This window comes from Periplaneta americana, chromosome 4, assembly GCF_040183065.1.
Source record: "Periplaneta americana isolate PAMFEO1 chromosome 4, P.americana_PAMFEO1_priV1, whole genome shotgun sequence".
Classification (NCBI taxonomy): Eukaryota; Metazoa; Arthropoda; class Insecta; order Blattodea; family Blattidae; genus Periplaneta; species Periplaneta americana.
The window spans coordinates 48,503,570-49,657,002 of NC_091120.1; the positions used below are offsets into that span (position 1 = coordinate 48,503,570).

The window sequence follows — 1,153,433 nt, forward strand, 5'->3', positions numbered from 1 at the left end:
TGTACTTAAGCATAAGATTTATAATTGGCTAGTTGATCTTATATATTGCGTAGAGTAGATAATTTTCTATTTATTTTAATTTTTGGATTGTAATATCTATTTTAACCGACTCTGTATATTGCAATAATGTACTGCTATATGAATATCAACTATGAACTGTAAAATATTTAACATAAACATAGCATATAGTATTGCAAATATTCTATGCAATGGAACAGGATGTTTTAGCACAATAAAGGAAAAAAAAACTAAAGAAAATAAATAAAATTGAATAAAGATAAATAAATAAATAAATTCAATTAATTTAAATATAAATAAATAGATACATAAAATTAAATATCAATAAATGGTTAATTAAATTGAATATAAATAAATAAATAAAATTAAATATAAATAAATAAAATTACATAAAATTAAATACAAATAAATTCTGTAATCAATTAATTAACTAAATAGAGTGAAATATAAATAAATAAAGAAATAAAATTAAATAAAATTAATTATGTACGCATAAATAAATATATATATATATGTATAAAATTAAAAATTTAATATAAATAAATAAGTAAATTGAATAATATTGAATATAATTAAATAAATAAATAAGTAAATAAATAAAATTAAATATAAATAAATAAATAATATTAAATATATAAATAAACCAACAAATCTATTAATTAAATACAAATTAAATATAAAAAATTAAATTAAATATAAAGAAACCAAATTATATTAAATATAAATAAATAGATAAAATTAAATACAATTAAATATAACTAAATAAATAAATATAATTAAGTTAAATATAAATCAATATATAAGTAAATTAATAAAATTAAATTAAATATAAGTAAATAAATAAATAAAATTAAATTAAATGGAAATAAATATATATATAAAATTAATAAATTAAATTAAATATAGGTAAATAAATAAATAAAATTAAATTAAATATAAATAAATAAATAGAATTAAATAAAATGAAATATATAAATAAATAAATAGATAAATTAAATAAAGGGAAATATATATAAATAAATAAATCAAATTAAATGTAAATATATAAATAAATAAATTAAATATTAATGAATTAAATAAATAAAATTAGATTTAATATGAATGAATAAAAACAAATATAAATAAATAAATAAAATAAAATAAAATATAAACAAATCAATAAATTAATTAATTAATTAAAATCAAATATAAATAAATAAAAAAATAAAGAAATAAAATAAAATAAATATAAATAAAAATAAAAAATTATATGTAAATGAATAGAGAAATAAATAAAATCTAATATAAATATATAAATAAATAACTAAATAAAACAAAAGAAATAATATTAAATATAAATAAATAAATTAATGAAATAAAATATAAATAAATAATTAAGTAAAGAGTAATGAAATAAAATGAAACATAAATAAATAAATCAATAATTAAAATTAAATAAAATTAAATATAAATAAATAAATAAACTCCGGGTTCCGGGACCAAAAGTCCGGGTTCCGGTCCCAAACCCCGGGTTCCGGGTTCCAAACTCCAGACCCAAACAACGGGCCACAAACTCCGGGTTCCAGATTCCTAACTCCGGGTTCCGGTTCCCAAACTCGTATGTATTCCATCCATAATTGGATCACATTGTTAATCCACGTATTTGGATCACATATGTAATCCATCCATAATAGGATTACGTATGTAATCCACACAGATTTGGATTACGTATGTAATCCATCCATAATTATATTACACATGTAATCCACGCAAATTAGGATTACGGATGTAATCCATCTATGCTTGGATTGCACACGTAATCCACCCATAATTGGATTACATATGTAATCCACCCATAATTGGATTACATATGTAATCCACTCAGATTTGTTTTACGTATGTAATCCATCCATAATTAGATTACATATGTAATCCACGTATTTGGATCACACATGTAATCCATCCAAATTTGGATTACATATGTAATCCATCCATATTTGGATTACATATGTAATCCACACAAATTTGGATGCCATATGTAATCCATCCATAATTGGATTACACATGCTTTTCACACAGTTTTGGATTACATACGTAATCCATCCATAATTGGATCACATATGTAATCCATCTATAATTGGATTACACATGTATTCCATACAGATTCGAATTACATACGTAATCAATCCATAATTGAATCACATATGTAATCCACGTATTTGGATCACATATGAAATCCATCCATAATTTAATGAAATATAAATAAATTAATTATTTGAAAAATTAATTAAATAAAATTAAATACAAATAAATAAATAAATAAATAAATTAAATAAAAAATAAATAAATGCGATTAAATAAAATTATATATACATAAATATATAAAATTAAATATAAATAATAAAATTAAATAAAACAAAATTGAAATAAATAAATATATTAATTGTAAATACATAAATAAATAAAATAAAATAAACAAATAAATAAAATTAAATAAAATTAAATATAAATAAATAAAATAAAATAAAATATAATATAATTAAATTAATTAATTAAATAAATTTCAATATCAATAAATGAATAAAATTAAATGTAAATCAATCAATTAATTACTTAAACAAAATGACATATAAATAAATAAATAAATAAATAAAACTTAACTAACGATGAATAAATAAATAAATTAAATTAAATTAAATGTATAAATAAAATTAAATATCAATAAATATATAAATAAGTAAATAATAAAATAAAATTAAATATCAATAAATGATTAAGTAAATTCAATTAAATTAAATATAAATAAATAAATAAAATTAATATAAATAAATAAAATTACATAAAATTAAATATAAATAGATAAATAATATTAAATAAAATTAATCATATATAATGTACACAAATAAATATATATGTAAAATTTAAAAAAAATTAATATAAATAAATAAATAAATAGAATAAAATTAAATATAAATAAATAAAATTAAATAAAATTAAATTAAAATAGATGTATATACTAAATAAAATTAAATGTAAATAAAGAAGTAAATAAAATAAAGAAACAAATAAATAAAATTAAATAAAATTAAATATAAATAAATAAAATTAAATAAAATATAATATAATTAAATTAATTAAATAAATTTCAATATGAATATATCAATAAAATTAAATGTAAATCAATAAGTTAATTAATTAAACAAAATGACATATAAATAAAATTAACTAACAATGAATAAATAAATAAATTCAATTAAATTAAATGTAAGTAAATAGATAAATAAAATTAAATATCTATAAATAAATAAATAATAAAATAAAATTAAATATCAATAAATGATTAAGTAAATTCAATTAAATTAAATATAAATAAATAAATAAAATTACATAAAATTAAATATAAATAGATAAATAATATTAAATAAAATTAATCATATATAATGTACATAAATAAATATATATATATGTAAAATTAAAAAAATTAATATAAATAAATAAATAAAATTAAATATAAAAAATTCAATAAAATTAAATAGAAATAAATAAATAAAAATAAATAAATGCGATTAAATAAAATTAAATTAAAATAAATAAATATAGTAAATAAATAAATAAAATAAAATCAACAAATAAATAAAATTAAATATAAATAAATAAAATGAAATAAAATATGATATAATTAAATTAATTAATTCAATAAATTTCAATATGAATAAATGAATGAAATTAAATGTAAATGAATAAATAAATTAATTAAACAATATAACATTTAAATAAATAAATGAAATTAACTAACGATGAATAAATAAATATATTAAATTAAATTAAATGTAATTAAATGGATAAATAAAATTAAATATCAATAAATATATAACTAAATAAATAATAAAATAAAATAAAATATCAATAAATGATTAAGTAAATTCAATTAAATTAAATATAAATAATTAATAAAATTAAATATAAATAAATAAAATTACATAAAATTAAATATAAATAGATAAATAATATTAAATAAAATTAATCATATATAATGTACATAAATAAATATATATGTAAAATTAAAAAATTTAATATAAATAAATAAATAAATAGAATAAAATTAAATATAAATAAATAAAATTAAATTAAAATACATATATATATACTAAATAAAATTAAATGTAAATAAATAAGTAAATAAAATAAAATAAAATAAAATTAAATATAAATAAATAAAATGAAATAAAATATAATATAATTAAATTAATTAAATAAATTTCAATATGAATAAATTAATAAAATTAAATGTAAATCAATAAATTAATTAATTAAACAAAATGACATATAAATAAATAAAATTAACTAACGATGAATAAATAAATAAATTCAATTAAATTAAATGTAAGTAAATAGATAAATAAAATTAAATATCAATAAATAAATAAATAATTAATAAAATAAAATTAAATATCAATAAATGATTAAGTAAATTCAATTAAATTAAATATAAATAAATAATTAAAATTAAATATAAATAAATAAATGAAATTACATAAAATTAAATATAAATAGATAAATAATATTAAATAAAATTAATCATATATAATGTACATAAATAAATATAGCCTATATATGTAAAATTAAATAATTTAATATAAATAAATAAATAAGTAGAATGAAATAAAATATAAATAAATAAAATTAAATTAAATTAAATTAAAATACATATATATATATACTAAATAAATTTAAATATAAATAAACAAGTAAATAAAATAAAATTAACAAATAAATAACATTAAATAAAATTAAATATAAATAAATAAAATGAAACAAAATAAAATATAATTTAATTAATTAATTAATTAAATAAAATTCGATATAAATAAATACATAAAATTAAATATAAATCAATAAATTAATTAAATAAACAAAATTACATATAAATAAATAAATAAAATTAACTAACGATGAATAAAGAAATAAATTCAATTAAATTAAATGGAAATAAATAGATAAATAAAATTAAAAAGCAATAAATAAATAAATAATAAAATAAAATTAAATATCAATAAATGATTAAGTAAATTCAATTAAATTAAATATAAATAAATAAATAAAATTACATAAAATGAAATATAAATAGATAAATAATGTTAAATAAAATTAATCATATATAATGGACATAAAATATATATTTAAAATTAAAAAATTTAATATAAATAAATAAATAAGTAAAGAAATAAAATTAAATATAAATAAATAAAATAATATTAAATATATAAATTAATAAATCTTTTAATTAAATAAAAATTAAATATAAAAATTATATTAAATATAAATAAACCAAATTATATTAAATATAAATAAATAAATAAAATTAAATAAAACTAAATGTAACTAAATAAATAAATATAATTAAGTTAAATATAAATCAATATATAAGTAAATTAATACAATTAAATTAAATATAAGTAAATAAATAAATAAAATTAAATTAAATGTAAATAAATGTATATATAAATTAATAAAATAAAATTAAATATGAGTAAATAAATAAATAAATAAAATTAAATTAAATATAAATAAATAAATAGAATTAAATAAAATGAAATATATAAAAAAATACACAGATAAATTAAATAAAGTGAAATATATAAATAAATAAATAAATAAATCAAGTAAAATGTAAATATATAAATATAAATAAATTAAATATTAATAAATTAAATAAAATTAGATTAAATATCAATAAATATAAATAAATAAATAAAATAAAATAAAGTATAAACAAATCAATAAATTAAATAAAATTAAATATAAATAAATAAATTAATTAATTAATGAATTAATTAAAATCAAATATAAATAAATAAAAAATAAAATAAAATAAATATAAATCAAAATAAAAAATTAAATGTAAATGAATAGAGAAATAAATAAAATCAAATGTAAATATATAAATAATTAACTAAATAAACAAATAAAATAATATTAAATATAAATAAATAAATTAATTAAATAAAATATAAATATATAAAGAGTAACGAAATAAAATGAAACAAATAAATAAATCAATAATTAAAATTAAATGAAATTAAATATAAATAAATAAACTCCGGGTTCCTGTTACGATACTATGCTTCCGGGACCAAAAGTCCGGGTTCCGGGTTCCGGGTTCCAAACTCCGGACCCAAACAACGGGCCACAGACTCCCTGTTCCAGATTCCAAACTGCGAGTTCCGGTTCCCAAACTCGTATGTATTCCATCCATAATTGGATAACATATGTAATCCACGTATTTGGATCACATTTGTATTCCATCCATAATAGGATTACGTATGTAATCCACTCAGATTTGGATTATGTATGTAATCCATCTATACTTGGATTGCACACGTAATCCACTCAGATTTGGATTACGTATGTAATCTTTCCATAATTAGATCACATATGTAATCCACGTATTTGGATCACACATGTAATCTATCCAAATTTGGATTACATACGTAATCCATCCATATTTGGATTACATATGTAATCCACACAGATTTGGATGTCATATGTAATCCATAATTGGATTACACATGTTTTTCACACAGATTTTTTATTACATACGTAATCCATTTATAATTGGATCACATATATTATCCATCTTTAATTGGATTACACATCTATTCCATACAGATTCGAATTACGTACGTAATCAATCCATAATTAAATCACATATGTAATCCACGTATTTGGATCACATATGTAATCCATCCATAATTTAATTACGTATGTAATCCACACAGATTTGGATTACGTATGTAATACTAAACTCCGAGTAGGGATCCAAACTCCGGATTCCGGTTCCCAACTCCGGGCAGGGTTCCAATACTCTGGGTTCCCGTTTCGAAACTCCGGGTTCCGGTTCCAAAACTCCGAGTAGGGTTCTAAAAGACCTGGTTCAGGTCCCAAACTCCGATCAGAATTCCAAAAAACCGGGTTCCTGTTCCCAAACTTCGGGTTCCGGTGTCCCAAACTCCGGGTTCCGTGTCAGAAACTCCGTGTCAATGTTCCCAAACTCCCGGTCCGGGTCCAAAACTCCGGGTCAATATTCACAAACGCAGGGTTCCGGGTCCTCCGGCTCCCAAACTCCGGGATCAAGTTCCAAAATTTCCGGTTCCGGGTCCAAAACTCCGGGTTCAGGGTCCAAAACTCCGTGTTCCGGGTCCAAAACTCCGGGTTTATGGTACAAAACTAAGGGTCAATGTACTCAAACTCCGGGTTCCGGTTCCAAACTCCGGTTCCGGTACAAAACTCCCGCTCAATGTTCCCAAACTCCGGGTTCCGGGTCCTCCGGCTCCCAAACTCCGGGTTCAGGTTCCAAAATTCTGGGTTCCGGGTCCAAAACCCTGGGTTCAGGGTCCAAAATTACGGGTTTAGGTGTGCAGGACTCCGGGTTCCGGTGTCCAAATTCCGGTTTCCGGGTCCAGAACTCCGGGTTCCTGGTCCTAACTCCGGGTCGATGTTCCCAAACTCCGGGTTCCGGGTCCTCCGCCTCCCAAACTCCGAGTTCAGGTTCCAAAATTCAGCGTTCTGGGTCCAAAACTTCGGGTTCCGGGTCCATAACTCTGGGTTCGTGGTACAAAACTATGGGACCAATGTTCCCAAACTCCGTGTTCCGGATCCTCTGGCTCCCATTCTCCGGTTTCCGGTCTAAAACTCCGGGTTCCTGGTCCAAAACTCCGGTTCAGTGTACCCAAACTACAGGTTCCGGGTCAAAACTCCGGGTTCCGGGTCCAAAACCCTGGGTTCCGGTTATAAACTCCGTTTCGAACTCTGTGTTCCGGGTCCTCCGGCTCCCAAACTCCGGGTTCCGTGTCCGAAACTCTGGGTTGCGGGTCTAAAACTTGGGGTCAATGTTCCCAAACTCCGGGTTCAGGTTCCTCCGGCTCCCAAACTCCGTGGTCAGGTTCCAAAATTCCGGATTCCGGTCCAATCCTCCGGGTTCCGGGTCCAAATCTCCGGGTCTGTTCCCAAACCTCGGGTTCCGTGTCCGGCTCCCAAACTCCGGGTCCCTGGCCAAAAACTCCGGGTTCCGGGACCAAAAATCCGGTTTCCTGGTCCGAAACTCCGGGTCCAAAAATTCCGGGTCAACGTTTCCAAACTCCGATCCGGGTCCAAAACTCAGGCATCCGTGTCCAAAACTCCGGGCCAAAAATTCCCAAACTCCGGGTTCCGGTTCCTCCGGCTGACAAACTCTGGGTTCCGGGTCCAAAACTCCGAGTGGCGGGTCCAAACCTCAGGGTCAATGTTCCCAAACTACGGGTTCCTGGTCCTCCACCTCCCAAACTCCGAGTTCAGGTTCCAAAATTCAGTGTCCCGGGTCCAGAAACTCCGGTTGCCAGAACAAAACTCCGGTTTCCGGGTCCAAAACTCCGGGTCAACGTTCCCAAACTACGGGTTGCGGGTCCTCCGGCTCCCAAACTCCGGGTTTAGGTTCCAAAATTCGGGTTTCAGCTTCTTAACTCCGTGATCAGGGTAAAAACGTCGTGATCTGGATGAAAACTACGGGTTCCGCGTCCAAAATCTCCCGGTTCATGGTCAAAACTCCGGGTTCCTGTCCACAATCCCCGTTCAATGTTCCCAAACTCCGGCTTCCGGGTCCCAAAATATATGGGTCCTGGGTCCCACACACCGGTTAGAGTTTAAAAATCCGGGTTTCTCGCCCCAAAAGTTGGGTTCGTAACCCAAAATTCGGTTTCCTATCATAAACTGTCTTGCGGGTAGTAAAAACTAAAAAATTAAGAAGAAATATTGAAAAATTAAAACGATTTTTCAAAAAAGGCAAATTTAAAAAAATTTAAAACATTTTAAAAAATTTTCAAAGAAATTTTATAAAATAAATAAGTAAAAAAATTGTCAAAAAAATTTTCAAAAAATAAATGAAATTTTCCAAATATTTCACTTTAAAAATAAATTTTGAAAAATGATTTTAAAATATTTAATAACAATTTTAAAAAGATTTTTAAAAAATTTGAAAAATTTTCGAAAACAAATTTAAAAAAAAACTGAAAAAAGTTTTCTAAAAAGAATATTAATTTTGAAATTTTTTTCTGAAAAAATTTTTTCCTTTTTTTTAAAACATTCTTTTTCATAATTAAAAAAATAAAAAAATATCAAAATATAATTTCAAAAAATTATGAAAAGTTGTTTAAAAAAATAAGTTTCAAAAAAAATGTTTTCGAAAAAAATGTTTTCAAAAAAAAAAAACAAAAAAATTTTTCAGAAAAAATTTTGAAAATTAAATTTTTTTTTTTAATTTTTTCAAAGTATTTTTTAATTTGTTACCGCAATTATTTTTTAATTTAATTTTTTTAATTGTTATTAAATTTTTTTAAATTTTTTTTTCAAATTTATTTTAATATAAAATATTTTGAAAGTATAATTATTTTAATTTTTTGAAAATTTTTGACAATTAAATAAAAAAATTTTTTTTGTAAATTTTTTTGAAAAAATAATAAAAAATTGTCAAATTATCAAAACACCAAAGTACAGAAATTTTGAAAAATTTTCAAAAAAAAATTTCAAAAAAATTTTCCAAAAAAAATTTAAAAAATTATGAAACAAATTATAAAAGAATTACAATTTTTTAATTACGTTCCGGATTTTTTAAACATTTTTTTCAAATTTATTTTTGAATTTTTATTCAATTTTTTTTTATTTTTTTCACATTTTTTTTTAATCTTTTTCTTTAATTTTTTTCTACTATTTTCTTGAAAATATACATTTTTTAATTTTCCAAAATCCTGTTTTTAATATTTCGAAATTTTTTTAAATTTTATTTAGTGTGTTTTTGAAAAAACTACTTGATACAGTTTCATTTCGAATTTTTTATTTAATATTATTTGTCAATTTTTTTATACATTTTTTTTTAATGTTTTTGAAAACTTTTATGAAAACTTTATTGAAAATATCTTTTAAAGTGTTGTTTTAAATTACATTTTGAAAATTGCCTTTTTTTTTTGGAAATCGTTTTGATTTTTTCAATTTGCTTTTTGAACTTTTTTTACTTTAGCACGAACAAGACTTAATTTATGAAGGAATCCGCATTTTGGGTTACGAACCCGAGGTTTGGGTCCCAAAAGCCGGTGTTTGGGACACTGATTTAGGGAAAAGGACTCAGAGATTAGGAAACGGAACCTGGAATTTTGGATCCGGAGTTTGGTAACCGGAACCCCAATTTTGCAACTCTACCCGGAGTTTGTGTTTCCAGAACCCGGAGTTTGGGACCTCGGAAATCGGAGTTTAGGACCCCGGAGCCTGCAGTTTGGGACCCCGGAACCCAGAGTTTGGGAACATTGACCCGGAGTTTTGTACCATGAACCCGAAGTTTTGGACATGGAACCCGGAGTTTGGGATCCGGAAGACCCGGAACCCGGAGTTTGGGGATAATGACCCGGAGTTTTGGACCCGGAACCCGGAGTTTGGGGATAATGACCCGGAGTTTTGGACCCGGAACCCGGAGCTTTAGACACGGAACCACAGTTTGGGAACATTGACCCGGAGTTTTGGATCTGGCACCCAGAGTTTTGGACTCGGAACCGCTGTTTGGGAACATTGACCCGGAGGTTTGTACCCGGAACACGGACTATTGGACCAGGAACCCGGAGTTTTGGACCCGGAAACCGGAATTTTGCACCCGGAGTTTTGGACCTGGAACCCGGAATTTTGGGCTGGAACCCGGAGTTTTGGACCGGGAGTACCCGCAACCCGGTGTTTTGGACCGGGAGGGCCCGGAACTCGGAGTTTGGTAACAATGACCCGGAGTTTTGTACCCTGAACCCGGAGCTTTGGACCCGGAGGACCGGGAACCCGGAGTTTGGGAACATTGACCGGGAGTTTTGTACCCGGAACCCGGAGTTTTGAACCCGAAGCCCGGAGTTTCGGAGCCGGAGATCCCGGAACCTGGCGTTTGGGAGCCGGAGGACGCGGAACCCGGAGTTTTGTACCCGGAACCCATAGATTTTTAACCGATGAGCCCGGAACCCGGAGTTTGGGAACTTTTACCCGGAGTTTTTATCCTGAACCCGGAGTTTCGGACCCGTAACCCGGAATTTTGAACCTGAACCGGGAGTTTAGGAGCCGGAATCCGGAGTTTTGGACCCGGAACCCGGAGTTTTGTACCATTATCCGGAGATTTGGATGCGGAACCCGGAATTTTGGATCCGGAACCGGAGTTTTGGACCAGATACCCAGAGTTTTGGACACATAACCCGGAGTTTGGGAGCCGGAGGACACGGAACCCGGAGTTTTGGACCCGAACCCGGGCACCAAATGTTGGAACCGGAACCCGGAGTTTGGGAACATTGACCGGGAGTTTTGGACCCGGAACCAGGAGTTTTCGACCATGGACCCTGATTTTTGGACCCGGAACCCGGAGTTTGGGAGCCGGAGGTCCCGGAATGTGGAGTTTGGGAGCCGGAGGACGCGGAACCCGTTGTTTTGTTCCCGGAGCCCAGAGATTTTTAACCGATGAGCCCGGAACCCGGAGTGTGGGAACTTTGACCCGGAGTTTTTATCCTGAACCCGGAGTTTCGGACCCGTAACCCGGAATTTTCTAACATGAACCCGGAGTTTAGGAGCCGAAACCCGGAGTTTTGGACCCGGAACCCGGAGTGTTGTACCATTATCCGGAGATTTGGATGCGGAACCCCGAATTTTGGATCCGGAACCGGAGTTTTGGACCACATACACAGAGTTTTGGACACATAACCTGGAGTTTGGAAGACGGAGAACACGGAACCCGGAGTTTTGGACCCGGACACCAAATGTTGGAACCGGAACCCGGAGTTTGGGAGCTGTAATCCGGTTTTTTGACCCGGAACACAAAGTTTATACCCGGGACCCGGAAGCCGGAATTTGTAACTACCCGGAGTTTGCAGCTGTACCCGGAGTTTGGGACCCCGACACCGGGAGTTTTGATGCTGAACCCGGAATTTTTGGACCAGGAACCAGGAGTTTCGACCTGAACCCTAAGTTTTTGGACCCGGAACCCGGAGTTTGGGACCCATATACCGGAGTTTGGGAAGCGGAAACCAGAGTTTTGGAACCTTAAGCCGGAGTTTGGGACCCGGAGGACCCGGAGTTTGAGAGAATTGACCCAGACTTTTGGACCCGGAACGCGGAGTTTTTTACCCGGAACCAGGAGTTTTGGACTCACAACCCGGAATTTGGGAACCAGACCCCGGAGTATGGGACCCAGGACTCGGGGTTTTAGGAAACGGAACCCGGAGTTTTGATGCGGATCCCGGAGTTTGTAACCGTAACCCGGAGTTTGGGAACTGTAATCCGAATTTTTGACCGGAACCCGGAGTTTTGGACCATGAACCCGGAGTTTTGGACCCTCAACCCGGAGTTTGGGAAGCTTAAACCGGAGTTTTGGTACTTGACCCCGGAGTTTGGGACCCGGAACCCATATATGTCGAACCCGGAACCCGGACTTTGGGAACATTGACCTGGAGTTTTCGAACCCGAACACAGATTTTGGTAACCCGAACCCGGAGTTTGGGAACTTGAGCCCGGAGGTTGGGAACTTCTACCCGGAGTTTAGAATTCGGAACCTGGATTGTTGGCACCGGAACTGGGAGTTTTGGGACCCGGAACCCGGAATTTTGGAAACTCTACCCGGATCTTGGAACCCGACCAGACTATGGGACACGGAACCAGGAGTTTAGAAACCGGAACCCGGAGTTAGGGACCGGAACTCGTAGTTTGCGACCAGAAACCCGGAGCTTGGAGACCGGAACCCGGAGTTTTGTGATCCTTCCCGGATTTTGGGAATCGAAACCGGAGTTTGGGCGATGGAACCATGAGTTTTGAATCCTGTCTGGAGTTTGGGAACTGGAACCCTGTGTTTGGAACCCTATCCGTTAAGGAAACGGAACTCGGAATTTTGGAACCCAAAACCAGGAGTTTGAGAAGCGGAACCCGGAGTTTTGGAAACGGAACACGGAGTTTGGGAAACGGAATACGGAGTTTGGATCCTACCCGGAGCTTGGAACCCGACCGGAGTATGGGAGCCGGAACCAGGTGTTTTGAAACCGGAACCCGGAGTTAGGGACCGGAACGCGGTGTTTGGGACCAGGAACCCAGAGCTTGAGATCCGGAACCCGGAGTTTATTAATCCTGCCCTGAGTTTGGGAATCTGAAACCGGAGTTTGGGCACTGGATCCCGGAGTTTGGAATCCTATCCGGAGTTTGGGAACCGGAACCCTGAGTTTAGAACCCTACCCGGGGTTTAGGAACCGGAACTCGGAATTTCGGAACCTAAAACCCGGGGTTTGAGAACCGGAATACGGAGTTTGGGATATGAACCCGGAGTTTTGGAACTCTGCCCGAAGTTTGGGAACCGGAATCCGGAGTTTGGAACCCTAACCGGATTTTAGGATTACATGCGTAATCCAAATATGTGTGGATTACATAGGAAATCCAATTATGAATGGATTACATATGTGATCCAATTTCGTGGATTACATATGTGATCCAATTATGGATGGATTACGTATGTAATTCAAACCTGTATGTAAAACATGTGTAAACCAGTTATGGATGGATTACATACGTAATCCAATTTAAGATGGATTACATATGTAATCCAATTTTGAATGGATTACGTATATATCTGTGTGGAAAACATGTGTAATCCAATTATGGATGGATTACATATGACATCCAAATCTGTGTGGATTACTTATGTAATCCAAATATGGATGGATTACATATGTAATCCAAATATGGATGGATTACATATGTGATTCAATTATGGATGGATTACATATGTGATTCAATTATCGATGGATTACATACGTAATCCAAATCAGAGTGGATTACATAGGTAATCCAATTATGGATGGATTACATATGTGATCCAAATACGTGGATTACATATTGATCCAATTATGGATGGATTACGTATGTAATTCAAATCTGTATGGAATACATGTGTAACCCAATTATAGATGGATTACATATGTGATCCAATTTTGAATGGATTACGTATGTAATCCAAATCTGTGTGGAAAACTTGTGTAATCCAATTATGGTTGGATTACATATGACATCCAAATCTGTGTGGATTACTTATGTAATCCAAATATGGATGGATTACATATGTAATCCAAATATGGATGGAATACATATGTGATTGAATTATCGATGGATTACGTACGTAATCCAAATCAGAGTGGATTACATATGTAATCCAATTATGGATGGATTACATGTGCAACCCAATTATAGATGGATTACATACGTAATCCTAATCAGCGTGGATTACATACGTTATTGAATTATGGATTGATTACGTAATCCAAATGTGTGTGGATTACATAAGTAATCCAATTATGGATGGATTACATGTGATCCAAATACGAGTATTACATATGTGATCCATTTATGGATGGAAAACATACAAGTTCGGAAACCAGAACCCGGAGTTTGGGAACCGGAACCCGGAATCTGGAACCCGGAGTTTGGAATCCGGAACCCAGAGTTTAGAATCGGAAACCCGTATTTTGGAATGCGGAACCCGGAGTTTGGAATCCGGAATCCGGAGTTTGTGGCCCGTTGTTTCGGTCCGGAGTTTGGAACCCGGGGTTTGGGACCGAAACCCGGGGCTCAGACCCGTAACCCGGAGTTTGGGACCCGGGACCTGGAGTTTGTGACACGGTGATTGGAACCCGTAGTTTTGGAGCCAGAGCCCGGAGTTTGTAACCGGGAGTTTGGGACCCGGATACTGGAGTTTGGTACCAGGAACCCGGAGTTTGTTACCGGGACCAGGAGTTTGGTACCGGAACTCGGAGTTTGGTACCGAAACCCGGAATTTGGGGCAGGAACCCGGAGTTTGGGACCCGGAACCCAGAGTTTTGGGTTCGGGACCCGATGTTTGGGATACGGAGATTGGGACCCTTACTTTTGGATCCGGAGCCCGGAGTTTGTAACCCGGAGTTTGCGTTCAGGAAGCAGGAGTTTGGGATCCGGAACTTGGAGTTGGGATCGGGAAACTGGAGTTTGGGAACCGGATAAATTTTATTTATTTATTTATATTTAATTTTATTTAATTAATTTATTTGTTATTTAATTTCATTTAATGTATTAGTTTATTTATTTAATTGTATTTTATTTTATTTTATTTACTTATTTATTTATATTTAATTTTGTTTACTGATATTTTATTTTATTATATTTCATTTATTAATATTTAATTTCTTTACATATATATTTATATTTAATTTCATTTATTTATATATATATATATATTTCATTTTATTTAATTCATCTATTTATTTATTTATTTATTTTATTTTATTTTATTTTATTTATTTATATTTAATTTAATTTATTTAGTTATATTTAATTTTATATATCTTATTTATATTTTATTTTATTTCATTTATTTATTTATATTTAATTATATTTAATTAATTAATTTTATTTATATTTAATTTTATTTGATTTATTTATATTTAATTTAACTTTCTGCATTTAATTTTTATTAATTAATCAATTAATTTATTCATTTATATTTAATTTTATTCAATTTATTTATTTTTATATCAATTTTTTTTAATTTTACATATATATTTATTTATGTATATATAATTAATTTTATTTAATGATATTTATATATATATATTTCATTTTATTTAATTATTTAATTAAATCATTTATTTACATTTCATTTCATGTAATTTTATTTATTTATTTATTTATATTTCATTTTATTTATTTATATTCAATTTAATTGAATTTACTTAATCATTTATTGATATTTAATTTTATTTTATTATTTATTTATATTTCATTTTATTTAATTCCTTTAGTTTATTAAGATTAAATTAATTAATTTATTTATATTTATTTCTATTTATTTATGTAATTTGACTTAATTAATCTATTTATTTATTTATTTACTTATATTTAATTGTATTTATTTATATTTAATTTCATTTTCAATTTATTTATTTACAATTAATTTTATTTAATTAATCAAATTATTTATTTATATTCAATTTTATTTTATTTATTTATATTTCATTTTAGTTAATTTTATTATTTTTATATTTAATTTGATTTAATTAGTTTATTTTATTTATTCATTTATATTTAATCTTATTTAATATATTTATTTATTTAAATTTGGATTTTATTTAATTTCATTTATTTAAATTTAATTTTATTCATTTATTTATATTTAATTTTATTTAATCATATTAATTTATTTATCATTTATTTATTTATTTGTATTGAATTTTATTTAATTAATTTATAAATTAATTAATTATTTATTAATTTACATTTAATTTTATTTGATTTTTTATATTTAATTTTATTTAAGTTATTCATATTTAATTTAATTTAATTTATTTATATGTTTAATGTTAATTTTATTTATTTATTTATTTATATTTAATTTAATTCAATTTATTTATTTATATTTAAATTTATTTCATTTTATTTATTATTTATATTTAATTTCATTTAATTTTAATTATTGATTTATTTATTTATATTTAATTTTATTTTATTTATTATTTATATTTAATTTTATTTAATTTTAATCCTTGATTTATTTATTTATATTTTATTTTATTTTATTTATTTCTTTCTTTACATTTAATTTTATTTTATTTTATTTTTTTATTTATATATATTTTATTTTATTTATTTAATTATATTTAATTTATTCTAATTTATTGGTCTGACCAAATATTTTGGGTTTGCCCTGCTTCACAAAATAGCTCAAAATAAAATTGAAAATTAAAAATTATATAAACAGCTTTCAGACAAAATTGATTAAGACATAAGAAAAAAAAATAGAACCAAATATAATTTAAATTGAATGTACACCTTAAAGATGTATTATTTATTTAATTATATATAATTTTATTTATTTATATTTTATTTATTTATTTATTTATATTTAGTTTTATTAATTTTTTTTATTTCTTTATCTTTAATTTTAATTAATTAATTAGTTTATTTATATTTAATTTTATTTATTTATTTATATTTAACTTTATTTATTTAATTTATTTATTTGTTTATATTTAATTTTATTTTCTTTGTTTATTTATATTTAATGTTATTTAATTATTTATTTATTTATATTTAATTTATTTTATTTATTTATTTATTTATTTTAATTTAATTTAATGTATTTATATTTAATTTTACTTAATTGTATTTATTTTATTTAATTTTTATTTAATTAATTAGGTTTATTAATTCATTTGTATTGAATATTATTTTCTTTATTTATTTAGTTATTTATTTATTTATATTTAATTTTATTTATTTATTTACATATTTATTTATATTTAATTTCATTCAGTTTATTTATAAGAATGAGAATAAATGCGCACATATGTGCATAAGGTGACTTAATTAGTCTGAGCAAAACTTATTAAGCGATGAACGTCTTTCAGTGCACTTTTCGACGTGGTATCGTTCACACAGGTTTTTACACAATTCGCACACACAATCTTGGTTCGGCTCATGGAAACTTTTCGTGCTGCATACCTTGTGATGAAAACCATGGATTGCATATCGTGTTAGGATGTGCCTCATCTCGTAGTTGGGTCGTGTCCACTCTCTCGTACACATAGCCTCTGTTGCGTAGAATTCGCTGCGGATGTCTTTCCTCTTCTCCTGCAGTCCTTGGAGCGTAGTCTCATATGCGCTGGTGCTCGGTAGTAGTAGCTGTCGTCCAATGTCTTCGATGAAGAAAGTCTCTCTCATTAGGGCATACGTCATTCTCGATGGTGCCGTTTTTCCAAGTCCTAGCAATTCAATTCATTTATTGATATTAAATTTTTTAATGTATATATAATGGATTTTATTTAATTTTATTTGTTTATATTTCATCTTATTTAATTAATTTATATATTTATTTACTTATTGATATTTAATTTTATTTATTTATGTTTACTTTTATTTAATTAATTTATTTATATTTAATTTAATTTATTTATTTATATTTAATTTAATAAAAATTTATTTAATTATTTATTGATATTTAATTTTATTGTATTTATTCATTTATTTCTATTTAATTTTCTTTATCTATTTATTTATATATAATTGAATTCGTGCTTAAATCTTTCCATTCGCGCAATAAAGATGCACTTACCTCACAAGTACCATAAATAACTATTATTGTATATTCTCTTCATTTGCTTAATTTATTTTTTTAATTCATTTAATTTTAACTCAATTTATATCAATTTAATGCCATTTAATTTATTTTAGTTTATGTGACTTTAATTTAATTCATTTTAATTTACTTTAATTTAATGTATTTTCATTTAATTTATCATATATCATTTTCATTTAATTTCAATTATTTTATTTAATTGATTTCAATTTATTTGGTTTTAATTAATTGTAATTTACTTAATTCTGATATAATTTAATTTATTTTATTTTAATTTAATTCAAATATTTTAATTTTTTTTAAACGAGAACCTCAATCAGGGGGACAATTATCAAATTTAATTCAATTTAACTCACTTTAATTTGTTTTAATGTATATGAATTTAATAGAGTTTAGATTAAATGATTGATATATAATTTAATGTTCTTCATTTTAATTCAATTTAACTCAATTTAACTCTGTTTCTTTTAAATATAATTTATTTTAATTTAGTTTATTTCACTTTTATTAATTTTATTTCGTGTTATATTATTTGAATTAATTTGTACATTATTTTATTTTGATTTTGTCAATTTATTTTATTTTAATTTAGTTTATTTCATGTTAATTTATTTTAATTTACTTTCTACTTTAATTTAAATTGTTATATTTTTATTTAATTTATTTTTATTTTATTTATTTATTTTATATTACTTTATTTACATTTGATTTATTTTAATTTATATGATAATTTATATTATTTTGATTTAGTTTAATTCATTTCATTTTAATTTATTTTAATTTATATCAATTCAATTAATTAGTTTTGTTTTAATTCATTGTAATTTATTTCAGTTTGATTTAATTTAATTTAATTTAAATCAATTTATTTTTATTTAATTTAAATTAAAATATTTTATTGTAATTTATTTTAATTTCAATTAATCCAATTCAGTTTAATTTAATTAATTTTAATTTATTTCTACTTTATTTATTTATACACCTTTCCAATAATTTTGGATTTTTAATTTTTAGTTTTTTTCTTTTTTGGATGTATTTTTTTACCTTTATTGAAATATTTTTTATTGGTTTTATTTACTTTTTAATCGCTTTTATTTATTTTTTACTTTTCTTAGTTTTTATATTTTTATGGATTTTTTAAATTCTTCTTTCACATTTGTTTTTGAAAAATGTTTTAATATATTTCAATTTTATTAATTTTTTTATTTTAGTTTATTTTATTTTAATTACTTTAGTTTAATTTCATTTTGGAAAATTTTGAAAATTTTTGAAAAATTTGGAAATTTTTTAAATTTTTTTGAATTTTGGAAAATAAGGAAAATTTTAAAATTTTTTTAATATTGAAAAATTTTGAAAACAGATTTTTTAACTGTTTAAAAATTTTTAAAAATTTTGATATTTTTTTATTTCGAAAAATTTTGAAAATTTTGACATTTTTCGAATTTTTGGAAAATTGTGAAATTATTGGGATTTCTTGAATTTTTGAAAAATTTTGAGTTTTTTAAAATTTCGAAATATTTTTGAATTTTGAAAAATTTTGAAAATATTTGAGTTTTGAAAACTTTTTGAATATTGAAAATGTTTTTGAAAATTTGGTATTATTTTGGATTTTGGAAAATTTTGAAATTTTTTCAATTTTGAAAATTTTCGAAAATTGAATTTTGATTTTTTTTAATTTTGAAAAATTTCGATTTTTTTTAATTTTGAAAAATTTTGAATTTTTTTTTTATTTTCGGAAAATTTTGAGTACGTTCGATGTTTTCGAATTGGTACGAATTTTTTTATTTCGTACGCATTTTTGGAATCCGTACGAATTTTTTTTATTTTCTGTTTCATTTTATTACAATTAATTTTAATTTGGTTTATTTGCATGTACTTTATTTTCAATTAATTTATATCAATTTCTTCCATTTTAATCTCTTATTTTCATTTACTGAGAGCGAGGGGAAAGGGGGAAGGGGGAGGGAGAGGGAGAGGGCTTGGTGAGGGAGTGGGGGAGGGAGAGGGAGAAGGGAATGCGGAGGGGGAGGCGGAGGGGTCGCGGAGGGGGAGGCGGAGGCGTTGGGGAGGGGGAGGTGGAGGGGGAGGTGGAGGGAGAGGGGGAGGGAGAGGGAGAGGGGGAGGGAGAGAGAGAGTTAGTTTTAATATAATGAAATTTGTTTTGATTTACTTCATTGTATTTTATATTATTTTAATTTATCTTACGTAGCTTAATTCTTACGCACTTGTGCGCATTTATTCTATTATTATTATTAAACTATTTTAATTTAATTTATTTTATTGTAATTCAATTCCACCAGCGAAATTACATCACTTGCCGTCCAGCGAAAGGTCACTTGCCATCGAGCGAAATTAGGTCACTTGCCATCGGGGGAAAGTAGGTCACTTGCCATCGGGGGAAAGTAGGTCACTTGCCATCGGGGGAAAGTAGGTCACTTGCCATCGAGCGAAAGTAGGTCACTTGCCATCGAGCGAAAGTAGGTCACTTGCCATCGAGAGAAAATAGGTCACTTCCCATAGACCGAAAGCAGGTCACTTGCCATCGAACGAAATTAGGTCACTTGCCATCGCGCGAAAGTAGGTCACTTGCCATCGAAGCTAAGTAGGTCACTTGCAATTGCGAGAAAGTAGGTCACTTGCCATCGCGCGAAATAGGTCACTTGCCATCGAGTGAAATAGGTCACTTGCCATTGAGCGAAACTTTCTTTGTTTTAATTTATTTTATTTGAGTTCAATTTAGTACATTCTATTTTAAATGTATTTTATTTCAGTTTAATTCAATTGAATCTAATTTATTTTAATTCAATTTATTTTATTATACTTTTTTATTTTAATTTAATCTAGGTCAATTTATTTTATTTTATTTTAATTCCAATTTAATTATTTTTATTTATTTTAATTATTTTATTGTAGCTTTATTTAATTTAACTTAATTTGATTTGAATTTATTTATTTTGTTTTAATTCAATCTGATTTAATTGTTTTTATTTTAATCTAGTTTATCTTATTTTATTTTATTCCTTTCATTTTAATTTACTTTAATATAATTATTTATTTTGATTTATTTAATTTCATTCTTATTTAATATATTTTATTTAAATTTATTTTATTTTAATTAAATTTATTTCCATTCAATTTAATTTATATTAATTAATTTTTATTTCTTAATTATTTTAGTTTAAGTTATTTTATTTCAATTTATTTTATTTTGATTTTTATTAATGTAATTTAGTTCATTTTATGTTATTTTAATTTATTTTGGTTTAATTTAATTTATTTTGATTAATTTCATTTAAGTTATTTTAGTTTATATGACTTTATTTTAATGTGTTTTCATTTAATTTATTGTATATCATTTTAATTTAATTTCATTTATTTCTATTTAATTCATTTTATTTCAATTTATTTGGTTTTAATTCATTGTAATTTACTGTACTTGATTGTGATACAATTTAATTTCTTTTATTTAAATTCAATTCAAATATTTTAATTTAATCAAAATTTAATTTAATTTAACTTACTTTAATTTATTTTAATTTGTATCATTTTAATTTATTTTAATTTAAATCAATTTAATAGAGTTTAGTTTAATTGATTTATATAAAATTTAATGTTATTCTTTTTTTTTTCTTTATTGTGCTAAAACAGCATGTTTCATTGCATACAAGATTTGCAATACTACATGCTATGTTTATGTTACATATTTTACAGTTCATAGTTGATATTCATATAGCAGTACACTATTGCAATATACAGAGTCTGTAAAAATAGACATTACAATCCAAAAATTAAACTAAATAAAAATTATCTACTCTACACAATATATGATCAACTAGCCAATTATAAATCTTATGCTTAAGTACATTACAAATCCACAATTAATTAATTAATACATTTCAAATACACATTACAAATTCACAATTAAATTATCTATGTACTATATACAATCAATCCGCTCGCCAGTTACAAAGCTTATGCCTAAATACATTATAAGTAAATTTTGTACAAGTGTTGCAATATTACATGGTATGTTTATATTATCAATCGAATTGATATATGTAGAACAGTTCACAGTTCATAGTTATTTAGCAATACACTATTGTAATAGATAGAGTCAAATTAAATTATACCTTACAAATCCAAAGTTTAAAATATGTATTACAAATCCACAATTTAAATTGTACCTTACAATTTCACAATTTAAAATATTATACATTACAAATCTACAATTTAAATTGTACCTTACAAATTCACAATTCAAAATATTATTCATTTTAATTTAACTTAATTCATTTTAATGTAATTTGATTCAATTTAATTCTGTTTATTTTAAATTAATTTATTTTCATTTAGTTTATTTCATTTTGATTTATTTTATTTCATTTTATATTATTTGAATTTATTTGATCTAAATTTATTTGATCTAAATTTATTTTAATTTATATTAATTTACTTTATTTTACTTTAGTTTGTTTTATTTTATTTTCATTTGTGTCAATTTATTTTATTTTAATTTAATTTATTTCATTTATTTTATTTTACTTTATTTATATTTGATTTATTTTAATTTATATGATAATAATTTATTTTATTTTGATTTAGTGTAATTCATTTGATTTTAATTTATTTCAATTTAAGTTAATTGATTTTATTTTATTTTGTTCTAATTTATTGTAATTTATTTGATTTTAATTTAATTAAAATCAATTTATTTTTATTTAATTTAAATTTATTCATTTCAATTTATTTCTATTTTATTTATGTATATATTTTTTCAATTATTTTGGATTTTTTAAATTTTTTAGTTTTTTTTCTTTTTAATAAGACAACATAAGAGAAATGAAATTCCGAACGACTTCTACGCAATGGACGCGATGACCGATCGGAGCTGGACTGGACCAAACAACAAGATCCGCAGTACAGTGACAAGACTGGCAGTGCATGGGTATCACCACAAACTCTGCAGAAGGTCAAACTATCACGACCCATCAACCGGAATGCGTGTGTAAACTGTGTGCAAGATATCAGCAGCGGTGGATTTTCAGGGGAGGCCAGGGAGATCGTGCCTCCCTTAATATTTTACCAGAACACAATATGGCAGTAATAATTTCAGCTGAATTAAGATCACAGACAAGTTACAGCAAATGACAAACATTTTTCCTTTTATATTAATTTTACTATTCACTACGACTGAGAAGTAACGTAAAGGCGAACACATTCAGTTGGTGATGCCCGCTCGCTATACTGTAGCATCGATTGTAGACAGTACAAATAATTCGTACTGAAAAGTAACAAATAGCACTATAACCTGTACGGTCGACATCTAGCGGCCTGCAGTGTCTATGCGAGAGCGGGAGAGAGGAGTCGGGTACATGACGCTACTCCCCGGTAACCATAACAACAGCAGTTCAACCAATAAGATAGCTGGTTAGAAGAGTGTTTAAACTTGACTACAACGCGCGAAGGGAGCCGATTTGGAAACGTCCTACCCACCGTTGACAACTGTACTGCTTATAGTCACAGCTGGTTTCGGCTGTATTGGGAAGCGCTCTCTCTTTCTCTCTTCGTAGTTGTAGAAAATTGAGTCACGTGTTGTTAGTTTTCTCTTCCTGCGTAAAAGTTTTCATTTATGTTGTTAGATTTTCTGTTGTTTGCGGGTGTTCTTATTATTTTATTCTTTTGTGTTACGAGATGTATTTACTTATACAGTATTTTAAATATATCGAGAGTTTAGAAAAAAATGCATATTTGTCTCTAGCGTCTTCTAGTAGCAGTTATTCAGTATGTTGTGACCTATTTGATCGGTTTGCGAAGAAAGAGGAACGTCCAGTTAATTTGCTGTAAAATTAGACTATGTAATAGTAATGGGCAAGACCCGGATTCTTGGTTCGAATCAATTTTGTTGCTATTTTGTTACTCTCTAAATATTGCTTTTCTTGTTCGTTTTATGTAGCAAAGAGTAACATTCTTAAATTCAATATGACCTAAAAGACCTAATTCGTAGGTTAGGACTTAGAGTGTCCTAAAGAGAGGCAATCTTTACCAAGCTGTTGTAATAATATTAACAGTATGTTGTTTATTTTTATTTTTTTTTTCCGTAAAATCATGTAACCTCCTAACATAAGATTTAAAATCCTAAAACATAACTTGGAAAACCTAATTTTAATTTCTTGAAATCTATAAATTCTGCGGTTGGTAATGAGGTACGTCACAGACCTTATATTTTTATATTCTCATCATTCACGTCTTGGCCTCCTCAACTTTCAAACCCACCGTCCGCTACTGCACTTCAGTGATTGTTTAAAGAGAAAATCGCTGCTGGAATACAGCAGAGCCCAAACTAATGCATATTTGTGCGCACTTCTCCTTATTTTAATACGATGTAAAGCGCCCAATTAAAACGATATTAAACACTAGTAGGTAAAGAGTTCTGGGTGAACCCCACACTAGTCCATTATTCTCAGTTTACAGCTAGACAGAACTGAACCAGAGATACTGTTCTCTTGTTGCACTCCAAAGCATGGTACGTATCACACTGATTGTTACACAATACACTTGGATGTATTTCTTTACTTTTTTTTTATTTTTTTTGTAATACTTTTATTTACTTTTTAATAGTTTTTATTTATTTTTTAACTTTTCTTACTTTTTATATTTTTATGGATTTTTAAAATTTTTTTTTCACATTTGTGTTTTTGAAAAATTTTTTAATATTTTTTCATTTTTTATTAATTCTTTCATTTTAATTTATTTTATTTTAATTATTTTAGTTTAAATTAATAAATTTATTTCAGTTTAATTTAATTCCAATTAAATTATTTTAATTTATTTTATATTAATTTGTTTTACAGTAGAGCCTCTATTATCCGTGGTAATGAAGGGGATGGACTGAACGGTTGATCGAAAAAATCGGATAATCCGTACCATGAAAAATGTTATGATTTCCTCCATGATCTTGTGTTTAACATGCTAAGTAGTGGATCAGAAGTTCACTTGTTTAAGTCTGGTTGTCAATGACGGATTTTTAAGGGACAAGGAAGCCATTTGTAATGACTGTCTCAGGAAAGATAAGAATAAAGGAGATCTCATGTTCTAGATGTACATATTTTTTACACTATATACTTGTTTTCTTATTAAGTCGCGCAGTTGTAACTCCACTCTCGTATTCTGATGCGAGATGAGCCACTGTTTCTCTTTCTCAAACCATTCAATGATTTCCATTTTTTTCGATACTCAGCACAACACGTTTTCTGTTAGCACCCGTGGAAGACATTTTATATACAAGTTATATTACAGAACGGCAATTCGAACAGTAGACAATGCTGTGTAACGATAAAGGCTTGTAATAACACTCTCTAGCAAAAAAATATGTAGAACCTACTAATATGATGTACAAAACAGTACTTCACATAAGTTATTTATTTCAGAAGAAATAAAGATCGAGAAATAGTCGGATAATCCGCCAATCGGTTAATAGGGTGACGGATAATCGGGGTTCTACTGTATTTTATTAATTTAAATTATTGTAACTTAATTTAATTTTAGTTTAGTTTATTTTGTTCTTTTAATTTATTTTATTTTACTTTATTTTAATTTAACATAATTTAATTTTTTTAAATTGTTTTATTTTAATTTAATTTTTATTATTTCAAATTATTTTATTTTAACTTATTTCAATTTAATGTAATTTATTTTTTTTTTTAAATTGTTAGTTTTATTTATGTTTACAAATTTTATTTTAATTTAACTTAATTTAATTTACGATGAAAGAGTAATGGAACGGAGAAAAATTCTCTCCGGCGCCGGGATTTGAACCCGGGTTTTCAGCTCTACGTGCTGATGCTTTATCCATTAAGCCACACCGGATACAACTCCGACGCCGGTTAGAATCGTCTCAGATTAAGCTCCAACTCTTGGGTTCCCTCTAGTGGCCGCCCTCTGCACTACATCATAGATGTCTATGAACGCAGGACCGAAGTCCACACATGTGCTGAGGTGCACTCGATATGAGTGACTAGTTGGCCGGGATCCGACGGAATAAGCGCCGTCTTAAATCCGTTCCATTACTCTTTCATCGTATGAATATCTGCATGGAAATATCATATGTACTTCGGTACATTAAAATAATATATATGATATGCGTAAATCACTTCGTGATTTAAGACGGCGCTTATTCCGTCGGATCCCGGCCAACTAGTCACTCATATCGAGTACACCTCAGCACATGTGTGGACTTCGGTCCTGCGTTCATAGACATCTATGACGTAGTGCAGAGGGCGGCCACTAGAGGGAACCCAAGAGTTGGAGCTTAATCTGAGACGATTCTAACCGGCGTCGGAGTTGTATCCGGTGTGGCTTAGTGGATAAAGCATCAGCACGTAGAGCTGAAAACCCGGGTTCAAATCCCGACGCCGGAGAGAATTTTTCTCCGTTCCATTACTCTTTCATCGTATGATGACGCAGAATATCTGCATGGAAATATCATATGTACTTCGGTACATTAAAATAACATATATGATATGCGTAAATCACTTCGTGATTTAAGACGGCGCTTATTCCGTCGGATCCCGGCCAACTAGTCACTCATATCGAGTGCACCTCAGCACATGTGTGGACTTCGGTCCTGCGTTCATAGACATCTACGACGTAATGCAGAGGGCGGCCACTAGAGGGAACCCAAGAGTTGGAGCTTAATCTGAGACGATTCTAACCGGCGTCGGAGTTGTATCCGGTGTGGCTTAGTGGATAAAGCATCAGCACGTAGAGCTGAAAACCCGGGTTCAAATCTCGGCGCCGGAGACAATTTTTCTCCGTTCCATTACTCTTTCATCGTATGATGACGCAGAATATCTGCATGGAAATATCATGTGTACTTCGGTACATTAAAATAATATATTAATTTAATTTATTTTATTTTAATTCATATTATTATAATTTCATTTATCTTATTTAATAAAATTTATTTCATGTTAGTGTAATTTATATTACTTAGTTGATCACTTGCCATCCGGCGAAACTTGATTTGTTTTACTTTATTTTAGTTAAATTGAATTTAATATAATTTATTTCTTTTAATTTACTTTATTTGAATTCAATTTTATTTATTTTAATTTAGTTTAATTTAGTTTATTTTATTATAATTTAATTTATTTTCATTTTAATGTATTTTATTGTAGTTTAATTTAATTTATTTTATTTTAATTTAATTCCACTTAATTCCATTATTTTAGTTTTATTTCAATTATTTTATTTTAACTTAATTTAACTTAATTAATTTTATTGTAATTTAATTTATTTCGTTTCATTTCATTTTAATTTATTTTAATATTATAAAATTTGTTTTGATTTATTTCATTTTATTTTATTCTAATTTAATATATTTCATTTAAATTTATTTATTTTCAGTTATTTATTATTTGAAATTAATTTATGTTATTTTATTTTAATTTATTTAGATTTAGTTCATTTCAGTTTACTTTATCTTATGTGATAAAATTTGATATATTGTAATTTATTTTATTTTTTTGTTTATTTTGTTATTTTAATTTATTTTCTAATTTATTTTAGTTTATATGATTTTAATTTAAGTCATTTCAATTTACTTTAATTTAATGTATTTTTATTTAATTTATTTTATTTCATTTATTTCAATTTAATATATTTAATGCCAATTTATTTTGTTTTAATTTATTGTAATTTATTTTATTTTGATTTAATTTAATTTACTTTAATTAATTTTATTTTAATTCATTTTGTATTAATTTATATCATTTTAACTTATTTTAAAATAATTGATTTTAATTTATATACATTTAATAGAGTTTAGTTTCATTTATTTATATATAATTTCATGTAATTCATTTTAATTTATCTTATTTCGATCTAATTTCTGTTAATTACTTCTTTTTAACTTAATTTAATTTAACTTAATTCATTTTAATTTACTTCAATTTAATTCAGTTTGTTTTAAACTAATTTATTTTCATTTATTTTATTTTATTTTGATTTATTTTATTTTAATTTATATTACTTTAATTTATCTTATTTAAACTTATTTTATTTAATTTATTTCAATTTAATTTTATTTATATTAATTTACTTCATTTTAATTTAATTCGTTTTATTTTATGTTCATTTACTTTAATTTACCTTATTTCAATTTAATTATCTTGTTTTAACTTATATTAATTTAACTTAATTAATTACTTTTATTTTGTTTAAATTTATTTTAATTTAATTTACTTCAGTTTATTTTCAATTTTGTTATTCAAATTTAGTTCATTTTTCATGTTATTTTAATATACTTTATTTTAAATTATATAATTTTAATTTAATTTATTTTGATTTATTTTATTTCATATTGATTTATTTTATTATAATTTATTTTATTTCAATTTAATATAACTTATATTAATTTATTTCACTGTATTTTAAATTATTTTAATTTACTTTATTTTAATTTAGTTTATCTTATGTTATTTCAATTTATTTAATTTTAATTGATTTTGATATAATGAAATTTGTTTTGAATTATTTCATTGTATTTTAAATTATTTTAATGTATCTTACGTAGCTTAATTACCTTATGCACGACTTGTGCGCATTTATTCTATTTTAATTCAATTCCACCAGCGAAATTAGGTCACTTGCCGTCCAGCAAAAATAAGTCACTTGCATCGAGAGAAAGTATGTCACTTGCCATCGAGGGAAAGTAGGTCACTTGCCATTCCGCGAAACCAAATAGAGTATTTGGCGAAACTTGCTTTGTTTCCATTTATTTTAGTTTAATTCACTTTAATACATTTTATTTTTTAAATGTATTTAATTTTAGCTTAATTCAATTTAATTTATTTTAATTCAATTTATTTTATTTTACTTCTTCAGAACTGGTTGTTTCTGATCTTGGTGCCATTTGTTTTGTTTCCTGTGGGGGTGTGTTTGTGTAGTGTGTTTTCTGAAATTGAATTTAACACGAGAAAGACATACAATACATATTCCGAAATTAATTTCAATTAGATAAAATAGGAGAAAGAGCATTTTTTGCCAAAACAGTTGAGTGAAGCAGCACTTTTTCATCTTATTTTAGCACCTTTTCCCCTCCTTTTTCCTAAGACAATTATCCCTAAAAATTCCAACTCTTCTAATAACAAAATTACTTAATAATATAATCTAAGTTATTAACAAGGCTGAAAGACAGCGAGACAATTTTTTCAACATCACATCACAAGAATCACTCCATATTTGAGGTCCACGTATCTGAAATGTGCAATATTTGCTGCTGACATACATTATTAGCATGAAAAAATAATTTTGTTTTTGTTTCAGTTTAGTTCTGTTGCTAGGGTAACAATAAAGTGACCTGACTTCACTCTAAAACAATTGCGCAAACAAAACATGTGGGACTCTGATAGACTTAACTACTGTGTAGATAAGATCCTAGTAGCAATGTAGACATAATCTTCGCCATTCTTCAGCCTCGTATAATGATAATGACTCAGACAACAATAAATGAACAACTGATTGGACTTATGTATGAAATGAATACAGAAATCTCTGAATCCAAATAAAATCTCAGGTAACATTAAATTTGTACATAAATTCCTTCTACATAACCTAAAAATACTATGAAATTCCCTTGGCTTACAATTTTTATGACAGTGAATTTATTAATCTCTATCTTAATAGTATTATTTCATTCGTTACATAACACGTATTATAACTTCGAAGTATTCAAAATGAACATTATCTGTGATTAACATAACATTGCATTAAACTATAATAAGAAAACCATTATAATGGAGACAGGACAAAAATAGAATTAATGCATCTTATAACAATCATAGTTTTTCATTCGTTGAAAACGTTTTTGCTGGATCATTGGTTCGGTAATTTACATACGTACTCAAAGTGCAATGGAGGCAGGAAGAAATATAGCTTCAGAGACAGAGTATAGATACAAAAAAAAATTCCTAACCTTGACTAAGACGAACGAAAAGAAAGGTTAAACATATAAATACCTTTTTTCAACTATGTAAGAAATAAATAAAAGAAGTTAAAATCTGAACAAATAACAATGGAAGGTCTCCACAACACACAAGACTGAAGGTACGTTAATCATAATAATAATAATAATAATAATAATAATAATAATAATAATAATAATGGAATGAAGAACAGGCACAGCATATATTTCATTAATTTATGGAGTGGGAAAGCTAAGAAAGGAAAGTAAACAGAAAGGTAAAGACAAATGTCCCATTCGAGATTATTCAATATTAAAAGAAAAAATTACAGATTATAGTACATGCTGTAATAACAGATTTCTTGGGAGGGGTGAAGTGGGGGGTACAGTTTTTGGACATTTAAAAATACGTCGAAAAGCGGTAGTTTCAAAACACTAGGAATATTCCACTTCTGAAACTACCAACCATAAAATCACCAAAAACTACACCACAATAATTCATCTACCGTGAAAATATAAAATCTTTTAACTCTTGGTATTATGGACACGTAGATGAAAAGTTTTCTTATTTATGGAAAAATATATTTTAAATATTGTAATAAAAATAAATATTTACACTTCCATACATCTGTGACTAGCCATATGGCAATAATACAATGCAGTGGTAACTTCTGATAATAAATACAATATGATACATATTTTACAATTTAATAATCTAATATAGTGATGGGCACCATCGAATTATTAGAAAGTAATTTTCTCATGAACTACAATTTAAGAAATCATTCGGTTATCCGAAAGCATATCCTCATTATAGATGCTTGTGATTCACCTGCAAATCGTGTTATTAGCATGAATAAAAGAAGTAGACCACCCGTTTTGCGAGATTTCTAAAAAAAAGGCAAGAAAATTCAGAAATATGCCTACTTTGCAAAAGAGTCTTTAAATAGATATAATAAAAATACATCAAATTTACGTGACCACTTGAAGATAAGTCAGTCATTCTGTAGTAGAAGCAACTATTGCAATTATACTACTAGGTTCAAAAAGTTCCCGGAATTTTACTACCATTTTTCGTATTAATATATAACAAGGGATATTATACATTTGTTTTGTTGGTAACATTCATGATGTCATTTCCTTAAAGTTTGTTGATAATGGCAATTATTGGTTTTGAGTTGTAGGCATTTGTTTATCATAGTGTTTTGTTTGTTCGTCGCATTTTGTAATTATGTCCACAGAGCAAAGTACAAACATCAAGTTCTGTGTTTTGCTGGGGACATGATCAGTATGGCTGATGAAGATGGTGATTTCTTAAACAAAATGAAACTGGTGCTACTTGTACGACCCAGTCCCTAAACGAGTCATCTGAGTGGAAATCGAAAACATCTCCTCGGAAGCAAAAATTTCCTAGGGACACTTCCAAAGGCAAAGTTATTTTAAATGTTATGTTTTATTTAACGACGCTCGCAACTGCAGAGGTTATATCAGCATCGCCGGATGTGCCGGAATTTTGTCACGCAGGAGTTCTTTCATATGCCAGTAAATCTACTGACATGAGCCTGTCACATTTAAGCACACTTAAAGCAAAGTTATTTTGGAAGTTTTCTTCGACTCTCAGGGTCTCATGCACCATGAGTTCATTCCAGAAGGTCGTACTGTAACGAAAGAATTGTACGTAGAAACCCTCCGTCGCCTCTGGGACGCAGTGAGAAGGAAACGTCCAGAAAAGTGGGTAGAAAACAACTGGTTCCTTATGCATGACAATGCACCTGCTCATCGCGCAATTATTGTAAAGAATTTTCTTGCCAGGCACAACATAACTGCTTTGGATCACTCACCATACTCTCCTGATCTCTCACCACCTGATTACTTTCTGTTTCCCCGTCTGAAAAGTCATCTGAAAGGACGGAGATTCAATGCTGAAGAGGTTATCGCAAACGCGACGAGAGCACTAAGACGGGTTTCACAAAATGGCTTCCAGGAACTCTACACGCGTTGGCAAAAGTGTGTTGTTGCGGAAGGCAACTATTTTGAAGGGAATGCTGTAGAATAGAGTTTAAGGTACGTTGTTTCTATGATGCTAGCAAATTCCGGGAACTTTTTGAACCTAGTATGTAAATCCAGAAGAACCTGTAATCTACAAAGTACTATTGAATTAACAGAAATTAGTTATCATGTTATCATATAGTGAAATTCTTTAACTTTAATAGTGATAAAATAAAAGACAAATGCATGCTTTCACCGAAAATGAATGAAACTATTGAACGAATTCATTCAATAGTAAATTTCAGCTGCTGATATGCATTCAATAGTGCCCATCACTACACTGATATAAGTGTAATAGTTTTAAAGTGTGCACAAATTATTGCCAAAGTTAATACTATAATGCTAGCTATTGTATACTGCCAGAATAACTTTGATATCCTTAACAGATTCAAACTACACTCACTCCAATTGAAAGATTTCCAACCTGTATACAATACAATTTCGTAATCACGCATTAGAAACAGACAAAAATATATTAACAGCTTTACTGTGTGTACTCCAAGACAAACCATTAGTAAAGTAAAGAGCCACTAATTTTTATATTTGTTCTTTGCTTTGTAACTCAGTGTGCTAGCCTTGCTAGCCCTTGTTATCGCATTTCAAACGTCACCCTTTCTATACCTCATAGTTCTAAGAAAATGAAGCAACTGTCTGGTTTTAGTTTATATTTACGAATATGCCTGGAATGCGCAGTAAAGTTCGTGTGTGTTACAAACTGTGTTGCTCAATTGCAAGGGTTCATTCGGCATCTATAAATTCAATATGCCTATATTAAAAGTTAATAGTTACGAAGTTAATTGCATGAGCAAGTTAGAGCTTTCACTGATCCAAGAATTATAGTATTTTTCTCACTACCATGTACTATTTCATGATCGAATTAAGTGAATCTGTAATACGTGATAAGTAATCAGCTACACACCATTGTGATGTCTAGTACGAAAATATCGCTGGATCATGATAATGGAGTTAGTCCATGCGAGCCCCAGAATGGATGTCTTCTCACCTCCTGTCCACTTTCTGACTGCAACCATATCTCCAATTTCTTTTGCATTCAAGGCCACATGAACACATTGTTGTATCACTAGCATGGCGCTCTCGCCCCGAGTCCCTCGAGCATGCCGTGCTCGACCAGAGTCCCACGAGCATGGCGAACTCGATCCTAGCCTCTCGAGCATAGTGTACTCGAACCGAGGTCCTCGAGCATGCCATACTCGGTTCGAGTTTCTCAAGCACGGCGTACTCGCTCCGAGTTCCTCGAGCATGACATACTCGATTCGAGTTTTCTCGAACATGGTGTGCTCGATCAGAGTTCCTCGAGCATGGCGTACTCGATCTGAGTTCCTCGCGCATGGTGTGCTAGATACGAGTATGGCAAGAATGGTGTTCTCGATCCGAGTATGGCGAGAATTTGCTCGATTTGAGTTTTTCGAGCATTATGTGCTCGGTCCGAGTATGGAGAGTAGTTAGTGCTCGACTCAAGTTTCTCGATCGGAGATTTGACAAGGACGATTTGCTCGATACGAGTATGGCGAGTAGGTAGTGCTCGATTCAAGTTTCTCGAGCATTATGTGCTCGATCGGAGATTTTCCAAGGACGATTTGCTCGATACGAGTATAGCGAGCAGGTAGTGCTCGATTCGAGTAATTAAGGAATGCAATAATGCTTCATATAAAGCGACATTCTGAAATAAGACCCAGCTCACAACAGGTTTTTCACTATGGTTCACTGTAAATCTATCGCATGTGCAAAATATTGCAAAATGCTCCCTGTGGCTATACAGACGATCTCCGTTCTAATCCATAGGGCCGGTCCCATCTCGATCGTAGTTTGCTCCAGGCTAGTCATGCCGTAACTTCTATTATGCGCAGAATGTGTATGCACAAGCAATAGAAGTTGCACAAGTGTTGCAAGTTTTGTTATGGATACCTAACTTATATATTTCTCTGCTAAATGAGATTGTGTTAAATGATCTATTCACATAATCAAATGTGGCCGAAAATAGTGTGCTGGTCAGTTATAGTTAAGTGCAGTATAGTCTAAATTTCGAAACAGCGTTTTTGTACCTTCTGTCTTCAAATTTGGAACACTTAGGGTGCTATGCATAGACATTTTGCTAACCCGCGTTACAAGCGTGCTAAACTAGCCCCGGCTATCGACTGATTACTTGTACAGGATTCATATCATATCATATCATATCATATCGCTAACACTGGTTTATGAATACGAAAAACGTTAGTTCACTGATCATCCACCAGAAGCCCGCGCTAAGAATGTCTATAAATATGGCCCATACACTTTAAAAACAGTTTTAAAAAGTGAGGCTAGCTTTTTTATGTTTAAGTAAAAATTGTTCTCATCAATGATAACTAAATAACAGGAAAGTAAAATATTCAACGAGTATGACAGCACATAATTAATATTTTTACTTCAGCATAAACTAGCAAAATATGCGGAAAGCAGCAGAAGATATGGTACTAGGGACTTTTAAATCTACTGGATTGAGGTATTGTACAGATATTCTTAGTATAATTTTAAATTTCATTTTTCTCAGCTTTTATTTTTTCAGTATTTTGAACTTTTCAAAATACTCTGCATACAACATTTTTTTAACGATCTGCTTGAAATTTTCAGGAAAACTTTAGACATATATGAGTAAAGAACTTATGCGAAATTCTTGAGAAATAGTCATTGGTTCCACTGTTTCACTGAACTTGTAAACATTTATATGGTTAAGTACTCTTTGTCCCTTGTGGCAGCTCACGAATAGTGAGAAGATTTCTAAATTTCCATAAATATTGTTTATATTTCATATGCATCAAAATTAAAATTAAATAATAGAAAATATTTTCTTCTCTACGAAACTAATTTAAATTAAAGAAAGCCCGCTCATCATTTTGTTTACTGTATATTAGTCTCTTAAGTCGAAAATAATTTTTTAAGTATTATGTGATATTCCATTTGGTACAAGGAGCATTTTAATTATATATAAAAACAATAAAATCTTAAATAAAGAAATTAATATCTCAAAAACTATTTGACGCAGCTAAACAACATTGAGTGTGTAATATCAATATAATAATGTGCTGGCATGGTCAAAATTTCAAGTTGATCAGATGAAATAGTAGATTTTAGAATTTCATAGATGCATTGCCTTAAATCCAGAACATTCTGTATACAAGTTGGAAATCCTTGCAGTTAACAACAGAACCATGTACTAATCTAGATACAATGTATATAATTATATTTAATCTTTTTGGCAATTATCACAATAGAGCAATTGCAGTTAAAAGGTTATAAACCTTTCTAAAAAGTCCTTTGTCTTAAAAATGTTAAAACATTATTTATATCATGCAAAACTTTTTATCGTAAAATCCTGAAGAAATAATATTTTGTGGAAGGAAGAAAGCATAATATTTTATAACTAATACATTCGTAGATAAGTAATAAGTAGACTTCGTGGAATTGCCACGAGAATCGCAAGGTTTACTACGCACGCAGTATAAACTGTTTGAGAAGGAGGCGTGCAAAGAATGGAGTATGCCCCTTCGATGGTCACTTAAACAGTTTTTATTTTGGGAAAATGTACGTTCAACATCACATGATGATATATATATATATATATATATATATATATATATATATATATATATATATATATATATATATATATCTGAAGAACGGAAAGTCACTACTTTTTAGTACACCAACTTCAGACGTCTTGTCGTGACCTGATGGTACATCATTTATAATACGAAGTCGTGAATAGGCAGAATTTTTAGCAATAATGTTTCTCAACTTACATTTCACTTTTTCTGAAATTAGTGAATTGTTATTTTGGATAACGTTTGTGATACTTTATCCACTATATTAAGAGCTTCTGAGAGTTGTAGTTTAGACGATTCTAACAGAATGATGCTTTTGGACACAATTTTAAAATTAGAATCAATGAACAGAATATCTCCTAATAACTGTTCAGAAGGCAATGATTTTACAGCTGCAACAGCGGAACTGTCTGTGCTATCCAATGCATCAGTTACCTCCATTATTTTGCCATAATGTTATGCATAATAATTAACAGCATCCAACCACGTTTCCCAACGGGTCAAGACTGGCTGCGTTGGTAAGGGTATTTCAGGGGCAATTGTTTGGAACAGCAACACTCTCATTGTAGTGTGTTTGACTGAATTCTTGTCTGCACTGAACAAATGTTAAGTTTTGACTATTCCAACCACAATAATACAAAAATAAGTGCTTACATAGGTATACATTAGCTGCAGCTGCTCTATCTATTTGGACCGGTCACAACTCTTAACATGAACTGCCTATACTACGAGACCAGGCGGTCGCTCACCTCCTCTATACTACCGTACATCGGCAACCTGATTGCATGCTGTGTGTGGCAACTTAACGAAGTCTAGTAATAAGTATTCTGATAAAGAGTAGACAAATCTGAAAATCAATTATGTTATCTTCATGTTCTGACGATTTTTTTAAAATACTGGTATTTTATAACCTCTAGACCTACATTTACAGCATAACCTATATCAGAATCACATAAAAGTGTGTTAAAATCTTTGTAACTACTGTATATACTCGCGTAATAGACGCCATCGAATAATTTTTGACAGTAACATGTAGGGAAAAAATTCCCACATAATGTATGCATTACAGTTTTATCTGTAAGATAAGAATAGTGGTAGTGCTACCCTCAAAACGTATACCTAGTTTTTGCTTTATTTATATTCAGTTGTAGGTTACACTGTGCTAAATTTTTATTCATATCATATGTTACTCACTTCAATTACTACTCTCGAAGCTGTACAATCGATCATTTTCAATATTATTTGAATGTCCGATGTAGAAAATAGCTGTGATTCTCACGTGGAATGTCATGTAGTTATGATTTTTTCCCCCTAAAATTTTTTCCTCGCATATAATACGCACCCTGGATTTTTAATCCAAAAATTATGGAGAAAAGTGCGTCTGTTACGCGAGTAAATATGGTATGTATTTTTATCAACAGATTGTCCTAAAAACTTTCACAGTTGTTATCTAAATTCTAAGCAATGTATGCATTGCTTACAGATTTTAAGAATAGAGATTGAAGAAGAATGGGTGGATGACCCAACGCTGCAAGGCATAAGGGATAGATGAAGAAGAAGAAGAAGAAGAAGAAGAAGAAGAAGACTGAAGAAGTTAAAAGACGCACACTGATTTAGCATTAACTATTGCATTAGTCACAAGACTAAGGAAGACTTCAAAGGGGAGTGGCTATTTACAACTATTATGAAAGAATTCGATGGATAATTTCATGATTTCATGATCTTGAACAATCTTAATCCAACATCAGTCTATTTGTAGCCTTATCTTTCTCATCTGCATGCTTCAGAGACAAATGCAGTCGCATTATAAAAACAACAGTGCCCGAATTTATAAGGATACAAGTTTAAATTCAAGGCACTTATCACTGGAATTTAATTTGGAAAAATCTAACATAACTAACAACATTATTTTTATAGTAATTAACTGCAATATCATGAAAGATGTGTTTCTTTGTAGAATTAACGACAGCGGCATTAAATACAGTCACAAACAAATAACAAATATTGTAAAAAATTAATTACAGTATTTGACGATTTATGTTGTTATGTTTTATTTCTTTCATAAAATTCATGAACCAGAAATGTTTCCATTTGATTAATAAAACCCACAGAATGCTCTTTAACATCACAAATAAAAAGGCAATTTTCAAGTTTTAAAATGCAATGTTCGTGTACTCTATAATATGAATTTTGACAACAAAGGCAAACCCAAAGAACAGAGATTGTTAAGAAGAATCTACTACAATCGGATGCAGCTTACTCCTTACAAGGTCACAAATATTATACTTAATAACAAAAAATTATCAACTTGAAATATCAACAAACAAAACTAAAATACGAGCATTTACAGGAAAATAACCAACACAGGCATACATCTTAATAGCACACACTCCTGTAGAACAATTCGGAGATTTTAAATACAATAAAATTCTTTCTTTCTCTTTGAACATAGTATATGAGAAGATATAAAACCAATAAGAAGCGTGACAGGAACATGTGCAGTGAATGTCAAAAAGAATTCAAAGTTAGGACACCTATAGAAAAGTTTATGAGAGTAATTTCTTTCTTGTAATCTAGAAATGGGAAGTAGGGGCCAAGTTTATGCTAAAGAAGACAGAAATATAAAAAGAAGAAGCAACAGTTTACAGAGAATGAAACCTCTTTCCAATATCAAAGATGCTGGAAACATTTATTCCGTCAAAATCTCAAAATGTATTTTTTGTAGCACCGTAAGAATATGTTGTACATAAAGTAAGAAATTAAAACGTAATGATTAATATTTGTAGGCTGCAGATATTTTTTTATTAACAAAAACAAATCGCATTTATTCATTTAAACATCCACATTTAAACGGTAGGTAGGTAGGTAGGTAGGTAGGTAGGAAGGTAGGATGGTAGACAGACAGAGAGATAGATAGATAATTTTTTATATTTTCATTTTTAACTTCTTATAATTTAATTTTTAATTTCTTATATTTTAATTTCTAATTTTTTATATTCCAATATTCAATTTTTTAGATTCCAAATTTTAATTTTTTATATTTTAATTTTTAAGTTTACATATTTCAAATTTTAATTTTTCATTTTCATTTTTAACTTTTTAATTTTAATTTTTTATATTATAATTTCAATTTTTTTATATTCTAATTTTTATATTAACATGCACATTGTGCGATATTCATCTTATTATTAATTTTTTATATTTTAATTTCTATGTTTTAGTATTTTTAATTTTACTTACTTCTATTTAAATGTTTTTATTTTAATTTTTTTAATTTTAATATTTTAATTTTCATTTATTTTATTTTCATTCTCAATTTTAATATTTTAACTTTAGTATTTTAATTTTAAATTATTTTATTTTCTATTTTTTTTAATTTGTGTTTATATTTTTTAAATTTTAAATTATTCATTTTCATTTTCGTATCAATATTAATTTTAATTTTTACTTACTTATTTTTGTTTTCATTATTATTATTATTATTATTATTATTATTATTATTATTATTATTATTATTTTATTTCTAAAATTTTAATTTTAAAAAGTTCTATTTTTTTTTTCTTTTTTCTTATTTTTTAATTTTCTCTTTTATTTTAATTTTAAAACTTTTATTTTAAATTTTTAATATTTATTTTAAATATTTAAATTTTTTATTTTAAATTTTTAATTTTCAAATTTAATTTCTCATTTAAAATGTTCTTTATTCTTTATTTATTACTTTTTACTATTTAGTTTTTAATTTATTATATTTTAGTTTTTAATTTCTTATATTTTAAATTTTAGTTATTTATATTTTAATATCTAATTTTTCATATTCCAATTTTTAATTTTTTATATTTCAATTTTTAATTTTATATATTTCAATTTTTATTTTTTTACAGTAAAGAGATTCCACATTAAAGACTATGCAACTTGCATTTGTGGGGAGGAATCTCAAGATGTCAAACATGTATTATATGACTATCCAGTCTTTTACCGTGAAAGATACGAGTTTGAGTTGTTACTGAACACTTTAAATTATACATTTACCAAACCGTTAACCAATATACTTACCAACTCTAAATCATATAATTATTTCATGTCCTTCTTGAATAGAATATTCGTAAAACTGTAAAATGTTAAATTATTCTGGGGGAAAAATCGTATTAGTTCTAATCAACTATTATGAAACTGTAAGTCTTCAATTTCGCATACTATTGTATTATTGGTTTTTATTTATTTATTTTTTAATTATGTATTTAATTTCCAATTTTGAGCCATTTTTTGTAATACCTCCTCATTGCCAATTGTTGTTAGTAAATAATGCATTTAATTCGTAAATTTCAAGTCATCTCTTAATATAGCTATTTATTGCTTTTAAAATAATGTGTTTAATAACTATTTTATTTTTATTTATATATATTTCTTCCTATAATCATTACAGGTTGCCATTGACAAAGAATACCGTGATACAATAAGTATAGAGAAATGTCTTGAGGCTTTATGAAACATATTTCGTTGTTACAGTAAAAAATAACAAATTGAAATAGATTGAAACACAAAATAATGTACGATATAACGTCAAGAAGATGTGAATTACAGTCATGGTCCCTTTGAATGATGCCTGAAAATAGCTATTAATCCTTTGCGTGTTTGTTTTTAAAATAATGTGTTTAATCTGTAACTACAGTCAGTGTATTGTTATTAGTATCTCTTTGTTGTTACCTATTGCTTTAAAAAGAATGTGTTTAATTTGTAATCTTAAGTCATTTTTTCTACTATTCCTTTACTGTACTGTTTACATTTGTTTTTAAATCTTTTGTATTGCCCCTACCATTATATATTGCCCTTCAAGAATTTCGGTATTCGTTAGTTGTAAGTCATTACTTGTGTTATATTTTAATTATTGTAATTGTTCCTGAATCATGTATGTAACTTGTAACCGTAAATCATTGCTTGTAATATCTCTTTATTACTCTTAACTGTTTCATTGTTCATGAATTAAGTATTAATTTGAAAGTGAAAGTGAAGTTTTGTTTTATTAATCTACTATTGATTATCTTTTTAAGATCGTGATTTACTCTGAAACGGTTAGACATTCTTGTATACCTTTTATATTGATTATTCCTCAAACATCTCATTAATCTTTAACAGGAGCCATTCTTTCACTAATGTGCATGCTTCTACATAATTCATGTAAATTGTAACTGTGACCACTATTTTATGTTATCATTTTACTATTGTTTATTGGTTATGAAATATGTATTTTGATGCCTACTATAACTCTAATATACCTAAGGGTGAAATAGGGTTTATTAAATTGGATAATAAAAAAAAAGATACGGTATTTTTATTGTATCATCGCGCAGCATTATTCGTTTTAATTTATATTTCCAAATCTGTACTGCTTTATTTTTGCACAAACCCTTTTTTAATAACCTTGTACTAATATGCAAATATTGAAATGTGAGGGTATATTGGGACAAATATAGTGCCCAAACATTGCTTCAAGAATAAAAAAAATGAACCTTAATAAAATTATAATCTCAACAATGAGGAAGTATAATATGAATGCATGAAGAGCTGTGGGACTTACCTGTGCATCCTTCACAGTTTGGTCTGCACCAGCAGCATCCTTACGCTGGCTCATCACCCAGGCACAGCACCATCCACATGCTGGTCACCAATACCAAGAACCTTGAGGCTTGCTGCATCACAGGGTCAGATGGCGCTGCATACACATAATGGCTGCCAGGTGCCATCACGTCAGCTGTACCAAAAGTCGCTTCCTCACGCAGCAATACCAGAGCGTTGTGCAGGTACGGTGATGCAAACTCCACCGTGACCATGGAAATGAGAGGGACTGGTCCTCACCGCTGTATATGTGCCCTTGTAGAGCTGTGGTCGGAGATCTTCCACAGCAAGCCTGCATCTACCATGCTCTGGAGGAGTTGCTCTTGTAGTCTGGTACATGTTTAAACTGTAATTAATGGAGAAAGCATTTGTTCAATAAATTCAAAGGTTTCCAAATTCGGGTGCCACATGTTATAAGTATAATTCATATGGTCACAATCTAAAATACTAGGAAATACGCCCTAAAAAAAGATAAATATGATCCTAAAACGCAAAATATAGTAAACTACTCAACAATAATAATACTGAATAATTTCAAGGGAAAAATTGTTCCACGGCCGGGTATCGATCCCGGGTCCTCTGGTTGAACGTACCAGCGCTCTGCTAACTGAGCTACCCGGGAACTATAACCGACACCATCTCAACTTTTCCCTTTATATCCACACAACTCGCGTGGGCTGACGAAACGCCAGAGACCCACATCGAGTGCACACAAACTCTGTGTGACTTGAAATTGTGGTTTTCTGTGGTTCAGTTGGCACAGAGCTGGTACGTTCAACCAGAGGCCCCAGGATCGATACCCGGCCCCGGAACTATTTTTCCCTTGAAATTATTCAAATCTGCTTTACAGGAAGCTTTACCTGAAAGATTAGATTTGAATAATAATACTAATTGAAACTTTAACAAAATCTTATATATTTTAACACAGATTATTATGTTGCTATACAACTATTGATTTACTTGATATCCAGAGACATTTTTGTTACTTAATATGGAACGACGAGTCAAAAGTCAGGATAGGAGACGAAATGTCAGAAGGAAGTGAAATAGGGAGAGGAATACGTCAAGAATGTCCTTTCCCATTTAACCTATTCAATATCTAATGAGAGGATTTAAGTGACAAACTGTTTTCAGAACATAGCAGGATTGATAGTAGGAGGAAGAAGAATAAAGTGCATAAGATTTGCTGATGATATGGCGTTGTTAGCAGAAGAGACGACACTAAGAGATATGCTACTAGAGCTAAATGACAGCTGTGACCAGTATGGGATGAAGATAAATGCAAACAAAACGAAGACAATGGTCATAGGAAGAAAAATAAAGAAAGTAAACTTGCGAAACCTAAATGAGGCGGTAGAGCAAGTGGGCAGCTTCCAATGCTTGGGGTGTACTATAAGCAATAACATGAGCTGCTATCAGGAAGTCAAAAGGAGAATTGTAATGGCAAAGGAACCCTTTAATAGAAAAAGGAGCATCTTCTGCAAGCCTCTTGAAAAATAACTAAGGAATCAATCAAGGAAGAGACTAGTGAAGTGCTTTGTGTGAAATGTAGCATTGCATGAGGCAGAAACATAGACATTACGACGAAGTGAAGAGAAGCGACTAGAAGCATTTGAAATGTCGGTATGGAGAAGAATGGAGTGTGTGAAATGGACAGACAGAATAAGAAACGAAGTTGTGTTGGAAATAGTGGGTGCAAAAAAAGAATAATGGTATTGATGAGGAAGAGGAAAAGGAATTGGTTGGGTCGCTGGCTGAGGAGAAACTGCCTGCTGAAGGATACACTGGAAGGAATGGTGAATGAGAGAAGAGTTTGGGGCAGAAGAAGATATCACATGATAGACGATATTTAAGTATATGGATCATATGAGATGACAAAGGGGAAGGCAGAAAATAAGAAAGATTGGGGAAAGCAGAGATTTGCAGTGAAAGTCCTGCCCATGGGTATGAATGAATACTCACAAAGTCTGCCCTACAAGTACAAAGAATTGCACAGATTTTTCAAAATAAATTTCTTAGTCATCCTACAGTGGACAATCTGATTAGGAAAGTTAGAGAGAAAGAAACATTCTAAATTTAAAAGGATAGGAAACAGTTAACAATACAACACTTAGTGCAGAATGTTTCAAAATAGTCACGTGCTACATATTAAATTTTAGTGAAATAACAATAATATATTAATTAATGATAATGACAAACAAGTGTTCAGAGATCCTTTTGAGACCGTGTTTTATGTTACAAAGCGGAAGCAAGTAGCACAGCTGTGGTCAGAGAAAATGCTGTTTAGACATAAAGAAAATAAGATGGGTGCAACAAAGATTGTAATATCACACCCAACTAACCGGTTAGTAAGAATCACAGCCTTCTATGCTATGATGTGCAGCATTGTCAGTCGCAGCCAAATCTGTAGGTTCACACGACGCACCTGCACAGTGTTGATCGGGCAGTCAAATTCTTGTCCGGGCATCAGCAGGCTGATGTCGAGGCTGTACACCACTTGATTCCGCTTGTTGTATGCAAGAGTGAAGAGAGGGAGACCTACAAAATTGATAACAAAAATGAATCATACAAATGATTTTGCAACTGAATCAAATTATTTCAAACCATTACTATTCTCTATTTCACTTTGGTTGATAGATATTTCCCCCTCTACTCGCATTCTCCACTATTCATGAACGAGAAGATGCTACTCTCCAATTCACAAACGTTTGACTAGTTGACTTTCAACACAGTGACAAATTTTATTATTGAAAATTTGTAACCAGTAGGCTAATCTATATTTCGGTTAGAATTTTTAAAACAGTTATATTACCGGTTGTTCTGTATTGTTGTGAAACTTGGACTATGACTTTGAGAAAGGAACAGAGGTTAAGGATGTTTGAGAATAAGGTGCTGAGGAAAATATTTGGGGCTAAGAGGGATGAAGTTACAGGAGAATGGAGGAAGTTACACAACACAGAACTGCAGGCATTGCATTTTTCACCTGACATAATTAGGAACATTAAATCCAGACGTTCGAGATGGCAGGGCAAGTAGCACGTATGGGGGAATCCAGAAATACATATAGAGTGTTAGTTAGGAAGCTAAAGGAAAGAGACCGTTGGGGAGGTCTAGACGTAGATGGGAGGATAATATTAAAATAGATTTGAGGAAGGTGGGACATGATGGTAGGGACTGGATTAATCTTGCTCAGGATAGGGACCAATGGTGGGCTTATGTGAGGGCGGCAATGAACGTCCAGGGTTTCTAAAAGTCATTTGTAAGTAATCTATATTTCGAAAGTCTATAGGCCTACTAAGCATTTGAAGAGTCCTCTGCAAGAATGGTGGATGTCACTTTCTTGTCGAAAATGAACCAAGACTGTCAATGCATAGCTTAAGACATATAGAATGTACATGGAGAGTTATATGGCATTAACACTGATAGTCATTATCCAGTAATGATCGGAAAATCACAGTTAAGCTTTGAGCACTAAGCATTTCAAACTTTCAATTTCTTCTCCTGAAAAATGTATTCCAAATGACACCCATCATTCTTGCAGTGGACTCTAGATAGATGGGTAGGTGGGTAGGTGGCTAGATAGATAGATAGATAGATAGATAGATAGATAGATAGATAGATAGATAGATAGATAGATAGATAGATAGATAGATAGACAGACAGACAGACAGATATAGAGATAGATAGATAGATAGATAGATAGATAGATAGATAGATAGATAGATAGATAGATAGATAGATAGATAGATAGATAGATAGATAGATAGATAGATAGATAGGTAGATAGGTAGATAGGTAGATAGGTAGATAGATAGATAGATAGATAGATAGATAGATAGATAGATAGATAGATAGATAGATAGATAGATAGATAGATAGATAGATAGATAGATAGATAGATAGATAGGTAGATAGGTAGATAGGTAGATAGATAGATAGATAGATAGATAGATAGATAGATAGATAGATAGATAGATAGATAGATAGATAGATAGATAGATAGATAGATAGATAGATAGATAGATAGATAGATAGATAGATAGATAGATAGATAGATAGATAGATAGATGAATTTAATGTCATTCAGCGATTTACAGCCATAGACAACGTCATTTTCATTTCATTTGTATTGTTGTTTATATCAATTGGCACATTTAAAAGCTGCTACAACACACTTTAAGCTACAGAATACTAGCCAATTAAAGAAATGATACTCCTGAATAGTTCATTCTTTATCTATAATATTCTTTTACCATTAAAACTAAAGAACAATAATATTTTACAGACACTTCAAATTAGTGTTAACTCTGAAAATATTGAGATTAGGACCCATGTTTATGTGACATTTTTTGCTCAGAATGTCTTCGGAACTAAGCTCCGTAAGTGACGGTAAATCCTTGTGAATCACCCTGTATATTGTCGTTACTTCCAGTTCCATTTTTTGTTCCATGCTTTAATTTTGGGAACTAGTATAGTTGATATGATGCCTCCAACTGTGTCTTGTTAAAATTCAGTAATAACATCGATTCACTCCCAACCCAACCGCGTTCTTTCGCCAGAGTGATGCTCAGAAGATAAAAATTTAAAACGAAATATGAAACCACGACGAGAAGAAGGAACTGCCTAAGTGTCTCAGAAGAAAAGAAATACGGGAAATAGTTGGATAATGAGGACAATGGATAAGAAACAAGCAAGACGTGACAGTGACATTGAAAGGGTCCAGATGACGAGCAAGACGGCAGGCGAAGAAGACAGAGAAGAGCGAAAACAAAAGCGGTAGGAATACAAGTTCATTACTGCAGACAAGGAGAAATTGGAAGCTGGACTTCGCAATCTTTCACAACGAAAATAACTAGATCCACAAACGAAGCAGCCAAAGAATTAGGAAACACGATATTGCAGATTTTCTATTTCAAATAGCCTGCGATTTAATTAAATTAAATTAGATAAGTATTTTTCATACAATGGTGGAGTTCTTAAGAGACTTTTGAGACTTATTCTGCCCAAAAAAATTGTGTTATATACCTATAGTCGTGTCGCTGTTATTTCCGGTGTGACTCCTCCCCTTTGCTTACGTCTTAGGAAGTGAAGGCTCTATAAAGTCTAGGTAGGTAGTATCGTTCGCCATTTTTGTTCTTTCATTGCCGAACATTATCATGCCGTAGCTCCTATAATAATAAATCAAACGCACTGTAATTGAGCAAATAATTGAGCAGCAAATAACGTCCTCGTGTGATTTCTGCGAACGCCAACGAAAGAGCCAAAATGGCGGGCGATTATATTAAGTATTTATCGAGCCTTAGGAAATTCATTACATCATCAATAGCGAATGACAAGACGCACACGTTTAAATGTAGCCGACCTGCAACGTGATTGGCTGCCGGAAATAAGAGCGACGGGACTATAGTAACAGTAGATCTAAAATGTTCGTAATAACGATGGATCGTAATATTAGGTTTCACTCCGATCCTTACATATATCAAGTTCACTTTTGGAAGTTTTTCCCCACACTTCAGTGTGAGGTTTGTGACAGAAGCCTCTCAAGACATGGCTATGACCTTGACTCGCAAGCTTGAGGTACGACCGAGGAGTGAGTATCGATTCGCTACATCTCGGTACGAAACGCGGCTAGCCTCACCTTCACAATAATACGTTGTGCTATATTGGTGTTCTGTGAATTCGCTACGTTTTTAGTGTTAGTTTAATCAAAAGCACATATGCGTGTGTGTCTTCCATATTGAAATTTAGAAATCTTCTCACTATTCGTGAGCTGCCACAAGGGACAAAGAGTACTTAACTATATAAATGTTTACAAGTTCAGTGAACCATTAATTTTGTTTTGACAATGAAACTCCTACAAGTACATAGCTGCAAATACATTTTGTGATTGGTGGAAATACACCTAGTTTTAGATAGGCAAGTGTTACAAAAAAGTAAAGAATGCTAATGAACTTGGTTTCATTTCGAATATAGGTGATGCTTCAGGAGAGCAATATTGATCCTTTCAATGCAGCTAAAGTTGCAATCGGAATAATAGATACAGGTATTCCAAGCTTCTTAAACACATCTTTAATGAAGAGAGTGGCGGTACCTCTTGCTCCAACCAGAAGTCCGATTACTTCAAGTTCTTCTAGCTGGTACTTTTGGAGGTAATATGGAATGGTAGGATTGTAGATATTCTTTTTTTCCTTATCCACTTCTGCTGGCTGTTCCTCATTCGTTTCGAAACGCACAGTGGGATCAATTATGAATCCAGATCTTGTAGACTCCTTGAAAGTTATCATATCTATGCGCCGTGTTCTGCCAGTGACGGAGAGACCATGTACTTCTTCAAAGGGTTGTAACCGGCATCTTTAAGGGCAGTGGCTATAATTGATCGTACTTGGTGGTGTCTAGCGTTTCGCAGACCTTCGCCGTGCGGACAGGATCCCAGGACGTGTGCAAGAGTTTCAACCTCGTTATGGCAATGCCTACAACGGTTGTCCTGAGATCTTCGCGGCACAGCACGTACTGCAGCAACATTTCCACCATTTTAATGCCATCGCGCTATTCGCTGTTGGAGAGTCCTTCGTGTTTACAAATCCATTTGTTGGCACTAGGATATTCTTTAAATAAAACTACGCCTTTCCCTTTCTGTGGATAACGACACCAAATATCAATCTATATCTGTATAATGGCTCATACTGAGATAAAATTAAGGTCATTATTTTTAGAATTAAAAGAGAAACCGCTTTCAAGTTGGTAATATGAAGCAAAATGTGCATAAAGACAGGAGATCGACACCACATTTACATATTAAAATAGCGGATGTAGGAAGACAAAATAAAAATGTTCAATAGTCATGGTATAACAGGATGCTCTGAGACAAATTTATTGTTATAGGCTACCTGGATTCTGTTTGTGGGTGAAAATGAGTGGTCATCATCTTCTTGTGGAGTCTGTGTCACAAAAAGTTTTGATAGAAAAGCTGGGAAATAGCTGCTCTATAAAAATATACAAGGTAAGCAGATTTTTTTTCGGAGTACCCAGTATTTACGCCTTAGCTACCCTACTGTATCAGCTATTATATTGGTGAATGAAGTATGCCTACTGAATTCATTAAATTCGAAATTACATATCGGAGATATATTTTGTGATTTAACTAGTCAAATCATTTCACTGTGTAGACTGTAGATAATATAACTTTCTGAGAAACAAATTAAAGTTTTGTGGTACTATTAAAGACGATACCTAAAGCTATGATTCCGCTTTGGCAAACATTTCCGAGCGAACAACGCCGTTCGATTAGCTCTAGGTATAAATATACGGAGCCGGTTTCTTTACAACGCTCAGCGTGGGCTGCAGCGATCTGCGTTGACGTCCATCGCTCTGGATTGATTTGACTTCAAATTGACAGCTATGATCGTCGTTCGTTTAGAAAACAAAAGAATGATGGTAAAACAATAAGCTGCAAAACACAGAGTATTTAACAATTTATCACAAAGAATGACGAAATTTTAATTAATTATGTTTCAAGTTATCCTGTCCTGTACGACAGAAGTTCCAAAAATAGAACAGCCCAAGTATTTGAAGCCCATTAGGAACTAAGGGTGGATACCAGAGGAACACTTCTATATAAAATAGCTCAATTAATTGTATATGCAGATGATATTAATTTGATGAGAAGAACAACACGGACAGTTAAAGAAATATTTGAAGATCTGAGTAGAGAAGGTAAGGAGATTGGCCTTAAAATCAATGAACAGAAGACGAAGGTAATGGTACAGGCTCGGAGAAGGAAATATACAGAAGAACCGCTCGTTCCGGAAGGATCCAAAGTAGAGATAGTGAAGGAATTTAAATATCTTGGCATACATCTAACCAACAAAAATGAGGAAATGGTAGAAATACAAGCAAGAATACGGACTGCCAATAAAGCATATTTCTCAGTACTTCCTATCTTCACAAACAGGGATATAAACCAGAGATTAAAGGTAATGCTATATTTATTATTTTGCTAATAATTATAACATAAAATGTATTATATATAGAAAAAACTTTAGCTCGCCCCTGAAAGAGGAGAACTCGTGCTCAGGGGCGGATTCCTGAATTGAAATTAATAATTATACAATACAATTTGTCTTATGTCTACTATGCAATTATAGTATATAAATTTAAATTTACATTTTTTCAATTTTTATAAAATCCATACATAACTTTTTTAATTTAGTAACAGAACTATTAGAATTGACAAGAGTAGGATATTTAAATATAAATTTGTTATATATTCTTGGGCCTAAATTACTACTATGATTAAATACTGTAACAGTGTTGCATTTTGGTTCAAACAATCTTAAAGAACTCATACCTTTTGTTTAATAACTATGAGAATACAATTCAAAATTATTTCGATTTTTATGTATGAATTTTATTAATACAATATAATAAATCTGTCTTACGTTAAGTACATTAAAGTCTAAAAACAAATTTTGAGATAAAAATCAATAGGTATATGAAGACATATTTTAATTATTTTCTTCTGTAATAAATATAGTGGATTAAAATTGGATTTAAATGAGCTACCCCATCCTATAATTCTATACATAATTACCGATTGAAATACAGTTAAATATATTGTGCGTAATAAACTTATTGACAAGTAATTCCTCAATAAAACAAAATAATATACTATTTTACGTAATTTATTACGAAGGTAATTAATGTGTTGGTTCCATTTTAAATGATTATCGAAAATTATACCTAAATACTTAACTTCAGAGGGCTCTTTAATAATCAGACATTTACACTGTATAAGACAACAATCAGAATTATGTAATTTAATACTTAATATAGATGTAGGCCTAGGAGGTTTGTTACATTTTTCAGATAATGAGAATGGAATAATTATGGTTTTATTTTCGTTGATAGAAAGGTGATTTATGTCAAAACATTTTTTTTATTAATTTAAGTCCATTATTTGAATTATTATATGCATCATACCAAGTTTTTCCACCAAAAAGTAAAACTGTGTCATCTGCATAAGAATAGTGAACACCATTGCATTGTTTAAGTCAATTTTTAATAAGTCATTAATATAGAATTAAAAATAGAATAGGGCCTAGAACTGTGGAAACACTCATTCGGAGTATAGTGATGTATGGAAGTGAAACGTGGACCCTCTCAAAGAAAGCCGTGGAAAAGATCGATTCTTTCGAAAGGAAAATCCTGAGGAGAATCTACGGACCTGTATGCGTGCAAGGGGAATGGAGAATCAGATATAATAACGAACTATACTCCTTGTATGGAGAGCTACCCTTGTCGCATGTTATTCGGATTAAGAGACTCAAATGGGCAGGTCATCTAATTAGGATGGAAGAACATCGAGTCCCAAAAAAGGTATTTTCAGGAGATTTCGGAGGAGGAAGGTCGGTGGGAAGACCACGTAACAGATGGGAAGATGGTGTATGTCAGGATGCACTACAAATCCTCAAAATCCGGAATTGGAGAGTCGCACCACAGGATCGACAAGTTTGGTGGACTGCAACTAGGGAGGCCATGACCCGAAAACGGGCCGACGCGCCATAGAAGAAGAAGAAGAAGAAGAAGAAGAAGAAGAAGAAGAAGAAGTATTTGAATCTGTCCATCTGTTCTGCCTCATTTCGAATTCGCACGTTTATTTTCTTCATTTTTCTTCCGATAACCGTGGTCTTCGTCTTCGATAGAAGTTATTATCGGTATTCTTTTTTTTTACTAAACATGATTATATTAAACATTTATATTTGATGTGCACCATTTCTGGATAAATTGTCATGTAGATAATGAATGTAAACAAAATTGACACAAAGTTTTGTAAAAATAGACGGACATTACAGAGAAAATGCATGTTCAAAACCATTTTCTTGCCCTCAGACCTGCTGAAACTAGCAGTCTCTATCTACGAGAATCTCTAAATCAGTGTTTTGCAGCACCAAAATACTGCACTTCCGCTAGCCTTAAAGTTTACATCAAGACAAAACAAAACATTTCAATTCACAAAAGAGTTAGTCTTCTTTATGAAAACATAATTAATTTAAAATTTAAATACAACTACATTGCTTTTCAATTATCACGAGCCTTTCTTCCAGGCTCTGTACAACATTAATGAGAAAATCCTGTGAAATGTTCTGGATTTGCTGAAACTAATGTAACGACCCCAAGAAAACTGAACAAACACAAACTAACCTAAAGGAATTCAATATGATTTAAGAAAAAAAAACTACAATTAAACTAAAAACTAAAAAAAAAAAAGTAAATAATCTAAAACTATCCTGAACAAACCAAAAATAAACAAAGCAAATAAAACTAACGTAAACAACCAAAACAGACTAGACAAACAAAAATATCCTGAGTAAACAAAAAATTGGATACACAGAACTAACCGGAAAAAAATAAAACTAACCTAAGCGGAACAAAATTAACCTCATGATGATGACAACAACAGCAATGGTAACGATAACACCAGACGATGACAATGGCAATGATGAACACGATGAGGGCAGGGAAGTTGATCATGACGCGATGATAATGACGACCACGAGGACTGGAATGGTGACGATGACAATGATGATGATAATGATAACGACCAAGATGACAGATTATGACGATAACACGATAATAATGACGACCACGATAATGACACCATGATGATACCTACTATGATAATGAATGGCGACTATGACTAGATGATAATGATGATAACGATCATGATGATTTATTTTAGTAGGTTATTTTACGACGCTTTATCAACATCTTAGGTTATTTAGCGTCTGAATGAGATGGTGATAATGTCGGTGAAATGAGTCCGGGGTCCAACACCGAAAGTTACCCAGTATTTGCTCGTATTGGGTTGAGGGAAAACCCCGGAAAAAACCTCAACCAGGTAACTTTCCCCGACCGGGAATCGAACCCGGACTACCTGGTTTCGCGGCTAGACGCGCTAACCGTTACTCCACAGATGTGGACATCATGATGATGACAGATCGTGACAAGGACATGATGATAATGACGACCATGACGACAGAGATAGTGACTATGGCACGATGACAATTATGATAAAAACGATGATGACAGAAATCGTGACTATGGCACGATGATAATGATGACCACGACGATGACAGGGATGTGACGATAACAGTGATAATGATGATAATAATGACGACGACCACGACGACAGGATGGTGACGTTGACACCATGTTAATGATGATAACGATAATGATCACGATGGTGACAGATCGTGACGAGGACACGACGATGATGATGATGATAATGACGACGATCACGACGACAGAGATAGTGACTATGACACGATGACAATTATGATAACAATGATGACAGAGATTGTGACGATGACACGACGATAATGATGATGACCATGACGATGACAGGGATGTGACGATAACAGTGATAATGATAATGACGACGACTACGACGACAGGATGGTGACGATGACACCATGTTAATGATGATAACGATAATGATGATGATGATATGACGACCACGACGATGACAGGGATGGTGACGATCACACGATGACGATGGTAAGTCATAACGACAACGATTAAGATAACAACAATAGTATGACACGATGATATGATGATGATGACGACGACAATGATAGGAATGGTGACGATTACACGATGATAATAATGATGACCACAATGACTACAGGTGACTCATGATCATGATGACGACAAACATAATGACAGCAATGATGACGATGCAGTGATGACGAATCAATGCCGAAATTGGAGACAGACGTAGTATTTGTGGAGAACGTACTACATATTATGTCATGGCTGCTTTGCCAACCGCAGATACTGTACTCCAACCAGGAGAAAGTCTCAGGGGAATGAGACGCAGCGGGGTAATGCTGTGAATGAATGTTGATGTCATAAGATGTCATAAGGTCACACACGTGGGTACACGCATCTCCATTGGTTCTCAAAACACAAACGATAACACTGATACATACATATACTGTGTGTATATATATATATATATATATATATATATATATATATATATATATATATACATATACATATATACTATCTTAGTTACAAAATTAGATCACGGTTAATACCCTGGTCTTTTAATCCATCCATACAGAAAATAACATATGCAGGAGAGCGCATATTTTTTAAACTGGACGTTATGACGGTAATATTATCTATCTACTTCGCTCAAATAGATGACGCAATAGTAAGCACATTCCTTTCACGGTTAATATCTTGGTTGGAGAACAGTATGGACGCATATACCGGAATAGAGAGATGTTTGTGCGACAAAACAAGACCGGACCTGTCGATAAATTAAAACGTCAATATTAATTATAACTGTTAATTAACCCTGTGACGTAATTAATTCATCGCATGTCCGGATGAACTAATTATGTGACCTGGCAGAAGCGAAGACTACATTAATTATAACTTCAGCTCCGGTTCGGTCTTGGCCTTTGAATACAAGTGCTTATTCGACGGCGGGCGGCAGAGATTTTAATATTACATTCACTGACTACATTAAAAAACTTTTCGTTTCACTAAGCAGAGGTAAAATACTACTAAAATTGAGCTCTTTCCCAAGTTGGCTTAGGCAAATCAGAGGAACACAATGAGAAAGGGGCCGGGGGAAAAAGATAAAAAAGACGGAGAATGCATAGATATCTGGGAACAAAAGTCCGGGGCTGAAACAAAAAGCAGACTTCGGGTAGTAAAAGATTCTACAGAGACAGGGAGAGCGGGATGTAAATATAAGCATATAGGGAGAAATCGTGCGAAAGAAAGGGATAACAAAATAGAAAAAGAAATAGACGTTCGAAAACACAAAGAAAGGGAACAGCATGATGAATATGATAAAGGGGACGCTGGAAATGAAGCTAGCGAACAAAATAGAGTAAAAAATGTATAATGTGGCTATGTAGAGAAAGTATAGGAGTTCTTTTGCAAAGAAGCAAGAAACATGAATGGCTCTGAGTTGCAGGGTATATTAAGACAGAGTGTAGAAGGGATGTTGTCACATTAACCACACAATATATATATATATATATATATATATATATATATATATATATATATATATATATATATAAATCCCACAAGGCTAGCTGCCCTTCAGTAAGGGTTGCCAAAAGATACAGCATACTTACTTACTTACTTACAAATGGCTTTTAAGGAACCCGAAGGTTCATTGCCCCCCTCACATAAGCCCGCCATCGGTCCCTATCCTGTGCAAGATTAATCCAGTCTCTATCATCATATCCCACCTCCCTCAAATCCATTTAATATTATCCTCCCATCTACGTCTCGGCCTCCCTAAAGGTCCTTTTCCCTCCGGTCTCCCAACTAACGCTCTATATGCATTTCTGGATTCGCCCATACGTGCTACATGCCCTGCCCATCTCAAACGTCTGGATTTAATGTTCCTAATTATGTCAGGTGAAGAATACAATGCGGACACAGCATACTAAACAAATAAAATAAATAAAAATAAACATTTGCGTTATCACTATTTACGATGTTTATTTTCAAATGGAAGCTACCCTTGGGAAAGTACTTTTATTCAACAATTATTAGTAATCAAATAGAATATAAGGAAATTTAGGTGTACAGGTGACTACGTAAAATCTGAACAGAATATTTCATTACGTCTATACCAATAATTTTCAAAATATTTAAAGGAATTCCAAAACACTTAAAACATTCAACTGAGAATTTTGGAATTGGTCCCCTTGCTCCGAACAATAGCCCAAATACTTCAATCTGTCCTTGTATATGATAATAATATCTAAAGTATTGAATTGTAGGGTCATAGATGGTCTTCTTTTCTTTATGTACTGCTACAGGTTCTTCAACTGCAGTTTCAAAGCGCACGGTGGGATCGATGATAATTGTTCTGTCATTTCTTCTATCAATGGCAATGATGTCAACTCGCCGAGAACTTCCATCTTTTGCAAGGCAGTGGACTTCTTGGTGAACCTCGTAGAAGGAAGGAAGACTTTTAGCAATAAGTTCTCGTATTGAATGGTGTCTAGTATTCCGGATGCGAGTTCCATGTTGGCAGAATCCCAGAAAAGTTGATTAGCAAATAAGAGATGGAACGACAGGCAAATGCCGCTATCGCATTATTTCCCATGTAGTTAGGCCTTTACTTCATTAATCTATACTAATAATAAATCTGTAGCCGAAATTTTTCTGGTAATTTTCGATTTTCCAAAAATAATTGGTCCTAACATATATAATTAACCACCCTGAAACCGAAAATCGCTTTTTTGAAATTGTTGTATGTCTGTCTGTCTGTCTGTCTGTCTGTCTGTCTTTCTGTCTGTCTGTCTGTATGTTTGTTACCTTTTCACGCGATAATGGCTGAACGGATTTCGATGAAAATTGGAATATAAATTAAGTTCGTTGTAACGTAGATTTTAGGCTATATGGCATTCAAAATACATTATTTAAGAGGGGGGTTATAAGGGTGGCCTGAATTAAATAAATCGAAATATCTCGCTTATTATTGATTTTTGTGAAAACTGTTACATAACAAAAGTTTCTTTAAAAATGATTTCTGATAAGGTTTATTCTTTGAAAAATTTTGATAGGACTGATATTTAATGAGATAAATTAGTTTCAAAATTAAAATAACTGCCGTCTAAGGCGGTGTATTGAAATAAAAAACAAATGACTTCGTCTATACACAACAATCAAAAGCTATGAAACATAGCCTACAGACAATGTTTCTGTGTTTGTATTAAGTAATATAGGAAGCTAAATTAACCGATTTGTATAATTAATTATTATTTCATCATTGGAAAGTGTAGTTCCTCTGGATGGACATAATGCTATATGTTATTACAGTAACTTGTGAGTGAATTGAGGACAGGTAAGATTAAAATAGCTTCTTATGCACAGAAAACTTGATAGGTTATTCTGTATATTCATTTCCTGTATTTCTTAAAATAATGTTTATGAACATATTCATTTTTATCTCAGAGATTTAACGAACAACGAGAGTGTATTGATTTAGTATGCAGTAATAGTACGTTAGCTTAGCAATCCATTATTTTATAATTCAAATTTTAACTATGCTCAATTGAATCGTGTTAAAATACATAAAATATATATGCAATAAATGCAATGCAAAAAAAATTGGGTAATGAGCCAGGACTGATATTTAATGAGATAAATGAGTTTTAAAATTACAATAACAACGCCATCTAAGGTGCTGTATTGAAATAAAAACAAATGACTTCGTCTATAAGGGGCCTTGGACAACAACAATCGAAAGCTATTAAACATAGCCTACAGGGAATTTTTCTGTGTTTGTATGAAGTAATATCGAAAGCTAATTAATTGTTTAATATTATTTCACCTTTGGAAAGTGTACTTTCTCTAGATGGACATAATTCTATAATGTTATTACAGTAACTTCTGAGTGAAATTTAAGGATATACAAGACTTTTAAAATAACAATACAATACATTTTTACCGCCGCCTCAGATTATAGTGTTGTTGTTCCTGCAGTAAATCCTATGTGCAAAATATAACATTTTTGAGTAGAAAGAAAAAACACATTTATTCATTCCATGGCAATGGTACATAGGAGATCGTGAATTCTTACATTTTCGAAAGAAAGAAATATAATTACATATCACTGTTTATGCTGTATCACTATTTAAGTTATTTGAAGGGTTCAGAACCATGGGGGGCCAAGTGCCATTTACTGAAGACGTAGAAAACAAGGGTTAAAATTAAGTTATTACCATAATTCAATGGAAACATATTATAGCAAGTAATATGAATTATACACATTAAAACTAAATAATATGTCAATCTTCATTAAACTATGGTTGCATGTAATAAAAATTAAGAAACATATTAAAGGAATTGTCATTGCAACAAATGAGTGGTCTCTGGACCAAAATGACCGCATTGTAATTATTTAAATACAATTTAAATTAAGTAACATATTAAACGATTTATCCTTCTATCAAACATGAATGTTCCCTGGATCAAACGTCCTATTTTAATTATGTAAGTACTTTATATTTATTTCTATTCTAACAGGTGCAGCGGAGCGCACGGGTACGGCTAGCGAAATGAATAATTTATTACTGTTACTCTGGAATGACAACGCAAGCAGCAGTTAAATTGTTACATATACACAACAATGCGATTCAAAACCATGGAAACGTTCTTGACCCTCATCTCAATCCAGAGAGGAAGCTCGACTTGAGTTTGTCAACAAAATATAAAAACTCTTTAAAGAAAATGTGATCTGCGACGATGTATCGTAGAAATGGCAAATATCTCTACGATATAGAGGCTAATATTACACCATCGCATACTAAATACTACGATAGAAACAACAAAGCGCGACTTTTCATGTTGGCCATGACACCAGTTGTAATGCTTATGATCTACATGCTGACATCAGTTATACAGGTAAGTGTTAATCAAATCTATCCATGGGTAACATCTCTGTCAAGCTCAATAACGTGCATCTCTAAATTCTACACGTAAGCCCTACAGTTTACAAATTGTGAACTCAATTTCTTGCAATCAGATTTAGTCCATTGACAAACGACATAAGAGTCCAGCAAATAGTTTATAATTATTTTTTTTTAACTATAGTTTATTTAACGACGCTCGCAACTGCAGAGGTTATACCTATCAGCGTCGCCGTTGTGACGGAATTTGTCCCGCAGGAGTTCTTTTACATTCCTGTAAATCTACTGACATGAACCTGCCGCATTTAAACACACTTAAATGCAATCGAACTGGACCAGGATCGAACCCGCAACCTCGAACATAGAAGGCCAGTGCTATACCGATACGCTACCGAGGCCGACAATAGTTTATAATATAGCCTACAAGGTGTATCACGAGGTTTTCCCCCGGTTTTTTAGGCGATTCCTGGTGTTATTTGGAACAAAAAATGTAAATACAGTAATGGGGTGACATTCATAAGTAAGGAGTTATGGAAATTTGAAAAAAAGCGGAAAAAACTTTTTATTTGAGGATGTCACTGACAAAATTGGAAATCATTGTTAGAATACAAACAAGTGTTTCATTTTGTACCAGTCTCTTGCATGTAGAGTGGATTTAGAGCAAATGTTCAAAATTTCCTCCTCACGTGTGAACCGCGCGTGTAGCATTTCGTAACTTCACATGTTCGTTCCTTATTGTCGCTGCGGCATCGAGAATGCGTTGAATCAACTCTTCTCGTGTTTGCACCCTAATCTGGTACACGATGTCTTTCATCCACCCCCCAGATGCAATAATCTAGGGGTGTTAAATCTGGGGATCTGGCAGGCAAATGGTTGGCATGATCATGTGGTTCTGAATGCTGCACGTTTTGCACATGAAAAGGATACAGTCAGTTCTTATGAAGAATTCTTCATACTTCGGAATGTGAAATGTTAAATCCTCCCCCACACATTGTTAGTCCTGCGCAAACATGTCTAGCGCTACATACACAATGGTGTGTTTCGAAAATCTGTTGTAACTCCTTAATTATGAATGTAACCACATTACTGTATTTACATTTTTTCTTCCAAATAACACCAGGAATCACCTCCATAAACCGGGGGAAAACCTCATGATACACTCTGTATAGGATGGAAGTAATATAACTGTGCAGATTTTAACAGCATATTCCTTTGATAGAGTACAACATACGTATAATGTTATTAGGCCCAACCGAATACTTTTTTTTTTTCAGAAAAAATATTTTCCCCTAAAATGTTAACACTGTTTCTTACTCGATAGGTAGGCCTACTCTTTATACGATTCTGATTTTTACTCTTATCATTAGGGGTAAACCACACTGCATGAAACAAAATAGTGCCAGGCTGATTGAAACTGATTCAGACTTTTGCTACAACCAACTAGCTCTTGATAAGCAGGTTCGAACCTGTCACATGATCATACTATGCAGACGAAACTCCGCCCCCCCCCTCCAAGCAGGGAGAGACAGCCGGGAATTTTCGTGCCTACTTGTTTGCAGCAGTCAAAATTCAGAAACATCTTTACTGCTGACTGTGAGATTCGTATGCTGCAGTGTACTCTAGAGTACTGTACGATCTTCGTGACTCATCCTCTATATACAGTGCGCTCGTAGCTCGGCCGGACCGTTCCGCGGCGGCCTTGCACTGGGTGAACATTGGCGCGCCTGCCGCCAGAGTTACACCTAAACGACCGGCAAGTACGGCCGAACTACGAACACACTGTATGTGTGTATATAAGCATTAATATATTTTAGTTACTATTTACTTACTTACTTACAAATGGCTTTTAAGGAACCCGAAGGTTCATTGCCGCCCTCACATAAGCCCGCCATTGGTCCCTATCCTGTGCAAGATTAATCCAGTCCCTATCATCATATCCCACCTCCCTCAAATCCATTTTAATATTATCCTCCCATCTACGTCTTGGCCTCCCCAAAGGTCTTTTTCCCTCAGGTCTCCCGACTAACGCTCTATATGCATTCTTGGATTCGCTCATACGTGCTACATGCCCTGCCCATCGCAAACGTCTGGATTTAATGTTCCTAATTATGTCAGGTGAAGAATACAATGCGTGCAGTTCTGCGTTGTGTAACTTTCTCCATTCTCCTGTAACTTCATCCCTCTTAGCCCCAAATATTTTCCTAAGCGCCTTATTCTCAAACACCCTTAACCTATGTTCCTCTCTCAGAGTGAGAGTCCAAGTTTCACAACCATACAGAACAACCGGTAATATAACTGTTTTATAAATTCTAACTTTCAGATTTTTTGACAGCAGACTAGATTATAAAAGCTTCTCAACCGAATAATAACACGCATTTCCCATATTTCTTCTGTGTTTAATTTCCTCCCGGTGTCATTTATATTTGTTACTGTTGCTCCAAGATATTTGAATTTTTCCACCCCTTCGAAGGATAAATTTCCAATTTTTATATTTCCATTTCGTACAATATTCTCGTCACGAGACATATTCATATACTTCGTCTTTTCGGGATTTACTTCCAACCCTATCTCTTTACTTGCTTCCAGTAAAATTCCCGTGTTTTCCCTAATCGTTTGTGGATTTTCTCCTAACATATTCACGTCATCCGCATAGACAAGAAGTTGATGTAACTCGTTCAATTCCAAACCCTCTCTGTTATCCAGGACTTTCCTAATGGCATACTCTAGAGCAAAGCTAAAAAGTAAAGGTGATAGTGCATCTCCTTGCTTTAGCCCACAGTGAATTGGAAACGCATCTGACAGAAACTGACCTATACGGACTCTGCTGTACGTTTCACTGAGACACATTTTAATTAATCGAACTAGTTTCTTGGGAATACCAAATTCAATAAGAATATCATATAATACTTCCCTCTTAACCGAGTCATATGCCTTTTTTAAATCTATGAATAACTGATGTACTGTACTCTTATACTCCCATTTTTTCTCCATTATCTGTCGAATACAAACAATCTGATCAATAGTCGATCTATTACGCCTAAAACCACACTGATGATCCCCAATAATTTCATCTACGTACGGAGTTAATCTTCTCAAAAGAATATTGGACAAAATTTTGTACGACGTCAACAAAAGTGATATTCCTCGAAAATTACCACAGTTGGTTTTGTCCCCCTTCTTAAAAATAGGTACAATTATGGACTCCTTCCATTGTTCTGGTACAATTTCCTTTTCCCAAATAGCAAGTACAAGTTTATAAATTTCGCTATATAATGCACTTCCACCCTCTTGTATTAATTCTGCTGGAATTTGATCGATACCTGGAGACTTGTACTTTTTCAGATTTTCTATCGCAATTTCGACTTCTGAAAGCGTGGGTTCGAGTATAAATGGCTCAGCAGTTTGTATTTCAATTTCGTCCCGATCATTTCTATTTGGCCTATGTACATTTAATAGTTGTGCAAAATAGTTTTTCCATCTGTTTAGGATTGATGGAGAGTCTGCAAGCAAGTCACCATTCTCATCCTTGATCACATTTACCCTTGGCTGATATCCGTTCTTAAATTCCTTTATACCCTTATATAAATCTCGAATGTTTTTATTCTTACAAGTTACTATTACAAGTAAATATTTTAAAACAAAACTAAAAATACGTAAATAGATACCTAAAAATAAACGGGTTAGCCATGCTATATTTTTAAATGAAAAAATCAGAATCATAAAAGGAAAATCAAGGATTGACACTCATAATCTTGCAGTATCTCAATGTCAGCTGTATTCGAAACTTCATTTAATAAACAAGAAATAATTAAATAGGCACCTAGATTGTCCACAGCATATATGATGTGAAAAATAAAATGTTTTCTGGTGCAGGAAATATACCAAAACCAAAAAGCTGACGGATCAAAGATCGTGAATAAAAACTCCAACAATGGAGCTACGGAAAACAGACCAGGCCGTAATGAATTATATAGCGAATGCATGACAACACATGGAGACACCATAAATGAGTAAGAATTGCATTACAAATAGATGGAAAAATTAGATTTTGGAAAAATGTATTTCATCATATTTAGGTGATGGAATCGTGGATTTATTTTTTTCAGGTGTATTATCAGAAAGCAGATTCAAGAAATTAAGGAGAAAGCGAGAAGGGAAATATTCGGTGATTGTGCCAAGTGATGATTTTAATTGAATATTGAAGAAATAACCTTCTGTTGTACCTTCGACAAAAATTTAGGTTCATACTGATCACGAATGAATTCTTCAACGTTAACACATTAATTTGATGGAAAATCTATTAAAATCTAAGTTCATGTTTCGTAAATATAAGTTTTATTACTTATCGTGATATAGGCCCACCAATTCTTTATTACCGATTGGATATGAGGTCGCTGCTATTGCTATAAACAGGAAACATGCAACGAGCTCAGTAGTTCGGACTCCTGCCGTCGGTAATCGAAACTTGGCTGGCCTGTACTTACAAGTTGCATTTATATTAATGTAGATATAATTTACCTATTTTGACAGTCATATTAGAATTTTGCCGACTGTAGCAGTGGTGGAAAGTCCTTCTACAGTCTAGTATATACAGTCACGAAGCTTGAGTTGTGAGGGTGCTAGGAACAGAGGACTGTGTCGGTACTATTTCGCATTGTGTGTAATGAGGCGATATTAGCGATCCTAGTGGTTAGCAACTATCTATGGATGCATATTTACTACGTATTGAGCTTCATTTTTTTAATAAAACCCAAATTACTTTTTATATAAAAAAAAGATCATTAATTTCTAGACTGTGGTGTTACATTTCATATTTCAGAATACCGTTTTCCTTGTTGCAGGTTAAAATGCAAAATATCACGGGCCATGTGATTGAGTTATTAGTGTATGCATTTGTAAAATTATTACTTCAATGCTGATACAAAATTATATTTTCTCTCTGTCAACTTTCTACAGCTAGACAGCAATCTATATTCTAATGAGAAAGTAATAGGCTATAGTCAAACAATTAGTAAAAATATTCTTACGAAACATAATACAGTGAAACCTTTCTTTACGGGCACCTCTTTAAAGAGGAATCATTTTATAACGAACAAAGTTATAAAATCCTCAGGTAAAGGGATAGGAAATTCCATATAGAACTTCTTCTTTCAAAAGGACATGCTGCAAGGCAAACACTGCCATAATTTTTATTTCTCCTGGACATAATTTAATTCTCAATTACTGGCATAATTATTTAGTGCTGCTCTTATTATTACTAATTATTTATTAGTATAGTTATAACTATGGCTAAAAACATAACATTTACAGATATTAATTAATGAGAACATAATGCAGTGGCGTATACTGGTTAAAGGGTTTGGGTTACCACTGACCCTATTATTACACAAAATATATTTTAAAATCCCTATAATAAAATTCCTTACATATTTATGTGAATTCCAGACGTCTTGATTGGGACGAAAATACGTTGATGACTTCGTCCTTGAAATTACAGTTAGGCCACTTGCAAAGTTTCTGTAGAAATGACTTTTCAATGGATATTAGTGCCAAGCCGGATAAACGTTCTTGTGTATGAGTTGATCTACAGTAGGATTTTATTCTCTTCAACGCAGAAAATGTTCTTTCTACCGATGCTGACGTAGCTGGTATTGTCACAATTAATGTTGCCAATTTAAGGACTTCAGGAATAACTTGGTTCAGCTGGTTTTCATATATGGCAGATAATATTTCATGGATAGGTTTGTTCGAAAAATCAAAGACTTCTGCTGAATATATTACACTTAATTCATTTTTCAAACGTACTTGATCAAAGTGACTGTTATAGGACTGAAATAATTTGTTTAGTGCCTCATTCGGGAAGTTTTCTCTATAAGCAGAAAATTTTTGAGAATCTAGAAGATGTGTGAACTGAAGCTTTCCATAATTAGAAAATCTGTCAGTAATTTCCATGTGCATACGATCTAGTATGCTGTAGTACAGCTGCCTGTATTTCAATTCATCATCTCCTTTTCTTCGCTTTAATGGTGGTTCCATTGTATTGGCTGAAGAATTTCCATTTTCCATATTACTCCATATGGACGGAAACCCACTACGTCTGAACTCGGATATAGCCTAGTATTTTTTAACTTTGATACCTCTTGCAAGCAGTATGCTATGTCTAGATTTTTTGTCTGAAGAATATTGTAGAGCACATCTGTATGTGCGAACACTCTAGCATAGACTTCAAGAAGAAATATATTCTGAAACTGTGTGAAAAAATTCAAATATCCTTGAGCCTGCACATTTACAGCATCATCCCAGTTTTCTTCAGAGTCATTACAAATGATATTTTTAAAGAAAGCAGTCCGTTGTTCTCTATATTCCTTTACTGCATTTACAAGCCGAGATGTAAAATTCAATCCAGTTGGTGCTACTTTTGGGAGTTTCTTGTTCATAAATTCCTTGAGTTTTCTGATCTTTTAGGAGATGATGAGAAAAATGCAGCTAAACCCGACAGTGTTTTGAAAAAAAATGCGGCATTCTGGAATGGATGAAGTAGTTTGTTGCAAAACTAAATTGAGAACATGGCTGTAACAATGGACAAATAGTGCTTGAGGATACTTTTCTTGAACTTTTGTTTTTAAGCCATTAATATTTCCCGCCATAACTGAAGCGCCATCGTATGTCTGTGCAATTAACTTATTGCCGACATTGTATTCTGCTATAACACCTTCCACATGCTGAAACAAAGCAGCAGCAGTTTTGTCCGAACTGACATTTGTGAATCCTATAAACCGTTCTTGAACATTGGCAGTACTGTCGACGTATCTTAAAACAGTGGACAATTGACTCTGATTAGAGCAGTAACTTGTTTCATCAACAACAATGGCCACAAAAGGTTTTATGTTCTTTATCATAACCCCACTTATAGCAAATATTAAGTCATTCTGAATTGCGAAAGAAGTACCACGAAATACTGTTGAACTCTCAAGATGATTGGCCAGTAAATGGTCAAATTCACTTAAGGAACTTAAATATTCAATATAATTTCCTATATTGTCTGATTCCACACTCTCGTTATGACCCCGAAAAGCCAATTCTTGTTTTCCTAGAAAGCAGACTGCGTTAATAAGATGCAGTAAAATCTCCCGATGTTTTTTTTTTTTTTCACAAGAGCATTGTGTTGGTTGATGTGTAGAGCTTTTCGCTTATCTAGCTGTAAATCAATTCTTGTCTTCCCAAAGTTTGCAAATCAATTCATGCTACTACAAATATGAGCTTTTGATTTGTCGTATTCTAGGACTGCCGTTCGAAGGGAGTTCATATTAGAAAACCCCTCTTTTGACCACACATTAGTTTCGCGGCTAAATAACAAACATGGCCAGCAAAATAGTTTAGACAGTTTAGAAGTACCACACAACCAATTCCACTTACCATATGATGTTGAAGTGAAATGGCGTGTGTACTCTCGCTGTTTTTCTTTTACGTCCATGGACAAATTTAACTCAGGAGTTGGTCTTTCCATTTTCACAATTTCAACTTTCTCGTTGTTATGTACGACGGTTAAAAGACACTTTAAATAAACCTTCTATTACACAGTCATTTTCAACAAAAACCTCTCCAGAAACTTGTTCTGCCACATTTTTCACAATATCACTTAATTGGGAAATTAAAAACTTAATAATTCACAATTAATATAACTCTTAGACACTCGAACAAGTCACAGATTTAAAATAATGCACTGCAAGAACACAATCACATTCAATTGCTAGCGTACTAAGCGTATTGCTGCTTCGCGCCTGCGAAGAAACCGATCACGAGAGCGGCAACTCGCCCGGCCTACAGTGCACGATGGAAACAGAAGGGAGCGGGGGAGACGGGCAGTTGTGCGAAGGACAGCGTGAGCGAAACGGTCACAGGCTACCTCACGTAGCAAGCGGTTTCTCCAGCGACGCCGCCTTGACAACTTGTTTCTTTTCGAGAGCAGAGAGCGCATATAAATCTAACAATTACTTTAATTTTAATTACTGTGGTAAAACTAATGCGGTAATACAAAATTATTACATTATGTTATATTATAAACTTTTTCTTTTGTAATTTCCTTGGGCTACCGCCGGTAGCCCCGGTAGTCCGCAAAATACGCCCCTGACATAATGAAAACATGTTGTACTAGTTTAGGTGTTTATACTGTTATAATTGCTGGTTAGTTTTGTAATTGTAATTACGTGCTGTTGCTCAAACAATTTACAGAAAGGAATATTTTAAAATAATCACTTTAAATAAATGATACAGGCTTTTTAACAAAAGAATTGAACAACTTCGGACAAAACTTGAGCTGTGTTTTAAACCAGCATTTGTGAAACGTTAGGTTCAGTTCACTGATTTTTGTGCGGTTTCTTCTTGCTTAAATTTTTCTCTTATTAGTAGATTAAAATATTTGGAAAATAAGGAAAACGGGTAAAAGAAGAGAATGTAAAAGTTGAGCATGAGGAGGACTACCGCCACGTACATAGACACGGGAAATATTTAAAGTGGATTTAATGCTAAAATGCCAAAATTTGATCTAGACGAATAATCTAGTTTAATAAAATTAGTAAGGCCTAAGACAAAGAAAAAACATGCAAAAATCATTTTTATCTTAATTGTATATTTCTGAAAACATTACTTACAAAATGCATATTTCTGGACAATGATCCAGCTACGATTAAAACAAAAAGAAAAAAGGTTTTGTTTTGGAGATTTTCTCTGTTTCTTCTTCAATAGCACGCATTTTTAATGCTGCTGCCTTTTTCGCGGCATAATAATTTTTAATAGTAGACCGAATCACATCACTACAGCTGTCGTGATGGCAGTAGTGATCGCACATAACGTACCCTAAGCTTAAATCGAATTCAAGGATTTCTGTTTTCTTAGAGCTTGTTTTCCTGGAGGCATCACCTATTTTATCATGAATATTTATTAATTTCGACTCTTTTCTTATTACAAATTGTGGATTTAGGCTTTTCAGTAGCAACAGCGAAGTTTTGTAGCATGACCAATGGGACATTTCAATTTCTCGGCTGACTTTTCTTCGTGAAGATACTTTACTGTACAGAGTGAATCAAAAGTCTGTAACCATATAAATATCTTCCATATGCTTGATTTCCGATTACTGTAGGTGTTACCAGTATTTGTAAAACCAAATGCTCTACCAGTGACATATTCGATTCTAGCCCTCAGCTATCTCAAAGGCCGCCATTTTGGATGCAACTTTGAAATTTTAAATGGAAAGGGGGTCATGTAGGTATTCAAAATCATGTGAAAGTTTCTGAAAAAAAAATCAATGGTGCAATCTGTTTTGACATATCTCTAATCGTTTTCAAGTTATTTAAAAATAGCTGTCATAATGACACACACATTAGTTACTGCATCAACAAATATTTTGTAATATGGTACAGTACTAAGGAGGCTTTGGAAAAGGTGTTTTTATGCAATTCTGGAAATTAACTCTTCCTGCTTTACTATTTGGTTAACCTGTGACAGTTTTAATGCATTGTTGTGATTCTTTGAAGCTTTTCTGTAACAAATTTCTAGATTTTCGTGATGACATTATCGAAAGAGAAAAGAATTGATATCATTCTTCATTGTGATGGGTTGAGCCACAGAAATGTTGCAAGGTGCTGGTAAAATAATGGTTTGGTGTGGAATTTGGGGAAATCGTATTATTGGACCGTATTTTATTGAGGAGAACCTGAGTGCCATTTCTTATTTGAACATGTTGCAAGAAAACATCTTCCCTGATTTACTAAACGAAGGAGATGAATTTACATCTTTTTTTTTTTCAACAAAATGGCGCTCCATCCCACTATTATCTTGCTTTTCGAAACTATCTGGACGAAAAATTCCCTGGACATTGGATTGGTCGGAGTGGACCAGTAGAATGACCGGCCGGGTCTCCAGATTTAATGCTCCTTGATTTTTTCTTGGGTTACATAAAGAGCTTGGTATATGAAGAGAAAACTGAGAATGTGGAACATTTACAGAAACCTACGCTAAAGTCACCCCGGAAATGCTACAAAATGTTCTCTCTGAGTGGAAAATCCGTCTACAAATGTGCATGCTTGTCATCTTCCTGACATAAAAAATGCTACTTCTACAATAATAATATGTATAATACGTAGACTATAGGTTAAAATAAACATGTTTCTGAGAACACTTTCTTACCGAATTAAACAATATTATGTTTATATTATTAGTCTTGCATATTGCATCATCAGTTATTGTATCATACATCACAGCAACGTGCTCAAGCGACCTCTTGCTCCACACAGCGCCAGAGTTGGCAAGCTAATTTATTTATTACGTTTTTTGCGTAATTTACGTGGTGTAAAAACCAGTTTCTTGCACAGACGTAAAAATTGATTTTCTGTCATAGGCTATATTAACAATGTAAAGGCACTAAACTTTTATTACATTATACAACCGTGACCTTTTTGGCATACCTAAGTGTAGGCTAACTAAAACAATGAATAATTATTTTATTATGCCTCAAAAAATAGCAAATAAATTTCCGAGATATCTTTTTAATCAGGAAAGGAAGTCTTTTAACATACTTGTCTCTGGTTGGTTAATCAACAAACCATTTTATGAAATTAATGAGTTTTTTAATGTCAATGTTGTAGAGAGTTTTTGAATTAATTTTATTGTTCTGCTGTTTACTTTTTATTTTGACTTTGTCAATTGCACAATGTTGTGTACTCTGACTGTACAACACTGAATACACTGAACACACTTTGAACGTTAATTTTATTACGTATTTCAGCAGGAAATCATTATCTAAAAATTGTTTATACAGCCACTTATTAACACTATTAGCTGATTTTTAAAAAACCTCTTCTTTTATGTACCTACTCTGTTTTCACAAATTAATCTCAACAAAACTAGATGAAGACCACGCTGGACAGATTCTCGCATAGGGTCCATTATGAGGACTGACATTGGAGAAATTATTTGTAGAAAACATCACAAAAATTTGGAATATTGAAACTTTCACGAATAAGGACAAACTCGGATTTATATATTTATAATTATTTTTAAAGTGTTCATATTTTTTAAACTTTTCTGGCTGTAAAATCCATAATAATTTTGTAACTCTCTGAAAGTGGCCATGCTTCACTACTATATTAAATAGAAGTATGCAAAATTTTAGTCTCCTAGCCCCAGTAGTTTCTGGAATAAATGTTCCTAAAATACCCATGTTTTTAACTTAAATTTAATTAATACTTTTCGGATTCAAATTGTTTTCATAAAATCAAATAAATTAGGTACAAAGGTAATCTAAAAACTAAAATATTGACCCACCCGCAAATATTGTGTATAGGCTGTAAAAATTGTAAATAGATTCAAAAGTTGAAGAGTAATAGCAAAATTTCTTCATTCATACACAACAGCCATACGCTAAGACTGCCCAGTCCCCTTAAGGGGTTAGGTACATCTTAAAGCAGTAAAATTTTGGAAATATTCAACATATTTTCCCTCCATTACTGTATCTTGTACAGTAATGAAAATTGGTTAGTGTAAAACACTGTCCTTCTGCTATATGAAAAAAAATATATATATTTTTACGATTTATTTATTTATTTTTTTTTTTTTCAAAATTCAAAGTTGTGGCAGTTCACTGTGCAATGATGAAGGATTTCCATCATAACTCATAAACTTGTTAACTTTTTCATGTCCTCTCTTTTATTTTATTGCTGTAACTCATGTTTACAATATCATGTTTTTTCAACTACATCCCTTAATAAATAATATATATATTTTTTTAATTTTGTGTTAGAAGAAAATATTGACATTTGACAATTTTTTAAATGAATTTAATTTTTATCACACATCTATCAAAGACAGAGAAGTGATCTTGCAACATATTGTAGATATGACATGTATAAATACACACAAAAAATTTCAACACAGAATACTAGATAGTTTTTTAGTTATGTGGAAAACGCTTCATCACTGCACAGTGAACTGCATTTCGAAAAAAAAAAATGTACATAATTTTTTTTTAATCGTAAAAATATTTTTTTCATATAGCAGAAGGACAGTGTTTTACACAAGCTAATTTTCATTATTGTATAAGATATAGAAATGGAGGGAAAAAAAATTTGAATATTTCCAAAATTTTACTCCTGAAAGGTGTACCTAACCTCTTTTAAGGTTATCGCGAACTGTAAGATGAATGTCGAGTAATCCGTGGCAAATTCTTGGTCGAAAATAACATCTCATTACGAGTTCCACCGACGCTAGATAACGTATTAGTTGACAAAGCGTCGCTCAATAATAGGGTAAGAATCTGAACAGCGCTCTCATTCTAGGAGTCAATGCGTCGTTGGTCGAGTAATACGCTTTATTTGTGACGTGCGGTTGATTAGGCAGTTGTGGAGACTCGGGCCAACGGACGAGGCAAGGAGACTCCTGTTGCTTGTTCCATTCACAGGCTAAGGATGGGGATGAATGGATGGAACGGCGGGGAGTAACGGGGAGGGATGCGCCGAGCCAGGGCTCAGCATCCGGGTCCAGGTTCTCTCTCTCAGTCACTCGCTTCATCGATCGATCTCTCGCAGTGACTCTCAGGCGCTATCTTCCGGCGAGTCTGCAAACTACCGTATTAGTAGAAAGTGTCGAGCAGTTCACAACAAAAAGAAGGCGCGTTGCAGAACAGTATAAATCAGCGGGGCAATACACTCCAGCATGAACCTTTCAATATACTTTTTATTTATCTTACTTCGCGAAAATGTGTGCTTGTTCACAGTTCTGCCCGAGTCTGCAGACATTTTATTTATCTTGATGAAGTATATCGTCATATTATAGCATTGGTTTTCGCTACGAATCACTACTTTCAAAACAGGCAGGACAAAATCTAATTTGCAACGTAGGAAGATTATTTTTTTATTACTGAGAAAAGGTCAAATTTTGGTTCTTCATTACTGCACAAATATAAAACATCACTACTAAATTCCGAAGAGAAAGTGAGAGTGGTTGTTTAGAAACTTTCTTCAGAAATAACAAAGTAAAGCTTAAGTGGGTTTCATTACTTAATGAAATAATGTTTCTTCGTCAACTGTCCGAACACAGGTTGGAACCACATAAGTGACACCAATAAGACATCAATCATGAGGCAACTAAACCAGGAGATAATGGGGTAGAGTGACCAGTTTCTTTTCCCCTCCATTGCCTACATCGCTGACTAGTAACATATGTATTACACTAATCAGACTTCAGATGCATACAAACAATTGTTTTTCCTCTGACACACATCGTCAAGTGCGATTTACAGTAGATGTACTATATGGATCACATGAGAAAACAAAGAGAAGGCAGAAAGTAGGAAAGATTGGAGACTGCTGGGTTTGCAGTGAAAGACCTGCTCTTGGGCAAAACACTAAATGAATGAATGAATGAATGAATGAATGAATGAATGAATGAATGAATGAATGAATGAATGGAGTAGATGTAGATCAGACATACAACGAAACAAAATTAATTTTATTACCTAGTCGTTCTCTTGTGAACCAGGTCGCTCGTTCTCTGAACGTGAGCACTGCCTACTTTCTGAGACTTATAAAGTATCAGAGGATGTTAATGAGATGTACGAAAATAAGTAAGCCTTTATAAAGTATCAGAGGATGTTAATGAGATGTACGAAAATAAATAAGTCGTTATAAAGTATAAGAGGATGTTAATGAGATGTACGAAAATAAATAAGTCGTTATAAAGTATCAGAGGATGTTAATGAGATGTACGAAAATAAATAAGTCGTTATAAAGTATCAGAGGATGTTAATGAGATGTACGAAAATAAATAAGCCGTTATAAAGTATCAGAGGATGTTAATGAGATGTACGAATATAAATAAGTCGTTATAAAGTATCAGAGGATGTTAATGAGATGTACGAATATAAACAAGTCGTTATAAAGTATCAGAGGATGTTAATGAGATGTACGAATATAAATAAGTCGTTATAAAGTATCAGAGGATGTTAACGAGATGTACGAAAATAAATAAGTCGTTATAAAGTATCAGAGGATGTTAATAAGATGTACGAAAATAAATAAGCCGTTATAAAGTATCAGAGGATGTTAATGAGATGTACGAATATAAATTAGCCGTTATAAAGTATCAGAGGATGTTAATGAGATGTACGAATATAAATTAATCGTTATAAAGTATCAGAGGATGTTAATGAGATGTACGAAAATAAATAAGCCGTTATAAAGTCTCAGAGGATGTTAATGAGATGTGCGAAAATAAATAAGCCGTTATAAAGTATCAGAGGATGTTAATGAAATGTACGAAAATAAATAAGCCGTTATAAAGTATCAGAGGATGTTAATGAGAAGCACGAAAATAAATAAGTCGTTATAAAGTATCAGAGGATGTTAATGAGATGTACGAAAATAGATAAGCCAACAACCTGGCCAAGAATGGTCAATATTTCGGCACGTAACCTTCTGTCAGAATTTCTAAGTGTGTACTGCCAACTGAAGAAACACGTTTGCTTGAGCTCAAATTTGTGTAACGAGCACTGTCTTCAATCATAACGGTAATATTTGTCCAAGAATTTATAACAAATAAATTAAGAAACATTCTCAGCTAGTTAATTTTAGTAATTCTGTTAGGACTTTTCTAATTGTAAATTAGTTTTTATAGCATACAAGAGTTCTTAACACTTAATGATTGTTTGTTTGATGTAATTCAATACTGACGAAGCCTATTATAATTGTATTGTTTAATGGCTAATAAAAATTATGATTATGATTAGTTACTCAAACAGCTACAAATTTAAAAATGTTTGGAGAGATAATGAATGAGTTATCAAGTATGTCCCCAGATTTATGGAACAATGGAAAAAAAAATCCATGACCTCATCGAGAATCGAATCCGCGGTCTTCCGGCCTGCAAGCCTGTAGTTACTTTATGGAAACTATTTACATAAGAATACAATTGATCAACTCCAAAAAAAAGTAAGTAGGCTATTTACACTGAAATAGGAGCGAAAGGTAAACTTGCTCAAATTTTAAGTTGTGCTATTTATCAACAGTAATCTCACTACAGTTTTGATTTATCCAGAGAAAATCAAAACTCAAGTGGGATTTAATTTACTATTAATTACACGATTAGAAGAAAGTATATAAAGATTAGAAAAAATAAAGTACTCTAATACAATAAAATGTTAATTGACTTACTAAATTCTATTTCACTAATGTTAGCTTCACCAAAACGTTTGAACGGAGCCGCCATTTTCAGATGACTGTTTATGTGGTAAATAAATGACGATCGCAAAGTGTGTTTCATAGTACCGTAAAGAATTTGCAGTTTTAAATGTTGGTAAACGAAGAAAGAAATGATAGGGAGGTGGTAAAAACAGAAGAAAGTATAGGCTATAAAGATTAGAAGAAATGAAGTACTCTAATACAATAAAGTAGATACTAATTGATTTACCGTACTAAAATTCTGTTTCAATAATGTTCCCTTCACCAAAACGTTTGAACGGAGCCGCCATTTTTAGTCGACTATCTATGTGGGAAATAAATGACGATCGCAAAGCATGTTTTATAGTACCGTAAAGAATTTGCAGTTTGAAATGTTGACAAACAAGGAACCAAATGCTAGGGAAGTGATAAAAACAAACAAATGCTAGGGAAGTAATAAAAAGAAACAAATGCTAGGCAAGTAATAAAAATAAACAAATACTAGGGAAGTGATAAAATTGTGCGATAAGCAGCCATGATTGATTGAAAGAAGTCCTTTCGTACCGTTTTATTGGTGAAAAGTAGTGTGACGTAGTAAAAGTGAATAATGAATAAAAAAATAAGGGATGTAAAACATACACCAACCAGATAAGATAACATTCACCGACGTACTAAATTGACTTACCGTATTACTAAAATACTATATAATGTTCCCTTCACCAAAAAGTTTGAAAGGAGCCGCCATTTTCAGTCGACTATCTATGCGGGAAACGAATGACGATCACAAAGCATGTTTTATAGTACCGTAAAGAATTTGCAGTTTGAAATGTTGGAAAAGAAGGAAACAAATGCTAGGGAAGTGATAAAAACAAACAAATGCTGGGGAAGTAATAAAATTGTGCGATAAGCAGCCATGATTGTGTTATGTCCCAGGGCTAAAGAGCGCCCTGTAGCATGATTTCCTGTGGAGTATTAAATTTGAAACAGGAACAGTATCAGCGGAATACATGGTTAAGACGCGCAATGCAATCGTAGCTTGCGAAGTAAATAGAAGCTTAGCCAGCGTTATAGAGTTTGTCGCGCGTGTGGTAAATCACTGCCTACGATAAAAGTATTCTTCCGCCACAGATCATTGCTGGACTAATCGCATTGGTCCAGTGGAACAAAGCATGCATTTTAATTGGTTAAATTATAACATGCATTGTTCGAACTCTTTTCTTACGTGTAGTCTCTTCAAAGCGACGTATCACTATATTGCACTGAATCGAATTAAATGTATGCCTAATAGATGTTTGATTAAGACGACATCTGTAAGCACGTCAAATCAAAAGGGGTTTTAAGCCCATCTCACCTGGTGGATGGCGTGGTCGGTACCCCGGGCGGGAAACCGATAACGAAACATGAAAAGTGTTGGTGAGGAGATTCTGGGAGTAGTTGTGACTGACGGAGAGTGTTAATCGGGTCTTTGGAAGTGAAGAAGAGACGGTAGCGTTATGGCGTCAGCATCAGCCCATGAAATATCTTGTAAGTAACTTTCATGTACATTTTGTAAATTCATAATAAATCAAGTAGAGTTTTCATTTGTAATCAATTCAGACTAAGTTTAGTAACCATGTAGTTTTCCTATAGTATCCTGAGAGCTCCAGCTCTTCCAGTAAAATCGTCTCCATTGTTGAGTAAACTGGTGGTGTCAGAAATCCTGATAAGTATGAGCAGAAGTCGAATGCAGTAGCCATCCGGTTAGCAACCAGTGCGACCTAAGTGACGGTCGCACAACAATTGGTTGGAAGATGTCCTTTCTTACCGTTTTATTGGTGAAAAGTAGTATGACTATAGTCCCGTCGCTCCAATTTCCGGCAGCCAATCGCGTTGCAGGTCGGCTACATTTAAACGTGTGCGTACTGTGATTCGCTGATTCATTTCTTAAGGCTCGATAAATACTTAATATAATCGTCCGCCATTTTAGCTCTTTAGTAGGCGTTCGCAGAAAGCACACGAAGACGTTATTTGCCGCTCAATTATTTGCTGAATTACACTGCGTTTGATTTATTATCATAGGAGTTACGACATGATAATGTTTAACGGTGTAGCAAATAGATTCCTCTTATGGTAGCTCGGCAACGTAAGAACAAAAATGGCGAATGATACTACCTACCTAGACTTTATAGAGCTTTCACTTTCTAAGACGTAAGCAAAGAGGCGGAGTCACGCCGGAAATAACAGCGTCGGGACTATAGTAAAAGTGCAATAGTCAATACAAAAATAAGGGATGTAAAACATACACCAACCAGATCAGGTAACATTAGCCGACGTTCTAGAATTATGTACAGAAATTTTTTAAAAGGGTATCAAAATATTCTAGACCAGTTACGAAGGGGCAATGACTTCCTCGGCACGTGCTCGGCATTAGAAACCAACCAACCATATTTTAACCTATAATGAAAACGACCCCCTAGCAAGTGAAATTGATTTCAGAAAAAAGAAGGCTCAAGAGTTTCATGTATATAAAGAAGAGTGGGAGAGAGACAAGCTCTGGGGACAACGAACTTAAGAGAATTGTATGACAGCAATTGTAAGCACGTATTACCCAAGAAGAGAAAAGCTCACGTGTTTTAATTAAGTCTAAAATTATATATATATATATATATATATATATATATATATATATATATATAAAGAACAACATTCCTACTCATCCAAAACTTTTTAAAGTTTTGTAATTTCTTGTACGGATGTAGTGAGGTAATCACTGGATCTCCATTCTAATTAGAATAAAGAACGATTAAAAACCATAATTACTCAGCTTAGCACGTTAGGGAGTGGGGAAAAATTAAGTACTTCTTTGTTTCGCAGAAAGACATAGTTTATTCATCATGATAAAATGGATGTAACAAACAAAACCAAAGGAAGTCAGCATAAATGTTTCAGTTAAATTAACTTGCTGTATAACGGAGTGTAGATAGATTCGTTTATTTCCAAAGTGGCGACAACCATCGCGACGAAAGGGCAAGTTGGGGGCGAGTATGAGAATTCTAAGAATCAGAGTGAATATCACCTGATTTTGTTCCATTTGACGTCGAATGACTCAGATTCGGTTTGGTTTGTTCAAGCTTTTGGTATGGCTACCAAAAAAAACGAATATGCAAGGCATACCAAAAACCTGAACAAACCAAACCTAACCTCCTGTCACTGATCCTCCATGATGTCACTTATGTCTGCCATATTGACCAACGTTTTCTACCAAATTACTTTATTATTATTATTATTATTATTATTATTATTATTATTATTATTATCATCATTATTATTATTGTTATTATTATTATTATTGTTATTATAAATATAAATATAATCTGTGGCGCTACAGCCCGTGAAGGGCCTAGACCGACCAGCCGGCTGCTGGCTTCACGCCCACATGCCGAAGCAGAGGTGGACGATCATCCAACCAGAATGGAGGTATCGTGTGGTTAGCACGATGATCCCCCCAGCCGTTATAGCTGGTATTCGCACCGGATTTCGCTACCTATCGTAGCTCCCCAAGTGCATCACGATGCTGGGTGGGCACCGATCCCATACACTGGCCGAAATTTCATGAGAAAATTTCTTCCCCCATGAGGACTCGAACCACTGCGCATTCCGTAACGCGAGTCCTAGGCGGGATGCCTTAGACCGCGACGCCACGGCGCGGGATTATTATTATTATTATTATTATTATTATTATTATTATTATTATTATTAGTAGTAGTAGTAGTAGTAGTAGAATATTTTTGTGCATATAATTGTGATTTTTATCTGTTTTGGTTATATCTGGAAACAGTTGGCAATATTGAAAATACTGACATATTACATTTTTGGAACTAATCTCACATGAAACTCACTGCAAACGTCACAAACTCATACTAGCCTATAAAGTTAATAGAATTTTAGAAGCGAAAGGATTTACATAGTAAATTTTAGTTTCAAGGTAGTGATCTGAACCAGGTAAAATTAATTAACTAATTTATTTACTTATTTATTTATTCATTCGTTCCATCATTTTTACAAACCATCCCAGTAATTTGTCCTATACTGTCACATGCTATATTCGTAATTAGTAACAATTGGCGAGGGGGGAGGCTACAACAGTGCATTAAAATATACAGATAAGTATCCGATGATTTTTATGTGAAAGCATTTGTAGCTGCGCAATTAAACCATGTCTTTATTACTATATGCATATCACACAAGCCAGTGAAACAAAAGAAAATTATGCCTCCTTTGGTGTAGCTTTCCTGGAAAAATACCTTAATAATAGTTATTAGCATTATAATACAATAGACCTACCTTTTCACTAATACTCTTGGGCACACCTCATCAATATCGTTGCGGCAAGTACTATTCAATGTCCTCGACCCCGCAACTCGTCTTGCGTCCCGCAGTTACCGAAGTTCTCATGTAAACATGGCAACATGGCAGTGGCGACCTCACTCTGGACGGCAAGCTCAGCTGGAACGGGCAATACGTATTGTACATTACTGCCGTTTTGGCTGGCAAAAAATTACAGATATATGGATTGAATCTGATTTAAAATTTCTAGTAGTAATCAAAATAAACGTCAACGTCAACAACACTTTGTTTACATCTTGATTACACAACTTTTAACACTGTATCACTTCGGAATATGTATTATATGACTTTCTTGTGTTAAATTCTATCATACCTGGTTTACATGTTTCGACCTATTATGGGTCATCCTCACACCTACAGAGACATCAACACAGACATGGAAATACTACACATCCAACCAAAAAACCAGAAACTAAACACACTAGAACAATATGAGGTGAAACGAGCGTTGAGCTACTTCCGCCGATTTCGGAAGACACCGACCCATTTGAACTGCCAACGTAAAAAAAAAAGGTAAAGGTATACCCGTAACATGCCATGAAGGCACTTGGGGGGCATGGAGGTAGAGCCCCATGCTTTCCATGACCTCGGCACTAGAATGAGGTGGTGTGGTCGGCACCACGCTCTGACCGCCTTTTACCCCCGGGAAAGACCCGGTACTCAATTTTATAGGAGGCTGAGTGAACCTCGTGGCCGTTCTGAAAGTTTGGCAACGAGAAAAAATCCTTTTACCACCTGGGATCGAACCCCGGACCTTCCAGTCCGTAGCCAGCTGCTCTACCAAATGAGCTACCCGGCCGCCTGAACTGCCAACATAGGAAACAAAAAAGAAATCACACTCAATCGCTTTCACCTTCATCTTGACGGGATAATAAAAGCCTAAACTAAACTAACCTGAACTGCCAACATAGGAAACAAAAAAGAAATCACACTCAATCGCTTTCACCTTCATCTTGACGGGATAATAAAAGCCTAAACTAAACTAACCTAACCTAACCTCAGCGCGTCGGTGTCTATTCGAAAATCGGCGGAAATCCCTCAACGCTCGTTCAACCCAATATGAAATATACAGACACACAAAGACACACCCCGAAGAAATTCTCAACACACAACTCAATTTCAGAACACACACTCTTTGACTCCACATTACACCACACAAACACACCCTCACAGGAAACAAAACAAGAGGCGCCAAGACCAACAACGACCAGTTCTGAGGATGACCCATAATAGGTCCAAAATGTAAACAAGGTACGATAGAATTTAACACAATAAAGTTATATAATACATATTCCGAAACACTTCGTTATTCTCACAAAGCTCTCTTAGAGTAGGCTATTCTCAGTTGCAAAGCACACAAAATTCAACGTGGGTGGGCCCTATTCGTTTCTCTAAAGTCACTATAGGCTACACTTCATGTAAGGTTTTTGGTAATGGCGGGAAAACAGATCTGGCGCGATAAATAGTATTCCAATACATTATAAATTACATTTAGAGATGACATTTCAACTAATATATTGGCTACTTCTATTCGAAATAATTTTAAAGATCTTTCCGATAGTGCATTTACTATTTTGCGCTCCAAGCTATTTTGAGATTACTTGTATTGTTAATATTTACGTACTTCTTTACAATTGCGTTACCACATTAAGGTACGAATTGTATTTACATATTGGCTTCTAGTCAAATCATATGTATCGTAAACAAAAGAAAAACTGTGTACCGATACCAGTTTCGCACCGAAATAAGAGTAGGATCGCTCTGTCGAGCTGGAACGGGTAGGCAGCCGAGAGGGTTAGCATTACATCTGATTTCCGTGCGTTTTCTTACTGATCACAGAGAAAAAGCGAGTTTTCGTAAAGTCGAATCAGTGACGGGTTAGGTTAGGGTAATTATTTACATTATTTACCTCGCCTATTCCTGACCGAAAAATTCGAAAAAAAAAACTGTCGAATTTTCGATCGAATTTAAAACACAATTTCCCCCCCCCCCCACAAATGCGTATTTTAACTCTCAATTCAATTTCAAGTATACAATATTGTGACACAAATTATTATTTCTTGAAATGAATATAATTTCTCTAAACGAACTTCAAATATATGCCAATCTACATAAAATAATTTAAAACACATAAAATAAGCAAATTTATGCCGACCTAGCTCACCTACACTAACCTAACGGCCCGCTCAAAGATCCCTAAATTACCTTTCATTATAACATATGTTCAGATATATTATATTAACACAAATGCGGAGATATAAGATATGTTTCACACAGAAATTAGTGTATATAACCTATTTATCATAACTTTTTACTCGATATGAACCGAGGTAGCTAATACACATACCTTGCATTTCTCCCACGCTATCCCGCAGTATTTTTCGTTGGGGGAGGGGTCCTTGTTATTCGCCTTTCTTTGGTAACGCTATTGTAAAGATTTACCAATATTCCTTTCACAATTATTGTGACTTATGCTACCTCATTACTAAATCAAACGTATGTAGCAGTATTATTTAAATAACTTCGATACTCACATGTTTTAACAGTGGAACTCCACGCCAGTCCTCATTGTGTTTCTCTGTTTGCAAAACTTACGTTCATCTACAATTATTTATTACCGAACTTTTTCACTTTTTATTATACCACACATACGAAACAGGCACTGACAACAACACACCATTTTGTAAACACACAAAAAATTCAGTATCGATATCAGTGTTACCACACGTAATTTTTTACGTTGCCGCACACATAAGCCTAACATTAAATTTCTCTCTCCCTTGCGCGCAGTTCGCTTGTTTACTCGGGAAAACTTTTCTTTTTTTAGTATTCCCCACGAGTAAAATTCGCAGTTGCCAAGTTTAGATTACAGGTGTTCCCGCGCAATTGGTAACTAATTATAATAATTTCGCGAGCGTTCAAAGATACCGGACCTTACTAATCGATTGTGATCGATAATTTGTTAAGCGGCCGAGCTTGGAACTACAGTCCTATGTTGCCAATACGGACTACCATGCTGCCAGCTGATGGAAGCTAGCAGTTGACGTTAAGATGGCTGACGTTAAAACATTCATTGACAATTGACGCGAACAATACAAAAATCGACAGAGAATCAAACACGAAACGTATCAATGCTAACATTGTGTGCATAATAAATGCCACCAAGAGAGCTATTAAGCACTTGCCACGTGGGAAAGGTACGTTTGGCAACTCAATCGTTGTTACCATAGCAAAAGGGCTACCACGCTATGCGACATTCAGGCCCAATTGTATAAAACTCCCTGACTAAAGATCAACTTTGATCGAAGATCGAAAAGTGAACCGAGTTCAGACACTTCTTCTATTGTATAAAACTTTTCTGCGATCAAATTACCTTGGTTCAAATGCAATCTAAGTTCACGAGAAAAGGATTTGGCAACATCGCATAAACAGGTGAAATACGTGATGCGCGGATCATGTTATACAGGTTTGTTCAGTGTTGCCAATCTAGCGACTTTAACTCTTTTTCAACAACAATTTCTTTTAACTTTTATATTGCTTAAATGCATATTTTGCTTGATTCTCATTATTATTAAATAGGGATTTAGTGACCTTTTAAGCACCCCATAGTGACAAAATTTAATCTTTCTTTGTTGATAATGAGAAATCTAGAGACTTTACAACTACTTTTTGGCGACTTTCCGTACACTCTGTTGGAGACACTGGTTTTTTGTGCAATGTAAATAATGGCGGACAATAAGAAGAAGGTTGATTGTTCTCCAAGTTGTTATCATGTTATGGTGTTTGATACTGCTAAACATAATAAAGCTTTATAAAACGACAATTTTCGTTTAGTAATACAGTTAATTGAAAATTTATGAATGTAACTATCATATCCATTAATAATTAATGGTTGTTATAAACATAATATAATTATAGGTTATGTTATTTTATACTGCTGAACACGATAGAGCCTTATAAAATATAAGATTGTGTATTAAGGCAAGAAATTGAAAGAAATATATATAAATGTACCTATCATATCTATTAATATTAATAATAATGGTTATTTTATTTGCACAATCTGTCACTCGTATATTTCAAACAGAAAAGAAATAACTGAACTTGGATCATCTAACTTAACCGGAGAAATTTCTTCAGTCAAAGTTGACTTTAGTTTGAGACAAATTAATCTCAGATTGGACTTCATACAACACAAAATTCCAAGTTCAGCTGAAACAAGGATCAATTTAACCTCTGATCTAAGATTAAATGGATTATACAATCGGGCCTCAGTTGTTTTTCCGATCGCAACGCTCCTGTCATGTCCCATCTTAAAAAAAAAACAAGTAATATATATATATATATATATATATATATATATATAGTCACGAAGCTTGAGTTGTGAGCGTGCTAGAAACAATAGCTGTGCCGGTACTATTTCGCATTGTCTGTAATGAGGCGATATTAGCGATCTATGGATGCATATTTACTACGTATTGAGCTTCGTGACTGTATATACTAGACTGTGGCATAAGTGTGGCTTCTTTAGTTAATACTTCTATGAATAGATAGCGAAGATAATAGTCAGTGCTGCCAATGTACATCAATATACCTGCATTATAGAATTCAATATTTCATCCCCCTCTGCTGATTGTAAAACAACACTGAGCTTAGCTGGAAACCGCTGATATTGTCAATTATGAGAATAATTTATGCTTAATCTGCATCAACATTTTCCCAAATACTTTTTTATCCATCCCAATAAGAGAGTCATCTATTGAGAACGAGCTGAACTATTTCAAAGTTTGTCAATTTTTCATATCTTTGGTTCTGACTTATACCGTGGCTGGAAAGTTTCGCTTACACGATCATAAAATCGTAGGTCGGATACCTATGAACGTCAGTGTACAAGATTACAAATTTTGGCTAGATTAAAGAATGTAGTATTCGTAGTACACAGGAGTTCAAAGATATCTGACCTAGAATTTTCTGTTCATGTAAACGAACTTTTTAACCACGGGATGTCAAAACCAAAGATATAACCATTTTTTTTTCTTCTTTAACATGGGTCATTAAGTTATAAAAATGGTCAAACTTTGGCGACACTGACGTTCGAAGATACCTGACTCCTACTAATCGATAGTGATCGATAATTTTTTTTATCTAAGTATGGATTCTTTAGTTATTGCTTCTATGAATAGATGGCGAAGATAATAGTATCGCCAACCGTTCATAAATATACCCGCAATATAGAATTCAATATATCGTCTCCCTCTGCTGATTGTATAACAACATTGGGTTTAGCTGCAAACCACTGATATTGTCAATTATAAAAATTTATACTTAAGCTACGGTTTGTTTACGGCGATCATCGCCGGACACACATTGCCGACGATTATAAACGCTGGCGATGATCATCAGGAGTGGTTTCTTTATCAGCGTACATCGCTGTCAATTCTCATTTGTTTTGCTGCCATAACTCGATTCAGTATTTCTACATGGCCTTCTCTAAATTTCGATTATTGAACATGTATGCGAGGATGTGAGTCCTGAATTTGCTTCAGAAGCAACCTCCAGCGATCTGCGTTGGCGATCATCGCTGTAAAGAAACCGCGCGCATTCATTTCAACTGCTAGCAACTCCAGGCTACAAATTTTGAAAGAGTTCCGCTAGTTCTCAATAAGTGAGACCATTATTGAGAGCCGTTAAAAAGTGTCAGGAAAAATGATTATGTAGATTAAGCATAAATTCTTCTTCTAATAGACAATATCAGCTGTTTCCACCCAAACTCTGTGTTGTTTTACAATCAGTAGAGTGAGATGAAAAAAATGAATTTTATAAGTCGGGTATATTTATCTACGATTGGCAACAGTGATTATTACCTTCGCCATCTATTCATAGAAGTAATAACTAAAGAATCCACACTTACACCAACAAATTATCGATTAGTAGAGTAAGCTATCTTTGAACGTCAGTGTACAATTTTGACTTGTTCCAGATCTCAAAGTTTCAGTGCTAATGTAAGATCTAATGAATACAATAAATGAAATGAAAAAATGAAATAGCAGTTCTAGGAACTTCTATTGCGGCTGCAATATAAGCTGAGTTGAATTTACCGTCTCTTTCTTTGAAATATTTGTAAACATTTTAAATAATATGTGCCCCTTGTTTACGAACTGGTGTTCCATGTCCTAAGTGAAGTCTCTGCATTTCTATAGGTTTACAAGTTACAAAAGAACTATGGAAGTTTGCAATACTCACTTGACATTAACAGGCGGGCCTCTCCATCAACAGGCGAGCAAATCAGAAGGTCGGGTTACTTTACATTCACTAAGACCTCAAGTCGGAAGCGATGTCGGTAACTATTCACTTGTCCAGTGAATATATATCAAATTAAGCCCTTTTATTCTTTCAAATATTTCACAACACTATAAATAATGCCCTAGCATCGCTTTTCAATGATCTGCCAGCAACATTTTCTTAATTACAAATGGCTTTTAAGGAACCCGCAGGTTCATTGTCGCCCTCACATAAGCCCGCCATCGGTTCCTATCCTGTGCAAGATTAATCCAGTCTCTATCATCGTATCCCACCTCCCTCAAATCCATTTTAATATTATCCTCCCATCTACATCTCGGCCTCCCCAAAGGTCTTTTTCCCTCCGGTCTCCCAACTAACACTCTATATGCATTTCTGGATTCGCCCATACGTGCTACATGCCCTGCCCATCTCAAACGTTTGGATTTAATGTTCCTAATTACGTCCGGTGAAGAATGCAATGCGTGCAGTTCTGCGTTGTGTAACTTTCTCCATTCTTCTGTAACTTATCCCTTTTAGCACCAAATATTTTCCTAAGAACCTTATTCTGAGACACTCTTAATCTCTGTTTCTCTCTCAAAGTGAGAGTCCAAGTTCCACAACCATGCAGAACAACCGGTAATATAACTGTTTTATAAATTCTAACTTTCAGACTAACAACAGTAGGCTTATTATTTAATTTGACATCTTAATTGAAGTTTAATTGCAAATAAGAAAGTATTAAGTATATGAAAATAAAGAATACATTTTCAGAACTTAGATTTAAAAGGATTAAAAGGAAATTTTAAACAAATGGAAGTTGATTAGTAGTTCTACTACTTACTGGCTTTTAAGGAACCCGGAGTTTCATTTCCGCCCTCACATAAGCCCGCCATTGGTCCCTATCCTGTGCAAGATTAATCCAGTCTCTATCATCATATCCCACCTCCCTCAAATTCATTTTAATATTATCTTCCCATCGACATCTCGGCCTCCCCAAAGGTCTTTCTCCCTCCAGCCTCCCAACTAACACTCTAAGTCCATTTTTATTAAAGGACTGGGCTAGTCTTTTTTATTCCCCGGTCTGCGGACTGAGCGAGTTTTCAAGTAACGTGAGCAATAATACAAACTTTTAGACAAGGATTGGCGTTGTTTTGGAAGAAAAGAAGCTTAAAATATGACAGAGACCTAAAAAGAAATCATATGTATGTATAAATAATAAAAATGGTCAAATGGTCTGAGCGAGTTTCGGTATCACACTCTTCAATTGAATAAACTAAACGGATACGAAGATGGATAAGAGGTAGATTAATAGGAAATGCAAAACTCGGCTTAAACCTGTAATTTATTAATACTCAGAAACACAAAATACAATACAGTGTAAAACATAGAAACAAAACCAATTATTTAGTCCTGACAGCTCGACGACGCGAAAGAGGGAAAGTAATAGGAGTAGTGGAAGAGCTCCGGAGTAGAGATAAGGGCGAGCGGTCGGTAAAGGAATGCAGTACAGCTTAACTGTACTTGAAACATACCGCTCTACCGCAAGCATGACATCCGATCGCTCTGAAGGGAAGCGAAGCGATTGACTAACCCAAACATCCCTTGACGTAACTAAATGGACTCGCCTGACCCAGGCGCACATTGCCAGCGACTGTCAGGACTAAATAATCGTACTATACTTGATCCGAGACGATGTCACGGAACGGCTCTAGAACACAACTGATCCCCACCACTACGTTCTGCGCAGTGGTCTATGGCGCAGGTTCTTTTCTACCTTGTACATATGTGCTGTCACAAGCAGCCGGATTCTTTGCAGTTTCCTATGGCCGCCACATAATTGTTGCACTATTTCATAATATTAATAACGCTAGTATTTGTATTCGGCAGTGATTTCATTATCTCATTACAGAAAATAAATGTGATACAGCAAAAACAGATTTCGACATTTAGTGAAAATAAACATTTTCAACATCCATGGTATAATCTTTTCGCTGTAAGAAAAATCCTAATGTAAACAATAGCACGTGACTGAAGTGAGGCTTCATTGGCCGCTGTTTGGCGCCATAGATTCTCAGTACGTGTTCCCGCCTACTGTTGTACATTCTGTTTCATGTTAAATATTTCCCGTTACTCGTCAAGTAAGCCTAACCTCACTACTATTCATTCGTTTGCTTAGTAAACATTTACTTTATAATTACTACAATTAAATTATTTTTAAGTCTTATGTCTTCACAATGGACAATTGAGGATACAGAAGCCATACTTCAGTACCACATGCTTACGTGAACAACTGCCAGCTTAAGTGACACCAGCTTGTTACAAGAACAGACTACCTCGGTATTACCGTTGGTATTCATCCGCGTTCATAGTACATAACAAAATATAACAGTAGCTTTTCTTTCACATAGCGTTTTACATATGAGTGAAGTTAAATGTTTAATTGTATTTAACAACTAGAATTCAATTTTTTATTTTCAAATAATACAAGATTATGGTTTCCAAATACGAACTATATTTTCCTGCGTCATGTGAGTGTTTCGACTGGGAGCCAATCACGGGTATGACAGCATTGTGCTTATGTTTACATTAGGATTTTTCTTATAGCGAAAACAATATAGGTATATCTGAAAGTAGTTTCGGGAATCCCTTCTGACCGTCTGTCAGATTTCTCCAAAGCTATTGTTATGATTTAGTTAATATTCAGTATTTACGAGTCTCAAATACAGGGCATGCTAATAAAGAAAATAAACATTTTCAACATCCATGGTAAGTATATCTGAAAGTAGTTCCGGGAATCCCTTCTGGCCGTCTGTCAGATTTCTCCAAAGCTATTGTTATGATTTAGTTAATATTCAGTATTTACGAGTCTCAAATACAGGGTATGCCAATAAAGAAAATAAACATTTTCAACATCCATGGTAAGTATATCTGAAAGTAGATCCGGGAATCCCTTCTGGCCGTCTGTCAGATTTCTCCAAAGCTATTGTTATGATTTAGTTAATATTCAGTATTTACGAGTCTCAAATACAGGGCACGCTAATAAAGAAAATAAACATTTTCAACATCCATGGTAATTATATCTGAAAGTAGATCCGGGAATCCCTTCTGGCCGTCTGTCAGATTTCTCCAAAGCTATTGTTATGATTTAGTTAATATTCAGTATTTACGAGTCTCAAATACAGGGCACGCTAATAAAGAAAATAAACATTTTCAACATCCATGGTAATTATATCTGAAAGTAGATCCGGGAATCCCTTCTGGCCGTCTGTCAGATTTCTCCAAAGCTATTGATATGATTTAGTTAATATTCAGTATGTACGAGTCTCAAATACAGAGTATGCTAATGAAGAAAGAAAAATTTCTGCTAAAAATATTAATTTTTGCTTCTTCAGAGTTCTCTACCAACAGCATCTTCTTTCCGGATGTTTTCGTACTATATATTGCACTTCATCCAGGTATATCTTCGACGATCACCCTTTTCTTCTTCTGTCTGCTACCTCACACTCTATAATAAATTGCTCTTGAAAATATACTCTCGGGCATCCTTCTTTACAATACTATGTACAATTGTACAATAATGTACAACCCTAGTTTTAATGTGGTACCCATCTTCCATGTGACTAAAAGGAAATTGATAAATATAAATATACCCTTATTCTTGAAAAAAAAAGGGGGGGGAAGAATAAAAAAAATACATTTACCTAAAATTGCTTAAAAAATAACAATTATTAGTATTAATACTAGTATTAAAGTTAGATATGTTAAAATAATTGTAAGCAATTCATGAACTATGTTAAGTCAATAGACATCACAGCAGTGTGATTATTGTAAATAGTGAAAATACTATTCTAGTTAAAATTATTAATATTATTACTAGTATTAGTATTCAAGTCATATAGGTATGTTAAAATAATTTTAAGTAATTCATAAACCCTATTCAGTCAGCAGACTTTACATTCTTGTAAATATTGTAAATAGTCAAAGCACTACTATTGTTACAAATAGTTAACTATTAGTTTTATTTGAAGTTCAGACAAAATGTAAAAATAGTGTATCAACAAATGTGTGTAGTATTGCATTACTGCAATGGAGCATACTGAATAAAAAGTAAAAAAAAAAACCTTATAAACAAAAAGTGGCAAAAGGAACACTGATTTTTTTTTTCTATTTATTTATTGGTCGACCAGCAAACTTGCTATACAGACTACTGTTAAATTATGGAACATCACATACAGAATATCATGCTGAGGTTGGCTCTAAAGGCTCCTCTAAGTAATTTAAATTAGTTAATTAATCATTGTTGTGAATTATGAGAATAAAAATATGATAATGATTTTCTGTATTAAATTTATGAAGAGTCGTCAGTATCGCTAAGAAAGATGTTTGAGGAAGTTTCCTTTTAAGTCTAGATGGCTGACAAGATCTTGCTCCAATGTTATATGTCACAGCTCCAGGAACGTCAGGAAGGTGTTGAAGAAGATTTTGATATTGAATGGATGTACTGTTCTAGTGGAAGAATTCCCAATTCTTGATGCAGTTGTTGATTTCTTACAAACCAGGGGGCATTTTTTGCTGTTCGCAGGAACTTGTTCTGGAGAACTTGTAGGCGATGCATGTGACCTAAGATTTTATGATCGTGTAAGCGAACTTTCTAACCACGGGATAATTCAGAACCAAAGATATAATTTTTTTTTATGCTTATATTGGTCGACCAGCAAACTTGCTATACAGACCACTGTTAAATTATGGAATATCACATGCAGAATATCAAGCTGAGGTAGGCTCTAAAGGCTCCTCTAATTAATTTAAATTAATTAATTAAACATTTATGTGAATAAAAATATGATGATTTTCTGTGTTAAATTTATGAAGAGTCGTCAGTATCACTAAGAAGGAAGTCTTGAGGGAGTTTCCTTTTAAGTCTAGATGGCTGACAAGATCTTGCTCCGATGTTGTATGTCACAGCTCCAGGAACACCAGGAAGTTTGTTGAAGAAAGATTTTGACATTGAATGGATGTACTGTTCTAGTGGAAGAATTCCCAATTCTTGATGCAGTTATTGATTTCTTACAAACCAGGGGGCATTTGTTGCAGTACTCAGGAACTTGTTCTGGAGAACTTGTAGGCGATGCATGTGTGTCTTATTTGCAGTCCCCCACACTGGCGCTGCATAAGTTAAAAGAGGTCTTACAAGCGAGGTGTAGAGTAGCATTGAACAGTCCAATCCAATTTGTGAACGTCTATTAACCAAAGGGCATAATTTTCGAATTCTAGAAGAGGTTAGTGTAGCAATGCGAGTTATATGGGCATTCCATGTAAGTTTCGTGTCTAATAATATTCCCAAATATTTGACAGCTTCTTGACTAGAGAGCCATGTAACTTGTTCAGTTAGAAGAACCAAATGAGGTGGATTATGAATAGGCCTTAAAGAGAAGATTTTAGCTTCTGTCTTGGTAATGTTGAGTAGTAATCTCCAGTCAGAGAACCATTTAGACAGCTCCTGTAAGGATGTCTGAAGAGTGCTGATTGCAGTATTTAGGTTACTATGAGAATAAAAGAGAACTGTATCGTCAGCATACATAGCTATCTGTGACGGTTGCAAATATGGAATGTCATATGTGAAGATATTGAAGAGAAGTGACAGTATAGATCCTTGTGGTACTCCGGCTAAAACTGGACGAAGCGTTGATTTAATGCCATCTATACGTACTGAGAACTGACGCTCAGATAAAAAACTTTTCACGATGCCTGTGAGTTAGTCAGGAAAACCAATTCTATATAATTTTAGCATAGATATAAAAAAAATTGACAAACTTTGAAAAGAGTTCCGTTAGTTCTCAATAGGTGGCACCATTATTGGAGCGGTTAAAAAAGTGTCGGGGAAAATGATTACGTAGATTAACCATAAATTATTCTCTTAATTGACAATATCAGCGGTTTGTAGCTAAACCCAGTGTTGTTTTGAAATCAATAGAGTGGGATGAAAAAGTGAATTCTATAATGCGGGTATATTTATGTACGATTAGCAACACTAAGTATAATCTTCGCCATCTATTCATAGAAGTAATAACTAAAGAAGCCATACTTATACCAACAAATTATCGTTCACTATCGATTAGTAGGTCAGATCTTTGAACGTCAGCGTACAAGATAATTTCCTAAGAAATATACTCTACAATATTCAATTTTGTCATAAAACATATTTTGTGCGAGATCGTGCGTATTTGCTTGGTTTCCGCACAAAACCAATCCGCGGAAAGTCTAAAATTCCACATTCAGTATTCCCAACCTAACACACATAACAATTTCCCTCTTCTTACCGCTTAAGTGACATATTGATTTTACTGCTTTAGGCTTTTAACATATTATTTTTAGAGACGTTCAATATAGTAATAATTATAAATTGGAAGCTTACCACTGCAATTTCACGTAAATTGCACTGTTAATTATTATTTTTAAATATTTGCAAAAATTAAGTAAACTCTACAACTTCACTAAAGTTACTGCATTCGTGATGCAAGTAACATTAAGGAAGCCGTGAAAAAATCAACAAGATTCCAGACTCATCATAGACTGGGGGGAAAAAAAACAGACGTATATCACGGCCTTCTGGAGTATAGTAAACACAGAAAACATTTTAAAGCAACAATGTTGAAGATAGATATTTTTGTTTTGCAAATTTATCGTCATTGAACAGAAACCAAGATGGAGATTTCATTGCAACTAATTAGAAATTCCTCTTTCAGGTATGTAATAAACGATCTTCACACAAAATCATGTACGATACACGAGCGGTATGTTTTCTTTCAATTCTCGGAAATTAAAAAAGCTCAACTACGTTTCGCTTTTTCAAACTTTTCCTCGAACATGAAAACTTCAACATACCGCTCTTGTAACGCATATCACTATTAAGTAATATGACGAAAAGGATGCAAAGTTATTGAAATCCTTGTAAATTTTTGCAGCTAAATTTCGATTATGAACAATCCTTTATGATCAGTGATCACCATCATCATCTATATTAAAAATTGTGTCGCTTGGTCCGGTCTATCCCCATTACTATGACAATGAAGACCCGAAATCAGACACAGAAGCAGCTCTTCTCCTTGGTCATAAATTTGACTTTCTCTCAATTTGGAAGCAATATCGACCCACTAACTGAGTCTAAGAAAGTGATTCCAGCGTAGTTTCGTTGTTACATTTCCATTACGAAGCGGCGCCAGGACTCTTTAAGGTATGTTACTTTCCTGAGCAAAATATAGCCCTCTTAAATCATCCCCACAGGACACGAGTTGTCAAGATGATAAACTCCTGCGCTCTTCAAACTTTCGTAAAACAAAAACGAAGAAGTTGTGGATGAAAAAAAGGAACACGTTTAAACCATCAAACAGTTCAGCATTTAAGAGGATATGTTCATGTGTTTTGCTCTATATATATATATATATATATATATATATATATATGTGTGTGTGTGTGTGTGTGTGTGTGTGTGTACTAAGTATATGATAATGTCTCGTGACCAGAATATTGTACGAAGTGGAAATATAAAAATTGAAGATTTTTCCTTCGAAGAGGTGGAAAAATTCAAATATCTTGGAGCAACAGTAACAAATATAAATGACACTCGGGAGGAAATTAAACGCAGAATAAATATGGGAAACGCGTGTTATTATTCGGTTGAGAAGCTTTTGTCATCTAGTCTGCTGTCAAAAAATCTGAAAGTTAGAATTTATAAAACAGTTGTATTACCGGTTGTTCTGAATGGTTGTGAAACTTTGACTCTCACTTTGAGAGAGGAACAGAGATTAAGGGAGTTTGAGAATAAGGTTCTTAGGAAAATATTTGGGGCTAAGAGGGATGAAGTTACAGGAGAATGGAGAAAGTTACACAACGCAGAGCTGCACGCATTGTATTCTTCACCTGACATAATTAGGAACATTAAATCCAGACGTTTGAGATGGGCAGGGCATGTAGCACGTATGGGCGAATCCAGAAATACATATAGAGTGTTAGTTGGGAGGCCAGCGGGAAAAAGACCTTTGGGGAGGCCGAGACGTAGATGGGAAGATAATATTAAAATGGATTTGAGGGAGGTAGGATAGGATGGTAGAGACTGGATTAATCTTGCTCAGGATAGGGATCAATGGCGGGCTTATGTGAGGGCGGCAATGAACCTCAGGGTTCCTTAAAAGCCAGTAAGTAAGTAAGTAAGTAAGTAAGTAAGTAAGTAAGTAAGTAAGTAAGTAAGTAAGTAAGTAAGTGTGTGTGTACAGAGTACGAGTAAACTTATCACTAGGGGTCGGATGTTGATAAATTGTTATTTTTCTTTTGTCTCTTAAACGATGCCTTTTAATACACTAATTCATTTTCTATTCGACCATACTATAATACATTTATTACAGGTGACGTAACTCTATCTTAATAACATGCATTAAAGTACTGGTATTCATTATGTTATTCCAACTATCGATTTCCAACTGAGCATATGCGATATTGATTAATACTGTACGCGCAACTACCCGCAAGTCTTGAAAACAGCGATCCAAAATGGCAGGCGCGAGTTATGGAAGTGACATTACTCGAATCACACATATAAACTTTAACCGAACTTCAAACAATCCATTGGGAGCCATTCCCCAGATAAATTTCACAAACTGCACAATCAGCGACGTGTATTTAAAATAAAATCAACTCCATTAATGTTAATTTTAATATATAATGAACTGAGTTCATTTTCTGTGTTTTAAAGTGTGTTGCTTTGAGGTTAAAATCTCCAAACCAAAGCCCTGCAAAAAATCAATAAAATGGCGTAGACGCAAAAGTGCTCCGTGTCTGCCATCTGTTGCAATAGTCGAGAACACGCTGAAAATACACTCATGGTCACTGTTTCATTATCAGTAAAGTAACAAGGTAAGATATTTGTAAAATCTGAAAACTTAAGGGGAACGGTACGTCCTATCTCGGCTATGTTAAAATCATTACATTTCATGAAGCTTTTCTCAGAAACTGCTAGTAGTAGGCACTTGATTTTTTTACACGTTATTGTTATATATACTGACCTGAATTTAACACAACCTATTGAAGGAAAAGTGCATAGTACATTAAATATGATTTTTTTTTGTTCCGGTCCAAAATTTAACTACAATTTTCAATATATATCAGTACATAATTATTTTCATAATTTAGATTTCTTGAAAATCTCATGTTAAATTAGGGACATGGCTTGTGGCAAGGTTCTCTGAAAATCTGAAAGTCCTATGTGTAATAGAAGCTGAGAAAAGTTTCGTTTTGCAAGAATGTCTTCATTTTGTGTATGCATGTGTACCCTTGTGAAATGTGTGCAAGTTTCTTCTAATCCTAAAATTTTGCGTTAAATAAATGTTGAATCTTATATTAGTGACATTCTTTAACAAAAACAAGCCTATTTTTTATTTTATAGAGCCTAAATAAAGGAGTTTAAGAGCCTATTTTAGGCGCCTAAAATGCCACTTCTAGAGTCTAAAATTCCGTTCTCTGATGATGATGATGATGATGATGATGATGATGATGATGATGATGATGGTGGTGGTGGTGGTGGTGGTGGTGGTGGTGGCGGTGGTGAACACTACAATGTCCATATATTCTAGATTTAAAATCAACACTGTTTGGTCTGCTGCTGGAACATCCTTTTACTGTAGTTTTGTTCGTGTCAGTGATGGCGTTTTAGTGAAAACAATGTTTTGTAATAAACTGCAGTTGGAACAACTGTCTTAAACGATATGGCAACGGAAATTCGCTGATACGAGAAACCATCCCTTCCGCCAAACAGTAATGGGCCGGAGCTGTGGTAATTTAGTGGTATGCTTTGCTTGGTTTATTTGCACATCCGACTTGTTCTGGATGCGATCCAAAGACTCACATACACACGTTCAGAGCGAGGAAGAACTTTTGATGGAGTTTATCCCACCCTATGTGTTGGTCATTTTGCACATGAGAGCGGGAACCTCCTTGGAGCGACTGATACTCTCTGGAAGTTGGGGCATTCCTGGCAGCCACCACGGGGCATCTGGAAAACTTTTATATTCCCCCCACCTCTCACCATAAACTTCTCACGATTGAATCATGAACTCAACTCTGCAGAAGGAGGAATAGGAGCGGAGAAGGTTGGTTAGTTGGAGGGTTTACTTGCTGAAAAGGAAAGACATGACCCCCTTATAACCTCATCGGAAAATGTATAGTACTCTTGAAGCTAACGACACGGGACTTGATGGCTTTTGCTTGTTGCTGAGTTGAAAGCAAAGGACTCGCATTATGTGCTGCAAGTCTTTTCTTTGTTTAATATAACAGCGTGAAATGTTTCAATTGTGTGGAGCATGGCCTCTTAATAACAAGCTTAACCGAAAGTTTTGTCGGTTAAAAACACACGACACTGAAAGAATTCTCTCTCTCCTTCACACCACTTCGCGTTCTGTGTGATGTCAAGTTTCCTGTTTTTATTTGCTACTTTACGAGTATGGATGAAGTATTGTGGTACCGTGCAAACATATTTTAAGGTTTTCACTAATTTAAGCTTTATCAACATCTCAGATTAACGAAGACGTGTCAATTATTTTATTCGACAAGTTTTGTGTGCTTTAATAAAGTGTATTTTACATTTTTGAACAGAGTGGACGTGAAATAGGCTTGCAGATTTTCAGAGCGAATAGCTCGACATGTTGTATGTAACTAAAAACTATATCATACAGAAAAAAATGTTTTTTCTCAAATGTTTAACAACCTCTTATTCGGTAATTATTGCGAGTAGGATCGTGATTTTTGTCCATATCAATAGGAAAACTAATAAAGAATAATTAATTTATCTCTCTGGCGTATTTCAATAGCGTGGACGGTTTTCATATAAATTTAATTTTAAAAACCTTTAATTTCAAGCCACTGCACAATGCGAGTCGGTTGCAACACAGCGCCAGAGAACAGAGATACTCCGAGTTCGTTGACCTCTTACATCTATATCACGAGAAGAGTGTGTTAGCGGCGATGTTGTCGGACTCCTGAAAGCTCAAACTTAATTTTCTAATTAACCGTGCATTTAATTATAAAACGTAATATAGGTTTTCTGTTCATTTACGAGTACCCTATCATCCCTTTCAGTCTCCAAGGTTATTTCACTTCCACTCTGTAGGCCTATACTCGGTCACTAAATGTATTATGGCGCTGAAAAAGAATAAATGTCTATATTTTTTTAAGTAAATACATCTATGCGTAAGTCAACTTCAACTGTAAAGTGAATGAATGAATGAATGAATGAATGAATGGATGAATGAATTAAATCATTAATTAACGAGTGAATAAATGAATGAATGAACGAACGAAGGAATGAACGAATGAATGAAGGCATAAATGAATGAATGAATTAAATAATTGATTAACGAGTGAATAAATGAATGAACGAACGAACGAATGAATGAACGAACGAATCAACGAATGAACGAACGAATGAAGGCATGAATGAATGAATGAATGAATGAATGAATGAATTAAATAATTAATTAATGAGTGAATAAATGAATGAATGAACGAACGAACGAATGAACGAATGAATGATGGCATGAATGAATGAAATAATTAAATAATTGATTAACGAGTGAATAAATGAATGAACGAACGAACGAATGAATGAACGAACGAATCAACGAATGAACGAACGAATGAAGGCATGAATGAATGAATGAATTAAATAATTAATTAACGAGTGAATAAATGAATGAATGAACGAACAAACGAATGAACGAATGAATGAAGGCATGAATGAATGAAATAATTAAATAATTGATTAACGAGTGAATAAATGAATGAACGAACGAACGAATGAATGAACGAACGAATCAACGAATGAACGAACGAATGAAGGCATGAATGAATGAATGAATTAAATAATTAATTAACGAGTGAATAAATGAATGAATGAACGAACAAACGAATGAACGAATGAATGAAGGCATGAATGAATGAAATAATTAAATAATTGATTAACGAGTGAATAAATGAATGAATGAACGAACGAAGGAATGAACGCACGAACGAATAAACGAACGAACGAATGAACGAATGAATGAATGAATGAATGAAGGCATGAATGAATGAATGAAATAATTAATTAACGAGTGAATAAATGAATGAATGAACGAGCGAAGGAATGAATGAACGAACGAATGAATGAAGGCATGACTTTATTTTTATTTTATTGGGTTATTTTACGACGCTGTATCAACATCTCAGGTTATTTAGCGTCTGAATGATAGGAAGGTGATAATGCCGGTAAAATGAGTCCGGGGTCCAACACCGAAAGTTACCCAGCATTTGCTCGTATTGGGTTGAGGGAAAAGCCCGGAAAAAACCTCAACCACGTAACTTGCCCCGACTGGGATTCGAACCCGGGCCACCTGGTTTCGCGGCCAGACGCGCTGACCATTACTCCACAGGTGTGGACGAAGGCATGAATGAATGAATGAATGAATGAATTAATTAATTAATTAATTAATTAAATTTTAACGAGTGAATAAATGAATGAATGAACGAAGGAATGAACAAACGAACGAACGAACGAACGAATGAATGAATGAATGAATGAATGAATGAATGAATGAATGAATGAATGAATGAATGAATGAATGAATGAATGAATGACTGGGGAATTTGGAGGGGAAAGATTTAAAACGTATGCGAATGCTCGTCCTTTCAAGGGACTTTGGGGCTGATAAAAACTGAATGTGTGAGCTCCAAGCCTGTTGGCCACTTGTCTCACTCCGTTATTTGCTGTTGCACTGAAGAGACTTTAGAGAATTTTGAGAGGAAAGCTGAAAATGGATGTAACCTAATAGCTACCACATAATGGAGAGAGAGAAGCATGACAGAACAGCATCAGGACGATGTAAAAGACTGCACACTGAGTCTCGAAAAAGGAAGTCTTCGAGCCTTTTCACTGTGCGAGTGACACTCGAGAAAATTCGCCCCAAGTACCGAAGGCAACGTGCGAAAAACGAGTCTCCTATTTCGAATGCTTTAATTTTGGAAAAAAATTGCCGAAACTTTGTGGCAACGGCTGTAGATCTTTTGCCCATTTCTTTTAAGACTTATCTATATTAACTGTAAGTGATATGTTTAATATTTCGCCAAGCTTTTAACACGACAAAAATTGTCACATTCATTACCCCCCCCCCTTTATACTTTATTACGCCCGGCTCGATTCGAAAGTACACATCATAATTTCAGTCATCCAAGGCATACTGTATTTAATGACGTCAACGTATTAACAGAAATAGTGACCAGGGGCCTATCTCACTATTAAACTTTGAAACTGTGCAGCATTTCTCTTTTCACTTTTCAAGTTTTGAAAATTGGAAAGTCTCTCTGCTCCTCCATAAATTAGAAGACTGTTTTGCACTTTTCATTGTATTCTGCAAAGTCTTTGCATAACAATAGTCATTGCAACTCCATTTCTTGGCCAATGAAGACATATGAGTAATAAATTCCTCGTTATATAAAACAGATAAACTTCTTGCTTTTGGTTTTAAAGTGGCTCAATTCTTTAAAGTATGCAATCCGCTTGAGTTGGCGTAATTCAAAAACATTCGCAGAATTGAGGAAAATTTAAGTTATGAAAATGTATTCTGTTTTATATACTCTTTTTGGGGGTTCTTTGTAATTTGAATCACGTAATAGTACATTTTTTCTTCTTATCATATTCTTTTCTAAATTATTTTGAATCCAAAGCAAAAATATACTGAATATAATTAACGTAATCCTAATGGCAAATATCCCATTCACTCTTTAGTATAAGACTTTTAGAGACGAACAACGATCGGGAAAACGAGACTAACAGCGCTCGCAAAGCCGAAAACCCGCACGACAATGTTGTATTACATCGCGTCCTTGGCGTAAAGACTGCTTGTGAGTCTTCCGAGACTCGATATTGATCATCTCCCGTAGTCCCGAAGTCAGCAGTTGTTCATATCAGACTGATCTTTTATCTACATTGGCAACTGTTATATAATTATGTGTAAACAATCAAGTAGTCTATTTGAAACGTCTCTACCTTCTAGTGTATAATATTCCTTTTCCCAGTCTTTATTTAATTACTAGGCCCTTATTAAAAGGCTAGGAATTTTCTTTTCATATGTTTAAGATCAAGTGTGCAATCTCAAGTAAAAAGATATTAATGTCATGTTTTAAGTTTCTTAGAAATGCAAATTTATTTGAGAACTTTTTTTTTTATTTATATATCCATAGGTAATATCATATAATAGAACCAGAACATTTTGATAACTCAGATACTATTCTGTTTTGTCTTTTTCTCTTATTTAAACATTTATCTTATTTATTTCAATGATGTATGTTATTCAAAGTTACGAAATCTTTCCACGCCGACCAAATGCTATTTCGAGAATGACGAGCGAGACTCGAAAAGCAAATGCAGCGAACACAGCGAGCGAGAGCGGCAGTTAGTTTTGTTCATCTCTAACGATTTTATACTTATCAAAATTATTTTAATGTCAATAGTGGAATATACATAATATCAATAGGCCTATATTTGTAATGTTTCCTCTAATTTTCCTTTTCACTTTTCACTTCGCGATAAGTGATGGTAGAACAGAAACTACAATGAAAAGTACAAACGGCAAAGTGGAAAATTGAAACGTTCAATGGTGTAATAGCCCCAGACTTCTCAAATGTCACGTTAAAATATTAATACACAGGTTATGTAACATGTCATCTATTATGACACATTATTATTGACTGTCTAGGAAATGTCACCAAATGATTAAACGATCATATTTCCGCTTTACCAGGATTAGGCCTACTAGTTTTGAATATACTGCAGTGCATATTTTAGACACATTAAAATCATATTCTGTACAGAACACGAACACTGTTCTACTAGAAAGAAAATGGGAAATGCTAAAAATTTTCCAACGTAAAATGGAGATAGAATTTTTAAATAAGATTAAGAGATCTCTATGAAATGTGAAACTCGGAAATACAAAAAAATGTCAAATATGATCCTGTATTGATCGAGAATATGAAACGGAAACGTGCTGGATGGAGTATGCGTTTGGATCAAACACGATGAGCCTACAGATTAAGTAGTAGGACCGGAGAACAGGAAGCAGTAAATTGAAAGGAAAAAAAAACAGATGAGATGAGCTGAGCTGAGGAATTGAAGAAAAACTGTCGCAGCAATAGTCAAGAACAGAGAAATAATGGAAAAATACATTCAGACAATAGAATAAGTAAAACATTTTATGGTATGACTAAATGAAAATGCAATTCATGGGTCACTTTACCTTTATAGACCTACCAGTCATGTAGTCGAATATAATAAATATCCTGAGCGAAAGTGGACGATAATTCAATCCTTACTCACTTGAGCTCATTCCGAAATCACAGCAGTCAAAACGTCCACTTCCTTGCAAATTATATAGGTATATCTCCTTCCACGTATTTATTATTTTTATTTTAATGGGTCATTTTACGATGTTGTATCAACATCTCAGGTTATTTAGCGTCTCAATGAAAAGAAAGTGATAATGCCGGTGAAATGAATCCGGGGTCCAGCATCGAAAGTTACCCAGGATTTGCTCATATTGGGTTGAGGAAAAACCCCGGAAAAAAACCTCAACCAGGTAACTTGCCCCGACTGGGATTCGAACCCGGGTCACCGGGTTTCGCGGCCAGACGCGCTGACCGTTACAGGTGTGGACCCTTCCACGTAATTATCAACATATGCACATGATATCTATAGGATAGTTTTAATTTGCTTAGATTAGTTTCTGTTAGCTTAGGTTAATTTTTGTTTCTTTAGATTAGTTTTAGTTTGTTAGGGTTAGTTTTGGTTTATTTAGGTTAGTCTTGGTTTGCTCACTTTAGTTTCTGCTTCTTTTAAGTTAGTTTCTACACTGAAGAAACTGAAAGTAATATACGCAAACGAAACAAACTAAATAAATGAAGGGTACAGGAAAAAACCAACTTTATTCATTTTCCTTAAAAATGAGTTATGCTGTTGTGTGTAGTATTATTCCATGAAATTTAGTCCTATGAATGAAATACTTGATAATTTGAACAGCCTAAGTGCTATGACAGATTTTAGATTTGCTGTACAATATAAAGTATACGCTAAAGACAGACTTTAAACTGTTCTCCTGAACAATTTGCTGAAGTGGACTAAACTCGTTCTTTTCCTGTACTCTTCAAATTAAACGAAAATTATGACGGTGAGTCGCTGAATCAATGGATAATAATGGCCATAGCAAACACTGACGAGTTCCTGGCAATAACCAGTAACGGACTCAATGCAAAACAATGGCCACAGCTCCGAATTTTTTAAAAACATTGACGAGTTCCTGGCAGTAACGAGTAACGGACTCAATGGAAAACAATGGCCATAGCCCTGAGTTTTTTAAAAACATTGACGAGTTCCTGGCAATAACGAGTAACAGACTCAATGGAAAACAATGGCCACAGCCCTGAGTTTTTTTAAACATTGACGAGTTCCTGGCAATAACCGACTCAATGGAAAACAATGGCCACGTGAACCTCCCTCTGTCGCTGAAATCTGTGGTTTTTAAATTAAATTTACACGAAAACTGTCCACGCTGGTGAAGTACTCCAAGAGGGGTAAATGATTCTTTATTAGATTTTCTATCGATATGGACAAAAATCACGATCCTACTCGCAATAGTTACCGAATAAGAAGTTGTTAAACATTGGGGGGGGGGATTTTTTTTTCTGAGAAAACTATGATCTTTCCACCAATATGGTATTACACTTTTTTGTTACATAAGACATGGGCTATTCGTTCTGAAAATCTGCAGGGTTATTTCACTTCCATCCTGTATATATAAATTTGGCTTCTGTAAACCTTTATGTACCGCAAAATAAATCCATTTACTCACTCAATGAATTGAAGTTTCTTAACATTTTTATTGATGGTGAAATGAAATGAAATACTTTTTTTCGATCTTGGTAGGGCTATATTAAGTAGCAAATTTATTCTAGCTTTAATTGTATAGCTATGCAGTGGAATCAATTTAAGTATTATATTTTGTTAATAGTTTTCTAAGAAATGTCATTGAGTGTGTGATTCTTCTGTTATTGAGAGTATTCAAACCAAAAATTTATTGAGCAGTGTCTACATAAATAAGATTAATTATTAATACTATTGAGAGTGTTATTAGGTTTATTCGAATTTAATGATTACATTACCATAAACAAAATCATCATCACTGTCAACATCACCCGGTTTCTCCTGTCAGATACCTAGCATGTCACTGGCCGCCATGCTGGGAGATGGGCGGGCGTGGAGGGAGAACGTGACAGCAGCGCCCCTTGTTGTGGTAACATCACACTGCTGATTTCACATGTGCGTGCAGGAGACGGCATGATAGAGCGGTGCGATTTTGTCTCCTCTCCCCGGGGCCTTCTTGTTGAACGAGTGAGCACAGTATAGGTGTACTCGGAGCTGATTTCCCTCGAGGTGCGAGCCTCCTCGTCTTTTTCTTCGCGCGCTCTAGTCAGTCACTGCAGGAAAACCAATACAAAACTTACTGATTCGTCCCGTCCCGTCCCGTCCCTTCAGGCCCTAATTCCGCATTGTAGTATCAGGGAAACAGTAGTCGAGATTGCGGCAGAATTGTCTTCATTCCCTCCCCCCCCCCCCCCAAAGCCTCGTTCTATAGTTTGTACCCACGGCTCGCAAACAACGCAGCAGATAAAGTGATCGCAGGCTGCCCATCGGTTTTGTAAAGTTTTCTCATTTTTAAACGCGACCACATACCTATCTAACTTTTTTTTCCTAAGCATAGACAGCTTCCATTATTTCCTCTTTTCTGTTATACATAGCTTTTCAAATAAAGAGGAATCGTATAACAACCCAAAGAGACAGAAGAGGCGTCTATCAAATTATCACAAACACCACCATCATAAGAAAAAACTTCATCGTCATTGGTTGCTAACAATTCCAGCGGCCTGTTTCATAAACACACTAATAATATTATTATACTCTTAAAGTAATTTTATTAAAGCAGTAAGTTCTGTTTCATAAACATTCTACACAACTCATAAAATACACACACTAATATTATTAGTTCGTCAGCTGATTCTGTATGAGTTTTAAGGAGCAGGACATATGAAAACACTTATTTTTGTTTTATTGTACTTATTAATGATTTACCGCAAATGTCTAGAAATGATGAGGGGTCTTGGAAATTAAGAGTAAAATACATAAGGAAATAAAATAATAAATGAATGAACGAATGAAGTACGAAGGAATGAACAAAGAAACATACAAAGAAACAATAAAACAAAAAATAAACAAATAAAATAAATAAATAAATGAACGAATGAAAGTACGAACTAACAAACAAACATACATACAAAGAAACAATAAAACAAAAAAATAAACAAATAAAATAAATAAATGAACGAATGAAAGTACGAACTAACAAACATACATAGGCTACAAAGAAACAATAAAACAAAAAATAAACAAATAAAATAAATAAATAAATGAACGAATGAAAGTACGAACTAACATAACATACATAGGCTACAAAGAAACAATAAAACAAAAAATAAACAAATAAAATAAATAAATAAATGAACGAATGAAAGTACGAACTAATAAACATACATAGGCTACAAAGAAACAATAAAACAAAAATAAACAAATAAAATAAATAAATAAATGAACGAATGAAAGTACGAACTAACAAACATACATAGGCTACAAAGAAACAATAAAACAAAAAATAAACAAATAAAATAAATAAATAAATGAACGAATGAAAGTACGAACTAACAAACATACATAGGCTACAAAGAAACAATAAAACAAAAAATAAACAAATAAAATAAATAAATAAATGAACGAATGGAAGTACGAACTAACAAACATACATAGGCTACAAAGAAACAATAAAACAAAAAATAAACAAATAAAATAAATAAATAAATGAACGAATGAAAGTACGAACTAACAAACATACATAGGCTACAAACAAACAATAAAACAAAAAATAAACAAATAAAATAAATAAATAAATGAACGAATGAAAGTACGAACTAACAAACATACATAGGCTACAAACAAACAATAAAACAAAAAATAAACAAATAAAATAAATAAATAAATGAACGAATGGAAGTACGAACTAACAAACATACATAGGCTACAAACAAACAATAAAACAAAAAATAAACAAATAAAATAAATAAATAAATGAACGAATGGAAGTACGAACTAACAAACATACATAGGCTACAAAGAAACAATAAAACAAAAAATAAACAAATAAAATAAATAAATAAATGAACGAATGGAAGTACGAACTAACAAACATACATAGGCTACAAACAAACAATAAAACAAAAAATAAACAAATAAAATAAATAAATAAATGAACGAATGAAAGTACGAACTAACAAACATACATAGGCTACAAACAAACAATAAAACAAAAAATAAACAAATAAAATAAATAAATAAATGAACGAATGGAAGTACGAACTAACAAACATACATAGGCTACAAACAAACAATAAAACAAAAAATAAACAAATAAAATAAATAAATAAATGAACGAATGAAAGTACGAACTAACAAATATACATAGGCTACAAACAAACAATAAAACAAAAAATAAACAAATAAAATAAATAAATAAATGAACGAATGGAAGTACGAACTAACAAACATACATAGGCTACAAAGAAACAATAAAACAAAAAATAAACAAATAAAATAAATAAATAAATGAACGAATGAAAGTACGAACTAACAAACATACATAGGCTACAAACAAACAATAAAACAAAAAATAAACAAATAAAATAAATAAATAAATGAACGAATGAAAGTACGAACTAACAAACAAACATACATACAAAGAAACAATAAAACAAAAAAATAAACAAATAAAATAAATAAATGAACGAATGAAAGTACGAACTAACAAACATACATAGGCTACAAACAAACAATAAAACAAAAAATAAACAAATAAAATAAATAAATAAATGAACGAATGAAAGTACGAACTAACAAACATACATAGGCTACAAACAAACAATAAAACAAAAAATAAACAAATAAAATAAACAAATAAATGAACGAATGGAAGTACGAACTAACAAACATACATAGGCTACAAAGAAACAATAAAACAAAAAATAAACAAATAAAATAAATAAATAAATAAATGAACGAATGAAAGTACGAACTAACAAACATACATAGGCTACAAAGAAACAATAAAACAAAAAATAAACAAATAAAATAAATAAATAAATGAACGAATGAAAGTACGAACTAACAAACATACATAGGCTACAAACAAACAATAAAACAAAAAATAAACAAATAAAATAAATAAATAAATGAACGAATGAAAGTACGAACTAACAAACATACATAGGCTACAAACAAACAATAAAACAAAAAATAAACAAATAAAATAAATAAATAAATGAACGAATGGAAGTACGAACTAACAAACATACATAGGCTACAAAGAAACAATAAAACAAAAAATAAACAAATAAAATAAATAAATAAATAAATGAACGAATGAAAGTACGAACTAACAAACATACATAGGCTACAAACAAACAATAAAACAAAAAATAAACAAATAAAATAAATAAATAAATGAACGAATGGAAGTACGAACTAACAAACATACATAGGCTACAAAGAAACAATAAAACAAAAAATAAACAAATAAAATAAATAAATAAATAAATGAACGAATGAAAGTACGAACTAACAAACATACATAGGCTACAAAGAAACAATAAAACAAAAAATAAACAAAGATAATAAATAAATAAATGAACGAATGAAAGTACGAACTAACAAACATACATAGGCTACAAAGAAACAATAAAACAAAAAATAAACAAATAAAATAAATAAATAAATGAACGAATGAAAGTACGAACTAACAAACATACATAGGCTACAAAGAAACAATAAAACAAAAAATAAACAAATAAAATAAATAAATAAATGAACAAATGAAAGTACGAACTAACAAACATACATAGGCTACAAAGAAACAATAAAACAAAAAATAAACAAATAAAATAAATAAATAAATGAACGAATGAAAGTACGAACTAACAAACATGCATAGGCTACAAAGAAACAATAAAGCAAATAAATAAACAAATAAAATAAATAAATAAATGAACGAATGAAAGTACGAACTAACAAACATACATAGGCTACAAAGAAACAATATAACAAAAAATAAACAAATAAAATAAATAAATAAATGAACGAATGAAAGTACGAACTAACAAACATACATAGGCTACAAAGAAACAATAAAACAAAAAATAAACAATTAAAATAAATAAATAAATGAACGAATGGAAGTACGAACTAACAAACATATATAGGCTACAAAGAAACAATAAAACAAAAAATAAACAAATAAAATAAATAAATGAACGAATGGAAGTACGAACTAACAAATATACATACATACAAAGAAACAATAAAACAAATAAATAAACAAATAAAATGAATAAACGAATGGAAGTACGAAGTAACAAACAAACATACATACAAAGAAACAATAAAACAAATAAAATAAATGAATGAATGAAAGAACGAACACACAAGCATACAAATAAACAATAAAACAAATCAACAAATCAACAAATAAACGATGAAATAAATAAACAAATAAAATAAATAAATAACAAATCCGATGTCATATGATAAAGATGTAATAACTAGAGAAAGAATTTTAAGCAAATGCTAAGTGAGTTGAAATTATAATTTTTGATAAGTAGAAAATACGTTTTCGGGAAATATTCGCGATACTAATGACCTACTACAAATACATTATAAAAATATATAAATTTTATTTTAAAGAAATAATGATCTTATAAAGTAAGGACTTCTGAAAAATGTATTTTTTAATATATGCATGATATCAATGTCGTACTACAATTAACAATAAAATAAATATAACCTAGCGTATAGAACAAATTTTAAGTAAATAATAACTGACCAAAATTACGAATTCTGGTAAATTAATCGAATACATGTTCCGAATTTATTCGTAGTGTCAGTATCATATCTCACATACATAATGAAACAAATACAATACTGCATTCCAGAAAGTGCAGATACTCAATTTATTACGACTACTGATAAATTTAGAAATACGTTTTTAATACCGATGTCACACTGCAGAGATGCAATAGAATGAATATAATAATAATAATAATAATAATAATAATAATAATAATAATAATAATAATAATAATAATAATAATAATAATAATAATAATGAGTTCGTCAACAGCTAAAGGCCAATAATAGCCCAAAACAAGTGATGGTAATACTTACTTACTGGTTTTTAAGGAACCCGGAGGTTCATTGCCGCCCTCACATAAGTCCGCCATTGGTCCCTATCCTGAGCAAGATTAATCCAGTCTCTATCATCATATCCCACCTCCCTCAAATTCATTTTAATATTATCTTCCCATCTACGTCTCGGCCTCCCTAAAGATCTTTTTCCCTCCGGCCTCCCAACTAACACTCTATATGCATTTCTGGATTCGCCCATACGTGCTACATCCCATGCCCATCTCAAACGTCTGGATTTAATGTTCCTAATTATGTCAGGTGAAGAATACAATGCGTGCAGTTCTGTGTTGTGTAACTTTCTCCATTCTCCTGTAACTTCATCCCTCTTAGCCCCAAATATTTCCCTAAGCACCTTACTCTCAAACACCCTTAACCTATGTTCCTCTCTCAAAGTGAGAGTCCAAGTTTCATCGGTAAAGAACAACCGGTAATATAACTGTTTTATAAATCATAACTTTCAGATTTTTTGACAGAAGACTGGATGATAAAACTTCTCAACCGAATAAAAACAGGCATTTCCCATATTTATCCTGTATTTAATTTCCTCCTGAGTATCATTTATATTTGTTACTGTTGCTCTAGGATATTTGAACTTCTCCACCTCTTCAAAAGATAAATTTCCAATTTTTATATTTCCATTTCGTACAATATTCCCGTCACGAGACATAATCATATACTTTGTCTTTTCAGGATTTACTCCCAAACCTATCTCTTTAGTGAATAATAATAGTAATAATAATAATAATAATAATAATAATAATAATAATAATAATAATAATAATAATAATAATAATAATAATAATAATATCTAATATGTACAAAACGTAAATAAGAACAATATATTCATCATTCATATTTCCAGATTACATTTACCCACTGCTGTCACTCTCGATTGCGTCTGCGATTTGAAATTTGTTTTAATGTTCCATTCATATCGATTTTATTTGGACTTTATTTGTCTGTTATTGTCTCTTTCACATGAGAGCACAATACAAATGAGTGTTTTATTTCATTTGTACATTATAATGAAACATTGTATAACCCAGCAATCTAAAAACAATCATTATTTCGTATGGGACTACGGTAAACAAAAGAACTGCGAATTATTTTATTGCTAAAACATAGGAACATAGCCAGTTCCACAATTACATTGCCCTAAGCTATATTTGTGGCTATTTTTAAGGCAAAAGCCATTGCAATTTTTCTTAATCAGAAAGGTTTCTGAAAGACAAAGAGATGAACAGATAATAATAATAATAATAATAATAATAATAATAATAATAATAATAATAATAATAATAATATTTAACGAAACCCTCATCTTCCAACGATTATGCTGATTCCTACTCTTGATTTTCTGTCTCTTTCTCGTATGTTCATGATTAATTTACGCTTTTATTGATAACTAGCCGTACCCGTGCGCTCCGCTGCACCCGTTGGAAATAAATATAAAGTAATTACATAATTAAAATAGGACATTTGATCTAGGGAATATTCGTGTTTGATAGAAGGATAAATCGTTTAATATGTTACTTAATTTAAATTATATTTAAATAATTAAAATGGAATCATTTTGGTCCACAGAGCACTCATTTGGTGCAATGACAATTCCTTTAACATGTTTCTTAATTTTTATTACATGCATCCATAGTTCAATGAACATGGACATCATTTATATTTAATGTGTATACTTTAATTTACTTGTTATATGTTTCCATTGAATTATGGTAATAAAACTTAATTTTAACTCTTGTTTTCTACGTATTCAGTAAATGGCGCTTGGCCCAGTATGGTTCTGAACCCTTCAAATAACTTAAATAACTTAAATTATATTATATTATATTATATTATATTATATTATATTATATTATATTATATTATATTATATTATATTATATTATATTATATTATATTATATTATATTATATTATATTATATTATATTATATAAAAAGTGTGTTGATAACGGATGTACCCCGATAAGTAAGTTTTCAATTTGTTATGGGGGCTCTTGAATCTCAGGAGGAACAAATTTTATTTTACAACATGGCAACATAATTTGCTTGGTTCATTACTCAAATTTTTGCATTGCATTTAATGCATATGTATTTTATGTATTTTAGCTCGATTCAATTGAGCATAGTTAAAATTTGGATTATAAAATAATGAAATGCTAAGCTAACGTATTATTACTGCATACTAAATCAATACACTCTCGTTGGTCGTTAATTCTCTGAGATAAACATTATTTTAAGAAATACAGGAAACGAATACACAGAATAGCCTATCAAGTTTTCTGTGCATAAGAAGCTATTTTAATCTTACCTGTCCTCAATTCACTCAGAAGTTACACTAATAACATTATAGCATTATGTCCATACAGAGAAACTACACTTTCCAATGGTGAAATAATAATTAATTATACAAATCGGTTAATTTAGCTTCCGATATTGCTTCATACGAACACAGAAACATTTTCTGTGGGCTATGATTCATAGCTTTCGATTGTTGTTGACCAAGGCCCCTTATAGACGAAGTCATTTGTTTATTTCATTACACGGCCTTAGATGGCAGTTATTTTAATTTTAACTCATTTATCTCATTAAATATCAGTCCTATCAAAATTTTTCAAAGAATAAAACTTCTCGGAAATGATTTTTAAAGAAATTTTTGTTATGTAATATTTTTCATAAAAATCAATAATAAGCGAGATATTTCGATTTATTTAATTCAGGCCCCCTTTTAAATAATATATTTTGAATGCCATATGGCCTATAATCTAAGTTACAACGAACTTAATTTATATTACAATTTTCATCGAAATCCGTTCAGCCATTAACGCGTGAAAAGGTAACAAACATATAGACAGACAGACATACAAACAAAAATTTAAAAAAAGCGATTTTCGGTTTCAGGGTGGTTAATTATATATGTTAAGACCAATTATTGTTGGAAAATCGAAAATTACCAGAAAAATTTCGGCTACAGATTTATTATTAGTATAGATTAAGGCCTTTTTAATGTAATCTTCCATTTTCCATTTACGTATGTCATCCAATTTCTTTTATATTAAATTATTTTGTCAATAAATTCTATCCAATTTTTACACCTTTTTGCTAACACAGAGAGATCCATTTATAATTTGACACAGGGTACAGCACACATCTATGCATCGCCTTTACGACGAATAGCACGTGACACCAGAGTAATGTCTGTCATTTCTAAGCAATGTTTCGGTACGGTAGCAATTAGGTAGACTATTTCATTCATATGACGTCATTTCATTTTCGCAGTGGCGTGCGGTGCTATTTCTCGATGGGGAACAGGTCAGAAACAACACTGATAATAATAATAATAATAATAATAATAATAATAATAATAATAATAATAATAATAATAATAATAATAATAACCTGTATTATGATTCAGCAACATTGCCAATTCCTTTTTTTACTTCATTTACAACTTAATCAGAAAAAGAATATGTTAATATAAAACAAATTAATGATATTATATTGATACCTAGGCCTAAATATATTATAATACCGTTAACTAAAGATAAATAAACCTAAATTAAACCTACAATTTACCGCTTGACGAGCACCCAGTTAACCATTTCACAGAATTATAGTAACTACTTTGAAAATGTTTTGTATAAGATTTTGTTTTAGTTTTAAGTTATGTAAGGAGAGGAGTAGGTTTGCCATTCAAAATAACCGCGCTTTTGTCAGCAAAATTGATCGAACTAAACGCTCTCGACTTCAGCTGATCGATAACATAACACTCGCCGTCTTGGTTCGCATCAGGGCGCTCGCGCTCGGTCTCGTTGCAGTTGGAACAGGCAGGAGTCACCTGTTCCATTGCCATTATTTCGTCAGATTTAACTCAGGCCGTGAATGCGTAAATCGTACAGAACTATTGTATAATTTCACACACAATATTATGTCACACGAAAAACTCTTCGAACTTAATTGTTTTTCGAATTATCACTATATAAATAAACTAGCTTGATGAAAAACAGTATATTCCACATTTCTCAATACTCCGCGAGGGAAGAGGTAACTTCTACAGTTTCAAGCGATACTCGGGTAAGTTCGTGTCCGCTCGAGCCTGCTTCGGGGAAAAATATCGCTTGAAACTCCCACACACATCATCACGCAGAGCAGACGAGAAGGGCTCGAGTCGTTTTCACTTCACTGCAATAAACCTGCTAACGATAGCTGTTTTCGCTTTTCGAAAACTGCAAGTAGGCCAATCCTTTAGAATGAAGTATATCTCACAATCTCAGTTAAGGGGGCAGGGAGGAAGGGAACAGCCTGTTCTCTCTGTTCCATGGAGGAACCAATGAAGTGTAATAAAATTTTGAATTCCAACCAGTCACAGTCATACATTGCAATAATTTTTGCAACTCGATTTATCAGTATCAATTTATCGCATGGTCGTTCTTTTGTTCAGTCAGTGTCGCCAACTGTTTTCCCGTAAATCGATGAGCATGAATACACTTACTAAATAAAGTGCGAAATCCTACTTCCACATCTACAGCTCCTAATTCCATGTCCATTGTATCTAAAGAAAACGATACCCCTTCATAACAATTGTTCATTTAATTAATGTATTAATCAGGTTATTTGTAATTACATTATAAAATGTTTAAATTATATTATGATTTCAGCAGATAATGAAAATGTGTTTCTGTTATAATAACAGGAGAAAAACGCAGTACATGTAATTAACATTGTTAAATCTGTATTTCGCTTTTCTCTCTAAAGAAAACAATACTCTTTCATAACAGTAGTTGATTTAATTAATGTATTAATCAGGTTATTTGTAATGATATAATAAAATTTTAAAATTAAATTATGATTTCAGTAGATAATGAAAACGTGTTTCTGTTATAATAACGAGAGAAAAGCGCAGCACATGTAATTAACATTGTTAAACCTGTATTTCGCTTTTCTCAATTGGCATTACTGAATACTGCAATGATCGTTATTCATCTATTTCAACTTCACAATGTCCGAATAGGTTAAATATTCATAAATATACAAAATTATTAACTTTTGTGAGCGAATTTTAGGGGTATATTATTTACATTTTTATTTTATTCACGAAATAGTCCTAATAAATGTCACTCGAGGTCTGATAATTTTTATAGTGGAAACCTCTTTACAGAATAAAAACTGTTGTAGAAGTCTAAGAGGAGCAATGATCCTTCTATAAATTTGCTCAATGGTCTTTCAATGCATAGCTACTCTCTTAGTATACTTTTGCCTGCCATATACTCTTCCTCACTACATAGAGCAGCCTTGCATATTGTTCTTTCTCATTCAGACCACCTTCTCTTAGTCTCACCAGGTCTCGTCTGTCAGCTTGTTGATTTTCAACTATTTGTTCCACTATCCCGTCATCGTTCATTCTTTCTGTATACTGCATCCATTTGTCTCTATTTTCTTGCATTCCGTCTTCAGTGGGGTTCAGTCCGACCTTAAATCTTCATTTCGTAACTGGTCCCTTGTGTGCAGCCCTTTATTTTCCTCAGAAATGTCATCTCTTCACTCGGCATTTGCTGTAAATTTCTGTTTGTTACTGTCGACGTTTCATTTTCCATACGTTAAAACAGGCACAACCTTCACCCTATACTAATTTATTTCCAGCTGGATATAGTGACGTCAAATATTGCTTTCTTCATTCTCACCATGAAACATGAGAGCATCGAGCCAGCGAAGTCGGCTCTGTCGGAGTCGTCCGAGGAGTGCACTCGAGTGGCGTGAACGAAATGTAAATTAAAATACCTTTCTAAAACTGGTCACATGAAATGTTTTTCGGACTTTAAAATAGTCAATTTTTATTAGTTTTGATGTAAGAAAAAAAATCTGACATAGGGCTACGTAGTTCTCATTTTCAATAAAAACAGTAATTTCCTTTACTTCGTAGTGTCCAATTTCACATATTTTTTAAAACAAGAACAAGAACAATTAATTTATTTACATTATAAAGATTAAGGAATTTATCCTCGTATGAACAAACGCTCGTGGTCGAGATTAAACTGACCTGTAGATACGCAGAAAGAAGAAGAAGACAAAATAAAAAATAATATTAGCAATAAAATAGCACATATTACAAAAACAAGAGCCTATATGATTAAGGACAATCACAATTGAAAATATTTATAACCAGTATTCACAAGTATAATAATAAGGCCCAATTGTATAAAACTCCCTGCCTAAAGATCAACTTTGATCGAAGATCGAAAAGTGAACCGAGTTCAGACACTTCTTCTATTGTATAAAACTTTTCCGCGATCAAATTACCTTGGTTCAAATGCAATCAAAGTTCACGTGAAAAGGATTTGGCAACATCGCATAAACAGGTGAAATACGTGATGCGCGGACAGATTCGTTCAGTGTTGCCAATCTAGCGACTTTAACTCTTTTTCAACAACAATTTCTTTTAACTTTTATATTGCTTAAATAGGGATTTAGTGACCTTTTAGCACCCCATAGTGACAAAATTTAATCTTTCTTTGTTGATAATGAGAAATCTAGCGACTTTACAACTACTTTTTGGCGACTTTCCGTACACTGTGTTGGAGACACTGGTTTTTTGTGCAATGTAAATAATGGCGGACAATAAGAAGAAGGTTGACTGTTCTCCGAGTTGTTAACATGTTATGGTGTTTGATACTGCTAAACATAATAAAGCTTTATAAAACGACAATTTTCGTTTAGTAATACAGTTAATCGAAAATTTATGAATGTACCTATCATATCCATTAATAATTAATGGTTGTTATAAACATAATATAATTATAGGTTATGTTATTTGATACTGCTGAACACGATAGAGCCTTATAAAATATAAGATTGTTTGTGTATTAAGGCAAGAAATTGAAAGAAATATATATATATATATATATATATATATATATATATGTACCTATCATATCTATTAATATTAATAATAATGGATATTTTATTTGCACAATCTTTCACTCGTATATTTCAAACAGAAAGGAAATAACTGAACTTGGATCATCTAACTTAATCGAAGAAATTTCTTCAGTCAAAGTTGACTTTAGTTTGAGACAAATTAATCTCAGATTATACTTTATAGAACACAAAATTCCAAGTTCAGCTGAAACAATGATCAATTTAACCTCTGATCTAAGATTAAATGGTTTATACAATCGGACCTAAGACTAATATTTACCAATATTTAACCCTGTGTTAAGTTCTCTTAATAATTTCTTTAACTTTCAGTTTAAATTTAATCATACTTATGTTAGCTAAAACAGGGTACTGAGAAATTAATTTGTTGTAAAGTTTTAAGCCATAGTTGAAGCCATGTTTCATACCAGCAGCCGTTGAACTTTTCTTCTCGTATTATAATTATGCCAATATGTGTTGAAAGTTTTCTTGTTCTTATGAAAGAAGGTTAAAATGTATATTTATATATCTGCTCCAATTTGAAAACGTTAAAATCCAAGTAAAGATATTTAGTAGGGTAATCAGTAGACTTTTTCAGTAAAATTTTGATTATTCCCTGTTGTAGTAAATCCATCAGCTTTCTTATGGATTTAGTTAGAAACTCTGCCCCAACCAACAATGGCATAACATAATATAGATTGCACCAAGGATAAATAAATTAATCTTAAAATATTAATAGGGAGGTAAGAACGAAGTATAACAAATCTATAGCTATATATATATATATATATATATATATATATATATATATATATATATATATAATTTGAACTGGTAACGAAAATTACGGGAAAACGGCTGAACGGATTTTAATAAATGACCCCTCATTTTGAAGCTTGGAACTCAAAGTTTTTTAGAAAAATAGTAGTTTTCTGTGAAATATCAATTTTCCTACTTCATTTTCCTATTTTCCAAAATCCATCTTTCGTCAGTTTTGAGAAGTAATTAATTGTATTTCAGAATAAAACAAAACACACACTACAATAAATAATAGATTATTACACGAAGGCCATGACCTACAGGATTGCTGACATACTTAGGCCCAATTGTATAAAACTCCCTGACTAAAGATCAACTTTGATCGTAGATCGAAAAGTGAACCGAGTTCAGACTCTTCTTCTATTGTATAAAACTTTTCTGCGATCAAATTACCTTGGTTCAAATGCAATCTAAGTTCACGTGAAAAGGATCTGGCAACATCGCATAAACAGGTGAAATACGTGATGCGCGGACCATGTTATACAGGTTTGTTCAGTGTTGCCAATCTAGCGACTTTAACTCTTTTTCAACAACAATTTCTTTTAACTTTTATATTGCTTAAATAGGGATTTAGTGACCTTTTAGCACCCCATAGTGACAAAATTTAATCTTTCTTTGTTGATAATGAGAAATCTAGAGACTTTACAACTACTTTTTGGCGACTTTCCGTATACTCTGTTGGAGACACTGGTTTTTTGTGCAATGTAAATAATGGCGGACAATAAGAAGAAGGTTGACTGTTCTCCGAGTTGTTAACATGTTATGGTGTTTGATACTGCTAAACATAATAAAGCTTTATAAAACGACAATTTTCGTTTAGTAATACAGTAAACTGAAAATTTATGAATGTATCTATCATATCCATTAATAATTAATGGTTGTTATAAACATAATATAATTATAGGTTATGTTATTTGATACTGCTGAACACGATAGAGCCTTATAAAATATAAGAATGTTTGTGCATTAAGGCAAGAAATTGAAAGAAATATATATAAATGTACCTATCATATCTATTGATATTAACAGGGAACGGATTTATATGGACTAAAAATATATGAAATATGTAAATATATATGTAGTTATTTTTACCAAAATATGGAATTAAATATGGATTTTTACCAAAATATGGAATTAAATATGGACTTAAAATTATAAAAAAATGACTATGTACGTTAAATATTGGTACATTTTAATCAAACTAAACAAAAAATATAATGGACGTACCTTATCTTCCAATGTAGTTTCAACAAAACACAATTTTTATTGTCTGTTACCATAACAATAGGTTACAAACATTTCTTTCAAGTGCTGAAAAGTGAATCTTCTTCTATTGTCTCTGAGGATAGATTTATACTGACTAAAAGAGCGTTCGACGTCACAAGAAGTAACTGGTACATAATTCAATTTCACAATGTCTGCTGGGGATAAGTCCAAGTTAATCTTCACTGTTGATTCACCACTCATCACAGCAACAACCTTTTGTAGTTCTTCATATCCAGGGTTTTTTGAAAGTACAGTGTCCACCTTAGCTCTTACTGCATCTGCAACTTTACCTCTACCACGATTCAGTTGTTCCACAGTACTATTTATAATTTCAAAACTTTCAGATAGTGAAAGGTGCCTATTTTGGAGACTTTTGAGCGTTTTTATGATGCATGAAAATGTATGCTGAATGTGAGCTAAGTCATTCTTCACACTTATGTCACAGGTAACTGTTTTCGCAGTATCAATTGAGACTGCATCTTCAGAGTCCAATGCAAGGAGAACATTGTTAATAGAGTCTATATGTTCGGCATAATATTCAACTGCTTCTAGCCATGTACCCCATCTAGTTAAAATTGGCTTTGGTGGCAATGGAATTTCAGGGTACATTTCTTTCAACACGTTAACTCTACTGGGAGCTTTGAGAAATACTTTTTTCACTGATGAAATCAACAAATCTACTTTAGGGAAATTGTCTCTGACCACTTCTGCCACACGATGAAATGCATGCGCCACACAAGTAAAATGAGTCAATTTAGGATATACAACAGATAATGCTTGTCCAGCTTTGACCATATAAGGGGCAGCATCGCTAATAAAGAATAACACATTATCGTACATAATACCCTTTGCCCACAGGATACCCATAGCTTCGTTGAACAGTTTAACTATAGTTTTGTTATTGCACTTTTCTAGAACATCACAATGTAAAAGAATTCGTTCAGAATATTGTTCACTTAACAAACCGATAACTACATTACCAACAAGTCTACCTTCTTTGTCGGGAGTCTCATCAATGGAAACCCAAATTGAACTATCTTTAATTTCATCTCTTATCTTCTGTATTGTCTCATCGTAGATGGATGGAGCATACGTCTTCCTAAGTGTTGACTCATCCGGGATTGTATGTTGAGTATATTTTTCAAGGAATTCCCTGAAGACCTTATTCTTTAGTTTGTAGAGAGGAATATCAGCAGAGATGAGAGAACGGCACAGGTCGATGTTAAACTCAGATCTTACATTCGATGTTGTTGGTTGTGTTAAAAACAATTGTCTCTGCTTGGAATTTAGTTGTTTGTTGGCCTGATGTTTACTAGTTGTAATGTGTTGTTGCACCAGGAACTTTTGTGTAGATGATACTGCACACTGACACAAATTACAAAATAATATTTTATTGTCAGTTGATAAACCATCTTCTTTAAATTCTGAAATGTAACTTGTTAGTTTTGATTTTAAATTGACTGAATGACGTACTTTTGGCATATTTACCGTCTTTATAGTATGATTTACAAAACTGAACCTATGTGTACTCTGACTGGCATTTAACTGTTGAGCTGCACAACTGAAGTCTGTTAAAAATTTTAAATTAAATTAATACAGTTTTGTAACTTACTTTCCCATTGTTGATAGGACTGCTAATTTTCAAATAACTCTGATGTTAAAGGGATTACTGAACATGTGTTTAAATCTCTATTGTTGAAATGTATTTTTAAAAGTTAATGGAATTTTGTTTTGTTTTATTGTTAAACCTAATATAATATGGACTGTTTTATATGAAATATGGAAAATATATGGAAATTAACGAAAATATGTACTAAACTCTAAAATATGGAAAAATATGGAAAATAAAAGTAGGATTTTTCAACCCTACACATTGTGAAACATAAAGATAATGCAAAATATAAATTATATTAGCTTTATAAGTAAATATGTATTTACATATAAATCCTTTCCCTGGATATTAATAATAATGGATATTTTATTTGCACAATCTGTCACTCGTATATTTCAAACAGAAAAGAAATAACTGAACTTGGATCATCTAACTTAATCGGAGAAATTTCTTCAGTCAAAGTTGACTTTAGTTTGAGACAAATTAATCTCAGATTATACTTTATACAACACAAAATTCCAAGTTCAGCTGAAACAAGGATCAATTTAACCTCTGATCTAAGATTAAATGGTTTATACAATCGGGCCTTAGAGTTCAGATGGGTCAGATTCTTTCACATCATAATGCCAAAATGTCGATCTTCATTTGTGTAATTTGTTGATAACGTATAAAAATAATTTACAGGTCTGATTCTCTGGTCTGTAGTTTTCCGAGTACAGCTGTGTATTGGATATTAAGAACTACAAAACTTAACATTATTACCATTAAAAATGAAATATTATTATAGTTAATGCAACACATAATGGTATACTGATGATATGAAAGTGAAATCTTTTGGGGCCTTAAGTAAGTAGACGCAGAGAAAGGAGATTTTTATATTAGATCTTCATTTCTATAATACACTGAGTAATATGTATATATTACTGAAAACTATAAAACTTACGTAACAGCGTGGTCGATCGACGGATGTTGCGTTAACATTTGTTGAGACTATAAATTAGGAATGCCTATAACATCGACACATCAATGTGAAGTTTCGATTTTATGCACGAGAACGTATAATCTCATAAACTTCTTTCCATCTGACTGTAGATAATTATTTAATGAGACGTAATATAATGATAACGAGATACTAAGTTTATTGTTATGAACTTAACACTACTTGTATTAAACTTGTAGGATATGTGGAAATCAAACTACAGTATGGAGAACTATCTCTATACTGTGATCAAACAGTTGTTTTCTTCCTGCTCACAAGGAAATAATGCCATTGTTTAAAACTTTTTTCGTACGTAATTTTGACGTATAATGGATAAACAATTGATCCTCACTACTTTCCCGCCAAGAGAGCACCTCCTTCTTCTAGCAATGCCTCCGTCTTTCAGTTGCTGACTATAGTAGTAGTGACAGCAGGTTGCAACTTACACGCTTGGCCAACTTATTATGCCAACTTGGCATGAGGGCCAGAGGGCAGAGGGCAAGAGGGCATGATGGCAACCGGGCATGAGGGTAGAGAGCATGAGGGAAAGAGGGCAGAGGGCAAGAGGTCAGAGGGTATGAGGGCAGAGGGCATGAGGATAGAGGGCAAGAGGGCAGAGAGTAAGAGGGCATGAGGGCAAGAGGGCCGAGGACAAGAGGGCCGAGGATAAGAGGGCCCAGGACAAGAGGGCAGAGGGCATGAGGGCAGAGTGCATGAGGGCAAGAGGGCAGAGGGCATGAGGGCAGAGGGTGTGAGGACAGAGGGTATGAGGGCAAGAGGGCGTGAAGGCAAGAGGGTGTGAGGGCAAGAGGACAGAGGGCTAGAGGGTAGAGGGCATAGGGCAAGAGAGCATGAGGGCAGAGAGCATGAGGACAGAGGGCATGAGGGCAAGAGGGCAGAGGGCAAGAGGGCACTAGGGCAAGAAGGCATGAGGGCATGAGGGCAAAAGGGCATGAGGGCAGATTGAATGAGGGCAAGAGTGCATGAGAGCAGAGGGCCAAAGGGCAAGAGGGCAGAGGGCATGAGGGCAGAGGGCATGATGCAAGAGGGCAGAGGGCATGAGGTCAGAGGGCGTGAAGGCAGAGGGTATGAGGGCAAGAGAGCATTAGGGCAAGAGGGCATGAGGACATGAGGGCAGAGGGCAGAGGGCATGAGGGCAGAAGGCGTGAGGGCAGAGGGCAAGAGGGCATGAGGGCAGAGGGAATGAGGGCAAGAGAGCATGAGGGCAGAGGGCATGAGAACAGAGGGCATGAGGGCAAGAGGGCAGAGGGCAAGATGGCAGAGGACATGAAGGCATGAGGGCAAGAGGGTAGAGGGTATGAGGGCAGAGGGCATGAGGGCAAGAGGGCAGAGGGCATGAAGGCATAGAGCATGAGGTCAGAGGGCATGAGGGCAAAAGGGCAGAGGGCAGGGAGCATGAGGGCAGAGGACATGAGGGCAAGAGGGTAGAGGGCATGAGGGCAGAGGCAAGATGGCAGAGGGCATGAGGACAGAGGGCATGAGGGCAAGAGGGTGAGGGCATGAGGGCAGAAGGCATGAGGGCAAGAGGGCATAGACCATGAGGGCAGAGGGCATGACGGCATGAAGGCAGAGGGCAGAGGACATGAGGGCAGAGGGCATGAGGGAATAGGGCGTTAGGGCAGAGGGCATGAGGCATGAGGGCAGAGGGCTTGAGTGCATGAGGGCAGATGGCATGAGGGCGTAAGGGGACGAGAGGAGAGGAGAGGAGAGGAGAGGAGAGGAGAGGAGAGGAGAGGAGAGGAGAGGAGAGGAGAGGAGAGGATATTTTCGTAACTCTAACCTACAATCCACAATAACCTGAAATAGCTACTGCTTCACTCCCACATGTAAAGCCGACTGATTATTCTGACATTGTTACTTGCGTTTTCGCATTGGAATTCAAGTACTGAAGATGTTTTGGTTAAATAAAAAGTATTTAGCATGAAGAAAATCATTCAGATGGGTAGGCCTATGTTTTATTATTATGGAAGCAAATAACTTCCAAAATGTCTGGTATTCTTCATTGGAAATAAATTTGAAAAAATTTAATTTGAACTTCTAATGAACTTAGTTAACAGCATTTGCTGCACAAGCCACTAATTTGAACTGGTAATGGAAATTACGGGAAAACGGCTGATCGGATTTTAATGAATGACCCGTCATTTTGAAGCTTGGCATCCAAGGATTTTCAGAAAAAATAGTAACTTTCAGTGAAGCGTTAGTTTTCCTACATAATTTTTCTATTTTCCAAAATCTATCTTTCGTCAGTTTTGAGAACTAATTGCATTTCAATATAAAACAAAACACACATACAATAAACAATAGGCTATTACACGAACGCCATGATCTGCAGGATTGCTGACATATTTAGAGCTCAAATTCAATTGGTTATTAAAAACTTCAAGACTTACTTAAAATAATTTACAGATCTGATTCTGTGGTGTGTAATTTTCTGAGCACAGCCGTGTATTGGATATTAAAATCTACAAAACTTGAGGTGGTTTGATGACATTATTACCATTAGAAATTAAATATTATTATAGTTAATACCATGATGTGGTTATTTTTCATTAATTATACATAGCCTATTAATGGTATACTGATGCTATGAAAGTGAAACGTTTTGGTGTTATATAAGTAGATGTAGAGAATATCTTAAATTAGATCTTCATTTCTATAATTTACTGAGTGGCGGCTATATACTGTAGTATAAACTAAAAAACTTAGTTAAGATAATAAAATTGTTATTAAAAATCAAATATTTTTATAGTTACTAATCAAGTAGAGTTGGGTCTTTTTCATATACTTAATGGCGGTGTGGTGTTGATATTTATATGCGTCATTATTTTCGGTATTAGCTCGAGAGAACGCAAAAATTACAGTTCCTGAGGAAAAACCAAAAGGTATTACTTACTGATAAAATAAAAGGCCTAGAAAATTTTGTAGTCTCCCGATCATTTCAGCAAGATCTCTTATCAGGATAGCATAAAATGATATTACCCTTTACATTTCAAGCTCTCCATGCAGCAGGTATACCAAGACGCTACGTCTATTGTTCGAAAGCATAGCAAACCTGACATTTTCCTTACTTTCGCCTACAATACACAATGATCTGAAATAGTTATTGCTTTACTTCCACATGAAAAACAAACTGATCGTCCTAGCATTGTTACTTGCATTTTCGCGTTGAAACTCAAAAACTGAAGGTGAATAGCTTCAAGAAAAAGTATTTGGCATAAAAAAACATTCAGAGGGAGTATGTTTCATTATTATGGAACCAAGTAACTGTCAAAATGTCTGGTATTCTTCATTGAAAATAAATCTGAAAAATTTTTATTTGAATGTCTAATGAACTTAGTTTGCAGCATTTGCTGCACAAGCTACCAGTCTATATATAATTTTGCGTGATTTATTACATACAGTTTACATTCGTTATGTCGTGAAACCTACCTGCGTGTCAGAAGAAGAAGAAGAAGAAGGAGAAGAAGAAGAAGAAGAAGAAGAAGAAGAAGAAGAAAAGAAGAAGAAAGTGGACTCTGAAGCTTCCCTCCCTCGCTACGTTGCTACTATTTTTTATTTTATACGTTAATATTATTATTTCCCATACATCTAAACAGAAATACAATTGAAACTTTTCAAACGGTGTTATGTTCCGTGTTATTCCCATTATAATGTCACAGTTTTTTTTCGAAGTATACTAAGTCAGTAGTAGGCCTACAAATGTTCCAAACGGTGCTAAGTCATTGTGAGGTGATATTAAAATTATTATTATTAAGACATTCCCTACTTTCAGCTTTACATAATGCAAAATGTTTAAATAAACATACATAAGACAAGTAACTTAGCACATTTTGGAACATATTAAAATGTTTAACAGCATTGTTACCTAGCACAATATCAATTTCCAAAAATTAAGTTCTATCAATAAATCTTCCTTTCCATAATGTTTTAACTGCCCAAGTCTCCTTTCAGTACCTTCAAGATATTTCCACTTATAAAAAATCACATTTCCTGAAAAAGTAGCTTTTTTGACTTAGCATAATTTGGAAAATCACTATTCAATAATTGTATCGAACAAATGGCGTCTCGTTCACAGATGTTATCCAACCAACCAACATATTATTACACTGGAGTCAACATGATGTTCTATACTAAAAGCCAGCTTATGAACCGACTAAACAGGAAGTAGTTGGCAGGGCGAGACGAAAATGAGGGTTAGAGGGGTAGCCTGTCCAGCGATGACACGTTGAGTATGGGGGGGGGGGGCAGAAGGAGGAAGGAGAACGGAGCTTTTCATTGTACCTCACGTGAAAACGTCGTCTGCTAACGAAAATCTGGCAACGGACTCAAGGAGACAGTGTAGCCAAACTTCCCAGTCCATTTGCAGTACCACGTGCATTACGAGTTGCATTTCGTACCAGCGTCATTAACTCGTGCTTTCTTAAAAACAGTAATTTTAATTATTAATATTGTTGATAGTGTTATCGAGAACTATAGACAGTAGTTATTTTAAACATATCGTTGACAAACGCTGGACATGCTTTGAATCTCGCGCCACTATGTGGCAATAGAGCTCAGAAAGAGAGCTACAGAACTTTGCTTCCGGTTTAGTCGGTTTATAACCTGGCTTTTAGTATAGCAGATGTTTTTGTCATATGCCATCTGTTGAGAAGAACATAAACTATCGATTAGTGTAAGTTTCGTCTCGTTGGCTCAATCAGCAATCTCGATATTGATGTTTAAACATTATATCACGATTTACTCTTCTTTTTTTTCGTTTTGCAAAAAGGATAAAAAGAATAAAATAAAACTGTATCAAATTTTGGTCCTAGGGACTAGATTAATCTTACTCAGGATAGGGACCAATGTGAGGGCGGCATTGAACCTCCGGGTTCCCTAAAAACCATTTGTAAGTAAATGAAAATGTTTATTTCCTTCTTGTGTCAATATGATGCTACACCTCTAACAATGCTGGAAAAAATTACTGCTCAAAGAAATAGGGCGATGTAATGTCCACAAATTATTTCAGAATTAGAAATGTAGGATTTTTAATGCCAATAATTTAATAAAAAATCATAACCAATAAACAAAACGTCATTTCGCAATGTTCTTTACATAGATAGCTGTCTGAGAGTCTAAACTATGCATAAAATATTCATGAAAAGGATACTAACAAAAATGTAAGACCAAGAAATTATTTTATGCTCGACCATGCCGAAATGTAGTAATTATACACCTGGTAGTAGCCCTTTAATGTACCTCATTAAAGTACACCTATTCATTAAAGTTCAGGTGTTCAGCCAATGACAAGTCACCTTTGTACCGTTATAAAACCGGAAGTATCGATTATTCTCGCATATGCAATCGAAAGACAATTAGCGAAAAGTCACGGAGGCTGGAAATCCAATACTGTCGCAGAAGGTTATGTTCTGTTACTATAAGTTAATAATTAGCGTTAATTGTAAATAATATTCAAATAAATTCAATTTGTCATCTCGTTTTTTCAATTCTAAATCAATTTCCAGGTTATATCAGACTAATGTTCATCTTATTCTCTATCAAGGTCAATGACATTCGGCCTCGGAAAAAATCAATACTTTCGCGTCTGCGCACATCTCACAATTCAGGTCAGTTCGCACATAACCATAACATGACCTAATTTTGAATAATTTCAAGTTAGAAATATGGTCGAGCATAAAAAGTCGTATGAAACTTGCCTATAATGGTAATTAAGACGCTCGTATGAAAATTATGAAACTCGCTTGCGCTCGTTTCATAAACAAACATACTTGCGTCTTAATTACTACCATTATAGGCTCGTTGCATAATATATTATTATGCTCGACCATGCCGAAATGTAGTAATTATACACCTGGTAGCAGTCCTTTAATGCATGTCATTAAAGTACACCTACTCATTAAAGGTCAGGTCTTTCGGCCAATGACGACTCAGGTTACAACTGTTCAGCCAATGACAGGTCAGCTTTCTACCGTTATAAAACCGCAAGTATCGATTATTCTCGGATATGCAATCGAAAGAGAATTAGCGAAAAGTCACGGAGGCTGGAAATCCAATACTGTCGCAGAAGGTTATGTTCTGTTACTATAATAATTAGCGTTAATTGTAAATAATATTCAAATAAATTCAATTTGTCATCTCGTTTTTCAATGTCTAATTTTATTTCAATTTTATCTCTGTAGGTTCTTATGGCCTAGCAAGGTCAATGTGGACATCTGTTCCTAGGAAAAAATCAATACTTTCGCGTCTGTGCACATCTCACAACATACGGGACTTTACTCCAGGTCAGATACAATAAAATTAATAACATCAAGTTAGAAATATGGTCGAGCATAAAAAGTCGTATGAAACTCGCCTATAATGGTAATTAAGAAGCTCGTATGAAAATTATGAAACTCGCTTGCGCTCGTTTCATAAATATCCATACTCACTTCTTAATTACCTTCATTATAGGCTCGTTGCATAATGTACTAAAATATCACAATAACACCAAATACAGAGCAAGACGTTTTGACAGGGAATCTCCTCTAACTTTTTTATTGTTCAATAAAGTTTCGGAAAATTATTAGGATGTGATTGAAAGCGTTCTGCAATTATAGATCAGCTCTGCAAAACCCCACTAATATTAAAATGAAAATGAAATCGAACTCTGCTGTGAAGTCCCGTCGCTTTGTCTACCAAGGCACGAAGTCTCCTGCCGAGAAATTATTCCATCCATTAATGACGACAACACTTCATAAAAATACATGGCCGCTTTCACGGTTGAGATGTGACACAGCTCTTGCTCCAAGTCGTTCAAACTTATGCAGCGCATAAAGGCAGGGCAAACACCGATCCCGGAAAAGACTTCGTATTATCGCAAGATGGTTCGATAAATCTGTCCTACAGGCGTCTGAGCAGCGTAGAATTGTCAACCCACGAACGTTATGTAAATTACAAGTTTCTAACAGAGTAGCAAATATGTAAATACAGCGTATCAACGAAAAAGTTCGCGAGGCGGAGTAAAAAAGAAAGTGATAAAAGTGTTCTAACTTGAATGTCTGAATTCCAGAATAAATAAACATAACTGTAAGTTGGCAAGAACTGTTTGGTTTCTGGAGGGTAATGTCTGAACACCACATATACAAACAAAATAATGGTGAAGAAATGTTAGTCTACGAAAGAAATGTTATTCTTTTGCAAGAGTTTTAATCTCCACATCAGAGTACACTTACACACGATATTTTCATTATATCGTCGTTGATCCTGCAATAACTTCTATGTAACATATATATATATATATATATATATATATATATATATATATAAAATTTGAACTGGTAATGGAAATTACGGGAAAACGGCTGAACGGATTTTAATGATTGACCCCTCATTTTCATGCCTGGCATCCAAAGTTTTTCGGAAAAGTAGTAGTTTTCAGTGAAATGTCAATTTTCCTACATAATTTTCCTATTTTCCAAAATCCATCTGTTGTCAGTTTTGGGAATTAATTTTATCGAATCACTGCCGACTTGATTGAATTTCAGATCAAACCACACACTACAATAAACAATAGGCTATTACACGAAGGCCATGACCTGCAGGATTGCCGACATATTTAGAGCTCAATTCAATTTGTTATTAAAAACTGATTCTGCAATGTATAATTTTCTGAGTACAACTGTGTATTGGATATTCAAATCTAGGAAACTTGAGGTGGTTTGATGACATTATTACCATTAGAAATTAAATAGTATTATAGTTAATATCATGATGCATCTATTTTTCATTAATTGTACATAATATTGATGCTATATTGATGACATGAAAGTGAAACGTTTTGTGGTTATGTAAGTAAATGTAGAGAATATCTTAATTTTAGATCTTCATTTCTATAATTTACTGAGTGGCTGCTATATATAACTACAAAACTTAAGTAAGATAATAATATTGTTATTAAAAATCAAATTTTTTATACTTATTAACCCAGTGGGGTTGGGTCTTTTTCATATACTTAATGGCGGTGTAGTGTATATATTGATATGTGTCATTGTATTCAGTATTGGCTCGAGAGAGCGCAAAAATTACAGTTCCTAAGGAAAGATCAAAAGGTATTACTTACTGATAAAATAAGAGGCCTAGAAAACGTTGTAGTCTCCAGATCATTTCAGCAAGATCTCTTAGTAGGATAAAATGATTTTACGCTCTACATTTCAAGTTCTACATGCAGCAGCTATACGAAAATGCTATTGTTCGAAAGCTTAGCAAACCTGACATTTTCTTAACTTTTGCCTACAATCCACAATGACCTGAAATAGCTACTGCTATCGTCCTGACATTGATACTTGGGTTTTCGCGTTGAAACTCAAAAACTGAAGTTGGATAGGTTCAAGAAAAAGTATTTGGCCTAAAAAAATCCATTCAGAGGGAATATGTTTCATTATTATGGAAGCAAATAACTATCAAAAAGACAAGTGTTCTTCATTGAAAATAAATCTGAAAAATTTTTATTTGAACGTCTAACGAACTTAGTTTGCAAGCAGCATTTGCTGCACAAGCCACTAGTATATATATAATTTGAACTGGTAATGGAAATTACGGGAAAACGTCTGAACGGATTTTAATGAATGACCGTAATTTTTAAAGCTTGGCATCCAAGGATTTTCAGAAAAATAATAACTTTCAGTGAAGCGTTAGTTTTCCTACATAATTTTCTTATTTTCCAAAATCCAACTTTCGTCAGTTTTGATAACTAATTTTATTGAATTTCAGAATAAAACAAAACACACACTACAATAAACAATAGGCTATTACACGAAGGCTATTATCTGCAGGATTGCCGACATATTTAGAGCTCAGATTCGATTTGTTATTAAAAACTTCAAGACTTACTAAAAATAATTTACAGGTCTGATTCTGCGGTGTATAATTTTGTGAGTACGGTACAGCTGTATATTGGATATTCAAATCTACGAAACTTGAGGTGGTTTGATGACATTATTACCATTAGAAATTAAATATTATTATAGTTAATGTCATGATGCATCTATTTTTCAATAATTATACATAATATTAATGCATGACAGTGAAACGTTTTGAGGTTATGTAAGTAGATGTAGAGAATATTTCAATTAAGGTCTTAATTTCTATAATTTACTGAGTGGCGGCTATATATGACTACAAAACTTACGTAAGATAACATTGTTATTAAAACTCAAATATTTTATACTTATTAATGAAGTGGGGTTAGGTCTTTTTTATATACTTAATGGCGATGTGGAGTAGATATTGATATGTGTCATTGTCTTCAGTATTGGCTCGAGAGAGCGCAAAAAATACAGTTCCTAAGGAAAGATCAAAAGGTATTACTTACTGATAAAATAAGAGTCCTACAAAATGTTGTAATCTCCCAATCATTTCAGCATAACCTCTCAGCAGGATAAAATGATTTCACGCTCTACATTTCAAGCTCTTCATGCAGCAGCTATACCAAAATGCTATTGTTCGAAAGCTTAGCAAACCTGACATTTTTTGTAACTTTCGCCTACAATCCACAATGATCTAAAATAACTATTGCTATCGCCTGACATTGTTACTTGCGTTTTCGCGTTGAAACTCAAAAACTGAAGGTGGATAGGTTCAAGAAAAAGTATTTGGCATTAAAAAAACCATTCAGAGGCAGTGTGTTTCATTATTATGGAAGCAAATAACTTTCAAAATATCAGGTATTCTTCATTGAAAATAAATCTGAAAAAAAAAAAAAATTATTTGAACGTCTAACGAACTTAGTTTGCAGCAGCATTTGCTCCACAAGCCATTAGTAGTTATCGATTTTCACATTTTCGCTTTATTAAATAACTTAAATAGTAATACTGCAAATAATAAAATCTCCTATATACTGTATAATTATATTTCTTTCTTTAGAAAATGTAAGAATTCACAGTCTCCTATGTACTGCTGCCATAGAATGAATTAATGCCCATTCACAATGAAAATTAAACATAACCGTAACATAAACACAGAAGTTTGCGGCCAGGTTATCAAATGGGATCATTCACAATGATTCAAATAAACAGTGACATTAACATTGCCGTTAGACGTTAACATGAAAGTTTGCGAACTCCAGTCACATAGCTTGAGTTGTGAGGGTGCTAGGAACAAAAGACTGTGCCGGTACTATTTCGTATTGTCTGTAATGAGGCGATATTACCGATCCTAGTGGATAGCAACTATCTATGAATGCATATATACTACGCATTGAGCTTCGTGACTGTATATACTAGACTGTGGTAGAACTATGTCAATAGCGATTCAAGAAGAGCAACAGAAATAACGAGTACACAGAAAAAAGAATACAGGACACACAAGCAGAAGAAGGTAAATGAAAAAAGAAGAAAGGAATGAATAAGAACACGAAATACTATGGGGAAAAGTTGAGTACAAGAAGAGCAATGGAAATACAATGACAACATTGGGAATACAGGGAGAACAAAGTGAATATAAGAAGATATACAGAAGTAAATAAAGAATACAGTTAATATAAGGACAACAATGTGCACAGAAACAGAGCAAAGGAAGTAAAATGAGAACATTGGGATACAAGGAGGAGAAACTGAATACAAAACGAGGAAGGAAAATAAAATGAGAACACTGGAAATACAAAGAGAACAAGGTGAATACAAGGAACGTGAAATAAAATGAGAACACAGGGAATTCAAGAAGAACAAGGTGAATACAAGAAGAGCAAAGAAATAAAATGAGAACACAGGTAATACAAGGAAAACAAGATGAATACAAGGAGAACATGGAAAATAAAATGAGAACACTCGGAATACAAGGAGAAAAATGCGAATACGAAGAGAACAATGTGAATACAAGAAGAGCAATGAAATAAAATAAGAACACAGGGAATACAAGGAAGACAAGTTGAATACAAGGAGAACATGGAAAATAAAATGAGAACACTCGGAATACAGGGCAAAAAATGCGAATACAAGGAGAACAATGTGAATACAAAAAGAGCAATGAAATAAAATGAGAACACAGGGAATTCAAGAAGAACAATGTGAATACAAGAAGAGCAATGAAATAAAATGAGAACACAGGGAATACAAGGAAAACAAGTTGAATACAAGGAGAACATGGAAAATAAAATGAGAACACTCGGAATACAGGGCGAAAAATGCGAATACAAGGAGAACAATGTGAATACAAAAAGAGCAATGAAATAAAATGAGAACACAGGGAATTCAAGAAGAACAAGGTGAATACAAGAAGAGCAATGAAATACAATGAGAACACAGGGAATACAAGGAAAACAAGTTGAATACAAGGAGAACATGGAAAATAAAATGAGAACACTCGGAATACAGGGCGAAAAATGCGAATACAAGGAGAACAATGTGAATACAAAAAGAGCAATGAAATAAAATGAGAACACAGGGAATTCAAGAAGAACAAGGTGAATACAAGAAGAGCAATGAAATAAAATGAGAACACAGGGAATACAAGGAAAACAAGTTTAATACGAGGAGATCATGGAAAATAAAATGAGAACACTCGGAATACAGGGCGAAAAATGCGAATACAAGGAGAACAATGTGAATACAAAAATCAATTAAATAATACAAGAAGAGCAATGAAATAAAATGAGAACACAGGGAATACAAGGAAAACAGGTTGAATACAAGGAGAACATGGAAAATAAAATGAGAACACTCGGAATACAGGGCGAAAAATGCGAATACAAGGAGAACAATGTGAATACAAAAAGAGCAATGAAATAAAATGAGAACACAGGGAATTCAAGAAGAACAAGGTGAATACAAGAAGAGCAATGAAATAAAATGAGAACACAGGGAATACAAGGAAAACAAGTTTAATACGAGGAGATCATGGAAAATAAAATGAGAACACTCGGAATACAGGGCGAAAAATGCGAATACAAGGAGAACAATGTGAATACAAAAATCAATTAAATAATACAAGAAGAGCAATGAAATAAAATGAGAACACAGGGAATACAAGGAAAACAGGTTGAATACAAGGAGAACATGGAAAATAAAATGAGAACACTCGGAATACAGGGCGAAAAATGCGAATACAAGGAGAACAATGTGAATACAAAAAGAGCAATGAAATAAAATGAGAACACAGGGAATTCAAGAAGAACAAGGTGAATACAAGGAGGGCAAGAGAATTTGAATGAGAGACAGGGAATAGAAAGAGAATATGGTGATTAGAAGGAGAGCAAGGGAAATAAAAGAGAACACAGGGAATACAAGAAGAACAAGTTGAATAGGAATACAAAGGAAACAAAATTAAAGACAGGAAATAGAACGAGGCAATAAGTGGACAAATTGAATAAATGGAAAATAAGAGGCGTGTAAGGAAAACTTGGGGAATTAAGAAAGGAGAATGGGAGTACAGCAATATAGGATAGAATACAAGGAGAGTAAGAGAGTACAAAAAGACCTCGGGGAAAAATATAGGACAAGGAGAATAGGAGGGATGCTAGGGGAATGAAGGGAGAACGAGGGGAATATATGAAGTACAAGGGGAATACAAGGTTACTTAAGGGATTAAAGTGAGAACAATAGGAAAACTAGGAGAACAAGGGGAAAATAAGGAGAACAATTGCATTACGAGGAGAGCTAGATGGAGAACGAGGTGGAGGGAGAATGAAGGGAATATGGAAAGAACGTCTAAAATATAGAGAGAACAAGGGGAAAACAGAGTATACAAGAGAAATATAGAGAGAGCAAATGGAAAACAAAGAGAATGGAGAGAATACAAGCAAAATAATGTGGATTAAGTGTCAACAAGATGAATATTAGGAGTACTAGTGGAATAGAGAGACAGCAAAGAGAAGCGAGAGAAAAAAGGGCATACAGAGAGATTAAAGGGAATACAGAGAGAACAAGAGAAATTCAAGGAGAACAATAAGAATACCAGAAAAGCATGGGGACAAGGAGAACACAGAATACTATGAGAACAAGGGAAAGACAGTGAGTTCAAGGAGAATGTAAGGATAACAAGGGGAATACTAGGAAAACAAGTAAAATACAACGTGAAGAAAGAGGGCTGAATATTTATGTGACTGACAATTTCAAAGTTATCTGTCTAAACTTAGTGAGGAGAAAGATTTACTTCTACATCAAAATAATGAGGAATAATAATGCTTGGTGAAGCGAAAGTACTCAAAAAAATTATCTGTGTCTACGAATAATTCCCTACGAATTGCCTTTATTTGAATTCCGGCCCTTTTAGTAGAAATTCACCAGCTATTGAATTGAATTAAAATGGGGAGGGGGGCTATGACAATCCCAACACTGCGACTTAAAAGATCTATTGCGTTTTCCCGCCATAATATTCTATCAGTACAATAGTTTAATGTTCTTGATGAACTGAATCAAAATATGGACTAGGACAGTTGACAGTTCATTAAGCTTTGGCAACTGCTTTCCAAAGAAAACTGCTTTGAGACCTTTACAAATTATTCAAAATAGAGCTTTAAGAAATTTATTGGGTTTTCATTATTTGACTCCAGTTAAATATCTATATCAATTTTCTTTCGTTCTACCAGTTGAATCAATTATCAAATTAGGTGCTGCTATTTTCATGTACAAAGTTATTAACAATTTAATACATAGTAATATTACATTTCAGTTTAATAAAGATATACATATTTATTTAACAAGACAAAAAGACAATATTTTTCTCAGCATAGCTCCGTAACTTATGGAACGAAAGGACTTAACCATTTTTAACAACAACTTTTAATCAACTTCCTTTAGAATATAGACTTTTACCAAATTGCCGGTATTTTAAGAATTGTTTAAAAATACGTTTTTGGGAAGATTATTTATTTTAATTCTCAGGTGACTTATTTATTTCATGGTTTCAAACTTTTTCTTTTTTCTGCCCAAAACTTTATGTTATCTTACTAAGGTGGGTGCTCCTGTTATGACCATATTCCTGATATGACCACCCCCCCCCCTATTGTGAGATAGTTAACCAAAAAATCCGCTAAATTGCAGCAGCATTCAGTGAAAGGGCATCCTGGTATGTCACTTGATCGTTTTCCATCCAGTCAGGTTGAGCAATATGGCGTCAGTTGCCTGTTCTGCGGTTTTCATGTGACCTCTTCTTATTTTTCTCTGGTAAGTCTCCTTTGTTTTATGCATGTTTGCAAAGACTTGTTCCAGGAAAACCATCGTACTCCATTCAGTTTTTAATGTCCTGTTGATTTGTGTTGTAGTTGATGGCGCATCTTTTACGAGTTGTTCATAATCAAACGATTTTCGTGAAAGCTTACCTGCTCCTGATATGGCCATATCAAATGCACCATGGCCATATCAAGTTCATTTCACTTTTATTTTTTCACCTGACAAATTTGCATGCCTTATAGCTGGGATTACGCAAAAATTTTTTATTTTAGGAAAAACAACTTAATTTCTTATGGAAAAAAACCTGTTTCGACTACACTTTTGAATTATAAAACAGATTATTAAGTGTCATTTTTATTCATTTTACACCAAAATTATTTAATTTTAACACAACTGCGCTATCAAACTGAAACCAATCACGATTTGTAGAACATGGAACAAGGGTGGCCATATCATATGCACATGTTCCTGATATGGCCACTAGGTAGACTTTTGGAATTTGGGATTTTTTGGATAATTAAAGCTATTTTTATGGGGAAAGGAAATTGTTTTAAGAAAGTCCATTAAACTGAGAACGAGTAAGAAAAAAGTGGTTTGCATTTTTTCAAAATGGCGACTAGAAAAATTCTCAAACCTTAGCATGGCCATATCAGGGACACCTCCCTTATTTGTTCTTATTTTGCTTTCTTTCTTTCATAAATTCTTATGTTATTGTTTGTTTTTCTCAGACTGTAGTTTCATGACTTTTCAATTATATTGTATAACATATGTATGTGTTCTTGTATAGCCCCTACATATGAGTTATTGTCGTTGGGGCATACTGAATAAATTAAAAAAAAATGAGAGCTCTTTGAGAAAGGAGAATCCACCAGCTAACTGGGCTGCGATTGGATTGCGAATCATCAATAATTATGACAAGCACAGCGTACTCCGCTACGAAGGGTCAGTGATAGCCGTGAAGACGCAACGCTGTGACCCCACGTGCCAGGAGCAGGCGGGCCGTCCTGGGCTCCAATTTTGTGAGTCCGTCTCGGCAGACACGCAAGGGGTGTGTGGCCACAGCTTGTTCTTCATAACGAGATGGACGGCAGAGGCATTAAGAACGCTTTTAACCGTAATTGGAAAACGTTAATAAAATCGGGAGAATGATCGTATTTCAGCGCCCTCGCTTCTCTGAAATGTCCGCTCCCACGACGAAAAGAAAGGGACGAGGAACATCGTTTTCCTTTCCTGTAATTTTCTTCACCCCTTCCTGGTAAACACGTCATCATTGCCACCCTTTATAATCATTATTACCAATCGATCCGTGGATTGGAGTCTCGATTAACTGCAGCAGTGAGCCAAATTTTGACGCCCTTGTATCGGTCAGTGGAGAAAGAAGGGCACAGTAACTGTATCTGAACTACATACACTACTCAGAAACTAAAAATAATGATAGGTACGGCGAAGTCGTAAAACGCGGACTTTGTAGTAGTGAAAAAATCTAAGTAATGCGAAAAAACGAACCCTAAGGTCTTTTGTCACATATATCAAAACTGGTCTCAATTCCCGTCCTCTTCGATTACAATACGAGAGGAAAGTGAATGAATTAATGACTGATCAGACCAACTGAACCGAATGACTAATTGACTGAATGACTTAACTGACTGATTGAATAACTGTCCGAAAACTGACTAACAGATTGACTAACTGGTTGACTGACTGAGTAACTGATTGAATAACTGAATAGCTGATTAACAAACTGACTGGATTATTGACTGATTGATTTTTTATTTTTTATTTTAGTAGGTTATTTTACGACGCTTTATCAACAGCTTAGGTTATTTAGCGTCTGAATGAGATGAAGGTGACAATGCCGGTGAAATGAGTCCAGGGTCCAGCACCGAAAGTTACCCAGCATTTGCTCATATTGGGTTGAGGGAAAACCCCGGAAAAAACCTCAACCAGGTAGCTTGCCCCAACCGGGAATCGAACCCGGGCCACCTGGTTTCGCGGCCAGACGCGCTAACCGTTACTCCACAGGTGTGGACTGACTGATTGACTGACTGGCTGATTTACTGACTCATTAACTGATAAACGACTGACTAGCTTACTGACTGATTGACTAATTGATTGACCGACTGACTAACTGATTGACTAATTAATTGGCTGACTGGCTGACTAACTGATTGACTCACTGACTGACTGCCTGATTGGCTAACTGATTGATTGATTGATTGACTGCCTGGCTGACTAACTGATTTACTGACTGACTGACTAATTGACTGACTAACTGACTGGGTGACTGATTGACTGACAGGCTGACGAACTGATTGACTGATGACTGATCGTCTGACTGACTGCCTGACTTGCTGACAAACTGACTGACTGACTGACTAACTGATAGATTGACTGGCTGTTAGACTAACTGATACACTGGCGGACTAACAGATTGACTCACTGACTGACTGCCTGATTGACTAACTGATTGATTGATTGACTGCCTGGCTGACTAACTGATTTACTAACTGAATGACTAATTGACTGACTAACTGATTGACTGACTAACTGACTGGGTGACTGATTGACTGACAGGCTGACTGATTGACTGAATGGCTAATCGTCTGACTGACTGCCTGACTTGCTGACAAACTGATTGACTGACTAACTGATAGATTGACTGGCTGATAGACTAACTGATACACTGGCGGAGTAACTGATTGACTGGCTGACTGACTGAATGCCTGTATCTGTAACTTTTTGTGCGTTTGCAGTTTAAATTCTAGCAAATGTATGATTTTTTCCTCGAGTTCACGCATAAATTCCCTTTAAGAGGACACTATGGTGAAATAATGGTGAAACATTAAGAAAATCAACTTTTTTTTGTTTCTATGTTTGTAATTAAGTTATATGTCAACCCTCTAGTTTCATGTGTTTCATTTCCTATTCGAGAGCCCTTCAAACTGTGTCACATAAATTTTAAAAATTGCAATAGAGAAAAAAGAAATTGCAAAAAATTGCCAAACTTATGTTACGTGAGTGAGTTGAGAGTTATGGTTCTTGAATGCTGTTTCTCGACTTTAAATTTTAAGAAGTTTCCTGAATAATAAAAAAAAGCTCCTTGCGCATTTTTTTGTCAGATTGGTCTACAACTTCTCACAGAGGTAAATTAAATGTTGATAAATAGGATTTAATTGGCATTTGTTTGAAATATTAATATGAAGTTCCTTCGGAGAATATTCATATTGCACTTAGATTAAAATATGCTCTAATGGTAAATCATTAAATTAAAAAAAAAATATTGCCACTCTATATTTAGATTGAGCCAAAAAAGCTAATTAATTTTCATTTCCATGACTATTTTCAAGCGTTTGAGCAAACATGAACTAAAAATTTGGAAACTTTGTCGTAAGGAGTCTTTTTATGACGTCAATATGAAATATAAGTATTTAAAATATAATTCCAGAACTATTAGCCCTAATGTCACCATTTTTTTTAGAGATGTAACCATGTTAATGTAGTTTAAAATTAATAAATTTTGGATGAAAAATGTAGAAGTTTTAAAAATTACAGAAGTATTTCCTTAAAACAAACGCTATGGAACAAGATAAACCTGATTTTGAGGCATAACTAAATCTTTGAAAGTAACACCGCCTTTTAGTAAACTAACCGTAGACCCGCAATGTTACAGGCTACCTGAGACATTTGAAAGCAGTTGCTTCCTTTGGTGTAAACAAATCTCTTATATTTTGTGTCAGCCTCATGACAAGAAATGCCCAAGTGTCACTTACATGCTCAGTTATTGCCTTGACGCTAATTTTAAATGCTTTACAAATTTGGTCTAACAGCTCAAAGTTGGTTGTTTCTTGCCATGATATGATACCCATCTACTTATTGAATGAAATGGCGGTCTTGACTCAATTTGTAAAAAAAAAGTGTCACTTAGGCACTTATTGACCGGGGCTATTCATTTTCGATACATGGCTTGTGGAAAGGCAAATCTCAAGAATATGTCATCCTCAATAACAATAGGCAGATATGACTTCGAGAGAGTGGATGAATTTAAATACCTGGGATCAACAGTTACTCATTCTAATGATACTAGTGGCTTGTGCAGCAAATACTGCAAACTAAGTTTATTAGACGTTCAAATAAACATTTTTCAGATTTATTTTCAATGAATAATACCAGACATTCCGAAAGTTATTTGCTTCCATAATAATGAAAGATACTCTCTCTCGAGCCAATACTGAAGAGAACCACGCATATAAATATCTACACCACACCGCCATTAAATATATGAAAACGACCCAACCCCACTTGATTAATAACTATAAAATATTTGATTTTTAATAATATTATTATCTTACGTAAGTTTTACAGCTTTCAGTAACATGTACTATATATCCGTTGCTCAGTAAAATATAGAAATCAAAATCTAATTTAAGTTATTCTCTACATCTACTTATATAACCCCAAAACGTTTCACTTTCGTATCATCAATAGAGCAATAATATTATGTATAATTAATGAAAAATAGACACATCACGGCATTAACTACAATAATATTTCATTTCTAATAGTAATAATGTCATCAAACCACCTCACGTTTTGTAGTTTTTAATATCCAATACACAGCTGTACCCAGAAAATTACACACCACAGAATCGAACCTGTAAATTATTTTTAGTAAGTTAAGTTTTTAATAACCAATTTAATCTGAGCTCTAAATATGTCAGCATTATTGCAGATCATGGCCTTCGTGTAATATTGTTTACTGTAGTGTGTGTTTTGTTTTATTCTGAAATGCAACACGGCCGACTTGATGCTCGCTTCGCTTCTCCTAAATGCAATTAGCTAGTTCTCAAAACTGACGACAGATGGATTTTGGAAAATAGGAAAATTATGTAGAAAATTGACATTTCACTGAAAACTACTATTTTTCCGAAAAACTTTGGGTTCCAAGCTTCATAATGAGGGGCCATTCATTAAAATCCGTTCAGCCGTTTTCCCGTAATTTCCTTTACCAGTTCAAATTATATATATAGATTTCATATGAAATAAAGCAGAGGTTAATGGCTGCCAATAGAACTTACTTCGCCTTAAGAAAATTACTTTGTTCAAGAATTTTATCTCGTACCACAAAGATAACTATCTATAAAACAATTATAAGACCTGTACTAGCATATGCTGCTGAGACGTGGTCCCTAACAATAAAGGACGCTGGAAATTTGGATGCCTTTGAGAGGAAGATACTCCGTAAAATAATTGGCCCAGTATTCGAGAGAGGAAGATGGAGGAGGCGATATAATAATGAGTTGTATTCCATCTATAAAGATCCGCCTATTAGAAGAATAGTAAAAGCAGCAAGATTAAGGTGGGCTGGGCATGTGGCACGGATGAGTGACGTAAAAATTCCTAAAAGGATATTAAATGGAAATCCTGGGGACCAAAGAAGCAGTGTACGACCAAGAATAAGATGGTTGGATGGAGTTGAGGAAGACATATGTAAGATGGGATATAGGAAGTGGAAAGAAATTTCGCAGGATCGAGACAACTGGCGGAAAATCGTGGAAGAGGCCAAGGTTCACAATGAACTGTAGCGCCAAGAAAGAAGAAGAAGATTCATTTTCGATTTGTATTAAACTATTACCGAAGCGCCAAGACTGTAATAGTTTGAAGTACAAGAAATGATTTTGTGCGAGATCGTGAGTATTTGCTTATTTTCCGCACAGAACCAATACGCGGTAAGTGTGAAATACCATATTCAGTATTCCCAATATAACACACATAACAATTTCCCTCTTCTTACCGCTTAAGCGCGACATTCATTTTACTGCTTTAGGCTTTTAACATATTATTTTTAGAGACGTTTAACATGGTAATAATTATAAATTGGAAACTTACCACTGCAATTTCACCTAAATTGCAATGTTAATTATTGTTTTTAAATATTTGCAAAAATTAAGTAAAGTCTACTACTCCACGAAACATATTGCATTCCTGATACAAATAACATTAAGGAAGCCGCGAAAAAATCAACAAGATTCCAGATCCCGATGTTATTACTGCAATATGTTATATAAATAATATTGTTAAAATATTAAAATGAAAAATAAATCATTACATAACCTTACCGTTTGTTTTAAGTTCGCATTTATAGACTGGGGGGGGGGGGGAAGACAGACGTATATCACGGCCTGTTGGAGTATAGTAAACACAGAAAACATTTTATAGCAACAATGTTGAAGAAAGATATTTTGGTTTTCCGAAGTTGCCGTCATTAAACAGAAACCAACATGGAGATTTCATTGCAACTAATTAGAAATTCGTCTTTCAGGTATGTAATAAACGATCTTCGCACAAAATAATGTACGATACACGAGCGGTATGTTTGTTTTCATGTTCTCGGAAATTAAAAAAGCTCAACTACGTTTCGCTTTTTCAATCTTTTCCTCGAACATGAAAACGTCAACATACCGCTCTTGTAACGTATATTACTATTACGTAATATTTCCTGTTACTGTTGTACCATATATTTTGGTCGTTCTTTAGGTAGTATCCACTGTTTTTGAGTAAAATTATCATTGTTTTCGATTTTAAAGGAATTTTTTTAATTTTCAGTGGGAGGGGGGGATCGTAGTCAGAAGTTTCGCTGAAAAGTGGGTCGCCCCTTCAAAACCTTTGGGAACCACTCTCTAATGTAATGCCCAGAACACATTCCCAAAGAGAGTTCGTGGTCATGAGAATACCGCCGGACTGTAGAGTCGGGGTAAATCATAAAATCACACCGTGGAACATTTGTGTGGTATGTGAGTCGCAGCGGACGTGCTGGGCGTTAAATTATGGATATGACATTAATATCTGACTGTCATGTTTTCCAGTACATTTGTAGGAAAGCGAATATGTAGGGCAGCGTGCATTAAACGGACAACTGTTCAAAAATCAAACCTTCATAATTGTTTTTGCTATGCGGAATTAGAGAACACATTTAAGCCTCACAGTGAATGCGTATTGTGCTTTCAGAGCAACCGAAGGTAAATTTCCCGTTATATCAAAATCATTATTGAAAGTATACTTTTAGAATATCTAAAAACCTTTTCAATCACCTGAGTACGGTGTACCAAATTCAGAGGAAAGAGCATACACAAAACATAATGAATTTTTTACTCGATCATTACATGTGACGTAACTTATCTTAATTTAATTATATAAAGTACTGCTATTCATTGTGTCATTGCAACTATCGATTTCCAACTAAGTATGTGCGATATTGATTAATATCGTACGCGCAATAACCCGCAAGCCTTGAAAGAAGCAATTCAAAATGGTGGACACAATCTGCACAATCAACAACATGTATTTAAAATAAAATAAATTCTGTTCGTGTTAATTTTAATATTCTAATAAACTGAGTTCATTTCCTCCTGTGTTTTAATATGTGTTGCTTTGAGATTAAAATCGTCACACCAAAGCCCTGCAAAAAATCAATAAATACGACTTACATGCAAAAGTGCTCCGTGCCTGCCATCTGTTGCACTACTCGGGAACAAGCTGAAAAGGTACTCATAGTCACCATTTCATTACCAGAAAGTAACTACTAGTAGATAAGATATTTGTAAAATTCGAAGCTTAGACATTTAATATGGTCGAAGAAAAACAGTCGTATGCATCTTGCCTATAATAGTAATTAAGACGCTCGTATGAAAATTACTACCATTATAGGCTCGTTGTACAATATACTATTATACAATATCCGTATAAGAATATACTAGGCATAACATAAGAGATAGAACTTTAAATTCTATAATATTATGGCAATATGAAACTATCGTTGGAGACTCACCGCTATGGAGTAATGATTAGCACGTCTGACCGCGTAACGAGCGGGCCCAGGTTCAAATCCTGGTTGGGACAAGTTGCCTGGATTTTTTCCGGGGTTTTCCCTCAACCAATTGAAGCAGAATTGCTGGGTAACTTTGACGTTGGGCCTCGGACTCATTTCGTTATCATTAATTCATATATCATCATCCATACCATAGCCCGGGTTAAGTTCACGGTGTGGCGTGCTGTACTTGTATAGTACAAGAGCGCGGCCGTTCGGTTATACAGTCATTCACAAAATAGGAATGGTAAGCACAAAAAGCCTTAGACTGCAGTGTAACCCTTCGGGTTCCTCCTCCGTACAAGAAAAGAAAAAGCTCTATTGGAAGTAACATGTTATGAATAAGTTGTGTAAAATTACAAAGGAAACACTATTAAAAAACCCAACGAAAAAAATCCTGCAAGACCACAATGAAGATAGACCAATTTAATTGTTTCAGAACATTGAAGGGATAACTCATTCGTGCATAGTGTAATGCAAGCTATTATGTATGCATTCTATAGTGCGAGTCCTAGGCATTATGCATTATACCACGATATTGTATTATACACAGTCATTCATAAGATTAGAAATTCACCACAAACAAACTAAACAACGGATAATTGTAATTCCTATACCGATAGAACGAGAAACTCTCCAAGTACTGTTAGGAAAAAGCCAATAATGTATCACAACGTTGGATAGGACGCTGTGGACAAGAAAATGTGGTGGCCACCCAGGTCACCGAATTTAAAACCCTGCAATTTTTTTCTTTTGGGGAATTGTGAAGGACATTGTTTTGCACCCCACTCCCCGCTAACCTTCAGGAACTTCACGACCTATCACCGTGGCTGTGGCACTGTTTGATCGTGACATGCTGACATGCGTGTGAGATGAAGTGGATTATCAAACTAGGTGTTTGCCGTGTCAGCAAGGTTGACCACATTGAGCATTTGTGAGATATGTAAAAAAAACTTAATGAGTTTACATACATTTCTGAGTAATAAAATAAAGTATCCGTTGCTTAGTTTATTTGTGGTGAATTTCTAAAATATTTCACGGACTTATGAACGACGGTGTATAAAACACCTTAAATTTCATTCGACGTACAGCCGTGGAAAATGGCTGTATGTAACGGATCCATCACACAGGTTTTCATTTCCTTTCCTTGTATGATAATGAAGACAATACAAGCTCCGAAGCGTTACATGTATCTACATTTGTGACACTGTGGAAAACCTTAGAATTATGACGCTATGATAATTTTTATATTTATCTTTGTAACCAATAAAAATAGAGTAATTGCTAATAAGTTCAAATATGCTTTAAGCTTATATTTGTAAAAAAATATATCGGCCTTACTATAACAATGTTTTACTGCCATTTACTTCTACTATACAAAGAAAACTGTAGAAATAATAGCTTCTCGCAGCGCTTGTTTAAAAGCAATAGCGATTCTCCAGAAAATTATGAGGGATTGGAACGATATGCATGATTTCGAAAGAAATTCTAGGAAATACAACACCCAAAACGTTGAGTTATATGAGGACTGGAGAAACATGCTGTACAAAGAAGCTTGTCGTGTTCCGAGAATTCTGTTATAACAACGTGGAGCTGGCGGGTGGCGAAGTCAGCGCGTCTAATTTCTTGCTCTCCGGCTGGAAATTGGTGGCTCTTCCAGGAAAGCAGCTAAGGCTGCAGAATAAATGACTTGTGGAGCTCAAACAGACAGCAGACAGGGATATACTGTTTGTTACTGGCAATGAATTTTCTACACGGTTCTACATAACAAAGAATTGCGTGCGTCGTTGTTATTATGGAGCCACTCTCTATGTACTGTACTACGAGTTATAGCCTACATCCTTCTAACAGAGAGTTCGATTTGGTCTACACTTAATACGTCTTCAGTTTTTCTCTTGCTCATTGAAAATTCTTGTTTTAATGAGATTATATAAATAAGGTAGGTGTCCCTGATATGGCCATGCTAAGGTTTGAGAATTTTTCTAGCCGCCATTTTGAAAAAAAATGTAAACCACTTTTTTCTTACTCGTTCTCAGTCTAATGGACTTTCTTAAAACAATTTCCTTTCCTCATAAAATAGCTTTAATTATCCAAAAAGTCCCAAATTCCAAAAGTCTACCTAGTGGCCATATCAGGAACATGTCCACATGATATCCCCCCCCCCTGTTCCATGTTCTACAAATCGTGATTGTTTTCAGTTTGATAGCGCAGTTGTGCTAAAATTAAATAATTTTGGTGTAAAATGAATAAACATGACAATAATCTGTTTTTATAATTCAAAAGTGTAGTCAAAACAGGTTTGTCCATAAAAAAAATTAAGTTGTTTTTCTTAAAATATAAAATTTTTCCGTAATCCTAGCTATAAGGCATGTAAATTTGTTACGTGAAAAAATAGCCTCTTGTTTCGAGCCTCTTCGTCGCAACATTCTACGGAGTGAGTTATATAGAACTGACACATTTCTTTCTATAATTATTCCGTTGGAAATTCATTCAATGACCCAATTTTTGCACCAAATTAAGCAGAATGTTCTGGAGTTTCGATTCCTTGTCACTAGATGCGGAGATGTTTATGTTTTATTCCTATTGTTGGCAGTACTGACCCAATTTTAGCACCAAATTAAGCAGAATGTTCTGGAGTTTCGATTCCTTGTCACTAGATGCGCAGATGTTTATGTTTTATTCCTATTGTTGGCAGCACTAGATGCGCAGATGTTTGTTTTATTCCTATTGTTGGCAGCTGTTTTCGACATTTTGTGTCAACGTGAAAATGCAGTACACATTAAATCAACGATTCTTTATGTGAACTCACAGAACGCACGCCATTGGGCCATCGAAAATCCACATGTCATCCATGAAGCACCTATGCACCCGGTTAAAATCGGAGTTTGGTGCGTAATATCCGCACAGAGAATAGTGGGGCCAATTTTTTTTTAACCAGACTGTGAACAGTGCAGAGTACTGACTGATTTTCATAGAGTTTGTTGAGCAACTGGACGATGTTGAGCTGAGTCAAGGATATTTTCAGCAAGATGGCGCTACATGCCATATATCAAATGAATCCATGGAACTAATTGCAAGTTTCTTTGACAACCGAATAATTTCCAGGAACCTGTGGTCACCGAGATCTCCGGATTTGACAATGTCGGACTTCTTTCTATGGGGTTACTTAAAAGACAGGGTTTACGCCACACGTCCCCAGACATTGGACGATCTGAAGCACAACATCACACAGGAGATTCAAGCTATTGACAACAGAGTCCTCCAACGAGTGGCCAGTAACATGGAACGACGTGTTGAGTTGTGCCTTATGCAGGATGAAGGACATTTTGAACATTTGTTATAGAGGTAAATAATCTCCCAAAATTCCTCTACATTTTAGGTATTATAAGTTGTCGCTAGCACAATTCGTTTTGAAACAATTAATGAAAGAAATGTGTCAGTTCTATATAAATCACCCTGTATTATATTCTTTATAATCTTCCTCTCTACTGTGTATTACTTGGTCACGCCGTCGAGTTGATCTTGGTTGCTCCATTGCTAAATACAAACTGTGAGGAGGTAATGTTTTCTTACTGGTGATACTCAGTGTTATCTGAGGTCCGCAGAATGCACACAGAGGTGACGAGGTTGTCTTCACTTTTCCCCACTTCCCCGCTCTCTGAAGTCGCTACTAAATGCGGCCCTACAATACTCATCAGTCATCACTACTGGTGGGCTGGGTCACACAGGTCAGGTCGCGCAGTCATAACACCAAACACTTCCTTCTTATCATGTCGCGGTATACTCCGTCTTGAAACACAATATTCTTCCACACGTCCCGTTACTAACCACTACGTCTGTTGACTAAACCATGTCATGATGACTTATATTTTCTTAACATGAGCGTCCCTCAGCTACGAGCATAGATATTATTTTTATTCTTCCTCTTCCATCTTCCCCTCCTATGCGCATTTGCGATTAAATTTCTTTCTTATGACGCAACACACGGCTCGCTCACTAGCCAAACAACCAAGGACAGGGGTCAATAACGTTGATTCTAGCTGTAATGCATTAATATTTATATTACTTAAATTTTTATGATAGGGTATTTCCAATTGATGAGATAAAAATGAACATATATTTTTAAAACTTAAATTTTATTTTGTTTTTCCCCCTCCATACCGACCCCGTCCTTCATTCTACCCTTGTGACATTATCGGAATACTATGACCACCGACTTAAGGTCACTTTCCTTACTAAATAAAGAAAAATATTAAGCAGTGGAAAAGCAGCAACTTTGATGTGTATGCCTATGTAGGCTAATACTGCTGGAAAATAAAACGAAAATTTAAAAAATGCTATAAAATCAATAATTAGAGAAAATTATTTTTAATGATCCCAAAAATAGAAAAAAAAACTGACCTATCGGACAAAAATAACATCAAAATGCTACATAAAAGCAGCATATATATTGTTTTGTTATATAATATGAATTAGGCCTACTACATTAAAGGGCATCCTTTAAAAGTTAAAGGAAAAATAACATTTCATCAACACCCGCACCTTAGTGAGGATGGTTATAATGGTGAAGATATATTGGCTCTGTAGTGGTAGTGGTGATGGTGATATGATGATGATGATGATGATGATGATGATGATGATGATTAGAGACCGGATTCTTATGTAATTACATATTGCATTCCTTTACTAATAGACTACTGAAAATGACAAATGTCGGCGATTTGTGGTTCTGATATGGTTATAGTTGAGTTTCATTTTACATATTCTTAGTAATATTACATATTTTATATATTATGTAAAGAATGTAACATTTTTATACATAACTAGGCAATTATTGAGTTTTCAATTTTTTTATTAAATTCTTTTTATTTTTTAGAGTAAATTATTGAATCTTTTTTCATATATACAGAGCGTTCGCCTACGGGTGAGGCCAGGAAAACGGCATGTACTGATACGCCGCTTTGTGCACGCAGTTGTTGAGACACGCTCGACAATCAAGGACATCAAGGTCGACAAGTTATCAGTTGTGAGCCAGATGTTGCAGTATTTAACACGTACAGTGCAGTTCCTTGACACAGTTGCTTAAATATTCAGCATGTGTGTAAAATTTATTAACAATGCAAACGCAAAATTCACGCTTGAACAGAGAGTTTTTATGTATGGTGCATATGTGGAAACAGAGTCATGTAGAGAGGTGCGTAGGCAATTTGAAGTGAAATATGCGGGTGCTCCAATTCAGAGTAGAGAAACTGTTAGACGTCTTGTTAACAAATTAAGCGAAAGCGAAGAGTGTTGACGGGAGAAAAAATTGATGAAATCAGTGCATAATTTACACGCTCTCCTAATAAATCTCTAAGACGTGTTTCACAGGAAGTTAGTGTTTCAAAAACATCAGTCCTTACTGCTGCTAAACTTTTAAAATTAAAACCCTACAGAGTATAGTATAGAGAGCGGAAGCTTACGGATAGACGATTCCTGCAAGTGACACCGCAGGCAGGCCGCTTTCCTGGCCCCACCTGTAGGCGAACGCTCTGTACTTGACATTAGCCTATTTCTTAACGTCCCTGTCCCATTACTCCGATTGGAGGGCCGCCTTTTGTTCTCACTATAGTAAATGATGCTAGTAAAGAGGAAGGGCCCGGAACTGACGTCGTTATGTTTTGTTCACAACTATAGAAAATACTTCAATTTCTAAAGCTGGCTTAAGAGAATAGTTCTTTTATAAATAAAAAAAAAACAAATATAAAACTAGGGATTCCAACTCTTTGTCTGTACAATATAGTATTTCGGAGTGCCTCAACTCTATACACTTGCCCTAATGCTTTCTCAGAATCTGGGATGGTCAGGTGCGCCGGTCATTTAACTTTGTTACAATTTGAAAGTAGGCTATTAATAATTTACTTATTTATTTATTTATTTATTTATTTATTTATTTATTTATTTATTTATTTATTTATTTATTTATTTATTCTGGTGTAGTTAAGGCCATCAGGCCTTCTCTTCCACAACACCAGGAATACAAATACAATAACAGAAATAAACGGAAAAAATACACTATATACAAAATAAAGCTACACAAAAAATAAAGAGAGAGAGAGAAAAAAACACTATGAACAAAGTTAAGCCACACAAAAATATACACAGGTTGCAGTCACACAAACTTTAAATGAGTGATTAAGTATCATAATTAATTGTATCCTAATTAACTAACATAAACAAGAAGCTTGCAATTTTAATCTAGATTAAAAGAGAAAAAGAAAAAAAAAACAAATCAATACTTCTAGCAATACCTAAAAACATTAACTAAGACAAAATTTTCCAATTTAATTTTGAATTCAGCAAATCTAGTCTTTCAGGTAAAGCACCGGAACAATTTTTCCCTTGAAATTATTCAAATCTGCTTTACAGGGAGCTTTACCTGAAAGACTAGATTTGCATAATATATACGTCACTGTGTACGTTAACAGAAAACCACAATTCCATGTCACACAGAGATTGTGTGCACTCGATGTGGGTCTCTGGCGTTTCGTCAGCCCACGCGAGTTGTGTGGATATAAAGGAAAAAGTTGAGACGGTGTCGGGTGGAGTTCCCGGGTAGCTCAGTTGGTAAGAGCGCTGGTACGTTCAACCAGAGGTCCCGGGATCGATACCCGGCCCCGGAACAATTTTTTCTTTGAAAATAATTTTGAATTGTGATAAAGTCCGGCAGTCCCTGACGTCATTAGGTAACGAATTCTAGAGGCGAGGTATTTCTACAGAATAGGAGCATGAGTATAAAGACGTTCTATGGTGAGGGATAGAAAGAAGTGCTTGATGTCAGTTTCGAAGAGTTGTAAGAAATTGAAAGCGCGATAACAGATAATTCGGAGTAGAAGTATGCACGATTCTAAACAGAAGAGACAGTGAATGTATTGTTCTTCGTTCCTTCAGACGCACCCATGAAAGTAACTGGAGGGAAGGTGTTATATGATCAAATTTACGAGTATTGCAGATGAATCGTATGCACACATGAACACGTTGTAGTCTCTCAGCTAAGAGTGAACTTACATTAGTTAGCAAGGAATCGCAATAATCAAAATGGGGAATTACAAGCGTCTGAATAAGATTCTTTTTAGACTAAGTGGTAGAAATTCTTTCATATGGAACAAGGAGTGAAGTTGAGAAAATATTTTTTTGCAAATGTATGTTACTTGAGAGTTGCAATTTAGATTGCTATCCATAAAAATGCCAATATTTTTAACTGTTTCACTGTATTTAACAGTAATCCCATTCAATATTATATGTGGTATAGTAAAGGGTGCGTCAGAAAGAACGGATGGATTTCAAACTATCGATACGCAGCGAGGGGAGGGATATAGTGAGGGGTACCACGACTGTTGGGTCAGCCAGAAAATGCAGTTTCAGTTGATAACATGGTGTTGGTCTGACGTACAACGTGCTTTCATCGTAGAGACATTTTTGAAAAATGAAGAGTCTGTGATCGCCACTCAGGACTCATTTCGACATCGGATGTCACGCTAGGATTCCAACTCGGAATACAATTTTGCGGTGGGTGGCTTCATTTCGTAACACAGGTTCAACATTAAAGAAGAAATCACCTGGACGAACAAGGAGCGCGTGTACACCTGCAAATGTGGAGACAGACAGTAGGTTTTCCGGCCACCTCAAAGATCAGCCCGCAAACATGCTATTGCACTGAGATTGTCCGAGGCTACGGTAAGATCTCGCGCCCTGCGATTTCTTTCTTTGGGACCATTTGAAGGCGTAAGTTTGTAAACATCGATCACATATACTGGATGAACTGAAGACGGCGAGTCGTGTAGAAATCGTGGCAATTCCACTAGCTATGATTGTGAAAGTGATGGCGAACTTCAGAAAACGCCTCGATGCCTGTATTGAAAGCCAAGGACATCATATGGATTATGTTGTTTTCCATAAATAAACTGCATGTATTGATGAATATGTTGATAACAATAAATTTTTGATTTGACGAATCCTTACAATTTTCTTGCCATGTGAAATTCGTCCGTTCTTTCTGACGCACCCTGTACTACTATCAAGAGTGCTTCGTAGACGATTATGTCCCATTACGATTGCTTGCGATTTCTCTGGATTTAACCTTAATCCAAATGTGTGTGCCCACAGTGAAATCGAATTCAAGTCTTCCTTTACTTTATTTACTGCGTCACTAGTCTCGTCAGGGTGGAAATGCAAATAAATCTGCAAGTCGTCAGCATACATATGGTATCTGCAGTGAGAATGCGCACAAATGTGCAATTACGAGAAGCGTGTCACTGTTCACGAGCGTAAAGTAGGCTATTAGCGAGGAGTTTGAGTCGGGTGTCAGGTAAATCAAAATACCATTGTGTGTGTTACAGAAAAATATTTTTCTAGGAAATCTTAAGGTACAAGAAAAAAAAGCATAAATTGTGGCAGTTGTATTTGCAATCTATAAAATGAGGTGGAAATGGCAAGTCACTTTCCAGGCTATAACCTCCCACTTCAACTGACCAGTTAAATTGTGACGACATTTTTGTGAATTTAATGCATTAATAAAGAGTGATTTTAAATTACATATTTTATTAATATTACATATTTCCCCGATATTTACTACATTTTTATGTGCATATTTGGCACTTTGATATTACATAAAAATCTGGGGCCTATTGGTGAAAGTGAGAAGCAGCAGAGAAGGCGAAGGATAACGAAGAGGTCAAGGAGTAGATGAAGGAAGAAGAGATGGATGAAAAAATTGAACAATACAACAAAATAATTAATTTAAATTTTGAATATATTTTAAAAAGATTGTCAAATAAGTCGGAATATGATAAAGAGATAATATAGCTTTTTTTTCCGTCTTGACTTATCACGATGTTAACTTAAAAATATTTTGTTAACACATTTATTTTTCGTATGAAGTTTTCGCCCTATTGTGTGCATCTTGAGACAAAGATATTTGTACCTAAATTGCATAATACCGTATTGGCCCGAGTGTAAGCCGCACTCGAGTATAAGCCGCACCCTTAATTTTAGGGGGAAAGGAGAAAAAAAAAGAAAAATTGAGTGCAGAATGAGAAAAAAAGGAAAATTGAGTGCAGTGAAATTTACCTGTCACATTATCCAGTTACAAAACTGTTTACACTATTTAAACACTTTTTCTTCATTTACGGTATTACGTGGGTAAATCACCAAAAATACCGGTACAACTAATCACCGTCTTCTCCAATGTCACTGCTGACTTCACTACTACCGGTACCGGTATTTGTTTCATCACTGTCACTTTGTTCATCACTCTCCGCTCAAAGTACGTCGTCCTCACTGCCATCCAGCGCACATTAGACTCATCCACACTAAACTTTTTGCCGGCTTCTCTATTAGACGTACTCCTAGCATGACGAATAACTGCAAGTTTGAAACTAGCGTCATAACTGCGCCGAATTCCCAAGCTTGTTGAAGCTTTTCTTTCTACGTTTCCGCTCATGGCTGAACCCGTAGCTACGTACAAACTGTTTTAATCTGTCCTATCATACAAAAGAGTACGATCACTGTAATATGAAGACTGGTACATTGTTGCGTCATATACCATACGACTGCTGACAATTTCAAACACGAGCGCGTGGCATTGTTGCTCCATTTCAAAATGATAAAATTACCGGTAGCAACATGCGCCACATTTCAAGTTTAAATTTATCGGCCGCGCAAATAAGCCGCACCCCAACTTTTCGAGTTTGAAATTTGAATAAAAAGTGCGGCTTATATTCGGACCAATACGGTATATGTTAAAGTACACAAATTAATTAGTCAGAATATATGAATATATTTAAAAATATTTGCTGTGTTTTAGTATACTTTTTAAAAAATATTTTTAAAATGTATTCATATATTCTAACTAATTAATTTGTGTACTTTAACATATATTATGCAATTTAGGTACAAATATCTTTGTCTGAAGATGCCCACAATAGGGCGAAAACGTTCATAAGAAAAATAAATGTGTTAACAAAATATTTTTAAGTTAACATCGTAATAAGTCAAGACGGAAAATAAACAAAAAACTATATTATCTCTTTACCAAAATAATGAATATTGTTCAACAATAAAATTAATTCCAGAGAAAGGAACAGAAACAATAGCGACACGTATCAAAGAAATAGATACAAAGAACAAACAAGCAATCATAACGATTTTTACACACAGTTTCCAGGTGTCCATTCGCAACGCTTGGCTTCAAGACGTGCATCGGAGCAGGTGCTTCCCAAGGCTTCAGTGTCCGTTAAAGAAACTGACACTTCTAACCGACGAATGAAGCTTGGCTCACCTGTTTAGCCGGAAGATTTTGTGGAGGCCGTTACACATAATTACGTCCGGAATTTTATTTATTTCCTGCCAGTTACAGGAAAATATAAGGCTCCAACGTATTTTTGATCGGTTTGAATTTTATTCGCTTGATGCATTTTGCAACGACACAGAGGTTGTCACAGAGTTAGTGGATATGATGCGTTCATGAGAAAAATGAGTTGACCTATAAGTACAGACTCCCGAATTCAAGTCTTCTTGAAACTGTAAAAGGATTTTAATTGACTATTACACTTTTACTACGTCATACTACTTTTGACCAATAAAACGTTACGAAAGGACGTCTTTCAACCAATCATGGCTGCTTATCGCACAATTTTATCGCGTCCCTAGTATTTGTTTAATTTTATCGCGTCCCTAGCATTCGTTTATTTTTATCACTACCCTAGCATTTGTTCCTTTGTTTGCCAACATTTCAAACTGCACTGGTCTGGACGTCAAAAAAAAAAAAAAAAAAAAAAAAAACAGAAAATTACAAACCACTCCAGTCGATGGACAGTACTTTCAAACACGACTCGCATTGGCATTCAAGAACAAGAATTAATAAAGATCACCGGTCATAGCTATGCATGGATAATTGAAGTGGAATGCAACTTTTTAATAAAAATGAAACTGAATCAACGAAGCCTTTTTGACTAGTAACCGTCCACAAAGTTCAATGAAGATTCCATAGTTGGCACAACTGATAACAATAAAACAGCTAAACATAACACACTACTGCCATCTAGCGTAATATTTGTAATTTAGAGGTGGTAAAATAATACATTTGAAGACAGTCGTAGTTTCGTAAGTCTATTAATATTGTATTGTATTGGAGTACTTCGTTACTTCTAATCTTCATATACTTTCTTCTAATCGTGTAATAGTCAATTAAATCCCACTCGAGTTTTGATTTTCTAGATAATTATTGTTGACTATTACACTTTTACTACGTCATACTACTATTGACCCAATAAATCGGTACGGAACGGCGTGTTTCAAGCAATCATGGTTGCTTATCCTACAATTTTTATCACTTCCCGATTTGAAGAAACTTGGTGCTATTTATGGGTTAAAGAAGATAGAGTGCCAAGTGGAAAAAACAATACTTCCGGCATATTCGTATGTTTGAGTTTAATAGAGAAGCAAAGGTATCGGAGGCAGATCGAAATATTTGTACCGTGTACAGAAAGAATGCCATAGGAGAAAGCCCTGCAAGAAAATGAAAATGGTTCTGTTGTTTCAATAGCATAACACTTCGTACGAAAGTTATTGTTCTTAGTTGGTTATTTAACGACGCTGTATCAACTACCAGGTTATTTAGCTTCGATGAGATTGGTGATAGCGAGATGATATTTGGCGAGATGAGGCCGATGATTCGCCATAGATTACCTGGCATTCACCTTATGGTTGGGGAAAACCTCGGAAAAAACCCAACCAGGTAATCAGCCCAAGCGGGATCGAACCCGCGCCCGAGTGCAACTTCAGACTGGCAGGCAAGCACCTTAACCGACTGAGCCACGCCGGTGGCTAAAGTTATTGTCCATCCACAGAAAATGTCGTTATGAGTCTGGTGGGATAAATAAGGTGTCGTGTTCTACGAATTGCTTCCCAGAAATGTAACCGTAACTGATGACATTTATTGTCAAAACTCAGATGCTTCGCGACCGTAATTAAAGAAAAATGATTAGGAAGACTGCATCAAGTGCTGCTGCGACATAATTATGCACTCTGGCACTCCGCTAACATGACAAAAGCGGCTGTCCAGCTGGGAAGTGATTCCACATCTCCCATATTATCTCGATCTTGCGCCCTCAGATTTCTCCTTTTCCGTTCTCTATCCAACAATCTTCAAAGGAATTCCTTTGATAACGAAGATGCTTTACAAACATGAATTAATGATTTTTTTTAACTCCAAACCAGCAGATTTCTTCAGACGCGAAAACGCAAAACTACATTATCTTAAGGTGATTAATGTATAAGGTTAATCAAAAGTAAGTTCTCATTTTGAAATGGTAAAAAGTTTGTCAAATTTTTATTAGATTCCACAAAAATAAAAACACTAATTTGTTCGTAAAGAAATTGGACCTTATTAAAACATGAAAATATTTAAATATGACCATCACCGTGTTGTTCAATAAGAAATAGTCTTTCTTCTGTGCTATAAACAGCATTAGTAAGCACATTCCTAGGGATGTTTTCAATGGCATCCGATATTGACTGTTTCAGTTTCTCACGTGTAGTAAGTCTACTAAGTTTCTTTTAGATAACCCCATAACCAGTAGTCAGCTGGATTTGTCTGGTGACCTAGAAGGCCAACTGTTCGGAAAATGCCTACTAATTACACGATCACCAAATGTGTTGCGCAGTAGTGTTCTTACATTATTGTATAATGTGAATTGGAGCGCCTCTTGCATGAAAACAATGTTTTCGATTTCATGATTCTGTAACGCTGGTATTGCAAAGTCTTGCAACATTTGAAAATATCGCTGCCCGGTTACCGTCACTGTTTTTGTTTGTCCATTTTCAATTTCTTCATAGAAATACGGTCTTATTATGAAATGTGACGTAAAACCACATCAAACAGTAACCTTGATATCACATAAAGGTAAAACCATTGTAAAAATTATTAAAATTACTCTCCTATTGCCGTCTGTATTCTGAACAATTATTGTTTATATAAGCGTGATACAGTTGCCATAGCAACGAAACACGCATAGATTAAAAAAAAACCAAACCTTCTAAACAGTAATGGTACCTACATGAAACCAAACTGCTGATATGTATAGAAGATACAACTGTTTCAAAATGGGGAACTTAGGTACTTTTGAATAACCTTATATATATTTTTACTTTTACGTTTCTAAGAACACTTCCGAGCACAAGCTTTGGCTAATCTATAGGCTATATATATATAATTTGAACTGGTAATGGAAATTACGGGAAAACGGTTGAACGGATTTTAATAAATGACCCCTCATTTTGAAGCTTGGAACCCAAAGTTTTTCAGAAAAATAATAGTTTTTAGTGAAATGTCAATTTCCTTTTTTCCGAAATCCATCTTTCGTCAGTTTTGAGAACTAATTAATTACATTTCAGAATAAAACAAAACACACACTACCATAAACAACAGACTATTACACGAAGGCCATGACCTACAGGATTGCTGACATAGAGTTCAGATGGCTCAGATTCTTTCACATCATAATGCCAATATGTCAATCTTCATGTGTGTAATTTTTGGTAACGTATAAAAAATAATTTAAAGGTCTGATTCTCTGGTCTGTAGTTTTCCGAATATAGCTGTGTATTCGATATTAAGAACTACAAAACTTAAGAATGTTTGGTGACATTATTACCATTAAAAATGAAATATTATTATAGTTAATGCAACACATAATGGTATACTGATGATATGAAAGTGAAACCTTTTGGGGCCTTAAGTAAGTAGACGCATAGAAAGAAGATTTTATATTATCTTCATTTCTATAATATACTAAGTAACGGCTATATATATATATATATATATATATATATATATATATATATAGTTACTGAAAACTATAAAACTTACGTGACAGCGTGGTCGATCGACGGATGTTGCGTCGACATTTGTTGAGACTATAAATTAGGAATGCCTATAACATCGACATCAACGTGAAGTTTCGATTTTATGCACGAGAACGTATAATCTCATAAACTTCTTTCCATCTGACTGTACATAATTATTTGAAGAGAAGTAATATAATGATAACGAGATACTAAGGTTATTGTTATGAACTTAACACTACTTGTATTAATTAAACTTGTAGGATATGTGGAAATCAAACCACAGTATAGAGAACATATCTCTATACTGTGATCAAACAGTTGTTTTCTTCCTGCTCACAAGGAAGTAATGCCATTGTTTAAAACTTCAGTCGTACGTAATTTTGACGTATAATGGATAAACAATTGATCCTCACTACTTTTCCCGCCAAGAGAGCACCTCCTTCTTCTAGCTATGCCTCCGTCTTTCAGTTGCTGACTATAGTAGTCGTGACAGCAGGTTGCAACTTACACGCTTGGCCAACTTATTATGAGATATAATTATTTGGAAGTGTACGTCAGATTTACGTATCAATAGTATTAATAGAAAATTTTTTGTTAGTGCAGTTTATTTATTCCCTTAAGTGTGTTTTATGTAACAAAGTAACACTGGATGAAAACTTACGTAGTGATCGACACTACTCTGCAGATCATAGATGAAAGTTCAGATGATGATGCTGATGATGACGCTGAAGGCAATGTAAAGATTGAATATGAAAATTGTAACAATGACAAGGATCTAAGATACAGTAGGAGAGATTGAGAATCACGTAGAATGCAACCGAATGGAGAAAGAAGGCAAAAAACAAGAAAACAGGAAGAAAATAAAAGGAAAAGGAAAAGGAGAAGAGAAGAGAAGAGAAGAGAAGAGAAGAGAAGAGAAGAGAAGAGAAGAGAAGAGAAGAGAAGAGAGAAGAGAAGAGAAGAGAAGAGATGGCAGATGGGAGAAAGGAGAGGGCACGAGAGCACGAGGGCCAGAGGGCACGAGACCACGAGGGCCAGAGGGCGCGAGAACACGAGGGCCAGAGGTCACGAGAGCACGAGGGCACAAGGGTACGAGGGCACGAGAACACGAGAGCACGAGGGCACGAGAGCACCAGGGCACGAGAGCTCGAGGGCACGAGAGCACGAGGGCACGAGAGCACGATGGCACGAGGGCACAAGGGCACTAGGGCCAGAGGGCACGAGGGCACGAGGGCCAGAGGGCACGAGGCCAGAGAGATGAGGGAAGAGGGGAGAGGGGAGAGAGGAGAGGAGAGGACACTTTCATAACTCTAACCTACAATCAACAATAACCTGAAATAGCTATTGCTTCACTCCCACATGTAAAACCGACTGATCGTTCTGACATTGTTACTTGCGTTTTCGCATTCGAACTCAAGAACTGAAGATGTATAGGTTAAATAAAAAGTATTTAGCATGAAGAAAACCATTCAGAGGTGTAGGCCTATGTTTCATTATTAAGGAACCAAATAACTTCCAAAATGTCTGGTATTCTTCATTGGAAATAAATTTGAAAAAATTTAATTTGAACTTCAAAAATACTTAGTTAGCAGCATTTGCTGCACAAGTCACTAGTTATAATATAATTTTAAATTTTGTGTAAAAGAGCACAATACATTTATTATTATTATTATTATTATTATTATTATTATTATTATTATTATTATTACCGAACTGGCTAGCGGCGTAGTAGAGGACTGCTCTTGCATTCGGGAGGTCCGGGGTTCGATCCAAGGGGCCGGCAATCCTAAGTAAGGTTTTTTTTTATGGTTTCCTCAGTTATTTTCAGGCAAATGCCGGGATTGTACCTCTTGAAAGTCCGGCCATGGACGGCGATCCTTCCCTTAATCCTTTCACATGTGTGAGTGAATGCTGTGTAATGTCTTAAATGTTTGTGTTGTATCGGAGGTGGCCCTGGCATTGAGCTGATCCCTCATCCGGGGAGGCCCTCCATGTCCTTGTGTGGTCAAAAAGTATGTATGTGATCCATAGATTAATTCCTCTCCCGACAGGTCGCGGCCCTGTAAGGCCCGTGTGGCGTGGGTCTTTAAATGAACCTAAAAGGGAGAGGTTAAACTAAGGCAAAGAAAGAAAGAAAGAAATTATTATTATTATTATTATTATTATTATTATTATTATTATTATTATTATTATTATTCCACTTCATTTGAGTTACACCGAATGGCGTCCTTTCCCGATTTAACTCATATTCCTAAAGATACTTAAAATGTGTAACATAATTTGTACAAAAAAAGCACTTACGTCTACTTCATTTCATGATCCATAATTTACAGCGAGAACATAATTCGTCTGCTTAAAATAGATGGCATAACAGCTCTTCACAGAGATCATGTGTGTTGGCAGTGTAGCCAAAACTAGAACTTTTCAACTTCACAAATAACAACACGCTGGAAATTTTTTATCGGTTCACAGCCGCATTTAATACAACCGTTTAATGTGTATGTGCATTCTAGATTTTTATCGTTCTGGTCGGACGCATATATTAAGTTAATTGCTCCATTTGCGTCACACTGCGGCGACGGTGGCGGCCGTACGATTCCCTGCATTTCAGGGTTGCGCTCTTTAATCAATGAATGCATTATCACAATTTTAAATTATGCGTCATCCATACAACTATGGGTAAAAAATGTCATATAGCCTACAAATCAAAAGGAATAATTATAACTACATGTCACGCATATATTGGATTGGCAGGAAGATTATCAGAACTTATTGAACACCTGTGTATCTACTCTTCTTTTCTTACATGAAGAAGTCAATGTTCTATAACCTTACTTACTTACTAGCTTTTAAGGAACCCGGAGGTTCATTGTCGCCCTCACATAAGCCCGCCATTGGTCCCTATCCTGTGCAAGATTAATCCAGTCTCTATCATCATATCCCACCTCCCTTCAAAACCATTTTAATATTATCTTCCCATCTACGTATCGGCCTCCCTAAAGGTCTTTTTCCCTCCGGTCTCCCAACAAACACTCTATATGCATTTCTGGATTCGCCCATACGCGCTACATGCCCTGCCCATCTCAAACGTCTGGATTTAATGTTCCTAATTATGTCAGGTGAAGAATACAATGCGTGCAGTTCTGTGTTGTGTAACTTTCTCCATTCTCCTGTCACTTCAACCCTCTTAGCCCCAAATATTTTCCTAAGCACCTTATTCTCAAACACCCTTAACCTATATTCCTCTCTCAAAGTGAGAGTCCAAGTTTCACAACAATAAAGAACAACCGGTAATATAACTGCTTTATAAATTCTAACTTTCAGATTTTTTGACAGCAGACTGGATGATAAAAGCTTCTCAACCGAATAATAATAGACATTTCCCATATTTATTCTGTGTGTAATTTCCTCCCGAGTATCATTTATATTTGTTACTGTTGCTCCAAGATATTTGAACTTCTCCACCTCTTCAAAAGATAAATTTACAATTTTTATATTTCCATTTTGTACAATATTCTGGTCACGAGACATAATTATATATTTAGTCTTTTCGGGATTTACTTCCAACCCTATCGCTTTACTTGCTTCAACTAGAATTTCCGCGTTTTCCCTAATCGTTTGTGGATTTTCTCCTAACATATTCACATTGCTGGGTAACTTTCGGTGTTGGACCCCGGCATTATCACCTTCCTATCATTCAGACGCTAAATAACCTAGATGTTGATACAGCGTCGTAAAATAACCCAATAAAATTAAAAAATATATTCACGTCATCCGCATAGACAAGAAGCTGATGTAACCCGTTCACTTCCAAACCCTCTGTGTTATCCTGAACTTTCCTAATGACATATTCTAGAGTGAAGTTAAAAAGTAAAAGTGATAGTGCATCTCCCTGCTTTAGCCCGCAGTGAATTGGAAAAATCATTAGTTAGAAACTGGCTTATACGGACTCTGCTGTAAGTTTCACTAAGACACATTTTAGTTAATCGAACTAGTTTCGTGGGAATACCAAATTCAATAAGAATATTACATAATACTTCTCTCTTAACCGAGTCATACGCATTATATTATATTATATTATATTATATTATATTATATTATATTATATTATATTATATTATATTATATTATATTATATTATATTATATTATATTATATTATCAAGTCAAGGTCCTTTCGCTTGAGAGAACATACGAAAACAACCACACCTACAACATTTTAAAACGAACTTCTTGTTGACCACATTTACTTCGAGGTTTTTTAAAGTCCACATAACAATGAAAATAAACTTAATTTCTTAACTCATGGCCGGATTATGAGGACAGAGAGGTCTCTAGAAGTTCAACTCATTGTTATGCAAACAGTAATGTGTTGAAAATGACTTTGTCGCGAGATGAATTTTAGTGCATGAAGAGAGAAAATTTCCTGCCGGACATGACACACATTGTGAGCGATGCTTCTGTCGCTGTCGCAAATCCTTCTCAACAAACTCATTATCTCGCTACTCGTCATATTAATCAATAAGGAGCGGATTCCTATGTAATTAAATATTTTTCTTGCGTGTGATAAAACACAATTAACAAAGTTAAAAATTCCGAATGTCAAGTTTCAAGTTTAAAACCCGAAATTTATTCCACATAAAAAAACATATTTTCACAAAAAATTTATGTAAATACATAGTTTCAGGAAATCTGTTATAAACACATAAATCTTGGAGTTTTTTACTTAAATAATTGTTTTACAAGAACTTTTAAAAATTTTAAAACTAAATCAATTATATCACTCAGAAATACGTAATCTTTTTAAGAATTCTTGGTTGCTTCGTGTTTCTATGCGCTGTGTGGAGTATCCGTGATCCATTTTTGTAATAGTATCGCCTCAAGTTCTGACAACTGCTAGGCAGCATATCAGTGTTATTGTATGAGAATAAATTAACATGGACAAGAAGGAGAGATTTTGCAACACATAATTAGGAATGTTTATTGTTGCTGAAGATGATTTCATTCCGTGCTTTGTGAAACACAACGGAAAAGAGCCAAGGTACCAACATTATTTAATTTAAACAAATCTCTCGCCTCTCGTTCATGCCTATGAAGTGAGGAAATACATCTTGTTGTGATTCCCTGTTATCGGACCATAAGCATAAGCTGCGTAGTGTAGACGTGGTGGCGTCGCTATAGGAAGCTTTTTTCCGACACTGTCAGTCAGTAGCTAGAAACATTTTTTTACGTTAAGGCGTGTGTATATTAGCCTCTTAAGATGCCTAAAATCAAATCGAGTTTAAGATCGCGTCTACAGCAATATGTAAATGAATTTAAAAACATTTTTACTACCGACGGAAAAGTGTTATTTTGCCAACCATGTGGTAAATCAGTAAGTGCAGATCAGAGCTCTCAGGTAACCCAACATTTGTCTGGAAACAAGCACATTGCCGCTACTTCACGTGTGCATTCACGGCAAAACAGTGGATATAAAAAAATTTGTAAAGTTGCTCAAGTATTGGAGGGTGTGCCTGTAGGTGAAATTGACGGTGTAGGTGTTTGTGACATTCGTCTCTTTAAATATGCACGTCTGACGTCCTGTGATGTGGAAAGATTGTTTTCACAGTATAAGTCGTTGTTCAGAGATAATGGGCATGCATTTGTGATGGAGAATTTGGAAATGACCTTAGTTGTTCACTGCAATCTCGGACAACTACTAGCAACTGATACTCAAGTGTGATTGATGGGTACCTAGTAACTTTTTTTTCAAGCTAAGTAAGGTATTTTTGTCATATTTAAAAAAATATTTTTTTAGCAAATATTTTCGTATATTTAGCACATAAAAAATAAATTTATTTAAATTTTTTAGCACATAAAAATCCGCTCCCTATTAATCAATATAGCAGCTCAAATATTTAATATGTATTTTTTCCATATTTAATGCTCAAAATGTCCCCCGTTGACTGCTACACATTGCTGACACTTTTTATAAAATTATTATTAACTTTAACAAGTTCAGCAGCACTGATTGCCTCCATTTCAGCTCTTATGTAGTCTTTTACGATCATATATTGAACCTGTTTCTTTGAATTTTTTATCTAGTTTTTTTATTGTTTTTACACAAAGTACGGGTCTGTTTGAAAATTTCTGTTGGAACTTGCGTCGCGTTTTCGCACAAGATTTGAAGGGTTCAGAGCCATAGTGGGCCAAGCGCCATTTATTACAAACGGAGAAAGCAAGGTTAAAGTTAAGTGAATACCACACTTTAATGAAGATTTACATATCACTTAGTTTTTACGTGTATACTTTATATTACTTGCTATATGTTTCCATATGAAGTACGGTATGGTAATAACTTGATTTTAACCCTTATTTTCTACGGTTTTAGTAAATGGTGCTTGGCCCACTATGGTTCTGAACCCTTCATTTTCTCTACTTTATGTATTATAAATATACATACGCTCACGTAATGAAAACGGCATTGGAACTTAACACTTCACACACTAATCACTAACTTCACACAAATGATTAAGCACAGCTCAGAAACTAAACAGCATTGGAGTATGCATCCACTCCGTACGGCAGTCAGTCTAGCACTGAGACCACCAACCGGGAACTGCGTCATCAGCGTATTAGTCACAAGGTCGCCTGGGAGCGGGAAGCGGCAACTCTCCGGAATAGTTAAAAGATATTCCCTGTACTTACAGTTCTTAAAATTAATCCTTCCAGTATTATGTACCCGTTGCCACATTTCTGAAAGACGACAGTTGCCATTCACATTGTCACTTTGCTCAAGCTCCCAATTGACTGCCCTACAGCTGTTATAATAACCCGTCTATTTCTAAAGCGTATCCTTTTGAGTGGTTATTTCATCCTGGTGAAACGGTCGTACGATATGGTAAAGCTTACCCATGGCAAGCTTTCTGTAATGCTTCATGACATTGTTTAGCATTTTTGCCTCCTGAAATCTATATTTTAATGAAGCATCTATGGCCGTATTTTCTAAATATTTCCTTATGGCGTTGCCGATAATAGTGCTTTATTACAATCACTGCATACAAAATAAAAATGGATTATTATCTCATAGCTTAAAGATAACACATATCAAGTACAATTACGTTGGTCAACGCTATGGGAGCTGAATACGAACAGTGTTGCCACTAATTTCCGAATGATGTATAGGCCTATGATTTGTTTATGAGGTGCAGAGGTGATCTAGACCTATAACCAATTTAACAAGGACGAAATCAGACAAAAAGAAAAACGATTCTAAAGGAAATGTGAAATGGAAACAGAATTATGCCAATTACAAACATCATATGTTCTTTATATTCAGAAATGAACTTTAAAGGCAGAATTTGTCATGAGAGGGAAGAAAAAAGATTAAAATTTTGTGAAAAACTAAAAGCGTGAGTATTTCAAATATTCATTGCAGCTGTATCACTGGTCAGAACAACACATCGAGCCTGTTATTACTCGACCAAGGCAAGTAGAGTCCTGCAGCCCGGAGCCGTGGCGCTACTGCTCCTGCGTTCGTAATACCGCATCGCGATAGTTCACATTACGCCCGCGGCTCCACTCACATTGGTCGAGTAATAACACATTTCACAGTTAATAGACTACAAGTAACTTCACAGCTAAAGATACATGATACAACATTTGCACTTACCTTGGAGGAGGAAGTTCTTGCAGGCAGAGCTGAGGTGTGCCATCTGACCTTTCTGACTCGTTCACCGTAATGTAGTGGATATAAAATTCTCTGATGCCGCTGCAATGCAAGATACATTTTATTATATAGCGTTAAAAGTATTTCATTGCACATAGCTAACAGTTTCACAAATCAATAATAGAAATTGTATCATCGGTAGCTGAACACTTCATTTCGGTGTAAATTAACAATGGGTCACTGTGAATGGTTAGGGTGTCGTAAAAGTAATTCAAAGCTTGAAGATGTTACGTAAAAACTTGTAATAATGTATGGAAACAATTATCAGATATAAAGTTTAGGAATTCCAGGATAACAAAGAGGATTTGGAATTGAACGGGTTACATCAGCTGTTTATCTATGCGGATGACGTGAATATGTTAGGAGAAAATCCACAAACGATTAGGGAAAATACGGGAATTTTACTGGAAGCAAGTAAAGAAATAGGTTTGGAAGTAAATCCCGAAAAGAAAAAGTATATGATTATGTCTCGTGACGAGAATATTGTACGAAATGGAAATATAAAAATTGAAAATTTATCTTTTAAAGAGGTGGAGAAGTTCAAATATCTGGGAGCAACAGTAACAAAAATAAATTATACTCGGGAGGAAATTAAACACAGAATAAATATGGGAAATGCTTGTTATTATTCGGTTGAGAAGCTTTTATCACCCAGTCTTCTGTCGAAAAATCTGAAAGTTAGAATTTATAAAACAGTTATATTACCGGTCATTCTGTATGGTTGTGAAACGGACTCTCACTTTGAGAGATGAACAGAGATTAAGGGTGTTTGAGAATAAGGTTCTCAGGAAAATATTTGGGGCTAAGAGGGATGACGTTACAGGGGAATGGAAAAATTTACACAACACAGAACTGCACGCATTGTATTCTTCACCTGTCATTATTAAGAACATTAAATCGAGACGTTTTTGAGATGGGCAGGGCATGTAGCACGTATGGGCGAATCCAGAAATGCATATAGAGTGTTAGTTGGGAGGCCGGAGGGAAAAAGATCTTTAGGGAGGCCGAGACGTAGATGGGAAGATAATATTAAAATGGATTTGAGGGAGGTGGGATATGATGATAGAGAATGGATTAATCTTGCTCAGGATAGGGACCAATGGCGGGCTTATGTGAGGGCGGCAATGAACCTCCGGGTTCCGTAAAAGCCAGTAAGTAAGTAAGTAAGTAAGTAAGTAATGTTTAGGAATTATAATGGTATATAGCCTACAGTTTTTACTTCCGGAATCTTTTACCGTGGAAAGACTCATCATGCCATGTTTGCAGTTTTTCTTGGGAAAGATAAATGCGGTAGCTTCCCGTTGCTTTCCGCACACCACTCTCTCTTCCGCATCTTAAAAAGATCCAAGGGTCACCAGCTGGAGGTGAGGAGAGTGGATTTGACTAATTACGCCCTACGAACTTCACTGAAATTCACCACAAGGGTTAACATCAGTTATATCAGAGTTTCTGACCCGATCAGAGACCGGGAAATTCCAATTAGCCAATCCCAAATCAGGATAGGAGAAGAAATGTCAGAATGAAGTGAAATTGGGAGAGGAGTACATCAAGAATGTCATTTATCACCTATCCTGTTCAACATCTACTTGGAGGATTTAGTAAAGAAATGTTTTCAGAACATGGAAGGAGTGATAGTAGGAGGAAGAAAAATAATGTGCATAAGATTTGCTGGTGATATGGCGTTGCTAGCAGAAGAGGAGATGATACTAACCGGGGTTAGACTGGCCCATACATGATACAAAATTTAAAAAAACTTTTCGCACCACAAGTTTCATCCACATAATACATTTCTACATGCCATACCATATGATAGTAAGATATATTAAGAATAACTCCCGCTATCAGGATTGTCTATAACGGTCCTTGATACATGTGCTGTTTTCATGGAGTTTGTTGTTGTAGAAGTAGGAAATTAATATTTGTAAACTACCTTCTTCCCAGCTGATATTGGTGATTGAAAAAATCAAGTAAGTGTATTTTTTGTAAGCTGAAAGTATTGGTATACACGATATGTAAACATTATTTGATTATTGTAAAACTCCTTGACAGTATTTTCTATCTAAAAATAAGTAGCATGTATTCACGTAGATGGGGGCTACATTGACTCAGGCCAAAGTAAATCCTAGCGCCAAATTTTCTTTCCTTGTAACTGTTTGCAGGCCATGTCAGACCACTGAAATTAAAATACTCAATCATTGACTGTTGGAAACTTTGTGTAACTTAGAATAGCCAGCTATATCCAGCAGTTATCACTAAAATAGAAGAAAATGGAATTTATGTTGATTTTGCATGCAAGTCCTTCTGGTCGGTATTGTGTATGGTCCCAACTTACTTACAAATGGCTTTTAAGCAACCCGGAGGTTCATTGCCGCCCTCACATAAGCCTGCCATTGGTCCCTATCCTCTGCAAGATTAATCCAGTCTCTATCATCATATTCCACCTCCCTCAAATCCATTTTAATATTATCTTCCCATCTACGTCTCGGCCTCCCTAAAGGTCTTTTTCCCTCCGGCCTCTCAACTAACACTCTATATGCATTTCTGAATTCGTCCATACGTGCTACATGCCCTGCCCATCTCAAACGTCTGGATTTAATGTTCCTAATTATGTCAGGTGAAGAATACAATGCGTGCAGTTCTGTGTTGTGTAACTTTATCCATTCTCCTGTAACTTCATCCCTTCTAGCCCAAATATTTTCCTAAGAACCTTATTCTCAAACACCTTAATCTCTGTTCCTCTCTCAAAGTGAGAGTCCAAGTTTCACAACCATACAGAACAACAGGTAATATAACTGTTTTATAAATTCTAACTTTCAGATTTTTTGACAGCAGACTAAATGACAAAAGCTTCTCAACGGAATAATAACAGGCATTTCTCATATTTATGCTGCATTTAATTTCCTCCCTAGTGTCATTTATATTTGTTACTGTTGCTCCAAGATATCTGAATTTCTGTACCTCTTCGAAGGATAAATCTCGAATTTTTATATTTCGATTTCGTACAATATTCTGGTCACGAGACATAATCATATACTTTGTCTTTTCGTAATTTACTTCCAAACCTACCGCTTTGCTTCAAGTAAAATTTCCTGAAAATCAGTTCCATTGCAAGGCTTATTGTATGGATTTGTAACAAGCTGTTTTTTACGGTGATGGGTTGTTAGCCCTTCGCCCAACCCCCAAGCTGGAGGACCACTCCTTATTGGCTGTCCACGACTGCTTATTCAATATATTCGCAGCTACCCTTCATATCTGGAATGGTCCCAACAGAAGAACATTTTATTTTACCAGTGGAAAAGAAAATAAAACCCCTTCAAAACAATTGAAGAGAGGTTTTCTTAGTGTTCAAGGCGTCAACTGAATATATAGGATCTGTAGCTTTTTTTGTTTATTTTATTTTGCAGCCTTATCAATATACTTACTTCATTTTTGTGTACCTCGTGCCATGCCATTTTAGACATTGTTTTGTAAGCATTACTTGTAACCAAGAATTTGTAGTATAAAACATTGAAAAGGTTTAAATATTTGTCTCAAAATGAATATTTTCATACTTCAGACAGACTTATTTTTGAAAATGTGTTGCCAGTTTATAGTTCAATTTCCCAGGTGCTGTATTACATTAGCCCAGTTTAATTTTATTATGGTTATATATGAGAAAACACAGGTGGGTCCAAGTAACCCCATGTGCCGGGTAACTTTGGCCCACAGCTTTGAACTAAGTTTTATCAAATGTACTATTATCACTGACTATTATGATTCTTGAAACGCTTTTAGGGAATGTTCCCCCACTCGCATATGAAATTTGGAGCTTTATCTCCGAAATTTTCACAAGAAACCAGCAAAAGAACATTTGAAAATGTATTTCAGTGGGTCAAAGACAAAAAATACGTAGTTCTAAAGTAGTAAACAATGTAATGTAGCAATAAAACTGACAGAGACAGAAGATGAAGAAGAAGAAGAAGAAGAAGAAAGAAGAAGAGGAGGAGGAAGAGGAGAAGGAGAAAAGAAGTTAACTGACCAAAAGCAGTGAAAAACAATTCTGGAAAAGGGAAAGCAACAACAAGAGGTTTTAGAACTGAAAGTGTTAAACGATATTCATTGCTCTATGTAGCTCATAGAACTCGTTGCGCTGCAGAGGAGGGGAACTGAACCGTCGACGCTTGATTACGACGCCGCCAACTCCAGTTACTCACAGCTCAACGCTGCATCGCTCACGACTTGATTGGCCTCCGCACGGTCTTATTCCCAAGCCACTTATTCTGCCATTTACACCCTTCATTGCTTTTCTCTTTACAGCTCGTTTGCAGCTTACATCTCTTTTTAATATACATAACCACGTGGAACAAGTTTCCACGATGTTGTCGTAAACAGCTCTTGATCTCCAATCGATATCATCACTAGAGGAAAACTATGAAAAGAACTGCTACATAATGAGCAAAATGGGTTATAATTTTTAAGGGGACGGATTTTGATGATCTAAAGTTAGTATTGCAACGTAGTAGGGTAGACCACCTGGGTAATTGTAAACACTTTTCACTGTTTTCAAATATATTTCAACATTACACAATCCTAAGTAACGCTACTCATGACAAAGAAACATTGTGTTATTTTTAGATCTTTCTTTTCCCTGAAAATGGGTTTAAAATAATAAGGTTCACTTTTTTTCATCTTTTAATTGCTAGTTTACATTTACCCCACCTGTTTACATTTACCCCTTTGAGAGGGGGGTAATTGTAAACAGCAATTTTCGCACGGGCTATAAGACACTGAACATTTTTTGTTCTGTTTCAGAAGAAAGAGCTGTACTCATTCCAACTCCAGTTTTGGTCACTGGTACATTTCGTCCCTTTAGCCTATGATATATGACGGATATAGGAACTCAGTACCTCTTCTGAGCTTCACGATAACTGTAGTTACTATTTTTCACATCTGTAACAACTCTTTCGAAATCCTCTACAGTGTAGTTGGGTGGGGGTCTCTTTGATTACTGAAAAGTACGAAATGTAACCATAGTAAAACATGTTTACAACTACCCCAAGCAATTAAAACTATGGGGCAAATGTAAACACGTCATAATTTAATGAACTGAGGTTATGGGAGATCTCAAAACCATTGTAATAAATGTTAACTACTATACATTACTCATAAAAACAACATATTCTTAAAAAAATAGCACTGTACGTTTAATTACAATGCCAAAAATGAAGGTGAAGCAAAATTCTTTCTCAACTTTTTTTGTAGACTCTTACAAAACATTCGTTCACAACTAAGCAGTTACTCCTATTTGGCGCCAAACTGCTTTGTAGGTTAACCAAAATATTAATTTAAATATTCTCCGAATTAAAATTTTTATATTGACAGTTTTGTATTTCTCACAGCATTTGTTTACAATTACCCTGGTCTACCCTATAGTTCAAGAGCAGTAAACATTATCTGTCTCATAGTACAAAATTGTCATTGTGACTGGGTATTTTACTACGATCTAGTGAACCTTGATTCTGAAACCTATTGATTAATTCTTTGACAGTGAACATAAACAAAACAAAAATTTTGCCCTCACCACTTGATGTCAAATCGAAGTCTATAAAATGGTGTTTATGGCAAAAGTCCGTTAATAATGGGCAACAAATGGTAATTTATTATTTATGATTTGCCTTGAGAAAGATCAATTTTATTAACGGTACTGTGATGATGATGATGATCATTATTATTATTATTATTATTATTATTAACTTATTCAGCTCAATGGTAATTCATCATCGATTGCCTTCTAAGAAAAAAAATTGTTATAATAGATATTATTATTATTATTATTATTATTATTATTATTATTATTATTAAGAATGTTCGCACAACTTTAAACACGGACACCATTTGACTTTTTTGTGTATTAGTTTACTTACTTATTTACTGGCTTTTAAGGAACCCGGAGGTTCATTGCCGCCCTCACATAAGCCCGCCATTGGTCCCTATTCTGAGCAAAATTAATCCATTCTCTATCACCATATCCCACCTCCCTCAAATCCATTTTAATATTATCTTCCCATCTACGTCTCGGCCTCCCTAAAGGTCTTTTTTCCCTCCGACCTCCCAACTAACACTCTATATGCATTTCTGGATTCGCCCATACGTGCTACATGCCCTGCCCATCTCAAACGTCTGGATTTAATGTTCCTAATAATGTCAGGTGAAGAATACAATGCGTGTAGTTCTGTGTCGTGTAACTTTCTCCATTCTCCTGCAATTTCATCCCTCTTAGCCCCAAATATTTTCCTAAGAACCTTATTCTCAAACACCCTAAACCTATGGTCCTCTCTCAAAGTGAGAGTCCAAGTTTCACAACCATAAAGAACAACCGGTAATATAACTGTTTTATAAATTCTAACTTTCAGATTTTTTGACAGCAGACTGGATGATAAAAGCTTCTCAACCGAATAATAACACGCATTTCCCATATTTATTCCGTGTTTAATTTCCTCCCGAGTATCATTTATATTTGTTACTGTTGCTCCCAGGTATTTGAATTTTTCCACCTCTTCAAAGGAGAAATTTCCAATTTTTATATTTCCATTTCGTACAATATTCTCGTCACGAGACATAATCATATACTTTGTATTTTCGGGATTTACTTCCCAACCTATTTCTTTACTTGCTTCCAGTAAAATTCCCGTATTTTCCCTAATCGTTTGTGGATTTTCTCCTAACATATTCACGTCATCCGCATAGACAAGCAGCTGATGTAACCGTTTCAATTCCAAAGCCTCTCTGTTATCCTGGACTTTCCTAATAGCAATAATAATAATAATAATAATAATAATAATAATAATAATAATAATAATAATAATAATAATAATAACAATATAACAAACTAGTGCTTATTCTTATCGAGGAAGTAGACGTGACAACTTGATGCTTATAGAGTGAAACCTATAGACTCTATAGTATAGAGCAACAATCGGTCGGCAAAATTGTTTTAAAAGTACACCGCACGTTATTGTATGATGCCGACATGTTAAGTATGAGGCCGCGGCGATAATACAGTACCCTATTTAGTCACATTAATAGAGTCGATACAGTCACGATTGTAGTATTAGACGTAGTACTATTCTAGGCAGAGTAGAGCTGTGGAAAACTATGGTTAACAAAACTATGGTTAAACTCAGTCAAGATTCGCTTACATTTGCAAAAACTGGAGTCTTCTAATAGGGTCCGCTTCTTCCTGCTCGGACTTGTACCTCATCGGACCGAGCATACAGTGTGTGTAGGCTTACGTAACTCTGCTGAAGCAGCGTCTGTCGCAGTCGGCTATTGTGAGCAACATGTGACGGACTCCATTCCTAAGCTGGTTCTGCAGTATATGAAATGCCGTTTCTTTTTCTATAAGGCAAATGAGAAAGGAACTGAGATCTTCCAAAACATCTAAATCAGCCCGAAACTATTTGACAACTGATTTAAATAGCTTAATACATCATGTTTCTGTATGAATAAATTCCAATCCCATGGCCCCATTTATCCTATGCCAAACTCTCTTATAATTTGTCTTTATCGTGATTGAATTAACTAAACCGAAAGGAAAGGGATTTCGCATATATTAAATATTTATTTATTTGTCATTTTGTTTATTTCTTTTGCCACTTGAATGTCCATTAATATTTTAGGATGGATCGTATACGGAAAATAAGAGGAATGGGGGAAAATAGGGACGATTGGAGAATGCTGGATTTGCAGTGAAAGACCTGCCCTTTGGCAGAAAACTATGAATTAATGTAACCTTTATCGTGTATTATATACAAGAGTAATATACGAGTATTATATACACGATTGTTAATTAGTGTATTTAGTGAACTGTCTTTGTAAATTTTGTTTAGACCACACCATACACGAGCCTGGTTCTTACGCTATAGCTCGCGCAAGGAACGATTACCGAAAAGTAATGGTGGCGTTGCTGTCTGTTTTGACGTGTGTAAGTAGACACGCCGAGGGGGGGGGAGAGTTGCTGGCCGATGGAAGTACTGGTCTTCCAAGAAGATGAACAAATGAAGACATCGCTGTGGAAATAAAGAACGTAGCAAGATAAAAATTCGAAGTCAAACGCGCAACATGTTTACGACTGAAATAATGACACAGTGCGATACAAGACACGTATTCACATGCAATGGAACAAACTACAGTCGTAATGTAACTATCACAACGCAAGACTGATTCTATCGATGTCATTTCTCTTCCGACTGTACTCTCGAATATCATTCAAGGTATCTCGTGACCTTTCCTGTCGCCCGCTCTTCCTTATCGCATTGTTTGATTCGCATTCCTTCCGTCGGTGTTCCGTACTTGCGAGACCTATAGTGGCAAGAAACATTTTTTGTTGTATATTTTTGAATTTGTATTCACTTTGCTCAGTAGCTAAATAAAATCTTAACTTTAAATCTGAACGATAACTTATACACATCACTTCTGTTTAGTAGGATATGCTAATTAAACATTTTCTGGGATTTAAATGCTTACTTCTTTGTAACTTTAGATGGAAAGGGAAAGTAATAACATTTTAACCCGGCAGAGCTCGCGCTGGATCTCTGAGACCCAAAGCAAATAGTTTACATGTTCTATGTTATGTGTAAAAATATAGTTAAAGAATTATAACGTTAAGATTATCATTTTTTTAACATCTAGATTGAGTCTGACAGACCCGAAGCGAGCATTTATGCTATGAAAATATGTGCAAGCTCCGTCGGGTTTTTTCATTAGATAACAATACTAATTTTTCATAAACCTATGAGAAAGGCATAAAAAGTGATCAATTAAGTACAGTAAATGGTAGTGCTAATGTTCCAAGGATTTGCTTAAAGCCAAATGCATTAAACTAAATACTCAAGGACAAAGAAAAATACAGTACACTTTGTTTTATAATAGAGTTACTCTCTGAAACATGATCAGAAATGGTTCAGAGGTTTCAAACTGACAATTGTATAGTTACTGTCTACCATTAGGCTTACAGTAGATCGATAGCGCGATCTGGATCTAGGGTCTAGTTGACTGCGACGGTTTGTTTGTTTATAGCATACCTGCTTTGTTAAAACAACGTTCACAAGTCCCGCTTGTTGCTGGAATACATAAAGTACGTCTTGCACCTTGTGACAACGTTCGGATATGTCTCTTCCACCGTTGTAGGAGGTCATCCAGAGAGCATTAAAATATAAAGCTGTACAGACACCTGATAGTGGAAGTGACACAGAGGTCAAACGTCAAGTCAATACCCTGACGTCTTCGTTGGATAATGACATCTCAACATAAAGCAAATAACTACATGCACGAAGCTCTATTAAATTCAGAAACAGAAAACTTATTACACTTAGTCTGAAACTATTTTTCTTTCTGGGTGGCGGTAATATTGCCGTAGAAATTTCTATAATAAAAACGAAAGAGAAGTGATATAAAAATTAATTTCAAAATAAATCGATGATATCGGATAAAGGGCGTTAAGTCATTTTTTGTGCAGATGTAGTTTTGTTCTTCAGGGGTATGTATTGTATACTTTTAGTAGAGCCATCGATGTAGCTCAGTCGGCAGACTCGCTGGGCTGCTGATCCGGAGCTGAGTTCGGGCTTGGGTTGGATCCCCCTTTGGTCTTTGGTTTCTTCCGAGGTTTTCCCCAGCCGTGGGACTGAAGCCGGATGGTCTATGGCGAGTCCTTGGCATCAACCCCTTTGATTTGATTACCCCCCTTTGATTTGATTACCTGGTTGGGTTTTTCCGAGGTTTCCCCCACCAAAAGGCAAATGCCGGGTAATATTTTGGCGAATCCTCGGACCTCACCTCATCTCACTACATCTCGCCAAAAAAAAAAAAAAAAAAAAAAAAAAAAAAAAAAAAAAAAAATGTAAAAAATTGCACAAAATTGTAAAAATTGTAGAAAATTACTAAATTGTAAAACTATAAAAATTTGTAAAAATTGTAATTGTAATATTGTAAAATGTTGACTTGTTCCACATCTTAAAGCTTCATTGCTCATGTAAGATCTATGGAATAAAATAAATGAATAAATGAACACAAGTTAAATTCTACAAGTGCCTCTGCAAAAAACAAAATACTAGCATTTTATGTGTTTTATTTCTCTAGAAAATTATTTGCAATAACGGTCCGATGTTTAATTTTCATTTAACTTAAAACTCATTTTTATTACTTGTCTCCCTTTACGTAAACAAACTTTTCGGAAATTTAATTTAAAGTTAAAAGTGAAAGTGTTACCTGACCTGTATTGTGTTAGAACATGTCCATTTAAATAGCACAAATAAATAAATAAACTATGTATCACTGGATTCAGAAAACGCTGCGCAATTTTTAATACAAAAAACATTAAAAAATATTCACGTATAAGCTGTATAAAAAAATATGTACTAATCCTGTTAAATGTTCGTATAACGAGAGACGTTACATAATGGTTTTGTTTATCACTTTTATACTCAATACTGTCAGAAGCAAGTGAAATTGTGAGAGAAGTACATCAAGGAAGTCCTTTATCCACCTACACTGCTCAACATCTACTTGGAAGATTTAGTAAAGAACTGTTTTCAGAACATGAGAGGAGTGTTAGTAGGGGAAGAAGAATAGAGTGCATAAGATTTGTTGATATGGCGTTATTAGTATAAGATGATACGATACTAAGGGATATGCTACTGAAGCTGAATGACAGCTGTGAGCTGTATGGAATGAAGATAAATGCAACACAAGACGAAGATCGTGGTTATAGGAAGAAAAATAAAGAAGGTAAACTTGCGAATTCTAAATGAGGCAGTAGAGTAAGTGGACAGCTTCAAATATTTGGGGTGTACTATAAGGAGTAACATGAGCTGCTGCCAGGAAGTCAAAATGAGGATAGCAATGGCCAAAGAAACTTTTAATAGAAAAAGGAGCATCTTCTGCGGACCTCTGGAAAAATAACTAAGGAAGAGACTAGTGACATTACGACGATGTGAAGAGAAGCGAATAGAAGCATTTGAAATGTGGATATGGAGAAGAATGGAGCGTGTGAAGTGGACAGAGAGAATAATAAATGAAGCTGTGCTGGAAATAGTGGGTGACGAAAGAATGATGCTGAAACTGATCAGGAAGAGGAAAAGGAATTGGCTGGGTCACTGACAGAGAAGAAACTGCCTACCGAAAGATGCACTAGAAGGAATGGTGAACGGGAGAAGAGTTCGGGGCAGAAGAAATAAGATAGACGACATTAAGATCATATGGGGAGACAAAGAGGAAGGCAGAACACGAATGAATGAATACTCAATACTCTTCAGAATTTAAAAATGAAACAATTGGTTTATGATAATAAAAAAGATATTTAAAGTAGAAGTTAAGTTGCCAACGCCTTGAGAAGCTTTAACATTTCGCAGGGTAGCGCTGCTCATAGCCATGAGAATAGGATATTAATGATTGAAGAACAAAATTGTTTTTATTTGAATAAGTAGATCTCAGTTTTCTATTAGGTAAATCTTACTTATTTTACAGTTATAGGCCTACCTCTCTCAGATGTGTCCCGAGTTTTAACAACCACATGTATTCATATTAACTACAAGTTTTCCAGCATTGCTTTGCTTTCCTTTTTCGCGTAGAATGAACTAATCTCTTTCTTCAGGTGTCAGAGGGCAAATTGAAACTAACGACTGCAAACCAGGAGATCGCATAGTAAAATGAAATCGCAGATCTCAGCTTTTGTAAAGATATATAAGGTTATTCAAAAGTTAGTTCCCATTTTGAAATGGAAGTAAGGTCGTCAAATTTTTAGATTCCACAAAAATAAAAACACCAATTTGTTCGTAAAGAAATGGTATTTTATTGAAACAGGAAAAAATGAAATACGACCATCACCGTGTTGCTCAATAAACGGCATTAGTAAACACATTCTTAGAGATGTTTTCAATGGCATCTTATATTGACTGTTTCACTTTCTCACGTGCAGTAGGTCTACAAAGAAATACTTTTTCTTTTAGATAACCTCATAACCAGTACTCAGCTGGATTTATGTCTGGTGACCTAGAAGGACAACTGTTCCGAAAATACCAAAAATTACGCCATCACCAAATGTTTTGCGCAATAGTGTTTTTACATTACTGTGTATGTGAGGTGGACCGCCGTCTTGCATGAAAACAATGTTTTAGATTTCATGATTTTGTAATGTTCGTATTGCGACATTTGAAAATATCGTTGCCCGGTTACCGTCATTGATTTTTTGTTTGTCCATTTTCAATTTCTTCATAGAAATACGGTCCTATTATGAAATGTGACGTAAAACCATACCAGACAGTAACCTTGATATCATGTAAATGTAAAACCACTGTAAAAATTATTAAAATTACTCCTACTGCCGTCTGTATTCTGAACAACAATTATTGTTTATCAAGCATGATAGTTACCATAGCAACGAAACACGCATCAATAAAAAAAAAAATCCCAAACCTTCTAAACTGTAATGGTACCTATGAAACCAAACTACTGATATATACAGAAGATACAAGATGGGAACTTACTTTTGAATAACCTTATACACTATTTACTTCAATTTCTTTGCATAGTACACTGATGTCGAAAAGCTTAGTATTTGAAAAGATTTACTGTTGTGTTTAGATAGCTTGACCGGTGTTATGCGCGCGCATTTGAGTAGGGGTGATGTGGAATGAGTCAGTTTCTCAGCATATTCAATGGGGCAGGAGGAGAACTGCATGCATGCATGCAGTCAGTTACAGCTATGTTGAAAAACATTGATCACGTACCTGCACTCCATGTACGATCACAGTTTTTCCACTCAATGAATTTCAAACATTTGCATTTAACACAATGCAGTCTTCTCTTTTCACTCTTCCACTTACAATAAACTAAACGTTTTATTGGTTACATTACGGTACTAATGTTTTTGCAATAGTCAGTAAACTACGCATTTGCACGAGGAAAAGAAATGAACTCCAGGGGAGCTGCACAGCGACTGACCCATACATCCCTTTTTTCCTTGTCTGGTTTACTGCGCATAATACTGTGACTAGCCAAGTTATCTAAACACAACAGTAGGCCTACCATTGCAGTAAAAAACCTCTACCAACTATTTTCGTTCTACTGTGTAATTTCGGCTTCATGTAATTGTCTTTTCTTTTTCTCAAATTAACACTGTAAAAAGGGAACAATGTGATGCATTTAGGTCTAAATATATACCATTATTTTAAAATGAAATCTCTCTATGCTATTACATTTCATGTAAACGATGCCTCATTAATATGATTCCCCTTTCGGCAACCTGTTTTGTTGATACGTGTTTTACTACAAAAGTGGATGTGAGAGAGACTAACAATAAATTAACGGACACTGGGATCAAAGGACTGTTTTCACAACCACTACGTAGAGCTGAGAGCAAAAGTGATTTTACAGCCAGCAAAAGTGATTTTACAGCCGGGAAGGCATCAAATCACTATGGAATCGTTAATCAAACCTCAGTGGGTTAACATAATAATGTACCAATAAAATAAAAGCATACAAAATTAAATACAATTAATTAACGCAATAGAAACGTTCGCGATTAAAGTAGAAATACATTTTTTTTTAAATTCGCTACGATTTTTTTATACCAAAACAGGCTCCTGTATAGAGAAATAACGCAGTGAAGTCAATGATTTCTTTATTTAGAAAAAGGGTATGTGGATTGAACTTTTTCCATTGATGATAATAGAAAGTAGGCCTATATCACGAAAAAGGAAATCGAAGATCGGCTCTCGAGTAACAAGGCCATTCTGTACGTTGGGATTGTTGCAAAGAGCAAAATCCACTTGACTAACCAACGAGTGCACAATAAGACAAGAAGGGCCAGAGTGAAACTTTCCCTCATGCCTCCATGTTAATCTGACTTTTGAAGTGTAACGTATAGCCCACATTCGGCCTAGACTAACAGAAAACAATTAGGTAAATGATGTAATTTCTCATTAACAATAGATAATCAAATGAAAGTGCCAGCGTCATTATTAAACACAGAGTACCGGTATTTTAAAATATACATTCAAGACTCTTTTACTAAATATTTTGTTATTAACAAAATTATTTTGTAACATCCGTAAAATCCTAAACGCTACAGTAATTTCCTGTTACAATTTACTCTCCCCGCTGAAAACCAGAATCGCCCTTTGGGAGGGTGGGGGGGGAGTATTGCAATAATTTCTGAACTGGTATCTTTTGAGCATCATAATACTTTTCCCCTTATACGTTATCCCGGGTGAGAGAATAAAATGCACCCTTATGATTCACGTGACTATGGCATCATTTACCGTTACCATTAATACTCATATACAGAGTGTTTCCGAGGTGGTGTTACAAACTTTCAGGGATGATGGCGAAGGGCACATGTATCAATTTAAGATAAGGAACCCTAGTCCGGAAATGACCGTGTCGAAAGTTATAAGCAAAAATAGTTTTGTGGAAATAAAATAATTTTATTCCTCTGTACACCTTATTTATAATAATAATAATAATAATAATAATAATAATAATAATAATAATAATGATTTATTTAACCTGGCAGAGTTAAGGCCATACGGCCTTCTCTAACACTCACACGAATCTGTACATCTTACACATACTGTATTCATCTGACGTTGTTTACGTTGCCTACTTAAGAGTATTCCATTCAGTGCGCTGTCTGAGGGATGGGGACAGGAAAATACACTAAAGCAATGCAGATAGCGTAATGTGTAACGGACATGGTCGGTCCTAATATGCACGCCTGTAGACAGCAGTGTATGTGTACAAGTTGCAGTGTCCAGTCGATCAGTCCTAGTGAAATGGAGGAGTACACGAGAGCGGAATAAGCAGACCTGATTTTCGAATACGGATGAGCCAATGGGAACAGTAGACAAGCTCACAGATTGTATCGGGACAAGTACCCACATAGGAGACATCCGACCCATATCATTTTTCCACGACTGTTCCAAAGGTTAAGGGAAGGAGGGCGAGACTTGGAATGTACTCACTCTGCACCCTGGAACAAAGACAGTAATAGGACAGATTGTTCTGTTTCTCATGCTGATGCTTCATCATTTCTCCATCATAACTCTTGATGATGGTCTCGTATGTGAGTAAGCAAGACCACTACAGCGTAAGCTCCAGAGATTTCACATCTGACCACCCACTTAAGGGGCAAACAGATAATATGTAAAGTAACACTAGCTGCATACATTGCATCTACTGCTACAGTATAGTGTGCTCTGGCTCCCCTATCACTCCCATTTCTCAGAGGTGCAGTATTTTATCCAGGTTAATGATATGCAATAGGGAAAGGGGCTGTATTTCCGGGAAGTTTTATCACCACAACGCCGTAGCGTGCAGCAAGGCGCGTGGCGAACGGGCGTGTAACTCAATGGCCGATCCTGTAAGATTACGTCTCAAGAACTGAACTTCCGATTTAGGTCTTTCATTGGTCGTACTCTGTGCCTGGCAGTTACGAAACTTACCATTGCTTCGTGGGATTCAAACCGAAGTACTCGTACTTTAACGTTCTGGAAAGTCATCATGTAACTCGATTTCGTTGAAAAGCGTGTTGCCGCTAGACAACCGAGGGCAACAAACTGGTAGTCAGTGTTTATATACTTTTTAGATGGCTCTCCTATCTTGCCAAAAAATGTTGCTGATGTTGATGCTTCACTCATTCCTTCTAGTGTTCAATATAATGTGTGTGTGTAAAATAAGTCAGGGTAATGTCGTTAATGAGTTAATCTACATCTACATCGATTTAACCTGATATATATATGTCCGAAATGTAATGGTTGGGAAGTAATTTTGATGGGCGAAATTTAAATGGAGAGAGACATTACAGGCGAATTTCTACGTTTTGGAACATTGCGATATGATACATTATTGAAAATTCTTAATCTTTTGTTGTTCCAATAAGTTTATTTCATAATTAAGTACAAACTCAATAAGAAAATAAAATAATTAAACAAGTATAAACTCAGTAAGAAAATAAAATAATTACACGAGACAAATCACTAAAATTGACCTTCTTATGGACTCCTTACTTACTTACTTACAAATGGCTTTTAAGGAACCCGAAGGTTCATTGCCGCCCTCACATAAGCCCGCCAGCGGTCCCTATCCTGTGCAAGATTAATCCAGTCTCTATCATCATACCCCACCTCCCTCAAATCCATTTTAATATTATCCTCCCATCTACGTCTCGGCCTCCCTAAAGGTCTTTTCCCTCCGGTCTCCCAACTAACACTCTATATGCATTTCTGGATTCGCCCATACGTGCTACATGCCCTGCCCATCTCAAACGTCTGGATTTAATGTTCCTAATTATGTCAGGTGAAGAATACAATGCGTGCAGTTCTGTGTTGTGTAACTTTCTCCATTCTCCTGTAACTTCATCCCGCTTAGTCCCAAATATTTTCCTAAGCACCTTATTCTCAAACACCCTGAACCTATGTTCCTCTCTCAGAGTGAGAGTCCAAGTTTCACAATCATACAGAAGAACCGGTAATATAACTGTTTTATAAATTCTAACTTTCAGATTTTTGGACAGAAGAGTGCATGATAAGAGCTTCTCAACCGAATAATAACACGCATTTCCCATATTTATTCTGCGTCTTATGGACTCCATGAATTATAAATTCATATCAAGTACTGATACCAGATCTCTTTCCGATCTCAATGAAACTCTTGGTGGCTTGCCAGTTAAAGATAACATTCGGCAAACACGGGAAAACACAGAGCTAGACGGAACTCTTAGATTGGGGAAAATGCCGTCTATGTTCAACAGCAGCCACTGCATTGCCCTCACAAGAACCGTAAACAGAAAGCATGTCTCCATATTCACTATGCGAATACACGAATTAAATATCAAGTGAACGTGTATTCAGTTATGTGCTCCAGTGTCCAGATGCTGCCGTGCGCATAAGATCTGGCGTAATGCGTTAAGATAGTACACCCAACCGCAAGACGTTCCGGTATTTCTCCCCAACCATTAGACTTCGGACATAGGTAAATCAATGTAGGTTAACCCAAAGTACATTATCCTGAAATATTCACTCTGCATATATTCTCGTCATATGAAGCGACATTCCGAAATTAGTCCCAGCTCACAACATATGTTTCATTCAAAAGTGTATCTACGTGTATATTACCACTTTAGTATTTTTTAACTCGTGATTACAAATCGAACGAGTGGTCGCGCAGGTCTGTAGGTGCTCTCGATGTCGAGATATTACTGAGAGAGGCCGCGCGGCGCGGCTAATTTTATACGAAACTTCGGCGCCCTATTGTCCATAGCGAGGAGATGTGCAGTCATTGGGCTAGGTGACACAAGTTACGTTGGTTCGTGGCCTAACTGTATAAACTGTAGCATTACCATTCGACTGTGACTCATTGTGTTCAAATTGTCTTTTTTTTTTTTTTCATGAGGATCCCGGAATATGTGCCTGACTTCGGTGAGAGGGAAGATGTATTCTACCTACGTCAAAAGAAAAAATTGTAAATTCGTCTCCGACAGACTATCCCATAAGTCTGGAACCAGAGGCCAAATCTCTGAATTACTGTTCCTTCTTTTTTTACATGTACTTCTGAAGTTATAGTGATGTCGTTAAGTAAAGAGGAATGATATTCCAGCGATCCTGTTTCTTGGCAGCCGCAATCACAAAGAAGTTGCCCTGGAATTTTAATCGGTTGCACCCTGAAAGAGCGCCGATTACTTAACAGTTGCGTGACAAAACTTATTGTCTGCTCATCTGCTGACGTTCTCGTGGTCCATTGAGCAGTTTGTCTACCACGTCTCTCATAATTTTTAACGAGATTTCCCACCCAGCTTTGTGTAATAGGCGCTAGTTCAAAGTGCCACATATTAAATTCGAGGACATCTTCTCTGTCACTGCGTGTGTCAACAAACAGGATCACTTGAATGCGTTCCTCTATACTACGTGCCAAAGTTAAATCTGCGTCCGGAAAGAATGTGAATCACCGTTCCCTCTCCCTCTGGCCTTTGTGACCTATGAGTAAATACTAAGCTGATATTTCTTATGATCTGATAGGTTTTTCAACCTTCATCTCATCTTAATAACTATAAGTTGTTGACTGATGTAACTATATTATAAATTATTTTAAATAATGATAAAGAGGCGTTTACTGTTCGTGCCAGCGAGTTGTGTGAGATAGTGGTGAATAGTATTAATATTATGCATATATATACAGTGTGTCCCATTTATCTTGTGCACCTATTATAACTTTTGTTTAGATAGGTATTGGAATTTTTGTTTTTGAGAGTTATGTCAGAACGAGGGGCTAACCATTCACATTAATGCACATTCGAAGGCGTTCCCCGAAAGACCGTATGACTGCCCCGCATGTTGCTGGCTGAACAGGCACACAGGCCTGTCGAATTCGTTGCTGCATGTCGTCTAGTGTTGTCAGAATGTTCTGGTACACACTGTCCTTTACAGTTCCCCATAGGAAGAAGTCGAGTGGCGATAGGTCCGGAGAACGTGCAGGCCACTACGTGGATTGTGGCGTCGACAGTTGTAGTTTGTTTACATGTTAATACAGCAAACACACAACACACGGCGTGTACGGACGTCAGTCGTCTTTCTTTTGTGTAATTTAATGCACAAGATGAATGGGACACCACAACAAACGGCACATTCTGATGGAATTAATTTTGCGTTGTGTTGTTATTGATTGGGAAGGTGACCTTGTGATACATTTTCGAACTCGTCTTAGTGTGTGTGTAAGCACTGTAACATGATTAAAGTATGTAATGCTATTTGAAAAATTGATGACGTCACGTGTATCTTGTACCATAATGTAGTTACATGCACCAAATCTCTACACTCATGTTAGTCCCTCGTTCTAACATAACTCTCAAAAACAAAAATGCCAATATCTATCCAAACAAAAAAGTTATAATAGGTGCACAAGACAAATGGGACACCCTATATGTATATTACCTCTCAATGCATTATCTCTTGTAACATGACGTCACTCATAGACGAAACAGTAGGTTGTATACTAACAACTAGAGCAATTAGAGCTACCAGTGCTCGTCTCTTGCATTCATAGGACGCAAATTTAACTCGGAGGCGTAATATTTAACGTCACTCTGGCCTCAGAAGTACCTGTAAAGAAGAAACAGTATTTCAGAGATTTGGCCTATGGTTTCAGACTTATGGGACACCCTGTACTGTAATCTACCTACGAAGCAACCATAACAACTCGCGGCTATGTTTACGAGAGTTCATCAGCAATGTCCATCGCGCCAGATAGTTCTGCATTTGGAATCAGTTCAGAATGTTGTCCTGTGTCTCTGTAATACATGCTAACTCAATAATCACTTACCTTGTCCTGTCAGCATCTCTGTACTGTCGCGCTGCCGAAGCTAAAAGGAATATAGTGTTGATAAATGCAGAGTGAATACTGGGGACGTGGACTTGGGTACATACTTCAAGTCTGGAAAAATATGCCTACCTACCGAAGTTACAACAGGGATCGACGAGGACGATGTTGTTGCATATTTTCAGAGCGTACTCCCGTTACTCCTGCCATTACCACGACACTTCTCCATGCCATTTTCACCGTCTGTTCTCAGGCAGCACTGTGACATATTCTCTCGTCTTCATTCAAACTTGATTAGGTATATATATATATATATATATATATATATATATATATATATAAACCTATAAAATCGATCTCAAGAAGATAACTACGTGTTGTTTTTCTATAGTAATTCCGTTTTCTATCACGTTTAATATTACCGTTCAATAGTTTATTTCTTAATCCGTCACTCAAAATCATGTATGCCTACTATGTACGCAACTAACAAGTTTAACTTCTGAATTATACATAAAATTAACTTTTTGTAGCCCAAAAAAGTAATATGCCTGACTTTTTAAAATAAACTGAACGATTTGAGTAGCTATATGTCAAATATGTGTGTTTCAGTGAAACGTACAGCAGAATTCGTATAGGTCAGTTTCTGTCAGATGCGTTTCCAATTCACTGTGGGCTAAAGCAAGGAGATCCACTATCACCTTTACTTTTTAACTTTGCTCTAGAGTATGCCATTAGGAAAGTCCAGGATAACAGAGAGGCTTTGGAATTGAACGGGTTACATCAGCTGCTTGTGTATGCGGATGACGTGAATATGTTAGAAGAAAATCCACAGACGATTAGGGAAAACACGGGAATTTTACTGGAAGTAAAGAGATAGGTTTGGAAGTAAATCCCGAAAAGACAAAGTACATGATTATGTCTCGTGACGAGAATATTGTACGAAATGGAAATATAAAAATTGAAAATTTATCTTTTGAAGAGGTGGAGAAGTTCAAATATCTGGGAGCAACAGTAACAAATATAAATGATACTCGGGAGGAAATTAAACACAGAATAAATATGGGAAATGACTGTTATTATTCGGTTGAGAAGCTTTTATCATCCAGTCTGCTGTCGAAAAATCTGAAAGTTAGAATTTATAAAACAGTTATATTACCGGTTGTTCTTTATGGTTGTGAAACTTGGACTCTCACTTTGAGAGAGGAACAGAGATTAAGGGTGTTTGAGAACAAGGTGCTTAGGAAAATATTTGGGGCTAAGAGGGATGAAGTTACAGGAGAATGGAGAAAGTTACACAACACAGAACTGCACGCATTGTATTCTTCACCTGACATAATTAGGAACATTAAATCCAAACGTTTGAGATGGGCAGGGCATGTAGCACGTATGGATCAGAAATGCATATAGAGTGTTAGTTGGGAGGCCGGAGGGAAAAAGATCTTTAGGGAGGCCGAGACGTAGATGGGAAGATAATATTAAAATGGATTTGAGGGAGGTGGGATATGATGATAATGGATTAATTTTGCTCAGGATAGGGACCAATGGCGGGCTTATGTGAGGGCGGCAATGAACCTCCGGGTTCCTTAAAAGCCAGTAAGTAAGTAAGTATATGTCAAATATGTCCAAACTGATATAAATTGCCATTCGTATACTATAATAATCAACACCAATTTTATATTTTGAAAATTATTAAAAAAAATGACAAAGGCCTATAATTTTAAAAAAGAGAGTAGTAATTTGTAACGAAATTCGGTATATACCCATTACCTGATATCCAGTAATACTGTAAAATCAGATTTTTGAATGGAAAGTTGTAAAACTAATTGTTTCTGTGGACATTCGTTCGAGAAGAACGAAGAGAGTCCAGAACTAGAGACAATTAACACTTCAAGAAAGATCGGCTCTGAATAATTTTATTGTCGTCCTACCTGCACATCGAGTATTTTTTTTATTGTGAATGGCTATTAAAACTATGGAGAATTTCTCTTAATTTATTTTGCATTTGTCAATTTATTCTAGGCAATAAAAATCACGAAAAAAAAAAAAAGTCGTTCATATAAAGAAAACGCCAGTGTGTTATTTCAAATAAACTGTTCTTTATTTTTTTAATTGTTATGTGGAGCATTTCCGATACATTCACTCATGCATAATTATTACTAACAAAATGCCCTATGGTTCAGAAGACAGGCAGGCAAAATACTCTAAATCAAAATCACTATTTCACTATCAAGGATTGTGATGTGTACTTATGTGAAAACCTCGAAAATTATTTTTTACAGCATCAGAATTATTTTACTTTGTATACTGAACGAAAATGAAGAGGAACATTCACAAGTAAAGTTATTTATGTTTGCAGAAGGCATGATCAAATGAAACCAGTTTCTCCCACCTCACGTGGTCTGTCTTCGAAGTAAGCTCGCGGTGTAATGTAGGATGATAGCCGCCTTGTTTACAGCAATCTAGAAGGTTCTACACAGAGTATGTAGGTATCACGAGTCCGTTAATATGGTTATTGTTATTCCAAATCCATCTAAAGGTGACCACCGAAAGATGATTCAATTCATAACAGAAGGTTCTGTACCACTCACCTAACAGTCCCGACTTATTACCTTGTGAAGAACAGTCAAGGTCTTTTTTCAACTGTCGCCTACACAAACAATGGAGCGCCCGCGTGAATACCTAATGAGAATTTATTCTAAGGAAACCTACTGCATTCCTGTATCCAACAGGCGGTATTCAACTCTTCCCCACATAATGGGACACCAGTGAATGCCTATAGATGTATTCTAAGGAAACCTACTGTATTCTTTGTATCCAGCTCTGGGTATTCGACGCCTCCCAGACAACGGAACGTCTGTGTCAATGCCTAGACCTAGAGTATCTTATTCTAAGAAACTCACTGCATTCCTGTATGCAACTGGCGGTATTTAACGCCTTCCTAAACAATAAACACCTGTGTGAATGCCTATAGAGACTACTTCTAAGGAAATCTACTGCATTCTTGCATTTAACTGACTGTATCCGACGCCTTCCCACATAATGGTACGCCTGTATGACTACAGAGACTTGTTGGGAAGCCCGTTGCATTCATGTATCCAGCTGACGGTATCCGACGCCTCCTCATACAATGGAACGCCTATGTGAATGCCTATATATACTTCTTAGGCCCAATTGTATAAAACTCCCTGACTAAAGATCAACTTTGATCGAAGATCGAAGAGTAAACCGAGTTCAGACACTTCTTCTATTGTATAAAACTTTTCTGCGATCAAATTACCTTGGTTCAAATGCAATCTAAGTTCACGTGAAAAGGATTTGGCAACATCTCATGAACAGGTGAAATACGTGATGCGCGGACCATGTTATACAGGTTTGTTCAGTGTTGCCAATCTAGCGATTTTAACTCTTATTCAACAACAATTTCTTTTAACTTTTATATTGCTTAAATAGGGATTTAGTGACCTTTTTAGCACCCCATAGTGACAAAATTTAATCTTTCTTTGTTGATAATGAGAAATCTAGCGACTTTACAACTACTTTTTCGCGACTTTCCGTATTACACTCTGTTGGAGACACTGTTTTTTTTTTTTGCAATGTAAATAATGGCGGACAATAAGAAGGTTGACCATTCAAGTTATCATGTTATGGTGTTTGATACTGCTAAACATAATAAAGCTTTATAAAACGACAATTTTGGTTTAGTAATACAGTTAACTGAACATTTATGAATGTACCTATCATATCCATTAATAATTAATGGTTGTTATAAACATAATATAATTATAGGTTATGTTATTTGATACTGCTGAACACGATAGAGCCTTATAAAATATAAGAATGTTTGTGTATTAAGGCAAGAAATTGAAAGAAATATATATAAATGTACCTAACATATCTATTAATATTAATAATAATGGATATTTTATTTGCACAATCTGTCACTCGCATATTTCAAACAGAAAAGAAATAACTGAACTTGGATCATCTAACCTAATCGGAGAAATTTCTTCAGTCAAAGTTGACTTTAGTTTGAGACAAATTAATCTCAGATTAGACTTTATACAACACAAAATTCCAAGTTCAGCTGAAACAAGGATCAATTTAACCTCTGATCTAAGATTAAATGGTTTATACAATCGGGCCTTAGGGAACCTACTGCATTCTTGTATTCAACTGACTGTAACCTACGCCTCCTCATAAAGTGAGACGCCTATTTGAATGCCTATAGACTTCTATCTCACTACTGCATTCATATATCCTGCTGACGGTATCCGATGCCTTCACACAAAATGGGACGCCTGTGTTATTTAGGCTGACCAGATTTTTTATGCTCCAGCAGGGGACAATTTCAAGAAAAATCACAAACGCTTATCTAGTCACTCTCCATTGAAATGTTGCAGGAAATACGTGGAATAGTAGATACAATGACAGAACTTTTCACACTAAATTTGTAGAGTACTAACTTTCTGAATTAAATGCATAAACACACTTAACTCCTATACATAATTATAGCCACTAAGAATTCAATTTCAGTACTGACACATGCATGGAAGTCTTTCCCATAATTTGTAAACAGTGAACTCTAAAACACACATTTTACAAGTATCTGTACTTGTCTGAAGAATGTATCTTTTTAGGATCTGTTCATTCCCATACAACTTCGCACTAGGTTCTTATATGAGAAATGAAGTTTTGTTTTCACTCGAAACAAAGCTTTAATTATATGTGTATCTAATGCCTACCCACTTCACTTGCGTGATTCGGGTTCTGCATATTGCGGATAGATGACAGAACTGTGACCCATTTTCAATTTGTTCACCACTTCAGCAGACGACGCTGTACATGTGTCTGTGAAGAGTTATGTCACATTTACGCCATGTGTAGGGTGAGTATATGTGTAAGTGTTCATAAAATCTCTGACTCCGCCTTCAACTTCATTCTTGAACTTTCATCAGTCCAGACTGAGTTCATTGTGGAGAATAGTCTTCCTACTGCCTGGAAGACACATGATTAATGACACAGTTTTGAGAAGATTTTGAAATGGAAAGGAATTTTTTTTTTATGTTGAAACACTTCATTACTAGGTACTGTTTTCGCTGTAAGAAAAATCGTAATGTAAACATAAGCACGTTGCTATCATACCCGTGATTGGCTCCCAGTCGAAACACTCGCATGACGCAGGAAAATATAGTTCGTATTTGGAAACCATAATCTTGTGTTATTTGACAATAAAGAATTGAATTCTAGTCGTTAAATATGATGAAACATAGAACTTCAGCCATATGTAAAAGAAAGCTACTTTTATATTTTGTTACGTACTATTAACGCGGATGAATACCAACAGTAATACCGAGGTACTCTGTTCTTGTAACAAGCTGGCGTCACGTAAGCACGTGGTACTGAAGTATGGCTTCTGCATCCTCGGTGTGTGTGGTTATTAAACATAGGAGTGGAAACCCTCTGAAAAACAAAGAGTCTTAAATGCATATAATAAGTTAAGTGAGTTTTAATTACAGTAATCAAGTAAATGTTTCCTAAGCAAACGAATGCATAGTAGTGAGGTTAGGCCTACTTGACGAGTAATGGGAAATGTTTAACATGAAACAGAATGTACAACAGTAGGCGGGAACATGTACTGAGAATCTATGGCGCCAAACAGTGGCCAATGAAGCCTCACTTCAGTCACGTGCTATTATTTACATTAGGGCTTTTCTTACAGCGAAAAGATTATACATTTAACATGTTGGTTTGTCACAAAATTTCTATTTTTTTTTAACTACTTAAAAATGGACGCTGTAGCAGTTCTAACGCTTCCATGCAATGCGAATGCTAAGATGGCCAAGGACAAAGAGTGCAGAATATCTCATACTGTGCTGGTTCATACTGAGAACCGTTCAGAAATGTGCATGAATCGCAGCAGTTTCATCACGATACTTAAATATTTAAGTGTAAAATGTTATTGAAACAAGATCAAAATTTCTGGGCACAAAATTAATTTCCGGGGACAAAAACGGGGACCGCAACTAAAATCGGGGACGTCTGGTCACCCTAGTGTTATTACCTATGGAGACTTCGTAGGAAACCTACTGCATTAACATATCCTCAAACATCGCTCTTTCTATATCTATCATACAGAGTTTTTAGCCTATCGGTTTGGTTTACCGAAGTACTGCGGCGCGGCGACAGACTGTAGATCAACGTCAATCGGTCCACATGTCTTACGATAGATCAAATCAATAACAACTCTGTACTTATGTAGACCTACCTTAATAAATAAATTTCATTTGATCATGCCTCGTACAATCTCAAGGAAGGCATCAGCTTCAATAGTGTAATCACTTTTCGCTCTAGATTTTTTGTAATGCAATAATTCCAAAGATTATTAGGCCTACACAAAATGGGAATGAAGTCTCTGAACACTTGTGTAGGACAAAGGCAATGTTGTGGAATTTTCTCCATACTTGAACCAATTCATGATGATCACGTAGTTATCACCGTTCCATGAAGTGTCCGGCTGCATAATATGCTCTTCTGTTTCTCGTTCTATTTTTGAGCTGAAAATTAGATTGTTGCACCAAAAATAGGAAAGGACAGTGATGGGAATTTTGACGGGTGAAGGTAAAGTGTTTATGATTGTAGAATGCTAGGGTAGAATTCAGTTCCGAAAGTGCAGTTGTAAAGTTGTCACTGTTATGCACACACTATCTGTTATAGAATTTTTTTAAAATGTAATAATAATAATTTCAAATAATGTTGTACAAAATGAAAATTAGTCTCTCTGTCAGTAAAATACATTTCAAGCAAACAAAATATTTTATTGAATACCGTCATAATACACTCTGTCAACAAACTGATATGAAAGACAATGATAAAAACCATTAAGTTTCAAAAATCATATTCATAAATTATTTGTATTAAAAGACAAAAAACGAAACAAAAATCAGAACTGTTGAAATAATATTAAAAACATTATTTAAAAAAAATCTCGTATACGTGGACGCGCGTCACCATCTCCAGTAGCGGGTCGGCAGCGGCGTCACAGCGTGGTGTGTGCAGCACATTCGGGTGTGTGGGCTATGGGATAATTTGCTTTCTTGAGCCTTGTCATTTATTCAGGCAGGAAACAAGCTTTCTCCTCAAATGCTTATTTTAATAACCACAATTTGTATACAACAAATAATTTTCACTTTTCTTTTCTAAAAAAAATCAAACATTTAATAATCATAATGAGACAATGTTCCATGCATACAATCACGTTTTCTAGAGGCTGAATCCGAAATGCAAGCGAATGGCTTTAAACCTGATACCAATCAGTTCGTCGCGGCCTGCTGGCGCGACAAGGAGCAAAAGATCAACTTGGACTTGACATAAATGCAGATAATAGGACCTGGGACCGTGCATTTCGGATGCAGCCGTAGTCAATAACTTATTCGTTACTACAGTTAATACAATTGGTTCTTTTTTTTTTTTTTGTTTTTACCCCTCAGATACTCTAAAATACAGTTTTAACAGGTCCCCTTTTAATCCCGAGCACACAAAAATAATAACGAATTGTTGGCATGGGTTTTAATGAGACGGTCAGTTCACATCGCCCCGGGCGGGGGTGTGATAACAGGTTGCGTGTAGTGTTTAACAACCCTTCAATATTATATCCATGGAACAGCACAACAGCTTTTATTCATTATTACAGTAGTATTATTATTTCGTAAAATTGACCTGAACTCTATGACTAGGCACACATAGTAATAACAAGAAAAAACGTCCTATGGAAAAATAGAAACTTCTGAGAAAATAATGAAACAAAAAACTCAAGAGTAGGAAATATTGGACAAACTACGATGAACGATATTATTTTCCTCGCTCACAATGAATTACAAAACTAAACATATGCACAATATCTTTGCAACGGTTCATTTTTTATTTTTATGGTATTTAAAACTGTTTTTATTTTTTTATTATTTTAAAGTACAACATATAAATTCAGAGTTCCGAGTATAAAGATGGGGGCAACAGGATTCAACATTTTCTTCTTTTTTTTTTGTCTTTGGAATGTGTCTCAGCCAAGATATCTCCATTCTAAGAAGAAGTAACAAAGAAGCACTTTGCTTAAAAACGGGAAAATCCTGCATTCACTAAATCATTCCCAGCAAGCAGTACTGAATACTCAACACATTCTATCTGTGGAAGGAACTTAACATATCTGACGTGTGAGTATCTCGACATCACCTTCTCACCTATTCCCTTCCCGTCATACTCAAGAAGAAGAATTCAATGGACACATGAGGCCTCGTCATAGAAAGTGTTGGTCGCACTTCCTCTCTCCGCCTCAAAAACCTTCAGTGTTTTGGATACTGTCCATGGTTAATGTTTCATCCATAAAAAATCTCTGTTGAGAAGAGTTTTGCTCTGTGTTCCTGCGAAAAGCTGCGTTTCACTCAGTTTTGAATAGACGAATTCTAGTTTCTTTTTTGAGGGGGAGGGGGATTTATTTATTGTTGCTTTAACTGCGAGGTCATACTGCAACTGTATGTTAAGAATTATACACTGTTAATATATTTGACTTCCAATTTGTTGCCATGTTATAACTCAAAGACCCCTGCGTTGCAAATCAGTATCTATCTTTGTTTGTAGCGGAAATAGGAACCATTCCGACATTTCCCTTATTAAATAATTATATTCCCAGTTATTTAAAATCGGGGAAACCATTCAAAATCACGATTAAATTGGCCAACTCCGGGATAAGAACCCGGATTTCCCGAATGCAAATCTAGTATTTTCCACCCAGCCACCTCGTTCGGCGAACTTCAATTTGTAAGCTAGAAAACTCCCATAAAATGGTTAATGAACAATGATTCGGAAAACTATAGGTCTCCGAAGCTATGTGCATTAAAAACACCGCCAATGGACAATACCCGAAACAACTACATTAATTTGTTATGACCAACAAAGTTCGATTACGGAAACCATTCCGAAACAGACTCAAACTATTTAATGCTACTACTTTAATTTACAGCAATTTTTCCTATGCATGCGGTAATAACAACGATTCTATTCCCCGATCCTCTTCTCAATTTTCACTTAAAGAGAGATATGGAATTAAATTTATTTTAACAAACTAAGTGAGACCAACACTTACACTGACGGAGGCCTTGGAAAAGGGGCTCCTGAGATACCTCTGACACACTAACAGAATCAACCATTGTCAATATCTTTTGAACTGCGATGGAAATTTTCTAACCAAAAACCTTACATTCACATAGCAAAAAAATAAACACTTCACAATGGTACTGGCAAATGGCAGCCAACAAACGATAATATTATTTTCAAATTACAAAGATTGTTTTCTTTGCTAAACATATACGAACAACGGTTTTTATTAAGGCTCTAGTTAGTAATTCCACTTTTTCACATACTGGTCAACATTTTTAGTACACGACACATAGTAACAACGTTGAAAATTTCCTTCGCATCATCAATAATATAATACAATAATTTTATTGTCCACTGTTCCACGATGCAACAGTGATAACTAGCTTTTACCTTTATTCACATGAGAAAATGGATTTAAAAATGCATTTAGACATCTTAAGGCTACTTGGAAAGTTGTTTGTTTTGGTTTTTAATCTTGAAAATTGTTACAGTTTCTTGAGAGGATTGTTTGTGGTGTGTAGATATATTTAGTTTGTATATATGGTCCTGCTTGTTAATTTTTTGTATTTTGAAGACTGCACGATTTGATATTCGTTTCCTGTAGATTTATGGACACTGTAGAAAATACTATGGCAAGCTCGACGTAGCAAATGACATCTGGCGATTGAGCTCACTACAAATTCACTATTTCATGCAACTGATGATCGTAACTACAGAACTGTAAAAATTTTTTAAATCCGTAATAATGTTTCCAACTCCCTATTCTAGACAGAACTATGCGTAACACTTTTTATAGCCGAACTTTTTAGAAGAGTTTGCTAGTATTAGATTCTCACAAATTCAAAGAACTTTGACTGATTTCGATTATATCGCAGGTTCGCTGATTCTGAGATCAAGATCCTGTTTAAGCAATGTTGATTTTAGAATAAGAGAACCTGCGATATGAATCGATGCCAAAACGTTACAGCCATAATGTAATTTAAACCCCCGAATTTTAAAGATAATTGGAAAACATCTAAGTCGTTAATTTCTACTAAAGAATTGAATGTTTGCAACTACACGACACGCGATACAGTCCTGTGTTACGGTCGATTTGGGAGCAAACAGTACCTACAGCAGGATGAAAGACATGTAAAGAATAGCAAGAGTGCGGGCGTGGTAACCAGCTCTCACCACAACTATTTCGACGAATTGCAAGTGTGTGCTCTGGCTACAGCGCAATGACCGGCTTGTCGCAGACAAATCAACATTTCGTTGTACGACATCAACAACAATTTCATTCAGAAATCCAATGTGAGCGTTATCTATACACGAAAGGAAAACTTTAAAACTTGTCGCAATTTTTTATTTTTAATTTAAACAGTCTCTTTCCTACAACAGTTTATAAAATAAAAATGTATCGTATGTTGGAAAGCTAGCCAGAGTACACACATGCTCCTGTAGAAATGGCGAATGGACACACATTATTACATAATAACCCACAACAAGAATTGTGTTTAGTTTTCGTACGGAGGACTGCATATCCCTGGGCGATTTCAAAACGTAATATAAATATCAAACAAGCAGGGATTTCAAACTAATTACAAAAAGAATTAACTTTGTCTTAATTACTTCTCGTTTCTACTCTGCTTTACCCTCTTGGCAGGCAAATTTAGACAAAGTTTTGTCCTCTATCTTCTATATAAAAATGAGACCCTTTCCCCCTATTTCCATTTACTTTTGTTTTAATATTTATTTTGATGCATCAGTCTTAAGTTGAGTCAAGTAGGCCAAATCTGTGCCTCAAGCTTCAAAGGGTTGAACTGTAGAGAGAGAAAAAAAACTTCATAACAATTATCAGCAATTATTACAACTATTATGTTCAGCAATGAATGTTTTTCTTGGCCAGCCTCTCGACCACCCCGTTCACCTGCCCACCCCGACAACCGAGGGGATAAGTTTAGTTAGGAGCAGAGGGTTTCCAGCACATTCATAGACCTTCCATCAGCAGCGACATTATTCTTACCACTACGGCACCAAGGTGAACTACTACAGTGCAAGCAAGCATCATCACTACAAAAGCGTCTAGACAGTGTGGTAGGATAAAAAAGCTAGAGATGTCCATCCTAGACCCGGCGCCCGCCTCGGCCGGCAGCGGGTCTGGGATCGACACACAGACAATAAATCTACTTGGGGCGCGAGCGCCCGGCTTCTACAAAGCAGCATTGTAATCATACTGAGATATGTTGCCGACGAGAGATTTATATCTTACTTCAAATACCAAACAACTACGATTTACAAATATCAACTTTACAAACTCGCTTACTTTAATTGTGTGTTTTCCACATCTCCAGTATACAAAATATTGGATAAATACTTGAGTAAACAACAGTTAAAAAATTGTCACGATGCTCAAAAGAGATTATTGGTAAAAGATGAGGGGATGTTTCAGTTAGAGGGTGAGTATGTTCAACATACCTGCGCGTCTCGGGAGAGGCACAGTTCTCAACAAAAGTGTAGCAACAAAAGGAAAGAGGAGGCCCCCTTCCCTCAGAGAGGGGCCACAGAGATCTTCAGTTCCTTGCCTCTTTTTCACACGTCCTTAATAACAAATATACTTCTATTTACTACTACTGCATGTACATCTACTGTATCCTATCGCTACAAGACTGCGGAGGGGGATAAAATCAGGACAGTACAAATCAAAGCAAGGAATGGCTAGCTTTAAGATTAATAACAAATAAGCATAAAACAAAAAGAAAAAAAAAGTAAATAATCTGGAAGTGATTCCTTCATCTGAAATTGGTAAACAACAACTTTTATATATAAAAAGCTGCCTACAAACTAAGAGGGAACTAATAACGGTACAATATTACATAATAATAAAAATTGTCATAATATTAATAACATGTGCCACAAAATGTTAACGTTTCTTTGTTTTTGGACGAAAACTTGTAGCAATATTGGATTGTGCAATTATCTTTATCTAATAGGCAAACTGTGGTGAGAAATTCTAACACCTCACTCAAGACGACTAGGACAACTAAGAGTTCACTGCCTCATACTATACACGTACCAGCTAGGCAGGCATTCACTCTTCTCCTTACCACTGCAATCTATCTACAAACTCCATTGGCACCCGACCCATACTTCTATCTCCGTTTGCCATTTTTTTTTTGTACCAAAAGTTCCATCGATAATAAAAGACAATAACAAAAACAGTCCATTAATCCATCAGTCTGAAGTATATTAGGTCATCCCCTGACAGGAATTTCACCAGACGGGGGGCTGCAACGCGGCGTGGAACTAGCGGGAAACACTTGGGTTCGCACCCCGGACACAAGACGTGCACGTTTGTACTTGCGGCTAGATAGACAATTAACATAATAAAACATTTTCAACTTCATATAAAATTACTATATTCTTTTTCCCAGTTGTTTTCTATACAAATGGAAGTGTTTCCTCCATCACTTTTCGGGTGTGTCTAGCAGGCCGACTCCCACTTAGCAGAAACAAATACCATCTTTTGAGAAGCGGCAACGGCAACGGACCTCGTAGGCCATCTCTCACATCCCACCCATTCCACTTCCGCGAGGAAGCAGTCGTAGGCCTACAGTACCTCCTCATTGAGCAGTCCCGTCCCTACAACCTCCACCCACACATCGCCTACCCTCCTACCAGTACACGAAATAACTTAATACTAGACCATCGAACAACATTCACTTGCGAAAAAATTCGTTTCTTAAGCTTTTTTTCTTGCACAGACAAATAAGAGTTTAAACAAGTTATAAGTACAGACAGTTAAGTACCTCGATGCAGCAGTACGAAACAGTTGTTTGGAAGGTATCGTACATTCATACCCCGTGCACACACCGATACCCCCTACTGTAAGCACTACTTGCATCCCCCCTCTACCCTGCAATCATCCATCGAGAGGACTAATAATAAAACCACTTGGGGTGACACACACATGCACGTACATACACACATACAAAGCACACTACAGTACCACCGACTCTACTAGTCCTTGTTACAGCATTACAGAAAGAGAAAAACAAGACCGAGCCAGCGGGCCGGGCCGGTCTCGCCAATTTGTCATTTCATAATAGTGATTTCTTAACGTTATTAAATACAATAGACAACAATACAACATGACAATATTATTCAAGCCTGATGAATTCCATAAAAATACAATTATTGGCAGAGATTTTTAAAACGTGGGAAACATGAGTGAGCTCGTTAGTTTTGTATAGGCCCACAGAAAAATACAATGTTCATATACAACATTATTTACATCATTCTGGGTGTGGCGCGGGGAGTGAGAAAGGAAAGAAGCATGATGTGTTCGTGTGCGCATCGTCAACGTCAAAAAAAGGATGGCGTGGTACTTACTATGCCTACAACTGCAACCGATTTTTAAAAAAGTCGTACAAAATAGGATTGTGCGATGAGAAGCGAAGCCCCCAAACAGCTGGCATGCTCTTACCGGGCGCAACTTTGTAACGTCGCTCAAATTTTCAACAAGGCCGAAATGAAAGAAAATGTTACATGCAATCAAATAAGCCCCCTTGTTTTCTAACATGTACCGAAAGCGTGCTTGTAGAATCGTGGCATCAAATTCACCGCAATCACTTGCCTAATTTCTACCGTTTTTTTCCTCCCTCTAACCTCGAACAATTAAGTACCTATTACACAAAAATATTATTCTCGATTTTCAAATGAGAAAAAAACGGTTTGTAATGGCGTCCTGCTACAACTATTTTAACATTGGTGTTACAATCCTTGAGTGACATCTCAAACTTGCTATATTGACTATGTCAATCGGACATTTATTTTATACAAAGATAATTCTTAAGATCTATGCCATGATACAGATGTTGGAGAGTTTCTTGCTAATCGTCGGCACAGTTCTTAAAAATCTTTGTATATTGTGTAGTATGTGACAGAAAGTTTTGGTACAGTATGTTGTGATGAAAGCAAATGTCTCGAAATTAAAGGGAGGAAAGTGACGAAGAAGTTAAAGTTATCGATATGGTGGGTTTTCGGTTATATTATAACAAGCAAAGTGAGTCATTCAATTTCGTAACCCAAACTTTTGTACTTCACAGAAGCTCGATGCGGGAGTGAGTGTCAAAAAAATTTAATGCCAGCTTAAATACGTCCGATCCTAGCTGCCAGCTGTAGGTTGGTAACAACTTCGGCCTAGACCGGACCGAAAACTGGGCAAGCAATATCTTCTTCTACATCACTGGTTGTTAACAAGATTCATCTAAATAAAGAGGGAAGAGAGTGGCCGCATTTCAAAAGAGAGCACTTCCATTGTTACAAACAAAAAAACCTTCGATACGTATATCACCTAACTTGTATTATTACAATAATAATAATATTGTATTTGTGAATGTGTTAATGAGTGATTGTTATTCTTTTAAAAGTTTCTTTATAATGTATAAATATTTTTTTTGTATTTTTCTCATTTATTAAGGTTTACAGGTAGAACTAAGATAAATACATAATATAATGCTGGTAATATAATCAATAATAATAATAACATGGTAAACGGGGAAGGCAATTCCAACGATCACAGTCTGTTATGTGGGAAGATGAAGACTCGGAAAATGTGCACATCACCTGCATCTAGTAACAACAAAAGTCTCAACACTGGTGCTCACTTTTATAACGTGGCTCGCACGTGCACGCAACGACTTGGTGTTTGTTCATTTGTTGATTATATATCAATAATTATATTTACTTTCATAATAATTAAAAAATTGGGTGTCTCTAAGCTGGCTCGTCAGACTCGCTTATTCAATCAAAACTACAACAACATGAGCAAACGCAGTTTTAATTCGAATTATGCGGCAAAACAGAGTATTTCTGCAGCAATAAGATCAACAAGTGTTGTGTTGCAAGACGGAACGTACTGCACGGGTCTCTACTGACGTCAGGATCTCTTTAATTCAATTCATAATAAAATAATGGAACGCCATCCCTCATTGGTATCATATATATTATATATAGGTGGACAATAAACACGTTACGAAAAACTGCAGTAGTACTTTTTACACAGAAGCGCAAGTTGTATGTAACAAACTATACAAGACATTCAAGTCGTCCATGTAGTTCTTACTTTGCGTTACAAAAGCAGGAGAAGGCTATGTTATGTTATGTAATCCATTTTTACTTAACACCCACTGGATTAATGTTCCCTAGAGTAATTGACTTGATTGACATCGATCAGTAGAACAGAGTTGCTATAGTTAGTACAAAGTTTAGATCCCAATGGAAAATACGGAAGCCACTCGTCTCCCCCCGATCCGGAGGGGGCGGGATGGCTACACGTCAGAGCAAATACTGTTCTAGGATTGTTATAGTTCACAGGGACAGGAAAGGCTAAGCTGGAGAAAAAGAGCGGTCAGGGTAGTTGTTTAGTCTGTACGAATGGTACATGGTGTTGTATGTAGCCAATAACACAGTCCGTATTTTTTTTTTGTAATTTTTTACAAAAAGTTTTTTTAGTAACGAGAAGTTGTAGTTTCTCTAAAAAGGGAACAAGAGTATCTTCTAAAAAACACCTCCTCTTTCACGAATCAGTCTTTCCCATTTACCTACCTAGGAGACATGTATTTTGTATAATATATATGTTAACACTCCACAAAATTTTGTACTGAAGAACATGGCCCAAACAACGACGAAGATTCTAAGACCTAGTTGGAGTATGTTATATATCTCAGCGATCGAAGCTTCCCTCAACTCCCTGGCGGGAGTCAGTCAGTCGGTCTAGCAGAAGCTTATACAAGTGAAGAAACAGCCATGCGCCCACGCTGTCCTATCAAGTCTTTCTACTAATAGGTATCTATACAAAACTTGTGCCCAGGGTCAGGAAGATTATTCAAACCAAACGATTTTTCCCCTGAAAGGAAAATTAAACCGGCTCCTCTTAACGGAACCTTCCTTTTCTGTGTTCACTTTAGAAAAAAATAAACATATAAAAGTTCGGAGTAGGAAATGCTATCACCAATACCGAGGGCCACGGGCCACTAAACTCAAACACGGCCCCTGATATGTAGGAAATTATACACAAATTCGGTGTAGGAGAGCTCGCACTGGCTCAGCTCTGCATAGCGGAGGATGTATGTCCCATACCCCCATCTCACCGAATGATCACAATGCCAAGCAAGATTGTACACAGCCACTTCTACAATAAAAAAAAGTCTTTATTAAATTGTTCGGGGCCCCGTTCCAGAAACCGACAAACTGTGTACCTGAGTTTCGCGTTAGACATAATCAAACCTTGAGCACTGTGGGTACACGGCCTCCGTTATGCAGCTCGGCACGTTATCTTCCTAACCCTTAATATTTCATATTACAAGCAAGCAGTATGTCCACCCTTCTGTTCGGTAACATGACTTTCCTTTGTGATCTGCACGCAGGAAGGATGCTAAAAAAGATGAACGATGGAAGAAAGATGATAGGCACCGGGCATGCGCGGTAACACAAAAAAAAAGTGTTTGAAAAACTCAAGGAAACAAACTCTTATTTAAAAAAGCATATTACAACAAAAATAACACAAACAAAAACTGTGTATACAACACATTCATTTAAGAGCTCTTTAAAAATCAACAAAATATTCAAAAACTCTTCTCGATTGGGGCACTTTTTAAGTTACATATGTATTTTTAAAGTCTCTCTCTCCACATATTTGACAAAAGGAAATGCGCGCGTATTGCATTTGAAAATATGACTCGTAGTCACACATCTTAAACTCATGCGCGACAAATCAACAAGACCAATATAAAATTAAAATATAATTACATCGGATCCCTCTAGTGCCCCAATCTCATACAATCGAATTGAAAATGAAGAAAACAAACAAAATAAATTAGGATTGGATAAATATTGCCAAGCATAAAAACACAAAGAGATGGCTATCTGTTCCAATCGAGACTGGAGCAAACAACAACCAATGGCACAGATCTCGTGAAGGACAACATAAAATAACACATGTTAGTAATCAAGGCAACAGAGAGATTCTGGCATGCTAAGAAAACACATTGTGATGCTAATTTGTCAGACTACTCGATACAAAATGGATTATTAGTCAACAGAGAAAAATATAACGCGATGCTTAAAAAAAGAGTTTACAAGAAAACACCCGTAGCGAAAATTACTAAGCCTGTACAACTGAACCAAAATCATTTCTCTTGGCTTGAGTACCAACAACTTCTGTAATACTTAAAAATAAAAAAGAAAAAAAAAAACATGCTGGCGTCCATACAATCTGCCACTCTCTCGATTTCATGTATTAATAATAATAATGATAATAATTATAATAATAATAACTTGAAATGTAAATTTCAGACTCAGTAACAAACAAAAAAAAAAGTATGCTCATCTTCTCAACAGAAGGAAGCGTGTCCGTATCTTAAATTAGGCAGCATTTATATAAAACACAGGGATATCGAAAAATGCTAGTGGTATCCAAGCAAGCATTTTCCGCCCTTTACATACCTTACCAAAACTTAAATAGGTAATAACAAAACTGGAAAATAATATAATAATAATAATAATAATAATAAACATAGTGTATATGATATAATTCTAATGGTCATGATCAGTGCCCGTCCTGCAGCCATGTCTATCTATTGTTAACACTTTCCGAGTGACTAGGATGCGTTTGATCTCAGAACGTTTTTCGTTCGAGGACAGGATAACAAAGGAAAGCCACTGCTGCCGCCAGACAAGTCGGCGGCAGTCATCTTCTCTTCTCAGATTGGAGGTGTATGAAATCTTTGGGATTCCTTGTATATAAAAGAGTTCTTGTTTTCGTACCGTATTAATTACTTCTACCTAACTACAAGTACAATGTCACAAAACAGCACAAAAAACACGCATAGTAAAATAGAGCTTATTATGAAACAGGTGCATAAATTTCAGAACTACACAACATGGCCCAGGCACCATTATGTTTTTTTAATGTTGTAAATTCCCTGTTTAGTGGTTTGATAGATCAAGTATTGGTCAAAACAACGCTAGTAAGTTCTTTTGTTTTTTATGAATTAATACTAAAGAACATGGCCAACCACAGTAGTTTACGGTACCAAACTTCTTCCACAGTATTTAGAACATCTTTTCATGCAACTGAGTTACCTCACGAGATTCAACATGATGAATACAATACAAAACTATTTCTATCGCATTTATAATTATTATCAAGGGAAGAAATCAGCTATTAGAAGATTATACACAACAACAGCATTTTTAACTTCGCACACCACTCCTCCAAAAATGCACAACAAATAGTGTTGGGAATGGTTGCTTCATCTGTCTCAGAGTCTATTAAGTAAACAATGCATCGTAATCAGTCTGTTTCCTAAGAGAGATCCTAGCATCTGCCGCTGTATCTTGCTTGTCCTCAACACCAGACACGTTTCGGCTCCAAGTGGAAAGTTAGGAGGAGAGGGGATATGTCTTCATTAATTACAACAACAATAATAATAATAATAGTAATAATAATAATAACATGCACCCTCCCGCTCGCCAAACCTCGAGGGCCCTCGCACTGGACGCGGGGGACGAGGTCTGCCGGGGGGCGGGGCGGTAATGGAAAACAACGTGTTTGTTCTCGTGCAGGAGAGGGCAGTGGCAATGATTGCAGATAACAAGAATGTGTGTATGCTTTGATTTCCCATTCATCATCAGTGATCACTGTCTTACAGCCTTTCATTTCTGGCACATGGAAAAGCAAATACCTTGGAATTCTTCAATCGTGACGAAATGAGCAGAACAGTTACCTCCCTCGCCCCTTTACAAGCCGATGGGGGGTACCTGGACGTAGCGGTAGATGTAGAGGCGATAGTCCTTGCTCGCCAACACCACAGAGCCGTCGTCCATGAGGGCAACGTCGAAACACTGTGCGTGCTTCACCTTCGACTCCAGGGCGGATACGAGCTGGCCGTCCTGCGTGAAGATGGTCAGGTTGAAGTTGTTGTGATTGTCGGCAATGAGGATCTCGCCGGCGGTGTTGATGCCGACGCCGATCGGGTAGTTGGTGATGCCCTCGCCTCCGATCTGTCGCAGATACATGCCCTCGTAGTTGAACACCTTGACGCAGTGGGCCCGGTTGTCGCTGATGAATATCTCCTGCTTGTCGTTCACTACGACGCCGTTCGGGAACTCGAGGTGCTTGGAGCAGCCGAATTTCTGGAGCACATTGCCAGACTGGTCAAATATGATGACGCGCATCACCTTACATTCCACCACGACCACGCGGCCCTTGTTGTCCACGGTGACTCCGCGGGGGTGCTGCAGGATGTTGGCCCCGAACTTCCGCACGAACTGGCCGTACTGGTTGTAGATCTGGATCTGGTGCGTGGGGGAGCGCTCGGTCACGATGATGTCGCCCGATGTGCGCACTACGGCCACGCGATTGGGGTACAGCAGTTGGCCGTCCCGCTTGCCGCACTCGCCGAACTGGAACTTGAAGCGACCCTCCTTGTCGAATATCTGGATGCGGTGGTTGTTGGTGTCGGCCACGATGATATCATTCTGGGCGTTGACGGCCACGCCGCTCGGCTCCGTGAATTGCCCTTCCATAACACCGAACTCCCCGAACTTGCAGTGGTATATCATCTTCTGGCGTTTGATCTGCGATTTCGGGGGAAAGATGGCCGTCGACATGAGTTTGGAGGTGAGGTCGAGCATGGAGTCTCCGGCGCCTCCGGAGGACAGGGAGTAATGGTCCCCGCCGCCGTTCTGGAAGATGCTGTCGCTGCCACCGTTTGACCACTTCTCGTAAGGATTCATGCCGTTCAGGTTCAGATCACTGATCGTCGTGGAGAACGGTCCTAAGCTGTTGGCACTACTGAACCGTTTTGAGATTATGTTCGACTCGAACGGCGAGGACGAGGAACTGGACGTAGACACGAGGCCATTGGAATAAGGTCTGTCCAACACACCGTTAAGTCCACCCCCGTTCAGAGTGCTCCCGTTTAAGCTGCCACCACTTCCGCCCCCGCCTCCATTGATGGTGCCGTGCATGCCTGCTCCATTCATACTACTGGAATTGCCGTTCAGAGTCGTGCCTCCGTTTAGATGCACCGTGCCGTTCACAGGTCGGGCTATGGGTGGCTGCTTGCTAGGCCCCACAGGCAACTCCGAGCTGGACCGAACGTATCCAAACGTGTTACGCACTCCAACCTGTATTGCCTGGTAATTCGACACGAACTCCAAGTCGCAGCCGTTCTGCAAGCTCACTTCAGGGTTGTAAGTCATAAAGGCCTGGAACTTAGTATCAAAAACTCGCTTGAACATCAGGGCTTCTGCCATCGTGGCGTGCTTGGTGATGCGGTCCACGAAGTCGCAAGTACTGTATATCTTCTCTATGGTTTCCTGCGCCTTCTGTCCCAGCACGTTCAGAGACATCTGCTTGGCAGAGAACACGCTCTCCAGCTCCTTGAGGAGTTCTTGCTTGCGCTCCTCTATCATTGAGCGGTAGAACTGAAACGTGTCGTTAATCTCGTTCTGCGCCTTGTGATACTGCACTTGCAGACGACTCGACGTGTGCTCCAGGTTCTTGAGCGTGTTGCGGATGTCCGTGGCCTTGCCCTTGCTCTCCTGCATGGTCTGCGTCATCAGTTCCAGCTGCTTGGGGCCGATCTCGCTCAGGTGCTCGTAATCGTGCAGTCCGCTGGGGTGCTCTATGAGCGTGCATTCCTTGCAAATGGGTCCATTGCACGTGCGGCAGAAGTACTTGAGAGGTTCTGTCTTGTGTCGCATGCAAGAGACGGGCTTGTCGGCACTGTTTCCTCCACCTCCTCCAGACGGGATGATCCCGTTCTTCAGATCCTCCTTGCTTCCGCCGTTCTGCTGCAGCTCTCCCAAACTCAAAACTCTGTGACCTTCGAAACAGTGCATAAACTGGTGCGCCATCATGCAATTGGGACACAAGAAATTGTCACAGTCCAAGCAACGTGCAACGGCGTCCGATTCCCTACTCTTGCAGCCGGTGCAGTGAGGAAGATTTGATGATAACGGTACGTTGAATCCTTCGTTAGGTACCAACGGTTCAATATTATTCTTTGAGTTAAAGTCTGGAATCAGTGCTGATATTCCTTGAGAAGTGAGGATGCAATCTTGCTGACACAAGGAGCAAGTTAACTTGTCGGGGTGCTCTTGATTCTTTTCCAGACAAGGGTGACAAAACGTGTGGAAACAGGGTAATACTTTGAGGTTGGTGAATGTTTCATTGCATAGTCCGCACTTGGTACTAATACCACCCACACAAACAGGGGTTATTGTCGTGGACCCACTGCTGCCAACTACGCTTCCACTGTTAGAACTGCTGCTGCTACTGCTGCAAGATACACTTGTAATGGATACAGCTGGTGAAGATCCGCTCAGAGTCACGGGTGAATCCACAACGGGCGATAGTGAACGAAGTTCAGTTTGGTCAACCAATGATCCAACAGAATTGGCTCCAGGCAATGAATCTAATGATGGAGTTGGTGAAGCCATCTTCAATCAAACGTCATGCCTGTGAACATAAAAAAAAAAGGTTTCGTCACAAACATGTAAATAAAATGGTGTTATTTGACAACATATATGAAAGACAAACGTATAAAAAACAAAAGTAATAAACGGTAACATTAAAAATGCTACATAGCTTTTCATATATTTGTAAGTAATATTTGTAAATAATGCTGAAAGGAATTGTATGTATGTATGTGTGTATGTATGTATGTATATTTAAATTTTAAATCAGTGGCGAGACACCCCATGAAGGCCTAGGCGGATCATCCAATTGCTGGCTTCAAATCCACATCCCACAGCAGAAGCACATATGCATTTGTATTTGTATTATGGGAAGAACAGTAAGTCCACACCTGTGGAGTAACGGTTAGCGCGTCTGGCCCGGGTTCGAATCCCGGTCGGGGTAAGTTACCTGGTTGAGGTTTTTTCCGGGGTTTTCTCTCAAACCAATATGAACAAATGCTGGGTAACTATTGGTGCTGGACCCCGGACTTATTTCACCAGCATTATCTCATTCAACTCATTCAAACGTAAATAATCTACTTAAAAATAGAAAGAATATGTTAGCACATACCCAAAAATATTGTTTTTATTTGTATAAATAGTAAGGAAAATGTATGCTAAATATAATCTGCTGTACTTGTACCATTTATTCCTCTAACGCCCGAACAGTAAACTCACCCTGATTTGCTCTAAGACATTCACGTTAATCTTTTAGCTCTTCTGAAATATTCCTCTGAAAAAACTCTACATTTGAGAGCTATTTAAGTAAGAAATAATTACTCATCCCCAACATATGTTTTTGAGAAGATGCAATCCGTGAGAATTGGTGAACTTCCAGGAATTTACTTTTTGGATAATTTTGTATAAGTAACTACACTTTATTCTGGAGAAAGATATCTGATATTTCATGTGCACAATTTGAGATGAATTCATTCTAGAGTAGTAAATATTAAGAAAAATTCCGATTAATAAGAAAGAAAAAACCTACACAAATCAACCAGACAGAAATCGGCGTTTGGGTAGTACAATCTTGACTTTTTAGGAATCGATTATTTGCGGAATAAAATATTTTCTCGAAACTAATTTTATGTTAAAATATTTCGGAAGTATATAAAAAAATATGCAATCATGGAATATTTCATGTGCACAATTTGAGACGAATTCGTTCGAGAGTAATGAATATTAAGAAAAATTACGATTAATAAGAAAGAAAAAAGCTAGACAAATCAACCAGGAAAAAAGCGGCGTTTGGGTAGTACAATCTTGCGTTTTTATGAATCGATTGTTTGCAGAATAAAATATTTTCTCGAAACTATTTTATGTTAAAAAATTCCGGAAGTGTATGAAAAAAATATGCATCTATGGATGGAGTGTTCTTCCTTGTTACTCATGAATGGATAGACTAACATATTTTGTATCGATATTAAGATCATCCATTTCTTGGCTGGATCCATTTCTCTTTCACATTGGTTTTTAATTCTATTTTTGTGCAACCGTAGTAGTTTTTCCCCTCTACAGTTCACTTTGCTGCACTGAAATTTCTCATTTAATGCGGACGAGACTAAGAGACCGCATTTAATTACACAACTCTTGCCTCAAAACAGCAAGACATTTATCAATGGAATACGAGGCCAAAACAATGTGGCTCTTAAGAAGAGAAGGTGAGGGCATGCTGCATCTTCAAAAAGTTTCTTTTCGGGTTGGATGCATCGATTTACAAGAAGAATGGAAACAATACAACCACAACTTGGAGGTGTGGGGATGCTGCGGCAACATTAAGCGTCAGCCGGATAGCGGAGCGTGTTGCATCTCAATTTCCTCTCGCTTAACAACAGGTGTCCCTGAAAGCGCTTCTTTTCTCAATTTCAACTTCTAGATGCAGGCACTGAATAGCGACGTGGCGTTAAAAGTGACTTCAGCAACTAACAACTCGGAAAAGCTTCATGCTTAATTGTTTTTGACAAGCTGACGATGGGTTCGAATCCTATAAAAGAGAATATATGCATATTTCGTCAGTGTGATGCCATGTGTTCTGGAGTACTGAGTCCTGCTCACTCCACGTTCCTGGAGTTTCTAGAAGACTAAACAGACACTGGACAGACTATCTGTACCGTAAATAAAATAATCATATCATTATTATGGCAGTAAATGAAGGTCTACAATGTATTATAATGTTTTTCCCCAATTCTACAATAATTCTGCATTATTGTACTGACAACTGGCACTAATATTAACTTCAACATTATATTCTAGCATCCATTATCTATTCTTCTTTCTTTCGTTTGTCTTCCTTTCCACTGTTATGAAGTATATGTATGTATGTATGGATGTGTGTGCAGGTGAACCTAATTAAGGTCACTAATTTTAGGAGATTATTCTTTGAGATATTTCAAACAAAAAAGCATAATACAATTTTGTTCCTTTTTGCTTCCATTTCGAGATAAAAATGGTTTTAAATTAAACATTTCACAGCGTGTTTCGGGAAAGCCATTTGACTTAATTCCCAATAAGCTCAGTCATTAATTCCCCATATGCTCAGTCAATTTAAGAGAGCAGTGTATTATGATGATAAAATGATTGAAATAATTTTAGTTTTATCCTTTAATTGTGTAGAATTTGATTCGAACAAGTGTAACTTTTCATTCTACAAATGAATTTTACTATGTTACAATGAAATATTAATTAAAAATATGAGGAACACTCGAGGTAGTTCATGGACCTTAGCTAAAGTGATGTGTTCATAGGAATGTTTAGACTGCCTGAGAGTGTTTGATCTGCGGTAATTCCTTTCATACTTTTAAATTTCGAACTTCGATTCCAAGAGAATCTAAAAGATTCTAGTTGATACTATATTTTTGATACAAAATCCATAGAAACATCATAACATGAACTAGAATGTTTCACAGCAGTAGCTATAAGCTCGAATCATGCAGTAGGTAATCATTCACGGTTCGAATCTCAAGCTTGTAACGACAAAAATGAAAGATAGCGACAAAAGAATTGTATATAATATGTTCTTTCAAGCAGAATATGTCGACATGGTCCAACTTCATGCGAGCTGTCGTCGATCTTGAATGTCTTAGACCATATGAAGGATTCAGAGCTATAGTGGGCCAAGCGCCATTTATTAAAAACGGAGAAAGCAAGGGTTAAAGTTAAATGAGTACCATAGTTTAACAAAGATTGACATATCATTTAGTTTGAATGTGTATACTTTATATTACTAGCTATATGTTTCCATTGAATTATGGTGACTATTACACTCTTACTACGTCATACTACTTTTGTCCAATAAAATGGTACGAAAGGACGTATTTCAACCAATCATGGCTGCTTATCGCACAATTTTATCGCGTCCCTAGCATTTGTTTAATTTTATCGCGTCCCTAGCATTTGTTTAATTTTATCGCGTCCCTAGCATGTTTGCCAACATTTGAAACTGCGCTGGTCTGGACGTCAAAAATATATATAAAATTACAAACCACTCCAGTCGATGCACAGCAATTTCAAATATGACTCGCATTGGCATTCAAGAACAAGAATTAATAAAAATCACTGATCATACCTATGCATCTTCTGAAATCCGATTTACAAATAAATGAAGAGCACCATTCGGAAATCCTGAATAAGTTGAATACACCATGTAGACCTAAATCAACGAGTTCCACTTCTATTATGCACACGTCCAATATAACGTCAATTGAACCACCAACCACATTCAAATTTGAAAATTGTACATTCAATAATTATTCCTTTTAAAATTATTCATTTTAATTTTTTATGTCATCATCGTTAATTAAAACTTTTCTAACACTTGTGTATATTAGTTAGGTTATGTTATAGCTTCTGCTCTGAGAGGATAAAAAGAACTTCTGCTATATGATATTATGGATAATCACGTATCAAAGATTGTTTAATATTAAGATTTATTGAATAGTAATCATTACAGTGTCTGTATAAAGACACTACTGCCATCTAGCATGCATCTAACATAATATTTGTAATGTTGAGATGGTACAATAATACATTTGAAGACAGTTGTATTTTCGTAAGTCAATATTTTATTGTATTGGAGTACTTCGTTACTTCTAATCTTTATATACTTTCTTCTAATCGTGTAATAGTCAATTAAATCCCACTCGAGTTTTGATTTTCTCTAGATAAATCAAAACGTCTAGTGAGATAACTGTTGATAACTTCACTTTAACCTTTGTTTTCTACGGTTTTAGTAAATGGGGTCTGGCCGACTATGGTTATGAACCCTTCATATGGTCTGTTAGTCTGAATCCAACTTATTTTTAGTCTGTCTAGGTTGTGTTGTTGTCATAGTAGTGTCACTAGGAGTGACATATTCAGAATATATTAAAATAAATTAATAAACTGTGTTAAAGTCTGCGTTGTCTGTGCTTTAAAGATCTTTCTTACTTGGTCTATTTCCGTTTTTTATTCCTGATGAAAAAATAATAATTTGCGAGCCTGAAGATAACTTGCGTATTAAGAAATGATATCGCAACAGTACGAAGTGTGAATGACTCTATAGGAAACACAGACACAGATTGGCCATTGCCATATTAGGAAATGACAATATAAAACGAGAACAATCACTACAGCCTCCACTGTCGAAAATACATTTATTTTTGGTAATGACCGCTAGATGGAATACAGTTGCAAGCTATTACCACAGTCTAGCATATACTGTCACGAAGCTCAATATGTAGGAAATATGCATCCATAAATAGTTGCTCACCACTAGGATCGCTAATATCGCCTCATTATAGACAATGCGAAATAGTACCGGCACAGTCTATTGTTTCTAGCACCCTCACAACTCAAGCTTCGTGACTGTATATAGTAGACTGTGCTATTAATCCATGCAATTCGATAAGGGTTATATAACGAGACCTCTTTTGCAGTCGCTAGATGACAGCATAGTGAAATTTATAAAAGTGGTTGTCTTGAAAGTCCATTAGGCTGATCAATCTGTTTTATTTGTGGTCAGAGACACTATCCAACGCGACTAGTAGAAATAAAATAACATAACAGGCTGACTTCACATTTACCATAGAAATATCACATGAAGGCTAAAATTCGTAATCTACACGTGACGATGTCGGCAGACGTTTTACTTATTCCTGATTCCGCCTGCCTGGATAAAAATAGGTCCAACAGTTGGACATCAGCCTATGCCATTAGTTTTAGTAAATGGTGTAAATATGGAATGAGGAAAAAGAGAGAATGTAAGTGATGAAATTAAATTCAGGATCAAATATTCCTGTAATCAATCTTAAGGAAAGTAGTGCATGCCTATCTCCACACGCTCACTCTCAAATAATGTTCAAGCAATCGTGAATATTGAAGTTTCGTGTACGACTTTAATCTGTTGCCTCATTTTAACATCAATTGCCCGGGAGACCTGTACAATGACACGATGAGTGTGATTACCCCTGCTTTGTTCAGGGCCCAAGCACCGGAGTGCAACAGCCAATCACAAGCGCAGACCAAGCCGTTTTATAGCACAACACATCGATACCCAATGTGACGTCAGAACCTGTTGCCAGGGTGACGGAGGGCGGGAGAGTTTGTTTTGCACCCCATGTTCGGTGCCTGCGCACCCAGCTACCAGTCACCCTGGACGCCCACACGCTTCCTGGTCCGACCAAACGCCACCCTCCGATATTGAGTTGTTTATTTCTTTTTTATCCTCGCCAGGGCTCAGCCCAACCCCCGGGGTAGAGTGTCACTGCTGCCATCCCGACTACCTGCATGTGGTCCCATTTGTTGAATCACTTTTCCTCTGTTTCATAAGCATGTTTCTTCATGCGGATAATCCGACAGGTGAACTAGCAAATCTACAGGCTCCAGCCCTCAAGGCTGAAAAATAACGTTATGTCTAAACGCGGAAGTGTGACAGACTAATAGCTATAACAGACACTGAAACCATGAAGTCCTCCATGTCTTGTAATAATTTATATTTAACTCACACATGTAATTTATACATTTATACATTTTACACTTTCCTCTACACTACTAAGCCATGTGTTCGTAACAGGACAGCTGTACTATGTTTTCAAATCACAGAACTTAGTCACGTTCGAGCCATCGGTGTATCTCAGACGTTACTGCGTTTGGCTACTGATCCGGAGTTGTGTTTGGGTGAGAAATGGAATCTCACTCGCGCTCATTACTTGGTTCTTTTCCGAGGTTTTCTCCAACTGTAAGGCGAAACATCGGACTTACCTCTCCAAATCCTACACCTATATTAAGTATTAAATTACATAATTCTGATTGTTGTCTTATACAGTGTAAAAGAGTCCTCTAAAGTTAAGTATTTAGGCATAATTTTCGATAATCATTTAAAATGGAACCAACACATTAATTACCTTTGTAATAAATTACGTAAAATAGTATATTATTTCGTTTTATTGAGAAATTACTTGTTAATAAGTTTATTACGTACAATATATTTAACTTTATTTCAATCGGTAATTATGTATGGAATTATAGGATGGGGTAGCTCATTTAAATCCAATTTTAATCCACTTTATTTATTACAGAAGAAAATAGTTAAAATATGTCTTCATAAACCTATTGATTTTCCATCTCAAAATTTGTTTCTAGACTTTAATGTACTTAACGTAAGACAAATTTATTATATTGTATTAATAAAATTCATACATAAAAATCGAAATAATTTTGAATTGTATTCTCATAGTTATGAAACAAAATGTATGAATTCTTTAAGATTGTTTGAACCAAAGTGCAACACTGTTACAGTATTTAATCATAGTAGTAATTTAGGCCCAAGAATATATAACAAATTTATATTTAAATATCCTAATCTTGTCAATTCTAATAGTTCTAGTATTAAATTTAAAAAGTTATGTATGGATTTTATAAAAATTGAAAAATTGTAAATTTAGATTTATATACTATAATTGCAGAGTAGACATAAGACAAATTGTATTGTATAATTATTCATTTCAATTCAGGAATCCGCCCCTGAGCACGAGTTCTACTCTTTCAGGGGCGAGCTAAAGTTTTTCTGTATATATTAGGTCTATATTTTATGTTACAATTATTAGCAAAATAATAAATAAATAAATGCAATCAAACACAAATTTCATCGTCGCTAAATAACCTAGCAGTTGGTACAGCGTTGTTAAATAACTGATTTAAATAAAATAAATAAAAACACAATGTCATCCCTTGCCAACAAGCACTGAAACAATCTTCAGCAGTCAGTGCAATTACAACAGTTTAAAACTAAGAGGTAGACAGGTCATCGGCGTGGTCTAGGGGTAGTGAAGGGCATGTAATCCCGATGCTGTTCTAATACCGCGCTCCACCTTCAAAATGGAATTTATAAGCAGAAACATTACTGAAAAAAGATTTTCAACGCATGCTACAGCTAACAAGCATCTCCGACACACACAAAGCCATGTGTGGTTATATTTTCTATTTTTATTTAGGTACTAGTATCTATTTATTGGACGGGTTTTAATTATATCAAATGTCATCCGGGAAACATTCACATGAAAAATCACGATTTTAGTCGAATATGGAAGAAATAAAACGGCAATTTAGGCCTATTCGAAATAAGCTTTCCATTTCTTCTCGTCTTTATGTTTCTATTAATGTATAATTCAGAGAAACATATTTTTCATTCAAAATCTCAGAGCGAATTGCTGAAGTAGTAGAGTTATTACTTATTACTCATTTAATATACGAGTGCATTTTTCTACGGGGGGCGCCAGCAGTGTGTTTTTACGGCAAACAAATGCCGTCATGCAGAGGGATGTGTTAGTTCCAAGTACGTCCGTCGGCACAGATACGTATATCAAGTGAGTATATATCAAGGCAAAGTGATATTTGCTCTATACGACGCTGTAAGGTCAAAGAAGATTAAACAGACGAAAATAGTAATGGAAAAAATTAAAACTGCGTTTTATTCGAATTAAGCTTTCCCTTTCTTCCCGTCTTTATGTTTCTGTCAATGTATAATTCAGATAAGTGTTTTTTTTTTTCATTCAAAAAGTCAGAGCAACTCGTTGAAGTAATAGAATTAACAATAACAAGGTAGCAATAATTTTTTTGCAGATCAGTCGACACCAGAATAGTAGTAGTAGGCTACCTTTCTCTATACGATGTTGTAAGGTCAAAGAAGATTAAATTGTGACGTCTACAAGTGTGATTTTTTAAGTGAAATCATTTGTGTGAATAATCGTGGGATGCTTGTAAACAGAATAAAGCTGATCTGCAAGCATCTAGCCGAGTAGAATTATTCGACGTACCTTTCACAATAATGTTTCAGCAGATAATATACTCTCTATAGTATAAATGATAGCATTCGACCACCTTCTATTAACTGTTTTCATTGGTTAGCAACGAACGATTCTCAAATGTTTTTTTTTTAATTTACAATTCTTAATGACCTGTACTTTATCTCTATCCATAACAATAAAATCTATTTACGGACGAATGTGGTAATGTAACAACAATTATTGAAGGGACATACTCGTAGGTGTCAGGAGCATGTGAGAATATCGCGAAGGAGCTCTAATAAAATAATAATTTTTCGATAAAATTTCCAAGTGGGGGAGAAGACTTAATTTAACTTGAATAAATTCCTAGCAACTGCAATGTTAACCAACCATCTGGTGTTGAAGCGTCAGCATGAGAATGGGAAGGGAGAAAAAGTAATCCAAGGAGGCCACCGAACCTGATACGCATTTTTATAGCAGATATCCGAGATGGTTATACGAGAATGAAACCCATATCCTTTCAATGGAAGAATATAGTTGCTACAGATTTTCGTATTAACGACAAATTGTGAATTGAAAGAGGAAGTGACTTTCTTTGTGAATATTCACGTAATAATATCTAATATACCAATGCTTTTACAGCGTATTTTCGTGAAAAAAATGTTTGGTAAGATTAAAATACTGTGACAGCGACGTGAGATTCGAACTCACGACCAGCGTCCCGCAAGAAAGCAGATCGCGCGGAGCACGGAGGGACGGCGCGCGGCGGAGTAGTGGGGAAAGGGGCCTACACGCGAGGGGAGGCTGCGCGCGCAGCTGCTACTTAACGCAGTGAATGGGGAACGGACCTTCCCGACTCTTCTAGAAGTGCGTCGAAGTGGAGATATCCAGATAATTCTCTACACACCTGTAGAAATTTCTCGCAACTATGATTTTGCTATAAAAGAAGAAGCGCCAGCGAACTCGGGCAGTTTTTTTTTTCAGTTATTCAGTCAGTGAGTAAGCGAGAGCAAGCAAGCCAATCTTGTGTACCGGAGTTCGACTCGAGTGTGCGTCCGCAACTGTATCAGCATCCGAAGGCCTGAGTTCGAGTGCAGTGGACCGCAGTTGGAGGGACCTGAGTTCGAGTACAGTGGACTGTCTCTGAAGGTCTGTGGTTCGAGATACTGTGAACTCTAGTGACTGAGCTAGAAGAACTGTGAACTGAGAACTGATGGTTCTGATTTGTAAATAGTTCTTTGTAAATATTAGTTAAGATTAACAGTTCATTGTTTCTCGTACTAGTCCAAGTAAATTGTCATTGTCGTCGGTGGAGTGCTATAACGAATACTGTGTTGAGTAAAAATCCAATTGTTGACGAGAGCGTTTAAGGCGAATTGTAGAAAGGAATTATTGTTGTGACGAATAAATTACATTGTTGTTACTAATAAAATTCACAATACTATAACAGCATTTAATTAAGCGCTTTCAATCCCGTAGTCAATCATACGATTGCAGAACAGTCCCTGTATGCGGACTTCCCGGTGGAAACGGGTTCCTTTAAGATGGGCGAATGAGTAGCAACAGGCTGAGAAACGGCCGGTAAATGTTAAGGGCGAAATCCCGTACTTCCAAATTTTACAGAGCTCCGTCTTTCAAGAAAGTATGTTTAAGTTCATTAACACCCGACAGCCGTGTATGTAACAATGTCGTTATTTCAAAACCTCGCAAACCCAATGACCGCTGAAATCGAGGTTCCGAGCTGAACAGGTTGCAAAATATCGATTCACAATAGCTTATGAACGCTTAATGAAGAATGAACAATACATTTTACGCAAATAAAATACAAAACCAAGTACGGTACACTAGAATAATAGCATATCTGTATTTATTAACACGAAACCTCGTATAGTTGATTCATTAGTTCCGGAATCAGAACATAGGTATCCCTCTAGCGGAGGTTTCAGTACCTACAACGAATTTAGTTAAATTTATTTGCCGACAGGATGCAGAGAGACAAATAGTAAGCTCATCGTATCAAACGTCAAATACTGTAGTATGCGACTATACGGTATTATAGTATGAAAGAGAGGAGAAATTCTGTTAGAGGGCTCTAATTTAACCTTAGAGGTCTTTAGCGTGCCGGAAAACTCCGACACAGGAAACGCAGTTTAAGTCCCTCCCGGAGGACTTGCAACCCTGATTTTTTCATCTTGAAAAGTCCATCGATCAAGCCCGCAATCTTTGGGTTTAGATCACTGGGAGCAACCTCGTACAGTTAATGTTTGGATAGAACTTATAAGTTTTAGTTGCTTTATTCTGTTAACACAAAATCTGGTAAATGGTCAATACGAGGGTCTCATAATTATATTTTATGCTCGACCATGCCGAAATGTAGTAATTATACACCTGGTAGCAGTCGTTTAATGCATGTCATTAAAGTACACCTACTCATTAAAGTTCAGGTGTTTTCAGCCAATGACAACTCAGCTTACAGGTGTTCAGCCAATAACGAGTCAGCTTTGTACCGTTATAAAACCGCAAGTATCGATTATTCTCGGATATGCAATCGAAAGAGAATTAGCGAAAAGTCACGGAGGCTGGAAATCCAATACTGTCGCAGAAGGTTATGTTCTGTTACTATAATGTTAATTGTAAATAATATTCAAATTAATTCAATTTGTCATCTAGTTTTTCAATGTCGAATTCAATAATCAAAGTTATACCAAGTTTAACGGATTACACAAGGTCAATGACATTATTGTTCCTCGGAAAAAATCAATACTTTCGCGTCTGCGCACATCTCACAATTCACGACCTAGAACAAGGTCACTTCCGATCTTGTCAGACACAAATAAAATGTATACATCTGAATACTGTAATTTCAAGTTAGAAATATGGTCGAGCATAAAAAGTCGTATGAAACTCGCCTATAATGGTAATTAAGAAGCTCGTATGAAAATTATGAAATTCGCTTGCGCTCGTTTCATAAACATCCATACTAGTTTCTTAATTACTATCATTATAGGCTCGTTGCATAATGTACTATTGTGAAATCACCTTCGGTAACAGTTTTTTCTTACTAAAAAAATGTTTTGTGGAGTTACGAGATTTTGGAATAACGACGAGATATAAAATAGCTTCAACGCTGCGTGAAAGACACAGCTGTGAGTTCATAACCATTCAGGACAAGCATGTCTGTTCGTTGTAAATGTGATGACTAGGGCTAGAATTTTGATGACCTATACATCAAGAAAAAATGTCCTAAAACAATGCATTTATGACCTAACAGTCTTTCAAAAATGCCCCTTAAAATACCCTAAAAATTGATCTTACATAATTGACTTAGTAGGAAAAGAGGTTTTGTACTACTTAATATTTAGACTAGTAATTAAATTAAATTCTAGTACCAACATTTACGTTTATTTAATTTTACATATTTTTTCTAAGCAGTACACTTTAATTATTTAACTGATGTTTCCATTAAGTCCACCACAAGGCCACTCTTATCCGGAACTACCAGGCATAGAGGAGTCTGTATTGAAGGGGTGGTTGGACTGATCCATTACATGGGGTGTACTACGTTAAAATGGCAATATCTGTGTAGAAAAACGGTTAAAATAATATACAAAATAATGGGTATTAATGGACAAAATATGTAGAGAAAATATCAAAGCAAATAAACATTTTACATTAATGATGGGAATTTATGGCCAAAATTAAATGAAAATGCCTAAAAAAAATGACCGAATAAAACAAAAAATGCTCTTATGAGTTGAAACAGGCAAAAAAAAAAATGCCCTAACAAATATGTCTTAAAACACTCAGTTTATCACATAACATATAAATACTAAAGCAGCAATGTTTCTGGCTTACTAGAAAAAAGATGCATTTTCATCAAAATCCTAGCCCTAGTGATGACCTGTTTCTCTTGGTGCTAGATCGGCGTCATGGAGGTCCTGGCCCAAGAGTCCACGGTGCCCGTCTACTCTCGTACACTCATAAAATATGACAAGTGTTTTACAATAAACAAAGTTTCGGATGCATACCATCAAGAAGACAGCTAGACGCAATTATATACAAAATTCATTACACCCTGTCTGGCAGAAACGGACTATAACATGAAGGAGGCGGTGGGGGGGGGGGTGGTAAAGGTTGTGAGATATTGTTCAGACGCTTTTTGATTAAGTTGTGTCATAAACGTGTAGTAGCTGTTAGTACTGTATGAAGCAGTTGTGTTAACATGGGTGTGGCTGGTAAGGTCTCAGGTTCCTTCGTACTGGCTCCTTCATCCCTCAATTTTCCGACTTATTTTCGACAGACGGGGAAGTAGACCATCTCTGTCCACACACGCCGCCATACAACACAAAGCGATACCTAGCCGTTACTATTTGTAGATGAGCATATACTGTATGTCAGGCCTGGGCAACTTTAAGCCATAGGTGATCTACTTGTTGCCCAGGCCTGCTTACTTTCAAGACTGAAAACAAAAATTATGTACTGTTGCTTATTGCTAAGTTATAAGAAGGCAATAGCCTATTTCATAGTAATAAAAACAATTTTTTCTTTAAAACCAAATTAAAAAATCTATTATAAAACACAACAAAATGCAATAATACATTTGTACCTGCCTTCTTGAATCAATATTGTATTACATTGTCTGTGTCTGCATTGTATTCAACAAGTTCTGAAAATCAGGGGGATGGTTTGTTAGAGCAAGCCTCAAAGAATCTTCCAAATGTTTATAAGTGAGATTTGAGTGGACAGAAGTTTTAGGACTTAAATCTCCTGGCGATTAAGTTACTTTCTTTAAATGAGGCCATCGTAACATCGTTAGGACGTGTTGTTGGCTTTGACAGCAACGTTTGTTGAGCTATCAGTTTGGATTTCACTTCTTTCAACTTGAAGTTACGTAATTCACTTTTCTGCGGAAAATCTCGATCATATTTGCTACGATGGAGAGCATTATAATGTCGTTCTATATGCCTATTCCCTTTCTTTAGCAACGACACAGAGGCTTGGCAAATTAAACAGCAACTTAACTCCAACCATAGTAAAGAAAATATCCACTTTCCCAGTCGTCGTGGAAGTGAAGAGTCCACTGCAAGAATGATGGATGTCACTTTCTTGTCGAAAATGAACCAAGACTGTCAATGTATAGCTCAAGACATATAGAATGTACATAGAGAGTTACATGGCATTAACACTGATAGTCATTGTCCAGTAATGATCGGAAAATCACAGTTAAGCTTTGAGCGCTAAGCATTTCAAACTTTCAATTGCTTCTCCTGCAAAATGTATTCCAAATGACATCCATCATTCTTGCGGTAGACTCTTCAAGTATTATGTTTCACTTTCCTTTGCTGTACTCATTATATATCACAACTAAAACAAAAATCTCTTAAATTCGCGTTCGTTAACCATAAACGCAGACGGAAAATCATTGTTTGTTCATTCATCATGTTGCGCATGCGTACACTCTAAACAAATTGAAGAAATATCGAATACATATATCGATAATAATCGATTATCTGTGATTGATCGACAGTGGTGTCAACCTTTCGCATTAGTAATAAATTTCCCCGAACCAGTATTGTTATATCATCGTAAATTCATAAACGCAACATATTACAAGTTAAGAAAACAATATTGATCGACAAAAAAACAGGCCGCGATCTACCAGTCGATCGCGATCGACTTGTTGCCCAGGCCTGCTGTATGTGAGTAAACATCGCGTCAGCCTCTCTACAAGAGACAATTCGGTTATAGCCAGCAGATTCTTACTTACAAAAATTAAACACTGATTAATGTTCAAGTTATTTATATTAATAAATAACGACTTCACTGCGTTAATATTTTTAATATTTATGTTAATGTAGCTGATTGACTAGTTTCAATGTTATTTTCATCATCTGCTGAATCCTAGTAAATTCCAGAACTGAAACTTCTACAAGACTTGACCTATCTTAAAAAGATTGTACCACTATCCAGCTAAATTAAAGCAGACGCTTGTGCAGACTCTTATTATGCCTCATTTCGATTATTGTGACGCTTTATTCAGTGATCTCAGGGTGGATTTATCCCAGAAACTGCAACGTGTTCATAATGCGTGTGTTCGTTTCATTTGTAATGTCCGCTACTACGATCACATTTCGCCTTCTTTCGATAAATTATTGTGGCTCAGGTTAAATGAGAGGAGAAAGTTACATTCCCTTTCTCTCTTATACCGAATTTTGCACACCTTTACTCCTTCTTACTTATCTGTCCGATTCCACAGTCTTTCTCGGTATCATAACTTAAACACTCCTCGGTCACAATATAACACGCTAGAAATACTACTGCACACATCATCTCTTTATTCTTCATCTTTCACTGTTGCTACTTCTCTGCCGCCTGAAGTCAAGGGCTGTCGAACTTTAATTTCCTTTAAATGTAAATTAGAAAAATATCTTATGATGAGTTGCCAGACCTAACGCGTTGCAAATATTTAATGGAATGTGTTCCACTGTATTTATTTTTATTTTTTTTTTGTTTCTTATTTTTATTATCACTTAACGCCAATATGTATCCCACTGTGTTGTTTTTTTATTATTAATCTATTTTTTGTGTACATTTTATTCAATTGTCGGTTTCTGGTTTAATTATGTAAATCCTACTTAATTGTAATCTAATGCTAATATGTATACTAATGTGTTTATTTTTATTTTTACTGTGTACATTTTTTTATTGAATTATCGGCTTCTGTTTTTATGTGATTCGTATTTGAGTCTAACAACATTAATATATATTCCACTACGTTCATTTTTATTTTATGAGGTAAATTTTATGTAACTACCTCTTTTGATCTCATTATGTACCTAAATTGTATCAGTATGTAATTACTTAATTCCGATCCAGTTTTATGTTCAACTGTGTAAGCAAGTTTTAATCCTGGTTGAGTATAAGAGAAGGCCTTTCGGCCTTAATTCTGCCAGGTTAAATAAAGCCATTATTATTATTATTATTATTATTATTATTATTATTATTATCTAACCCAGACTGCTGTACAGGTATTTCAAATACACTAGTTACGCAAAAAATACAAAGACGTTTACTCTAAATATGTTCCTTTACTTTCTTCACTCGGCGCAGATACCCGAGGGACTCTTAACAACGTCGACCGACGTCAGTCATGACGTCTTGAAGCACAAAAACTTGCACAAAGTTGGGGGAACAAAGGCGTCTACAAATTAACTGGGTCCTTTATCCCGCGATAAGGAAAGCTGATACACGAAATGGTCAATGGAAGAGGGGCTCTTATTCGCGGCATCGATCCCGGCGGGTTATCAAGTGTCAGCAGCATCTCTTGCGGAGAAAATAAGAAAACGCCTACAGACAACCGTAAAAAAACACCCACACAGCGTGAAAGGAAAGAACAGAACGGCAGACGGCTCGGGGTGGAGACGTTACAACACCTTGCCTAACGAATGCGGGCTGCTTCTGAGAGCTAGACAAACAGCCCACATGTTCAGCAAGAATTCAGATAAGATATACGGGGAGACGAGTTCATTATGGACTGCTACAGAAATACCACATGCATAACTGGGTAGAATTTCACTATATACGAGGATGTTTCACTTTTCAATTATGGCTGCGGTTTCCGATCTCTCAACGTTTTTGTTCTACCCTCATTTGCTTACCTTAAAGCACGGATGTTTTACACATGTAAGTGGGATATTGTTTTAACAGGGGTGCAACTTTAAGTACTTCTGAGATTTATGGCCCCGCAATATACACCCGAAATCACTTTTTATTTCTAGATTACAAAGTACACCATTTTAGGACACAAAAACTGTTGGTATTATATTAATTCAATTCAATTTATTTGGCGATTAGACATACAGTTTTAGGCTTCCTCAGAATACATTGAAAAACATATAAATACATTTTAAAAAACATTAATAAAAGAAACAGTAAAACTTAAATAATACAATGAAAACATGAAATAATTTGAAACTTTTAAATTAAAGAAAACTAACTAAACTGCAATTACACCTATTTTTTAAAATACAATTTCATACAAATTTGTGTTGAAAAACTCGGCAACAAAATAAAAAGGATTATTTAATAACCAATTGCAAAATCTAGTTTTGAAGCTATTGATTGGTAATTTATAATATTGACTTGGGAGCTTATTATATAATTTCATCTCCATAATTAAAAAGTTTGTGTTGCTCTTGTGTAATCTACAATATGGAATATTAATTTGTTCACTGTTCCTAATTTCCTGATCATATATGTATATTGGCCACTACTATTGAGTAATTGTCGATATTTTGTCGAGTGTAAAGTACTAGATCATATATATACAAATTTATAATTGTTAAAATCCGTGATTGAAAAGTGGCCGACAATGTTCCAGATAGTTTAATTTACATAAAATTCTAATGGCCTTCTTTTGTAAAATCAAGACGCTTCCAACTACTCAACTATCTCCGATCACAACTTCTGCTCATAGGGATGGTGCTAGAATATAAAATAGCTTTATTTTTTTATTTTGATTTTCTTTTCCTTGTGTAATTATTTTAAAATTATTATTTATATACTATATTGCAATAGTATAACTGCAAAATCTTTTAAAGTAAATGCAATTTGTGCTAGTGGTAATTTCAAATTCGAATATAAAAGTGTTGAAATTTATACTAAGACTCCATTATACCAAAAGTGATAATTCATAAATCCAATAAGAATGGAATGTAGTTCATAAAATTAAATCATAGATTTAAATCGTTTGGATGTGTGATTTAGAGCACCACAATAAAGAGAAATCAGTCTACGGCGGCACTTAATTTGTGGAACATTTTACATCAGGGATGTCAAAGCGCCTGCCCTGCGTACTCTCGAGAACCCGCACAACATTTCTTTAAAAGCGATGACTGTACTTTATTTTGCTGAAAAATGAACCTTGTTGAATTCGTATTGCTTGTAGTATGAGCACGTAATACAGGCGCTTTGTAATCTCTTGTTTTACGCGTTTCGCAATAATGTAATTTCTTTATCGTGTTCGTATTATACTAGTTTAACTTCATTTTCTTGAACTACTATTCAAGAAGCAAAATACATGAAATCATTTAATAGCACAAAAGGAAAAATTTTCGTTTCCTACATTGCATACAAGTAGACATTTTTTGTGATCCAAAACTTTAGACTTAACTTTATTTATAAATTGTATGATTTAAGTATAGAGTTGTGTTTTCACAAATTTATAAAAAGAGAGAGGGGCTATACGATATTGTAAAGATTTTTTAACCTTATTCTTCTATTTACGAACATTCTATATTTAAAGATTATACAAATATTAAAATATACTGCTACCATGTGGGCCTCCATGGTCTATAATAGGGATAACTTTACCGTTACCTTGAAATGTTCTATAAATTGTAAACTAAAACAAATGTAAACCGTAAAAAACGCCAATCGACGATGTTTATGTAGTAACAGACAACTTAGAATAAGACCTTCCGGAAGAGAGATGAAGACAAGACGTGTAATTAATAATAATAATAATAATAATAATAATAATAATAATAATAACTCGCATTATGCCTTTCCAACATTGGTGACAGAACGTTAAATAGTCTTTGCAGGAAACTTCGCTCTATGTTATTGGCCAGATTTTTAAGATTACAATTAATTTAGTGTGTTCATCTGCAGCAGCTAGAAGATTAAACAAAACGGCAGATGAAAATAAAGATCATAATATAAGCGTCGTTAATAAATTCGTATCCTAACAAGTCTCATCGCAATAACTTTAACTTCCAACTCTCTATTTCGTAGGATAGTTAATATAATTCACAGAGTTACAATTTTTACATAAAACTCAGAATTATTCAATGGATATTAAAAACTTAAAAGGCAGAATCAAAGTGCATGAACCGCAATGAGATACTTCTTAATCAACAAAACACTTCCTATATTCCCAATGCAACTTCTCCGGCACGAATGTTCCGCGGGTAGCATCCAGCGAGTATTGCAGGCGTTTTGACGATCTTTTCTATCGACTGCAGGCAAAAATATTGGGATATTCTATGAATCAACAAAAGTAATGCCGTGTATTCTCACTCTTGAAGTAAAAGAGTGCTTTACGAAAGTAAGAGCCATTGACTCCCGTCATCTTAAAAACACGTATTATTCAAATCTTTTGTTTATTCACTAAGGTTATGGTAACTACATTCGTAACATACTACAGAATATACACATTCCTTTTGTAGCACAAACAGAGCTTTACAGAACTGAAAACCAAAGTGGAAAGATAAGAGCATGCGGGTGCACATGTCCTCGAAGAAAACATCCGCAGACGTGTCCAATGTCATGTGTTAGTCGGGCAGATGTGAAGTTGTCAGCTTTGTACGAAAGGACGTAGTGTCAGCTGTACCATTCAAGACATCAACCATCTAGATACTACTAAATTTGCTGCTGCTAGTGCTAGTAAAACACGAGACATTTGTTTTAATGCGCACGATCTCCTGCTCCACATTATCTTTTAACGTCCTATGAACTAAATTCTGATATCAAATAAATGTAAAAAGACACGGCATATTCTTTGAATATTACACACTTCAACACGATAAAATTCGTAAATTCTTCCTTTAACGTTTCTTTTATATTAAAGCGAGTTTTCGGAGAAATGAGATGTTACAGCTATAACACAGAAATGATTGAGTGAACATGGAATGGAAAGCCGAAGCACTCTTGGCTGCATTGTCAACCATACGTAATATGATTTGACTACAGATCGGAATTTTTTTCTATTAATTAGAAGCCGCCAGCTGAATGTCTCGCTGGAATATTTTTCACTTGCTAATATTGACGAGATTCGTATCTTCAGTTGAGTGAAGACTTGTTTATGCTGCGCAATGTCTTACGAGCATTGATATATTTTCATATACAGTAACGATCAATCCAGAGATATATAGGTGGTACCATGCAATGTTAACATTTTGACGTACCACTGTCTCCTCTCCTCCATTGAGCGGGCCCGTAAAAAAAAAAAAAAAAAAGCGGACTTTCAGTTGACTTAGACACATGTTCATTATATACATTCTACACGTTTATTGCTAACGTTAAAGTACAGTTCCGGGATTTTTTTCAGACAATCTCAACCAGACAAAGCACAAATTTCCCAGTACATGGGTCAAGCATTACACTTATTCTGCATCTGAATCTAGAATAAGTAGAGATACCTACCTAGTTTTCGCAAACAATAGATTCGGGAAATACGATTTTTCAACTGGTAACAGCAACAATTTTTCAAACAGCCCTTCTACAAATCAAAATATTACTAAGTCGCGAAATTTTACGCAAATTTTTTGCTTTTAGCACAAATTAATTAGAAATTGATTTTTTAATTTTTAAGAAACTTTAATATAAAGTGCCCAAAAGATATAATTATTGGAAGTCAAATAGGCTAAATATGTGCGCGAATTAATACAATAAGCTTCGGTGAAGCCAAGTTTCCTTATTCCCACTGCACTGTTGGGAGGTATGGTAGTAATTGGAGTCAGCTGGATTTACGATTGTTTTAATTTAGTGAAATTTTTCTTAAAAATTGCTACGGATTAAAACATAATAACTGTTTTGCATTGCCATCTATGTACAGGATTTTAATTTAATATTTAAACTCTATTTCAACAGCGAATTTTGTATCTAATATTCAAATTGTATTTCGAGTGAAAATATAAAGTTGAATGTTCTGTGGTGTCTATTAGTTTATATTGTGGATAGATAGATAGATAAATATATAAATAAATAAATAAATAAATAAATAAATAAATAAATAATGGATATTCCAAGAACATTCAAGTCATTTGCTACAAGCAAACCATAGAAAAAAAAAGAGAGAGAGAATGGAAGTCTTCGGTGAACATGAAAAAAAAAACTAATTTTAGTTCCGACAGCAACACTGGTTATTAATGTATGCAGAAATAAAAATCTACACTTCTTATAAAAATTCTTAACGGAACTAAATGGGTATAAAAAGATACCGAAATAATCGGTACCGGTAATTTAAAAAATATTGAAACAATTGTCCATGCTCAAACCAATAAGAAAAAAGAACAAGTTTCGGCAAAATATGAATACGCTAATTCTAATTCGACAGGCAATACTGCTTACTGTACGCATATAGAAGAATTACCTAGACTATTAAAAAATTAATGACAACTAAATTGATAAAAATATAAGATAATGAGTAGTTCAAGAACACCAAATACAAACTAATAAGCAAGAGAGACTATGGAAATCTCCTATGAATAAAAAAGCTCATTTCAGATCAGACAGTGAAATCTGTTAATGCACGGAGATAGAAAAATAGTAGTAGGTCTACTTCTTACAAATAGGCTAATATTATAAACTGTATATTTTAGCTGATCATTTATTTCATTGGTATCACCAGAAACTAGCGAAAGAAATGCCAAGTTTGAAATACGAATAGTTTACTACATGTCAGAAAGAAATTCAGAAGTTTGGCTTACGAAGTACTCAAAAGTGACAAGCATCCGCACGCCGCCCGCTAGACAGACAATGTAATTGAGTTTCCAACATCTCCTTTAACAAAACGGTTCTTTATAATTGCGTGGCCCTATCAACGTAAACCAGCTTCAACATAAACAGGATTCTCTGAAGTTTTATGGGTGTTCCAGTCTCAAGGGTGAAGAACGACGGATTGTTTAGCACGCAGTCGAGACAATCCTGGCGCCTTGCCTCGATTGTTCCTTAATATTTCACGTCCCACACTGTACGACGAATGCGTGAGAGATAAGTCCCTTGTTCCAAGTCTGGAACCTGGCGCGGGAAAACTACAGGCAGAATCGGCAGAGATGATAGGTTAAATCTCAAAATATTTGAAACGGAATGGCCACTGCAAGACCGTATATTGGTGACATTTAATTAATCACTTTGTTGCAAGATGGAATGGTTTCAGAAGAGCCTTATTAGCATTTTTAGACACCAACTCAAGTGACAGCTTTTGTAGCAACAGACCCAGTGAACTTAAGACCGAATCCCGGTTGGGAAGTGGAAATTTATCCGGGTTTTGGTGTTATCTCGGAAGCTGCATTGATTACACATGGCGAACCGTAAGTAATATCATTAATTTCAAGAGGTTTTTAATTTTTTTTTAGATAGGCCTATTTCAAAGAAAAAAGTTCAATACAATTTCGCTCGTTTTTGTTTCCTTTCGGGGGGGAAAATATATTTTATATGAAACATTTCATAACGTATTTTGGGAAAGCTACTGAATTAATTTCCAAGATTTAAAGAATTTTAGTTATGTCCTTTAAATGGCTTTGTCTTCGTTAATGACAATTAGAAAGAATTAGAAAAGCTATTCAAGTAATAGAAGAGTTGAACATTTCACGATATATTTCAGACCTATACCGTGTTATTTGCTCACAGCTGCTAGTTCTCTTTTCCTTTACAGTATCTTTCCCTGTACGAATTATCTGCAGTAATGTCACGAGAGGTCTGAGATTTCCCGACAAATCCACGAGCGTTAACGAGTGGATTTATCTGGGAAATCTCAGACCTCGAGTGACATTTATTAGGACTATTTCGTGAATAAAATAAAATTATAAATAATATATCCCCAAAAATTCGCTCACAAATTGTTAATAATTGTATATTTACGAATACTTAACCTATTCAGACATTGAGAAGTTGAAATAGATGAATATCGATTACTGCAATAAAGAAATTGGATGTTATTCAGTAATTCCAATTGCGAAAAGCGAAATACAGGTTTAACAATGTTAATTACATGCACTGCACTTTTCTCTGTATAGCTAATTAAAACACGTATTTTATTACGCCATCGGAAGGCAGTTTGATCAAAGACCTTATATATAATTTACAAGGTCTTTGGGTTTAATATGCACTGATGTTACATAAATTTGAACATCTGACTTTCTATTAATAATTGTTTAATTTCATTTACGTAATACAAATTTTATAGATTACAATTAGGTTAGTTAACTGTGGGCGCGGGACCATGTGTCAGCTGTGCCTTATTTCGACCGTTACTCCGTGCTACAGGAAAGCATTTTCCATAGATCGACAAACGCATTCTCGCTGTAGTATGTAACGGAACTAAAGCTGCATCTATACAGTTCAATTTTTCATGCGCGTATGCATGCAGTCTGGGAAGAATATTGAAATGATCAAGTTTAAAACGTACGTTCAATTAAGATGCATGATGATTTTGTGTCTACATGGTGCGCCGTATGAATGCTTGAATGCGTAAAGTTAAAAGAACAGTTTAACCGTGTATATGTACGCATTTATTTACACTGCAAGTGGGCAAGCACCCGGTGGTAGTGGTATACGCAATATAAACAATACACAATACAATTATACAATACACAATACAATTTAACACAATATTTACAATTAATAATAATACATAAAATAACCTAATTAATAAGTGAACCTAATTTTACAATACAACCTACATACGTATGTATAGGCCCAACATAAGTTTCACATTGGTACTGATAATAATCTTTCACTTTACTCTCATCTCACTCATTGTAGTGGCACTACGACGCATTTCACTGACACTTAGGACACATTTCACTGACACTATAGAACTCATTTCATTGACACTATAAATTATCACTGATCGGAACTATTCACTGCACTGTAAAACCATAACTTCACTGACTCACCACGCTCTACTGATACAACAGCTCAAATAAGACAAATAATTACACCCTTATGCATACTTATAAACAGAACTACATTTGAACTAAACATTTCTAGTCTAAGACCCTCTTACACGCTATTTTTAAATAATTTAAAATTCACACCAAGGTAGTAACTTGTCGGGATAAAATAAATACATGTCACCTTAAAAAATTAAATGTTACATGTCACCTTAATTTTAATTTACACTTTATACACAACTTTTTAAGTTATTCTTGAATCTCCTTAAGGAAGGACAGCCCTCAAAGACCGCTGCAGGTAGGTCATTCCAATCATTTATAGTTCTATTTAAAAATGTATATGCATCTTAATGGATTCATGCTCATCAATTTACGGGGAAACAGTTGGCGACACCAACTAAACAAAAGGATGACCATGCGATAAATTGATAGCGATAAATCTAGCTGCAAAAATTATCGCGATGTTTGACTGTGATTGGTTGGAATTCAAAATTTCATTACACTTCATTGGCCGAAAATGAAATGACGTCATATAAACGAAATAGTCGAAGCGGTTTTCGACCTGATGTTATGAAAGACCCTCTTAAAAGACTATTCTGAGACGAAGACACAACAATGCGTTAATAAAGCAATGATTAAATGAAATAACGGAAACTCTGGAGAAAATCGCTCTCACAGCGGCTCTGTCCACCGTTAATTTCATAGAACTACACGAGGTCGAACTCTAATCTATTTTGTGAGAAGCCGTCAACTCATTGATTGGAGTACTTGCAGCACGTAACAAACAAGAACCTGTAATAAAAAGGGAGACAATCTCCTAAAAATAAACCTACAGCGCAGTACCAGCAAATGACTGTAATCTAGTTCTGTGCTAAGCAGACATTGAAATTAGCTTTTCAAGTGAACGCCATGTGATAATACTGTTGTTCGTTAAAGCCTGCATGCTGTCGACCGTCTCATGGCCTGGTCATAAATGTCTCACTTTATGATCAGAGACGTTCATGAAGACCAACCATATAAGCAGACTACGTCTGGGGGTAGTAATGTGATTGACTGACCCCTAGTTCACCTGCGCGGCAAGGCGCGACGGAACGGCCCCTTCGTAACAACAGCACAACTATAAAGCACATGAGATCATGCAATAAAGCAAAATGCAAAAAAGCAAAACATCGTCTCCTACACGACGTATCTCTATTAGCTATACAGAGAATACTGGCCATGGCCACACTTTGGCAATAATGATGGTGTCAGGTCAAATCTTGTTTTCGCTTTAAAATATATTAATGGCGCCAAATTTGAAGCTTCGTCCCTGAATAGCCAACAGTCGGCTTTTATGGGAGTAGAAGGTTAAACTGTCTCTATAAAAGCTCATTATTGGGCTCTTTCCAAGTCTGATTAATGTTGTACGTATTATGTGCAGACTCAGGCATCAACTAGTATAATTACTGCTGTACCGGCAAATGAAATTACGGATGCAACTGATGAAATGGCGTTTCTGTGTACGGTTGCTATATTATGAGCAAGTAATTGAAAACGCTAGAACAAGTGGGAAAAAAGAAATGGTCGTCGGTAGTTCGGCACTGCTGCATTCACGCAACATCACACGATTTTTTGTGCTCTTCCGTCAAAGCACAAATTCAGCGGAACTGGGGTTCCAATGCCAAATGGAACTGAAATATATTTCACCTGCGTACAGATCAGATGTATATCGTTATACTGTGTTATCTACCATCTTAACCGGTGCCCACGCACTTTGTTGACAATATCGTTTTAGTTCGTTATTTGAGAACACCTTAGGCTTGCAGATTCGATCCGATGTTATCAGAATATATTATTTCAAACTTAATACCGTCAACATCATACATTTATGCGGATATTACATCTTTACGCCACCGTCGGAAAGGATTAGTTTTAGATATACCTATCGTAACTAGATTCCCCGTGTTTTTCGACCATTTTGTCACAAAGACGCGAGCATTAAAACAGATAAGCCCATCTGCATCTATGGCGTTTTACGGTTCCGATGTAATTTCTTCTTCACTTTGTTTTTGCTTTGTTATTTAACAACACTGTATCAACTATAGGATTATTTAGCGTCGGTGGAATAGGTGATAGAGACACGGTATTTGCGAGATGAGGCTGAGGATTCACCATAGATTACAAGACATTCGTCCTACAGTTGGGGAAAACATCGAAAAAATCACAACCAGGTAATCAGCCCATGCGGAAATCGAACTCTTCCAAGAGTGCAACTTCGGATCAGCAGGAAAATGCGCTATGTCTCAGCTACGCCGGTGGCCTATACTTAGGCCTTTATATGTGTATAATTTAACGACTCTCGTAATTGCCGAGGTTATATCAGCGTCGCCGGAATTTTGTCCCGCAGAAATTCTTTTACATGCCAGTAAATCTACTGACATGAGCCTGCCGCATTTAAACACACTGAAATGCCATCGACCCGGGCCGCGATCGAACCCTCAACCTCGAGTACAGAAGGCTAGCGCTATACCGACTAGCTACCCAGGTCGACTTAGGCCTAATATGAAGATAAAAGTTTTGTGCCGGAATACATTATACTTGAAGCTATTTTCTAATTCGGGGTAAGGTTTTAGTTCATGAAATTTCTCCAGTTTTAGTAGGCCTACTTTGAAAACATCGTCTCAGTGAAACAATTTTCAGACAACGAAAACTTTCAAATATCTCCATCCTGTAAATGAAACGGCTCAGGTGACGCTGCCAGTCAATCCAAACTAAACTTCCCTGATGTTTAACTACCAACCATCCAAGATGTAGTTTCTGAACTTCGGGATAAAAGCACAGTACCGTAGCTACTAGAGATGAACCCCGAGAAAACGAGACTAACACCGCCCGCAAAGCCGAAAACTCGCACGACAATGTTGTATTACGTCGCATCATTGACGTAAAGACTGGTAGTGAGTGTTGCGAGACTCGATATTGAACATCTCCTGAACTCCCGAAGTCAGCAGTTCTTTATACCTGACTGAACTTTTATCCACTTTGGCAACTGTTACATATGTACAAACAATCAAGTAGCCTATTTGAAACATCATCTCTACCTTTCAGTGTATAATAATCCGTTCCCCAGTCTTTATTTAATTACTAATTATATTAAAATAATATGAATTTTCTTTTCATATGATTGAGATCAAGTGTGCAATCTCAAGTCAAAAGATATTAATGTTGTTTTATGTTTCTTAGAAATGAAAATTTATTAGAGAATTGTTTTTTTTTATTATATAGGCCTAACCATAGGTAATATATAATAGAACCAGAACATTTTGATAACTAAGATACTGTTCTGTTTTGTGTTTTTGTCTCATTTAAACATTTATTTATTTCAATAATGTATGTTATTCAAACGAAATCTTTCCACGCCGACCAAATGCTATTTCGAGAATGACGAGCGAGACTCGAGGCGCAGCGAGAATGACGAGCCGAGACTCGAAAGACAAATGCAATGAACACAGCGAGCGAGAGCGGCAGTTAGTTTTTTTCATCTCTCCTTTAATAAAGAGGGCTACGATAGTACTGAATAACACCGCTTCCCTGGCCTTTGGTTGCTTTAGTTCATTCCTTCACCGTTAGATGGCAGAACTATGCTCGAATGCTTTTCACACTTACCTTCAACGGATTTACACTATGCCATTTATTTACTTTCACTGTTGATCGGAGCGCTTCTTCATGACAGCAATTGATGATAATGGAGAACTGGTTGAAAGACGAAAGAGTAAACAGATGTACCTGGATATACTATAAATTCCCTCTGAGCCAACGCGCGGTAGTTCGGCCCGTAAATTTTACATACCGTACCTAAATATGACAGAACGTTTGTAGTTCGATTTACCCTATGTTTCGTTGAAAATTGGCAGAAAGGTTAAAAACCTTGAACATTTTATAGCCTTCACTTGCTATCTTAATCAGTGTTTTACCGACAGGCAGAGAGACAATTTACACTTTAAAGCCAACTCTCTTCGTCAATAAATTTCCCATGCTCTACTTAAGGGGGGAGGGGGGAAGGAAAAAAAAGCAACTACGTGACAAAATGAAATGAACCAGAGTAAAGTTCGGCGTGACGCATCTATCGGACTCAAATATCAAAGTTCAGGTTCTAAAACCTTTAATATGATACACGATCAACGACTGTAAACACAAGCGGCAACCAATTAATCATAAGAGATGCCCAAACATTTACACGGGTATACAGAAATTCACGTCATCGCCGCAAAAATGTATTCGAGATCAGCAAACGTAATTGATTCGCGAAATCGAATTATTATTCAAACATGAATATCAAAGGACTTAAACTTAATCTACGATCAGGATAAAAAGGATGATGTTACCTAACTAAAAGAAACAATTCTCATGTGTTCAATTCATTCTTTGATCACGTTTCCTCCGACAATCTAGCAATAAATGTAGGCTCTATTTGACTTGAAGATCATAATAACACCAATAGTATAAATTTAAAACAACAAGAATTCTGACTTCGTTATCAGTGCAATTATTTCACTGAATTACTATGAGAGGGGAAAAATTAGCCTAACGATTAAATACTGAACAGATTTTGCCATGATTTTCTCAGTTTACTATGTTAGTAAAGTATTAAATATTAGCCTACACATAATAATAAACCTGTGTTAGCAGTTTGCTGTAGACTTCACAATATTGTTCTTGTCGTATCTTTTGAAGCAGTACTCTTACAGATCTTGAGAACACTCAGAAGAATATAAGATCATTGTATTATTATTATTATTATTATTATTATTATTATAGAAACTAAGTAACTTACTGGCTTTTAAGGAACCCGGAGATTCATTGCCGCACTCACATAAGCCCGCCATTGGTCCCTATCCTGAGCAAGATTAATCCAGTCTCTATCATCATATCCCACCTCCCTCAAATCCATTTTAATATTATCTTCCCATCTACGTCTCGGCCTCCCCAAAGGTCTTTTTTTCCCTCCGGCCTCCCAACTAACACTCTATATGCATTTCTGGATTCGCCCATACGTGCTACATGCCCCGCCCATCTCAAATGTCTGGATTTAATGTTCCTAATTATGTCAGGTGAAGAATACAATGCGTGCAGTTCTGTGTTGTGTAACTTTCTCCATTCTCCTGTGACTTCATCCCTCTTATCCCCAAATATTTTCCTAAGCACCTTATTCTCAAACACCCTTAACCTATGTTCCTCTCTCAAAGTGAGAGTCCAAGTTTCACAACCATAAAGAACAACCGGTAATATAACTGTTTTATAAATTCTAACTTTCAGATTTTTTGACAGCAGACTGGATGATAAAAGCTTCTCAACCGAATAATAACAGGCATTTCCCATATTTATTGTGTTTAATTTCCTCCCGAGTATTATTACTATTATTATTGCTGCTGTTGTTTCACACGGCTTTATAAACTTCGCAGGTATTTTTAACAACGTGAATTTCTCGTAGTTGATTTTGATTATGATAGATATATTTTTACAATATTACAACCCTAAGAATTCTATATTTTATTTCTGTATATTCTGAACTATACCCCAGTTGGATGACGGAGTATAGGTAGACCTTATAATAGATTGGAATATCAATTTTTCTGAGAAGGAACGGATCAAAAGGCCCAAACGATGATGATTTCTGTATATTCATGGAGTCCGCGAAGTTCATACCCAAGAAATGAGACGAACTCTGTAGTGGTAGTGGCATTAGTAGTAATTCTGAATATGATTGTAAGCCAAAGGCATAGCTCAGGCGGTAGCGCGTTTGCCTGCTGATCCGGAGCTTCGCTGGGACGTGGGTTTTATTCTAGCTTGGCCTGATTACCTGCTGGTTTTTCTTTTTTCCGAGTTTTCCCCAACCGTAAGACGAATGCCAGGTTATCAATGGCGAGTCATCGGCTTCATCTCGCCAAATACCGTCTCGCGATCACCAATAATTCCAACGATGCTCAATAACATAGTTGATACAGCGTCGTTTAATAACCAAGTAACTGTAACACCATTACTTTTGATCTGTAATAAATATAAAGCTTGGTGGGGAATAACGGTAACTTCGAATCTTCCCCAGTTTCCTCTGGCCGCAACCCCCGCGGTATCAGGCGGTCCGATGGGCCTCGTTATCATGAGGGAGGAAACACGAGGGAGCCTGCGGCGACGGTCCGACCGGCGGGCGCCACACGGCTCACGGCACAGCGCCGCCATCGACCTGCACTGTCACCGCTTGATAGGCAAATGCAGCGCGCAATATGTAGCGGTTCATTGGACATGCTTTAAATTTAAAATCTGCTTTTCGCTCACATCCTGCCACGAAGTAGCTACATTCTATAATTTCCTTATTGTCTTTCGACTTTGTTTCTCACGCTATTTTTTTTTTATTACATGTATCTTCATATTTTCTCAAGTATCCCAATACGACGGTAAAATAATGATAAACATCGGCATTTGCCTTTTTAAGACTGATAGTTGTTTAATCCATTTCGCAAATTGGACATCTCTTTCTACCTCTTCTATAGCTTCTCTTTATTGGATATCTGTCTCTTAGATGAGTACGTACTAATCGGTTATGTCCGCCTACACTCTTCTTACTGTCTTAAACCAGTCTGCATTCTTTTATTATTATTATTATTATTATTATTATTATTACTATTATTATTTCCTATGAGAAAGCCTTTGTTAAGAGTATAGAGAAGTTGTGGAAAATAATGTAAATTATGCGCTTTTCCAAACATATTAATAATAATTGAAGAGTCCACTGCAAGAATGATGGATATCACTTTTTTGTCGAAAATGAACCGAGACTGTCAATGCATAGCTTAAGACATATAGAATGTACATAGAGAGTTTTATGGCATTAACACTAATAGTCATTGTCCAGTAATGATCGGAAAATTACAGTTAAGCTTTGGGCGCTAAGTATTTCAAACTTTCAATTGCTTCTCCTGCAAAATGTATTCCAAATGACATCCATCATTCTTGCAGTGGACTCTTCAATTATTAAGGCCATTTCGTTTATATGACGTCATTCCATTTTCGGCCAATGAAGTGTAAGTACTGAAATTTTGAATTCCAACCAATCACAATCATATATAGCGGTAAATTCTGAAGCTCGATTTTTCACTATCAATTTATCGCATGGTCGTTCTTTTGTTTAATCAGTGTCGCCAACTGTTTACATGTAAATCGATGAGAATGAATTCATTGATAAAAGCGCAGTAGATGTAGTTCACATTTCTAAATCCGTATTTCGCTTTTCTCAATTTGCATTACTCAATAACATTCAATTTCTTTATTGCAGTAATCGTTTATTCATCTATTTCGACTTCACAATGTCTGAATAGGTTAAGTATTCATAAATATACAATTATTAACATTTTGTGAACGAATTTTAGGGATATATTATTTACAGTTTTATTTTATCTACGAAATAGTCCTAATAAATGTCACTCGAGGTCTGAGATTACTGTAGATAGATGTGTGTATAACAGTAGAGACAAAACAATAAAAAACAGTGAGCAGAAAATATTAACATACCAAGGAATGTAGTTTATAAGGCTGTCCCATGTCGACTGCACTTTTTAACCTCTATATTGACAGTAATGTCAAAGAATGCCAACTGAAATGAATCACACATTTTAAAGTCGACAGAAATCTTAATTATATTTTATTTGCTGATGTTGAAGTTGTTTTAGCAGATTCAGAATAGAATTTAGAAATAGTAAATGAATTGCCTGAAGTAACTGCAAACTATAATATTCCAAACATTTCTGAAACCAAATGTAAGTTGATGGCTTTTAGAGGGAAAGAAAACTGTAGAGGTAAGATTGTAATAAAGGGATAATAAAACAAATGTCAACTTTAAATTATTTTGGATGTAATATTTCCTACATACAAGACATAAGTTATAAAAATAAACAGGTACCAAAACATGTGTGGAGCTATTAAGATCACTAAAGAACAAAGCAAGGATTGACACACAAAAGTTCTGTAAGACTGTGGTAGTGCCAGTTTTAATATAGTAGTGAAAACTGGACACAACGAAGAAAGGACAGACGAAGAAATGAAAGAGTGGAAATGAGATTTATATAGCATCATATAGATCCAAGATGGATTGCCAAAAACAGTTAATTAAAATATAAATCCGGAGGATCTAGAGAACCTGGACGGCCAGTAACTCGATGAAAAGAATGTCTACAGAAACTGGAACAGACCGACAGTCTATACCTTATCAGTAGAATATTGATATAGCAGTTTCCAACACTAATAAATAGTACGTCAAACGCAGAAGCGACAAACTGTGTAGAAAAAAAAACCTATTAAATGAATTTCATGTTGAAGTTTGCCGATAAGCTATTAATGTTTGACTATAATTATATGTGTACAAAACCGCCTTTGCTTATCATAAAATAAATCAATTTTAAATTTTCATTAACGTTTTCGATACTTGTGTATCATCTTCATATGTGAAATGTTAGATTAATATGATGAAAACCTTGCCTATTAGATGGAACTTAATGTGGTAATTTTCGGGTCATATTAGTGTGATTGTTTGGACTTAACTTAGGTTGATCTATGATATACATGCTATGTTAGGTTAAATCACTGCGAGTCATATGATATGATCTAAAATATAAAATAAAACTGTTTAAGAATTGTAACCACTATTAGCGTAGTTATTGAAAAGTGAACACTTTGTATAAACACTTTAAAAGTTTAAATCACTTTGAACATGTGTTGGCTGTATTGCCGATTTAAATCACTGCAAGTCATGTGATATGATCTAAAATATATAAAAATAAAACTGTTTAAGAATTGTAACCACTATTAGCGTAGTTATTGAAAAGTGAACACTTTGTATAAACACTTTAAAAGTTTAAATCACTTTGAACATGTGTTGGCTGTATTGCCGATTTAAATCACTGCAAGTCATGTGATATGATCTAAAATATATAAAAATAAAACTGTTTAAGAATTGTAACCACTATTAGCGTAGTCATTGAAATGTGAACACTTTGTAAAATCACTTTGAAAGATTATAATCACGTTGAACATATGTTGGCTGTATTTGCCGACCTAAGTTAAGTCCAAGCAATCACACTAATATGACCCGAAAATTACCACATTAAGTTCCATCTAATAGGCAAGGTTTTCATCATATTAATCTAACATTTCTAACATTTCACATCTGAAGATGATACACAAGTATCGAAAACGTTAATGAAAATTTAAAATTTATTTATTTTATGATAAGCAAAGGCGGTTTTGTACACATATAACTATTAAATGAAACCAAGATATTCTGGAGAGGGAGCGTGTATTTGCCTTTTTCTAACAGGATTCTGCGACAGCACACACAGTCCACTATTCTATGGACGAACTTTATAGAGCATTAGAGGGCAGAATTTCAATAAGAATGTGTGGCCCTGCCGATCCCCCGACCTTCTCTTGCGACTTTTACCTCTGAGAAACTCTGAAAAGCAAAGGGTAAAAAATAACCCAAATGCCATGGAAGAACTGAAAAATAGCAACCGGATAAACATCTCCTCCATTTCTAAACAGGAGTTTCAGCGAGTAATGCACCACTTCTTAAACAGAGGCGACAATGTTTGGAACATGAAGGCAGAGAGTTTCAGCATCTTCTTTCTTAATTCAGATGAGAAAATGCTATTTTAATACCTTGTGGTGTGTCGAATTACTAATACTGCGCTGCGTATTACCGATAGCAATCTTTTTGCGTGACCAAGTCTGCGAGCGGCTCGACCGAGAGCCGGGTCGCTGCGTTGCGATTTCCTTACAATCTATTTCCCCAGTATATCTTGAGAATATGTTCAAGAATACAAGTACAATTCAAGTTTCTCGTAACGAAACACATTTCTTCTGCTGTATATGTCTACCTTCTTTAATTGAAATTCTTACAGGATCCAGTTGAGGAGAATAGAGATAATTATTTCAATGAAAGACGGGAAGCAAGTCGTACACTTAGGAATAAAAAGAGAGGTTACTTGAAGGAAAAACTGAATGAGGTAGAAACAAATAGTAAGAATAAAAACATTCGAGATTTATATAAGGGTATAAAGGAATTTAAGAACGGATATCAGTCAAGGGTAAACGTGATCAAGGATGAGAATGGTGACTTGCTTGCAGACTCTTCATCAATCCTAAACAGATGGAAAAACTATTTTGCGCAACTACTAAATGTACATAGGCCAAATAGAAATGATCGGGACGATATTGAAATACAAACTGCTGAGCCATTTATACCCGAACCCACGATTTCAGAAGTCGAAATTGCGATAGAAAATCTGAAAAAGTACAAGTCTCCAGGTATCGATCAAATTCCAGCAGAATTAATACAAGAGGGTGGAAGTGCATTATATAGCGAAATTTATAAACTTGTACTTGCTATTTGGGAAAAGGAAATTGTACCAGAACAATGGAAGGAGTCCATAATTGTACCTATTTTTAAAAAGGGGGACAAAACCAACTGTGGTAACTTTCGAGGAATATCACTTTTGTTGACGTCGTACAAAATTTTGTCCAATATTCTTTTGAGGAGATTAACTCCGTACGTAGATGAAATTATTGGGGATCATCAGTGCGGTTTTCGGCGTAATAGATCGACTATTGATCAGATTTTTTGTATTCGGCAGATAATGGAGAAAAAATGGGAGTATAAGGGTACAGTACATCAGTTATTCATAGATTTCAAAAAGGCATATGACTCGGTTAAGAGGGAAGTATTATATGATATTCTTATTGAATTTGGTATTCCCAAGAAACTAGTTCGATTAATTAAAATGTGTCTCAGTGAAACATACAGCAGAGTCCGTATAGGTCAGTTTCTATCTGATCCTTTTCCAATTCACTGCGGGCTAAAGCAGGGAGATGCACTATCACCTTTACTTTTTAACTTCGCTTTAGAATATGCCATTAGGAAAGTTCAGGATAACAGGCAGGGTTTGGAATTGAACGGGCTACATCAGCTTCTTGTCTATGCAGATGACGTGAATATGTTAGGAGAAAATACACAAACGGTTAGGGAAAACACGGAAATTTTACTTGAAGCAAGTAAAGCGATCGGTTTGGAAGTAAATCCCGAAAAGACAAAGTATATGATTATGTCTCGTGACGGGAATATTGTACGAAATGGAAATATAAATATTGGAGATTTATCCTTCGAAGAGGTGGAAAAATTCAAATATCTTGGAGCAACAGTAACAAATGTAAATGACACTCGGGAGGAAATTAAACGCAGAATAAATATGGGAAATGCGTGTTATTATTCGGTTGAGAAGCTCTTGTCATCCAGTCTGCTGTCCAAAAATCTGAAAGTTAGAATTTATAAAACAGTTATATTACCGGCTGTTCTATATGGCTGTGAAACTTGGACTCTCACTCTGAGAGAGGAACATAGGTTAAGGGTGTTTGAGAATAAGGTGCTTAGGAAAATATTTGGGGCTAAGCGGGATGAAGTTACAGGAGAATGGAGAAAGTTACACAACACAGAACTGCACGCATTGTATTCTTCACCTGACATAATTAGGAACTTGAAATCCAGACGTTTGAGATGGGCAGGGCATGTAGCACGTATGGGCGAATCCAGAAATGCATATAGAGTGTTAGTTGGGAGACCGGAGGGAAAAAGACCTTTAGGAAGGCCGAGACGTAGATGGGAGGATAATATTAAAATGGATTTGAGGGAGGTGGGGTATGATGATAGAGACTGGCTTAATCTTGCACAGGATAGGGACCGATGGCGGGCTTATGTGAGGGCGGCAATGAACCTTCGGGTTCCTTAAAAGCCATTTGTAAGTAAGTAAACTATTTTGTTAAAAAGTTTCGCCTTTTTCAAATATAGAACTTCCATCACTGCTATAGAAATTAGAGAACCGGAATGTCGTAGATTAGTCACTAAAATGTCGATAACTACAGACATCGTTTTGAATGCAGAAAAAAATGTCAACACTAGAAGAAGACTGCTGATGTCTGTCATATTTAGGAACACATCCTCTCGTCGCGTCACAACTCGAGACACACGTGTATCTTATGTTGCTTTAGCTAGGTATTCAAAATGAAGTGGTGTACAAAAACTAGCACAAAAAGCATTAAATATCAATCTATATTCCATTAAGAAACAATTGCAGTACATCCTACTGTGCAGACAACAGCCACATATCGTTCCATTCACTTGTCGTAAAGTATGTTCACAGATATTCCAGAACGAATAAGTACAATCAACGTGTCTGTATCGATCGCAGAAAACACAGGATACGAGCGCTCCACAAGAAATCAATTTATTGTCCTCACATTGTGCTTGTAAGCTTGTAAAAAACCACCATGAAAAACATTTCAGGCTGTATTGGCCAAAACAATCAATTCCAAATTTTACAAAGAATACACCTATCCATCCATCCTTCAATTTACCTATCTATTCACCAACCTACATAGGTCTACTTATCCTACTATACAGTAGAGGAGGCAAGACTGTTCTGTGATCTATCATGTGTTGTGGCTCTATCAACCATGGGTATGAAAGGAGAAGATAGGTTTCAGTCCTTCCGTGTCGGTTGATTCATATAATATTAACCATCATGAAATTCTGAATATGTTGCATTATTACAATACGTACTATAAATCTTAAAAAAAAAAGTTTATATCAATATATTCACCAACATACTGAACAAGCTCATAAATATGAAATACGAATTTTGTATATAATGAAATACGCACGTAAAACAACGTGTTAAAGTATATTCTTTACCTCTCTCGTTACTAGCCGTCCGTACTGCTCGGATAGTCATAAATAGAAATCGGATTTTAATCAAAAAAAGGGCAAAAAAGGGAAAGTTATAGCCAAAAAAAAAAAGGACTCGAAAAAGGACTATATTACTCCCCAAAACACATTTCAGCACATTCATGGATATATATGGCACATACAATCTTACATTTATCTCTTCATAACATAAGGAAAATGCTGTATTTGATAAACGAGTAGTCAAAAAAGAACTTCAAAATGGACTATATTACTCCCTCAAAAGGTGCTATTTTAATTGAAAACACACTTCAGGACATTCATGGATATACATAGCACACACAAGCTTATATTAATCGCTTCCCAACATAAGGAAAGTGTTGTATTTGATCACATTCAACATTTCAATATGTTTCAATATGATTCTGTCTCTTTGAATGCAGAATGTCTTTATAAACAGAAAATGACAGCTCAACATCAACTGAAACCAGAGGTGAAAATTTTCTTTTTATCCTGAATTCTAAATGAGTACACTTTATTAGATTTTCAATGTCTGGAATCAGAAGAACTATATTTATTTTCGCTTGCTCAGGAAGCTATAGGCCTTTCGGAAAAAAAAAAAAAATATAGGAAAATCATCTAAATCAGCGGTCTTCTGCGCAGAGCACCCTCGGGCTAGCGTCTCTTACCCGCGGAAAACACAGTGCACCATAGTGCACTCGTAGCTGCTAGCGGGCATACCCTCTACCTCTTTCTGCTGCACAACGGTGCACACGGGACGGCACCGCTTGCCCTTTGCATATTTCAGCGAGTGCTGACGACCACTGATCTAAATGTTTGCGAGATTGTCAAAAAAGGACCAAAATAAGAGATGTTTTTAAAAAGGGGGGGGGAAGGGAATATGGACTAAAAAAGGGAAAAAAAGGAAAGTCAAAAACCACATAATTTGGTCAGTAGAATGTAGTTTTGAACATCGTAATTAATTATTTCATGTTTCGTGTTGAAATAAAAAACAAAGAGATTCCCTTTAAAATCAGGTCTTTAGTCATAATATTTTTCATGACATCCAAGATTCCCGGATTCTAGTCCAGTCGAGAGTGAAGACAATATATGTAAGAGCGACAAAGATCTACTTAACAAGGATTGTGAATGCAGTGCTATTGCACTTACATGTTTTTCTCAGAATTTAAGTCACGGTGACGATAATTTACGAAGTCCTTTATATTCACTATCATTCTAAACTGCCTTCAACGGATTGAATCCCAATTTGGACGACAGTGACTGAACAAACAACATCCTCAACGACCGCACACATGACGCAAGCACATGACCTAAACAAGGCTGGATTACAGCGGAAGAATTAACAATGAACAGCCTTACGAAAGAACGACGCCGATAGAGCTTACGAATGGGAGATGATGGAGGAATAAGCGATGAAGACGAATCTAACTGCAGCAGTGTGAACAATAAAAGTTGAATCATCTACAGAAGAGACTTGCCAATGAAGGCCACATACGGGTGAATACACGACGAGAGACTGCCAATAAGTGAAAAACATCCTCGATACACTCACCTTGAAAACGTGGTTCTCTGAACGCCAGGCGCAGAAACGCGACATCTTCAACGCAACGCCCCTCTTAAATACAGGAGCTATTTAGAGGCGTGAGGCATCGCCATGACGATAATGGACATACAAAAGCAACAGAATGGAAGTGAAATCAAAAGTAATATTAGGAAACCTGCCTCTCAGCCTTTCTGTCCACTGCAAGTCTCGCATAAAAATCTGCCTGCAATCGAACGCCTCTCCCCGCAAATCCTTGAATTAAGAAGCCGACAGATGTGCTACATTTGAGATAAAAAAATCATGCATCTCAAAGATAACATTTATAACATTTCAAATTTCACCAGAAAGACTAAATGAAAGAAGGCAACACGTATTTGTTGAAAACAGGAACAATATCAGAGTTGTAGAATAACTCTTCTCGGGTTCTCAGCCAGGTGAGTTGGAGATTAGCTTCCAAGCTTTCGACGGCTAGCTCTGCCATCTTCTTCTTCTTCGTCTCTGAAGAAGATGGCAGAGCTAGCCGTCGAAAGCTTGGAAGCTAATCTCCAACTCACCTGGCTGAGAACCCGAGAAGAGTTATTCTACATCAAACGCCGGGAAAGCCTCAAGTCATACAATATCAGAGTTGTCCATAAAAATCTCACAATATCAAATTATACTTCCGAAGAACAAGTTTTATTTCTCGTGTCTCATCCCCCCCCCCCCCAAGAACAATTTTATGTTACTCCTTTCTTTTATTCCCTTCCTCTGAAGAAAAATTTTACGTTACTCATCTGTTTCACTGTCTTTCCCTGAAGAACAATTTTATGTTACTCGTGTCTCTTATTCCTTTTCCCTGCAGAACAATTTTATGTTACTCGTCTCTTTCATTCTCTTCCCTTGATGAATAATTTTGTTAGTCATCTCTTTTATTTTCTTCCCCTATTTTACTCATCTATTTTGTTCACTTCCCCTGCTCATTTTATGTTACTCGTCTCTTGTACTATCTTCTCCTATATTATTCGTCTCTTTTCTTCACTTCCCCTGAAGATCAATTTTATGTTACTCGTCTCTTTCATTCTCTTCCCTTGAAGACCTCTTTTATGTTACTTGTCTTTTTTATTCTTTCCTATATTACACGTCTCTTTTGTTAACTTCCTCTGGAAAACAATTTTGTTACTCATCTCTCTTATTCTCTTCCTCTGAAGAATATGTTACTCTCTCTTTTACTCATTTCTCCTGGAGAACAATTTTATATAGTACTCATCGCTTTTATTCTTTTTATACTCAACTTCACGGTTATTAATGCTCCATTAAATATCAGGAACTTTGGAATTCCAGTGAAGTGCTTTTAAAGAGACACTCCACTAAAAATGACTTTTTTTCCTTATAATTTTTTTCAGCCAAATTTTGAGAACATGTTTACTAGGTATGCAAAGAGGTAACAAAAAGCAAAATCCAAACTTTTAACTCCCAAATATTTTTTACTTTATTTTTTTTCTTCCTATTTTTTCTTTTTTAGAAATATTTTGAAACCCAAGTTTTTAGTAGAAGATCTCAATTTTTAAGTTTCCTTTCTTTGATTACATTCAGAAGACATAGAGAAACATTTCTATGCATTCATTTTATGAAATATCTCATTTATTCACTTTCAAAATTTTTTTAAAATCTTGAATGTTACTTCTTCTATAATTTATTCATTAAAAATATATTAATGAAATAAACTATCAACATTTCTTGCAAACTAAATGCATAGAAACATAAATATTTGCAGAAAAATTTCATACAGATTGATTAATATTTGGCATAAAAAAGTTGGTGTTCAATCAAGAAAAATAAACTTACGGAAAAAATGGATTTGAAAGTAAAATGAATATTTGCATAACACATGCCTATTAAAATTATCCTCCGTTATATTCGTCTAGTAACTTCAGGGAGTCACGTTTAGAACAAAAAGTTACTAGATTTGTAATCGAAAATTAAAAAAATAAAAGACTTTTTGATGAAAAAATAAATTTGACAGCTCTTTAAATGCTGCGCCCTCTTACAGTCTAAATTTAAAAACAAATCTTAAACCATATTTGTAATCAGAATTGAATTAAATTCATTTGGGGTATGAAAATACACATTTCAAACACGTTAAAAAATGTTATGTTTTATTTAACGACGCTCGCAACTGCAGAGGTTATATCAGCGTCGCCGGATGTGCCGGAATTTTGTCCCGCAGGAGTTCTTTTACATGCCAGTAAATCTACTGACATGAGCCTGTCGCATTTAAGCACACTTAAATGCCATCGACCTGGTTTTAAACACGTGAAATAGCGAATCAATTTTTTTTGGAAAATGTTTTATGATTTTCAGCGGAGTCTCCCCTTAACATGATGCGCCAACATTTAAGACAATACTGGACACTTCGTATATATTTCTGAAGTGGCATGAGCCCATCACCACTGGCTTTTTTGTATCTACCTACTTACCCACCCAACCTCATATCTATTGCCTATCTATTCATATATACATACATACATACATTCTCTCTCTGAGGCCAGAAGGGAAATTCGATGGTACAGCAAAATACTGGAAAAAATTATATCAAATCAAATTAGCTGTGAACACGAGAACTTCAATAACGCAAATATTACATCAGGGGATGGATATTCTCTGTGTGTCCTAGAAGTGAGTCCGTGCATACAATCTTGAGGCCGGCCGATGTCTAGCAGCAGCTCATCCGCGAAACAGCGCTTCCATAGGAACTGGCCGCGCAGAAACTACACATCATCACGTATGACTAAGAGGAGGAGGGGTGTTCCCTGTAACCCCTCGACACGCAAACCTGTGACGTCATTCAGCTTATATCTGATTTCTGTAATACACTGCAGCAGTCGCAATGTTACCCAATTGGTCGCCTCTATCTAATTCTTACTGAAGTTCGTTGTGAACCACTCAGAAAGGGCCGGAAACGACTCCGAGCGAGGGAAATTAATCCGAAAGTGAAGTAAACGCAGAATACCAGTCGCCACCCTGAAAGACGGTTTGTTTCACTCTCATGCCACGTGTATTTTTCCTCTGCACGTGTGTCATGTTTTCGCTTCAATAAAACTTAGCTGTTGCCTTATAAACCGAGTGACGATAGGTGTATCGAAATATATATATACAGTATATCGTCCTACTTGATTCACGTACGATATTACTCTTCTCTATGTTAATATTATATTAAGTAATTTCATTGTAGCTATAATTTTACTTTCAGTTCCTATTTTATTTTATTTATATATTCCTCTTATATTAATAATATATCTGAACTGCGATTAAACACGAGCGCTAATCATTCGGTCCTCAAATGTTATTAACATTACTGTATTATCTTTTTTATATTCATGTATCATTTTATTTCTATTTCTATTGTTGTAATTATATTCTGTAGTCTGATTATTATCCTGTATTACTATATGAATTATTATTATTTTGTAGTAATGGCAGATAGTTGCAATTTTTAAATTGCACGTGGTATAGTTATATACGTCAAAATGAACGCCCTGAACTCCACTCAGATGTTTATACGCCTAGTCAAGGTTGGCCGCATATATTATATGGTACATACTCGTATTTTACATAAACTGTATGTTATTTACGTTGCTTAGAAAAACTAATATTCACTATTATGGATTTATTAATTTTCCCTACAGAATAATCTCTGTAATGTTGATAATTAATATTTGAGGAGAAAAATTCGCTCCGGCGCCGGGGATCGAATTTTTCTCCTCAAATATTAATTGTCAACATTACAGAGATTATTCTGTAGAGAAAATTAATAAATCCATAATATTCTCATAGCTAGCAGTGCATCATAACTGCGGAATCCCGGCCAAATAAGTCACTCAATTGAGTGCGCTCCTAGTATAATGGCAGTTGACACTAGACATATACGTCAACATATATGCCTAACTTGGAGTTGGAAGCGCTGAAGGAGGAAGATTCGGTCCGGTGCTGTGGATTGAATTCGGCGTAGCTCAGTGGTCAGAGCGCTTGGTACGTAGAACCAAGGACCCGGGTTCGATCCCCGGCGCCGGAGCGAATTTTTCTCCTCAAATATTAATTTTTAATATTCACTATTTTCTATGCGGCGTAATAAACTATTTTCATGGAAGTAAATTAGTTATGTGCTACAAGACGCTGTGTTCTCCTGTTCTTAATTATCGAGCCACAAAATGTAGGCCTACATTTAAGTTCGTCATACTTGCTATGCAAAGGCCTTCCTGCGTACATGTCGTCTTCAACTGTTATTTTTAATACAGGATCTTAGTAACTTCAAAATGACTGATTATAAACTCCTACTGAACGCTTCGGACAACAGACTCTATTTTCTCTTTTAGTAATAGCCTCTGTGAACGGGACATCTTCGGTCAGTGGAGAAAGGAAAATAATTTAAGGATATTTTGTCATTTCTTAAGTATATACACCAGTTGTATACCAAGGGCTGTATTTCGACCTAAAGTCAGAAAACCACTTTAGTGAGGACAATGTAGAAGATATTGATGATCATGATCTGGTATAGGACCTACGGAAATGGAGATGTAATAGCGTTTTATATATATTGTTTTTATCAGTTCTTTTCCATAAAAATTGTTCAACATTTGCAGAGAGTTGCTTTAACAAATGAAGAGTCCACTGCATAGCTTAAGACATATAGAATGTACATAGAGAGTTATATGGCATCAACACTGATAGTCATTGTCCAGTAATGATCGGAAAATCACAGTTAAGCTTGCAGCACTAAGCATTTCAAACTTTCAATTGCTTCTCCTGAAAAATGTATTCCAAATGACATCCATCATTCTTGCAGTGGACTCTTCAAATGAGGAATAGTGTGTTCCAACTGGTTTTGATTTCAGTCAATTTAAAGACAAGTTAGAAGAATTCTACTAAAACTTTAAATACATATCTCAAAATTGTCTACATGAGGGATAGCTCCTTTTTCCACTTCGTTAGTCGTCAATTATAAGAATGGTAACCGAAGCTAACGAAGGCCTTACGGTACCTTTTATATACGAGCGAATATAGATCACGTTATGAACTTATGAGTTATGACCTAATATGTTACACATAATGGTAATTACTTTTCTCCCGTATAATGGATATTTATAGAACAACGGTGAATGAAGTAAATGGAAACAATTCGTTACCGGTACATTCAAATTAAAATGACACCATAAAAATGTTTTCAGAGCTCAGAAACAAGACAATGAACTTGCGTGCAACTTTCCGAAGAACTTCCCTTTCATGATCGCTAATCAATACATAGATCCATTTAATTTCAGTGTTGCTGAATACAATGGCGGTAATGATGGTAGTCCAACGCATTCTGTAGGCTGTGAATTAGGCTTTAAAGATACGCGTGGGGGAAACAAGAGAAGACATTAAATGCAAAATCAATAACGGCCGAGTGTTAGGTGTAGTGGCTGGCAAGAGAAATGTGACACGGGTTGTTGAACAATAAGGATGGAGGAGGATATTGTATGGTTCCTGCTGTCCTATCCACCATATGGTGCACCGGAAGTGGCACTCTACAGTGCTCAGCCGGTCAGTTTCCGGCGTGGCGACAATGATGTCCAGAACCAACTAATATCACTTTCTACGCAAAGTTACGTACCGTCAACCGGGGTTACTTTACATACTTTTTTTGCTTATTCGTTAAAATAATTGAAGATTATCAAGTTAGATACACAAATTAATTTTTATATGAATGTTCCTGGTTAATTTGAGTAAATTTGAAATCTAGTGGTTGTACATATGCATTATGACACACTTGTAAATAAATAATCACGTGTGTAAAGATGCCCCGTTTACGGGGTTACTTTACATACATATTTACTTTGCCTTATAATCGAGTTTCTGTTCAATATGGTCCAACATTGCACTGTTTCAAGTACTGGGATTGTAAAGGTAAAACATTTCTGAACAATATGATGTGTTTCGCAATTTATTAGCCCACTATAGTTAGCACAGTGGGAACAAAATATATTGGTAAATTCCTGAAAATGAAATATTTTATATAAAAGTAAAGAAATGTAATAACAGTACAATAAATGGTTATATGCTGTTCACGAATGTGCTGCTACATTGTCATTTTCCTGGGGAAGTGCTGTAGGAAGCCTTTTCAGAACCTGGTGACGGTCCAACGGTTGAGGGATAGCGTCATGCTAACCACATGACTATACTGCTACCTACTAGTTGCAGTAAACGATTCAACTGGCATTGATCCTTCAGAGATGAAGTGCCACGTATTATTTAAAATAATAATAATGATAATAGTAATGATAATAATAATCTACAAGTAACGACCTTGTCTGTTTGAAAGTCATTTATTTTCCCCTATCATTGACGGGAATCGATCCTACCACCATTAATAGTGACATTATACATCATATTAAAAAGAGTTTTTATTTTTAATTAGTGTCCATAAACACTTCACATCTGTGTAAAGTTGCCCCTTTCAGAGGTACATTAGGTTATCATTCTTGTTTTCCCTCTCGCAGGGTAGCACATGTAACGAAAAACTGGTCAGGCAGTCATTTCCCGCGTCCGAAAGCTTCATAATTTCATACAATACTAGTCACAATTGAATGTATGAACTGAACTGTTCAGTACAACACAAAGTTTTTACACATAGAAAAAAGAGTAAAAATACTTGGCCTCGTGAAATTCACCAGCAACAATGGTGTAAAACAGCTTTAATAATGGCACACACTTCAGACTACTACACACATGTGCTGTTGTCACACAGAATCAGTTCCACCGAGTTGCTACACATTGTCTCTAATGTGCTGCCATCTAAACATTTTTTCTATAAATGTGTAAAGTTACCCCCTTGTGTAAAGTATACCCGGTTGACGGTACCAAGTTTACAATGACTTTCAATTTGGATCAAAAGCCGTCGTATAAGGTTTTCTTTTTGCACGGTTCAGTCTTGTAATGCCCTTGAAGTGCTTGGTGCTGCATTTAATGCAACTGAGTGGCTTCGCTTTGCCGATCCGAGCGTGTGATTCGACCATCTCTCACTCAGTCTGAATGGCCTGCGCCTGCTTGTAATCATTTATGGCATTGATATCTATTTGAGCACACTGCCCAGTAGTGTATTAATCAGCACATACAAGCATTTGCTTTATATTGCAGCACGCGCTGAAATGCAGCAAGTTACTTACAGAGATGATGTAAATTCAGTCTGTATCACTTGTGCATGAAAAATAAGACTGTGAGAACTGGATACCTAACATGTTATAAAAGATCAAATATAGTGAAGTACTTTCAATATAAATTCTTTTCTCTCTGTCAACAGGATTCATAGATCCGTAACTCTCTAGGTATGTGCTTTCTAAGCATGATAATGTTCCGAATATAGGAGAGCTCAAATGGAAGATGATTAAAATTTCCTAGAGGTAGGGTGTCTACCAAAAATGTGGAACAAAACTGAGTCACTTTTTTACTTACCACAACTTAATAATTACTCACAAGTACGATGGAAAACTTTGATCATATTTCAGTTATCTTACGAGCTATCATCAAACTTATTTCTTACGTTCTCTGATCTTCATTTCAATGGACTTCAACTCGTCAGCTTTTACTTTCAATAACATTTATTTTTGTAACTGCAGCTGTTTTAACTTCACCTTAGCCAAGATTGAATAAGAGAAGCAGAACAATTTGCATAATTCGTTACTCACGATCATTAGAGTCTTTTAAATTCGTTACTTTCGCTACCAATTGCTTAAAGTTAATTTTTGGTTACTTTAGTTACCGGTAGACATTCTTTAGGTGGTAATACTATTTCCTTTGTCATCATTTCACAAATTCACATCACCAAATTTACATTAGGAAGAGGCCGGTCTTCTCAACAAAAACTGTAACGTTATTTACTTGTGGTAAACCAAATAAGAAGTAGAAATAAAATAATACTAAATAATAAGAGTATGGAAAATTGAACTCTTTCAAATATTTAGGCAATAATATGGTGGTGTATCTTACGAAAACGAGAAAGATGCCTATGCAAAATTAACAAAATTCCCACAAATATTACAGGGTTGTAAATAACACTTTGTAAAACCTAATATGATACAAAACTTCCTCTAGAATCAGAATCTATAACTCACTGGCCCTGCCTTATCTCCTATACGGAAGTGAAATTTGGACACTTAGGCAAAGATACAAAATGGAATAGAATCTATAGAAATGATTTTTTTTTTAAGAAAAGCACTTTTTGACCATAAGACTTAATGAAGAAATACTATTAGAATTAGAAGTTGAATCAGCACAAACTAAAATACAAACATATGAAAACAATGGAAGACCTGAATTGACAAACATACCGAATTTGATTTTTTACTTGACTACACTAGACTCTCGATAATCCGATCCTCAGTAATCCGGTCTCCTTCTAGTATACTTCCTATCACTTCTACTCTAATAGTTTTTTTTGAAAAATTTGCACCGTCATGTGTTATACTGTATTACTTATATACTACGTAAACACGCACCGTTCATGTGTGGAACATCCCAGTATCGATTTAGAAATGAAGTGATTCATGTAGCTTATTCATAGCATTAAATTTAATGACATTTTAAGCACTTTCAGTAATCAGGCACCATTCTGTGCAAAGAATGGCCGGATTAGTAGGAGTATATTGTATGTTGTATTTTGCAAAGGTTACTATACCATCCTGTAAAAAGAGTATCCCAAGTTCGATTCTAAGCCTGTATTTTTAATCATACACATATTTATTTAAATACTCTTATATTGCAAGCCATTTACTGTCCTTGCTCTCCCGAAAAATTGCGTTCCATGGACTTGGGATGTTTGTCAATTCAGGTCTTAAATTAGCTACATGTTTCACGAATGAATGATAACCGAATTCCAAAATTAATGTTGAATTACAGGCCAAGAGGAAGGGACGACCAGGAAAACGTTTACGATTGCTGAAAAAGATCGAAACGGATGTGCAATAAGACTTGCTTCGTGAATGGAAATACAATGATAAAGGGGGAGGGGGAACAAACAAACGTGTTTTGCTGGCCGTAAATTCGATTTCCAACCGCTGTTAATGTTGTCTTACGTGGATACTTTTTTATCATATGACGACGCCACACCAAGGAGTCGCTGTAACGGGTTAACGAACAGGATTCGTGATCCGAAGTTGGGTTCGGGTGTGGATGCGAATCCTGCTTGAGCCCTTTGTTGAGTTTTCCGAGGACTTCCCCAACTGTAAGATGTCTGATAACCTCACCAAATACTATTTTCCTAACATCAATTTCACTGACGCTAGATAATCGAGTAGTTGTTATAGCATAGTTAAATAATTTAAAAGAAATCACAATGAGAAACTATTAGTATCATGATTGAAGATCCCTACTATATGTACTTTATCTCTATATATTTCTTTCCCTCCACTCATCCATCCTTCATTAAACAGGATGATGGATAAAGAGACAACAGACATAGATCGATAGATAAAGCATAAGTAACAGGTAAGTAGATAATATCTATGAACAGGCATGAGTAATCTTCATCCTTGCACATGGTTATGTGTGTGATTGGGTTTGTATGGTTTCGAAGAAGCTCTTTTACCGCTTACAAAGTGACAACTGATGCGCAAACAGCTGAGACTTGTTCAACGAATTTCTGTTACAATGTAACCTCATCAATTAGAAGAAGCCTTAAACAGACACAACATATATACTGAAAGATCATTTTACAGAGACTAATTTCTTTAACAGACGCTCCCTCTGGTATAAAGAGAGGCATGAAACCTTTGTTGTTCATATAAAGCTTCGTATTACCCTAGTACGATTTTCATGACCACTCATTTTCGTGCTAACTTACGATATGCACAATAGATACTTATTAGACAATGCAGCTTATTTTCTTGTTACGGAGTAATGTTGCTTTCCTGAAATACGATTATCACACAACATGTTGTTTCGGCTGAATTTCTCTGTTATCCAACCATTCATTACGGAAGATGAAGATTATTATCCAATAAAGATTTTAGTCTGTTATTAAACGATGCGTCGCCCCAGTGGTCTAGGCGCACAGCGCAAGCGTTTGCTGGTTCAGGACGTAAAAATCTGGAGCGCAATATCGGGGTTTTCGGGCACCTTATAAGACTTTCAAGTTTAAATTAGAGCGATTGAAACAAATTTCTCCTTTGTCGTGTCCTAGTAATACCTTAGTTGCATACTACGTGGCGTTTGAGATTGTGAGCATACGACTTGTCCCTCTGCCCCTGTCGACAAATAAGTGTAACTAAATTCTTTGTAGGCACTGAAACCTCCGTCGGAGGATACCTACGTCCCGAAACTGGAACGATGGGTTAAATACATACATATGCCTACATTTAATGAAGCAGTATAAACAAAAGGTTAGTTAGCGTCGTTAGAACTGGTGATAGTGAGACAGTATTCGGCAAAATGAGGCCAAGAATTCGCCATGTGATTACATATAATTCGCTTTTCAATTGGAGGGAACGTCGGAAAAACTCATTAGGTAATTAGCCCAAGTTGGTATCGAACCCATGCCCGACTGCAACTTCGGATAGGTATGCAAACGCGTCTATCGCCTGAGCTACGTCCGTGGCTAATAGCTTAATGAGATTTATAACATGTACCGAACAAATAGTCTTCATTTTCATCCAGGATTCACACGATGTCGCTCGTGTGCGTGAATTTCGGAATACTCTGTATAATGCTTAGGCCTTTTAACGAAACAATTTTACTACTTTTCTTGAAGAAGTAAAGAAAACAACCATTGCCTTTGGTCAGATCTGAATTGTGAATGTCGGATGGAATAGTAAACACGAAAACTGCAAGACCACAGAAAACAACTCAAGGGCGATAATAAATAAACTTAAATTAAAAAGTCCATCTGAATTATTTGATATGAGTTTGAAAGAAGAATCCAAGGAAACTAATTCCAACGACATGTACAAACAGCTGTAACGGGCAATCGAGTATCTGATCTCCCAACTACTAAGACAGGACACTGCATAGCATTTAATAATCTTTGCAAAAAGGTGTATACATATTCCGTTTATCATATTAACAGGAGTGATGTTACATGAAACGAGAAAGCATGGTGCGTGAAAACATTTTCGACAGAACACTACAAAAAAAAAATGAATAAATAAATTTCATACGTTTTAATTAAATGTCGTCGCTGGCGTCTTGCCCCACTTTCAACAGGCCTCCTATTGCGACGTAGTGGTAGTACGAATAAAAAGCCTCCGACATCTGATTCGACCAGAGAGGATTTCTACCCAGTAACCACGTAAAAGACCAAGTATCCGTCCCTCCCTTTCTTGCCGGAAGCCACAGAGGATCGGAAGAATAGCATTTATGACGCAACAGAAACGCTGACCATGACACAGTTCCAGAAATGTCGCCTGCCTTAAGTGGATTATCTTTCCCGTCGCAATGTCATCTATTTCTTCCCTCATTCGAAATGTTTAACTAATTCCAAGGCTACACTATTTCAGGAAATTGACGAGTAGGTGTAGTTCAGAATATTTGCGTCTGTCAACAATGTGTTTGAGTGACAGGAAGGGAGAGATTGTATCCTTGAGTCCATTAGACAAACGCAAGAAATATTTCATGGATGAAAGATTGGATTTCTTGACAATCATTAGATCCGAAGACACATCAGTAATAATATGAATTTGTCAACTTTTTTTTTTTTTTTTTTTTGAAGAAATGGTGTAAAAATGGAAATAGGAACGAGAGTTCCCTGAAAACACCTGTACTAACTTCGTCTTTTGTCTACCAAAAATTTACTTTAACTGCTTCGCATATGAAGCAGAGACTCGTACTATAAGGAACTAATTCACATATGGCGATAATTGATAACTGCGCAAGACCTGAAGTAGGCCTACTTGTTGGATCCTTGTCCTCATCCATTTGGTCGCCATAAAACTAACAAGAAACCAAACTCAGACATTTTCGTAAGTTTTCAGCTAAAAGCATATAGTTCCAAACGTACAGTCTTAGAAAAAAGTTTTGTCACACAGATTCTTTATAAGTCCCAGAAAGGAGGCATTGCGCATGATCGGACATACAACGAAACAAAACTAACTTTATTACCTCAACTAATCCTTCTCTTGTGAACCAGGTCGCTCGTCCTTCGATCATGCGCACTGCATCCTTTCTGGGACTTATAATAGGTTCAAAATAGCTCTTCAAAATGCAGTAAAAGCTGAAGGGTTGCAGATCAAGGATTTTGCTGTGAATGCAAGATAATTTCGAGGAGATCTGAAAGGCGGATTCATACAAAAGCACATTTCCCTTGAAATAGTTATAAAAAAACTGGTCGTTACACCTAACACACATCAAAAGACCTTGCTTTCATTTTCTATATACCGTAACATCCGTATGGTTCAAGGAGCACAATTTCATATAATAATAAACTCTTCAGTATAGAATAATGTTCTTTATAATTCATGTTATGAAACCATTTGTGTGGCATTCCAGTCCTTCCCCCCGCTCTCTTCTCCTATAATACACAAGTAACTACTGTTTTACCACAGTTATTTAATTTTGCAACAAAATGCATTTCAGTAACTTGTAGATGGACATTTCTCAATAGAAAACACAGTGAAAGTCACTTTCGACAATGATGTGCTTTATGGGAGAACGTTACCTTGGCTAGTAATGTCTTACAAGTCTATAAACGTAAACATCGTCCAAGACCATTTAACTGAAATGAATGGTATGGAATGTCTGTCATATTTCGAATTAACGGGAACGGCGAATAGTTTTAGAAATCAACGACGGAAAACATTTCAATACCAAGTATCAATATAAACGACATTAAATATTTGGAGAGCCGGTATTCGATGCAATAAATTACCTTTTCAGATAGTCATTCCTAAAACTATATCTTTTAACGCTAGGAAAGCGCGTTAATAATTTTATTGACTATTATACGGCTGCGGGCGAAAAGTTTTTTTAACACTGACTTTCAACTGTCTGCGTCAACTGTCAATTGCTTCCCACCAGATGTCACACAGCAGCAACCGCAACCGCTCTGTGTGACTAGAAATTGTACTTTTTTTTTGTTACGTACCTGCAATAACGATATAATATTATTGCATAATATATCCAAGTCACACAGAGTTTGTGTGCACTCGATGTGGGTCTCTGGCGTCTCGTCAACCCACTCGAGTTGTGTGGATATAAAGGGTAATGTCCGTTACTCAGGAGAAGACGAGCGGAAAGAATGTGACCTTCTTGACTATCGCTGCTGATTATTATAAACATCGCTCAGATAAGCATCCCAGTAGCCAGGTTATTACTCGTGCAGGAAACATGAGTAACAATGCGTATGGAAATTAAAGCTAAGTTGAACAGAAGGAGACCTAATGTTTCCGCTTACTGCAGTACAAATATTGCACGTGTTGTCGTCCGTTATCTGTTCACATCCCTTCCTCCTCAGTCCGCTCTCGTCTTCTCCTGAGTCACCGACGGTAAAATGAGACAGTGTCGGGTGGAGATCCTGGGTAGCTCAGTCGGTAGAGCGCTAGTGCGTTCAACCAGAGGTCTCGGAATCGATAACCGGCCCCGGAACAATTTTCCCTTAAAATTATTCAAATTAGGACAAAATACAAAAAAGAAAAGTCAAATTTGTATAAATTATTAATTTGACACTAGATGAACAAAGCTTCGTTACACTGTCAAGTGTGTCATTTTACACTCAATAGAACACAGACACCAACACAAGAAAATACCACCGCACGTGTTGTTCGCACAATTTTGCTGTGAACTTGGTTGTAACAGCGTCCGCTATTCTGATCGCGCCATACGATAGCGACAATTTTCTTCCCACCATAATCTGAACACACGCTCTCGTCATGAAACACTACTAACAATACCATCCCATCGCACCTCCTCATACTCATCCTCTTTCACAATAGCCCTGCCAAGACTCTGGAATTCGCGACCTGCTAGCATCAGGGACTATCGAAATAAAATTGAATTCAAACGCAAACTTACCAGGCACTTGATCAGTAATTGATTTCTTGTAAATAGTTTCCTTAATCTATTACAAAATATTTAAATATCCAGTACGTTCATCACTATACAATTTTGTTAGTCTAGGTTTAATTTGTAATTCAGTAAATATAAAATATTCTTTCTTTTTCTATGATGAATTATCTAGCTTTAATTAGTGAGGTAATCTTTTCGTACTTTGATTTTTATTGTAATTGTAAATTTAATATTAATTGCAATTTTATTCTTCATATTATAGTTGGAATCTCCTAGTAGAGGGGCAGAGAAGGCCTGACGGCCTTATCTCTACCAGGTTTAATAAATAAATACTAAATACTACTAGCCTATTTCACGTGTTGCTACAGAGACGCTATATTACTCAATCTGTAATATTACTGCTAAACTACTGCACATGAAAATGCAGCTCATTTTTGTTTCAATTCTGAGCTCTTCTCAACTGCTATCCTTCATTCAGATGTTTCATATTCGTTACAGAACACACGAAATGAATGTAAATAATCTCAGAGAAGTAAAATTAGTATAGCTGAAGTGACAACGTACCAACATATATACTGTATTTAAAAAAAACTTCACAGAGACTGTCATATCGGGATCTGTTTTGAGCTCGCGGCGTGTTCTGCTCCTCCCCCTCCCCGCCCTTCCAGTTCGTCAGCTGCTTCAGATGAGTCTTCTATTAATTTTAAAGGTGACCTTGTTCGTGGCATGGAATGGAACTTTAAACTGTTATGATTTGCTGAACTTAATATAAAACGCCTTTCACTTGACTTCTTGCTCTCGCAACTTCTCGGACAGATGTCGCATGCGTTCTACTCTTACGCTGTCGAGATGGAGCATTTTGTTCTAGAGCAGTGGTATTCAACCCTTTTTGCTAGCGTGCCCCCAAAACACATTTTTTTACCTTCGTACCCAAAACACTGTATTGTCATTATATATGAAATAACAAAAGACTATTATTCATGTCGTATGTTAAATATATTATTATTATTATTATTATTATTATTACTATTACAGTAGTTATTGATGCAATAATAGTACATTATGCAACGAGCCTATAATGGTAGTAATTAAGAAGCAAGTATGATTGTTTATGAAACGAGCGCAAGCGAGTTTCATAATTTTCATACGAGCGTCTTAATTACCACTATAGGAAAGTTTCATACGACTTTTTATGCTCGACCATATTTCTAACTTGAAAGTATTGAAAATTAGATCTTTTTATGGTTATGTGCGAACTGACCTGAATTGTGAGATGTGCGCAGACGCGAAAGTATTGATTTTTTTCCGAGGCCGAATGTCGCTGACCTTGGCACAGAATAAGAATGAACATTAGTCTGATATAACCTGGAAATTGATTTAGAATTGAAAAACGAGATGACAAATTGAATTTATTTGAATATTACTTACAATTAACGCTAATTATTATAGTAACAGAACATAACCTTCTGCGACAGTATTGGATTTCCAGCCTCCGTGACTTTTCGCTAATTGTCTGTCGATTGCATATCCGAGAATAATCGATATAACGGTACAAAGCTGACTTGTTATTGGCTGAAGACCTGTACTTTAATGAGTAGGTGCACTTTAATGACATGCATTAAAGGACTGCTACCAGGTGTATAATTACTACATTTCGGCATGGTCGAGCATAAAAATAGTAAAGAATTATGTAAAATGTTAGTCAATTCAAGGGAAAATAAGAGTTGATGTGTACTATAAGCATTAACATGAGTTGCTGCCAGAAAGTCAAAAAGGAGGATAGTAATAACACAGGAAGCTTTTAATAAAAAAGGAGCAATCCTTCTGCGGACCTCTGGAGAAAACTAAGGAAGAGACTAGTGAAGTGCTTTGTGTGGAGTGTAGATTGTATGGGGACATGGACATTACGACGAAGTGAAGAGAAGTGAATAGAAGCATTTGAAATGTGGATATGGAGGATGGAGCGTGTGAAACGGACAGAGTAAGAAACGAAATTGTGTTGGAAAGAGTGGATGAAGAAAGAATGATGCTGGAATTTATCAAAAAGAGGAAAAGGAATTGACTGGGTCGCTGGGTGAGAAGAAACTGCCTACTGAAGGATGCAGTGGAAGGAATGGTGAACGGGAGAAGAGTTCGGGGCAGAAGAAGATATCAGATGATGGACATTAAGATATGTGGATCATATGCGGAGACAAAGAGGAAGGCAGAAAATAGGAAAGATTGGAGAATGTTGGGTTTGCAGTTAAAGACTTGATCTCGTGAAGAACACTATGAATGAATGAATTGTAAAAGAAAATATGCAAGCTGCAATAATTATCTACAAGTATAATAATATAAATATGTCAGCATTTTTAAGCACGTAGTCACTGAGATACGTACAGTACCCCATGAGACATACTACACAGTCTAGTACATAAAGTCACGAAACTTGAGTTTGAGGGTGCTAGGAACAATAGACTGTGCCGGTACTATTTCGCATTGTCTGTAATGAGGCGATATTAGCGATCCTAGTGGTTAGCAACTATCTATGGATGCATACTGAGCTTCGTGACTGTATACACTAGACTGTGACAGACTATACATTGAATACCTCTGTTGTAGGAAACACATCGTATTGGCTTCCGACGCGACTAAGGGTGCGTCCATATCGAAGTTTAAGATTAACATTTGTTGACATTTAAATCTTTTAACTTTTTGTCTACATGAATATCAAGTGTACAAGGGTTTACAACTAGGACGTAAACAAGGAAAAACTGTGTGAATTATTATTATTATTATTATTATTATTATTATTATTATTATTATTATTACTAATACCTTCCACGCTGACAGTTCTACACTAACCTACATAAATGGTAGTTTACAACAATTAAATGGAGTCCGTAAAGCAAATATTTACACATTCTTCATTCGAAAAAGGAACAAATATTTTTTGTTTCGTCATACTTCTAGGAACCAATTCTGAGAAGACAACATAATACGTTTTCTTTAAACCTGTACAATTTGCTCCTTCCTACTCCCCAAGAAAAAGAAACGAAACAAAGTAAAAATTTCAGTTAGAGGCTGACTGTAATAATAATCGTGATTTGCACGCTTGTATAATTCCCTTGAGTGGGATTTCAAAACAAAGGTTTCACAAATCATACCACAATTGCTTACCCCTCTTCGGAATAAGGATCTAACTCAAATGGTGAAACAATGTACCTTACACTCTTATTCCGGGGGGAGGGAGAATATTCGATTACTGTAACACTCCTGAAATGAGACTACGAAAAAAAAGTGGAAATAAGGATAATTCTCAATATATTTTCTATTTAGAACGATTCCTGTCTACATTACGGATATTATCACACATACATGGTTGTAATGGAGGGGAAATATACAAAGTTAATAACAAAATTGATGGAAAACTTTCTAGTGTAGACGCTACCTGAGGCACAGATCTAAAGCTGAGTGAAAGCCACGGTTGTGGGTTCGAATTCCGGTTATGGCATACATGTTTTATTATGCCAGTGGCCGGCATTTCTTGACTGGCGAGTCAACTCCTTAGCACACAAGAAGGGTGAGGGGTAAGGCATGATATCCCTTCCTCCCCTTAGCTATCACTAATTGTTCAAAGTTACACAGTGGTCATGTAAACACAAGATCAGCTGTAAATTTGAAAATAATTTCGCGTATGACCGTCATCTCGTTGTTCAGTTAAAATTCGTTACAAGTACATGTAGCTTGACTCTCAATTTTAATGAAGTAATTACACATTCATCTCAATGTTTAAATTGTGTATAAAATAACAGATAAAGCCAATCAAATCGCACAAAAAATAAAAAGAAATGAGCAAATATCTATATTGACACAAACTTAATTGAACTTTTCCTTAGTTTGGGTATGTTCACTGTCCAGCTTTGTTCATACAAAACTTGTGAAGTGAATATGTTCCACGATTTCCTTCTCTTATACCTCCCTCCTTCCACCTTCACCGTTGCTGTGTTTCATATGACGTCATCTTTGCCTGTGTTGTTTTACTTGAAGCAATTGAGTCACGACGACCGCACGTTATGCTCCAATGTCGTACGATGCTTTTAACATAAATGAGATGACACAATTATAAGAATTTTGCGTATATGAAGGGATGTCGAAGTACTTAGAAAAACCTACTACCCCAGCCTTCTGAAGCTATTGAAGAGACTACAAACGAACAGAAAATTTATCTCGAAATCGTTACCAGATCTAATAACAATCAAACATGCAACCATTTATATGGCATAGTCCAGTATAATAAATTATTATAGTCTTGATTGAACACCTCAGATTATGTGTAGCTGTAATCGAAGGGTTCAGAGCCATAGTGGGCCAAGCGCCATATATTAAAAACGGAGAAAGCGAGGGTTAAAATTAAGTGAATATCATAATTCAATGAAACAAATAGCAAGTAATACAAAGTATGCACATTAAAACTAAATGATATGTCAATCTTCATTAAATTATGGTATTCACTTAACTTTAACTCTTGCTGTCTCCGTTTTTAATAAATGGCGCTTGGCCCACTATGGCTCTCAACCCTTCAACGTCTACGGCTGGTAACAGATCAAACCATCGTCACTGTAGGCGTTTTACATTGAGCCTAGTGCATTAAGACATTCTCGTTAATATGACACTTATTGAGCACTAATGTTTTTGTATGTTAATGTTTTCTACATCATATGATGGCCTTTAACATTGTTAACACTCCTGCCGATAGTGTGTCGATATTAAGCTATTCATTCTACAATAAAGACTTTCGAGTTTTTTTTAATAATTGTGCATTTATTATTTTTCCGAATGTTTATTTTGCTCATCAATAAGTGTAATATCTGGCCTATAGCTATGTATTCCTCTAACTTATTATTATTACTATTATTATTATTATTATTATTATTATTATTATTATTATCATCATCGGTTATTTAACGACGTATCAACTGCAAGATTATCTACCGTTAGTGAAACCAGTGACGAGACCCGAAAATTCTCCATAGGATTATCTGACATTTGCTTTAGTTTGGCAAAACCTGGGGAGGAATAAAGGATCATACGTTGAGGGGTGATGGTATGGATGAGCATGTCTTATTCTCTATGGTTTCCCAGAAACACATATTTAAAAGTAACAGGCATGAGTCTCCTTTCCTTCCTCCGAATAATTTTTCACATTAATGCAAACGCAACCAAAACGACATTATATTACATCATTACCTTTGTCATGTTGATTACTTACATGTGCATATGTTACTTGCGCATGGAGGGGTGGAAAGATAAATCTTACCATTGTGACTCGCCGACTTGGAGTCTGTCAAAAAGGTAACAGTCATTCAATACCTCAATTAAACTTATTCTGGACGTTGGATCGGTCGCGGGTGTCATTATTAGCCACCAAGGTAACCCGATCTTATACCATTAGTTTACTGGTTGTGGAGTTAGCTAAAGAGCGAAAACTACAAGTGCAATGTGAGAATAAGGGAGCAATTTGCTAATCCGCGTTTTAAATACTTGTAATCACATTAAATGTCGGAACCAACTCAAATTAGCAACATAGTATCTGACTACACGAAGTGCAAATGGCATCGAGATTGAGACGGTGACATTTTTCAAAAGATAATGGACAATTAAACACAACATAGGTAAAGAACTCGTAATTTAGCCTATTATCACTTGCACTGTTCCCGTACCTCATGTTTCGATTGGGTTTCTCCAAAACCGTTGAACAATAGGGCAGTAGGGGGGTTATTTTTAAGGGCAGATTACGCCGCTAAAATACAGAACCTTTCGGATCATCGTACCTTGATTCTTATAGAAAACGTCGTTATTCACTCTTGAAAGTTACAAAGAGCTGGCACAGAAATTGAATGCAAACGAACTAATGTGAATGTTTTTGATGTGTGTTAAATTTTTCATGCTCTTATTTGCTTGCTTACTGAAAAAATTATAACATTCGAGCATTTAAATAACACACCCCGTATTTCTATATTTTCACTGAAATACCTTTCTTTTTTGCGTCACATGGTGAGAAAGTACTGTTTAGCAAGCTATCTGTATATCTGTTCTTCCTGGAAGTACTGCTTAGCAAGCTATCTGTATATCTGTTCTTCCTGGAATTATGCAGTATATTGATAAATACTTCAAGTAAAATAAAAATTAACGACATTGTACTCTTACTTGCATTATGCATGAAAGTGAAACGTAGACGGACACTGTTTGGACATCCCTTTGTAAGGAAATGGCGTTGGGAGACGCCGGGATCACGCCTTGAAGCATGGAGCGAGTCAGTCTCCTTAGAAATATCGGAGCCTTGTAAGGAGTAATACGAGGCCAGTTCCTCCTCCGCGAAACCCACGCTGTTTCTACGAGGATGTTTGCTGCGTTATATTACAACCCACCTCTTGTTTTCACATATGTATATACATCGATAGGCTACCAGTAGCATAGAATCCAACTATTTAAACTGAAATGTATTTCATGTACAGAATGTCCAAAATATTTCATAATACATACAGGGTGATTTAGAAGGAAAAGGCCACACGTTAAGGAGTGGTAAGTACGGGAGATTCTAAAGGAAAAACATTATATAATTGGTCGGAGTTACGCAATAAGAGACCAAACGCCAAAAACCTGTTTTGAGACATTGGCCATTGAAATAATTTTTCTTTTTTACACATTTTATGCAAGAAGTATTATAACATTCATACTATTAAAAAATAGGACAAATAATACCACAAAAAAAGGCTAACCGATTTTTGATAAGAGAGCAGCAGTTTAATATTTGAAAGCAAAATAAATAAATGAATTTTATGCAATAAACGAATTTTTGCTTATAAATAGCAGCAAAATTCAGATATCGCATTCTTGATTTTTTCCGAATTACATTAGCCTGTCATCAACAGATTTGTACAAATATATATATATATATATATATATATATATATATATATATATATTAAATTGTCGGTTGGTCTATTAATGCGTAACTCTATCCAATTATGCATTGGATCACATGTGGAGTGGGGTACAGAGGAATTTATGGTATCCCGAACTTCAGCCGAGAGCTGAAAAATTAAGAAAACTTCGCAATATTTTGCAGCTTCTGATTTTTTTTGTCTGTAGAGTTTTTGTCGTCATAATTTCTCTGAGATTTTATCAACGTATACAGTAGCACTCCATTTGAAAACATGGATTGCGGACACGTTAGTAACAGCACAGCCTAGTATATACAGTCACGAAGCTCAATATGTAATAAATATGCATCCATAGATAGTTGCTAACCATTAGGATCGCTACTATCGCCTCATTAGAGACAATGCGAAATAATACCTGCACAGTCTATTGTTTCTAGTAACCTCAACAACTCAAGCTTCGTGACTGTATATACTAGACTGTGGTAATAGTTTGTCCAATTTTTTTTACCCCAATCAATTTAGTCCATTCTCTTTGCAATATACCTATTTCTGCTGCCAGTTTGAATGCTTATCCATCTTATAAGAGTATAATAATATGGTCTGTTGGCTGTACCGTTATAGTATTCATAATATGATGTTTTTGCTTCCAAAAGTCTATATATTTTTAGCCAATTTGGCCTTGTAATCTCCCTGCGACTAAAGTGTTTTTTTCTTATTATGGCGATCTCACTGAACATTTTTGTTGCTGGCCATGTCTGTTAGACTCTAATTACATCCTTGATATTTATAGTAGCGATAAACCGTCTCTTATGGTCAGCATGGCGTGAGACCATCGTTTAAGACAATGTAGATCAAGTACAAGATAAGGGACACACATCCAGACCAATAACAGACTAATTTAAGGCTAACACTCTGAACCTTCATCACATACTCCATATTATACAGCACACAATCAGTAACGTTGGAAGGAAAAGTTACATCGAGCAGCTCTTGATATGAATACCGGTAAGTCTGGGCCAATACGCGCTACCCTTTAAACACTCCGAACCTACTGACCAAGCCTTGTGAAGTAATAACACTTTCTGTCGAGACACAGAGACGGATTATGCGGAAACTGCTATGCTTCCATTGTTCGCCTCTCCTTACTAATTATCATTCTTATTGTTAGGGTAATAAAGTTCTCATACAAATTATTCCGACTTAATTAAATTCTATTCTTTGAAAGTAACTACGCTTTTCTGAAAAGAATGGATACCTACGGGGAAAAAAAATAATCCTCAGTGAATAAATTCCGCATTAACGCTGAACAATCCAGACTATCTACTTTGAAGCGGCTTTCAAAGTTGTAGGCTATGTGAAATAGAAAAGCTAGCTTCCTTGTGCGAATTACTGCCAATAATTACTTGAGACGTCATGTGCGCTTGCTACTTCATCAGCAAAACTATACTTAGATTCGTATAAAATCCTTACCCATTATTTCAAGAGACTAAAGGGAGAGCTCCGATATGCCACACAGTAAAAGTGAGGCGATTTTTATTTTGACTCCATGGATGTAATCAAGTCACAATAAGAATTTTGTGGAAGTCCGGTATCTTGCTATATGCTCATTTAAATTCAGAGAAAACCTAGTTTGAACTTAAACAGGTAGCGTTTTAGCTAAGTTCTATAAACAAGATTCAATATGACGTCAAAACTGTACCCTTTAAATACATTTGTGCGAGATCGTGCGTATTTGCTTGGTTTCCGCACAAAACCAATCCGCGGAAAGTCTAAAATTCCACATTCAGTATTCCCAACCTAACACCCATAACAATTTCCCTCTTCTTACCGCTTAAGTAACATATTGATTTTACTGCTTTAGGCTTTTAACATATTACACGTTCAATATAGTAATAATTATAAATTGGAAACTTACCACTGCAATTTCACCTAAATTGCACTGTTAATTATTGTTTTTAAATATTTGCAAAAATTAAGTAAACTCTACAACTCCACTAAAGTTATACTGCATTCGTGATGCAAGCAGCATTAAGGAAGCCGTGAAAAATAAACAAGATTCCAGACTCATCACAGACTGGGGGAAAAAAAAGACAGCCGTATATCACGGCCTGCTGGAGTATAGTAAACACAGAAAACATTTTAAAGCAACAATGTTGAAGATAGATATTTTTGTTTTGCAAATTTGCCGACATTGAACAGAAACCAAGATGGAGATTTCATTGCAACTAATTAGAAATTCCTCTTTCAGGTATGTAATAAACGATCTTCGCACAAAATAATGTACGATACACGAGCGGTATGTTTTCTTTCAATTCTCGGAAATTAAAAAAGCTCAACTACGTTTCGCTTTTTCAAACTTTTCCTCGAACATGAAAACTTCAACATACCGCTCTTGTAACGCATATTACTATTACGACATTGTAATTTCGGAAGCAATTCTTTAGAAGTTAAAGCTAATAATTCTGAACACTTTTACTACTGAGTACACCTCATTTAAACAAACATTCCTATTCTATTATTCACGCAGCATTCCAGCAGGCGCTAGGAGGATATTATTTGCACTGCACAAATAAAGAAATCACGGGAAAATACTGGACTAATAAAAGCAAAGGACTTCGTTCTCAAACAGTTTAGCGTCGGACAACATAGACCTATTCTTTAGTCTTATTTAATAATGCTATATCAATACTGGGTAATTTAGCGTGGAATTGGCGATAGCGAGATGGTATTTAGCGATATGAAGCCGAGGAGCCGCCATAGGATTACCTGACATTCATCTTAGTTGAAAAAAACCTCGGAAAAAACCAACCACGTTATCAGCTCAAGCGGGAATCGAACCCATGGCCAAGCACAGCTTCGAATCAGCAGGCCAAAGCGCTACCACCTGAGCTACGTCGGTGGCTGCAAGATATTTTAAAAATAAATATCAGAAGTATGAGCACTGTAAAACTGAAAGATAATGCTATGATCAGAATAAGAATTTGGGTATAGAATCGGCAAGTTGTGGGACGCTACGTTAATTTGATTCCCCTATGACGCGCAGACTGTTTTTCTCTACAGTATATTTCAGCTATTATCTGTGCATTTCGAACTGGCGGCTCAAGGTCAAGCAATGGACTGCATTCTCTGGTGTGCTTACCCCAATCCTTGACCATTTTCTCAACTGAAGTCATCTGGGAATTACCAGTGCTTCAGTTCACAGTTTTCACTCGTGCGTGGTTTGTACTTTTGTACCTCTGTACGTGACCTTGATCCTCCAGTTCGAAATGCGCAGATAATATACCAACTATACCGTGATTCAGCGGGTCACCCAGCTAGATCAGGTTCGCAGGTTCATACCCGGTCAAGAGTAATCAAATCTTTAGTACAGCTCCTTCTTGAGGTAAATACAGCTGTAAGGTTATTGCATAGCTGAAGCACGTAAAAGAACCCTGTCCCTGATAGTGACCTCCTAGACAAAGTTTGTCGGCAATCTCTAGCCCATGCCGAAATTTAGAAGTAGCACAATGGGCCTATACCAGTGACAAAGTGCAAGTGGAGATGTCCCCACCCTGCACGCGCTATTCCTTACAATGCAAACCATGTTTCCAGGAGTCCCGACGCTAGTAAATGTCCAGTTTCCGTTCAACATTCGTGACAAGATATCCTATTCATAAGGAAAGACCTAAGTCACAAGGTAATTGGCCGAAAACATTAACTATACTGTTATCAAATTTGCCTTTGCATTTTGTTCACAAAATCTTTAGAGTGGTTGTAAACATACCTGAGCAGTAATGCAGCAAATGCAATTCACGCTTTAGTTCGCCTGTACGTTTTATCGAAAGTGAAACTCAAAGACTTTTATTTATATAATGGCAGGCACTTAACTTATATCATTCACTCCAAGCTTCCGCATCTAGTGGGCGACGCGCCGGAGCTGTAGTTATTTTAGCCGCCATTAGACGTTATTGGCGCAACACGAGAGACGAACTACTTTAGCAGTACCGTATAATTATGATTAATGTAACAAAGGTGTTAGGGGAGGCGGTAGTATCTCGTGAAAACCAACCACTAAGTACCGTATTAGTCCTTCACAAAGTCCAGTTGGACCCACCCGGGTTACCAGCGTGGAAAGCTGACAGTGGGGGGAAACGGGAGAACCCAGAGGAAAAACTCGCATTCACTTTGTTCACCCCAAATTCCATCGTGACCCAGACGGGGATCAGAAAATAGGTAAACGACCAGTTACAATAGCTCCGACAGCTTGAAATGTGTTTTCAATCTAAATATTTACTGAATGGACCACAGTCCTACATAGGAAATAGAAGTTTTTGGATATCAATGTTCAAATAATAACTGAGACTCAAACAGTATTAGTAGCAAATATCTTAATATAATAATACCGGACAGCTAAGTAGTTCTGCGCGCGAATGGCGCAGGTGCTGCTACCTAGGCGGCAGGGTGTACTGAAAGCCGCGAAGCAAGCTGTAATCTACTCGTACTATAATGTAGATTGTTGCTGGGTTAGTAAATAGTTTTATTAGTTACTGCCGTGTTAAAATGTCAGGGTGTATATGTGCTGTTTATAACTGCTACAATTACAGCATTACAAACTGCTTCAAATCGTACTTTCGATTTCCGAGGGATCATAAAACATGAGTTAACATTCTTTTGTAGGCTTCATGCTTTCGTCTCTGAGCTGATAGAACAATAAAACTTATCTTTTTTTATTTAGGGGTAATAAATGAATAGAAGTTTTAAGGTTTTATCAACTTAATATTTTTTATTGTCCACATGCTTTTACTATTTATTACAAGCATGAGATTACTATCAATTTTATCTTCGAAGCTGTCAGCAACGCGTATATAAAGCATTACTGTAAATTCAGTCTTCATCATCATCATCATCATCATCATCATCAATAACTTCAAGGTTTAGGCCGATGGCCTGTTCCGCCTCCAGAATTTTATCCATCAAACTGGTCTCTCCAACGTCTCTTTGGTCTTCCCACTCGTCTTCTTCGTGTAGGTCTATAACACCATGTTCTGAAAGGTATCCTGTCGTTGGGCATTCTTGTTATATGGTCGTACCAATATTTTTCAATTCAGTCTTAATGTCAGAATTAATTTTGTCTCACTAAAGCAAAGAAAAATATGTAACAATTAATTACGGGAAGTAATACGAAGTATGCAATATTTCTCATACTATGCAGCTTTGATATAAAATAATAATGTTACATTAAATACTATCGAACATTTCTTACCTATCTCATATATTATTCCACATTAATACCTCACGTTTTAAACAATAGTCCGATTCCCGCTATGTTAATATTTTTGTGGGCGTAATACCACACCTCTCCGCTAGATGTCAGCTCCGCGACATTTCGCACTTACGTAAATGCTGCTAGTATACAGCCATCCGGTATTATTATAGTAAAGTATTTGTTAGTAGCATCATCAGCAGCAGTGGTGGTGGTGGTGGTTGCAGTGTACTTAACACTTTCAACTGCAGAAATCATTCAGCGTCGAAATTCATCGTGCTAGAAATGATCCACAAATTATGCCTGGAGCCCTTTTTCAGAGATAGGGTTCTTTTAAGTGCCGTAAATCTACGATACGGCTCCCATAGCTTTATTTTCCTCCAGAAGGAAGTCATGTTAAGGATTTTATCGCTTGTTGAAATCTATCACTCTCGGCCTAGTTTGAACCAGCGAACTCCGGACCACCGAAGACGATGACACTGATTTAAAGAAACCAACAAACTATTCTATATGCGCTGTAGCCATCTAGAATACCTCTGGTTACGTCAAATACATTAATTAGCGCTGACTACGGATAAACCAGCAGTGACGTAAGGGGTGTATTATATCAATTAAATGACTGAACTGATTATCGTTAATAATCCGACAAATGGTCACATCCGTTTTATCTCGTTGCCTAGCTAAAGGAGATATGAAACGTACAACTCCCAAGTGTTGAGTAATTAACAGCCTCCTGTACTATTAATCTAGAACGATGACACAACTGAATTCATTATACCGGCAATAACCTAGTCCGACCTAAGATTTCAGATCACGTGCCAAATGTGTCGGTGGCCACTGCCAGAGCTGTATATGTCCATACAGAAAGCAGTAGGTTCGCACATGATATGCAACAGTAAATATGCTTATGGTAATTCACATAACTACAAGACGTCCTTGTAATGCTCTTCCGAGCGAACACCTAATTACATCTGTTCCATTACTGCCCCTGTGGCAGAATTAAGTGCAACTATCCTTATACGTCTTCCCAATGCTGGAGTGATCTAATCAAATCAAATGCTAAATTTATGAGGTTCATAGTTTCGTGGGTTGAAAGCGAAGGCCGAAAAACTTACAATGATTCTCTCTTTGTATAACGATATAGATGACGCAGTTCCACTTCAATATGTCAAGAGTATATTTTCTATTCAATGGCCGTACTTGATCATCTTGGAGCAACGCTTTCAAACTGTAATAATGACTTTGCAGTCTTCGATATTGCCCGTGGTGCACCACATGGAGATATCTTCAATGGAGCATGGCGATAATGAATAGTCTACAGGGATGGTGAAATGCTGGCAGTACAAACGGCAGTTTTCCGCAAAATCCTTGCCCCCATACACACTGACTTATATACCGTAACTTCCGCTTGGCCTTGTAGGAATGTGATTTCGGGTCTCCAGTGTGAAAAGGCGATATTCTAGCGGTTCACTTAACAGCGAGCTTACAGTAAATACACAGGGTGATTCACGAAGATTGTGCAGTAGATACTCTAATAACTGATCTATGATAAAATTGTAATTAGAGAAGTTCATATAAACGTATGTAATAATTTAAAAAATTGAACTAAGTTACAGCTTCCTGAAAGTTGAACATGGACCTGGCAAGGATTTAAATATCTAGGAAAATGGTACTGGATATATTACACATTTATAAAAGTAAATTCACATTATTACTCACCAGAAAAATTCGTATTAAAGCTAGTTTTTAAAGACCCCTTCTACAGCAATATACTCGTTGTCGCCCGAGAATGAACTGCGCGCATCGACGTAGTCTTTTTTTTTATACGTAGGCCCTACAGTATAGGCTACTAGCAATATATCAAAATTATCAAGAATAGATCCAAATCGCAGTTCGCTGTGATTTTTTTTAATACTCTGTCCATTGCTTCAAGCAATATGAGTTATTTACTTACAGTAAAGTGTAATTTTATTCTAAACGCTCGAGCAAAGTTCACAAGAAAAGTGACTATTTTCCAAACAATTCAAAATCGGACACATGTATTAGTAACGTCTTCCTTCATTATGACATCAGGAATCAGTTCCTACAATAATGAAAGATCTTCGTGAATTATCCCATGTGTAAAGAACATTAAAAAAAAAGTGACGCCACAGTCATGAGATCCAATCCCGAAGACAGCATGGATGTTTGACGTTGCGCTTTTCCTAGTCATAAGTGTGGCTTCAGCTTCATATTGATCTCACGTGATACTGAGTCCTACGTGCATAGTGGAATAGACAAGAAGTCCAAATGGCATTAGGCCACGGCTCCTCAAAGGCATTTCCGCACATTTAAAGGACAGAACTAAAATTATTTCAATCATTTTATCAACAGTAATCTCACTAGAGGTTTTGATTTATCTAGAGAAAATCAAAACTCGAGTGAGATTTAATTGACTATTACACGATTATAAGAAAGTATATAAAGATTAGAAGTAACAAAGCACTCCTATACAATAAAATATTAATTGGCTTACGAAAATACAACTGTCTTTAAATTTATTATTGTACCATCTCAACATTACGCTAGATGACAGTAGTGTTTTATGATTATGTTTTCTTGTTATCAGTTGTGCCAACTATGGAATCTTCATTGAACTCTGTGGACGGTTACTAGTCAAGAAGGCTTGTTGATTCAGTTTCATTTTTATTAAAACATTTGCATTCCACTCCAATCATCCGGATCCCAGTAATCAACGTCACTTGACATGATTTTCAATAAATCTTAGTATTGAACAATCTCTTGATACGTGACTATCCATAATATTATATAGCAGAAGCTATAACAAACATAACCCAAATAATATAAACAAGTACTAGCAAAGTTTTAATTAGGGATGATGAAATAAACAAGAAACGTTTTAACTAACGATGATGAAATAAAAATAAACATGAATAATTTTAAAAGAAACCATTATTATTGAAAGTACAATTTTCAAATTTGAATGTTTTAGTGGTTGGTGGTTCAGTTGACGTTATATTGGACGAGTGCGTAAAAGAAGTGAACTCGATGTACAAGGTGTATCCCTCAACTTATTCTGGATTTGCGAATGGTGCTCTTCATATGTGACCAGTGATCTTTATTAATTCTTGTTCTTGAATGCCAATGCGGGTCATATTTGAAAGTGCTGTGGTGTGCAATTTTCTGTTTTTGACGTCCAGACCAGTGCAGTTTGAAATGTTGCCAAACAAAGAAACAAATGCTAGGGTAGTGATAAAAATAAACAAATGCTAGGGACGCGATAAGCAGCCATGATTGGTTGAAAGACTTCCTTTCGTACCGTTTTATTGGTCAAAAGTAGTGTGACGTAGTAAAATTGTAATAGTCATTATAATACACTGCTCTCTTAAACTGACTGAGCAAAATACGCTATGAAATGTTTCATATAAAACAGGTTTCAACTCGTAAAGGAAGAAAAATCGAACAAAACTGTATTATACTTTTTGTCTGAAATATCTCAAACAATAACTCCCAGAAATTAATGACTTTACTTACACTTCCTCTGTATAATCGCTATTACTTGAGACGACGCTGAATATTTCAGTTGCCTACGATATACGATAATATAATTTCTGGTGTAACGAAAGGGTACATGGGAGGAGGAACAGGTTACAATCACAGAATATGCTAGAATTCAGGAATTGAAGTAAACTATTTTAGTAATACTTATAGCCAAAAGTTGACATACATGGAAACAGGGGTTACATTTTTATAGAAAAATATTTTTACACTAAATAATGAAAATTAATTTCTCGTTAGACCTTGACTTTTACCCTGTTCCATCTCATCCGATTGTACGAGCTGCACATAGTTTAATGCTTCAACGAAAGGCAAAGAATGATTGCGATAACTTGCAGCAATTTATAACAACTGTCAAGACTTATATATTACATCCGTAAAGCCAAATTAATTCAGTAATGTAACAGACTCGCGTTCGTGTCTCCAATTTACTTTTTCATATAAATTTATACCACATATCAAGAGGCATAATAAGAAACCGACCATTGGGATAGCGGTAACTTAGAAGACAAAGTGATATATAAGGACAGATTCATTGCTGTGGGCGTGGCAAGGGCTTCTGACGTAAGAATGATGAAAGAGTAGACTTATGTCACTGACACTACTGCAGTACAATTTTTGTTACGATTTTTTGTCCTCAAAGCGTGACAATGAAATAAGCGAGGCGTGAAGTACAAATGGGAGTAGAAACACAAGGATGCTCAGAGAGGAACGAATGCCGGGGAGATGTAAGGACAGCATTTTAATGGATTTCCACGAGTGCTAAATTGTAATATGGAGGCAGAAATTCTGAGAAGACGGATTTAAAATTTAAAACTTCCGTAAAATATTTAGAAAAATGCGTTTTGAGAAGAGAATATCATACGCATTATTTACATGTATGTTATACGGATAGATTGCTGGCGTCGTATTCTTGGATGCGGGATTCTTCCGCGAAGTCACTTATTGTGGCGATTTTCGTTACGAGAATTAGAATTACAATTCATAGTTACAAGGCAATTGAAGATCAACCTTTCCAAATGGGCTAACTGCGAAATTTGAAATTTCAATTTATTCCATCTAAGGAATTAAAATTTGGAGTGAGTCTCGCTGAGAGTTCACCTGTATGTAGGCAACAATTTTGCAAGATTGTCCACAAGTAGCATATATGCAGGGGCTCTTGTTTACTTCACATGCGCAGTGTGTTTTAAGAGAAACAATAACAGAGCTCCAAATTTTATTTCCGTATCTGTACATCCATATGAGCATGTAATTCAACTGTGACTCATTCGTGTGCCGATAGATGGTGCAGGATGTATCTCAATATGCATTTGGCAGTGCTTTTAATCAATATCTCAGAAAATTCTTTCTGTGTTTAGTTCCTTTGGAAAGACAGACGAAACCTGCATCTACACCGTTTCTGTTTAACGCAAATTTCACATATAACTTACTGTAAGTTATCTGGATAGGGCCTTACCTTACTTACTTACAAATGGCTTTTAAGGAACCCGAAGGTTCATTGCCGCCCTCACATAAGCCCGCCATCGGTCCCTATCCTGTGCAAGATTAATCCAGTCTCTAACATCATATCATACCTCCTTCAAATCCATTTTAATGTTATCCTCCTATCTACGTCTCGGCCTCCCCAAAGGTCTTTTTCCCTCCGGTCTCCCAACTAACACTCTATATGCATTTCTGGATTCCCACATACATGCTACATGCCCTGCCCATCTCAAACGTCTGGATTTAATGTTTCTAATTATGTTAGGGAAAGAAAACAATGCGTGCAGTTCTGCATTGTGTAACTTTCTCCATTCTCCTGTAACTTCATCCCTCTTAGCTCCAAATATTTTTCTAAGAACCTTATTCTCAAACACCTTTAATCTCTGTTCCTCTCTCAAAGTGAGAGTCCAAGTTTCACAACCATACAGAACAACCGGTAATATAACTGTTTTATAAATTCTAACTTTCAGATTTTTTGACAGCAGACTAGATGACAAAAGCTTCTCAACAGAATAATAACAGGCATTTCCCATATTTATTCTGTGTTTAATTTCCTCCCAAGTGTCATTTATATTTGTTACTATTGCTCCAAGGTATTTGAATTTTTCAACCTCTTCGAAGGATAAATCTCCAATTTTTATATTTCCATTTCATACAATATTCTGGTCACGAGACATAATCATATACTTTGTCTTTTCGGGATAAAAATCCCGCCATTACTTTATAACTCTATTTAGGCTAGCCTATATTTTGTTCTTGTTCCTAAGGTTAAAGCAATTTATAGCACGCCGTCTTCTGTGCATATTTTTTTCAACTACTGGATTTATTCTATTTATATTCAAGGCAGTCAATTTATTCGAAACATATTATACACTAAAACATTTCGATTCCAAAAATATTACATTTTAAACCCTCAAGCTAAGACTTTGTTTACTCAAAATCGCCACTACAAACTTTCCTCTTGATATTTTATTGCATAATATAACTAGAATCCTAGAACAGGTAAATCTTCAATCATTGCATTCAAAGCAACGATTGTTATCTGCTAAACTATCTGGGATCTAGAATTCCAACAAAACTTTAGAATTTAAAAAGGTCCACATATATCAGTTACAAAATTGACAAAATAAATAAAGAAACGGAATATGTCACAACATCTACATGACAACTAAGACATCATTAGCACAGATTCCTAGCAGTTGCAAGATGGTGACATTTCGTTATATTTCTATTAGAACTCTCCTTGTAAACGCGTACACCATGGACAATTTCTGTTGTGGGAAAGTTGTGACATATGTCCTCAGCATAGAGCAAGGCCAAAGTTTCAAGACAACACAGTACAAATATAAGATAAATACACGCCCGGTTATGATGCGAGATAAATTCCACTTTTGTGCCGGAAATAGGAACCGGGTGTTCCATTAGCCAGAAACTTTGCACATTAACCACATCGGCTGACTGGAGCAATGCGATCTCGTATAGGTCATGTAACGAACATTTAAATAAATTAAGATTTTGATTTCCATGTAATATGTACGGGTCACTTAATGATAACTTCGTTTTTATTCATTACACTATTCAAGCTAACATCCAGAATATAATTATACCGTAGTCTATTACTAGAGACCGGTAAAATATGAAGAAGATTTTCCCAACACATGAAAATTTATTTTGGCTAACTATGAAAATGAAGTAAATATTTCAGTCCTAAAATATCTCCGTTCCTAAACTATTCGGAGCGTGTCTGCATCTTTATTTACAAAACAAGCATCTAAAGACTAATAGTTTTATCAATATTTAATATGCTACAATGAATGAGAGTAAATGCGAACAAATGTGCATAAGGCGAGTTAATTAGTCTGAGCAAAACTTGTTAAGCGATGAACGTCTTTCAGCGCACTTTTCGACGTGGTATCGTTCACATGGGTTATGCTACAATAAAAACACTAAAACTGCATTACTTAAGACTTCCCCGGAAAAGGATGCAACATCAAATTAATAAAACATGTTACTTATATGCAAAAAGTAATTTTTAAGCATTAATTTATAACACCAAATTATTGCATCCAATAGCTGAATAAACTTGTACTTTTGATTAGTCTAACGAAATAATTATGCGCGTGAAATTATTTTCCTTTCTCCTGAAAGATATAGTTACACCCTTATTCCTAAGAAGTCTTCAATTAAAGACAGTTTTCCAGCATCATCAAAACCCTACTCGAATGCAAGAAGTAGGTAACTCAATTTTATGCACCGAGGGGAACAAAAAATAAATAAATAAAAATAAAAAATTAAAGTTTTTTACACTGGCTGGACTTAACACTGCTTACAAAACAAATAACTTTTCTGTATTTTCTTGCCTAAGATTATACTATTTGTCAGTTAATATTGTTTTGTACGATGAAAAACTCAAGTTACAAAAAAATAAATAAATAAATAAGCAGACAACAAAATTGATGATTGAAACCCGTTTTAAACATTAATTTCCCCTTATAAAAGTAGACATGACAACACTCAAGACTTTCACTGGATTCGAAAGAATAAGCGAACGAGCCACTTGTTCTGTTTTAGCTTTTTTTAATTCATTGTCACTACCATTTTAATTACTCTATAGGAAAATTTGAACATTTCACTTGCCCTTAGGAATCCCGGAATGTTGGTGGAATGGATGGCTTGGGGTTTCAAGTATTTCCTGAAAACATCTCTATTGTCTCCTTATAAAATCTGGAAAGCCCTCGGTTCAGTGGTAGTTATAGAAATATTAACTGAGATGATAAATCATGCAAATTATGGTAAAATATGAATACTTTTATGAATTATGAAAATTTTACAAAAATATTTCGAAATATATTTTTCCGGGCGTAAAACGCATTCTATATTTATCATTAATCGTGAAAATCACTGTTTCAATACAGCTATCAGGAATGGTTTAGAATATATATTTTCATATTTTGCCTATCTCTACGTATTACAGTAGATTGCGGTCTTCTGTTGTCGGATTATGTCCTCTTCCTCAAATATAAATTATTTACAGCAGAATAAATTAATATACACGCCTGATACTTTCAGTGAAAACGGATTTGTCAAACGTGTTTATTTTTATTTCCTTCCGTAAATAAATAGACTATAATTAGATTTATACACATATACATACATACGCATTCTATTAATATTACCTTTGAAAGTTGAGCCTTAGCTAAGGGACTGTGAATAAGGCGACAAGATACCACGACGCTGTGCTGATTGCGGTCTGAATTAGTTCACACGTTCTGGCATATGACAACTCCTGTTCCTTGCGAACAAGTCTGTAGCCATTGGCACGAAAATGAGTGTTATGACGTAAGACGAGCGGGTGGATGGTTCTTCCAGATGTTGGAATGGGAAAGGTTGGATGCTACAGCTCTGGCCTACATCCAGTTGTAGACGAAGCAGGAAATCGGGACACCAGTGACACTTCCGGCCATCTCAAAGACCGTGTCGAATGACACTAGCATCTGTCAAGTTGCCGTCTAAATACCGGCTCCAAACTCGGAAAATCAACTTTGGTGAAAACTTGGAAGATTCTTTTAAGCGAGTAACAGCATCAACAGTCTTTATATCTTATAGCATCATGGCAATACCAGTATTATTTTATGGCTGTGAATGTTGACTCTTAACATAACGTCCAAACAAAATATGCAGAAGCATCAAACTGAGATTCCTGTAGGTTGTGGCCAGATCAACCAGCAATGCGAACGGAAGGATATTTTGTGCTTACTTCCTGCGAAATTTAGCCTATATTTTAAAAATGCAATTAATATATTAAAAATATGAAAGTATTATTTATTTTCAGTTATGAATCCTTCTATCTCGCTATGTTATTGTTTAATCGTTTTCACTGATAGTTTTACTAAAATACGAAAATATGTCAAGGTAGACACAAAATATCCGTCTTTAATTCATACATGGGCATCGTGCCTCACTAACCTTCACAAAGCTTATCGCTCTGAGTGACATCTTCACAGTCCCCGTTCCTCCCTCACGTAGCTCCTAGGCGTGAGCAGGTTCTATAGTATATCAGTTTCATAAGCAATATCAGTAGTGGCATAATGGCATTATCAAAGCAGTGTGTACGCGTTAGAAAACGATTATTTCATGAGAAATGGGAGGAAGAGTTTTTTTGCTGTTTAGAAGGGGAGAACATACGATGTATGTTATGTTCGAAAATCCTATTAGGCATTAATAAATTTAATATACAACGATATTACTCCTTCTGTCATAAAGAACATGCTGAATTAGAAGGTAACACAAATTAAATGTTATTTTTCGTACTATTCCGAAGAAAATTTATGACCTTAACATTTGCATAGTATACTAAAACGACATTATACCTTAAACACGCTGCATTAAAAGGTACGAGGAATTAAATGTTGTTTGTACGTATTATTTCCAAAATAAATTTATGAAAAAAATATCAAATGTGCGTGGAAAACGAAATATGATTTTCTGAAATTATTTTAGGTCGAGAACGTGCAAATCTATTAAGTAATCCTGAGAAATGCCAGAATATTCAAGAAAATAAAGGTAGACAACGTGATGGAATATTATTGGCTAGTTACGCAATTTCTCGCCTGTGATTTAAATCAATTCAATGATGGAGAAATAGTAAAGAGGTTTATGATTAAAGCTGTGTAATTAATTTGCCAAATTGAATAAAAGTTTTCGAGTCTCTCATGTTAACCAAGCGCTTTCCTAATAATTCGCCACTGACAGCCTTAGCGATTACGATAAGATGACGCAAGTCACAGCAGTTTATATTTCCCATCCTACTCTGTAGCAGTGGCGTAGCGTCAATGTAAGCTAATAAGCTCAGCTTCCCCAGCTAATAATAATTGCATAATAAACCTGCAGTCTATGGACATAATTATTTATTAATTTTAATAGAATTTATATTTAGGCGTTAAATATTGTGATGCGGCAGGTCAGGATGATTTGTGATGCAGCAGTAAACAAGAAGCCTGCACACACCAGCTTCTAAGCAGACTGGTTTCTTACACTCATTCTTCTGTGTAACCCACCCCGCAGCTTTTTCATCCCTTTCTAACTAAACTACCCTGGTCGCAAGGCCCGCAGGAAGCTAGCTTTGACATTGAAAGTAAGTAGTTTCCGAGTTATCCCTTTTCGTGAGTTGTGTTCAGTTGAAGTGTTAGTGTGCACTGTGGCTGATATAATAAATAATGAGTGAAATAACAGTTTCTGACACCAATTTACTTGAATTTTTTTGGACAATTCTATTATCAAGACTGACTTACGAACAAAAGTGTGATCTAAAAAACAAATGACCGACTCCCTTGCTGTGAATGAAGGACACACTCAAAATACAGACGCTTACTTACGTAATAATACTAATACTGTATCATTCTATTGACCGTTAATATTGTGATTTATCTAAGTATGACAGGGAGTGAGCGAATGTTATACGTATACATGTCGATTTGTTAGAGATATGTGTAAACCGTGAAATCATATTTTACTATGTACCATTTGAGGTCATGCCTTATTGGTGTTACGAGGTTCCAACCAATCTTTGACTGCTGACTTGATATTGACTACTATTTATTTTAAGACTATATTTTTGTAATACGTTTTCTCATATTGCATGAAAGACAACATGAGTTAGCTTCCCCTGCTCAAAATTTCATGCTACGCCACTGCTCTGTAGTCTCCTCTCCTAGTAAACAAACTATTTCAAATCGTGTGCCTCACGTAACCGAAAATTGTGCCCATGTATGGTCTTTATTGAAGTAATTGTTTGAAAATATACCGTCTGTTAAAATAAAAAGCAGGCACAATCACCGCTGCACAAAATATGATGTTCATTCAATTAAACAATGGCATCCGGCGCTACCAGGCTCCGTGGAGACGCACACATTCCACTTTTACGATGCATCTTCTGGACTCGTTTTATTACTTTCACACCAAAGGCGAAAGTGCATAAGACGAACTGGTGTTACGACATCATAGTGGGGACGTACCGGTATTATATTGTTTATGAACATCCTTTCACTGTACTGAAAAGGACTATCCACATAATGTACATACGGTAGCGTTAATTAAATACACGCAATCAGAATTATACTTGGAAGGGCAATCATTTTTAATCCTATGTTTCCATGGCATTTCATCGGAGTAGTAGTAGTAGTACTTTATTCAACGACGCTTTAAACTGTAGAGGTTATGTAGCATCGAAATTCAATGTGGACGGACAGAAAGTCGGAAATTGGAAAGACTCGACTTCGTCTCGTCTTTTCAAACATGTCCTCGTTCCCGTAAATCTCACTTATACCACACTTGTATCGCAATATACCATTTTTTTTTCAGATTATATTAAAAAAATGAGATTATTTTAAAATGTCCTCCAATTCCTAATTTGCGCCACAACAGTCACAAAAATATTTCTTTCTAAATACAAGGTCAGACGTGCCTAAGCTTTTTGTAAAAAATCCCCTTTCAATTTCAATTGCAATTGTGCCTTATTTTTTAAAAACCCTATATATCCTTCCTGGCGCTAAGATTCTCTGTATTAATGAAGACTTAGAGTAGAAAGTTTAATTACAAGTAGAAAGGGGTCAGACCTTGACACATAATAATAATAATAATAATAATAATAATAATAATAATAATAATAATATGACGACAAAGGTAACGAACAACATTTAAATTAAGAAGGATTCAATAAATTTGTCGCGAAGAATTAATGTGTAACAAAAATTAGTAAAGGAATTCGTGTGTCCGTCCGTCGAAAAGTAAATAATATCTTCATAATCTTCATGTTGCACAGAAACCCACGGTCGCTTCTCCGAATATCGTTTACGACATGATGTTTTTCAATGTCCAATGTCCCCAGTGGATGAAAGCATTCAGCCATACTGACCCCTATCACGGGTGCTCCGCTAAGCGCCTCTTCTGAAAAATGCATCGAGTCTAGAAAACATCCAGATATGTACGCAGGACTTCTCGAAGACTACATGAGTGCAGAGAGAGAAGAAATCTCAGCATACTTATTAATCCAACATTTCCCCACATTTAACACTTGATATTCACGAACATGATCGTGCGGAAAGAATAGGAGTTCACAAAATGTGAACGGAGGGAATATTTGTTGGGGGTCAAAGAATGCGACCAGGACGTGAGGTCACTTCCGGGAGCTATATTAAAAGCCGGAGCACACAGTACGAACAAGTCTCAAGAACGAATCCAATTTCATGAAAAGCTCAGACCTTTACCGTTATCCAGAACCCGGATTTCTAGACCATCGTTGCCATCCGCAATACTTTTACGTTTGATAAGTTGCCTACTCTTAAGGCGTATCATTCGATTAGTGATAACCGACAATTGATTACCGGAAACTGTTAAGTCGCTTTAAAGGATTTCTCAAAGCCATTAAGAATTACTCATAATTTATCAAACAATACTCTAAAATGTAACTTTCATTCCAGACCATAATTCACATAGCTTAAATTTTGGGGGAGGAGGGAAGATGGACATTAATGCCAGAAAGAATGAAATAATTCCCTAAAATTTAGAACTGTAAAAACCTAATTTAGCAACTTGCAAGCACAGTACTACCATTTACTGTAAACAGATCTGCATTGTCTGTAACATAACAAACAAGAGACGAGATATTAAAATCCGGGCTCTGGTGATATCTAGATCTCAATTCCACACTGTGCCATGAGATCTTGCACGCAAAGCAAATAGAAAGGAAAATTAAAATTATGCAGAGAAAGTTGATTCTTCTTAAGTGTACGTGAGTTTTCTACTTGCTGCAATTATGTATGCTAATGAAAGAATTTCTACTCTATATCAAACGGCGTCCGCGAATAAAATCGGCAGAGTTTTATAGTTGTGACTATGTGAAAGAAAGCAAATGACCAATGTAGGCTTCCAGAGACAAAATTTTGGTACATTCCAATGGCATACATAGACGTGACGTAACGACATGCAAACACTAGTACAGTTAGCAGGAAAGTTACGGCTGAAGATACACACGTAACATGTGACCACTTTTGCACATTGAAGAGCGAGGTGCACTGGAATTGAAACAGACAGGTTACAAACTATCAGTAACAGCCGAGGTGCCTGCAAGTTCCGATGCTGTTTTCATTCCGTTGTGGACAATGGCTCGATTTTCAGCAGAGAAGCATTTTGGCTAGATTAGTAATGGGATTAACTGGCTTTCGCCTTATAGATGGGAAAAATCTCGGCATAAGACCCAACTAGTAATCACCAGAAATTGGATTTGAATCCTCGCCTCGGAGGACGAGTCCATCTTCAGTTGTCTTGCGTCATGCTAATCACACGAGTAAAGAGTCCTACGTCTGTATAATATGGTGGTTGGAATATAAATGAGTTGGGCAGCGGAAAATCTCAATGATATAATAACAATAATAATAATAATAATAATAATAATAATAATAATAATAATAATAATAATAATAATAGATATTATAGCTCTTTTCAGAACTTTACTTAAGCACGTTTATCCTTTTTTTACTGTACATTTAGTCACTGTCCACCATTCTGAAGCACACAGATGAGCAGAAAGGATTAGGCCTATACGGTGAAGATGAACATGACGATAACTGATGTCGGTCCTACTGCTGCTGTCACCGCCATCACTACTAGTGACATACGCAGGATTTTGTCAAGAGTGTCATTATTAAAATTGTTCACAATTTACATTATCGGTATTTTAAATGTTGTATATTATTATTATTATTATTATTATTATTATACTATGTTCTAATAGAACATATTCATGAATAACCTTATAAAATCTTTGAAACGTGATTTTTTTTACAGTTATCCTATTTTAACAAATTTTAACTTCTGTTTCATTTTGTATAATAAAAATGTCTGTGTCATTATTATACTTATATAATAATCATATATTTATATAACAGTTATTTGTATGTGATAGGTAGACGGTAGGTCTAGTAGGAGGACTATGCCTTATGTCGATGTAGAGTTACTGTGACAGTAAAAATTAGAAAAGGGAAAATGATATGAATAAAAAAAATACTAAAATCTAAATATGTATTTTTTTTTAAGTTCAAGGAGTGGGGGGTTCAAATGTGGTAATCCCCTTGCGTATTCCCCTGACTACTACCACTACCACTACTACTGTTAGTACTACTACTCACAATAATAATAATAATAATAATAATAATAATAATAATAATAATAATAATAATAATAATAATAATCTTAGGATTATAACCACTAGTCCACACCTGTGGAGTAACGGTCAGCGCGTCTGGCCGCGAAACCAGGTGGCCCGGGTTCGAATCCTGGTCGGGGCAAGTTACTTGGTTGAGGTTTTTTCCGGGGTTTCCCTCAACCCAATACAAGCAAATGCTGGGTAACTTTCGGTGCTGGATCCCGGACTCATTTCACCGGCATTATTACCATCATTTCATTCAGACGCTACATAACCTGAGATGTTGATACAGCGTCGTAAAATAACCTAATAAAATAAAAAAAAATAACCACTACAATTTAAATATACTACGCAAAAGTACTAATGGGTGCTTTTCTAAGGAAATCTGGTCTTACAGTCCACAGATCAACACAGTAAAAGACAAATATCCGTTTTGTTGAAATATAAAATACAAACGAAATAGCCTTCATTATCAAACAACAGCTAATTTCCATAGTAGGAATTAAGATATGAAAAGTAACGCCTACATTGCATGCCGTAACTTCAACAAGTCAACTACAATTAAGTGTGGTATCCGTAAGTACAACACGGTGCTTCCTAAATTTTATCCTGAAATCACTTTAACTCATCACGTCAGGGTGCAAATTTGCAAGACTGGAAACTGGCCGATGAGATCTAAATCTATTTCCGACACCTCCATCGCCTACACACCGTCAGCACATTCACCTCATCATTATTTTGGGTAGAATTAAAACATTCTAGGTCCGACGTGATATGTGCGAGTAGAGCGAGGAGGCCAGAGTAACATAAACCAAAGCTGCCCGACGGTTTTACGACTCTGTACTTGGTGGTAAAACGGAAACCGACAACAGCAATTCATGGGCATAATTGCGTTTATTGAACCGTCAGTTCACATAATATTGCTATCACACTACTAAAATCAAGGACCGTAAACAGTCACGTGCTCGCCCACTAGAATATATACAACAATAAAATCTCGAATCGCTTTATCAGATTCACAACATTCTCACAGCCTTCGCTGGTTATCCGCAAAGGCTCAAGTGGAACTACAAATTCAATGGGTTCGGGTTCGATGCTCAATAGAAAACCTTCGAAACTGGGGCAGGTATGGTCCGTCCCAGGAATCTGTAGAGTAGAAAGACGAAACAAGACCTCTCCGCAAGTGGTATGTGGGAAGGCTAGGACCAATGATCGCTCTAGGGGGAGGTGTTGGTTGAACGTAACTAACAATCGCTTACAGGGATTGGATCATTTGTATCTGAACTCTACTCTACCTTCACCTCGAGCATTTTACCCCTTAGCGGTCTCGAGCTGATGCTGCCAGCAATACACTCCGGCATAGGTGGACTCCGCCCCCATATGCGCGAAGTTACTTCACAGATACCTGGGATGGACCATAGGAAATGAAAGAATGTGGTTCCGTGGGGTAGGCAAAAATTTTTACAATTGAAGGGCTCCCTGCAAAAACGAGGTAGCTCCACTACTACAAAACTACAAAAACATTCTAAAAAATTCCAATTTTAACTGAGTTTCTTTACTTTTTCAAAGTATATTCTAGGTACCTAGGAGTTTAATTCAATCACCCAATCATTTATTATAATCAGCAATTTGGGGGGAGGGGAAGTATACACAAATAATGGAACTACCCCTTTTTTTACAATAAAATTGGATATAATTAGCCATGTTTTGCACTGAACACACAATTACTGTGTCATTAATTTCAGGGGGGTTATTCTTTGAGATATTTCAAACAAATATGTTTCATACAATTTTGTTTGTTTTGCTTCCTTTTCGAGAAAAAAAAAAATTATATGAAACATTTCTTTGCGTGTTTTGGGAAAATCATCGATTTAATTCTCAATGTGCTCGATCCTTTTTTAGAAAGCAGTGTATTATGATAATAAATGATTGAAAAAAATTTACTTTTGTCCTTTAAATGTGCAGAACTCTGATCCGAACAATTATAACATTGTAAAATTCCTTTGCAGAACGAAACATTTGTTCGGATCAAATTTCTGCATATTGAAAGGCCACAACTAAATTTTTTTCAATAACTTTTATCATAATACACTGTTCTCTTAAAATAACTGAGCATATTGGGATTAAATCAATGGCTTTCCCAAAATTCGCTATGATGTTTAATATAAAACAATTTTTATCTGAAAAAGGAAGCAAAAATGATCGAAATTATATTAAATTGTTTTGCTTAAAATATCTAAAAAAAATAACCCCCTGATATTAAGGACATTACTTACGGTTCAATCTGTATATTAGCTCCAGGAGTGCCTCCTTTTTGCAACGAAACGATTGGGAGCTTAGTTCAGCTCCAATTACACTGTAACTTATTACAAAATGCTCGGAATCACACCATTCTTACACTATAAGGTGGGGCATATTTTTTATTGTATGAAACAGGCAAAACGTTAATTTCACCAAAAAGTGGAGACACTCCCTTTTTGTAGGGAGCCCTTCAATTGGTTCTGTGAAGTCCACTTAATTACAGATTTCGTAATGTTAAAAAGTGTGTGTTCAAAGATTCAACAACACTCTAATTTTACAAACAAACGATTTTGAATATAAGTGCATTTTTACGAAGTTTCTTGAAGAGAATCTTCAAATGCGTATAGACTATGTATGAAAGACGACTACTCCGAGAAAACTTGTCCCAACACGGACGGCCTTTACTGGCCACTAATCCCATATGCACCCGTCGGGACTTAACTCTGGCTCTTCGATGTACCAACAACTCGTCGTCGAAATTACAAACTCGTAATGCAAGTCTCGATAATGAATATTAATAGCATGTTGAAAGCAAGCAGTGCTCCACTAAAATTGCTTTTGCAACTAATGAACAAACAACGGAAAAAGTAGAATATTTCTTCTGCGAGTGAAGGGAGGGGGGTCGAGGTCATTAAATCGAGGTGATTGCGAAACAAAGAGAAGTACAATCTTTGTATTTGAGATTTGGGTTCAAGAATAAAACAATGAAAATTTTATTAATATAATTATCATTTCTGAAGCCAGGTCAATTACGAAATGAAATGGGATTACAATGGAAGCAATTTATAACGAAAGTATCTGTAAATGACCTGTTCACGTTATTATGTCTGGGCGAGACAAAGAAATTATTGCCAACCATTACATACTAGGTGAAATAAAGACCGCATTGCAGAAACTTTTAATACCACGATACGACTTCAGTATATTTATGTTCACTCTGATATTATTCACAATTACTGCACAGCATAGGTATTGATACAGTATGATTACAGTGAGAAAAATAATTACAATATGGACTGAATCAACTACGATAATACATCATTACAATAAAGGTCCGAGAAATGTACCATTATAAAATTTAATTACGTACTCGTATATGACTGTCAAAGGAAATTGCTGTTCATTTTATATCTGTGCCATAAATTCCTGCATTATTTCTATCTTGCCTAGTCTCTGTCATTTTTGCGGTGTTCGTACCTACAGTATGAACATATACCAGTGGTCATCAGCACAGTGCACTCTCGGACTAGCGCGTCTTACCCTCGGATAAGACATTGTCCTATCGTGCATCCGTGGCTGCTGGCGGGTATTCATTCTACCTCTCCCTACTGCACGAGGGTGCATATTTCGTTGCACTGCTTACCCGTCAGCGAGTGCTGACGACCACAGATATATAGCAATCACTTTACCTTAAGACAGTTTACATAAAAAACTGCAATATGCGCTCGAAGTCTCTCTCAATAAAAATTAATTTACATGAAAAGTTTGTTTATAAAATTAGAATGTTTACTGTTCTCCAACCAGAAGATCAACTGTGAAAGGAATGTGCTTACTATTGCGTCATCTATTGGAGCGAAGTAGATATATAATATTATCGTTATAACGTCTGTTTAAAAACCATTCGCTCTCCTGCATTTGTTATTTCCTGTATAGAGAGATTAAAAGACCAGGAGATTAACAGTGATCTAATTTTGTAACTAGGGTAGTATAAACATGTGTATCAATGTTATTGTTTGTGCTGTGACAGCGAGCCAATAGAGATACGAGTACCCACGTGTGTGACCTTATGACATCAACATTCATTCACAGCATTACTCCGCATAGTCTCATCCGGCAGAGACTTTCTCGTGGTTGGAGCACAGTATGAAACAATGAACACTAATACTCTTCCACGTACTAAAGCTGCACTTTAGATTCAGCCAACACATACATTAGCAAGTGAGGACAATAATCAATCTTTTTATAGATATTGTCCATGCATATTATTATTAGAATAATAAAACAATCATTCTAGAACATATAAGATACAGAATATTTTTACAAAAGTATTTGAAGGGGATTCTAAGCTTGTACTTGTAGTTTATTCATATATAGCTCATTATTTTATTACCATATAACTGACATACTAAAAAGAAGCAATAATGTAACAGCAGCAAAAGTAGAAGCATTAATACAAGCAGAAGTAGGTCTACTCTTTCTATAAAAAAATATTAACAGAAACAACTTGTGCCGCTGAAAATTTACAAAATCTATTATATTACTGTGTAGAAGAACAAACAATTTGATGTACAGATATTTCACTTCAGATTTTTGCCTTACAGATTGAGTACATTAGTACGGCAATTTTCCATAAATATCAAAATTACAGTTACCAAAAATAAAAAATGGGTCAAAAGTCAGTACCCATTTATTTTTAACGTCTGGGAACGTGAGAGTAGCCACTGAATAGGTTCGTAGAGAAACTACTAATTCGATCAGATATAGTGCGGAATAGGTCTATGTTCCAGTCTTCAGCTATTTATATACGAAAGAGGAAAACCATTTAAAAACAATGGAAAACAATTGATAGTAGTTTTGCTCGCCCCCTCATATAATAAATTATACTAAATCGTTCTACTGTCATCACGGATTAATTTTATTTACGTGAAAGAATTTTATCGACAAAACATGAATTGGAAAATCTGACCGACAAACACTGATAACGGCAGAGATGAATCGCCTGTCATCCACTCCTGCACCATAAACAAAATTGATATAATTATTTCAGAATTTGAGGTAAAACTAATTTTGATATGCAAGTCATTTCATTAATTTCAGGGGATTATTCTACTGAATTAATTTCCAATATGCTACATCAGTTTAAGAAAGCGGTGTACTATGATAATAAATGGTTGAAATAATTTTAGTTCTCCCTTTAAAAGTGCAGAAATGTCATTCAAATAAATGTAACATTTTAAAATTCCTTTGCATACCGAAAAGTTTCCTTTGTTCGAATCAAATTTCTGCACATTTAAAGGACAAAACTAAAATTCTTTCAATCATTTATCATCATAATACACTGCTATCTTAAACTGACTGAGCATATTGGGAATTGAATCAATGGCTTTCCAGAAACACGCTATGAAATGTTTCACATAAAACAATTTTCATCTCGAAAAGGACGCAAAAACGAACAATATTGTATTAAACTTTTTTTGTTTGCAACATCTCAAAGAATAACCCTCTGAAATTAATGACATTACTTACGGTTCATCATGCATACGTGTGTGTATAAGTAATACAGTCACAATCTAGTACACAGTCACGAAACTCAATACGTAGTAAATATGCATCCATAGATAGTTGCTAACCACTAGGATCACTAATATCGCCTCATTACACACAATGCGAAATAGTACCGATACAGTCTATTGTTCCTAGCACCCTCACAACTCAAGCTTCGTGACTGTATATACTAGATTGTGATACAGTGTAGCTAACACGTGGCACCGCTGCAAATTTCGCAGAAAACGATTACAGTAGAAATGGGAAATACACGAGGAGGCCGGGTTCCTGAGGGCCAGATTACCGAGAGTAGCAACAAAGAGGCAACGCAGACAGCTGACACGGATTGCCCAGTAGCTACCTTAATTTCTTGAGTTTTCTCGCTAACCGTATGTTTCCACCTTGTAGACATACCCCAACTTTGTTTCGTATGTACTGTCTTCCTCCGACGAGTTTAGCGCTGGGATCTGAGGTATTCTTGCCATCGGTGCGGGGGGGTTGCAGGTAGATTCTTTTGTTGCTACAGCCAAGCCGAGCCGAGCCGAGCGGAGTGGTAAGTATTAATCGTCCAAAAATATGCAGTCTTCAGTCTGTAGTAGTGTGTGAATATTTCATATACATATTGTTTACCTAGGCCTATATGGTTTTGTTATTAATATATTAAACATATTGTTGCAATTTTTGCTCAAACATCTCCCTGATGTTAGCTATGTTAATATTATATTAATTACTCATATTAAATATTTCATCGTTACAAGTCATTTTTAAGGAAACATGCTGTGGAAAAGTTTTTGGTTTTATTCTATTGGAATTTTAGAATATGTGTGATTGGTATCGTGAAAAACAGATTCCTATAATGTCATGCGAAAATCATTTGTTGGTGATATCTTACAATACAAATCAAGTAGTTTTACTTCTCAAGTGAGTTCAGCAGTACAGTATATTTAAATTGATTACTTTACAAATTTAATCCAATTCTATACTAATAACTAAATTTTATAGGATGATTCTTCTTTTCATTTAAATTATTGTAGTTGTATTATGATTTTTCTTTTTATTTATTTTATTGTATTTGTATTTCTGGTGGTGTGATGGCCTTAACTTCACCACAATAAGTAAATAAATAAATACATTTTTTTCTAGAATAATTTCCTTCTCTGAACACGTAAGTACGAATGGTTGTATCTCTATCTCGCCAAAAATACGTTAGAAAACTAATAGGCATACTGCTCTCGTAAATTGGGCGAATGTTTTCAGTATGATTGTACTTCCTTCCAGACTGCCGCTGTCACTGTCCCCTCCCACTCCAGTATCGCGCTAGACTAGTCAGCACTAAACTCCTCAGAGGATGACAGTAACTGATTTTACTATTCATGTCAGAATCTACGTTTGTAGGACCTACGTTAAGTCGATGTCTAACTACTGAATTTTACGGTAGCCAAACTGTTAATAATTATTTGCGAATGTAGCTAATTCAAATTCGCTTTGAAGTAGACCTGGTATCAAAATCAGGTATAGTTAGCACCAAATATCAATATTTACCTCATCCCAAGTTACTTTTTGAATTTCTAGATGATGATAATAATAATAATAATAATAATAATAATAATAATAATAATAATAAGTGATACTAATAACAACACTAAGGACCGTACGTAATATACCGGATTACTTCTGGTTATCTACTACAGGTTCTATCAAGATGCCATACATACTTGGTTATTTAATGACGCTGTACCTACTAGTTGATAGCGAGATAGTATTTCGCGAGATGAGACCGAGAATTCGACATTACTTGACATTCGCCATACGGTTGGGGAAAACCTTGGAAAAGCGGGAATCGAACCCACGCCAAAGCGCAGCTCCATATCAGCAGGCAAACGAGCCTGCAGCCTGAGCTACGCCGGTAGCCTAATTTGTTATTAATACTAATGAACATTTCATCTCCCAGCTCTGAAATCTGAATGGCATGCACACGAGATGAGGAAATTTACGCCAAGATGGTCTTATTGTTTCAAAGCATATGTTTACGTTATAAGATGCGATACAACGTGTTCACTAAACTTATGGACAATACTATTAAGGGGTTAGGTACAGCCTACAGCAGTAAACTGGTTATATATGGTTAACTTATATGTTTAAGTACTCTTTGTCCCTTGTGGCAGCTCACGAATAGTGAGAAGATTTCTAAATTAATTAATTTGGAAATATTCAACATTTTTTCCTCCATTACTGTATCTTGTACAATAATGAAAATTGGTATGTGTAAAACACTGTCCTTCTGCTATATGAAAAAAATATTTTTACGATTAAAAAAATATATTTATAAATTTTGTTTCAAAATTAATTTCACTGTGCAGTGATGAAACATTTCCCACATAACTAAAAAATTATCCAACATTCTGTGATGAAATTTTTTGTGTGTATTTATGCATGTTGTATCTACAATATGATGCAAGATCACTTCTCTACCTTTGATAGATTGTCTGATAAAAAGAAATTCATTTAAAAATGGTCAAGTATCAGTACTTTCTTCTAACACAAAATAAAAAAATAATATTTATTAAGGAATGTAGTTGAAAGAGCAAGACATTGTAAACATGAGTTTCAGTAATAAAATAAAAGAGAGAGAACATGAAAAAGTTAACAAGTTTATGAGGGAAACGCTTCATCACTGCACACTGAACTGCCACCAATTTCAATTTGTAAAATAAATAAATAAAATAAATAAATCGTAAAAATATTTTTTCCATATAGCAGAAGGACAGTGTTTTACAATATCATTATTGTACAAGATACAGTAATGAAGGAAAAAAATGTTGAATATTTTCAAAAATTTTACTGCAAAAGTACATCGCCTGTCCCTTATTGGCGATTTTCCCACAAAAGGCTTCAAAACTGACGTCAAGACTGCACCTGATAGAACATGTATACTCAAAAAAGAACTGTCCAGACACACTGAAACTAAAAGTGTTTGAGATACTGTATCTACAAAACTAACCTGATGTGCAAAGCAAATGTTAACACTGCCAGTAGTGACGCACAGTTGTCTGCAAATCCCGTTATACTGTTACTTTTCATTGTAAGCAGTTAAGCTCTCTGTTTTGACAGCACTTGGCGACCTTTAAGAAAGGACGTATCGGAAATGACAAGAGTGGATATATGACCGGTCCTAAACTGGCGAACATTTCCTGTGTACAGAACGACATCTAGCTTGAAATGCATGCGAGCTGCCGTTACGACACATTCTTCCATAATGCAAGAACCTGCGTCGTTAGCGTACCCGTCCGCAATCGTTATCACCTGAACTGCCTGCGCACTTAAGGATAAACGATTTTATACCTTACAGAATAACACCATAAATCAGATTATCACTTGGATTAAGAAAAGTGATACAAATAACACAATATACACAACATAGCAGATTACACAAATGACGTCAAATAGCCTACACTTAAATATGTATTTCAAAGTATGGATAAGGTTATTCAAAAGTTTGAAATAGCTTACATTTTCTTCAAAAAACGAAGGGCTTTCATAAAAACGGAAACAACAATTTGTTACTAAATATGAATGTAACGAAGGTGACATACTTTATCACTAGAGTTGGGTCGATTCGTGCACGTATTAGTACCATAAGATTTCCGGCTTCTAAGATTTAACGATTTTATTTGCCCAAAAATCCCACTCTCTCCAATAATTTCATTTCTTTAGTTATCTTCCTAGAGACTTCACATGATACCAATGCATACATCTCTGCTGCGAAAATGTTTCCCAGTAATAAATAAAATATAACAAATAAAAGCAACGAGTTGAAAAAGAGACCAGAAAAAGACAAAAAAAAAAAAAAGAGGAGACCTTGTCTCGCTGGATTTATTACACACTCCTTCAAGCCAGGTGGTATGGCTGTGATGTCACTGCTCGCTCTCAGTCCTTTTGGATTAATGGAATTTAAAAAAATCGCTACCACAGAGCAAAGTCTACTATTTATTATACCATTAGATACTCTGAATTCAAATTGTCATTAATCTATATAAAGTGTACAGTTATTACGAAATGCAGAAACTAAAAATGCTCTGTTCTATTGTGGAGAAAAGTGATCGGCGATAGAACAAAGTTATGTAGTAAAATGGGTACATCGGAAATTGACTTTGATCATGATGATGATGATGATGATAATGATTATGATGATAATAATAATAATAATAATAATAATAATAATAATAATATTAATTCACTTAACGTCGCTTTCCACTACAGATCTCATTAAGCGTCGAAATTTGATGTAGGTGGGAAACGGTCACCGAATTTTGCCTGGAGGCCGCTATGAGGGACAGTGTTTTTTCACATGACGTGAATCTACAAGGGCTTCCCGACTTCAATTTTCTTCCGGAGGAGTTATACCACAGTCTAGTATATACAGTCACGAAGCTAGAGTTTATAAGGGCGCTAGAAACAATAGACTGTGCAGGTACTATTTCGCATTGTCTGTTATGAGGCAATAGTAGCGATCCTAGTGGTTAGCAACTATCTATGGATGCCTACTTACTACGTATTGAGCTTCGTGACTGTATATACTAGACTGTGGTTACACTAAGAATCTTATCATCCTTTATAATACATCGCTATAGGCTGAGTTTGAACCAGCGTGACCCTGTGATGGTGGTTATAACAGAACAGGGAACAAAATTATGGGAAATTGTGTTTTTATATTTTATCATTATTATTATTATTTTGAATGGTTTAAATCAGCATTTTTAGATGGAACAATAATGCTCTCCACTATTGCTTGTTAGGGCGGCCGGGAGCTCAGTTGGTAGAGCAGCTGGCTACGGACTGGAAGGTCCGGGGTTGGATTCCAAGTGGTGACGGGATTTTTCTAGTTGCCAAACTTCCAGGACGACCCCGAGGTTCACTCAGCCTCCTATATAATTGAGTACCGGGTCCTTTCCGGGGGTAAAAGGCGGCCGAGCGTGGTGTCGACCACACCACCTCATTCTTAGTGCCGAGATCATGGAAAGCATGGGGCTCTGCCTCCATGCCCCCCCCCCCAAAGTGCCTTCATGGCGTGTGACGGGGATACCTTTACTATTGCGTTAGTGCAAAACTAATTACGGCACTCTGCAAATGTTAAGTGAGATATCTTTAATAATTTTTATTTTTACTTAAGATGGCCAATTCCTTCTAACTCCATTAGATTTATTCTTTTCATTTGTATATAACGCTTTCAATTCACAAAAATTTAATTTATTCTGCTTGAATTCTACTTCTTATTATATTACGTAAGTTTCAGACCCATGCCAAAGAGAAATATTTGAGGACTTTATATTGAACCACATACTAAGTTATAAAAACTAACAAATCATGCAGACAAAATGTATAATAATCAGATGTAGAGAGGAATTAGAAATTAATCATTTTGATTTTAATATTTAGCATTTTCTAACACTTATATATTCATATCATTTAGCGTTTTGAAGGAAAATTTGGATTCTTAAGATAATACAAGAACATTTCATGTATTTAAGTGTGGAATTAAAACCATAGTTAACACAGAGATACAATTACATATTACCTTGTTAATCATGTTCATGAATCAGTGACAACATTAAAATAAACCATAGAACAATCCTGCATATTTTGTCGTCATTCTTGTTCCCTTATCACTTACAATTACCTGATCATTCTTTTAGCAACTATGTTGTTGGTAGGAGTCAAATACATTGCAGAGCAGTTTAGGAGAATTCTGGATATTTAAATTTGTTGCGAAAAATCACCACCCCTAATGAAGGCCTATGCAAAGATTATCTTGAAATGTCGTCCTAATGGAAAGAAAAGAAAGACAGTAACAGGCCTTATGGTCTAGTAATAGTTAATAGATGATTATGATGATTGTGGTGGTAATGAAGACTAAAAGATAGACCTTGTAAAAGTAAAACGGTTTGTTCTTGCGTGTTCTTTTTATGATTACTTTATCCATGAATTTTTAAATATAACACTAACGGTTTATTTCAAATAATAAATGCATGTTTATGAAAGAAAATTTCACAGTGCCTTGCCATAGTTTGTAATTAAGTTCGGATTACTGACGGATATGCAGATGACAATGGCTGTATTCACAAGCGCAGTTAGTTGCGGTCAGGGACGAGTCACCTTCGCGAACTGCAGTATCTGCAGGAAACAGTGTTATCGATGTGAGCAAATAACACGAGGGATACCCTACAACACGAACCACTAATGGAATGGATTTGCGATGCCAGCATTCAAGGCCGCAGTGCAAAACAAATACGGAACTGTGAGTCAGACCTTTGGACTGCAGCGCCATGCGAACTACGCAATGCAACTATCCCGCAACAATCTTCTTCCGAAGATTAATTATTTCAAACTCAATTGGAAGCAAGAAATACAAACATTCCAGGTGTAATAAAGTGATCGTGTCAGAAATATAAACAGAATTGTGTTTTTTGTAATTTATTACACAATATCTTTGCGATTAAATAGTTCAAACAAGCGTTAAAATCCCAGGGTATGTTCAGGCGCTTAAAAACCCTCAAGAATGTCGATGGTTTATGTTAAATTGTTGACGTAGAAGCCAATGGATTCCGGGAATAAAATCAAGATGCAAGGAATGAGAAGCAGCATCGTTGCACGTTTTGCAACAGCCGTGCGGGAGACGAGAAACTTTTTTATACTGAAACTAGTACAAAATAAAATATTCAACAGAAAGTTGAACTACATCGTCTCAGCAAAACTCATTCAAATACACATACGTTTTCAATTAAAGTTATAGTCACTGTCGTAGAGCTCTTAAAATTTCCACTTGAGTTAAAAAGGACGCCGCGTTTCCACAGAAAGGCATGATGAGATCACGTTATCGCCATCGTCATCCTTTCCAGAAATGTCCACTCGCCACACTATTTAGCTGAAGCGCATTTATTAGTATCGTACTATATTTAGCAAGCGACTGATACAGACGGCTGTCTTCTCCACGTTATAGCGTCGCAATTCTTCGAAGCATAAGCACTTATAGCAGCATTTGGCCACCTGCAATAATTAAGCCTACTTCAAAGGATTTGTAAACTTGACTGGGTTGTCAGATAGTGGACTGCGCTCTGGGTACAGTACGATTATTTAGTCCTGACAGTCGCCGGCGATCTGCGCCTGGGTCAGGCGAGTCCATTTAGTTACGCCCAGGGGTGTTTGGGCTATTCACTCGCTTGCCTTCGGAACGATCGGATGTCATGCGTGCGGTAGAGCAGTATGTTTTCAGTACAATTAAGCTGTACTACATTCCTTCACCGTCCGCTCGCCCTTATATCTACTCCGGAACTCTCCCCACTCCTATTACTTCTCCTCTTTCACGTCGCTGAGCTGTCAGGACTAAATAATCGGTCTCGGTCTATATAATTTGATTAGCTGTGTTACCAAATTAGCCATTTTACAATAAATCCAGCATATTTAGGGTGCCATTTAGCCACTGATTTTCAAGAAATGCTTAGAGCTGAAATATAACTATATTTTACACAAATTTCCGACCAGAATGTACTTTTTTTTTTTTTTAGTGGTTATTAAATATTTATTTCTATACTAGTTCCCATGTTTTAAAGCGACGAAACAGGAAGTAGTTCTATAGGCGAGGGGTGAGTGCGGGCTAGAGGGGTAGCTTCTACAGCGTTGTCACATTGAGTGAGAATGTAACTTTTCACTGGCGTTTACAATATAAAAATTCGTCTGCTAGGAACAAACTGGCAATACGATGCCAACCGAGCGCGGTGCGATATTCTCTTGTTCGTCGGGACAATGTTGCCAAACTTATGGTGTCAGACCACGTGTGTTATATGTAGTTGCTTTCGTGTGCTGTATCACTGCCGCTCTTATTGCGAGTGTAAAAGTGTTGTTAATACTGTGATTAAAAGAAGCATAGATCTCCTGAGTGCTTCAATGTGAAAATGAAGCGAAGAATATAAGACGGGGAAATAGAAATTATCTATGTGGTAAACGAGCCTCTACTGACAACATGTCACTTCCTGTTTTAGTCATTTCATAAGGTGGAAAATACTATAAAATATACGAAAATAAAGCTCATGTGAAACTACTTAATTCAAAATGTCAAATCATAAATGCTTTAATAATTACTAAGTGACGTCATATGTTGAAACTTCCATAATATATTATTCATTTGACAGTTTCGAGTAAAAAAAGTAAAGGAAATTGAAGAAAGAAAACGAGAAAACCGTAAATAAAGCAGGTAGGAAAATAACAATGAAATAATAGAAATGGACGTAATTACAGTGGAATCTCTGTATTTGAACACCTCATTATATTTATATGCTTTTACATGCCCAATATATCTATGTTGGACACCCCTCAATCCTGGAAGCTGGACACTACCCATAGTTCTATCACAGTCTAGAATATACAGTCACAAAGCTCAATAAGTAGTAAATATGCATCCATAGATAGTTGCTCACCACTAGGATCGCTACTATCGCCTCATAACAGACAATGCGAAATAGTACCTGCACAGTCTATTGTTCCTAGTACCCTCATAAACTCAAGCTTCGTGACTGTATATACTAGACCGTGGTTCTATTTTGGACAATTCTCTTGTTCTATTGTGTATTTCTGCTACCTGTTTAGGGTTGAGTTTCATTGAACCTTTGTGTTTTGCAAGGACCATTATCGCAATGGATGAGAGAGGGTTTCCTTTATGCAGTACAGCAACTGCGAACCTCTTTCTAATTTCCTGAAATTACCCACTTTGTCCTTTTTGTAACTGTACCGTGGCTAAATTTGAGTATGGAGTGAAGGGTATTACTTTTCATAACAGTAAAGTTTATGATGCGAAATTATTTCAGTAGGCCTGCAATGTAGAAATCAGCCTCTGTTGAGGTGTTTACCTGTGAGAGTCACTTTGTGCAGTTTATATAGTGCCTCAATATGAGTAAACATAAGTAAGCGGAATTGACCATTGCGAGGAAGAAATAAGTTATTGATCTTTGCGTTATGGTGTTGTTTGTAGGGAAATAGCAGAAGAATTTGGAATTTATAAATCAACAGTTTCCAACATTAGCAACAATAGGATCTCAATATTAAATGCATGGAACAAAATTGCAGTGGGGAAAGAAAAAGAGTTCGCAAAACTGTTAATGACGAACTAAATGACATAGTGTTTGAATACTGCAGTTCCGTAACATTACGTACATTAATTTCATTTCCATTGCACGCTAAAAAGTTCTACTTCCCTCTACCTTGGACATCCTGTTAGGTTGAACAATTTTTTATCTTGAACCATACGTATCCAAGTTAGAGAAGTTTCACTGTAGTAATAATAATAATAATAATAATAATAATAATAATAATAATAATAATAATACGAAAATAAATTCAATTATAATCTAATTTACCGTTTCCAAGTAAATTATAGACCTAATTATTACAGAATGTGATGACGGCAAAGTTTGCTTTGGCCAGAGCCAATAAAGCTGAAATTCATATTAGACTACTTTCAGAAAATATTCGTCATGTGATACTGAAATAAATACCAGTAGGTATTTTTTAAGTCAGCGGTAGTAAAACAGTAGACATAATGTACGCGAAGTACAACAGAAGAACTGCACGAACTTACGTTCAACGATGCCAAATTCAAAAATTAAGTGTCGAGACGTAAATGCTACACCCTGTATTTCGAATTCTTTTCCTCAAGACTTGTTTAGCATCAAGAAGAGATAGGAGAGTCATTTCAAGTTCAAAAAACCACCTCACAAATGCCGGTCAGACATGACTGCGCGCTGAGTCAATTCGTTGGGCCTGGGTTTGGCCCAGATTATTCGGCAAACTACAACACCTTAAAATGTGACTGCAGCGAAATGAGCTTTAATTATAGAAGCACGCAACAATATAGCATACATTAAAATGATTTCATTTCACATATAAGGCTTATTTACATCATAAGCAATTTTACGCTAACATTATATTCAGCCGACTAATTTTACTATGTTGTTCACTTACTGAGAATCAAGATTTGCGGTAGCTACAAATTCAGCGGACATGGTGCGTAATTTTCCACGTGTAAGTTGTGGTCTTATAATCATGGAGTCTGTTCTATGAATGATCTGCGTCTTATGGGATGGCTTTTAAGGAACCCGGAGGTTCATTGCTGCTCTCACATAAGCCCGCCATTGGTCTCTATCCTGAGAAAGATTAATCCAGTCTCTAACATCATATCCTACCTCCCTCAAATCCGTTGGTGAATATGATGGACGTCAATGACATCATCGAGGATCAGTGTAGGCCTATTGATAAGTAATTTTTTTCTTTCTCCTGAAAAATTACGCTCTGTACTACGGTTTCATAAAATCAACAACGATTTGCAACATTCCAGGATGAATTGATTCGTAAATACTGAATACGAACAAAAAATGTTCAAAAGTTTGGGGAAAACGTCTGTACACGAGAAAAGACAGACTGTATGTTCAAAACCTTTTTTTTTTCTGACTACTAAATATGTTGGAAAGGTATATTTTCATGAAAATATCAAAAAATATATTTTGCGTAATCAAAACACCTTCTCATTATAGTCTATACCGTTTAACGAGAAAGTAAAAATGTACATGATAAGTTAACACAACTGTTTTTAAGTTTCAGCATCTCCGTATTGAGTCTTAATGAGGGAGCCATAGCACAAAAATATGTTTTATGACAAAGAATGCTTAAATATGGAAGGTCACATATCTATCGACTCGTTACTGTAACTTGACGTGTAACATTCCTTCCATTACAGATATTTCCTTGAAACGAAATTCAAGGCGAGAAGCTGAAAACTACATTACAATGCCGTATTTATAATTACTGACAAATTCCACATTTACAACTTTGTGAATTTCATCATACGAATGGATCTTAACACTGAATAATCATCGAAGTACGATGCAAATATGTTTGTTAAACTGCAACCAACGAACGTTCGAGTCCAACCAGTATACCGGAGAGGTCATTCAGAGCCGAAATTGAACACGGGCGAGAAATGTTGCCTTGAATCCTCTATCAGAGATAGGGCTCTTTTGTGCCGTAAATCTACGATACGGAATCCACAGTTTTACTTAGTTTTCGGACAAAGTATTTTACCACCCTTTAAAATCAATCGCCCGGGAACATCTGGTTCAAAGGCCAGCATTGTAACCGCGAGACCACTGAAGACAGCAAATCTGTTCGTCTTTACAAAATAAAGAAATAAAAAATAAAATAAAAAGAAGGCCTTAATTCATTTTAGGAAATGTCTGCTATCTCTTGATATTTAAAAACATTCTGTGCTACTGCTCCGATCATTGACATTTATAATTGTTGGCATAAGCATGATAATTACAACGTTACGAAATTTGTTTGCAACTACAGTAACTGAATAATTTCAAGGAAAAATTGTTCAAACCTGCTTTACAGGGAGCTACTACCTGAAAACCAGATTGTATAACTACAGTAACTGTCTAACAACTTTAGCTCTAACAGTGTTTAAGGCTCGGCCACACAGAAAGCAGACTGCCGAGGCGATCTAATGTGAAGGAAATCCATCTACAACAGGACTGGCAATTGGCTTCCCGTATGAGCGTTTTACCCGTACGGGCAAATGAAAACAAGTTTGTTCCCTCGCAGGATGGACTGCTATCCCTCTGTAAGGCAGCGGTGAAGGGGAATGTAGACAGTTCGTTTCATACAGATCAGAGATGAAGTATGTGTGTACTATTTATCTCCATGGATGTCGCAAAGTAGAAACCTGGAACTGAGTTTAACAATGACTGGAAATTGTTATTCCTTTTTTTTTTTTTTTTTTTTTTTTTAGAATCAAAGTAGGGAGTGACTTATTTGTAAAAAATAATAATAATAACATGTCAGGTGCAGAAAATATAATTTAAAACGGCATTATGATATGTTCCATTCTGGAAAATATAAAAACATCATTAGTGACGAAGTAATGTTAAGTGGTATTATTTCAATTTGTATTTAATGAATTTAACAATTTAATGTGCGATCCTGAAGCATAATAGAGAGAACGAAAAGAATGAACACAAATTAGGAGCAAGTGTGACGGATTGCACTTCGTAGGTTAAGAACTATAGAGAGGCTTGCTGTATCAAAGTTCATTACCCCATCCATTGAAAATATTATTAAAAGAGAGATGGGGAAAACAAATCTAAGACCTTTGTAAATCTGTTTTTTTTTTGTAGCAAGATGTTTATTATTTTGTATTCTGATTTTAAAAAAATGTTGACGTGTATGAAATTTACGTATTCGTTTCTGTTGCGTTAATTATTTTCACTATAATGTGCTGAGTGCTAGGTACGCTTATGTTGTTTATTAAGTTTTAGATTTACAAACTGTGATAATGTTATTTTCGTTGACAAAAAATTTTAACGTAAAAGCTGTGATTTATTTACTATTATTATTATTATTATTATTATTATTATTATTATTATTACTGAAGCATAGGAAAGAGTAGACTAATATAATTTAATACGAGTAGAATAAACATGTTTAGTTACTGTTATTTTATTTAGTTTCTCTAGTTACTGCTTATTTTATTAGTGACGTACAATTTATTTACAATCACTCAAGCAGTGGTACTACTGATAAGAAATAAGCATGACCTTCCACAGCCGCCCCGCTAATGTACTGTACAACGCTAGTCATGTCACCTTACCGTAAACTGGGGTTACTCTGAACACAGGAAACTTTGACCTTTTTTTTTTTTTTTTTTTTTTTTTTTTTTTTTTTTTTTTTTTTTTTTTTCAGAAAATCATATTTAGGTTTCTACATGCTGCATTTGTTATAGATGGAGGTAAATTATCATAAAATCATTTTCTCATACCAAATTTACCTCCATCTATAACAAGTGCAGCATGTAGAAACCTAAATATGATTTTCTAAAAAAAAAAAAATGGTCAAAGTTTCCTCTGTGTTTAAAGTAACCCCAGTTTACGGTACAGTGTACTGCAGATACCTCAGCTACTCAGCTGTGTTCCCATACGGGCACGCTCCAATTACGTATTGCCAATGCGCGGAGTATTCCTTGCCGGCCCTGATCTACACGGTACTCAAATAGTTTTGTTTGTTTTCGTCTCAGTTATTTTCCTCCAAATCATGATGGCCAGTTCTGATGAGGAAGAATTTTTTCTTCTGTTAGCAGCGAGTTGTAAAAGAAAAACGAGACAATGGTTACTGCACAAAATCAATGAAAAGAGGGAAGGGTCTTGTAGGCAGGCGACCGGTATTGTACAGGAACGCGTACTTCGGCACTTTTTAGATTAACTTCTGCCATTCCGTACTGTCCGGGCGGCCAATCTGTCTCCAAACACGTGTCCGCTGTCCGCCAGGATATAGACTGGTCTGTCGCGTCAGCCCCACTTTTGTTTGATAGAGATGATAAAATCTTACATAATACAATTCAAATTGACTTCCTGCCGCCGGCACCACCTTGTGTGTCCGAGCCGTTAAAGCTATTGCACATAAAGGAACTATGGCTAATATAGCACCTCAAAGATTTTCCTTGAGACAAATGGAAAGTTTACTGGTAGGCCTACAAGTTATTTCATACCTATCTGAGAGTTAATGGGAGGGAGCTCTTTGAACTACGTAATGTTTAATGTGTGATATATCCGATGAACAGGATTGCAGGAGCTGCATCAACTAAAGTACTAATCCATCAGCTACTCCAGCAGAACTCTTAAAGGTCGAATGCAGCACGCTACATACTAAGATTGTGTCGGTATCCGATCCATTGTTGATCCTCAAAACGACATTCTTCTGTTACTTTGTGATGTGCCTAATTTAGCACATCTTGTGTGTTTCATATTTTACTAAAAAGTTAACTGTAGACATGAATTTTATTGCGATGTAGATGATTGGTATAAATTTGACTGCAAATTTTGCAAAATGTAATATAAACAATATAAAATATTCCTCAAATGTTACTTAATCATAATGTTCGAGCTAATTTCCACGACAACTTTATTTTCATGGAGACTTTAATGATTTTATAAAGCTTTCTTATATACTGTCACTGTAAAATTTCAATTTATTTATAATTCCAGATGTGGTTTTTAACATTCCCTCTGGCCAGAAATTATATATAGCTATACCCATTAGGAATAGGTCTACACTTCGGAGATAAAGAAATTTCTAGTTTTTCCACTTATATATATTTTTAGCAGACACCATGAACATAAATCAGTCTTCTTTCTGTCATATAAGACTAGAAAAACTGGGTCACAGCCGTAACACAACGTGCTTGTTGTTGAACTATTTCAGCAATTTGCTTCTCCTTAAATGTATGATATTGAACACAGTTTTTCTAATACATTACTACAGAAGTGCGCTTTGTACTTTGAAACTTCTGTAAGAACAATGTGTAAAGCGACCATTTATACAAGTAATATAAGACGAAGAAGGCTATTACTGAGTTTTAAGGTAATTATTAAACTTAAATATATTTCAGAAACAGACATTTAAAGAAATGGCAATACTACAAGCCTTAGTGGAAAAACAGCACCTCATGACAGTTAACAAGAGCTGTTTCAGATTGGGCACCCAACTACATTGTCACTCAATTTCTATCAGACCATGTCAAATTTGGTTTCTATCTTAAAAGATTTCATATTAACAACAAAAATAATTATCTTTGCAAATGTAACGCATTACAGACTCTTTATCATCATTTATTTTACTGTCCAGTTCTCTGGAGAAACATATAATAATTTTAAATAATGGACTTCATAAAAAAAATGGTTTGACATAAATTCAACGAAAATGAAGCCATGATTAATCCACTTTCATTATCTGAAAAATGTAACAAATCTCCTATTAAGTATTAAGTTACATAACTCTGACTGTTGCCCTATACAATGTAAAGGTCCGATTATTAAGGAACCCTCCGAAGTTAAATACTTAGGCATAATTTTCGACAATCATTTAAAATGGAACCAACACATTAATTACCTTTGTAATAAATTACATAAAATAATATATTATTTTGTTTTATTGAGGAATTACTTGTCAATAAGTTTATTACGCACAATATACTTAACATTATTTCAATCTGTAAGTATGTAGAGAATTAAAGGATGAGGTAGCTTATTTAAAACCAATTTTAATCTGCTTTATTTATTACAGAAGAATATAATTAAAATAAGTCTTCATAAACCTATTCATTTTCCATCTCAAAAATTGTTTTTAGATTTAGACTTTAAGGTTCTTCAAATAAGACAAATTTATTATATTGTATTAATAAAATTCATACATAAAAATCGAAATAACTTTGAATTGTATTCTCATAGTTATGAAACAAAAGGTATGAATTCTTTAAGATTGTTTGAACCAAAATGCAACACTGCTACAGCATTTAATCATAGCAGTAATTTAGACCCAAGAATATATAACAAATTTATATTTCATCATCATCATCATCCGTCACGAATTAGGCCTGTGTAGACCTGTTTCGGCCCCATCTAGCAGCAGTCTTCTGAGGCTTGAAAGTAATGTTTTCCCTAAGATAAGTTACTAGCCTTATCGTTAGGTAGTCCAGTAGTGGGGCTGCCACTTTTAGCCTCTGGACAGGCTTGTAATGCAGCATTTCCTCTGCTTTTATGATACAGTTATATTTAAATATCCCAATCTTGTTAATTCTAATAGTTCTAGTATTAAATTTAAAAAGTTATGTATGGATTTTATAAATAATGAAAAATTGTAAATTTAAATTGATATATTCTTATTGTGTAGTAGACATAAAACAAATGTTATTATATACTTCTTAATTTAAAATCAGGAAATCGTCCCTGAGCACGAATTCTACTCTTTCAGGTGTGAGCTAAAATTTTATGTGTATACTATATTTTTTGTTACAAGTATTAGCAAAATAAAATATGATTCTAACGTTACATATTGTCATCTTCTTTTAAAAATATTTGTTGTATCTCGCTGTTAAAAACATTTTTATTTTCGGTTTCACTTGTCATAATTTTAAAAGACTGTAAACGTATATGTATTGTTACATATTACGCTTAGTTTATTATTCTTTTTGACTACAACCTCTAACATATCTTAGATGTAATACGGTTATTTGTAATTTTTTATAATAATAATAATAATAATAATAATAATAATAATAATAATAATAATAACAATAGGGTAATAATAATGATTCGAAAACAACTCTCATTAAAAAAATAGAGCCTTCCAAACATAGGATATTCAGGGTATTCAGAATCTAGTATTAAATATAATGACGGTAGAGTAACAATGGAAGGAACATATTATAAAAACTGCAAGAAAATATCTGTAGTGCTCGGGAAAAGTGGCACAAGTAAAAAATGTTAATTTTACAGGAGAAGGAAAAAAAAAACTGTCTTTACACTGGTTTATGTCGATTTGATTTTCTTCTGTATGAATTAGTGTAACGGGAGAAATACTTATATCTCTTTTCCCAAGCCAGCAGATGTTCTGCAAGTTGTCAATAAATTATTAAAAAATGTTTGTGGAAACTGACTTTTGCCAATTTTCCCAAGCACTGCAGATATAATAATTACCAGCCACAAATCTTGCATTGGTCCCGAAGTTTCAAGAAAACTTCAAAATTATGCAGTTAGAATTGTATTGATTGCAATTTGATTTGACACATTTGTACACATTACGAATCTATTTCACATCTGCCACCCATGTTGCTCTGTATAAATAGAACATGTAAATAAGCACCAAAACATGTGTTCAGTCACAGATACGGGCAATGCCAAGACTCGAATGGAGCACCATTGCTAGTTAATAGACCCACTTGTGCGACATTCGAGCAGTTCTTTATGCCAATTCTACAGCCTCCGGAGAGCGGCAATAAAAGTTCTATATTACGCATCCGCTTTCAAACGTCTTGAAGGAGGAATTTAACCACGTTTTACTCAATAACAATGTTCTTGGCGACATGATCATTAAAACTTTCCGACCGTTAAGATTTTCTTTGGCACGAGGAGGTATTGAGGTTATATGCACTGTTTTACGCCCACGTAGCAGATGACAGGTTATGTAATTTCCTTCCAGGATATAGTAGACATATTCCAATATTATAACGTAGTAAGATGAGCAGTTCTTCCAATAGATATGGAAGTACACACAAACAGATCTGCCACTTACAAGTATGTGAATACAATGGTAACTCGTAGTCTTGTTTCCAACCCTTTACGACTACAAAATAAATACTACTATGTAGTGGCATTTTTGTATACCGTGTACTTTTTTTAATCAGTACTGTAACCCTATTAAACGTAATAAATTCAATTTGAAATTGCATTATTTATACAATCACGATAATCCTCTCTTCAGGCACTTCATTAACCTATATTTTATGCTGCTACTTTCTTTGTTTATTTTTCATTTGATTAAATTTTTCCTGAAAAATATTAAACGTAGCCTACATGATTATGTGAATATAAAGTAATTATAATTAATTACCTTTGCTACCCACAAATTGTGTTATTTGTTTACTTATTCATTCATAGTGCTTTAAGGGCAGGTATTTATTCATATTCATTATTTGCCTGAAGGTACAAATACAAGAGGCCTCGTCAATGTGATAATATAAAAACCAATGTGTCAATATTTAAAATACTAAAGAGTTAAAAAATAATAAAATTTAACTAAAATACTACATCATTTTCAAAAAATTCATTCATATTATAAAAGGGATTATTTTGTAGCCATCTCTTAATCTGAAATTTAAATTGTGTTTCATTAAGTGCCTTTATATTTGTAGGTATCTTGTTATATATTTTTATTACAGTACATAGCTTGATTGTGTTTTTTGCAACCTGACATGTGGTGCATTTAATATATCATTATTTCTTGTTTCATAGCGATGCAGATCTACTATACTTGTATAATTAGTAATATTCTTGTTTACATACATTAAAAGTTCAAAAATATATAGATCGTAGACTGTCATAATCTCTTAATTTTTGAAAAGAGATCTACATGATAGTCTGGATGGTGACACTATTATAATACGAACTGCCATTTTCTGCAGTAACAGAATGTTTGGAAGGTCAGAACTATTTCCATATAAAAGTAATCCATATCTAATAACACCTTCAAATAGTGCATAGTAAACTTGTTTTAAATAATGTTTGGGAATCTTGTACATGATACTTCTCAAGAGATAAATTACTCTATAAATTCTTTTACATACATAACTGACATGGTTATTCCACCTTAGTTTAGGATCCAAATACATAGCCAGCATTTTTACAGATTCATTTATCACTGCAAACCCAGCATTCTCCAGCCTTTCCTATTAGTATCCGATTTCTTTATAATAGCGACTCATTTAAAGTACATTCTATCTATAGAAAATACGAGTATTATTATAAAAAAAAGCCAGAAAAAGACATACAGTATATTTGTAATAAAAAATATCAGCATCGTCATCATTACATTTATTGCATTCTCCTTCAAAAATCGGCTCTTTCGGCTCATTTCATGCACATTATTATGAGGATTATCAACTAACAATAATAATATATTTCTAATTTGAACAATCTCTTTCCGCAACAATTATGATAAAGTTATAGTCTACAACGGTGATACAAGACTACTGAGTCCGAAAACGTTACAGTGATCGGTTTATGAGGCATATAAATTCAATTATGTGTATGTAGAACCAGCGAAATTCTCTAGATATGGTCAGAATTAATGAGACCACCGCTTGGGGCATTTCCAGTTACATATTGATACTGCAAGTTAAATTGAATAATTAAAAACGGGAAAGAAAAAAAAATATCTATACGAAAAAGTTAAATAATTCACAGTTACGATTTACAGAAATATAATTTAATTCTCTTACTGAAAATATTATTAAGGTTATTGAATTATGGATTTACTTCCATAAACTGATTGTATAATCTTGGTTCATAATATGAAGATAAATTTTCTCAAATTTTGTATTGTATTCTTGTTCAAGTACAAGAGGTAAAATATTTCGTCTAGTCTTATATTTACAACGATTTTTAATGGAGAAAGTTCAACAAAATTACATTGTAAATTCGTTTATATTATGAACAGGAAATACTGAAGAAAAAAAAATTACATATATACAGGGCGTTTCAGAAATACTTTGACAAAACTTGGGGACGTGTTCCTCACACCAAAACAAGAAAAAAAGTTCATGTAAGCATGTCCGAAAATCCTTAGTTTTTTAGTTATTAATGAAAGAACATAATGAAACATGTTAGATATTGTCAGCTTGGTAGCAAGTGTTGCAACTTTTCAATTCAGAAACTCATAACAATGAAAGATCAACAGGTTCTGACAAACAAATTTTAATTATTCATTTTTTAAGCTAAAGGCAATGAAATAAGATGTGTTTCAGCACTTTTTCCCAAACGAATTAATTACACCGCAAATTCGTTGAATATTACGAATAGAAAATTCTGAAAAAAAAAAAAAATAATAATAATAATTTTATGAGATCAACATGTTCTGATAAACAAATTTTAATTATTATTTTTTTAACCAAAAGACAACGAAATAAGATGTGATTCAGCACTTTCTCCCCAACCAATTAATTGCACCATGTCGAAGTACAGATTCAAATATTGCTAAATAAATGTGTGTGTACCCACACACAAACATACCCGAGTTAATATTTTAACAAGAATAAATGGAGATAGAACACCATTAGAGGGTAATAATTACTTGAAAAGTAAAGACTCATAACCTCACAAAATCTACCCGGCACTGAACCTTGGTCTCCTGTGGTTAGGTGACAGGGTAATGGCTGTGTTGCAAATTTAAAATCAGAGTGCTTTTACGTTTCACAGAACATTTTGCACGTGGAACTCCGATGTCCTCTATGCAGCCAGAGCGAAGATGCTGCTTTGCAGACTGCACTTAAACGTCAGAATAGGCTGATAACTATTTTAATTAAAATGGATTGGCGTAATTGTATCACACGCACTAACCATTGAGGTTCATTACTCAAATGATAGCGTGTTCTGCTCTCATTCTGGAAAATAGGTTTCAATGATGGGTCCCACTTCAGACAGAATGGTAATGTCTTCCTCATAGCGGCAGCGTGGGGATGTGACAACCGCAGATGTAATAGCCCGGCATGTAGGTTTAAACGAAGTTCTAAGCGCGACTTTCATAGGTTGCGTTTAAGGTACAAGGACGTTTAAAAAAACGTGGAAAGAAATCAAGATAAGCTACATCTGAGCTAGGGTTGGGACTTTACACGTAAATAATGCGTAATTAACGTAATAAATGTAAAATACGTAAAAACCCTCCACAAGAACTTTTATTTTTTGTCTTTCTCTGTTCAGTTTGTGGCAACAAATCTAGCATTTAACTCGAGGCCTAATGTTAAAAATGGAAACCTTAAGAAGATTTTGCAATTCATACCGGATGAAGTCAAAGGTTTCTACTGAAAACTGTACACATGGCCTACGACCAACAAAGATAGTAAGCGAAGATTGAAAAAATAAGTTTATTAATGTTCTGACATACAAAAAGTCTATTCAGCCATGCTTCCCAACTCTTTGATGATTAGTCATTTACCACATAAAATTTGAAAATTATTACATTTAATGAGTTATTATGTTGAAATCATAATAATTACCTTAAACTGTTACACTATAAAAAGGTCTTTATCGCTAAAATCGTTTATTTTTAAAACCCCACCAGTGACAAAAACAAAACTTTCGGGAAATCAATAAAAACTATTTAGTTTAATTATTTTTATTTCTATTGTCAAAATGTATTTAACCAGTGATATTAGTTGCTAAATGTTAGGTTTATTTATTGTTTATTAGTTATGTTTTATAATACATACATACATACATATATACATACATAAAGTCCCGCAAAAATAATTAGGATGTTATTGGGTTTTTCCAACAAACAAACTGAAAGTAAGCAAAAATTGCTATTTTTCTAAGTATTAGAGTGAATGAAAGTAAGTATGAACAAATGTTATAATCTATGTAAAAACTACAGTATAAAATCACAATTTTTTTTTCTGCTGCAACAGATATTTTTCTTATCAGGACTTGAAAGGAATGCAGTAATTGATGTTTAGATTGTCAAAATCAATCAATGTTAGTTTATTACTCTGTGTATAAAAGTTTTCTACATTACGTATTTTACATGTAAATTACATATAAAATACGTACAGGTAATTTACTCGCCCAATCCTGACCTAAGCGTACAACATAAAAAAATTGTGAACGTTCGCATTTACTAGAAATATGGATTATGTTGATGTATTCTGCTAGTCTTACCAAAGCAAATAAAACAAAATAGAAATCTACTTTAAGTGTCAAATTTCCATCATCACTGTTTATTCTCGTGTGCACAAACAACGTAGCTGAAGCACTGATAAGAATTATTCTCCAAGTGGTCTGTAGCAGCAGCTCTTCTCTGGTATTAACCTTGGTCTCTTACACTAATAAGGCCTTCATTTGACGCCACAGGAAGAAGTCGAGCGACCTTGGTGGCCATTCCCATGTCAACCGTAAATGAAATGCAATGTGAATACGGCTCTGTTTGGTAATTAGAGATGTTGTATCGCGACATATCAAATACAGCACAAGGAACAGCAAATGACCCAGTTAGCCTCTTCTACAATCACTTAACTTCGGATATAGCTATGTCAGACTAAATCGATATAGTTCAAATCAAAATTTTCCTGACGTATTGTGCAATACTCCTCAAACATCAATATATACACAGCGATTCAAGACCCCTGACTGTCGGTCAAGGTTATCCGTGAAGTACTTCTCGTAAAGAAGTTCATATAAACAATGGCTGTGATTCCGAAAATATAAGCTGTTAATATATTGAGAAGAACGTATTTGGACCAGGCTTCTATAGATCGAGAGAGTTCTGGTTACCGATGAAAGGAATGAGAGTTCTTATCGTTGCACTCCCACATAATAAACTTAAAAATGTACTATAACGTACGAGCACAGTCTAGTATATACAGTAACGAAGCTCAATACGTAGTAAATATGCATCCATAGATAGTTGCTAACCACTAGGGTCGCTAATATCGTCTCATTACAGACAATGCGAACAACACTCACAACTCAAGCTTCGTGACTGTATATACTAGACTGTGGTACGAGCATAACTGCCACTATGCTAGCAGGTATATCAGCTCCAGTCACAATGCGGACCTTCAATTAAAGAACAGAATAAAAGCGTCAGAACAGACAATTATTAGTCTACAAATGCAAAAATATGAACTAACTGGCATTTTATGCCATTATAAAATGATACCAATATCCCTAATATTGTATGGATAATAATCGTCAAACAATTGTTCATCCCTCCTAAAGGAACAAAATAGGCATTGAGCTAATTCTTAGAAATACGTACAAAATTCCAATTACTAAAGCATTGTATTGTATATAACTTTCGGCAATCGGAACCATATATATGATCTAGTACTTTACACTCGACAAAATATCGACAGTTACTCATTAGTGGCCAATATACATGATCATGAAATTAGAAATACTGAACAAATGAATATTCCATATTGTAGATTACACAAGAGCAACACAAACTTTTTAATTATGGGGATGAAATTATATAATAAGCTCCCAAGTCAATATTATAAATTACCAATCAATAGCTTCAAAACTAGATTTTACAATTAGTTATTAAAAAATCCTTTTTATTCTGTTGCTGAGTTTTTCAATACAAATTTGTATGAAAGCGTATTTTAATAAATAAGTTTCATTGCAATTTAGTTAGTTTTCTTTAATTTAAAAGTTTCAAATTATTTCATGTTTTCATTGTATTATTTAAAATTTTAATGTTTCTTTTATTAGTGTTTTTTTAATGTATTTATATGTTTTTCAATGTATTCTGACGAAGCCTAAAACTGTATATCTAATGGCAAATAAATTGAATTGAATAAGTTTCTTTTAACATCACTCAAGAACAATGTCGTAATAGAGGGCCAAACTTTGTAAATTACTATTTTATGTATACAGATATGTATAATTGTATAGACCTTAGGTATACATAAGACGGACAAAGCATAAAACAAATTATTTTACTTTTTTATGTACAGACTGTTAAGAGATGAGCTACGACGAAAGTGTGGCAATGTTACAATATGAATAGCTCATAACGCCAAAAACAGAAGAAATTTAGGAGTCTCCAGCTGAGTCAAGTGCTCGTGGATATTTTGATGGTGGAAGGAGACAAGCAAGTGTAGATACATTTCCTATTTTATACGCCAAGCGCCTTTCCACCCACATACCAAATTACTCTCTTTACATGTTTGTCGAATCCTCAGTTCAACAATACCACAAAGATTCTCATACATCACAAGCAAAGGATGACAGCGAAAGAAGAAAAGATCTCGAGAGACCAGCTGAAGTGTAGTTTGTGTTTCTGTGTGATGTGACCAGACTTTGATCCCTTTATTTTTTCTCTCTCCTACACGACGCTGCGTTCTTCAATCGGTGACCTCAAAAACATAAATATATATAGCGGCATTGCGGTTTTATCCCGTCCCCAAATGTTTTCTATGAAAAGCCTCATACAAAGAGATTTTGAACCTTTCAAGTGACACAGAATTATTGCTGAAGTGAGAATGCGTATTCACAATTTCATGATAACGTAGAATTTCCTAGTGTTTAGGACTAACAGAGGAATGTAATGAAAATGTTATTTACGTCAAATACGAAAGTATCATATTGTTGTTGTTTAGTCAACTGTCCGAAGACAGGTCTGGACCCCACAAGTAACACCAACAAGGCATCACTCCTGAGGCAACTAGACCAGGAGATAATGGGGTAGGGTGATCAGTTCCTTTCCCTCTCCATTGCACACACATATTATTAAACTTAAATCACTGCTAATGAGAACACGAAAACCGCCCCTCAAATCGTGCAGATATAGAACATACTATACTGTTTTCGCTGTAAGAAAAATCCTAATGTAAACATAAGCACGTTGCTGTCATACTCGTGATTAGCTCCCAGTCGAAACACATGACGCAGGAAAATATAGTTCGTATTTGGAAACCATAATCTTGTATTATTTGAAAATAAAAAATTGAATTCTAGTTGTTAAATACGATGAAACATTTAACTTCGCTCATGTGTAAATGCTATGTAAAAGAAAAGCTACTTTTATATTTTATTATATACTATGAATGCGGATGAATACCAACAGTAATACCGAGGTAGTCTGTTCTTATAACAAGCTGGCGTCACTTGAGCTCGTAGTTGATCACGTAAGCACGTGGTACTGAAGTATGGCTTCTGTATCCTCAACTGGCCATTGTGAAGACATAAGACTTAAAAATAATTTAATTGCAGTAATTATAGAGTAAATGTTTCTTAAGCAAACGAATGCATACTGTTCTCCAACCAGGAGATCAACCGTGAAAGGAAGGTGCTTACTATTGCGTCATCTATTGGAACGAAGTAGATAGACGATATTACCGTTATAACGTCAGTTTAAAAACCATGCGCTCTCCTCCATATGTTATTTCCTGTATGGAGAGATTAAAAGACTAGGAGATTAACCGTGATCTAATTTTGTAACTAGGGTAGTATAAACATGTGTGTATCAATGTTATTGTTTGTGCTGTGACAGCGAGCCAATAGAGATACGAGTACCCATGTGTGTGACCTTATGACATCTTATGACATCAACATTCATTCACAGCATTATCCCGCTTCGTCTCAGTCCCCGAAGACTTTCTCGTGGTTGGAGTACGGTAGTAGTGAGGTTAGGCCTACTTGACGAGTAACGGGAATTTTTAACATGAAACAGAATGTACAACAGTAGGCGGGAACACGTACTGAGAATCTATGGCGTCAAACAGCGGCCAATGAAGCCTCACTTCAGTCACGTGCTATTGTTTACATTAGGATTTTTCTTACAGCGAAAAGATTGTAAACTAGGTACCCATATGAACTGTAATTAATTAAAATACTGTATAATGATGAACATTATTCAACCTATATGAAACATAAACGAAGAAAATCAAACCATGAAACAAATTTCTAAATTTGGGTGTTCATTAGGCCTATTTTATATGTTGTAAATATATGAAAAGTTCCATTTATTGATTGAAATTAGAATTGCAATAGGGAAGTTTAGAGAATGCTGAGTTTGCAGTGAAAACCCAGCTCTTGGGCAGAAACTATGAATGATTGAATTTAGAATTACTGTCAATGTATTCATTCTAAATGTAAAAACAAAGTTAAAATCAATTTCCATCAGTATTTCAAATTAATCATAGAACATCAAGAAAGAAGGCATGGAATGGTATACAATATAGTACGGTACTGGTTCACTTATGTCTCTCGAATCTCAGACAATGAAATAAAGACATCCACAGGATCGTAGGCAGTCAAAATGACATTTTTTGTATAAAATAACCTTCAAACGTAGACATAATTCCAAACTTGCACACATACACACAATGGAGTGATACCTGAAGAATATTCAGGAAGATATTATAAATGATAGGCCTATATTTTCTGAAAGCTAGTATGTTATCGATTGCACTACTCGTATTTCTTCTAACCTTTCTTTTAGGCTTTCGGCAATTTTTCAACCATCTCTCACGAGGTCTAACAGCTTTCTTCTGGCCAGAACGAGCCGTGACATTTACACAGCGTCTGAACTGCGCCGTATCTAATGGAAATAACAAAGCTTAGTTTGTATTTGATGTACGTACTTCGACAAAACATGAGTTTTGTATCTTATTAACAATAACGCGAGTTCTATCTTATTAACAATCACTATTCTCCAGTGGTTTAATGACAGCAATTCCTAAGCTTGAGTCATGACCAGTAAGGTGAAACAAAAAAGTAATTACAACACATGTGTAAAGTATTAATTAACAAGACCAATCAACAAGACGTCTGAGAAATATGTTTCGTGACTCATTCAACAGTGTTAACTAACTACAGTTACAAGAAACGCGAGAGGGAGGGGATATAGAACATACAAGTGGACATGTGTGTATGATTTATGTATGAAGTTTATTGTAGGCTGCTTCATTTGCAGTCTATTAATTATAAGCATCCCAGAACCTTATAATAGCATCTCATGCTCGTGTTTTACACTGTGATTTAATAAAATCTGCCTAAATGTGTTACTTGTTTAGACAAAAATTCAAGAGAATTATGAAAGAATGTTTTTGGAGATCAAAGATACAGTATCTCATCCAAGAAAATTTAAGGTTTTCATTATTGACACTTCAGTACGCTTTTATTTAAGGGGAGGCAGAGGTGAATATTTCAAAATCCACAAAATATATCCGATTTGTTTGAAATTGATCATGGATACTAAGTATGTTATTTGTAATGGACATACCAAGTTTCAAATTTCTAAGTATAATAGTTCTGTAAATATTAATAATTTTGTACAACTTTATATCGTTTGATATAAAATGCTCCATGCACCATATTGTAAGAAATTTTCAATATTTCTTTTTATTTATATGTTCAAAGAAAGTATATAAATAATGATAAGTAGTAGTTTATTATGGGACTAATATAGTAATACAGTTATCTTGGTTTTAATTTCACACTTTTAAGGGCACAAAATCAAAAACATCGAAATATCAAAATAAAGATAATAAAAATGGAAAAAACCAAATTTTCATTTTTTCTTCAGTTTTGTTCGAAAATTTCACCTCTGCCTCCCCTTAAAAAGTTAGAAACAAACTCAGAAATGATACAAGCTTAGCTGATCTATCCTGTTCATATTTAGCTACTGGCTATCTATTTACTTCTTACACCTTTATTATCTACCTATAGGTCTGTACGCCTACATATAATGGGTGTAAGCCTGGAAACAGGTTTACTTTAGAATAGCGCCATGGGCAAGTATAGGTCTCGCAACCACGGATTACCGACGGAAGGAATGCGAATCAAACACTGCGATAAGGAAGAGCGGGCGAGAGGAAAGGTCACGAGATAACTTGAATGGTATTCAAGTGTACAGTCGGAAGAGAAATGATATCGATAGAATCAGTCTTGCGTTGTGATAATTACATTACGACTTTAGTTTGTTCCATTGCATGCGAATAGGTGTCTTGTACCGCACGGTATTATTTCATTCGTAAACATATGTTGCGCGTTTAATTAGCTTCGAATTTTTCTCTTGCTACGTTCTTTATTTCCACAGCGATGTCCTCATTTGTTCATCTTCTTAGAAGAGACAGTACTTCCATCGGCTCGCACTTCTTCCCCCTCGGCGTGCCTACATACACACGTCAAAACAGACAGCAACGCCACCATTGTTTTTCGGTAATCGTTTCTTGCGCGAGCTATAACAGCCCGCTTAATGGTGAATCAGCGCGTTAGCTTCCGCCAATAAAATCCTGTACAGCTCGATTCAACATTATTGGCTCCTGTCCTTGGTTGTTTGGCTAGTGAGCGAGCTGTGTGTTGCGTCACAAGAAAGAATTTTAATCACAAATGTGCATAGAAGAGGAAGAATGAAAATAATATCTATGCTCGTAGCTGAGGGACTCTCATGTCAAGAAAATGTCAACATGACATTGTTTAGTCAACGGACGTAGAGGTTAGTAACGGGAAGTGTGGAAGAACATTGTGTTACCGCGACATGATAAGAAGTGCTAGGTGTTATGACTGCGCCCTCTGACCTGTGTGACCCAGCCCGCCAGCAGTGATGAGTAACTCGCTCATAGTCTATCTACTTTTTACAGTGGCCAAAATCCCTTAATAAACCTGTACATTACTTATATTAATTTTTTTTAGTGCTGAAACTGTCGACCATTCTCTATAATGTACAGTCCACATCTTTTGAACAGATTTGTAGATACACGCTGTATTTCGTCTCCATCGAGGGAATTCAACCTTAAGCATATAGTCCTTTTCATTCAGATTATTTTCTTAGAAGACTTCAGTTTAATTTTTTTAACAATCTCGTCGCTTTCCAAGGCGATGTTTTGGATACACCTGCTAATTTTCGTATAACGATTTCGTGGCAAACCGTTCTATCCTACAGCCTATGCCATCCAGTTGTTTTTTAGTTACAACGCGACCTATACGCGACTTATATAGGCCTACCTTCTTCATTGTTTTAAAACCGATTGCCTTTCCAACTAAATTCTGGGTTGTTATATCAGATGGTTGTTTCCGTAGAAATACATCACAACACTTTTTGTGCGATTTTTTTTTTCGTAATACACGTAGCTTTTATGAAGATTCACTGTATGCTACTGACCTAAACTTAACGCCCTTTAGCCTGTGTTAATAGTCCTGTCCTGTAACCTTATCATGTACCGTGACTGTATTGCCAATGGGTATGGAGGGAAAAGATAAGTTTTAGTCTGAAATGAACTTCCGTGTAATATTAACCATCAAGATACAAAGTCTCTTTCTGATAGTTAATTCTTTCCCCTCTCGCACAGCTCACATACCAGGTCTCGCCTCTTCATATGTATCTATCTATATTACACAACAAAAAACCTTCCCACGATCGATCTAGGGGAAATGCACACATTTTCCTTCGCAGTCGCGTTCGATCTATAACAGTAAAGGCTGACGGCATTGACATGAGCGAAACCTGTTTCCTGGCCAACGCTTTTTATGTCTACGCATGTATTGTCCCCGGTGATTTGTCATCATGCTAGGCGTTGGATCCATGGTCCGCGGATTGGAATGCATTTTAAATGATAACATCCTTAGACCATGACGAAAATTGGAGACACCACAATGGATTCTTATCATTGACTTAAGTGGGCATGGGTTTATCCTTCCAACTCTAAACCATAAGAATTGCTAGACTTTTCGAGGGCTGGACTCCCGGGTCTTTATACTTAGGTACGTTTTAGCTCAGGAGTTCCCAACCTTTTGAAGATTGTGAGCACCGCCCACGTGTAATACTAAGTGAGCGAGCACCATGAAATCGAATAGGTTCAATAGGCCTATGTAAATACATGAATAAAATAAATAAACATTCATTTTTAAAACATCAGGTTAATGATATCCTTGAACCTGAATGTTACTCGAAATTTCAGTGTTGTCCAAGGAGAAGTCGCTTACAGCTACAAGTAACAGTCCTGCACATGTGAATCGTGCTTTGTTCTTGACGTATATTTCATAAGTAAGAACATTTTTTCACATAGATAAGTTGCTCCGAATATAGCCAGACATTTGAAAGAAACACTACGCAGAATTTGGAGTCTTTTCGTATTTCCTGCTCCCCAAGGGCTATGAATTTCTCCTTTTAAAACAAGGAGGACTGTAGCCATAATATTCTCTTGAATAATAATAATAATAATAATAATAATAATGATTTTTCCCATTAAGTCAACACCAGGTTGAAAGGGGTTATACACTACGAAACATGAGAAGGTCTATCGTATAATTGATGGATAGGAACACCACTTTTTCCGGCTCGTACAACAAAATTTTGATTGAAAAAGGAACCTCAGGAGCTTTCGTGCTCGCGAGCACTATTTTACTCGTATGACAAGAGCACCAAATGTCATTAAAAGTGTACCACGATGCTCGTCAGCACCAGGTTGAGAACTCCTGCCCATTGGCCGCCCTATATACAGAGTGGGCAAAATAAAACTGGCCCGCGGAAAATATATATATGAAATGTGTGAATTTATATGTATAAGACTGAAGCGGTAATGACCCTGACAATGCAGAAAACCGTGATTTCGATGCAACAATGGGTTATTAGATATTAATTAATATTCTTCAAAGAATATTCATTGTTACAGACCCATAATACATGTAAATATTACAGATTTTCCGGGCCAGCTTTATTTTGCCCATTCTGTATAAGATGATTGTACAAGTTCGACAGGTGACCCAGGTGATATTCGGAAATCCAACGCTGACAGGTGGACCATCCCGTCTCAGTCCCTGATAGAGCCAGATCCCATCCGCAGACGAGTACTTGATAAGTCCAAACCCCTCCTGTATCAGCACAGAAACCTATACTAACACCCAAGATTTCAACCCAGTCTTATTTTTACTATTGCAGATGACATCACATGAGGGAGGTAAAGAGTATTAGTGGAATAATAGAGGGAAACGTGAGTACTTGCAATTTCTGCTGTGTCCACTACAAATTCCATATCGATTTGGCCGGGGATCGAACGGAAGACCAGCGAGTTAGCACTTGAGCTATATACGCGGCATAGCATGTACAGATTACCTTCACATCCAACTAATAGTTACTTTACTCAGTAAATACTGTACCCTACATATATTCCGAGTGCATGCGTGTTCGTGTGGATGAAAGGAAGTGACAAATATATAATAAAAGACAAGCTGAAAGCTTTATTTCTGTACCTTGAAAATGTGTAGGAAATGTAGACTAAAATGTACGCTGCCAAATACGGGTAATTTTTCTGGGATTTTCATGAATTTCATTTCCACAGTGTCCTCAAATGAAATGGTTTCATTTGTCAAATCCCCTACTAATTTCTGTAGCCTATTCTATTGCGTAGTATGCAAGATATATTTTTTTTTTAATAGAGAAGAAATAATTCACAGTCCCTGGTATGACGCTCTTTGTTTCGTGACTGTTGAGAGACAGAACGTGTGTTGAACACTTGCATGTCGCGGTTAAATTACAAGTTATAAAGTGCGATCGATGGAAATTGAAACTGCCATTTTCTTTTCCGTTGTATTGCACAGTTTTAAATTGCGTCGTCAACCAGACGCACAACGATACGTAAATCGGTTGCATAACAAATACTACATTCTGTAGGGATATGTTCTTTATACAAACTTGCTTAGTTACACCAAAGAAAGACAGAAATAAAAGAAAATAAATGGGCTTTTCATATAGTTCCATGTATTCCGGACTTTTTTTATCTCAAAATTCTCAACATTATTTTTGAAAATATGAGTTGAATTTTCTGTTACAGCTCGTGCTGACGGGCATGGATATTTATTCGTCCTGTAAGGTTCAAGAAACATAAAAATTAAACAAACAGAAAACATCCCCCCCTCAAAAAATTGCGAAAATATATAACACAAAATTAAATATAGGCTAAAGTTAAAAAATGGAACACTTCAGTAAATTGTAAATATTTTAATTTAGGCTGTTTTAATGCACATGAACAAAAAACCTAAATGGAAGAGACGTATTCAAGAATTTGAAAAAAAATTTACGTTTCTTTTAATCCATGGTTTATTTTTACATAAAAGATGATTAAGCAAATCAGTCTAGTATATACAGTCACGAAGCTTGAGTTTATGAGGGTACTAGGAACAATAGACTGTGCAGGTACTATTTCGCTTTGTCTGTAATGAGGCGATAGTAGCGATCCTAGTGGTTAGCAACTATCTATGGATGCATATTTACTACGTATTGAGCTTCGTGACCGTATATACTAGACTGTGAAGCAAATGACAAAAATAGTAACAGCTCAATAAAACGTCGCTGTACACTAACTGTATACGGCAATTCAATCGTTGGGCACGTCAACATACGTACAGTCAGTTTCTTGGTTCTATGGTTGGCGTAGGGAGATCTATTATGCGCGGGGCAAGGGAGAAACAGTGAGTGAGAGCGAAATAGCTAATCCCCATTTCAGTTTGGCTGATAGGCTTTCCCCTCTACTCTCACTCTTTACCATCCGTGAAGGGGAAGATACTACTGTCTATCTTACTAACGTTCGACTAATTGACTTTGAACCTAGTGAAAATTCTTATTATTGAAAATGTTTACCGGTACTCTATATTTCGAAAATCTATACTAAGCGTTTCTGTTTCATTTTATTGTTGTTTATATCAACTGGCATATTAAAAAGCTATTTACAGTATAAGATAAATGTTTTCTCCACTGCTAGTTGCTACTCTAAGCATACACAACGGGACAATCAGCACTGTGTCACTCCCCCCTGACTTCATAATACAAACTAACATTCCTTGATTTAATTATTGGAAATATTGTAAGAACGACACTAAAATATACTGAAATATGTAATTGTCAAACATCTGTGTCACTGTATTTTATATCCACTTATGTATTTTATTTAATATTTTATTTTCTTGTGTGTACAACTTGGGGGATGCAGGTATAAGAGGTAACACCTACCGGTCTGTTACTGACGGACTCAGGGCAAGTAGAAGGGGAAAGAAATCCCTTCGCATCCTCTCAACTTGTATGAAATGTCGTTTACTTCCATAGAGCACTATAGCACAGTCTATATTCTTTTCGCTGTAAGAAAAATCCTAATATAAACAATAGCACCTGACTGAAGTGAGGCTTCATTGGCCGCTGTTAGGCGCCATAAATTCTCAGTACGTGTTCCCGCCTACTGTTGTACATTCTGTTTCATGTTAAACATTTCCCATTACTCGTCAAGTAGGCCTAACCTCACTACTATGCATTCATTTGCTTAGGAAACATTTATTTTATAATTACTGTAATTAAAACTCACTTAACTTATATACATTTAAGACTTTGTTTTTCTCCGCTTTTCTTCACTCTTATGTTTAGTAACCACACACACCGAGAATGCAGAAGTCATATTTCAGTACCACGTGCTTATGTGAACAACTACGAGCTCAAGTGACGGCAGCTTGTTACAAGAACAGACTATCTCGGTATTACTGTTGGTATTCATCCGCGTTCATAGTACATAACAAAATATTAAAGTAGCTTTTCTTTTACATAGCGTTTTACATATGAGTGAAGTTATGTTTCACCGTATTTAACAACTAGAATTCAATTTTTTTATTTCCAAATAATACAAGATTGTGGTTTCCAAATACGAATTATATTTTCCTGCGGCATATGATTGTTTCGACTGGGAGCCAATCACGGGTATGACAGCAACGTGCTTATGTTTACATTAGGATTTTTCTTATAGCGAAAACAGTATATTATATACAGTCACGAAGCTCGAATTGTGAGAGTGCTACTGTGCTCCAACCACGAGAAAGTCTCTGACGGATGAGACGAAGGGGAGTAATGCTGTGAATGAATGTTGATGTCATAAGATGTCATAAGGTCACACACGTGGGTACCCGTATCTCTATTGGCTCGCTGTCACAGCACAATCATGTTTATACTGCCCTAGTTACAAAATTAGATCACGGTTAATCTCCTGGTCTTTTAATCTCTCCATACAGGAAATAACAAATGCTGGAGAGCGAATGGTTTTTAAACTGACGTTATAATGATAATATTATATATCTACTTCGCTCCAACAGCTGACGCAATAGTAAGCACATTCCTTTCACGGTTGATCTCCTGGTTGGAGAACAGTAGTTTAGTAGGAACTTGGTGGTTAGCAACTATCTATGGATGCATATTTACTACGTATTGAGCTTCGTGACTGTATATACTGGACTGTGGCACTATAGTTCCCTTTCACTCCTCCCCTGTCCCCGCGGCCCTCTACGCCGGCCACAGAACCAAGCAACTAACAGTAACATCGCATATATCCTATTATATTCACGCAATGCAACACACGTAATGGCACCTACTTCTGCTACCGTTTTAGCCGACGACAATGAGCGGCGGTATAGCGAAAGTTTGCTCATCACTTACTTGAATGTCCCTTTTCAACCGGAAAGAATTACATGAAAATGTCATCACAAGAAAACGGTGAAACCGAATTACTCGGACTAAACTTGACTCTGAGCAGATTTCTTTATTAAGAAGTCGTCAGCTGAGAGCGACAACAGAGACACGACTAGTCAATAACCGACAATAAAGAGTAATTAGAGATTGGAACACTGGTCTGTTATGCCAAACCTCTGAAATGTAATGCCGCCTACTCTGAGGAGCGGTGTTGTTATTACTTGAAATTTCACTTTCGCTTTTTAAACTCCTCCTCCATTAAGTGTGTTTTTTACTCTCGTCTTGTTCTTCGAGTCGTGAAAGGATTTCCTTGCGCAGCAGCGAGAGACATTTCATCACTCGGCGTAATATCCTGCCTGACGGAATGCTTGCAGCTCAGTGCTGCAAGACTGATCTACATCGCAATCAAAAAGTCACGAAGTCTCTCTGATGCCGTCAAATTGTGTACTTATGCGCTGAGAAAAACCGTTTAAGACTTCCGCTGTTTTGGAATGTTAATATATGGTAAGGATGACGTAGTCCTCATTCCTGGTGCAAAACTTGAATGTAGCTTTGAAGTAACCGAAGTCGCTACAACTGTTAATTTATTACAACCTTCTGTTTGTATAGCAAAAAGTTTAAGCGTCCTATGCACGCTATTGCAGCGTACAAAAAAGCGGGCAGGTAGAGAGCTCCCATCTTTATGGACCTAGGCTCTAGAAGGTAAAGTGGTCAACATCACATTTCCGTCATCTTTACACAAGAAAATATTAGGTAGAGTTCTGATACTTCATCTGTGCGCTTCGATGATGCCAGAGCGGTGAGGGATGTTTCACTACAACTCTCAACAAAAAATATGAGTTCAAGCGCGCACGCTTAGCGTTGGCTTTGGAAGAGGACTAGAACTATTTCTATAAGGTAAGTGAGCTTTATAAAATTACTTCAATAGTTTCTTCTTTTATACTTAAGAGTTTCCATCCCTGTCTTTCATACTCTTTCGCAATAACGGTTTGGGAACGCACAAATACCAGAACTCTACTCAGTTGTGTATGAAAGTGAGAGAACTACATGGTAGGATAGCGATTTCTGTCCCTGTTTTTGGATTAGGGATCTTCAGTTCCTGGTCTGATGCGCTATAAACAGAATAAAATCGGGTATATTTTGTAAATTATGAAAGTGCAAATTGCATTACATCAGGACTCTTTCCATTGTTGTTCAAGTGTAACTAGATCCTATTTTCACGATTGCGCAAATCTGTCTTCCGTCCATAGCGACTGGAAATGTGTCTTATCTTGTGTTTTGTTGTGTTGTCTTAGACTTCTAGTCACAGAACAGTTCTTCTGTTTAACTTATTAATGAATGCCAAGAGAACAGCACGGACCTGGCGGAACAATGCAACAAATTATCATTCTGAATGAGATAGCTACATTCACTTTCAAAGGATCAATAGCTAGCTTGAACAGTATGAACTGTTAATATGTTCATGTCGATACCTCCCTTCAAACTGCACATACATCTACACAGCAGAAATATAACAAAAACAATCGTCCAGACGAACTGTAAGGGTGTAAGACCTTGCTCGGACTGTTACATCAAGAAACAATGGCGATAGCTTGGTAGAGTCAGGCAGTTGAGAGCCTCTTTCCCTGAATATGTCGCGTGACACGCGAGGCAATGGTGTGCACACACTGTGCCAGCCTAGTGAGTACTATCTTTTCAAAATTTTAATTGAATTTTTTCGAAGATCTTTCCTTTAGGCCTCAGCTTCAATTTCGCAACATATTTGTGCGGGAGACTACTTTTACTTTTTATCCATTTTTACTTTAAATTTGTTTATCTTCTGTGTAGAATATAACTATGTTTGCAGTTTGAGGGTATGTTTCTGCCTGAGTTCTTTGACAGTTCACTGTCACTGATTTCCATATTATTATTATTACAGAAAATCCGTATTGCACTAGTGTATGCGAATTAATACTCATCTTCACGGTCCACAATCTAATCAAGTCGCTCAATGTTTGGATTCTTTGACAAATAACATTTCGGTGTTTTCTTGTTGCTCGCAACTACAACTTACAGATCACTATGCAATTTCAAGTGGCATAATAGTACATTATGCAACCAGCCTATAATGATGGTAATTAAGACGCGAGTATCAAAATTATGAAACTCGCTTGCGCTCGTTTCATAAACAAACATACTCGCGTCTTAATTACCATTACAGGCAAGTTTGATATGAATTTTTATGCTCGACCATATTTCTAACTTGAAGTTATTCAGAAGTATTCATTTTATTCGCATCTGAATGAAGATCGGAAGTGACCTTGTGAATAGCTCGTTAAATGAGAGATGTGCGCAGACGCGAAAGTATTGATTTTTTCCGAGGAACAATAATGTCATTGACCTTGATGTAATTTAGAGAATAACATGAACTAATTTTAATATAACCTGGAAATTGATTTAGGATTGAAAAACGAGATGACAAATTGAATTTATTTGAATATTATTTACAATTAACGCTAATTATTATAGTAACAGAACATAACCTTCTGCGACAGTATTGGATTTCCAGCCTCCGTGACGTTTCCCTCGTTGTCTTTCGATTGCATATCCGAGAATAATCGAAAACCTGAACTTTAATGAATAGGTGTACTTTAATGACATGCATTAAAGGACTGCTACCAGGTGTATAATTACTACATTTCGGCATGGTCGAGCATAAAAGATATTAAGGAATTTTGATAACTAACAACATTTGACACTGGATATTTTGTTTCACATACCATAGACAAACTAATGCTTGGATGCCTTCAGTTCCAATCTGTTGTTCCTGCAGGTTCTGGATAAAACGCCGCATATACTGACAATGTCGCCGAACTATGCCATTGTTACATACTACAATATATAAGCGATTTAAGTACGTAAGTCCTTGCAGTGCTGTTACCTTTTCCTTTTTTCTACATTTCAGGATATTGGACCACTACGTTACAGAACACGTTGTTGTAATCTTTTCATTGAACTACCTAGTTGTGCGCCCTTATGTTAATGGACCTTTTCTCAGACTCAACCATTCAACAATGAGCGAAATGTCTTGGACCCATCTATGGTTGGAACTTTTTGATCGTGGACTAAACTCAGAATATTCCTTTAGGTTAATAATATTTCAATATTCTTACGAGACATTCTCACGACATCCGTTGAATGTCTTACTTTTGTATTCCTGAATATTACATGAAACTGGAATGAATTGATATAGAATTCACTAATTTATCTTGCAATCTGACCACGTTTATTATGCAGATTTTTTAAAATAAATTTCATTTCTTTCTTTCTGTACCTCATATATATTATAAGCTAAATTAGCAATGAAGTACAAGCCTGTTGGCAAACGAAGTAATCGTCATGCGAAAGATGTAAGGACGAATTATAATGATTTAAGCCTATCACTGTAAATTCCGACTTCACAAAAATAAATAAAGAAATGTTAAATACATTAATTTAATAAGCATAGTTTGCTTAATAAGAGAGTTACTATTGTTAACAGGCCTAAAAATTACACTAGTCGACAAATTGAAATTTTTTCGTGTATCTGATATGTAAATGGATGGATTTACTTAATTTTGGGATGCTGAATTCGATGGAAAAATCAGTTTATTTCTATAACGTTACATTTTCTAGATACACAGCACTAACACAAAGACAGTAATACGATATTGGTAAATATGGACCATTTTAAATTCAAGCAAAACATGTCACTTAGAAACCCAGTAAAGTTTTCTGACAATAAAAAACTCAACAAAATCACGTTTCAGCAAACACTAGACTACAGGGCTGACGTCGCTAGCTGAGTCGCCTCTACCAGGCAAAGCCAGTACACACTACACTTCTAGCACGACTAAATACCTCTGTCATATTACAGTGACTCTTTTGTAAACTTCTTCCATCATATATTACATCCAAATACAGAGTTTAACCATCATAATTCTGATTTATTATACATTATCTTTGAAAAAATGACAACATTAACGATATAAAGATATTATAAAATCTAAAATACCTCAAAACTCTATGTGATACAGCAATTCCGGAGGTCTTTTGGATTCTACAACCAAAAATTGATATGAAGTGATATATCACACATCATATGCAAAATTACTGTTAACCAGTGTTATCAATGGAATTAAATATTTTTGCAGTTCTTCTTTTAGTTCGTTATAAGTGGTGGTGGGGGGGGGGAACTGTATGCTATACCGAACGTTTATTATCGAATCGATATCACACAAGAAATAAAATATTTCCCACATTCTGGAAGAAAAGTATAAGAACATCACAAAATGAAAGAAAAACTTTAAAATTATTGTAGCATATCATAAAAAATAAATACATAAAATTGATAGTAGGTTCTATTATTATTAAATATTACAGAGAAGTCAAAGCTTAAACTTGGCGTGTGAGAGAGACTACTTCTAGATCAATTCTTACATGATTAATTCAAAGAAACTGCAGAACTCGCATTCCTTTCCCACAATGAAACATACAGATATGCGTGCTATAAGACAATTTTACAGTTATTTAATTTTCTGGGGTTTCATAAGCTTTCGTAGTAGCTACGTCTTGGTACTTGCCACATTTCACCTCTGTTGTCGGGGCCACCCACCCATCCCCACATTAAGTGACGCACAATGTACACAATTTCATCACTGTCGGAAATAGGGGCCGTGAAACATCAAGTTTGCGACACACGTGGTCAACTGCGTCTTTATATCCCACCTACGTCACACGACAGTGAAAGAAATTTTAGAATAAAAACTTACAATTCTCTTCATTACCCGTGGAGTTTATAATGGACTCTCACCTGAAACAAAAGAGGAAATATAAATTACTGTCAGATACTAATATTTCATTCAATCTACGTCTTGGAATTACTATTACACCATTCTTCCTGCTTTTTAGTATGCCTAATGCGTAAAATCTTGTGAACTTGGTATATGCCACTACTAAGACACAGCTTTTACTCTGCCAGGAAGCCGTGGCCGTGGGTTCGATCTCGTCAACGTAATAGCTAATTCTTTTCAATATGGATTTATCTCAGGAGAAGACAAAGCTATATAACTTCATCTCATGGGAGTCCCGCTATATGACAGTTTATATAGTGCAGTGGTCGTCAGCAAGATCCGTCGATGAGTCAGGTCTTCGCACGCTGCCATATTTGCGCCAACTCTTAGGTTTGTTTACATTGCGCTATGGTTGGGTTGTGGAAGGAAATTGTGTTTAAATTTATATATTTCATAAAATAAGTTTCCAAAACTTGGCAACAGCAATCGATGGCGCAAAGATGGCGGACATTAGTGGAATGGGATGAGAGGACCTGACTAAAAGCTGCAAATTAAGCTTTCATGAATAACTCCCTGTAAAGTTAATATGAATAATGTCGAGGGAAAAATTGTTCCGGGGCCTGGTATCGAACCCGGGGCCTTTGGTTAAACGTACCAACGCTCTCCCACTGAGCTACCCGGGAACTCTACTCGACACCGATCCAATTTTTCCTTCTATATCCACAGACCTCAAAGTGGGCTGACAACAGTCAAGCAACCAACATTTGAGTGCACACTAACTCTGTGTGACTTTAAATTGTGGTTTTCTGTTACGTACAGTGACGTGTATTATGCAAATTAAGCTTTTAGGAATAACTCGCTGTAAAGTTAATTTGAATAATTTCGAGGGAAAAATTGTTCCGGGGCCGGGTATCCAACCCGGGACCTTTGGTTAAACGTACCAAAAGCTGTTCGACAGCGGGGCTTCCGGTGGATGATCATCGAACTAACGTTTTTCATATTCATAAACCAGTGTTAGCGACATAATATGATATGAATCCTGTATAAGTAACCAGTTGATAGCCGGGGCTAGTTTACCACGCTCGTAGCGCGGGCTAGCGAAATGTCTATAAATAGCACCCCTAGAGATCTTGGTCGTCAGCACTCGCTGGAATGGGTAACGGGTAAGGAGTGTATCGCAATATGCACCGTCTTGCAGAAGGGAGAGCGAAAAAGCATACCCGCCAGCAGTGCATCTCTTACCAGCGCATTTCGATCAAGATCACGTACAAACTACGCACGAGTCACTGAAATGAACTGTAAACTGAAGCACTGTAGTCCCTGCTGTCCATTACTTGACCTTGATCCTCCAGTTCGAAATGTGCTGAGTATAATGATCTAGTATTTTACCTCAAGTAAATATCTACGTACTGTATCATTATATCATAGCGTATTGTACATCATACATATTTTTGTCACTACTTTTATGACACTGTATTATATATCACACTCTTGATACGTATTGATCATATCTTAAAAAAGGTTGTTTTCCAAGACACAGGTAAGAAATAATAAATACGCGTGACGAACACGATGGATAGTAAAGTTATGCAGTCCTATTTGAAGTCAACTTCCACCAACTATTACGATTTTTTCTTGAGCTGTGTAATATAATTTTAAGCTTGTTTAAGAGATCAGAAAAGCTCGTGGAATAGGATACCTTCATCACGATAATCAAAATACACGAGTACACACATTTATAATTATTGTTTAAGTGCTAATTAACTCCATTATAAGCGTTTATAATAAAGAAAATAAAACCTCACTGACCTTAAACCGTTAATTTTACGAGGGTGATGTCTTCCCATATAAGCATGACTTAACGACCTTCAAGTGTACTGTCAATGCGCTACATGCGCAGGAAGCGATTAAATTCTCCGGTAACTAACGACAGAGCTATCCAATTAACTGCACAACGTGAGATAGCATCAGCCACGAGTCCTGGATGACTAACAATTCGGGAACTGAATCCAATAGCATGAACTACAGAACTATTTTTTAACATCAAATATGACTATTAGACAGCGCATCAATTTCAATTGGTTCTTTATTTTCAGCTCCACAATCCAGTGTGACCTTTGCTTAATTCTCATCTCAACCTAATATTATGCGAACACACGATGGAACTCCCGTGACGCGATGCCGGCATGATGCCGAACTTCCACACATGTCAACACAGAATATCAACTAACGAAAAATACATACCTTAAGCGAGATTAAAACTCAGGATCTAGGCTTCTACGCAGATTCGTACATCGAGCAGAATTAAAAATCGAACGGCAACTTCGATGGATCTACTGTTCGACTTTCTTTCATGCGAACTGTGTATGATAACGAAACAAAAAGTGACTACTTTTAATTGCTTGTAAGATTGCTTATTTAGGCCTATTCGTTTCATGATATGTACGATAATTTCTATTAACACCATCCGTTTTGGGGCCTATTAAACCCTAGTCTCCTAGTGGCCGCCAAGTTCGCCAGACCCTCGCTACGGGCCTGCATTTACAATAAGAAACGGTATCCACGAAGACCATACGTGAGATAAACACTGATACATTCTGAGTGCACTATTCTCATCTCTATCTACAGACGGAACTTTCGAATCTATACTGACCGTCTACTCTACTAGCGTCGTGCATTACAGGCGCTATGTTCGGTTCAAGTTTGTCGAGTATGGTGAAGTTCGATATTCGCTCTGCAAAAGAAAGCCTGTCGAGTTTGCTTCACCTTGTTCTAGAAATATTCGCTGTCCTACACTCCCATTCCTTTATGTTTTAACCGCTTATGGATTTTAGTACAAATATTGCTATTAGTTTTTCATATTAAAAAGACCAAGTTTGTAATGTCTTGGTTGCTTCATGTTCGAACACTGCACAGGATACTAGTACTTACACCACGGCGACTTCGTTTCATATACATCTTTGCAGAATATATTCTATTAAATATAGACATGGTTTAGATTCTATGAGAAGAATTGAAACTACAGTAAAAAAATATAATAACGGAGTACAATGTAAATGGTATTTTATTATTGTACTCAATCAGATAACCAGAAACAATCTAAAAAAATCTATGATGGAAAAAACTGGTAAAATAGAAATTAAATTATAAGTAAAGAAACGTAAACGGAACTTGCATTACAAGGACAGACAATGAACCTATTAAAATGTGGCTTTAGATTGAAATCCTCAAGGGAATTGAGGAAGAGGTGGGCCGAAACAGACATGGAGACGAAGTTATTGAAGAAATTATTAAAAAGACGAAGTTTGTAATGTCATGGTTGCCTCATGTTCGAACACTGCACAGGACACTAGTACGTACACCACGGCGACTTCGTTTCGTACATCTTTGCAGAACATATTCTATTAAATGTAGACATGGTTTAGATTCCATGAGAAGAATTGAAACTACAGTACAAAAATATAACAACGGAGTACAATGTAAAAGGTATTTTATTATTGTACTCAATAAGATAACCAGAAACAATCTAAACTCAATCAGATAACCAGAAACAATCTAAAAAAATCTATGATGGAAAAAAACTGGTCAAAAAGAAATTAAATTAGAAGTAAAGAAACGTAAACAGAACTTGCATTACAAGGACAGACAATGAATCTATTAAAATGTGGCTTTAGACTGAAATCCTCAAGGGAATAGAGGAAGAGGAAGACCGAAACAGACATGGAGACGAAGTTATTGAAGAAATTACGCAGAAAGGGAAAACATGAAAGGTGAAGTAGCTGGCACAGAATATAATCCAGTAGACACTTTGTGAATGTCCTATGTTTTTTTTTTAAATTTTATTGGGGTTTTTACGACGCTGTATCAACATCTAGGTTATTTAGCGTCTGAATGATATGAAGGTGATAATGCCGGTGAAATGAGTCCGGGGTCCAAGGCCGAAAGTTACCCAGCATTTGCTCGTATTGGGTTGAGGGAAAACCCCGGAAAAAACCTCAACCAGGTAACTTGCCCCGGCCGGGATTCGAACCCGGGCCACCTAGTTTCGCAGCCAGACGCGCTGACCGTTACTCCACAGGTGTGGACTGTCCTATGTTCCTGTTAGGAGATAAAGGAGGTTATGATTATTGTACTCGTATGATACTTGCCCCCACACTCGTTTTCATCATTAATACCTAAAAGTCTGCACGGAATTGAGAAACATGCAACTGACGAGCTAAAACTGGACCTGTGCAATGAGAAATATGTGGTAAAACACATCTGTAGCCTTGTTAAAAATGCATGGGTATGGGAAGACATTATAGATCGATAATGCTGGTTCTACAAAGGTTCGGAAGAAGTAAGAGCTTGCTATAAAATTAAACTACACCGTTAAAGAGTTACGATTTGTTAACATACTTAAAAAGTATTTATTCGATTCTAAACAACTTGGGAATGTGCAACTTCAATCTGAGAGTAAAGTTGCAGCTACTAGGAAGTAGTTTATGCATGTACGCTACTGCATTTCGTCTGAAAAGTTGGGTAAACAATTCACTTTGAAGCTAGGTTTAACGCAAGATATGCAGTAACAAAGATGGTTATTTGGGAATGCGCCAATCCTTACTTCCTACCACACAGATTAGTAAGCCCTACATAGTACACATCTCACAAATATGGGCACTCCTAAACATGAACTCGGTCGGAAGAAAGAACACCTTTTCCCTCGTCCAATCTTAAAAATAAGCTCCTAGATTCATTGTTTATTTGCGTAATGAACTTGTTTTTGTTGTTAACGTAATGAAGATTGATTCTTTAGAGAAAAGGAGGGCTTTAACCTCCCCTATTGGCTCAGACAAGTGCAGAAATCCAAGCACTGAATGAAAATCTTAGTAACAAATCCTGAAGACATAGAAATTACGAGCCAATTATGGAGCTGCTAAATTTTGTATTTAGGTCCACGACTTGACTTCAGTAAAATCGGTTATTAAACAGAAGAGGTAAAATATGGTGACATGACACTGTCGCCTGAGAAATAACCAGAAATTACGATTCCATGTTTAGATGATGTAGGATGTAAGAACTAACTCAGAACTGCTCTAATGTCCTGAACTGAATGTAGTCAGGTTTAATTGCCTTGAAAATCGTTCTTTCGTTTCTGAGGGAATTAAACAGGTTAACGTAGCAAGTTGCCTCTTCGTTGCGTATTTATCTTTGTAGACTGGGACCTAAATGGGCGAAATTAATAGGTCCAAGAGATTCATACCATTTTTGGTAGCTCTCAAGGAAAGGGCAGAAGAGTTATTTCGGTTTCATGTTGCAAAAGTTCATTACAATAAGATCATTGTGCTTTGAAAGAGAACACATGTATTAATCTAAAGTGACATTTGAACATAACTCTGATATGAGTTCACTTATTACGGATTTATTTTCAAAGCAACTGTTATACAAGCAGTCTGTAATTTCTTATGGATCAGATGTTCGGGTTTGAAAAATTATTACTAGTTTAACCGAAATAGATTGACAAAATCTCCAAGCCATTGTTATTTTCACATGAATTAAACAGCGACTGTAGCATGAACTATGTTTGTAATTTAACAAGATCATTTTCAATGGCGTGTAACATTATAATAAAATTAACATTTGTCGGTGTAATACATTTCAAATATTTCTTTACTGGAACAAGACGATCTACTATTCTTTCGACTATGGATAGTTATTTGCTTTCATCTTAGTCATACAATATATTTACACTAAATTAATGGTATTTTTGTAAAATTTAAAAAGCCACGACCCCAATGCAAAGAAATAACATGTCACGTTTCCAAGCTAAACGTAGACTATAAATAATACAGAGTCGTTAATGATATATAATAAAAACATTCATTTTTAAATTAAAAGGCACCTTGGAACCTAAGTTAACTCTCTGAGGCCTAGATGTAAATTTTAATGAAGAACAAATTCAAATAGTTTATTAAACTATTACAGCATGAACGGCCCAACAATTATTAGACGATACCTGCTCCGTCGATATAGGAGAAGGCCAATGTTTACCTATTTAGATATAACACACGGAGCAAGTCTCCTGCAATCGACAAACATCATGTTTAGGTGGAGTATGAGAGTCAAGGAATATTATGGACAGTAAAAAATCAATCATACGGAAATAGATATTTAAGAGCTGTTAATTCACTGTAGAAAGTGAATCTGATACAACGTTAATACAAATTAATCTTATTTCCTTGAATATATCTGTTTATAAAATACAATAATAAATAAACACAGATAAATAAATAAAATAAATATTACCTTACATTCTCCAGCAATATTCTTAATATTTGCACAGTTTTCAAGACGGAAAGTGAATCTGATACAATGTTAATACAAATTAATCTTATTTCCTTGAATATATCTGTTTATAAAATACAATAATAAATAAACACAGATAAATAAATAAAATAAATATTACCTTAAATTCTCCAGCAATATTCTTAATATTTGCGCAGTTTTCAAGACGTTGAATAATTTCACTTTATTACAAATACTCAGACGTGAACATGTTTGTGACATGATGCCTTATCGGTAAGCGGGGGCTTGAATTCTCGTCACAACAGACCGCGTTGTGTTTTGCTATTTTTTTTAGACTCAAGACGTATTCTATTAAATCGGGAAAGCATTAATAATTAGCAACTAAGTTTGTATAATAACATAAAGCAAATGAAAAATCAAAGGCTATAAAATGTTTTGTAACCAGCCGAAAAAGAGACAACCTAAAACTCAGGACGGAAGTCTTCTGGAACTGCAATTTTACGGTCGATATTGGGCGTTGTAGGAGGCAATGATATAAGATGAGAGAATTTGAACTGTGAATTTACAGTCCTGTAGAGATGCACACATCGATTATTCAGTTTTCTAATGGTCATCAGATGAACAGGCCAATCCTAGATCTAACACTCCACAGACAAAGAAAGCTGTGTATCTACCTACCTGGCCATCTCGATTTGTTATCACCAGGTTTAGGATCCGAGACAACTTAAGAATGAAGTGAAGTTAACAGTGCAATGGAGTACAGATGGAGTGAATTGGCGCGGTGAGTTTTATTTACTTGTGCGTTAGTGTACAATCCGGTTCGTTATCAGAGGTACAGTATTCTTTCGTCTCTCCCTACGAAACGAATTCAGGTCATCACAGTGCATTTTCAATTCATAGTGAACAGTTTTTTTCGAACTAGCTGCAAGTATGTACTACATGGTTGTTCATTGTAACGCTAACGACTTCAATATCGCCGAGGGACATGAAAACTTGTGAGCTATGTATCCTACTTCATTTTCCACTATCACTAGATTGTACTGTACTATTAACAGTAGAATATAACGAAGCACGTTGACGTTGTTGTTTACATTCACAGTATGTCTATTATGTTCAAGGAACTCTATAGTCAAGTTGTGCGTACATTGGTTGCTAAAGTGTCCCGGTTCCTGAGCCTGGTTATCACCAAAGTTTGACGCCACTCTGTGTCACAAGTTTTTATAAAATGGAATGGTATGAAATGAAAACAAAGGTAAAGTGAATTGAGACGGTGAAATGAAAACTTCAAGGTTGTGTGAAATACAGGAACCCCGATAACACTCACATTAATCGATTCTGTTAATCACAGGTATCCCAAGCCGAAAATCGAACTCTAATCTTAGAATTACGCCCACGTTATAATAGTACGCTATACTGAAAAGTACTCAGACCTACAAGAGAAAAAAAACCCGAAAGGCAAATGGAGCGACACTTCGGTTTGGATGTTCTGAATCGAAGCTGTTATAGTCTATCTGAGAACGATGTGGTGATGGTAGGCCTAATAGCAATACGTAGTAACAATAATTTAACCACGGTTACAACCACCGTAGAGATTCTTTTAACGTCGAAGTTCATTGTGGAGACAAACGACAGAAATTTTTTTCTGGAGCCATTAATCATGGACAGGGTCCTATCACGTGCCCTATGTTATCGTCAGGAACCAAAAGCTCTACTTCGCTCACGGGGGAAACCATGCTAAGAATTTTATCGCCCGCTGAAATCCATAGTTCTCGAACCTTGGATTCAACGATTTGCATATCGGTCATTAACCCATCGAGAACAAAAAGAATATATAAATACGTAGTTTAGCCACTGAGAATAATAATAATAATAATAATAATAATAATAATAATAATAATAATAATAATAATAATAATAATAATAATAATGTACTCTTACCGAAGATGCTTTCGTCATTTGCGAGTTTGATCTTTCCGGATTGTTCACTACACGGAATGTGCTGCCCAGGTTCAAATGAATACGAGTTTTACTACTCTGTTACAACAGCTGATTTGACCAAGTTGCTAAGAAAGCGAGGGGAGCGAGTACGAAACGTGTTTGGACTTGATCGTTCGTAGACCCTATATGCAGCGATGTGCACATCGATTCCTCAAGACTAAGAGATCGACCTCGGCGAACTGGCTTGTCTTGCCACTCCTTTCACAAGACAAATGAATCACACGATAATTTGGCTAATATGTCATGTAACTGATACTCTTGAGGTTTTTCCTAGCCACGGTCTCTTTTCCCCAAGCGCCTGCATTCCTAAGCATACACTCACTTCAAGTGGAAGCAGGTGAACTGCTATTTCCTCACCACCTGGCTAAACTAATTTAAGGTGGAATGACATCTTTGTACCGGACAATTTCAATATGATGAAAACGCTAAAATTTATTATAAATTTCGAGTTGTTTTGAATTTTATAACGGAGAATATCAGGAATAATAATAAAAGAGCTAGCGGAACAGTAAGATCAGAAATTTTGAGCATGAAACTAAATCCAGCGAACCAGGATATGGTTACCAACAGGAAAGTGAGGATCACATTTTTCTGCCTTCAAATATACTATACTACGTTACATTAGAAAAACTGAGGCTTGCTTTTACGTCTTTGGTAAAACTTCAGTTCATGTTGCGAATTACATTCCGTATAATTTTCTTGACCTACTGTTCAAGACACATAAATGAAATCACGTAACTTGCACTCAATGAATAGATTAACTTTCGTTGTCTGCATAACACACAAGAAGCCCACATTCAAAACATTCCAATGTAACTTGTACAGATTGAGTGATTGTAATCTTTTACAAACTCACATAAAATAACTAAGTTAATACACATGATGATTTCCAGTACTAAGTAATATTAATTAAAACGCCAGAATTTAAAAGTCAAATGAATGCTAAAATATATTAATATAGCTGAAGGAACAGCTGTATACGGTAGTATAATTGCATCATTTCCATGCCAGACATAAGCAGTTGAAAGAATGGTGAAACTTGTAACAGATGTGTCAGAGAAATAGAAATGTATACATACGAAGCAGACTTAGTGCTAGGAAAGAATTGCCTTCATATGAAACAAAGAGATATTACTTTTCTGGAAAGTAATTAATACAGTGGTGAATAAAGCAATAAATTATAAAAAAAACATGTACAAACAATGGGTGGGTGGTTGCGATGGAATTCGATTTACAGCCAACTCTTCGGGGTGAGTTCTGGGGTGATGTAGTCTGCAATAGGCCTACATATTAATTTGGAAAAATATTGAACGTTTTTACCGCTGGATGACATAATTCTGTCTTATAATAAATTTAAAGCGTATTTTCAATGAAAACTTACAATCTACATCAAGCGAAGATCTGCAAATAAACTAGAAACAACTTAATCTAAAATGTGAAAATCAGTAAAGAAATAACAAGAAATAGGCTCGGTGGAAAATTATTGTAGAAGGCTAAAATGTTGTATGGACTGAACAGACCATGATGCAACTTTTGCGCCCTAGCAGTTTTTTAAAGTCGCAAAAACATTTTTACCCCTTTTTCGATACACCCTAATCAACACCTCAAACGTCCGGATCGTTTCAGATCTCATGGAGTTATGTGTATTAAAACATCCGCCGAAACGCAGTTTTCGAGGCATGTATGGCTCTATCAGTCTCGCCGGACTTGAAGGTGCGACCGGTTTCGTGGAGATAGTTAAGGTTACGGAACTCCTTTGTCTACACGGTGGTACAATTTTGGTCTGCTATGTTTATTTCTTCAAAGTCACAAGCGATTCTAATGTCCAATACGGGAGACGTTGCTGTACACAGACAGATGGTACACCCAAACTACTTTTAGGGTACAAGGGATTTCGATGTGCACTTCCACTGAAAGCTCGAAATCTATTTTTAGGCACTACCTTTCTTTCTCTAAACGCCACTAGACGGAGATCTCAAATCCAATTCTTGAAAGAGATGATAATGATTAAAGTAAATGAGAAAGTTAAGCTGGGAGCTATTACTACGGACCGTACTTCGTCCCATGAGGCTACAAGATTACGTATTACTAGAGTTTTTAAGTGAACGATGCACGTGCATCTAGCAAGCGAAGTACTTCATTGACAGTGCACGCGACTTTTGTTTGGTCAAGTTGAGCAGAACAAAACGTGGACCACTTTACCAATTATACTAATTATTAATTATACTAATATTTACAATTTAAATTATTTACACTATGTACACTAGAATATGCTATTTCATAAAGATTACGGCTTACATTGATCACACATTATTTTAAACTTTCATGTACAGTGTTGTGTAGTGTAATGCAATGTTTTATTAATAATACTACAGTATACTTGTTTTGTAAATAGTATATAACAGTGTAAATACTCGTATGTTCGATCAATGTAAGGCTACAGCCTTTATAATAGTGGAAATAGCAAAAATAGCGTACTGTAGTGTACATAGTGTAAAGGGGCAGTCAGACATTGACTACTTTCAAACGTCGATTGTCAAAAAGCTGCTTTTCGTCTCTATATTATTATTATTATTATTATTATTATTATTATTATTATTATTATTATTATTTCTGTTATCTATGACTTAAGCTATATAGGATGTTAAAAATATGCAATATTTTAGGAGGTGATTGTATGCATCAAATCAAGAAAAAAATGTCTAATAAACATGGGTCCTACAACACATACTTTCTGAGATCTGAACACTTGTTCATAGGAGATGTTCAATGTGACGGAAATGCATTTTTCTGCCATACAATACAGCAGGCTACCAGATAATCATGCCGTAATTTGACACCCCTGGCATGGAATACTGATACGTCGCAAAGAATACTGAAAACAAAAAGTTTGGTTGCGGATATGAGCGGGGTTCAGCAGAGATGATGATATGAATTTTCGTAATCAGCTTGTGTGGGTTGATGAAAATTCCCATGCAGTTGAAGAAATAAGGCATCAACACAGATTCTCAATCAACTTATGGACAGGTGTTCTTAACGATATATTAAGAGCCATACGTGCTACAACAGAGATTAACTGGGACTCGTTATCAGGACTTTCTTATTAACGTATTGCCTACCTTGCTGGAGTATGTGCCATGTCAGCAAAGACTACAGACGTGGTTCATGCATGATGGCACAGCAGCACATTTTTTCCGCAATGAGCGTGAATACTTGATGCTAACATTTCACGACCGCTGGATTGATTAGGAAGGCCCCACACCTTGGCCTGCTCGTTTCCCAAACCTAAATTCCCTAGACTTTTGGTTATCAAAAACAACCAGGTCAATTTCAAAGAGTACGTGATTCCTTACGCCGAAGGGCAGAGGAATGCACTGCCATGAATGGACGTCACATTGAGCACCTCCTAAGAACAAGTTTTCATATCTCATTAAGTATGTGTTGTAGGACCCATGTTTATTAGACTGTTTTTCTTGTTTTGATGCTTACTATCACCTCCTAAAATACTGAATACTTTTTTTCTTAACACTCTGTATATGGATATTCATACCAACAATTTTATCGATGGTTCTTCCACCTTCATGGCGATAAGTATTCCCAAAGGAAAGAGACCCATCTGATCAGAGACATGATAAGGATGTTTGATATCAGCAATGAATAGTGCTGTGAACCTATCCAATCTGAATGAAAGCCTCATAGTCCCTCAAAGCTGAAATTCAGTACATGCTACCATAAAAATGAACTATACTATAACGTCATGAAGGCCTACACTAAGTACAGTAGTCACGCGGCATCGATGGGATAGAAAATTCAGAATATATTAACGCTACAGTTTCAAAATTCTGCGAAAAATAATTTAATCCCATCATAAATAGCAAACAAATTATCTGTTATTTTACAACGGAAAGGTAATTCTGCAATGCCGAACAGTCTATTTTCGTTCAGTGGAAATGACATGGTGCAGTCATTCTAAAGCTATACGAACTAGACATTTCTATCCTACAATCTTCTCTTATCTGATCTTTCACAAGTACAGGAATTTCAAGGATATACAGAATTACTCCGCTACAATAATACCAAATACGACTACGGAATCTAGTCATGTAAATCCAGACATATCTAACTTATTGCATAGAGATAAAATAATTATAATGGTCGATGGGCACGAATTGTAATTGGGTGATTGAAGGACCTTGTTATACATAGGCCTATACAGTAATTTGTAGGGGCCGGATTTATAGGTTTTTACCCATTTTTCTCTCTACTTCTAAATTCATAATTTCTTAGATAATTTTCCGAATCATGATCATAAGATTCATACATGTAAATTCTGTTGAACCTAGAAAAAAACTAAATTAGATCCTAAGAACTAAAAAAACCTAAATTCTTCTATATTCACTGCGTTTTATATTATATTAAGAAATTTCAATATATGAGCCGTTCAGAGCAAAAGTGGTGTAAGTCAAAATTGGGTAATGAGGTTTAAAGTAAAAATTCTGTAAAATACACGCAAAGTAACAATTAATATGTCCTTCTTGCTATACACTGACTACTAATAGTTTAAGTAAACTGAATATTAATTGCTACTTTGCGCTGTATTTTACAGAATGTTTACTTTAACCCTCATTACCCATTTTTGACTTACACCACTTCTGCTCTGAACGGCTCATATCTTAGTCGCACTGTTGAAATTCAAGAAGTTTTCGGGCATGTTTCCTGATAGAGTACTGTGATCTTGCGTGTGCGGGTACGAGCTGTGAACTTTTCTGAGGTCTATTGTGCAGTCTGTCTTATTCTGGTACTTCTAATGTTAACACTGAATTTTTATATTTTGTGTTTTATTAAGGGAAGAGGATACTGAAATTTTGAACTTCCTTGTATCTTGTTTAGGACTTTCGATTTTTTTTACACAAATCTAGCACATTTATAAAATATAAAATCAAATCTTGCAATGTTAAAAAAATAAAGGGGGGGGCGAAAATTTTGTAATTTACCCCCCTCAACTATGATTTGGAAAAAATGATATATCTCAGCCAATTATTGAGATATTTTAAAGCTGTTTTCACCATTACATTCACAACAAAATTATCTACAAAATGGCTTGATTCGATTTTTAATATACTGCCTAGATACTAAATTACAGGTATCAGAATATAGTTTATATTTTTTGGGAGTTCACTTTTTTACATAAACTTAATTATTTTCATGTATAGTGTAAAAATCAAAATTCTAATGAAGAGAAAAATTTTTAAATAGGTTACTTAACATCTGTGTAAAATTTTGTCTCCCTATCTTTTGTAGTTCCTAAGTTATATGAATTTGAATGCAGCAGTGTGTCAAAAAACAAATTATCGGGAAAATGCAATCAAAGATATGCATGCGATAAAAAGTATTTTATCTTACTTTACAGTATTCAGAATGCACCAGCTGCATAGGATGGTCCTTCTTGCTTCTTCCTGGCTTCCTCTGACCTCAGTTTGGCAATTTTCACAGCTCTCCTGTAACGTTGAAACGCTTCGGTACTTTGTATACTTCTTCTATTCACTGTAGCTAGGTCTTTCCGTTTTGCGTGTTCTTTAGTGTGGTGTCCTGGAGAGAGACCTAGCTTCTCTTGTGTTGCAGTTATGGTACATTGTCCATAATTATATTGATTGATTGCTTCACACACTGCTATGCTGATGCGTCGCTTCGTCACAAACACTTCTTTGGGACACTTGCTCCAAATTGAACGATGGAGAGCTTCATTGCCATTCTGAGTTTCTCCTTCCAGGCACCTCTCTAGAAGTTCATCAGAGGCAAGTCTCTGAAAGACTGGCATTACATTGAGAACAACTTTACCTGATAAGGGATTGTGGACATTGTCTTTGTGGGACCCTGGTGTTTCATTCTTCGCTACAGCTCGGTTATAAAAACACCAGGAATCCTCATCTTGCGGGCACTTGTGATGTTCTGGTTTAGCATCAGTAGACCTACAATGGTACAAAATGGCATAGATTGCAGTTTTCATACCGTCTCGATTGCCTTTATGTGCATAAATGGCATTTCGATAGTAACTGCTAATGCTCACTATTGTAGACGCTTTCAGGCTACCATGAGCCTTCCCACCGAGCGTCGTCCCCTTCTTGCCTTCATCTTTCACAAGGTTCCGAAGTGCCGTCCCCATCCTTTTGGCGACATGATTGATACACTCCAACTTCTTTATTTTGCCACCATATATTTTGCTTTGAAGCAAGAGTTTATATGATTTGCTATCGCCATCGCTTATCATCTCTGTATACCTGAATCCATAATCTTCAGATCTCTTCCATAATGTGAGGGCTGCTGTCATTTCCATCGCAGTTGACGAACCACTGTAATTCTTTTCACAGTCCTTCACATGGCCTTCATACCAGAAATGATATTCTGGCGTGTCACCCAGATCCTTATTTGTCTCACATGTATGACAATACTTAGACAGGATCTCATAATCAATAACAAATCCTGTCTGAGCATCAATAACACATGCTACGCCATACAGTGAGGTGTGTCCACGACGGTGCCAGGTGGCATCAAAACTTACCGTTATATCTATAATTTCTTTATTGGCAAGAGAGGAGTCTAATTCTATGTATTTGTTCCTTACTTCTTGCCTTGCTTTTTTGAACAGGTCACTTACCGTTTCTTTTGATGCCTTTTCAATTTTCTTTACGTGCCTGTCGAAAGTTTTGTGTGTCATGCACAAAGTATTTAGTGACATGCAGAATGTTTCCAGAGCTGCATGCCCTTTGCCAAATGCATTGAATGCTTGGACTATTCTTCTGTTTATATCAAAACTTGGCCTTGCCGAAGTTTCATTTACTCTGACTGAAGAATAATGGTATGTAGAGTATTTACATTTATTGCAGTATAGTTCAAGTCTCTTTGCGAAACCTTGACTATCGCTAGACTTTATGATTAAACTTATACTAAAACACTTTGAGCACGCCACATTACTAACTAAGTTTTGTAAACAGTTTGTATCTACAATTATATAAGTAGGTGATAACATATTTACATCTTCTATTTCTTTATTTACAATTTCTTGGAGATATTCTAATCTCTTCTTCACTGGTGGAGTAACATTAGGCCCAGATCGATTGTTATCCGAAGGCCTAGGCAATGACTGTTGAAGGTCTACTGAGCTTTCGGCATTCATAATGTTTTCTACTATTTTTAGGGGGTTCATCCTTACAGTTTTCATATGCTTTACAAGCCTAGACTTATTTTTACTAACTCTGCCCATGATGGAAGCAATTTGGTCTAACACGCCACTGTACCAAATTTATGTAAATTTGTGTGCTTGTATACTAAAAACCAGGCATTACTTTCAAATAAGTTTTTCAAACCTAACCTACTGCCACACACAAAACTGAGTTTCACTGTTGAACATACACACAGTTATTACACAGAACTTATCACTTATTCATACTTATATACACATTTTTACACACTATAATAACTATATACTTATATTTACACTCTATAATAATTATTTTCTTATTGTTTCTAGAAACATGTGATTTACAGGCTTAGAAACAAAGCAACTCACAAATGTAAACACAAACTACGTGTACTAACAAAAAGATTTGGTGGGAAAATTTACAAGGAGTGAATGCTACTGTCATCTAGTTCAGAAAAAGTAAACTATTTCACTATAGTGCTGCCACAATGTTTAGAAATGTAATTATCATGAAACTGCATGAAAAATCACAAGAAATGGCAGCGAAAATGCGGGAAAATAGATGAGAAGTAAAAGAGGAAAAATAAGTGGGCGTAGGTTTTTAAATCCCAGGTGCAACAATTTAAAAATGGCGTCACAATGCGTCATAGTATAGCAGAAGGGCTTTAAATGACATTGTATCATATTCCCAATATATCAAAGAGTAATTTAAGAGAAAAAAAAAATTCGAAAAGTTGTCGATTTTTTGACAAATTTCAGTATCCTCTTCCCTTAAGCTATGCCAAACAAATGAAATCACATTTATAACGTTAGTGGATTGGATTTTATTTCATCTTTACAACCGAGAGAAAAGTTATGTTATTTAAAATTGACTGTAAGCGTGCATTTTTAACAAACAGGCAATTTTTGCGACCCCATTCACAGTTTGGACAAAAGAACCTATTTCACCTATTCCAATAACCTAAAATGGACTTCTTAAAAACCCAAAAATCCGGTCCCTAGTAATATGTAATGTATGTTTATCATCCCATGTTCCTCAGCTAAATAAACACTACAATATATTTGCGTTGCATTTTTAACACCTGAAATTAGACTGCTCTACGTTCGCTAAATCTGATTCGCCACCGCCACCAGTAGACCAACGTTCTGTTCCGGATTCACTTATTCTATAGTTTGTTGGACAAATCTTCATTAATAAACTTTGGCGTATCAGTTGTAGTGTAGCTTTTGGTACGTTATCTTTCAGAGGCTGAATTTTTCTTGCCTCTGGTGGGTTTAGTTGATAGTTATTAATCACACAATAGTTCTACACACAGTTATAAAGAGAGTTACATTTGTAATGTAACTGAATCCCGTGACAAGCAGGTACAGGAAACATAGGTCTATAGAAGATACACTCATAAGGATAAATAGTTCAGCTGCTGCTATGCTAATTTTATAAGTAAGCTAACATGTCCAGATACTTACATTATGTAACTAGAACCGTGAACACTTCCATATGCTCTCTATTTCCCTCTATTTTTATACAATGGTACTATACAGGATGATTTACGAAGAAAGGCAGTAAATTTAGAATGTGATTTCTGAAGTCGAAGTCAAAAAGTTCATATGCACATGGGACTGTTTTCGAACGGTTACGGATGTGGTTGTTTCATTTCGCAAAAATTCTGAGATTCCATTAAACTGACTCATATTTAGAGACAGATAACGGACAAATTTAATATCTGTGTTTACATTCCAAGTCAAAATACCGACTCCTCTGTTGTATCATTTATTGAGCTCGGTGATCTAATCTCACATCAGCAGCATGGTAACGCTGATTCACAATGGGGCGAGAAGTTTTACCACAAAATGTATGTAAGTCTGTAGCCGTTCAAAACGGACCGATGTTCATATGAACTTCCTCCCCATCCTTTCTGAGGAGGGTCCGTAGGCAAGCACCGCAGCCTTAGGCTTATTGTGCAATCTCCTTTATTGGGATGATTTCTCGAGTCCTGAGGACGGCTCATCAAGCACGTGATTCACTGTCTAATGCCATCTTATCGATTCTGCCGCAGCATCCAGGTCTGACGGAGTCCGCGTGAAGAAGAACGGCCCTCCGCCTCCCATTGATGAACTTTCTGACTTAGAATGACTTCAGAAATCACAACCTAAATTTCTGATGAAGGATCGGTGGAGCGGAGAAAAATTCTCTCCAACACCGGGATTCGAACCCGGGCTTTCAGCTCTACGTGCTGACGCTCTAGCCACCAAGCCACACCGGATTCCAATTCCGATGCCGGACTGAATCCTCTCAGTTTAAGTTCCACCTCTTAGTTTCCCTTTAATGGCCAACCCTTATGCACTGTGTCACAGATGTGTGACAGTGGCACAATGTCCAACACACTAATGTGCAGAGGTGCATTCAGACTAAGTGGCCGAGATTCGTCGGAATGAACGCGTCTTAAATCACAAAGCGATTATATACGCATATTATATTATAGCGATGTATCGAATTTTATGATATTTTCGTGCAGGAATTCTGCGTTATCATTATTTTGATGTAGAATTCCTGTATGGAAATATCATATGTACTTCGGTACATCGCTATAACTAAATTTATGACCTTTCTTCGTGAGACAGCCTGTATATATCAAGAAAACATTTTAACACGTTTTCCTTTCGTATCCGCCAGTGGTAACAGGCTTAGAACTTACGAGTGAATTGCGGTTCACATGATTTGGAGATAAGAATGCTCGTTACTTTGACTCTGGTAATTGAAGAAAAAAAAAAAAAAAGTAGTGAAAGGTTTCGGAGAATAATTCTCCAAATTTACTATTCCTTTTGATTACTGACGCTATTCACAGAATGAAATAATGCAGGAATATTGAAATGAAAACTACAGAGAATACAGAAACATTTTAAAGTAAATCTGACTCTCTGTTCACAACAAACCACACATGAAGTTTGGAATCGCATCCTGGTTCTCTTTGAACTGTTAGATCTGTAACCGAGTAGTTTCAAAGATACTCGTATGCAAAAAGAGAAACAAACTGAAGTTTTATGACACGATGGTAATACCGTGTGCATTTCACGGAAACGAAACTTGGACGATGACAGAATAAGAAAAATATCGCAGGCAGGCGAAATGGATATTTTAAGATGTCTTGTGGGTGAAGAGAAAAGGAAACGTTAACAAGGAACGACAAGAGTATGAAATAAATCACGCCAACTGAATAATTACTATACTACGTATTTCGTTTAAATGATAAAAGTAAAATTACATAAAACAATGGCTAGATACTGCCCATGTCTCACTTCCTGAGCTGTTTCTTTGCGGGGCGAGACGCAGAGAGGGAAAGTGGGGGTCCTGGGTACCGCATGTGCAGTCAGTAGCTTACTACTCTACGTTCAACACATCGGCCTTTTCAGGATTGCTTTCGTCAGCTATGAACAATCAATGGCTGAAAGTGACATTTGAATCTCATCAATTAGGGTCCACAGGAGAATAAGAAATAGAAATACTAAACAATGGCTTCAAAAATGTAGCTGCAATGGACTTCAGGGTCAAATGCGTGTTATAAACAGAGATGGTGATGGCAACGACGATGCCTTTCGTCGTCATATTGTGGTTAATGAACCCGCGAGTTACAGCATTATGAAATGCCACTCCAACAAAATTATTCTCAGAAGTATTTCTAGCTACGATTATTTTATTCGTCCAATTTTAATTAACCAGAATGTATACAAAGCAGCTGTAATAATGCAGCGCAATAAATGAGAGATATGGGACACTCTTGCTTTAATGAACTGGTTTTCTCGCTTTGGTCTTGAAATAAAAAAAAACAGTATTAGTGAAAGTCCGTCGGTTTCTTGGTTGTAAGGTTGTTTTTCAAGGTCCTGCTAAAGGAAATGTCTAGTACTAAGCAGTTAACGATTTGGGAAGTACGGTAAATTTGGCGTAACAAAAGCGGTCTCCTGTAGCCTTCAACCAGCATTTAAGTGCCGGAAAAACGCATTATGATAACGTTAAACACGAGGACCATCAAGTATGTTTTGCACTTGTACGCTCAATAGCGGTGTAATGTCTTGGGGGTTAAGTGTCAGGCCGTATATTACTTTGGGATTATTGCAGTAGATATAGTATTTGTAATGAATCTTTCACAAACTCACATAAAATAGCCATATTTATGTTATTCCTAATATTTTTATTGTTTATATTTACGAAGGTCGGGAAAGTATGTTAGAGTTACCGACAAGGGACGTTGATACTACAGTGTAACAATGAATCTTCGCTAAGGAATATCAATATACTTGGATGGGGCAGAAGTAATTTTGCATATAATAATAATTCTAAAATGACACAGACTACGAACTTGGAAACATACAGGAAAGCTCATTTAAAATATTTATTCTAAACCACGAAACAAAGAAGTTTTTTTAAAAATTCGTTTCAGCCGTTTTTGAGTTCACCAGACGTATTTTATTTTTGAGCAATTACATAATAGGCCTATCTATTAATTTCCACTAAAATTAATTATATTTCACATGCTTCATTCAAGGGAAAAATTGAGTCACAGATACTGAATGTGAACAAAATCCGTCCAATAGTTTAGCACAGACAGACGGCATACCTAAAACCATTTTTATATAAGTGATACCTACTGCAAACGTTTATATCAGCGAAATCTTGAAATCTTTTATTTTGCAGCATCACATATTTTCGAAGTTTATTATTATTATTATTATTATTATTATTATTATTATTATTATTACTTCTTACTGGCTTTTAAGGAACCCGGAGGTTCATTGCCGCCCTCACATAAGCCCGCCATTGGTCCCTATCCCGAGCTAGATTAAACCATTTCTATCATCATAATCCACCTTCCTCAAATCCATTTTAATATTATCTTCCCATTTACGTCTCGGCCTCCCTAAAGGTCTTTTTCCCTCCGGCCTCCCAACTAACACTCTATATGCATTTCTGGATTCGCCCATACGTGCTACATGCACTGCACATCTCAAATGTCTGGATTTAATGTTCCTAATTATGTCAGGTGAAAAATACAATGCGTGCAGTTCTGTGTTATGTAACTTTCTCCATTCTCCTGTAACTTCATCCCTCTTAGCTCCAAATATTTTCCTAAGCACCTTATTTTCAAATACCCTTAACCTCTGTTCCTCTCTCAAAGTGAGAGTCCAAGTTTCACAATCATACAGAACAACCGGTCATATAACTGTTTTATAAATTCTAACTTTCAGATTTTTTGACAGCAGACTATTATTATTATTATTATTTTTGCAATGGCAGGGTTCTTAACTTGCAATTTATTCGCCCCGATTCTACGCGAGTAGCTGCTCATAAGCGAGACCAATTAGTTTGTCAGAAACTATCCAGAATGCATCACAGGCGGTGGAACTACATTGCACTCGTGGTGGTGCTGGTGGTGCAGCGATATTTTACTACTTAATTAACTTATTATTCCCAGAACATGAATTTTACCAGCAATCGAAAAGTATTGGGAATAAATTTGAACAAGGAACATAACAAATTTTTCTTCCCAGGCAGGATTCTAACCTCGAAATTCTTAGTTACCAGTCTATCGTGCTCTGGAGTGAACAAGGCTCTGAAATCAGCTACAAGGGTCGGTCCGGTTTTTTGTTTTTTGCCACTACTGTATATAATAGTACACTACTCGATCCGCTGTACGTTTGGGAACGAAAATGCGCTGCCTGGTTATAATATTTGTTTCTGTAATAATTAGATAAGTCATCAAACTGATATACATATATAATTAAAGTATTCTCAATTTATCTACAATTTCTTCACTTGCGAAATTCATACAGCTTGATCACAAAGCATCCTTACTTTATCCAATCTAATAAAAAAAACAACTTCAATGGACTGTCAAAAGGCAGAGAGACATGGAGAACTAACTACAAAGCAAACGCTAAAAAGAGGAGACGTTGCTAACGCTGCGCTGGGTAAATTAACAGCGAGCACAGACATGACAAGTGGAGTGTCTGCCTGGCCATTCAGTTAAAGTGGCAAATACATTACAACTCATAATACTGGGGTCAGTCAAACTGTAAATTACGGTATCACGGGTGCTTCTTCGCCGGCATACGCTCAAAGTCTGTATGGTATCCTACATAACGAACTGTTCCTGCTATGTGCATTATACCAAAATAATGTGTACCGTGAAAATGATGAATACAAGGACGGTACATACATTACGGCTGAAAGTTCCTAGAGAGGTTTCTGCCATATTTTATATTTTAACATGCAATTCGCTGACCACCCACGCAGAGAATCATACAGAATGTCTATAACCATGACAAAAACCGCAAGGCTACATTTTGCACATGCGGGCAAAAAAAACTCTTTGTGCACAAACACAGTGTTTATATGCGTTTTACACTTGAACTGTGGGCTGGAAAACATCTGTGAAGCACACATGCCATGCATGTGTATACACCGCACTCTGAAATTACCATTCATACCATGCAAAGTAAACCAATTAAATCAAGAAGACCCTTCAACGTACTGTAGTTTATTTTCAATTAAATGATTTAATAGCGTTGGCAATCAGAAAAATTACATACTAGATAATACTTAATACTAGCACTAGCAGTGATACAAATTTCATCTACAGACGGTAAGAATGTTTTATTATATTCTGATTTAATTTATATTGTTATAAAATTTCTTACTACCTTGGTAAACACATCGACTCAAGTTTGAAGTCTTAACCGTGATGGACGCTGTTTTTTTAATTGGTTATTTAACAACGCTGTATCAACTACGAGGTTATTTAGCGTCGATGAGGTTGGTGATAGCGAGATGAGGCCGAAGATTCGCCATAGATTACCTGGCATTCGCCTTGCGGCTGGGGAAAACCTCGGAAAAAAACCAACCAAGTAATCATCCCAAGCGGGGATCGAACCCGCGGCCGAGCGCAACTTCAGACGGCAGGCAAGCGCCTTAACCGACTGAGCCACGCCGATGGCTTTCTACTGTTATGGGTCACTGCCAATGCCATACTGTGTGTTATCTACAGTAATCTCATTAGAGGTTTTGATTTATCTACAGAAAATCAAAACTCGAGTGGAATTTAATTGGCTATTACACGATTAGAGGAAAGCATGTAAATATTAGAAGAAATAAAGTACTCCAGTACAATAAAATATTGACTTACGAAAACACTAAACTGTCTTCAAATGTATTATTTACCATCTCATCATTACAAATATTTCGTAGATGGCAGTAGTGTGTTATGAGCTGTTATGTTACCATTCTATGGACGATTACTAGTCAAGAAGGCTTTGTTGATTCAATTTCATTTTTATTAAAACAGTTGCATTCCACTTCAATTATCAATATTATTAAACAATCTCTGATACGTGATTATTAATAATCTCATACAGCAGAAGTTTTAACATAACCTAAATATAAACAAAATAAATGAATAGAAAAGTTTTAATTAAGTAGTCTATGATGAAATAAACATGAATAACTTTAAAAGGTATAATTATTGAAAGTACAATCTTGGCAAACAAAGAAACGAATGCTAGGGAGGTGATAAAATTGTAGTATAAGTAACCATGATTGGTTTAAATGGTTTAAACACTTCGTTCCGTACCGTTTTATTGGTCAAAAGTAGTATGACGCAGTAAAAGTGTAACAGTCTTAGTAACTTTAATAAAATTGTATAAACCAAACTAAAAACTAAGTGAAGATAGAGGGTGTCACAGGAAACTTCTACTCTCAATACTTGATAAGGGATATAAAGGACACGTTTGAAGTACTAACGTAATATATATATATATATATATATATATATATATATATATATATATATGTATTGTGACCCAGAAATGACCTAGAGCCCCCATCGACATCAAGGTTCCAACCTTTCAACCCGCACATAAAAGTTCTTGCATCATCCTGGAGATGTTACTGCATAAAATAATTACATAGACGAATGGAACACAGTGAAAATTTAAAGACTATCTGAAAGTGTTAATATAATCTTGAAGTGGCAGTACAGATATATGTTGCCACCAACAAATTATTAGGTTCAAACACAAGAAATTAAGTCAAACAATATCGATAAATTCTCTGATTGAAGTTCTGGCTGATATGTACTGTCTTCCTCCGACGAGTTTAGCGCTGTTACCTGAGGTATTCTTGCCATCGGTGCGGGGGGGGGGGTGCAGGTAGATTCTTTTGTTGCTACAGCCAAGCCGAGCCGAGCGGAGTGGGAAGTATTAATCGTCCAAAAATATGCAATCTTCACTTTGTAGTAGTGTGTGAATATTTCATATAGCATACATATTGTTTACCTAGGTCTATATGGTTTTGTTATTAATATATTAAATATATTGTTGCAATTTTTGCTCAAACATCTCCCTGATATTAGCTATGTTAAGGGGAGAGGATGGTAATTTTTAAAACTTTTTTCCTATTTGGTGTAAAATATTAATTTTTTGTATGTAGAGAGCTCACGGCTATAGCAACTCAACAAAATATAAATATTTTGAATAAATTATTTGGGAGCCAGATTTGAAAAAAAAATATATACCCAATGCAGGATTTTACTAAACTCGATATATCTAAGCCATTTTTAAAGATAAATTCAAACACAATGTTACAATTTATTTCTAAAAGCACGCTCTACAAACTGTCTATAACAGAATTTTGATATTAGTTCCTACATTTGTAAAATAAACAATTAAAATTTAATAACATTCTTTTTTATTTCCTTTCTTGCAACAGAGAGACTTATTTTTTAAATGAAATCAATTAGGGGAATTCCGTTACAGAGAAAAGTTTCCTAGTAGTCTAGAGAATGTGTATTCTAAATTTCATTCATATATCTTTAATAGTTCAAAAATTATATCGATTTTTGTCTGGCTATGTAGCAAAAAAATAAAGCTCCAGAAACAGCAATCAAAGGGGGTGTGATTTAATAATCCAGAGTGCAGGAACTTTAAAAATGGCGTCTCAACATCCAATAAGAGCACAGATACCCACACAATGTTATACAATGTATTCCACACACATCACAGAGTATTTTAAAGAAAAATTTGGTTTTGAAAAAAAAAATGAAGTTCCGGAAACAACAAACAAAGTGCGGTGTAATTTAAAAATCCAGAGCGCAGGAAGTTTAAAAATGGCGTCTCAACAACCGATAAGGGCACAAATACCCAAAAAATATTATACAATGTATTCTACACATATCACAGAGTATTTTAAGGAAAAAAATTGTTTTTTGAAAATTTACTCATTTTTCACCAAAAAATACCATCCTCTTCCCTTAATATTATATGAATTACTCATGTTAAATATTTCACTGTTACAAGTCATTTTTTAAGGAAACATGCTGTAGAAAAGTTTTTGGTTTTATTCAATTGGAATTTTAAAATATGTGTGATTGGTATCGTGAAAAACAGATTCCTATAATGTTATGCGAAAATCAATTGTTTGTAATATCTTAAAATATAAATCAAGTAGTTTTACTTCTCAAGTGAGTTCAGCAGTACAGTATATTTAAATCGATTACTTTATAAATTTAATTCAATTCTACTAATCACTCAATTTTATAGTATGATTCTTCTTTTCATTTATATTATTGTAGTTGTATTATGATTTTTCTTTTTATTTATTTTATTGTATTTGTATTTCTGGCGGTGTGATGGCCTTAACTTCACCAGAATAAATAAATAAATAAATAAATAAATTAATTAATTAATTTTCTACAATGCTTGTATCTCTATTTCGCAAAAAAAAAATACGGAAGAAAACTAACAGGCATACTTCTTTCGTAAATTGGGCGAATGTTTTCAGTATGATTGTACTTCCTTCCAGACTGCCGCTGTCACTGTTCTCTCTCACTCCAGTACCGCGCTAGACTAGTCGGAACCGCATTCCTCTCAGCACTAAACTCCTCAGAGGATGACAGTACATCTATTCAGGCAATACGCCTCTCTTAGCGATATGTGTCAGAGGAAGAATAATGTTTGTATGCATCTGACGTCTGACTAGTGTAATATGTAGCTTGTCGGCAATGTATGCACTGGAGGGGGAAAAGAACTGGCCACTCTACCCCACTGCCTCATGAGTGGTGCCTTCTTGGTATTACTTGTGAGGTTCAGATCTGTCTTCGGATAGCTGACCAAACAACAACCATATTGGTAAAATAAACAACATAACGTTTCTTTAAGTAGGCCTACTGGTGCCAAACTTGACATTTGAAGTGACATAGTGAAAAATATATCAAGTCTCTGAGTTCCGTCCTCACATTTCTAAACGAAATAAATAATCCTGAAACCTAGGTATCAATTTAATTAGGCCTGCTATTGTCTCTTCGTGTAAGTCGTAGGAAAAAGAAAAATGTGTAAGCTCTTTTTAAAAATTTCACTCCCTCTAAATGGCTGAACGATATTTTAAGGTCAACAAGCTCTGGATTTAGGCCCACTTTAAGAAAAACAGGTAACTACACTGAGGAACTCTCGTCATGTGGAGTTAGCACTACCGGCTCCAACGAAAACACGGAACATGATAACGAACAGACATCCATGTCTACATGGTTATCGAGCCCACACCAGTGGCTTCAATGCAACTCGAAAAATGTTTTGTCTTTGTATACACCAAAGCATTTGTTTTTAATTTGTAATTTCATAGCATTTTTTTTTCTTGCAGAATGGTTGTTTATTTTGCCTCGTCTATTGTAATGATTATAAATGAACTTAAGTCTCTTTCTATATGCTAATAACTAAAGCCCGGATTTCTAAGCACACTCAAACAATAAAATAAGCAAGCAAATAAACACGAAAAATGGTGAAAATAAGCAGAAAAATAGCAAACCCGAATACCTGGAAACAGTAAAATGTGCACGAAAAATGGTGACAATAAGCACCAAAATAAGCAAAAACGAATACACGGAAATATGATAAATTATTTGTTTCGTAGAACTCTTACTTTATTGAAGGCTGTTGCAGTTTACAAGGAAGGTCATCCTGAGATTTTTCTGTGTGAAGTACCTGCGTCTGTCAGTGAAGAATGGTTTGTAAATTGAAAATTTCTTTCGACATCGCATGACGTCACAGGCGCATGTGAAGAGCACCACATTTCTTCTTCGGTGAATTCCTCTTCAATATCTATTTCTTCACAAGAAAGCTTTTTAGAACTTTGACACAGTTTTTTGGCGGGGAATCCCAAGGTTCTCTCCTCATTAGAACTACGCAGTATTATTTCACAACATCCTGGCCATACCCTAGCATTGCTTTCTTACGCATTCGACTGAATTTAATTGTTTATTAGCCAATAAAAAAGGGGAATCAGTGATAAATGACGACTAGAGTGAAATAAGCACTTTTAAAATTACAGTTTTGGGTAAAATATGCTGTTTTAATTAAAAATCGTAAAATAAGTAAGCAAAAACATTTTCCTGCGAAATAAGCATTTATAAGCAAACATAGTTAAAACTGCTTATCTAGGTGAGTCTTACGAAGTATAATCTTTCTGCTTGCCTTCTAAGTGTGGAATATTAATTTGCGTTACAAGAGCAGTATGTAGAAGTTTTCATGTTCGAGGAAAAGTTTGAAAAAGAGAAACGTAGTTGAGCTTTTTTAATTTCCGAGAATTGAAAGAAAACATACCGCTCGTGTATCGCACATTATTTTGAGCGAAGATCGTTTATTACATACCTGAAAGAGGAATTTCTAATTAGTTGCAATGAAATCTCCATCTTGGTTTCTGTTCAATGACGGCAAATTTGCAAAACAAAAATATCTATCTTCAACATTGTTGCTTTAAAATGTTTTCTGTGTTTACTATACTCCAGCAGGCCGTGACATACGTCTGTCTTCCCCCCCCCCCCAGTCTATGATGAGTCTGGAGTCTTGTTGATTTTTCCACGGCTTCCTTAATGTTACTTGCATCACGAATGCAGTAACTTTAGTGGAGTTGTAGAGTTTACTTAATTTTTGCAAATATTTAAAAACAATAATTAACAGTGCAATTTAGGTGAAATTGCAGTGGTAAGTTTCCAATTTATAATTATTACTATATTGATAGTCTCTAAAAATAATATGTTAAAAGCCTAAAGCAGTAAAATCAATATGTCACTTAAGCGGTAAAAAGAGGGAAATTGTTATGTGTGTTAGGTTAGGAATACTGAATGTGGAATTTTAGACTTTCCGCGGATTGGTTTTGTGCGGAAACCACGCAAATACACACGATCTCGCACAAAAGTAATATGCATTTTGCTTAGAAATCCGGGCTTTACTAATAACAAAGTGAAGAATACGGGAGAGAAAAAAAAAGAGAGTAAAAAGAAAAAGAGGACAAAAACAGTCAGGCTCATAGTAATGGCTCCTCGTGCTTTGCCTTTCACTGTAACGACCCGGATTCGATTCCCATCTGGTTAAGATGGTATTTGTAGTGGAAAAAAAAGCAGATGCTGAGAGTTTCTTCTCGGGGTTCTCATTGTACTGAAACTCCACAATCATCCTTCACTTTGCAAGGGCCCGAGCCAAGCCTCCGCAACAAATTAAAATTACTAGAAAGACAAGTTGCGCATCTTGTGTTTAATAAAGATAAATTAATTGAAATCGGATTAACGTAACTTCTTCACGGTGTCGCGCTATTCTAATGAACTGTGCCAAGTATATTCGTGCGGTCCAGTGTCTTATGAAAGAAGCAGTGCGGAGTTGGGTGCAATGATGCGAGGTGGCATTCGGCACGCCAAGGCCGTTGTTCGCCAAGACGAGGTCGCCAATCAAGCATATCGCCAGACGTATCTGCCTCCGCCGAGCTTTCCCTGCTCGGGTCGCACGTACTACCCCCCCCCCTCCGCTGCTTCACACACCCCCTCTCTTTTTATCGCAGTGTGTTGGTTAACACTTGTAAAGACTGTGTAATTAAAGTCAAATCAGGTAATACAGAACGTAATATACTGCCGTCCGCTGCATGTGACGCAAGAACCCAACAAGGTCCGAAAGTGTGCCTCGTTTTTTATAAAACAATGCAATGTTGATTTTCTCTGCGCGCTAAGTAGGGTAATGCCGAGTTACGAAGATAGAGATCATCTAATTATAGCGCAAGGTACGTGAGTGGCTAAAATAACATTGAGGATGTTTTGCACCCTACTCCAAGAGAGATGTGAATGCAAAGAAAGATACCAATTCCCAGTTTCCATTTCATCAAGTTAATACACTAACTCAAGACAAGTACTCGTATTAAAAACATGATATGCGAAAAAAAAGTATATTAGTTACAGATAAAAATAAATGAAAAAAAAAAAAACACAAAACAAAACAAAGGTAGCAGATTATGCAAGATTTTTCTGTATCAAAAGGCAAGGTTATTTGAAGATACTTCGGTGGCTCTTGCAATTTTTACTTTATTGTTGTTCCCATAACGGATATATTCACTCACTCATTCATAGTGTTCTGTCCAAGGGTAGGTCTTTCACTGCAAACCCAGCTTTCTCCAATCTTTCCTATTTTCTGCCTTCATTTTAGTCTCCGCATATGATCCATATATCTTCTTCTGTTCTGAACTCTTCTTCCGTTCACCATTCCTTCCAGTGCATCCTTCAGTAGGCAGTTTCTTCTCAGTCAGTGACCCAGCCAATTCCTTTTTCTCTTCCTGATCTGTTCCAGCATTATTCTTTCTTTACCCACTCTTTCCAATATGCCTTCGTTTCTTATTCCGTCCATTTCACAAGCTCCATCCTTCTCCAAATTTACATTTCAAATGCTTCTAGCCGCTTCTCTTCATTTCGTCGTAATGTCCAGGTTTCTGCCCCATACAATACTACACTCCACAAAAGCACTTCACTAGTCTTTTCCTTACTTCTTTTTTTTAGGGGTCCGCAGATGTTCCTTTTTCTATTAAAAGCTTCTTTTGTCATCACTATCCTTGTTTTCAATTCCTGGCAACAGCTCATGTTACTGCTTATAGTACACGTATTTATTTAATATTTGAATCGCCCCATGCAGAAAGGGCTTCAGTCTATTAGACTTAGATTTGAGAGAAAAAAAGCATTCTGTACATTATATTCCTTTCTCTATAGAACTTCGAGTCTGACGCTTCAGTTTCTGTCTTTCCAAGCATTGGATTGAATATCTTTCTGCACAGGCCGATGGAGCCACCCATAAAGATATGATTTCCATCAATATCGCGGTTTTTTTTTTTTTTTTTTTTTTTCGAAATTTGTGACTGAAGGGGCGATTCATTTATTTATTTAATATAATATAAAACAAAGTGAGTAAAAGTTGTTTCTTTTTAAAAAAGTAGTTTCCAATGGTACCTTCAATGACCCATGTGCTCATTTGATATTTCGAAGTTGACCACAGGTACCCCTACTTTCGGTTTGTTACGGGAAATGGTACTACCACCAATAGATTGTTTACATAGGTTTCGGTTATCAAAATTTGTTTATTAACAACCAGTATCACATAGTTTTCGAGAAAAAAGGCTGATACGGGTGGTCTGAAACACCCGATATAGTAATTTGAAAATTATTTATTTGTCGGCTTATAAAACTGAATAATATATTCATCCCTGCAGCAATGTGAGACAGCGTGAACAAGTTAACAAAATTGAAGAATAATCTCTAACTCATAGGCTACGCGGGCTCACAAATAGTGTAAAACGGCCTTACAGCTCGTTTTGGTTACGCGTAAGAACTTTATAAATACCTCTCGTGTTAAACGCTTGAATGGCTTCTATTCATAGTATAATACACACATTCCGCACATGCCTTATGGACAGAGAGTGTACAATTTATTCAGACTATATGAGGTCGACGCACGAGATGAGGCATGTGCGTGGAGTGTGCCTTTGTAATGGGGATGGACATAAGTACTCGTACGTATACGAAGTGTGTACACCGAGAGAATCGAAACTACTGCATGTGAAGCAGCAGAGATAAACTATAACGGCTCGCAATTCAAATACAGAGTATGACGCAAAATTTGCGCAGTAATATGTTAATACAGTCAAATCTGAGGCAGAAATGAGAAAGAAATAGCCTGTTGCTTACGAATGCTTTAAACTACATTATGCGATTAAAAGTTAACTGACGGGAAAAGTACACTAAAGGTCATTCTGTACTATTATAAAATACAGTACGATTACTTAGTCCTGACAGTCGCCGGCAATGTACGCCTGGGTTAGACGAGTCCATTTAGTTACGTCAAGGGGTGTTTGGGTTAGTCACTCGCTTGCCTTCGGAGCGATCGGATGTCATGCGTGCAGTAGAGCGGTATATTTCTAATAAAATTACGCTGCACTGCATTCCTTTACCGACCGCTCGCCCTTATCTCTACTCCGGAATTCTCCCCACTACTCCTATTACTTCCCCTTTTTCGCGTCGCCGAGCTGTCAGGACTAAATAATCGGTCTGTACCTCATTATTTGCTGACACCAGGTTTTTGTTGGCCGAATCTGAAAATGATCTGCAAAAGAATGTAACAAAACTAAACAAAGTTTTGAAAGCCTTTAATATGAAAATCTCTATCAATAAATCCAAAGTAATGGTAGCTGTGGAAGGAAAATACAATAGAAGAGCTAAAATCGTTATAAAAGGCCAGTTAATAGCACAGATGAATAATTTTAAATACCTAGGATGGGACCTATCAATAAATAATTTGAACCAACCAAGGTCTAGACAGCAATGTCTAATAATTCAATAAATGGATGTATTGAGAGATATTTAGGAAATTCAATGAGAAAGGAGGTCAAAGTCAGATTGCATAATATAGTATAGAAAACGATGCTAATTTATAGTAGTGAAACCTGGATAATTAAGAAAAAGGACAAAAATAAAATTGAAAGCTAAGAAATGAGATTTATGAGACTGCTGCTAGGAGTTCCAATTCTTACATTTTTCAGTCTACACCTTAAGAGATGCACAATAATTTATTCTTAAGACACTCTTGAACCACATACTTGGAATCGTTATAGCGAGGGAATTAAAATACTGGGGAAAAAATCAATCGGCATATCGCTTTTTCATCACAAATCTCACAGAATCTAACGGGTCTCGAACTATGACAGAGCTACAGAACGGGCAACTTCATAAATGTATCATGTTCTACGTACAGTACATATATTAAATACTAGCCGTACCCGTGCGCTCCGCTGCACCCGTTAGAAATAAATATAAACTAATTACATAATTAAAATAGGACATTTGATCCAGGGAACATTCGTGTTTGATAGAAGGATAAATCGTTTAATATGTTACTTAATTTAAATTGCATCCAAATAATTAAAATGCGATCATTTTGGTCCAGAGACCACTCACTGGTGCAATGACAATTCCTTTAACATGTTTCTAATTTTTATTACATGCAACCATAGTTTAATGAACATTGACATCATTTAGATTTAATGTGTATACTTTATTTTACTTGTTATAGGTTTCCATTGAATTATGGTAATAACTTAATTTTAACCCTTGTTTTCTACGTATTCAGTAAATGGCGTTTGGCCCACTATGGTTCTGAACCCTTCAAATAACTTATATTATATTATATAATATTACATTACATATATATTATATTACATTATATTATATCAGAAGTTACTGTAATAATATTATAACATTATGTCCATCTAGAGAAACTACACTTTCCAATGGTGAAATAATAATTAATTATACAAATCGGTTAATTTAGCTTCCGATATTACTTAATACAAACACAGAAACATCCTCTGTAGGCTATCTTTCATAGCTTTCGATTGTTGCTGTCCAAGGCCCCTTATAGACGAAGTCATTTGTTTTTTATTTCATTATACGGCCTTAGATGGCAGTTATTTTAATTTTAAAATCCATTTATCTCATTAAATATCAGTCCTATCAAAATTTTTCAAGGAATAAAACTTATCGCAAATTATTTTTAAAGAAACTTTTGTTATGTAACATTTTTCACAAAAATCAATAATAAGCGAGATATTTCGATTTATTTAATTCAGGCCCCCTTATAACCCCCCTTTTAAATAATGTATTTTGAATGCCATATAGCCTAAAATCTAAGTTACAACGAACATAATTTATATTCCAATTTTCATCGAAATCCGTTCATCCATTATCGCGTGAAAAGGTGACAGACAGACAGACAGACAGACAGACAGACAGACAGACAGACATACATACATACATACATACATACATACAAACAAACAAACAAAAATTTCAAAAAAGCTATTTTCGGTTTCAGGGTGGTTAATTATATATGTTAGGACCAATTATTTTTGGAAAATCGAAAATTACCAGAAAAATTTCGTCTACAGATTTATGATTAGTATAGATTATTTTCCTGAACATTAATTTTGACTTAAATTTAAAAGTCTGACCGTTTAACAGGAATTATATAGTATAATTTTTCTTAATTCCATCTATAGAGTCAACTTGAAACAGTACGCACACCTATCACTTCAAAGCAAAATCAATATTGATATTTATTGCAGACTACAAATATTTACACTAGTTACTCTTGTTCAATAACGGAGCAATATGACCAAATTTCAGTAGAAAGAAGTTGCCTTAAATAAACGTTCCAAATGCTGTTTGTATATCCATTACCTTACAGTTCTCGCTGGATCGATTGGCACTCACCTGCAACAGAAGGAAAACACATTTTAGTTTCTCTAGTTATTTCACACAACGGAAATACAGTGCGTTCGTAGCTAGGTCGGACCGTTATAACATAACATAAATAATATAAACAAGTGTTAGAAAAGTTTTAATTAGGGATGATGAAATAAAAAATGAACATGAATAATTTTAAAAGGAACAATTATTGAAAGTACAATTTTAAAATTTGAATGTTTCGGTGGTCCGGCCGAGCTACGAACGCACTGTAGTTACGCTTATATACCTATCTTTTGAAAGTCAATTTTTATGTAATAACAATACCAAAACAACAAGGTATAATGTTTATATATCGTGATCAGAACATAAGCAGTACGAAATGGAAATATAAAAATTGGAAATTTATCCTTCGAAAAGGTGCAAAAATTCAAGTACCTTGGGGTAACCGTAACAAATATAAATGACACTCTAGAGGAAATTAAACACAGAATAAATATGCGAAATGCGTTACTGTTCGGTTGAGAAGCTTTTGTCATCTAGTCTGCTCTCGAAAAAGCTGAAAGTTATAATTTATGAAACAGTTATATTACCGGTTATCCTGTATGGCTGTGAAACTTGGACTTTCACTTTGAGAGAGGAACAGAGGTTAATGGTGTTCAAGAATAAGGTGCTTAGGAAAATATTTGGGGCTAAGAGGGATGAAGTTACAGGAGAATGGTGAAAGTTATGGAAAGCAGAATTGTACGCATTGTATTCTTCATCTAACATAATTAGCAAGCTGCGGACTTTTAGGCACTAAAAACAGTTGAAATACGCAGGCAAAATAGGCATTCAAAATTCTAAAATAGGCATTTAAAAAGGCACTAACAATTTCTAATTCTTAATGGCTAACACTAGCATTATACACTAGTTTCTATGTCATTATGGCAGTGAATAATTAAATATTCGTCCAAATACATCACATATTCATTATATATGAGATCTCGCCTACCTCATTGAATATTACGACTACTATGAAGTAGCCAATGTGTATTATCATTTAATTCGAGAAAAATTCGTTCCGGCACCGGGAATCGAACCCGGGACCTCTCAGCTGATTTCCCGGTGCCGGAACGAATTTTTCTCGAATTAAATTATGATAATTCGTCCAAATGTTGTAATGAGAACTGCTGTCTATTGTCTGTAAGAATGTTCTTAAATTGGGAGAAACTCCCACTTCACATGACGTGATGGGCAATACTTCAGGGATCCAATCTCAGCTGGGGACCAAACCAGTGAGAACGCAGTAATGTCAATGTATTTTCCAATCAGTGCTTCTGACGACTTTTGCTTTGGCATATCTCCACGGTATACTTCACCTATTACAGCAGAAAACTCAACTCCTTACTCAATTCACAAACTCACAAAACGGATACACAGTTTAAAACAACTACCCTAGTCAACTACCACAATGATTCATGAGGCTTTCGAAATACATTTTTTCCTTATTGGTTGATTTTAAATTATTCGATTTCTCCACGCTCTGATAGCAGTAAAACTAACACACAGAATTATCAATAGTTCTATATCACTTCCCTCTGCCGGATAAAAAAGAAACAAATTACAGATTAAAAAAAAATCGATAGAACGGCCAGTAAATTCAAGTATAATATATAATACGGATATTTAAGCAACTTTTAGGCATTTATAAGCAAATAGGCATTTACTAGTGAAATGGCAATTATAGCCACTATAGAATTCGCATATAATACTCACAATGTCTTAAAATGGATATGTAGCCTAAAATCTTCTGCCTTCAGGTTAAGGATTAAAATAGGCATAAATCCGCAGCTTAATAATTAGGAACATGAAATCCATGCGTTTGAGATGAACGGGGCATGTAGCACGTATGGGCGAATCCAGGAACGCATATAGTGTGTTAGTTGGAAGACCTGAGGGGAAAAGACCATTGAAGAGGCCAAGGCGTAGCTAGGATAATATTAAAATAGATTTGAGGGAGTTGTGTTATGATGGTAGGGACTGAATCTTTGAGAATTTAGAAAAACTGTCTCATTTTTTCTATTTTATTTATTTATTTTGTGTTGCCGATGAAACAACTGTAACAATTCGCTAGCTGAAAGGAATGAACGAATAAGAGATGGGACTTTCCGCTGCCTGAGGCGGCATGCTGTCTGAAACTACCCAAGAGCACAACTGCAGAGAGAGTACAGGCGCCTGCCTCTCACCTCTGCTACTACAGGGATAATGCATTTAACACCTCTGACCCCTTGCTGAGGCAGTACTTAAGTCAGGTAATACAATTTTACTTTCACGTATCCCTCTCGGCAAGAGGGGTTTGTTGTTTTGTTTTATAACAAAGGTATTCAAACTTGAGAACTGGGGTGCTTCCCTGAACTGTACGTATTTTATTGCACTGCGAAAGGCGAGTATGAAAGAAGATGAAATATTCACGTGACGGATTATGTCACATTTTGTGTCATTACATTATACTACAATTGAAGGGTCTGGTGCAAGAGGAGGTATCTCCATTTTACCATATTTCTCACGAGAGGCAAATGAGTGCTTCCCTCTTGCGCCAGACACATAAGCGAGGTTAAGATTCAACCTCTTGTAATACGCTCAATTTCCAGAGGATCTACCTCGTTTTTGTACCAAACATGCCTCTAATTTTTGCCTAAGTGCATATCGACGGTACAAATGATATTTTGTGACTTTTGGACATACGACCATCTTGCACGAAGTCCTTCAATTATTATTCTCCTTCACCTCTGCCACCATCATCACAACCACAATAGCAACAATGCGGAGAAACTTTAGGACACAGACATCCCTGCTGACACGGCTAAATTACGCTTTCCTTCATTTACTTTCTCGGCGAGTTTAATTTCTTTCTATAATTCACGTATTTTCACGCAGAGCAAATTAACGCCCTATTAGATGATTACGCAACACGCAATATTAGTATGGATCTGGTCGAGTTCTTAGAATGATTTTTCTTTCTTTCTTTTTTTTTTTATTTTAAACATAATGTCGTCATGAGAACGGACACTTCAAGCACACATCATCACTGACAGTATGCGAGGGCGCAATTTAGAATAGTCCATTCGCTACGGATATTTAGTGCCATTTCAAATAATTAATGTTCTCAGCATACATACATAGTCTTTCTAAAATTTCAACTTTCTGGCAATTTTTATTTTTCGTACAAGATTCCCACTATGATTAATTACACTAACCGCCATATATTATTATTATTATTATTATTATTATTACTATTACTACTACTATACCTGGTAAGGTTTATCTTGTCTCATTAGCAATAAAACCAAGTCCCTTCAAATGAGGATGGAGATTATAGGAGGGTTGTAAATTTTCAGGATTCCTTTCAAAATCTTGTTATGGTACAGGCTGCCGGAACTCAGTTTCTTGAAAAACAAGCTCAGTGACGGAACTACACAGTACGAAGAGAGATATTTTGTTATTTTACTTTGCGCTACAGAATGTATCAACTAGTCCCTTCCGCCACTGGATGGATGGACGACACCGCTCTACTCCCCCATCACCATAACAACACAGACGAGGTAAGACATATCTCCTTTCTCTTTCTTTTTACAGTGAGACAAGCTACATCACACAGCCTTTACTACTACAATTATTACCTTTAAAATTCAGGGAACAGATTAGAGTTTTATTCCAGATGTTAGGGATTGTGCTAAAAATTTTAAATCACATGGAATCAATTTTACTCAAATGCTTTCAAGAAAGTTCCGAGTATTATTATTATTATTATTATTATTATTATTATTATTATTATTATTGTCTAAAGCATCATGCACAAGGTTCGCGTTACGAAATGTACGTCGGTTCGAGTCATGTGGAAGGAATTTTCTCATGAAATTTTGGCTAGTTTATGGGACCGGTGTCCACTCAGCAACGCGATGCGTTTAAATGCGTCTGGAAAACTGCGATAGATAACGAAATCTGGTTTCGAAAAACAGCTATAAAGGCTGGGCCATCATCGCTCTGACCACACGGTAACTTCCTTCTAGTTGGATGACCGTTCACATCTGCTGAGATTTGTACGTGAGACCAGCAGCCGGCTGGTCGACATTAGCTTTCATGGGTTGTTCGCGCCACGAATTAACTTTATCATAAAAATAATAAATTGTATCAAAAAATCCTATTTAAGACGGAAAACGAAATAGGCGTGATGAACATTTTACGTCCGAAATTTAAAACTAATATCTTACGAAAGAAAAGAAAATAGTACATTATGCAACGAGCCTATAATGATAGTAATTAAGAATCGAGTATGGATATTTATGAAACGAGCGCAAGCGAGTTTCATAATTTTCATACCAGCTTCTTAATTACCATTATAGGCGAGTTTCATACGACTTTTATGCTCGACCATATTTCTAACTTGAAATTACCGGTATTCAGATGTATACATTTTATTTGTAACTGACAAGATCGGAAGTGACCTTGTTCTAGATCGTGAATTGTGAGATGTGCGCAGACGCAAAAGTATTGATTTTTTCCGAGGAACAATAATGTCATTGACCTTGATGTAATCCCGTTAAACTTGATATAACCTTGATTATTGAATTCGACATTGAAAAACGAGATGACAAATTTAATTTATTTGAATATTATTTACAATTAACGCTAATTATTATAGTAACAGAACATAACCTTCTGCGACAGTATTGGATTTCCAGCCTCCGTGACTTTTCGCTAATTCTCTTTCGATTGCATATCCGAGAATAATCGATACTTGCGGTTTTATAACGGTACAAAGCTGACTTGTCATTGGCTGAACACCTGTAAGCTGAGTTGTCATTGGCTGAATACCTGTACTTTAATGAGTAGGTGTACTTTAATGACATGCATTAAAGGACTGCTACCAGGTGTATAATTACTACATTTCGGCATGGTCGAGCATAAAAACCATTAATGGTAAGGTAATGTAACAAATATTTTCGTGAAGAAAGAAAAACGAAACATGAGAGTAGGTAGTGGTTTATGCGTATGGAAAACCTTTCGCATCGTTAATTTTATGACAGGGTGGATATATTTTCCACTCATGACAGATTGCACAAGTCAGATTATTTAAAAATAAAAAAATAAGAGAACAAACCATATTTTACGTTACAGTAAATCACCACGGAAAAACTCCATTTCTCTCGTATGATAGCTGTAATAAACCAAGGACATAACACATCCCGAATGTCGACGTTAAAAACCGACGTATTCGTATAAATGCGTATTTGTATACGTCATGCCATTTTATTATGTATTATAACTTGTCGCGACCGGATCGTATTGAAACGTATAGGCGTGTGATATATTAGGAAATACACCTACCTATTACACTTAAAGCTAATAAAAAAAAATCGCGTGACAACAGGAATGGAAATCAAGTATACCCAAGGGGCACTTCGACACAATTTCGAAATGAATGAACGGTATACGAAACAGGGACAAGCGTATGACCTTACAGTGAAAACAATTCTACACACGTCGCAGCCACAAGCCTTCAACCAGATTGGCAAGCAAACAGGATGCGACATATCACGAAAGCAAAAAGGGCAATAAATCTCCAGACACTCTGGAACAGTGTGTTGCGAGACGAGTGGCTGTCCCTCTTCACTCAAATAAGGCGCGTAATGAAATTCCGATTGTAAACGGGAGAAGTATTGGTTTGCTGCTCAATATTTTCTGAGCTGCAAAACATTTCGTTTGGAAAACACATAAATCAGAAATTTAAAAGGAGTATGATAATTTTACGCATTCGTATATAGGCTAATGACAAAACATTTCCAGTTACATGAAGTGCGCACTATATTACGAAACAGAAGAAGATATATGAAAACTCTATAGGGGAGAGTTGGGTAGTATCGGACATCGGGTAATATCGGACAGCGAGTTTCTTTCATCTACCACCACATAATAGTACCTGAATGACATGGTTACGTTTCTGTGATATCGCATACAGAAATGTAACCATGTCATTCAGGTACTATCATCTGATGGTAGATGAAAGAAACTCACTGTCCGATATTACCCGATGCCCGATACTATCCAACTCTCCCCTAATGTTTCCAAACAATTTTTTTCAAACCCTCCACGACTTTACAACGAACTAAGTTAAAATTGAAGCGTTCTCTAGAACAAGAACTTAACTACAAAATCTGGAATTTCAGATACATAATAAAACATTTTAGATTTGGAACAACAGCACTTCGCAGAACATTACGTTTCTCGAGGGCGCTGTGTTTGTTGGAGGGGAATAATATTTTGTCAGAAGGAAGATGTATTATTAAGGATTCAATATAACCAATGCTGGAAGGGGAAAACGGCGTAACGTTGGTTAAGCTGTTATTTCAGGCAATGCCTCAATTACATAACATATTTTGCTATGGAAGGAAATTGGAGTAATGAATTTAAATGTAATTTGTAAAATAGTAAAAGAAAGGTGTAGTGAAACGAGACGGGAATTATATCAAAATCTCAACAATTAAGAACATTAAGTACCTAACTATAAGGACATTAAAACGTCATGGGAACAAGAAGAACATGTCAGAATAAATAATAGGAAAGTGAAGATGGGCTTAGCTTGGTGGAGGCTAGGAATATGGAAATTGAAAAACAGGAGGGGTACCATAGAGGAGGATATCTGCCCCCTTTGCGGAATGGGAGAAGACGAGTTCCATAGTGTTAGAATGTCAAGTAACAGACAAAACAAGGAAAAAGTGGATAAAAAATAAATTTTTAAATATGAATAGATATGTAGCATGTAAGAAAATATAACTAATATAAGAGAGTTAAATTGGGCAAGTTTTTAATGATAGTGAAGATGAAATGGGAAGAGAAAGTTAAAAGTAACGGTGTATTAAATTGGTCTTGTAGTGTGTATGTGTGTTTGTTTTGTTTTTGTTTATTTATTTATTTATTTATTTTTTTAGTTGTGAGACTTGGCATAGGTGATTATTGTAAAGTAAGGCAGATCTGGGGTATTATAGAATTGCAACCGGTCTGTCTTATAGATATAGACCTATGATAGATGAATAAATATTATCATACCATAACATAACGTATTAGTAGTACCGTCTTTTCCCATAACCATGGTCCTGGAACACAACTATGGCCCACGATGCAAATTTTGTACTCCATAACGTAGTACCTCGTTTATCTATATTTTTGCTGTACTGTAGTTTGAAGTCAAGTCACTGCAGCTATCTACTTCTACAATGTTCTTTGAATGTCTGTATCGTGGACCACAGTTGTATTCCAGGACCATAGTCATGGCAAATAACGGTACCTACAGTTCTGTAACATATGGATGTTCAATCTGGACTTGGAAACGAGACAAATCAAGAATCACAACACCAGAAATGATTTTTTTAAGGAAAACAATTAAATACACGTGGAAAAATCACAAATACAATGAAGACATTCACAATGAATTAAAAAGTGAGTCTATTTAGACAAAAGAATAAATAAATGCAAGACTTCATGGATTTGCGCTATTCCAGTGCCTTCAAATGTAATTTTAGGCTTACGTGATAAATTTGTTATTCATATTACTTTAGGTGCCGTATTTTAGGCAATCGAAGATCGATTAAACGTTTCTTCAATAAATGTATCATTTAAATAATATTATGAAGTTCTTAATATCAGCTGGAATTTCTAAATCACCGTTTGACCTATTCAAAATATACAATGCTTATGTTTTGATTAGCCTAAACTGCATTTGCTAATCTTTTCCATCGTTTATATCAAAATATTCGTCGATCTGGTCGGCGAGTTGGTGTAGCGCTGGCCTTCTATGCCCAAGGTTGCGGGTTCGACCCGAGCCAGGTCGATGACATTTAAGTATGCTTAAATGCGACAGGCTCATGTCAGTAGATTTACTGGCACGTAAAAGAACTCCTGCGGGACAAAATTCCGGCACATCCGGCGACGCTGATACAACCTCTGCAGTTGCGAGCGTCGTTAAATAAAACATAACTTTTCTTTTAATTCAAAATAATCTTCTCTTTCGGAAATTATCCTTGCCCATCTTGGTAAGAAATCATCATTTTCAAATATCAAGTCCATAATTATTCTAGCCATGATGAAAATTATTGTCGTTAATGTAGGATTAATTATTTAAATGGCCAAATATTGACCAATTAACTTAAATTTAGTTTAATGAGAGCTTAAAGTCCTATCTGTGTTGGTGAAATGCATTGATTATATAAGTGAAAATTAAGAAGACTTTAAGTAACAATTAAAGTTAAATAAGCTTGGTGAAATTGACCCTCAGGTAGCTGAAGAGCGGTGCACCTCAGAGTATTGAATGCATGCTGTCGACCTATTCCGATTTTCCATTAAAGCCCGACGGATAAACAGTCTAGTCAGATGCCGACAATCTGTAACCTGAGAGACGTGCCATGCCGTGCTGACAGTCGCATAAATGCGCCATGTTGGAACATTATTGGGCCGTGGCAAACAGATTACTATTCATTCAAAATTGTGCAGGATACTTGAACGTGTCAAATGCAGCGACATAATTTCAGAACATTACATGCGCACGCGCGAGCGCTCTTACATATGCAGCTTGTCACAGAGCTCTGCGTGCCGATGTCAAAGCGACTCTGTGAACAAGCAGTGTGGACATTCAGATTTGTTTGTATTCCTTTCCAAGTTCTAATTTTATCAATCTAATGTATGCGAGTACCTGTGCAATATTCAGCCCCTAAGCTAAGCTATTCATTTCTCGTAACTATATTGCAGTACTTTTCTACAGAGTGTTTTTATTTTTGTTTTTGTTTTTACGAGATTACGGAATTAGGGTGGGTTAGGAACGACCCTTCAGCACGTCGGCCAGATCGAGGCCTATTGTGCACCCCGAATTGTGGGATGAATGAGGATGAGGTGTACTAGCCCACCGGCCGCAAGCGATCCCTCACCCGCTCACCCAATGGGTGCCCTAAGTTCATACCCCCAAGGTAACCAAGCAGCACAGGATCCATTCCAACGGCCCTTCCAAGGTGTCGAAGCGTCCTTGGAACTGCCCTGACAGAGATATTGAAGCCATTCGCCAAAAGATTTTAAATGTTCTCGACAGAGGTTCTTACTGATTCAGTACAATAATATTTCTTATGAAAACATTTTCTTTATGATAAATTAGTATGGATGTAGCTTACAGCAGACAGAGATTCTGATAAACATGATGTAGGTGTGATACATACTATACCACTACCATAATTGGTTAAATGACTGGAGAGACTAAATGCAATAGCGACGGGCGCGATGTCTTCTTGGTGGACAAGACACGTGACAAATTGTACGCATTACGTGCACAGCAACCGCTGTGAGCCAACAAAAATTAAGTCATAAGGAGACTGTGAATGATAACATTCCAACACGAACGTAGCACCAACAATTGGATGTAGCATTAATCAAAGATATAGTAGAAAGCGCTAGTGCATTTATCACTAGTTGCACTAACCATATTTGTAAGATACTTGTGAAGGGAATATTTAAAGAAATAAATTACATATGAGCCGTTCAGAGCAGAAGTGGTGTAAGTCAAAATTGGATAATGAGGTTTAAAGTAAAAGTTCTGTAAAATACAGCATAAAGTAGCAATTAATATGTCATTCGTGCTATCCACCCGACTAATAATGGTTTTAATAAATTGAATATTAATTGCTACTTTGCGCTGTATTTTACAGAATGTTTACGTTAATCCTCATTACCCATTTTTTGATTTACACCACTTCTGATCTGAACGGCTCATATAACGAAATCCAATGTATAATCTGGAACTACTTAAAAACCTAAAATATTAGGCCCAATCTGTCCGTTTATTAACTAGACACTGAATTTAAACTTATTTAATTTGTAATGGATATACCAATTTCGCATCTGTTGTTTCAATAATTTTACAATAGTATGTCATGATACAAGATTAGGAAGAGGTTTTTACAAAATCGAGGAAAAGTTTGAAAATTGAGCAGAGCGATATTTTGAATTTCCGAGATTTTGTAATGCACTTCACAAACGTGTATTGTACAACATTTCTTGCAACGATCATATTTATAAAATTGTAAATACAATATATTTTGCATTGAAAATATAGAACAATATTATTCCAAAGCCTTCGCAAAACTGCACTCTAATGGTAACTAAGTAACAAGTGCAATGTAATGGATCTATTTCAGTATAGTTTCATGTTATGAAGAATGGTTTCCCTAGCAACAAATTTCTATGTGGGAATTCTAACTTTCAAGGCCTAACAACAAGAACTATAAATACACCAAAAAAACACGATCGTGCGAAAACTTTTATTTTCTCATTATACGAAATATAAAGAGAAAATATTTTGACCTTCGAAAAATCGATTTGAAGATTTTCGCGAAAATATAATTTTCCAGCAATCCCAATGTCTATCTGTGGGTACTATTGGAATGCTTTTCACACGACATAGTTCATACGTCTCATCTTCGTGGCTACAATATTTTGACTGGGAGCATATAATATTTAACTTATAACTAACAGCGACTGAGTCTTAACTTCACAAGTAGGCAACGTTGCTTAAGCGCGAATGTCTCATGCTGTTGTAGAGGGCTAAAAAGCTGCGGCCTCCATTTAGTCGCATGAAAAGAGTTATAGCCGAATTGTGTTCATAGCCAGTATCTACGAATCAAGTTATCCGAAACTGATACACATAATTTAATAACAAAATTAAAAAGAAATGGGGCTCCACTTTAAGACTGGACAGGCTATTTTTTTCCTTAACATTTTAACACAATAAACAGACAAATGAGATGAAGTTAATATCGAATATAAAACTTCTTTCTAAGAGAAAGTTACATATACAGAAAAAGACACAAAAATTATTTATACGTATCGTTGAAATATTTTCAAGCACAAATAGAGAACATCGAACATTTCATATTCCTTAAACTTATTCAAGCTAAATTAAAAAAAGACAAACATTTGCATTGAGTCTCACTACAAATGTATTTTAGCATGTTAACTGTGACGTTTTTATTACAGACTTTTAGGGGTGTTAACAGGTGATGAATATCAACAATTTTCCTATAGGAATTCATATCCGGAAGAGTTTAGTATAGCCTAGTTGATGTGTACAGTCAGGCGGTTTCTATAACATACTGGTAAGACATACGCTTTCATTCTAAAACGAACAAATTTATGAACAGTAATCTCACTAGAGGTTTTGATTTATCTAGAGAAAATCAAAACTCGAGTGGGATTTAATTGACTATTACTCGATTAGAAGAAAGTATATAAAGATTAGAAGTAACAAAGTACTCCAATACAATAAAATATTAATTGGCTTACGAAAATACAACGGTCTTCAAATGGATTATTGTATCATCTTAACATTACGCTAGATGGCAGTAGTGTTTTATGATTATGTTTTCTTGTTATCAGTTGTGCCAACTATGGAATCTTCATTATTGAACTCTGTGGACGGTTACTAGTCAAGAAGGCTTTGTTTATTCAGTTTCATTTTTATTAAAACATTTGCATTCGACTTCAATCATCCGGATCCTAGTAATCAACGTCACTTGACACATGATTTTCAATAAATCTTAGTATTCAACAATCTCTGATACGTGACTATCCATAATATCATATAGCAGAAGCTATAACAAACATAACCTAAATAATATAAAAAAGTGTTAGAAAAGTTTTAATTAGGGATGATGAAATAAACAATAAACGTTTTAATTAACGATGATGAAATAAAAAATAAACATGAATAATTTTAAAAGAAACAATTACTGAAAGCACAATTTTCAAATTGGGATGTTTTAGTGGTTGGTGGTTCACTTGATGTTATATAGGACGTGTGCGTAAAAGAAGTGAACTCGTTGATGTACATGGTGTATCCCTCAACTTATTAATGATTTCCGAATGGTGCTCTTCATATATGACCGTGATCTTTATTAATTCTTGTTCTTGAATGCCAATGTGAGTCATATTTGAAAGTGCAGTGCATCGACTGGAGTGGTTTATAATTTTCTGTTTTTTGACGTCCAGACCAGTGCAGTTTGAAATGTTGGCAAACAAAGAAACAAATGCTAGGGTAGTGATAAAAATAAACAAATGCTAGGGACGCGATAAAATTAAACAAATGCTAGGGACGCGATAAAATTGTGCGATAAGCAGTCATGATTGGTTGAAAGACGTCCTTTCGTACCGTTTTATTGGTCAAAAGTAGTGTGACGTAGTAAAAGTGTAATAGTCATGGTAAAATGTTTTATTTTCTTTAACGCATGCCTTTACATTGGCATGGTAATGTCTGTGAACATCACAAAGTTCATACGAATACTGTACAGAACTTGATTTGTGGAGCCATTGACAAATGAGTATGTAAATTTGGGTTAAAGAGAGATTAAATATTTATGTTTGACTAGGTTAGTGAATGTCATGAAACATATTATTGCCAAAGCATGGAAAGTTGAAAGCTTTTAAAAATCTTGTATCAAATTAAATCAAGCATAAAATTACTAGTGAAACTACTTTCGATAAAGTAATTAATGTATGTGCATATTAACAGAAAGATAGCGGATTAGGTTGTTATATTCAAGAAGAAAATGATTCGTTGCACTACATAGAACAGAAAAATATGGTATATGAATAGCTAAACAGCTCACAACGTAATGCAAAGATCATATATTATTAAGTTATTACCATAATTATTCCAAACAGCTGAGATTACCATTTATGGTAACATAGCTTAACCGTCTGAGGCTGAATAATTTGTATGAAGACGTCTTAAAACATTCGAAAGCTACAGCTTCAAAGCAGTCTATAAAGGTTAATCGCTACACCCACACATATAGGCTACCCCCGCAATCCATGTATGATTCTATCAGGGTCTATTCGATCAGGGATGGAGGCATAGAAATTGAGGGAGATATCCATCGCCTCAACACAATTAGAAACAATTGGACAGCGTTGATAGTTCAGTCACTGTGGAGGCCACAACAACATCACACTACATAATCAGCTGGCACTTAAGAGTACCATATGGTGACAGGTGGGAGCGACACCTGCATACCTGACTATAGTGACCTCAAGGTGAAAGAATTCTAGCCAAGTAGCAATGGCTTTGGAAAACACAAAAACACGGCTCATAAATATCACTGTACATTAATTTAACAATGCACTGATTCTAAGCAAAGAAAAATAGTCTCTCTTCCATGCCAAACACAGCCCATCTCTTGAAGCATTCCGATATTTACACGCAGGGCTACTTGCGAACGCAATTTTTCTACAATTTTAACAACACCGAGTCTATGAATTTGTAAGTCGTCTAAGTAAAAGTTTAGGTTGTTATGAAAGAAAAAAAGCAACATTATGCTGAACAAATGAAACAGTATTGACGAAATTACATATTTATGTAATGGTGTTTTCTGAACCGAAACAGAACGCTTAAATGAAAGTGGAAGCTCGAGGACTTTATGAGGTCAACAATACCGGATTCCGCCGAATATCCTATTTTAAATGTCACTTTTGTTACGAAATACGTGATTCGAGTAACACAATAACTAATATTATGGCAAACACGTTTCATGCAATGTGACCAAACAGTTCTACCGTGCATCGTGTAGTTGGCAAGCGATAACATATTCGACGTTGAGAATAAACCAAACAGATACCAAAGGACACATTAAACCCATACACGAGTCAAGTGCACTTTACTACGGCAATACGGATGCATAGTCGCAGTCTAGGCCAGTACTTTTTAACGCAGTACGGAAGTCATCCTTAATATTCCTTCGGAATGTTTAATTCCGATCATGTTGTGTTTCACGACCTCTAAGCTTACAAGGAGATTCTTTTAAATGGTCATGTGCGCTCCATTGTGCACGAGAAAGACAACGGTAGAGACTGAGGAAGAACTAGTCTCAAACACTGTTGTTGCAGACTCCATTACGTAAATACAAAGATATTTGAACAAGCCGTGCCAGTGTACAACGAATGCATTCAGACTGCAGGATACTTAGCATGCAGGATACTTGTTTGGAAAATCCTTAAAACTTTCTTCAATGTTCATCAAATGTTATGGTTTCTTCTCGTTTAGTTTCTGAAGCACCTAACATTCGTTTTCGTTTGGCTAATAAATGTTTGTTAGCGCAGAAATTATTCAACATCATTTTATTTTTCATAAACAGAACCTGCAAGAATATTGCACTACTCTCAGACTTCGAACAATTTTCAGAACCAAATTTTCCGTTTTCTTAACGTATTAGGCCCTGAAATCCAAGTTCTGTCCGTAGTCAAGAGGTAAAAGAAGTTTTAGGATTGTTAAAAAGCTATCCGTAACTGATAGTGTTCGTAAACGAGGTTCATTTTATCATTACTTGTGTATTATTTCAGTTGGGACGTAAAAATCTGTCCGTATTTGAGTAGTGTCCGCATCTTGAGTGAGTCCATAAGGGGAGGTTTCACTGTTTGACATTCGTGTATAAGAAATGAACAACAAACAGAATTGTCAACTGGAAATAGTATCAGAATACACGAAACATGCAATATCTTTGGCTGATTACACATTACTGGACTAAAGAAGCTCCAAAATATGTGGCATGTTAAATAGCTACGACATAAGCACAAAAGAACAAATGAAAAAATGCCTTGGTACGACCACAATCAGAAAATAAAATGGAACTGGATTAGACTGCAGACAGTTCTTTCAAATTATCGATCGATTGTTACATAGAAATGCTACAAGATTTTAAAAAGATATCCTCTTTTGATGTTGGAACAGAGCATGAAGTCTAAAACTTGGATGCTGATTCCCTCCCCCTCTCGCTCCCTTTTGTCCTCTTCTTTCTCTCTCTCTCTCTCTCTCTCTCTCTCTCTCTCTCTCTCTCTCTCTCTCTCTCTCGAATAAGAACTGGTCTTCACAATGTTACAATGTAGTCTGGTATTTCAGCTGAAAACGTCATGTATCATACTTGCAAACCACATCCATGTAACTTTAAAGGCCTTTTCTGTACCAAAGTTACGAGTAGACTGTGACTCGGTAAATTAGCGAAACGTACTCCATGACTTCACAGCATAATGAGAAAGATAATTAGACAACCTTGGACGAAACAAAACAACACCAGAGGACGCAACCCCGCTGGTTTCCATGGCAAGACTTTTATTTTAAAATAAACAAATTATATTTTACTTGACAGCTTGAATTCATTCTCAGTAAAAAAGAAGGGAATGATTCATTACAATACCATGGAGATCTTTTCCAAAGGATAAAAACAAGCTTAAAAGACCATGAGGACGAATAATGATCAGCAGCCTCGGGAACGAAGCGGAGACGTACATTAATGACCAAATGCAGAGATCGGGCTATAAAGCATAAGGTATAAAAACATAATAGTAATCCCCTGAAATAGAAACCAAAGCTTGAAAGTAATTTTGTACAAAGAAATCATACACACCAAACAATTAAGGCCCAATTGTATAAAACTCTCTGACTAAAGATCAACTTTGATCGAAGATCGAAAAGTGAACCGAGTTCAGACACTTCTTCTATTGTATAAAACTTTTCTGCGATCAAATTACCTTGGTTCAAACGCAATCTAAGTTCACGTGAAAAGGATTTGGCAACATCGCATAAACAGGTAAAATAAGTGATGCGCGGACCATGTTATACAGGTTTGTTCAGTGTTGCCAATCTAGCGACTTTAACTCTTTTTCAACAACAATTTCTTTTAGCTTTTATATTGCTTAAATAGGGATTTAGTGACCTTTTTAGCACCCCATAGTGACAAAATTTAATCTTTCTTTGTTGATAATGAGAAATCTAGCGACTTTACAACTACTCTTTGGAGACTTTCCGTATTACACTCTGTTGGAGACACTGGTTTTTTGTGCAGTGTAAATAATGGCGGACAATAAGAAGAAGGTTGACTGTTCTCCAAGTTGTTATCATGTTATGGTGTTTGATACTGCTAAACATAATAAAGCTTTATAAAAAGACAATTTTCGTTTAGTAATACAGTTAATTGAACATTTATGAATGTATGTATCATATCCATTGGTTGTTATAAACATAATATAATTATAGGTTATGTTATTTGATACTTCTGAACACGATAGAGCCTTATAAAATATAAGAATGTTTGTGTATTAAGGCAAGAAATTGAAAGAAATATATATAAATGTACCTAACATATCTATTAATATTAATAATAATGGATATTTTATTTGCACAATCTGTCACTCGTATATTTCAAACAGAAAAGAAATAACTGAACTTGGATCATATAACTTAATCGGAGAAATTTCTTCAGTCAAAGTTGACATTAGTTTAAGACAGATTAATCTCTGATTAGACTTTATACAACACAAAATTCCAAGTTCAGCTAGAACGAGGATCAATTTAACCTCTGATCTAAGATTAAATGGTTTATACAATCGGCCCTAAGAGTACCAAGTAAACGCTACTCAGACGTCTCCGATTCCCGGTTCGAAATTTGTTCTTACACTGTATAGGAATTCTCCGTTTAGATGCCGTAGAGGCGCACACGGGTTACATGAAGCAGAGCCCCATGGTTTCATGACTTAGGTATACACAGGGAAGAGAAATTAGGCATGTGAGCTGTGCAAGATGGGAATGAATGAGCCTTGAGAAAGAGAGTTTGTTTCATGATGGTTAATATTATACGCTACCGACACGGATGTTCATCTCAGACTAAAACATAATATCTTCCCCCTGCATATTCACTGGTGATATAGTCATGGCACATGATAAGATCACAGGACAGGTCTTGCCTCCCCTACTATATCAGAATGATGTGGTATGGTTGGCTTCACGCTCCGACCGCATTTACCCCCGGAGATCCAATAATCGATTTTGATAGAAAGCTTTGCCAATCTAAAAATTCCTCCTTTCCGTTTCCACAGGAATGTAACAGACCGCCAACAAGTTTCATTCATTCATTGTGTCCTGCCCTAGGGCAGATCTTTCACTGCAAACCCAGTTTTCTGCAATCTTTCCTATTTTCTGACTTCCTCTTTGTCTCCGCACATGATCCATTTATCTTAATGTCGTCTATCATCTGATATTTTCTTCTGCCCCGAACTCTTCTCCCGTTCATCATTTCTTTCCGTGCATCCTTCAGTAGGCAGTTTCTTCTCAGCCAGTGCCCCAATCAATTCCTTTTTCCTCTTCCTGATCAGTAAATTGAACTAATCTGTTTACTATATATTGCATATTTTTGTATAGCTTACCTCATGAATTGTATATGCTGTAAACTGAATAGTAGTCCGTATAGCTCAACTGATGAATTGTTTAGGCTTGTAATTTTAAGTAATTTGCATGATATGTATTATCAATTTCTGCGTATCTCAACTGATTTAATTGTTTATGCTTTTAAATTGAATTAACTTATTTGCTATGCTATGATGAATAATTGTTGTTTAGGTTTGTAAATTTAATCATCTGATTACTATGTATTGTATATTTTTTTTGCAGAGCCATCAACTTAGTTCAGTCGGCAGACTTGTTTTTCCCCAACCATAAGGCAAATGCCAGGTAATCTATTGCGAATCCTCGGCCTCACCTCACTTCATCTCGCTAAAAAACTGTAACCTTGTAAAATTTTGACTTCTTCCACATCTTAAAGCTTCAATGCTAATTTAAGATCTATGAAATACAATAAATAAAATGAAAATGAAAAATGACGTCACAATCCTCTTCGTTTCATCACAGACAGTTCTTCTCCAAGTGCTACTTGGCCGTCCTCTATTTCTTGCGTCTTCAGGATAGAATCCAACACAATTGAAGTAATGTTCATCAAATTTTATCATGTCTCGCTACTTATTCCTATTAAATAACAATTTCAGCTAACATAAAACCTGGATACTCATATGTTCACGTCATGTAGGCTTATACAGTAATAACATGAAGAAATAGTTAAAGTAATGCCCAACTTTCACACTGAATGAAGTGGAAAATTATATACCAAATGTCAAATAAAATCCAAGGACAAGCAATTTGAAGTAAAAGAGAAATAATTTGCAACATCTTGAAAATTATACTATGAGAAACTTGCCCACATGGCTTCTTTTTATCGCTATATGACTGATACGTTAAGTTACTTCAGCCGTTAAATGCCACCTTCTAACATGAAATTGCAACAGTTGCTAGAACTCCATTATAAAATCACAGGAATGTAGCTAATAGAATTAATTTATAACAATATGCAGAGGATGTTGCAATCAAGCAGTGATTAAGCGTCGTAAAGCGTTCTCAGATAATGTCCCAACGACAATGATATAAGCGGTTCTCTGAACTGGTCATTCTGTGCATAAAAAGTAGCTTTGATGGCAAGTGCGATATGAGAAATGCTAAAAGCGTTTGTTGTCCAACCCACAGGAGCTTGATGACTGTGGGTTAATTATAAAGCAATTTACTTCTGCAGAGACCCGGTGTCAGGCACGGACGGTACACGCGTGCCTTGCTCACACGACAGTCCCAAGGTACATGACACTCCCATCACAAACTGCAAACCTGATTTCAGACCCTCCACGTGCACAAATATGCCGTGTATCTTAATTATGCAAAAAAAAAAAAAAAGGGGGGGGGCATAGCTACCATGCCCAAACTATACAACCTCATAAGCTATTAATGTAGCGTGATTCGAAGTCTTGAAATACTCAAAGTTTCACTGTGAACAACGTTCCTCAAAGTCACGAAATATTTTTACTAGGGAGATGCACTATCACCTTTACTTTTTAACTTCGCTCTAGAATATGCCATTAGGAAAGTTCAGGATAACACAGAGGGTTTGGAATTAAACGGGTTACATCACCTTCTTGTCTATGCGGATGACGTATGTTAGGAGAAAATCCACAAACGATTAGGGGAAACGCGGAAATTCTAGTTGAAGCAAGTAAAGCGACTGGATTGGAAGTAAATCTCGAAAGACTAAGTATATAATGATTGTCTCGTGACCAGAATATAGTACGAAATGGAACTATAAAAATTGGAGATTTATCCTTCGAAGAGGTGGAAAAATTCAAATATCTTGGAGCAACAGTAACTAACATAAATGACACTCGGGAGGAAATTAAACGCAGAATAAATATGGGAAATGCCTGTTATTATTCGGTTGAGAAGCTTTTGTCATCTAGTCTTCTGTCAAAAAATCTGAAAGTTAGAATTTATAAAACAGTTATATTACCGGTTGTTCTATATGGGTGTGAATTGGACTCTCACTTTGAGAGAGGAACAGAGATTAAGGGTGTTTGAGAATAAGGTTCCTAGGAAAATATTTGGGGCTAAGAGGGATGAAGTTACAGGAGAATGGAGAAAGTTACACAACACAGAGCTGCACGCATTGTATACTTCAACTGACATAATTAGGAACATTAAATTCAGACGTTTGAGATAGGCAGGATTTGTAGCACGTATGGGCGAATCCAGAACTGCACATAGAGTGTTAGTTGGGAGGCCGGAGGGCAAAAGACCTTTGGGGAGGCCGAGACGTAGATGGGAAGATAATATTAAAATGGATTTGAGGAAGGTGGGATATGATGGTAGGGACTGGATTAATCTTGCTCAGGATAGGGACCAATGGCGGGCTTATGTGAGGGCGGCAATGAACCTCCGGGTTCCTTAAAAGCCAGTAAGTACAAAGAAAATACATTCAGCATGTCTGCACAATAGGAGACAAATTCGATACGAATAGGTTCGATTAACAGGACAGAAATAGAGATATCATCGCTTTATGGGGATTACGTTCCGTGTTTCTATTTCGTTTGTTAGTTTCACGCATAGCCACTTAAAAGAGTTTCCAAGTAGCACTGCTTTGTGGTTCAAACGCGTAGGCTACCTATTACCACGGCTCATAAACTTCATACATCACTTTGAGTGATCAGCTCTATTATCTGTTCAGGATAGAAACACACATCATGTAAATAAATACACACGACCTGGAATTTTACAACTGGTCGTTTGCGGCAACTGAACTCACATGCATTAATAGTACATACTTACATTTAAGACGCACATTAATCATTAACACAAATTGTTGTCATAAAGGATATGTTACAGGAGCTAAATGACAGCTGTGAGCAGTATGGGATGAAGATAAATGCAACACAAGACGAAGATCATGGTTATAGGAAGAAAAATAAAGAAGGTAAACTTGCGAATTCTAGATGAGGCAGTAGAGCAAGTGGACAGCTTCAAATACTTGGGGTGTACTATACGCAGTAACATGAAATGCTGCCAGGGGGTTAAAAGGAGCATCTTCTGCGGACCTCTGGAGAAAGAAGGAAGAGTCTAGTGAAGTGCTTTGTACGGAGTGTGGCATTGTATGGGGGCAGAAACGTGGATGTTACGACGAAGTGAAGAGAAGCGACTAGAAGCATTTGAAATGTGGGTATGAAGAAGAATGGAACGTGTGAAGTGGACAGACAGAATAAGAAATGAAGCTGTGTTGGAAAGAATGGGTGAAGAAAGAATGATGCTGAAACTGATCAGGGAGAGGAAAAGGAATTGGCTGGGTAACTGCCTGAGTAGAAACTGCCTACTGAAGGATGCACTGGAAGGAATGGTGAACGGGAGAAGAGTTCGGGGCAGAAGAAGATATCTGATGATAGACGACATTAAGATATATGGATCATATGAGGAGACAAAGTGGAAGGCAGAAAATAGGAAAGATTGAGAACTGCTGGGTTTACAGTGAAAGACCTGCCCTTGGGCAGAACACTAAATAAATGAATTAAAGCATTATTTATCATTTTAATTATTTATGTGCCTGTCATAACGGCTGATCCAGTATGCTACACCCTTCTCACATGTCGTTTCTCATTTCCTCTTGTTGGGGTTAAATCTATGTTGCATGGTTTGACAGTCGTTTTCAGAGCGTAAAAATTTATACATAAGATTTAACCGCAACCACCTATAAATTATAACACGAACCGCCACTGCAACAGCCCTTGCAATACGTGAATGTGTCTCAGATCATAACCGTTTGTACACGTGCTTTCATTGTCTTAATGAATTAAGGTGTACACCTGAATGATTTTAATTAGGCATTGTCAACACATTGTGTGTAAATTGCTGTTGGATACATGTTTAGTTCAAGACAAGAATTAAGACAAATGTGTCGCTCGTTAGTTTTAAACCCATATAAAAGAACGACATTTTAATTGGACTACTATTGGTCAACATTACAATTAGAAATTCATCAACATGTGGGTTCGGAAACAATTATGTCCTTGTACTGTATTTCAAAAGGAAGTCCAGGGTTACTATGCACTGATACATTATGCATTCTACATGCAAATTAGACCGCAGGTGTTGTGCGATGATCATGATGATGATTATGAAGATGACGACGCCGCCGCCGCCGACAGTTTGCAACTGTGAATCACAGATTATGTGTTTTGACTATAAACTATTAATACGAGATTGGATTCCCAGAAAAGATAGCAGATATTTTGTCTCTCTTCCACAGTCACTGATATTTATGTAATAGAGAAATGAAATCATTCTCTTTTAAGATACAACGCTGGTCATGGTGGTAACGACAGTGATTATGGCGATAATAGTGTAGTGACGACAGTGTGGTGGTGATGGTCATACTGATGGTAGTGGTAATGGTGAAGATTATAATGGTATTGGTGATGATAGTATTGATTATGATGATACTGGTGGCAATGGTGTTGATGACTGATAATATTGATAATGATGGTGCTGATGATTATGATGGTATTGGTGATAATAGTATTGATTATGATGATATTGGTGGCAATGGTGTTGATGACTGATGATATTGATAATGATGGTGCTGATGATTATGATGGTATTGGTGGTGATAATTATATGGTAGTAATGGTAATTGTGCTGATTGTGATAGCAGTGGTGACAATGGTGCTAATGATGATGATAATAATGGTGATGATTATATGAAATTGATGATCATTGTGCTGATGATTTCAGTGTAGTGATGGTAGAACAGCTGTGGATATAATGATGCGACAGTTGTATGCAGTAGGGTCTATACTGCGTCCCATAAAGTCTGACAGGAGAAGTAAAAAATTGCCGGCAGAGGAGGAGAGAAGTATAATAATTGCTATTCAACCAATGGCAGAGGTCTCATTTCACGCTTGTCTTGAAGTTGGGCGGTCTGAAGCGTTCCTGTCAAGACATTATGGAACGAAGTATAGTGGTGATATAATGCCGATGAGTTCTAGTAATGATGGTGGTAGCTGTGGTAAATTATTGCCGATGGTAGTATGGTATGGTGTAGTAGTGATGTGACGGTACGTATTTATTAAATTGGTTATTGAATGACGCTGTATCAACTACGAGGTTAACTTGTGGATGGAGTCGGTGGTAAAAGAGTCCGAGGATTTATTATGAGATCACTTTACATTCGCATTGCAGGTGGAAAAACACAGGAAAAACTCCAATCAATAATCAGATCAAACGAGAAACGAACCCATGCCCGAGGTAGACTCAGATCAATAGGTAAACACAGTAGTCTGAGTTGGCTATGATGGTGGTAACGAAGGTAAATTCGTGTTGATGACGGTTGTACGATGATCATGAGTTATGACAATGGAGTTGTGTTGGCAACGATGAAAACTTTCACAAACAGGTTATGTTTGCGCATTAAATCACTTGTAGTTCCTCCATAAGCTATATTCATAACACATTACAATATATACAAGAAAGGCACAGTGAATCTCTTGGAAGTAAACCAAGTCAAGAAGTGGTTTGATCCAAAGAACAAAACAGTTTAATCATACTAATAGCGAAAACATGAATCATCTCCTTTAAAAGGTTACCGACCCTTGGTCAAGTCAGAATAAGAGCGAAAGTCTTGTATGAACTTGATGATGCAGAAACAGCGGAAAAACGAATTTCCTCCACATACATCATTATTCAGACTTATGGCATTTGCAAAGCCATTATTCGCTCCATCACACTGGCACTGTACCAGCAGCCAGTCGAGAGCATTACAGACACGACTGCAAGAAACAGACCTATTACCATCTCTTCTTCGGCAATAACTCTGGTGAACTTTTTAAGCCTCGGAAGCTGCAAAAAGCAACACGAAATGAGGTCGCGTTCGACGGCAATGAAGTCACGGATAACTATGCAGTTTCAATTATTAATGAACTCTATGAATTGACTTTGTAATGCTTAACTATGCAGCACTAATTTGTTTCAAGAACTAGGGCACTGGAAAAGTTGAATGTGTAACGAAATTTTTACGGAAAAAAAAAGTTGACTGGAAATATTGGCCCCCGCATTCCATTGCAGCTGCAAAAAAACTAAACACGCAAACAGCTCATTCTTTGTTTTTCGTGTCTTCGTTAATATCAACGGTGGTTTCTATTACAGGACACAAGATCAGAGCAGTATCAGCTTTTCAATCGATCATACCTACTTTTATTTTTGTTTTAATCAGGTATTCGTACAGGATGGGAGCCACTAACTGATTTGAATTAGTCGAAGATGTAAATACGCTTACACCTCTTAGCCGTAAATTAATGTTGACAATACTACGAGTATTATCTGTGCATTTCGAACTGGCGCATGGCGGCTCAAGGTCAAGCAATGGACTGCATTCATCAGATGTGCTTACCCCAATCCTGGACCATTCTCCTCAAATAACGTCAGCTGCGACAGCCGGAATTATCTGTGCTTCAGTTCACAGTTTTAAATTCGGTGACTCGTGCGTGGTTTGTACGTTGGTACGTGACCTTGATCCGCCAGTTCGAAATGCACAGATAATAGTTGTTTGGACAAGTTATGCATTTGTATTCTTTTTTGGCGTTGAATAACATTTATCTACTGTACGAGCCTGAGCTAGACACAAAATGAAAGTCACGTTGACGCATAACATCATTAAATGCCAATAATTCAGATAAAAACAAACCTATATGTAAATGAAAGAGCATAGAGAGAGCTTTCTATCCATGCAATTTATTTTATTCCGTAACGAATATTTTACGCATTGTTCCATAATTAATAAAAACAAGCAACAATTTTCGCTCATTCCCCATCTTCATTCGCTTGTCACGCCAAAAGTTGGATCTATTATTTATTGCGAGTGAAATACGTTACGTAAACACTAGCGTTTGAAATCTGTATTTAGATTTTAGCTAGCTTTTATGGTTCAAAAGTTTAAATACAATTTGTTAATAAAGCGTTGTTATATACATTCATGTTTGTATGTTAGCAAGAGTGCTGCCAAACAGAGAAAGTTTAATACAATTTTTCTCGTTTTTGCTTACTTTTCGAGATAAAAATTATTTTATATGAAACATTTCATAGTATCTTTTGGAAAAGCGTTGATTTAATGTCCAATATACTCACTCGGTTTAAGAAATCGGTGCATTATGATTACAATTTATTCAAAAAGAAAAATAGGTTTGTCCTTTAAATGTGTAGAAATTTGAAGGACAAAACTGAAATTCTTCCAATAAATTATTATCATAATACACTGTTCTCTTAAACTGACAGAGCATATTGTGAATTAAATCAATTGCTTTCCCAAAACAAGTTATGAAATGTTTCATATAAAACTTTTTATCTCGAAAAAGAAGAAAAGCCGAAAAAAAAATTGTATTAAACTTATTTGTTTCAAATATATATCAAAGACTAACCCCCTGAAATTAATGACGTTACTTAAGGTTCACTATGTATATAGACACAGTTACTAAACAGTAACTTATAAACTCGGGTTATACTGTTTAATATTTTGGTAGTAATGGAAATCAAAATTCAATTCCGAAATTTCCACTAAATATCTTCTTGTCGGATATTAATGGACAATACAGTACCAAATGAGATACAGACTAAATTAGCCTATTTTGCTTGCAGTGCTGAAATTGAGACTCATCTCGAAGTAACATAAAAAATTTACAAACATTAGGAATAATGAGGAACATTCACAATACACGCGGTTCGAGAAAAAAATATATAAACTGATTTGTTTAGAATTTGCTTTTCCGAAGTTATTATACGGAGCTGAAGATTCGAAGGAGCAAAAATGCGATTGCAAATATACTACAGACCACAATATGAATCATGAAATTAGATGAGAATTAAAATACAGGATAATAAACACAAAAGTAGACGACTGTAGGTAGTAACTGGTCAACTGATATAGATAGAATGATTATAGTATTCCAAAACTGCTGTGTAACTACAAAGCTAAAGGGAAAAAGTACTTCAGGCGTCCGCCTAACATGTAGAGAGAAAGAGAAAGAGCGACAGAAATTTTAAAGCTCATTCTACTACACGGGCTGCTAAAACGCCGCTTTTTGGCCGCTAGCGCCTTTAAACATTCTTCTGCTATTAAGATGGAAACTTTCAATTTCGTTTGCACGAGCGTTTTCACCGCTATCTCTGGTCTTTCAACAGCTACTGGGGAAGTAACGCCTCCGGTGGTGTTGCGACCGATAGCTGTAGGAACGCTAATCAAATCTACAAGAGGCAGAAACATGCGATTGTGTATCGTCCACGTGGGAGTTTCTTTGTATTGTGTGTCTTTGTGGTGTACACAATACAGTATGTCATTAATTTTTTTCGTATACCAATCGTGTTATTCTACATTTGGCAGTGAGAAATTTTTGTCATGGTAGATAATTATTTAAATGCAAAATGTATTATCTCTGGTTATTTTATTTCTCTCTTTCTACCTATCTAGTTTTATCTTAATTATTACAATACCCAGTGAAAGCGAGATGTGAGGAAGTTCGATTCAGTTTTAAAGGAAATAAATTGTTTAAATACAGCAGGAAAAAAATTGTGTTCTTGATATTAAAATACGTTACGCATCCTCTTTTGCTGCTTACCTCACTGTCACAAGTCTTTCAGCTTGAGTAATAATAATACTCATCTTTTCACGATTGTATTAAATTTTGTAATACTTTCACTCACTGAACCAAGTACTTCATCAAATGAAGAAACTGACATTCTATAGAAGTAAAAGAACTCGCCTGGATACATTTTTTGTTTACCGAATATGTGAAAATGTTGAAAGGCAACTAGGTAATGTATGGTAAGTCCACTAACGTCTCTTTTGAAGTGTTTTTTTTTTTCCTTTACGAATATCCTCATCCACAGTAAGTCCCGCAATACACCCGATCTGTAGGGACAGGTGTCTATTTTAAAAGTGTCCTGTTTGCGTGAAATGAACAAAATTTCATAATGCTATAATATTGTACAATATGTAAGATATGGACACTGCGATAGTTGTTTTCTTTACAGTCCGACAAGGTTTAATAAACTAGTGTGAGAAATGTTAACTACCCATATGTGACATAACGCTATATAAAATGAATATGGACTTATATTAATATTACATATTACAAAGATATCAAAGAAAATAGCATTATCATATAGAAACAATGCTTTCTGAACGCCTACCTCGGCTAGCTCGTATATTAATATAACGCAACGTAAAATGAAATATAGGTCGTCTTCCTACAAGATGGAAACAGCAGTTTCAATTCCCTAGTGTCGGAACGGGTAGAGAGCCTCGATTCTTGAAGAAGAAGAAGAAGAAGAAGAAGAAGAAGAAGAAGAAGAAGAAGAAGAAGAAGAAGAAGATCATGGTGACTTCAGAGTTTCAGTTCATTGTTTTAAAACACATTTTATCCATAAGAAATGCAAACTTCCTGTAACCAAAAAAGATCTACAGGTTTCATTCGAGAGGTGGATTATTTTGATCAGTAGTCTTCAAAGGCCTTACGGTTAGACTACTATGCCAGCCGTGGACCGAGGACGATGGATTTTAACGGATGATTCCTTAACGAAGGCTCCTCAGGGAGGGAAGGATAACTGGAATACCTATATCGTAGATTTATGGCAAGCAAAAATGCCGGACATCCTCGCTCACGATGAATTTCGACACTGAATGAAGCCTACAGTTTGCAACTTAAAATATTATTACCACTAGCACTATCTGTACCACTACATAACGACGACGATGATAAAACTTCTAGTCGACGCTCAACGCTGGCAGTAAACCTTAGAAATGCTGTACCGAGAAAATCGTTTACAGCTCTGCAGCACACGAAGTTATATTGAACGTTTCACGCAACCATGAATGAGGGCGTTGAGGTGAGAAAGCTGGTAACAATACAGAACCATATTTCACTAGCACTACATCAAGACAAGACTATTCAGCCGTCGATCGATTTAGCCAAGTTTATGTGACGTTCCTCTTTTTACCTGGAGGGAACAAAAAATAATCAACTCCAGCCAGAGTTATTCGGCAGAAGACTATTTTATTCATGACTCCATTGTGACAACCAAGGGCATGGGACAGGAAGGAAGTTGGGCAGGCAGCTGGTGCTTAGCGAGTTCAACAAATTGTGCCATGCCAGGACGCTCCAGAACGGCTTTCATCATCAAATAAACATGCAGAAGCTCGCATGGTTATAGAAGCCCTCCAAGAAATATTGCCGGCTAGGGAACTGAACACAAACTTGTAACCTGGCTTGATATTGCGCTCCATGTATGTCACGTGTAGCACCAACCCATGGGCATCGCATTGTTTCCTTGTGTTATCTACTTCACGTGGACACATTAAACGTGGGGCTTGAGAGCTGCTTATAACTCAAGACTTGGAGCCTATATTGATTAGCTGCTTCATTTTTTATCGTAATAATTATGTAAATTCTTACAAATGTAATACATTAAAACATTTTATTTGCAGTCAAGTGTAAATGCACTTTTAACGTTTGATATTATCCTTAAGATTATATCGTCGCTTTACAAGCAAAACACATTAAGTAAAAAATAATACTTCTGAGAAAAAAGGCGTATATAATGCACATAATGTATATGTATAAACTTCGAATTGGAAAATGAAACACACTTACCTAAAGAATTTACTAAAAATATTATTTTGAAGTTACTATTAAATACGGGAAAAATTCGTACCGGCACTGGGAATCGAACCCAGGACCTCTCAGCTCTGCGCGCTGAGCGCTCTTACCAACTGAGCCATGCCGGGACACGATCCACGGCGCCGGCCGAACCCCTCTCGTGGATCGTGTCCCGGGATGGCTCAGTTGGTAAGAGCGCTCAGCGCGCACAGCTGAGAGGTCCTGGGTTCGATTCCCGGTGCCGGTACGAATTTTTATCGTATTTAATAGTAATAACACAATAAGACTAATTCATATTAGTCGTGTAATATTCAATGAGGTGGGCGAGACCTCATACATATGAATATTTGATGTAATATTTTGAAGATTCAGTTTTGTCAGAATAAAAATGCCTTTTTCTCAGAAGTAATAATTTGACTTAATGTGTTTTGCTTGTAAGCCGATGATATGATCAGGACTGAAGCTTTCTTTTACACAATATGTTACGAACATTTCTAAGCGGTGCACAGGCAATATGCCAGGAGTTGGTGAATGAACTTGAAACCCGTCAGCCCGATATGTATTGGGGTTACTACATGTTCGCTCAGGGCATCCCCTTCACTCCCAACGAGCTTTCAATCATCTTCGAGTGCGGTGCTTCACGGCAACTCGATGAGAAGAGTGAACGGTATGAACCCTTAGACAAGGATCCAAGTATTCCGATCTTAACCAACTACACAGCTCACAAGGGAAGTGTAATGATCTCGCGTCAAAACATCCCTTCAAACTGCGCACAATGCATGATCCCCACAGCAGGTAGGCAAATGTAAAAAAATAAGCTGCCCATACTAACTACATGGTTACGAAATTAAAGCCTAAATGGAATATTATCGAAAATAAGTAACGCCGGCCTTCAGAAGACAGTCCTTACTCACTTGGCGAAGAGCGTCATCTCCTATGTCACGTGATAGTGTACGGTACGCACCGTTGTTTTTAATGCAATATTCCAAGTAAGTTTTCACGCCCTTACAATTAATAGTACAGACAACTGAAGAGATAATAATTACAGTCCATGAGGATTTACTTGTCTAGTCCTTTTTAGAAAGAGAAAGAATACTCACCATCTCTCTCTACCCTCATTTATGGTGACGGCGGTATGGTCGACACTCCTTCCAGCGACCAGGAGTTAGCAGCGGCGGCACTCTCTTCCTCTTCAAATTCTGACTCCTCTCCGCCAGAAAGTTCCTCGTCCGTGTCCGTGTCGTCCAAATTTATTACGAATCGATCGCTAATTTCGTCTACTAGTCCGTCCTTCTCCCAATAAAATTGTTCGACTTTTTCCACGTGTTCACAGGCCTTTCTCCAATTATCTTCCGTCACTTTTGCAAGAGCGCTCTCAAACAACAATTTCACATCTTTACTTTTGAACGAAATATTACGCTTCGCAACGTCATTTTTAACTTGCCCCCATATTAATTCGATCGCGTTTAAATCACAATGGTATGGTGGCTGTCTCACTACAGTATGGGAGTGCATTGTCGCAATTTGGTCGATTTCGTATGTTTTGAAATTATCTTTTTTAGTTTTTACAAGTTCATATAATACAGGTTTCGTGGATCGTAAATCAAATTCAATGTTATTGTTACGAAGCCAGGACTGCATTTCAGATTTCGGTGTTGATGAAATTGGTGCCTTATTGAGTTCTGTTGAATGATAGGGGGCATTGTCCATTACAATGATGCTATTGAGAGGAATGTTTGGTAATAATTGATTAATGAACCAGTTCTTAAATACAGTGCTGTCCATCTCCTCGTGGTAGTCTTTAGTTGATTTAGATTTGAAAGTTAGAAGCGCGTTTGGAATGAAACCTGTCGAACATCCGGCGTGTAAAATAATAAACCGTTGACCTTTTCCTATTGGGGTTTGAAGTGGGAAGTCAATTTCGTGATCATCGCTTTTCCAAACTTTGCTTTTCGTATGGTTCACATTAACCCAAGTTTCGTCTAGATAAACAACGGCGCGTCCAGTGGCGCGTAATTCTTTCATTTTTCTTAAGAATTTAAATCTCTTTAAAATAACATCTGACCTTTCCATTAAAAATTTTCTGCCTTGAGTATTTTTAACATACCTAAATTTCATTTTTTTAAGAATTTCTCTCAAACTCCATATGCTTCCAGTGAATAAGCTTTCCTTAATTAATGCGTCATTTATATCCTTCAAACTAGGCAAAAAATCAGTCCGATACAAAGAATAAATTACTCGTCTTATAGCGGCGGCAGAAAATGAGTCAATTGCAGTTTTCTGAGGGCTCCTGTTTGGGCGTTTCTTTCCTGGAGTTCGCAGAACACTTCCACTTTCTAGTGCCTCCCTTTGTTTTTTTAAAATCCTGCTAACACTACGAGACGATATACCTGTCGCTGCAGCAGTTCTTTCGATAACACTCGACACAGATATTGTTTGCTTTCCGCGTTTCAGTGCCTCATATTCTTCAGTAAAGAATTTGTGTACATTAATAACCATGTTCATACTGTCCGACTTCAAGGCTTTCCCGCGTTTTCCCATATTGCCTACCATGATTATTAAAAACAAGAGCACAACACACATTACAATGTTTAAGATAACAGGGAAACCATGCAATTCCGAAAACATTTTGTTTAAATTGTGAATTATTGTATATTATATTATATTATATTATATTATATTAAATTGACACAACGAGACACACACTTACTTCACTATTCACTATTCACAAAACACTACTGAATAAATGAACTCGAACAACGCCAAGACGCCACTGAGAGACCCACTAATTGGATTTGCAAAAGTGTGTTCTAGAAGGGCCAAGGGAGAAGGAGGGAAGGGAATTCCAAGAATTCTACAAAAGAAAACCTTTCCCCCCTTACATCTGTTGACAGTCGATAGACAAGGACCGCAGACAAGGATAGTAGAAATCACGCCAACTTAACCCTCATGCACTGTATAATCCTAAGCCACAAACTTTCACAGGACAGCGTATTAAGGGGTTCGGTACAGCTTACAGCAGTAAAATTTTTGGAAATATTCAACATTTTTTTTTTCCTCCATTACTTTATCTTGTACAGTAATAAAAATTGGTATGTGGAAAACACTGTCCTTCTGCTATATGAACAAAATATTTTTACGATTAAAAAAATTTATATATATATTTTCCAAAATGCATAATGATGGTAGTTCACTGTGCAGTAATGAAGCGTTTCCCTCGTAACTCATAAACTTGTTAACTTAATGTTCTTTCTCTTTTATTTTATTGCTGAAACTCATGTTTACAACTACATTCCTTAATAAATAATACATTTTTATTTTGTGTTAGAAGAAGATATTATTTGGCCATTTTTTAAATTACTTTTATTTTTATCAGACAATCTATCAGAGGTAGAGAAGTGATCTTGCACCATATTGTAGATATGACATGCACAAATACACACAAAAAATTTCATCACAGAATCTTGTATAGTTTTTGAGTTATGTGGGAAACGCTTCATCACTGCACAGTGAACTGAATTTTGAAAAAAAAAAATAAATAAAAAATAAATAATTTTTTTTTAATTGTAAAATAATTTTTTTATATAGCAGAAGGACAGTGTTTCACACATACTAACCCCTTGAAAGTTTTTAGAGTCCAATGTTATTAGGTGCAGTTGTACAATTTCTTCAGCATATAAATATACTGCAAAAACTATTTTTATTAAAAGTGTGGCTTTCGACTATCTCACTCTCACCCATTCAATTTTTTTATATGTCTATCTGCTGTAAAGATCTGTACGCGTAATTTGAGGGGAGATTTCAATACAAGTTCACTGCCACTACAACAAAAATAATGGATGTCTGAAGACTGTGAACAATGCAATCACAATGACTTACATTTAAGTGTAATCGTGTTCCTTCTAAAAACTTATTACATGGATGATGACTAAAATATAGGTAAGGTGTAGAGTGTACTTTGTATGTGTTGGCTGTTACAACTAAAACCGTGACATCATCTTGATTCTACTGACTTTCTCGGTGACAAGTTTTTTCATTGCAGTTTAACTCTGAAGCCGAACATTATACATATACAAACAGACTTAGACAAGATCTAGATTCAGAGGATTGTTATTACCCATATCCACTCAATAGTGAAACCTAACATCAACAAATGCACGTGCTGTAATGTCTTGTGATTGGCCGTCTGCCATACTACACCTATCTGTGTAAAAAATATAGTTCGATATCATATTTTATACTTTACCGTCATTTTTTTTTATTTTCAAACAATTCATGTTATACGAGCAAAATAACATCTTTCTTTTAAATAAATATAATTATATTTTAATTTCAAATATATTTGCCATAAGATTGCATAATTCATTATACTGTGAAATGGGTTATGAAATCTTACACGATATGCTTGCTATCCTATTAAGGCTCAATGGAATATTATGGGCTCAGTGCTGAACCTAGCATTTGGGGTGAAAATCGAACAGAAAAACAATTTTTCCTATCTCTAATAGTTATAAATTTCAGTGTGTGTGTCTGTATGTATGTGGACAGCAGACTAAATATAATTCAAATTATGACAGACACATTCTCCAAGTAGCCTATATAGATCCAGAACTACAGGAAAAAGAGACGAGGTCGTGCACAAAAAAAAGCTGGAAGACCAATTCTGAAAACCTTGGGGACGGAACAGTCTTCTAAGACTAAACCTTGGAGGTGTTGATAAATATTACTGTTCATAAAAACGCGAGAGAAATTATCTCAGGATTTCTTTTAGAGTAGGTCTGCTAATAATTGTGTTGCTAAATTGTTTGGAGTAGGCTAGTGGTTAATCAGAAAAAAGATTAAGGTAAAACAGGGTATGATTAAATGAAGTTCTCAGAAGGAAGAAAGACAAGACAGAAAAAGCGAATTACGTATTTTCTTTATTGAAGGGCTCGTTGCAAGATAAAGGTAAATAACGCATTTCTCGAAATCGATAATCACTGCAACTTTGTGTAGGAGGAGTGTGGGTAGGTTCACCGAATATCTTTCATACACAAAACTGGTTCCACTGCACCAATGTTTTTGCAACTGTCACTATATAGCCGATATAACACGGTTGTTAAAAAAATGTGATAAATTCAGAGTTCTATCTTGGTTAAAGTATAAAATAAGATACATAATGAAAGTTGTATACTGATCATATGAGGAGACAGAGAGGAAGGAAGAAAATAGGACTGGAAAATGCTGGGTTTGCAGTGAAAGACCTGCTCCGGGCAGAACACTATGAATGAATGAGAGCTAACGTTCTTGAAGGAGTACGTTATAATTACAGTAACTGTAGACCAATGTTAAAATTATCGAATGAAAATTTAATTTATGCAATTCCTTCAAATTTGGATACAATAACTTCGGACTAATTAAAAAGAAGTGGCATGAAACTGGGGAGAGACGTCGAGAAATGAATTGAAAAACAGGTGCAATACTTATTTCACAATATAATCATTTTAAGAAGATGCAATGTTCTATTTACCTTTTTAACAACATATGCCGAAGATTCGTCAAGAGAACATTAATACCCAACATTCACTATTACTCCCAAAGTTAAATAGGTAACATGTAACAAGTAAGTTTATAGTCACGGAAAGGATTACACGAGCTCTCAGAAATAAAAGTTTAAATTGTTTAGAGCATTTATAAGGATGGTCCCAAGGAAGCAAGTGTATCTGAAGTAATGATGAAGTGCTGATCACATAGCCAAGGTGTCCCATTACTAAAGAAAGTGAGCTGGTTACCATCAATTTGACAGTCGATCGTAGGTTATAGCTAGGGCTAGGATTTTGATGAAATTGCATCTTTTTTCTAGTAAGCCAGAAACAGTTGCTTTAGTATTTATATGTTATGTGATAAACTGAGTGTTTTAAGACATATTTGTTGGGGCATTTTTTTTTTTGCATTTTTTGCCTGTTTCAACTTATACGAGCATCTTTCGTTTTATTCGGTCATTTTTTAGGCATTTTCATTTAATTTTGGTCATAAATCCCCATTATTAATGTAAAATAGTGTTTATTTCCTTTGATATTTTTCTTACATATTTTGCCTATTAATACCCATTATTTTGTATAATATTGTAATCGTTTTTCTACACAAATATTGTCATTTTAACGTAGTACACCCCATGTAATGGATCAGTCCAACCATCCCTTCAGTATAGACTCCTCTATATCTGCTAATTCCGGATAAGAGTGGCCTTGTGGTAGACTACATGGAAACTAAAAGTAAAGTAAATCCATGGCGCTACAGCCCATGAAGGGCCAAGACCGACAAGCCGAATGCTGACCTCACGTCTACATGCCGAAGCAGAGGTGAACGATCATACATGGAAACTACATCAGATAAAATAATTAATTAAAGTGTACTACTTACAAAAAAATATGTAAAATTTAATTTAATTACTAGTCTAAATATTAAGTAGTACAAAACCTCTTTTCCTACTAAGCCAATTATGTAAGATCAATTTTTAGGACATTTTTTTCATGATTTATAGGTCATCAAAATCCTAGCCCTAGTTATAGCTAATGTGCGACAATGAGGAATATCTTCGTTCAGGAAAGCGTTCGCGGTACATTCTCTGGGTTCTTCGACCACTGCCTTCAGCTGCACCGAAAGCAAAGTGCATGAAATTTTTCAAGACTCTCTAAGTTCTAATTTTTCTTGCTAACACTCAGCCGTGACTAAATAACTGGTGCTACACACTGTTTACGTAACTCAGTACTTAATGTATAAGAGTATGACATCACAACGTAATACGTATACCAAATCGGCATTTAGTATCATGATTTGAAAACATAATTCAACTACCGTATTTCATTTGCACATGCTCAGTATTCAGTATCGACCTATGGATATTAAAAAAAAATCAAAACATATTTTGTTTTCATCTCCTCCAACAACCCTAGAAGTTTGAGCATAGAATTTTTTAACACGCTGTATAGTCGCATGGGATAAAAGAGATCATACGAAATTTAATTGCTGCGGGCCTAGCAGATTTATTAAGAGGTCGGAGACGTGCGATAGCCCGTAACTTTTACCTTTCGAGGCCCGTCTAGGGGACCTAATTCACAAAAGCTGCCAAGAAACCTTTCATGGAGCCGGTTTGCGACCCCTGACCTACACGGCTGCGGCAGTGTGGCTGAATGGATTCGTAATGTCTTTTGCAATATGAAAATAAAGTGAAACGCTAGTGCGAAACCTTTCAGTTCATCTTAGGCAAAGCGACTTGACATCCCACCAATACGACCTACATTCACTACACTGTTCCTTTATAAGTACAATTGCACTGTACCAGGTTTTGTGAAAAGTAACTTATTCAGTTTCCCTACCATGGAGTTTAGTTGGTGATAAGTACAGACGGGCACAACTGAAGCAAATTTTGCAACAATATGAACATCTGAAATATCTTCGTTCCTAAACCATTTGTAGCAGGTTTACATGATTATTTACAAAATAAGTAGATTAATGGTTTTGTCTATATTTAATATGCTATCAAATAAAATACAATAAATCTACATAAAAGTCGGTTAAGAGAGAAGTTTTATATGATATTCTTATTGAATTTGGTATTCCCAAGAAACTAGTTCGATTATTTAAAATGTGTCTCAGTGAAACGCACAGCAGAGTTCGTATAGGTCAGTTTCTGTCAGATGCGTTTCCAATTCACTGTCGGCTAAAGCAAGGAGATGCACTATCACCTTTACTTTTTAACTTTGCTCTAGAGTATGCCATAGGAAAGTCCAGGATAACAGAGAGGGTTTGGAATTGAACGGGTTACATCAGCTGCTTGTCTATGCGGATGACGTGAATATGTTAGGAGAAAATCCACAAACGATTAGGGAAAACACGGAATGTTACTGGAAGCAAGTAAAGAGATAGGTTTGGAAGTAAATCCCGAAAAAACAAAGTATAGTCTCGTGACTAGAATATTGTACGAAATGGAAATATAAAAATTGGAAATTTATCTTTTGAAGAGGTGGAGAAGTTCAAATATCTGGGAGCAACAGTAACAAATATAAATGATACTCGGGAGGAAATTAAACGCAGAATAAATATGAAAATGCCTGTTATTATTCGGTTGAGAAACTTTTATTATCCAGTCTGCTGTCGAAAAATCTGAAAGTTAGAATTTATAAAACAGTTATATTACAGGTTGTTCTTTATGGTTGTGAAACTTGCACTCTCACTTAGAGAGACGAACATAGGTTAAGGGTGTTTGAGAATAAGGTGCTTAGGAAAATATTTGGGGCTAAGAGGGATGAAGTTACAGGAGAATGGAGAAAGTTACACAACACAGAACTGCACGCATTGTATTCTTCACCTGATATAATTAGGAACATTAAATCCAGACGTTTGAGATGGGCAGGGTATGTAGCACGTATGGGCGAATCCCGAAATGCATATATAGTGTTAGTTGGGAGGCCGGAGGGAAAAAGACCTTTAGGGAGGCCGAGACGTAGATGGGAAGATAATATTAAAATGGATTTGAGGGAGGTGGGATATGATGATAGAGAATGGATTAATTTTGCTCAGGATAGGGACCAATGGCGGGCTTATGTGAGGGCGGCAATGAATCTCCGGGTTCCTTAAAAGCCAGTAAGTAAGTAAATCTACATAAAAGAGTTTGTCAGCGGCATTCAATTCTTATCTGAATGCAAGATAAAATACAATAAATCTACATCATAAAAGAATCTGTCAGCGGCATCCAATTCTTATCTGAATGCAACTACGTAATTTAATTTTTTATACCGAAAAGAAAAAAAAGGTTCTTACATTGACTGGACTCAACACTGTTTACAATACAACACAAGTAACCTTTCTATATTTTCTGCCAGTTAATATTGTTTTGTATACTGAAAAATTCATGAAGTTGCAAACAGAAAATAAATTAAATAGTAACGGTTGAAACCCCTATAGAACACAAATTTCTACGTGTAAAAGTAGACATGGCAACACTGAAAAGATTTTTACTGGATTGGAAAGAACGAGCAAATGTGGACTCGAAACCACTTATTTTGTTTTGGTTTCTCGAATTCATTCACGCTAAGATTTCAATGTCTCTAAAGTAATATTTGAAGCTTTAACTTCCCTTGGAAATCCTGCAATGTTGATGGAACAGATGACCTTGGAAAACATCTCTACTGCCTCCTTATGTCTGGAAATCTCGGTTCAGTGGTACTGTATTTGTAGAAATATTAACGGAGGGGACAAAATCAATATAAAAATGTTACCAAGATGACAATTTTTTGGCGTTAATTGTACTGTAAACACCGTGAACAATGAAAATGCTTATTCTCATACCGCTAGCAGAAATGGTTTAGATTTATAACATTGAATTTCATATTTTGGCTGTTTCTGGTGATCAGAGATATTTGGTTTTACTTGAAAGCACCGTAAATGCAAGCCACTTAACTTCTTAAAGAATAACTGAATTCGATAGACAAATTCGAAAGTATTTTAGCACACTGTTAATGGTCTTACATCGGTGTACAAACGTTTCTACGTAATACAGAGGGGATGAGGACTAAATAGGACCATTTTGAGAGTGAACCAGGACAGTGAGTTAAACATATCCTAGTAATCATTGTTGCGAAACACTGATGAACTGGCCGTAATTTAATTGAAGACCGGTAACAAAGTGAATGACAGGAAGACGTGGCAATCGTGCATTCAGTAACTGTAAAAGGAAGTCGGAAGCAAGAACAGAGAGGGAATCAGGAAATGCACAGCCACCAATATCTCTCTGTGGCGCGTTAGGTTACGGAAACTTTCTTGCAGTTACAGGAATGCCTGTTGAAATAATGGTCATCTGTTCGTTTTTATTTGTATGAATATCGATTAAAACAACTATTCACAAAACGACCGCAATGGTATTAGGCTTTTATGTTTAAATACCCTCCCTGATTCAACTATCTAAAGCAGCCATTTTTAACCGGTGCTGCGAGAAAATGAAAATAGTAAATGTCGTTGGAAAAGTAAAAGTGAAAAGCGTAGTAAGTCCACAAGAGTCAATTTCAGCGATGCGGCACAAATCACATTATGTGTGAGAACGGCAGAGAAGTGAAAGACGGAAGCGCAGGGTTGCCAGATCAGTAAAGTTAGAATATCCTATCAACCTTAAAAAATAATTTTATCTGTTTTCATGATTAAAAAAATCCCTCCTGGTTAAAACCACTCATTTAGATTATGAATATGCCACAGTATTTTAAATTACAAATTTAGTGTGTCACACGTTGAAAAAAGTTGTAAAACGCTGGTCTAAAGCCTAGTCAATCCCCGGCCAACCGTTATATTACTTTATCTTTCAATTGTATACAGAAAGCTGCATTGATACAAAAATAATAGCGTTGTGGGATTTAATCGATCAATTTATGTTGTAAGATCTGTCCATCAAAAATATTTAATCGAATAATCGAGTTGATTAAAATTAATCGGTTGTAGTTATTATTATTTTGTCAATACAAACTCATACTAAAAATTCCGACAATATTCCTCTCTCGGAAAGTGCTACTTAAAAGCACATTGGTACTGTTACTTTCTGACTGCAAAGCTGGTAGCGTAGGGAAAATCTTTGCACAAAAACTTCAGAAAGAGATGGAGATATGAGGACAGTGACCTACTCTACCTCTATTGAAAGTTGAAACACAATGCGAAACCCTTATTAAATTTCATGGTTTGTCCAAGAAAACTTCCACCTTGTCAGCTCATCTTCCTAGCATATGAAATACATACTTTTTTGTGATTCGTCTCCATCCCTTATAAAAATAGCCATGTCTACACTGTGTGCAAGTGAGAGCGTAACTATCTTCTTCTCTTTCTAAAATCTGGAAATTCGATTACAATAGGGGGCAGCCTTCTGTTTCGACCGCTGTACTTTTGCAGTTGCAGTTTCTGTACTGAGTTTGTATATGAAGGTTGTTTGTTTAGTTTGATAGAGAAAAAAAATCAGTTCTATGGTCCGTGAAAAGTAAAAATTCCATTATGTCATATGAGAATTTGAGAGGTAAACTCAGTGACACGTTTGGATTTGAATTGAACGATCGTGGAGAAGTGCTTGGCAGAAAAAAAAGTTTTTTCATGTTTAGTGATGCAGGAAACATTGTTACTAAATGCAGAGCGGCACGTAATTCGGAGCATGTGAATACACTCACATGTTTGGGAGAAATTGACACAACAAATTATAAGCCTCATAATAAATATATTAGTAAATAATTAAAATAGTTGTTTTGTAATATAACGATACAATATACACAGATATACAACATTTAATACTTATGTTTATCACCGAACACAAGTTCAATTTAACAATAATCGTGTATTACGGTATATTAAAACATTTTTTTTCAAATCGAGCAAAACTCGATTAATCTGTCGATTAATCGATTAAGATAGATTAATCCATTAAATTCAAATAGTTAATCTATTAAATATTTTGATTGATCAACAGCACTAAAAAAATAACAATTGAAAGACTGACTAAAAACTAAAATATTAAATTTTGGCTGCACTCTTTTTATCTGTACCTTTCTCTCCCTCTCGCTCTGTCTCTCTGGGTGCGGGATGAATACCCGGGACGCATTACTTTTTGCATCTTTTGTGTTGGTTAACCTGGTGAGAAACGCTGGAGTAAATGCTTTGTGTTTTTAGAAGACAAGCAATTCCGACGTAAAAATCTTACAAGGGGAAACCAATAAGTTGCTTGGAAATCTCTAGAGCCCATTTACGACACAATTACTGAAGGCTTGTTTATCTCGCAGACATCCTCGTTAACACAGTAATGCTGGTATCCGGTAATGATTTATTTTCTTCTCCCATCTCTGTAGAGTTTGCATCATCACTTTCTGGATTTTCTCATAGCCAAATGTGTAGCAGAGTAAGTCAATAAAATATTTACCGATCGTTGACCCTGTTCTCTTCCTGCCACACACAGAAGTTGGATTAAAAGTAATGCCGGATACCGGTTATTTTAATGCGCTAAACTCGTATATTTTTTCTTTCATATGTGAGGTGATTTAGAGTATGCGGTTCTTGAAAGAGTCGTAGGTTAGTGTTGCTGCAGAGGAATGGAACATAATTGCCGTATAGCATGTTAAACTCCTAGCTAATTATTTTACTTCATTTCTGCTTATGTACTTGTTACTCTGCCAGTACAATAGATGTACAACTTTTTTTTTCATTCGTCGCGTTATTAAGAAAACGTCGATAACTGAAGTGATTTCTCTACAGTAAAACGAGGAACGAGTCAGGAAGAAATGTTTCAATCAATACAGAACAATATTCTTCCTTCCTGTATTAATCCTTGTAGTTACGCTACATTTAAAATCACTTTGCTAAGTTTTAAATTATTTATTCAATTCCGTACATTGGAACTCGCTTCGGAGTGATGTAAGGAGTTGCTGAACAATAACTTCATTTAGGTCAAAATTCCATAAATTCTTGCTTAACAGATTAATTATCGGTACTGATTAATATTTGTTACTTATAATGAAACTTGCCCAATCTTACTATTACCATTAATTTCTTTAAATAGAATATAAGACCTCTAATGACAAAACCTCATTACATTAATATTATTCGCATTAAATCAATATATTTTAGATTTATATTTTGTATTCTATAACATAGTTATAGTAATTTCAAGGGAAAAATTGTTCCAGGATCGATACCCGGCCCCGGAACAATTTTCCCCTTGTAATTATTCAAATCTGCTTCACAGGAAGCTTTACCTGAAAGATTAGATTTGCATAATAGTTATAGTAAATTACTATTAAATTAATTCTCATCATTTAACCAAGTAGCTATCTCAACTTAATTATAATTCTTTACATATTGTATATAGACTGAAATGAATTACATTACCTCATAAATTAAGTTATTACTTTTTCGTATAGGCTTTATCTCAAATTAAATAAACATGTATTAGTCGTTAAAATTTAACTGAAGAATATTGCTGGAGAATCTTTAGTGTACTGTAAATATTAATAATTTGAATATGTATGTCACTAATTATTGATTAAGGCTGGTTGGATGGAAGAGAAGGCCTTATGGCCTTAACTGACGTCAGCGAAAATAAGACATTCTATTCTATATTCTACAATATACAGTTTTATACGTACTGTCTGAAAATAAAATATGCCATGCGAGTCGCCATCATCATCATCATCTTCTTCTTCATCGGATATTTATGGTGGTGTCCAAATATACATGTACGCGTGCATTCATTTTATTTCATGTAACATCATCATCATCATCATCACCGTCGTCGTCGTAAACCGCAGTTACAGCACCAGCTTCTATGCTCGTTCATAAAGTGTTTAAATGTTCTATCTACAGTTTCTTGCTCTATCCATTGTATTTTTTCCTATGGGTTCGTATTTGAGCATACGTCTTTCATTCGGTTAAAGTGATACAGCCAATTTTCTCTGCATTCCTTAATTTTGTTCATTAACTTAAACATATCTAAAAAGCTTATAGCCTACATAGCCTGCTACGCTTCTTTGGAATTTCATTTCTGCTGCTTCTTTTCTACCACATTCAATGCCTTTGCATTTGCTCCTTATATTACGACTTTTCCTGCATTTTCCAAATTGTTTCTCACTGTAAGCCTGGTGACCAGCTTCCCATTCAGTCCCAGACTATTGGTTCTTTGCGAACCTTACATTTATCACTCAAATATACGTTGCTAGCCTCGCTTCAGTGGGTTTTCTGTCGGGCTAGGCTCCCCTAGTCAGTAGTTCCGGTTTTAAGGCGCCAGAAACCCGCCTTCATTCCCTTCCTTTAGCTACTGTAGGAGAAACCACATACATTAATACCGTCTTTGTCCATCACAATTCTACATAGACCAATCGGAATTCGAATAGAGTTTACCAGCGTGGGAAGCTAACAGTTCGGTTAACACCAGAATTATGTTGCCTACGAAAATGTTATATCGAACAGACATATTTCTATAATTATGTACTTGTTTCAGAAGAAGTTCATCAAAGGAACGAAAGAGCATAACTAAGAGCAGGACGAAAGTGAAAGCAGCACGAAGGGGGACATCTTTATCCGCAAATATTTCTTCTCTCTGCTCAAAGAAATTATCTACCAAAATGTTCATGCATGACCACTAATAGATGAACCAATTTATAGCCCTATGTTCGAAAATCTCAGTATGTGATCGGTAAGGCGCAAAACAATGGTTGTGACAACACAAAACAAACACCGTATACGTGACACACACCTAGATTCCGATGGGAGAATGATAAATTCCAGTTCTTCGCTGGTAACGAACCCTAGTCTACCAGAACGGTATGGCATAGTTGCGCCCCGCGGTCAATTGGGAGGCCTAGACATGGCATAATTGCGCCCCGAAAAAATCAGGTAGCAGGATGGACATGGCATAGTTGCGCCCCCATGGGCATAGTAAACACAAAAGTGATTGTCATAAAATAAATAAATTACTTAAAAATATTACAGTGATAGCTGCATTGAAATCAAGTAGGCCTAGCACATAATCAATTTTGCTATTTAAAATAACACTTTTTTATTGATCACACACAATAAATGAACTGCATTTTTTGTTTCTACATCGATATCTTAACCCTACGGTACGGGTTTTCGAAAATTGAAACTTAGAACCATTGTGAATTATTAACTCTTCATCCTTTTCACTAAACTCAACATTCATTTCAATTAACCTCACTATACGCCACAGACGGTGTGAAAATCACTAATAAAATGTCAATACTGCTAAGGCCCCATATTCCAAAGGCTCACTCATTTGAATATGTCAGTTAATAAAGTACAGCCAACTTCATGGTGTTCATTTTAACGGTAGGCTATTGATATATAATCACTGCATAAACAGTAGAAAAACGGTTAATAAAGTACTGCCAACTTCATGGTGTTCATTTTAACGGTATCGATAATGAATATTATATCGAATAAGAAATGAATAAGGTTGGTTGATCACGAGGCTCGAGTTTCCGTAATGTATTTTTCTCTACCTATTTCATCGGGGCGCAACTATGCCATACCTCTTTTCTCTACCTGACAGGAACGGGGAGCAACTATGCCCTGCCCTACCAGAAATGGAATGAGAATCCCAGTTTTGCTTAATGACAGGAAAGAGCTGTAAAAAAGCAGTTGTACGATTAAATTTCATTGAAGTGATGCTGTTTTCCGAGAACAATAATTAGAATTAGGAAGTGAGGATGGATGAACGACAGCTTTACGCAAAAGAAGTGATAAAGTAATTCCAGTGAAAGAGCTATTTCATAAAACACGCGAGACAGTGAAGACACTCATCACAAGCCGTAACCAGGGCCACATCTCACTTTGTTCACCTGCTAAATTAAGATTCCAAACCTGTGGTATGTACAAATAACATACATGTACTGTATTTCAATGTCATTTGCCCATGTCGAACAGGTTTTTCAGCATCTTGGGAACCATGTACTAATCGCAGTCTGTAAGGGTTAATTCAAAGCGTGTACACTGAAACCGAACAATAAAACCAGAAAGCTGCAATGCGAATAGGAACGCATATTCTCATGGCACAATACTGTCACCACAATGTCGGCCTCTCTCTTTTAGTTGCCTCTGAATAATTTATGTATTAGGTGCGTTCAGTCTCGAAGTTTCTGTTCCCATTTCTATATCGCTATAATAATTTTAGCAACATATTCAGTATCTTTTTAAAAACGCACACGCAGCGATGAAACAAAGCGTGTCTTCTTCTAGATTATTATTATTATTATTATTATTATTATTATTAATTCATTCAGTGTTCTGCCCAAGGGTAGGTCTTTCACTGCAAACCCATATTTCTCCAATCTTTCCTATTTTCTGCCTTCCTCTGTCTCCTCATATGATCCATATATCTTAATGTCGTCTATCTTCTGATATCTTCTTCTGCTCCGAACTCTTTTCCCGTTCACCATTCCTTCCAGTGCATTCTTCAGTAGGCAGTTATTAGGTCTATTATTATTATTATTATTATTATTATTATTATTATTATTATTATTATTATCATTATCTCACTTTGATAGAGGAAATAGATTAAGTGTGTTTGAGAATAAGGTGCTTAGGAAAATATTTGGGGCTAAGAGGGATGAAGTTACAGGAGAATGGAGAAAGTTACAGAACACAGAACTGCTTGCATTGTATTCTTCACCTGACATAATTAGGAACATTAAATCCAGACGTTTGAGATGGGCAGGGAATGTAGCACGTATGGGCGAATCCAGAAATGTATATAGAGTGTTAGTTGGGAGGCCGGAGGGAAAAAGACCTTTGGGGAGGCCGAGACGTAGATGGGAAGATAATATTAAAATGGATTTGAGCGAGGTGGGATATGATGATAGAGATTTGATTAATCTTGGGCAGGATATGGACCAATGGCGGACTTATGTGAGGGCGGCAATGAACCTCCGGGTTCCTTAAAAGCCACTATTATATCAGGTTGTACATTCAGGACTGTTCATACTCAGAATTCCTCTGTTTTTCATTTCTCAGGATTCCTGTTTCCTACTTGGTGGCAATTATTCAATATACATCGACATCTTTATTTATTCACATCTTTAGCATTGTTCATCTGTATCACGTTTATATGAAAATGTATATACAGTCGGTAACTTACTTATATACAAGAAATTTGAAATTATGATACTATTGTCAATAAAACGTCTAGATGAAGGACATAAATAATCATCTTCTCATTCCGGATGTCTTCATATAGATTCCTCTACAGATGCGAAGAGTGAATGCTATGAAAACAATGCATAAAGAAACATTCCTGACTTTCTTTGAAACCGAATTCTTAACTTTTCAGCCCGTTGAGTTTCAACAAATATCTTCAGTGGCTATAAAATATGATGAATATATTTGGTAGATGATACAGAATCGCTGAACAATCCGCAGATAAGATCGTAAAGCGCAACACAAGGCTGCAAGATTCAACGAAAAGGAAAGTTCCTAGTAAAACACGCTTTCATCAAGCCCAAGCAAATTCCTGGGCGTGAGGAGCTGTTTGGGTTCCGACAAGTAAAATTACAGCTTTTATCACGTCAGAGGCAACAATTTCTCACACCACGTATACTACTTTATTTCTCTTGCCTCTGAACGGAGGTGAGGAGATGGTACACATCTCACGTAAGGAAGTTTTCAGATGTAAATAAAAGCGTGGCGAAGATGTTTTAAGGCGTAATACGTGGTTAATTTGAAGAAGAGTAACATAGTATGGGATCTGTATGCAACTTTGTTGAATGTACAAGTTACTGCTGTGTGTAATATTTTAAGTAAGATCATCATGATCTAGGTGGATAATAATTAATTAAGTAAAGAACGCACTATATAACCCTAGCCGAAATAACCACTCCAGAACGGACACAAAATGATTATCTCAATTTATAAATATTTGTCACAAGAGCTTTACGCCTTGAGAGACCACGGTTCGACCTCGGTCACAAACCGGAACATATGTTTGTGGCGGGCAACGGACTGCTGCTGGGTTTCTAGAAGTACTTATAGGTCCATTATTACTTTTATCACAGCAACGTTATTATTATTATTATTATTATTATTATTATTATTATTATTATTATTATTATTATTATTATAAAGAAGTTATACGTTGGTTACGATGGGTTGTTCTAGAAGGATCCAGATTATAGTAGCATGTATTGAGTATTGAGAGATTCGCCTGTTTGGTAAAGTATTAACTTGGTATTTTCTAAATTCTCAGAGACATTCCCTCCTCCCATTAATGGTTGTAATAATTTAATATTGTACAGGTGTGTGTTAATAATTTATTAGTAGCCGAGTTAAGATTGAATATGGCTTTGAGCCTGAAGTAATGTATTAGAGTATATTGTACGGATTATCGGCCATTAATTCTCATTTTAAATTATTTCGTTTAGTTCAATATTGTTACATATTTCCCATCATTAACTTTTTGTTCTTTCATGTCAGTTAATCTCGTATATACTTGTATTCTTTTACATAATTATTTTTATGCTATATTATTTAATATTCGGCATTGCTTATTTGTATGCTTCCACTGCGCACCTTGATCAAATCCACATCACCTTTACCACCTGATCTATTTAGTAGCCGTACCCAATATGCAGTGTAGCGTTTCACCTAATAAAGGCATGAGAAAGTCACTGCCATAATTTTATAAAATTATAATTGTGTATCTACATGCGTTGTGTTCAATGCTCTTCGGGTAGTTCCACACATTGTTCGATATATATATTTATTTATATGCTAGTTAAACGATATGCCGCAACTCAGATAATTGAAATTTCGGATATATTCCAGACATTTATTTTCTAAACTATTACAGATCTTTCTCTGGATGTTTTCCTGGATGCTATGATCTTAGTTTTAAAGATAGGAATATTTAAATTATGTTATTTCCAAATTTGATGAAGTTGAAGTTTATCATCTTCTTAGTTTTTATTATAATTGAGGATTCAGAATCATAGTGGGCCAAGCGCCATATACTAAAACCGTAGAAAACAAGAGTTAAAATGAAGTTATTACCATAATTCAATGGAAACATATAGCAAGTAATATAAAGTATACACATTAAAACTAAATGATGTCAATATTCATTAAACTATGGTATTTACTTAACTTTAACCCTTTCTTTCTCCGTTTTTAATAAATGGCGCTTGGCCCACTATAGCTCTGAACCCTTCAATTATGTAGTCTGCATATGCTAATACAGAAGAACTTCGTTATAGCGACCTCATTTTGTGCGACACCTCGCCTATAACGTCAAATATTCTGTGGTCCCAACTAATTCCCCATAAGTCATATGCTTTCCTACCTTGCTTAATGCGACAAACGCATATGGGTCTACCTCGCATATAACGTCATTTTCAACCTCAGTTTGGAATAAAATTTTCTAAGAAACAAAGTATCTTAAGAAATATTTTGTTGAAATCAGATCCTGACAAATTCTTTACAGTCTCCTTCTGTTATAGACCTCTCGAATGCAGGCGGATTCCCCACCCCATTGTAACATGCCCGAATTCATGCGGTATTAGATCAGTTTCGACAAGAAGTTTTCACTAAGTGCACGCATTTTAACGCAGTATGGCCACTAAAAGAAGTGAGTGACGCTTTAGAAGCCATTAGAATTATGAACATGTTCTTTGAAGCTAGGGAAGGGAGCAGTGAAATTGCAACTGAAATTATGACCATAGAAATTAATTTATCCCTAGAAAGTGGGTATTGGGCAAGTAGAAGACAACAGAGTAAAATGACTGATTACTTCACTTCTAAGTAAAATAGTTTGGTGAGTACTGAACAAACTGTTTTAATACAGAATACTGTATTTATAATTGTAAGCCTGCATGTATTTATGTTAATTGTAGGCTTAAAAGTCAATACATAAATCTAAAAGAAGTCTAATTAAGTTTGTTATTTTTCATTTTCCACCTCACTAGATTGATAATGTGAATCTCGGTTACTACGACACTCGTTTATAACAACATATTTTTAAGGTCCCTTGGTTGTCGTTATAACCAAGTTCTACCGTATAATGTTATCAATCAACAAAGATGTGTGTTAAAGTACTGCGCTCGGCGCCTCTGAGCCAACGGAAGAACAAATTAGTTATCTCCTATCGATTGGCATTTCTTGTGGCTGGCTCCAAACTTTCACTGAATGATTTATACCTGAGCGCAAGAGCAGAGTACATTTCCTCGGAGACTGTACTTGTCGGCTTATCTTCTTCACATTCCATTCCGAAGCTGAGCCTTGAACTTGCCTTCTCTTCTCTTCGTGTGCGGGAGTATCGTGGGTCCGTTCCTCCTGCCAGCGGACTAGAACCTACTAGAATGCATTCAAGCGTCGTACAGTATTTCCCAATAACTTGCTATCGTATGAACCAATAGTACCTTAAATGCATCAGAAATAACGATGCTACTCTTTCGGGTAATAAGTTTATACCAGCTATTGTAGTACCGAAGTCTCTATGCATTACAGCTTAGGCTCATTCTACAAGAAAACAAGTTCAGATCTGGTGACTATTCCAAGAATCATATTTTTAAATACAAGCAACTCAATGAGTGTAAGAGGTTGATGAACAAAGTAATTCTCATACCTTTTCAATCGATTAAAGAGATAAGATATTGGAATAGGTACGTCCGAACGAAAAAATTAAAGCATTAATCAGTTCCGCAACAAGTTTTACAACATTCTGAACTCTAAGAACTATTTCTCACTTTTTTTTTTGTTTATTATTCATCTACCATTTGATTTCCTCTTATCGTACTGACACTATCCACTATAGGGACTCTGCACAAGATGTGGGAAAGGATAATTAGATAGACTATTGAATTTGAGGACAGAAATGCCAGCACTATTCATTATTATTATTATTATTATTATTATTATTATTATTATTATTATTATTATTAAAATACAACCCATATGGAACGCCGGAACTAAAGCCATGACGATAGTATTGATTCTACTACAAATTTCACATATTCACTTCAAATTCAATCGCAGCATGTTCCTGAAATACATAGTAATAGCACAGTCTAGTATATACAGTCACGAAGCTTGAGTTTATGAGGGTACTAGAAACAATAGACTGTGCAGATATTATTTAGCATTGTCTGTAATGAGGCGATAGTAGCGATCCTAGTGGTTAGCAACTATCTATGGATGCATATTTACTACCGGTACGTATTGAGCTTCGTGACTGTATATACTACTAGCTTTCCTTGGAATAGCAAACATACTGACAAAATAATACTGAATGTAATGTTTTGCACGATAGTGTTTTTCTCGTCGTTACAGCAAACGGCCGCCATGATTGGAAGTTTACTGAATTCAGAGTTGCCAACCTCGATAAGTATGCTGAAATATTACAAATAACTACTCTAGTGTTGTAATTCATCAGTGCCTTCTATGTAGGTTCCAATGCATGTAAAATTCATACGCAAAAGGCAGTGGTAATTAATATACATTATAAGAAACAAATCACTGCATTTGAAATGTACTGAACTTTATTTAAACAATCCAAACTTCACTTAACAAAATGAAATAAAAATTATTCCAATTGAACACGAAATTAACATTGAAGTTGATGGTGAAGTTTGTACGTTGGCCAGACTGCTAACATCAGTCAGCTGTTCATAGTGTAACATACATACTGTGCATTAAGATTAAAAAAAAATGTCCTTGTATCATAATATACTAATAATTTATACAGGATTACCTGTCGTATATTATGTAAATAATCACGTCACTTAAAAAATCATGTTCAAGAACTTTAAAAAGTATACAATAATATAAATAATAATAATAATAATAATAATAATAATAATAATAATAATAATAATGTACCTATTAAAATTATCACATTCGGCACTGCGACATTCAGTAGTAGGTTCGTTTGTTCACTTTACCACCACTGGTGAGATTTATAATGGAAATTCTTTTCTATAATCTGAATTTCAAATTACATTCTAATCGAATTAAATCGTATACCTCACACAAAAGGGACAATCTAATTTTAGAAGTAGTTTCTCTGTTACAAGATAAAAGAATAAGCTTCAATGCAAATAAAATATTCCCTCGGCGAACAAAGCACCATGTCATAGTTGAATATATGAATTGATAATTTTGTCACATACAGTACAGATAGCACAAAACCAGTTTTTAGTCTGAACACAAACCCAGCCGAGGTTCAGTCAGTTGTAGACTTTCACGGAAGTGAACCTGGGTTCGATGTCGGGCGTATCCTTTAGACAGAGATTTGTTATGGTTAAAGCGGCCATGGATAAACGATACGATGGGCAACTGCGATCAGCAGTATCTAACACAGATAGGAAGAAGTAACAAGACTGGCACCTGATATCGTAGGTGGTGAACATTAGAACTACGTCATAGCAAAATTCCGATCGTTCTGTCATTACTCTCCATTTATCTGTCAGATAAGATGGAAGCAACAAATATGCAAAAATTTAAGGCAAATGTTCTGCCCTTGGATGGAGGAATATAGTATGCAATGTAGTCTATGTTAATCAATGTTGTTTTATTTACTTTACTTACGGCTTTTAAGGAACCCGGAGGTTAAGTGCCGCCCTCACATAAGCCCGCCATCGGTCCCTATCCTGAGCAAGATTAATCCAGTCCCTACCATATCATCCCACCTCCCTCGAATTCATTTTAATATTATCCTCCCATCTACGTCTCGGCCTAAACCAAAGATCTTATTCCCTCCGGCCTCCCAACTAACACTCTGTATGCATTTCTGGATTCGCCCATACGTGCTACATGTTTATGGTCCTTATATTTATTATTAAAATAATGTTAAATATAGTAAAATAGTAAATAGCAAAATACAATTTCAATTGCCGGTATCTAATCTTCTGTTTTCTTTTCTGCCAATTTTAGATGTATTTTAATATTTTATTGTACAGTATTATAAGGTAGAGTAAAACATATTGTCTTTTCCTGTTAGCTCCAATACGAATTTTCGGTGAAAGATGGAAGGAATAATGATCCAAATGATTTATTTTAAATTACGTAGTTTCACAAACGGGGATGTTTTATGCACGCAGTTATATCTTTCGTCACTTGGTGCGCTGCTAGATGCATGGAGTTGAGAGTCCCTCGATAATAATTTAATGTAAGAGTTGAGAGAATGAACATACTCCTTCTGACTGACTAGATCCAACCATGGCTTCCATTAATACACATTGATTAATAAATCTAGGTACACATCTACTCAAAAATAGAGTCGATTAAATAATAAATCCCTCATTATGTGTAATTTATAGACTCTAGACTCTTTATAATGAGAGTTGAGATGTTCATCCAATAAACAATTAAAATATGTAATGACTTTATTGCACTGAAAATGGAAAAAATAAATCTCCTATGCGAAGTAAAACCATAGACCTGTATGTTGTATACAGATATTAAACAAATTTGATGCATATATTTTTAAATATAATGTATTATATATCTTCATGAGTTCTGAGAATATACTATACTATATTATACTTCATACATGATGAATGAGTAGAGATCCGAAGTCTAGTATAACATATCTGCATTTGTGCCCTAACTGTATGCAACTTGCAGAATTTTTTCAGCATTTTCCCTCATTTCAGTGACTTTTTTTTTTTAAGTGTGGAAATTATATTGTATTTTAAAAATAAAACAAGTGTTTCAGGACTCAGGAGAATAATATACATACATAATACATCAACATTATTACTACAGCTAGTTTAACACTGAGGAACAAGGAAAACCTGTTAACTTGTTTTACTAGAAGCAAAGTTTACTGGACTATGCAACAAGGTGGGTGATGTTTGGATCCTGTATATCAACTCCTATATTCAATTTATTATCGAAGAACTCTACATGCAGTAATTAGTTATCCCTGTCCAAAACAGGTGGCAGCAAGATCAATTCTACATTAGCACCTCTAGCGTTTTAAACGAGAAAGTCGATAAGTTTTGCATCCTATTTCTAAAGTATTCATTCATGAAGCGGCTATGGATGAGATTTTCTCAGTGTTTTCCAGCCACTCAATCATTTCGCCAGTTTTATCGTGGTATCGTGCCAATCTTCCCCGAAAGTCTTTATAGTTGAAATCGAGTGTTCAATTGAGAATTACATTTTTTTAGAGTAGAATTCTCACGATGTGCGGAGGAACGTAAAATGGTCACCGCTTCTGGAACAGCCGAGATCCTTGATTACGGATGAAGTACCCTCCTCCGAGAAGAAAGATAAATATGACTTTTATTTTAGATTTTCTTTTTTTACGACATATGAAAATTTAAATGCGTTATTTGTTTTCTTCATTTTACTTTGGTTTTAATTTAATGGATGATAGTTGCGACCATAAATCATGGGTAAACTTTACTTAGTCACGTTCTATAACCCAACTACAGTGTTGAAAATTTATCCGGTGTAACTTATACAAATGCAATAATGTCATGAGTTCGTGAGGCAAGCTATTCTGTATTTTTCTACCTGTTCCACTCCACAATGTTTTACGGTTTGGAGGTCAAGGGTAGATAGGTCGTAGGTATAATGCAAGCAGGTAAGAGTTAGAGTCGTCATTTTCAGGAACAGGTGAGTTTTAAGGCAGTTTTCCAGTGCTATCCAGTTCGCCGTTGTGCATGCAATGTAGCCCCAAGCTAGCAGTTCAGACCCCGAAGCACAGCATAGCAGTCTCGCGGGCACTATCTTTTACTCGGAACTGTGGGAATAGCATTCCATAGTCTCTTGTGTTATCAATATACAGAGTGTAAGGGGTATAAGTGCCGTCCTTTTCACAGTCGTCGGGGACGGTCTACACCTACAAGATCAAAAAATGTCCACAGGGTAAAAAATTGACAGTTTTCCCAGAAAAAAAAATTATTTGCGTTATACTGCTTATATCGTTAGTAAAATTACGAAATCAATTACATCAGTAGGTATATCTAGCAAAGAGTTAATATTAGTTCAAATAAATATTTGTGTGTTCTATTACGTTTTCGTGAAATTAAATAAAAATGCATGCTTAAATTTGTTAATATTCTGGCGTGAGAGACGTGGCAACGTGTTCAGGAGGCAGTACTCTGCACAGACGTAGGCTATGTATGAGTCAGCTGAGTTCAAGCTCCCTGTCCATACGTATAATGCCGAGCGGATGACAGTTCAGTACAGGGTATTCAATAAATAACTTACAATGTCATTTACAGTTTAGGAATATCATATGTTATTAATTTATGGAGAAAGTAGTCGTAATCCAAGTGAGACGAGAAGGATGTACCGTCGTTTTCCTCAAAGAAGGTTACCTAATCGGCGAACTTTTGTAGCAGTTTCTCAACGATTTTTAGAAACTAGGAGTCTCCTGCTACAAAAGTTCGCCGATCAATCAAGCAATCATAAACAAATAATAACTGACACTGTTCCAGTACATAGTGTTATGATTGGTGTTTTGGTGATATCTGGTAACAGTAACATTGAAAAAGACGGCCATATTAGGTTCTTAGGAAATAATCCCACATAGATCCCTTATGTTTTCCCACTGATTATGCACATTTTAATAGTTCATATTATAGCGGAAAACTAATTTAACACAGCTTCAAGTAATTTTTTACGGAGTAAATTGTATTCAAAAGTACGTGTCATTCACAAAGGCATCGTCTATTTACTTAATGGCCACTTCAACGTACGAGGTTTAGTCTGAAGTACATGAAATAGCAATTTAGTGATAACCCAGGCTGTAATTTCGGCGCAAACTCGGTTACTTAACGATACTGTATCAACTACTAGATTATTAATAGGGCTTGGAAGTTGATGATCCAAAAATCACAGGAAAATGGCTTATAAAAAGACCCTACATTTCTGAAAATGTGATATTAAAATAAAAAAAAATGACCATGATTATAACGGTAAAAAAACATATTAAAAATAGTATACTTTCATCTATGGGAAATACATTGTCACCAAAGTCAGTCACTAACTGTCGCAAAAAACTTTGCTTTGTTTTACTTTCGGAATTTTTACGTCTTCACTTTGAGATACAATATGCTGACTACGGGCACTGTGGCTGCAGTATTTGGTTTGTTTTGTTGAATGGAGGAAGCACATAACACACGTGATCAGGAGTCGAAGCTGATGCAACCATAAGGAAAATTCCTGCAAGACAATCAATCGAATTGCGTGAGCAATCTGCAGTAGGTTCTCGAATACAGACTACGAACACACCGTAAAAAAATCCGTTCATAAGGAGAAAAGGGCAAAAATGTAACAAAAAGTAGAACATTTTCCTAAAAAAATGACCAAAATACAATAAAAGACCGAAAAATGCATAATAAAAGTACACTATATTGGTTCGTGTTGAAGTGAAACGTGTTTGTATTGCATTCTGCATTGTCTGTGATGTCTCACTCAAAAAAAAAGATTACATTTCATCAACTTTCGAGCCCCAGTTATTAATATTAAGATCGACAGAATTGGTGACAGCAAGATTTATCGAGATGAGACCGAGGATTCGCGGCGGGATTATCTGATGTTCGCCTTACAGTTAGAGGAGACCTCAGAAAATTCTTAACTAGATAATCAGCCCAAGAGGAAACTGAACTCAAGACCCAGACCACCTCAGAATCAGCAAGCAAATGCGCCTAAGTTGTCTTAACCATTATACATCACAACCGATAGTTCGGTTCAACTTTTAAATTTAAAAAGTGAAAACTGTAAAGGACAGTGGATAATAGGTCCGGATGTGGGACGGCATCGATTTCCGGTAGGGATGTTGGGAGTCTCTCTTTACGACTGCGTCCAGAACGACTCTGAGACCACCCAAACGGTCGGGGTTAATGGGTTCAGAGCGTGAAATTATACTTCCACACCCCACACGCATTACGGGTGCGGTATGCGGGATTTCGAATTTTATATTTTTCATTATACCCGTTCTACATTTCATACTCAGTCCGCCGTCTGATGTAAAGCGACAAGGTCATCAGACTTTTGTCTTAACTTCTGAAAATTATTAGGCGAATGACATTTATATGTGACATCGTATGTACAGTAAGTCTATGTTAGGGCATGATTGTGCACAATGGAACAGCGTAATAGGGCACAACTGTTCACAAGTGGGAGAGCTTGTGGGTTTAAAAAATCATAGAGTGCGATTCCTTCTTCATACTACATCATTCTCACAGATTTATCGGGGTTCTCCTGTTTCCCCTCACCATTATCATTTCACAATCACACTTACTCTGCGAGCTCCCGGGCCAGACCTCCAGAATAAATAAGAACTGGCTGAATGTTGTATACATTTGTGTTTAAAAAAGATTATTAACAACACTTTCGTATCCTTTGTGTACTCTACTGCAATCTACTGTTCTGGTACGAATTTCCTACCCAAGGTTATAAAATTACGGTTATATGTGAAATTTTGACAGCATAGATCGATGTGAATTCCTTACAACAGCCGTGGCGAAAATGCGATCGTGCGCCGAGCCACTGTGTAACCTGCAACGTGCATAGCACCTATGGAGGAAGGAGGACACCAGAACGGGAAGTGAAGCAACTGTCTGACTTATTAACGGTTTTTCATTTTCCTTACGTCAAGCACTTCAATAAAATTTTATACAGCACAAGGCTACAAACTAATGTTTAGTAAGTGTAACGAAGAAAGAAATGAACAAGAAAACATATGACATTATCACAACCTAAAATTAATTGTCTTCAGAATGTCTCTGCGACAGAGTTTCAAAATCAGGACTTATGTCACTTACTGCCAGTCGTAGTTGATCACAAAGGTATTTGTCTGTCAGTCGTGATCTAAATTTGATGTTTACTATTTTCATTGTTGAAAATAATTTTTCACAAACGTAAATTGTAGGGAACGTGCCTTCAAAAGAGCAAGCGAAAGAAAGAAGGTTCGGATATTTATTTTTTGGCAAAGAATTGAAAAGTTCAACATCTGTCAAGTCCTTACATTTAGCTTTCATTTAACATCATATTGTAAATCTGTGAGTTTAAATTGAAGATCTAACCGCATTATTCGTACATCTGCTGAAAAAGGATCGACGTACAGAGGAGATGATGATGATGATGATGATGATGATGATGATGATAATAATAATAATAACAACACAACCTTTTAATGTTTCATGAGTAATATGTCGTACAATGCCGTTTTATGTTATACAACCGTTTTCCTCGTAATAACTTGCGAACAAATCATACATTTAATATTCTCATCATATTGGCAGCAAAAAATACGTCCTCCCATCCTACTTGAAACTTTCGTTTTTGTAGAGGTACATGGTTTCGAGAGAGACATTGCGACGATACGCTACTCGAAGGTCAGAGACAAATACAAATGGAACGGAGTGAGAGGGTGGGGGTTGGGGAAGGTAGGAAGCAAAGGAAATGCACAGCTATCATTGCGAGCCACAATGTGCTCTTGAGTCGCATTTTCCCCACGGCTGCAAACAAATAAAAAAATGTTGAATTTGGATTTTTCTCCCCTTATGTAGCCCCAAAGTTATGAGACAAAAGAGGAACATGTCACACCTGATTCTATAGGGCAATTAGCGTAACACTAAAATACCTTACGACACTCCAACAAGGTGATACAAATATCAACACTTTCACAACAATGTCACAAAGAGCCCTGATTTCCTGTCCCTATATGGAGCCAATTATCGGAACATAAACAAAGAACGCGAGAACAACATCCAAACAATACCACTTTGGAAACGTTATTAATAGCTACAACAAAGATCGAGCACGAGTGTGTGAGGGAGAGGGAAGGCGAGCTGCTGCTGCAGACTAGAAGAAAGAAAGAAGTGTTCTTGTACTTGGAGAACAGTCAGTCCGGCCGGGCACTGCTGGTGCCGTGGGAAACATCCCGAGCCAACCAGCCAGTCTGTTCTCCACGGCCGGTCGCGTCAGCACGATGGCACGCATTACTTTCCTCGCCCACATACACGTCTTGTCTCCGGACACAGACGGCCAAGGGCTCCAAAGCGATTCCTAGCTCTTTGTTTCCACTGCAGAGGTTATAAAGCGTAGGTGTCATTATCATTTTAGAGTCTAGCGGAATAGAATAAATAATATTGTGCCCGGTAATAGTAGCTCAGTAAAGGATGAGTCCACAATAAACCACAAACGGAAACGAGAACGGAAAAATTGTTAAAATGAATGTATATAAATGTGAGCATTCACAATTAACGGCTTGCCGGAGCCCAGGAATGAGTACGTGAGCAAGTTTTAAATTTGCCGTTTTCGTTTCCGATCACAGCCTACTAGATTCATTCTGTCATCAAAAAGCGATGTGGCTGTCGTATACTTTGTAGCAAAGAGGTCGTGATAACCCAGAAATTCAGTAGAATCACTTTCAATTTTTTAATTTATTGGTCTGACCCAATATTTTGGGTTTGCCCTGCGACACAGAATAGCTCACAATAAAATTTAAAATGAAAAATTATATAAACAGGTTTCAGACAAAAGTGATTAAGACATAAGAAAAAAAATAGAACCAAGTATAATTTAAATTGAATGTACGCCATAAAGATGCTGACGAAATATCGCTACAGAAAATTTTACAATGGTGGTGACGATGGCATCTTGAAGATCTCTCGTCAGCTTGTATTTTTCCCTCCACTTTACAAAGGCTTTCGGAATGGTGCCTCTCGCTCCGAAGAAGAGACCGGTAGTAACTGTGATTTTTTCATATTGTATTTCGCTGATAGGTACTGAATCGTGGGCTCGTAGATTTTCTTTTTCTCTTCGTTCACTCAGATGGTTGAGTGGCTGAGATTTCAAATCTGATCGTAGGATCAATTATTTCGGCTGTCTGTTTATTCCTATTTATAGCTATGATATCGATCCTACGATTGCTCCCACCATCAGCAATACAATGAACTTCCTCGTGAACGTCTAGATTTTTGGGTCGAAGTGCATCTGCGATCATAGAACGTATGATGTTGTGACGTTTTATTCTAAGTACTTCTCCCTGTGGACAACTCCCAAGAACATGTCACTGCTACGTTTATATGCGGCCAGACTACCACGTGAATTGAATTCTTAAATATTCAGTGCCACAAATTTTTAAGTTGGTTAACCTGTGTTTATGCTGGCTGGCTTGTACTCATGAGAGAACGTCATTGGTTAATTTTACACAAACACTAGAATGCGTAATATATCGACTTTACGTATCGTTATTAACATGTATATCATTATGCATAGTCGTTTCCGTTCTCCGTTTATTGTGAGTAAAATCTTTTTAATTAGGGAACGGGATCCGATCGATCCGATTAAATCCTGTGGAAATAATCTCCTTTGGAATATACTGTCAAGGTTGGAATTTAGCCTAAGTCAATATCCGATTTATTTTTCGAACTAACACTCATTAGGCGAGGTCAACAGGCATGAGGAAACTTCAGTGCGAAGGTCATTTTCGACACGCTTCGCCGGTACATAACAGAAAACAGCATGACTTATACAAATGTGAGATTCCTTTTACTTTCTAAAGTATTCTTGATTTCCTCTAATATGATACAAATATCATCAGTATCAGTTTTAATGTAGTGTCAGTAAAAGGTAACGTCAACCAATTTATAAACAAATTCTAACAAAATTGTCAAAAAATAAAAATTGCATCCATGTTATTCTATTACATTTTTACTATAAAGAACAGTATTTTAATTCATGATTTTCATCGATTGACAACGGAGTTTTGTTTATTGCGTAAAAGTGAAACTCCGGTAGTGAATAAAAAAACAAAGCTCTCGAATACCAAAAAAAAAAAAAAAATCTATATTTAACATCTACAACAAAAACGTGATGGAGAAACAAGATTACAGAGATGTGGGATGTAAAAATTACATAAACGCATTAGATGGATTATCTACATACAGAACACGGAAAATAAGCTTTCCAACATTGGCATATAATAATAATAATAATAATAATAATAATAATAATAATAATAATAATAATAGGTGCGCGCGATAGCGTCGTGGTTGAGGCGCAACGCTTGAAGCAGAAGATAGCAGGTTCGATTCCCGATAAAATCATAATTTCCTCCATTGATCTAATTTTTTTGTCCGTACTATGGCTCAGGGGTTTACCCATCCTTTAACACCCCTCTAATAGAAAGGAGTACCAGTGGTATTTCCTTGGAGGTAAAGGTGGAAGAATCTAGGACTGACATCCCTACTGCCATTAATGCCGACTGTCTACATAGCTGTAACCTCCCGCTACCATGTGGGCCTTCATGTCTGTAATGGGAATGATTTTACCTTCACATTATTATTATTATTATTATTATTATTATTATTATTATTATTATTATTATTACTACTACTACTACTACTACTTCAAGATCGATATAACCATTTAGTTATACATATTACGCGCTTACTAGGCAGTCTAAAAACTTTTCAGAACTCTGATACGTCGCAGGATAATCACCTACTTATTTATTCAAACTTAGAGAGTCCTACAGCATTTTCAACGCTCTGTGTAAAAGAGAGAAGTTCAAATATGCGATTCAATATTTTCATATATCCATTATAATTCCTAACTTTCAAGCGTCAACTATTTACTGCCTGTGGCTGGTTTCTAAGACTCTGGCTACTGGGGAACGTTAAGGGTTGAAACAGCCACTCTTCTAGCTGAAGATACCGGAAGTGGGCTTTCTATGGTTCACTACTAAAGAGTTGTGTAGTACTCGCCGAAAATTTAGTTTATACACTCAAAAATCATACCGCAAAAAATATGGTTTACTACTCAAAAATTGTGTAGTCTCGCTAAAAATTTAGTTTATACACTCAAAAATCATACCGCAAAGAATATGGTTTACTACTCAAAAATTGTGTCGTACTCGCTAAAAATTTAGTTTATACACTCAAAAATCATACCGCAAAGAATATGGTTTACTACTCAAAAATTGTGTAGTCTCGCTAAAAATTTAGTTTATACACTCAAAAATCATACCGCAAAGAATATGGTTTACTACTGAAAAATTGTGTAATCTCGCTAAAAATTTAGTTTATACACTCAAAAAATCATACCGCAAAGAATATGGTTTACTACTCAAAAATTGTGTAGTCTCGCTAAAAATTTAGTTTATACACTCAAAAATTATACCGCAAAGAATATGGTTTACTCAAAAATTGTGTAGTACTCGCTAAAAATTTAGTTTATACACTCAAAAATCACACCACAAAGAAAAGGTAATCTTATGAGGAAACAAATGAAGGCATTTCACTCTTACCATAGGTGCACTAGCTTTTTCTTCTGAAGACAAGTTGGCCTACAGCAGCTCAATGATTCCCCGTTATTGTATACTCGTAGAGTACTACGGACTTCAGTTCACGCACTAACAGAGTATTAATGGTCAGGATAATGAAGTCATTAGTTCTTCTCAACTGCCCTTGTTTATTTGAAAGTGATTTTCAATTTGTACACATCGTATTAGAAAGTTGGCATTATTATTATTATTATTATTATACAGAGGACTCTGACCAGCGAGATTATGAATCGACATGTTACCACTCTTTTCTATCAGAGGTCTCTCCTATCGTCAACGGGACGGTATATTATCAAGAGTTTAGAAGGGATTAATGGTCATATGAATGGCAATCATGAACAAAGAGGTCTTTGAAATGCTGTAATATATTCCTGCATCAGAATTCGACGCGTGCCTTGGGTTCAGAGACAAGTATGGTAACCAGTGCCCCACCGAAGAATCTGAACATACTATGTTCTACATACCATAACTTTTGGTTATGACTTAGATAAAATGTCAAAATATTGTTACATTGGAAAAATTAGCTAAAAATTGTTTCTTCGAACTGCTCAACAATATGGAGTGTATAAAACAGCCCTGGACATAAGAGGGAAAGTAAAAGGGACGGAGAAACCACGCCCACATCCTATTCGCTTAAACCGCCTTATAAACAAACACACAATAAGGCACTGTGCATCAGTGGTGGATTTTAGGCGACCAGCGAGAGCCGAAAGTTCGTAAAAGCTATCATGCCCGCCTGATATAATCCGTCACTGACCTTCCTGTCTGCTCGTACAGCACCAAAACATTAGCCCCCTGTTTCAGTCGGGGAAGATGGAGAGGAGAGTTATGGGGTGGTCTGCAGTGACTCAATCGAGTTATTAGCGCCCAAGCCTGGTATAAAATCTGTAGCCTACATAAAAAATTATTGCATCTGCCTTTATAATTAAAAACTCTTAACTAGTCACGAATGGTTACTGCAGGCTATTAATTCGAAGTATGAACATGTGTAAAAATTATTTCTTCTTTTACTTACTTACTAGCTTTTAAGGAACCCGGAGGTTCATTGCCGCCCTCACGTAAGGCCGCCATTGGTCCCTATCCTGTGCAAGATTAATCCATTCTCTATCATCATATCCCACCTCCCTCAAATCCATTTTAATATTATATTCCCATCTACGTCTCGGCCTCCCTAAAGGTCTTTTTCCCTCTGGCCTCCCAACTAACACTCTATATGCATTTCTGGATTCGCCCATACGTGCTACATGCCCTGCCCATCTCAAACGTCTGGATTTAATGTTCCTAATTACGTCAGGTGAAGAATACAATGCGTGCAGTTCTGTGTTGTGTAACTTTCTCCATTCTCCAGTAACTTCATCCCTCTTAGCCCCAAATATTTTCCTAAGCACCTTATTCTCAAACACCATTAACCTATGTTCATCTCTCAAAGTGAGAGGTCAAATTTCACAACCATACAGAACAACCGGTAATATAACTGTTTTATAAATTCTAACTTTCAGATTTTTGACAGCAGACTGGATGACAAAAAAGCTTCTCAACCGAATAATACCACGCATTTCCCATATTTATTCCGCGTTTAATTTCCTCCCGAGTGTCATTTATATTCGTTACTATTGCTCCAAGATATTTGAATTTTTCCACCTCTTCGAAGTATAAAGCTCCAACTTTTAAAAATCTGTACCCTACATAAAAAAATATTGCAGCTGCATTTATAATTAAAAACTCTTAACTATCACGAATGGTTACTGCAGGCTATTAATTCGAAGTGTGAAAATGTGTAACAATTATTTCTGCTTTTACATTACGGAATTAAATTAATTACTGGAAGGAATGGTGAACGGAAGAAACGTTCGGGGTAGAAGAAGAAGATAGAAAATGACAGACGGCATTAGGATGTATGGATCATATGCGGAGACTAAGAGGAAGACAGAAAACTATGATTGAATGTGTACTTACTATTTACGTCGAAATTGTGTCCTGAAGTAATTCAGCATAGTAGACATTTTAATTGAAGTGGAACTCACCTGAAAAGAAAATGAGAAAATTCGTTATATTATGTAATCTGAAAATAAATCCATATGTCACAAGTTTAAAAATATATAGGACAATAAGCGGCGCAACCACAGACCAATGAAGGAGGCTGAGAGAGAAATACAAAGGCATCGGCATAGTAAAACCACAGTCTATAGTATATACAGTCACGAAGCTTGAGTTGTGATGGTGCTAGGAACAATAGACTGTGCCGGTACTATTTCGCATTGTCTGTAATGAGGTGATCGTAGTGATCCTAGTGGTTAGCAACTATCTGTGGATGCATATATACTACGTATTGAGCTTCGTGACTGTATATACTAGACTGTGGTAAAACACTACACAGCATCACACTGATAAAGGAGAAACGTGTGACGAATTCGAACCTATGATGGATCGTAGTTTCCACGAGCGTAAAAGTTGTGCCTGACCTATTGCAATGAATAAGAGTAGTATGATCTCACACGCCATCTCAAATTGCCTTCGAAATAATATAACATTAGGCCAAATGTAAAAATCAACAGACGTGAGGTGGAGCATAGAATCATTTGTAAATGATAAGGTTACGAAACTTCAAATTAGCATTACGCCCGACAATACAATGAACAAATGCCAACACAAACCGTATAAAATCAGTGTAATAAATAACAATGGCTAATGCCTTAGTTACAAAAAACCAGATTGCTCAATATGGAACTAGGTATCAAGCGCTCAAGGCCATTAGGAATAAAACATGAAATAATAATGGTCAATGTACATTGGTGAAAGTGAGACAATGACTAGTACAGAGACAATTACACAAAAATAAACTGTAATCGGTAGAAACTGAGCGATAAATCATGCAATTTCTGCCTATGAGCCATACAGTTTAAAGGCCGCGCAATATTTACACAATTCCTCATGAGGAGAGCTCCACTCTTCATGACTCAACCCGGCTATACGGTTCAATTACGCAAGTAACAATCATTCCAGAGACTTCCAAATGTAACAGACTAGATCTGCAGCCCTCAATGCAGAGTAATCGAAACAAAGATTAACAGTAAACATACAATATATATAAAACACAGTTGTATGAACACTTTACAAATGATGATAATTAAGATTGGTAAAATTCAGACATGTTTCGGAGGGTGCCCCTCCATCTTCAGTGACATTACCACGAAGCTGGTTCAGGTATCGCGGTCGAACACCTGAACCAGCGTCGTAGTAATGTCACTGAAGATGGAGGGGCACCCTCCGAAACATGTCTGAATTTTACCAATCTTAATTATCATCATTTGTAAAGTGTTCATACAACTGTGTTTTATATATATTGTATGTTTATTATCTAACCCATGAACACTGTTTAATTGACCTTACATGTGTGAGTTAAAAAAAAAAGATTAGCAAGCTCACATATCAAAGTCGCAATTTTAATTATTTTAAAATATTTAATGCTCCTGAAAATAATACACTGTACCGACTACTAATCGGTAGAAAATCAGACGTAGTATACGGAACGGAACTTCAAAGGGACAGCTGTAAAGACTGGTTCACAATAAACCGGGAACGGAAACAACGAGAACGGAAATATTGTTAAATGTATTTAAATGTGAGAATTCGAAATAACTACTGTGAATGCTCACATTTAAATGCATTTATTTACGTTCCCAGTTTATTGTGAACCAGTCTTATCAGTAAAATCCCCTGCCTCTCATACGTTGAAAGCCATCTCGTCAGCTTGTAACTATACTTCAGTCTTTCTAACCATCATTCCTCTACTCTTGTATGATGATTGACGGGTGATATAAATTAAACCACACAGTACAACGATGGTAAGTGGTGATACTGAAGGTGCATGACAGTAGGTCGATGACTGTGATAGGCCTACTGATCTCCTGGTGACTGTAGTAGTGATGATAATTGCCATGAATCATTAAATTCTCATAGTGAAGTTCACCTAGCAATTAAATTAAGTCACTGCATTAAACACAGATTTAGATGTTTATAATAACTTGCTTTTACCTCGTCAAATACGTAGAATTGCAACAGGCGCAAAACTCTTCACCATGGCAACCATTACAACATCGACTTAAAACCGTAACAAAAAATGATAAAAGGGAAATAAACGCAATACTACAGTTTCTTTTCCAGAACTTTTTTTTTTATTTCTGAGAGAGGAAAAAAGCAGTAATTTTGCGCTGCTTTAGAGCAATTGTTCTCTTTCGGTGATACAGAGTCACGAAGTCGTGTCAGTAGCAGAAGGGATTGCATATCTTGACATTCAAGCCGCTTCAATGGCATAATCGACTTCAATACATCTGAAGCAGAACAAAGCTTCGCCAACTTGCCTTCGATTCAACGCAGATATGGAAAATTAGACGCCTTGAGCCAAGGATGACGAAATGTCTGGTGCAGTGTTTTGCGAGTGCATAAGCGCTGGGGAAGTGTAGATGTTCATATCTGTCTAGTACAGTAATCCAGCCTAGCATTATATATATATATATATATATATATATATATATATATATATATATATATGCGAATGTGTTATTAATTTATTACTTATTATTTTAGTGCATATATTCTATATTTAAACATAAAGTGAATTTTATACTTCATCACTACAAACAAATAGGCCTATCTGGAAATAGAAGTCAAAGTACATTCCCATTATGAAGAAGTTTTCTATTTAAAGTTCTCTTAGAAGTCATTATTATGCTCTTCTGCCGACGAATAAATAAAAAAAATATACGGTTGTCGTATATTTTGACATTGTTAGTATCTTACGAAATATAGTTTTAAACGTTCAATAGTTTTCAAATAAGTTATGTAATTCAACTAAACACACAGCATTAATGTAATTTCAAAACCGGGTAACGTCCGCCTTAAATCCAATCTAAGTATTCATTAAAATATTCCATTTCGTCGCTGCGCTTCCAAAATTCGCTATATGTGTTTTTATTAATTGCAGGAGAAAGAAAAAAGCACTGCCATTTATAATTATATTGATTTTCAGAACTACTTTCGATATAATTACAATCATGCAAGATAAATGGTGAAATTATATGTACCTAAAATAGCTTTGAAAATTAAGGGAATTTTATGTGACAATACTTTTCTCTTTCTTCTGCAAAATCTTATTAAAAAAATATAGCGGATTTTGGAGGCGCAAATATACGATACAAGTGGTACGTACCGTTCCTACCTACAAATCCAGTGAATCTAGGTTCCATTAGTAGCACGGAAACGACTCATATATATGCTGTACAAGGATCATACCGAAGAAACCACTTTGTCATATTTCAGACTACAGCACTTAATTAGCTGTCACCAACTTCCAACAGTCTATAAAATCTTCTCTAAACCATGCCCTACTAAACTACTAGGGACCAATTCATGTGGTAAAAATAAGAAAGCAAATAAATTATATAACCTTTTTATACGATTTGACAGTTTCACAATCTGAGAGGTGTCCATGACATACCTTTTTGACCAAAGTAAAAGGTTCAAAACGGATTGGGTTCTGAGAAAGTTGCACCTGGGAAGTTGTTCTCGGATATATAATTGGACCCCAAATGTATTGTGTATGTACCGTACGGCGCGATACCTGATGGCGTCAACCATATACTCACTCTCACACCTCTAGTTCAAATAATAGTGAAGAGAATCTGTATCCACTCATGTCTCGTATGTGTTAAGATTGTGTACGAACACTAGTCAGTCATAATTTAACGAGATTCCTTGGATGACAGAGATTATGGGCTGAATAAATGGATTACTTTTCATCTATGACTGCCCTATTTTATCTATAAAAGCCAGGTGGGTTTTAAGAAAATTCTAGCACTACGCAATCCAGTCCTGGATAATACTCTTCTTGGTAATGGATCCAACAGGCAAATAAGCCCTTTTTCCTGCCTTTCCTGATGCTGGAGCTTAAATGCAGTTCCTAAACTTTAGATATCCCTACATCTGTAATGCGGCGCAAATACTCAAACATCAATCCTCAAATCATATTCAATGAGTTCGGAATGAAGGGATCGGAAATTAAATTTTAGTAAATAAATCAAGCTGTAAGGCTACAATAAAATCAAATAATAAAGGCTACACACAATGAGAATGTATTCTAGGAGGTTGCCAAAATCTTTTCTAAAATGCTCAATAACGGACCTTTTGTTCAATTCTGATAATATTTAAAAACTATCTTAGGAACTCCCCTTTCTACGCACGCCTCTGCTCGCAAATTAGCTATATTTTATTTTATTTTTTTTTATTTTAGTACGTACGTTATTTTACGGCGCTTTTTCAAAATCTTACGTTATTTAGCGTCTGAGTGAGATGGTGATAATGCCGGTGAAATGAGTCCGGGGTCCAACACCGAAAGTTACCCAGCATTTGCTCATATTGGGTTGAGGGAAAACCCCGGAAAAAACCTCAACCAGGTAACTTGCCCCGACAGGGAATCGAACCCGGGCCACCTGGTTTCGCGGCCAGACGCGCTAACCGTTACTCCACGGGTGTGGACAATTAGCTATATATTTATATTTTTAGTGGGTTATTTTACGACGCTTTATCAACATCTTAGGTTATTTAGCGTCTGAATGAGATAGTGATAATGCCGGTGAAATGAGTCAGGGGTCCAACACCGAAAGTTACCCAGCATTTGCTCATATTGGGTTGAGGGGAAAACCCCGGAAAAAACTTCAACCAGATAACTTGCCCCGACAGGGAATCGAACCCGGGCCACCTGGTTTCGTGCCCAGACGCGCTAGCCGTTACTCCACAGGTGTGGACAATTAGCTATATATTTACATTTTTAGTGTGTTTTTACGACGCTTTATCAACATCATATGTTATTTAGCGTCTGAATGAAATGGTGATAATGCCGGTGAAATGAGTCCGGCGTCCAGCACCGATAATTACTCAGCATTTGCTCATAATGGGTTGAGAGAAAACCTCAATCAGGTAACTTGTCCCGACCGGGAATCGAATCTGGGCCACCTGGTTTCGCGGCCAGACGCGCTAACCGTTACTCCACAGGTGTGGACTATACTCATATTAAGATGACCAGAAATTGCCCTGTACAGTTCGGCCTATAAGAAAGGAATAATGTGCAACAATAATACTTAAACGCAGATGATATAAAAGAACAAGTGTGCAACGCTCAATATGGAGAGTCACGCATACCACTGATAAAGTTCAATGTAATTACGATCACCTCACATTGAAACGGTTGTCACGATTATCGACAGGTGACAACTGTTAACAACAGACACACCAGATGTGATTCCGCGCAGTAACTAACATAGCATCAAGTCACATTATATTTTTGAATGTTAAATGACAAAAATATGATACTTCCATAAAATGGGAAGCTGGAATATCTCTGGACAAGACTAAATTAGCTACCTCTTGGGGAACTGCAATGTGAGCCATTTTACTAGACAGTTACAAGACACTCGCAACTGTAACAAGCCCTTTAAAATGGAATGGGACAACTTTCCACCACGAGGGAAATATGTTACATGAAATAAACGCAAAAGTTGTTCTGTAAAAATATAACAGCGCAAGCATAATAAGTGAAGTTAGCCTGAGATGGGGAAACAAGAACAAAGGAATGAGAAAATTCATACAGAAACTTTCAGACTTCGAAAACTATCAGAATTTACAATGATTTATGAAATGTTAGAAGTCGGAGAACTATTACTGAAAGAAAGAGCAATAATTTATCGTGCTACCATTTTGTTTTTAATATTTACCGCTCTCTCACGGCAGTCTGTTTTATATCCAGAACACTGCAGTCCGTCCTAATATTTATTTTATTTTTTTTTTTTTTACGAGACCTCTGCGTTCTCACTAGGCGATGGCATGCTGAGAACTTTGTAGGGTAGGAAAAGGAAGTAATCGTATGACAAGACAGTTCGGTATCGAATCCTTAATAATAATAATTTCATTTTAAAAATAAAACAGGTCCACGTTTAAATTTACAAAATATATTACTATTGCTGTTAGAAGGGGTATAAATGCAAATGAACGACTTGGAAGAGAGTCAAAATTTCCGTGCATAAGCAACTTTGTTTTTAAATACCACAAACTTATTACAAAATGCGGTCGAACATCACAGTCTAAACGATATAAACATCCCGAAGGGATTTATTATAACAATCTTTTCTTCTTCCAGACTAATAAATCTCGGAGAAAATTTGTGTAATCTTGGGTTAGCTAGTGTTAAAAAGCCTGGAGCGCTCATTAAAAGCACAGAATCACTGCTTCAGGCATCTTCTTTATACAAAAGTTTTGTAGTACTTTTAGCGGTTTCTTGCTTCTGGTCTCTCTATAATCCATACAGCACAAAGAACTAATTCTTGAAAAAAATCTGATAAATTTATATATGAAAAAGCACTAAGATAGCTATATCATGCTAGCATTTTCTTATAAGAATTAACTCTCTATATCAAATTGATTTTTTTCACTAGTCTTTTGTTGAAATTAGAAAGAACAATGAATCAAGCAGACACAGATTAGAATTCCGACACGGAAATTATTTGTTCTTTCACAGCGACTGAGTGTGCGTCCTTTGTTTTGGACGTGTCCTGTAAATTATTATTATTATATTATTATTATTATTATTATTATTATTATTATTATTATTAATTACATCTCCTCGCTTAGATGTCTCATAAGCGATGCATTATTGGTGTCACTTATGAGGTCCGAATCAGTCTTCGGATTGTTGACTAAACATACACAGATGATCATCATCATCATTATTATTATTAACGGAGCACGGTATATGTAACAGTTATGCACGGAGCTTTAATGTGAGTGAGGTAACGATCGTGGGTTGAAACTTGAAACCATGTCCAGAGAAACAATTAAAGCTTCGATGCTACTTACCCATTAGGGTTCTACGAAATGTTTATTTGGCCATTTTTCAGTCTATTATTCAATATGGCATTACTGTTTGGGGTGGAAGTACAAAAATTAATCTTAGTCCGTTAAAGTTACTACAAAAAGGAATTACAATTTGTTTGAAGAAACGTTTTGATTATCCAACTAAATTAATTTATTCTGAATTCAATGTATTTATACTGAACAAATTTATAAATAAACTCTGTTAAAATTGAATCATAAGAATCGTAATACGTTTATATCACGGGCACATAATTATGACATAAGATTAAATACTGGGTGAACAGTATAGAGCAGAACAGGTTTCACGGCCGGCCGGCTATGCGCGCGGAAGTGGGGGACTCAAGGCCGCGCGAGGCCGTGAAACCTGTTCCGTTCTATACTGTTCACCCAGTAGTAATTCAACATTTTAGTAGAACCTAAATGTTTCACATCTGCTGGTCTAAAGCATAGCATTAATTTTGGCCCTCGGTTGTATAATTCTGTAGCTAAATTACACCCAGAACTTCTAATATGTAACCTACTAACATAAGAAGAAAATTAGAAACGTGTTAATGTCTTCAATTTGATTAAATAAATTTATAGCCTATGTGCATGAATTAAGTCAGCCTATATTATATTTGTATTATATAATTTCGAAAGATATATTTTTCATAAATTGTTCTACTTGATTCACGTACGATATTATTCTTCTTTATGTAATATTATATTATGTAATGCCACTATAGCTGTAATTTTACTTTTTGTTCTTATTTCATTTTATTTATATGTTCGTCTTATATTAGTATCAGTGTTTGTATTTATATGTGATATCTGGTAGGATAGAAACGAAGGCCTTAAGGCCGTAATCCTGTCAGATTAAATAAATAAATAATAATACTGTATATATGAACTGCGACCGAACACGGCCGCTGCTCATTCGGTCCTCAAATTTTATTAGTATTATTGTATCCTCTTTGTTAAACCTATGTATTATTTTATTTCTATTTCTATTGTTGTGATTATATTCTATTGGTTATGAATGTGAGGTCCTTTATTTTGTAGAACGAAGGGCGTCGTGCTGACCCGAATTCATCGGAGTCCTATTATAAGTACTCCGACTCAAATAATGGGAGCGACAGGCGATGTGTACATATTTTAGAGCCAAAAATTACAATTAAATCCAATTGCATAATAAAATGTCAACTAATAATCAAATAATAAATATAAATGCAATCAATAAATATAAATGATGTCAGATTTAAGAAAAGTAATATAAATGCAATCAATAAATATAAATGATGTCAGATTCAAGAAAAGTCCAAATATTAATTTAGTCTAGCGATTTTTCGAAAGAAAATAAAATGTGAGAGGAAAATAAATTATGATGCGCAAATAAAAAAAAATCAAGATGATCTGTCCTTGAAAACCATGAGTTGAAGGGACGCGTTTAAAACTGCTTATTTATTTTGGCTCAAGTCTTGACAACACGGGGCTACCACCTATACGAACAAGTACATTTAATAAAAGTGATGAACAATCCTCAAAACATGTTTTTATTGTATGAACTAGCTCGAAAGTAATAATAAAAAAGACAGCACCAATAAGAAAATTACAATTACCCAACAGAACAGTACAATAGATACAAAAAGAAGGCAGCATGGTCTTGATGGTGCCACCTCATTATCCTTGTGTATGGCAAGCTAACGGAGCAATGAACCAACGCCTCCGCAAAGGAGACACATGCGCCAACACTAACAAACACTGTCGGCAATCTTTTACTCCCGAACAACTATGTTTGTTTTAAACTGTTTAAAAGTTCCTTCGTAGTTACTTTAATTAAAACTCTGCAGCGACGTGTTCTTTGAAATCGAGCCTGGAACTTTATACACACAAGATAGACTGAAAGCAAAAATTTCGGATTACGTATCCACGTCGTGTTATAACTTTATGCGGAATAGTTAAACAATCATAGTGGTCTCAGAACACTGAAATAGATGCATGAAAGAGAAGGGCGAGAAAAATATGGAAGTATACTTGAGAGTTCTGCGGTGTTCAATTCTATTATACCAATAGACGCACGTTTAATTGAAAGAATTCAATCCAAATGTCTTGCTTCTTTCCCTTTTCCCTCTGTCTTCACTTATTTCGCCTTATTTTCCCTTTTCTTATTTCCTTTCCCCTATTTCTTATTATTTATACACACTCAGTCTTTACTTATTTTATCTTCTTTCTCTTCTCTTAATTCTTGTTATCCTTTCGAGTCTTAATTCTTCACCCTCAGTCTTCACTATTTTATCTCCTTTCCACTTTCTTTTATTTCCCATTATCCTCTATTCTTATTTCTTCATTTTCATTTACTTATCTTTCGTTTTATATTTCCTCTCTTTTACTTCCCACTTTCAAATTCCCCCCCCCCTCCACTCTATTTCTTTCTTTCTTTCTTTCTTTCTTTCTTTCTTTCTTTCTTTTCTGAAAAGAATATCTGTTGCTATAAAAGACAAGTTTGTAAATATTTTCCTAATTCGTGTGACGCGACAGCCCATAGAGGGCCAAGGTCGACCCGCCAACTTGTCCTCGCGTCATATGCTTCAGCAGAGGTTTTTTTTCCGGTCAATGATGCTGTATCAACTGCTAGGTTATTTAGTGTCGATGGAATTGGTAATAACGATATTAAGTCAAGAATTCGACATGGACTACCTGACATTCACCTTACAGTCAGGGAAACCCTTGAAAATCCTACCAGGTAATCAGCATAAGTGGAAAACGAACTAACGTCCTAGCGCAGCCCCGGATCAGCAGGCAAACGGGCTACAATCCGAGTACTCCGGTGGCTGTCCTAGCAGAGGAAAATGATTATCCAACCAGTACGAGGGTTACGTGTTGTTAGCACGATGATCCTCTCCCCAGCTGTTAAAGCTGGCTTTCGAAATCGAATTTTGCTACATACTCAAAGCAGTTCATCAAATCCATCACGATGCTGGGTGCGAACCTATTCCATACTGGCCGAAATTTCATGAGAAAATAACTTTCTCCACGATGGTTCGAACCAGAACTTACTGCGTATTGCTAGTCTAAGGTATGACACTTCAGACCACACGGGTACGGCGAAGAACTAGTAAATAATTAGGCCCATGTGTTGATATACAAGATCCAGGAGCGGCGAAAGCTACAAACTATTAATATGTCATTATCAGCTTAGAAAATCAGTAAAATTTAGTAAATTATGCCCTGCCACATTTTAATGCTCGATAAAAGTCACATAAATGAATCACGTTAGTGCTACTGACATGAAATGAATAACGATTGGACTGTAATACATAATAATACTGTATGTCTACAAATTAAAAGATTCAATCAAACTGACTGCGCTAATAGACTGAAGCCCGGTTCAGACGGTGCTTGTTTCCTTGCGTATTTCCTAGCTGGCTAGCAAGCTGGGTGTCGTGGTGGGTATGGTGCTGGCTCTCGTGATAGTTGTTGTTTCCACAGTTCAAATTGGAAAATCATCTGCTGTTTCATCTGTTGTCAACACTCATTGTCAAAAAGAAACTAAACCGTGAGTGGAAAAGAACTAAATTCCTACATTAACAATAGTAAATGTCGTAATAGGTAATTAAGCCATAAGTGCAAAACAGCTAAAGTCCGATATTTAATTGCTGTTTCTTAGAAACTAGAGAATATAGAAAAAACAGGTTTAGTTGGAAAACAACGAACATGGCGACATGGTTTCAGTAGTGATACTATATCATCATCATTGGTTCCAGCCTGCAAACCAGCACGACAAATAGCAAGGAACCTACCCTCGAAATCCAGCAAGCTAACCACCAAAGCAGCCACCAGCGTGCATTACTTCCAGCAAGTGAACACGCAGGATAGCCATCAGCGCAGCCACCTTGGAATCCATCACGGAAACACGCACCGTCTGAACTGGGCTTTAGTCTTTAGAGATGGGTAAAAAATAACACAACAGTTATTTTGGAACTGTTCCGGTCTCGGAATTGTTGCAAAAATGAACAGTAGGTCGGAACCTCCTGTTCCGACTCCGAGCTGCTCACTTGCCCAGCTGTTGCGGGCTCGCAGTACCGCGTTGCACAAGGTATGTTCCGACTCCGAGATAACAGTCGGAACGTCGGAGATTGTTCCGATGAACCAATGACAGCTGCAGTTACACTGTTCTCGTTGTTCTTTATGTTGTACTTGGAACTTCGTTGGATGAAGTTGGTACTTGAAACTCTCACGTGGTTGGAGGGGGGCGCATGGAAATTGAAATCCTTGCGGTGGCGCGAACTTTAATATCAACATTTGTAAGACTGGCCAATCATCTGTAATGTTATAGTAAGTATTTAATAATCTGTAATATTCATTCCCGCTTTATGGTTTATTTCACCATTAGTTGACTAATTCTGTTTTATAAACATTCTACAAAGTCATAAAGTACGCATACTAATATTAATTCATTGATCAGCTGATTCTATACAAATGTTAAAGTCGTAAATGGTAATGAGTGGTTTAGTTACAATGTCTGTATGTCGTTTGTTGAGGTTAAGTCTGACAAGCACAAGTTTTTGTGCTATCTTCTCTGTTATCAAAGAACGACAAAAATGTTGTAGCATTATTTGTTGGAAACTACCCATATAAGTACTGATTTGGAGAGCGAGGTTTAATGCGAAGTTTAAATTACACTTTGGTAAAGATGCGATTCCAACATTTTACTAACCCACTGCGGGGTTTCCAGGTTTCAGTACTGCCAATATATATCTTTTTTATTTATGAAATTGTAATATTTATTACTATTATTATTGTTATTATTATTATTATTATTATTATTATTATTATTATTATTATTATTATTATAACTGTGCATTAAGAAAAGTAAAAATAAAAATTAATGATTTGTTTTTTTTTATTATGTAATAGAGAGAACAGAAATTACATACCATATGTTTTAAATGTTATGTTATTTTTTTTAGTTGGCTACCATGTCTTTATAACTTTATGTACGAAAACAAAGTGTTGTATTCTATCCTTGTAGTCAACAGCTGTGTAATTACTAACATTAAGCTTTTGAGTTCTGTCCGCATGCACAGCAATTTTCCAAAATCGATTCGAATGTGCATTGCAGTGCCATCTATACATAAGAATGTGTACTATGTCATGCCTATGAGTGCTCCAGTGTGAGCTGCATGGTGTTATTTGTCTATAGTGAAGAGGGAGGGTACTGTACCGTTCGTTTGAACGACTCAACGACTCCGACTCATCACCACTGGTGACTGTTATTTCGGAACTGTTATTTGGAACATAGTATTTTTTCGGAACCGGAACCGTCGGAACTGTTCCGGGAAAAGAACAACTTCGCCCATCACTATTAGTCTTTATTCGGCTCATACGCGAAGGGGAATGGAAGGACACTAACTAAATATGGATTAAAAAAAAAACTAACGTTCAATATAGAAAAAAAATGGAAAGGTAATAGACGTTAACTTAGTACAGTAAAGCCTGATATAACGCGGTTGTAGGGAAGACATACCTCACACACACGTTATAGCTTATCCGCTGTATATTGTAAGGTTAACAATCAATACAACGGCGGGATGGGTCTATAGAGAAAAGTACTGCGCACAAAGTAATTCAATACTATGCGTAAATTTGTCGTGAAACATACAAATAAAACAACGTCATTGATATACATTTACTACTATGAAACAAAATACCACAGTTAAATCCCGTGTTAATCGCTCAACCTACTGTAGACCTAGGACTACTTCACTCCAAAGTCTATAAATGAGAATTCCAATTGATTTTATTATACATTGTCAGAGACCGGAACTTTGGCAGAATGCCTTTTTAAGGCCCGATTGTATAAAACTCCCTGACTAAAGATCAACTTTGATCGAAGATCGAAAAGTGAACCGAGTTCAGACACTTCTTCTATTGTATAAAACTTTTCTGCGATCAAATTTCCTTGGTTCAAATGCAATCTAAGTTCACGTGAAAAGGATTTGGCAACATCGCATAAACAGGTGAAATACGTGATGCGCGGACCATGTTATACAGGTTTGTTCAGTGTTGCCAATCTAGCGACTTTAACTCTTTTTCAACAACAATTTCTTTTAACTTTTATATTGCTTAAATAGGGATTTAGTGACCTTTTTAGCACCCCATAGTGACAAAATTTAATCTTTCTTTGTTGATGATGAGAAATCTAGCGACTTTACAACTACTTTTTGGCGACTTTCCGTATTACACTCTGTTGGAGACACTGGTTTTTTTTGTGCAATGTAAATAATGGCGGACAATAAGAAGGTTGACTCAAGTTGTTGTCATGTTATGGTGTTTGATACTGCTAAACATAATAAAGCTTTATAAAACGACAATTTTCGTTTAGTAATACAGTTAATTGAACATTTATGAATGTACCTATCATATCCATTAATAATTAATGGTTGTTATAAACATAATATAATTATAGGTTATGTTATTTGATACTGCTGAACACGATAGAGCCTTATAAAATATAAGAATGTTTGTGTATTAAGGCAAGAAATTGAAAGAAATATATATAAATGTGCCTAACATATCTATTAATATTAATAATAATGGATATTTTATTTGCACAATCTGTCACTCGTATATTTCAAACAGAAAAGAAATAACTGAACTTGGATCATCTGACTTAATCGGAGAAATTTCTTCAGTCAAAGTTGACTTTAGTTTGAGACAAATTAATCTCAGATTAGACTTTATACAACACAAAATTCCAAGTTCAGCTGAAACAAGGATCAATTTAACCTCTGATCTAAGATTAAATGGTTTATACAATCGGGCCTAAATGTGTTAAATCTATCTTCATTTTCAAAGTAAATCTGCACGAATTATATCTTTGTGATTGAAACGTCACAGTTTTATGTTGCCCTTTTCTGCCTTTTTTTTTTTTAAATATAAATGCCTAATTTATAAAATGAATACTTTTTTGCCTTTATTTGGTTATTTATCTATTATTTATCAATGTATTATTAAAAATTGCCTACAGGTATATTTTAATTTATTTCTATAACCGCCACAATGAAAGTGACTTCACTGAATGTATATTATTGTCTTTCAGTCAGTTCATATTCTCTTTGCAACAATGAGTGCTGCCGTGCAAGAATGTATAACAGTAGGCGTTTTAATTATCGCTTGTGTTTATTTGACAAGGCAACAATGAGTGCAGGTCTAACGTTATTTTTAACTGTTATTTTTCTTTCAGTTTTCATTGCGACGTTGTTGTAGCTATTAGTCCCGTCGCTCTAATTTCCGGCAGCCAATCGCGTTGCAGGTCGGCTACATTTAAACGTGTGCGTCTTGTGATTCGCTTATTAAGACGTTATTCATTTCTTAAGGCTCGATAAATACTTAATATAATCGCCCGCCATTTGGGTATTTCGTTGGCGTTCGCAAAAAGCACACGAAGACATTACTTGCCGCTCAATTATTTGCTGAATTACAGTGCGTTTGATTTATTATCATAGGAGCTACGACGTGATAATGTTTAACGGTGTGGCAAATAGATTCCTCGTATGGTAGCTCGGCAACGAAAGGACAAAAATGGCGAACAATACTACCTACCTAGACTTTATACAGCCTTCACATCCTAAGACGTAAGCAAGGAGGAGGAGTCACGCCGGGAACAACAGCGTCGCGACTATAGCTAAATATTTCATATCGCAACATATCAGTACAACCAAACACAAAAATGCACTTTCCAAGGCTATTGGGAAGAAGATTTCTTTACTTCCAACAGTAATGCAACATCGAGTCGAAAATCTCAATTTGCATTCGACTTCTGTAAAGCTTTTCTTGCTGCCGAAATCCCTTTGTGGAAAGTGTAAGGTTGTGGGTCTAGTGCAAGGTTTTTGTAATTGCCTTTTATTGCGTATTTTAGTTATTTATGATGCCTTTTTGCCTGCCTATTTTAATGATTCGTAATGTCTAAACTTCCGGTCTCTGTACATTATACACAAGAACGCTACGAGAAAAGAACTATCACCACGGAAACGAAAAGACTTCACAAAATTGATAGTCAGTGATAAAAAATTATGTCCACCCCTCCAGGACAGCTACTTTGCATTATGTTAAATCCGAATCCGCGTGTATTGTTCCGCACTATATCCCGGCTTTTACTGTAACAGCAACTTAGTTTTGTGACGTCAGAAGAAGGCAGATGGAAGGAAAGAAAAAAGTTTCGTATTCGACAGAAAATAAGTAGAGTATCAACAGAAGCTATAGTCTAAAAATAGAGAAGTCAAATTGGCAGACCCCCCCATACTGTATCATCGTGGTTCTTCAGACCATGTGTTATACAACTGTTCGGCTACCCTTTGAAAAACACTTGTTAAGTGACTTGCTGAAATCATCCATATGTTACAAGTTTGTGCTTGTTATTAAACCGAACCGATATATCAAGTGACCTTATTCCCAGACATCGGCAACTGTGTAATAACATTTAACATTTAAATATATTTCAAAAAGCATGCTGTGACTGCAACACCAAATCGGTAACCTTGTAACATAGAATTGAACGCCAGATCACAAGTCATTAATGATATTTATGCAATCGCTTTTAGAAAGCTTTTGGGTATTAAAATCAAGTAATCAGCAATTCAAGACTGCCGAATCGCATTTCTCAGAGGGATACGGGAATGTACTAGACTGGAGAAACTTAAGAATGAGGACGTCTGAAAACAAACTCGAAAATAATGTAACAACAATGGAAAACAGGTTTTAAGTTATGCGAGGACGAATTCCTAAACAATAAATGACATAAAGGGCCTTTCAGAAAGGTCGCTTAATGGCGACTCTGCAAGACATAATTAAGGCGGGCATTTTAGGCGCCTAAAATAGACTCTTAAACTCCTTTATTTACGCTCTTTAAAATAAAAATAGGCTTTTTTGTTAAAGAATGTCAGTGTTACAAGAGTGTTTTTCATTCACCAATCACATTTCAATAGTTTGCTCCACAGTAGATGATCAGTAACTATTGTGTCGCTTACTGCTGTACTTGCAAATGGTAAGAAAAAAGAAAGGGGTTGTTATATGTCTTGGAATGTAAGGAAATGCTTATTTAGCGAGTTTGTGTTAAATTGCTGACAGACAGAGGAGGATATAATAATAATAATAATAATAATAATAATAATAATAATAATAATAATAATAATTTGTCACGCAAGAGTTCTTTTACATGCTAGTAAATCTACTGACATGAATCCGTCCCATTTAAGCACACTTAAATGGCACTGATCTGGACCAGGATCGAACCCACAATCTCGAGCAAAGAAGGCCAGCGCTATACCGAGTACGCTACCCAGGCCGACTGAAAGTTGAAATTTTAGAATTGAAAGATTGTAAGAATGAGAAGGGGTGGCCCGGAGGTACTTCTCTAATGTGATATTCACTGCTAGAAAGAAGTTGTTATCCTTCTTGGAATGTAAACGGTACAGAATGTTAAGAAAAACAGTAAAGAGTTACGAAAAATGATGCAAAAAAATTAAAAAAAAAACTTAAAAATAGGCATTAACGTCGAAATAGGCATTTTTAGGCACCATAAAACCCCTCTATTTATACCTATATTTCCATGAAAAACGTAAATATTAAATCTCATACCTGTACGTATCAAGGAAAAAATAGGTTTCTGCCTCAATTCCGCTCTCTAGTGATGACTGTGCTTCTTCTTGCTAAAGTTTGTATTGCTTGTAGTACGAGCACGTAATACAGGCGCTTTGACATCCCTGCATACCATGCTTGTTATGTTGTCATTTAGTGTTGTAGGGACAGCGATATAATAGCGATACCATGCGCCGCGTTGAGAAAAAGACGTATCTTCACGTTTTGTAATTACATTTTAATTACACTAATTTCAGCAAAAAAAAAAAAGTCACATTTAAAAATGAGTTAAGTCCTTTAACCTAAACACCAACGATATGCATTGCTGTTGCTGCATTAGAATTATGAGAAAATTTAATATGTATTCTTCTTTCTTGTATCACAACAGCATAGATTTGCAGTTTCAATTGCCTGAATTTTAGCTACAAAATTTGTTTGATAACATGCATCTAAGAAATCTTGTCAAATTGCAAAGAAACTGTTAAAAACAATACGAAGTTACAGTTCATTCGTGATGATGTTCATCGAACAAGATACGTAGATCAACTCGACGCTGCATTTCCAAACAATTGGGCCAGTCAGCGGAGGACCAAATGGTTCACAAGCCAGAACACCGGAATTGAACCCTTGGGACTTCTTCCTGTGGGATGTCACTAATGTATGTCAAGTTACATCGGACAGAACGGAACTAAAGCGCGAAACCAATGGAAATGATATGAACAGGTTGATTTGACGTTGCTGAGTTAGATCAGTTATTCTTAATCTTCACCTAATATAGGCCTATGATCAGTAGGAGTAATGTTTCGGTTTCTAATGTTTCCTATTGTTTCTTTTCACAGAGGTGTCAGCCTTCTATGCGGGATATCGGTAATCCTATAGTGCACATGCGCGTAAATCTCCCCCCCCCCCCAATATATTATGGCATGTTTTTCTGCAAATTTCTTCTTGAATATTTCCCCTTGTGGTACCATCTTTATATTCTGGATCAGAAGTGATTCCGGTGATGATGTGTAGGCCCGAAATGTCTGATTTTTTTCTCGTAACTCTGCTGATTCTTTCCATAGGAGTTACTGTAAAGTGCACTTAGTACTGCAAACACAACTTCCCGTTTTATACTTTAGAGCAGGCATGGGCACTATGTTCCGCGCGGGCACTGTATACACCAACCCTTTATTTTTCCCTCCACAAATATTTTACCTGTCTGTGTGTGCATATAGTAAGCAGAGATTGAACCCGGTATCATAGCTTGATCAGAGGTGTGTAAACTGGTGGAACATGACTAATAAATTGTAGGTTTCGATTTAATGTCCAAGAAACATGAGAACAAGACTATTTTATTATTATGAATAAAGATGAAGTTTAATGTTTCAACTGTTCAGTTGAGATTTATATAAAATATTATAATATCAGACGATACTTCGATCTTGAACATAAGAATTTTGGCCAACATAAACTTATAGGTAAGAGTTTAAAACAAAATTGTTAAAATGGGTTACGTTAATAAAATAATTGTAACAAGCGACAAAGCAACTTGTTATTTTAATGTAATTTGTTGTGCAGGCTGAAACAATGAGACAGTTTTCAAGAATATACAATTTGTTAATGGAAAACAAACACACAATCACTACTATAGTTACAGTTGTAAATGCAGTCCGATCAATTTACCGCATTTCAAAAACATAGGCGAGTCATTGAAAGCAATACCTTTTTTGAAATTTCATATAAAACCAGCAAGGAATTGTATGAATTATTGCCTAATGACAAAGTTTCCAAACTTTCGTAATTTCGCAGCTAAATTGCTGGCGATCTTTGAACTCACGTATTTCAGAGACAATTTTTTTTTCCCTAAAATGAACCTGATGAAAAATATTGAGCGTAGTAGTAATAATAGTAATCATCCTAATACGTACAGACAGACTCGTCCTGACCAAACAGTATAGACTATCTAGACTAGAGCTTATAAGTCATTATTTACAGTGAGTGCTAAGCAATAATGACCATATGAATGCCTATATTACGTATTTGACCTGATTTCAAATGTTTGATATAATGGCATGCCGCATTAGTTTTGCACATCCCTAAGAGGAAGAAAAGCCAAGTTCATGTGATGTAAACACGTCCGAAATATTGTGGAAGGAGTGAACTGGATCATATTTACCTCCCCTCCGTTATGTCCATGCCTGCTTTAGGGTATACAGTACTTGTCCATTTTCATACCTGAAATCTGCAATCTTGGCCCAATTCACAAAGTCTATTCTCCATCCATTTATAATGTAGATCTATTCAAGAAAAGTACCGCATTAGTAAGCTGCAAATTCCTTTTCAAGTCTGTCACCGTCATTAAACAAATATGAGATTGAACAAAATATTCAAGAGATAAATATTCAAGAGATAAATATGAAAAATTAAGTCAAATTCTACAATTTCTGCATCCTTAATAAATTAATGCTCAATTGGAAATTTCTTTGCACTTTTTTCTCTCTTTTTCCGAAAATATAAACTTTTTCGTGCTGTGATTTTTGTGTTTTTTTTTTTTTCGTAATAATTTTCCCTTTGGCCGTAATAGTGGGAGAAAATTGGCAATAATTACATACAATCCGTAAGAGCTAGTAATAAGGTCTCGCAAGCAGGGAATACCGAGGAAGGCATGCGAATGAAACAATGCGATAAGGAAAAGCAGGCGACAGGAAAGGTCACGAGATAGCTTGAGTGACATTCAAGATTACAGTCAGAAGAGAAATGACATCGATAGAATCAGTCTTTCGTTATGATACTTACTGTACATTACGACTTCAGTTTGTTCCGTTGCATGTGAATACGTCTTGTAACGCACAGTATCATTATTTCATTCGTAAACATATGTTGCGCGTTTAATTATCTTCGAATTTTTCCCTTGCTACGTTCTTTATTTCCACAGCGATGTCCTCATTTGTTCAACTTCTTCGAAGAGGCAGTACTTCCATTGGCTCGTACCTCTCGCCCCTCGAGGTGCCTACATACACACGTCAAAACAGACAGCAACGCCACTATTGCTTTTCGGTAATCGTTCCTTGCACGAGCTATACATCTGTTTCACTATTATTTTGCAGTACATTTCTCTGGGAAAACACAGGGCATTCTCGTCTTGCTTTGTTGTTTATAAAGCACACCTACGATTTTATACTTATTTACGAAACATACTGTAGTATAAAGTCAATTAAGTGTTCAGTCTGTCACAGACGTTGCATGTTTCACAACATATGAAGCATGCAATTACATAGACTTTCGAGTATACAAGGCTTAAATGCAGAATCCTAGTGTGTAACAAAGGGAACAGCATATGTGGGTAGATATGAGTGAGAGATGTGGGGAGATGGTGGGAGGAAGAGATTATATATAATGTATATACGTGCATATATACGAGGTAATTACGTACCCTCAAAAGTTAACAATACACAACAAAAGCTGTATGGCTGCTAAATAGCAAATGGTTTGTATATGTAATTATCACAAATAATAACATGTTTTGAGCAGAGGTTTTCAAATTATAAGAATGTTACCCGTCCATTCAACAAAGCTGAGTAATTCACTTCCTTTCGTGTAACATGCATGATTTCCACTCTGGTTATTTATAGCTTACTAGCTATTCAAGACTAGTCGTAATTTCCCAAAAGAGAGCTGTCACGTTCAAATCCCACTCTCTCAAAGTTTCACCTCCTTGTGGGTGTAATGTAGATGATTGTAACTTCACGATAATCTACGTGAATTTTATTTAAAAATCTGAAGTGGATCGTGGTTCTGGAATTTCCTTTATGTAATTTAAAGGATATTAGATATATTCACGATGAGATTTCTGTAACATGAGGTCTTCACGGGGAACCCATAGGGCAACGGAAAACATGTCCCACGCGCGCTTCAAACTAATGACGTTAGCGCTCACGGGGAGTAAGGCGTTACATACACCGTGAAGTGTGTAAATATTAATGCACTAAAATATCAACATGATTATAGCTCGCGCAAGGAACGATTACCGAAAAGCAGTGGTGGCGTTACTGTCTGTTTTGACATGTGTATTAGGCACGCTGAGAGGGCGAGAGGTGCAGGCCGATGGAAGTACTGTCTCTTCCAAGAAGATGAACAAATGAGGACATCGCTGTGGAAATAAAGAACGCAGCAAGAGAAAAATTCGAAGCTAATTAAGCGCGCAACATATGTTTACGAATGATACCGTGAGTTACAAGACACATATTCACATGCAATGGAACAAACTAAAGTCGTAATGTAACTTATCACAACGCAAGACTGATTCTATCATGTCATTTCTCTTCCGACTATACTCTTGAGTATCATTCAAGATATCTCGTGACCTTTCCTGCCGCCCGCTCTTCCTTATCACAGTGTTTCATTCTCATGTCTTCCGTCGGTATTCCCTGCTTGCGAGACATATACATACACTCTCTCTCCCTCTCTCTCTCTCTCTCTCTCTCTCTCTCTAAAAAATAGTCTCTTCAGCGACAGCTTCGAAAATTGCTATAGAAACAAACCTTCATGTACCGGTCGTGGTAACCGTATCGCAAGTCCAGCTCCTCACAAGTTCCCACTTCCTTAGAGGATAATTATAAAAAGTTTATGACGCCGATTATCATGACTGATATAGATCTTTCTGTTCACAATAGCGAATAACATGTTCTTCCGGCGGCTAAAGAGATTCGAATGATACTTGTCAACAAGATCAAAAAAGGGAAAGTTATAGCTCCACCCCCCCAAAAAAAAAGACTTGAAAAAGGGCTATATTACTCCCCAAAACACACCTTAACACATTCATGGATATACACGGCACACACATTCTTACGTCTATCTCTTCACAACATAAGGTAAGTGTTGTATTTGATATAGTAAAAAAAAAAAGGACTTCAAAAAGGGCTTTATTGCTCCTTCAAAAGGGTGCTATTTTAATTGAAAACACACTTCAGGACATTCATGGATACACATAGCACACACAAGCTTATATTTATCGCTTCACAACATTAGAGAAGTGTTGTATTTGATCACATTCAACATTTCAATATGATTCTGCCTCTTTGAATGCAGAATGTCTTTATAAACAGAAAATGACCGCTCAACATCAACTGAAACCAGAGGTGAAAATTTTCTTTTTATCCCGAACTCTAAATCAGCACACTTTATTAGTTTTCCAATGTCTGGAATCAGAAGAAGATGTATATTTACGCTTGCTCAGGAAGTTATAGGCCTATCGGAAAAAATATAGGACAATTGTCTAAATCTTTGCAATATTCTGTTAAAAAATGACCAAAATAAGAGATGTTTTAAAAACGGGGAAAAAAGGGTATGGACTAAAAGGGGGGGGGGGGAGTCAAAGCCACATAATTTGGTCGGTGGAAGATAGTTTTGAACATCGTGAATAATTATTTCATGTCCATGTTGAAATAAAAAAGGGGAATTTCCTTTAAAATCCGGTCTACAGTTATTACACCAACGCTCTTCACTTCTTTCTACTTTTCTTTTCATTATGGTTTTAGGGATGCCGGATGGAATGACCACTTGGACTACTGCTTCTATGTAAAATGCTCAAAATCGTGTATAAATGAAGATAATGAAGACGGTCGGTGGACGATATTTTCTGCAGCCGGCAGTATTCTCGGGGCTAGGGTAGGCACGCCTTGTAGCGAAACTGACTAGAATCACTGTCTCGTATATAGTCACGAAGCTCAATACGTAGTAAATATGCATCCATAGATAGTTGCTAACCACAAGGATCGCTACGATCGCCTCATTACAGACAATGCAAAATAGTACTTGCACAGTCTATTGTTCCTAGTACCCTCATAAACTCAAGCTTCGTGAATGTATATAATAGACTAGACTGTGCTAGAATTCTATGGTCATGGTGCCAGTCGAGGCCAAATGAGTTCTGCTGGTATTTGGAGATGGTAATACTGTACCTGGTAAGCGTTATGGATCTGCTAAATCATTTCTGCGATATTTCCAAGACAAAAAAGCTATCAGTAAGATTTAAATTATTTTGCCTCTATCGCCTGTGTTGTATGCGTCCCTAAATGGTCATCATACAGAACTTTTATTAGCATCCTTCGTATAAATTTATGTACATTCAAACACAAAGGCTACTGGAGGTATATCAGACAATAGTGCGGTACAGTGTAACTTATTTGTTGTGATATTTATGGTCGAACTACTTTAAAACCGTCTTAATCAGTTTTACATTTAGTTGCATAATACGAAACCACTCAATAATACATTAATTAAAATTATAAATAAATTACTGTGTTTTATTGATCATTGTACACCCCAACAATCTACAACGATGTACAGTATGTCCACTTAACCAGTAAAGAAGCTTGAATGCCCAAGGGACCATTATCTCGTAACATTCGGATAATGCCCTCTTAGGGATTATAAATAGTTACGAAATACACTGCATGAAGAACTGCAATACATCTAGAAGTGCATAAACGACTACAATAGGAGTTTAAATACTGATGTCAATGACACTGGATACTCAATTTATAAAAGAAATTAAATTTCGTCGCATCGGTTGTTTTTCTACAGCAACTCAATTCACTCGCTAAAACAAAAACGTGCCACCCAAGTCGAGAAACAAATGCATGATCTTGAAGGTAATTGCTACCGGTTACTCCCACCCAAATCACTAGCTTCGGTCTATTGTGTTCGTCTTCCGAGCAAAGAATTGGTCGTGAGAGTTAATAACAGCTCCTTAATGTTACTCAAAACTGGAGAAGAAAAAAAATGTATATGAACAACTGTATTTCAAAGTTGAAAAGAAAACTTTTAATACTATAATTACACTGTAAATTGCCGGTCTAATAAACAATACACAATCATGGATCTTCATTTAATCGGGAAATGTAAAAAAAAAAAAAATACATTTTTTTTTTTTTCATTTTCCGAACTATCTCTGCAATTGAAAATCAATATGCCTCAATCTGTGACGCCCTCTTACAATATAACAGAGAGCATTATATTTCGACATATAAGCCGCGTTTGAACCCCGCAGAGTTATTATTATTATTATTATTATTATTATTATTATTATTATTATTATTATATCAATGCCCCATGAATAAATGGCCGGCTTGTTATCCAGCATTGTTAAATATCCTCCGGTAGACAGTAGGAGTTCATTATTTGACTAACAAATTGAGATTAGGCTATAACATCTTGTGAAAGAGAGAGGATCACTTAAAATGTAGATAACAACGTTGAAAGCAAATACATGTAAACCACTGCGCACTCCAAGTACGTATTCTTGAAGGAGAGAGGAGGTTTATACAATAAAACGATAAATCTTGTTCTAAAGACATGATGACTAATCGTGCGCGATCTGCATAGCACTGCTTTCTAAAAATACAGTATTTCTTGAATCCGAAAAATATATATAAAATAACAGAAATATTACGACTTTCAATAATAGCAAATACTGTTACTGTTACATAAAGCTGAATCGTAAGAGTTAATATCATCCTGAAATTCGACTCAATGGGACTATCCCGTGACAACTCTTGAATACAAAATAGCTCCCGCTTCTTATTCCTTTGTAAGATCAAGATTTTGAATTTTACATAAGACTTTCTCCACATGATATACTGGCAACTGACGTGTCTGTTTCAGGTTCCAGTCAACCACTTATCAAGGACTACCAGAATTAATTCAGACATAATGGTCACATAATAAGCAACCAAACTAATTAAGTTACAGCATAGTTTTGATTACAATCAACATTTACTATTAACGATATGGCACGTACGTATAGTCAAACTCAGAGCAAACTCAAGTAGGAGAAGTGAAGTAAAGACTTAAAAATCTTAGAATTTACTAATAACGTTACAATGTTTAGAGCTTTAGACTGTCTTGCCCCTTCCATGTCACTGAGCCAATATTATAGATTCACAAGCAGCGAACTCCCCCTTCATCTTTAGATGATGCAGGATAAGCGCAAGATAGTTCACATTGAAAGAAAAATTGATATTCGTTGAATTTATGCCCAGAAGTCACAACGAAGGCCGGTGCGAGATAAAACACGACTGTATTATAACCAAAGCCACCGTTTCTGGCGTGTGAAATAAGTAGTGGGTACGTTGAAAACGAGTATCTTATCTTTGTCGCAGTGTGTGGGCGAGAAAGCTGACAACTGATTGGGCAGACTGCTGACGTGACTTCTGTTTAGGAGGTGGCACTTCTATCAGCCGAAGTGGCAAGATATTCCACTAACTGGGCAAAATACTCAAGGACACATCCCAGAAGCGCAAAGTACGAGTATCTTGCCTTTACCGCAGTCAGTGGACAATAAGACTGACAACACTGTGATTGGCAGATCGCTGACGTGACGTGAATTTGGGTGCTACCGTTCTCAGCTGCACTGGCAACAAGTGCTCACTGACTGGCTTTTTACACGTCAGAAACGCTGGCGCTGGCGCTGGCTGTACCCTACAAATAAACTTTAGAGCACTTCTGTTTCTAAGTGAATTTTTTCAAAAGAATCAAACAATACTGACAAAATTCATCAAGGATTAAAACTTCGACGTGAGAAATATTGGAATGTACTCAGATTTTTCCAAGAAGCCCGATTTATTGCATTACAATCGTTTCAAATGAGGAATACAATCTCTCTCTCTCTCTCGTTTACTCTTTCTTTATCCGTTTAAGCTCTTCTTTTCTAAGTCTTACGAGCCAATGTCCGTAAGGGAGGGATAATTATGTGGATCACTTACAATATATGGACAATGGAAGGACTCCCCTGATGAGGGACCACCTCCTGAAGATAACACCAACATACAATCGTATTATCATATAAGCAACGGACAGAATGCAAAGTAAATTCCAATCCGGCATTCGCCTTTGCGAGTGGCTAAAACTCCGACAAAACCTACACTCAGACTGGCCGTGCTCGGAATCTGAAGAGCAATAAATCACAAAATAAAAATGTTACCCTGATTTCATTTACATTTTATCCAAAATTTAGATACCGACAACTTTTATGAATCAGACAATCGCAACGTCCGACGACTTAATTAAGATTACATTTATTCCGAGATTCTCTCGGCCAAAGAAGCTGTAAGACAGGTTTTTATCGCAGTACATTCAATTTCTCCAGTCTGTCTCAATCTAATTCCACCACACGACTCACACCGAAAACCCTTCAGGCAGGCTGTTGAATTTAGTAACCAGCTAATACAATATTACTTCGACAGCTGAACATGTTTACCATCAAAGTGTGTGGGGTGGGTGTGTGGAAACTACTGCACGTTAAGTTTCAGAGTGAAAATGTTGGCGGTTTAATGTGCTCTTACAATGATGCGCTTACAGCTCCCACACAGCGGTCGTGGCGATGCAGCCGACACATGAAGTTCCTGGAGTTGGGGCCAAGCCAACTATCCCTCATGCCACACGGCACCGCACCAGCGGCTCTGCTCATTCACTCTTCAACTTGACGGTGACAAAATGGAGAGAAAAAAGAACTCCAGCTTTAAGAGATAGAAAACCTACGGTCAAGGAACAGAAGCCGTGACTTACTAGCTGTGATCCGTTAGGTGGCTGAGGGTAAAAAACATCTGTCCGCTAGCTTTAAAAAAGCGACGGAAAAGTACAGCAAAATTCAGAGGAAAAAGTAAGAACATAACATAACTTACTAATATTTAATGATTCGTTTCTCAGAAAAATAAGATAGCTTACATTGTGATTAGTATCGCAATGAAAAAAAAAATAATAAAAGTTAAGCACTTTAAGAAAACCTTCTCTAAATACATTCTATCCGCCACAAATAACACAAGATTTTCTAGAAACAGAGACAGCGGAAGAAACAAGTAGCCTTGAAGTAGCAGAAATATGATTTCTGGGAAGCAGGGAGGATGTGGATTCGTATCATGTAATGTTCGAACATGAGAGAGGATATCAAGATACTACAAACTTCGTTCTACTCCAGAGGCATCCCAACAGTACGTGGAAGTGAAGCATGTAAATTAAAATAACAGAGTCCACTGATTAATAAAGGCTGGTTCACAATAAACCGGGAACGGAAACAACGAGAACGAAATATTATTAAAATAAATTGTATTTAAAAGTGAACATGCACAAATAGCTATTGTGAACAGTGTTGCCAAGTCAGCGGTTTTGTAGCTAAATCTGGTGTTTTAAGGACTATGGTCAGCTACATAATTTTACCGTCAGCGGCTAGCTATTTATTTGGCGTTTTTTTATGATGCAGAGAGAGATTATATTTTTAAGTTTTTTTTCTGTAAATATGTTATAATTTTTTTATATGTACTTGCAGACAATGTTAGTTAACCATAAACCAGAGTTTAGTATGGTATTATCACACTTTTTCATTTTGCGAGTACACAATATCAACGTTTTATGTTAACTCGATTTGGTGCAACCACGTCCATTTCACTCCTCGTCCATTGTTATACAAATAGGTATTCCGCATTCGTTAACCTCTTAAGGTGCAATTCCTATGATGCGGCTGACGGATTGCGGCTGACGCACGCGGCTGACGGATTGCGTCTGACGCACTACACTGCTACAATGGAATGTTAGGGAAATGATTCCTATGCTGCGTCAGCTGCTTGCGTCGACCGCAGTGCAAGTTGAGCCGCGCGGCTGTACCCCTTCGAGAGCAGTACAGACGCAGCCGCAGCGCGTCTAGGAGAAGAGCCTCTACTTGTCTTGCTGTATAATGTCTGATGCAGTAGATTTATTTACCGTTCTGAAAGATGAAAAACTGGTCGAAAGCTTTTTTTTCGTTCTCATAATTTGTGCAAAGCCTCACCACACGTATACTTATTTAAATTGCCCTGGGTTTCCGTATAGATTGATTAGATAAGCTTCTATAACTTTTTTAAATATCGTATAATATTTTTTTAAATAAAAAAGTTAAGAAACTGAAAAAAAATACTGAACTGAACTTTCAACTATCACAAAATCTGCGTTGCAAGGAGCATTTTATAGGAATGAAAATGCTGAAAATTGAAAGTGTGAGAAAACAACGCAAAACTGAGCGTGTCGCAGCTGGAATTTAAAGCACCACGGGACTTTTAAAATTGGTGTATGGACTTAAAAAATAAAATTGTGATTTTTTTAGAGTATTTCTTCAAAATTCACTCATGGTTACCTTTGGAAACAAATGGGAGAATTTGTCGAGAGAGCAGGTAAGAAAAATATAATCTATCCTAAGTTTATATAGTTTATTAGCATTATGTGACACATTTGTATTGTTGTAAACATGCTGTACAATGTGTAAATAACTAGCTTAGTGAGTTCTAATAATACGATTATTTTGCCCGTATACTGTCCCTGCGTGACTACTGAAATATTTCGTAAATGAATCTCGCACATAAAATCCATCAATATTCGCAAACCCAACACCCCTAGCAAGTGGTATAAGATTTTTAGATGGTGATGGTTCATTAGGGTCTACTTCATAATAAAGTCTAAACCACGATAATCTGTGAAGTGTAGTAACTTAATTAATAATTAAAATTGTTATTTTTAATGTCACAGAAGCATATCCAATATTCAGTGTGACGATACAAGCACTCAAGAAGACGACATACTAATGATGGAAGACACTGCAACGGAGGAAGCTGGTGCATCATAAACTTCTCAAATCACAAATAATACTTCAACACAGAATGTGGACAGAACGGTGAATTCACTACGACCACCGAGTAAACGCCAAAGACACCACGAAAAAACTATAGAAAAAATATTATTGATAGTTTGAATCAGAATCACGATGATGACATTGATTAAAGTATTGCGATACCCGTAAAAAAAACTGAGATCAAATTTGATTCATGAGGTGAAAATGAAATCAATGCACATGGTTTTTGACTTGGAAAGTCGCTACACAAGCCCTTTCATTTTGCCACCGGAACCTTCAGCATCAACAAGCACTAGTAGTTGGATGACATGATCAACTTTGAATATCAGCAATCATTCAATCGTCCGTAACTCGTATGACTACACGGGATTTGAAACCCGGGAACTTTCCAATCACTGTGATTGTTTTTCAGTGTTAAAATATAAAAATTTATTAAATTACTACAGTTTATACCAATAAAGTATTTTTACTTTACAGTTTTTTCATTGTTACATTTCAATGTTGCAAGAAAAAATTGATTAAATATAATACTACAATACTACTATAAAGCATTTATACTTTACATACCTCAGTGTTATGGCTAACTTTTATTCATAGTTATAAAGTAGGTACAGATATCTACTTGAAGAATCTTTCTTGAGATCGTCTTTGATCAGATCGAGAACATAGTTGAACTGAGCAATTTTTAGCCTAAAAACTCCCGAAATATCTTGTCATCTTGTAACATGTGCCGATTAATTACTATTGTAAAAAACCTTCCTCACGCCTTGTTCTAAATATGGGATATACTTCAGCGTTTCCCTCATTTATTTGTTGGAGCAGAATTTCTTCCCCTTCATTTTCTTCCAATAGCAATTGAGGACCTAACATTCTAAACGTGAAAAAAAAAAAAAAAAAAAAAAAAAAAAAAAAAAAAAAAAAAAAAAAAAAACTTTCTGAGATATTTATGAAAAACACTCTGCGCAATGCATGTTGAGATACCTATAACATCTTCTTTTGGCGCACGAATGAGTCACTTACAGTTGAGCTACAACAAAGACAATTTAATATCATATTCTCATATGGATGTTCCTTCCTTAGATTGAATAAAATGAAATTTGAAAAATTGGAACTTTGCATATTTAGAATGTCAGGTCTTCAAATATAACAATAAATCGCATTCTCTCATTGTGCAAGTGTCCGCTCACTACCAAAAGACCGCACACGTCTGACGTTTCATAGGAATCGCCTACTAATGCGTCAGCCGTGAACGTCAGACACACTACGTCAGCCGCGTGCGTCAGCCGCATCATAGGAATTACACCTTTAATCTAATGTATGCATTGTTTTTGTACACGAATTGACGTATTTAATCATAAGGAATAGATAATGAACTGAATTATTATTTTTCATTTATGATATATGATATAGGTTATTATTTAATTTATCATTCCGTATTATAGTTTATGTAACACAGATACACATATAATTTAAAACCAGACTCATTGTTAGCAGACACGTCTCCAGCTCAATGTGAAATCAGATTTCGAACCGACTGGTGTGAATGTGATTATTTCCGAAGTGTCCAGTATATTCTTGATCTACTTCATTATTTTGAAGAAATATGCCGCATAAAACTGCATACGTACAAAAGTTTAGAGATGTGTTAAAAAAACCAATGTGTTGAAAGGTCTGGTGGAAGGAGTTACCGGTGATAGTTCGAAAACTCAGTGTAAATGGTGTAAGGTGATATTAAATGCAAAATATTCAGATTTAATTACCCATGCTGATAATTATACACACAAAAAGAGTAGCGAGTGTTTTTCTGTTGTTCGACAACATAATATTGCCATTCACAACAAGCTTCTGGGCAGAGGTGAGTGTTATTTCAATTTCCAGAGTATTATAAATATTATAATTTTTTTTTAATTTGAAACCTAAAATTCTCCAGTTCCTAAAACTATATAGTTTGTATTTCAAATTTGGAAATGATGTGTTAAGAAAAATCTGGAGTTTTTTTAACTACAGTTTAGTGGTTTTTTTAACCTTGTGCAGCGGTAAATGGAATTCTGAGTTGGCAACATTGATTGTGAATGCTCATATTTAAATACATTTTAACATTATTTCCGTTCTCATTGTCGTTTCCGTTCCCGGTTTATTGTGAACCAGCCTTAAGAGGCCTTATGTTCGGTTCATGTTTGCCGAGTCTTTGTAGAACTGAAGCTACCTTTGCGTTTGCTCATTTAACTACAATCCTTGTGGAGAGATCTTGGAGACCAAGAAATCGGTGGAGAGAGCAGCTTTAAACCAGCGTTTAATCTCAAGCGGAACAGACGAGAAGGCCTAATCCAAGATTGATGATGATGATGATGATGATGATGACGATGATGATTCGAATAAATATTCATTCCCCTGGAAATTCCTATTTCAACCAATATAAAAATTTTACATTTAATTCGAATTTTCGAAGCCATGAATTCGTTGAATCAATGATATCAACGAAACTAATGTCCAATATGAAATTCTATAGAAATTCCAGAAGCGCTTTGTGATAACCTCGGTTATTAATGATTCAAAGAGTTCATATACTATTCCTTAGCTTCATAGTGAACGACAGGTAGTGAACAGAAAAGGTCGTTGCTACTGTTAACAGACTTTATACTACTATCCAGCGATTAACCGCAGGTAAGAAGCAATTAGCGAGATGTCCAACGCCATTATTTAGAGATGTGTCCCTCTCCCCCTTGGCCATATCACATGCATCCCTCTTTCCTTTGCCTACCAGTCAATAACTTGGAAAATCTTTCATTACTGTGTTACTAGCTCTTCTGCAATCACAATGGCGAAGCGTGGAGTACCTACACACAAGTTTAACAATAGCAAAGCAAGTCTCAAGTGCAGGCAGTAAGGCCGTAACACGATACTACGAGGAGTTCGGCCGGCGTCGTGAATCGGGTCCCGGCATAGCTCAGTTGGTTAGAGAGCACTCAGCGCGCACAGCTGAGAGGTCCTGGGTTCGATTCCCGGTGCCGGTACGAATTTTTCTCGTACCTAATGGTATAAAAACAAATTGACTAGTCATACTAGTCGAGCAAAATATAATGAGGTGGGCGAGACCTCATTCATATTTGATACATAGCAAAGCAAGTTGAAATGTTTAAATTGGTAGCCAATTTTCTGTGGATGTGGATAAGTCATGGCAGCAATTAAAGTAAAGTACACGGCACATTTATTACACATTACTGTATTCAACGCTAGGAATTTCCTAAAATATAATTTACTGATTAATTCGAATTTTGGGTATTTCGATTTTTTTTTATCCCTAGACGTTCTCCAATACTAGATTTCTCAAGACCAATTCTCCAATTTTTTCCCGCAGAAATAATTACTACTTTCATAGAAACAACAGAGCATACAGGATTTCTTCTTATGCTGATGTTAGAAGACCATGCAGTAATATCCAACCGATAAATTAGCTTACAACGAGCAGAATGGAATGAAGCAAATATGACGACTGGTTAGAGACAGATTGACTTTTGGGAAGATTTCGCACTCAGTTTATAAAAGATTGCTAACCTAAAAAGAATAAGATGACAATGAACGGCAAATTCATTATGTAACCCGCGAAAAGCGGAGAAAGTATAGAGGTGTTCGTATAAGTAAAGAAGTTTGTCGAGCCCTAATAAGGAATCTCGTTACATAATATTGCTTAAGACATATGAATCTAGCCCCATTAACTCCGCCAAAATTCAATCACCGTGAAAGCCTAAAATCTCATGTATGAATCAAGTTAACAAGAAGGAACGTAAGTTTTATGTAATAAAGTGATGTATGACTAAATTTAAAGGCTGTTGTAGTCTTGAAATAATTTCGCGAGTCAATCGGAAAAAAACAAATCGCTCATGTTCATAATGGACGACGACAATGAATTTGTAAGAACTACCTCGAAAATGTTAGTTTCGATTCCATTCCTGAAAATCAAATCCGAGAACGAAGCTATCGGGAAGTGAGTTTGCTACTAGTTCAGTTTTGCAGGGATAATTTCCATCCCCCGGGAAAAAAGTTTTCGAGGCTTGATCCGCTGTTAACAGTGCTGCTACTTTAACTCGATTTGCTCCTAATTGGGTCACACTTGATCTGCTGACTTCCTGAAGTCGAAATAATTGAGGGCATGGATACTTCCCAGCGCCGAGAAGAATTAATATAAATGAAGTGTCTTGCAAAGAACACTGCAGTTCAATCAACTGTAGCGCGTAATTGAAAGTCATAGGATCATGGGTTCGACTGCAGACAAGTATGAAATTGTTTTCCTTGCACTTCCATTACGACAATGGGAATGAATGTCAAATGTGTATTGTATAATAAGCGTTATACAGATCGAAAGCGATACATTACTTTCCATGATTACAAATCCATATTTAAGAAACAAAAAAACTATCGTGACGTAAAACATAACTGCACTCACGAAGAATGTTTTGTTACACTGATATAATTAAAACCGCTAAAAAAAAGTAGACGTCCTACAGTGCAGGATACAATGCACACCAATTTATCCTCTGTTGTTATAAAGATGTCAAGAGAATAGATAAACTCATTTTCAATTTGTTAGAAATTTATTTTTTCAGTCGTTGACTTTACTACTTTATATAATTTGTTAGGTGTTAACCTTTACATAATAAGTTGTGTGATGTATGAACATTTTCGTTGAGCATTTCAACATCATCACATACAAACTGTCATTTTACAATATCAATACTCTCAGTGTTATCTACACAATCTACACATACAGTACATGTTTACTATCATATGGGGATAAAACCTATTAAAAAATTATATGAATTAGTTTTATAATGTTCAATTGTGGATATCCCAAATGTCAACAATTAAAATATACTTATATTATCATGGATATATTTTTTGCAAGTCATCACATGTGAACAATATTATGAGCGATGTAATAATATGAGACTAAAAGTGAGATTAAAATATAAAAATGAGCTAACTCTATTCAATGCTTTACTATGCATGTGAGGATTTCAATTGCTTATTTTGCGATACTTCATCAACTGTTATGATTAAGGGGTGGATGTTGATGAAAAGTCGTCATCTTATTTTTCACATTAGGACGATGCCTATTAATATAGCAATCCTTTCTATGTTAACATCAACGTAAAAAAATAATTTATTATATTGCATTTTTTGCATTTCATGACGTTTTTGAACTAATTGGTCATTTTTATATTTTTTCGGCATTTTTTGGTCATTTTTAACACTTTGAAGAACTTTTAGATCATTTGAAATGCATTTTACTTTCTTCTTTACCGATAGATTTGTGAAATCATTTTCGAAGCATATAGGTCAGTATAAAGAGTGAGTAACAGTGAAGTTTGAATTTTATAATTTGGAACGGACTCTAAAGCCCATCTCTCATTGCACTGAAGGCTTCACTTCACACAACGGAAGTAATATAAAATGCTTTACAACAGCTTAGTTTAAGTGAGGGCTTTAACCGACCACTCTTGATTGAAACAAATTGTAAACTCTCATTAAAATCTATAGTTTTTTCTTAAAACCTTCATTTTGTTGCATGTTCTTTTCCTTTATCTTAGCCAAATTCCAGGAAGTTGCCTCCTCTCTCTGAGATTTGCAGGGCAGTCATTGAAACAAGGTGATTAATTTTTAAGAAGTTGTGGTGCGAGTACGGTGAATAATATTTAAATGTCATTTTCTTTTAATTGCATGTCAATTTTCCATTAGTTTAGGAGCATTTTAATGATTATTTTAAGTAGATTTTTAGGTCATCAACATCCGCACCCTAGTTATGATTATCTAGCGTCTGATGGTGATAATGCCGGCACAATGAGTTCAGGGTCCACAGCCGAAAGTTACCCAACATTTGCTCTTAATGGAGCGAGGAAAAGACCCGGAAAAAAAACTCAATCAGGTAACCTGTACCAACCAGGATTTGAACCCGAGCCTGCTCGTTTCACTGTCAGGCATACTAACCGTTACTCCACAGCTGTGGATACAATACTTAATTAAACTTTTAGTGAGACAATGGAAAAGTGAATCTTCGTTTTTCTACATTACACAAATGAATTATTTTAATATTTTACTCTTTCCAAACAAATTGGCTAATAAGGATTCTGTGTGTAGAAAGGAAGGGAATAAACAGATTTTACAGATCGTACAGCAACCTAGCGCAGTTTTCTCGTAAAGTTCCCTTCTCTTCCATTTATTCGTATTAGAATTGTTATTACTTCTTAATGGTTAATAAACACTCTAGTCCATTCTCTCCTCTTGTCCGACTTAATACACTACTGCTGGTAGGGGACTGTTTATTTATTCGTACACTAGACATTTCACAATGCCAACAACCTTGGTCTTGAGGCCGGCATGAAGCAGGACCACTGCTGAGGCATCACAGAAAAATCACAAGACAATGGACGAACACTCCCGTGGGAGTAAGATGCATTACTTTCATTACACTGGGAATCGAGCCCTGGAACGCTTGGTTAGGAAGAGTACACCTATCCACATATCCAAGCGATGGACACCGTTCTTCCTTACGGGCTATTCCATATGAAATCGATCAGTAAAAAACCTCGCATTTTTATACTCTAATTTTTTCCCTACTTATACAAGGTGCTGGGGGGAGTGCATTTTCAAAAATATACTATCGAAAGTCAAACGGTTTCCGTATTATTGAGCGACAAATTTAGCGTGTTTTATAAAAACAAGCCTCTATCAGCGCTCAGAACTCTGGAACCATTTACTGCAGAACATTGAACGAGAGCTTATTTTGAAGCTGACATTTGGTAGGTTATGTTAAGAAGTAATCCTTATTTTTATTGTACACAGAGAGACAGATAATCTGATTTTACTTGTTTTTAGGCTTTCTGATCATTTGTAAAAATGTAAAAAACTATTGAGAAAAAACCTTTCATTATTAAGAAGGATTCGGCATTGTTTGCTTAGTGGTACGGCAATAAGTTTCGAGGGTATTAAATAATTATTTTCACACGCCTAGACTTGAACGGCGCAATACCGCTAGCACTAGCCGAGAGCTGAAGATAAGCGAGCGTTGGGCGTCATTTTACTCCTGTGTTTATGAAAACCTGTGATAAAGCTAGCACAGCCATGACTGCTAGACGACACATCACGTGTTTGTCTCCTGGCCTTGCTTGTCTCGGCTAAGCTCCCGTCTCACAGTCAGCTGGTTAGTTCACGCGCGTACTATTTATTTTATTTATTTGATATTTTCAATACTTTATCAACATACCATCAGTAAAAAATATGTTTATTTGTACTTTCAATGCGGAATCTAACTATATATTTTAAAAATATTTTTTCCTAGCCAAAGGCGTCTTAATGAGGAAAAATCTAAATTTTTCAATTTCCATAAAAAGTAAGAAAAGTAAGAAAGTGAGAAAAATTTCTCAGCATCAAAATAAACCATGATTTTGATCATTGGGTGAAAGGATTTCGGAGCTACAACAGTTTAAAGTTGCTAATTTTATGAAAATACGATAAATTTAAATATTTTTAATTTAAACACTATTAAGTTCTGATGCCTCAAACTTTGCACAAAGCATTGTATCACAGTTCTCTACGTACAAAAAAAAAGTTTCACTGTATTTAGAAATTGTAAGGTCAATTTTCTCTATATTTCGGTCGATTTGAGATGGAATAGCTCCTACGTATTTTAAATGTATTATCAAGAGTGACATCTTCAACAGTAGTCCGAAAATCAAATGCAATTTCAGTTCGAGAAATCAGCATCTGCAAGCGAATAGACGGTAAGGTATATGCGACAGGATTTTCAACGATAAAATGAATATAAAGAGGAACTGGATATGTAAATGCATACCACTTTGAAAAGAATGCAAGTACATTACTTCATAAAGCACGGAAAACATGCATGTGTTTCAGTATTCAATAACAGGTGACTGCATCCTCATACAAAATCTTTCTTGTGGCCACGTTCCAGTCGATCAAGGTCTAGAAAACCAACGAGGCAATGACGCAATTGAAGACTTCAAAATAAGAAATATGGGAATGGTTCCAGAATTTATCTATGCTTTCCAATTTAGTAATCTGTGTCCTTGAAGTATTTCACGGCTAGCGCCATGAAAGTTCGTGTTTGTCAGACTTAAAAGAAAAATTACATTACAAAATAATCCAGGGTTTCGATTGCAATGTCTTGTATGTTAATTATGACCAGTCACTTTCAGAAAGGACCTACATGAACGTCGAAATATAGCTGCAAGATGTATACGACGTGGATTACATGTAGCTTGTAAACAAACATCTGTTTGTGTTGCTTTACTTTAGTGTTATGGTTGGGGGAGATGTTGCCATGAGCTTGTATAGACAAAAAAAAAAATAGTATGGATACGTTCTAAAGTGAGCGAATTTAGTGAAACTCGTCACAAATGTAGTCTTTCCAATGTAAATATTCTGGCACAGTGCTAACTTCACTCGTTTCTAGTTTTCACCCATTTCCATTCACGAGTTCCAGACGCTACTTCAGTTACTTTCAATGTTCGTTGAATTGTTTACTTGAAAGGTTTTAGCTTTGTAAATATCAAAACTATAAAATTTTTATGATGATCTTAAAATAAAAGTCCTTCGCTGTAACTCACGCTGTGGGATTAGTAGTTATACATTCACCGAATCCTGAATCGATTCCCGGAAGGATAGTGCAGATTTAGCTCCCTCCTGTAAAGACTGTTATGTTGCTGGTCGAATTTTGCCGGAAGCCCTTTATCGCAGACAGAAGTCGTTTACAATTCTGCAAAGTACCGCCTTGGCTTCGTGAATAGTGTACAGCAGTGGCAAAAAAACCGGATCGACTCTTGTAGCTGATTTCAAGAGTCACAGATTCAAATTTTGCTAGTCAGAAAACACATCTATCTTGTATAATTAATTGTAACAATAAAATTTATTGCATTTGTTCGATTCTTACCGTCTTTTTGTTTCCTTCAGTGCCTCAAACTTACAGACGAAAAAACTTTGAGAGTTTTATTTTCATCTGGCATCAATATTACATTTCTACCTCTATTCGGCAAAGATAACTGCGTATTTTTACATTAAATAGCAGTACATACCTCTGGATTCACTATCCATAATGAAATTACTACAGTTTGGCACAATACACAGCACAGGATTCTTTTGTATCAGCTACAAGGGTCGGTCCGGTTTTTTTTTGCCACTACTGTACACGTTATCCATCAAACCGATTCTTGATTGATTCCCGGCGTGGGCAATTGATAGGTCAATTTATATTCCGTCTACAACACTGAGAGTTTCTCCCCTGTCATAGACTATATACAGAGTGTTAAAAAGTATTCCATATTTTAAAAGTCTAACAAATATCGGTCCTAAAACTCATACTAGCTCTTGTTCATCATCGCTACAGGAGGTGCTCAATGTGATGTCCATTGATAGCAATGCCCTAAGTCTTAGGGAATCACGCACTCTTTGGAACACTCCTAGTTGGTCTCGGATGTACTGGCAGGTATTGATGACACGCTCCTGTAGTGCATCATTGATGGGGGCCAATACTTGCTCCTCCATATCGGGCGTACGAACAGTGCGAGATATCATTTCATAGCAAACGAATTGCCTGTCTTGCTGGAGGAAGTCTCATACCTTCAAAGGCTAGAGATGTGGTTCATGCATGATGGAGCACCGGCCCATTTACACCGAAATGTCCGAGAGCACCTAACATAGACATTCAGTGGGCGATGGATTGGTTGGGAGGTCCAGTACGTTGGCCTGCTCGTTCCCCTGACCTTAATCCCTCTTATTTCTGGTTGTGGAGACACACGAAAGCTTTGGTGTATGCAACCTCCATCAATGATGTATAGGCCGTGCCACTGTTTTTGGAATATTAAATAAGTAATGAGAACCGTAAGTGCGAGTGTCTTACGTTTGTAGCAGAGTATGGGCGAATCCAGAAATGCATATAGAGTGTTAGTTGGGAGATTTTTTAAATTTTTTTATTTGGTTATTTTACGACGCTGTATCAACATCTTAGGTTATTTAGCGTCTAAATGATATGAAGGTGATAATGCCGGTGAAATGAATCCGGGGTCCAGCACCGAAAGTCACCCAGCATTTGCTCGTATTGGGTTGAGGGAAAACCTCGGAAAAAACCTCAACCAGGTAACTTGCCCCGACCGGGATTCGAACCTGGGCCACCTGGTTTCACGGCCAGACGCGCTAACCGTTACTCCACAGGTGTGGACTAGTTGGGAGATTGGGGGGAAAAAGACCTTTGGGAAGGCCGAAACGTATATGGAAGGATAATATTAAAATGGATTTGAGGGAGGTGGGATATGATGATAGAGACTGAATTAATCTTGCACAGGATAGGGACCGATGGCGGGCTTATGTGAGGGCGGCAATGAACCTGCGGGTTCCTTAAAAGTCATTTGTAAGTAAGTAAGTTAGTATACCCCTAATCAGATATACAGATTGATGAGCCTAATGAACTTTCAAGGCAACCACTTTTATCAATTTCACTATGTTGCCATCTAGCGACTGCAAAAGAAGTCACGTTATAATCCTATGTAACTGCATGGAGTAACTGTACTTCAATTTAGCAGTAGTTACCAAAAATATCTTTTTGACGCTGTAGGATCTGGTGGTTGTTCTCATTTTATGTTGCCATTTTATAACATGAGAAAAAAAAAATATATATATATATGATCAAGGATGTATGGTATACATGGTATACATTTACTCGTATGAAGTGAGTTCTTAAAATGATCACGGAATGGATCGAAGTTCTCAACCCATGAAAGGAGATGATGACGATGATGATTATGATGATGAATGTTAAATGTTATGTTTTATTTAACGACGCTCGCAACTGCAGAGGTTATATCAGCATCGCCGGATGTGCCGGAATTTTGTCCCGCAGGAGTTTTTTTCCACGCCAGTAAATCTACTGACATGAGCCTGTCGCATTTAAGCAAACTTAAATGCCATCGACCTGGCCCGGGATCGAACCCGCAACCTTGGGCATAAAAGGCCAGCGCTATACGGTACCAACTCACCAACCAGGTCGACTTGATGATGATGATGATGATGATGATGATGATGATGATGATAGCAAGTCATTAATATGCTGCAGAAGATGAGCATGAATGCATTGACACATTAACAAATCTTTTCCAGAAAGTGTTAAAAAATATTTTCCCTCAACGCACTCTCTTCCAAGACTACACAAGCAATTGCATTATTATTCTGTGACAAACAGGATACAAAACCCCAACTTACCCAAGTCTTGCGTCACAAAGACATTTAGTTAGTAGCGTTGCTCGCGTCGCATACGTAACGTCGATCGAGTGGGTGGAGGTGGAGGAGAAGGAGAAGATTTAAAAATCAGTGGAGTATTTTAAGCACGCATAGAAACACACTAGCACGCACAAACAAGCAGTGCCTAGTGGCGACAACTCCAGCCCGCTTCAACGCCAATGAATTTGACCGTCGGGACAGCTGACACACTGCGGCACGCACGCATGTTTCCTGCTGCCGATGTGCGTTACTGGTTGGCACCTGTCATTCCCATTATCTGATGGATTACCGAACGACATATGGGACCAACGGCCCAGCCGTTTGCAACCTTCCACGAAACAGCCATGGGAGAGAAACACGAATTCGCTCTTGAGAGTTTCAAGTATAGACTAGTTTTGATTTTTTCTTTTTCGTATCAATTACTAACAATGCTCTCTCGTGGTATATTCGACGGCTCGACGTAGTGTACAGGCTGAAATCAGAGGGTTCGAATCTCATCTGTGATACAAGACATTTACTCGTTACCAATGCGATGTATTCTTAATTAGGTGTTTGACATCCATGTTACGATAATCCAACTATGTACACAAAATGCCCTATGTCTTATGTGAAGATGCGTTTAACCACTTCCCTTATTATCCCGAGTTAACTCGGGTTGCTAACATGTGTCAAAATTTATTAACTCGAGTTAACTCGTTTGAGTCCCATTGTCTACTTCATAGTGATTTTTTAAGTATGTAATAAAATTAGTGATGTACAGTGATTCTGCAATATTAAATGACCTCTTTACGAAAATAAAAAAATATGACACTTTTTTTCACAAAACTGGTAAAATAAATAGTAAGGGAAGAGGTTAAAAGAAGGTGTAATTAATGAATGGAATAATTCTGTGGTGTTCGGGTAAAGGGGTATAAATCATTTTTTTGTCCAGGTGGAATTTTGTTCCCCAGATGAACACACAAGTTTAATTATACAAGTGGATGTGCAAAAATCAAATAATGCTAGCAGTTGATGTGTTTTGTGTAGAAAATTATTTGTGATAAGGGTTCCAAGTTCAATTTTAATTTATCTCCGAACTCATTTTTATGACATCTCTAGGACCCGGATTTCGATGACTTTGCATCTTTTTTCTGATGATGCTAGGACAATGCTCTACGGAAGATAAATGTAGCTCATATCATCTTCAGTGAAATTAAACCAATTTGATGGGTCATTTTTTATGCATTTTTGGACACTTTTCTCTGATAGGCAATTTTTTTTTACGGATTATTACTTTCTATTAGTCATATTTTAAGAACAAATCCGGGTTTTTGTCATTTTTAGCGATTTTGATTGCATTATTGTTAATATTAGTAAAATTATGTTTCTGAAGCACGAAATCTATGATTTCTTGGAAATCTGTTGCATTGTGGCCTCCCCTATTCATGTTCTGTTAAACATTTGGACTCGTCCAACTAACCGGTCATGTCTATTTTAAGACAGACTTTGTCCTCTAAAGGAATGTGGGGGTGAAATTACCTGCTTGAGGTTCGCACTGTCACGGGTTGTGTACTGGTTACAATTCAGTCATTCACAGAGAGGAAGGTAGTATTGAATCATGTTACAACAAAACTATTGATGCCATACCAGCAAAACTGGGCGGGAAAAAAAATCTGGGTCTCAATTGATGAGACCACAGATTGCATGGGTCGTTATGTTGTAAATGTAATTGTTGGGGAAATGAATGACGAAAACAGTGGTGACATTTTCCTTTTAAATTGTGAAGTCTTGGAGAAACTACAGCCTGGAGAGTACAAGAAACCCTGGAAAAAGGTGTTTGTAAGTTATTGTAATGCAGTGTTGAGTGATAAAGTGTTAAGTGATATTGCCATATTGCGCAAGGAGGTCGACAAATAAAGGTAATTTTTAAGTCATTCTTTTTTATTTTTAGGTCGTTTTTAATTGATTATAAAGTCATCATTTTAATGTCATTTTTTAGTATTCTTTAGGTCATCAAAATCCGGGCCCTGCTTATCTCCCTTTACCCGAACATCACAGAGCTTTAACTAGGCAATTATACTTCCCTGCGATTTACGATAGAGTAAATTCTAAGTTAATGCATCCAAACTTTGTTCTTACTCAGTTCTTATTGGACATGGCAAGTTTGGTAGTTATTTCGATAGATTCAAGATAGGAACAGAAGGTGGAAATATTTGTGCATGTGATGACTCCCTACAAACAGTTCAACATTTGTTATTTGAGTGTCACAAATTTGAACTACAACGTCTTGAACTAGTTTGTCGATTAGACAGTTGCGACAGCAAGTACTCCCCACCATTACAAGTGTTCCGAAATAAATGCTGTTATCAAGATTTTATGAGATATGTGAATTACGTTCACAAAAGCTATAATCTGAACACATGATAAAATTTCTATATATATCCACCGACTTTTTTTTTATTTTTTTTTTATCTATAGTTTTTACATATTTTGTTATAAATAATTAATTTTAACAGTTGGTAGAAATTAATTAGGATAATAATTTACAACAAATTCACCATAAATGTGTTGTATAAAATTTAGAAACTGCTTGCAACAACATTGTTTTACGGAAAACTGTGTAACGTCTTCAGAAATTTCAAGCCACAGAAATTTAAATTACATGCTAGTGAATATTAAGATTGTTTGCTTAGGTTATAATATAGTATACATTCCATGAAACTTGTTAATTGAAATGCAAGATTGAATTTCAGTATTTAATTTCATCTCATTTCATTTCATTCATGTGTATAAATTATAAAACGTTGTATAGATTTGCTGAATTTATAGATTTGTAAAATTTTATTAATTTCAAAATTGAAACATAAGATTAATACAATAGGAGATTTAATTAATCAATATCATATAAATATCATAATGTATTTATGACCCTAATATACCTATATCAGGTAAAATAGGATTCTCTGTAAAATTGGAGTATAATAATAATAATAATAATAATAATAATAATAATAATAAACTGTGTATCCACATTATATGTAACATTTAAATTACCGCAAAATGCAAAAACATAGGTTTATATCTGACAAGAGTCAAGGCTGGTCCACAATAAACTGGGAACGGAAACAATGAGAACGAGAACGGAAATGTTAATTTTTTAATTTTTTATTTTAGTAGGTTATTTTACGACGCTTTATCAACAGCTAAGGTTATTTAACGTCTGAATGAGATGAAGGTGACAATGCCGGTGAAATGAGTCCGGGGTCCAACACCGAAAGTTACCCAGCTTTTGCTCGTATTGGGTTGAGGGAAAACCCCGGAAAAAACCTCAACCAGGTAACTTGCCCCGACCGGTAATCGAACCCGGGACACCTGGTTTTGCGGCTATACGCGCTAACCGTTACTCCACAGGTGTGGACTGGAAATGTTAAAATAAATGTATAAAAATGTGAGCATTCATAATTAATTTTCACGTTCTAGTTCCCGGGCTCCGGCAAGCTTCTCGTTAATTGTGAATGTTCACATTCATTTACTCGTATTTTAACAATATTTACGTTCTTTTTTTCATTTCCGTTCCCGCTTTGTGGACCTGCCTTATGATGTATCAAAGAAGTTAATTAAGAATTATTAGTGGGACTCTCTGAAAGTAAGAATTACGAGCCAGTGATGGAATATTTCAGAAATTTACTTGACGGTATTAAGGGCAACGAAAATATTCTCATGAGGAATATCCCAGTTTGCGAGTCGAATATTTGGTCTTTAAGGGTGCTATTCATAAACATTTCGCTAGCTCGGGCTACGAGCGTGCTAAACAAGATTCATATCATATCATATCGCTGACACTGGTTTATGAATACGAAAAACGTTAGTTCGCTGATCATCCACCGAAAGCCCGCGCTAAGAATGTCTATGAATACGGCCCGTACTGTAAAAGGGAATCTGAACACGAAATGAATATAATAAATATCCTTGCATCTAACATTTGCACATCAGCTCAATATTTCAAACTCCTATTTACAACATACATATGAAAATGAAAAAATAATCTTGTAACTACTAAATATAATAAAATGAGGAGGAGGGGGGGGATTTATTTTAGCTGGCAGAGTTAAGGTCGTTCCACTCAACCAGGAAAAAGTATACAGGCTACAAAGAATACAGCAATTTGATTTAGATAAAAGTTACGTGTATACAAGAGTTACTTATCAATTAAACCGTAAAGTAGTATGAACTATTAAATAACCAATGAAATACAAACTGTGTAGCAGAATTGAACTAAAATACATAGAATGTCAATATATTACAAATAATGTTAGATAATAGAAAGACATTATTACGAGACAATTTTGAAAATACAGCGCTACCAGGATGCATGTCTAAAGAAAGAAGTTACCATATAGTCAGTGACCGTTTAAGTCAGTATAATTAAGAGTGAATTAATAAGAAGGTTATTCTTTACATGTCCATAAGTTATTTTTACTGTATATAACTTACTTAGGAGCTAATCTTGAGTTATTTACTAATGTTCAGTTAAAATAACCCATACTAAGCGGTATTTCATACTAGTTCAGAGGATGCGAAGGCATTTATTTCCTCTTCTGCTTGCCCGGAGTCCGTCAGTAACAGAGCAGTAGCTGTTACCTCTTCTACCTGCACCCCCCCCCCAAGTTGTACTCACAAGAAATTAAAATATTAAATAAAGTACATAAGTGAATATAAAATACAGTGGCATAGATGTTTAACAATTGCATATTTGAGTATATTTTAGTGTCGTTCTTACAATATTTTCAACTAATAATTAAATTAAGAAATGTTAGTTTGTATTATGAAGTCAGGGGGGAGTGACGCAGTGCAGATCGTCCCTTTGTGTATGCTGTAGAGTAGCAACTAGGAGTGGAGAAAACATTTATCTTCTGCTCTCAGTAGCTTTTTCATGTGCCAGTTGATATGAACAGCAATAAAATGAAATGTAAACGCTTAGTATTGAGTCTCGATTATCGGTAAACATTTTCAATAATAAAATTGCTCACTATGTTGCAAGTCAATTAGTACGATGGACAGTAGCATCTTCCCCTTCACTGATAGTAGAGAGTGTGAGTAGAAGGGAAGGCGTATCAACCAAACTGAAATGGGGTTTAGTGACTTTTATACAACTGGGCACAAGTGAAATAAACTATAGTACCACACAGGTAGGTCTAATGGTAAGACCTATGAGAATAAAAGAATATCACAATTTCAAATATATAACACAGGCATATAAAACACGGATTAGCACTATGCTTAAAAGTGCTATCGTGTTTCTGTACATACAAAGTGTGAAAATGTCGAAATTCTACATAGGGCCTTTTTTTTTTTCTCAACAAAATGAAAGCGTTGACACCAACAAATGAATAGAAGAAGAACCTTGCCTCGGCCAACTGTTCCTGTTTACACTATATTCTGCTTTACCTTGGGACCCCTAACCTCACCTTAACAAGGGGGAGAAGAGAAAATTCTTTTCATGAATCTAACTCGACCACCTAGTAGCACCACAACACTGTTTTCCAACCGGAAAGCACACGCACAACACCTGGTACATGGCACTCGGAGGGATTAAAATATTTCATCTTCAAAGTAATTGTATTACAATGCAATCAATGTACTTTAGGCGTACTGAGTTACGAAAATATACATTATGTTTATTTTATATAGAAACTCTGAACTCTACAGACTTATCTTTCTCCGAATGTTAGAATGCATGAAAGGAGAATAGATGGCGGAAATGGTGCCAAGGGAAAAAGAAATACTCCAAAAATCATGTCCACCACAAATTCCGCCGCGATTTTCAGGGTTCTGAACCCGTTTTACGCGTGATCCCGTCATGGTCTTACGTTCTAGCGGTCTAGCCGCTGCACCAACGATACGTATAATTATGCAGAATTGCATTATGACCCAATGCTACACATGACTTTGGTATAGGATTACTGAAACATGACTACTCATGGAAAGATTACGTGTCTGTTATCGTTGTAGGCCCTATTTCTGCTCACTGTACTACCCGCATCCCAATCAAGAAGCAACTCTGTCAATACACTTCCTCTCAATACACACTCCGCACGATAACAACATGTGCTGTAGCTTTTATTTTTGAACTACTTTTAATCGGTTATATAGGGTTAAAAATATAACATAACTTGGTTTAAATTAATATAATTTGGGAATAAATTACTATAATCTGAGAACAAATTAAGCAATCAAAATGGATTGGACGATTACGAAATGTGTGAAGAACGGAATTTGGTTATTCCGTGCTAAAACAAATTTTTCCATTGCTATGATGCAAAATTCTCTGTAAAATAAACAGAAATTTGTTAGATATTCGTTTTCTTTTTATCACACATTTTACAACTTTGAGAAAAAGGTTTCAAATCTTCACACAAGAAACGGTTTGGAGCAATGTTATTATGAATGTAGTAGAAACGTCAATGTAGGATTAAGAAGAATTCGGACAAAATGCATCTGAGAGACAGTCTTTGTACCATGTTTTCTTATTGTGAAGTTAAGAATGATGAAATTGGATCAGGTCATGATAAAATGAAATCGGGAAGACCAAGAATTAGTGACTTAATGAACACCATTTTAAAATAATTTAATACGCAAACACAACTATTACATGAAATGATCAATAAGTTGTTGCAGCTTTATTTTCTTCAGCTCTAATCAACAATAACAACAATCCAGAGTGCCAGGCGACGATGGAAAACAAAATATGCGAAAACAAATAAATGAAGCGTATAAACAACTGAATGCTCTTTCATATTTAAGTATAAAAATATAGGGTTGTATTTGAAATTTCAAAGTGAGGGAGGCTGGAGGTGAAATATAAAATGCAATTAAGCCTGGTTTCAGACTTCCCCCTCAATATCTAAATTAACGTGTTTTGTTTAAATTGAATTCAATTTAAATAATTAGTTATTTAGAGTGGAAAGTTTTGAAATGAAAGCCCTGTATATATTGCTATCGATTCATATGAAATTTCCCATACAAAAATCTTCGTTTATAACAGAGATATATCTGTAGCATTTTCAGAAAATGGACATGTCAGGTTTAGAATGTTTGTTGCACATAATATAAGTTTTTTATTCCTCATATTTATGGTAGGAATATGTCAGCTATTGCGTTTTTAAATGTAATTAGTTTGTATTCTAGTATTAACTTTCAGAAATTGACCATGATTCACTATGTATGTTAACATGACGCAGTCATCATGTAACACTTCAGTCTATTCTGAGACAGAACATAATAAAAAAAATCATCTTCTCTGAGTGACCCATTTTTAATATTTACGAAACTATAAATTCGAATAAACAGGAAACTATCAATTAATCCCTAGGAAGGGATGCGCTCACAATAAACAACTACCCACACAATTTTCCATTAAATTAATTACAACTTGTTAACGTGGAGGGTTAATTCACTTTAGGTCATCTCATCCCGGATCCACCCATTCAAATCAGTCACGATGACTGCCAGCAAACTGATGGCAAGTAAGAGGACCAGACCAGTCTCGTCGGCGCCCGGTACGGGGTAGCGTCAACTCCGCCCGCCCTCGCCATGGGAACAGGTGACGCACTGGCTGCAGGATGCATACAACAAAATACTTTTTGAGCACAACATATAAGTAAATTAAAGTTAGCCCTTTTATACGCCATTAAGGCGCATGGAGGTGCAGCTAAATGCTTTCGTAATCTCTGCTGAAGAATGAGATGGTGTAGTCGGCACCACGTTCTCATCGTCTTTTAAAAAAGCAAAAGAAAAATCGACCTCTCTTCGTCTCAAATTTTTGCGCTGAAATATGTAGTTACTTGTTATTCAATGTGACGTAAAAAGATTATTTTCTATGTTCAAGACTGTGCTTCAGATAAATACACGAGCTTAAGCGAAGAAAATTGATAAATTAGTTGTACGTTATTTTAAAATAATATAAAAATGTAACATAATGTAGAACTCAATTTTGATAATGCATATTTTTACAGCTTTTTTTTCACTTCGTTGTACATGTTTTGTCATATGCTAGTGCATGGAAATCCGGGCTCTAATAGATTCATTCACACTTTCTATTCTGCAAAGTCAAATGGCTGGTCAGAAATGAAGCCCTTGCTATGTTCCGAAACATGTCACTGTTGGCTGACAGCCACATATTCCATAGGTGGTGATGAAGTAAACGATAATAGGTTCAATTATATTGAAAAATGGTGAGAAAACATGTTTAAATAATGATTTGTCCGTCACAAAACATCCTGGACTCGGAAGGAAATGAAGCCGGGTTTCCTATGTAGAAAACAGGTGATTCGTGTTTCCTATGTAGAAAACAGGTGATTCGTTCAAACTGAATTTCAGTAATTTAAATAATTTCAAGGGAAAAATTGTTCCGGGGCCGGGTATCGATCCCGGGACCTCTGGTTGAACGTACCAGCGCTTGCCAACTGAGCTACCCAGGAACTCTACCCGACACCGTCTCAACTTTTCCCTTTATATCCACACAACTCGCGTGGGCCGACGAAACGCCAGAGACCCACATCGAGTGCACACAAACTGTGTGACTTGAAATTGTGGTTTTCTGTTAATGTACATAGTGACGTATATATTATGCAAATCTAATCTTTCAGGTAAAGCTTCAAGTCACACAGAGTTTGTGTGCACTCGATGTGGGTCTCTGGCGTTTCGTCAGCCCACGCGAGTTGTGTGGATATAAAGGGAAAAGTTGAGACAGTGTCGGGTAGAGTTCCCGGGTAGCTCAGTTGGCAGAGCGCTGGTACGTTCAACCAGAGGTCCCGGGATCGATACCCGGCCCCGGAACAATTTTTCCCTTGAAATTATTCAAATCTGCTTTACAGGAAGTTTTACCTGAAAGATTAGATTTTCAGTAATTTAGTTTAATTTTGAAATATTAAATCAAGAAATATATCATTTATAAAATCCGCAACGCTTTCGTCTGACAAAAGATGTTAGGCTGAGGGTAACTGGGGCACATTATTATTGGAAATCTACAAAGTTTGAATGTGTTCACCGAGCTCACGAGGTTTTTAAAGCTAACACATGCACACTGGCTCTCGACACTAATTCTTTGAACAATCTACTCTATAGATGTGTAACCAGCCACTCGTGATGTGGTGTGAACACTCGCGACAAATGGTTCACGATGTTTAATTCAATGTAATTTAAAAATAAAACTTGGGATGGGGAGGGGGTGTTCGACGGGGTGTTGAAAGCGTTATCTCGGATTTTAGCTGGGAACAAAGTGACTGTCACTTTAACACTAACAGCCATCGTGTTCCGTTCTGGTCTGCGGTCAACTACCATATAGAAAATCCGTCCATCATTGGACATGACAGTCGGTCAATGAACGAACAAAGAGGTGTCTGGTCTGTAACATATCACCGTACTTTTCGCATCAACTCCAAAACCACAGCCATGGAATAACAGCAAGGCCAAACGGTGTTATGAAGACAAAGGTTTTACTTCCCATCAGTCAATTGTGACGAGGTATCAATAGTGTCGCACGTTTACCAACCTTGAAAAACAATTGCGTTATCTAGTCATGTGTGCACACAGCGCACAAATCGGTCATTCAGGATCTTTACGATGTCAGTTTCAGGGCATAAATTGCACAGAGTTATTGCAAGAACGATGATTGAATTTTAATTGAAATTCCGACCCGAATACCTAGTTTACGACTTAGACATAATTGCCCTTAATTTGAGGAAGGTTCACAAAATATTCAAATAACACTTCTAAACAAAGGATCTCTGCATATTTGTCGTAACTACAGTCCGGATATGCACGAAGAAAAAATAACCAGTCAAATATGAAAAATGTATCCTAAAATATGCAATAGGCCTAGGTCTAAAAATATTTCTTTACAAAAAATACAACTGCAATACATCAATCCCATGTAGGCTACTGACCTTACTATATTAATTATGTTTTGTTTACAGCAAAGGCCGTAACTCTGCCAGTTAAAATAAACTATTATTATTATTATTATTATTATTATTATTATTATTATTATTATTCTCCGCTGGTACAGTAGCCTATTTAAGAAATTCTGAAAATTTCTTTATTCACAGTAATTAAATAAAAGTCTGAAGCTGAAAAAGGTTTTGTATTATCAACGTGTTTGAGGATACGCACACATTAAAACCCTAAGAATAAAATTGTCAAATCGATATAAGCGCCGAGAACAAAAATGATTACATTCTTCAGTCTGTATTCTGAAGCGAAATTACACTTTCTCAATACACCTGGCCTTCAGATATTATTAAAAGTGTGTCTCAAAATATCTGTCCAGTAGTTTAGAGGAGAAATCGTTGTACACAGATAATATATATTCCACAAAAACTTTACAAATAATTTAGCGTAATACAAATAATGAAGGTTGGGGGGGGGGGGACAGCGAATGTCCGTTTTTTGCGATTTTATAGTACATAGCGAATTTTACTGGTGGCAACATGTATTAAAGAACTATCATCACAAAGGGTTTAAAAGTGGTAACGCCCGTATACGGAAACGTTAAGCATGTGGTACACTGGTTAAAAATATGTATGTATGTATGTATGTATGTATGTATCAGCACTGCAACTGGGTATACTCCCGATGGCGGTGATATATAATATATACAATAATTACAGCAATAAAATTCGTTAGACAAGCGTTAAGTTTTAATATACTTGCGGCCAGTGGCATAACTCGTTGATTCCTGCACAGGACTCCCTGAGTACTACTCTACTAATGCTTGTTATGCACTTGTATTTTACTGACCTATACCTATTAGTTACAAGTGACGTTTACGTTAACGTTTTACGGAAGTTTCAGTACTAATAATTTATTAATGCCAGAAAATTTTTCTACTAGTAAAAGAATGGTGGCGCTTTGAACTACTATTGATATTTTAAGGAGTATAGTTATATCCACGTGAAAGTTAAGGTCAAGTTAATGAAATAATGAGACTTGTCGCGTATTTAAAAAATAAATCGAGCTTATTGTTAACAGGGAAGCGGGATTTCAAACGTCCGAACCTGCATGTATTAAAGTTCCGTCAACTAGACATAAAATACAGACTATTTACGATTTGTATATTACTTCACCCTGTGCCATGCTGACCCCACAACCAGGGAAGCACGAAATGCGTAGCTCCTCTACACCACACTGGAATGTAAATCGGTACGCAAGGAAGAAGTATAGCATGACGAAAAAAGAAAGGAAATATGACTCCTTACTCCCATGGATGGCATCGGGAATGAAGAGCACAAAAACCTATCATTTCCATGATGGGGGGGGGGGGGGAGTTTCTTTTCAATTAAGTAGATACGTTCTTCTTCTTACCTTTCGTATAACACACAAAAACGTAATGTCCACTAAAATTGCTTTTCTAATTTATTGTGTTGACTAACATCATTAAGAATTCATAACTACCAAAATACCTAACAAGCAATGAAAAGTCTAGATTCGTCATTCACGTAAAGAACAAACGAAACAGTACTCGTAGAAGATACAATGTACAATGCATGGCACAATAGCAGGAAAACGTTACGCTACAAGATAAAAGCTCGACGCTACTCTTTCTTTAAGAACTGCTCACTGCCTGGAACCACGAACTCTCGAAAAATTTTATTACGATACTGTTCCTGTTTCAAACTGTCACGCACATATATAAGATACATTGGTCTCTGCAGAGCTGGACATTTATGCAGATTAGCCACACAAAATGTTTTACTTGGCCGCAGATCCGCTTTGTTTTCAACGTACAGTATAATATGTCCCCCCCCTCCCCCGGTGCACGTGTTTTCAATTTCCCCTTCATATGTTGGGACTTCATGCTATTAATTTTTCATTGGATACCGGTCATATTGACACGGACACACAAATATTAATATTTTCAGACTCATTTCCACCTACTGTACGTACTCCAAGAAACTTCCAATTCGGATTGTATTGTTCTGATGCAATAACTTGAAGCTAAATATTTCATTCATATCATCTGTGAGCAAATGACACTCCGTGTGTGTAATAGAGAGCTACTCGCGATGGATAATTGCTATAATTTCGGTCAATTATTAGCTGAGTTAATCGTAATTCAAAAAGAGCTGGAAAAATGGAGAGAGAGCAGAGTAAGATATGGACCGGACTGCTGCTGATAGGTGGAAGACGTTACTGCGCAATGAAAAGATATAATATTTTTTCTGAAGTTTTAAAAGGTGTTCCTTATTTTTTGGTTTGCAAGACCAATATTTTTATTAAATTATTAAAACTAATGAAAATTATCTTTTTTTCTATTATATTTTTTTGTGGTATTTGGGTTTTTTCTTCTAATCGTAAACATTTACTTGTTACGTTGTTAAGTAAATGGGCCCCATAAGCAATCTCCAAACTAGAATGTGGACGAGAGGAGGCCAGTGGATTTTGCCCGGAGGCCATTCATACAGGAACAGAGTTCTACAACAAGGGCAAATCGCCTTATTTTCCTTCCAAAGAACGGTATAGGCCAGCTGTGAGTTTTAACACCCTTACACATTCATCACAACCAGCCGACTCTGAATCCTGAAAGTGGAAGCAGAAAACATATCTACAAATCCATTTCAACAAACGGAAGGCAAGAAGACTAACAAAATTTTTCATGGTAAAAAACTAATTTTGGAAGGCGTTCATTGTGTCTGGGATTGTCATCTAATTTCCCTATATGGTTTTGGAAGATGCTCCTACACTAGATTGGAGCCTAAATTCGCAGTGTTTTTGTTTGTCATCACAACACTGCGTTGTTAGGAGATTGTTTATCGTTTGTCATTTGGTGTGTTGTGCTTGTAAATACATCTTGAATTTTACAGATTTGAATGAAGAAAGTTTGTGCTATTTGTGGGTTGAAGAAGATGGAGTGCCAAATGCAAAAAATCGAACACTTTCGACATATTCTTCTGTTTGAGTTTAATAAAAGAACAAAGGCAGCTCGAAACATGTGACGTATACGAGGATAAGGCCATCTGAGAAAGCACTGCAAGAAAATGGTTCTGTCGTTTCAACACATAACACCTAGTACGAAAGTTGGTATCCATCCACAGATGATGTTATGTGTCTGGTGGGATAAAGGCCCCGTATACTACGAATTGCTTCCCAGAAATGATGCCATAACTGCTCACATTTATTGACAACAATTCAGACGTCTTGCGGCCGCAATTGAAGAAAGACGACTTGGAAGGCTGTATCAAATGCTGCTCCAAAACGATAATGCACGAAGCAGCTATCCAGGAGTTGGTTGGGAGGTCATTCCACATCCCCCATATTCTACCGATCTTGCGCCCTCAGATTTCTACCTTTTTTGTTCTCTATCCAACAATCTTCAAGGGAACTCAGTTGACAACGAAGATGCTTTACAAACTTGGCTTCACGACTTCTGTAAGTCCAAACCGGCAGATTTCTTCACACACGGAATCGAAAAACTATCCCAGAGTTGCCAGAGAGCCATAGAAATGTAGGAGAATATTTACTGATTAATTTCTTTCTTGTATTCATCTCAAAAACTTTCGTCGCAGCGAAAAAGAACGCTACGAATTTTTACATCAACCCAGTTTGCAGTTCGTACAGATATATAATTTTATGTATGTTAATTGTATTTATCCGTATATGATAACTTCAGGTGGGCTTTCGAGATGATTTTAGAAAATTCACTTTTAAGAGTGAAATTTGCCACTTTTATACACTATTTAATTCTGTATTAGTTAAAAATGGAACAAAAGGTAGAATAATGAATATGCAATATAGTAAATTAAATACATTAATGTTTCAAGATGATAATGAAAAATAGAACTGGGAAATAAATATTACTTAAAAGAGGAGATCAATTCATGATTGGTACAAAGTAGTGACTAGGCATTAAAAAAAAAAAAACAATATTTCCAAGGCAGAGGGGAAGCGAAAATTTTTTGTAGGTTATTTTACGACGCTTTATCAACATCTCAGGATATTTAGCGTCTGAATGAGATGAAGGTGATAATGTCGGTGAAATGAGTCCGGGGTCCAATACCGAAAGTTACCCAGCATTTGTTCATATTGGGTTGAGGGAAAACCCCGGAAAAAACCTGAACCAGATAACTTGCCCCAACCGGGAATCGAACCCGGGCCATCTGGTTTCGCGCCCAGACGCGCTAACCGTTACTCCACAGGTGTGGACGGGGGAAGCGTAAATGTGAAGTTTAGTTAAGAAGAGGAAATAGGCGGTATTAAATTTAGGTATAATAGAGCGTTCCGCAAGAAAGTGTTTATCTAATGTAATTGCGGCACCGTATCCAAATTATAAGGTCCACATTACATGAATGTAATTGCCGACATGAAATATACCTACATATTTAATCTTATGTAATTCTAGAAAAAAGAAAGACACTAAACACTTATTGCAAAGAACACGCACAGGTCAGAGTACGTGATAGAGATTAACAAATATAAGTAAGAAGTGAAATTTATAAGTAAAACGTGCCGATCTGTGTGTCGGTGATTCCCATATAAGACACACACAATTCAAGTTCTGTGAATCACATCCCCGTTCAGTTATCAGTTGTCACTTGTACATCCGCTAATCTTCCGGATATAGTGAGTGCTGTGGAATGTGCCTTATCTTATTTACGAAAGGAACGCAGTGTAGATTCGACGAGAGAGCTTCCCTTTCAGCAGTATTTAATACCATAATATGCATCCAACTACCGTGACAATGAACATAATATGTAATCCAAACAAGCAACTTTAAGAAACTCCATGCCGTGCACACTACGCTATAAGTTAAGCATGCTTCTACAGTGCATACATTGAAGTAAGTGTCACATCTATTTAAAAAAGATAACCAGTTTCCGTTATTTTCGTTTCCTCCGTTGATTTCCTCTAACGCTGGAAAGTGAAGACTAAAAGGAAAATGATTTCGTCTTGCAATGAAGGCAGCAGCCATTTACTTGGATTATAATTTACACTTCACAACAGGCTTTAATTAATTTTAGTTCTGCCTCCTTTAAAGCCGGGTATAATGACTGATAAACCAACCGATAGAGTCATTCGATTCTGCTAGTCTGGCAGTGTAAAGAATTTTATTTCCAAGATCATAGTATCTGTGATCGTGGGATCCCAGCTGACAGCCAAGAAATACTGACAAATTTCGCCTTGAACACTTTCGTTAAGGACCAGAGCCCTTCACGTTCCGAAAACCTATAAAATGTTCCTCCCAGGCTTTACTTCCCTTCGTTAAGAGTCGTGTTATTGATTTATAGATTTTTATAATCTATTGTCTTCGGCCGGGGTTTAGCGTGGAAACCACGGTCCTAACAACATTGCAACCACAATGAGTTTTAATAGTGAATCAGCATCAACATGGAAATCCACTTAATACGTGGGAAATATTGAAATAAATATTGCGCTTTAACCGGGGTGGGGGGACGCATATAAATACATACAACATGGATAAAGGTAAGATAAGCCTTCAGACATTTTAACAGTTTCTTTCTTTTTGGATAGTTCAATCAGGTAGCGGTTTCTCACCAAATTTGACAGGTTCGATTCCGGACAGATCCGGTGGACAAAGAGACCGTAGGAATATTTTTTTCGAGTATTTCCATTACCCCCATAATTATTTATGGTTTTTAGAGAACCCGGGGGTTCATTGTCGCTTCTCACGTAATCCCGCCATCGGTCCCTATCCTGAGCAAGATTAATCCAGTTCCTACTATCATATCCCATATCCTTCAAATCCATTTTAATATTATCCTCCCATCTACGTCTCGGCCTCCCTAAAGGACTTTTTTCCTCCGACCTCCCAACTAACACTCCATATGCATTTCCATTACTCCTCCTACTAGTTTTATTCTACTAAACTAGTGCTCAATATAATTATAGGCATATTATCGATTCATGTCTTAATATTCTGTAACTAAAAGAGATATCAAAAGATTTCCGATTATCTAATGGATAGTACGTATATTCACCTACTGTGAATATAGGGCCTATGAAAGGAATTGGTCGTCGTGAATTACATATAACCCAGAACTACTCTGTGAAAATAACTGGTTTCGGAACTCAAACTCAAGTTCTCTTATGAAGCCAAAGCAGGAACTACACTAAAGCCCTTTTCATTATTCAAGACTAAATTATGGTAATATCTAAACAAGGAATTTCGGGAGGTAAGAGCGCTTTCAAAACAGTATATTTCTGGAATTCAGCACAAAGTTATTATCGCAATGCGGAGAGTTATAACATGAGAAAAGCAACAGAATACACGGTTGCAGATGCGTTGCAGTAAATCGTTAAAACAGTTCGTTGCTACTGGGGAAAAAATATTACATACAGAAATACACGTGGAGAATTACAGAGAGCTAGCTTACAGAACCCTAATCGCTTTCTTGCAATATTTATACCTACTCGAATCTTCCAAAAAGTTCCAACGTCGCAAAATGTGGTTCCTGTGCTTTCTTATTCTGTTCTTAACGCCAGTGGTCAATCAAATAATATTATACTCCTAATGTATGCCGAAAAATGTTATACTGTTAGCTGACAAGAACGGTTTCGTCCTCGTGGAACAATGGTAATGAAAGTGGTACTGAATTTTATTAATCTGTTCAAACACCATCTTTTATTCGCAATAAATTTCACACATGTAAGTTCTGAATTCGGATCTCATATGTGGGGGAGGGAAAAAAAAAAAAAAAAAAAAAAAAAAAAAAAAAAAAAAAAAAAAAAAAAAAAAAGGACTTTCTTTCGATGGACGGAGTATATAGCAGTGATCAAGATCTTCATTGGCCGTTTCGCAGTCAATCTAAGAAAAAAAAAATATATATATATATATATAGTTGCAGAGAAACCAAGTCATTTAAGGGGAGAGGATGGTATTTTTGATGAAAAATTACTAAATTAAAATATATATATATATATATATATATATATATATATATATATTCTTTAAAATACTCTGTGACGTGTGGATCGCCATTTTTAAACTTCCTGCATTATGGATTTTTAAATCACCCTTTCAAAAAAAAAATTTTTTTCTTTAAAATACCCTTTGATATGTGTGGAATGCATTGCATAACATTTTGTGGGTTTTGTGCCCTTATCGTATGTTGAGACGTCATTTTTAAACTTCCTGCGCTATGGATTTTTAAATCACACGCCCGCTTTTATCGGTTTCCAGTAACTTCATTTTTTTTTTTTTTTTGCTACATTGCCAGACAAAATGGATATAATTTCTGAACTATTAAAGATACATGCATGAAATTTAGAACACACATTCTTTAGACTATTAGAAAACTTTTCTCTGTAACAGAATGTTAATTGATTTCATTTAAAAAATACGTCCGTTTGCAAGAAGGGAAATCAGAAAATTGTTACTAAATTTTAATTGTTTACTTTACAAACGTGGGGACAAATACCAAAATTCTGTTACAGACAGTTTGTAGAACATACTTTTGCAAATTCTTTGCAAAAACTGTTTGAATCTATCTTTAAAAACTGTTTAGATATATCGGTTTTAGTACAGTCCTGCATTGGGTACATTTTTTTTTTTAATTTGGGCCCCCAAATATATATATATATGTTTTTTTTTTTTTTTTTTCAAAATATTTTTATTTGGTTGAGTTGCCACAGCTATGAGCTCTCTACATACAAAAAAAATTAATAATTTACACCAAATAGGAAAAAAGTTAAAAAAAATATCTTCTCCCCTTAAGAACAATAATTTTGTATCTCTGTGTATATTACAGCCAGCACCAAGTAAGATTGGTCTGATGTAAAGATCCTGGACGAATTAACATAAAATGCTTGTTCGACAACACTAACTGTTGTTCGATACAAGACTCGAGGCACTTAATCCAGAAATAATTACTAGAAAAATGCCTGCTGTTCATTAATTTTCTGAACAGCGAGGAAACGAGATCATTACGAAGCACACAAAAATGTGAAAAGCACAAAGTCTCTAGTTCGAAAAAAAAAAAAACTATCTTTGCAGTATTACACGATGAGCAAGAAATACAACACTATAATTTCGAAGAAGAATATTCACGAAACGCCTGGCTGTTTAAATTCAATTTTTTTTAAGGGAGAAAAAAATGAAGTTCCGGAATTTAATATTTCATAAGCAATGGAATGCGACTGTGAGAACATCAGGAAACCGTGAGAATAGCCTGGGGAGAGTCTGCATACACAGTACTGCACTTACAAAAATTCTCTATCGGTATATGTTATGATTTACAATAAGGAAACGATAATAAAGGAAGTAAAAGCGACACTTCTGCTAAGTACAGCAGAATAGATGTTTATCGATCGACAGCAAGAGAAAACACACAAAATATATAAACTGATGATGGTACTTTACCTTTCTTTCGTTTCCAGCACAACCACTTGGAATGTGTGTTCCGCAGTGCCATCCTAAAATTAGAAACGCTAAGTGTTACGATGGCATAAGACGAATTATATAAAAAAACGACTGTAACAAACATGTGGGATCAAAGCTGTACAACAGAGCATTCTCATTCTTTATACTACAGATGTAATAAAGAAATCCTGCTCCATGGATGTTCTAAGCCTATTCTCGCGCCTACATGCACAAAAAGCACTCAAAATGTAGTAGTAGACTGTGGCACTGCTGTAGTAATCCCATGATTAACGCCGCTGCTTATCAGAGGCAGAACGGGATTGTTATCTCGGAGGATAATCACCAACTGGATCCAATACTTTCTACGGCACACCTGGCGATTTACGGATTGCGTGTGTACGTTCCACTACCAGGGAAGATTTCTCCGATAGGTTAAGACCGTGATCTATATGGAGGAAAGTAGCCTAATATGGTGTGGTGCTTAATATGGGATACCTCAGAATCTCAGCTGTTCTGCGCTGATATCGTCTCGAAACTTTATAAACCACAAAAGCACAGATAACATTTTCTATGAGTAGGTCACCATATCCCTGTGTGAGAAGACGCCTCAATCGAAGAAAAAAGTTAGCACCTCGAAAATTTTTGTTGATAGTATGCGTATAAAAATATAATCAGGATTTTTTTTTTCAACAAATTTATATTCAAGTGGTAATATGAAAATCACGCTACCTGATGTTACTCTGTTTTTGGCCTAATTACATTCTAAACAATAGTTGGACGCTTTAGTAATTCAACACGGCCAGTTCCCTACTATGGCGTAGGCAGAGGACCGACTATGGGGTACACCATATTAGGGACTATGCATTACTACTTTAGATATAGGCTTATTAATTGTAAATGGAGCTTCCATATCTGCATGCTTTTACTTTGAATCTTCATCCTTAGCCCGAAAATGATTTTTAATAAATGGAAACAAAAGTGAGCTACTGAAATGTTGAGAATAAACAATTTGTAATCAGTCGGGATTTGAACCTGTGGCTTTCACTCAGAGCACCAACAGGTCACAATCATTAAATACATTATTTAGTGTAGTAATTGAAATTATTGTAGTTGTATGCATATTTAACTTAGAAATCCCATCCCATATTAGAAACCCCTATCACCCCATATTAGAAAACTACTTTTGATATTTCTTTTAAATCGAGTTTGTAGCTTAAAGTAGTATACTTATGTAGATGAATGACAGTCTAGAGCCCTACAACGGAAAAAGTTGGAGAATCAATTTGCATCATCTGTGGATACAAATATTTGATATTCTCGACGGTATTAAAGAAATAAAGTAGGTACCCCATATTAGGCTACTTTCCTCTACCAAAAGCAGGGGTTTTTAACGCATTATCATACGATCCGAATCTTCCTGCAATGACTCATAATTTTTTCCGACTGTAATATTTTAATGTGAATTTGAGCTATTTCTACAAATTACGAGATTAACGAGAAAATATTTTGTACAATTTTTTTAACAAATTAAATATTTTTAATCAATTTTCCTCGTAGCTGTCACTGAACACAATCATTTTTATATATCCTGAGCCAGCTACGTAGGTAGTGATTTTGTCCCGATCACATTATTTCTGTCGATCGGATTTCCTATCGAGTAACTGTCATTTAATATAAAGCCACTTATAATACCAGCGCTTCCGAATGGCGCTACTGTGTGGCTCAAACGTGATACCGGCTAGAACGACTCGTTAATTTCACCGACTTTTATGAGGACAACACTGTTTTAATCAATTGACGATTGCAATGTTCCTAGGTTGCTAAAAACATGGTTATTGTTATTACGAATGTGAACGTAGTTATTCCATAGCAGTTCTGGTTGAGTAGAAGGGAATGCCTGAAGGTTTTAACTCTACAAAACAAATAAATAAAGTAAATACACTCCTGGTCACGTAATTATTTTTTGTCACAAACTCAGATATTGTAATATATTTTGCCATAAGAGATCTTCCTGTTTTCTTTGCATCCTTAACAGAACCAATCTGTTTGGGGGGAGGGGGTTCTGCCTGTAAGTCAGGGTATAGGCACCGATTTACAGCACAGAACTGACTCTGCATTAAGTTGGAGATTCTAATCTCTGTTAGTAGAGACGCATTTTTGTACTTTGTCAATATGTTATCGGTAGTCTTAAATGCAGGGACGCTATGTGCCGATCTTATTGTGATCCCATCCTGTGTCCGTATAGTCTAACAGTCTACTAGTTCGCGAAAAAAAAAATTCAGACATGGACTAAGTGACATGTAAAGAAAATATTAGTCGCATAGGGATGTCGGCCAAGGTGAATTCAAAGATAATGGATTCGAATCCCACAGACAATAAATAATAAATTATGTCACTGTTGTGACGACACCATGCCATGTGAGTTCGACCGTGTATTTGTCTTCTGTTAGATCAAGATATGGCCAGAGTTTTCTTATTGGGAAAATTAAGAACAAACGAAAGCGAGATGACTGCATAATTCTTGTATCCTAAAAATGTATGAAACATTTTATTAGAACAAAATGTTTGTAGATTAATAAAAGTACAGACTATTTACTAACTAGAATTATCAGAAAACATGATTACCTTTGTGGGGCCACATGCAACATATGGGATTGGCGAATATTTATGAAACTAAGATACACTTTCGACTATGACTATACAGCCGAGATTGAATATTCTGTAACATTCATTTATATCAGAGTTGTGAGCTTACGACAAAATATATAACACTTTACTAGTTCGAACTTGAAATATGTTTTCGATGCAATCTTTCGATATACTTTTGGTGGCGAAACATAAACGTATAATTTCAAGCCATTCTGACCACGAAACATATCCAATCAGGAGCAACAGAAGCCCACGATTTTATCAATAATATATATAATTTTAAAAAGCGTTACTTTCAGCGAGCACTGAATAGACGGCCAACACAGAACACCGGACAATGAACGGTGGACCGGTTTTGATACCTTTTGTTCACATGAAAGCCCTCCAAAACAAAACGCCAGTTTATAGATTCTGCGTAAATACGAGTAAAAGATAGTTCAATACCTACTAAATTATAACTGTACGAATAGCACGAAACATGTCACTGGTTTCAGAATTCTTACTTAGAAAACATGTATTTATATTTCACTCTGTACAAAGCGAAGAATGGCTAGTGAGTCTGCTCGCAACACCAAAGACACAGGTTAACAACCCGGCGAGGACAAGTGCAATTAATAGGGAATAAGTGATGGGCGGATATTCCTGGACTTCATTCCCTGACATCGTTCTATATGTATGTAGTTAATAGGGCTATAACATAAGATTATACAGGGATATCATTTTATTTTTACTTCAATTTTTATTATACCTGAGTTTTTGTATCCCCTTCTACTAATGAAGTTTCAAATGTCCTCCACACAGAACCAAGGTCGCATATAGTACTGAGTGAGTAAAGTACGTTTCAGAAATATGTTCGCATTTTCCAGTGACGAAAGAGCTTTCAATATTGAATCATATTTTCGCACAGGTACTGTCGTCCGTTTGCCTACGTCGCATCCCGATTTCCCCCACCGACTTTTACTCGCCCCTCTGTTTAAAATAACTTAAATAAAAGGGCCTCGTTAAGTAATTAACTGTCACGTGATTTCCCCCCTTTCTACGATCCTGCGACAAAACTTTGAACGGACAGTAGATAGCACGTCTGAGTAATTTTATCTTTTCGGATCGGGCAGAAGTGAAGATTGAATTTACAGTACGTAAGGTACTCTTTTATAGACTAGGTACAGAATTAGTTCAGCATGAGTTACTAGTACGAAGGACGAAACTAGTAATTGGAATTAGATGCAATAGTCTATAGTGCGATAATATGCACATTAGAACTGAAGCCTGTATCGAAATGAACGGCCACCATTTAAAAAAAATGTGTTTAAATATCCATATTATGATTATTTTTCAATTTAACTTCATACTCTACATTGTATGCTATAGTGCTGTAGACAGTATAATATACACTGCATAATGAATACGTTCGCATGGATAACTCAGTTCGTGAGTAAAAACACTTATTGTTAATACTGTACTGTATTTTGATTAAACAAAAACCTAATGAAAATTATCAAACTTAAACTTGCGACATTTCCTAGTTTACGTAAATGGACGAAATATTTTTCTCCCCTCCTATACCTAGTAAAGTGATTTGTTTGTATTTTACGTCAGTATCATCGAACTCCGTTCGTAGAAGGTGTAGCAAACGGTGTTTTCTGTTTTCAACCGTTAATCCAAAGGTATAGCCAGGTTAATATTAAAAATATTAGTAAAAATAAAATGATGTCCCTGTATAAAATATTCAGCAGAACTTCGATATCTCGAAGTGCTTCCGGAAACTGGTAATGCCTCGAGTTATAAAAAATTCGAGATATCGAAAATATAAAAAAATGTCCAATATCATAAATTATTATTGATGACAAGACGTATTACCGCTTAACTTTCAATGAAGTGAAGTCGAGGTTGTCCACTTACTCTTTCTTTGTTTTTCAGGACGGCGATATTAGCAATTCATAACAAAGTTTGAGAAGAACGATATTAAAGACATGTAATTATGTCATGGCAGTGGTGCTCATTATGCAATACCATTACGGTACTGATATCTGCCTGTCGTGATTGCAGGGGTAGGATTACTAATGGATTGATTTCTGAAGGATACTTTCAAAGGAAGGAAAATACTAATGTACAATGCTTGTTACAGTACAATGCTATTTCAATCAATTCTAACTACACGTGTGTACGGTAAAGTTGCCTAATTCCGTGATAATTTTTTTTTTTCACTAAATGTCATGGGGTTTGGTATCTTGTTAGAAAGTTCACTGATGTTTCAAAAGTAGGCGAAAGATGCAATCTTTCGAGAAATATGTCTGGCGCTATGGTCGAACGGCAAAACTTTGACTGACATTCAATTTAAAAAAGTATCACGGGATTATATATCACGGAAATAGACAACTTTACCCTACATAGCTTTCATTTTCACCTTAAAATCGAGTTAAAGAATATGTATTTTCTAATGGGATGAGAAATATTCGAGATAAGGAGATAAGGCGTATTGAAAAAACGACTAATACAAGTTCGAGATATAAAAAAAATGATATGCAAATTATATATGATTTTGCCGGGAAATTAAAATTACTTCGAGGTATCGAAAAATGGCATTACATAAGTTCGACTGTAAACACAAGCCTGTACGTATATAGTATTTTTAATGACACTTTTATATGCATAGGTTATTTAAACGTGGGCGATAAATGCCTATGAATTTTGCCTTGAGCAATATATTAGGGACAAGATCATTTTACGTGCCATAAAATCTACGACGCGGGACCCGCAGCTTTACTTCTCTCCCAGAGAAAGTTATGCTAAGGGATTTCATCGCCCTTCTAAATTCTCGGCCGTATGAGAACTCGGAGGAACTTAAGAGCCCAACGGCGAGCATGACAACAGAACGGACGTATGTATATGTTGTACGTAAGTACTGTATGTTCTTGTATGACCTGTATCAGTCATAATCACATCACACGTGCAGGCGAAATTCCGCCAATTACTGTATTCCACCACATTTCCTCAACATAAACAGTGGACCTAGGAGTAATAGTGCTCCAACCAAATTTCGTATTGAAACTGAAAGCCCCATTTCAGTATATTCTGAAAGCCTAAACTGCGCTTTACTTTGCATTGCAATGGTCTAAACATTAAAGAGCAAATTCAGAAAAAGAAAACATTTTCACTGTAACATCAGTGTGCACTTCTGCAAAGCTGTCATTATTTAATTACTTTAAAAACTATTAAATTATGAATTTATTTTGAACTGTCAAAATGTAAGAACTGTGTTATTTTCTAAAAATTGAAGAAAAAAAAATATTATAACGTTAACGTTGAAAAAGCAGCTGAAAATATTAGAGAAATGTATTTTAAGAAAAGCAAGAATTTACTTGAAATAAGAATACATTTTAGAAATTTCACTGTACAATCTGACAATATAATTTATTTATATAATTTTTCTTAATTCTAGAATGTGAATAACTTCCATCCCATATTTTCTTCAAATTGAATGCAGGTCCGCAATTCCACGAAATTTAGAAGGCCAACCATAAATAACCGTTAAAATCCTAACAGTTGCCGCTCATGTGCTGAGTTTCCGATCCGAAATCTAAGTATTCTGTAAGTCAAACGGCATTACAAGCAAACTCTAGGTTACATTCTTAAACATAGTTTACAATTACGCTTCACAAAGAACTGCCATGTCAATTTCTGTTCTTTATCACGGAAACCCTCAGGGTCAAGGTAAACGAAAACATGTACGCATGTCCGGGAGGAAGTGAGTGAAAGGAATAGTTTTGCAACATTGTGAAACTCACGTGTAACCGCGTCCACGTTACTATAGTATTCGAGCTTCTAGTTCAGGCCAATATTGTAAGGAAAACATCACATGATTTTAAAGAATGGCATAAGCAGGGCAACTTCATGCAACTCCCGCTTTCTTCTTCCCTATTATATAGGGTAAAGGTTGGTAAACTGCGATACAAGTAATAATGTGATAGTTCTTTTTGAGAATTTATTACAATTTTACTGAGCGAGAGAAGGGCCGGTTTTGTGCAGCAAATTGTCCACGAACATTTTATTAATACGTCGACACAAAAAAAACCTATCTTCCTCTCACTCAGTAAAATTGTAATAAATTCTCAAAAAGAACTATCACGATATTACTCCTAGCATGACATTATGAACCTTTACTCTACATCAGGTTCTGAAATTACGTTTTAACTATGCCGAGGTTTTTACAACAGTGAGTAAAGTGTTACATTACAAACAGGAAAGACTTAAAATTGTGTCCACAAGCTTAAGGTGACATCATCGCCAGTGAATTACTAAATTAGCGTCCGATTAGACACAGCTATTATTAAGAATATACAACTCTTCTGCAACAATAAATGGATTATCACTGCTTTCTTACTCATACAATATTAAATTTGTTTGCCAAAATTAACAACATGGTCGACAGTGGTGAAGAAGAATCGATCAGTGTTTGGATTTATAAAACATTAAATATTTTTTGCCGTAACTCTATTTCACCGTTTCCAGCTTTTACAATAATAGTGAAGTAATTTTACTTGGATATATAAAAGCATATTTTAATGTCATTTTATATTTACACCATAATCAGGTTAAAATTTTGAATAAGAATATATTTGTTCATATTATATTATTATATGCATAAAAATTTTCTAAATAATGCATAACACGGTAACGTATAATTCAAAGCCAAACGTTTATGCAAAATTCTTGGTTGAGATCTTTAAATTGTGTATAAAGAAAACCAATTTTAATATGACCTTTAAAGAACAGAATCCTATTCGATCCAAAATAGCAATACATAGAGAAGAAAGCTGGTGGGTATCTGGTGTCAACTATTTGGCTTACAAATTCACAATCATGGCACAGATTGCAAACTCGAAATTTTAAAAAATAAGCATACGTGTAGAACTATAAAAAAACTTTAAAGAATAAAATCCAGAGGAATATCCACATAAAACTGTACAAAACAATGGTTATCGCTGTACCAACACACGCTTATGGAAATTGGATAATAAATAGATCAGACAGAAAGAAACAAATTATATTTCGAACTTGCATTAGTAGATTATTTCAATATCTCGAAATAATTTTCTAATCTCTTATGTCCAGGGAAACGTGGCTCTGAATTTACACCTGGACTTTACTCTCGACCAGTCAATGAACACGTCAGAACTTCTATGAAATGGAGTAGAAATGTTATTATCGCGAATGAATAAAATTAAAACAGAAATCATATTAGTAAAACACATCTATGCGTTAGATGGGTTTCGAATCTACCACGCAGTAAAAAACAAAGCAACCTTTTATCATGTATTGAACTAAGCGGACAATGAAATACTATAGTCATACGTAACCATAGTGTTTATATACGAAGAAAAACAAAGGACATTAAGATGTCTAAACGGGAAGATGACGGGCTATTTTAGGATTTCCTCCGAGTAAATAATTCTATGTATGAGTCAGCTGTCATCCTACTCGTTCTAATACTTTCCCATACAACTTTACATCCTTTTGAAGAGGCAACATGTGCAAACAGTCTGCAAAACATAACAAAAACTAAACGCTCCACTCTGCTGATATGTCCGCCAGTCATTCAAAGTATGACGAAATTTACATTTTCACGAGATTACTGTTAGGACAGGTATTTAAATACAAGCGACATAAAAGTACGTGATGTGCTTTAGATACACGCTAGCAAGTTTGCTTGTTTATATGTGTCACTGCCATCAACTACGACTTTGCATGCAGACAAATAAGGTACAGTAGTAATGAAATGGACATGAAATTGAGGCCGGCCGTGATGTATGCAATAATTAAGGCGTAGCTTAGATGCTATGATCTCGGGTTCGAATCATACTTCAGGTACGCATATTTGTTCGCTATCAACATAATTTTGTGCTGACGCAACACATTCCTGCATTGCATGCGAGATTGAAGCTGGGTGATAGGCGAAAAACTGAAGTCTGAAATGAAATGAAAGGAAAGGAAAAAGGATGTAACTATACCGGCCAACGGAGTGAGAATACCATAAATTCTACTGGTACATTTACTTGCTTACTTATTCTGGAGGAATTAAGGCCTTCCCTTCCAAACCACCAGAAATACAAGTACTTAGGCCTGAAGCATAGACAAAAAACTAAAAATAAATTAACAACTATTGATCTACAACAACAATGACAGAATTTAAGTCACACAATCTACAAAAGATAACAGCTTAATCAGATAACAGATTAATATTGGATCCTACTGTCCGCTTTGAATCTCACAAAGAACAGCCAGCCGAGGTGGACTCCGAGAAGAAGAGCACATACGAATACTATCACGTATTACGTATTTTGACGCAGTTTTGGCCTTCACAAGAACTAAATACGTCATATCTCTTAGACATTGCGATTGTTGCGCTTAAGGGGTCAATTTTCATAGTAAGAAATCATTTCTTTGGCAGTAATTACAAATTGTAATATGTTTGTGTAAAAGTAGGCCTAAATCACATTCTTTAATTTCTGTTAATTTTTGTAGATTTTTTATATATTAGACCTACAACTGCATTTTTATATTAGATCATTGTAATGTTGTTATAAATTTTCAAGTTATCTGTATCAATTTTGTCCATGTGGCAACCCTCTAATGAAGGAAGTTTTTGTAAATTAATGCGGTATAATGTCGGTGATTTAATAAAATATCCTATGTGACAGTACACAACATAATTTTTCTGGGAGAAAAAATTAATTAAAAATCAATGGGCCTACAGAACACTATGTGAAATAATTCGGTAGAAAACGTTGGTGAATATGGTGAACATAAATGACATCGAGGATCAGTGCAGACCTATTGATATTTAATTAATTTTTTCTTTCTCCTGAAAAAAGATTTTGTGTACTGTCTGTCACATAGGAGGTTTCATAAAATCAACCACGATATTAATATACTAGCGAATCAGACAAAACAACGTAGTTAATAATATACAACACAATTTAATTATTACGAACATTTATTAGATTCAAATAGGCCTACAAAGCATGATATTTAGCAACTTATTAAAACTCGAATTCATGCAGTGAAACACTCCTTTCTAATTAGTTTAAAATTGTGAGGTCAGACTTTTCCTAACGTCATTAGGTAAAGAATTCCAGAGGCGAAGTAATGTTATAGTATATGAACAGAGGCACAGAAAGAAGCGATTAATACTGTTTAAGAGAGGTTGTCAGATAATTTGGAGTAGAAACATGTAGAATTCTGAATAGAAGTGACGGGGAATATATGACTCTTCTTTCCCTCAGACGGAACCCACGACAGTAGTTTGAAAGACGGTGCTACATGGTCAAAATTTCTAGTATTACAGATGGGGTAAATCGTATACATGCAATATGAACGTTCTAATCTCTCAACTAGATTGGTTATTTAGATTAGTTAGAAAATAATCAGAGTAACCGAAATGGGGTATCAGGTAAGAAACACTTATTTTCATTTTTAAGCTGTTCATAAACATGTTCTCCGCTGAACAGGTTTCATAAACTAAAGTTGGCTACCGGTACTAGGCAGTAGACAACTGTAGAAACGGCGACCGATTTCGCGGCAGCTGTGTAATGGAAAATGACGCTAAGCTTACATGAGGGAAGAGTCATATATGGAGTACTATTATCCATAATAGCCTACATCTGAAATGTTTAAGCAATGGATTTTTCTTCCGTGAAAACTAATTATTCGTCTTAATTTCTGAGCCATATATACACAGATTTCGGTAAAATTTTGTGAACTGCAGAGTGACTCTCAAGCTAATCGTGAGATCGCTTGATTGTAACGCTTGAAGATGCCCTAAACTTTTTTTATAAAGCTAGGAGCCAAGTGCTATATAGCTACTACAGTCGGATTGGTCGGATTGCTAGGAGAAAGACTTCGATAGTTGTCAATGTTGCAAACAAGCACCAGTTAACTCCATACATTAGTGTTCGAAGTTTTCTATTGCACGCGTTTATACTTACGTTATACTTACTTAGAATTACGCATATTATACTTGAGGAATAATCAGCAATCTATAGAGACAAAGACAACAGTAAAATGTGGGCTTATTTGTGTATTCTGAAAGAAGTGACAATAGCGCACTTGTGTGACGTTGTGGGGTTATCACATTAGTGTAAATAAAAACTTGTGACGGAAATAGGCAGGTCAGGTTTTGAAATTTCCTCATTCCCAACCTTGGAATAAACAGTCTGAGTCATTCACAAAGCGACCGAATCATGTAAAAACCTGAAGAAGGTTTACCAAGACAAAACATTTCAAGACAGAAATGACACATAAAATCCTACATTTGAGGCCAAAAACAATTAAATTTATGACATGCCATGTATCAATTTAAAGAATAAATAAGAAGTATTCAATTGTTCTAGAATCAGAGTGGAACAGATGCACACCACGTTCTTTCAATCTTCTCATAATTACGATGAACATGACAGAATAACAAACAAATCTGGATGGACCATTTGTTGAGTGCCAGAATAGAATTCCCAGAACGATGTAAAGTTATTATTCTGGAGCGAGGTTACTCTGTTCAGAATAAGCGGCTTCGGAATATTAATGTCTTCAAAATACATATATTTTTAAAATATGCATTAGATACTGGCACTGCGGGTCAACATCGAGAGAGAGCAAGGTTCTAAATACAGGGACATCATTTTATTTTTAATTCAAATTTTAATGTACCTGAGTTTTTGAATGTACTTCATTCCCACCCCCTCTACTAGTAAACTTCCAACCGTTCACGACACAGAGCCGAGGGCGCGTAAGCAGTACTGAGTTAGTGAGTATAGTACGTTCCAGAAATATGTTCGCGTTTTCCAGTCACGAAAGAGCTTTCAATACTGAATCATATTTTCGCAGACGTACTGTCGTCCGTTTGTCTACGTCGCATCCCGGTTTCCCCCCATCTGCTTCTGTTCGCCCCTCTGTAAAGTCTACTAGCTGGGCTGTCTTAGCTCTTTTCTGAAAACATTAATTTCTGTTAGGAATTGGACGTTTACGTAATATTATACAAGTGTTTAAAATAACTTAAATAAAAGGGCCTGGTTAAGTAATTAACTGTCACGTGATTTCCTCCCTTTCAACGACGCTGCGACGTAACCACTTGGACGGACAGTAGATAGCATGTCTGAGTAATTTTATCTTTCGGATCGGGCAGAAGTGAAGGTTGAATTTACAGTACGTAAGGCCTCTTTTATAGAGTACGTACAGAATTATTTCAACATGAGTTACTGATACGAAGTACGAACCTGGTAATTGGAATTACGTACAATAGTCTATAGTGCGATAATAAACACATTAGAACTGAAGCCTGTATCGAATTGAACGGCCACAATTTTCAAAAAGTGTTTAAATATCCATATTATGATTATTTTTCAATTTAACTCCATTCTCTATATTGTACGCTAATGTGCTGTAACAGTACAATATACATTGGATAATTAATACGTCCGAATGGATAGCTCAATTCGTGAGTAAAAACACTAAGTGTTAATACAGTAATGTATTTTGATTAACAAAAACCTAATGAAAATTATCAAACTCAAAATTGCGATATTTCCTAGTTTACATAAATGGATGAACTACTTTTCTTCCCTCCTATACCTAGTAAAGTGATTTGTATTTTACGCCAGTATCATCGAACTCCAGTCGTGGAAGGGGTAGCAAACGGTGTTTCCTGTTTAAATCGTTAATAGAAAGGTATAGCCAGATTAATATTAAAAATGTTAGTAAAAATAAAATTATGTCCCTGTACTAACGACTACCGAACGGAAACTCAACATGTGATTTAAAACCTACGCTAAGGAGAAAAGCTGTCATTGCTCATAAGGAAGGTTCACCAAGTGATAAATGATTTTCACAACAATTGTTCCCTCATACGTTCCATTTGAAATAATTAGTATAGAGCTCACTGTTAAATTTCCGGTACAGTCAACTCCGGATATAGTGAACCTCTGCGGACTTGCTTATTTCGTTCACTATATCCGAAGTGTCTCTTCCCTAATCTTAAATGACAGAAATGAATGAAACTTGAATAAGAAAATAAAATGTTCCATTTTTGTGGAATGGATTACACTGTATACTGTTACTCCCAGTAGATTTACTTAAACTATGCTGTCGACCCACGTCCGCTTACGAAAGATCACGTTCAATGCTACTTATTATACACGCCTTATCTTCCAAAGAAAACATTTTACGCTTCGACATTTTTATTCGGTACATTCGCTGCTGGAACACTAGATCAGGTAGAAATGATAAACACTGTTATAGTGTGACTGCGTATCAGCCTTGGAATTTCCCGGGTCGCTTAATGGAAACTGGGAGAGAGTTGGAGTTTGAAAGCCATCGGAATCTTACCTTCATTTAAGCTCTGGATATAATGTCCGTCCCCTTTTAAATAAATAAGACAATTTCATTTTCCGTTGTTTGGATACTATCAGTCACAATGAAAATGTTTCTGAGAACAAAAGGCAACCCTTTGACGGTGGAGGATTAGAAATAACAGTAGAGTGCCTGAGAACAGAATGTCAACCCTTCGACGGTGGAGTGAGGCAAGGTCGTCACTCGTTGCCTGGATTTACAGTATAGCTCATTGTCTAGAAATCACTAATCCTACCTTTGTCTTTTGACTAAAGGAGTAAGAAACTTAGAATGTTGTTCTCAACACATTCTTTCAATTTTATACAAGAAGGTATGACTTCAAATAAGAATTTTTCAGGATACAAAGTGAACCGAAGCGAGGGTTCACTATAAACGGAAATATTAATGTACTTTTCAAGGTATGCGGGTCGGTACCAACGATTTAGGTTCACTATATCCAGAGTTGGAAGTGTTGCTGTCATTGAAGAATGACTTGGTCTGAGTTTATGTAAACTGAAATATCTCTAAAATGTCACTTATATAAATACAGTATTCCACTTTTCTTTTTCAAACAAGTGTTCATCGTACATGTCTCAAATTCATGCGAAACAAAAAAATAAATACTCACAGAGCCTGTTTCTTTCTTTTTATTAGCGACAAACGCAAAAAAGTTTAGTATAGAACTCACTGAAATCTAACGATAACAAAGGTTCCACAAATAGGTAACTCGCTCATTAACAAACTTTACAAATAATATACCGTTCAAATTCCCATTCTATAGTGATTTCAGTGTATAAATATATGCCCTCTCAAACTGTATGTATCCAATTATCAAACAGAATAATAATATACGTAGGATCAGTGTTATGAACAAAGCAGCACTTGGAACGAGTTTCAGATTTTGATATTAGTTTTATAATTTCTACTGTGCTAGTACCATCATTACAATAATTATATTCATAGTCATTGTTCCTGTTATCAACATCTACTTCCAAGGGCTGATTCTCTAGTCCGTTTACTTCTCATTTTTGTGAGAATTTCGAACTTTAGACATACCTAAGGAGATCATGTTTAGTACGGCGAAAGGTCACAGCTTAAAGACAAAACAGAACAAGGGACGCACGTTGACTCCCAAAGGGGAAGTGGATTCGATTGTCTAATTCCCTGACGAGACTCCAACCCAGATCAGCTGAATTTGTAGCTAAAAATGTGATCGCTTGATTCACAGCAGAAGTCTACTTACGCTTTCTTCACACATTCTGTTCTGAAAACCCATTATAAATTCTAGGTCAAAAACAGATCCATAAAAATGAACACAATTTGGAAAGGAATAATTTGAATATAGTCTAATAATTATATTATAATCCTTGACTTAAATTAAAACAATGCAGACTACAAGTAACAGGAAATCTCCATACTTATCCCTTGCTACTTCCAAGAATCGATAAAACACTGTAAGCTTACAATGAATGGATCTTGCAACTACGTGACAGACAACACACACTTCCTAACGTGAAATATTCTGACAGACTTTGCTATGCAAGATAGTGTAAAGTAACAGTAAAAGTATCCCAGTTAGACAACAGGAAGACAGGCATAGAGGCAGAGTTTCGTCTTTCATGACATCGACACTAGAATGAACTGGTGTGGTCGGCACCACGTTCCAGTCGCCTTTTAACCCCGGAGAAGACCCGATACTCAATTTAACAGAAAACTGAGCCCGTTCTGGAATTTTGACGACAAAAATCTCACCACTACTTGAGAAAAAACCCGGGAACTTCCAGTCCGTACCCAGTTGCTCTACCAATTGAGCTATCCGACCGCTGAAAAATACCAACCTGAATGTAATTCAAATATATTATTCGTAGGAGCGTAACTGAGTTTCTACGTGACTATACAATAGGCCTTATCGTCGGATTTTCATGCCAAAAACTGAAATACAAATTTAAGCAAGTCCAGCATTATTTTTTTATAACAGAGACGATGTCGAAGTTTCTCGAGACATTCCCGCTTTCCCTGTCACCTTACTATTCAGCATGAGCTCATTATCGTCGTCCTTTGAGGAAATGCTCGGGCCTTGCAGGACGAAATTTGCTCACAGCACAAAGTAAGGGATCCTTAAAACCTGTACAGCTATTGCACATAAGCTGAAAACAGGTTAAAAAACACATTGGATGTAAAGCCTCTATAAGGAATAAGTTGAGACGCGACTAAAATTGTTATGTGAAGTCAGTTTGAGTAAACAGTTGTATTTCATTAACAAAATTTAACTTTTTTTTTATTTCTTAGTGTAAATTGATATTATTTAATGACGATTCAATTTTAATGAGATAATATGGCGGTAATAAATCAACCGTAGAATGAGATTAAACCACATTATTGTCAGCACAATTTCAGACCAATGCTCTGTACCGGCTTCACTCGTTCCGCCGTTTTGCCAGTGGGTTTGGGCTTGTATTAATACGCCAATATACCTATTAAATATATGAGCCGTTCAGAGCAAAAGAGTTGTAAGTCAAAATTGAATAATGAGCTCTGAAGTAAAAATTCTGTAAAATAAAGCGCAAAGTAGCAATTAATATGGCCGTCTTGCTATCCACTGACTACTAATAGTTTAAATAAATTGAATATTACCGGTAATTGCTACTTTGTGTTGTATTTTACAGAATGTTTACTTTAACCCTCATTACCCATTTTTGACTTGCTCATATTAAGCGTCCCCGGCTGAACGGCTCATATTAATAACAACTTTCCCTCTGTAGATATTAGATTCTCTGCTAGTCATTTGTGATCTAGTGGTTACCATGTTTATTACTGGACCTGGATTCTGAGGCTCAAACCCGACCGAGAACAACCGATTTTTATAGCTGAAATCTCTTCCTTACTAATGAAAGTAAAGTCGGGAAGTCCGTGTCGCATTATTATGGAACGTAAAGGGATCCTGTTCCTAAAAATCACTTGACTTCAAAGTAATTTATCGACAATTTCGCACATATGTTAAAATTCGACGCTGGGAGACCATGGGCTCTCATGGGTGCTCGGTTTGCCCCATATCCCACATATTTTCTACATCCTGGGTTATCTGAAAAGCCTTTAACTTTTTTTTTTTTTTACTTTATTCTGCCAAAAAAATTAACATTTCCAGATAACCTTTCAGAGGTCTTGAAAATTACATTTCTACCGTTCCTCACGAGTTATTACCAAACTTTACTACACTGTAACAAATCATATGAATAACTATAAGAGAGAAACATTTCCTTTGTTCACAAATAAAAAATAAATAAATAAAAACAAAAAGTCTATCAAAAAATCGAACTTACCATATTGTAAGAAAGCCGTAAATTAACAGAGAATACACGTCTGATCCGCCACTGAAAAAAGAAAAACTAATCCTTTGTGCAACAGCCTATGGCAGGGCTGGGCATCGGGAGCGGAACCAGACTCTAAACGGGGACGCTTAATATTCATCCGTCACTGAATCATCGCTGCGCGGTGTTCGGCGGGGAAGGAGGAGGATGAAGAGAAATCATATGGCTCCCCGTGAGAGAGTAGAATCCGCTCTTGCTGCCCAGCCCTAGCCTATGGAGAGCCAAAGCTAAGGCCTTGCCAATTGAATCACACCCACGTGTCTCGACAGGTGAATGATCATCCAACCAGAAAGGGGGTGACGTGTGGGTAGCACGATGATCTCGCAGCCAACACAGTTCGCTTGTCACAGGATTTTGCTACAATTATCTCCCAAAATTCACCACGATATCGCGCATCAGTTCCATATACAGGCCGAAAATCAATAAGAAAATTTCTTCCCCCATGAAGACTCGAATCAGCACTTATTACGTAACGCTAATCCAAGATATAACGCCTCAGACTACGCAGTTACTGGACAGGAAGGATTACCAGTGAAGAAAAAGGAACGTATGTTTTACAATCAGAAACTGGGTTTGATATCCTAAAGTAACCGGAAAAAAACTGTCCTATCTTTCATGAAAAGCAACGTAATGGAAATTTGGTATTTTTAGCCTGTCTATATAGTCATTACGCAAGTTCCCATAGACAGTTACGTTCTTTAAATTCTGTGAAACAGCTTTTTATAGCAACGCTTTTTTTTATCGGAGTTGGCAAAGCCGATCGCTTCCGAAGCGGAAGGTAGATATATTGATTTTCTGAGTCCTTTTTGTAGTACATATTCATATACGAAGTTATGGAAATTTCAGACTTTATGAAAGGGGAGAAATGCAAAACTGATTCTGTAATACCTGTATACAATGCCACAGCCTGCTCGAGAGAAGTTAATGAAATCTAAAAATATCGAGAGAGAGAAAAAAGAAAGGAATAAGAATTCAGTGCAAGGAAAGGAATAAAATGTAATGTAAACCACCGTTAACATGAGAAGAGTGATTCAAATTTATATCCTATGCATTCAAGCAGGATTGAGCTTTTCGGTCAGTTCCATCCATAATTGCGTGATTTTCTTTCAATCAACATAGACATTCGTGACTACTTTAACTCTCGAGCCATCTGGTGAAGATGGTACAAAATCGTGACTTAAAATAAAGGGAAAACACAAAGTAAGGTGCATATCCTTTATCTCAGTAACTAAAACATTAAGGGTTTTTTTTTTTGTTTTTTTGCCAACAACTGAACTCTGTTCTTCTTGATTTTAACACCATTTTATTCACAGTTTGAAATAACAAAAAATTCAATAGAATGTTTTCCTTCTTTAGACTTTTTGTAAGCATCTAAAATGAACTTTTAGGAACGAGTCAAGTAAAAGGATGTATACATGAGAAGACCATATAAAAATTAGGATGCAAGAACAAAAAGATCGCTGAAATGGCTTAACTTGCTTAATGTGAAGAAAATGCGTACCTATTCCTTTATTTAACAAGCTATTTGTTTCAATCATAATTTTATTTCTGCTTTGAATCCTCCATTCTCGGTGCCGGATTTAGGCCTAGACAACCTAGGCAGTTGCCTAAGGCGGCAATTTTCAGGGGGTGACATTTTCTCTCTCTTTTCCACGTTTCCTTTCCTTTTCTCCCATTTTAATTTTACACTGACATTTGTTTTTAAAACATTAGTTGTTGGTAAATCTTTTTTTAAGTTTGTTCTTGAACACCTTGTGTAAGTCGAATATTGTTTTGTTATCTCATTGTCGCGGCGAGAGTAAAAGGAAAGTGTGCAGCTGCATATTAATTATTGTAATGCCGGTATGGTATCACGTTCTTATACAATGAAACTGCTTAAATTTAACTGCTCGTATAAACAAGAATGCATTTTTGAAAATCAAATTGGATGTGTATATTATTTATTGCTGTGAACAGTAACCACAACTCTCAGTTACTATCAAAAAGTATTGGGAATAATTTTGAATAAGGAACAAAAAAAAAAAGTTTCCTTCCCAGGCAGGATTCGAACCACCAAATTCTTAGTTACCAGTATATCGTGCTCTGGAGTGAACCAGACTCTGAAATCAGCTACAAGGGTCGGTCCGGTTTTTTTTTTGCCACTACTGTACATAATACATCACATTTGTGAAAAAGTGAAAGTCATTAATTCTGAACATAATTCCAAGCTCAATTAATATAAACAATTATAAAATCTTGAGTAGGCTACTTCTCTAACATAACTTCTGGGGTAGGTACCTAACTTAAAGCAGTGGGCGTACTACTTCAAGAGTTCTGTTGCTCTTTGTTGTAATGGGCTGTAGATCAGACTAACAAAATTCACAACGTCCTAATGACGGAGCATGAGTGGAGCGTTAACTCCGCACTGTTTAGTGCAAGCTAAGGTACAGGGATAACAAATATTTACTCATTAAGCATCAACTAACATAACTCTGCGAAGTGAATTCTATCTACGGCCTGGATCATTAACACTTCTGAGATAGTGACGCCGTAACTCCCTCAACTACTTCACCAGTTTTTGTTCAAGTCGGTCACTCTAGTGGAGAGCCATAAATGTTTGGGTAAATCAACAATCCTACAATTTGTGATCTCTGCGCAACATAAATTAAATTTCAATAAATGCACCACAATCATTCGTTACTAAATTTGACTGGTTACAATTGTTCAAATTCGGGAAGTATCATCTATTATTGAATTCGAATTCGCCAGATGTTCATAGCAAAAATCGCTTCACAAAATTAAGTGAATCGCAAAGATTTTCACCATGACTCCTATTTTTTTTAAGACAAACGTCTCTAAAACAGAAGTAAAGTTGGTCACAAATGAAGAGAGGGGAGGGGCACCGGCTTAGCTCAGGCGGTAGCGCGTTTCCAGAGTTTCGCTCGGGCGTGGGTTCCATTTATGCTTGGGCTGATTACCTGGTTGGGGTTTTCCGAGATTTTCCCCAAACGTAAAGCGAATGTCAAGTTATCTATAGTGAATCCTCGTCTCGCCAAATACTATATCGCTATCACCACCGATATCAAATAACCCAGTAGTTGATACGCGTAAGTAAAAAAAAAAAAAAAATAATGAAGAGAAGGGGGAGGATAGGGATTCAAACTTGAAGTTGCAAGGTTTTATAGAAATAAAATTGTTTAAATAAAAAAATGGCATAAAAATGACATCATTTACGAGATTGGAAGAAGATGGGTTTGAAATATCAACCTAGAGGGAAAAGAAGTACTGGGAGACCTAGGAAGAGAGGGTCTGAACAAACAGGAGCCGGAACAGATTGAATGTCCAAACCATGAAGAAGAAGAAGAAGAAGAAGAAGAAGAAGAAGAAGAAGAAGAAAGCTTAGTAAAACTACTGCAGTTTACAACTATCCAATCAGAACAGAAAATTTAGAACGACTCAGAAACAGAGCTAATTCTGTTACGGTACATTCTAGCAACATATTTTGGGACTTTTTTCAATGCATACAATTAGGCAAACTCAAGTCATGGGGTCAACCGACGTTGGGTTTTCATACAGTAGGCCTACATCATAGAAGAATATACTAACTACAGACAAGACATATGCCTTAGCAGATGTTCGAAACCATCAAAGAGGCATTTATTCCATACAAAACTGCGCTTTGGTACAACAATCCATAAACAAGAAAGTAATAATGTTTCAACGATAAAAATCATATTTTGGCTATTGGTTAGTAATAATTTTCAAACTCTTGTCTCTCAACGTTCGTAATATCTTCTCTTCACGACTTACTGGTTAGGTCACCCTTGCTACTAGAAAGAGTTTATAATATTATAGAGAAACGCCAAATGCTGTTAAATTTTTTAATTCCTTCACACCAATATTTTGAAAAATCTTACTAATATTAACTAGTGTGATGATATGTAAGATGACAATTGTATTTAATCTTTCGAGTCCCAAACAACGAAAGCACTAGATAGGCCTAGTTTCTCACGTTGCGTAATTTAAACATTACACTCACGTACTGTAGCTTAAGACCAACAGTAACTGCAGTGACATATCTCACGGGTAGTGATTGTGTGTATCTACGTACGTCACAAAACCTAATGTTATGAAATTCTAGTAAAATTATTCATTAGTCATTACAGGCACTCTATAGAAAATAAATACTGAAAAGAAAATTACTGAAAACAGACAACTTATTAAAGCAGCCTTTATTGAAGGCCTATTATTGTTATAAACTTACGCCTACACAGTTTCGGTCCGATGCACAATACTCGTACAATGTTTTTGCAGCCATACCGCGTGGACTGTCACACAGCCTTTCACCAAACCGTAATAAAATGGAGAAACACAGTAGATTCGTATGAATGCGTACAACTTCAAGGCTAAACTCGAGCAAAAAGAGAAGCAGCGATATACAACCTTAATCATGAGATACGCGGTTTCATTTATACATCACTATCTCATTGTCAAAATTAATACCTGGATTATAGCATGAGACAAGGTGAGAGGGGGGGCCTGGATTATGCGGCTGGGAGGGATGTTATGACGAAGCTTTAGCAACAGTTGCGTCACCGCATTCTGCAAGCATTTCTAACTTTTAAAATCTGTTTAATTTAAACAAAATGGTAATCCAGTTACCAGAATTATCTTATAATTGGGACATGCATCCATATTGACAAGCGTTTTGAAATCGTTCGTACAAAAAATGGAATATAGCACTTAAAGCACGTCATGTAATCCAATTCAGTCCTGAGTAAGGGAAGTGCGTAGCATAAAATAGTTCAGATCTACAGTACTTTAAGTTATTAGACACAATTATAAGATTTATCCTTCGCTGTGGCCTTTGTGTAGCGTTTCTGGACATAAATCGGTGTCTATTACCGACTGATCAATAAAAATCCCCCCCCCCACTCTCCATTGGAACTGAATGTCCTATACAGCAATGGTATTCGATCTATGGTAAGCGAGGTTGTCTCAAGGGGTACGCATCCCACTGATTACGTATGTAAAAATACTGACCATTTATTTTATTACACTTGTTGATAATTTTTGCATTATATTAGTTTCTTTTGCAATACCAACTCTTGTTTTTCCTTGCTTGAATAACACTTAACGTAAATAATTATTATTGTTATTGCATCAGCAATTACTGTATAATAATAATAATAATAATAATAATAATAATAATAATAATAATAATAATAATAATAATAATAATAATAATAAAATTGTAATTTATTTTAATAGAACATCAATCACAGTCTTTTGTTAATTCTTATATAACTGCAATGCAGTTTGAGGGTACAAATATATTTTGAGATATGCTAGCAAAAAAGACTGAATACCACTGTTGCACAGCATGTCTTGGGGGTTTGTCCTGCATTGTATTAAGAATTACTAGTACCCACAACATAAAAATCTACATAATGCGTTTATTAATGAGCTGTGTGTGGTAGGGTACGATAAATGGTAACAATACAATATTATTGGATGGGGGGGGGGGATATATTTTATTCAAACTTTTCATCGAAATACCATAAGCCTGTTTTCGTTGCTCTCAGAATTTTCCAACATGTGGGTTATGCCTGAAGGATGCACATTTTACAAACTAACTGGACTATACCTATTATTGGAGAAAAATTCGTTCTGGCACCGGGAATCGAACCCAGGACCTCAGCTTTGCCCGATGAGCGCTCTTTCCATTTGGACTATGACGGCTTCCATCTGAGCTACCCGATTCACGGCGCAGGCCGAACTCTTCTCCTTTGTATCATCATCGGGTCCCGGCATAGCTCAAATGAAAAGAGCGCTCAGCGCGCAAAGCTGAGAGGTCCTGGGTTCGATTCCCAGTGCCGGAACGAATTTTTCTCCAATAATAGGTCCTCATATATATAAAACGGAACCATTTTTTTCATAGCCTTGTAACAAATGAATTATTGTGCGCAACTACTGCCTAACACAGATATCTTTCTCTTCGGTTATTCATGAATCAAAATGATTTAAATTTTAAAAAAGGAAGTTCTTGACTTAATTTCACTTTGGAGTGAAAAACGAATCCGAATCTACTCACAGAACTGTAATTTAAATCAGCTGTAATGTTAATGATAATTGCACACTGCAGGGGCAATTAGTCACATGGTTCACGACTTGTTTAATACAGAAAAAAAATCCAATGACTAACGTCCTGCTCTCCATTACTTTTCGTAACATATACGCGGTAAGTCTTTCTACATAGAAGCTTTGTACAACTGTTCTCATATCTACATGAAAACGTTGGCAAATTTCAAACGTGAAAATACTACACAGACTGAAATAAATTAGGCAACGATCTATAACTTACAGTGTATACATCTGTTGAAAGCTTAGACATAGACAAAGTATCACACTTCTTTTAGCGCAAAATGAAGAAAAAAAAAAAATAGGCGAAGAATAGTAATTGTTGATTCCTCTTTGACGAATTTATGTCTTTCATTGGAGTGTGCAACAGCAAAATGTCAGTGTTATTTTGCTTTCAAAAACATACAGCTGTTCTTTATTTTCCTCAGAGAAAAAACACAGATTTAGAAAGCTTTGATATATGAAGTTCTGTACTGTATATTGATATTTAGTACAGAAAATGCACAAAAATCAAAATGCAGAGAAAGCCAGGCGAAGTTCAGCTAGTACTGCGAAGGAAAAAAAAATCTTCCTATTACAAATCTGAAAACTACGCCTTTAATGCAAGATACAATTTCTAAACTAACATATTTTTGGGAGTTGTTATAACTACGAAACATAATTCTGACTGAAATAGTGAATTCAGGGGTCTATACATGAGTTTACCTACGCAGTGGTCTAGCGCCATTCACTCCACATAATAAAATAATCTTTACAAGAGAACGAAATGGTCTACAGGCGAACTCCTTGCAAATGACAATAAATTAAAGCAAGTGTAGCAAGTAAACACCAGTACCTAAGTAATAGGTGTGTGTGTGTGTATATATATACATATATATATATATATATATATATATATATATATATATATATATGAAGAGTCCACTGCAAGAACGATGGATGTCATTTGGAATACATTTTGCAGGAGAAGCAATTGAAAGTTTGAATTGCTTAGCGCTCAAAGCTTAACTGAGATTTTCCGATCATTACTGGACAATGACTATCAGTGTTAATGCCATACAACTCTCTATGTACATTCTATATGTCTTAAGCTATACATTGACAGTCTTGGTTCATTTTCTCTATGGCTTTCTCTGCATTTTGATTTTTGTGCATTTTCTGTACTAAATATCATATATATATTAGTGACGTACGTAACTGTTAAAGAAAAATCTTGTCGCCACAGTCACGGGATCGAATCTCACCTACGGCAATATCTCTCCTATGTCAATGCGAGAACAGTGTCGTTCGCGCATCACGTTTTGAGTCCACTGTGATAAGTTTAGGATTGCTCGGAGCACAGTAGATTAGGAGAAGGAAAAAACGCGGGAGGAGGAGGAGACGAGAGAGCTCCAATCCTCTTAACACGTTCCAAGAAAACCATCGTTTGAGTAGATATCACCTCCGACCTTCAATACAGCTAATTTAATTAATTTCTTCTTAAGAGATGTTGAAATACCTAAGGGTAATACGAATGAGTTTCAATTTTGTAAATGTTAAAATTCCAATATCATTTGACACCCATTGTTCTTCATATCTGCTGTAATTAGTGTTATTCTGATTTCGTATCACTTTTATGCTTTTAATTATATTTTATCAAACCGGTTATGCGGTTTAACAAATTTCAACAGAATTGAATGACAGCAACTCGAAGAGCCGAATCGATGTGGTGTGAAGGCTGATAACAGGTACATACATGGGAACACCTACTCGTACAACAAAGAGCAAATACACACAAGGGACTACAAGGAGAGCCTCTAGCTACAGCAGTTGAAACAGTTAATTCTCTCAATAATAATGGGAAAAATACTAAGAAGGCGAATACAACTGACATGAATGGGGTGAATCTTAATAAGTTTAAAGAAAAATTACTTTTACAACTCTATCGTATAACTTTACAAAGAGGCGCACTAATTTGTACTTTTGGTACAGAAAACCATGTCAAGTTACTTTACAAGTTGAAATAAACAGTGTTATTAATGTCATTAAATAGCACATAATTTTACACCATACGTATCACGCAACAATTTAAACAGCTACTACATTAAGTAAATTTCTTTGAAATTAATCCTATCCACACAATTACATATCACTTCATTTTAAAAATTATAAAATCACCCAATGCCTAACTTCCGTACTTGATCTGATCTCGCCCCATGGGATTTACAGTGCACAAGAACTAGGCCCTTACATACACATTTCCAATTCTCGCCTCAAAATGTGACCCACAAACACTTTGTGCAATTTTTGCACAAGGATTTCAAGCAATAGCCTCTGTCACTTATTACAGTAAAAATTATAATTCCCTCTACGTACTTCTAGAACAAAATCCGTTCTGGAATTAAAGAGAACCACCATGTTATACAAATGAAAAAGAAGATCACTTATTTCGGTATATATGCACGAAGAAATAGGATATATTCTTATAAAAATATTTTAATCAACTGTATCCATACCTCGTATGAAAAAAAAAAACTAAGGTTAATTAACGATTCAGGAGACAAAAGTCTGAAAATATAGCGAAATCAATTACCGATTCCACATAATATCGAATATTGCTGCCGCATTAAGAAATAAGGGCTAGATAGTAGAAGAAGAAATCTCCTGTCTAGCTGAAAATGGGTCAACGAGACGAGTAGATATTTTAGCGTACAATGCTGACACTAAACAGGGCATCATTGTGGACCCCACGATACGTTTTGAAGTAGAATGTCATCAGTCAGCCGACGTCCACCTTAGAAGAAGTCGAGCTATGACCCTACAGTCAACTATTTGAAGCTGAAATATGCCTTAATTCACGTTGAGGTATTCGGCTTGCTCATAGGTGCTCGAGGGACTATACCAGTTTTTTTTTCGAAGAATTTCGACGGCAGTTTGCTCTGCCAACATCTCTGAGGGATGACATTGTGATAATTGTGTTAAAAAAATCCTGCCAAATCCTAATTAATTACATGGTGCCACATTAATAGCAATTGTAATTTTTCACGCCCTTTTCTTTGTTTCCCTTCTTTAAAATTTAATATCTATGTTTACATATGTATAATAATATATAACATATATTTTTTTTAGTCCGTAAGGGCTACCCTCAATGGGGTGCAGTTTAATATTATTTATTTATTTATGTCGTATACGTATAGACGTGGACAAATTATTAACAAAATTGACGATTTTTATGATAATTCTGTTTACAAAATTTGACTTTTCAATTTACACTATAGTTGACAATTTTTCATATTTCTATCATTATAGTAGACAGAAAAATGCAAAAATGTCAACTGTAGTTTAAATTGAAGAGCCAATTTTTGTAAGAATATATAATAAAAATCTTTAATTTTGCTAAAAATTTGTAAATATACAAAAATGTCAACTGCAGTCTAAATTGAAGAGTCAAATTTTGTCAAAATATAAAATAAAAATCTTCAGTTTTGCTAATTATTTGGAAATATCCAAAATGTGAACTGTAGTCCAAATTGAAGAGTCGAATTTGGTAAATATATATAGTAAAAATCTTCAGTTTTGCTAATAATTTGTAAATGTGCAAAAATATCAAATGTAGTCCAAATTGAAGAGTCAAATTTTCTAAAAATATACAATACAAATCTTCAATTTTGCTAATAATTTGGAAATACGCAAAAATGTCAACTGCAGTCTGAATTGAAGAATCAAATTTTGTAAAAATATATATTAAAAATCTTCAATTTTGCTAATAATCTGTCCACGCCTGTATATAGTTATGGCAAGCAATAACAATTACAGCAGATGGTGACATTATGACAAAAAGGTGATTTGTTTACCACTTTGCACTAAAAATTAACAACCCTACATATTAAGGGTTCAGAACCATAATGGACCAAGCGCCATTTACTAAAACCGTAGAAAACAAGGGTTAAAATGAAGTTATTACCATACTTTAATGGAAATATATAGCTAGTAATATAAAGTATGCACATTGAAACTAAATCATATGTCAATCTTCATTAAACTATGGCAGTGATGTCAAAGTAAGCGCATTATTTCTGACCTTGACGTCGTGCGTGAGCATCAAGCGCTAAGTATGGAAAGAGAAAGAGTTGTGTAGGTATATGAATAAGCAGCCTGTTGGATTAAGAAAACAATGGTGCACAAACTTCAAACGGAACGTGAAATTTTATATCGTTATTTTTATACGGCTTCTTTCTGTTTAATATTATCTATATTGTCTGTAAAACAAAAGTACTAATACCAATTTCTTAATATTGCAGTTGTGTTTTAAATGTTAATAACATAATAAAGAGTTAAGAAGGAATATTCACATAAATTCCATAGTACTACAACTATACTATACTAAATGGATGAAACACATCATTCATAAAGAAAGTGATATTCCCAAAAAAAGAGACTGAGTATGATATGATAAGTTGGAATTGATATTGATGGTACCTTTAGCCTTATTGAAGTAATCAATAAACTAATCAAAACAATGTTACAGTACAAAGCAAAGTTACCTAGGTGCTGTATATGTTACAAGTGTAACTAATATTCCATAACAAAACTCTTATCGCATTATGCTTTTAAGATGAGATAATGGTGAGCAACTTCCTATCATCAGAATATTAAACTATTTTCTCGTAATGTGCTGAAGCTATAGAGCTGACATTTTTACAACACATGGGCACGTATCTTTTACTTATGATGTAACAGTAGTTGCTTTGTTAATTCATTTCCTTACAAACAATTTCCATGCGAATATTTTCAAAATTTTCAATACACTATCTTCAGTAATATGTATATACGGTATATTAGATTTACGAAAACATTCTATAAGGCTACTAAATAAATAGGCCTATACCTGAAAATTTCACTTTTCTATAAAAAAAAAGTTGAGAAAATATTTCTTTTGAATAAAAAAAAAAATCAAACTTGTGAAAAATGAGCATTAAAATTAAAACTTACATTCTTATAATGCACTTATACTTCTCAGACAAATCTAAAAATTAACATGGATGTAGTTTTAATAAGTTTCCTTCCCTTTATCTATTGAACCAGTTCTGGCCATCCCTGAATATAGCTCGACCCAGCTCTGTCTCTTTCCTTTCCGCTGTAAAGCGCTCAGGCTCTCCTGAGCTCCAAAGCGCGCGCTTGCTCCTATCGGCATCAATTGACATCACTGAACTATGGTATTCACTAATTTTAACCCTTGCTTTCTCCGTTTTTAATAAATGGCGCTTGGTCCACTATGGCTCTGAACCCTTCATATTTTAAAAATTCATAAACATACAGAATGAAACTAAAATACCTAGATAAATTTTCAACTACAGACAGATAAAGTTGCATAAAATGATAATCTATGCAGGTTTATTTTAGAAATTACTGAAATGGCATGCTATGAAAAGTTTTCAATGTATTCCCGATAGAAATTTTTTGCATCTTTTCACACAACTCAATGCTGGCCGACTGACGAACTGCCCATAAAACACAATTGCTGTTTATATTTACACGCCGTAGTAAACAAAAGCAATCAATTTAGTCTGCCTGTTATTCAGATAAGGATTTATAAATTTACAGATCCATAATCAATGTAAATCTAAATATTGACAGTACCTTACATGTTCGTCAAAATGACCTTTCACCCATTTCACTACCAGCACATACCAAACACAACGATATTCTATTTCCGCTTTGGCTATGACATTAATTATTCGTTTGATGTATAAGAGTTCTCCGCGCTGAATGTTTACTGTGAAGAGCCTTGGGAACACTGCGCTCATCCATACATCAAATTCAGTTTATGTTCAGTGGCTTAATTGTGATTTGTCAACTACCGAGAATCCGACAATTTTATGGCGATGTTCATTTTATGTAAATTCACAATGAGTTCACAAAAGCAGAACTGCATTTTTCTCCCTACGTAACCGAAATGTAAAAAGAGACCGATGATGTAGGTCTATAATACAGAGTAGAAGTAGCTTCATGATTAAATCATTATTATTATTATTATTATTAGGCCTATTTTCAATTACTTCCAGAAGTTCAAGTGAACTAAAGAGTAAGCTTTCGATAAAGGTAAACAAATGATATTAACGTGACATTAATAGAGGGAGGGGAAACGTTGTGTGTGTGTGTGTGTGTGTGTGTGTGTGTGTGTGTGTGTGTGTGTATACATATACATACTAGTTATATATATATATATATATATATATATATATATATATATATAAAAATCATAAAACTAGTGACATTTTGTAAAACAATGGATGTACTGCACTTCTATTTTCGTACGGTACATAACAAACAATGGGCACACAGTAAAAAGAGTAAACACAGAATACAACGTGCAAAGATTAATGTTTCATAACTACAAAGGGTACAGAAAATCGGATCATAAAAAAATGAAGACGTTAGAAAAAACTTAATTAATTAATCCAGGGTAACAGTTATATTACAGGTTGTCAAACTTGGACTCTCACTTTGAGAGAGGAACATAGGTTAATGGTGTTTGAGAATAAGGTGCTTAAGAAAATATTTGGGGCTAAGAGGGATGAAGTTACAGGAGAATGGAGAAAGTTACACAGCACAGAACTGCACGCATTGTATTATTCACCTGACATAATTAGGAACATTAAATCCAGACATTTTAGATGGGCAGGGCATGTAGCACGTATGGGCGAATCCAGAAATGCACATAGAGTGTTAGTTGGGAGGCCGGAGGAAAGAGACCTTTGGGGAGGCCGAGACGTAGATGGGAAGATAATATTAAAATGGATTTGAGGAGGTGGGATATGATAGTAGAGACTGGATTAATGTTGCTCAGGATAGGGACCAATGGCGGGCTAATGTGAGAGCGGCAATGAACCTCTGGGTTTCTTAAAAGCCAGTAAGTATTAATCCAGGGTGCGATATGACCGTTGTATCATAATGAATTGGAAGAATCCTAATTAATTTTAAAAACTGTAAAGGTCCAAAAGATTAATATTGATTAATATTAAAATACTAGTTACTGAAAAATCAAGTAGGTACTTTTTTGAGTTACAACACTTCAGAATCCAGAGTGTAATATGTCTAAGTGCAGTTTCGGGAATAGCTCTTGGTAACGATTTCAATAGACAGACTCCACTTCCTCTGCCTCCCCCGATGATTAAACTGCTACTTCGCTTCGATTCGTTCATAGTTTCTGATTAAATAACAAGTACAAAAACGTTTCACAAGTTTGAGAAAGAATTAGAAAATATCATCAGCACCATTATTATTATTATTATTATTATTATTATTATTATTATTATTATTATTATTATTATGTAAACGGTATAGAGACTTTTTGCTTATCGCTAAACAACTCAAACTAATTAGCATCCAACTTTCGTCAATCACCTAAGTCGAGCAGGTTCTCTATCAATATATGGTTATATCAAACGTGATATAACCTGCGAGCTTTCCATTATGTTTCTTACATAAATATGGCTTCATTTTTCACTTCATGTTCTCTCATCGTGCTTCCGACTCTCACAGACTAATGTAAAAATTATTTAGCTTTCTAAATCATCTCAAAATCATCAAGCAAGACGTATATACTCTTACCAAAAGAAAACGATAATACGATAATCACCTTGGTATGTATCTAGAACGTTCGGTATGTCCTACGTTGAGATATTAATATTTTCAATATCACCAAGACGTGAAACGCTATTTTTCGCAGTTCTCCAAACCGTAAAATCGAGACGTTATCGACAGCAGCGGAAGATCGCAGCAGATATGCATGTGACAGCTTCTGTCAAGTTACTGTAGGACAAGAGTTTTAACTAAGTCCCAATGCTATACGAACCCTCTACGACTCAGTTAAGGCTCCAGTGAATCGGACTTAGTTGGTAAGAATGTTTCATGCTTAATCCTCTGCCAAAGACGAAGTGGCTCCACACGCATGCGGGACAGTGACTAGGAAAAAATCCCACCAATGACGCAAATCACGTACCGGATAACATGCAGTAAAAGATCTTAAAAACAATAGCCACGTGAGAACAAGAGTTGCCTAGCATTGCTACCAAACACAAAGCGAAGAGTTCATAAATTACAAGTTATTTCTGTATGACCATCATCACTACCGCCATAAACTTCCATACATTTTTTCTTTACCTACGAGTTGAAATTCAGAGCCCAGCTTTAATATTACAATTATATACATATAAACAGGGTGAACCGTAAGTAATGTCATTAATTTCAAGGAGTTATTTTTGTATATATTTCAAACAAAACGTTTAATACAATGTCGTTCGTGGAGAAAAAAACGTTTAATACAATGTCGTTCGTGGAGAAAAAAATTATATGAAGCATTTCATAGCGTATTTTGGGAAAATTACTGAATTAATTACTAATATGCTTAGTTAATTTAAGAGAACAGTATATTATGATAATAAAAGATTGAAAGAATTTTAATTTTGACCTTTAAATATACAGAAATTTGAGCCGAACAAATGTAACTTTTCGTTCTGCAAATGAATTTTTCAATGTTACATTTGTTCAGATTAAATTTCTATACATTTAAAGGACAAAACTGAAATTCTTTCAATAATATATTGCCATAACACGCTGCTCTCTTAAACTGGCTGAGCATATTGTGAATTCAATCAACGGCTTTTCCAAAATACAGCATGAAATGTTTTATATAAAACAATTATCTCGAAAAGGAAACAAAAAGAAACAATTTTTTTTTCTTTCTTTTCGTTGTGGTCTGGCGTCACGTCATCTAACTTGTTTACCTGCAGTGTCCCTCTAATTGCATTTCGTTAATGACCTATGTATAGTATATTCTATAGAATGATTTAAAAAATATCATACGTTCAGCTTCTGAATTATTTCGAGATTTTTTTATCTTTACGGCCATTCCTCATAGTCATATTAAATAATATATGTAAGTAACATTACGGAGTTATAATTTAGCTCGAAGTAATATTTTACACAGTTTATTTGCAACAATTTTACTCGTACATTGTCTACCGATGAATTTTATGTGACTACAATATAAATAGGCTATAGGTATTTAAAAGATTATAAAACCTTGCGTATTTATTAGTACCGATACATTGGAACCTGTCGTAAACGTATGGAAAAATTTTCATAAATCTGCTAATATGTAGGCCTACACTGCAGAAGCACACAAAGTTGCAGCCATAATTGCATGCAATTTTTACAGCGTTATTAAGAATAATTCACTAATATATTACGGCATGAGGCATACTTTTGTGTGCATAAATGTGTCTTTACTCACTATTACATACAATGTGGATAAAGTAATATTTTATCATTTTCATAAATAATGTATAAGTGCACACCTATAAAAAAATTACCTATGCGAGTGTAATTTTTACTTGTAGTTCTTAAAAGTCATCTTCATAATATACTATTACAATAGAATTTCAGTGACTAAATTATTTTAATTTTCTTTCACATGACTGTCAAAATTCATTCTAATTAAAATCCACAATTTCTGTAAAAGAATCTAAATTCTTACAGCAATATCATAGTAACAGTCTACTTTTTAACCTACTCTACTTCTGCAAATCTACAAAAATATTTCAGCTAAGTGAGATTTTTTTAAGTCTGTATACTATATGCAAATTTATTTTCTTTCTCCTCAAAAATTTGGCGAACTTGAATTGCGTGCGAAAAAAAAAAACGAATTGCATGCCACAGTTTACTAAGAGGTATCCGAATTGCGTGCCATCACGTTCGCAGGTATAAATTTGGGAGCAGCATTTCCCTTCCCATTTTTCAGACTAGAGACTGTCAGTTACAGCTTTTCGAAGCTGAAACTGGCATGGTTAAAAATGTCGCACGCACGCACGCACACACATATGGTATATTATAATGTCGTTTTTCACAGTTTTTTAATTCCATCATTACACTGGAAATTTTTTAACATACTACATATTGGTATGGTAAAAAAAAAGTAATTTTAAGTAAAACTGGTATGGATAAAAAATGTAATTTTAAGTTTTTGGCAATCACAGATAACATACTTTTTTTTAGGAACTGAAATGTCGTTATTTCACAATTTTGTAATTCCACCATTATATTGGAAATTGTACTTTCTCTTCTGATAGTTTTCAAGCCTGATTCCGAATGCATTTTTGTCTCTGTTTGAATGCCTATTAAAGTATCTAGTAACTGGTAAATGTTGGGAAGAGTATGGAAGACGAGGAGAAATCGGCCCATAAGGTTGCTGAAAACATAGTCATGCATGATATAATTTAGTACAATAAAATCACAAAAATCATCCACTCGTCTGTCATTTGGTTTTAGGGCCATTATGTCGTCGGTGAAGCAATCTTCTACTTGTTTGGGGTTTAGGAACGATAATCCCAAGAAGAGTTTAAGAAAACTACTCATTTCGGAGTCCTTTTGTTTGTACATTCTACTGAAACCAATATATATCTTTCTCCAAAACATTTGTCCCAGGTGAAATCGACAACCTTTTCGGTTTGCATTTGGTAACAGTTTAGAAATGGTCATATGCAAAGCTTCGATGAATAGACACAGTTGATTCCTTGTCTTCAGTGCTTACACTGGCCAACACAATAACTGATCGCGCGCATGTAAATCGAGTCGTCCCCCCCCCTCCCCTCCCAGAAATCCCAGATTGCAATTCAGTGTTTACTTTTCTGACCTGCACTGAACTTCCATGCAATTCGAGTCCGCTCCAAAAATTATGTAACAGTCAGTAAAGAAAAAACTATGCACCTAAAACTTATGTTTGACCTATAACAATTTAAAAAGTTTTTTTTTTTTAAATAGAAGCACACACTTCAGCTTACTGTAGTTTCAAAGATTATTTCTAATGTTGTAGCAATTCATTGCAAAGATTAAAATCAAAACAATTTATTTCAGCATGTACAGACGTGGACAAATTATTAGACTGAAACGTTTTCTTGGAAACATAATATAATTCGTCATATCAACTATTAGTGTAATTCACAGAGTCTTTATTGTTGTAAATATGATTGTTTCCATCTTCCGGTATATTTTTCCAATGCTTAAGTATATTTTTTCTAGCTATGTTGGTACTACTGATGTTTTAATTACATACTGCATAAGCAAGAAGACCTGACATGAACGAAATTGAAAATCTGTGATCTATAGTGAAGAAGAAAGTGAACAAAAAGAGGCTTACAACAAAACATGGACTCATTTAAGCACTGTCTGATATCTGGCTAAATGATGCTGATATTCAAAGTGTTAAACTTCGGTTTCCAGTATCCCTGACAAAATCAACGTGTTAATAAAGAATAAGGGAATGTTCACAAAATATTAGCAACTCAAGACTCAATTTTCTGTTCATTATATCTGTGCAAAATATATTTTTCATTATTTCTACCGATAAATACAGCTTCGTTGCACACATAATTAATTTAGTCTAATAATTTGTCACGTCTGTAGGATATCTATGAACAAAACCACCCATATGGAACTACACAAATATTTCAACGATTTTGAAAACCATGAATGTGTAACAGAATGACGCAGTTATAAAGAAACGATTTGTTACACTGCTTGTTCTTTTCATTTTATGATATGAAAATAACTTTATCTTTTCCTTCATGACATTTTATCTTCAGTTCTGTTCAACTTCCCCAAGCCTAGCAATCCAATCCCGCGTGGGTTGGAGAGATACGGGCTCGGCCGAGATCTCCATCCATCGAAGCACAGTGAGCAAATGTTTTTATCTTCAGTATGTTACACGATAACGTCATAAATAAGCTCAGAACAACTGTTGTACGGAACGGTCCATGTAGGTGAGATTCGTAACGGCGCGACGAGATCATCTTGTTTGAAGACTTATTGCTGGGCACGCAATTTCGTAGTTTTGAATTCAATATGCGACACTTATATTAGAAGTTAAATTCTGTCTTCCATATGGAAACTTCTGATGCCAGCTAAAACATTCTGAACAATTTAGGTTTTGGCTATTCTATAGCGCGATACACGCTAATCTTAGCTTAACAAGTCTGTATTTTTATTTACACATTTTACATAGACATTACGGCGCCATTCTTGCGCCATGAATCAGCAGCACCCATGACAGTATGGGTTATATTACCGACTGACAAACGATCCAAGATATGACCAGGTATGAGTCGCAACTACGCTCGTGTTTTCCATTAACTCAATTTAGTCTCTACACATAAACCACAGACTTCAGAAAAACAATGGTAATGTATGTATATATATTATTTGTACATGTAATTTAAATGTTCAAGCTACTCGTATAGTAGATAAAAATATTCTTAGTTGGTTATTTAACGACGCTTTATCAACTAGGTTAATTAGAGTCGATGGTAGCCTATTGGTGATAGCGAAATGGTATGTGGCGACACGAAGCGAAAGAGTCGCCATAAATTACCTTACATTTGCCTTACAAATGAAAAACCAACCAGAAATATCAGCCCAAGCAGTAATTCAAACCACACACGAGAACAGCTCCAGATCGGCAGGTAAAGGCTGATCAACAATAAACCGGGAACGGAAATGAGAACGAGAACGGAAATATTGTTAAATACATTTATTTTAACATTATTTCCGTTCTCGTTCTCGTTTCCATTCCCGGTTTATTGTAAACCAGCCTTAAACGCGCCAACCGCCTGAGCTAACGCCGGTAGTTCGTGCAAATTACAACATTGTACGATACTCGATTATCCCTGTAATTAAGTGTACTTATAACTTATATACGAACACTTTAAATATTAATATAAACTACGTCACTTTTTGGTGAAAATGGGAAAGGCGTCACAAGATATGGGGACGCATTTACGAGTATGATGTAATTGGTTTGTATTAATTAAATAACGTGCGATTCTTGTTTGTTCGTGTCGAACACACACACACAACTCTACAAAACTCTCGTGTAGACTTGCAAACTCACAGCACACACAGAAAAATATGTATAACAAGCACAGAGGTCAGGTTGGACACGGCCTTGCAAAACTTCGGTGTAGACGTGCGAATTCACAGCACACAGCGAAAAGATATATTAATAACGGAGTTCACGGACGGTCACTGTTAAAAAGGCAGGTGAAGTAGTGGAAACAAGCCCGTTTGCTTGATCAATAACACTCTCCCCTCCTACAGTTATCAGTTTAACCTTCAACGTGACAGAAGAAAAATAACTAATATGAACTTGCATCTATTTTAGGACATTTTAGCCTATCTCTAACAATAAGCGGTTACCGTCAACCGAGTATACTTTACAGAAGGGGGGTAACTTTACACATTTCTAGAAACATTTTTAGAAGGCAGCACATTACAGACAATGTGTAGCAACTCCGTGGAACTGATATGTGACAACAGCACATCTATGTGGTAGACTGAAGTGTATGCCATTATTAAAACTGTTACACACCATTTTTCTAGAAATGTGTAAAGTTACCCCCCTTGTGTAAAGTATACCCGGTTGACGGTACCTATTTGAGTTAAATCGGCTTCTTCCTTTTCCAATCAATTTCTAACAATTCTAAGCAAAACAAGAAATGACACGCTATATATGAACATAACAAATAGTATTTCGATGGTGTTTCGGTGAACGGAGATAAGTCATATAAATGAGTTTTCAGATAAATGAAAATTAAACCTCGATCCCTTATTGCAAATAATTTTCTACACAAATAAAACACATCAAATGATATTATCATTTTGTTTTTGTTTGTTTTATTTTTTATTTTTTTTTTTGTATATTCATTTGTAGAGTTTAACTTGTCTATCCAGCTGGGGATCAAAACTATATCAGCATAAAATAATTACTTAACCCCCTTTACCCGAACACCATCGATTTATTGATGCTTTAAATATAGTTTTTCTCCCCATAAGTGAATTTATGTATGTCTGAATTTTTGTGAACGTAAGATTTCCTACTAATAATAAGTGAAAAGTTCTCACATGAAGTCAGAATTAACTCTACATTGCTTTGTGTCGAAAAATTTGTGTGAAGCACAGTAGATACAAATTGTAATTTAAAATTCGAATCTATCGGGGGGGGGAGGAACTTATAGAGTTGCCGTATGGCACAGTAGCATAATATGTCCAATCCTCCAAGTCTACGGTCAATGTTTCGAAGATCTCAAAAGTTCCCACATTAAGTGTTTTTTTTTTCTTTTATTAAATCAAACTTCAGAAAAAAAAAATCGAAAGATTTTACGCTGATAGATTAAACGTCCTAAACTTACTATTGATTCACAAGAACTACCTATTCCAGATATTTGTGAACATACATTTCCTTGCAAGCACAATTCATGCATTGAAAACTATTACCACACTAAAGGCATTTCAAATGAAATTACAATGCTTATTTTATATCGGGTTAAAAACAATAAAACTTTCTTTATAGTCTTTGGCATTCGTGAGAGTAAAACAGAGGTAAGCAAAGTGGGTGAGGTCTACAAACATTAGGTCACTCGCTAATATAACTGCACTACCACAGAGTTCAAATTTACTGACGTGTTTTCAAACTCATTTACAACTGCTAGAAGCTAAAATACGAATTATTAAACTTTGATATCAGTAATATATATTCGTGCGTGTGTATTGAAATATATTTACTTAAATTTTAAATTTACAATATTTTATATTACGTATATCGTAACATGCCTAATATCCACCCCCTCTGAGAGCCAAACTAGCTTAACTTTCAATTTCAAGGACCGCTGCTTTGATTCACTGCTTTTTCATTCTTGTGAGCTCTGAACAAACACACCGGCATTAATAAGTAGCAGGACTCTCTGATTATACGAACAGCATGACACAAAATCATTCATTAATGCACAGGCGAAACATACGGCAAGGGACATACAGACTGCTTTTACGGGGGATATGCATATTCATTTATCCGTCGAGAATCGAACCCGGATACGCCACTGCAGTTTTCGTTTAACATGAATAATGTTTGACGCATAAGTGATTTCACACAAAAATGGGTCACTAAATAGTAATTACGCAATACATTTCACACGAACTTACTATTCTTCATCGAACACAAAACTATAAACAAGCGGTAATAATATAAAGCAAGTCTTACTATATTTTTATAGTACATTTCTCAACAAAGATGCACAAGTGTCGTTTCAATAATTAATTTGATTGTCGCAACATACCGACTATAAGTAAACTTTCAAATTCAAAGAACTAACATGAAAACGTGTATACTGGAGGTTTTAAATAAGTAAACTATGCACTATACAAACGTGGGATGCCGACAGTTCGATAAGCTATCTGCATGCTTACGAACGGAAAGCGAGAGTGGATCTTTCAACCAGTTTCGAAGGAAAGTAAACATGTAAACAACGGTCTAATTGTAAGAAACAAACTGCATTCTCAGCGTTCAAGTAAAACTTCTCTTGTGGACAATGCCTACTTTCGATCTCGATAACCAAAGTTTATTATTACTATTATTATTATTACTCGCTGACCAACCAGATATCAATAAAGCAAGAGCATTTAACCACTTTAATTCTTTCGCTACAAGTTTCCAACCACATTTACATACAGTATAATCCGGTTTTAAGCGTGTAGTTCTTAGAATAACTCTATCGACATATTATGCACAGACGTATTTACAATACTGGAAATGATAGAAAATAAAAAAGGTCAACATATTTATAGCCTCTCACTGGATGCTGTATATATTTCACACTTCCATTTCACACGTTTCTGTATGAGATCTGTTTATATTACCATTACATTTAACGTTTCCGTTCGTGATCCGAAGGCAGAGATGCGCACAAACTTGGCAATAGCCAGTGGAGACCAGTATGTAAACAAAGCCCGTTTGTTGGTATTTTGCTTCATATGGGAGAACCAACCAACTCTTTGTATGCACAGCAGTCGCTTACGTCATCGTCGCTGAGGGATAATTATTTGGTATTCGGCTCTAAATGGTATCAGTGAAGCAAAAACAAGTTTCATTGCTTAGACACGACTTTCTGGTAACCTGCAGCAGTTTGTTTTATGTAGAAACCACCAAACACAGTAAGAGAAGCAGCTTAGATTATAACTCGCAAAGTAAAATGACATACGAAATGTATAATCTTCAATTAATAATAGATAACGCACAGGTCGCAGGAAAAATAGTTTGCTAATAACAGTTTCACTAATGGAATATTCTTATTATGGAACACTAGCCGAAACTAGTATAGTATATTTACTATCATCGTGTGTATTTCGGAGGCTCCTTTGAACACCCACTTAACAAACACCTCTTGACCATCGCTTCCCGTACCCCATTCCCATGCTCAGAGTGCCACATTCAATGATATTTTCGTACTGACGGGATTCTTGGAATTCGGAAAAGATATGGCAACTCTCCCTTCACGTGGATATGAAGGTAACCTGTCAATTTCCTAAACGAGAGTTGTAATTGATTACTAACGGCGGAGACAAAATTTCCGTCATAGTATGGAAGACATTATTTATGACAACCAACTAGTAGGTCTGTCCGCAAAGTCCTTTCTGTGAAATGCACTCCATGATATAAAATTAACTAGTAGTCGAACTTCCCAAGCAGATAAATCTTGTTTCTCCAGCTTCACTTTCACTTTCCCTTCCTCCTTGAATATCGCCCGCGACAATCGGACAAACACTGTATTTCACAATGTTGACATTGTCCATTAGTCGCTTACAACGTAAGCAGAATTACAACCCAAGTATGATACCTAGCGTTATTTGAAATAAATATGTTTCCAGGGCTATTCTGAAACAGGGAGATGGAACGCAGCTTTCCACAGTTATTACTCTGTTACAACACTCCAAACACTGGAGCACACATATACGTGTTTTATATCACTTCACACCTCCTGCAATGCGGTTTTCTCAGTTTCTCATCAACAACTACGGCGTGTGTAAGACGTAAATGTCATCTCACTATTCTTATTCTATCTGGTAGCAATCAGTCCATTACACAGTTCGAAATCCAAGTATCTCAGAAAGAACTGCTGATAACTAACCGAAAAGAAATTAAACAAGAGTTTTTGAATTCCATGGGGAACGTTTAACAAAAGCCGCAATTTTTAACATTCAAGAAAGAAAAAAAAAACTTTTTATCACCGCTGTCAACCGCAAAGTTGGGTACTGACCATTTTCAGTTCCTATTGTTTGGTTTTACAATCTCCCCGAAGTGGTTTCTTCTTTTACAGCCGAGAGGAAATAGCACCATAATGGATGGCAACTGTCACCGACAAACCATTTTATAACTCCCTCCTTACCCCCCTGCGGGCTACTATAAACCACATCACAAAGACTTCTGCGCGTTTCTATCTAGATGCAATGCTTGGATGACGAACTGATCTGCGGCGGGACATCTTGTAGACTTGGGCCCACAGCTGACCCATATGTTAGGTAGGTAAGCCTTCTTTTATCAATGAGGAATTGGATTTCCCCCCTGCAACGGCGCTGTCGGTCGATGGATGGCTTTCTGTTCACACACACACATACACAAGCCGAGCAACAGGAGGTTGTATTAAGAGGACCATTTCTTCACGTCACATTCGCTCATTCCAAACTCTTAATCGCAATATTTTAAATATCTAAATCAAAATTTTTAAAAAAAGGCCCGCCCGATGTTAAAACACCGTCAACTTTAATACAGATTACCGATAAACTGCTTGCAAACATTACAAGATCTTTCCTACGACTCTGTAGTATAAATAATAAACTGGGGGATACGGTGACGATTTTCTCTCTGGATCACCTCGAATTTACTCGTCACCCTTCTGCGCATTACGCATTGAATAAGCACAGTTTATGTTATGTAGTTATCACTTGTTTACAATATTCTGCTGTAGTCACGATCACACGCGTCAGATATTGTCACTCGAGAATCTTCGACAAGGTGATGGTCGGTATCTTCTTGACACGCACGAGCTACACAAAGAGCTCTTCCATCGCACGTCATTGTTCCGGCAGAAGCCAAATATACGGTCTAAAAACTTACCTTGGAGACGCCATCCGAATCCAAATTGTGCGTTTATTCTAAAAAGTGATCCTAAATTCACATACAAAAAGAGTTATCAATGTCCAGATACAAGAACTGTACCGTCACACAGCACAAAGACACTACAAAGACTTTCAATCCGACGGGAGCTGCCAGCATCCGCTCGGGTCTACCCGTCGCAACACAATGAAACTCTCGGGGCGACGAGAGTTGACTAGCCAGGCTAGCAGCGCGCGCGGGAACACGAGGGAGGGGAAGACCACGTGTGGTGAGCAACAAGGAGGAGCGCTCCCGAACTCTGCGCAGAACGGCTGCGTACATCCCAGAACGTGGAAACCCACCCCTGTCTCTGTCACCCTGGTATTGACGCAGCTTTTACAGTACAGAGGGGTTGAGGTGGGGTAATGGAGAAAGCCAAAAACTATTACCTAGCGCTCCAACAAGGGAAGGATAGAAAATGGAATCTACCCCTTGATGAGAGGTTATCAAAAGAAAAAACTGTACAGGGGAAATAATGTTGCTCAAGCAGAACTTCATTGGAACATCTCCGCAAAAATCCCTCCCTCCCTCCACCCGCGCACCATGGACTTAAAACTCTACTTATCCCGACCAAGTTGTATATGTATAATGTAGATGCTGGTTTCTCTGACTGTGCAGTTACTTCCTGCGAGTTGTTGCTTGTTTAGCAAATAGACTGAATTGCGTCCATAAATCAGTGTTACACCCTCGCGAGACTCCGGATTATGTTATCCACTTCGCACCTCTTTAAAGGGCTGGACGTCACGAGGAACAGTGCCCACCGCTGACTCGGCGGGTGCAGGCTCAGAGCCTCCCCTTCGTGTTAATTAAAAACACACTCAATCTGTGTTATTTTATGCACTCTCACGAAACGGACTCTGGTTAAATTTTCTAAATGATATCTTTCCTTGCCTTAACATCGCTCTGCATCTTAGCAGTCACACTCACAGTACGTTCTCTCAATTGTACGCATCAGACATGGAACTTACCAATCAGAAGACGTAGCGGGATAAAAAGTATCTGAGAGATATTGGGAAGTATATTCCCAAATATGACTGCGATAAATATATGGAGAAATTAAATTTATATATCAAGTGAACAGCCTCCTCTGTCTAAAATCAAAGTATGTCTTTTCCTTCCTTTCTCCTTTTTTGTTCTCTTGATCACCAGATGAATTTATTATCATACCTTTTTTACTGTGGATTTTACTGAATTTTCTTATTTCTTTTCTTCTTTTCTATTATTATTTTATTACATTCCATTTTGTTATATTTTTCCTTACATTTTCCATATTAACTATTTGTACTAAATGAGCTGCTTTTATTATATTCCAATGTATTTTACTTTCTTTTTTCTATTATGGCATTATTTTCGTATTGTTTAGTGTCGATTTTGTTATGCTATTATTATTATTTTGTACTTCGACTCTCACTTTGAGAGAGGAACAGAGATTAAGGGTGTTTGAGAATAAGGTTCTTAGGAAAATAATTGGGGCTAAGAGGGATGAAGTTACAGGAGAATGGAGAAAGTTATACAACGCAGAGCTGTACGCATTGTATACTTCACCTGACATAATTAGGAACATAAAATCCAGACGTTTGAGATGGGCATGATATGTAGCACGTATGGGCGAATCCAGAAATGCATATAGACTGTTAGTTGCGAGACCGGAGGGAAAAATACCTTTGGGGAGGCCGAGACGTAGATGGGAAGATAATATTAAAATGGATTTGAGGGAGGTAGGATATGATGGTAGAGACTGGATTAATCTTGCTCAGGATATGGACCAATGGCGGGCTTATGTGAGGGCGGCAATGAACCTAAGGGTTCCTTAAAAGCCAGTAAGTAAGTAATATGTTAGTATTCTGCTCTAAAAACATTTTGTTAAATTCTCGCTGCTTGTATACTTTGTAACCTGGTTGAGTGTAAGAGAAGGCCCTATGGCCTTAACTCTGTCAGTATAAATAAATAAATAAATAAATAAATAAATAAATAAATAAATAAATATATTATTATTATTATTATTATTATTATTATTATTATTATTATTATTATTATTATTTCGTAAAAAAGTATAGGACGGATAACCAGATTACTACAAAACAAAAATTAGAAGTAGTAGAAATGTTAAGGTCTACATGGAAAATACTTCAAGAGAAGACCATGACTCAGACATAGAGCTTATTGATGTTGGAAAAGATCCAAAACTACATAAGCAAATATTATTGGCTAAATACAGTATAAATAAATCACTGTTTTCTTATAAGTGAAAATTCTTATAAAATGAAAGGCTAGTATATAATTCCATTGACATGCACTGAAGTAGTCTTTATAAATCTATCATTATCTGTCAATATCCGAATAATTATGAAATAATCAGGGCCCCAATTAACGTGCTTGCAGAACTTTCATGGTGTCCCTGGTTTTCACTGTTATAAATATACAATTGTATATCACACAGACGGCTGTAGGTTTTGACTAATTATGATAAGGTTAACACACAACATAACCTAACCTCAATATTACTCCGTTATGAGAGATAAAAATAGTTTATACTCGTATTTCGACTAACATCACGGAAGATTTCGTGATAGCAAACGGAAGTATTTTCGGGAGGGAAGAGGAAGGCTTTCAAAAAAGTTGTTTTCTTCTGCATGTGTTCGTTTCTATAAAAGAGTTGGACAACAATAATGACAACGCAACTATAAAAACACTTCAATTTAGTTTTTAATTTCTTCAAAATAGAAAGTTCACAATAATGAGATTTTAGACTTCCGCGGTGACCATATTCGGAAGAATTGCTGATAGATTAGGGTTTTCAACTTGTCCTGATATCTAGTAGGTCTACAGGGTTGTTTCCGATCTATGATAACGGATTTGAATGACTCATGTGAATCAGGAGTCACACGACAGCTGAACTGTAGCGCGAGGTGATAGACCAGTAGTGAGTGACCTCATAGAGTGCACGGCGACTCACAGCAGAAATTTCCAAGAAAATCGAGGGGTACATAACAACCCTTTCCGATGCCAAGTACAGTTAAGTGAAAATAAAAGAAGCCTGCAATAAAAGAGGTTTCGTTATTTCCAAGAAAGGCATCTTCCGTGTACTTAAGATTGATAAAGCTCGAATGGAATTAATTTGTATCATCTCGTGGGGTGCGGCGACTTGTGACGGGGGCTGGATTTGTTTGCTTTTTCCACTCCGAGCTTTGCCAGTCTTATTAGGTACACACAAGATGTCTTTCTTGGAAATAACGAAACCACGTGTTTTGCTGGCTCCTATGATTTTCACGTAACTGTACTTGGCATCGGAAAGAGTTGTTATGTACCCCTCCCAAAAAGGCTCGATTTTCTTGGACATTGCTGCTGTGATACACCGTGCACTTTCCAACTTGAAATATTTTAAAATTGGAGCTTTCAAAAAGGAAATTTATAAAATTATTCATGATATATAATATTAACAAATGTGTGTACTTTTTTACCTTTTATTTCTGTCGACTATATTCATGTTTTTCTTGAATATCACTGGTTCTGATTGTCAATTAATATTAAAGTGATTTTTTCTCTCTTTTTTTCTTTCTTCTTATTTTTTATTTTTTTGCTCTTGTGTGTTAATTATCGGTTTAAATTAAGGTAATTACTGTATTTATTACACTGTCCTTGTAAATTTTATGTTATATTACTGATTAAGATCACGAGCCTGGCTCTTACGGTAGTGGCTAGAAACATGTTTGTTTTATAATTTCAATTTGTACTCACTAGCTAGCTAGTTAAATAAATTAAATTACAAATAGAAGGAAAAAAGAAGTTAGAAAAGTCCGAGAACAAGTTGAGTAGATCAATTTTCTTGAAAACTACAAGGGGCTACAGTCTATTCAATTCTCTGATGATGATGATGATGATGATGATGATGATGATGATGATGATGATGATGATGATGAGGAGGAGGAGGAGGAGGAGGAGGAGGACGATACATATTCATTTCAAAGCATCATTAACTCCAGTTATGTAACAGACGGACAAAATGGACCTTAGTCTAAAGAATTACGAAGCAACATCTCAGTTGCTAGTAGCTGATGTAGTATGTTCACCTCACTCGAAGAGTGATTAAAGCCGAGTGTATTCTTATTATACTCTCTGCCCACACGAGCTACTCACAGCCTACCTGCAAGATTAATGTAATGCATTTATGATCGCTATAAAGAAATGAGACGCGAAAGCGAATAGATGCAGCCTTATGAACACCAAGCAATGTAACTTTCCGACCATTCAATCGACTCCGATGTATTCAGGGGGGTTCCCAGTTGGAATTTTAACCGCTCAACGAGCTATTATATCTTGAATTATAAATCGGAGCTTGACTCTGCGTCGTCAGGCAGGTAAAGCCATGTAATTCTTCATTTAATGTCAATCTTCCAATTACAAATACTATTCAAAGACAAAGAGATAATTATAAGGTGAAAATGGAGGAACGATTGATTGAGAACTGGAAGATAACTGAAGCAGGCTTACAGACAGGCACCACTGAGCTAAAAGTTACAGAAACATAAGTAATAGGGAATTTTTAAATTCCATTCATTCAGTGACTACGCTTTTACTCCCCTCATATGAGATGAACTCGGCCTATTATTTCATTTGTTTTTGACAACACTCTCCTCGTGTGATATGTAATCGTCCTATAGATAGGCCTACTTTTATTTGTTACACAGAACCCCAACGATTGCGTGCATACATGTGACTTTTTGTTTAATATGTTTTATTGATTTTTGAAATTATATTACGCAACACTCGGCAGATGGCATGTGCAACATACAGCGCAGATTTCTTTAACTACTTGTTACACATAAATGTAGCATTTTTTCCAGCGTTTACCTTCAATAAAATAGGCCTATATGTTATGAGATACTCCTGAAATGTTATAAACTCGAATTAAAATAATAAATAACTTAAAAATGTGGCGCATATGATTGAAATTTAATGACTATGGTCCGTCTCTGGAATCTGTGAAGTAACTTCGCGCATATATGGGGGCGAAGTCTATCTGTGCCGGAGTGTATTGCGGGCAGCATCAGCTCGAGTCCGCTACAAGGTAAGATGCTCGTGGTAGAAGGTAGAGTAGAGTTCAGATAGAAATTATCCCCTCCTGCAAGCGATTGCTCGCTTCGTTCAAGCGATGCCTGCCCCCAGAGCAGTCACTGGCCTTAGACCTCCCACATACCACTTGCGTAAAGGTCTTGTTTCGTCTTTCTACTCCACAGATTCCTGGGACGGACCATAGAAGGCAATAACTGAATATTTACAACAAGAATAGAACCACTCGAAAATTGGGTTTAATAGGAGACACCACTAGTCAGGAATGAAAAACATTTTATTAAAAAATTGCCCAAGAATATCGAATGAAAGCACAACACAGATACGGAATGACCAATTTAATTTGTCGGCGAAACAGATCAATTTCGTTTGATTCCTGATATTGCTACCGCTGATGAAGGCTTCTTTTATTTATGATCACATAACGTGAATACAGATGAACGTTTTCCACAACCTTTAGAGCAATTACTGTCAAGTTGACAACCCTGAGCTGGTACACTCACTAAGCTAGTCAGGGCAGTACGACATGGAGTTAAAAACCGAAGAAAATGTGTTTCAGGTTCCACATGGCCATAGCGCTCGAGGACGGCAATGAAAGGCAAAACAAACTAAACAGGTTTGGGGTTGTTTTGTGTCTGTACACTCCACGAGTGACATGATGACGTCAGTAGCACTTTTTTAAGTCGCAAATATGCTGGTTTGTAGATTACGAAACCTATAGTCAATGGAACTCATAATTTCATCCACTTTAACAAAAGGTATCAACACAGACCACAGGGCCGGCGACACCAATTCTGATGCAACGTGGCGGTAACAAGTTCAGCGCTTAATAAAAGCACGTCACAACCTCTTCCTCTATCTGTCCAAGTCCAGCGAACATCCCGTGTTCTAATTTTAACACCGGTACAACTTTCCAATTAGCAATTAGTTTCTCCTGTGCTGTTTTTATGATCAACATCTTGTTTTTGTATTTAGTCACTAGTGTAATAAAATTAACGTTAAACCTACATATAATTATAAGACCTTCAGTGATTCGGTTTAGTTTAGGCATTTTAAAAATGATTAAGTAGTGAAGTTTCCAACGTTTAGCAATTGTTTTCAGATATTATTTCGGAAGACACAGGTAACAAAAGTAAGCTCCAGACCTAAGCAGTGTAGCTCGTCCAAATAAAGCTGAATCCGAGATCGAATACAAGATTTAGAATAGAACGAAGACACTGGTGGAATATAGTAAATTACACGTTTGTGCGCACTTCTTTCTTATATAATACAAGATTTTAAGAATAAGAAACCAACACATTACATGACCATCAACTTATTCGACTTCAAAAAATAATCGAAAGATATTAAATAATAATAATAATAATAATAATAATAATAATAATAATAATAATAATAATAATAATAATAATAATAATAATTAGTACCAATAATAATCCAATTCAGAATTATGTTTTGCCTCATTCCATTCGCACTCTTTTAGAGAATTTTGAATTAACAAAGGGCATTTACAAATGGTAAAACTCCTTGGAAATGTGGTTAACATGGCGTAATGTCACAGCCTAAGAAAACACGAGGAAAACACAAAAGACACGTCCAGTTCTTATGATATGGTGGTTATAGGCCTACATCTTCACTCTCCTTGTTACTTCTCCCTGGACCAGTGGCAAGTGTCGTCACAAGGTTTTTTGGCAGTGCACATAATATAATATATTATAATATAATTAGTGTTGTGGGATTTAATCGATTCATAGATCAATTTCTGTTGTAAGATTAATCGATCAAAAATATTTAATCGAATAATTGAGTCGATTAAAATTAATCGGTTGTAGTTAATATTAATTATTATTTTGTTAATACAAACTCATACTAAAAATTCCGACAATATTTCTCTCTCGGAAATTGCTTACTTAAAAGCACAATGGTATTGTTATTTTCTAACTGTAAACCAGGTAGCATACAAAAATCTTTGCACAAATACTTCAGAAATAGATGGAGATAATATGAGGACAGTGACCTAGTCTACCTCTATTGAAAAACTGATACACATTGAAAAATTGATACACAATGCGAAACCTTATTAAGTTTTATGGTTTTCCAAGAAAACTTCCATCTTGTTGTCAGCTCATCTTCCTAGCATATGAAATACATACTTTTCTCGGATTCGTCTCCCTCATCCCTTATAAAATAGCCATGTCTACACTGTGTGTAAGTGAGAGCGTAACTACCTTCTTCTCTTTCTAAAATCTGGTAATTCGATTCCAATAGGAGCCAGTCTTCTGTTTTGACCGCTAAAGTTTTGCAGTTGCAGTTTCTGTACTGAGTGTGTATGTGAAGGTTATTTGTTTGGTTTGATAAAGAAAAAAATATCAGTTTTCTGTGGTTTGTGAAAAGTGCAAACTCCATTATGTCATATGAGAATTTGAGAGGTAAACTCGGTGAAACGTTTGAATTTAAATTGAACGATCGTGGAGAAGTGCTTTATACAAAAAAAATATTTTTTTTTCGTGTTTAGTGATGCAGGAAACATTGTTACTAAACGTAGAGCGGCACTTAATTCGGAGCATGTGAATGCATTCACATGTTTAAAATCATGGATGAAGCAGTATTAACTAGGCGAGTCTTCATACTTCTTGTTATTTATGTTTGTCTAAAAAATTCCCGGAAAAATTGACACAATAAATTATAAGTCTCATAATAAATATGTTAGTAAGCAATTAAAATAGTTGCTTTGTAATATGATATATATTTGATGTCAACATATACATCCATGTAACGTGGACCTCACAGTTTTGTAATACAACGATACAATATATAAAGATGTGCAACATTTAATACTTACGTGTTCGCGTAGGCTTCCGCGGTTGGTTTACATGGTGTGTGAATAAGCTTCAGGGCTTCTACCGCGTTGTCTTGGTGTTGGTGGCTGACGTTTCGACCGCTGTGTTGTGGTTCAGAGCAGTTGCTGGATAAGGAAATAGTCTGCGAGCGAAATAGTCAAGGTACCCCCCCCCCATCGAGACATACCAACTCGCAGACTATTTCCTTATCCGACAACTGCTCTGAAGATGGCCACAACACAGCGGTCGAAACGTCAGCCACCAACACCAAGACAACGCAGTAGAAGCCCTGAAGCCTATTCACACACGATTTAATACTTATGCTTATCACCAAACACAAGTTAAATTTAACAATAATTGTGTATTACAGTATATTAAAACATTTTTCAACTCGATCAAAACTCAAATTCAAATTCAAATAATCAATCGATTAAATATTTTAGTCGATCAACAGCACTAAGTATAATATAATATAGGCCTAATATAATATATCTCGGAGTATCTTGGATGCAAAGAATCAGGAATGAAGAGATAAGAAGACGGATGCAGGCAGAAGAGAGAGTTCTAGAAAGGACTGAAAGAACAACACTAAGATGGTTTGAATATCTAAGGAGGATGGATCAACAACGCTCGCCTGAAAGGATATTTGATTGGTCACCAAAAGGAAGAAGAGTGCGGGGTAGGCCAAGAAAAACATGGTATTGCAACACCAGAGAGGTCATCAGTGCTATGGAGCCTTAAGTAGAAAATGCCTTGGACCGAACGAGGTGGCACTAGCTGCATAATCCCGGGCACTACTAGTAGGCCTACTATTATCACTATGTAATATAATATAATATAATATAATATAATATAATATAATATAATATAATATAATATAATACATGTATTACCTAGATGTTGATAAAGAGTCGTAAAATAACCTACTTAAAAAAAATACATGTATTACACGTTCAGTAGTTATTCCAGATCATGAAATATCAGGTGGTAAAATACTGCTATGTAGAAATTGTTCAATTTGTATTCGAAGTGTAGAAAATGAGAATTTTCGTTATAAATTACTTATATTCAGAGCTTCATTCTGCTCAGCGCACTCTATCACATTTAATGAGCTTGAGGAACTTGTACGCACATACTGAAACACAGGACACTTCTCGTTTTGCATTCACAACCCACACGCGAAGAACGCGACGTATTCTACGAGGGATACGTAGAGCCGGCGTGTAACTCAATTACCCCCTGAAATAAATCGCCCAATTTCCTCCCAAACTGAGATAAAAGGTGGTCTAATTAAAGTAGAGAGCCACAACACTCTTTCCTTTCCCTTACAAGCAAATACACTTATGAAACATTCCATGTATTCCAGTAACCGTGGAGTTGGGCACAAATCCGTTCAATGGAAGGTGGACTTAATGCAGTTGTGGAACACGCGGCTTCATAGGATAACTGACGTACATTACACTGGGTAAATAAATCCTAACAATTCAATTTGATACAAAGTTTTATTTCACACCCTGTCCCGTTTTTCTTCTACTTTCTCAACCGTGTCCTTCCATAAATTTTCCAGTCTTTGTAATATTTTTCTTATCATCTGTTTTATCTCCAATTATTTTTTCTTCTCATTTCTCTTTCCTTTTTCACTTTATTTCCCGTGGTCATTCTTTTTTTGACCCATCTTCTTGCTTACTTTCGGTCTTCTTTTCAATCTGCTACTTTTTTTCTTTCTGTGCAACGTTCTCTTCTGTTTCTCTTCCCTAATCTCTTAATTCTCTTCCTCCCTATATTTTTCTATCTCATATACTTAAATCGTATACTCTACAACTTACTTATTCATTTCTATTCTATTCATCGAATTCAATTCTTCCACACATTTCCTAATTTCCGCTTCCTACGTCCACTTATTCATTATCTCTGTCTTCGTTTTGTTATCGTCTAATATTTCTTTATTCCTCTTGGTTTTCATTTTCAACATTTTATTCTACAGCTTCATTTTTTCCCTTCGTCTCCTTATCATCCTTAATTTCTTCTGCTTTTATTGTCTTTCTTTCAAATCTCTTTTTCATCCTTATTTTCTTCTGCTTTTATTCATTTCTTCTTCTTTTCCTTTTCATTCTTTTCTCCTGCTTTTATTCTATTTCTTCCTCTTTATCCTTATTTTATTATCTCTTCATCTTTTTCTTTTCATCCTTATTTTCTTCTGTTTTATTCTCTTTCTTCGTCTTTATCCGTATTTTATTCTCTTTTTCTTTCCATCCTTATTTTCTTGTTTTATTCTTTTTCTTCCTCTTTATCCTTATTTTATTATCTTTTTCCTCTTTTTCTTTCCATCCTTATTTCTTCTGTTTCATTCTCTTTCTTTCTCTTTCTCCTCATTTTCTTATCTTTTTCCTCTTTTTCTTTCCATCCTTATTTCTTCTGTTTTATTCTCTTTCTTTCTCTTTATCTTTATTTTATTATATTTTTCCTCTTTTTCTTTTCATCCTTATTTTCTTCTGTTTTATTCTCTCTCTTCCTCTTTTCATCCTTATTTTCTGCTTTTATTATTTTCTTCCTCTTCTCCTTTTCATCCTTATTTTCCTCTGCTTTCATATTTCCTTCTCTTCATCCTTAATTTCTTTTGCTTTTAACCTTCCTCCTCTTGTCCTTTCCACTCTTATTTCTTCAGATTTCATCATCTATCTTCCTTTTCTCCTTTCCATCTTTATTTTCTTCTAGTTTTATTCTCCTTCTTCCTCTTCTTTTCATCCTTATTTTCTTTAGCTTTTATTTTTTTTCTTCCCTTTCTTTTCAATCTTATTTATTTCTGCTTATGTCCTATCTGTAAGTTTTGCATATCTATATAATTTCTTCAAGAAATTAAAAATAGGAAAGCTACAAGCAGTGTATTTTTTACTCACCTGGTATTATTATTATTATTATTATTATTATTATTATTATTATTATTATTATTATTATTATTATTTCTTTGGCATACAGCTCTTATAGTTTAACTAAAGCCTCCTTTAAAACAATAGCCCAGTCACTTCTGTCCTCTGCCCTCTTCCTCCATCTCCTTATTCCCACTTTCCTCAATGCAGTCTAACCATCTCAATCTGGGACGACTCCTATCTCTCCTTCCCTCCAGTGCTCCAGTGAAGATCATCTTCGCCATTCTTTCTCCTCCATTCTAATTAAGTGACCTACCCATTCATATCTTCTAATTTTTATCGAAGTTACATACTATATTAGGTTCCTTATATACTTGTTCTAATTCCAAGTTACTACGGATTCTCCAATTATTTTGTTCTTTAACAGGACCATAAATATTTCTCAGAATTTTCCTTTTCCATCTTCTAAGTTGTTGTCGTTGCTGTCCAGTCATGGCCCATGATTCACACCCATACCTGGTATTATTATAAACAATAAAATAGTAAGCTCTTCTTCAAATCAATTTATAATAAAATTAATGAAATTATAATTTTCAAATATATAATTTTTTTAAAGTTACGTAATCAAGGCACACATTACAAATTCTCAAAGCGATGAGCACACATCTCTGAGCGACATTGTACAGTTCTGATTCTCCGAATTGAAGTTCCTGTCATCAGTGCTCACCAACATTCTTTTTCGCCGACGAGTCTTATCCTGTTTTCGATTCACAGTCATATTTCTTAACCGCTGTCAACGTGGTAAATAATGTAGTGGCAACACTTCCGTGGTGAAAACATGTGTTAAATAGAACATACAGTACATCCATTACCCCATTACCTCTCTCTTCGCGCATGCTCACTCAAGCCGATGACAAGTAGGGATGAACAAATCCGACAATTCCTATTGTGCGTTTCAATCTGATAACAGCCTCTTGATCGCAACACGTATGATGAGAGAAATTATTTCCTATGTCTTTGACGTAGGAATTTGGAAGTTTCAATATGACAGAACGTGATGTCTAAGGTAGCTTTGGCGTTTCGCGGAGGATATACTAGATCCAAATTCTGCCTCGGTCATGGGACTTTACCCGTTTTCAATATATCATCTTAGATTGTCCAAAATGGATACCCGGCGTCGTACTGAACAAACATTGACTGGCCTACCACGTGTCTGTTCAATGTGCAAATGATAGAAATCACACAAAAGGGATAAAAGTAAGAAAGAGAAAACAAAAGCCAGGCAGACAGAAAAAAAGATAAAGAAGTTAAAGAACATTTCTTCTATGTCTATATGAATAACAAACATCTTCTGAAGGCAAATCACAGAACTGATTGCAAGACTAATGCCGGGTTGCAAAAAAATAAACAAGTTAGTGTATCGTTAGGTAAGGTTTACGTTAACGTATATTATTTTGAAGTTAATAAACCATTAAATTCTAGAACGTTCTTTAAGTGACATCTAACGGACAGTTAGTTACCGTTCCATTAGAAATTTAACTATGTATTTCAAGCGAGAGAACATCGCTGGCTATGCAGTGGTTCCCAACCGGTGTATCGCGCAGTTCCATCTAATGTGTCGTGAAATTTTGGAATTGGAAAATAAATTTTATGCCATCCAGAAAGTCTCTTTATATTTTACAACTAGGTCTTTGATATGGTATATTTTATTTTGAGACAGACTTTACCAATGAAACGTGAACACCTGCAACAAAGCTCAGTTTAATTTCTCTGCCTGGCGATAATTCGAATGAAAGTGAACACCTGCAACAATGCTTCGTCTATTCTTTCCACTTAGTGATAAACAGAGTTTAGAATCGTCCGAACATATTGGTCAGTTTCACGTGTGAGCGGGTGATAGTGCAACTATTTTATCAAAAGTGCTTTATTTAGATTTTATCATGAACAAATTTTTAATTCGAAAAAGACAATCTGAATCAAGTTCTGGGTTATATGACAGCAGTGCTAATTCAAATAATGTGAGCGAAAAGTCCCTGCGTTTCATTAATGTTATGATGAAGACTTGCAATATGGTTTTACGTGACGTGGAGACGAATATAAACGAAATCCCGAGTGTCTTATATATGGAAATGTTTTGCCAAATCAGTCGATGGTGCCGAATAAACTAAAAATGTATTTGTAACTGCCGTTTTCAACGTTATACTTGTGTGAATCAGTATTTTCTACCATAAAAATGGTGAAATCTAAACAAAGGAACAGACTGCTGCATCTTGAAGATAATTTGCGTGTTGGTCTGTCGGCCATAAGGCCAAGTAAAAAAAAAACTCTGTGCAATTCACAAAGCGCAGACTTCACACTCATTCAGATAGGGGAGTTTTCAAAAATGATAATAAAAATCTTTTATCCAGCATAGATAGGTTGGGATTTTTTTACACACATCTTTGTTTTTCCTAATGCCAATCAAGTTGTTGATTTTTTTTTTCGATTGCGTATTAACATCGACCTATCTACAGCACTGGATGTACGACATAGAAGTTATCAGTGCTTTTTTTCTTGCGGAACGCGCTGGAACGGCACTAATTATTATTATTATTATTATTATTATTATTATTATTATTATTATTATTAAAAACAAGTAAGTGTCGCGATATCATGGGCATTCAGTAAAGTGTGTCCTCGGTGAAAAATGGTTGGGAACCACTCGGCTATATTCACACAACTCTTACTAGGATACCAACATACAGTAAATTTAATATACAACTGAATGTGGAATGTCAACGATAGCCTGAATCGTGATTAACAAATCAATATTGTCATACGTTTCCATTAGAATAGAATTGATCATTTTATACACCATGCAGTGTTCGCGTGCTTATTATTGCAGTTTCTGTCTCCATGAGAAACTCTAAAATACAAAGGGTACAAAGTACAGTAAGCAATATAATCATTTTTCTTTTACTTTTTATTAATCACGAATATGTTTTTAACTATTTACTATTAATTTACTTTGCAACATTTGTTTCTTTTTTGGAACTGGGAACGCAGTAGTTTCATTATGGGACGATGAATCCATGTTTAAAATTGTTCACTAAACTATAAAACAAAAGTAATATAATATCTGTCATTAGTGTTAAATACGATAACAAAAACGCCTTTTGCATTTACAATACATACTGTTTACTAAAGGCTGGTTCACAATAAACCGGAAACGGAAACGACAACGAGAACGGAAATATTGTTAAAATAAATGTAGTTAAATGTGAGCATTCACAATTAACTATTGTGAATGTTCACATTTAAATAAATTTGTGTTAACATTATTTCGGTTCTCGTTCTCGTTGTCGTTTCCGTTTTATTGTGAACCAACCTTAACTGCGAGAGCAGCGGCAAGGTATTGAAACGAATTAACCAAGAATGAAATAGAACCAGAGAAGTATCGTCTTACGAGTAATGTTGCCTCACCGCCTTCAGCTGAATTACCTCTTTTACAGTGTTGTCATTTGTGTCAATGTATAGATCAAAATATTGGAGAAGTGGAAATACAAGTTAATTTCTTTAAATATACTCTAATATGTGTAAAATCGAGTTTTTATCAATCCCGTCTGACTTTAATCGGGTTTCAGGATTCCTCCAGGTAAATCCAGATACCTGGCAACCCTGTACAACGTTGTTGTTTTCTAATTCCAGGCGTTTGACAATAAAGTCATTTGACCTCTTGCACTCCAATATTTTTCAAAGATATTATCATGGTCAGCCACTGAAGCACAGATTTTGAGGTGTTCCGAATCCATTTCTTGGTTTGAGTTGCACAATGGGCAGTTAGGGGACTGATATATTTCAGTTCTATGCAGGTGTTTGGCCGAACAATCATGGCCTGTTGCCAATCTAAATGCAGCGACAGACGATTTTCGTGGTAAATCGAGAATTAACTGTGGATTATGATGCAGAACCCTGTTACAATAGTGATGATGCTTTAAATTAAAACACATAAAGTTACAATGTCTACAAGAAATTATGCTGTTATTTTTCCCCAGTACACTGGAAATTACATAGAAAAATACTATTAAGATGTAACACGTCGATAAAAGCATCGCTAGCATACGAAGTGTTAGCAGATCAGAAGTGGCAAGCGTACTTCTCGCTGTGTGCAGCAGAGTAGAATGTTCTGGAACTCTCCGCGTCGCGTCGGTCGACTCATGGCGTAGGCAGCAAGTGGATGCACACTGCGTATGCTTGTTATCCGGGATAAAAGGGTTCACTTCCAACAAATACATTACTGTCTCATTTGTTCCAGAAGGATATTGAAGCCATTCTGGACATAGTCCAACAATTTTACTTTTTCATGAACTTAATTTTTCGGTCTATGCTTTTACGGCAATAGCTCTGACATTTGCGTGAGACAGGAAGTCTAAATCCTACATTGCAGGCGTTTGAATATCACGTTTTCCTTTATGCTCTGACGGGAAAGCATTGCGTAATACAATAAAGACCAGGACGCCAAGCCTTACTTCCAAGTGAAGTGAATTTGTATCTCTGAAAGCATTAGGCCTAGTATAGCAGTAGAGTACGGCACTTGTACCACTGGTACAACAAGGCCATGCAAACTATTCTCCCTTTTCACTAACCCCGTCCAACGAGCTACATTAACCCGATATCTCTCTTTCTCTCGCCCGTGTGTCTTTGAAGCAAGAGTATGTCGACCTTTTCGAATCTATGGTAAAGGTCTCCAAAACAACTGACCCTACAACAGTCCGAAGACGACGAGATCCAATTCCAAGCGTCTAATTCTAACAAGTGAAAGTTTCAGTCGCTTTATTTCATTACAAGACTAAAAGGAAGGAAACAATATTACAATAATAAATAAATAAATAAATAAATAATGGTCGCCTCAAAATGCTTCAACGCTGTGTCGAGCTACTTTATTCGATATGAAATAAGTCTTCTCGGATTTTCAGCCAGGTGAGTTGGAGATTTGCTTCCAAGCTTCCGATGGCTAGCTCTGCCATCTTCTTCAGCTCTTCATTCCCTGAAGAAGATGGCAGAGCTAGACATCGAAAGCTTGGAAGCAAATTTCCAACTCACCTGGCTGAGAACCCGAGAAGAGTTATTCTACATCAAACGCCGGGAAAGCCTGAAGTCATACTTTATTCGATATTTCTGATTAGTCGCGCATGGTAGGAAGTCTTACAATTCGTGAACAGTGGATGGACGATATGACAAGGTCAATAAAAATGGAATGTTAAGTTGTAAATTTGAAGTTAATATCAATCGAAAGTTGATTTTACCCTAGTTGAAAATGCTCCACATTCAATACGTACTTTATTTCCTAAAAACCATTATCACAAGAAAACAAATCAAACTCTTCGAATATTCTCTGACCAACTGTTTATACATGCACGAAAGTTTTTAACTTAAAAATTGTATACAGAGCGTTAAAACAAGTATCCAATAGTTTAGGAGGTGATAGTATGCATCAAAACAAGAAAATAATGTCTAATAAACATGGGTCCTACAACACATACTTTTTGAGATCTGAACACTTCTTCATAGGAGGTACTCAATGTAGCCGTCCATTCATGGCAATGCATTCCTCTGCCCGTCTTTGAAATTTGTTTTAATACGTTAATACGATAGTCCTGATAACGATCCCCAGTTAATCTCTGTGGTAGCACGTATGACCCTATTAATCTATCACAAAGTACGCTTGCCCATGAGTTGATTGAGAATCGGTGCGGATGCCTTGTTTCTTCAACTGCATGGGGATTTTCATCAGCCTACACATGCTGATTACGAAAAATGACAACACCATCTCTGCTGAACCCCGCTCACATCCGCAACCAGACTTTTGTTTTAAGTATTTCTTACGACTTATCATTATTCCATGCCAGGAGTGTCAACTACGGTATGATTATCTGGTAGTCCGCTGTATTGTAGGGCAGAGAAGTGCATTGCCATAAATGGACATAACATTGAGCACCTCCTATGAACAAGTGTTCAGATCTCAGAAAGTATGTGTTGTAGGACCCATGTTTATTAAACATTATTTTCTTGTTTTTATGCATACTATCACCTCCTAAAATATTGGATACTTTTTTTAACACCCTGTATAGGCCTGGATCCATGATAGCATTGTTTCCTCAACTTCCATGCTTTTCATATTACATTTACAGAAACAGAATCATATGCTTTCTCTATGTTCACATATGCTAAATAGAATTATTTCTTTCGGCCGCTATTTCTTCCATTATCTGCTGTACAATAAAAATTTTGATAAAGACACAATCTACCTTGTGGCAAAAATGAACGTTACTTAAATAATTTTCTGAATTCTTTTGTTGCATCATATTACCTTGCAATTCTGATAGTGTTGATACTTCAATGCGATAAATATCTGACTGAGGTTCTGGCTGACATGTACATCTATTACCAGGCAGTACATCTCACTTGACGATATGTGTCAGAGGAAGAACAATTGAAAAGTGTGATCCCAAAATGCGTCCAGTCCATTTTCACGAAAGGACTGGCCTAGTTTTTTTATCCACTGTCTAGGGACTGAGCAAGTTTTCAAGTGACATGAACAATAACACGAACTTTTAGACAAGGATTGGCGTTGTTTTGGAAGAAAACAACCTTAAAATATAAAGATAGAGGACTCAAACATAATCATATATTATATGTATAAATCTTAAAAATGGCCAAATGAACTGAACAAGTTTTGAGATCACATTCTTCAATTATTTGTATATGTCTGAAGTCTGAATAGTACTAGTCAACGATGTATGAATGAAGGGGAAACGGAACAGGCCACCCTACTCTATTATCTCCTGGCTTAATTGTCTCATCAGTGATGCCTTATTGGTGTCACTTGTGAGGTTCAAACCTGTCTTCGGTTAGTTGACTAAACAACAATGCGAGAAAAGTTTTTCTTAAGGCATTCATAGTTTCTGGCTCCATATGAATTGCAGAAGCAGCAATTTTAGTCAACAAACTGCGCTATAGTAACAATCATCTGTTCTTTCAATTCTATAATACTGAACGTAAAACGACATTATACTCAAATTCTGTTTTCAAATTCTCATCACTTTCATTACTACTAGACTACGTATTCCATAAATTATATCTTGAAATAACACTAATAAAATTGTTCAAACATACTCTTGTATTAGCGATATTAGTTTATTTTCACTGATAGAGAAAACTATACAATTGTACATAATGAACTAATATTAATAGGTCTACTTTCCCGGAACGGAAAGCGGTAATTTCACTTCTAAGTATGGGGCAATAAAGTACAACCGTACACTATATTTTGTGGACACAATTATCATAATTTAATCAAATTACAGGTGAATTTACTTGTAATGTGCATACTAGGTGGAGTAGAACCCAGATCATGTTGGAAGGTTCATTTGTGACTTTTTAATAACTTATTTAACGATGCTATATCAATTGCGTAATCATCCAGCATCCGTGAAATCTGTGATAGTGAGATGCTTTTGGCGAAGTGAGTGCGAAGGTTCCCAGTGCGATTATTATCTGACATTCGACTTCGGGAGAAAATCCAGGTAATCTATTTGGACAGAGAAGAAGGGTTTGCTTGTTAGAGTAACATTGCAAAGGAATATAAAACTGCTCTCGATGGACAGGAAAACTGCCTAAGATACTTCACTGGAAGACACCATTAATTGTAAATATAGTCAACTCCGGATATAGTGAACATTGCATATTTCGTTCACTATATCCGAAGTGTCTACTAATCAAGTAGAAATGGCAAACCTTGTTATGGTGTGACTGCGTACACAGCCTTGGAATTTCCCGGGTCACTTAATGGAAACTTAAAGAGGGTTGATTAAGTTTGAAAGCCTCCGAAATCTCACCTTCATTTATGCTCTGGACATAATATCCCTCCCCTTTTAATAAAAGAAGCCAATTTCATTTTCCGTTGTTTCGATGCTATCCGTCATAATGGAAATGTTTCTGACAACAAAAGGCAACTCTTTGACGGTGGAGGATTAGAAATAACAGTAGAATAATGAGCCTGAGAACAGGGCAACCCTTCGACGACGCAAGGTCGTCACGCGTTGCCTGGATTTACAGTACAGCTCACTGTCTATGAATCACTAATCTTACCTTTGTCCTTTGACTGAAGGAGTAAGAAACTTAGAATGTTGTTCTCAAGACATTCTTTCAATTTTATACGAGGTGTGACTTCAAATAAGATTTTGTCAGGATATGACTCTTGTAACTTCAATTTTTAAGGTTCTCTATAACCGAAGCGAGGGTTCACTATAAACGGATATATTAATGTCCTTTTTAAACGTATGCGGGTCGGGACCAACGATTTAGGTTCACTATAGCCCAGTAGTGTCAGAGTTGTAAGCTCCAATACCGGTTGTGGAGCTAGATCGGAGCTTGAACTTGCTTATGTCTGTGGAAACACCGGAGCACGCAACCAGTCTAGTGAAGCGCTCCGCTCCGTTTAGTCCCTGTCTGACATCGCTGCTATAGCCGAATGTTCACTATAACAGAGTTCACTATATCCAGAGTTGACTGTAGCTTCTCGTCAAGAACCGGGGTTTCTATCCCTGGCAAAAAGTTTCGGACTTGTGGTGGCTCAGGTTTCATAAAAGGACTTAGGGTTCAGTTTTATTTCAGTAGGTGACATAGTTATATTAGACAATTCTTACTAGAAAAATTGAGGATTTTAAATAGTTACAATTACACTGTACATATAGCAATTCGTATGACATAGGCTAGTTATCAACACGATGCAAATCTCTACACAACGATTTAGAATTTTATACCCATTTTTGTTCCGATAAGTATTGTTAATTTAGCAATATTTTCTTTAAGTCCGTCATAAACTTATCTCATACAATGATGTGATATTTTTATTTCATTCTACTTGATGAACGTTACCGGTTTTGTAAACCATCTTCAGATCACTGTTACCTCTATTCAATAGAGTTCAATACAGTTCAATAGAGGTAACAGTGATCTGAAGATGGTTTACAAAACCGAAAACGTCCCATCAAGTAGAATGAAATAAAAACATCACATCATTTATATGAGATAAGTTTATGACGGACTTAAAGAAAATATTGTTAAAACAACGATTTAGGCTTACACAGTTTCACTTTCTCATTTCAAAATATCTTACTTCACTCAATACAGTTATACTTCCATTAGACTGCGATATATGAACGGAATTGGTAGAGAAACACACGGCTGATCACAAATAATACCGCGACTCATATTTGACTCCCGGCTACAGTTTCGGTCCTTAGCTGTGCGCATGCACAAGCTGCATTTCAATGTAGGCCTATCCATTTCGTCCGTCTCATGTGCAACAGATGTTGCTGGATTGCCAGTCTATAATTATTGTCTCCTGTGATCAATCACTATGCACTATGACAGTTGGAACTTTTCAATTCTATTAAGGAAAGTAATCATGAACTTCGCTTTTAGGAGCTAGCTGTAGTTTGTCCTGTGCAATAGATCGGCGGAATCCTGGTTCATAATTTAGCTTTATTCACTTGTTTCTATTAGCTTTTGTCTGCAATTGTTTAATCCAAAACCTTCTCAAATTGGTGTACTGAAGCATTAAAATTTCCCTTTATTCAGTACATATTCACTGTCCTCAAAAGAGGTAACTTTTACAAAACAATAGTTTATAAATAGCAAAAGAATATATATATATATATATATATATATATATATGATTTTGTACGTACTGAGAAATGAAGAGCCCAAAAATGGGGAAATAAGCACATGGTGCCATTAAAAAAAAACAGACTCATTGGCACATCCTTTATAAATGAAAAGTAGAGTACTTGAAAACATGTTCAAAATATTTCTTTTGTATAAGTAGTTTCTTCATAAAATTAATAATAAAGTTACAAGCATTGTTCCATACTTTCTACTCACCCCGTATAATAGTTTAACTTCGCGAGAAAAAGAGAACGTGCAATTCTTTCCTTTATTCAGGTTTCTCATTAAAGTTTCCCTTGAAATGTTAACAAAGGATTCATTTCTATAAAGAATGTTTTAATATTTTGTATTCCGCGAAAAACCCCACACAATTCTATACAAATTTCCAGTTCTTCCCCATCAATTGTTACTATCGATCCAAAACGGTTTCAACTTCTGCGCGTTTTCGCGTCGGTCCATAACAATATTGTACGAATTTAACGCCTGCGTATGCCACAATTGAAACTGACACGTGTTAGATGACCATCCTTAAACTTTTCAAGTGACTGTTAATTTACAATTATTTAAACATCATATTTTAATTACATGTTCAGGAGTTCAAACCCAGCTGAGGATGATGCGTACGAAAAGGCGATAAAATCCCTTTAACTCCCTTGAGAATGCGAAGTCAAAGAACTCTCCCCTCTCTTTCTTTCTCTTTCTCTCTCTCTGAGAGGGTTCCAGACAAAATTTACCGATCATTTCTCATCCACACTAAAATTTGATTTTACTTATTATTCTCACCTATTGATAGGAGTCAACGGCAATGAATTCTGCTCTACAGGCGCTTTCGCCTCATAAACGGAATTCATCGCACAGCCAGAAAATCATCGGACCATACTAGAGATGGACAACGAGCGAGAATGCAAGACTAGCAGCGCCCGGAAAGCCGAAAACCCGCACGACAATGTTGCCTGTCGTTGACTGCTTGCAAGCAAACGTTCCAAGACATCGGGACTTCGGGAGTGGTCAACTCTAGAACGTCAAGCAGCCTTGAATCGCCACAGCTGTTTATACCAGATTGAACTTTAATCTGTTTTGGCAATTGTTATAATGTATAAACAATCAAGTAATCTATTTGAAACATCATCTCTACCTTTCAGTGTAGTAATCCGTTCCCCAATCTTTAATTACTAGGCCCTTATTAAAAGCCTAGGAAACTCTTTTTCGCATGTTTGAGATGAAGTATACAATCTCAAGTAAAACAAAACGTTTTATTTAACTTTATGTTTTATATTTCTTAGAAATTCAAATTTATTTTAGATTTTTTTTATAACCATAGGTAATATCTGTTGGTAGAACCAGAACATTATGATAACTGTGATACTGATTTCTTTTGTCTTTTTGTTTCAATTAAACATCTCTAATGTTATTTATTTCAATTATGTATGTTAGGCGTATTCAAAGTTGCGAAATCTTTCCACGTCGACCAAATGCTATTTCGAGAATGATGAGCGAGACTCGAATCGCAGGAGAGTTACGAGAGGAGACTCGAAAGACAAGTGCAACGAACACAGCGAGCGAGAGCGGTAGTTAGATTTGTTCATCTCTAGAGCATACATATCTGGAAGTGCTGGCAACAAACAATAAAACCACTCATTTCATTCATAACATTTATGCTCGACCATGCCGAAATGTACTAATTATACATCTGGTAGCAGTCCTTTAATGCATGTCATTAAAGTACAGGTCTTCAGCCAATGATAACTCAGCTTACATGTGTTCAGCCAATGACAAGTCAGCTTTGTACCGTTATAAAACCGCAAGTATCGATTATTCTCGGATATGCAATCGAAAGAGAATTAGCGAAAAGTCACGGAGGCTGGAAATCCAATACTGTCGCAGAAGGTTATGTTCTGTTACTATAATAATTAGCGTTAATTGTAAATAATATTCAAATAAATTCAATTTGTCATCTCGTTTTTCAATGTCGAATTCAATAATCAAGGTTATAATATTATCAAGTTTAACGGGACTACGTCAAGGTCAATGACATTATTGTTCCTCGGAAAAAATCAATACTTTCGCGTCTGCGCACATCTCACAATTCACGATCTAGAACAAGGTCACTTCCGATCTTGTCAGTTACAAATAAAATGTATACATCTGAATACCGGTAATTTCAAGTTAGAAATATGGTCGAGCATAAAAAGTCGTATGAAACTCGCCTACAATGGTAATTAAGAAGCTCGTATGAAAATTATGAAACTCGCTTGCGCTCGTTTCATAAACATCCATACTCGATTCTTAATTACTATCATTATAGGCTCGTTGCATAATGTACTATTTTATAATAAGAGTATTGATTCAATTGAAATAAGATGATAGTATACATAACTCCTGATAATGTTTATATCCACAAGTCTTGAAAGACCTAACGACAGACCTCACAGTAGAAAAAAACTTCGGATTAGCAATAAAAGATTTAAACCCACGACACCGATCATCGCCTTGAAAACAAAATAATAAAGCTGAGATGAAGAACATTCTTGTCTTATGCCTAAGCAAAATTAGTCTACTTAAACTGTCCTATGACTTCACTCATCTCAAATACCTACTTGGCACGGCTGAAATTTCTCTAATGGCATAGGACCGGCTTTGGTCTGTTCAGTTTTCTTTCCGGCGGCAGAATTAACTTCGGCATTAAAAGATATGACAAAAAATACCTAAGTGGCTTCACTTTTAGTAACTAAAAGCCTACCTATCTCTACCTAGCACGAAAAGGGCACCCGGCAGTACAAAAAAAGAACCGAAGTTGTACTCTGAGCAACACGCAGAAAAAAAAAAAACCCGCAGAACTGTTTTCTGTCACAGTTTGGCACTTGACAAGTGTGCAGCAGCGCTGCAGATTACAGAATCATCGATTATTTAACAACACTGAAACAACTGCAGAGAATAACAAGCCGACTGTTTGTTTCCCAAATGTTCACAATACTCGTATTATAAACTGTAAGTACATTTCAATGGCTCAGATCTCTCTCAAACAACAAGCCATACTCACATAAAAATCCAAAAGGCGTTACTCAAGTTCTAAAGCAGGGCAATTGAAGGGTTCAGAGCCATAGTGGGCCAAGCGCCATTTATTAAAAACGAAGAAAACAAGGGCTAAAATTAAATGATTACCATAATTTAATTAAACATATAGCAAGTAGTATAAAGTATGCACATTAAAACTAAATGAAATGTCAATATTCATTAAACTATGGTATTCAGTTAACTTTAAACCTTGCTTTCTCCATTGGCTCACTATGGCTCTGAACCCTTGAATTATACAACAGCGTTACAGTTAGACGTACGGCTTATGGTGCTGGTTTTCAACTTGAACTTAGTTCTATGTTAGGTTTAAGTCCTAGGAGACTCAAATGCAATTTGTGGTAGATAATAATTATGGTTTATTTAACGACGCTTGCAACTGCAGAGGTTATATCAGCGTGGCCAGAATTTTGTCTCGCAGGAGTTCTTTTACATGCCAGTAAATCTACTGACATGAGCCTGTCGCATTTAAACACACTTAAATGCCATCGACCTCAGCCGGGATCGAACCCGCAACCTCGAGCATAGAAGGCCAGCGCTATACCAACTACGCTACCGAGGACGATAATTTGTGGAAGATAATGTAAGTACTGTGACAGTTTTCTCGGGACACTACCGCTTCCCTAATCATTACTATGCTATTTCATCGTAGCTCAAATGTAATTATTATTATTTTTGTGGGTTATTTTACGACGCTTCATCAACTGCTGTAGCGTCTGAATGATATGAAGGTGATAATGCCGGTGAAATGAGTTTCCAGGGTCCAGCGCCGAAAGTTACCCAGCTTTTGCTCTTAATGGGTTGAGAAAACCCCGGAAAAACCTCAACAGGTAACTTGTCCAACCAGGGTTTGTACCCGCTCGTTTCAGTCAGGCACGCTAACCGTTACTCCACAGCGGTGGATAATTATCATCTTACGGGAAACTAATGGGGAACTGCAGCATATTCGCACGAAACTCACTCCACAGGATCCTACAGCGAAATTCCACGAAGTAGGCCTACTCATAAATAGCTGTAAGTGTTGCACAGTAAGACGAACATTAAAGTTACGAGTAAATTCGTACAGAAAATATATTGAACTTCTGATTAATGAAAGGCCATGGAATTAATAGTGGTGACAGTAATAGTGGTGATGGTAGTGGTAAATAACAGACTAATATTGAAGATATGGTAGTGATAATGCTAATGATTGTGCGGTATTGATTATGGTTATGATGATTATAGATGTGAATGAATAAATAATAATAATAATAATAATACTAATAATAATAATAATAATAATAATAATAATAATAATAATAATACTTTATTGCTAGAAAAAACATACATATCGTCGGACTATTAACAAAAAGAAAATTTTACAGTGGAAACAAGAAACAGAGTATAAATTAGCCCTTAAACTTTAGGACCAAATCCAAATTAACCCTGAAACTTTAGGACTAAATCCAAAGTACAGGTGATTAATTTATACTTAGTTTTTTGTTTCCACTGTAAAATTTCGTTTTTGTTAGTTAGCAGGTTCACACTCTAAGCCGACAATATTGTTTTCTTTTTATATAATTATTCACTCTAGCATCCACGGAAAGAGTAAGAATGAATGAATTAATTAATGAGTGAGTGAGCGAGTGAGTGAATGGGGGAAATGAGAGGAGAAACGTGTAAAAGATACGTAAAACGCGTCCTTGCAAGGGAATTTGGGACTGAGAGGAAGTGTCTATGCGAGCTCCAAGCCTGTTGGTCACTCGTCTCCGATTTCCACCGTTATTATTAGTGGTCGTGATGATGGTTATGGCAGTAGTGGTGATGTCTCAACAAACTGACTTTGGGATGAAAGCGAAAGTGTCCTAGATCACAGGTACGCGTCCCTAACAAAGTCATCATTCGACATAGGCCAACATCTTCCTTTTGCATAGGCTATAGACAACCACAATAACGTTTAATGCACTGGGTGTGAAATTGTAGGCCTATATCTATTTTTTTTTGCAAAACCAGTAATATGAACTATTATGTAGAAATTTCATCCTGACATATTTAGCAAATATCGGCCATATCACCTCTGATGTACTAAGGTTTTATCATAAATAATAATGTCTTCAAACTGAATTTTCACCTCGGAACAGCTTCAGTGAGCCACGGTAACGAATATGTGCGTAAACCGTTTTAGAACAAATGTACTGGGGAAATACTGCATTTTATTACTATGGTCCACGGTAAGATACTAGTTTTTATTCCATTTGTATTGTATTTTTGGTCCAGGGAAAATACTCGTCTTTTAGAAAGTACTACCGTAGCTCACTGAAGGATAGCCGGAAAATCTATTTAAATTAATCACAATACAGTTTTTATCCAGACGTTTGAGATGGGCAGGGCATGTACGTATGGGCGAATCCAGAAATGCATATAGAGTGTTAGTTGGGAGACCGGAGGGAAAAAGACCTTTGGGGAGGCCGAGACGTAGATGGGAGGATAATATTAAAATGGATTTGAGTGAGGTGGGATATGATGATAGAGAGTGGATTAATCTTGCACAGGATAGGGACCGATGGCGGGCTAATGTGAGGGCGGCAATGAACCTCCGGGTTCCTTAAAAGCCATTTATAAGTAAGTAAAATTTTTATCTAACAGGAACACCTTTCAAGATTCAGATATAGCTAGTATTCCACGATTTTCAGAAGTTCCTACACAAACTCTTACTTAGGTCTAATTACCATGCTGCATAGAGGGGAAATTATCAGTTTATGAAACTACTGTATGTAAACTGATATAAATTATGACGGCTCAAAGACAAAATATTTCTTCCTTTCAACCTCAAGAAATGAATTCTTCATATTGCCCTGTCCTCTCTATAATGAGTAATTTGAACAAACACTGAACATTCACAAACAATAAATTCTCTGGTCATGTGGTTAGCATGGCTTAAGGCTACCGCGTAAAAAAACACAGATGAAACACAAGATAAAAATGTATATCTAAGAAAGGTATATCTCCGGAATGGAACTGTTATCTTCTCGGTTAGTACCCGGATTTATGCTGTTCTACGTTTGAGCGATAGCTGGGGATTATGGTCCAACGTTAAAAATATTAAACTACCTTATTTTATTATATGTATTGCAAGAAAACACAGATATCGTCTAGTATATTTATTTACTTATATACATTATGACCAAACATGTTAATGTTTACCGTCAAAAGGCCGCCGCCATCTTTAAATAGATACAAGCAGAGCGCTACTATATCGACTCGTCACCCTCTCTAATCTTGTAACCCTGAGAGACACTACTACAAGCGTATTGATCGGCACGCTGCAGCTACATCACGCCGGCGATCGGACGAATCAGGCTCCCAACGGATATGTAATATTTACTTCAGTATCTACTAATTCCTGCTAATTGGCAGCATCAAACATCCCACTATACCGGCTATGTGCGCGGCGACCGCCATCAAAATGCCCAGAGGCCATTTCGGTCAGTTCCACCTGTTAATGGCTATTTGAACTCCACTGTAACCGTAAACCACTAAACGTACTAAAATAGTCATAATTATCTTCGGGAGTAAAGCAAAATAAGGTAAATACATGCTACACAGTGAAACAAAATCCCAGTTTACATCTGTGTATCTCGTGTCGTGCTTACATTCGGTCGACCAAAATTGTAGGGAACTCCCTCCCCTCTTTCCAAATATGTGGTCCAATGAGTGGACCAATAACAAGCCAGTGCGATTTCGGATGTAGCGGAAGCGCTAAATTGGAATTTTATTATTACCTCCACAAACAATGTAATGAAAGTACACACATCAACAAAACAAAAACTCGTGGGAGGCGCACACCTGTTATTACACAGCTACCCACCTAATCGTGATCTGCTTGCTCAGTCTTGGAGATGATAGTGTGAGTTGCGTCAGTCTTTTTCTCTCTCCTGGAGGAGATCGGAGGCCACCACTGCCACAACAGGCGTCAAAACTAAAACTGCCTCCTTCTATCCAAACCCAACGTCACGCATCCCTTGCAGGCAGCCCTTCCACAATCTAAACACAGAGAGGGTGGCTCCGCTCGCACGGATACAACGTGGTAGCCAAAGCGCATGCGCCCACCATTTTTCCTTCTTTTTTTTTTTCGTAGACATTTCTTCTGACAAAGCACGCAAAAGGGGAACCCCTCCACGCAACAAACATATAACAGGGAAGAACATTCCTTCTTCAGATATTGTGAGCGTGGAGAATGTTCCATCTTAGTTTCTACCCCTCTCTTCCTGATCGTCATCTCCCTCAAGCCCAGCCAGTGAGAATCGGCAGCAGCAACCCCTGTATCGACCCTGAGCCAGGGTGACCTTCAACTGTAACCTCCATGGCTCCTCCAGCACGCTTCCTCGCCATCACCTACCATTGTGCTTGTTTCTCGAACTAGGCGGGGTCGCGGTGGATATGGTCATGGCTAATGGCATAAAAAGTCAACCTCTCCTCCGACAACAGTGGCTGGCTTAGCACGTACAAGGTATTAGGTCTTTACCTCCTGCGGTCATGGGTTCGAGCTTACATACAGACGGTATCACCAGCGATCCATCAGCATGACGGAAACAGAGCTACATTACGAAATGTGTAAACATGAAATCCGACCAAAGACATTGTATTACGAAACCACGGAGATACGTGTCCATGGCAACGAGCACAGAGCAGAAAGAAGGAATATTAAAAGTGGCCTTAATCTGATATTTTTATTTATTTTTTTATTTTATTGAGTTATTTTACGACGCTGTATCAACATCTCAGGTTATTTAGCGTCTGAATGATATGAAGGTGATAATGCCGGTGAAATGAGTCCGGGGTCCAGCATTTGCTCGTATTGGGTTGAGGGAAAACCCCGGAAAAAACCTCAACCAGATAACTTGCCCCGACCGGGATTCGGACCCGGGTCAACTAGTTTCGCGGCCAGACGCGCTAACCGTTACTCCACAAGTGTGGACTTAATCTGATATTCTTTCACTACGTTTTTTCTTGTAATAAGCACAGTACAGTTAAAAGAACAATACATATTTGTATGACAATGTTAACCTGGACGCCATCGGCTTCTATATCGACGAGGAGGAAAATACCCGATTAAGAACGAACATGAATAATTTCGAGGGAAAAATTGTTCCGGAGGCGGGTATCGAACCCGGGACCTTTGGTTTAACGTACCAACGCTCTACCACTGAGCTACCCGGGAACTCTAACCGACACCGATCCAATTTTTCCCTCTATATCCACAGACCTCAAAGTGGGCTGACAACCGTCAAGCAACCAACTTCGAGTGCACACTAACTCCGTGTGACTTAAATTGTGGTTTTCTGTTAACGAACAGTGACGTGTATTATGCAAATCAAGATTTCAGGTATAACTCCCTGTAAAGTTGATTTGAATAATTTGCTTGACGGTTGTCAGCCCACTTTGAGGTCTGTGGATATAGAGGGAAAAATTGGATCGGTGTCGGTTAGAGTTCCCGGGTAGCTCAGTGGTAGAGCGTTGGTACGTTAAACCAAAGGTCCCGGGTTCGATACCCGGCTCCGGAACAATTTTTCCCTCGAAATTATTCAAATCAACTTTACAGGGAGTTATACCTGAAATCTTGATTTGCATAATACACGTCACTGTTCGTTAACAGAAAACCACAATTTAAGTCACACGGAGTTAGTGTGCACTCGAAGTTGGTTGCTTGACGGTTGTCAGCCCACTTTGAGGTCTGTGGATATAGAGGGAAAAATTGGATCGGTGTCGGTTAGAGTTCCCGGGTAGCTCAGTGGTAGAGCGTTGGTACGTTAAACCAAAGGTCCCGGGTTCGATACCCGGCTCCGGAACAATTTTTCCCTCGAAATTATTCAAATCAACTTTACAGGGAGTTATACCTGAAATCTTGATTTGCAAGAACGAACATTTCCATAGAGAGCAGAATTCGCATTTTTTTTTCCATCTGGGATGACATATGAATCGCTTCATAAATAATGGGCATCAGTCACATTTTTTTCGAAATTGAGTTAACATTTAATTTCCCATCTTGAATGCTCAACACATCATTTTATCAAGAAAAGAAACCAGTCCAACATTTATTTCATCGTGATATTGTATTCGGAATGTGAGCGTTTTGTAAAGGAAGAGGCATCGGTCCAGACAATTTTTATTCATTTCCCACAACTTAGCTAAACTGGACTGGAGCCCTTTCTTTATGAAACGATTCATATACGACACAACAGAAACACATTTAATAACATAAACGAAATACACTCAAATATTAAAGTGGTCACAATTTGTGAGTTAAAAAATAACACATATGACATTAACTTCAATGCCAATAGCACTGTCTTCGATGATGAGCTCCGAAAAAAAATTAGGCCTACCCATGAGAAGGAGGAGCTAAGTGCCAAATTTTCGAATTCCATTTTATGTAATCTAAGGGAAGTAACCTACGGTACATCCATATGAGAATAACATAGTACTACGAGTAAATGACCTCTGTCATAATTCAACTGTGACTCATTTGTGCGCCGAAAGATAGTGTTGGAGGTATCTCAACATGCATTTGTTGTCGTGATTTTTTTTATCAATGTCTCAGAAACTTTTTGGCGCTTAGCCCCTTTAGAAAGATAGATCTTCAAATATCTTCATCTACAACAATGTTATACACTAAATAAGTAACACGCATTTTCTCCAGTTATAATGGCTGAGGGAGGGGGAGGGGCTAACCGCACGATACTTCTATTCTGGTTGGATAATCGGCATATGGACATGAGGCCAGCAGTCAGCTGGTCGGTCTGGGCCGTTAAAGGGCCGTAGCGCCACGGATGTAACACACATTTCCTACCGGAGATGATTTCACAACGCAAATGACAAAATCAGTAAAGTTCATAGATTTGGACGATTTTGTATTTTACACATATTTTTTTTTTGTTCGGGTAAGCCTGTAACTAGTTAAAATCTAATACAGTTTCAGTCTTTATGACTTATCAGGATTTATTTTAACATTAAATAAGTACACAGTCTCTTTCGGCATTAACTATAAATTCAAAACTCCTTAAAATTATAATATTTCGTTACAGAACAATCCAAAGAAATGTCACAAATAGAGTAATATGAAGATTGTCAAAAATGTAAATGTAAAGATAACCTCGTGAGTCTAGGGCTAGGATTTTGATGACCTATAAATCATTTAAAAATGTCCTAAAAACAATGCATTTATTACCTAAAATCTTTCAAAAATGCCCTTAAAAATGCCCTAAAAGTTGATATTACATTCTAAAATTGGCTTAGTAGGAAAAGGAGTTTTGTGCTACTTAATATTTAGACTGGTAATTAAATTAAATTCTAGTACCAACATTTAAGTTTATTTAATTTTACGTAGTTTTTTCTAAGTGGTACATTTTAATTAATTATTTTACCTGATGTAGTTTCCATGTAGCCCATCATAAGACCACTCTTATACGGAATTAGCAAGTATACAGTAGTCTATATTGAAGGGATGGTTGGACTGATCCATTACATGGGGTGTATTACGTTAAAAGGGCAATATTTGTGTAGAAAAACGATTAAAATATTATACAAAATAATGGGTATTAGCCACCGGCGTAGCTCGGTCGATTAAGGCGCTTGCCTACCGATCTGGAGTTGCGCTCGGGCGCGGATTCGATTCCCGCTTGGGCTGATTATCTGGTTGGGTTTTTCCGAGATTTTTCCCAACCGTAAGGCAAATGTCAGGTAATCTATGGCGAATCCTCGGCCTCATCTCGCCAAATATCATATAACTATCACCAACTCCATCAACGCTAAATAACCTCGTAGTTGGTACAGCGTCGTTAAATAACCAAGTAAAAAATAAAGGGTAGTCTATTAATGGACAAAATATTAAAGGAAATAAACATTATTTTATATTAATAATGGAAATTTGCGGCCAAAATTAAGTGAAAATGCTTCAAAAATGTCCGAATAACACAAAAGATGCTCTTATGAGTTGAAACAGGCAAAAAATGCAAAAAAATGCCCTAACAAATATGTCTTAAAACAGTCAGTTTATCACACAACATATAAATACTAAAGCGGCTATGTTTCTGGCTTACTAGAAGAAAGATGCAATTTCATCAAAATCCTAGCCCTGCTCATGACAGACCAAATCAGTCCAGAGGCTGACGAGAGGTTAAGGCTCCCGCCTTTATAGACTTTCTTAATTTCAGTTTTACACGTAACCTGTAGTCTAAACAAACAAGTTTAAAGTAAAACTATATGTCGAGAAATTCCCTTTGCGGGTTGCGTATGAGGTTGTGGGAATGGAGGGTTCCTTGGCGCTTACTCGGAGGTGAGTGACCAGCGTCACGCTCCGGCTGTCATGCTCTTCGCATATACTTCTCGCATGTTTAAACACGAACCGCGTTCACTTTCTAATCAAGCTCATAAGGCCAACATGAGGATTGGGATGTGTAAGTTCCTAACTCCATGTCAAATGCAGAGATTCATTTCAGGACAGTGACCACGTCTCTAACCACCACGACCTCGGCCTGTTACACAGATCGCTAGGGAATTGGTGTAACATTCACAGAAGCTGTGACTTCAGCAAGGATTGCAGAGTCGCTACACAAAATGTTCGACTTCTATTCTTTTATGAAGGCTTAACAAAATTTGTTAATAATAACTACTAAGGCACGACAAGACACTTAGTCACCACAGCGTGAAACTTTGAGCAGTTTTACACACTTATAATATATATTTAAGTACAGTAGAACCTCGCTAATCCGAACATGCCAATATAGAAGAAATTAAAAAGGAAAGAAAAGAAAGAAGAAAAAACTATCTGAACTGAAAATCAATTGAAAGGGTGAGAATGATATAGTCCTAAGCCACACAGACAAAATTTTATAGGAGAGTGTATTAAAAGTTTATAGAGTCCAATGCTATTAAGTTCGGTACCATAATTTTTTCAGCGTATACTTAGCCTACGTTATTTCTTAAGCAATTTTGATCATATTTTACTAGTACCTTCCCCATATACGTCAGATATATTCGCACGAAAAACCATTTTTGTTAAAAGTGTGGCTTTGGACTATCTCATTCTCACCCCTTCAATTTAATGATACAGTACCCAGAAACTCAGAATGTACAATATACAGTACAACTTACTTATCACTAGTAAATGAATTGTATTACGATAATCTGTCAGCATCTTCTGACGAAGAGCAGATAATCTTGACGAAGCAGTATACAGCGAAGGGTGGGAGTGATAAGGCGCGGTTTCCCTGCTTGCATTTCTATCGCTCGCCTAATTCAAAATTTCGATAATCCGAACAGGCCTCGGTCTCATTAATTCGGACTAGCGGGGTTCTATTGTACTCATGTAATGATTAAAGGAATATTTATGAGTAATGAAGTATATTTACAATATTTAATTAATTCAAGCCATACAGAGCGTGTACGAAAATGCAAATTTACTATTTATACAGGAACAGTTAGTTCTAGATATAAAAATACTAATCAAGAAGTAGAAAAGGATGTCCATTATCATCAGCTCTTTTTAATATCTAGGCTATACTGACGCAGTGATGTCTGAATGGCAAAATAATCTCAAAGCATGTTTCAAATTAGGTTCACAGATTTTAACGTATGATACTTGCAGACGATCAAGTGATATTTACCAATTCAGAGGATGACTTACAGACAGCCAATCAGCACTTATGCAAGATAACTGCACAATATAATTTAGAAATCTTAGTTAAAAAGACAGAAGTTGTGAAATTTTTAGGAAAGTATCCAATGGGATCAAAAATAATAATAATAATAATAATAATAATAATAATAATAATAATAATAATAATAAACACAATTATAGAACAAGTCACCCATTTTAATTATTTGGTCTGCGATGTAACTTACGATAAAGATGTACAAAATAAACTGAATAAATTTAAAAATACGTGTGGTACAATAAAACTATCACTAGTAAGAAAGGCTAGAAAATATACATAACTTAAATACTATAAAACCATGGCAGTATGTATGCTGTGCGCGGATCTGAAAACTGGGCACTGAATAAGACAGATACAAGGATAATTGAGACAGTCGAAATGAAATTTCTAAAAATTGCAGGTTATAGTAGACGAGATGAAATTAGTAACCTCACAATTAGAAATGAATGGGAATATCAAAGTAAGAGGAATATATATAAAAAAGAACTGGTAGTCATATTTTGAAGAATGGATCCTAGACGTCTGACAACATGAGCTCTTGCTTACAAACCCACTGGACGTCGAGACTTCGGACACCCGAAAAGAAGACGGGAAGATGATACCTTCCCAATAAACGAAGCAGTAATAACTGAAACATAAATTATAACAGGAAGTCCATTTTAACAGAGTTCCTACATTCAATATCGTCCTTTTACAAGAATAGCTGATATTTGTGTAACGAGTTTACATACCACTGTTGGAGAGCGCTGGAACCATGGTTTTTTGAGGTGATGCCATTATATGGCATTAACAAGGGTAAAATAATTTCTGAAAACGAGTATAAATATAAATTAAATCGCAATTCTTTCTCAAAATGAATAGGTAGGCCAAATTACAAAACATGCTTTCATATAGGTCTAGTCCTTGGTACTTTCAGGCGCAATAAATAGGAATAAAAGGATGATGAGAAAGTGGTAACCTGAAACAAACAGGTTACATAAAGCGCTAATGGAGAAAGAGCCAACACAAAAGAACTTCAGCAGGTCCCACAAGATATATGTACCCTCACAACCTACCCGCATCGTTTCTTTTCAAATTCTAACCAAAATTATATCCCACTCCACAACCACACACACTTTCCTAGCCTTACACAAGAGGAATGCCACTTTTTGTTTACAAAAAGAAGCAGATGGGATAGGTGCCGATCTAAGAAAGGCTGCTTTCCAGTTAGGGTCCGCAGGTAGATTTCTATTTCGGATACCTTCGTTTTCAATATGCATCGCGATAAAAAAAAATGTTATAAATTTATGGTTTAAAGAGTAGAATATATTCATTCTTGAGTATACAATCATTCCGACGCCAGAAATGAACAGAACGTGTTTCAAATTACTGTAACAAAGAGCTGCAAGGAAGACAATTCGGTCGAATTTTATAATCTCTTTGTGTTATCTAATCGTGTCACATATTTTGACAGACTCGGTGAAATATTAGGAGGCCTAAATTTTGTTCAACGGTAACACTATTACTAATACGAAAAGCAGGTAAAGTTCACAAACAAATTAATTAAGGATTGTTACAATCAAAATATTCAGCAGTTCTAGTTATTTAAAAATGTGCTACCTTGTACCAGTTGGTATACACAGTTTTTTCTCTTAAAGGGTTAGGTACAGCTTAAAGGAGTAAAATTTTGGAAATATTCAACTTTTTTTTTCCCCTCCATTACTCTATCTTGTACAATAATGAAAATTAGTATGTGTAAAACACTGTCCCTCTGCTATATGATAAACATATTTTTACGATTTAAAAAAAAAAAAATATATATATATATATATATATATATATATATATATATATATATATATATTTCAAAATCACTGTGCAGTGATGAAGCGTTTCCCTCATAATTCAAAAAGTATCCAACATTCTGTGATGAAATTTTTTGTGTGTATTTATGCATGTCATATCTACAATATGATGCAAAATCACTTCTCTAGCTTTGATAGATTGTCTGATAAAAAATAAATTGATTTAAAAATGGTCAAATATCTAACACAAAATAAAAAAAAAATATATATTGTTTATTAAGGAATGTAGTTGAAAGAGCATGATATTGTAAACATGAGTTATGAGGGAAACGCTTCATTACTGCACAGTGAACTTTGAATTTTGAAAAAAAATAAAAAATAAATAAATAAATATTTTTTTAAATCGTAAAAATATTTTTTTCCTATAGCAGAAGGATAATGTTTTACACATACCAATTTATTTCTTATATTATATTATCCACCCAATAATAATAAAACTCTGAGATAACTTAAACAATTAAAGTTAAAAAGCTTTAAAGAAAAGCATATGTTTTGAAAGCATAAGAAAGAAGTTAAAATCTTCTATTAATTTTACTTAAATTAATACACCTAAAACAATAGTAAGAATAAATAAATATTAACCAATTTTCAAGATACAATAATGGAGGAAAAAATGTTGAATATTTCCAAAAAAATTACTGTTGTAAGCTGTATCTAACCCCTTAAGCAAATGAACAGACTGTACACGTACACAATATCTGATCTTCAATATATATGCTAGAGGTAGAGATCTAGATGTCAAGACTGTAACAGCAAAATAATCTTCCTTCGAAATCAGTTCTAACGAGAAGAACAGTAAATACAATAATATTCGTAGTTCCAAGAGCGTTTGAACTCTAAAATCACACCGAACGCATGTCTATACAAAAGACACAGGACGTAAATTACTTCTAAGTAGTTAATGTAAATAGAACGTTTATCAGAGCAATCAAAGATGGTTTGAGAAATAAGTATCATTCTTGTAATTTTATCCGCTTGTTAATTATTCAAGAAATGCGCTCAAAATAAGGTATTTTACCTAAAAATCCTTCAAAATATCCTAAAAGCTACTAAAAAACTATAAATAGACTTCATTTCTGAATTTGACACAGAAGAAAAAGAGGTTCTATACTCTTCAATTAGGAATTAATAATTGTCATAATTGGATTTCAGTAGTCTATCAATATTGAAATATTACTACTGTATTTCGCATTAATTTTATCTAAATAATTGTACATAAATTATTTTACCTGAGATAATTTCCAGTAATTGTTTGTTTAGTGAACTGTTCGAAGTGACACCAATAAGGTATCAGTCATGAAGCAACTAAGCCAGGAGATAATGGTTAGGGTGGCCAGATCCTTTCTCCTTCCATTGCATACATCGCTAACGTATTACACTAATCAGACTTCAGATTTATACAAATACTGTCGGTGACTCAGGAGAAGACGAGAGCGGAATGAGGAGGAAGGGATGTGAACAGACAACGTACAACAGCGGAAACATTAGGTCTCCTTCTGTTCAACTTAGCTTTAATTTCCATACGCATTGTTACTCACGTTTCCTGTACGAGTAATAACCTGGCTACTGGGATGCTTATCTGAGCGATGTTTATAATAATCAGCAGCGATAGTCAAGAAGGTCACATTCTTTCCGCTCGTCTTCTCCTGAGTAACGGACAGTAGTTGTTCTTCCTCTGACACTTCCAGCAATTAGTCTTGTTAATCTGTATTTTCACTTACCGAGTTGGATATAGCAGACTACAGAATTTTCGTTAGTAGGCTAAGTGGTGATTCATTTCTTCCTTCAAGAATTAGTTGTCCCTTACCTTGCAACTGTCCTCTGTTTTATTAAGATCTGGTCTTGCGTCATATGACCACATGACCAAAGACTCCCGCTACTTGAGGACGAAACGGATCAACGGGTTCAAATCTTGAAAGTATACTTGATGGAGAGTGTGTTATTTATGAACTTAATTTGTATATTCTCCATAAGAAATGCGATGATGATATTCAAGTAAATGATTCATGGGTCAAAAGAATTATCGTAACAAGCACATTCCTCCTTTATACATCAGTACTGAAAAATGGCACACAATAAGGGTGTACAAAACAAATATTATTATAAATGACAAGTATCCAGGCTCTCATCTCTGACAGAAAACCAATCCGCAAGTTACATGCGTGGGTAAACTGAGACGAAAATATCGACGTGTCAAACCATTAATCACATTATCCTTTTCAAGAACATCCGCATGCACAAAAGAACTTCAACTCCAAACAATTTCACGTTGACAATAAAGCAACGACTTCTCAAGGGACAAAAAAATATAATATATATGAAGGCACGTTTCTTCCAAGTTTCTGCTATTCACTGCCTATTCTTTCCGTTTCCGGACTCTACGGTCAGTGAGGCAGTGAGCCAATTTGTGCAAAGGAGGGAATTGCACGAAGCATTACGAGGGTTCAGGTATGACATGCAACTTTCTGAGAAAATGGGTAAGGATGGAAGGTTGGATTAGTTTCAAACGATATGAAACGACGTTAACCGCAGTTCACAAGCATTTGTATGTAGGATACAAGAACAATGGTATAGTGAGAATCACATAAGAACAGTTCCTAAACAGCAAATATTGCCGTTTTCTCAGTGTTGCCAACTGTTACCAGATATCACACGATCCTACGTACTAAATGACTTATTTACTTGCAGTAATTTATGTTGGAAGATTGTTCTAAATAATTCAATAATTTGTAACATATTTTCGTAGGCAAACTATACGAGAAAGGGATCAACATGTCAAGTATTTTGTCTGGCAATACGAAATTCATTGGTTTGACTAAACAATTAACTCACGAGACCTAACCTAAAAATATATTTTGTTTGACCACATGAAATTATTAGTACTAACTCCGAAAACTTACCTGACTATAGTCTTAAATTATGTATAACCACAATGCAACACATAAAATAACTATTATGTATTAATACTGATATTAATTAATTATTAGTACGTTCAAATTTCATTAGCTTCCAGTAACCGGCTCGGAAATGTAGTACAATTTTGATTTCATTGAATTCCAGTATCGATATTTGTCTCAGCTGCCAAAATACTAGTTAAAAATCACTACCACATGTAGTATTTATCAGTATCGCAATTCGAAACGAAGTTGGCAAAAGAAAATTCAACCTGCAAACTAGAAAATCACCACAATCCACTAGCATATGTAGTAATGGGGGGAAAAATGGTTAGGTTTCACCCTTAGGGTATGAAGTAAGTTGACCCGGACTATAACTAGGAAATGTGGCCTCTTGTCAGTCTTCACTTTTTCTCCATTCTTTCCTTTCCATGGTCCTCGGCCAACTCTGGCTTGAGTCAGTATCTCAACTACTATCTTTCGAGACTAAACACATATTAGATCAGCAAGTGGCTGTACTTTTTTTAAGTGGGTCAACACGATACCAGATCTTAACCAATAATACTATCCATCCTGTGAATTAATTCAAAACAACGAAGTTTTCATAGAGTTTCAGTCAGTTCTTCGTATTTGCCTTGTTTTAAGTTAATAATCTTTATTAAACACAAATGTGTACAATTTTTAGCCTTTTTATAATTTGTTCTGGAGGCCTGGCTCGGGACTTCGCAGAGTGAAGATGATCGTGCAGTATTAGTGGAATGATATTGTTGAGGGGAAACGGGAGTACCCCGGCAAACCCTCACGCACGCTATGGCCACCACAAATTTCTTCCTAACCAAGACGGGGATGGAACCAGGGTTGCCATGCTGAAAGACAGAGAGGCTAACCATTCGTGCACTAATGTTCAAAGATATCTGATCCTACGATCGATAGTGATCGATAATTTGTTGCTGTAAGTGTGGCTCCTTTAGTTATTATTTCTATGAAGAGACGGCGAAGATAATAGTCAGTGTAGTTAATCGTACATTAATATATCCGCATTGTACTGTACTCCAACTAGGAGAAAGTCTCAGGGGAATGAGACGCAGCGGGGTAATGCTATGAATGAATGTTGATGTCATAAGATCACACACGTGAATATACGCATCTTCATTGGCTAACTCTCAAAGCACAAACGATAACACTGATACACACATATTTATATTACCCTAGTTACAAAATTAGATCACGGTTAATTTCCTGGGCTCTTAATCCCTCCATACAGGAAATAACGTATGCAGGAGAGCGCATGTTTTTTAAACTGACGTTATAATGGTAATATTATCTATCTACTTCGCTCCAATAGATGACGCAATAGTAAGCACATTCCTTTCACGGTTAATCTCCTGGTTGGAGGACAGTAGAATTCACTTTTTCATGCCACTCTACTGATTCTAAACAACATTGGGTTTAGCTGGAAACCGCTGATATTGTCAATTATGAGAATAATTTATGCTCAATCTACACAATCATTTTCCCTGACACTTTAACAGCCCCAATAATGGTGCCACCTATTGAGAACTAACAGAACTCTTTCAAAGTTTGTCATTTGTTTATATCTTTGGTTCTGACTTATTCCGTGGTTGGAAGTTCGCTTACACGACCATAAAATCGTGGGTGAGATATCTTTGAACACCAGGGTACATGGACAAGGTTTTGCCTTGTTCTAACCTATACCATTACAACAGAATGAAACATGGTTTTTAACACACAAGGTTACTAAATTCAGGTTTGGAATACAGAAATAGGTCTGACTTTATCCCATTGTTAACTGTTCTGTAATAAGTTGTTTTATTAAGTTCTTAATCAAATTTTAAGCCAAGAGAATAAGAATAAGATATGGATTGGCCATTTAGTGTTCTGCCCAAGGGCAGGCCTTTCACTGCAAACCCAGCTTTCTCCAGTCTTTCCTATTTTCTGTCTTGCTCTTTGTTTCCTCATATGAACCATATATCTTATTGTTGTCTATCATCTGATATCTTCTTCTATTCCGAACTCTTCTCCCGTTCACCATTCCTTCCAGTGCATCCTTCAGCAGCCAGTTTTTCTCAACCAGTGACCCAACCAATTCCTTTTTCTCTTCCTGATCAGTTTCACCATCATTCTTTCTTCTTTATAGCTTCGTCAAATTATATAAGATAAAAAGTAACTTGCACCAAAATTTTAATCAATGAGTTTGAGTTTCTAGTACCTTGACATTCAATTTGAATGCCATGCAAGCTTCTAAAATCTTGATTGGGTGCTGTGGAAATCTTTTTTTCACTGTTTCCAAAGTTTATTCGTGATCACTTTGTCAAACGCCTTCACATAATCTATGAAAATAATAATAATAATAATAATAATAATAATAATAATAATAGATAAAAGTCTTATCACAGGAGAAGCCTGAAGTATTTAAAATAGAAACAGAGAATAATTATTAATAACTGGCGTTTCAATTCCATATTATAAGCATGTAAGGAAAGAAACCGAGGCCTAGGGCTACAGGAACCTGAATGTAAAAATAAGGGAAATGTGGGCAACTAAAACAAAAATCATATCGCTAATAATTATTGTTGTTTGAACAGGGAATATAATTCAATTCAAGATTATTTTAAATACCTTCCGAAGAAACATAGCAGCACAGAATCACACAGGAGAGTTCCCATGGAAACTGCGCTCATATTAAGAACAACCCTAATGTAAAATACAAACCGTATTATTTATATGAATGTGTGTGTGTGTGTGATTTTCTGAATAATTATTTTAACACAAATCTATGAATAATAATAATAATAATAATAATAATAATAATAATAATAATAATAATAATAATAAAATTAGGGTGGGACTTGTGCTTGCTAACTGGCAGCTCTTTTACACGAAATCAGCACTCGTGTTGGTGGATGGATATCCGGTGGGTGGCAACCAATGGAAGCCAAACTTCCCTCGTGCTGCTGCCCCAGCAAACCACCCTCCAGCTCAGCTGGGGTTTGTTGGAGGGTTGAGGTAGGGCAAGGCCCGAGTGGAAAACTACCCCTAAGCCTCGGTTATCTTCGTAAACGTTCGGTCCCCCCTCACTGGCAATTTTTCATCCCTTTCCAAGCATCCACTATACCGTGGAGGGCCAAAATGGTTGTCATATAAGTGATGATAAAATATTCTGACGGCTGCCATCCAATACAAGGCACCAAGTTCCCGCTTTCCCTGGTGGACAATGCTGCTGCACACTTTCTGCTGTATGCAGGGTACATATCAGGAGTCCATGTTGTTGATCTGCACTGACGTGACGCGAAAGCAAACATTTCTGTAACAAAGCCCTTTCGATTTTCTTCACTTTATGCATGACTAATCCAGTTGTTACCTAAAATCAATGTGCTGTGTTACATGGCAAATCCCAACACGAAATGTGATTCTAGTCTAATTATAAACCTCCCCAGAAGCTGGTTCATAGATTCGCTGGACAAGTCAATACAGGCACAATGAAAACTACAGCTCATATTACTCGGACAATGTCTGCTTTTAAGCTCTCTGTTGATTTTAGGCAGTGATCAATAACATAACTGAAGGGAGTGGTGAAAGCCTCCATCAAATGTGTGTTACACCTAATGTAGGGGAGTATAATGTAACCTCAAAATAATTAACAAATGGTTTACAGTATTTAAATGTGTAGAGGAAAATAACACACAATCTAAACTGCTTGCTGAGGTGTTACAATTTAAAGGTTTGGTGAATTTCATTATTCATATTTTTGCCTATGTTAAAGTTCTAAATAAAACCGTGAAAGTCCGTGTGGTGGTGGTGGTGGTGATGGTGTGGTGGTGTTGGTGGTAGTGGTAATTATGAATATGATAATAGTCGTCGTAGTGGTTTAAAATTATTCATGTTTCTCCTTTCCAGCGTGAGTCATCCCGCCAGTTTTGTTTTACCATTATCTTTTAACTACAGTGTTCTCAAGAGTCGATGAAACTCGTAACAGCTAATGGTATTTTGGCGAAATAAAATCAATGACTTGGCATTGGATTACCTGACATTCGGCTTACAGTGGGAACAGTATCGGATAAACTCCCTCATCAGCTAACCATTGGTCGAGCGGGAATTGAACCGATGCCCGAGCGTTACAGTACAAGTTCGGTTTTTTTAATCTCTAGACTACAACAATTACATCCTTCTTCTTCTTCTTCTTCTTCTTCACTCTTTAAAAATATAAATTCCTTTATGTTTGTTTTCAGATTTGAGATTAGACAGTAAAAGTCGCGCGGGGGGGGAATGGGAGAAACAGGGGTAAGAGGAGTAAATGATTAATAATAATAATAATAATAATAATAATAATAATAATAATAATAATAATAATAATTTTATTTACCATTCGTTATCTCGTAAACCTACTTGTGCTTGAGGGGAAGAAGAAAGTGGAGTGGAAAGGTTCCTCCCTCACTATGCTTCCACTTGTAGTCGATGTGCTCGCTTATCCCCACCATACAGTTCTTATAGGTCATTCGTTATCTAGTGAAACCAAAATGCATGCCTGCGCCGTAGCTTACAGGCCTAGTAAGAACCTTCATTGATAGGAGATGGCGTGGTTTACGGATTTCTTATATAGTTTGATAATGTATTAAACAGGGGGGAAGGAACTGGCCACCATACCCCATTATCTCCTGGCCTAGTTGCCTCATGAGTGATTCCTTATTAGTATCACTTATGAGCTTCAGACCTGTCTTCGAACAGTTTACTAAACAACAATGTATTAAACAGTCCTGAGCTTTATAAGCATGGGTGAAACATGATAGAAGGCCTAAAGTTCTGAATATTACTATTATTTTAGTGTACAGTAAATAAGCCAACAATTAAAACGTATCACGAACCGTGTTCAAGAAGCAATCTCATTTTCCGCATCGCAACATTTGTTAAATCACTAAGTACGCCAAAATGGCGAAATACTGGATCATGCAATGTTTACTTGATTCGATACATCAATTGTCAAACTACGTCTAGATTTGATAAGAACTCGCTATGTCTCCTCTCCTAATACAAGGTGAAATGGAGAGCAGAGAGTAATCATCCTTGAGCACCTATGTTTAAGCTTTTATCTATGTCTCTCAATCGATGACACACGCATCTCTCGGGTCACGCAGGAGATGACTTGGATCTACGTGACATGTGTAAGGGTGGATATATCTTCTCCAGTTGTGAGAGCTATAGCGTGGGTAACATCACGAATAGACTACGAAGTGTCCGCAAAATACCGACCAAAAAGCAGAAGACGTGATAGAGGGGATGAAGGCATAAAAGTAGGAAAGGAACTTGCATCCCAACTTCAAATTTCGCTCAAAAACAAAACTGGGCACATATTTCTACGAGTGAACGTAGTCTTAATCAAGCTTCGCCTTGGAAGAATTCGTCAAGCTTTCTAAAATAGGTTCTGTGATGTTAGAGGTCAGTATTTAGAAGTTACTATACTGTAGATGGTTACATAGAATAGGCCCCTGATAGCTCACAAGCTACAATGCAAGGAATCGGTGCATCAGAAGGAAAAAGTAGGTATGTTGTTTTACAACAATACAACAACAAATGAAGAATGAGAATGCGCCAGATGTTAGAAGCCAGATAAAACATTGCCCAACTAGTGGTATTAAAGTATTTGCGATTGTGAATGCAAGTCGAGATTAAACTTAAATCAATGAATGAATGAATAAATAAAGAAATCGATAGATAGACAAATAAATAAAAACAAGTCATACTTTATGACACAGGAAATAGAAACAGCAGACCAGATTAATTATTTCGGTTGCATAATACTCGCATCTAGACTACACGAAAGTTTACAAGAAACGATAGCCTAAGAAATGAAGATCATTCATTCATTCATTCATTCATTCATTCATTCATTCATAATGTTCTCGCAAACCCAGCTTTCTCCAATGTTTCCTATTTTCTGCCTTCCTCTTTGTTTCCTCATATGATCCATATATGTTAATGTCGTCTATCATCTCATCTCTTCTGTCCCAAAGTCTTCTCCCGTTCACCATTCCTTCCAGTGCATCCTTCAGTAGGCACTTTCTTCTCTCTTCCTGATCAGTTTCAGCATCACACTTTCTTCACCCACTCTTTCCAACATAGCTTCGTTTCTTATTCTGTCTGTCCACTTCACACGTTCCATTCTTTTCCATATTCACATTTCAAATGCGTCTATTCGCTTCTCTTTACGTCGTCGTAATGTTCATGTTTCTGCCTCATGCAATACCACACTCCATACAACGCACTTCACTCGTCTCTTCCTTAGTTCTTTTCCAGAGGTCCGCAGAAGATGCTACTTTTTCTGTTACACTCTTCCTTAGTCATTGCTATCCTTCTTTTGACTTCCTGGCAGTAGCTCATGTTACTGCTTATAGTACACCCCATATGTTTGAAGCTGTCCACTTGCTCTACTGACACATTTAGAACTTTGAAATTTACTTTTTTTTACTTTTCTTCCTATAACCATGGTCTTCGTCTTGTTCGCATTTATCTTCATTCCATACTGCTCACAGCTGTCATTTAGCCCCAGTAGCATATCCCTTGGTATAATTTCTTGTGCGCTAGCAACGTCATATCATCAGCAAAATCTTACGCACTTTATTCTTCTTCCTCCTACTAGACTAGACGGCATTTCGGAAGACGGTCGGCTGCTATATGCGCCGTAGCATTTCTGATATGTGACGTCACAAGCTTGTACAGTAGAACCAATCGGAATCAGTCTGTAACAAGTACTTCCCGAGTTCGTTTGTTCACGTGTGAATGTTTCAGTACATTGAATAAGTAAAACTAACATTTACTGTGTGTGTGTGTGTGTGTGTGTGTGTGTGTGTGTGTGTGTGTGTGTGTGTGTGTGTGTGTGTGTGAGAGAGAGAGAGACAGAGAGATAAATAAATGGAAGAAGATACTGTAAAAAGACAAGTATTGCACAGGCAGGCGCGGAAAATAGTGTTTAAGGTGTATAATTATTTAAAAAAACGTTGACGAAAAGAACGCTGCCGGCCATCTTCATGCTGGCTGCAACGTTGCCAATGTGCAAGAAACGACTCCAGAAGCATGTGGTGTGGGATTGAGAACAGTGCAAAGGATATTGTTAGCGAAGAAAAGAGGATTTCTTAGGTATCATGCTTATAGTAATCAACGCCTAAGGTCATTATTGTCTTTTGATAATTCATATTCTCTCCTGCGTTATTTGTATTGCACGTGCGCATGAAGTACGATGTGGCAATGTTGTACTCTAGATTATATATACCCCAGATGGGTCGGCCTTACAGGCTTTGACGTTAACTTTTGTCAGGTTTACTACGCTGCCATCTAATTGTTACATAAGGAGTCACGTCATAATTCCCATCTGAATTGCATTAGCGACTGTACTGCCATTTCGTGTTCGTTTACGGCTGAAGGGTGGCGATCCTGGCGGCTGTTCTCTTCAAGTTGCAAACGATTTTAACATAGCGATGACTTATCTGTTAAATATGAAGAGTCCACTGCAAGAATGATGGATGTCATTTGGAATACATTTTGCAGGAGAAGCAATTGAAAGTTTAAAATGCTTAGCGCTCAAAGCTTAACTGTGATTTTCCGATCATTACTGGACAATGACTATCAGTGTTAATGCCATATAACTCTCTATGTACATTCTATATGTCTTAAACTATGCAATGACAGTCTTGGTTCATTTTCGACAAGAAAGTGACATCCATCATTCTTGCAGTGGACTCTTCTTATATGATCTAGGGTTGTATGCTGCCTCGCTCTCTCTATCTGTCTCTCTCGACGCAAACGCTAGCAGACTACCGCCTTCCGAATTGCCATCGACTATAGCGAATCCAAATCTGGACGTTCTGTTTAAATGTCAGAGACAAATACGTGAAGCAATGCCTACACAATCCACAACGAGCAGGAAAAAATTACTTCCGATACACAATTCTCAATTACGTACGAAACTGAAAAGTGAACATGAGACGACCGAAGTAACTTGAGGAACTAGAGGCACAACGAACTTCAGAAAGTGAAAGATGATTAAAAAAGGATAAATCTACAATATACTGTCAGAAATCGAACCCAGAATGTCTAGATTCGTAGTCACTACATAGCGATGATTTGAGCGATGATGTAATAATAACTAAATAACCGAAACCATTAACAATACAGTAGAACCTCTATTATCCGTGGTAATGAAGGGGATGGACTGAACGGTTAATCGAAAAAATCGGATAATCCGTACCATGAAAGATTTTGTAATTTCCTCTATGGTCTTGTATTTAACTCGCTAGGTCGTGGATCAGAAGTTCACTAATTTAAGTCTGGTTGTCAACGACAAGGAAGCCCTTTGTAATGACTGTCTCGGGAAAAATAGAAATAAAGGAGGTTTCATGTTGTAGATTTACATACTTTTTTACACTTTATCCTTGTTTTTTTTATTAAATCGCGCAGTTGTAAATCAAATCTCGTATTCTGATGCGAGATGAGCCACAGTTTCTCTTTCTCAAACCATTCAATTATTTCCACTTTTTTTCGATAGTTAGCACAATACGTTTTCTCTTAACACCCGTGGAAGACATTTTATATACAAGTTATATTACAGAACGACAATTCGAACAGTAGACAATGCTGTGTAACGATAAAGGTTTGTAATAATACTCTCTAGCAAAAACATATGTAGAACCAGTGGCGGTTCCTCGGGGGAGGGAAGGGAGGAACGTCCTCCTCACATTTTCTTCTTTTGAAAGTAAATACCAAATAAAATATGTGCCTTGAATTGCGAGGAAGATTAGATAATTTTTAAGTTCACAGCTATAAGAAAAACTAGGTTGATCGAGTTTTAAACAACGCGCGCTCATGTGCTGTAGAAAACTGTGAGAAAGATGCGAGATTGTCTGTGTGGAGGAAAGGCACTCCATTCCTCCTCTACTGCAGTTAACACACATAGACAACAGCGCACTAGCGGTCAGAGAAAGAAGCAGAGTTTTAAAGCAAGTAAATGAACGGAGAGGGAGGAGATCCACCTCTGAATCAGTCATGGGCGGGATACAGAAACCGACTGGTCGTGCAGCAAGCTCGCTACCGCTGCCACCTAACGATGCTGCATTCAACCAGACTATAACACATCTAGGAGGAGACACAACAAAATCAGTTTTAACGCAACGCTATGAAAGACACCATATAAACTTTTTTTAAAATTATAAATCAAAAATATTATTCATTGCACTTTATATAGGCTACTATTCATGGTTTGAAACTTTCGTGGATATTTGAAAGTTAAAGTCGGGTTTATGAAAGAACAAAGAGGAAGTAGTTCTACGTAATTGGCCCCTGAAATTCACTTCTATTCATTGTTTACTAGACAGGGCAACAGCCAAGTTGTCAGTTTTGCACAAATATATTTTAAACTGAAGGTAGGTACTCCAAACTACATCATTTTTAACATAAAAAATTAATCGGCCACCGGCAGCTTTGAACAATAATGATAGTATGACTTTACAAGAACTGACATTCTTCAAAAGCCTGTGATACTGAACTTGTAAAATATACATGTGGCAACACAAGACCACGTGGGGCAGTGCTCTCGCTTTCCTCAGATTATTTTCCATTCCCATTTCCATTTCCGTAAAACGGTTCCGTTTACGAGTTAGTAGCTAGTCTCTTCCAACACGTGTGATGCTGTAGTGTGCTCGAAAAATGCTACAAGGTTGTGAATTTCCTTGTAATTGTTAATTTGCGCAATTATTCACCAATGAATGGAAATGAAAATATAATATATTTTGGACAATTTAGGAAACTCAGTTTACAAGAACAGATTATTGCTATACAGAAGGGAAGGCCAACTACAACACTACCTGGTCTTACATGTATGCAAATTTGTAGCATGTTTCATTCAAGAAGGTGTCATTTCGTGCTGTTAACTTCTTTCCTCCTCTTAAGAAATATGCAGGAGCCGCCAATGTGTAGAACATACTAAAATGATGTATAAAACAATACTTCATATAAGTTATTTATTTCTGAAGGAAAAAAAAAGAGCGAGAAACAGACAGTCGGATAATTCGCAAATCGGTTAATAGCAGTGGCGGCTCGTAATAAAATATTATGTGTGTTCACAATTTTGTGGTTCCAAAATCGAAGAGAATTTGAAATCGTACGTTTAGTCTAATATGAAATGTCATGATTCCAATGTTTCACTATCGAAAAAAACCGTATATAAATTCAAAACAATATATAATAATAATAATAATAATAATAATAATAATAATAATAATAATAATAATGAAACTCAGTCTTTTTATTTACAATTTTTCTTGGTAAGCCAGTTTACCCAGTTCTTTACTGTTCAAAATTGCTTGAACAGAGTTCATTGTTTACGTTTGTTAAAAATGAATACATACCATAGTCTCGTTATTTACAAACGCGTGTGTTCAGTAATATATTTTGATTCACAACACACTGATACACTATAGCCTATACCAGTACTGTAATCCCATTCGCATAGATTACTATAAATACATGCCAAGTAAATATTATTCTTAAATATTATACACTGCCATACAGATACTTAAATTCATACCACCACCACAGTCAGCCAGCACGTGTTTGAAAGCCAAACTATGCTATTATGCCGACACTGAAGTATAGTAATTCACAAACTACACTCTCGTAGCAGCACTGTACACACATCCAAGTAAGTAAACGTTCCTACAGTCAGATGCCGACATCTACAGGCTATTAAATTTCCTCCTCGAGATATAGCACGTGAACGATAGGCATCGATGGACCTGACATCTGTAGGATAGATACTCATCATGTTCACTTAACGCTTTGTGCTCTTGACGAGTCATAAGAAGCCAGCTAAAGACAATTTTCTCCCGCGCATGCGTGAAATTCCTGTAACCATCTCGAAAAGAGCACGGCTTGTACGTGAACGGACGTTGCCAAGTTTACATAAGAAGTTGATGCAAGATGCGGGAAGTTTAAAATACTCGATTCTGATATTATACATCCCCACTACGTCAATAAGGTATCAAATAATGAAACTAGTCGTACATTAATGGAAACAAGGTGTTCACGTGCTCTTGTGCTCTTATTGACGCACCGCTACTGGTTAATAGGATGACGGATAATCGGGATTCTACTGTATTTATAAAAGTGTATTGTGACATTGAAAGTAGTTTGTTGGACGAAGCACTTCGTCCCGAACCGGACATGCGGGATTTGTCGTTATTACAAGAGGTCAAGGATGACCCGCGTGCTAATGACATTCAGGCTTTGTTTTGCGCGGGGTATTGTACTCGCCTCGTAGTTGTGGTGTAGTGCATTGACTTCGTTATGTTTGCCTGTAACAAATAACTCACGAAAATACCCACTCCTACTTTGTCTCTACCTTCCGAGGTTGCTTATTTTGTAATAAACTTGTTTCGAGCAATAAAGCTTCCATGATAATATGGATTATTTATACGAGACAGACGTGTTGCTGACACGCTTGCGAACACAACGCTTTTATGATTTACGTCCCAGACTGTATAAGATCACATGTACATCTCGTCAGTGTTTTACCGTTCAATCCGTACCTTACAGAACTTCGTTAATGGATGGATTTGTGACCACAGGACACGCTGCAGTGGGGCCAGAATATACCTGACGCGGAAATAAACGTCGCCCAATATTTCAGGTACAGCATGTGATGGTTCTTTTTATGATGTGAGTATCACAAGTGGATCATAATGTTTTTCTTCTTTCAAAAATTCATGGAATTTTAAGACGTTTTCAAGAATCGCTGTAACACTTTTTCTAGGTATACCTGATGACGTCATAGTATTAATTTTAATTTAGCTTACCAAACTTGCCACCAGACTGGCTTGCATAACATGATAAACAGGGGCAGATGTTTACGGAGATTAACCAGTTACCTGATTAACCCGAGTTAACTCGGGTTGTTAACTTCCGTCAAAATTTATTAACCCGAGTTAACTCGTGTGAGTCCCATTTTCGCTGCTAAGGATTATTATCCCGAATATATACGTTTCCATCATTTCATTAATCTTTTCCTGACTAGATAGCTACAGAAATTAGTGATATTGCTACATCTGGTGGTGGGATTCCTACGTTTGGTATAGCCTACGATATCTGAAGGCAGGAAGACACCCTTTGACTATCGAATGGTGGAAATTCGTAAGATTTTCGAAAAATACACTCCGAATGTCCTATCACTCAAGGCAGGATGGCCAGGAAAATCGCCCAACCCACTTCGGCTTACAGGTGGACATTTTCCAGAAGTTATTCCACGAACTCTGAAGAAGAACAACCCAACTAGACAGGATTTCATATGTAGTATTGCGAGAGAATCAAAATACAAACAAATTCGACACAAGAGCAGATACTACTGTCCGGAATGCAATATGCCACTGTGCGTAATACCCTGCTTTCGAGTCTATCACACGACAAGCAACCTTTAACGCCTTGATAACAGCACTGGCATTGTACTTCATAAATGAACCCATAAAAAAAACATAAGTTGGTAAATAGTTCAGGAGAAAATCAAAGTGGGACAACTACCAGAGCTGGAATCAAAGTGCACGAGATAACTCGGGATAATAATTCAGGTATGAATGTACTCGTATGTCTATTTTATAGTGATTTTTAAGGTATGTAAGAAAATTAGTGATGTACAGTGATTCTGTAATATTAAATGACCTCTATACAAAAATAAAAATATATTATCCTTTTTTTTCCCCCCACAAAATTGGCACAATACGATTATAGTAAGGGAAGAGGTTACTTTTATCATTTGTGTTTTTTAATATTGGTGTCTGCGGAGATTGTTGGAGATTGATTTGTACTCTTGGTGGAGATTAATGGAAATTTTGGAAAATACAATTATTTTGGAATTGGTGTATTAACTCAGTATGAATATTACTTTCCAAATAATTAACATCAAAGTTTTGTTAAATTCTTGTAAAGGTGCGGTATGGCCAATAGACAATATCTGTTGAATTAAGACTATTTAACACATTCATTAAAAACGGGGAAAAAAAAACTTGCAGCCCTCAAATTAACACTTTCAAATAATTATTAGTGAAATGTTTAATTCTCCGTCTTTTGAGTTCACTAATGTAATCAGAACATTTGGAATACCATGTAATGTAGCCTACTTGGATATATAATAAACTCAAGTGAAAAAAAAAAAAAAAAAAAAAACGAAAAAGAAAACCCAGAATATGAAATTCGCTATAAAACGAACGTAATAATAAAAATTAGCGAATGTGTTCACATTTCGCTATTAGAACTCTATTTTGCGATTGTTTATCCACATATTGTTAATCAGAATCACTTAATTCGTAAAGACTATCAGCGTATTCCGCATCTCACCGGTCCGGTGGCATCAATGACGTCACGTTGCAGCGAAATAAGGAACAAAACTGCTGGAAAGATCGATGGCTGTCATGGCGACTGTACAAGTTGTTGTCTGTGCTACGCTAGCAAAATTTTGCGAAATTTCCGTACTGCCATCTCGTTCAAAGAAAAGATAGCATAAACAATTTATTTTTTGAACCGGTAGTAATAACGGGTCCGTTGACATGTTCGCTGATAAGCCATTAACATATTGTTTTTACGTTGTGCTCATTACAAGCAATACAGCAGAACTAAAGCAGAACACACCGCCATGACACAACAGTGCACGATGTTATTCGTCTGCTAATTCCCGCCCTATACAAGAACCAATCAGATTCACTGATGGCGGCTGATGGAGATTGCCACCACCTCTGCAAGTTAATGGCACCGGTGCGACACCGGTGGAGCATCAATGACGTCATCGGTGGAATTCGGAACACCGTGATGCCATCGGATTGCTCACCGGTGAGATTCGGAATACGCTCTATAGTCCCGACGCTGGTATTTCCGGCGTGACTCCGCCTCTTTGCTTACGTCTTAGAAAGTGAAGGCTCTATAAAGTCTAGGTAGGTAGTATCGTTCGCCATTTTTATTCTTACGTTGCCGAGCTACCATACGAGGAATCTATTTGCCACACCGTTAAACATTATCATGTCGTAGCTCCTATGATAATAAATCAAACGCAATGTAATTCAGCAAATAACGTCTTCGTGTAAACAAATAATAATTTAATAAAAAATTCCAATAAAATAATTAAATAATTATAAATAAAAACATATAAAAAATAAAATTTTAACAAACTTAAAATGATAGTTATTATAAAACCAACACCAATAAAAAATAATAAAAATTATAAAAATATATTAGAGAGCTTTCTGCGAACGCCAACGAAAGAGCTAAAATGGCGGGCGATTATATTAAGTATTTATCGAGCCTTAAGAAATGAATCAGCGAATCACAAGACGCACACGTTTAAATGTAGCCGACCTGCAATGCGATTGGCTGCCGGAAATTAGAGCGACGGGACTTATAGTAAAAATCTATTGTACCGTATATCTATTATGTCATGATTTTCGCGAACTCCATAAATACCCGGCCCTGATGATAAAGTATACCTAACAAAATATAATAATTTTAAACAATAAAACAAGAAGATAAACAAATTTAGAGTGCATATAACAGAAGTATAAATCTTGCATGCTCAGACGGATGTGGACTATGTTTATTCTGTGTATTCATTTTGTATTATAGTATGTAGCAATACTAATACTGCACTGTCCTGTACTGTACAACTGAAATTATGTGCTGTTGTTATATAAATGATATTTCAAAGCCTGAATAGATGATTTAAGGGCCATAAGAGCAATTTCTTTATAGATTGTTCTTGGTAAATTAAATCGTCCACAAAAATTTAAATAATATTTTGTTATAGTTCTAATTCCAATGAATAGACCATTAATTTAAATTGTCTCCTGATTATAACATTTTTAATGAAGTCTAAAGAAACAAATTATTGTGGTTATCATAAGATTTTGCTTTCCAAGGTTACTTCAATCATGTTAGTACCAGTTTTTAAGCACTCTTTTTTTATAATATTATCTCCTTTTTTTATTTCAGGTGAAATTACTTAAACTAATGTACAGATAGTTTGAAATGTCACTGTAAAATAAGGAAGAACTTATCTTGGGCGGCACCATCTGAATCCTTTAACGAAGCATGAGAACATTTTTACCCATTTGCTCAACTATTTTGTACAACATACTTCATTTTTTCTTTCAATTTTTCACAGAATAATCACCAAGCATTATAGCCTGATATAAAGAATGTCATTTATTGGAGCACTAGACGCCATATTCTTCGTGACAAGACTAGCAAAGTAGCTCTCCAGCATCGTGGAAAAAAAGACATGTATCACTGAGGCTGAATCAAGAAAGCGTTTCATGCTACAGATCTCATTGGGTGTAGCAAGCTTAAAACACAATTAAAATTTTCGATATCAACCATACGTGAGCTTGCAGTTTAAGAAAATAAGTTTACTTTCAAAATACCTGTATCGGTATCCTAAATCAGTTTTAGGTTTTATTTATGCCGCATCTATGATTTAAGCGCCAGCATGCTGGTCTTCTACGCTACCGGCCCTCGACCAGGTCGTGATGAAATTTGTGGTGGACAAAGCCGACAGTGCAGAGATTTTTTTCTTAGGATACTCCCGTTTCCTTCTATTATTTCACCAACACTCTTCCCCGCATTTTATCTATCATCTCCAGTAGTTAAAAATAGGCTGGGGTTACGATAGTGATATAGGAAGAGCTTGGGACTCCGGGCCCTGGGGCTTATGAGAAATTCGTCTGAGGATGGGACCTGGACGTCAGGGATGAGGCAGGATGGCTCACCTGTCAGCATCACGAATGTTATCCAGGTATAGTTGCGAGGGACATTTTATTACAGTTGATATACAGGGCATATCAGAAGTCCGGTAACACTTTTAATATTTTATTACACAAAAAACTACTAATGATAGCACTTTCAAACACACATCAGTTTAAAGTCAAACTCTCAAAGTTATTCAGCCGCTTAATTTTCAGCGACGAAGCGACATTCCATACGAGTGGGAAAATTAACAAGCACAACAGTCGTGTTTGGGGTACACAGAAACCTCACAGAGTAGGTGAATGTTTTCTGCACGTTGTCACAACGAAAACTGTACGGACATTTCTTCTTCATTGAGGCTACTGTGACTGGACATTCATATCTGGACATGTTGGAGCAATGGTTGGTGCCTCAACTTAGACAAGATCTCAATGATGATTTCATCTTTCAGCAAGATGGGGCTCCGCCACATTTCCACAATGCAGTTCGTGCTTACCTGAATACGGAGATGTCTGATCGTTGGATAGGACATGCTGGAGTAAGGGACAGATGTTTCATGACATGGCCACCAAGGTCACCCGATATAACTTCATGTGACTTTTTTTCTATGGGGGTAACTAAAGGACCGTGTGTTTGTACCGCCTTTGCCACGTGATTTAGAGGAACTAAAAACCAGAATTCGAGAAGCTGCCGCCATGGTCACAGAGGATATGTTGAAAAGGGTATGGGAAGAGTTTGATTATCGTTTGGACATCTGCCGAGTCACTCGTGGTTCACACATTAAATCTCTGTAAGGTGTAAACAGAACTTTGAGAGTTTGACTTTAAACTGACGTGTGTTTGAAAGTGCTGTCATTAGTAGTTTTTGTGTAATAAAATAATGAAAGTGTTACCGGACTTTTGATATGCCCTGTACAAGCGACTTAATAATAATAATAATAATAATAATAATAATAATAATAATAATAATAATAATAATAATGTATTGTATTAATACAATGTAGACTATGTATGTATATGATAATTAAAGAATTACTTTTTCAACATTCCATCAATCATTGCATGTGTATTAATTTACAATACGGTGTTATACAATGTGACAATTTAAGATAAAAAAGAACAAAGAAATAAATTTTTCTTAAGTAACATTTAGATTAACATATTTTCAAATACAAACCTAGAGTGGTAGGAGTGTATTCTGTTAAATCTGCATATCCCTCGAGTCTGACTACGTGGTGCATTATTTTGTTTCGCGTCGTGCACGAATTTTCAATTCTGCTTAGAAATTGGTAATATCTTAAGGGGACACTTATATGGAGGGTTCAGAACCATAGTGGGCCAAGCGCCATTTACTAAAACCGTGGAAAACAAGAGTTAAAATTAAGTTATTACCATAATTCAATGGAAACATATAACAAATAATATAAAGTATACACATTAAAACTATATGATATGTCAATCTTCATTAAACTATGGCATTCACTTAACTTTAACCCTTACTTTCTCCGTTTTTAATAAATGGCGCTTGGCCCACTATGGCTGTGAACCCTACATATGAATTTTAGAAGTCCTACAATTTTCGTCCAAAATTTATTAATTTTAAAGTACATAATCCTCGTTCTAGAATTCCACGCCAAATTTTTAATTACCATCCTGTGGGCAAGAGATCCTTGAGCAGACCGTTCAAGCGTTGGCAAGAGACCGTAACGGGCCACTTGGCCCAATACATGCAGGGATGATGATGATGAAAGTACATAAACATGACTATAATAATATCATCTGTACAAAATTTGGTGCCATTAGAACTAAAAGTTTCTTAATTATATTCTTTAAATATATTCTGTATTCAAGTCAATAAAAAGACTCCTTGCGACACAGTTTTCAACATTTTTAGTCCATATTGGCTCAAAAGCTTGAAAATAGTAATGGAAATATAAGTTCATTATTTTTTTGAGCTCAGTCTAAATAGAGAGTAACAATAAATTTCTTAGTGGATTTTCTTAATTTTTCATCATAGTGTTCCCTTAAAAAGCGAGACGTTCTGCATCCCGTTTTGCATATGAACGGGAAAATTTCCTGAAAATCTGGAATGCCCCGCCTTATCGGGACATCTGGAAATCCTACATCCAGGCCATCTATGGGACTTGAAGAACCATAGTTTATTATATAGGGGCGTGCAATGGGCCAATCCGTCCCGGGAACGGCCCTCGAAAAACAAGCCAAGATTTATTTAAGAATCTCCTGTAGGCCTAATGTAACAGCTTTATTATTTAGTAGGCCTATGTAAAGGTTCAATGAAATGTGACATTCACATGACTCAGTTTATTTTTTGCAAAAAAAGTTTAGGACGCGTTTTTGTGATATGCGCTCAATTGGTTGTACCTTATGTACAGAAGACGATTACAAATACCCATAATTGCTGTCTACCGGTATGAAAAGAATAAAAAAGGACGATGACGAGGAGCAGGTGGAATTCTCACACAGCGTCGACGAACTTAATTCGTAAGTGGAAAACACATTCACGGGCTTTGGCCTTGGTCTCTACAATGCGTGGTCGGCTTTGTCCGTGAGTCAGAGACAAACGGGAGGAAAGGGGGGAAGGGCACTTGTGATAGTAAATACGACAAAGGCAAATTCCACCTAAATATGCATGTGTGTATATAATGTAGACCTATATATGATCAGAAAGTATTTTCTGATACACGTGTAGTAAAAATCAATATGAAACCTCTACACATCAAAGCTACCAATCTCAGCTACAGCACAGAGAAATAAAGCAACTGGTTCCGAGGATTACACTTCAAAAAATCTCAAACACAGCTACTGCACGCAGACGATGACGCCACAGTTCAGTGAAAACAAGTTTGAGGATGGATTCTACGTATGCCTTATGCAAGTTCCAACTTCCCTTTCAATCTTCATATACCAAGAATATTATTGTACAAAGTGATTTATATAGAACTGACACATTTCTTTCATTAATTATTTCAAAACGAATTGTGCTAGCGACAACTTATTATACCTAAAATGTAAAGGAATTTTGGGAGATTATTTACCTCTATAGCAAATGTTGAAAATGTCCTCCATCCTGCATAAGGCACAACTCAACACGTCGTTCCATGTTACTGGCCACTCGTTGGAGGACTCTGTTGTTAGCTTGAATCTCCTGTGTGATGTTGTGCTTCAGATCGTCCAATGTCTGGGGACGTGTGGCGTAAACCCTGTCTTTTAAATAACCCCATAGAAAGAAGTCCGGCGTTGTCAAATCCGGAGATCTCGGTGGCCACAGCTACTCATCAAAGGGCATACCAGAGAGAATTTGGTTTCGCAATCCTCCCAAAAGAAACACAATACTGGGACTGGTAAACAAATTGGAAACAACTGGATCTCTGGTGAGTGAAAAGGGTAAGCATCGTTCATCTAGGCTTCCCACGGTTGTTGTTGACGTAGAGCACGACTGGAGCAGTCACCCAAAAAATCATTAAGACGTTTGTCGCAGGAGACAGAGTACACCTACTCAATGTGTCAGAGAGCTTAAAGCCATATAGGGTTACGGTTGTTCATCAGCTACAGGAACCAGATAAGGATTAAAGATTGAATTATTGTCGTTGGTTTCAGACGTTCATTGTGCAAAATCCTGCCATATTGTCCATCACATGGTTCACAGATGAAGCATGGTTCCATTTATCCGGTTATGTGACGACCGAATAATTTCCAGGAACCTGTGGCCACCGAGATCTCCGGATTTGACAACGCCGGACTTCTTTCTATGGGGTTACTTAAAAGACAGGGTTTACGCCACACGTCCCCAGACATTGGACGATCTGAAGCACAACATCACACAGGAGATTCAAGCTAACAACAGAGTCCTCTAACGAGTGGCCAGTAACATGGAACGACGTGTTGAGTTGTGCCTTATGCAGGATGGAGGACATTTTCAACATTTGCTATAGAGGTAAATAATCTCCCAAAATTCCTCTACATTTTAGGTATAATAAGTTGTCGCTAACACAATTCGTTTTGAAACAATTAATGAAAGAAATGTGTCAGTTCTATATAAATCACTCTGTAGAAAGCCCTTCTGAAATCATCAATAACTATAAGTATGATTGTCGTCCGTTATTAAAAAAAATTGTGGGGAGGGGAAGGAACCGTTCATAAGCATGGTATTCTGCAAAAAGAAAATTATAAAACAAATTGTATGTACAGATGTGAACAAATTATTAGACTAAATTAATTATATGTGCAACAAAGCTGTATTTATCGGCAGAAATAATGAACAAAAATGTATTTTGCACAAAAATAATGAACAGAAAATTGAGTCTGGAGGTTACTAATATTTTGTGAACATTCCCTTACTCTTTATTAACATGTTGATTTTGTCAGAGATGCTGGAAACTAAAGTCTGATGCTTTCTTTGAATATCAGCATCATTTAGCCAGATACCAGATAGTGCTTAAATGAGTCCATGTTTTGTTGTAAGCCTGTTTTTGTTCACTTTCTTCTTCAGTATAGACCACAGATTTTCAATTTCGTTCATGTCCGGTCTTCTTGCAGGCCATGGGAGAACAGATTGTTGAATATCTTCTGCAGTATATAATTAAAATACCAGTTGTACCAACACAGCCAGACAAAATATACTTAATCATTGGAAAAATATACCAGAAGATGTAAACAATCATATTTACAACAATACAGACTCTGTGAATTAGACTGATAGTTTATTTATTTATTATTTTGCTAATAATTGTAACATAAATTATAAAATATACAGAGAAATTTTAGCTCGCCCCTGAAAGAGTAGAACTCGTGCTCAACTTGATATGACGAATTATATTATGTTTCCAAAAAAACGTTTTAGTCTAACAATTTGTCCACGTCTGTACAACTTGTGGATCCACATAGAATACTAAAATCCATTCTTAATCCTCATCCACATGGGAAGAGATACTTGGACTGTCCAAAGAAGAGGGTGGTTAAAAATTCAGCATTGAGACCGTAATAAGCAATTGGGCTTTATATCTGAATGGAGGGTGATAATTAAGATAAAAATGCGTCAATAAAAAATATTGTTCTTCTCGCTTCATTCTACAATAAGAATTGATCTTCCTTAGAAATAATTATGGTAGTAGTAACAGTGTCCCGCGCCGTGACGTCGTGGTCTAAGGTATCCCGCCTAGGACTCGCGTTACGGAATGCGCGCTGGTTCGAGTCCTCATGGGGGAAGAAATTTTCTCACGAAATTTCGGCCAGTGTATGGGACCGGTGCCCACCCAACATCGTGATGCACTTGGGGAGCTACGATAGGTAGCGAAATCCGGTTGCGAATACCAGCTATAACGGCTGGGGGATCATCGTGCTAACCACACGATACCTCCATTCTGGTTGGGTGATCGTCCACCTCTGCTTCGGCATGTGGGCGTGAGGCCAGCAGCCGGCTGGTCGGTCTGGGCCCTTCATGGGCTGTAGCGCCACGGATTATTTATTATTATTATTATTATTATTATTATTATTATTATTATTATTATTATTATTATTATTATAGTAGTAGTAACAGTAGTAGTGCAGACTCTGAGCATGCGCAGTATGTAATAACTGGAACTTGGAAAATTCAGGTGGCCCAAATTTTGTTTCTGCTCTAGTAGATTTTTCTAACGAGTCAAGTGCACACATCAGGACAATAAGTTTTCCCTACAGTCCTCTATAAGACACTGAGTCTTTTACAGTGCAGTCGTAAATCTACAACACAAGTCTTGCAGCTTTATTTCCCTCCCGGAGTAGACCACGCTAAAGATTTTATCGCCCTTCAAAATCAATCGCTCTCGGCAAGGTTGGAACCAGAGATGAAACGAGTAGCATAGTAACCACTATATTGCAGAGGATTACTCTTCTCTTTGCAGAATTGGACTCACTCTCAGTGAGAAAGTGTCAAGAAAAAGTTCATAAAGTGATGATTATTCCAGCTTTGCTATAATAGACGTGAGACACAGGTATGATGTACGAGGCGCATCCAGAAAGTAAGTTTCCTTATTAAAAAAAACACCACACACTTTCAGGAAAACATTTGACAACAGTTACAGCAATGTTTCAGCTATTTTTCAACATAGCCACCATCAGAATTGAGACATTTGTATCGTGGGATCAACTTTTGTATCCCTCTGTCGCAGAACTCTGCCGCCTGTGAATGGAACCAGCGTGTGACAGACATCTTCAGCTCTTCGTCGTTGCCAAAACGCTCACCGGAGGACAGGAATTTCTTGAGGTGCAACAAAACGTGAAAATCGCTGGGAGCAAGATCAGGACTGTAGGCTGGGTGATCAAACAACTCCCAGCCAAATTCCGTCAAAACAGCTGCTGTGCTCCGAGCCGTATGTGGGCGAGCATTGTCATGGAGGAGCACAACACCTGCAATAAGCATTCCACGCCTCTTCTTTTGAATGGCACGTCGCAATTTTCGCAGTGTTTCACAGTAACGGTCAGCGTTCACTGTTTCACCTCTTGGAAGGAAGTCGATGAGCAGAATGCCCTTCCTGTCCCAGAACACCGTGCACATCACTTTCCGTACCGACAGCGTCTGTTTGAATTTCGTACTGACCGGAGATCCACTATGCCGCCAATGCATTGACTGCTGCTTGGTTTCCGGGGTGAAGTGCGAAATTCAAGTCTCATCGCCCGTGACGATCCTGTCGAGGAACTCGTCGCCGTCATCGTGATACCGTTGCAGAAATGTCAGTGCTGCTCCTAAACGTTGCATTTTGTGTTCGGGTGTCAGATTTTTCGGCACCCACTTTTTTTGAACAGCAGGTGCTTAGTGACAATCTCATGCAACAAGGATCGCGATATCTGCGGAAAATGGCTGCTCAGCTCCGTAATCGTGAAGCGACGGTTCTCCATGATGCACTGCCGCACCAGCTCAACACTATCATCATTGATGAGGGACGGTCGCCCACTGCACTCTTCATCATGGACACTAATGACCTTCGGAAAACTGCCTACACCAGCGACGCACCATCTGGTTACTCATGATGTTCGGCCCATAGACCTGACAGAGCTGCCGATGAATTTCAATTGGCGCAATGCTTTGTGCATTAAAGAACTTTATCACCGACCGAACCTCGCAGGCGGCGGGAGAAGGAATAAGAGCTTCCATTTCGGACCACTGCTGCCACGCTACTGGCACCAGGCAGGATCTGTCCGGCTGGCATATGATTGATACGTCATAGATCTGTTACGCATGCGCAATTGACACGGCTAATTACGTTTACTTTCAAGGGGAAAAAATCGGGAAACTTACTTTCTGGATGCACCTCGTACATTTAATGTAAGATGATGTATAGTCTCAAACTATGGCAACTTTGAAATGTCTTCATTCGTTTTCCATAAGGTCAACAGTACATTCCTGGTATGACTTTGAGTGAAGTCCGTTTAGTTTCCTCGAGTGCAGTTTCACAGAAAATACTGCCGACTGAACCTCTATCCGCCCTCTACTTACTGGTTGTCATAAATAAATGGTTCACGGAAATCTTTCCTTCGCTTCTTAATAACCAATCACAACTTTTGTTTAGAAAAACTTACATCTTCCCTGCATCTTCACGTGGAGGGAGAGTTGCCATATCTATGAATAAACTGAAGTAACAGTCATTGGGCGGTCGAGGATCGCTAGGAATGTGGCAAACGTGTAGCATGTGAATGGGAGTGGTCAAATCTGTTTGGGTAGGGAGTAATAAATCTGGTAAGTGGGCGTTCAATGTCCTCACCGAACTGCACACGAGAAAAATGAACGAACTATCTAGTGTAGGTGGAAAATTTTAACATGGCAATTGTCGTGGTAACCTAAGCATCTCCCATTCGCTTAGTTAAGTTGGAGGTGGCGTTAGGATACGTTATTGGCAGCAACATAAAACTGTCGCGATACACCTGGAAAGCTGGCTTTCAGCACATCAGGTTCGTTCTTTATGAATATGAAATATAAAACTCCAAAATAAATATAATAAGTATTATTATTATTCCCTTAACAACAAATAGGAGGAAACAATAAATAAGTGACTGTTATTAATTTAAAAAGCTCGGTGCCGTACCAACTCTTCTGCCAAGTCTCACCGCGTGTCAGTTTAGAGATCGGGTGAGGAAACAAAACCCATACATGAATTCAGACGAAGGCACCATGGAATAGCAGTAAACAAAGTCTCTAGTTGTGTTATTGTCGTCATATTACTTTATTAACATTTTTAGTTGCAAATGAAAAAAATGTCATATGAAATGTGCTGGCAACAGAAATGTTATATGCAGCTAGCGTCCAGGCAACAATATAACCTCCAACCGGAGGTGGATTTGTGTTACGGTGCAGTTCTTCAACTCTCACTGTATAGCTTGAAGCTAATGTTAATTAAATTTCTACTGCTCAGTTAAATGTATTTTACATCTGTAGACTTGCCCCCATGGAAATTACATAGCCACGACATCCGTTACTTCGGAATAGAGAGTCTAATCATTGTTCATAACAATCTCTTTCTATTATCTAACATTATTTGAAATATATTAACATTCTATGTATTTTAGCTTAATTCTGCTACATAGTTTGTATTTCAGTGTTTAATTAATAGTTCATAGTATTTTGTTGTTTAATTCGTAAATAACTCTTGTATACATGTAGCTCTTATCTAAATCAAATTGTTGAATTCTTTGTAAGTTGATACATACGTATATATACCTTATTTTATTTCAAGGAGTGCAGTTCGGTGGCTCCTTTGAACACCCATTTACAGATTTATGACTTCCTACACAAACACCTCTGACAATTCCATCCTGTCCCCTAGTCCCAACATTGCACAGTTGTCACAATCCTGATGACTTTCGAAATTATACAGTGAAACTGACGGGATTCTTGGAATTCGGAAAAGATGCGGCAACTCTGCCTCCACGTGGATTTGACGGGCACCTGTCAATTCTTCTGAACGAGGGTTGTGATTGGTTACTAACAAGAGAAGACAAGATTTCCGTCATAGTAAGGAAGACATTTATTTATGACAATCAATTAGTAGGGGGCAGTAGAAGGTCTGTCGGCAAAGTCCTTTCTATGAAACTGCACTCCATGAAAAAAAATAGAGTATATACTTTTTGCTGGTTGAGTGGAAGAGAAGCCTTACGGCCTTAACTCTGCCAGCTAAAATAAATTATTATTATTATTATTATTATTATTATTATTATTATTATTATTGTTATTAATATCTGGCGACACGGTCATTGAAGAGATCCTTATAAATCATGTATAACCTCCATTGTCAGAAATTTATCCTATAATTCTAACTAAAGTTTTCATTTCAATAACTTCCATCATTCATTCCTTAACAGTGTCCACGTTTCTGAAGTCTCCTCAATTTTATTTTTGTGAACGTACAGTACTGGCTATCATCATTTAGGTTTAAGCTTGTATCATAAAAAGAAGGGATATTAATTTCTGAGACGGATAAATAAATGAAGTGATATTATGCATAATTCACAACATGCAATAAAAATACCATTAACGGCAAGTATTTGTTGATCCTCAAACTATGGCATTCATCTCATAGCTCATGATTTATTTTGATAATTTCAATATTACATGTTCAATTAACAGTAAATTGTTTTACAAATATATCAGAACTTCCCAAGTTCAAAACGTCCCAACAAGCAGAAAAGTGACAAGGTTCGCTGATTTCCATTAAACTATTACAACTGAGGGGGTCAGAAGCAAAGAGGTGTAAGTGCACTTAAGTTATTTTTTTAGAAAATGTGGTTGAAAGTATGTAAGCTTTCGTAAATTCCGTGATTTTTTTAAAATTTGCGATGTGCCACTAAAATTTTAGATGTTTTAGCTTACCCTGGATGAACAACTCATGTTTTTAAAAATATCATTCGTACTTCTTTGCTTCTGACTCCCTCAATTGTTTGTAAATATTTTGTGGTGTCTTTAGTGCCGGAATAAAAGAATATTTTTAGGTTTAATTACGTAAATGAAATGATTATTTCAATTAAATTGAGTACATTGTGCGTATGGCCCTGCTACATTTACGAAAATAGTAGACAAAATGATATACAAAAGAAGAAATCTATAAATTGTCGAAAAAATGCAACAAATCTTTCTACGAGTAACAAAATGAATGAAAATCTTTACCACATTAGCATAATGTTAAATTTTCTCAATTTCCTGAATATGAAAAGCATAACAAGAGAAGACCCTGACACGTAATTTTATACTGTACTTGACATTTTTAAACTGTTTCCGTGAAACTATTACATTTAAATAGAGTATAACAATCTATTGCCAAAAGAAACCAAATTACTCTCATTCAGGAAATAAGAATGTAAGAGGAAACATTATTACACTTGTTTAATTTTAGACCTAATCCGTTATTTAACACTGCATCAATTGTGAAGTTACCTAACGTCTGTGGAATTTGTGATAGCGAGATGATATTTGATAAGATGTCAGAATATTCATCATCGTATTACCTAACATTCGCTTTACACGAGTCCAACTCACTACCGATATAGCTACGCAACTGGTCTAGTCTAGAGAAAATTTATTTTCTTACGTGTCTAACATAAAATCAAAGTCAGATCCCTTTAAACATTCACAGTAACTAATTACAAGTTTTTCAACAAAGAACAGAGATAGAAAAACCTTAGAATTTCAACCCATGGTAAGTTTCTCAAACCTTCAAGGGAATACAACTTCATATTTTTTTTTTTTTCGAAAACTTCCAAACAACTTACTTTACGGGCAAAAACAATTAGAACGGATCTTAAAAACCTATACAACGATATTTCAAAACTTTTGACGTGTAATGTTTATAGACCTATTCAACTTATACTAACAGCAAAATAAATATATGAAACCATTCTGTGGAACGGAAATTACACTAAGTCATTCGACTTCGGTTGCCATGGAAATCTTTACGTCATATCCGATAAACTCAACAATGTGAACGAATCCATCCATTCCTAAACACGAGAGTCAGCGCATATATATATATATATATATATATATATATATGTAGCCTCTGCGGTGGCTGAGTGCTCCTCCGGCTTGTCACGCAGGTAGCCTGGGTTCGAGTCCCGGTCAAGTCTGGGATTTTTTCATTGAAAAATCAATAGGGACACTTGTGACGGACAAGGTCGCAGTTGGAGGTTTTTCTCGTAGTTCTCCCGTTTTTCCCCATATTAGGCATCTACATCATTCCGTCACCATTCCATAGCATTCCCCGATCGCCGGCTGGCGATGCACGGAGGGGACTGGCCTATAGACGAGGAGAGTTGCCTGCTCGAATCCTGGTTACGCAGTGAACCTTAACGTAGTCAGCCAGTGTGGGTTTGGGATGCGCCTAGCTTAAGAATTAGCGCAATAGATCGTAACAGGTCGCAGTGCTGGGTCATAATGCCCCCTCCCAGAAATTCCAATTCCATTCCATACATGTGGGAGGGGGGGTTTCAATATACACCGTGTTCCGCTTATAAGTATAATAAAAGAAATAGTTATAATTTCATAACAATGCATGCAAATGGGTTAAGATTGGTACCATTGTAAAGAGGAAATTGGGAAGTTTTAATCCATTGTTGTTACTTATTTTTAGAAGACTCACGCATGCGCAGATCATTAAATAAGAGAATTCGTATCGTATCTTTAGTCAGTCAGCATGTGTCGTAATTGAACACCAACGGGATTCCCCTAAATGGAATGGTTGGTGTGGGATCATGGGTGACAGAATCATTGGTCCCTATTTCTTTGCTGAAAAGACAGTCACTGCAAACACGTACCTGGATATGTTGCAACTGTATGCTGTGCCACAACTCCCAGATGGAGCAATTTTCCAGCAAGATAGGGCTCCACCACACTTTGCCAACATGGTTCGCACATTCTTAGACGAACAATTCCCTGCAAGATGGATCGGAAGAGGATCACCGTACATCACATGGCCTGCCAGATCACCAGATCTAACACCACCTGATTTTTTCCTGTGGGGGTTTGTTAAGGACCAGGTCTACAGGACGCCAGTACGTGATTTGGCAGACTTACAAGAAAGAATTTATGCTGCTGTCAACAATGTTACACCACAGATGCTTCATAACACTTGGGTCGAGGTTGAATACCGGTTGGATATTTCCCGTGCCACCAATGGAAGCCATGTTGAGGTTTATGGAACATAAGGTAACAAAAATTCCCAGTTTTCATTCTTTGTAGCAGTTGGTTTCAACTATATACTTGTATTAATTCAGAAGTTATAGCTATTTCTTTTGTTATACTTATAAGCGGAACACTCTGTATTAAAAAAGAAACAATATTCCCAGTTGTGCTTCGACACGGACGCTAAACAGACAAGCGCACAATATATGCGTAATAAAGGACGTTAATACAATACTTACTTACAAATGGCTTTTAAGGAACCCGCAGGTTCATTCCCCGCCATCGGTTCCTATCCTGTGCAAGTCGTGCTAGAGAGTCAGTCCCTTTCCAAGGCTTATTGAATGGATTAATAACATGCTGTTTTTTTACGGTGATGATTTGTTAGCTCTTCGCCCAACCCCCAAGCTGGAGGACCACCCCTTATCGGCTGTCCACGACTGCTTATTCAATATATTCGCAGCTACCCTCCATATCTGGAGGTCGTCTCCTCTATCCGCAACAAGTTAATACAATGTTGACATTTATTATATAACAATAATATTTATGACACATTCTAATATGCTTATATGGCGTATATCAGTTAATTCTTAATTGTCAGTAACCCAAAAAGTGTTCTATACTTCTTGTCCTCTTAATACTGAACTACGTTTTTTAATGCAATTACCGCTACCATCACTAGAGGATTGACTTATTTCATAGCTTATTTCATTTCGTTAATTAGACACAATTAAATCTTACAGAAATTATATTTATTTGTCCTAATTCCATTGCCCTAATTCCTGTGAAGTCGTTGCACACAAACAAAGGCTTAGTGATTTCCTTAAAACCCCCTCCCAGTTTTTAACAACATACCTGATGACTCAAGTGCTGACGTATAAAATATGGATTCATATGTTTACTTGTTTCGTGGAAAGAATTCCTAATATGATGCAATGCTGTAGTGTACGATTGCTTTCTATTGTACAACACTGGTTAAGTAAGATTACGAATAAATTACGGACAAACGCACAAAATCGTGCGGGGGAAAATGGAAGTACCTTTGGAGAGGAGTCCATCTATAGCTATCCACCACAAATATCGCATGGACCTGCCGAAATTTGAATTCGGCTACATTGAAAACTTAGCCCTCTTCGAATTTAATGTGTTCTTACTTTTGGCTTTGAATGTACCTGACGGGACTTCCACGAGGCGAGATAGCATTACACACAGAAAGAGAGGGTGTACACGGCTTTCCTGCCCTAAAAGTCAATCATCATTACGCCAAGTTTCAGCCAGACTGCTGTGAACTACACGCCAGCTAAATGATGACAGAGACAGCGTGTTTTCAGACATGACAACTGTGTGACAAAATATTTCGATACTTCGTCCGAAAGTTGTGTGTACAGTAGGCCTACACGTCATTCAGAATAAATCTTGTCAATCATTAAATGAATGATTGCGTAAATTAGTGAATGATAAGAAAATAAGACTTTCTGATGTTTGTTAAAATAGTCAACCTCCAATCTACTGTGTATAACAGCGCTTCTCAGCCAACTCTCGAAGTGTCAAAATTAGTCTAAGATAGCAAAGGCTTAAAATAGAAGTATCAATGTTAAAATTGTTTAACGACGGTGAAAGCGTTTCCCTGAGATTCGTCAATATAATCTCATTATTACAAATATTACCAATTTTTTTAGATTTTAGGTTTGATTCATCTATCATTTCATTTAGTGTTCTGCCCAAGGTGAGGTCTTTCATTGCAAACCCAGCTTTCTCCAGTCATTCCTATTTTCTGCCTTCCTCGTTATTTCCTCATATGTATGTATGTATTTATTTACACTACAAGTGGGCAAGCACCCGGTGGCAGTGGTATACACAATATAAACAATACACAATAAAATGAAAACAATACACAATAAAATTTACAATACACAATACAATTATACAATACACAATACAATTATACAATACACAATACAATTATATACACAATACAATAAGAATACAAAATACAATTTAACACAATAATTACAATTAATAATAATACATAAAATATCTAATTTTACAATACAACCTACATATGTATATGCCCTATATAAGTTTCAATAGTCTTTCACTTTACTCTCATCTCACTCACTGTAGTGGCACTATGACGCATTTCACTGACACTTTAGGACACATTTCACTGACACTATAGAACAAATTTCATTGACGCTATAAATTATCACTGATCGGAACTATTCACTGCACTGTAAAACCATACCTTCACTGACTCACCTGGCTTCACTGATACAACAGTTCAAATAAGTCAAATAATTACACCGTTATGCATTCTTATAAACAGAACTACATATAAGCTAAACATTTCTAGTCTAAGTCCCTCTTATACGCTATGATCCATATTATCTTAATGTCTTCTATCATCTGATATCTTCTTCTACCCCGAACTCTTATCCTGTTCACCATTCCTTCTAGTGCATCCTTCAGTAGACAGTTTCTTCTCAGCCAGTGACCCAACCAATTCCTTTTCCTCTCCCTGATCAGTTTCAGCATTATTCTTTCTTTACCCACTCTTTCCAACACAGTTTCATTTCTTATTCTGTCTGTCCACTTCACACGTTTCATTCTTCTCCATATCCACATTTCAAATGCTTCTATTCGCTACTCTTCACTACGTCGTAATGTTCATCTTTCTGCCCCCATACAATGCCATACTACATACAAAGCACTTCGCTATTCTCTTCCTTGGTTATTTTTCCAGAGGCCCTCAGAAGCTTTCTTGGCTATTGCTATCCTTCTTTTGACTTCTTCGCAGCAGCTCATGAATAAATTTAATAAAATCAAAATTCATTGTAAAGCTTAGAAAAATAAGCTAAACAACTGCTTACTAAGGAAAAAAATTTCGTGACTAGCGGTAACTATTAGATCTGTCAGATGTGATAAATACTGTTTTCACCGTTATGTGACTTTCCTTTCCTAAACGCTTAAAAGCGTTATCAGCGTTATAACGCCCCTCGTAACGGCTTCTTGAAACTGTCACGAAATACCTATAAATCCATCACAGACTTGTAGGCAGCCCATCTATCTGTAGTGAACATGGCTGCGATACACATATATACTGGACTACGTTCAAGAAAAAACGACAAATCTTTTATCTGCGAAACTACCGTTGCAACCGGATTATGACACACAAAGAAACAATTTCTGTAATGTGGGCGAACCACAACGTCTAGAAACATTAGGGCTATCATCGAAGAGCTTGTTGCTAGGTACAGATACAGATACATCGAGGAAGATGAGAGGTGCGTGGCACGAGCTACTGCACACCTGCCCACCGCCAGGACAGACCTCCATGTACGCAAACGCCTGCCACCTGCCCTGAACAAAAAAGCCTCCCAAGACGCAAGTTATGGAATGTTACCTGTAAGCTCTCTATCCAGACACAAAACAACTGTGAGCCCAACTTTCAATGTCAGACAATAAACTCCATTTAGTCTCCACTGCGTTATTAAAGATACTGATTTACAAAGAGTAATGCATATATGGCCTTCGCAGATTATAAAAAGGCATTTACAAAAGACATAGAAAGAAGCTATTGACTAATAACAGAAAGGGAGAACATAAAAAAATTAAAACAAGCTTGCAATAAATGCTTATATATATATATATATATAAGCATTTATTGCAAGATTTATACATATATACATACAAATACTATTGAATATTATTGTTATACACATTTAATTTCATTTTTGAATATTTTGTACATCACTTTTTCAGTATTTGCTTTAGCTTTTCTAATTTTGTGGAACGCCTTTTCGAAAATAATAAATACGTACATTACTTTACAATGTGCAGTAATTCAGTATTTATTTATTTATTTATTTATTCTGGTGTAGTTAATGCCATCAGGCCACAACACCAGGAATACAAATACAATAATAGAAATAAACAGAAAAAAATACACTATAATATACAAAGTAAAGCTACACAAGAAATAAAGAGAGAAAAAAAAACACTATAAACAAAGAAAAGCCACACAAAAATATACAGGTTGCACTCACACAAACTTTAAATGAGTGATTAAGTATCATAATTAATTCCATCCTAACTAATTAACTAACATAAACAAGAAACTTGCAATTTTAATCTAGGTTAAAAAAGAAAAAGAAAAAAAAACACAAATCAATTCTTCTAGCAATACCTAAAAAACATTAACTAAGACAAAATGTTCCAATTTAATTTTGAATTGTGATAAAGTCCGGCAGTCCCTGACATCATTAGGTAACGTAATCATGTGATATAAAGGAGGCCATGATGCATCGTGAAGTGTTAGAAAGAAAACGTATTTAAGGCATAAACAAAAAGAAAAACATTATTAATCATGAGTAAGAATAATGCCAAAAATGATGTTCATCAATGGCGCTCAATATTTACACAGTTGATAAATAATAAGAACTAGGGGAAAGTTGGGTAGTATCGGACAGTGAGTTTCTTTCATCTACCACCAGATGATAGTACCTGAATGATATGGTTACGTTTCTGTGATGTTGCATACAGAAACGTAACCATGTTATTCAGGTACTACCATCTGGTGGTAGATGAAAGAAACGCACTGTCCGATATTACCCGATGTCCGATACTACCCAACTCTCCCCTACGTAATTTCCCATTTTGTGTCATTTTTCCAAGTACTCTAATGTTCTTGTTAATCTCTCTCTCTCTTGTATGAATGTTTTTAAATAGGCCTATGTATAATGTAATTCCTGGACGAAGTGATTCATATATGCTGAATATATAGCAACAAAATTCACTCAAATGGTTACGAGAAAATACTGTCACAGACAAACTTCATGTGTATTATCCACGGACAAAATAGAGATATTCGAAAAATTGCATAATTTCCCATCATGTTTAGGTAAATCATCTCTATTTTTGCATCCTCTTTAAAAAAAAAAAGTATACGTTTTCACTTCCCCAAATAAGTGTTACATTTATGTCATCGGTTCACTGCCTCAAAAACATGGAAAATGACTTCATAGACTTCATAACAGAAGATGAAATGACTAAGAAATTCATTACCATATGTCAGGTGCAACATTTTCTGAACAAATGCAAACCGCTTGTGTTGAATTTTCTGCAATAATAGTCTCAAAAATGGAAACAACAGCCTGGATAAAAATATCACAGAATATCAAAATTTAACAGTTTAGGAAACGTTGCAAATGAAAAAGTTTATTCTACAGTTAATCGTATGCGAAATATGTGATCTCTGTTGGCAGTAATTCTCCAGGACACGCTGTATTTATCATTATGAACAAACATTAAGCATTTGTAAGAATGGCAGTCGGAGTCGAAAGTTTTATGTAGGCCTACACTGGATTGCATTAATGCTAATTCTTTAGTCGTACTCACAACGGAACTACGTCTTCTACCCCCGCCCCTACCGTGCACGTGCGGCTTCACTCGTCTGTATTGCGTATTACGGTTTTCAGTGGTATTCATACTACAGTCAGGCAACATTCAAAACGTAGCGCTTCCATTCTCGATTCGCGCATGACGTCATTGTTGTACATGACTTAATCCCCACTCCAGTCTGACCAGTAGAACATTTGGTTTCTGTGCACTTTGAAATGCATGTTGCCGGGCTATAGAGTAGCATTTGCGCAGTCGTCAAAATTAGAACTCGCTTACGATGTAGGTCTATGCCAACATTTCACAGATGCAGCGGCATGCTTCTGCTTATACAGGGTTGTTTTCGATTTCTGATAACGAATTTGAATGACATCATGTGCGACAGGAGTCACACGACTGCTGAACTGTGGCGCAAGGTGACAGACCAGTAGTGAGTGATCTCATAGAGTGCACAGCGACTCACAGAAGAAATTCCCAAGAAAATCGAGCCTTTTTGGAAGGCGTACATAACAACCCTTTCCGATGCCAAGTAGGCCTACACTTAAGTGAAAATAAAAGAAGCCTTTAATAAACGAGGTTTCGTTATTTCCATTTCGTCTTCTGTGTACTTAATAAGATTGGTAAAGCTCAAATTGAATTGATTTGTATCATCTCGTGGGGTGCGGCGACTTGTGACGAGGGGTGGATTTGCTTGCTTGATTTTCACGTAACTGTACTTGGCTCGGAAAGAGTTATTATGTATCCCTCCAAAAAAGACTCGATTTTCTTGGGCATTGCTACTGTAATACACCGTGCACTCTAATTATGAACTCACTCACAACTAGTCTGTCACCTCTCGCTGCAATTCAGCTGTCGGTGTGAGTCCTGACGCACATGGCTCATTCAAATTCGTTATCAGAGATCGGAAACAACCCTGTAGAAATGGCTGCATGTCTTGTACATATATTTACTACCATAGCAGTGGGAGGGAGATAAAGTATTGAATGAAAAAACAACTTCAAAACGTGACGGCATTAATGGAATATACTGTACCAAGCCCGCAGCCCTGCTACCAAAGACAGGTGAAGAAAATCCTTCTTAATGTTACTTTTTAAAATACTGAGCCTATGAAAAAAAAAATGATCTTAACAGAGCAATGACGGAATAATAATGGAAGAGGAGACCTAAACACAAAAATCCTCACAATTGCTTTCTTTAGCATATTCGCAAAGAATAAAGCGGAAATTAAGTAAAGGTTATTTTGTGGGAAGAAGAAGTTTCAATGAGTCACAAGAGGTAACCTATTCCCAAAGAATAACACATACAACACGTCATTTTTCATCTGCAGAAAATGTCTCTGACATCACCTTTCTTTATATGTTCTCCATATGTACAAAAATTTTGATCGTATCTTTAAAAAAATCATGAAGTGATTTTACGTCGTTATAAATCGCCTATGTAGTTCATAGATAAATTACATTCGATATAGCTAACTTTTCTGGCTAGACTATGCTTTTTATGTAAAAGTCTTCCAAATAACTTATGACATGTTTGAAAAGGAGCAAAACACAAGCTGGGAAAACACTCCTTCTCTATCGCACCACATGGGATGATCCCATGATCCGTCCCGAGGTTAAAAACTAAAGCTTCACTTAAAAACCGTTAAAAGTTTAAAATTCCGACAAAAAAGTAGTCGCTCCATCTTCGGCGTAGCCGTCTGGGATTTCGCTTGCCTTTCGAATAACAAAGCCTACTGGGATATATCCATGGATGCTATTCTCATGATAAAGTACTCCCATTGTTTCTTATATTTTTCAATTCCACGAAGTGTGTTAATTTCTCATTGCTTCCCACATAAAATAACATCTGTGCCTCAATCTAAAAATAATTTGAAATTATCTGTATAAAAAAATAAAAAAACCGATTTAACTCAAATCTGATTTAAATAAAAAAACAATTGTTTGTATTTTTAATAACAATTATTATTTTTTACACCCTGCTTGAAATTAGAGTTCAGCAGTCCATGTAATAGGCGTAGATAAGACGCAAAATTTCAGGCTTCTACCTACGTTACAGGTAACACTAAATTTGTTTTGAAAATTCACAACAAAGTCGGCCATTACAGTCATAAACTGTACCTCCAACTTACGAAACAAACATTCAGCTATAAAACATGCCAAACCAAAACCTTTTATACCAAATACTATAGTGAAGAAAGTATAGTGATGCGGAATACACAGCCTCTCATATATATAATTGTCATCCTCACCTCCTCGTGGTCCACCCTGCTTAAATTAACGAGGCTCTGACGACCGAGTCACGGCGGTATAACCGTTCTATCTAGTGCTGAGGAAATGCAGCATCAGTGTCCGTCCGGGGGCCAAAGGTAGCAGCCCTACCACTGGACTACTCATCGTGAGGCTAGTAACCCCACATGAGGAATTTATCTTACTTTCAGGCTCCAGCAAAACAAGAATCGAATGGACGACAAAGTTGACGACACTCAGCATATTCCAGAATAAAGCTATATAAAACCTTTGCATTACCAACTCTCCTCTATGGAAGCGAAATTTGGGTTCTGAAACGAAGAGATATCAGCAGATTAAGAGCAGCTGAAATGAAATATCTGCGACGAACTGCAGGATACACACTTCTGGACCGCAAGAAGAACGAGGATATACTGCAGGAATTCAACATGCAACCATTAGAAGAAAAAATTACAGAATACAGAAACACTAGTGGCTTGTGCAGCAAATGCTGCTGTAAACTAAGTTCGTTAGACGTTCAAATAAAAATATTTCAGATATATTTTCAATGAAGAATATTTGTCTTTTTGATAGTTATTTGCTTCCATAATAATGAAACATACTTCCTCTGAATGGATTTTTTTAGGCCAAATACATTTTCTTGAACCTATCCAACTTCAGTTTTTGAGTTTCAACGCGAAAACGCAGGTATCAATGTCAGGACGATAGCAGTAGATATTTCAGGTCATTGTGGATTGTAGGCAAAAGTTGAAAAAAATGTCAGGTTTGCTAAGCTTTTGAACAATAGCATTTTCGTATAGCTGCTGCATGTAGAACTTGAAATGTAGAGCGTAAAATCATTTTATCCTACTAAGAGACCTTGCTGAAATGATCTGGAGACTATAAAATTTTCTAGGCCTCTTATTTTATCAGTAAGTAATACCTTTTATCTTTCCTTAGGAACTGTAATTTTTGCGCTCTCTCGAGCCAATACTGAAGACAATGAAACATATCAATATCTGCACTACACCGCCGTTAAGTATATGAAATATACTGAACCCCACTGGTTTAATAAGTATAAAATATTTGATTTTTAATAATATTATTATCTTACTTAAGTTTTGTAGTTATATATAGCAGTCACTCAGTAAATTATAGAAATGAAGATCTAAATTAAGATATTCCCTACATTTACTTACATAACCTCAAAACGTTTCACTTTCATGTCATCAATATAGCATCAATATTATGTACAATTAATGAAGAATAGATGCATCATGATATTAACTATAATAATATTTAATTCCTAATGGTAATAATGTCATAAAACCACCTCAAGTTTTGTAGATTTGAATATCCAATACACAGCTGTACTCAGAAAATTATACACTGCAGAATCAGTTTTTAATAACAAATTGAATTGACCTCTAAATATGTCGGCAATCCTGCAGGTCATGGCCTTCGTGTAATAGCCTATTGTTTATTGCAGTGTGTGTTTTGTTCTGAAATTCAATGAAGTCAGCCGTGATTCTCAAAACTGACAACAGATGGATTTTGGAAAATAGGAAAATTATGTAGGAAAATTGACATTTCACTGAAAACTACTACTTTTCCGAAAAACTTTGGATGCCAGGCATGAAAATGAGGGGTCACTCATTAAAATCCGTTCAGCCGTTTTCCCGTAATTTCCATTACCAGTTCAAATTATATATATATATAGATATGGCTTGAACACATTTCTCGTATGGAAGCTGGCCGGACACCCCAAGAAATGCTAAAATACCACCCTCAAGGACGACGACGACCTGGACGTCCACAGAAACGTCTATTGGATCCTGTATAACTGGAACCGAAACAGGCCAACAATGGCCTAATTTCGTGCCTGGAATATGATGATGATGATGATGATGATACTATATTTCAATTTTTATGCAATAGTGCGGGATCAGAAAAAAATACAGTTTGACATATAAAACGTATTACGTAATTAAAAGCATTCACAATTAGAATTGTACATAACATTATATATCAAATTACGCAGCAATTCCAAATAATCATTTGGGGTAAAAACAAATTTTGAACTTTTATTTTTCAAAATTATGCCTATGAAATTGTTCTTTCTTTGTACTAAATACATATTTAGTTATATATAAGCATTAAGCATTTTAATACCATATTACGTTGAAAAGTAATATCATTTTTAAGGAACTTCACCGCTCAAGGCTCAGAAGTGATAAAAAGTCAAAGAACGTAAATCAGGACAGTGGTCTGCATTTTCATTATGGATGTGGTGAGATTTTTTTAATCTTGCTCTCGCAAGCCCTGGAGAACACGCCACGTAAGGGAAACTCAATTTGAAGTTGACGTTCGAGTCACTATCGACGACCACAGTATGTCAAATTGCTCTCTCCTCCCACCTCCATTCGATGCAAAACCAATAACTTTGGATATAGGACATCCCTAGAGCCACGTCGCAACACTACACCCGCTTCTATTTGATCTGTTACATGAATCCTGACTGGAAGGCTATATCATAGAAAATTGTGCCACCAGTGTGTCGCAGGAAATGAGGCTACTGCAAAGGGGAAGGTCAATTTCCGTCACCAGCGCTCAAGATATTATAGACCTAGCCAATTTCCTTCATTGAGATATAATTTCATTTATTCCTTAAAAATATGGAGCATGTTTATTAAGATGTGGGGGGGGGGGGGAATTACATCCAAAATATAAATAACAGTATAAAATAAAATTATATAAATTCTGAAGTAATAAATTCCGGATAATCAGAAAAACATGCTAAGAAAATAATTAGCATTGTTTTTTTCGCCTGCAAGGATTAGGTATATGCCTATTCCGTCTAGTACAGCCATCGTCAACTGGCCTGCATAGGGGAACATGGGGCAGGACGGGGTAGTTAATGTTTGAATGTTTTTATTTGGCATCAAATAATGTAAATGTATGGGTTTTATGACATATATGCTTTTATTACACTGTAAACAAGTAAAAAAATATGCACTTCGAGTGAAATCCGGTCATTATAACCTTAAAATAAATTAGTTTTTCTAAATGTGTATTTTTCCCCGTTCTGCCCCACGTATGGAGCAAAATGGGGTATCTATTTTTTTTAATAATTAAATGCCAAAGTGACAAAAATTATGTACTGAAAGTGTGAATACTAGAAAATTTTACAAGTTACTTGGGAAAAAGTCATTCGCAAAATACTCAAATGTGCGTGGCATCCTTGTCTTCACTGTCTACTCCTGCGCAACAATTGTGAGCCCATTTCAGACATGATACGCATCTAATCCAACCTTCTTCTGACAAACAACAGAACGAACAACCCATTACAGGAGGTGAAATTTAATTAAATATGACATGGGGCAGGACGTACTGCCCTGTTATGCCCCACCCCGTTTTGCCCCATAGTCACAATTTCTAAGTTATGAGGTATTGGCAGCAAAAATAACGCACGAAATTTAAGAAAGTTTCGGAATTAAAAGCCAGGTAAGCACTCTATAATATGACATTAAAATAGATTACCTAAATAAATCTAATTTCTACTTACGTGTGACAAGAGAACACTTTAAAGTTGCAAATGAATGATACAATATGATGCAGCACCCGAATAACATACAACAGATGCAAGGAATGGCAGTAAGTGTTGTGTGATGATATATTTACATGAGTTGAAGTTCTAAAAAAAAAATTCGGTAGATTGCACTACTTGTTGGGAAGATACAGGCTATACACCGTCCTGCCCCATTCCCCGTCCTGCCCCATATTCCCCTACTAGTTCGGAGCGCCGAGACGCTGGCTGAGGAGGTAGTAGTGTGCAGTGTGTCGAGCTAACCCAACGCATCCCATCACAGAAGCTAACTTCCTGATCATAATTTACAATGTCTACTTCGATTGAGTTCTACACGAGCATTGACACCTGACATTGAACAGTGAGTGAGGGAAAAACGAATTAAAAAATCCAGGAAAACCAATGCTAATGATCAGCGAAAACAATTTTTATCATTTGTTACTTGCATTGTAATAAAATAATTTAGGACTACTTCAGTCTTGTAACAGAAACGATAATATATTTCATATGTTATATATAATAACAAATAATTGGTTTTGTGATATAGTGTCAGGTAAAAAATGGATAATTAATTTTATTTTATTGACGACATTTGAACAAAGGAATAGGATGACATGATTTAAATATTAGTAATGGATTCGATTTGTTTAGTATTTTGTAACAGTGAAAATGTATTATAGGTCTGTAAGTTTACAATTACTTTAATATGAAAAAAAGAAAAACTATTTAATTTGAAAACCGTTACAATACATAACGGAAAAATACACCTTGTTTTTTGTCTTAAACTGAAAGGTGATTTACTTATTACACACTACCTCTTAAAATAAATTAAATACATGCTTCTTCCATGTTTATTTTTATTATAATTATTAGAGACTGATTAAAAGGATTGAACAAGTGAAAGAACGCCACTGCCTTCACCTGATTCCTCTCTGCCCCCGAACTCCTGCTGCACAGTTGGGATGTAAGGGATAGAAAGCAAACGGTGCCTGCACCATAGTGCACTGAGATGCCGACTCCTGGTCTAGTACCTTCAATTTCATTTGCCAGGGGCCTGCTCAAGCCTTTTTCACCACACGGTTTATAGACCAAAGCCAACTTTGGTATCTGATTTTTTTAATACTTTGAGTAAGCAATTCCTTAAGGAACAGTAACTTGAAAAGGAACGTCCATAAGCCCACCAGATTAAGAGTTTGAATGGTGGAATTACAACTGGAAGGTGAGACTACAGTACATCCACACTCATTTACGGTACCATATGGGACAAATTGTGCTATCTTAGAATTTAATTTTGGCGTGGGAGAGAAATAATCGGAAAACTTTGCCTGGAGACCTTTTATTCAGGGAATGATTCTTTTATATGTAATAAATCTACGTCATGAATCTCCGAGCTATGTTTCTCCTCCAAAGGAATGCTAAGAATTAAAAATTCATCGTAGTCAGTCGGGTATGAATCTGCAAAACCTCGGATCCAATGTTAAGCACAATAAAGACTAAACCATCAAGGAGCACAATAAGCCTCAGGTTGCAGTGTAAATAGGGTTGCCATATTTTTTAAATATCGAAGAGGAACATTTCACTGCAGTTGATATTATACAAACGACTTGATGTATTAATACAGTAGCCTGTATACGTGTATGTACATGATAGTTAAAGAACTACTTTTTAAACATTTTAATGAATATTTATCTAAGTAAAGATTAATTATTGGTCCTACAGAATATATGTTATGATGACAATAGTTAATAGAGGAGAAAAATTTGCTCCGGCACCGGGGATCTACGTACCATGGACCCGGGTTCGACCCCCGGCGCCGCACAATGGTTCCAAACTCAAATCTGATTGGACAAAAGGTATAAATGTATGAGCTTCAAAACAATATAAATACTGCAGTTCTATAATCCTAAATAGTCGTGTATCTACGATTCGTACTCAGTTTTCCATAAAAATTATTGTGGTCTGCGCAGGAGCAGGTAGAAGTCAAGTGTTCAGCACAGACATTCTATTCTCGTTAGCATCGCCCGGCAAGTTACCTTCGGAACATCGATGTGTGAAGATATAATATATTGCCAATCCCCTTCGAGTTTCGATGAATAAAACTACAGGTATTTCCCTACATTTTTAGTGCATTTTCGAACTTTAATATTGTGTTATTTAGTTATAATACTCATTAATACACAGAGAAGCGTTCCATGAAAATTTTTAAAATTTTATTTGCTGTAGCAGGCCCGCAAAAGCAAAGGCCACAAAAGGCCATTGTCAAAGCAGGTTCAGCATTTACAAGTGTTAAGTATTTACTCAGAAAAGGCCACGAAAATGAATGAAAGAAAACAAGATCGCTTACCTAAAGAAATGGGACTTCTTGTCGACATTCCCAAACCAGAATTTGGTACGACTAATGACGGAATTAGCGCGCGGAGGTTCTTCAGGTTTGGCATCAGAAACTACTGGCGTAGATGAAGGCTTAATTCGGTGATTTGGAACCATCTTTAAAACCAATGGTCGTCATTTCGTAACTGGCGAATCAACCCCTTAATATACAAGCAGGGTGGAGGGGTAAGGCATGATTTCCCTCCCCTTAGCCAACACTTGTTCATTCAACGTTAAGCAATCTGGATATCCTCCTCTCCTACATTCCCCTTTGCTGTGTATTGCGGCCTGCATTTTATGACAATCTTTGCCGACCACTGCTTAAAACAATCGCCAGTGGGTACAGCATTAATATTGGAGAGTTTGAAAAAATACTGTTTGGGCAGTTACATTTGTTACAATGTATAATACTGTGTGATTTAATTAAACAATTTATTTCACATAAAACACATAAAAAATGCATTTTGTTAAGTAACATTTAGATTAACATAAGTGTTAGGGAGTATTCTCTTAAATTTGTATACCCCTCAAGTCCGAACACGATGCATTGTGGATGTTTCGTGTCGTGAGGAATTTCAATTCCATTTAGGAATGGCTAATATCCGTGATATTTCTCCTTTACTAGCTTTGATTATAAAAACACTAAATTTTGCAGTAATATACTGAATTAGATGATATCACCCTTATGAGAATTGTGACTGATTGTTTTTCCTCTGTAGTCTTCAGTTAAATGTCACGCGACAATGAAACAAATGAATACAGAAAAAGTCATACAATGAACAATCTGTTCTACCAATAGGCCTATATTGCATTACCATGTCGAAAAAACTTAGTTTGATTCGAACTTACAAACTAATCTACATTCATACTAAGTGCACAGCGACTTTTCTAACGCCTTGTATAAGGTGATGATGATGCTAATAATAATGCATGAAGTACAAATTAATATGTAGGTCTACTAGTAGAGAAACAGGCAAGATGAGAAGAGAAGAAATAGAAGATAAGAAGAAAAGAAATAGAGACTTCAGAGATTACTATATTAAACATTTAAATAGGGCCTAGCATTACTGAAAAATAAATTTCCCTAACTTAAAACTAGCAGAGTCATACACCGAGAATGGAAATCATAAACTTCCAAAAATTAAAAATAAAGAAACCAATGAGTGACACTGGAAGATCAAAGATAAAATTATACAAATCCCTTTATACAAAAGGCAAAAGACCTTAAAATTTAAAGTTCAGAAGGAGAATATAATTCGCAACAAAGTTCAGTGATCTTGTGTAATTATTTATGAGTGACACTACTCTATGAATGCTGATGTAGAAATGAATATTTCATGTGTGGGTTCACTTGTCAAAACACAGTAACGAGCGTGTCTCCACGACCAACCACGAATTCAACACCAGACTACAAACGCTTTCTATTGAACACCATGAATCGTCAACAAATTCGCATTTCTATGGCGTGTATCTTTCCTGGGACAGAGATCATATTATAACGAGCAATTTCTATTTAGCGTTTCCTCTAACGATGCTTGTAACTGGAGAGTTCATTCCTCAACTTCTAAACAATTTTGACAAAAGAACCACATTGAAGACTGTGCGCTTTAATGGTCCATTTCTCTACAGACATCAATACAGCTGGCTTCGGGAATCCAAATCAGGACATTAGGCTGCCATAAGAACTAAACAAGACCTCCAGTACTCGCTAGCAATCTTTTATTAATACTCAAGTTCAATTTCTCAACCTTACATTCAGTATCAACAGCTAATTTTACGTAGCTAGTTGACATTGGAAGAATTATTTCCAGAGAAAATCACAAAAATTTAGAAGACAAACCCGGATGTTTGTATATGTGTGCTATTTCAGTATCTGCAAGTGTATGTTAAAATTTGTACAGAAGAACTACATTATATATATATACATGCATACACACATACAGCTCCTAGGGTTAAAATGAAGTTACAACTAATAATAATAATAATAATAATAATAATAATAATAATAATAATAATAATAATAATAGTAATAATAATAATAATAATAATAATAATAATAATAATAATTTTTCGCTTTTTTTAAGTTACAAACATTCCCAAATTAGTCCCGGCGCACAATTTTTTTTATTATGGTTCACTCAAAGTGTACTGTACATGTCTATCAGTTCAATACTGCAGAACTTACTACTAATAACATTAGCATTCGGATGTAGCTCATAGTCTTAGAATATGAAAGTCTGCCATTTATGTTCTACCAAGGATTCCGGAACAGGTGCCCATACTCCGCGGAAACTTGTTTCTAATGCTAAGTAATATCAAACACTGTAAGAAACCAGCTATGTGACTATACTATGGAAAGAATTGTTGAACACCAAAAATGTCCAACTTGGAAAAGAAATAAACAACACACGTACGTTCACACAAACTTTCTTCATTGCTTTCAGCCCCTACGTTGACTCCAGAAGTAGTTTCCACTTATTATTATACAAACATTTTGTGTAATTACTATGTATATTAAATTTAAATTATTGCCTCGACTTCAATTCAGGAAGCACGCAAGCTGAAGTACGGATCCAAGAACTACAGTATATTGTACTGCACGTTAAGCTTCATAGACTAGCCAATTCGGCAAGAATAGCCTCTCCAAAACTTGGCAATAAGCAACTGAAATGTAGTTAAGTTCTTAAATAAGCAGCAACAAGTTTATGGGCGCAGTTTCCTTCTAAGATAAAAGTCACACACATGACTCCTCCAGTTTAACGCATATTCAAGCACACATATACAGGGTGAAAGTGAACTAGCCTTGCAGATTTTCAGAACGGATAGTTCATGTTGTATGTAACAAAAAGTATATCATCATACTGGTAAAAAGTTAATAGTTTTTTTTATAAAACACGTAAGATGTTTTTATTCAAATGTTTAACAACCTCTTATTCGGTAACTATTACGAGTAGGAACGTGATTTTTGTTCATATGGATAGGAAATCTAATAAAGAATAGTTTATCTCTCTGGCGTATTTCAATAGCATGCACGGTTTTCATGTAAATTTAATTTTAAAAACCACTAATTTCAACCCACTGCACTATGTGAGCAGGTTGCAGGTCGCGCCAGGAAACAGCTCACCTAGCGAGACATAGCGAGTTCACCGACTTCTTACATCTATATCATAAGAGTGTGTTAGCGGCGATGTTGCCGGACTGCTGAAACTTCAAACTTAATTTTCTAATTAACCGTGCATTTAATCACAAAACGTAATATAGGTTTTCTATTCATTTAAGTGTACCCCATCATCCCTTTCAACCAGGAAGATTATTTCACTTCCATCCTGTATATATAGTATTCTGCCAAATAGCAGGTCTTCCAATGCAAATATAGTAGGGGCTATTCTCCAATCTTTCTTATTTTCTGCCTTATAATATTGTGAGTTAATATTATAATCACATGAGAAAGTCATGATTTACAAACGTTGCTTTGAGTCCACATTAAAAAAATGTCTTGGAATATATCAATAAAGCACGTCTGTTAGTGGAATCTGTGATATAGGTTTCGAATTTTGTCTGGAACATTGATATTTATAACGTATTATCGCACCTCCCTATGGTAATAATTAAAGGTAGGAATTTATACCACAACATGAGGAGGATATAAGGTTAGTTGTGCTTAGACTATCGTTACATCATGAATAACGTGAAGCCTGAGGTATGGCTAAGTTACAACAGAAATGTTTTGTATCGCAGCAATTGAATGGGGATATGTTTCTCGTGCGTACAACGAACACTCTATGCACACCTAATCTTGTAGTCTCTGTGGGTAAATTTCTATCTTTAGTAATAATATTATTCAAATTCCCTACTGAAGTAAAGGACGCGCGACAGCGTCAAGATTAAGACGTTGTGATGAAAACCGGAAGGTCGCAGGTTCGATTCTCGCTAGGGTCATGCATTTTATCCATTGATGTAGGGTTTACTTGACCTCTTAACAGAAAGTGATCGAGTAAGAGTGGCATTTCCTTGGGAATAAAGGCAGCAAATACATAAGACTGACATCCCTACTACTGATGTCAATAGTCTGCCTAGTAAATCTACGACAGATCGTGGTTCGTATACCTAAGGCCTCACCTAATGCTGATCATCCGCCATCAATACAACGTTAATTGATCAATGGAAGAAGATTCAAAGTCAAGAAAAAAGAACTATGAGAAAAGTTGTCCCCACACAATTCTAACAGGAAATGAACCTCTCCTTCTTCTTTGGTGAAAGGACAGCATCTGATTGAGTCACTCACTGACAAACTGACTGAGTGACACATTGACTGGCTTCACTACGAGGGCTATTTAGAGACGACGGATAAGGCGACGACACAGCGCTAATAGAATAATGTTCGAATGGGAGGGACAGGAGAAACCCAAGTACTTGGAAAACGCTAACCTGCATCCGCTCTGACTATCACAAATCTAACACAATGCGCCTGGGATTAAATATTGTTTTTCTTGGTGAGAACACTACGATACGATTGGTAAAGGAACTGCTAATGAGAGCATGTCGAAACCTCCCTTAAAACCTAACTGCAAAGCTGTGAGACATTAACCGGAGTACCGCAGAATATTTGGGTTGCCATCCTCCGTGAATTCCTGCCTTGTCATATGACAGTTGAAGAAGGTTCGTGCACAAACGAGCTGCGCCAGCTCAGTAAGCAGTGTGAGCACCTTCTGCTCAAGGCCGGAAGTCATTCAATTCTTTAAAAATCTTTTATTCAAGTTCAATTTCTCAGGTAATTTTAGATAGCCAGTTGTCGGTCTATTGCGGAAATCTATGTGCGTGAGAGGTTTTAACATCAGCTCATCAACAGTTCTGTATGTTTTGAGAAGTGTCGATTGAACAACACGGAGCATCATAATATGACGACAATATCAGGATGACTGTCCTCATTTCAAGTGAAAGCTATTCTGATCGTTTTTTTTTAGCGAGTTATTTTACAATGCTGTATCAACATCTGTTATTTAGAGTCTGAATGAAATGGTGATAATGTCGGTGAAATGAGTCCGGAGTCCAGCAATGATAGTTACCCAGCATTTCCTGAAATTGGGTTGAGGGAAAACCCCGGAAAATACCTCAACCAAATAACTTGCTCCGATCAAGATTCGAACCCGTGCCACCTGGTTTCGCGGTCAGATGCGCTAACCATCACTCCACAGACGGTGTTAGCCATTTTAATGTGTCTATGAATACGGAGTGAACCGTAAGTAATGTCATTAATTTCAGGGAGTTATTCTTTGAGATATTTCAAACAAAAAGTTTTAATAAAATTTTCCTCTATTTCCTCCCCCCCCCCCGAAATAAAAATTGCTTTATGCGAAACATTTCACAGCGTGTTATGGGATATCCATTGATTTAATTCCCAGTATGTTCACTCAGTTAAAGAAAGCAGTGTATTATGATAAATATTAAAATAATCTTAGTTTTGTCCTTTAAATGTGCAGAAATTTTATCCGAACAAATGTAGGCCTAACATTTTAAAATCCCTTTGCAGAATGAAGTCACATTTGTTCGAATAAAATTTCTGAACATTTGAAGGACAAAACTAAAATTCTTTCAATCATTTATCATCATAAGACATTGCTCTCGTAAACTGACTGAGCATATTGGGAATTCAATCAATGGCTTTCCCAAAACATACTATGAAATGTTTCATATAAAAGTTTTTATCTCGAAAAGGAAGCGAAAACCAGCAAAATTGTATTAAACATTTTATTAGCAATATCTCAAAGAATAACCCTCTGAAATTAATGACATTCCTTACGGTTCATTCTGTTTATCATGGATCCTGTATCGTAAGTACGCAACTGAAAATCTAATCTAAAATAAATCATTACTATATTATATTAATCTTTTAAGATAAAATTAGGATAAGGGTTTTGTGCATTCAAAGTATTGTTTCGCTGTGTGGTGGAATTTTTTAAAAATACATTTAGTTTAAGAGATCATAATGGATCTCTAAGCTTACTAATTAAATAATCTATGAATATAGATAACTCAAAACCGGGGGGGGGGGGGAATCGAGTTACCTAATTAAAACATTGGACCCGCGATTTACTACAGTAGAGTCGACTATGTAGTTTGAGATGCACACACACGATAACAAAGGTAGTGTTTAGTTTTAGAAAAATCTAGCAGACCCAGGTTCGATAGGCGGAGGAGTGGAAGTTATATCACAAGAAATCGCTAGAATTTTTCGGACGGGCCAGGATAAAACAATAACGCATGCACAATGCACTGTGGTAAGAGTAAAGAATAAAAGTCTTATTTCAGAAATGTTAGATCAGTAGAAACAGCATCAGATTTTGGTGATATTAATCTTTATGTTATAATAATAATAATAATAATAATAATAATAATAATAATAATAATAATAATAATGTGGGCCTATTCATTTCAGTAGTAGGATTCAGCGACATAACTATAATTTTCTGTTAATATAGTTGGAGAAAGTTTGGCTCTGATTTTAAAATTCGTCCACTGAGTTGTGATAATGGTTAGCAGTTATACTCACCCCTCGTGATAGTCAACATGAACATCCTTTTCTCGCAATCTAATCTGAATACTGCCAAGTGCCATGCATACGGTTACAAGAACAGTTCACTAGATAACAATTCGTAGTCCGCATTTATGCTACTGTGATACTACACTCTTTATTTAATCCGTTATTAAACGACACCGTGCTCATTGTATAGTTAACTAGCGTCGATGAAATTTATGACATGATATTTTGGTAAGACAAGTCCAAGGATACGCGGCTATGGGATTATTTGACACAACTTCATTTCTTATTCTGTATATCCACTTCACACGCTCCATTTCTATCCATATCCACATTTCAAATGCTTCTATTCGTTTCTCTTCACTTCGTCGTAATGTCCATGTTTCTGCCCCATACAATGCCACACTCGACATAAAGCACTTCACTAGTCTCTTCCTGAGTTCTCTTTCCAGAGCTCCGCAGAAGATGCTCCTTTTTCTATTAAAATCTTTCTTTACCATTGCTATCCTCCTGGCTATATCATAAAATAATGTTATAAATTTCAATCAAAGACACAACTATCTGCAAACTTTTATTTGCTACATGAATATAAGGTATATAAACGTTTTCGCCTTGTGGGGCATCATCAGATATATTAAAATTATGTGATCTGAACTTAGATTAAATTAGATTTATAAAAGCAAATACGAACAGTGTGTAATACATGGTGATAAAATTTCATGAGTTATATGTATACTAATTGTAACAAGAAATAAGATGATAAATTTCAATGTAGTGTAAATTCAAATATGATTAAAATTGGAATTGTGTGTACATATAACTCATGTTACATTATAATATATTTTATCAAATAATGTTATGCAAATTATGATCATGTTAAAATGAATAAATGGATAAAATCTTGGGTTATAGTTATTCAATGTTTTGAAAATGACACGTCTTGGAGAACTGTGTATCATACCGAAGTTTGCAGTAATCGATGTTGTACGTAGGTTGATTGTGATGTGCGTATAAATTATCATTCATATATTACTTTGCTTGATTGTAATCTAAATGTTGTCTAGTTTCGATGCAAATAGTGGTTATCCTTGTTCCTTTAGATCTAAATAATCTATCTTTTATAATGCATATCGTTGTTGAATTACTGTGTTTAATTAAGATGTATGTGGAAGAATTGTACGTATATGTCTCGGTGTATGTGGGAGTGTTGATGGTTTGAAGTAGACTGAAGTTGAGTGATCGTATGTGTTCTGCTGTATTTTATGACATTACTAGACACATCTGAAATATAAAATGAATTGCAAATTACTCCTGGCTATAGCTCATGTTACTGCTTACAGTATTTGAAGCTGTTCACTTGCTCTACTGCCTCATTTAGAAAACTATAGGCTATGGCTAGTTAAAAGATTAGATTTCAACACCTAAAAATCTGTTCACTGGATTAATGGATATCATACCTGTCACTGAATCCGAGAATTACGGGATAAAATGCGGCCAGGGGTGATGGATTTTAGTTGCCATAAAAATTTATACCACAGCTTCATTCGGAAGAGGAGTAAAGTTAGAGTTTCTGTGCAGTAGATTTAGGGTAATTAAGGAATCTGGTTCCTGAAAGAGAGGGATCCAGACCAAATTATGGCTCGCGACAAATCTGAAGGTAACACAATGGGTCAGTATCAGTGAAATAGATGGGCGTTCCGTTTTACCCTAACGTACAACAATCCACACCTTACCCCACTACGCCTGTTTTGCTCCGTTTCAACTATTCTGAGACCATGCTGTAAACCTATGTCCTACGTCGTTTACATGTGCTGTTTTTTACTAATATGATCAGCATGAAAGATGCTCCCTGATCAAACGACAAGGTATTCCTGCTACTTGAAATGATCCAGTGTTGGTTCCTTTGACAGGAATAAGAATAGACTGGACCAAATGACTCAATCCTTGAATGTATATCATGGAAATTATTATTATTTTAAAAACAAATGGTGATTACGAGCATAGCTTAGGCGGTAGCGCGTTTGCATGATGTTCCGAAGTTGCGCTCAGGAATTTTGTTCGATTCCCGGTTGGGCTGACTACCTGGTTGCGTTTTCCAAGGTTTTTACAACTGTAAGGAGAATGACAGACAATTCATGGCGAATCCTCGGCATTATCACCATATACACATCGCTACTAGTCTACCAATTCCATCGGCGACACATAACTTATAGTTCGCGCAAGAAACGATTACCAAAAACCAATGGTGGCGTTGCTGTCTGTTTTGACGTGTGTACCTAGGCACGCCAAGGGAGGAGAGATGCGAGCCGATGGAAGTACTGTCTCTTCCAAGAAGATAAACAAATGATGATATCGCTGTGGAAATAAATAATTTATTTATTTAATCTGGCAGAGCTAAGGCCAGTAGGCCTTCTCTTCCGTCCAGCCAGACTCTAATTCTACTTAAATACATTTGCTTACATAGTTATTACATTAATATCTAGATCATCAACATGAAAGTAAATAATGAAAATTGGATAACTAATGTTAGTGTGACAATAATAAACACTGGTAAGAAATAGTTATAATAATAATGATAATAATAATAATGGTAATAATAATAATAGTAATAATAATAATAATAATAATAATAATAATAATAATAATGAGATAATTTAGATATTTATCTGTGATATATAACCATTAAACATTGAGAAAAATTCGAAGCTAATTAAACGCGCAACATATGTTTACAGATGAAATAATAATACCGTGCGATACAAGACACGTATTCACATGCAATGGAACAAACTAACTTAGTAATGTAACTATTACAAAGCAAGACTGATTCTATCGATGTCATTTCTCTTCCGACTGTACTCTTGACTATCATTCAAGTTATCTCGTGACCTTTCCTCTCGCCCGCTCTTCCTTATCGCAGTGTTTGATTCGCATTCCTTCCGTCGGTAATCTGTGCTTGCGAGACCTATACAAGGGAAATTGTCAGTGAGCTCATATAGAAACTTGTCTTGAAATTTCGATGACAAAAGGGACGTCTTGTAAGAATGCCATACACCAAAAATCAGCTGCGAGTTTCAACTGCAAGGTCCTGAGACAGAAGTTGCAATGTCGCCTAACAAAGCAGCCATGCAGGAGCAATTGAACACCCCTCACCAGTAGTGGGAAGGCGCGGAGTGCTGTGATACTTCCGAGCAGCTGTACAGGGGCGCACAAACCCAGAGATAAAGCTTCATGCCATGGATGAATATAGGATGCGAAACTTACTGAGTTTCCCGTAACACATGCTAGAGGCGCTGTTGTAGAAACTGATCTTGCTGCCACCTGTTGGGCGGAGGGGCGTTATTAAATCTAGCAGCGCACCAAGTAGCGAAAAGAGTAACTAATTACTCCATGCATTTAGCAGCGCACCTGGCGACGAAAATGTTAAACTGTGCAGAAAGTATTCCCTCCCATCCTCATCGATATTCAAAACTAACCCAATTTAAAATAAAACATTTACATTTTTATTCCTCACAGCATCTTCTACTGTAAATTCTTACCGGAGCCAACAGGAAGATAAGAGAGACGATCAATTTTACACTATCCAATTAAAATATAACCAGACAGAGACAAAAAATAAAGCAAAAGGTTAGATAATTGGGATTGTATTATTTGGGTATTTATTGTACAGCGCAATGGAATAGTCTGCAAGAACTACTTAGATAGTTCAATTACTATTACTTTACAATACATTCAACAACACTATTTTTACAACGTCCACAAACATCACTGTTTAACATACACTGCTTATACACGCACGTAGTATCACTTTATGTTCACTTATTAGCAAGTTTCTATCTGACAGCTTATCTCCTCGAGCAATATATCGAACGGATAAACAGAGAACTCTGGGTAATGTAGTTCTAACGTTCACCACCTACGGCGTTGGGCACTGATCATCTTATTTGAGCCCCCTGCCGCCAGATGGTGCTGACCGCAGTTTCGCATCCTATTATATTTATCCATGTTCATGCTTTCTCCCCTCCCCTCTTGTCTTTTAATAGCGATTCCTATCTCGATATCGGGAACTCGCATTTCATTTTTGGTGTACGGCCTTTCTATAAGGTATAAATTCTGTCAGTGAAATTTAAAAGCAGGTTTCCATATGAGCTTACAGAACATTCCCTTGTTAGCAGTCGACACGACATCATTAAAAACTACATGGTGGCAATAATTTTCGTTAGAAATGTAAAAAATCCGAAGGAAACAAATAGTTATTTCCCGCATGGAAAGTTGTTTTTAGCCCCAAACACAACTGTTACCACACGAGTATGGCTTTCACTCGACATCGCACCAAAAAGTCGTAAAACAGTAGAGTAGCGCACGAAATGAGGATATCTGAGATGTTACCCATTCTAGATACCTCCACTTCTCATAGGATGCGGGCTTCCTCCGTCGTCCGTGATGCATCTGTTTACTCAATGTGGCATCGGAAGTAAAAAAAAAAAAAAAAAAAAAAAATCCCCATTTGCAAGTGAATGACTGGTACGATCAAGATAGTGTTTGAACAGCTCTAACCTACCTTAAGACGTCACAGATCTATTTCCGAGCGAGAAAATGCAATCTACTATCGGGTTCCATACGACCTAGCAAGAGCCTGTATTTACACAACACATTCCATTGACGTGTCGCCTGTATTTCAGTTAAATTCATGGGAAACAAACAGTACTGGTTCAAATGCATGTTTAATCGAGCGAACTAGTGATTAACTTACTGCTGCTAAATCCGCCGGCCAGGGGCCCCAACTGACTCTGCTTTGTAACAACATATTTTACACACGGGAAAGTGGATATCGGAACACACATTTCTGTTCACCTTGAACACTTTTACTTCATGCATTAGTTAACAAACCTTTATAATTTGCATGTACAAAATGATAACTAACGAAAGGTTTCTGGAAAAAGACAAGTTGGGAGACCTGAAAAAAAAAAAAAAAAAAAAAAAAAAGAATTGAGAAAGTGGCGGTAAATCCTCGTGAATCACTCTGTATATATGATCAGGAATAATACAGTAGATCATATATACCCCAGTTAGATCGGCCTTATAGTCTTTGACGTTAACAACTTTCGTCAGGTTTACTACGCTGCTATCTAGTTGTTACATAAGGAGTCACGTCATAATTCCCATTTGAACTGTATTAGCGACTGTACTGCCATCTCGTGTTCGTTTAAGGCGGACGGGTGGCGATCCTGGCGGTTGTTCTCTTCAAAGTGCAAACGATTTTAACATAGCGATGACCTATCTGTTACATATATGATCTAGGATAATACGTAGGTAGGCCTACATGAGACATTACAGTACTTTTTAAAAAGAAAACAAATACGTGCCGTTGTTTAACTCCATCACTGGCAGTAATGAGCAGGGTAACCAAAGTTTCCTCCAGTTACACATTATTACAGAAATTAATATATATATATATATATATATATATATATATATATATATATATATTTATTTATTTATTTATTTATCAGAAAAGAGTACTAATTGGGCCAGTAATATTGGTTCAAGAGTCGAAATAAGTGTCTGAGAGAGCCGTATGCAGCCCGCGTAATGAGTAACACTGACATACAGTATCTTCTTACTTTTCTTTCTCCTTGAATTGTCCAGTTCTCAAACACAACCAACTTCTGCTTCCTTCGTCTAAAATCGAACAAGAAGTCTCCTTGTTGAAACCAAGAGTGCTAATATCTGTGGTGGTTTCACGCCACATAATCGAGGCAGAAATGACGAGATCCTTACTTTTTTCTCTCATTCTGGCGATCTGTCTCGGGTAGCTTACCTTTGTTGGTACACCGATGTTCCATTCATGACAAAGAGTGACAATAAATTCCTTCACTACCCACATCATTTCCCATATAAATGGAACGCCAGTTGTCAAACGCGTAGACCTCAAGGAAGCAAAAAAAGACAACTGGGATACAGGTCTAAATGGTAACATGCTGGAAGCAGAGCTGAGTCGGTCACTAGGAAGAAGAATTATACATAAAGAAAGATGGGTGGATACAGTCTTGAGGGGAAGATACAACAGGGCTGTTCCGTGACGGTGGTGGTAATCATCAGGAGACCCAGAGCCCAAGGCCGTTAAGTCTGGACCAGCCTCAACAACCAGCCAGCCTGCCAGCCAGTACAGTCAGCAAGCCCTCCACTGATCCCAACTTCCTTTCTCCACAAAGGAAACGTCAACGGGGCAAGGAATGTACAGTCGGGTGCAAGCGATGCACACTCCTAGTCCGACTTCTCAAAACACGATAAATATGGTCGTTCACTTATAACTAGAGACGAGAATTCCATGCAAATGCATGTTTTTATAGGAACATAGGATTATTATTACAGTATTATTATTATTATTATTATTATTATTATTATCATTGTTACTATTATTTCTAACATCAACATTATTATTGATCTCTGTAAAATTTATGTAGACCACTGGACTGTACCCGAGCACGAGCATATGCTCATTTCGGGAATATATTTATATGTATTCATTTAAAATGTAAATTTTGAATAAATTTGAATTTTGAATTTGAAAAAAAAAGCTGAAACAGTACTTATCCATTTCATTACTTTCCGTTTCCAAATATGTGTACTTTTTCGTGCATATTTGCATGTTTTGGCATTTTTGGGGATAAAAACATGCATAATGCATATTTAAGCAATTTTCAGCTTTATCATGCATATAATATACATTGTTTAAACGCATGTTTTAATGATTTTGAGTGGACACCTCAGTTTCTCGATTTTATGTCCCTTATTTTAGCTTCAGGAATCAGGATTGAAGAAAGAAAGAATTAAGTAACAGAAAAAGGTTTATTCAAGTTTGCAACCTTAACTTCATGCGATGTAGAGAGGTCATTCTATGCCTACAAAACCATATTGACTGACAAGCGTAGAAACCTCACAGAAACCAATTTAGAAATGATGTTAGTTGTTAACTGTGCAAACAAGAAAAAGTGAAGTTAAATAAGAAATTTGAAACAAACATAAAGTGCATATTTTAATGTATTTTCCGCTTGTTCGTGAATGTTTCTTAGTTTGATAGTACAGGAATGCATGCATATTTTGGGACTTCATAGTCCATGGAATTCTCGTCTCTACTTATAACTACTGCCTCTGATTGAGGTTCTGGCTGATATGTACATCTATTATCAGGCCGTACATCTCAATTGACGATATGGGTCAGAGGAAGAACAATTCTTTGTATTCATCTCAAGTCTGATTAGTGTAATATGTAGCTAATCGGCGATATATGCAGTGGGGGGTGAAGGAACTACCCCTTATCTCCTGGCCTAGTTGCCTCATAAATGCTGCCTTGTTGCTATTACTTGTGAGGTTCAGACCTGTCTTCGGACAGTTCACTAAACAACAAAAACTTATAATTAACTACAAGTAGTAAATAGCCCGCGGAGTATGAACGGAATCTTTGATATTTAATACCTACATAGAATGTCTTATTTTCGCTGCCAGAGTTAAGGCCTTCTCTTCCAGTCAACCAGCCTAAATCAATACAATAGTGACATACAACACATTTCAATAATGAACATTTACAATAAACTTAAACCATGTATTGTGGGTCCCTATCACCACGGCATGGCGCGTCCTCAGGTTGCGGATCGAGGAGACGGCCTCCAAATATGGAGGGTAGCTGTGAATATATTGAATAAGCAGTCGCGGACAGCCGATGAGAGGTGGTCTTCCAGATTGGGGGTTGGGCGAAGGGCTAACAACCCAACACCGTAAAAAACAGCTTGTTACGAAATCTTAAAATAAACCTCGGAATGGGGCTGATTCCCTGGCACGACCGCAGCAAAGGAATAAGGTTTTGATAGAGATTGGATTAATCTTACTCAGGATAGGGACCAATGGCGGGCATATGTGAGGGCGGCAGTGAACCTCCGGGTTCCTTAAAAGCCAATAAGTAAGTAAGTACAATACACTTAAAAGATTCTCCAGCAATATTCTTCAGTTAAGTTTTAACGACTAAAACATTTTTATTTAAATTGATATAAAACCTATAAGAAAAAACCTATACGGAATGAAAAAACCTATAAGAAAAAACCTATACGGAATGAAATTTACGAAAGAGGGGGCACTGTGGCCCAGCACTGCGACCTGTTACGATCTTTTGCGCTAACCCTTAAGCTAGGCGCATTTCCAAACTCACACCGGCTGACGATTCTAAAGTTCGCTGCGAACCCAGGTTTCAAGCAGGCAACCCCCACGTCCCAGGGCCAGCCCCTTCCGTGCGTCGCTAGCAGGCGATCGGGGAATACTATAGAATGGTGACGGAATGGGAGCAGAACAATAACAATTGCATTACCAATAATTCTGCAAAATGTGGGGAATTCCACATAATATGAACTCCGTCAAACGTCAACTCATAGATTTGACATTATCTTATCAGAATTAAAGATTACAAGCGGAAAACATTCGACTAGACTATTATCTACCAGGAAAGTTGATAAAATAAATGCAATTTAAGCATATCTTAATATATTCACTAACAAGGAGGTGTGAAAAAATATTACACTACTGTGCACCATCAGAGCAAATAGCGCCAGATAAATGAGTAACTTTTGATTTCTTGGATTATTTTGTTCTTGCGAATGCAAATAACAGTTACAGCAGCAGCAGTAGTAGTAATAGTAGCATATTAAACGATGCTTTCAACTGCAGAAGTTATTCAAAGTGGGCAAGAATTACCAACTTTGCCTGAAGCCCTCTATTATTAGGAACAGGTTTCTTTACGTGCAGTAAATCTGTACATAGGACTCATAGTTTAAATTAACCTCGGCGAAGCCATGGACTTTATTGGCCTTCAAAATCCATTGCCTTCGGCCGGGTTTTAATCCGGTAACTTCGGACCCAACCTGGCAAAGATAACAAACGTACGTTAAACTGTACAACAATTATTAGAAATGAAGGTGAAAAAGGTACAATGATTAATTCTAAAATAAAATTCAAATTGTCTAAATAACTACTTTAAATTAAATAAAAAGTGACGTCAAAATATCAGTATTCGGCTGTTTTATTTGTAACGTGTCTGCTTCGATGTATCAGTTATTTGGAGCTAAGAGGGATGAAGTTACAGGAAAATGTAGGAAGTTATACAACGCAGAACTGCATGCATTTTACTCTTCACGTGACATAATTAGAAACATTAAATCCAGATGTTTGAGATGGGCAGGGCATGTAGCACGTATGTGTGAATCCAGAAATGCATATAGAGTGTTAGTTGGGAGACCGGAGGGAAAAAGACCTTTGGGGATGCCGAGGCGTAGATGGGAGGATAATATAAAAATGAATTTGAGGAAGGTGGAATACGATGGTAGAGACTGGATTAATCTTGCTCAGGATGGCGGGCTTATGTGAGGGCGGCAATGAACCTCCGGGTTCTTTAAAAACTATAAGCATATATAATTGCACAATTAATTATTAGAAGTAAAAATGATTTACAATAAAATTAAACATGTTCAAAATTATACATACGCAATCATAAAAAAAAGTTCAAAAGAAAGTGTTATAACCTCAAATGTTCAGTTGTTTTTATTCCGAGGAGCCTTTTATTCCTATAACCTCTGCTTTGATTCAACTGTTTTTCTGGATCTTACTATTATAACCAGGCTTCGGTCCTGGGCACAGAAACGCACGAAGTTCAGAACGCACGGCCGATAGTGTTGTGTTGGTCGAGTGGAATAGGAGATGGAGCGCGCCGTTTCTTCGTGTCTCAATATTTAAACAGTCCGTCACAGTGCGGCACAAAATATATTTCACCCTGTACAGATCCAGTATATACAGTACATTCCTAGTGTAGACAATCAATGTCTACCATTAAAGTATTAACGTGAGTTGTAACCTTCAATCAGGTGTCCCTACGCCGAAGCCTGTTGCACGTACCGCAGCCAAGCAGCAATAGGCCTATACACAACGGTAATGCACATTACGGACCCACCCTTCCACACGGGTCATGACGTCATTTATACTCCTTGTATTCTAAACCTCATATTGGTTACTCTGTGTCCCTAGGCCGAAGTCTGATTAGAACCTGGAATATTTATTATTTTAATGTACCGAAGTACATATGATATTTCCATGCAGATATTCTGCGTCATCATACGATGAAAGAGTAATGGAACGGACGGGCGGCCACTAGAGGGAACCCAAGACTTGGAACTCAATCAGAGACAATTCTGTCCGACGCCGGGGTTGTATCCAGTGTGGCTTAGTGGATAAAGCATCAGCACGTAGAGCTGAAAACCCGGGTTCAAATCCCAGCGCCGGAGAGAATTTTTCTCCGTTCCATTACTCTTTCATCGCCTGGAATATTTAGTTGTTCAGAATTACAGTTGTTTGCGTTAGAATTATCTTGCTGAATACAATTCGTCATAATAGTTACCCTAAGGTCATTTAATTATGTTTCTTGTCACCACATTTTATTTCTTGACCTCCAGTCTCGAAATAATTATCGTGACAAGAAACATTCGTCAAGCTCAATTAAATTTCCGAAAAACTATCAACATTCGTATTATAGAAGATAATTTTGATCTTGCAAATACAAATGTACGATAAACTGTAAAATCACTACAATTGATGAAAAAAACGTTACAATTATCGATTGTATAACATAATTTAGTGTAATCTGAATAGTTACTTTAGTTGAAAAAGGACGATAAATAAAACACTAATGAAAAACGAGTCAAGTAATCTCAGACCATTTATCAACAGATGGCACCAGATAGCTCAATGATGATATCTAGAAAAATAAAGCGGCCGTTCGGACTTCAAAATCATTAAATAAAGAGCGTTAGCGCATAATAAGAACGTTCGAGACTGCGGTGCTAGTTTTCTGTATACAAATAGAGTGAGGCTCCAATCATGTAAGTCAGCACGACACCACACCTCTACATAAGACTTCCAGTAACTACAATAATTACTATTTTTTCTTTCTTTGTCAGTTTTACCTCCCCTTGTATTACAGACCTACAATCCAATGCTGTGTAGGGGAGGGTACTATCACAGTCTAGTATACAGTCACGAAGCTTGAGTTGTGAGGGTGCTAGGAACAATAGACTGTGCCAGTACTATTTCGCATTGTCTGTAATGATGCGATATTAGCGATCCTAGTGGTTGGCATATTTACTACATACTGAGCTTCGTGACTGTATATACTAGACTGTGGTATTATCTTTTGACTAACACCAGACAGGAACACATTGTGGGCCTCCCTGGCCATACGGTCAGCATGACAGGAGCCACCTCTAAGATAACACAGGACATCACATGACTAGGAACATACACACAGTTCCACGAACACGCCCAGAATTGAACCACGGACCGCTACTCACATTGCCAAGGCGGTGGAGGGCATAAATGCTGTACTACCAAAATCAATCATGTTCACGATTAACCAGAATAAAATGTTCTAAAATAAACATAATGGTTGAAGTCTTACATTAATTTACAGCTTCCCTTTTCAATGTTACACATCCTCAATATTAAAACAGAAATAGGCTCTACTTCAGAAGGTCCCGAGAGCTATGAAAAAAGTCGATCCTGATAGACAGCGCAAGTTTTAACAGTGTAGCATCCAATATTACAATAACGAAGTCTCTTTATTACACTTGTGTTTTGTAACCCTCTTGTTCAAGGCGAACCGGAAACATTCCAAGATGGATGCTATCCACTGCACCGTGACGTTCGGAGTATAATAACTATATCACGTACCTGAATAACTTAAAACTAAATCAATTTCACTCGAAAGTTGAGATGAGCACGTGACTGAATATGTCATTTAAGACGGCAGGCACGTCTTCAGATTTACTTCAAAGAAAACCGACCACAACTAGTTCTTCAGTTACCAAGCTCAGATCCATTTTATCTTGTTTCTAGTCTCTATATTTATTAGAAAGCGTATTTTCTGAGCTACGAACACGCTAAGAAATAAGATAACTTCTCGAAGAATTAAATAATGGAATACTGAAAAAAGAATACCAAAAATATGGATTCAAGTTAAAGGTATTTATCTACCCTACATCTATATACACTTATGAACTGGGGGGGGGGACAGGAGATCTAAACATCGCCTGCAATAAATGTAATAAGCTGAAGATTTATGGAAAAAAAATCTAAATAAAAATGATCTGAGAACATAAATACAGTCGAAAATTCGTTATTAGTAATTCAGTGCAATGAAATAATCACATCATGTATAAGAAGTTTAACCTTGCACAGTTTTAAGTAAAAAACCAAAGCCATGATTCCCATCTGTAAAAATTAGGGACGATAATAACAGATGTCATAGAAATAATACTTTACGAAGAGCCATCAGAACGTCACAGTTACGAAGAATGCCTAAGAAATAGACTAAATAAATCAGAGTGGGTGTAACACAAAGTCGAGATGTCAAAAATGGACTGAAGCAGGAGGACAATATGACATTTTTTGTGGCACAGATATAGTACGACACACTTGTATTCATTTTTAAGTTGTTTATAAATATTTTCCCCATTAAACAAGTTTTACAAACTAAAGTTACTACCGTAGAAACTGCGGCCGATATCGCGGGAACTGTGCAAGGCGTGTAACAGAAAATGTCGCTGAGCTTGCAGTGTGAGGGGAGAGTCATATATGGAGGACAACGTATTTTACCACTAAGGTTTTTCCGTGGTTTCCTAAGGCGCTAAGACAAATGTCGGGATGAGCCCTAAAAGAAATGGGCCACGGACCTGCACTCATATCCCCATGAATCTCCCTAATTAACTCTAAATTAATTAACAATTACATCTCTCCTCCCTCTTCGTAACTGAGCCATCATATAGCCAAATGGCTGGTCTCGAAATTGAGACGATTCAACAAGGCTCATGACAACAATCACCTCCTACATAATAGCCAAATTGGCTAGTCTCTTATATGAGACAACTCATCCTGCCCAAGGTATTCCGTGGTTTTCCTCAGGCGTAAGACAAATGTCGGGATGAGCCCTATAGAAATGGGCCACGGACCTATATGCCCTTCCCCATATATATTCCCCTTTATTATGCCCTAGTTCAGAACCTATAAATGATCTATTAAATATACGAGGTCACTCAATTGGTCGCAATTTGAAAGGACAGGGACCTCTCAAATTGCAGATTTAGATTTCACGGCGCTTCTTCCGACGGCCTTCACATGCTTTGTCATCGAACAACAGATGACAGCGTCTTGCCACCCTAACGGCAAACACCAGCCAACTCTTCCTCTTCCCGTTCCGTGATCACTTGATCAAATCTCAGTCCCCCTCGCTTATGTGGTACCTAAGAGGTTACGTCCAATTTCGGCTTCCCCTTCAAAATTTTCTAGAGTTCCTTCAGTAGAGCAGCGTAACCCGGAGTGAGACTAGTGGCCAACAGGCTTGGAGCTCACATATTTAGTTTTGTACAGTCCCCAACCCCTTGCAAGGACGCGTTTTGCGTACCTTTTAAATTTGTCCTCCCAATTCTCTTTCGATTTTTCGATTTTCGATTTTTTTCGATTTTACCACTTTTACACGCCTATATTCGCAAACAGAAAAATATTAGAAATGACTATAGTATACATTTAGGGACTAGCGATTTTATGTAGATGTATGAAAAACTAATTACATATACCTACTTAACAGTAGAAGTTATGCGTAAATTTAAATGTCTTAATTTTATGAGTACAGAGTATACGTTTTCTGGGTAGTCTAGACAACGGAAGTCCATCTTCTCCTTCGAGTGCATATTGTCATTCATTCCTTTGAATAATATAGATCAGGACTGTACACGATTTGTACTCACTGAGCAAACTCGCGACTCGCGAGCGGAACAGATTGCTTACAAAGCTCGACCGCCGTATGGAAAACGAATGAGAGGGGATAAGAGGTAAAAGAAATGTTGAATTTACAGGCAAATGAAAATGTATACACATACACAGAAGCGCTTCATATCCAGTTAGAATTAATTGATTTTCTTTGTATTTATTTTGAGAGTATATTGGTCAGAGTCCTATATATTAAAAGAAATGAAAAGAATTAAAGTTTTCTACCTATGTAATTTTGAATTTAAGTTCATTAACTTCATTGTCACTTCAGACGGAAAAATATTTTTTTTTCAATGTATTTTACGTTTAATACTGCGATCCTGTTTCATCATCATTATTATTATTATTATTATTATTATTATTATTATTATTGTCTGCTTCTAACTATTGCATTGCTGATTTAAATAATTTTTATGAACTATAGAAATATTTTTAAATGTATAGCAATGGATATCTGTCTTTGATCAAGTCGGTTTCAACATCCAAAAAGGCGTTGCCAATATTACGATGTTCAATATTACGAAGTCTTGTTTTGTAGTAAACTACTTTTTGTAGTTGACTCCACACAAAATAGTCCATAGGATTAAGATCTCGTTTGAAACTCCAGCGGAAACCATCAGAGAATCTGAGAAATGCGATCTTTCAAGCAATAATCTCTCAGGAGGGATATCATGTCCGTATCTTGCTAATCAATCGTTGTACACTTGAAACAGACCATTCTCGCTGAGCGTAGTTCCTTACAAATTGACGGGCAGATAAATTATCATATTGGTGCAAATGTTTAATGAAAATCTAGTCTTCGTTCGTTAAGCAACCCATTATTTTTATTTATTTTATTGGGTTATTTTACGACGCTGTATCAACATCTAGGTTATTTAGCGTCTGAATGATATGAAGGTAATAATGCCGGTGAAATGAGTCCGGGGTCCAGCACCGAAAGTTACCCAGCATTTGCTCGTATTGGGTTGAGGGAAAACCCCGGAAAAAAACCTCAGCCAGGTAACTTGCCCCGACCGGGATTCGAACCCGGGCCACCTGGTTTCACAGCCAGACGCGCTAACCGTTACTCCACAGGTGTGGACTCAACAACCCATTATTCACAAAATGAGAACTCAAAACTGAAGAAAATAAATGATGACAGCACAACAAACCAAATACCTTACTATAATAATACCGGACAGCTAGCATTCTGCGCGCGAACGAAGCTGGTGCTGCTACCTAGGAGGCCGGTGTGGAGATACTCGCGACACAAGCTGTAATCAACTGCAATGTATATTGTTGCTGGGCTAGTTAATAGTTTTATTAATTAGTGCTGTGTTAAAATGTCAGAGTGTATATGTGCTGTTTATAATTGCTACAATTATAGCATTACAAATTGCTCCAAATCGTACTTCCGATTTCCGAGAATTCATAAAACGTGAATCAACAAAATTCTTTATTAAGCCTAATGCCTTTGTCTAGGTGTTGATAGAAAAATAAAAATTAGTTTTTTTATTTAGCCTAATAAATGAATAGAAGTTAAAATATATTGGAAATTTTAAGGTTTTAGCAAATTAAGTTTTATTATTGTCCACATGCCTTCATTAATTATTACAAGCATCAGAATACTACCACTTTTATCTTTGCAGTTGTCAGCAATGGGTATATAAAGTGTTATTGTAAATTCATTCTTAATGTCAGAATTAATTTTTGTCTCACTAAAGCAAAGAAAAAATATGCAACAATTTATTACGAAAAATAACATGAAGCATACAATATTTCTCTTAATATGCACCTTCGATAAAAAATGTTACATTAAATACGGTACTATACAATTAATATTTGTATTTCTGGACGTAATTCCACGCCTCTCCGCTAGATGTCAAGTCCGCGATATTTCGCATTCACGTCAATGCTGCTAGTATACAGCTGTCCGGTATTATTATAGTAAGGTATTTGAACAAACGGCTTGGCCTGCTAAACTCGTAAGACCATAATGCTTAGTTCGGCATAAACGATAAAATTGTCACTGCCTTACAAAAATAAAAAATAAAAATGTTTAATAAGTGGTAAAAAATTCAATATTACAGGACTTTCCCGGTCTACAAGGACTGTGAAATTTGCTTGTGAAATAAACTTTCAAGTGAAATCATTAACAACTGGAATGTAATCATTTAAATGTTGTGCCTTTTTTTGGCTCACTGTGCATATACATTTATGTTCTTAGTTATTACATTTAATAATAAAGCGCTATAAGTTTATAATAGTAATATGCGTTACAAGAGCAGAATGTTGAAGTTTTCATGTTCGAGGAACAGTTTGAAAAAGCGAAACGTAGTTGAGCTTTTTTAATTTCCGAGAACTGAAAGAAAACATACCGCTCGTATATCGTACATTATTTTGTGCGAAGATCGTTTATTACATACCTGAAAGAGGAATTTCTAATTAGTTGCAATGAAATCTCCATCTTGGTTTCTGTTCAATGACGGCAAATTTGCAAAACAAAAATATCTATCTTCAACATTGTTGCTTTAAAATGTTTTCTGTGTTTACTATACTCCAGCAGGCCGTGATATACGTCTGTCTTTTTTCCCCCCAGTCTATGATGAGTCTGGAATCTTGTTGATTTTTTCACGGCTTCCTTAATGTTACTTGCACCACGAATGCAGTAGCCAAACTTTAGTGGAGTTGTAGAGTTTACTTAATTTTTGCAGATATTTCAAAACAATAATTAACAGTGCAATTTAGGTGAAATTGCAGTGGTAAGTTTCCAATTCATAATTATTACTATAATGAACGTCTCTAAAAATAATGTTAAAAGCCTAAAGCAGTAAAATCAATATGTCACTTAAGCGGTAAGAAGAGGGAAATTGTTGTGTGTTAGGTTGGGAATACTGAATGTGGCATTTTAGACTTTCCGCGGATTGGTTTTGTGCGGAAACCGAGCAAATTCGCACGATCTCGCACAAATAATCTTATTGATCTACTATAGACAACAACCGCCATATTTTTATTAAGCATGTGCTATCTCCCGGCAGAATGCACTAAAAACAACGAACAAGCCAGCGCAGTGCGAAGGCATAATATTTCCTGCCATTAAATGCTGATTATACTACTGGCGTACACGTTTCGCACGCCGATTTCACCAGCAAACCTGTAGATCCCAGTTTTTATGACAACTGACCTGTGACTTTTTGCAACAATCTCCAAGGGGTAAGCCGGCAAGAAGAGCAATTTACCGGCAGCTAGAGCTTGATTCAAAGTGGTGAAGGCTGCTTTCCGTTGCTGTGCAAGATTCAGGTCGCGTTAATGCTACCGAATTTACTCGTCTAATCCCTTTCCTTTACGACTTTGAAATGAGAATTTTGCGAGAGGTCAAATTAATTCAAAGTTTTTCCTCCTTTTCAAAGCCAGCTCTCTTTCTGGCTGCTTTCTTCCTCTCACATAGGCTACAAAGTCACAAATAATACACAATGGACGTCTAACGACCGTTGGTCACGACTACACCTTCAATTACAGTACATTCAATTCCATTTATTACTTGTAATAATTCAATGTTATGAGCATAATAAATTTTCTTGTCTTTATTCTCCAAAGAGATGTAACAAAACAGCGAATTTGTCCAATGTTCTCATATATGTTGCTGCTTGAGTTACAATCCGCCCACAAATCAAGGAAGTCTGTATTTGATTGTCACTAGAGAAATGGAGATTTATTTCTTGTGTTTGTGTTCAGTGGTGATCTTGGACCATGTATTCATATGGCCTTAGCATTTATATCTTCCTACTGTATGAAGAAATTGTGAATTAACTATATACAGTAGTGGCAAAAAAAAAAACCGGACCGACCCTTGTAGCTGATTTCAGAGCCTTATTCACTCCAGAGCACGATAGACTGGTAACTAAGACTTCCGTGGTTCGAATCCTGGTGGGAAGGAAACTTTTTTTTGTCCCTTATTCAAATTTATTCTCAGGTCTTTCACTGCAAACCCATCATTCTCCAATCTTTCCTACTTCCTGGCTTCCTCTTAGTCTCCGCATATGATCCATATCTTAATGCCGTCTATTATTTGATATCTTCTTCTGCACCGAAATCTTCTCCTATTCACCATACCTTCAAGTGAATCCTTCAGTAGGCAGTTTCTTCTCAGTGACCCAGACAATTCTTTTTTCTCTTCTTGATCAGTTTCAGCATTATTCTTTCTTTACCCACTCTTTCCATGATTGCAGTTTTTCTTGAGAAGGATAAATGCGGTAGTTTCCCGTTGCTTTCCGCAAACCACTCTCTCTTTCGCATGATCCTAAAAGATCCCTGGGGGACCTTGCGTGGAGGTGAGGAGAGTGGATTTGACTAATTGAGCCCTCTGGACTTCACTAAAATTCACCGCAAGGGTTAAATAAATAGCGATGGGATTAAATTAGGATGAAGAATAATGGAACAACAGAGAAGAATGGAGACGGTCTATCAGAAGATGTCACACACGAAAAACAAGAGTCTTCTTCTATCATTATTACTATTATTATTATTATTATTATTACAAAGAATATATTCAGTGTGCAACCCAGGAAGTGGAAATTTATCTTATTTAGGTGCACGAAATAGAAACTGAATTGTTGCAAACTACGCAGAACATACGAGACTCCCTGAGACTAATTTCCTTCTCAAGCAGAGAAATTATTCTGTCTCTTCAGTGATAATAAGACAATAATGAAAAAGGTCACATAAAGAGAAAAACCTGTCTCTCTCAGCTTGTTTTCTTTTTTCCTTCAATGAAAATCTTAACATTTTACAAGAATCGAACACATCGTTTTTGGTAAGAAGGAATCGCCTAAGTGAACCACAGCTCTAGGCAAGGACCCATTACTACATAATTCAGCATAATAGTATTTGTACCACGTGTCTTTTGTTTTCCAAGATCAAAATTTTTTTGTTCCTGGTGTTGCATCAACCAACAGATGCGAACACTTCTCTTATCTGTTCCTTGTTTATTGCAGTGTGAATAACTTCCATTCTTCTCAAGCCAGTCGACTGTCTTATGTTATGCAACCAAGACATCTGCTTCACACTAATGCCCCTTTTTTCCTACAAACCTTTCTTCAGTGATATGGCATACTAAATTACATTTTCTTTTATGTACGTATGATATAGGTAATCAAGGTACGCTCTCTTCCTCCTTTTAGTCGGCACAAGGAGTTTTCTGCGAAAGAATACAATTTTTACTCGATCAATACACGGAATGTTAATTAAGTGTCTATAAGATCTTATTTCAAACACACTGTGTCATGACTAACACTTTTTTAACGTTCAATATTATTTATGTACGAGTCGCTAGACAAAAACATCGTTCAATTTAACGTTAAAAACTCAGTATTGTGAAAGATAGAAAATGAAAACCTGTATTAATATTAGAGGAGAAAAATTCGCTCCGGCGCCGGGGATCGAACCCGGGTCCTGTATGTAAAAGAGTAAATAAAAAGCTACTTATATACGTAATTCATTTTACTCCATAATCAGTATTTTACACATTGTTACATAATTACTGAAAACATGCAGCAATTTTTGCTCACTTCCCCCATTTTCAATTGTTTGCCACGCCCAAAGTGAGGGGAGTTGAGTCTATGCACATTGCGAGTGAAATACGCAAATAAATACTAGCTTTTCAAATCTATATTTAGATTTTAGCTTTTAGCTATTTTTTATGGTTTAACAGAGTTGGTACAATATGGTAATAAAGCTTTGTTATATTGAAAAGACTGTACGTAGTCCGCTGTAACATTATCTTCTAATAATATATCATGTCGATGTGAATCAAGCGTGTAAAGTACTCGTATATGCGCGAATATACTGAATATTTAATAAAATTCAAAACAAACATATGTAAATGCCGGTAAATTATATAACATTATTCAACTTGGTCACCTCATTTTTAGTTCAAGCTTTCATGACGTACAGAAACATCTAACAAAGCGAATTGTACGGTTTAAAGTCCAAATATGCGTTTGTCAGAGCATAAAGAGCTATTCCAATACATTTTTCTTCTTTCCTAAATCCTTCCCTCACACAGTCATATACATTGTATTTGAACTGAAATTTAGTTTAATTTACACCATGATTAAAAAAATGGTGCGAAAGTAAAGCTGATTTATTTATTAATTGAACGAACTTAACACAAAACTGTATTAACATGAAAAGACGCATTAATTTCAAAATTTTACTTCTGCACTACAAAAGCTTGATTAGAGTTCCGTTGGTGACAACAGACGTCGAGATGGTACTCCAGTTCTGTCCAGACTCATGCCAGCATGTCCTCGGATATTGACTCCCCTGCTTTCGTGATACGTCGTCTCAGGTCATTCAGGTTCTGCGGCATGGGGATAACAGACACAAACTCTTTGGTATATCCCCACAGAAAGAAGTCGCGGGTTAAGTCTGGCGATCACGGAGGCCAAAATGACATTTGTGACTCGTATCCTGCATGGCCGATCCAACGTTCTGGGAGGGTTTTATTATGCCGTATCATGTGATTATGGCATCTGCCCCCCCCCTTGTTGGCTTGTTAGGACTAGGGCTCGTATCCTATTTACTGTATCTTCCGAAGTCTGTGGACGGACCGGACATTCCCTAGGGCATAAACAGCCACTAGTTTTGAATTACGTCACAGAGCACGCAATGCAGTTTCTATGTGGTGCATTCTAACCAAATTCAATCCTAAAGTTTCACTGTACTGTCATAAAAGCCTCTTGTTCGTGCGAAATCAATGACACAAAACTCTTCTTGCTTGTTTCGATGTCGCTATCTTGTATAGCACTACGCTACGTGCTACGTCTCTGGTGGTGATGATATAAGCTAGCAAATAAACACACAGTAACTGGACCATTCGCTTTATTATCCGTCACCCTATTAACTGATTGTTGGCTTATCCGTCAGTCATTGTCCTTTTTTTGTTGCAGAAAAAATAATGAGTACTGCACAATACATTAGTACATTTTTTTTTATAGAGAGTGATATTACAAGTCTTTGTCTTTACACATTATGATCTACTGTTCGAGTGACCTGTTTAATTTCTGTGCAAAACGTCTTCCAGAAGTGCCAAAAGAATATATGTTGTGCTAAGTATCGAAGAGAAGTGCATACAATTGAGTGGCTTTGGAAAATACGAACTGTGGTTCATCTCACATCGGAATACGAGATTGGAGTTGCAACTGTGCGAGATTTAATAAAAAACAAGGATAAAGTGTATTAATTACTTAAATCCATAACATGAGACCTATACTTTTCTTATCTTTCCACAGAAATCCACCATAGGAAGTTTCCTTGACCCTTAGACAGACATCATTGACATTCATTCATTCATTCAGAGTGTTCTGTCACTGCAAACCCAGCATTCTCCAGTCTTTCCTATTTTCTGCCTTCCTCTTAGTCTCCGCATATGATCCATATATCTTAGGCCGTGTCTCAAAGCTACATTTTCAGCTGAAGTGAACTAGATTGTTGACTAAATAGCCGGATGTGACGTCAGAAGTTATGATCCAAAGATACACAGTACATAGCAATCAAGTTCGTAGTAGCCAGTAAACGAAAATGCTTGCTTGATTGTTGACTTGTTCACTAAACAAACAAAGATACCTCACCAGCAATTGAGGTTATTAAATCTGAAAATGCTTTGGAAGTGAAATAATGTAAATATAATGTAACACGTTAAGTTTTGAACACTGGCATTGTTAGTACCTTCTGTACAATGTTTTAAACATTATTGTAATATATTAAGTCCTTATCTTTTCCACATAATTCGTAATGAAACTGCCTTCTTAATTTAGTGCTGCACCGTGATGCCATGGTTTTTAGAAAAATAATCTATGAAGAAGGCCATGTTTCAAGGATACATTTCCAAAGCCCTCTAGTGTGTAGTTTACAAGTCACCTAGTTGCTAGTCACTAGTGTGTAGTATGGACTTGAGCTTTGAGACACGGCCTTAATGTCGTCTATTATTTGATATCTTCTTCTGCACCGAAATCTTCTCCCGATCACCATACCTTCCAGTGAATCCTTCAATAGGCAGTTTCTTCTCAGTGACCCAGCCAATTCCTTTTTCTCTTTCTGATCAGTTTCAGCATTATTCTTTCTTCACCCACTCTTTCCAACAGAGCCATTATACTTAAAACTTCTGATCCACTATCTAACGTGTTAAAACACATGACCACGGAGAAAATTACGAAACTGCATTATGCAGCACTTAATTTATGAAAGTCTTCTATGACATGGATTATCCTATTTTTTCGATTAATTGTTCAGCTCACACCCTTCATTACCACGGATAATAGAGGTTCTACTATGAAACATCAGACGATGTTAGTTTCTGTAAAATGTAGAGGGAAATTTTTAGAAATAGCAATGAAAGTTTTCTAGGACTTTTGGCGAGTCTTGCTCCCCAATATTTCAAAGAAGTTGGCGCTTTTGGTTGCAGATGATAGATAAAATAAGAGAGAAGTGGAGAAAAAAGAAAACAGGACTACTCCTACAAACTTCCTCTGCAACGTTTGATTTATCCGCCATAAATTCCATCGTAACCAGGCTGGCGATCGAACCCGAGCCGTCTGGACTGAATACCAAACGCGCTAGCGCTGAGCAACAGACACGGCTCTCTAATAAATAGTCCACTATGAGAGGAAGCTCCCGAACAAGTATACACACTCTACAGTCTCATGGCGTCCAAGTAAACATCCTTCTGTTTTAGTGTTCTTTGTTTCTTGGTGCGTGACGTTTTTTCCTGTGTTAGGAAACTTTTTATTCTTCTAATTCTCATCTTTATTATCAACCAAGTGTGGAAGAAGAATGTTTTAGATACGAAGCTATATAAGTCAAAGTTTAAGCAGCGAGGAGGAACTACTGCCGCCTAAAATAATCGTTCTGGTAGAGCAACCACGAACAGAGACGGACAATGGCCACTCTCTCATTATACGAAGATCACGACAGCAAACCCCAGAGTTCATCACGCTCGAATTCAAGGTTAATATCGCAGGAGGTAGCACACAATGTAAGCACACTGTTTTGACGGCCTCGCTCCCGCGATCTTTGTTGAACATTTACTCACGTTCCCTTTAGCTAAGTATAATCTAAGCACGTAATCATAGATCTCCAATTCGTGGATTGCGACGTATCTGCTAAAAACACACACAAGCTTGTGATGTGTAACTTACAACATATTTTATAATGATGTAGATACTAGAAATTGAATTAAAAATAACAACACTTCTATTTAGCCTAGTACTGCATCAGGAATTTTCGCACCTCACCGAAGATGCACCCTCGAATGCTTTTGACACTCCCCCCTCCCCCCGAAAAAATGAGATGGATATGACAGAACTTCCGTTAACATGGGGTAAGCACGGCGTCATCAGATAATAAAATACATCACCTTCACAAAGAACGTCTACGTCATAGGCAAGTTTCACACATTCACAAAGAAGTCTAACGTCATAAGTAGGGGGCGGATATTGATGAAACGTTTTCTTATTTTTCACATTTGGACGATGCCTGTTAATATAGAAATCCTTTCTATGTTAATATCAACGTAAATACATAATTGAGGACCGTTTTTGCAAAACTTGCTAACTGCAAAATTTTCAAAATTGAGATTTTGGTGGATTAGTTAACATAAGACAGGCCTCTACATGATGCTAAAGGCTTCTTAGGAAAATCTTATTTCCTTCACAGTAGTGTGTCAAAGTGTGATCGTTTTTTCAAAACTTGCTTTCTGCTATGTGAGAGCTATAGCAAAACTTGAAGTTATTTCAGTTTTTTTTTTGTGTTTCCTATAATATTTAGTTTTTACAGTTAGCAAGTTTTGCAAAAACGGTCCTCAATTTCTTATATTGCATTTTTTTACGTTTTTGAACTAATAGCTTCTTTTATATTTTTTTGGTAATTTTTAATACTTTGAAGAGCTTTTAGATGCATTTTACTGTCTTATTTTCTGATAGATCTGTTAAATCTTTTCCTAAGCAAATAGGTCAGTAGTAATTGCCTTCTGAATAAGTGAATAACAGTAAAGTTTGAGTTTTATAATTTGGAACAAACTCTAAAGTCCAACCCTCATTCCACTGAAGGCTTCACTTCACACAACAGAAGTAATATAAAATGCTTGCTTGACAACAGCTTAATTTAAGTGACGGCTTTGACCAATACTGCTCTTTTGTCGGTACGATGGTGTCTTTAGAATCTATGTTTGGAAGGGGGAAAACTTTCACCGTGTCCTGGACAGGACGTTGTGTCCCCAACATGGTTCGGAAGGGATGTCTACTGTAGTAGGCAGTATTTTAACACAAAGATTGCAAGAATGCACGCTGCGCCCACAATTTGTTTTGTCATTCACACTTCCTCATCTGGAAGATCTGGTAACAAAAGTGAATAGCGGAAGACAGAGAATTAAGGCACTGACCTGGACCACCTCTAATTGAAACACATTGTAAACTCTCATTAAAATCAATAGTTTTCCCTTAAAACTTTCATTTTGTTGCACTCCCTTTTCCTTTATCTTAGCCAAATTCCAGGAAGTTGCCTCCTCTCTCCGAGATTTGCAGGGCAGTCATTGAAACAAGGTGACTAAATTTTAAGTTGTGATGTGAGTACTTTGAATAATATTTTAATGTCTTTTTATTTTAATTTTGTCATTTTTCCATTAGTTTAAGGGCATTTTAATGATCATTTTAGGTAGATTTTTAGGTCCTCAACATCCGCTCCCTAGTCATAAGCAAGTTTCGCAACCATACTCATCACTTTCTTCACAACATTAAACCGATAGCCTTTATTATTGGGTTTATGCATAAGTTCGTAGCGTTGTGCTTGTAAATACACCTTGAATTTTGCGGATCTGAAGAAAGTTTGTGCTATTTGCGGGCTAAAAAGATGGAGTGTCAAGTGAGAGGGGGGGGGGAAGACTTCCGCCATATTCTTCTGTCGAGTTTAATAGAGGAGCAAAGACAGTGGAGGCGGCTCGAAAAATTTGTTTCGTTATGAAGAGAATGCCATCGGAGAAACAGTACAAGAAAATGGTTCTGTCATTTTAACACGCAACATCCCGGACAACAGTTTGTGTCCATCCACAGAAGATGATGTTATGCGTCTGGAAGGATAAAGAAGGCGTCGTGTACTACGAATTGCTTCCCAGGAATGTAACCGTAACTACCGACATTTATTGCCAACAACTCTGCAATTGAAGAAAAACGACAGGAAAGACTGCATCAAGTGCTGCTGCAACACGATAATACACACCCGCACTCTGCTAACGTGACGAAATTCCACATCTTGTGCTCTCAGATTTCCATCTTTTCCGTTCTCTATCTAACGATCTTCAAGGCAACTCCTTGCTTCTGTCTTCTATTCATCCCAAAAAACTTTTGTCACAGCGAAAAAACGCTACGAACATTTCCATCAACCCAGTTTTAACTTGAAAGGGGAGGGACTGGCTCGGTCACATAGGTTGCTATTCATAGACAATTCGCAGCACGCGCTACGAGCGTACTAAGCTAGCCCCGGCTATCCACTGGTTACTTGTACAGAATTTAAATCATATCCTATCGCTAACACTGGTTTATGAATACGAAAAACGCTGATCATCCACCGGAAACCCGCACTAAAAATGTCTATGAATACGGCCCTTAGAGATGATGAAAAAAGAGAAAATACCAACATACCTCTTACATAATGATATAATAGTTAGAAAGGAGGAAAGACCGAAAAAGTGATGGCTGCAGGATGTGAAACAGGATTTAAGGATTGTGGGAATTAGAGGCTGGAAAGGAGTGGCGCAACAAAGAGATGATTGAAGGAGGATAGCGAAGGAAGCTAAGTCCATCAAGGGCTTTAGAGCCGTGGAAGAAGGAAAGAAAGAAAGGATGGGGGAGAGAACGCTATGCACAACTGAGAGAACTATTATGTTGACTCTTTAACAGGGCGCATTTCCAACCCACACCAGCTGACTAAGCTAAGGTTCGCTGAGTATCCACGTTTCGAGCAGGCAACCCCATTCGTTCCTAGATCAATCCCCTCCGTGTGTACAAGCCTGCTGATAGGGAAATATTACGGAAATTTAATAACGGAATGGAAATCCGATGAAATTATGTTTGTGCCTTAACGTGAGGAAACAGGACAACTCTGACAAAATTGCAATTGCAACCTTATCCGCCTCAAGTGCCAACATGATTGTTTCAATGAAAAATTCCAAGTCTGATCAGAACTCACGCCTGAACTGCTAGCAGCCCGACGTATAGACCGCTCAACCAACGTAGCAACTAGCGACGAGCCTGAACCGCTGTATAAAAAGGCCAGTTTAATTTTCGTAAAGAAAAATAGAATATATTTAGGAATAACATTTCAGAATATAAGATGGAGACAGAATACATTTCAAATATATAGGCCTATTATGTAGAAATACTAGCTGAAAGTGAAGGCGACCTTTAAAGATTACTATGCAATATGTAAAATGCAGAACTCATTTCCAGGATGGATTCAGCACTTAATAACGATAAAATTAGTTCAAACACACATAGGCTACTCAATTTCGCGTTGTTGCCGACCTAAGGTCAATTTCGTGCTCCATTAATTCTATTGACAAATTCAAATAGAATAACTAAGCACTGTGGTAATTACTATTCAACTGTTTATGTACAATCCTCAATAGCCTATCTGATGTACACATTGGTGAATATTTTGTCAACAGTATCTCATATCGTTCTGCTACAGTTTCAGTTCATACTCTTGACAAGAATACACTGTGTGGTTAAGTTCGTAAAATTTTCTGTTTATGCACGACAGTAGTCCGCCTTACACAGCGACGCACCTACTTTTTTTTTACGAATGAGCGATTTTATAACAAATAAACTGGTGTTGGAAGGGCACACTGCCTGGCCTCCTCGCTCTCCGGACATGGATCTAGTGAATTATTATCGGTAAATATCTGAAAGCTGTTATCTACACAATACTCTATAATAAAACTGAAATAACTTGCCAATGTATTATAGCTTTCGGTGAAATACGAAAAATTGTTTTTTTTTAGTAGGTTATTTTACGACGCTTTATCAACATCTAGGTTATTTAGCGTCTGAATGAGATGAAAGTTACCCAGCATTTGCTCATATTGGGTTGAGGGAAAACCCCGGAAAAAACCTCAACCAGGTAACTTGCCCCGACCGGAAATCGAACCCGGGCCACCTGGTTTCGCGGCTAGACGTGCTAACCGTTACTCCACAGGTGTGGACTAATTGATGTTTCGAAAGGGAAGACCTGAATATGCAGGGTGGTCGTTTTTAGCATAGGCTTATAATATGAAGGAATGCTAGAAGACAAAACTGGCTATAAATGGGAAACGAAAAAATAAGAAGTATTTAAATAAGCTAATGTTATTAATTTTAAGTGCGGTATCCATTCATGAAGGGATTCCATGAAATTAGTAAGTTATGCCCTGCACAAAATAGCTAAAAAAAATTGTAAGAGAGAAAGCGAACTGTTCAAATCACTCAATGTTAGGCATTTCTTTCAAATTCCTATCAGGTTCGAACCTCGGCCTTGTGGGCCTATATAGAGTGCACTCACTTCTGCTTTATTGCAAATGCAAAGGGATTAAAAGTGTATTCATTTTGCAAGTAACGCTGCTATGGTAGAATATATGCTTGTTTAAACACATCATTTCTTTCCACAGGTAAGCCTATTTAATTATTTACTCCTTCCATTAGCACAAGAACTCGAGTCCGAACAAGCAGGTTGAGTAAAGTACATACAGAATACAGATACGCAATAATACGAGTATAACTTCGCACTACAAAGCAACCTATCCAGGTTCGGATCCCTTAAGGAGGCATAAATGCAGGTATAGATGTCAGGAGCTTGACAAGCACAGAAAAGAAGCGATGAAATTAAATGCATATATGAAGCATAGTATACTCTACTCCAGGACCCAGGATAGGCAAATTCTCTTAGTGGCTCTGTGATCAGCACAGCACAAAACCAGTGCTTAATAAAATGCTCGTACCCTGGAATAAACAAGCCTCCACATTTCTATCGCGAATCAAACTGGGTCTGCTAAATTTATAACAAGAAACGCTGTCCCTTTTGTGAAAGCAGAGAACATGTGTAATTTATTAAGTTTCTAAGTTTATTTAATGGACTTCTTAAACATTAACTGATTTAACAAAAACATTACAGTATACGGAAATCAATGGAACTTGAAATGTTAAATGCGTATTATTTTATTTAAGCAATTATACAACTTCCTGCGAGAATATTAAGTACAAGGAAAAAAAGTACAATCTTTGCCATACTCGGAAACAGCAACCTCCAACCGTTTTGGACCGTTATCACTGACGCAGTTGCTTATGTATCAAAGAGGGAGCGGGTGTTCTCGTTTGCTTACAAGAGGTCTATGCAAACACACATAGCATTTTGTGCAAGACATGCTCAGAAACAAACTTATTCTGCCTCATTACTATGTTGACAAGTTGCAACGCTGAATAAACAAATTAATGCACGTAATATTTTAACCTATTTTATCTCATTGCAGTCTTTATATGAAACGAGTCAAAAATCAAGATAGAAGAAATGTCAGAGGGAAGTGGACTAGGGAGAGGAGTACGACAAGGATGCCCTTTATCATCTACTCTGTTCAACATCTACTTGGAAGATTTAGTGAAGAACTGTTTTCAGAACATTGTAGGGATAACAGAAGAATGAAAAAAGAATAAAGTGCATAAAACTTGCTGATGATATGGCGTTTTAGCAGAAGAGAAGCTGATGCTACTGGAGTTAAATGACGCTGTAAGCAGTATGAGATGAAGATAAATGCAAGTAAGACGAACACCATAGTTATCGAAAGGAAAGTAAAAAAGGTAAATTTTCTAATCCGAAATGAGGCAATGGAACAAGTGGACATTTTTAAATACGTACTTGGGTTGTACTATAAGTAGGCCTAGTAATATGAGCTGCTGCCAAGAATCAAGAGGAGGATAGCAATGGCAAAGGAAGCTTTTAACAGAAGGAGTATCTTCTACGGACCTCTGGAAAAAGAGCTAAGGAAGAAACTAGTGAAGTACGACATTGTAACGCGCGCAGAAACATGACAATACGACGAAATGGAGAAAAGACTAGCAGCATTTGAAATGTGGATATGGAGAAGAATGGTGCATGTGAAATGGACAGACAAAATAAGAAATGAAACTGTGCATGGGCGAAGAAAGAATAACGCTAAAACTGATCAGGAAGAGAAAAAGAAATTGACTGGTTCGTGACTAAGAAGAAACTGCCTACTGAAGGATGGTGAAAGGGAAAAAATTCTGGGCAGAAGAGTGTATCAGATGATAGACAACATTAAGATATATGCATCATATGCGGAGATGAAGAGGAAGACGAAAACGCGGGAAGACTGGAGAATGCTGAGTTTGCAGGGAAGGACCAGCCCTTGCGCAGAAAACTATCAATCAATTTATCCCATTATAAAAAGGGATATATAAAGTCAGTATTAAACCAAAGAAGGTACTTAGAAACAATATGACAATGGAGAAACGTTAAGTAGCAATATTTGGGAAATCGAATTACTCCAAGAAAGCCAGTCCCGTGACTAAGAAGAAACTGCCTACTGAAGGATGGTGAAAGTGAAAAAATTCAGGGCAGAAGAATGTATCAGATGATAGACAACATTAAGATGTATGCATCATATGCGGAGATGAAGAGGAAGACGAAAAAGCGGGAAGACTGGAGAATGCTGAGTTTGCAGGGAAGGACCAGCCCTTGCGCAGAAAACTATCAATCAATTTATGCCATTATAAAAAGGGATATATAAAGTCAATTTTAAAACAAAGAAGGTACTTAGAAACAATATGACAATGGAGAAACGTTAAGTAGCAATATTTGAGAAATCGAATTACTCCAAGAAAGCGAGTCCAGGAGTATCTATAACCGTCACATCTCTCCCTGCATTCGCCATGGGTCAAATTTCGTTTCGTTTGGTGAGAAGACAACAGCTGCGCCTATATCAAACAGAGCATAACTCGTCAAGTACGAAGTACCCTTCGAGAGGACAGCCAGCTACTGGTGTTCCGTTTTCCGTACAGCCGCTACGAATCGCGTTTACATAGTGGGACCATCCTGTCCGTGAAACATGCTGCTGTGTAAGCAGAGCATGAGAAAATATTTGCAATGCACTTCTGCTCCGTTTATTTGGTGGCCGATCATTCAAGTTCCTTTCAGCTGAATGCATTCATTAGCCATAGCTGACGAGAATCAGCAGCCGCGGGAATCAATTACAGCAGCCATGCAGCGCAGTGAAAGGTTACATCTTGACTCTCAACACGCCAACTCACTTCTTGAGCGAGAACAGTGAGTCGACACTAATTCAGCAGATTTTATAGAGAGGTGAGAGAAACTAGTTTTACATCACACAGGAAGTGGTAGTGCACATTTCACCCACATCTTCGCGAGTCTTATCTACTTTGTTCAGTTTTACGATCGCTAATTAAACAGACCATTCGTACTGTACTTTCAAGATTTCGAAAGTTCTACTAAATTTTATTATGCTGTCTCAGAGAACAGTTCACTTTCTGTTACTTGCTAGCCCACACGGTCAAGGTCATGTAAGATCGCACGATGTAGAAGAATAACGTCCCTGGTTTTGTAAATTAAAATACGTAGGTTCTGCACCTCACTCAAATACGCTACATTAAAAGTGTTGTATAAAACAATATTCTGTTTTGGATGCGTCAAATTGTCATGCTCTCACTAGTGATTATTTTTATGAATATATTAATACAAATAATTAGTGTCGTGGGATCAATTTCTGTTGTAAGATTAATCGATCAAAAATATTTAATCGAATAATGGAGTCGATTAAATCGGTTGTAGTTGGTATTAATTATTATTTTGTTAATACAAACTCATATTAAAAATTCCGACAATTCTCTATCGGAAATTGCTTACTTATAAGCACAATAGTACTGTTATTTTCTACTGTAAACCAGATAGCGTAGGGAAAATCTTTGCACAAACACTTCAGAAAGGGATGGAGATATGAGAACAGTGACCTAGTCAACTTCTATTGAAAGTTGAAACACAATGCGAAAACCTTATTAATTTTTATGGTTTTCCAAGAAAACTTCCACCTTGTTGTCAGCTCATCTTCCTAGCATATGAAATACATACTTTTCTGGCATTCGTCCCCCTTATCCCTTATAAAATAGCCGTATCTACACTGTGTGCAAATCTGGTAATTCGATTAAAATAGGGGCCAATCTTCTGTTTCGACCGCTGTAGTTTTGCAGGAGCTTGCTGTTTCTGTACTGAGTTTGTATATGACGGTTGTGTAGTTTGATAAAGGAAAAAAAAATCAGTTTTCTGTGGTTTGTGAGAAGTCTAAACTCTATTATGTCATATGAGAATTTGAGATGTAAACTCGGTGAAACCTTTGGATTTAAATTGAACGATCGTGGAGAAGTGCTTGACAGGAAAAAAGTTTTTTTCGTGTTTAGTGATGCAGGAAACATTGTTACTAAACGTAGAGCGGCACTTATTTCGAAGCATGTGAATGCACTCACATGTTTAAAATCGTGGATGAAGCAGTATCAACTAGGCGAGTCTTCATACTTCTTGTTATTTATGTGTCTCAAAAATTCCCCGAGAAATTGAACAATAAATTATAAGCCTCATAATAAATATGTTAGTAAGTAAATAAAATAGTTGTTTTGTAATATAACGATACAATGTATACAGATATACAACATTTAATACTTACTATTAACATAGCCTATGTCACAAATAAAAAAATTGCCTAGGCCTACATTGTGTATCAGATGTTATTTCAATGTTGATGATCTTTTCTAATTAACATCAGTGATTTCAAAATGTTTGTTCCTAAAAGTTTCAAGAACAAAAAAATATCACTGTGCCGAAAATGCTATCACCTGTGCCACAACAAAGGACCAGAATTTCATATACACAGTCTGAAAATTGAAAACGTAGTAGTGATTTCCTTTCAACACTAACAATAAGTCCAAAGCTTATTAAATAGATTCTATTTATCTCAGAGCGTTCCCACATTGTTACTTTTTTCTTTAGACATCATCCTGATTGTGCTGTATTTTAATTGTCTCGTAATAATCTCTTTCTATTATCTAATATTATTTGAAATATATTAACATTCTATGTATTTTAGTTTAATTCTGCTACACAGTTTATTTCAGTGTTTAATTAATAGTTCATAGTATTTTGTTGTTTAATTTGTAAATAACTTTTGTATACATGTAACTCTCATCTCAATCAAATTGTTGGATTCTTTGTAAGTTCATGCATATGTATATACACTTTTTGCTGGTTGAGTGGAAGAGAAGGCCTTACGGCCTTAACTCTGCCAGCTAAAATAAATCATTATTATTATTATTATTATTATTATTATTATTATTATTATTATTATTATTATTATTATTATTATTATTATTATTATTGATGCTCTATGCTTGCGAGACTACTGTAGTAGTACAATAATAAACGAACACTTTAAAATAATATTTGCTGAACAGAGATGTGTATGTGACTATGATATTTCCTCTTCAGTGAGCACCATACAAACAATAACATACGTTGCAGTGTTGCTATTGTTTGTCTACGTGTTAATTACAACAATACGTTTTGCTTTAGAGTAGATATCAATTGCAGTTATCTCAACAAAGCATCAGAATATGAAAATGATGCTATTGTAGGCTCAAGGTCGGCCACACAGCTTTATATCTTAAATATTTAAATGTGTAGACACACCATAAATGCCGAGGCGTAAAGGAAATTGCGAGAACAAATACAGGAAGCCCTCTAATCTTATTCATTTCGGGTTTGTTATCTTATCTATATTTCAATGAAACAAAAGAATTACAAAATACATGTTTGTGCCTTGCGTATTACCTAGGAAAAACCTGAATGTCTGTTGTTGATACTGTAACAAATCCCTCAAATTCATTCAGTGTTCTGCCCAAGGGCAGGTCTTTCACTGCAAACCCAGCCTTCTCCAATCTTTCCTATTTTCTGCCTTCCTCTTCGTTTTCTCATATGATCCATATATCTTACTGTCGTCTATGATCTGATATCTTCTTCTAACCCGAATTCTTCTCCCGTTTACCATTCCTTCCAGTGCATCCTTCAGTAGATAGTTTCTTCTCAGCCAGTGACCTAACCAATTCCTTTTTCTCTTTCTGATCAGTTTCAGCATCATTCTTTTTCACCCACTGTTTCCTATACAGCTTCGTTTCTTATTCTGTATATCCATTTCACACGCTCTATTCTTCTCCACATCCACATTTCAAATGCTTCTTCACTTCGTCGTAATGCCCATGTCCATGTTTCTGCTTCATACAAAGCACTTCACTAGTCTCTTCATCATCATCATCATCAGCATCATGGATTAAGCCTTATAAGGCTCGTTCCGGTCTCATTTTTTTTAACACTGTTGAGCCCATCTTGTTTTCGGTCTACCAACATTTCTTCTACCTATTGGGTTATAGTTCATCATCAGTTTTGGTATGCGGTCTACTTCCATTCTTTGTATATGTTGTTTCCAATCGTTTCTATATTGTTTTATTCTGTCTATTAATTTAAAAATGCTTAGTTCCCTCCTTATATCATCACTTCTTTTCCTATCCAATAAGGTGTAACCTGCTACAGATCTTAGAAATTTCATCTCTGCTGCTTCTATTCTTCTTTCTTCTTTTTTAGTCAGGATCCAAAATTCAGACCCATAAAGCAACATTGGCACTGCCATTACCTTATAAAATTTAATTTTTGTTTCTTTCCTAGTACTTTTTAGGGATCTATTAATGACACCGCATACATAGCTGAATTTATTAATCTTGTTTTGAATATCTTCATTCTTCATATAAGAAATGTTGCACCCAAGATAATTGAAACAATTTATCTGTTCAATAATTTTTCCTTCCAAGACAATTTTGGCTCTTAATGTATCTGCTCCTCTAAATGCTAAAACTTTTGTTTTATTAATTGAAATGTTTAAGCTAAAACTTTTACTTATATTATTTAATTGGAATAGAGCCCTCTGTGCCCCATTTTCAGAACTGGATATTAAAACTTGGTCGTCCGCAAAGAGCAATGTATCTACGAATATATTTTTTTTAATTTTAAAATGTTCATTTAAATCCATCTGCCAATCCATTACGATTTTGTCAATATAAATATTAAAAAGTGACGGTGAAAGTGGACACCCTTGTCTTACTCCTTTATTTATTGTTGCTGCTATATTCTTTCTTTCCATTGATGTTCCAATTACAATTTTATTTTGAACATATAAACTTTTAATTGCTGATATTAAATGTTGTGGAATACCTTTCTCTTTCATTATGATCCATAGTTTGTTTCTGCAAACATTGTCAAATGCTTTTTCATAATCCACAAAAATCATGTATGTTGGTAGATTATGTTCTCTATGTTTCTCTATTATTTGATTTATGGAGAATATACAATCGGCACAAGATCTTCCTTTCCTAAATCCATTTTGACTTTCTGAAAGCATGTTTTCTATTATGATATTAAGTCGAGCTTTTAATATTGACGCATATATTTTATAGCATGTATTCAAAATGCTTATTCCTCTATAATTAGAGCAATTTTTCTTATCTCCTTTCTTATATATTGGACATATTTTCCCTACTCTCCATTCTTCTGGTATGTGTCCGTATTTCCAACATATGTTCATCAAATCTAATACTCTGTATTTCAGTGGTAATGAAGCATATTTTATTAATTCACTATTGATATTATCTGTTCCTGGGGATTTTTTATTTTTAAAATTGTTAAGGGCTAATAATAATTCATCAAAAGTAATAGGATCTACGTTTTCATCTATTTGTGTAAAAATTTCTTCTTCTGTTTCTTCCTTTTCTGTCCAAAGATCCTGATAATATTGTAGCCATGTTTCTTCTGGTATCAGATTTAGTTGTAGATTATCTCTTTCTTTCTTACATAGATGAGTTAAAATTTTATAAGCTTTATCCTGTCTGCCATGAATATCATATTCTATATCATTTATATATTTATCCCAGGAGTTTCTTTTTATTTTCCTAACTTCTCTACGGACAATTGCACATTTATGTTTATAGTCAATTAAATTGTCGTTGGTTTTTTGATTAAGATATTTTATGTATGCATCTTTCTTCATTTTGGTCAGGTTTGCCATATCCTCATTCCATATTTTTAGTCCTCTTCGTTTGTAATTTTTCTTCCTTGTTCCTAGCGCTTCTGTTGCTGCTCGTATTATTATTTCTTTTATTTCTGTCCATTCCTGATTTATATTATTGTTTATGGGCGACTTTGTTAAATATAGATTTAGTCGATTTTGATATAACTAGTCTCTTCCTTTGTCCTTATTCCAGAGGTCCGCAGAAGATGCTCCTTTTTCTATTAAAAGTTTTCTTGGCCATTGCTATCCTCCTTTTGACTTCCTGGTAGCAGCTCATGTTACTGCTTATAGTACACCACAAGTATTTGAAGCTGTTCACTTGCTCTACTGCCTCATTTAGTCATTTAGAATTCGCAAGTTTATCTACTGCATTTTTCTTCCTATGACCATACTCTTCGTCTTATCTGCATTTATCTTCATCCTATACTGCTCACAGCTGTCATTTAGCTCTTTTAGTATCATTTCCTCTTCTGTTAACAACGCCAAATCAGCAAATCTTATACACTTTATTCTTCTTCCTCCTACTATCATTTCTCCCTTTTCTGAAAACAGTTCTTTACTAAATCCTCCAAGTAGATATTGAACAGGGTAGGTGATGAAGGACATCCTTGACGTACTCATCTCCCAATTTCACTTCTTTCTGACATTTCTTCTCCTATCCTGACTTTGACTCGTTTCATATAAAGATTACTGAACAGTCTTCTCTTTTTCCAATCCACACCGATTTTCTTTAGGATCCCTATCAGTTTAATCCAATCCACTCTGTCAAAAGCTGTCATAGGTATATCGATGGCTAAGAAGCGATACCTCGTATCCACAAAAACGTTCATTTAGTTAAACTACACTATTGTTTAGATTAATTAACTACATTATCGTTATATGTATTCACAAAATTGGACAGTTAACTAATATTTTGTCCTCGAGTAGATCTTGCAAAGCAGAAAAATATATACACTTCCTTTTCTACATAGAAAAAAAAAACAATTTGTATAACAGTTGTTTGATTCAGCTGCAAATTTACAGACCTCTTAACCATCAATATGTAGGTAGGTCACTGCGGTGGGATTGAAATAACAGGCGAAACTCGTGCTACGAGGCTACGCTTGGACGTGGGTTCGAATCCCGTTTGTACTTATTACAAGGTGTTTCCTTCAATAGCAAGTCAAATGTCAGGTAATCCCATGGCGAAAATATCCAAATCGATTATTTGTAGCATCACACTACTTTCTCTGACGAGATGGCAAAGCTACATAAGCTTCCAAATATATTTCAGCATTGACGACACTCTTAAATGTCGATTTTTGTAAATAAAAATTCTTAAAAATGGCTAAAACACAAGGATAAAGACAAAGATAGAGAGGTAGATAGATAAGGCATATAGATAAACAGAGACAGACAGATATAGACATTTATATGCACATAGTGGAGAGAGTAGAATTTATAATGGACAACTGAAGTCATTCAATTATTTTTCTGATATGTAGGAGATTTTAAAAACAACTAGCAGTTATTTTGCCACCACGACGTGTTTTTCACCTATCAAACCAGAGGTTGGGTGTCCAATTACACTCAGTTGAAATATTTTATACATGAAAAATAAACTCTGTAAACTCTGGTTATTCTGCTTGGAAAGAGTCAATTTTTATAAATAAAAACTGTTACAAATGGCTACAACACAAGGACAAAGACAAAGATAGATAGAGAGGTAGATAGATAAGGCATATAGACAGACAGACAGATTTATACACATTTGTATGCACATAGTACACAGAGTAGAATTAAAAATGGGCGACTGAATTCTTTCAATGATTTTTCTGCTATGTATAGATTTAAATACAACTGGTAGTTATTTTTCCACAATGACGGTTTTTTCACCTATCAAACCAGAGGTTGGGTGTCCAAATTACACTCAGTTCAAATATTATATACATGAAGAAAAATAAACTCTGTAAACTCTGGTGATTCTGCTTGGAAAGAGTCAAACTCTCTTCTGAACTTGGGGATGTCATTTATAATTGCAACCAACATAAAAGAAAAGTGCCGTTTACACCACTTACGAGCAGGAGAATTTAAAAAAAAGAATTAAGATGTTACAAGCGAAAGTGTGCTTCAAACTGTTGGCTTTTCAAAGAGGTTACGCTGTCATTACGTAGACTCAACTTCCGTAATTATCTGCAGTTACACTGCAGCATGAAGTTTTAATGCATCCCTCAGTAATTCAACAGGATATACGTACATGTAACGCTTTAGAAGCAATTATACTGTTAATACGGGCGGAACTATATTTCATACGCACAAGACAACTTCAGGTACTCACTGTACAACTCTTACGTTACATCGGCACGAAGACTTCAACGTACTACACATAAAATCGATCTCTCGTTTTCAGTCCGCAAATAACTCGTATATAAATTACGACGAATTATGTAAACTTACATAGGAGTGAATTAACTGAAACCCGCCAACAATTACAGGCATTCCCACCTCCAACATGAGTGCTGAATTGTCTGCGGTTTCAACGTCAATTGCAAGCCACCCACACGTAAAGTAATAGCATGCGGATGACAGGTGGTTTCAAGTGCACATTTGCCACCTCTCATATCTGTAATCTCAAACAACCCCAAGCTGCTATTTGAGGAAACAGCGGTACAATGATACTGCACTCAAATTAAAACGCCTCTCAGTCCAGAACTTATTTTTAATACTCCGAAAACAAACTCATACACATTTCATGAGTTTATACAGAGTGATTTATATTGAATTGACACATTTCTTTCTTTCTTTATTTCAAAACGAATGATGCTAGCCACAATTTGTTATACCTCAAATGTAGAGTATCTTTTGGAGATTACTAACCTCTATTGCAAATGTTGAAAATTCTTTATTTATTCGGCTGGAAATTTTTTATTCTGTATATTTGTCATATTCTTTTAGAGATCCAGTTGTTTCCAATTTGTTTATCAATCCCAGTATTGTGTTTCTTTGGGGGGATTACGAACACCAAATTCTCTCTGGTATGCCCTTTGAGTAGCTGCAATTGAATTCCTAATCCAGTATTGCTTCACAAGGTAGAGCTTTTAATTTAATGTGTACTGCATTTTCAGTGACTAAAACAAAATGTCGAAAACAGCTGCCAACAATAAGGAATAAAGAATAAACATCTGCGCATCTCCTGACAGGGAATCAAAACTCCTGTTTAATTTGACGTTAAAAACTGGTCATTAAGTGAATTTGCAGCCGAATAAATAAAGAATTTTCAACATTTGCTATAGAGGTTAGTAATCTCCCAAAGATACTCTACATTTGAGGCATAACAAAGTGAGGCTAGCATCATTCGTTTTATATAAATCACTCTGTACAATGAGTTGTAACGATGCGCACATTGAGAATTCGAGGAGGGTCATCAATTTTCAAAGATGTACACATAATTACTAACGGAAAATTTCAACCCTAAGTTCGTCATGGTTATAACAAATTTTGTATGCAAGATCCTGATATTTTTACCTTCGTATTTCCAAGAAATATTAAGCGAAATTATGATAAAAATAAGCATCGAAATAGAGGTAAAATAACCACCACAAAATCACGTCCCTAAGCATAACAACCACAAACAGTAACAAATGGACAGAGTTATGCAACAACAGACCAACCAGCAAAATTACTTTTTAAAGATATTGAGATATTTAGTTATTAATTATAAACTCATAGTATAGGGTGCGGCAGTGGAATATGACGATTTTTATAGCCCTGTTGTGGGGCACTCAGGACGAATTAAAAGAAAACACATATACTGGAAGTAATCTAGTACAATGCAATTAATGTCTGATTACTTTTTAAAAGCTAAATTTCGTAAGTAACTTCCACGGCAACGAATACATTCCTGCAATCTGCTATGAAAGTCCTGCACAACTCTCCCCATCAAAACAGTTTTGTTTCAGCTGGCTAATGGTGCGAGGCTTATTGCGATACACCCTACTTTCGAAATAACCCAATAGGAAGTAATCTGCTGCATCCAGGTCAGGAGACCTTGGCGGCCAGCAATGTCTTCAAATCGTGAAATTATTCGTCCTGGAAACATGTTACGCAGAAACAGTTCATTGAACCATGAACAGTGTGCGGTGATTATTTTCTATGAGGTTATCTCAAAAGTAAGATATATCGCAACAAGCCTCGCACCATCATCTAGCTGAAACAAAACATAAGGAACGAAATTAGTGCCATCGAACCTGTTTTGTTGGGGCGAGTTATGCAGAACTTTCATAGCAGATTGCAGGAATGTATTCGTTGCCGTGGAGGCTACTTACGAAATGTAGTTTTTAAAAAGTAATCAGACATTAATAAATTGCATTGTACTAGATTACTTCCAGTATATGTTTTCTTTTAATTCGTCCTGAGTATTCCACAACAGGGCTATAAAAACCGTCATATCCCACTGCCTCACCCTATATAAAATGTTGTTCAAATTCAACTAACTCTGAGCATTGAAGAAAATAATTTCAATACCGAAGAGAGCATTATTTAACTATTAGAATAAATATGATGTAAATTTTGCGATAAACTTTGTGTTGGTCTGTTGTCGCAGAATACAAAATGGTGGGAAAGCATGTGAGCAACAACTAAAACCCAATGTTGAGAATGAAAAATTAAAAAACCATGTGTTCAGTTATTTTTTAAGATAATTTCAACTATTTGCCTGCACATGACACCGAAATATATTTCTCCCCCTCCCCCCCTCTCTCTCTAACAAAATCTCTAGTTGATATGATGTTGCATAACACCGTCCAAATACGAAAGATTTAGTTGAAGAGTTCATAATAGTGCATTATGCAACGAGCCTATAATGACAGTAATTAAGACGCAAGTATGGATATTTATGAAACGAGAGCAAGCGAGTTTCATAATATTCATACGAGCGTCTTAATTACCATTATAGGCAAGTTTCATACGACTTTTTATGCTCGACCATATTTCTAACTTGAAATTATTCAGATGTATACATTTTATTTGTATCTGACAAGATCGGAAGTGACCTTGTTCTAGGTCGTGAATTGTGAGATGTGCGCAGACGCGAAAGTATTGATTTTTTCCGAGGAATAATGTCATTGACCTTGATGTAATCCCGTTAAACTTGATTATTGAATTCGACATTGAAAAACGAGATGACAAATTGAATTTATTTGAATATTATTTACAATTAACGCTAATTATTATAGTAATAGAACATAACCTTCTGCGACAGTATTGGATTTCCAGCCTCCGTGACTTTTCGCTAATTCTCTTTCGATTGCATATCCGAGAATAATCGATACTTGCGGTTTTATAAAGGTACAAAGCTGACTTGTCATTGGCTGAACATCTGTAAGCTGTGTTGTCATAGGCTGAACACCTGTACTTTAATGACATGCATTAAAGGAATGCTACCAGGTGTATAATTACTACATTTCGGCATGGTCGAGCATAAAAATACTTTATTTTCCCTTCATTTTCTTTCATAAATACAAATTTTTTACTGAGAAGGCCAAAGTATCATGTTCGTATTTCTTCTTCATCTTACGGAAATCACCAAAACCGTCCTTCCAATACGAACGTGAGCAGAGTATTACGTGATATGAAGAAGGGGAGCACGTTCGACGTGGGGGAAGACCCATGACGCACTAATATCGACTCCGTCTTTTCACAAATTATTCATTATATAGCACGCATATTTCGCGGGAGGGGAATATCACAGCGTTAAAAAAACTCAACCAAGTACTTTATTATGTTTTAGCGTTTAAAAGGAAGTTTCTGTTTCTTCTATGAGTTGTTTTGAATAATCTCAGCTGCCGTCAAGGATTTGCCCAGGACTTTATTTCTCAGGGCAGTTTGAGGAAGGCCTTGAGTACGACACGCACAGGGGAAAATGTTTAAAAACAATGAACATGGAGGTCAAATTTGTGTATTTCCAGCACTACATCGGTGTGTTACAAACTTTTATCCCCTACAGCAAAACCCTTTCAAAGTTTGAAAAGACTGCAAAAACTATAATTCCTATGAATATCCATATGAAACAGTAAAATCTAATAGGCCTCTACTTCACACAACCCTTTCTTTGAGACGAAGTTATCAAATTATGTTGCACAAAATAGGCCTAGGCTTATTTCGCTTAACTATATGTTTTAATTCGTTCATTTTAGATGTTTTGTCATCTGCGATGGTTATCTAGCGCCTGAGTGAAATGCAGGTGATAATGCCAGCGAAAGGAGTCCAGGGTCCAGTGCCAAAAGTTACCCAGCACTTGCTCTTAATGAGTTGAGGGAAAACCCCGGAAAAAAATCCCAATCAGGTAACTTGTCTCAACCAAGATTTGAACCCGAGCTCGCTCATTTCACGATCAGCTATACTAACCATTACCCCACACCAGTGGACTTCAATTGTACCAGAAAAACGGTTAAAACGTTAGCTTTCCAGTATCAGACCGAAGTTCAAATCCCGGTGGAATTCGTGATAGAAAAACACGTGCTGTGTAAAGACATTTTTTGGGTAACGCCAGTCTTTCATTAATCTCCAACACCACTACCATCACAAACTTCTTATTTCGGCCATGTATAAAAAAACTGACAATCAAAACTTAAAAGGGAATTTTTAAAATCAGGTCGAAACTTCCTTTGAAAATTTGTACATGAGTAAATACTAAAAGGCAGAATTATCTACAAAAATTCTACGCTGTGTACCAGGGATACAGAGGCACGTAGCACGTGAGAAATGACGGATCACGGATAGAAGTGTAAAGCCTTGGTTTTTCTGAACTGACGCGTGCGAGTTGCGAGGTGCAAGGCCCGCCTCGCACAAATCCGGACTATTCGAGAGATAGTGAGTGGTTTCTATAACTGCAAGGTGAGAGGTCTGCGTACGTCGCAGTTATAGAAACCACTCACTATCTTTTGTCTAGTTCGGATTTGAGCGAGTCGGGCGTCGCACCTCGCAACTCGCATGTGTTGGTTAAGAAAAACCAAGGCTTTAAAGTACTACTTGTGTTGAATAAGGCTATTGATATGCAATTATTTATACCCCAGTTTTGGAAGCTGTCATGTCTTATCTTCAAAATGACAGCTATTTTTCTCTCTTTACAGCATCTACCAGCATACAACGTTTCAAGGGGAGTTTCGATCTGATAATTTTGGAAAGTTCTCTTGTGAGGTCGGAAGAGGCATGTGGACTAAGTTCTGTCTAGAAGAAAAAGGATAGGCCTATATAGCCTACTCCATACGCCAGGAGTGAAAATATGGCATAAAAATGAGACTGGAAAACAAGTTTAAACTTAACTCACTGTACAACTTCACTGAACATGCGGCGTTCGTTCGGGATACTTAAACGCGGCTTCAGATGCTTGTGGCTTCACACGGTATATAGGTTGTAAAACAAGCCCCTATTATCATGACTTGGCGCAAGTAAGGCAAGTTAATATAAACTTTATATAAAAACAAGCATCTCGAATGGATCTGAGATACACAAGCCTCGTTTCCTGTTTTATAACACAAACAACTATATACTGTAAGGACCATGAAATATTGTCCTTCTGAGAGAAGCTATTTTTCATGAGGCTGGCATGCCGTTATTTACCGTTTATGACAAAAACAGCTTTAAAAGAGACAGAAGTGTTTTCAAAGGATGGAATCACAGATGATGGCAAGACTTGAATACCAAATAACACGAAGGTAATTCCAGTGCTACAATGGAGCAGAGTGGCGCGTGCACCATTGCCATGATTCATTCCTGTCTTCTGTTTTGGTCAACAAGGCGACTGGAATAGCAAGGGGCATCACGATCTTGCCATGATACGAAGGTAGTCGCTACAACAATATGAAATCCAACTGCTCGCTTACTTTCTCATTTAGCCTACGCTTTAAGTGTTATGCACAAATTCAATCCATTCGCTACGCTGGGAACGACATTGCTATCATTCAGAAGAGATTTATAAATCAAATCCTCTGCATTAAAAAAAGTTCCTCGTTTTCTGGACTGCATACAAGAGACATGTATAGTCCCAAAAGTAAGACTTTAAATTTGACTTTACTTATAAACTGTACGGTTTGACTAGACTTGTATAATTAATTCTGAAAAAATTCTTATAAAATAGCTTCTATAAAAATTTCTGACAATTTCATATTCACAAAAATCGGCATATAAAAGTAATATAACACGTTAGAGGTTTATAATTAATGAGATTCTAGGCATAAAACTTTTTCAGATTCAACAATGCAGTCGTTCATACTTTTGTAATAGTTTGCTTCTATAAAAATTCACATATGCAAAACAAAGTAGTTTACAACTAGTGAAAGCTAATCTTTCAAGAACGAGGAATTCTTTGCCATACCTATGTGAAGTTACCTGGCCGGAGAGGGTTGAAATCGCAACAAAAATTAGAAGTAGAGCCTATCATATATGTCAATAGAAAATAAAAACCTCGTAATATTTAAAGAAGACTACAGTATTCCACGAATGGAATAATAAACAAATAATTAATAAAGTACAGATAGCCCACTAATGTTGGTTATATTATTTAATTTACTTACTTCATATTGTAAAGAAATACTTATCGATAAATACTACTAGCGCCATCTAATATTAACGATTGTAACTCACATGAAATGATAGAAGAAAAAAAAAAAGAAATAACAAATAGTATTTTTTATTATAAACATGATATTTCTGCAGTGCTCGGGAAAAGTGGGACAAGTCCAAAAATGTTAATTTTACAGAAGAAGGAAAAAAACTGTCTTCACATTGGTTTATGTCGATTTGATTTTCTTCTGTATGAATTATTGTAATGGGAGAAATATTTATGTCTCTTTTCCCAAGCGAGCAGATGTTCCGTAAGTTGTCAATAAATTAATAAAAAAATGTTTGTGGAAACTGACTTATGCCACTTTTCCCAAGCATTGCAGATTTTAAAAAATGGAAATTTAATATAAGGTACGAGGCGTGTTCTTAAAGTAAGTTCCAAAAGGGTGTAGTAAGTAAACGGGAAGATATTTACAAACCATTTTTGTTGCATTGTATTCCCCACACTTCAATTACTTCTCAACAGAATCTCCACCATTATTGAGGCATTTATCGAGTTGTGGCACAAGTCTTTCTATCCCCTCATTGTAGAATTCGCCCGCCTGCGATGCGAACCACTCCCGCATTGCTGTTTTCACTTCTCCGTCGCCATCAAAACGTTGAACACCGAGGAACTTCTTGAGGTGCAGGAAGAGATGAAAGGCACTCGGATCCAAATCCGGGCTGTAGGGGGGATGGTCAATTTGTTCCCAGCCAAATTTCGAGATGAGATTTTGGGTGTCACGAGCTGTGTGTGGCCGAGCGTTGTCATGAAGCAACACAACTCCGTCGGTCAGCATCCCACGTCTCTTGTTCTGAATTGCGCGACGGAGCTTCTTCAAGGTCTGACAATAGGTTTCTCTAGTAGGCCGAATGGTTTCACCCCGAGGCAAATGCTGGGTAACTTTCCGTGCTGGACCCCGGACTCATTTCACCGGCATTATCACTTTTACCTCATTCAGACGCTAAATAACCTGAGATATTGATACAACGTCGTAAAATAACCTACTTAAATAATAAAAAAAAACAAAGTGGAAGTAATATAACTGTGTAGATATTTACAGCTTATTCCCCGGATAGGATACAACAAAAAATTCTAATATCGTTTTAGTCCCAAATGAATACCTTTCTCAAAAAAAAATAATAATAATAACACTGTTTTGCTCGATAAGTAGGCCTACTATTCATACGATTCTGAATTTTACATTACAGAAACTGATATGGTATTATTTATCCTTTTGCAGTTTTTCAATAGAAATGATTTTTTTTTTTTGCATATTGAATAAAGAAAATTAATGCGTATCGTTATTTCCTGTCATTAGGAAGTCTAGCCACCTTACTGCGGTGACTAAGGAATAGAACGCTGCTATTCAGACCGAGTGCGTGTGTGTTTTAGTACAGGGACATCATTTTATTTTTACTAACATTTCTAATATTAACCTGGCTATACTTTGTTGAGAACCGAAAACACAGTAGCTACTCCCTTCCACGACTGGAGTTCGATGATACTGGCGTAATATACAAACAAATCACTTTACTATGTATAGGAGGGAAGAAAAGTAGTTCATCCATTTACGTAAACTAGGAAATATCACGCTTTTGAGTTTGATAATTTCCGTTAGGTTTTTGTTTAATCAAAATACAGTACAGTATTAACAATAAGTGTTTTTACTCACGAACTGAGCTGTCCATGTGGACGTATTTCTTATGTAGTGTATAGTAATTTTCTATCATACTGGTTGAGTGGAAGAGAAGGCCGAATGGCCTTAACTCTGTCAGTTAAAATAAACCGTTATTATTATTCGCGTAGGCTTCTGCGGCTGGTGTACATGGTGTGTGGATAAGCTTCAGGGCTTCTACAGCACATTAGCGTACACTATATAGAATGAAATTAAATTGAAAAATAATCATAATATGGATATTTAAACACATTTTTTAAAATGGTGGCCGTTCATTTCGATACAGGCTTCAGTTCTAATGTGCATATTATCGCACTATAGACTATTGTACCTAATTTCAATTACCAGTTTCGTCCTTCGTAACTAGTAACTCATGTTGAAATAATTCTGTACCTACTCTATAAAAGAGTACCTTACGTACTGTAAATTCAATCTTCACTTCTGTCCGATCCGAAAAGATAAAATTACTCAGACATGCTATCTACTGTCCGTCTAAGTGGTTATGTCGCAGGGTCGTAGAAAGGGGGGGGGGAATCACGTGACAGTTAATTACTTAACTAGGCCCTTTTATTTAAGTTATTTTAAGCAGTTGTGTGGGTATAATATTACGTAGACTTCCAATTCCTAACAGAAATTAATGTTCTTAGAAAAGAGCTAAGACAGCCCAGCCACTAGCCTTTACAGAAAGGCGAATAGAAGCAGGTGGAGGAAACCGGGATACGACGTAGGCAAATGAACGACAGTACCTATGCGAGAATGATTCAATATTGAAAGCCCTTTCGTCACTGGAAAACGTGAACATATTTTTGGAACGTACTGTTTACTATGACCGTAAGGCTACTATGACTGTATATGTGGTCTTGGTTCTGTGTTGAGGGCGGTTGGAAGATTACTAGTAGAGGGGGGTGGGAGTGAAGTACATTCAAAAACTCAGGTACAATAAAAATTGAAGTAAAAATAAAATGATGTCCCTGTATATCGTCGTTGTTCCTGCAATAGCTCCTATGTGACATATTTATCGATTTTCAGATTTTTGCTGTATTAAATAATTTAAATTGTGATACAGCAAATAATAAAATCTCCTATACGTAATCACATTTCTTTGCTTCGAAAATGTAAGAATTAACAGTCTCCTATGTACGGCTGCCATAGGATGAATAAATGTGTTTTTTATTCCTACTGAAAAATTTTATATTTTGCACATAGGAGTTATTGCAGGAACAACGACGATATGTGCTGGCGATATGTTGTTGCCAAACTACGCAGACTTTTAGCCTAAATTTCTAATTAACCATGCACCTAATTACAAATCACATAATAGTTTTTTTTATTCATTTTAATGTATTCTACTTCCCCCTCGAATTTGCTCAGAATATCACTTCCACCCTGTATAGTATAGATGAGAAGATTGTAAAATATGATTTATTTTTTTATACATGGAAGTGGCAGGAACTTCTACACCGAACGCCTACTACCAGATTATCAAACCAAATATTTGCTAATAATTCAAAAGAGGAAAGATCTTTATGGAGACCAAGAAAAAGATGGCTGAACAACAAATGAAGACGGAACAGATCAACGACCCAATCGACAATCAAAATAAAATAGTATGACTCATGACTGATACATGAGGCAGTTTTGATCGACAGTTCAGAGGAATTTACTACGACATTTATGAGTTTACAGACCTTGCACATTTATGAGGCTGGTCCCACCGCTTGTACGCTGATTTGCAAATCGATCTCAAGTACAACCTTTCTCTTTGCTTTATACCGTAAATATCACACATCAACACAACCATAAGCAAGAATTCTCTACAGATTCTACACTTTAAACATTACAATGACTGCACTCAAAGAAAACGGAAATAAAATGAAGTGCAATCAATGTATTTAGCACAAAAGAAAATGTTATTCGCTCAATAAATCTGAATTTACAATCTAATATATGATTTCTACTTACAGTAAGAAAACATGTTCACCGTTGTATGCCGCCAGTATGGACACTGAAAGACCCTGTTACGAAGCCGTTTGCTACATCCAGCTTAATTGTCCATCAAATGTTTAACAATGTAGCCTACGTTGTTTATGTGCTTTCTAATTATTTATGTAATATGCGACAATAATGATTAAGATAATGACATTATCACCACTGGGTTTCAAGAGAGACTGATATCCACTCGCCACTCTGCAAATGACGGTCCTTCTAGCACCTACGCAACTAGCATAGAAGGTCAAACGTATGTAACAACAGACGACGGCACACAAACAATAATATAAGCATATTTAGGTTAGGTACGATGTCCTTAAATGTTCACAATGTGCTCTTGATATATCGGTTGTTCAATATTTCTTTTAGATATCTTGGCAGGTAAGAAGCATATAAGGACGCGATGTCCGTCTTTTCTTCCCAAATGTTTAATTTTTCATAAATAACTATTATAATAATATTATTAATCTGCCCCCCCCCCTCATTGAGGGTAGCCCTTACGGACTCAGTATATCCTCAAAAAAATTATTATACATATGTAAACATAGATATTCAATTTTAAAGAAGGGAAACAAAGAAAAGGGCGTGAAAAATTACAACTGTTATTAATGTGGCACCATGTGATTAATTAGGATTTGGCAGGATTTTTTTAAACACAATTATCACAATGTCATCCCTCAGAGATGTTGGCAGAGCAAACTGCCGTCGAAATTCTTCGAAAAAAGCTGGCATAGTCCTTCGAGCACCTATGAGCAAGCCGAATACCTCAACGTGAATTAAGGCATATTTCAGCTTGAAATAGTTGACTGTAAGCTCATAGATCGACTTCTTCTCAAGATGGACCTCGGCTGACTGATGACATTCTACTTCAAAACGTATCGTGGGGTCCACAATGATGCCCTGTTTAGTGTCAGCATTGTACGCTAAAATATCTACTCGTCTCGTTGACCCATTTTCAGCTAGACAGGAAATTTCTTCTTCTACTATCCAGCCCTTATTTCTTAATGCGGCAGCATAACAATGAACACATTTAGTAACCCAGGAATATGTTACTATTCAGTCAAATCTTGTTAAATTTAATTATATTATTTTAAAAAGACGTTTGAGCTGTTATTTATTTCCATATTTTAATACTGCTTTTGAAAATACTGAATAATCGAATTTTTGTTTGGACTGATGTTTGTTTCCAGAAGCACTGTTTCGTAACTCCATTTTCTGATAAGCTTCTAGTTTTCTGCCCGTATTCTTAAAACCACAAATGGTAATTCCAACGACAACGGTATGAAAATAATGACTGTTAAGACGATGATGATGATGATGATGATGATAATAATAATAATTTTCATTTATATACAGATTTCTAATGTTTACACATCTTTCTATGCCTAAAGTCTTAAAGTCTTATTCTTGTTCTCCATTCTTCTGTGTCCATCCAATCCATGTCGTCTCATCCCTGTTCTGATCTCTTATAACCATGAATTTCGAGGTCTCCTCTTCCTTCTTCTCCCAGGCGGACACCATTCCAACACCATTTTAGTTAACCTTTCTTCCGGCATTCTTCTCGCACGCCCATACCAGGACAACTGCTTGTACCTCACATAATCCAAAACAAAGTACTGATTGTTCATTTTATCTCGTACAACTGTATTTCTAATTTTTTCTAATTTCGAATGTCTCGCTGATCTTCTTAAAAAATTCATTTCCACTGTCATGAGTTTTGATGTTAACTTTTTATCAAATTTTCATGTTTCAGCACCATATGTAACAGGACGTTTGAGTATTGAATTATATATTTGCAATTTATTTTCCCTTGTTATATGTCTGTCCCACAGAATATCACTCAACATTGCTGGAGCTGTTCTGCATTTAGTAATTCTGTTCCTAATATTAACTTCTTATCTATCTTCTTTATCTATTCCAACTCCCAAATATTCAAATTCTAAACAGCCTTTAATACAACCTTTCTGACCTTTCAATATTAAATCCTTAGTTTTTATTCCACATTCCATATTAAATGTTTTTTTCTAGATTTACTTTCAAACCCTATTTATAGTATTCTTCTAACAATTTTCGAAATATAATTTCCATGCAGTAGCAGCAGCAGCAGCAGTAGTAGTAAGGCCTCGGATTTCTATGACGTCATAATTTAATAATTGACAGGATGAGGGTTTTTATATTTTTTTTGTCAATATAGGAATGATCGTATACCACACTATCCTTTTCTTCTCGGTTTAAAATAATGGATCTAGGCGTCATCAGCTGCAGTGTTGCCAAATGAAGTGTACGGAAAGTAGCCAAACAGTAGTTCAGATAGTTTTTTTTTTTTTTTGAGTGTGCAAATATGTCAAAATTGTTTACATGTATATTGTTAACTTCTAATAAAAATTAGCAGTTGTTGTAGTAGTAGTAGTAGTAGTAGTAGTAGTAGTAGTAGTAGTAATAATAATAATAATAATAATAATAATAATAATAATAATAATGTTTCTCTGGGGACATAAACATATTTTAGTTAGTGTTGGCATGGTGATTGCATTTTGATATTGACATTCGCCTTACAGTTGGGAAAAACCTCTGAAAAAACCCAACCAGGTTATTAGCCCAAGCGGGAATCTAACCCATGCCCGAGCTCAACTTCTGATCAGCAGGTAAGCGACTCAGCCGACCGAGCTACGCCGGTGGCTCAGTTTGATTGTTAATTGAATATTATTGAAATTGTAATTTTATAGCAAAACTAAACTTTTTACGCAAAGTTGGCCTATATTCTCCACAGATAAGTTGGAAAATACAATAAAATGACAATACTTCTACACAAATATTGCAAATGATGTGTTTATTTCAGCGTATAGCAAATGAATAAGCAAGGCTGGCTCATAAGAGTGACGTCCATGCGGAATGTTTTCTGAATCGGATTACCTTCGTACATGACGGCAAGTAGAGCTTAAAGACTATGAACTACACGCTCAATCATCCAGACTTTTGGACCGTAAAACGTATGAAAATGGTGGAGAAGCAGACATTAATTTAATTAAATTCAGACATTACTCTGAATTCGATATACATATTTACTCAATAAATCATTTACAATTCAAGTTAGCAGCAGACTAGAAGAGTCGATGTTTACAATAGCAATTACAATTCAAAATATCAAGGACGGATAGAAAAGCAACAATCCAAATGCGAAAATGTATTCTCCTCCATGGCCAACGTCTGATTCACACAGCCTCTCCGGGCATTTTAAAATTATTAGCTCCAAAATAAACATGTGGTACTCAGAATCAAAAGCCAGAGGCATAATCCTCTGGTGGCAATCCGCTGGCCATAATCCTGAAGCACAAGGCTTTAAACGCGAGCTCTCGGCTATGAACAGATCACTACTGCTTTGAACGTCGTAATCCGTGTCTCGTACCCGCTGGGGAACTGGGAGTGGAGCCCTGAGGCTTCAGCCGGAGATGTTTGTGGTTCTAGGTATAGGCTACATCCCACCTTGAACCATAAAACACAACGTGTACAGCCGTCACCACTCCTCTCATGCAAGTAAAATGTTACATGACGATCCATATATTTATGAGCCGTGCTTGTTAAGATAACTATTTTATCACTGTTAAGAAACGAGTAACTACACACAGGGCCAATGTGTTTAGTAATCATTGATTACTCTTATTATCACCACCTTCTACATTTTAGATTATTACTACCGCTGTTAGCACGATTATTATTATTCGTCATCAGGGACTTTTTTTTTAAGTTTTCCCAAACTGTACGAAAAATTTCAGGTAATCCCATGGCGAGTCTTGAACTCATCAAAATACCATCTCGCTATCATCAATTTCGATGTCAAAGAACCGTGCAAATGATACAGCGAGTAAAAGTTAAGTGCTACATGAATTAATCCCAACTTATTGCAAAGTTAATCGCTTACGAAACAGAACAACTGTATAAGATCATAAAATATACATTAAGTTAAAATCAATCAAACAGTAAAGTTTCATTTAGGACAATAATTTTGAATTACTTAAAAAAACCTATCATTCAATTTCGAAAAACTTTAGAACAAATCATAAAAACAATAGATTATATTAGCCACCGGCGTAGCTCAGTCGGCTAAGGCGCTTACCTGCCGATCCGGAGATGTGCTCGGGCGCGGGTTCGACTCCCGCTTGGGCTGATTACCTGGTTGGGTTTTTCCGAGGTTTTCCCTAATCGTAAGGCAAATGTCAGGTAATCTATGGCGAATCCTCGGCCTCATCTCGCCAAATACCATCTCGCTATCACCACCAATCCCATCGACGCTAAATAATCTTGTAGTTGATACAACGTCGTTAAAGAACCCAATAAAAAATTATACTCGTATTTTAACCGAAAAAGAAAAATGTTTAATACAAACGAACCTTCAACCACCTAACGTGAAATCATTATCCAAAATCCGTAAACAGAATGTCCTCATTTGACCAATAGTAAATTTTCGTACAATATACAACAACACCGTTTTTGCAAAAATATCTGACAACAAAATTTAAGCACAACAAAAATTACAGTACAAAAAAACAATATTCAATTAATAGAGGTGTTGAATAGTACTTATTTATGATAACAGTAAAATTGCCTCGTGTGATGTGACTAATATGTAAACAAATATTCCGGTACATGAAATAATACAATTCATTTATGTTTTAATATTGTTTCATTGATTTTAACTTAATGTATATTTTATGATTCAATGAAAAACATTGTTGCATTTAATGACTAATAAAAACAACTATGTCATAACTGTATAAAAATTTTCTTTTGTTCTTTTTGTTACACGCTTCAAAAGAATCGAAACTTACTATTAAGACACACAAACAGGGCATATTAGCGAGAATATACAATAGTTACTTCAGAAAATGTTTAGGTTAAACTACAACGATTTAACTCATAATTATACATTTATGGCCGAGTGCACCAATTTCGGTTAGCAACTTTTAAGTAATAGATATTAATTAATCACCTATTATGTTGTTTTTCTGTAGCACCAAGCTCGGTTACGAGTTAAACCACGCTAACCATGAGAATTTACTAGCCAGTCGATCGCAAGCGGTCAAGTAGCTAACCATGGCTGTGAATCCAAATTGAGTATGATAGAGAGTTTTTGCAATAACGTATTTTTTGATACGTTGTACTCTAATGTCACGTGACAGAATAACGGTATGTAATACGAGAGAGTTTTTGTCCACTTATGAGTGATTGGATACGGTAAAAACAAAAAAAAAATTAACTGCGTCAGATCATAGCATTAGGAGACATGGACGGTGATTTATTAGAGGATATGACATTAGATATTGCTGACAGAAAAAGGATCATTCAGGAAGGAGGCTTGACTAAGCTTAAATTTGATTTAAATCAATTAAGTGATGAAGAATGTGGACAGATAGTATTTGAGGTTATGATTACACGAACTCTAACTTACGTCAATGCTTATAGTCAGCGTTGCCAATTTAGCGACTTTAATTCTTTTTCGGAGACAATTTCTTTTAACTTTTCTATTGTTTAAATAGGGATTTAGCGATTTTCAGGATCCTCTCGCGAAAAAAAATATATATATATAAATAAAAAATAAAACTTTATCCATTGATAATGAGGAATCTAGCGATTTTTGAACTATGGTTTGGCGGCTTTCCGTACACTTCCTCTTTAAACATTAACAGCCTGTTTTCACATTATTGTAGGTTCTTTCTGTACTTAACACCTGTGAAATAAGCAGATACAAATAATAGGATAGAAAAAATTTGCTACATCACGTATAAAGCTCAGGAGAAAACTGTACGTATTTTTAATTAATTTACCCGGCGTACCGAAAAATTAAAGCGACTTTTCCTTCCGGCAATCTTCTTTTTGTTTCATTGTCACGCCATCAGTTTGTTTATTTTTTAATACCTCTCTACAGTGTTTCTCAATAAGATCGAGTAAAAATGAATTACCGTATGCGCTGAAATTTGGTGCTGTCTCTCTTTTCATTTCTTTTCATTCCAAAATTACTTATTTAAAGGAATTATAAATAGAAAAAAGGCCTACGTTTATATGTACACGAATAAATACAAATTGCAACTATTTATACAATATTTCATAATACCGCTTCGAAAATCAACTAGTGACTGCCTGCTGAATACTATGATGAATTGCTCCAAAGATGACTAATGGCGAAATACACGCGGCAACTAACCGCGGCTTCGTACCCAAGAGAAGTTTAATGGTGCATCGGTTTATATTCTTATTAGTTAACTATGGATATCTAACCACGCATTCCAACCGAGAACGGTGCGCTCGGTCATTTAGAGTCAAATTTATTCAATGTACGCGTATATAACAGGAACTCGCTTAATTCGTAAAAAAAAATCCCAGTATAGCCTAGACCAGGGCTGGGCACCAAGAGCGAATTCTACTCTCTGACGGGGAGCCATATGACTTCTCTTCAACCCCTCCTTTTCCCGCCGAACACCGCGCAGCGTTGATGTTGTTACGGATGAATATTAAGCGTCCCCGTTTAGAGTTTGGATTCGCTCCCGGTGCCCAGTTCTGTCCTAGGCCTATAATTTGTATATCAAGATATTCAATATTGAAGACTTAGTGCAATTTTGCTAATGAAATTCACGGGAAATTTCTACTAGCTGTAAAATTTACAAAAATTATAACTAGGTACATTTTTCGCGAATGAATACATTATATTTTGTTTTTGCAAACATTTGTAAGTTGGACATATATAGAATTTCGATGGTCGTCAAAAGTTCCATTTGGAAAAACGTATTTAAATATGAGCAAATTAAAGTAGATCTACAGTAGGCTATATTAAAACAGTAATATTTGGACAGTTGAAAGGACTTCCTGACTAACTTGCTTTGCTACTTCAATTCTTCTTCTTCTTTTTCTACGTCTTTAAGTAATAAAGTTGGCAATATCGAACGCCCCTATGTACAGTACATATTTATATATACACATATAAATAGGAACTCGCTTAATTTTTAAATAAAATCCCTGCACATGATGAGTGTATAAAATGTTCAATATTGGACGCCCAGTGCAATTTTCCTACTGAAATTCATAGGAAAAATCTACAGCTGTAATTATTCTGGCAAACTGTTTCAATAGAAAATAGATAATAATATACAGTTCATATACTCTTAACAATTTGGCTTAATTGTTCAAATTTTAGTGTTGTGAGTTGTTTCATTTTGAGTACCGATATGTCAAGACCACCGCCGTCTGAAGGAAGGTCGGGATGGCCAAGGGCTGAAATACGTGAGATAAGTGGCATGAGATCAGAAAATGGAAATATTACATTTTCTGGCTGTGCCTCAGGAGTTCAGTTTTCTCTGCAGAGCAAGGAAACAGAACATAAAAGCGAAATATTGAATTTTACTCACAATTTTCGAAGCAGGCCTACTAAAATCTGGATGTAGGAAATAAATAAGTGTGATGTTTTAGAATTTAATGCATTTTTGACGGTATGTTGCCGTCACATGCTATTAGTAAGATGCATTATTCAAAGAATGCATTTGAGTGAGAATCGAACCCACGCCCGAGCGCAGCTCCGGATCAGTAGGCTTACGCCTGAACTACGTCGTTTGATAATTATGTTTACTGCACATTTTCAATTGGAGTATTTTGTAAGCTTCACCGAAATAAGGAAATTATCTTGAAATTTACACAAGCTGTTTCAAGTGCTATCCTTTAGTTGATACGCTCGGCCGCTGAAGCGATGAACGATTTCATAGTGTTCTGCAGCAGTCGGAGTGAGTTACTTTCTGGCATCAATTATGGTTTCATACACTATCTTCACATGACCCCATAGAGAGAAATCCAGTAGTGAAGTCTGGCGACCGTGGTGACTATTCCCGTGTAAACTGTAGAATGAAATTCAACGTGATCTCGGTTCTCAGCGTTCATTATCGGCTTGCTGTCGCGACATAACTAAGTGTAGCATCTGAAACCGCAAGATGGTCCAATTTATTTTAATTTATGCTCGACCATGCCGAAATGTAGTAATTATACACCTGGTAGCAGTCCTTTAATGCATGTCATTAAAGTACACCTATCAGTGGCGTATACTGGTTAAAGGGTTTGGGCTACCGCTGACCCTATTATTACACAAAATATATCTAACAATTACTTTAATTTTAATTACTATGGTAAAACTAATAATACAAAATTATTACATTATGTTATATTATAAACTTTTTCTTTTGTAATTTCCTTGGGCAACCGCCGGTAGCCTGCAAAATACGCCCCTGACACCTATTCATTAAAGTTCAGGTTTTCGATTATTCTCGGATATGCAATCGAAAGACACGAGGGAAACGTCACGTACTGTCGCAGAAGGTTATGTTCTGTTACTATAATAATTAGCGTTAATTGTAAATAATATTCAAATAAATTCAATTTGTCATCTCGTTATTCAATTCTAAATCAATTTCCAGATTATATCAAAATTAGTTCATGTTATTCTCTACATTACCTCAAGGTCAATGACATTATTGTTCCTCGGAAAAAATCAATACTTTCGCGTCTGCGCACATCTCACAATTCACGAGCATGCACAAGGTCACTTCCGATCTTCAGTCAGATACAAATAAAATGAATACTTCTGAATAATTTCAAGTTAGAAATATGGTCGAGCATAAAAAGTCGTATGAAACTTGCCTATAATGGTAATTAAGACGCTCGTATGAAAATTATGAAACTCGCTTGCGCTCGTTTCATAAACAAACATACTGCGTCTTAATTACTATCATTATAGGCTCGTTGCATAATGTACTACTATTTCATCTCTCGATTTCGGACATAAGGAAACCAGATTAAATCGATGTGGTTCAAATGAAACATCCTGAAATGTAGATTTCTCCTAACACTTTGCATACAATCACAACGAACTACGCAGTGGCGCAAGAAGATTACTGATTTAAGCCACAGACGCAATATTCATTACAAAGTTCCTAAGATCTGCCTGGAATCGAGCCACAGTTCTCTTTGAGTGAAGTAAACTGGCAGAATTACGCTGGAGCATATACTATATTCGTTTTCCTGTTATAGGCCTATATTACGCATTTTTAACAATGAATGACAGAAAAGTATAAATAAGCGCTATGTTTAAGTGTCAATTTCATAATAGGCGTAATCTATCTTCATTAGGTTGATTGTGTCAAACAGAAAAACTGAGCTGAGGGTGTCGGGAAAGCTGCAATCATGTAACGACAGTCATTCGATCGCTCTTCGGCCTTGAGACGGCAGAGCCATTAAAAGCGATTCCAGGGAATGAAAAGATGGTCAGACACAAATGCCTCAAGGCGAAGTCCTTTTGTGAGCTTCTGTCTGAATTACTGTAGTATCCACCGAAGACTATAATTTCTACAAAAAAAAAAAAAAATAATAAATAAATTTAATGCTAATATAATTATAACTGAATTAATTTGTAAATCCATGTTAGAAATTAAATTTAATGCTAATATATAACTGAATTCATTTGGAAATCCATTTTGAGGCACAGAACATAAACATCATGTCCGTTTTTCTTAAGGGGGAAAAAAAGGCTGTTTTGAAGGAATTACACATACGTTACTATTTATTATGATTTTCACGCGTTTGAAGTTCAGATGTTTATCAATGGATACAGTAATACAAATTTTGGTAAAAGAATGAGAAAAGAATCTAGACAGAGACAATATATTCTCTAAACTCATACTAAAAGACGGAAGTGAAATATGGGTGCAAAGGTCAAAGGATAAAACTAGACTGGAAGCAACCCAAATTAGATTTCTTAGATCTTTAATCGGAGTACAAGAAGGGCTCGATTAAGAAATATAACAGACGAGATTCAACAGGATCAGCAAAAATGGAAAGACCATGTTCTTCCAATGCCACCCTCAAGATTTCCATGGCAGGCATTATTTTACAAACCATTAGGATGTACAGTACATACACAGGACGTCCACGGACGAGATGGAGCGACCAATTTTCAGCTTCAGGACAGGTCTACTAGGCCTAAACCTTAATATGCAGAAGAAATATATCAAAACGATGTCCATTACTAGTATTAATATTATATATAGGTAATTAAATACGTTTACTTCGTAAAGTCTTTGGATGTGTCTTTAAAACTGTGGGCAATAGAATTTCTGCAAGTAATTAAGGTACTTGCAGTTAAAGTATAACATCAGACTTTATTACATGCTTCCACATGAACCGTAATTTTTTTGGAGTATACACATGAATTTTATGTGCAATGCGTAAAATGGAAGATTAGCTTATTTGGATGCAGAGTAAGTGACGCTTACATCACAGCAGAGAGGATATCTTTGCATATCAAGCATTATAAATACAGAACTGCAGTGAAAATATTGCTCTGTACAATGACACGAGAGGTGTTCATATAAAGCAATGACATTTAAAACTACAATAGCAGAACTTTCATCGTGAGTTGCAATTTTATGTTGGCACATTCTATTTTGTCCTTAATATCATAACCTGCCTTCAGTGTGTACGAGCGGTTTATAAGTAGCCATAAGGGCTTAAAGAACTTTTGTATTTGTTCTATGGTTATTACCTAAAATCTATGTGGTTTGAAATAAAAGTAGCTCAATAAACAAAATACAACACAGCTTCGGTGTCTATAGTGGTGATGCTGGTACGCAATTCTTTTCTTTCAAGGACAATCAAAATCATTGATGTTCGAAAGCACCACCCTATTTAATATATTTAACATTGATACCACTTTCTTAAATAAAACAATATTAAAATGGTTGTAAAATAAGTATAGCTATGGAAACTGAATTATTGCGAAACGCGTAAAAGATAGGAATGAGAAAGTATGCGTCACCTTCTTGACACTCATTTTTTGACCAAGCGCAAATAAATTCATTTCATTGCGAACAAAAGTAACAGTGATCATGGTAAACAAAATACAGTGAGATGTGTTTTGTAACCGCAGCTGAATTATCCACGCCCTCAGTGACGCCTTTTGTTATCAGATCATGTTGGTTTCACAGTCACGTAATAAAGTCAATTCGTATTGCTCCCTAATTACCAACTTATAGTGTTTATTGTGCCATAGTCAATGAATCAAGCGTGCTTTATATATTATTACTCTTTCTAACAAAAAGGACGATAACATTAATTAGAAGTGCAACGTATATCATGTAATTGTTTGGTTATTCTCCTGACCACGGTGAAACTGGACATGCTACTTTCGCTTAATGAACTACTGCTTGTTAAAGGACACCAAATGGACATACATTGATGTCTACAATTCTGAAGTAGAGTTGATCGGGGGAAGATGCCTGAATTTTTCTTTGATTGAATTCATATCGAAATATCAAAGTCTGGAAGGTATTTTGAAACTATATTTTTGGTACAAAACAGAAAACATTAATTACCTTGTTCAATAGACACAGGTTTTCGTCTTACCTGCACTGTAGGCATCTTTCCCCGATTGTCGGGTAAGATGGCAAATGCAGTTAACACATTTACTGATATATGTATTTACCTGAACTTGGTTTGATATATATATATATATATATATATATATATATATATATATAACAAAATTGACTTATCTAAAGCTCATGGACACTTTCTCACTAGTTTATCACTACTTAGGAACACAGTCATTGCACATATTTTATTGCCGTGTGCAAGACTCGTGAAATCACTTCTTGCACACAATGAATTCAATCCAGTACATTTTTTGTCATCATTTCCTTTTTAGGAGGCGTTTAAGGGTACGGTAAGAAATCCCGTATGCTTGCGATGCTCTAAAACAGTGCATACCCTCTGTTATAACATGTTCCATCCCAAGTTGAAGACTGTCCATAAAACTCTTGCAACAAGTTGCCATCTTACCCCGAAAAAAAAGTGACCATCTTCCCCAAGTATCGGGGTAAGATGCCCAGTGCTGTGACGCAACCTAAGATGGCTAAACAAGGTCGTTGGTTGTTAACAATACAAACCTTGGAACCTTTACTACAATATCCATTACATAGGTTTGACAGTTATTACGAATTCAAGGATGTATTAAAATTGTAACATATATTTGCAATTATTTTATAATAGAAAAATGAGCTGTTTTCTCGCTTTTCTTCTTCTCACAAAAACACGTGGCAAAATGAGTTAGCTTCCACTCTACAGACATTCAACTGTGTCGGTGATCATGAAGACATGTGCGTGGCGTTCTCTCTTGGAAGAATGTGAAACTAAAAAGAAATAAGCATCTTCCCCCGATAGTCATCTCCCCCCGATTCACTCTATATTATAAGAATAGGAATAGTCCGTGACATCCCATAAAGGGTAAGGGCTGGGCTAGCTGCATTACTGTCAATTGGCGACCCAATCCCATTAAGAATTTTTCCTGCTCTTCCTGCCTCCGGTTAATTTCTTTCTCTTTGTGCATTCCACTTCTACACTACATTCCATCTTCAACCTTCATATTCCCTATAAACAGATACACTATTCACATGCATTATCATATGAAACATAGAGCAACTCCAAACACTAGGCGTTCTTCTTTGTAGATTTTCCCATACTGGACCATGCTTTCTGGGCTATATTGTTCCTCATATTTCTCTAAATATGGTATGAACAACGCCACTTCGGTATGCCCTGGTCTCTCTTCCCTATCCTCGGATCCCATACAGTTGTCGCATAGGCCCATCTTGACTGGTTGAGCATCAGCACATGACCGCTCCATTTCCACTTCAGTTGAAGAGCTTGGACTGTTATATAATTCATGCCTATCCACACCACTATTTCTTCGTTACTGATTCTATCCCCAGAGAAAAGGTTGGGATTCTTCTTTTTTGCTTAAAAAATGGATTACAGTGGTCCAGCGAAAAGAATGTCTATTTTTGGATCTCAGGTTTGCAAGTTCAAATACAGCCGAATATTATAGATTTTAAGGAAAAAAGACCCTTAGCATGGCTTCATCCGGGAGATTTACGGCACATAAAATAACCTTTCCATTGAGATGAGGGCTCTAGGCAAAATTTGAAGGCAATTCTCCTCCACGTTCAATTCCTGTGCTACATAACCTTGCAGTTAAAAGCGTCACTTAATAAAATACCACCGCCACTACTACATGAAGACTTAACTTTGATAAGATGATTAGCTGAAGCTAATTATGTAAAATCAAAGGTAGATGAAGCAACATACAACCAACCATCAGCAACAGACAGAAAACATTTTATGATGTGTCTAGTTCACAAAGTAACACATTGAGTGAATTTAGGTTTAACGGAAAGAATAAACCATAGAAACTACTGGAATAGACCATGAAATACCAGAAAAGATATAACGACAAAATTTTTACTTTATGTACGTGTCGAGTTCCAAATGTAGGCTATACGAACCGTCATCAATTGCCCAGGAGAATTATCTTTCATAAGAGGGGCTTGGGCGCATGAACAAATCCCCAATGAACATGACAAATCATTGAGCTTCTAACGCTCTAAATTTCTGAGCTTGACTTCCGCCCGAATACAGCAATCCCTTGACTTGTTCCTACATTCGCTGCCACAGAGACAAAGGGAATGCAAATTTAGTTAAGCGCCTTTTAGCCGCTATTCCAATCCCTCAGAAGGTACATTCCTTCAACCCCTCTATAATTTCGTATTCATCAAATCTTGTTTCTGAGTGCAAGCGCAAATCTCCTTAAGTAAGGTCAGTCCAAGGCTTTGGAATACATCCCCACTGTGTAACATCATCCGGAGACAAGATAACAATTTCTAAGACAGGCAGTTACATTCGTCAGATAATGGATTTATCCATACAGCATTAACGACATATTATTTTGCCTGTTACTATACCTATTTCACTCAATATAGGAAGACTAGCTTTTTATTTCTTATGCGAGGTTTAGGGCAAGTACTGTGATAGTCGATTTATAACTGAACTTCCTGTAATGCTACGACAGTCTTGCGATGGTGACTAATATTTGCGGGCGAGAGCTATTTTATGCCCGCTGCGCGCGCGCGGAGCTCTTTTACCTGTAAACATTGCTAAAGGATGTACAGATCTTAGAACACAGCGCATCATGACGGAACGGAAGCGCTTAAAGCTTTCAAGGAAGAGTGGAAGATACAATATTTATGCTTCGAACGTGGTGATGAAGCCCAGTGTTTGTTGTGTAAAAAAATGTCATTTGCAAAAAAAAAGCAACATAAAACGGCATTATGAGACGCAACGTGAAAAAAAAATATATATAGGCATTATTCAGGAGAAGAGAGAAATAAATTCATTTCGGTATTGACATCGAAGGTAAATTAATTTACATTTGGGTCAGCAGATAGTATCTAGATTCCTTTTACCAGTATTTCTTTATTTTAAATGTATTATTGGTGTTGTATTTGTTGCTTGTTTCTAGATACTTACTTTTATTAGACTACGTGTTTCTTTAATTTAGAAATAATATTTTATCTTTGATTGCACTTTAACTTATACTATTACCTGCTATTACTAAACTCAAAATGCTAATTCACTTTTATTCCAATAACTATTTTCAGGATTTTTATCAAACATGAACTAAACGTTTTGAAAACTTTGATGCAAGGAGCTTTTTTAGTTACGTCAATATAAAATACACTTAAAAATATAATTTCAAAACTATTAGACCTAATTGCACAACATTTTGTAGATATGATAATTATTATTATAGATCTGTTTATATAGGTTTAAATTTCACAAATTTTGGCCGAAATTGTGGAAGTTTTAAAAGTCATACATATCCCCTTAAATGATTGACCCCAAAAATTACGATGGCTCTCAATATCTTAATTTAATCAATTTGTTTTTTTCGTGTTACGTGCATCTCACAAATCACTCTAAGAAAACTCATTACATAATCACGACTGGAGAGTAAGGACTACATTTTCACAATCACACAATCAATATACTCTATTTCAATCAATATTGTCATTATTTTGTCAACAAATTCTCAAAAGTACTTAGAGATCACACACGTAGAGCAGGTAGACCCTATTAATTTCTCCTAACCAAAGAAGTGATGTATTTACATAATAAATAATTGCTTTTAACAAGAAAATTGTTTACATACAATTAACTTTTCCTATTTCTCTTTTTGTTCCTATATATGTACATGTATATTAAATAACTGAGTAATTAGCCCCATTATATAGCCAGAAATTTAGTAACGCAGGTTATTGTAATAATTGCTGCCTTTATTCGCTGCATGTGCATGTACATCCCTGTGTCTACGTTACAGTGGATGCGCTATGCGCCCGTGATCAAGGTCGAGCTCTTCTACCGTGATTGGGAGCTAATATCGTCTCATCCCTGTGCTACGATATTGTAATTAAGACCCAAAATACATAAATTCACTTTAAACATCCATACCAAATTTGAAATCGTTAGCTCAAAAACTATGGGATCTGTGATCAATATATGAAAGTGCAATTGACCTGACATCTCCCCTCAATTATTCTTTAACATTTCATCATACTATTGAGGGTAAATATTCACTGCGGTTAATTAATTTTACAAACAGATCAACAAACACAAGCTGTTGGATTGACTACATCAGAATTATTAAACTGGTAAATTCATGGTTCGCAGGCGCTATACCGGCCACTATGTTCAAAATTACAATAAAATAGGTCTACATGTCCTGAAACAAGTTTGACACTGCATGTAAACATAGGTTTCATTCTTTCAGACCACCTTACTACACACAGTCTAACCAGGAAATTATTTTTCTGGCTCACAATTCACTTATATATCAATTCGCACTGACACCAGTGACGCTGCAAAATAGCTGGACCGGAAATTTCAGAGATGGATATTAAAATGAAGTATGGGTTACAAAACACAACTCTAATATGCTATAGCGCCGATGCGGAAAGGTAACAACGTTCAGTGGACATGGTTAAATGCGCACATTTTTATATTTTAAAGACCTAAATCATTTTATCTCAACTACTGAAAAAAAATGCTATTATCTGTTTGATCTGAATATCAAAATACACCAAATATAAAACGCTGACGCAATATAAGCGATTTGAATCAGCAAACTGTGACGCCATATATGGTTCTTCGATCGAGATAAAAAATAATGTAGATGAAAACGCACTACGGTACCTCATTTGTAAGCAATTTCTATCTCCAATACTGGCGAATTTATAGTGCGACGTCGTGTTACATATGACAATGTAATGCGACACAACATAAATTCTGCGTCTACAGATTCCAATCTCTTCATATACCAATAATGAAGCCCAGAGCCTTGCAAAACTATAATGAAAGGTTATCCAACAGTCAGATCGCTTTCTAATGTAGGTTAGGACAACACAATAAAAGTGAAGCCCTATGGGTTAATACATCAACTGCAATTTTATTGTAATGTTCATACTATAAAAATGTTATTGCAAAATCTACGTTAATGTATGTTTTACCATATTTATGTTGAAATAATTGTGAAATATATCTGAAGCCAATTTGGGTTTACTTGTATAGCTTAAGGTGTAACCACAGAATCCACATACAATGTGCGAGTTCAAAGTAGTGCTTATTCATTACGCCATCAGCAAACGCTGTCTTACGTACGTGATAACTTGGGCAGTTTCATAAACTCTGACAGCCGGACCTGAGTTTCGATTTTAAAACATCTGGTTGTGCTTAAGAAATATTAGATCTTACAGTAACAATACCATACCAAATCCGTCAAACAAGGTATTGGAACTTTATACTTTCGTATTAAGGAAATGTAGTAAAGTTGTACAGGGAGATGAAATATGCCGTAAGTCATTCTGTTTTGTCACTGCTCGTCCCTTTACAGACATAAAGAGTGGAAGGAGATATAACTGTGCAGATTGAAGGGGGCAATAGAACATATTAAAATAAATACAAAAAACTACTAAGTTATCCGTTTTGTAATTAAGTGTATATGTACGTGAATGATCACAAATATTATCAGAAAATGCTGTCTCTAAATTTCTAAAAAAAATTTATGGGAAATGAACTCACAATTGGACAAAAATTACAAGGTACCACAACAAGACCTATTAGAACTTAAATATCTCATAAAAGTATATAGAAGTTTACCAATAATATTTTTTAGAATTCACTTTTTACTTTAAATTAAATTTTCACACATATTATTTCATAACTCCACAACCATTAGAGATAGAATTCTCAAATTTTGTACAATAATTTTATATGCATTTATGCAAAAGGTAGACTACAATAATGTCCATTTCTTTGAAAATAGAAAAATTAGGTCACAAAACATTATGTAAATTTTAATATACTTTATATAGGACAAATAAAAAATTGTATTAAAATAAACAACTCTACATATCTGAGAGTAGTCTACTTTTCAGAAATAAGTGTTTAGTACATGCAGGAAAAATATTAAAGATGTCAGAGAGACCATAACAATGTTATGGTTACCGGATTTTTTTTTCATAACTTGATAAAACCGGTTTGAAAAATATTATTAGTAAACTTTTTAATATTTTTATCAGATATTTAAGTTCTAATAAGTCTTGTTGTGGTACCTTGTAATTTTTGTCCAATTGTGAGTTCATTTTCTTCTAAAATTTTAGAAATTTAGAGCCTGCATTTTCTGATAATATTTGTGGTTGTTCACGTACATATAGCCTTAAGCACACGGCTAATTAGAAAATTAGGCTGAAAGTGTGCGTAGTTTTGCAATAGTGACGTTATGTTGCCAGAAATGCTACAATCCGAGATACAGCAGGGAACTTGAATTAAGATTAAGACAAAATTCGAACAGGCATTACTACGTATTATGTCATTTTAGAAATTTAGAGCCTGCATTTTCTGATAATATTTGTGGTTGTTCACGTACATATAGCCTTAAGCACACGGCTAATTAGAAAATTAGGCTGAAAGTGTGCGTAGTTTTGCAATAGTGACGTTATGTTGCCAGAAATGCTACAATCCGAGATACAGCAGGGAACTTGAATTAAGATTAAGACAAAATTCGAACAGGCATTACTACGTATTATGTCATGTCGCAGTGATAGAGCTGATCAATATCATTTTGTCCACTAGATGAGCTTCTGCATGTTGAAGCTGCTCTTCCAGTCTAATTATCAAATACGTTCACCAGCCTTCTTGTCGCATGATTTATAATGACGTAATGATAGGACAGGTCCACGTTTGCAAAATAAAAAACAATAATATACTCCCCGTCTCTTGGGTACTTCATTCGCCTGACATGAAACATCAGCCATACGCATACTGCCGCCTGTTCTAATCAGAAAGCTGACGTGCGGAAAAATGAAAAAATGTGAGCTATAAGAAGGAGATGAAAGACACTACAAACAACTTCTAGAGAAATGACACTTCACAGTACGCAGATATGAAATATTCCAGTTAAACCGAAAGATTTTGTATGTTACGGCTCAACTTCTAAGACCAGTTAAATAGCTAAATAAGCAGAAAATTTCAGATTTCGTCAATTGAATTGATCAGTATCCATAAGAAAGGAAAATAAAAGAGAGAGGTATATTATAATCAATGTTGGAGAACAACAACTATGCTCAGCGCATTTCGAACTGGCGGATCAAGATCACGTACAAACATACAAACCACGCACGAGTCACTGAACGGAAAACTGTGAACTGAAGCACTGGTAATTCCGGCTGTCCCAGCTGACTTTCGTTGAGGACAATGAGAAATGAGGTAAGCACGCGTGGCAAATGTAGTCCATTGCTTGACCCTGATTTCCCAGTTCGAAATGCGCTGACAATAGTCCTAAAGATAACTGCAGCCTACTGCGTACATTTCGAAGTGAGTTTATTTAGTATTTTCAGTTTTTATTGTACAATAGTTACCATGCCAGCATCTGAAGCCGAGATTCACATGTTCAAATCTAGCCAAGAACAATATATTTTAAAGGCCGATAAAAATTCTTACCATGGCTTCCTCGTGGAAGGGAACTAAAGCAATGGGTCCCGTGTCGTAGACATAATGCACGTAAAAAACCTGCTCTGATAGAGGTTCAGGCAAAATTTGTGAGTTATTTCCTGCCCGCGTTGAATATCCACAGAAAACTTTCTGCATCTGAAAGCGTCATGATATCAATACAACTGGGAGAGTCAAAAAGTAACCTTAATAATTGTTTATTAATTTAATATGTACAAAAGACTACAAACACTTCATCACTTTTAACATAGTACGCCTATAACAGGAACACTTGCATTGAATGTAGTTGGGACTATGTTTACCTATATGGTAAACATTCCACATAATTGTTTAATTATATATTTGTGATTGAAAATCTGTTTTTACCTTAAATTTTTATCTATACATTTTGTTTCATGTACAACCATTATTGTAAATTGTGTGCTATTCTGTGTCTATAGGCAAGCCTTGGAAGGTCAGATAGTAAAAATAAAAAAATTAAACAGTTATTAAGGTTACTTTTTGACTCTCGCTTGTACTTCTTATTTAGACAGATAAGAATAAATAAATAATTACTATACGAGCATTTTTCTTTCTTCGAAAAGATTACTTCCTTTATTTTGTCGATAATGTTCAATAACAGGAAATTAAATTCATTTACCCATTAATAATTGAATATTAATTGCATCTGCTCATAATCTCCAATACAGTTATGTATTTGTCCTAATTATATGAGTTTATTAATTCCAGTGATGAATAAATGTGTATACAAATTCATTACTGACCATGAAACTGCCCGAAAACTTTTAAACGCAGAATTTTACTATGTAAGAGCACAAAAAGGTGGCGGCTAACAGCCGACACCCGAAAATACATAGAGGATACGGAAAGAAGAAAATAAAAATTGTACGTAACATTACACAAATTCAACGCCTATTAAACGCAAACCACCAAGATTCCTGACAAACTGCGTGACTTTTACATGCAACTTCATTCCACACACTGTGCAATTCGCCATATAACCAAGACACAGCGTCTTTAGTCTTCGTTTGCACACTGAAAGGCACAACAAATCAGTTTTTTTTTAATTAGTTTAAAACCTGTATTCCGTCAGCCTTTTTATTCTGCCATTGAAACGTAAGGCTTTCCGGATTCTTTACTTTTTCTTATCAATTATGCATAACGTGAACTGAGTCTCAAACCAATCTGTGTCTACTATAGTATAAGGTATGTTGTTACGCATCTAGTTTGTCTTCGCTAACAGGTAGGAAGGTTAGTTCACTTTTTCGTGTTAGTATATGTAGTGACAGTTACATTTTTGTAGATCATTTTTATTACAGTAGTCCTGAAACATGATGATCTTTGATTCTTCATCGCCCAAGCAATGAAGTGCAGTCGAGTTCACTTTCTTTTGATTGATGTCACTCCCTGTAGCTTTTTCTCTGCTGTCTGCTATGAATATCGTCATCACATCTTCGTTTTGATTTCTCTTGAGTTTTACTTGTATATTTTAAATTTTGTTCCTTAATATAGGCCTACCGATTCTTCCTGGTCTGGCAAAAATGATTAGTTTTCGTAACAAGAATCCATATTTCATTATTCATTCTTTTTCATGTTTATCACATGTTTACTTCTGTTATGTTGACTGTAACTGTCAATATGTTCAAGCCTTATTGTGAACTTGCCAAACCAAAATGTTTTTATTATAACAGATGCAATTATGTAAAAGGGAACCAGTCCACAAAATTGTGATTTTTTAGATTGCCAGAAAGCAGGGAAAGGATCATTCATTACACAAAAATGACACAACCCATCTCCTGATACGACTGTAGGAAAAAAAAATGCTTCAAAATTTTGGTACATTAATTTTATAACAAAAAAGAAAACTATGAAGTTAAATATCTCAGTTCATACTCTCTGTGAGTTGGATCCCTTTTGCATAACTACGTCATTTTAATAGTAGCGTATCACTTAATGTAGATTTTATGTTAAGGATATTTATTTTTGCGTTACTATGATACAACTTGATTAAATATTCGTTTTTTTTAAGACGACAGAAATTATCGTTAACTACTTATACAATCACTACTTTGCGTTTCCCAAAACGACAATTAATTTAACAGTTCACGGTTAATAGAATGGACGTAATCTCGCAATCCCGAGACACCCCAACTTACATGCCACAGTACTCATACGTGTACAAACTTTCGAAGGAAATTCCGACGTGAGGCTGTGAAAGGATCCCTTTTCAGCCTCTCCTTGTCCACAGCGAAGCTCAGAAAATGTGACCAGAATTGAAATGAGCCCCCCCCCCCCAGTTAGAAACCATATGCTGACGGGACTGCAATAATGTAGTAAAATATTACTCCGAATAATGTACTAGCTAAGAGCTGTATTTTCGGGTGAAAGAAGTGAGAAGGTTCAATAACTTCGCGATTCGTGTACATGACTGAAAGCTTTTTTGATACCATAGTACACTAATAACACATCAACACATAATTCAAGTGGGAACACTGCCCAGAATAGAGTTCGGTATTCTTGGAACCCTAGTTGGAACTGGCACAGGGCAGTGAAGCCTGGAAACTCTCTTCAATGATATATTCCGTATCAGAAGGCACGCAGCTTTACGTGTTTAAATGAGGACACAGCAGCTTCTACAAAATAAATCCCAAAATCCATGGAACAGTGTAAAGGGATCTGGAATATGGACATCTTATCCCTTAAGATTTAGTACGTTTTATCTTAAACTGATCGTAATAATGTCAATTGATTATGTAAATTCCGTGTAATTCCAGCGTAATATTCAGTTCGAAACGCGTGTACGATGTTGGCCAAAGCATGAAAGGGATTACTAATCAATCAGGAGAGTCTCTGAATATCAGCAGAAACATAAGTTATTCAACATTAGGCAGAAGGTTGAGCTGTTGAGTACGTAACATACAACACTGTCGGAAGATTCTTCAGAATACTGTAGTCTACTGTGTGACAGAATCAGTTGACAAATGGGAAACATTATCGGTACAAATAGTAAAACTGAAATAATTATTGTACAAAGTAACATGATAACGTGTTCCCTCCAAGATGTCCGTAATCTGAGTGAGGCTTCTGTGAAATAAAATTCTGTATGTTACCGTATTATGTAGGCTACTTATTATTATCAGATGTCATCTCCTAAGTATTTTAAACTGATTGTGTCTCCTAATATAGACTATTTCTTACCTCAGAAGCCAAAAGGGAGTAGTCTACACAAGTCCAAAATCTCAATTTTCAGATAGACTCTATGGTGAGATGAATATTCCACTATTTCTACAAGTTCTCGTTTCTAAATAAAACAAAGTGATACGAAACACGGATCCCGGCCACTTAGTCACTCGTAATGAGTGCACCTCTGCACATAATGTGTTGGACTGTGACACAGTGCATGAAGGTTGGCCACTAAAGGGAAAGTAAGAGGTAGAACAAACTGAGAGGATTCAATCCGGCATCGGAACTGGGATCCGTTGTTGCTTAGTGGATAAAGCGCCAGCACGTAGAGCTGAAAATCCAGGTTCGAGTCCCGAGAATTTTTCTCCGCTCCACCTATCCTTCATCATACGGTAATGCAGAATTCCTGCACGGAAATATATATATTTCGGCACATCACAACAAGAATAATTTAAGTTTTATGCTACTATGTTGTCCACGTAATAGGCCTATTATATGTGAAAACAGAACCACACTACATTTTAGTTTCAATTGAAATTTTAATCCAGTTAATATTTAGATTAATAATTCCTTAGAAACGGGTTTTCAGGTAAGTAATGTTGATAGTAGTTACGAACAAATGATAAACTACAACATAAACGCTCAACTTATGCTAATTATTTGGTCAATATCAATACTAAAACTTACCCTAGTGCAAACCCTAGTAACGCCGCACTTCGATTATTGTGACGTTTTGTTAAGTGACCTAAGTTCTGAATTGTCAGTCAAGTTACAGCGAGCTCAGAATATGTGCGTCAGATACGTGTGCAACATCCGACGGTATGATCACATATCACCGTCCTTCGCAAGTCTCTCGTGGCTCCGACTTAGAGAACGTAGAACTTTACACTCTTTGTCTTTACTCTTTCGAATTCTGCACACTTCAACACCAAATTACCTTTCGTCTCGTTTCTCTTATCTATACTCTAACCACGACGTAAATACCAGATCACTTATCTGTGGCACGCTAAGTATACCTCTTCATAGAACATCTTGTTATTCATCATCTTTTACAATATCCACCTCGCGTCAATGGAATTCCTTGTCACAAAGTATTAGGGGCTGCAAGACAACACATACCTTTAAGAACAGCTTAAAAGATAACCTATTAGCATTTCACTCCAATCATACTGATTTAAACTATCACTGACTACATTGTTACTTTTTTCTTTAGACATCATCCTGATTGTGCTGTATTTTAATTGTCTCGTAATAATCTCTTTCTATTATCTAATATTATTTGAAATATATTAACATTCTATGTATTTTAGTTTAATTCTGCTACACAGTTTATTTCAGTGTTTAATTAATAGTTCATAGTATTTTGTTGTTTAATTTGTAAATAACTTTTGTATACATGTAACGCTCATCTAAATCAAATTGTTGGATTCTTTGTAAGTTCATGCATATGTATATACACTTTTTGCTGGTTGAGTGGAAGAGAAGGCCTTACGGCCTTAACTCTGCCAGCTAAAATAAATCATTATTATTATTATTATTATTATTATTATTATTATTATTATTATTATTATTATTATTATATCATTCTGGTACCTAAAACTCAGTTTTCTATTAAATACTAAGTAATGCTAGTATTTTAAACGCAAATATATATTTCGTACATTAGTAAATATAACAATAACTTAGCTGAGAACAAAAAAAGTGACTTACTGCAATTCAATGAAAATACTAGAAGTTCATTTCTTTCCAATATCGACTGTTTATCGGGAATAAAAATCGATTCTTAGCTGCGTTGCCATATATAAGACCCGCGAACCTCGGTTTCTTCTCAAGCAGCGTCTCGATTTTGCATAAGGATTCAGGCCTCGATCGCGGTTTAAAAGTCGAGGTTTGGAACCACGATTTCGTCCGTGTTTTAGAAATCGACCCAATAATTTCAACTCAGGCAGTCTTTTTGTCTTCCATGGTACAATGAATTTCTTCTGCAAAAGGTGACTTTCAAATGAGGAAGGTTGTAAAGTGACATCAAACACTTTTCCCTTGCATTTCGTCGTTGTTCGACAATAACTCCTATGTGACATATTTATTGATTTCCAGATTTTTGCTCTATTAAATAACTTAAATAGTGATATAGCAAATAATAAAATCTCCTCTATGTAATTATATTTCTTTCTTTCGAAAATGTGCGAATTCACAATCTCCTATGTACTTCTGCCATAGAAGAATAAATGTGTTTTTTCTTCCTACTGAAAAAATTTCATATTTGGAATAGGAGTTACTGCTGGAACAACGACGATTTTTAACTATGTCATGATTATACCTATGCAGTGTAAAATATTACCATGGCAACTAAAACTTACGATTAAGCAAAGCCTGCATGGTATAGTCAAAAAACAAGGTACAATAAAAATGGAAGGAATTTTTTTTTTATGTCACTAAGTTTTCTGTACGAGTACCTATAGAAAATCGAGACCATATCGGTACAGTCAGAAGACAATCCCATTCTTACAGTACTAAAGTGGATGAGGAATTCTCCTACTTCAGTAGTGAAGCTAATCAATTCCTAACGCGTTCCAATCTATAGTCGACAAACAAATTAGTATTATATTTAAACCTTACATATCTGGAAGAGAATTTAGTCTTCCGCAAGGATTGAAATTCTAATTCTATTCATTATGAGCTAGTTGAGAGGCGTACGTGACGTATTCAGTAACTAATTGCGATTCTCTGGCTCAACAAGGAAACTACATTCCACGCTAAACAGACAGAGTAGGAGAGAACACGACGCCGACTTGAGCAGCTCCTCTGATTCAATCAAGGTATCTATTTCCATGCTCAACCAACTCTGCAAAATTACATCAATCTTGCTTATTAATTACCGACGTCTTTCATCGGCACAAATTTGTACGGAAGAGAATACGCCGCAGATTTATTAACCGCTCTATAGTGCAAAACAATGCAGAGGAGGATAATGAAAAACTGAACAAAATACACAGATTATACGAGAAGATGGAGATCTCCAGCAGTAATTGAGTATTTCTTTGAGCTTCTATCTTCACTGCATCGCCGCGTGGATGGCATACACATTTCGCCATCCGATGTACTATAGGTAATTGCGCGTCATGTAACTTGGCGATGGATAATGAAGGAAATACGGGAAAATCAATTTCCAGGTATATCATACATTCAACAGCATTAAGTTGTGGTCTTAATATTAAAATCAATGCGAAGCTTTACAAACGCTACCACGAGACTAATCGTCGACTTCGTACAATGATTAGTTGTTGAAAGACTACAAATGTTCATTATTATTGTGCATTAACATTTTACATTCAGACGCAATTTGTCAGACATTTTATTTTAGATTGCTCAATGCACGAACGCAAAAGATACGTTTTTAAGTCGCATTTGAATGAATGCAATCGCTTTTTTTTTTTTAAAAAAGACCCCATTGTTAGATATAATACAAAAACGACGCCGTGTTACAGAACTTGAAAAATTTGTAAATTATATAGCAGTACACTGCTGATTGAGGTTCTGGCTGATATGTACATCTCAGTTAACGATATGTGTCAGAGAAAGAACAATTTTATTGTTTGTATGTATCTGAAGTCTGATTAGTAGGGCTAGAATTTTGATGACCTATAAATCATAAAAAGTCCTAAAAACAATGCATTAATGACCTAAAAATTTTTCATAAATCCCCTTAAAAATGACCTAAAAATTGATCTTACATAATTGGCTAAGTAGGAAAAGAGGTTTTGTACTACTTAATATTTAGATTTTAGTAATTAAATTAAATTTTACATAATTGTTTCTAAGTAGTACACTTTAATTAATTATTTTACCTGATGTAGTTTCCATGTATTTTTTTTTCTCTGTTTATTTCTATTATTGTATTTGTATTCCTGGTGTTGTGGAAGAGAAGGCCTGATGGCCCTAACTACACCAGAATAAATAAATAAATAAATAAATAAATAAAATGTCGATATGTGGACGTGAGGTCAGCAGTCAGCTGGTCGGTCGGTCTTGGCCCTTCATGGGCTCTAGCGCCATGTCACTACTTTACTTTTAGTTTCCATATAGTCTACCACAAGGCCACTCTTATCCGGAATTAGCAAGTATAGAGCAGTCTATATTGAAGGGGTGGTTGGACTGATCCATTACTTGGGGTGTACTACGTTAAAATGGGAATATTTGTGTAGAAAAACGATTAAAATATCATACAAAATAATGGATATTAATGGACAAAATTAGTAAAGAAAATATCAAAGGAAATAAACATTATTTTACATTAATAATGGGGATTTAAGGTCAAAATTAAATGCAAATGCCCTAAAAATGACCTAATAAAACAAAAGATGCTCTTATGAGTTGAAACAGGCAAAAAATGCAAAAAAATGTCCTAACAAATATGTCTCAAAAAACTTAGTTTATCACATAACATATAAATACTAAAGCAGCTATGTTTCTGGCTTACTAGAAAAAAAGATGCATTTTCATCAAAATCCCAGCCCTACTGACTAGTGTAATATATAGTTAATCGGCGATTGTATGCAATGGAGGGAGAAAGGAACTGGCCACCCTACCCCATTACCTCCTGGCCTAGTTTCCTCATGAATGATGCCTTATTGGTGTTACTTGTGAGGTTCAAACCTGTCTTAGGACAGCTGACTAACAACATATAGCAGTAATTATTAACCGAGGGGCCACGACCCACAAAGGGCCCGAAGAGCAGTTATTGGGGGCTTCGACCAAATAATAATAATAATAATAATAATAATAATAATAATAATAATAATAATAATAATACTGTAATCATCATCATCATCATCATTACGACTACTACTATTTTTAAAAGCGGTTCTATGAAAATTTAAACATTCGACTATGTTGTATTAAATAAAAACATAGGCCTAGTTAAATTTTCTTTTTTAAACTGATATCAAATTTCACATTACTATGTTCTATACTACATTACACCTTAGGCCAGGGTGCCGCACTAAAGTCAGGAAGAGGAAGAGAAGGGTCTTGTCATCAAAAAAAGTTTAGAAACGCTGTTATCTATAACATCGTAATAGAACCATTTAACTGAGTGTGATCGCTTTTTAAGGCCCACATTGCCAGCTGTAACATGAAAATTATGCTGCCTTGCAGAATGCAGTTTTTCTCCAATCTCAGTGAAATTTTGCACAGACGTCTACAAAAGCACGTGAAGTAAAGAGACATGTGTTTTCTTCTGCTATTGAAAGTATTCAAATCACTATGTGTTGATGATGTGATAAGTTAACAAAGAAAAAAAAAACTTAAAAAATTAACAACTAAAAGAGTACTTTTTTTTCTCAAAGTAATTGGAAGAATATGAAAAGCATGTGTCATATTTTACATACATATATCAGGAATAAATTAAATATAAATTTAAAGAAATATTATGTAAACTTTGAAAATTGAGACAATTAGCCTATAATTCAGCAAAAAAAAAAAAACAACAAATAATTGATATTATAAGTAAACTAACTAGAATATCAAAGTGAAAATTCGTGTATTGCATATCCACATTATGTGGTAAAAGTTTCAGACTAATTGGTATAAAATTGTAAAAGTTACAGCCTGAAAACAAATTACTGCAGTATAATGTACGATTTTCAAATTAAACCACGATCAGAATATCATCTTTTGTATGTACCATTACTGCTACGGAGCACTGTCATTTGTTAGAACATAAAACATCTTCACTGCCTTGCTCAAACACTCTCATTCGATAGTTGGTCCTTTACATAAAAGGTATTACCCAGCAGTAACAAAGTGTTGCACCGTATAAGTAACATTTCTGCACATATGGGCCTGCTGGCTGACTTTTAGAGGGGAGACAGGAATGGTTCAATGCACTTTGGCTTACATTGGCCCATTGTACGCACTATACGCGATGATTCCAGTCCGACAGGTGACTCGGGTGGCTTGACTTATCGAGAGGGCTGGACCCAGATCGGGTTCTTGCACTTGGGATTGCTTTGGCCCATTATGCGATGATCCAGTCCGACAAGTGATTCAGATGGCATTCATGAATTCGGTGCTGAGAGGTGGACCATCCTACCTAAGCCCTGACACAGACAGATAACAGAACCTGGATTTGTAAGTCGTAAGCATTGTAAACCCGTATTACTACCAAAACTTCACCTCAGCCTAGTTCTAAGGACTGAAGATAATAGACGAAACGAGGGGGAGGTAGAGAATGCTGAAAGAATGAAAGAGAGAAAACGGAAGTGCCCCCAGATAGCTTCCTTTGCAACATGTGCTTTGTCCACCACAAATTCCATCACGACCCGACTGGGGATCGAATTCGGACCGTCTGGATGCAAGATCAGCACGCTAGAGCTGAGCCACAGATAGTTTTGAGTTTGTTACCGACTTATGAAAAAGAGTACCTGAATGCCGAATATGTCATCATACATTTTAATACTTTACTATTAGATATGGAGAAATAATAATGTCGCAAATAGAGTTGGTTTCAAATCTCATTTATATAAATGATTACTAAAATAATACGGAAAAGAGTTCAAATCTACTTATGATTCTTCAAATGGAAACTCCGCTGTAACCGTTATTGGAAAGAAGCTGTGTGTAGTTAGTGTGGTTGTGTAACACCAGCATCCAAACTGCTTTCCGCCTTCAAGTTTACTAAGATAACGCGGATGTTTTCCTCCCTCAAGCAGAATATCTGCAGCATTTCAAAACATAAACATAACTTCATATCAAATTGTCAAACTTTATTCTCTTCATCAGACACTACCAAGTCAGCGGCATTCCAATTGATCACAAAACTTGAATCCCGAAGCTACATGAACAATAAACAAATTCCAAACAGCACTACAGGAACTTATAAAATACATTTCCTCTATTGATTTCATTCCGATATATTAAATGTTATAAAAATCCTTAACAAAACTTTCTTAGGAACAGATTAAAACTACAACATACGTGTTGGACATTTAGTTATAGTATGAAAAATATTCCCCGTGATTTTTTTTTAATTGGGTTATTTTACGACGCTGTGTAAACATCTAGGTTATTTAGCGTCTGAATAATATGAAGGTGATAATGCCGGTGAAATGAGTCCGGGGTCCAGCACCGAAAGTTATCCAGCATTTGCTCGTATTGGGTTGAGGGAAAACCCCGGAAAAAACCTCAACCAGGTAACTTGCCCCGACCGGGATTCGAACCCGGGCCATCTGGTTTCGCAGCCAGACGCGCTGACCGTTACTCCACAGGTGTGGACTTCCCCGTGAATGAGAAGCCTCCAAGCAGATTTATTAGCATTTTCTCTAATGTCAAAATTAGTATATTTTTCACTTGTTAATGTGATATTTTGTGCTGCTTTACATCAGGAATATTAGACAGAATGCAAAGCAAATCGCGATTCGGGAAGGCGAAGAGGGGAGGCAAATATACTACAGAATGGAAGTAATAAAACTTCGCAGATTTTAACAGTTTATTTCCTGGATGAAGTACAACAAAAAAATTTAATACCATATTAATAATCAACCAATACTTTTCTCAGAAAAAATTCCCTAAATGTTAACACTGTTTTACTCGATAAATACCATCCGTACGATTCTTATTTTTAGAGAAATTGATAAGGGATAATTCATCACTTTGCAGTTTTTCTATAATATGGACGATATTCTTGCAAATTAAATAAAAACATTAACACTTATTGTTATTTCCTATCTTTAGGAACTCTGGCAACCCTACCGGAGTGACTAAGCGACGGAATTCTGCTATTCAGATCAAGTGGGTGTGCTTTCGTACGAGAACCGGCAACGCGCTATTGTCAAATTACGCACACGTTCAGCCTACTTTCTAAGTTAAATAAATATGCACTTAATATTATAAAACGCACAATAGGTTTTTTAATTTCTTTTAATGCATTCTATTGTCCCCTTCAATCCGCACAATAACAGCACTTCCACCTTGTATAGCTATAGACCTATTGTCCGTTACTCAGGAGAAGACGAGCGGAAAGAATGTGACCTTCTTGACTATCGCTGCTGATTATTATAAACATCGCTCAGATAAGCATCCCAGTAGCCAGGTTATTACTCGTGCAGGAAACATTAGTAACAATACGTATGGAAATTAAAGCTAAGTTGAACAGGAGACCTAATGTTTCCGTTTACTGCAGTACAAATATTGCACGTGTTGCCGTACGTTATCTGTTCACATCTCTTCCTCCTCAGTCCGCTCTCGTCTTCTCCTGAGTCACTGACAGTAGTATTTGTCTTTACACGCCATACTATGCTAGTTCTCGTAACATGAGACAGTAATCGAGTAGCTCAGACCATGTCACTCACTAAGAAAGCGTTTTCTTAATTGAATTGGTCATTGCTAAAAGGTCCTTTGTCCAAAAATGTTAGTTCTGAATAAATCGAAAAAACTGTTTTTAAGAAATACTAATCTTCGTATAGAAATGTGGTCACTGTCCATCATAAAGGTACATTTGTGCTTTCTAGAAGCACAATTTTTATTTTCTTGTCACGTGTAGTTTGTATAATATTATTAATTAAAAATTCAAATTTAAGGGCCTTTTAGCAGTGAACTTAAAATAATTTCACATTTGGTTAAAAATGGAGTACTGTAATAAAATACAGGATTTTAAATTAAATAAACTACCATTATTTCAAGTTAAAAGTATATTTCTCTTCTTAAAATATATTTTAATTACGTATTACAAAGTTTTAGGCCCTTGTTTTAAATCTAAATTGACGATTTCATTCTGTATTTTCTCTATGTTCTGCTAGTGGAGAATTTACAACTTTCTCATAATCAGCTAACTGTTTATGGGGAATGTAGCATAGAATTTTCCTGATATCCTGCATTTTGTCTGGGTTGATTGCAATCAATTCATCATAAGCAGGATGTTGGGGAAGGACTATGTTTTCAATTCCAGGTAAACAAAGAGCAAAGGTATACCTAATACAACCATCAATGAACTTGGATGTTGAAACAATACGAGGAAGAGTGGCATTGTACATATATTCATAAAAACTCGCAGGGGCGAATGACAACTTCGAACACCGAGATACCTTTCTACCATAAGATTCTACAGAAAGACCTCCTCTTTTGTAAAACATGGGCCAGCTATATTTATTGTTTGTTTATTCTGCTCTGATAGTTATTTGTGTTTTAATACAAATTATTATATTATACGCAATTTCGGCTAATTGAAATGGAGACTGAGAGTTTGAAAATCAAAAAGAGACGTAGTGATACTTGCAGCTGGAAACGAAATACATTAAAGAAAGCCAAAGTTAAAGGCACTGAACATGTGACTTACTCTGGAAAATTGATGGCTGAAAGACGAACTGGTGAGGATTGTAGGTAAGTTCAAAATATTTACACTGAAATCACTGACGTAAATGAATATTGCATAAAAATGTTATTTCCTAAGGGCCACAAAAATCTTTATAGGCTATATAAAATATTTACGCATGCACAAAAAAAAAGTCACTCATTAACTGGTGGCCCATGTTTTACAAAAGAGGAGGTCTTTCTGTAGAATCTTATGGTTGAAAGGTACCTCGGTGTTCGAAGTAAGTATAAAGGTTTGTCATCAGATGGAAACACTGCTAAATGACAAGTTCACAGCTAGAAGGCCCTCTATCCCGGAGAAAGGGCATTTTAGCATGACACTAAAAATGAAACGCTCAACTGTGCGTGTATGAAGGCTTGAGGAAAGTCCTTTTAGCACAGATTGTGCATTTATATGTAAGGATGTTGAATCTGTAGTTAACTCATTTTTGCAAAAATACGGAGAAAGGGCCTTTTAGCAATGACCAATTCAATTCTTTCTTATACTAAAGAAGTGTCTTCACATTAGTTAGACATTAGTTAGGTATTTTCGTTATCAAACACCGTCAATTTCAATGCTGTAAAAAGCTATTCTAACAGAAAATAAAATAAAATTTTAATTTATATTTCAGCAAATGCGTCAGATCAAAAGGCTCCAAATTTATTAAACAACGAAAGAATCGAGGCAGTACAAATCACGACTTAAGATATTTTGATATGATCGACTTCTAAAACTAGCATCATTACCGATCTTCCAAGAATCTTAAGTAAATCCTAGAAACGAACTCATGTGATTCAAATTTAAACCATAGTGCTGACGAAACTGCCTCGTGAGATGCTATCAAGAATAATAATGAAAAGATTTCAAGAATAATGTTTAGATTTTGATTCACCTTCATTTGATAATATAATTTTTATAGAAGCACTTTTACATTGTGAAATAGTCAGTTTGTATCAAAGATCAAAAGAAACCGAAGTGAGGAAAAAAAGGGATAGAAAAACTGGTTCTGAGGCTCATGAATAAATAAGTACATACAATGACCAGGTAGTGATGTTAAGAAGTTTATAAACACTATCTGAAATACAGCTATTTTATTTTACACAATGTTGGGAAGACAACTATACAAATTTGGATACGAAGTCACTCTTCAACATACGTGAAAGAAGTGTAGAAGTTTTAAGCACATACAATTTTTCATATGGAATAGGCCTAAGATATGACAATTTATACGAGTATTTACAGTAATATGAAAGTGTGTCCACTGCTTTAGAGTAACGGTTGGTATGCCTGACCGTGAAACAAGCAAGCACGCATTCAAATCATGGTTGGGAGAAATTACCTGGTTGAGTTTTTTCGGAGGTTTTCCTCCTGAACCACTCGAAGCAAAGCAGAATTGCTGGGTTACTTTCCGCGTTGGATCTCGGAATCATTTCGCCTTTCAGGTCGACCGGGAGATACAGAAGACGTAGTGCCGTGAATCGTCTACAGGTGTCATCTGTCTGCATATGATCCCAGAGAGTCGAAGGGGCTTCCACAACGGACTACTACAGACTAGGTACATGGTAGCTCTGTGAATCCGGACAAATGGCGCCACGGTGAACATCGGTATCTTTAGGTCAAATGGATGCAGTAGAACGTATTGCATGATTTGAGAACAAATGCCATCGATCTGAGGAGGCTGTGGACAATAGGGAGACTTCGTCAGACCTGGATGCCGTAGCTGAATTGATAAGATGGCACCAAACAGTGAATCACGTACTTACAGGAAAGCGGTCCTAAGAATTTCAACAATCATTCCACAATAAGTTGGTCGCTACAAGCGGTTCAAGCCTTCGGGCACTGCTAAGAAAAGGGGGGAAGATTAAACAGTTAAACACAGTAAAACGTGCATTTAACGCTGCATCAAAGACTCTTCGATGGAAGATTTCGATTTCTCCTAAGCAGAGATGTTTCTCCTATCTATGCGGTGTTGTCTCATAAAGTAGGTCGCGAATGGCAAATGCGATATTTTAATTAGAATATTCAAATCTGTATGGTTTGAAGAGTGAGTCCAACACACGCGCGTAGACGGTCAGCCATGAAAAAGACGGTTTCTTAAATTGTTGTCGAAGTTACATTTCTTAACTGTGCATCAGTTGCATTCTGTGTTGGTGGTGGTGATAATGTTAGAAAAATATTTGTGTAATACCGTAGGCTGAAACAAATATTATGTTCTACCTAAGTCCCACATTTTAGATTAAATAGAATTATTATACAGAGTGGAAGTGAAAGAGCCTTGCAGATTTTCAGAGCGAATAGCTCATGTTGTATGTAACAAAAAACTATAATATCATATTAGTGAAAAGTTTAGTTTTTTTTTTTTTTTTTTTCAGAAAAAATGTTTTTTCCCCAAATGTTTAACAATCTCTTATTCGATAACTATTGCGAGTAGGATCGTGATTTTTATCCATATCGATAGGAAATCTAATAAAGAATAATTTATCCCTCTCGCGTATTTCAATAGCGTGCAAGATTTCCGTGTAAATTTAATTTTCAAAACCCCTAAATTCAAACCATTGCACGAAGCGAACGCGTAGCAAAGTCTTGCCAGATTGGCAGCTTACGTATGGAGACTCACCGAGTTCGTTGACTTCTTACACCTGTATACAAGTAGAGTGTTTTAGCGACGACGTTGCCGGACTGCTGAAACTTCAAGCTTAATTATCTAATTAAACGTGCATTTAATCACAGGTTTTCTACTCATTTACGTGTACTCAATCGTCTCTTTCAATGTGCAAGGTTATTTCACTTGCATCCTGTATATGTTTTGCTAAACAGCTGAACGCATTAAGTTAATGACGCTGCAGTAGAATACGACCCTAAACAAGCTGCTATAAAGGCTACCTACTGATTGTAGGAATGTCTATGTGACCTAGAAATCTAGAGAGTGGTAGTTGTAAGATGAATCGGAGAGGAGTAATCGTCTGGTAACCTAATAGTTTTATTTGGTTTATTTTACGACGCTTTATCAACAGAAATCGTTATCTAGCGTCTGACGTGAGTGAGATGACGGTGATAATGCCAGCGAAATGAGTCCAGAATCCGGTGCCGAAAGCCACCCAGCACCCGCTTTCAATGGGTTGAGAGAAAATCCCGGAGAAACCTCAAGGATGTAACTTGTCCCAATCAGGATTTGAACTCGGGCCCGCTCGTTTCACGGTAAGACACGCTAGCGATAGACAACCTAATATTGCAGGCGTTTAAATGTTATATTTTCTCAAAGAATACTGCTACGAATCGTTGGAATAAAGAAATATTTGTAGTGAAAGTTTCAGTTCATATTCATTTTCCCTATAACCAGTCTAAATGCATACACTTATTTCTCTAACACCCTGTATATTCATTTACTCATTAAAACAGTTCGTCAGGATCACTCTTGTATTGTTTTAAAGCATCTTGTTGCATGAAATGAGGAATTTCATGGATTCATAATACGGTCATCTAAAAACATCTTCTGTGCTCCCGCGTTTTGTGGGACGACTCCCTACGGAGAAACTAGAAACTAAAGCCGTAGAGTAATTTAACTTCCAGGAACAAAATGAGACTTCGTACTAAAAGGAATGACATAATGTATGGCAAAACCTTCTCCCGCTATAGTGGTGCATTATACGTATGCAATCCAAGCAGTACTGGAGCTCTATGCAGCAGCAAATTAAATTAATGAAGGACAAGTGGTGTTAATGGACAAGACTAAATCCTGCAGCACAATGAGTATGCCTGCCATCCGCACATGTACGTCGCTTCTTACTTCCAGCAAAATGTCCTTTCCTCTGCTGCTCCGCAAACTAATAGTACTAAAATAACTCATGGTATTACACCACACACGTGACACATACAGCACTCGCAGTTAGACAAAAATGACTAATACGCACAGAGATATAAAAACCTACATGCTATTTCATCTTCTTTTTTCTTTCACGTATTAGGCTTAGTCCTAATTAAACCTATTACGGCTCCAAGTGAACATTCCATATTTTTCTTGGTCGCCCTGTAATTCTACTCCTTTCGGACCATTGATATATGATCATTCCAATTTTGTCTATAGTTTTCTACAATATTATTAAGACTGGTAACTTTTAATTTAGTATCCACGAAGGGAGGCCGCCAAGCGCGGCGCCTCTCGCGGCAGCCTCGCTTGTTGTTTGCCTCGCGGTTTTGTTCTTTTGGTAGCAAACAGAAGTGTAAAACCAACCTGTTAGTGTGCAACATTTGAAGCATTAACATAGGTTTACGTGATAAGTTAATCACTGCGAGGCATGTTTAATCGCATCCAAAAGCCGACTGGAATTCGCTCATGGGTGAGGCAGCCTCGCACCCTTGCATTCCGCAATGGTATCCACTAAGCGAAGCAGGTATCATGAGGTGCCTCGCCTTAATAGTCGAACTTTTGCTATATTTATTAATAATCCCACCTCTGCAGACTGCAGTCATCACACCTTTTTAGAAATCCAATATCCAGTCCCATATAAACTTGTTCTTGTGGTCACAGTTTTGTAAAATTTTATCTGCGTTTATGTAATTGTTTTGTTGGAGAAACTGCACCTAGTGTCCCGCAAGAAACTTTTGAATGTCCAATGTTGTGACACTGCGCATGCGCAGATAAGTAAAGGAGCTACCATAGCCTACCATAGATAAAGCTAGTGCACTAACAATAACATGTACTCAAACCGTTTTAGCAGGTACAAACCACAAACTGCATTTTCGCGGAAGTAGAGAATTGTGTGTACTCGATTTTGGACTTTTTTTTATACCTATAATGATTAATTATATATTTTCGGGGCTCGAACTCGACGTTAATTAGTTCCTATGTTGGCGATTCCATAGATGAACTGTCCCTACTACAAACACAATCTTTGTAATAACACATCAGTCTTTTATACTCTTCGCGCATTTTGTAGTCTCTGCTCGACCGGAACTGGGTTTTTATCGAGAGGAAGATTGGCATAAGTAACAGTTTTCGTCACAGTGTAGGCAGATGAGTTGAAGTTGGTATCGCGAAAAGCGCAAGAAGTATATTGGCACTCCTTCAGATGTTAGAGCATAGCGGGACAAATACTGCAGTTGAGCCGTTTTGTTTAACGTTCTCTTTATATCGAGTTTCAAAGATAATATTACTTCTTGATATTTTATTACGTCTTGTACTTGTATCTGTACTATTCAGGTGTGTAATTTCGCAACCAAGAAAGCTGAAATCGTCACTTGATCTAATATGTTTTGGTGACAATTTTGCTCCTCAGTATATATTTTTCATTACACGGTATAACTTTTGATTTTTACGGGAATATCGAAAAATTAAAGTTTGTAGCAATAAGTTATTATTTAAACCGTATGAAGTCTCCATTTAAGCTACTAGGACCTCAACATCTGCGAACAAGGGTGTTAACAAAGATTTTAGTTCATATTCTACAAAATTACTCATTTTCATTTTCCATTATGAAACAATAAATTAGATAGCATTGGCGATAAACTATACCTTTTCCTGTCTTGTCTAAATACCGTTCCACACACCATATCTTGATAGCGCTTCCGAGTGGTGCTGCTCAGTGGATGATTTTTTTTTATTATTTTAGTAGGTTATTTTACGACGCTTTATCAACATCTTAGGTTATTTAGCGTCTGAATGAGATAAAGGTGATAATCCCGGTGAATTGAGTCCGGGGTCCAGCACCGAAAGTTACCCAGCATTTGCTCATATTGGGTTGAGGGAAAACCCCGGAAAAAACCTCAACCACGTAACTTGTCCCGACCGGGAATCGAACCCGGGCCACCTGGTTTCGCGGCCAGACGCGCTAACCGTTACTCCACAGGTCAGTGGATGATCCTACCAAAATGCACGACTCAAACTTCACGGTCCATTTTGTATGTAAAGGTAAATTTATCCCTATTAAAGGTCCTGGATGCCCGCAGGTTAGCGGGAGGTTAAGGTTCCCACCTTCACAATCGGCAATGGTAACAGTAGAGTTATCACAGTCCTACGTTCTTCCATCTTTATTTCCAAAGAAAACTCCCATATATTAATTTCGGTTACAGATTGACTCCAACAGTTTAGTAGGCGCTGTAATACGAAGGAATAGACAAACGACATGTCAAAGACCACTTTTTCAATATCAGCGGTGCTAAATATTTGCATTTACGCAGACACAAGGCATTAATTTTTTACAGCATTATAACATTTTTTCTAATGAGAATAATTGAAAATATCAATATCTGATACTAGAATCTCATGCGTAGCGTGTGAAATAAGTCAGTCGGTTAGCCCAGCTGACGAGTTACAAGATGCAACTCACCAGTGGCAAACATAATTACGGTAACGTTTATTAAAGGATTTTTTTTTTTTTTAGGAGGGAGGTGCGTTACTTTTCAGACTTTATGACTTGATACAGTATCTCGAGAGCGATCCTTCTCTGTGAGACAAAATCGTAAGCTGATGAAGTGATTAGTCAACAGTTTTATTCAGCCTACAGTTCGTTCATTCAGTGACTGGGAATGCAGGTGATAATGCAGTTTACTAAATGTAACTGCTCCCACACTTTCGTAACCAGGAAATAAGCTCAATTCACAGCCTAAACAGAAATTAAGAAACGCCACTTTTTGCTTGTATTTCATAATACAGTAATATGACAGCTAACTGTGAACATGTTGTTAAGTACATAAATACTCTCGGATTCAAACTTGTAATCTATGATTATCAAATTGAACAGGTTAAGAAATGTTAACTATTTCGAGACAAGTCCCCTTTTATCGATATCTTAAAAGTTGTTCAAAACCAAGATAAATCCTCAGTGGTGTCGGGATACTAGCAGCAAAATCAAAATGTTTTTAAAACTTATGTAAGGTGGATAATTATCTACACTGCTGAAACAAAGGCCACAGCAAAAAAAAAAAACTTGCTAAGCACATGTGCGATGAAACTTGTGTCAGATGACATCTTAAACATTGCTGGACGACACAATGGAATCTAAGCGATAGAATTCATCGAAAAATGATGACAATAAGACGTCGAAATTGGCCAAAAACTAGTGAACGTGGTGAGACCGCCGATGCCGTGATATCCGTCGCTGTTCTGCAGTTGGTTCCCAAATAAAATATCAACAACGTGAGTTGGTTCCCCATGTTCAAATAGCACCAACGTGAGTTGGTTCCCCATGTTCAAATATCCAAGGCTGTGATTTTCTAGCAGGCTGTGTGGGACATGTATGTTAATCGATCATGTAGCAGAGTAGTTTTATTGCCTATAACGCCACCTATAATCGATCATGACCCGTGACTCCATCTACGCTGTTTGGGACATGGATGTTAATCGATCATGTAGCAGAGTAGTTGTTATTAAGCTTAGGAGTAAAAGTAAATGTAGGCCTAAGATAATGCAACAAAAGGAAACGTTTGTGAAAGATTGGATGGAAAAGTTTTCTGATGACAGTGTAAGCAGACATGCATTCCTGCGACACGTTTGTTTCAAATTTTTACCAGTACAGAAATAAAATTGTGAAGTTATTCGACGCAGCGTGTCCGCCAAGCACAAAACATTTTTAACCTACCTACTACTGTAGACAGTAGTTGACAGTCCTAAGTCTGTATAAAATGGGAAGGGAAATGTTTTCTGTCTTGATCTGGCGCGGGAACCAATTGCAGTACACAGGAGAAATCAACCTGGAACCAACTCGAGTATAGCTCGGGGACGAACTGGAAACTAATTCATAGATTTGGGAACCAATTCCAGTACAGCCATATCCGTATGTTCCTCTCCTGAAACGCCCAACGTGAATCAATGACTCAAAAATAGGAACAAAAAGAAGTAAAAGAAATATATCAGAAGACTTCCTCATAATAGCCTAATTTCGTAATTCTGGAAACTTAGTGGATTTTGTTTTGCACTATAAACAAATTACTACACTGTCAAGGCATATCTCAAAAGGATTCTAGAATAACTAACAAAGTCAGTCAATAGAAAGGCAGAATATCATATAAACTCACGATTTAGTTCAGAGGTACTTCAATACTCACCCTTGAAAACACCTCCTTAAAAGCACACCATCGCTCCTTCTTGTGGCTTCCAACTGAAAAAGAGAAACAAATTTATGAAAATAATAATAATAATAATAATAATAATAATAATAATAATAATAATAATCATCATCATCATCATCATCCTTGCATGTATTGGGCCTAGTGGCCCGTTACGGTCTTTTGTCAACTCTTGAACGGTCTGCCCAAGGATCTCTTGCCCACAGGATGGTAATTTAAAATTTGGCGTGGCATTCTGATGACATGTGATCTCCAGTTTTGTCTGTAATTCTGCAGGTATTCCGTAATCGGTTCAATCTGCACTTCTTTCATAGTGTCAAAATTTCTAATGTGATCCATTCTCGTGTATCCCGCTGTACGACGCATAAATCTCATTTCTGCCGCCGTTAATCTTTGTGAATCAATATTATGAATCGTCCAAGCTTCACTACCAAAACAGAGTATAGGTCTGGCCAATGTTTTATAAATTCTGGTGCGCGTATGTTTTTGTACTAAGGTTGGTTTGAATATCTGATTAATTACCCCCATAATAATAATAATAATAATAATAATAATAATAATAATAATAATAATGTGTCACTCGTGCCAAGTATGCCTCACTACACAAGAAACAATGCAATCCAGGTTGTCTTTGGTTACTAGAATCCTGTCCCTATTGAAAGGATATATCGAAATAGAACGTGGACAAGAATTACCGATAAATTTTCCTTGGAATTCTCAAACGGGACAGAGTTATTTAAAGGGCTCAGAGCCAAAGGCGACTAACCCACAATTACAAAATGAGTAAATAAGAGTTGATATTAAGAGGATCCTGACAAAAATGATTGGTTTCACAATTTATTTTAATTCGTCTACATTGAATAAATACAAAAAAATATCAAGAATCTATAATAACAATGTAAAGTTTTGAAAAAAAAAAAAAGCTTAATAATGAACAATACAAAATTGTGGGTTGTCGCCTTTGGCTCTGAGCCCTTCATTTCACGTGCTATAAAATCTACGACCCGAAGTTTTACTTCCATCTCAGACCAAGCCATTCTTAGGATTTTGTCCTTTATTGAAAATTGATTATTTATAATGAAATATGACGTCCCATTACAAAACGCTCTAAGATTACAGAGTTATTGGTAACAAGGGTCTTGCTCTGACATCTACTTTCTTCTAGTCCTGTCAGGTTGCTACGGTAGCTCACTGCGTACTTGTGAGAGGCCATGAGCTCGAATTTATCTTGTTTGATGATGTTTTTTTTTTTTTTTTTTTTACTTTATAGCCATATTTTTCAATGCTTTAAAATATTGTAATTTATTGTATTTCTCATGCATTTAAAATAACAGAGAAAGTGATGTAATTATTTTTTAGTTAACGAGTGCCTTACTGTAAGATATAGGCCTAACAATTCATCTTCGCGTAGTACTGATGATAAGTGAAATTTTGGTGATATGTCGTAAGCGGAAAATGTTCAGACAGTGTTGCTCACATGTTCCTGTATTAAGAAAAGCAATATACTTGGCTCGGAAACATGACGGCCTCTGTTCTTGGAATTGGTAATCCCTCATAAACCCCCATCCTCTACTCAACCCCTAGCCGCGTGGCAGAAATACAATAGATCCCAGCATTGCCAAATCTAGTAGTCATTGCCTCTACCTGTTTGGTTTCACCCGTTCTCAGTGTCTTTTCAGACATTTGTCGACGTGTTGTTTTATACCGCTGTGCGCTTCAATTTATCTAATTTATTCCGGCCATGATTAATGAGTGTTGGAGCAGATGATCCGCAGCCAGGCCTTCTGATTCACTTGAAGATCGAGGACCATCACAAGAACAAATAACACCGTCGAAAAAAACAGAATATCTTATTTGCAGAGGAGCGTAGCTAAGAAAACAAAGTGTTAAAATATTGTGTCTAACGTTAGAAATTCTATGCATAGAGTAATCGAAAGTTGAGGTAGTTTGATAAGTACAAATCTTAATCACTTAACATCGGACGCAACCGGCGGAGTTGGTAAAAAAATATATATAGGGCATAGAAATTAAGAATTACGCTTCACCAACTAAAGAGAAAATAAACAAATTAAAACAGAATTCGGTATGATAGACGATTTTATGCGTGATTTACTTCGTCGAACAGTACGTGAACAGTACGCGAAAGAGATATCGCCAACAGCAAATAAACTTGCGGAAATATATTCTGGCCTGATTTGTACATTACGTTTAAGAATTCAGAAAAAATGTCATTCGATTCTATCCAGCACATTCGGAATTACCAGGAAAAGGGTTTTTAAGGAATATAGTTTGCGAAGAAGAAGAAAAAGCTCATGCCGTTTTCCACTTAACAGCTATTACAGCCAATGCCGCACTTTACATTAAAAATCATAACTTCAGAACTAATACAGAGCCACTGGCGTAGCTCAGTTGGCTAAGTTAACTAACGATCTGAAGTTGCACTTGGTCATGGGTTCAGTTCCCGCTTTGGCTGATTTATCTGATTGGGGGTTTTCCGAGGTTTTTCTCAACAGTAAGTCGAATGTCAGGTAATCTATAGCGAATCCTCGCCTCATCTCGCCAAATACCATTTTGCCATCACCAATCCCATCGACACTAAATAACCTAGTAATTGATAGTGTCGTTAAATAACTAAAAAAAAAAAAACTAATAGGCCTACAGGTTGTTTTTACCTGAATGAACTTCAATAGTTGGTGTAGAAATTTAAATTTTATATTAGGCCTATATTTTATATAACAGAATTTTAAGGTATAAGAAGTGTACATGCCCCCTTAATTAATTAAATCATATTTCGTATCTTATAATGTTCCTTAGGCCTACAGAAAATTTCCATCGAATCAGCAACTAAACTGGCAGACAAACAAATATATTCTTTCGTGCTTTAATATGGTTTTCGTGTTATGAAAAAATGATGTAAAAGGAATACATTTATCCATGACTGGTATCTAAACTGGTCTTTATTTCACCGTCCTTAGCAACCTAAATAATGACATTATTCACAGCAGTGAATAAAAGTTTTCTAACTTACAGCAGTGAATTAAATATTTTTAAATCACTCTCTACATGACAACCAACATATTGGCATTAATTAAAATGAATAAATATGAACTTCTTCGCCAACAACACATTACAAAGAAAAAACCTACAATTTAAAATTAAATTTACATCGGTAATGAATAAAATATTGTATAGCACACTAGAGTAAACAGATTTTATGCGCTCGTGGAAATTATCACCCAAAGCGAAGCGGATAAAATCTAATTTTACTCTCTTGTACTATAAATTGCTATTCAATGATCACAGTTTCCGAAAATTTTACAAGCGCAACATCCTTAATTAAGTATAAAATTCTGGAACTTCAATAACATGAGAATTTAACACTTATTATATAATTCTGCAGTTCTTTGTTTATTTAGGCAAAACATGTTAGTGAAAATATAAATATAAAGTGTTTTTAAAATAAGTTTGTTCATTTTTATACCAATTTTATTTCAGTAATTATAAATTAAGGTAGATTTACAAAGATAATATAGTCTCGCTGAAAATCGCGGTTTCACGGAACACAGTTTGAAAAATATTCGCAAATCGCAATGACTTCAAGAATTGGCAACTCGGCTAAGGGTTTATCCCTTGCGCGTGCCAGCAGTTAACTGGTGAAGGGGATGAGGGAAGGTCGTCATGTTTTCGTGCGAAGTATACCTCTCATCCTCTGTTACTTTAAACATGCCATTAAATAAGTTATAACAATAATTGAAAACATATAACATTACGACAAAAAATTAAAATAGGATAAGTTTAATGTAACTCGAAGAAATTCATTCACTTATTCACTCATAGTGTTTTGCCCAATGGCAGGTCTTTCACTGCAAACCCAGCATTCTTGCATTTTTTTTTCCCTATTTTCTGCATTCCTCTTGAAATGAAGTTAAAAGATCATAATTAAAATTTTAAATATAGTTTCATAAATCAATGGTTGCAGATAAAATGGAAAGAGCATTTAAAAAGAGTTAAAAATTCTCGATTTCCAAAGGCAGCAATGTCATACAAATCAAGAAGAGGCAGAAGAGACCAAGGAAGGCCACTCAAAAGATGGATGAACCAGTGAAAATAGCAACATACAACTACAATCTAATAACTTTATCATCTGTACATACGTGCACACATTCATATACACATGCATGCATGCATGCATACATAATATTGTGTTGTTTTCTTTCAATTAATTTAATTAATTTAGACATCAATTCGTATGTGGAAAAAGTGGAATGATGATAAGGGGAAAACGGAGGTACCTAAGAATACAGGGTTGTTTCCGATCTCTGACAACGAATTTGAATGACGTCATGTGCGTCAGAAATCACAACGACAGCTGAATTGCGGCGAGAGGTAACAGACCAGTAGTAAGTGATCTCATAGTCAGAGTGCACGGCGACTCACAGAATAAATTCCCAAGAAAATCGAGCCTTTTTGGGAGGGGTACATAACAACCCTTTCCGATGCCAAGTAATTAAGTGAAAATAAAAGAAGCCTGCAATAAACGAGGTTGCGTTAGTACCAAGAAAGGCATCGTCTGTGTACTTAGTAAGATTGGTAAAGCTCGAATGGAATTAATTTTTATCATCTCGTGGGGTGCGGTGACTTGTGACGGGGGGTGGATTTGCTTGGTTTTTTCACTCTGAAATTAATCTCATCCGAACTTTTCCAGTCTTATTAGGTATACACAAGATGCCTTTCTTGGAAATAACGAAACCACGTGTTTTTGCAGGCTTCTATGATTTTCACGTAGCTGTACTTGGCATCGGAAAGGATTGTTATGTACCTCTCCCAAAAAGGCTCGATTTTCTTGGGAATTGCTACTGTGATACACCGTGCACTCTGATTATGAAATCACTCACTACTGGTCTGTCACCTCTACATGACATCATTCAAATTCGTTATCAGAAATCGGAAATAACCCTGTATAATGAAAGAGTAATGGAACGGGGAAAAACTCTCTCCGGCGCCGGGATTTGAACCCGGGTTTTCAGCTCTACGTGCTGATGCTTTATCCACTAAGCCACACCGGATACCCACCCCGGCGCCGGACAGAATCGTCTCAGATTAAGTTCCAACTCTTGGGTTCCCTCTAGTGGCCGCCCTTTGCACTACGTCATAGATGTCTAGATTTAAGACGGCGCTTATTCCGTCGGATCCCGGCCAACTAGTCACTCATAACGAGTACACCTCAGCACATGTGTGGACTACAGTCCTAAGTTCATAGACATCTATGACGTAGTGCAGAGGGCGGCCACTAGAGGGAACCCAAGAGTTGGAACTTAATCTGAGACGATTCTGTCCGCCGCCGGGGTGGGTATCCGGTGTGGCTTAGTGGATAAAGCATCAGCACGTAGAGCTGAAAACCCGGGTTCAAATCCCGGCGCCGGAGAGGGTTTTTCTCCGTTCCATTACTCTTTCATAATATGATGACGCAGAATATCTGCATGGAAATATCATATGTACTTCGGTACATTAAAATAATATATATAAAATAATATATATAAACCCTGTATAAGTCCCAGTAATGTCCTTGCGTCACTTGATACTGTCGAAATTTTAACCGAGAACCGGTATGGGGAACCGGCGTTTCAGCTGATCGGCTTTACATCATGGACTTCACGCACAGCTTCATACTAAAAATATTAGATAACATGTTCCTGCTTAGTTATATATAGTTTAACTAGCCAACACGAGCTCGATCCCATGTGTTTCAATGCAGCCCGGAGCAAAATCAAGTGAGGGAGAGCGCCAAGTGCTTTCAAACTCTATCTACTTCGACTCTCCTTTATACTTACAGCGCAAGAGGAAAACTACGGAAAGTTTTGGAAATAAAAATCCTGCACATCGTTAGACGAGGGCTGCAGAAATATCTCCCATGAAGAGGGACTCTTGCTCGACTCTTGACGGAATAGCTCGGGGATCATACAGTGCCAGATCACAGAGAGCCCCTGGGGGTTGGCTTATATGAGATTTCCTTCGCTCTCCCCTCCAATTGGAGGACTTCTTTGTGGACATTTCACTAACACAGTGCACTTTAAACTATTCTCTTCAAGGAAACGAAAAAAGAATCCTAAGTGGATCGTAAAAACTCTCCTTCTTACACAAGAATCTAAATCGTTGGGCATGTTCTGATTCCAGCTTATGTATTCCCAGTCCCCTCCTCTCGTCTACAAACCCACCTTTATAACCCGATGAAAAACATCAAGGGCTCTCAGTTTTCGTATTTTTCTAGCGTCATTTCAGACATACAATGCTACCGCTCCGCTGGAGGCAAGTTCAGGCAGCCAGTGGTTTCGTGCAGCATGGAAGCAACAAAATTGATGTAACCATGATGTAACTATGAAAATATATTCACTGCATTATATTCAGATTTAACAGAAGCTCGGACGTGTTACACATCTAAATTGAACACAGCCATCGGGAACGATTTATTGTGGTACTACAATCAAGAGAAGAGAGGCTATTTCTTTTGTTCTATATGAAAATAGAAGGTCACGCAGTGACTGCGGTACAAAAAAACCTCTCTGGCTTTAACATCACTATTACTACACTAAAATATATCTAGCATACCATCAAGCTTACCGGTACTCAATTTATGATTATGTCAGAGCAATATAATCATAACAGATGATATAACATTACGACTGTAGGCTGAAGTTCTCGGGTTTTGAGACCCTTCAATTAATTTTTGCTTTTGTGAGTCAATTGAAATAATGTAGTAAGACGGACAGTGTTATAAAAGTTTAAAGTGGACAATTATTGCGTGCAAATAGGTCTATCAATAATTATTTTAAAATTTAAAGATACTGAATTAAGAATATAATAACTTTTTCTCTTGCTGTATATGTCTCTCTTGATTAGTAATTTCTCATAGCTACTGCAGTAGTGGTGGGGGGCATGTGGTAATCGAAGACTTCGAGTTCGATCTAACACATTGAGTTTTCCTTGAAGATAAAGGCGGCGGCAAGCACATAGGATTGACATCCCTACTGCCACAAATGACGTTTGTATTTTTACTGCAGTGGTGATAAGGATCATTCTGTGGCTCCAAGGCAAAATGTTTTTTTTTAATCCAAGAAAACTTTGTGTAAAATATACGTTACAGTTGAGCTTACAATTAGTGAAGTAAATCAAAAACACATAATAATAATAATAATAATAATAATAATAATAATAATAATAATAATAATAATAATAATAATATTTTATTGCCAGAACAAAGATACATATTGATTTTTTTATACAAGAACTCTCTAGCACGCCCAGAAAGAATAAGTTACATACTCGTGCTCAGGGGGCATTCCACATAAGTTAATGTTAAGACATTTTATTGAATAACAGAGTAAAAAGTTTCATTTTGGAGATGCCGATAAGCTCACTGTATTATAATTTCAATTTTTGTTTTCCACCTGTGCTTATCTTAATATTTGGATTTATATTAACGTTTTCGACACTCGGTGTGTGTCATCTTCAGATATGGGGTCTATGTCATTGTGTGTTGTGAAGACCTAGCTTCTTAATTATGTTGTGGGTTGTTCACTTGTGTATGACCTTTCATGATTTCTTAATTTAGCTAAAATTACTATAAGCAGTGTGTGGTTGGTTGTTATGATTCTGTTAAATTCTATCTTTTGAAAACCCATATAATTTTCTATTGTCCTATATAGGTTTTCAAAAGATAGAATTTAACAGAATCATAACAACCAACCACACACTGCTTATAGTAATTTTAGCTAAATTAAGAAATCATGAAAGGTCATACACAAGTGAACAACCCACAACATAATTAAGAAGCTAGGTCTTCACAACACACAATGACATAGACCCCATATCTGAAGATGACACACACCGAGTGTCGAAAACGTTAATATAAATCCAAATATTAAGATAAGCACAGGTGGAAAACAAAAATTGAAATTATAATAGAGTAAAAAGTAATAAAAGAAAATAATGAGAAGAAAAAACACAGATATCACAATAATTGAACTTTAAATTTTCTCTGTTAACAGCAATTTTTTAATAGATTCTTTGAAATAAGGAACATTAGCAAATTGTATGTTTGGGAATTTATCTATTATCATGTTATAAAGCCTTGGACCGAAGTTGCTACTGTGATTATATGCTACAGTTGTAGCACATTTAGGAACTGTCAAGCATATGCTGTCTGGTCTTTTGGTTTTGTATTTATGTGAATATAAATTAAATATGTTTCGGTTTTTATGTACGAAATTCAGTCAACAATGATCTTCAACTGATTAATTAATAGCTACTTATTTATTCAGTCATTTCTTGTCATTGTTGTAAGACTCCCTTCAACTTAAACATATGTATATTATTTATACTTCCAACTGCCTATTGCACAATATGCTCTGTCTCTGTGGCAGCCTGTTAATACAGGGAGCTGTTATCTTTTAGATAAATCAATAAAAAAAAATTGTTATAAATTTGATGAAAGTCAAATACTTTAAATTCTGAATACAGCAGCTCTGAAGAATAATCAAGAGGCTTATTAAGGCATATTTTTATTATTATTTTCTGTAGCAGAGGTACTATAAACAATACTCCATCCCATCCATGTAACATGTATTCGGGAAGCCATTCTGTGATGGTACCGACATGAAAACAATGTATACAACAATCTCACAATGTTAAATCTGTATGTCTTTTCCATTTCAATTTTCGAAATAGCGGTGGATATGAGTGATTTACTAAGATTCGGAGGATTATAGGTAGGAGTCTGATTAATGAAGTATAATTACAAGATCCGTTTATAATGTAGTGCTAGTGCTGATTTTGTGACATTAAGTGCTTCAGTCGATAGATGCGATGTCTGCATTTCTTTTAACTATTTCAGAAATGTAACTGCCATGTCAGTTTCATATCGATATCACTCACGCTATGTTTTGCATATACGAATCTGTGTTAGGTTAGGTTAGTTTAGTTTAGGCTTTTGTTATGCCTTGCATATACGAATCTGTGACAGTTAGGTTATGTTTGTTTAAACTTGTATTATGCTTTGCATACAGGGTGTTAAAAAAAGTGTCCAATATTTTAGGAGGTGATAGTACGCATCAAAACAAGAAAAACATGTCTAATAAACATGGGTCCTATTAACACATACTTTCTGAGATGTGAACACTTGTTCATAGGAGGTGCTCAATGTGACGTCCACTCATAGCAGTGCATTCCTCTGCCCTTCGGCGTAAGGAATCACTCACTCTTTGAAATTGACCTGGTTGTTCTTGGTAACCAGAAGTCTAGGGGATTTAGGTTTGGGGAACAAGCAGGCCAAGGTGTGGGACCTCCCCAATCAATCCAACGGTCCTGAAATGCCAGCGTCAGGTGTTCACGCTCATTGCGGAAAAAATGTGCTGGTCTGCCATCATGCATGAACCACATCTGTAGTCTTTGCTGACATGGCACATACTCCAACAAGACAGGCAATACGTTAATAAGAAAGTCCTGATAACGAGCCCCAGTTAATCTCTGTGGTAGCACGTATGGCCCTTAATCTATCGCCAAGAACGTCTGCCCATACGTTGATTGAGAATCGGTGCTGATGTCTTATTTCTTCAACTGCATGGAAATTTTCATGCTGGTTACGAAAATTCACAACATAATCTCTGCTGAACCCTGTTCATATCCGCAACCACACGTTTCGTTTCAGTATTCCTTGCGACGTATCAGTATTCCATGTCAGGGGTGTCAACTATGATATGATTATCTGGTAGCCTGCTGTATTGTAGGGCAGAAAAATGCATTACCATAAATTGAAGTCACAATGAGCACCTCCTATGAACAAGTGTTCAGATCTCAGAAAGTATGTGTTGTAGGACCCATGTTTATTATAAATCTTTTTCTTTTTTTGATGCATACTAAAGTCTGTGTGATGTATCTTGTCTCACTGTGAAAAGAGAGAGAAAGGAGATATATCTTACTTCGTCTGTATTGTTATGGCGATGGGGCAATGGAGCGATGCCGTCCATCCATCCAGTGGCGGAAGGGACTAGTTGATACATTCTGTAGCGCAAAATAAAATTACAAAATATCTCTCTTCGTACTGTGTAGCTCCGTCACTGAGCTTGTCTTTCAAGAAATTGAGTTCTGGTAGCCTGTACAATAACAAGGTTTTGAAAGGAATCCTGAAAATTTACAACCCTCCTATAATCTCCAATCTCATTTGAAGGGACTTGGTTTTATTGCTACCGAGACAAGATAAACCTTACCAGGTATATCACCTCCTAAAATATTGGATATTTTTTAAACATCCTGTATACAATGGGCAAAGGCTGGTGATTTTTTTGTTTTGTGATGTCCGTAATAAGGTAATGTAGGCCTAATGGTGGATTTTCACTTTCGAAATCAACAGAAGTAACTTAGCGCTACTGTACTTTCACACAAAAAAAAACTGAAGCATTTGCAGAAAAGCCTCTCCCACAGCCGTTTTGTTCATAACTATCATAACAAATCTGCCAGTCTAACGAGGATCGAATCTTCATCCTTCTGATGAGAATATGTTATCAATTGACTGAACTACAGCTGGGTCTGCATATACTGTATGACAGAAATATCTATAAACACATTTAAGTTATCAACTCATAACTGCTTAAGTCTAAAAAGAAACAGAATGCTAGATGTACTTCGCCATCGCTTACAAGCAGTCTGCCAACCAGATGTTCCTTGAAGGTCGGCAGTTCAATGTCTGGTACTTATGCCACGTCAGGATACCAGGAACTCTTTGTGGTGGTCTATTTGTAATGTTTTTCAAGACTTTATTTGCATCCTCCTACTGATAGTGGGAGGCTCTAGTTCAAACTCTCCACTGTAGTCCATCAACACGAAGCATGAATGTCATTAAGAAGCAAGTCGCTCAAGACATCTTGGTTGAGCTTTGGGCGTACAATGGAAACTTTTTCTGAGCAACTGCTGTATTGTTATAACAGAACATGTTGTAAACAAAAATGGATTCACTAAAAACTTTAAAATAGGGAAAACAAATGTATTTAATTTGCGTCCAAAGTTGCCTTTTCTAGTGGGATTTTTATTTAAGTAGGTTATTTTACGACGCTGTATCAACCGCTTTGGTTATTTAGCGTCTCAATGCGGTGACGGTGATAATGCCGGTGAAATGAGTCCGGGGTCCAGCACCGATGGTTACCTAGCATTTGCTCAAATTGGGTTGAGGGAAAACCCCCGAAAAAACCTCAACCAGGTAACTTGTTCCAACCGGGATTCGAACCCGGGCCACCTGTTTTCGCGGCCAGAGGCGCTAATCTTTACTCCACAGGTGTGGACTTCTAGTGGGAAATTCAATATAATTTAATAAAGCTTTTTCACCTTTTTAAATACAAATGCAAATAAAATACGGTAGATTAAAAACAAGTATCACGTGACTCGAAAACATGATTTGATTGGTGTGATGTAATATAATATCATGGCTGTTTTCGATTTGACGCGATGAATCAATTTTTTCTGCGCTTATTATTCTCTTTTCTGTTATTCTTACAAATCGCTTTGTTTATTATTCCTTACATAAATTTACTATGGCATCTATTCCTGTTGAAAAGTTGCACATGAAGACATGTTATATATGATTTATTTATTTATTTATTTATTTATTTATTTATTTATTCTGGTGTAGTTAAGGCCATCAGGCCTTCGCTTCCACAACACCAGGAATACAAATACAATAATAGAAATAAACAGAGAAAAAATACACTGTATACAAAGTAAAGCTACACAAGAGAGAGAGAGAGAGAGAGAAACACTATAAACAAAGTAAAGCCACACAAAAATATACACAGGTTGCATTCACACAAACTTTAAATGAGTGATTAAGTATCATAATTAATTGTATACAAACTAATTAACTAACATAAACAAGAAACTTGCAATTTTAATCTAGATTAGGCCTAAAAAAGAAAAAGAAAAAAAACACAAATCAATACTTCTAGCAATACCTAAAATATTGACTAAGACAAAATTTTTCAATTTAATTTTGAATTGTGATAAAGTCCGGCAGTCCCTGACGTCATTAGGTAACGAATTCCAGAGGCAAGGTATTTCTATAGTATAGGAATATGAGTATAAAGACGTTCTATGATGAGGGATAGAAAGAAGTGCTTGATGTCGGTTTCGAAGAGTTGTAAGAAATTGAAAGCGCGATAACAGATAATTCGGAGTAGAAGTTTGCATGAGTCTACACAGAAGAGACAGTGAATGTATTGTTCTTCGTTCCTTCAGACGCACCCATGATGTATTGTGCCAGGATACAAAGACATAATGACACATCGCTAACGTCACTCGTGCTTAAGCCGTATGTTACACTTCTCAATAGAAACATTTTCCATTCGTTTTGTCCACCAAATATATCATTAAATATTACAAAAATTAAAAAAGGTTCCCTTTTGTGAGAAGCTGATGGCTACGGTAGTCCTTTTGGATAAGTTTTTTTTTACCCCAAATATTAACATCAATGGAGATGTTTTAAAAAAAGAGATAAGTAACATGATCACATCAGCCTAAATTACAAAACAGTTTAAATTTCCCACCAGAATCAAGAGGCGATTTCCCATGGATCTATTTTATCTAGAGAAAATCAAAACTCGAGTGGGATTTAATTGACTATTACACGATTATAAGAAAGTATATGAAAATTAGAAGTAACGAAGTACTTACGAAAATACAACTGTCTTCAAATGTATTATTATACAATCTCTAAATTACATATATTACGCTAGATGGCAGTAGTGTGTTATGTTTAGCTGTTTTCTTCTTATCAGTTGTGCCAACTATGGAATCTTCATTGAACTCTGTGGACGGTTACTAGTCAAGAAGGCTTTGTTGATTCAGTTTCATTTTTATTAAAAGTTGCATTCCACTTCAATTATCCGGATAATCAACGTCACTTGACAGATGATTTTCAATAAATCTTAGTATTAAACAATCTCTGATACGTGACTATTCATAATATCATATAGCACAAACTATAACATAACCTAAATAATATAAACAAGTGTTACAAAAGTTTTAATTAGGGATGATGAAATAAACAAGAAAAATTTTAATTAACGATTATTGCAAGTACAATGTTCAAATTTGAATGTTTTAGTAGTTGGTTTTGTTGATGTTATATTAGATGTGTGCGTAAAAGTTGAACTCGTTGATGTACATGGATTTCCGAATGGTGCTATTCATTTATTTGTAAATAGGGTTTCAGGGAAGATCCATAGCTATGGCCAGTGATCTTTATTAATTCTTGTTCTTGAATGCCAATGCGAGTCATATTTGAAAGTGCTGTGCATCGACTGGAGTGGTTTGTAATTTTCTGTTTTTTTTTTTTTTTTTTTTTTTTTTTGACGTCCAGACCAGTGTAGTTTGAAATGTTGGCAAACAAAGAAACAAATGCTAGGGTAGTGATAAAAATAAACAAATGCTAGGAACGCGATAAAATTAAACAAATGCAAGGGACGCGATAAAACTGTGCGATAAGCAGCCGTGATTGGTTGAAAGACGTCCTTTCGTACCGTTTTATTGGTCAAAAGTAGTGTGACGTAGTAAAACTGTAATAGTCACAGTAATCTTGTACATACATACGCTAAGTACTTCATTTATTTATTCATTCTCATTCATTCATAGTTTTCTGCCCAAGGGCAGGTATTAATTTTTTGTTCACCGAGGAGCCAAATCTAAGCTGCCCTCAATTTAATCAATGCCACACATTGTACTTGCATTTGTTTACTTAATCAGAAGTGGTCAGTACAGAGCTTAATGCGCTATCGCTACGTGTTATCTACGCGTCTAATTTTATGGAGCCCAAGTTTCAGCGAATTCTTGAAAACAGAGAAAGTTCCTACTATTTACAGAAAACACCTGTCCTCTTGCGACTCGTCTTTCGGACAATTATATGCCTGCCAATCATAATGTACAACTTTTACTGTTACAGGTGGAAGAGATCGTGTTTTCCTGATTCTAGTTTCGCAGCATGTAGGCCACTAAGTTCTGCTTCCACATTCAACATTACCGAACTAGAAACTGCAGTTAGAAAACCGGCCGTTTCCAGTTTCTCGATGAATGTCTTTCATTTATTAGAGAAAAGGTCATCAAAAGACGCTTATAAAACTATTAATCCAGATCTTCAGCCATTTCAGGGAATTATATGTCTGTGAAGTAACTTGGATGCTGACTGACATAGAGACAAGTTGAACATTATCTACAGACTGAATTACAATCACAGAAGTACTTACTGAATTCCATTCCCAGTATAGTAGCGACATTTTACTTTTCTACAAATGGCAATGAATCACTTATCATTCAGTTACACGCCAAGCGGAGACCTTGCTCCACAGTACTACTTTCTCGCTACACCAAGAATAGAGATGTACTGCAATACTGTAATAGATAACTATTAAATGAGAATGTCAAATGATGGAAAAGGTACGGTGAAATATTAATAATAAAGTTGAGGAAAACAGGAAGACTCCCATCCTCCTAACCTGTCTACCACGCGTAGGCCTATCACTCCAGTTTACGCTGCGCATCGAACGAGACTTACAAGCAAACATTCTCATGGGGTCAGATAAAAAAGTTTATTTTTTCTTCCACCACGTCAATAATGTCAAAACAAGTGCTTATACAAATTTGGCCACTCGAGCGCAATTACGAAGACCCCTCTGAAAGTAAGTTTCTCTGGGGCCGTTTACAGAAAGAAAACACAATTGCACTGAAAGATTTATTGGAAAGATACAGCAATTGGTGAGCTATTTTTCAACACCCGAAATGAGACATTTCTCATGCCGTGGGATCAACAGAGAGGTGCAGACGGCTGTCTGACACTGGTTCCGAAGTTGATCCAGAGTAAGACAAATGTTTCATTTCCGGTAGAGAATATGTTGAAAAATACTTCAACAATATCTGTATCTGTTTCAATAAATTTTTTCATGAAATTATGTTTTCTTTTTATAAACGGCTCCAGAGAAGCTTACTTTCTAGGGGGCCTTAAAGGGCTGTGGCGCCACGGATTATTATTATTATTATTATTATTATTATTATTATTATTATTATTATTATTATTATTATAGCGTGTTTTTCGATTTTAGTGATCACTGAAGTTCTTGGTACCGTAAAGTAATTACTTTGTATTACGCATTCTTGTGTAGGCCTACAATTTTCAGTGTTATGTATTGCTAAACGTGTAGTAGTATATGAAACAATATTTTCCAAAGACGCAAGCTGTAAAACTTGAATTAATAATTGTAGGTTATAAGACAATATGACATTGATGATACTATGGCCCTCAATTTATTTGGGGTTGAGTATCATACACCCACACCGCCACTCACTCACTCACTATTATAAAAGTGGCTGCACAGGATGTGATGAAGCAAATTATACCGGGTGATTCAAAATGTATTTGTGAAATGCTTGGTATTTAAAAGTAGCATTATTAATTAAAATATTACTAATTATTAATTAAAATAGCATAATTTATGTTACACCATTCACCATGAATTCGAACTACTGACACGTCACAACGGCTGTTCGATAACACGCCACTCGTGCGTCGTTATGTATGGAGGATACTTCGAACAGATCTTGTAAACAAAGGTAATGCTCCACAGCACGATAAATGGTAACATAATACTGCTGGTATGAAAGGATATATTCTAACAGTAACAAGATATTTAATGTCGTTTTAATGTTGTTCAGATGTTATTACGATCCTACAAGTTAGGCCTACTAGCAACCCCATGTAATAGAAATCGCATCTTAATATCACCGTGTTTGAATTTACATTTCAAAATATTGTATCTCTGAAACAATGCAGTATTTTTTAAGCTTATTTATATTTTCTGTTCCAAATATCCACCTAACATATCACCAAAACCTATTGAATTACCCTGTATATTTGTGATTACTTGATTACAGCAAAGTTTAATTAATAAGGAGCGGATTCCTATGTAATTAAATATTTTTCTTGCGTGTGATAAAACACAATTAACAAAGTTAAAAATTCCGAATGTCAAGTTTCACGTTTAAAACCCGAATTTTATTTCACATAAAAACGCATATTTTCACAAAAAATTTATGTAAATACATATTTTCAGGAAATCTGTTAGGTCTATATACACATAAATCTTGGAGTTTTTTTACTTAAATAATTTTTTACAAGAACTTTTAAATATTTTAAAACTAAATCAATTATATCACTCAGAAATACGTTATCTTTTTAAGAATTCTTGGTTGCTTCGTGTTTCTATGGGCTGTGTGGAGTATCCGTGATCCATTTTTGTAATAGTATCGCCTCAAGTTCTGACAACTGCTAGGCAGCATATCAGTGTTATTATATGAGAATAAATTAACATGGACAAGGAGGAGAGATTTTGCAACACATAATTAGGAATGTTTATTGTTGCTGAAGATGATTTCATTCCGTGCTTTGTGAAACACAACGGATAAGAGCTAGGGTATAAACATTATTTAATTTAAACAAATCTCTCGCCTCTCGTTCATGCCTATGAAGTGAGGAAATACATCTTTTTTGTGATTCCCTGTTATCGGACCATAAGCATAAGCTGCGTAGAGTAGACGTGGTGGCGTCGCTAAAGGAAGCTTTTCTCCGACATTGTCAGTCAGTAGCTAGAAACATTTTTTTACGTTAAGGCGTGTATATATTAGCCTCTTAAGATGCCTAAAATCAAATCGAGTTTAAGATCGCGTCTACAGCAATATGTAAATGAATTTTAAAACATTTTTACTACTGACGGAAAAGTGTTATTTTGCCAACCATGTGGTAAATCAGTAAGTGCAGATCAGAGTTCTCAGGTAACCCAACATTTGTCTGGAAACAAGCACATTGCCGCTGCTTCACGTGTGCATTCACGGGAAAACAGTGGATATAAAAAAATGTGTAAAGTTGCTCAAGTATTGGAGGGTGTGCCTGTAGGTGAAATTGACGGTGTAGGTGTTTGTGACATTCGTCTCTTTAAATATACACGTCTGACGTCCTGTGATGTGGAAAGATTGTTTTCACAGTATAAGTCGTTGTTCAGAGATAATGGGCATGCATTTGTGATGGAGAATTTGGAGATGACCTTAGTTGTTCACTGCAATTCTCGGACAACTACTAGCAACTGATACTCAAGTGTGATTGGTGAGTACCTAGTAACTTTTTTTTTTTCAAGCTAAGTAAGGTATTTTTGTCATATTTAAAAAATATATATATATTTTTTTATTTTTAGCAAATATTTTCGTATTTTTAGCACATAAAAAATAAATATATTTAATTTTTTTTAGCACATAAAAATCCGCTCCCTATTAATTAAACTAGATGGTACGTTAATCGTTTTTCTTCTTAAACCTGTTTCTTATGCGATAATGTAGTTTGAAATAGCTATATACGTTCATAAATTATAATATAACTTTCATCCTTCGGTTTTGCGTTCCCCGTGTTTTACTTCCCTGTTCACGATTTAAATTTATAAAATCAAGGTGCTATAAGTTTCCGGGCTGCCCTATATGTAGGCAATGCACAGGACACAGGAAACGGAGAAGTTATCTAGAACCAGGGAAAGGCCTGGAATCCATACTAAATGCATCACTTGGAAGGCAGAGAAGAAAACTAGAAATAAGGAGTATATGGAGAGATTCCAGGAAAAATCGGAATAGGTCCTTCACATGTTTACACAAAATCACGTACAGAAGCTCAGTTCTTAAAGACAATCTGACGCTTTTTGGTAGACTGACTCAATAGGTATGGAAGCAATGATCTTCATTGACACGCGCATGTTTGATTAACGGTACAATAAATACAAGTGCAGATCGGAAATATATTGATTGATCCTCGTATTACTAACACTTCTGACCTACAATGTACTTTTGCATGTTTTTACTGTAACTGAAATCTCTCAATAACTACTTACTATTTACTATACGTCTTTTAAACGAAAGTTAATGATGCAGAGATACCTTATCTATCGCCAAATTACTCTTCAAGGAACTACACTACCTAAATTGAGGGAAAGAAGACAGAGGACGAACAGTGGAAAGTTTTCTTTTCTCAGTAGTACTATCAGCGACTGGAATGCTTTACCTGGGGACTTACTAAAGGCTTAAGGACTTTAATAATAGACGGTAGTATATTATGAACTCTATTTAAAGGGTGTAATTGATGTTTTGTTATTTGAAGTGTTGTATCAGTGAAGTGTGTTGTGTTAGCGAAGTGTGTTTGTGTCAGTGAAGTTTTATAAATGTAATCTTCATCTTACGATGTTTGGTGACGTATGCACGTCTGTTGATGTGACATATTAATGAATTTAAATGAAGTTTTATAGTTTATAGTGGTAGTGCAAAGTATTTGAACAGTGAAATGTTTTTGAAGTGTTGGTGAAATCAGAATATTGTCAGTGAAATGTGTCGTAGTTCCAGTGCAGTGAGTGAATTGATAGCGGATACTTGTGCATGTATGGACATATCACACTCGTGGGTTTTAGTTAGAACTCAAGAGTTAAGATTTACTTTAAATGGTATTTTAAGTGATCGTGCTTCATTTAATTTAGAATGCTCCTTGTTAATAATATTATTATTTTATTATTACTATTATTTATTAGTCTTTATTATTATTATTATTATTATTATTACTATTATTATTATTATAATTAATTGTCATTATTGAGTGTAATTAGTTACCACTGCCACCGGATATTTACCCATATTTACATCCACTGATTTATAGTTTTCAAATCTAACGAATAAGAAACAGCCGGGAAGAAATCAGAGTGTTATAATACTACCACCTCTTCTAGATATATAGGATTTATCGGTATTTCAGGCGATAATGACTCTGAGAACTGAACCTGTGAGTAGTTTCGAAACGTCGCTGAAATTAAATCTCAACACACGGTTAAAAACCGCAGCTTCTATACAATCTAATCGACGTGACAGCCTCAAATTTAAAACGCAATAGCATTTCAAACATACTACGCAATACGATGCCGAATAAAGATCTGGAAGAAAAATCTGAGCAGCAAAAACAAGAATAAAAGAAATCAGTAATCCCCAACTACAAAAGCTGAAAAGGAGAACAGAGAGTAATAGCCTTGTAACATAAAGGAAAACTCCAAGGGAGAACTCTATTGCGTTTCATTCGCAGGTAAACCATTCATATTGGGACCGAGCCCCACCCTTGCTCTCTTGTTACGTATAAACTTGAACGCTAATGCACTTGTGGCTCCGACGATGGAGGCGGCGGGATACTTGTGTCTACCGAATGTATCAACAAATTGCTCGAATTCCAGCAGTGGAACAGATCCTCGAATTCCTGCGTCCTGTAATTCCACTGTTTATGTACGTTACGATGTACGGGAAGAAACGTCGGTATGCAACTGACAAATCATGCAACTTCCAAAGGCTCAGAAAGTTAGCTGATGGCTCTAGACTTAAGGGGTTAGGTACAGCTTACAGCAGTAAAATTTTTGGAAATATTCAACATTTTTTTTTCTCCATTACTGTATCTTGTACAAACATGAAAATTGATATGTATAAAACATTGTCCTTCTGCTATATGAAAAAAATATTTTTACGATTAAAAAAATATTACACAACGCAGAGCTGCACGCATTGCATTCTTCACCTACATAATTAGGAACATTAAATCCAGATGTTTGAGATGAGCAGGGCATGTAGTACGTATGGGCGAATCCAGAAATGCATATAGAGTGTTAGTTGGGAGGCCGGCGGGAAAAAGACCTTTGGGGAGGCCGGATATGATGGTAGAGACTGGATTGATATTGCTCAGGATAGGGATCAATGGCGGGCTTATGTGAGGGCGGCAATGAACCTCCGGGTTCCTTAAAGGCCAGTAAGTAACTCAAACTTGTTAACTTTTTCATGTTCTCTCTCTTTTAGTTTATTGCTGAATCTCATGTTTACAATACATTCCTTAATAAATAATATAAATTTTTTTTTGTGTTAGAAGAAAATATTGATATTTGACCATTTTTTAAATGGATTTATTTTTTATCAATCTATCAAAGGTAGAGAAGTGATCTTGCATCATATTGTAGATACGACATGCATAAATACACACAAAATATTTCATCACAGAATGTTGGATAGTTTTTGAGTTATGTGGGAAATGCTTCATCACTGCATAGTGAACTGAATTTTGAAAAATAAATAAATAAATAAATAAATAATTTGTTTTTAATCGTAAAAATAATTTTTTCATATAGCAGAAGGGCAGTGTTTCACACATACTAATTATTGTACAAGATACTATAATGGAGAAAAAAATGTTGAATATTTCCAAAGTTTTACTGCTGTAAGCTGTACCTAACCCCTAAAATAGAAAGACATAATTTTATTTCTAGCTGTTCCTGCAAGATTTGTGGAGAACAAAGCTACTGAGACAGATTTTTAAGGGTGTATCAGTAATGAAGCGAATTATTTTATGCCACAGCGCTGATCTCACTTCTGGCTTCATCAAATACTGTGAACTTGTCTTCTCTTTACTTCAATACAGACTACTTTGTAAGTGTAAACAAACAAACAAAATAACACAAGTGTTCTGCAATATCTTTCTCAATAGTACTCTATTTTAAAGATACAATCTGGGAATCTAATTTGTAGCGAAATAAATTTATCTATATGGGTGCTGTACGTCGTCCCAATTGATACAGGGATTATCATATTTTCCATTTGATCATTGGTTCGAATCCAGCTGAGGGCAATGAACTCCAATGCAATGAAAATCCTTAATATGGCTTCTACAAAAGGAAAGGAAAACTGGAAGGTCAGTGTCAGATTTCTGACAAGTAAAAGAATCCTATTCCCAAACGAGGAAGCTCCAAGGAAAATTTACCGAATTACTTCGTCCACGTAACAACGTATCTTATCTCTGTATGCATGGGTTTGTCTCACATTTCACTCATAATCCAGTTCCAGTAACTCCTTCAGTTACTAAGCTACACAAATACTATTACTACTACTACCAATAATAATAATAATAATAATAATAATAATAATAATAATAATAATAATAATCATCATAAAGTAAATGATTTTGCTATTAAAGTGAAATTTTATTTCGATACCTATTTTGCGAATTGAGTTGAAAATGCCTTGTTTCGCGCTACTGACGTTATTTCACATCATTTCACGGTTTAAAACTGCTAAAAATTACATCTAAAATATTAACGACAAAACATGCGCTAGAAGAGAGTCTGTAAGAAAAATGCACATATCGTTAAAACAAAAAATAGAGTTCCTAGTTATAATGTAATGTAAACAGAAAGCAATCTAATAGACGTTTATCCAGTAATTAGGACGAAAGTAAAATCCCTGAATTCATAGTTTTCCTCGACTCCTCTGTTGATTTTTTAATGTCACTGAACCCATACATCTCATGTCGAATACCTTCACAGATACACCAATTTATCGACAGTTCTGCCGTCTCCACTGATTTTTGCAAAAGTGAACTAACCTTTAAATGAGCTTCAAATTACGTCATCAATTTTAAAGTCCAGTGATCAGTTTGGCCAATCAAATGTTCCCTTGTGAAATCCACAGAATTAATTTCGTGTGCATGAACCCACAGTCTGTTTAGCAAGAGGCACAGTTGACATTATTTTTCAATCTGTTTGGATTTTCTTTGTATTGTGTGTTTCAAAACGTTTTCAGTAAAGTATGACTAGACATTTTTTTTTCTAATTTTAACTTTTCTTATTCTTCCTCTTTTTTAAAGCGAGCTAAAGTGGTCTGATGCACTTAGTCTATTTTTCTTCATGTATAGGTAATAAACAGACAATCCAGAAACACGTATAAACTAATGGTTCCGTTGCAAATTCTCAGGATTGACATAATAATTCTCAAGATGTTTAAATCTGAATACCATTCAGGACATTAAAGCAAGCAGGATATGCGAAGAAGTTTTCTAATTCTTAGCACATCGACAAAAACATAGTATCATTGATGATACCCGATATTTGTTCAGAGTCTCCTATTTCGATCTACTTGTTCACCTATAAAATTTATTTTATGAAACAACTTGGATAATAACATTCTGAAGATAAAGTTTTCCGTCACAGGTGTGTGAAAGTAACGGAAAAAAGCAATAATTTAATCATATGATCTAGCGCTAAAACCCCGACAAACAAGGTATGAAATGATGTAAGATATTGCACTACTCATCGTATTACTACATTACAATACTTATCAATTCCGATATGACTTTCACAATTAATGTTCTAAGTAGAATACGAGTATATCAAATAAAAACTGTCCCTCCTGAGTGATTTGTTGTTTTATTTTGAAAGTTCAATATAATCCTAGACTTAAAAAAAAAGTCACTAACACGAGGAAAACTGCTGAAAAATTCAGCAGGTTACAGTTAAGCCTATTATACCAGTGGTATTCAATATTTTTTGCTAGCGTGCCCCCAAAATACATTTGAATCAACAAAAGACTATGACTGATATACTAAAAATAAATTACTATTATTGTTATTATATTATTATTATTATTATTATTATTATTATTATTATTATTATTATTATTATTATTATTATTATTATGCAGTTATTGATGCAAGAGTTGATACTGTATTAGAAAAGAAACTGTATAATATAATGCAATAATTATTTATCAACAAGTATAATAAAATACATATGCCAGCATTTTTACATACGTAATCAATGGGATGCGTATCCCTTGAGACAACCTCGCGTATCCTAGCGTATCCTTGCAGACAACCCCGCGTACTCCTGGGGATACGCGCATCACAGATTGAATATTACTGTATTAACTATACTTCGGGTCTCTGCACATACATCTCATATCATAATCATGAAGTATTCTATAATATACTATACCCTCAAGACTCAGGAGATTAAAAACATATATTTAATTGAATCTATTTGCTAAAATAGCCTAAACTTCATAAATTACAATAATTATTCAACTTCTATTTAATGATATATCGGTAAACTCATGAATGCAAACATTTAGCACAGAGGCGATCGCAGCCTATATGACTTGACTATAATATGAGAATTCCCTCCACTGGGATCCCGACATTCTTCGCTTCTCTTTTCTAACTTTGTCTTCTCACTTGCCTCCTTTTTTCCTTTATCAATATGTTTTTCGTCTCTTTTTATCTCCCACTTTCATCTTCTCATTCCTTTTTACGGGTGTTCTCTCGAACATAGAATTATTGGACTTCATTGGACCATTACAAATTGAATCCATGTTAAGCGCTAGTCTTCAAACGTCCGTAAGGTCATGAAAGAAGTATTTTAGGACCGTATTCACAGACATTTTTAGCGCGGGCTTCCGGTGGATGATCAGCGAAGTAACGTTTTTCGTATTCATAAACCAGTGTTAGCGATATGATATGATATGAATCTTGTACAAGTAACCAGTCGATAGCCGGGGCTAGTTTAGCACGATCGTAGCGCGGGCTAGCGAAATGTCTATGAATAGCACCCTTAGAAATTTACTAAGAAATTCTTGTTATGTAATCTGAAAGCATAGTTTTTTCGTGACTTTCTATACCTGCGTCCACTTTTAAGATCCAGTAAAATGTCTTTTGACATTTCCCTGTTGGTATGGTACAGTAGTGGCAAAAAAAAAAAACCGGACCGACCCTTGTAGCTGATTTCAGAGTCTTGTTCACTCCAGAGCACAATAGACTGGTAACTAATACTTTAGTGGTTCGAATCCTGCCTGGGAAGGAAACTTTTTTTTTTTTGTTTCTTATTCAAATGTATTCCCAATACTTTTCGATTGCTGGTAAAATTCATGTTCTGGGAATAACAAGTTAATTTAGTAGTAAAATATCGCTGTAATCGAAAAGTATTGGGAATAAATTTGAATAAGGGACAAAAAAAAGTTTCCTTCCCAGGCAGGATTCGAACCACGAAAGTCTTAGTTACCAGTTGAACGTGCTCTGGAGTGAACAAGGCTCTGAAATCAGATATAAGGGTCGGTCCGGTTTCTTTTTTGCCACTACTGTACATAACTTGCAGCTCTCGTGAAACGAATACCAAGATACGTTAGCTTTCCTTCAAATTCATGATGGACGGTCCGCGTTTTGTCATACGCCAGGCAATTTTATTTTCATAAAAAGTTTTTATAATCTAGTAAATCACGGAACTACCTCAGTAGTCCACCGCTGTAGAGTTAACGGCTAACATGCCTGACTGTGAAACGAGTGAGCCCGGATTCAAATCCTGGTCGGGACAAGTTACCTGGTTGAGGTTTATCCGGGATTTTCCCTCAACCAACTAAAAGCAAATGCTGGGTAACTTTCGGTGCTGAACCCTGGTCTCAATTCGCCTGAAATTATCACCTTTACCTCATTCGGACGCTAGATAACCATAGCAGTTGATAAAGCGTCGTAAATAACCAATAAAAATAAATAAAAAATACGATGTCAATGTCGAATCTCGAAAATTCCATACATCAACACAGGGATGTCAAAGCGCCTGCACTGCGTACTTATACTACAAGCAATACAAATCCAACAAGGTTCACTTTTCAGCAAGACAAAAGTTCAAACACCGCTCTTAAGGAAATGTTGTGCGGGTTCTTGAGAGCACGCAGTGCAGGCGCTTTGACATCCCTGGATTATCATGTGATTCTCGCGAGAAACGCAACAGAGTCAGATCCGATTCCCGAAACCGATGAGTAAACAGGTCTCCCTTCCACAGGGACTGGGTGCGTATCCCTTGCTTCGTGTTTGCCATGTATCACAGTAATCGATGACTCCGCATCGTGACCACATGCCACTACTTGTATTTGTTTGATGTCCAAAGAGCGGCCCACATGGGAGGAGCTCTGACAGTTCGCCGTGCTATTGCCAAATCAGAACTGCTATAAGACTACCTCACACGAGCGATGGCCACACTGTGTGATTAAAACTTCTTAGACGAAATTTTATCATCAACATTTTCGTCTCCATTTTCATCCGGATACGTACAATGGTAGTCCGTGTGCGCGAATCTTGGAGCATCTTGTACAGTGGACTATATAAAACATTAGGGGGCGAAATCCATAAGTAACAGAAGTCTTGAACAAAGTCAATGTTTTCAACTATTTCGGATTTAACATTCCGTGAAGAAAAATAAATAATGTTGATAAACTCTCTGAACTCATATGGGCCTAAACGAGCACAATAAAAAAGAACACTGCTGAAGAAAGTCGGAAGACAGTCTTAAAAATGTTAGAAAACAATGACGATTCCAGTGCTGATAAATGGTTCCAAGGTCTGGACAGTAACAACAAATCAAACGAAGGAAACGGAGTAGTCTCCTCCAACATAAGAGGGACGAAGAATTAAGAACTGGGGAGTCCAGAATATTAACGATACCGTCGCAGACTATAGAAATAGATGTTTTGAACACGTGCAGAGCAGTCACAGCGCATCCGTAACAAGTGCTGTTGTATAGGCCTAGGTAGTCATATGATGAAGGATGGGTGGAGCGGACTCGAACCCGAGTTTTCAGCTCTACGTGCTGACGCTTTATCCAGTAAGCCAAACCGGATTCCAGCTCCGATGCCGGACTGAATTCTTTCAGTTTAAGTTGCAGAATTCCTGCACGGAAATATCATAATACGTACTTCGGTACATCACAATAATATGATACGATCTATGCGTAAATAATCACTTAGTGATTTAAGACGGCGCTCATTCCGTCGGATCACGGCCACTTTGTCACTCGTAATGAGTGCACCTCTGCACAAAATGTGTTGGACATGTGCCACTGTCACACATCTGTGACACAGTGCATGAAGGTTGGTCACTAAAGGAAACTGAGAGGATTCAATCCGGCATCGGAGCTGGAATCCGGTGTGGCTTAGTGGATAAAGCGTCAGCACGCAGAGCTGAAAACCAGGGTTCGAGTCCCAGTGCCGGAGAGATTTTTTCTCCGTTCCACCCATCCTTCATCGTAAGATAACGTAGAATTCCTGCACAGAAAGATAATACACACTTCGGTATATCACAATAATTTTATTGTAGTCAAGTAGAGAAAGAGCTAGGGGAACCGCATTTCTAAATCATGTAAGAATCACTTTGGCGATTGTACATTTCATGGTGGTGGTGGTGGTGGTGGTGGTGGTGGTGGTGGTGGTGGTGGTGGTGGTGGTGTAGAAATTTTGTTAGACTCGCATTCTTACCCATAGCAAAGCTCAACATTTACTAATCGTATTTTACTCCCAGTAGAATTTAAATTCTTCCTGAGCAGCGAATCGTTTAAAGGTCCCGCAATGAAAAGCAGCAATACAATTTCGTTTCCGTTCAGTCCAACAAGATGTAGCAACTGCTCTAACGCCGAGCAGACGCTGACAATATTCTCATTAGACTCTCATGCGTGCGCAATTAGCCTATTTCTATCGTAACTTAAGCCATTGCGCTGTGTATTGCGAATTATGGTGGCAGCTAGCCTACAACCTTTGCGGCGGTGTCAATGGCGTTAATATGACCCACAATTGTAAAGCAGACTTGGCATTTTACTTTAATAACAGCAGATCCTGCACACAATTGTTTTATTTGTAATTTCATTATAAAAAAACTCTCTTCTTCATATTTCGCTGCACGTTTCTCTCTGTTGGGGTTAAATCTAAGCTGAATGGTTTGAAGATCGTTTTGAAAATATAAAATTTATTGATATAGATCCTAAGTTGTCTGCAACCACCTATAAATTATATTACGAACCGCCACTGATAGGCCTATAAAGTAATACTGTATTATTCAATCATATATCCAATATAATCTAGCTTCGTAATAAAAACGACAAATACTCTCTAGAGAAGCAAAAACTATTCAGGAAAAATAGACAACGTGCAGTCTTTGTGTGGGTGGGCTCTGTTCCAAAATTCACGTGTTAATGAACTGCGATCTTCGTTACTGCATTCCTAAGAACACAAGAGAAACACTCCTCACAAAATGAACTGTTCAACAAGGACTGAGAGTAGCAAAACGTACAGACACGTATGTACGTATGCATGTATGTAAAAACCAAGTAGTGATCCAGGGATAGCCAGTCTCCAAGAGTGCACTTGGACGTAGGTTCGAATCCCGCTTTGTTTTTTTTTTTTTCAGGTTTTCCTCAGTAGTAAGGTAAATATAAGATACTCCCATGGCGAATTCCCAGACACATTTCGCCAAAATAACATATTGTGGCCTATTATCTCATCAATGCTAGACAGCTAAACAGTTGATACAGCGTTGTTAAATAAATCAATTAAAACAGGTGAAAAGCTACCGCAGTGGTCCAGGGATAGCGATTCTCCAAGAGGCCCTCATGTTCCGAAGTTGCGGTAGACTAGTTTTATTAGGGGGTCAGAGGTTCTGACCTCGCCTGAAACATAGATGTTTTCCCGTCATTAATATAATTTCTATGGTACGTCTATTCTAGTGGACAGACTATATAAAAACTAAATGTTGGATATGGAAAATAAACGACAGACATACAAATCCACTGTATTCTACTCGTATTATAACAAGGCTTGCGCGAACCATGAATGTCCAACACATGTATCATATATCGGAAAGACAAATTCAAAGAAAAGACAGACATCAGGATACAGAGTAATTCACTATAGGCATCCAACAAACAAAACTAAGAGCGCAGACACCAGCGGGCATGACTGTCTCGCGCAAATGACGTATGCTCCCTTTCCCAGCATGCTCGCCGTCCCCAATCACACCACATGCGCACATATTACCTTCAGTGTTACCAACTGGACGGAAATTCCGTCGAAATTGACGGAATTTCAACATAGCGGACGGGAAAAATTGGCTTTGACGGGTGACGGATTTTCTGGCGAGAATTACGATTTACATCGTCTTTTGACATTTTTAGCTGCTGTCATTTTTAATTGTTTCATTTTTGGGAGATTTTACTTTTTATTTGAACAGCCCTGCCTGTTCCGTACTATGTTTAAGAATGTCCTGTTTCAAATTTGCTCGTAATCAAGTCAATGTTGACGAATAATTATTTTAATCAGAATTAGTAAGTAAGTTGTGTTAAAATTGCTTGTATATATATTGGGTATTATTATTATTATTATTATTATTATTTTAATTTTGACGGATTCTGACGGATTTCCAGGTGTTATACTGACGGGGATACAATTTATGTGTTGGCAACACTGATTAGCTTCTTGTGCTGAATAGAACACGTGTTATTGCTACAGAGTCAGGGAGTCACATAGCGTTTTACATTAAATATTAATTTAACTTAAATATTTAAAATTTAAATATGAGGATAGTTCCAGTGAAGATAGATACCGATTGTGACTTAGAAAGAGACGATGTTGACATCTTGTAATGTTATATTCACTTAATTGGTTATTGTTACAGGTGCTCTTTGAGTGCACATGTCCGCAACCGTAGCCGTTATAGCTATACCAATAGCCACTTATTAAAGAGCCCGCCTACTGCAGGGGGGTAAGAGGGGTATAGCATGCGCGGCGCGAGGAGTCTGAGCTGAGTTTTGCTTGTAGGATACCTATAATTAATATGTTAACACAGTTCATGAACACCAGTAAAGGATTCTCTATTTCACACCAATTTATAATACCAAATTGTAAAAGAAAGAGACACGTATGATTATAATATATATATATATATATATATATATATATATATATAAACCCTGATCTCAACAAGCAAATGATACCGAATATATGCTTACTGGTAAATAGTACCAAAGCAACCGTACAAAGTAAAGTGCCTGGCTTACAGCCATTCAGTCTACCCATCATAAACCTCACAGGTCCTTGATCAATTCCAGTAGCGGCTCGTGGGTACTGAATTAAGGGGGGCTGCATACAAAAATAAACCAAGCAACTTACTTTATTTTTTATATATATTTGATGTCAACATTTACAACCATGTGGACCTCACAGCTTACTTTATTTAAAGATTAGTTCCATGCGCCTTATCTTTAAGTTGTGTTTAAATGAGACAGGCTCATGTCATTTACTGGATTTTAAAAGAATCCTGTGGACAAAATTCCGGCACACCGGCGACGCTGATATAACCCCTGCTGTTGCGAGTGTCATTAAATAAACCATATATCTAACTGGCGATGTTGTAGTTGGTTGTATAATATTATACATGGTACACCAATAAATGAAAAAAAAAACTGAGCAAGAAATTCAATTCAGGATCTTCAAGAGTACGCACCAGGGCGCTTGCCTCATTTATTATGATGTTAGATGTTTCAGATTCCATTATGGTTTGAAAACATTCTAGCAATGGCTCCTTCTTCTCATGAACAACATTTACTGTTCTTATTTTAAATCCATCTTGTTGCCCCTGCTGATGGAATTGTCTTTGAAACACATTGATCTAATACAGATCGAGAGAAGAAAGCAGGGATACTGGATAAATTAGCCAAAAATATGCGAGCTTTATAGGCTATTTTGTTTAGCGGCTCTTTCCATTATGAGATTCAACTGATGGGCACTTCATTTCACATTTCTCCTGAATTGTTAAGGTACTGAACTGAATAGACTGTAAATATTGTACAGAATTAAACACTGTTGCACTTTGTTTTACTCACAACATTAAAGAAAATGTATTTAAAACTGCGCGCTACTGACAAACTGCTGCAAATTTTGCAGCTCCTGGAAACTCTGGATTCACGGCCAGGGGCAGCAGGAGGAGGGGTAAAACTAACGCGCAAAGCATCCGACACGAGACTGGCAGCTCCAGGGGTGGAAGTGGCTTCACCCATAGTCCTTGTCTCTGGTTTCGCTCTGGCATGACCAGGGGAGGAAGTGACCACTAACGATTGCGTGCATGCCATTGAGAGCGAAATTTTTAAAAAATTCGAGCCGCTAAATAGAGAGTGTATAATAAATGTTTTTCACAACATAAAACGAGACAAGAACCACAAATGTCTGGGGGTGCTGCAGCTCCGCAGCCCCTCTTCGAAAGCCGCCCCTGATCAAATCTCAGTTCTCAAACAATCGATGGCGCTATAGGTAACTGCGTCGCCAAACCCTATCTCTTTGGCCTCTTAATCAGTGACCTGGCTCTAAATCGATATTCTAATGTACTCATACATTCAATACACATAGATATTTCTATCTTCAAGAATGCTGACACCCCTGAATCATGATATAGTGTTTATGTTAATCCTATTTTAAGTCTATCAATGTATATCTTTGTATGTTAACGGAAAAAGTAGTGTGTATATATGAAGACACAAGAAAAAACAGTCTCTAGGAGGCATCTTTCGGTCTGGCCTTGAAGAGAACAAAAAATGTTTCCGAGGTGGTTGTTTTTGTATGACAACGCAGGAAGGGTACATGGATCACGCATTCCTCTACCACTGCCCTACCCGGCGGGAGGTTGATTCTTAAGAAGAGCCAACCTCGGAAGACACCCACCAACCCACCCACCCACTTATAGCTCACTCTTCGCCTGTCCGCCAGCCCGGCTGCCGAGGCTGATTAGAGAACACAACCACCACCAACACCCACGGTTCAAATTAAACACTACACCCACTCGAGTGACAATAATAGATCGCCTTCTCATCCCCGTGACCAGGCTCAATGCATCTAATTCCTTGTACTAAGGTCAGTTCACATTACATACTGTAGGTACGGTTACTCTCAGACAAAAACTCACTGTCTAGCAAATGAAGGTAGAGTAGACTGTGATATACTGTGTTATAGCTAGAGACAGGCAGAATATGAAACTACTATGAAATTTAATAGTTTAATGCTAAAATAACTTTGTTCCCACGCAGCCACTCTTCACACATCTAAATAACATAAACAGGAAATACACACATTCGGCAGTAAACCGCGTATATACACAACACATCTTCGCAAATCCACCGAACACAAACAACAGAACAACACTGGAGAAACTCCTCTACAACTACCACCAGCCCCAAATACCAAATTAAAACACACAAACAAAACCGCAAACATGTGTTGGAAATTTGAATACTGTCTGAGAGGACACACGACAGCAACAGAGAGGCTGATCAATAAAATAACACTACACCATGAAAGTCTCCATAACTATTCAGAAGCTTCTGCCACCGGAAGGGGAAACTTAAAAATCTAAAAAAAAAAATATATATATATATATATATGTACGTGCATGTGTATGTATGTATGTGTGTATGTACGTGTGTATGTATGCACAGTGTTCTGCCCAAGAGCAGGTCTTTAACTGTAAACCCAGCATTTCCCATTCTTCCCAATTTCTTGCTTTTCTCTTAATCTCCCCATATAATACCTTAACTTTGTCTATCAGCTGATATCTTTTACCCCCGAACTCTTCTCCCGTTCACCATTTCTTAAATATCGCAATTAAGAAATTAGGTCTACACCAAAATAAAAGGAATCAGTCACTGCACTCACACACCTACTGGCACTTATGCCAGAAATAGTGTCATATATGTAAATATATTTATTATTATTATTATTATTATTATTATTATTATTATTAATGTACAATGGCTGGAGAGGGCATCCTGCGCGTATAAGACCCTAAAACGGCTCAAACCCAGAAATGTCAATAAACAACATTACAGTATTTACAAAATAAGCTTTTAGAGATTAATGCAGTAGTTTTGCCTATGTTTAATATGTTACCAAATAAAATACAATAAATCTACATGATTATTATTCATTTGTTTCAGCATCATCAAAACCTTACCTGAATGCAAGAACTTGGTACCGTAAAATGGGGTGAGTTCGGACAAAATTAAAAGTATTTTTAAAATAACTACTTTTAACTGTTGCGGTATGACAGTGAAAAATATTTTATATCCTTCAAACCTCACAAAAATTTGTCTGGTGATGGAACCTGTAGGCCTATGTAATTCGGAAATGTTAGAGATGTCAAGTTCCAGAACACGGTGAAAAAACCAAGAATATACTTCTGAATCATTCAGTTAATATTATACTGGGCCTAGTACCCCCTTACAAACATTCCAACACAGAAGTGCAGACACCTGCACAGATTGTACTTGTTTGATGTTCGTATATGAGCTTTTGTTTCTACAAATGTGTTTCTTATAGATTCAAGAATTCTTTCAGGGCCCACCGTTAGTCGAACGGCTAGAACGTCAGCTTTCCACGCTGATAACCTGGGTTCCTGTCCGTGCGGATCGTTTCCGTTCCCGGTTTATTGTGAACCAGCCTTAAGTCTTCTCGCGAGTTACTCCCGTTTCCCCTACCAGCATTCCAAGATTGCTCCATTAATCTTCATATAGTAGTATGTAATTCACCTCGCATGATGTACCAAGGGCAACTAAAAGAACTACAGTACACCTTCGGTGCGTCACCCACGGTTGGGGACGCTTCAGTGAATGGCGGAAACCAAGTAGGTATCCGTCATTATTTTTTTAATCTGTGCTTGTATTTTCTTAATCTTTTCTCGCTTCCTTATATTGGAAACTCAAAGTAAATAAACAGTAACATTTACAAGAAAACTTGAGTGTTTCCAATAAGTAACGTCTACGTAAGGAATAACGAATTCCATTGGTTCTCGAGTGATATTGTCGATTAATGGAAATGACTGTAGGAAGAAACAGATTGCATAAAGAGTCCACTGCAAGAATGATGGATGTCACTTTCTTGTCGAAAATGAACCAAGACTGTCAATGCACAGCTTAAGACATATAGAATGTACATACAGAATTATATGGCATTAACACCGATAGTCATTGTCCAGTAATGATCGGAAAATCACAGTTAAGCTTTGAGCGCTAAGCATTTCAAACTTTCAATTGCTTCTCCTGCAAAATGTATTCCAAATGACATCCATCATTCTTGCAGTGGACTCTTTACATGTTACGACAACTAGTGTTATGGGAGTATGGACGCTAGTTATGATTTTAGAAGCAGATTTTCAATTACTTGTATCCTCAACAGCGGAAAATGCGATGGTAGGTTTATCCTGTGCTTCGGTTCGATTTTCGATCTTCCGTCACAGCGTCAATCCTGTCTTGTAAGTGGCTGAATTTCTCGTTTCGTCGTAAACTTAAACATAAAAGCTTGGATCTAACAAGCTTCTAAGTTTACAACAGTACGATACCGCAAATGGTTGTATTTAAGTTCGAATTGTAGATCTTTCATATATAAGCTTGATTTTTTCCCCTGGCAGCTTTACTTTGAATATATATCAAATTGACACAAATGTACTGAAAGAATCATTTAATAATAATAATAATTATTATTATTATTATTATTATTATTTATACTGGCAGAGTTAAGGCCATAGGTCCTTCTCTTACACTCTACCAGGTCACAAAATATACAATCAGTGAAAAATTTAACAAAAAGTTAAAGAATAGAATACTAACATATTACAAAACAAAAATAATGATAATAGCATAATAAATCGACACTAAACAACATGAAAATAATACCATAATAGAAAAAAGAAGAAAGTAAAATACATTGAAATTAGCAAAAACAACTCATTTAATACAAATAGTTAATATGAAGAACGTAAGGAAGAATATAACAAAATGGAATGTAATAAAATAATAAAAAAAGAAAAGAAATACGAAAATTAAATGAAATTCACAATAAAAAGTGTATGATGATAATAAATTCATCTGGAGATCAAGAGAACAAAAAGGGGAAAGGAAGAAAATATACATTTCATATTTCCTTGATTTCTAGTTTTCTGAAGCCTTTTTTATTACGCCACATATATTTTCAAACGTATGAATATCTTAATTTTATTAAGATTCAAATTCCTCTAAGGTATTTAAATATTTGCGGTGTTTCATATCTCTTTCACCACAGTATCACACATTAAAAGTTATCTTGTGTTTAACAATATAACACTAACGCTAGGGAAGATGGGTCGGTTAAGTTATTCACATTCTTGAACAGTATCCTACGTAATGTATAAAAAAAGATAACTGTCACATCTCTGCCAAGATGAATGACCCTAAACGTGTACTAAAATAGGGAATCGTGTTCTCATCTATCAATCCATTCAAATGAAGTATTTATAGGAGAGTGCCAAACAGAAACAAAGCGTTGATTTATGGACGAACATGGATGGTCACTTTAACGTCATGTGGGAATCGTTAATGCTGCCAGTCGTGTTACTTTAATGAACTGCAATTCTATTACAAGTATTGATTTCGCATTACATCCTAGACACTGAAATTTTAACATTGTAATAAACATTCTAAAATAAAATGTTTCAAACATTTATCTCGCTCTAGAAATTGCTTAAATATAAAATAAACTCTGATGAGAACTTAAGAAAATTATTATAATAATGGAATGAGTTACCGATACTATTTGGTTTATTGTTCGTATAAATGAGGAACTTTGTATAAGACAACAGAAAAGAATGTCCGCTGTAATTGGTCAGAATTGCTGTTTATATGTGCACTTCCTATCTATAATGTATTTCGTATCAAAGACGAACATTAGGACCTATTTATTGTAAGTGGGTTCATAATATTTCTCTAGAAGGATCTGCGTTCAGGGTGTCATGCAGTAAACGTTGATCTTAAGGTATACCATGTTCAAGATCGCACAATTCTCGCTATCCGCTGGTGACCGGCACTTGGTAGTTAACAGAATTTAAAAAATGAATTTTATATTTCTTTATACTAAGGAACGTTTCTTTCTTTCTGAACAATTATATACACTGTGATTCACGAGGATTTACCGCCCTTTACGGAGCTTATTTCTGAAGACTTTTGAGCAGAAAATGTCATATAAATATAGTTCCTATTCTAAATATTTTCACAGCTACACTAATTTAAAGTTGTTTGTAAAATACGTTTTTTCTTTTGTTTGAAGGTAAAAGAATAATACAGATAGAGAACGAACCATTCAGAAGTATCATTTCTTTAATTGGCAAATATTGTGATGCTAAAAATGTGCTGTGAACTCCTTAGTTGCTTTGTTCAGACATCTTTTTCTATTTTTAACTAGAAAATTACATTATTCTTACGCACTTATCACAACAATTATTACAAATCACACCACTTCCACCGACTTAATTATTTGCAGTTCAATTTTGCATCCTACTTTACAGTCTTGGAGAGTTTACACCCCATTTAAAAAAATGTCGCCGTCCGCTTGAGTACACTTGGCCGCACGCTTGTGAACAGCTCTAAGTAACTGTATACAGCTATTTTTTATTTCCGTATCGCTCGCGCTGGCTGCTGACTGCACGCTGACCAAGATCACGCGTTCACAGCAATGCGTTCCAATAACGAAACGTAACTCTGTAAATATTGAGAATAGGACCCATGTTTATATGACATTTTTTGCTCAGAATGTCTTCTGAATAACCTCCGAAAAGGACGGTAAATCCTCGTGAATCATCCTGTATACAGGTTTTTCATAAGGAATAATATAAATGAAACTGAAATTAACTCTTTTATAATGCTCGGAACGTCAAATTTAATATTTTGAAAGGAAACTTTTACAAAAAGAAACAAAATTTTCAGCCATTATCGTACAGGGTGTGACATCAAAGACAACATTTTTAAACGGCCACACATTATTTTTTCGTTTTTTTTTTCTGAAATGTTGGTATCTTATTTAGCTATTTATTTAGTTTTATTTGTTTCATACAAAATGTTTGATTACTATGGGAATAGGAGTCATTTCGGTTGTTAATCAGTCATCACGGGCTGTAGTTTTCCGTTTTCGGCCAGATCCAGGTTTCCTAGAGTAACATTGCATTTCTCTAACTATTTTTACTGTACTTCTAATCACTGAGTACGATGCACCCACGACAACAATAGCATAGCTCCAACTGTGACCATCATCAATAAGAGCAATAGCATTTGTAACTTCTTCTGCTCTCAGTGGCATTTTTGCAAAAGAATTTTGTGCGAGATCGTGCGTATTTGCTTGTTTTCCGCACAGAACCAATACGCGGTAAGTGTGAAATACCACATTCAGTATTCCCAACGTAACACACATAACAATTTCCCTCTTCTTACCGCTTAAGCGAGACATTCATTTTACTGCTTTAGGCTTTTAACATATTATTTTTAGAGACGTTTAACATAGTAATAATTACAAATTGGAAACTTACCACTGCAATTTCACCTAAATTGCAATGTTAATTATTGTTTTTAAATATTTGCAAAAATTAAGTAAAGTCTACTACTCCACGAAACTTATTGCATTCCTGATACAAGTAACATTAAGGAAGTCGTGAAAAAATCAACGAGATTCCAGATGCCGATGTTATTACTGCAATATGTTATATAAATAATATTGTTAAAATATTAAAATGAAAAATAAATCATTACATAACCTTACCGTTTGTTTTAAGTTCGCATTTATAGACTGGGGGGAAAAAAAAGCCAGACGTATATCACGGCCTGCTGGAGTATAGTAAACACAGAAAACATTTTACAGCAACAATGTTGAAGAAAGATATTTTGGTGTTCTGAAGTTGGCGTCATTAAACAGAAACCAACATGGAGATTTCATTGCAACTAATTAGAAATTCGTCTTTCAGGTATGTAATAAACGATCTTCGCACAAAATAATGTACGATACACGAGCGGTATGTTTGTTTTCATGTTCAACTACGTTTCGCTTTTTCAATCTTTTCCTCGACCATGAAAACTTCAACATACCGCTCTTGTAACGTATATTACTATAATGTTGAAAAGACAAAATCGAAATTCACCAACGTTCCTCACAACAAAAAACAGAAGAGAAGATGTACAACAATGATAAAAATGGAAAAGATTGTGGTCACGAAACTCGTACGTTTTGAGAGGAAATGGCAATACATATATTTTGATCCATATGCCTAATATTGAATGCGAGTGCAAATAAGAAAGGAATTTCACATCCAGTCACTACTTAGAAGATTAAGAAAAACACTTCGGGTGCTATTCATTGACATCTCGCTAGCCCGCGCTACGAGCGTGCTAAACTAGCCACGGCTATCGACTGGTTACTTGTACGGCATTCATATCATATCATATCATACTGCTAACACTGGTTATATGAAAAACGTTAGTTCTCTGATCATCCATCGGAAGCACGCGCTAAGAATGTCTGTGAATACGGCCCTAAATCACTCGTAAGTCACAGCCTAACCGTATACAAGTCCAATGGATAAAATATTTACATACAAAAATCCATTAATTGTAAAGTGATCGGTTATTATTATTATTATTATTATTATTATTATTATTATTATTATTATTATTATTATTATTATTATTAACTTTTTTCTTCTTCTCAGTGTGGACTAAAATTTCCGTGTGAATACAAGTTTCTAGTACATTAGATACCGAAAAAAGTGACTCTGATGTTATATATATTATTTAATGTACCGAAGTACATGTGATATTTCCATGCAGATAGTCTGCGTCATCATCCGATGAAAGAGTACTGGAACGGAGAAAAATTCCCTCCGGCGCCGGGATTTGAACCCGGGTTTTCAGCTCTACGTGCTGATGCTTTATCCACTAAGCCACACCGGATACCCACCCCGGCGTCGGACAGAATCCTCTCAGTTTAAGTTCCAACTCTTGGGTTCCCTCTAGTGGCCGCCCTCTGCATTACGTCATAGATGTCTATCAACGTAGGATTGAAGTCCACACATGTGCTGAGGTGCACTCGTTATGAGTGACTAGTTGGCCGGGATCCGACGGAATAAGCGCCGTCTTAAATCACGAAGTGATTTACGCATATCATATATATTATTTAATGTGTTTACAATTACCCTGGTCTACCCTACATTAGATACCGAAAGAAGTGACTCTGATATTGTTCGTCAACATTGAAATTTTCCCTTCCTACTTGACACGACAACTAGCATATGTCGACAATGTCCATTTTCTTATTTCAGAATTAAACTAGGATGAACTTCGACTATGTAATAACAATACAGTGACAACAAGTTTGTAGCTCCAACACGGCAAACTAGACGCTATGAATTGCAAATTAGTCTACATCAAGGAAGGTAGGCTAGTCAGACTTGACAAGCTGACTTCGATCTTTCTTGGAGATGTATATCAAGATATTGTTAACCTTCGGCGGGGAGTTGGCATTTGTGAACCTCCTTTTCAGCAGGAGAACAGAGATCAATATTTGGCTTAAACTTTCAACATTCCAAAGAATGACACGTCAGACAAAGGCTCGACCACAACTGAATCACCCACTGGCAGTCTCTCCGGAATTCGATATCTGGCAGATACTATAGGTGATGTTTCCTGTGACCGAAGAGGGATTGGGAAAGGTTTCCCTCAAAAAATTATATTTCTCCACTAATTCTTATTCCACAAATCCTCCATTATCAGATAGACTTCGATATTCTGAATATTTTAAAATCAGTTAGCCAACTGGAAAGCCAATAGTTTCATGAAAAGCATACTACATTCAAGGGATTGAAAAGTTAGACTCTTGGACAATAAATTCACATTATAGTCGTAAACAGTCAGATTAAAAAACATTTCTAGACAGCGTTGTCGGTATAGACTGATAATGATGTAGGCCTACAGAGCGTTCGACAGGAAAGAGGTAAATGCCGTCGGTCTTTTACTATGATAGATCGAATGCGACTACCAAGGAAATAGTAAGGATAGAACGTAGGAAGGTTTTATGTTGCGAAGTATTGACAGAAAACACAGGCTGAAGGGACGTCAATGTTAAAGTTTTAGTATACAGCTGACTTCCATTCAGTGCAGTTCAGTTCAGTTTAGTTCGTGCCAATACAATACATATTACAACACAGAATCTTCATATATGATACGTATATTACGAATAAATCGTAGAGAAAGTGTCATACTATATTTCTATAAAAAAATATCCTGGCGATCAACAACCGTCTGATTCAATCCAGAATTTAGTGAAAAACTGAGAGAAACGCGCTCATTTTATATTTAATAAAACGTGAATAAATCACGTTGTAACGGAAGAAGTTAGCTCAACAAGCAGTTGCATTTAAGACATCAGCAACATTAGAAGGAAAATGAATTGTTATGGTGAATTCTCGGTCTGATCTCGCCAAATACCTTACAGAGTTGATGCAGTGTCGTTAAATGATAGATTAAAATACGGACAGACCTTGTTACTATTTTCCTTACGTTGTTTGTAACTGATAAGACTCATAACAGCATTTGTTAATGGAAGTCACAGGAATGAATATTTTAAGAGAGAAGAATCCAAAAAGGACAGCTACCCTTGAAAAAGGGGTACCGAGTGGTAACAGCACCTAAATTACTTGTAGATCAACATTTTTTTTTTTAAATTTTAATTTTATTTTATTTCATTTTTATTTATTTTATTCTTTTTGGGGGGAGCAGCTATTCTCGACAGGAATAATTTATTTTCCATATATAGAACTGTACAGATGGTTACTTACAATTAACAAGGTAACTTATGTCTTAAAACATTAAGAAAAGAAAAATTAATAATATTTTGAAATACCAAGATTCCACTTTTTTAGAATTATGCTCAGTCTATAGTAGTTATTTCAGGTAGACGTACTGTACTTTATAAGAAATTAATATTTATTTTAATGCCACCTTTAATCGAAAACCTACAAGTGTTAATCAAATTCTTCTCCTATCGATGGCAAGGAATTAAAACTTAAAGTTTAGGTGCTTCTACGTCAAAGATCACAGTACAAATAATATCTTAAATTGCTGTTTTTATTCGCCCACCTGTAACGAACAACTTGTGAGTTATCATCATTAAACGGAAAAGCGAAATTATAATAAACTGACCGCCTTGTTGTTAGCTGTCGTTTATGAGAGACATAACCTTCAAGAAATTATCGCTTTTAAAGATGCAGGAACTGTCGTAAAAACTTAAAATCCTTACTTGAATGTCTCCAGTAACATTGCTCATGTAGGAGTCGGTATGAAAATACACTGCCAACAAAAATTAACGCACAAAATATTAATATTTCACTGATAAGCATGTTGAATACAGTAATAAAAAATTAAAGGTATGGAAGCATACAGAAATCGACTATGTGCACGTAAAGAGCAGGGGGCAATTTTGGTGCGTCGTAGAAATCCCTCCTAGTACATGGAGTTGATATCAGTAGTGACCTAATATGTTGTCTTAAGTACGAGCCCGACGTCGTACCGGACCTACGTCAAATCGTATGGCTAATACATTATATTGTTAGAAAAGGCCAAACGAAGACATATTCCGACAAGAATACAAAAACTCTAAATAGAGCAGAGAAGACAGAGGTTGCCGACAGTAACTATTCCATACATCTAAATATCGATGGCTAAGAAATGATGCCTGAAATGTACAAAAATGGTCATTTAGTTTAACTACATTATTTATATTAACTATGTTGTTATTATGTCCACAACATTGAACAGTTAACTAATAATTTTACCTCGAGTAGATCTTGCAAAGCAGAAACATATATAAAACGTTTGTCAATTTTGGGAAAAATAAATTTCTAAATTAGTTTTCTGATTCACCAGCAAATTGTCAGATATGAAGTATTACCACAGACTACTATATAGTCACGAAGCTCAATACGTAGTAAATATGCATCCGTAGATAGCTGCTAACCACTAGGATCGCTAATATCGCCTCATTACAGACAATGCGAAATAGTACCAGCACAGTCTACTGTTCCTAGCACCCTCACAACTCAAGCTTCGTGACTGTATATACTAGACTGTGGTATTACTTGTTAGCCATCGATACTGTGTTCTTATATGGTACGCACAACATTCATGTTTTCATTCTGAAATTAATGTTCTTGCGCTAGTCTTTCTTGCAGAGCACTGTGCACTACATACTAAACAACAGTATATTTTGCTGTATTTACAGTTAGAATTGCCAAACATCCCGATTTTGGCGGAATTCCACGACAGACCTATTTAAACGTTTTATTGTAGAGTTCCCCGCTCCCCTATTTTAGTAAAAATTCCCTTTCTTCTGTATTTAAACTTTATTTTTAATTTTATCTATTCAAGTTTCCTGTCGCTATTTCATGAAACAAATTACTACTTCACACATTTTTTGCCTTAGGTTCTCTCCGGAGTTCATATCGGTTCATATCATCAACATAGACATAGTAATCAATGTAAACATCAATGGTTCGTTTATATAATCAATTACTCATAAGGTAGAATCCAAGCGAAGAGAGTTATCGATTGGTCTGTGCTTGATTCGAAGTTATCTGGTACAAGAATAATTCCAAAGTTGACTGTAAAGAATTTTATTATATATTATCAAAAACAATCTGAAAATATTTACGAATACTCGATCTACAGAAAAATATGGACAGTACTACAATTTCTAATGCAATTGAAATGTATGTTAAGTGCTAAATTGATGTTTTCCGTTGTAACAATTGTTAACAAAAATTCTTTTTCACATGCATAAATGAAATATTTAAAAACAAAGAAAATATAGGATATGAAATCGTAAATAATTTCGTACGTAGATTTCTCTATTTTTTTGGCTAAAAAAGTAAAGATTTTTTTCCCTACTTCGTGCGAAATTCATCTCACAACCCTATTTACGAGTATATGTTTTGTCTGTTTTTAATTTCAACATCTCAGTGCAATCTCTGAGCATGAGTCCAGTTCGTTCTCCTTAAACCACACAAGCAGTGGCCAGATAATTGTGATACATGCTAATAGAGTGAAATTTAAAACATAGGGTCTATATCATCATGGTGATGAATTAAACGTTCTAAAATGTGAGGAGTGTGTCGACATGAATTTTTTGGAACTACTGTGTTGAAACACAAGGTGATTCATAAGTGTAAATATTTGATGAGTGTAATGTAACTTATAAGTAAAACAGAATTAAAATGCCCTAAGCTTATAACACTTTTTTAATGCCACACTGGTATTGGAGGAACAATTGGTTGGCCAGCCAGATCACCGGATACGAACCGCCTGGACGTCTACCAGTAGGGTTGTCTGAAGTCGTTAGTGTACGCCACTAACATTCAGACACAAAACTGCAGCAACAACGAATTGAACGTGGCTATGGAATTCTTCGGACTGAATTGAACGGATTCAGTGACTTTGCAGATCACTAGGCGACGAGCACGTCTCTGTCTACGAATCCAGGGATATCACTTTGAACACATGATCAGTGCAGTGTTTATAAGCACTTGGGAAAAATGGCTTTCAATTTGTGTTGAATTTATTGCTTATTCTTTGCTACAAAACTCTGAAATAAAGTACTTTCAGAAATGGTGTTACAGGCCGTTTTAGTTTTTTTTTTTTTTTTTTTTATGAATCTTGTATTTAAAATATACGAGTATATACCCGTCTATAATACGAAGAGGAGCGGGTCAGAACGAAAATCTTTGGAGCTCTTTCATTGAGTACAACTTCAAATGTATACTATGGTTTCCTTTAATATCAACAAGGGATGTTGAAACGAGAATTGTTTATCGCTATGGAGTAACGGTTAGCATGTCTGGTCGTGAAACGAGCCTGGATTCAAATCCTGGTTGGGACAAGTTACCTCGTTGAGGTTCTTTTGCGGGATTTTCCCTCAACCCACTCAGACAAATGCTGAGTAACTTTCGGCGCTGGACCCTGAACTTATTTCGCTGGCATTATCACCTTCATTTCATTCAGACGCTAGATAACCATCGCAGTTGATAAAGCGTCGTAAAATGAACCAAATAAACGAGAATTAGTGGCTCTATTATCTTATAACCAGAAAAAGTAGGCCTGGATCCCATTCATTAAAGAGAGTTTTTAACTTTCATTTTAAAATTTAAAATATTAATTCAAAACATCAATAGAAATAACATGGGATGAATGCTGTAGCCTATTTATGTATGCCTTTGTACTGTATTTCTCATTAAGGGGCTGGGGATGTAGATATATTTAACACCTACGACATTTAAATCTTTCATATTCCTGCACTGTTTTAGCTATGCAGGTATCGTCACTACCGCAGTGAATACACCCTTAAGCGAACAAACTTGGAAACTCATGATACAATAAGTACGGCATCCTGAAAGCAATACCACATCCTGTCATTTCATCAATGCGAAGCAGACGGTATACCTACTGCCATCCTGAATCAATGTTGATCCAGGTTTCATTATATATGCATTACGAAACTTGCTCTAGTCTGTAACACGACACAAGCAGTACGTTGGAATTCACACCTCTTACAAGAATTCATAACGCAAAGAGTGATGTACTCCCGTCAAAGCCTGCATGCATTAATACGAGAACCGGGTTAAGTATCTCACCTTAGTAGGTAGGCCTAATGTTGAAAGCACTTTTTCAAACGTTTCGGAACTCCTTACTGATCGAAATTCACGAGTACAGACAAATTAAGTGTATCACGTACGTATGTAAACTACCAATCTTTGCTTAGTTACTTAATCCTATAAATAATCGTGCATTACACGAAGTCTTCGACGACAGACTAATTAGTAGACAGCGGAAAAAAAGTCAAATAAAAGTCATGTTTACGGTTTACAAGTACTGTACGCATAGACTATTGCATGAGGTGTGCACGCTTCCCAAGTAGGTAGCTACAACACGATACCGTCCGCAGAGAGCACCACGCGAACACCGAAAACAACTGCCACTCTGCGTTCTCAGTCAGTCCTCGTCCGTACGGGAACAGAGAACATTGAGATACGTAAACATATTATTCATTTGTCAGTGAAGTGAAGTGAACATATTGCCGAAGACAGATATTAAAACATAGGGTGTATTCTTTAATACAAGAATATGGTGTCGACATTTTTAGTAGTGATTCTGGTGAAATAATTAAATGTGGGTTATGTATTTGTGCATTAAAAAGATAACAAAACAAACGATAGGACATCAATGTAATACACAGAAACACTTGAAACATGTTGCTCTATGTTAGAAGAAAATAAAGGTTCAATTTCAAAATCCGCCTAAAATATGTAATATGACTTTTGCCAGGATTTGTGTCGAATGATGATAAGTTGCAATATCCAATTCAAAACGTTGAACAATCCTCACTTTAAAGGGTTTATAGATAAGTACACAAAATATCAGGCACCTTCTGAATCATCGATTCGAAAGCAGTTCTTACCTGCACGCGCCTCTAGTATGCCTACTGTGCTTGCTTAAACAACAACCATCTGACGAGACAAACTACTCGCGTTGTAGTTACCTTCACATCCGAATGACTTTTTTTTCCGCTGTTTAGTAATTAGTAATGGTCTTTGGCCTCCTAGATGACTGAGTCTAAATTCCTGCGACTATTATTTGTGGAATACCCTTAAGCAAAAAATGTACGCAAACAATCCACGTAACCTGGAGTATTTGTAGGGCAATATGTGTGTGTGTGTCTAATGCCTACCCCTTCACTTGCGTGATTCGGGTTCCGCATATTGCGGATAGATGGCAGGACTGACCCATTTTTCAAGTTGCACACCACTTCGGCAGGCCACGTTATGCATGTGTATCTATGAAGAGTTATGTAATGTATTAGAGTGAGTGTAAGTGTCCGTGTAAGTGAAGTGTAGTGTATGGAATGGGTGAGGATGATGATGGTGAGGAAGGAAAAAGGGGAAACCCGGTGCCGGCATGTAGCCTATTCCTGTCGAATAGCACCAAGGGACCCAGGCTTAACGTTCCTATCCGACGGACGAATCACTATCAACAGTGACATAATATGCCTTCTCTTCATATGCACTACGGAGAGATTTGGGATTTAACCCAGGCATATTGGTGCACAATTTAGTGATTAGATCTCTCCTAGTTCCGAGGTTGAAAGTTTACATGAAAATGTCTAACCCCGCTGGGAATCGAACCCGGGCCGGCTAGTCTGGAAACAGATGCGCTACCATAGAGCTAACTCGGTAGACAGTGTAATCAGGAATATAAATTCTATATTCTACTTATCGAATTTCTATGCAAAGTAATATAAACAGAAGCATCTCACAATAACTGGTAATTAACATTTTCATCGCCAATGCAATAAATCCACATGTAATTATATGTTTTTAACAACATAAAACACGAATACTATACCTATTTAGTTACTGCTTAACCGATAAATATGAGAAATATAAATTAAAACGAGATTCACCAAAATAAATACAACTATGTACAATACTGTAGAGTATTCTGAATACTTTGAAAATGTATCAAAATGTAGCTATACTAAATACAACTGAAAACCTCCCTCGAAAAAGGGTGTAACATCAAATTAATGGAATATGTGGAAAAAGTAATTTTAAACATTAATTTATAACAATAAATTATTGCAACCAATAGCTGAATAAACTTGTATCCTTGATTAATCAAATCGTTCTGCTAGTATAAAATATATAGGCCTAGCGAAATATGACCCTGAAATTAATTTATTTTCTCCTGAAACGTGTATTACAGATTTGTTGGTTACATCCTTATTCGAGGGAAGTCTTCAATTACAGCGAACACTAACACAATTTCTAGTCAAGCAGACAGTAATATGTGGAAACTGACAAAGGAAAAGATAATTATTGTAATTTTAAAAATAAATATTGTTACAAGAATATATGGACTGAAGAAAGAATAAGGAAGATTGGGAGTAAGAACAAACAAAGAATTGTATGAAATATAGCCTATAATAAATCGGACACTTGCTCAAACAAAAAGAGACGATCACAAGAACAGCGTAACAGCATTTGATTAGAGTGAACATGGACGTTTAGTTGAACAGCTATTTGAAGAACACAAGGGAAAAGAATGAACAGACTAAGGCTAAAGGTGACGATGCGGATACAGATCTTTGATGTATTGGTGCCAAAATTTGGAAGCGGAAGACACTGTACAGATACAACCGAGTAGCCCATAGATCATACGGTCAAAGAGCAGTAAATATACGAATTTTATCTTCATGACACGCTTGTTAATTATGAACACTTCCATACAAGTGGGATATAATTTAAAATCGTCATATCCGGGATCCAATATTTCATACAGCATAAGTCGTTAAAACAAGCAATATGTAGCTTGTATCAAAAGCAAAGTCTATTACAAGAGATAAGTTGATTTTCCTACTGGAGGAAAGTGCCTCTCGTTTCATTAGATCACAATACACAATGGAATTCTAATTTCCCCTCTCCTCACCTCTCCACCTGACTTGGAATATAGACTTTAATTACATCAATGAATCACACCATGTCACATCACAATCGCGCGAGCAGCGCACGTGAACTCATCGCGAGTGACTCTCATTTAAGAGACTATATCCAACATATGCGTCGAGAAGACAACGTTGAGAGTGAATTTCTGCACTCGGGGCGATCATAAATTAACGACGTATGAGTCAGATGTTTAATATGACAAGAAGGTTTAAAAACGAGAAAAAAATACATAGGGAAAGGAAACAAAAACAAGAATGGAAAGAGGGGAATAATACAATAAAAGAAAATAAAGACGAAAAAAGAAAATTGAGAAAACAAAAGATAAAACAGAAAGAAAGGAAGAAAGAATGTACCGAATAAAGGAAGAAAACCATTAATAAACAAAGCAAAAGAAGGGAAAGAGGAAAAGAGAGGAAGAAATACGGGAATCATGGTAAGAAATGAAAAACAGAATGACGGGTGAAAAACGATGGAAGAGATGAGACTAAATAAAGAAGATGAAAGGAATCAGATAAATAATATGTGAAAGAAAAAAGAACTATGACAGAGAAAGAAGAAAAAGAAAAATAATCACCAACAAAAGCAGGAAAGAAAATAGTACGCAAGAATGAAAGACAAAAAATATACACAGTGGGCCAAAAAAGGCACAAAATTAGAAATGCTCTATTTTCGGAAATATATAACATCAATTTTATAATGAATACACTGTTGGAAAGAGTAGACTTAAAAAAAGATGAGCAGAACTTTTTATTGTGTTTCTTGAGGCTCAATTAAAATCTTATGGAAGTCAATACACAATGATGCGAAAAATGTGATTTTTGAGGACAATTTATTACTTCAAAATGCGGAAACTGAATGTTGGTAAAAAAAAAAAAAGGTAAAAGGTATCCCCGTAACATGCCATGAAGGCACTTGGGGGGCATGGAGGTAGAGCCCCATGCTTTCCATGACCTCGGCACTAGAATGAGGTGGTGTGGTCGGCACCACGCTCGGACCGCCTTTTACCCCCGGGAAAAACCCGGCACTCAATTTTATAGAAGGCTGAGTGAACCTTGGGGCCGTTCTGAATTAATAATCTTTCAAATAATAAAAATAAAAATGATACTCCATGTGACCGCTATTTGCCCGCACAACCATTTGTAAAACGTCTTCTCCACTGTCCAATAGCACTGGATATGTCTTTGATCAAGCCCGTTCCAACATTCAAGAAGGCGTTGTCTTAAATGTTCAATATTACGAATTCTAGTTTTGTAGTAAACTGCTTTTAGTAGTTGACTCAATACAAAATAGTCAATAGGATCTCGTTTGAAACTCCAGCGGAAATCATCAGAGAATCTGAGAAATGCGATCTTTTACGCAATAAACTCTCAGGAGGGATATCATGTCCGTATCTTGCTAATCAATCGTTGTACACTTGAAACAGACCATTCTCGCTGAGCGTAGTTTCTTACAATTTGACGGGCAGACAAATAAATTATCATATTGGTGTAAATGTTCAATGAAAATCTTGTCTTCGTTCGTTAAGCGACCCCATTATTCACAAAATAAGAACTCAAAACGGAAGAAAACAAATGATGATAGCACTACAAACGGCTTGGCTTGCTGAACTCGTAAGACCATAATGCTTAGTTCGGCATAAACGATCGATTTTGCAGTACCTTAGAAAAAATAAAAAAATGATGTTTAATAAATGGTAAGAAATTAAATATTACAGTACTTTCTTGGTCTACAAGGACTGTGAAATTTGCCTGTAAAATAAACTTTCAAGTGAAATCATTAGTTACTGGAATATAACCATTTAAATTCTGTGCTTTTTTTTTTGCCCACTGGGTATATATAATTATTCCATTTAATGATGCTTTTCAACTGAGGCGGTTAGAACCAAAGGTTGTAAGTGACATTTCTAAAAAAAATGTGCATGCATAGTAAACCAAAGCATTTAAATTTTCAGTGGTAAAGGGATATATCTGTAACCACATCGCACATTACAATTTAAAATTAAGACTTCACGGAATTTACGAATGTTAGTGACTTTTAATCACATTTTATGGAAAATAACGGATAAATCGCAATATAGCGAACGCCAGTAGGGGAAGTTATCCCCACCCACATGAAACGTGCATTCGAAACAACACTCGCCTACACGTAGATTGTCTGGTGAGCTAGTAGGCGAAAAGTGGAAGGGGTCGTGGGCGGAGCTTCTACGTTCGCTATATTGCGATTTTCCCAAAATAACGTAAGTGCACTTACACCGCTTTGCTTCTGACCGCCTCAATTGCAAACTTAAGTGACAAATGACCATTAAATTTTGTCTGGAGCCCTTTACTGGAAATAGAGTTCTTTAACTTGTCGTAAATCTACGAAACGAGCCCTCCAGTTTTACTTAGTCTACCTCCTGGAGGAAGCCTTTATAAGCATTTTATCGCCTTTTAAAATCGACCGTCCTCAGCCAACATAGGATACAACCGCCAGCATGGAGAATGAGAAGGAAAGAAAAAAGAAAAACGCAAAAAAATTAAGATATAACTTACCTAATATCTGCATAAAGTCGTGTTCGTTTGCGATATTTTGAGTATTCACAAGGATATAATCGGCGCGTCCAATCAATACCGAGACGAAAGGCTTTGTGTTGGATATATCTTTTTTGCACACATCAATATTTGTAATGTAAAGCGATGTTGTCACATTTTCCACAGATAATTCGTGGTTACAATTATTTTTATAGCGACATCAGTATATTTATTTCTACCACCACCATCCACAGTGAATACATTTTAATGTATGAGATTACTTTTAATCAAAATTGAAATTAAAATTACTAACCTTTTTTCTCGTCACAATCAACTCCAGATACAACACTGGTTTTTACTCAGTGGAGTAGATAATATAAGAACGTCAATTACAATCGCATCATTTGCAGATATATAACATCGCTTCTTGTGATTGAAGCGGCATCTGAGAAGATCTAATCAACATAAACAAACTCTTAAGTTAAGTCTTCAAAAGAAAGCGCCCTCTTTGACACCAGCTCGGTATTAATTGAACGTGGATACTATACAAATCGATAGATATTTAATTTCTTATATACTAGCTTAATTTTTCTGAAAACAGAATAAAACGATGTGACAAAATTTATAATAAGTTATTATACAATCCCGTATTCCAGCTAATCTGCTTATGAACTCTAGTCTAAGCACTGAATTGTAACGGTCTTGAATGTTCGAATTAAATTTCTCTTTACAATCTGCTAAATAAAGCATGTAGGTTATGTATAATGCCGTACCACGATACTTCAAAGAATGTGGGAAGGGTGTACTTTCCGTTAACTGAAAGAACCATATGCATGTTATACATCTCAAAATTCTACAACCCTTCGCAATAAAAATGTAAATTCAAGTGCAACTCTTATAGATGTACTCCCCTGCAATGTACTCGAGGGCTTCTACCAAAGCAAAGATACTCTCGCATGAGTCCGTTAACTGCATACTCACCTATCCGACATGCTAGCCTCGACATTTCAGACGTACTAAAGCACTATGAATAAGAATCCTTGTATGTACAAGCGAAGTAATATTTGCGAAAATGTTGCAGTGTAGAAGTTCTTTTATACCATCACAAGAAGCATGCTAAATCTAGAGAGTTGTGGCCCGAACTTCTGAGAAAGCAGGCAAGCCTTTGCGAACTGTCAAATGCTATTCAGAAGAGAAAAAATATGTACAGTATAACTACTACGTACATTTCTTCAAACTACATTGTAATGTATTAAAAACTGACTGTGTTATCAACTGATCAGTCGTGTGGCAACTGATTATAGTCAATATTTACTGCTATAGATATTTACTGTATATTTGTAATGGGTAATTGTGTTATAAGCAAAGTCTACTTGCAACTTTAACAGCGGCTTGGAAATCATGAATTTGGGTTCAGAACTCAACAAATAAGGCTGTTGTCAACATAATGTACTGTACCCAACTCCACGTCACGAAAGTTTCATCGTGCTTCCTTCTGCCAGGGACGCACTGTTTTAAAGCTTTGTGGAAGTCAGGATCGTGGGTTCGAATCTTGACAAAGGCATTGTCGTTTATACGTTATGTTGTCCAGTCACCAGTAGATTTCAGTCCCAATTAACTCATTGTGACTATTTCTATATATAATACAGTCATGTTCTACGGTAATTCTTTTTTCTAAATTCACATAAAAATTTCGAAAATAAATCGTTCTTATGTAATGAACTGGCACATTTTTGCGATAACATTATAACCAGGCAGCGCATTTTTGTTCCCAAACGTACAGCGGATCGAGTAGTTTCTTCTGGTACATCTATTACGTCACGTCGATACATAACGTGGCTCGTTAGCCATGGATGCACAAGCAGTACGCATAGACTATGAATCATAGTAGGCCTACAATACAGGCGCCCCATCGTCAATATTGCACATGCACGTAAAACACCAAGTTACGACTACAATGTGATCTGATTCTAATACTGAGAAGTTGCATTTTCACTCAGACTTTCGTGTTAATATTATTTTAATTTATCAATCTATGTTATACTGTATTTCATTTTGATCTGTATTTTGTATATATTGTGTAAAATGTAAATATTGTTAATTTGTATATTGATTTTGTATGTATCCAATGCCTACCCACTTCACTTTACGTGATTCGGGTTCCGCATATTGCGGATAGATGGCAGGACTGTGACACATTTTTCTAGTTGCACATCACTTCGGCGGGCCACGCTGTACATTGTATATTGATTTTCGTTATTATTATTATTATTATTATTATTATTATTATTATTATTGTGTCCTTGCAACGTCTTGTGACGTAGGAAGAACATTTTTTTTAGCTTAAACGAATTTTTACTCACAGTTCTGGTAAAAGATATGAATTTCATAATCTCAGAATATATATTTTTGTTTACCGTAACGGAGCTTATTTTCTTAAATGAATTAATTGTATATATTGTATTTATAGAGCATATACAGTTAATGTGTTCTATAATATTTCAATATTATCAGCGGGAGCTGTGAAGCCGTTGAAGGTCATATGCAGGAGACTTGCCGCGGAGAATAACTACCAGTTATGTGTAATATGTAACTGAAGACACCGCGAAACGTATTCACCTATACTGAAGCTTAATTACTGCTAGAGGACACATTAAAGTTACATCTGGTCTGGATACGTCTTGAATAACCTTTACTATGCATGCGCCGAGAGAGTAACATCACTGGATGTTATATCCTAAGTATCCTCGTCTCTCAAAAGCTCTTGCAACTTGCAGAAATAGTCTCAAGCAAATACAGTCTGGATTATCCCATCTAAACGGAACTGAAGAGAGACAAAACTGTCACATAATGGAGAACCATATTTTAAATAATACGAGTATTTTCGAAAATATCATAAACAGAGGAATATCAAATGCTTATTCACTGAACAGTCAGTTTAATTGCTTTTCTTAAGATAACACTTGCAAAATCTCCTTAGGGTGTAATCAATAAGTGTAATAGAACAAACGTGGCTTATGTACGATGCATATCTCATCGCGTTCCAGATAACATTTAATAAGTAATATCCTAAACAGTGGATTGGACACGTTGGTACTTGTAATGGGCTTCTAAGTCACCAGACCTGAATCCGATGGATTTTATATCAAGGGTTACTTAGGCTATTTTGCACTTATAGCACAGTTTCTTTGTTATGACAAAAATAAACAAACCCGACGATATTTTTCTTCGACTGCACGGGTAAACAATAGGTGTGGTATGAGCTTGAAAATGTGTATCCTGCTCTTTCAGATTTATTTAGCAGATATATTAATAACTATGGTATAGACCTAAATGCATGAATAATAATGTCATAAGGATTAATAGCATTTTTCATTCAAATAAGCGTAATAGATAACTAGAGCTCGGATGTTTAGGCATTTATAACGGTTAAAACAGGCAGGCAAAAAGGCAATAAAAACGTAAAAGAAGGCACAATAAATTTTGGAAAAGGCATTATAAATTTTAAAAAGGCATAATATATTTTAACAATAAATTTAAATTATATCAACACACAGTAACTCATATTTGAAGGGCTCACAACCAGAATGAACGAAGTCCACCAGTGATCAGTTTGTGGATTAATACAATCTCGGATGAAGAAAACTTAGATTTATTCATTGCCATAACAAACAAAGTCCATAACTCATTTGTTACTCCAGAGGGCAGCATTTCCTATGGAAGGTGAAGGTTGCTAAGTGTGAGCCAGGAACTTTAAGACTTAATATCTCAGAACTGTTCCAGATGGACTTGGTCCACTCTGGTTGTGAACCCCTTATTTGTACTTCGTAGTTAACACATGTTGACTTATAAAATATTTTTTCCGTGATTAACTGTTTTTTCACGAACCTTACATAACAAAACTGTTTCATTGGTTGAAAACACATGGGTACCAAATTCACTAACGTAAGCATGAAGTTTACTTTTCAATGGTTTATTGAATGCAGGCATTCTAGCCAACCGATCTTCTATCATTTGAAATATATTAACATTCTATGTATTTTAGTTTAATTCTGCTACACAGTTTATTCCAGTGTTTAATTAATAGTTTATAGTATTTTGTTGTTTAATTCATAAATAACTCTTGCATACATGTAACTCTCATCTAAATCAAATTCATAAGTAAGTTCATGCATATATATATGCACTTTTTGCTGGTTGAGTGGAAGAGAAGGCCTTACGGCCTTAACTCTGCCAGCTAAAATAAATCATTATTATTATTATTATTATTATTATTATTATTATTATTATCATCTTGTGTCACCCGAAAATAACCGACTGTTCCTCACTCAAATTTTTTCTCCTACAATAATAAACACGTGTAGCACAAAATTGTAACGTAAGATTTGAAAATATGAAACCAAACAATTGAAAATGCTACGTGACAACTTCTATGAGAACGAGCTTAACATTTAAAATTATAGGGTGCTATGCATAGACATTTCGCTAGCCCGCGCTACGAGCATGCTAAACTAGCCCCGGCAATCGACAGATTACTTGTACAGGATTCATATCATATCATATCGCTAACACTGGTTTATGAATACGAAAAACATTAGTTCGCTGATCATCCACCGGAAGCCCGCGCTAAGAATGTCCATGAATATGGCCCATAAAGCTGATTGTTGGTATAGTGAAGACGTAACATATTTTACCTGTGGATTGTCGATCATTATTCATATTACACCAATCGTATTAAAACACGATTATTAGCAGATTAAGCACCGAAATAAATACTTTTATTTGCTATTATTTATTATTTTTAGTGGGTTATTTTACGACGCTGTATCACCATCTTAGGTTATTTAGCGTCTGAATGAGATGAAGATGATAATGCCGGTGAAATGAGTCCGGGGTCCAGCACCGAAAGTTACCGAGCATTTGCTCATATTGGGTTGAGGGAAAACCCCGGAAAAAACCTCAACCAGGTAACTTGCCCTGACCAGGAATCGACCCGGGCCACCTGGTTTCACGGTCAGACGTGCTAACCGTTACTCCACAGGTGTGGACTATTTACTATTGCTAGTAAAGTGAGTCATTGTTTCATATATTTAAATTTCATACACATTATATTATAATTAATTCGAAAATTGCAAATAAACAAGAAATATTGCTTTAAAATGACAAAAAGGGCATTTATTATTGAATTAGTAAGAAACACCTTAAAAAGACAAAATAAAAATCGGCCCTATCACTTTGATTTATCCCAACTCACATTTATATCTATGAAAATCATGATTTACTTCCACCCAGTAAGGCATTTTGCCAAATATCCGGGCTCTATTGATAACTATTCTACAAGTAAATACCTACAGATTCATATCTACATTATGGTACAGTGGGTACTGTGAGTACTTATGCCACTTATGTACAAGAACATCACTCCGTGACGACCTACACCTATTACAAACCTGAGAGAATAAAGGTACATCCAGACGTAAAATTAATTGTAATTAATTGCGTATTAAACCGTACACTAAGTTTCGTTATATGACCTGAGTGAATAAGGTTGTAATTTATGCACACGTAGTTTCCAGTTTACGCGTCCTCGGATAATGGCATTTCGCTTTAACGATGCTTAAAATTCAGCACAAATACAACCACGTATACACAGCTAACTTCGCAACCCCTACTCCAACGCAACATTAGCAGAACCAAAGTTTTGACAGTTGTCCAACATGTGCAGTTTCTGTTACCACTGTCGGTCGCTGTAGTTCAGGCCACTACGCATTGCCATGAGCTCTTGCAACTTCAAAATGCTTGTTTCAACATCGTCGTACTCCGCTCATGTTCTTACACAATGTGAGATTTTATTTCGAAGAAAGTTTTTGTACCTAGTTATTTTAAAACTCCCTATTAAGCCTTTTCAAACCAGTAAATCTTCATACGTCGAAACGTGCTTGTTAAGCTTCATGAACACATTAACAAGCACAAAACCACCGTTCAAGACAACAAGGGAAAATGTAAGGAAAACAAAATCAGATTATATGAAAAGCAGACGAATCGTCACTTTCTTTCAGGAAGCTGAACTTGATAAGTCCGCTGTAATGAAAAATGACCAAAGAAGAAGTTAAATCAAAATATTAATTTCGGGCATGAATAAAATAATAATATGTTTTCTACCACTTTTTAAATTGTGTTTCTCCTTTTGTTTTACAATAGCATTTTGTTTTATTAAGGTAACCATGAAGTGTGAATCTACTACAAAATAAAATACAGCAGCCTATATTTTGTCTGCTTTGTTTCTCATCTACTTCTTAAAGCTATCTATTTGAAATTTTTAAGACAGATTAAAGAAACTCTGATGACCATAATCTGTAAATTTTTTAGTGAATACATTAATTAATAAATTGTCAATTTCTTAAATTAAAAAAAAAAATCATATCTCATTCCCAGACTAATATAGAAAAAAAAGAAAAGAAGCGAAATAAACATTTATCATAATTTAGTCCACACCTGTGGAGTAACGGTCAGCGCGTCTGGCCGCGAAACCAGGTGGCCCGGGTTCGAATCCCGGTCGGGGCAAGTTACCTGGTTGAGGTTTTTTCCGGGGTTTTCCCTCAACCCAATACGAGCAAATGCTGGGTAACTTTCGGTGCTGGACCCCGGACTCATTTCACTGGCATTATTACCTTCATATCATTCAGACGCTAAATAATCTAGATGTTGATACAGCGTCGTAAAATAACCCAATAAAATAAAAAAATCATAATTTATATAATAATACAGAATAATACATCACACTAGAGAATATAATAATTACAACAGAAATAGAAATAAAATAATACAATCAATATAAAAAGAGGATACGAGTACAATAATATTAACAAAATTTGAGGACGGAATGAGCAGCGCTCGTGTTCGGTCGCAGTTCAGATATATTATTATATAAGAGGAATATAGGAAATTAAATAAAATAGGAACTGAAATTGAAACAGAACTGTACAGTAGATTCTTCGAGCAACAGTGCATATTACTGTATAGATTACTGTGGAATCCCGGCTACCAAGTCACTCAATTGAGTGCGCTCCTTGTATAATGGCAGTTGACTTGATGTAAAATGTCAACATACATGCCCAACTTAGAGTCAGATCACAAAGGGAAAAACACTGGAGGAGAGGAGTTCGATCCGGTGCTGTGGATTGAACTTCGGTGTAGCTCAATGGTGAGAGCGCTTGGTACGTAGAACCAAGGACCCGGGTTCGATCCCCGGTGCCGGAGCGAATTTTTCTCCTCTAATATTAATTTCATATAGGCCAACTAGTAGATTTTCCTAGCCACGTGCATCGTTATAAATCATATGTTACCGGAAACAGCACACAGTTAACTGCAATAAAAATCTTTGTATGTTTATGTACAAAACAAAACATTGTTACTAAATAAATCTGATGCATTCTAACACAACAGATTTGGTTGGTCTGTCTAAATCATTTCAAATTTCACAGCCCATTTCCTACCTCTACTTTCTGGGATATCACATTCTGAAAACGCTAATGATATTGGCTCAAAATTGAGTGAGTGAGTGAGTGAGTGAGAGAGAGAGCGAGAGAGAGAGAGAAGTCAAAATTGTAATAGGGATGGTTACATTTCAAGCATTGATATAAATATGAATATAACAGGGAAGTGCAGAGAAGTCTTTTGAAATTCCCGCTATTTTTGTGCAGGTAGTCGTTTCAATTTCCCGCCATTTTTTGTGCATGTGGCGCTCCGTTCGTGGCTGCGAGATGCTTCTGGATAGATTATACTTAATCCGGCTTATGAGCTCCTCTCTCCTATTATGGCCCTTTTGTTAATGAAATCCCACGTGATGTACATTTTGCATCGCATGTACTGTATTCTATACTTTTCAGTCAACGACCACTTATCTCAGATTGGGGGTTTCAGTCCCCGTCTGGCCTGATATGAAAAATTCATTGCGACAATTCTGGTGGACGAGATCGCAGTTAGAGTCTCAGGGTTCTCCCGTTTATCTACATTACGCATCAACATCATTCCGTTAACATCAGCAGTCCGTCATCAGACCGCATTTCTCACTCTTCAACTACTTAATTCCTCATTTTTCTTATGTACTTGTATATAACGCAGACTTATCTGGCCTCTGTTAGTAAAGCGACGTAAATTTCATTTCTGAGGCGAGAGCACTTATAAGGCTGAACGAGGAAGTTCGCTATCAGAGAGTACTTTGACGTGGGCGAGACTGATAAAATTTTCCTAGAAGCCCGTCATTTAGACCCGGGTGTATAAAACTTGAGATATGTATCTGAGATCTAATGGACGTTCGCAAACGGAAGCAAAGGAATGAATTTCCTTGTAAATAAAGGAAAATATGCATTAATGGAAAATCGTGAACCTGGACAAACTTTAAAAACATGATCACTTCAACGTATGTTTCAGAATGTTACACATAACACGCATACTGATTATACATCCAAGTTCGAATTATAATATATAAAATTACTAACCATTTCCGCTCATCTTAAATGAAATAAATTATTTTAAAACGGTGCTGTTGTTAGGTTTATTTTTTATCAGACACCTGTAGGAACTTGCACAGAAAGAGTCGAGATAGCAGAATGGTTAACGACAAACTTGTATTGTGAAGTCCTACGTTCGAATTTCTATATTCCCTTCTTTTCTTTCCTCACTTTTTTAAATATTTAATACAGTTGTTGTATTAATACGTTTTTATTAAATCTAACACATTCTGGTATGGGCCTAATACCAAGCAATGAAATTCATAGTACGGTACACGCGAGGAACGTGTTTAAATTTATTCGAAATTAGTTGAAAAAAAAATATAATACTGTAACATAAAATTATTCTATAGTAAAAGAAAAACAAATCTTCGTGCGTACTACACGTTACTCCCTTATTGTTGGATGATCTGCTAGGGCATGAGGACGTGAGGCCAGCAGTCGGCTAGTTGTCCGTAGCCATTCAAGGGTTGTCGCGTCATGTAGAAATAAGTAAATTCTTATTCATTCTTATACGCGGGCTCTCTATAGAGACAACGTACTGCCCGTGTCTCACTTCCTGAGCCGAGGACTTCATAGTGCTTATAGCCACGCCTCTTAGGCCTGCTCGGACCGTCACGGTAGCTGCAGTGCGCAGCACGGTAGTATATTACAAGTTCTGAAAACATTATCCTATGCTATTTCACGGGTATTTACAGTGTATAATACCAATCGAGATTACCACTTCTTTATTATCTCTGATGGCGATTTCCGAAAATATATACACACACTAGGCCACTCTTCGTTCAGTCTGGACAACTGCTGAATTATCATAGGGCAACGTTTTATTATCTCTGATGGCGATTTCCGAAAATATACGTACACACTAGGCCACTCTTCGTTCAGTCTGGACAACTGCTGAATTATCATAGGGCAACGTTTTATTATTTCTGATGGCGATTTCCGAAAATATACGTACACACTAGGCCACTCTTCGTTCAGTCTGGACAACTGCTGAATTATCATAGAGCAACGTTTTATTATCTCTGATGGCGATTTCCGAAAATATATGCACACACTAGGCCACTCTTCGTTCAGTCTGGACAACTGCTGAATTATCATAGGGCAACGTTTTATTACCTCTGATGGCGATTTCCGAAAATATACGTACACACTAGGCCACTCTTCGTTCAGTCTGGACAACTGCTGAATTATCATAGAGCAACGTTTTATTATCTCTGATGGCGATTTCCGAAAATATATGCACACACTAGGCCACTCTTCGTTCAGTCTGGACAACTGCTGAATTATCATAGGGCAACGTTTTATTATCTCTGATGGCGATTTCCGAAAATATACGTACACACTAGGCCACTCTTCGTTCAGTCTGGACAACTGCTGAATTATCATAGAGCAACGTTTCTCAAAGTATGTTGTCGGGGTTCCGTGAGCCCTATATGATTTTAAATTTTATTTTATACTTTTTCTTTTACTTGGTTATTTAGTGTCGAAGGGCTTGGTGATAGCGAAATGATATTTGGCGAGATGAGGCCGGGGATTCGCCATACATTACCTGATATTCGCCTTATGGTTGGGGGAAACCTCGGAAAAATCCCAACCAGGTAATCAGCCCAAACGGCAATAGAACCCGCGCCCGAGCGCAACTCTGGATCGGTAGGCAAGTGCCTTAGCCGACTGAGCTGCGACGGTGGCTATTTTATACTTAGTGGATACTATAAAAATATATAAATGTTACGAAAATATGAATCAATAATAATATGAAACCACCGATACTACTACTACTACTACTACTACTACTAATAATAATAATAATAATAATAATAATAATAATAATAATAATAATAATAAAATATCCCAATTATATGCATAATAATATTATTATTTTTAACATCTAAAACGGAAAATAATACTTATCAACTTCATCACTGAATTATCTGCGTATGTGTCCACTAAAACAAAATACCGAAATAGACAAAATGCAGAAGTAGAAATGAGACTACAAGTTTTCGCCATAAAATCAGATTGCAGGTTTAAAAAGCAAACAACATATTCGATCCATTTAACAGAATTATTGAGATACTAGCTTTCACTTGTCTCTTAATAAATTATTAAATACTAATAAAATATTACAAGGGTTCCGCAGTTACACTTTAGGTTTTAAAAGGGGTTTCGCGGTGGAAAAAGTTTGAGAAACACTGCCATAGAGGAAAGAGTTTACGGATGTGTACACACGACAACCGTGATCGTGATTAGGTCAATAGTCTCGAGTAGACACTGTAGTCTACCACTGGTATTAGTATTTAGTTACCGGTACAAGAATTGATGAGGACATAATTTGTTTGCAAGGGGACAGCCTATACATTCGCTTGTCGGTGGCTGATCTTGCTCCATAGCTGACGAAAGCAAATCTGAAAAGGCCGATGTGTTGAACGTAAGGTAGTAGGCTTCTACTGCATAGGACCTCCCAATCTCCCTCTCTGCGTCTTGCCCCGCAAAGAAACAGCTCAGGAAGCGAGACACGGGCAGTAGTTCCATGTCAAAAAAAAAAAAAAAGGCTCGCAGTCTGCGCTTAATAACCTGATACTGAAATTTACTACTGTTTAAATCAGTGGCTCCCAACCTTTTTCGACTGACGACACACTTTACTGAACGCCCACGATATCGCGACACACTTGTTTCTTTTTAATAATAATAATAATAATAATAATAATAATAATAATAATAATAATAGGCCTAATAACCAGTGTTTTTTTCTGGAGAAAAAAAGTGGTGAAAATCTGTGTAGAATATGTTATAGCAAACGGGGAGATGATTACTGTTTATTGCACGGGAATTTTATCGTTTCTAACCTCCTCTTCGTCCAACTAAGACCTTCAATGTCTAAGCCATTCCAGAGTGTTCAGCCAGAAAAAAAAAAACTGATAACAATTTTCGCTGACATTATTTGAATCAGCACTGCTGTCATCTAACGCAGAACTTGATTCAGATTGTCTTTTTCGAATTAAAAATTTGTCCATGATAAAATCTAAATAAAGAAGTTTTGATAAACTAGTCGCACTATGACCTGCTCCTACGTATATACTGAAACTGACCAATATGTTCTGACGATTCTAAACTCTATTTTTTACTAAGTGGGAAGAGTAAACGAATTACAGGTTGCAGGTGTTCACTTTCATTCGAATTAACGACAGGCAGAAAAATTAAACTGAGCACTGTTGCAGATGTTCGCGTTTCATTGATAAAGTCGTCTCAAAGATTTCGCTGTAAATAAAAAATGCATTGTAAAGAAACTTTCTGAATAGCATAAACTTTATTGCTCAGTTCCAAAATTCCTCGACACACTCCATGGGGCTCCCCTGGTTTAAACCATAGATTTGGCATGATTATAATTACAAATATAGTGTTTCTCATTCGTTAAGTCACTTCATCAATACAGGAAGCAAAGTCAACAAAGGACAACAACGTCTAGGACTACTTCGAAACAGTGTTGCCAAGTCAGCGGTTTTGTAGCTAAATCTGGCCTTTTGAGGATTGTGGTCAGCTACAAAATTTTACCGTCAGCGGCTAGCTATTTATTTGGCGTTTTTTGATGATTCCGGCTGAGGAAGACGATATTTTTAAGCTTTTTTTTCTGTAAAGATGTTATAATTGTTTTTATATGTACTTGCGGACAACAATATTACTTAATCATAAACCAGAGATTAATATGGTACTATCACAATTTTTCATTGTGCGAGTATAAAATATCAGTGTTTTAGGTTAACTCGATTTCGTACAACCACGTCAATTTCCTGCCTCATCCATTGTTGTACAAATAAGGTATGCCACATTTGTTAAACTCTTAGTCTAATCATGTAGGCATTGGTTTTGTAAATTAATTGATGTGTTTAATCATAAAGTGTAGATAATAAATTGAATTATTATTTTCATTTATGATAACTTATATTATGATTCATTCATTCATTCATAGTGTTCTGCCCATGAGCAGATCTTTCACTGCAAACCCAGCATTCTATGGAACAATTGGATAACACCCATGGCAGAGCAATGTCGATAGTCGACGTTACTCGCTGGCCACTAGTCACCAGGCCGTACCAAACAAAACACAATCGAAATGGTGGTAGTAAAATTCGCGACTATATTCTTAAATAATTCACTGCATTAGTCACGTGCAAGACTTCTGGCTTCTGTTGCATTAACAATTATAAAATACGATAATGTGGTCCAGGGAGCATCCGTTTTTGATGCAAAGATAATTTGTTTGGCTTGTTTCTTAAATAAAATTACGAAATGGCGTTCCTATGCTTAACATTTAATAAAAAAAGAAATATAGCAAAACTGTTTTGTCTCGAGACTCTCATCTAAGTCACGTAATAGGTCACGTAATCTACTTCAATATATTTGCGCAAATATATCTTGTAGCTAACAGTGGTGCTATCTCTCAGTAATGTTCAGAACGAAGGAGGTAGAGAGAGAAAAGAAACAAATTTCTCCCTCCAACGACGCCACACGCCAACGTCGTGTTCTTATGTTGGCAAGATTGTGTATTTACTTAAATTTGGTGCTAAACGTAACGGCACGGTTCAAAGATACCGTGGTAATTCTCCAGTTTAGCGCTCCAGTCTTTTCTACTTTATGCCTTCCTCTTTGTCTCCTCATATGATCCATCCTACCTTAAAATCGTCTTATATTATAGGCTATATTATTTAATTTATCATTCCGCTTTGTAGTTTATGTAACACAGACATACTTGAAACCACGCACTGTTGGCAGTCACGTCTCCAGCTCAGTGTGAAATGAGATTTACGAACGGACTGGTGTGATTGTGAATGTGATTGTTTCCGAAGTGTCCAGGATATTATTCTTGATGTACTTAATTCAATTTTGAAGAAATATGCCGCGTAAAACTCCATACGTACAAACGTTTAGAGATGTGTGAAAAAACATACCTACTGTGTTGAAAGATTGGGTGGAAGAAGTTACCGGTGATAGTTGGAAAGCTCGATGTAAATGGTGTAAGGTGATATTGAATGCAAAATACTCAGCTTTAATTGTCAATACGATTTTATATAGAACATAGAACCTACGAAGTGATATACACTTTCCATAATTTAGTCTACATTTTTATAAAATTCTCCAGCTCCTAAAACTGTACAGTTTCTATTTCAAATTTGGAAGTGATGTATTAAGAAAAATCTGGAGTTTTTCAGCTACAGTTTAGCGGTCTTTTTAAGCTTGTGCAGCGGTAAATGGAATTCTGAGTTGGCAACACTGCTTCGAACCCACGACTGCACTGCCAAACCTGAGACTTAACTGTTCCTCTCACCGAAACCGACTTGCACAAATTATTCTCCCTATATACCTTCTCCCTAATGCCCTACTTACATTTCAGAATGAAGATAATCTGTTCAGTTGAAGAGGAGGCATTAATCATGGTCTTAGGTACATCGATTCATTTTAATTCGCTATTCAGAGCAAGAGCACGATCGCACGTGTCTGCAGCTCACTGAGCTATTTTCTGCTGTTATTTCGCACTGCGACCCTACAGAAGAGACCCAATTATGAATCACAAAGAAGTTAATTCACAATACGCTGATCACATCACACACCAAGGCTGGAGCGTGTTATCTAAACAAATAAACGGAAGCGCGGATTGAAAAAAAGGAATACAAACGCAACCTTCAAATGGAACTGTATTAAAATATTTCAATACTAATCAACGCTGTTCAAATCCTTTTGCTTCACGTCCTCATAAGTCCGACCTTGTTTCATAAGCAAAACCTGCATATAAAAGCCAGTATGAATGCGGATTTACGTATAGCGCAAAGTTTTTGAATAGTATAATTAATTCCGGCGTCGAGGTGTTTCTATGCACGATTTCAACCGAACAGAATATGGCTGATCTCAAATAAGGATTATTCTATACGACCTTTCGTGATAATGTCAACGCTATCTGAAGTTCAAATACATTTGAGAAATCAAAACGTCTCGTCAATGGGCATTAGAAATACATGTACTAACAAGGGACCATGCAAAGGTTCCTCAAGCTTATTGATATTCAGTTGGCCAATGAATTACATTGACAGTCAAAAGCGTGGTGCTAAAAACTAATATTTCGTAGTTAATTTTGTTTCATTCCAATATCATGCGAGAGTGGGTGCTCGTGGGAAAAGGAAAGCTGATTGCCGCTATAAGGAACAGAAGAGGAGAAGCGAGCAATCGGTACACTAAGTTTATCGAAAATGAGTTCACAATAAAGTTAAGATTTTCAAATATAATTAAATAAAACCTATTGTTATTATAGATATATTATAATCTCAAATGTTTACTATGAATTTCATATTTTCAGGCGGATTGCATGTATTAATGTATCATTTATGTTTTTAGGGTAAAACTGCATTCATGCAGTAGGATCCAGTCGTTCGCAAAGGAATAATCTCGCCGAATTTCACATGTGCAAAATGGTTTCCACCGGTAATTTAATTTCGCTTTTAAACTCCGTTTTTTTATCACAATAAGAAACATCGTTAAGCTTAATTAAATTATAGGAATGTATCAGCATTTGTGAAATTACTGTTGAGAAGTCCACAGTGTTCTGAATGCCGGTACCGATTTTGTTGAACTTTCAATTTTTTTTACTACCTTATTTTACGACGCTTTATCAATATCTTAGGTTATTTAGCGTCTGAATGAGATGAAGGTGATAATGCCGGTGAAATGAGTCCGGGGTCCAGCACCGAAAGTTACCCAGCATTTGCTCATATTGGGTTGAGAGGAAAACCCCGGAAAAAAACCTCAACCAGGTAACTTGTCCCGACCGGGAATCGAACCCGGGCCACCTGGTTTCGCGGTCAGATGCGCTAACCATTATTCCACAGGTTGAAATTTCAATCTACAGATAAGGATAAATATTAATAATAATAATAATAATAATAATAATAATAATGAGCACGAGTGTCCCTATGAAGGGCAAAGGCTTCCTGCAAGAGGATAGCTCTTGTTCTCTAATGCGATGAGCTAATTCGTGGTAGTAGCCTATAGCCTAATTGCCCTATATGGTGATCTGTATTATACAGGGACATCATTTTATTTTCACTTCAATTTTTATTGTACCTGAGTTTTTGTATGTACTTCACTCCCACCCCTTCTACTAATGAAGTTCAACCGTCCTCCACACAGATCCAAGACCGCATAGCCTTACGGTCATAGTAAACAGTACGTTCCAAAAATACGTTCGCGTTTTCCAGTGACGAAAGAGTTTTCAATATTGAGTCATTTTCGCACAGGCACTGTCGTCCATTTGCCTACGTCGTATACCGGTTTCACCCACCAGCTTTTATTCGCCAGCTAGTGGCTGGGCTGTCGTCTTAGCTCTTTTCTGAGAACATTAATTTCTGTTAGGAATTGGACGTCTACGTAATATTATACAACTGTTCAAAATAACTTAAATAAAAGGACTTTCTTAAGTAATTAACTGTCACGTGATTTCCCCCCTTTCTACGACGCTACGACATAACCACTTGGACGGGCAGTAGATAGCATGTCTGAGTAATTTTATCTTTTGGGATAGGGCAGAAGTGAAGATTGAATTTACGGTACGTAAGGTACTCTTTTATAGAATAGGTACAGAATTATTTCAACAAGAGTTACTAGTACGAAGGACGAAACTGGTAACTGGGCTTGGGTACAGTAGTCTATAGTGCGATAATATGCACATTAGAACTGAAGCCTGTATCGAAATGAATGGCCACCATTTTAAAAAAATGTTTACATATCCATATTATGATTATTTTTCAATTTAACTTCATTCTCTATATTGTACGCTAATTTGCTGTAGACAGTATAATATACACTGCATAATGAATATGTCCACATGAACAGCTCAGTTCGTGAGTAAAAACACTCATTGTTAATACTGTACTGTATTTTGATTAAACAAAAACCTAATGAAAATGATCAAACTCAAAAGCATGATATTTCCTAGTTTACGTAAATGGATGAATTACTTCCCTTCCCTCCTATACCTAGTAAAGTGATTTGTTTGTATATTACGCCAGTATCATCGAACTCCAGTCGGAGAAGGGGGTAGCAAACGGCGTTGATCCAGAAGTATAGCCAAGTCAATATTAAAAATGCTAGTAAAAATAAAATGATGTCCCTGTATTATATCTATATTGTATCACTTATTCACTCTTTATACTTGGTCACTCGATTGGTTTAGATTGCTACACCCTATATTACATATGTGATCTGGGGCTACACTTTGTTACACATTTGTTCATCAATGTTACTTACAGAATTTTCACACGTTACGAAGTTGACGTTCGATGATTTTCCATGTATTTCTGCTTCGTGCTATACTGAACCATTGTATACCTGCTTGTGCTGCGTAGAAGTATGCCCATCTCCGTCTTGGCCTGCCTCTTTGTCGTTTGCCTAAGCGTGTGTCACGCATTGGTGGTCTTATAAGTCCATCTGTCGCCCTGCATCCTCGCCTTGTGATCTCCCCATTTCCACTGCAGCCTGATGGCTCTTTTTGCGATGTCTGTTGATCTTATTTGGGATAACGCTTCGTTCGAGATTTTGTCCCTTTTGATAAACAATACAAATCCGAAAATCCTGTCGAATTTTCTTGTAAGACTAAAATAAAATTTTTAAGAGCTACTTTCTAGCATAGTGGACAAGTGATATTCGTAGGGTTGATTTTTTTTTATTTTATTGGGTTATTTTATGACGCTGTATCAACATGTAGGTTATTTAGCGTCTGGATTAAGAATGCCGGTGAAATGATTCCGGGGTCCAGCACCTAAAGTTACCCAGCATCGTAGGGTTGATAGTTCGAGCATATATTTTATCATGATGTTCTTATTTCATTTTTTTATTTTTGTTTTCCATTTTTCTTCTTTCGTTGTATTTTTATAGCCGACGTATTTTTTCAGTTCCTTTTATTCTTAGATTTATTTTTTCGTCGTAATATCATGAAAAGAAGTAGTATCTATAGTATACTGAGCAAGTGAGCATTCCACACTCAACATAGATAACCTGAAGGTCAATGAACCACTCTGAGATTGTGATATGAGATATTGATTCCCGCTGAAACACCCATTTATGTTTTCTTGATTAGTAGTATCAGTAACAAAATAATAAATACGAGTACAGCTTGATTCAGAGATTTTGGCCCCTGCAAAAAGTAAGTACTGTGCTCAAACCACAAGAAAGTCTCTGCCGGCTGAGACGAAAGGGACACACATGTTTATATTACCCTAGTTACAAAATTAGATCACTGTTAATCTCCTGGTCTTTTAATCTCTCCATACAGGAAATAACAAATGCAGGAGAGCGTATGGTTTTTAAACAGACGTTATAACGATAATTTTATATATCTACTTCGCTCCAATACATGTCGCAATAGTAAGCACATTCCTTTCACGGTTGATCTCCTGGTTAGAGAACAGTAGATGGACTGAGAGCGAGATCCTCATCACTACTAGTGGGCTGGGTCACACAGGTCAGGTTGTGCAGTCATAATTCCAAACACTTCCTTCTTATCATGTCGCGGTACACTCCGCCTTAAAAGTACAATATTCTTCCACACGTCCCGTTACTAGCCACTACGTCTGTTGACTAAACAATGTCATGATGACTTATATTTTCTCGACATGAGTGTCCCTCAGCTACGAGCATAGATTTATTTTCGTTCTTCCTCTTCCCTTCCTATGCACATTTGTGATCAAATTTCTTTCTTATGACGCAACACACAGCTCGCTCACCAGCCAAACAACCAAGGACAGGGGCTAATAACGTTGAATCGAGCTATACATGCTTTATTGGCAGTTTCGTGCAGTAAAAAAAAAAATCGAAAGCGAAATAGAGAAGAAGCTTTGGTTTCCATGGCACCTCCGACAAACGAAACCTGTCGAATGTGTTATTCCAGATGAATCAAGAGAATGTGTACTTTACTAGAACTTTTATTTGAAGAGCTGTAGAAACTTAAGTTACATACAACCTCATATGAATTTTACCACTGATTTATGTTATTTCCGTTTATCAGTTGGCTGTATTGACATATTTAGCAGACGAAAAGCCATCTCAAGTCAGAAGTTCATCTTCTAACCAATCGCAATCACTTTCTTTTACTGAACAAACCTTTTAGCATGATTCAAGGCCAAAATTTAAAACTCATGGCAAAAGAAACGTACCTAATTCCTACTGAAGCTCCAGTCCTAGTGGGAATTGAACTGAGTCCGCTGGATTTAGTTGGATAAGGCACAACTTGAGGCACAGCCCAAGGCACGTATAAATCAAAGAATGTTGAAAAAAGATTGTTATTATGTGTAACGAAGTACCGTACAGTAAATAAACCACGCATCAAACGTTACTTTGTTTTAAAGCTCTTGGTAAAACGGGCTCACAATTGCGACTGCATTGGCTTCAAAACAAAGCGCCTTCCTTTTACAAAGCACACAGAAGACGTAAAGAAGACAGAAGAAGGTGTAGCCTCGACACACGCAAGTGGATGTGTTTATGTTACTATATCCTCCTTCCAGGAAGGAGGAGGATCGTTATCATCAATTGCAGCATCCAAGTGGGTAGACGGTGCCACGAAAACAAACACACCAAGAATGTCAACGTGACGCATACTTCCTTCCATGAAGAAGAGATAGCTCCACTATAAAGTCTCTCCCATTAAATCGCCCCACAATTGTGAGTGAGTGGGTTATGAATATGAAACACTAAAAGAACAACAAAGAAACAATTTACAATAAGCATTGTACACAACGGAAGAAAAGGGACATAAGCATACAGTATACAAGAACACTGTCTCCTCTCAAGCTATTTCGAGGAACTTTTGGGTGGATCCCCAGATCCAATGTTTTCCTTTCATGTATAGGTACCCATTATACAAGTCTTCCGCATTATCTCTATTTCATTCAAGTGCCTCTATATAAAGTGAGGATCACGTAAGTGTAGTTCCTAAAAGTCTAATTTGGCCGTCTATTCAGTGCTGCCAACCAATATCAGAGAGTATAAAATCACAATTCTACGTAATGTAATAATAATAATAATAATAATAATAATAATAATAATAATAATAATAATAATATAAAAATAATCATAGTATAGCTTGCGCAAGAAACGATTATAGGTCTCGCAAGCAGGGATTATCGACGACAGGAATGCGAACGAAACAATTCGATAAGGAAGAGCGGGCGACAGGAAAGATCACGAGATAACTTGAATGATATTCAAGAGTACAGTCGGAAGAGAAACGACATCGATAGAATCAGTCTTGCATTGTGATAGTTACATTACGGTTTTAGTTTCAGTTCCACTGCATGTGAATACGTGTCTTGTTCCAAGTGTGTTTATTTATATTTACATAATGCAACAATTTCAAGCAAACAGAAATTTAAGGGTTGATAGTAAGATTTTTTTTTTTATTTTATTGGGTTATTTAACGACGCTGTATCAACATCTAGGTTATTTAGCGTCTGAATGAAATGAAGATGATAATGCCGGTGAAATGAGTCCGGGGTCCAGCACCGAAAGTTACCCAGTATTTGCTCGTATTGGGTTGAGGGAAAACCCCGGAAAAAATCTCAACCAGATAATTTGCCCGACCGGGATTCGTACCCGGGCCACTTGATTTCGTGGCCAGACGCGCTGACCGTTACTCCACAGGTGTGGACGATAGCAAAAATTGGACAACTCCAATTTTTTTTTTTTTTTCAGAAAACGAAAAAAAAACTCTCCCTCATGTTTCTCATAAAATATAATAATCTGACATATTTTATATAGGTATCTCATATACGTATCTACAAACTTTGATAAAAGAGTTTTACTATTCTCCTTTATATGGTTTCTTGAAAAAAAAAAATACTTGGACATCTACACTTTTTGCAGAAAATTTTGTATGTACACACATTAATTGAGGAAAGTATATGAAATCATGCTTCATTTATATTGCCAACAGTATTAACATATAAATAAATAAATACTTTATAACTGTTTTATTTCATTAGAAACTTAATGTTAGAATGATTTCCTGAACAAGAAAACCAATATTGTTATGTTTATATTTTTCTCTTTCTAAATTTGTGTCCTTCAGTCTTTGAATTCTTGGCACGTCAGGTATATCAAGAACCGAAAAATAATTATTCTAATAATACAATACACTATACTCAATCAAAAAATATTATTATTACTATTATTATTATTATTATTATTATTATTATTATTATTATTATTATTATTATTATTATTACAGCTGTTTTCACACGTCTTGGAATCAGTTTCCCAACATGATTTATATGTTCTTTACCTTTAACTTTGGAATTTCTTATTTTGTCTTCCTTCTTTTCTTTCCTCTTTTTCTTCTTTGGTCATTGCATATTTCGATCAGGTTCATTTTTATGATCATTAATTTGTAAAACGAAATATTTAATCAATAACACCGACAATAACAGCTAATATGGCGACGAAACAAAAGAAGACAACACTAATGCCATCTTCATGATATTTTCTAATAAGAACCGGCTAAGTTGTGACTTGTCAGTCTTTTGTTAAAAAGACGTTGGACTAATCCGCTTTTTGCACAAACGCTACTTTTCAAACACTCATTTCAATGGTACAAATCCGGTTTTTGTAGAAACTTGTTATGTCAATAGATGCCGCTTGAAATGAAGTGAAGAGAATTGTATTATGCTCAAAATCGCACTTTTTCCTGCAACGTATCAATACAAATTAAAGGAAAAAATAAATATAAATTTCATGTAACAATGCAATAATTCCACAAGTAACTGTCCTTCACGTTACATCGAGACTCAAATCGATTTGGTAAAGTGTTCTTTCTTCAAAAAAAAAAAAAAAAAACATTAATTACACCACGCTAAAAGTCCCCTGGAGTAATGGCAGCTTCTGTCTCAGTTGAAGGATAAACAGATGTTATATTTAAAGGTCTCTCAAGGCCATATTTTTAGCTAACTTAGGGTGTCTTAGTCGCCAGAAATTTATTTCCTCACACAGACTTCTAGAACGAACGTAATGGCTTGGAAAATAAGTTCCTCAAAGAATTAACGCGCCCTCCTCGCATCTATTTTCAGTGCATTGGAACCTTACGCAAAGTTCCATTAATACATATAAAAAGTTGAAGAAGCTGTGTGTCCTTTCACGTCACGCAAGTCAGATATGTTAAAAAGTTTAATTAAAAAGAATTATCTAAAGAACCTCATACATCACGGAATAAAACACTAGCGTTAGTAACAATTAAGATTTTTTCTAACTCTATTAAAAAAAAAAAGTAAAAAAAGAAAAAGAAAGAAAAAAGAAAATCAGTGAAAATTTATACATTATTAACGCATATAAGATCAGCTTTTGAAGCAGGAGTTTCGGTTCAACTCCTGATGAATCTACTGTAAGCAAAATTCCCTCGTCTGCCTTCATGGAAAATACAGAAGCTGGATTTAAAGTTTAAAACAAAGGTTAAAGTCTGTTTAGTAGAGCCTTTTTATTTTCCTCGGGTAAGACATCGTTCTCTTGATCAACTTGATTTACCTCGTCTATTTTCACTAGTCTCATTAATTCTAGGATGCGAATATTCCATTCATTTCTTTTATTATTTAACCATTAATGTATTACTATAATGTACCGAAGTACATATATTTCCGTGCAGGAATTCTGCATTACCATATGGCGAAGAATGGGTAGAACGTTCTACCATTAATTATTTATTGCCTGGACTTTATAGCATGCCTGATACCTTGATTCCTTAAATGATTTGTTCCATCTGTTATTTTTTTTAATTTCTATTGCTTGTTATTTATTTTGTTTAAATTGCGTCATTTCCGCCGCGTATACCAATTAATAGCTGTCTCTTATTTATTTTCGTTCTGAATTTTTAAATTTACATTTCTTCGGATAAAATTTCTGCACATTTAAAGAACATAACTAAAACTCTTTCAATCATTTATTATCATAATACACTGCTCTTTTAAATTGACTCAGCATATTGGGAATTAAATCAATGTCTTTCCCAAACACCTTATGAAATGTTTCATATAAAACAATGTTTATCTCGAAAAGAAAGCAAAAAACGAGCAAAATTGTATTAAACTTCTTTGTTTGAAATATCTCAAAGAATAACCTCCTGAAATTAATGACATTACTTACGGTTCAACAGGTATAAAAGCTTTTACTAAAGAAGATTGTCGCACATTAATTTATTGAAAACTTTTGAAAAAAATCATGCATTTCTTGTACAAAAATGTATTTGCAATAAAATAATATGTAACAATTTATTTGAACACTGTATTTCGCTATGGCAGGAATGGTGACCAAGTGCTACAAAACCCAGAGGAACCGGGTTTGAATGCCGCTGGAGAAGTGTCAATATACATAGGTCTACTCCTCTTTCCCCGCAAAAAGATATGGTTCTGTTTTTACTATGTTTACGCTAAGCTGACCACCTACTGTAATCAGGAAGTTAAGTGTGAAGTCTACACAAGAATAAGGATGAAATGGGCTAAAGAACGTAATCCTTGAAAGTAGAATATTTTTATTGGGTTTTTTACGACGCTATATCAACATCTAGGTTATTTAGCGTCTGAATGAAATGAAGGTGATAATGCCGGTGAAATGAGTCCGGGGTCCAGCACCGAAAGTTACCCAGCATTTGCTCGTATTGGGTTGAGGGAAAACCCCGGAAAAAACCTCAACCAGGTAACTTGCCCCGACCGGGATTCGAACCCGGGCCACCTGGTTTCGCGGCCAGACGCGCTGACCGTTACTCCACAGATGTGGACGAAAGTAGAATATAATGTCGTCGACCACTGCCGTTCAACTATCACGCCACGCTTATTGATTAACAATTACGAACGATTGCACAAAGGAAGGCCTATATGATAGGATATTGTTTCCTTGCTTGCATGTGTTGTAGATGGAAGGCCAGATATTGTTTGTCTGAAGGCGATACCTCCATCCTACATTCTGTATCATGCTTCATTAATAAAGTACTTCTTTCAATTGCTACCTTAATGAATATTTGTAAAGGTAAAAGCAAATGCTCGACGTTACACAAGCAATGAGGATTTCAGCTGAGGACTTCATTTCAAGCGCTCGGCCAAGCGAATCGTATTTAATCGCACGGCGCGGCAGTCCCGAGAACTAGAACGTTATAGGGCAAGCCTCTTGTCTTGAATCTTATTCAGGAAGGATTGCTGCTTGGCCTGCTCTAAATGTCAGGGCATCCAGTGAGTCTTGGTATGACGTTTACAGCAAAGACAAGATCTGATTTCGCATTTGGTTGCAAGTGGTTTACTAATTTTTAAGGCGGATGATCCCGTTTTCAATTATGAAGATTCACTGCTGCGTTTTACTATTACAAGCAAAATATAAGTAAGGTTCAAAAGAATTAATGTGCTACTCAGATTATGCGATGATGACAACTGATAGCAGGCCACTGGCGTAGCTCAGTCGACTAAGGCGCTTGCCTACCGATCCGAAGTTGCACTCGGACGCGGGTTCGATTCTTGCATGGACTGATTACCTAGTGGGTTTTGTTCCGAGGTTTTCCCCAACCATAAGGCAAGGTAGTAAAATTGATAATGTATTAAGTGAATTTATTAAAATTAAAATAGGTGTTCCGCAAGGAACACTCCTTGGACCGATTTTATTTTTAATATATATTAATGACCTTTTAATGATAGACCTTAAAGAATATGAAGGTGATTTATATTCGTATGCTGATGATACTGTTTCACTTTTTTAGTGGAAAAACTTGGACTGATGCTTATTATAATGCAAATTGCGGCTTAAAATTAATAAAAAAATGGTTCGATTTAAATTCACTTGTAATTAATAAAGATACAATAGCTATCCCATTTTCTTTAAATAATAAAGATAATAAAGCAATTTCATCTATACTACAAATTAAAACGCATAATTCTGACTGTTCCGATATAAATTGCAATTGTTCAGTTATTAATGAAGTTAATGAGGTTAAATACTTAGGTATAATTATTGATAATCTTTTGAAATGGAATAATATTATTCATTATATTTATAATAAATTACGTAAAACAGTATGTTACTTTGTTGTTCTAAGAAATATTTTGTCAATTAACTGTTTACGTATAATTTATTTAGCATTATTTCTATCTATATTTATGTACGGTAACATAGGTTGGGGTGGAACTTATAAATCCAACCTTTATCCGTTAATTTTACTACAGAAAAAAGCATTAAAAATTTGTTTAAAAAAGCAGAAAGATTACCCAACTGAATTGTTGTTTAAACACTTCAAAGTTTTCAATATTAAACAAATGTATTATTTTATTTTATTAAAATATTTTCATAGAAATTTGAATAACTCTGAAAGATATGTACATAAATATAGAACTAAAAATATTAATTCTCTGCGTTTGTGTGAACCAAAATGTAAAACCAATGCCGCTTTTTATCATAGCATGAGTCAAGGTCCCAGATTATTAAACAAATTTTATTCCAATATTATTTTAACTACGAATCCTCTCCAAATTAATAAAAGAAAAATAAAAACATTGTATTGGATTTATAGTTTGGGTTTAAACATATTAAACACTTTTTAATCTGTAGTCACTCTCAATTTTAATTTTATTTTTGTCTGTATTGGAATCCCCTCCTGAGCACGAGTCTTACTCATTCAGGAGTGGGCTAGTTTATCTTTCATTGTATTTATTAACTTGTATTCATTTCAAACTTATTAGCAATAAAATAAATAAATGTCATGCGAATCCTGTCCTCATCTCGCCAAATATCATCTTCCTATCACTAATCTCATCGACGCTAAATAACCGAGCAGTTGATAAAGCGTCGTTAAATAAAAACAGCAATGATAGCGAAATTAAACTACAGCTGTACATGTTGTAAGTTGAAGAAAATAAGCAATGGAAATTTCTGCCAACAAAAGATAATGGCAGTAACTACGAACACGTATGATGAAAAATACAACAAATGAATACGTGACGAGCTACAAATATCTAGAAACTGAAAAATTAAATCATGTTACTCTTTATAATGAGATAAAAGAACAGATTATTAAATCGAATGGGATATCTAGACATTCTGTTTGAAGAAACAGTATAGGTAACAAACGATTAGGTTTAATAAAAGCTTATGTGTGGTTATTGCTTTGTTAATCCCACTAACATCTCCTCTTTCTTAGGTTGCTTCATACATTCCTTTCCTCTAATAATTTCTTGGTTTCCAATTCTAAGAAACATGAGGTTATTAGAAAATCTCATGAATATTCATAGCAGATAATGAAATTGATAGTGAAGGCATTTTTAAGATACGGAAATAATGTAATACATTTTATTCCCTGACGAGGAATAACAACATAATATGCAAATTCAACGCATAGTTTAATGCAGTTCACTTTTCTTAGAAACAGAGTAATGTACAACATATTTTAAAATCTAGTTTAAGAAACCAAGCTTAAACCATAAAAAATATACTTTTCTTTTAAATTCCGCACACAAAAATAATCAAATAATTGCAGACTTGTAGTAAAAAGTTTCATTTTCAAACTTCTTAGAAAAATGAGTTGTAAGTAATACGCTGAAACTATTGGCACAAACACGCTCCGAGATCTATGAACAATAATAAAACGATAAAGAATAGAGTCTGGACTTCGATTCTTATTCAAGTTACAGGGCTAGATAGACTACAGTTTCAGAAAAAAAAAAATGGTCCTAGTCTCGATGGAAGTTCGCCTGTGTATAGGCAATAAGTTTCGCACTACTATCCACAAGTAGCATATATACAGGCGCTCTTGTTTCCTGCACATGCGCAATGTGTTGTACATGGAACTAGCAAAATTAGGCTGGCCATTTTTTTCTGAAACTGTAGCCTACATGAATTGTTACTCCAGTGGCACACACAATTTTCACAAATTTGGCACTTAGATCCTAATTTACATCGTCATTATGCTAATTTATCAAAGAAACAAAATAGGCTAAAATTCTTAGTCGAAAACTCGCGACAAAGGAAATATTACAACTTGAAATGGAATATTTGAAATGAAAAAAAAATATATAAGGCAGTTTGGAAAACGTATCAGAAATGTCTTACGATGTAAAATGAGTACTAATGACGCACCAGAAAGACTTTTCCTCTTTCAGCGACAATTTTTGCGCTTGAAATTGCTGGTTGAGACAAGACTGAACGCAATGAAACGCCAGAGATGCGGAATCGGACCTTCTCTTATTTGATTTCGTACCAGGAAACAACTCTTAGCAAACGAATGTCGATCTGAACATGGGTAACTATTTGGTTTCTCTCCTCTCGTTTCCCAGCTGTAAACTATCGAAACAGCACCGCTCTAGGCTCACTCACAGTACTGTTGCTCTAAGAGCGTTGTTTATGCACGACTGGTCTACTCTTTGGAGGAATTCGATTTCGTGGCTTCAAAGCTGCCTCTAAATCATTCCGTACAACACGATGGCTTGAGACTGTATTTAAGGAATACAAATACTGTACACAAATAATGAAACAAAATCAGGTAACAGTTATGAAGTTCCTCGGGGGGTGTTGAAGGATGGAGGCCGACGAGATGAAGGATTAGAAAAGAATATGTATCACTGTTTTCAGTTGCGTACTGACGTGCAAAGATGGTATGGTATAGGCAGAGCCGTGGTTTTATGGCGATAATTTTCTTAAAGTTTCGAGTATAATTTTTAAAAACTAGTTTTTGGTGTTGAATAGAGTATCAAATTTTCGCGATAATGTCGCAATAAAATAATATGCGAAGATCAATTTAAATACATTACACAAAAACATTTAATTGATTGTTTTATGACGCTTTTCCAACTGCTATGGTTAAGTTATATACGGCCTGAATAAGATGAAAGTGATAATCCCCGCGAAATGAGTCCAGAGTCCAACCCCGAAAGTTACCCAGCATTTGATCTTAATCGGTTGAGGGAAAAACTCCGGAAAAAACCTCAACCAAGTAACTTGTCCCAACTAGGATTTGAACCCGGTGTTCACGGTCAGGCATACTAACCGTTAGTCCACAGCGGTGGACGTTACTATTATTACTCAGAGGATTTATTGTAAAGTCATTATTGTAATACTGGGTATAGGCCTATTATTTATCTGAAGGATATATAGTTCGTAATATGTAGTGAAATAACACAATTATTACTTTAACTGACAGTTGACTTCAAATCATAGAAATCTACGCCCTAATCATAATCATGTATGAAGTATAGTATAATATACTATACTCCAAAGACTCAGGAGGTTAAGACAACTCGGGACATCACTTTAAAAAACGGAGAAACATTCTGTGTCCTACGTATTTGGAATCCATGACCACTGCGTACAACATAGTGGGCTGGATTAATGTAGGCCTACGTTCACCAAACACAAATACAGAAGTAATAAATAAAATTTGAAACCTTGAAGTAAAAACTATATGTTACTTGAATTATATGCGGATCGGGTTCAATCGAATCCACCCCACAACCTGTTTACCTAAAACTAATTATTATATAACTATATGATCTCAATCAAAGCCTGTTCTGATGAATTATAATGAGAATTGGAGCACGACCAGTTGAAGAACCATATCCAAGCGGGCGGCTGGCCCCACGAGGTTCCCTGGTCGTGCTATTACACGCGCAGCAGCCAACTTAACTTTCATAATTTAATTATCTCAAGGAGAAGACCAGAATTCTGCTCAACCTGCATTGGAACTTGAGCAATTACGCCACAGTATTCCGTAAGTGCAACGTGAACAAGATGAGGTCACTCAGGTAGGTGGAAAATGTTACACGACATACCAATATCACTTTACGGAGAAATAAATTCCTATCCGAACTTGCCTATTACGAGTATAATGTACTGTTCAATGTACTCGTATGCGTATCGCTAACAGTCGAGAACCGTATGCCACATTTTACTTCTCATTATGGCAGTAAGTAAAATCTGCGTTTCAAGAAGGGAAATTTCTTAGCGTAGTTCAGGAGTAAAGAGCGGGCTCCTGAACCCAGAGTGCGCTCGGGAGTGGGTTCGAATCCCGCCTGGGCTAATTACATTGTTGAGATTTTTCCAGGTCTTTCCCAACTGAAAGACGACTGTCATATAGCCTAATATGTTACGAATCTCCGTCTCATCACAGTCTAATATATACAGTCACGAAGCTTGAGTTCATGAGGTTGCTAGGAACAATAGACTGTGCCGGTACTATTTCGCATTGTCTGTAATGATGCGATATTAGCGATTCTAGTGGTTAGCAACTATCTATGGATGCACATTTACTACGTATTGAGCTTCGTGACTGTATATACTAGACTGTGGTCTCATCTCGCTAAATGCCTACCACTTTGTCCTCACCTATTCCACAGATTCTATATAACCTTCAAGATAATACAAAGTCATTAGATAAATGCCAAAAACTTTGTAACTTTTGCCAGAGAACGAAACATAACAGTGGAAAAATAGAGTGAATTATATGTTAAAACTGCTACTTTTGCACTATTACAGTATTTTATATTATACTCCCATGTTGCTTACATCTCTCAAGATAGAGCAAAAGAAACCTTAAAAAATTTTATTACAGACTGCTGTCAAAGAAACAGGGCTGTCTATCAATCTTGGTAACACTCAAGTAACGATTACAACTCGTAGAAAAACAAAGAAACCCAACCAACTTGCAATAGAAGATTAAGAATTATTTAGGATCTAGGTTTTCGGAAGATGATAAAATAAAATAGCCTATGTCCACCGCTGTGGTGTAAAGGCCCATTCACAATGAAAATTAAACATAACCGTAACATAAATACAGAAGTTTGCGGCCACGCTACCAAATGGGATCATTCACAATGATTCACATAAACACTGACATTAACATTGCCGTTAGACATTAACATGAAAGTATGCGAACTCCAAACCTTCATGCTTATGCTTACGTGATTTGCAAACAGTACACAATCATGGAGCGCTGAAGTATATGACAGAATATGAGGAAATGGCGTCGTTATGTTTCCATGGTTACCAAGTATCTTTGCGGTTATGTGTATGTCCCCATCATGAGTGATGTGATTTTACCGTAGCGTTTACATTCCTAAGTTAACGCTTACGTTATGTTTAATTTTCATTGTGAATGGGCCTTAACGGTTAGCATGTTTGATCGTGAAACGAGTGGGCCCGAATTGAAATCCTGATCGGGACAAGTTACTTGGTTGGGATTTTTCCTCAACCAATTGAAACAAAATTGTTTGGTAACTTTCGGTGTTGACCTCAGACTCATTACGCCATCATTAACTCACACATCATCATCATCCATACCACAGTCCGGTTCAACTTCACAGTGCGGCGTGCTGTAGGCCTACTTGTACAAGAGCGCGGCCGTTCTGCTACAAGTATCATTCACATAATAGGAGTAGTAAGCACAATAAGCCTCAGGCTACAGTGTAAGTCCCTCCTGAGTAAAATAGAAAAAAACAATATTATTTCAATGTACCGAAGTACATATGATATTTCCATGCAGATATTCTGCGTCATCATACGATGAAAGAGTAATGGAACGGAGAAAAATTCTCTCCGGCGCCGGGACTTGAACCCGGGTTTTCAGCTCTACGTGCTGATGCTTTATCCACTAAGCCACACCGGATACAACCCCGGCGCCGAACAGAATTGTCTCTAATTGAGTTCCAACTCTTGGGTTCCCTCTAGTGGCCGCCCTCTGCACTACGTCATAGATGTCTATGAACATAGGACCGAAGTCCACACATGTGCTGAGGTGCACTCGTTATGAGTGACTAGTTGGCCGGGATCCGACGGAATAAGCGCCGTCTTAAATCACTTCGTGATTTACGCATATCATATATTATTTCAATGTACCGAAGTACATATGATATTTCCATGCAGATATTCTGCGTCATCATACGATGAAAGAGTAATGGAACGGAGAAAGATTCTCTCCGGCGCCGGGACTTGAACCCGGGTTTTCAGCTCTACGTGCTGATGCTTTATCCACTAAGCCACACCGGATACAACCCCGGCGCCGAACAGAATTGTCTCTGATTGTATCCGGTGTGGCTTAGTGGATAAAGCATCACCACGTAGAGCTGAAAACCCGGGTTCAAGTCCCGGCGCCGGAGAGAATTTTTCTCCGTTCCATTACTCTTTCATCGTAGAAAAAACAAGTAAGGAAGAAAATACATATTGCTAACAGTTTTCTACTCGTATTAGTTATTTAACGATACTGTATCAACTACTAGTTTATTTGGCGTCGACGGAATTGGTACTAGACGACATGAGATCGAGGATTCGCCATAATTACGTGACATTCCCTTAAGGTTGGGGGAAAGTCATAAAAACCAACGGGGTAATCAGTTCAAACAGAAATTGCGCAGCTCCAGGTAAGTAGGCAAACGCGCCTACAGCCTGAGCTGCGTTAACAATGTATGCCTCTCTAGTTCCAATAATCAAGTGAAGGAATGTGCACCGTCCATCTAAAATTATCACTTACAAAATGATAACCCGGTCCATAATACAGTATGCAGCAAAACAAATAATACTGAAATTATCGGTCATCTGCTGTCCATGTTTCCCCAGCAACCAAGTATTTATTTTACATGATAGTTTGACATATTGCGTATTCAGTGTTGGGGTTAGTGCTGCAATTATGGTTCTCACAACAGAGGGGAAGGCGTTTATCGTCGAGCATCATTTGAAGGGTTCAGAACCATAGTGGGCCAAGCGCCATTTACTAAAACCGTAGAAAACAAGGGTTAAAATTAAGTTATTACCAGGGAAAGGATTTATATGTAAATACATATTTACTTATAAAGCTAATATAATTTATATTTTGCATTATCTTTATGTTTCACAATGTGTAGGGTTGAAAAATCCTACTTTTATTTTCCATATTTTTCCATATTTTAGAGTTTAGTACATATTTTCGTTAATTTCCATATATTTTCCATATTTCATATAAAACAGTCCATATTATATTAGGTTTAACAATAAAACAAAACAAAATTCCATTAACTTTTAAAAATACATTTCAACAATAGAGATTTAAACACATGTTCAGTAATCCCTTTAACATCAGAGTTATTTGAAAATTAGCAGTCCTATCAACAATGGGAAAGTAAGTTACAAAACTGTATTAATTTAATTTAAAATTTTTAACAGACTTCAGTTGTGCAGCTCAACAGTTAAATGCCAGTCAGAGTACACATAGGTTCAGTTTTGTAAATCATACTATAAAGACGGTAAATATGCCAAAAGTACGTCATTCAGTCAATTTAAAATCAAAACTAACAAGTTACATTTCAGAATTTAAAGAAGATGGTTTATCAACTGACAATAAAATATTATTTTGTAATTTGTGTCAGTGTGCAGTATCATCTACACAAAAGTTCCTGGTGCAACAACACATTACAACTAGTAAACATCAGGCCAACAAACAACTAAATTCCAAGCAGAGACAATTGTTTTTAACACAACCAACAACATCGAATGTAAGATCTGAGTTTAACATCGACCTGTGCCGTTCTCTCATCTCTGCTGATATTCCTCTCTACAAACTAAAGAATAAGGTCTTCAGGGAATTCCTTGAAAAATATACTCAACATACAATCCCGGATGAGTCAACACTTAGGAAGACGTATGCTCCATCCATCTACGATGAGACAATACAGAAGATAAGAGATGAAATTAAAGATAGTTCAATTTGGGTTTCCATTGATGAGACTCCCGACAAAGAAGGTAGACTTGTTGGTAATGTAGTTATCGGTTTGTTAAGTGAACAATATTCTGAACGAATTCTTTTACATTGTGATGTTCTAGAAAAGTGCAATAACAAAACTATAGTTAAACTGTTCAACGAAGCTATGGGTATCCTGTGGCCAAAGGGTATTATGTACGATAATGTGTTATTCTTTATTAGCGATGCTGCCCCTTATATGGTCAAAGCTGGACAAGCATTATCTGTTGTATATCCTAAATTGACTCATTTTACTTGTGTGGCGCATGCATTTCATCGTGTGGCAGAAGTGGTCAGAGACAATTTCCCTAAAGTAGATTTGTTGATTTCATCAGTGAAAAAAGTATTTCTCAAAGCTCCCAGTAGAGTTAACGTGTTGAAAGAAATGTACCCTGAAATTCCATTGCCACCAAAGCCAATTTTAACTAGATGGGGTACATGGCTAGAAGCAGTTGAATATTATGCCGAACATATAGACTCTATTAACAATGTTCTCCTTGCATTGGACTCTGAAGATGCAGTCTCAATTGATACTGCGAAAACAGTTACCTGTGACATAAGTGTGAAGAATGACTTAGCTCACATTCAGCATACATTTTCATGCATCATAAAAACGCTCAAAAGTCTCCAAAATAGGCACCTTTCACTATCTGAAAGTTTTGAAATTATAAATAGTACTGTGGAACAACTGAATCGTGGTAGAGGTAAAGTTGCAGATGCAGTAAGAGCTAAGGTGGACACTGTACTTTCAAAAAACCCTGGATATGAAGAACTACAATAGGTTGTTGCTGTGATGAGTGGTGAATCAACAGTGAAGATTAACTTGGACTTATCCCCAGCAGACATTGTGAAATTGAATTATGTACCAGTTACTTCTTGTGACGTCGAACGCTCTTTTAGTCAGTATAAATCTATCCTCAGAGACAATAGAAGAAGATTCACTTTTCAGCACTTGAAAGAAATGTTTGTAACCTATTGTTATGGTAACAGACAATAAAAATTGTGTTTTGTTGAAACTACATTGGAAGATAAGGTACGTCCATTATATTTTTTGTTTAGTTTGATTAAAATGTACCAATATTTAACGTACATAGTCATTTTTTTATAATTTTAAGTCCATATTTAATTCCATATTTTGGTAAAAATCCATATTTAATTCCATATTTTGGTAAAAATAACTACATATATATTCACATATTTCATATATTTTTAGTCCATATAAATCCGTTCCCTGGTTATTACCATAATTCAATGGAAACGTACAGCAAGTAATATAAAGTATACACTTCAAACTAAAAGATATGTCAATCTTCATTAAACTATGGTATTCACTTAACTTTAACTCTTGCTTTCTTCGTTTTTAATAAATGGCGCTTGGAAAACTATGGCTCTAAACTCTTCATTTCCGGTTATATGGAGTGTGACGTCAGAATGGACTTAGCTTGCACCACGTTAAAGAGCAGTACCAGAAACGATTTAACAATGCGGCACCAAATAACACAACAATGTCAGCTATTGTCAAGAAGTTTCGTCGTACGGGATCATCAGTCTTATGTCACCGTGCATGTTACAATGACATCTTGTTTTTCAGAGTATGTTTGTATTCCAGTATTGTTTGTTTTGTCGCATAATGCACTTTATAGTACAGATCTCGTATTATAATTATCTCTACCTTTGTGTAACGTCACAGTTCAAGATAATGTCGGGAGCATACTGCATCGGACATTGTCTCGGACAGGACGGTTTTTTCTCCAACTGTTCGATGTGACGGAGTTACATTCGTCTGATGCAGTATACTGCAGCAGCATTGCCGGCCTGGGTGGGAAGAGAGATAGCAAAAGGTTATACTAATCTGTGAGAAAAAGTAGGCTATTTCAAAACTCTCAGCTCACAATCAGACAAGCAGTGACTAGAACATTGGAATGAAGGCATTCAGATATCATCTGTTTTGCTTTTTAGTACTCTGACGCCCACGACCAAGAGAAATCACTTGAAACTAAACGGTCAAACACCGGAAGAGATATAATTAAACATCTGTAGTGAAACCTATACTATTAATCAAGAAACTGCAAATGTCATGAATACTTACGAAAGAATTACAAGAATCTATAGTCACGTATGTAACAATGGTAGACGGGGAATTAGATATAACACAGAACTGAACACTTCACACAAAAAGGGTGATCTTGTAACTACCATTTGTCTGGGAAGGTTGGAATGGGCAGACCATGTAATCCGAATGGAAGACCTGCGCAGTGCGCATCCCTACATGCATGGTCGTAGGATAAAGGCATTATACCCAGGGTACGCTGGATAGACAAGAAAGTGAAGACGAATGCTGCAAGGTATAGGAGACTGCAACTAAGGACAGATGGAAGTGAAGGTTAATAGTAAAGTAAGCTAAGATCAACATCGAGCTGTTAGCCATAAGAAGAAGAAGATAGATCTTATTTACATCAGCAGTTTAACTCCAGCCAAATCTTCATCTTCGTCATCATTGCTTTTAATACAATCACTCACATTAGGTATCATTACTCTCGATCAAATCTTTCAGTTCGGTAACATTTTTTTTTTTTTAGTTGTTTCCTTCTTAACACTTGTTCCAGTAGCCTACCTTTCGTACACAATCGCACGCTTCTTCCGCTATATTGAAGTAATTCTGTTAATAATAATTTCACGAGTAGTATTTTCCATTTTTTGCCACTGATTTACTTACAGTTTTCATGCCACTCTCGTTTTTAAAGACTCCAAATATATTCTGTAACGCTTGAAATGCGATGCTTAATGTTAATAAGTAAATACAGTAAAACACTAAAAACTTATTGTAATTAAATACACAAAAAAACAGCGTATTATATAACTCGGGGGTTGTTAACCTATGGGTCGTCGTAGCTTCCCGAAAAAAAAAAAATGTTGAGGTAGATGCTTAATTTAAAATTAGATTATAAACGTTTTCAGAATTATGTTTTTGCAAATAGTAAGTTAATAAAAAATACGATATTTATCTCTATATAATAATAATAGTAATAATAATAATAATCATCATCATCATCATCATCAATAACTTCAAGGTTTAGACCGATGGACTGTTCCGCCTCCAGAGTTTTATCGGTCAAACTGGTCTCTCCAACGTCTCCTTGGTCTTCCCACTCATCTTTTTCGTGTAGGTCTGTAACACCATGTTCTAAAAGGTATCCTATCGTTGGACATTCTTGTTAAATGGTCGTACCAATTATTTCTATATTTTTCAATTATAGTTATACTATCGATATTTAGTTCTTGACGTATATCTTCATTTCTCTTATGGTCCTGTAGTCTAAATCCTGCTAGTGGCCTTAAGAGTCTCATCTCAGCGGCCTCAATTCTTCTCTGTTGAGCTCTAGTCAGTTTCTGAACCATATAACAATGTTGGAATTGCAAGTGTCTTGTAAAATTTGAGCACAGTTTGTCTGTCGACTTTGTTTATGAGTGTACGTTTAATTGTACCAATAAGTCTTAAAAATTCATTTAACTTGTTTTCTACGTCTATGAAGGATATGTAAGAGAGATCCCACTCAAGGTAAGTAAAAGAATTTACTTGTTCAATCATCTTATCCTCTACTACAATTTCAGTTCTTAGTGTATTATTTCCGCAGAAACCAAATACTTTAGTTTTCGTGTGTGATATTTTTATATATTTAATAATAATAATAATAATAATAATAATAATAATAATAATAATAATAATAATATATTTCCACACTTATTTATAGCCTATGGTATTATTACATTAGCACGCAAATTCATCGCCTTGTTCATCCTTGGTATAACTAATGACACAAAAAACAATGAAGTGTAACAACAGTGTTTAATTTTAAATTCCACGCTGGATTGTACATAATGTACTGAAAGTCTACAATATTGTAATACTATTGTAAACAAGATTATAAACACCCTCACCACCACTACTAGACGCTAGGAAGATTAATGAAAGTTGTTATTCGCGTATTTTCTTCACGCAGATTTAACTTGGTGACGCAGTACAAATCAGTATTTTGTAAGATTTCAAAATTACTACTTTTCACGAACAAGTAAAGGAACATAACCAAAATAATAACAAAAAAATTCATATTACTTATGGCAGAAACGAGTTACTGGAAGAATAGTTTTGCCTATCTTTAACAATAGCGTTTACATATTCTATATATTCGATAAAAAGAATTTAGGAGAAGTACACATATCATGAAATATTCCACTATCATTTGCACATAGTGCCCAATCGAACCAAGGCTTGAATAGTGTAGACTGTAGATTATGAATGGGCAAAAACCGGATACGCTTTATCTAGGTCGAAAATTACGTTCCAGGTCTTTTTTTTTAAGTGGGTTATTTTACGACGCTTTATCAACATCTTAGGTTATTTAGCGTTTGAATGAGATGAAGGTGATAATGCTGGTGAAATGAGTCCCGGGTCCAGCACCGAAAGTTACCCAGCATTTGCTCATATTGGGTTGAGGGAAAACCCCGGAAAAAACCTCAACCAGATAACTTGCCCCGACCGGGAATCGAACCCGGGCCACCTGGTTTCGCAGCCAGACGCGCTGACCTTTACTCCACAGGTGTGGACTCCAGGTATCTTACTTAAACAAAAGAATCGAGGCGAAACTGAATCACAGACTACGGTCAGATATATACTTACGCAGCTGTAATGTGTAGTCAATAACAGTGTTGAATTCAGTGCAAACTGTAAATACATTACACTGATTTGGCACGATAATTTAGTTAATTAAGTGTATTATCAATATTGTTTACCCAAGACTCGATTAAAATTACTAATTCGACAGGTATGAACTATGCTCTCCGCTTTCATATTATCGATACTGTTCCCGTTGCATATAAAAAATAAACCCGTGGCGCGACAGCCCATTATCCGAATTTCCCAGTAGAGGTGAACGATCATCCAGCCACAAGAGGTAATACAAGTATAAGTGGAGTTTGGAGCTCACATAGACATTTTCTCTCCGCACCAAAATTAGCTGGAAGAACGCATTATCACGAACTTTTTAATTGTTTCTCATTCCACCTCCCTTCTTTCACTGTTACTGATATTATCTACACAATACTCATGAAAATATTGGGTGTATGCAGGGACCATACTTTTTTGGTAATAGCGATAAGGGCGAAATTTTCCACAATTACTTTCACTGTTACATTTACCCTTCAAAATACTTAAAATACAACATATAAGCGAAACAAACTCGCGAAATAACGCGAAATTCGGGTTATTGTGCGAAATGTCAATAACAACAAAATACAGCCACTTCTATCGCAAATCTACGAAATATACACCAACATTTTATTCAATATTGTTTAAAAAAAACATGTGTTTTGCTTCAGTTAATTTGTCAATCGCTTGGTAACGCCAATATTTATGTATTTTCTCTAGGGATATTGTGTACACTAATTTTTAAATTATCTCTATGGCTATCGAAAAAAAAAAAAAAGATCGATTTCTGTAGTCGACTTAAGCAAAGATTGAATAATGCAGGTTACACACAACATGCTTCAGTCTTTAATCCAGTGGAGGCTATATTTTTATGTGAAGAGGTTTTAGGGGGACTAGTAGACGACCACAGTGAATTTGGTGTGAATTGTTTGCAGGCAGTGTGGTTCCCTACGTTTAATGTGGACATTTACAGAGGATTCTATGTGCACACGAAAATGCACACTGACTGTCGCACAAATCTTCGTGCGGATAATGTAGAAATGCGTTATTTATATTTTGGTGATGCACTGATGTTTATGCAAGCAAAAAGAAAAAAGTAACAAGACGTTTTATATTAAATATAACATATCACATGTAACTGACAACTTATTTCACGAAATACATTTCGAATTGAAAACTTTGTTTCACAAAACAGCAAGTATATGGTTTATGTGTATGCATTAATATTAGATAAAATACACTACAGTGTTACAAAAAAATAGGTGAATATTGCATTTTATTACTTTAAATAGCCTATAGACGTTTCACACAGTCTATGGGCTATTTTTAATTCCCTGTCAATTTTGTCTGCTCATATTCTAAAATTTTATTATATTACATACTGTAAGCTGTAAATCATTTTCTTCTTGAATTGTTGATCATCTGCGTATAGGATTGTGTTTACGACTTTTTATGTCAAGTTTAATTCCTAATGAGGATATATGTATCTTTACAATTTTCCATTATGTCATCTATATTCTATAAGGGTTGAACCGTAAGTAATGCCATCAATTTCAAGGGGGTTATTCTTTGAGATATTTCAAACAAAAATGTTTAATACAATTTTGCTCATTTTTGCTTCCTTTCCGAGATAAAGACTGATTTATGTGAAATATTTCATACCATGTTTTATAATAATAATAATAATAATAATAATAATAATAATAATAATAATAATAATAATAATAATAATTTATTTTAGCTGGCAGAGTTAAGGCCGTAAGGCCTTCTCTTCCTCTGTTTTGGGAAAGCCATTGATTTAATTCCCAATATCCTCGGTCAATTTAAGAAGTGTTTGAAGTGTTTTACATAATTTTTATCTCGAAAAGGAAGGAAAGGTAAAATTGTATTAAACTTTCTTGTTTGAAATATCTCAAAGAATAGCCCCCTTAAATTAATGACATTACTTAAGGTTCACTCTGTATAGAATGAAAAGTGTAATAGAGAATATGTCGGGCTGCTTTGTTTGTTAGTATTATTTGCTGTTCTATTTATTTGGCGAGACCTGTTCTCATGCATGGAAGTGAAGCTTGGACCATTTGTAAATGTGATGAACACCGAATCACTGCCAATGAAACGAAGTTTTTAAGAACTGCTGGCTATACTAGATTAGAGAAGAAGAAAAATTAGGATATTTGAAAGAATTAAATATTGACCCAATTTTAGAGAAAATTCAAAATTAGACAGAAATGGAAATCTCATACACTCAGGTTGCCTAAAACAAGGATACCACGCCAAGCACTAAATTACCGCTCTTTAAGAACAAGATCTTGAAACGATGGAGTGATAGGCCACCAGTCTTAATATGTGATAGGAAGAAGAAGATTTATTTCTCATTGTCAATGCAGATAAGAATTTCCTGTAGGCGCTCTCATAACATTTATCAGGTGCATGGCTATTCTTTTTCTTTCTAGTACAGGGACATCATTTTATTTTTATTTCAATTTTTATTGTACCTGAGTTTTTGAATGTAGCCTACTTCACTCCCACCTTCTCTCTTCCAACCATCCTCCACACAGAACCAAGGCCGCGTATGCAGTACTGAGTTAGTGAGTATAGTACGTTCCAGAAATATGTTCGCGTTTTCCAATGCCGAAAGAGCTTTCAATATTAAATCATATTTTCGCACAAGTACTATCGTCCGTTTGCCTACGTCGCATCCCGGTTTCCTCCACCCGCTTCTGCTCGCCCCTCTGTAAAGGCTAATGGTTTGGCTGTCTTAGCTCTTTCCTGAAAACATTAACTTCTGTTAGGAATTGAACGTCTACGTAATATACAACTGTTTAAAATAATTTAAATGAAAGGGCCTCGTTAAGTAATTAACTGTCACGTGATTTCTCCCTTTTATACGACCCTGCGACAAAACCACTTGGACGGACAGCAGATAGCATGTCTGAGTATTTTTATCTTTCCGGATCGGGCAGAAGTGAAGATTGAATTTGCAGTACGTAAGGTACTCTTTTACAGAGTAGGTACAGAATTATTTCAACATGGGTTACTAGTACGAAAGACGAAACTGGTAATTGGAATTAGGTACAAAGAAACTGAAGCCTGTATCGAAATGAACGGCCACATTTTCAAAAATGTGTTTAAATATCCAGATTATTTTTTTCAATTTAACTTCATTCTCTATAGGCTATTGTACGCTGTGCTGTAGATAGTATAATATACACTGCATAATGAATACGTCCGAATGGATAGCTCAGTTCGTGAGTAAAAACACTTATTGTTAATATAGTACTGCATTTTGATTAAGTAAAAACCTAACGAAAAGTATCAAATTCAAAATCGCGATATTTCCTAGTTTACATAAATGGATGATACTTTTCTTCCCTCCTATACCTAGTAAAATGATTTGTTTGTATTTTACGCCAGTATCATCGAACTCTAGTCGTGGAAGGGGGTAGCAAACTGTTTCCGGTTCTCAACCGTTTATCCAAAGGTATAGCCAGGTTAATATTAGAAATGTTAGTAAAAATCGTCCCTGTACTTCCCAAAACAGTTTTCTATTTACACGGTGGAAAGTTTTTCATATAATCAACAAACACTATATGATCTGCAGGTTATATTCTCTTATTTGTATTACCATTTTGAGTGTAAAGATACTAACCTGCACGATCGACCTTTTCTAAATACATTTTGTTGTTCTCCTATAATGGCATCCGTTATTAGATTTAGCCTTTGTGTAAAGTTCATAAAAAGTAAAATTCCAAATCAAACACGCCTGACTCAGTAGTCTATTCATTGTAACACGCCTATATAATGAGCGCTGTTGCCACAGGGAGTGGTTCACACAACGAAGTACAGACTCTCGACTGATATTATCTTGTCACCCAGTTCTGATGCGAGAATTTCAAGAAAGAACACAGACAGACGGTCGACCCAATAACGCTGCATGCTCGCATGCTAAACTAACGTAATGGGGGTCGGAGCTGGTTCGCTCCTCTTCCGCCTGAATTGTGGCTGAGGTTACTGGTCCAGCCGGTTTATCCTTTCACTGTCTCTGATTACTTACTAGCTTACATATAAGTGTACTACTAGTCCAGCTAACAGCCCCCGGGGCGGCAGGGAAAGTCTCTCTCATTCTTCTTGCAACGTAACCAAGCAGTAAATTGCTCCATGGTAAACGTAAGACGTATCTACGTAAGCATCATCGTGGCACCAACAGCTGATGATACATGATGGACCGACTGGAGTTCGACTTCACTTTCACTCTTGTTGCAGTCACGCAAACTGTCTTATACAATCTTTGTTTAGTACAGCACTTCACACAACTTTCTTCTCTAGGTCCGCAGACCTCATCATATAGCAAAGAAGCTCCACAGTTTCAAATAGATCATTTATCGTTTTCTTTTTCACCGTTCTCACAATCATCATGTCTTTTTATGATAGTAAGATTTTTGGCGGGATGTGTCCTAATATTCACAATGGATTTAACTGTCATCACCGGCACCAAATACTGATCCTCTTTCACAATAGCTCTGCCAAGACTCTGGAATTCGTTACCTGCTAGCATCAGGGACTGTCGAAATAAAATTGAATTCAAACGCAAAGTTACTAGGCACTTGGTCAGTAATTGAGACTCGTTCAGACATGGTTTCTTGTAAATAGTTCTCTTAATCTATCACAAAATATCTCCATATATGGTAATTTCATCACTATGGAATTTTGTTATTCTAGGTTTAATTTGTAATTCAGTAAATACAAAAATGTTCTTTGTTCTTATCTTCTATGATAAATTGTCTAGCTTTCATTAGTCAGGTAATCTTGTCGTACTTTAATTTTTATTGCAATTGTAATTGTAAATTTAATACTAATTGTAATTTTATTCTTCATATTATAGCTGTAATCCCCTGGTAGAGGGGCAGAGAAGGCCTGATAGCCTTATCTCTACCAGGTTAAATAAATGCTAAATACTAAAATACTAAAACGTCGTTAATTCGGACTAATTGAGGGGATAAGTTGACCGGTTTAAACGAAAGTCCGAATTAACTTAAATAACCTTAAATAACAGTAGAAAGAGCATTATCAGTTATCACTTATCACTATCACCATTGCTATCTCTGTTTTCCTTTCTTTTTTTCTTGTATTAGCTCGATGAGAGCTCTATAGTGTTGTTTTGACCCTGTTGACCCTCTATAGGGCTTTAATTTAATTTGTATTATTTTCATCAGTGTTTGTATTACTTTTTTTGTATTTATATGTGCTATCTGGTTGGATTGAAGGGAAGGCCTTATGGCATTAATTCTATCAAATTAAATAAATAAATAAATAAATAAAATAAAATAAAACTCCGTTTGTAGCAACAAAACACGTTTAAAATTGTGTATTTAAACGGCATAGGACTAAGTGTGAAGTGCTGTATTTATTGTATTGTGTATTGTAATTTTATTGTGTATTGTTTATATTGTGTATACCACTGCCACCGGGTGCTTGCCCACTTGCAGTGTAAATAAATACATACATTATACCAGTGGTTCCCAAACTTTCTGAAGGCGAGACCCACTTTAGGGCGAGAATTTTGCTTGCGATCCCCACTATCGTACCGATACTTAAATACAAATCCCTGTAGAATCTAAAACAACGACAATTTTACTCAAAACCAGTGGATGTCATCAAACTTCTAATGTACCGGTACCTGCAAGGCGATAAATCCGAATATGCAAATCTATTTTCCAATTCCCTTTGGCTTCTTAGACTCGCCTTCCTTGTTGATAGATTTTCCGAACACTTAAACACTATGGATAGTAGTTTGCGAGACCAAGATATTAACATAATAAGACAAAAAAAATTCATTAATTTCAGTTGATTAAAGAACTTATAGAAAATTTAGTTACGTACCGTATGCTTGGTCAAATAGTCTTTGTTTTTCTGGACATGCAGTTAAATTTGCACAATTTGAAACAAAATTTTATTTTTATTTATTTATTTATTTATTTATTCATTTAATTTTTAGAATTCTCCTGAAAAGTCTTGGAACAACTATGACAGTAACAGGAGCATACTGAATCCGTTTTTAGACAACTGCGTTCAACTGGCTGAAATCTCAAACAATATTAAGGATATACTCATTGAAATGTGTGTCTACTGATGGAATGTCGAAAAACTATATATTTTTTTTTTCGTAGAGAATCAAAAGAATGCAAGAATATCTGGAGCTCGCAAAAGAAGCTCTTAATTTTTTGATACCATTCGCAACCTCGAAATTTATCAAAACTAAATGTCTCGTCTATGACTGCCATCAAAATAAAACCGAAAAATCCCCTTGGAAATCCAAACGTGTGTCTGTGTGTGTTGAATACAGAGCTCAGACTTGAAAAGCTACTTTCTGAAAAACAGGCACATTTATCGCAATACTGTATTATTTTTTGCTTTATAATTTCTGAAACACTTCTTGAATTTATGTTCAAGATTTATGGTGTTTTCTTTTTTCCCACTAACAACTAATTCAGTAGATGGTTGTTACAATACGCTCACCACATGCTTAATATCTCAAATTTGCATTTTTTGGGCTATGGTTATTAAAAAACCTTCAATTTCATAGCGAAGTCTATTCTGCACACCTAACAACCTCTATATCAAGATTTGAACCCATGTATTTTCGTCAGACAATTCATATGTATTCCTGCGGAAATGGTGGTGGTGGTGGTGGTGGTGGTGGTAGTGGTGACAATTACTTCCGGTTTCACCGAAATCCCAGAGCCAGAACACTTTTATGTTTAGAAATGAATCACTGGTTATAAAATAGCCTACGAACTTTGAAGCAGTTGTAACATCACACAACCGAACAAAAGACAAGGAAAATCTCGTGAAGAAAAAAAAACCAACGTGATGTCAAGTATTACCCAACTACGTGTCTGATTAAACTGAAGATTCTATAATATACATAATGGTAATGATCATCATCATCAAAGAATTAACTTTAGGGTCATTATGACCTGTTCCTACAGATCATAACTCACAAGCCGCCTCTGATCTTCCATCGATGCTTCGGTCTTCCCAAATCTCGTCAGCCTCTTAGTCGATACAGAACAAATGGATATGGAAAACGACCTTTGTTCATCTTCTGGTCGTGGTTACCCCATTTTTTTACGAAAGTTGTGACTTCGTTGTAGGTCCAGCCTAGTGTATCCCAATAACAGCCGTAAAAATCCAATTTGCTATTAGACTGCACACACTTTCATGTGTAATAAACAGTATTTCACAGAAATTCGCAACAGCACGCAGACTAAAAGGTTATTACATATCGAAAGGCTTGTGTTTGTAACCACGCCCTTTGTCAATATTTTTGGTTTGGTTATAAAGGATGTAGCTAACGCTTTCATGTCTCGTTTCTAAGCAACAAGAGCCATTTTTCAGGGAATCGGGTTAAAGCGACAAAAGATAAACATAAATATTACACTGTTAGTCTGGTATGACCTCGAATAATTTTGAACTTATGTGAAAGTAAAGGAGCAGTAAATATTCCATGTTTCAATTATTATGAACTTCTGTTACTTGAGAATCCTTGCAATAAAAAGTCTCTCGTTTTATAAAAAAAAAATTAACTGAGAATATGCCTAATACACATGATAAGTATACATACATACATTTCCGATTTTTTAGATTTGACATATAAGACATTAAAAAAACACGTCTAAAATATTGTTAAATATCGGCAACAGGAGTTAATTTGTGTATCTGTAACTCTTCAAGTATTATACAGGACGTCTCAAAAATAGACCGACAAATTAATTGTGGTAGTAGCCACAAAGTAAAGAAATATGCCAATGAAAACCTCACAGTCCTATTTTAAATATTTTTCAAGTTATCATTCTGTGAATGCCTGCTATTATTCGGTTGAGAAACTTTTGTCATCTAGTCTGCTTTTTAAAAAAACTGAAAGTTAGAATTTATAAAACAGTTATATTACCGGTTGTTCTGTATGGTTGTGATACTTTGACTCCAACTTTGAGGGTGGAACAGAAGTTAAGGGTGTTCAAGAATAAGGTGCTTAGGAAAACATTTGGAGCTAACAGGGATGAAGTTACAGCAGAATGGAGAAAGTTACATAAAACAGAACTGTATTCTTCACCTGACATAATTAATAACATTAAATCCAGAAGTTTGAGATGGGGAGGACATCTAGTATGTATGGGCGAATCCAGAAATGCATATAGAGTGTTAGTTGGGAAGCCGGAGGGAAAAAGACCTTAGGAGAGGCCGAGACGTAGATGGGAGGATAATATTAAAATGGATTTTAGGGAGCTGGAATATGATGGTAGGGACTGGATTAATCTTGCTCACAATCAGGATAGTGAGCTTATGTGAAGATGGCAATGAACCTCCGCGTTCTCTATAGCCATTTGTAATTTAGTTATTCTGTGAATTTGTTAAAGGCCAGTCTCAATAATGAAAGTCAGACAATGTCTGAGGGGCCGAAAGAAGGGAAAGAGTATGTGCTATTTGTAAGAAAGACATTCCGATGTTTCTTTTCGCTCAAATGATTTCCACTTTTTTAAGAGATAAAATTATACAAATTCAACCTAATTCAAGAGCGATTAGGCAGTGCATGGAGACGTTCTTGATTCAGTGGATAGTTAGAGAAGTTGAACACTTCGATGCCAGTAATGGTATGATGTCTGTCTGTCACACTGTCTAATTACAAATCATGTTTATGTGATGTCTGAAGAACTACATCAGTTAGTTTTCTTTAATTCAACTGAAAAACATCAGAAAATTTTGTCGGTTTGTTTTTAAACACTCTGTATATACACAAGAGACAAGTCCTAGAATAATTTTGAACTTGTGCGAAAGCAATATATCCCATACTCCATTAAATCCTAAGTAATTTCAAAATGTTTAAAATGATTGTATAAGAAAGACAATTTATAAATTCATAATACTTCGAAATTTTATCTCTAAGGAGGCATTGAGAATAATATTTTTAGCTTTAGTACAATCATTAATACAATATGGTACAATAAATTGGGGTGGAATAGCATCATCTGTATTTAATTCATTAATTTTATTACACAGAAGAATAATAAAAATTTGTCTGACCAAAAATATGGATTACCCAACAAATTTAATTTATATAGATTTTAATGTATTGCCTATTGAAGAAATGTATAAATATAGTTTGCTAACTTACTACCACAGAAATCAAATAAAACATAAATCTAATCGACATGAATATCGTAGTCGAAGACAAAAGTGTACTTTCCCATTAATTGAGCCTAAATGTCATACAAGTGCAGCTCTTAAACGTGGTGCTAGTTTCGGCCCAAGACTTTATAATAAAATTGCAAACCATTTTCCAAATTTGAAGTATTTTAAAATTGAAGCTTTTAAAAAAGAAAATTGTAAAATTATCCATGATATATAATATTAACAAATGTATTTTTCACCTTTTATTTCTGTCGACTATATTCATGTTTTTACTGAATATCACTGGCTCCTGTAGGGTTGTCAATTTATATTAAACTAGTGGCTTGTGCAGCAAATGCTGCAAACTAAGTTCATTAGATGTTCAAATAAACATTTTTCAGATTTATTTTCAATGAAGAATACCAGATGTTCTGAAAGTTATTTGCTTCCATAATAATGAAAGATACTCTCTCTCTCGAGCCAATACTGAAGAGAACCACACATATAAATATCTACACCACACCGCCATTAAATATATGAAAAAGACCCAACCCCGCTTGATTAATAACTATAAAATATTTGATTTTTAATAATATTATTATCTTACGTAAGTTTTACAGTTTTCAGTAACATATACTATATATAATATATAGCCGCCACTCAGTAAATTATAGAAATGAAGATCTAATTTAGGATATTCTCTAAATCTACCTATATAACCCCAAAACATTTCACTTTCTCATCATCAATTTAGCATTAATATGTATAATTAATGAAAAATAGTCACATCATGGCATTAACTACAATAATATTTCATTTCTAATGGTAATAATGTCATCAAACCACCTCAAGTTTTCTAGTTTTTAATATCCAATACACAGCTGTACTCAGAAAATTACATACCACAGAATCGAACCTGTAAATTATTTTTAGCAAGTTAAGTTTTTAATAACCAATTTAATTTGAGCTCTAAATATGTCATCATTCTTGCAGATCATGGCCTTCTTGTAATATTGTTTACTGTAGTGTGTGTTTTGTTTTATTCTGAAATGCAATTAGCTAGTTTAGCTAGTTCTCAAAACTGATGACAGATGGATTTTGGAAAATAGGAAAATTATGTTGAAAAATTAACATTTCACTGAAAACTACTATTTTTCTGAAAAACTTTGAGTTTCAAGCTTCAAAATGAGGTGTCATTTATTAAAATCCGTTCAGCCGTTTTCCCGTAATTTCCATTACCAGTTCAAATTATATATATAGATGTGTATTTTTCTCTCTTTCTTCTTTATCCTTGCTCTTGTGTTATATTTATTGGTTTAAATTAAGTTACTTACTGTATTTAGTAAACTGTCCTTGTAAATTTTATGTTATATTATTGACTAAGATCACACAGTACACGAGCCTGGCTCTTACGGTAGTGGCTAGAAACATTTTTGTTTTATAAATGTAATTTGTACTCACTAGCTAGCTAGTTAAATAAATAAATAAAAAAAAACTAGTGTTAATAGAGAGCGGTTATAATATGCATATTTTGTGCTATACATCGTATATGATCTTCACCTCATGTTGTATATAGCGTATACATTGTAGCGTACATAAATATTCCAACTGCAAAGTTCATGTTATTTGAGAATAATGTAGGCCTACAAAAATGTTATTTGATTAAGTATTTTAACAGAGAATATGTTACCGTACATGAGAAACATACAAAGATGAGCTGCATAATGAATGTGTCGGTTATGAATAAAGGTTCGTACAAATTACAGTTCATACGTAATAAAGATACATGACAGAGAACAGATTAAAACTTCAGATAAAACTCACTACGAAAGCTTCGTACACCGGTGTAATATCAAACACAAACTTAACAGAATGACTTATACAGGAAGGAGGTCAAACTAGCATCACACAGGAAGTCCGGGATTATTTCTCAACATCTATGCCTGCTTTCTTCCCCTTGGTTCTCCCAATACTACAAGCCTCTTCCAATAAGGCAAACACGACAGTAACTTAAACATAAAAGCATACAAAAACCAAGACAATGCGTTGAATCAAGCGCTTGAGAAAAGACTCAATTAGTCTTCAGCTCACGATCTGTCACTACAAAAAGAAACGGAAGCTGTATACAACACATAAACAAACTGGGTTGTAAAATCATTAAGGATACAAGTCCACCTGAATAATTAAATGCAACTGTAACGCAGAACAGTTAAAAATTATAATTTATAATACTTCCGTCTGCAGCTTAACTGAATTCATTTACAAACAACATGCAAATCTTTTAAATCCATAAAATGTCAAGCAATAAAAAAAAGTTTAGGCTACTTCTTCCTACGTCAGATTTTCTACAACCGGTATACAAGAGCATCGATTTTCGCCAACGAACGTGACGGTTTCCTGGATAAGATATGGATGTTAGATCTCGGAGAAGTTGGGGAAAGCACCTTCCTCACAGAATCAAATCTATGCCCACATGTTCTGTTCATTTGAAGAAAGGCTTTCTCTCATTCTAACTACATGATCAGGAAATAATGTTATTGGTAGGCCTACATAGCCAATAAATATAGAGGAGTTCAAAAGGAACAAATACTTAAAAAATATTATAGTGTTGTCAGATGTACGTTTTTACCAGAAACAACCGGTTTTAGCTCTTTCTGTCCCGAGTACGATGGGATTTTGAATCGTATGTCAAATGTTCCGTTTTCGATTTTCGAAAACATTCTAATTGTAATCAAGTTTTGCTAAGGATTTTCTCATCAAATGCATTTACAGAGAGAATATCTAGTAGATTAATGGATATAAAATGGAGGGATGAAAGGAATAGAAGTATTGCAAATATCATCACAAATGAACTTAATGTATGCCTCAACAATGATGAAAACTGTAATGAATTTTGCAAGTAGATTTTGTTAGACAAAAATAGTTTAATATAGCATCTTCAAGTGACAAATATATATGAAATGTAGAATGATTAAGTTCATGTACAATATGCCTAGTCATGTATAAAATATATTATAATTTATAATGCACAAATCATATTATTAGTTGTTGAATTCATTCATTAATACGTAATATATTCCCCTTTTATACAGTAAAAAAGAAAAGCTGTTTATTTCACCTAAGAAACTGAATGTCGGTGAAGGAAATTCTTTATTTCCCATTTCAAAATCTTGCAATTGTAGTAGGTGGTGATGGTGGTAGCGGTAGCGTCGTTGTTAAGGTGTAACGCTGCAGTCCGGAAGGTCACGTGTTCGATTCCCCATGGGGTAATGGATTTTTTAGTTGGTTATTTAACGACACTGTATCAACTACTAGGTTATTTAGCGACGATGAGATTGGTGATAGCGAGATGGTATTTGGCGAAATGAGGTTGAGGATTCGCCATAGATTACTTGGCATTCACCTTACGGTTGAGGAAAACCTCGGAAGAAACCCAACCAGGTAATCAGCCCAAGCGGGGATTGAACCCGCGCACAAGCATAACTTCAGACCGGCAGGCAAGCGCCTTAACCGACTGAACCACGCCGATGGCTAATGAATTTTTACATTGATGTAATTCTTCCAGGCACACTACGGCCTTGGTGTCTACTCAGCTTCTAACAGAAATGAGTACCAGGGACATCTCCTTGGGGTAAAGGAGGCAGGTATGTAGAACTGACATCTCTACTGCCATTAAATGTCGATTGCCTTAACCTCTCGCCATCCTCTGGGCCAGGCCTGCAGAACTCGCAAGTAGGGAAACTATGACGTCAGCCTCACTCCACTTCTATTGGGGATGATCGACTTCCGCCGCGAGAATGAATGTTGATGCAGCCGAACTTAACTAGAACGCCGTGGCCGCACAGGTAGAAAAGGTGGATGGGGTAAGAAAGGGGAGGAAAGAAGTTGCTCCCAGGAGCTACAGTTCTGCAGGTCTGCTCTGGGCCGATTTGGCCTGTTATAGGGTTGACTTTACATTTTCACATAACTTCTCTTAACATCTGACCCGCCGCACGCCTCATAATGAAGATCGCGATAGTGGTGGTTGTAGCAATGACAATTGATGATGGTGATGGTAGTCGTGCCGGTGGTATGGTATTGGGGATGACGAGCAGGATTAACTATTCTGAAAGTCTGAGTTAGCGTCGTGCATTACAGACGCTATGTTCGGTTCAAGTTTGTCGAGTATGGCGAAGTTCGATATTCGCCGATGTTCATCCCTGACCTAACTTTAATTTTAAAGTAAGGTACTCTGCTATTGTTTCTGGAGATTTTCTGACATACGCTTCGCTGATTCAGTGTTACACACTTGTCACATCCATGATAAAGTGACATTTAATGTTAAATGTCACCTTATGAAACACAACATCACGTATGAGGGACGACCTTTTTAACTGCTCCTGATCAATACGGATACAAATTATACGACAATACACAGTAATTAACTTCTAACAAGAAACTCTGTTATCATAATTACAAGCTGCAAATAAATAAATGTAACAAACAATGCGTATACCTCCATTACTCAATGCAAAATAAAAGAATAATAATCCCAGCAACACCACCCTCTCATCATGCAGATATTATTATTATTATTATTATTATTATTATTATTATTATTATTATTATCCTTCGAAGAGGTGGAAAAATTATAATATCTTGGAGCAACAGTAACAAATATAAATGACACTCGGGAGGAAATTAAACGCAGAATAAATTTGGGAAATGCGTGTTATTATTCGGTTGAGAAGCTCTTATCATCCAGTTTGCTGTCCAAAAATCTGAAAGTTAGAATTTATAAAACAGTTATATTACCGGTTGTTCTGTATGGTTGTGAAACTTGGACTCTCACTCTGAGAGAGGAACATAGGTTAAAGGTGTTTGAGAATAAGGTTCTTAGGAAAATATTTGGGGCTAAGCGGGATGAAGTTACAGGAGAATGGAGAAAGTTACAGAACACAGAACTGCACGCATTGTATTCTTCACCTGACATAATTAGGAACTTAAAATCCAGACGTTTGAGATGGGCAGGGCATGTAGCACGCATGGGCGAATCCAGAAATGCATATAGAGTGTTAGTTGGGAGACCGGAGGGAAAAAGACCTTTGGGGAGGCCGAGACGTAGATGGGAGGATAATATTAAAATGGATTTGAGGGAGGTGGGGTGTTATGATAGAGACTGGATTAATCTTGCACAGGATAGGGACCGATGGCGGGCTTATGTGAGGGCTACAATGAACCTTCGGGTTCCTTAAAAGCCATTTGTAAGTAAGTAAGTAAGTATTATTATTATTATTATTATTATTATTATTATTATTACATTTTAAGTAAATTCTTATTTATTCTGATCACAGATAAACTGTAACCATTAATATTGTAGGCCTACATTTTCTTCAGTAACGTACTGTGTTCTGTTTGCAAAAGAAATAATTGAAAATCTGCTCTTTGTTACTATCCACATGATTTCAAAATGATTTGGATATGATAAAAGGAGTACACAAATACTACTGGTATGGCTGTAGTTTAGCCTTAAAATGCTTTAAATTTATATGCTGTATTTAGAACTTTATACATCAGTCAATTCTCAGTCTGTTTCAGAATACAAATTCAGTCTGCCAGGAAAACAACATCGATAATGAGACATGTTATGTCCGGATCTAGAGACTATTATCACCAAAACCATCACAACCACAGTAGCCTTTAAAATTCAAGAATCAACAAGTTTAACAAATTTCTATTACAAATGCCTGCGCTATAACATGCAGTAAAATGTAAATTACAATTTTGTGGAAACAAAAAAATTCGTACAGTTCGTGACGTTTTATGTATTAGTTCACAATGTAATTTACGTTGAAATGAACTCCGTGTCGTTAGATAATTTAATAAGTTAGCTATATGGAAAAATGTCAAAATACGAAATAACGATATAATTATTTATTCATATGCTACTTTTATATGCTACTTAACTATTAGAGTTCTACGAAATGTTTATTTGGCCATTATTCAATCTATCATTCAGTATGGTATTATTGTTTGGGGTGGAAGTACAAAATTAAATTAATCTTAGTCCGTTAAATTTACTACAAAAACGAATAATTAAAATTTGTTTGAAGAAACGTTTCGATTATCCAACTAAATTAATTTATTCTGTATTTAATGTATTTAATATTGAACAAATTTATAAGTACACGCTGTTAAAATTTTATCATAAAAATCGTAATAAGTTTGTATTACAGACACACAATTATAACACAAGACGAAATATTAATTCAACATTAGCAGAACCTAAATGTCTTACATCTGCTGGTCTAAAGCATAGCATAAATTTTGGCCCTCGGTTGTACAATGCTTTAACTAAATTACAGCCAGAACTTCTAACATGTAAACCACTAACATAGAACAAGAAAATTAGAAACATGTTAATATCTTCAATTTGATTAAATAAATTTATAGCCTATGTGTATGAATTAATCAACCTATATTATATTTGTATTCTATAATTTTGAAATATATATTAGTCCTACTTTTCACGTGCGATATTATTCTTCTCTAGTGTTAATATTATATTATATAATTCCATTGCCGCTGTAATTATATTTTAGTTCCTATTTTATTTTACTTATTTATTTTTATTATTATTTTTTATTTTAATATTATATCTGAACTGCGACCGAGCACGAGCGCTGCTCATTCGGTCTCAAATTTTGTTAATACTACTCTATATATTTTTTTTATATTGCTTGTATTATTTTATTTCTGTTTCTCTTGTTTGTTTTGTAATTATATTCTTTATTCTGTATATTTAAATTTAAATAAATAAATATATTTAGATACATTAAATTAAATATTATTAGTCTAAAATAACTGCACTTAATTTGATCCAAACATACCGGTATTATGCGCATTTCTTCTTACACATTCAAGAACTCGATACAAGCGAAACTGAGTAGCACTTTGAGCAAAAAATGTCATATAAACATTGTTCCAATTCTCAATATTTTCAAAGTTACACTAATTTAAAGTTGTTTGTAAACTATGTTTTTTTCTTTAGTTTGAAGGTAAAAGAATAATACAAAGAAATAATTAACTATTCAGAAGTAACATTTCTTTAATTGGCAAGTAGTATGAAGCTAAAAATGTGCTGTGAACTCCTTAGTTGCTTCTTACAGACATCTTTTTCTATTTTTAACTAGAAAATTACATTATTCTTACGCACTTATCACAAAAATTATTACAAATCACACCACTTCCACCGACTTAATTATTTGCAGTTCAATTTTGCATCCTAATTTAAAGTCTTGGAGAGTTTACAACACTTTTAAAAAATGTCGCCGCCCGCTTTGGCCGCAAGCTTGTGAACGGCACTCGTCGCACTACGTAACTGCATACGGCTATCTTTGATTTCCGTAGTGTTCGCGCTGGCTGCTGACTGCACGCTGACCAAGATCACGCGTTCACAGCAATGCGTTCCAATAACGAAACGTAACTCTGTAAATATTGAAAATAGGACCCATGTTTATACAACATTTTTTGCTCAGAATGTCTTCGGAAATAAGCTCCGTAAAGGACGGTAAATCCTCGTGAATCACCCTGTATATATACACACATACAGAATGTAAACGATATAAACTGTCAAAAAATACTGCTCTCCAAGCATAAATAACTGAAGAAAAAAATGCAAATGTTTTTCTGTAACTATCACGCTTTTACCAGAAAAAAAAAATGTTTTGTGAGTAACTTTTTTGGAAAAGAGAATAGACAGTAATTTAGGCTACTTTGCCCGGTATGTACGCCGAAGCAATAGTTTGTTACTCTGTTGTGTATTGCTATGCGTTGGGTGCAAGGTCACTGGCAATAATATTTACCAGTCGAGAGTAAACAAATAAACTACTGTCAATCTTAAAAACATGCTATTTTACAAATTAAAAATATAATTATACGAAATAATTGAATTTCACTAGATATTTTGACCGATATGTAGTGTTAGTTTTGGCAGTTTACCTCCTACGACGAAAATTAAAAAATATCGGCCACATTCTATTATTCAAACCTTTTTCCTAAAGAGAAGTATTTAAAAGATACTCATTGAGAGTTCATTTCAAATAACAAGATAATTATATTATCTCCCTCTTAACATTATTAAGAATGAAATACCTTTATTATATAAATTCTGAAATTTCATCTGAATGTGTTCAAATGCTATTTACCATTGGGCGGGACGGCAGTACAAGAAATGTCAGACTTATGAAACGAAGAATTCGATGGTGTGTGGGTAAAGGGAGGTAAGTCATAAAAATGAGTTTTAAAACAAATGTAAATTAAACTTCGGACCTTTATAGAAAATAATTTTCCACCCAAATAAAACACATCCAATGGTAGTATTATTATTTTGTTTGGCACACCCACTTGTAGAATTTGTGTATTTACTTAGGAAACAAAACTCCACTTGCACAAATATATGAAAACATCCTTTAACGGAACACCATCGAATTATATCATGTTACAGATGACTATGGGGGATCCTTATTTCTACCATCATATCATGAAAGGGATTACATTAGGCTAAGGATGACAGAAACTAAGTTATGAAATATGGCCAATCTATCAGCAATGTCATACTTTATCTCTGCTTCTACTGTGAAAAAGTAAAAATACGCTTGTCAAAAACTATTCAGTGACGTGCTTAATTCACATGTAATCAAACTGTAATACTTAATAGCAAATAACTAATGGACATTTCTAAATACAAAAGTATTTCCGTTCATTTCTCATTCGCAAAAACTCGATTATTCCAAAGAACATTCCATTTTTAACACATTCATGTTTTGACACAGAACTTTCAAAGAAAACATGAACGAAACAATGAACTCTTCTGCATCCTGGTTCATATTTATGGTCACTCACGATCTTGCAAATGCATCAAGCAGGAAAAGTCATCCAGTACAACACTGCAATTTTTATATTTATAGTTTCCTGATGATGCCGCAGTAGGTGAAAGGAAGCAGAGCAATAAATATTAATGAAAAACAAGTTGAAAGCAATTCAATTACACATCTGTACTATTGTCTGTACCTGTCCATATAAACACGGCTATATATACATCAAGTGTTTTCTCTAACTCTACTATGAACTATTCTATAGTAGCCTACCGTGCGAAGTTAATCTACAATACCACATGTATGAACTATGAAACTTCCAACCGTCCCATTCTCGCCATCTAGAGTGTGTATAAAGATAATTACTAGGGCTAGGATTTTGATGAAATTGCATCTTTTTTCTAGTAAGCCAGAAACATTGCTGCTTTAGTATTTATATGTTACGTGATAAACTGAGTATTTTAAGACATATTTGTTAGGGCATTTTTTTTTAATTCTTTACCTTTTACAACTCATAAGAGCATTTTTTGTTTTATACGATGATTTTTGGGGCATTTTCATTTAATTTTGGCCATAAATCCCCATTATTAATGTAAAATATTATTTATTTCCTTTGATATTTTCTCTACATATTTTTCCAATTAACACCCATTATTTTGTATATTATTTTAATAGTTTTCCTACACAAATATTGTCATTTTAACGTAGTACACCCCCACGTAATAGATCAGTCCAACCACCCCTTCTATACAGACTCCTCTATACCTGCTAGTTCCGGATAAGAGTGGGCTTGTGCTGGACTACATGGAACTACATCAGGTAAAATAATTAATTAAAGTGTACTGCTTAGAAAAATTATGTAAAATTAAATAAACTTGAATGCTGGTACTAGAAATTAATTCAATTACTAGTCTAGATATTAATATTCCTACTAGGCCAATTATGTAAGATCAATTTTTAAGAGCATTTTTGAAAGATTTTTAGTTCATAAATGCATTGTTTCAGGACGTTTTTTCATGATTTATAGGTCATCAAAATCCTAGCCCTAATAATTACACTTTACTAAATCGGTAACTTTTCCTCGTGTGATATGGACCAACGATGATTCATTAATGACTCTGCAATATCAAATGCTGCTCGTGAACATCAACTTAAAAAAGTAAAATATATTTCAAATGAACAATAAAATGATTTTATTAGCGCATAGTAGTCCAAAACACAAATATACGAGGGTTCTATGGAAATTTCATAATCTGATATAGAAATGAAACTAAGATTATTCTGAAACAATCTTTATTTCTCAACATAATCCTCCCCCTGAGATTCATACACTTGAACCACCTGTGCTGCAATGCTGCTATATCCTCCTTGTACATAGATTTTTCGAGGTAGTAAAAAAAATCTTCTACTGCTGTGATAACCTTTTCATATGACGAAAATTTCTTCCTAGCCAAGTGAGTTTTGAGCTTTGTAAAGGTGCGTGATCTGGTGAGTTCGGAGGGGGGGGGGGTGCTGCAACATTTCGAACCGTCTTTCGTGTAGTTTAGTAACCACGATTGCATATGTTTGAGCAGGCGCATTATCGTGATGAAACACACTCTTTCTTCTTAACCATAGGCTCAGCCTATTCTCGCAAACTTTTCCTTTCAGTTGCTGTAGGAGATTTGAATAATATTTTCCTGCTATTGCTTTCCCTTCTGTTAGAGAGCCAATCTTATCACCTTAGATCCCAGAACACGGACGACATGACTTTCCCAGCCGATTGAATAGCTATTGCTTTCTTTGGAGGCGGAGAATCGCTGTGCTTCTATTGTTTCGCCTGCTTTTGTCTCTGGTATGTAGGTAGTAGTGGATCCACATTTCATCAGTTGTCACAAACTGCCTACAAAAATCGGGCGTATTTTTCTCGAATCGAGCCAGGCAATCCTCGAAATTTGACATCAGACGTACTTTTGTTCCGGTGTTAAACGCGGAACTCACCTCCCGGAGACATTGGACATGACCAAGACACTGACGAAGATGTGGCGCACCCGTTCAGTTGAGGTACGAATAACCTCGCTAATTTCCCGCACTTTCAGTCGACGGTCATTCAACATCATATCTGGATTTTTTCTACGATTTCTTCACTTGTTGCTGTTACTGAACGTCTACTGCGGGGGTCGTCTTTCACACTCTCTCGGCAATGTTTAAGTAGTGCTGCCCATTTTTTTTTCACAATTTTTAAATTTATATTGGACTCATTACCTCTTTCTAGAAATATTTCATGACTGAAGAAAGCTTGATATTTTCCATTTTTGCCAAACTGTTCGGCACACTAACTTCAAAATTAAACTACACAAAATGCAGTCAACAGAAAATTATGATTTTTCGTACTTGAACTAACGTAAATGGCCGCTAACAATGGCGGCATTGTCGACACGGTTTAAATGTCATCACGAACTTTTCAAACGCACCTCGTAGCTGAATAAAATTAACAACTTTTCTATTATCAAGCAGATTTGTTAAAAATTTCATACAGAAGTCTCAGGTAACATTCTATTTACATTGATAATTATCTCTGCTTACGTTAGGATAAGACAAACTACTCCTTCCTAGAGAATGGATTTAGATAAAATTCATCAAATGTTATATACTGTAGTAAGTGAAAACAGAAGAACGGATGGCCGTTTGTAGCCATAAATACTATTTCCTCCTAGTGTCGAGGATTATTAAAATTTGCGTTTCCTTGTTTCTATATCTCGAAGCATATATCACTTAACATTTAATTTTAATTATTTTCATGTATATATTTGTATTTGCTACATATTACAAGTGTAGTTGCTAATATTTGCATCTAAAATGATAAATCTTGTAAATAAATATGTTACTCTTAACTTAAATCCTTTCTTCCTTCTGATCGTAAATTAATGTGTCAGCGCACCGTAATCAATATTTTCTTCAGTATGAACAATCAATCAATCTCAGTCACTAGTTGATCATTTGTGGACAAAAACGTCAATAGTAACGCATCGTAATATTTCAAAAATCAACATTTGTAAAGAAAATAAATAGTCTGCAGATCTTTGGAAAAAGAACTAAGGAAGAGACTTTCTGTGAATTGTGGCATAAATATGGACATTATGACTAATTGAAGATAAACAACGCTTCTTCTTCCTCGAAAATGTTTATCCAAATTCATTCACCTGAATTACGTTGATTTTCTGTTTCATGTCTTGCCAAGTCTTATCATATGAATACAAGTGGCATTCATTAAACTTCGAATTCAAATCTTATCTCGTGCTTTTCTTATATGATCTAATATTCCACGCTGCAATCCCCGTAAGCAAGGATAGGTTCAAACTCGAGAAGGAAGCAACGAGATTTCAGAGCTCAGATATGTGTAGAATGAATAGGGCAGATGATTTCTGACTACACAATAATTCCATACTGGTCTAGACGTAGTACAATATACTCCTCGTTTCTTGTCATCGCCCACGCGATGAGAATAATGTATAGATGAAGGCAGCAATGTTACAAAAACCGTAAGTTCTAATGGAAAAAAAAAAAAAAAAAAAAAAAAAAAACTCAATAGGTCATTATGCCATATCCTTGATTTACAATGCAATACAAAATAATCACACACTTGATTATTACTTCTGAAGGATCAATCAATGACAAATCACAGTAAATTACGAAATTATATACATAACAAAAGGATATTCGTGACTTTATTCTTTGCCTAAACGGTGGTAGCGTGATAAGATCGAATGAATTACAAGATGGAGGACATTATACCAATGGGCAATATGCATGTTATTGGGAATCCACGCGAAAGTCATTTGAGAAAACATTCAGATCTGATAAAATTAAAAGTTGAATGTAGGTATTAATCGAAGCTTTTCGTGCCTAATTAATTAATTAATTCGTAGTAACAAAAGTTACAGCAAGCGATATACTAAACGTTAAATGCATAATAATAATAATAATAATAATAATAATAATAATAATAATAATAATAATAATAATAATAATAATAATGTGCCGCGACAGTAATAAAACGCCAATGTATGAATTCTAGCAAAGAAAACAAATTCAGAGTCAGAATGTATTACATGTAAAACTTAAGAGAATTTCTGAAGATTTATTCAATGCTACTTCATATTTGATAAACCTAATACAGAGCATTCCCCCGGAAACAGGTTTCGTTGAGGTAAATGTCGTCAGCCTTTTACTGTCATAGATTGAACGAGACTTTCGAGCAAATAGTGTGTACATTTACCCTGGATCAAAAGTGGAAAGGTTTTGTGTTGGTAGTGTGGACGGATTAAACACAGGCTGAAGGGACGTCACGGTTAGAGAAACAGTGAAATTCAGTTTCGTTTACATAAGTACAGTGACTATTAATAATACGTAGGCCTATAATGCGTCGTGTTATATTTCTACTGAAATATCCTGGCGTTCAACATTAATCTGATCACACAATCCAGAATTTAGTAGAAAAAAGTGAGAAAAACAGGCTCAGTTTTAAATAAAAATAAAGAAGGTGCATAAATCTCATTCAAAATGAAGAAAAACATGATGACATAGGCTATACGTTAGAACAGTCTCCCACGAAATCGTTACTAAACTTAGCTCTATAGTCAAGAATATTCAAGACATCAGCTCGGAATTGTTACAGCCTTATAAGGAACAGTCGTTCATAAATTTAATGAAATGGAAAATGTGCCTAGGACTCAATTCTGTCGATAGAGGCGAAATCCAACGTGTCTAGAAATCTTTTCAAAATATGTAAAATTTACATTAGAGGGAATAGTCGACAGTTCAGCACTTACTAAAAAAAGTCAATAAGTTACACGAGTATATCGCGAGATTTTATTACCGAAAACCGACCGACGCGGACGTGTTGAATCACTGCTAAACGGGCTGTTGTTATCGTCGCTCTAAAATGGTTAACGTCTGTAAGTCAAAGAGTTAATGTTTACTGTACAGCAAATAAACACTCGCAGATCTTCCTTTCAACATTGGCTGAGTGTTTTGTTTATTACAAGTCATACGACAAAGCAAAACGCTTCTAAGGTGAAGATAAGACGTGGCTGCTGACCTCTCCCAGTACACGAATAAAATAACAAACACGCGGTGAGCGGTGTAAACTTGAGTATCAAAGGATTGCCGACGTTAACCATTTGAGAGCGACGATAATACTTGTTCATGCCATCTTTCGGACGGCGCTGTACTAAGCGTCTAAGCGAAACCTATTTTCAGGCGCACACCAATTATTTGATGTCTAACTTTAATGTAAAACATACCCAAAACACATACATTCAAATTTATATTAACTCTTTCTAGTGAGACAGAATAAGGTACATAATGAATAATTTCGAGGGAAAAATTGTTCCGGAGCCGGGTATCGAACCCGGGACCTTTGGTTTAACGTACCAACGCTCTACCACTGAGCTACTCGGGAACTCTAACCGACACCGATCCAATTTTTCCCTCTATATCCACAGACCTCGAAGTGGGCTGACAACCGTCAAGCAACCAACTTCGAGTGCACACTAACTCCGTGTGACTTAAATTGTGGTTTTCTGTTAACGAACAGTGACGTGTACGTTAAACCAAAGGTCCCGGGTTCGATACCCGGCTCCGGAACAATTTTTCCCTCGAAATTATTCAAATCAACTTTACAGGGAGTTATACCTGAAAATCTTGATTTGCATAATACACGTCACTGTTCGTTAACAGAAAACCACAATTTAAGTCACACGGAGTTAGTGTGCACTCGAAGTTGGTTGCTTGACGGTTGTCAGCCCACTTTGAGATCTGTGGATATAGAGGGGAAAAATTGGATCGGTGTCGGTTAGAGTTCCCGAGTAGCTCAGTGGTAGAGCGTTGGTACGTTAAACCAAAGGTCCCGGGTTCGATACCAGGCTCCGGAACAATTTTTCCCTCGAAATTATTCAAATCAACTTTACAGGGAGTTATACCTGAAAATCTTGATTTGCGTAAGGTACATAATACTTGTATCTAGAATATGTGGACGAATACATCTACCCAAGGCAGAACATCTCGGTGTTGAGAGACGACTCTAGGGAGATAAAAAGAATAGGAATCGCCTGGAGAAAATTTTGGAACTTGAAATGTATATGGCAAGACAGATCCCTCAGCCTTAAGTAAAAAGTAAAATAATGTACTGGGAAGTTGTATTATACCAGCGGTACGGCTGCCAGACATGATGCTTCACAAACCAGCAAATCAGGTTAATTCAAGTGACGCAGAGGAAAATGGAAAGAAGTATATTACGCATTCACATAAGTGACAGAATAAGGAACGAGGAAGTGAGAAAAACCAGCATGAAGGATGCAGCGGAACAAGCAAGGCAGCTGAAGTGGAAGTGGGGAGACCATGTGGTGAGGACGCAGCTTACTCTACCACGGCATGGGACAACAGACTGGGAAAGAGGGAGAGAGGCCGCCTGTGAAAGAAGCAGGGAGAAGATGGACGTCAGTGGCCAGGGATCGTTCTTTATAAAGACGCACAACAGTGATGCAAATGGAGTGGTGTTTATAGTAGTGAATCGGAGACAAAGTATCAGTGTGAGGAAAGTATGGACATTAATTAATTATTAAGACTCAACAAAATATGTTAGATCTCTCATGAACTGGTGCACCATGTGAGATGAATAGAAATTCCTATCTTCAGTAGGGATTTTTGGCTATCTGTATATATCTAGCGAAAATCAAATTTGAAGCCGAAAAATCTACAAAAAAAAAAAACACTTCATCATACACAACCCTCGGCAAGCTGACGGGGTCCATTTTGTACCCCATATCCATTTACCTTACAGCGTGTGCATTTCAGGTCAGCTTGCGGGGGGTTAACAATTTTATTATTACTATCTTTTCTGATAATTCTCAACATCTCTTTAAAATGTTCTTACAATAATTAATGTTATTTTAAATGGGTAGATATTGTTCACTCCAACGCTTTTCTATTCAGTTTTAAAAGGATTTCAAACAAATTACATTCGTGTCAGAAGAGGATGTTTTATAGTGATGTCGAGATTAATAATGCGACTAAACACTAGCAACTTCCAGATGCAAGTGAAAATGAAATAAATATAGTGAACAGATCAAATGTAGCACCTTCATTACGGATGACGTTATAACTAGAGTATCATGTTTCAATAACCAAGCCTGGACTGATTTAACAAGGACAAAAACATGCAAGCTTAAATCCCAGACCAGCTTCCAGAGGTAATCGATTCCGACTGTAGGCTGCGTTATACGTGTGGTCTCGCAGCTTCTCTCCGGTCCCTGCAGGCGGATTTGCGAAGACTAAGATCGAAACAACTGCAGAACTAAGATCCGGGCGGATCTAACTAGATACTCTGAAACTTTGGACCAAGTTTTTATCTGACATGAAAGAGCAGTCGTCTTACAATATCATCTTTGATAGGCTATACAGACGTGGACAAATTATTAGACTAAATTAATTATATATGCAACAAACTTGTATTTATCGGCAGAAATAATGAACAAAAATGTATTTTGCACAGATATAATGAACAGAAAATTGAGTCTTGAGGTTACTAATATTTTGTGAACATTCCCTTATTCGTTATTAAGATGTTGACTTTGTCAGGTATGCTGGAAACCAAGTTTAACACTTTTTTTTTAATATCAGCATTATTTAGATATCAGCCAGTGCTTAAATGAGTCCATGTTTTGTTGTAAGCCTCTTTTTGTTCACTTTCTTCTTCAGTATAGATCACATATTTTCAATTTCATTCATGTCCGGTCTTCTTGCAGGCCATAGGAGAACAGACTGTTGAATATCTTCTGTAGTATATAATTAAAATACAAGTAGTACCAACACAGCCAGACAAGATATACTTAACCATTGGAAAAATATACCAGAAGATGTAAACAATCATATTTACAACAATAGAGACTCTGTGATGATAGTTGATATGACGAATTATATTATGTTTCCAAGAAATATGTTTTAGTATAATAATTTGTCCACGTCTGTAGTTTAAAATACATATTATATTAAAACGGTACAAATGACCAATGAGGCTCAGGTGAACAAGTACAGGCCTGCCATTACTATAATTATTAATCACGAATCCGAACACAAATATATTTCCGAAGAATATCCAAAAATTCCTTCAGACAAATCAAAACTATGAATTCAGAAAATTCATTGATGTATAAATTTTGAAACAGTGATGGGAATAAGCATTGGTTATATTCACTGAAATTTAATTCATTATAATCTAATGTCATGTATAGCTGCTATTGTAATCAAAATGTTTATCTGAAGTCTCAATGAACTGTTTACAATTTTATTAATATAATTTTAACCTAAATATTTTACATTTCCAAATGATCAAGTGATTATAGCCGATTCTGAAGACAAGTTGCAATATACAAGCTTAATAAATAGCAAGGATATACAGTGCGGGCAGATTAAAAGTCCCGAAGCGTTGCTCCGCAGGTGAACGGTCCGAGCCTCATGCAATCGATGGCATTCTCCTCTATGAAAGCGAGCTCTTCCCGCCTGCAGTCAGTCTTAAGTGGAATTTCATCGGAGTAGGACAGTTGCTTTGTGCAACCGTGAATGAGATTTGTGAGCACAGTTGTGTTATGCAGTGGTGAGGTATTCATTACGTCGTCGTATATTCATCTTTAAGACGCACATAAAATGTAGAAAGTTGTGTGACAGAACAACACCATTATTTAGATGTAAATTTCTTAGCAGCCCAGTTCCAAAACGAAAAACAATATTAAATTTAGTGGATAAGTTTAATAAAACAGGTTCTGTCACTGATCGGACAAGAAAACAAAAACGTCATATGCTCACAAAAAGAAAAGAAAAAGAAAAACTTCATTAAATAGGCGATGCATTGGAACGTAGTCCCCGAAAACTTCCTTTCCGCTTTTGATGTACGTCTTCTAGATGAATATACGACGGCGCAGTGATATAACTCACAAATGTATTACTCGACCAAGGCGAATGAAGCCGCGGGCGTAATGTGAACTATCGCGATGCGGTATTACGAACGCAGGAGCAGTAGCGCCACGACTCCGGGCTGCAGGACTCCACTGGCCTTGGTCGGGTAATACAAAACTATTGTACTTCCTAATCCGATCTCACTCGATGCTGTACAACACATCTCGACGGACCAGTTCAAAAGGTAAACAACTCAAAATTTCAAGTTTTGAGGAAAACTGCATTTTAAAGCTCCATGTTGCTGTGAAAAAAACAAGTTAACAAACTCTAATAAAATTTTTAACTTATGGTATAGGCCTATATAAAACATCATTAACAAAATTTGGAGTAATTTTAATGATTCTTGGATTTTTCAAAGCAACATGAAGCTTTAAATTGGAGGTTTATCAAAACTTTAAATTATGTTTTCCTTTTGAACTGGTACCTCCTGCCCTACTCCGACAAAATCTCACTCACAAATGACTGCAGGCTGGAAGAGCACTTTCATGGAGGGGAATGCTAGCGATTGTATGGGGCCAAGGAATGCTTCAGAAGTTTTAAACAGTTCGGTCTGTATAATACGGCAATATTTATTTTTAAAAGTAACAAAATGGAAGATATAAAACAATAGACTAACAGAAAAATTGTACAGAACAATTTCATTAGCTTAAACATACGAGTATAGATTTTTTATAGACAATATGCCATGTCATTCAAAGTGATTTAGAACCAATAGAAAATAATTGAAACATTTAACTATTTAAATGGAACAATATGAGTAGGTTTACAGGTACTACAAAATAAAACAAAGAAAATACTATACTGAGGTTCTATAAAGTCATGTCAGTGCAAAAACTAGTAATGAGAGTAATGTCAATGCAAAAACTGGTATACGAGAGTGAGACATATATGATAATGGGGGGGGGGGGGAAACAAAAAAAAAAACAAAAAAAAAAACAATACGGACATCGAAGAGTAGAACATAAAATAAAGACATACGAATTAACTAAGAATATTTTATTTAAATGACAAAATGAAGGATTACAGAAATGGACACGCCTATTCCACGTCCAAAGAATGGATACTATCAAATGCCCTATAAAATATGTAAATATCGACCAGCAGGGAGAAGAAACACCTGGCGTCCAGAAACACGATATGTAACACCTACTTGCGTAAATTCCTACAGGCAAAAATGCTGCCTAAGGCGTGAAGGATGATGATGATGATGATAATGATGACGATGACAAACTATAGAAGCTACTCATAAATAAGACAGTCATATAATGGAAATCGGGGAAAAAGTGAGGTTAGTAAAACAAAGCATTCGAAGAAAACCTGCCTATTCACATTTTATTTAGGCCTATCAAAAACTCTTGGATGACCTCGATAAACAAATGTATATTACAGCAGCAACGATACAATCAACGTCTGTTGTGGCAAAATTCGCGGGTGCTCGTGTAAAGGGGGTTAAGTATGATTTCGCTAAACTGGGATAAGTACAGATTTCAACTCTCCACAATTACTTTTTTCCTGTGTTAAAGGGGCTAAATCATTCTTTCATCCATGATGCAGTTATAGTACTCCGTATTTTGTGACAAAGAGGTTTTGTTCAGTACCAAAGGCGAGAAGTTTACATACCTTACAATTTGACTTAACCCCTTTACACGGGCACCCGCGAATTATTCTCCTGACGATAGTAATAATATTTCTGTGACTGACGCGGCCCTGCAAAGGATCTGGGTTGGCAACAATGTGAACACCCATCCCACTGTTGTTATTCGGTAAAAAAATGTTTCTGCTATCCTTATGGGTACTAGAAATGAACACACTTCACCTACTAGTGGTACTACTACTTTTACCACTGGTATTAATAATCACTGATCAGCTATACTACTATTTTTGGCATGTAGTTCTACTACATTTTTGAGTGATGGATTACAAAACTGATACCTTCAATACCTTCACCCACAAGACTGGATATTTTCAGCCCCTTCTTCAGTCACCAAAACAGCAGATTTCAGTCACTGAGAGTAGGAGTAACAAGAAAACGAGTCTCTACCTACGAATATCTTTTTTTTTTTTTTTTTTTTTTTTCAGAAGTTATGCAAAGCTTGCGACCAAAACCTATTGTGCATACAATCCCTTGAGGAGGAAACCCGGTGGATGGTGTTGAAGTACTATGGATATTTAATACTTAGACTCAGGCATACCCTAATGGTCACCAGATTTAACTTAACATCAACCTGCATCAAAGAGTCGTGCTGGCTAGACGTCACAAGAGAAGTGATTCCCCGCGTTACCGGCACTTATCCATGGTCGTGAGCATTGCACAGAGGTAGTGAGTAGGCCTACTTACACTTTATTATAGGCCTATACGATCGTCGAACCGCTTGTATTTTTCATTTACTTGAATCGGCACATTCTCTATCTTTCCTTGTTTTCTTTTCGACCTCATACTTGATTAGTTTTTCTTTAATAAACTTGTTATACTTCTAACTGCATTACACGTCCTTTTTCAATCAAGAAAGGTGTGCAAAGACGACAAAATTATGGAATAATTGAGGAATAATAATGGAAGGAATAAGTATTTGGAAAAAAAAAATGTTCTACAGGTATTTTTTCGGGCCCTTATTTACTCACCACAAATCTCACAGAATCGAATTTCGCTTCTCTATCATGAGAAGCTGTCTACGATATTACTGATCTGTCACTGTGGGCCTCTAGTAAATGTAGTAGGTTTAATTCCTCTAGGCGGATGACTCAGACAATACCTTAAAATACAGTTACAAGTGACTGAGAACATACGAGTCCCGCCTCTCAGAATCAATTGTACAGGGATCTCAAGTGAAAACACAATAACTTGTCTAGCGGATGAATCATATCACAAATTACTGTGGGCTGTCTCCACAAAGTGATGAGTACGAGGCCGGCTCACTGTCACAAACATAGGATTCCATCATTTTGTCACTAGTGGAAAACCCTATGAAGCACCGTGTTTGAGCGACGCAACTTCAGATTGAATGGTTAACTACTATCTCACGGAGGACGACTAGTTTATAATCTCGGCTATAAATAAAATAATACCAAATTTTCCATGTATCCAGCCCAGGTGATTCTTGTCAATGAACAACCTTATTGATACTCAACTGACCAATGAGAATCGTACTACACTGACTATTACACTTTTACTACGTCAAAAAACGGTACGAAAGAACGTCTTTCAACTAATCATGGCTGCTTATCGCACCATTTTATAGCGTCCCTAGCATTTGCTTAATTTTATCGCTTCCCTAGCAATTGTTTGTTTTTATCACTACCCTAGCATTTGTTTCTTTGTTTGCCAACATTTCAAACTGCACTGGTCTGGAAGTAAAAAAAAATAGACACCACTCCAGTCGATGCACAGCAGTTTCAAACATGACTCACATTGGCATTCAAGAACAAGAAATAATAAAGATCACTGGTCATAGTTATGAATCTTCCCTGAAACCCTATTTACAAATAAATGAAGAGCACCATTCGGAAATCCAGAATAAGTTAAGGAATAAACCATGTACATTAACGAGTTCCACTTCTTTTTCGCACACGTCCAATGTAACATCAACTGAACTACCAACCACTAAAACATTCACATTTAAAAACTGTACTTTCAATAATTGTTCCTTTTAAAATTATTCATGTTTTTTATCGTCCTTAATTAAAACTTTTCTTCTTTATTTCATCATCCCTAATTAAAACCTTTCGAACACTTGTTTATATTATTTAGGTTATGTTATAGCTTCTGCTATATGATATTATGGATAGTCACGTATCAGAGATTGTTTAATACTAAGATTTATTGAAAAATCATCTGTCAAGTGACGTTGATTACTGGGATCCGGATAATTGAAGTGGAATGCAACTGTTTCAACACAAATGAAACTGAATCAACAAAGCCTTGACTAGCAACCGTCCACAGAGTTCAATGAAAATTCCATTGTTGGCACAACTGATAACAAGAAAAAGCTAATCATAACACACTACTGCCATCTAGCGTAATATTTGTAATGCCGATATAACATATAATGGGGTTGGCTGGCTAGCTGGCTATTCCTGTATACTCTGTTTTATTAGAATATTTTAGAGTGTGAATAACAGACGGACATCACTTTGAACAACTCCCATAACACAGGTTAGTACCCAATGAAATAAAAATATAATTGTATGCATGCTATTATTACAAAGTTAAATGAATAAAAACACGCGGGAGTTTACTGATTGATGATGGCGGCTTCACCGGCCATGCAGGCATGTCTGATACGCGCATTCTCGGTCGGAAGCCGAGCTAAACGCTCTGTGTTTGACAGGAAAGCTCAAACTCTAGATATTCAGAACATCAAAATGTAAAATATAAAATGAAAATTAATTGAATATTTACAAGTATTTATTTTGAGTGACATACAACATTACAAGCATTTTCATGGATGTTAATAGAAAGGAACAAAAATCACGGTTCTACAACGTTTATACTCCCGGGGAAAAGCGTCACCGGAGACCACTGATTAAGAGGCCAAGTTTCCTCCATATTATAAAAAGTTCTCTTTGTATATCTTCATAAATTAAATCACAGGACTGAACCGTTCCCACCGGTGCATATAATGATCTCATTACTCGAGTATACTTCACACCTGGAGAATCTCTCAACTCCATACAGCCATATTTGATTTCATTTCAGTAAAAATTCCTTTATTAAACTGGTAATTGTTTTCCCCATCCAATTAGCGTCAGAAAACCAGTTACACTGCTTATCTGTTATTTTCTTTTGTTCATTAACATCTTGTTCGTTCATTGCTGTCGTTACTGCATTTATTGAGTAAATAAACCCATGAAACTGACTTCAGGATTCCAGTTCTTATGAAGTCTATACGGTTTGTTTCACTTACACGCCTGTATCAGTGTACGTAACATACTATATATGTAAGGACAAGTGATACAAAAATGTGATGAGCAAAGCAAACATGTTATTCGCTATTCTCAAAAGCAAAACAAGGCTTTTTAAAGCATGAATAAACATACAAGGTCTAAACACAGTCTATTATTTGGACAACATTTTGCAGAAAGTAACTAACTCACATTATACCTGAACTGAGAAAAATGCATTTTAAAGTTAAACGTGAGTAATAAATTCACAAGTAAATATAACTCCATACTTATTGCTTTACCCAAATGTGTATTATACGAAGTATCTTTGTTTCACAATATGGATCCTTGGAATTATCTAATTATTGAGATATTAAATTTGTTTGTGGGTTGGTTCCTTTCTGTAGAATGTGGTTCATTTAAAGTCTGTGTGATGAATCTTGTCTCACTGTGAAAAGAGAGAGAAAGGAGATATGTCTTATTTCGTCTGTGTTGTTATTGCGATGGGGGGAGTGAAGCGATGCCAGTGGCGGAAGGGACTAGTTGATACATTCTGTAGCGCAAAATAAAGTAACAAAATATCTCTCTTCGTACTGTATAGTTAACAAGATTTTGAAAGGAATCCTGAAAATTTACAACCCTCCTATAATATCCATGCTCATTTGAAGGGACTTGGTTTTATTGCTACTGAGACAAGATAAACCTTACCAGGTATAGTTTCTTACAGTACAGAATGCACTAGTCATTTCCGAAACTGCCGTCGTCCTCCTCTTCTTCTTCTTCCTCATCATCATCATTTGTTACGATTTGTTACGTAGTGTCTCCAAGCAACGGTCAACAGTGTAGGGATGTTTAAAGTATAGCTCGGAAGCATCTACCTCACTTAACAACAGTCCAGGTCTGCTGTTCAGTGAACATACAAAAACAAAACTACGTACGCACTTGGAGATCAGCGCTCTAATAGAAGAATTTGGTACCGAGCACTTCATTAGAAAAGAAGAAAATGTATTTTATCACAAAGAAGTAAGTATTTTTTTATTTGAAACACTTAAAATGTTTAGAGTTTATTTTTTATAAAAGTTGCAATAAGTCAAATAATCAATTCAAAGAGAATGCTGTTCAATCATGTGACTTATCTTTAATGCAAATTATGCAATTATAAATTTACACTGTATTTTAAATTTTATTGTTAACGTTTTCGCCATTCTAGTGTAGCATCTTCAGACATTCATAATTAAAGCTATCTTGTGAAAAAACACTGCATCAAAATTGTACTTCAAGATTTTTACATACATCAAAATACACTGTTGACGTCAATATTAAAAACATTAAAGGTAAAAAAAAAGACATGAATGTACAAATTTCCAATAAGCATATTTGTGTACAATTGAAATTCAAGTAATCATATTATACTACGCAAAAAACAAATATAGGCCTACATGTATAACTGTTAATCAAATACGTATACTAATTGTATTGCCATATTAAGACTCGTTTGAAAAGAATACAAAAATTGTGTTTGAATGTATTACGTACATGATAGAATATGTTTACAGTCATTGATTGCAATGTTTAGAAACTAGTAAAGCACGCTCTCATAATTTGTTTTATTTCAAGTTTGTATTGACATTTATGTTTTCCCATTTGTTAATTCCAACCTTCAATTAGATCCGAAGTATCTAGAAGCGATTTACTTATTGTAAAAATCAGGGGTATACAAATCATGGGAGCCAGAGTTTTTTTTTTTTATTGAGTCACTATAACTATTACATAACATTAACAAAAACTGTTTTGCGGAGAAATTCGAATGTAATTTTTAGATTAATATTGTTACATTTGCTGAGAATCTCAAGATACTGTCATTACTAGTGTCCTGCAATGTTCGAACATGAGAGAAGCAACAAAGAAATTACAAACTTCGTCTTATTTCATATGAAAAACTAATGGCCAGATCCACGCTAAAATTCTTAAGCGGTTAAAACATGAAGGGGTGGAAGTGCACAGAGCGAATAATTTTAAAACTAGGTGGAACGAACACAACAGACTTCCCTCTCCAAAGCGAACATCGGCGAATATCGAACTTCGCCATACTCTAGAAACTTGAACCGAACATAGCGCCTTTAATGCACTACGTTAGTCACTGCGTCTCTGAGAACATGTGTTTGAACTGAATACACTGGTCAAAAAAAGTTAAGCATATTTCCAGTTTACCCAATAATACCTGATATTTATGTTTCTTTTGGTTTTATGTGGCACGTATTATGTTTACGAATTCAAACTCTTTCATTTGTTTTATTCTGCATCACTAGGTAACGTCCAAATCACGGCTAGTAAACAAAGCCTGTAATTCGAGCGAAGTTCAATCAGTGTCGTTTTGCGTCATAGTGCTTCATAGTGCAGTACAATGGCTCGGAACACCCTTACAATGGCAGACCGCATCAAAATCATCACTTTGATGGAACAAAACATGAGACAAGTTGATGTTGCTAACATCCTTCATGTGAATCAGAGTATTGTCTCCAGACTGTGGAGAAAGTTCCAGGAAACCCAGTCAATAGCAGATCGACCTCGCGAGGGCCGTCCACGCAAAACAACACCAGGTCAGGACCGGTATGTAAGGTTATCTGCACGTAGGAACCCTTTAGCCTCAGCTACAACTCTGCGCCATGACCTACGCGAAGCCACTGGTGTTGTCGTAAGTAGCCAAACTGTGCGCAATAGACTTCATGACATAGGGTTGTATGCTCGAAGACCACTCAAGACTCCAGCACTCCGTCCACATCACAGGGGTGCTCGTGCAAGATGGGCTAGAGCACATGAGAACTGGACACGGGACCAATGGACCAGAACTTTATTCTCAGACGAAGTGAGAATGGGCCTACACCCTGACAACAACTCTATTCGCGTATGGAGACGAACAGGGGAACGAAATCATCCCTCAATGACCGTGGAACGTCACCAACAGTTTGGTGGTTCAATCTTGTTTTGGGCAGGTGTCATGTTTGGCCGCCGCACACCACTGGTTTCAATAGAGGGAAACATGACTGCTGCCGTGTATGAGAACAACATCCTCCAACCCATAGTAAGTGGTTTTGCAGAGACTGTAGGAGAAGGGTTCACTCTACACGACGATAATGCTCGGCCTCATCGTGCTCATAGTGTGCAGCGGTATCTGGTAGAACATGGGATCCGAAGAATGGATTGGCCAGCATGCTCACCGGATATGAACTGCATAGAGCATGCATGGAGCTTTCTCAGGAGAGCCATTTCCAATCATCCACATCACCCATTAACGATTCAAGAACTCAGGAATGCTGCCTTGGAAGAATGGGACAATTTGCCTCAGGAGAGCTTAGATGCGTTGGTACTGAGTATGCCCCGTCGCATACAAGAGTGCCTCAGGGTTCGTGGAGGACCAACACGTTATTAAACAGGGTACTGAAAGCACCATTTCCTTTTCTTTGATGATGTACGAATTTCAACTTCCCTTATCTTTTCCGTTGTTTCCAAACAATGCAACTTTTTCATTTCATATTGAGTCCATTGTTAACAAATAGCGTATTTCTACTTTTAAGTTTATTCTGTGGAACCAAGAAACCCAATTATAATTTATCTATTTTATTTTAATTAATAAAAACCGTTATATGCCTAATTATGCTTAACTTTTTTTGACCAGTGTAGATATTTAATATTATTTATTATATTTCAGTAAACGTATAATTATCTTAGCTCGAATGGTTTCCGCATTCATTCATTCATTCATTCATTCATTCATTCATTCATTCATTTTTTTATTCCATAGATCTTACATGAGCAATGAAGCTTTAAGATGTGGAACAAGTCAAAATTTTACAATATTACAATAACAATTTTTACAGTTTTACAATTTAGTAATTTTCTACAATTTTTACAATTTTGTGCAATTTTTTACAATTTTGGCGAGATGTAGTGAGATGAGGTGAGGTCCGAGGATTCACCAAAAGATTACCCGGCATTTGCCTTTTGGTTGGGGAAAACCTCGGAAAAACCCAACCAGGTAATCAAATCAAAGGGGATGATGCCGAGGACTCGCCATAGGCCATCCGGCTTCAGTCCCACGGCTGGGGAAAACCTCGGAAGAAACCATTACATCTGTAGATCAAATCTACTGGCTCCTGAAATATATTAGTTTTGTCTATTCCTGGCAAAAATTATCTTTCATTGCATATAAATGAACGTAAATAAGTATTTCGTTATTATTGTTATTAAATCCAAGTAGTATTTTGTACGTGAATACTTTTCCTGTTGTTCACGGACTTATTTATACACACAGGTACACGAATAGATTTTTTTTATTTTATTGCGTTATTTTACGACGCTGTATCAACATCTCAGGTTATTTAGCGTCTGAATGAAATGAAGGTGATAATGCCGGTAAAATGAGTCCGGGATCCAGCACCGAAAGTTACCCAGCATTTGTTCGTATTGGGTTGAGGCAAACCCCGGAAAAAAACATCAACCAGGTAACTTGCCCCGACCGGGATTCGAACCCGGGCCACCTGGTTTCGCGGCCAGATGCGCTGCCCGTTACTCCACAGGTGTGGACCGAATAAATGGATATAGGCCCTAAACATACAGTACCGGAGAGTGCGGGGAGACTACTTCATTGCAGCGTGAACTGATGACTCGTAACTTGCTCTCCGTACCAAGAGAAGCTAGTATGATCGATGTAACATACACCCAACTTGTAACCAAACGCAGGACTGATCATCAGTGACACAACAACGCTCTCTGAGCCATAGCCTTTCTGTGGAGCTCCCGCTAGGCTTCTGTTTTTTTGCTAAGATCTTTCTTTGGATTTACACAGGCATTGTTATTTCACTGGAGCTACCACCAGGCTTTCGTCGTTTGCTAAAGATCTTCCTTTGGATTTACACAGCTTTAATTATTTCACTAGAGTTCCCGCCTGGCATCTGTCTTTAGCTCAGGAACTTCCTTTGGATTTACACATTAGTTTCGTATGTTTAATAATTTCACCTTCCCATCCGAACTTAGAGTTTACTTCTACTTTTTTGTCCCCAGTCGGTGAAGTTAGAATTATTTTAATGTGCAGATGATCATCTGAACTTATTACATGTCCGACCCATTTCAATCGTTGCATTTTTATGGAAGTTAATATATCCTTCTCTTTACATAGTGGATCGTGGAGATCCTTGTAAATCACCAGTCTTCACTTAACCTACAGTATGTCAACCAATCCGAATATAGTTCTCAATATCTTTCTTTCAAATACCATACTATTGTTTTCATCTTTGTTAGGACACACATTTTCGAACGTTGATACTGTAATACAATCATAACTCTTGAATGAAGATACTCTGGAAAATGGATAACGGTCTCGGTTGATTTCACTCCCTTCCGGATTACGCACTTCTATTCAACAAGATATTTAGAGCCCAAACCCGGAAGTACAGTTTAAAACGCAGTAAGCTTCAAGAGGAAGATCGTAAATCAAATCTTAAGCCTCATTTAACATATCATTCCTATATAAAAAGAAGTCCAATTCTCAGCAGCTTAGAAATACTGGTAATATATTCTTAGTCATAAGACTGCATAACACTGAGCTGGCACATGCGTTCACTAGACTACCAAGTAGAGACACGCCGGAGACGGAAACCACATGGCACTGTATGACAGGCCAACGCCCTATAGTACACCAGATATGGGATGTTTGTAGAAAAATTATCATATCCGTATGTATGAACGATAACTTGCGGATAGACACTGGCGGTACAGTATCATAAAATTGAAGGAGACTTTCGTTATTTAATAAGAATACAACCTTCACACAATAGTTCAGTTGATAAAACTGGCTTCGAAGAGGAAGGTCCCGGGTTCGGTCTCGCTTGATCACGGGATTCTTCTCGTTGCCAAAACATCCAGAGAGCCTCCGAGGTTCACTCAGTTCCTATCAAATCGAATACATTCTAGCGCCGAGATCATGAAAGCATGGAGTTCTTCCTCCATGTTCCCCAAGCGCCTTGGGGATAGCTTTACTTTTATCTACACATAATCAACACATCGTCAGGGACTTATAAAAACTGGCGTCATTAAATGACAAATACTTCCTAATAATAATAATAATAATAATAATAATAATAATAATAATAATCGTAGAGAGAGAGAGCTCATGAAGGGCCAAGGCTGACCAGTAAACTGTTGGTTTCACGTCCACATGCCTCAGTGGAGGTGAACGATCATCCAACGAGTACGAGGGGTAACGTGTGGTTAGCACGATGATCCCCCAGGCGTTACTTGATTTTTGAAACCGGATTTCACTACCTATCGTAGCTCCCCAAACTTAATCACAATCCTGGGTGAGCACCAGTCCCATACACTGATGGAAATTTCATGAGAATGTTTCTCCTCCATGAGGATTCGAACTAGAGCTCATTCTGTAACGCGAATTATAAGCGTGGTGCCTTAGGCAAAGACGCTACGGCGCAGAACCTCAAAGACAATTAGGTCATAAATTTAACTTCTACATATTTATATCAACGTATAGTCTTTATTATTGTTTTGGGTGGTTCATTCGACACCGGGTGTTTCAATAGCCTACACTACAGTAGGTTAGGTTAGGTCACGGTGGCTACGGGCGGGTTAGGACGACCCTTTGCACGTCGGCCATGCTGAGGTCTATTGTGCACCCCGAAATATATAGGATGAATGAGGATGAGGGTGTACTAGCCCACCGGCCGTATGTGATCCCTCATCCGCTAAACTCGCTCGGTTTACACTGCAGTATATACACTGATAAATCTGTCACCCCATGCTCAGTTGTTTGGAGTAGCCAGGCATAATGGAACACCAGAGTAGTAGGTGACTCTTCAGATCTTGCTATACTATGCTGAAGAAGGATCCTGTACTTTGTTTCGGAACTTTAGAGATGCTAAGTCCCAGCACACCAAAAAGTCTTCCCCTGAACGGTCTTGATTAGTTTAATGTATATCTGCCGCACTCAAATTTCATCGTAAAACCAGGAATACAAAAAAAAATCACATTAAGTTCCTCCATGCTATAAATGCTATTATATTGTTACTAGCGTCCAACTTAACCAGTCGTGTGCGAAAGCCTGTGTTCCAGTAGACTACTGCAACTTAGCATCCCATTACAATAACTCAAAATCTTAACATATATGGCGTTTAAAGTTTTAGTTGTTTCTTATACAAATAACATTGATTTCCACAGTTAATTCATAAATAAAAGCCAGTTGTAAATCTAATTTGAAAACTATGCATGAAATTATAATAAATTATGGATTAAAGCGTATCAAATGAAATCGAGACACTGTTGATGTTTTTATTTTTACGTAATGTCTTTCAATGTGGCTGGGATGAAACATCGCTAGTGAACGTTAAGAATAAACCAACTAAGCTAACCGGCCGCCCTTCCAATCTGTATCCAACTAAATTGCCGTGTGCAGCCAAGATGTTACAGTGCTGACTGACAAATAAGGCATTACTTCAGACGACGGTAATGAAGCGACGGAAAGTCTGTAAGATGGAAAGAGAAACGGCAATATTCCGAAGAAACCTGTTCCTAGTACCGCCGTTGTCAGTCATAAATTTCACCTAAACTTGCCGAGAAATACTAATAAGCATGTAACTAGAAAAAAGGATGATGATGATGATGATGATGATGATGATGACGACGACGACGACGATAAAACAAAACATTTCATACAAAATTACACAAGGACAATGAAACCAAGGAGGAAGACTAGAATAAAATGAAGACACTAAACATGAAATCGGAATAGACTAGCCTACATCAACGGAATTTGTTTCTTGAAGAGCAAGACGATAATTGATGATGATAATGATGATAATAATAATAATAATAATAATAATAATAATAATAATAAACCAAAGTATTACATACCAAATTCCACAAGAATGATGAAACCGAGGAAGATTACCGTACCTACAAAGAAATAAAAATAGCAATTTAACATGAAGTCAGAACAGGCCTACATAAACCGAGCGTAATTATTGTATAAGATAATAATAACAATAATAATAATGATAATAATAATACACCAAACGCTGAACACCAAATCACATTAGTACAAAGAAGCCTGTGAAAAAAGATAAAGAGCCTACGATTAAATTACGGCAGTAATTTAAAATAGTGCCGGAATAGATTAACCATGTTTGATTCTTGAAAAAAAGAAAATCTTCAGTATTCATAGCTCAGTGCCAAAAAAAAAAAACTGTTTCAATTCGATTGTCTATATTGCTTGATCTGCCGATGTAATGTAAAGGTATCACGAAAAGCTGAAAATTACAATTGCAATTACAATTATTACTGGAAGGGTTGAGGAAAAGTCCCGGAAAAAATCCTCAACCAAGTAACTCTGACCACTATTCCAAGACGTCCGCTTTACACTCCATAAATGCGCTTGGGAGGCACCTTTCATGATCTCGGAAGTGGAACTGTTAAAAAAATTAAAAATAGCCTATATTTAAGGAAATGATTTATTGTATTATATAAAATCGAATTTTTTGTAGACACAAATTGTACAGGTTTGTATGATTCAGTTACTCAATGAAAATATTTGTAGGCCTTATCTAATTTTGCCTTGATGCATTCTTTCAGCTCTAAAGAATATTGCAATGATGATAAAGACAGTGATGTTGACAATACAGTAATAATAAAATAAAATAATAATATAATCCATTGTAGCTAAAGTAGTAGCATGCCTGAATACAAACCCAGCCGTCCCGGGTTCCATTTCTGGCAGAGGAAAGCAAATTTATCGCCCTTCCATAGTGGTAGGATGTTTATCATGTTTGTTGTCTACCTTGCACAAGCAGCTAGCTATGCACCATGCTGACTATAGGTCTATAGTCTCACAAGAGAGCCGAACAAGTACAGTAAATAGAGTCCAATCCTTAATTTTATTATTATTATTATTATTATTATTATTATATTATTTTATTTGGTTATTTTTCGACAATATTTCAACTGCTATGGTTAAATATGAAGCTTTGAATGAGATGAAAGTGATAATGCCAACGAAACGAGTCCAGGATTCAGCGCCGAAAGTTACCCAGCATTTGCTCTTAATGGGTTGAAAAACCCCGGAAAAAACCTCAACCAGGTAACTTGTCCCAGTCAGGATTTGAACCCGGGCTCGCACGTTTCACGGTCAGGCATGCTGTTGCTCCACAGCTATGGACATTATTATTATTATTATTATTATTATTATTATTATTATTATTATTGGTTGTTTTTTACGACGCTTTTCAACTCCTATGGGTTATATAACGTCTGAATGAGATAAAGATGAGTCCAGGGTCCAGCGCCGAAAGTTACCCAGCATTTGCTCTTAATGTGTTGAGGGAAAACCCTAGAAAAATCTCAACCAGGATTTGAACCCGGGTTCGCCCATTTCACCGTCAGACATGCTGTTACCTCAAAGCGGTGGGCATTATTATTATTATTATTATTATTATTATTATTATTATTAAAAGTAACTATACGTGTGGCATTTATGGCATTATAGGAGAATAATATTAAAATGGATTTGAGAGAGGTGGGATATGATGATAGAGACTGGATTAATCTTGCACAGGATAGGGACCGATGGCGGGCTTATGTGAGGGCGGCAATGAACATGAGGGTTCCTTAAAAGTCGTTTGTAAGTAAGTATGGCATTTACACGCACCGCACTCAAAAGCACAGAAAGAACAAACCGACCTAGCTAAACAATTTACATACTGATAAACTTACATCTATTCAACCACTTATCACAGTTTAACCACAGTCTAGTATATACAGTCGCGAAGCTCAATACGTAGTAAATATGCAAACATTAGATAGTTGCTCACCACTAGGATCGCTAATATCGCCTCATTACAGGCAATGCAAAATAGTACCGTCACAGTCTATTGTTTCTAGCACCCTCAAAACTCAAGCTTCGTAACTATATATAATAGACTGTGGTTTAACCTACACACGCAGGAAACGAAAACAAGAACGTGGCGCCAACTTTTGAAAAACATTGGGTGTGCTCAAACACTTGAGGTGTAAGTTAAAATAAACAAATCTCGTAAATAATAATGATAATGATAACACGACAAATTACTGTGTGGGCTCGGGCCTCACGGGTCCATGTAAGTTGGCGCCACTGAACAAGAACGTATGTAGTTATGCGAAATGAGTACAATGTAGCAGATGAATTTGAGGGCTCTAGTGAAATGCATAGGGCACCAGAGCGTGAGTCCCTCCGGAACTACAGATGGGACAGTTTATCTTGGACAATGCTTGCTGAGGTGCGAGGCAGATAACTCGTGCGCAGGTCTTCAATTGTTACTCAAGATGGACTACCTGCACGAGGCTCTAAATAACTGTCGTAATTTATATTCAAACTTGTTTAATTACAAGAGAAACTGTACAGTCCGCGTCACTTTTTGGCGTGTGAAATAAGTAATGGGAACGTTAAGTGCGAGTGTTTTACATTTTCCGCAATCAGTCTGACAACTGTGTTTGGTAAATGGCTGATGTGACGTGTATAGGAAGTGGTATCATTCTCAGCTGCACTAGCAACATGCTCGCAAACTGGACACTATATATATCTAGGACACACGCCAAAAACGCTAGCGCCAGCTGTACCACCAAAAATTTTAGGCTATGAACGGAGAAATTAAACATCTTACGACTATTTGTTTCTTCGTGTCTACTATTACGCCTATTTCAAATTTTCTCTAGTTATATTTAATACAAATGTCCATGTTTATGAATCTATTCGTAGCTTTAACATTAAAAACTTTATGATAATACAGTATACCTTAAATTATTCAGTAATTATTTGCGGATGTTATTGTTTCGGTGATACACAGAGAGGCCCAAATTTCAGTTATCCCAATTGAAAAACATTTTTCCAAAGTTTTTTTGCTAGGCGTTTCAGCTTTTCCGCAGTCGTTTCTGATGCTGTTTCCCTCTCGATAAAAGGAAGCACATTCAATCAGTTGCGATACTTCTCGAACAGATGGCCGGCCTATCACGGAAGATCAGAAGATGGCATACAAAACTTATTCAAAAGCTAATTTACACTTAACGAGTTGTACTCACATTTCAATGCTTGTGTTCGAAATGAGTTTTATTTTAATGCATTCTAAGCAACAATAGATTCGCGAATTTTTATTGTGTGAACTTTTATTTAGAATATCAATTTCGGCTCGCATTAAAAGTTTGCCCTCATTCAAATCTTTTGGCTTAGAAGAAAACACGAAGTCCTTAATGATATCCTGAACTGTAAAAATCACATGGCGTTACACTATATGAATGGGGCGACTAGTCAATATTCTCACGAAGTCTATTCATTCATGAAATGCTCCATCGCGTAATTTTGAAGTGCAATAGCGAAATGAGATATAACGCTTATCTCGTTTCAAAAAAAAAAAAAAAAAACCTAGTATGACACTTAGAGCTCTTTTCATGATCGATGACAGTAACTTCTTCGCAGAATTTCAATGTAATATTTCGTAAAAAAATAATGTCTCAGCATTTCTGAGCCAGAAATTTCTTCTAGAAGGATTTGCATTCGACCAACATACAAAGTTTCAGAGGACATGAGCTCGTTAACAGTCTGCTTGTTAAGATTTTTTCACTAAATCTAGAATAAGAGTTAAATAAAATATTACTAAAATCATCAGGTTTTTATAATGAGACAGCAGAGCAAATGCACATCTTCAAATAGTTGGTGCACTAAAAGCAGTAACATGTACTGTCATGAAGTCAAAAGGAAGATAGCAATGGCCAAGAAAGCTTTTTGTAGAAAAAAGAGCGGACCTCTGGAAAAAGAACTAAGGAAGAAACTAGTAAAGTGCTTTGTGTGCAGTGTGGCATTGTATGGGGTAGAAACATGGACATTACGTCGAAGAGGAGAAACGACTAGAAGCATTTGAAATGTGGATATGGAGAAGGATGGAGCATGTGAAGTGGACAGACAATACGAAATGAAGCTGTGTTGGAAAGAATGAGTGAAGAAAGAACGATGCTGAAACTGATCAGAAAGAGGAAAAGAAATTGGCTGGGTCACTGGTTGAGAATAAACTGTCTTCTGAAGGATGAACTGGAAGGAATGATGAACGGGAGAAGATTTCGGGGCAGAAGAAGATATCAGATGATAGACGACATTAAGATATATGGGTCATATGAAGAGACAAAGAGGAAGGCAGAAAATAAGAAAAACTGGAGAATGCTGAGAAGTGAAAGACTTGCAGAACACTATGAATGAATTAAACTAGAACTGTCATTCATGTGTGATACTAAGTGGCAATGACTTTTCCCTTGAACGAATACCTATAAGTATTTGTTGGAGACTGTACGCGGAATGAAAGACATGACGAGACGGTGGAGGGGATACATCTGAAGCAGATTGAGCGAACGTCTTTCCTTTTTCTGACAGAAGCGAGTGTCAGTATTAAAAGAACCACACACACACATACCTACTCCCACTTTCTCTCCTCCTCCCACAATTTACGAAACGCTGCTGTATCGGTAGCCGAGAGGTCCTTTCAAATCACAATATCCCGTTACTTGGTTCGCTGCTAATCGTGATTGCTGCACACAAGGAACAATAGGAAATGTTCTTCCCAGAAATTATATCATCTGCTGGCGAGTGGCCAGTTCGAGTTTCATTCACTTCTTGTATGTCTTCTTACAGATTTCCTCCTCTCTGACACTGTATTTTAGGTTGTTCAGGAATTCTGCTACCATTTTGTCAGTTTAACTTTCCCAGCTGCAATGGTAAGCTGGTACTGAATTTATAACGATAAACATCACGTGCCGTGTGTTGGGCTATAGCCTACTAGCCGTACCCGTGCGCTCCGCTGCACCTGTTAGAAATAAATATAAAGTAATTACATAATTAAAATAGGACGTTTGATCCAGGGAACAGCTTTTACAACAGCGCAAGATAATCTGCTTCGCTCATTACCCAATTTTTTTGCATTGCATTTATTGCATATATATTTTATGTATTTTAACACGATTCAATTGAGCATAGTTAAAATTTGAATTATAAAATAATGGATTGCTAAGCTAACGTACTATTACTGCATACTAATCAACACACTCTCGTTGTTCGTTAATTCTCTGAGATTAAAATAAGTGTACATAAATATTATTTTAAGAAATACAGAAAACGAATGTACAAAATAGGCTATCAAATTTTCTGTGCATAAGAAGCTATTTTAATCTTACCTGTCTTCGATTTACTCAGACGTTACTGTAATAACATTATAACATTATGTCCATCTAGAGAAACTACACTTTCCAATGGTGAAATAATAATTAATTATACAAATCGGTTAATTTAGCTTCTGATATTACTTCATAAAAACACAGAAACATTCTCTGTAGGCTATGTTTAATAGCTTTCGATTGTTGATGTCTAAGGCCCCTGTTTCGATTGTTGTTGTCCAAGGCCCCTTATAGACGAAGTCATTTGTTCTTAATTCATTTCACCGTCTTAGATGGCGTTATTTTAATTTTAAAACTCATTTATCTCATTAAATATCAGTGCTATCAAAATTTTGTAAAGAATAAAACTTATCGGAAATCATTTTTAAAGAAACTTTCGTTATGTAACATTTTCCACAAAAATCAATAATAAGCGAGATATTTCGATTTATTTAATTCAGTCCCCCTTATAACCCCCCCTTTTAAATAAAGTATTTTGAATGCCATATAGCCTAAAATCTAAGTTACAACGAACTTAATTTACATTCCAATTTTCATATAAATCGGTTCAGCCATTATCGCGTGAAAAGGAGACAAACATACAAACAAAAATTTCAAAAATGCGATTTTCGGTTTCAGGGTGGTTAATTATATATGTTAGGACCAATTATTTTTGGAAAATCGAAAATTACCAGAAAAATTTCGGCTACAGATTTATTATTAGTATAGATTACGATTACACGCCATTTTTAATATCTTCCCGCGCTTCTTTTACAAATGGATCATGTTCTGAGTTCCTGCTGGAATTCATTCTTTGATTATTCTGGCTGACACCATAATTTGTACGAAGTCATTAACATTATCATCATTTACTAAACTAAATATTAGGCTGAATGGTCTATTACTCGTATGCCTTCATTTCGTCGTTGTTCCTGCAATAACTCCTATGTGCAAAATATAAATTTTTTCAGTAGGAAGAAAAAACACATTTATTCATCCTATGACAGCCGTACATAGGAGACTGTGAATTCTTACATTTTCGAAACAAAGAAATATAATTACATATAGGAGATTTTATTATTTGCTGTATCATTATTTAAGTTATTTAATAGAGCAAAAATCTGAAAGTCAATAAATATGTCACATAGGAGTAATTGCAGGAACAACGACGATTTACACCTTTGAAGATTTTCCTCAACATTTTCCATCGGTATATTCTTACTTTACATACTTAGAAACATTAAATCCAGACGTTTGAAATGGGCAGGGCATGTAGCACGTATGGACGAATCCAGAAATGCATATAGGCCTAGAGTGTTAGTTGGAAGGTCGGAGGAAAAAAGACCTTTGGGAAGCCGAGACGTATTTGGGAAGATAATATTAAACTGAATTTGAGAGAGGTGGGATATGACTGTAGAGACTGAATTAATCTTGCTCAGGATAGGGACCGATTGCGGGCTTATGTGAGGGCGGCAACGAAACTCCAGATTCCTTAAAAGCCAGAAGTATATTCTTACTTCAGGACCTCGATGTCCTGTATTGAATATTGTGTATTCATCACGTAAATACTATTAATGGAGAAAAATTCGTCGCGGCACTGGGAATTGAACCCAGGACGCGATGAGTGATCTTAACTAACTGAAAACTGAGCTATGCCGGGTTCCGATCCACAGCGCCGGCCGAACTCTCCTCTTTTGTTTTCATCAATGGCCTACTACCTGAATTTTAGACATCGGGTAATAGCTGCTAATACTGTGATACGAGTAATATTGTGATAGTTCTTTTTGAGAATTTATTACAATTTTACTGAGAGAGAGAAGGACCGGTTTTGTGCAGCAACTTGTCCACGAACATTCCCTTAATACGTTGACGCAAAAAAACCGATCTTCCTCTCGCTCAGTAAAACTGAAATAAATTCTCAAAAAGAACTATCACAATATTACTCGTATCACAGTATTACCAATCTTTACCCTACATGTCATATATGTAGGAGCACATTCGTCCCTCCTCTGGCAAACTAGCGAAAGTGACAAATTAGCGACCCTGCACTTAAGGTCTATATTACACTATTTAATAGTGCAATATAGACCTTAAGTGCAGGGTCGCTTATTTTTCACTTTCGCTAGTTTGCCAGAGGAGGGACATTATTTCAATGAATTTATGGCCATTTTCAACAAGTTTTAGATCACTGTTAACACTCATACATATTATTCGAGAACCTCACCGCCCTCTATTGAATACTGTGTATGTCATGACTTTGTGCAGTAGAACGAATTTTTCTCTATAATAGTATTTTCCACCGGGTTTGAAATTTACGAGTAGAATTTGTTTCAGGATTGTACAAGTATCCTTTGTCAATGTGGTCTTTCCGGGTGACCAGGAAATGTATAAATTTTGTAAATGTTTAAAATTTCAACTTATCTAAGATTAAAACAAGTCCACTTCTTCTATGACCAGCAGTTTTATTCATAGTTTTTTTGTCTCCAGATTGCAGCATTCTTAATAAAACTGTTGCAAACTTCGCTTTAATATATTAGCTAGCACTGATACTGCTACTGTCCTGTTTAATCTAGTGCGTCTAGTATGAAGCAGTGTTGATGAGAGTCTGAAAATATAACTTCAACTTAACTGATGAAAATGAAACAAAGTAGTTTCAGTACGAAACTCACTACTAAACTCTCTTACACTGTGTAATATATTTCGCTCCTAGCTCACAAAATATGTACTTTCATACCGTTTAAGCTACGAAAATTTTATGAAATTTTACATATTAAAAGTCATGATACTGTGAATACCCGTGTCCTCATAAATTCCAGCATTCAGTAACGCTAACATGATGACCAAGAAAATTTCTGACGTGGAAGAGATATTTGCGTCATTCATATTTCATGTCTTATACCATTTCTGAAAAAGGAAACAGAAGAGTAGCGGGACCTCCTATGTGTCTAGTTACGAAGCCAGAGACCGGCATTTTGTAATAAAAACGCTCCATTACTGCCTATTCAATGTGCATATATCTGTAATACAACACCAACATCTACCAGCGTAGCTACTCTTTTGAAGAACATGGCATTTTTATTGTAAACTGAACTCAACTAAACTGTTATGCTATACTTACACAGCTCGTTTCGCTACATACAGAATTATCAAACACGTTTGAAGTTAGCACAGGTATCATATTTCAGCATTAGAAAGGGGGGAGCATTGTAGGTTCGGATACAAATTGCTGTAAAAATACTAAAAGTAAATAACCAGCTAAATTACATCTCCCATACTATGGTTATTGAATATTTCACTAAAAGCCCTCTGCAAGTGATTATTACGAATAATGCTAAATAAAGTCGGCTATTAGTTAAAATATGGACTTCCGATTTGAAAGAGGTTTTCGCCTGGTAAATGTTATGTCAGTACTGTGAATAAAATACGGATATGACAGTGTAAAGCTGTAGTGAACTTAACATTAGATTATGAATACCCTTTTGCAACTGTCAAGGTACAAGTTCTGGCATCTTAGGCAAATTAACATAGCTTAAGTGAAGAAATTTAGTAATTCGTTTGAAATTATCCGTGATGACTACAGTCCGGATGTGTATGTAATATTGACCCTAAAAATATGTAGGCTAACTAAAACCTCAAAATATATTCCTACTAAATATATTATGTAATATCAAAATTGCACAGGGAGTTGAAAATAAATTGTTATTTATTTCAAAAAATATTTTTTTAACTAAATAAGATTAGAGGCATGATGAGGGCCGATAAGCTGATACAATAACAACAGGAGTTTTGTCAGGATCCGTCTGTGCTTATCTATTGAACAAATATTATTAGTTTACAATATTTGTCACATTTATTTAGTTTTTAACGTTTTCGGCTTAATTAAGCCATCTTCAGAAAAGTTTATGCCTAAATACATGAAAGTAGTACATGTGTATGTGATACAAATAAATAAACCAATTAAAAATTAAAAATAAATCTCTGTATCCAGTCTCACAGCACTCAATATCACCGAATCAGCAAATATTTTGGACAAGTACGGCACTGTAGATACGGGAAAGGTACGGCAAGTATTAAGAGAAAAAGCGTTTGAGAACTGGAGCCAGAAAAAACATAAAGGCAAAGGCGTGCTATTATACCAACAATATACCCCGGCCAATAATTGGATCCGGAATCACAAGGGTCTTTCCTGTAGTGAGTGGAGGGAAGCAATCAAGATGAATGCGAACGTGTGCGTAGTGTACCTGGCAGGTCTTCGGGCAGTAACCTCTGTCGACGTTGCGACAGGGGGGTTGAAACCCTTACCCATGTCCTGGGGGCCTGTCCACACGGTGAACTACGAAATACGCGGCATCATACAGTAAGATCTATAATAGCAACTGCCTTAAGGAACAAAGGTTATTCAGTATATGAAGAAGTACACGGCATATCCAGTGAGGGCAGTAATTGAAGAATTGACATCATTGCATTTAAACCTCCCTCTCTTGAAGGTTACATCATAGACCCTACTGTGAGATTCGAATCGCACGAACACCAGCCAGAAGAAGTACACGAGGAAAAAAGGAATATATATGAACCTTCCATCAGTTTTTATAAGGACAAATACCATCTGGAATCCAACGTCATTACGGGACTAATGATAGGAGCCCGTGGGACCATACCCCGGTTCCTAGTCGACTTCTGTAAATCTTTTGGCCTGCATAAAAGTATTTTAAGAGATCTAACAGTTGCAGCACTCAAAGGCTCAATAGCTATTTTCAGGCATCATACATATGGACCATGACTAATTCGCATCTCCTTGACGTTACTTCGTTTAACATCATGTGTTTCAATATAATTCAAATTGTTTATTTTTCACTCTAATAACAATTTATCACTAAGCCTCAAGGCTTTTACTCTATTGTATCATAGTACTCTTTGTCAATGGCAACCTGTAGTGGTTACAGGAAGAAATTAAATTAAATTAAATTAGGTGAACATTAATTAGTTTATTTATTTGTATCACATACACATGTACTACTTTCATGTATCTTCTGAAGATGACTTAATTAAGCCGAAAACGTTAAAAACTAAACAAATGTGACAAATATTGTAAACTAATATTTGTTGAATAGATAAGCACAGGCGTATCCTGACATAACTCCTGTTGTAAATATGATTAATTTCATATAAACTACACATTTATACCGGGAGAGATATTTAAAACGGCCACCTGAATAGCACGAACATTTGTAGTGATAGAAGACAAATCTTCAGACAAAAGTTGTTTGGCGTGAAGGGGGACATATTGTGGTATAGATATTTGTTTGATAGATGCAGCTGTAGGTGTAGGAGAGATACGGAAACCAACTTCATTATTTTAAATGGATTAATCTTATGTATTATTTACAATTTAATAGTGCGTTTAAAGACGCATACTATGTTTTAATGGCTACTGAAGATAGTTGAAGGTTAATTATGAACAATATGTTTGTTAAAGAAAAATTCAATCATTTCTCTAACTTACACCATATGTCCAGAAGTACATCATATGTTCAAAGTGGTGACATGATGCAAAGGAAAACATTGCACGTTGAATTGAGGGGCTGGGTGCAAGAAGGGCATTTTAAAGGATGTGCCCTTTTTGAGTAAAACGGTTTATTCTGTTCTCTGATCTGCTATGCATATGATCACCAAGTTGTAGTTCAATACTGTGATTATAGAGGATAGGAGTAACCAAAATGTAAAGGCGTCCATAGGTAACATCATTACGGTTTGAATTTTCAACATCAATTTTCTCAAAACTTGCATTTGAGAGAAGTGCCTTTCTTGCACCCAACCTCTCAATTTCATCAGAGCTTATCGCCGAGCATCACTTCACTCCTTCCCGTGTATGAGATTCATAGGTCTATCAGTGCTTTCCATTTCCAACGGTTTGCAGTAACGAGTTACCCAGCAGCATGACCTCTGATGATTTTTCGCCTAAATGTATTACTTAAAAATTACGTTCCAATACCTTATCTCATTATTGCCAAACTTAGGTTACTTTTAAATAACAAACTAGAGCCTTCAAAGAAGTAGTAATTCCACCAAAACTATTTTGAATTGTGGAGAAAATAAGAGTTGAAATCAGGACCAGCCCATATATAATCTTAACAATTCACGAAATAAACACAAGAAAGAGTATAAACAAGACTAGTAATGTACCACCACCACCACCACCACCACCACCACCACCACTATGAAAAGATCTGCCAAAGTCATGAGCATGTTAATATCATGTTAAAGAAGCTAATATACAGATTTTAATGAAAAACTTCAGTTACTTTTTACTTTCTCATACGAAGTTTGATGGGAATACAACTCCGAAAAAGTCAAGAGACACAATGTTCGGATTTGAGGGTCGAAAAATTGAGATGTTGGCGAAATCATGGCATGAAATCGGGTTTCGAACTGATTTCTCCGGGCAACAAACGGAGCACATGTTGAGGTGTAGCCAGGAAAACTTTGAAGGTTGAGGTATCGTTGCTGAAAACCGCGACCCTGTATCTAGCGCAGTTTTTCAGCAATAAATATTTATAATCAGGGAAAGATTTTATGTTCACTCTGTAAATACAAAAATAAGTTAAGATAGAACAAAATTTTTGGCTCATACGAAAAAAAAAAAATGTCTGAGTCTATCCCAAATTACATAATTAGAAGGCCAGCGGGAAATGAATTCAGGGATGACGTCTACTAAAAATATGGATAGAATAATTTGACTGTATTCACGAGACTACCGTAATCGCAATAATCCATGATGAGTTATTGGGTTATTTTACGACGCTGTATCAACATCTAGGTTATTTAGCGTCTGAATGATATGCCGGTGAAATGAGTCCGGGGTCCAGCACCGAAAGTTACCCAGCATTTGCTCGTATTGGACTCGAATCCGGGCCACCTGGTTTCGCAGCCAGACGCGCTGACCGTTACTCCACAGGTGTGGACAACAATCCATGATGATCATCATCGTCAAGAAGTGATAAAAGTGAAACGTGACATTTAGGAATGAATCGAAAACGAGTCTCCATTTATAACGAATGGCCAAGCTTTAAACGCGTGTCGTGTTTCACTCTTTAAATGCCGTGGTCTACTTCAATAAATTATTCACACACTCCAAATGTCAATGTTTATTACAGTCGGACTGATCAGATCTACCACCTGACCAATCGACATTTCGGACTACATGGCAGAGAGCTAACTTGTTAATAACTTTCGAATTAACGTGGAACGAAACGAGTCTACAAGCGCGTGATTTCAATCACCGACATAATACTATAAAAAGCAACATCCATCATTAATATTCGGCACACATTAAACTTAAACAGCCTACTCTAAACCGGCAACAAAAAACTTCAAGACATGAGAACAGCAACACAGATGTCAATATTTTGCCAGGAAGTACTAACAACTGGGTCAATTAATTCGCGGACCTGCGGCGGATTTATGGCTCTACTGCATTATATTGTATTCCAGAATTAATTGTACAGACATTATAAATGGCATTTATGCACTGTTCCGGTAACGTAAACAACAAAGGCAAATGACAGGCACCAAGTTACAAACGCATGGATTAATTTTATCAACAGTAATCTCACTAGACGTTTTGATTTTATCGATAAATCTGCGAATGGAACAAGAACAGATTTATCTAGAGAAAATCAAAACTCGAGTGGGATTTAATTGACTATTACACGATTAAAGAAAGTATATAAAGATTAGAAGTAACGAAGTACTCCAATACAATAAAATATTAATTGACTTACGAAAATACAACTGTCTTCAAATGTATTATTGTACCATCTCAACATTACAAATATTACGCTAGATGGCAGTAGTGAGCAATGCCTTCTCGTCGAGAAGTTCTCGATCTATTATACCAAATTATACACGATGGCAATGTTACTAGTCAAGAAGGCTTTGTTGATTCAGTTTCATTTTTATTAAAATGCAACATTCCACTTCAATTATCCGAATCCCAGTAATCAACGTCACTTGACAGATGATTTTCAATAAATCTTAATATTAAACAATCTCTGATACGTGACTATCCATAATATCATATAGCAGAAGCTATAACATAACCTAACTAATATACACAAGTGTTAGAAAAGTTTTAATTAACGACGATGACATAAAAAATAAACATGAATAATTTAAAAAGGAATAATTATTGAATGTACAATTTTCAAATTTGAATGTGGTTGGTGGTTCAATTGATGTTATATTGGACGTGTGCGTAATAGAAGTGGAACTCGCTGATTTAGGCCTACAAGGTGTATTCAACTTATTCAGAATTTCCGAATGAATAATTTTAAAAGGCATAATTATTGAATGTACAATTTTCAAATTTGAATGTGGTTGGTGGTTCAATTGATGTTATATTGGACGTGTGCATAATAGAAGTGGAACTCGTTGATTTAGGTCTACATGGTGTATTCAACTTATTCAGGATTTCCGAATGGTGCTCTTCATTTATTTGTAAATCGGATTTCAGAAGATGCATAGGTATGATCAGTGATTTTTATTAATTCTTGTTCTTGAATGCCAATGCGAAGTCATATTTGAAACTGCTGTGCATCGACTGGAGTGGTTTGTAATTATATATATATATATATATATATATATATATATATATATATATATATATATATATATATTGACATCCAGACGAGCGCAGTTTCAAATGTTGGCAAACAAAGAAACAAATGCTAGGGACGCGATAAAATTAAACAAATGCTAGGGACGCGATAAAATTGTGCGATAAGCAGCCATGATTGGTTGAAATACGTCCTTTCGTACCGTTTTATTGGTCAAAAGTAGTATGACGTAGTAAGAGTGTAATAGTCTAGGAAAAGTCGTTGGATGCACAATCAAAGGAAAAATAAAAAAAGAAGACACAAAACCAGAATTTAAAAAAGAGCTCACGGTATCTTCTTCTACTGCGAGGATAGACTACAAGCCTGGTGTCGACTATCTTGCCAACGTAGCCAAGGTCGAACCACACGTCGACCGTTTGGTTTACGAATTGCAGAGCTTGTTCGGTCGGTCTACGCCTAGAGCAATCGAATTCTTCTATACAATGTGTTAAGTATGGAATATTGCTAATAATTCTTTATACAGTAGAGCATCGACTATCCGAATAGTTATAGTCGGCAAATTCAAATTTGTGTGCGCGCCATGTAGAAGTTCCGCTTGCGCTATTTGCGAGATTTGGCGGCAAAAAAAAAACGAATCTCCGCTCTAAAAAAAAAAAAAAAAAAAGGGGGGGACTTCCTTTCCTAAACTGTTATTTTCAAACTGTCAAACTAGGCTAGTCCAGTGTTGCCATATTTAGCGATAAGTCGCTAAATCTAGGGAATTTTGAATCAGTCTCGGCGACAAATTTTGTAAATTACGATTAGCGACTTTTCTGCTGATTTTTGTATTCCATTTTTTCCTTTCTTTTGAGTTAAAATATTCAACTGAAGTCATGCACTTCATAGTTTTAGAAGAGGCATGGGTGCATGACTGAGTAGTCTATTGATTCATACGTGAAAGCCCTGATCTCATATATTTGTGATCAGGGTGGAAGATGCTGATTCAATGATTCTCACGGGTTAGATCTCTCTCTCTCTCTCTCTCTCTCTCAATGCTACTCCTCCAACACCCATAAACGGTGGCAACTTTGATTGTCACGTGACGAGTCGTGAGCTCCAACTAATTCTTGGTTCTTCCTCGCAACGCGGAGATTTTCCACTCCGAACCGAACTGCGGCATTTGCGTTTTGGAATTTTGTGGCGACAGTTTGTGTGAAGCAAGTGAGACTGTAGTTTTTTCTGGTTTTAATATATTTAAATATATATTTAATCAAGTCTTAGATTTCACAAAAAAAAAAATAATAATTGTGGTCAAACGCTTGGGTGAAAATTTCCACGCTTACAATTTGCCAGAAAGTGTCGTGTCAATGATCGGATCAAGTGCAGTGTATTCACATCAGCTGTTCCTACACCTTCCACCTCAACCTCATAGCCGTCAACAATACAACCAGACTCCGCAGAAGAGGGTGACGACGAGGAAATTACATTTTTCTCCGCATATGTATCTTTTTCCTATTTTTATTTAGTGATATTTATTAATTTTTAGCGACATTTCTGGGGATTTTTTAACAAACTTTGGAGAGATTTAGCTACTTTTTGTTGAAAAGTTTGCGAGATTGTAGGGCGATGTTAGCAACAGTGGGCTAGTCAGTTCTCTGTTCTATTTGTAACGTGTGTGTGTGTGTGTGTGTGTGTGTGCGTGTGTGTGCGTGTGTGCGCGTGCGTGCGTGCGTGCGTACAGTTTTGTGTTTAATATCAGTGTTTCTCTGTTTCCTACTGCTCCTCTGACACCGGTATAATTTTATTTCCGTAAATGATCGGTTATCCAACAAAAGTTCAATCACAGGTCCCGGGATCGATACCCGCCCCAGAACAATTTTTCCCTTGAAATTATTCGTCGCTTCTGAATAACTTGTTCCAGGATGAAAAGCATCCGGACAATTTACAAGCCTGCTGCGCTGGATGTGGTTAGTTGGGTTTTGTCAGTTTGCTGATTTGTCGGTCGGAAGGCTGGCTGAGTTTTGTTGCTTGGTCTGGATCGGATTCGATTTGGGATCGACTCTTTCAACTACAGATGTTATTCAGCGTAGAGATTTAATATGAGCGACAAATGACCAACATATTTTGCCTAGAGCCCTCTATCAGGGGCAGGGTTCTTTTACGAGCCATAAATCTAAGACACAGGCTTCAGAGCTTTACTTTCTTCCCAGATGAAGTCTTGCTAAGGATTTTACTGCCCTTTAGTAGTGGTAATGGTGGTGGTGGTGGTAGCAGTAGTAGTAATAGTAACAGTAGTAGTAGTAGTAGTAGTAGTAGTAGTAGTAGGCCTAGTAGCAGCAGCAGTAGTAGTAGCAGCAGCAGCAGTAGTAGTAGTAGCAGCAGCAGTAGTAGTAGTAGTAGTAGGGCTAGCAGTAGTAGTAGTAGTAGTAGTAGTAGTATTATTAGCAGTAGACCTAATAGTAGTAGTAGTATTGGTAGTAGCAGGCCTAGTAATAGTAGCAGCAGCAGTAGTAGTAGTATAGTAGTAGTAGTTGGCCTAGTAGTAGAAGTAGTAGCAGCAGAAGTAGTAGTAGCAGCAGTAGCAGTAGTAGTTGTAGTAGTAGCAGCAGTAGTAGTAGGAGTAATAGCAGCAGCAGTAGTAGTAGGAGTAATAGCAGCAGCAGTAGTAGTAGGAGTAATAGCAGCAGCAGTAGCAGTAGCAGGAGTAGCAGCAGCAGCAGCAGTAGTAGTAGTAGTAGTAGTAGTAGTAGTAGCAGCAGCAGGAGTAGTAGTAGTAGCAGCAGCAGTAGCAGCAGCAGTAGTAGTAGTAGTAGCAGCAGTAGTAGTAGTAGCAGGAGTAGTAGCAGCAGCAGTTGTAGTAGTAGTATAGTAGTAGTAGTAGTAGTAGTAGTAGTAGTAGCAGGAGTAGTAGCAGTAGTAGTAGTATAGTAGTAGTAGTAGCAGCAGCAGTAGTAGTAGTAGTAGTAGGAGTAGTAGCAGTAGTATAGTAGTAGTAGTAACAGCAGCAGCAGTAGTAGTAGTATAGTAGTAGTAGTCGAAGTAGTAGTAGTAGTAGCAGCAGCAGCAGTAGTAGTAGTAGTAGTAGTAGTAGCAGTAGTAGAAATAGCAGGAGTAGTAGTAGTACAGTAGTAGTAGCAGCAGTAGTAGTAGTAGCAGCAGCAGTAGTAGTAGTAGTGTAGTAGTAGTAGTAGTAGTAGCTGCAGCAGTTGTAGTAGTAGCAGCACTAGTAGTAGCAGCAGGAGGAGCAGTAGTAGTAGTAGTACTAGTAGTAGCAGCAGTAGTAGTAGCAGTAGTAGTAGTAGTAGTGCAGGAGTAGCAGCAGTAGCAGCAGGAGTAGTAGTAGTAGCAGCAGGAGTAGTAGTAGTAGTGTAGTAGTAGTAGTAGTAGTAGTAGTAGCAGGAGTAGTAGTAGGAGTATAGTAGTAGTAGTAGCAGCAGTAGTAGCAGCAGTAGTAGTAGCAGCAGGAGTAGTAGTAGTAGTAGTAGTAGTAGTAGTAGTAGGAGTAGTAGCAGCAGTAGTAGTAGTATTATAGTAGTAGTAGCAGCAGTAGTAGTAGTAGCAGGAGTAGTAGCAGCAGTAGAAGTAGTAGTAGTAGTAGTAGCAGCAGTAGTAGTAATAGTAGCAGCAGGAGCAGTAGTTGTAGTAGTAGACCTAATGATGATGATGATGATGATGATGATGATGATAATAATAATAATAATAATGTCATACCAGCGTGATCTAAGACCAGAGCGGTACTCGTGATTAGAGTCTGCGCACGGGTATAGGTTCAAATTCAGGTTGGAGTAATTAAGACGTTTGATTTTTTCCCGGTTTTTTCTTTTCCAACTGTGAATCGATTGTAAGACAATCATATGCGAAATCCTCGGACTCACTTCGCCAAAATACCTTTCCGCTTATTGCCAACTCCATAGATATTAGATAACCGTGCTGTTAATACAGCGTCGTTAAATTACCGATTTAAAAAGTCTAGGAAACACAACATAAACAAAGAACTAAATTAAACGTGAAATGAGACCGGAGATGAATGATGCATTGACCCCACGAAGTGGCGATGATTGTGACGACAATATGTAATGACTACAATAATCATAATATACTGCGGTTTAAGGGCAGAAAGATAGAATATTCTGAAATCAATGCGGTTTAGGACAGGGCTGTGGGGAATTAGTGTCTGCAGTTGTATGTCTTTGAGCTGAAGTTCGTTAGTCTAAATTAGTTTTAGTTTAATTAGGTAGTTAAATGTTCTATGAAGTTGGAATTGGAAATGCAGATGAAGTACTTCAATTTATTTGAATAAATATGTCTCCGAGAAACAGAATCTGTCAAGTCTTACTTCTGCCGCCTCGCCGAGGCTAGGAGAACGTCAGCGGGTGCATCTTCTACGCTCCAGTAGCGGTTATGGTCTAAAAATAGTTTCACTTATCAAAACATGGTATACTCGTTGCCTCCGCAGCGAAAGCACGTTTCCTCTGCTGCTTCAATTATGAGCTCCTTACGTAAAGCGGAATATTACGTACAGTATATCTTGCTGGTACGCAGACTTAATATCCAACCAGTTACTGCATTTTCACGTATGTGCAATATTTTTTTATGCAGGAATATTGCAGAGGAATATTAACTTGCACAATCTACATTTTGACCACAAAAAATGTTAATGATCATTATAAGCAACTATTAATTTTCTTATGAAAAGATGGTTATTATAGTGCACGAAAAATTAGGGGAGGAAAAAAGCTTGAAATCAGACTGTCATAGATTTGGTCCTAATAATAGTAGGTACCTTCTAGAATGGTTGTTACTTACTCCCATGTAAGCTTACTTACTTATTTACAAATGGCTTATAAGGAACCCGCAGGTTCATTGCCGCCCTCACAAAAGCCCCCCATCGGTCTCTATCCTGTGCAAGATTAATCTAATCTCTATCATCATATCCCACCTCCCTCAAATCCATTTCAATATTACCCTCCCATCTACGTCTCAGCCTTCCCAAAGGTCTTTTTCCCTCCGGTCTCCCAAGTAACACTCTATATGCATTTTTGGATTCCCCCATACGTGCTACATGCCCTGCTCATCTAGACTTAATGTTCCTAATTATGTCAGGTGAAGAATACAATGCGTGCAGTTCTGCGTTGTGTAACTTTCTCCATTCTCCTGTAACTTCATCCCTCTTAGCCCCAAATATTTTCCTAAGAACCTTATTCTCAAACACCCTTAACCTCTGTTCCTCTCTCAAAGTGAGAGTCCAAGTTTTACAACCATACAGAGCAACCGGTAATATAACTGTTTTATAAATTCTAACTTTCAGATTTTTGACAGCAGACTAGATGACAAAAGCTTCTCAACCGAATAATAACACGCATTTCCCATATTTATTCTGCGCTTAATTTCCTCCCGAATGCCATTTATATTTGTTATTGTTGCTCCAAGATATATGAATTTTTCCACCTCTTACAAGGATAAATCTCCAATTTTTATGTTTCCATTTCGTACAATATTCTGGTCACAAGACATAATCATATACTTTGTCTTTTCGGGATTTACTTCCAAACCAATCGCTGTACTTGCTTCAAGTAAAATTCCCGTGTTTTTCCCAATCGTTTGTGGATTTTCTCCTAACATATTAACGTCATCCGCATAGAGAAGAAGCTGATGTAACTCGTTCAATTCCAAACCCTGTCTTTTATCCTGAACTTCTATCGAACGCAATTACAAGGGCCGTCCAGAAAGTACGTTTGCCTGGCCGTTTACGGAAAGAAAACAAAATTTCGTGAAAAGATTAATTGGAACATACACGGCATATTCAACATATTCCTCACAGGAATTGAGACATTAAATGTCATACCATGGGATCTGCAGAGAGGTGCAGATGGCTATCACACACTGGTTCCGATCCCAAGTGGCAAACTTCTACGACACAGGGATACAAAAGTTGATCATTCCTTTATCTTTTATTAGGTATTCATAGATCGCGGGACGTGTGTGTGCCAATAACTCGCTTTTCTCGAAAGCTTGAAAACGGCACTTATATCTTAATTTACTTCAAGTCTTCAAATATCACCCAATCGCGTCAATTTTTAAACAATAATAATAATAATAATAATAATAATAATAATAATAATAATGATTTATTTAACCTGGCAGAGTTAAGGCCATACAGACTTCTCTTCAAGTCTTCAAATATCACCCAATAGCGTCAATTTTTAAATAATAATAATAATAATAATAATAATTATTATTATTATTATTATTTATTTAACCTGTCAGAGTTAAGGCCATACAGCCTTCTCTAACACTCAACCAGGAGTAAAACTGCGTTACAAAAAACACTACAAATTTACAAAGTACACTACAATTTTACACACAAAACTGAAATGACATCAGATTGTTTATGATTTGTTTACTTTAAAATTTAACTGAATTTCAAAATGTCAAAATTCAAAACTAAATATCTATAATGCAACTTGGCATATGAAAAAATTAATACCTGGAATTATTTATCTGAGTTCACTTTACAACATATCCAAAGCACATAAATTTCAGTTAATATTTTCTTCAACAAATGGGGGTCAGACTTTAAGGCCCAAAAGTTTGACGAAAATTTTCTTCGAAACTTTCCATCATAGAAAATCGAAATCTGATAGATACTCTTGCTTCTCAATATACTCTTATCATACCCTGAAAATCTCACTAAATTGACTCAATAGGACAGAACTTTTTTTTTAGAAACTCCATTGTGTCCCTTTAAAGGTATAGGCCTAAATGAGCGGCGATATTAGCAGTTGGTTTCGGTCAATTGTTCATTTATATTTTTTTCGAACACTTTATAATTACATATCCGTTTCAATGAAATGTTGTTTATTTCATCTAATTAAGGAGGGTTTTCAAGTTTAAAAGCAATTAAAGCTTAATTATCCATTTTAATAGTCCACGACTGAGAGGTCGGCGCGTGCAACAGGGGAGGAAAACATTCCAGTTAGTAAGTTTATTGAAATGCCGACAAGGCAGTTCTGCAGCGCCTCGTTTGATAACACATTAATAATCTATTCGCTCATTGGCGCCGGCTGTTTTCGAGCAATAAAGCTTTCTTTGTGTACGTACTTTTTTACTGTCATGATCAGGTAACCATAATGAAAAGAGATGCATGCGATTTATCGATCGAACTTTTTCTCACGGCTGAATGAAGTATGAGTACGGAAGAGAATAAAGAAAACCATTTCAGCAATAATTCCAGGGCGGCTATATAAAAGCAATTTACTTCTTATTACTAGCAGGCAGTTATTAAATAATCTGCATGAGTCCTAAATGAACGATCGAACGACACCCATTGTTTTGTATCGATCGACCTGAATTACATATGACCTTCCGGCACGTTGGGTCATTCTCACGCCTCACTGGGCGGTTAAATGGGCTGCCGAGTGTAGAACCCAATCGTCAGCTGGATTGACGCAATCTGGTGAACCGTGTATGTAATTCTGTCACCCGTTTTGGCTTTTGAACACATTTTCGAAATGTGACGAAAGGCTATTTGATTACAGCGTCCCTTGAGGTATCAACAAACATGGCAAATCCCTTTCATGTCAGATCGAATATTAAAATATTCCTGCAAGTAATGTTCATTTAATACAAGTAACTCTCAATAAGTACGAGGCTCTGTTTGAGAGATACTCAAAAATACATTTAATTGGAAACAGAATATGTAATGAACGTGTAATGAAATGTATTTTAAGCTGGCGTTCAACTTACTGTAATTTTAAAATGCAGATTGATCTTGCGAACTAAGTATCACAGCAGGGAAAATTTACTGGATGTTTTCGTCAAAAAGAGATTATTCTAATACGCTTAAAGGAAGCAAAGTCAAGTTAAAAAGAAATTAAACACGAATAAACGAATAATAATGTATAAGGGAGGCTGACAAGTTTAGGCCAGAACAGAAAAAATGGTATGATTTGGTAAATATCAATTTCTTTTTAAACATATAAAGCAGTCATTCACTGCTTCCATTACATCATTATACCCCTCGAATTTCTTCTTTCAAGACCAAATTTTAAGGTTTGGAAACAGAAAACTGCCTCACAAAGTGAAGTGCGGCGAATATGGTAAATAAGAGTTTAACGTTACAGTCTTGCGATGACACGTGAGACGATGCCTTAGCACAGTGGTCGTCAGCACTCGCTGAAAAGGGTAACGGGTAAGAAGTGTACCGCAATATGCACCGTCGTGCAAAAGGAAGAGGGAGGAAGTATACCCGCGGGTAAGAGATGCTAGCCCGAGGGTGCGCTGTGCTGATGACCGCTGCCTTAACACATCCCAGCTTCTCGAGCTTCAGCTTCCCAGCATTTGATAGCTACACCATGTTCCAGAAAAGTACGATGATTCTTTTTGCATAAAACAAATAATAATGAAGCCAGACGTCCCTTTCTAATTTCTGAGTTCTAATTGTTTCGGAATAAGAGAAAAAAGGTGTTTCCATTGTTCTGACTTTTTACACTCTATAATCTTAAGCTAACACTTCAATGTTTCAAAAAAAAATTATGAACTAAGAAGGTTGGAGGTTAATCAATTGAAGTTCCAGAGAAGTCATATTATTCTCTGGAATAATCTCACTTTTTTTATCAAGTCCACACTGAATTGAAAGGCGTTCTATATTATGAAATATGAGGCCTATCGGATCTCTAAGATATTATAATGGATGGCTAGGAACACTCTTTGTTTCGGCTATGCAACAAAGTTTGGATTGAAAAAAGAACCTCAGGAGGGTCAGTGCTCGCGAGCACTTTTTTACTCGCATGACGAGAGCACCAAATTTAATTAAAAGAGCACCAAGTTGAGAATGCCTGAAATAAGGTATGTGGGGTATTCAGAGCACCCCAACTTTATGTAAGAATGCTTCAAAGTCTTGAACAAAGCCATCGTCGTTACTTAATGCATTAAGGGGCAAATGTTATTAATTTCGTTAGAGGAAGGTCTTTGATTCGATAAGAAAATTTAATGAAAAAGAAAAATCACTTTTTAACACTTTTTAAAACCTAGAAACTTGTTATTAGTTATTTTGATCAAGATTTGTTGTAAACTAAATCACTATTATTTTCAAGCCACCACCAGCACCACCATCACCACCACCGTCAGATTGTTCACTTTGAGTCACATGATCATTAATTTCACAATTCTCTGTTTCACAATAATTATAGCATCATTTGATAATAGCTTACTTCATTCAGAAATGTTCTGATCTTTCACCGGTATTATAAAGTTCAGAATAAAATCACAAGTCTTGGAAAATATCATCCGCTTGTGAAAATAACTCTTCAGTAAACACAACACTACAAGGTACATGGGGTCATTCAAGTGTCGCACTGAGAGTGAACAAGTGGCAATAAAATTGACTTAACCCTTTTTAAGAAAGTAGTAAGCCCGCCAACAGTGTAGACAATATTATTTTCAGAATCACTGGTTATTTAGTAGATGTGGTGTTGTGGTCACCCCAGTTAAAGGTTAATAGTAAAACAAATCGAATCCCGTCAAGATGAATGTTTATTCGTTGTCAATGTAATATCACAGTCTAGTATATACAGTCACGAAGCTCAATACGTAGTAAATATGCATCCATAGATAGTTGCTAACCACTAGGATCGCTAATATCGCCTCATTACAGATAATGCGAAATAGTACCGGCACAGTCTAATGTTCCTAGCTCCCTTATAACTCAAGCTTCGTGACTGTACATACTAGACTGTGGTAATATTCTGTTATGTCTCAGGCGTAAACCCGATTTACTGTATTGCTTATTACTAATTTAAAACAATGTCCATTCATAGTTTTCTTTATTTCTAATAAAGTCTGATATGTTATTCTAAATTCCCATCTCTGTCAGAATTGTTGTACTTTTGTGTGTACTCGTATTGTGGTCCTTCGGTCTTACACGCCAAACACACTCCAAACTTCTTCCAAACCTTAATCATTTTAAGTGTTCTGAGGACATCTGATTTGTGTCTTGGTAGACTATTCATTTCTATGTAATGTACTGATTTTATCTCTTGGAATCTTTACTTTATAACAGCTGTAATATGTTAAGGATTTCAGTTCCTGAGTGAATTTGGTTTTTGAGCAAATTCCTGTATAAGTTCATTCATGGTTTTGGTACCGTCCGTTGTTTCACTGCCAGAAAAGCCTACAAGCCGCGGTTTCCACTAAAAGTGAGACTGTTAACAAATGGTTTAATATGGTTATTCCAATTACATCGTGGGCATCTTTGTAATTTAGTAAGTGCTGTATGTAATTTCTACTGTGTGAGGTGAGAATTCAAGGGATTATGAAGTTGTGTTGGTTGAAAGGAGTTTATGATATTATGTATAGCAATTACTTCGGAATTAACACGGGAAAAGGTCAGGATTTTTTCATTCTAGTCTGTCTTTCATTATAATATTATGTACTTTTTGCTGCGTGTCCATTAGTATCTTTACAAACACTTGCATATATTTTAAATGCATCTTATGGTGTTTTGTGTATGATTTTGCAATATCATTTAGGCCTACTTAAAATATCAAGATTTGCTTTTGTTATCTGGACGTCGTAACTCTGAATACAAATATACAAAAAAAAAAAAATGCCATGTGAAATTAGTGAATCCGTAAGAATATCAGTTTTATCAGAAATAATTATAATATTATATTAGGTTGTATATTTCTAATTTGTAACACACGGAATGGAATTCTTTAATCACTGTGTAAACATCTAGTGCCAAAAGCCTTCAACAAAAAATAATAAAAAATCATTAACTGCATTCAAATTTAGTTAAAATCACAGTATTGACGAAATTCCATTCCACTTGCAAATATAAATATTTCCTTGTAAATAAACATTTCTACGGTAAACTATTATCCACTTACTGTACAATATTCGACTTTTTAACATTACGGTTTCTTGTGGCAGGGGAACTGGCCCTATGCACAACGCCCAACCTGGAGGACAGCGGATGTGTCTAGAACAGTTCTTTTCACCATAATTAACGAGCCTGTTCTGGGAAGTATTTGATTTCTCTTATGAAAGAAAGTAATTTTAGAAGCAATGAAAGAAAGGCATTCACAAGACAACGGTAGATGTGTCTGAAGTATGGTTTTTAGCAATCCAAGAAAAATCTAACTAATTGTTTGTATTTCTGTTTGTATTTGTATTCGACTACATAATAGCATTCGACTGATCACTTCAAATGACTTTATATAATAAAAATGTTTACACAAAAATGCTATTCAGAACCTTGCATCGTGTACTAGACATACGTACTTGAAAAGTGAATTTCGTATCGGTAGCCATTTATTCTGTACATGTCCAGAAAAACAAGAAAGAAAGTATTGTATTTTGATTAAAATTTAAAAAAATGACACAGGATAAACAAAATATATAAAGAAACAAGAAAAAAGATAAAGAAAGCATGAGAAGATGAAAATAAAGAAACAAGCGAAAGCAGAAAACTTATAAATAATAAATTCTGCGTCGTGATCCGCATATTTCTTACACAGAGAGAGAGCTGGGTTCAAGCAAGAATATTGGTGAATATATTCTGTAACGAGATATTTACTCTAAAAATAAAATTGGTGAGATAGGCATTTCCAAGAGTACACTCTTTCCCCCCCCCCCGTAATAACTGCATATTTCCTATAATTTATTATCATACGTGCAGAAATCAGAGACAATTACTTATCCTCATATCAACAAAGATCAGGTAATAATTCTCCATTCTGGAATCAAATGCTCTACCTATCTTGAAGTACATTAAGGAGATGAGACAAGACATTAGCACATTAGAATAGTACAAACAGAGTCAAAGACTTAAATAAATTTTCTCAGAAAGCAAAAGTACTCCTACAAATGGACGCGTATTTCGCTGTCTAAATGTCATGTACATTCTCCCGTCGCAGACTGTAATTCTAACACGTGTTTGCATTGAAAGACACGTATTTCAGTGCACACAACGTCAGCGATGTACAGCATAATGTAACAAACCAATGAATAGGCACTGATGCAAACTCGAAGGATGAAATCATTCCTACAAGTTATAAATATTCATTTAATCATTATCGTCATATTTCAAGAACTAGATGCTCCTCAGATAGCGGACTTTTCCGTGAACTTGTGTTGGGTTAAATGTTAAATGATTCTGTTGTGAACAAGATCGGAGAACGAAGCTTTCTCGCCAGATACTCCCATTTCTTTCGACTTTAGGAAGTTTATATGAATAAGACTCTCCATGTCATCTTATCATTACCCTAAAACCATACCCATAAAAAACAGCGTAAAAACACGCCATCCATATGGTGAGGTACTTGCTTAGATACCAGCTAGAAAAAAACTTCTCTTGTGTTAACGTTCACGAACTTGTACTGGTCGGGTATGCCTCGATCGAGACTCTCATGAAGGTAGATCTAAGAGCTGGTACTTATCTCGTGGCTACAAATCCAACCAGTGAATTTTCTCATCTCACTTTCTCCTTCCACGGGTTGAGTACTAAAATGAGATCCTGATGATTACAATGTTGAAGGGCCTTCGTCCTACGCCTCCTTAATACACAGTTTATTCGAAAATTAGTGGGCAACACTACTAGTATTCAACCCCTCTAGCGGTAACAAATGTAAGCTGGAAGCATGAGATGGACTGGTGTCTAATAAGTAAGGAGCGGATTCCTATGTAATTAAATATTCTTTTTGTGTGTGATAAAACACAATTAACAAAGTTAAAAATTCCGGACATGAAGTTTCAAGTTTAAAACTCGAGTCCACACCTGTGGAGTAACGGTTAGCGCGTCTGGCCGCGAAACCAGGTGGCCCGGGTTCGATTCCCGATCGGGGCAAGTTACCTGGTTTAGGTTCTTTTCCGGGGTTTTCCCTCAACCCAACATGAGCAAATGCTGGGTAACTTTCGGTGTTGGACCCCGGACTCATTTCACCGGCATTATCACCTTCATCTCATTCAGACGCTAAATAACCTAAGATGTTGATACAGCGTTGTAAAATAACCTACTAAAAAAATAAAACCCGAATTTTATTTCACATAAAAACACATATTTTCACAAAAAATAATGTAAATACATATTTTCAGAAAATCTATTATAACCACATAAATCTTGGAGTTTTTTTTACTTAAATAATTTTTTACAAGAACTTTTAAATATTTTAAAACTATATCAATTATATCACTCAGAAGTACGTTGTCTTTTTACGAATTCTTGGTTGCTTCGTGTTTCTAAGCGCTGTGTGGTGTATCCGTGATCCATTTTTCTAATAGTATCGCCTTAAGTTCTGAGAACTGCTAGGCAGCATATCAGTGTTATTATTAGAGATTAATTAACATGGACAAGGAGGAGAGATCTTGCAACATATAATTAGGAATGTTTAGATGATTTCATTCCAAGCTTTGTTTGTGAAACACAACAGATAAGAGCTCGAGTATGAACATTATTTAATTTAAACAAATCTCTCGCCTCTCGCTCATGTCTATCAAGTAAGGCAATATATCTTCTTGTGATTCCTGTTATCGGGCTTCGTCAATCGATATCCTTCAAGATATACTGAAATATGGTTGTTTAAAAAACGATTTGGCTTTCCTATTAGCAAATCTAAGCTTTTTGTGTGACACCATAAAAAAATCGAAACATCCCAAAGTCTGTTGTCTGAAACAGGGAAATGCGTCCCGTGAATATTAAACTAGACTCGCTACCAGGTTCAGAAGTACAAGTACTAAGGGACAAATTCCAGAATGTCTTTGGGAAAAACAGGGATATAAAAAGATGTGTAAAGTTGCTCGAGTATTGGAGGATGTGCCTGTAGGTGAAATTGACGGTGTTTGTGTTTGTGACATTCCTCTCTTTAAATATGCACGTCTCACGTCCTGTGATGTGGAAAGATCGTTTTCACTGTATAAGTCGTTGTTCGGAGATAATCGGCATGCATTTGTGATGGAGAATTTGGAGATGACCTTTGTTGTTCACTGCGATTCTCGGCCAACTACTAGCACTCAAGTGTGGTTGGTGAGTACCTAGTAAATTTTTTTTTCAAGCTAAGTAAGGTATTTGTGTCACATAAAAAGTATATATATATTTTTTTTTTATTTTTAGCAAATATTTTCGTACTTTTTAGCACATAAAAAATATATTTAATTTTTAGCACATAAAAATCCGCTCCCTACTAATAAGTCTATGTGTTGTCTGTAAGTTATGAGGTGATAGAGTCTTATTTATAATCTTTAACCAGTTACTGTAATAATAAGACTGTTTTCTGCAACACCCTAAAAAATGATTAGCAAATACGAGCGAAGATACTTAACTAAATTACAGGTTGCAAGAGGCAAAATTGATAAGCATTGTCATAAAGCATTACAGCAAGCAGTTTCACTCATATTCTCGCAGTTCATGCAAATACGACCTTTCCCCTAAGATGAAAGAACCATTGAGAGGGATATTTAGAAATAGGCCATTACAACAGCTGCAGAGCAGTCAATTAGGAGAGAGAAAAGTGACGCTGTGGAAGGCATCCATCGCCTTCCAGAGATGTAGTGACGAGTACGTGATACTCGAGGAGATTTTAAATACTGTATGTATGTAAATTGTGAACAAATAAGTTTATATCTGTTCAACATCTACTTGGAGGATTTGGTGAAGAACTGTTTTCAGAACATGGGAGGGAGGGGTAAAAGTAGGAGGAAGAAGAATAAAATTAATAAGATTTGCTGATATGGTGTTGTTAGCAGAAGAGGAGATAATACTAAGGGATATGCTACTGGAGCTAAATGACAGCTGTGAGGAGTATGAAGTGAAGAATAAGACGAAGACCATGGTTGTTCCAAGAAAAATGAACAAGGTAAACTTGCGAATTCTAAATGAGGCACTGGAGCAAATGAATAGCTTCAAATAGGGGAACGTTGGGTAGTATCGAACATCGGGTAATAATATTGGACAGTGCGTTTCTTTCATCTACCACCAGATGGTACTACCTGAATGACATGGTTACATTTCTGTATGCGACATCACAGAAACGTAACCATGTCATTCAGGTACTATCATCTGGTGGTAGATGAAAGAAACTCACTGTCCGATATTACCCGATGTCCGATACTACCCAACTCTCCCCTCTTGGGATGTACCATAAGCAGTAATAAGAGCTGCAGTCAGGAAGTCAAAAGGAGGATGTGGCAATAATAGAAAAAGGAGCATCTTCTGCGGACCTCTGGAAAAATAACTAAGGAAGAGACTACTGTAGTGCTTTGTGTGGAGTGTGGCATTGCTTGGGGCAGAAACCTGGACATTACGACGAAGTGAAGAGAAACGACTAGAAGCATTTGAAAGATGGATATGGAAAAGAATGGAGCGTGTAAAGTGGACAGAATAAGAAATGAGGTTGTGTTGGAAAGAGTGGGTGAAGAATGATGCTGAAACTGATCAGAAAGAGAACAAGGAATTGGCTGGGTCACAAGCTGAGAAGAAACTGCCTACTGAAGAATGTACTGGAAGGAATGGTGAATGGGAGAAGAATTCGAAGCAGAAGATATCAGACAATAGACGACATTAAGATATGTGAATCATATGCGGAGACTAAGAAGAAGGCAGAAAATGGGAAAGATTGGAGAATGCTGGGTTTGCAGTGAAATACCTACCCGTGGGCAGAACATGTATGTATGTATATTTTTAATTAAAGTACTGCCACTAATTTTCGAATGACCCATTGGCTCGTGTCTTAATCACTTTTGTTAAGACTTCAAACCAACACACACCACACATCCACTAGTGTGTAACATCAATCTGAGAGTGTAGAGAAAATCACAACAGACAGTAGTTAACTAATTATTGTTGTTATAAGTGCGTACTATAAAAGTACAAATCTGTGTGCGTTTGTGGCTGAAAGCAACTAACGTATGTTTTAAAAAACTTATAGCACGGCGGTAATAAGCTCGCTCCATAATCCGACGCTGTGCTCGTTTGTGGGTTTGAGTCTCGGTTCGGGTGACTACCTGGTTGGTTTTTTCCGATATTTTTCCCAATTGTAAGGCAAATGTCAAGTATTATCATGGCAAATCCTATCTCGTCTCTACAGACTATCATCTCCCTATCACCAATCTCATCGATGCCAATTAACCTTGCAACTGATACAACATCATTAAATAACATATTTTAAAAAGCATATGCAATAGTAATAGCTAGGGCTAGGATTTTGATGAAACTGCATCTTTTTTCTAGTAAGCCAGAAACATTGCTGCTTTAGTATTTATATGTTATGTGATAACCTGAGTATTTTAAGACATATCTGTTAGGGCGATTTTTTGCATTTTTTGCCTGTTTCAACTCATAAGACCATATTTTGTTTTATTCGGTCATTTTTTAGGCATTTTCATATAATTTTGGCCATAAATCCCCATTATTAATATAAAAAAAATATTTATTTCCTTTGATATTTTCTTTACATATTTTGTCCACTAATACCCATTATTTTGTATAATATTTTAATAGTTTTTCTACACAAATATTGCCATTTTAACGTAGTACACCCCATGTAATGGATCAGTCCAACCACTCCTTCAATATAGACTCCTCTATACCTGCTAATTCCGGGTAAGAGTGGCCTTGTGGTAGACTACATGGAAACTAAAAGTAAAGTAAATCCAAGCGCTACAGCCCATGAAGGGCCAAGACCGACCAGCTGACTGCTGATCTCACGTCCACATGCTGACGCAGAGGTGAACGATCATACATGGAAACTACATCAGGTAAAATAATTAATTAAAGTGTACTACTTAGAAAAAATATGTAAAATTTAATTTAATTACTAGTCTAAATACTAAGTCGTACAAAACCTCTTTTTCTACTAGGCCAATTATGTAAGATTAATTTTTAAGGGCATTTTAGAAAGATTTTTAGGTCACAAATATGCATTGTTTTAGGACATTTTTTCATGATTTATAGATCATCAAAATCCTAGCCCTAGTAATAGCCATACAAAAACTGCAGCGGGGCAAATTCATCATTTTTGGCAATAGTGGCCAAACACACGACAAAGTACTGTATACACATTCAGTTTCCCTATGCAAGGAGATAAAATTCCAAAGCTCTGTTGGTATGTTATATTTGTAGTCAGAAATCTGTTATCTGATCCATAAAAAATTTTAATGCCACTTTTATTACGTGAATAAAGGAACGTATTAAGAGTCTTTGCTGACTGCTGAAATAATTTGTGGTTAATAACAAAACAGGTCAATGATCAATTCGGCAAAAATGGATCCATTAACATAGAGTCAATGCACACTATGGAACGCCTCGCTTCACAAAGATATATCACGGAAACCCTATCACGCTCCACCTATCATGATTTCCAAGAAGAAAGGCGCGGCATTGGATCTATTCTACAGCTTCTGCTCAATTCTGTGAACTTCGCTATCTTTTCTTCCCAGGAATCGAATAAGCAAATTTAGTAGCAGTTATCAAGAAACATATTTACTCATTATTGAGATATCACAATATTAATTGAAGCAAGCCAGTGGTTATCCACAGCTGTGGAGTAACGGTTAGCCCAGGTTCAAATCCTGGTTTGGGCAAGTTACAGTAGAGAAGGCAAAATCTGTCCTGTGATCTTATCATGTGCCGTGGCTATATCACCAACGGGTATGGAAGGGGAACATAAGTTTTAGTCTGAGATGTACTTCTGTGTCGGTAGATTTCTATAATATTACATACATACGTAAGTGTTCTGCCCATGGGCAGGTCCTTCACTGCAAACCCAGCATTCTCCAATCCTTCCTGTTTTCTGCCTTCCTCCTAGTGTCCGCATATGATCCACATATCTTAATGCCGTCTATCATCTGATATTTTCTTCTGCCCCGAACTCTTCTCCCGTTCACCATTCCTTCCAGTGCATCCTTTAGCAGGCAGTTTCTTCTCAGCCAGTAGCCCAGCCAAATCCTTTTTCTCTTTCTGATCACAGTTTCAGCATCAATATTTCTTCACCCATTCTTTCCAACACAACTTCATTTCTTATTCTGTCAGTCCATTTCACACGCTCCAATCTTCTCCATATCCACATTTCAAATGCTTATATTCGTTTCTCTTCATTTCGTCATAATGCCCATGTTTCTGCCCATACAATGCCACACTCTACAAAAAGCACTTCAGTCTCTTAGTTCTTTTTCCAGAGGTCCGCAGAAGATGCTCCTTTTTCTATTAAAAGCTTCCTTTGCCATTGCTCTCTCACTTTTGACTTCTTGACTGCAGCTCATGTTACTGCTTATAGCACATCCCAAGTATTTGAATATTAATCATAAAACAAACTCTTTCTGCTGATAGCTTATTCTTTCCCCTCTCGCACAGCTCACATACCAGGTCTCTCCTCCTCATCTATACCTGATTGGGATTTTTTCCGGAGTTTTCCCTCAACCAACTGAAGCAGAATTGCTGGGTAACTTTCGGCGTTAGATCTCGGACTCATTTCGTCATCATTAATTCACATATCATTATCCACACCACAGCCCGCGTTCAGTTCACGGTGCGGCGTGCTGTACTTGTACAAGAGCGTGAACGTTCGGCTACCCAATCATTCACATAACAGGAGTGGTAAGCACAAGAAGCCTGAGGCTACAGTGTAAGCCTTCGGGTACCTCCTTCGTAAAAAAAAAGCCAGTAGTTCCCAGAGTGGGGACCGTATAAAGAGCTGAGGGGGTTACGAGTTGATTTATAAATCGAAACAAAAGAACATCTTATTAACATATATTTATTTGCATTTAGAAACATAAACAACGCTGAACGTAAAAATAAAAAATCTTTAAGCAATCATGAAGTAAAAAATAATTAATGTAATAAGTGTGAATTTTTGAGACTGTAGCCTCTCACAGTAATATAATTTTCAAGGTCGAGATTTCTCGCTTTTGTTTTGATGGTAATCATAGACGAGAAACTTAATTTAACATGAATACGAGGCTGCAAATATTATAAAAAATTGAAGAGCTTCTTTTGCAAACTCGAGATATTCTTTTGATGCAAAACTGGTCTATTCTCTGCGAAAAAAAGTCCTTTCAATTTTTTTAGTAGGTTATTTTACGATGCTTTATCAACATCTTAGGTTATTTAGCGACTGGATGAGATGAAGGTGATAATGCCGGTGAAATGAGTCCGGGGTCCAGCACCGAAAGTTACCTAGCATTTGCTCATATTGGGTTGAGGGAAAACCCCGGAAAAAACCTCAACCAAGTACCTTGCCCCGACCGGGAATCGAACCCGGGCCACCTGATTTCGTGGTCATGGGTCCTTTCAACATTCCGTCAGAAGGTACATATTTCAATGGATTTTCCTTTTTTTTTTTTTTTAATTTTCGCCAACTGAACGCAACGGATTCAGTGTCAATCTGTCACAGTAGTAATTGTTTTGAGTTCCTTCCAAAAAAAATGCTAAAAAAACCTGTTGTTTAAAATCGTACTTCGGGTAGTATCCACTGGTTTTAAGTACAATTATAATTCTTTACGATTTTATAGGGATTTGTATTTTAGGAATGGAGTAAAGAACCGGTACGGTAGTGGGGGGAGGATGTCGCAAACTAAAGTTTCGCCTAAAAGTGGGTCGCGCCTTCAGAAAGTTTAAGAATAACTGCAGTAAGCTAATTAGAAGAGCTCCAAGTAGAAAATGAAAAAAAATCGTAATATCATTCCACAAACATGAGCTGATCCCTGGCGTAGAAATAAATGATTATTTGTGGTACACATGGTTGAAGAATATGATATTCTCCTGAAGTTCTAGGGTTTCCTTCATACTTCACAAAATTTAAATCCACTAATTTTCTTCTACTGATACTCTCTCCAAGATTATTCCATGCCAAGGAGTCCATCGTCCTCGGCCGGTTTTGAACCCAAGAACCTTGAATCAAATACCAGCAAGATAAAAGATAGAGGACGACGATCTAGTAACAAGACTGTGAAAGATAATTCAATAGACGTAAATGTACAACAAAATCTTGTTAGAATACACGATCCGGCAGAGGAACGGGCGATTTTAAGGGCGTACATCTCTCACAGCACAGCACATGGGCGATTAAACTGCGCGCACATTGTTGTCAATACAATGCCATTTAGTCGTCATGGAAAGGTGGTGCTGTGCACAAAGTGCTTTTGCAATTAAAAGTTTATTTTACAAGAACGACAGTTTTGAGGCTATTAGGTGTAAATTCCTTCATTTTAATTTATGGTGCCATGATCCTGTCCCATCTGCTCAAGTGACTTATATTTTCATCCATAAAAAATTCAGATGGTACGTCAATTAAAACATCGCGATATTCTCAACCAAAGGGCGTTTTGTGAGGAGATTGAATCGCATGGATGAAGATGAAGACTTTATATTGACACTTTGTGAATGTCTTACGAAGCACATTTCCATCTCAGTGGTAGTTACTTAAAAGAAGTCATTTCCAAGAAATAAATGGCAGACTATGTTACTTTCTGATCTCATGTATGTCATTTTCTTCATTTTTTTAATATCAGGGGCACTAAATAGTAATATATGGAATAATAAATATCTACGTCAAGAGGTAAAATGTAGAGTATATAAGTCAATTATAAGGCCAATTTTAACATATGCTTGTGAATCACGACCCGACAGAACAACTACTCGAGACAACAGAAATGAAAGTGTTGAGAAGAATAACTGGTAAAACACTATTCGATCGGGAACGAAATCGGGTAATTCGTGAAACTTGTAACATCCAACAGATCGGCCAGTGGGTACTTCGGCGTAGACAAGACTGGAATGATCATATTAACCGAATGGAAGATGGAAAGCTTGTAAAAATAGCAAGAGACAACTCTCCATGTGGGACGAGAAGCTTGGGCCATCCAAAAAGATGGAAGGATAGTGGATTGAACAGGATTTTATCCTAATTTTAGAAGAAAGAAGAAGAAGAAGAAGTATATCATTTTGAAAAAAAAATTTCCGAGTCAATAACCAACTATTTAAAATCACCCGTTCCCCTACAGAACCCTGTAAAACAGTGATCGCCAAAAGCTGTGTCGCGACACATGCCCCTGCCTCCACTCAAGCGTAACCATGGCATCATACCCCCACTCTCTGTTTACAGCCATCACTTCGATATAAATAAAGACATTTATCAGCAGCGGACGTACACATGTAATGTTACAAGTGTATAGGATAATATGTTTCGATGTCTTTTCGAAAACAGATAATAAGTAAAACCTTACTTTAAGGGGAATGGATGGAAAGGTATTTATTTTGTGCAGATGGCAAAAATATGAGATACTTAATTTGTTGTAAAATTTTAAATGAAGTATAAAATAAAAATGTACGTTGTCATAATTTTTCTTGTTATGAAGACTACCACGTCCTTACCTGTAACTTGAATATTTCATTAATAAACGAACAACGGCTTCTATGTCTTAATCGGGGTAAAATACTTCGACGTTTTTTTCGCCGTATGTAGTGTAATTTGAATATTTTATTAATAGATAAACAATAAAAAGTATCGGCTTCTATGTCTTAATCGGTGTAAAATTCTACGTTTTTTTCCGTCGTATGTAGTGTAATTTGAATATTTCATTAATAAATAAACAATAAAATGTATCGGCTTCTATGTCTTAATCGGAATAAAATACTTCGACGCTTTTTTTTTTAAGTATGTAGTGTAATTTACAACTTCGTGACCAGCCTGGTACGTTTTTCTAATTTCAAATATCTGCTGATGTAAAGTACACGTTCTTTCTATGGTAAATAAGAAAATAAATCTATTTTATTTTATTAATAATACAAAAATAATGAATAGGAGGATAAAAAATTAACATGGAAAAAATTGTGTATAGTTAATAAGTACAAGGATATTATATTGCTTTAGATTTTTGGTCACAGTCCGTCTCTGCACTGTTATTCACTGCATCACCTGAGGAGATACCCACTCCACCCCTCTCCCTGCGATAGTGGTGTTCCGGTTGCATTTCTATTACGTCACAATGTCGTGGTGTTTGGCAACCACTGCTGTAAAAAATAAGAGCGTTTACAACAAATGACTACAGTCCACTGTTATATTCACAAGGGTAATGCAGCATTAAGAATGAGTAATATTGGAAATAAACATGGACGTTGACCAATCCACAATATTATATACATCTGAACTGAAAAAAGACCTTGGAAGAATAATTTGTAACAACTTTCTCAATCATCAGGTATATTATAAGTGCAAATATACGCTCGGTTGAACTGGATGCAACGTCAAGTATGGTAGATCATCCAACCTGAACATAAAGAACGATAACTTCAAAACGGTGAAAGGTAAATTGCGAAGAGCACGAACAGAATGTTGTACCAGCTGTATGATGCAATGGCAGTACAAGTATATGGGAGGAGCAAGGGCAGTGGCCCTTGCAGAAGAAAAAATATCTGATCTGGAACATCAGTTTAAACGTACTAGAACACGTATGACTATAAAATAAATTGAAGCAAGGACAACGTTAAATCATTGGATATTGGCCAAGAACGTGTTGAAATTCAATTTTGAACAAGTTTGAGTTTCATATACAGCATAATTTTTCTTTGAAACACAGAGTAATGAATTTACATAAATAATGTTTCAGTCTTGATGCAAAATTAATTTCAAACTACTACATATGAAGTAACAGATAGCTTTTGTAACAAAAACATAAAATATGAACTTACATAAACATTAATAATAAACCACAGAAATGTCTAAATTCGGATACGAATAATTCAAAGCATGATCTCTTTGTCAGTATTTTCTTTTAATGATATTTCACAATAGCTTGTAGCAAAAGTAACAAATATAAATGACACTCGGGAGAAAATTAAACGCAGAATAAATATGGGAAATGAGTATTATTATTCCGTTGAGAAGCTTTTGTCATCTAGTCTTCTGTCAAAAAATCTGAAAGTTAGAATTTATAAAACAGTTGTATTACCGGTTGTTCTGTATGGTTGTGAAACTTAGACTCTCACTCTGAGAGAGGAACAGAGATTAAGGGTGTTTGAGAATAAGTTTCTTAGGAAAATATTTAGGGCTAAGAGGGATGAAGTTACAGGAGAATGGAGAAAGTTACACAACGCAGAGCTGCACGCATTGTATTCTTCACCTGATATAATTAGGAACATTAAATCCAGACGTTTGAGATGGGCAGGACATGTAGCACGTATGGGCGATTCCAGAAATGCATATAGAATGTTAGTTGGGAGGCCGGAGGGAAAAACCTTTGGGGAGGCCGAAACGTAGGTGGGAAGATAATATTAAAATGGATTTGAGGGAGGTGGGATATGAGGTAGAGACTGGATTAACCTTCCTCAGGATAGGGACCAATGGCGGGCTTATGTGAGGGCAATGAACCTCCGGGTTCCTTAAAAGCCAGTAAGTAAGTAAGTAAGTAAGTGATATTTCACAATAAACAACATACAGTAGACAACTTTGCAAATCATTTTCAAGTCTGAATTATCGTCATATTATATAATGCTGTATCCCGAATTAAAATTACACACTTGAATGGGTTATTTATGAAAGGGCCTAAGTCATGAATACTAAATTGTTAGCAGTTTAAGATAAAACTGCTTACTGGCCGAAATTTTGATATTAAGGTTGAAATAAAAATTGTATCATAAATTCTACTAAGCATTTAGAGTGTGAAACTTAGTCCTCTTCATATCTAAATCGATGTATCTACACCCAAAGAGCAGTATTACATTACAAACTCATTTTCACAAAATTAGTGACTTAGGCCCTTTCATAATTAACCCATTCACTTATCCTAGTTTAAAACCATAGAGTACTATTGTTTTCATTTTCATGTGATTTGTCTTGTGGTTTTAACGCTGAATATAAAAGTGGTTAAATGTGGTTCCGTTTCGTTTGCTATGCACATTTATAGCTCGTCTCGTAGCTCAATATGCTATAATTTTATTTATGAGCTAATTGTAAATTAAATAATGAGTTATTTTTGTGTACATATTTTATTTAAATTGTAATTTATTGTTTTGGTTCTATTTAATTTGATGAGAACAACAAATTTTCTCTAGTGCCGCTGTTCGAGATATCATTTTCCATCTCTCCATTACAGATTCAGTGATTCAGCATTAACACGTACACTAATATCGCACCAACACCAATTACAATAGCAAATGTGTAACTAGTATTCCGCTACTGCATAATTGCGGAAATAATTTACATGGAACGTATGTAATCGTAACTGCTAAGGACAAGTATTTACATGTACGTCCCTTAGTGAAAGCATTTGCAAGGAAGCATTATCTGCAAGTTGACACTAGCACAGGTAAACATGATACTATGAGATTGCTGTAATTTACAACTTCCTTGGAGAATACGGAGCGCACACAAGAAAATATTTGACAAAAGGGACTTCATCCTGTTCCGCTCGTCGTGTTTGTTCCACGATAAACAGACTTGGCATCAAAGTAGCCAATGTGATATCTTCTCGCCAATCCTCCCCCACCACCCAACAAAGTACACAAACTTGTTGCAGCGAAAGAATCCTTATACTAAGCCTACTACTTAGAAACGAGATGAAGCTGATAGAACCAACAAGTTTGTAAAAGTATAAAATGTACAAAACAGATTTACTGAACAAATCAGCTGACATCTCTCTAATATATAAATGGGGTTCGACTCTCGAATGATCTTTTGAGCAAAGGAATTAAGTCGCAGGAATTTTTCAATAAATACTGAACAATTTGGACTCAGACTAAATCCAGACAAATCATAAGCTATAATAATGGGCCACCAAATAGATCTAGCCATTGTATCAAATACAAAAATAAAAAATACCACAATTACATATAGTAAAACAGTAAAAAATTTAGGGGTATATTTAGATTCAAATTTAAATTTTCAAAGTCAAGTGACCTACATATGTAAGAAAACTTTTTCCATAATTCATTCCCTCAGACACTTAACCACGTTTTACCTCTCAGCTTAAAAAGAACCTGATCCAAACTTTAGTGATGCCCCACTTCGATTATTGCGATTCTCTATTCACGAATGTAAATACTGATCTTGCCCATAGATTACAGCGTGTTCACAATATCTGCGTTCGTTTCGTTTGTAATATTAGAAAATTCGATCATGTAACACCGTCACTAGAATTGTTGTCTAGGAATCCACTTAAAGAAAGAAGATTCTTGAACTCCCTCTTATTACTATTTAAAATCATCCACACCCTCTTACCTAGCATCTCGTTTTGTTTAACTTTCACTACCTCGAACCCGGAACACCTTCTCTCTATTCTTCTGCACAGAACATCCTTCTACTCATCATCTTTCAGCATATCGATTCCACGCCTCTGGAATTCTCTCCTGACCATGTCAGAGACTGTCGGACAATATCAAAATTCAAATTTAAATTATAAAATCACATTCTAGTTCATGGAATTGCGTGTTGAATACCTGTCAGGTTGCGCAACTTCGGCTTAATTCATGACATATAGTAAATATTGTAGACTAACTATGCTCTTGTAAAATTGACAATTAATATGTAATGTATTTATTACTATTATTATTATTATTATTATTATCAGTTATTACTATCATAATTTCTATCTGTTTTTCTTTCTTTTTTTCTTGTATTAGCTCCATGAGAGCTCTATAGTGTTCCTTTGACCCTGTTAACCCTCTATAGGTATTTAATTTAATTTGTATTATTTTCATCAGCGCCTGTATTTTTTTTTTTTTTGTATTTATATGTGCTATCTGGTAGGATGGAAGAGAAGGCCTTATGGCCTTAATCCTGTCAGATTAAATAAATAAATAATAACAATTTGTCTAAATTTCGGGAAATATTAATGTTTGGGAATAAATAACAACATACGTAAGACATCTGTCAAAATACAATTGAATTAAGACCTGAGAAACATATGAGAGATGCAATTGGACTTCTGCGAACAATTAGCCTAGATACCTACAGAAAAAGAAATGCATGTAATATTTGTGGACCTGAAAAAGGCTTTTGACAGGGTAGATTGGAATGAACTTACGGCGATCATGAAGCAAATTGGCGTGGATTGGAAAGAGAGGAGATCATTCGGTAATCTTTACATTTAACAAGTCAAAGTCAGAATAGGAGATGAAATGTTATAGGGACGTAGAATAGGGAGAGGATCACAAGGATGTCCTTTATCCTGTTCAACGTCTACTTGGAGGATTTAATGAAGAACTTTCCATGACAAAAAGGGGTGATAGGAGGAAGAAGAATAAAGTGCATAAGAAATGCTGCTGATATGGAGTTGTTAGCAGTAGAGACGATACTAAGGGATATACTACTGGAGATAAATGACACCTGTGAGCAGTATGGAACGAAGATAAATGCAAACAAGACGAAGACCATTGTTATCGGGAGAAAAATAAAGAAAGTAAACATGCGAAATGGAAATGTGGCAGGTTAACAGCTTCTTCAGGAAACCAAAAAGAGGACAGCAATGGTAAAGGAAGCTTTTAATACAAAAAGCATCTTCCGCGGACCTCTGTAAAAAGAACTAAGAAAGAGACTAAAAGTGCTTTATGTGGAGTGTGGAATTTTATGGGACAGAAACCTGGACATTACGATGAGACGAAGAAAAAAACTGGAAGTATTTCAAATATGGATATGGAGAAAAATTAAGCGAATGAAATGGACAGAATAAGAAATGAAGTTGTGCTAGAAGGAGAGGATAAAGAACGAATAATGCTGAAACTAATCAGAAAGTGAAAAACAAATTTTCTAGTTCACTGGCTAAGAAAAACTGACTTCTGCAGAATGCAATGAAAGAAACGATGAACGGAAGAAAAGTTTGGGGCAGACGAAGATATCAAATGATAGACATTATGAAGATATATGGATCGTATGCAGGGACTAAGAGGAAGGCCAAAATAGGAAAGACTGGATAACGTTGGATTTGCAGTGAAAGACTTGCCCTTGTGCAGAAAACTATGAACGAATATTTAACCTTCAACATGGGTACCGTTCGCACGATATGCTCTTTATACACGCAGTTACCTATGCTCTATAGTTAACGATGCAAAAATACTTCGTATTTGCATTAATATTATCCATATAGCTCATACTATTAAAAATGAAAACAATTTATACTGAATCAATACACAAATCGAAAACGATAAGTTATATTAATGTTTCACTCATCAACCAGCATAATAAATTTATCACACTGAGTAGCCATTATTTTAGGATCAACTACTCGTATTACGCTATTTCTATATGCGATTTTGATCAGTTTCATAATCAGTCACATTATGTTCTCTGAAATAAATTATTACTAAATTTCTGCAAAGAATTCTTAGCATTCTAGGGGAAAATTAATAAAGGATTATCTCTGATGTTTATTTTATTTTTTAATAATTATATTTAATCATGCGTCAGATTATTTCCATATATTTTCACCAGACCACGTCATACAACCTTAATACTAATATCAGCTTTACCGTTACGAGTACAATAATTTAGTCGAATAAACAATACCTATATATTTCCCAGTCTACCATAAAGGATGTTGGTGGTGGTAGTACGGCATAATACGACTCATCACACTACATGCTTTACATAATTCACTACTTATTTCATATTTTGTTGTTCTATTACGATTCCACAGAGAGATGAAAAGAGAAAAACCTATCACGAATATTAATAAATTCTATTGTCGTTCGTGTACATACATAGCTGGAATACTTTACGAGTTATCAGCGTTAAATCAACGAATGAATGCATGTTCGTAGTCATTTTATTATAAACAAACATGACCTTAATACTTCGTTTCGTATAAAATTACAAAACTGAAACTAACTGATGGCAAAGCAACGTTACCATCCCCGTATATCAAATGATTTCTTACACGATATAGGCTGTAAATTAATTATCATTATAACCAATTATTAGGATTAGATGTTCTAGATGTGGTTCGGTCTCATAAATTTATAGCGGTTAAAATTAATCAAACCATTTTTTTCCTTAGATGCGTTTGTAACTGATTATTAATTTAGAATATCGATACCGAAATACGTCATTTTTTCGGATCGTTTCTGTATTTCATTGTTTTTTTAACTTAATATGTTTCATTTTTAAAGTGATTTGTATAGGAATAGAATTCAAGAACAAAGAGATAAAATAACATTTATAGAACAACATATTCTAAGAACTTTAATAATAATAATGATAATAATAATAATATTATTATTATCATTATTATTATTTCAATACTCATACTATTAATGTATTCCGAACTCAGTACCTATTTTAAGCGCTAGCCATTTCTTTCTATTTTATTGGGGGATTTCAATGCTAAAGTAGGACGGGAGGAGCCTACACGTAGCTAGTAATGATAATGAAGTTAGTCAACTTTACCACATCAAAATATTTAATTCTTAAAAGTACAACATTCCTCCTTAAGGATATACATAAATATAATTGGACTTCTCCAGATGGATTGACACACAACCAGATAGATCATATCTTGATACATAAAAGAAGACATACTAGTATAGTAGACATTCGAACCTTTATGGAGGCAGACTGTAATTCTGACCATTATTTGGTAATCGGAGAACTAAGAGAAAGACTATCAGTACGAAGCGAGTAGAGCAACAAGTTAATATTAGTAGATTCAATATCGTGAAATTAAGGGACGAGAAAACTAAGCAACATTATCAGGTCGAAATTTCAAATAGATTTACCACTTTAGAAAGCTCTGACGAAGTTGAGAAAGAGTTTGATGTTAATAGCGTGTGGGAAAATATCCGAGATATCAAAATTGCAGCTGAGCAGAGCATAGGTTATTATGAAACTAAAAAAAAAGAAACCGTGGTTTGATGAATATTGTTGCACGGTAGTAGAAAGAGTGAAAAAAGGCAACATTGAAATTCTTACAGGATTCAGTTGAGGAGAATAGAGATAATTATTTCAATGAATGACGGGAAACGAGTCGTACAATTAGGAATAAAAAGAGAGATTACTTGAAAGAAAAACTGAATAAGGTATAAGCAAATAGTAGGAACAAAAACATTCAAGATTTATATAAGGGCATAAAGGAATTTAAGAACGTATATCAGGCAAGGGTAAACGTGATCAAGGATGAGTATAGTGACTTGCTTGCAGACTCTCATTCAATCCTGAACATATGGAAAAACTATTTTGGGCAACCAATAAATGTACAGTAGTAAAAAAAAAAGGTAAAAGGTAAAGGTATCCCCGTAACATGCCATTAAGGCACTTGGGGGGCATGGAGGTAGAGTCCCATGCTTTCCATGACCTCGGCACTAGAATGAGGTGGTGTGGTCGGTACCACGCTCTGACCGCCTTTTACCCCCGGGAAAGACCCGGTACTCAATTTTATAGGAGGCTGAGTGAACCTCGGGACCGTTCTGAAAGTTTGGCAACGAGAAAAAATCCAATAAATGTACAGTAGTGGCAAAAAAAACCGGACCGACCCTTGTAGCTGATTTCAGAGCCTTGTTCACTCCAGAGCACGATAGACTGGTAACTAAGACTTTCGTGGTTCGAATCCTGCTTGCGAAGGAAACTTTTTATTTTTGTTCCTTTTTCAAATTTATTCCCAATACTTTTCGATTGCTGTAAAATTCATGTTCTGGGAATTATAAGTTAATTAAGTAGTAAAATATCGCTGCAATCGAAAAGTATTGGGAATTAATTTGAATAAGGAACAAAAAAGAGTTTCCTTCCCAGGCAGGATTCGAACCACGAAAGTCTTAGTTACCAGTCTATCGTGTTCTGGAGTGAACAAGACTCTGAAATCAGCTACAAGGGTCGGTCCGTTTTTTTTTTTTGCCACTACTGTACATACGCCAAATAGAAATAATCAGGACGAAATCCAAATACAAACTGCTCAATCATTTACACTCGAACCTACACTTTTTAAGTCGAAATTGCGATAGAAAATGTGAAAAAAGTACAAGTCTCCAGGTATCGATCAAATTGCAGCAGAATTAATACAAGAGGGCGGAAGCGCATTATCTAGCGAAATTTATAAGCTTGTAGTTGCTATTCGGAAAAAGGAAATTGTACGAGAACAATGGAAGGAGTCCATAATTGTACCTATCTTTAAGAAGGGGGACAAGAGTAACTGTAGTAACTTTCGGGAAATATCACTTTTGTTGACGTACACAATTTTGTCCAATATTCTTTTGAGGAGATTAACTCCATATGTAGATGAAATTATTGGGGATCATCAGTGTGAGAAATAACTGCGGGACAACTGCATGAATCGCCATAAATGGAACCTTAGAACAGACACGGCAAAGTAGGGATATCAGGGAAGAAGGCTGCATATTATCATTTGAAATTCAATGCTTTAGTTCTGATGTTAAAGATTTTAAAATGACATCTTTGCTATACAATGCAAATCACAGAATTCGACAAGTAGTTCAAAATAACACTTCTATATAACAACATATAACCTCATTCATTTTCCGTTCACATGCTATAATTCGTCTCCAAAACCCGCAGTTACAAAATTACTGCTCTCGGAGTGTATACCGCAAGGTTTTCTGCACGATATGTCTGCGCCACTCTTAATAAGAACGCATATAGAGCAACCAAGTCGAACCGGCTGCCTGAACAAGAAACTGCAGGCGAAATAACACTACCAGCTTCCGTCATTATTCAGTTTCGAAAACAAATTTATAAAACGAGGCCAAACCTAGACGGCACTTCGTTAATTTCAAGGTATTGGAACGGGCGGAGGGGAAAGCTACGAGCGAAACGCTAACTTGAGGCGGTAGAACCTCAACTTTTCAGTCAATAAAGACAAATCAATTGAAGTAAACTTGACTTTCTAACCGACCGATGTACTCAATCTAGTTCTCTTATAATGGTGTTTACTTCTGAAACTTCGGCGATATTTACTGTATACATTTTATTACAAAAATACACAAACATAAAACTTCATTTAATGGTTTTCACTTTCATGTACTACGCGACCGTAACATTTAATGAAAGCATAACCTGAAGAACGGAAAAGTTCCTTCGCGTGAATTCAGAGATAGTATCTTAATTACCATATTAAGATACAAACGTCAGGTTCCCAACACGTCACGCATACGCAATCTGAGAAGTGAGAATCATCAATATAAAAGTTTAAACGAGTTTAAAAATTTATCTTCGTCACCAGCATCCAAGGCTAGGCCAACTGCCCTATTCCGTCTCAAGACAACGCGCCTATCCATCTTCCTCGAGGTCTTCAGGGTCTCTCTTTCTCCCTGTGCTAAACATCCATACAATGTAACTAGTGATGAGCAGCAAATCAATGACCTGTGATTTTATCGCGGTGATCGAAAAATCACGATCAAACCTGTGATTAAGCAGCTCTTTAAACAGTGATCACAGTTCGAGGGCTAAACTGCTCACCAGCGGAACAGTTCACGTTCTTTACTCACTGAGTGCGTTGCGCTGCTGTGTTTATGCTACCTATTGACAACACTGGAAACAACTACGCCCGCGAACTATGAGCGCCCGATTTTAACAATACATTCAGTGTAGCCAACTCAGTAGATTTCAGGCTGATCCTGGCAGATTTCAATTTTCCAAAGCCGGAAAATATATTATTGTCAGTCGACAGCCGAAAATCTGACAGGGTTTTACTTTGCTTAATTCATTACATTATTTTATGCAGTGACGTTATTAATTGGCTACACTAATCAACTGGTAAAACTACAATAATAACAAAATTAACAATGTTTCATTCATCTTCTGAGTAAATTGTGAATTATGACAAAATTACTAATTTTCCGCTTTTCCCTATATAATATTTCACTTCAGGAATACTGGACAAGATCAAATGGACAATCATGCATTATTTTGGATAGCCAGACGACAAATGTTCAGTTGTCTATAGCATTAGAATGAATGAATGAATGAATGCTGACTTTCAAATCTTTAATCTGTTTTTAAAATGATGAAACGCCTATATTTACATCTCGATATTGTGCTTAAACTTGACTTCTGTGAGTACAAACACATAACCTCAACATTTCTCGCCCTCACTTACTATGTATGAAATAATCGAGGGCACTGAAGCATCACCGTAAGACCAGCGAATAGGGATTATAAAGAATGGACACTTCGCGTCGGTACCTTTGATGTAGCCGGACCGATTTCAATGACCTTCAAGCCAGTTAGAGCGTCAGATTCTGCTTTCTCCCTAGAGTTGGCGCTGACATCACACCAGCTAGCAGTCGACACATCGGAAATATAATACATATAATTAATACATCTAGGTACATTATGTACTCAAATAAAATAAATTGGATCCATAAAATAATAAATCCTTCATTAACTGTAATGTCTAGACTCTAGAGTTCCTTTATAATGAGAGTTCAGACGTTGACCCCTACAACAATTAAAATATGTAATGATTTGATAGCGCTGAAAATGGAAAAACAAAACTCTTACGAGAAGTAAAACCATATACCTATATTATATTATATACAAATATTAAACGAATTCGATACTTAATTTTATAATGCATTGTATTATTTTATAATATAATTTATGATATCTGAAATATAAAATATTATTATTACAACTAGTTTGTCACTGAGAAATAAGGAAAAGCTGTTAACTTGAATTTATTTGAAGCAAAGCGTTACTGGATTATGCAATAAGGTAGGCGATGTTTGGATCCTGTGCCTTAATTCTATTCTCAATTATTATCTTAGCGTATGCTCGATTACACTACCTCTAGCGCTTGAAAGTGGAACTAGCCGCTGGCGCACAGAGAAACAAAACACAGGAAAATTCGCTCAGTGTCCATTCTTTATAATCCCTATTCGCTGGTAAGACCCTCTGATGAGCCGGGAAGAATGAACTGTTCAGTGTTCACTTCGAAACAAGTTCGCAGTTCAATCACTGTTATCATTGTTTCACTGTCTAAGAGCATCGTGATCATAAATGAGCAATCACAGGTCGAACAGTGATCGCAAAAGAGCACTTTATCTCATCACTAAATGTAACTGTGATTCTCATTTTTAACGACGCTTTATCAACCGCACTATTAATTAGAGTCGATGAAATTGGTGACAGTGAGATGAGTCCGAAACCGGCCTCTCAAGAGGAGGGGCCAGGACCAATCACATAACCAGTCCACGCAGGATTCCAACCCACGTCTCGCAGTATGAGTTCTGCTTACTACTCATAGGCCACAACTGTTAAACAGGTGTTCATATAACGTCATATTTCAACTTCATAGGTCATTCGGACGATAATATGGCTATAAGTGAACAGTCGTGAAATGAATATGAAAGGGGAAATCGGAATATTTAGAATCATCTGTCTCATAGTCGCTTTTCCTACAAGAAATCTCGAAGAATCTGACAGGATTGAAATCAGTATTCTCTGCTGAGAAGTAGTCAGCTACGAGCTGTGACTGTTGTGTGTGTCTATGCTACAATATTTCTTGTTGATATTTATTATAATAGTACGCAGCAGTAGCATCATCATCGTCATCATCATCATCATCGTCCTTGTAGGTATTAGGCCTAGTGGCCTGTTACGGTCTCCGTCCTTCTTTTCAGGGGACGTCCCAAAGATCGTCTTCCATGTGGTCTATAGCGGAGAATTTGTCTTGGGAGTCTGGAACGGTCCATCCTATTGACATAGTTAAGCCATTTTTGTCTATAGTGGTTGAGATGTTCATAAATAGGTGTAATTTTCAATTCTTTTGTAATTAGTTCATTCCTTTTCTGATCAAGCAAGCCGTAGCCGGCAGTCCTCCTTAGAAATCTCATTTCCGCAGTTGTTAGACGTTGAACATCTGAGTTTCGGACAGTCCAGGCCTCACTACCATACATGAGGACAGGTCTTGCTAGAACTTTATATCCTTTTAACCTGGTATGTTTTTGGGTTTTCGTGGTTGTGAAAACATGGTTGATAGTTCTTAAGGCTCCATTAAAATGTGTAGTACGCAGCACAACAAGAAAAAAAAAGTCCTATGAACAGTAGGCTAAGTTCTACAATTTAGGGTTTTTTTTTTAACGAAAAACGTACTTTAAAATTCGTGTCTTGGTGAAAGATTAATAGGATCACACATTCTACCTCGTAAATTAACCGGTTCTCAGTATCGGCGTTTCTTAGCACACCAACTGCCCGTCTTGCTGGAGGAAGTGTCATACCTTCAGACTTTGATGTGGTTTATGCATGACAGAGCACTAACCCATTTCCACAACAGAGTCACACGATATCTAATACAGGTATTTAATCTTCTATGGATGGGGAGGTCCTATACCATAGCCTGCTCGTTCCCCAGATCTTACAAGCAAACATTATCATGGGGACAGATAAAAATAGTAATATGCGTTACAAGAGCGGTATGTTGAAGTTTTGATGTTCGAGGAAAAGTTTGAAAAAGCGAAACGTAGTTGAGCTTTTTTAATTTCCGAGAATTGAAAGAAAACATACCGCTCGTGTATCGTACATTATTTTGTGCGAAGATCGTTTATTACATACCTGAAAGAGGAATTTCTAATTAGTTGCAATGAAATCTCCATCTTGGTTTCTGTTCAATGACGGCAAATTTGCAAAACAAAAATATCTATCTTCAACATTGTTGCTTTAAAATGTTTTCTGTGTTTACTATACTCCAGCAGGCCGTGATATACGTCTGTCTTTTTTTTCCCCCAGTCTATGATGAGTCTGGAATATTGTTTATTTTTTCACGGCTTCTTTAATGTTACTTGCATCACGAATGCAGTAACTTTAGTGGAGTTGAAGAGTTTACTTAATTTTTGCAAATATATAAAAACAATAATTAACAGTAAAATTTAAGTGAAATTGCAGTGGTAAATTTCCAATTTATAATTATTACTATATTAAACGTCTCTAAAAATAATATGTTAAAAGCCTAAAGCAGTAAAATCAATATTGTCACTTAAGCGGTAAGAAGGGGGAAATTGTTATGTGTGTTAGGTTAGGAATACTGAATGTGGAATTTTAGACTTTCCGCGGATTGGTTTTGTGCGGAAACCAAGCAAATACGACGATCTCGCACAAAAGTTATTTTTTTCTTCCTCCATGTTAATAAAGTCAAAACAAGTGCCTATACAAATTCTGGCCACTCGAGCGCAATTACGAGGGGCCCCAGAAACTAAGTTTCCTCCGGCCGTTTACAGAAAGAAAACACAATTTCATGAAACGATTTATTGGAACAGATACAGTAATTGTTGAATTATTTTTCAACATACTGCCCACCGGAATTGAAACATTTTGTCATACCGTGCTGTAAACAGTATGGAAGTCAATTAAGTATTTCATTGTGTCATAACGTAAGATCGCGTAGCCGTAGCTTCTATACCAGGCATAGGAGGAAATGGGTTGTGTGAGAAAAAATAGTCCTCCATGCGAGACCTGTCATCCCTCAGAGTTTGGTGCAGAGGTCCTGAAGTACTCTGTATACAGTAAAACCTGAAAATATCACGTTCACTCAGCAGCCGCCTCAGTAATTTTTCCTGGAACCGATTAATTTTTCTTAGAGTCAGCAGGCCCGGTTAATAGAACTCGTAACTCATTATTAGCGAAGTTGTGATACTAAACATCGATACTCTTCATTCGATATTTTAATATCGATATTTTGTTTCCATATTTGAAGTGTTATTTTATCGATAATGTTTATCCGATACTATGATAACTAAACCAATAGTAATATGGAAATATGTATGGTATTTCGATATTCATTCATTCATTCATTCATAGTGTTCTGCCCAAGGGAACGTCTTTCACTGCAAACCCAGTATCCTCCATATGAGTATAAATAAAACCCAGTCATCTTATGCAGGAACCATAACAAACAACTGACACACTGTCATACAAGATCTATAAAAAAAAAAAAAAAAAAAAAAAAAAAATCACAAACCATCTTGAAGTGACGGGAAGAGATGAAAACGTATTTTCCTTGTGTCTGTCTGTAAGCAAGCTCATATGCAGCTTATTCACATGGCTACATCGGCCCCACGTGAACGTCTGTTCTTGAAGGCTTCTGCGACAACAAATCCATTGAGAAATAATCTCTCCTTCCATTCCAAAAAAAAAAATTGATACTTATTTTTCTGAATAGCGTGTCAGATAAAGATTAGCTCTTAGTTGCTTAAAATATTCAAAGGAAAAAATATTATCATCAAATTCAGCAACGTTCGTATATATATATACATAATGTAATTTGTAAAATACGAGGTGCATCCTGAAAGTAAGTTTCCCGATCTTTTTCCCTTGAAAGTAAACGTAATTAGCCGTGTCAATTCCGCATGCGTAACAGATCTATCACGTGTCAATCATATGCCAGCCGGATAGGTCCCGCCTGGTGCAAGTAGCGTGGCAGCAGTGGTCCGAAATGGAAGCTCTTATTCCTTCTCCCGCCGCCTGCGAGGTTCGGTCGGTGATAAAGTTCTTTAATGCACAAAGCATTGCGCCAATTGAAATTCATCGGCACCTCTGTCAGGTCTATGGGCTGAACACCATGAGTAAGCAGATGGTGCGTCGCTGGTGTAGGCAGTTTTCCGAAGGTCGTCAAAATGTCCATGATGAAGAGCGCAGTGGGCGACCGTCCCTCATCAATGATGATCGTGTTGAGCTGGTGCGGCAGTGCATCATGGAGAACCGTCGCTTCACGATTACGGAGCTGAGCGCCATTTTCCGCAGATATCGCGGAATTGTCACTAAGCACCTGCTGTTCAAAAAAGTGTGTGCCAGGTGAGTGCCGAAAAACCTGACACCCGAATACAAAATGCAACGTTTAGGAGCAGCACTGACATTTCTGCAACGGTATCACGATGACGGCGACGAGTTCCTCGACAGGATCGTCACGGGCGATGAGACTTGGATTTCGCACTTCACCCCGGAAACCAAGCAGCAGTCAATGCATTGGCGGCATAGTGGATCTCCGGTCAGGACGAAATTCAAACAGACGCTGTCGGTACGGAAAGTGATGTGCACGGTGTTCTGGGACAGGAAGGGCATTCTGCTCATTGACTTCCTTCCAAGAGGTGAAACAGTGAACGCTGACCGTTACTGTGAAACACTGCGAAAATTGCGACGTGCCATTCAAAACAAGAGGCGTGGAATGCTTACTGCAGGTGTTGTGCTCCTCCATGACAATGCTCGTCCACATACGGCTCGGCGCGCAGCAGCTGTTTTGACGGGATTTGGCTGGGAGTTGTTTGATCACCCACCCTACAGTCCTGATCTTGCTCCCAGCGATTTTCAAGTTTTCTTGCACTTCAAGAAATTCCTGTCCTCCGGTGAGCGTTTTGGCAACGACGAAGAGCTGAAGACGTCTGTCACACGCTGGTTCCATTCACAGGCGGCAGAGTTCTACGACAGAGGGATACAAAAGTTGATCCCACGATACGACAAGTGTCTCAATTCTGATGGTGGTTATGTTGAAAAATAGCTGAAACATTGCTGAACCTGTTGCCAATAAATGTTTTCCTGAAAGTGTGTTCTTTTTTTTTTCTAAATAGGGAAACTTACTTTCTGGATGCGCCTCGTATTTTAGGTGCTGTAAATAAACGAAAAAGTAAAATATAATTTTGTATTAATGTAAAATAATATATATATATAATTCAAAACTCAGAAATGCCTATGCTTCGATTCAATAATATCGGTTTATTGATACTTAAATTTAATATCAAAATCTCATAAAATATACAGGGTGTATCACGAGGTTTTCTCCCGGTTTATTGAGGTGATTCCTGGTGTTATTTGGAACAAAAAATGTAAATACAGTAATGGGGTGACATTCATAATTAAGGAGTTACGGCAATTTGAACAAAGCAGAAAAAACTTTTTATTTGAGGATGTCACTGACAAAAATGGAAATCATAGTTAGAATACAAACAGGTGTTTCATTTTGTACCAGTCTGTTGCATGTAAAGTGGATTTAAAGCAAATGTTCAAAATTTTCTCCCTGCATCTGAAGGCAAAGATTCGCACGGGTGTGAACCGCGCATGTAGCATTTTGTAACTTCACATGTAAACAGCGACTGCAGTATCAACAATGTGCTTGTTGTTAAGGGAATGTACCACTCGCTTCGCTTATCTACTGCTTACTGTTTGATCGTTACAGTCAGTCCTGCGCAAACATGTCTAGCGCTACATACACCATGGTGTGTTTCGAAAATCTGTTGTATCTCCTTAATTATTAATGTTACCCCATTACTGTATTTACATTTTTTGTTCCAAATAACATCAGGAATCACCTCCATAAACCGGGGGAAAACCTCGTAATACACCCTGTAGATATATGGGGATATCGGAACGTCCCTACTCATCAGTACGTCGTTAATGTTTTGTCCTAATCTTCAGGCACAAAGGGGTAAGTACTTTATTTACCGACAACCATGTGTAAACGTTCAAGCGGCAATGGCTGACAGAAAGAATTCAAGAAACGGACAAATTGACTGCTAATTCAAAGTGACCATGAGTACACATTAAACGAGCTTTCTATTGGCTGAGAAATGTAAGTTTAAAATATAAAAACATATCGAGTTTGTTTATAAATGTGTTCAAAATATTCTGTAGCGTGTACATACTTCATATTACAGTATTTCGCTTTTAAAATTAGATAAAGCAAGTGGACACTTTGGAAAAGACATTGTCGTGAATTGCAAGGCAACTATGAATGAAAGTGTGTTCAGTTTTTGATTCCGAACTTGTGCTCAATTATCTTCCGTCTTGGACTCTGGATGGTTGTCCGTGTGATTGTCCTGTGTTGTCTATGCGATGGTCCTGCAATGCGCCAATTCCACATTGAGGGAGGCTCACAATGCGCTGATATCTAGTGTTGATTCAGGGACAATACCGTCCTTCTCCTACATCGCAGTGTCCTAAAGTCTGTACTACAGGGGAGGTAAAACGGAGAAAGAAAGAAGGAGGGAAAGAAAGAAAGAAAGAAAGAAAGAAAGAAAGAAAGAAAGAAAGAAAGAAAGAAAGAAAAAGAGAAAGAAAGAAAAGAAAGAAAGAAATGAACAAATAACTTCTGCTCATTAGCATTTCGTTGAATATTTTAATACCGATCAACTGATAATACTAGTGTCGATATTATTTGGTGGTGTAATACTTTATTCTGAATAAATGTTTAGTTAAACGGTTTATAGTTTTTATCAATTATTTAAATTCGAATACCATGTTCCTGATTAGAAGATAAAAAATAGATAAATTCTTTGGGGACATTAGTATTTTAATTCATTCAGGCATAGCGTTCTGCCCAAGGGCAGGTCTTTCACTGTAAACCCAGCATTCTTCAGTCTTTTCTATTTTCTGCCATCCTCTTTGTCTCCACATATGATCCATATATCTTAGTGTCGTCTACCATCTGATATCTTCTCCTACCACGAACTCTTCTCCCGTTCACCATTCCTTCCAGTGCATCTTTCAGTAAGCAATTTCTTCTCAACCAGTGAACAAGCCAATTCCTTTTCCTCTTTCTGATCAGTTTCAGCATCATTCTTTCTTCAACCACTCTGTTCATTTCACACACTCCATCCTTCTCCCTATCCACATTTCAAATGCTTAAATATTTTAAGTGGCTGTTTTATTATTTTATGGGTCTATATTTATATTTTAGAGCCTTATGAACTTAAATATACATGTTATTGCCTTAAAACCTAACTCTACTCATACGACAACCAACTATCTCTCAAAAACAGATTGGATACAATTTTCTGACTAAAAATACATGAAGAATTAAATACCGAATTCAACTCGACTGTAACAAAGCTTTTTTTTATTTTATTCTACAAGTACAGTGCGAAAATAGGTATGTTTTAGTACCAAATTCCTTCAAACTGACAGTAAAAACAAAACGTACGATCATGTTCTGAACCCAAGGTCAACTACCAGACCGTTCAAGTAGTCACTGGCACAGAATAAAATTCTACACATAGGAGCTAGAACATTGTAAACAAGTCAATCCACTGTGTAACTATCTTCTGCTCATTGCAATATAAAAACGATGCTGAATTATAGTGGTTATTCAGTTTCATTCGAATTTAACGATCAAGATTCAAGGATACGAAATCATAACAGTCATTTATCTTCTCAATTCAAAGTAACTCATTTAAGTAAACAAAGATTAAGTAATTTTGTCTGAAACCCATAGATCTATTGAACATTCTTTCTCTTATTACAAATACTTCGTGGGATCATTCTCTGTGTGGACTAAATAATCGCGGCTTCAAATTCGGCTGACAGCGATGGGTTTTTTTTTTTCGGACAATAGAAACCCGAAGTACGATTTTCTCTGGGAAGGAAGTGAATACGGGGTCCTAGGACAAAGATGTGTCACATACATAAAACTTGAGATATCCAACCGACTAATTTCGTAAGACAAATTTTCCAAGTAACTTTTGTAACACCTAGCCACAGTTTCTAACTCAACTGGACATTTATATACAGATTGAATCACAAGGATTTACCCTCACTTACGCAGCTTATTTTCGAAGACATTCTGGCCAAAAAAATGTCATATACACATGTGTCCTAATCTCAATATTTTCAGAGTTACACTAATTTGAAATTGTTAGTAAAATACCTTTTGTCTTTAGTTTTAAGGGTAAAAAAAATGTTATAAATAGAGAATGAACCATTCAGAAGTGTCATTTCTTTAATTGGCTGGTGTTCTGAGCAAAAGATACGTTGTTAATTGCTTTGTACAGATTTTGTTTTTCAATTTTTATTTAAAAATGACATTACGCACTTATCACACAAATTGTTACAAATCATATGATTTTAGGAACTTGATTCTTTACAGTTCAATTATGCATCCTAATGTACAGAATTTACAAGAGTGGCGTGATAATGTTGTGATAAATGCGTAAGAAACTGTATTTTTGTAGTTAAAAATAAAAAAAAAATCTGTACGATGCAACTATGGACTTCACAATACATTTTTAGCTTCAGAATATTAGCTAATTAAAGAAATGATAGTCCTGAATAGTTCATTCTTTACCTGTAATATTCTTTTACCCTTAAAACTGAAGAATAATGATATTTTACAAACAATTTCAAATTAGTATAATTCTGAAAATATTGAGATTAGGACAAATATTTATATGACTTTTTTTGTTCAGAATATCTTCGGAAATAAGCTCCGTAAGGGACGGTAAATCCTCGTGAATCAACCTGTATATGTATGTATGTGTATATATATCGACCATCGAAAGTTACATGGCAGAACAAACTATACTGTAAATGTGCAAAATTCCTCTCTTCATTATTTCAACTACCACAATAATCGGGGACAATTTTAGTCTTGTTAAATAAATAGGATTTCATGGAGATTTTACTTTTCTATGTACGGAGACATAATTATATTAAAACCTAGGCAGTTCAAGATAAGAGAAATGTCTTTCTTTCGCTACCTATGTCATAAGGCAGAAGAATAACTTCCAAGTCAAGCAACACAGCGAAACCATCAACGTTCAAGGCATTTATCAACCCTTCTATATAGAACATCCACTTAAATAAGCTACTTTGAATTGAGAAGATAAATTACTGTCATTACTGGCTTTTGGCAAATATTCAAACCCGGTACTCCCGAACACACGGTCTGAATGAGGCTTCGCCCATCTCCTCGACTTTGCAAGTCGTCTCGTCACGTATAGAAATAGACACGTAGTTGTTGACCCTAATTCCTATCTCAAAGGTGCAATAAGATGGGGTCTATTTACTCGAGTCTCAAGTAGGTGGTGCGCAGTTTTCCTCTCGACACTTTAAAGTCCCGACATAAATTGTGTGCGGTTACAGCCTACTGTAATAAACGTCATGTACAATGTATCACCAACAAAATTCGAAATGTCTGGGTCGCAAGCTGTGACCTTGAGACTGCGTCTGCATCATTACGAATCCTCTTATGAATACGAAAGAATGGGAGTTACAAGGACATGGGAAGGTGTAAGCAAAGTAACGGTAAAGCAAGCGTCGCGCTATGAATACTCAAAAGAAAGGATTACAACTTTGTGTACAATGACTCACAAATTATACATTGACTTCCAGATTTATCACGGAAAATTACAAATCTTCGCTTTCTCATTACACGAGATATATGAGAAAGTATTGTGATTCAGCAAGAAAAAATATTTCGAGATTTTCATGAACATGCAACACACTTCTAGCATACACTGATTTCCAGATTTGTCACGGAAAATTAAAAATCTTCACTTTCTCATTACACGAGGTATATGGGAAAGTATTATGATTCAGCAAGAAAAAAATATTTCGAGATTTTCATGAACATGCAAGTTGCACTCTTTTAGCATCACTAATATCAAAAAAAGGTTTCCATCCATCCACAGTGATTGCTCTCTTAAACTAGTGTGCGAATGTTGTTGACATTCGGTGTTAAAGAAAATTTAATCCGACAATGATGCACATGAAATATAAAGACTTTTATAAAATTATGAAAAGGCTTCGTTAAAAAAAGGTGATTTATTAAAAATTACTCAAACGATTTTTTTCACGTATCTCTTTTCCTACTTAAGATCATATAATACCGGTAAGTGAAATGACATAAATAGTATGTCCAAAAACGCTTTTCTCATAAGAAAAACTTCAAGATTTTGGGACTTATAAATTATACTTTCCAAATTGGAAGTCTTTCTTCACCCGTTGTGGAAATAAAAAAGAAACTTCAGCATCTCCTAATAAATGTAGATTTGACTCCATCATTAGATAAAAAAACGCGTAATAACATAGCCCGTTATGTTCATATTTAATATATAAAATTTATGTTGATATTTAATAAAGTTATCATTAATATTCATGTTATTGTTGCTAGGATCAACGACTGAATATTTCCATTTTTGTTTTCTTAGTCAAAACTTTCCGTAGGACAAGTGACTTCGTAAACTTTTATCCACCCGTTGTTTCCAGCAAAATAACATTAATATAAAAGATAAATTTACACATTTTTGTTGTGGTTTAGTCAACTGTCCGAAGACACGTCTGAACCTCACAAGTGATACCAACAAGGCACCACTTATGAGGTAACTAGGCCAGGAGATAATGGAGTAGAATAGCCAGTTCCTTTCCCCCTCCATTGCATACATCGCCGACTACCTACATATTACACTAATCCGACTTCGGATGCATACAAACAATAATTGTTCTTCCTCCGACACAAGTGAGATGTATTACTTGATAATAAATATACATATCAGCCAGAACCTCAATCAGAAGTGATTTACACATTAATATATGATATTAAATTATATTCTTCTCATTCTAGCGACATAGTTTACTGCTTATTCAACTGTCAGAAATAGCTCATTACTTTACATATGAAATAATTTGATGATTAAAAACATTTCATTTATATCCTACTTAGCAACAAAGGAATTTTTACACCACGCTTTAAAGTTTAAACAATTAATTTTGGTTAAATAGTATTCTATACATCACATAAGAAGGAAAATAATTACAGTAATTATTACTAGGATAAGATAAAACGTTGTAATTATACGTGGCCAAGTCAATTATGTGTTCCTGTGAAATTATGAACACAAATGCATCATAAACGTCTCACTCATAAATAATGGTCAATTTTAGCCACTTATAAGATAAATAACTATTACTTATTATAACGATTTGTTAATAGATGTTTGATAATAATTCATTATGAAACTAGTTTAATTTTGACAAATGCAGTAACTGACTAGGCCCAACATTATAGTGCTCCATACGCAGTATTTTTGTACGACAGTATTATAAAATAATTAATAAATAAATAACATAATTATCAAATTTGTAATGATGCGTAGTTTGATATCACAGGGTTTATTCATTAATTTATTTGTAGTAAAGATCCTTTTGAAATATTTGCAGGTTGTACTACTGCAATTAATGTTAAAAATCTCTGAAGAATGAGTTCGTATGATAGCAATGATGGATTAAATATTATTGCACGGAAAATCGTTCAATTATAATCATTTTATGGCACGCCGTAGTATACTCGTACTGTCATCATTATGTTTTGGTTGGCATGGTAATATTTTACGGCACTGAAACAATAATGTGGCATATTATGCACGATCTTTACTAACGATAAAGACTGTTTATAATGCTTACTTACTTACTTACAAATGGCTTTTAAGGAACCCGAAGGTTCATTGCCGCCCTCACATAAGCCCGCCATCGGTCCCTATCCTGTGCAAGATTAAGCCAGTCTCTATCATCATACCCCACCTCCCTCAAATCCATTTTAATATTATCCTCCCATCTACGTCTCGGCCTCCCTAAAGGTCTTTTTCCCTCCGGTCTCCCAACTAACACTCTATATGCATTTCTGGATTCGCCCATACGTGCTACATGCCCTGCCCATCTCAAACGTCTGGATTTCAAGTTCCTAATTATGTCAGGTGAAGAATATAATGCGTGCAGTTCTGTGTTGTGTAACTTTCTCCATTCTCCTGTAACTTCATCCCGCTTAGCCCCAAATATTTTCCTAAGCACCTTATTCTCAAACACCCTTAACCTATGTTCCTCTCTCAGAGTGAGAGTCCAAGTTTCACAGCCATATAGAAGAACCGGTAATATAACTGTTTTATAAATTCTAACTTTCAGATTTTTGGACAGCAGACTGGATGATAAGAGCTTCTCAACCGAATAATAACACGCATTTCCCATATTTATTCTGCGTTTAATTTCCTCCCGAGTGTCATTTATATTTGTTACTGTTGCTCCAAGATATTTGAATTTTTCCACCTCTTCGAAGGATAAATCTCCAATATTTATATTTCCATTTCGTACAATATTCCCGTCACGAGACATAATCATATACTTTGTCTTTTCGGGATTTACTTCCAAACCGATCGCTTTACTTATGCTAGTGTATAAAAAAGTTTATTACACTAATGAGTAAATGGATTTAATCCACTCGCGGATTAAATCTATGCACTTTATTCACTTGTATCTCTGTATAAAATAAATACGGTCTACGCACATCACATAATAATTTTAGAATTAAATGATATCTATACGAATTACATTTAAAATGTAACTCTAGCCGTTCGGGAACAGCAAAAAATTATATTCTGTAGCAAGTTTACCTTCCTAATAGAAAATTTACTCACGTCTAAGTAGAATGACACCCATCTTTCAAGCCGGTAAGTAAAAGAGTACCTAGATTGCTGGTAAAATTCATGTTCTGGTAATAATAAGTTAAGGAGTAAAATATCGCTGCAATCGAAAAGTATTGGGAATAAATTTGAATAAGGAACAAAAAAAGTTTCCTTCCCAGGATTCGAACCACGAAAGTCCTAGTTACCAGTCTATCGTGCTCTGGAATGAACAAGGCTCTGAAATCAGCTACAAGGATCGGTCCGGTTTTTTTTTTTTTTTTTTTTGCCACTACTGTACAATCTCAACGGTGCATACTACTTTGAAAATCCTAGAACGTTAGATTCAAACAACTTTTCCCCTTTTCTATTTTTCGCTATCTACACTAATAACGGGGTTTGTCTATGTCGCCGGACTTTTGAACCACCATGTATATTCTTTGGTACGCGGTAAAAAGTACTAAGTAAAGAATTGGTGGTTTTGAGTTATGACCACCAGGTAAATACAAAAAATGTGCTTTTTCAGAAGGTATAGGCCTAAAGGTCATATCTATCATCTTCCATATTGACGTAAGAACGTCAGAGTTCCAGACCATCATAATAATGTTGTTTAGTCAACTGTTCGAAGACAGGTTTGAACCTCACAAGTGTCACCAATAATGTACCACTTATGAGGCAATTAGGCCAGGAGATAATGGGGTAGGGTAGCCAGTTTCTTTTCCCCTCTACTGCATACATCGCTGACTAGATACATATTACACTAATCATACTTCAGATGCATAAAAATCATAATGATTTTGGTCCTTATTTCAAACTTTGCCTCTGTTCTACTGAAAACATGCAATTTATGACTTATGCCCTGCACCATAGATATAATGTCTGACTTATTTTGAAAAAAGAAATAATAATAAGAAACGAGAATGTCTGCAAATCCACTTCGGTGAATATGTATATAAACAAAAAGGCAAATGCATAATTGCTATAAACATGAGCCAAGGCCAATGTCAACGAGTGAAGATTAATAAGACTACTTTGGGAAGTTCCGACATAGTAATTAGGAATACTGACTGAAATAACTAAGGAATGTTGCAAATCTATTAGAGAGAAATTTTACACGGAAAAAGATATGGACATATCGAGACCTGGTGATTAAAGAGCTATGCACGAAAAGCATCAACATTAGTCACTGGAAAATAACGTATTATTCATTTCGAAATTCTGGAAAAAAATTCCCGGGGAACACACCATCACGTAACTGCAGAAACAAAGCTCGTCTTGTAACCTGCATACATACTAAAAACGTCTGATGTGAATTATAATTTGTATTAATTTATATAGGATTATTAGTGAATCTAGTAGTTGAATTTAAAGTTACATATCTAGTAATCCTGTCCCGCGCCGTGGCGTAGTGGTCTAAGGCATCCTACCTAGCACTCGCGTTACGGAATGCGCGCTGGTCCGAGTCCTCATGGGGGAGGAAATTTCCTCATGAAATTTCGGCCAGTGAATGGGACCGGTGCCCACCCAGCATCGTGATGCACTTGGGAGCTACGATAGGTAGCGAAATCCGGTTGCGAAAGCCAGCTATAACGGCTGGGGGATCATCGTGCTAACCACACGATACCTCCATTCGGGTTGGATGGTAGTCCACCTCTGCTTCGGCATGTGGGCGTGAGGGCAGCAGCCGGCTGGTCGTCTAGGCCCTTCACGGGCTGTAGTGCCACGAATTATTATTATTATTATTATTATTATTATTATTATTATTATTATTATTATTATTATATCTAGTAATCCTAAGAGAAAATACTTCCCAAAGTATTGGTGAACCAAAATACAGTAAAATTAAATAACAGTTGTTGTTTACTAATGGCGGGTACTGGACTGTTCGTCTTTCACCCATATGAAGAAAGTTGTGCACACCAATTTACCGACAGAGTCGTTTCCCAGGGTGCGCAATAGGTGGCTGGTCTACGCTACACCCGCTATTATTATTATTATTATTATTATTATTATTATTATTATTATTATTATTATTATTATTATTATTATTATTATTTGTTGGGATACCACAGGGGAATCGGAGCTCCCAGAGAAAACATCTGTGTTACCTGGACCACAGACTGGCCCAACACAAGTTATAAATTGGAGGTACACTGGGGGTCGAACTCGGGCCCACATAGTTATAAGTCCAGTGCTCTGGCTACTAGACCGTGGCGGCTAGTCTGTAAATAGTTACACTATAGAAACGTGAATGAAATCCCAACAAAAGAATGAATATCATGCAGCTGCTGACAAAGATCAGAGGTCGACACAAAAAAAATGTGAATGGTCCTAGAAGATAAGAATTCATGGAAAAAAAATTATCAAACCAATTTCCAAGAATGAGTGTAACACCAACATGATTAATAAATAATAAGATAAAAATATTAATAAAATGATATCCACATGACTTGCATAAGACTGTCATCAACAACAAATTTCTGACAAGGACTTAAGCCCTATGGCCTTTACTTTGTAGTAGCAAGCGGTATTACATGTTACGAGGTAGTCAGGTTTTGTTCTTTTAGAACATGTTGGAATCGTTCATTTTCATGGGTTTTTAATTTTTTTAACTTCACTTTGTCTTAAATTTTAATATTTCTTGATTGGTTTTGTGATTTTTGTTTCATGTATTTACTTACTTACTGGCTTTAAAGAAACCCGGAGGTTCATTGCCGCCCTCACATAAGCCCGCCATTGGTCTCTATCCTGAGCAAGATTAATCCAGTTTCTATCATATCCCACCTTCCTCAAATCCATTTTAACATTATCTTCCCATCAATGTCTCAGCCTCCCCAAAGGTCTTTTTCCCTCCGGCCTCCCAACTAACACTCTACATGCATTTCTGAATTCGCCCATACGTGCTACACGCCCTGCCCATCTCAAACGTCTGGATTTAATTTTACGTATATCCTTATGGCGGAATGTTGTACTTCTGACAAATTTTTTTGTTGTGGCAAAGTTGACTAACCTAACTCCATTATCATTACTAGTTACGTGTAGGCTCTGTAGGCTCTCTTTTCCAATAGACGGTTTAAAACTATCCTCCAGCCCTACTTTAGCGTTGAAATCCCCCAATAAAATTTTCATGTGATATCTAGGTAACTGATCAAAAGTCTGTTCCAATTCCTCATAGAAGCTATCCTTTATATGGTCGTCTTTCTCTTCTGTAGGGGAGTGTGCATTTATAACTACGATATCGTACCATCTATCCTTAAGTACTAAATACGATAACCTATCTTTCTCTTCTGTAGGGGAGTGAGCATTTATAACTACGATATCGTACCATCTATCCTTAAGTACTAAATACGATAACCTATCATTGATAAATTCGACCTTTTTTACTGCTGATTTTATTCTTTTATGAATAAAGAATCCTGTTCCTAATAGGTGGTTATCGTTTCCTTCCCCATACTTTGCTATGGTCGTGCCAGAGAATCAGTCCCATTCCGAGGCTTATTTGAAGGTTTCGTAACAAGCTGTTTTTTTTACGTTGATGGGTTGTTAGCCCTTCGCCCAACACCCAAGCTGGAGGACCACCCCTCATCGGCTGTCCGCGACTGCTTATTCAATATATTCACAGCTACCCTCCATATCCGCAACCTGAGGACGCGCCATGCGTGGTGATAGGGACCCACAATACATGGTTTCACGTATTTAGTTCCTTAAATATTAATTTAATTACTGCTGCTTTCACTGTGATTTCTCTGCTGCCATAGTGCCCAAAAGTCACAACCGCAGTGTAGATACCTACAACATAGCGTCACATTTTCTTCAATATGTTTCGTTGTGGTCATGAAAAGCGAACTAGAAGACTAAAAGCACGGCAATTATATTTTACACTGCATATAAAACCCTCTAATAAGAATAAAATCACACACATCCGCGGAAGTGTTTTTAGTAAAAATATAATCTCCTCCGCGTGTTGTTAAACTCACTCACTCCCTGTGATGTCATAACTATTGTCTGCTTCCTCCTGGACAAGGCCTGTTCTGCAGAACAGCCTCACCCAACTTTCACTCTACCCAAGTACAACTACACACAAGTGGATCTTATGTAAAGCCATGTTATGCCACTGCCCGGTTCTTTCTGCACATTCAGCCCACTGCTAAATCACACACACAACTATCCAGCTCTGACTCTTGCTGATAGATATTGTGCCCTAAAGCTATGTGTCAGTTTTTTCCTCCGCTAACAATCATATTAAGAAAAAATCTGGCCAGACAAACCCATTTCTAAATTAGGTTACTAACACTGTTTATAAATACACAAAGAATAACTCGATGGAATCCAGTTATAAGACATTGCATAAATTATGACTGTTGATTGGAATGTTTTCACAACAAAATGCAAATTGACTCACTGTAATACAGAAAGATAACATTCAATATAGTTACAATCTATTAGGATACATTTTCTAGAGGCTGGAAGGGTGAGAAGGAAACGAATTTGCATCAGTTAATTAAAATATTGAGCTATACAGACATAAATTGTATACATAACTTAATTCAGAGAACGCAAAATAACTTCATTCAAATCTCATAAAAACCATAAATATTAAACTATTTAGTAACATTTAAAACTTCATAATATTTGTATTATGTCCATGTATATGTATATGAGATAGAACAGATCAGTCATGCAATTATGAGAAAGACAATGGAATTTTTTCGTGACAGACTGGGGCATTGTTTGGCTGTGAATGGTTCTCATTTTGAGCATCTGTTGTCAAGTTTGGTAAGTAATAGTGTTTTTTTTTTTTAGTTTTATGGTCTACTCCAGCCGTGGCGAAAATATGATCGTGCGCCGAGCCACTGTGTAACCTGCAACGTGCATAGCACCTATGGAGGGAGGCGGAAACCCGAAGGGGAAGTGAAGCAACTGTCCAACTTATTAACGGATTTTCATTTTCCTTACGTAAAGAACTTAAATATAATTTTATACAGTACAAGGCTACAAACTAATGTTTAGTACGTGTAACGAAGAAAAAAAAATTAACAATAAAACATAGGACACATTATCACAACCTAAAATTAACTGTCTTCAGAATGTCTCTGCGACAGAGTTTCAAAATCAGGAATTATGTCACTTACTGCCAGTCGTAGTTGATCACGAGGGTATATGTCTGTCAGTCGTGATGTAAATTTGGTTTTTACTATTTTCATTGTTGAAAATAATTTTTCACAAACGTATGGCGTCAACAAGCAAACGAAAGAACGAAGCTTCGGATATTTATTTTTTGGCAAAGATTTGAAAAGTTCAACATTTGTCACGTCCTTACATCTAGCTTTCATTTAAGATCATATTGTAAATCTTAAGAGTTTAAATTGAAGATCTAACCGTATTATTCGTACATCTGCTGAAAAAGGATCGACGTACAGAGATAGAGATGATGATGATGATGATGATGATGATGATGATGATGATGATGATGATAACACAACCTTTTAATGTTTCATCAGTAACATGTAATATAATGTTGTTTTATGTTATACAACCGTTTTCCTCATAATACTTGTGAACAAATCATACATTTTATATTCCCATCATATTGGCAGCAAAAAAATGCGTCCTCCCATCCTACTTGAAACTTTCGTTTTTGTAGAGGTACCGTACATGGTTTCGAGAGAGACATTGCGACTATACGCCACTCGCAGGTCAGAGAGAAATACAAATGGAACGGAGTTTGACTCCAGTGAGTGAGAAGATGGGGTTGTGGGAGGTAGAAGCAAGAGAAATGCACAGCTATCATTGCGAGCCACAATGTACTCGTGAGTCACATTTTCGCCACGACTGACTCAACATAATTTTACATACGGTATTTGTCTCAATTTGAAATCCACGAAGCAAATTTAATAGTTAAAAGACATGAAACGGGTAAATGAGTAAAATTTCTACACATTCATTAATGGAAATTCGGAATATGCCAATTTTAATACAGACTGCCATTGAACAAAAATTATGTTTACTGTCACACCTGTATGCCTGAATAACTTTTATCGAACACTGATATCATATTGTATGGTTCATCTTCAACAGCTGTTTATAGAACGTTTTTTTTTTATTAAAATGTGAGAAGTTGTAAGTAATATTCCATACTTTTTTAACACTCTGTAGGTCTACACATATAAGACCGATGTGATGACAATTTTGATTATGATTTTAGATCCATGGGAAATCGACTCCTCATTCTGGTGGAAAATGTAGACTTACTTCCGAGACAGTAGTGGACGGCGCCTGGAACGTTTTTAGGTTGTTTTAGCTTGTGAATGAATAAACTATTTGATTGCGTCAGTACCAGTTTTTCTTTGTACTTGGCTGTTACGGACCAACCAGAGAGAACTGAATGAGATTCGTAGGACTTCGGATGCATTTCATTTCACTTATTGCAGCTCCTCCCTAGACAGGACAGGCGTAAAGCAGTAGAGGTCGTAATGGAGATGTGTAAAGTAGCATGCAATTTTGTAGCTTTAGAGATGATTTCTTACTGAGAAGCAGATGTCTTTTAAGTGAGTATTGATTGTGTACGCCAGTTTAAGTTTGTTGTTGTTATGTTTCCGCAATAGGCGGCGATCTAAGTGCACTTCAAGAAAATTCACGTTTTTTGGTTTTCACGGTACTACCACAGTCACGAAGCTCGAGTTTTGAGGGTGCTAGAAACAATAGACTGTGCCTTTCGCATTGTCTGTAATGAGGCGATAGTAGCGATCCTAGCGACTAGCAACTATCTATGGATGTATATTTACTATGTATTAAGTTTCGTGACTGTATATACTACACTGTGGTATTACACTGGCTGCAAGATTTATGTATGGGGGATTAGCATGACGACACAAAGTAAAATAATGTCATTGCTTTTAACTGTTGTAGTTCAGTGCGATGCGCCAATTTTGATTCCGGTATTTAAAAATTAGGAACGATGTGAAAATTTCTAGTCATAATCCTCGGACCTATTACAGGTCACCCAACAATAGACATGGAATTCAAATAAAAACATAGCTAGGCCTATCAAGAAAAAATAAAGTGTGACATCAGAGAACCTTAAAAATTGTTAGCTGTATTTTTCAACCAGAAAAAAAAAGCTACAGCAAATAAAGAAATAAAGTGTACATATTGAACCTTAATATCAAATAAAAAAAGCACATAACTTAAGTCTAGTTTATCTACCTGACATACATTTACATTTTGATTTTTTTAGGAAGACAATAAACTCTACAAAAAAATCGAATTTTCCATTTTCTGCATGTTCCTTGTTTTATTATGCATATTTCAGACTTTATGCAAATAAATCTTGGTTGTTATTATTATTATTATTATTATTATTATTATTATTAACCACTATCATCATTACATTAATTATTCCGAAGAGCCATCGATTGAAAACCAGTGCTTAAGAGCAGAAAAGTTAATTAAAGAGATCAATTCTTTAGTCGGAAATCAAATCCAGGTCCGTTGTTTCTGAACACTGTATAGCTGAGTCAGAAGGAACGTAGTACTCAAATTTATTTCTTTGCCATGACATGCGCATACAAAAAAAAAAAGATAAAAAAGAAAGTTTTGAAAGTTTTAATGGTGCATTACACTTATATTTAAAGCTGCACATTTTCCAACGAGCTGTCATATACAAACTTTCATCTGCTACGTTGTTGCCACACACGAAATTCGCATTGCATACATAGAACCGGAAAGAACAGAAACGTAAAAAGTGTCAATTCTCCACTGGCACGAAGTCTCCATTAAATTTTAAGTACTTCTGGCCGTTTCAATTAAGCACGTCGACAATATAGTCCACATATGCGGTCAGAGCAATGAACGCATAAAAAGTTCTCGCGTTATCGGAACAGTTCCTTGGGTGGAACATACGCCTGTCTGCATCTCACAACAGTTGGATAAGCAAATAAGGGAACTTGACTGTCCTGCCTACACAGAAGTATTAATATAACACGTCTCATCTAACCTAACCCATTTCTTACATGTCTTCACGTCTTGCATTATAAAACTGTTCATTTATTATTTACCGCTCTTTTTATTTTATTTTAACTACAAATTATTGCTACATTATATTACTTGCGTAGGAATTAAAGTATAATATTATGATACTGAGAAACAAGATTTACCAGTTAAATATTAAAGACATGGTATTTTTTTAGGAAAATAGATACATATACTTTGTTACACCATAAAAGAAAATATATTTTGCAAGTATTAGAAATTACAAATATTTTAGAAATTGCAAGCAAAATTGGATATTGCATATAGCCTGCTAGGAACGGATTACAAAATCCGTCTGCATATTTTCAATTACCGAACTGGTGGGGAGGGGGAGGAGATGATAATAATATGAAAATCTTTAAAACATCTGACGATTTTTCATTTTGTGTGCTGAAACGAAGCACCTGGTCTAGGATCTTTGTTGACATTATTATTATTATTATTATTATTATTATTATTATTATTATTATTATTATTATTATTATTATTATTTAGGAATAGACAAAACGCCAAAATTTTCAGGAACCAGATTATTTTTTGTTCGGGAAGTAGCATATTTTGTCCACACATGCAATGAGAATATAAAGATACATGTATATTTACTAATAGTACATTATGCAACGAGTCTATAATGGTAGTAATTAAGACACGAGTATGTTTATGAAACGAGCGCTTGCGCTCGTTTCATAATTTTCATACGAGCGTCTTAATTACCATTATAGGCAAGTTTCATACAACTTTTTATGCTCGACCATATTTCTAACTTGAAATTATTCATAAGTATTCATATTATGCTTATCTGATGGGGAGCGGAAGTGACCTTGTGCAATATCTCGTAAATTTTGAGATGTGCGCAGACGCGAAAGTATTGATTTTTCCGAGGAACAAATGTCATTGACCTTGATATAATGTAGAGAGTAAAATGAACATTAATCTTGATATAACCTGGAAATTGATTTAGATATTGAAAAACGAGATGACAAATTGAATGTATTTAAATACTGTTTACAATTAACGCTAATTATTATAGTAACAGAACATAACCTTCTGCGACAGTATTGGATTTCCAGCCTCCGTGACATTTCGCTAGTTGTATTTCGATTGCATATCCGAGAATAATCGATACTTGCGCTTTCATATTGCTACAATGGTGCTTTCTGATTGGTGGAAAACCTGAACTTTAATGAATAGGTGTACTTTAATGAGGTCCATTAAAGAGCTGCTACCATTACTATATTTCGGCATGGTCGAGCATAAAATATATTAAATAACACTAAAATATATCTATGCATTGCAAACACATGCCCTCAGGGACGCTCTGTGCTCTTCACAGAAGCTATAATTATATTGACACTGATCTTGAGATGAGTAAGAAATATAACAATTATATAGAGGGTTATTTTACGACGCTGTATCAACATCTCAGGTTATTTAGCGTCTGAATGAAATGAAGGTGATAATGTCGGTGAAATGAGTCCGGAGTCACGCATCGACAGTTACCCATTATTTGCTCATAATGGGTTGAGGGAAAACCCCGGAAAAAACCTTAACCAGGTAACTTGCCCCGACCGGATTCCAACCCGAGCCACCTGGTTTCGTGGTCGGACGCGCTGACCATTACATTATCTATTATTATTTATAAATATAACAATACTAATAAAAATGCACACTTCAACTCCTTCCTACGACTGCCTTTCTTAACACTATGTATTAGTCGTGACGACAAAAAAACCTGTCTTAAAAATTTTTGAATTCAAGAAAATTCAGACGCCTCAAAAAATTTTAGGCGCCATGGTAACCTGGCGCCCGGGATGTCTACCCCGATGATGATGATGATGATGATGATGATGATGATGATGATGATGATGATGATGGTGATAGTGGTGGTGGTGGTGGTGGTTGTGGTGGTGATGGTGGTGGTGTCGGTGGTGAACATAATTAATCTTAATCTAATTTCTTACTTGGTTACATCAAATACTAGGTTATTTAGCGTCGAAGGAATTGGTGAAGGCGAGATGAGGCCGAGAATTCGTCACAGAGTATGATATATATATATATATATATATATATATATATATATATGATATCGGTAATGATGTGGCATATTAATATCATACACAGTATTTATGTATGTAACTGAGTAACTGTTAAATTAAAATGTACGGAAACAAAAATATGCCTATTCGGAGAAAACATGCTCAATAACTGCTCTGTCTACCACAAAATTTACCTGATCCCCTATGTCCCTTGGTGAAAAGTCTCGAACAGACTTACGGTAGCTATAATAGGCCACTGAACACGACAGAAGTGATAGTGGTTACTTCAAAGTTATTTCCCAGAAGAACTAGCCTCAAGAACAAGTTTCTTTTAAAATAAACTATTCGAATTAATACTGATATTAAACATTTCAAATCCTCGAGAGACCTCTGGGTAATCTGAGTAATAGAATCAAGATGAAACAAGATAAACATTAAATACTCAGAATCTTAACGACCATTCAACGCAGAAAGAAATGAAATCATGCTGCCGAAAGAATCACAAGATTCCCTAATGTGTTACCAAACTTCAGCAGACCGCGAGAAAGTTGAAATGATCAACTGCAACAGACATAACAGGCTTTCAAGACGAACATTTAATCCTAAAGATGAAGCTTCCATTTTTGAGTCGACCTGGTTGGCAAGTTGGTATAGCGCTGGCCTTCTATGCCCAAGGTTGCGGGTTCGATCCCGGGCCAGGTCGATGGCATTTAAGTGTGCTTAAATGCGACAGGCTTATGTCAGTAGATTTACTGGCATGTAAAAGAACTCCTGCGGGACAAAATTCCGGCACATCCGGCGACGCTGATATAACCTCTGCAGTTGCGAGCGTCGTTAAATAAAACATAACATTAACATCAATTTCTGATCCCCCCCCACCCCAATACAAAGAAAGAGCCTCGATACTTCCAAGATACTTCCAATGTTGAAACATAAATTATTACCACTGATTAACTTTAATCAGTGTTTATATAAGTGTTAAAGGTGTACATCCAACAATGAACACAAATTTTATTATTATTATTATGATTATTATTATTATTATTATTATTAATATCTGGGCGGTAGATTGAAGAAGGTAAATGTTTCCTAGTAGAGAAGTCGTTTTGGATTTCTAAACAATCATTACTGATATACAGGATGTAAGGAGTATAAGTGCCGTGTTTTTCACAGTCGTCGGGGAAGGTCTACAGGATCAAAAAATGTCCATACAACATAGGGTCAAAACTGGATAGTATTCCCACAAAAAATATTTATTTCCTTATTTTATTTGCGTTATACTGCTTATATCGTTACTACAATTACGAAAAAACAATTACATCAGTAGATTCATCTAGTAAAGAGTTAATATTACTTTAAATATTTGTGTGTTCTATTACGTTTTCGTGAAATTAAATAAAAATGCATGCTTAAATTTGTTAATATTCTGGCGTGAGAGACGTGGCAACGTTCAGCAGGCAGTAGTCTGCTGATATAAGTACGAGTCAGCTGAGTTCAAGCTCCCTGTCCATAGCTCTACTGCCGAGCGGATGGCAGTTCAGTACAGGGTATTCAATAAACAACTTACAATGCCATTCACAGGTTTAGGAATATCATATGTTATTAATTAATGGAGAAAATCGTCGTAATTCAAGTGAGACAAGAAATATGTACCGTCATCGTTTTCCTCAAAGAAGGTTACCTAATCGGTGAACTTGTAACAGTTTCTCAACGATTATTAGAAACTAGAAGTCTCTTACCCCGTTTCGAAAATCACACAACCAGAAATTTATTTAAAAAGGATACTGCTTTACGGAAGCTGGAGAGATTAAAATGTTGCATCAGAAAAAAAAGTTCGTGTGATTTTGTGCAGAAAACCATTATTGTTTATTTTTAGACCTACAATTAAAAAATGGAGCAATATTGTTACATAAAATATAAATTTACTATAATGTTCTATTAATGAGATTGAAAGTTTGTATTTGCTGCTCGTTTTATGTAAACAACAGTACAACAGTATTGCCACGGTCCGCTCCTGCATTAGAACAGAGCATCTGTTTTGTAGTATGTCTGTACCCGCTTGAGCTGTACTACAGTCTAGTATATACAGTCACAAAACTCAATACGTAGGGAATATGCATCCACAGATAGCTGCTAACCACTAGGATTGCTACTATCGCCTCATCACAGACAATACGAAATAGTACCGGCACAGTCTATTGTTCCTAGTACTTTCAACAACTCAAGCTTCGTGACTGTATATACTAGACTGTGGCTGTACTGTGTACTTCTAAACCCTCTCCTCCCCGCTTGAGCTGTACTGTACACTTCTAAATCCCCTCCTCTCCACCCAGCAACGTTGCGAAACATCTAATATTGTAAACTTTAATAATTAGTTAAATATTGCAATTAGCCTAGAACACAATTGTAAGAACATTTTTTTCTTTCTTATGACATGAATAATCATCAGTTAAAATAATGGCACTTATACTTCTTACACCCTATATACTAATCCACGACTGATACTGATCCATGACTGATACATACTAATCCATGACTGATATACTGTATATAATCCAAACAGGACAACACCTCTCCTTCGGTAACTATGATAAGTGTCTGAAGTGGCGAACAATAATTTCATTATCATATTCTGTGTAACCTACAGTATGTATTTGCGTAACTGTGCACATTTTTTCCCCTCACATTTTCTTTCATCGCAATCGGTTACTGAACTTCTTACAAGTCATGCAACCATAAATATAAGTCAAGAATAGATTATATATCATAAAACCTCTTCTATTTGAGTTATTACCAACTAACATGTAACGACTTAATTTTTAAATATATGACAAATTTAACAAATCAAAACAAAATAAACATTCTGAGATAACAAACACTACTTATGTACGTCCAATCAATCACAGTTTACTGTTGATAAGATAGTTAAAGGTGTCAAATACCAAGGTTGTTACAAGCATATCTCTTATTGTCATAACACAAAGTTAATATTTATAAACACAATATTTGGTTACTTCAAGAAAGGTATGTGACTTTATGTGTAATTCCCACACAATGCTATTTAACAGCATTCAATTCAAATTCAGTAATATGAAAGCATTTAAGGGGAATGAAGATATGAAAATGAATTTATTTTAATGTTGCAAAAAAGTAGAGTTTTCTTTTCTGTTTCCTCTAAAAATTACTTTGTGATCTAATTTAGCTGTTCACAAAATTTTCAGTCGCTAGAAGGGTTGAAACAGTTACATTAACGCCATTTTAAAGCTTTATTTTCTTTCAATTAAAAACTCGTATATTCTCTCTAGCCCTGATTTCATTTCATGACCACCTTACATAAAATGTGTCTTCTCACATTAAAAATAGCCTTAGGATTATTCACTTCCTCTTCCAAGATAAGATAATGTAAGGTAAAAATGGTTTCATTCTATCTTTTTAAATACAAATGTATTTTTTAATACTTCCATATTCAGCATAAAACTAACAAACCAATGAATGCAGTATCATTGTGACAATTTTCGGACTTTTACAGCACAAGCCGAAGCTAAAGTTTCGACTTCAAAGTGCCACAAATACAATTTTGTTTTAAGGAAAGTCTCTGCATCTATGTGTAATTCCCTCAAAGTACACTTCAATCATTTGATTCAAATTCACTACCTACTATGTAAACGTTATAAGAATAGAAGTAAAGATGGTTCAATTTTATTCGTGAAAAGTACGATTTTCATTTTTCCTTTAAAAGTATGTTATGATCTAATTTAGATGTAAATAAAATTAACGGTCAATAGGGGCTTGGTACGAATGTAGTGTCGCCATTTTCAAAGCTTCGTTTCCTTTATACAAGCTTGCACACTTACCATCACTTGTTCCACAATAATGACATGTTGTTTCGTTACTTGCTTATATTTAAATTTGTATCTTCCCATGTAAAACGACCATAAGATTATTAATTTTTTTATGCTCGACCATGCCGAAATGTAGTAATTATACACCTGGTAGCAGTCCTTTAATGCATGTCATTAAAGTACACCTACTCATTAAAGTACAGGTGTTCAGCCAATAACAACTCAGCTTACAGGTGTTCAGCCAATGACAAGTCAGCTTTGTACCGTTATAAAACCACAAGTATCGATTATTCTCGGATGTGCAATCGAAAGAGAATTAGCGAAAAGTCACGGAGGCTGGAAATCCAAAACTGTCGCAGAAGGTTATGTTCAGTTACTATAATAATTAGCGTTAATTGTAAATAATATTCAAATAAATTCAATTTGTCATCTCGTTTTTCAATGTCGAATTCAATAATCAAGGTTATATCAAGTTTAACGGAATTACATCAAGGTCAATGACATTACTGTTCCTCGGAAAAAATCAATACTTTCGCGTCTGCGCACATCTCACAATTCACGACCTAGAACAAGGTCACTTCCGATCTTGTCAGATACAAATAAAATGTATACATCTGAATAATTTCAAGTTAGAAATATGGTCGAGCATAAAAAGTCGTATGAAACTCGCCTATAATGGTAATTAAGAAGCTCGTATGAAAATTATGAAACAAGCGCAAGCGAGTTTCATAAACATTCATACTCGCTTCTTAATTACTATCATTATAGGCTCGTTGCATAATGTACTATTATAAATGCTACCCGAAACATTATCACTTCAGATAAAAATAACAAAGCATTTATGTAATACCTTGGCACATATCACTGATTTTTTCTCAATTTCCATATTCAGTATAAAATTTACAAAGTAAAATAAATGAAATTCGTACCATAAGATTATTTTGGGACTAGCAAGAGTAGAAGCACAATTTTCTACTTCAGGGAGTCATATTAAATTTTACATTTGGTCCAATTTTATTTTTAGAGTAATATGGAGTAATAATTACACTTAATAAGAGACAATATACCAAAAGGAAAAAAGAAGCTCAGGAAGTCTGGCAAAAGAAGGACTTACATTCTGTTTGAGAAACAGGTACAGTGTCTACATAAAAAAAGAAAGAGACCTTTCTTAACTCTCAGCCACCTTCCCATGGTACAACCAGTTTACAGAAACAATGAACTGCCTTAGTCACAGTGGGAAAACAATCATGTGGAGGAAATGCCACGCCTGTCCAGTAAGGTTTGAAGGTTACGGCTTAACCGCTGAACTATCTAGCATCAGACTAGAAATATGACATGGAGAATACATCACTTCTTTCATGTCACAACACCGACCGAGGACATGATGTGGAGCACCTTTGAAAGGTTTGATAAAATATTAATTTATTCGCCAAAATGAACCACCTGGTCTAACATTCCTGAAGGGTGGTGGTGGTGGTGGTGGTGGTGGTGGTGGTGGTGGTGGTGGTGGTGGTGGTGGCGGTGGCGGTGGTGACGACAACGACGAAGAGTCAAAGATAATCACTAAAAAACTATTAAGAAAAAAACTTGATAAATTACTTCCACAATATCGCAAAGAACTCTAAACAAAAATTGGAAAAATTCTAAATTAAATTGTTTGAAAAATTTATTTTTACCTCAATTTCCTCAGGCATAGCAAAATAGCAAATCAACAGTCATTTTCTGCAGCGTAGGTATCATTTTTTCTTACAAAAAACAACAGACATTCAAAATTTAAATTTACTTCCTTTGCATGTTTACATGTTGTAGGTTTAAATGTGTGTTGGTGTTGGTGATGGTGGTGGTGGTGTTGTTGTTATTGTTGTTGTCTAATCGGCTGCATCTAATACTGAAGTCATTAGCAGAGTTCTAATAAGTCATAAGACTTTTCATTTCAGTAGTGTACCATTAACCTAGTAGTATTTGAAAGAAAAAGGTGCGAGAAATGTCGAAGTTTGTGCTTTGTCATTAGTATTCTTATTCTGAAGAGTAAGAGTTCAATCAATAAAGGGCAAAAAGCATCCATTTTAACAGTGACTCTTTTATATGACTTATTTTTTAATTCCGATACAAATTGACATCAAGAAATGGACATAGCTGTCTTGCAAAGCAAGCCGGTCAAATTCTGAAAATACATTAATGTGTGTTCCAAGTTTTGTGAGGTCAAGACTGATGATGTAACTGATGTAAGGAAAATTAAGAGACTGCCTTAACATACTAAGATTTAACATCAAAGTAATTTTCCTTCTTATTTCAAGGTCAATATGTTACAACGAACACTATGTATTAAACGTATTCCTGTGCAATTCCTCATTACAATTAGTTGTTTCACTGTGGCACTCGTTTTCTGTTCGAAATTTTTTATCGATACTCCACGAGACAAATCAGTCTCTATATTACTTTTACCTAGGAATGATCGAGTCTCAGTGGCAAATGATGAATCTTTCATTCAGCATGTAACTGTGGTATCTCTTCAGCTGGCACTAATATCCGAACCTTCAGTTATGAAAATGAGGACTTTTTCTTTCAACCTTAAACTGTATTTTTCATAATAAATTAATTCACTGAAAGTGTTTAAAATACTGATGCAATGTGATAACATAACATTTTAGAATAATTTTTTAAGAATATCATTAACAGAACAATACATACCAATATATGATAGTTTAATAAAGATATAAATACTTAATTTTCAGGAAAAAAAGAATTTTTTCCCCCCAGCATGGCTCAGTAACTTATGGTATGAAAGAGATTAAGAATTGTTTAATAACTTATAATCAACTTCTTTTACAAAGCAAAGTTTTACCTAATTCCCAGTGTTTTAAGAAATGTTCAAAAAAAGTTTTTGGAAAGATTACTTATTTTAAATCTCGGTTGGATTACTTATTTGATGATTTCAAACTCTTTCTTCTTTCTCTCTAAAACTTTGATGTTACCTTATTGTTCCTATTTATTTACTTTCTTTAACTCTTGTCATATTGTACGTTTTTCACAGACTGTTGTTTCATGACTTGTTAAATCATATTGTACAACATATGTAGCTATCCGATGTTGTATAGCCCCTAAACATGAGTTGTGCTCGTTGAGGCATACTCAAAATTAAAAAAAAAAACTGAAATAACATTTTTATAGATGTTGTCTATAATATGTAAGCTATTAAAAACAGTTGTATGTAAAGAATAGGAACAAGGGAAATGTAAATTAAAAGAGAAAGAAATAAAGAAAAAAAAAAAAAAGAATGATATGAACAAGGCAGTATATTTACTAGTAGAAATGTAAACTACTGTTAGAATAAGCAGTCAAAAAATCTCGTATAAATAAATGTCTATATCTGAAGACAAACGAGGCCAACACTTTAAAAGCATACTGAAATGTTTTAAATCAGAATTTGAAATTAGTTCCTGGAAAATAATGGAGTGTATACTGTACATACTTTGCATTACACTATTTATACAATAACTAAAATTGTATAGGCTATTCTGCAACATATTATGTGCAAATTCTAGGCCGATCTGTACGTCTTACTAGAATTTCTGACCGAAAATGCCTGAAAATTAAGACATGTTCAAGAAAGTGAATGTAATATAATTTAAATAGTTACATTTCTGTTAATTTTGGAATAATAACAATGTAAACATCTCTACATCTTATAAATTTTGTTTGAATTAGAAAATAGTTACCACCTTGACATGTATATAAGTTTTCTTGGACACAAACAGCTATAGGTACATCCAGGGGCGCACCCAGGAATTTCTCTTGGGGGGGGGGGGTTTTTTTTTCCCAATAAAAGAACGTCAAGTTACATAAATGCACGCACGCACACACATACACACAAACATACCTCTTTCAATTTCTTTTTACAAAACAAAATCCAGTCTTCTTGGCTTTATCCTTAGTGCAGTAACAACATCTTGTGGAGAAACTGTGATATCACGATGAATGTTTAGCAAAGCAAGACCATTTAGACGATCATTTCCCATGGTGTTTCTCAGGTACGACTTTAATTTCTTAAGAGTCGAAAATGACCTTTCACTTGTACTTGTGGACACTGGCAATGTTAATAAAATCTTCAACAGCTCTTTCACATGAGGATAGAAATCATATTCACATGCAATATACATTTCCCACACTGACTTATACTGTTTTCCTTTACAAAATGTGTTCCAGAGTTCAAATTTACATACCAATTCCTCATCTTGGACACAAAAATTAGTATCTACTTGAGGATAAAACTCGGCCAGAACTATAAAATCACTAGCAACCCCATCTTCCTTGATCAGACACAAAAATGTTGTCAAAATGTTGTTATGTTTAGCAAATCTTGTTTTTATCTGAGACTGCATATTAGAGAGGAATGGCAAAAATACAGTCCTCCTGTAATATTCCTCAGCATTATCAGCAGGAACATTGCTGCGGAATTGTGAACGTTGTCCAGATGCACATCGAGGGATTCTAATTTCCTCTCCAAGTGACGTCAGCTGAGCAGAAACCGTCGAGAATATAGATTTAAACTGGTCTTCTGCTGCATCACTAACCTGTTGTAACACTTCTAAAACATTTTCTACATGTTTAAGTGCTTTTTCCAAATTCATATCTGTCTTCTGAAGGTATTCACTTAAGGTTTTTGTTACACAGAAGAGCTTGTTGATTACATGAAGGGAAATTAGGAATGCAGGCTTGGTCACTGAAGAATGCAGCATATCGGCTTTGGAAGATACATCCTTGTCAGTCCACAAAGAAATGGTTTTCAATGCAGGGAGGACAACATCCATCAGTTCCATTAATACCATCACAGAGTCATGTCTTTCTATCCATTTAGTAGCACACATCTGGACGAGTTTGCTTCTTTTATTTTCAGGACAAAGCTCTTTTATACTGTTCTTAATACATCTTGCCTTTTGGAAGTGTTGAAAAATTCACACACTTTACCTACAATGCCAATGCAATTCCTGATTTCTCGAACACCACATGCATCTGATATGGCGAGGTTCAAACTGTGAGAAGCACAATGGACATATAAAGCGGCAGGGCATTTTTTTAAGAATAAAGGCCTGGGCACCTTGAAACTGTCCACTCATTGCACTTGCACCATCATATCCTTGCCCTCTCATATATTTCAAATCAACATTAAATTGAGTGAGGCTCTCAAGAATTGTTCTAGCCAAATTTATTCCAGTTGTCTCAGAAACTGGAATAAACTGTAAGAATTCTTCTCTGATGCTATCATTTTCAAGGAAACGTACTGACAGAGAAAACTGTTCAGTCCCACTGACATCTACACTTTCATCAGCTAAAATAGCAAAACATCTTGCCTCATTCACTCTCACTACTATTTGGCTACGAATAATATAGTTACAGGCTGATATAATTTCATTTTGTGTTTTCCAGCTTATGTAACTTGCATTTTTTCCACAGACTAATAGATGGCTCTTTAAGTTATCATCTCCTGCATCAACACGCTCCCTTAACAAAGCTCTAAAATTTCCCTCATTATGATTTGGTGGATTTTCCAAATGAAAGGGACTTAAGTCCTTATGCCCACGTAATGGTATGCCTTGGCGGCCACAAAATATAACGGTTTTAATTATCGGGAGTATCCTTTGAACATTTACATTCCCTTGCTCTCTTCGTGCTTTATCAATCTGCAAAGAAACTGGCAATTCGTTACCTTGTTCGATAGATTTTAATTTAGTGTAAGTATCCACAGAATTCAGGTGATACTGTAACTTTTCATCTGTTAAATGTTTCACATGCATGTTTCCAATTGCCAAATGGCTGATTCACTAACCTTCCTGTTGGTGTAGCTTTGTGCATTCCAACCTCTTGAGGTGCAAACAAAACACAATATTTACAAAATGCACCGTTTTGTTTGTCTGAATAAGCTAACCACTTCCATCGTTGGAGCCATCTCTTTTGGAAATTGACGTTTTTTTCTTTCTTTCCAACTGGTTTTACTGGGAACTTGAAATTCTCATTCGGCATCCAAATGGAATTTAATGTCTCAAATTTCTCCCTTGATGAAAGTACTCTGTTAACAAAAGAACTTATATCTTTACCACTAGAGTCCACATTCAGTAATACCGATGTTGGGGTTGATGATGACGATGCAGACGGTTCAAGAATACCTATATTGGCATCATGTTGTAGGTTAGGTACAGTCTCAATATTGCACTTAGCCACCTTTGATGGAACCGAGCTGAAAAAACTGGTAATTTTATACTTTTGCATTGTGGGCACTTGTGCTAATACTATTAAGTTAATATATCACATAACAGTTTTCACAACTTCACATTAATAATTCTTCAAGACACAAATACTTGGAAAAACAAACACAGACCAGTCAAATACCGCCAATACTTATTATAATCAATCATAGATACTTTGGCAACACTGAACTCAATCTGCTAAGCAGTGATGACAACATGATGGTTGAAACACAGCGAGTACAGAATTGTGCATTCTTTGTTGGCTGATGGCACTCGGCTACGTTTTTAGCAGCAGAGCGCTCTAGCTACCAACAATTATAGTAGGATGCCATTAGATGGACTTGGCTAACAGGAAAAATCAGATGTGTTACGTACTGTACATGGACGTGAATCATTTCGGTGAAATTAGAGTAAACGGAATTATATGCTATCAACGCTTAAAAATTCAGTAAAAATTTTACAACTTTGGGGGGGGGGGGTCCGGACCCGATGAACCCCCCCCCCCCCCCCCCCCGTGGGTGCGCCCTTGGGTACATCAGGACACAAAATCAATCCATTTTATGGAAAAAGTTATAGAGGAAATATAATTATAGTCAATTTAATGTCAATAGACATTCTACACTGTCACAACCAGAGTGGAATGATTTAAATCGCTTGATTTTTATTGTGTAAATCACTGATTTAAATCGAATTATTTTTATGATAAACATCGGTGAATTAGTTTTTAAGTTATATCTATTATTTATTTTTTAAGTAATAATTTACAGATACATCCTATATGTTAACAATGACATACCCAATGGGTAAATAATTAAAATCAATTTGCTTTCTTATAGTTATCCAATGCTTGTAATGCACCGTTGGTCAAATTCAAAATGTTTTTATTTTTTCAGTTTGTTTCATGTCATTTTTTAATTAACATCTACTAGTAACTTGCTATGTTAAGAGAAGAGTCACTTTAATGAGTGTATTAAGTTGTTCTACTTGTAAAAGAGTAGCAAAAACATTGCTTTTAACTTAAAATGAGTAATCCAGGCCGAAAATTTGATCCAATTTGGAGAGAATTAGAAGTTGTTTAGTTTTTCCTACTTCAAGTGGAAAAGGCATGAAAGCTAATTCAAATCATGCGATTCAGAAATACATGGATTAGTTGCTACAATGAAGTCATAATTCAAAAATGTAACAGCATAAAAGATAAATAAAGAAAACAACTAGAATAGGCTTCTCCAATATCTGACAATGAAGATCAAAATTTAGAGACAGAACCAGTAGTTGCACCTTTAGCATTAAAACAAAAGAGATCATTAGTTACGAATCACCTATCCACTGAGAGACCATCTCTGAAAATTAAGCAAAATAGCTTAGTCCCTTTCTCATCTGAACAAATGAAAAACAGAAAGAGGACGTATATAAACAAGTTGCAAAATTCTGTTATGCTACAAACAGTTCCTTCTGTTCCATTCAGCTATAAGACAGAAGAAATGGTTCAAAAATATGTTGTAATGTATCACATCCCACTTCAAATTATTGTTAAAACACAGCATATAGATTGATTCTTCATTATGCAGCCTAGGTAGATAAGTTACTTCATAAACGGAAGCATACACAATCTGAGAATAATTTCAAATGATTCATAGAAGCAAAAATTTAACAGGCTTGGTACAGACAAAGCTGCAAAACTTGTGTTCTTATACAAACATTTGAATAAGCAGACAGCATTAAACAAAAGCCAAAACTATCTGAAAATAATTTGCTAAGTTTTCATCTATTTGTGGTTGTGGTGAGTTCTCTTTTAACATGTGTTCTAGTATTTTTATTGTTTTACATATGGGTATGTTAGTGAGTGTATAGACTGGTGATGTCAAACGATGCTAGTGTTTAATTGTGAGGTATGTGTTTGTCCTTGATGTGGTTGACTAGGTCTGTGTTGTTCTTAACTGTAAAAGTGATTGGTGAATTGTATGTTGTTTCTAATGATGTTTCCCATGTATTTAGCTATGTGCAGACAAGTAATTAACTAGGGTCTAATTGCTAGGTAAGCTATATTAGGCTTGTGTATTTTAGGTTGAGCATTCAGCTGTGGAGCTTCTGGTTTCATTTGTTTCAAGTACTTTTCTTTTAACTTAGAACTGGAAAAAGTCTAACTCCTGTTTGGTCATTTGTGTGATTTGTTATTAACAATACCTTGTTTACTTTACTAAATTCAATTAAAAAACATAAATTAAGTCTTTAAACAAAAAAAAATTATTGAAATAAAAAATCTGATTTAAATATGGAAATCACTTATTTTGGTCTGAATTTAAAAATCATGATTTTTTTTTTTTTTTGCACAGTGCTATTATGTAAACATTTTAAGAAGAGACAGAAGTAAAGATGGTTAAATTTTATTCGAGAGAAGTACGGTTTTCATTTTTTCTTTAAATATATGTTATGATCTAATTTAGATGTCACAACATAATGATTTCAAATGTAGTAGTAACACTAAATTTAAAAAAAAAAAAAAAAAAAAAAACATATTTCCATTTTTTATTAATTTAATAATCTATCCATAAGAAATAGTACAAAAACATACATATAACATATCAGAAACTGTACTTCTCTGGTATCAGCAAGTAACAAATAAGTACACAGGTGAGTTACAAATCAAAGTATCAACCTAGATTTCTGACTAGGGTGCATAAAGCTATTACTGCTAGATGGCAATATTATCTAGGTGTCAAGATGATCAATGTGCACACAAGCAGCACAAGTGAAACAAAGATGCAGCAGTTTCAACATGGCACCTCTGCACAAGTGTACTATTGTCGAGCAGCACTCCGTTCTGAGATATTTTCTGGAAAAAAAGACTTAGCAATGAAGCATACTCATACAAAAATGCTGCCCATATATCATGAGTATTGCATGTCACATCAAGCTATCTACAATTTTGTGTTCAGAAGTTCTCTGAAGGGTGGACAAGTATCAAATACTGTCGGTCAGCCAGCGGAGATTGTCGTGGAGACAAGTGTGCAACAGGTTGATTACTTGATCTGAGCAGATAGAATGGAGATGATATGCTAGCCCACATAGTCACAGGTGATGAGTCTTGAGTGCATCATTACCAGCCTGAGACAAAGTGTGCATCAGTGCTCAGTGTTGCTAATAGCACTCTTATAACATTCAAACCTGTCTTTGGGCAGGTGACTGAATCATAACAAACAATATTCAAAGAGACACTGTCATTTTAATAAAAGTCAAGTCCTTAAAATCGTCACGAAAATACTTATGAAAACTTAGAAAATGAGATTTTAGTATCGATAAGTGATCACTGTGATCAGTGAAGCAACTTTTCAATAGTTTAGGAAGTTCATAGTTTTCAGGAAGTGACGAGCTGAGAATGTCCAGTTTCCCAAATTTATCTAAAAGATAAGCCAGTTTCAACAGGAAATCTTTGTTAAACTGTAAAAATTTGCTAGTGTATGATTTTCTTCATTCAAAAAAGCAGAAAATTTCATGTTGGAGCTCACATGTTTGTCGCAGCACATCACCTCTTGAAAATCATCATCTATAAAACAGAAAGCCAATATGTTCTGAACTTATTTCATTGCATAAAATTTTAAACAGTCTAGATTTGAGTCACTTTGTTTTAATTGAGTTGAGAGTCTCAAAACTTCACTGAGAGGAGCACTGAGTTCCTTACACGACAATGTCTCCATTCTGCTTCCAAAGCTAATGTCAGCGAATCCAGATATAATTCAAGCACCATCAGTAATATTCCCACACAGTTACTCCAAAATATCTCACGTCCTGTTAGAAAAGAGTCGATTATGTTAGAAATGTCTTGTGATGTAAAGTTTGAAGGATCGGCTCACAAAAGAATAAATCTTTCTGCAGTACATTGCAATCAAGAAAACAGATGTAAGTAAGCAATTAAATAGGCAAATTTGTGAACACCAGTTACTTCCTCAACCTGAAGTACCTCCTTGACTGAACACGACCCACCAGGAGGGTCGACTCGACAGTTTGAAGATACCTGTTTTATGATAGTCTTAATTTTTTTTTTTTTTTTTGTAATTTAGCCTAGATAACATTTCTAATTTTGTCTCTTCATTTGAAACCTGCTAATGGTTTAACACATTTCATTTATAAGTTATATCCTTTTCTATTGTTTGTTAAATTCAACTTACAGAACCACAAAATGTCGGTTCAACTTATTCTGTTTTCATTTATTATAATAATGATTACCTCTGATTGAGATTCTGGTTGATTTGTTCAGCTATTATCTGGCAGTACATCTCACTTGATATATGCGTCAGAGGAAGAACAATAATTGTTTGTACACATCTGAAGTCTGATTAGTGTAACATCATGTAGCTAATCGCCGATGTATGTAATGGAGAGGGAGATGAACTGGTCACCCTAACCCATTATTTCCTGGCGTAGTTGTCTCATGAGTGATATCTTATAGGTGTCACTTATGAGGTTCAGACCTAGACCTATTAATGATGCAGAATCTACCTTAGTAGCTAAGTTTTCAGAGCTTGGCACCACACCACATAGCTGAATCATAATATCTACAGGAAAGCAGTCGTTCAGACTTAATCATTGTCACATAAAGGAGTGTTAAGATAGCCTACAACATGCCTCAATTGCAGACCCGGGCAACGGTAGAGTTGTACTTGTGGTGAAGAAAGCCAAAGCTCCTGAGTAGGGATGGGCAAAAATAACCAGTTATTTTGATAACCGATTATTTTCATACAGTTAACCGGTTACTACAATTTTTTTTTTATATACACCCAATCAAATGTTTCTTTTTATTATTTTGTACTCCATGTAATCAACCTTGTATACAAACTCTCATGGGCCATTCATAGATGGGGTGTGGGTTACTACTTTACTCACTTCATCTGTCCACAGATGGCAAAATGAAATTAGACTTCGATTCAATGTCAATAATAAATGACTATCTTAATCGCTGACTTTCTCTGATTGCTTATAATGTATATCTGGGAGTAGTGAAGCATTTCAAATGGCGAGGAACTTTGACTTCAGTATTTATTGTTTATAGGAGAATAAAGTGCCCATCGAAATGTACAATAATTGTAAAAATTGTGCAATTTGCGTTATTCTTTATACCTTATCTATACCGCTAATATGAGTGAAGTAATTAAATTTAATTTCATATCCTCTTATTATGTTTTATATTTTGTTTAGGGACGTCATTGATGATCTTCACAATCTAATGACGCTCTTTTAGTTCTATCTTCTGATGGTTTATAGTTAAATGCAAATTGTTTTTTGATTTCTATTGCAAATAACCTCTCATTTTGTTTTCCTGACCAATTTGCTGACTTTAAAATGTTCAAAAAGTAATAACCGGAAAATCACTGGTTAACCGGTTATTCTTGATCAGTTAACTTCCTTCAGGTTAAATTAACTTTAAAATAACCGGTTATTTTCCAATAATCTCTCATCCCTAATTCTGAGAATTTTTCTGGGGATTCTCCCATTTCTCTCTATCACACCACTGTCACTCTCCATCATCATTCAATTCATCCATTAACCCATTGTTCTGGAACATGGAGCTTTCCAAGGAATTTAGTTAGACTTATTTGCCAACAGGAGGCAGAGGGACAAATGGTAAGCTCATCACTTCAAATGCCACCTAGTATGCAACTAAGGTAGTCATCACTTCAATATCTAGTTTTATCCAAAATGGTACAGCTGTATGTCTTATTGTGAATGGTGTACATATGGCACCAACTTGAGGAAGCATAGTATGCTCTAGCGGGGGAGGGCGAAAAGGCATTCTAGCAGGACATCACCTGTCCTTGAGCCTACTGGGTTGAATCAATAGATGACACCATGTAGCTGAGTCACAATATCTACATGAAAGCAGTTATTTAGACTCATTCATGTACATAAAGGAGTCGTAAGGCACAATAAGCCTTGGCTGCACCGCTAGGCTCCTCAATTTAAAAGAAAAAAATTGGCGCAGAATGCAATGAGAAAACATTACACACTACAATAACTCCATGTCAAAATTATAAAAAAATTAGGCCTATCATGGTAACATTATTAAATCCAGATTTGTAGAATTTCATAATCTTAATAATGATAAATAATTCTCTCTTTAGCATTTAATTAAGATACTTTTAGATGTATGAACTTAGGTAAAAATTTATATTAACAATCAATCAAAAAATGCTTCAAGTCAAAAATCAATGTTTTATAAATTGAATAATCTGTAAATAGTTGAGGCACTCGGTGCAATAACAGCTTAAGTTGAAAACTCATGTTTTGAGAAAAATAATGTCAAAGTTTTAGAACAATGTAGAAATTTTAATAGTAGGCTACATAATTACTCCCATCATTTATTTTGTATAATATTTTTAGACTGTAAATTATTCAGTTATAATTTAAAGACACAACTCATTTTTAAATATTTGTAAATAAAGTAAGCTTATGGAAAACTTAAATTGTTATTGCATAGAAAGTCTGAGACTTCTTATATTAGAGTAAGTATCTGGGCATTAGAAACCAGTATAAAAGTGTTATTTCACTAACATACATTAATTCTTCGGCTTATCAAAATAATACAAAATAAGAATTTTAGCAGATAAGGCCTTACATTTTTACAGAAATATACTGTACAAACAAAATAATGTTTATTTTAAATTTCTAGTAAGAAAAATAGAATATGTATTAAGGAAATCAACTCTGAAACTATGCTACAGATGAAAACTCCTCTACTATAGTGTCAAATATTCTTATTCATGACCACTCATTTCACTTTCAGGATGATTTTCATCCAGCACTGGTTGCGAATTTTGCTACAGATGAAAACTCCTCTACTATAATGTCAAATATTCTTATTCTTCACTTTCAGAATGATTCTCATCCAGCACTGGTTGCGAATTTTGCGAATTTTAAATCTTTTGACTCAGAACAGCACTTCACATAATGAACTCTCCTGTCATTTAGAGTCAACAAAATGAATACAACTTTTACAGTCGATAGAGAAGACATGGAAGATTATGAAAATGCCATCACCAGAATAGCGAATTAAGTAGAGTTCAGCTGTTATTGCACCCAGTGTCTCAGTTGTTTACCAAGGCTGGTACTTGACTGTTCGTCATTCACCCATATGAAGCCAGTTGTGTAGACAAATTTACTGACAGAGACATTGCCCATAGGAGGCTAATCTACGCTACACCTGCGACGAGATGTGATGATTATGGAGATTTGTTGGGATGCCACAGAGGAACCAGAGCTCCCGGAGAAAACCCGTGTACCTGGACCATAGGCTTGCCCAACACAAGTTATAAATCGGGGGGTACACTGGGGATCGAACCCGGGTCCACAGGATTATAAGTCCAGCGCTCTACCCATTAGACAACCATGGGCGGCTAGTCTGTAAATAGTTACACTACAGAAACGTGAATGAAATGCCAACAAAAGCTTCAATGAATATTATGCAGCTGCTGACAAAGATCAGAGGTCAAGAGACAACAAACTGTGAATGGTACTTCAAGATAAGAATTCAAGAAAAAAAATTATGTAACTAAATTCCAGGAACAACAAAATTAATAAGATAACAATATAAATAAGAAGTTAATATTAGCCACATGGCTGGCATAAAACTAGGCTATGTTCACAAAAACTCTGACAAGAGAAAAACAGATCAAAGGTAAGAAGTAGAACTTAAATTTACTTCAACAAATATGACTTAACTAAGTTAACTGAATGACCAGCATTCTAGTGATCGACAGTGACTCTGCAGTTAAAATCAGTCATTAGCAATTTTATAACCTCACTTTATTAAATCGAAACATCACAAATTAGAAAGAAAAAGGTATGTAGATCTATATTACATCACTATTGTAAAAATCAAATCCTGTTAACTTACACTAACTCAAGCTTTAAGCTTTAACAGTACCACTAAGTAACTCATATGTTAATATTAGATAATATTTAGGTTATGTTCATTTCACTTTTTAATTTTCTTTCCCACTTTCACAGAAAATGAAACTTAATTTAAATGAGAATAGACTGTATCTACACAATCTATATAGAGAAATTTATTATATTACATTCCTTTCAGGATATTATAAATTTTAATTTAAAAAAAAGTTTCTGGAAGTGAGTTAAAGCAATGATTCCACAGTGGGTTTTCTTATGCAACAGAAAAATAGGTAGGCCCTACACATTTTACAAAATGTATTGCCTCCATTTAGCAGTCTGCAAAGCTAAATGAAACTGTACCTTCCCCCAATACAAGTAAACCTATTTGACATCTGTCGCTTCTTCTTAATAGTATATGAAGAGTAAATATCATAAGAAGTATTAGAATTTTGAGGCATTTTTTTGCCATTTACCAGGTTAGTGGACAGTAGAAAAATAAAGTGTTACAAAAACTCACTTGGCAGTCTATTAAAGCAAGCAGAAGTGAAAATTTTGGCAGTCAAAAAAGGTTTTTCATGTAGTTTTTCCTTGGTTACTCTATTTTTCTCTTACATTAATCCACCACTTCATTCAAAATCATTATCACTGGAGCAGTAGCAACAAGAAACTACTACAGCACCATACCCCTCAAGGAGACAAACATGGGATTCCTGTGAAAAAAGTTCTATAGGCTCATCTCAAAGAGCGATAATTACTGGAGTTGGCAATGAGATAGAGTTTTTTCTTAATATCGCACAAGCAAGCAATTAGCACAAGAAAAATCATATCGGTAATGAAATACACTTAGTCACAAGAATACTAAGTCCACTGTTTATAATTTAAGTTAGTAATTATTTAATATTCTTTGAGTACACCTACATATAATAAATATGCTACTCACTAACTGTGCAATGACATATTGAATCTGTGGAGAAGAAAGAATGGCAGAAGAAACTTTCATATCACAAGAAAGCTAACTTCATTCCATCTTTCATTTACACTCAAATGTTATTGTCTTCAATTTCATTACCATAAATAGGTCTAGCCTACTTGTACGTTATATTGCAGGCCTACACTTACTAACTGTGCACAATAAATAATGATTTCTAAAGACAAATTCATATTTATCTTTTCTAACAGGTATTTTGGTCTTTCTGAGAAAATACTTTTACTTCCTAACAACAATTCTCTTACATAGGCCTACTCCCTTACTTACAAATGGCTTTTAAGGAACCTGCAGGTTCATTGCCGCCCTCACATAACCCCACCATCGGTCCCTATACTGTGCAAGATTAATCAAATCTCTATCATCATATCCCACCTCCCTCAAATCCATTTTAATATTATCCTCCCATCTACGTCTCGGCCTTCCCAAAGGTCTTTTTCCCTCTGGTTTGCCACTAACACTCTATATGCATTTCTGGATTCCTCCATATGTGCTACATGCCCTGCCCATCTCAAATGTCTGGATTTAATGTTTCTAATTATGTCAGGTGAAGAATACAATGCCTGCAGTTATCCATTCTCCTGTAACTCCATCCCTCTTAGGCCTAAATATTTTTCTAAGGACCTTATTCTCAAACACCCTTAATATCTGTTCCTCTCTCAAAGTGACAGTCCAAGTCTCTTATATAGCTCTACAAATAAATACCGTTGGTAAAAATTAATAAAAGCAAGTCAAATCCATAAAACAAATCACGACAGTTCTTGACAAGTTACAAAAACAGTAATCAAATTTCAAATTAGTTACATTATCATTTTATGGCTAAAAAGGCCCAAATGCAAATATCATTTAATCTAAAATGCTCTAACCACCTTGCAAACTTAGACTCTTACACCTAGGCTAGTATTGTGATTACTATAGCATAATAATATGTTTTAACATCAGTAAAGATGTAAATAAACTCCATGAAGAGAACAGAGTAATTCCACGCAAATTTCCCAGGATTCCTAAATTTTCTGCAAAATTAACCAAAAAATGCAATGTAGGCCTACATAAAATTTGCCTGGCCCTATAATTCAAAGCAATTTCCTTTTGTCTTTCAGAGGACTAACTTATGATGCTTTCAGTCACTAATTTCATTATCAATGGGTAAAATAATTGGTAAAATAAAATAATACTAGGCATACTGAGAAGGAAACGCCAATGAAAATAAATTGACTGCTGTGATTGTTCTTGGACTTCTGAGGAGTGAAACTGAAGCTGTGTTTACTGCAAAATATGTAAAATATACGAAGTTTAGAGGGAAAAAATGTCAAAACCGTACTATGCATAAAAATTATGCAGTACTCAAGTTCTTACAGTGCACAGCAAGATGTCACTCCCATTTGTAACATTTCAAATATGACTGAGTAACAGCTGGAAAAATTTTACAGTTTTTCAATATATGCATGACTCATTATTCAACTTAACAATTAAATGGTGTATAGGTACAAGGATCAAACTACACTCATTAATTTCAAACTCTCATTGACTACATTTCAATGGTAATCTTTCATTTCATATTTATCACAATAAAATGAAATAATAATTTATCATATTCTCTGGTAATTTGTTAAGTAGGCCTAATATATAGCTTAACTTAATTCCCTCTTCTTTCCTAACATACAACTTCTATTTAAAAAAATAACAAATAGGTCTAAAATCAGAAAACATGTACGGTATTCATATCTTAATTCCAATAGTCTTCAATTTGTTCTATATAACTTTCAGCTAGGCCTACTTGAATTTAATCAGACAGCATAATTTAAAGGTCTTCATATCATACAGAGCATAAAAATCTTACAGTTGGCTTAACATTATGCAATTCTCCACCTTCTAGGTTATTCACCTCCGGGTGTTTGTCTTCTTCAAACACTTTCAATTTCTATACACACGAGAAGAAACTAACTTTCTCATCTTCAAGTATCAAGATAATTTACACCTACATAGGTCTATAGAGACCTACGTCTAATTTAAAATATTTTGGCACTAATTACATGTGTAATAACTGTGTTATTGAAAGACAGAAACGAAAATTTCAAGAACCAATTCTCATTCTTACTAATTATGGAATGTTTTTATTATTAGGAATCTACTATGTTTGAAAGCTTGACATGAACAGTTAGTCCATGTAATTCTCAAATTGCAGCTTAAAAAAATTATCAGTGATGCTTGGACTACAATTGTAAATGCACTAGTATGCAACAACACCTATGGGGAAAGATAAACTAATTTTACAGCTGGCTTCAACATAACCAAACAGGATATACCTATGCCTACTTACGAATTAATTAATTTCATAAGTAGGCCTACAATTTCTTTCTGAAACTGTAAAAAATGAGCAATCTTAACTGAAAAATTTATTGTAGCCTATGCTTACAAAATGAAGCTTGATAATATCCTATTGTAGCTCATTTCTGAATGAAAAAATTCATATGTATTATATTAATTAACCATTTTCAGATGTTCTGAACATAGGGGATACAAAATCAAAACATAGTGCCAAAGCTTATGGGAAACATCCATATGCTTAGGCCTATTGCTAATCAATTATTTCAACTCTAAACCTGCAGAAGTGAAAAAATTTAATTTCATATAGCTAACGCTACCATTTCCACATAATTAATAATCGAACCAGTTGAAGGTAAAATAACATAGTTACTTAATATTACCTTAGTATAATAATGCGCGCATTTTTGCCCCTAGACTCTATCCATAAGCTCATACATAACCTCAAAAAATCAGTTAATTTCCCCATTAATGAACAATAAGACGTAACTGTGTAGTAACCGTCTATTTCTTCGATAGCACGCTAAAATGACATTTTAATTTGATACCGGTACAAAAATGATTTTTTATCAAATTTATAACGATAAAAACAGTAAATATATCACATCCACAGCCACGAAACTTGCCAGTTACACAATTCTATAATCATTATTTGAATGTACATACAATAACTCACTCCAATTTTATTGTTTAGCAGTTCTTTGATTGACTACGCATTAAACTAAGCACATGTTTGCGGCATGTCGACTGACATGTATGTTAGGTAGGACGCTATGAAAACAATCTCCCCAAGACATAATAATAACTTACTACACACACAATCATCATGATCATTATTCTAACATATTCAGTACACAATTAGAAATTATAGAGAACTTACCACGAACGTCTAAAAATTGTAGTCACTCGGATAATAACAACGAACCACACACTGCACTCAAACTGCCATTTCCAAAACAGTCAGGGCGACACAGTTTAGCCAACACATGCGTAGTGAAACATCTAGCAATAAATAGATTTTTTGAGGTAATTACAGTAAAATAGTTTCGTCTTTGGGATTGCATTTAATTTATGAATAGCCGTTACATTCAATTCCGTTCAGTATTATTTTGTACTTATTCAATCAAATTCCCTCTGGTGTGGGTTTTATAGCGAATAAGAAAATTATCCATTTTCTTTGTATGTTATTTTTAACACTATTCTTGTATATAATATAGGCCTAATATTTAATATTATTTACAGTAAATAAATAACTCATTTTTACGGAAACCGTACGTAAGTAATGATCTTGAGTAAACGACTTCAGATGAGATATACCATTAATATTTTGCCTAAAAAGTACGAGAACAAATCATTGCAAAAATAAAAATAATTCTCACATTTTTCTCATTCAACAGAATCTACATTTTATCCTGTTAAGTCTTCACACAATCATCATGTGTGTTTGCTGAGAAATGTTTAGTTTAAGCAAGCATAAGTTGGCTAAATTGTTACTCAATAATATTAGCGCCAAAGATGTGTTGACCTATTCCATTTTTAGATTATTGTTGACGGAAGAAAACACATTTTACATACTGTTAACAACCATTGTTGTTTTAAGATGACAATGACAATGAACATATTCAAGATTAGAACAAGAAACTGCAACTTCATATTGTAACAAATTATGGTGAAATGAACACTAAGAATAAAATATTCTTGGTTAATCGAAAGCCGTTACAAGCAATTAATCGAGGTACCCTACAAAAAATAGTGAATTTGAAGAATACAGGTAGCTATATCTAAACAACAAGTTTTGCACAGCATCAGTAGCATCATTCAGTCGATTCGTACCGGTTCGACCGAACCGCTTGTTAAATTTGTCGCAGTCCGTAGAAGCGGTTGTTAACGTGAAATTATTGAGCTTTTTAATATCGCAGAAAACTTAATGTAAAAGTAAACAACAATACAACTCGAAGCGATCATATTTATCATTACATTGTTGTTTCCTGTCCAAGTGTGCAGGCATTCAGGACAGGAATATGACATATCTGCAAACTTGAAACGCATCTCTGCAATTACTTTGACATTCGTCTATTCTTTCCCTTTCCAATAGTAATGGGATACCGCACACTCAACAATGAAACGTGGTATTCAAAAACATAATTAAAATATATCTAAATGGACTATCAACTACAAAATACATTATTACAAAAATTAATAAGAAGCTTCGTTTTCTTCTTTTAATACCCCTGCAAATTTTTTATTCCATTTGAATGAAATTATTGTTATCCATGACCGGTATCTAAACTTGTCTTCATTTCATCGTCCTGCAACTTAAACAATAGCTTTATTCACAGCAGTGAATTGAAAGTATTCAACTCATATCTAGTAGTGATAAAATTAGAAAATTTTAAATCACTCGTTCCATGACAACCAACACATTAGCACCAAATAAAATCCGTACATTAATTCATTTGTAACTTCTTCACAAACAATACATTACAAAGAAAAGGCCTACGATTTAAAATTCAATTTAGATGCCAGTAATGGATGAAATATTGTATAGCATACGAAAGTAAACAGATTTTATGCCCTCGTGAAAATTATCACCCTCGGCTTCGCCACGGACACTAAACTTTCCACTAGCGGATAAGATCTACTTTTACTCTCTTATACTATAAATTACATTTCATTAAGAGTCTTGACAGTACTAATTGCTTATGTTTGAATCTAATTCGCAGAGAGAAATCAGTGTAATGCAATGAAGCGCTAAAGGGTACGATCAAGTTCTTATTTAGTAGTGGTGGTACTGGAACGTAGATTTCGTAACAACGTCATATTGTATTTTTGATCCAGGGAAAATGCTTTTTCTTTTTTTTACAAAAACACTTTGTAATAACGCCATATTATATTTTTGGTCCAGGAAAAAAACTCGTTAAAAACATTTCATAAGCAATACTGTATTTTTGGCTCAGATGAAATACAATATGACCTTGCTACAAAACAGCGGTGATGTGCTAAACATTTAATGTTAAATTAACTTGGTGCAACAGTAGATGGTACAAGTACATGTACAGATGTGTCTTCAGATATTTTAAACAATTTGTCGGTGTGGTCAGATATGCGGCTGTTTATTTATTAACTTATCTAATAGTTTTATATTAAAATCTTGAAAGATGTTATTAGCAAAAAAAAGTTGTTAGAAATTAGAATTCCACAAATTTTATATGTAAATACATTTTCCTGTGCTCAGTTTTCATACGATTTCATTTCATTTGATATTCTGCCCAAGGACAAGTCTTTCACTGCAAACCCAGCATTCTCCAATATTTCCTATTTTCTGTCTTCCTCTTTGTTTCCTCATATGATCCATATAACAATGTCGTCAATCATCTGATATCTTCTTCTACCCCGAACACTTCTCCCATTCACCATTCCTTCCAGTGTATCCTTCAGTAGACATTTTCTTCTCAACCAGTGACCCAACCAATTCCTTTTTCTCTTCCTGATCAGTTTCAACATCATTCTTTCTTCACCCACTCTTTCCAACACAATTTTATTTCCTATTCTGTCTGTCTACTTCACACGCTCCATTCTTCTCCATATCCACATTTCAAATGCTTATAATCGCTTCTCTTCCCTTCGTCGTAATGTCCATGTTTCTGCTCCATACAATGCCACACTCCATATAAAGCACTTCACTAGTCTCTTCCTTAGTTTTTTTCCAAATGTCCGCAGAAGATGCTCCTTTTTCTATTAAAAGCTTCTTTGGACATTTTTGACTTCCTAGCAGCAGCTCATGTTACTGCTTATAGTACACCCCAAGTATTTGAAGCTGTCCACTTGCTCTACTGTCTCATTTAGAATTAGCAAGTTTATCTTCTGTATTTTTCTTCCTACGACCATGCTCTTCGCCATATTTGCATTTATCTTCATCCCATACTGCTCACAACTGTCATTTACCTCCGGTAGCATATCCTTTGGTATCATTTCCCCTTCTGCTAACAATGCCATATCAGCAGCAAATCTTATGCACCTTATTCTTCTTACTCCTACTATCACTCCCCCCATGTTCTGAAAACAGTTCTTTATTAAATCCTCCAAGTAGATGTTGATCAGGTGGGTGATTAAAATATTTAAATCGTCTTCCTCCATTCATTTCAATCTTCCTAGTGACATCTTGTAATCCTCTCGCTTCCATTATGCCAATAGATCTAATACTCTCCAGACATGTTTCCTTAAATTCCGTTTTGTCTGGAATAAAATCAAGCAGGATATGCATTTAGTCAGGGTTATAATATTTTATGAAGTGAAAAAATATATATATTTTTAATGACTATTACACTTTTACTACGTCACACTACTTTCGACCAATAAAACGGTACGAAAGGACGTCTTTCAACCAATCATGGTTGCTTATCGCACAATCTTATCGCGTCCCTAGCATTTATTTAATTTTATCGCATCCCTAGCATTTGTTTATTTTTATCACTACCCTAGCATTTGTTTCTTTGTTTGCCAACATTTCAAACTGCACTGGTCTGGCCGTCAAAAAACAGAAAATTACAAACCACTCCAGTCGATGCACATCACTTTCAAATATGACTCGCATTTTGTGCATTCAAGAACAAGAATTAATAAAGATCACTGATCATATATGAAGAGCACCATTCGGAAATCCTGAATGAGTTGAGGGATATACCATGTACACCAACGAGTTCACTTCTTTTACGCGCACGTCCAATATAACATCAACTGAACCACCAAAACATTCAAATTTGAAAATTATACTTTCAATAATTGTTTCTTTTAAAATTATCCATGTTTATTTTTATTTCATCATGGTTAATTAAAACGTTTCTTGTTTATGTCATCATCCCTAATTAAAACTTTTCTAACACTTGTTTATATTATTTAGGTTATGTTTGTTATAGCTTCTGCTATAATATTATGGATAGTCACATATCAGAGATTGTTAATACTAAGATTTATTGAAAATCATCTGTCAAGTGACGTTGATTACTGGGATCCGGATGATTGAAATGGAATGCAAATGTTTTAATAAAAATGAAACTGAATCAACAAAGCCTTCTTGACTAGTAACAGTCCACAGAGTTCAATGATGATTCCATAGTTGGCACAACTGATACCGGTAACAAGAAAACATCATCACAAAACACTACTGCCATCTAGCGTAATGTTGAGATGGTACAATAATACATTTGAAGACAGTTGTATTTTCGTACGCCAATTAATATTTTATTGTACACTTTGTTACTTCTAATCTTTATATAGCCTACTTTCTTCTAATCGTGTAATAGTCAATTAAATCCCACTCGAGTTTTGATTGTCTCTAGATAAATCAAAACCTCTAGTGAGATTACTGTTGATAAAATACACATATTTGGTCAATAATAGAGTGTGCATGAAGTCGATAAAATATATTAAAGAAGATATATCACAGTTATATGAACACTTATAAGTTTATTGAAGATGTTATTCAGATATATTTCGGAGAATGCTTCTCCATCTTCAGTGAAAAGTTACATCGACGAGGTAGTTCAGATGTTCGAACTAAGTTCTTTCTTGACTTATAGCAGACTGACTCAGTCGATGTAACTTTTCACTGAAGATGGAGAAACATTCTCCGAAACATGTCTGAACAACATCCTCAATAAACTTATAAGTGTTCATATAACTGTGATATATCTTCTTTAATATATTTTATCAACTTGTTTGTTTGCTTTATTACTAGGTTATCCTTATATAATCTGCCGGGAGTTTTTTTGTTTTGGCCGTAATTGATCGGCCCAATCATATTTATCAGACGAGCTTATTTTAACAGCTTTGGTATTTTTTTGACATATGAATAAAACTGTCCATAAGACATAGCTTCAAAACCGAACTGTATTGGACAATTTTTAAAAATATTCTTAAGAAAATGTAGTCAACCAATTTCTTTGGCTCACTGGGTCTACATAAGAAAAAATACCATCTCAAAATTGATATTGCTGGAATAGCAAAACAAAACTGGCCAAGTTTCGTAATTCAGGATTGTTAATAGCATTGTTACATACAGGCTTACAGAAATAGCGAGCCAATTTTTCATGTACTAGGCCTAAAGGAGAACAGAACTCAAAATTGGTTTCACTTTCTTTCACAAATCGTTGAAGATGGCAAAAACTATGAAACACTTTGTGTCACCAATTTTGACACCTTTTTAAACAGCATACTGAAGAGCAAATTCAATTTTCCCCGAATAATTAGACCACTCAAACTCGTAGGCCTACAAATGAAAGAAGACGGACAATTCATCAAACTGTTCAACCTACACATTCAAATAATCCAGGCATGATGAATAAAATTATAAAATGTGCTGACTGAAGTTCCTACATTCGTCTTCATAACCATCTTCCACAATTTTGACATCATATTAATTTTTAAAGGAACAAAATATGAATCTAATCTACCTTCAATTAATGTTTTTATATTTAACAATATTGAATACAACTCATCTACCTTCTCTTTCATCATCATCATCATCATCATCATCATCATCATCATCATCATCATCATCATCATCATCATCATCATCATCATCATCATCTCCTTTATATTCTAGCAGGAGCATAGGGAAACTACAAAACGTCTCCATCTGCACCAGCTTCTTCATCTCCTTCCATGTTTTCCCTTCCTTCGCAATTACTTCAATAACTTCGTCTCCATGTTTGTTTTGGTTTTCTTCTTCCTCTATTTCCTTGAGGATTTCAGTCTAATGCTATCTTTTCAATAGATCCATTGCCTTCCCCTAATTTAAATTATATCCAACTTCATTTTCGTTTATTTATTTTTATTATAACTTCTTTTTGACCTTTTTCCCACAGGTCTTTGAGATTTTTTTATACTCATCTGATTCTTAATACTTACTTACTACTTACTGACTTTTAAGGAACCCGAAGATTTATTGCCGCCCTCACATAAGCCCGCCATTGGTCCCTATCCTGAGCAAGATTAATCCATTCTCTATCATCATATTCCACCTCCCTCAAATCCATTTTAATATTACCTTCCCACCTACGTCTCGGCCTTCCCAAAGGTCTTTTTCCCTCCGGCCTCCTACCTAACACTCTATATGCATTTCTGGATTCGCCCATACGTGCTACATGCCCTGCCCATCTCGAACGCCTGGATTTAATGTTCCTAATTATGTCAGGTGAAGAATACAATGCGTGCAGTTCTGTGTTGTGTAACTTCCTCCATTCTCCTGTAACTTCATCCCTCTTAGCCCCATATATTTTCCTAAGCATCTTATTCTCAAACACCCTTAACCTATGTTCCTCTCTCAAAGTGAGAGTCCAAGGATCTGATTCTTAATATTCTTCGTAAACTACATTTTTTTTTTCATTTCTTCAATACTGTCTTGGAGGAAATATAAGAATGATAGAACAACTTAATATATTTCCCCTGAAATTATTAAAAAAAAAACTTTTATTGATTTGAGGTAACCTTTCGAATGATAATAACCATCTTGTTGCACATTTATACAACAACTGTTTGTAGACTGTGCTGTGCCTACAAAACTGCAGAAATCTTTCCACAACTCCGTTCGTACAGTTTATACTGAGAAATAGTTGTATATCTTCAGAAAAACAGATTGAAAATCGATGTCAATAGCATCCATTCCATGTTGCAAACAGTTATTTAATATGTGATCTGAACAAGCTACTCCATCCAATCAGCTCTCCCTTCATGGAACGTTGGCGTTTGGTAAACACATTATTTGTGGAGGCTCTTGCTACCCTATGAAACATGATATTACAATTATCCTCCTAAAAGCAATAAAATTGTTTTGTCAACAAGACCAAATTTTTGTCCGAGTTATATGCACATAGTCTTGCGCAGTTTAATTTGGTTTGATGTTGATGTCCATATGGATGTTTAGTGTATATTACATTTTTTTCCTAGTTAGAATATTGAAACATCACAGGGAATATCTTAATCGCAAGATGTTTGCTTGAGTCAGTAGCTACGCTTATGCGAGTTTTTCCATCGCATGAGAAGAGATCACCCATTGCACAAATACTTTTGTTTTTGTGCGTGCACTTGACACTTTGTTCCATCCCTCAGTTCCATTTGATCAAGAAATAACGCAATAAAAGTCAAACGTCTATGCTGTATGTGGTGTGGTGTGAAACTGAGATCGAAAATTCACTACGTTTATCCAGTCTCTCTTATTTATTGCCTTCCACTGTCTCTCTACAATAAGAACTGCAGAGCTGCAGAACCGCCATTTAAATGGACCTGAAAAAATTAAAAATATAAAACGTGCTTTTATGTAAGCTAGTTCACTGTTTCATTTATTTTTCCAATTCATTCTCCTTCGATTCGAGATTTTACTGTCTGTAGGAGACTTGAACTGCTCGAGAATTTTAGCTGTAGTGTACTTTTCGGATCTGTGATCGGCAGTTCCTGAAGCTCAACATAGGGTAGTCGGCAGCAGAAAACTGGTTTTCTTCACCGTCCCATAAGACTGCATTAGAGCTGCAACCGAAGCAGCTCTCTCCGAGTATACAGTATAAAAGAACCGCCAACACCCTAATCTCTTTATGACCTGCGTTAGAACACACAGGCTTCTGGACTACTGAATATCATTACAGTTCCAGAGTATTATAGTACTGTGGGTAGTGTGATGTGATTAGTCAGTGTGTCTAAGGAAATATTTTATATTAAAAATGAATGAAATGAAAACCTAATCGATCAACCCTTTTCGAAATTAAAAGAGAAATTGCATGTTAACTTAAGAAATTTATGTCCTTCACAAAATTTAAATACTGAAATTTCTGGAAAAAGTCGAGGAAATCATGTAGCCTACTAGTCATTTTAATACCGAAATGTGTAATGGAAACGATTGGGTTTTTGCTGCGCTCATGAAAACGCTTTCTCCCCCACCCGTGTATTCTATTTAGAGGAGAAAATACATGTACAAACACCGGAGTGAAGGATTTAGTTAATTTGACTTAAAAAACTGGGGCACATCTCCACTACGTGACTAGTTGTACCAGGTGGGAGAGGTGTAGCGCACGTATGGTTGGAGTACAATTTCGGGTGCACATTCCACTTCGAGAAGGGGCTGTAATTACACGCGTTATCCGATTTAGATGCAATAAACAGCATGCGTTTGCTAAATACACTATTTTTCATACAGAACTGCCAACCTTTGTAACCGGGGGCCGCTACTGCTCTTGTATAAACTCTCGGTCTCCTCTTTAACTCACTTCTTTTAAATTTCTTTAGTATTTTTGTCTAATCTTAGACTAATGTAATATTTTATGTTTAATTTATATTTAAACACATATTGTATCACAATTTCAACTTACTTTATTTATCTTGGTTATACCAGGATTTTTTTTTTTATTTCTTTTCGTTTTTTTTTTTCTGTTTTTCTGTTTTCTGTTTTCTTAAACTAGTACGCACACAACACCCATGCCCGAGGCGGGACTCGAACCCACAACCCTTCGGACCAAGCGATAGAGACATGCCGTGCCCCTACCGCTTGAGCCATCCGGGCCGGCAGGATTCGATCTCGCGGTATATCTCGAGCGCTGAGTGACACTCAATACACGCTGGAATTAAAGTAAGGATAGGCACTCATACACGGCGAACTACAAACATTGATCGCTTACTCCAACTGATACAAAGTGATGTGTTGTAGCTGAGTGTAGAAATCAGAGTAACGCATACGCAGTAAGTACCGATTACTTCCAAAATAACAGTCACTCTCGCTCAAGATATACCGCGTGATGTGTACTTTTTAATTTATAATCCAGTACTCTATACAATTGATTAGGATACGACCTTATTGACGTGTAACCGTTCAAACATTCCTTATTATAAGTTACATATTCTAGAACAATTTTATTATGAAGTCGATAGATGCCGTTAGTGTACAGCTCATGAGGTGTTCCTATAGTACGTACAACTTCCTCGTGTGTCCACTTAACAGTTATACAACTTCCTACCCAAATAGCTCTGATCACCCCCATTTACAACTGCACAGCTGCCACATTCCTACATTCCTAGCAACCCTAGAACGCTCAATGACTGATACTTCAGTTTATTCATAGATGTGACAACTCTCCTTCGACGTGGAGATGAAGGAAAATTGTCCGTTTTTTTAAACGAGAGTTTTGATTGATTATTATTAACAGGCGAAGACAAGATTTCTATTGCAGAAAAGGAGGACATTTATTTATGATAATCAATTAGAGGGCGGTGCAGGATCAGTCGGCAAAGATTTCTGTGAAACTGCACTCGAGGAAATTGCAACAAATAACAGCTGTTTATCCAGTGTATGGGAAAGAATGTTTGAAATCTCGTAGCTATAGCGCACAGGATAAGCTTATGTTAAGTAAGAAAACAATATACTATTTAAATAAATGTGTGATATTTTTTTTAACTTATATTAGCTATAAATATTACTGAGATGACTTCAACCTCTTAACCTCTAAAAATTCTTTAAAATCACATCATTTACGCATACATTCAAAATGTCATATGTGAACCCACCTGTAGGGGTAGCCATAATGAAGAACGTATACTAGTGAACGACAGGTACGGTATCGGAGCATTGCAAACAGGACATTCCACTTCAAATTCGTCACATCTGTTCCCAAAAGAACTGTATCTTTTTTAACTTCAACAGTAGACTTACGTTTTCGTTTCGGAATTTCTATGTTCTAATGCAACTATAAAAGTACAATAAACCACTCTAAATCAACTGCACGCTGTATTCAAATGAATGTACTGTAAATTCGAGTTCGAGATGACGCGATAGGTGAGATGGTTTGTGTAGATTTTTGTTATCGGACTAACGGTCGCTACAGACAGTATTCGAGTGTCGATTTTAGCAATGATCGTATTTCCAATCGAACTAGCGTGGCAGCTAACGAATATGTGACTTGCTACGCTTATTTTTTAACGTTTTAAACTGTTTGTTAAATATTTGTAAAAAAAAAAAAAAAAAGGAGGGACATTTATATTCTTGAAAAAAAAAAAAAAGTCCACCCTGACGGGCTTTCTAAAATCTAAAAGTACAAATCCGGGGAAAAGAGAACGTATGGTAACGCTGCACTTACTTACTCACTTACTTACTTACCTATAGGCTAGCCTAAGGAACCCGGAGGTTCATTTTTGCCCTCACATAAGCCCGCCATCGGTCCCTAACCAGAGCAAACAGCCTTAATCTCAGTTCCTCTTTCAACTACATTCCTTAATAAATAATATTTTGTGTTAGAAGAAAATTCTGATATTTGATAATTTTTTTAAACGAATTTATTTTTTATCAGACAATCTATCAAAGGTAGAAGAGTGATCTTGTATCATATTGTTGATATTACATGTATAAATACACACAAAAAAATTTCATCACAGAATGTTTTAGTTATGTGGGAAACGTTTCATTACTGAATTTTGAAAAAAAAAAATGTTAATAATTTTTTTTAATCGTGAAAATATTTTTTCTCATATAGCAGGAGGACAGTGTTTTAAACACACAACTTTTATTATTGTACAAGATACAGTAATGGAGAAAAAATGTTGAATTTCTTAAAATTTTACTGCTGTAAGCTGTAGGCCTACCTAACTCCTTAATAACACTACTAGCTAACTGTGAATTCCTGTCAGCGAATGTATCTGTTTTCATGAATCTAAACTGTTTGTAAATCTCGTTATAAACGAGTAGCTTTTTAAAAATGTTTCTTTATAAAAATATTATATTATATTTGTTTAATGCAGATAAAATCCTTACTTCTTAACAGCTGGACTGCAGTCGAGGTATCGCACTAATAGTGGTCGCTATAACCAAGTTCAACTGTATATTCAATTGCTGTTCATAGCATATGTTATGTGAATACAAATGTATTATAACAAACCGAAGATCTGGGCAGAAAAGCTTAAGTAGATGAATATGTATTTACCTGATTTCCTAGAAGGTTATCATTCTAATCTGTTCTCGACTTCCTGAATTTCAGAAGATACAACTAATGAATAGAGACCGGATTTTTATGTAATATCAAGGTGTGAAGTATGTACATATTTATGTAAGAAAAATAAGCTGAATATGTACCAAAATATGAATAATCATGAAAATATTTAATATCAATATCTGCGCTGGTTTGTATTGTTAAGCCTAGATATTTGTAATCTGGTACAATTTTTAATTTTCTGTTCTTCATGACGATTTCTACTGTTTCTGGTGCTCTTCCGCCGTTTCTGAGTATCATCATTTCTGTCTTGTCCACATTTATATCAAATTTGTTTTTATTGCACCATTTTACCATGATGTTAATTGTTTCTTGTAACTTTGTAAGATCTTTAGACCCTACTACTATGTCGTCCGCTCATGCGTATGAGTTTATTCCCTTCTTGATTTTTACAATACAGAGTAGTTGTATGAGAAAGGTTGTTCACTCATATTTACAGTGGGCGTTAAGGGGTGAGTGCCTCTTTTACTTCCTGGAAATAAGATGTTATGTTTCGTCCCGAAATATATCCTTTCTCGGGTAGGTAAAAAGGCTTTTTAAATCTGTGTATTTCAAATTGTAAACTTCCCCAGTAGAAGTTTTCTTTTTCCTTTTAAAGAAGTAAAAAATGATTAAAATCCCTAAATATGTAGATTTATGTAATACCAAGCTATAATATGTAATGTGGGGCAAATATGTAAAAATATGTAGTATCAAATTTTAATATATTAATGGTAATTACAAGATTCGGAAAGATTTGTTATTTATATACGGTTAGGTTGAAAGGAATATAATATGTAATTACATAAAAATCCGGTCCCTACTAATGAAGTAATACAGGGGAAACTACATTCCTCTCGAATGACAACATTTACGACACTTACAACAGAAATCTTTCATCATTTCCTGGCATTGACTAACAATCGATTGGTCATCAGCTAAACCCTCTCACTTTATTTCCAGTAATTCCTCTCTTCTACCTCAAATGGTAGCGTCCTTGGCTATAAATCTAATATACCAGTGTTCACTTCCGATAAATGGAGATTTTTCTTCTTTCCACGAACACTAGATGCATCTTCTTTGTCTGGTAAATTCTTACTCTCTCATTGTTCCAAGAACAACGAGCTGAAAAAAATATATATTTCGATATTTGCATGGAAATACATATTTTTAGCATTCTTGGTACCGAAATAGTGCTTAGATGTGCCTTTTATCTGTATTTCTATCACTGTACAGCGACTCCTATTCAAATTCTGTACCTACGAGTGAATTTGTTTGGGGATATTTAACTTAAAAGCAAACATTTTTAGTGTTAGTGTAATAATAATTAATTATTCTTTACTTGAAATCGAAAACATATTATGGCCTTTTAATCCATACGAATCAGCTTATTTTATGTTAATCTGTTCGGCATAAATCTCATGACATTTCCAATTCACTTAGTAGGCCTAGCTTTAATTTTTGTTATTGCGTCTAGCTATTTAAATACATATAACTCGACCGAGGCGAGTGGAGACGCGGGCGTAATGTGAACTATCGCGATGACGCTATAGAAACGCAGGAGAAGTACAAGTGGCGCTCCGGGCTTTTAAATAGTACTCACCACCAATAGCTACGTATGTAACATTGAGATATTGTATAACTCTGCCTGAGGATGCCTGAATAGGCGAAAACGTTCGCAATTTTGTAATCATGTATATAAACTTAATGACTATAAAATAAGTCATTATTTTACTTTGATTTGTCATTGACTGAGTAATAAAATATTATATTGTATTCATTTATAGAAATTGACAATCTGAATATTCCATCATGCTTTCTAAGTTACTCATTTTTCCATCAAAATTCTTGAAGTAGATAGATTATCAATAGATTTCTTCGAAATTGAGCTTTGACATCATGAGAAATGTCTGTTTTTTGTGTGTGGTGTAAGTTTTGATAATGTTATGTTTGTTAGTATATAGGATACTGAATTAAGAAATGTGATCCCTCTATAAATTGCACAGGATTAAAGGACTATCGGTCACTAATTTTGTTATAAACCCCACTGATATGCTTGAGTGAATTTCCGGTGATGCTGTATTAAGAGTTAAAAAGTCTGTCTAAATATGAAAAGAAAAGACTATGATAAGGATCAAACTTTCATTTATGATATTGCATTAATTATGACTATAATACTGTATTTACCTCTGACTGAGATTCTGGCTGATATGTAGCCTACATCTATTATCGGGCAGTAAATCTCACTTGACGATATGTGTCAGAGGAAGACCAATTGCTTGTATGCATCTGAAGTCTAATTAGTGGAATATGTAGCTAATCGGCGATTGTATGCAATGGAGGAGGAAAGGAACTGGCCACATTGCCCCATTATCTCCTGGTCTAATTGCCTTATGAGTAATGCCTTCTTGGAGTCACTTATAAGGTTCGGACAGTTGAGTAAAATGAAATGAATACTATATTTAAGACATAATAATAATAATAATAATAATAATAATAATAATAATGATAATAATAATAATAATAATAATAATAATAATAATAATAATAGCAATATTTATTCAAAAGTAGTGAACGCAGTGTTCTTCAAAATTAAACATTTTCACTTTAATTTCTTATGAAGAGTACCATCTTTTTCTTTTAACTTTCGTATCCTTTTTAAAAATTTACTTACTACTTACTTACGCGGAACTTTTAAGTGGGCACCTATTCGGGAAAAGAAAAATGTCCCTAAAATGTCCCTTACCATTTCTGTAATACTCTGCGCGCATCTTGCCTCTTAGCAACCCTCAGAATATCATTATTGGAAAAATATATGAAGTTTGAATATCATCGTATAACACAATATTATTTTTAAGTTATTACTAGTTGCTTCAGCAGCGAATACTTTTTTTTTAGTAGGTTATTTTACGACAGCAGCGAATACTGCAATTATTTTTTTGCATTGGTTACAATGCTCATTAAAAGTTCAAGTTCTTTTTTTCATGATTACGCTAAGGTGATTCTCAACAAGTGGTGGTCTACGATTATTTGAAATCACAAAATTACTAACCACTTAAGCGTTTGGCACAATTTTAGAGATTCTACGAAACTTGTCATATTTTTCCTTAGCGTTTCTTCTTTTCTTCATTCATTAATTCTTACTCTTTTATAATTTTACTTTTTATTTTCTTCTTTCCATTTTCATTTGATCTTATTCTTTCACTTATTCTCCATCTCCCCATCGCTTTCTTCTTCTTCTTCTTCTTCTTCTTCTTCTTCTTCTTCTTCTTCTTCTTCTTCTTCAGAATTAGGTGTTGTTAAGGATTTCACATAGAAGAGACAATTCGAATCAAGGCACATACATCCAGATCCAGAATCTTACCAGGCACCAGATCTTTAGTCACTATCACACCTTTCTCCACACATATATTATTTCAATGTACCGAAGTACATATGATATTTCCATGCAGATATTCTGCGTCATCACTCATCATACGATGAAAGAGTAATGGAACGGAGAAAAATTCTCTCCGGCGCCGGGATTTGAACCCGGGTTTTCAGCTATACGTGCTGATGTTTTATCCACTAAGCCACACCGGATACAACCCCGACGTCGGACAGAATTGTCTCTGATTGAGTTCCAACTCTTGGGTTCCCTCTAGTGGCCGCCCTCTGCCACTAGAGGGAACCCAAGAGTTGGAACTCAATCAGAGACAATTCTGTCCGACGTCGGGGTTGTATCCGGTGTGGCTTAGTGGATAAAACATCAGCACGTATAGCTGAAAACCCGGGTTCAAATCCCGGCGCCGGAGAGAATTTTTCTCCGTTCCATTACTCTTTCATCGTTTCTCCACACAGACGAGCTGCTGCACCAAGATGACCGACGACCATTCTATCATTCTGGTTCAGAGCATCGATGTATCTGCGTACGTGCAAAACAACCTTCAAAAAATAAAATCCAATAACCTGAAGAAGAAAACGTACACAAAGCAGTTTTAGCATCATCGATCTTCATGTTTGCGTGCCTGGGACGGCGAGATATCGAGAGTTTTAAGGTTCTGGAACTTCGCGATGTGAGGGAAATGGAGGGAAAAATGTAACAAAGCGTTATAAGGTCATGTAAAAAATTTATGTTCGCAGAGATACAAAAATACCCTGCTTGTTGTAGTCGTGTAGGCCTACTGTTGCTTCAAATACGGGGTTTGACGCAGTGGAGAGCATGAACCACTGCGAGCCTAAAACGCCGGTCTGTCAGGACAGTTGGATAAAAACATATTAAATAATGAATCCTTTGTCGGAATTTGTAAGTCAGTTTTATATGAAAGCCAGTCACATTTCTCTGTAGCATGCGCATTCGAATAATATTGTACGTAGAATTAGGCCCATGAATTCACGAAAGATTATAAGATTCGAAACCGATCTGTCCGATTTTTCCTATTCATTCATTTAGTGTTCTGGCCAAGGACAGATTTTTCACTGCAAACCCAGTTTTCTCCAATCTTTCCTATTTTCTACCCCCTCTTTGTTTCCTCATATGAGCCATATATATATTTTTTTTAATTTGTTTGTTTTGATATACAACCTGTGTTTTGCCATGGGCATATCACAGGATATTTACAATGTTATACACAGGATTTTTACACTATTATACACTTGTATTTCGGATGCTATTCTTGAAGAGAACAGTAGATGTTGTTGATGAAACTTGTCACTCTTACTGTGTTTATGTGTGTCCTCATCATCTGGTGCAGATTTTGCTTCGACAGTATTGAAGGCCGGTCTGTTGAAAAGTGTGTGCATTCCGTCAATAAATGTATTGTTGTCTAGGTGTTTTCTCGGGGCAGCTGCATAGTGGAGATGGTGATTTGTTAATTCTGTGCAGATATGATTTGAAGCATCCGTGGTTTGTCAGGAATTGGGTGAGGATATAGTTTGGCCTTAGGGATATTGAGAGTCTATGTGTGATGGATGGACATGTAGTGCTACCTCTGTGTGTGTGTGTGTGTGTGTGTGTGTGTGTGTGTGTGTAGCAAGCCATATATCTTAATGTCGTCTATCATCTGATATCTTCTTCTACCCCGAACTCTTCTCCCGTACACCATTCCTTCCATTGCATCCTTCAGTAGGCAGTTTCTTCTCAGCCAGTGACTTCAGATGTATACAAACAATTAATTATTAACGAAGAACACTCATCAATGCCCGAAGCGGGATTCGAATCCACGAACCTTCGACCGCGTCGCCTAAGGATATTTACTGATTCAGCATATAATTCAATTAGTTAACTCTAATTTATGTGAAACAGCTGTGAAATTTAATTCTTAGAGCTTGCTGATCTTTCTTTAAACTGGGGGAAAACATTAAACGATGTTTCATTAGTATTACAAGTTATGCATCCGGTTACAAATACGCAAACAGTATGTTTGTAATACACAATTTATTTATAGACTATTCATTTTTGGAAAATAAACCGAACGAAGAATCGTGGCAAGAGTAGGTGAATACCTTAAAAATGCAATTTAAAGTAAGTATGCAAACAGTATGTGTGTAATACACAATTTGTTTATAGACTATTCATTTTTGGAAAATAAACCGAACGAAGAATCGTGGCAAGGGTAGGTGAATACCTTAAAAATGCAATTTAAAGTAAGTAGTCCGAGAAAATCTCCACCGTAGCTGTATTATGTATCAGTAATCTGACATATTTTCGAGATCAAACCCCGGTCCCTTTTGTGAGAAGCTGTGAACTGATTGATTTAATCAATTATTCCGCTGGTTATTTATAGTTCGTTAGTAACAACTGCGTTGGCGTCCGGTTTTAACAAAAGCAGCTGAAGCGGCAGGAGAGGTACATTTCGGGGGAGCGGGTAATAATGGCTTTGACGTGTTTACAAAATGACATGAACACGGCGCTCTGTTTTCCATACATCCCACGGATCAACTGGATCCTGAACACGCGGTAAACAAGATGGCAGACGAGCGTGTTAATAGCGGTAATCAGCTAACGTTCGAGACGCAACACAATGCTGCCATTTAAATGACGACATCGTGACGTCACAGCAAACATTCCAAATATTATCTCGACTCAAAAAGTCACCTTTATTATACCGCGCGCTCTTAGGACTGTGTAGGCAGGGCGTTTGTTTAGTTCTGCAAACAGGCAAGGTTAGAGCACGCAGCACTTCATTCTGAGTGCACGACAAGAATAAAAATATTCGCAGCGCTTCTCGGTTGTATTTAAAAGAGCATTGTTTTATTCCATGAGTAAGTTTGTTTGGCAATCGTTCAGGAGGAACTTTTTAAGATCCAGTGAGCTGACGATGTGAAGATAATTGTTCTTCCTTGGCTCCAAAGCCCAGAATTGGTCTTGTCGCCAGTTCACATTTAAGTTTTTTCGACCTAAATATAAACGAAGAGACGATGGAACTCCCGTGTCTTGAGATGGACACCGACGCCGAGCCTCTAGCTAAGTGTGCGTGCTCGAAGTTGAAGGACATTGCTCGTTTTGTTCGAATATAATTTATATATATCTTGATTACACAACTTTTAACACTATATCACTTTAGAAAACGTATTATATGTCTTTCATTCTGAATTCTCTTGATGGCCGATAGCAGGCCGAAACATGTTAACAAGGTAACATAAAATTTAACACGTGAAAGACATATAATACGTCTTCCAAAGTAAATATATATAAGAAAATACGGTACAAAGGAAGAAAGAAAGAAAGAAAAAAAGAAGCAATAAAGTTAATAGAGTAAGAAAAGTGACAACCAAGCAAGCAAGAAAACAAACAAACAAACAAACAAGAAAAATAATGGAGCACGAGTTTCAGTGAGTTAAAATCCATACAGGTGATTTCGCAAGAGTTTGATTGACTCTTTAATTACGAGAAGGGCCAGATCATTTAGAAAAGAAAGTATGTGCATCCTAAGATCTTTCAGCATTGATACGAGAAGTTCATAGACGATGTTATGGAGGGCACTGTCCCCTCAAACTTGTCTGAACTCTTTTTTTTTTTCTATTAATGTTGGAAAATATTGAATTCAAAAGATCTATTTTGCTTTTGTTTATGATTAAGTTTCTGTGCTTAAATTGATGAATTAATGTCTTCAGATCATGTGTCTGGGCTATAATATTTATTTTAAATTTCTGAATGTATAAGAATTTCTATACCTCATTTGAGGACTGGAAGCACTGTAATGTTTCTTTTGTAACTGCCTGTACTCATGTGTTAGAAGTCTGCAGGTGTTCAGGCCGCCACTTGGAGATGTATGAATAACATACTGCACAACAATGCAGAAAAAGGAAAAGTGATTCCGGCATAATGTGTAAACTTAAAGACGAGATTAAATAAAATAATTAGAGTTTACATTTCGTATGATATCTTCAGGAAGGTAAGGTTCATATAAAAAAGTTTCTGTTAGCACTATCATATTGTGTTTAATTTATGTATGAATTTTTAATTTAACTTAAAAAATAAAAAATAGGTATATAAATAACTAATAAATAACAATTTATATATTTAAAGCGAAATTATTTATAATATGTATTTACATAAATTATAAAAAATATGTTTTTATGTGAACTAGAATTTCATATAATATATAAACTTATGGTTTTCATTCATTCATTGTTCTGCCCAAGGGCAGGTATTTCACTACAAACCCAGCATTCTCCAGTCTTTCCTATTTTCTGCCTTCCTTTTAGTCTCCACATATGATCCATTTATCTTAATTTCGTCTATCATCTAATATCTTCTTCTGTCCCGAACTCTTCTCCCGTTCACCATTCCTTCTAGTGCATCCTTCAAAAGGTAGTAAAGTTTCTTCTCAGTGACCCAGCCAATTCCCTTTCCTTTTCCTCTTCCTGATCAGTTCCAGCATCATTTTTTCTTCACCTACTCTTTCTAACGCAGCTTCGTTTCTTACCATTTCACACGGTCCATTCTTCTCCATAATCACATTTCAAATGCTTCTAGTTCCTTCTTTTCACTTCGTCATAATATCCATGTTTCTGCCCCCCTTACAATACTACACTCCACACTAAGCACTTCACTACTTTCTTCCTTAGTTCTTTCTGCAGAGGTCCGCAGAAGATGCTCTTTCTTCTATTAAAAGCTTCCTTTGCCATTGCTATTCTTCTTTTGACTTCTTGGCAGCAGCTCATGTTACTGCTTATAGTACACCCCAAGTATTTGAAGCTGTCCACTATTGTTCCGAATTTTAATCTTAGTTGCAGTGATTTACTTATAAGCAGGGAAATATTTATTTACCTAAAATCCGTTCTCTTTTAATAACCGAGTAATTATTTGGTATCGGTTCCATGCTCGTATAATTTTTATATTTAAAATAGTATCAGAAATGAATTATGCAAGTAGGAAAAGACAGAAGAATAAGAAGATATAGAAGAAGAAAATATAAAGATGACTAAGAAGAATATGATGAATAGGAAGAAGAAGCAAGAGATAAAGATGATGGCACCAATGATACAGATTATTGATGAAGAAGACGTGAAGAAAACGAATGATGATGACCAGAGACCGGAACTTTGGCAGAATGCCTTTTTAAATGTGTTAAATCTATCTTCATTTTGAAAGTAAATCTGTACGAATTATACCTTTGTGATTGAAACGTCACAGTTTTATGTTGCCCTTTTCTGCCTTTTTAATATAAATGCCTAATTTTACAAAATAAATGCTTTTTTTGCCTTTATTTGATTATGTATCTATTATTTATTATTTAATATTAAAATTGCCTACACGTATATTTTAATTTATTTCTATAACCGCTACAATGAAAGTGACTTCACCGAATGTCTTTCAGTCCATATTCTCTTTGCAACAATGAGTGCTGCCGTGCAAAAATGTATAACAGTAGGCGTTTTAATTATCGCTTGTGTTTATTTGACAAGGCAACAATGAGTGCGGGTCTAACGTTATTTTTAACGGTTATTTTTCTTTCAGCTTTCATTGCGATATCGTTGTAGCTAGCTAAATATTTCATATCGCAACATATATATTAGTACAACCAAAAACAAAAATGCGCTTTCCAAGGCTACTGGGAAGAAGATTTCTTTGCTTTCAACAGTAATTGCAACATCGAGTCGAAAATCTCAATTTGCATTCAACTTATGTAAAGATTTTCTTGCTGCCGAAATCCCTTTGTGGAAAGTGCAAGGTTGTGGGTCTAGTGCAAGATTTTTGTAATTGTCTTTTATTGCGTATTTTAGCTATTTATAATGCCTTTTTGCCTGCCTATTTTAGCTATTTATGATGCCTTTTTGCCTGCCTATTTTAATGATTCATAATGCCTAAACTTCCGGTCTCTGATGATGTCAGTAAAGAAAAAGAATAAGCAGAGTAAGAAGTAGGTCTACACAGAAAAACGCGGTAATTTTTATTTCATACTCTTACTATACATTATTACTGCCTGACCCTCGTAAAAATCTGAATCGATAGACCTCTTTCTAAGGTGGTATTAGAGGGGGTAATCAATTTCACGCCCCGATCGCTCTGCCTCACGGTGAAGTGCCCTCCACCATCACTCTCAAGCCACGTTAAATCTCAGTTTTTAATACTCGAATATGTGACTCGAGTTTTATAGGTCTTGCCCGGGAGGTTGTGTCATTGTGCACGACCTTTCAACCTCTTGTGACTCACAACAATATTTCAGATAGTCGACCCCATTTTCATAAGTTTAAATATCATACAGGTGATGTTGAAAAGTCGATTACATGAGTTCTCAGTTACCTCCCGTGAACAGTTCCATGTTCGCATTTGTAACCGATTCCCTTATTTAGCTACATTCCTGCTAAGGAGCAAAGAGCTTTCGCCCTCGTAATAAGTTACTCGCATATCAAAGCCTTAGTGCACGCAGAACGTGTACACTCATTCCATTTATGGAACATTGTAGTTAAGATCTAGGTCTGGTATCATCATTAGAGCTAGGAATGTGATGAAATTTAATCTTTTTTCTAGTAAGCCAGAAACACCTGCTTTAGTATTGATATGTTATGTGATAAACTGTTTTAGGAGCATTTTTTTGTTTTATTCGGTCATTTTTTTAGGCATTTTCATTTAATTTTGACCATAATTCCCCATTATTAATGTAAACTAATTTTTATTTCCTTTGATATTTTCTCTACATATTTTGTCCATTAATACCCATTATTTTGTATAATATTTTAATCGTTTTTGTACACAAATATTGCAATTTTAACGTAGTATACCCCAGGTAATGGAACAGTCCAACCACCCCTTCAATATAGACTTATCTAAGCCTGCTAGTTCCGGATAAGAGTGGCCTTGTGGTGGAATACATGGAAACTACAGCAGGTAAAATAATTAATTAAAGTGTACTACTTAGAAAAAAAAGATGTAAAATTAAATAAACTTAAATTTTGGTACTAGAATTTAATTTTAATTATTAGTCTAAATATTAAGTAGTACAAATCCTCTTTTCCTACTAAGCCAATTATGTAAGATCAATTTTTAGGGCATTTTTAAGGGCATTTTTGAAAGATTTTTAGGTCATAAATGCATTGTTTTTAGGACATTTTTTTCGTGATTTATAGGTCATCAAAATCCTAGCCCTAATCATCATCATTAAGCTGCGGAGTTATGCCTATATGCCTATTTTAATCCTTAACCTGAAGACGCAAGCTTTTAGGTTACATATCCATTTTAAGGCATTGTGAGTATTATATGCGAATTCTATAGTGCCTATAATTGCCTATTTCACTAGTAATTTGCTTATAAATGCCTAAAAGTTGCCTAAATATCCGTTATATTATATTTAAATGTATTGACTATTCTATCAATATTTTTTTAAATCTGTAATTTGTTTTTTTTTTTATCCAGCAGAGGGCAATGATGCCGTACAACTATGGATAATTTGTGTATTACGTCTTACTGCCACCAGAACGCGGAGAAATCGAATAATTTAAATTTTACCAATAAGAATAAATGTATTTCGAAAGCCGCGTGAATCATTGGTGGTAGTTGACTTGGGTGAACAACCTCATCTCTACCGCAAAGAAGGTTTTTTCAAAGGCACCTTCTCGAATTATTGTATTCAAAGAAATTTTGCCAACAAACGCCTCTGCCACCAAAGCCAGTTGTTACACTTTGGGGTACGTGGTTAGAAGCTGCCTTCTATTATGCAGAACATGTCGACAAAAGTAAAGAGGTAAATTGCATCTTAATGTAGCCTATTGATATTTGTTTTAACTTTTTAATCAGTTTATGAGAAACTAATATTTGGAAGTGTTTAATATGTTTATTTTAATATTGTTTGCAGTCACTAATTTTGTTAAATTTTGTAGGTTATTGATACTTTTGATGAGGACCAGGCGGCAAGCATAGAAGAGGCAAATATTATCCTGAGGAACCCAAAGCTAAGATCTGAGCTTGCTTTCGTTAAAGCAAACTTTGGAAAGCTGCCTGCTTACATAAGGAAACTGGAAATTAGGAGTATGCCTATTTTATAATTTTTCGTGCTCATTTCAATTGTTTTTCTTCTTCTTCTTCAGGCCCTACAACTCTCAGATGAAAGTTTTGGCCTTCTCAACAACTTTCTTCCATTCCTTACGGCTTCCAATTATCTTTGTCCAATTTTCCACCTTCATCAATTTCAAATCATTCAGGACATCATCCTCCCATCTATTTTTTGGTCTACCATGCTTTCTGTTAACTATTGGTTGCCATTTGTGTATTTGTTTGACCAGTCTATTATTTTACATTCTATTTATATGACCAAACCATCCTAATCTTAGCGAGTTTATTCAATTGTTTTTTAGTGCCTAAAAATCCGCAGCTTAATCATCATCATCACTAGAGCCTGGATTTCCATGCACTATTAAATCTTAAACCAGCATCGTGATGCACTTGGGGAGCTACGATAGGTAGCGAAATCCGGTTGCGAATACTAGCTATAACGGCTGGGGGGATCATCGTGCTAACCACACGATACCTCCATTCTGGTTGGATGATCGTCCACCTCTGCTTTGGCATGTGGGCGTGAGGCCAGCAGCCGGCTGGTCGGTCTAGGCCCTTCATGGGCTGTAGCGCCACGGATTATTATTATTATTATTATTATCATTATTATTATTATCAAATCTTAAAACATGCATGAATTCATGCATTATAATACGACAAAACATGAACAATGAAGCGAGAAAACAGTAAAAATATGCAGTATCAAAATTGAATGCTGCATTATGTCACATGTTCATTTTCTTTTGAAAACAACGTACTACAACTAATTTCTCAAAATTTTCTTCGCTTAAACTCATGTGTTTAACTGAAGCACATTCTTGAACACAGAAAATAATCTTCCAACGTTACAAGAAGTGACAGATGCACACTTAAGCGAAGAAATTTGTAGTGCTGGCTGCTCGCCTCAGCAGAGGAGAACGATCATCCAACCATAATTAAGGTATTTTGTGGTTTGTACGATGATCCCCTCAGCCGTTATAACTGACTCGCGGAACCGGATTTCGCTACCTCGTACCTCCCAGAATTCATCACGATGTTGGGTGGGAACCGGACCCTTACATTGGTTGAAATTCATTACGCATTAGGACTCGAACCAGCGCACATTTCGCAACCCGAGTCCTAGGCACGATGCTATGGACCACGATGCTACGACGCGGAACACAATATCTATTGGTGCTTTTAAGAAATGTTAAAAAAACAAGTAAAATGGTGCTTCTGATGTGCACTCGATCATTAGGTCTGTTCCGCCTTCGAAGGAATCAGTCCAGCTCCTCTTTGCACGGCCATTTTTTTCTTTCTTGTTATTTAGTCAACTGCCCGAAGACGGGTTTGAACCTTACAAGTGACACCAATAAGACAACAAAGCCAAAAGATATTGAGTTAGGGTGGTCATTTCGTTTTCCCCTTTTTCTTGATGATTTATAATTAAAATTACATTGGATTTGATTTTAGAGATCATAGTGGTGATATGGCGTTGTTAGCAGAAGACGAGATGATAATAAGGGATGTGCTACTGGAGCTAAATGACAGTTGTGAGCAGTATGGGATGAAAATAAATTCCAACAAGACGAAGACCATGGTCATAGGAAAAAAAGTAAAGACGGTAAACTTTCAAATTCTAAATGAGGCAGTAGAGTAAGTGGACAGCTTCAGATACTTGGGGTGTACTATAAACAGTAACAAGAGCTGCTGCCAAGAAGTCAAAAGGAGTATAGCAATGGCAAAGAAAGCTTTTAATAGAAAAAGGAGCATCTTCTGCGGACCTCTGAAATAAGAACTAAGGAAGAGACTAATGAAGTGCTTTGTGTGGAGTGTGGTATTGTATATGGGGTAGAAACGTGGACATTAAGTCGAAGAGAGGAGAAGGAATAGAAGCATTTGAAATATGGATATGGAGAAGAATGGAACGTGTGAAGTGGGCAGACAGAATAAGAAATGAAGTTGTATTGGAAAGAATTGGTGAAGAAAGAATGATGCTGAAACTGATCAGGAAGAGGAAAAGGAATAGGGACATTAAGATATATGGATCATATGAGGAGGAAGGCATAAAATAGGAAATATTGGAGAATGCTAAGTTCGCAGTGAAAGACCTGCCCTTGGGCAGAACACTAAATGAAATGATCGAAGAAATTACAAAATTTATCCTAGAACAGCGTTTCTCAAACTATGGTCCGCGGACCACCTGTGGTCCTCGAGGTCTGCCCTTGTGGTCCTTTAAAAAAGACAGAAGAATAAATAAAATTCAAACGAATTGCGTAGGCTATCTTACTATAGCTTAAAATCTCAGATTTTGGAAATGACACATGGCAATCGAATTTCACTTTTTCTCCCAGTACTGACATTTTATGAAATTATTACCCCACTCGTCTATCGACTTTCCACTCTACTCTCAGCCACAAAAGAGGGATTTAAAGCACTATACACGTGGTGCTTCTCGACATCTTTTTCCTGCACATCAGGCGCCGCGCCTGTAACCCAGCCAGGAACCACCGGAATTCATAACAGAGGACCAAAGTACCGAACTTTAATTCAATTTTAAAATGTAACTATACTGGTATCAAAATATGCTACGAAAATGACAAATTTGCTTTCGAAGGGAACTGTTCTGACTTTAAAAAGTGGTCCCCACTTCAAAAAAGTTTGAGAAACGCTGTCCTAGAAGACCAGTCTCAACATCGTCATTGACTACAAAAGGAATGAGCGTATTCCGAATCTCAGCGCTGAGCAATCTGATGGCATCACGGTGTTTCGAATTTCACCGATGGCGTTACTGATGCTCCACCGGTGTCGCATCGGTGCCATCAGCTTGCAGAGGTGGTGGCAGTCTCCATCAGCCGCCATCAGTGAATCTGATTGGTTCTTGTATAGGGCGGGAATTAGCAGACGAATGACATCGTGCACTGTTGTGTCATGGCGGTGTGTTCTGCTTTAGTTCTGCTGTATTGTTTGTAATAAGCACACCGTAAAAACAATATGTTAATGGCTTATGAGCGAACATGTCAACGGACCAGTTAATACTACTGATTCAAGAAATAAATTGTTTATGCTCTCTTTTCTTTGAACGAGATGGCAGTACGGAAATTTCGCAAAATTTTGCTAGCGTAGTACAGACAACAACTTACATAGTCGCCATGACAGCCATCGATCCTTCCAGCAGTTTTGTTCCAATTTCGCATGCAGTGTGACGTCATTGTTGTCCACTGGTCCGGTGAGATTCGGAATACGCTGAATGGTACACACTTCGGAATAGAATCCGGCTCTCAGCGTGAAAAGTCTGCGCTGTAGCCATCACAAGGATATAATTTTGTTTACCCCCTCACAAAAAGTAGAAAACAATGTTTGTTTGTTTATATTATTCATAATGACTGCATTACGTAACATTTTTTTTTCTGTTACGTTTTGTGGATGGGAGAAAATGTTTCCGAGGCACGGGAAGGGGGCTGGATTTCCTTCCACCCACCCGCACGCACGCACATCCTGTTCCACCCTGCCTCATGCAAGTCGTAATAATCCTGAACGGTTATAATATCCTTTCGATTTCGCAGCTGCCAGCCTACTTACCCAGTGACCGCGCCGACAAGGAAAGCGCGAGTGAGCATTCTTCTGCGGCCTGATGAAACCGGTAGTTTCACTTTTTGTGAGGGAGAAGTGCGCTTCTTCGCTCCGCTGTGGCATGGCGTCTGCACATCTCACAGATTGCTCTCCGGCAATTACCTATTCCCTTCTCTATTACAAGAGACTTTTCAGAGACATTGTCATGATGGAACATTATAGGAATAAACATTACTTACTTACTGGGTTTTAAGGAACCCGGACGTTCATTGCGGCCCTCACATAAGCCCTCCATTGGTCCCTATCCTGAGCAAGATTAATCCATTCTCTATCAACATATCCCACCTACCTCAAATCCATTTTAATATTATCTTCCCATCTACGTCTCGGCCTCCCTAAAGGTCTTTTTCCCTCTGGCCTCCCAACCAACACTCTATATGCATTTCTGTATTCGCCCATACGTGCTACATGCCCTGTCCATCTCAAACGTCTGGATTTAATGTTCCTAATTATGTCAGGTGAAGAATACAATGGGTGCAGTTCTGTGTTGTGTAACTTTCTCCATTCTCCTGTAACTTCATCCTTCTTAGCCCCAAATATTTTCCTAAGCACCTTATTCTCAAACACCCTTAACTTATGTTTCTTTCTCAAAGTGAGAGTTCAAGTTTCACAACAATATAGAAGAATCGGTAATATAGGCCTAATTGTTTTATAAATTCTAACTTTCAGCTTTTCTGAGAACAGACTGGATTATAAAAACTTCTCAACCGAATAATAACAGGCATTTTCTATATTTATTCTGCGTTTAATTTCCTCCCGAGTGTCACTTATATTTGTTACTGTTGCTCCAAGATATTTGAATTTTTCCAGCTCTTCAAAGGATACATTTCCAACTTTTATATTTCCATTTCGTACAATATTCTGGTCACGAGACATAATTATATATTTTGTCTTTTCGGGATTTACTTTCACACCTATCTATTTACTTCAAGTAAAATTCCCGTCATATAGTCACGTCCTAATATAGTCACGTCATCCGCATAAACATGGAGCTGATGTAACCCGTTCAATTCCATACTTTCTCTGTTATCCTGGACTTTAATTAATAATAATAATAATAATGATAATAATAATATTATTATTGTTATTATTATTTTTATTACTATTATTATTATTATTATTATTATTATGTACAGTAATATGTTCAGCCGTCCCGCGCCGTGGCGTCGTGGTCTAAGGCATCCTGCCTAGGACTCGCGTTACGGAATGCGCGCTGATTCGAGTCCTCATGGGGGAAGAAATTTTCTCATGACATTTCGGCCAGTGTGTGGGACCGGTGCCCACCCAGCATCGTGATGCACTTGGGAAGCTACGATAGGTAGCGAAATCCGGTTGTGAATGCCAGCTATAACGGCTGGGGGGATCATCGTGCTAACCACACGATACCTCCATTCTGGTTGGATGATCGTCCACCTCTGCTTCGGCATGTGGGCGTGAGGCCAGCAGCCGGCTGGTCGGTCTAGACCCTTCACGGGCTGTAGCACCACGGATTATTATTAATATGTTCAGCCTGTCAGTGTTCATTAGGCCCACTTGACAGGTCATGTAATAAAATGAACTCCTCTTCAATACTAGAGGCCTTTCAGTCCGCCTTGGGGATAAGGAAATAATTTGTCCTGCAGCAGATAATATTTAAATACAACAGTACCTACGTTATTGTCTGCTAGAATTAAATAAAACACGTGAACTCTGTTTGAACGTTTGAACTGACCGGTAAAGGCTACGGTTAACCGAGTAACTTCGGTGCTCCGCTGCCAAGCACATAAACCGATAGAACCGAGTAACTCAACGGATCTACTCGCTCCGTCCCCAGCTCTAACTTATTCCCTTCTCTATTACAAGAGACTTTTCAGAGACACTGTCATGATGGAACATTATAGAAATGAACATTATAAGCAAAATCATAGTATTCAGAGAAAATGCAATCCACAATGACTTTACCTATCTCAGATCTTAAAAAATCTGTCCGGAATCAGTCCCTGGCTCTGATTGTAAAGAACAGTTACATGACACCTCGTTTGTCGAACCAAGGCACTGCAGAACAGTTCACGATGAGCGTATTCCGAATCTCAATGCTGAGCAATCTAATGGCATCACAGTGTTCCGAATTTCAACGATGATGTCACTGATGCTCCACCGGTGTCGCACCGGTTCCATCAGCTTGCAGGAGTGGTGGCAAACAGCGTATTCCAAATCTCACCGGGCCGGTGGACAACAATGACGTCACGCTCCAGCGAAATAGGAACAAAACTGCTGGAAGTTTCGATGGCTATCATGGCGGCTGTACAAGTTGTTGTCTGTGCTACGCTAGCAAGATTTTGCAAAATTTCCTTACTGTCATCTTGTTCAAAGAAAAAAGAGCATTAACAATTTATTTCTTGAACCAGTAGTACTAACTGGTCCGTTGACATGTTCGCTCATAAGCCATTAACATATTGTTTTTACGTTGTGCTCATTACAAACAGTACAGCAGAACCAAAGCAGAACACACCGCCATGACACAACAGTGCACGTTGTCATTCGTCTGATAATTGCCGCCCTATACAAGAACCAATCAGATTCACTGAATGCAACTGATGGAGACTGCTACCACCTCTGCAAGCTGCTGGCACCGGTGCGACACCGGTGGAGCATTAGTGACGTCATCGTTGAAATTCGGAACACCGTGATGCCGTCGGATTGCTCAGGGCTGAGATTCGGAATAAGCTCAAAGTCTATCACTGAATGTGATTGGTTCTCGCAAAGGGCGGGAATAGCAGACGAATGGCATCGTGCACTATTGTGTCACGGCGGTATGTTCTGTTTTGGTTCTGCTGTATTGTTTGTAATGAGCACAACGTAAAAACAATATGTTAATGGCTTATGAGCGAACATGTCAACGGACCAGTTATTAGTACTGGTTCAAGAAATAAGTTTTTTATGCTCTCTTTTCTTTGAAGGAGTTGACAGTACGGAAATTTCGCAAAATCTTGCTAGCGTAGCACAGACAACAACTTGTACAGCCGCTATGACAGCCATAGAACCTTCCAGCAGTTTTGTTCCTATTTCGCTGCAGCGTGACATCATTGATGTCCACCGGTCAGGTGAGATTCGGAATACGCTGAATGGCTCGCCTTCTGGAGAACCAGGGGTAACAACAGGCGCGTGATTTGGTTCGTCTGTCAGCACTGAATTACTGCCAGGTACCATTGATCCTGAGCAAAATGGAGGACTTATTCCTGGATCATGGCGTCGAGATCCAGATAAAAATGACCCGTTCCTTACCCCTACAAAACCAACCTCAAAAGGCGAGTCTTACTGCAGAAGCTGTTAGGAAATGATTTTCTGAATATTTACAGTTGAACAATAGAGAATTACCATGCCAACATTTGATAATAACATTATTTATTTATGTTTTATATAAAATATAAAATAATATAATATGAGTAAATACTCCGATTGAGATTCTGGCTGATATGTACAGTAATGGCAAAAAGAACCGGACCGACCCTTGTAGCTGATTTCAGAACTTGTTCACTCCAGAGCAGGATAGACTGGTAACTAAGACTTTCGTGATTCGAATCTTGCCAGGGAAGGAAACTTTTTTATGTTCCATATTCAAATTTATTCCCAATACTTTTCGATTGCAGCGATATTTTAATACTTAATTTACTTATTATTCCCAGAACATGAATTTTACCAGCAATCGAAAAGTATTGGCTATAAATTTGAATAAGGAACAAAAGAAAGTTTCCTTCCAGGCAGGATTCGAACCACGAAAGTCTTAGTTGCCAGTCTATCGTGCTCTGGAGTGAGGAAGGCTCTGAAATCAACTATATGGGTCGGTCAGGTTTTTTTTTTGCCACTACTGTACTCTATTATCATGCAGTACATCTTTCTTGACGAAATGTGTAAGAGGAAAAACAATTGCTTATATACATCTGAACTTGTGAAGTCTGATTAGTGTAATATTCATATGTTACTAGTCAGCAATGTGTGCAGTGGAGGGGGAAAGGAACAACCATCCTATCTCATTATATCCTGGCGCCTATTTGCTTAATGAGTTATTCCTCCTTCATTGGCGTCACTTATGAGTTTTTTTAAATGCATGTTGTTCAGTTTCCGATAAGCTTGAATGTAGGAATTAAATAAATAAAGTATTTGCCGTCTTAGATGGCTTATCAATTGCTATATGATTATTTATTCACATAATTAGCATAACATATAGAACGATTTTAAATCGATGAAAGTTTTAGGCAGTGATTTGTTATCTTCAGATCATTAAATGTGATGTTACAAAGTATGAACACTTTACAAGATTTATATACAAACAATTTCATGGTTAAAAACCAGTTGTCATATAAAATGGTTAAAATATGTAAAATGCTGATTCATGACTTCATTCGGGAGGGAAGTAAAGTTCTGGCGCCTGTATCATATATTTATGAATCATAGAAGAATCCTGTCCTTCAAAAGAGAACTCCAGGCAAAATGTATCGGTGATATCTCGCTTATATTGAATTTCAACATTGAATGAATTTTGCTGTTGAAAGTGTCGTTAAATAAACTACTATTATTTCTGCTATTACTACCATCACTACTATTACTACTACTATTAACGCTACTACCATCACCACTATCACTACCACTACTACCAACTATTTCTGCTATTATCATTACCTCTACTGTTGCTTCTACTATTATTACCAATACCACTATTACTATTTACTACTACCACTATTACTATTTACTACTACCACTATTACTATTTACTACTTACACTAATACCTACCACCACTACCATTACCACTACCACAACCCATGTCTCTGACGTCTATTTAAGGAGTTATGCGATGGCACAGAGTTTAGGTGACAAATTACAAAATGAATTTATTTTACAATCCCACCAATTTATAAGGTGTTCAAAGTGTCCACCCTGAACTTTATTGATACCTTCGTAACACTCTCTCGTCGAACTCTCTATGAGACTTGAGGTCTCTGGGCAATATGATCAAAGGCAATGTATACCAACACAATCAGCTCCTTTCTGGTGTCAACTGGAGTAGCGTGTTAAGGGGTGTTAAAGTCGGGTGATCACAATGGTCACACAACAGGACTCCTTCTCCCTATCCATCGCTCCTCGATGCGCTTCAAGCAGGGGTATCTAACTTCTGAACGAAGCGTCAGAAGATACTGGTTGTTCGACAAAAAATACCAGCAAAACCGACCTATCAACCGACTTTACAGTATTGCCGATATCACCTCTATGCCGACGGCCTACAACTTTACACACATTCCAGACCCAATACGATCAATTAATCGACTGACAAGTTGAATTGTGACCTAGCCACTGTCTCCACTTGGGCGGTCAATTTCGGACTCGCACTTAATCCAAGTAAGACTCAAGCTATAATTATTGGACATAAGCGTTTAGTTAACTCCCTTAATAACAATAATCTTTCAGTCGTTACCCTTAACAACGCGCTAATCCCTTATTCATCTGTCGTAAAAAAAATCTTGGCTTCTTTTTTGATAATAATCTAAGTTGGAATTTTCAAGTTAAAGAAACGATAAAAAAAATCTGTCCCTCCATTCACTGTTTGAGTCGCTTGAGAAACTTCTTGCCCCAGCAACTAAAACTTACCCTAGTACAAACCCTAGTAATGCCGCACTTCGATTATTGTGACGTTTTGTTAAGTGACCTAAGTTCTGAACTGTCAGTCAAGTTACAGCGAGCTCAGAATATGTGCGTCAGATACGTGTGCAACATCGACGATATGATCACATATCACCGTCCTTCGCAAGTCTTTCATGGCTCCGACGTAAAGAACGCGGAACTTTACACTATTTGTCTTTACTCATTCGAATTCTGCACACCTCAACACCAAATTACCTTTCGTCTCTTTTCTCTTATCTATACTCTAACCACGACGTAAATACCAGATCACTTATCTGTGGCACGCTAAGTATACCTCTTCATAGAACATCTTGTTATTCATCATCTTTTACAGTATCCACCTCGCGTCAATGGAATTCCTTGTCACAAAGTATTAGGGGCTGCAAGACAATAAACACCTTTAAAAACAGCTTAAAAGATAACCTTATTAGCATTTCACTCCAATCATACTGATTTAAACTATCATTGTTACTTCTTTCTTTAGACATCATCCTAATAGTGCTATATTTTCAAAATTGTCTCATCATAATCTCTTTCTATTATCTAATATTATTTGAAATATATTAACATTCTATGTATTTTAGCTTAATTCTGCTAAACAGTTTATTTCAGTGTTTAATTAATAGTTCATAGTATTTTGTTGTTTAATTCGTAAATAACTCTTGTATACATGTAACTCTCATCTAAATCAAATTGTTGAGCTCTTTGTAAGTTCATGCATATGTATATACACTTTTTGCTGGTTGAGTGGAAGAGAAGGCCTTACGGTCTTAACTCTGTCAGGTAAAATAAATTATTATTATTATTATTATTATTATTATTATTATTATTATTATTATCATCCCTTAGAGTTTGTTGCAGAGGTTCTGAATCACTCTGTTTAGGCTTCAAATAAAGTCCGTTAATGGTAAGTAATGCCATTATGTGGTCTTGGCTAGAAAATTCGAAGGATTAGACAATTTGATTGATGGTATACTTTTGGGATTTTTTTTTTCAAGAATGGATAGTAGTCTATAATGGCCATAATGCACATAAATGTATGAATTATTTATGTTCTTGCTTCAATAAAATTTATTCATCAAGTTAATGACGACATTAAAATTTGATGCTCAATTCTAAAACCTGTGACGACAACAAATGGGCTTGGTGCAGCATTGCGACGTTTCCAAGGCACGAAGACGACGTGTAGTCTCTAAATAGACCACGATCACACTCTTACCAACACTTCCCGGTTTATTTTCTCTGAAATCATCCATCACCCAACGTTACATCACCGCAGACGTAAACACATCGTCGTTAAATAAACAACAGGCTAAGCTTAAAACAAATGTTCATTACATATGCTCGAGTTGGAATATTACGGCAAACGCTGCATGTAAAATTAGAAGAAATAACACCAACGCTTTAATCACACTTTAAAGTTCAAAGGTTGGAATCCTGCATTGGGTTTCTTAATGCGTACTTGAAATACTTACAATGACAAAAGGAGTAGGGAGCCAGTCTTAACGACGCTTCTAGAGCACTACTTTACGTCGAGGACAAGATATTAACTTTCAATTTAAATTCCAGGCCTCTAATTCCGAAGTACAATATTCTCAACAATACAGGGAACACGAGAATTTGAACACGAAAGCTTTGAAACAGTTTTGCATTTATAATTGTCTTATCCCAAACGCTCTCTTCCTTTTGCGTTCAGATTAATCAAGTTTTCTATCGTAAAATTCAGGCTCTTGTCTCTTAAAAGAGGGGGAATTAATTATAAAATTGCTTGTAATGTAGCCATTACCAGTCACGGTGAATATATAATTTCTTCAAAGAAAGAGCAGCATGTACATTATCTACGGAAGAAAAAAAAACGAAGAAATACTTGCTTGAGCATCCTATGTAAGTATGTTTACTTGAATATCTTTCTTGTGCTTTTATTAATGAAGTTGCAAGCTTTTGTTAACATAAAACACAGTGGAGAAACTTGGTTTATCTCCTTTGTTCAGCCCTTTGCTATTCTTTCTTCCGCCTCTAGTTTTTAAACTTAAGTAAAATGTAAAGAGGGGGACATTAAAAAAAAAAAAAAAACAAAGAAACACGAGTCTTAGAATGCGTGTCTTAAATGGCTTAGGAACTCGAGACCATGTAGAAGCTAACAACTCATTTGACAAACAGAAAGAATGAAGGCGTATGAACACTTCATCAAGACGAGATAGAGAACAAAGGAAGAGGAATTGGAAGAGGGTAAAATTCTCATGGGAAACGGAACGAATTGCAGCATTTCAACAAGATACAAATAAAAACTTTATAAGCCTTATAAAAGACGCATTGGGACAGAGTAACGTAGCAACGGAAAGGCGAGAACCAATTAGAATCCCCAACGATGTGTTGTCGTCGCCTTTTCTTGACTTTTGTATCCCTGGCGACGCAGGGAGTCTCTCATTGCGTTTCTATTTGCAAATTACAACTCTTTTGACATTTTTACTGTAAGTGCGTTCGCAATAGAGACTGAAATCGCAGTCTATCACATTTTTTAAGATTATGTTAATGTCTCTGAAATTGTCACAGTATTTTTACCCTCTTTTTTTACCTATAATAGGCCTATATGCTCGGTATGGGTCTAGGACATTTCGTAACCGAAAATTTCGTCACCGTTATGGTTTGTCACCTAATTTTCGTCATTAGTTTTTTGGTCATAAAATTCATTTTGGCACCATGTTTTTTTTTTGTCACAGACGAGATTTAGTCACCGAAGATATTTCGTCATCATATACATTTTGCCATCATTTTTTTTATACTGAGGAGATTTAATCACCAAAATAATGCAGAAAATTATATTTTGGCTTTGCAATTTATTTTAAGTAATTTTTCAGAAAAGTCTATATATATTTAAAGTTTATTGTTTCAGTCATTGACTTTACCGTTGTGTATATTTTAGGTATTAAACTTTACATAATAAGTTACAAAACATTGTAATTGCAAATTTTCACATGTATAATATAATATAACATATAATCAGCTCACTTTTATATTTTAACCTTATTTTTAGCATCACATTAATAATCCAGCCTACATGTGATGACTTGCAAAATATATCTATTGTACATTATACGTACACTTTTAAATGTTGACATTAGGGACACCCACATTTGAATATTAGAGTATTAATGTGTATTATAATTATATTAATTTTTAACAGGTTTTATCCCCGTATACCATTAAATATGCATTGTATGTGTAGAGAATGTAGAGAATAATGATATTGTAAAATTGATTGTTCGTATCTGAAGATGTTGACACTGTTCAACGAAAACTTTTATACAGAGTGATTTATATAGAACTGACACATTTCTTTCATTAATTGTTTCAAAACGAATTGTGCTAGCGACAACTTATTATACCTAAAATGTAGAGGAATTTTGGGAGATTATTTACCTCTACAGGAAATGTTGAAAATGTCCTCCATCCTGCATAAGGCACAACTCAACACGTCGTTCCATGTTACTGGCCACTCGTTGGAGGACTCTGTTGTTAGCTTGAATCTCCTGTGTGATGTTGTGCTTCAGATCGTCCAATGTCTGGGGACGTGTGGCGTAAACCCTGTCTTTTAAGTAACCCCATAGAAAGAAGTCCGGCGTTGTCAAATCCGGAGATCTCGATGGTCACAGGTTCCTGGAAATTATTCGGTCGTCACATAACCGGATAAATGGAACCATGCTTCATCTGTAAACCATGTGATGGACAATATGGCAGGATTTTTGCACAATGAACGTCTGAAACCAACGACAATAATTCAATCTTTTATCCTTATCTGGTTCCTGTAGCTGATGAACAACCGTAACCCTATATGGCTTTAGGCTCTCTGACACATTGAGTAGGTGTACCCTGTCTCCTGCGACAAACGTCTTAATGATTTTTTGGGTGACTGCTCCAGTCGTGCTCTTACGTCAACAACAACCGTGGGAAGCCTAGATGAACGATGCTTGCCCTTTTCACTCACCAGAGATCCAGTTGTTTCCAATTTGTTTACCAGTCCCAGTATTGTGTTTCTTTTGGGAGGATTGCGAACACCAAATTCTCTCTGGTATGCCCTTTGAGTAGAGCCGTAATTGAATTCGTAATCCAGTGTTGCTTCACAAGGAAGAGTCGTTGATTTAATGTGTACTGCATTTTCACGTTGACACAAAATGTCGAAAACAGCTGCCAACAATAGGAATAAAACATAAACATCTGCGCATCTAGTGCTGCCAACAATAGGAATAAAACATAAACATCTGCGCATCTAGTGACAAGGAATCGAAACTCCAGGACATTCTGCTTAATTTGGTGCTAAAATTGGGTCAGTGCTGCTAACAATAGGAATAAAACATAAACATCTGCGCATCTAGTGACAAGGAATTGAAACTCCAGAACATTCTGCTTAATTTGGTGCTAAAATTGGGTCACTGAATGAATTTCCAACGGAATAATTAAAGAAAGAAATGTGTCAGTTCTATATAAATCACTCTGTACGTCTTGTAACTTATTATGTAAAGGTTAATACCTAAAACATACACAATAGTAAAGTCAATGACTGAAACAATAAACTTTCAATATATTTAGGCTGCTTTTATTATGTTAGAGGGGTGTTCAGGTTTAAGAGTTTAGCTGTAACATGTTCTGCTCTGTTCACGAATAATCAAGAGTCATGTATGAGCTTTGAACTCGTCTTCATTGTGTTTTATACAGGATGTTTAAAAAATACGGGGCATAATTTCAGATATGTATTTCCCACATATAGACAATCAAAATAGTTCATTACAACATGTGTCCGGAAATGCTTTATTTCCGAGTTATGGCCTTCACAACATTGAAATTCACCGGAACGTTTTTCTTTCCGCAGGACGTTGCCGTCAAAGGAGACAAGAAGAGGGCACTCTGACAGTTCATTCTGAGGCGAAGGTTACATTCAGTGTTGTGTAGGCGTTAGACTGTGCGACATGCATTCAAATCAAGAGCTGGCAGAGATACACTTCATGTACGGTAAGGCGGACGGCAATGTTTTAGAAGACACTCCACTGATAAATCGCCAACACATTCACTTCTTGCATGATGGCGCTCCTGCACACTTCAGTCGTACGGCTCGCCGGTACTTGGATCGAAGGTTTCCTGATCGATGGATAGGTAGAGGTGGCCCAATTGCTTGGCCTCCACGCTCACCTGATCTGAACCCTCTCGATTTCTACTTGTGGGGCCATTTAAAATCATTGATTTATTCGGTGCCTGATTTGGAATCCCTTCGGAATCGAATTGTGGCATGTTCTGAGGACATACGTAATACTCCTGGAGTTTGGGATCGTGTTCGCAGGTCAATGAGGCATCGATGTGAGGTCTGTATTCAAGCAGGAGGTGGACATTTTGAACATCTTCTGTAATGACAACGACCTGCGGAAAGAAAAACGTTCCGGTGAATTTTAATGTTGTGAAGGCCATAACTCGGAAATGAAGCATTTCCGGACACATGTTGTAATGAACTATTTTGATTGTCTACATGTGGGAAATATATACCTGAAATTAAGCCCCGTATTTTTGAAACACCCTGTATAATTATATTTATTCATTCGGAGTGTTAAGGCAGTTAAAATTACTATCTTATGTAAGGATTGAAGATCTTTCATAAGTATAAAAATTTATACACTACAGATATTCTTTACATTCTTTTGCACTATTTTCACTCCATATTTTGAAAATTTTTAGCCTATATGTATGTACACATGTAGCCATTTTCATTACATATAAATCCTAGCCGTGGTAATGAACAACGCACCTATTTCATATGTATTACAAGGAGTTTCTCCTGTGGAAACTAGTAAACTCGTCCTTTACAAACAGGAACCTTCTGTCGCTCTCAGTGATCCCAACTTTCTTCGTTTCTGTTGACCCCAACTCGAGATCAATTTCACGCTACTTTGGTCCGACGGAAAGGTCTCTCGAATCCAATTTAATAGGAAGAAGCAAACCCGGGCACCTTCGTTACAGAAGACAAAGATCATTATTTCAGTTCGTATCACTGACATCAACACGACGTAGCGTATCCTTTCTACCGCTTCATTTGTTTCAATCACAGAACCATTGCGATTTATAAGTGTCGTCAAATTTAATTAAAACTGAGGAGTCAGCTGTACTTCAAACAGATATCTCTGGGTAGAATTCTGATGCCGACAGTTCGATTCCAGAACCTAGATATTTTGACCGAGGAGTTTCGCAATTTGCCTCTATTACAACACTAACACTAAGATACCACTTTTACTATTGATACCAAGACTACTATTACTGCCACTACAATACTGTCAACACCGCTGCCACTAACACTAACTACTAATATCATAGTATAGTACATACAGTCACGAAGCCCAATACGTAGAGAATATGCATCCAATGACAATTGAACTTTAGTTGCTAGCCACTAGGATCGCTACTATCGCACAATCTATTGTTCCTAGTACTCTCAGTTGCTAACCGCTTGGAACACTGTATCGCGAGAAATGCAAAAAATCACCCCATGCTTCGTGACTGTATGTATTAGTCGTGCTAATACTACTACTACTACTACTACTACTACAACTACTACTACTACTACCAATGTTACGTACTGCTGGTACTAACAGTATTACTATTACCGTCATCATTGTCACTACTCCTACTACTACCAACAAACCTACTATCATTATACTATCAAAGTACTACCACTATAATCACCACAACAATCATATTACTACCACCACTCTCACTACCACTACCACAACCATAATCCCTATTGTCACTATTACTTTCACAACCGCTACAATTACTGTCACCACTGCTATCAACCTACTACCACAACTACTTTCAGAAATAGGCCTACTACCATAACCACTATTACTGTCACACTACCGCTATCACTAATACTAACCAACCAGTCACACTACTACAATCATCACTAACAAACCAATACAGCTACTACCACCATTCTACTACCAACACAACGACCGCTATCACTACTACTACCAAAACCACTATCTCCACTGTCATGACAAATATCATTATTGCAACTACAGCCACTATTATTGCTTCAACCATCACTATCATGTGCCAACATCATCAAAATTATTATCCCCACCATTATAATTTGCTGTCCCCACCGTACTACTAAATAAAAGTTAAAGGTATCCCCTATATACATCAGAAGGACCTTGGGGGCATGGAGATAAAGCTCCATGCTTTCTTGACCTCGGCATTAGAATGAGGTGGTGTACTACTACCACTATCATTAATGTCGCTAAAACTATCACTACTAATACCACAACCATTACCTCTACTGTCATCACCACTATCATTACTACTACCACAAACACTACTAATGCTGCCATCAACACTATTACCTCCACCATTATTACTGTTACTATCACCCCTAAGGCCGGCAGCATACTGCGTCGGATATTGTGTCTCGGACAAGACGATTTTGTCTCGGACCGTCCGATGTGACGGTGATTATACACATCCTTAAGAGGCTGCAGCACACTGCATCGGACATTATAGACACACAAAAACGCACCCAAAACACATCCTCAAAACACAATTGAATTTCAGAATAAACATTCTTTTCGATACACTCATGAAGACACCCTACCATAACAGGAAACCAGAAGATAGCACTAGAATTCACTACGATTCAGAAGATGATGCAAATAACATCGAAACTAGTCAATCAGGTAAAAAAACACTATGATTTAAAATGTCAACACAGTGAAGTCTTTATTTATTTAATTGAACTTTATAGATCATCAGTGATTATATAAGTATTAAAAGAGTGTATTCAAGAATGATGGAATTATATACATGAAATAAAAGTATAAATTAATTAAAATCAAAGATACGTCATTGATTAAAGTAAATAACACAAAATGATGACTTGTAGAAAAATGACTTCAAACATGCATTTCTTGAATTTCTTTTATATAAGTAGTAGTATTTTATTTAAAAACTCTTTCAACTGAAGATGTTAGTCAGCATCGAAATTCAATGTCTGGAAAATTCTATCTGAGACACTCTGTCAGTATAGGGTTTATTCAAGTGCCGTAAATCCACGACACCGAACCCATATCTTTACTTCATTTCTAGACGGATCCCTGCTAAGGATGTTATCTCTTTTTTCGTTACAACACTTTTTAGTAACTAGCCTGACTGAAAGATTGTAGTTTATCATACATATAAAAGATAAAAATCTTGACTTAAATCTTTGTGTTAGTTTCTTTCATTCTTCTGTTCCATTATTTTCTTTTAAACGTGCTGTCATTTAACACTCCAGAAAATGAGACCAAGTAGCAGAGCTCCATACTGTAATTCAATGAAACTGTTAACGGCAGGTCTGACGGAAACAGAAGAGACAGAGAGAGTTGAGAGAGAAAGATGAGAAAGATTCAACCTCACCTGGAAGATTAAACTTCACTTCACATTTATTGTCGATTTAGTATCTCAAATGGGATTGTAGTTGAAATAGGTAGAAAAACTGTCTGCGAATTAAATATTAGCAGAAAAATGACGCTGGTTTTGAAAGGAACTGTGGATATTCCACAAATCAGTTCTCTATACTTCATGTTCTGCGTTTTCAAGTTCAGTTATGTGTATAATACTGTATAAAATGTAATATGTATGACTTGAGAGGGGTGAAGTTCTGTAACTTATATAGAGTCCTGTGGCCGTCAATTTAAATCCTTTAATCCCTACTCCAACCTCAGAATAGTTCTATCATTCTTACAAAATCCATTTTCATATGCCAAATGAGCCAAAATCACATTTTTGAAACTTTATACGAGATGAAAAGTTGTAACAAAAGTATTAATTAAGTATACAATACTGTACATATATGGTAACAGATTTATTAGAAACTAACAACAAAAAAATGTTTCTTGCTATGTAATTTTCATTTATATCTACCGGTATCACATGTTTAATATTTTTATATTTACAAATTAATTTAAAATTTGAGACGCTGGTCATTTTTCTAAACAAACTATCATCTTGTTTGTAACATTTCTTAGGCCTACTAAATGTATTACCTCTGAAAAGTTCATCTTCGTTCTATACTGACTTAAAATAGCTGTTTAGTTGTGTAATTAATAATTATGTATTTAATTAACTCCAGCAACTAAAAACTTCACATTTATTTTACAAGATATGAAATTTAACTTAGTCGTAGCTGTTACTGGAGATCATTTTGCAACTAAATCTTCATTGCATATTTCAACACGAAATCTGATGATATTACCATGTAAATGACAAAAATTATACCACGAAGGTTCTTTTATAGAAATCTACACCAAATTGATGTAACCTTAAAAGCAGTTTAGGTAACGAAAAAAAGACAATTCCGAACTTTCGGCTTAATGGAATGATTTTTACCATTGTAAAAATAGGACGTTGGTCCCTTTGGCTGGAATTCCTTACAATATTGGCCTCAAAGTGAATACTTATTTTACAATTTCTGACTCAAAGTCTTTCAGAAAATGTTCATCTAGAAAATTAATTAATTAAGCTTGCGCCTTCATCAAGATCCTTGCGATCTGAACCAAACAAAGAGCAACAGCGTCCATGGTAGAACTGCAGAACAGACACTTATGATCAGTTTCACCGAAATCCGTCTGGTAGGAGTTGAGTGGTTTCAAGGAAGCAGGAGATCAGACATGAAGTGTATTTCCATGAAAACATCGAAATGTATTCTTTGCAAGACCGTTGTAAGTTCCCTTCTCATTATTGCTCTTTGTCGTCTTCTTCTATCCACCAACATTACCGTCATCATTATTATCGGTATTCAATTAATCCTACCACTTTCCTTCTAGTTTTTTTTCTTTTTCTTCCACAACAAAGAGTGGGATAATGACACAGTCATACCCACTAAATAATGCTCCTTATTATTAGAAAACACCACCACCACCACCACCACCACCACCATCTTTCAAAGGAAACCACTATAAGAAATTCTGATTTTATTTACAGTCGCTTTAACTGCAAAGTCATTGCTCGATTGTCGACATTGCTGTTGATACATTGGATTGCTACCATCTATCGGCACGTCTACGAACCACTGTGCCATCTAGTGACCATATCTACAGACATATCCATCGTGTACAGTTTTAGAAAAAGGTTTTGTCGCATAGATACTTTGTACGTCCCAGAAAGGGGGCAGTGCACATGATCAGACATAGCGTACAACGAAACAAAACTAATTTTATTACCTCAACTAGTCGTTCTCTTGTGAACCAGGTCGCTCGTCCTCTGATCATGCGCATTGCCTCGTTTCTGGGACTTATAAAGTATCTGTACGACAATTTTTTTTTCTAATTCTTTACCATCAGTAGAGGTTAATGTCTTGCGAAACATTCGTAGGTTTGTAGTGGAAATAGGAACAAATGCGGAATTTACCATTTTAATAACTAGAGTCCTAGTTTTTTACGATAGAATAAATCACTAAAAGTACGATCAGATTGGCCAGCCCCGGTATTTGAACCCGGGACCTTCCGAAAGCAAGTCCGTGTTTTGTCACTGAGTCATCTCGATCGGTAAAGAATTTTTATCGCTCTAGAAATATATCGTCCTGAACAGAGATTGACTGAAACAGCAAACATCAGATATAATGGCGAACATGTTAATCATCAGACTATTTCAACAGATATCTGAGTTTTTCAATTATTTCTATATATTATAATTTTCCGGCTACGCCTATATCCTTTAATTTAAACTGCTTCCAATGCCTTTCTTCCTGAGTCTACAGTTCCTTTTGCATATGCTAACGGAAATCTGACAAAATAATAACAAACTTCGAAGATCGTGAGTATGAGATAACACAAAATGTTATATACCAACACTATAGCAACAGGCTGTCTTTCCGATTTTGAACAGTTTCTGTATCTTAAATTGATCGTTAAATGAGAAGTACGTGTATTTAAGAGGAGAAGGGGTATCAGTCACACGTTTACCGAAGGAGAAAAACGCGTAAGAGAAACATTGAGGCCGTCAACCTGCCGCTATCGAATGGTGCACTAAAAATAGTTTCCACAGTAACGCTGGAACTCCAAACGAATGGGGTTTTACACTGCGTAACGTACTGGGCGAGAAAAGTAATCAATTGCCTAGAGATGCATGTCAGCGACTATCTCCACGGCCCTACGGCTTAATTCTGATAATTTGATTTCGATCTAGCTGTCGTCCTTTAATAGCAGTTGGGACACTTTCTCCGAGCGTGTCAAATACAACCTCTGCAAACAAACGAATTGCTCTATCCGAAAACTAATGTTTTGATATTTTCATTTTGTTGGTGGTTTAAACCGATAAGCAGAAATACAATAGGTTTGGAATGAATGGGGCCGTCTATTGCTTATCTTATAATATAGTATTAGTGTATTATATTTTATTTGATAAACGTTTTCGGCATATTTATGCCATCTTCAGATCTTAAAAAAGTTGTCTATATACATACTTAATATCATGCCACATTGGTTGAATGCAATACATAACTAACAAACAACGAAAACATAATTACACTATTTTACGGCAAACTGTTGATTGTACAATGTCACTTCATAATATGTTAAAACACAAACACTGGATGAATGGAACATGGAATAGATCTGTTTTAATCTGTTCCATTCATCCAGTGTTTGTGTTTTAACATATTATGAAGTGACATTGTACAATCAACAGTTTGCCGTAAAAATAGTATATTTATTTTGATGTACCGAAGTACATATGATATTTCCATGCAGATATTCTGCGTCATCAGATGATGAAAGAGAGATGGAACGGAGAAAAATTCTCTCCGGCGCCGGGATTTGAACCCGGGTTTTCAGCTCTACGTGCTGATGCTTTATCCACTAAGCCACGCCGGATACAATCCCGACGATTCTAAACGGCGTCGGGATTGTATCCGGCGTGGCTTAGTGGATAAAGCATCAGCACGTAGAGCTGAAAACCCGGGTTCAAATCCCGGCGCCGGAGAGAATTTTTCTCCGTTCCATCTCTCTTTCATCATCTGATGACGCAGAATATCTGCATGGAAATATCATATGTACTTCGGTACATCAAAATAAATATGATATGCGTAATAAATCACTTCGTGATTCAAGACGGCGCCCATACCGTCGGACCCCGGCCAACCAGTCACTCATCTGAGTGCACCTCTGCACATGTATGGACTTCGGTCCTGCGTTCATAGACATCTATGACGTAGTGCAGAGGGCGGCCACCAGAGGGAACCCAAGAGATGGAGCTTAATCTGAGACGATTCTAAACGGCGTCGGGATTGTATCCGGCGTGGCTTAGTGGATAAAGCATCAGCACGTAGAGCTGAAAACCCGGGTTCAAATCCCGGCGCCGGAGAGAATTTTTCTCCGTTCCATCTCTCTTTCATCATCTGATGACGCAGAATATCTGCATGGAAATATCATATGTACTTCGGTACATCAAAATAAATATGATATGCGTAATAAATCACTTCGTGATTCAAGACGGCGCCCATACCGTCGGACCCCGGCCAACCAGTCACTCATCTGAGTGCACCTCTGCACATGTATGGACTTCGGTCCTGCGTTCATAGACATCTATGACGTAGTGCAGAGGGCGGCCACCAGAGGGAACCCAAGAGATGGAGCTTAATCTGAGACGATTCTAAACGGCGTCGGGATTGTATCCGGCGTGGCTTAGTGGATAAAGCATCAGCACGTAGAGCTGAAAACCCGGGTTCAAATCCCGGCGCCGGAGAGAATTTTTCTCCGTTCCATCTCTCTTTCATCGTAAAAATAGTGTAATTATGTTTTCGTTGTTTGTTCGTTATGTATTACATTCAACCAATGTGGCATAATATTAAGTATGTATATAGACAACATTTTTAAGATCTGAAGATGGCATAAATATGCCGAAAACGTTTATCAAATAAAATATAATACACTAATACTATATTATAAGATAAGCAATAGACGGCCCCATTCATTCCAAACCTAATGTTTTGATGTTTCTTTCATGACTACTAATGTGGACATACATACATACATACATGCATACATACATACATACATACATACATACATACATACATACATACATACATACATACATACATACATACATACATACATACATACTAGAGATGAACAAAACTATCTGCCGCTCTCGCTCGCTGTGTTCGTTGCATTTGTCTTTCGAGTCTCGTCTCGTCTCGTCTCGTCTCGTCATTCTAGTGCGCTTCGAGTCTCGCTCATCATTCTCGAAATAGCATTCAGCGTATTCCGAATCTCACCGGTCCGGTGGCATCAATGACGTCACGTTGCAACGAAAATAAGGAACAAAACTGCTGGAAGAATCGATGCTGTCATGGCGACTGTGTAAGTGGTTATCTGTGCTACGCTAGCAAAATTTTGCGAAATTTCCGTACTGCCATCTCGTTCAAATAAAAGAGATCATAAACAACTTATTTCTTGAACCGGCAGTAATAACTGATGACATGTTCGCTCATAAGCCATTAACATATTGTTTTTACGTTGTGCTCATTACAAACAATACAGCAGAACTAAAGCAGAACACACCGCCATGACACAACAGTGCACGATGTCATTCGTCTGCTAATTCCCGCCCTATACAAGAACCAATCAGATTCACTGATGGCGGCTGATGGAGACTGCCACCATCTCTGCAAGTTGATGGCACCGGTGCGACACCGGTGGAGCATCAATGACGTCATCGGTGGAATTCGAAACACCGTGATGCCATCGGATTGCTCATCGGTAAGATTCGGAATACGCTCATTTGGTAGGCGTGGAAAGATTTCGTAACTTTGAATAACATACATCACTGAAATAAATAACATTATAAATGTTTAAATGAGACAAAAAGACAAAACAGAACAGTATCTTAGTTTTCAAAATGTTCTGGTTTTATTATATGATATTAGTTATATAAATAGAAAAAAAAACAATTTTCAAATAGAATAACTCTTCTCGGGTTCTCAGCCAGGTGAGTTGGAGATTAGCTTCCAACTCACCTGGCTGAGAACCCGAGAAGAGTTATTTTACATCAAACGCCGGGAAAGCCTCAAGTCATACAATTTTCAAATAAATTTGCATTTATAAGAAACATAAAACATACCATTAATATTCTTTTACTTGAGATTGCACACTTGATCTCAAACATATGAAAAGAAAATTTGCCCTCAATGCCTCCCTAACAGCTTGCTTCAAATCTTCAATTGTTTGGTATTGATGTTTCGAGACATGCCGCTTAATTATTCCCCAAAGGGAAATCACTTCGTCTTTGCTGCGGAAATTTTCACACAGGACATGGCGCCGCATCATTTTGTGCCTCGACAATGATGGTCCCATACTGATGTTCTGGATCACTAAATAAGCTGGAACGTAAAGTATCAACCGTTGTCACACATCTGCTATGACATGTTCAAAATGGATACACATCAACATACAAATAGGGGGGGGGGGGAACAAGACTTTCGGACCTTACTATACGTTTCATGTACATCATATTGCGCATGTGCAGTAAACAAGAGCCCTTGTATATATATATGCTACTTGTGGACAGTCGTGTGAAATTGCTGCCTACATACAGGTGGACTTCCATCAAGACTCGCTCCAAATTTTAATTCCGTACCTGTGAGTGAAAGGAATTGGACTATCTTCTGAATGTGTATAGATGTGAGTGGTGATGCTCAAATAGAAGAGCTAAGAAAACCTGGAGTAATCCAATAGCCTGAAGTAAACCACATACTAGGCCTATACTTCGTTCCATAATGTCTGACAGGAGAAGTAAACATTGCCGGCAGAGGAGAGAAGTAATTGCTATTCAACCAATCTCATTCCACGCTTGTCTTGAACTTGGGCGGTCTGAAGCGTTCTACCCACGCCCAACTTCAAGACAAGCCATTGGTTGAATAGCAATTACTTATCTCCTCTGCCGGCAATGTTTATTTCTCGTGTCAGACATTACGGAATGAAGTATAGTAATTTTCACATCAGAAATATATGTTTGAAATGGGATTTTTCTTTTTCAGTAGCTTTGTACAACTGGTCACAGTGCAGGACTTCAACTTTAATCTCTATACATCTTTGTAAAACTAAACCCCTGTCTTGTGCATTGACGATAATTATTGTGATTACTGTTTATCAGATATTAAGCTATTCTTAATTTTATTCTTTGTACTTTTCTTTCTCTGTGTTGTAACAACTTCGTCATCTGTAAAAAATTATGGAGATCAGTTCCGATTTTATGAATTTTCCGGAAGAATTTTCTTTTTACGTAAGCACAATTTTGATGTAGATTTTAATTATGTACTGAAATAAAAAGTCGGGTTAGAAACATCTGTGGAGGCGAGATCTCGTTGTATTCTATTCGAGTTTTGGCAGTCTCCGTCCCATTTAGTGTTTCGGCAACGAGCCAAATGTATGTGCAGCTATCAAATTTACGTAAATGGAGCGCTGTTATTGCATTGTGCTTTGATATACATAACACCACTGGCTGTAGTGAATTCCAACAGCAAACAGCCAATTACGGGAGATTATGAAAAGTTAAAACCAGTAAGCATAGCATCTCTTTAGATCTCACCTCGAGTAGGAGGCAGAATAGAGCATCAGGTAGGAAAGAGGCAGACCGCCCAGCATATGTGTGATTTGAACTTTATGTACGAATAAGCTTTAGATTCTTACTCAGTTTTATGATATCAGAATTCAATATGATATGATATGATATGATATGATATGATATGATATGATATGATATGATATATGATATGAAACGATACGATATGATATTATATATGATATGATATGAAACGATACGATACGATACGATATGATATGATATGATATGATATGATATGATATGATATGATATGATATGATATGATATGATATGATATGACATGACATGATATGATATGATATATGTTTGTTGTCAACATTTATATCCATGTAATGTGGACCTCACAATTTTGTATCCGGTGTCACAATTACATTCATTACAGATATACCTTTTGTAGACGCTCTTATAGTTTAACTTTACTTTTACAGCTCTGTTCTTGATTTTCAGTTCACTTATATCGAACACACACTGTTTCTAATAATATTTGTTACTAAAACATATTACATCATTGTCCAATATGTTCGTTATTAACTTATGTCTGTTTCTTGTGTAGGCCTACATTTCATTTTTAGATCTCACTAATTCTCTACATATTATACTTCGCTATCCTGGCTAGCCTCCCCCTCCATACTCCTCACCTATTTTCATTATCTCTATCGTTTTACTTAACTTCCTATTACACTCCTCTAATTCATTCAAAATTGACACTTTTATCACTCCGTTCTTAATTTTCAATTCACTTAGACTATATCGAACACACACTGTTTCTACTAATAGGCCTACTTCTTACTAAAACATATTACACCATTGTCCAATATGTTCGTTATTATGTCTGTTTCTTGTGTACATTTCATTTTCAGATCTCACTAATTTTCTACATATTATATTTCGCTGTCCTAGCTAGCCTCTTCCACCATACTCCTTATCTATTTTCATTATCTCCATCGTCTTATTTAACTTCCTATTACACTTCTATAATTCATATTACAATTTATTTACTAAGTCCTTAGTCGTCTCCTCCTTAGCCGTCTCTGGACCAGAAACATCCACTTCACCCTTTTCTGTTAGAATTCAATATATTAGACCCTATATTTAGAACCGGTCTAACCGTGTTTATGGTCCAACTGTCTGTCCATAGTCGATTCACTATTACTACAACCATTCTTACTTTCTTGACCATTATCACTAGTGACCGTATTCTGGTCCAGGGCGTACGGAGAAAGTGTTAATTGTTCATAGACTACTCATACATTGATGTGACGTCATGTTTGGTGCGTGCCACAGATACTATCAGGTAACATTCGCATCTTGTTTGTGCTACAGTTGACTTTTAATTCATGATTCAAAACTAGACCTCGCAGACTATTTCTAGTGATAAAGACTGATACTACAATGACATTTCCTATAATTTAAATTATTTGTTCATCTATTTGATTTATTTTTACTGGGAGAGTTAAAGACATAAGGCCTTCCCTTCCACTCATCCAGTACAAAAATGCAAAGCACAGCGATTTAGAAAACAATGGACTAATGATGATGATAATAATAATAATAATGAGCAAAATGTAGATGTGTTTAGTTATATGTAATTCCAAGCGTTAAACTGTTACAATTTAGTGTTAAATAATGACAGTTTGGATCAAAGGAATGATTAACATCATCATCATCATCATCATCATCATCATCATAATCATGGATTAAGCTTTATAAGGCTCGTTCCGGTCTCATTTTTTTTAACACTGTTGAGCTCATCTTGTTTTCGGTCTACCAATATTTCTTCTACCTATTGGGTTGTAGTTCATCATCAGTTTTGGTATGCGGTCTGCTTCCATTCTTTGTATATGTTGTTTCCAATCGTTTCTATATTGTTTTATTCTGTCTATTCATTTAAAAATGCTTAGTTCCCTCCTTATATCTTCACTTCTTTTCCTATCCAATAAGGTGTAACCTGCTACAGATCTCAGAAATTTCATCTCTGCTGCTTCTATTCTTCTTTCTTCTTTTTTAGTCAGGATCCAAAATTCAGACCCATAAAGCAACATTGGCACTGCCATTACCTTACAAAATTTAATTTTTGTTTCTTTTCTAGTATTTTTAGGGATATATTAATGACACCGCACACATACCTGAATTTATTAAACATAATGAAGAAAAATTGATATATTAAAAATAAAATTCGCATTCTACAAAAGTAATATTTGAAGAAAAATCATGTTCTAGAGACGAAAAGCTTTTTGAAAGTAGACGAAGTATTTTCTACAGTCTACAGTTCGTAATATCAAACCATAGAAGTTTTATACACGAGAACAACTATATAATTAGGTACCAAATACTATACCATATAAATATATACAACAATATAACATCAGTCAACAATATTAGACACGACATGTAATATAAGCTACATAGAATACAAACAGTTTTTATCATAATTTCGAGGGAAAAATTGTTCCGGGGCCGGGTATCGATCCCGGGACCTCTGGTTGAGACGGTGTCGGGTGGAGTTCCCGGGTAGCTCAGTTGGAAGAGCCCTGGTACGTTCAACCAGAGGTCCCGGGATCGATACCCGGCCCCGGAACAATTTTTCCCTCGAAATTATTCAAATCTGCTTTACAGGAAGCTTCACCTGAAAGACTAGATTTGCAGTTTTTATCATGTAAATACTCGTAAAGGTGTAAACGAGTTTTCACTCACACACAGATTAATAATTTACATAACAACTTTGGATGATTATGATTTTCCGAATCCATTTTAACGAATACATTTTTCTGAAGGCGATAATCCTAAAGCATATTTTTTTTTTTCGAAAGTACTGTTTTTTTGAAAGTCCATTATTTGTACTGTAGATAATATTAACTGGTATCCAAGAATGAAATGTTAAAGAATAAATTTGGAGTTGCTAAATTAATTACTAAAAATTTAAAGTTAAAATGCTGAAGGAATCCAAAATAATTTCGTCTGGACAAGGAGGGTTGAAGCTGCTTTTAAATGGATATGTTTAACTATAAAAGGAGCGCAGGACAACAGAGTAAAATTTATTGGGACTGCAAGAAAGTGCGAAAGTTGGTACAGATTAAAATATTATAGTTCACAAGAGTTACTATCACCTCACTCTTATTCGTAAAATCGAGAAAAAACGGAGGCATAGAATGTCAGACAAAATTTAAAGAGTAAGTAGGGCTATTACCCAAAACAATCAAGAAATTCAAGCAGTTCAGATACTGCGATACAAACTACAGTATCCTCAGGTGTCATAAGCTTTTTACCTAAACCAGGGCTGGGCACATTACGTGATTCTGAGAAATGAGCGCTGTGTGCTTTAAAGAGCGGGTCTTGCGAGCGCTATGACGTATGCATATTGTACGTCATTCAGTGTCGGTGCAGTGGTGACTCTGCAGTATGATGGCGAACTTTGAAGACGGAGCTTCCGCTCATACACTAAAGCGTCCCGCTATTCCCATTGCTTTTAAAGTATCATGGGAGGAGGAGTTCTTTTTGGTAGAGAGCAGTGGATTAGCAAAGTGTTTAATTTGGCATAAAACACTCCAACTTATTAAGAAGTTCAATATCCAACGACATTATTCTTTACAACATGCTACTGAATATGACAAATATGTTGGTAATGAAAGCCATAAATTAATAGAACTTAAAGAAAATGTTTCTCAGGTACATTATATTAGAGTATCTATTTGATATTTAACTTACATTACATTATAAGTTATTATACATTTAGTAATATATAATTTAAAATTATATATTAATTACTAAATGTACTATAATAACTTATAATGCAATATACATATCGAATAGATACTCTAATATAATGTACCTGAGAAACATTTTCTTTAAGTTGTATTAATTTATGGTCATATATCATATCATATCATATCATATCATATCATATCATATCATATCATATCATATCATATCATATCATATCATATCATATCATATCATATCATATCATATCATATCATATATCATATCATATCATATCATATCATATCATATCATATCATATTATATTATACTGTATTATATATTAACAGGATGACAATAATGCACTTAGTGAATCGGCTATGAGAATTAGCTACAAAATTTGCCACGAAATTGGGAAAGAATTGAAATCATTCAACGAAGGTGAATTCATCAAGCGATGTTTAATTATATTGGCAGATGAACTCTGTCCACAGCAAGTAAGGGAAGTGGAAGCCATACGCCTGTCTCGTAGAACCGTAGTGAGGAGATTGCAGTATGTGCGTATGAGTTATGTAAATAAGCCTAATGATTTGTGTGTGTGCATAGAGCGAAGTTCATTTCATTAAATTAATAAGAGTGTTATAAATTCTGTAATGTACAATGGATTGATGTAATATCCTTATAAACTATTATGTACTGACAGACTGAATGACTAGAACAACCGTGGCTCTTGTTATATTAATGCAGGGAAGGTAAATGCGAGTCCGCCACTGCGTGAGCGTTCTGCTCTGGCTTGGAATTGAAGTGCCTTGCGGAGCGAGAGGAGCTCTGGCGGACTAAATGGAGCCGTTCTCATGCCCTGCCCTGACCTAAACGAAAACATTTAAAGGAATCTGTCTGAAGAGGGAGACTACGCGATCAAACATCCAGTTCTATATCGCTTCAAGAGTTTTTCGAAATTTCCGAACGATATGCTAAAGATTCTTACTAGGTAGACTACCTATAAGATTCACATACCAAGGAAGCGACTCATGAAAAGCGGCTGATTAGGTTCTTAGCTAAAGGAAACTTAACAGCTCTTAGGTAATGAGTAGTTACGAGTGGTTTCTTGACTACACATTTAAGATAAGCCTCACCATTCTTATGCAAATGTTTACAGTTCTAGGAGTGCTAACTAATAAGTTATGCCAGGAGTCAACCCGGAAGACTGAGATACTGATGTAACGATTCCATTGATTTATGCTTATTAAATGGTAAGGAACATAATTTGTACATAGTATAGGGCTATTCAAAAATAAGGAGCAGATTTCAAATATTTACTTATTCCAAACTACAAAAGACAATTCCAACGTTCCTGGACAGACGAAAGTTTAAATTATGAATATTCCGGGTAGAAGTTCCAATCAAGGCCGCACTGGCGCTGTTGATTGCAGTGTTAAGGCCAATGTCAGGCATAGAGGGGATAAAAACACGGTCTTTTACGTAACCCCACAGATGGAAATCACAAGGAGTGAGGTCTGGAGACTTGGGAGGCCACCGGCGATGAAGTTGATCTTCTCCTCCTACTCTTCCAATCCAACGTCCTGGAATGGTGTCATTCAGGTAACGTCGGACGTGGTTAGAGAAATGAGGCGGGGTACCATCTTGCATGAAGATGAAGTCATCTGAATCATCTTCAAGTTGAGGAAATAACCAGTTTTGAAACATGTCTAGATAGGTTATTCCTGTCTCAGTTTTCTCCATGAAGACGAAAGGTCCATAAACTTTGTTTACTGATATGGCACAGAAGACGTTAATCTTCGGTGAATCTCTTTCATGTACAATAACTGACTGTACGAATACGATCGACATTTTCATTCGATGTGAGTGGACGTACCGTGTTTTTCTGTTTGCAGATGCAACCATCTTCTAAGAATTTCCGATGCCACTGGTAAATCTGCTTATGACGAGGAGGTTTATTAAACTGACGGAGGAAAGCACGTTGAACTTCAATAATGGACTCTAGTTTTGCTAATTGGGGCACACAAAATGCTTTTTCCTGTTGTGTCGCCATTTTACTACAGACAATCAACAGCGCCAATGCGGCCGCGCATGACAAGCAACAGCGTCAATGCGGCAGACTTTCGTCTGTCCAGGAACGTTGGAATTGTATTTCTATCCTTTGTAGTTTGGAAGAAATAAATATTAGAAATCTGCTCCTTCTTTTTGAATAGTCTTGTATTTTATGTTCATCACTTCAAGAATGTCCTGCTGTCCTTCAACTTTGGCAAATCATTATGCAGAAGAAAATTCAGGTTGAGAAGCCATTTGAACAGTTCAATAATCAAGAAGATCGTCGACTAAAGTACAAATTACTTAGGTATTTCACTGGCTTTAGTCTTTGTCTCTGTCGACGTCATTGATACTTTTGAGGAACTGATGAAAGTTTGGTATTTGTAGTATTTTAAAAATTTTCTTCAATTGGGCAATACAATTTACAGGATGCTATGATTATTATACCGTATTGTGAGCGTGTCACAGTTGTCAATAATTGTCAATTCAAAGAATATGAAATGGAGGTGATAAAATTTGAGGTTTCAGTCTGAAGCGTTCTACCCCCGCCAAACTTCAAGACAAACCTGGAATGAAATCTCTGCCATTAGTTGAATAGCAATTACTTATCTTCTCTGCCGACAATGTTTACTTCTCGTGTCAGACATTATGGAACGAAGTATAGTAATTTTCACATGAGAAATACATGTTTGAAATGGGATTATTCTTTTTTCAGTAGCTTTGTACAGGGACATCATTTCATTTTTACTTCAATTTTTATTGTACCTGAGTTTTTTAATGTACTTCACTCCCACCCATTCTACTAATGAAGTTCAACCGTCCTCCACATAGCACCAAGGACGCATATACTGTCATAGTAGCCTTACGGCCATAGTAAACAGTACGTTCCAAAAATATGTTCGCGTTTTCCAGTGACGAAAGAGCTTTCAATATTGCATCATTTTCCATTTGCCTACGTCGCATCCCGGTTTCCCCCACCTGCTTCTATTCGCCCCTCTGTAAATGATAGTGGCTGGGCCGTCTTAGCTCTTTTCTGGGAATATTAATTTTTGTTAGAAATTGGACGTCTACGTAATATTATACCCATACAATTGTTTAAAATAACTTAAATAAAAGGGCCTCGTAATTAACTGTCACGTGATTTCCTCCCTTTCTACGACGCTGCGACGTACCCATTTGGACGAACAGTAGGTAGCATGTCTGAGTAATTTTATCTTTTCGGATCGGGCAGAAGTGAAGATTGAATTTACAGTACGTAAGGTACTCTTTTATAGAGTAGATACAGAATTATTTCAACATGAGTTACTGATACGAAGTACGAACCTGGTAATTGGAATTACGTACAATAGTCTATAGTGCGATAATATGCACATTAGAACTGAAGCCTTTATCGAAATGAAAGGCCACCATTTTCAAAAATGTGTTTAAATATTCATATTATGATTATTTTTCAATTTAACTTCATTCTCTATAGTGTACGCTAATGTGCTGTAGACAGTATAATATACACTGCATAATGAATACGTCCGCATGGAAAGCTCAGTTCGTGAGTAAAACACTTATTGTTAATACTGTACTGTATGTTGATTAAACAAAAAACTAAAGAAAATTATCAAACTCAAAATCGCGATATTTCCTAGTTTACGTCCCTCCTATACCTAGTAAAGTGATTTGTTTGTATATTACGCCAGTATCATCGAACTCCAGTCGTGGAAGGGGATAGCAAACGGTGTTTGCAGTTCTTAATCGTTGATCCAAAGGTATAGCCAGGTTAATATTAGAAATGTTAATAAAAATAAAATGATGTCCCTGTACAAATGGTGACAGTGCAGGACTTCAATCTCAATCTCTATACATCTTTGTAAAACTAAACCCCTATCTTGTACAATGATGATAATTATTGAGATTACTGTTTATCAGAGTTTAAGCTATTCTTAATTTTATTATTTCTACTTTGATTACTTCAACCTAAATTATGTTTCTGGCCGAAGAGCTCAAGGAAGAAGATTTACAATATCTCTTCCTTATTCACTTTCACTATGGAACCAATATGGCTCCATAATTTGTAATGCATATCGTATGCCTGTAATTTGAGTGAGATTTCATAACCGCTTTCAGCAGTTAGTTGGAAAACACCACCACAATAGTATTTAGGGTTAACAGAGCTGCAAAAAGAACAATCGCATTCTGAAACAATAATACAAAAGTTCAGAATGACTGTGTAGGACGGTGAAAGCAATGACAAAATGGAAGTGGACCTAGAAAGCGATTTAGAAGAATTCTTTGTACAAAAGTACAAACAAACGGAACATCGCCTAGAATGAATTTTATTGTTATATTTTGTATTTTACCTCTTCATCTATTTTCAACTCAAACAACTCTTGGTACACGAGGCCCGTAATGTAGGAGTATTGCAATGTTGACTCGCAAAGCCTGGCACTTCCTTAAATGGAAGTACATAGAAATTGCACATCTGGCTGGCCACCTCCATTCGATATTAGCAAAGCTCTTGCACAACCATGTCCCACATTTTTCGATGAGATGAAAAAATGTGAAAAGAATAGAGGCGTTAGGTGAAAACAATGGTGTTGGTGGAATATAATTTTTATTACTTAGTTACTTATGGCTTTTAAGGAACCCGGAGGTTCATTGCCGCCCTCACATAAGCCCGCCATCGGTCCCTGTCCTGTGCAAGATTAATCCAGTCTCTATCATCATATCCCACCTCTCTCTAATCCATTTCAATATTATCCTCCCATCTACGTCTCGGCCTCCCCAAAGGTCTTTCTCCCTTCGGTCTCTCAACTAACGCTCTATATGCATTTCTGGAATCGCCCATACGTGCTACACGCCCTGTCCATCTCAAACGTCTGGATTTAATGTACCTAATTATGTCAAGTGAGGAATACAATGCGTGCAGTTTTGCGGTGTATAACCTTCTCCATTCTCCTGTAACTTCATCCCTCTTAGCCCCAAATATTTTCCTAAGAACCTTATTCTCAAACACCCTTAATCTCTGTTCGTCTCTGAAAGTGAGAGTCCAAGTTTCACAAGCATACAGAACAACTGGTAATATAACTATTTTATAAATTCTAACTTTCAGATTTTTTGACAAAAGAGTGGATGACAAAAGCTTCTCAACCGAATAATAACAAGCATTTCCCATATTTATTCTGCGTTTAATTGGCCAGAAGAATGAAGCGTGTGAAGTAGACAGACAGAATAAGAAATGAAGTTGTGTTGGAAAGAGTGGGTGAAGAAATAACGCTGAAACTGATAAGAAAGAAAAAGGAATTGGTTGGGTCACTGGCTGAGAAGAAACTGCCTACTGAATGATGCACCGAAAGGAATGGTGAATGTGATAAGAGTTAGGGGCTGAAGAAGATATCATGTGATAGACGACATTAAGATCTATGGATCATATGCGGAGACTAAGAGGAAGGCAGAAAATAGGAAATATTGGAGAATGCTGAGATTGCAGTGAAAGACCTGCCCTTTGGCAGATAAGCATGAATGAATTCATCTTGTTATTCATCATCTTTTACAGTATCCACCTCGCGTCAATGGAATTCCTTGTCACAAAGTATTAGGGGCTGCAAGACAATAAACACCTTTAAGAACAGCTTAAAAGATAACCTTATTAGCATTTCACTCCAGTCATACTGATTTAAACTATCACTGATTGCAGTGTTACTTCTTTCTTTAGACATCATCCTGATTGTGCTGTATTTTCAAAATTGTCTCATAATAATCAAAAGGTATTACTTACTGATAAAATAAGAGGTCTAGACAATTTTGTAGTCTCCAGATCATTTCAGCAAGATCTCTTAGTAGGATAAAATGATTTTACGCTCTACATTTCAAGTACTACATGCAGCAGCTATACGAAAATGCTATAGTTCGAAAGCTTAGCAAACCTGACATTTTTTTAACTTTTGCCTACAATCCACAATGACCTGAAATAGCTACTGCTATCGTCCTGACATTGATACTTGCGTTTTCGCGTTGAAACTCAAAAACTGAAGTTGGATAGGTTCAAGAAAAAGTATTTGGCCTAAAAAATCCATTGAGAGGGAGTGTGTTTCATTATTATGGAAGCAAATAACTATCAAAAAGACAAGTATTCTTCATTGAAAATAAATCTGAAAAATTTATATTTGAACGTCTAACAAACTTAGTTTGCAGCAGCATTTGCTGCACAAACCACTAGTTTGAAATATATTAACATTCTATGTATTTTAGCTTAATTCTGCTACACAGTTTATTTCAGTGTTTAATTAATACATCATAGTATTTTGTTGTTTAATTCGTAAATAACTCTTGTATACATGTAACTCTCATCTAAATCAAATTGTTGAACTCTTTGTAAGTTCATGCATATGTATATATACTTTTTGCTGGTTGAGTGGAAGAGAAGGCCTTACGGTCTTAACTCTGCCAGCTAAAATAAATCATTATTATTATTATTATTATTATTATTATTATTATTATTATTATTATTATTATTATTATTATTATTATTACAAATTGAGAATAGCTCATTCCATAGGATTCAACAGGTAAGTTCCACCTTAGATGTTGGCGACTAATTTGCAGTACGCTTAAAATCAAAATTACATTCACAACTTGCAAGTGGTGCGCGCTGGTCTTCGCAATAGTGCAGCAGCTTGCGGTCGTGATGCACTTCAAAGCGACGCGACGGACGCAGATGCGGACAGGCACAGCTTGGGGTCCGCAATATCGCGCAACCGTTTGATCGCCGCTACTTCTGCGTGACACATGAGAACAACCACCGAGTCAACAAAAAACACTCCCAGCCGCCCGCTGGCAACTTCTGATGACTCTGCAGGTATGACAGATCGAATCATGACGTCTGTGACGCTACGGATATACTGCAGATCCAGTAGCAGTAGACGATCATAAGAGAAGAAGAGACAAGGAAGAAGAGACAAGGAAGAATAAGTGCAATAGAAGCCTAAATACGATTAAAAAAAATATATATATTTTTTTCAAAATTCAGTTCACTGTGAAGTTATGAAGCGTTTCTCGCATGACTAAAAAATTATCCAACATTCTGTGATGAAATTTTTTGTGTGTATTTATGCATGTCATATCTACAATATGATGCAAGATCACTTCTCTACCTATGATAGATTGTCTGATAAAAATAAATTCATTTAAAAAATGGTCAAATATCAGTATTTTCTTCTAACACAAAATAAAAAAATATATATTTATTAAGGAATGTAGTTGAAAGGGCATGATAATGTAAACATGAGTTTCAGCAATAAAATGAAAGAGAGAGAACATGAAAAAGTTACCAAGTTTATGAGTTATGAGGGAAACGCTTCATCACTGCACAGTGAACTGCCATCATTTTGAATTAAAATATATATATTTTTAAACCGTAGAAATATTTTTTTTCATATAGTAGAAAGACAGTGGTTTACAATACCAATTTTCATTATTGTATAAGATACTGTAATGGAGGAAAAAATGTTGAATATTTCTAAAAATCTACTGTAAGCTATACCTAGCCCCTTAACATGAGTTTCAGCAATAAAATAAAAGAGAGAGAACATGAAAAAGTTACAAAGTATATGAGTTATGAGGGAAACGCTTCATCACTGCACAGTGAACTGCCATCACTTTGAATTAAAAATATATATATATATATATATATATATATATATATATATATATATATATATATATATATATATATATAAATATTTTTTTTAAATCGTAGAAATATTTTTTCATATAGTAGAAAGACAGTGGTTTACACATACCAATTTTCATTATTGTATAAGAAACTGTAATGGAGGAAAAATGTTGAATATTTCCAAAAATCTGCTGTAAGCTATACATAACCCCTTAAGGGAGAATCAATTAAGATTAGTTGAAAATATGGATAATTACAGATATAGAGAACGTCTCTTAAGATGGATCAATTAAGATTAATTGAGAATATGGGTAATTACAGAAAAGATAAAGTAGACGTTTCTTATGGATGGTTGAATTAAGATTAGTTCAGAATATGGATAATGACAGAAACGACAGAGAGGACGATTCTCAAGAATGAACTAAGATTAGTTGAGAATATGGATGGCAGAAAAGATAGAGAGGACGTCTCTTAAGAATGGATGAATTAATATTATTTGAGAATATGGATAATTACAGAAAAGATAAAGAGAACGTCTCTTATACATGGTTGAATTAAGATTAGTTGAAAATATGGATAATAACAGAAAAGTTGGAGACGACGTCTCTTAAGAATGGATCGGTTAAGATTAATTGAGAATATGGATAATTACAGAGAGAGAGAGAGAGAGAGAGGGGACGTCTCTCAACAATGGATGAATTAAAGTTAGTTGAAAATATGGATAATAATAGAAAATATAGAGACGACATCTCTTAAGAATGGATCAATTAAGATTAGTCTCACAAGGGACCTTATTGAGGAGAGTAAAACATGTTTAAAGAGCCTTAAATTAACTCCTGCTAATTCTTTTTTAAATAATCGTGAAAATTTTGTGGACTCTCGAAAAGTTAGAGACGCTTTAAGAGAAAAACAATTTGAAAATTGGTGTACATTGCAACAAAAGGGTAAAGGAGTGATTCTTAACAAAGAGTTCCCCCCAGCAAACAGCTGGATAAGAAATCACAAAGGTCTAACCCTCTCGGAATGGATAGACGCCCTTAAAATGGTAGGCTATGTCGCTCCGGTCCGAGCTGTACCGGGTAGAAGTCGGGATGGACCCGCTGTAGGCGCTGTCTCAGCGAGATTGAAACTCTTCCCCATATCCTTGGCTTCTGCCCCTATAGTGAGGCCCTTCGCAACATCCGTCACCATGCTCTCCGTTCTATGCTGGTCGAGGCACTGAAGGAAGTAGGGTTTACAGTCCATCAAGAGGTGCAGGGACTAGCCACACAAGGAAGTGTTCGGCGAATTGATATCATTGCCATTAAGAACAACTCGGCATACATTCTCGATCCCACCTTCAGATTTGAGACACATGTAGATTAACCGCATGAGGTGGACAGTGAAAAGAAACGGATCTATGAACCAACAATCCCGTTCTATAAAGATAAATATAGCCTGTCCCACATTGATGTAATAGGTCTGATGGTGGGAGCACGAGGTACCATACCCTCCTTCTTTGCCAACAAATGTAAAAACCTGGGGTTAACACACAGCATTGTGAAGGAAATAGCCATTAGTGCCCTCAAAGGATCGGTTCAGATATTGAGAAATCATTTGTATGGGAGTGATAATGGAAATTTCAAGTTATCTTAACCGATGGCTGTTGATTGGTTTAGATATAAATGCCAATAAATCCGTACTATTATTTTTCTCGCGGTATATGGCATTCAAATCATTCTAACCTATCTGATGATATTTTTTTCCCCCTTCTTAACTGTAAATGAGCACAAACGCTAATTAGGTGTAAATTTTTCTGACATTTTGTATATTCGATTCCCTAACCGTTTCAAATGTGTATCATTTTACCTTTTAGGGCGTGTTTCCAAATTATATGTAATACGCTTTGTTAAATCTGGCAACCTTTTCATAAGGGAAGCTAAATTTATTTATATTATATGGATAATCACAGATAAATAGAGATGGCGTCTCTTGAGAATGGATGAATTAAAATAATAACAGAAAAGATACAGACGACTTCTCTTAAGAATGGGTGAATTAAGATTAGTTGAGAATATGGATAATTTCATTACAGAAAAGATAGCGACCACGTCTAGAGATGAATCAAATAAGATTAGTCGAGAATATGGTTAATTATAGAATGGATGGAGACTAGGTCTCCTAAGGATGGGTTAATTAAGATCTGTTGAGAACATGGATAGTTAAGAAAAGATCAATAGAACGTCTCTTTAGGATGCATAAATTAAAATTAGTTCACAAGATGAACTATTACACGAAAGATCTTCGAATCCTCTTATTTTAAGACAATTACAAAACATAATATGGGAAAGTCTCTATAGATTAGTACTGTACGTCGAAATTTGCTAAACTAACGTGATAATAATATGATACGGAATGCCATAAAAGAGATAGGTATCGTGAAGATGGAATAGGTAAAAGGCTTAGTCCTTGATTATTAGATCACGATAATATTAGTATTTATAATAATGTTTATATTAAATGAGTTTCAAATTTTACATCAAAATCAAACACTTCGTTTTATTAGAAACTGTATCCATAGAAAGTTTTGTATTCATGTTAGTTGTGCATCATGCTGAGAAACATACATAATTCTGAGCACAGTTCATAAAAGATTTACACCCTTCCCCGTCACTTCCTGCGGTGGTGCACAAGGACCGGAAAGAATTAAATTTGGCACGTCCACATTTTTTAGTAATTTTAGCTTGAATTGCAAGTTAAAGGAAGTTATAAATTTTACATTAATAATCCTTTTTTCAGACGAGGATGAGAGGATCGCTTTTAAACGCACTTAGTTAATGATCCGTGAATTTTGAACATACCCGTGTTGAAATACTTCAACAAGTGCTGTCTAATTTACCAAGAACTAGTTTTAAGATTTGTTATCTAAAGCAATGTGTCCAATTTCTCTTCCACCAAACTATAATGGCAAAAATAAAATTATGGCCCGGAAACTTTAAAGTCTTGTTTTATATTTTAGTGATCTCATAATTTACAATAGCCTACTGTGTGAATTGCTTAATAATAATAATTGTTTTAGACCTGGTATGAGCAACATTATACCCAATTTCTCTTCTATGTGAGAAGAAATGACCTCTATTTAATATAATAGGCCGAACTATAAGGACAAAACTGTAATCCTAATATTAAAAAAATCTTACAGAACGTTCTCTGATACCATAACTTGTAAAACTGAAGAACATTATTTAAAAATAGTTGTCTTTTCTTTCTCCTTATTGTCTTTGCATTATTTTTCTTGCATTCCTCTTCTTTGCTCAGTGTGCCCCTTCTACGTAAAGATATGCATAAAATAAAGCTATGCTCCTTTCGACAGATGATCGCATCCACACGTAGTTCTAAGTGCACGATAGTAAAGCCAGTATTTAGATTTACTTATGTTATTTGATATAGGCTTATGTTAGAATATACATACATACTTACTTACTTACTGGCTTTTAAGGAACCCGAAGGTTCATTGCCGCCCTCACATAAGCCCGCCATTGGTCCCTATCCTGAGCAAGATTAATTCAGTCTCTATCATCATATCCCACCTCCCTCAAATCCATTTTAATATTCTCTTCCTATCTACGTCGCGACCTCCCCAAGGGCCTTTTTCCCTCCGGCCTCCCAACTAACACTCTATATACATTTATGAATTCGCCCATACGTGCTACATGCCCTGCCCATCTCAAACGTCTGGATTTAATGTTCCTAATTATGTCAGGTGAAGAATACAATGAGTGCAGTCCTGTGTTGTGTAGCTTTCTCCATTCTCCTGTAACTTCATCCCTCTTAGCCCCAAATATTTTCCTAAGCACCTTATTCTCAAACGCCCTTAATCTCTGTTCTTCTCTCAAAGTGAGAGTCAAAGTTTTACAACCATAAAGAACAACCGGTAATGTAACTGTTTTATAAATTCTAACTTTGAGATTTTTTGACAAAAGCTTCTCAACGGAATAATAACAGGCATTTCCCATATTTATTCTGCGTTTAATTTCCTCCCGAGTGTCATTTATATTTGTTACTGTTGCTCCAAGATATTTGAATTTTTCCACCTCTTCAAAGGATAAATTTCCAATTTTTATATTTCCATTTCGTACAATATTCTGGTTACAAGACATTTATTTATTTATTTATTTATTTATTTAATACTTTACACTTGAGCTACATTAGGCATTGCAGCCCGAAAGAGCAGAAGCTCGTGCTCGGGCGCAGTTCAGATCAGTTATACAAAATATATCACAAAATTAAGAGAGTTCATTGAGCAAAATAACATTAATAAATGGTAAAATAATATAGCATGTAATAATAGGGTCTATATACAAATAGAAAATACAAAAGTACATAAATATTAGAGTATCAATTTTTAACTCAATTAGCTTAAACATTTAAATAATTCATCTGATTTGTTTCTTAAATCTATGTGTGTTAAGTGTACTTAGCTCAGGGTAAGCTCTAATTAATTCATTATATATTTTGGGTCCAAAATTTCTGCTATGTTTTAATCCAACAGTTGTGTGGCATTTGGGAGTATTTAGAAAGAAACTATAGTTTTGTCTCGTATGTCTCGGATCAAATTTAAATTTATTGTGGTTTTTATGGAAGTAAATCAGCAATGTTTCTTTATAAATTTGTTCTAGATTTGATACACCAAATTCCTGAAAAATTAATTTTGTTGGGTAATCAAAAGGTTATAATCATATACTTTGTATTTTCGGGATTTACTTCCAAACCTATCTCTTTACTTGCTTCAAGTAAAATTCCCGCATTTTCCCTAATCGTTTGTGGATTTTCTATCTTATTTCAGTTTTATTACACAGAGGAGGGATGTCCGCTACGAAGATGCCTTTATACTTAATGGTATTTTTCAAGCCCCTAATTCTCTACACAAAGATTATACAGGGACATCATTTTATTTTTACTTCAATTTTTATTGTACCTGAGTTTCTGAATGTACTTCACTCCCTCCCCATCTACTAGCAAACTCCCAATCGTCCTCCATACAGAACCAAGCTCACGTACATATACTGAGTTACTGAGTATAGTACGTTCCAGAAATATGTTCGAAAGAGCTTTCAATATTAAATCATATTTTCGCACAAGTCCCTCCCCCCCACTTCTGCTCGCCCCACTGCTCTCGTAAAGGCTAATGGCTGGGCTGTCTTAGCTCTTCTTTGCTGAAAACATTGATTTCTGTTAGGAATTGAACGCCTACGTAATATTTTACAACTGTTTAAAATAACTTAAATAAAAGGGCCTCGTTAAGTAATTCTCACGTGATTTCCCTCCTTTCTATGACCCTGCGACAAAACCACTTGGACGGACAGTAGATAGCATGTCTGAGTAATTTGATCTTTTCGGAGCGGGCAAAAGTGAAGATTGAATTTACAGTACGTAAGGTACTCTTTTATGGAGTAGGTACAGAATTATTTCAACATGAGTTACTAGTACGAAGGACGGACATGGTAATTGGAATTAGGTACATTAGTCTATAGTGCGATAATATACACAAAAGAACTGAAGCCTGTATCGAAATGAACGGCTACCATTTTCAAAAATGTGTTTAAATATCCATATTATGATTATTTTTCAATTTAACTTCATTCTCTATATTGTACACTAATGTGCTGTAGACAGTATAATAAGCTTATACATTACGTAATGAATACGTTCGCATGGATAACTCAGTTCGTGAGTAAAAACACTTATTGTTAATAGAGTGCTGTATTTTGATTAAACAAAAACCTAATGAAAATTATCAAACTCAAAATTGCGATATTTCCTAGTTTACGTAAATGGATGAACTACTTTTCTTACCTCCTATATCTAGTAAAGTGATCTGTTTGTATTTTACTCCAGTCTTTGAAGGGTCTAGCAAACGATGTTTCCTGTTCTCAACGTAATGCAAAGTATAGCCAGGTTAATATTAGAAATGTTAGTAAAAATAAAATGATGTCCCTGTATAATATACACAACTATTAGCTTTACTCTTCGTAGGCTTTTAAGTTTACACTCACATTTCGCAACTAATTGGAAGATTTTTTATTTACCCCATCAGCCCGCAAATATTCTCAGAAATCGTAGAAAAGGTAAATATTTTGTACTGAGTCTGTTATTTCGTTCGAACGGTTTAGTATTAAGTAATGTTTCCCTGTGGATAAAAGCTTGACATAAGTAATGATACAAGGAGGAATAAAAACATGTCTTATTGGAGGCAAAGAATAGTCACGAGGCAATTATGAGGCTGTCTGCTTGGTAGACATCGATGAAATAGTAACAGCCGTGCTAAATTGGTTAATAACAGAACCGGCAAACCGGTCGGAGTGCTGCATTAACATTCTCTCTCCCGAGTCACAAACCTCTCATACGCGCTAACGATCACTCATCCGTGACAAAGGGCAAGCCGAGCATTTCTCTGCAAGGCACAGATAGGATCCGGGTTCATATCTCGATCAGTCACTCTGGATAGTGACACCACGACTGAGTCCTGTTCATCAACAGCAGGGATGTCAAAACGACTACCCTGCGTGCTCTCAAGAACCCGCACAACATTTCCTTAAGAGCGATTATCTTGCCGATAAGTGAACCTTGTTAGATTTGTATTGCTTGTACAGGGACATCATTTTATTTTTACTTCAATTTTTATTGTACCTGAGTTTTTGAATATACTTCACTCCCACCCCCTCTACTAGTAAACTTCCAACCGTTCTCCACACAGAACCGAGGCCGCGTATGCAGTACTGAGTTAGTGAGTATAATACGTTCCAGAAATATGTTCGCGTTTTCCAGTGACGAAAGAGCTTTCTATATTGAATCATATTTTCGCACAGGTACTGTCGTCCATTTGCCTACGTCGCATCCCGGTTTCCTCCACCTGCTTCCGTTCGTCCCTCTGTAAAGTCTAGTATCTGGGCTGTCTTAGCTCTTTTCTGAAAGCATTAATTCCTGTTAGGAATTGGACGTCTACGTAATATTATACAACTGTTTAAAATAACTTAAATAAAAGGGTCTCGTTAAGTAATTAACTGTCACGTGATTTCCCCCCTTTTCTACGACCCTGCGACAAAACCACTTGAACGGACAGTAGATAGCATTTCTGAGTAATTTTATCTTTTCGGATCGGGCAGAAGTGAAGATTGAATTTACAGTACGTAAGATACTCTTTTGTAGAATAGGTATAGAATTATTTCAACATGAGTTACTCGTAAAAAGGACAAAACTGGGAATTGGAATTAGGTACAATAGTCTATAGTGCGATAATACGCACAAAAGAACTGAAGCCTGTATCGAAATGAATGGCCACCATTTTAAAAAATGTGTTTAAATATCCATATTATGATTATTTTTCAATTTAACTTCATTCTCTATATTGTACGCTAATGTGCTATAACAGTACAATATACACTGCATAATTAATACGTCCGAATGGATAGCTCAATTCGTGAGTAAAAACACTAAGCGTTAATACAGTACTGTATTTTGATTAAACAAAAACCTAATGAAAATTATCAAACTAAAAATTGCGACATTTCCTACTTTACATAAATGGAACTACTTTTCTTCCCTCCTATACCTAGTAAAGTGATTTGCTTGTATTTTAAGCCAGTATCATCGAACTCCAGTCTTGGAAGGGGGAGCAAGCGGTGTTTCCGGTTCTAGACCTTTAGTCCAAAGATATAGCCAGGTTAATATTAAAAATGTTAGTAAAAATAAAATGATGTCCCTGTAGTATGAGCAGGTAATTCACGCGTTTTGATATCCCTGATCAAGAGCTTTCACACTCAAGATCACATAAAACCTTGGTTTTTCTGAACCGACGCATGCGACGTGCGAGGTGCGATGCCCGCCTCGCACAAATCCGAACTACACGAGAGATAATGAGTGGTTTCTATGACTGCGAGGTGCGAGGTCTGCGCACCTCGCATCCATAGAAACCACTCACTATCTCTCGTGTAGTCCGGATTTGTGCGAGGCGGGCATTGCACCTCGCACGTAGCATGCGTCGGTTCAGGAAAACCAAAGCTTTAGGGTTTTCTCTACCAACACTCCCAGCCGCAGCTCAGTCTTTATTTCTGAATAACGAACTGCGAGCATTGATTTCGGGCAGATCCTACGTATGAGATATGCTGGAGCATTTATTTATTCAACCTAGTAGAGAGAAGGGATGGCCTTCCAGTTTCAAGTTAGTCAAACTAAGCAGCAAATATTATGTTATAATTTTCATACTCGCTTGTCTTAATTACATGTCAACCATCCGTCACAGGCGTAGCAGGGGTCAATCTTAAAAGCAGTTCGTTATTAAATAAGAAGCGTTAGATACTCTGGGATTAACCGCTTTATTCTTATCTTTACCGGAGTCATGCAATCTGTTCCAAGTATTTTATTACTGTATATCCTCTTCCTCTTAACAGACGGCAAGAATTTGTTTTGACGTCCGACTTTCCTTCATTCTCTATAATTGGTGTATACATTCCGTGTTGAAATTAATTTCCTTCCTAGTAACAATCATACAATTATAAACATTCAACTTCTTTTTTTAACTGCAGTAGTTATTCAGAAACAATGAGATGATATAACACTAAAGACAATTAGTGAAGCGAGGGAAGGCGAAATAATTGAAGAAACCTACACCTATGCTGTTTTGTTCACCACAAATTTAATTAGATACATAGAATATCTTCACTGTATGCAATAAATTGAGAGATTGCAACGTGTCCATAATGTATGTGTAAGATTCGTCTGTAATATTCGGAAATTTGACCATGTAACACCATCTCTTGAGCTGCTCTCGTGAGCTCGTTTAAAGGAACGAAGAATCATACACGCTCTTTTACTTTTATACAACATTTTATACAACTCTTCTCCAAATTACTCTTATCCAAATTACTTATCTTCACGCTTTCAGTTCCTAACTACTTCACGAAATCAGCATCAATCTCTTCTCTCTATTCCTCTTCACAGAACTTCCATATACTCATCCTCCTATACTGTATCATTGCCTCGCCTCTGGAATTCGTTGCCTAGTGACGTCAGGGATTGCCGAACACTATCACAGTTTAAAAGTAAACTAGAAAAGTATGTTTTATCTCATGAAATCCGTTTCTGAGAAGTTGCTAAATTTATGCCGAAGTTTTTATCTTTAGTATTTTGACAATAATTTCGTTTTGTTGGATTAACCCTTTCTCTTGTATTTGTGCCAGGATACTAAAACAGCTTATTGTCCTTTGGTTAATAACAATGATACTGACAAGGGAAGGGTTTCGGCTCGAACAGGAATTTCGTATCCAAAATTTATATACAGGTCCATCTTTACATCTCTGTAAAGCTCCCAAAAGCATTCGTTTGTGTAATGTGTGGTTTGTATGTTAGAGCACTGTACAAGTTGAGGGGTGGGGAGAGCACTGTACAAGTTAAGGGGACGGAACACCTTACCCGTAAGCCTAGCCTAGCCTAGAAGCTAGTGCGAGTGGTAAAAATGTCTAAAGCCCATTTAAGAACATTTTTCTCTAACGTTCTGTCTGAAAATATTCCAGCTAATCAAAAATGTACACTGTTGTGTGAGTCATTGAATGCGCACAAGGGCACAACCTTAATAAATTAATCATTCCAAGGCTAGGACGTGGAATGTATGATCATTCCACCTAAAAAAAACTAAATATTTACAGCCTCTGGATATCTGTTTCCTTAGACAATACAAAATATATGCTCGGAGGATAACAGATAGCATAAGGACTCTTGCTGAGAATCCAGAACTTAACTTGGGAAATCGAGTGTTTTTAAAGAAAATGCACTCTGTTATTCATAACCAGTTGTTTGCTCCAGTATACCGCCCTATGCTTCAGTATTCCTGGCAGTCAGCTGGTTACGTGAATCCTGAAGTCTCGGACTTCAAAAATGTAATTCAGGTGGCATTTGATTTTTCAGCGCTGGAGTGTGGTTCAGGAGATTGTTCAGGTGTTGCTTCTGCGTGTTGTGCTTATTGCTCTGCTCCATGCTGTTTCATGCATTTTATAGAGAATCCTCATGTACATTTTTAAAGAAGTGTATTGACCAATACCACCAAACGGAGAGTTACACAAGTGAATGCTTTTACGGACTTCATCACCATTGTGAGGTAAGCCTCTGTACAAATTTTTAACCATAAATTCCTGTTCGAGCCGAAACCCTTCCCTTGTGAGCGTCACTATTATTTTGTGTCTGTATTTGTTGTAGGCCTATATGTTTTTACTTTTTGTTTTCTTTTTTGCAGCATTTAATATGTTAGACTAATTTTTATTATTTTCAATTTCTACTTATACGGTCAGTTGTTTTTATGTCATATTCATTCCGTCACTCGTTATTATAGTAGATTAATTGCATTGTAGTATATTTTTTTTTTCTTGTAGTTGTATTGCATTGCTGATGGTGTGGACGAGAAGGTCTGATGGCCTTAACTCCACCAGAGTAAATAAATAAATAAATAAATAAATAAATAAATAAATAAATAAATAAATAAATAAATAAATAGGTACTGGGCATTACATCGTTAGACAATAAATAAAATAATCTATGTAAAAATGAAATTAATAACCTAATTATTGAGTTACGATGAAGGATAAGTGAGGGAAAAATTCAGGCATGCTTTTTGATGCGTTATTTTAATACCAAACATATTATACAGGTATTTCGGGTGGCAGGCATTATAGTCAAAACATAACTCAGAACTACTGTGCCATGAAAGATATCAGGATTTACCTTGGTTTTTCGAGGCCTGAAATCGGACTTAATTTTACCTGTTGTGCGCCCTATATAGGACGTTAATTAATATGTGGGAAACCTTTGAGAAATAGATAGGAGACCTAAAAACAAGAAACGAATTCTTATAAATATATACTCAATTACGTTTTATTTTTAATTACAGTTCAGTTCATACAGATTTGCTTATTACAACTTATTTTTACATCTTTCTTTACAACTCTACATATAGGCCTAGTTCTCAAAATGGCCTCTAAGGTTCTAAACAACGCATCATGGACTGCCTTACTGTATCCCATATTTCAGATGCTGTTGTATATGCTGACATTCTTCTTCAATACGAAAGCGAAAAATTTTAGTGTTTTCCGTTGGTCTTGCATACACAATTACTTTTAAATGTCTCCAGAAGTAAAAATTCTATGGATTAAAGTCAGGGGACAATGCAGGCCAAGATTTTGGTCAACCACGACTTTATCCACTTATCAGAGTATAGCTGACTTAGAATAGTTCCAGTAGCAAGATAGAAATGAGGTGATGTCCTGACATACATGAATCACATACGTTAGCGTTGTCAGACACAGCCTAAACGGAGCGGAACGCTCCACTATAACTCGTTGCGTGCTCCGGTGCTTCCACAGATATAAGCTAGTCCACGCTCCGACTGGACGTCTCTAGCTCCACAACCGGTTTCGGAGCTTACAACTCTGACACTACTGACATACGTTGAAGTAAATGTAGTGGAACTTCTTCCAGGTGGCATTGATGAGTAGATTCTCCTGTTTTTACAAGGCCTACTGATTTAATAAACTGACCCACTAATGTAAGAACTAAACCACATGAAATAAAAAGTAGCTTACCTGTAATTAAAACACAACGCGAAATTTACTATAGGCTATATTTACATGAAGTTTTTTTACTTGTTTTTAGATCATCTATCAGTTTCCCAAAAGTTTCTCACATGTTAGTTAACATTATGTAAATACAATGATTGCCTAAGTCCTACAAGTGGTCTGGGTGGTATTTGTGAATCGATGCTGACAGGTGGCCATCCTGTCTCAGCCCCGACAGTCAGGTCCCATTCCAAGAGAGTATCTGATAACTGATAAGGCCCTGGGTCCGGTGCCCAAAGTCCTTTCTATGACAGCATCGGGATAGAATAAACAATGAAGTAGAACTGAGGAAAGGATGTTTATTTGAAGGGTACACGGGAATAACGATCAAGGTCCATTTTAGAAAGTTTCGAGAAAAACGAATTTTAAAGTTTAAGCACTTAATACTTTGTTATGTGTGTATTTAATAGAAATTGACGTAGTGGAATGTCAAGAACGATGATTTCTTATTACTAGCTAGACCTCATGCTAGTACTTCCTTTCCACTATAAGATAGCATTATTAAGGGGACACTCAACTTAAACATTTTAGAGAAAGTGTCATAGAAATGAAAAATTAAATTTCTACACTAATTTACGTGACAGAACTAAATCAATAAGCAGAATTCTTCCCCTATTCATTGAGAAGTCACAGTCAAATGCACAAAGCCAGAAAATAAAAAATGATAATTAAAAGTGATATTTCAATTAATGACTGATTAAAAATTGAAGTATTTTTTATTTTGAAAAGTATTGGATCTAATGAGCTGAGATTTTGCATGTTACTTTCCATGTGTATATTAAATTTTTTCTCCAAATTTGAAAAAAGATTGGTCAAATGGGAAAAAGTTCCAAAATATAGTTGAGTGTCTCCTTAACTCAATTTCGATTTTTGATGGACCTTGATCGTTTTTCCCGTGTACCCTTCATTTGGTATACACCGTGGAGACACGACAGATGGCGTATAAGTTTCAGTTCTAATGGGCATATCATGTCCTATGTATGGAACAAGGAGGACGTATACTGTGCTTAATATATGAAAACAATGATTATTAAGAAAATCAGTATTTAACGACACTAAGTGGACGTATCGAACTCAAATTAGGCCTCTTCTGTCGCTTTACCTCCTGATTTTCAGGTTAGAAACAACTGATCTTCCACATAGTACAGTATTGAAACACCGTATAACCACAGTCTACTATATACAGTCACGAAGCTTGAGTTTTGAGGGTGCTAGAAACAATAGACTGTGACGGTACCTGTAATGAGACGATATTAGCGATCCTAGTGGTGAGCAACTATCTAATGTTTGCATATTTACTACGTACTGAGCTTCGCGACAGCATATACTAGACTGTGGTATAACGAAGAGGACCTTCTTAATTTTACAATTTCATAAATCATGAACAGTACCCGAAGATCCGTAAATTTGTAGGGAAAATTATTAGAGGAATGGGTAAGAATATGGAATACCATTTTGTTGTTTTTCATTTCGGAACCTACATATTGAATACTGAACGTCCTGTTTATTGCTGAATGTTCCTGTGAATGGACTTAGAAGTTCGTAAGATGTTATAAAAGGTTTGAAAAAAAATAATTTTCTCAAAATCTAACACATTTCCTTCATACAATGGAGGTACAAATGAACCGTTCAGAGCAAAAGTGGTGTAAGTCAAAATTGTGTAATGAGGTTTAAAGTAAAAATTCTGTAAAATACAGCGCAAAGTAGCAATTAATATGTCCTTCTTGCTATCCACTGACCACTAATAGTTTAAATAAATTGAATATTAATTGCTACTTTGCGCTGTATTTTACAGAATGTTTACTTTATCCCTCATTACCCATTCTTGACTTACACCACTTCTGCTCTGAACGGCTCAAATATGAGATATTATTAATAAGTTATAAGATTAACAAAATATGGCCTCTACTACGGAAAATACAGAACAAGCATTCATTACAAGGTGCTTTCCCAACCGTAATACTGAATCCAGATGAATCGTCTCTCATGTCTTTTCTCGAACTTGTTTTTATAGCTTCTTGCATTGCCTTTTCATTCTAAGTTTGTTGGAAGGTGAGGTTTTTCTTCCTCCTACAGGTACCAACACTAGTAACAAAACTGCAAGTCAGGGTATAAAGATGGAATACTAATAATACTAGTATTTCATATTTGTGACACACTGATGTTGTAACTCATAATCTCAAAACATATAATTTAAAAACGAAATCAATTAAACATACATTGCTATAAACATAGATTATTTCTCTTTAAGAAAAGAACTTACCATCAAAATTTTTACTTTCCTCGAAAAACGCAATAATGATAAACGTTTCAACAGTTCAGCTTCTAACTGCAAACTAACACATTCTCGCGAAAGAGTGTATCAGCGCGTAGAAATATGGAAGACTTCCGCTAGAATACAACTCGTCTCAGTTCGTATATAACACTATTTCATATTTGTAATACTTCCTCTACGATTTTGTGCAACACGAAACTTTTTTTATGAACTTAACATAGCCAAGTTTAAGGGCCAAGTTGTTCGACGATAATAAACGTGCTATGCGAAGACTTGCTTCTTCAAATAACACTTTATCAGACATACACGTAATAAGGCTGGTGTGGAACGGAAATCGAAGAAGCGATTCTGATGTAACTTCATCTTAGAAGGTTTATTTTCGTACAACAGTATTGCAGGCTGTTGTAATGGCAATTATGCAACACTCCAGCAATTTCGGAAGTTGTATACATGGACCCAGTTATTTTTAAGTTAGCAATTCGGTATTGTAATACAAGGCTTACATGCATACAAGTAACATTTATTTAAAATATGATATATAATCTTCTTTTGCTGTGAAATCATTTTATTACATTTATTAAAGATGTGTAAATACAGTAAAGCCTTCCTAAAACGTACCTATATGACAAGGAAACCTGCACAAACGAAAAATAAATTTGGGAACGGAATGCTTTCCTATGTAAAATAACATACTTTAAAACGGAAAACTGCCTAACGCGAAAACGGAATTATTTTTTGGCACCATTTAGGTAAAAACCCTGACTAAAACTGATAATTTTAAGCGTAACTGTTTGTAAATTCTATCAAACGATTTTTAATTTAGCGATAATGCTGTACGAAACATGGCATATTTTTTGTGTGACTGTGCTTGCAATGATCTGGAAGACTTTCACTACTCTTTGTCAGGTGTTGGGGGTGAAGCTTCTCTAACCATGCCACTATTTTGTGCTTATTGTCAAGGATCCAGGCAGGTTACTCACCTCCTGTACCGTTACTTCTTTCAACCCTCTTGCATTTTCTTTCATTTATTCTCAGATTTGTGCTAACAAGCCAAAACAATGATAAAGGACAGTGCGAGTAAAACTGTGAATAATTGTACTGTAGTGTCAATTTAGTTTCACATTTCCGTTTATTTATTCTGAGTTTTGTGTTAATATGCCAATACAGTGTTAAATAATAGTGCGAATAAAGTAAAACTGTGCGATTTAATAAAAAAAGCCTAGATGGCCATTTCTATCATGGATGAGTGGCTTCGTTCTTTTAATGGAGCAATGAAACGTTAAGGTCGTAAGGTCATACTGTTTTTAGACAATGCTACCTGCCATCCAAGGATTGATTTGTCTAATGTGAAGTTAATTTATTTTCCACCAAACACAACTTCAGTTACACAACCGATGGATCAGGGCGCAATTTAAATTTTGAAATGATGCAGGACGCGAAGGAAATCCTACAACGTCCCCTTAAAAAAAAAGTCGCGGCAATGCACTTTAAAAGAAATGTGGGACCAAGAAACTAGGGCGCAGAGAGAGGGAGAGAGAGGCTGCAATTACGTAAGTTAATAATTATAAAAATAAAATTCACTTTGCAAGTACTGTAGTAAATTTTATTTCAAATTATATCTTCATTGTGTTCTGCCTACAGTGAGCATATTGCAGTAGTCTATTCTTACTTCGTCAAAACTCAACTCTTTGTAAAGCGAAAGCATGCGAAAACGGAAAAAAAATCGCATTTCGTTTTAGGGAGGTTTTACTGTAAAACAGTAAAGAATTCTTGTATCTGGACTATGTACATAATGTTAACTTTGTTCACCATTTTCTTTTCGTCACTGCTACCTATACAACAATACACTACATCTATGGTCTGTCCCAGGAATCTGTGGAGTAGAAAGGCGAAACAAGACCTTTGCGCAAGTGGTATGTGGGAGGGTTAGGGCCAATGATCGCTCTCTAGGTGTTGGTTGAACTAAGCTAGCATTCGCTTGCAGGGATCAGGTCTATCTGAACTCTACTCTACCTCCTACCATGAGTATCTTACCCCTTAGCGGCCTCGAGCTGATGCTGCCCGCAATACGCTCCGGTACAGATAGACTCTGCCCCCATATGCGTGAAGTTACTCCACAGGTATCTGGGATAGACCACAGGTAGCATGCAAAGGAATCGAAAGTTGTTAATGCGCTATTTAGGGAGTAGATGCATTACTGTTGGAAGGCGGAAAAAATCGGCGCTGTATGAGGGATATATCGCGACCGGCATATAGAATACGTTACCCAGTTTCTGGAATGAAACTACAGTTGCATTGATTTAAATGTTTTATTTTTGTTTGAGTTTACAATTTAGAGTGTGGGTCTATGCTAAGAAAAGTAATTTATTAATGATGGGAATACAATGTATTTTCTCTTTATACGAAGAGATATTTCGAAATAAGTCCTAGCTAACAACAAATTTTTCACTATGGTCCACTCAAAGTGTAGGCTATAATATCTGACTATTGTCACTTTACATTGCATAACTCGACATTACAAATAAAACGAGTCACATAGGTCTGTAGCTGTTCTCGATGCCGAGATATTGCTGAGAGAGGCCGCGCGACACGACGAATTTTATATCGTTGGTGTTCGTGCAAAATCTCATATGTCAAAAAATTCAAACAATTTTTTTCCCTCTAGACATGCATTATTATAAATGACACTCGGGAGGAAATTAAACGCAGAATAAATATGGGAAATGCGTGTTATTATTCGGTTGAGAAGCTTTTATCATCCAGTCTACTGTCAAAAATATCTGAAAGTTAGAATTTATAAAACAGTTATATTATCAGTTGTTCTGTATGGTTGTGAAACTTGGACTCTTACTTTGAGAGAGGAACAAAGATTAAGGGTGTTTGAGAATAAAGTACTTAGGAAAATATTTGGGGCTAAGAGGGATGAAGTTACAGGAGAATGGAGAAAGTTACACAACGCAGAACTGCACGCATTGTATTCTTCACCTGACATAATTAGGAACATTAAATCCAGACGTTTGAGATGGCCAGGGCATGTAGCATGTATGGGCGAATCCAGAAATGCATATAGAGTGTTAGTTGAGAGGCCAGAGGGAAAAAGACCTTTAGGGAGGCCGAGACGTAGATGGGAGGATAATATTAAAATGGATTTGAGGGAGATGTGATATGATGATAGAGAGTGGATTAGTCTTGCACAGGATAGGGACCGATGGCGGGCTTATGTGAGGGCGGCAATGAACCTTCGGGTTCCTTAAAAGCCAATTGTAAGTAAGTAAGACATGCATTTTTGGTGCTCACATATAATTGCAAAATATCACAAGATGTATTTTTATGGTAATATTTTAAGTTTCAAACTAATTGATCTGAAACCAATAAAAATATTAAGTTTTTTCCCCTTTCCTGAAAAACTGGTAATTTTAATATATTACATTTTGCACGAACACCAACGCATGCAACTTCGGCGCCCTCACGTACTGTACGTCCGTAGCGAAGGAGAAGTGACGTCATTGGACGTGGTCACACTAGTTACATTGGTTCATAGCCTATCTACTAATAACATTAGCATTCAGCTGTGGCTCAAGTGTTGTCACAGTAAGAATTTGAATTTCTGCTATTATTTTGCTTCACCACGGATCCCGGAAAGATACGGAGAACGACATATTTTACGTCAAAATATCTGCACTTTGCTTGTCACAGTGGTCCAATATATCATCTCCAGAATTTAATTTCAACATGAATGATGAATGGCCGGTAAATTTTGTCTGGAGCCCTTTCATTCAGAACTTTATGTACTGGAAATTTACGGAAGAAACTTGTTAGCTTTACTTCCTCGCCCTATATTGCTCATGAAAGGTCCTTTGTCCTCGGAGTTGAACCTGCGATCCTCACATTCAGTAGCAAGTAAGGCAACCCACTAGGTCACCGCTCGCTTTAAAAAAAGGGAAGAGCAGAAAACCATTTAATTTTTTAACTACGAGGCATCGAATTTAGAACCAAAACTTTCCTGGATTGCCTACAAAATAATATTCTACGAAACAGCTCACTTTAGTTTGGTGAGATCGCAAAAACTTATTAAGCATTTTTTTCTTCAACGAATGGTGCTTATAAATTAATTTTTAATAACTCATATGAGGGAATTCATGTGTTGGTACATTTCCATTAGTCGGGATCGTATCAAATATTTTATCGTTATTATATTATTTAAAGCAAGATTTGTATGTTCCATTTCCAGGTTCCGGGAAAGCAGATTCCACTGGGAGCATAGTTCTACGGTGAATCAGCTACCACAAAACACGGAAAAGCTCACGGGAAACCCCATTAGTTAAGCACGTAGTGACGTCACACGGGTGGGCCACTTTACATTACTTTTTATGTTCTCTATTTCGTACATTTATGGATTTTGAAACCACAGAGAGAGCTGCAGTAATGCAACCGTATTTATAAATGAATACGTTCTGCGTCACCTCCCTTTATATAGTAGTAAAGGAAACACACAAGTTCCTCTCAACTAGGATTGCTGTACAGTGTGTACCAAAATACAACAGCTATTGCATTTGTAAAACGGCCCTTCACAAAACTGGAGACAATTTGACACAGCTCACTTCTATTAACTTTAGATTTCTTATCAGTTAGCTACGTTATTTTCTCCTGACTATTACACTTTTACTACGTCATACTCTCTCTGTTCCAAAATATGGTATAGAAAGATGTTATTTATTCCATTCCAAAATATGGTATACATTTATTAAAGTTCTCAGTAACATAATCTAACTTTAATACATCTTCTAGATATTTTTTGTTTGGTAAATAAACATAAGAGAAACTAATATATACATTTCATTCTGTGTGATGTTAAATTAATAAAAGAAAAAAAAACGAACATTGTTTTGAGAGAGGAAAATTAACATAAAAACTGCAATAAATTACAACCCGTTTTTATACAACTGTGGTACCTTAGATGTTCTATTCAAAATTGACTGGATTGGTGTTACATTTTCTGCAACAGGAACACCACAGCAAGTGGCCATTTGATTTTTGTTCATAATGAACTGTTTAAATATTATAGTTTGATGCAGTACAGAAGAACTGAAACTTTCACAACTGCACTGTCTGATAGTCCCTTCACTACTGAACAGAATACCACTTTTGATCAATAAAACTGTAAGGAACGTGTTTCAACCAATCATTGCTGCTTATCCTACAATTTGTATCATCTCCGTAGCATTTGTTTTAACACCTCCCTAGGAATTGTTTCTTTGTTTGCCAACATTTTACTTTCAATAATTGTACCTTTTAAAATGATTCATGTTTATTTCAACATCCTTAATTAATTTTTTTTATATTTTACTTTGTTTTTATTATTTAGGTTATGTTATAGCTTCTACTGTATGAGATTATAGATAGTCACGTATCAGAGATTGCATCGAAGTTTGACTGTATTTGGTTTAAAAAAATTTGCAAGTTTAGAACACAATTTTTTAACTATTAATCTTGTAATTGTAATGGATAACCGAAGAGAAATAATTTCAGTTGAAAGATAATTTATTAGTTTGTATAAGAGTTGAAAGTTTTAAAGATACAATGTGCTGAAAACGGTGGTGACAAGCTTCTGTGTTATTAATTGGATCTAGGAGCTTCAAAATGATTCCATAAATGCTTGTTGGAGTTAGTCTCCTTTAAGCCAAGCAACAACACGGTTCGAACAACTGAACCACATCGTCGTTGAAATTAGTCACTGAAGATGGAGAAGCATCTCCGAAACATGTCTGACTAATGTATGACTTGAGGCTTTCCCGGCGTTTGATGTAGAATAACTCTTCTCGGGTTCTCAGCCAGGTGAGTTGGAGATTTGCTTCCAAGCTTTCGATGGCTAGCTCTGTCATCTTCTTCATTCCCTGAAGAAGATGGCAGAGGTAACCGTCGAAAGCTTGGAAGCAAATCTCCAACTCACCTGACTGAGAACCCGAGAAGAGTTATTCTATGTCTGACTAACATCTTCAATAATTTTATTGTACTTATTAGTGTTCACACAACTGAAACATGTCGCCTTTAATGTATTTTATCAAATCAATGAACACTGTATTATTGACCTAACATGTGTTTTTTATCTTTAAATATTAAGCGAGTTCATTGTAATAAATGTACACATGAAAATGCAGGCCTAATTGCAATAGTATATATTAATTTACTTACGGAATAGCGATATATCGATAATCGTTTCGATATATCGATATATTTTCTGCAATACAATGGTATCGATTATCGTAATTAGATTTTCAATATGTTGCAATATCAATATAGGCTATCGATATTTAAATTATTTCCTCCATCCCTAACTCTACGTAGCCTATGTCTTTTAAAAATAAGGTTCTGAAAATAAATTATAAACAGTAATAGTGATCGCAATTTGATGATGAAATAGGATTGTTGCGAAACTCATGAAACATATAGTAGGAAGAAAGCATTTTTAAAGTTCAGACTGTCTTTCTACCGTAATAATATACCCCTACAACTAATGCGCTTACGGATATGAACTGGGTTCGATTAGTATGTCAGAGGATTAACGAAATACGCAGTATGTGTCTAATTAATTTATCTCGCAATGCCGGTATGTGATATGTACTAGTTTAGACTGTTCACCACATTAATTTGTACGCGAGTTTGTGATGTGAATATTACAGATTTGCATTCCGATGTAATGGCTTTTTTTTTCTACCTACGGTTTATCTGACACTACATAATACTCGACTAGGAAATGTGTGCTGCAATCTACACTTCAAAGTCCTAGATTCGACAGTGAATGGGTTCGTTAAAACCGCAGCGTTCTCTTTTTTATTAATAATATATCAATCGTGGCTTTGTCGAACCTCAGATTCCCACGCGCCGTTCCATATTCCCATCGCTGCGTATCCTAAAGCAATATGAAAACTCGTTCCTCTCGGGGCATAAAAAAACCTGTATAATCTTGTAAAATGCTATGGTTCCGCCTTGTAATAACACAGGTCTCTATCACTTTGCCCTCGTACTTTGTAACTTTAAAAATGATAAATTCATAATCCAGTTCAATATGGGCGTATACATTTTAATGGTATGTTACTGAACAAAATGCACAATATATATATATATATATATATATATATATATATATATATATATATATATTTCTTATTTAGATGCTTAATGAGTAGGGACCGGATTTTTATGTAATTACATATTATATTCCTTTCAACATAACGTATATAAATAACACATCTTTGCGAATCTTGTAATTACCATTAATATATTAAAATTTGATACTACATATTTTTACATATTTATCCCACATTACATATTATGGCTTGGTATTACATAACTCTACATATTTAGGGATTTTATTCATTTTTACTTCTTTAAAAGGAAAAAGAAAACTTCTGCTGGGGAAGTTTGCATTTGAAATACACAGATTTAAAAAGCCTTTTTACCTACCCGAGAAAGAATATATTTAGGGACGAAGCATAACATCTTAGTTCCAGGAAGTAAAAGAGGCACTCACCCCTTAACGCCCACTGTAAATATGAGTGAACAAAAGCCAACCTTTCTCATACAACTACTCTGTATTGTAAAAATCAAGAAGTGAATAATTTCATACGCATAAGCGGACGACATAGTAGTAGGGTCTGAAGAACTTACAAAGTTACAAGAAACAGTAAACATCATGGTAAAATGGTGCAATAAAAACAAATTTGATATAAATGTGGACAAGACAGAAATGATGATACTCAGAAACGGCGGAAGAGCACCAGAAACAGTAGAAATCGTCATGAAGAACAGAAAATTAAAAATTGTACCAGATTACAAATATCTAGGCTTAACAATACAAACCAGCGCAGATATTGATAAGTTATTAAATATTTTCATGATTTTACATATTTTGGTACATATTCAGCTTATATTTCTTACATAAATATGTACATATTTCACACTTTGATATTATATAAAAATCCGGTCCCTATTAATCAGTATAATGAATGGAAAATAATCTGAAAGTATTTTGACAGAAAACAAAACATGAATTTATAGAGTAGGTCGGGGTAATTTGAGCACAGTGAGATAATTTGTGTATAAGTTAAAATTGATTGAATAAAACTTTACCTAATCTTTAAACACATGCCAATTTATTATACAGTCTGATCCGTTTGGCTATGGATAATATTGATTTATTATTATAAAGCTATTATGACAGTAGGACAAATTTCTTGCTGGTTATATTATGATTGAAAGATAGGAGTTTCCATTTTGAATCAACAATGCATAACCTGAAAGGACAAATGAAAATCGTAGGTGATTAAAATGGCTATTACAAATCAACAGCGGGCACAATGTGTTCTTTGGTATGCTAAATTTGAGTGTGTTAAGAGAGTTCAAAGGGAATTTCGACGTGAGTATGGTGTGCGTAATGTATCTAAATACGATTCCATAATGTTGTGGTATCGAACATTTGTAGAAACAGGTTCTGTGTTAAAAAAAACATGCAGTAGGTCGCAGGCGAAATCCAGTACGAGAAGCAGCTATCTCTTGGCTTGGTCCCGAAACTACCCAGATCTAACCCCTCCTGACTTTTTCGTGTAAAGTTTTGTTAAAGACATTGTCTATTCACAGAAACCCAAGAACATTGATGATCTGAGAGTAAAAATTACTCAAGATTTACAACAGATCACTCCTCTTATGTTAAAATGGACATGGGCTGAATTGCGTCACCGTTATGAGTTGTGCAGGGTGCGCAATGGGGGTCATGTTGAGCTCTGAGGAATCTTCCATCTTTCAGTGTTGTATGCACAAAGTTTCAACAAATACATGAAGTTCAGTAGTAAATGTTTTACGGTATTTTTATTTTATCCATACCCAAACTGATCACCCTACATATTATCTATTTCACAATTATTGTCTATCATGGAGTGTTACAAATTTATGTTGATCACACTGATACTGTCTCGTAAAAAAACTGTTTCTTGTTTACCAGTCTATGAATCCATCACATTCAAAGCAATATTGTTGGGAAATCAGCTGAGATGCAGTAACTAAATTCATGTATGTGTACATTACACATGTTTAGAACATGTTTTTAATAAATGTAGTAATATATCATTAATAGTTTATTAGAAAATTACAATTTAAGAAGTTTGGGTAATTTGGGTAGGCTATAAGTTACAATTTATTGAATAAAACTTTACCTAATCCTCAAACACATATCAATTTAATATATATTGTCTATTTTACAATTGTTTGTCATGGAGTGTTAAATATTTTTGTGTTGATCACACTGGTAAAAAAACTGTTTCTTGTTTATCAGTCTATGAAATGATCCATCACATTCAAAGCAATATTGTTGGGAAATCAGCTGAGATGCAGTAACTAAATTCATGTATGTGTACATTACACATGTTTAGAACACGTTTTTAATAAATGTAGTAACATATCATTAATAATTTATTAGTAAATTACAATTTACAAAGTTGGGGTAATTTGGGTATAAGTTACAATTTATTGAATGAAACTTTACCTAATTTTCAAACACATATCAATTTAATATATATTGTCTATTTTACAATTACTTGTCATGGAGTGTTACAAAATTGTGTTGATCACACTGATACTGCCTAGTAAAAAATATATTTAACAGTCCATGAAATGATACATCATATTCAAAGCAATATTGTTAGGGAACCAGCTGTGTTACAGTAACCAAATTCATGCATGTGTACATTACACATATTTAGAACATGTTTTTAATAAATGTAGGAATATATCATTAATAGTTTATTAGTAAATTACAATTTACAAAGTTGGGGTAATTTGGGTATGTTACAATTTATTGAATAAAACTTTATCTAATTCTCAAACACATATCAATCTAATATATATTGTCCATTTCACAATTATTTGTCATGGAGTGTTACAAAATTGTGTTGATCACACTGATACTGCCTAGTAAAAAATATATTTAACAGTCTATGAAATGACACATCATATTCAAAGCAATACTGTTAGGGAACCAACTGTGATATAGTATCCAAATTCATGCATGTGTATATTACACATATTTAGAACATGTTTTTAATAAATGTAGCAATATAGCCTATAATTAATATTATAATTTGTTGGTAAATTACAATTTACAAACGCGGGGTAATTTGTATATAATTTATTCTAGCTTAATTAATAACTAACCTAGTTTTCGTTCCAGTTCATGCCACGTACACAAATAAATATCCTAAGTATTTATTTTATTTTATTGGGTTATTTTACGACGCTGTATCAACATCTAGGTTATTTAGCGTCTGAATGATATGAAGGTGATAATGCCGGTGAAATGAGTCCGGGGTCCAGCACCGAAAGTTACCCAGCATTTGCTCGTATTGGGTTGAGGGAAAACCCCGGAAAAAATCTCAACCAGGTAACTTGCCCCGACCGGGATTCGAACCCGGGCCACCTGGTTTCGCAGCCAGACGCGCTGACCGTTACTCCACAGGTGTGGACGCCTAAGTATTTTCTGTTTCTGATTTTAATAAGAGATGTTTTACAATTAACAAACTTAAGTATTGACTGATTTCTTTTTTTATCTTGTTAGGTTTAATTAACATTTTTTAAATGCCTGCCTAACCTCTACATACTGTTTTAGGATACATAAACTAATCTATGGCTGGGATAATTCCATTGTATTAGGACTTAAAAGCATGTTTTACTTCAGTAATGCATATTATACCCAAATTCCCCCATCCATAGGGTAAATTGAGTAGAGTTAAATTTAGGGTTATCATTATGATAAGAAGAGACCAACAGATTTGAAAATTTATATTTTATCATATGATATTATGCATATCAAATATCGATTATTTTAAATATAGAGACAGGACAATATTACTGGATTGCACAATAAACACTGATTTTTAAATAAAGAAAGAGAAGAGTATATAAAGTAAAATTTGCTTTATCATTTGAAGGGTTCAGAGCCATAGTGGGCTAAGCGCCATTTATTAAAAACGGAGAAAGCAAGGGTTAAAGTTAAGAGAATATCATAGTTTAATGAAGATTGACATATCATTTAGTTTTAATGTGTATACTTTATATTACTTGCTATATGTTTCCATTGAACTATGGTAATAACTTCATTTTAACCCTTGTTTTCTACGGTTTTAGTAAATGGCGCTTGGCCCACTATGGTTCTGAACCCTTCATTTATTACTTGTTTTGCATAAAATCTCCAATTACTTATTTAAAAAATAAAAAGAGAATCATTTTTAAGATTATAGCTTGCTTTTGTTATTTGATTAGCACAACGAACACCGTTTAATTAAGTACTGGAAACAGTATTACATATTGCTTTTATTACGTGAACTGCATAAAGACAAAGATTAATTACACTAGTCTGCGATGAAATTACTGCCTCCAAAATTTGAATGTTTTTAGGGTATTTTTGGCATGCTGAAGTCAAATTCGAAGCCAGAAAGTTCCTATCACATACAATTTTTTTGTTATTTTAATTTTCTTATAATATATTACGACAATTTATAGCGTTATTATTTAAACTATAATACTTTAACAACTGTAGTTTTAGTATGTTAAGATATGAAAACCAAATGTATTCAACATATTTTTAAGATGTTTATATTGAAAATCAAGGATAACAGATGTTTCTTAGCAGATAGAGGGTGCAAGCGTATAAGGAAGTTAGGGTGAAATAACGTGCAGCCTTGCCATTATCTTTATTTGTGGGAGATAGAAATGTCAGCCATATCTTGGTGAGAGACTCAATTCAATTCAACTCAACTCAACTCAACTCAACTCAACTCAACTCAACTCAACTCAACTCAACTCAACTCAACTCAACTCAACTCAACTCAACTCAACTCAACTCAACTCAACTCAACTCGTCTAGTTACTCTCACATTTCAATTGTTTGTGTTTCATGTGGAAACGAAACGAAATCAGTTTTTGAAGGTTTATTATGTAGTAGAAAGTTGAGAGTTTTTAGTTCAGTAAGAAAGTATTTACCATGTCGCATCGAGAATGTATAAATAATCCAGACCATTTTTGTTATATAACTTATATAAAATATAGCCATTGCCTAAGCAGAGGCGTAATTTTACAGATTTTGTGAAAAAGTCATATCTTGCTTATTTTGGAATCAAACTTGAAGATCAAAGTAAAGCTTGGGCACCACAAAAAGTATGTAGAGTATGCATTGAAGAACTTCATCATTGGATCAACGGCAGAAGACTGTTGCTATCTTTTGGAGTACCTATGGTTTGGACAGAGCAGTCGAACCATAGTAATGACTGCTACTTCTGTTCGTGTGATGTGAAGGGGTACGATTCTAAAAATAAAAAGCAAATCGTGTACCCAGTTATTCGGTCAGCCATTTTACCTGTACCCCATGGGCCTGATGTACCAATCACTGTGCGACTAGAAAATCTTGAATAGTTTTCATCTTAGTCTGATATAGAGATGAGGGAAATTGTGAAGAGTGACAGTGACTATCTACCACAGTCGGATGCTGCAGAACGTCGCTTTAAATAAGGAAAGAGACTGTTTCAGTACATATGTGAGAAATTTCCACTACTATCCGAAGCAAATCAAAAGAATATATATTTAATGGTCCTGACAAAATAAAACAGATGTCTGATGCAGCATTTAAAAATACTGTGGATGAAACGGGGAAAGCAGCATGGATATCTTTCTGTGAATTTGTTTTAAAATTTCTTGGTAACAACAAGGGTCCTGATTACCAAAACATTGTGCGTAACATGCACGAAGCATACAAGGAACTTGGTTGCAACATGAGTATCAAAATTCATGTTCTCTTTTCTCACTTAGATTATTTCCCCGAAAATGTAGGATTTTTGAGCGAAGAGCAAGGTGAACGATTTCACAAGGATCTGCAGGAGTTCGAAAGGAGATAACCAGGGACGAAGGAGCATCAGTATGCATCCTCAGTATTGTTGGATGTTAAAGTGTAAAATATCTGAAGACAAAAATAAAAGAAAGAGAAGCAGGAGGACTTCCTCAACTAAGAAGCAATGGTGTAATTTTTTGTGTGATGCATTGTGCTAATTTATACTCCAATAGTGAAGTAAACAAGACAAAACAAAGAAAAAACACTCTAGTGACATGTATGAACAACCATACACATAATTTCAGCAAGTTGTGTCTTTTAAATATTGCTTTTGCATTTGATATAAAAAAGTGAAATGAAAAAGTTTGTGATGAAATTCGCGTAATTATACAATACATTTAAAGTAATTTTGCAAATAAACCTGACGTGATAGAAGTAAACGGATTGAAAATTCGAATTCATCACATCGACATTATATAAAATCACATTCTTTACTTTAGGCAACAAACACAAAGTTGAAATTCGCAGGCTAGTGTTATTTATACAATGAAAGGCGAAAATATATTTTTAGAGTAAAATTTGTTTTTATTATTTTTTATTTATATAAGAAATACCAATGATTTTAAGTAAAGTAATACGTTAAGAAATGGGTAAAGCTGGTTTTTTATTTATTTTGGTTTGCATAATAATAAATACCGATAACTTTAAACAATGAAAGGTAAGAATATTTAAGATCTTAATACTTGACATTACAAGTTCGGAATCTAACATTTTGTGAAACCTGTCGTGCCGTAGATAAAATTAATTTAGAAATATATTTTATAATGCTGCCTTGCTCGGTATGGAATATAACACTAAAGTCTTGAGTCATGACGTCAATATTCATCATGGCGCTCGCTTCCATCCGCCCCTCGCTATCCCTGTTACAAGAAATGAAAAGATCCGCAAATCTTGTTTGTACCTCAGCAAGGAGAACAGGTCTCGTTTCTTATTCCTCTCAACCCACAATTTTCTCTGATTTTCTCCCTTTTCTGAAGCTTTATTTTTCTCCTTCCTTCCAACTGTAGATAACCCTAGAAGAAATTTCAATCTCCGGAAAATTTGAAGCACTTCTTGTACTTCTTGTTTCTCTCCTCTCTCCTCTGTTATATACAGCTTTCCCACCTCCCTCCTACCTGTCTTAACTTCAATATCGCAGTTCCCAGGATTCTGCAGCTCGCTCGCTATTTGTGTTACACTTTGCAGTGACCGATAATCCTTCCACACTTCGCTTAACACTTGCACATCACTTAACTTGAGAAACGGAAAATCGGAATCTACCCCATCAGACGTGAATTTGATTTTCTAAGACGCTCAGTCCTCAGGAATGTCGTTACTTTAACATCAAACATTCGCGCAATTCAACCGAAGAAGATTGCAAGACGGATGCCAAGTCTTTGCAATTCAAGAGTTCTCTAATTGTGGCTTGTGGATTTTGTTAAGGATGAAAAAATGTGTGAGGGAGGATAAAACTGTATATACATTATAACATGTTTAGATTCGCCATAGTGCTATTAACAAATCCCCCTCTCTCTTCCTCGTTTCCTTCCCCACATTCTCTTTCTCTCTCACAGAAATTTAATCAATGCTAATGTTTCTTCTCCTATAAAAGAATAAGATAGTAACATGGTGCAGTAATGTCCGTGATGATATTTTTCCATTTCTAATTTTATACATGCATTTGAATAAATGAGTGAATGGGCGAAAGAATGAAAGAATCAATGAATGAATTGTGAAAATAATGAAAGAATGAATGAATGAGTGAATGAATGAATGAATGAATGAAGGGAAGGAAGAGAGAATTAATGAATAATGAAAGGAAGAAAGAGAGAATGAACGAATGAAAGGAAGAAAGATAGAATGAATGAATGAATGAATGAATGAATAAAAGAAAGAAACAAAGGAAAGAAAGAAAGAAAAAATGAACAAATGGATGAATGAATGAAAGAATGAATGAAGGGAAGAAAGAGAGAATGAATGAATGAATGAATAAAAGGAAGAAAGAGAGAATGAACAATTGGATGAATGACTGAAAGGAAGAAAGATAGAATGAATGAATGAAGGAAAGAAAGAAGGAAATGAAGAAAGAGACAATGAACAAATGGATGAATGAATGAAAGGAAGAAAGAGAGAATGAATGAAAGAAAGGAAGAAAGAGAGAATGAACAAATGAATGAATGAATAAAAGGAAGAAAAATAGAATGAATGAATGAATGAATGAAAGGAAGAAAGGTAGGAAGAAAGAAATAATTAACAAATGAGTGAATGAATGAAAGAAAAAAAGAGAGAATGAATGAATGAAAGGAAGAAAGAGAGAATGAACGAATGAAGGAAAGGAAGAAAGAGAGAATGTACAAATGGATGAATGAATAAATCAAAGGAAGCGAGAATGAACAAATGGATGAATGAATGAAAGGAAGAAAGGGAGAATGAATGAATAAATGAATGAAAGAAAGAAAGGTAGGAAGAAAGAGAATCAATGAATGAATGAAAGGGAAAAGAGAGAATGAACAAATGAAGGAAAGGAAGAAAAAGAGAATGAACAAATGGATGAATGAATAAATGAAAGGAAGAGAGAATGAACAAACGAATGAATGAATGAAAGGAAGAAAGAGAGAATGAACAAACGAATGAATGAATGAAAGGAAGAAAGAGAGAATGAACAAATGAATGAATGAAAGGAAGAAAGAGAGAATGAACAAATGAATGAATGAAAGGAAGAAAGAGAGAATGAACAAATGAATGAATGAATGAAAGGAAGAAAGAGAGAATGAACAAATGAATGAATGAATGAAAGGAAGAAAGAGAGAATGAACAAATGAATGAATGAATGAAAGGAAAAAAGAGAGAATGAACAAATGAATGAAAGGATAAAAGAGAGAATGAACAAATGAATGAATGAATGGAAGGAAGAAAGAGAGAATGAACAAATGAATGAATGAATGAAAGGAAGAAAGAGAGAATGAACAAATGAATGAATGAATGAAAGGAAGAAAGAGAGAATGAACAAATGAATGAATGAATGAATGAAAGGAAGAAAGAGAGAATGAACAAATGAATGAATGAAAGGAAGAAAGAGAGAATGAACAAATGAATGAATGAAAGGAAGAAAGAGAGAATGAACAAATGAATGAATGAAAGGAAGAAAGAGAGAATGAACAAATGAATGAATGAATGAAAGGAAGAAAGAGAGAATGAACAAATGAATGAATGAATGAAAGGAAAAAAGAGAGAATGAACAAATGAATGAAAGGATAAAAGAAAGAATGAACAAATGAATGAATGAATGAAAGGAAGAAAGAGAGAATGAACAAATGAATGAATGAATGAAAGGAAGAAAGAGAGAATGAACAAATGAATGAATGAATGAAAGTAAGAAAGAGAGAATGAACAAATGAATGAATGAATGAAAGGAAGAAAGAGAGAATGAACAAATGAATGAAAGGATAAAAGAGAGAATGAACAAATGAATGAATGAATGAAAGGAAGAAAGAGAGAATGAACAAATGAATGAATGAATGAAAGGAAGAAAGAGAGAATGAAAAATGAATGAATGAAAGGAAGAAAGAGAGAATGAACAAATGAATGAATGAATGAAAGGAAGAAAGAGAGAATGAACAAATGAATGAATGAATGAAAGGAAGAAAGAGAGAATGAACAAATGAATGAATGAAAGGAAGAAAGAGAGAATGAACAAATGAATGAATGAATGAAAGGTTGAAAGAGAGAATGAACAAATGAATGAAAGGATAAAAGAGAGAATGAACAAATGAATGAATGAAAGGAAGAAAGAGAGAATGAACAAATGAATGAATGAATGAAAGGAAGAAAGAGAGAATGAACAAATGAATGAAAGGATAAAAGAAAGAATGAACAAATGAATGAATGAATGAAAGGAAGAAAGAGAGAATGAACAAATGAATGAATGAATGAAAGGAAGAAAGAGAGAATGAACAAATGAATGAATGAATGAAAGTAAGAAAGAGAGAATGAACAAATGAATGAATGAATGAAAGGAAGAAAGAGAGAATGAACAAATGAATGAAAGGATAAAAGAGAGAATGAACAAATGAATGAATGAATGAAAGGAAGAAAGAGAGAATGAACAAATGAATGAATGAATGAAAGGAAGAAAGAGAGAATGAAAAATGAATGAATGAAAGGAAGAAAGAGAGAATGAACAAATGAATGAATGAATGAAAGGAAGAAAGAGAGAATGAACAAATGAATGAATGAAAGGAAGAAAGAGAGAATGAACAAATGAATGAATGAATGAAAGGTTGAAAGAGAGAATGAACAAATGAATGAAAGGATAAAAGAGAGAATGAACAAATGAATGAATGAAAGGAAGAAAGAGAGAATGAACAAATGAATGAATGAATGAAAGGAAGAAAGAGAGAATGAACAAATGAATGAATGAATGAAAGGAAGAAAGAGAGAATGAACAAATGAATGAATGAAAGGAAGAAAGAGAGAATGAACTAATGAATGAAAGGATAAAAGAGAGAATGAACAAATGAATGAATGAATGAAAGGATGAAAGAGAGAATGAACAAATGAATGAATGAATGAAAGAAAGAGAGAATGAACAAATGAATGAAAGGATGAAAGTGAATGAACAAATGAATGAATGAAAGGAAGAAAGAGAGGATGAGCAAATGAATGAATGAAAGGAAGAAAGAGAGAATGAACAAATGGATGAATGAATGAAAGGTTGAAAGAGAGAATGAACAAATGAATGAAAGGATAAAAGAGAGAATGAACAAATGAATGAATGAAACGAAGAAAGAGAGAATGAACAAATGAATGAATGAATGAAAGGATGAAAGAGAGAATGAACAAATGAATGAATGAATGAAAGAATGAAAGAGAGAATGAACAAATGAATGAATGAATGAAAGAAAGAGAGAATGAACAAATGAATGAATGAATGAAAGGATGAAAGAGAGAATGAACAAATGAATGAATGAATGAAAGAAAGAGAGAATGAACAAATGAATGAAAGGATGAAAGTAAATGAATGAATGAAAGGAAGAAAGAGAGGATGAACAAATGAATGAATGAAAGGAAAAAAGAGAGAATGAACAAATGAATGAATGAATGAATGAAAGGATGAAAGAGAGAATGAACGAATGAATGAATGAATGAAAGAAAGAGAGAATGAACAAATGAATGAATGAATGAAAGGATGAAAGAGAGAATGAACAAATGAATGAATGAATGAAAGAAAGAGGGAATGAACAAATGAATGAAAGGATGAAAGTGAATGAACAAATGAATGAATGAAAGGAAGAAAGAGAGGATGAACAAATGAATGAATGAAAGAAAGAAAGAAAGACAGAATGAACAAATTGGTGAATTAATGCCGTCTTTAAATTTGGTGGCACATGTAATTCACACATCCTTCTTTTTTTTTAAATGTGGTTTTCTTGTAAATTGTTATTTTTTCAAACATAAGAGCATTTTTCTCTGAAACTACTGAATCTATTTAGGGCCTACATGAAATGTTTACAGTATTTTCTGCAGTCTGTAGTCTACAAAGTATACCTACGGGTTTATGAATATCACACACATAACATGAGAAAAAAATATATGCATTGAAAAAATGACAAAAATTTGTAATCCAAGTTCAATATTTTTCTATTTCACTAAAGGTGAAATATTTAACTAACTTTTCTTTAGAATTTACTATATACATTACTTGATAACTTAAAAAATACAAGCTATATGAATGAAGATTGTAGCAAGTAATATGCACCTGAAGATTGAGGTACATTTAGCAAAGTGGAAAAACAGGTTATTAGTTAGGACCTTTCTTTTGCCCTTAGATAAGAAACTAATTGTCTTTCATATCACTGAATTCAATGTGATTTATTGTATAACCATGGAAATTTTTATTCCGCTCTGAAAAGTAAAAGTCTAGAAATATTGAACCTAAACGTTTGCACTGAAATTCTTTAATTGTACAGGCATCACTACACACTCCCTTTAATCGCCAGTGCGCCACTGGCCTTAGATAGGAACGTCCGTCGCACTGACGGCACGTCACTGAAGTACAAACGTGTATTCTTCTAGTACAAGCCAAGAAAAGTTCGAGATATTGATGGTTTGTGAAAGATTAAAAAAGAATAACGACATTCCACTGTCACTTATCCCTGGGAATATAAGATCAGAATCCATCTCATCAAACACGAAATTGATTTTAGAATACTTTTAAGTCTCCTGGAATATCTTTGACGTATCATCAAACATTCACTGAGATGGATCGAAGAAGATTACAAGACAGATTATAAGTTCTAAAAATTGAAGGGTTTGGTAATTGTGGCTTATGCGGTACTATTGGAGACATGAAAAGAAAATGGAAAAGAGAGAAGATGAACTGGTGTTGTCGTAGTGCAGTCAGCTAATGATCTCCCACCGAAAGTGTCGAGGTTCGACGATGTGTTCGTTCTCGATGGTCTTGCTGTTACCATGGTAACAGTTCAATTCGAGGTTCGTGGGTTCAAAGATGGCATAGATAATGTAATCACTCACTAGGGTACGGATTTTTAAGTCGTTAAAATGTAATTTTAGCTGCCTAAATTAGGCTTAAAAGTATAGGAAATAGTCTCAAAAGAATTGAAAATAGGCTCTAAGAAAAAATAACGTTTTTTTTAACATGTTCCAAATCATCAGGAATTCACTTCTAGAATTTAATAATTTTAAATGCTTATATACCGTTACCACCACTACTAGTAAAAGTACAAGAACAACAAATATCTAACTAGTTATACATAAACTAAACAATTAAATTTGAAAAATAAGTTCTAGAAATAAATTCAGTACACAAACAAGCCAAATATTATCAATTTTTACGAAGCCTTATCCGTCAATGTCCATAATTAGCTTCACAATAACTTAATAGTACGTTTTCTAAATTTTCAACTGAAAAGCAATACCGTCTGTCACTCAACACAATTTGTATGCTGAAAATGAACGCTCCACATCCACTGAAGTAACAGGAGCGTATTTCAATTTTGACACTAGTTGGACAGGAATATTACATTGTAAATCCATGTTCTTCCCTGCTAGGATATCTGAAGCAGTACACAGATTCTTCAGTCCTACATTTCTCTGCAGAACTTTCTCCAGTTTTTCCAACAGAACCAGCAACACATTTCGAATTTAAAATACAAATTTTCGGAATAAGAATGGATGTTTTGACTTATTAGAGATAAAACATACTTAATAGGTCAAAGTAGGCTTTGTCGACAAAATAGGCATTTTAGGTGCTATTAAAATACCAATTTTAGGCATAGTTTTATATGACACATGTACTTGCAAGTTTTTATGAACTTATCTTTTAAGGATTAAAATAGGTTTTTACCTAAAATCCGAAGTCTAGTAATCACAGTCTAGTATATACAGTCACGAAGCTCAATACGTAGTAAATATGCATACATAGATAGTTGCTAACCACTAGGATCGCTACTATCGCCTCATTACAGACAATGCGAAATAGTACCTGCACAATCTATTGTTCCTAGCACCTTCACAACTCAAGCTTCGTGACTGTATAATTATACTAGACTGTGGCGTAATTGTGAAGGGAGATAAACTCCTTAGTATCGCTTCCTTCGGGGAAAAAGATCAATTTGGAAGGTCCTTTTCATAGATTTATGGCGCGTAAAATTACACAGACTATCATAGAGAGAACCGGACAAGATCAATCGGCCATTTTTCGCACACATTGAATTTCGATTTGAAATAACATTTTTCTTTACTCGATCATGGACAGTTCTCTCACGAGCTGTGACAGGGGATTGCGTGAAAAATCTTATTCTTGTTATGTAATAAACTAATAATAAATAACAGGGTTTAGGTTTTGTACGTACCACAACCTGCCGCACACATTACAATTAATGTAACCAAACTTATTGCTAATAAAATTGTTACTGAAACAACTTAATGGTTCTTTATGATACTGTCCTTTAACATTTATACCATGGATCGTATGCGGAGACAAAGAGGAAGACAGAAAATAGGAAAGATAGCAGAAAGCTGAGTTTGCAGTGAAAGACCTGGCCTTGGGTAGAACATATGAATGAATGACCCATACTAGCACATCATCTTGTAAACTTGTTTGTCGTTAATTTTTTGCGTCGTCAACTTCTCTTCATACGTTCTTTCCTCCCTCTTTTTGCCCGGAACTTTTTCGCTTTCATAAGAAAGCATAAATGGACTCATCTAGCTTGTACTTGCACAGCGGACTTATCAGCATAATATGTCATATTATAACATCATTATTTCCTTTCGTACACATTTCATTTGCAAACTGCCATCTATCGGCTGATTCAATAATGAAAGTGATGGTGCTGCCCCTGTAATCAACTTTAGGAGCTTCATCGAACTCCATCTTACACGAAAGCGTTATACATTTTCCCAGTTTGTAGGTCGAATATAGACGTTACAAGAAAATTGAAGAAAAAAAAAAAACATTGTTGGGCTGATGCAGTTCCTTTTTTGTTGCACCTTCGCTACTTCATTTCCAAATAAATTTGATATCTACAGCATATACAGGATAGCACAAGAGTAAAAATTAAAAACAGGTTTGAAAGCTGATTGGTTTAAAACTGAATTTAAAAATAATTGTTAGCTGCACAACATCCATATTCTCTTGTTTGTCGTAAGTCAGCTATTTTTGTTAAGTTTTCTTTTGTATAACATTTTCTATTGCAATATAAATTTACCAATGAACTACGAGTTTACAAGCTTCATTTGCGGTAGAAGCATTCTAAAGATACTGCCAAGTTCAGTGCTAGGTGTCCTGATGCAACATAGCCAATTTGCCAACATTTGTGAAACATTATATATCAAATTCAAACAATGGGAAGCGTTGCGGATACACAAATCTGGTCAGTCATGAATAATTCATAATGAATACACACTATTGGTTGGTTAGGAACTTTAAAAGTTCTGGTACGTCAACAAGAAATCATCTGTCCAATTGGAAGTACCCGTAAGCAACCTGCAAAACTATTAAAAGGGCTTAAAATTTAAATAAAATAGTTTAACGTTATTTCACGGCGACAAACTAACCGTTTTCTCGATTTAGAGCATGTTAACAGTAAATGCAAATACGTCTAGTTTCAGATCTTCTATAGTCTGCACAAGAGTTGTTTCCGAGTCAGATGTTCAAAACTAGAACACAAGTGTTTTTAGTTGACAGGAAACTCTTGAAGGACATGATGAGAATTTTAGACATTGAAACGAACCGATGTGTCTCTTGGATCTGGCAGAAACTATTTATATTTATTGAAACATTTTACGGAAGTTTTATATAGTTTCAAGATATCTGACTTCGGGCCTTCTTCACAATTGAAACTACGAAACTATCAAGATTTGACGCTACTAAAAACTTATCCAACTCCTTACTCAAGAATTTTATATTCAAAACACGCTTAAGTCATCAGCTTTTAAGTTGTATAGCTATTTTAGACTTACCAATTCATCCGATTCCCCGAGTGGTTGTGGAGAAGCTGGATCCAGTGGCGTGCTAACGTGTGTACAGTAGTTTGGGAGACTAGTGGATCAGTGGTATGCAAACAGCAATATAATTGGAAACTGAAACAAAAATCATTGTCGTTAGACTTGAAATCTAATGTCGATTACCATTTTTATGGACATATTGACTGCGTCTTTTAAGTCAATGCTGCTTGAGGGGACTCTCACCAACTTTGGAAGTGAAACTCTCACATATCTTGCTCCAGTATTCTAAATTAAAGTCTGTTACAAACTACTATGGGTCCCGAGTAGGCTACTTCCAAAATAAATAGATCAAATTATTGAAGTTGATAAGTGCTACTGGAGTCTAAACACTGGGTGTGAGATTCAGATTGTACAAGAATTTCAAGACTGATGTGCTTCAAAGCCATCATAGTTACCTTCCGAGTGTTAAGGCACTTCTCGTCATAATTATACATTTACTTCATCTCACGAATCACAACAGTAAAACTATAATGAACATCAGTAACTGACTGGAATGGTAATGCAAACCCTACATCAGTGGTTCTCACTAGAAATTAGAAGAGAGCCAAAAATGAGAAACAGTAATTTGCCGAGAGCCGTAATACATTTCACAGTATTGAAGCTTAAGGAAATACGCGGATTTTTAATTATTGTATTTATGAAAAGTATTATTATTATTATTATTATTATTATTATTATTATTATTATTATTATTATTATTATTATTATTACTGTTATTATTATTATTTCATTTAGTGTTCTGCCGAAGGGCAGGCTTTCACTGCAAACCCATCTTTCTCCAATCTTTCCTATTTTCTGCCTTCCTCTTTGTTTCCTCATATGATCCACATATCTTAATGTCGTCTACCATCTGATATCTTCTTCTGCCCAGAACTCTTCTCCCGTTCACCATTTCTTCCAGCGCATTCTTCAGAAGGTAGTTTCTTCTCAGTCTCAATTCCTTTCCCTCTTCCTGATCAGTTTCAGCTTCATTCTTTCTTCACCCACTCTTTTCAGCATAGCTTCATTTCTTATTCTGTCGGTCCACTTCACAAGTTCCATTCTTCTCCGTATCCACATTTAAAATGTTTCTATTCACTTCTCTTCGCTTCGTCGTAATATCCACGTTTCTGCCACATAATATGCCACACTTCATACAAAGCACTTCACTAGTTTCTTCCTTAGTTATTTTTCCAGAGTTCCGCAGAAGATGTTCCTTTTTCTATTAAAAGCTTCCTTGGCCATTGCTAGCCTTCTTTTGACTTCCTGGCAGCAGCTCATGTTACTGCTTATAGTCACCCCAAATATTTGAAGCTGTCCACTTGCTCTACTATCTCATTTAGAATTCGCAAGATTATCTTCTTTATTTTTCTTCCTATGACCATGGTATTCTATAATCTTATTTGCATTTGTTCGAAAGTAAATTAATATCTAAGCCAGAAAAATTCAAACTATACAAAACAATTCTGCAGTGCTTGGGAAAAGTGACATAAGTCAGTTTCCACAAACCTTTTTTGATAATTTATTGACAACTTACGGAACATCTGCTCGCTTGGAAAAAAATACATAAGTATTTCTCCCATTACAATAATTCATACAGAAAAAAAATCAAATAGACATAAACCAGTATAAATTGTCAATAAATTATCAAATAAGATTTGTGGAAACTGACTTATGTCACTTTTCCCAAGCACTGCAGAATTATAAGACCAAATTTGTGACATATGCTGTGAAACCTGGGTGTTGAAGAAAAGACTAAAACAAAAGCTTTTGATTTTTGGAAGGAAAATCTTGCGTAGGATAATGGGACCAATCAAAGAAAAAGATGGTACATGGAAGATCCAAACCAATATGGAATTAAATAAGACAATTAAAAATAGAAATATAACACATTTTATTAAAGCTCAAAGACTAGGATGGTTTGGACACGTAAACCGAATGCAAAATGTTAGACTGGCGAATAAGATCTACCAGTGGCAACCTCTTAACGACAAGAGCAACAGGAAGACCAAAAAAATGGGTGGAGGGATGACGTACTGGAAGATATAAAATTATTAAGGATTCAGAATTGGCTCAAAATTATCCAAGATAGAGAGAAATGGAAAGAGATCGTTGAGAAGGCCAAAACTTCAATGAAGTTGTAGTGCCTTAAGAAGAAGAAGAAGAAGAAGAAGAAGAAGAAGAAGAAGAAGAAAAAGAAGAAGAAGTGTTTCTGCAAGTTTTATTAATTTGTTTTGTAAAGAATATTTTCTTTCAATGTCGTATGGGAAAGATAAATTCGAAGAAATTTGAACACTATGTTTTCAACGCTGTTTCTTCTTCATGCCGTACGAAATCTAAACGTTTTGACCTAAAATTAGACATTATCCGATATATTACTTACTTTTTGAAGTATTGAACTAACAATATAAGCAGAAGTTTTCTACAATTTCTTACAGATGATACATATCCTGAAAATGAACTAATTGCTGCCATAATAGCTTCCATTTCCACGCAACAGACGTTTTTTCATTACACAGTCACACGAAAATTGTAGTCCACAAATGCAATTCAAAATGGACAAGGATTTAAAAATAAATTTTATCTGGAAATTAACTAACACGAAACAATTTTTTTTTTTCAAAAAATCAGACACCACATTCAATTCAACGTAGAATTCACACTTGCTCTAGGTATGAGTGATAGACTGAGCTGTAAATGCATTGTAAAAATAAATTGGGGCGTCCACAGATATCGAGGCCCGGGAATCACGAACAACACATCATATTAATGTTTTCTCCACCCAACAAAAGTAATTGTTTTGATTGATAGGCATACATCAGCCCGATGTGAAGGAAATAGTGTTGTGACAATTTAGATTAGATCAGTAAAGTTCTCAGAATATGATAGTCTCGACCGATCCTTTCAGCTGATATCTACTGGAAGCTTTCACAATTGAAGAGTCCACTGCAAGAATGATGGATGTACTTTCTTGTCGAAAATGAACCAAGACTGTCAATGCATTGAAGAGTTCGCGGGAAAAACGATGAATGTCACATTTCTGTTAAGGATTAGATAATGATCTAATCGAGTCAATAACTGCAAGATGTAGTGCTGTTTCTACAGAAAATAAAGGAAAGGATTGCTGTATTCGTGGTGATAATTCTCCTTTTTTACCAATTTTCATAAGAACAACATTAAATTTTGCAGTGATCCATTGAATTAAATAATGACATCAACCTTAAGAAAACTGTGACATTCATCGTTTTTCCCGCGAACTCTTTAGAATGTACATACAGAGTTATACGGCATTAACACTGATAGTCATTGTCCAGTAATGATCGGGAAATCACAGTTAAGCTTTGAGCGCTAAGCATTTCAAACTTTCAATAATTGCTTCTCCTGCAAAATGTATTCCAAATGACATCCATCATTCTTGCAGTATGTCCACAACTGTAGAGTAACGGTCAGCGCGTCTGGCTGCGAAACCAGGTGGCCCGGTTCGAATCCCGGTCGGGGCAAGTTACCTGGTTGAGGTTTTTTCCGGGGGTTTTCCTCAACCCAATACGAGCAAATGCTGGGTAACTTTCGGTGCTGGACCCCGGACTCATTTCACCGGCATTATCACCTTCATCTCATTCAGACGTTAAATAACCTAGATGTTGATACAGCGTCGTAAAATAACCCAATAAAATTAATTCTTGCAGTGGACTCTTCAATTTTATTGAGCGGTGTAAAGCATTGTATTGAATTTTTCCTAAATTATGTTGTATTTTATATGAATAAAAAGTTGTGAAACGAATTAATCTGAATTTGCATTGTTTTTCTTTATGGAGAAAGTCGCTTTGATCTGTGAGTGTTTTGGATTTAGAGCACGTTTTCGAAACGAATTATTCTTGTAATCCAAGATTTTTACCGTAGTTCGAACTTTTTTCACTAGGAACAATGCTCGCAATGGCTACTTCTCTTAAAAGTGTCGAGATATCCCAAAACGACCCTATCTCTATTTCGCTTCCATACGTAAGGACAGAAACGGCCATTGTCTTGCAGAATTTCTTTTTGTGCTCTCCATGTCTTGCTTTCTTCTATTCTGTCTCATGTGCAACATATTTGAGATTAATTCTCTAGCATCAAAGTGTTCTAGTAAAGTAAGGTGGGTGCTCCTGTTATGGCCATGTTCCTGATATGGCCACGCCCCCTATTGTGAGTTAGTTAACCAAAAAATCCGCTAAATTGCAGCAGCATCCAGTGAAAGGACATCCTGGTATGTCACTTGGTCGTTTTCCATCCAGTCAGGCTGAGCAATATGGCGTCAGTTGCCTGTTTTGCCTGTTTTGCGGTTTTCATGTGGCCTCTTCTTATTTTTCTCTGGTAATTCTCCTTTGTTTTATGCATGTTTTGAAATACTTGTTTCATGAAAACCAACGTATTCCATTCAGTTTGTAATGTTCTGTTGGTTGGTGTTGTCGTTGATGGCGTATCTTTTACGAGTTGTTCATAATCAAACGATTTTCGTGAAAGCTTACCTGCTCCTGATATGGCCATATCAAATGCACCATGGCCATATCAAGTTCATTTCACTTTTATTTTTTCACCTGACAAATTTACATGTCTTATAGCTGGGATTACGCAAAAGTTTGTATTTTAAGAAAAACAACTCAATTTTTTATGGAAATATCTGTTTTGACTACACTTTTGAATTATAAAAGACATTATTAAGTGTCATATTTATTCATTTAACACCAAAATTATTTAATTTTAGCACAACTGCGCTATCAAACTGAAAACAATCACGATTTGTAGAACACGGAACAAGGGTGACCATATCATGTGCACATGTTCCTGATATGGCCACTAGGTAGACTTTTGGAATTTGGGACTTTTTGGACAATTAAAGCTATTTTTATGGGGAAAGGAAATTGTTTTAAGAAAGTCCATTAGACTGAGAACGAGTAAGAAAGAAATGAATTTCATTTTTTTTTCAAAATGGCGGCTAGAAAAATTCTCAAACCTTAGCATGGCCATATCAGGGACACCTACCTTATTTGTTGTTCACTAGAATGACACACTGTGATAAGTAAACGCTGTATCTTGACACAAGTGAAGCGTAATCAGAGAACAACCTCTGTATAATTTAACCCAGAGCACATTCCGAATACTGGACAGCAATGTTACACCGCACGGCCACCACATCGAGGACAGCGTGGTATGCAGCATTCGGATCCGAACATATTCTGAGTGTTTCCAACATGATCAAAGGAAGACACTGTGTTCCTCAGTCCTCGGTCCGCGAGTTGTGTCCGTTGTTTCTGTGACTTGACTAGATTTAAACAGCTGAAATATAATTTAAAAGTTATGACTTGTTCTCGCTAAGGTTTATTCACTGCCTGCTGGATCGCATCCTACGGCTGCGTGAACTGCCTGCTCAGTCAAGGTCCTTTTGCTGCCAGGTGGCAGATAATGCACACCGCTATTACTGATAACGTAAACAGCGATATGCACTAAGGCAGGGGTTCCCAACCGGTGTGCCGCTCAGTTCCATGGAGTGTGTCGCGAAATTTTGGATTTGAAAATAGTAATATGCGTTACAAGAGCGGTATGTTGAAGTTTTCATGTTCGAGGAAAAGTTTGAAAAAACGAAACGTAGTTGAGCTTTCTTAATTTCCGAGAATTGAAAGAAAACATACCGCTCGTGTATCGTACATTATTTTGTGCGAAGATCGTTTATTACATACCTGAAAGAGGAATTTCTAATTAGTTGCAATGAAATCTACATCTTGGTTTCTGTTCAATGACGGCAAATTTGTAAAACAAAAATATCTATCTTCAACACCGTTGCTTTAAAATGTTTCTGTGTTTACTATACTCCAGCAGACCGTGTCTTTTTTTCCCCCAGTCTATAAATGCGAACTTAAAACAAACGGTAAGGTTATGTAATGATTTATTTTTCATTTTAATATTTTAACAATATTATTTATATAACATATTGCAGTAATAACATCGGCAAGTTTAATTTTGCCGGTCTTGTTGATTTTTTCACGGCTTCCTTAATGTTATTTGCATCACGAATGCAGTAACTTTAGTGGAGTTGTAGAGTTTACTTAATTTTTGCAAATATTTAAAAACAATAATTAACAGTGCAATTTAGGTGAAATTGCAGTGGTAAGTTTCCAATTTATAATTATTACTATATTGAACGTCTCTAAAAATAATATGTTAAGAGCCTAAAGCAGTAAAATCAATATGTCACTTAAGCGGTAAGAAGAGGGAAATTGTTATGTGTGTTAGATTGGGAATAATGAATGTGGAATTTTACATTTTCCGCGGATTGGTTTTGTACGGAAACCAAGCAAATACGCACGATCTCGCACAAATAAATTTTATGCCATCAAGAATGTCTCTTTACAACGCATTTCTTATTTGCAACGAAGTCTGTGATATGGTACATTTTATTTTGAGACAGACTTTACCAATGAAACGTGAACACCAGCAACAATGCTCAGTTCATTTCTTCAACCATAAGGCCACGTATAGAGAAACTCTGTGCAACCCACCAAGCGCAGAATTCACATTAATTTAAATAAACGAGTTTTCAAAAACGATAATTTTTTATCGGACATTCAGCATAGACAGATTGGGATTTTTTTACACATACTTTTGTTTTATATCTAAGTTGCTGCTTGTTCTTTTAGAATTTTCTATTGCGTGTTAACATCGACCTATCTACAACACTACATAGAAGTTGTTATCAATGCTTTTTTTCTGGCGGAACGCGTTGGAACGGCGTTTCGGCACATTTGTTGCATTTTTCATCGTGGAACCGAAATATGTGTGAATAACTATGTTTTTAATATAATTTTTCTTTGAATTCTGCTTAGACCTTGAAAGTCTTAGTCGGACGAAACAAGATTCAAAACGACCAAATTCCCGTGCAGTGAACAGTAATCATCTACCCGTCCGCTATAAAATGTTCTACACAGAGTTTCACTAACTTTTTCTCCAGAAGAAATGCACTAGTTATTATTATACTATTATTACTACTCGTATTTAAAAAATCAAATAAATATGTCGCGGATATCGTGGGCGTTCAGTAAAGTCTGTCGTCAGTCAAAAAATGTTGGCAACCACTGCACTAAGGCACTACCTGCCACCTAGCGGCTACTCGCGCATAAGCGTTGATTGAGCAGGCAGTGCAAGCAGCCATAGGATGTAAATCAGCAGGCAGTGGGTTTATTTTAGATTAATTTCAATAGTAAAAGTAATCCGTGGTGCGATAGCCCATCAAGGGTCAAAGTCGACCAGCCTCAACATCCACATTATCTCAACTGATGAGAACGTTCATTAAACCTGAACGGAGAAAACTTGTTAGCACAATGATCTCTCCAGCCGTTATAGCTGGTTTTAGAAACCGGATTTTGCTACCTATCGTAGCTTCCCAAATTCATCACGATGATGAGTGAGTACCGGTCCCATACACTACTGGGTTAAATTTCATCAGACAATTCCTTCCTCATGAGGACTGGAACCAACGCTCGTTCTGTGACGCGAGCCCAGGCATGATGAGAGACCACGATGCTACAGATTCATTTTAATTTGTAAAATAGTAGTGTATTCTGCTTTATATATCATTTTTGGTATAACTCTGAGTAGTCCAGTCGTGAAGTACAAGGTGGGCAAAATAAAACTGGCACGAGAGATGTTTTCTGGTGTTCGATCTCTTTTCGGATAGTTACGGTTTTTATTCACAATAGAGTCCGTTTCAAGCCATTTTGCCACAAAGTTCTGCATTGCAGCCTTTGCTGAAGGTTTTGCCAAAGCACGTCCAGTCTGAAACTCTTGCGCAAACAGTTCCGCACACCTTTTCCATGAATTGTGCTTCGCATAACACTCGAACACGCGTTGTTTTATCGTGAGCACCATTTTGTGTTGCATTCAACTGGCCACTAAACACGTCTGCTCCTCTCACTCAAACATGACACAGCGAAGCTCGGGACAGAGCATGCGGGAGATGCGCATGCGCGGACATGTGACAGTAACCCATTGTTGCATCGAAATCACGGTTTCCTGCATTGTCAGGGTCATTTCCGAGTCAATCTAATATATATATATATGAATTCATATATTTCATGTATATTTTCCGCGGGCCAGTTTTATTTTGCCCATTCTGTATTTTAGATAGGCTCTGAACCAGATCATTTAATTTCAACAAACTTTAGCAAATATAATCAAATGTTTAAGTCTTATTAAAAAACTACACTTCGGTAGTTACAATACTACTATATCACAACGAACAAGATTCATTAAATTTAACACAGCAACAATAAGATTTCTTAGATCAACAGCTGGTTAAATTCTGCTAAATTATAAAAATACGTTACGGGCGCAAGCAGATTTTACGTCGCCAATTACAAAACGTCTTCTGTAAGAAAAGACAAACGATGTTAGCCTGGATGTGGTTCTTTCTCATGTTGTCCATGTTACATTTTTTCTACAATTAAAATGTTTAGGAGCCTTATTCAGTGTGAAAATGTTGACCGCTAACAGCCAACGGTGTCTATACAAGTAGAAACGTATTTTAGAAAAGCAGAAAAAAAAAAAAAACAGTCAGAAATTAGGTATAGTCATCAACCTTACCACCATGGAGTGAGGCTTTTGGGTTTCCTCCCTAAGAGCAACAATAACTTCCTGGTTGAAGAAGAGTATAGATCAGGGATGCAGAACTGAGAGAGAGGTGAAAGCATGGGGAAAGCATTGGTTCCCCTTTCACACTCCACCGGCGTTGAATGACGTCTCCGTGACTCGTCCGCAACCATGTAGCACTAGACATTGTACATAAATCCCTTCTACCCTACCATGTCAATGTCGCGTGGGGTTAAAGGAACGGATGAGTGATGTATCCCGGCTTGTGACGTCTGCCACAACTGTCGCTCAGTTCTGCATGAGTGGTATAAATTCTTCGGAATTTGAACCAAAGTCTCTGAAATATAATGCTGATTCTCTAGCCGTTCTTTTGACATTAGGCCTTGGTACTCCAAAACAGAAGTTTATCTATGTATTACAATACTTAATGTAATATTTTTGTTTCCAGAAGTTTTTATCCAGAACTAATATAACATTTCATCATTATTTAACCATTTTGAACCAACAGCAAGCATTAATTTTAGCTTGTATGACGTTCAGCTAAAGTTACGTCTGACATTTTAATCAGATTACGTGAGCATATTTATTGATGTATATTAATTACAGCTGTAAATATAAATTCACTGCAATTTGTTCAATTAAACTTTCGTGCGGAATGACAAAAAAAATTGTGTATATGCCAGCGACATGAACATTTCTAAATTATAATTTTACTTATTCATATCTTCGTTTTAAATTGCCTTTATTCCTACGAGACACCTTTCAGCCATTGAAAAACATCTATCTCTATCCTGCTACTAGAGAAGCGAGGGAGGTGAGGGAACAGAGTTTCTCGGAATCGAACCGCTGCTCGTAGTTATATATGCTCTCAGCTAGTAGTTATATATTTTATGTCACTGTAAGCTTCCCATTTATTACCGCCTGAGATGTAATATTACAAATTATTATATTGTGCAGTCTGGAAACGAAATGCTTTGTTAAATTCGCGTCGTAGCTGTGAAAACTTTTAAAAATTTAATTATGTCGTAGTCTGTGATTTACAGCTTATAAAAAGACCTCCACAGCACTTAGTTTCCAGCTAGCTAGTTAACTGCTTGTACATTGACTTCGAACAGTAGTGCGACGTGTACTTTAGAGTATTAATTAATGTCAATTAGTAACACTTGAAGAGATTTCTGTATATACTCTTAAAATTGCCACTTGTCTGTTTAATAAATTGCTTTAAGAACAAGGAAAGCAACTGTTCGTTTTTCGTATTTGAACTTGGGTCATTATACTCTATAGTGAATTTTCTGTTGTAAATCAGCTTCGGTAGCGCATTTTGGGAATAAGATGTCCCAATAGCAATATGCGTTACAAGAGCGGTATGTTGAAGTTTTTATGTTCGAGGAAAAGTTTGAAAAAGCGAAACGTAGTTGAGCTTTTTTAATGTCCGAGAATTGAAAGAAACATACCGCTCGTGTATCGTACATTATTTTGTGCGAAGATTGTTTATTACATACCTGAAAGAGGAATTTCTAATTAGTTGGAATGAAATCTCCATATTGGTTTCTGTTCAATGACGGCAAATTTGCAAAACAAAAATATCTACCTTCAACATTGTTGCTTTAAAATTGTTTCTGTGTTTAATATACTCCAGCAGGCCGTGATATACGTCTGTCTTTTTCTTCGTTCAAAGTAGCCGCCATAATGAGTCTGGAATCTTGTTTATTTTTTCATGGCTTCCTTAATGTTACTTGCATAAAAATGCAGTAACTTTAGTGGATTTGTAGAGTTTAATTAATTTTTGCAAATATTTAAAAACAATAATTAACAGTGCAATTTAGGTGAAATTGCAGTGGTAAGTTTCCAATTTATAATTATTACTATATTGAACGTCTCTAAAAATAATATGTTAAAAGCCTAAAGCAGTAAAATCAATATGTCACTTAAGCGGTAAGAAGAGGGAAATTGTTATATGTGTTCGGTTGGGAATAGTGAATGTGGAATTTTAGACTTACCGCGAGTTGGTTTTGTGCGGAAACCAAGCAAATACGCACGATCTCGCACAAAATTCTTTAACCATATCACACATTACTTCCAAAACTAGATCACTTCTTTATAATATGATTTGGCATAAATTATCTTTCTATCAACGAAAATAAAACCATAATTATTCCATTGTCATTATCTGAAAAATGTAACAAACCTCCTATATCTATATTAAGTATTAAATTGCATAATTCTGATTGTTGTCTTATAGAGAGTAAATGTCCAATTATAAAGAGTCCTCTAAAGTTATTTAGATATAATTTTCGATAATCATTTAAAATGGAACCAACACATTAATTACCTTTGTAATAAATTACGTAAAATAGTATATTATTTTGTTTTATTGAGGAATTAAATAAATAAATAAATAAATAAATAAATAAATAAATAAATAAATAAATAAATAAATAAATAAATAAATAAATAAAATATTAGGTCGGCCTGGGTGGCGCAGTCTGTAGAGTGCTGGCTTTCTGTGCCCGAGGTTGCGGGTTCAATCCCGGTAAAGTTCGATGGCATTTAAGTTGCTTAAATGCGACAGGCTCATGTCAGTAGATTTAGCCTACTGATATGTAAAAGAACCCCAGCGGGACAAAATTTCGGCACACCGGCGACGCTGATATAACTTCGGCAGTTGCGAGCGTCGTTAAATAAAACATAATTTTAAATTTTCATATTGCATTAGTCTTTCTTGGCTCTAGATCCCGGGATTGACTTAGGACTTCTCTGTAATTTGTTCACATTCTTGTCTATTTTGTGAATTATTTCACTATAAGAGGTAAATTATGGCAGTGAGAGATAATTCGTCGTTTACTTAGATGTACCTGTAGTACGAGGCGCGTCCATAAAGTAACATTCCCACTCGTCTCACAGCTAGCAAACCATAAGTTGCGCGAAGCGACTGCGTGTACGTGATAAAGTAATGTCCTGGCATGGCGCATGCGCTAGCGGAACTTCCCGAGTGCTCTCAGTAGCTTCGTTGCATTGGTTGAAGATGGACGCTCCTATTCCAGCTCCCGCCGCGTGTGGAGTGCGATCAGTGATAAAGTTTTTGAATGTACAGGGCATAACGCCGATTGAAATTTATCGTCAGCTGAGTCAGGTCTATGGGCCTAACGTCATGAGCAAGCAGATGGCGCGTTGCTGCTGTAGACAATTTTCAGCAGGACGCCAAAATGTGCATGACGAGGAGCGCAGTGGGAGGCCAACCATCATCACAGACGATCTTGTGGAGCTAGCTGTGGGACGAGTGGGAAAGTTACTTTATGAACGCGCCTCGTATAAAAAAAAATGCTCCAGTTGAACAAACGTGATACTCTAGCTATGGTTTGTGGATTTCGAGTAGAAAGCCGAACAAACCTAAGCGATTTTAGTCGTTTGGACCCATTGTACCATCTCGAAATTTTGACGTGAGCGATAAATGGCCCGTAAATTTTATTGGGTCTTTAGCTATATATTCCACTAATCAGATTTTAGATGCATACAAACAATTGTTCTTCCTCTGACAAATATCGTCAAGTGAGATGCACTGTCTGATAATAGATGTACATATCAGCCAGAACCTCAATCAGAGATAAAAATTCTGTTATACAATGTTAGTAGTCGTGCTTTGAATTCATTGCTGGCGTACTTCTAAAATTCCATATTAATATTGTCACAACCTGGATCTTTGTTGTTCTTGCACTGCTTTAGCACATCATTTAATTCACATATTTTTAATGTTTTTTAGTAGTGTATTTTACGACGCTTTATCAACATCTTAGCTTATTTAGCGGCTGAATGAGCTGAAGGTGATAATGCCGGTGAAATGAGTCCGGGCTCCAGCACCGAAAGTTACCCAGCATTTGCTCATATTGGGTTGAGGGAAAACCCCCGGAAAAAAACCTCAACCAGGTAATTTGCCCCGATCGGGAATCGAACCCGGGCCACCTGGTTTCGCGGCCAGACTCGCTAACCGATACTCCACATGTGGAGTTTAATTCATATATGGCGAAGTGTTCATGATGATCATTATTTGAAGTTGAACATTATTTGAAGTAGCCTCAGTCTGTCCAGAGGCTGAAGGTGGCAACCCCACCACCGGACTTGCTTTCTCTTGGTTAGCAACCAATTGGAAGGACTAAAAAATTGTTTTCAAGTCTCTTTACACTCTAACGGAAAAAATATGTGCCCAGGACCTCTATTGTAGGAAGATGGCGGTCTGGCAGGTGTTCACTAGCCTACATAATCAGCAGTACCGTAACACTTTTACAATAACTTTAATTAAAAAAAACATTTAGTTCAACTATGTGATTGTATATTGTATGAAAATAAAAATATGAATTGAATAGCTTATCTCCTTAGATATCCTTCATTTTCATTCTACTGTATCTTGGAAAAATTAATATATTATAACACTTTTACAATAATTTCAATTAGCAATAAGATATTATCACTCGTGCACGTAGAAGTGGAAATAACAGATTTTTAATGGATCGGTAATTGCAACACATACAGAATTTTGAAAATGTCCGTTTTTGATAAAAAAGAGACAATGAAAATATTGGCATTATTATAATATGGAATTATCCGGTTTTGATTGAAATTACTGATTTTACCAAACTGTTTCTCATGAAAATGACCGAGTTTATTTATTTATTTATTTTTATTGCTAGTAAGTGTGATGTGAATACAAATTAATAAATACAAAGAAAGATAAACTAGCCCACTCCTGAATGAGTAAGACTGTGCTCAGGAGGGGCTTCTAATACGGACAAAAATAAAATTAAAATTGAAAGTGAATACAGATTAAAAAGTGTTTAATATGTTAAAACCCAAACTATAAATCCAATACAATTTATTTTATTTTATTTTTTTTTATTAATTTTGAGAGGATTCGTGGTTAAAATAATATTGGAATAAAATTTGTTTAATAATCAGGGACCTTGACTCATGCTATGATAAAAATCTGCATTGGTTTTACATTTTGGTTCACAAAAACGCAGAAAATTCATATTTTTAGTTCTATATTTATGTATATACCATTAAAAGTTATTAAAATTTCTATGAAAATATTTTAATAAAATAAAATAATACATTTGTTTAATATTGAAAATTTTGAAGTGTTTAAACAAACATTCAGTTGGGTAATCTTTCTGCTTTTTTAAACAAATTTTTAATACTTTTTTCTGTAGTAAAATTAACGGATAAAGGTTGGATTTATAAGTTCCACCCCAACCTGTGATACCATTCATAAATATAGAATGAAATAATGCTAAATAAATTATACGTAAACAGTTAATTGGCAAAATATTTCTTAGAACAACAAAGTAACAATGTTTTACGTAATTTATTACAAATATAATGAATATGATTATTCCATTTTAAATGATTATCAATAATTAGACTATACCTAAGTATTTAACCTCATTAACTTCTTTAATAACTGAACAATTGCAATTTATATAGGAACAATCAGAATTATGCATTTTAATTTGTAGTATAGATGAAATTGGTTTATTACCTTTATTATTTAAAGAAAATGGGATAGCTATTGTTTTATCTTTATTAATTACAAGTGAATTTAAATCGAACCATTTTTTTATATTAATTTTAAGCCGCAATTTGCATTATAATAAGTATCAGTCCAAGTTTTTCCACTAAAAAGTAAAACAGTATCATCAGCATACGAATATAAATCACCTTCATATTCTTTAAGGTCTATCATTAAAAGGTCATTAATATATAGGGTAGAGTCGGGTAGTATCGGACATCGGGTAATATCGGACAGTGAGTTTCTTTCATCTACCACACGATGATAGTACCTGATTGACATGGTTACGTTTCTGTGATGTCGCATAGAGAAACGTAACCATGTCATTCAGGTACTACCATATGGTGGTAGATGAAATAAACGCACTGTCCGATACTACCCGATGTCCGATACTACCCGACTCTCCCCTGTTAAAAATAAAATCGGTCCAAGGACTGTTCCCTGCTGAACACCTATTTTTAATTTTAATAAATTCACTTAATACACTATCAATTTTAGTAGCTTGTACTCTATCATTTAAATAAGATTTTAATAAAGTAAAAGCATTATTAGAATTAGAATAAAAGTTAGAGTTAGAATAAAAACAGTAACACATTCAGAAAGATGTCTTTCAAAAATTCGAAACCGTAAAAAACACATTTTTTGTTTTCGGTGTAAAGGATCGGTTTTGTTGGCAACCGCCATACTTTACAAATGGCAACCCGGACAATTGTATCTTTTAGAAAACCCGCCCGGACGGATTTCCTTTAGACAAAAAAAGGAGACATGTCCGGGGAAAAGAGGGCATATGGTAACCCTGTTACTATTCAAAAGTAAAAGGATTCCTTGAAAATGTCGTCAGCATGCTCAGAACCATGCTTCAGGTCACCCAGTACAAACCTACGAAAAGGGACATATACTCAATCCCTAAAAGAGGGTAGAAGAATCTCCACTTGCCGTCTAAGATTCAAAACAATGGTCACAGAATTCGATTGTGTAGATACACTACCTGAATAGTGTAGGAATGAAGAATAATTTTGTTTACAAAACTCTGTATGTTGCGTGTAAATGGGACAACGCAAACATTGGCTTCTCCTTCCCTCCCTTGGCCGCCAACTCCAGTTTAATTGCTGTAGAATAGTCCTTATTGTTCACGTCGCAGTTGCGTGAAGCATGCTACCCTACTGCCACCCATTCTAAACGTTAATTCAGTTCAACTCCTGACAAAACTATATTTAACTATATTTAATTTTGACGTAGAAATGTGTGTGCGTGCAATATGACAATCCATCTTCAAAATTAATAATACATCCAAAGATATTCATCATAATCATCATCTTCATTATAATCATTCACGAATTTATTCCTAATTGGCCCGTTCTCGTCTTCAAATGCATTTCATCTGCCGGTCTCTTCACTGGTTTACCAATATAACTTTTTTCGGAAAACGTATAATAATAATAATAATAATAATAATAATAATAATAATAATAATAATAATAATAATAATAATAATAATAATAATAATAATAATAAATATAATAATAATAATAATGTTTTATTTTCGCTGGCAGAGTTAAGGCCATAAGGCCTTCTCTTCCACTCAACCAGCCTTAATCAATACAATACATAAATTTAAATTACAAATATTTACACTATACTTAAAAGGTTCTCCAGCAATATTCTTCACTACACATTTATTTAAATTTAGATAAATCTATAAGGTAAAGTAGTAACTTAATTTATGAGCTAATTTAATTCAATGAATTATAATTAATTTAATATTTGAGATAGCTAGTAAAATGATGAAAATTAATTTAATATAAGCTTACTAGGACTATGTTACAGGGAGAATATATATATATATTTCTATTTCTATAATGAGAATATTAATGTAATTGCCATTAGAGGTTTTGTAAATCTATTTAGAAAAATTAATGATAATAATAATAATAATAATAATAATAATAATAATAATAATAAGAATGGACAGATGTTAGTTTCATTATAAGTAACAAATATTAATCAGCAATTCATCTGTTAAGTAAGAATTTATGCAATTTTGACCTAAATGAAGTTATTGTCCAACAACCCCTCTTATGTCTCTTTCACGTGTTAAATTTTATATTACCTTGCTAACATGTTTCAGTCTGCTATTGGCCATCTTCAGAAGTGGTTGTTGCTGGTCTTGGCGCCTTTTGTTTTGTTTCCTATGGGGGTGTGTTTGTGTAGTGTAATGTGGAATCAAAGAGTGTGTGTTCTGAAATTGAGTTGTGTGTTGAGAATTTCATTTGGATGTGCTTTTGTGTGTCTGTATATTCGTATTGTTCTAGTGTGTTTAGTTTCTGGCTTTTTGGTTGGATGTGTAGAATTTCCATGTCTGTGTTGATGTCTCTGTAGGTGTGGTTAGCATTTGTGATGTGTTCTGCATATGTGGAAGTGTTTTGTAATTTTGTTATGGCTGTGATGTGTTCCTTGTAACGTGTTTGGAATGATCTGCTTGTCTGTCCTATGTAGAAGTTGTTGCAGGTGTTACATTTGAGTTTGTATACGCCTGTGTGGTTGTATTTGTTTGTTTGTGTGTTGAGATATTTTTGTAGAGTATTATTTGTTCTATATGCGATGTTGTAATTTAATTTCTTGAATTAGGTTGTAATCTTGTGTGTGTTTTTGTTTTCGTATGTTTTTGTGATGTATTTTCTGTGTTCTTGTGTTTGTGTTGTATTCTTATTTTTTTGTGATTATGTTTTGTCTTTCGTATTATGTTGTCTATTATGTTGGGGTTGCATCCGTTTTCTTGTGCTATGTATTTGATTGTGTTTAGCTCTTCTTTGTAATCATATTGGGGTTCTGTGGTATGTTGAGTATTTATTTTTATTTTTCTCCATCATCATCATTGGTTAGGCCTGTTGGCTTATTCCTTCTTCAAGATTTCTCTTGGTTCATCTAGTTCTAGTCAATGGCCTGCCCCTATTTCGAAGTCCACTTGCTTTACAGCTTCAGAGAGTTTTAGGCATGCGCTCATGTGAAATACTCAATAATTAGTGTTCATGCCAGTTCTTCCTTATTTTCTCCATTCTTTCTATTAAATTTAATGTTTATGCAAACTGCGATAGGTATTTATTTATTTATTTTTTGTCTAAAATTGAATTGCCTTCCTATGGTCTTATAAATCGAATATAAGCAGCTTCTTTTTTACTGCCATCCATTCTATTCACAGTGCAATTTTGACTCACATACGTATAACATCATAGAGACATCCATACCTTTCTCAATTTTACTTATATAGAGTAACATGGGAGAGGAGACTGCAGGAGGAAGAAGAATAAAGTTCATAAGATTTGCTGATGATATGGCGTTGTTAGTAGATGAGAAGGGATATTATGCTACTGAACCTAAATGACAGCTGTGAGCAGTATGTGATGAAAATAAATGCAAATAAGACGAAGCGCACTGTCATAGGGAGAAAATACAGACGATAAACTTGCGAATTCTAAAAGAGGCAGTAGAGCAAGTGGACAGCTTCAGATACTTGGGGTGTACTATAAGCAGTAACATGAGCTGTTGTCAGGAAGTCAAAAGGAGGATAGCAATGGCAAAGGAAGCTTTTAATAGAAAAAGGAGAAAGAACTAGAAGAGACTAGTGAAATGCTTTGTATGGAGTGTTGCATTGTATGGGGCAGAATCATGGACATTACGACGAAGCGAATAGAAGCATTTTAAATGTGGATATGGAGAAGAATGAAACGTGTGAAGTGGACAGACAGAATAAGAAATGAAGCTGTTTTGGGTGAAGAAAGAATGATGCTGAAACTGATCTGGAAGAGGAAAAGGAATTGGTTGGGTCACTAGTTGAGAAGAAATTGCACTGGAAGGAATAGTGAACGGGAGAAGAGTTCGGGGTAGAAGAAGATATCAGATTATAGACGTCATTAAGACATATGGATCATATTATGAGGAAACGAAGAGGAATAGGAAAGATCGGAGAAAGCTGGGTTTGCAGTGAACGACCTGTCCTTGGGCAGAACACTAAACGAAAATGAATGTCATACATACAGTGGTACTCATTTTCATAACTGAAAATATAAGACGCACAAGCTATACACTTGAACTTGATTCTGGCGCATGTATACTGGAGGTCCAAACGCCATTTAATAATGTTAAAAATTAAAATACCGACTCGGGAAGATAATGACACTATCACCGTAATAGTCGTGTGGGAGGGATATCGGAAAATGTTTCTAACTTCATTTCGAATAAGCCACGCACCCGTAGGCCAATTTTTTCTTGCGTATTTTGAAAACTGCGCGGAATATTCGAGAAAATACGGTACATCTCCCTTTGCTGAATTGAATTATTCTACATAGTATTAAACAAGATAACGTAAAAGTCCCATTACTGTATCTGAAAGTGAAAAAAAGTAATTTAACAGAATTGATAAATCTTTAAAAGAAAATCGTCCATGCAGGGACGATTGTTATTAGGCTTCTCGTTTTTGTTAATTCAATAATTTTTGCTTGCAAATGGAAGCAATAAGTTTCCTTCTACCTTGTATTTTCTGTCTTAGCTTTCTTTGATGAAGTCATGCTGACTCCACGTCACACATATTTCGACATAGTTCTGTCTACTCTCAAGTAAAAAAGCCCAAAAATGAGCTAACAGTAAAATCTCGACAGATATACAAAAAACCATCTACACGTGTATAATCAGCTTTATAATTGGTTGATGTTTGTTACTTTTTTATATTAAAATTTTCATTTATTAGAGTTTAGATTGCTTTCAGTGTAAAATATATAACAAACTCTCATAGTAACTCTGTGAAAATTACGTGAACTTTATGCGGATGTTTGTGTATTAACTGACTCTACAAACATATCAAATTAGACCCTGCATAATATAACAAGTTACAAACTTTGTCTTCAACTTCAGTTCATTCCTGAGAGTAGCAACAGACGTGCTCTGTTCAGGTTCGATAGTACGAGGCAGAACCAATGGACAAGGCTAATTATATAAGTTACCTAAAACCACTTGGCTTTTTCACGTCTGAAACTAGAAGACAACAAGTGACACGGTATTAACACGGTACTGACCTTACATCAGAAAAACAAGACCAATGGGATATTATTACAGAGAATTTGAAGCAACTGAACTGCATCTTTATCGTCACACAAACCGCAAACTGACAAAGACATTTCTTGAAGTATAACGGTTGCCCTGAAAATAATCCATTACTTTTTTCTTCTCATAATAATATACAATTTGTGAAAATCGGAGTTCTAGCTCATTTCAATAGTGCATCAAAATTACATCTTTCAATAAAGTTCGTCACAAACAACGAGCCGTGATAGAATTCCTTCTTGCTGAAAATGAAACTCTTGGAAACATTCACAAGTATATCTGTGAAGTCTATAGAACTTCTGCAGTGGACAGAAGTAACGCTCGTCATTGGGCAGAAAGAATGAAGACTTAAGCTGGAGTTAGTGGCAATTTTAATCGGTGGTTATACTGACCGAAGTTGATGCACATGGCCATAAGATTCAGTATCAGCGTTACATGGCCACAAACATAAATGTTGTTAACTCAAGGTTTAAAACGCAACTTTGAGGTTAAGGTTTGGATTGCAAGATTATTGTCTCTTCCAGCCCGCACTCAACACACACACATAACCGATCAGACACAACAGTGAATTTCATCTCAGATACTCGACATATATCAGCACTTAAAATCGTCTGCACATTAACACAATAGTGAATTCCATCTCAGACACCCAAGATGCATTATGAGTGCTGATGTGACGAACCAAAAACAATACAGCACTACTCCTCAATGGAAGAGATTTCTTAAAGTACTAATGAATCACATACGTCCATCCACACACTGCTTTACAAAATTATATGTTTCAATTTTATTACATCTTAACTACAAAATACGATTTACGAAGTATTAACCATGCAACATTGTCACATATTAGTAGCTGAATCCTAAATTATGAATGATCCATACACTTCTATTCACATAGTACTTCACAAACCACATATTGCAATTTAATAGATTTCCACCATAAATATCTCGATTCCTTTATCATGCTAATACCACAACATATATACTGTTATTGCAAGTTATCTTGAAACTTCTGAGCGGGGACAGAGGGGCAGAGGGAAGGAAGCGCGTAACGCGGGTGGAGCCAACTGAGTTGTTTGCGCATGCTCCGCAGCATAATCTCTGTCAAGAAACATAGAGCTATTTCCTTTACTGTGTACCAGTAGTGTTAACATGGAGCAGCAACCACAGGGTAGTAATTATGGTGAAATCACACCACCGCGGAGAAAAAGTAACGCTGTTATCCATAGCCGAGAAAGAGAAATTATCGCAAATATAATAAAATCAAGCGTTGCGAGGAGGAAAAATTAAACAAATATTTGCTGGAACCTCTTGCTAAGGAATATAAGAAAGCGGCTAAATACTCTGGCAAAAGTATTAGTTCCGTGAAGAGAATTAAAAATAATATTGAATTACAACCGGATGAACCTCACACTACTCCGGGAAAGAATAGGTATGTAATGTTCAGAAATTATTGCTATAATAGTTATGTACAATAGTGTCTGTATTGAGAGCGACATAATGAATTACTGTTGCAAGTTATTATTTTCTTATAGTTCTACTAAACATATTATTTCATTCCAGAATTAGACTTGTGTAAAGTTGAAGTGGACGACTTCGATCAACATGTTATTCGGGATACAATCGAAGAATTCTATCGTGTTCAGAAAGTAGTACCTACGATTAAGAAAATAATTCCGAATGGATGATGCTATTGGCGAAATAATTAATTTTGGAACAAGCGATGATGGCAGCAATGATAGGGATATGGATTGTATATAATTGTAAATTAATGTAAACTCAAATAATAGGCCTGTAAAATATTGTTATAAGAATATGTACATATTAGCTGAAGGTGTAAGTCATGCAGGCCTATATAATGTATAGAAGTAGCTGTAGTAACTCCTCTATTGCCGGTCCCCAGCCCGGATGAGAGAGGAGTGTACACACGATTATATTTAAATAACAGGTTAATTAAAGCTTGCTACGAAACTATGTTCTCCTCTCAAAACCGGAGTATCGAAACAAGATGATGTCTGTATTGAACCAAGTTCTTTTACAGTAGAGAGCCGTAAGGTAAAAGAACCAACGTTTTTTGAAAAGAGTCACGTTACCCGAGGGAGGGGCATCCTTGCCGTGCCGTTACGTTGATGAGTACACGCCTTACCGAGCAGTTCCAAAGACAGACTTAGGGGATGTAAGGTTCAAGATAACTTGCAATGACAGTAACATATCATAAAATTACTTGTTATTTTACAAATTATAACATCATTGTAATAACCGTAATTTAACATAAAATTTAAACTGAAGTTGTATATTCAATTCAGTGCAAACATAGATCATTTGATTTCTTCTATTTAGAATATTATAGCACAATTTTATCTATGGTAAACATCACACATTTTAAATATAACGGATCACATTGTAAGCGAGATTTCACTTACATTAACCATGTACATGCACACTCTCACAATGTGAAGGTACCATTTGGGTGCACGCGACAGAGACAAGCGACCGAGACAGGCGACAGAGACAGGAGACGGAGACATCTCTCGCTAAATTCATATTGCGACCCAGACAAGCGACAGGCGAAAGCGACACAACTCTCTCAGTATTCTCTAAGAGTTTATTCTGAAAATACGTGCAAAATATTCTGTGAAATATGACTACAAAAGTGTTTTTTCACTTCTCAGCAATATCCCTCCAGATGTTATCACGAGTATTCCCATCCTTGAACGACTCGACCTCTGGATAAAACAATGGTGGGTTTTCTGCTACAAATTCTACCAATTGTTCGTCTTCTTGCCAGTGAATTTAATTTCTGACATTTTGGACAGGTATTTTACTCCACAAAACACGGGCTGAATAAGACTCGCGAGACACTACTGGTCCGAAAGCGGTCTCGTGCGCTTTGTCTCGGTCGCTTGTCTCTGTCTCGCGCTCTCAAATGTACTTCATATAATTCTATAGGAAGCAGACAGAAGGCGACTAGTCTCGGTCTCTCGTCTGTGTCGCCTGTCTCGGTCGCTTGTCTCTGTCGCGTGCACCCAAATGGTACCTTAAGTGAAAACTCGTAATATATATGGTAAATTTTTGCATTCTCACATATTTTATCTAGATTTTAATTCAACTCATTACTCTTATTTTATAGTTTTATCTATTTTATTTAGTGATAATTGATGCTTATATAGATATATATATATATATATATATATATATATATATATATATATAAGCAAACTTGAGGTTAAAATATTGCCTATTCATAATGTTTTATCTGATGCCGCTGGGCGACGAAAACGTTTATAAAAACATTAAATGTAATATAAAGGAATAAATCCTTAAAAAACAATATAATTATTTGTTCACTAAAGATTATTGTGGTTAATTCAAGGTTAAGATCCAGCTCTGACGTTACAAGGCCCATCCTCGTATTAATCCTCGTGTATAAATGTGTTAACTGGTAAGACGCAGCTTCGACGATATGTGAAAACCATTAACGTGGCTTAGAATTGTGCCTGAGGCATACAATCGATTAATGCAACGGTTAAGGAGCAGTTCTGACCTTACATGTAGGTTCAAATTCTACCTCAGGCATGATTATGGTTAATGAAACTGTTTATATAGACCTACATTTTTGAAGTTACGTAAAAGGTCATAGACAAGGGTTCAAATTCTTCATCGGGTGTTAAAGTTTAGACGTTATAAATAAATCTATGTTGCATTATGTGTTATGCTGGCCCACATCACGGAAGTCAAATCATGAGTTCATTAGTTGCAGTCACATACTAACACGGAAAGACCAAAATCTGAAAATGTAAAATAGCTAAGAAATAAAGAAGTACAACAGCAGCTTCATGTAATTAGGAATAATCCTATTTCCTGCAACTACTGTTATACCTGCTACATTTTAGCTCCATGTAATCCTCGCGCGGTAGTATGATCCTCTGCATTCAGTTTCGTTTAGTGTTGCATTTCCATTTGCTGCAGTGTTATATGTATAGCTATGCCGGTAGCTATTCAGCAGACATTTTCATCAGTAAATCCCTCTGCAACGCATCTTTTGAAGCAATTTCGTTTGTGTGCTTTTTATCTCTATCGACTCTTTTAACTAGTTCTATATTCCATGGAATTAAAACAGATTTATTCATAGCTTATATTTTTATTTATTATTTGTAAATTATGTAAACAGATATTGAGTGGTTCCAAACTTGTACCACGAGATTATTGCTTGTAATCTATATTATTTTGAAACTTTCACAGTGCTTCTTGTATCATCATCATCATCATCATCATCATCATCTTCTTCTTCTTCTTCTTCTTCTTCTTCTTCTTCTTCTTCTTCTTCTTCTTCTTCTTCAATGAAATGTGTTCTATAGTGTCAGTGAAATGTGTTATATAGTGTCAGTGAAATGTGTTCTAAAGTGTCAGTGAAATGTGTCATAGTGCCAGTGCAGTGAATGAAATAAGAGTAAAGTGAAAGATTATTATCCGTACCAATGTGAAACTTATGTAGGGCCTATACATATGTAGGTTGTAATGTAAAATTAGGTTCACTTATTAATTAGGTTATTTTTATGTATTATTAATTGTAATTATAGTGTATAATAGTATTGTTATTCTTATTATATTGTGTATCTAATTGTATTGTGTATTGTAATTTTATTGTGCATTGTTTATATTGTTTGTACCACTGCCACCCAGTGCTTGCCCACTTGCAGTGTAAATAAATACATACATACATTCTGTATAGTAGACGCGAATACCTGTTCAAGCTCAGACAGAATCTCTCCATTTAGTTCCAAGACGACTAGCATCTCTATAACTTTCTGGTTTATAATGTAGAATCTTTTTACTTATTCTGTTATGATCCATTCGCATTATACCAGCTATTTTTATTAAAAATAATTTTTTTAATTAGGTTAAATATATTTGAAGAGTCCACTGCAAGAATGATGGATGTCACTTTCTTGTCGAAAATGAACCAAGACTGTCAATGCATAGCTTAAGACATATAGAATGTACATAGAGAGTTATATGCCATTAACACTGATAATCATAGTCCAGTAATGATCGGGAAATTACAGTTAAGCTTTGAGCGCTAAGCATTTCAAACTTTCAATTGCTTCTCCTAAAAAATGTATTCCAAGTGACATCCATCATTCTTGCAGTGGACTCTTCATTTAGCCTATTTCTAATTTCATTATTCTTCACTTGATCAAGCAAAGTGAGATAAGGAATGCTTCTTAAAAACCTCATTTCATTTGTTCCAATTTTTCTTCTGTCAGATCTATTTAGTGCCAAATTCTCTGAATCATACATTAGCATTGAGACAGCCATCACTTTACAAAACTTGATCTCTGTATCGATTCGGGTTTTGTTCCTCAGAGTTCTGTGTATGGTACCATATATATATGTATATATATATATATATATATATATATATATTGAAATTTATACAGTTTATTTGTAAGATCATCCTTTCTATCACATGATACATCACACCCAAATTAATTAAAATAAGAAACTTGTTCTATTGGATCATTATTTATAATTCATTTTTATCTGACTGACTGCTTATCTTCAAAGACGATTACTTTAGTTTTATTGCTTAATATGAACAAATTATAAGTAGATGCAATTTTATATAACTGTTGAGAAGCCATTTGAAGTTGATTCTGCGTTTGAGGAAATAAAATCCGGTCATCAGCGAATAATATAGTATCCAATGTTGAGCGTCAATGTGTATTTGTATAATTTCGAGGGAAAAATTGTTCCGGAGCCGGGTATCGAACCCGGGACCTTTGGTTTAACGTACCAACGCTCTACCACTGAGCTACCCGGGAACTCTAACCGACACCGATCCAATTTTTCCCTCTATATCCACAGACCTCAAAGTGGGCTGACAACCGTCAAGCAACCAACTTCGAGTGCACACTAACTCCGTGTGACTTAATTGTGGTTTTATGTTAACGAACAGTGACGTGTATTATGCAAATCAAGATTTCAGGTATAACTCCCTGTAAAGTTGATTTGAATAATTTCGAGAGAAAAATTGTTCCGGAGCCGGGTATCGAACCCGGGACCTTTGGTTTAACGTACCAATGCTCTACCACTGAGCTACCCGGGAACTCTAACCGACACCGATCCAATTTTTCCCTCTATATCCACAGACCTCGAAGTGGGCTGACAAACGTCAAGCAACCAACTTCGAGTGCACACTAACTCCGTGTGACTTAATTGTGGTTTTCTGTTAACGAACAGTGACGTGTATTATGCAAATCAAGATTTCAGGTATAACTCCCTGTAAAGTTGATTTGAACAATTTTTCCCTCGAAATTATTCAAATCAACTTTACAGGGAGTTATACCTGAAATCTTGATTTGCAATGTGTATTTGTGTTGTTTTTGAACAAATCTTTACACAAACGTAAATATACATGCTAAAATTATGACACAGCCACACAAAGACAACTCAAGTACTTAGAAAAAATCTGCTCCGCAGCCAGGTCTGTCTTAAGTGTCCCCTCGACTGGGTATCATTAGGCGTCACCTCTTATATTTGTAACTTGTATAGTTCATCTTCATTAATAGGAAAAAATAAGCGATTTGGTGGAACGATTTCTTACACTGACGTCATTTTAGACTTCAGTCGCAATAGAAAGCTTACACCATATGCGATAAACTCATCAATGCTAACGAGTCCATTCCTATACCATATACAAGGAGAGCCCGCATACACAGAGTGTTAAAAATGCAATATTTTGAAAGGTAGTATTAATCAAGACAAGAAAAAATTAATAAATATTCATTCATTCATAATGTTCCGCCCAAGAGCAGGTCTTTCACTGCAAACCCAGCATTCTCCAGTCTTTCCTATTTTCTGCCTTCCTCTTTGTCTCCTTATATGATCCATATATCTTAATGTAGTATATCATCTGATATGTTTTTCTGCCCGAACTTCTCTCCCCTTCACCATTCCTTCCAGTGCATCCTTCAGTAGGCAGTTTCTTCTCAACCAGTGACCCAGTCAATTCCTCTTCCTCTTTCTAATCAGTTTCAGCATGATTCTTTCTTCATCCACTCTTTCCAACACAACTTCAGTTCTTATTCTGTCTGTCCACTTCACACGCTCCATCCTACTCCATATCCACATTTCAAATGCTTCTTTTCGCGTCTCTTCATTTCGTCGTAATCTCCATGTTTCTGCCCCATACAATGTTACACTCCACGCAAAACACTTCACTAGTCTCTTCCTTAGTTCTTTCTCCAGAGATCCGCAGAAGATGCCCCTTTTTCTATTAAAAGCTTCCTTTGCCATTGATAATCTCTTTTTGACTTCTTGGCAGCAGTTCATGTTACTGCTTATAGTACTCACTTACTTACTTACAAATGGCTTTTAAGGAACCCGAAGGTTCGTTGCCGCCCTCACATAAGCCCGCCATCGGTCCCTATCATGTGCAAGATTAATCCAGTCTCTATCATCATATCCCACCTCCCTCAAATCAATTTTAATATTATCCTCCCATCTACGTCTCGGCCTCCCTAAAGGTCTTTTTCCCTCCGGTCTCCCAACTAACACTCTATATGCATTTCTAGATTCGCCCATACGTGCTACATGCCCTGCCCATCTCAAATGTCGGGATTTAATGTTCCTAATTATGTCAGGTGAAGAATACAATGCGTGCAGTTCTGCGTTGTGTAATTTTCTCCATTCTCCTCTAACTTCATCCCGCTTAGCACCAAATATTTTCCTAAGCACCTTATTCTCAAACACCCTTAACCTATGTTCCTCTCTCAGAGTGAGAGTCCAAGTTTCACAACCATACAGAACAACCGGTAATATAACTGTTTTATAAATTCTAACTTTCAGATTTTTTGACAGCAGACTAGATGATAAAAGCTTCTCAACCGAGTAATAACACGCATTTCCCATATTTATTCTGCGTTTAATTTCCTCCCGAGTATCATTTATATTTGTTACTGTTGCTCCAAGATATTTGAATTTTTCCACTCCTTCGAAGGATAAATCTCCAACTTTTATAGTTCCATTTCGTACAATATTCTGGTCACGAGACATAATCATATACTTTGCCTTTTCGGGATTTACTTCCAAACCTATCGCTTTACTTGCTTCAAGTAAAATTTCCGTGTTTTCCCTAATGGTTTGTGGATTTTCTCCTAACATATTCATGTCATCCGCATAGACAAGAAGCTGATGTAACCCGTTCAATTCCAAACCCTGCCTGTTATCCTGAACTTTCCTAATGGCAGATTCTAGCGCGAAGTTAAAAAGTAAAGGTGATAGTGCATCTCCCTGCTTTAGCCCGCAGTGAATTGGAAAAGCATCAGATAGAAACTGACCTATACGGACTCTGCTGTATGTTTTACTGAGACACATTTTAATTAATCCAACAAGTTTCTTGGGAATACCAAATTCAATAAGAATATCATATAAAACTTCCCTCTTAACCGAGTCATATGCCTTTTTGAAATCTATGAATAACTGATGTACTGTACCCTTATACTCCCATTTTTTCTCCATTATCTGTCGAATACAAAAAATCTGATCAATAGTCGATCTATTACGCCTAAAACCGCACTGATGATCCCCAATAATTTCATCTACGTACTGCTTATAGTACACCCCAAGTATTTGAAGCTGTCCACTTGCTCTACTGTCTCATTTAGAATTCGCAAATTTACCTTCTTTACTTTTCTCCCTATGACCATGGTGTCTTGTTGGCATTTATTTTCATTCCATACTGCTCACAGCTGTCATTTAGCTCCAGTAGCATATCCTTTAGTATCATTTCCTCTTCTGCTAACAACGTCTTATCATCAGAAAATCTTACACACTTTATTCTTCTTCCTCCTACTATCACTTCTCCTATGTTCCGAAAACAGTTCTTTACTAAATCCTCCAAGTAGATGTTGAACAGGGTAGGTGATAAAGGACATCCTTGTCGTACTCCTCTCCCTATTTCACTTCCGTCTAACATTTCTTCTCCTATACTGACCTTAACTCGTCGTTTCATATAAAGGTTACTGAACAGCCTCCTCTCTTTCCAATCCATGCCAATTTTCTTTAGGATCCCCATCAGTTTACTCCAATCCACTCTATCAAACGCTTTATCTAGATCCAAAAATACTATATACACGTTTTTATTCTTCTCTAGATAACTTTCGCTGATTGTTAATAAATATGGGTCCTAGAATTAGTATTTTTCGAGATACGGGTACTTTGTTCATAACCATCACAGGAGTTGCTCTATGTGATTTCCATTCATTGCAACGCATCCTTCTACCCTGCGTCTTAAGGATTCACACATTGTGACCCTTTTATTTATTGAATTTCTGATATGATTTACCCAATATGAAACAAGCGTGCTCACATTAGGAGATATGATATACATATCAGCCAGAACCTCAACCAGAGGCAATCGCAGCAATATAGCCGACAATGCGAACATTTCACACAGCCTGTGGGTGTATCTGTGCTGGATCTGAAGCGAAATTATGTTGCAGAACTTTTTTTATATTTTTTATGATACACGCGTTCAAGTTTCGCTTCCTTGCTACTGCACTACTTTACCAACCAATGATCGACACATATCTCGCAATCAAGGCGAGGTGAGTTTCCAGTCGGTCACGATAAGCTGGCACTGCGAAAAAAATAACAGGATTTGAGCCGGCGCCATAATCAAACAGACTCTCAGATCTGTACAGCTCCACTTTCATATTTTTGCTTTATGTTTCCACATCTGTCCATCACCAGCTCTCCACTACTGCAAGCGCTATACAAAAACCTCTGTGACTTAATGTAACGTAAAGCGTGATTATTTTATGAAGATATTTGCGTAAGACCCTCCATTTTTTTTTTGCAGTGCATTGCTGTTAGTTGAAACAATTTCAACAGAAACGTGCTTGCGGCAATTAAAAAAAATAATATTTTGCAGTAATAATAATAAATAAATTATACATAAACAGATACATAAATAAACAGCTCGTTCTGCTGCGTCAGTAGTGTTCGTCAGTCTTTGTAGTGTTTCGTTTGTCATTCTGTCTCGTGCATCACGCTACGACGAATGGCAAACGAAACACTACAAAGACTGACGCAGCAGAACGAGCCACGGCAACGAAGTGGACCTGGAGGGGGGGGGACATGTGGCGAGACTACAACAGATAAGATGGACCCATGCAGTCACGATGTGGGACTCCTACGTCGGAAAGAGAGGACAGGGAAGACCACGGCTCAGATGGTCTGGCATGTTTACCAGAGAGGCGGGGGAACAATGGTCGAGGACAGCAAAGAACAGAGTTTTGTGGAAACAGCTAGGGAAGGTCATTGTAAATAGATAACGTAATCAGTGTTAAGATATTGTAAATAGTAAAGTCAGTATTAGTGAAAGTGTGAGATAAGTTTTGTAAATAGTAAAGTCCATGTTGAGAAAGTGTCAGGTAAATAGTGTAAATAGCAATCAGTGTTCGTCAAAGTGCCAATGTCAGTATAATGTGTGTAGTGCAAGAAAAAAATGAACAAAGAAAGTGCTGAGACTAGTTAAAGTTGAACAGGGTTATTAACAATGTCACAAATGTAGTATACATGACAAGCTCGCCTGGATTGGCTCACCAAGCGAGTACACTTGAGCCATCCCTGTCGAGGGGGTTCTAACCCCATCACAGGAGGCCTGTGCCCAACATGGGACATCATGGCTAACATTCATCATTCATTCATTCATTCATTCATATAGATAGACACATAAAGATATAAGTAAAGAGATAAATAAATATAGATAGATAGATAGATAGATAGATAGATAGATAGATAGATAGATAGATAGATAGATAGATAGATAGATAGATAGATAGATAGATAGATAGATAGATGGATGGATGGATGGATGGATGGATGGATGGACGGACGGACGGACGGACGGACGGACAGACATACAGACAGACAGACAGACAGACAGATAGATAGATAGATAAACAAGACAGATTGATAGACATACAGGAATAGATATGTAGGGTGGATGGATGGATGGACGGACGGATAGACAGACAGAAGAAAATAAAATAAATAAATAAATAAATAAATAAATAAATAAATAAATAAATAAATAAATAAATAAATAAATAAATAAATAAATAAATAAATAAATAAATAAATAAATCATAATCAACAACAGGGTTTAGGCTTATTGGACTGTTCCGATCTCAAAGTAGGTGTATTAAATTGGATCTTATTAGTTCTTCAGTAGACGTACTTATGTTCATAACATGATTTATGTTACTCTCTCTATTCATTTTTCATTTACATTGAATGTCTTTAGAACTCTTTTAAGATCTTCATTTTTATTTCTTTCTGTTCTTCGATAGTCTGATGCAGCTCGCAACATTTCATCTCTATCGATTCAATCTAACTTCCTTCTTCGTTAACACCCAACATTCACATCCGTAGACTATAGAAGACATGGATCTCTAACATCGTGGCCCGAAGAGAACATTAAGACCCTGAAGGCGGCAACCTCGGATGTAACCGACTGACCACCATCCTATCGAGACTAAATACAACGTTGTTGTTGTTGTTGCTATAACTTCGTAATATTTTAAGACTTGTAATGATAATACAATGATGCTATAACGGGGGGGGGGCATAAAGACAAGATTCTCGAGGAATGTGGACATGAGGCCAGCAGTAGGATGGTCGATCTTGGCCCTCTAGGGGCTGTCGCGCTCAGGATTAATAATAATAATAATAATAATAATAATAATAATAATAATAATAATAATAATGACTGTGACTTTGTTTTAGGAAAAATGTTTTCTTTGGGGACAATACGGGTTCGATTACAAGTCTCATCAAATATAATTCGCGGTGGACAAAAATAGCTAATGAAATCAAATTTCCCTAGAGTACTCCAGTCTGTTCTATCAACGTTCCTCTGATTCTTCATTATTATTTCATCAGCGCCCCAAGAGAAAACGTCTAGACTTGCTAACAGGTAAAACCGGCACTTCGGTACAGGCACAAGTTTCACGTTTGAACAGCTGTATCAGCCGAACAGCAACTGAAGGAGTACGAATATAAGTAACATGAAAGGTTCTAGATATTATAACAATCTGAAAGCAACTTGTTGATTAATACGAAAACATTGACCTTTTTCCTTTACATTCATCCATACATTACATAAATGCATCCGTACATGTATTCACATATACATACATACATACATACATACATACATACATACATAGACAAGGTCCCGATGAGTGAAGAAAGGAACCAGCTGGCGGTCATATCCAAAGGAAAATGGGAAAGTGAATGGTCAGCTACTTCCAAAGGTACTCTAACCAAGGCGTTCTTCCCTAGTGTCCAAGATAGGTTGAAATTGAAGATAGAAGTAACTCCAAACTTGACGACACTGTTGACCGGACACGGAAGACTCAACGCATATTTCCATCGCTTTAAAATCAAGAATAGTGCGACATGTGTCTGTGGGGATGGGGATCGGACAGTGGATCATATTATTTACGACTGTACGAAATTAGGAAAGGAAAGAGGAAGACTAATCCAGTCTATACATAAATGTGGTGGGAAGTGTCCTGTGGACAATACAAAATTAGTGAAAAGTTATATAACATATTTTATAAAGTTTGCAAATAGTATAGACTTTGAACAACTACAATAGGCTGGCTAGTATATAAGGATAAGTTATTTGGGAAGATAAAGAGGTTACATATATTCTGTAAATAAGACAGAATATTAGAGGATATGATTTATTTGAAAATAGGCTCATCAGAAAGATTGCAAATATGCAAATACTGTAAATATTTAAATGCTAGAATATGTAAACAGATTCTTGTAGGTTAGGAATAGGAAAATAACTTAGACTAAGAAGTAGCAATATTATTTTGACAGTTACACATCGTAGATGAACTACACTAATCCATACTTAACCTAGAATAGCAACATACATACATACATACATACATACATATTAATTGTAATTTTATTCTTCATATTATAGTTGTAATCCCCTGGTAGAGGGGCAAAGAAGGCCTGACGGCCTTTACTCTACCAGGTTAAATAAATAAATACTACTAATACATACATACATACATACATACATACATACATACATACATACATACATACATACATACATCCAGATATTCTTACGTTTATCTACTGTTATACATCCATTCATCTAGCTTGTTATAGATTAATTAATTCATTCACCTGCATATTTTATTCATCTATAGTCTACTATTTACCCTTCCACAATATCCATCCATCCATCCATCCATCCATCCATCCATCCATCCATCCATCCATCCATCCATCCATCCATCCATCCATCCATCCATCCATCCATCCATCCATCCATCCATCCATCCATCCATCCATCCATCCATCCATCCATCCATCCATCCATCCATCCATCCATCCATCCATCCATCCATCCATCCATCCATCCATCCATCCATCCATCCATCCATCCATCTATCTATCTATCTATCTATCTATCTATCTATCTATCTATCTATCTATCTATCTATCTATCTATCTATCTATCTATCTATCTATCTATCTATCTTCTCTTCATTTTATCAAGCGCAACAGCTCGACATGGGACACTAAGTTAATTTTTGAACTCTTCCGAGAGGGGACACATTTTATACGGGCTACGACGGAATTCCTGTAATGGGGTCAGTAAAGCCACCTAAGGTAATACGAGACGTCACATTGACAATAGATGTACGTCAATATCCTACGGGAGATCTGAACCCAAACCCATGGCTGCTACGCAACGCTGAACCTGCGCATTAGCCATTCCGTGCACTGCACACCAAGTATGTCATACAGTTTAATTTTAATTGAACATAATATGATTGTAATACATTCTGGATTACTAAGCCCGATATTATTTTCGGCTTGATTTTTAGATTTCGTAAAGGAAATCCTACAGTAGCGATGAGGTGCTAATTGGCTGACGGAAATATATTTGTATCTCTGTCACTAATGAAATATACCTTGGAGTATTTGCTCATTTTTTACGGAATGTTTTACATGTTTTCATTTGCTTTCGTTTTAATTTGCTTTAGTGTTAGTCAAACTGTGGTTAAGTACACACTAAACACGGATATTTAACAAAACAGAAAATAAATGACACAAGTAGTGGGTTAAATATTTGTTTATTAGTAATCACATACAAAATTAATTTTCCAAAATTTAATTTCAAGTCTGACTAAATTATTCAACAAATTTTCATTGTCCGACTCGCAATGTTCCGTTTGAGCAAAATAATTAAATGTCGGCTCAATATTTTAGCAAATTTATTTTATTGTTCCCATTTTTCATTCGGATTTTTAACTGCTAGGCTATTTAATGCCAATGTAATTCGAGAAATTTTAATTAAATAAAGTAAAATAGGGAGATAAGACAGAGGATTCGCCAGAGATTACCTGACATTCGCCGTACAGTTGGGAAAATCCAACCACGTAATCAGCCCAAGTGGGATTCGAACCTATGCCCAGCTCAGGATTATTTATTCTTTTTCAAATGTAGTAAATTTAGATAGGCCTATATGTTACTTCAAATTTTAATGTTCAGAGAGTTGAGATTCATAACACAGCCTACGATGAAAACTATTTTTTTTTTATTTTAGCTATCCTTTACATATATTATTTTTGCGTGCTAAACCGGAAAATGACATTTAAAATCCACAACACTCACAGTTTTTTCCACAAAATTGAAATTAGTGTTTTGCATGGTATTAAGCCTAATATACAAAATGGGGTTCTAACAGTTTACAGCAGCTGTACAACAGTGCTTTCAGTGGCGATTATTTGTAACTTGTTAGTGGTCATTGCAAACGAAGTGTAGAAGTCTAGAAGTCCGTAATATGTTGTAATCTCAATCTCTAACTTCATTTTCCAGCGTAAAATATGGCTAGCTGTGGCAGTGTGACCATCCCACTTTAATTTTATCATCTTTGTGGCGTGTTTATGATTAAGGAAAATAAGAGAAAAATTAAATTCAATGACGCTACATTCACTTTGCTAAATTTTCCAACAAAAAATTAGGGAAAATTATACGCGATAGAGAAAAACTGGGCTCTGTTTTGGATTCAGCATTCTAAAGAACAGTGAATTTACTATAAATCTTTAAAAAAAATTCGCAGATCTGTATAATGAATTATGATTTTCATGGTGTTAATTTTTACTTTCTTATAAATTAATTAATTCTTTTATTTATTCATAGTTTTCCGTCAAAGGGAATGTCTTTCACTGCAAACCCAACACTCTCACATCTTTTCTATTTTCCGCCTTCCTCTTAGCCTACGCATACGATTCATATAAAGTTTATTGTTCATAATAAAATAAGAGACCAAACATCTGACTTAAGTTATTTGAAATCTAATAGACTATTTTATACACCAAAGAGAGATATCGTTCAGTTAAAGTGCAGGATAATGGAAAACGTTGTAGGAAAGAAAGCGAGACGAGACGATTAACTGAAGTTCCTAAAACAGTGGCAGTTAAAATACGTACTAACATTCGGAGAGGAGAACTGGAGTGTTGAACAGAAAAGAAAACGTAAATTTGAGATTATTAACATCGGAGTTCTATGCTTTCTTGCATATATATATATATATATATATATATATATATATTCCTATTTTGTATTCAGTTATATATATATATATATATATAGGCTAGTGAACCAAAAGAAAAAGACACAAAATTTAAGTGGTTATATTCCAGTAGCTAATGATTACACTTAAAAGTTTATTTCACAAACAAATTTCACAGTCTTTGTAGACCGGGAAAGTACTGTAATATTTAATTTTTTACAATTTATTAAACATTATTATTTTTTTTTGGAAGGCAGTGCAAAATCGATAGTTTATGCCGATCTTAGGCCTAAGGTCTTTCGAGTTCAGCAGGCGAAGCCCTTTGTTGAGCTATCATTTGTTTTCTTCCGTTTTGAGTTCTCATTTTGTGAATAATGGGTCGCTTAACGAACGAAGACAAGATTTTCATTAAACATTTGCATCAATATGATAATTTATATACCCGTCAAATTGGTCTGTTTCAAGTGTAAAACGACTGATTAGGAAGATACGGACATGATATCCTTCCCGAGAGATTATTGCGTGAAAGATCGCATTTCTCAGATTCTCTGATGGTTTCCGCTGGAGTTTCAAACGAGATCTTGACCTTAAAGACTATTTCGTATGAAGTCAACTACAAAATGCAGTTTACTACAAAACAAGAATTCGTAATATTGAATATTTGAGACAAAGCCTTCTTAAATTTTGGGACCGGCTTGATCAAAGACAGATATCCAGTGTTATTGAACGCCTACAAATGGTTGTGCGGACAAATGACGGTCACATAGAGCATAATTTTTAATTTTGATTATTTGAAATATCATTAATTATTAATTTTACTATTTAATACGAGAAAAATTCGTACCGGCACCGGGAATCGTACCCAGGAGCGCTCTTTCCAACTGAGCTATGCCGGGACACGATCCACGGCGCCGGCCGAACCCCTCTCGTAATGTTTTTACGGCCTTACTACCTGCATTTGAGACGATACACGTCATGTATATGCAGGAGCGCATATATACAGGATGTTTAAAAAATACGGGGCATAATTTCAGGTATGTATTTCCCACATGTAGACAATCAAAATAGTTCATTACAACATGTGTCCGGAAATGCTTTATTTCCGAGTTATGGCCTTCACAACATTGAAATTCACCGGAACGTTTTTCTTTCCGCAGGTCGTTGCCGTCAAAGGAGACACTAAGAGGGCACTCTGATAGTTCATTCCGAGGTGAAGGTTACATTCAGTGTTGTGTAGGCGTCAGACAGTGCGACATGTATTCAAATCAAGAGCTGGCAGAGATACATTTCATGTACGGTAAGGCGGACGGCAATGCTGCGCTGGCTCGTCGCTTGTACCAGGAGAGGTACCCACAGCGACAATGTCCAGATCGGAAGACATTTGTACGTCTCCATTACCGTCTGTGCGAGTATGGAAAATTTAACTCTCCTGGTCTGGGAAGGGGACGACCAAGATCTACAACTCCAGAAGTACAGGAGGAGATTCTGGAGGCTGTGAACATGACTCCTTCTATCAGCACACGAAGGGTAGCTTTGCAAGTCAATGTTCCTCATACGACTGTCTGGAGACTGTTGAAAGAGTATCAATTGTATCCTCATCATTTGCAACGTGTACAGGCCCTGTCACCAGCAGATTGCCGTGCACGAGTTAGGTTCTGTCAGTGGTTCTTGCAGCAGTGTGGTGTAAATCCGAACTTTCCTGCCTTAGTATTATTTACAGATGAAGGACAGTTCACACGAGATGGCATAACAAATTTCCACAATCAGCATGTATGGGCGTATGAAAACCCACGTGCAACTGTTCCATCTCATCACCAGATGCGGTTCTCCCTCAACATGTGGGCCGGTATCATTGGTGATCGATTAGTTGGACCCCATGTTGGCTACTTGTAAACAGACTTACGGGGCAGGCGTACACAAACTTCCTGGAAAACACCATACCTCATGTTTTAGAAGACACTCCACTGATCAATCGTCAACACATTCACTTCTTGCATGATGGCGCTCCTGCACACTTCAGTCGTACGGCTCGCCGGTACTTGGATCGAAGGTTTCCTGATCGATGGATAGGTAGAGGTGGCCCAATTGTTTGGCCTCCACGCTCACCTGATCTGAACCCTCTCGATTTCTACTTGTGGGGCCATTTAAAATCATTGGTTTATTCGTCTCCGGTGCCTGATTTGGAATCCCTTCGGAATCGAATTGTGGCATGTTCTGAGGACATACGCAATACTCCTGGAGTTTGGGATCGTGTTCGCAGGTGAATGAGACATCGATGTGAGGTCTGTATTCAAGCAGGAGGTGGACATTTTGAACACCTTCTGTAATGACAACGACCTGCGGAAAGAAAAACGTTCCGGTGAATTTCAATGTTGTGAAGGCCATACATAACTCGGAAATGAAGCATTTCCGGACACATGTTGTAATGAACTGTTTTGATTGTCTACATGTGGGAAATACATACCTGAAATTATGCCCCGTATTTTTGAAACACCCTGTATATATATGACTTTGTGGCCATATTCAACAAAAGTTTGTAACAACTGTTAACAGTTAATACATCGTCGTATTAAATGGTAATAATACACATTGGCTACTTCATAGTAGACTTGTAATATTCAATGAGGTGGGCGAGACCTCATACTTAATAATTATTAATTTTACCAACATTCAGTTTCTGCATTTTGAAGTAATAAATTGTCTTGAAAAACCACATTTATCGTATCATTGTGTATTGACCTCCATAAGATTCTAATTGAGCCTAAAAAAACACAATAAGTCCTGCTCATCTTTAAACAGTGTATTCATTATACCTAAATTAATGTTATATATTTCCGAAAATACAGTATTTCTAATTTTGTGCGGTATTTTGGCTCACTGTGTATATACCTATAATCTAAGAAAAATATTTGTCATACCGTGGAGACATAATTTCCACCGATGTCGAACAAATTTAAAGTTTGAATCCTATAGTCTAGTAGAAAATAGGAAATAAGAATAAGCACAGGAGGAATTTGTTATTGTTTGTATAGCTGTCGGCACAATAAATAAATAAATAAATATATAAATAAATAAATAAATAAATAAATAAATAAATAAATAAATAAATAAATAAATAAATAAATAAATAAATAAATAAGTAAGTAAGTAAATAAGTAAATAAATAACTAAATAAATAATAATTAAGTAAATAAATAAATAAATAAATAAATAAATAAATAAATAAATACATTTTGTTAAGCACACATAATAATTCATACGCGTAAATACTTAAGTATTTACATGCATCATTTTTGTTAATCTAAAGATATCTAATTTCCATGACGTGAGTTTAGCACGAAACCTTTCGCAACCAACGAAGAACATCACGAGAGACAAACATCTATACTATAGAATGGATTTAAATGTATAATGGTATCGTCCATGATATGCGTGGATAATTTTACACACTTATCACTTTATGAATGCAGTGATTTTTACGCGTAGAAATCAACAAGTTCTTGATTATGTAGTTAGTTACGAGTGGTAATATGTGATATTAAATGACTCGCTGAGATTATCCCGTGTTCAAACGCTCTGCTATTATTCCCAGGAGGAGACGTGCTTTGTATACGTACTACACTATGTTATTTACTGCCCAAATTAATATTTCAGGAACAGTGTTTGGTGGCCTCAGTAAACCGAATAGCGTCGCGGTTTAATCAATGGATAAAACTGCTTCACAACTCCGCCTGGGCTGCATGTATGCTCTGACCGGATTATGAATACACATGGAGACTGCGAATAACGTATGTTAGGTTGGCAGTAATGCTATCAATAAGGCTTGCGTCTGATTTTACTGGGATGGTACTGAATCATCATGAAAGAAAGACGAGAGGGGTAAAATAAAGAAGGTAGGGAAATGGAGGACGAAACAAAAATATAAATATAGAAGAATACGAAGAAGTAAGGAAAGAAAGAAGCAAAGAAATTAATATGGAAAATATCCAATATAAGAAACAAAAAAAAAAAAAATAAAAAAGAGGAAAGTGAAAGAACACATCTCAAACGTCTGGATTTAATGTTCCTAATTATATCAAGTGAAGAATACAATGCGCGCAGTTCTACGTTGTGTAACTTTCTCCATTCTCCCGTAACTTCATCCCTCTTAGCCCCAGATATTTTCGTAAGAACCTTATTCTCAAATACCCTTAATCTCTGTTCCTCTCTCAAAGTGAGAGTCCAAGTTTCACAACCATACAGAGCAACAGGTAATATAACTGCTTTATAAATTCTAACTTTCAGTTTTTTTGACAGCAGACTAGATGAGAAAAGCTTCTGAACTAAATAATAACAGGCATTTCCCATATTTATTCTGCGTTTAATTTCCTCCCGAGTGTCATTTATATTTGTTACTGTTGCTCCAAGATATTTGAATTTTTTCACCTCTTCGAAGGATAAATCTCCAATTTTTATGTTTCCATTTCGTACAATATTCTGGTCACTAGACATAATCATATAGTTTGTCTTTTCGGTATTTACTTCCAAACCTATCTCTTTACTTGCTTCAAGTAATCGTTTGTGGATTTTCCCCTAACATATTCACGTCATCCCCATAGACAAGAAGCTGATGTAACCCGTTCAATTCCAAACCCTCTCTGTTATCCTGAACTTTTCTAATGGCATATTCCAGAGCGAAGTTAAAAAGTGAAGATGATAGTGCATCTCCTTGCTTTAGCCCGCAGTGATTTGGAAAAGTATCAGATAGAAATTGACCTATACGGACTCTGCTGTAAGTTTCACTGAGACACATTTTAATTTATGTATTTATTTACACTGTAAGTGGGCAAGCAACAGGTGGCAGTGGTATATACAATATTAACAATACACAGTTAAAATGATAAGCAATACATAATAAAATTTACAATACATAATACAATTTACAACACATATACAATTTTATACACAATACAATAAGAATACACAATACAATTTAACACAATAATAAAACATAAAATAAAACACCTAATTTTACAGCACAACCTACATAATTATGTATAGGTCCTACATAAGTTTCAATAGTCTTTCACTTTACTCTCATCTCATTCCCTGTAGTGGCACTATGACGCATTTCACTGACACTTTAGCACACATTTCACTGACACTCTGTAACACATTTCACTGACACTATAGAACATATTTCATTGACGCTATAAATTATCACTGATCGGAACTGTTCACTGCACTGTAAAACCATAACTTCACTGACTCACCTCGCTTCACTGATACAACAGTTCAAATAAGTCAAATAATTGCATTCTTATGCATACTTATAAACAGAACTACATTTAAACTAAACATTTCTAGTCTAAGGCCCTCTTACGCGCTATTTTTAAATAATTTACAATTCAAACCAAGGAAGTAAACTCGTCAGGCTAGATAAATACACGTCACCTTAAAAAATTAAATGTTGAATGTCACCTTAATTTTAATTTGCACTTTATACACAACTTTTTAAATTATTCTTGAATCTCCTTAAGGAAGGACAGCCCTCAAAGACCGCTGCAGGTAGGTCATTCCAATCATTTATAGTTCTATTTAAAAATGAGAATTTACCTACATCCGTTTTCTGTTTCCTACATTTGATTTTAAAATCATGATCGTTCCTACCATAGTACGTTGGTTTTTCTAACCGAGCCGTTATGTCTACCCATGCTTTCTGACCTAGATGTGCTCTATACAATGATATTATTCTAGTTTTCCTACGTCTGTTTTCCAAAGTTTCCCATTTAAGTTCTTTTATCGTATCGTTCCCATCTTCTCTTTTACCTTTAACAAATTTAGCTGCTCTATACTGGATTCTTTCTAAGGAATTTATCTGATATATTCTATAGGGATCCCAACACGTAGTTCCGTATTCCATGAACGGTCGCACTAACGTTAGATATGCTATTTCCCTCGATTTGGGGCTAGCCTTTCTCAAGATTCTCATAATAAAGTGAAGTGCCCTCCATGCTTTGCCTGTAACATTATCAACATGCTCTCCCCAAGAAAGTTTGGAGTTTAAATACGCTCCTAGGTATTTACAACATTGTTCTTGCGGAATTACAACACCACTGAATTCGTAATTAAGACTAGTTTCCTCTCGGGTTTTACAAAATGTTATAGATTTACTTTTAGAACCATTTATTTTCATCCTATGCTTTAACGCCCAGTTGTAAATGTTATTCAAATGTTAATCGAACTAAAATTGATAACTAGGGTACTCACATTTTTAATTCTTGAAAGAAGTATTCACAACTAAACATAACAATCGACTCTCGTGGAAAATTACAGTGCCAACTTTAATCAGAGCGACAGTCGGCAAACAGGTCGCGTACCTGCAACCAACGACTCGCTAGAGGGGAATAAACCGCATATTTTTCGACAATAAAAACATATGATTCATACTTGTAAGGAAAATCAGCGCCTGTTAAGTCATATGAGCTTCAATTGCAGATTAATGTTTTACATCACTAGTGCGAAATACATGTTAGTCAGTTATTAGCAATGAAACATTATGTGTGGCTGTGCAGAGAGTACGATACACGAAATTTTATGTAGGAAACTATCGTGAAAACTGAGTCTTAGGTGACAGCATACAGAACAGTTTAATTGCACATATTCTGACGTCGCAGTTCTCAAGGTAATTATAATCTACAGAATTGTAAATAAAGCAATAAAATCTAATACACGTATTTTAGAGTTTAAGTAAGCTATCTATTGCTCCTAGAATAAATCTATTAACTTTCTCCTTGAAATGATTTATAGCAGACCTGTTGCCACAAGAGGGAATTAATTAGATCTACATAGTAACAGCACTAGAGAGATTTCTATCCATGCGATATACTCGTATCGTATTATCCTGTAAAGTCTTTAGTAATGCTAATCATAAATTAGCCAATGAGAGAAAGCAGAACATTTCGTGTTCTGCCATCATTCAGAGAACAATGCGGAGACTCGACAAGAAGTTACTGATACATGTTGCACCATAATGTTCCGACAATGACAGTGAAAAATTATATTAAATTATTATCAAACATTTTATTACCTTTCACATACTTACTCGCTTACAAATTACTTTTAGAAAACCCGGAGGTTCGTTGTCGCTCTCACATAAGCCCGCCATCGGTCCCTATCCAGAACAAGATTAATTCAATCTCTAGCATCATATCCCATCTCTCTCAAATCTATTTTAATATTATCCTCTTACCTACGTCTCGGCCTCTCTAAAGGTCTTTTTCCCTCAGGTTTTCCAATTAACACTCTATATGGGCCTACATTTCTGGATTCATCCATACGTGCTGAATGCTCTGCCCATCTCAAACGTCTAGATTTGTCTGTATTGCAAACTAAAGGGGACAATAAAATAGATTGAAATAAATAAAAAAAATGCGTTTTGTGACTGAAGACCTCACCGGAAAAAGCTTGTAGCATCAGATGATTGACATATGTGATATAAGTGGAAAAAGTAGTTTTAAAGCATTTATTTATATCAATAAATTATTGAATTCAATGGCTGAATAACCTTGCACCCTTGTTTAGTCAAACGGTTGTAATACTAAACATAAATCTAATGAATTTTTTTTACTTTGTTATTTAACGACACTGTATCAACTACGGGGTTATATAGCGTCGATGGAATTGGTGATAGCGAGATGGTATTTGGCGAGATGAGGCCGAGGATTCGCTACAGATTACCTAACATTTGCCTTATGGTTTGAGAAAACCTAGGAAAAAACCCAACCAGGTAATCAGCCCAAGCGGGAATCGAACTCGCGCCCGATCGTAACTTCGGATGGCAGGCAAGCGCCTTAGCCGACTGAGCTACGCCGGTGGCTTCGACTTAATGAAATATGCCCCTAAAATTATTTTCCTTTCTCCTGAAACACTTTAAAGTTTTGTCGGTTACATTTTTGTTCGGGGAAGCTCGTCAAATAAGGTCATGATTAATTATAACATTAGGTTGAAGTATGCGTAGCTTGGCAACAGTGCGTCGCGGAGTTCCGTCCATTAGTCACTTCAGCAGGGTTGACAGACTTCCTAATGGCATATGTGTTAATGTTTTTATTTAATTTGCCCCTTCACTTTATTGAAAACTTCAAAGGGGATAAATAATTTCTTATCAGTTTCTCTAACGATAAGAGTAAAAATCAGAATCATTCTGGCAGTATCTATCGAGTGAAACAATGTTAACATTTGGAGGAAAATTATTATTTTTTTTTTCCGAGAAAAGTATTCATTTAGGACTAATATATGGTATTACGGTCTTACTAATAAAAACTCTATATACAGACGTTTAACTGTGTTATACAGTGAGTAGCTCGTTTATACGTCGTGTGTAAATTCCTTACTATTAATCACTAAATACGGCGTGTATAACAATATAACTGTTACACAGCTACGTCATAGTTTCGTCATTACTTCATTACGAAAGGTAATAGAATATCTGAGGTTCTCTATTGCATCCGGTAGAGCGCTCTAGTGTGCAATGTTAAGTATCGATAGTACAACTGGCTCTGATCGATTGTTACGTTATATTTCAGTCAAAGAGTACAAGCTACAGCAATATTATTCTAATTATTCTGTGCTCTTTGGTTTGTTCCTCTGTGGTTACAAGACAACCATAATCATAAAATGACAGTCGATAGGAACAGCTGTTAGAGGGGCGGCCATTTTTTCTCTATATACAACGATTAAACAAGGGGTTTCGTATATATAACTACTGCAAAGCAATTCCCATTGTATAATTACGGACTGTTTATACAGCCATCGCTTATGCATGGTTTATTAGTAACGTTTTCTGTCCCAACTCTGCATAAGTCTCGTATAAAACTATACACGGTTTATTAGTAAGACCGTTAGAGTATTTTGTTGTACTCTATTCGAGGAAAAAAACTGTTAAAATATGCACGGTTATATTACTTCTTCCCTGTAGAATGAAATAAGATATTTTCTCATTAACAGTTAATAATTTCCTTCATATAAACCTATAGGATTAGAATTCATAGACTTCTGTCAGCAGATTAACTCTAAATTTAAAATTTTAAGCAATCAGAATCCTTGTTATTCAGATATAATATATATTATGTCCATCGCGTTTACTGCGTAGCATGGATGACTTGAAGTAAGAAGTGTCTAGTCCATTTCTGTAAATTATTGTGCTTCTAACAACAGGTGCGTTAGTTTTAATAATAGGAAGAGTGAATGATCAGCAAATTTATGGCTTGGGATGAAGTTATGGTAGTCGTTAAGAAGAGAAAATATTGGGCTTTAGTGCGGCAAGGAAATTACCGTTTATAATCTCTAGGTATACATTTCAAATACTACGGCATTTCATAATTTTACCGCCATCAGACGTAATCCTATCTTCCTTACTCGTGGATCAAGAAATCTAACCAAAGCTTTACCGCCAATGCGTAAAAATACACAAACATGGTGGTCAGCGGTAATTGTCATGGTGATAATTTCGACAGGTGCTAATAACAGTATAAGTTTAGGCCTATTCAGTGTCATTGGAATTCTTAAATGTTTTATTATAAAATATAAGAAATTTAACAAAGAATTACACATAGCTTTCATAGATTTCAAAAAGGCATTTTACAGAGTTGGCTGAAAGATACTGCTACTAATTTCAGCTGATGTTGACACCCAAATCAAATTATATCTGCAATATATAATTACAAAAAAAAAAATAATATCAATAAACGTTCAAAAGGATTTTCTACTTGGGAACCAATAAATTGTGGTGTCCGACAAGGCCTTCTGTTACCCTTATTATTCAATATAGCCTACAGAGTGAATCGTGAGTAATGTCATTAATTTAAAAGGGTTATTCTTGACTTATTTCAAACAAAAAAGTTTAATACACTTTTTAGAGAATAAAATTAGTTTATATGAAACATTTGATAGCGTATTTTGGGAATGTTACTAAATTAATTCCAATAGCTCAGTCAGTTTAAGAGTATAGTGTATTATCAACAGTAATCTCCCTAGTGGTTTTGATTTATCTGTAGTAATGTCACGAGAGGTCTGAGATCTGCCGATAAATCCACGAGCGAAACGAGTTGATTTATCTGGGAAATCTCAGACCTCGAGTGACATTTATTAGGACTATTTCGTGAATAAAATAAAAATTTAAATAACATATCCCTAAAATTCAATCACAAAATATTAATAATTGTATATTAACGAATACTTAACCTATTCAGACATTGTGAAGTTGAAATACTCGTAGATGAATATCGATTATTGCAATAAAGAAATTCGATGTTATTATTCAGTAATGCCAATTGCGAAAAGGTTTAACAATGTTAATTACATGTACTGCACTTTTTTCTTATTATTATAACAAATATATTTTCATTATCTGCTGAAATCATAATTTAATTTAACAGTAACAGTGGGGACAGCTATATACCAATGCTTATGTATTCACAGCGAGAAATGTTGCTACACAGTGAAGCCATCTCGGTATAGATAGGCCTAATTGAAACACGAATTTTATTACGCCATACGAAAGGCAGTTTGATCAAAGACATTATTACTATGCAAGGTATTTGAGTTTGATATGCGATGATGTTACATCAATTTGAACGTCTATTAATTGTTTAATTTCAATACAAATGTTATAGGTTACACTTTTATAAGTTAAGTTACTCGTACCTGTGGGAGCAGGACCAATGTCAGCTGTGCCTTGTTTCGACCGTTACTTACAATCAGTGCTACACGAAAGCATTTTTTTATAGCTCGAAAAACGCATTCTCGCTATAGTGTGTAACGGAACTAAAGCTGCATCTACACAGTTCAATATTCCAATCGCGTATGCGTGCAATCTGGGAAGAATATTGAAAGAATCAAGTTTAAAATGTACGTTCAATTAAGATGCATAAAGATTTTGTGTCTACATGGTGCGCCGTTTTGAACTTGGTCTTCACTGCGTAAATATATTAATTAATATTAAATATCAATCTTGCACTCATTGCTTTAAAGTTGAAAAAAAAGTTTAACCGTGTAGTTGCATCTTAATGTATTTATGATCATTAATTTACGGGGAAAAAGTTGGCGACAACGACTAAACAAAAGAATGACCATGCGATAAATTGATAGCGATAAATCTAGCTGCAGAAATTATCGGAAAGTCTGACTGTGATTGATTGGAATTCAAAATTTCATTACACTTCATTGGTCGAAAATGGAATGAAGTCATATAAACGAAATAGTCTAGAGAAAATAAAAACTCGAGTGGGATTTAATTGACTATTACACGATTAGAAGAAAGTATATAAAGATTAGAAGTAACAAAGTACTCCAATACAATAAAATATTAATTGACTTACGAAAATACAACTGTCTACAAATGTATTATTGTACCATTTCAACATTACGCTAGATGGCAGTAGTGTTTTATGGTTATATTTTCTTGTTGTCAGTAGTGCCAACTATGGAATCTTCATTGAACTCTGTGGACGGTTACTAATCAAGAAGGCTTTGTTGATTCAGTTTCATTTTCATTAAAACATTTGCATTCCACTTCAATCATCCAGATCCCAGTAATCAACGTCACTTGACAGATGATTTTCAATAAATCTTAGTATTAAACACTCTCTGATAGCCTATGTGACTATTCATAATATCATATAGCAGAAGCTATAATATAACCTAAATAATATAAACGAGTGTTAGAAAAGTTTTAATTAGGGATGATGAAATAAACAAGAAACATATTAACTAACGATGATGAAATAAAAAATAAACATGAATAATTTTAAAAGAAATAATTATTGAAAGTAGGTACAATTTTCAAATTTGAATGTTTTAGTGGTTGGTGGTTCAGTTGATGTTATATTGGACGTGTGCGTAAAAGAAGTGAACTCGTTAATGTACATGGTGTATCCCTCAACTTATTCAGGATTTCCGAATGGTGCTCTTCATATATGACCAGTGATCTTTATTAGTTCTTGTTCTTGAATGCCAATGCGAGTCATATTTGAAAGTGCTGTGCATCGACTGGAGTGGTTTGTAATTTTCTGTTTTTTGACGTCCAGACCAGTGCAGTTTGAAATGTTGGCAAACAAAGAAACAAATGCTAGGGTAGTGATAAAAATAAACAAATGCTAGGGACGCGATAAAATTAAACAAATGCTAGGGACGCGATAAAATTGTGTGATAAGCAGCCATGATTGGTTGAAAGGCGTCCTTTCGTACCGTTTTATTGGTCAAAAGTAGTGTGACGTAGTAAAAGTGTAATAGTCATAATAAATGATTGAAAGAATTTTAGTTTTGTCCTGTAAATGTTTAGAAATTTGATCCGAACAAATGTAACTTTTCATTCCGAAAAGGAATTTTAGATACATAAATAACATGCATGCATGCATGCATACATACATACATACATACATACATACATACATACATACATACATACACACACACAGAAAGAACCGTAAGTAATGTCAATAATTTCATGGGGTTATTCTTTGAGATATTTCAAACAAAAAAATTTAATACAATGTTGCTCGTCTTTGCTTTCTTTCCGAGATAAAAATTGTTTTATATTAAATATTTCATAGCGTGTTTGGGGAAAACCATTGATTTAATTCCCAATACGAACAGTGAATTTAAGAGAGCAGTGTATTATGAAAATAAAGAATTGAAATAATTTTAGTTTTGTTTTTAAATGTGTAGAAATTTGATCCCTACTAGAAAAAATAGCCAAAACAACAACCACAATAATAATAATAATAATAACAATAATAATAATAATAATAATAATAATAATAATAATCATCATCATCATCATCATCATCTTCAAACAATCAAGATTTTAAGTTTATTGGTCTGTTTCTTTCCCATTGTTCGTCCAGAATTCTTCTAAGAGGGCGATCTCGGCTCTGTTTTCTTGCAAAAGCCAAAGGAGCTAAGTGGCAAAATTCTAGTTTTGAGAAAATCAATAAAAGCTGTTTCACTTTATAGCATTTAAGTGTACAGCAAGTTGCTGTTGGACTATCAGGACCAAGTTACACACAAAATTTCATTAGTTATGCATTGGCGCTTGTACATAGCTCATGTAGACGTACACAACGTATTTTTCAACATTTTATTATTTTTAATTGTCTAACCAAAACGTAATAAGTATTGTAGGTTTAATTTGTAATTCCGTAAATATAAAATATTCTTTGTTTTTCTATGGTAAATTATCTAGCTTTCATTAGTCAGCTAATCTTTTCGTACTCTGATTTTTATTGTAATTGTAAATGTAATTTAATACTAATTGTAATTTTATTTGTAATTGTAATTGTAAATTTAATACTAATTGTAATTTTATTCTTGATATTATAGTTGGAATCTCCTGGTAGAGAGGCAGAGAAGGCCTGACGGCCTTATCTCTACCAGGTTAAATAAATAAATACTACTACTACTAATACTATTTGAAACCATTAACAGTCTTACTAATAAACAGTGTATAGTTTTTATACGAGACTTATGCAGAGTTGAGACAGAAAACGTTACTAATAAACCGTGAATAAGCTATGGACGTATAAACAGGCTGTAACTATACAATGGGAATTGCTTTGCTACACGAAACCCCTTGTTTAAGCGTTGTATATAGAGAAAAAATGGCCGCCCCTCTAACAGCTGTTCGTATCGACTGTCATTTTATGACGATGGTTACCTTGTAACCACAGAAGAACAAACCAAAGACCATAGAATTATTAGAATAATATTGCTGTAGCTTGTACTCTTTGACCAAAATGTAGTGTGGTAATCGATTAGAGCCAGTTGTACTATCGATATTTAACACGCTACACTAGAGCGCTCTACCGGATGCAATAGAGAACCTCAGATATTCTATTACCTTTCGTAACGAAGTAATGACGAAACTATGACGTATCTGTGTAACAGTTATACTGTTATACACGACGTATGTAGTGATTATTAGTAAGGAATTTACACGATTTATAAACGAGTTACTCATTGTATAAGTATAAGACAGTTAAACGTCTGTATATAGAGTTTTTATTAGTAAGATCGTATATGTATAATGATAAGTTGGCAAGTCCAGGCCTACTAATTGAATACACTTGACCAGTTACGTAATATAAGCGTTTCAATTATTCATAATTGCAATGTTGTACCTCTAGGTGTGCCTATTAATCCCGACGGTATTTATCTATACTAATAATAAATCTGTAGCCGAAATTTTTCTGGTAATTTTCGATTTTCCAAAAATAATTGGTTCTAACATATATAATTAACCACCCTGAAACCGAAAGTCGCTTTTTTGAAATTTTTGTTTGTATGTATGTCTGTCTGTCTGTCGGTATGTTTGTTACCTTTTCACGCGATAATGGCTGAACGGATTTCGATGAAAATTGGAATATAAATTAAGTTCGTTGGAACTTAGATTGTAGGCTATATGGCATTCAAAATACATTATTTAAAAGGGGGGTTATAAGAGGGCCTGAATTAAATAAATCGAAATATCTCGCTTATTATTGATATTTGTGAAAAATGTTACATAACAAAAGTTTCTTTAAAAATAATTTGCGACAAGTTTTATTCCCTGAAACACTTTGATAGGACTGATGTTTAATGAGATAAATGAGTTTTAAAATTAAAATAACTGCCATCTAAGGCCGTGTAATGAATTAAAAAACAAATGACTTCGTCTATAAGGGGCCTTGGACAGCAACAATCGAAAGCTATGAAAGATAGCCTACAGAGAATGTTTCTGTGTTTGTATGAAGTAATATCGGAAGCTAAATTAATCAATTTGTATAATTATTATTTCACTATTGTAAAGTGTAGTTTCTCTAGATGGACATAATGCTATAATGTTATTACAGTAACTTCTGATATAATATAATATAATATAATATAATATAATATAATATAATATAATATAATATAATATAATATAATATAATATAATATAATATAATTATAATATAATTTAAGTTATTTGAAGGGTTCACAACCATAGTGGGCCAAGCGCCATTTACTGAATACTAGAAAACAAGGGTTAAAATTAAATTATTACCATAATTCAATGGAAACCTATAACAAGTAAAATAAAATATACACATTAAATCTAAATGATATCAATCTTCATTAAACTATGGTTGCATGTAATAAAAATTAAGAAACAGGTTAAAGGAACTGTCATTGCACCAAATGAGTGTCTCTGGACCAAAATGATCGCATTTTAATTATTTGGATGCAAATTTAAATTAAGTAACATATTAAACGATTTATCCTTCTATCAAACACGAATGTTCCCTGGATCAAACGTCCTATTTTAATTATGTAATTACTTTATATTTATTTCTAACGGGTGCAGCGGAGCGCACGGGTACGGCTAGTGCACAATAAAAACTAAAACATAGCTTTCTTCGTGAGATGTGCAGAGAATGATGTACCCTCCTGTATTTACGAGTTTCCATCCTTGATACAAGATTTAACGATTTTCGCTGTTTAGATATCTGGTCGCGGATTTCCCAGAGATGGAACGCAGCACGTCATGATCCCCGAGGTGGAACTGAGCGATTATCCGCCGAGACTGTTACATTGCTCATCCAGCGAGACGCAAGTTTTGGCCCATGAATACGACGTTTAACGTTCATTTATTCACACGATCAATATTGAGCCGAATTATGCCATAGTTGGGATTCTGGCTGTATATCCATAGCTTCCGCATGGTTGAGCAGCATCTACTGCATGGCTGGGGGTGGAAGAGAGGAAGTTATTGATCTGCTCCTCGCTGTGGACCCCCTATTGCCCGCGGTAGATTCCCCCGTCTGTCAGGGACGCCGCTTCTCTTGCCTACCTTCTTCCTTAACACTGTACAACTAGGACTGCGCATTCCATATGGATTGTGGCTCGGTCAGGTTTCCATTTTATTAACCATTGTCGATATAATACCATCACAATATTCTTAACCAATTTTGAGCAAAATGAACTGTTTGGCGAATAACTATATTATTACTATTATTATTAAATATCAATTCACTTGGGTCAATATTTGAAGGGTTCAGAGCCATAGTGGGCCAAGCGCCTTTATTAAAAACGGAGAAAGCAAGGGTTAAAGTTAAGTAAATACCATAGTTTAATAAAGATTGACTTATCATTTGGTTTGAATCTGTATACTTTATATTACTTCCTATAAAGTTAAGGATAAGGATAAAGATAAGAATAAAAGATTGGTGTGATGCTAATAAACTTAGCATCAACGCTAATAAGACTGTAGATATTAAATTTTCTTTTAACAGAAATATTACTGACTTGTCTTCCTCAGTTAAATTCCTAGGCATTCACCTCGAAGCCGGTCTGGGCTGGAGTACACACACAGAATATCTTGTAAATAAAATTAATAAAGGAATTTTCATGTTACGAATCCTCAGACAAACATTATGTTATAATTCTTTACTTACAGTTTATTATGCCCATATTCACAGTCACTTAAGTTACGTGACGCTTTTGTGAGGCAACCGTACTTCGGTTTCTAAGTTGTTTATCCTTCAAAAGAGAGCAGTGACAATTATTTGTGGTGTCTCTTCTCTTTGTACAATTAGGAATACTTACGTTGCAGTCAATGTTTATTCTCGATTGCTTTCTGTATGTTAAGCGTAATGTGCATAATCTTCCTACTTGTTCATCCATTCATAATTATTCTACCCGTTCCAGACTTGACATATATTTCACCAAGTACAAATATAGTACTACAAGCAATAGTTTTATGTCCATATCTTATAAACTCTATAACTCTTTACCATTGCATATAAGAAACACGTCATATTTTACTTTCAGAAGGATGGTGAGAAGGATATTGATGGCAAATCCAATCTACAGTGTCAATGATTTTAGCAATATTACGTTTTACTATTTGTTTTAACCTCATGTAATTGACAAATCTGTATATTTTAACCTGATTTTATACTATTTTCCTTTAAAACTTTTAACCTGTTTTTGTGATTATCTGGTAATTGCATATTTATTTTTTTATTCTTATATTTATTCATATTGTAATAGCCATGTATTATATCTGACGTTGTCTACGGCTGTAAATCGCTGAATGACATTAAATTCATCTGCCTGCCTGCCTGCCTGCCTGCCTGCCTGCCTGCCTGCCTGCCTGCCTGCCTGCCTGCCTGCCTGCCTGCCTGCCTACCTACCTACCTACCTACCTACCTACCTACCTACCTACCTACCTACCTACCTACCTACCTACCTACCTACCTACCTACCTACCTACCTACCTACCTACCTACCTACCTATCTATCTATCTATCTATCTATCTATCTATCTATCTATCTATCTATCTATCTATCTATCTATCTATCTATCTATGTTTCCATTGAATTATGGTGACTATTTCGTTTATATGACGTCATTCCATTTTCGACCAATGAAGTGTAAAGAAATTTTGAGCTCCAACCAATCACAGTCACACTTTGCGATAATTTTGCAGCTAGATTATAGATGAAATTATTGGGGATCATCAGTGTGGTTTTAGAAGTAATAGATCAACTTTTGACCAGATATTTTGTATTCGACAGATAATGGAGAAAAAATGGGAGTATAAGGGTACAGTGCATCAGTTATTCATAGATTTCAAAAAGGCATATGACTCGGTTAAGAGAGAAGTTTTATATGATATTGTTATTGAATTTGGTAATCCCAAGAAACTAGTTCGATTAATTATCTCAGTGAAACGTATAGCAGAGATCGTATAGGTCAGTTTCTGTCAGATGCGTTTCCAATTCACTGTGGGCTAAAGCAAGGAGATGCACTATCACCTTTACTTTTTAACTTTGCTCTAGAATATGCCATTAGGAAAGTCCAGGATAACAGAGAGGGTTTGGAATTGAACGGGTTACAACAGCTGCTTGTCTGTGCGGATGACGTGAATATGTTAGGAGAAAATCCACAAACGATTAGGGAAAACACGGGAATTTTACTGGAAGCAAGTAAAGCGATAGGTTTGGAAGTAAATCCCGAAAAGACAAAGCATATGATTATGTCTCGTGACGAGAATATTGTACGAAATGGAAATATAAAAATTGGAAATTTCTCTTTTGAAGAGGTGGAGAAGTTCAAATATCTGGGAGCAACAGTAACAAATATAAATGATATTCGGGAGGAAATTAAACACAAAATAAATATGGGAAATGCGTGCTATTATTCAGTTGAGAAACTTTTATCATCGAGTCTGCTGTCCAAAAATTTGAAAGTGAGAATTTATAAAACAGAACTATTACCGGTTGTTCCTTATGATTGTGAAACTTGGACTCTCACTTTGAGAGAGGAACATAGGTTAAGGGTGTTTGAGAATAAGGTGCTTAGGAAAATATTTGGGGCTAAGAGGGATGAAGTTACAGGAGAATAGAGAAAGTTACACAACGGAGAGCTGCACGCATTGCATTCTTCACCTGACATAATTAGGAACATTAAATCCAGACGTTTGAGATGGGCAGGACATGTAGCACGTGTGGGCGAATCCAGAAATGCATATAGAGAGTTAGCTGGGAGGCCGGAGGGAAAAAGACCTTTAGGGAGACCGAGACGTAGGTGGGAGGATAATATTCAAATGGATTTGAGGGAGGTGGGATATGATGATAGAGAATGGATTAATCTTGCTCAGGATAGGGACCAATGGCGGACTTATGTGAGGGCGGCAATGAACCTCCGGGTTCCTTAAACGCCAGTAAGTAAGTAAAAAAGGTCGAATTTATGAGTGACAGGTTATCATATTTAGTACTTAAGGGTAGATGGTGCGACATCATAGTTATAAATGCTCACGCCCCTACAGAAGAGAAAGACGACCATATAAAGAATAGCTTCTATGAGGAATTGGAACATACTTTCGATCAGTTCCCTAGATATCACATGAAAATTTTATTGGGGGATTTCAATGCTAAAGTAGGACGGGAGGATATTTTTAGACCAACTATTGGAAAAGAGAGCCTACACGCAATTAGTAGTGACAATGGAGTTAGATTAGTCAACTTTGCCACATCGAAAAATTTAATTGTCAAAAGTACAACATTCCCCCATAAGGATATACATAAATATACTTGGACTTCTCCAGATGGATTGACACACAACCAAATAGATCACATCTTGATAGATAAACGGAGACATACTAGTATAGTAGATATTCGAACTTTCAGGGGTGCAGACTGTAATTCTGACCATTATTTGGTGATTGGAGAATTAAGAGAAAGATTATCAGTAGCCAAGCGAGTAGAGCAACAAGTTAATATTACTAAATTCAATATTTTGAAATTAAAGGACGAGGAAGCTAAGCAAAATTATCAGGTCGCAATTTCGAATAGGTTTGCCACTTTAGAAAGTTTCGACGAAGTTGAGAAAGAATTAGATGTTAATAGCGTGTGGGAAAATATCAGAGATAGTATCAAAATTGCAGCTGAGCAGAGCATAGGTTATTATGAAACTAAGAAAAAGAAACCGTGGTTTGATGAAGATTGTTGCATGGTAGTAGAAAGAAGGAAACAGGCAAAATTGAAATTCTTACAGGATCCAGTTGAGGAGAAGAGAGATAATTATTTCAATGAAAGACGGGAAGCAAGTCGTACACTTAGGAATAAAAAGAGAGGTTACTTGAAGGAAAAACTGAATGAGGTAGAAACAAATAGTAAGAATAAAAACATTCGAGATTTATATAAGGGTATAAAGGAATTTAAGAACGGATATCAGCCAAGGGTAAACGTGATCAAGGATGAGAGTGGTGACTTGCTTGCAGACTCTCCATCAATCCTAAACAGATGGAAAAACTATTTTGCGCAACTACTAAATGTACATAGGCCAAATAGAAATGATCGGGACGAAATTGAAATACAAACTGCTGAGCCATTTATACCCGAACCCACGCTTTCAGAAGTCGAAATTGCGATAGAAAATCTGAAAAAGTACAAGTCTCCAGGTATCGATCAAATTCCAGCAGAATTAATACAAGAGGGTGGGAGTGCATTATATAGCGAAATTTATAAGCTTGTACTTGCTATTTGGGAAAAGGAAATTGTACCAGAACAATGGAAGGAGTCCATAATTGTACCTATTTTTAAAAAGGGGGACAAAACCAACTGTGGTAACTTTCGAGGAATATCACTTTTGTTGACGTCGTACAAAATTTTGTCCAATATTCTTTTGAGAAGATTAACTCCGTACGTAGATGAAATTATTGGGGATCATCAGTGCGGTTTTCGGCGTAATAGATCGACTATTGATCAGATTTTTTGTATTCGACAGATAATGGAGAAAAAATGGGAGTATAAGGGTACAGTACATCAGTTATTCATAGATTTCAAAAAGGCATATGACTCGGTTAAGAGGGAAGTATTATATGATATTGTTATTGAATTTGGTAATCCCAAGAAACTAGTTCGATTAATTAAAATGTGTCTCAGTGAAACATACAGCAGAGTCCGTATAGGTCAGTTTCTATCTGATGCTTTTCCAATTCACTGCGGGCTAAAGCAGGGAGATGCACTATCACCTTTACTTTTTAACTTCGCTCTAGAATATGCCATTAGGAAAGTTCAGGATAACAGGCAGGGTTTGGAATTGAACGGGTTACATCAGCTTCTTGTCTATGCGGATGACGTGAATATGTTAGGAGAAAATACACAAACGATTAGGGAAAACACGGAAATTTTACTTGAAGCAAGTAGAGCGATCGGTTTGGAAGTAAATCCCGAAAAGACAAAGTATATGATTATGTCTCATGACCAGAATATTGTACGAAATGGAAATATAAAAATTGGAGATTTATCCTTCGAAGAGGTGGAAAAATTCAAATATCTTGGAGCAACAGTAACAAATATAAATGACACTCGGGAGGAAATTAAACGCAGAATAAATATGGGAAATGAGTGTTATTATTCGGTTGAGAAGCTCTTATCATCCAGTCTGCTGTCCAAAAATCTGAAAGTTAGAATTTATAAAATAGTTATATTACCGGTTCTTCTGTATGGTTGTGAAACTTGGACTCTCACTCTGAGAGAGGAACATAGGTTCAGGGTGTTTGAGAATAAGGTGCTAAGGAAAATATTTGGGGCAAAGCGGGATGAAGTTACAGGAGAATGGAGAAAGTTACACAACACAGAACTGCAAGCATTGCATTCTTCACCTGACATAATTAGGAACATTAAATCCAGACGTTTGAGATGGGCAGGGCATGTAGCACGTATGGGCGAATCCAGAAATGCATATAGAGTGTTAGTTGGGAGACCGGAGGGAAAAAGACCTTTAGGGAGGCCGAGACGTAGATGGGAGGATAATATTAAAATGGATTTGAGGGAGGTGGGATATGATGATAGAGACTGGATTAATCTTGCACAGGATAGGGACCTATGGCGGGCTTATGTGAGGGCGGCAATGAACCTTCGGGTTCCTTAAAAGCCATTTGTAAGTAAGTAAGTAGATGAAGCTTTAGTTCCGTTACACCCTACAGCGAGAATGCGTTTGTCGAGCTATAAAAAATGCTTTCCTGTAGCACTTGGTAACGGTCGAAATAAGGCACAGCTGACATTGGTCCTGCTCCCACAGGTAACTTAACCTATAATTGTAGCCTATACAATTTGTATTTTGTGAATGAAATAAAACAATTGGCACAACTGAATAATAATATCGAATTTCTTTATTGCAATAATCGATATTCATCTATTTCAACTTCACAATGTCTGAATAGGTTAAGTATTCGTAAATATGCAATTATTAACATTTTGTCATCGAATTTTAGGAATATATTATTTACATTTTTATTTTATTCACGAAATAGTCCTAACAATGTCACTCGAGGTCTGAGATTTATCTGGGAAATCTCAGACCTCTCGTGACATTACTACAGATAACTTCATGGTTTTCTACGGTTTTAGTAAATGGCGCTTGACCCCCTATTGTTCTGAACCCTTCATTTAGCCTTACAGTTATATACGTACAGTATGCTGTAATAGACATTGACTAATTAAAATTACACAAAATAACTCAAATTGCAACGTTATAATGCTATGCACAAAACTAACATTACATACAATGACTGAAAACAATTGAAACCAAATATACACAGATAGAAATTACATTAAATAACTAACAGTAATGATCATTAAAATCTATAAGACACAAACTTAATTATGCACAGAAAATAAATTTACACAAAATGCCTGGAAATGAAATGTTTATCACAATCTACTATATACAAACTAAATTAAAAAAAAAAACTGAAAATGTCTATGATTAGATTACACTACATACAAACTAAATTTACACAAAAGAAATTAAAAATTTGAAAATTTAAATCTACTATGTATACAAACTAATTTATCTAAAATAACTGAAAATGTCTATGATTACAACCTACCACACACAAATTAATTTTACATAAATAACTGAAAATGACACACAAACTAAATTGAATAGTTGAAAAGAAAGGTGAACCGAGAATGATTCAACGAGATCTTAACTGGCCTTGGGCCTTATACTTGTTTGAACGACGACGATGATGATGATGATGATGATGATGATACTTTGATTCACATTGTTCCATTCATAATTACATGTAACTAAACTTGTCTTATAATAATAATAATAATAATAATAATAATAATAATAATAATAATAATAATAATAATAATAATAATAATAATAATAATAATAATAATAAATTTTATGTTTTATTTAACGAGCTCGCAACTGCAGAGGTTATATCAGCGTCGCCGGATGTGCCGGAATTTTGTCCCGCAGTAGTTCTTTTACATGCCAGTAAATTTACTGACATGAGCCTGTCGCATTTAAGCACACTTAAATGCCATCGACCTGGCCCGGGATCGAACCCGCAACCTTGGGCATAGAAGGCCAGCGCTATACCAACTTGCCAACCAGGTCGACTAATAATAATAATAATAATAATAATAATAATAATAATAATAATAACAATAATAATTATTATTATTAATTGTATATTGTTTTTGTATTGCTGTCATTTTTATATTTGCTTTGTTCTGATGCTGGTTGAATGGAAAAGAAGGCCCTGTGACCTAACCTGTGCCAGTATAAATAAATAAATAAATAAATAAATAAATAAATAAATAAATAAATAAATAAATAAATAAATAAATAAATAAATAAATAAATAAATAAATAAATAAATAAATAAATAAATAAAATAAATAAATATATATATAAATAAATCTGCTGAAATCTCATAGTGCAACGTTTCTCAAACTTTTTTGAAGTGGGGACCACTTTTTAAAGTCATTACAGTTCCGCGGACCACCTTAATCTTGTTCCCTTCAAAAGCAAATTTATCATTTTTGTAGCATATTTTAAAACCAGTATACTTATATATTAAAATGTGATTAAGGTTCGGTACTTTGGTCCTCTGTTATGAATTCGGGTGGTCCCTGGCTGGGTTACAGGCACGGCGTCAGATGTGCAGGGAAAAGATGGCGAGAAACACCACGTTCATAGTGCTTTAGATTCCTCTTTTGTTGCTGAGAGTAGAGTGGGAAGTCGGTAGACGTGTAGGATAATACATTTCATAAAGTGTCAGTACTGGGAAAAAAAGTGAAATTCGATTGCAATGTGTCATTTTCAAACTCTGAGATTTTAAGCTATAGTGTGATAAGCAATTCGTTTGAATTTTAATTTTCCTTCTGTCTTCTTTTGAAGGACCACAAGGACTGACCTCGAGGACAACAGGTGGTCCGCGGACCATAATTTGAGAAAGGCTGTCTTAGTGGTTCAAACGTTGATATTGCGTCACCAACATGCATTCGATTCCTGTATTTTATCTTAATTTACTTGTCTATGTGGTTGAAAATATTGCAATAATTTCAAAGCTGTTCTGCTGAGATCTGGGTTATTGTTCTTTCACAGATATTCAGAAATTATTTAGTGATTTGGTTTAGAATCTGGATGTGAGAGCTACATTTTATTCTATTTCTCGCTTTACTCAAAATCTAACAAAACAAAAAATGAACATTGAAATAATTGAATCTGTGAATTTTCTTTGGACCGGAAAAATAATTTCGTGGACAGGTGCTCGAAATCAGCTGAAATACAGGGTGATTCACGAGGAGTTACAGTCACGTACGGAGCTAATTTCCGAAGACATTTTGAGCAAAAAATGTAATATAAACACTGATTCTATTCTCAGTATTTTTCAGAGTTACACTAATTTTATTTGAAGTTGTTTGTAAAATACCTTTTTTCTTTAGTTTCAAGGGTAAAAGAATATTACAAATAGAGAATGAACTATTCAGGAAAATCATTTCTTTAATTGGCTAGTGTTCTGAAGCTAGAAGTGTGCTATGATTTTCATAGTTGCTTCGTACAGATTTTTTTATTCTTAACTACAAAATTCCATTTTTCTTACACACTTTTCACAATTGTTACCAATCACGTCACTCTTTTAAATTCTTTAAGACTGTACATTAGGACGTAAAGTTGAACTGTAAAGAATCAAGTTGCTAAACGTCGTATGATATATACGTATTTATGTATTTATTCACACTGCAAATGGGTATATACCCGGTGGCAGTGGTAACTAATTACACTCAATAATGACAATTAATAATAAACACAACTAATAAAAACAATAATTAATAATAATAGTAATAATAATAATAATAAAATAATAATAATAACAAGGAGCATCCTAAATTAAATGAAGCATGGCCACTTAAAATAACATTTAAAGTAAATCTAATTTGTATCTTAACCCTAAGTTCGAACTAAGACCCACGAGAGTGACAGGTTCATACCTGCACAAGTAACTTTCGGCACTACACTTATTTCGCTGTCACTCACTCACTCACTGCACTGATTCTACCTGATTACACTAACACTTCTAACCATTTCACTGTTCAAATACTTTGCACAGCCACTTCACTAACACCAACACACTTCACTTACACAATAGACTTCACTGACACTACACACTTCACTGACACAACACACTTCCTCACTGATAGAACACTTCAAATAACAAGATATCAATGACACCTTTAAATAGTTACTACCGTCTATTATTAAAGTCCTTAAACCTATTTTTAAATACATTTTTGGTTATTGGTAAAGCCTTTAGTAAGTCTATAGGTAAAGCATTCTAATCCCTGATAGTACGATTGAGAAAAGAAAACTTTCCACTGTCCGTCCTCTGTCTTCTTTCCCTCAATTTATATGAGTGGTCGTTCCTTGAAGAGTAATTTGACAGCTGCAACCTATTTTTTCTTTCTCTCCAATTGTTGTAATAAGTGCTTAATAATAATAATAATAATAATAATAATAATAATAATAATAATAATAATAATAATAATAATAATAATAATAATAATAATATGTAATTTTTAGTTAAAAATTGAAAAAAAAAACTGTACAAAAGGAATTAACAATCATTTGTAGCTTCAGAATTCTAGCCAATTAAAGAAACGATACTTACGAATAGTTCTTTCTCTGTTTAGAACATTCTTTTATCCTTAAAACTAAGTAACGAAAGTATTTTACAAAAAAATTCAAATTAGTGTAACTCTGAAAATATTGAGAAAGGACCCACGTTTATATGACATCTTTAGCTCGTAATGTCTTCGAAAACAAGCTCCATAAGTGGCGGTAACTCTTCGTGAATCACCCTGTAGACAACTATCCCACAAAGCTACTGAATAACTATAAAACTGTCCATCTGTAGACTGTTACATTGTGAATTAGTCAAGATACTTCACTGGGTTCAATATAGTTCCTGTTATACCACTGACTAGGCCTACCTAAAGTTAGAAGTACGCTAGGTATGGGAAGTTTAGTACATGTTGAGATCTAGTTACATAACAGAGATTTTTATTACATACGTTTATGTAAATTCTCTGGAAATAGAAGTCTCTTAAGATGCGGTATGTATAAGATATGCATATGCATATATTGACTATGTCGACAATATTAAGGCCAAGAACTTTAAAGAAGCCTTTTCTAGTATAGCGCACGACTTTTCTAGAACCTCATAAAAGTATTCTTACGTTAAATTTAATTTTACTAGTTATCCAAAGAGATACGAGCGCGAAATGAAGAACGATGATGAATTTTCATATGCATATATTGTTGAAAAAAGTAAACAGCTAAGCAGCTTGTATGTCTGGGGTATCTGAGAACATGACGAACTTAGCATCGTGAAAATAGACATAAAAACCATGTAAATCTAATTTAAAAACAGAGTGTTTTAACTTCGAATAGTTTCTGAAGCATAGTAAATTAATCATCAACGAATCTCACTATCTGATTAAACATTTTCCTTAAGATCTTTTTCCTTCAGTAAAATGGACTTTTTAGATGACACATTTTTCATTAAGCACACTGCGCTGGGATTTTAATTATCTTGGAGTACACACATCCAGTTCCCGCAGATTACTTGATGAAGTAAAAACTCTGTTTGTTTTTTAGCTTCGAGTTACCAAATAGAAAAATAAATATTTAAGAACGAAAGATGATGAAAATTAAGAAGCGTGTAAAGCCAATAATGACGTATATTGCAGACACTAGTACAGTAGGTACTATTCAGATTGAAAAAATGGAGCAATACCTTTCGGAAATAATATATTACACTGTTTCATTTGACACTATTTGTTGTGCAATAAAGCGATTGAAGAAAGCAATCGTGTTAAGCCGACAGTGAATAATGCCTATACTGAATAAATTACAAAGAAGAAAATATCATGAGTGCTTCAAGTATCGGTAGTGCAATGGTGCTATTTTGGATTAAAATTGTTGTTGCACATGCATAACGTACTTTCCAGAATTTATTCGTGGATCTTCATTATGAAAATTCCGCATAATAATTTAGGAGAAAAACTTTACTAAAAGAAACGGGGAGAATGGCCTCCAAATATTACTTTTCTGCATCGAGAGTGCTGAAAAGTGTGCTTCTGTAAAAAATCTACAAATCTATTACTTGCAGCATATTAAAACTCTTCTACACTTTATGGGCCGTATTCATAGACATTCTTAGCGCGGGCTTCCCTTGGATGATCAGCGAACTAACGTTTTTCGTATTCATAAACAGTGTTAGCCATATGATATGATATAAATCCTGTACAAGTAACCAGTCGATAGCCGGGGCTAGTTTAGCACGCTCGTAGCGCGGGCTAGCAAAATGTCTATGAATAGCACCTATATGATCAGGAAGATTTAGACCGACTTAGAATAATTGTGAGAACAGTATTACGCTTTTGTTGTACGTGGATATGGGATGTGACAGACAGACAGACAGACAGACAGACAGACAGACAGACAGACAGACAGGATAGATAGATAGATAGATAGATAGATAGATAGATAGATAGATAGATAGATAGATAGATAGATAGATAGATAGATAGATAGATAGATAGATAGATAGATAGATGTTATGTTATGTTTTATTTAACGACGCTCGCAACTGCAGAGGTTATATCAGCGTCGCCGGATGTGCCGGAATTTTGTCCCGCAGGAGTTCTTTTACATGCCAGTAAATCTACTGACATGAGCCTGTCGCATTTAAGCACACTTAAATGCCACCGACCTGGCCCGGGATCGAACCCGCAACCTTGGGCATAGAAGGCCAGCGCTGTACCAACTTGCCAACCAGGTCGACGATAGATAGATAGATAGATAGATAGATAGATAGATAGATAGATAGATAGATAGATAGATAGATAGATAGATAGATAGATAGATAGATAGATAGATAGACGGGTGGAAAGACAGAAAGATGGACAGACGGATAGAGACATAGACGGACAGACAAATTGGCTAGCAAGCAGACAGGTAGATAAAATGACAGACATAGACAGACAGATGGACAGACGGACAGGCAGGAAGATGGATGGATGATAGATAGATGAATAAGTGGGTGGATGGATGGATGAATGGAAGGAAAGAAGAAAGAAAAGACGGACGGACCGAAAGACAGACTTACAGATGTACTTCGCTGTTGAATTTGACAGCTGTATATCTGTTTGGGATTATTTAGAGGTTTTCTCCAAACTCAAAGGTAACCTACACAATCCAACCCAACTCAAACATAGATAACATACTTTTATTAAGGAACTGAAATGTCGTTATTTCACAGTTTTGTAATTCCATCATTATATTTGAAAATGCACTTTCTCTTCGGCGGGTTTCTGGTCGTTTCAAGCCTGATTCCGAACGCATTTTTATTTACGGTTCTCCTTGAATTTAATTTAGTAAAATAAAATGACATCCAATCGTCTGTAATTTGGGTTTATGATCATTATTTCTTCGGTGAAGCAATTTTCTACTTGTTTGGGATTTAGGAACGATAAATAATCCGAAGAAGAGTTTAAGAAAATTACTGATTTCGGAGTCCTTTTGTTTTTACATTGTACTGAGACCAATATCCTAAATATTTCTCCAAAAAATTGTCCCAGATGAAATGGACAACCTTTTCGGTTTGCATTTGGTAACAATTTAGAAATGATCATACGCAAAGCTTCGAATGAACAACTGACTCCTTGATTTCTGTGCTTACACATGCCAGCCACAATACTTGCTCGTGCGCATGCAAATCGAGTGTGTGTTCAGAAATCTCCGAATGCAATTCAATGTTTACTTTTCTGACTTGAAATGATCTCGCATGCAATTCGAGTGCGCCCGGCTCAAAACGTTGCGTAGTTGAGAGAGAAATGTATCTTTTATTACGAGTATCATGTGAATGATAGTCAGGATTTCGATTGCACAGCTCTTTGTAGTTATATACATACTGGGCACACTCGAGAATAATATGGACGAAAAATTCTACGAACTCTTTGAACAAAGATTTAGAGGAGTCACGGGGTTTAATTTTGAAAATGGTTCTTATTACTCCTTTCTGTAAAATAAAAATTCTGTTTATTAGATACTGATCTGCTGCATCACAAGAAATTGTATTGTATTTAATCTTGGAGTAAATTATAACTAAGGAGCGGATTCCTATGTAATTAAATATTCCTTTTGCGTGTGATAAAACACAATTAACAAAGTTACAAATTTTGAACATAAAGTTTCAAGTTTAAAACCCGAATTTTATTTCACATAAAGACACATATTGTCACAAAAAAATATGTAAATATATATTTTCAGGAAATCTATTATAAACACATAAATCTTGGAGTTTTTTTACTTAAAAATTTTTTTACTAGAACTTTTAAATATTTTAAAACTAAATCAATTATGTCACTCAGAAGTACGCTATCTTTTAAGAATTCTTGGTTGCTTCGAGTTCCTAAGCACTGTGTGGTGTATCCGTGATCCATTTTTGTAATAGTATCGCCTCAAGTTCTGAGAACTGCTAGAAAGCATATCTATGTTATTATTAGAGAATAAATTAATATGGACAAGAAGGAGAGATCTTGCAACACATAATTAGGAATTTTATTGTTGCTGAAGATGATTTCATTCCACGCTTTGTTTGTGGAACACAACAGATAAGAGCTCCTGTATAAATATTATTTAATTTAAACAAATCTCTCGTCTCGCTCATGCCTATCAAGTAAGGCAATATATCTTGTTGTGATTTCCTGTTATCGGGCTTCGTCAATCGATATCCTTCAAGATATACTGAAATATGGTTGTTTAAAAAACGATTTGGCTTTCCTATTAGCAAATCTAAGCTTTTGTGTGACACCACAAGAAAACTTGAAATATCCAAAAACCTGTTGTCTGAAACAGGGTGGTGCGTGCCGTGGAAATTAAACTAGACTCGCTACCAGGTTCAGAAGTACAAGTACTAAGGGACAAATTCCAGAATGTGTTTGGGAAAAACAGTGGATATAAAAAATGTGTAAAGTTGCTCAATTATTATTGGAGGGTGTGCCTGTATGTGAAATTGATGGTGTTTGTGTTTGTGACATTCCTCTCTTTAAATATGCACGTCTCACTTCCTGTGATGTGGAAAGATCGTTTTCACAGTATAAGTCGTTGTTCAGAGATAATCGGCATGCATTTGTGATGGAGAATTTGGAGATGATCTTTGTTGTTCACTGCAATTCTCGGCCAACTACTAGCACTCAGGTGTGGTTGGTGAGAACCTAGTAACATTTTTTTTCAAGCTAAGTAAGGTATTTTGTCATATTAAATTTTTTTTTTATTTTTTGCAAATATTTTCGTACTTTTTAGCACATAAAAATAAATATATTTAAATTTTTTAGCACATAAAAATCCGCTCCCTAATTATAATAATAGCAGCAAGCCATCAGTGTTTTTCTTCTGCAGTATTGCTATAATTTAGACATGAGATAAGGAGAGTTTGAGAGTTTATTAGAAAGATGGCTGACATGGTCGTTATAATTAAAAAACGAGTTTATAGTTACACCGAGAAATTTGGAGTGTCCTTGAATAAACTATCAAAACAGATCGTCCGTTGCCATTTTAATCCTCATAGTCAGTGAGGGAAGTGGGAAAAAACCAGAGGCGGTATGCTACCTCAAGATTTTCCCCTGGCATACCTCGATTTAAGAAAAAAAAAAAAATACCCACTCTCTTACAACATACACATACATGATATATACAATAAATCGTTTCGTGCAGTCAGTTACACAAATCTTTGAAGCTTACGCAACACATTAAATTTCTTAATAAAATAATTTCAAGTTACTTCAGTTATTAATTAGATTATTTTGTAATGTCCATTAATACTTTAAAATAATGTTAAAGCTTCAAAGTGCCTTACTTAATTATTAATAAAATATGTTGAATCTTTCGTACACTACTTTTAACACTTGAATATACATAATTGATTAAATGGCGATCTTACTCGTGTTAATTATATAAGCATGTGTGGCTTACAGCTGTATCGGTGTTACTTGACACCATCCTCAGAGCCTACTAGATCTCGGCGCTATCTCAACTTCCTTGCCTGTTGTGTGGATGCGTTCGTGTGATGAAGAGTTGTGTCAAATAATGTGTGTGTTCTGAAATTGATCTGTGTGTTGAGAATTTCATTAGGGTGTGTTTTAGTGTGTCTGTATATTTCATATTGTTCTAGTGTGTTGAGTTTTTGGGTTGTATGTGTAGGATTTCCATGGCTGTATTTATGTTATTGTATGTGTGGTTAGCATTAGTTATGTGTTCGGCATATGTTGCGACAGTTTCTACATTGGACAGACAGGCAGATCATTCCAAACTCGATACAAAGAAAACATTAAAGCAATAACCAGAGGACACAATACATCTACATATGCCAAACACATAACTAATGCTAACCACACATACAATAACATAAATACAGACATGGAAATCCTACACATACAATCCAAAAACCAAAAACTCAACACACTAGAATAATGTGAAATATACAGACACACTAAACACATCCTAATCAAATTCTCAACACACAGAGCAATTTCAGAGCACACACACTATTTGACACAACTCTTCATCACACGAACCCACTCACACAACAGGCAGCGAAGTTGAGATAGCGCCGAGATCTAGTAGGCTCTGAGGATGGTGTCAAGTAACACCGAAAAAGCTGTAAGCCACACATGCTTACATAATTAACAGGAGTAAGATCGCCATTTAATCAATTATTTATATTAATAAAAAGTGCAAAAACAACAAAAATGATACAGCCACTAAATTGGCAACAATGGCCACCACAAGCTACAGACCACAGCCTTCTATACTTGAAATGCTACCGTTGTAAGCATTCTAGGGGTTGAGTTATCAAATAAACGTGTCTAAATACAGGTTGAATACAGTTCCAGAAGGCTGTAGTTTAGATTTACGAAGCAAACAGACAGTACTCTTTGCTGTGAAGAAATATATAAACAAATTTTTACGGATCACATTTTTTCAGTGACGGTATGTCATTTTTCTTGTCATAGAAACCAGTGGCGGTATTCCATACCGGCGCATACCGTCTCACTTCCCTCACTGCCCATAGTCAAGGTTTACTTTACAAAATAGTAAATTCGTTCATTCATTTATTATATTCCATAGATCTTACATGAGCAATGAAGCTTTAAGATGTGGAACAAGTCAAAATTTACAATATTACAATTACAATTTTTACAATATTTTACAATTTTTACAGTTATACAATGTAGTAATTTTTCTACAATGATGAGGTGAGGTCCGAGGATTCGCCAAAATATTACCCGGCATTTGCCTTTTGGTTGGGGAAAACCTCGGAAAAACCCAACCAGGTAATCAAATCATAGGGGGAAATGAAGTGATGCTGAGGACTCGCCATAGACCATCCGGCTTCAGTCCCACGGCTGGGGAAAACCTCGGAAGAAACCATTCAATGAGACCAAAGGGGGATCCAACCCAAGCCCGAACGCAGCTCCGGATCAGCAGCTCAGCGAGTCTGCCGACTGAGCTACATCGATGGCTCTACTAAAAGTATACAATACATAGCCAATCAGATTATTAAATTTACAAACGCAAACGATAATTCATCAGTTGAGCTATATGTAGGGGAAGGTGTTGTACCTTGGGTCAGTTGTACCTTGGGTCATTCATCATTTCTCTGCCGTCTGTGTTTTGAAAAATGAAGTATTACAATCAAGTTACATATTTGTACACAAGAGTCCTCTCACAAAGTTTTGGTGATCTTCAGATACAGTGGTTTGCTTTCTTTGTGAAGAAATTTGTTTTTGATCTCAGAAAGTATTTTGTTTGTAGTGTGTTCTTTATTTTTTTTATGGGGGTGTGCTATAATTCAAGACATTTCCAATAGTAAGGTAAGATCTTTGTTTCTTTCTTGTTCGAATGGTATATTAGGTTATTGTTAGAATATAACCTAACTTTTGAAACATGATGTTCAGTTCACAATGAGCAGTAGTTGTACCTCGGTCCACTTGAAGCGTTGTAACTTGGGTCGACCCAAGGTACAACATTGAACTGATGATGAGCAGAAGTGTACAAATCAATATAAATTATTAGCTAATTTAATATAGTTTATTGCTCAATATGTTGGAAATATTATATCGTCTTACTTTTATTTTTATAGAACCATGCCAAGAAGCAAGAATGGAAAAAAGCGGGAAAAAGTAGATGTAGAAGCACTTCGCATGGCTATAAAGAATGTGTTAACAAATGGAACTAAAGTGCAAACTGCTGCCAAAAATGTTGATATTTCGAAAACTACGTTGTCTAGGCACTTAAAAATATGCAGGATTCTAATGAAAATTAGTTTGTGTACAGAGCTAACAATGATGTGAAGTAAGTTTTACTTTGCCACAAGAGATTGAATTAGTAGAGTATTTGAAACAGGCAGCAAAGCTACATTACGGTCTAAATAGAAATGAAGTTCTGAAACTTGCATATCAGTATGGATATGAAAATAACTTGGCTATTCCAGAGAACTGGAAAATCGAGAAAAAAGCTGGCGACATGTGGCTTAGTCATGAAGCTACCACCTCCCTACCAACAAGGTTAATCTAAGAGACAAACTTCCCAACTACAATTCGCAGTTGATTTCAGTAGTTATGATGTTAAGTAGATCGATTTTGTGTTTTTTATCTGCTAAAAATGCATTATTGCATGAACATGTTGCAAAGGAATTGTATCTTTAATTTGTTTCCTATTATATTCCAGAAGTTTCGTGATTTTTAGATATGTAGCCTACACTTTGCATTCATATTTATGTTTATCCACAATTTGTATTATTGTTTCTTTTCTTGTAGGCTAAATTTATAATGTGACCCAAGGTACAACATCGGGTGACCCAAGGTACAACCTCATGTTGTACCTTGGTCCATTATACTTGTATACATTTAATTGAATATAAAAATTATCAGAGTAATTAAATTCGTAAATAAAGATTACCAATGATATCTCAAAGAGCAGCTTCATCTTATTTTATAATTTGGACAACCTAATAATCATAATATGGTAAAAATAGAAATTAAATATAAAAATGACCCAAGGTACAACACCTTCCCCTATAATACAAAACAAGTAAGTTAATTAAATTTAAGGCATAAACAATTCAATCAGTTGTGATATACAGAAATTGATAATACATATCATGCAAACTACTTCAAATTACAACCACAAACAATTATCAGTAGAGCTATACAGATTACTATTCAATTTAAAGGATATACAATTCATCGGCCAAAACTATACAAACATATACAATACAAAGTAAGCAGATTAATTCAATTTATAAGCATACTTACATTAAGCTATACAAATTTGTACAATTAATATCAAATAGATTAATTCAATTTATAATCATAAACAGTTCATCAATTGAGCTATACAGACTACCATTCAATTTACAGCATATACAATTCATCAGTAGAGCTATACAGACTAGTATTCATTTTAAAACCATATACAATTCATAAAAACTAGCCAAACTATACAAACATATACAATCAAATTAGTTCAATTTACAAACTTATTTTCGTTAAGCTATACAAAATAGTACAATTCATATGAAGTAAATTATTTCAATTTATAAGCTTAAAAAATTCATCAGTTGACCTATACAGTATACTATTCAATTTACAGCACATACAATTCATCAGTTATGCTAAACAACAGATTAAGTCAGTATAAAAACATATTTTAGTTGGGCCATATAAAATTGTACATGTCATTTTAAGTAGAATAATTCAATTCACAAGCATAAACAATTCATCAGTTGTGTAGAAGGTATGAGTATATAGAAATTTGGTTAATTCTTTTCTAAACCTTTAAATGCTAAGATATAGTCTAATGTTTCTGAAATCAGGCACGTGAACTGAAGAAAGCATAATATTAGGCCTATATAGGAAGCATACGTATTATGTTGTGTTGTCAATGAATCATAAGGTTACAGTTTTCCAGTATTGTGACACGGAATGCATGATAATGTAGACGGCGTACGTCACGATGCAAGGAGGGGAGCTTGCCACTCGAGGTGCAGAGCACAACTCTCCCCCCCCGCGAAACCTCGTTGGACCGATGGGCCACCGAGTGCCCTGTGAGTACGTGAGGAAGCTTGAATGGTGACACACGATACTGTTTGACGCACGAAATAAAGCAATTATTCTCTTGCGAAGGTTGACATTTACGCTGAAAGATTCTGAAAAAAAAAAAGTTTCCCTGCACCAAGGTCACGGAGCTCCACAATAACTGGGTCGTCGAAAAATTTCAGCTGTATTGTATTTGAGTAGATGCGATCCAGGCTTTTGTCCACTTACAAAAGACTCCTGCATTATCAGAATTAGAAATGTATCAGCTCAACATAGACGATGCTTATCTACGACTCAAGTGTTATATTAGTTCTCAGGCTTCGAGCCGACGAAACATAATAGAATGGGAAGTAGTTTTATGAAAATGGGGTAACAACAGTAGCGAGTACAGTTTTTACATACTGAGGGAGGACGGAATAATTATCGTGTAAAATGTCGCTTCCTCACGATAAATTGGCAAATTGAACTTGGAGACAATTTAGCAAAACTTAACATTGATAGGCCACTTGAGTGCATGAGACACACGCCCTGAAGTGATGAAGTTTTTGCAAAACTTGATACATTTTTATGCGGATTATAGTTCAAATGATGAAAATTAAATTCTTAACATTTTTCAGTTTATTGCTTTAGCATCAAATAATTTTAACTATAACTCACACATTCCGGAATATTTCATTGAATGACAAATTTTATATGTAGAGAAAAGAATAATATTATATAACTGCGCAATGAATTGATCGATGATAATAAAACACCTATATATTCTTACTAGTGGCCTGAAGCAACAATAGCTGCTTGTATATTGGATGACTATTAAAAATTAAATAAATATACAACTGAATCAGGAACTTGCAAAAGGGACCAAGTCCGGAAAAGTAAATTTTAAGAAAAAAAAAATATATATATATATTGTATGGATCTGGATGTATGACAGTCCAAACATGTTGATACACAATTTAAATGTGTATATTCTATAGGACTTGGATCCATGAGAAGTAATCCAGTAACAGTGTATGGACAGCCAGAAACGGGTATAAACACAATTTGCAAAAAATATGGACTTGGTCCCTTTTGGAAATTCCTGATTCAATTAGACTAAAAATATAGCAATAAGGAATACAATACCTTTGTACAATGCCATTGAAGGTAGTAATTCGATCCAAACACAATTCTTTGTATGAAATCTAACTTTGCATACTGCATATGCGAATTATCGAGTCAAACACAACACAGATTGAAAAACATAACTTGACACAATTAGAATGAGACATATATTACAATAATATTTCTTTCTAAACAATGTTTTTTGTATATGCTATATCACTATCTTGGCCTTGTTCACTTGTATTTCAAATGAAAACTTGTATATCTTGTGGACTCTTGACACCGCCGAATGCAACATACAATTGTATTGTATTGTATTGTATTGTATTTATTAACATTCCATGGTATTCATACATGCTTACAGCTAGAATATGGAACAAGTCAAAAAACTTAATACTATTATAAAATCTTAATTTATAGTCACAGTCTAGATGAAATATATACAGACGAGATTTACAATATAGTCTACTAGTACAACACATAGTTTTAGTATCAATTTCATGAAGTGTTATTGAATGTCATGAATTCACCTACAGAATAGAAGACGTGAGAAATTAGGTACTTCTTTAATTTGGCCCTAAATAATTTTATGTTTTGAGTTTCATTTTTTATATCGATAGGGAGGCCATTAAAAATTTTTACTGCCATATAACGCACTCCTTTTTGATAGCACGATAGACTTGCCGATGGAGTATGAAAGTCATTTTTTTGACGTGTATTTATGCTATGAACTGTTGAATTAGTTACAAAGTTTTCACGATTACATACGAGAAAGACTATTAATGAAAAGATATACTGACAAGCCATGGGCATTATTTGTAGTTTTTTGAAAATAGTCCTACACGACTCCCTAGATTTCGCACCTACTATTATTCTAATTATTCTTTTTTGTAATAGAAATATATTGTTACTATCTGTGGAATTTCCCAAGAATATTATTCCAAAAATCATTACCGAGTGGAAGTATGCAAAGTATATTGTTTTTAAGTTATTGATATTTACTATCTTTTGCATAGATCTAATAGCAAAACAAGCTGAATTTAGTTTGGGGGTAATTTCTTTAATATGATTTTTCCAATTTAACACATTATCGATTTTTAAGCCAAGAAATTTGGTTGTTGTTGTTGTTTCTAATAGGGATCTATTGTTAATTATTGCGCTAGAAATTTGCGACGTTGAATTTGGACAGGATTTAAATTGAAATATGTTAGTTTTGTTACAATTTAATACTAATTTATTGACTGAGAACCAGTCACATATTTTGAAGAGAATTTCCTCTGTTGAAGATTGGAATGTGTTGGAGTTATTGGCTGTAATTACTATACTTGTGTCATCTGCAAATAATATGGGATGACCTACATCTTTTATAAGGGGGGCAAGATCATTTATAAACACTAGAAAAAGTAGGGGACCTAATATTGATCCTTGAGGAATTCCATTATTAATAGTTCCCCATGTCGATGTAGATTTCATAGTTGTATTGATTTCAACTTTCTGTTTCCTATCTATGAGATATGAGTGAAACCATTGGTGTGCAACACCTTTAATTCCATAATAATTGTCCATGGATGAACAGAGGCTTAGAAAGGTAGATGCCAAGTTTCTTAAATGTCTGCCCTTGTGGCTTGTTGATGGTCATAGCAAATGTCAGCCTCATTGGGAACTGCAGTCTTGTCATTGAGAAAGACATACTTAGGTCAGTAGAAATTAGCTTCATCTTTCCAGCAGCTGTAATAATTTCAAGTTTCACAGATTTTTGCATCATGCAAACTCCATAAACTGAACCAGAGCCCAAGTTCATATTCCTGATGAGCATAACAATTGCAGCAACTTTAAGGATGACTTTGTGTGATAGCATTCCTGAGGTGTAATGGAATTCAGGTATTATAACAGTATGTTTAACTTTTCTACAGCGTCATCTGTGATGACTGAGTCGCCTTAGCAGTACTCCTTGGAAAATCCTGCGATTAAATGCATCATTTCCTTGTTGATTTCATAACAATTGTCATTGAGAGGACACACGATAACTTGGGTCGAATATTCAACGATCCAGCATTTAATGAATTAATACAATACATATAACCTAGTGCAGTATACAGGATGTTTAAAAAATACGGGGCATGATTTCAGGTATGTATTTCCTACACGTAGACAATCAAAATAGTTCATTACAACATGTGTCCGGAAATGCTTTATTTCCGAGTTATGGCCTTCACAACATTGAAATTCACCGGAACGTTTTTCTTTCCGCAGGTCGTTGCCGTCAAAAGAGACATTAAGAGGGCACTCTGACAGTTCATTCCGAGGCGAAGGTTACATTCAGTGTTGTGTAGGCGTCAGACTGTGCGACATGTATTCAAATCAAGAGCTGGCAGAGATACACTTCATGTAGCCTACGGTAAGGCGAACAGCAATGCTGCGCTGGCTCGTCGTTTGTACCAGGAGAGGTACCCACAGCGACAGTGTCCAGATCGGAAGACATTTGTACGTCTCCATTACCGTCTGTGCGAGTATGGAAAATTTAACTCTCCTGGTTTGGGAAGGGGCGACCAAGATCTACAACTCCAGAAGTACAGGAGGAGATTCTGGAGGCTGTGAACATGACTCCATCACCACACGAAGGGTAGCGTTGCAAGTCAATGTTCCTCATACGACTGTCTGGAGACTGTTGAAAGAGTATCAATTGTATCCTTATCATTTGAAACGTGTACAGGCCCTGTCACCAGCAGATTACCCTGCACGAGTTAGGTTCTGGCAGTGGTGTAAATCCGAACTTTCCTGCATTAATATTATTTACAGATGAAGCACAGTTCACACGAGATGGCATAACAAATTTCCACAATCAGCATGTATGGGCGTATGAGAACCCATGTGCAACTGTTCCATCTCATCACCAAGTGCGGTTCTCCCTCAACATGTGGGCCGGTATCATTGGTGATCGATTAGTTGGACCCCATGTACTTGTAAACAGACTTGCGGGGCAGGCGTACACAAACTTCCTGGAAAACACCATACCTCATGTTTTAGAAGACACTCCACTGATCAATCGTCAACACATTCACTTCTTGCATGATGGCGCTCCTGCACACTTCAGTCGTACGGCTCGCCGGTACTTGGATCGAAGGTTTCCTGATCGATGGATAGGTAGAGGTGACCCAATTGCTTGGCTTCCACGCTCACCTGATCTGAACCCTCTCGATTTCTATTTGTGGGGCCATTTAAAATCATTGGTTTATTCGTCTCCGGTGCCTGATTTGGAATCCCTTCGGAATCGAATTGTGGCATGTTCTGAGGACATACGCATTACTCCTGGAGTTTGGGATCGTGTTCGCAGGTGAATGAGACATCGATGTTAGGTCTGTATTCAAGCAGGAGGTGGGCATTTTGAACATCTTCTGTAATGACAACGACCTGCAGAAAGAAAAACGTTCCGGTGAATTTCAATGTTGTGAAGGCCATAACTCGGAAATGAAGCATTTCCGGACACATGTTGTAATGAACTATTTTGATTGTCTACGTGTAGGAAATACATACCTGAAATTATGCCCCGTATTTTTTAAGCACCCTGTATAGGAACTCTAATGTGAATATTCTATATAATAGTTTTTCATTTGAATAAATTTTCCATTTGAATACATTAATAACGGTTGCTCATAATAACATGTATTACAGAATGGATTCCCCTATTGAATGTATTGCAAAATCAGTGAGATCAATGCTCGCACTACAAACACTTAACTAACAGAAGTATACTGGCCTCTTATGAAGTTTAAGAGGAATCATATGTTTTCATTATGTTATTCCAATGATCACAATTTTATAATTAGGAAATATAAGATCAATACAACATTTTAGTAACAATTTTATCACATGTAATTTTAATATCTGTATTTATTTAAATTTCAGATTGTTATTTACCATAGAGTTAACCATGTAAATAGTTGTTTATTAATATACATAAGATTGTAAATATCAATTTATCCGGTACACATTTCATAGCAAAGATATAGCAAAAATTGTGTAAGATATTGTGAGTCAAATGCCTGATGATGCCCAAGGGCGAAAACGTTTGCATTTCAGTTTTATAATATGTAATGATCATTTACATTTGTAAGTGTTATTGATTTTAAACTATGATATGTCAATTAGACTGAACTCTAAATAAAATTATTAGATTATATTACATTATATTGACTATCGGAATATCTCTATCATCATGCTTACTAAGATAATTTAATGAATTACCAAAAAACCAGGCTGACAACTGAGTTTTCCTTGAATATACTGTACCTAAAGCTATTTGGAATGTTAATAATATTTTTATCGATATTATTAGATTGATATGTTCCATTTCCTAATTGAAGTAACCACTCAGAAAATGCTCGTTCATTGACATTGGCTAGCATATTTTGGGTCAAATGAAGAATAATAAATGAATTACAAATTTTACTGTTCTGAATGCAGGATTCCAGGATTTCAACTCGGCTTGATATTGGTAGTGGTACCACTGGCAATACCTGCCTGAAATCAAACCGAAAAGAAATGGAATAATACCTAATGACTGATCGTTACATTTCATGTCTCTCAGCAAACGGTCCACGCAGTCAACTGTTACAGCAGGTATCATCGATGCTTCATCAATGAGAATAATAGATGCTTCACGTAAAATCTTAGCTCTTGTTAGCCTTGATTCAAGAAACTGACGAAGATGTTATAGGACCAGGAAGGCCAAACAATCGAAGTTCCCCCATTCAGAAGTAGAAGAGCTATGTCTGTCCAAGCAGCTGCCAATGCGGTATGACCGCGATCTCTAACAATACTCAAAATGCATGAACAAACAAAGGTCTTGCCACATCCTTCTGGTGCTTCTAAGAAGAATAATTATTTATCTTCAGTTTCACCAGTTATTGCACCTATAATTCTAACAACTATAAACTTTTGTTCTTCATTGAGATTCCTGTACATATTATGAACACCAAGAACAGTCTCTTTTCTGTCATCGAATGCATTGTATGTATGTCTCCCACATTTCGAAATAGGCGCCCTCGTCTTGCTTTAAGGCCACTCATTATGCACTACACTATTAATTTGTCAGAAGTTTAAATTGGCTGCTCGACCGTTATTGTAAATTTGCAGCACATCTGTTCTCAAAATGTTGTCGATCTCTCACATTTCGAAATGGATTATTCACTACACTTTTAAAAAATGCCAAAAAAAAAAACTGATGTGAAACAATCACATGACCTTGCAAATCAAGATTTCAGGAATAACTCCCTGTAAAGTTGATTTGAATAATTTCTGTTCGTTAACAGAAAACCACAATTTAAGTCACACGGAGTTAGTGTGCACTCGAAGTTGGTTGCTTGACGGTTGTCAGCCCACTTTAGGTCTGTGGATATAAAGGGAAAAATTGGATCGGTGTCGGGTAGAGTTCCCGGGTAGCTCAGTTGACAGAGCGTTGGTACGTTAAACCAAAGGCCCCGGGTTCGATGCCCGGCCCCGGAACAATTTTTCCCTCGAAATTATTCAAATCAACTTTACAGGGAGTTATACCTGAAATCTTGATTTACATAATACACGTCACTGTTCGTTAACAGAAAACCACAATTTAAGTCACACGGAGTTAGTGTGCATTCGAAGTTGGTTGCTTGACGGTTGTCAGCCCACTTTGAGGTCTGTGGATATAGAGGGAAAAATTGGATCGGTGTCGGGTAGAGTTCCCGGGTAGCTCAGTTGGCACAGCGTTGGTACGTTAAGCCAAAGGCCCCGGAACAATTTTTCCCTCGAAATTATTGAATCACATGACCTTCTTTATCCCTCTGCTTTATATAAACTTAATTGAGATTTTAAAGTACCCTCCGATTAAAAAAAGCTTCAAATAAAAGTTGTAGTTATTTAGATGAAAGTAAACTCTTTTCACTTCACATTGCAATCTTGGTTCTGAACAATAGTTGAACATTGTAATAAATAGGTGCAAAGCATACTCTCATACAGCCTTTTCTATAGGCCTACACAAAAACCCCCCATTACTAACACCGTTCTGGACTTCTAATACTCTATGAAGCCATCTATACCAACTAACTTGCTATGGCTTCAAAAATCTAATATCATTAAACACAGCAGTAATTAATAAATCAAATTAATATACTATAAAAATTTTTATTAAACAAGTTTAAAGTAAATTTAACAATAAAAAAGAAGCTTCACGTATCAGTACTTGAACCCCAGCCCTCTGCATATAGGTCCAGCATGCAGATCACTTCGCTATCAAACAACAATGTAATTTAGCCGAAATAACTACGATAATAAATTCCCGCATCACATGAAATGGCGTTGAACGAACGAAACCAAAGTCTTCTTAATACGCATACATCATGATTAACGAAGAAAACTGAAGCCTTACGAACAAAACATAAGCCTACCACAGTTTAGTATATGCAGTCACGAAGCTCAATATGTAGGGAATATGCATCCATAGATAGTTGCTAACCACTAGGATCGCTACTATCGTCTTATCACAGACAATGCGAAACAGTACCGGCACAGCAGTAGCGGCCGGTGATCGAAATCCTCGGTGAGGCCAGATGTTATTATACTATTAATATTATTATTACTGTATTATTATTACTGTATTATTATTATTATTATTATTATTATTATTATTATTATTAGTCTATTCTTATTACTATCAATGAAAAATAACAATTTCACTCACAAAATAAGCTGTTATGCTCTGAGTTTCAGTGATTGTTTCAGTGTGATGAAGCATCCCATATTATTTGTTGAAATTCCCCTTTCTTTCTTTTCTTTTTATTTCTTTCCTTTGACAGCAACAAACAAGGCCAAGAGAAGCTTATTTTGCACCACATTACCACTTAACCATTTATGTTGCCCATACCAGGATGCAATAAAAACTCGCGTTTTAAGATTATGTGTCAGAAAAATTATCAGCGATGTCGTACATATCTCGGTAGTCTCTCTCTTTATTTAAAACTTCCTTTCTTTCAGTATTATTTCTTCTCGAAAAAGGACACTCTAACAATGAATTAACTGCACCAGCATTATTTCTCTCATTTGTTTCTGTTTACATTTTCCCAAAATATTTAACAACATTGACCCAGATTCACTACTGTACTACGAAGTACAATAGTAGAACACCCTCGCTTATGTCATAAACTGAGACATAAGGGGAGAGAATAGAGTGGGTCTCTGCCCAGGGCTCCTTTTATAATCCTGGTCTCTGCTTGCCAAAGAGCTGGAATTTTGTTATTTATGGCCTAATTAGGAAGACAAGTCACCACTGCTATTCCCACCCCACACTACCCTTGAGGCCGGCCCATGGATGGGAAGAGTGAAACCTGACCAGGCCAGACGAACTGTGCCTCAGCTACAACGTTTTAAGCGTAAACTCAAAGCACGCGAAAGGACATGCAATGCATTAAGCCAGACCCGGCACGAACGATTCTGGCCTCAGGTACAAATTTTACTGCAAAACAGGTCTATATACATCACAAGCCAGACCCGGCACGAGTGATCCCGGCCTCAGGAACAAATTTTACTGCAAAACAGGTCTATATACATCAAAGTTTTCAAATGCTTCTACAGCGATATATGCTTCATTCAAATAACTAATACATTATATAAAAACACAAAATTTGATTTCAGTTAAGCCAAGTGACTGAGGCCCGGCCTCACTTGCCTCAGTCAATCAGCCGCCACTGCGTCACAGTCTATTGCTCCTAGTACTCTCATCACGTCAAGCTTCGTGACTGTATATACTGGACTGCATTTCTTATTTATATTAAGCATTTTGCTGACTCACTTTTATGATCCCTCGAAAATCGAAAGTACGATTTGAAGCAGTTTGTAATGCTGTAATTGTAGCAGTTATAAACAGCACATATACACCCTGACATTTTAACACAGCATTAATTAATAAAACTATTTACTAACCCAGCAACAATCTACATTGAAAGAGGTTTCAGCTTGCTTCGCGGGTTTCACCACATCCTGCAGCCTAGGTAGCAGCACCTGCGCCGTTCGCACGCAGATATTAATATAGTAGGGTATTTGGTAATAAGACGTAGAGGTGGGGAAAAAACAACGTAACGGTTATTTTGGAACAGTTCCTTGCCTGGAACTGTTCCAAAACGTAACAGCACCTTGGAATACTACGTTCCAAAATAACGCTAGTACGAAATACTTGCTGTTACAAAATACTCGTTTTACTTTGGAACTACATTATGACAACGCCTGTTCCACAGAACGGAACATGTTTGGCACTATTGAAAGCAGTGGCGCCAACTTTTAGAAAACACTGGGTGGGCTCAAACATTTGAGGTATAAGTTAAATAAATGTCGGAAGTATAATGATAACACGACCAATTATTGGGTGGATCCCACGAGCCCTTATAAATTGGCGCTACTGTTTGAAAGTAGAATTGGGAATCCTTTCGTCGCACTGAAAGAAATGTTGGAATCTAAAGTGAAAGGTTAGTAAATATTAGAGATGGGTAAAAAATAACACAACAGTTATTTTGGAACTGTTCCGGTCTCGGAAATGTTGCAAAAATGAACAGTAGGTCGGAACCTCCTGTTCCGAAATAACAGTGTTCCGACTCCGAGCTGCTCACTTGCCCAGCTGTTGCGGGCTCGCAGTACCGCGTTGCACAAGGTATGTTCCGACTCCCTCGGAACTGTTGCAAAAATGAACAGTGGGTCGGAACCTCCTGTTCCGAAATAACAGTGTTCCGACTCCGAGCTGCTCACTTGCCCAGCTGTTGCGGGCTCGCACTACCGCGTTGCACAAGGTATGTTCCGACTCCGAGATAACAGTCGGAACGTCGGAGCTTGTTCCGATGAACCAACGACAGCTGCGGTTACACTGTTCTCGTTGTTCTTTATGTTGTACTTGGAACTTCGTTGGATGAAATGGTACTTGAAACTCTCACGTGGTTGGAGGGGGGCGCATGGAAATTGAAATCCTTGCGGTGGCGCGAACATTTGTAAGACTGGCCAATTATCTGTAATGTTATAGTAAGTATTTAATAATCTGTAATATTCATTCCCGCTTTATGGTTTATTTCACCATTAGTTGACTAATTCTGTTTTATATACATTCTACAAAGTCATAAAGTACGCATACTATTATTAATTCATTGATCAGCTGATTCTATACAAAGGTTAAAGTCGTAAATGGTAATGAGTGGTTTAGTTACAATGTCTGTATGTCGTTTGTTGAGGTTAAGTCTGACAAGCACAAGTTTTTGTGCTATCTTCTCTGTTATCAAAGAACGACAAAAATGTTGTAGCATTATTTGTTGGAAACTACCCATATAAGTACTGATTTGGAGAGCGAGGTTTAATGCGAAGTTTAAATTAGACTTCGGTAAAGATGCGATTCCAACATTTTACTAACCCACTGCGGGGTTTCCAGGTTTCAGTACTGCCAATATATATCTTTTTTATTTATGAAATTGTAATATTTATTATTATTATTATTATTATTATTATTATTATTATTATTATTATTATTACAACTGTGCATTAAGAAAAGTAAAAATAAAAATTAATGATTTCTTTTTTTTTATGTAATAGAGAGAACAGAAATTACATACCATATGTTTTAAATGTTATGTTATTTTTTTTTTAGTTGGCTACCATGTCTTTATAACTTTATGTACGAAAACAAAGTGTTGTATTCTGTCCTTGTAGTCAACAGCTGTGTAATTACTAACATTAAGCTTTTGAGTTCTGTCCGCATGCACAGCAATTTTCCAAAATCGATTCGAATGTGCATTGCAGTGCCATCTATAGATAAGAATGTGTACTATGTCATGCCTATGAGTGCTCCAGTGTGAGCTGCATGGTGAAGAGGGAGGGTACTGTACCGTTCGTTTGAACGACTCAACGACTCCGACTCATCACCACTGGTGACTGTTATTTCGGAACTGTTATTTGGAACATAGTATTTTTTCGGAACCGGAACCGTCGGAACTGTTCCGGGAAAAGAACAACTTCGCCCATCACTAGTAAATATATAAAGAACCTTATAAAAATGTATGCATTATCTTGAAAGTAACGCTACGGATGATTCTATCAAACAATTATTAGCATAATGCCCGATACGCAGAATTCAAAATAAATGACTAGGCACCACATACTAGCTCCGGGATATAAGCGTGCAGCATAGATATAAAATTAATGTACAAGGGTATTGAAGAAAGGCAGGTATTTATAAAATCTAAGTAAATTTTTCCATGAAAAGAAATAGTCATTTTAAAAAGGCGGTAGGAAAATCTGAGTTAAATTGAATTATAAATCCTAAGATGGTATTAACCCTAAAGCAGGCGTTGCTGCAAGCAGCAACACATACACACGCACGCATACACACATACACACTCTCTCTCTCTTCTTCTTCTTCTTTATAGGTTATTTTACGCGCTTCATGAACATCTAGGTTATTTAGCGTCTGAATGAGCTGAAGGTGATAATGCTGGTGAAATGAGTCCGGTGTCCAACACCGAAAGTTACCCAGCATTTGCTCATATTGGGTTGAGGGAAAACCCGGAAAAACCTCAGCCAGGTAACTTGCCCCAACAGGGAATCGAACCCGGGTCACCTGGTTTCGCGGCCAGACGCGCTAGCCGTTACTCCACAGGTGTGGACACCTCTCTCTCTCTCTCTCTTTTTTGCTAGTTTCCGACAAACCGTGAGGTCGAAGAAGAAAAAGAAATTAAATTAAATTATGGTTTATTTAACGACGCTCGCAACTGCAGAGGTTATATCAGTGTCGCCAGTATGTCGGAATTTTTTCCCGAAGGAGTACTTTTACATGCCAGTAAATCTACTGACATGAGCCTGTCGCAATTAAACACAGTTAAATGTCGACCTGGGCCGGGATCGAATCCGCAACCTCGGGCATAGAAGGTCAGCGCTATACCGACTACGTTACCAAGGCCGACAGAAGAGAAAGAACAATTGAATTAATTTCAGAATATGCATTTGCGGTATTTCGAAAGTCGTACAAAAATTTTAATAGCTGGCAGAATATGTTTTCGTTAGACAACATGGAGATGGACGTTGCGTCGTTACCTTAGTAAGAAACGTGGAAGTGGAAGTGCAGCCCTGCACAGAACACATCACACTGTTGAGTATAGTAGTTATCTACACACTCGGTGCTCAATTATAAGAGGTGCTCGAAGTGGCAATCACTGGGTTCTAAATAGAGACTGAGAACGGCGAACTATTGTCAGACTCTCGTAACCCAGGAGACCCAGAATAGCACGAATCGTATCCACTGTGGCAACAATTCTGATTCTCAATTATTTCTTCTCGTCACTCACCGGCATGGCTTACACTAATGTATCGAAGTGAAGCCAAAGGCAAAATTTCAGGTTGTTGAGGTCTGGTGATCTTGATGGACAAACAACAGGGCCTCCAATACGAATCCATTTGAGTGGAAAAATTTTGTGCAAGAATTTCCGAACAGAGCACGTAAAAAGTGCTGAGCGACCATGTTGAAATCATCACTGCAACTTAACAGCAGGCAGCTGTAACTAGTTCTAACTATTTGTCTTGTTGATGGAAGCGGTATGTAATTCCGAAATTTTGGAAATGTTGTTCCAGCACACAACGGAATAAAAAGAAGACTGTATATGACCACATTCACAGTTAAAAACAAAAACGCAAATATTACCAGATAATGCTCCTTTAATAAAATTGCTTATTTATTTAATAGGGCTAAATCAAATGCCCGGTTATGTAGCGCCAATGAAGTTGGATAGCAAGTTCATACTTTGGGGATAAGAATTCGAAAATCATTAGATTAAGTGACATTCCTTTTACAGTTGGGGAAAGTTACTTAAGGGGAGTGGATAGCGAGTCCTGTACGAGTAAAGCATTTCAGTAAAAACCGTTTAGTTCAATATTTATAGGCTTTTAGTGTCCAGAGTGGAATAAAAATTGCTACAGTTTTCCAACCTAACAGCGAAAATGCATGTCGATATCGCACATAGTTTTTGTTTTATACAACAGTGAAAATGTCTATTCTTTTGTACTAACCCGGCACAATAAATCATTTTGATTTCAGTGATATAAAGAGACAACTAATTAGTTTCCTATCCAAGTGCAAAAAAGTCCTAACCGATAACCTCATTTCCCATTTTGATAAATGTACCTTAGGCTTCAAGTGCACACTACTTACTATCATCTTCACTCATATTCCTTGTATTTTTTAGGTTATCAAGTAATATATAAAGCAATATTTAGTTAAATATTTCAAGGCTAGTGAAAAAAATTAGATTATTAATTTTTTGCCAGTTTTTCAATGCATAATACGTGGTACAGTCATTAAGTTCTGACACTGACGCCTGAAGGGTAGGCACCCACAAGAATCTAGATGTCTCAGAAGATGCCGCGTGATACGGCGTACATTTAAACAGATCGACATCCTCCCTCAATATAGTCGCCGTTGGCCGCTATGCACGTCTGCCAACGTTGGTGTAGCTGCTGGAAGCACCGCTGAAAGATGTTGGCAGGAAGATGCCGTATGGCTTCTCTTGTAGCAGTCATGACCTTTTCGGCCGCATAAAAATTACGCCCACGTAGGATTGATTTCATGAGGGGAAAGAGAAAAAAAATCGCATGGTGCGAGATCAGGTGAGTACGGAGGGTGTGGCAAAACAGCGACCTGTTGCCTTGCAAGTTCCTCTTGGACAAGGATGGAGCGATGTGCAGGGGCGTTGTCGTGTAGCAACAGCCAATTCTTCCTATGCCAAAGCTCAGGACGCTTACGACGAATTGAATTGCGTAAACGGCCAAGAATCTCTTTGTAGAGGATCTTGTCTACAGTTGCACCTTGTGGGATGAATTCTATGTGAACAATTCCATTTGAATAAAAAAAATGTTAAAGGATCACCTTGCCTTTTGACCTGTCTTGTTGCGGATTTTTCTGTCGTGGAAATAATGGCGTTTTCCAGGTGGCGGATTGTCGCTTCAGTTGCGGATCGTAAAGGAAACACGTCTCTAGTTATGATCGGTTGTAGCAGTTTCGCCTAATTTCTGACAGAACGTGACGTTTGCCCGTTGCTCAAACTGCAACATACTCGAGTTCCGACGCGCGCATTCAAATCACCGTCACAACAATGACCGTAGTTCTGCTTACACTATATGCACGTAACTGTATGATGCTGGGACGAGAGACTAACTGACAAGGTACCATATCACGGCGCCACCTATCCGTTCTAGTGCACCACACCGCCACTATGCCCTCAGTCTCAGAACTTAATGAATGTACCACGTATATCTTTTTTCCTATGGTATGTGTCAGATATTCATACACCTGTAGATCTATGTTGTGGAATACAGGATGCAGAAAACTAAATATTTCATGTAAATAGATTCACTAGTTTCAGAGAAAAATGTACTTAAGTTTGAAGATATGAACTTACGGAAAATTTCTTTTAAAGGGAAAAAGACTGTATGAATTACATGCGCCGCCATATTTAAAGGGCTTATCTGCTTATCTCCATATACAGGGTGAACCGTAAGTCCTGCCATTAATATCAGGGGGTTATTCTTTGAGATATTTCAAACAAAAAAGTTTAATACAATTTTGCTCGTTTTTGCTTTATTTTTGAGATAAAAATTGTTTTATATGAAACATTTCATAGCTTATTTTGGGAAAGCTACTGGACTGATTTCTAATATGCCCAGTCAATTTAAGAGAGCAGTGTATTATAACAATAAATGATTGAAAGAATTTTAGTGTTGTTCTTTAAATGTGCAGAAATTTGATCCGAACAAATTGGATTCTTTAAAGTAGAAAGGTGCAAAGTGCCAAAATCATAGAAAACGAAATTATTACGCAGAAAAGTGCAATGTGCCTAGGAGGATGATGTATGAAAGAGGCTACATCCACTTGTGTTTCTTAAGCGAGATATTTAGATGTTACGTTGCCAGCACAATTCAGTTTCAGAAGGTAAGTGCCCTATTGAGCTGCATCATAGAAGGCAACGGATCTTCAACAGGTCATGTTTGTGCCCAAACTTACACACAGCGAAATGTTTTACAGATGTCAGCTTTCACGTTATAACTTTGGAGTTTGTACCTGTGATACAATGCAGTCTTATATGTGTATGTGGGATGAAAGCATCGCGAGTAGAGGTGCCAATGAGATTGCCTCGTGTGTACTAAAACTGATGAATATGGACATAACAAACAAGAAGACTCTGATAACTGTGCAGCTGAAAACAAAAATCGTGTAATGGTTTTCATGTGTCTCTTTTTAGTGGCCATTTGTTTATTTGAGCACATAGAACAACGTTTCCTTCTCAGCGGCCACAGTTTCTTGCAATGCGATTCTGATTTCGCTTTGATTGAAAAACGACAGAACGTGACAAAAGCCTTCATTCCTAGTGACCTGCTTAAAATCTTACAAGACTCTAAAGTTGTAAAACCATTTCAAACCGTTTCAATGCTAGAGTCATATTTCCTTAATATGCAAGATGTTGCTGATCAACAAATTTCCATCAAGAACTTGAATATTTCTAAGGCATGTTGCATTCAGTATGATGTTAGTAAAGCAGGTAGTGTTTCTGTGAAATAGTCCCATGATAATGAAGCAGTGCATACCATTAAAAAAAAAAAAAAAAAAAAAAAAAACATGAAAGATGTGCAGTCAGCATTGTTTCAAGTTAAAGCATAAGATAGGGAAATTACTGAAGAAAAGAAGGGGGATCTACTAACAATGACTCCCTATCTTCCAAATGAGGAGCATAGGTAGTTCTACAGGCAGATATGTGAGTAAAAATTGCTCCAGAATAGGAAAAAATAGGCATTGGACTTTGCACCATTCTACTGCAACTGTACCCATTACTTAACCTTTTCACAATCTGTGTTATATAATTAAATATGGAGAAATAATGTCTTTACATACTACGGTACTATTATTATTAATGAGTAAACACTGTACTAGTGCTGTTTTCTATCAGTAAAAAAAAAAAAAAAACATGACACAAATATGTGTACAATTATTCTTATAGCTACATTTTTTATCTTATCTCCAGTGTTTCATTTTGGCACTTTGCACCCTTCTACTTTATAAAGTATCCATTTATGTTAATATCACTGTTAGAATTTTGATAAGTTTCATTCTAACTCGAACCGCTAAATATAACCACAGTATCATCAGCATAAGGATACAGAGTACCAGAATATTTCTCAATGTCAATTTTAAGTAAATCGTTGATATATATTAAAATATGCTTTTGAAAACCCTGTATATATATATCAGAGTTGGAGAGTTGAAGCCGTAGAGACATGTGCAGTAACCGAACTTCCACTTAAGAGGTAAGCCAGAGCAGTTCCAGCTTTCTATGGTCACGTTCTAATAGTTAACATTAAGGGGAAAAGGCGGAAGAGCATCATTAATATAACACACAATATTGTGAAAAATATTATTTTGTGATTTAAAGTACCATTCCCTCCTGCGAGATTAGTGAGCAGCATGAGTCATGGAGTTGCGAGTCACGAACTTTCAGAGTCATGAATTTATTCTCTCCCCGCGGCTCATTTTTATGTCAATACACGCGTGCGCTCGTGCTTCAGCGAGGGGAATCCCCTACTACTTAACGAAAATCTTTAACAAAATTCACTTCTTTGAAGACATTCTGACTGGCCGTAAACCGATCATATTGTCCACTGCTGTGGAGTAACGGTTAGCAAACCTGACCGTGAAACGAGAGGTCCTTGCTCCAAATCCTGGTCGGGACAATTGAAACGATCATTTGTAAAACCACATGAGTCCACATTTTTACGAAAATGAGTTACCGGTAAAATAGGAAGCACTATGGGTAGACGCATCATTTGCAGTCAAGACAACATGAGTCCGATCATTACTAAGTATTCTATAAAATCTTAAAATATTGAGTTCTCTCAAAACCACATCAGTCCCGGACTCATGGTTTTAACGCTTAAAGCCATGATGCACCCATTACGCATTTGTTATCATGCATTTCTTTGTCAAGGTGTTGGACAGTGAGTGTAGTTCCAAGAGTTCTGTAGAAGAAAAAATAATCAACAGTGTTCTATGAAAGTGCCTTACCAGATAGAATAGACATTTGAATAAAACTACGTCATTTGAAAGCAAAAATGAACAAGATGTGCACCTGTGTACCTTCAAGGACTTGTAGAAGTGCATTATATAAAGAGAAAAAGTCCTCAAAGAGAGATCCCAACGCAAGAAACACCGACTTTTTTGGAGGGATAATATGCAATTTGTGTTATTTTCTTATAGTGAACTAAAGATACGTCTGTACTCATACATTGCCATTAAACATGTAACACACTGGTATGAAAATTAATTACTCGCGAATAACTTTTTTTTACGTCGGGTATGATATTTTGAATTTAATTTGTGAATGATATGAATCATTTTCAGTCTATACTAATAATAAATCTGTAGCCGAAATTTTTCTGGTAATTTTCGATTTTCCAAAAATAATTGGTCCAACATATATAATTAACCACCCTGAAACCGAAAATCGCTTTTTTGAAATTTTTGTTTGTATGTCTGTCTGTCTGTCTGTCTGTCTGTCTGTCTGTATGTTTGTTACCTTTTCACGCGATAATGGCTGAACCGATTTCGATGAAAATTGGAATATAAATTAAGTTCGTTGTAACTTAGTTTTTAGGCTATATGGTATTCAAAATACATTATTTAAAGGGTGGGTTATAAGGGGGTCTGAATTAAATAAATCGAAATATCGCTATCAATTCACTCACTGCACTGGAACTATGAAACATTTCAATGACACTATCCTGATTTCACTAACACTTCGAAAACATTTTACTGTTCAAATAGACCCTATTTTGCACTACCACTATAAATTATAAAACTTCACTGACACAAACACACTTCACTGACACAACACACTTCACAAACACAACACACTTCTTCACTGATACAACACTTCAAATAACAAAACATCAATTACACATTTATTATTCCGTAGAATAATTTTACTTACTACATTAACCTCAAATATACAAGCAATTTAGGACGTTCACTATAACGCACATCCTTTCACTATAAATCTATCTCATTTCTCTGCCACTATAACTGTCAGAATATACTTTTAAGCTCACTGCGCTGTTACACTTCGCGGCATAAGTCAATTTTTAGGGAACGAGGGAAGCAAGTTTTCTAATATTGACGAATGCAATAACTGCATAACATTATAAACGTGTTTCACAGTTATTCCAAGCTATTGCAAGTTGAAGCCAAAGAATGCGAAATGCTCCATTTAAGTTATGTTCAACTTCGATTCAGATATTGGAGAACACTGAAAAGGGAAAAATGACAAGAAAAAAAAAAGTAGTTGACAAAGAAAGTCGATGAAGATCGAGTTGGGGCAGTTGTTGGAGTTCTCGTAGAGTGTGAAAAGTTTTGTGCTGACATTTTTGATGTGTGGGACAATGCCGACGAAGACAAAGTTATGCATGGCAAAGTGAAGCGTTCGCTTGAAACCAGGCAATGGGAAATAAACCAAAATATTTTACATAGATATATAAGTTTGATCACAAATTATTGAATGTAAATGATGACATCGCTGACAGGTCAACTGTAATATGATTGTGGTAGGGTTCACACAAGGTTATTTCCTAAGAAGCTAACATGGCCATCTTTTCAATTTTACCAACTGTTACCAAGTATGATCGAAATAGGTAAAATCACATTGCTATGTACTGAAACAATAATATTAATAATTGTTCTTTCCACTGTCCGGAGCTTGATTGGAACCTGATTAGTGATGCCTATAAGGCATCATGAGGCAAATACGTCAGGAGATAGTGGGGTAGGTTGGCCAGTTCCTTCTTCCCTCCATTGTATACATCGCTGACTAAAATAATCAGGGTGATTCACAAGGATTTACCGTCCTTTACGGAGCTTATTTCCGAAGACATTCTGAGCAAAAATTGTCATATAAACATGGGTCCTATTCTCAATATTTACAGAGTTACGTTTCGTTATTGGAACACATTGCTGTGAACGCGTGATCTTGGTCAGCGTGCAGTCAGCAACCAGCGCGAGCGCTACGGAAATCAAAGATAGCCGGGTGCTTGCCCACTTATAGTGTAAATAAATACATACAAAATCAGTCAAATGTCCTTCATCAGCACTCACATGCGGACGCAACCAAAACGACATTAGGTTGCAATAGGATCAATGGACCTTGAATTGGTCGCCGTCGAGTCATTTCTTGGCCACCGAAGTCACCCGACCTTACTCCATTGGATTACTGTGTGTGGGGTTGGCTTAAAAGCGAAGACTACAAGCACAAAGTGGAAAAAAGGAAGGAACTTCTCGCTTGAATTTTACATGCTTGTGCTCAATTAAGAGAATGTTCCACTCAGCTAAGATCGGCAACACAGCAGGTGTCTAGAAGAACAGCAAAGTGCACTGAAGTTGATGGTGGACTTTTTGAATATGTTCTGTAAAGAAAAGTACACAATTAAACAGAACATAAGGTAGCAATCTTTTAATTTACTATCACCAGCACTTTTCCCCGTTCCTCATTGTTTTCATTAGTTTTCTCCGAAACCTTTAAGAACAGGATATATGTTCATATAAACTTTTTCGTTCAGAATCACCAATATTATCATCCCTCAAACTATGTACCTTTCCTCTTGACTCACCCTGTATATTTTGGACAAAAGTTAAAAAATAAGCTATTAATGGTAATATTATTAGAAACATTACGAAAGAACTGATGTGCCTAAACCGCTTAAACCCATAGGGAAGTGTCATCTCCATAACACCGATTATTTTGATAAGGTATATGATCATCTCAATCGTAATTCTTATGGAATTGACGACTCAGGTTCAACGGACAGGTATCAGAGATCCACATTCCTGTATCTTAGGATTTGTGCTTTGCAGTGTTAGACAGGCATCTCAGCGTAAAACTGTTAATGGAAATATTGCGTGTATTTCACCACTTTGCTTGCTGCTCGGTTACTTAACGAAGCTTAATTAAAATCATATGTTACTTAACATCAAATTAGAGGGCGAAGGGTTTATATCAAAATGTGAAGATCGTAAAATTTTATGATATACATGGCGTTGTTTATTCGTAGCCATTAGTAAACTAAGAGTAACGTTTAGCTTGGTAGCATGAATTCTGGAAATTTGTGTTCGTCATATCTGGGGAGAATATAATGGAAAGGTTAGCGCATCTAGGGACGCGTTTCAGGATTTTTATATCTCATCACCTCTATTTCAAGGAGTCCAGGAAAACAGAGATAGTTTGGTATTGAATGGCCTACATCAACTGCTTGTTTATGCGGATGACGTAAATATGTTACGAGAAAAGCCACAAACTATTAGAGAAAAGAAGGAAATTTTACTTGAAACAAGTAAGGAGATGTATAATACGAAATATTTATTTTCAGTCAATGACAAGAAAAGAGATATATTGATGTCCTAAATTATGTTGTTTTATTATGTTTTATGCTCATTAATGTATATTGTATTTTGATTTTAGAGACATATGTACTTATTAGAGATGATAATGCTGCATAAAATGTTGTATCTGATGATGTCGCCATGACCGAGAAAACGTTAATACAGTATAAAATTATGTGATATAAGGACTTGTACCTTACACATATACAAAGTAAAGTCATTGACTGAAAATAAATATTTCGTATTATATATCATAGACTTTTCTGAAAATTATTCAAAATGAATTGCAAAGTAAGGAGATGGCTTTGGAAGTAAATCCCGAAAAAACAAAGTATATGATTATGTCTCGTGACAGAACGTAGTACGAAATGGAAATATAAAAATTCAAGTATCTTGGAGAAACAGCAACAAATATAAATGACACGCGGGAGGAAATTAAACGCAGAATAAATATGGGAAATACCTATTATTATTCGATTGAGAAGCTTTGTCATCCAATCTGCTTTCAAAGAAGCTGAAAGTTAGAATTTATAAAACAGTTATGTATACTACCGGTTGTTCTGTACGGTAATTGGTTTATGATAACTAAAATAAGACACAACAAATGAAGCACACAAAATCGAATTCATTGTTTATAAATTGCTTTTAAAATATTTAATGAACAAATTTATTGGAGAACTATCTTTTTATTCTAAATCACTGACACCTTTCTGATCAAGCATTGCACTCGTAAATTGTTCGTGATTGTTGTCAGCGTAGGAACATCCATTAAATCTTTGACACTTTGTAATTGAACTACAGAAGAATCGTTAGAAAATATATTTTTTCTTGTCCTGGATTTTTGCACTCGTTCCGGACTATTCTTTTTCGTTTCTGGTTCGCTGGCACGCTTTCTTTCACGCCACCCTCCCATTCCTTGAAACTGTAATTTCGGCTTTTTTTTCTGTCAAGCAGCTTCACAGCAATGTATTTACATTTGCTGATTTAGATTGTATAACATCGCAACAATGCAAAGAAGACGGACTGCGCGGCGGTAGCCCCTCTTCCACTAATTTATGCATTAATATGTGTAAATTGGTGGAGAACCGCAAACATCAACTTTATTTAGGCTACTCGATGATATAGCAACGTACGGGCTTATTAATTTATTTATTTAACTGTAACATTATGAGTTTTTGGACTTTATTTCAAAATGTCGAAACATTTACAAATACAATAAGTATTCAAAATCGTATAATATTCGGAAGTGGGAAGAAAGAAGGCAAAATGCCGCACAAAATAAGAGGCCATTCAACGATGTCTTAAGAACACGGAGATGGCGGAAGTGCTACTGCGTGTTCAGTTCAAAGTGTGTCATGGCTCGCTGTATGCCGTCATGTGGCTAGCCGATGAGCCTAGAGAATTCAATCTTCCTTCACTTCCGCAGAGGCGTATTACTTATGTGCCAGAGAATTGCCTGGCAAGTACAGCGTTCATTCTGAAAGGTACTTACCGATACGTACGGTAACGCCGGTAGTGGCAGGAATGTGAACTGTTTGGAAACGCGTACTGAGGTGAGTTTTTTTTTTCTTTATGTGGAGAGGGTAAAGACGATTACTTACGTATTTGTCGACATTAACTTCGACAGTCAACATGGACACGGAGCATTTGATTTGTGTTGTGGAATATTGCCGTTACTGATGATAACAAATACCCTGCGTACGATTTGCCCGCGCAAAATACGGTTCGAAAGAGGTTATGGTAGCACACAGACCGTACAGACCGCCATCTATTGCTACGACGTTCAAGTTATACCGTACACGTTCTCAACACAATCTACTATATACAGTCGCGAAGCTTGAGGTGATTTTTTGCAAATCTCGTGATAAAGCGCTCCAAGCGGTTAGCAACTAGAAACAATAGACTGTCCACGGTCGACTTTGGACTGTGTCGTATTTCCATCGAGTGCTAGCTCGTTGCGTATTTCACATTGATGCTTGTGAAATGTTCGTTATTGGTTGTAGTGAAAATGTTAATGGCTAAAATACAATAATTGGAATAATAATATTTTACTAGAGACGTAGAAAAATTAAGTTTGTTTTAATGAAATTTATTGATCACGTTTTATTTTCAATTCTGGTGGGATTATTATTGCTTAGGCCTACTTTTTTTTTTCAAAGGATATGTTTTTAATTATAGCTGTTAATTTTGTTGTTATTTTTATTTGTTACTTTACTAGAGACGTAGAAAAAGTCTCTTACAATAAAATTTATTGACCACGTTTTATTTCCAATTCTGGTGTGATTATTATTGCTTCACCTCATCCCACTTTGTTACTTACGTAAGCCTACACTACAAGTACCGGTACACGTAAGTTACTCCATTAATTCATATTTCCATTATTATTGTTGTAAAGGGAAATGCAAATTAATATTTATCGGTTTCATAGTTAATTATCGCTATAATCTTGAATGAGTGAAGCGATTATAGTACTGTAAATTTCAGTTCGTTTTGCACAAACAAAAATAATATTAACCTATTTCTTGCAGGTATCTTCGAGTTTATGGTGGAATTTAATATACTTCATTAAAATAATAAATTAACTTTATGCATTTAATATTTCAATAATGGAAGGAAGGTGTTAATTTTTCCAAAAGAACACAACGAAAGTGTAACATATTTTGTCGTCTACTAGGAGAGAGATCTGCGATGATGAGGCGATAGTAGCGATCCTAGTGGTGGGCAACTACCCATGTTTGCATTTTTAGTACATATTGAGCTTCGTGACTGTATATAGTAGACTGTGTTCTCAAGTTCAGATTGAACGCCTTGAATAATAGGCAACTTCTATGACATAAAAGCTGAAACTCGCTTCAAATCGCTGACTCACAACAGTGACGTCATGACACACTTTGAAATGAACACCCAGTATAGGGAGACAGGGAGGTCGGTTGGTTACAATGCGAGCAGTTCACTCGTAAGTTATGGTTGAACTCTTGTCAATATGTTGTGTTGTCTTATATCATACTTGGGCATTGTGCCTCACTGACCTTCACAGAGCTTATCGCTCTGAGTGACGTCTTCAGTCCCCGTTCCTCCCTCACGCATCTCCTAGGCGTGGGCAGGTTCTATATCAGTTTCATAAGCAATATCAGTGGTGGCATAATGGCATTATCAAAGCAGTGTGTACGCGTTAGAATACGATCATTTTATGAGAAATGGGAGGAAGAGTTTTTTTGCTGTTTAGAAGGGGAGAACATACTATGTATGTTATGCTCGAAAATCCTATTAGGCATTAATAAATTTAATATACAGCGACATTACTCCTTATGTCATAAAGAACATGCTGAATTAGAAGGTAAGACAAATTAAATGTTATTTTTTCGTAATATTCCGAAGTAAATTTACGATCTTAACATTTGCATAGTATACTAAATACGACATTATACCTTAAACACGCTACATTAAAAGGTACGAGGAATTAAATGTTGTTTGTATACGTATTATTTCCAAAATAAATTTATAAAAACATATTAAATGTGCGCAGAAAACGAAATATGATTTTCAGAAATTGTTTTAGGTCGAGAACGTGCAAATATATTAAGTAATCTTCAGAAACACCAGAATATTCAAGAAAATAAAGGTAGACAACGTGATGGAATATTATTGGCTAGTTACGCAATTTCTCGTCTGTGATTTAAATCAATTCAGCGACGGAGAAACAGTAAACAGGTTTATGATTAAAGCTGCCGAATTAATTTGCCGAAATTGAATAAAAGTTTTCGAGAGTCTCACGTTAACCAAGCGCTTTCCTAATAATTCGCCACTGGCCGCCTTAGCGATTACGATAAGGTGACGCAGGTCACAGCAGTTTATATTTCCCATCCTACTCTGCAGTCTCCTCTCCTAGTAAACAAACTATTTCAAATCGAGTGCCTCACGTAACCGAAAATTGTGCCCATGTATGTCTTATATGAAGGTTGTTGTGCCATTGCAGTAGGGGAGTCCAACCATGTGTAAAATCTGTATCATATTGAGAAAAATGTTCAGATATGGACTTAGCCGAGATTATTCAAGGCCAGACAGAAACTCAATACCATTACAACGCACTGAAAGAATATTTGATTTGATGACATACCTGACCTAATGCGTAGATCAGTGTAAAATGAGCCTTTCGTATTCATCACAAGCCAGGGACTCGATATATATAGTGAGTGGTTGTGTTTGCACTGCTGAGATTCTCGAATGTTGTCAATTGGCAGGCATTACGTATGCTGTTTGGAGCGCAAATGCTAGTCCGCTCGGCGATTTATTTTTGAATCGGATAGTACTTAGTGGAATTCAATCACTTAATCGAAGCGGGGGGCAGAGGCAGAGGAAGGACGCAAAGAACCCCCGCAACGTTCAAATACTGTTGGCTGTTCATGACTCAATGTAAACAATGATAATGGCTATAGATAAAAAAGAAAACAAAATGAAGTGGATTTGGTGATCGCAAAAATATTTATGTTCACTTTAGGAGAAAGATTTTGCGGCGGGGAGTGGTTTATAATAGGCAATGTAAACGCTACTAGATTTGTCATCTCATTGGAAAATTATAAAACGCCGTTAATTTGGCAGGGAGGACAAGGACAAGGCTGTGGAGTTCCACGCTCTAATGCTCCGCCACTAAACAAAAACGTGATTTATCTTTTTTTTTTTTTAAGAGCTTTTTTTTTTTTTACTTTTTTCTTCTTTTTTACTCCTTTTTCGTTTCTCTTTTTCTGTTTTCTGTTTTTCCGTTTCTTAAAGTAGTACGTACACAACACCCATGCCCAAGGCGGGACTCGAACCCACAACCTTTCGGGCCAAGCGATAGAGACATGCCGTGCCTCTACCGCTTGAGCCATCCAGGTCGGCCATAATCTTCAAACTGGACTCTGGAAATTCAGACTGCAATGTCCAAGCGGTTATAAAGCTGCGAACTGTTGTAACCTGAAAATTAGAAATAATAAGCTGGACCCAGATTCGATTATGAGCAGGAAAGAAGAGATTTCTCTTCATCTCAAAGAGAACGAAGGCTTTTTTGTTTGATTTATGTCAGAGATTGTTCAGAAACGCACCAATGCATACTTAAAGCAACGTTTAGTCATACATTGATATTATAAATAATTAAAAACAAAGAAACAAATAAATAAATATAAATATACATATATAACTATATAAGTGAATAAGTAAATAAATAAGCAAATAATTAAATAAATAAGCAAATAAATAAATAAATAAATAAATAAATAAATAAATAAATAAATAAATAAATAAATAAATAAATAAATAAATAAATAAATTCAAGTGGTTTAATCTTGAGCACGTAAGATCTGGAAAGTGTTTTCAATTTTTTTTACATGCGATAATGCTTTTAGCAATGTCTTGATAAATGGTTTAAATTGAATAACAGGAAAGTTCAACTCGCCATTGCCACAGTGCAGATGGATCCTGACGAATTCTAATAAAGTAGCAGCTTACTTGCGGCAATCTTTCAGGGTGGTCCTCTCAAAGTCAATACATTTAAGGAAAGGTTGAGAAGATTAGACTGAAAATGTAATTGTAGGTGCAGTGTAATTATCTAACTTGTGTCATGTAATTAATTAAGTTGATATGTAATTAATTAAGATGTTATGTAATTAAAATGATTTGTAATTAATTAAGGTGATATTTGATTACTTAAATTGATAATAGTTGGATGAAATAGAAGTACTTATAAGTTAGGTTTACTTTTGCTTATTGTAGGGGTTATTAAAGAATAATTTTTATTTATAGTCCTAGGTTTATTGCACCTATTTATTTATAGTTAGAAATAAATTTAGGTTTATTTTTTATGTTTATTTTATTGCTATAATTATTGTATAATTGTAATGGTATTATTGTATATTATATATCACTGCCACCGGGTGTATACCCAATTGTAGTGTTAATAAATACATACATACAATCCCTGAGTTAATCGTGATAATCATATTTTTTAAAACGATAATTTTTTTTAAATTCTAGCTTATTTCAGCACTAACTTACCCTACTTTCGCGTGTGGAATTTTTGGTATATTCTCTCATTTTTAGAGATGATATTTTGATTTCAATTCAATTTTGCAATCTAGCTATTTTTACACGAATAAGCTTATTTTTTTTAACTCATCTAGCATTTTTTTTTCACGATGAGTTGGCGACACTGGAGAGAAGTCAGCCATTCAAAGAATCATCATTTGTTTTCTTGTCTTCAAGAGTCTTCCTCAAGGGCTTTTGTTTCACCTAGATCACTAGGGGTATTTCGTAGGAATTTAATTTACTTGAAGTGTAGTCCATTTCAAGAAACACGATCTGAGAAGGAAAACACATCCGACCCGACCGACCACACAAGTGAAGTTTATCGCGTGGCGTGGAATTACTGCAATCAAGCTCAACCGTTGAGAAGTCGGCGATAAACCTTCTTTTTTGTTTCCAATTAGTGTCGTAGTGGCGCCTGTGTCGCCCTGCACGCAGGAGATGAACGAAAGAGATGAAACTAAAGCAAACACACAAAAATAAACTATATTTAGCCTTGTTACTGTAAACATCCAACATACAGAGTTGTCGGCATATGGTCTGCGTGCTTACGTCACACCGAAGTCACTGCAGGACCTCTGCATCGCTTTCCTGGCTGTAACAACTCAGCGTTGTATTGCATACTGTTCAGAGTCACATCGGAGCAATATAATCAGACCGGGGAATCCCATCTCTGTTAAGTTTAGCAGTACACGTAACAGCTGGACTCTCGTGATTCAACAAATCGTAGTGTTCTGAAGAAACTGAAAATTTACGCTTCTCTATTGCAGTGTATTTTTCTTTTTAACTTTTTGTTCGCAAAATATTAGATGCACTCAAAAGTCATCATCGTCATCATCATCATCATCATCATCTTGAACACATCAGGTTTAAGAGCCTTAATATCCTGTCTTGGAAGTTCAGCAATGAACTACAGCCAATTGAGGCAAACTGGGAATTCCAATGAAGAAGTCATTTTTAGGAAAAATTTGTTTATTATTAATGTAATACATGAGCTATTCCTTCTCAAATCGACCGAAATGTAGAGAAAATTGACCTTATAATTTCTAAATACAATAAAGCTTTTTTGTACGTAGAGAACTGTGATACAATGCTTTGTGCAAAGTTTGAGGCATCAGAACTTCGTAGTGTTTAAATTAAAAATATCTAAATTTATCGTATTTTCATAAAATTTGCAACTTCAAACTGTTGTAGCTCCGAAACCCTTTCACCCAATGATCAAAATCATGGTTTATTTTGATGCTGAGAAATTAAAGTTTATATTGACATATAAACAGATTTTCTTACTTTTTATGGAAATGGAGAAATTTAGATTTTTCCTCATTAAGACGCCTTTGCCCACGAAAAAATATTTTAAAAATATATAGTTAGATTCCGCATTGAAAGTACAAATAAACACATATTTTTTACTGATGGCACGTTGATAAGAAAGTATTGAAAATATCAAATAAAGAAAATAAATAGTACGCGCGTGAACTAACCAGTTGACTGTGAGGCGGGAGCTAGCCGAGGTAAGCAAGGCCAGGAGACATAAACACGTGAGGTGTCGTCTAGCAGTCATGGCTGTGCTAGCTTTATCACAGGTTTTCATAGCCAGTGCGTGCGGTACTGCGCCGTTCAAGTCTAGGCGTGTGAAAATAATCTATTTAATATCATCGAAACTTATTGCCGTACCACTAACTAATCAATGCCGAATCCCTCTTAATAATGCAAGGTTTTTTCTCAATATTTTTTTACATCTTTACAAATTGGCAAAAAAGCCTAAAAGTAAGTGAAATCAGATTATTTGTCTCTCTGTATACAATAAAAATAAGGATTACTTCTTAATATAACCTACCAAATGTCAGCTTCAAAATGAGCTCTCGTTCAATGTTCTGCAGTAAATGCTTCCAGAGTTCTGAGCGCTGAAAGAGGCATGTTTTTATAAAATATGCTAAATTTGTCGCTCAATAATACGAAAACAGTTTTGACTTTCGATAGTATATTTTTTAAAATGTACTCTCCTCAGTACCACCTTGTATAAATAGGGAAAAAAATTAGAATATAAAAAAATGCGAGGTTTTTTTACTGATCGATTTCATATGGAATAGCCCACACAGATAAGGCTCTAAATTTCAATATTCTAATGTTTTATTTTCAAAAGGAAGATATTTTACAAGTTTTGTGAGCATTAAATATGAGTGGTCTTTGCTAGGTAATGAATACGTTTTGTTTCGGGAGTATAAGGATACAGTACATCAGTTATTCATACATTTCCAAAAGGCATATGACTCGGTTAAGAGAGAAATTTTATATAATACTCTTATTGGATTTGGTATTCCCAAGAAACTAATTGGATTAATTAAAATGTGTCTCAGTGAAACTTACAGCAGAGTCCGTATAGGCCAGTTTCTCATGTTTTTCCAATTCACTGCGGGCTAAAGCAAGGAGATGTACTATCACCTTTACTTTTTAACTCCGCTCTAGAATATGCCATTAGGAAAGTTCAGGATAACAGAGAGGGTTTGGAATTGAACGGGTTACATCAGCTTCTTGTCTATGCGGATGACGTGAATATGTTAGGAGAAAATTCAAAACAATTAGGGAAAACAGGGAAATTTTACTTGAAGCAAGTAAATCAATAGGTTTGGAAGTAAATTCCGAAAAGACAAAGCATATGATTATGTCTCGTGACCAGAATATTGTACTAAATGAAAACATAAAAATTGGAGATTTATCCTTCGGAGAGGTGGAAAAATTCAAATGTCTTGGAGCAACAGTAACACATATAAAGGACACTCGGGAGGAAATTAAACGCAGAATAAATATGAGAAATGCCTGTTATTATTCGGTTGAGAAGCTTTGTCTTCTAGTCTGCTGTCAAAAAATCTGAAAGTTAGAATTTATAAAACAGTTATATTACCGGTTGTTCTGTATGGTTGTGAAACTTGGACTCTCACTTTGAGAGAGGAACAGAGATTAAGGGTGTTTGAGAATAAGGTTCTTAGGAAAATATTTGGGGCTAAGAGGGATGAAGTTACAGGAGAATATAGAAAGTTACACAACGCAGAACTGCACGCATTGTATTCTTCACCTGAAATAATTAGGAACATTAAATCTAGACGTTTGAGATAGGCAGGGCATGTAGCACGTATGGGCGAATCCAGAAATGCATATAGAGTGTTAGTTGGGTGGCCGGAGGGAAAAAGACCTTTGGGGAGGCCGAGACGTAGATGGGATGGTAATATTAAAATTGATTTGAGGGAGGTGGGATATGGTGGTAGAGACTGAATTAATCTTGCACAGGATGGGACCGATGGCAGGCTATGTGAGGGCGGCAATGAACCTTCGGGTTCCTTAAAAGCTATTTGTAAGTAAAGTTTGCAGCACTTATTCATAGAGAGATCAGTTGTTTTAATAGCTTACATATTTTACAAGGAGCTATTCTTGAAGAAATATTTTGAGAACCTGCACTATTAATTGCATAGCTCCAGGATCAAGGAACGTTTTACTCCGCACTACATTCTTCCTGCCTTTTATTTTAAGTAGATTGGGTTAACAATTGTAGCAATCTCACAGTTCAAGTGAATATTTTGACTTAGAAATGTCACAGTTGTTTTGAAACTGGAAAAAGGAAGGACATTAACTCATGTGTAACATCCATCACAAAATGTCTGTAACATCCGTGACAGAAGAAACAGCTATAAAATATTTACCGATTATATTTCTTTGAACTAACTGGATGCCATGAGATTTGCACAGCTTTTACATGGACACTATGAGAATGAATCTCTTTTTGTTTGAGGCAGAGACCTGCGTTTTACACTTTTTGTTAATAAGGTGTAAAGTGAGTTCACAAATCTTGTAACACCCAAGATGGAACATTTTCGATGTAATGTAACTTGTAATTGTCGGTTTTGTGTATAGGCTTCTAAAATTATTCCACAAGATATAACTATTCTCTATTAGTACCAAATGCTAGATTGACTAAAAAAAAATTAAAAACGATTGCTATTTACTTGTTCAATGAACTACCTCCCGAGGCCCACTTTATTTCTTACGACAGGTTTAAATCAACTGTCCACAATTGACTCCGAAATAATCTCTTCTGTTATATTCAAGAATTGTTTTATGTTTCTATGGATATTATCTTTTAACCGATCATTTTGATAATTTAGGGCCGATTGTATAAACCATTTAATCTTAGATCAGAGGTTAAATTGATCCTCGTTCTAGCTGAACTTGGAATTTTGTGTTGTATAAAGTCTAATCTGAGATTAATTTGTCTTCAACTAAAGTCAACTTTGACTTAAGAAATTTCACCGATTAAGTTAGATGATCCAAGTTCAGTTATTTCTTTTCTGTTTCAAATATACGAGTGGCAGATTGTGCAAAAATAATAACCATTATTATTAATATTAATACGTATGGTATATATATATATGTTTTCAATTTATTGCCTTAATACACAAACATTCTTATATTTTATAAGGCTTTATCGTGTTCAGCAGTATCGAATAACATAACCTATAATTATATTATGTTTATAACCATTAATTATTAATGGATATGACAGGTACATTCATAAATTTTCAATTAACTGTTTACTAAACGAAAATTGTCGTTTTATAAAGCTTTATTATGTTTAGCAGTATCAAACACCATAACATAACAATTTGGAGAACGGTCAATCTTCTTCTTATTGTCCGCCATTATTTACATTGCACAAAACAAAGCAGTGTTTCCAACAGAGTGTACGGAAAGTCGCCAAAAAGTAGTTGCAAAGTCGCTAGATTTCTCACTATCAACAAAGAAAGATTAAATTTTGTCTCTATGGGGTGCTAAAAAGGTCGCTAAATCTCTATTTAAGCAATATAAAAGTTAAAAGAAATTGTCGTTGAAAAAGAGTTAAAGTCGCTAAATTGGCGACACTGAACAAACCTGTACAACATGGCCCGCGCATCACATACTTCACCTGTTTATGCGATGTTGCCAAATCCTTTTCACGTGAACTTAGATTGCATTTGAACCAACATAATTTGATCGCGGAAAAGTTTTATACAACAGAAGAAGTGTCTGATCTCGGTTCACTTTTCGATCTTCGATCAAAGTTGATCTTTAGTCAGGGAGTTTTATACAATTGGGCCTTAATGTCTTTATTTGTATATCTGTATTTTTGACTCGCCACATTGGCCTAGTCTTGGAGTTTCTGGCTAAATAAAGATTGATTGATTGATTGATTCCAGCTTGCAGAATTGTGCCCTAACCGAGAAGCTATCGCGGGTCCCTTTGTCATTTATCGATTATTTAACTTTACGATGCGATTATTTATATGTTGTAGACGAGACTTGAACTCGACACTTCGGCGTGTAAAGCAGAAAAACATGCCAATGTACTGTAGATCTATTCTTCAAGCAGTATCAGTACGCCTATTTAAAGTGATAGGTGTTACAAAAGAATTTTTTTTACGGCGTAGTTCCGTTCCTCGCTTTCCTTATCGCGCCAAAGTTAAATGAACCGAGCTCAAACTTGTTGCTTACGTTGGTTGACCTCGCAACGTTGCTGTAAGTTCTCACCCTTCAGCAACCTTGCCGCTCAAGAGCTCAATACACTTGTTCGCACAGTTCTTTTTTAACGCTCTAGGGCAAGATTAAAAAATGTATAAAATCGTGACGTTTACCCAATACGGAAACAAACAATTCATTGACTTTACATCTCCTTCGGCATACTAAACAAGGATGAAGGAAGTATATTTCTTGTGTTAAATACATTCCGTGGTAAGAATAAACATGAGTATATAGTATATACTAGACTTTTTTTAGTAGCCTATATACTCTTGTTAGTAAGAATAAAAACATTTGAGTACCTACTCATTTTTGATTACATACTCATACCATTAGAAGCATAGTAGAATATACTCAAGTGTCCATCTTGTACAGAATATATACTCATGCTTGATAAAAATAAAAGCTAGTATATTCTCATATTTATAAGTTCGTTCTCATGTTATTCTGAGTATGGTTTGTAGCAGGCTCAATTCTGAATATTTGTTGATTTGTGTTCAGTTTAAAGTTAAATAAAAAAAATGGCAGAATTTATGAACGATGTAGTGCCTCATGGAAAAATATAGAGAAGGACGTGGACTTCAGAAGCCTTTAACGCTTCACAAAAGTGAATGTGGAAAAGGTTAAGCACGTATTTGTTATTCATAAAAAATATAACCTATAAAAATATGAAGGTTATCAAATTATGAGGTTAGATTGTATTGTCAAATATAATTAACAATTACAATTTATTTTGTAAAATTTGAATTGCAAAATGCAATTACTTGTAACTTTAAATTATATATATAATTTTCCACAATAAAAAATATAATTAGCATAACTGGAATTCTAGAAATGGATTGTAATCTCTATCCAACATCCCGTAATGACCATTTTCCAGTACTATTTTCTTGTTTCCTGTTTTATTAATGTCACTCAGCTGATTCACTCTCTCTTTCATGTTTATTTATCTATTCATTTATTTATTTACTTATTTATTTATTCCTTTATTTAATTAATTAATTTATTTAATTAATTTTATTATTTAATTTATTTAATTATTTATTTATTCATTATCAAAATTTACAAAAAGCAAAACACAAACCACTACAGCATGCGGATAGCATGTGAAAGTCTATAAAAAAAAACTGAGCATCACGGTGCAATGTGGTCAAAGAGGATAGGTAACACGAGTACATACTAACTTTTAAACGATCAAGAAGGCTGAAGAGATTAGTATATATTCGCGTTAGGTTGAATATCTTTATTCTTACGAATATGAGTATGTTCTAGTGGTTACGAGTATATAATCACAGGAAAATTCTTATATTCATAAGTATAAACCTTGAGAAAGTACTTAAGCTTTATTCTTACTACCCATTGTACCTTATTTCAGGCTTGTTTATTCATAAATTTGTTTAATTTTTGTAGGCACTGAAATATTAAACATTAAACCATAATTATAATTTATAGAGACAGGATTACCATTCAAATGCATGTTTTTATATAAGCTTGCTACAGTTCTCAAACTTTGTAAATATCTGTTTCATGGTTTAATGATTCGAAATATGTATATTTTTTTAGGCATATTTGCATGTTTTGGTCTTTTTAGTGGTAAATTCATGCATATGGCATGTTGTTTTTAGATTTTAAGTTTAATAATGCATATTTTGAGGTTTAAGTTGCATATTACGTCCATTTTTATAGTTTCATTGCATATTTTATATTAAATCGCATGATACTGTATTTCATAAATGTTACCTCGTAGAGTTTGGTATTTCTGAGCTTACAATATTTGAGTATATGTACCACTGAAAAACATAAGTGAAATGCTAACGGTTTGCAGAGTTTCTACCTGAGGACTTTGTCCCTTACCAGCCAATCCTCTCATTGTATTGTCATACTCGAATTCCACACTCCTGTTCTATACAAGTCTTACCCTGAGGCTAAAATTATTATTAGAAGGATGCCTCTTCTGCTCCCTCCCATACTTTGTAGTTTGCGACAATAGCACTAACATGCTTCCTCTAACATGCCTTTAATTTGGAAAGGTAGATAGGTATTTTAGTGGATCAAGGGAAAATAATAACTTAGAAATTTGGAAAGACTGTTATTAGTACATTGTGCCATTCGAAAATAAAATGTAAGTTTCAATTTTGATAGTGCATATTTTCAGTGTTCTTTTTTCCTTTATTGTGCATATTTGGCCATTTGATAGTGCATGGATGCATGTATATTTTACGATTTGATAGTGCATGAAAATCCTGTCTCTAAATTAATTTATATTATGTGTACTATGCATAATGTGTAGTGCTTCATTTTTTGCAGATATGTTTTTCTTTCTTTTTATTATTGTATTATTTTGTTGTGATATTTTCGATAATACTTGTATTTTGTTTGCTCTACTGTAATGTGTATTAAATTGTAGCCTAGTTCTGTTGTACCTTATATTTTAAATAAATAAATAAATAAATAAATAAATAAATAAAGAAAGAAATAAATAAATACATAAATAAATAAATAAATAAATAAATAAATAAATAAATAAATAAATAAATAAATAAATAAATAAATAAATAAATAAATAAATAAATAAATAAATAAATAAATAAATAAATAAATAAATAAATAAAACAGTGCAGTTAGAACTTAGGATAAGCAAGGCGCTTGTAACACTTGGCGATTCGATCAGGCTGTGATGTATTGTGACTGCACTTATTGTGTACTCATTTCCCGTTCGGCAGTGTTTCTACGTTTCGCCGCAACATGGCATGTCTACGGAGAGCGTAGCCAAGTATTTTCGCATGAACTTCTTTAATACTTATAAATATTACCATGGTAACATAGAAGCATACATATCACGTTCTGTAATTAACAAACGAAACATTTCCGGAAAAGGATTACTATGTGAAAATTGTCCATAATGATCTCCTCTGTCATCCCTGAAAGTTCGTAAAAGATTCACATAAAACCCTGTATTCGCAAATTAGTGATTTAAGTGCGTATTTTCTCTATGCATTATTTAGCATTCTAAAATTCTTAAGTGTCTTTTTAGCATTGTGATTTTTCATAACTGAGCCTTCAATATTAAAATTCACAAAATGAATTAGCGAATGAATGAAATTATGAATGAATTAATGAACGAGAAAATAAATAATTGTAATCCTGTGGAGTAACAGCACGTCTGACTGTGAAACGAGCGAGCCCGGGTTAAATTCTGGTTGGGGCATGTTACCTGGTTGAGGTTTTTTCGAGGTTTTCCCTGAGTCAGCTGAAGAAGGATTGCTGGGTAACTTTCGACTTTGGACCTCGGATTCATTTCGCTATCATAATTAATCTTCTCCGCTGCCAAACTTGGACCCCGTGGATATGTGGTCATTCGTTGTTGGGACGAATTATTATTCTTGGGACGAATTGTCGCGGTACAAATTATATTCTTGGGACGAATTGTCGCGGTACGTATTTCCCGGTACGATTTGTCGGGCTCCCCTTCCACGTAGGTCTAAGTTATTAGTTAGAGCTGGTGATTACTTCGGAACAAGGTAAAATATCATACGAATCATTGAAACATTAAAGATGACAATGATATGCTTCCAAGACGTTAAGTCCATTGAAAGCATGTCCATGTGACTTATGTCCTCTAATATTTTTGTCCATTTTCATTTATGTCCACATTTTATGGGCGTCCATTTTTTTGGGTCCATGACTGTTATGTCCACTTTCATTTATGTCCAATTTTCTTTAAGTCCACTTTTATTTATGTGCATTTTTATTTAAGTCCACTTTCATTTATGTCCACTTTTATTTATGTCCACTTTTTAATGTCCACTTTTATTTAATATTACATCAACAGTATTCTTAGCTTCCTGTTTCATTTTTCACGGAAACTATGGAAACGGCTAACCTCTTTCCTCTGTAGAGTACACTGAGCCATAACCATGGATGAAGCAAAATTGATCCAGTCTAAAAAAAGGAAAGCCTTTGCTATTGTATAAAAATTTTTGTTATCATCATCATTCATACAGCAGTAATGAGCAAAAGAGATACTGGAGATGTGAAAAGAGAGATGTGTGTAATGCAAGATGTTGCACAAACAGGAATGTGGAGAATGGCATACAAATCTTTAAAGACGGTAATCATACGCATATCGCAAACCCGGCCGAGAATCGCGTCAAGGAAATAGTCGCTCGAGTGAAACGCAGGGCTGAAAGTCACTCAAACGAACCACCTCAAGGTATTGTTATTCAAGAACTATCTGAAATAGAAGATGAAGAGGCGTTGATGTTACTACCCGAAAGAATGCCAATGGTACGGATGGTGAATAGGAAACAGAATGCTGGACGTCCACCCTTTCCAAGATTTACATGATTGTGTGTTCTTGGATCCGTATGATAAAACTTTGGGAGGAGCACAATTTTTACAGTTTGATTCCGGATTAAATGATCCAGGTAGAGTTGTAATATTCTTTACAAATGAAGCGCTTTTGCATCTAACTAGAAGTGACATCATCTATGCTGACGGTACTTTTAAGTCTGTTCCAACCATTTTTTATCAATTGTACACAATTCATGGTATTGTACGAGGACAAGTATTTCCCTGAGTTTATTGTCTCCGCACAAGAATATATGAACATTCTTACCGAATTATATTTCACAACCTTAAATTGAAAGCTGGAGAAAGTAACCTGAATTTAGCACCATCTTCGATTCTTATGGACTTTGAGTTGGCTGCAATAAATGCTGCATCAGCTGAGTTTCCTCATGCTACCATCAAAGGGTGTCTTTTTCACTTTTGTCAGTCTATCTTGAGAAATGTTGTTAGCATGGGCTTGAAAAATGTATATATTGATCGACAAGATAACCGTATAAGAAATAACATTCGAGAACTAATGTCAATTCCTTTTGTACCACTGGAAGATGTTCAGGCTGTTTTTGATGGCCTTATAGATAATATTGAGCCTGATGTAATGGATTTAGCATTGTACATGGAAAGAACTTACATCCGAGGAATACCTGCTCGAGGAAGAAGAAGAGCAATGCCACCTACATTCGCACCTGAAATATGGAACACTTATAATCAGGTTCTGGCAGGACAACATCGAACATCTAACGTAGTCGAGGGCTGGCACAATCGCTTTCAGAAATACATCGTGACACATCACGCGTCGGTCTGGAAATTCATGGAATTTATCAAGAAAGACCAAAGGAATAATGAAATTATAATAATCCAATTGCTTGGCGGGCATTTGAATGTGCGACACACTATTAAAAGATCGTACCTACAAAATTTGAGTCGAGTAGAAGAGATTGTTCGGAATTACAACCAATACAACGAAGAAGGACACATCAGAACTTACCTCAAAGTTATTAGTTATCATCTGAAGCTGTATGAAGATGAACAGGCAGAAGAGATTGAGTAGGGAACTGAAGTAAATTTGTAGATGGACATAATGTATTGTACAATCATGTATGGACATAAAATTTGTGCAATTGGACTAAAATAAAGTGGATGTATACTTCATTGGACATATATTTATGGACATAGTATAATGGACTTTTTTGTAATGGACATAATAAAATGGACATTAAAATTGTGGACATTATAAAAAGGACCTAACGTCTGTGTTTCGATGATATCCTTGTTACTGAATTATTTGGCGTCTTGGAGAGAGTTTCATGTAGCCAATTACAATTCTAAATATATTCCACAACTCTGATCTTATAATTTAATCTTATTTATAACCATCGGAGTGAAAAAATATAGTTACTTCAGAAATAGTTTACGTTGAAAAGGGTTTCATTGTATATCTGTGGCGTCATAATTGCGCAGTCAAAGAATCACAGATCCTGGCTTTTCTACTGCCCATAGGAAGTGAAGTCGAATCCCGTGAATTTTACGCACACACGTCTTCCCAGTAACTCACTCCTATCGTAAAGTCCGAGTTCTGCTATCAACTCTGTGTTTTATACTTTCCTCTTTAATTACGAAATAATTCAAGAGGACAAAGAATCTTGATCTCGGTCCGAAGAATAACAAGCAGGACCTGAGCAAGGAAGAAAAACAGCAGTAGGAAGGAAATCAATAAGAAGATTAAAGAATGGAGAACGAAGAAAAGTGGAATTGAACAAGAGGGGGAAAAAGAAATCTAGAAGAAGAAGAATAAGATTACGACTTCTCCCCGGTAGCTTAAACTACAGTCCAACGTCTGTTGCTACAAATTCTGCGGACCGGGGTTGTATTCCCGGATGGACAGAGGAGATTTCTCTGTCATAAGAAGAAGTTTGTCCTGTTCCTTACGTACGCAAAGTGTGACGTAAAAATGGTCCTTCGCTACGTTGATCACAAGGTCAGTGATTTCCACCAATTATGAATCTGAAATTGGTTCAATGACGGCGATTGGAAAAAAAAACAGAAGCATTAACAGTATATGATGATAACGAAGACACGAAAGAGAAGGCGAAAACTCACAAAGGACTCCGTAATTAATGGTACAATAATTTAGGTTCATTATAATGACATTCGATAAAAAGTCGGGCATTAAAATATGCAGATGATGATGACGATGACAATTTTGAAAAGTATTGAAAGGAAATTAGGTATTGATGATAATGATGCATTAACTAAGATGATGATAGTGCATTACCCGAGATGATGGTGAGGATGATAATGAATTAACCAAGATGATGATAATGATGAATTAACCAGGAAGATTAGTATGATAATGTCAAATTTACCAAGGCGTTGAGGAAGGTAATGACGAATTAACCAAGATAACAATGATAATGATATCGACGAATTAACCAAGATGATGAGGATGAAAATGACTAATTATTAATCAAGATAATGATGAGGATGATAACGATGCATTAATCAAGATAATCAGAATGATAATGACGAATTAACCAAGATAATGATGAGGATGTTGACGAATTAATAAAGGCGATGAGGATGATGACGAATTAACGAAGGCGATGAGGATAATAATGACGAATTAACAAATACGATGAAGATAATAATGATGAATTAACAAAGGCGATGAAGATAATAATGACGAATTAATCAAGAAAATTATGAGGATGATAACGAATTAACCATCGCAATGATGATGACGATGATAGTGAAGAATTAACCAAGTAAAGATGAGGATGATAACAACGAATTAATCAAGGTGATGAAGGTGATAATGACGAATTAAGCAAGAGAATGATGAGGATGATAACGACGAATTAGTCAAGATGATAAGGATAATGACGAGTTGAGCAAGATAATGAGGATGATAACGACGAGTTAATCAAGGTAATTAGAATGATAATGACGAATTAACCAAGATAATTATAAGGATGATAACGACGAATTAACTTATGTGATAAGGATGATAATGGCGAATTAACCAAATAATGGTGAGGATGATAATGACGAATTAACCAAGATAATGATGAGGATGGTAACGATGCAGTAACCAAGGTATTAAGGATGATAATGACGAATTAACGAAGATGATATTGAAAATTAAATAAGATGATGATAAAGATCAATTAACCAAAGTGATGAGGATGATAATAACGAATTAACTAAGATAATGATGAGGATGATAACGACGAATTAGCCAACGTGATGACTTAAATGTACATTTGTTTGTAGTCTATTAGAATGCACTTAGTAATAAATTAAATAGGCCTGTGCTTTAAGGTTTGATGGTATTCTGCTCAAGCGTCCACATAGCTCTAGCTTCACACAATAATTATTAATAGTTTGTTATTTATTCATTCTCAATCTCCATGGCAACCACTGTTGCATAAATTGCAAGATCTGCACTACCAAACCTAGGTACATTTATTTCTCTTTCTTATAACTATTTCTTTTATTAGTGTTTTAAGTGGGCCACGGTGTACATTATAAATATGTACTTCTATCTTCTGATTCAATTCCAAAATGAAAAAAAATGATTTACCGAAAACCAATGTGGTTTCTTTCGATGTAATAACATAAAATTACAATTGAAAGGCATTTTAATAAACGTAAAATGTTTGTATAGCAATTGGAGAAATATTTTAATATCTGGAATGAAATGGACTCTGAGATGCAAAACCTCTCCACTCGCATACAAAGAGCTCCGGAAGCTGAAGTTTCAAGGGGAAGTAAGGATGGGATATGTCTGAAGACCTGAGAGAGATGTATTGGCATGCTGAAGGATACTACAAACTCTTATATTTATTAAACGAACCAAGTAGAGATAGCTAAGACAAGAATTCATAGGGTACACAAAGAGCGGTATAAACGTGCTAAAGATATGGACATAACCTTATAGTACTGTATATGTGAGCGGAGGTCAACTACAGAGACTTGATTAACTTACTTTAAGAGAAAACCAACGTTAATATCTTCAGAAATGTTGCGTATAAAAGACAACATTATTATGATTATGATTATGGTTACGATGATTACATTAATAATCAAACTGAAAGTTTTTCGTGTATTTGGTGTGTAAATGGATGGATTTACCTCATCTTGAAGTGCTGAATTCAGTGGAAAAATCCACTTCTTTCACATTTCCTAGATACACACAAAGACAGTAATACGATATTGGTAGAAATGGCTCATTTTAAATACAAACATAATATAACATTCAAAACCCACTAAAGTTTTCCTAATAACATAAACAAATTCCTATAAACCAACAAAATCGCTCAAATAATAATTCAGAGTAATCCAAGATGTTAATATTTACAAAGTTTACAATCAATTTCTTTCTGCAAAATGAGATGACGATGCTTTCCTTCAGTGCGGTGGCTCATCCGTCTCCCTCAAAAGAAATGAACAGTAATCACCTATTATTGAGCGGTTCCAGTAACCTTGGTAACGACTCTCCATGATAGTGTGTACTGTTGAAAACGTTCACCCTGTTCGTCACTACAAGCACCTCAGTTTTCTGGGAAAAAGTGAAGATATGAGTCTAAATGTGAATTTTGAGTCCTTGTAGTTATCTAGCAGAGCAGTCACTATGGAAATATATATCGTCTCTTCTGTTATCCAGAAATCCGTAAACAATGATTTTGAAAGAGGACCTGGATTAACTCAAGATTTGTGAGCTTTACATTAAACGGTAGGATCTTTCAACAATTTCCTGATTTGTAACCCAATGAATCTAGCCTACTTTCTTCCACCGTAGTAATAATTTCTCACAAAGAAAGGGAAACATTTGTCTGTCAGACCAGGTGATCATTCAGATCCAGATTGCAAACATACAAGTAGTAGTAATAGCAGTAGTAGTAGTAATAGTAGTAGTAGTAGTAGTGGTAGTGGTGGTGGTGGTGGTGGTGGTAGTGGTAGTGGCAGTAGCAAATAATGTGGTACTAGTAAAGTTAGTTCGTCATTTTCCTCATTATCTCGGTTAATTCGTCATTACTATTCTAATTACCTTGATTAATTCGTCGTTATCATTCTCACTATCTTGACTCATTCGTCATTGTCGTCCTTATCACCTTAGTTAATTCGTCGTTATCATCCTCATCATTATCTTGGTTAATTCGTCGTTATCATCTTGGTAAATTCATCATTATCTCGGTTAATTCGTTATTATCACCCTCATCATCTTGGTAAAGTGCTAGTAGTATTGATAATAGTATCTGTAGTAGTAGTAGTAGTAGTAGTAGTGGTGGTGGTGGTGGTGGTGGTGGTAGTGGTAGTGGCAATAGCAAATAATGTGGTACTAGTAAAGTTAGTTCGTCATTTTCCTCATTATCTCGGTTAATTCGTCATTACCATTCTAATTACATTGATTAATTCGTCGTTATCATCCTCACTATCTTGACTCATTCGTCATTGTCGTCCTTATCACCTTAGTTAATTCGTCGTTATCATCCTCATCATTATCTTGGTTAATTCGTCGTTATCATCTTGGTAAATTCATCATTATCTCGGTTAATTCGTCATTATCATCCTCATCACTTTGGTAAAGTGCTAGTAGTATTGATAATAGTATCTGTAGTAGTAGTAGTAGTAGTAGTAGTAGTAGTAGTAGTAGTAGTAGTAGTAGTAGTAGTAGTAGTAGTAGTAGTAGTAGTAGTAGATTCATTCATTCATTCATTTATTTTATTCCATAGATCTTACATGAGCAATGAAGCTTTAAGATGTGGAACAAGTCAAAATTGTACAATATTACAATTACAATTTTTACCAATTTTTATAGTTTTACAATTTAATAATTTTCTACAATTTTTACAATTTTGTGCAATTTTTTACAATATTTTGGCGAGATGTAGTGAGTTGAGGTGAGATCCGAGGATTCGCCAAAATATTACCCGGCATTTGCCTTTTGGTTTGGGGAAAACCTCGGAAAAACCCAACCGGGTAATCAAATCAAAGGGGGGTAATCTAATCAAAGGAGTTGATGCCGAGGATTCGCCATAGACCATCCGGCTTCAGTCCCATGGCTGTGGAAGAAACCAAAGACCAAAGGGGGATCCAACCCAAGCCCGAACGCAGCTCCGGATCAGCAGCCCAGCGAGTCTGCCGACTGAGCTACATCGATGGCTCTACTAAAAGTAAACAATACATAGCCAATCAGATTATTACATTTACAAACGCAAACGATCATTCATCAGTTGAGCTATATGTATAATACAAAACAAGTAGGTTAATTAAATTTAAGGCATAAATAATTCAACCAGTTGTGATATACAGAAATTGAAAATACATATCATGCAAACTACTTCAAATTACAAACACAAACAATTTATCAATAGAGCTATATAGATTACTATTCAATTTAAAGCATATACAATTCATCGGCCAAAACTATACAAATATATACAATACAAAGTAGCATACTTTCATTAAGCTATACAAATTTGTGCAATTAATATCAAGTACATTAATTCAATTTATAATCATAAACAATTCATCAGTTGAGCTATACAGACTACTATACAATTTACAGCATATACAATTCATCAATTGAGCTATACAGACTACCATTCAATTTACAGTAGGCCTATATACAATTCATCAGTAGAGCTACACAGACTAGTAATCATTTTAAAAGCATATACAATTCATCAGCCAAACTATACAAACATATACAATCAAATTAGTTCAATTTACAAACTTATTTTCGTTAAGCTATGCAAAATTGTACAATTCATATGAAGTAGATTAATTCAATTTATAAGCTTAAACAATTCATTAGTTGACCTATGCAGTATACTATTCAATTTACAGCACATACAATTCATCAGTTACGCTAAACAAAAATATACAATGCATAGTAAACAGATTAAGTCAATATAGAAACATATTTTGGTTGAGCTATATAAAATTGTACATGTCATTTAAGTAGAATAATTCAATTCACAAGCATAAAAAATTCATCAGTTGTGTAGAAGGTATGAGTATGTAGAAATTTGGTTAATTCTTTTCTGAACCTTTTGCCGTTGTTCTTCAAATCTTTAAGATAATTAGGCAGTGCATTGAAGACTGTTCTACATGAATAACGAACTGAATAGCGACAGTAATTCCATTAGCAATAAAATATCTTCTGTGTCAAAACAGGACTTTATATTTTTAAATGTTGTATTTAAAGAAAATTACTGAGGATTTAAAAGAAAGATGTATGCGTCAGAATACTGCAGGTATACATAAAAAGTTGTACCTTTCCAGGGGCTAAGCCCTAGGTCTGTATTAGCAACAGAATATTAATCAAGTTAGTTCCCAACCCAGCGCGAGGTGTGCAGACGAAGACGTAAATCGAAACGGGTTTCTCGGAAAGTTGGGCCCGCGACTATTAGGCAGCGGAAATACTGGGAATGGCAGGTATGAACCTTCCTTGGAATCCAGCGGGACCCGTACGTGTGTATGTCTTCTCATTTCCCTCCAGGGCCCGTTTCACCTCACTGAAGGTAACATGAAATTTATACGATAACATCAAGGAACTGTAGGGGACTCAATTAAACTCTCTCACGGATCAACATGGTCGATCATAGACAGTTCCTTATTTATCGATGCATCTCGGTCCCGTTCTAAGTCTGTGTATTGACAATTTCTCAGCAAATGTACCGGGCTGTCGACCTGGTTGGCGAGTTGGTATAGCGCTGGCCTTCTATGCCCAAGGTTGCGGGTTCGATCCCGGGCCAGGTCGATGGCATTTAAGTGTGCTTAAATGCGACAAGCTCATGTCAGTAGATTTACTGGCATGTAAAAGAACTCCTGCAGGACAAAATTCCGGCACATCCGGCAACGCTGATATAACCTCTGCTGTTGCGAGCGTCGTTAAATAAAACATAACATTTGTACCGGGCTTCGATTCTCGGCATATTCTGTGAAATTTATGGTCATATAAACAAACTGCTTTAACTCAATTGTGAAAAAAATATAACAGTAAGAATTCTGTAAGTGTAACTCCTTTAGCAAAGAGGATAAACTAAAACCTGAAATGTCCTATATGGGCAACTCTCGTAGGATATTTTGGCATGCGTGAAGATTTTTCAAAGTTTTTTCTATTCTGTAAATTGTACCTTACTTACAAATGGCTTTTAAGGAACCCGCAGGTTCATTACCGCCCTCACATAAGCCCGCCATTGGTCCCTATCCTGTGCAAGATTAATCTAGTCTCTATCATCATATCCCACCTCCCTCAAATCCATTTTAATATTATCCTCCCATCTACGTCTCGGCCTCCCCAAAGGTCTTTTTCCCTCCGGCCTCCCAACTAACACTCTATATGCATTTCTCGATTCGCCCATACGTGCTATATGCACTGCCCATCTCAAACGTCTGGATTTATTGTTCCTAATTATGTCAGGTGAAGAATACAATGCGTGCAGTTCTGCGTTGTGTAACTTTCTCCATTCTCCTGTAACTTCATCCCTCTTAACCCCAAATATTTTCCTAAGAACCTTAATCTCTGTTCCTCTCCCAAAGTGAGAGTCCAACTTTCACAACCATACAGAACAACCGATAATATAAGTTTTATAAATTCTAACTTTAAAATTTTTTGACAGCAGACTAGATGACAAAAGCTTGCCAACCGAATAATAACAGGCATTTCCAATATTTATTATGCGTTTAATTTCCTTCCGAGTGTCATTTATATTTGTTACTGTTACTCCAAGATATTTGAATTTTTCCACCTTTTCGAAGGATAAATTTCCAATTTTTATGTAAATTGTACCTGTAGAAGTAAATCTCTAATTAGTCACAAATTATTTCTGGATATTGAAGCTGGTTTGTTTCTTTTTAAATTGGTTACTTCACGACGCTTTTTTAACTGCTATGGTTATACAGAGTGAACCATAAATAATAAATAATGTCATTAATTTCAAGAGGTTATTCTTTGAGATACTTGAAACAAAAAGATTTACGAGAAAAAGTATTTTATATTAAACACTTCATAGCGTATTTTGGGAATGCTACAGAATTAATTTCCAATATGCTCAGTCAGTTTAAGAGAGCAGTGTATTATGATGATAAATGATTGAAAGAATTTTAGTTTTGTCCTTTAAATGTGCACAAATTTGATCTGGAGAAATGTTAACTTTCCGTCCTGAAAAGGTATTTTCAAATGTCACATTTATTCGGATTAAATTTTTGTACTGTTTTCTCTCGGTAATTGTTATGGAATTTGATTCTTCTGACAATGTCATTCATAGAACTTATAAGGGTAAGAGCCCAATTATTATGGTTGCAATGAAGACTTAACATTCGCTCCCGTCCAGAGACACAATAAAATCAGATAAAGAATAGCTGGAATTGAAACCTAGTAATGATGCAAATACGAGTGTATGGTGTTAATCAACCTTTCAGATTGTAGGTCACAGAGAACAATATTTACCTCGCACCTTCGGGAACCGGGGACAATGTTGTGTAATTCATGGGATAATCACAGAGCAGAAGAAAAGCTGTGTGTTCAGGAAAACATACGCTTATCGATCAGATAGAGTGCACGTAGCTCTTAATAAATTATACAATACTAGTTAGGTTGCCATAGTTATACCTACTATTGTGCTCTTACACAATACCAGCTGCTAGCATAACACATTTTACTAGCAAGCTATATTTTAATCACCTATGGATTCTTATTCTGGTTCTGTGAAGTTTGAAAACCGTGAGTTGGTTTCTCACTCTGCAAGTACGCTGATTAAAAGAACTTGGCAGTTCTTTCATAGTAAGAATTAATATAAGTATAATAACAATTAGTATAATCTATCCTACTAATAATAAATCTATAGCAGAAATTTTTCTGGTAATTTTCGATTTTCCAAAAATAATTGGTCCCAACATATATAATTAACCGCCCTGAAACCGAAAATCGCTTTTTTGAAAATTTTGTTTATATGTCTGTCTGTCTATCTGTCTATCTGTCTGGATGTTTGTTACCTTTTCACATGATAATAGCTGAACCGATTTATATGAAAATTGGAATATAAATTAAGTTCGTTGTAACTTAGAATTTAGGCTATATGGCATTCAAAATATTTTTATTTAAAAGGGGGGGGGGTTATAAGGGGACCTGAATTAAGTAAATCGAAATATCTCGCTTCTTATTGATTTTCATGAAAAATATTACATAACAAAAGTTTCTTTAAACATAATTTCCGATAAGTTTTATTCTATACAAAATTTTGATAGGACTGATATTTAATGAGATAAATGAGTTTTAAAATTACAATAACAACGCCATCTAAGGCGCTGTACTGAAATAAAAACAAACGACTTCGTCTATAAGGGGCCTTGGACAACAACAATCGAAAGCTATTACACATAGCCTAAGAGAATGTTTCTGTGTTTGTATGAAGTAATATCGGAAGCTAATTAATAGTTTAATTATTATTTCACCATTGGAAAGTGTATTTTCTCTAGATGGACATAATTCTACAATGTTATTACAGTAACTTCTGCAACATATAGCAAGTAATATAAAGTATACATATTAAAACTAAATGATATGTCAATCTTCATTAAACTATGGTTGCATGTAATAACAATTAAGAAACATGTTAAAGTAATTGTCATTGCACCAAATGATTGGTCTCTGGACCAAAATGACCGCATTTTAATTATTTAAATACAATTTAAATTAAGTAACATATTAAACGATTTATCCTTCTATCAAACACGAATGTTCCCTGGATCAAACGTCCTATTTTAATTATGTAATTACTTTATATTTATTTCTAACAGGTGCAGCGGAGCGCACGGGTACAGCTAGTATTAAATATAATAAAAATTAGTATAATAATTATGATAATAAAATACGGTAGAAATGAAAATATACTAAAGTATAGAACGTTCATAAATTTCCCATACTCTACACAGTTTCAACATTTATTGCTATAAACCGAGGGAAACATCTAAGGGATCGCCATTCTATCAATTCGTGAAATAAATAAACAATATAAAGATAGCAGGTTGTCAACGGGTTCCTTGATATACTAATCGGTTCAAAAAGTTTCTGGAATATATATTTTTTCACCGAAATGAAAAATGTTCTTTGGTATATTTCTGTTCCGGGTTTTGGCATCATTCATGATGTTACTTCCGTTGAAGTTTCATGATCATAGTCATTGTTGTTGTTGTGTAGCAACTGGCTGTTTTTGTCTATGTGATATCCGTTCTTCGCATTTCACAATAAAGACCGTGTGAGTATCAAATACGACCAGCGTTTCGGTCGACCTTCAGAAAAAAACGTTTTTTCATTGCTGCTTCATCATAAGCATTCTTAATTTCTTTGAAGGAGATTTGTACAAAAAACACGAAATTTGATATTTGCGCGTTCCTCTGTATCCCACATTCTGAAATGCGACGAACGAATATCACACAAACAACAACCAGTTACCACACAACAACAACAATGACTATGATCATGAAACTTCTACGGAAGTTACGTCATGAATGATGCCAACATTAGAAACAGAAATATACCACATAAAGTTATTCCTTTCGGCGAAAAAAATATATTCCGGAAACTTTTTGAACCGAATGTGTATTTAACGAACCATCGCATACATCAGAAAGTAAAAGTAGTAGTAGTAACAGCAGCAGTAGTAGTAGCAGCAGTAGTGAGTAAAACTAGCATACAAAGAACATTACAATAGACCAAATGTAGTACACAAAAAATGAAAGAGATAATCATAATACAATGGAAAGAGTCAATAAAAGTGAGACACATATGAGCCGTTCAGAGCAGAAGTGGTGTAAGTCAAAATTGGGTAATGAGACTTAAAGGAAAAATTCTGTAAAATACAGCGCAAAGTAGCAATTAACATATCCTTCGTGCTATCCACTGACTACTAATAGTTTAAATGAATTGAATACTAATTGCTACTTTGCGCTGTATTTTACAGAATGTTTACTTTAACCCTCAATATCCATTTTTGACTTACACCACTTCTGTTCTCAACGGTTCATATATATATATATATATATATATATATATATATATATATATATATATATATACATGTAGAAAGAAAGATAAAAGCATAATAAAATGTAAATACTCAGTTAAAATCTGTGATACATTTACAATGTATAGAAATACGAGACAATAATAATAATAATAATAATAATAATAATAATAATAATGAAGTATAGAGCGGTCCACACCTGTGGAGTAGCGGTTAGCGGGTCTGGCCGCGAAACCAGGTGGCCCGGGTTCGATTCCCCGTCGGGGCAAGTTACCTGGTTGAGATTTTTTCTGGGGCTTTTCCTCAACCCAATACGAGCAAATGCTGAGTAACTTTTGGTGCTGGACCCCGGACTCATTTCACCGGCATTATCACCTTCATTCATTCAGACGCTAAGTAACCTGAGTTGTTGATAAAGCGTCGTAAAATAACCCACTAAGGAAAGTATAGAGCGTATGATAAACACCATTTTAGGTACACATACAAAAAAGACAAAATTATGACAATAAGTAACACGAATACTCATTTCATACGCAATATGATGTAGCAAAAGATAAAAAAGACTAGATTGAATAGAAAAACTATATTACAATCTTATTAGTAAATATCACTAGGTTTTCTAAATATGAAGAATAAGTGGAAACATACAACACTTGTCATAACAAGAAGTTAGTTTGACAACTCGTCATAAGATGATTTCCTAACTTTGAAAGATTTCAAGTTTCGGCATCTCTTGACTTCAGGCGGCAGAGACTTTCAGTGAAGTACCAACAATAAAGGATGAGAAATAGATAGATGATGTGTGGAGTGGAATTCGATTAATCCTCTGTCACTTTTTCAGTTAATTTTACCTAATTCTGATTACTTTTGTAACTAGTGATTCTGAAAATCACACCAGCAGATAAATTTGTCTATGAACGTGGGAGATTTGAAAGACTATGATGTGCACGGTACTAATGTACTGTGCTATACAGGAAGGTGCGTGTTCATCTCTGTTATTTGTAATAGGTGAGAAACAGTTTTATGTCCCAACCTAGTGCATTTTCACATTCTTAACGTAACACCAGACTTCCTTGATTGCATGGTTCCCGTAATGCTTGATATACATGTGAAAGTGCATCCATTGGTTTCAGTCTCAGTAATTCTTATTTTTCTTCCTTGCTTTCTTCTATCCATTATATCTTCATTCTAATTATCACATTCTCATTGCTTGAAGTATAGCTAAATAGAAAGGGAAATATACATTTTCAGCATACTTGATACCAAAAGAAGTGGCTTTCGTCCACCGTTTGTCTCTGTACAGCTATTTTATTTGAAGATATTTATAATTACAGAGGTTATTCCGAGTAAAAATTCAACGTGAGTGAGAAAAGGCTTGCTAGAACACTCTATTGTAGTCAAAGCATTTTATGTGCCGTAAATCTACGACACGGGACACATGACTTTACTTCCCACCGGAAGGAAGCCATGCTAAATGAAATCTTTAAAATACGTTTTCTTAGGCATGGTAGGAACGCGAGAAGCTCTGATTCATTGGCTAGCATAATGACCGCTACACTACTAGAAAGACTCAAATCTATTGAATAGATTTTTTTATGTTCAGTATACAGGGCGGAAGTGAAATAATCCTGCAGACTGAAAGGGATGATAGAGGACATGTAAATGAATAGAAAACCTATAGTATGTTTTGTGATTAAATGCAAGGTTAATTAGAAAATTGAGTTGGAAGTTTCAGCAGTCTGGCAACATCGTCGCCTCTTTTTTCTCGTAATACAGATGTAAGAGGTCAACGAACTCAGTCTGTCTGCCTTAGTGAACTATCTTCCTTCTCCCTTTCTGGCTACGTTGTTGCAAGCTGGCGTATCAGTAAGTGACTTCAAATGAGTGGTTTTTAAATTAAACTTACACGAAAACCGTCCACGCTATTGAAATACGTCAGAGGTATAAACGATTCTTTAATAGATTTTCTATTGATATGGACAAAAATCACGAACCTACTCGCAATAGTTACCGAATAGGAGGGTGTTAAACATTTGGAAAAAAGAAACATTTTTTTTTTCTGAGAACTATGAACTTTTCACCAATATGGTATTGCACATTTTTGTTACATATAATATAAGCTTATTCGCTCTGAAATTTTCACGATTATTTTACTTCCACTCTGTATAAGAGAAAGTTTAATATTTACTTTAGACGAGAATAATGTATGTACATAGAATAATTACAATTAACTAAAATGCAACAAAAATGTCGATTTACTTGAAATGGAATCTATTTTTTTTCGTAGATAAAATGGTGAATGGTATGTAATAGGCAGTAGTTCCAAATGCTAATTATTTATGACTAAGAATGAGAATTTTATGTTATAAAACATGCCAAATATTTATGTAAATATTCGATTAAAATTACCCATTTCAGAAAATGAGAGGGGTGACAATAAGAAGAAGAAGAAGAAGAAGAAAAATAATAATAATAAAGTGCATAAGATTTGGTGATGATATGGCGTTGTTAGCAGACGAGGAGTGGAACCTACTTAGCCGGACAGCATAATCGGCACCTAACTTGTTTCTTAGAGCGTGCACAAAAGCCTATTCGGGTTGCATTAAATTTGGAAATTTGAATAACCCTGTCCCGCCCGCTGGTCAGCAATCCGAATTTTTCAAAATAATGTAATCCTAACCTGTACGCAAACAGAGTAAAATAATGTATTCTTATATTTCTCTAGATATTGCATTTCTGTCATGGTCCAAACGGGATTCAAAACCATGACCGAGCGCAATCTCTTATAGTTTATTACTGCTACTTTTCAACGAAGTGTTCAAAATATGTATTCTCAAGTATACGAATGGAATATTCATACATATCAGCATCAGACAAAAGTCATAATAAAAAGTGGCCTGATCCGAAATGAAATCACTAAACAATTCCAGATGTTCGATGTGTCTTTTAGAGACATCATAATATATTTATAAGTTAGGAGACAAACTTTTTATTAGTATTAACTTACGCGACAAACTGTAGGTAGACTTAGTGCGGACTTCCTGACACCCATTCACCGCGGTTATCGGCTCGACTCGCCCAAGACCCGCAAGTAGTGAAAGCGGACGCGCGGAGGATTGTTCACCCAGTAGTAATCTGATAACATTTTGCACTGGTGTGTGCTTTTAGGTAGGGTTGCGACAAGTGCGAAAGTTTGGTGAAAATACGCATGCGCGGCCAGACGTCATCTTGTCTGACTACACCTTTACTAATGTTTAAGTAACCGCTCGTTGCAGATAGTACACCAGAATTACATTTTAAACTCGATTAATTTTTAACAGAAGTCGGTACAATTATGACAATTTCAAGCACAAGATCGGAAAAAATATTATATCTAGGTAAATACATAGCTAATATTAATTGAATCAAGACTGGAAAAATAATAGATATTTGGCGACATCGTATCACCTCTGCGAAGCTAACACTTCACTGTCTTTAGATTCATAAGGACTCGAAATGATTGTGGAATTCTTTAATTATGAATGACTATACAGGGTGATTCACGTGGATTTACCGTCCTTTACGGAGCTTATTTCCGAAGTCATTCTGAGCAAAGAATGTCATATAAACATGGGTCCTATTCTCAATATTTACAGAGTTACGTTTCGTTATTGGAACGCATTGCTGTGAACGCGTGATCTTGGTCAGCGTGCAGTCAGCAACCAGCGCGAGCGCTACGGAAATCAAAGAGAGACGTATGCAGTTACGTAGAGCGACGAGTGCCGTTCACAAGCTTACTCAAGCGGACGGCGACATTTTTTAAATGTGTTGTAAACTCTCCAAGACTGTAAATTAGGATACAAAATTGAACTGCAAATAATTAAGTCGGTGGAGTGATGTGATTTGTAATAATTGTTGTGATAAGTGCGTAAGAATAATGTAATTTTCTGGTTAAAAATAGAAAAGATGTCTGTACGGAGCAACTAAGGAGTTCACAGCACATTTTTAGCTTCATAAAACTTGCCAATTAAAGAAATGATACTTCTGAATGGTTCATTCCCTATTTGTATTATTCTTTTATCTTCAAACTAAAGAAAAAAAGTATTTTACAACAACTTTAAATTAGTGTAACTCTGAAAATATTGTGAACAGAGAACTATGTTTATATGACATTTTTTGCACAAAATGTCTTCAGAAACAAGCTCCGTAAAGGACGGCAAATCCTCGTGAATAACCCTGTATAGAAGGAATTCAAAATTTATAGTTGCTTCTTATATGCTACGTACATCACTACCGTCAATATATTTTTTTGAGAAAAGCTAATTATAACTTCATGCAACCTAACGTCCAACTAATTCAAAATTCTATAGCTGAAGATGTGAATTTCATTACGTACTTCACAGAAGTGTGGGATGTAATAGATGTCAGTCTATTTTCGCATCAGAATTATTCATTTGGACTTCGAAAGCTCATTTACCTGTCAGAACTTCCATAGCGATTGCAGTATATCAACGCTAAAAGGCAGAGTTACGAACATCTGTTTCGCATAATGGCAACGAAAGAAAAAAGTCTGAATTAGCTGTAATTGGCCGTTCGATAGTCAGTTGGGGCTCTAATACAGGAACGAACTATTGACCTGTCTTTCCCATGAAGTAAACAACGAATAGTTTCTGTGCGTTTCTGTTTGCATTCTCGAAGAACGGTTGATTATTATATTAACAATTCTTTGAGAATGCAAACAGAAAAGCACAGAAACTATTCGTTCGTGTAGGAAAGAAGGTTTAGATAACCGAGTTGCTGTGTATAGTTAAAGAATAACAGAGTTTCAAAGAATTTATTAAATTGTAAATAAATAGAAATACATATGTATACAGAATGTTCTGAAAAAAAGTTTTCAATATTTAGACAGGCGATAGTATGCATCAAAACAAGAAATAAAAGTCCAATAACCATGAGTCCTGAAATTAATATCTTCTGAGAAATGAGGAAATGTTTACTTACCACCACTGTAAGAGCAACATATCTTCCACTGTGAGCTCTTTGGCAAGAGGAAACAGAATGCAACCGTTTATCACTATGTATTACACCAGCCGTGGCGAAAATATGTTCGTTTGCCGAGCCACTGTGTAACCTGCAACGTGCATAGCACCTGTGGAGGGAGGCGGACACCCGAAGGGGAAGTGAAGCAACTGTCTGACTTATTAACGGATTTTCATTTTCCTTGCGTCAAGCACTTAAATATAATTTTATACAGTACAAGGTTACAAACTAATGTTTAGTACGTGTAATGAAGAAAGAAATGAACAATAAAACATATGACACATTATCACAACCTAAAATTAACTGTCTTCAAAATGTCTCTGCGACAGAGTTTCAATATCAGGAATGATGTCACTTACTGCCAGTCGCAGTTGATCACGAAGGTATTTGTCTGTCAGTCATGATCTAAATTTGGTTTTTACTATTTTCATTGTTGAAAATAATTTTTCACAAACGTAAGTTGTAACGAACATTACTTCGAAAGAGCAAGAGAAAGAACGAAACTACGGATATTTATTTTTTGGCAAATATTTGAAATGTTAAATATTTGTCAAGTCCTTACATCTAGCTTTCATTTAACATCACATTGTAAATCTGTGAGTTTCAATTGAAGATCTAACCGCATTATTCGTACATCTGCTGAAAAGGGATCGACGTACAGAGATAATAATAATAATAATAATAATAATAATAATAATAATAATAATAATAATAATAATAATAAAATTTAACCTTTTCATTTTTCATGAGTGACATGTAGTATAACGCAGTTTTATGTTATACAACCTTTTTCCTCGCAATAGGCCTACTTGTGAACAAATACATTTAATATTCTCATCATATTGGCAGCAAAAAAATGCGTCCTCCCACCCTACTTTAAACTTTCGTTTTTGTAGAGGTACATGGTTTCGAGAGAGAGATTGCGATGATACGCCACTCGCAGGTCAGAAACAAATACAAATGCAACGGAGTTTGACTCCAGTGAGTGAGAGGGTGAGAGTTGTGGGAGGTAGGAAGCAAGAGAAATGCATAGCTATCATTGTGAGCCACAATGTACTCGCGAGTCACATTTTCGCCACGGCTGTATTACACAGTACATCTTTGTTTGTGATTGTGTCAAAAGGACGCTTAAGTATATAATATTCCAGAGGGTTAAATTATTATTTATTAGCTTCCCTATCGATATGCATAAAAATCACGATTCTACTCGCAATAGTTGCCGAATAAGGGGGTGTTAAACATGAGGAAAAAAAACACTTTTCCTGAGAAAACTATGGACTTTCCACCAATATGGTATTACACTTTTTTTGTTGCATACAGTGGCGGCTTCTCAAGAGGTTGCAGGTTTGTACACCCCCCAGTAATGTTCCCAATCTCCCGGCTCTGTTACTATTAAAAATATATATATATTTTTTTACAATTTTCATTCATGACTATCTGCAGCTGGCGTCTTGTTTTGTACGTCTGCAGGAGCCTTCGAGCCTCTTGGTTTACAAAGATGTTGAAAACCTATGAAAGGTAGTTTATAGAGATGTTCGGATGTGGGGACAGGGGGTTAGAGGCGTGGTCTACTGCTTTCCTCATTGCGAACGGTTTGTCGCACTCCCTGACATGGACACCAACGTCAGTGCAGAAGAAACTAAATTCACTGGGAAAGTATCTGTTTCAACTAGACATTTGTCCGAAGTAATAAGCATGAAAAATGTATTCATTCGGCTTGTGCAATGAACAGTCGCATATTTCGCATATTACTTTTTCAATCTACATGCACACAAACGGCACAATACATAAAGGAGCTTATATTTTGCTTTAAAATTGTAAGAGTTGTCGTTCTGACAATAAGTGCTGCTATCTCCCGACAGCCTACGAAAGCTGCATTTGAATTTTATGAACGAAAATGTTGCACTTGGTACTTGGTAGCATTCTGATGATGATTCTGTGCTCAAATGTTTTTCATGAGAGTAAATCGCAATATAGAGAGCTCCACCCACGATCCCTTCCACTTTTGGACTTTCTGTATAAATAGGTAGGCCTATGCTTGTATTTAGTCATTTTATTTATTAATTGCATATAAATAAGCCTTAATATATACCCCCTCAGGTATACACGGTTTTGAACTTTAAAGTAAAGTATGTTTAACTCCTCTTCGATATCCATTGTGCACCACCATATTTTCAAACCACCAGCCGCCACTGGTTACATACATGAGGTATTCGCCCTGAAAATCTGCAGAGTTATTTCATTTCCATTCTGTATACATGCATATGTCTTTTTATGCGTGTGGGCGCATTCGTATGCTCATAATAGTACAGACTCAGAAACAAAATTTGCGTCACCTGAATTTTCCAAGTCCCAGTTATATACTGCGCAAACACAGTAAGCATTGAGCATGCGCAGTATGTTGTAACTGGAACTTGGTAAATTCAGGTAACCCAAATTTTGTTTCTGAGTCTGTACGAATTTGTAAATTATCTCATTTTATCACCCTATTGTGCCCCCCACAGGAAGCAATCCTTTAATCTTCGCATTTGATAAGATATAAGAATTAAAATTATATTACCTCTTCAATAGTACATTATGCAACGAGCCTATAATGGTAGTAATTAAGACGCGAGTATGTTTATGAAACGAGCGCAAGCGAGTTTCATAATTTTCATACGAGCGTCTTAATTACCATTATAGGCACGTTTCATACGACTTTTTATGCTCGACCATATTTCTAACTTGAAATTATTCATAAGTATTCATGTTATTCTTATCTGACTGGGGAGCGGAACTGACCTTGTGCAATATCTCGTAAATTGTGAGATGTGCGCAGACGCGAAAGTATTGATTTTTTTCCGAGGAACAAATGTCATTGACCTTGATATAATCTAGAGAGTAAAATCAACATTAATCTTGATATAACCTTGAAATTGATTTAGACATCTAAAAACGAGATGACAAATTGAATTTATTTGAATATTATTTACAATTAACGCTAATTATTATAGTAACAGAACATAACCTTCTGCGACAGTATTGGATTTCCAGCCTCCGTGACGTTTCGCTAGTTGTCTTTCGATTGCATATCCGAGAATAATCGATACGTGCGCTTTCATATTGCTACAATGGTGTTTTCTGATTGGTGGAACACCTGAACTTTAATGAATAGGTGTAATTTAATGAGGTCCATTAAAGGGCTGCTACCAGGTGTATAACTACTACATTTCGGCATGGTCGAGCATAAACTCTTTTACGCATCACTCTCTTTATAGGGATATAGACTATTATTTTTAACTTATCGTAATAAAGTATCAGAAATAAAACGTTCTCATTGTCGATGTATAAAGTGAAATAGGAATTACGAATTGAAGTAACATGACAAAGATTATAATAGAACCTGGAAGATTATCGACATTTTAATGATAAAAACCTGTATACATACATACGTAATTTCATATAATACGATATAGTCCTGTGTACATCTACCTAAACTCTGCCGATGTAGGGATGTTTAACATCACTCAATTTTATATCGTTTTCGTCTAAATGTATTCTACCTTCTATACATCAAGCTTAAAGTAAAAACGTGACACTAGTTGTTATTGTGTGAAGACACGTGGTAATTGCTGTGTACTGCAGAGGGAAATGTGAGAGATGGATGTCAAACAAGTGCTTTCATGTTATGGAACGAAGTACACCTATATCCTTGTACAGACGGAATTTCGCAGTCCAAGAGCATAAACAAAGGTGTTGGTCAAAGTCACCGCAGTTGAGTCATCAGTTATCAACGTGAGGTCATGCAGGCAGGGGCAGTAACCAGGCAACACTCAAGTCATTAACCTTGCGATCCTACCTCATGTTTTGGTTGACGTGCATCTTGATAATAATAATAATAATAATAATAATAATAATAATAATAATAATAATAATAATAATAGTCAATTCTGGATATAGTGAACTCGGTTATAGTGAACATTCAGCTATAATAATAATAATAATAATAATAATAATAATAATAATAATAATAAAGGTTTATTTTAACTGGCAGAGTTAAGGCCATTCGGCCTTCTCTTCCACTCAACCAGTGCGATACAAAAATACAAAATTACTATATTGCTAAGGAACCTAAATCGTTGGTCTCGAACCGCATACATTAAAAAGGACATTAATACTCTATTTCCGTTTATAGTGAACCCTCACTTCGGTTATAGTGAACCTTATATCCTGACAAATTCTTACTTGAAGTCAGACCTTCTTGTATAAAATTGAAAGAATGTGTTGAGAACAACATTCTAAGTTTCTTACTCCTTTAGTCAAAGGATAGAGTTAGGATTAGTGTTTCCTAGACAATGAGCTGTACTGTAAATCCAGGCAACGAGTGACGACCTTGCCTCACTCCACCGTCGAAGGGTTGACATTTTGTTCTCAGGCACACTACTCTACTGTTATTTCTAATCCTCCACCGTCAAAGGGTTGCCTTTTGTTCTGAGAAACATTTCCATTATAAGGATAGCAACGAAACAACGGAAAATGAAATTGCTTTCTTTTATTAAAAGGAGACGCACATTATGTCCAGAGCATAAATGAAGGTAAGATTCCGATGGCTTTCAAACTCCATCAACCCCCTCCAAGTTTCCATTAAGTGACCCGGGAAATTCCAAGGCTGAGTACGCAGTCACACCATAACAGCGTTTCTACCTGATCAGTCTTTTTCTAATGTTCCAACAATGAATGTACTGTATAAAAATGTCAAAGCGTAAAGTGTTTTCTTTGGAAAATAAGGCGAATATTATAAGTGACATTGACCGTGGTCTTTCGCAAGCGGACTTGGGTCGACAGCATAGTTTAAGTAAAACAACTGTGAGTAACAGCATACATGTAATGCATTTCACAAAAATGAAATATTTGATTTTCTTGTCCACAATTTCATTCATTTCTGTCATTTAAGGTTAGGGGAGAGAAACTTCGGATGTAGTGAACCTCGAATACAGTGAATGAAATATGCAAGTCCGCAGAGGTTCACTATATCCGGAGGAGTTGACTGTAGTAACAATAATGATAATTGTTATTTTTACTATTAGTACTATTAATATTAATACTGCTTTAATTATAAATATAATAATGATTTAGGCAAGAAGATAAAAGACGAGAGAATGAAACCGCGAAGAATTTAATTTTTGAAGGAAACCAGCTGATGACGATGTTGAAGTTTTTTACTTGTTTATTTGAGAACACCGTATCAAAAGTTAGGTTATTGAGCATCGATAGTATTTCCATGGATTATATACCATACGTGTCATACTTGGGAATAAAACTTCTAAAAAACACTAACCAGACAATCTGTCGAATTGAGATTCGAACCCACGCCCTGATGTAGCTTCAGACATGTCCCTCTCACTATTTCTAGACAACAACGGTGCAATGAGATTAATTAATTAATTTTAATTAATAATCGTTATGAAATAGGTCTACTTGGAAGATTGGACCATATGCCTCATTCTGTTCTTGGAATGGAATTTCGGGAAGGAGGCACTATATTTCAGCACTGCGACCTTACAAGATCCATTGCGCTAACCCTCAAGTTACGCGCATTCCCAAACCAACACCGCTGACTACCCTAAGGTTCCCTATATACCTATGATCACATACTGTGTAACAGATTTTTCAGTCTAATGTACTTTCAAGTTAACAACTTTTATCAATTCCAGTATGCTGCCATCTAGCGACTGCAAAACAAGTTAGGTTATAACCCCTATGGAATTGCATGAGGTAATACCTTGCAGCACTACTTCCATCTAGTGGTCGTTATCAAAAAATTCATTTTATACAGTAAAGACCTTACAAGCATTCTTATGGGGCAGATAAAAAAGTTAATTTTTTTCCTTCCACCATGTTAATAATGTCAAAACAAGTGCTTATACAAATTTTTGCCACTTCACCGCAATTACAAGGCCGTCCAGAAAGTGATTTTCCCTGGAGCAGTATACAGAAAAAAAACACAATTTCATGGAAAGATTTACTGGAATTTTTGCGCTACTTTTCAACATATTCCTCATCAGAATAATTAAGACATTTGTCATACCGTGGGATCAATAGAGAGGTAGGCCTACACAACACGACACAAGGATACAAATATTGATCGCATGATATGACAAATGTCTCAATTCCAGTGGGGGATATGTTGACAAATAGCGCAACAATTGCTGTATCTGTTTCAATAAATATTTCCATGCAATTGTGCTTTTTTGTGGAGAAAATCACTTTCTGGACGGCCTCATATTTGCGGTTGAGTGACCAAAATTTGTATAAGCACTTGCTTTGACATTATTAACATGGTGGAAGAAAAAAATTAACTTTTTTTATCCGCCCCCATCAGAATGTTTGTTTGTTAGTGGTTGTTCTCTTTTAAATGTTGCCATTTCATAACCGAGGGATCAACTTAACAATTGCTGTATCTGTTCCAATAAATCTTTCCATGAAACTGTGCTTTCTTTCTGTAAACGACCTCAGGAAAACTTACTTTCTAGACAGCTCTTGTAGTTGCGCTCGAGTGGCTAAAATTTGTATAAGCATTTGTCTTGATATTAATAACATGGTGAAAGAAAAAAATGTTTTTTTTTTTTATCTGCCCCCATGAGAATATTTGCTTGTGAGCAGAGACCTGCAAGAGAGCGATGCTAAACGATATCTGAGATCGGTTTTACCGAATGCGCTTCGTGTGTAATCGCTCGAGCTCGGGTTTGGCCTGCGCTCGCTCGAGCTCGCCCGGGGGATCGCTCCCCTGTCGGAACGAGCGCTCGCTTCAACCACTGTACGCGAATCAGTAAGCTATAGTACTACGTTAGTACAGCATTGGTAAAAATCGAAAGAATTCATTTGATTATCAAAACCATTCGAAATAATAGAAATATTCACAATATCACCCGATTATTCATTGATTTTGCTTACCACCACAACAAGCCGTATGAAGTTACACAAAATATGTACTCGCATAACAGAATGTGTTCCATTTTAAGATAATGATAAGAGCTTCGAGTTCAGAATCATATGACACAAAAATAGAATGATAAGCTTCGAATGTTCTGTGTGGTTGTTGCGTACTGACTTTCTAACAGCCCCAGTATCTGACCCTGATCTTCATTAAATTAAACACCTGACCTACATGGCGATAAGAAAAAAGAGCGCTGCTCTCAGGCTATAGGCCTACGTATAGAATGAGTAATCAACTTACTGCAATGTTATTGAACAATTCATTCATGCATTCGAATGATTTAATCCTACAATGGAATAATCATAGAAATCATTCGATTGTTTTCAACAATTATATATTTTAGTGGAAATTTAATTAATTACACATTTTTCTTTGTTTAGATTGAAAGAGCCTGAAATGATTTTCTGTATAAATATATTTCATTCCTACTCAGTTTAACATTTAACTTCAAAAACAAACTGAGACACAAATTTAATCGTAATAATATTGTGAATGCAAATTAAATGTTTGGTTATATTACTATAAAATGTATATAAAACCGAGAAATTACATTTAATACGTGATAACTAAAAATTTCTATCGAAATATGAAATGCAAATAATAAACTAGTAGCGATATATTTTGTTTCATCTCGAACGTAATATGAACTTTACTCATATTAACGTGGGAATATTTTTATTTTTTATTTTAGTAGGTTATTTTACGACGCTTTATCAACAGCTTAGGTTACTTAGCGTCTGAATGAAATGAAGGTGATAATGCCGGTGAAATGAGTCTGGGGTCCAGCACCGAAAGTTACCCAGCATTTGCTCGTACTGGGTTGAGGGAAAACGCCGGAAAAAACGTTAACCAGGTAACTTGCCCCGACCGGGATTCGAACCCGGGCCACCTGGTTTCGCGCTGACCGTTACTCCACAGGTGTGGACAATCCTATGTACTTTAAGGTATTCTTATCCCTTACTTCTCCGAATTTAGTCCAAGCAGAGCTAGTAACTGCTTTCCCTTTTTTTCCACTACTCTGACTCTGCTGATTTAACTTTATTTTCGGCATATACTTTTGACATCGTGTCTTGTAATCTTTTACCATCAACAGAGACGGTGTCCGAGCCTCTGCTTGAAATCGACGTCGATAATATTGAATCATCTTCAACATTCGTTTTGATGAAACGTACTGATTAGACAAGCCTACAATTCACCTACTGCTTACTGCTACCGGAAGAGCACTCATGAACACCGAGCGCTCGTCCTCAGACCCGATCGCTCGGTGTTGCCTTACTTCGTGATTTATCGGAAATATTCGTAGATGATCGGTATTCATTCCGTCAGTGCCTTCCTGGACTGATAACGATATCCCGTGCTCGCTCTCTTGCAGGTCTCTGCTTGTGAGCAGTTTCAATAAGGGTTTGAGACAGTCTAACGTACGAGAGGAATGAGCTAGGTAGGTTAGCTGCGGTCACTGTAGAACAGTTAAAAGTATAAAAATGCCTACCACTGGTATACTGTACTCCAACCACGAGTAAGTCTCCAGAGAATGAAAGGAAGCGGGATGATGCTGTGAATGAATGTTGATGTCATTAGATGTCATAAGGTCACACACGTGGGTACTCTTATCTCTATTGGCTTGCTCTCACAGCACAAACCATAACATTGATACATACATATTGATACTACCTTCGTTCCAATAGATGACGCAATAGTAAGCACATTCCTTTCACGGTTGATCTCCTGGTTGGAGAACAGTAGTCACCTCGCTGTAGAACCACCGCATAGGCTTCACAGGACAATGGAGATAAATCTCTCACCCACGCCAGAAATCGAAACACGAACCGCTTAGATAGGAAAAGCACGCGCTATCCACTGAGCCATAACAGCAATTAATATCCTACTATAGGCAAATTATAATTAATTCTCGAATCGATTAAGGAGTTAATGTTTTTATAAGACGTCATTGTTTTGGTTTTATAAAGCAATTTGCCACCACTTTCAAAGCTTCTGATGACAATGAAGATAGAATTCTTGGAAAGCAATGAGGAAAGAGCACGCCAGTTAACTTTCTTTCCCCAGACCCGTGCGAGGGAATGCCAGACCGTAATATCACGACATGATGTGGGGCTTCCATCGAATATGACAGTTTTTCTAGGAATTCACCCCAAATAATAGGAAACTTCACAACGGCTATATCATACCGTTTTGAATATCTTATTTTTTTTTCCCTGAAAGTTGAATAATAAACTTTGATTGACTGTGTGCACCTCCAAAATGTATTTTAGAGAGAACTTAAATGAGTCATGCAGTATTATTACGAAAAACACACTTGAACACTTAATAAGTATGTAAAAAACAACGTGTATCATGAAAGTGACGCATATACTTTCTCATTATATGTTTCAAACCTTCTGTTTTCATATTACCAATAATATTTGCGCTTATAGTTACTTTATTGGAACTGGCATTTACAAGATACGAAGAAATAAAACTATGTACTGTACTCGTAAGTAGAAAGAAATTGACTGCACTGCTCACAAAACACGTGTCCTGTCATCCCAATAAGTTAATAAGTTTACCTTCTGGCCTCGTTTACAAATTATACAGTTTGTATTAGCTAATTCCCATGATATAGCTCTGCTTTTACTGTATTTGATTCTAGTATGATTGCAGTATGATTTACGAAAACCATGATTAAAATAGAGAGAAATTTATTTATTTATTTATTTATTTATTTACTTATTTACTTGTTACGTTATTCACGCATTTACTTATGTATATATTTATTTGCTCGTTTTCTTGTTTATTTATGTGTTTGTTTCTTTATTTATTTCATAAGAAAAGCATTACATAAACGTACCCCGAAAAATCCAAGCTCGTGTTCGGGGACAGTTCTGTTTCGATAAGATAACAGGTTCATTACACAAATTATACATATTTCACAAATACATATGTACACAAATATATATCTATTATTATTATTATCATTATTATTAATTATTGAGGAATTACTTGTCAGTAAGTTAATTACGCACAATATACTTAACTTTATTTCAATCGGTAATTATGTATGGAATTATAGGATGGGGTAGCTTATTTAAATCCAATTTCAATCCACTTTATTTATTACAGAAGAAAATAATTAAAATATGTCTTCATAAACCTACTGATTTTGCATCTAAAAATTGTTTTTAGACTTTAATGTTCTTAAAATAAGACAAATTTATTATATTGTATTAATAAAATTCATATATAAATATCTAAATAATTTTGAAGTGCATTCTCACAGTTATGAAACAAAAGGTATGAATTCTTTAAGATTGTTTGAACCGAATTGCTACACTGCTACAGTATTTAATCATAGTAGTAATTTAGGCCGAAGAATACATAACAAATTTATATTTAAATTCTTGTCAATTCTAATAGTTCTAGTATTACGTTTAAAAAGTTATGTATGGATTTTATAAATAATGAAAAATTGTAAATTTAAATTTATATAGGCTATTCTTATTGTGTAGTAGACATAAAACAAATTACATTATATACTTCGGTTTCCCTAGTCGTAATATACTGAATGACAGCAAATCATAGCCTACGCCTACTGTATATTTCGATAGATAAAAAAAAATTTCAAACACTCGAAATGTAAGAGAAATGTTAGGTTCCAGAAAATCTAGAACAATGTATTTTTTATTGTTATGTTGTTGTTGATGATGATGATGATGATGATGATGATGATGATGATGATAACGATGAAATTCAGTAGCATCCAGAGACTATCGAACACAGATGTCATTCGTGGAATCGATCACCAAGTTACGTCAGTATATCAGTTTATATGGAGGAGAACACACGCAAAATTTGTCCCAGGGGGAAACGTACACCGATGTACAATACAGTGATCCCCAGAGTCAAATTGAAAGCCTGGGATGTAGAAATATATGAACTGTCTCCGCCGGGAATCGATTCACGCTTGTCCAGCCAGCAGTCAAATCAATCCACAAAGCAACACACGGAAGAATCGTCTGCGACATCGAGGCACGGAATCTGCAAGGCGCCTAGGGTAGGATAACCTGTCCCGGAAGAGATTCGAACCGATATCACTCGAATGTGAAGTCACGGAAGGTAGACAGCGCAACATCGATCGGGACCTCCTCTGGGATCCACTCCTTTGCTACATCAGTCAATCTGTGAAGCGTTTAGCCTGTCATGAAGTTCAGACAAGCACGAGTCTGCTGTGAAGGGAGTTCCAACCAAGTTCACGTGCCGTACTAGTCGTTACAGAATGTGACCCTATGTTCTACGTGTGCTCGACGCAGGAAATACTCAACGACTACATCTACAGTGACAGGAAGGGTACAAGCATCGACAAGAACAGATTAGTTTGAAGCAGATTTTCTAATTTAGTTATAAATGTCTCCATTATTTTATTGTTCCATTCCGTGACGAAACTATAGCTGACTGGGACAGAACTTTGCTTTCCCATTTTTCATTTAAAAACCCCCAAAATGTTCAACTATTCATGAGTAATAATAATAATAATAATAATAATAATAATAATAATAATAATAATAATAGGAAGGAAAAATACCTTTGGGGAGGCCGAGATGTAAATGGGAGGGTAATGTTAAAATGGATTTGAGGGAGGTGGGATATGACGGTAGGGACTGGATTAATCTTCCTCAGGATAGGGACCGATGGCGGGCTTATGTGAAGGCGGCAATGAACCTACGGATACTTTAAAAGCCGTAAGTAAATAAGTAGTAATAGTAATAATAATAATAATAATAATAATAATAATAATAATAATAAAAATTTTATAACGATGTACAAAATATATTAGACAGAATAAATAAGAATGATTATATTATAATAGGAGGCGACTATGGATGGACCAATTTCAGTAGCTGCTACAGGATTCAATTTCCTAATGCATGAAGGATGATGATGATGATGATGTTGATGATGATGATGATGATGATGATAATAATAATAATAATAATAATAATAATAATAATAATGACGATACTACTACTACTACCATTAATAATAATTTATTTATCTATTTATTTATTTATTTAGAATATTAACGTGCAAAACAACGGCACAAGGCCAATTACAATTTAGCACAACATACAAAACAAAACGAAACAAAACAACAAATGATGATGAGAATGAATGATAGAAAATGGCAGTGAGATGAAATACAATCAATATAATAGTCAACATTAATCATTGACCAAATGCAGCAAAATAAATAGCTCAAATAATTATTAAAATTAGTACAGTGAGATAATTTGTAATGGCAATTAATAAAATGAATTACAAATGAATTTATGAAATCATATAAATGAAGACTGGAATAATATAATAATAATAATAATAATAATAATGACGATACTACTACTACTACTAATAATAATGACGATACTAATAATAATAATAATAATAATGATGATACTACTACTACTACTACTACTACTAATAATAATAATAATAATAATAATAATAATAATAATAATAATAATAATAATATTGACAAAATAGAAAGGATGTAAATTCAACGTGTTCATTTCTTGTTTCAAATAAATTATGATAATAGGAATATACGTTACAAGAGCGGTATGTTGACGTTTTCATGGTCGAGGAAAAGATTGAAGAAGCGAAACGTAGTTGAGCTTTTTTAATTTCCGAGAACATGAAAACAAACATACCGCTCGTGTATCGTACATTATTTTGTGCGAAGATCGTTTATTACATACCTGAAAGACGAATTTCTAATTAGTTGCAATGAAATCTCCATCTTGGTTTCTGTTTAATGACGGCAACTTCGGAAAACCAAAATATCTTTCTTCAACATTGTTGCTATAAAATGTTTTCTGTGTTTACTATACTCCAGCAGGCCGTGATATAAGTCTGTTTTTTTTTTTTTTTCCGCCAGTCTATAAATGCGAACTTAAACGGTAAGGTTATGTAATGATTTATATTTCATTTTAATATTTTAACAATATTATTTATATAACATATTGCAGTAATAACATCGGCATCTGGAATCTTGTTGATTTTTTCACGGCTTCCTTAATGTTACTTGTATCAGGAATGCAATAAGTTTCGTGGAGTAGTAGACTTTACTTAATTTTTGCAAATATTTAAAAACAATAATTAACAGTGCAATTTAGGTGAAATTGCAGTGGTAAGTTTCCTATTTATAATTATTACTACGAGTATGTTAAACGTCTCTAAAAATAATATGTTAAAAGCCTAAAGCAGTAAAATGAATGTCGCGCTTAAGCGGTAAGAAGAGGGAAATTGTTATGTGTGTTACGTTGGGAATACTGAATGTGTTATTTCACACTTACCGCGTATTAGTTCTGTGCGGAAAACAAGCAAATACGCACGATCTCGCACAAAATATTTTACTATCATGAAGACGATAATAAAACATAATACATACATACATACATACAGAGAAACGGAAATTTGACCTAGACAGGCGTTTTGATCGTGCTAAACAAGTGAAGTGCGATGACCCCGATAGCAATGCGCAGAGCAGTATCTCACTCCTCGAGTCACCCTGGTTGACTTGCTGACCTGCGCCTTTCTCCTGCATTTCAATAACACTTTCCGGGAAGTCATAGATGCGAAATCATCTTTCCACTCCAGCAGTTTACGTAAAACAGAATAACACTCCTGACATGATTGGAGGTACAACGGAGCACAGACAAGTGTAATTTGTTTGCTTCAATTTTGCAGAAAGACAGCTGCTCGCTGATCTTCCGGGAATCTCAATAAGCGCAGCTCCTCCACTTTCACCCTCCGAGTCACGTAACGTGTCATCACGTAATGTATTGTAATCAAGCTGCAGACAACAAAGATTCTATTAAAAGTAATGCAACACTTATGTTTCAGACCGACACGGGGTTTAATGCAAGAAATGGAAGAAAGAATTTATACACAAACGAACATATTTCTTTATTTTGAAAAAGCCTTTCATATTTTTATTATTATTATTATTATTATTATTATTATTATTATTATTATTATTGTTATTATTATTATTATTAATCTGAAAGTTAGAATTTATAAAACAGTTATATTACCGGTTCTTCTGTATGGTTGTGAAACTTGGACTCTCACTCTGAGAGAGGAACATAGGTTAAGAGTGTTTTAGAATAAGGTGCTTAGGAAAATATTTGGGGCTAAGCGGGATGAAGTTACAGGAGAATGGAGAAAGTTACACAACACAGAACTGCACGCATTGTATTCTTCACCTGACATAAGTAGGAACATTAAATCCAGACGTTTGAGATGGGCAGGGCATGTAGCACGTATGGGCGAATCCAGAAATGCATATAGAGTGTTAATTGGGAGACCGGAGGGAAAAAGACCTTTGGGGAGGCCGAGACGTAGATGGGAGGATAATATTAAAATGGATTTGAGGGAGGTGGGGTATGATGATAGAGACTGGATTAATCTTGCACAGGATAGGGACCGATGGCAGGCTTATGTGAGGGCGGCAATGAACCTTCGGGTTCCTTAAAAGCCATTTGTAAGTAAGTATTATTATTATTATTATTATTATTATTATTATTATTATTATTATTAAGTTAGAATATATAAAACAGTTATATTACCGTTTGTTCTGTATGGTGGTGAAAACTTCGACTCTCACTTTGAGAGATGAACAGAGATTAAGGGTGTTTGAGAATAAGATGCTTAGGAAAATCTTTGGGGCTAAGAGGGATGAAGTTACAGGAGAATGGAGGAAGTTACACAACGCAGAACTGCACGCATTGTATTCTTCACCTGACAGAATTAGGAACATTAAATCCAGACGTTTGAGATGGGCAGAGTACGTAGCAATCCAGAACTGCATATAGAGCGCTAGTTGGGAGGAGGGGGAGGAAAAAAAGACCTTGGGGAGGCCGAGACGTAGATGGGAGGATAATATTACAATTGATTTAGGGAGGTGGGATATGATGATAGAGACTGGATTAATCTTGCCCAGGATAGGGACCGATGGCGGGCTTATGTGAGGGCGGGGATGAACATGCGGGTTCCTTAAAAGGTATTTGTAAGTAATAATAATAATATTAATATTATAATTATTATTATTATTATTATTATTATTATATTATTATTATTATTTATTTTTTTTTAAATAACTTGAGATAGGGTAAGGTTGCCATCATTGGACCAGCGCCATGGATGGACCACTTCTGTAACTTTTGTCCTTTTGATAATTGCTGCGATCTGGTGAGTTTATTTAGTACTTCCGTGTACAAAGAAGCTGCCATGTTAGTTACGAGGTTCTAGAAGAGTTCAGACGCACGTGCTGTGTTCGTAAAGTTATTTCAACATTGTGATATTGTGTCGAGCATAATTTTAAAGTTCATACGACAAGAAGATAGACGTTTTTATAGCGCTCTACTTACATCATTGGTAAGTGTGATTTATCTGCTTTGCATTGATATATTTAGATACGTTGTTGAATTTTCAGCTTTGCCATACACAAGCGGAGAGTAAAAACGTGCACTGTTTCCACCATTGGACCACTAAGTGATTCCATGAATGGACCACTGGTCCATCCATGGGCACGCCGTAATATATATGAACAGCATGTATATTTGAGCTTTATCTTGACTTATATAGCTTATTAACTAATAATTAAACACAAATATATTTTGTTGTAGTCCACTCAGTGACCGAGTGGTTAGAACGCACACCTTTTACCGCTGGGGTTCCGAGCTCGCGTCTCGATCACTCATGGTACATGAATCCGTAGTCAGGGCCAGGTTTCTCGCGAGGTTCTCCCGTTTTCCCCAGTCAAACATTTCATCCACCGTTTTCTCCATTATTGCGTCAAGAATTTCATTAATTATTTCATTTCATCCGTTCCTGGGACGGTGCGACAGGTCTGGTCAGCCGGCTCCTTGACCTGCATTGCAGGTGCTGCATCTCATTCATCCCAAACGAATGAAATATGTTATTATTATTATTATTATTATTATTATTATTATTATTATTATTATTATTATTATTATTACTACTACATTGCAGAATTCAAGATGCCCAAGGGGATTAAATATGGGCAATGGGAAGAAGAAAATATGGAACGAGCTCTTGCTGCTCTCAGGAACGGTGATTTGGGCTTAAATGCTGCAGCCAAACAGTATTCAGTCCCCAAAGCTACTCTGAAACGCCATTTGGATGGGAGAAATTGCTTCGCGCTAGAAAGTAAAAAAATAACGGGAAGCGTAAGTGATTTACCACCCGCCGTGGAGGAGGAAATATGCCAGCATGTACTTCAGTTAGAAGAATGTATGTTCGGCATCACCCCGAAGGACTTGAGAAAACTAGCGTTCGCAGTTGCCGAAAAAAATAACATACCACACAGATTCAACCGACAGAAAAAAATCGCGGGCAAAAAGTGGTATTACAATTTCATGAAAAGACATACAAATCTTTCTTTAAGACAACCAGAAGCTACTTCCATTGCCCGTGCAAGTGGTTTCAATAGAGAAAGAGTTGGCGAATTTTTTGACATTTTAACAAGAGTCGTTGAACAGAATAAATTGGACGCCACAAGGATTTTTAATGTGGACGAAACGGGCCTTTCCACGGTGCAGAAGAGGACCAGAAAAGTAATAGCCAAGAAAGGAAAACAACAAGTCGGGTCCATTGCAAGCGGAGAAAGAGGTATGACTACTACTGCTGTCTGTTGTGCCAGTGCTGCTGGCCAATATATTCCACCGATGCTGATATTCAAGCGTACCCGAGCTAAGGATGAACTAATGGATGGAGCACCACCGGGAACAGTGTTTGCATTCAACCCAGATAGTGGCTACATAAACAAAGAGTTGTTTGTAAAATATTTACATCATTTTATAGACACTGTAAAACCATCGAATGACCATAAAGTACTACTTCTCTTGGATGGTCATACAACACACACTAAAAATCCTGAAGCACTGGATCTTGCTCGACAGTGTGGGGTTGTACTACTTTCCCTTCCAGGCCATACAACACACAGACTCCAACCCTTAGACGTCTCTTTCTTTAAGCCATTAAGCTGCTACTACATTGATGAAATGGAGAAATGGTTGAGGTTACATCCAGGACGAGCGGTAATCCAATTCCAGGTGGCTGAATTATTTGGGAAGGCATATGGGAGAGCAGCTACTGTTGGGACAGCAATTAATGGTTTTGCCCGTGCTGAAGTGTGGCCTGTAGACAGAGATGTCTTCAAAGATCATCATTTTTCTACTTCAACTGTACTGCAATCCAGTCCAGTGGTCGAGGAAGTGCCAGTAGCAAAAGATACATCAACAGGAACAAAAACAACAGCATCAAGAACCACAGTAGCGACCAGTTCAATCACAGAGAAAATTCCAGCAGTAGAAGCAACGACATCAACACAGAAGACATCGATTGTAGGAGCAACAGCATCAACAAATACAGCAGGAATCAATCCGATGTGTGAGAAAGTGCCAGGAGCAGCAGCAACAGGAAATGAATCAGCTGGAGGAGCAGCAACGCAGATAAACGCAAACGAAGGTCCAGGGAAGGACAACAATTTCACTGACTCTTGTAATCCGACAACAAGTAGACCTAGGCCTAATTATAATTTGGTCGTTCCTCTCGCTGAATTATCTCCTTTGCCAAAAGCAGCTACTACTGTTGCAAGCACAAGAGGAAAGAAAGGCACACAAAAAGCTCTCGTCCTGACAAGTTCTCCGTACAAGCAGCAGTTAAGCAAATCATCAACAAGTTTGAAAAGAAAAAAATTAACATATCCTTCAAGTGAAGATAAGAAAGTTCGTCGGAGTACCAATAATGACTGGTATTGTGAAATGTGTCAAAGTCGGTCAGTGGAGGACATGATCCAGTGCATGACATGCAGGCAGTGGGTACATGAAAACTGTGCAGGAGTGAAAAAGAATGTGAAAAAATATTTTTGTTTGAATTGCATTTAAAGAACTGTACAAACGTGAAAATATTGTAAAAAATATTTTTGTTTGAATTGCATTTAGAAAAACTGTCCAAGACATAAAGGTAAAAATAGAATTTATTTACTGCCTGCTACATGATTAAAGCTACAGTGACAACATGTTGTTTACCACTGTGAGATGTGAAGCCAGTAACTTTATAACCCATATTGCTGAACACATGCAGGTTTATTCATCTTTGGACTTTTTTTTAAATTCAGTTGCATTGGGTATGACTGTATTTGTTTATCTAACCATCTGTATCATTTAAAATAAACCAAATGTCAAATATTTTGTTACATACATCATTCAGAGTGTGTTTAGGAAGAAATGTTTCCATGAAACCCGATGGTCCATTCATGGAATCCAACTGGTCCATTGGTGGAGCTAGGTCTCCATGAATGGACCGCTAGGCGAAAAATTAAAATCGTTTATTGTTTTTTTCGAAGTTGTATTCCGATATTGATTATTATACAGTTGATAGTCCTTCATACCAGGAATTCATGAAATTTAAAATCATAATATTTGACTCAATAGTTTATCTTAAATTCCATAAAGAAGTTATGTGGTCCATTGATGGCAACCTTACCCTACATTGTGAATCAAATTCATGACACAGCTTTTGGTTTTATTCGAAGTATCATCCTAATTTATTTTTCCACGGTGAGTATTTGATTGCTCACAGTTGACCCATGCGTCCTTATCACTAGAAATGATATGGAAAACAGCGGCAACGGAAGAGAAAATATCTCTATGTATCTGCTCGAATGCCTACCATTGTTCACTGCAATTTTCACCTGGATTCTCTTGAATAAATAACCGAATTTTCGGTATGGAAAGCCGACGCTCTAGCCCAGATCTAGGCATAAGAGAGGAAGTGAAAAGAAAGGCGAAACCACCGCCCATGTTCTTTTCGCTTACACCTCCTTATAAAAAAACGCAGAATAAGGCTCTGTGCATCAGTGATGGATTTTAGGAACCGAAAGTACGCAAAAGCTGTGATCTCTGCCTCATACAAACCGTTACTGACCGTCCTGTCTACTTGTACCGCATCGAAACATTAATATCCCTGCCGGGAAAGGTGGAGTGAGGAGTTAAGAGGTGGTATGGATACCTCAATCGAGTTAATAGCGTCCAGGTCTGCTCTAGCCATTCGGGTAACATTATTCTATTCTCCAAAGTTACGGAAGGCATTTTGTTTTTATGTAGCATGTGCAGGGTTGCAGTGTGCTGACAATTTCGTGGACTGTCCGTGATTTTATAGTTTAAGAAGAAAGACAGGGCCGAAAATATGAAAGTTCGCGATTTTGAATGTAGTTGGACATAAATCCGAACTATTTAAATAATTTGTGGGATACTGTCGAAATGTCCTCTGGTTAAGGTTCTGACTATATATACTCGTACATCTATTATCACCAGGCTTCGAGACTTCGGACGCGATAGAGCAGTTCAGTGGGAAATCCGCATAACGGCGAACTGAGTATAGTGGTAAAGCGTACAGTGGGTGGGGGTACTGTAGAATGAATGCCAACAAATTCGCAAAGGAAAAAGCTCTGGATTTGAAGGTTCTGACGAATAATTTGGTTTTCATACAAACTGTGTCTGAAACTATTACACGGTTAGAAAAGTCAGAGCAAAAGATGCCGGAAGCCCTCAAATTAATTTAGAAAATGATGCAGAGAATTAATGAGACATAAAGTACACCGGTTAATGAACGTGTAAAACAGAAGTGGAAATCAATTTTATGTAAAAATAACGGATATGGAACATTATGTAACATAAAAAGCAAATTAGTGGACATAGTCACTCGAGAATAAAGGACTGTCTCTTAGAGACTGCAATGATGTAAGTTTTTTTCGTTTTGCTCCTATCACGTCATGCGACGTAGAGCGCAGCTTTCTACAGTACAAACTTTGGCAGATAACCGAAAAAGATTTCGTTTGAGACATTGAGAATGTATCTTGTAGTAGGTACATTGCAATTCGGTACTGTAACTGCACTTCCTAAAGACGACCAATAGGATAGGCTAAATGAAAAAATTAAAATTGCTACATGCTTATTTCCACCATTAACACTGTGTATAATTAAACACAAATACTTATAAAAGACAGGAGAATAAATGCTTTTCACATTCTTTTGACATTATCATTGTGTAATGTATATTTACTTTCAGAATGTACATATGTGTGTTTCCCCATACTACCGTACTCTACTCTAAATAGCAACGTTGTTACCTCAACACATCTCTATCTACCTGCAGCGAGTCAACAACCTATAGTGCTTGCACAGTAAACTTATTGTATCGGGTCCAAAGTCTCGAAGCCTGATTATCACACAGTACATTCACTTGACGATATGTCGATGGCCCAGAACCAGACGGCTCCAAGTCCATTTTACTATTTTTTTTTCAGGAGAGCTATTTTAAGCTCCTGACATTCAAAGCTTCATGAAACAATTTGGAATAGCTTCATAGCAACCTTATGGAGAGGAATATTTACAATTTTGTTCGATTCATATATGCAGACTAGAAGTGGAACGCAATGAAACACAGATTTCTTTCTTATAAAAAGTTGGACTTAGAACAGTCTGGTTCTCAGCCATCGAAGTGTCAGGGAAAGAACAATGTTTATATGCATCTGAAGTTCGATTAGTGTAATATGTAGCTAATCGGCGATGTATGTAATGGAAGGGGAAAGAAACTGGCCACCTTACCCCATTATCCCCTGGTCTAATTTCCTTATAAGTGGTGCCATGTTGATATCACTTGTGAGGTTCAGACCTGTCTTCGGGTAGTTGACTAAACAACAACAGTGTCGAAATGGACACTCAAGTGGATGCAAGATAATACATCTTGTAAGAATCTTCTCTTTGACCAGATGATCAAATTAAAATCCTTCCTATTGGACAACAGAGAGAAAAATTCAAGCTCCAACACAATAGCTGGGTACATTTTTATCACTGCTGTGTTTCTGTGGAGTAGGGGAGAATGTTGTACCTTTGAACATTTTATGTTTTTTATTTTTTGCTACTACCTAGAGGACTCAAACTGAAGTAGATTGTAGGGAAAGCCACTAAGTAGATCTGGTCGTAGTTTTGGTTTAATTTATTGCAAAATGTGAGTTCTGTGAACGAAAGAATCTTTTTAGTACCAAAAGTAAACATTTCGTTCATTGATATATGTTATCTAACATAAAACGAGATTGTATTTGTTACCATCCATTAAGTACAATGTGTCCCGTATCATCTGGTGAGTAATAAGATATTTTAATTCTCATGATTTATTCGAATCTCTAGTTTTGGTAGCCATATTTGTTTAAACGTGCACCATCTTGTACCTTTGAACACAGAACATCTTGTACCATGGAACATGTTCCATGGCACATGTTCCAAGGTACATAATACTATTGGTTTTTGTCTTTCTTTTATTTTAAGATCATGTCACGAAGTAAGTCTGGAATTAAGAGGTTCCCCAATTGATCCGGATGCCTTGAAGAAAGCTGTTGAAGCAGTTCTTGCTCCTCCAGGAAATAAAATCTAAATCAGAGAAGCCTGCCCTGGTTTATGATTGAAAATACATTTTAAATATGATTGTCAGTTCTTACAACTACATTCCCACCTATATTACATGTGTTCCAACTTACAAGAGAGTATAGTCTAAGGTATATGAACCTGTTGTACCTTTGAACGTATTTCATTTTATTTTTTCCATCCTTAATAGTTGTGTAGAACAGGAAAATATATACACGAAGTTGTAAAGGAATCTTCAATAATTATTTAAAGAATTTTTTCATTTAAAAATATCATTTTCCAAAATTAAAAAAAAAATAAAATCTGAAAAGTATTTAAAGGTACAACAGTCTCCCCTACTAAGAATTTCTGAAAATTGTAGAATTTTATTTCTCTATAGGTCTACCTGGATATAACGCCAACGTTGAAAGTGGATGGAAGAAAAGAACAGATCATCATTTTAATCAGCAAATGCAATTCTGCAGATACATTTAATATGAATGTAGATTTCAGTGAATTTCACAAGATCATTCACAAAGAAAATTCCTTTCTTCTGTTCACAGTTCTCATAGGAGTGGTACTGTGGTAGTGATAGGGGCTACACAGACGTGAATGGTCTACCGCTAAAATAAATGAAAATTATGTAATGCCCATGTTAAATAAGAAGGTGATATTATATAATATAAAATGTATTACTGAAGTGTTCAACCCTGTCCATATTAAATAAATTACATTGATGTAGTGTCTACAGTAAATAAGCAATTACCGTCATCATTTCCCATAACTACAGACGTGGACAAATTATTAACAAAATTGACGATTTTTATGATAATTCTGTTTACAAAATTTGACTTTTCAATTTAAACTACAGTTGACAGTTTTGCATATTTCCATCATTACAGTAGACAGAAATATGTAAAAATGTCAACTGTAGTTAAAATTGAAGAGTCAAGTTTTGTAAAAATATATAATAAAAATCTTCAATTTAGCTAATAATTTATAAATTAGCAAAAATGTCAACTGCATTCAAGAGCCAAATTTTGTAAAAATATAAAACAAAAATCTTCAGTTTTGATAATAATTTGGAAATATCCAAAATGTCAACTGTAGTCCAAATTGAAGAATCGAATTTTGTAAAAATATACAATAAAAACCATCAGTTTTGCTAATAATTTGTAAATATGCAAAAATATCAAATGTAGTCCAAATTGAAGAGTTAAATTTTGAAAAATGTACAATACAAATCTTCAATTTGGCTAATTATTTGGAAATACACGAAAATGTCAACTGTAGTCTAAATTGAAGAATCATATTTTATAAAAATATATAATAAAAATCTTCAATTTTGCTAATAATTTGTCCACGTCTGTATGTCCTGGAACACAACTATGATCCATTCAAATTTTGTACTTCATAACGTAGTACCTCGTTTATCTATATTTTTTGCTGTACTGTAGTTTGAAGTCAAGTCACTGCAGCTATCTACGAACGGTCTATGTTACTTCTACAATGTTCTTTGAATAGTTGTATCGTGGACCATAGTTGTGTTGCAGAACCATAGTTATGGGAAATGACGATACTTACTATTCATCTTAGATACAGTACAGAAATGTATACGTTTCCTGTTGTAGATCGAATTGACGCGTCGATCAGCCCCAGTTTTGTGTTTCTTCATTATGACAACCCTAAGCATGTGTGAAACAGTTTACAGATGAGCTATGCACTTGAACATTTAGAATTCATTCTAAAATGTGGTGTTCTGTAAGAACTAAACAGTGTTTCGCTAAATTGCTTGTTTAATGATTTCGTAATTAGTAGGCCTAACTAAACGATTTCGAACGAAGAAATACTTTGTTGTGTATTTCCTCACTTCAAGCGCTTTAGAGAAATGATCACTTACTTACTTACAAATGGCTTTTAAGGAACCCGAAGGTTCATTGCCGCCCTCACATAAGCCCGCCATCGGTCCCTATCCTGTGCAAGATTAAGCCAGTCTCTATCATCATACCCCACCTCCCTCAAATCCATTTTAATATTATCCTCCCATCTACGTCTCGGCCTCCCTAAAGGTCTTTTTCCCTCCGGTCTCCCAACTAACACTCTATATGCATTTCTGGATTCGCCCATACGTGCTACATGCCCTGCCCATCTCAAACGTCTGGATTTCAAGTTCCTAATTATGTCAGGTGAAGAATACGAGAAATGATCTCTATCAGCGAGGTCGGAAATTCCAAGCGGTTCATATCATAGCGTGACTCTTCTGTATTTGTGTGTCTATTGAAAACTAACATTCCCGAGAAAACCTTGAAATTTCTATTTATAGTACCAGAGAAATGATTACTGGTACTATAAATAGAAATTTCAAGGTTTTCTCGGGAATATTAGTTTTCAGTAGACACACAAATACAGAAGAGTCACGCTATGATATGAACCGCTTGGAATTTCCGACCTCGTTGATAGAGAACTGCTTGTTTATTTTATACTGTGTTTCCGACTGCATTTCACATGACGTCAGCTTAGGCCGGCTGTTAGCTGATTCCTGGACATACGTACTTCAAATTTTCAGGGTCAATGTGGAAATACTGTCACGAAATAACCATAGAAGTGTATATACTGAATATAAATTATAATATTTAATAGCCCTCACAACCACAACACAACACAATGGAAATCTGAAAACTTTTTAATGAAAAATCATCATTAGTTCCTCTGAAACTTGTACCGGTACCGTCATTTCCCATAACTATGGTCCTGGAACACAACATTGTCGAAGTAACATAGACAGTTCGTAGATAGCTGCAGTGGCTTGACTTCAAACTACAGTACAGCAAAAATAAACGAGGTACTACGTTACGAAGTACAAAATTTGAATGGTTGTATAGTGGACTATAGTTGTGTTCCAGGATCATAGTTATGGGAAAAGACGATATTTCTTTTATGCTCGACCATGCCGAAATATAGTAATTATACACCTGGTAGTAGCCCTTTAATGCACCTCATTAAAGTACACCTATTCATTATAATTCAGTTCTTTAGCCAATGAAAAATGACCTTTGTACTGATTGTACCATTATAAAACCGAAAGTATCGATTATTCTCGGATATGCAATCGAAAGACAATTAGCGAAAAGTCACGGAGGCTGGAAATCCAATACTGTCGCAGAAGGTTATGTTCTGTTACTATAATAATTAGCGTTAATTGTAAATAATATTCAAATAAATTCAATTTGTCATCTCGTTTTTCAATTCTAAATCAATTTCCAGGTTATATCAAGCCTAATCTTCATATTAGTCTCTAGATTATATCAAGGTCAATGACATTCGTGTTTCGGAAAAAATCAATACTTTCGCGTCTGCGCACATCTCACAATTCAGGTCAGTTCACTCCTCACTTACATAACCATAACATGAATACTTCTGAATAATTTCAAGTTAGAAATATGGTCGAGAAACTTGGCTATAATGGTAATTAAGACGCTCGTATGAAAATTATGAAACGAGCATTGTCCTTAAGAAACTGGACAATTTCAGAACATGACGTTCCAAAATTAACTTTTACTTGCAACTCTGCCTTGATCATATTTTCAGATAGCTTGTTGCAGTCTAGATGTGACCGAGAAAATTGAAAGTTCTTTCGCAGATGGCATTAGATGCTGGACTTGGCATTACAAATGTTACGAATTTCAATAATTCACAGCATAATCACAGACAGTTTATTATAAGCATTATATCCATACACACTTCTTAAGATACAGAGGTCATCACATCATCCAACTGAATATCCAGCTCGTTCAGACAGCCCGAAATCTCAATTCCTGGATCAAAATGTTGCCTCGACCAAAAGTTCTTTTGGAATTTACATTTATACTCTGAGAATAAATATTATGTATGATTAATGTTCAAACATAATTTCATGCAAGGGCCTGAAGATGCTCTGTATGATCGAAAACGTTCGACCTATTTATTAACAAGTAATTGTAATAAATTATGTTACTAACGGAGCCTTAAACACAATTTTTATGGTTTTTATTGTTACTTTAGACACTACATAGTTAAACATTTTTAAAATGTTATTTTAAATAGGCCTACCGAAAAATTATTTTTCTTCTCAGGACTAGAGCCCTTTTTGCATGGAATTATGTTTCCACTGAATGGTGATGGTAATTTCATATACCGGTACTTAATAGTTAATTTTGTCTGAATATATGTTTATTATAAATGGGTTTTAATATAGAGGAAAACCAATTTTTTAATTAATAATACTATAACAATTTAAAATTATACATTATAAGAATGAAAACTAAGAATTAATATTAATCATCCTTTTCGTTTGAATCTGCACCTTTTTCAGAATTTATGCAGTTTATAATCTCCTATTGGAATTCTCCAAATTCGTTAGGTACATAATGCACGAGCCTTATAATATCTTATTTTTTCTGGCTTTCTTATCAGTGGAACAAACATTGAGTTGTTGGAAGAGGTATACGTGTTTCTTGTTTCCAGAATGTGGTAATCTGAATATATGTTTCACTGCAAAATCAATAAATTCAATGGCTATAATTCATCCAGCTATCTGCGTACTGTGAAAGAATTGATTCAACGAGAGCGGGCGAAGAAATAACAACCTATATTTTGGAACAGTTCCTTGCTTGGAAATGCTGCAAAAAGTAACAGCACCTTGGAATACTACGTTCCAAAATAACAGCTGTTCTGGGTTAGTACAAAATATATGCTGTTACAAAACATTCGATGTTGTTGTCACCTTGGAACTATATTGTAAGACAACACCTGTTCCACAGAACGGAGCATCTTTGGCTATACTACAGGTATCCTACAAGCAAAACTCAGTCAGACTCCTCGCGCCGCGCATGCTATACCCCTCTTACTCCCCTGCAGTAGGCGGGTTCTTTAATAAGCGGCTACTGGTATAGCTATAACGTTTCTCAAAATTATTTAAGATGTGCCTACTTTTCTTTCTTTCAGTCGATAATTCGATATGCCCTAATTTTCTGGGGAAATGGAACCAAAATTGGAAGCGTCTTAATTTTACAAAAGAAGGCCATTAGAATTTTATGTAAATCAAACTATCTGGAACATTGTCGGCCACTTTTCAGGCAATCACGGATTTTAACAATCATAAATTTGTATATATATGATCTAGTACTTTACATTCGTCAAAATATCGACAATTACTCACTTGTGGCCAATATACATGATCATGAAATTAGAAATAGTGAACAAATTAATATTCCATATTGTAGATTGCACAAGAGCAACACAAACTTTTTAATTATGGGGATGAAATTATATAATAAGCTCCCAAGTCAATATTATAAATTACCAATCAATAGTTTCGAAACTAGATTTAACAATTGGCTATTAAATAATCCTTTTTATTCTGTTGCTGAGTTTTTTTAACACAAATTTATATGAAATTGTATTTTAATAAATAAGTTTAATTGCAATTTAGTTAGTTTTCTTCAATTTAAAAGTTTCAAATTATTTCATGTTTTCATTGTATTACTTAAATTTTACTGTTTCTGTTATTAGTGTTTTTTTAAATGTATTTATATGTTTTTTCAATGTATTCTGACGAAGCCTAAAACTGTATGTCTAATGGCCAAATAAATTAAATTGAATTGAAAAAAAAAATGAATTGAATTGAATTGAATTGAACGGCTACGGTTGCGGACATGTGCACTCAAAGAGCAGCTGTAACAATAAGCAATTAAGTGAATATAACATTACAAGATGTCAACATCGTTTGTTTCTAAGCCACAATCGGTATCTATTTTCACTGGAACTGTCCTCATATTTAAATTTTAAATATTTAAATTAAATTAAATTAATATTTTATATAAAACGCTATGTGACTCCCTGACTCTGTAGCAATAACATTTAAAGTCATTAACCCGCCAATAACAATTCCTATATGAGCTACAGAAGAATAAGCAATTAATGACTTTAAATCCGTTTGACGCATACAAATTAATCTAACAATTACACCACCAACCAATCTAATAGAAATTAAGTAAATCAAATTATTGATAAAGGAAATGTAAAAAAAAAAAAAAAAAAAAAATAGTCATATGTAAACCACGTGTTCAGTTCAGCACAAGAATTTAATACGTGTGCATGCGCATAGTGTCGGTGGTGTGATTGGAGACGGGGAGCATGCTGGGAAAGGGAGCATACGTCATCTGCGCGAGACAGTCAGGCCCGCTGGTTTCTGCGCACTGAGCTTTGTTTGTTGGATGCCTATAGCAGAAGAATCTGAAATTTGATATAATACGTATTACTATCATCTGGTCAACAACTACTTTGTGAATCTAATAGTGTATCTCTTATTTGGCACACGCATAATTGTTTTTAAGAAAGGTTTTCGTTTCTATTGCTTTGGCAGTAGGGCGAGGCGCGGGTGATATTTAGTCTATATTCCTCGCTGTACTCAACTGTAATCTGTTTGGTACGAACGTCCTAGCTCTGCTTATGATAGTACTGAAGGTAGTGGTACGAGTGATATTGCGGTAATAGTAATGACAGTGTATAATGAAGTGTTGCCAT

General features: G+C 35.6%; 1 protein-coding gene and 1 non-coding gene across 7 annotated transcripts; both read right to left on the reverse strand.

Moving 5' to 3' along the window:
• Positions 1–187,861: 187,861 nt before the first annotated feature.
• On the reverse strand, positions 187,862–906,788 carry brat (brain tumor). 6 transcript variants are annotated; one of them, XM_069823297.1, is made up of 5 exons: positions 906,702–906,788; positions 815,488–815,529; positions 690,055–690,107; positions 476,656–476,708; positions 187,862–202,393 (listed from the first exon to the last, which is right to left on the reverse strand). In XM_069823297.1, the coding sequence occupies exon 5, from the start codon at positions 202,372–202,374 to the stop codon at positions 199,666–199,668; it is 2,709 nt and encodes a 902-aa protein (XP_069679398.1). In that variant the 5' UTR covers positions 202,375–202,393; positions 476,656–476,708; positions 690,055–690,107; positions 815,488–815,529; positions 906,702–906,788; the 3' UTR covers positions 187,862–199,665. The 6 variants fall into 6 exon arrangements, with proteins under 6 accessions (XP_069679398.1, XP_069679401.1, XP_069679399.1 ...); XM_069823300.1 differs by lacking the exon at positions 476,656–476,708; XM_069823298.1 differs by lacking the exons at positions 690,055–690,107; positions 815,488–815,529; positions 906,702–906,788 and adding an exon at positions 544,602–544,715.
• On the reverse strand, positions 385,073–385,148 carry TRNAC-GCA (transfer RNA cysteine (anticodon GCA)). Its single transcript has one exon. It is a non-coding gene; the product is annotated as a tRNA-Cys (tRNA).
• Positions 906,789–1,153,433: the final 246,645 nt, after the last annotated feature.

What these genes read in the sequence shown, in the direction of transcription:
- brat (XM_069823300.1), bottom strand. Translation starts at nt 202,374, where the DNA reads ATGGCTTCACCAACTCCATCATTAGATTCATTGCCTGGAGCCAATTCT.